The sequence below is a fragment of the Saimiri boliviensis genome, chromosome 7, assembly GCF_048565385.1.
Source record: "Saimiri boliviensis isolate mSaiBol1 chromosome 7, mSaiBol1.pri, whole genome shotgun sequence".
NCBI lineage: Eukaryota > Metazoa > Chordata > Mammalia > Primates > Cebidae > Saimiri > Saimiri boliviensis.
Genome location: NC_133455.1, coordinates 50,451,793 through 51,404,528, shown reverse-complemented (window position 1 = coordinate 51,404,528; position 952,736 = coordinate 50,451,793). Strand labels below are relative to the sequence as shown.

Below are 952,736 nucleotides of genomic sequence, written 5' to 3'. Positions count from 1 at the left end.
CCTCCCTCAGCCTCCCTAGTAGCTGGGATTACAGGCACCAGCCACCACACCCAGCTGATTTTTTGTGTTTTTAGTAGAGATGGGTTTCATTATTTTGGCCATGCTGGTCTTGATTTTATGTATCTTTTATTGTGTCAGAATCTCTGCTAGGTGCATTACATGTGTTACCTCTTTCAATTCCACAGCTATTCTTAAAAGGCAGTCTGCAGAGGACATTTATTTTGGTATCCCCAGCTATGATTTCTGTCTCTTCCCCCATTAAGAAGTCACTATGTGGTTTAAGACTAAATCTAATCTAGATGCACATTTTGATCTAAACCAAAATAAGAATATTTCTTCCCATTCTTCTTTATGCTATATGACTTTTTGTTATTTAATTGAGACAGTCTCTTTCTATTGCCTAAGCTAGAGTGCAGTGGTGCAGTCATGGTTTACTTCAGTCTTGAAATCCTGGGCTCAAGCGATCCTCCCACTGCAGCCACCTGAGTAGCTAGGACTACAGGGATGTACCACCATGCCGACTAATTTTGGTTTTAATTTTATTTATTTATTTAGTTTAGTTTAGTTTTGTTTTGTAGAGACAGGGTCTGACTATGATGCCCAGGCTTGTCTCTAACTCTTGGCTTCAAGCAGTCCTCTTGACTCAATCTCCCAAAACACTTAGATTATGGGATAACCTATAGACATGTTTTTAAAGGTGGGCATATACCTCTAGATAGTTAAACCTGGATGAAACCTGGGACCTTGTATTTAATGGTTGAGGGAAGAGTAGGTCTTTTTTACTCTAAAAGGAATAGTGTGAGATATGGGGCTCACAGCTATTGCAGCTGTTTGGCTTCCCCTTAGTGAGGCAGCATTGGCACAAAACCTTAAAAAAATGAAGCTGAGGCCATGATGAAAGCATTCTTGCAATTTCTGAACTCTATACTTACATGAGCCAACACAGTTTCGTTATATTTGGTTTGAGTAGAATTTTGTGAAACATATAACCAAGCATCCTAAATGAGTCATAGGCATATTCATATCCCTACTACATACATGGAGAAAGCAAGATTCAGAAATGTTGTCATTGCCTAAGAAAATAAATCCTAGAACCAGGGTTTAGATTCTCTGAACTACAGGAGCCATGGTGCTTAACTGACAAAGTAGATGGCCTTCCTTAACGATAATAGGAAACATCATAGCACTTACTATTAGCATATTCAAGGAATTTTGAAGAAGATTTTATTATTTCTTTATCTAGTTGATAACGTTTTGATGGTGAGTTTTTATAATTTAATTTCTTTGGACAAAGTGAAAGAAAGGATTGAGACAATTATTTGGATATTTTGAAATCTAAATGCTTGGGTTACTCTATTTATAAAAGGAATTTTGAAACCATGAATTATCACAATAATTGTTCCATATTTCTAACTTGGAATCATTGTTGGGTTCTTGAGTGTTTTCTATATTTGATGCATTGAACAGTCTGTTTGAGGAGGTGCAGAAAGAGTATGAGTGTAGTGGATTAAAAGTTGGAGATCTTTGGTTAAACTCGGGTAAGTCCCTAAAGGGCTCTGTGATAGTGATCAGTCTGTGAACTTCTCAGTATTTTCTTCTATGAAAAATTACTTAATACTTTCTTCACCTGCTTGTTGAAGAGATGAAATGTGATAATAGATTCATGACTGGAAAAAAATAATAACAAATAATATCTAAATCAAATCATAAAAAATATTTTGTAAGTTGTGTACATTATGGGGTCTGTTAGAGTGCCCAATATTTAAAAATTATTCAAGCACTTGTGTTTCTTAAATGAATGATATTGGCAATATATTCATGGCTTCTCAACAACACAGAATAGCACTAAGAGCAAACTGATGATTTTTTTGGATACATTTGCATATTTTATCAGCCTTAATAAAAAATTCCATGTTGATTTTCTTTTGTTGCATGGTTTACGGGAAGGGATATTGACTTTGTAATCATAGAACTTATAAAGTTTAAATCTTTTTTTTTTTTTTTTTTGAGACGGAGTTTCGCTCTTGTTACCCAGGCTGGAGTGCAATGGCGCGATCTCGGCTCACCGCAACCTCCGCCTCCTGGGTTCAGGCAATTCTCCTGCCTCAGCCTCCTGAATAGCTGGGATTACAGGCACGCGCCACCACACCCAGCTAGTTTTTTGTATTTTTAGTAGAGACAGGGTTTCACCATGTTGACCAGGATGGTCTCGATCTCTCGACCTCGTGATCCACCCGCCTCGGCCTCCCAAAGTGCTGGGATTACAGGCTTGAGCCACCGCGCCCGGCCAAGTTTAAATCTTGACTCTGGCTCTTACTATCCACGAAATTTAGAAAGTTGCTACCTTCTCTTGCATCATTCTCTGCAAAGAAAGAATAATTATTTTATTATTCTGTGGAATAAAAGTGGGAATGACAATAGATAATTTCAACCACAATAACATAAGCAATATGTAAAATGCCTTACATGAATTAGTAGTTACTTTGATGTTCATTTCTGTTTGTCCCTCTTGCCTATCTTATTGTCACTAGACAACACATGCGAGTATTCTTTTATGTACAGAGGAATAAGCAACTTTTAACTTAATCTCTTTGAAATCTGAGAAAATTGAGAAATCTAGAGAATGTCCCATTAGAAAGTGCTGCATATAGTTCAAAGTGAGTTTTAAAACTGATTCAAACAGTATTTCCCGCTATGTTTCAGACAAGTTAATAAAATTCTCCTAAATACCATTGAAAGATATGCCTTCAGAAACCTCACCTGGCTTAAGAAATTCAGGGCCCTTTGGAAATCTTTGTTTAATTTTTCTGCAAAATTTAAAACCAAGCTTTTCATGATCTTTAGAATGCAAACATTATAATTGCATATTATTTTGCTGCATATGCATGCTTACACACACACACACACACACACACACACACACACACACACACAGAAACCACATACAACATATCTAAATTATACAGAATCAGCATCTTTTATTCATACATACATTAGAATTTTTGTCTTACAAGTATGAATAATTTCCTTAGTTCTCCATTTTTCACGTGCTTCAATCAACCTTAAATTTTATTCTTTTAAATTAACTTTCATTGCCATTGTAATAGACTAGGACTACATAATATATGTTAAATATGTTTCAAAAACTGCTTTATAATGCATTATCTTCACCAAGGTAAATTGTAGTTCTCTTTTAAACAAAAATGAAGATATGTGCAGAATGCTAATAAGTTAAATGTTTATTTTTATGGTGTCCTATTTCTATTACAAACAACAATGTTCTTGAGAAATAAAAGATCAGAAGAACAAAGCAATAGTCTAAAAGGAAAGCTGAGCAGGTGCAGAGTAATGCAGTATTCAGGATAGAGTAGTGGCAACCTTTTCCTTTGGGCATTTGTGGTTTGTATATTAAGCATTAGTGCAGTGTCTGCGAGAGATTAACTTATACAAAGAACACGAAATTGGAAGTAAAGGCCCACTTAAAGGAGATGTATATTGGGTAGGGACTATTTATCATCTGTGCTCCTGAGATCAGTTCTAACAAGGGACCATATTAGTATGCAGACATTTGTGTTTTATTTCTTTTCCAGTTTTTGTTCTTGGAATGAGGTATCCCCATGAAACTCATTAAACCTCCTGTTTCTGCAGCTGACACTCCACTCAGGCATGAATAATCTAAGGGGTAAACAGAATGTTGATCTAAATATGCAAGCATTTTTGATGAAACATAATAAGTAACTAAGAAACTGAAAGAGACTCATAAGCACGAAAAAGAACATTGTATTATTTTATTACGTGTAGTTATGGGAAACTCGAATCTGAGTTTTAAATGCTTGTTGAAATACATGTTAGAAATCTTTAAAATTGTTGAGTGCTCATACAGATGTAAGACAGCATTAATATAAATATATAAAGAGGATAAGAAAATTCCTTAGCAGAACAATTTGACAATAGCTGTCGAATTTGAAAATAAGCACACTCTTTACATTAGTATCTCCATTTCTGGGTGCTGCCATAAAGATTCATGTGCTCATCTGAGATCCAGTGAAAAATTGGTTTCAGTGTAGATGCTGACATGACAAAAATAAATAAAATCTATTCCTCATGGATTAAAGATTCAGAATTAAAAACCAAAGCTTAACCAAATGTTAAAAAATATATAGAACAATTATTTTTCTTAATGGGCAGAGAAAAGCACAACAAACACCACAAGACATATATGAAAACTTGTGGAAATATATCACATTAAAATTACAAGTTTTGTTTCAAAAGAGGATACTATCAACCAAAAGATGAATCTTAAACTTAAAAAAATATGAAAATGCACAAGATGTTGTTTTCTAATGTATAATAAATTATTGTAAAGCAATAAAGAAAAAAACTGAAATAAAATAAATAATATGAGTAGGTAATTCACCAAAAAATGATTTGAAAATATATTTAAAATGCTAAATCTTTAACATTTTCTTACTACATCAAATGATAAATATTTGAGGCATTTATCAAGGTATGAGATATGAGACATGGATATGCTATTGGCCTGATTTAACCACTTAACAACGTATACATGTATCAAAATATCTCATTCTACCCTACTTATATGTACAACTATTATTTGTCAACTAAAAATGAAATAAAATTTTTCAAAATAAAAAATGCTAAACCTTATTAATAATCACAGAGATAAAAATTTAAATAAATTTAAATTTAAAAATTTAAATTTTGATGCTATTTCACATTCAAAAAATTGGCAAAATCGAGAGTCTGACAATTAAAATGTGAGTAGATACATGTAGAACTGTTAATTCTCCTAAGATATTAATATGAATGTGAGCTAGCAACTAGCATAACCACTTTAGATAGCAATTTGGCAACATTTAACAAACTTAAGATACGTGCACACTTTAATTAATTGCATTTCTAGGTATGCCCCTCAGTAAAACTCTAGCATATGTGCTTGAAGTTACAGATACAAAATATTCATGAGTATTTAAAAAAATAAGCACACTCTTATTTTTATTTAAAAAATTAAATCTGATTAGCTTTTTAATTGTCACCTTGTTTCTGAGTTTTTTCTAAGTGTAATTTCATGTTGTATTTTATAATGTATTTCTTAAGTTATTGTCTTGGTATCTTTTAGTTCATTTTAAAATAGTAGGTATAGTTTTGGTATTTATTTGTTTATTTCTCTATGTAGATATGTATTATGTATGCATGTATGTATCTATGTATGTATGTATCTAAAGCATGTCTTTTCTAGAGTCCTTTCATTGCTTGTGTATTTCATTTCTTATTCTGTTTTTACTTATGAAATTCAAGTTTAATATTTTTGTCTTGTTTATTTTTATGTGAAATTCATGTTCCTGGACTTTTAAAAGGAGATTTGATTCAGATGGGTTTTCTAACTTCACAAAGCTGCCTCCTCTGTAGTTTCCTGTAGCAGCTGCAGTTCTGGGTTTTCCTGTTGCTCAGTGCTTTTCAGTGGGCACCTGTTGGCTGTTTGGGTGCTCTTCTCATACCCATCTGTACCCTCACTGCTTTGTTTTCTTTCCCCCTGTCCTGGCACCAACCATTACAAACATACAGATGCGTGCACAGATCTTGTGGCTACTACTGATTTGTCTTCCACCCGTCTGTGTTTGCATGTCTTTCAATATACCTTGTCACCTAGTATTTTAATAAAAATTGCCTGTGGATTTGGTTTTGTTAACTAAATGCTTTTTCTGATTTTATGTGAGGATTTGGGAAGATTCAAAAACTGAGATGTCACCGAAGCCTCTGAAAATATTAACAATGGAAATATTCAGCAAAAGGAACATGAATAAATTGTAATATACAACAAACTACCACAATCTTTAAAATGAACTAACTGAATACACCTAAGTCAACATTAAGAAGTTGTTTTAAGATGCTGGTCTTTAAATATCAATGTGACTGGGAAAATCATATAAACCTTTTCCATCTCTTTGTTATTTCTTCTAGGAATAATTTAAAAGCAAAAATAAATTTTAAACAATATATGCATTCATTAGCTACATAACAAACACAAAATTCAGCAGCTTAAAACAACAGTCATTTATCATTGCCACCACATCTGAATGTTGGCTGGGCTCCTCTGTGCAACTCTGCTTCAGGCTGTGGTGACTGTGACAGCTCTGCTTCTCTATTCATGTCTTTGTGTCACTTGAGATAGTTATACTTCAGGTGTCGCTTATCCTGCCTGGACCAGCAAGCTGGCCAGGGCATGGTAATGTCAGAGGCTAAAAAATGAAAGTGTTAACTCAGAGACTGTAGAGTTCTAGACCTGGATCTGGCAGAGTGTCACTTCTACCCATATATCACTGGCAAAATCAAGTCACGTAGCCAAACCCCAGGTCAACAATGCCTATGACAAGAGGGAGGACATGAGGACAGGTGAATAATGGGAATCAAAAATCTAATCTACCAAAACCTGCATACTCTATTTTTGGCAAATGTGTGTTATAAAAATAACTCTCAGATTTAATATTTTATGTAAATCCTCCTAAAGCAATTGAGGTCAGACAAGAGCTTCGTGGAATAAATTGAATAAGAAACATAGTGGGTCCAGTGGCACTAGATCTCAGAGGGGGAAAAAAATCCTGTAGGTAAGATTTATTCCCAACTTGTAACAGTCAGATCCTTTCTTTGCCACCGTAAGTGTCAATAAATGCCCCCAAGTTCTCATTTAATTCTAAAGAGAAGTTGAGGCATAGCATCAAAATGAATCACAGAAACAAGCCATAATTGCAGGAAGTTGTTTGCCTCTGTGGCAGCAGCAATGAAGCAATCTGTGATGTGTGAAAACCAGATAGCCTGCATTTCTAAAGAAGGGCAAAAAATTTTAACAAGTGAAGAATGCTTACCAGAAAAATGTATAATTACAATGCAGGTGAAAATTGTAACCTAAAATTTTACCATACATTTTAAAAATAATAAAGTAGTGACCTATGTGAGGAATACTTTTTTAAAAATTAGTAAAAAATCAACTAATGAATGTAATTACAATCTATTGTATTATAAAAAATTGCTAATGGAAGAGATTTTAAGTGTTCTCATCACACACACACACAATGATAAATATGAGATAATCCATATGTTAATTTGCCTGATTTAGTCATTTTTCAATGTATATATATGTTTCAAAACATGCTGTACATGATAAACATAAAGAATTTGTACATGTCAACTTAAAAAAAAATAGTGCCAAAAATAAATATAGGGTTTATAGTGTGAGGTTTTCTAATGTTCTTTTACCCAAGTAACTATTAATTATATTTCCAATTTTCAAAATAGATCTTCCTAAACCACACAACATTCGAAAATGGTGTATTATGCTGAGATTATCATAGCAATAAAACTATAGCAATATAACTATATAAAATTTTTAAATTATAAATCCAAATGTCTTTTTATAAAAATAAATTCTTGTCTAGAATTGTTTTCTCTTTTAATACTAAAAGTGAAATAAGTGCTAGAAAAAAGTATAACAAGAAACTATGAGAATGCTTTTTCAATAAGTATTCTTTCAAATGTTACAAAAATGAGTCTATTAAAATAATAAAGCTAAGATAAATATTTTATAATACATAGGATGAAATGTACATATTTATCTTCAAGTTATACCAATCTAGAAGATATTATTTCAGTTAGTAACTTTAAAATTATTTTAAATTGTTATTCAAGTCATGTCACAAGCCCCAAAGCAAACACAACTTTTATGTTCATCATATATTTTTAAGGGACAAAAAAAAAAAGACATAAAAAATTAAAAGTCAAAAGACAGCAGAGCTCAAAATCAAAGTAAGAAAAAGAGCAAGATCATTTTAAGAATGTAGAAAGAATGGAAAAAAAACCAAAAAGGAAATAGTAATCATTAAAAATAGAAATGAGAAAAATGAATGCTATAGAGTAGAAATAGAGACCTATAAAGAGTAAGAAACAAATAATAGCTATAGAGGACCCAAGATATGATTCATGATGGGAATCTCTGGAAAAAAAAGTTAATGGATAGAATAAAAAATATTTAAAGGTATAATTCAAGAAAACTTTCCTGAAATGAAGATTTGAAATCTACATAACGTAAGGGCATACTCTGTGCCAGATAAAATAACCAGGAGCAAGCAATAATGAAATATACCAGTGTCTGAGCAAATTGACTGTACTGAAGTGATAAATCATCTTTGGGCTATCAGGCAAAAGGTCAAGTAATATATATAAATCTAGGAACCCAGAAGTTGTTATTGTTATAAATACCTAAACACCAATTAGTGTTGCACCAACATTTGTAACGAAAAAAAGGAAAAACACAAAACCATTAAAAGCATACAGGAAAAAGATATTCATTCAAATACACTAGAGGAAAGTGATGTTTATTCAATATTTTAAGTCTTATTTGCTGACATGTATTTGTGGCTATGGATTTTCTTCTGAAAATTGTTTTATATATATACCATAGGTTCTGATATGTAGTGTTTTTATTATTGTGGCTTTTAGACATTCAGCTCATTTGGTTTATAACTTATCTTTGGCCAAAAGCTTTAACTACTTTTTAACTTTAATATTTGGTAGGTAGAGGCTTTTGGTTTTCTGGTGTTATTTTCTGGGGTTACTATTTTCATTGCATTGTGATCAGACAATGTTGAGTGCAGTATTTCCACCTGGAGATATTCATTAAGTTTTTATTTATGTTATAGTATGTAGTCAATTTTATTATCTTCATGGTACAGAGTTATATATCTATTTATACACATAGACATGAGCACACAGATACATATATAAATATACATACATAAAATATCTGTTATTAATGTTACTAGGTTTAATAGATCTAAATACATAAGGGAATTTAGTAATTTTTATATTTGGCATCTCAAATCAATTAAAAAATATATATTTAGAAAATGGTGTCAGGCACAAGAACAGAAAATCGAACACCACATGTTCTCACTCATAGGCGGGTGTTGAACAATGAGAATACATGGACACAGGGAGGGGAGCATCACACACTGGGGTCTGTGGGGGGGAACTAGGGGAGGGACAATGGGGGATGGGGAGTTGGGAGGGATAACATGGGGAGAAATGCCAGATATAGGTGATGGGGAGGAAGGCAGCAAACCACACTGCCATGTATGTACCTATGCAACAATCTTGCACATGTACCCCAAAACCTAAAATGCAATTTTATATATATATATATATATATATATATAAAGAAAATGATGTCAGAACAACTAAAAAATAACAATGTTGAATCCATTCCTTACATACTATATTATGATAAATTTCAAATAAATCAAAGATGAAATATATAAAAGATAAAAATTTAGAAGAAAATATGTAGAATTCCATAATAAACTGCAATAGAAAAGATTGATGAGTTAGATAAAATTAAAAATTAAAAAATTCTTTATAACAAAAAATATCATTAGAAACACGAAAGGCAAATGATTAAGTGATAAAAATATTTGTAGCTCACAGTATTGACAAAGAGCTTATCATCTTAAGATGTAAGGTTTTTCTAAACATTGTTATGTCAAAATCTAATAACCAAACAAAAAATTGGGCAAAATCAACAGGAAATAAAAATTGATCTTAAATATATGGAAAAATACTCAAGCTTGGTTATGATCGTAGAAATTCAAATGAAAATACATAGAGATAGATTTTCTTTTACCCTTCAAATGGGCAAAAATATTAAAGTTTAGTAATAGAAGTATTAACATATGTGGAAATAGGTATTCTGGCATATTTCTGTTGAGTGCAGAGCAATTTAGCAATATCAGTTACAATTTCACATGTATATACCTGTTGAACTAGCAGTCTTATTTCTAAGAATTTGTCCTATAACTATAATCATGAAGGAAGCCCTTAATATGGGCCCATGATCCTGCCTCATTGGGGTTTTTCACACCCTTGCATAATTTTATTCCCTCAAGTGGGTGTTAGACTTACTGACTTACTTCTAATTAGTAAACTATGGCAAAATCCATGAGATGTTGCTTCCAAGATTATGCTACCAAGAGTATGACTTGGTCACCCTCTTTTTGTTTCTAGCTATCTGTCTATCTATCTATCTATCTATCTATCTATCTATCTATCTATCTATCTATCTATCTTATTTATTATCTGTTTACCATCTATCTTTCTATCTCACCCCCCTCCCTCTGGCAGAATTTTTGCTCTGGAAGAAGCAAACTCCCATGTTGTGAGCTCTCCTATGAGGAGACCCATCTGACACAGAAGTAAAAAGTAAGACCACCCAACAGACAGTGAGAGACTAAGACTCTCAGTCCATTAACCTCCAAAGAACTGAATTTTGCCAAAATGACATGAGTGAGCATAAAAGCAAATTCAGCCCCAGTCAAACCTTCAGATGAGGACACAGGCTTGATCAACTCCTAATTACACCCTTGTCAGAGTTATTGAGACACAAGAATCTACCTAAACTATGACTGAATTCTTGTCTCACAAAATTCATTATGCTACAATAGCTAATTCATATGTGCAAAATTCTGTATATATATTTTATATATTGTTGCATTATTTGCAATTGTTAAAACACAGAAACAACCTAAATTTCTATCAGTAGAACAGTAGTTGAATATGTTAGAATACATTTATAAGATGAAACATGATACTGCACTTAGAAAAAATAAGAATGTTCTTTATGCATTGTTGTGAAAAGATAATCCACATATTATTAAGTTATAAAAGCAATGTACAGAACAGTGTATATAGCATACTGCCATTTGTTTATGCATTTAAAACATTTCTGGAAGGATACACAAGAAACTAGTAACCATGGGTACCTATTTTGTGGAACTGTGGTGAGTAGAAACTGGGTGTCTAAAGTACAGAGGTGAGAGGAGGACTTTTAACCCTTAACATTTTTTGCTTACTGACTTTGAAACCATGTAAATAGATTAGCTATTCTACAAATTAGTTAATTGTTTAAATGCTTAAATGGAAAAATAAGTAAAATATATAACAGAAATGAACTTACAAACAAAATATAGTGTTGAACAAGAAACAGAATACAATTGGGTACATATATATCACATAGAATGTAATTTGGTATATGTATGTCTATATACCACACAGAATACAATTTGCTTTTTTTGTTCTTCTTATATAATACAATTATATAGCAAAAATACAATTTGCTTTTCTTACTGTTATATAAGCAAATATCAATGAATTACATATTGATTTGCCTGCTATTAAAGTATATATAAATGTCTTAATATATTAATAATTATATTTTCACATAAATACTCTCTATCTTTTTTTTTCTTTTTGAAAGAAAGAAAGAGAAAGAGAAAGGGGGAGAGAGAACAAGTCTTGCTCTATTGCCCAGGCTGGAATGCAATCTAAAAATAGGTATTAAAAACCTATTTTATGCTGATAATTGTACTTAACAGAGACAGGAAGGAATAAGGGAAGAAAATAACAAACAAACAGCCAACCAATATTTCATATAAATCTGTGAAATGCTATGCAAATGCTGGAGTGATTTACTTCCATTTATATGGTCACTTTCAAAATAGGTGTAATGTGATACTGAAAAAAATGTATATTCTGTGGACCTGGGGTGAAGAATTTTATAAATATTCACTGAGTTTACTTGTTCGAGGTCAGAGTTCAAATCATAAATGTCCCTGTTAATTTTCTATCTCATTGATCTGCCGAATATTAACAATGTGGTGTCAAAGTCTCCTGCTATTATTGTGTGGGAGTCCAAGTCTCTTTATAAGTCATTAAGAACTTGTCTTATGTATCGGGTCCTCCTATATTGGGTACATATATATTTTATTGGGTACATATATATTTATGATAATTGACTCCTGTTATTGCATTGATCCTTTTACCGTTATGTAATGTCCTTCTTTGTTTCTTTTAGTCTTTGTTACTATTAAAGTCTATTTTGTCAGAGACGAAAGTTACAACTCCTGTTTTTTTTTTTTTTCTTTTTTTGCTCTCCATTTGATTAGTGAGTCTTCCTCCAACCTTTTGTTTTGAGTCTTTGCGTGTCCTTGCTTATGAGATGGATCTGGATACAGCATGCCTATGGGCTTTGACTTTTTATTCAATTTGCATGTCTGTGTCTTTGATTGGGGTATTTAATCCATTTAAATTTAGGATTAATATTGATATTTGTGACTTTAATATTGTCATTTAATGCTAGCTGGCTATTTTGCCAATTAGTTGATATAGATTCTTCATTATGAAGATATTCTTTACCTTTTGGTAAGTTTTTGGGATGACTGATACTGATTGTTTGTTTCTGTGTGTAGTGCTTCTTTCAGAAGCTCTTGTAAAGCAGGCCTGGTGGTGATGAAATCTCTGAGTGCTTGCTTGTTCGCAAAAAATTTTATTTTTCCTTAATTTATAAAGCTTAATCTGACTGTATATGAGATTTTGGATTGAAAATTCTTTTCTTTGAGGATATTGAATATTGACCCCCACGCTCTTCTAGTTTGAAGGGTTTCTGCTGAGAGATCTGCTGTGAGTCTGATAGGCTTCCCTTTATGGGCAACCTGACCTTTCTCTCTAACTGCCCTTAGAATTTTCTCCTTTATTTCAACCCTGGTGAATCTAACGATTATGTGTCTTGGAGTTGCTCTTCTTGAGGAATATCTTTGTGGTGTTCTCTGTATTACCTGGAGTTGAGTATTGTCCTGTCTTACTAGGTTAGGAAAATTTTCCTGAATAATATCCTTAAGAATATTTTCCAGCTTGGATTCATTCTCTTCATGACATTCAGGTACACCTATCAAACGTAAATTAGGTCTTTTCACATAGTCCCATATTTCTTGGAGACTTTGCTCATTCCTTTTTGCTTTTTCTTCTCTAATCTTGTCTTCTCGTTTCATTTCATTAAGTTGGTCTTCGACCTCTGATATCCTTTCTTCTGCTTGATCAATTCGACTGTTAAAACCTGTGCATACTTAGTGGAGTTCTTGTAGTGCCCCCATCATCTATTATGGCTTTGAAGTCTTCCAACTATATCCTTTGCAGTCTGGCTTACAGTATAAGAAAGTGATTGATTATTGGTCATCTTATAGGCAATTTTTTAGTGGTCATTTCTCAAACTGGCATACATACTTTTAGCTATATCTGACTATATAATCAAACAACCATACCTAATGGCATACATACTTTAACTATATCTGACTATATAATCAAACAATCATACCTAATTTACTGGGAAATGTAATCTAGTTGTATGCTCTGAAAGAAAAAAAAATTCAGTAAATATATAGCATTGCTCTTCTCCAAAGGATGACAGATACCAAGCTCAAAACTGTTAATAACACATGGAAATGTTGGCTCAGTGTTTCCTATCTTTAAATTTTCAAGAGTTACTGAAATTTTGTTTTCTTCATTAATGTGAGCTCTAATTTTTAGATGTTGACAACTAAGTTACTCTTTTAAAGACCTTGTCTGAGCCAAAAAATACATAAATGTCTATAAACTAGATCCAGTCTGTAGACCAACAGTCTGCAGACTTTGGACTTATTACAATATTCTAAAATTGAGCATTGAGGGGTGTCAATGTTCAAGATCTCCTCTTTTGTGGAGTGCAGGTGCACTATGTTCTAACACTGTGCAACCACGATAGTTGGAACTTATAAGAAGAGTTAGTGAGTGGTGCCCCAGAAGCCAAAGAGTGAGGTGAGATTTTTGTATACAGCAGTAGTCAACAAGGTCATGCCCAGTAAGGTAGGATGAGAACTCAAAAGCCACTGGATCCCACAAATGAAAAGCAGAGGCTACCCACAACCCCAGTCAAGTTATGCTCCTTGTCCTCTTGAAACTTGCAGTGTAGTTCAAGAGAGGCTGCATACAAACAGAAGTGCCTTCAAGAGAATACAACCCACACTTTGGGAGGCTGAGGCAGATAGATCACTTGAGGTCAGGAGTTTGAGATCAGCCTAATCAATATGGTGAAACCCTGTCTTTACTAAACATACAAAAATTAGCCGGGCCTGTTAGTGGGCATTTGTATTCCCAGCTGCTCAGGAGGCAGCAGGATTGCTTGAACCTAGGAGGTGACGGTTGCAGTGAGCTGAGATGGCACCACTGTACTCTAGCCTGGGCAACAGAGCAAGACTCCATCTCAAACAAACAAACAAACAAACAAATGAACAAACAAAAACACCAGAATTTGTGGTATAGATTGAATACAACAAAATCCAGAAAGATAAATCATCATTCTGAGGTGTGATAGTTAAGAAAATCCTTGTGAGGTAGGCAAAACTTGAAGTAGGGCTTGGAGAATTTAATAATGGAGAATCTGAATATATTCACATACAAGTGGACATGTGGTAATGAAAGAATGAACAGGAACTCTAAAAAGCTCAAATTAACCCTCATGTTCTGTGCTGGGGAGACCAGCTCCCAATATATAAATGTGGGTTCAATGTCTCTCAAAGTGATCGAGTCGTCAGTGAAAAGAAAGACAAGGAAACATTTTTCCTTAAAGCTGGGCCCAGGAAGACATCACTTAATGCTGCTCTGTCGATGTCTAAAATTCCCCTTAACACCTCAGTTCTTTATTAGGCTCTTTCAAGAGGGGAGGGGTAGTGAGGATACACAACAGTGTGAAAATTATCATACAAAAAGAATACCTTTGCAAAACTGGTGCACAAAAGTCACAACGTAGTATTATAAAAGCAGAACAAAGTTAAGATAACTTTCTGTGTGTCAGCATAGAAACCATACACCTTATCAAGAATAGAGGTTAAACATAAACATATAATTATCAGCAAGAAATATTTTGGGCTTACAGTTGCGGGGGGAACAGCATAGGACACAGGACAACCAGCCTGACCACAAAAACTGCAAGAGGAGGGGGCTTCCATGCAGGCCTCGAGGAGCAGTGGGATAAGAAAGACTTTTACATCCTTATCTCAACCACAGACACAGATGCTCTTCATGCGTCTGCTTATAGGCTCTCCATAAGGGTCGCATTCCCTTTCCAGGGACCTAATCAATATGCCTTTCCTGGGAAAGGAATCTGGGTAATAAGCCTCTCCATTACATGTCCGTTTATAGGCTCTCTGCAATGAGAAGCTTATTACATGCTGTCATCACTCCCCGGCAGTCAAGCTGTCTGGTTTGTCCCTTTCACAGAGTTCCTGTTTTTACCACAACAGCTCAGCAGAGCCAAAGTTACAAGCTACATCTCAGTAGAGCCAAAGTTACAAGCTACATTTTAACTTTTCACACAATTTTTTGTGTCCTCAAATATGATTAGAGCATAACAAGTACAGTAAAGTAAGTATCTCATCTCAGGCAAGCTAAGATTAAGACAGCACAATAAACAAAATGTCAACCACAGTTTCTTCTCGTAATCTCAAATGTCTCGGATTTCGCCAATCTTTCCAGAGGCTTGGGGCTGCTTGGTTACCTCTAAGGGGTCTGGCACGTCCACAGCAGTTTTGCCTTAAGTACCTTTCTGGATGACAGAGCTGCTAATTATCTACCAGTCCTTATTCTTTCTTTATTTTCCATTTTTAGTTGGGCACAGGTCTTGCTTGTCTTTATGTTTGACCATATGTCTAAATCGTAGCTAGTGGATATAAGGAGAAAAAGGTATGGAACTTTCTGGAAATGTTTTCAAATAGAGCTCTCTCTCTCTAACTCTCTCTCCGTCTCTCTCTCTCTTTCTCTCTCTCTCTCTCTCTCTCTCTCTCTCTCTATCTCTTGCTGGTTAGAATGAGCATTTTACTGCTGAAGCTTCAGCAGCTATCTGGGACTTTGAGGTGGACTTTGGAATGACAGACCCTTATAGCACAGCAGCAAAACTAAGGAGCCTGGGCTAGAAACATTTGGATCCCTTGAATGGGAGAAAGAAACAACTTTTCTTTTGTTTATGCCACAGCTATTCTGTGTGTTAATTGTTATTGTTTTCTTTTTCTTTTCGCGTTTTTTTTTTTTTTTTTTTTCTCTATTTCTGGACATATGACTTTACCTCTCTGAACTGGAATAGCCTTAACATTAGGGACATAAATTTGTTTAGTCCAAATGGTAACTCTGTATTTTAGCATTCTGCATGCTTCAGCAGCAGAAAATAGTTTAAGTCTACCTGAGTAATTGTACCATCTCACAGATGGCATCACCACATCTTAAGTAAAATGTAAAAGTTTAGGCATTTGTTTGGATGTTTTCAAATAGATATTTCTCTTGAGAAAATATGTGATGATATACATCAAACTTAGAATATATTATGATAGGAATTGGAATAGAAAAAGATTCCAATTCTGCTCATTCATTAATATCACACTGAAAACCAACAACTACATCATTAATAATGGCACTAAAATTTTTACAATTGGTTCTTTAAAATTGGTGATTAACGCTAACATCCATGAAGTCAACATTTCTCAAAGTGAGTTCATCTGAATACAAATCTTGATAAGAAACTAACAAAATATTCATACTGAGGTAAAATTATTGTTTATAGCACCTTTTTTGGAAATCAGCAAGTAATAATTGTATATGTTTATGGAGTACAACGTATGTAATGTTTTGATATATGTGTGTAATGATTCAATCAAGCTATTATTAAGTTTTATCTGTCAGATTTACCAAAACACATTATAATAAGAAAAGCTCTGAGACATTTAAACAAGCATATAAACAAAAACATTTATCTTTGTTGAATCAGTTATTTCTTTGACATATTTGAACATAATATTTTTCTTCAAAAGAGGGCTTGGGAGACAGTTCTAGGTGGTATGCTTTTCCGGAATTCTTTCTTTATACCCGGCTGCTTCTCTATTTAGGAAAGTAAAGAAAGCCCCAAGGTAACAATAAGTTAAAGTTAGTTTGGCATTTCATGGCACAAGAAAACGATAAGCCACAGCTTGAGGTTCTCACAGCAAAACGAGAATGATCAGTGAGCTCCATTTAGACACTGTGCTGCGCTTCTTGGTGGCAAAGCTGAGTTTTGATTCAGAAGTACCATCATCGTATTAGGAGCAGGAGTCAGGCATTCGACATAGGCCAGGGGCTTCATGTCTGCAGAGAGAGATTTAAGAAGGGAATTTTTAGTGGTTCTTTCTAGGCATTTTGGAGGGGAGGGGGGCTGTAAATCTTACAATCTTATATAGGCTATCATATATATATATATATATATATATATATATATATATATAATCAGTAAAAAATGGAAGCAAGAGACTAAAGTGAAAAAAAGTACAATGGAATACAAAAAAAAAAAAAAAAAAAAAAAAGCAGTTCATGCTTGGAAACACCTCCTATGTGGTACAGAATAATTTTTTCGTTGTTTTAAATGTTTTGTCCACCAAGAGAACAAAAACTTTCCACAAGGACTAGGAGATACCATCTATTGATTTTATATAGTATTACTAGGAAATCCCAACTGTAATATGTCTAAATATCAATTTTTTTGACATTTCAGTAATTGTTCCCAGGAAAACAGATTTTTTTCTTTAATTTCTTTTTAGCATTTAAGAAGATAGTCTAAAAGCTATTTTCATTATTTAAAACACTAAAAGCTATTTTCATTATTTGAAACACCTCCACAGATTTGTAGTACCAAAGGAATGGAAAAAAAACTGATACATGTCAAAAATCATAAATCCATAAAGTTGCTGAGTGCAACACAGTTTTAGGAGTGCCCTCAAAAATTAACATTAATATTTGCCATCTGGAAGTCATGACAGCTATCAAAAACTACAAAGGGCCATGTTACAAACACATGAATTTAAAATATATAGAACAGAGGGCGGGTTTTCATTTATTCAGTTGCTTTACAAACAGGTTAATCAAGTATCTGGTAAGATTTTTATTTTAATTTAATTTGCACTTATAATTCTCATTGCAGTATAATGTGTACTAAGAATACCTCACAGAATACCTTTGTAGACACATAATGATGACAATGTGGGATTACTGACTTAAAACTACTCTTCCTGGGGAAGGCCCAGAAATCAGTAAGTGGCAAATAAAACATGAAACATTTGCCTAGAAACAATCTGTCAACTTCATGTTTCAAAATATGTAAATGATCATGTATAGACGTGTTTGGTAACAATTATCACTGAGGTATGTTGATAGGTAAAACATTGGATATATTGTACAGGGAAAACAGAATATCTGTAGGAGGTGAGACATAAGGCTACCAATTTTGTTTTTTAGCCAAATTGAATTCCACTGTGTTGTTAATAACTTGAGTAAGAGGTGACCATTTCTGTTTATTTTTGGAACCTGCACATTTTATGTGATTACAAAATGTGATAATGCATATGCAACTCAGACTGGAAAATACACTCAGCTATAGACCTGAGGGCTGTATTTTCAGTTTGGATTCAAACCCTCCCCAGTATTTCATGAAGACCTTGAACTTATGAACCCATGCCATTCTACACAGCAGGTTTAACTTGTGCAATGTTTGATTGCTTTTCTGAATGGCCACTTGACCCCTAATATTAATTTGTGTATACAGTTCAGAATATTCTATTTTGAAATCCAGCATAGCATTTCATTTCAATCTACCGATTTAGTCCTCTAGAGAGGACAGAGTCTATTAAATTTTCAAAGCTTCTCAGTGCTATTCCTGTATCTAATAGAAATAGCCAATTGAAAATAACTACCATGGTTTCCCCAGGGATTCTAACTGTACCTTATTACATAATGTTCATTTTCTGAGACATAATGTAACCATAATTAATTTTGAGCTTATTAAATTGCTCTACTAGTCTTCATGGATGATTACGTTTAACAGAATAAATCCTTAAAATTTCTAAAGAAACAACGAGGTCCTGCTTGTTACTGTCATACAGCTGCTGTTGTAAAATGCATTGCTTTCAATAAGTGAGTTTCACAGGTGACACGTTGTTTCTTTAAGTATCAAACATGACATTTTTAACAACATGTATTTTAAAGTCAGCTATAGACCTGAGGCCTATATTTAAATTAACATTATGATTAATAAAAATAAAATGAAAATTAAATAAACATTTTACTTAAATAGTTGCCTACTTGCTTTCATAAAAAATATTGAGCATATTCTTGGTCTTAACAATTTAGAGTCATTTTCATGACCATTAATTTTTGGCTTATCATTAATATTATTGTTTTTCTATTTATCCCCTTACTGTTATTAATTATGGTGTAATAGTTTAGTTTGCCAGTGCATTGCTAAGGACATGAGAAGTTTTTAAATATTATGGAATGAATTCTCTAATGAAGCTTTCAATTCTTCTCCTTTTAATTTGACATAATCCGCAAAACAAGATAATTGTGATTGCTGAAAATGTATATTTATTATACTGAATGCTGAATCTAAGGCCCAGCCAATAAAGAAGATGCTCAAATCTTGAAATACCTATTCTTTTGTTGAGCCAGAACTTTTTTCCCTTCCAAAGTTCTCAGATTTGTTACAGGTGTTCAAGTTGCCAAAGGTTGAAGTCACTACTGAATAAATTAGATTTCATTATCAATGAGAAAATGACATGGAAAATAATGCATTATGCCCTTGGGCAACACCAATATGTCAACAAATACAGGTTGAGTATCTCTTATCTGAAATGCTTGGGACAATAAGTGTTTTGGATTGTGCCTTTTTGGAGATTTTGGAGTATTTATAGATACATAATGAGATATATTGGAGATGGGATTCAAGTTTAAATACGAAACTTGTTTATATCATATACACCTCATGCACATATCCTGAAGGTAATTTTACACAATGCTTTAAATAATTTTGTGCATGCAGCTAGGTTTGTGTATATCAGAAAGCAAAGGTGATACTGTCTCAGCCACCCATGTGAACAAGCTGTGGTTGTTTGGCATCACCATAACGCCTTACTGAATTTGTATGTTACCCATAAGCAATCATTTTCTTGCACTCATTCACACATAAGTACTTAGTAGCAAAATAATAATAATAATGGCATACCACTCATACAGTGAAAAAACAATGCATTCAGCATAAGTTAGCAGATAGTAACACTGCCAGAATACCTATATCAACTGTTAGGGAACAGCAACAACAAAGGTACGGTTTTAATTTCTACCTATAATGCTGTGTTTTGATTAAAATATTATTGTGCACTTGTTTTTTGTTTTTACATGAGAAGAAACATCAGAAGCAGTTGTGGGATTAGGAAGTGAGCCCTCTAGGGTTGGGGTGGCGTTCTTCCGGATAGTCTTTAAAAATGTTTCCTCCAGAGTCATCTGCCTTTTGACATTTTCAGCTATATTTTTACATTACAAAGCAGAGAATAAGCAAAAAACAAGCAAACAAAAACCACAATGAGTAATGCACATAAGTCTTAGCCCCATGTGGGGTATGATGGGAAGCCTGTGGTTGCCATGTCTGTCCTGCACACATGTCATTTTATTATCTTTTGTGAGCGTATTTGGCACAGAAAGACTGGGTGTGTGTAAAAAAAAATACATGGCAGCTGAAGGCGGATTGAAGGAGTTTTCCCTTAGGATTAATAAATTGTGTGTTTGTACTGATATTTTGACTACAGTCCAACACATGGGGTCAAGTATAACATTTTCCACTTGTAGCGTCAGATTTTCAGATTAGGCATACTCAACCTTCTATGTGTTGCCTTGAGTGTTTACTGTATTTACTCATCGTTAGATATAGACAAAATGTCACACATAAAAATTAAAATTTCTTTTCTTTCCACATATGAGGCTAGAATCAAGTTTAAATAATAGTTCCCTGAGAGGATAATGTTGCATATGTTGAAAACTGCAAGATTTGTGAGTATTCTGTTGGAAAGAGTTCAGGTTTCTTTATATATCACCAAACTGTTCTCTACGATTTTGTTCTTGTTGATATTTCTTGGGCTGAAATATATTGATACTTTGAATATATATGTATACACACATATATGTTCATAGATGCTAGTATATCTATACTGTGGGAGACTGGGATGTATCTTTAAAACTCATTGTGTTTATATACTTGGAGTCATTATTTTCAGCCTCAATGATTTGATTAAGCTGTTGATAAATTAAACAATGATCAAAACCAAACAAACAAAAAGTAATATTAGAGAATCACTTTCAGAAAATACCTGGGTACTTTTGCAATGATCTTTTCATCTAGATTGTTGAATATTTTATAAAAATATAATACATTGGGACAATTATTTCCATGTTTGTGTCTTTTTCTCTTTATTTTAGAATTTTTTGCTATAAACTTTTGAAGAATTAATATTAAAATATGTTTTAATTGTAATCTACAATTCTGATTGTAATAATGTTAATTTTATTTCATGATTCTTCCTGAAATTTTGAAATAAAATGACATTATTTAGAAATAGGTATATCTTTTTATGATTTTTAAACAGATGTCAGTGAAATGTGTTTTATGAAGAGCAGCATAGACTTATTTTGTGATACTGATGCAATCTCCAGTTGACAGGCTGTCTTGGATTTAGATGGCACCTGTCTAAAAGCTGGAAAGTTTTGTGGTCCTAGAACCTCAAGTTATAGTCTGCAGCCTCCTGAATCTGAGGGTATTTTCTGTGGTTTTACAATAGCTTGCTATACAAATTTTAAAATTTGTGCTTCATTCAGTATTCTGTGTGTGCTGAGTAGTAATTTTCTTATTAATAGTTTTAAATTCAACAACTAAAAATTCAAGACTTAGAAAAAAGAGACATCAATTACCTACATGCTAAAGAATGCTGGAGAGGCTATGATCTCCTTGAAGCTGATTACAGGGTGGACATACATCTCAGCCATTCTCCATTATTACCTTAGTTTCCATCTAACCCTCAAATCAACTTAAGCAGAAATCCAGGGAATAAGGAGAATACTTCCAAATTGTGAATTACTAGGCCTTCGAAAAGCAATGTGGCTTTTCCCTTCTTTGCTTTAAGAGTGGGGACACGGTACTTACCAAATACAAGATAGAAGACCTCAAGAAGTAACATTCCCAGAAAATAGAAGCCAACATTGGTATCTTATTGCTCAGTTTAATGTTTCACATGCAGCGAATGTGGTGATTTGTGCTTATCTGTGCAGAGGTGAGAAAATTAGAGAAATTATGAAAATAATCCCCACTCCCCAACAGGCCCTAGTGTGTAATGTTTCCCTCCCTATGCCCATGTGTTCTCATTGTTCAGCTCCCACTTATGAGTGAGAACGTGGTGTTTTGGTTTTCTGTTCTTGTATTAGTTTGCTGAGAATGATGGTTTCCAGCTTTATCCGTGTCCCTGCAAAGGACATAAACTCATTCTTTTTTATGGTTGCGTAGTATTCCATGGCATATATGTGCCACATTTTAAAAAATCCAGTCTATCATTGATGGACATTTGTGTTGGTTCCAGATCTTTGCTATTGTGAATAGTGCTGCAATAAATAGGTATATACATGTGTTTTTATGGTAGAAATATTTATAATCTTTTGAATATATACTGGGTCAAATGGTATTTCTAGTTCTGTATCCTTGAGGAATCACCCCACAGTCTTCCACAATGATTGAACTTATTTTTACTTCCACCAACAGTGTAAAAGTGTTACCATTTCTCCACATCCTCTCCAGCATCTCTTATTTCCTGACTTTTTAATGATCACCATTCTAACTGCTGTGAGATGGTATCTCATTGTGGTTTTGATTTGCATTTCTCTAACAACCAGTGATAATGAGCTTTTCTTTTTCATATGTTTGTTGGCCACATAAATATCTTCTATTGAAAAGTGTCTGTTCATATCCTTTGCCCACTTTTTGTTGGGGTTGTTTGTTTTCTTTCTTGTAATTTGGGTTTGGGTTATTTGTAGATTCTGGATATTAGCACTTTGTCAGATGAATAGATTCCAAAAATTTTTTCCATTCTGTAGATTGCCTGTTCACTCTGATGATAATTTTGTTTGCTGTGCAGAAGCTCTTTAGTTCAAGGAGGTCCCATTTGTCAATTTTGGCTTTTCTTGCAATTGCTTATGGTGTTTTAGTCATGAAGTCTTTGCCCATGCCTATGTCCTAAATGATATTGCCTAGGTTTTCTTCTAGGGTTTTTATTGTTTTAGGTCTTACATTTAAATCTTTAATTCATCTTGAATTGAGTTTTGTATAAGGTGTAAGGAAGGGGTCCAGTTTCAATTTTCCTCATATGGCTAGTCAGTTTTCCCAACAACATTTATTAACTATGGAATCCTTTCCTCATTGCTTTTTTTGTCAGGCCTGTTAAAGATCAGAGGGTTATAGATGTAGGGTGTTATTTCTGAGGCCTCTGTTCTGTTCCATTGGTCTATGTATTTGTTTTGGTACCCGTATCATGCTGTTTTGGTTACTGCAGCTTTGTAGTATAGTTTGAAGTCAGGTAGCATATGCTTCCAGCTTTGTTATTTTTGCTTGTCTTGGCTTTTTCTTTTCTTTATTTTATTTTATTTTTTTTGGTTCCAAATGAAATTTAAATAGTTTTTTCCTTTTCTTTTTTTTCATGGTTTATAATTTATTATACTCTAAGTTCTGAGGTGCATGTGCAGACTGTGCAGGTTTATTACATAGGTATACACGTGCCGTGGTGGTGGTTTGCTGCATCCATTGCTCTGTCATCTACATTAGGTATTTCTCCTAATGCTATCCCTCCCCAATCCCCCCCAACCCCCCCAAACCTCAGTGTGTGGTGTTCCCCTCCCTGTATCTGTGTGTTCTCATTTTTCAACACCCACTAATGAGTGAAAACATGCGGTGTTTGGTTTTCTGTTCTCTCTAATTCTGTGAAGAAAGTCAATGGTAGCTTGATGGGAATAGCATCGAATCTATGAATTACTTTGGGCAGTATGGCCATTTTTCACAATGTCGATTCTTCCTATCCATGAACATGGAATGTTTTTCCATTTGTTTATGTCCTCTCTTATTTCCTTGAGCAGTGGTTTGTGGTTGTCCTTGAAGAGAACTGCATCCCTTGTAAATTGTATTCTTAGTTGTTTTATTCTCTTTTTAGCAATTGCAAATGGGAGTTTGCTAATGATTTGGCTCTCTGTTTATCTATTATTGGTGTATAGGAATGCTTGTGACTTTTGCACATTGATTTTGTATACTGAGACTTTGCTGAAGTTGCTTATCAGCTTAAGGAGATTTTGGGCTGAGACGATGGGGTTTTCTAAATACACAATCATGTCATCTGCAAACAGAAATAATTTGACTTTCTCTCTTACTATTTTTGGCTATTTCAAAAAATATTCAAATTATACTTAAAAGTATTAGGAAAACCACTGAGAAGCAGAGTATGAAACATTTCTTGTAAGACACAATCTTCTTAATTATCTTAGTTGAAAAGATTAATTCACCTAATTTTATAATAATTTAAAATAAAAATGTAAATCAGTATCTATTTCTCTCCACTTATTTTCTAATATACAATAAAATGTATAACTCATATCATAGATAATTTATGAACCCAGCATAATTTTCTTTTTTTTTCTTTCTTTTTTTTTTTTTGAGATGGAGTTTCACTCTTGTTACCCAGGTTGGAGTGCAATGGTGCGATCTCGGCTCACTGCAACCTCCGCCTCCTGGGTTCAGGCGATTCTCCTGCCTCAGCCTCCTGAGTAGCTGGGATTACAGGCACGCGCCACCATGCCCAGCTAATTTTTTTGTATTTTTAGTAGAGACGGGGTTTCACCATGTTGAGCAGGATGGTCTCGATCTCTCGACCTCGTGATCCACCCGCCTCGGCCTCCCAAAGTGCTGGGATTACAGGCTTGAGCCACCGTGCCCGGCCATAATTTTCTTATTAAATGTGTATGCATACCTCTTTCAAACTCTGATGCTTAGCTGATGGAGAGTAATTAAACTAAAATAATGTATAAAATTATAACATACTATACTAATTTTATTAGCCATTATAATAAAACTTTTCTTGTGTATTTAAAGAAAGAGAAACTTCTCTATTACACAAAATCAATTAGTTCAGCAGCTAGAATATATTTTTGTTTTGTTAATAAATTTAGAAAGTAGAGTCAATTTATAAGATGAGATAAGAAGAGGATTAACTAATTAGGGGAAGTATTTCATGATATGACTTGATAAAATAGATTGTTAACTTCCTTGTTACATAATACATATGAAATCAGAAAGAAATTATAAAAATTTAATCCATGGGCTTTTTCCATGGATATTTTTTGGTCATCTCAAAAAATATTCAAATTATACTTTAAAAAATCTACTTCATTAACCTACACTGCTTCAACTCTTCAAAGCTTTTCTTTTCAGCTAATGTTCCAAGGATAAATGTTGAGAATAGCTGAAGAGCATTGCTTACATTAAAATACATGAAAAGAGCTGTTTTCAGTACTCAAAAATTTTACTCCTATGCTGTTGGCTTTCCTCTGTTAGAATTCTCTTGAAATTAACATATTCTTTGATAGTTGTAGGAAGAAGGAGAAGTAAGGTTTTTAAATATTAATTATCAATCTCAATCTGTTGTAAATGCTTTTCCTTTACCTTTAACAGAAATGTCTATCAGATAGGGAAAACACAACTTCTTCTTTTTTTTATTATTGCATTTTAGGTTTGGGGGTACATGTGAAGAACTTCTAAGATAGTTTATGTTCCTTGGTTATCTATTAAACGTGATTTGTTTTCTTAGACCGATATTTCATATTCTCTTTGTTTTATGTCTGAAGACGTTTTGAGGTGTGTGCCTTTCTTTTACAAAGTAGGATAAAAGAGATAGGAAGAGAAAGGTGAAAGAAGAAAAACTACCTTAATTTATTCTACAGATTCACTCTAAGAGAGCTCAGTCTTAGGAAAAAACATGAAATTGAGTATATGGAAATTGATATCCTTAAAGCTATCATTCTCTTTTACTCCTTTTAAAGTTTGGCATGATAGGGATCTCCATACCTGAGTCTGAAGACTGACCAAAGGGTATTGGAAAAGCAGGGTTTGGATAATACTTAAACTCTTTTTGTACCCCACTGATTCAGATTTGTCAATAACTGACTGAATACATGCATGGATAGTTGGATAGAGATGCATGTATGTATTAAATGTTTTTGACTATCTGATAGATTCCTTTATAATCATGTAACTGCCTTGCAGTTTCAACGTTTGTGCTTATGGTTTTATTAGTCCAAGATAAGAAGCTACGTTTGGTAGTTAATGGCAGTATTTTCCAATCTAGGGTCCACACATTCTTAGTGATCCACAGATAACATCCTCAACTGTCTGCAATTTTTCACATCTGAGAAATCCCAGCTAAGGGACATAGTCCATAGGAGCTCAGGCCATCAGAGCCAGTCTCATATAGGTCAAATTATAGCTTTGCCTCTTATTAGCTGTGGATCTTTGGGAAAGTTACCTTCTTCCTCTGAATGTGTTTTCTGATCTGTAAAATGAGAAATGTGATATGAAATGTTCACTTCCTTATATGTTGACTTAAGAGAAACATTTCATTCACCCATGAAAATCAGTAAGCCAAATATGCTACTTCAGAATAACAGAAACACCTGGTTATTCTGATGTTTGAGTTATGGAAATAATTAGTAAAAATAAGGTTTAATACTTCAAAGCTAATTGTACTAGTTTTTCTAGCTATTGCAATAAATTTTTTTCTGTACAATTAAAGAAGAAATTTTATGTTGCTAAAAGCCAATCAGCCCAGCAGCTAGCAAGTAATTTTGTTTTGTAATACAAAGTAGAAAATATATTCATTTCATCAGATGAATTTAGATGAGTATTAATTATAATTGGAATGCATAATTTTATGATATGATTTCATAAAATGGGTTTTAACTACCAACATAGCTTTTCATTAAATCAGACTCCTTTGGAGCCTAAATTGTTCTTTTTCTATGATAGGAAATTGTCCAGTAGAAATATATTAGCAGAGAATATGGAGTATGTGGGAGAAGAAATTATTATTAAGAATGAGAAAACATCATTTGAGTGTTTTATGGGATAATGAAAGAATATCGTGGCTCCATGGAAAGCATTGTATACTTTTAATTTAGACCCACATTTCTTCTTGTAAAAATGCTGAAAACAATAAGTAGATTTCTTAGCAGCATTCAGATCAAATTCATCTTTATTTAGATCAATTGGTACATAATTAGTGATAATATTCAGCAATGTTGAACATATGTGGTAGCTAAGAGAGGAAAGCATAGACAAGAAGTTTGGAGATTTTCTCATATCCTCTCTATTAGTCAGCTTAGACTATCCATTGTAACAAATTCTTCCCAAATCTCGATGGCTTAAGACATTAAGATTTATTTCTCACTCTTACCTGGTCTGATATGGGCAGTGATGGACGTTACTCTTCAGGGTGATTCAGGAATCTAGCTCTTCTCAAGTGGCTCTATGCTTTTCTAAAGTCCTATAATTTCCCACTGGATTCTTCCAGACAGCAAACAGGAAGATAAAGGATCTGGAGGATTTCATTTAAGGGTTTTGAGGCCAGTCCAGAGAACACATATCACTCAGGCCCACATTAAATTGACCATACTCAAACTCATTGCTTCACCGCATGATGAGCTGGAGATGTAGAATAGCACCACACCAAAAAAGAAAAAAACATAGATATTGGTGAAACACTGGTTAGGGTTTGGTCAATCTTCTATGGAAATTCAGGAGATTTGGTTTAAATTCACAGATTTTCCTGATATGGACATGATATTATGTTTTACAAATGTTCTGTTACATTCACTCTGTTTTTACTTAATCATAACTGATATTAATTCATTGATTCCTAACTCCATGACAATCTGAATAATTTTGTATATATGTTGACTTAATTCTACCATAAAAAATTGAGTTAATTATAACAAGAGCAATTAAGTAAGTGCCACCCGGTTAAATTGGAGTGCATTTAAATCCAATTTCAGAAAAAAAAAAAATCCACCAAGATTAAGTATAGTATTCCATAACATCCAATAAACAAGAATCAAAATTTATGTGTTAATACTAAAGTAACAATAAATCATTGTAATAAAGCTAAAATTTGTTAACAAGATGAATCTAGGAAATCATCTTGCAAACAAATTATTATATTTATGGGCAAAAATATACGTCTTATGATGACAAGATCTAATGATAAGGGACCTCCACTCAAACCTTGCTAATATTATATGTTAACATCTTGAAAGGTGTCTGACACATAAATATTCTTTAGCTTTGTATTCTGTTATTTTACAAAATCTTAAAGGCTGGCCCATTGCTTTGTATTTTCAAAACACTCATATCAAAACTTCAGTTTCTTGTTCTCTTAAAATTCCAATATCGAATTAATTTTAACTGATTCTGCACTAAACACATTAGAGATTTAATTGTTTTGCTTCCACTTCTAATTATGTTATTCTTTTAAGAAGTTGGACAATGCATGATGATGTTCTCTAAGTAAAATTCAATAAAGGGAGCAGTAATGTCCAGGAAACGATATTCATACACTTATGTATATAGGCATATGCATTTAAAAACCTTCAATAACTTCCTGTTACTCTAAAAATAAATTCCATATGACTTTAGGTGGCTTAGAGATCACTAACAGGACCTTCTAAGTCCTGACTACTTCACCTGATTGCTACTGACCACTACATATTGTGAGGTGGGATGGGCAGGGAGAGAACAAAGAAGCAGAAGAGTGTTCCAGACAGAGGACAGAGCATATGAAAACAGCTGGAAATGAAGATGAGAAAAGCATATGCCCATTTGAATCACTGAGAAAAAAATTAAAGCCATTTACGTATGCTCTTTTCTCTGTCTGGAACATGCTTCTGCCTCATTTCCTACTTGACCCCAGTCTACTCCTGTAGTCTTAGCTTAAAAATAATCAGAAATACCATTTGACCCAGGAATCCTATTACTGAGTATATACTCAATGAAATATAAATCATTCTATTATAAGGACACATGCACACATATGTTCATTGCAATACTAATCGCAATAGCAAAGACGTGGAATCAACATAAATGCCCATTAATGATAGACTGGATTTTAAAAATGTGGTACATATACACCATATAATACTCTGCAACCCTAAAAGGAATGAGAGCATGTCCTTTTCAGGGACACGGTTGGAGCTGGAGGCCATTATCCTTAGCAAACTAACACAGGAACAGAAAACCAAATACTGCATAATCTCACTTATAAGTGAGAGCTAAATGATAAGAACACATGGACACACAGAGGGGAAAAACCCAACTTGGGCCTTTTGGAGGGTGGAGCGTGGGAGGAGGGAGAGGGTCAGGAAAAATAACAATGGGTACTAGGCTTAATACCTGAGTGATAAAATAATCTATACAAGAAACCCCCATGTCACACATTAACCTGTGTAACAAACATGCACTTGTACCCCTGAAGTTAAAAGTTAAAAAAAAATTCCAAGAATCCTTCTTTGGCTTACCTCCATCCTCTACCCTTTTCAAGAATCATGACTGTGCTCCCATACTTCCATAGCACTTTCTTATAATTGATTGTTTAATTTTCTCTCCTTAAGTAAGTTCCATGACAATAGTCTTGCTCCTATTCTATTCCCATTAGCTGCAAAATGTCTCAAATATAGCTGGTGCCTAATAAATATATGTTGAATGAATGAATGGAAATAACCACCTATTTAGTACTGACTGAATTACACACTGTACCAAGTACTTTCTATAAATTATCTCATTTAGCCCTCCAGTAGCCCTAGGCAGAATCACTGTTATTATTCCCATTTCACACATGAGGAAACTAAGCCTTAAATGAAAAACTGGAACAATAGCATATGGCTAATAAGCAACAGAGAGGACTAAAATCAAGGACTCAGCTTGAGTTCTTAAACTGTATATTATAATAATTTCTCCCTGGGCTTCACTGTTACATTTACCCTTTTGTCACTGATGTCCTGGGATCACAACAGGTTAAGCCCACATTAAAGGCTTTTGTAGTGACTGAAGAAATTAATATAATCTTAAAATGTTTTTAGGTTTTCTTTCTTCGTTTCCCTTTTCTCCTAGTTAATATTAACTTTACATATTCAGTACCTCAAATTCTGTTAATGTGTCTCTACTGTATGATTAAAAAACATCTTGTTTCACTTAGAGTTAAAATTTATGCTCTTCTGCTCTTAGTAAATCTTTTTGTTTGCATAATTGCATCTAATGCTAATGTTACTTTTTAAATCAATGTTCCATCTCCAAAGGGAAATTTGAAGTGATTTGTGCCATTTCTTTTGCAAGCTTCCTCATTATTATCTTTCTACCCTTAGATGATTACATGTATTTTTGAGAGGTAGAGGAAGATGATTGTCTACAAAATCCAAGTTTCCTAAATCCAGGTCTTGCACAAATTCTTGATAGAATTACCAAAAGTAAACTTGCAGTAATTTAGTTAGACATTTTAATGATTCTTTGTTGTTGGATTCATTATCATGTATATTATAATATCTCTTAAATGTTACTTTTTAATAATATTTGTGAAGAAAAAAGTAGACTTGGAGGTTATAATAAAAATCACCAATAAAATGTAATCAGCATTCAGTTGTATCCAACGTAACCAAATCCCTAGAACAGATTTAATTTTATTGCTACTACAAGTCTTTACTTTGATTTATACGATTATTTTGCCTTTCATAGAAATTAAGGAATTTAGTTACATGTCTTGATTACTGCACAATTAAAATAATTTCTTTTGAACATTACCACAAATGCACATACAATGCTGAAGCTCAAAGTTATTTTTCTTCCATAGAATCTTGTAATATGCTACTATCGGTAACACTGCTAAAGTCAATGGGCATTATGCATATGGTAGATAATAAAGAACTATGTAGAAGTAAACGTTTGTCACTTTTCTATTACAGTTTATATAATCCTCAAAAATATAATGTTTATGTTTGAGAAGATTTTGCTGGATTTTTTAAAGCTAAAATTTTAATTTAATTACTGAGTTTGGTTTATGTATCATTCAAAACAGTATTGCTCACAGACAAAACTAAAGGTTTAATTCAATTCTTAAAGCTTCTAATCTCAGAAAGACAAAGCATAAAAGAGGTATCTGTTTAGCTGAGCATCTGACTCTTCTGAAGTAGTCTGTACAAGGTGGATTTTCATTTCTGTTTAACATTTCCCTATTGCAGGTAATTTATAGGAAAGACATGGTCTTGATGATAACATAAGAAGGCTATATTTTGGAAGGGAGGAGGAGATATATATCTCTCTCTCATAAGCAACTGATATTTTATCTAAGGTTAAGATCTTTCTTAGGCAGGGTCCATGCCCTGGGCCTAGAATAGCCATTGACTGTTCTCCAGTTTGTAAAATAATTATCTGTTATGATATTAAATGAGTGAGGGACAGTTGGTATCATTTGATCATATTAAAATTTTTTGTTTGTGTAAGACTCAACCCACTCCTTAAAATGTTCAAAATGGTGTTTGAGATGTTAAAGTTTTATTGTTATTGTTGGTAGATTACTTGTAGCTCTCAAAAGTGGAATTCAAAAGAAAATTAGCAAAGACTACAAATGGTTGAGGAATTTAGTGCCTGTTTAGCCCATAGGTAAAACCATTAATAAAATATCGATTCCTGAACTTGAATTAAAGGGGGACCCAGTACGAAAGTTCCATGAAATCAAATTGGAGATTAAAGGTGCAGTTATCTCTGTTTCAGATATGTTGGTCACAAGTGTCAGAATTAGTAGCAAATGGTTTTGGTAAAGACTATAATAAGGAGGGTCAGAACACCAAAACTTTACAAGTATAGATAAGATAATATTTCTTCTTTTCTTGAAATCCATCCACTCTTAAATGAATTTAGTGTAAAATCTAAACTTCTTCCCATAGTATGGTAAGTCTTCATAATCAAACTACTTCTATCTATCAAAATGCCTCCCACAACCTTTTAATATGATCCAACATCACTTGTTTACTCCTAGCTCCCATGAATGCCAAGCTTGTTCCCTCCACACAGACCTTGCCCTTATTGGTCCCTTCATCCCTCTATCTAAAGGGCTCTTCCCTTAGATATGTGTATGGCTGATTTCTTCCTATAATTTAAATCTTAGTTTAAATATCACCTCCTGCCAGGCGTGTTGGCTCAAGCCTGTAATCCCAGCACTTTGGGAGGCCGAGGTGGGTGGATCACGAGGTCAAGAGATCAAGACCATCCTGGTCAACATGGTGAAACCCCGTCTCTACTAAAAATACAAAACATTAGCTGGGCATGGTGGTGCGTGCCTGTAATCCCAGCTACTCAGGAGGCTGAGGCAGGAGAATTGCCTGAACCCAGGAGGCGGAGGTTGCAGTGAGCCGAGATCGCGCCATTGCACTCCAGCCTGGGTAACAAGAGTGAAACTCCGTCTCAAAAAAAAAAAAAAAAAAAAATCACCTCCTTACAGAAATCATTCATTTGATTGTCACTTTGTTTTATTTTCGTCTTAGTCCACACATTCTTATTTAGAATAGTATTTATTGTGTTATGATTTGCTAGTTTTTTAATTTTCTATGTCTGACCATTAGAAGATAAACATGATATCTGGAAAAATGTGTCTGTCCTCTTGACCTTTTTGTATTCATATATGCTTGATATGGCTAGGCTTTGTGTCCTCACCCAAATCTCATCTTGAACTGTAATCCCCATAATCTCCATAATGCCCACAAGTCAAAAAAGAGACCAGGTGGAGGTAATTGAATCATTCATAAGGATGATTCTCCCCATGCTGTTCTCATGATAGTGAGTGAGTTCCTGTGAGATCTGATGGTTTTATAAAGAGCTCTTCCTCCTTCGCTAGGTACTTCTTTTTTCTGCTGCCTTGTGAAGAAGATGCCTTCTACCATGATGTAAGGTTCCTGAGGCCTCCCAAGCCAAGCTAAACTGTGAGTCAATTAAGCCTCTTTCCTTTATAAATTACCCAGTCTCAGGTAGTTCTTTATAGCAGTATGAAAATGAAATAATACAACACATTATGTAGAGTTGACATTCAGTGGCTCTTTGTTAAGGAGATCACTTGAATGAATGAACATCATAAAGTGAATTAATCTTTTGGGCAAATATCCAAGCAGAAAATAAGAAGAGTCTGGGAGCAGGTGAAGAGATAGGAAAGCATTCAACATCTGAAAGGATTGGTGGAAGTCAGTCAGGGCATGATCATAACTAGCAGATTGAATCTTTCACAGATAAAAATTCACAAAATCAGACAATTCTGAAACCTAACATCAGAAGCAAAACTTCAAGCATAATAGGGCTATTGAATTATTTCTAAATAGCATAGATGAATCAGTTAATAATCTATTCCTTAGGCTACTCAATTTGAATATTGCATTAACTGTTTTAGAATAATAAGTTTCAGTTTTTGTAGCTTATAGTTAAGAGCCAGTCAAAATCCTGAAAGATATAATCCTGAACTTTATAATTGCAAATGTTAAATACTGAAAATATGATTCTGCAAAAAAAAATTAAGTGTTTTTAAAAGATATTTATTTTTATTTTTAAAGAAAGATGTATTTAAGAAACATGTTAAAACCTACAGAACACATTATAAACCACTTTAAATAATAAGGCAGGTAATAACACATGTTTTTGTAAGCACAAATACTAAGATATACTAACAACAGTTTTACAGGTGTAACAGTTATAAGAAGATGAACCATATTCATAAAGAAATACGTTAAAAAGCAAAGTGTTTTAATGCATGCCAATATGGTTAGTAATTGTGTACACCCAATTATATAACCTTGGTATTTGAAACCAAACAACAGACAAGTCTTTTGACAAGATCAATAAAAAACTGTTATGAGTCACCACCACATATGCAGTCACCCAAAGAGCTGAGATCTTTAGAAATTTTATCTTTCACAAATACAGTTGTACAAAGTGGATACCCCTTCATTTGCTGAAAACATTTTATTGACTTTATGTACACATCCAATGCTTACACACAAATACAAAGATTTTAATGCACTTTATGTTGTCAAATTAGCCAAAATAAATACAAGAAGTTTGATCTGAACTCTCTAAAAGCCTTTAAACAATTATTTCTCCTGTATTGAAAATAATGAAAAAAAAAAAGAATTACACAGCATAGATAATTGTAAAAATTAGTGTTGGCCATTTAAAATAGTGGGGAAAAACTATATAAAAGGAAGAATATAATACGTAGGAATATATTTAATCAAGGAGATGAAAGAGATGCTTAAGGAAAACTACAAAACACTAATGAAAAAATTGTAGATGACATGAATGGAAAACTATCCCATGATCATGGATAGGAAGAATCAATATTGTTAAAATGACTATATCTCCCAAAGCAATCTACAGATTAAATGCAAATCTTATCAAATATTGATGTCATTTTTCACAAAATTAAAAAAATCCTAAAATTTGTATGGAAACAGAAAAGGAGCCCAAATAGCCAAAGCATTCCTAAGCAAAAAGAACAAAGCTGGAGACATCACATTAACTGACTTCAAATTGTACTAAAGGGTGTAGTAATCAAAACAACATGATACTAGTATAAAACCAGACACATAGATCAGTGGAATGAATAGAGAATCTAGAAATAAAGCCCCCAAGTGATCTTTGACAAACTTGACAAAAACACGCACTAGAAAAAGGGCCCTGTATTGGATAAATGGTGCTAGGAAAATTGGAGAGCCATATGAGAGAATGAAACTGGACCTCTTTCTTTCACCACATATAAAAATTAACTCAAGATAGACTGAAAACTTAAATGTAAGACCTGAAACTATAAAACTATGAGAAGAATTCCTAGGAAAAATTCTTCTGGACACTGATGTAGGCAACAAATTTATGACCAAGACTTCAAAAGCAAATGCAACAAAAATGAAGGCAAATGAGACTTAATTAAACTAAAAATTTCTACACAGTAAAATAATCAACAGAGCAAAGAGACAACCTGTTGAAGGGGAGAAAATATTTTCAAACGATGCATCTGAAAAAAGACTAATAACCAGAATCTGTAAGGAACTCAAACTCTACAAAACAAACAAGATATAAACAGTCCCATTGAAGTGTGGGCAAAAGAAATGAACATATGTTGTGTGAAAGAGGAGATACAAATGACCAACAAGTGTATGACAAAAATGCTCAACATCACTAATCATCAGAGAAATGCCAATTAAAATCACAATGTGATACCATCTTACATTAATCAGAATGACTATTATTAAAAAAGAAAAAAATAACAGATGTTGACAAGAATGTCGAGAAAAGTGAACACCTACACACTATTGGTGGGAACGCAAACAGTACAGTCTCTTTGGAAAACAGTATAGCGATTTCTCAAAGAACTAAAAATAGAATTACCATTTGATCCAGCAATCCCACTAACTGCCTATATTCCCAAAGGAAAAACACACCACTGTATCAAAAAGATACCTGCATCTGTGTGTTTATCATAGCACTATTCACAATAGCAAAGGTATGGAATCAAGCAGAATGTCTATGAGTGGATGACTGGACAAAGAAAGTGTGACATATGTGTATACATATACATATATATATATATATATATATATATATATATATAATATCATGGAATATTAGCCATGAAAAAGAGCAAGTTATAGCTTTTTTGCAACATGGATGGAATTGGAACCATTATCTTAAGTGAAACAACGCAGAAACAGAAAGTCGAATACCACATTTTCTCACTTATAAGTGGGAACTAAATAATGTATACATTGACACAGAGAGTAGAATAATAGACATTGGAGACTTGGAAGGGTGAGAAGGAGTTGATGGTGGAAGGAGGGTGAGAAATAACTTAGTGGGCATAATATACACTATTTGGGTGATGGTTACATTGAGAGTACAGACTTTGCCATTAGGTGGTATATCCATGTATCATAATGACACTTGTACCCCCTAAATCTACAAAATAAAATACACTAAAAATCCTAATATACCTTGAATTTTTGAACAAATGAATTATAGTACTAATTATAACTTACAAGAGGAGTCAATTAACAAGCAAGCTAGTAAAATAAACAGCATATACAATAGATAAAAGTAGTGAAAAAAGAGGGAGAGAGAAACCTGGGCACAGGGTAATTGTGCCATTATGTACAGTGGGTGCACTTTTAAATAGAGGAATCCAGGAATGTCTCAGGGACAAAGTGACATTTGAGCAAAACCTAAAATTAGTGAAAATTGAAGTCACAAGGATCTGACTTTTCTGTTAGAACAAGTCTGGAAATCTATAAGTAAATTTGGAGAAAACATTGTGTAATATCTATTTGCGACTTCACACATGGGTTTCAGTATATGTGGGTTTCACTCATTTGTACTGAGTTCTAACATAAGAATTGACAGTGGGAATATGAAGGGAAAGTTACATCCATTTTCATCTCACTTAGCTTTTCATGTTGTATTGCATACTTCATATATTTGAATATCAGTTTTTCAGCTGTAGCCCAAAAGATCCCCTTTGGACATGGCATAGTGCATTTCTGTGGATTATGTTTCTTGTATTCACAAAAATATACAATAAAAAAGTAACTTAAAAATAAAAAAAAGAAAATTTGATACATAAAATGGCCATTACATAAGCTCACTGGAGAATTGGTCAGAATGGACTTGAAAGATGTTAAAGAAGTGAAAAAAGAAGAAATGAGACTGGCTCAGAAATAGGCTGGCAGAGCCCAGTAGTACCACCTGAAGTTCAGGATAAAAATTAACAATACCAAAAGAGGACAAAAAATAAAATTACAAAACAAACAACAGTTTTCTTGCTCTTTCTGATGTAATGAGTTGGTTTATAATGGCTGATAACAGTTTCAATGAGAATAAACAATATAATGCTATAGACAAACTCTATATCCACATATAGTTGTAAGTACATACATGTAAAGGAAGAAACATATTCACACCAAGGTCTACATCTTGGTGTGGAAATAGGTCTACACCTTGGTGTGAATATAGTATCTGAAAATAGTATCTGAAGTTTTAAAAATGCAAGTGGCCTGGCTGTGGTGGCTCATGTCTGTAATCCCAGCACTTTGGGAGGCTGAGGCAAGTGGACCACCTGAGGTCTGGAGTCCAAGACCAGCCTGGCCAACATGGTGAAACCCCATTTCTACTAAAAATACAAAAATTAGCTGGATGTAGTGGAGCACAACTATAATCCCAGGTACTTGGGAGGTTGAGGTTGGAGAATCGCTTGAATCCAGGAGGTGGAGTTTGGAATGAGCCAAGATCGTGCCACTGCGCTCCAGCCTGAAAGACAGAGTGAGACTTTGTCTCAAAAGAAAACAAACAAACAAACAAACAAACAAACAAAAAAAGCCAAGTGCAAGCAAATAAAGAGATGTCCATTGAAATTTATATTTTTACTGGAAATTCTGAACATTCTCTGGACCTCTTAATACAATTTACAAATTTCCCTTTTTAAAGCATGTATCCTAAGTAACTTGTAAATATTTGGTTGCTCAGTTCTAAGAACAGGCAAGAAATTGCATCAACAAGGAAAATAGAAAGCTACCACAAGACTCATTTAAGCAGATCATCCTTCAAAATAAAGGTTGGAGAAAAGTATCCAAACAGCTCACTGTACTTTTTAATTGTTTTCATCATGCCACTTTCTAGTTACTGAGGGTGTAGTGTAATAGTAGGTTTGGAGGTGTGGAAATAGGTCCAGAGAGATATTGCACAGCTAAATTTTGGCCAGGTTGCATTAAAATCATCCCAATACTCAGCATATATTCATATCTTTTAGTTTTCTTTTTCATTGTATATCCAGTAAATAAGTTAAACATCTGGTTTCATGATCTACCAAAAATTAAGTCATTTATTTCTCCCATTTCTTTTTCAGTTTGAAACAGTACTTCAGTTGAAATCTTTGTGTTGTCTTCGAAACCTATAAATGATTGCCACCTCCTTGTTACATAAGAGCAGTTCTTGTTTTTGTAAACTGGCCTTAAGTTTAATTTTATAGTTTAATTTCATACCTTCCCATCCTCCCCTAAACATATACACACACACACATACACACACACACATACACACACACACACACACACACATATGTGTATATAAACTGGCAACCTAAATTGTTAGGCAATCAACTATACTTTATGAAAAATACTATGACAAAGGACATTCGTTTTTCCTTTCATAATTTGTTTCCATAAAAATGAGATAATATCTTATGTATTTAAAGTAATATTACAAGTATTTGAATTACATGCAGTGTTATTAGTTAGGAATACGAAACAGATACAGAAACAGGATAATTCTTTTGGAATTATCTCTGCAGAAGAATTAAAATCAACTTTCAAGGATTTGGGTTATTTGATTAAAATATTAGTAATTTGTATTGAAAATATTTGCCTATGTTGTTCCCTACAGGTTTTTCCCAAACAGAAGTAATTAAATATGTATCTTAATTAAAAATAACTTTTAGTTGTTTGTTTTTTCAGAAATAAAAACAAAGTTGGAGGAGGAATCTCATGTCTTATTTTATTTGGCTGCTAGAATGAACTGCAGTTGTAGAATGCCTTTCTATCTATTTGAATGTTATGTGTTTAAAAATGATTCTTTCATCTGCATTTTCTTTTCTTTATTGCAGTTACTATTTGGGAATAAAAAGAAAGGTTCGAAATAGGAGTTTACAATTTTATTCTTATGTGTGGTTTCATTTTAGACATTTTAAAACTACTTTTTAAGCCTCGAAAATCATTATATTTTCCGGAAATTCTTTGCTAAATCATAATAAATTTGCAGTGTTTCTGCAGGGGCAAACTTCAGCTTAGCATGTACCTGCTGCAGAGATTAAGTACTTTATGCAAACCCTTCCACATATACTTGCTAAGTTTTCATAATGTTTGAGAAACCAGAAGTATGGAGATTACAAGCAAACATTTTAGTAGCTCTAATGCTTACTTATAGTTAGACATTTGGCTCTTAAAATATTTAGATGAAAATATAAATTGCATGGCCAGCAGAATGCATTATTTTAAAAGCGTGTACTGTTTAGCTACTTTGTCTTTAAATTGTGTACTATTTAACTACTTTCTTTTCTTTTTTTTTTTTTTTTTTTCTCTCTCTCTCTCTGGTAAAAAGGTTAACCTCTACTAGTGATGACCAAATCCAGTAAAAATTATAAAGTAGGAAATATTGTGTTATAGGATCCTTATATCTTTTCTCTCTTTTAATTATAATTCTACTCTGTTCTTTCGTTTTTCAGCATTTTTTCCTTGGGCATTAGTATTCTTTTTTTTCTTTTTCCTTTTGAGACAATCTCATTCTGTGGTCCAGGCTGGAGTGCAGTGGTATGATAATCAGCTCACTGCAACCTCCGCCTCCCAGGTTCAAGTGATTCTCCCACCTTAGCCTCCTGAGTAGCTGGGATTACAGGGGCAAACCACCACACACATACACACTTATTTTTGTATTTTTAGCAGAGACTGGGTTTCACCATGTTGGCTAGGCTGGACTTGAACTCTGGACCGCAGGCATTAAGTATTCTGACTCCAGTTTTCCCCCCTCCCTTCATGCTTTCTTGAGCAAATTTCCATACCTTTTTATTCTCTCTGATCTTCTTTCTCTGCACCATCTCCATTATTTTGCTTTTCCATTTGCTAGAACACTTCTCTGAAATAATTTCATGAAGAAATCTGCTTACAATGTTTTAAAATGTCATCCTGAATAACATATTAATTATACCATTATGACATACAATGAAATAAACACTGCACATTAATAAACTGGAGTTTTAGCATGCTTAACCATTGAAAATATTGTGATTACTGGGTTCCCTAAATTAATTAAAAATATAATTTTATTTTTTGAAATAATACAAAACATATGCATGCTTAAATTAAAATTATTTCTCTGGAATGTTCTGATTGACATTTAGGTACATTAATTTTCTGGGTTGAATTTTGGGGTTAGTTGGTTGTTCACAGGCTTGGTTGCTGTACTAAATTAGCTTGGCTTGCTATCGACCCAATGCTAAGCAGTTTACACATATTCAAACCTTACAAATCCTGTGAAGTAAGATTATCAGCCTTAGATTACAGAAGCAGAAACTGCATTGCAAAACACTTAATTATCTTTCCTTGTTTTCCCACTTAATAAGTGGCAGTACCATAGTAAGATTCAACCTGAGACTTCATGGATCCTGATTTTAAGCTTTTCATATGCTTAATTATCAGTTAACAGGCTCCTGGTGTCTTAATTTAAAGGCTAACAGTTTATCCTTAGGTTCTGACTTCCATTTGACACTATTTATACTCACCTGTCTGGCTGGCTCCAATACAATCTTCCAGTTTTACTGACCTTTCTTGCTCTACTGGGTACACTGAACGTTCTCCAAACCAAACCCCCCTGCCTTTGCTGGATTGTCTACACTTATGCTCTCCCTTTGGCCTAAAACGGAGCTCACAGTAACAATCTATTTTGTAAAATTATGTTCAGATGAAAAAATTATACACTGATAGGTCTGGAGAAAGTAGTTTCAGCTGGCAATATGAGTGGTCTAACTTTGCCTTATACAAATTGCCTCAGCTGGCAATATGAGGGGGTCTAACTTTGCCTCATGTAATCAGTCCTTTGTTTTTAAGCTCTAAACTTCATACTTAATTCTGAACCTTCATAGGAACCCAGCACCTCCAAAACTTGCAACATTCCCAATTCCTAAGGAGAAAATCCATTTTTTTTCCTCCACAAGCTCTTCCTCCCACTTTTAAGTCATATTCCACTGATTTTCTTCTTTCTATTCTTTCATTCGGTTTCTTCTCTTCTTCTGTTTTCTTTACCCTTGTAGGTTTTTACCACCACCACAGTCCTCTTTGATTCTCTTTCAGTGTAGTTTCTTCAAGGAGAAGAATAAATGTGGCTATTCAGTTTGTCATATTTTATTGGAATTCTAAAATCTTTTTTTTAAAAATGGAGATAATCAGCGTGGTATAAATCGTGGACTTTGGAGTCAGATTACCCTCCTTGTTCAAGTTGTGGCATCGAGATAAAATGATCATATTTGTACAGTATGCTGGAGTAAGTGACAGGCTTAGAGTGGGTTTTCCCCTAGCCCTCCACCTTGAGGTGTCAGTAAATTGTATCACAGAACATCCTAATACAAAAAATCTGGGCTTTGAAGTTCTGAGTAGCCATGAAGTTTGAATCCTGATGTTTTCACTTGCTAGCTGCGTGGCCTCGGGCAAGTCATCTATCTCTATACTAGCTCCATCTGTAAACGAGGGATTATGGTTCCCACTTGTTAGTACTCTTATAAAAATCACAGGAACTGACATTTGTTTAAAGTGCCCAGCACAATGTGAGCACGAGCTACGTGCCAATAACGAAATCTCCAGTTCTGGAGAGGACCAAGAGGTTAAGTGGCTTTGTAAATTTCTCTGGATTTAAGTGGTATCTGTGTCTTTGGCCATCAGACATTATTTGATTTGAGACCTTTGGAAGGAATAAAGTAGACTGCAGGTTTCAGGGAAAAGTCTAGTGCCTTGCCTCTCAGTGAAAAGGAAGGTGGTTATTTAAAGAAATATTCTCTGTTTTGCATTAGACTTAGCCCTGTTCTGTTTAGCCTTTTTCTCCACATTAGTCTTTTCCTACGTAATCATTTGTTTACAGCTTCTCAAGTTACGATCTTTCGCAAGGTCAGGGGCATGACACTATTTCTCACCTCAGATTTGGAAATACTTATCTTTACATTTAAAACCGCAAATACTGTCACACCAAGACAGAATGTGTTTGGCATAATATTAAGGCAAAAAAATGCATCTGAATCTCACTAAAGCACGAATAACAGCGGAACTTGAGGACTGTTAAACCCTAGGTAGTAATTTATACCACTTTTCTTTCTACGTTTTCCTAGTTTCTTTTCTACAGATTCATCTTTACTTAGCTCTTCCTTTTTATTTATTTATTTATTTATTTATTTTTTTTGTTTTGTTTGCCTTGGTTTTGTTTTCTCATTAGAAAAAAAAGCCACAGAAACTCCAAGCAAACAAATTAGAAGGGAGGAAATGCAACAAGTCCTATCAGTTCTCTGCCTCTAGATACCACTGAGTCCGGTCAGCAGGTGACTCCCATCCCAGTTACCTTCCCTGCGCTTCCCAGTTTGGCTGGCCCAACCTCCTTCCACTCCTCCTACCCTCTCAGTGGTCAGGAAATCCCGGAGCGGTCCTTGCCCTGGAGCCGCTTGTGTTTTTAGTAACCGGGAACTGAGCTGATTTTTTAAAATAAATAAATATCAGTCAAGGGCATTGCTGCAAGGCACCGGGTTGCTAGTTTCCTGCAGGCCAGAGGCAATGCCATCTCCACCAAGGATCGTCCAAAGATTAAACCAGCAGCGTACAATTTGCTAGATTGAAAATTGGCAGTTGGGGCCTTGGCCTCCTCCTAGAAGTACTTGCGCGTTGAAATCGGGAGGACTTTCTGCAGTTTGAGCGCGCTCTCTCCGGGAAGGCAGCGGGGTTGAAAGTGCGCGTAGGGGGTTGGATTTCGTGCAGCGGCGCAACTGGCTTTCTGCAAGGGCGCTGTGACACCCCTCCCCGGGACGCCACTTCAGCCTGTTGCTTCTTCGGCTGCTCCAGGTCGTTTTTTCCCGGCGACTCTAGTGTGGCTTCCAAACTTCTGGGCTCCTGGCTCACCTCGGAACTTGCTCCCGCCTCCCACTCGCTTCGCTGGGGCCCCGGGAAGTAGCAGAAGCCACAGTTGTCGCCTAACGAGCACTCTCGGGGACCGCGGGTGGCTGGCGGCGATGAAACCGTCTTGGCTGCAATGCCGTAAAGTCACCGGCGCCGGGGGTCTCGGAGGGCCTTTGCCCGGGTCTTCTGCGGCCCGGGGAGCCGGTGCGGCCCGCAGGGCTTTCGTGGCCCCGGGTCCGCGGGGCGGTCTCGGGGCCCGGGGCTGCAGGGCGCTGTCCTCGGGCAGTGGCAGCGAGTACAAGACCCACTTCACCGCCTCAGTGACGGACCCCGAGAGGTTCTGGGGCAAAGCTGCCGAGCAGATCAGCTGGTACAAGCCGTGGACCAAAACGCTGGAGAACACACACTCGCCTTCCACCAGTTGGTGAGTGACTTCTGTGCCAACCCCAACCCCCCACCCTGGGTAACTTTTTGGGCGCCAGGACCTCCCTGGGACCTGGAATCTGGAATTCTATCACGAAAGAAAATTGAAATTGGAGTTATGTTCAGACCCTTCAATTCGTGTTTCATTTCAGTTTCATAGTCCGCTCTGTTGCCTTCTCTTGAGAGACCCTGTGACCTGTTGTGAACCCAGTGTCCCATAAAAGGGAGATTTACCTGACTGGCAAGGCTCTGCTTGGCACTGCGAATGTTAAGAGGACTAAAACAAGGTCCTGCCTCCAGGGACCGCACAGTCTAGTCAGGGAGACACCAGGTAAACAAAGCAAGTGGTACAATAAACTAGAATTATAACTAAGTATCCTCACATGAGGGTTGGAAGGATGGGTATGCCTTCTCAAAGTCGACAAGGCCCTAATTATCAAAGTTCGAGAGGAGTACAACAGCCTGAAATGTGACCGAGACAGTGACTGGAAATGATTGTGTTGGCTGGAGACGTGGGAGAGGAAGTCATGAGTCAGGGGCTAGCTTGGGAAGGGATTTATGTACTGTGCCAAGTAGCTTGGACCAAATCTATAGGCCTGTTGGGTATATGATGCTGCATTACGGGATACCCAGAAAGAACACAGATAGATATAGGCCAGGTGATGTTAGAAGTCCATGGTAGAAGTAAAGTCTTCTACCTGGAGCTGGAATTATAACAAGGTGTAACCATTATTTTTGTGTTACAATAAACACATTGTAGAATAAGTATCAAGCTTGCTAGGATAGTGATGCTGAAGCACAGTCAGTGGTAATCTCAGAGTGTGGCTCCTTACGTGCCTGTGCGCTAAGGATGTGATTGCTCTCATCTGAGAGCCATTAGAGCGAATGTTTCCTGTAAAAGTCTGAAAAATACTTCTCAGCAATGAGGTGAAGGGAATGACATGGTCGGGTTTGCAGTGGACGAATGACTCTCTGGTCAGAGCAAGGAACCTAGAATGAAATTGGCAAGAACCTGTTCTGTGTCTCCACCATGCCCAGTCCTCTCATTAGTGTGTGGGGTGACATGGTGTTGCTTTTAGAATCTGAGCACCTTGCTCCTTCATTTCAATTATTTTTTTGATAGTATTTGATTGGTCCTCTTTTATGTGCCAGACAGTGAAGAAGGCATTGGGTCTACAACAATGAGTAAAACCTACTCCCTGCTTTTTGGAAGTCATAAAGAAAAAGACATGGACTCTGGGGCCAGACTACCTGAGTTTGAGGTCTGCTTCTCACAGTTACTATGTGTTCACAAGCAAGTAACTTAATCTCTCTGTGCTTCACTTTCTGAAATGCAAATATGGAAATAATTAGAGGACTGAGTAAAGGATGAAGACTATGTCTTTATACACTAGACCCTATAAATGTTAGAGGAGCAATAGCTCTCTTTGCATTCTCATACCATAATCATTTGAGGAGCAGGAAACCCTCCTAGTGTTTCTCAGATGAAAACACTGAGATTACTGCATCACTGTTTCTCAAAGCTCTGTGTAGAAATATGTCATAAATACAGTACTGTTAATGATTTTATGTGGCCATCTCCATCATAAACTAATGTGCAGAGAATTCAGTTAAGAAGCCACAGGGATATTCTAAATGAAAAACAGTGAAGGCTGGACCTAAGGCAGAGACAATAAGAATGGAGAAGAAAGGACAGATTGGAGTGATTCGAGAGGGCAATCAGGCATCAGCAAAGACCCAGGAGAAAGCCTTGAAAGTGGGTGTCAATATGCTCAGCAAGTAGAGCTTAAGACCTGGAGATTTCCTTGCCAATAACTTGCTCTTTCTCTGTAATATCTAGTTGCTTGCTAACATTTTCTGAAATTGTGTGTATAAGATGTTGGCTTTAATGAGAATTTTTGTGAAAGGGTCACTATATTTTTATAGGTTACAAACATTTGATAATACTGTATCTGAATTTATCTTTTCAGTCTTGAACACATGCAGCCAAACCTGTCTTACAGTAGCCCAGAAAATCAAAGTGAATAAAGCTTTGACTCTATTTCAGCAGCGTGATTCAATTTTACCGAGAATTTTGGTCGGGTGAGCAGGGTTGGGAGGGAAGTAGAGGTAGAAGACCAATCTTAAACTTCTATTAGTCAGTAGTTTCGATTCGAATCCATGACTGCATTGGATACCACAGTGAAGATAGCTGACTGGTTAGCAATTTTCTACAAAGCCAAACTCAAGGACGGAGTGAATTTTATTTTGTTTGGCTTTATCCCCAAGATCGAAGGCAGAGCTGGCATATACGTTTTTAAAGTGAGAGTAAACTAATGGGATACAGTTTTGGTGATTTTTGTTCCTATAAAACAAAACACCTCTTTGGGAGGTGATAAGTGGGTATAGGCACAATTTGGTGTGAATGACCTTTACTTATTTTTTTGAAGCTGGGATCTGGAGAATGGAGATATTGATAGCCAAATGCTTAAGCAAAACAAGGCAAGATTGCTATAGTTAACTGTTCTCTCCTCTGTGGAGCTGGCATATGTGTAGTCACAGTCTCTGATGCCCTTTGGCTTCACAGAGGCTAGAGGGATTCTTCATTATAAGCTTGTCTGTTTGTTGTTCATAAAAGTAAACTCCCCTCAGAACCCACAGGCTTATCAAAAGCCTGAACACATGAATAGTATTGCATATTAGCTTTCACAATGGCATAAGCTACCCAATGTTTTCTGCACACAGTAATATAGATATGGAATAGAAATCTTTAAGGGTGATATATGGAGGGGAACTTTCATTATAGTGAATGACTCTATTAAATGCATTTTCAGTTCTGTAATATCTGAGATCTTCAAAAAACAAATCCAAATTATGGGTAGGTGTTTTAGGGATTCACATATAATTGCCTCTCCTCACAGTTTGGTGGTTCCTGTATATTGTTAACACCTGGCTCTTTGGGTAATAAAGTCTCTATTAGAGAGACTGCAGCAGAGAACTGCAATCGTAATTTCTTTAATCCTGGAACAACAAAGCAGGTGTTTCTGGTTATTTTCTCCTGATAGAAATCCTGCTGCCTATCTTGAAATTGAAATCCAGCTGCCACTCTGAAGGATTAGTCAATTCACTTTTCTATTATGCATTGTGGTTGACTCTCTGGGCCATCAATTTATCTCTTTCTGTGGAAGAATTACAATCCAATTTTAGTCTACTTTTATTTAAACAACATTCAATGATAGGCTTCTCATATGCATTTGTTTAGAAATCAATATGTATCAACAATGACTATAACCCCCAAAAAAGAAAAGACTAAATGTATTTTAGATTATTAGAAAATAAGCTTGAGTAACATATCTGTGGTGGAAATAGTGTGGGTTTCTCAAAATGCAGGATCTCAGTTCCTACTAGCTGAGATTAAGGTGGTTTAATCCTGCCAAGTCTTAAAATAGCTTATAAGAATTAAAGGACATTAATCATCCACTCACTGCATGTACAGTAGAGAAAATGAAGGAGATAGTGAAGGAACCCACCACATAGCAGCATGGAAGACATGCATTAAATTTTTACAAAAATGAAAATTTTGGATTTAGGGGTACATATATGGATTTATTACATGGACATATTGTATGATGTTAATTTTGGGCTTCTGTTGAATTCATCACCCAGATAGTGAACATGGTACCTGGAAAGTTTTTGACCCTGGCCACCTCCTTCCTTCCTCCATTTTGGAGTCCCCAGTGTTTATTGTTCCCATCTTTATATCTGTATGTCTCCAGTGTTTAGCTCCCACTTATAAGTGAGAACATGCATATTTGGTTTTCTACATGATGAACACTAGAGTTGCAGTAGATGCTAGAAAATACAACCTTTATTGGGAGACATAATATTGTCTTCTTTAGAAGGATCATGAGAGGAGTCTCGAGGAAATGATAAACTGAGATCAAAATGAGTAATCCCAGCACTTTGGGAGGCCGAGGCGGGTGGATCACAAGGTCAAGAGATCGAGACCATCCCGGTCAACATGGTGAAACCCCGTCTCTACTAAAAATACAAAAAAAGTAGCTGGGCATGGTGGCGCATGCCTGTAATCCCAGCTACTCAGGAGGCTGAGGCAGGAGAATTGCCTGAACCCAGGAGGCAGAGGTTGCGGTGAGCCGAGATCGCGCCATTGCACTCCAGCCTGGGTAACAAGAGGGAAACTCCGTCTCAAAAAAAAAAAAAAAAAAAAAAAAAAAAAAAAAAAAAAGAGTAGGAATTAAACATGTGAGAAGTGGGGAGAAACATCCCAGGGAAAGAAAATAGCATAGGCAAAGGCCATGAGGTAGATCTGTTTAGTAAGTTCCAGAAGCTTAAAGAAGGTTGATTTGGTTGGGGCTTAAGAAATGGCAGAAAATTACCTTGAGATGGAAAGAGAAAACCATATTGTGATGGTCATTTGGTTAGGATTTTCAAATTTTTTCCTGGCCCATAATACCTGTCACATAATGCAAGACGAAAATATAAATTTTCTATTCTTCCTTCTGCATTGGGTCAATACAGGCTTGAGTTCAACCCTAGATCTGCTGCTTACCCTGGGAAAGCTTCAATAACTTCATTTGGAAAGTTAGAATCATGATGGTATCTATTTCTAAGGACTAAATTGGGTGAAGGGAAGCTTTTAAAGCATCTAGGACTGTCCGTGACACATACAAGTATATATGATTCTCTTTGGACTATGAAATAAATATTACCATGAACTAATGTGGTCCAATAAGTTTTGAGGGGAAACTGATAGCACTTTTTTTTTTTTTTTGAGACAGAGTTTCGCTCTTGTTCCCCAGGCTGGAGTGCAATGGTGCGATCTCGGCTCACCGCAACCTCCGCCTCCTGGGTTCAAACAATTCTCCTGCCTCAGCCTCCTGAGTAGCTGGAATTACAGGCATGCGCCACCATGCCTAGCTATTTTTTTGTATTTTTAGTAGATACGGGGTTTCACCATGTTGACCAGGATGGTCTCAATCTCTTTACCTCGTGATCCACCCGCCTCGGCCTCCCGAAGTGCTGGGATTACAGGCTTGAGCCACCACGCCAGGCCTGAAACTGATAGCCTTTAAAGTGAATCTTAAAGTAGGGTTTAGGAGGAAAGTCATTTCTGTGCAGGGAACAAGATGACGAAAACATAGAGGTAAGAAAAGCCAGGTGTCTTTAGAGGATAGTTACAGTAGACCAGTTGGCTTTCAGTGGCTTTTCTGAGTTGCTGGAACTTAGCTTCAGAAAATAGTTTCAGCCTGGTTTTAGAAGGCTTTGAGTAGCAAGCTAAGGCATTTGCAATTACTTCTTAGGCTGCAGGTCACAGCATGGCTGAAAGCCTGCAGATAGGCTTTGTTTGACCTAGATGTCTTGTTTGTTTAATTTGTTAGTATTTAAATATTGGAATATTTTATCTAAAAAATCTAAATTTCCTGTAAAAATTCAGCTTTTGATCTTCTCTTTAAAGAAGAAAAAATGGAATATCTGTCAGCAATGGGTCAGTATTCCTGCAAAGCAACACTTGGCTGGAACTGAGGTGCTGCTGACCCTTTATTTTTTAATTTTTTTTAAAATTGCATTTTAGGTTTTGGGTTATATGTGAAGAACATGTAAGATTGTTGCATAGGTACACACATGGCAGTGTGATTTGCTGCCTTCCTCCCCTTGACCTATATCTGGCATTTCTCCCCGTGCTATCTCTCCCCAAGCTGCTGACCCTTTAAATGGTGCATGTACCTGTTTGTTATTCAGGGTCCTTGGTCCTCATCACTATTGCATCATACTTTGCCTGTCCCAGCCATTAACTTTTCCATTGTGAGCATTTTTGTTTGCAGTGCCTAGTAAAGCAGTAATGATCCATGGAAACTTTAAGTTAAGTAGGTGACAGGATGAAAGTATTATCAGAAGCCGAGTTTGACTTCAGATGTTAAGATTTCTTGGTAGGTTGGGAAATGTGGGATATTGGGTAAAACAGTAAGGAGAACATAAAATAATGTGACTAGTGAACTAGGGTAATACCGGGAGGAATAGAAAGAGAGGAACTTCAGGAATAAAAATTAAATTAGACGTGACTTTTTGGCAGTGGGATGTAGGGAAGTAAAGACATTATGTTAACTGCAAGAATCTGAGTTAAATGTCCAGATGAGGAATTGATGGGCAATTAAAGCTCTGAGGCTGAAAACTGGGAGAGAACTTGATGTAGAATTACAGATTTTGCTATAAATCTTAAAGAGGTGAGAGGTTGAAAGTTGAAGTGAAAGAGAAAAGGGAGGAGAAGAGAAAAACAGAAAGGTCTGAACTTTGGGAAGAAATGGGAGGAAAACAAGTCTATGGAAATGGATGAGACATTCAAAGAAAAAGGAAAGCAAGATATTTTAGCATCATGTATTATAAAGGAGAGTAAAGATAAAAATAGTGATCAAGGGTTCTAGAGATGCTTTGAGGCTATTGAGAATTGAAAAAAAAAAAAAAAAACAAACTGTGACTCAGAGATCCTTAATGACCTACAATGATATGATATCAATGGTGAGATCAGAGCCAAAGCCAGAAAAGTGCATTACAGAGTGAACTGGTATAGGCAAAAACATTCCATGAGGATATTAGATAGTGATAGGACGAAGAAACAGCATAATATATGGTGGTATGGTGGTACCTGGGTCAAGTAAAAGATAGTTTCTTCCTCATTCCTCCCTTCCTGTCCTCTTTTTAGGAAGAAATCTGTGCTTAAATGTGGAAGTGGAGAAATTGTGAAATAGGAATGAAGGGAATTTTGCTTGTTTTGAAACCTACTGCTCAACAGGATTCCTTGTTTTTGCAAGTTGAACTTTGTTATTATTTATTTATTTATTTATTTATTTTTTTGCTTTAGGTACTAGAAGTTACTGGAAGAAACAGGATGGAAAAGTCTCAAAATTGGGATAAAGGGTATTCAGTAGATCGGTTTGTTCTTTTTATCTGCTACAGTGATTCTAGTGAGCTACACATTTGTTTGTGAGTCTGACAGAGGATAAGGAAGCAGTTGAAAAAGGGAGAGAGAATTAGTATTTGTTGAGTATTTTCTCTGAGCTATCAACTATACAACAGTCATGTGCTTCCATTTATTCCTTCCCCAAATGGTGCAAAGTTAGTATTATCATGCCCTTTCTACATGTGAGGGAACTGAAGCTCAAGGCCACACAGCTAGTTTGTAGAGAATCAACTTGGGTTCGTAGTAGTAGCTCCAGTGGCTAAGCCCAGAATCTTCTCCTACAAATATTGAAACAACTCTTTCAGAAGCCCAGTTGCCAAATCTTGGTAAATCTAAAGTAGATTTTTGGCTACTAAATTGAAGGAGACCAAAGAGATGTGAATTAAGTGCAAGAGATAGTTTCTGAATATTTTCACCATAATTGACATTTTTGGGGACAAGTAAGAAGCCAGAATAGGATTTCAGGATTGAATGGTGGTAATGTGTCAATATTAGTATCCTGAAGTTGATGTTTATAGTATGGTTCTCCAGAAGAATGTCCTTATTTGTAACGATTACATATTACATTTTTCTAGGCTTCTTGGGTATCATGTCAGTAAATGTTTCAAAGGGGAAAAAAACACTTTATCTTGTCATTGCAAATTTTCTGTGAGTTTGAGATTGCTTCAAAAGAAAATAAATAAAAATAGAATGGGGATTTTATGTATCCAGAAAGCAATTTAATCCCCCTATTGAACTTTGGCTCTTTGGCAAACAAATGCTCAGTTACATTAAACTGTTTGGGAAATTTAGTCTTTGTCAGATATTTTTAAAGTTACATTTAATTCTGCTTTGAAGGTGAGAGTGTTACATAAAGAAGAATTTTTTTCTCCATTGTACAAACTCTATATTTATTCATAGCATTGTACACAATACAGGTATATTTAAAATTTAAAATCATCATTATTTTATAGATATAAAAATATTTTAAGAAGGTATCTGGTCAGCATGAAAAATTGCCTGTTAAAAATAAGGTCTCAAAATAACCTCATCAAGAAAGACCAATTTTAAACTATGGGCCTTATTTTATATTCTGAAGGTCAGCAGCTTGGTGCTGTGCCGTATCTAATTTTCTCAGCCTGTCATGCTGCTGAACCTTCAGAAGAGAACAGAGTGAACTACAGGGATGCTGCAAATACATAAGCAAGGATGGATTGCCTGGCAAATGACACAGTCAGTGAACAATGGTAATTCAATCAGCTGTAACTTATCAACTACCAAGTGATGGGGGAAAATCCAAATTCTTACCACCTCCTGAAAGGTGGCTTACCTTTCTTTTGTTCATGCCATATAGTATTAGTTGAGAGGAAAAAAAAATCCAGTGGTTGGAGTTATTTGCTTCTGCTTTTTTTTTTTTTTTTTTTTTTTTTTTTTTTTTTTTTTTTTTTTTTTTATTCTACTTTCATAAGCAACAAGCAGCGACTCTGTGAAGGAAATCATTGTTTTCCATTGTGGTGTGACATTTGCAAGAAAAAAAAGAAAAAGGTGTGGGAGGCTAATGAATCTTTGCAATTATATATATGAATGTAATAACTTCTCTAAATTATAGTTTCAAGTATATGTGAATATGAAACTCAAATCCTTTAAACTGTGTGGATAGGGAACTTGTTATATTAAAGGTATTAATTATATTTGCTTTTGTCAGTATTTTAGCTGAATGAGGTAAGGAACAGTGCATAGAAAGGAGTGGTATTATAAAATCTTAGGAAAATTAAAATTTGTGAATTTTGAGTTTGAAGGAGTCCAGTTGGAAATATGAAGATGATAAAGAAATGGAAGCTTTTTCAATACTAAATTAGACAGGGATAGAGTTTAATTATACAGATTTAATAATTTAAAACATTAATGGCCTTAAGAGGGTAGAAACGCGATTAAAGTCCATAGGTCTTTGACTTATGACCTGACTCTGGACAATAGGAATAACTTCTCCTAAGGTGTTGATGGTAGAATAACAACACTTACCAAGTATGATCTTTCAAGATGTCATTCCTAAGTGGATGCAGCAGTTAAGTAAAACAAAATTTGGGAAGATGAAGAAGAAAGAGCAGGAGGAAAAGGAAGAAGAAAATGAATGCTTAGTTTCTACTGTAGACCTGGCCAGTATACCTATCGGTAGAAAAATTTAGTAAGATTGAAAAAAAAAAATCAGTCCCTCGATAATATTGACCATTTGCTAAATAACTTTAATGAGTACATGGGAGCTTAGAAAAGTTCACTTTGCACTAATCTCACTTTGCTTTTTTTTCCACATTCTTTTTCTTGTTTTCATGGACTTCCATTGATTTTTCAATTGAGAGATATTTTTCTATAATAAAACCACAAATACCTTGACTGTGCCTTCCTCTAACTCTCCCTCCTAACTCTCCCTCCTTAAGTCCAGTTGAAGTTTGTCACTGTTATCAGTGGAATTTGTTGAATACCCTCATTTTGGCAGTTAGGAGGAAAAAAATGTTGAGAATCAGGTAGTGCAGAAAACAAACTGATTTCTGGTTCAAAATCTTGGCTCTACTCTTTGAAAAGTACCTTGGTCCAAATGATTATAATATGGAAGAATTTATAAAATGCATACTGTGATGGGTATTACTATTTTTTATGTTCTTTTCTCATCTGTTCTCCTCTGCTAATATGTAGGAAGATGGTCTTCCCAACATAGACATGGCTATGTGATTAGCTTTGACCATTGCAATAAGAGAAGTAAGGCTTTTCACTTAGTTAATTGACAGGGCTTCAATTTTTAGTTCTTTCTCATCTGCCATGGCCGCTGTGGAAGTACATGTTGGATAGAAGCAGTTTGGATTGCTGAGCAAAAATATATAGGTGACAATGTTTTGAGGAGTCTGCCTGAACCCACAATGTTGGGGCATGAGTGAGAAATAAACACTGATTTTTTGCAAGTTACTGAGATTTCGCAATTGTAATTGTTATGGCATTATCCAGCCTATCCTTACTGATTCAGGGAGAAATAATAACTTTGTATGACTGTTGTGATAATTTAGTGTGCTAAAGTACATACATATTGTCAAGTATATCATAAAACAGCCAACCTTTTTATTATGTATTATAAAAACAGCTGTTATCATGAAAAGGGCTAACAGTTAACCTTTTTATTTTCTCCATGGTATGAGCTAGATACAATACTGAGTGCTTTAATTTATTTAATATTTATAACAACCATGTAAGGTAGGGCCAATATTTATGCTTGTTTAAAGAGTTTGGAAATAGAGATACAGTTTCTTAAGAAACTTGCCTAAACTTATAAACTTAGAAAACTAGTAAGTAGCAGAGCTAAGATTTTAACCCAGGCAGCCTGAATTTAGCATTTGTGTTCCCATATATATTCTATTGCTTGTTGATAATAGTCTCAATTAATTTTAGATTTTCTTTATTTTTTAAACACTTTTCCACTGAAACTGTTTTAAGTTTTGCTTTTTTAAAATTGTAAATAGTGATATAAGAAGAGTTTTTAAAATTTGGGTCTACATGTCCAAAACATTCTAGATATGGAATAAAAAATGGTTGTTTTTTGAAAAAATAAACTTTTAATTTTATATATGACAATCCTAAAGGTGAGAGGAATGGAGCTTCGAATGACTTGACAGCTTTTTAAAAAAATTTTCCTGGACAGTAGAAAGCAATATTAATCTCTTCCTTAAAACTACTCTGTTGGTTTTCTGGCTTAAGGAAAATCTATAATGACCATATTATTCATTGCTTGAAGTATGCTTTATTGTCAGTTTTTAAGAACATGATATATATAGCCTAATTAATTTATCTAATTATGAACACTTGGCATTTTTTTCTCCAACCTCTCAATAAAATAAAAAATAGGATTTCATTATATGTAAGTCATTGGTTTTATTTACTTTTAAATGCATTGATGTGTAGTATTTGTTTTTCTTTCGTTGTTTTTTATCTTGATCCTAATTCCCTTCTGCATTTTCAAGCGAAAGATATACAGGTGGGCAAACGTTGATAAACGGCATCTGTTAAATGCAGAGATATATTTCTCAGAAATTGCATTGCATCTGGCTCTCTAGTTCTAGTAAAAATATCCCATTTTTAAGGAATCCAGTGCAGGGACAGTGAGTTGTGTCTCTTTCAACTATGTTATTCCACAGATGTTGCCAAACTTTGGAAAACAAATAATCGAAAAATGTTAAATGCTTCCTTTGAGTGTTTATGGGATAAGTCAAAATATAATGAAATACGTGGAGAGTCTGTAGTAGAATGAGAAGGAAACTCACGTGATTATTTTCTAGCTTGTTACTGCGCCATCCCTTTCTGTAACCTGATGTATTATCGTCGATAATGGTGACAGTAATAGCAAAACAACAACAATGGCAAAGACTAATAGTACTGCTGTTCTAGTACTAATTATGAAGAATTTGATTTGTGTCAGGCCCTATGCTTTGAATCTTCCCAACAACTTTTATAATACATTTTTATAACACTGTAAACAAATGCATAGAAAGACAAGCGGCTTGTCAGAAGTCATACAGTGGGGGGACTTACGTTTTCAACCCAGTTGGTAACACTGTAGAGTCTAATTTCAGTTATAAGTTGTAACTATGCTCTCTACCTTCTTTTTTGCATAACAGAACCTAGAGAGTGAAAAAACGTGAGAGCAATGTTGCATTCTTAAAAGTGTTAATCAGGGATTTAACTTCCCTTTGCTTTATTTGTTCTCTGTTTCTGTGTGTCTTCCACTCTCCCCTTATCTTAGAGGAATGTAAGTCCTCTCTGTTATCCAGAGCCGACTTAGACATGTCTTTTTGATTTCATCTCCTTTCAGTGTCTCTGAGGATTTTACCTTAAAATCTTTAGCGGTTCTTTCCTAAAAAACAGTCTTGTTTTCCTTTAAGCAAGTGTGGCAAAAATGCTCAATACTCATCTCCATTTTGTCACTACACATCTAGTGTGTAAGCTCACAGTCTATCGATACTTATACCAACAATTTGATAAATCACCACTCAGCAATAGAATAGAGTTCAGATCTAAATTACATTTGTTATCTTCACAGTAGAATGCACAGAGCCTTCTGTATAACTGATACTAAAACTTTAGCATACATAGATTTACCTTCTTAATCCATCTCCTACATCTGATTTTTTTTTTGTGTAAATTGCAGGTAGATACTACCTGAGTCACCTATCCAATCAGAACCCCAAATAATCCACAAATCCTCTATCAAGGAACCAAAGAGTTTCAAGTTTTGTCATCAAGCTTTGAGTCTAAGCTTTATTTTGAGGCAGTTGGCTTCTGTTGCCTCTCCTTAACTCATTCATTGATCTTTACGCTGTAGTAGAGGATATTTTACAATCCGGGGGTTTCCATTTATCAAGACAAATACATATACACTGCAAGTAGGGAAATACCTAACCTTTGTGGTACAGACCAAGTACAGTCATCCCTCAGTGTCTGCAGGGGATAGATTCCAGAATAGCACCCACTCCCTGCAGATACCAAAGTCTGCAGATGCCCAAGTCCCTTATGTAAAAGAGTGTAGGTAGTATCTGCATGTGACCTATGCATATGCCCCTGTATACTTTAAATAATCTTAATTTACTGATAATATGTAAAACAATGTAAGTGCTATGCAAATAATTGGTATACTACATTTTTAAAATTTGTATTTTTAAATTATATTATTTTAAATTAATTTTTCCCAAATATTTGTGATTCATGGTTGGTTGAATCTGTACATGTGGAACCTGTGGATATGGAGGGCTGACTGTACCTATATGAGAATGAACTGGAAAAGTTGCCTCTTTGACATATCAGATTCCAAGGATTTCAGATTAAGAGTTGAGTTGATATTATGTTATCAGATTGTCATCTTTTAGTAACTATGCTAAAAAATTATAATCACAGAATGAAAAAAGTGATAGTCAAAACGTTTCTTATTAGAATCCATTTGTTATAAATTATAAAATTTTAATATATTACTTACAGTAAAAGCCTATCTTGATCTGTTAGAACTTGAATTTTAGAAAAATATAACATTGATTTTATTATTTTGTTTATTTAAAAATATTTGGCCCTGACTGCTCAAGATCTCCTACATATGTCTAGCATAAACATCTTTTTACTTCACTTGAATATTTCAACGGCTGTCTGAAATGTAATTTTTAATTACAGGCTTAGTAGACCATAAAAAGATTAATTTTCAAGTTTATAATTTAGTAAAAGATACATTTAATAGGGAGGATTTAAAAAAAATATTTCAAAGACAGTATTTTATGGAAATAGTATCATACTGCTATTATATCAAAATCTCCTAAATTCTAAAAGATGATTTTACTCTAAGTGTATATTCCTGGGTATGCGTGTGTTTGTATGTGTTAAAGTGTTATAGGATTCAAAACATATTGGTACGTAATAACATCACCTCTTACCATAGTTATTTAACTTCTTAAAACCATGAGTTCTCAAGAATTTAGGGGAAGTTAAGTAACTTGATAATGCTCAATCGCCATACAGAGATAACACATCTAAGCTGAAAAACCAGATTTACTAGGCTTTAGAGTGTAGCAGCTTGTCATCGTGTCATGCTTCCTGCGCAATTAATTCTATTTTGTCCTCATAATACCAGTGTTACAGATTTAAAAAGCCAGGTGCATACATACATATATACATACACACATATGTTTGTTAGCCTTTTATATGTATACAAGTGGGTTTTATTTCGTTTTTAGTTCTGGAGTTTATTCATTTGTTAATGCATTTGTTTCTTCTTTATTTTGTTCGTTCATCCAATATTTATTGAATGACTTCTATGGACCAGGCACTATTCCAAGCACTAGATGAGAATGCAGATAGAGTTTTAACTCTGAAAAACAATGTTATACTTCAAGTGAGGAAGAAGAGCATTTTGCTTATAGTAAAATAGTATTCATTTTCCTGTTCAATAACAGAGTAATAACAAGTGATATGGACTATCTGGTTATTGTTTTCTGAAAATAAGAGTAATAAAATCCATTTTATTTTACAATCAGTTCTACTCTGAATTGCCTTTGGTTGCTGAGGTTTGAAAAAGTAGAGTACATAGCATCTCATTTTGGTGAACAGTGGCTATTTTCTAACTAATGAATCTTTTAATAGATTTTGAAAAAACACAACTAATTTTAATTTTATCCCTTTGTGCAGCCTCTCATTTTTTGTTAGAAGTGACAACAAGCAGGAAGGTGAGGGAAAGACAAGTCAGAAAAGAGAGAATAAAGATTTCCTTAGCACCAGCTAGATAATGAGTTCTCGGATAATTGAGCAGGCTGCACTGTATTCAAATTTCAAATTATCAAAATGTTAATGGAAAATGCTTAATCTAGGAATGTGGTTGGTGATAGTGGGGTAATTGGCAAAGATATAACAAAGATGTAGTTTGTAACATTGTTCTCAGACTATTTTGAATATAAAGCTAGGAAAAAAGGGATACAAATTTTGTTTTACTTAGCATTAAAGTTATGTCCTATGGTGTCTAGTTGGTGCCGTTGGATTTATCTTCGTGTATATGTTTATGTTATGTTTGTGTCTGTGTGTGTGTGTGTGTGTGTGTGTGTGTTGGTGCATGGTATAGGTTGGAGGTTAGATGGAGATGTAGTGTGATTTAATTATCAAGAAAGAGGTTTGATAAATGCAAGGTCTAGGACTGAGACTTATGTTTAAATTACTTTCATTGACATTTAGTTATTCAGAAATAAATCTGGACCAGGTGTGGTGGGTCACGCCTGTAATCCTAGCACTTTGGGAGGCTGAGGTAAGCAGATCATTTGAGGTCAGGAGTTCGAGACCATCCTGACCAACATGGTGAAACCCCATCTCTACTTAAAAGTATGAAATTTTAGCCAAGTATGGTGGTGCATGCCTGTAGTCCCAGCTACTCAGGAGGCTGAGGCAGGAGAATCACTTGAACCTGGGAGGTGGAGGCTGCAGTGAGCTGAGATCATACCATTGCACTTCAGCCTGGACAACAGAGCAAGACTCTGTCCCCCTGCTCCCCCTGCCCACAAAATTCAGAAACAATTCTGATTAAAATTAAGGTTTATGCCTTTTTTTCCCCTCACTGTAAAAGTAGATATTACTTTAAATTTTGTTGAGGTAAATGCAGGAAAGCCAAATATCTTGTTATGTTAGGTATATTTTCCTTTTTTTTTTTTAATTATAGATTTATAAGAAGTTGCAAAAATAATACAGAGTTCATTTGTATCCATAACCCAGCTTCTGCCAGTAATAACATCTAACATAACTGTAGTACCTTATTAAAATCAAAATTGTCACTGGCATAATGCAATAAACTTAACTTGGATCTTATTCAGATTCACCAGTTTTTGCATTTATTTGTTTATATTTTATGGGTAGATGTTATGCCTTTAAAAAATCAAGAATCTGTGTCAATCTATTTGACTCTGCATCTCTATTTCTGTTCTTATAAAAAAATAGAATTTTATTATCCATATTATTTGGTAGCTCATTTTTTTCACTAGTAAGAAATGGTTTTTCCGTTTTTTAATTCATGATTTTTATGTATACAGAATATTTTAACATATAGGGTGAATATAAAATTATTTCTTAATCCTTTTATATTATATTGACATTTAGATGGTTTCTCTTTATTTGCTATTGTAAGTAGACAGATAGACTTGCGTCTTTGGGTTTGGCATTCCAAAGTTTCTTTTATCTCTTTCTCTTTCTCTCTGTCTCTCTGTGCATGTGTTTGTATATTTCTCTTTTCTTCCTTCTGGCAAATTCTTAGCACATTTCAATATATATTGTCAAGTCATTCTCCAAAAAATTAATAAATATTTTAAGTTTCTACTGTATTTTTCCTTATCAAATATTTGAAGAATAAATAAAAATGATTGAGGACACTCAACACTGAATTTTGTGAAATCTTAATATTTTGTCACATTTATTTCAGATCTTTTTATCATAAGCAGTAAAACATTACAGACACAATTGATGTTCCCTGTGTATCTCTCCCTATTGCATGGTATTTACTGAAACAATTTAAGAATAATTTATAAGGCTTGATGAAAAGAAAAAGTTCTTTCTGGACATTCTAGAATGATTTTGTATTCCCCCTCTTTAATAAGAGCTTGTATTCAACATCTTTCCATGGACATGAGCTAAGTGTTGAGCAGAATGAGTTGATAAATATACTCTCTGCGCTGGGCGCGGTGGCTCACGCCTGTAATCCCAGCACTATGGGAGGCCGAGGTGGGTGGATCACGAGGTCAAGAGATCCAGACCATCCTGGTCAACATGGTGAAACCCCATCTCTACTAAAAATACAAAAATTAGCTGGGCATGGTGGCTCACGCCTGTAGTCCCAGCTACTAGGGAGGCTGAGGCAGGAGAATTGCTTGAACCCAGGAGGCGGAGGTGAGCCGAGATCGCGCCATTGCACTCCAGCCTGGGTAACCAGAGAAACCCCGTCTCAAAAAAAAAAAAAAAAATATATATATATACACACACACACACACACACACACACACACACACACATACATACACATACACGTACACTCTCTGCTTTCTGGGAGCCTCCACTGTAGAGTAGCATGTCATCAGAACATTGCAGCATGCCATTTTGCATGTGTTATAACCTGAAAGAGAGATACATGGATAAGATGAAGATGTAATATGAAAAAAAATTTACAGTCTTAAAGTCCTCAAGTTTAGAGAATATTAATTTCAATGCTTGTCTATTTCTCTCCTCTTTTTCCCATTTCTCCTTAACCAAAGTAACATAACACACATCAGCTAGTTGGGTTCCTCCTCCCTGAATGGTGCTGCTGCTGCTCTTTCCCTTCCTTCTCCTTTTCCTAATTTCCTTCTTTGTTCATCATTTCACTATTGTTATCAGTAATATATATTTCTGTTTTCTCCAACAAATACTAGCTGGCACAGGGAGAGTACACCCTCCCTTCCACTACCTCCGGGATCTCTAGGTAATTCTGAGATTTCTTCAAAGTTATCTACTTGTGGCACTGGGGGGATCCTAGATTGTAGGTCTGGTTTCTAGGAACGTGCTCTTGTTTGGAGTTTGGTTCTTTTTAAGCTCGTCATGACATTTCTGATTTGTTTGTTTGGGGATCAGTGTTCCGAAGAGTGTCCCTAAGTGTTATCATAACAAGGACTGACTGATGAAGAGTGCTTCATTTAAAAACTGTACTTTAAAGTTTATGTTAGTAGCACTGTATTTAATTTAAGTATACTTATTCTTTGAAACGTAAATGTTTTTATCTTTTACTTTTGACTCTTAATTATCATTTTATATTTTCTACCTTTTTAGATTAAATCAAATCCTATTTCCTCTCTCACTTTACTTCTTGGTTTTTCCTGCATTTTTGTCTAGAATACAAACAAACAAGATAAAAGGTATCCTTAACTTCTTTGAACATACTGTCAGGCACGACTCACAACTGGAGAACCTTTAAGATAATTCATTCATGCCTTTTCTCTTCATTGGCAGTGGATTCAGTTCAGATAACAGGTATTGATTTCCTGGAAGCTTTTCTTTCTATTCTTTTTCCTGTGGGCTGCATTTCTCACCACTGGCATTTCACCTAGTTTTAATCCAAGATAATCTGGCAGGGCTGAAGATGTCTGCGTTGTCCTTTCATGTCGAGATGGGGCAGTCTGGCTACAGATGGTGTGATGGGGACAGATTCTGAGTATACATACTCATGTAGAAAGGATTGGTGGGACTAAGGAATGCCTCTGTCTTTGTGTCAGGTTTCTCTGTTAAAATAATTATCTGTGCTGTGGAGAGATGTGCTTTCCAAGTACTTTTACAAAAACAATATCCCTAGTGGTAAATTAACATAAGGCTATTATTCTGTTCCAAGTAAGCAATTACCCAATTTGGACAGTTTCCTGGAATAGTCAGTTGATACTTCCCAAAGCCAAGTATCTGTAATTGAGATGGGATATCACTGTGTGAATAAAGCGAAATGATGCCCTCTTAAAAATACTTAAAGCCTGCTCTGTTTCTGTGCAATAGTAGTCTTTGAGCTAGTCATTGTTTTTGCTGAGCACTGACCATTTACCTTATAAAACTCTTTATTTTCTTTGTGAATGTGTCAGGAGAGTATATTACATTTCACATTCACGCTTACATGCTTTTATTTTAAAATTATTGAGCATATCTTGTGTGTCATTAATGAATTGGCACATAGTCCCTGCCTACAGAAAGCAGAGAGTCTGGGAACACACAATTACAGAAAAAAGAACATGGATACTTAAAACCGGGAATGCATTCATACCATTTTGTTTCTCTCTTTTTTTAATTAATATTAGTATACTTTAAGTTGAGGATACATGTGCAGAATGTGCAGGTTTGTTGCATAGGTATACACGTGCCATGGTGGTTTGCTGCACCCATCAACCCATCATCTATATTAGGTATTTCTCCTAATGCTATCCCTCCCCTACTTCCTCACCCCACAGCAGGCCCTGGTGTGTAATGTTCCCCTCCCTGTGTCCATGTGTTCTCATTGTTCAATGAGAAGGGAGTGGAAAAGGTTTTCTTTAAAGGACCAGATTGAATATTTTTGGCTTCACAGGCCAGACCTGTTCCATTGCAGCCTCTCATTTCTGCTATTGTAGAGCAAGAACTGCCACAGAGAATACACAAAAACAATTGAGTGTTGCTGTGTTCCAATATCATTTTCTTCGCACAAACACATAGTGGACCAGTTTGACATGTGAATTGGAGTTGGCTGACCCCAGCCCTAAAACTTAGGATTCTTTGGTATTAGTTTTTCTTACTCTTTTCCTGTTTGCCTCTAACATTTGCCTTCATAGTATTCCATATTTCTCAAACACTTCCCTGTTTTCACCTTTGTTATCACAAACACTTAATTGTTTCAAAACTAAGTGATCACCATCCACTTGTGTCCTGCTCCTGCCCAGCCTTCCCATGGCCATACAGCTGTGTATGCCTTCCTAGCTTACCTTAGCCAGTCTTCTCATCTGTTGATCTGTGTCATAAGAGTAATTGTCTGATGAGGTTATTGAAAGGAGCCAATGAAACATGTGTAACATGATCATGGAAGGCAAGAACACTCTCACATTAACACATTAACACAGAATACTTGAGTCTCAGAGCCTGACTGTTTGACACCTAATACCAGTGCATCACTCATTATATGTGGACCTCAGGTAGGAAACTTGTCTCTACCTCAGTTTCCTCATATGTAAAATGAGGATGATAGGATGTGGTGGGCCCTTGAATAACAGCATTTTGTTCAACTTCGTTTTGTTGTAACATTGATGTGGAAAAAACAATTCTTGGGTAGGGCCACTGTCTGTGTGTGGTGGTGTTCTTCCCATGTATGGGTTTGCATGTTCTCCCCATTTATGGGTGGGATTATTCTGGGCACTCTGGTTTCCTTCCACATCCTAAGGATGTGCACGTAATGTGAAGTGGCATATCTAAATGGTCCCAGGCAGTGTGTGTGTGTGTGTGTGTGTGTGTGTGTGTGCGCGCGCGCGCATGCGCGCCCTGCGATAGGATAGTGTCCTCTCTGGGGCTGGTTCCTGCCCTGTGCCCTGAGTTGCTGAGATAGGCTTCAGTCACCCAGAACCCTGAGCTGAGTAATTAGGTAAATGATGCTCTTACTTGTTCTTATTTATCTTTCTTAAATATAATTACTGTGCTTAGTCATGCTTAGTTTGTGTCTCTGTTAGAAAATTTGCCACATTTTGCTTCTTATCATAGTTACTGCAAACCAGTCTTCCTTTTGAGAGTGGAGAAGATGTTCCCAGTGATAATTTTTCCCTTTCCTTCATGGTCTCAGATCTAATCAACAGAAAATTATCAAATTTATTCAGTGAAAACACTCTTAAATAGAAAAATTATTATAGATAATATTTGGGATTCTAATCTGTTGTCTTATGAGATAATGAATTATTTTTTGTAAAGATTATATATTCACCACAATTTTATTATATAGACAATCAAATGTAGCCTTCATCTTTGAATTGTTTCCATTATATTGGCTTTGGGTTCACTTTAGAAAAAGAGCTTAAAGGCTTTTGTTTTATTGTTTGTTTATAAATTACGATGAAGACTCATGTATATAGGAGGTCATCAAGGAAATAAATTGTAACGTTATTCTAAGAAGGAAGCTCATAACAGAAAGTAAATATAAACCTGAACTTTTTAGTTAATAATAAATATATGCAAAGTGCAGAAATCAGTAACTGAGAACACAGATAAAGTTGCAACATTATGACTATTAAATATGGTTGTGTTGGAGGAAGCTTTCAAAACATATTTCATACAAAGTGCAATATGGCACTTTTTGAGATTTTCATATTATAGGCCACACTGTTAAAAATATATTAAGCTTTGTTCTTGGAATGAGAGAGGATAGTGGAATTGAGAGAAACAGTTAGATTTTACCAATTTAACTTTCTGTAGCTCAGTAACCCAATTTGCAGATTAAAAGCTATCAGTTACTCTCTGGAAAAAAAAGCCTATCATACTCTCTGAAAGAAGACTTTTTTTTTGATATCAGTCTTATTCCCTTTTATAATATTTTCAGAGTAAATACACATTTAAATTAAAAAGTTTTATCTCTCAGAAAGGGGAAGGATGGAAATTAGTAGGGATGAAAAAATTGATGGGAAGAGAAGAATCATAGGAACATTTGTTACCAGTTGCTTCTGGCACCCAGAGTTTAAGACCATGGAGGACAGGTTCCCTACCTCTTAAAAAACCCTTCAGACACCCACACACATTCATTGACTTAGCTCAATGTATGAACCAAATACATGCCCCAGTCTCACTTATTTGATGAACAAGGCTACAGTCAAACATAGAATGGGCTAAAGTTAACATTAGGAAAGACAGAGCAGACTCGGGGTAGGCTAAGGTGAAGAAGACAACAAATCAGATTCAAGCAAGGTTCTTGCAAAGGGCTGAGTCCAGGCTTTTATGCTGGATGTGCATTAGCAGGCATAATGAGGAAAAGGCAAGGAAAAATACAAAATTACCTTTTTTTTTTTTTTTTTTTTTTTTTTTGAGATGGGGTCTCACCATGTTGCCCAGGCAGGAGTAGAGTGACTATTCACAGGTAGGATTATAGGAGAAAATAGAAAATTATGTAAAATAAGTCCAGAAGAAATTTTAAAAGCTATCTTCTTTACAAATCGCTTTGGGGAGGCCCTCAGCCCAGTCTCTGAGAGCTCAGATGATGAAGGTGCATCTTTGACTCCTTTAGAAAGACATCTAGCATTTCTCTATTGACTATTTATTTACAGGAGCCAAGATCCTTCTCATTTCTTTTGCCCTGGAATGTATCCCTCTGCCTCTTAAATTAAGAAATATGACAATTTCAAGGTTTCTTTGAATTTGTCAAAACTGATAGATCTTAAGAATTTTATATCAGTCAGACTAGCCTAGGATATGCTGCAGGAATAACCCCCAAATCTTCCTAGTACATCATGGCCCAGGTATTTCTTGCTCATCCTACAGATTGATCTTGGGTTATTAGGAAGATATGCCCCAGGTCATCTATCCTCACTCAGAGATATAGGCTGACATACAGTGAACATTTGGGATGTCATTAGCCTTTGTGTCAGGGAGGCAGGGAGAAGGATACTCGATAAGCACCCACTGGCTCTTGGAGACTGCTTTGCTTGCATTACTTATCTTATGAGGCCCTGGGCCACAGAAAGCGACATGGCATGCTCATTTCAGGTAGGAAAGTTCAATCTTACAAATGCCTGGAAGGAAGGCAACCAAAATCATGGTGGACAGCAGGAATGATGATTGATAGCTTATCTCTCTTTGTGGTCTGAAGGTTCCATGTAGCCATTTATTATTGACTTTTCAGCTGTTCGAGGTTGATTCTGTTGAGAAAATAAAAGGCTGAAGTAAAATTTTTATGGCCCAGATTTTAGTTTCATAAAACTGAGTTTAGATGTTGCTAAAAGTGGAAGATATGCTTCTTTTTACCAGAAGAAAAATTTTAAATTATATTTTTACTTAAATTTTTTATTTGGTGGTAGTTATGCTGATTATTAAGTTGATGAGTTAGTTAAACCAAAAGCCAAGCAAGCTACACCATTAAAATTTATATTTTTAAATTTAAAAATATTTAAATCCCCTATTCAGTATATAAATACATGCTCAAATAACACAGAAGTTATTGTATAAAAATATAGACTATCCCTTTTCTATTACTGCCCTGCAATTTTTCTCTTACTCAGAATTTACCACTATTTTTATTGCATTTTTTTTTATTTATTGTATTTTAGGTTTGGGGGTACATGTGAAGAACATGCAAGATTGTTGCATAGGTACACACATGGCAGTGTGATTTGCTGCCTTCCTCCCCATCACCTATATCTGGTATTTCTCCCCATGCTATCTCTCCCCAACTCCCCACCCCCTATTTTTAATGCATTTTAAAATATTCCTTGTGTATTTGTATAATACAAAACATAGATTAAATACAGAGGCAACTTACTCTGGCTGTGTAAAAAGCTAATTTTGAACATTGTTTCATATGTATATATCACATACATGTTGCATTCCTTTTAATGATGCAAAATATGTCTTTAAACTCTTAACAGATACTGATTATGAACCGTCCTAAATTGCTGAACAAATTTGTTTGCTCACCAACATTATACAAGAAGGCCGTTTTCTCTTCAATCTCACTATAACTATGTATGATTTTTTAATATAAATTCAGAGGGGCAAGTGATATCTTATAATTTTAATGTTCATTTTCTTGACTAGTAGGTTGAGCATCTTTTTTTATACTTGTCATTTTTATTTTGTTTTCATCAGTGGATGTCATGTTGAAATTGTTTGCCTATTGGATTTTTTAGTTTTTCCTTATTAACTAACAGAAACTCTTTAAATATTGCAAATATGTCTTTTCCTCATTAAATATGTTGAAAATAGGCTCTCCCCATACCCTGGATTTAGGTTCTTTTCTATTTTATGCATGCACACACAAACACACACACGTTTGCATATATATATATATATATATATATATATATATATATATATACACTCACACTTACTTACATGCACTTGTCTGAGTGTCAAAATATGGGTAGTTGAGTGAAGTACATTTCAGAATCTGAATAAAGATCCTTTTTCACTTTTCACTTACTGGAAGTTTCGATTACTAAAATCCTTCTTCTATGATTGTTTGAGGAAGAAGAGGCGATGAGAGTAGGATTTCTAGACTTTCCAGAAGTCATAGATTCTTGTTTCACAAGTGTTACATCTTCTAAAAGATCCTCTATGGAGAAACTCCTCCTGTCTCAGAAAGCTACACTCTAGGCCCGGAAAAGTTTATGCGATGTGTGTGCATGTGCATAGGCGTGGGTGAGGGTGTGGGGAGGTTAAGTAGGGGAGGGCATGTGTGGCTTAATACTAGTAACCAAAGAAACCAAAATTAAAACCATGTTTCACTTTTCAAGTTGAAGAACATTGGCCAGGTATGGTGGCTCACATCTGTAATCCCAGTATTTGGGGAAGCCAAGGAGGGCAGATCACAAGGTCAAAATATCGAGACCATCCTGGCCAACATGGTGAAACCCCATCTCTACTAAAAATAAAAATAAAAATAAATTGCTGGGCATGGTGGCCGCGTGCCTGTAGTTCCACTTACTTGGGAGGCAGAAGCAGGAGAATCACTTGAACCCAGGAGGCGGAGGTTACAGGGAGCTGTAATTGCGTCCCTGCACTCTAGCCTGGGTAACGGAACAACACTCCGCCTAAAAAACAAAACAAAACAAAAAACTGGAGAAGATTGAGAGTAATTTGTGTTGAGAGGAGTTAGATGTTAGATTTAGGGAGTGCTGATGATAATAGAGATTAAATCAGTATTTCCAGAAAGCAATTTGATTATTCAATTTTAATGTGCACGCATGTGTTTGTGGGAACCTAGCCTGCAAATGTAGTTAGAAAACAGTGTGGCCAATATTTGTCTGCAAGAAACATCATCCTCGGATTGTTTAAAATAATGACAATGTTGTAAAAGGCAATTAGTAACAACACAGGATTAATTTTATTATTGAACAACCATTGAATGGAATATTATGCCATCATTACCATAATTTTTGAGAATTCCTTAGGCCCTTGGAAAAAACTCATAATGCAATCCTCAGCACAGAGGCAAACTATTAAACTACATAATAAGTATGTTTGTATATAGAAAGAATAAAACTCCAAAGTACATTTTTTTAGTATTTTTACAGTGAGCATTATTTACTTTTATAATCCGGGGAGACAAACCATTTAAAACCTGCCCATGAATTTAGAGGAAGGGAGGAGAGACAGCACATAGAAGGCATTCAATTGACCTTTACTGAAATGATTTGATTTAAAATGAAATAAGAAACTTGTCATAGTAGAATATCAAATCTTTGAGCTGGGAGGCTTCCTGCAGGTCACTTGGTCTAGTCAGCCACAGTAAGCAATCTCTAACTTAGCCAATTGATATTGGTAGATTCATTACCTGTAACTGCTTCTTGACTGCTGATTTGCTATCTCCTGCAGCAGTTCTGCTTCTGTGTAACATTGCCTGCAGATCCTTCCCCCATTTGGATCTTCATATTGCTTCCTCCATAAGTACTCTTATTTTTTTAAAAAACTGTCTAAAGGTACTCTTAAAAAAAAATCCTAGGGTGTTAATATTTTCAATATTAAACTACTCAAATTGCAAACAATTGAAAAAACATCTAAGCTTAAGTTTGAGTATTGCTTATAGAAGTAGTGTTTGTTTAAGGGTTTGGCTTTGTAATCAGACTGCCATGAGCAAGTTGCTGTTATGAGTTTCCTTGTATGTAAAATGGGGTTAATAATATCTACTTCATAGGGAAAGGTTTTTAAAAATTAAATTTGTCAACAAACACAATAAGTCTTGGACTAAAGTAAAAGTTTGATAAATGTTATTTAGAGACATATGGTTTCAAGACAAGACAGAGAAAATATACTTCCTACTCATCTTGATAAATACAGCAAAAAACCTAGGACATTGTATATCTTTAAGTCTTGAGTCTTAAAGACTACAAGAAGAATATGCCATTCTTTCCACCTTCAGGTAGATTACAGTGTAATGAAGCAAACATCAGAGTGGAGCAATACTGTAAGTTAATGTGAAAACTACTATGCTGGAGATACCTACACGGGAACTACTTGCGGAGGGTGGTGGTCAAGTGAAGGACAACCACAGTAGAAGCTGACTGAATTCAAGGAACTGCAAACTTTGTAATTCAGTACACCCGGAGTTGTGAAGTTGGATGAGTGGAAATGAAACAAAGTAGATCAATGGGTTTTGAATGTTATCTAGAGCAGGGGTCCCCAGCCCTAGGGTCATGGACTGGTACCAGTCCATTGCCAGTTAGGAACTGGGCCACTCAGCAGGAGGTGAGCGGCAGGAGAGTAAGCAAAGCTTCATCTGTATTTATAGCCACTCCCCATCGCTCAGATTACTGCCTGAGCTCCAACTCCTGTCAGATCAGGGGTGGTGTTAAATTCTCATAGGAGTGCGAGCTCTATTGTGAACTGCGCATGTGAGGGACTTAGGTTGCATGCTCCTTATGAGTTGCTAATGTGTGATGATGTGTCACTGTCTTCCATCAACCCAAGATGGAACTGTCTAGTTACAGGAAAACAAGCTCAGGGCCCCCACTGATTCTACATGATGGTGAGTTGTATAATTATTTCATTATATGTTACAATGTAGTAATAATAGAAATGAAGTAATAGAAATGAAACCATCCCCTTTTCCCACCCCGGGTCCATGGAAAAATTGTCCTTCATAAAACCAATCCTTGATGCCAAAAAGGTTGGGGACCACTAATCGACAAATACATCATTTTTATCTTGAACTTTATAGAAACATATTAAATGATTTTGAGCACCATTTGAAATACCTCCATGGACGTATTAATATTGACATTGAGCAAAGCCATTATAGCAGCATAGGGAGGTGGCTTGAGTGAATGGGGTCAAGTCTAAAACAGGGAGATTAATTAGGATGTAGTCATTGTAATCAATGAGAGAACCAAACTATTATAGAGACAATAAAGGCAGATGTGACATTACATATAAATGAATATGGAGAGTGAGGGTACAAATCTGACTTTGGAGTTTCTAATTCAGGCCACTGGATGCAACATATTTCCTTGAAATATAGAAAACAGGAGGAGGAGCAGGTTTGTAGTTGGGATGGGGCTTTGGAGGTGGAAGTGGGGTGAAATAAGTATAGTATTAGGCATGCTAATCTTTTTAAGTAAAGGTGTCAGGCAGACTCTCAGCTATAAGGTATGGAGCTCAGGAAAGAAGGTTAGGGTTGGAGATAAAGGTGGAAGTTGAAACCAGAAGAGTATAGACTTCACCCATGGAGAAACTGTTGCGTGAGCAAAGGGATGCATATGGAACGTGAGATATCACAGCCAATAAAAGATGAAGAAAACAAAATTCCATAAACGTATTGAAAAAGAACCGGCAAAGAAGTAGGAGAAGAATAATGCAAATAAATGACAAAGTGAATTCTGTAGAATTGAGGGAAGCCCCTTTTTTGGGCAAAATGTCGTGAACATAATTGAATATTGATCACAGAATAGTAGAAGTCATAAAGGAAAAGAGAATGTTATCAAGAAGTATTCTAGCAAGTAAATAGTTCCCCTGTCAGTGGTGTTTTTTTTTTTGTTTTTTTTTTTTTGTTTTTTTTTTTTGTTTGTTTTGTTTTTTTTTCAGGAAGAAAGATAGACACACAGATTTAGTGGGAAATTCTGTAAAACATATTTCCTTATTTCTACCACAGAATGACAACTTTACCTGTTAGTGTGTTAGATGCTGATGGCTACAATTATACTGTATAACCAGGAACCAGAAAAATCTCTGTAGCACAAACTATTCAGAGTTTATTTCCATGTGTTTGCAGGTTGTCAAGGCATCAGCTGATCTAGGTTGGGGGTGTTTGGGAGCATTGCTTCAATACGTGAATCTAGCTGAGGTGGACTCCCTGCTGCTTTTGGGCTCTGTTTCCACCTGCAGATGTTCATTCTTGGTGCCATGTTGAGGAGGGAGCAGTTATACCCTGGGAGGCTGTTCCTGGAGAAGGTAGAGGTGCAGAAAAGCTAGCCTCTGCTTGCATCATGTCTACTGACCTTGCATGAGCCAAAGCAAGTACACGGATGGGCCCCAAATCAAGAGACATAGTTTCCACTTATGGAGGAAGGGTCAAGGGGAAGAGGCAAAATACTTTTGCTAAGAGTAGGGTACTGGGAAGAGGTACCATTTTTGAACAAACATGAGATCAATCACATGGGAAATCAGAATCATGATATTAATTACTTCTGTGCTAGCTGTAGGTAGTCAAATTTGCTATTATTGAAATATATAGGGCCATTTGACCCTGATTAAATGATTCTTCCTCCTGCTGCTTTCTGTGGCTATTATTTTTTAATGCTTCTGCCACTATCTCTATAGCTGCTTTTAATCCACTGCTTCATTTCACACAGGGCTCTTTGAGCAAATACCTGAAACTGATACTCAGTTATTTAAAAAGAGTTTTTCTTCTTGCTTCAGTATACTTTGCTGTTATTTTGCATTGTTACAGTATTTGGTAGTCTGACTTTAGAAGAAATGGACCATTACTATACTTGCATATTTTATTCTAATCCCCATTTTACTAAAAAAGCATATATAAAGCCTTTTCTTTTGTAAAAATGAGTTATATTTCCTTAAACAGTTATTCCATGTATCTACATGATGTCTGTGTTTTCAAAGGAAAACATTGATTGATTAAGAGACGAAGAGCACTGAATTACAAAGCTTTATAAAAATATTTTATGTGAGTGTCCCTTCTTTGTTCAAATTATGAAGCATTTCAAATGTGCAGAAACATTATTCTTCATGAAATTGAAGGCATCGCAGTTAACTGAAATAAAAAAATATAGCTGTTTCAGCGAAAATAATTTTCAGTAAGTTGTTCTATTTGTAGCAGGTACCAAAACTTGCATCACACATCTGCCATTTGCCCTTTCACAATCCCCAGTGCCTCTCACTACACTTAAAATTTATTTCATCTATGTAAAAAGGGTGATGTTTGTGATCTATACTCTAGTTTTATTCTAAGCAATAAAATCCAGAGTAATCAGCTGGAAGTAGTGGACATCAAAATATATATTTATTAAAATAAAAAAGTATCCTGTGTACCATTTTAAATATCTAGTTTACAGATGTCATTACCTGACGTAGAATGCACTAGGAACATTGTTTTAAAGCCAGCTCTATCAAATAAGAAATATAACTTAGTTAAGTGACAATATGCTTTTAAAGCAATCATTCACTTTTACTTTTCAATTATTTTTCAGGTTTGTGGAAGGAATGCTTAACATTTGTTACAATGCCATTGATCGTCACATTGAAAATGGTAAAGGGGATAAGATTGCCATCATCTATGACAGTCCTGTTACAAACACTAAAGCAACCTTTACCTATAAAGAAGTTCTGGAGCAGGTAATATCATAAACTTTTTATATATATTGGAAGTCATATAGAAATCACTTAAATATCATACATTCTCATTGTAGAGACTTGAATTCTCTTAATGCATTGTAATATGTTGCCATGTTTTACTTTTGATACGTACTGGAAATGAATACAGGTTGTTAACTCATGTAGACAGTTTTTATAGCCTTCAGTTTATGTTTTACAGTTCTAAATGCTAATTTTACAGGGAGAGAATGGCAAATTCTGAGAATCTGTGTCAATCTTCTTCTGATCTTTGCTCTTCATTCACATTACCATCACCGTTGGCTGCTCTCCAGATCTTGTATTTTTGAACGAGTCCCCTAACTGCCTTACCTGTCACCAGATTCTGCTCATGTTAGATGATCACCAGAGTGTTCTTCCTAAGAAACAACATGTTTCTCTATGCCACTTAACAATGTATTTCTTAAAAAATGCTGTTATCCAGAGAGTAAAATCCATACTGCTGTGCTATCTAAGACACTTTGGAATCTGGTCATAGCATTCCTTCCAAGCTTCATTTTCCAAAATTCTTAGCCATGCACACAACCCCTTTTTTTTCCACCCTGGATGTTCTGGTTTTCTTTTATACACTCCCAGGCCTTTATTATATGTTCTTAGACTACATTCCTTTGAATATATTTCATTCATTTGGCTTATTTGCTCTTTTGAACTCTTTCCCATTTGTGTAGTTCTTAGGTGGACCATGATATTAAGAGATGAGTTATTTTTCTCTTTTATTAACTTTAGGGTAGAAATAAGGTTTCAGAAGTAATTATAAAAAGTATTTGGAAATTGTGGACTGTGGGAAAGTTATTCAAACTGTGAAACTTTACTTACATATGATTTAAGGAGAGAGAATGGTGTAAGGCAGGGTTTCTCAATTTTGGCACTATTGATATTTTGGAACAGAAAATAACCAGTCAAGCCAGAGTGATCAGGCAAGAAAAAGAAATAAAGGGTACTCAAATAGGAAAGGAGGAAGTCAAATTGCAGACGACATGATTGTATATCTAGAAGACTCCATCATCTCAGCCCAAAATCTCCTGAAACTGATAAGCAACTTCAGCAAAGTCTCAGGATACAAAATCAGTCGTTCTTGATTTGGCCCTCTTTAAGTCTGTTATTGATGCATAGGAATGCTTGAGATTTTTGCACATTGACTTTGTATACTGAGACTTTGCTGAAGTTGCTTATCAGTTTCAGGAGATTTTGGGCTGAGATGATGGAGTCTTCTAGATATACAATCATGTCATCTGCAAATAGAGACAATTTGACTTCCTCCTTTCCTATTTGAATACCCTTTATTTCTTTTTCTTGCCTGATTGCTTTGGCTAGAACTACCAGTACTATATTGAATAACAAACAGATGGAGAAACATTCCGTGTTCATGTTTAGGAAGAATCAATATCGTGAAAATGGCTATACTACTCAAAGTAATTTACAGATTCAACACTATCCCCATCAAGCTACCAATGACCTTCTTCACAGAACTGGAAAAAAAAAAAAAAAAAAAAAAAAAAACACCTTAAACTTCATATGGAACCAAAAGAGAGCCTGCATAGCCAAGTCAATTCTAAGCAAAAAGAACAAAGTGGGAGGCGTCACACTACCAGACTTCAAACTATACTACAAGGCTACAGTAATCAAAACAGCATGGTACTGGTACCAAAACAGAGATATAGACCAATGGAACAGAACAGAGGCCTCAGAGGCAATACAGCATATCTGTAGGCATCTGATCTTTGACAAACCTGACAAAAACAAGCAATGGGGAAAGGATTCCCTATTGAATAAATGATGTTGGGAAAACTGTCTGGCCATGTGCAGAAAGAAGAAACTGGACCCCTTCCTGACACCTTACGCTAAAATTAACTCCAGGTGGATTAAAGACTTAAACATAAGACCTAACACCATAAAAACTCTAGAAGAAAATCTAGGCAAAACCATTCAGGACATAGGTGTAGGCAAGGACTTCATGACCAAAACACCAAAAGCATTGGCAACAAAAGCCAAAGTAGACAAATGAGACCTAATCAAACTCCACAGCTTCTGCATGGCAAAAGAAACAGTCATTAGAGCGAATCAGCAACCAACAGAATGGGAAAAAAATTTTGCAGTCTACCCATCTGAAAAAGGGCTGATATCCAAAATCTACAAAGAACTAAAACAGATTTACAAGAAAAAAACAAGCCCATTGAAAACATGAACATGAACAGACACTTTACAAAAGAAGACATACATGAGGCCAACAAACATATGAAAAAATGCTCATCATCACTGGTCATTAGATAAATACAAATCAAAACTACATCGACATACTATCTCATGCCAGTTAGAATGGCGATCATTAAAAAATCTGGAGACAACAAATGCTGGAGAGGATGTGGAGAAATAGGAACACTTTTACACTGTTGGTGAGAGTGTAAATTAGTTCAACCATTGTGGAAGACAGTGTGGTGATTCCTCAAGGACCTAGAAATAGAAATTCCATTTAACCCAGCAATCCCATTACTGGATATATAGCCAAAGGATTATAAATCATTCTACTATAAGGACACATGCACACGAATGTGCATTGCAGCACAGTTGACAATAGCAAAGACCTGGAACCAACCCAAATGCCCATCGATGATAGACTGGACAAGGAAAATGTGGCACATATATACCATGGAATATTATGCAGCCAAAAACAATGAGTTTGTGTCCTTTGTAGGGACATGGATGAACCTGGAAACCATCATTCTCAGCAAACTGACACAAGAACAGAAAATCAAACACTGCATGTTCCAACTCATAGGTGGGTGTTGAACAATAAGAATGCATGGACACAGGGAGGGGAGCATCACACACTGGGGTCTGTTGGTGGGAAATAGGGGAGGAACAGTGGGGGGGGCTTGGGGGGGAGAGATAGCATGGGGAGAAATACCAGATATAGGTGAAGGTGGGGGGCCAGGCAGCAAATCACACTGCCATGTGTGTACCTATGCAACAATCTTGCATGTTCTTCACATGTACCCCAAAACCTAAAATGCAATTAAAAAAAAACACAAAAAACAAAAAAACAGTCAATGGGGAAGGAATCTCTTGTCTTCTTTTGATTTAATAGTAGGAACTGGGGCCCTGTCTCCCTCTAGGATGCAAACAAGGGGAATTTCAGTCTAATAAGAATGGAGTTCAAATGCTGGGCAGTGCAACACACACACACACATAATAATGCTGCAAATATGTTGTTTGGTATTTTTTATCAGTCTGTAACTGAAAACTGTATTTTTAGAATTAAATATTCAGAGACAGATCTCACATTGGGAGTAAGAAAGGCCCTCTGTTACCAAACGAGCTTGTTAGTCTTATGAGGCTGTGTTCTATTATAAGAGATAATCTTGCGTATTTTTCACATGTACCTCAAAACCTAAAATGCAATAAAAAAAATCAAATGCCAAGTGACATATAGAGAGCTATTTTAAAAGTGCTGACAGTGTCACTAATTCTGCCTGGGAGAAGCAAGGAGGACTTCACTGAGGAGTCTGCGATATATTTTAAATCACTTCTAGCTTATTTTTAATACTTTATATGATATACATTTTATGTAAATAGTTTTAAAAAAAAGAGAATGTCGATTTCCTGAAAACCTATTTTAATCTATGTTTTGTTTCAGGATTGCATTTTCAGCTTTTAGAAGAGGTTTAATCTATGGTTAAAAATTGTGCCTGTGATTTTGGCATATTGCTAAACTCTCATGACTATACTGGCAAATTTTTATTAGTATACAAATATGTAAGTTTATTTACATATTGTAAAAATAGTACCTATATTCACATATTGAAGTTAATACATAAACATCAGAGTCAAGGAAAAAGCTTTAGAGAAACAAGACGAGTTGTTGCCATTCTCATTTTCTGTTGTTGGTTTTCAATTAATTACTTAAGTATATATGACAATTATACATGTATGTTTTGCTTAGAAGCTTTTCTGCTAACTCATCTTGATTTTCTAATATTGAGTGTGGACTTTCAAATCCTTTAAGTGTTTGTGTTGGTTTCCTGGTTTCAGTTTAGCTTGACATCAAAGTACATAAAAGGACTGTTTCTCTCACCTGCTGACAGCCTCTGATTCCCCAGGCTTTTCTTCTCTAAGGTACTAAAGGAAGAACTGTTAGGAAAGAGAGAGAAGCATTGTGTGCTGCTTTGATTACCTGCTTCTGATTCCCTGTGGCCTTTATTTTACTGAGTAGAGAAGACAGAGAAAGAAAGATTTAATGGGTAAATCCATTGAGAACAAACATAGAGAAGTGCCTTTGTACGTACGTTACTTGTTTTACTCTCCCATGTTTCATTTCTCCCGGAAGTTTCTGACTAGATAATACTTGATTAAGTTAGTTTGCATTTCTTATTTAATTAGTGAGCCAACACATTTTAGGCTACCTTGTCTTAGTAACATGGAAGATTTGAAAATTTTACAGAATGATTCAGAAGCAGAGGTTTTCTACAACTGTCATCTTTTCTATAGATCTGAGAATATTTTAAATATCCCTTTATTAAGGTTTTTGTACAGAGATTTGGACCTAGTTCAAGATCCATCATTCATTCAATAAATATTTGTTTCGTATGCCAAACCCTGATAGGAATAAGATACACAAAATAAGTGAACCCATTTCTTATTGTCAAGGAGATGAGAAAACATGTGACCAGGCAATCTCAATATAATCGAATACGGGTCATGATAGGGATTAGTGTTATATTCTGTAGGGACACATGTCAAGGCAGCCAAGTTAATCAGAGGTTAACAGACTCTAGGGAGATTTCTGGAAGAATCAATGCCTAAAATTATCCTAATTGTCTACCCTCTGCTTGAAATAATTTTTCCTCGAGATATCTTATGGTCTATCTTACTTGAATGTTCTGTTCTCAGTGAGATATTTTCTGACCATATTAAATATAAATGTTCCTTTCCACACCACTTCATAAATTTGTTTTTTCACTTTCTTTTTAAATTCAACATTGATTACTCAGTATCATTCCTTATATTTTATTTATCTGTCTTCTTTAGTGTCATTTTCTCTTTTAGAATGTAAGTTCCAAAAGGGCAGTGACTTTATTTGCAGAACAGTCCCTTGCGTGTAGTGAATAGTTGTTGAATAAAGAATGATTCAATGAAAGAATGAATAAATGAAATACTTTTTGAAATTTCTAAATGAATCTAGCTTCCTTTATTGCAGAAACGTCTTAGATTTAAATTATCTTAGTAATGGAATTGCCTGCTTTCCAAGTAAATTCCAATTCTGTCTGTGAAGGATTTTAACTTATTTACATTCAGCTTGCTAGTTCAAGATGAGTATATCCTGCTTGGATTTCCCACACTTATAACTCAGAAGATCTGCATTATGGAAGACATGTATGTTTTCATTGTATCCTTGCTCTTGTTAGCTCTTTTCAAGTTAGTTGTTGCCATATTAAATCTCAGTGAAATAAAAGTTATGTGTGAGAGTCTATTTATATGTGTATGTATATCGTATATATATATATATATATATATATAGAGAGAGAGAGAGAGAGAGAGAGAGCGAGAGAGAGAGAGCATGTCATTTTAAAGTATCATCATATTTATTTTGACCACTAATTTTGTTTTGAATTTAATTCTGTGTGTAGCAAGTGTACTCTATTTTTATTTCAACAATTATGTATTTTTATCTATTTATTCATGAAATAAGAATGTGACCCCTGAAGGGCACTTGAGCAATTTTCATGAATACATGTGTACTGGGAAAATTGACAGAACCAATTGTGTACTAAATTTTCCTGATTTAATTCAAACTGTAAGTGCCTATTGTCTTAAGGTAATTTTTTGAAATATAATTATGGCAATAGTTGTAATAATAATGGTCAAATAATTTAGAGGAGAAAATTAGTCTGAAATCAAGGACCATGTCCCATGATAATTCTTTCTCCCAACCCCTGCCCTCTGGGATATTTTCTTCAAAGTCTGTATTCCATCTACTCAGACATATGTCAGAGTAAGATAATCTGACATTTCATCTGTCACATCAGTATTGCCTTAAGAAAACACTTAACGACACCAAAACCAGAACATGCAGAAATTCAGCCCTGTCAATGGTTGTCCTGTTCAGGGGAAAGAATGCAGCAGCTTGTGTTGTTTGTTTTTGTTCCTTAAATTTCCTAAATAAACAATAAAAACTTCATTTATAGTATAGTCAGTGCCACTAAAAAGTGCATCTCTGTGAGTTAAATTACCTTTCCATGCTTGGTAAATAGGGGAATGATGCTAGTATGAGATAGAAGTTGTAGTCGTTCATGCATTTATTTCCTAGGATGAAATTTTTTGAACTTTTATTGATATATACGTTCATATAGGAGAACAGATCACAAAAATAAATTTTGTTAGATTTTCACAAACAGAATAAATCCATATAAGCAGACAAGCAGAGTATTTCCAGGTCCCTAGAAGACCTTGTTATGTCTCCGTTTAGTCATTTCTCAGCCCCCATATGATTGCTATTCAGACATTTGAAGGTTTACCTGCTTTTGAGCTTTATACAAGTTGAATAATACAGTGTACCCTTTTGTGTCTGGATTTTTTCACTCAACTTTCTGTTGATGAGTTCCACTCATTTCATTGCAAGAGGTCGTAGTTTGGTTATTTGGGTAATGTCTGGTTTGGGGCTATTATAAATAATGTTGCTACGAACATGTTTGAACACAAATTTCATTGCCAATATTTATGCATTTGTGTTGGTCACGTGCTTAGGAGTAAGATGAATTGTACACAGGCTATGCACATATTGGACACGAGTATGTAGTGCCAAACAATTTTCCAGAGTTGTTGCACTAATTTATATTCCTATCTGCAGTGTATGAGAATGCCAGCTGTCAACACTTAGTGTTGATAATTACAGACCTTTCCAGTTTTGCCCTTTATGGTGAATGTGTAATGGTATTGCATTGTGATTTAAACTCTTTTCCCCTAATGACAAATGAAGTTGAATTTCTTATCCTGTGATTAATGGTCATTTGTGTTTTATTTTATTTTATTTATTTATTATTTCTTTTTTTTTTAATTGCATTTTAGGTTTTGGGGTACATGTGAAGAACATGCAAGATTGTTGCATAGGTACACACATGGCAGTGTGGTTTGCTGCCTTCCGTCCCCTCACCTGTATCTGTCATTTCTCCCCATGCTATCTCTTCCCACCTCCCCACCCACCCGCCCCTCCCCCATTTCCCCCCAACGGACCCCAGTGTGTAGTGCTCCCCTCCCTGTGTCCATGTGTTCTCATTGTTCAACACCTGCCTATGAGTGAGAATATACGGTGTTTGATTTTCTGCTCTTGTGTCAGTTTGCTGAGAATGATGGTTTCCAGGTTCATCCATGTCCCTACAAAGGACGTGAACTCATCGTTTTTGATGGCTGCATAATATTCCATGGTGTATATGTACCACATTTTCCCTATCCAGTCTATCATCGTTGAGTATTTGGGTTGGTTCCAGGTCTTTGCTATGGTTAACAGTGCTGCAATGAACATTCGTGTGCACGTGTCCTTGTAGTAGAATGATTTATAATCCTTTGGATATATACCCAGTAACGGGATTGCTGGGTCAAATGGGATTTCTATTTTTAGGTCCTTGAGGAATCGCCACACTGTCTTCCACAATGGTTGAATTAATTTACATTCCCACCAACAATGTAAAAGTGTTCCTATTTCTCCACATCCTCTCCAGCATCTGTTGTTTCCAGATTTTTTAATGATCGCCATTCTAACTGGTGTGAGATGGTATCTCAATGTGGTTTTGATTTGCATTTCTCTGATGACCAGTGATGATGAGCATTTTTTCATATGTTTGTTGGCCTCCTGTATGTCTTCTTTTGTAAAGTATCTGTTCATATCCTTCGCCCATTTTTGAATGGGCTTGTTTGTTTTTTTCTTGTAGATCTGCTTTAGTTCTTTGTAAATTCTGGATATCAGCCCCTTGTCAGATGGGTAGACTGCAAAATTTTTTTCCCATTCTGTTGGTTGCCGATTCACTCTACTGTTTCTTTTGCCGTGCAGAAGCTGTGGAGTTTGATTAGGTCCCATTTGTCTATTTTATTTCATTTTATTTTATGTTTGCAGAGATGATATCTCGCTGTATTTCAGACTGGTCTCAAACTTCTGGGCTTAATCAAGCCTTCTGCCTCAGCCTCCCAAAGTGTTGGAATTACAGGTGTGAGCCTCCAGAAGGTTGGAAATTACAGGAGACTGATGATGAGAAGAGAATGGTAGAAAATGAGGTTAGGGGATTATCCAGGAGTCAGATCACGTAGAACCTTGCAGGGCATGGTCAGACTGTATCTGATTCTAAGGATGATAGGAAGCTCCATATTGTCAAAGACATCACTTTGGCATCTCTGAAGATGAAGGGACTATAGTGAGTAAGATTGAAAACAGGGAGATGACAAAAGAATAGGCACCTCTTAACTTAAACCCCCTTAGAACAGCAGTATTTATTTGCATGTGGGAAATGAAGGGATGGGATAGATACAGTCTGTGCCATGAGATTCTGGAAGCTATTCTGCATGTGTGCCTGGTCTTGGATCGCTGGTTACATCCAGTGTGTTTGAAAGACATCTGATTGAGCCTATTATACAGCCATTACCTGTAAATGCCCTGCTTCCCTTCCATGCTTTCAGGTCTTTTGTGACCATACTAGAAAATTGTTTCTGTATAATTTTCAAGTAGAATTCTGGGAAAAGAAGATTATCTATTGTAGTACTTTAGTTCTCTTTCTTTTACACACACACATACACTTTAAAGATGATTTTCATCATTAAATATTTACTTAATAATTGATACACTATCCCCCCTTCACCTAAATTTTTAAATGTTTGGTCAGAGGCTAAGCTGTGAAAACAAGGATATACAGTAATATAGTGGCTTAAATTTTTTGAAAAATGTGTTTATCTTCCATAATAATCTAAAGATGATTAGGTTTAGATTGGCATGACCCAAGATTATTAAATCTTATTGCACCTTCATCTTCTAGCTCATTGCCTTCATCTGCATCATTGAAGCTGAGTCAAAGACACGTATGACTCAACTCTTGGGAAGGTGGAGGAGGATATAGAGGAATGGACGTGCTATTTTAATATCCATACAGAGAAATATTATATATGCCTTCCACACACATCCCATTTGCCCATCAGCTTCTTTAAAGACTGGAAAAAGTAGTGTAGGTGGAGGGATCTTGATGGGGAGCTAGGAGTTTTTGCCACAAATACTCTTTCATTTCACAGATAAAATAAATATCAGATCTTACATGTAAATAATTGTATCCTGTTAATGTCAATAAATCGTAAGTCCCAGGGAAATAAATAATTGCTGAAAATGAAGTCTCGTAGGTGGCATGCTAGAGATTAAGAACAAAGGCTTCTTCAGTGATGTATTCCTTAGACACATACGAAATGCTTATTGTGTATTTGTTGGATTAGACAGTGGGATCATAAAGATGAAGTGAAACATGATTCTTGAATTTAAAGAGTTTATAGTTTGCCCAGTGACAAATACACAAAAGCTATTGAATGTAGTGTGATAATGTAACAACAAAGCTTCCTACATTTTCAGCACGGACCAACCTGGCCACAGTAGTTCAGAGAAGGCTTCACTGTGGAAGTGATGTAGAAGTTGGGTCATGTAATAAAAATAGAAATGTGTGCCCCATACATACGTAACCTTTCTGCAGGTGTTCTTTGAAGGTCTGAAGAAGATTTATCCAAGAGGTGGATTAGACATAGTTAAAAATGAAAATGTGCATTTTTCAGGACAAAATTGTGTTTCTGTTTACTTTTGTAATCTTATGCGTACAGTTCGTCCCGAGGACAAAACTGACCACTTTTGTTGGCTTAAGTTCTAGGCCAACAAGACCAATGAAGTAGGAAACAATAAAGAAATATCATTGGTGAATAAAGGAAGGAGGCAGAGGAGACAGGCAAAGTTTAGGTGGAAGAGAATAGAAGAAGAGTAAAAGTGTCCTTACAAGTGAGGTGAGGAGAACTCACAATGAACACTTGTACCTGTTATATAGCAGTGTAAGGACAGCTGAATGCATCAACAACTTTCTGTTTCTGACCTTTAAAAATTAACATACGAAACTATAAAATCATGTGACCTACCATAATTTTCATAACAAGTAGAGGATAAAGCTAACTAACTTAAAGTGAAGGACACTGAGTGGCTAAAGTGATGCAAATTAATATTTTAGAACCACATTTTGAGTATATAACTCAAAGTATTTTTCACGTAAGATTTTTTGAAATAGATTAATATGTAGCTATGAAAAATGATGCCACTAAATTATTTTAATTCATTTGGAAGTTTTATGCTTATATTTGTGCACAGTGTAGATATATGTAATAGTTTAGTAAAATGAATTTGAATAAATCAATAAAGGTTGCATTCAGTAGAATTATTGTCAAGATTAGAGACCTTGAAGATATTGTTTATTTTCTCATGTGATACTTGATTTAAAAGCATTTCATTTCCATTACAAAGCTGAATAATATAAGGTTTGTCATGTATAGGTTTTATGGGAAATTTGATATATTTAAGAATATTTATCATGAATTCTTGGCATATATGATCTATGTTTGCTTTGCTTATTAGTTACTAGTGAACACATTATATTTGTGAATTTTTCTTCTTCTTAAATGTGTATGGATCCTTTGGTTGAGTGATGTAGATGTTTTTAAAACAGATCCAGCTATTGCAATAATCTCATGTCCTTGTACCATTCCTGGGATATTTAGCAAGTTCTCTATGAGACCTTCACATATATTGATTGGCTTTTGGGATGTATTGATCAATGAAACTATAAAGGTTAACTGGAACATTGCCCAATGCTGGGAAGTGTGGTTGGTTTACCAGAGTGGTTGTCATGTTTTATGTACTGCCTGTAGAAGTGCTGGGGGTGTTTGTTTAATTAGAACTTTGATTAAATCATCACTACAGAATTGATCTAAACAATTCAGCAGGATTCCTGTTGACATCTTTTGCATCTTTTATATTTTTCTTTAAGAGAAAAAAGCCTCTAATAAACCAAATCAGCATTTCTTTCAGTGAGGCATATAAATGCTTTATAATGACAAAACATTTTTACACACTTTTGGTATTGAGTTAAATTATTTTTATTTTAATGTATTAAGCCTAGGAATTAATGTCCTCTTTTTACAACTTAGTACATATATAAAGCCAAATCTGAGTCCTAGACAGTATAAGAACAAACCCACAAAGCCAATCAAGCACAGCATGACAATATTAATTTAATATTGTGACTGATATTGTTTTGCTGGAGCTGAATGACTGATTGCAAAATGTGTCTGATGCTGTGACCCTGGGACTTTGAGTTTGGTGACATGCTCCTGGTGGTACCTCAATTCTCATGTCACATATTAGTAATTGAACTTTCATAGAGCCTTCAATTTTGATATAAAATGTACCATAACCTTATCTGACCTTTACTTATTATGCATGAGATGACAAAAACAGAAACGCAATGAAATTGCATGAGTACTCAGATAATCCAGAATATACTATATTACATTATTTAATTTATTTAGAGATAGAGTGTCATTCTATCACCCAGGCTGGAGTGCAGCATCATGATCTTGGCTTGCTGCAACCTCTGCCTCCTGGGTTCGAGCAGTTCTCCTGCCTCAGCCTCCCAAGTGCCTGGGACTACAGGCACACACCACCATGTCCAACTAATTTTTGTATTTTTAGTAGAGACGAGTTTTCACCATGTTGGCCAGGATGGCCTTGATCTCCTGACCTTGTGATCCTCTCGCCTTGGTCTCCCAAAGTGCTGGGATTACAGTCATGAGCCACCGCACCTGGCTTATTTTTTTTAATTATCTCAAAATAGAAACACAAAGTTAAAAGATTCTCACAGAGAACTCATTGACCCTGAGTCTATCTCCACACTCTACTTGGAGAAACACTACAATAAATAATTTATTAGATCAAGAGAAAAGGAATCTGGCCTTCATTAACAGTGTAAATTAATGTTCTTCAAAAAATATTCTTCATTAGCCATTTAATGCATTGTATAGTCATAGTTTTAAAGTAATAACTTTGTTTCACATTTTGCATATTGTATAAACAAATATGCAGGGTAGTTATACTATCATATTATGTTCACTGAAGGAATGTAGCCTTATCTTATATATGTAAGATGACTTACATATATTTGTGTTGAATTGAATACTCTTTATTAATAGAGTATAGTGGATTCTATACCTTTTCAAGCACAAATTTGGAAAACTGTATACATTAGTGGCAAAATTATGGTGGATTTTTCAGAATGCTTGTATAAAGGTATGTGGATGCATAATTGTGAAAAATTTCTTCTCTAATAGTCAAATTTTCTTCATTTTAGTCCAAGTGGATTATATATTTTTAAAATATCGTAAAGGTTGATTCAGTACTTGGAATATTTTCTTTGCAAATACTCTAGGAAATGTACAGAAAGTAATCAACTTTGAATTGTGCTATGTTTTAAAAAATCATTTGCAAACTCTTTAATAGGGATTTGTACTATATTTCTCTATATATCTATGAATGGTACTTTTCTGAGTGGTGTTTGGGTTCCAGTCTGGCCACCCAACTACTTAACATATAATGTACCTGAAATACAATGCATTAGCAGTGAAAAAAATAAAATCAATATTCTTGCAGTACTCATAACTAAGGGAGGGAAATAAATGAATATGAATTAAAATTTTTTGGAAATGTTAGTGTTAGAGAAAAGCAGATTCAAGTAAATATCTCCTGAGGTGGAATCAACTGATTACTGGGGTGAGCGGTGGAGGGAAAGGGGCAATCATGGGTATAATTTCCAAAGGATGAAAGGAACACTGCAGATTTTGCAAGCTGGAAACAGATACAAAAGAGGATCCTAAAGTTTTGCTTTTTTTGGTAGATAGAAGGTGAAGAAAGGATAGAGAATATATGTAAATTAGGGCTTATAATTTTTAAAGTGTCTATTTTAAACTTCTCATATTCTTTTTTTTTTTTTTTTTTTTTTGAGACGGAGTTTCGCTCTTGTTACCCAGGCTGGAGTGCAATGGCGCGATCTCGGCTCACCGCAACCTCCGCCTCCTGGGTTCAGGCAATTCTCCTGCCTCAGCCTCCTGAGTAGCTGGGATTACAGGCACGTGCCACCATGCCCAGCTAATTTTTTGTATTTTTAGTAGAGACGGGGTTTCACCATGGTGACCAGGATGGTCTCGATCTCTCGACCTCGTGATCCACCCGCCTCGGCCTCCCAAAGTGCTGGGATTACAAGCTTGAGCCACCGCGCCCGGCCGTCTCATATTCTTATATAGTACAATAAAACTACATTTCTTAGATAGTATGCATTTTTAGACAAAATACCTATTTACATACCACAGGTTTGTGTTTTTTTTTTTTTTTTCAACTTTTATTTTCTATTCAGGAGGTGCATGTGCAGGTTTATCACATGGATAAATTGTGTGTAGTTGAGGTTTGTTGTACAGGTGATCCCACTGCTCCAGTAGTGAGCATAGTATCTGATAGATTTTCAACCCCTGCCCCCCTGCCACCCTCCTCTCTCTAGTAGTCCCAGTGTCTAGTGTCTATCTTCCTCATCTCTATTTCCATGTGTACACAATGTTTAACTCCCACTTGTGAGAACATGTCATATTTGGGTTTCTGCCTCCATGTTAATTTGCTTTGGATGGCCTTCAGCTGCATCCATCTTACTGCAAAGGACTTGTTCTTTTTTATGGCTGCCTAGTATTCTGGGGTGTGTATGTACCACATTTTCTTTATCCAGTCCACCATTGGTGGGTGTCTAGGTTGACTCGGTGTTTGTGTTATTGTGAATAGTGCTGCAATGATGGAACATTTAAGTCCATGTGTATTTTTGGTAGAATGATTTATTTTCAACCAAATATTTATTTTCTTTTGAGTATATACCCAGTAATAGTATTGCTGGGTCAAATGGTAGTTCCGTTTTTAAGTTGTTTGAGAAATCTCCAAGGCGCTTTCCATAGTGGCTGAGCTAATTTACATTTCCACCAACTGTGTGTGTTCCCTTTTCTCCACAGCTCTACCAGCATCTGCTGCTTTTTGATTTTTTACTAATGGCCACTCTGACTGGTGTGAGATGGTATCTCACTGTGGTTTTGATTTCTATCTCTTTAAAGATTAGTTATGTTGAGCTTTTTTTTTTTTGTATATTTTTTGGCCTCATGAAATACCATAGTTTTAAATGGTTTTGAAGGTGCATAGTCACTAGCTAAGGCTCCTTTCTGTGTTCATCTTTCTGTTATCTGGGTTGAGTTTTTTAGTTTAGCCACACAACTCGTCTCTTACCAGTATCCTCACTTCTCCACTTTGTCGTTCCATTTCACTTCTGTGGCAAAACTCCAGACCTGGATCAATCCAGTTTCTTACTAGCTTCATTTCTGTATCCAATATGTTGAATTCTGTTAAAGAAAAGTCACATAACTACAAATATGGATTCAATATAAATTTATGGTCTCCAGTGTCCACTGGGACTTCAACGCTGCATTTTGTTTTCCTTTAGCATTTCTCTAACAAGTTTTTCTTTTACCGTTCAAAGGCCTTCCCACCTCTGTCCCTCAAGCTTAACAGGGTACATTGATTCAAACCCAGGAATGATGATGAAAATTTTCTGTCACCAGAACTACAGACTTACCTGAATCCATACCCATTGTTTTCTCTTTCCCCCCTTTTAAAATAGAGGCTAATCTTTTTTTTTTCTTTTTCTTTTTCTTTTTTTTTTTTTTTTTTTTTTTTTGGTACCCTGGAGCCATTTTATCAATTCTTTTTAAGGCTCTTGTTCTGTTACCTTACCTAATGGCCATGTCACTGCTGGCTCTTTATCTTAAAAATATTCATAAGTGTTTCCACTACTAGCTGGTTTCTTACCTATTTTCCTTCACTGATTAACTTTGGGAAAAAGCCATTTTAACTTCCTTATCACGCGCTAAACCAAAACCCTCTAAAATATGTCTCATTTAGCTAAGGTAATTCATACTTTCTTCTTACTAATTCCAATAGATGTTCAATATTTTACTTCCTCTCTTTATCATATCTAATATTTTTGTCCATTCTCTGACAGTCTTCACTTACTTCTGTATACCATTCTGCCCTCATATTCCTTTCATTCTTCTGTCCATTTTGTCTAATTTTCCTTCTTATATGCTTCTTATTTTGCCTGTTTCTTCACTTGTAAGGCAACCTACTTATTCTAGGTTGCCTTCTCTTTCCACTTTACACATTCTTCCTGGGTGTTTACATCTGCATCAATGACTTTTTTATTTTTTTATTTTTTTATTTTTTATTTTTTTTTAAACCACATATGCGATGGTTACTCCCAGTGCGACACTGGCTGTTCCCAATTCTGTATCATCAGCCCACACCTTTCTCCTGATGTTGAGATCATGTGCAGAGTTGTTGAGTAGATATCTATACATGGTTGTTCCACTAGCATCTCAAATTTAAACATGCCCAATATGAATGGCATCACTTTCCAATCATTTGCTAAAACCTACTGTTAGCCCATTCTTAATATTTCTCAAATACGATTATTTTTCTCCCTATTATGTAATAATTGAGTTTATGCAATAATCATCACATTATTGATTCTTGTTTATACAATAATCATTGTATTTTAAGAATTTGGAAAGTACTTTTAAAGAGGATGAACATTTTTCAACTGTTACACATTGTTCTTCAAGTTAAACTTAATGGATGAAACAAGGCTCTGCATCGTATCTAATATTGTTTCTTCATACCTTTCCAGTTCATCTCACAACCCTCTTCATCCTGAATGTTTGCTCTCTCTAAACTAAACTGCCTTTAATTTTTCAGCCAAATGGAGCATGCCATGATGATTAGAGATTTTGGCAGAAACTTTCCAGTGCGTAAAAGCAGGAGGAAGTTACAGTTACCCAATTATTAATGTCTAGAGTGGAGAGATGTTAAAAGGGTAAAAAGTGGAGGCAATGTTACTCTGTCTTTTTGCTGTATACATCCTACTCCTGTTATGTTAATGACAGGCATCAATTACATATTTCATTCTTTTAGACCTTGGACTTCCCTTTAACGTAGAATTATTTTCTCTGTCCACAATGGGCTGTTACATAAAAACATTGTTTTAAAATTAAAAAGATATTTTTTTATAAGATGTGATAAATTCTAATGACTTTCTTGTAAATTTTAACATATTGAAGAAATGGAAGGCAATATCAAGACTATGAGCACATATACATAGAGAAATATAGGCTGTAATTTTCTATGAAATTGTACTCTGAAAATCACAGTAGTCTTGAAAACAAAAAGATTATTGAAATATTGGTCATTTTGAGCTTGAACTGAAGGGATTAAATAATTTTCTATTTAACTTTGCTTGTGAATACATAGTCTGAAAATGACCAAATATTGATTGAAACCCAAATGTGAGGAAACTGGTAATGAGAAAAATTATTATTCTGAGTCATGGTATTTATTCCTTCATTTGGAGAAAATTATTTGAGAAAAAATGTGCTAGTAAATATTTTCTGGACCACTGTCAGATAACTATTTTGAATGTAAGATAGCATTTTGTGATATTTTTTGAAAAATTTAATAGAATGCCATTCTTAAATATAAAATAAATATTCCTCTGTGTTTTAGATAAATAATAAATTTTACTTGTGAATGTACATGTGATGTTTTTATCTTTGGAAGAAAGATTTTTCTAAACATCTCTAACTTTCCTGCTTTCAAGACACATATCTCAAATTAAATTGGTTTAGCTTAGCATTATCTTAAATGAAAATTATTTCAATGCTGTATCTAATTAATTGTAACTGTTTAAAATATTACATTCCTAGAAGCTTCTTATATGAAAATATTTATATTCCTAAAAATTCTCTTTCAAAAAAGATAGTTTTACTACCAGATCTTAAGCAGTTTTAGAATAGTTGATTATTTTCACAAATATTTACCTGGATGTATAGTTAATGCATGACCAAAAGAGTAAGTTATTCATTATAGTTAAAATTTTAATCTTTTCAATGGCTGTCTGTATGTATACAAGTAAAACAGACTAAATGTGTATGCATGTGTACATGAACACATGATTAACATAGTACGTTTGCAAGTAAGGTACAGGTATTTTATATAACTCTATGAAAATTCTGCATATTCTCAAGAACATTTATTTATAATTTTAGCAATCTGTTTCCTCAGATATTATGGTTGGTTTTTAAATTAGTTCTATTTTTTGTTACTGTTTAGACAAGGGTTTGCAGTGTAACACTGCTGCATTTTGAAACTATGCCTTCCCTTGTCTTCTTTTTCATAGAGTTTTCTTTGACGTGGTTTTGAAGTTGCCAGTGATCACTATATTTTTGCTACAATTTGGACGCTAGGAGTATTTTTTTTCATACAAGCATAATTTTCCTTAGGTGAGCACACTTGCTGTTTTTTGAAGCAAGTGCTAATTTGTCTTGTAGACCATGGCTTTTGGCCAATTTTGACCAATCTATATTTGAGCTATGAGCATTTGGTCACAAAATTATACTAACCCAAGGACTGGTTTTGAAAGATTTTTCCAGACTGAATACATAAAATTTTTATTAATTTAGTTTTTATTATTCATATAAATATGCTTTCATTTTATAACTCTGAAATTTAAAGCTTTTACTTCTATCTGATGCATTATGTATTATGTTATATATAAACCAAATATGTATTCATCATTTTACGATATATAAATTTTTGTTGTTGCATTTTCTTATTTTACCATTATTATTCCTATGTCTTTTTTTTTTTTCCAGACTCCAAATTTCTTTGGTTTAAGGACCTACCATTTCTTTTTCATTTTTGTATCTGCAGACTTGACTTCAGTTGAGGACATACAGCAGATATTACATAAGTTGAATCAATGACAGGATATTTATGTATGACTTTAAATTACTATTAAAATGTTTCAGATAATTTCTAGTGGGAAGAATCACACATTGTTATATCTAAATAAACATATTCATTTAGTTTGCTCTAGGCTTCCTACACAACTCAGCTCAGTTATTCACACACTGGCAGTGTAGTATCTTCCTGCTACCTGGCTCTGCTCCCCTGGGATCCATATTGCCCTTGGTGTCAGACTGAAAATCAATTTTAGTGGTCTATGCTTGTATAAAGCCATTAAATTATTAACAAAAAACAACATTAAGAAGATGCAAATATGAATGTTAATTGGGTGAACGGCACATGGTTAACTTCAGCTGAAAAAGTATTGATTGTAAACAATCTATGTTAAAGTATTTTCCCTTTTGCTAATAATAGAAATTGTAACTATACTCAGACATTTATGGTAGGATAAGAATATGTCATTGGATAAAAATAATATCTGTTTTTTCTTTGATAATTTTCCACCTGAAGTTGATAAAAACAAGGTGAACCCTGAAATAACATATCAAATGCCTTATGTATTGAAGTTTCAATAGCACTTTGAGTGGTTATGAACTCATGTTTTCCTATACATTTTCTCATATATATTTGGATTTACAAATTACAGTGGAAAATTTTAACAGAGTGACATTTAGCCCTGAAAACTACTGGAAAAGAAATTCGTACTATTGATTTCGTAAACCTTTTGTCTGTAGACTAACTCTGGTGTGGTAATCAGGTTATCAAAACATTGAGGAGCAGCTGTAACAAGCAAGGCCAAATAGACTCCATCTAGTGGTTACACGGGCCTGGTGCAGCCTAATTGGATTAAAAATTATTTTCAGTGCAGTGGTTGACAACTCAGATGCCTCCAGAAGTGGGTGGATGGGAGAAAAATCAGTTGTTGGTATATATCACGCTTTCTATATGGTTAGGAAACTATGGTGTAAGCACATAACATAAAATAAACAATATTGTAAAATAATATATTTTAAACTCAGAATTTAAAAAAGGCAAGATGTATGATAAATGTCCCTGTGAACAGTGAGTTATATGCCAAACCACTAGGCTGATCATCTGGTTCAATTGATTGCTGTTATTCAAGAACACAGGGCTGGTGCTGCTAGACTTAGAATTTTTCTAGAGAAACTGGAGATCTAGATTTGTTTATGAAACCTACTAAATTTAATATGTTGGTTCATTTTCTTAAAATGTGATATGGCCCCATCTTAAATACATCCTGGTCACATTTGGCCATGGCTTACCATTTTGAGATCTTTGTTTCAAACAAGGTTTTGAAATTTTAAATCTCATTTCTTTCAGAGGACAGAAAAGTTGTGGGCATCTTCTACCAACACTGTAAAGTGAGACTGGAGTATTAAGTTACTGAATCATTGTTAGTTTGGACCTTGGTTGAATGTCATTTTTATTCAACAGCTGGCACAATTCAGGATGCTGAAACCACAGTTTTGGATAAGGCTCACTCTTTTCCTTGGTCTTTCTCAGTGTGGTGCCTTAGATGAAGTGCCCAGTAATGTGATCATGGACAGTGGTCAATTTCTGCAGGGGTTGCCTGCTGAGATATTGGGATATAACTTCCCAGTTTTTGTCATGTTTTTTTTGAGCTCCATATATAATTCAAGTTTATGATTTTTATTACTTTGGTATATCTTTCTCATAACCTGCTAGCAGCTTGAAGTTCCTAAAACACAACACTCAATTATAGAGTTTACAACACAAAGTAGAATAAAACACTGAAAGTTTTTTTTTTTTTTAACTTTCTTTCACCAGAGCCCTTAACCTTGACCACACCTTTCCCCATCTATACAGAGGAAGTGAATAAAGAGAAAAGAGAAAAATGGCCAGGATTCAGAATTCTTTAAACTTGTTCAGAAAGTAGGAGATACTAAAATGAAAGGAACCACAAATAGCTCTGTGGCCTAATTTCTTCTCCCAAGCCTCCTCTGTTCATGGTGTTCGACAGTCACATTCAAAGGCAAGCTATGGTCCTTCCAATTTCCCACCATGACTGTACAGGCCCTTCAACCCCCTGATCTGATTGACAACTGTCTTCTCACTTGTTTCTTCTCCAGGCCCCTGGTCTCCTAGCTGTTCCTTGATCACATCACATATGATCTCCTTTACCTCTTACACGTTTGTACTGCACTGTTCTCTCTGCCTAAAACAGCACTTTCATATACACATTTTTTCAGTCTCCTACATATCTTACTAAACTGTTTCTTTCTTAATTGCCTTTCAGTGAGGTTCCATTGAGCATTACATCCGCCGCTTCCCCTGCACTCCAAATCCTCTTTGCTCTACCTCCTTCCACCATATTGATTGAAGATATTTTTACTATAATACGTAATTTTCTTATTTATTATGTTTATTGCTTATTATAAGTATTTCCTCTGCTAAAGCGTATGTAGCTGGAAGCTAGAGATTATCTTGTCTTGTTTACTCATCTGAAGTATCTAAAAACAGTGCCTGACATATAATAGATACTTAATTTTTTTTTTTAAGTAAAAGAATGTTGAACTACTTATTCATTAAGGTCTGGGTGTACTTCCCATAGCCCGTTAGTTATAATTGCCCATGGGAGGGATTCTTGCAATAAATTATATCGTGTGGGCTTATGATCAGTTTTGTTTTTATTGCTAGAAAGTACAAAAATATGTTACAGGGAAGAGACATTTGTATGTTGAGGTCTCAGAAACAAAACAGAACTGTGTATGTTTTATCCAAATACAGAGGGAAATCACTTCGTATAAGTAATTAGTGTAAAAAAAAAAAGGATAAAAAATTGGCTTGAGGCAGTAGAAAGAGCAAAGACTATGAGGTCAGATGACCTGTTACAGCATTTGCTAGTTGATCATGTCCTGTTACAGCATTTGCTAGTTCTGTGACCTTGTTTAGCTATTTATTAGCTTTGAGCCTTAGTTACCTTTTCTTTAAAATGTGAATATAGGAGAATTTGTCTTATTTGCCCTTATTAGTGCTTAATGATAGGTTTTCTTTATTAATATATACTTGTTTCCTTTAACAGTTACCCAACATCTATCTAAATTGCAATTATTTTGTTTTCTGTTCACCTGACAGATTCACCTTTTGCAATATATATAGGCTCTACAGGGGCAAGTCTGTGTCTTTCTTTTCTCAGTGTTGTGCTCCCAGCTCTTGCATACCATGTCTGGCATATAATAGTTGCTCAGTAAAAATGTTGTGACATGAAGGGTTAAGCAATATGAAGTCATCAAGTTTGCATGAAATATGAAATAATAATAGTAGGTTGGTTTATAATCAATAATTATAACTGTCTGTTTTACTGTCATCGTCGTGTACATGTTACTCAGGCTTCTTTAATCTACTACCAAGAGGGTGATCCTCTTCTAGTATTACTGCCTTAATTTAGAAGTTTAGTGAAATAATACAAAAACACTTCACTGATCTAATGGTTTTGATATAGGTCTCCAAGCTTGCTGGTGTCTTTGTCAAGCATGGCATCAAGAAGGGTGACACTGTGGTTATCTACATGCCCATGATCCCACAGGCGATGTATACCATGCTGGCATGTGCAAGGATAGGTGCCATCCACAGTCTCATATTTGGGGGATTTGCTTCTAAAGAACTAAGTAGTCGCATTGATCATGTAAAGGTAAGTGCTTTATGTTGGGAAATGGAGCTGTAGCTACCTATGATTTAGTCATATTTATCTGTGGATAAATCATCTGAGAATGATCTATACTTGTTAGATCCTCCCTTCAAATGGGATGGTTGATAGATACTTTTTCTAGAAATCATTATATTAAATATCAAAAAGACACTGACATGCATATGTTTATTGCAGCTTAATTTACAATTTCAAAGATACGGAATCAACCTAAGTGACCATCAGCTGAAGAATGGATAAAGAAAATGTGATATATATATATACGTATATACGTATATATATATGTGTATATATATGTATATACGTATATATATGTGTATGTATATATGTATATATGTATATATGTATATATATATGTATATATGTATATATGTATATATATGTATATATGCATATATATGTATATATATACATATATATATAGTCTGTTTGAAATATTCAGGTATTTAAAACAGCACAGTGTCTGACATAGTACTCATTTAAAAATTTTTAACTATTATTAATCTATGAATTTAGTGCTGGAGTTAGAAAAATTTTAACTGTAAATTGACCAGACAGTACATATTTTAGGCAGTATGAATGACGTGATCTCTATTGCACCTACTCAGCTTTGCTGTTATATGTGGCACAGAAGCAGCCTTAGACAACACATACATGATAGGTGTATATTTTTCAATAATATTTCACAGAAATAGGCTGTGTGCTGGGCTTGGCTCACAACCACACATACATGATAGGTGTATATTTTTCGATAATATTTCACAGAAACAGGCTGTGTGCTGAGTTTGGCTCACAACCACACATACATGATAGGTGTATATTTTTCAATAATATTTCACAGAAACAGGCTGTGTGCTGGGTTTGGCTCACAAACACAGTTTGCAGACCTCTGATTTAGACGAAGGAGCATTTTCTTTCAGTCAGGGCAACCAAAGAAGCCTTCCTAAAGGAGGTGAGATTTGAGTTAGATCTTGGCTAAGATTGAGCTAGTGGAAGAGAATGACAGAGTAGGATCCAAAAAGGCAAAGAAAGATTCTGACTCAAGCAGGAGACACAGGAGATGGTAAAATTAATTTGGAAGGACAGTAATGTAGACTAATGTGACTAAAAGGTGAGAGAAGGTGAGCTTGCAAAGGCAGATTTTGTCTGACCTGGATTCTGTTAACCAGTAGAGGTTTTTGAACAGGTGAGTGTCATGTTTTAAGCAATGTTAAGAGGAGGCATGTATTGCACTATGTGAGTAGGAGTGAAGCTGGAAGCTGAAATAAAAACCATTGATAGGTGTTTTGGGCAATATGAAGGGGAAAAAGGACTCTGGGAGGAAGGTCCTTATCGGAGTAAGAGATGGTTGACCTTTAGAGTTTTACAAGCTCAAGATGAGACATTCTTAATGGGAAGAGAGCTAATGTATACTGAATGCCCCTGAGTACTAGCTATAGAGTGAGGCTTTGCATATCTCAGTTTATCTTATAATAGTTTAGTTATTAAAATAAGAAAGCTGATTTTTGGACAAACCATCTGGGTCCTTTCTTTTTTTTTTTTCTTTTTAAACATGTTGCATTAGTGCTTATGAAGAAAATCTAGGGAAAAAATATCAGTCACTGATCTGCAAATAAAACTTTTTAAAATTGTGGTAAGTTACAGGGGACTTACAATACATAAAATGTTAGCAACCGTCAGCCTGGGACAGCACGTCTGCCGGGGGTCTCTCGACCTGCAAGAGGGTCCCAATACCTGGAAGAGAGAGTGCGCTTGAGTGGGGATCTAGAGGACTGATAGGCAGTAAATTTTATTTTTCAAAGGGCAGGAATAAATACACTTTCTTCTGCTCTGGTTTACGTCATAGCAAGAGGAAATGCAAATGTATACCTTACATGGTCTATACAATAGAGAAGTCAGATACACAATGGTTGCAAGAGGAAATGCAAATGTATACCTTACATGGCCTATACAATAGAGAAGTCAGATACACAATCAGTGGTTGTAAAAAGTAACAGAATTTCCTGTGATCACAAAGCTTGTTTACATCCAGACATTATTCCTCCTGGCTGCAGGTATCTCTGGTTTGATCTTGTTTTAGAACTGAGATGTGAAAAGGTTTTCCTCATCAGAATATCTTTTAACTGAATTCTCTTTGTCTGCTCCTGACTCAACTTAACTCAACTTCCCCATTCAGGAGTCTCTGAGTCAGAAATCAAAGCCATCCCTTATGGTGGCATTTGCTTTGCAAATATCCCGACAGTTAAACCATTATCTAGAGTACAAGGCAGTCAGGTAAGTAAAGAAAAGGTTAAAACTTATTCTTAGAAAGAGTCATAAAAAAGTTAAAAGCAGGAACGGGTTGCTGGCAGGGGGTCACTCGGTCTAGCAGCACTGCATAGTTTTAGGCCCAAATGATATCATGGTTGATATTAGAAACTGATCATTCATCTTTAAGTTCCTTTTTCCGGATAGCTCGACTGCCTGCAATAGGAAACTGTTTGGGATCAAACTCACCGTATAGTGAGACTCACGCCTTTTGGGGGTCTCACACGGGAATGTTCCCCACAGTAAAATAAATAAGGATTTACTAAACTTTTGGTATACCACTTAAGGAATTTTCATTGCAAACACACACGCACACACATACATACACACGCCTAAGACTCTTTTGTTAAGGTGTTTATGCAATAAATGCTTTTATGCACAAGGCAATTTGTCAGGGCATGTGTAAAGAGAGAAGAGGGAGATAGAGATGTATATCTGAGATAGTGGGATAAAATTAGTGTGTAGTTGAATTAGGAATGATTTTGATGTCATGGTCTTCAAATAAATAGGCTAAAGAAAAAGGTTTAATGGAAGATGGAAAAGTGGTATTCTAACAAGTCAATCTAGACTCAATAAAATCTCCAATGTGAAAGGAATTATTTTTTCAGAGGAAGAGTCTAATTTTGACTTTATTAAATTCTAGCTTTGATATATTTTATATATGCTCCTAATTTGATATGTAGCTTGCTTTTATTCAGAATTCTAATTTTAGGGAATGCTATCTGGAGCTATTTTTGTGAGTATTACAGATATTAAAATGTGAATTACATTCAGATGTCTGACCTTTAAAAATATAATGAAAGGAAACATACTTTTTGCTTTCCCCCCCCACCCCTTTTTGTTTTAAGACAGCTTGATACGATGGAAAGAGGTTCTGTACCAAACAGAACTGGCCGCCTTTCTGCCTCCACCACTTGTAACCTGGGGCAAGCTATGTAATTGCACTGAGCCTCAGTTCCATGAATATTAAATTATGTTCAAAAAGGTGACAGTACTACATATGCATATATTTAGTACCATATAAACCTTTCCTAGATGAAAGGTATTATAACTAGAAATCAGAATTCAGGAATACCTGCAATACCTTGGGTCGATTATCTGCCTTCTGAATAATTTATTATATATCTCTTTTGCTTTGGATCTCTTGGTGAAGAAACAATATACTTAAAAATATGAGGACTTCTTTTTCTGCAAATTAATGAGTTCTACAAATGTTTACTGAAAGCTCATGACATGCCAAGCACTGTGCTAGGTATAAGAAACACAAAAGTAAATGGCATCCGAACTTGGAGTAAGCTCTGAATAAACACTGACTATAGTCAAACATTTGAGGCATGTCCAGAATATACTGAAGAAGAGGATTAACACAAGCTGTGGTTCCCTCCAGAAATACATTTTGGCTACACCTGTGTTTGTCCTAAAGAATGACTTATCAAGTTAGCAAGTTGTCAGGTAAATAGTATAAAGTGTGTCTTTTTTTTTTGAGACAGAGTCTCACACTGTGGTCTGGCGCCTGGTCTGGAGTGCAGTGGCGCCATCTTGTCTCACTGCAACCTCCGCCTCCCAGGTTCAAGCATTTCTCCTGCCTCAGCCTCCCAAGTAGCTGGGATTACAGGCGCCCACCACCATGCCCAACTAATTTTTTGTATTTTTAGTAGAGACAGGGTTTCACTATGTTGGCCAGGCTGGTTTCAAGCTCTTGACCTTGTTAACTGCCTGCCTCTGCCTCCCAGAGTGCTGGGATTATAGGCATGAGCCACCATGCCCAGCCTAAAGTGCATCTTAAGGACAGGGGCAGGTCTAGGTTTTGTGGAGTTTGGAACTTAAGTCATTTGGGGACCTTTCTAAGAAAATAATATCTAATATTTGGGGAATGTGAGTATATATTAAGAATGAGAAAAAAATACAAATTATTGGAGATTTGGGTCTTTTTTTGCTGCAGTCTCTTTACACATTTAGAACAGAAATATGTAGAAAATCTATGAAATGCCACTACAACCTCAGCAGCAGCCAGCTCTTACTGGGACTTCTTAAGGGGCTTCAAGATTTACATTTTACTAGTTCATGGCAAATCTACCTGGCTTAATGAATTATTTGGAAGGAACTTATATACTTCATACCTATGAGTCAGAAACATCATTGAGTATGCAGTTTTGAACAGGTAAGTGAGATTTATGTGAAAGCGGTTAAGTCTATAACAATTAAAAAGGGTTTGTTGGTTTACAGACCATTCAGTAGAAAATGGAATTATTCAAATGTTTCTTTAGAAATGTTAAATTGCCAGTCTGCAGCTAAAATATTGTGATTACCTTAATTAACATTGTTAAAGCTTTCTCTCCATTATTCTTTTTTAATTGTAGCCCAAGGTGGTTGTTACAGCATCATTTGGCATTGAACCTGGAAGGAGGGTAGAGTACATACCACTTATAGAAGAAGCGTTAAAAATAGGACAACACAAACCAGACAAAATTCTCATTTATAATCGTCCAAATATGGTAATCCGAATATTGAATTTGATTCTTGCTTATGGTAATATGCTAAGGATGATTTTAGTTTTTACCATTTAAAGGAGACACTTGATTTATAAGCTATTTAGTATACTGCTGAATATCATTGTTATTTCTAGAAAAAAATATAAAGAAAACCTACTGACTTCATGAAAATCTAGCTTAAAACCAAAAGACTAAAGCACAGAAACATGTGTGAGATTAATGAATTGGGTTATATGTATACTGCTATTGTATTTTTATTAGCTCAGATTATAATAATTATGATGTCAAGAATTGACTGTTTACTGTGTGATTTTTAAGATACTCTACTAATTAATATATTTTCAATTTTTTTTGCTAACTCTATTGACTCCATGGTAATATTTTTCCTATTTTAATAAAAGAGGACTCCAATGAACATGGAGATAAAGTAACATGCCCAGTTTGAAAGTGCCAGAGTCAAGATTTGAATGCATGCACTATGACCATATGCTTAACCCCTCAGCTGTCCTGACTCTTGGAGAGGTGTGATTAATTTGCATGAAAATATCTTCTTAAAATTTAGAAAAGTATTTAGGCCAGAAATAGAACTATGCTCAGTAAAACAAGACATGAATATTCTAAGTGAATAAATTATTCTGTGATCCATGAAGGAAGGGAAAACAGTATAATATATCAATGAATACAATTTACAGTTACTTTTCCTATAACTTTGACCTGATGATCACCTTACTTCTTCACTCAGGCAAATCTCTAGCTATTTATGATGAGACCAACTTGGGTTTCTAGCAGATTAATTTTTTTTTTTGCAGAAGTGAAATTGCAAGAGTGCAAAGAATCATGTGCAATTTGTAGAACTCGAGACGTTTTCTTTGAAAATACTTAAATGACAAGATCTGAGACAGATTGTTAAAAATATGTCATTTTGATTACCACCTAGCAATTCCCATTACCACATTAAATTCCTGTGTAGAGTTTTAGTAGTCTGTGGTTCATGAACTATTGCACTTAATGATTTTAATGTTCTTATGATCTTGAAGAAGAATTTTAAGTTTCCTTTCAGATGACCACAAGCATTTTTTTTTTTTTTTTTTTAAAGCTGCTTTGCTGTTTAAATCAGGAAATGCAAAATCAGCAATATAGAAGGCTTTGGGTAAAAAAAGTTTAGAGGAATGGCAGGAACACACACATAATGTATATATATGCGTATATGTGTGCTATTCACATTCATATGTAGTTTTTACAGAAATATGTACCAAGTTCTAGGCCCAGTGCTAAGTAATTCCAAATACTTTTTTAGAATTTAATTCTAACAAACCAATGAAACAGATGCTGTTACTCCCCTTATTTTACAGATAAAGAAACTGAGTAATGGAGAGGGTATAGCCCAAAGTCATGGCTAATAAGTGGCAGAGCCAGGATTTAAACTCCAGTTTAATGACCGTAACCAACAAGATGTATGCTGTGTCTTTCACTATAAACATGTTGGATATGGATATCAATGTTCCTTATTCAGATTTTTCTAACGCAAGTTAATGCAAGTCTCTTCTCTTTCTTTTTAATAGAGACAAACTGTCTGCTACCCCCAATAACTAGCTTGCTTTCTCTGCTTCTCTCTTTTTCTTCAGATTCTTTCCTCTATTTTGATATAGGTGAGGGCTATAGAGGTCTCTTGTTCTGTTAGACCTGCTGTTTAGGCAGTAATTAAGCCCAGTGGACTGGCTTTGCTATGAATTTAGAGAGACAAAAATTTTGAGGCTCAGTGGTGTGTCTTACTAACCAGGATTGCATTTTTGTAAGAGGAGATAAAAACTTGGCTGCCACACCTAAGCCTCAGGCAAGCAAAGATGGAATCAAAGGGTAGAGCATCAGTCACTCCTGGACTCTCCCAATACTGCCTTTTAAGAATTACAACAACTGGGAGAGATATATCTATAGAAGTAAATGCATATATATGAAAATATTTTTTTTCTTTCTTCATTTGTCAGATCTCCTTTGTCCATACCTCTGTTTCTTACCCTGAAGAGTAACCAATTATTGAATTCCTAATTTCATTAGAGGCCTATAAAGTTATCAACCTGTAATTATTTTTGTGATCACTCAAACTATGTTTTTATTTTGCAGCGTGATGATTTTTATAGATCTCTGTGATGTCAAAAGCTTGGTAATTTGCAAATTTTTAGTTGCTTTTATTCATTGTATAAAAAGAAATGTAAACATATGATTTGATCACAGTCAACTATTTTATTTATTTAAATGGCAGAGCCAGTACCTATCAGAGTGAGGCTGGATAAATCAGTTTGGCCTGAAACTTCAACTTGATAAAGGGTCTTCAGTTCAGCTATAAATGTGTTTCTTCATACAGGTATCATATTCATATAGGCATCATATTTATGATATTAAAGTATTGGCAAATGTACCTATTTAAATATATAAACAATTTTTACCACCCTGATTAATGTGTTAATCAGCCTAGAAAATGGCAGTGGCATGTTTTTTCTAAATTTTTCAGTCTTTGGGGTTATCTCGGGAATCACTTCCATGAAATAGTTACCTACGTCTCTAGATAGTAAATCTCATTAATTTTCACTGAGTATTACATAACTTTGCTTGTGCTTGTGCTAACATGTTTGCTAATTATAAACTTCCTGATGTGTGATCTTGAGCTCAGCTAACATTTAAGAAAATGACCAGACCAATTGGCATTAATTCTACTTAAATAGCTATAATTCCCCATCAGAGTAACTTTTCCAAGAGCCACTTCCCTGCTTTTGACCCATCTGCCCATTCCATTGTCACTATTTTTAAAGAAGTCTGTCTACTTTCTTTAAAGGTGTGTCTGTTTAACTCATGACTCTATTATCACAACGTTTACAACACAGAGCTGGTTCTTGAAACAAAAAAAGAAAACAAATATTTCTCCAACAATAATGAATGACCTAGAAAGAGAAAAACTTGTATCATATTTTAGATATATTACAGACTCTGACTAAATTTCAAAACTGTATTTTGGTCTTCAAAAAGCAATAGTAGAATTCTTCTCTACTCCTGAAGAAGAATTACTGTTTTCTTATTTGGAAAGGTAGCTGTGTTATTACTCCCAAAGGCCATTGCATGAAGAGAAATTTTAATAGCTTAGTTGACAAATCATTATAAAGATGACACTTCCAAAGTAAAAGAAATAGGCTATGAAAAATAAAAATTAGTTTATAAAATTATTAGTGTACATACATCTATAAAAACATGAAACCTTGGTAAGCTATGAGTGTTGAAAACATTAGTCTACTGAATTAGACTGAATTTCTTAAGGATATCATCAGATTTAAATGAAACATGTATTTTTGTCAGTTAGTTAAAATGAATGCCACACTTTTAGACTTTTTATAAACATTTATGTTAAATCATGAACTTGAACTTTTTAGTCATAAATCTGATGTTTAGTGCCATATAGGCCTAGATATTCAGCCAGGTGCTCAGACTTAAGTAGATTTAGCTACTTTTTATTCTCTTGATTTCATCTCCTTATTACAGTACATATTCCTATACTTCTGCTGTGCAGGAGGCGGTTCCTTTGGCTCCAGGTCGTGACCTTGATTGGGATGAAGAGATGGCGAAAGCCCAGTCACACGACTGTGTTCCTGTTCTTTCAGAACACCCACTGTACATTCTTTACACATCTGGCACAACGGGATTGCCTAAGGTACTCACTTTCTTAGGGATAACTATCTATAGCAGCAGATTTACTTGGCACCAAAAGTGTTTGATCACTGACTGGAAATGTTTGCAGACTGTACTTTGAAGTTTAGACTGGTACTTCCTCTGCTTTTATTTTTTTTCCTGTCCTCAGTCTGGAGTGCAGTGGCATGATCTCACCTGACAGTTACTTTATATCTTAAAGGGATGTTATGCTTAATGCTAAATATAAAAAAAATTACTATTTAACATCAAATATTTTGCTCTCATTTCTTCCAAAATAATCTCGAATGCCAGAAATATACAATTGCTTTAGTAGATGTTTGATTGAATATCAGCTGGTAATAACGTTACATAAAAATATATTTTAAATGAAATATTTTGATTCTTTTAAATTGAGGTATAGGTTTCATGCAGTATAGAATTGATTTTCGATCTAGGGTAATTCAATTCTTTATTATAAATGTGAGTTTGAGAATTGGCCTCAGCAGTTTGAACAGAGGCAGTTTATCCAAAGTATTGAGCTATTTGATTTACAGCATGAAAGACATTCAAGGATTTTTAAACCTGTTTACCATGAAAGGTGTTTTTAAAAGCAAAGCTGAAAACATCAATATTCATAAATATGTCAAATACCAACAATTACTACTTTTGCCTGGTATCTCCAAATAACACTGTTTCTTCATAGACCCTTACAAAGGATAACAGTATCATTTTCCTTACTCATCTTTAATCCTTGGTTTAATATTCATTGAATCATAGAATTTTGGTAGGGGAAGAGATTTTCACAATCATTCTCATCCTTTAGGACAATGGCTTCTGTATTACCATTAGATTTCTGTAGCATCAGTATTCTGAAAAATTCATCTCAATCATTTTTAAATAGTGGTTCTATTAGATTAGATTAGCTTTTTGAAAGGAAATTTAAGATGTTCCATATAAGCTTGGCTTGTGAAAAAGAACACTTTTAGTAGGAGAATATATTCTCTCTGAGGACACAGGTCATTTTTTAGTATATTTTGGTCTACCATTATGCTTTGTACATAGTTGGTGCTCAATAAATCTTTGTTGCGTTCATACATGGATGCATACACATGAAGATACTTGTTTTATTGTAGAATTGGAGCCTTATGATTTTTGTTACAACTCTAGTGACTTGAAAAATATTTCTTCATATCGAAGTCTGGAAGATTTATTTATTAAATCATGCCAAATACTCTGCTGCACACAATTTTCAACCTCCACTTTTTCCAGTTCTGTATTGTACACTAGCCACCTGGAGTTCAACTGAACATTTGGCTATAAAATGAGACTCGGCAAAGTTATGATCTAATATAAAAGTATCAACATGAGAGAAAATTCATGACCCTGAAAACATAGTATAACTTAATTTTTAAAAATTACAGTTTCTTAGAAGCTTGAAGAAATCATAAAAACGTTTGTTCTACCTCAAGACTTTAAGTCACTGAAATTGGCTGTGACCTGGAGTAGAATCTTATGAAAGGGGCAGAAGAAAAGGTTATCACAAATTAAAAGCTGACTTGCCAGTGTAGTAGAAATAAAATAAAAGTAACACACAGAGGATTAGATTGAAAAATGGTTCCAAATATGGAAGAACTATAGCTCCAGTTTTTTTCTGAGAGGTTCTTTGCTGGATTCCTTTCAGTGCCTAAACGGAAGATCCTTTGATATGTCTGTCATCCTCACTTTCCTCCTAATGTACCATCCTGAAGACAATTCATTTCAATAAATTTGAGAGTGTTTGAATTGTGTGGAGATTTTTGTACCCACATTAAATTTGACCCAGTTTAATGTACATGTACATGCATTGAGTGCTCATTCTGTGCTAGAATAGATACAAGTAAGACTAAAGCACAGTCCTTCTAGTCTAGTAGGTATGAACACAGGTAAAGCAAGACAGAATGTGATCTTTTAGTTGGGAAGATAGGTGACTACACACAATGGAGACAAATTAGTTTTCAGGCTGTTTAATTAGTTTGGGACTTTTCATAGGACAGCTCACTTCATAGGGATGAGTCAGATTTTGTTCTAAGTTAGGAGTCTAAGACTTTGAATCTAAGAACATATGAGGGTGCTTTTGAATATTCATTAAATAGAATTGTAGGATGGGTTGAGGCTAGGAAAACTAAAAGTTTCTAACATAACATGGTGTGTCTTCAGGACATTTCACATAAAGATGTCCAGTCAAGAGTAGGAAATGTGAATCTGGGCTCAAGAGTTACACATAAGGGGTTGAAGAAAGACACATGTAGGTCATTGGGTTGCAGGACTGGTGATTAAATCATGTGAGTGAGTGGGCTTTGCAAATTAACACGTATAGAATGGCAAAGGAAGGTAGTTATCTCTCTAGATTCCTCTTCCCTCCAGTGTACTTTAGAATTGAAATTGCTTTAAAGTTTGCATTACCAACAGACCTTTATGGCACTTCTTTTAACCTATATTATACATATTGGTTTTTATTTATTTACTTTTATAACAATGAATATTATCTGAGGTCTTAGAATAGATCTGATCCTTCTTTGGATCCACGGTAGCACTAACTTTAAAATTTGAGCCAGGCAGAGCCTCAGAATATTTGTTGAATGTTCTCTTGCTTCTTTGGTAAGTAAACATCTTGGATGCCTCCTTATTTGTACAATTCTTATTTCATTTTTCATAGGTATATTCAGGATTAATAGACCCTAAAACCTTAATGTTGAAATCCACAGAATATAAGTACAAGAAAAATGAACACACATGCTTTAATGAAGCATTTAGATATAAATATCATGTCATCATGTGATTCTCTGCCTCGATCCCTAATCTTCATGAAGAAAAATAATGTTGTGAGCTCATAAAACTGTTCTGCCTAAAAATGCTTGTTTCTCATAGACAAATATAAAATACACATAAGGCAATCTGTTCTTTGATTAGAATTTGTGTATATGTTTAGGGCATATTTGCATATCAACATTTGCCAACCCTGGATTTGTCAGATTGCTGTATGACAGGTTAATCTGTTAGCTGCTGTAAATATTCCAGCAACCACATCTGAGCTGCTTTGGATACATTTCTGTTTTGTTGTGGGTTTCTATTCTGTTTGGAGTGGGTGCCTCTATTTGAGATAGCTCAAAATACTACATGATAAAAGAATACCTCATCTGGATGAGATGTCCTTTCAGGTATGGGAGATTTAGTGATCATAATATTTATCTGGTTCAGTTTGATATCATAAACGGATAGTAATAACAAAAAAAAAAAAGGAAAAAAGTTGAGTGTCAAAGGAGAACAGGGGGAAAGAAACCAAAATGAAAAGAAAGCATGATAAGAAAGTGGTAGATAAAGCCGTTTGTCCTGGTGTGCCCTACTTAGGTAATTTATGTAGCTTTCATTTCTGTCTAAGTGACTTAATAATATTTCCTACCCTAGAAAAAACAGTGAAAGTCAAATAAAACACGGTAGTGAACTTTTTTTGTTTAATCTGTGGTATGCCCTTGCAGTTAAAGTGCTGACCTGGTTGCACCTTTGCCCCTTATCTCACAGTTGTTCAGATTGATTAAAAAAAAAAAAAAAAATTACATAGCTGCCAAAGTATCCTCCACAGACATAGTTTCAGAGTCTTCTGAAAGCCTATAACAAGGTATTTTATGTTTAATGAAATATCCCAAATGGAAACATTTCATGCCTTCTAAGAAGATTCCAGATTTACTAAATTCTACAAGTGTCAAGGATTTCTCCTGAATGAAGAGTATTTGTTAAAATAATTGTATCATTTACACATGTTTATACGCTCAACCGTTAACTCATTTCGATAGTTAACAAATGTATTAAATGCCTATTCTACACTAGAGACTCTGCTGAAGATACAAAGGTGTTGTCCTCACAGGGCTCAAAAGTGGTAGAGAAAGCACAGCACTAGGTGGAGACATCAGTTCTCTGATGAGGTTTCCAGGCATTGGGGGCTGTGAAAGAGCACCAGAGAGACTTTGATACAAACAGTAGGATGGCGGGAAGTTTCCCAGAAGACATGGTACTTCTGCAATGTCTTGAAGTACTCCTGGTGGAGACATTGAAGTTCATCAGGTTCAGAAAAGGGGTGGAGGCTTATTCTAGAAATAGGTGATACCATCTGTCTGACTACTATCAAACCAAGATTTATTGCTGATGCATTAGATTTTTTTAAACAATCAGAACCATTTCATTTTATTTATCTTATGGCTGCCATTGTTTGGTGATGGGTTTGTTTTCTCAAGTAAAATATTTATTTTCCCACTTTATTTTTTCTTAGCTTGTCAGGCTGAATTGATGCACACACAGATATATCCATACATACACATAAACATATACATATGTACACATACATGTATACATGCATATATTTACATGTGTATGTGAATAGACATTTTACATATGTAAATATGTATACATATATTTGCCTTGTATGATCATTTATTACAAAATAAATGATAGAAGGCCTTAATGTAGGAAATAGGAAGTTTTGTCATGTACTCCAAACTTTTCTGCTCTTAGTATTTTGAGATTTGCCTGTCAGATATTTAAAGACCATTAAAAAAGATGCAATTTTACAATGAATAATCCCAAATTCTTAATTTTACTGCACACGTCAGTCTTCCCTCCTTTTCTACAATACCTCTTATTGCAGTTGTATTTTTCTTTTTCAAGTTGTGGCAGCCAAAACTTCACAGGACATTTATACCAACATGTTTTATATTTACTTCAATGGCCCCATTTATGGGAATCTGTGATTTGACTTGTCTTCAGAAGTAGCTCAGTAAGCTGGCAGTGATAAAGAACTATCTGATAACTTTGTGGTCCCATTTCTGAGTAACTAATATTCAGCCTTTACTTTTACTTGCACTGATTGAATTTTTTAAGCCCCATAAACATTACAATTGTCCCCTCTCCCAAAAGACAGCACCGTCACAGTGTTTCCATTCCTATTTCTGAGATAGGATTTGCTTTTATGTCTTTATTCAGGGCTCAGAGTGCTAGTCCCATCTGGATCTTTTTCAAGTTCTCCAGAAATCTTTAAGAATTTTGACTGATCCTACCAAAAGATCAGAACAGCATATTAGCAGGTTACAGGGTTTTTCTTAGAATGTCTTAGATCATCGAATGACTTTACTTTTAAGGTAGAAAGAATATAAGTACATATAGAAGGTAATAATAGAGATTCAGAAGTCTAAAATGCATCAGGTTTGTGTTTTAGAGGTAAGCACTGGTATCGTGTAGTTTTACCCTATATTCAGATACACTGTAAAAGTGCTATTTTTAGTTTCCAACTAATTTTGCTTACAGTATAATGATTAATTTTTTGAGCATAATTTTTGTGTTTTCAGAGGCTGAATGGGGTTTCTCTTTTGCACTTTAATCATCCTTACCTGGAAAATGTGATTATAAACAGGAAACAAAAATGCTTTATCATTTTGTTTTTGTCACAAATTAATGTTTATGCTAAAAGAAATTATTTTGAAATGTAATCTTTGTGATTTTTATACTTTCAAACTCCTTATAAAAGATGAACCTGGAGAACATGAAGCTATGCAGTTCTTTTTCCTACACCATATCAAATACTCAGAAATTTGAAACTGTATTATCCAAGCATTTGCCGAGGCAAGACCAAATTGCAGATCTAGAGTCTAGATTAATAGATGGTAAAAAGAGGGTTGAGTGAAATTTGTATACTAATTCTTTAAAAAGCAAAAGTAAGTGGATATCAAAGACTAATGAAAAACATAAATTACAGTTTTTCTCTCTCTTCCTTCATTTTAATTGTTTTAAAGAGAATCTTTGATGGCACCTCTAATTATTTTGACATTTACGCCTTTTGGCTGATAGGAGCACAGGGTAAAATAAAAAGCAATAATTGCTAGAGCTAAGGAAAGAATATTGTTAATGACATATTAAATTTTAGTCTTTGCAACTTTAAATGCTTTTTCATGCATGGACTCATTTTTAAGTCTCATTTTTTTGGTCAGGTGGGTTTAAGTATTCACTAATTTACAGACAAAGTGACACTGGTAAACGTTGTTTGAAGAAGTGCTCATCTGAGAGGTAAATAGAAATTTGACAACTTATCCTTTAAATTTATCTTCCAGGTTTTACAACTGAATTATTATGCAGTTTTGTCTTCCTTTACCTTTTATTTCTTGTCATGATTTCTAGTCAATGCTTCTTACCCTCTATACCATATGGTGTAAACATTTACCTAGTTACAATATTTAGAGTTACTGATAAAATGGATTCTAAATGCAGGGGCATGTAGTATGGAGAGAAAATTTTAAGTGAAATTGTTACTGATATTAAGTATCTCCATCTGTCATAACACATGGACAGCATATTGTTTACAAAAAACCTACTTTTTCTAGTCTGTAAAATGAATAGTTTTTATGAAGTGTTTGCAAATTGATTAATATCAGATTCGTCAATCTGTTGAGCCATAGGAAAATATCTTCTCAGTAGAACAAACTAGCAAAGTGCAAGGAAGATAGGATAGAATACAGTGGGAAAGTAACTGTTTTCTTTACATGGGAAAGTGCATGTGTAAAGCCTACTGGCAGGAGGCTTAGGATTTCTAATGTTCCCGTGGAGATCAAGAGTGCCAGCTGCATGTTAAACATGTCATACAACCTAGAAAATAGCTCTTAAATACCAACAAAGCTGCATCTGATATTGGCTAAGAGACCAGGTGTTGTTATTGGTGAATAAAATAATGTTCTGCAGCTTGATACATATGTTTTATTAGTGGCACCCAAGGAGAGCAGCAATTTTGGTAACCAATGGAAAGTTGATTTCTGTTCATTGCCCTGATTTGCTATGTGTATTAAGGTGCAGAACTATGCCAAAAAGTGTAACTAATTGCACAGTTATTGGTTAGATTCATGTTTACTTTTTTATAAAAAGCAATTATCTTTTGCATAGAGCAGTTGTTGTCTAAAACATGCTTCAAAATACATGCGAGTGGAATATATCTTGTATCTTTTAGCAGGTGTTCACCTAATCATTTTGAGTATTCATGTGGTTAACTCTGATTGAGCCAATGATGATTAATATTTTAATGAAACAATAAATGAATGCAATTATTAACTTTACTATTACTGTTCTTATTTATGGTGACATTTATATCCAGTGTTCAAATACAAGTCTTGTATTGAGGTTAAATATATTCCCAGTGTTGGGGAAAGATACTGGAAACTGATTTGTGAAAACTGTACTACAGTAATATAATGATCCATGCTTTTCCCCAAAATGCAATATAAGAATCTTTTAATGTTAGATTCAACTAACTGGAATTCATCCCTAAGAGTTTTAGAATTCATAATTAAATAATTGCTCAGCTTTAAAATATGCTTGCATGATCCCCAGTGAAGCATTTTAATGACATTCCAGTTAGAAATGACTTTGTTTACTCTAAGCAGTCTGTTATTGTTTAATCATCTTAAGAAATACAGGTACTTATGTTAGTCTGTATTTGAGGCATATAACTACATTTTACCTTTCTGTGCACTAATTTTTGTTCTGGAAATACATCTGAAAATGTAGTGTTGATAATGTGTTACCATTAGAAAAGTTTGTATTGCCTATGATATTGTGAAATCACGTTTTCTTTAGAAGACTAATAATGTTATGTGAGAACAAATTCTCACGTAATGAGACAAATGGCACTAATGAGGACAAATTATTTTGTGTTGACTATTGAAAGACTCAAAAAAAATGATTCAAAGATAATTTTATAAAAGCCAAAGTAATTTGTAGCTAATATTAAAATACTTTAAATCAGGAACTTTTAAGGTGGATGCTATGAAGATAGTGTTTTCACACATTGTTTATTGATTTTAGCTTCACTTTTTCTCTCCTTAGGGTGTGGTTAGGCCCACTGGGGGATACGCCGTCATGCTAAACTGGTCAATGTCTTCTATATATGGACTTCAACCTGGAGAGGTAATCGTGGTTTTAAATTTACATTACATGACATTTCTCTGAATAAAATATGTGCATTTTATTATTTTATTTTTTAGGTGTGGTGGGCAGCTTCTGACTTAGGCTGGGTTGTTGGACATTCCTATATCTGCTATGGGCCTCTTCTTCATGGAAACACAACAGTCTTATATGAGGTAATACAGTAAAATTAATACCACATATAGATAATATTTATTTTATTAAAACTTTTCATGAAGCAGTCATGAATAGGATCAGAAAAAATTTGAGTGGGGACAGGGGAAGTTACTGTATCTTCTTCCAGCTAAAAATAGAATTCTGAAATAGAAAGGGATATGTAGGAAATATTAGCCAGTTATTTCAATTTTGTTGAACAGTGAGAATTAAATTCCAAAGAACATACAATAACCAGCTTTGTATCTATCCCTTACAGATTTTTAGAAAGTATTGGCAAACTGATACTGATTTTAGAGTCCTAGAAAATAGTAATCATAAAACAAGCAATGTAGATTCCCTTTTTTTGAGTTTTTATAAGATTAATGGATGTCCAAAGTCATGTTGTCTCAATTTTAACAATAATTTCCTTGGTTTCTAATAAAGCTCTCTGTATAAGGCATAGGTATATAGACTGACCAGATTTATAGCTGAATAAATAACTGTTTAAAAACTCAGATCCGTATATCAGTGTCACCTAGGAATACAATTTCTGTGTGTATAGGAAATTTCCTTCATATGCCTATACCATTTAACTTTATCAATGTCTTACATAAATACTTAGAATGCATACCTATCAGATCTGTAGAAGATCAAAATTTTGGAGGGATAACTGATATGGTAGTTTGCTAAATTATTCAAAATGACCTTGGACTTTTGGGACAAATTTAACAAGATAGAAAAAAACATAAATCTTTACAGTCTTATATTTAGATTAAAAAATACAGAAATCAAAAAGGGAAAACTCGGGTTGGTTGCAGTTTATGTAGCTAAATCTCTGGGTATTAAAATGTCCATAACTTAAACATAAGCTGTTGGTAGAACTGCTATTTAAAAAATACTCACCATGTGCAGTGATATAATCTTACTTTCCTCTTCCACATTTGAAAATTTGTATTCAGTTTAACCGAAAGGGAAAAAAAAAATCATGAACTTCCTAGAAAGTATCTTTGAAAGAGGGGAATAGCATAAAAATAATGTATACAAGAAAGTGGTGGGCTGGGCGTGGTGGCTCACGCCTGTAATCCCAGCACTTTGGGATGCCGAGGAGGGTGGACCACTTGAGGTCAGGAGTTTGAGAGCAGCCTGGCCAACATGGTGAAACCCGGTCTCTACTAAAAATACAAAAATTAGCCAGGCATGGTGGTGCATGCCGGTAATCCTAGCTACTCAGGAGGCCGAGGCAGGAGAATCACTTGGATCCAGGAAGCAGAAGTTGCAGTGAGCCAAGCTCATGCCACTGAACTCCAGCCTGGGTGACAGAGTGAGACTCCATCTCAAAAGAAAAAAAATAGGTGAAGGAATTAGGAATGGATAGTCTGACAAACAAATAATACACTTAATGAGCAAATACTATATTTTGATATTTAAAAAGTTGCTACATATAAAGTATGTAGTCTTGTAATGCGGAGTGACACAGAGTTATATTTTGGGAATAACAGAGACAAATTTAGATGGTTGGCAGTAGAACAAACAGACAACTTCTCAAATATAAGGCTCTCTTTCACATAAGTGTTCTGTCAATACCAGACAAGGATTGTGAAGTAGAGAATTTTATATGTTGGGTGTGGAGAATAGTATTATATGATTTTAAGTTAATTTGCACTCTTAAAATTCTGAAAGTCAATGAATTTGAAAACACAAGAGGCTCTTCTCAATCTTTCCGGAATACTCCAGGCCTCGTCATCACTTAAAGACCATTTGTGTTCTCTCATTTTTAACTGGCTGGTTTTCTGTCTCTGAATGCTAAGAAATATTAAGGTAGACTTTGACATAAGTATTAAAGCATCATATACTACTCTACATCTTTTACATCATGGTTTTATGTCTTGCAGACTTGTATGCATTTTGGAATTCATATTCTATTCTACAACTTTTATATAGTGCTTTTATGTCTTGCAGACTGGATATGCATTTAGGTATTCTTAATAATTAAAACAATCTTGACAAATAATTTCATACCATTTTCTCTGCAATATAATGTTTTTTATTAAAATAATTTCTCTTGAAATAAAATATCAACACTGAATAGTTATATTGAATTGTGGTACTGCTTACACAAATATGACAAAGCCAAAGGCACCAACATATTTATGGTTATAATTTTCAAGCTGTTTTAGAATTGACATACACAAATATTTTGTGCTTTTTACCATGGGCTTTTATTATTTCTCAAGTCTATTTAAAACATGATATTAACACTATGATGGAGGGTTGTTTCTGTGTTGGAATGTTTTGCTCAAGAAGAGTATAGATGCTCTATAAATATTTGTTGTGTGAATAATTGAATGAAATTAGCTACAATTTAAAACCTTTTCTCTGCACTCTGACTTGTTTTCTACAACTTATAAAAGAGGCTTTATAAGTTGTAAATGTCTTTAACTTTCTCTGATCACAAAGCAAAGTCTTTTAGACCTTTGCTCACTTCTAGCTATGCCATCCGTATTTTCTTCTACTCTAAGTCCCTTGAAAAAATATCCTGCCCACATTCCTGAACCTCATATTCTTCAATTACTCCTCATCTCACCATAGTTTGATTTATGTTCACATCAGTTCATAGAAGCTACTGTAGCAGAGGTCACCAGTTTCTTCGTAAGTGACAAAGTCAAAGGGCCTTCTTTAATCTGATTTTATTTTTTCTCTTACTGGAGTTCAGGCCTGCTGACCATTCTCCCTCTCTCTTGAGCTCCATGGTCCTTTGCTAATATTCATGCTGTTTCTTTTACCTGATGTGAGTTCCCTCCTCTCTTTCCTTTCTTGGTTAACTCCTACTCTCTTTGTAGACTCTGCTTAGATGTTATCATCTCTTGAAAGTTTCTTCTCGGGATCTTGGTCTGTGTGTAGTGCCCCTTTCTGTGGTCCTGCTGCTTTCAAGCCTGTCTGTCACTGAGCTGGCCACACTGTACTGAAATGATCTGTTTACATCTAGAAGAGGGGAAGAGGATAAAAGCCAGTTACACAGCATAGTGCATAGCACATACCACACAATTAATAAATACTTGTAGAACTGAATTAAACTCTACTCCTCATTTTCTTCCATCGATCCTGACAGCTTGTTCTTCTTTTCTTCTGTTTCTTTCACTTTGGTCCTAAACATTAGAGTTTAGCTGGATCATAGTCTTAGCTCCATTATCTTATTCTGCTTATGTTTCCTGGATGATCTCCAAGTAGTTATATTTGAGGATCGTTTATTAAATCATGGCTCCTAAATCTCCTGTTTACATCTGACTTTCCTGCTGAGCGCTAACTTATTGTTAGACATCTCTGATTAGTCTGTACACATCTTATGCTCAACATGAAATAAACTGAGTTCTGTATCTTTACCCTACCCTGCAAACCATGTTTTCTTCAGTGCACTCTGTTTCTGTTAATGCTACCTTCATTCATGCAGTAATCCAAACTGAGAATCTGCAAGTGATTCTTGAGTTCATTTTTCTTAACTCTCACACTCCACTGGTCTTTATATTTTGTTGAATCTACTTATTTAGTACTTATCAAAAGTGTCCTCTCTTTTCCATGCATCTTGACATGTATTCAAGGCATATTATATGAAGCTGAATATGATACTCATATTCACAATTATGAATACACAAGCTCATACACAAATATGTTGACTGATGTCCATTTTACATTTTGGCTTCTCTTTTGATTTGTGCCTATACATTTCAGTTACATATTTTAGGTTATCATTAGATACACTCCTCTCCTAATATTGATAAAGCAACAGACAGAAAATCAGCAAAGATGTAGAAAAACTTGACATCATCAACCAACAAGATTTAATTGACATAGAATACTATTCTCGACAGCATCAGAATATGCATTCTTTTTAAATGCCCACAGAATAATTACCAAGATAAACGAAAACCTGGGCCACAGAACAAACTTCAACTAATTTAAAAATATTTGAGTATTTGAACTCACGTGAAGTCTATTTTAAGACCACAATATTTTCAAACTAAAAATTAATTATACTTATCAGGAAAGTCTCCAAACAGTTGAAATCTAATCAATATACTTCTAAATAAATAATCCATAGGTCAAATAGGAAAATCCAGGAAAACACACACAAACACACACACACACACACACACACACACACACACACACACACCCCTCTGTGTATATATCTTAAACTGATTGAAAAAGAAAGTAGATCATATACAATTTTGGGGGACACAGCTAAAGTAGTGCTGAGAGTGAAATTTATAGCACTAAATGGATACATTAGAAAAGAGAAAAACTCTCAAATCAATAATATAAGCTCCTATATCAAGAACCTAGGATAAGAGGTGCAAAATATACCTAAAACCAGGAAGGAATAATAAGAGCAGAAATCAGTATCATTGAAAACATAAAAACAGAGAAAATCAGCGAAACACAGAGCTAGTTCTTTGAAAAGATACATAAAAATGGACAAACATCTACAAGACTGACCAAAAAAAAGACAGAAGTCACAAATTACCAATACCGCACATGAAACAGGAGATATCATTAAAGACCCTGCAGCCATAAAAAGGATAATAAGGGAATACTATGAGAAACTCAACACATATAAATTTGACAACATAGATAAAGATGCAATGGACTAATGCCTCAAAAACCATAAACAAATAAGAAATAAATTACTCGAATAGCCTTATTACTATTAAGAAAATCCAATACGTAATTAAGTAGACTCCCAATAAGAAATCTCCAGACACAGATGTTTTACTGGAAAGTTCTACCAACGTTTAAAATAGAAGAGGAGTCGGGGTAGTTGGTATTTCTGTATTCCATGTGCCATCTACCAATGTTTAAAGGAGAATGAACACCATTTCTGCACAATCTCTTTCAGAAAATAGAAGCGGGGGGAACACTTTCCTATTCATTTAAGGAAGCTCCTATTGCCCTAATAACAAGTCAAATACAGAAAAAATAGTACTATAAGTGAATGTCCTTCATAAACACATAGATACAAGAATTCTTGACAAAATACTAGCAAATATTTTGAATTCAACAATTCAACAACATGTAAAAAGAATTATACACTGTGACCAAGTGGAATTTATTCCAGAGCTATAAGCCTGCTTCAATATCTCAAAATTAATCAAAGTAATCTACCATATTAATAGGCTAAAGAAAAATTATATAATCAATTGATGTAGAAAAAATTGTTTCATGAATTCAACATTTATTCATAATGAAGAACTACCCAAAAACTAGTAATTGAAAGAAACTTCCTCACAAAGAATGCCTATGAAAAAACCTGCTGCTAATATCATACCTAATGATAAAAACCTGATTGTTTTTCCCTGTTGTTCAGAAACAAGGCAAGGATTTCCACTTTCACCCTCTATTCAACATAGTTGTAGAAGTTCTAGCTAGTTTAATAAAGGAGTATAGGAAAACAAAAGGCATACACACCAGAAGGGAAGAAATAAAGTTGTCTTTATTTGCCAATGACATGGTCATTTGCATAGAAAATTACAGAATACACACACACACACACACACACACACACACACACCCCATAACTAATAAGTGAGTTTAATCCAGTCTCAGGATACAAGATAAATGTGAATATTCATTATGTTTCTATATATCAGCAATGGCCACATATGGGCATAAAGGGCATCATGAAGGATCCTTGTGGAGATGAACTGGTTTGTATCTTGACTGTATCAATATCCTGATTGTAATAACAGATTATAGTTTTGCACTTGATACCCCTGGGGAAAACTAGGTAAAGATTATGTGATATATCTCTGTATTTCTTACAACTGCATATAAATCTGCTTATTTTCTTGAAAATTACCACATTTTCAAACAAATTTGTAAAACTAACTCATTAAAACAAACAACAAGATCAAAAATATTTAATCCCTTATCTCCTGGCAGCTACAACATTCTCTCTTTCAGGGCTGGTCTGGTCTACAATCTATAGCCCTAACAGCAATTGGAGAATATTGCAGAGTAAGTTCCGTATCTTAATCAGGAACTTACTCTGCAGTCCTCTCCAGTTGCTGTCACCATCATTCCATAGCTACAGCTTTTCCTAGTATTCCCAGTCATCTCTACTTTCCAAAGCCAATGGCCATTTTCCATCTTCATTGTACTTCTCAGCATCTGAAAGTGTTGGCCATTTGCTTCATCCTAATCATTCTCTTTCCTTCTAAGGTACAACAAGCTCCTGTCTAATGTGTAACATGCTTCTGTTTCCCTGCAGTTATTCTTATGCTAATTCCTGCCCCAGGAACATTGCCTGAAATATATGCCACTTGTCTGTTAGATCTCAGCTGGTGTCACTTCCTCAGGGAAGCCTTCCTTGACCTCCCTGATTAGGCCAAATCCCTTTATCATAGACTTTTGGCATACTGCATTTTCCCTTGGTGGTTTGTATAAAAGTTTCAGATTCATATTAGTCTTTGGGCTCCTTTGATGTGCTTGTTTGCCTCTCTTTTCTCTAACTCTACTAGGAAAGGAGTCATCTGTGGTTTTGTCCACCATCAATTCTTAGCTCCTTGCCTTAATTATACATATTCAGCATTTAATACATATTTGTTAAATAAATGCTCAGATGATATCAGAAAAATCATTGATTTATAGGTAAAGTTTTTTTTCCATCAGTAAGAATGATTTAATTTTTCTCTTTTACAACAGGACTACATGAACAACTTATGTAAGACAGGCTATATGTTTTATAGACAGATATTTGATTTTATCAATGGAATTGGACATATTTAAATACGGAACACCTGTCCAGCTCAGTCAGTGAAGTATGAGATATTTAAAGTATGTAATTCTGGAAGGAATATTGGATCAGTTAGAATACTGAAACCAATTCTGAATAATTTAGTCTTTACTTTTGAGAGGAAGAAAATGAATGGTACTTCTTTAGAAATCTACATTGATTCCAATAGATCTAACCCTAACCATGTATGAACAAGAATAGATATTGGGTAGGATGGTTTTGCCAGAGAGAAGAGATAAAACACAAGCAATCTTTTCACCTAAGAATGCAATATATAAACAAATTTAGCAGCCTTCTGCCTATGCACATGCATGTCTGTGTGCTGGCAAATGGTGATTATACAGAGATATGCTTCCTAGCCTCTCTCTTCTCTTCAGTATTTCTCCCCTTTACCAGACTGTCATCTGCAGAATCAAAATCCAACACTGTTTCTTCAGGGAAAATCAGTCTTTCTGAGTCCTGCCTTTCTCCTTATCTTTGCTGTGTATCAGTGTGCAAAAGTGTATGTTATGCATATATTTCAATTTCATAACACAGTAAGCCCAGGCTTCCACAATGTCAGTGGTGTGGTTAAGCAAGAAATGAGATTGCTGTTCCTTGGCTAGGGTATTACATAGGTCTGAAATGGAATGTTAGTAGTTACTGTTTCTCCTTAAATCTGACTTGAGAGTAAGCCATAAGCCAGTTGGTATAATGGGTCTTGATATAGCAGTTGTCATTTTTATGCAATAACAGTTTTTTTTTTTCCCAGTCAAGGAGTATAAGTTTGCTCTTGTTTTACATGTGTTTGCATTTCACCTATTGTATACATTACAGCAGCAAGCCTTTTCAATACATTCTTCAGTATATTCACAAGATTAGTCAGGTCAGATGGCCATTTGTTAATAATTCAATAATTAACTTTGAAGGTATATGTTATACTCTGCCTTTTCAGGCAATAAATTTAATTAGAGAAAGTTGAGGATTTAAAATTATGAATTGTGGTACGAGAATATGGTCACTGGACTAGAAATATTAATATCTGTGTTGTTATCTTGCTCTACCTTTCTGTACCTATATGACTTAAGCAAATTAATTAAACCTCTTTGGAAATTCATTTTTTAATCATTAAAATGAGAGGGTTGACACATACTCTCTCAGTTTTCACTTCTGTGACTCTTCACTTTGATTGATTTTCTTTAGTAAATATATTATTTTAACTTACTTTTTAACTCTGGAATTTATTTCAATTTCTTTTCATAGTTAGGGAATGTTAATTCTTCAAATATATTATTGAGGAAAATTTTCACTTTAAATTAGTGAAAGCTTTTAGTATTTGAGAGGAAGTGTACTAGTTAAGGCTGCAATGGTAGATTTCTGACACTTCTATTTATCAATCGTTTGGCCTCAAACAAGCTGCTTTGCTGCTTTCTGCCTTAGTTTCTTCAACTATAAATTTCAGTAGTAATAATATCTATGGCATCCAATTGGTTAATCTGTGAAAAAAAATCTTTAGAATAATTCTCAGGATATAAAGATATAATTATTCAAAAATACAAATGTATTATTTCCCAGAATAGAATTCTAACATATAAACACTAATCATTAATTCCCCTGTAATCCAGTCACTTTAATTCTTGAATATTACTCCACATTTCTTCTTTCAAAGTCCGTTTGTCCTCATACATGGAAGAAGTCAAATCAGAGCACTGGAGGCTGCTCCATTTGGAGCCCATTAATTCTCTTCTGAGCACTAAGAAAGAAATCAGCAGAGAGGGATCTGTCGATTCAGCTACTACCAATTATGAAGAATGAGCAGAAGATGTAGAAAAAAAACAGTGGTCTCTCCCCTTTCAGATCTATCCTTTAAGCATAGGATGTGTGACTTAAAAGTTAACTCAAATGCTTTAATCCGTGAATAACACAGAGAATTTTATGGCTTGCCATTACCAAGAATTTTAATATTTCACTTCTATTTTTTTGATGGGCATTATCATTACTAGTTTTTCAACTTTGAATAAATGTTTAAAAACTGTATGTTATTCAGCTTGATAATCTCTATTGAATGCTCTTTCCTTAAATTTGCAGACAGAAGGGAGAGTTTAGATAATCCTAATATCACAAGATCCTTGAGGTGTTGCTTTTCCAACCAGAAGCCTCTGCAGCTGTTGGTGTCTTTGTCAGAGTTTTACTTGAGCCTGCTGTGCTGACTCTGCCCACTTGTCCTGGCAGGCTGTGCTCAGCTTGTCCTACTGGCCTGGATCCCATACCCGCCAAGGGCAAGTCAGGCACAAAGTGATGAGGGGTATGTCAGTGAGCAAGCATGGGGTCCAGCCATTGTACACAGCCAGGCACACTGGCTGTTGAGGCTGGGCGGGCAGCTTCAGGAGCCACTATGGACCTGTGTCTAGACAAGAGGGATGTGGTGGTGCATAGAAGCTTGGAGACTCCAGAAACTGCAGAGCCCCAAAGAGGGTGTCACAGCCTTGGCTTGGGGAGCCCCCAAGTCTGGGTTGCCCAAGGGGGCACAGCTCTTCTCTCCTTCTTATTACCTGCAACATGGCAATTGGATACAGGGGCCCGTGTTTCATCTGTTTGTGCTATAGCTCTTTCAGTCCAGTCATTTGGTGAGTCCTGAGTTCTTGTCTCATGTCATGGATGAATGAGATATGTAGACAACTGGAGGGTGAGCAAGGCAGAGAGGTGATTTATTGAGCAACAATACAGCTGTCAGGAGACACACAGTGGGTAGCTCCTGTCTGCAGGCAAGAGGAGACCCGGAGAGGGTAGCTCCTATCTGGAGGCAGGTCATCCCGAAGACTGTGCAGCCCTCAGCTGAGAGGAGACTCAGAGTGGGTAGCTATTATTCGCAGATATGTCATCCCATTGAATCTGTAGTCCTCGGTGGAGAGGAGATCCGGAATGGGTAGCTCCTATCTGCAGGCAAGCTGTCCCTCATCTCTGTTTGTCTGGCTGACTCTGGGGTTTTTGTGGGCAGAAAGAAAGTACATGCTGATTGGTCCATGAGCAGCCATGGATGGCCTGGAAAAAGTACCATAAGTTCTCACTCTGAGCCTGGGTCTCCACTCTGAACTGACAGCTCTGCCCTCCGGCTTCAGGCCATCACTGGCTTAAAGGTGCTGCTTCACTAGTGACCTGCCCCTTTCTGCTCAGAAACCTGTCTGCTTCCTGCTGTCAACATGTTTGTCTGTGGCACCCTGGCTGTCCATGATGAGGGGCACCTGCAGGCCTGGGCTGAACCATTCTCAGTCCCCCTTGCCCTCTCTCCTGTGGTCATTGGTGCCCAAAGTTCAGAGGGAGCCAGGGAGGCAGGATGCTGGCATGTCTGCAATGCCCTGAGCGTGCACACACTTGGCTGTGCTGTGACATCACCTGGACAGGGCCACAACTTTGCTACAAAATCAGAGCAGGCACCAGGAGCAGGGAGAGGCTGTGCCACAGGAGCAGACACTTCCAAGCCTGTGTGGGGAAGGGGGCTTCCTGGGCCTCCAAGAGCACAGGAATTCCTGGGTTCATAGCCATGGTTGGGTGGCTGCAGCTGCACCCTGGAGGGCAGGCATCCTATCCCGCCAACTTGGAAAAGAGCCAGGCTCTCACCTGCTCCATGGAACATACAGTCCTGGCTGTGCCTCCCCTGCTGCAGCCATGTCTTCATAGCAGCCACTTTAGACAGGCCACTGCTGCCATCACGAACTTTTCTTTATAGAATGATTGGTTTAGAAATGAACTCTGCACTCTTTACATTTGTTTGGGAATCAAATGAAATAGCGTATTTGAAAATAGTCCTAAAGATGAAAAAAATAGCGTTTTTATACAGTTATGTATTACATAGTGACATTTTGGTCAATGATAGATGCTATATACATTGTAGTCCCGTAAGCTAATGCAGCTGGAAATTTCCTATCATCATAATGTCACACAGTGCATTTCTCACATGTTTGTGATCGTATAAACAGATTTACTATGCTGCCAGTCATGTAAAAGTACAGCACATGCATTTATGTGTGATACCTTAATACTTGATAACAAATGACTGTGACTGGTTTGTGTATTTAGTATAGTATACATTTTATCTTTTTAAATTGTACTTTAGGTTCTGGGGTACATGTGCAGATCATGCAGGATTGTTGCATAGGTACATAAGTGGCAAAGTGGTTTGCTGCCTCCATCCCCCCAGCACCTATATCTGGCATTCCTCCCCATGTTATCTCTCCCCAAATTCTCTACCCTACTGCTGTCTCTCCCTGAGTTCTCTCCCAACAGACCCCAGTGTGTGGTATTCCCCTCCCTCTGCTCATGTGTTCTCATTGTTCAACAGCCTTCTATGAGTGAAAAGATGCAGTATATGGTTTTCTGTTCTTGTGTCAGTTTGCTGAGAATGATGGTTTCCAGATTCATCCATGTCCCTACAAAGGACACAAACGCATCCTCTTTTATGGCTGCATAGTATTTCATGGTATTTATATGCCACATTTTCTTTGTCTAATCTATCATCAGTGGGCATTTGGGTTGGTTCCAGGTCTTTGCTATTGTATACAGTGCTGCAGTAAACATATGTGTGCATGTGTCTTTATAATAGAATGATTTATAATCCTTTGGGTATAGACCCAGTAATGGGATTACTGGGTCAAATGGAATTTCTATTTCTAAATCTTTGAGGAATTGCCATACTGTCTTCCATAATGGTTGAACTAGTTTACATTCCCACCAACAGTGTAAAAGTGTGTTTTTTTTTTCCTCTACATCCTCTCCAGCATCTGTTGTCTTCATATTTTTTAATGATTGCCATTCTAACTGGCATGAGGTGGTATCTCAATGCGGTTTTGATTTGCATTTCTCTAATAATCCGTGATGATGAGCAATTTTTCATATGTATGTTTGCCTCATATATGTCTTTTTTTGAAAAGTGTTCATATCCTTCTCCCACTTTTGGATGGGTTTGTTTGTTTTTCTCTTGTAAATTTGTTTTGTTTCTTTGTAGATTCTGAATGTTAGCCCTTTGTCAGATGGGTAGATTGCAAAATTTTTTTCCCATTCTGTTGGTTGCTGGTTCTCTCTAATGATTGTTTCTTTTACTGTACAGAAGCTCTGGAGTTCACTTAGGTCCCATTTTTCTATTTTGTCTTTTGTTGCTAATGCTTTTGCTGTTTTAGTCATTAAATCCTTGCCTATGCCTATGTCCTGAATGGTTTTACCTAGGTTTTCTTTTAGGGTTTTTATGGTGTTAGGTCTTAGGCTTAAGTCTTTAATCCATCTGGAGTTAATTTTAGTGTAAGGTGTCAGGAAGGGGTCCAGTTTCTGCTTTCTGCACACTGCTAGCCAGTTTCCCCAACACTATTTATTAAACAGGGAATCCTTTCCCCATTGCTTATTTTTGCCAGCTTTGTCAAAGATCAGATAATTGTAGATGTGTGGTGTTGCCTCTGAGGCCTCTGTTCTGTTCCATTGGTCTATATCTCTGTTTTGGTACCAATACCATGCTGTTTTGATTACTGTAGCTTTGTAGTATAGTTTGAAATTAGGTAGTGTGATGCCACTGGCTTTGTTCTTTTTGTTTAGGATTGTCTTGGCTATGTGAGCTCTCTTTTGGTTCCATATGGAGTTAAGACAAGTAGCCATCATTCTGCTAATTAGTGTTTTCAATTGGACACACCATAGTCCTTTTCTCTCCCTTTGTGTAATGGAAAATAACATTTAAAAAACTAGTATATAGTGATCTGCCTTTCTGTATATATAGAATAAGAAAAATGATTACTCAGTTATTACTCTGATTCAGGCTATATAATTTGATCTTCTCAATTGGAAAAGATTATAAAGCTGATTCTAGCATCGTTTAGATTTCTCCCATGACTAATTGTTCAAATATATTTATTTTTGAGTTTATTTTTTTCTATGTGTGTGTTTTATGTTGGAGCTGGCAAGCTCAGTTATTATCATAGCTCCATCAACAATATTTATTAATGTCTATTGTCAACTCCACATCATGCTAGAAGGTGAGGAGAAACAGAATAAATATCAGATATGGCCCTTTTACCAAAGGCTCTGACAATATAGTCAAGGAATTAAGATTAATATAAAGAGCAGAAAACAAATAAGACATATCTAAATAAACTTACACTGTGTAGAAGGTATGACAATTTTTGGAAACTGCATGGAGTCATCACCTATGATAAATACTCTAAAATTTAACTTTTGCATGCTGGCTCAAAAATCTGCACTAGTTTTTAGAAGGAAGTTTGTGACTAGTAGATAGGGAGAATTTTGTGAATGAGACAATAAAAATTTATAACCATTATTGATTCAGTGTTGAGTGATCAGAACTATTCCAAGCACTTTTTATACATGGTTTTAATTATAAGTACAAACTCATGATGTAGATATTTAAACCTCCCCTATTTACAGCTGTAGAAACTAAGAATCAGAGACAGCAAATAAATTTACCAGTGACACAAGTGGGATGTTGCTGTGATATTTGAAACAAGCTTCTCTGGATCCAAAAGCAGGATTCCCTTGCCATAATCTGGGGAGAGACAATTGGGAAGCTGTTGTATAGTCCTGGATACATGGCCAGGACCAGAATATCAGTGATTAGAACATTGAGGAGACGTTAGGGTGTCAGGTGGCTATGGTAAGAGATAAAAAGGGAGTTGAAAATGGCTCTGATGTCTTCAGCTAGTCCAACCATATAATGGCAGTTATCAACTGAAATACTGCAGTAGGAGGAATAACTGGTGGAGAGGAAAGCAATACTTTTGGTTTTGGTAATACCGAATTTGAAGGTTGTACTCAGATATTTGTATGATATGGCAAAGTCATGACGGTTTGATCAGTTTACTCAGGTAAAGATTGAGAATGGAAACTTAGGAAATTCTTGAGGCTAAGAGAAACAATATAAATTGAGAGTTCGAAATTGGAACCAACAGGAGAATCAGAAAAGCAAAGCATACTAAAGAGAGATGAGAAGGTTTTTCAGAGGATGGATATCAACAGTGCCAAGTGCTACAGAGAAAAGACTAATATGACAACCGAAGAGCACTTTGATGATAAGGGTGTCATTTGTCCCTTTCCTGAATGTGAGTAAATTCATAGGAAAGTTTGTTGTGTTCATTTTTGGCATGGATAAATCTGAACATGTTTGAAGATTGTTTGAGGCAAAGCACTGGATATTATGGAGGGCTCAGGTTTTGTGTAACCTCAGGTTGAATTGTAGTATGCATATGGAATAGCCACACCTCACTTCCTGGGCAGAAGTCTGGAAGTGTGATTAAGCAAGAACCCATTTAATTTCTTTGCTTACCACAAAGTCTCATTAATCACAATGAATAAGAAAAACCTTTATTTGTCCCCCTAGTGTAGGATAGCAGAGTGACTGCACATCAGCATGAAATAACTCAGAGATGAAAACAGCTCTGCTAGAAGCCATGCTGTATGAGCTGTACTAGGGGTAAATGCTCTCTGTGACTACTGAGAATGCTAAATATGTCAGAGTTCCTAATTTTCTCAGCACTGGGTCTGCAGAATTAGCAGTTTCAGTTCTCTGCTTCATTTACTTGACATTAGTACTTCCAAAGGTAAGCTTTTTTAAGGGGATTAGATAGAGTCTTATCTGCTAGACAGAAGCAATGGCTTATTCACTGAGGGTTGGTTTCATTATAATACCCCATATTGTCAACTCCCAGAGCTAGGAAGAGACAAGAGAAAAACCAAACCAAAAGGATAGATCTAGATTGTTTAGGATACACACCCTGCCCTAGTTTGTTTTATGCAGCTATAACAATGCAACAGATGGGGAGAAATTATGTAGAACAGAAATTTATTTCTCACAGTTCTGTAGGCTGTGACATTCAAGATCAAGATGCTGGCAGATTCCATCTCTTGTTCCAAGATGGTGCCTTGTTTCTGTGTCCTCCAGAGAGGAGGAACAGTTTATCTTCACATGGCAGAAGAGCAGAAGGACAAGAGAGAACAAATCCACTCCCACAAAGCCTTTGTTTTATCAACAATTGTCCATTTATGAGAGCAGAGCCCTCCAAACCCAAACATCTTCTAAAAGGCCCCACCTTCCAACACTGTTGCACTGGGGATTAAATTTTCAACACATGAAGTTTGGGAGGCATGTTTCAGACAGTAGCACACCATATTTTGCAAAAAAAAAAAAAAATAGATGTATAGATATTTGTGTCTTGGAGCTTTAGCCATGGAGAAGTCTTATCTTCTTAGGGCTGGTCACAGAGTTGTATCCTTAACTGAGGAAAGGAAAGGACCCAAGGCTGAGGAATTGCACTGATGTGGGACCTGCCATAAGGAGACAGTGAAGAGAGATTGTCAAAATAACAAACTGATAAGCAGTACTAATCTGAGCCATGTGACATTGCTGATATTTGACTGGCTTAAATTGCAAAAATGGTGATTCCATTTGATTAAAGCAATGGGGGGCAGGTGGGGAAAGAAGACAGGTTGGAGACCTCAGATTGAGCAATAATTGTTGGTTCTTTGAGAATATTTATAGCTCTTTAATAGAAGTGTGTTAAAAGGGTAGTCTTGGCAATTTACCTATCTTGCGGAACAGAAAATGAACAGATGTTATTGTCTCCACATGTCCATTTGCAGTCTCGCTTCTTACAAGCTGTTTCTGAGACAGATAGAAAATCTTTGAGGAACATTTTATGTTTTGTGAGGCTTTCATATACTTTGATAATTTTTGTTTATAGAATCTTACTCAGAATCCCATAGAAGCTATTGACTTCTCTCCCCTAGGGAAATGAACATATATACATACCTTAATTTAATTTCAGAATATCCATGAACTCCTCTGAATTTTGGGTCAGGAACTCCTTGTGAAATTAACATAGTTAATCTAATTTAATGAAATCAACATAGTTAATTAAATTAACATAATTCTTTATGAAATTAATAGTCCTCTCAAGTAGTTATACAACTAACTAAAACACCGGATGAGAGTGATACTCTTTAAAGGTCTCTGGGCAACACAGAAAGAGCTTCTGGGTCAGAGCTAACCCTTTTACCTTTGGAGAAAGGTCACTTGTACTCAGGGTTCTATGTCCTATAAATCATGATATTTTTGTCTAGTCTAGAGTCTGGTTTTTAGGGCAAGGAATAAAGAATTAAGGACAATGAAGCATTTGTCCGTAGTACTTTCCTCTGTGTATAGTCATAATCAGATTTCAGTTACCATTATATTCACTTGTTAACACTTGGATGTAGCTCATTTATTTATAACAAATGGAGAACATAATAAACAGCTAGTGTTAGATTCTAGGCTCATCCATTAGGGCAATCACAGGTTGGTACTGAAAAATAGCCTTGTCTGAGGTAGTGCCTATGGAAGGACCATGCACCAGTTCTAAATCCTGGTTGCAGATTAGATTCACTTGGAGGGTGCACTTAAAACACAGCAGTGCTCAGCCAAATCAAGGCCAATAGAATCAGAATCTCTGGAAGTTTTGGGTTCATTCAAAAGCATCCCAAGAAGTTCTACCATGCATTGAGGGTTAGTAACCACTGGATTACAGTAATATTAGATGGTGGTGTAAATAAGATGAAGAAAGGCAAGATGGCAGCCTATCCTTACAGGTGAGGCTAATGGAATGATGGGACATCTCTAGCATGTAAGAATCAAGGAAGTCAGTCTGATCTGACTCAGATTGTATTTGTAAGTACGTTTTCCATTCTTAAAGTGGAGTCTGCTATAACACAGGATCCTTTGTCTGAGGCTCTTAAAGCACAGGGCAATTATCCCAGTTGATGTGAAAGCAACAGTAATGTTTTGAAAATTGGAACAGAATAATGTGAGTTATAGAGAGGGGGGCATTGAGAAAGAAACGGCCCATTTTTGAAGAGATAGTACATTCTCTTTTTTCACATTTTAAAACTTACAAAAGAATAAACAATGGAAACCTCACTATCCCTTGTTTCCAGCTTTACAATTTCTCTCCCTTGAAGGTTGTCAATCTTATATAATAATTCATATATAAGCAATGTCTTTTTTTATACAAATGGAATTATATAAACACTATGCATGCTATTCTGCATTTTATTTTATTTTCACTAAATAGTATATTCTGGATAATTGCTTATGTCTTAACAAGTTTTAAGTTTAAATGTTGCTGTACCAAGTACTCATCCTTTGATCAAGATACATGACCTATAGTAGGAATTCAATAAATGATATTTCCAGTTTTATCACTCTCCTGAAATAAACAAAATGACTACAGCACCTCTCTGCTGAAATAAAATTGCTACTACTCGATAAAGGATGCTGCTAATATTGTCTTCACCTAAGAACTGCTGTGGAAACATGCTTGGGTGACATTTCTCAAAAGCAGTGTTCAGAAAGAGACCATATGTATTTCTAATCCTGCCGCAAAAAAAAAAAAAAATAGAGCAAAACTACAGCTGACTCAAAAATTTTTATGTCATTGTCTGTGAAATCACAAGTAGCCTTGACCTCAAGCCTTGAAGAAATGGAATCATAGGATTAATAATAAAGCAATTAATTTTTTTTTTTTTTTGCTCAAAAATTTAACTCTAGTGCTTAATTGTAACTTTATTTTGCTAAGTGGTTGTATTTCACTGCTTTCCTGTGTTGAAACCTAACCTCAGTAGAAAATATGTGAGGTGGTGAGACAGTTAACTGGCTTTCGAACTGGGGACTTGTCATCTATAATATATAATAATACGGTGAATCATAACTGGTAGAAAATTATATATGGAAGTTAATACTAAGGCATTTTGGTAACTGTTTCAGTTTCTGTGCTTTATACCATTGTCGCCCACATTATAACTCTTGCTAATATTAGCAACTGATGTTTTATAAATCTCTCTGGTAAAATTGTATAATTTGTCACAGCTGAAAGCTTAGAATTTTGGCTTCTTCATTGTAAAAATCCATTTCTGCCTTTATTATCTAGGAAGCAACTAATAATGTGGACTTTAGTTTGGAAAAAAGGAATTAAACAACTGGTAACCACATTGATTCGAGCTTGAAGAACTTTAAAGTTGATATTTTTGGCTGCATTATTGCTTTTGGTGTATGTTGTTTGTTTAAAATCCCTGCATTCTTAGAATCGTCTTGTTTTTAAATTGAATATTGTTTGGATTATTGCCCCTTACTGAAAAGCAAGTTCTAGAATCAATGTTATTTTCTTAAGGCAGCTCAGTATGCTGAGTGTGTTACTGACTACTTTGAGAAGGTAGTGTGAGAGATTTTATTGCTTATGTGTACATGCTTGTCTGTGTGTGTGTGTGCATGTGCATAAGGGAAGGAGAGAAGAATTTTAAGTAAAATCAATAAGCCACTGAGTCATTTTTATTTAGCTTTAATAATAAAAGATGCTTACAGGCTTTGCTTCAGTTTTCTGAAGCTACTAGTGGTGGTAGGTACTGAGAACATACATGTTCTGTGTTTATTACTGCACTGTTTCTGTTTATTGGACACAAATAGCTTGCAGCATCTATGTAATTTCTAATATTCCATACAAATACATACACACATCCATACTTATGATAATATATGTTCCATTAAAATAAGACTTTATCCGGCTTATTCACAAAATTATTCCCAGAATATTTATTAAATAAATATGCCAGTGTTGCCCACTTTATTACTATTTGTTTGTATGTAAACAATAGTTTCTGATAAAAGATCTTGTTCTGTGCTGCATTATATTATGTAAAGTTGTTTACATTATTCAAGACAATATTTATGTTAATCATCAGGCTATTTTTGAAATGGATAATTTCTTTAATATCTCAATTGTTGTAATTTGATAGCAACTAGAATGTCTTCAGAAAGAAAAAAAGTAAAATATATAAATATTAAAGTAATTTTAAAATAGGAAAACATTCATAACATTGAATTATCTTCTGGGGAATATACAGTAAAACACAAAGTTCAATTAACTTATGAAAGAACATGGTGAGATTTTATGAATCATTTCTTTACCGTTCTAATAGTAATGCTACATTATCACAATTTTTATATTCCATAAGTATAATATTTGATGAAAATTGGTTTGGTGCAGGATCAGATTTGCAATGGAAGTTAAAATTCTATATTTTAAAAAGTATGGTGTAGTTTTTTACTCATTCAGTCATGCATTGCTTAACATTGGAGATATGTTCTGAGAAATTATCCTGAGGAGGTTTTCTGTGTGTGCATCACAGCATATACTCAAACAAACCCAGTGGTATAGCCTACTGCATAGCCAGGCTGTATGGTACAGTCTATTGTTCCAAGGCTACAAACCTGTGCAAAATGCTACTATGTTGAATACTGCAGGCAATTATAGTGGTATTTACGTAGCTAAATGTATCTAAACATAGAAAAAGTACAGTAAAAATATGGTATCATACCTGTAATATCAGCACTTTGGGAGGCCAAGGCAGGCAGATTGCCTTAAGGTCAGGAATTCAAGACCAGCCTGGCTAACATGGTAAAACCCCATCTCTACTAAAAAGACAAAAATTAGGCAGATTGCCTTAAGGTCAGGAATTCAAGACCAGCCTGGCTAACATGGTAAAACCCCATCTCTACTAAAAAGACAAAAATTAGCAAGGCATGGTGGCAGGTGCCTGTAATCCCAGCTACTCGGGATTCTGAGGCAGAAGAATTGCTTGAACCTGGGAGGCAGAGGTTTCAGTGAACCGAGATCGTGCAACTGCACTCCAGTCTGGGTGACAGAGTGAGACCCTGTCTCAAAAAAAAAAAAAAAAAAAAAAAAAAAAAAAAAAAAAAAAGATGTTCCTAGTGATTCATGCCTTTTTGTTAGTGCAACAATGAACTGGTAAGACACTGAAAACAGCAGACAAAATTTTGCCTATCACAGCAAGTTGACACTGGTGTGTGCCTGCCGTATGAGCAATCCCAGCACAGTTATTCTTTCCTTGAAATCCTTAATTCTTGTAGGGGCTGTCTCATCCGCTGTAGTCAGTGTCTTTCTGGTGCATGACCATAGTCTCAGCTGCTCAGGAGGCTGAGGCAGGAAAATCTCTTCAACTGGGGAGGTGGAGGTTGTATGAGCCAAGATCGCGCCACTGCACTCCAGCCTGCATAACAGAGCAAGCCTGTCTCAAACACCAAAACAAAGCCCCCAAAAATATGGTATCATAATCATCTAAACACTGCTATATGGCATAGGACTGTATTTCTAATACTTGATCTGCCCTTATTGTTATCATTAAACATATGTAGTTGGAGGCAGAGTAAAATACTGTGGCCTCTATGTAGGTAGTCTTACATGGTGTATCATTTTAATTATGATACTAATATCACCCTTTAGTGAGTAATTATTTTCTCATGACACTAGCACTGTAGTGGAATTAAATTCTGATTGGCTACAAAGTATCTTTCTTCAGTGGAGGTTAAATTATCCTTCAATATTATTTCAGTGCCTTTACCTTATTGAGAAAATATTGGTAAAATGATTTATTCTCATTTAGCAGGCAAGTAAATGGAAGCATAGTCAGCGTAAGTCAATTGCACAAGGTCAGTTAATAAATCATTTTCATGTGGGTGAGATCATGTTACCTAAGTCACAATCTAGAACTCAAGGGACTGATCAGTCCTGAGACATATCAAAAGAGTAAAAATAAAATGTTTACCTTTTTAGAAATAATAAAGTTGCAGTACTTAGTACTGATGTACTAAAGGTTTCAAAATTTGTGAGTGAAATTATGTACATCTATTACCAAGTTATATTTTGCAGCTTTTAATATTATTTGCATGTGTTTTGTATAAAGCAGTAATGAAATACATTGAAATAGTGCTTTGGATAGTTGTGATAATAGAAATGAATTTCCAATTGCAACAAATACTTTTTTGGTATTAAAAGAGAATAATAGAAACCAATAGAATATAAAACAGACTTAAATAGTTTTTTTTAAGAAAATAGGAACATAATTACACTAAAGAATATTGAAGACAACCATTTAAAAATAAAAAAAATTGTGTCCAATCAATGATCTGATCAATGGGTATTGCCTCTAAATTATTGGACAACTGTACTATACCTCATTTATTATGCATTCCTTTTTCTAAATTAAAAAAAAAAAAACTAGGTCTAACTGTCAAGATATCATTCGTTCTTTTGTTATTTTCTGTTTGGGGACGTTGTTGAGTTTGCCACTAGCAAATTCTTCCCTCTTTTTTCTTTAGTTCAGTGTTTCCTACATGTGATTTCCAGAGTTTCATGGGAAACTGAGATAGAGAATTTATTTAGAGAGGTTTAGGAAATATTAGATACAGTTACCTATATCTTAGAAATTAGTAATGCATTTCAACCCTTTCAAGGTTTCAAGAAATGATCTAAGATTTTAAAAACCTATTGCCATTTGTTTACCCCCAAATTCCATGAAAGAGTTTGGCTGTGCAGTCTCTCTCTCTCTCTCTCTCTCTCTCTCTCTCTCTCTCTCTCTCTCTCTCTCTGTGTGTGTGTGTGTGTGTGTGTGTATAGATATATAGATTATATATCTCACATAATATATATTACCATTCCAGGCATCTTTAGAAACACAGGAAGAGGTAGCAGTGATGAGGATTGATTACGGAAGGAGGGGGAGGGGATGTGGCTTGGCCAAAATACATTTTATGAGTTAGAATGTTTGGAGAGTTACTGATTTAGTTCAGAAACTTGCCTGTTTTCCACTTTTTAGAAACATCAAATAAAACTTTCTTTTGTTTTCTGAATTGTATAGCTTGCCAAAATTGTTAGATTTTTATGCATGATTTTCCCCTGAACATATATAATGCTATTTCGAGTCTATGGAAAACATGGACTGTGGCATATCTTATTGGATTACATTTATTTCATAGGAGTTACTTTTCTTGGAGTGAGACATTTAACTGAAAAGGTCATTGCTCAAGAATCACTGCTTTTTCAGAATTTTCTGTTTTCTCAAATGTTTTGAGAAATACTGTTGCCACTTTTAATAGTGATCATTAAAAATAAAGTTAAAAATTCATAAAAACCTCATTTAGTTTTTTTTTTTTGGCAAATACAGAATGTTTTATGTTCTTAATTTGAATGTGATATATATTTTCAATTCTTTAATTTTCAAAACTTGATAAAAAATTATAATTTGAAAACTTTTAGGATACTATAATGGGGTAAACAGTTCTCTTATGCCTGGGTATTTGGTTTGCTTTATTTATGGCAGAACATGGAAATATTTTAAAACTAAGATTTTTTTGAAAACCCCATTTTATTAATATTGCTGTGTTAAATGTATAACTATTGAACTGCCAGTGAAATATGAGACGTTTTACCCTGTGACATTTTAAATGAATCTCATTGTAGGGGAAGCCTGTGGGAACACCAGATGCTGGCGCTTATTTCCGTGTGCTTGCAGAGCATGGAGTGGCTGCCTTGTTTACAGCACCAACTGCAATTAGAGCAATCCGTCAACAGGACCCTGGAGCAGCCTTGGGGAAGCAGTACTCTCTGACAAGGTGAAGTTGGGATGCACAGGGCAAATGACATTAGAAACTGCAATCAAAATGAATAAGTGAATGTTACATTTTTTTTTCTGATTCTGTAATACTCTTACGGGGAGAGCCAAAAGATTGAGTGTTATTAAGAATAACTTGTCTAAATGTAATTTTGAAATAGTTGGAATTTTAACTCTGCTTAGATATTTTGAAATATTATATCATGTTAATTTCAGTTTAAATATTACCAAAATATTTCTTTTTTAAAATCACTCCTTATATTTTCCTTAAAAGACAAAATGCTAATTGTGACTTAAAATGCACAGTTAGATGGATATAGATATACTAGCATCTGTCTTTTGAAAACAGAAGAATGGGTTAAATGAAGGGACAATATTTGAATTCATGTACACAGATAAAATGTGCAAATTATAGTCCAAATTAAATATGTTAAGTGAAGAACTTAGGTAAATACACAATAATAGTGGGAGACTTCAGCACCACACTGACAGTATTAAATCATTGAAGCAGAAAACTCAGAATATTAATTCTCATCTGCATATGGGAAATACTCTAAAAACTAACCATGTACTCAGCCATAAAGCAATTCTCAACAAATTAAAAAAAAAATACTAGTGACACTCAGACCACAGTGAAATCAAAGTAGAGATATCAACAAGCTCTCTCAAAACCATATGATTACATGGAAATGAAACAATCTGCTTCTGGGTGACTTTTGGGTAGACAGTGAAATTAAGGTGGAAATCAGGAAATCCTTTGAACTGAATGAAAACAAATGTACAACATACCAGAATCTCTGGGTCATAGCTAAAGTAGTGTTAAGAGGAAACTTTATAGCAATAAATTCCCACAAAAAGGTTAGAAAGATCTCAAATTAACAACCTAACATCACACCTAGAGGAACTAGAAAAACCAGAGCAGACCAACCTCAAAGCTAATAGAAGAAATCACCCAAATTAGATCTAAACTGAACAACATCGAGATGGTAAAAAAATCATATGAAAGATCAGTAAAACCAAAAGTTGAGTTTTTAAAGGATAAAGATTGATAGGCTACTAGCTAGACTATTAAAAAAAGAGAGAAGATCAAATAAACAGAATCAGAAATGACAAAGGGGACGTTAGCACCGACTCCACAGAAATGTAAAAAATCCTGAGACAATTACAAATACCTCTATGCACACAAGGTAGCAAACCTAGAAGAAACGGACAAATTTCTGAAAACATACAATCTCTTAAGATTGAACCAAGAAGAAATTGAAACACTTAACAGACCAATAAGGAGTCTCGAAACTGAATTAGTAATAAAAACCCACCAACCGGAAAAAGCCCTGAACCAGATGAATTCACAGGTGAATTCTGCCAATATAAAGAAAAGTTGGTACCATTCCTACTGAAAGTATTTCAGAAAGTTGAAGGGGATGGATTCTTCCCTAACTCAATCTATAAGGCAAGCATCATTCTGATGCCAAACTCTGGCAGAGATGCAGTGAAAAAAAGGAAACTTCAGGCCAATATTCCTAATGAACATAGATACAAAAATTCTCAACAAAATATTAGCAAACTGAATCCAGTAGCACATAAAAAAGCTAATCCGCCATGATCAAGTAGGCTTTACTCCTGGAATGCAAGGTTGGTTCAACATATATCTGCAAATCAGTGAATGTGATTCATCACATAAACATAACTAAAAACAAAAGCTACATGATTATTTCAATGATGCAAAAATGATTTCAATAAAATTCAATATTCCTTCATTTAAAAACTGTCAACAAACTAGTCATCAAAGGAATGTACTTCAAAATAGACTCATCTATAACAAATCTACAGCCAATATTATACAGAATAGGTAAAAGCTGGATGGATTCCCCTTGTAAACCACAACAAGACAAGGACGTCTACTCTCACTACTCCTATTCAGCATTGTTCTGGAAGTCCTTGCCAGATTAATCAGTTGGGAGAAAGAAAAGCAGCATCCAGGAGGAAAAGAGGAAGTAAAATTCTCTTTCTTTGCAGATAATATGATTCTATACTTAGAAAACCCCATAGTCTCTGCCCAAAGGCTCCTAGATCTGATAAATAATTTCAGCAAAGTTTCAAGATACAAAATCAATGTACAAAAATAAGTAACATTTCTATACACCAATTATGTCCAAGCTAAGAGCCAAATAAAAAATGCAATTTTATTCACATTAGCAATTCAAAGAATAAAATACTTAGAAATACACCTAACCAGGGAGGTAAAAGAGCTCTACAATTGAAATTACAGAACACTATTGAAAGCAATCAGTGATGACACAAATTAATGGAAAAACATTCCATGCTCATTGTTAGAAAGAATCAATATTGTAAAAATAGCCATACTGCCTAAAGCAATTTACAGATTCAATGCTATTCCTAGTAAGTTACAGATGACATTTTTCACAGAAGTAGAAAAATAGTATTCTAAAATTCATATGAAACAAAAGAGTTCAAATAGTCAAAGCAATCTGAAAAAGGATAAAGTCCGAGGCATTATATTACCCAACTTCAAACTATACTACAAGGCTACATTAACTAAAATGGCATAGTACTAGAACAGAAAAAGACACATAGACCAGTGGAACAGGTTAGATAACCCAGAAATAAAATTGCAGATCTACAAATATCTAATCTTTGGCAAAGTTAACAATAACAAGCAATTGGAAAAGGACTCAATTCAATAAATGGTGCTAGGATAAGTGTCTAGCCATATGCAGAAGATTAAAACCAAACCCCTTCTTTTCACCATATATAAAAATCAACTCATCATAAATTAAATATTTAAATATAAAACCTAAAACTATAAAAAACCTAGAAGAATACATAGGAAATACCATTCTGGACATAGGGCCTGGCAAAGATTTCATGATGAAAACAAAACAATTGCAACAAAAACAAAAACTGACAAGTGCAATTAAACTAAAAAGTTTCAGGACAGCAAAAGAAACTATCAATAGAGTAAACACACAACCTAGAGTATTGGAGATAATATTTGCCAACTATACGTCAAAGAAAGATCTAATATCTAGAATCTATAAAAAGTTTAAACAATTCAACAAACAAAAACCATTAAGGAATGGGAAAAGGACATTAGTCAATTTTCCCATTGTATAAAGAAATACCTGAGACTGGATAATTTATAAATAAAAGAGATTTAACTGGTTTATGGTTTTGCAGTCTGTTCAGGAAGCATGAGGATGGCATCTGCTCAGCTTCTGAGGAGGCCTCAGGAAATTTGGCAAAGACATAGGATCAGCCTAAATGCCCATGTGGTGGACTAGATAAAGAAAATTTGGTACTTCTATACTGTAGCATATTACACAACCATAAAAAGAATTTCACTTCACAGCAATATGGTTGGAGGTGGAGACCATTGTCTTAAGCAAATTAATGCAGGAACAGAAAACCAAATACTCCATGTTTATCTTTCTAAGTGTGAGCTAAACATTGAGGACGTATGAACACAGAGAAGGGAACAAAAGACATCAGGGACTACTTGAAGGTAGAGTGTGGAAGGTCAGGATGTGGAAGGTCAGGATCAAAAAGTACTTATCAGGTGCTACGCTCATTACCTGGGTGACTCGATAATCTGTAAACCAAACCCTGAAACACACAATTTACCCATTTAACAAATCTGCACATGTGCCCCCGAAACTAAGATACAAGTTGGAAAAAACAAAGTGAAGAAAAATATTTTATTTTTGTTTGTAATAATGTGCTTTGAATAGTCTAGATATTTTTCTGCTGGTTTACAAATCTACTTTTTTTGTTTGTTTGTTTGAGACAGAGTCTTACTCTGTCTCCCAGACTGGAGTGCAGTGGCACAATCTTGGCTCACTGTAACCTCTGCCTCCCAGTTTCAAGTGGTTCTCATGCCTCAGCCTCCCAAGTAGCTGCGATTACAGGTGCCTGCCACCACTCTTGGCTAACTTTTGTATTATTAGTAGAGACAGGGTTTCACCATGTTGGCCAGGCTAATCTCAAACTCTTGACCTCAGGTGATCTGTCTGCCTCACTTCCCAAAGTGCTGGGATTACAGATGTGAGCCACTGCGCCTGGCCATGGACCTACATTTTTGTTAAATGTTATGCATAGTCAAAGATAATTATAGCAAGTTGCATCTTCAAGGCAAATGCCAATGTCAGTCTCATTGAACCTCTTTGACTTAGTTTACTATCCTAAACTAAGATTTATAGTTTATTCAAGTCAAAAAGTGTGCTTGAATTAAGGTGGCATACATTGTTCATGTGAAATGCTAGAGTATTTTAATTTTATGTTTCTGTGGCCCAAGGGCATTAAAATAGATATTATGCCCTGAATCCCAGTGTCACTGACTACCTGTGAACCATGTCAGACCTAATATCAACAAAGGTCTCTTCAGCTAAGACTTCCTAGTGTCAGAAAGACAAGGACAGTAGGATCTCTAAAGCCCTTGTCATAATAGCCTACACAGTAAATGTCACAGACACAAATTCCTGCAGCCAGGCCACTAAGGCATCTACAGTCATCACGAACACTAATCTTAGCTGAAGAAGCTCTATGGAGACTACAACACTGCATTCACATAGTACCAGAACCACTGCACTCTGTCCAAATGTTGCTCACAGGCCCATCATCAGGTAAAAGCTTTCCCCTATGAAAGTCACTCTCTGACATTTGGAAGAGGAGACTGTACCAGAAAATGCACAAGCATTAATGAGGGAATACCAGAAACATGAAAGAAAAAAGGAACACAATGCTACTGAAGAAACGTGAGAGTTTCCCCGTCTGATCCCCAAATTTGCAGAAGTTTATGAGTTTATTGAAAAGGAATTTAAAATAATGATCTTAAGAAAGCCAAGAGAGACGAAAGAGAATACAAGTAGACAATTCAATGAAATCAAAATAATTCTTGAGCTCATGAATGAGAAATTCAACAAAGAAATAGATGTTATTAAAAAGAATAAGAAATGTTAGAGACAAAGAATTTAATCAATTAAGCAAAAAAAAAATTCAGTTGAGAACTTTAATAAGTAGACTAGATAAAGCGGAAGAAAGAATCTAAACTTGAAAATCAGTCTTTTGAAATTATTCACAGGAAGAAATGAAAAAAGAATGGAAAAAGTGAAGACAGCCTATGAGATTTATGGAACACCATTAAGTGAAGAAGTATTTGCATTATGTAATTTAAGAAGGGAAGAGACAGAGAAAGAAACTGCAGGCTTATTTAGTGAAATAATTTTTAAAAAACTTACAACTTACTAAGTCTTGGGAGAGATATGGATATTTGGATCCATAAAGCTCACAGATCCCAAAATAGATTAATCCAAAGAGGCACATGATAAAGTTCCAAAAGTCGAATACAATTTTAAAAGCAACAAAGAAAAGCATCAAATTACATCATAAGAGAGTTTCCATAGACCATCAGCAGATTTCTCAGTAGAAGCCTTGCAGGCCAGGGGAGAATGCCATGGTGTTGAAAGGAATAAGAAAAACAAAACAAAAAAACAAAACTACTAGCCAAGACATGTTATCCTTCAGGGATGAAGGATAAATAAGGTGTTTCACAAATAAAAGCCTAAGGAATCCATTATTATTAGACCTGCCTTATAAGAAATATTTCAGGAAGTCCTTCAAAGAGACACAAAAGGATGATTATCCCTAACATGAATACATATGAAAGTGTTAAACTTTCTTGTAGAGGTAATGATGGTTTATAAATCATACATGCCCTAGTATGAAGGTTAAAAGCCAAAATAAATAAATAGCCAATATGTTGGTTAGAAGCACAAAATATAAAAAGATACAAATTTGACATAAAACACAAATTGTGTATCAGGAGGAGCATAAAAATCTAGAGATTTTGTACGCAACAGAAGTTAAGTTTTTATCAGCTTAGAAGTGTGTATTATTGTAACCAAACAGCTTACCTTCAAACTGCCTTTAAAACCTTTTTTTTTCTTTCTTTCTTTCCTCTTTTCTCCCCAGTCTCAGGATATAGCGTTGAGAGAAGCCACACACACATTGTCCAGAATGTGCTGTGAACCTCCATGCCCTCTCCCTTTCCCACTTGATCCTCCTATGCCTTATGCACATTTATCTACCTAAATGCTTTTTAAATGCACATCATGCTCACTTATCTGATCATCTATTTTCTTAGAAGCCCCAGGACGTGAATGCTGACACAGAACAGACACCTGCAGAATTCTCTCCCCATACAGGCCACCAAAAATCATAACTAGCAAAGGGTCCAGCTGCTCACTGCTTGTAGAAAGAAGACAAAATAACAAGAGTAATGTGTGATAAAAAGAGAGGAGACTTTATTATCCATCCTAGCAAGGGGAAGAGTGGAAATTATTTTGGAAGAATTCGACCCACTGTTCCTCTTACTAGCACAGATAATTAAATGTCTTCTCTTTTTATCTATCATACTTCGTTCTTGTGATTTTGGCTTCTTTCTACAAGCGGCAAGCAGCTAGAGCCTTTACTGGTTACAAGATATTTTATATAAACCTCATGGCAACCATGAAACAAAAATCTACAGCAGATACACAAATGATAAAGTGAAAGGAGTCAAAGCTTGGCACTGTAGAAATTATCAAATAACAAAAGTAGACAAGAGAGGAAAAAAGGAACAAATAAGCTATCAAATAACTAGAAGAGAAATAAAATTGGCATAGTAAGTTCTCACTTATCAATAATCACTTTGACTGTAAAAGGATTTTATTCTTCAACCAAAATCACGTAGCTGCTGAATGAATTAAACAAGATCCACTGAATTGACAAGACTTAAGGACAGACACAGGCTGAAATTAAAAAGATGGAAGGGGAAAGTCCACGTAAATGGTATCCATAAGAGAGGAGAAGTGGCTATTGTTACATCTGATAAAATAAGACGTCAAATCAAAAGTTGTCATAAGAGACACAGAAGGTCATATTTAATGATAAAGGGGTCATTCATTAAGATAACTCAACCATTCTAAATATGTATACACCCAATATTGGAGCAGCTAAATACATAAAGCAAATATTAACATGAAAGGAGAAGTAGCAATACAATATGGTACTTCAAAATCCCACTTTCAACAAATTTTCAATCAGAAAATTAATAAGGTGATACTGGACTTAAATTGAACTTTTGACAAAATTGCCCTAACAGAAAGTTATAATTAATATAAGTTAGAAAAGTATTACCTCTGTTTCCTATGTTTTAAAGCAACAAGGGTTGTCTGAGTTTATTTTCATACCTCTGGTGCTTAGAATACAAATTTCAGTTTAGAAGGAAGTTTTTATTATATTGAGAAAGCAAACTGCAGCTGATAATAGAGAAATGGTTGCTGTCTTATTTGTGTATGTATGACTCAAGTTTACACAGGTAAGTCAGAAGCTACATAAATAAGAATGTGCCCAAATCTGGAATGATTTTAAGTCCCCTAATAATGTAGAAAGCAGGAAAGCCAATTAGAAGGATGACGTTATTGCTGAGCAAATTTGAGGACAGGATACCTCTAAAGGGAAGTAAATTATAGTCATTGGTTAGAAAAACTTATATAAATTTTTTTATTTAGTATTTTTCAAATTTACGGATATTCATAGTATCTTTTCTGTAATATGCTTGATAAAAGATACTGAAAAGTGTTGCTGAACAAACCTAAAAATTCAGATTCTGTCAGACGGTTATCTTAAGAGAGGATCATTCTATTCAATTAAGAATGAAGCTGATTTGAAGCTAGACTCCAATAGTTGAAAGGGTTGGTTTCTTTCCAGTTAACCTGCATTATTAGGTATACCTCTTCAGGTGTGCCAACTGAATGCATGGGTGTTTTATGTCACCGTTTTTCCATTGTGAATTTTGAACTTCAATTTTTCTTTCCCAAGAAATTATGACTGAATTTACTGTATTTAGTTTCCACGCCTGTCCATCAGTCACATAGTTTTTGTTCAGTTTCTCAGCTCTTCAATTACTGTTGCCAGTTAACAAAAGGAAAAGTAGTAAGATAATCAGGCTTATGTCCCTCTAGATTTTTCTCTTTGGAGTTTTGATTCCTCAAGTGCTACTGCCTTTAGTTTTCTGATGTATTCAAAAGATATTTCATTTTTATATTTTTTCCAGCTTGTCTGGTTGTACTTGAGAAAAAGAGAGAGATAAGAGAGAGAGTGAGAGAGAGAGAGAGATTGTTGGGCAAAATGCTAGTCAGCCTTTGACAGAGGGGTCAACTATATGTGTAATATTAACACCAGCATCTTTATATTTTAAATGTGAATTCCAATGTGGAGCAAAAAGAAGAAAATTGAATGTAGGGAAAATGGATATAACCACAGGAATATTGATGCCAAAAAATAATGACGATCTGTCATGTGAACCAGAAGTCAATGAGGCATCACTGAAATAATCTATTTTTATTTAACATCTGTTGGCACAAGTGAATAGTAATTTTTGCTTGTTTGGTAGTTTATGGACCTTGAAGGTAATACTAACTTTCATCTTGTTTGGCCTTCACTTTATTCCCTGATAATTCATCAGAGTTTTATTTAGTTTTTTATTCATTTTTATTTTGGACTAAAATTAATTTGACAACACTATAATTTTTCCGTTTCCCTTTTGCTTAATTTTCAGCTTCATTTGAGTCTTGAGTTGTGTTCAATTTTATGTAAAATTAGGAAAGGTGCATAGGTCTCATGCCCATTATTATTTTCTCCTCTCCTTTTTTTCTATTTTGGATATTTAATTTTTAGTATTACCAGTTTTAAAGCCGATAAACCTTTCCATGTGTTACCATCGTCAGAAATTATCTACACATTTAGTAGTCACTAATAATCTGGGATAGCATTCTCCAATAAACTGATCTCTCCAATATGGTAGGTACATGTGACTATTAAACTCTTGAAATGGGTTAGTGTTACTGAGAAATTGATAGTGTAAGTGTTTGCTTAATTTTAACTAATCTAAATTTTAAATTGCCACATGTGTCTAGTAGCTACTGTATTGTACAGTCAGATCTAGAACATATATAATTTACTTAGGTAAATTTACCCCAAACTACTCTACAAAAATGTCTAATTTTACATTATATTTACACAAAATATATTTTTGAATTTTCCAATGTAGGCATTTATTCCTTTGTGTTACTAATAAAATAATGTCAAGGTTAGTAATGAGGAATTTAACTGTTGAAAAGGTTATACTATTCTTTTTTTTATTTCAAACCACTATACTTCTTGAAATAATAAGATACCTCATAGTTAAGATAACTATAAAATATAAATTTATACTAAGTTTTTTGCTTCAATTATCATGGTTACAAAAATAACAAATTCCTTAATATAGTTTTGTTTACTCAAAGGAATTGGGAGTTAAATAATATTTGATTAAATACTTGTGAGATTTTATTTCATTAATTATATCTTGTTCCTAAATTTTATTTAGATTTATATTCTATGTTCACTAATAATATACAATTAGCAGTCTGTAATTGATAAAATAGTAGTATCTTTTTGACAGTTTGAGGAATTTTAATAGAAAAATAAATGGATAGTTTCTAGAATATTTGGGGAAAGAAGTCATCCATATTACTTTGACATTTTTCTAAGTCATTAATGATCTCACAATTTTTCCTTTGCATTAAATAAATACTAAAGTTATTTTAATGGAAATGGAAGGGATTTTCTAACTTTCAGAGAAGAAGCCACTTTTATCATCCACTATGGAATATCATACCTTTCAATTTATTAGTGTCAGCATGACAATGGCTACTATAATGATATTTTTAAAAATCAGTAAACAAGTTTAGGAACAAAAGCAATAGGAATATACTGCTAAAACATAATAAATACTAAGTTAAAAATATATAATGATGAAATTTGCCATCAAGTAAGAGTTCAGTGCTAATGCACGGTGTATTTTAATCAATTACTCAGATTAATTGTAGTTTATTTGGCAGGGGATGAGGGATAGCCAAAAAAAAAAAAAAGTTACAACTTTCAAAAATGCTGGTAATATCAAGATATCAGCTGTCCCTTGCTTTGCCACAAATTCTGTATTTTAATTTTTTAATTGACAATGTTATACATCATGTTATTTTTAAATTGTGCTTTAGGTTCTGGGGTACATATGCAAATTATGCAGGATTGTTGCATAGGTACATACATGGCAAGGTGGTTTGCTGCCTCCATACGCCCCATCACCTGTATCTGGCATTTCTCCCCATATTATCTCTCCCCAACCTACCCACTCCCTACTGTCCCTCCCCTAGCCACGCCCAACAGACCCCAGCATGTGATGTTTCTCTCCGTTTCCATGTGTTCTCATTGTTCAACACCCACCTATGAGTGAGAACATGTGGTGTTTGATTTTCTGTTCTTGTGTCAGTTTGCTGAGAATGATGGTTTCCAGGTTCATCAAGGTCCCTACAAAGGACATGAACTCATCATTTTTTATGGCTGCATTGTATTTCATGGTGTATATGTGCCACATTTTCCTTGTCCAGTCTATCATCGATGGACATTTGGGTTGGTTCCAGGTCTTTGCTATTGTCAACAGTGCCAGAATAAACATATGTGTGCATGTGTCTATAACAGAATGATTTATAATCCTTTGGATATATACCCAGTAATGGGATCACTAGGTCAAATGGAATTTCTATTTCTAAATATTTGAGGAATTGCCACACTGCCTTACATAATGGTTGAACTAGTTTACACTCCCACCAACAGTGTAAAAGTGTTCCTATTTCTCCACATCCTCTCTAGCATCTGTTGTCTCCAGATTTTTTAATGATCGCCATTCTAACTGGCATGAGATGGTATCTCAACGTGGTTTTGATTTGTATTTATCTAATGACCAGTGATGATGAGCATTTTTTCATATGTTTGTTGGCCTCCTGTATGTCTTCTTTTGTAAAGTGTCTGTTCATGTCCTTTGCTCGCTTTTGAATGGGCTTGTTTGTTTTTTTTCTTGTAAATCTGTTTTAGTTCTTTGTAGATTCTGGATATCAGCCCTTTGTCAGATGGGTAGACTGCAAAATTTTTTTTCCCATTCTGTTGGTTGCTGATTCGCTCTAATGACTGTTTCTTTTGCCATGCAGAAGCTGTGGAGTTTGATTAGGTCTCATTTGTCTACTTTGGCTTTTGTTGCCAATGCTTTTGGTGTTTTGGTCATGAAGTCCTTGCCTACACCTATGTCCTGAATGGTTTTGCCTAGATTTTCTTCTAGAGTTTTTATGGTGTTAGGTCTTATGTTTAAGTCTTTAATCCATCTGGAGTTAATTTTAGCGTAAGGTGTCAGGAAGGGGTCCAGTTTCTGCTTTCTGCACATGGCCAGCCAGTTTTCCCAACATCATTTATTCAACAGGGAATCCTTTCCCCATTGCTTGTTTTTGTCAGGTTTGTCAAAGATCAGATGACTATAGATATATTGTATTGCCTCTGAGGCCTCTGTTCTGTTTCATTAGTCTATATCTGTTTTGGTGCACCATGCTGTTTTGATTAGTGTAGCCTTGTAGTATAGTTTGAAGTCCGGTAGTGTGATGCCTCCCACTTTCTTCTTTTTGCTTAGAATTGACTTGGCTATGCAGGCTCTCTTTTGGTTCCATATGAAGTTTAAGGTGTTTTTTTCCAGTTCTGTGAAGGTCATTGGTAGCTTTCTGGGGATAATGTTGAATCTGTAAATTACTTTGGGTAGTATGGCCATTTTCACAATATTGATTCTTCCTAACCACAGCATTGAATGTTTTTCCATCTGTTTGTGTCCTCTCTCATACATCATGTTTTTAATAGTGAATATTTTTTAAATTCTCCATCTCTAGTTTCATATATAAACCAAAGACATGGGCATTTGAATCATCTAGAGTTCTCTAAACTAACTTATGGCCTAATAGGCATTGAAAATGTGATCTTTAATAGCTGCAAAATTATTCATTTTGGTTGCTTTTTGCCTACACTGTTGAAATCAACCAAACCTATCCTTTTATACATTTTAATGAGTTATCTAAATGTATTACGTCTTCCATCACACAAGTTTTCTAAAATATAAGAAAAGTGTTTGAATAAGATATGATTAAAAACATGGCCCTATTTTTCAGTCCTAGGATTATCAACTTTAGGGCATTTATATTTTTCATTTTGGCTTGTTTTTACATAGCATTTAAAGTTACAGGTGTATCAACCTCATTTTAAACATTAAAACTTTACACTAATTTTTGTTATACTTTAACCTGCTTTTAATAATTTAATGTTTAAATAGTTGTTTCCTTCTGCTCTAACAGTCCTCTCAGATGAGGTCATTTTTGACCATCAACTTTTAATTTCAAATTACAAATGTATACATATTTGATTACTTAAATTTTATTTCAAATTGCAAATGTATCTGTAATTCGTCAAAAAAGGACCTGCCTTTTTTTCTAGTTTGCCTTTTATTCATTCTCTTCCTTGTTATCCCATTTTCATCCTTACTTTCTATGCCCTTCCTTGTTCTCAAAGAATTAAAGATTACCCTAGCAGCCTTGCATACTGTTAGAGGGTACTCACAATAATTATTCAAGTAATTTTTTAACAAAGACTAATAATAGGTTATTTTCTACTCTGAAGTTCAAGGTGATGCTGCTGTGTCTATATCAGGACATGTACATTTTACCTTTGGCATTTATTGTGCTAAAGAGCTGCTCCTAGATAATTTTGAATATGCAGAGAAAAATACCAGCGGGCAGCTACTCAAACATTATTTTTGACAGTGGATTGTACCATTATGTGAAGTCTTATAAAGATGCCAAGTTATTAAACCAATCATATTCTAAATTTTGCAAATTGGGTGATGACAATTTACTTATAAAAGCATTAAGTAATATTTTGTCTTAGCTGCATTCGGTGACACTTGCATAATCACACATGCACATGCACACAGATTCATGACAGAATAAATTATCGGCTTAATGTTGAGCAAGAATTCAGTATATGTTATTAAATTAAATTTTTTCTTCATCCAGACCAGTGTAAAAGTTCTGTTGCTTCTTCAGAAAGTCATAGTCTACCTCTACACTGTCCAATAAGTAGCCTCTGGCCTCATGTGGTTATTGAACTCTTGAAATGTGGCAAGTCCAATTTGAGATTTGGTATTAAAAACAGACTGGAAGATATCTTACCAGTAATTTTTATATTCATTGCATATTGAAATAATATTTTGGATATATGTATTTTAATAAAATATATTATTAGAGCCAATTTCACTTTATTTTTCTTATTTCTCTGAATGTGGCTTCTAGAACATTTTAAACTACATCTATTTCTTGGATTTGTAGCTCACATTATATGTCCATTGGACCATACCAGTTGCATTAGCTCATTTTGCTTTGCTGTAAAGGAATACCTGAGGCTGGTTAAGTTATAAAGAAAAGAAGTGTATTTTGTCTCAGGGGTCTGCAGACTGTGCAAGAAGCACGGGGCCAGATCTGGTTCTCGTGAGTTCTCAGAAGGCTTAGAATCATGGTGGAAGGCTCAGGGAGAGCAGGCATCTATCATAGCGAGAGAGGAAGCAAGGAGGTGCCTGGCTCTTTAAACCAGCTCTCATGTGAACAAGTAGAGTGAGTGAGAACTCACTTTTTACCATGGGGAAGGCACCAAGCCTCCCCACTAGGCCCCACCTTCAACATTGGGGGTCACATTTCAACATGAGATTTGGAGGGAGCAAATATCCAAACTATGTCACCAATTTAGTTCATCATCATGGCTCTAACTACATTATTACAAAAAATGAAATGTAATAAGATAATTTTATTCTTGGAGTATCTTTACATTTGCACATGATGTTTTTTTTTTTTTTTTTTTTTTTCTCTCAGAAAACGAATGTGGAATAGTAATGGCACATTGGATGTTTAACCACAATTTAACTAAAACCTCTTTTGACACCCTTATTGTTATAAGGGTATAGATAGCCTCTTCTATAGATGAAAATTACTGGGAATAATTCTAGGTGGTTGCACTTCATAGACATTATTTATCAGTGATTCATTTTATATTCAAATTAATTATTTTATGTTTTCAATGGCTGTTTACAACCCTGATTTTTTGTAGGATAATGAAACTGTCACTTTTTTCTCACTATTGAGGTCAAATGCACCTTTAGGGCCAAGATTATCTGTAACAGTTAGGGAAGATGTTAAAGTAAAATTGGTGATGTGAGAACTTAAAAAGTTTGTTCATTTGGTGGCCCATCTTCTACTGAAGTTCATGCTTTCTCTTTGAGATACCCCTCTCCCCACTCTTCAGACCTCAATTCAGCCACTTTAATCAACAGGTCACAGACATTATCTTTACTCTCCACTGCTGTGGTCCTTGAGTGATTGTTAATACTATTTTGAAAAGAATCCTTCTATCAAAATACTCTTGTTTCCCTCTGTGTCTTTCACTGTTAGACCCTCTTAGCTACCATAAAATCTATCATCCTTCAGAACAGACACATTTTCAAAATCTCTTAAGTTTGAGATTGCCTTCTCTCTACAATGACACCCATTTTTTCTCACCTTGCCTTCGTTTTCATCAAACTTTTTCTTATGTGACTTCTATTCTTTTACCTCACTATTGTATATTTCTTTTATTCTGGTTATTCCTGCCTTGCCTTCTTATGTGACTTCTAGTCTTTTACCCCACTGTTGTATTTTTATTCCATTCTGGTTATTTTTGCCTTACCTCCCCATAATTCCTGCCTATTCGGGAGTGTCCAGACGGCCTTTCCAGCATTGATTTCCCATCCCTTGTATCACACCCCAATCTGTGCTATTCCTACTTAGCCTCCCAGGCCACTAATTGAGTCCACAAAAACCAACTAGCTGTTCTCAAGTCTTTTCACATTTATGTTGTGCTCCAAAAAAAATCCTAGAATACTTACTCCCAAATTTTGTTCTCCTCAGGTCAACTGTTCCCTCTCAATTTCCACACTCTTAGAAACCAACATGCCTCCTCATTTACTTAGAAAAATATATCAAACTACAAACTGGTGTTAATTTTGCCAACCTCCCACCTCTGTGGTTCATCATTCTAAGCATCTGGAAATGTTTAAATACCTAAAAATTTTATGTACTTTGATTGGTCTTCGGGTTATAAAGATGTATGTTCCTAAGGCGCTCATAGTTTAATGGAGGAAATATACAAAAACAAAAGAATTCTAGAATGAGATACATGTTTATAGAAAAGACAGAAATGTTATTGGAACATTGGGGTGGAAATATTTGAATCTTCATGAATCTTTATGAAATGATATGAAAAATTAAGGATATGGTAAAATATATTACATTATTTAGGATGAGTAGGCAGGTTTTTGTCAACTGTGTCTTTGATGATAAATGAATTAACTCTTCATACACACACACACACACACACACACACACACATTTTTTTTTAAATAAGCCGTGAAAGCATTTGAAGATGGAAAAAAAAAAAAAATCCGTGCTCTCAATGAACCACTAATGAGGTCAACACAATTCTATTTTTCTATTTCATTTTTTCCATTCTGTGATATGGTACTTTCTGCAAAAGACTCTTATTCTCCTGCATCTGTTAGTAACCTTGGATTCCTTTTGATTGAAGAACCTTTTGACTTCCAAGGCCACAATGGCATTTATTTCTTTATCGGCTATCTATCCTATAAATGTCCTTGGAATAGGAAAAATGTGTACTTGAAATCAGAGTAACCTTTATCAGAGGAATTCACAAGAAGGAACAAATTCATATAAATATTTACTGCCTTAGTCGATACTTATGTATGTATATTTTGTGTATATCCTTACTTAGAATACAGCAATCAAATTTGGAGACAAAATTAGAAGGGATAATGTCAAGGTGAAAGAGATTTTATCTTTGATCATTACATGAACATGACAGATCTATTACAGAGATCAGCTCAATTGCTCTTTTAAAAACTGAAAAGCAGTGGCTGTGAATTCTACTTTTGAAGTATCTCATTCCACTTCTGTGATGTGTATTTGGTTACATCTGGGTCCAAACAAGAAATGCCTCCTCATGATTATACAGTCTGATATATTGATTATATGGCTATATTCCATCATGATATAATGAGTGTGGTTGTATTCAACAGTGTTTTAAAAATATAAATGAAATTATTTAGATTTATTTGCCAGGAATAATTTGAATTCACTGTCTCATATTCAGGTTCAAAACATTATTTGTGGCTGGAGAACGATGTGATATAGAGACCCTGGAATGGTCCAAAAATGTCTTCAGAGTACCTGTCTTAGACCATTGGTGGCAAACTGGTGAGCATTTTTCTAGCATGTACATATGTATTAAATAAATGTCCCAAAACACTGCAGGGATTGGAAGAAACTTTTGAGCTATGACCAGATCAGGCACAAACTGAGGATTTGAGTGGTTCAGGTTTCAGTAAAAATAAGCAATTTTTTTATTGTTGTGTTGTTAATAATGTCTTCATAAGTGATGTTGATGCCACCATTGTCTTGGTCCCTAGGTATAAAACACTAAAGACTTCTTTATCTGCTCTTTTTTGTTTCCTATATCTGGTAAGTTACTAAGCCTTATATTTTCCTTTAAAGTATATTTTGGGTTCATCCCACCTTCAGTATTCCCATTGCCTTTGAACTGTGGCAGCTGCTTATCATCTGTTCTGATTTAAAGTATCCTAATCACTCATCTCTGTTCTTTCTGCTTTTTTATACACCCTGTACACTGCTCCCAGAATATCTTTATAAAGCCTTGTTCCTCTCACAGGACTGTCTGGCCACCTTCTATATTCTGCAAAATCTAATATAATCTACCTAGCATTCAAGGCAGAGACATTTATTTTTCTTCAAAACAATCATTATTACATATGTAATTTATTCATTTAATTTACTTTGTTTATTCTCTGTAGTCCTCCCACTAAGTGTTCTTGGGAAACAAATTTTCATATTAAATGGATCGACTATAAACTTTGTAATAAGCAGACAATTACCACAACAAAAACGCTTCTTCTTCTTTGGAGGGATGGCTATATACATGAGAGTCGGTACATTGTCTAGAAGCTGTTTATCTCCTCACCAAGTATAGAGATTTTAAACAGTTTGACCCACTGAAAGCAACTTCATAGTTGCCTTCCTTGGCAATCCTACAACCTTCATATATACATATTTTGGTTCAGTCCCAGTTAGTTCAATGAATTAGATTGACATTTTTATATAAATGTTTTCAGTATTCTCAACTTCTGTGCTTCCGGGGCAGAATATCCAATTTGGGTTAAAAATGAATCAGATTACTTCACAAAAAATTAGTTCTGATTATAAAAATGATTTTCATGTAAAAGATTAACTGAATGACTAAACCTCAAATTCAGTGTTTGATATTTCTGAAATTGTTGATTCTGAGAAATTATACTTTTTATATTATGTCCTTGAATTTTGTTCTTTAACAGTATGTTTTCTGGCTGGGCATGGTGGCTCACGCCTATAATTCCTGCAGTTTGGAGGCCAAGGCAGGTGGATCACTAGAGGTCAGGAGTTTGAGACCAGTCTGGCCAACATGTGAAACCCATCTCTACTTAAAATACAAAAAAACTAGCTGGGCATGGTGGCGCATGCCCATAATTCCAGCTACTCGGGAAGCTGAAGCAGAAGAATCACTTGAACCCGAGAGGTAGAGGTTTCAGTGAGGTGAGGTCCTGTCTTTGCACTCCAGCCTGGGCAACAGAGCAAAATTCAGTCTCAAAAAAAGTTTTCTCCTTTTAAATATGAAATATAAAATGAATGATCAGAGCAGAAGACACTTTCCTTACATTTTCCCTAAGATGAAAATCAGAAGGTTTCTGTTCCCTCCAGTTTTATTTACTAAGGGGAAATTGGGTACTACTTACTTAGACTCATTTTTGTAACTATTTAGAAAATACCAAATATAATACTGTTGAGAACAATGCTATGTGTAGAAATACATAAAAACAAGTGGAGAATTATTCCTTCTGCAAGAAGGATATTTACAGAATTTAAGTATTCCCATTAGCCAGGAAAGTTTTAACAGTTATTTTCTTGGTTGTGAACTGGAAAATGTTTTGTCACCTTTAAGATAATTTCCTTTATCTGGTCAAAATGGAGGAATTACTTCTCACATAAATGTGACCTGACACAAACGCTTGCGGAGGAGTTCTGTGTTTCCTTCTTAAAGGTGACTGTGTCGAAACTCACTGAAGAAAGCCAACACATTCATAAATACAATTATAATATTCTTTTACTTTTTCTTAATACATAATAGCATATGTGGATATATGTAGTTAGTGTATTCAGGCTTGCAGAAAAGCTCACCGAAGCCTGTGACAAGCATATGAGGTCCCTGGTGATACTGAGTTTCATGAGAATTTGCAATTTTTATTAAATGTATTATTCCAAGAGAATTAATAGCCACGTTGTGTCAATGTGCTGTCACTATAATCAGGTTGGAGTGACTGTTATTTGCCATAGAAAACATGTGGATTTTACTAATGAAATGACTGATTTTTTTCAATTTCCATTGTCCTCATCCCATTTGATTTTCCAGCGTTTGGTTTTCTGTCTCGCTAAACTACACAAATATATTTGGATGGGTAGATAAATAGCTACTAGCTAGATCACTAGATCATTTTGTGCTTTGTAAAATAATTTCAATATAGGTGAATCAGAGGTCAACTACTAACAGGAATGTAGACAGGATCTCTACTCATTTGCATAAAAATAAGTTTATCATTTTTAAAGTTGTATGTTGTGATAAGTAGTTACAAAATGATACTGAAGAACCAGGCATGGTGGCTCATGCCCTTAATCTCAGCACTTTGGGAGGTCAAGGAGGGTGGGTCACAAGGTCAGGAGTTCAAGACCAGTCTGACCAACATGATGAAACCCCATCTCTGCTAAAAATACAAAAATTAGCCAGGCGTGGTGGTGTGTGCCTGTAATCCTAGCTACTCAGGAGGCTGAGTCAGGAGAATCGCTTGAACTCTGGAGGTAGAGGTTGCAGTGAGCTGAGATTGCACCACTGCACTCCAGCCTGGGCAACAGAGGCTGGGCAATCAAACTCAAACACACACACGCGCGCGCGCACACACACACACACACACACGAAGTTCAACATTTTCAACCATTCTTCCTTAAAGTTCTATCAAATTGATGTTTGATTCCAAGGGAAAGGGCAAGTATGTTATGAGTTATTATGAACTCTTAACAAAACATCTGATATTTCTAGTGCATTCATGAGTTTCCTAGTTTTGTATTTCAAATAGGTGGTAATGCATTTCTTTAAGAAATGTGCTAGTAAACACATGTTAATGTTTAAGAGAAGGTATTTTCTTTTTCAAATTTCAAATTTTCTACAGGGTCCCCTTTTCTTGTTATTGACTTAGAAGCTGAATTTTTTTACATACTTGTACACTTCTATGAACCTTTCATATAAATTCAGATATATCTGATTTCATATGTATATGGATAATTCACGAAAGTTTGCTCTCTGATTACATTGATATATGTGTACAAATGAGCTGCTTAGAAACTGAGATATATAATTTGAAATAAGGGATATGTTAAGTAACTATAATGTGTGGATAAAAATTAGTACCTTTGACTTGAGTTGTAAGAAGGGACTCTGCAATCAATTTATTTATATGACCATGTTTTATCAGGGTTCTCCAGAGAGACAGAATTCATAGATAGAGATACAGATTTAAAAGAGGAGACTTGTTATATAGATTGGCTGACTTGATTATGGAGTCTAAAAAGTCCTGTAACAGGCCATGTGCAAGCTGGAGACCCTGGAATTCTGGTAGTGCAGCTCAGTCCAAGTACAAAAGCCTCAGAATCAGGGAAGTTAATGAATGGTGTCACTCTTAGTTCAAGACCAAAAGCTTGAGAACTCAGGGGTCCACTTGTATAAGTCCTGGGCTCCAAAAAAGGGGGAGCCTGGAGTTGTTGTCCAGGGTTAGAAGAAGCATGTATTCCAACTTTCAGCAGATGGATACTTCTTTCCTCTGGTCCTGGCTGACTGGATAGTGCCCTCCTGCAATAAGGAAAGATCTCATCTTGTGCTCTCAGACTCATATATTAGTCTCTTCTGGAAACATCTTCCCAAACACAGTAAAAAATAATGCTTTTCTAGGTTGCTAGGTATTTCTTAATACAGTCAAGTTGACACCTAAAATTAAACATCACACATTATTATTGTTACTCTCATGCAATTTGTATTAGTACCAACAGATTCTAGTGACTAACATCCTTTTTTATTTCATTAATATAGGCATTCTTTGATATCTGATTCAAATAAAACCTAATATTCTAAATGGAGAGCTAGTCTGCGGAAGATACAAGAACAGATTAACACCCTCCACCCCTCATATGAATATTTTATTAAATTATTGCTGTTCAGTGCCACTGAAGCATGAAGCTCTTGCTTTGGAATATAATAATGTAAATATTTAATGTTCTCATGAAGGAAATTGGTCTTGTCAAGTTTAGAGAGGAGAGTTGTCTCTATTTGTTTCTGAATCTGTATAAAAGCCAAATTGTCATTTACCCAGATGCTTTATCTTCACAGTAACTCATCCATAAGAAGATTGAAAACATCTGGATTATTGACTGAATTATTTTCGTTTTCTTTTTTACCCAGAGATACAGAAACAGAGGTGTTACAATCATAATTTAAAAAGGGAAAATAAAGAAGATAATTGTTTCATTAAAACATGGTAATTCATGTGCAAAAAAAAAAAAAAAAAGAACAGCCAAAACTTTACTATCCTCAGCTGTACAATCCCCTATAACAATAAAAACACTATATTGTTATAGAGGTCAGACAGGAAGCACAGCTTTGGAAGAAAAAGAACAGTGCAGTGCATGGTGTACTTTGCAGGATTTTTTTTTTTTTCTTGTGATTTAAGATGACTGTAAAGGACTTCTTGTTTTTATGAGTAAACGATCTATTACAAAAAAAGATTTGCTAAAGTTCAGAGACTTATTATTAAATCCTAAACACATTCGATCTGTTTTTTCCTTCCCTTTCTGTTTCCCTTTCCCTTTCCTTCATTCCTCCCTCCTTCCGGTCTTCCCTCCTTCCCTTCCTCCTCTCGCTCCCTCCCTTCCCTCCCTCCCTCCCTCCTCTCGCTCCCTCCCTTCCCTCCCTCCCTTCCCCCTCACTCTCTTCCTCCATTCTTTCCTCCTTACCTCTCTCTTCCATCCTTCTTCCCTCTCTCCCTTCTTTTATTTTGCTACAAAATATGGTATTGGTTTAGAAATGATTGTAACAAAACATCCTCAAGCCCCAATGTTTAATGTTATTTAATCCTAGGTAAAAACACTTTATTCTTTCTCTTGCTATCACTCAGGTACTTCATGACAGCTACAAAGATAGAATACTCAAGTTCCACAGTGGCTTTTATAAAGGACAACTTAGTAAAGGGTTTATTTCAATAGAATTCACAGGATCCAATGTGTATACTTACCACCAGAAGATCTAGAGCAGGCGTCCCCAAACTAAGGACCGCCCTGAGGGCCGGCATGCGGCCCCCTGAGGCCGTTATCCGCCCCCCCGCCGCACTTCAGGAAGGGGCACCTCTTTCATTGGTGGTCAGTGAGAGGAGCACAGTATGTGGCAGCCCTTCAACGGTCTGAGGGACAGTGAACTGGCCCCTTGTGTAAAAAGTTTGGGGACACCTGATCTAGAGCTTATATTGAAAGGGTTTCAAGTGTCCAGGTACTGATGACATAGTCGAAATGAAGTAATGACCACCAACTTGAGCAGCACTAGGTGATTTTGTTGTTTGTTTTCATCATTTTAATGGAAGATTCTTAGATAATTTTCGTAATTCTTAGATAATTTACAGAATTTGTTAAACTCTAAGGAAGAATTTCAGTGAAATTGAACTCTAAGGAATTTTAAACTCTAAAGAATTTCAATGAGAAAACAGTAGTCATCTAATAAATTGAGACATTGGTGCTGTTTGAAATTATTGATCTTACTTTATCTGCCTTGAGCCATCCTTGTCGAGTTCTTATATCTTTGTATAATCTGAGCGTTTCGCTCCATACTTTATTGAACTGCTTCGGTTTAAATTGCAACTGTAGTTCTGAAGTAACTATAGTCTGTCTACAGCCTAACTCTTCTTCCATTGAGAAAGAATCTGATAATTTTAGATTTTGTTAAACTGGACCCAATGGCTACAGCAAACTTCAGTCATGTCAGCTCCTAAATCTAAAGTATTGATTCTAAGGGTACACATACCTTAATACCATATTGCTAAAAAGTTTCAAGGGCTACTTGACATGACTTCTTATTTTTGCACAGCTTGGTAAGTTACTATTCTTGACAGCAGACAACTGAGGCAAGACTTTTAACTACAGAAGTTGACTAGGATGATCAAATTTAATCCTTATTAGTAGGAATGTCTGGAGAAAATTCATTAGCCCAGAAATTTTTTAAGACAGCAAAACATTTTATTTCTAACATCAAAACCACAAAATAGAATAATTACTAAGAGTTTGATAACAGAGATCTCTGTAGGAAATGTTATAGGCACAACTACAGCCCTGTCTCATTCCTCCTAAGTAAACTAACTGTAAAACACTTAACTAGGAATTGAGGATTTGATAGGTTAGATATTAAAGTCTAAGTCAATTTTTCCCCCGATTGTCCTCTTCCATTGTTACTCTTGAATTCTCAGACATTTTTCTTTCATGTGTCCATGGTGATCTACTGAATTGCAGAGAGATTTTAATCTGTCAGACTATAGTTCTGAACATTTAGGCTGTAATAGAGAATTTTATATCCCTGGAGTCAGCATTGAAAACATTAGGGCTCTTGTTACTTCTTTTATTTTTAAAACATTTTACCACTGTGTGTTAGCTGTGTGACTTTCTTCCCAAGTTACTTAGCTTGTGTACTGTGCAAAATCATGTATATTTACCGCAAAATGCATTCCTAGGCATAAGCCGTAAAAGGCTCTATACGTTTGAAGTGACAATGAAGAAAGTAAATTATTGGTGACTTGACTCCATCTTGAATTATTTAAAAATCTATTTCCTATGATTTGGGTACCAATAGCCATTAGCAAATATTCCTCTGGCTACAGATTTGAGAGCAGAATATTTCCATGTGCTATCAAATGCTTCCTTCTGGATTTTGCTTTTAAACCACTTATTATTCTCTGCTTCTGTATTTTACCCAGTAATTTCTGAGTATATCAAATTTGCGCTATGTTGGTAGAGTTTCTTTAAAGTACATGCCTGTGTTTCAAAGATAATCCATTGAACTAGTGTGAAATGCAAACTGTAGAACTCAAAGAGCTGGGTTGTACTCAACTGGCAAAACACAGCCCCATGAACGACGTTATCCGGGAGATACCCTAGGCTACTTACAAATAGTAGAATGCAAATAATCTTTCAGTAATATGAATGACTTACTACTGTCTGTTCATCTTTGTTTTTCACAAGTTAATAGAAATAAATTTATATTTTTCTTTCATTCAAAGAAAGGATATTTTTGATAAATTTATCATGAGAAGTTGTGATGGGGGAAAAAGCAGTTAAATAGACACAGTGTCATCTCAGCAACATGTAGCTTGAGATGCCGTGACAGAATCCATCTGTTGAGAAAGAAAAGAAGCCCTATGTCATTATTGTTGCCTGGCAACAGCGTTTTTTCCTCATTTAGAGCAGACTTCATTAGTTTAAAGTAGGTGATTTTTAACGTTAATTTGAAAAGCCAGAGCTTAGAAATAAGCTAAGTGAATTTTGGTTTGTGGAAAGAATAACCTTTTGTCTAGTGTAAGGCATGCTTAATAAGGCTTTCTCTTTCTGAAAGTGAATAACTGTTTACAAACTGTTAATCCACCTGACAATGAATTCCCAAACCAAACGGTAGTCATCAAATCATTTTCCAGGCATTATAATGTAAAAAGAATATCATTTTTTAAAAATATCATGACACAAATTAGTTCAGAGCTGTAGAATTATGTTTTAGAATCACTATTTGTGCTCATTATTATGTTAGTGATAATGCTTTGGCAAGAGACTAGACGCTGTGGAATCAGTTAATAATATAAAGTTGGTTTGGCCTTTGAAATACCTGTTCTAATTCTCCTCTTACCCTTGGCAAATGTCAGATATAATCCACATTGGAAAGGCGAAAATATGTCACATTTTTATAGATCTTCACAAGAACAAGAGTATCTGTGCCTTCCTTTGAAACTTTATTGTCTGAAAATTTGATTCCCTCTGTTATATGTAAAACCCCACAAAACAATTCCCAATCCCTCTTTTGCTGTGAATTTTAATTTGGAAGACAGCAGGTGACTATTCTCCTTGGAGAAACAATGTGGGTATTGAGAAGTAATGCAGAATCCAGCAGGTCTGCCTTTAAATCCCACTTCAGCCACTTATTTTATAGTCATGGGCAAATCCTTGATCTTAAGTTTCTTCAGGACTAATTGAAAGCTTTAAATAAACTGAAATATATACTAACAACCTAGAAGAATTCCTGGTGTATAGTCAGCACTCAGAAAATATTATTGTTTATTTTTATTATTTTTTAAGATGGAGTCTCACTCTGTTGCCTGGCGCTGTAGTGAAGTGGTGCCATCTAGACTCACTGCAACCTACTCCTCCTGAGTTCAAGCAATTCTCCTGCCTCAGCCTCCCCAGTAGCTGGGATTATAGGCACCTGCCACCACGCCCAGCTAATTTTTGTATTTTTTTAAGTAGAGACGAGGTTTCACCATGTTGGACAGGATGGTCACACACACGCACACACACACACACACACACAGACACACACACACGCGCACACACACACACACATATACATATATAATGTTCATTTTCCTTTCTATAAATAGCTCTTTATGAATGTAAAGGCCATTTTTAGAATCCTGGCCTTTAATTCCGATTGAAAAAAACGAGACTTTATAGTCTTTAAGCTCAATTTATGTTTGAGAAAACGTAACCATAGAGATTTTACTTTCCTCGAGCGAGCGAGCTTGTTGAGATTAGAACCAGAACACTCATTGTTCAGTGCTGCCCTGGGTCCTCTCCCATACCTCTTTTATCTCATGCCTTTATTAATTCAGCATTTCTTATCTAATTGAACACCAGGGTATTTATGGGCTTCTCCATTGAATCCTCCACAGTTAGAGACAATGTGCTGGTAAGGGAGTAGGATAAGAGCAGTGTCTCACAGCTTCAATTAATGGTCTTCCTGCACAAAAAGTTAGGTTGCTTTGAATTAAGTATTTTAAACTGAAATCGTACCATCTCCTGAACACAAAGATTACATTGATTTTCTTTCACTAGTGTACATCTCACTGTTTCTGCTTTCTTTCTGCTACCTATTCAGGTTATTTATAGTTTACTGTATAGATTCAGAGGTGGAAAGAATGGTTTCTTTACAAATTGCCTCTATGCCCATCACGATGCTGTGATTAATATGACTCAGCAGTACTAGGTTGCTGCATTGATTTATTTCTAAGACTTCCACTCGCAGCATGGGCGACCGACTTCTAAATCCATATTGTTTTAATGTAGTTTCTGGAACCACTGTAAAGGCAAAATGGCAGGTTGCCAGATGCAGCAGGAGCTCTCATTTATAGAGCTGGACTTGTGAACTTGCCACCACATCTTCCTCTTAACCCTTGCTCACATCTAGTTTTCTTTAACTTGTGAGCCATAACCCTGGAGGTTAACTTGGCCTTTTCCCTTTTGCTTTTGTCCCATATGCAGACAGTCACCAAGACCTTTTGATATTGAGTATAATTAAAATTTGGTCTTGTCTTCTACTGCCACTCACCTCATCAGATCGCCCACATCTATCTGATTTATTGCTTTGGGTTGGAATCATCAGTTTAGTGCTCCAGTTAGCAACTGAAGAGATTTTTCTATGATGCAATTTTGAGCTAATCGCCTCTGTGGAAAGCCCCATGTCTCCCATTGTTCCTGAAACAATATTCAAATTTCCTAACTTGGCATAAAAGTCATTTTATGATCTGTCTCTGTTCACTTCTTTCACTTGGTCTCTCATCATCTCTCTAAGTACAACTGTCTCCTGCAAGCTTCGCTCTGCTGAATAACTTGCAGTCCTTTGACAGTCTAACTTCCGAACTTTTATACATGCTACAGTTTCTATTTGGCATGTCTTTATACCCTTAAAACTACCTTCTCCCAAAGATAAATACATTTTAGTGAATAGAATATATTCAGTAAATACTTATTGAATGACTGTCCTTTGAATATCATACTTGGAATAAGAAAATGTTGTAAAGGAATTATAATAGTAACAAAGTTTTTATCTTCCTGGAGTCATCTATTTTTCTTTTCTCTGGTTCATTTTGAGATTGTGATTTGCTACTTATTTTTTTTAGACACCTGATCTTTATCATGGGAGCCTAAAATCATGTTAGAAATATGGATGTACTAGTCAGCAAACATTTCCTGAGCGCAGAATGTTAGAGACTGTACTGTTTGGTCCTGCTGATACAAATGACTCTCAGGCACACAGCCTGATTTCAACTGCAGGCTAGGAGAATGTTTTTGTTAACTACGTGCAATTTTTATTTTGAGACTTGCAGTAAATCTTTTTAAAAAAGATTATATAACATTTTAATGGGAAATGTTCCAAGTATTTATTGCTATGTTAAAAAAAAAATTACTCCAGAACCTAGCAGCTTAAAACAACAACCATATCTCATGATTTGGGGGATCATAGGCAGAAATCAGCCAGGGATTCTAGTGCTGTAAGTACTGTTGACTAAAACAACTCAGACGGTATTCAGTCATGAATATGTTACCTCAAAGGGATCCTGATGCAGACCCCAAGGGAGGGTTCTCGGACCTCGCACAAGATTAAATTCAGGGCAAGTCCTGAGTAAAGTGAAAGCAAGTTTATTAGAAAAGTAAAGGAATAAAAGAATGGCTACTCCACAGGCAGAGCAGCCCCAATGGCTGCTGGTTGGCTATTTTTATGGTTATTTTCTGATTATAAACTATACAAGGGATGAACGTTTCATGAGTCTTCTGGGAATGGGATAAGCACTTCCCAGAAGTGGGGATTCCTCCCCTTTTTAGACCATATAGGGTAACTTCCTGACATTGCCTTAGCATTTGTAAGCTCCTAGCACTAGTGAGAGTGTCTTTTAGCATGCTAATGTATTATAATTAGCATATAATGAGCTGTAAGTATGACCAGCGGTTACTTTCGCAGCCATCTTTGTTTTTGTGGGTTTTTACCAGCTGCTTTACCTCATGCTATTATATTCAGCAAGGTCTTTGTGACCTGTATCTTGTGCCAACTTCCTATCTCATCCTGTGACTAAGAATGCCTAATGACCTTGGAATGCAGCCCAGTAGGTCTCAGTCTTATTCTACCCAGTCTCTATCCAAGATGGAATCCCTCTGACATCTGAATGCCTCTGACATATTTCCCCCTCCCTTTTATAAGGTAACCCTAATCCTAAGGGTTGTAGAGGGATAAAAATCCGTCTTCTGTAACTTATTCATGCTGAATAGGGGTGATGGTATTCCTGCCTATTAGGGTCTCTTGTATTCAGGGAAGAGAAGACTCAGTCAGAAAGTGGTTGTATGTTGAGGGCTACTCATAAATCATGGGTTGCGTCAAAAGGTGATATCTGGAAGATTAAGTGTTCAATTTAAGACATTGAGTAAAATTATCCTGCATTGCTACACATAGAGTACAATAGCAATATATTCCACAATAGTAAAGCAAAATAAGTAATAACTATCCCAATAAACTAAATAAGTAAACTAAATAAGAAGGATTTCTATGAACTTGGCAACTGTAACTTGGAACCAAACTGATAGGAGGTTGCTATCTGATTCCAATATATATCCAGAATTAGAATACTAATCTGGAATTTTACGTTACATGTCCCTCTTGTTTCTTCTGAGCTGCAGTCAGATATCACTGATTGGTTCTCAGGAATAAACAAGGTCAGTCTAAACTGCAGGAAACAACTCAAAAACAACTGGTGACACTAGAATCTAATAGCAGGTATGTACCAGAGTTCTTAGAAGATAATTTTCCTCTCTCCAGTCTTACATTTTTACTAAAGACAAATCATGATAAGACTGATTTGCTTGTAAAAATAAGTTTCAGTCTTAAACTTGACCTGATTATTTGTATAAAGTACAGCAAGAATAATTATTTTTCACATAGGCTTTCAAAAATTGGCTTTGATTGAACTTTAATTAATTAATTTGCCAATGTTGTTGTTTTGAGGCAAGGTCTCACTTTGCTGCCCAGGCTAGAGTGCAGTGATGCTCTCAGGCTGTTGAGCTCCCAGGCTCAAGTCATCCTCCCAGCTCAGCCTCCTCAGCAGCTGGGTGTACAGGTGTGCACCACCATACCTGGCTAATTTTTGTATTTTTTGGGGGGGTTATAAATGGGGTTTCACCACATTGCCCAGGTTGGTATTGAACTTGTGGGCTCAAGCAATGCACCTGCCTTTGTCTCCCAAAATGCTGGGAATGTAGTAATGAGCCTCTTTTTTTTTTTTTTTTTAATTTCAATTTTTGTGGATGGATGATGTATATATTTATAGGTTGTATGAAATATACAGGCATGGAATGCATAATAATCACATGTCAAAATGGGTAGATAAAGTATTTTTCGTAAGAGTTGTCAAAGTGTCTTTTAGAAATTATCAGTATTATACATGCTCACACTTATGTAACAAAAAGGACTGATTATCTTTGGTTTATGCAGACCATCTACCCACAGTCTGTCTGTCATCAACCATACAACTGAGCCCTAGTCTTTCTGCCAATCTTGTGAATAATCATGTGAATTGGTCCCTGATGTTTAGGAAGCCACAGAAATCTATTAACCAATTATTCTAATACAGTTCTGTCTGTCTCTGCATTTCCTACTACACATCTATCTCTCTTGCAGCCCAAATAAAATAAACATGTAGATGGAACCCGAATGGTGTGTAACTATTTAAATAAATTACATTTACATTGTTATGATTCATTAACTTTTTGTTCAAAACCTCACTAGCTTACAATATCACTGAGACTAAGGTCTTAGGATGAATCTAAAGTGTTCTTGCATGATCTGCCTCCTCAATATTTCTCTGACCTTATTTCCTATTAATACTTTCTGTTAATTCTGTGATTCTGTTTCAGTCACATTGGCTCCCTCACTGTTCCCAAACAATCTAGGAATAAACCCAACTCAGGACCTCTGAACTTGAGGTTTCCTTCTCTTCTATTCTTTTCCCCTAAATAAGTGTCACACATCCTCTCTTCTTTCAGGTGTTTACTTAAATGTCACCTACTCAGGGAGGTCTTTCCTGTTCAATACAAAATTGTGACTCCTCTCCATGACATTTCAGACTCTGTTTATGTTTCTTTTCCCTTAGTATTTATCACTCTTTTATGCACAATACGTTTTTACTTTTGTATAATATGTTGTTCATTGCCTTCTACTTAGAAATTGGGAGGTCTCCATGAGGGTAGAAATTTTGGCTACTTTTGTTTATTGATGTATGTCCAGTTCTAACACCACCACCTAGCACATAGTAGCTGCTCAAAAACTCTTTGCTAGTAGGTGATTTGTACCACCACTACTGCCGTTTGCAAGTATGGGAGACTGGGCTCAGTTCCTGTCAACAGGGATTTTTCTTCCTCTACTGAGACACAGTCTAGGTGATTTTATTCCCTGCTCATCCTCTTTTACTTGAGAACTTCAGAAGTGCTACTTGTCTATTTCATTCTTCTCCTTTGAAAAAAAACTATGAAAACGAGAACAGTTTGTTTAAATTTTTTTGGCTAAGCCTCAGAATTTTTTATCAGTAAAAATAATATTACCTTTTCTCCCTACAGTCTTGTGGTGGGACTAAGCACAATTACTTAGATTAAAAGCACTTAAGTTTTGGTATGTAACATAATTCATATTTGAAAAAATATGATTCTAGTTGTCGTCCCTGTTTTTACTTCAGAGTTAGAAATTTTAAAGAAATTCATTTAGGTAACAACTTGTTATACAAAAGTGGAATGAGTCAGTAAAGGCATGCAGTGAAGATACTATGAAGTTTGTCCTTTTTTGAAAACAGAGAAATTTCTCTATTAGCTTCTAATGCAGTATTAGTGTAAATGTGCTAAGGTGACATTCTTCACACCCTTCAATTCCCTGTCATCTTTTTCCTAGCTGCCTCTTATCTAAAGAAGCTATGCTGATGATTTGCAGGAGATTTTGTGTTTCTAAGGCTAGGTGCTTTTGTGTAGATGTCTCTAAATGAGTATCCAATGCTCTTCCACAAAGAAAATGCTCTGGTTTGTTTATTGTAGCTATTTCCCAATTACAACGTGATATCTAGATTTCTTGTCTCCCTAGATAACTGCTAGCCACTTAATTATAGGCTGGGTAGTATGAAGCAGATGTTTTTAGAACATCTTTGAAATGGGGCTTTGGGAGTCCATAGGATTTCAGGAAGGATTGTAGCATGCTTAGGGGCTGTCACTAACCTGAAGCCTATTCTGCACATGGACCAGTTTGAGAGCAAGGGTGTTTATCTCGTCTGTATTCATGAGTGTGTGAGAAAAAATGTATATGTTTATGTTGAAGATGAGTCAGTCCTTGGGTCCCAGGATGTTCAGAGGTACAAAGAAGGAGGGCCAACGTATCTGTAACAACAATTACGATCTTTTTCAGTTCACTTTTATCCTTTCTATGATTCCTTAATATGCTTAGAGTCCTAGGAACTGCCATTGTCTACACATCACAGGCAATGGTTCTTTTCTCTTCTTTTCTCTCTTCTGTCTTCTCTCCCCTCCCCTCCAGAGTCTCGCTCTGTCACCCAAGCTGGATCTTGCCTCACCACAACCTCTACCTCTCGAGTTCAAACAATTTTCCTGCCTCAGCCTCCCAAGCAGCTGGGATTGTGCTAATTTTTGTATTTTTAATAGAGACAGGGTTTCACCATGTTAGCCAGGCTGGTTGCGAACTCCTGATCTCTGATGATACACCCACCTCAGCCTCCCAAAGTGCTGAAATTATAGACATGAGCTGCCAAGCCCGGCCAGCAATAGTTCTTTTTCTAATCCTCTGAATGAATCAATCAAAACAAGGTCAACAGGGTACTTGAATTACTAATGTGCAAATTATAAGCACGTATTATGTACTTTAGGTAACATCATTTCAGCATCCTTAAGATTAATTATATAGAAAATATATAATTAATCAAATTAATCATATAGAAAAATAAGCTTTTCCTAGTTGTCTTATAATGTATAAAAAGGATTAGGATTATAAATGAATAATTACTATAGAAAAATGCTTGGGAATCTCAGGAGGTTTGTATATCAGCTTGCTTAGGCAGTGAATATGGACAATACTTCACTAATCCTTTCTTACAGTCTTGCAGCTTTATTTAAGACTAGTTTATATTCTCACCTTCTTTCCCTACATTCCCCTTCTCCCAGTGTGATAGCAAGAACAGAGTGATAACATCTTTCATGAGAATTCATACTGAGGTGGGACAGAGTAAGGTGCAGCTAGAGATTTCTTGTGGTGGGTTTTTGTTTGTTTTTCTTTTAGGCAGTAGGTACAAGAGTCCTTGGTAGGTACACTTTAGATTCTAGAGCCATCTGTTGACAAGCTGTAAAAGCTCTATGGTGTTAAGAACTGTAGAGAGTCTGAACTCCAGGTAACTGGAGTGTCCCTGTTGACAAACTAAACTTGGTAAGAAATACTTCTGAAATAAATTTACGTTAGCAGCTTCCTGGCACCAGGGTGGTATACGTAACAAAAGCATCCTCAAACTGGTATCTCCGTTCCTAACGTGTCTGAGTAGTTTCTCTTCCCATTATCATCTTACTCATTCTGCGTATCTTCTTGAAGCACCTCACTCTGTAAGACTACTTCCTGTCATCACCCCTCCTCTTGCCTCTCATGCCTATTGTAAAGGATAGCTGAAGGTAAGAACCTGGACATTTCTGAAAAAACAAAAAGGGAAAAGCTGTTAATGCTTCTGTCCATGCAGACTTCCTCCCTTGCTTTGATTATGTCGTGGGGAAAATTGGCAGGAGTATTACATGGCTATGGATTGCCATTTCATAAAATATCTTCCTTTTTGGGGATCAGGCTTGGAAAATACTTGAGAACTCTTTGTTAAACATCAGAAATGTCTGCTCTGGTTACTTGCTGATGATCCTCAGCGGTGACCATATGGTTTAGCATCTTAAGCACTAGACTGTGACTTAGGACTGTGTTTTGATGTTCAAGAGTTCATATTCTGTTATTGATGCCAGCTGAGCCACCATCCATAAAATGTGAATAATAAAATGAACTACTCTGGAAAGTAAAGAACAGTAATAAATTCTTCCCATAATTCTAAACTTATATAAATATGTGATAAATTATAGTAGAGCACATGGTAGAAGAAACATATTCTGAGTACTTCAGAAGATGGATACCTTTAATTTTTTGGATTACTTTGGGTATGATGGGTTTGACAGTTAATTCCATGGGTATATGTACGTATAGGTTATGTGTATAATACTAAGCCAGTAATTCCCAAACTTTTCACTATCCCAATACTGTTTTCCTGCCCTTTCATACATATATATTTCATATTTAAGAGATTGTGTTCACTCCAAACTTGCTTTTATCAATCAATGTTAATAGGTGCATTCCTCCATTAAAAAGAACCACTTTCAGGACTTATGGTTATCAGGTAATAGCTAATATTCTGATGTTACAACTTTAGACACAAAACAAATTAGCCTTTTTGTCAATCATTGAGGTTAGTTGTGAAAAAGTTTGTGGTTTTGATGGAATAGTCAGTAGACTATAATTTTCTTCCTTCCTGTGTTTTGGGGCTTCTAATGTCCAGGAACAGCAGATTCTGAACAACTTGATAAAGTATTGCCAAATTCAGCTTTAGATGCAAGTTCTGTAAGCGAGTGTAGTTCTTGGGAAATTAGAGAATGATATTATTATATATTAAAAGTAATGGTAGAAACTGCAATTACTTTTGCATCAACCTAATAATATCAAAAATCTTTGGGTTACTTATTCCAGAGAATAAGGTACAAATAACAAAAATATTTTGACACAACTGTAATTAACAATGATAAACAAAATAACTTTAGGTGAGTCAAGAGAAAGCATCTTTTCTAGTGATCATTTTAGCTTTTAAGGTGTATTATAGAACCATTGCAGTCACGTAATTTTTCATTCTTCACGCCTGCTGATCCACAATTGAAAACACTGGAGCAGTCTTTCTTTTCTTCAGAAGAAGCACTACTATATAAATTATTACAAATATGAATTATTAAGTTTTAATACTGTAGATATATAGGTTACTAGTTTTAAATTTTTAAATAATATATTTGTATTATTCATCTATTCCTAATACAACCACATTATGTGCCAAACTAGGGTGGGGTAGAGTGTGCATGCACTCAAGAAACATGATTCTGAGTTAAAACATGAAGTGATTAATAGCATTTCTTTCTCCAGAGACTGGATCTCCAATTACGGCATCATGCATTGGATTAGGCAATTCTAAAACACCTCCACCAGGGCAAGCAGGAAAAAGTGTTCCAGGATACAATGGTAAGGAATGACCCTGATAATATGTAATGTTAATAAATTTGGCCTTTTCTTGAATCTAGTGTGTATTATGTTGCATGAAATGAACTAGATGCTCAATAAGAATTTGGATGAATGAATATCTTGTATTAAAAAGGAATGCCTTAGTTTTTTCTGTCAAAAGTAAGGTTGTGGATTTCCAGAATATGTTCTAAATGACTGTCATAACCCCCAAAATAATATCATTTGTAAGATAGGCTAGAAATATGGGTGTGAAATTACTATGAAGGAAACACTTGCAGGGGGCCCAGTACTTTATATACATAATTTCATTTCATGCCGAAGTGTATTTAATCCAGAGCTATTATTACTATTTTAGAGATGCGTTAACCAACTACTTAACAGGCTAAATCATCTTCTTAAGGTAACACTGCTAGTTAGATACTGGGGACAGTGCAAACCATTGCCCTCAGAATTTGCTTGCTTTCATTTCAAAAGCTGTAGTTTCTTATTATATATTACACATGCTGCCTTTTAATTTAGAAGTGAAGACTTATTTAGAAGTTTTTAAACCTTATCATTTAAAAATAAAAACAGGCCAGGAGTGGTGGCTTATACCTGTAATCCCAACATTCTGGGAGGCCAAGGCGGGTGGATCACCTGATGTCAGGGAGTTTGAGAACAGCCTGGCCAACGTGGTGAAACCCATCTCTATTAAATATACAAAAATTCACCAGGCATGGTGGCTTGTGCCTGTAATCCCAGCTACCTGGAAGACTAAAGCAGGAGAATTGCTAGACCCCAGGAGGCTGAGGTTGCAGTGAGCTGAGATCGTGCCACTGCACTCCAGCCTAGGCGAGGCACAACAAGACTCTCTAAATAAAGAAATAAATGAATAAATAAATAAATGAAAAGAGGGAGGATTCCAAAAGAAAGCATTTCTTTGATGCTGGCTTTATATGACTAAAAGCTATAATAGTCTGTCAATTTTTGGTTTTAAATATTTGGTAGTAATCATTATTAAATAATTTCCCTTGAACAGCTCTCCTGAGGTATATGAATTATACAAGTCATTTAACTTTTCAAACATTGTTTTCTTATTTCTAAATAGGAATAATATTTTCTATATGCTTTCCAGGGCTTCTGCTCTGTGTTGTTATGCAACAAATCATTAACCCAGTGCCTACCAGTATAAAGACAGTGTAAGACTTAGCTAGTAGTGTTACTAATATTTCAAAAAAGCCAGAGGACTGACTTGATTTAGATTCACGTATTCATTTTACAGACAAGGAAAATGAGGCACAGAGGTTTTGTAATTTGCATAAGGTGACACAATTTGGCTTAATAGACTTATGAAGAAAACCCAGCTTTGGGAAACAAAATATGATTCCTGACATGTTTCTTATTTGCATATAAATTACAAAATGCAGAGATTTGTCTTTTGCTTCTCTAACATAAAAATACTGGATTTTCCTTCTAGGACAATGACTAGTTACAAGAACATGGATCATTTGGTTTAACCTAGTAGATATATTTATTAAAAGATGCTTTAGATTTTTTTATTCAGGGCAGAAATAGATATTCTGTGAAGTCAGTGACTTCTCCAGCCCTGGAAAGGTGATGAACCCAGATTTTGTGAAATCCTCTGTTTGAACAGTCTGTCATCTCTGCTCCTTTTATCAGAAAGATTGCTTTTGTGTTGAAACGTTTTTAGGAGTTTCTGATTGTGGAAGATGTTAAACACATTTCTCTGTTAGCATTTCAGTACCATTTTTATATCTAATTGTAAGAAATAGTTAAGCTTTGATGCCCATGGAACTTGAATACAGAAGTTTCTCATTGTCTGAAAGCAACTGGCTTGCAGACAGTACAGCTTAAACATTTATAACCAAGGAACCAGTGACTTTATGATTGATGATTTTTTATGTATTTTTATAACATGATTATTTAGAGATTAAACCTAATGTAATATTCTGTAGTATAAGACATGATCCTTTTAGGAAAGGAGAGAAACCGTTGTGTATAAAAAACATTTAATTTAATATAACACATTTATTGAGTACCATATACAAGCTTGTTGTTTCATATACATTTTAAAAATACTTCTTGCATAAGCTCTATGAGAAATAAATTTCTCATTTCATAGCCCAGGAAACTGAATGGATAACAGAATGTGTGCAGGGGCATACAGTGATTTGTTCACTATACTGATATTTAGGAAAACAAAGATGTGTTAGCCCTGGCCTCTGTGAACTCACAACCTAGTGAGATATAGGTACTTCTACTAATTGTCAGTACAGAATTTTAAAACAAAATGCTCCAGGAACACAAAGAGGGGACATTTTTTTTTTTTTCTGAGACCAGCATCCTCCTTTTCTCATAGTTGCTTAAGGTAGAATTACCTGGATGAATGAGGCTACATGTAATAATCTATTAAAACCTAGAAGATGATGACTTATCTTCATATTTAGTTTGCACCAGGGGTTACTGAATGTGAATACAAGCTTTGATCTCCTAAACTCGTTTAGGATTTTATCGGGACAGCATAGAAAGTATTGAGATAATATTGGGGAAGATTAAATTGACCTAATTTAAAGCTCCTAAATGGATATTAAGCTTTAAATCAGAATAAGGGGTTTATGGTTCTTGTAAGCGTTTTATTTTTGTTGCACATAATATTTTTTGGTGTATTTGAAAACTTCGTTTCCTTTACTTTAAAAAAAGCTGAACACATTTTTAATGCTTCAAATAGACTACAGGGATATATTTAGTGGACATAGACATAAAATTACCACATATTTGAGGTGTGATCTCTTCATTTAAAGGACATTCTTAAAGAAAATGTCTGATGTTAGGAATCAAATACATGTGCTCTTTTTTTTTTCTTTTTGTAAGATATTTTAGTTTATATATGTTCACAGTCTCAAGGAATTAAAAGATTACTTTCTTAAGCTAGAGATTTTTGGGGTTGAATATAAAAATTATAGAAATATGCTTAAGCTTTAAGGCTATTTTTATTCAAATATTTATATTTTACTTTGCAGTTATGATTTTGGATGACAACATGCAAAAACTGAAGGCTCGGTGTTTAGGAAATATTGTGGTAAAGTAAGCAAAAATTTCAATTCTATTTAAAAGGGCAAAAATGGGTGTATAATATTAAGAAAAAATGAAGTCATTGCAGTGTTACTGCTAGAGAGGAGATTGTAGAAAAAACTTGTGTGTTAAGAACTGTGTCAACTCTGTCTTAATTTAAATATAGAAGCCCCATAAAATGCAATGCATTTAAATGTGATTTTCAAAAACCATAAATTTTGCATCTTTTTAAATCACTGTTTTTTCATTTTACAGGTTATGTATAGAGATAGTTAACTTACATAAAATATAAACAAATAAAGTTTCTGTACTCTCACCTCTCAGCAATACATTATTAATTTTGTAATATGTATGTCTTTCTACATATCTCTTTTTTGTTGTTGTTATAGATTCAGGGATACATTTGCAGGTTTATTTCATGGATATATTGCATAATTCTAGGGTTTGGGCTTCTAGTGAACCCATCACCCAAATAGTGAAAATAGTACCCAACAGGTAGTTTTTCAAACCTTTCCTCCCTTCCTCACACCTTTTGGAGTCCCCACAGTTTCTTGTTTTCATCTTTATGTTCATGTGTACCCATTATTTAGCTCTCACTTATGAAAGAGAACCTGTAGTATTTGATTTTCTGTTTCTGATTTGACAGTCCACTTTTTGAAAAACATTTTATGATGGTGAATCAATTTATCTCTGTGTATTCCTGTTTTCTCTTAACCTTGTCTCATAAGCATGTTTAATTTTTACTGTTTCTCAAAATTTTTATCCCCATTGTAGTCTTCTTAGTATTTTTTGAATTTTTACAATTATAAATAATACTATATTGAACATCTTTTTGATCATCTTTTTCTGCTTTTCTGATAATTGCAATAGTACTCAAGAGATTTCTGAAAGTATAATTGCTGGGTCAAATAGTAGCATCTTATAAAGTTCCTGATTTAACAAATACCCCATCTTCTTGTTAACATTTTTTTTTATCATTGTTCATTTGATAGGCAAAATGCTTCCATTTAAAGTAAAAATTTTAAATTTACTTTAATTAAATCAAGACATGTACTTTAAAATTGTTATGCTAGTGGAAGCAGAAATGGAAGTTGATTAAGTTAAAAGGTTTATAATATGTGATATTTTAATAATTGATAGAGAAGTTGCTTTAGTCCCTCTGATTAGCATGATGTTGACATCTTTACTGATAGAGTTTAGTAGTAGAATTCACCACACTGAGCTACTATAAATACAGAACATTGTATATCAGGTTTTAAAAGTTATTTGCTTTCCTATTTATTTCTATTGGAAATCAAAAGAACTTATTACTTGGCATTTTTAGATTAGCATAAGATTGCTTCCTGTAAAGAAGATATTTTAAATTCTATGAAAAATTACATGAAAAGCAGTAGTTAAAAAAAGAAGATATTTCTTCAGGTAGAGAGATTTTAACTTTATAGAAAGCTAATAGAAAACACAAGTTATGATATAATTCTTCTCATGTTCTTATCAGTAAACATGTAAGCACTATATTACTTTGTTGAAAGTTTCCATTTTTATGAAAACATCCAATAAGATGGAAAAATTAAATAGTGAACATTTCATTTGTATTCACAATTCTCTGAAACAGAATCTGTATTGACATAGAGCTGGTTCAAATTTGACCTGTTCAAAGGAAAAGCAGCAGGAGAAGAAGGGAGGCTTGTCAAAGAAATTAGTAATTTGAACATGATTGTGGGTGGATGTTTAGCTTGCTTAGGGAATAACATGGTTTTTGAGAGCTTTTCAAAGCACTTTAGCAGCATACATTTTTGTATAACCTCCTAACTTTGTGAGTCATCTATTCTGTCTTCCACAACCTGTTGCAAGATTTCAGAGGTGGTATTTGATGCCAGCACAGTTTTAAACTCCTCATGGGTTTTATCACTCATTATGGGATACTTCATACCCCATCCATTCAGAGATAATGAAATATAGCAGTGTCCTACATAAACTATAATTTTTTCTTATAGCCATTAGTGTTATTTCAAATACTTAAAGGTAACACAACTATTGCCTTAAAGCATTCTGTGGTTTAGATAGTCACCAATTCACAATTTTTTCCCCTCTGTATTCCTAAGATAATTTTATTGCACAGATCCAGGTTTCTGATATTTAATTATAAATTACTTGATCATGTAATATGTTATGACAAACAGTAAAATTTGATTCCTCTCTTAGGTTAACAGTGAAACTAGATACTTGAATATATTATCAATATTTTTGTATTAGAAAGGTAAGGTAAGGTAGAAATAATCAGAAAACAAAGGTTACCACCAAGATTTCTCTCTTTCACAGAACATATTTTGAAACCTTTTTTCAGGAACTCATTTTATCTATGAGAGCAATAATTTCCTTTTGAAACTCACATTGCCAGCAGTCATTCCACCCTAACTTATCAACCTGAAAATTACTCACATATCCCAATGGCTGTCTGCAGTATGTGTAGGATGATTTTATATTTAACATCTGTAACATTTCACGTTACATATCTGATGACTCATTTGTGTAGCTTCACATTTAGAAATAGTAATACGTGGAAACAAACAAGTAAATAAAAACCAAAAAAACCTTTTGACCCACTTAGATTTTTCTACATTCTTTTTTATGGCATTCTGAAAATCACTGCTTTGTTCTCCTGGGGACCCCTTGACTAGAAGAAGGTGGCCATTTTAGCAATTCCTGAACTACCGTAGGCCTTAGGACGTAATAAAAAGGAATTCTGCAGTTTTAGTGTTTTATTAGATTACTTTCATTCACAGAATTTATCTTTCTAGTAGAAGAGAGAACTTCATGTCCACATGAATGTTAGAAAATTCTTTTGATTTGGAAACCTACTCCAGGCAGTTAATTTAGTAGGAGAGTTATGGTATCTGAATTCCTATGAATACAAAACACTCATGAATTTTAGAAGGTGTTCCTATAATTGCATCCTGAGCTCCAAAGTGCAGAAATAAAACCATGAGTCAGTAATTTCCAGGCAACAGAGAGCAGGGCATGAAAGAAAATTGTAACTGCAATTGCCTTTCTCTGTAGCACAGGCTCACTGTTATTAAAGCCGTAGGTCTCTGGCTCTTTCTCTCTGATGGGCAAACATTTTTCTCTGACCAGATCCGTTGTTGCTATCGGAAATGTGGCCTGTTCACCCTGTGCTGTGCCCTGCAGGCCATAGTGGGTGGGGTGTGAGGGAGTTGTATGGAATTGTCCCAGCGGCTTTTACTTTAGTTCCTGCCAATTTCTCATTCTTCAGATATGGTTAACGTTATCTGTTCACACATTTACAGCTTCGAGTGATTCAGTCACTGTGTTGCCATCTTGGGAAAGAGCCAGGGAAGCTTTCTTTTCATCCAGGTGTTCTTTGAGTATAACTAAGCATGTCACATACTTATAATCCTGTTCCTTTCTAAATCTCATATACAGTTTGGGGTATGATATTTTATTAGCCTTATAACAACACTACGAGGTAGGTAATGGACAGACATTATCTTCCTCATTCTAGACATGAGAGATTATGCAACATTAGTAGTTGCACAGTTGGAGCTCACATTATTATCTAGTCTTTTGTCTGCTCCAAGGGAAAGAAATTATGTTCAGTCTCTTCTGGGGAGATAAGAAGTAACTTCATGTAGAAATCTCAAGAAAATCCTAAGGACACCGTAGGAAATACTGACAGTGCAAAGTTGGGATTTAACCCAGATCTCTCTGGGGAACCAGTTTCAATTTATTTCTACTGCTATGGAAATTCCAAATGGAGCAGTGAATATAGACCATCTTTTTTCTAGAATAGGAGGCATCTAGGAGTTTAATATTTCAGATTGGCCAGGAATGTGTTACCTTCTAGGGTGACGGACATCCTTCTTCCTGATCTAGCTGTTTAAGGATTCTTAGCCCTCTAATGCTTCTCTTCCCACATGGGTATCACTGCTGCCTCAGTTACTCACCTTTCCCCTTCAGAATGGTCTTTTAGGAAAGGAAATTCTCTAAGAGAACTCTCAATTCATAATTGGATGAGTTGTACCAAAGCCCTCTTTCACTCTGCTTGACAGAGTTGGGCAAGGTATCAAGGGTGGTAGCATTTGCTTTCAAATTTGAAGGGTGAGTATAGGTATTAACTAGTTCATTTCTTAGTATTTTTGCATCTTTCCCTTCCTTCTGCCAGTTCAACACACTTTTACATTCTTGTAACTACGTAAAAAAAGTTCTTTCTCTGTAACTTTAGAAAAGGAGCCCCAGTGCACCCACTGTTCCAGAAAAAAGACCTTCACTTCATGTGTAATAATCCTTAGCAATAAGTAGAAAGATGTTAATTTGGAATATTGCAAAAAAACAAAACAAAACAAAACAAAAAAAACTGCTGTAGCTCATATGTACCTAATGTCTATCTGTGTCTTATTGCCTCTTTTTCCATGTTTTCATTCACTGATCACATTTTCTTCTCACATGTTTGCATATGTGTGTTTGTGTGTGTGTATATATATATATGTATGTACATAATACACACACACACACACACACACATATGCACACACAGCAGTCCCTATCATCTGTAATTTCACTTTGTGCAATTTCAGTTACCTATGGTAGACCACAGTCCAAAATTATTAAATGGAAGATTTCAGAAATAAATAATTCACGTTTTAAATTGCACACCAGGAGTAGGTGATGAATTCTTGTACTGTCCCGCTTAGTCCTGCCAGGATGTGACTCAGCCCTTTGTCCAGTGCATCCATGTTGTCTATGCTACTGCCCTTTAGTCACTTAGTAGCCTTCTTGATGATCAAATCAGCTGTCAAGGTGTTGCAGTTATGTGTACAACTTATCTTTATTTTACTTAACAGTGGCCCTAAAGCGCAATAGTAGTGATGCTGGCATATTGTTCTAAGTGCTCTATTTTGATATTAGTTGTTGCTGTTCATCTCTTACTGTGCCTAATTTATAAATTATACTTTATCATAGCTATGTATACATAGGAAAACCATATGTAGGGATCAGTACTACCATGCTTTCATGCACCCACTGGGAGTCTTAGAACACATTCCATGTAGATAAAGGGGAACTACTCTGTGTGTGTGTGTGTGTGTGTGTGCGCACGCGCGCGTGCGTGCATGCATGTGTGTGGTGTGTCTGTGTGTGTGTCAGTATGTATGTGTGTATAAAAACAAATGCTTCCAATTCTGAATCCTTCCCCCCCACCACTTTTCTTTAGGACTATTGTATAGTTTCCTTTAGGAGTCTCTCTTTAGAGATCTTTTTCAATATTCAATCAATATTCAAATTACCACATCTGATTTTTTAACATACCACATCATCTTAGTGAGGAACAGAAAGCATATTCTTATTTTATTCTATTAATTACCAATTTCAATTTCATGTCTTGCTTTTTAGCCTGATCCTCAGTTAGACTTGTGAATAATGAAGTAGTTTTCTGAAAGCATCTGAGAAAGAACTTGGGACAAACCCACATGCTATTTCCAGCTGGTTCACACCTTGCATAGGGATAAAAACTTCTCTTCCAAGTGCTACTGGCAGGGCAGTGTTTAAGCACCTTCTGTAAAGTTTGCCTGATGAACACTTGAATGATTGCATTAGATATTATTTTATTAACCTAATGGAGGTAGACATTCACTATCCTCCCTATCTGTATTCTAAAAATACCAAATTTCTTCTTGCAGCTCACAAAATACTAGGATCTCCATATGTCTATGACCATAGTTTATATCTTGTTTCATTAATGTGTAGCACAGTGCATGAGGAATACCAAACACATAACAAATATTGATTGAAGGAAGAAAATGAATGTGTGTATCAACACATAAATAAAAATAAATAAATAAATAAATAAATAAATAAATAAATAAGGCAATTGAGTAATTCCTCTGGTGTTTTCTTCTCTACTGTTCAAATCTCTGTTCTCTCCTTCCACTGGTTAGTTCTGCTCAAATTTTTCGCATCCTAAATCAACCTGCCTCTGTGCATTAAGCCACTGACATATACATCTCCTTCCAGTCACCTAATTTTTAAAAAGTATAGTCTAACCTTACTGCTCCTACTTACTTCCTGTTTATTCCTTAATCACTCCAACTGTTGCTTTCCCTACTCCAGTGAAATCACAATGGTGAGTAAACTCAGAACATCTTAATTACTGAGTTCCATGACCATCACTGCATCCACTTTCAAACAAAATTTATACTTCATTTGACCTTGTTTAATATTTGGTCATTATTAAAACTCTATTCCAGTGGCTTTTTAGAAAGTCCTTTTTCCTGGATCTCATGTAGCTCTGATTTTTTTTTTCTTTTTTTTCTTTTCCTTTTTTTGGCTCAGTAGAGTTTTTTTCTTTGATAATTCTTTAACATTGGTGTTTGGCTGTAGAGTTCTTTTTCCCCTTTTATACTCTCTCCCTGAATCATCTCACCAATTTCTAAGATTTCTGTAATTATCTAGCTACACATGGTGAGCATATCAATATATCCACCCAGGCTCATCTCCCTTCTGATTTCAGACATGTATTTATTAACACATTACTTGATAGCTCCATTTATGATGTCACAGGTTGCTAAAACTCAGTATCTAACCAAATTCTCAGTCACCTATCTACTTTTACAAATCCCAAAATGCCACCTCTCCTGAAAATACTGCTTTTACTACATTACATTCTTTGTGTTGGCATCACTATTAATCTAGAATAGAAACTTTAGAGTCAGCTTTGATTCTTCTCTTTTCTTCATCCCTCACATTTAATTTTCATCCTCTTACTGTGGCTCCTTGTTATCCAGTTCATCACACCTGCTTCAGTATTGTTCCTAGAACAAAGGTCCAATTACATCTTTTGTTTTCTAAAAGCCTTTGGCAACTTGGCTTTAACATGTCCTATTGTACTAGTTAGGGTTCTCCGAAGAAATAGAACCAATAGGATGTGTACACACACACACACATAGAGAGGGAGAAATATTTGTTTCAATGAATTAGCTCATGCAGTTGTGAAGGCTAGCAAGTATAAAATTTGCAGGACAGGCCAGCAGGCTGAAGACACAGGAAAAGTTGGAGTTTGAATCTGAAGGCAGAATTCCTTCCTCCACCTGAGAAGTCAGACTTTTTTTCTGTTAAGGCCTTCATCTGATTGGATGAAGCTCATTCACATTATGGAGGATAATCTGATTTACCCTAAGTCTACTGATTTAAATGTTAATTTCATCTAAAAAATACCTACACAGAAACATCTAAAGTGCTTGACCAAATATCTGGGTACCCTGGGCAAGCTAAATTGATGCTTAGACTTAACCATCACACCTATTCATAATTTTCAGAACTGTTTACACACACACACACACACACACACACACACACACACACACAGAGTAAGTGTTGATTAGATTGAGCAGGCTATTTATACTTGTGTGCTCATTATCCACTTTATTTTTTCAAGCCCTTATTGCTATACCTTATATATTTTAAGAAATCATTATCTATTTGCTGGTTAACTGACTGAATGGAAAGAATAAATGAAACAGAGAAACAGAAGAAACACATGAAGGGAAGGAAGGGTTCAGGAATGTTGGTCACACAGCATGAAGTGTCTTTCTTTCTTACTCCTTTTTCAGCTTCATGAACCTATTCAAGATTGAAATCATAGATCACTTTCTGCATGTCAAATTCTTTGAGCTCACTCTTTTCTCATGTGTTCTTTTGTACAAAATGTCTGCACCATATTACATATATTGAATTCTTTGTTAGATGCCTCTACAAGATGAATTGAATGATACCAGCACCTACTTTTGTCCTTTCACTATTCTGGGACCTCATCCTTCTCATTTTATCTCTTTTACTTCTTCCCCTGTTTCTCACTCTTTTTCTTATTCTCTTCCCTGTTATCTCCCAGCACCATGTGTCATATTTAATAGCAATAACCTCTATAATCCAAGGGAAACTAACTAGACATATGATGTCCCTCTATAAGGGTGGCTTTAATTCCAAAGAGAAAGTGAAATGCTGATATTTTCTATTCTTAATCATTAAGATTAAAGATATTTTCAGGTATGCTTAGGGTGACCAATATTTACCACTAAAGTACACTTTAGGTTGGGCTTTCTGTTGAACAGAGGTTTTAATTTAACAGAGGCTTTCCATTTAACAGAGGTTGGTGAATGTTACCAACGTTCCAATAACTAAATGAAAGCCAAAAACCCTCCTAGGAAACAGTCAAGTTTTACGTTAAATTTCTGGGAGTTCAGAGAGTCCTCAGTGTTCATACACCCTGTACTGTGTTATTCTTAATTTCCAGATTCTACAGGTGTATACATAAACTTATCCAGATCTTTCTTGTAAGAATGGGAGATGGTGTGAAAATGTGTATTTTCCTTGTTCTTCAAAAATGTTGTGCACATATTTAAAGTTTGGTGCAACATCTCTGGAAGCTGGTGTCCTTAAGGCTTATTTTTTTCTGGGAGATGGCTACCTATGCTTTCATCCTGTAGGCATCAATTAATTATAGGAGTATACTCTATTTGCTACAGATTGCTAGCACCATATTTTTCTTGAGAAGCAAGAAGAAATACAGGTTAGCAGGGCATCTTCTTTTAAAAATAGAGGTTGCAAAGCTAACTGACTTCTGGAAAGTGTGAGATTTTCTCTTTCTCTCTGTAACATTCTTTCTGTAAAATGCTATCCTCTTGGTCCTGTGTAAACCTTCTGAATTAGGTTCATACTAGGCTACCTGGATACTCAGCTCATGTACAAAGCACCAAATACTAACGCATTTGGGTAGGATTACTAACAGGAGTCTCTACTATGAGCAGATAGTGAGTTGATGCTGGTGGACCAAAATGTTTGATTTGGGGTAGATAGAATGGGAAAAAATGCCTGTTTAATAGATGTTTTTTGATATGCATAAATCTCATCATGAGCTGTTCAGATATTTGAATCAGCATTCCTGTGTATCAGCAATCAGGTGGAATTAAAAAATAGCTGTTCTCATTGTACCTGGCACGTGCACTGTAATTTGCTTCAGACTCCACCACTCTCTATTGCCCACAATCCATAAGAAGTGTTGTTTGCCATTATCACAGATACCTCTTCTTTTTCTTCAGTATAGTAGAGAAATAATTTCCAATACCCAGGTATATGTCAAAAATGGCACCATGAAATTCAGAAAAACACTATATATTGTGATATATTTATTGGGAACAACTGAAGAATTTCTCTTATTTAATATGCAAGCAGAATGCATCTTTGTCAGGTTTATTATTTATTTTACATACAGTTTACTTCACTCACTAATGTTATCTTTCGCTGCCCATATTGGCATGCAATTTACCACTTTTTCCTAGGGTCCTCTTCACTTCTTCACCTTCAGCATCCTGAAAGTGCTGCTAAATAGATTGTTAGTAGTTGTTATAGTCATATTATATTTCAGTATTTAAAAATTGATTTTATATTTTTTCTGTAAAATATTAACAAAACAAACTGATGAAGTGAAATTATCTATATGGTTATTTGCAAATATTGACATAGTAAGATCAGTTAAAGAACCTGGAGTGATTATTGATTTCAGCCTATTGCCTTCATACAGATTTAGCAAACAGTAATAATAACAACAGCAGTAGCAACAACACAACAGCATTTCTTTGGATTCTTTTACAGTTTACAAAATACCCACATGTGCATTTTATGTAAAATGAAATCCAGAAATGCTGATGTAACATATTTCCTCTGTCTTAAAATAATTTTAAATAAAGAGCATCTAGCAAGGAATAAGTTCTCCCCAGGTTCACTACTGGGAGGCTGGACATTATGGAAATAGGCCATATCTGCTGCGCTGCCCAGGGAGGCATCAGTAGCTGCTTCCATTTGTAACAGCATTTTGTTCCTGACAGAATGTGAGAATAAAAGTCAGTGCCATGAAGTTCTAATGTTGAGGTGGCCACGTGGCCACACTACTTTCTTTTGTGTTGTCAAACTCGAAAACACTGCTGTGGGGAGTGTGTGTGATGTTGTCTTATGTGGACAGTAGCCATCTCTACTACATTTTCAATTTTCTTGGCATCAGAACTACACATTTAGAACTCCATGTAGTACTTTTTATTTTTTTATTGTGTAAATATGATTTTGAAAGCTCCTAAGTTTTTACAGTATTGAAAATTCCAAACTAAAGTATCGAGAAGGTTTCTGTGTTCAGAAAGCAATTTGAATGGTTGTCTTAGTTAGCAGGCACTTCCTACAAGGACCACATGTGAGAACTTCATTTATTTATGGAAGGAAGGAAGGAGGGAAGGAGGGAAGGAGGGAAGGAGTCGGGGAGGGAAGGAATGGGAGAGGGAGGGAGGGAGGGAAGGAGTGGGGGAGGGAAGGAAGGGGGGAGGGAAGGAAGGAAGGGTACTTCCTCCAAGGAACAAATATGAGAATTTCATTTATGTAAACATAGATACATACATATGTACATACATACATACATACATACATATATAAACAAATAAATCTGAGGTTAAGCCCTTGCCATAAGCAAAACTGTTTGACACTGTAAATGAAAGAAGTATAAGGAGGAAGTTTCCTGGAAACAAAAGATACATAGTTCTGTGTATTTTAAACACTGAAGGATTTCCGTGTGTTTATAGAAGTGAGAAATCACATGGGTCTGGATGATCATGGAAAGAAAAAAGGAAGCAGAAAGAGAGAATTCCCAGAGGAGGGAGGCACATTGATTATGAAAATAAGTTTGTACACTGGGTTCTTAATTAGAATATTCTATTACACAAAGAGACAGGCAAAGATGACATCTTGGTACTTCAAAGAAATAACTATTCAATGGTGAAAGAATTGTTTTCTTAGAAAGTAATTCAGTGACACACATTTTGGTTCTTTTTGGCGAATATTATGCTTTTCATCGAAACAATGATTATTGCTAATAATTAAATTCCACATATTTGTGCCTTTTGTGAACTTTCCAGAGACTAAAGTCATTCTTCAACAATTCTGCTGTACAGTGATCAGCTACATAAACCTCAATTAGACATGATCTGTCCAGATTCAGGAATTATATTTTAATGTGGGATTTAAATTGTAATTATTCATCACGCTAGAAAAATAATAGTTCTAATCAACCTGTCTTTATCACCACTTTCATCATAATTTTAACGTCTCTGTTTTTACGTAAGGTTGCCATTGCCACCTGGGGCTTTTTCAGGACTCTGGAAGAATCAGGAAGCATTCAAGCATTTATACTTTGAAAAATTTCCCGTAAGAACTTTAATATGCTTTTTTTGTCTTCTTATGTACTTTTCTGAATTCTCGCCTATTAAATTAAGAAACTTGCTCCCAGAATCATAGATCAAAAAGCAACTTTTAAAGGTTATCTGGACTAGTTTCCAGCTCTCAAGGATAAGAATGCCCAACTTACAATTATCTAAATAAGTCATTTTTACACTTTTACACTTATTGTCAGTCTCTGGACTTCTATGTTTCTTCGTTTTTCCTAACAGCTTTTCCTAGAATTTAATAGTCCTCAGTATCAGGAATGTTTTTGTTACATAAAAATGTTTTTTGGACTTTTTATGTTGTTTCTTCTACTGGATTCCTCTTTACCAACAGGCAAGAGAGCAACAGATCAGAATTACAGAATGCGATTAAGACTCCTTAACCTCTTCTTTTATCGGTTATATGAGCAAAATCCATTTAGCTTGCCCAGAAGTCATGTTTCCATTTTTTCATCTATTTTTGATATTCATCAAATGTTCTCTGAGCTCTTTATTTTAAAATCTCATTTTAAAAATACAAATACAGCACAGAAACAGTGTACTGAAAGCCCCACACCCAGTGTTCTGGATAACAAAAAGTGCCTTCCTGTTTGATGTTCTGTTATTGTGTGAAAGTTTGTACTCCATGGCAACGTGTGTTATGTTTATAACAGCATTTCATGATAAACACATCAGGGTCTGCTCACATCATCTTTCTGTTGTTCCTCTACTGCCCCCACAACAGGGACACCTGGTCCTCATTTTTCACTAAGTAAAATTCAGAATGATTTTTACTAAAATGAGAATACTGAGTAATAGCTCAGTGTTAGATATTCTGATGAGAATACGGAGTCTCAGAAAATCTAAGAAACACAAGGGTGGCTTTCCAGGAATTGTACTAAAGTCCATGCTCATAAACTTAGGTATCAAAATAACTCAGAAGCATTAGGGGAAAAATAATATTTTTTTCTACTTATTTTTCTCCATTATTCTCGTTCTCTGATTTCTAGACCAGCAAAAATGTTCTATTTTGAGTGACTAAAAATTAAATTTCATACTTACTTATTAATCTTAAAAAATTCCGATCATTCAGAATTTTACTAAAAAAGTTTGCCAAAGTATTTGGCATTTTATCTTTATTATTTGTTAGTGAAGGACAGATAACCTAATCAACTGGACAAATGACAAGAATTAAAATAGCTTTCTTTAGAAAAAAATGGCAACATTGAATTACCTCGATAGCCAAGATTAAACATCCCCTGATAGAGTGTGGCAGGGATAATTTGTCAGTATAGTTAACTCTAGTAAGCTCAGTCTATCTGCCTGACAGGGAAACAGTTAAATCGTCAGAGAGCAGGTGGTGACATGATTGATTGTAGCCTGACAATGGCAAATGATATGTGCATGTGATTTTAACATGATCACCTTTAACACTAAAAGCTCCCTCAAAGCCCCTGTTTATGGCTAAACTATATGAAATGACTCCGTTCTCTGTTTACCTGATCTCAAACCTCTTATTTGAGAAATTAATAACAGCAGCACAGAAGGGTTGGGTAACTTCCCCTGAATTCACATAGGTGAGAAGCTACAGAACTGAGACTTGAACCAGAATAGTTGGGCTTGAGAGTTCATGCCCTTAACTGCTACTCTAGATTATCTATCTAATATTAATAAAAGTATTAATTGCAGTAAAATTATTGAGAGCTCATGATGTGTCCAAGTCTGTCTTCATTTTTATGTGCTGTTTCATGTATGTTTCACAGAAGCCTTATAAGGCAGAGCTCATTATTCCTTTTAATGGATCAGAATACTGAGTCTAAGAAAGTCTAAGAAATACAATAGTGGCTTTCCAGGATTTGCACTAAAGTCCATGCTCATAAACATAGGTTCAAAATAACTAAGAAGCATTAGGAAAAATATTTTTTTTCTACTTCTTATTCATCATTATTCTTATTCTACTGTGATTTCTAGACCAGCAAAAATGTTCTACTTTGAGTGACTAAAAATTAAATTTCATGCTCACTATTAAATTTCACTGAAACTTGAGTCTGATCTTAACCCATATTAATAAACTAGTGCTATATTGTGAAATTATTCATTAGGAGCTTTAATACTTTTAAAAATTAATACAATTAAGAACTATATCAAAGAATTACTTTGTAATACCAAAGTATATTAGAATTAGTATTGAGCTATTACTTCTCCATTAAAAAAAGAAATCGGGATCATAAACTTTACCATTCTATATTCAAACACTTAAACATCTCTAAAACCACTTTAACTTATTCTTGGCTATTAGAGAAGGAAAGAGATTCTAGTACACTTCCCAGATAACAAGTAGTTTAATTTCCTAGTCTGATTATGAAAAAAGGCAAATGTTCACAGCAGATCCATTTCATTACACTGTATATTTTACCAAGTTTAAAATCATTACATTATTTAATAGTACATGCTAATCAAACATTATTTATTCTTGTTTTCAGGGATATTATGATACTATGGATGCTGGTTACATGGATGAAGAAGGCTATGTGTATGTTATGTCTCGCATGGATGATGTAATAAATGTTGCAGGTCACAGAATTTCTGCAGGTGCCATCGAAGAGGTATTGATGAATATTGGTATTCTATTCCAAGTAGTGTTTAGACACAGAGCTGCACTGAAGACAATATTGAGGTTATTTCACTTGGAAAATTACCACACCCTTCATTTGCAGCAGAGGCTAGGTTACTCTTGTATCTCTCTCACTGAATACACATTCTCTCTTTTAGATTTTCATATTTTCTACACTGTGCCATCCCTGGGTGGTAGTGAAGAGTTTTAAACACTTACATATATCTGTTTCTTTAAGGAAGAGCCTGTGTACCTTTGCTGCTTAATACTTGCTACTTGAATGCCTCTAGCTTCTTGATTTACTCGTGTTTAATCATCAGGTTTGCATACGGTCTTTAAGTGGTGTGGGATTTAAACATTTTATTGTACTCTTAAATCCTGAGAATTTTCTTCCAGTGTAAGTCACATAAAGCCTCCAGAACAGGTTTTTAAAAAAATGTTTTAAAAACGTACTCCTATGGAGTAAAATCTACTTTATTGTCATACAGTACCATGAGTTTTTATACTTACCCAGTTCCTTGTAACCATCACCAGAGAAAGGGTACAAAACAATTTCAACACTGTCAAAGAATTCCCTCATAATGTCACCTTTGTATTCTGACTCTGGTAACCCTTGTTTTTTCTCCATTTCTATGTTTTAGCCTTCCTCCAATTTTATATAAGTAGATTATACAGTACTGTAAACTTTGAGACTGAGTTACTTAATTTAGGAAAATACATTTTAGTTCCTTTCAAGTTGTTGCATTTATTAAGAATTTGCCTTTTTGTATTGCTGTATAGAATTTCACTATGTAGGTTTACTAACAAGTTCATGTATTCATTCATCCATTAAAGGACATATGGGTTATTTCTAGTTTATAGCAATTATAAATAGGGCTCTTATACACATTCAAATACAGGTGTTTGTATAAAAAATATTTTTATTTCTCTTGGATAAATACCTGTAATGGGTTTTCTGGCTTATATGTTATGTGTATGTTTAAGGTTATGAGAAACCACCAAAGTGTTTTCCCATGTGACTGTGATATTTTACATAGCCACCAGTAGTATTTAAGGGTTCATACTTTTTCCCATTCTTTCTAGAACTTGGTAGTGTCATTACTCTTTATTAAACCATTCTACTGGGTGTGTAATAGTATCTCATTGTGCATTTGATTTGCATTTCCATAATAACTAATGATATTGAGCATCTTTTCACAAGCTTATTTGCCATCCATAAATCTTTTTTGATGAGATATCTGTTAAAATCTTCAGCTCATTTTCTTTTTTAATTGGTTTTCTTTATTGTTCAGTTTTGTAAGTTCTTTATTCCGAATACAAGTTTTTTTAATCTGATATGCAGTTTGCAATTTTTTTTTCTAGTTTCTGGCTGATCTTTTTATTTTGTTAAAAGTGCCCATAAAAGAGAAAAATAAGTTTTCATTTTGATGAAGTCTAATTTATCATGTTATTATTTTACTGATTATGATATTGGTATTGTATATAAAAACTCCTGACTGTCACAAAGATTTTCTCTCTTCATCTACAAGTTTTATAGTTTTATATTTTACAGTTTTATATTTAGATTATTTAAATTTAAATTTGAGTTAATTTTTTAAATATAGTGCAAGTGTAGGTTGATGAATAATTTTTTAGTGGATGCCAGTTGTTCTAGCATCATTCGTTGAAAACACTGCCCTTTCTCCATTGAATTGCCTTTGCATCTTTGTCAAAAATCAGGTGATAATATTGGAGTGAATCTATTTCTAGAATATCTTGTCTATTTCATTGATCTATATGTTTATATTATACCAATACTGTACTGTCTTGACACTGTAGCTTTGTAGCATGTCTTAGAGTTGAATAATGTGAGTCCTCTGCATCTGCTCTTCTTTTTCACTCTTATTGAAGCTTTACTAGTTCCTTTATGTATTCCATGTATATATTAGAATAAGGTTTTCTATAGCTACAATGAACCTGTACATAAATATTGATTGAGATTGTGTTAAAACCATATATGGATTGGAGAAAAATTGCTATTTCAAACTTAGTGAGTTCAATCCACAAGTTTTGTATGTTTCTTTCTTCAGGACTTCTTTGGTATGTTCTCTTAATACTTTGTACTTTTTAGTATATAGATTCTGAACAAGTTTTTCTATGTTTATACCTAAGTATTTAATTTTTTTAGCTATTGTAAATAGTATTTTTTAGAACTTTGGTTTCAAATTTTTCATTACTAGTGGATAGAAATACTACTGACGTTTTCGTAGACTGATATGTAACCTGTAATCTTGTTTAATTTGCTTGCTGGCTCTAGCAGTATTTTTGGTAGACTTGTTGAGACTGTGTAAACAATTATGTGTGAATAAAAACAGTTGTATTACTTTCTTTCCAATCTGAATGCTTGTTATGTCTTTTTCTTGCCTTTTGGAACTGGCTAGAACTTCAGGTATTGATGTTGAATAAGACTGGTAAGAGCGGAATCCCTTGTCTTATTCCTGATCTCAGGGTAAATGCAAGAATGGTGCAAATTGTAGGCATTTCTGTAAATATGCACTTTATCAAACTGAATAGATTGTTTTCTCTTTCTAATTTGCTGAAGTGTTATTTTTAATTATGAATGAAATTTGAATTTTATCAAATGCTTTTTCTGCCTTTATTGATAGAAACATCTTTTTAACCCTGCTATATGAATTACATTAAATAATTTTCAGCTATTGAACCAGTCTTCCATTCCTGGGACAAACTTTATGTGATTGAAATGAATTACTGTTTTTATAAATTGATTGGTTTAATCAATAGTAATTTTCCTTATTCTGAAATCTCCTGTTTGTGATAATCATATAGGCCTTCTCCTTTTTGAATCATATTTGAATTATTGACCTGTTTCCACTTTTTCATTTTTAATCTGTGTTATGTTTCATTTGGGTTTCTTGTAGACAGCATCGACTTAGATAATATGGACAGCATATATTTGTTTTTATTTTTATCCAGTCTGATAATCTCCATCATTTAACTAGTGTTTTCAGATGATTTGCATTTAATTATTGATATAGTTATATATCTGTCTACCAGTTTATTATTTTCGATTATTCGCTTTTTCATTCTCTCATTTCATTCTCCCCTCTTTTCTCTTTTAAGTTCTTTTGGTTCTTTTTTTGTAGCTTTTATTGACTTGCTGAGAACGTCTATGATTCCATTCATGCCAAGAGTTTTTGCCCATTCTTCTTGGGCCATGGTTATTATTTGGTTTTTAATATTCATCTTTGTTAATTTTATCCTGAATGTGAAAATGAGGTGTTCTGGGTCAAAGACAGACTTTTTGATAAGAGTGTCATTTCCCCCTTACCCTAGGTCTTATTATGACCCAATGGCAACTTTTCCTATATGAGTAGCCAGATTCTCCATAAATGAAGGTTAAAAAAAATGATTATTCTATACTTATAAAAGGGAGGGAGGCAGCCATTCTTCCTAAAGGATCTTCTTAAAGACATAATGTCTTTTATTAAAACTCTAATTATTTAATATGTAAGTAAAATACCCTCAGGAGATAGGTAGCTCTGTGTGTCTCCATTTTTACAATCTGGAAATGTTTCCAACTCCTGGGAATTAATCTTTTCTAGCAAGTAAATACCTAAGAAGATAGTAAGCTAGTCTCCCCAGCTCCTTTGGAGTTTATTTTAGTCTGGATTATACACATTTGGCTTTGACAGGTAAATTAAAGTTTTATTATCGTTTAAGATCTGAGCAATTCATTAGGCAAATGACTGTAGATCTAACTCTTCTGATGTTTGAAGAGACTCAGTAAGCTAGGGCTTTTTATAGGAGCACTGAGAAATCTAGAGTTTTATTTCTCCATAGTTGAAATAGCTAAGTTAAAATTTTTGATGATTGTAATATTTGGATAATCTTGGGTTTAGTATCTAGGGATTGTCATTTTCTTAAAAAAGATATTTAGATTTTTCTCATAACTGTTATGTTTACTTTAGATCTTATCCCAGGTATTATTTTTTTAAATTGTACTTTAGGTTCTGGGGTATATGTGCAGATCATGCAGGATTGTTGCCTAGGTACACACATAACAACGTGGTTTGCTGCCTCCATCCCCCCGTCACCTACATCTGGCATTTTCCCCCTTGTTATCCCTCCCCAACCTCCCCACATCCCCACTGTCCCTCCCTTGGCACCCCCCAACAGATCCCAGTGTGTGATGCTCCCCTCTCTGTGTCCCTGTGTTCTCATTTTTCAACACCCACCTATGAGTGAGAACATGCAGTGTTTGATTTTCTCTTCTTGTGTCAGTTTGCTGAGAATGATGGTTTCCAGATTCATCCTACAACATGAGTGTCTGGATCCTATTTAAACCCTCAGGATTTTTGTTCTTGTGGCTATTTATTTTAGTTAGTAGCCAAGTTAGGATCAGACTACATAGCCTTACCCACTGTCTGTGGATTGTGGTTTCACTGTCAATTTAGTTTTCAAAGCTTTTGTCTGTTTGGATATTCTGCATATATGATCATATTGTTTGTGAACAAATACAGTTTGATATCTTCTTTCTCAATCTGTATACCTTTTATATTACTTTCTTGTCTTATTACACCAGCTAGTATGATGTTGTCTTTCTTGTCTTGTTGCAGTAGCCAGTATGGTACTGAAAATTTAGTTGTGAGAGGAGACAGTATAAGCAAAATAAATGACAGCAGTGACGCAAGGGCTAGAAGGCAGGAATGAGGGATGTTTTGTTGTAAGGTACTTGCTCTGTCTATGAAGTGTTATTTGAATGCGGACTTTTTTGTTATTCTTCTTAGTTGTTGAATGAAACGGTCTATTGAAGTCAGTTGTGTTCAGTTGATTGATGATACTGTTGAACTCAAGTATGTCTTTACTGTGTGCCCAGTAGATCTGTCAATTTTGAACAGAGGGGCATCAGAGTCTGAAAGTATAATATTTGATTCATCTATTTTTCCTTCCAATTCTATCCGTTTTTTGCCCGATATACTTTGATGCTCTCAGAATTATCATGCCTTTTTGGGTTATTGACCTCTTTATTATGTAATGCTCTTCTTTATCCTTGACAAATTTTCTTGCTCTGAAGTTTGCTGTGCTTGAAATTATCATAGCTACTCCTGCTTATAAAATAAGCATGGCATAACTTTCTCTTTCCCTTTACTTTTAATCTATATGTGTTTTTGTATTTAAAATGAGTATCTTTCAGAAAACATACAATTGAGGCTTGCTTTTTGATCCATTCTCTGATAATCTGCCTTTTAATTGGTATATTTAGATCATTGATATCAAGTGATCATTAATATAACTGAATTAATATTTACCATATTTGTTACTGTTTTCTGTTTGTTGCCCTTACTCTTTGTTTCTATTTCTGTCCTCCTCTATCTGCATTTGGTGGTTATAATTGAACATTTTATATTACGTCATTTGCTCTCCTTTCTTAATATATTAAATATGTTTTTTAAAACTTGTTTTAGTGGTTGCCTTAGTATATGCAATATATGTTTACAACTAACCAAGTCCAGACTCAGATAATACTATATTACTTCATAGGCAGAGCAAATACCTTATAATAACAAAATATTTCTAATTTATACAGTCTGGCCCTTGCATCACTGCTGTCATTCACTTGCTTATACATAAACATGTATGTATGTGCATATGCACACATTGTTGCTAATATTATTTTTAACAAATTTATCTGTGAGGTAAATTGAGAACAAGAAAAAGTTTTTTATTTTACTTTTGTTTATTCATTTCTGATGTGCTTCCTTTATTTTTATACAAGTTTCTGACTTATATTATTTTCCTTGTGTCTGAATAACTTAACATTTCTTGCAAAGCAGGTATGCTTGCAACACATTTCCTCAATGTTTGTTTGTATGAAAAAGTCTTCTCCTTAATTTTTGAAGAATAATTTTCTGCAGTATAGCAATCTGGAGTTCTGTAATTGTAGAATTAATGGTATTTTTTTCCCTCTTGATACTTTAAATATTTCACTCCACTCTCTTCTTGTTTATGTGGTTCCTAGAGAAGTCACATGTGATTCTTATCTTCTCTATGGTTAAGTTGTTTCTGACTCCACTCTGGCTTTCTGTAGAAATTTTTTTCTTTATCTTAGAATGTTTGAAATTTGAATATGATATGCCCTACATGTAGGATTATTTTTTTCTTTTAGTATTTGTCTGTCTTGATGTTTTCTGCAATTCTTAGATTTATTTTGTTTCAGCGTTAATTTGCGGGACATTCTCAGTCATTATTTCTTCGTATGCTGCTTCTATTTCTTCTTGTTACTGCTATTATGTGTTTGTTACAGCTTTTGTACTTGCTCTGGTGTTCTTGGGTATTTTGTTCTGTTTGGTGATTTTTTCCCCATCTTTTTTTCTCTTTGATTCTTGGTTTTGGAGGTTTCTACTGATATAGCCTCAAGCTCCAAGTTTCTTCCTTCAGCCATGTCTAGTTTACTAATAAGCCCATCAAAGACATTCTTTATTTTTGATACAGTAATATTTATTTCTAGCATTTTACAAATACTTTTCTTAGAATTTCAATCTCTCTGCTTAGCTTACATTAATCATCTATTATTGCAAGTTGTTTACTTTTTTCCAGTAAAGCCCTTAACATATTATAGTTTTTAAAAAGATCGTGGTCAGGTAATTTCAATATTCCTGCCATATGAAACTGTTTTTTTTTTTTTAAGAATAATAAGAAAAAGAATAAAGAAGAGGAAGAAAGAGAAAGAGGAAGAGGGAGAGAGAATGGGGGTATTGCTTTGCTGCCCGGGCTAGAATGCAGTCTAAATATGGGCATGCCTATAACTGTCCTTAATAATGGAGACATGAAAGAAAATGAGGGAAGAGAGTAACAAACAAGGAGCCAACCAACATTTCGTTTAAACTTCTAAGTTGATATGATATGGTACTGATAAGAGTGTATATTTTGTGTAAAGTGGAGAGTTCTATAAATGTTAATTACGTTTACTTGTTCCAGATCTGAGTTCAAGTCCTGGATATCTTTGTTAATTTTCTGTCTCATTGATCTGTCTAATATTAATGTTGAAGTCTCCCACTATTATTGTGTGGGAGTCTAAGTCTCTTTATAAGTCTTGTATGTCTGGGTATTCCTGTATTGGGTGCGTGTATATTTAGGACCTTTAACTCTTCTTGTTGTTGCATTGATTCTTTTATCATTATATAATGTCCTTCTTTGCTTCTTTTGATCTTTGTTGCTTTAAATACTATTTTATCAGAGGCAAAAATGGTAACTTCTGCTTTTTATTTATTTATTTTTGCTCTCTGGTTGGTTGGTAAGTCTCTCTCCAGCCTTTGTTTCGAGTCTTTGTGTATCCTTGAATGTGAGATGGGTCTGGATGCAGCAAACAGTTTTAGTTTTTTGTCCAAATTGCCTGTCTTTGAATTGAGGAATTTAGTCAATTTAAATTTAGAATTAATAATGATATATGTGAGTTTAATACTATCATTTAATATTAGCTGGCTATTTTGCCCATTAGTTGATGTAAATTCTTCATTATATTGATGTTTTTTACTTTTTGGTATTTTTTAGAAAGGCTGATACTGTTTGTTCCTTTCTATGTGTAGTGGTTCTTTCAGAAGCTCTTGTAAAGCAGACCTGGTGGTGATGAATTCTCCGAGTGCTTGCTTGTTCACAAAAAACTTTATTTTTCCTTCACTTATGAAGCTTAGTTTGGCTGGATGTGAAATTCTTGGTTGAAAGTTCTTTTCTTTAAGGATGTTGAATATTGGTCCCCACTCTCTTCTGGCTTGTAGGGTTTCTGCTGAGAGATCTGCTGTGAGTCTGATAGGCTTCCCTTTGTGGGTAACCTGACCTTTCTCTCTGGCTGCCCTTAGTATTTTCTCCTTCATTTCAACCCTGGTGAATCTGACGATTATGTGCCTTGGAGTTGCTCTTCTTGAGGAATATCTTTGTGGTGTTCTCTGTATTACCTGGAGCTGAATATTATCCTGCCTTACTAAGTTGGGAAAATTTTCCTTAGTAATATCCTGAAACATATTTTCCAGCTTGGATTCATTCTCTTCGTCACATTCAGGTACACCTATCAAGCGTAGATTAGGTCTTTTCACATAGTCCCATATTTCTTGGAGACTTTGCTCATTCCTTTTTATCCTTTTTTCTCTAATCTTGTCTTCTTGTTTTATTTCATTGAGTTGGTCTTCAACCTCTGATATCCTTTCTTCTGCTTGATCAATTCGGCTGTTAAAACTTGTGCATACTTCACGTAGTTCTCGTATTGTGTTTTTCAGTTCCATCAATTCACTTATTTTCCTCTCTAAATTTTGTATTCTTGTTGAAATTTCGTCAAACCTTTTTTCAAAGTTCTTAGTTTCTTTAGATTGTGTTAGCACAAGTTTTTTTAATTCACAGGAGTTTCTTATTATCCACGTTTTGAAGCCTGCTTCTGTAATTGGAACACACTCGTTCTCCCTCAAGCCTTGTTTCATTGCTGATGAGGAACTGGGATCCCCTGCTGAGAGAGAGGAGCTCTGATCTTGGGCATTCTCAGCCTTCCTTGGCTGTTTTCTTCCCTTTGTTGTAGATTTATCCATCTGTGGTCTTTATAATTACCGTCTTTGTAATTGGGTTTCTGAGTGGACGTCCAACTTATTGATTCTCAGCGCCGAAATCTGAGCAACCCACTGCGCCGGCGTTAAGATTGATGGTGCCTTTCTGACTCTGCACCAAGAACCGACGATCCGAGGCGCCGGCAAAACCGCCTCGCCGGTCACAAGAGTCGCGCTGGCGACCCGTGGGGCTCCTCCGCTGGGAATCTCCTGGTGCGTGAGCAACAAGAATTCATGTGAAGGTGTGGCGTCCTCTCGTTCTTTGCGTTTTCAGTGGGAGCTACAATCCCGAGCTGCTAGTGATCAGCCATCTTGGATCTCTCTCTGAAACTGTTTTTAATGCTTATTCAGTCTTTTCAAACTCTGCGTGTGTGTGTGTGTGTGTGTGTGTGGTTAGTTGTTTCGGATTTTTTTTTTTTTTTTTTGTCTTTTAGTGAGTCTTGTAATAGTTTGTTGAATACTGAGATAATGTACCATGTAAAATGAACTTCAGTATATAGGATTTTATCGGTGTAGTGGTAACATGTGGGGAGAGGAAAAGTATTCTGTAGTCCTATGATTAAATCTCAGTTTTTTTCATGAACATGTATCCCTAGACTGTGAACTTCATCAGTTTTCTGTAGATATTTTTCCCTCTTGGTTAAAATAGGATGAGTAAAGGGGGCAGGAATTGGATTTTTTGTTTCTCCTATGTCAATTAGGCTCTGAGAAAACTGTAGCAGTTAGGTTCTATTGTAGAATAGTTTTTTTTTTTTTAAGGGTAGACCCTATAAAGAGGAACACAGTGTTTTGTCATAAAGCTCAGGTTTTCCAACCTTGGCACTTGTTCCTGTAGATGTTTCTGCTCCAATAAATTGTGTTTTCCTATATTTACTTGTCTGTCTCTCCAGTTTTGGGGTCAGTGGTTTTCCATGTTAACTTACTCTCTGACAAATCTAAGAACTGTTTCCCACCGTCCCCCCCGACCCCCACAGTTTGTTTAACTTTCTGCTTGTTAGAATGCAGTGGTGAATTCTAAGCTTCTTACATGTGGTACTAAAACCAGAGGTCCCTCTTCCCTTTTTGGTTCATAAAACACTCTTTTGCTGTTGTTATGGGTAGGGAGTCAGGGCTTTTTCTCCCCGCAGTTACTAGGATTATTCCAGCAAAGTCTACAGGAGCAGAGTCTCTGGGGAGAGTAAGAGGTTTTGTCTCTTTGCTGGAAGTCACCTAGCACATGGCAGGGTAAGTCAACAGAGAGACACTCTCAGGAACAGCATAGCTGCTGATGCAGAGAGCAAGTGGCATTGGTCCTTTCTGTGTTCTCTTATAGGGTAGGAGAGTACCCAGGGCTCCATCCTGCAGGATATGTTATACAGCTTGTGTGGAAAAGGGAAGGGGAACACCTTCATTGCTGACATTTACTTGGTATAAGGTGTGGAGAGTTAACAATTTCCTACAGCTCTGTAGAGAAGGGGTGGGTCCTGCCAACAAAGGCTGGCACTCATCTCAAGTAGGGAGGACAAAACCTGTTTCATGGCTCCCCTACTCCTTTTCCTGGGCCTCTGACCAGACACAGCAGGCTCTTAGGGCTTTTTCTGTCTGTACTCATTGTCAGTTACGCATTTTGAGCTGCTTTAGCCCTTGGGCCAGATTATACAGAAAGTAGAATAAATGAACAACAACTACAAAAATAACAAAATCCCCAGACTCCCAAACAAATCACAGTGAACTCATCACCAAGTTGTATCTCAAGTTCTGATAGTTCTGATCGAGTCTTCTAATATATATTTTAGCCCAGAGTTCTTCATTCTAATTGTGGGAGAGATGTTACTTCATTTTTTCTTTTTTCTAGAAGCAGATCCCAGAATAGTTTTTAAGCAGTGGAATGAAGTAAACAAACTACAGTTTAAATAAAAGGAAATATTTAAAGTAACATGATTAACAATTCATTGTGATCAGAGTATGCAGAGTCAAAGGTTTATTTCCTCTTTCTCTAATTAAAGGAGAATCATAAAAAATAACTATTGGGTACTAGGCTTAGTACCTGGGTGATGAAATAATCTGGACAACAGACCCCTGTGACATGAGTTTATTTATATAACAAACCTGTTTATGTACCCCTGAACCCAAAATAAAAGTTATAAAAATTAGAAATTGAAAAAAGGTTGTACCTATCTTCATTTCAAACATTAACAGCTTAATACTTCTTGTCATGTTGGCATGCGTTTTTTTAAATGTGATTTTTTGAGTAAAAGGAATTTTATCAAATATTCTAGAACATGTGACCTTTGTGTGCTATGATAAGGTTACCCTGTTTTTAAATAACTCTGAATTTTGTGATAACCTGAAATTAAAATTTTTGCTTCATGTCCTTTGGTATGTTAGCAAAAGATGGTTCTAGTTGCATGAACTTTTAATTTCTTCCTTCTAAGAGATTACTTCCAATATTTACCTACACTTCTGGCAGACTAAGCCCATCAAAATATGAAGATTATGTATACATAGCTCTTATTATTCATCAAAACCTTATTTTTTATTTTTAGAATGAAAAGAGGAGTGTCAACCTATTCAAATATATGTTGTGCTTTAATGCTTCTACCAAAATCTTTCTCATTGTATGTAACAGCAGAGTAAAACAGGCAGAAGATAGGCAGTTAAAATGGAAAAAGAGAAAAACATGCCGAAATTATTGGCATCTAACAGAAACTTAGTCACTGGGTCTTGGAGTATTTAGGGTGCGTAACAGGTCACCACTCAGAACTTAACTCTAAGTCAACTTGTCTCTTTATATGCATTAACTGACTAAGTTTTAATTAAATATTTAGATTTAATAAGAAAATTGTATCTCAGTTTAAATCAAATTTGTCTTCTCTGTGAAATCTCTTAGAGAATTGTGAACGGACACTTTATATTGGCATTTTACAAGCTCCTAGCAAAATTGCTTAGCAAATTGATTATTTCCTTCTGAAATGTTTGATGATATACTAGCTCTTATTAAAATGCCCAAACCTTACTATCTCACTACTTGTCAAGGGTTCCCAGTGGCGAATATCATATTCCATTTTAACTATTTGGAATAGGGATTGAGGGCCTTAATCCATTGTAAGTTTTATTGTAGAAAAAAATAGACTGAATATTGTTTTTATGTGCAGTGAAAATATCTACACTTTTTCAGTTTCTCTAAGTAAACATTATGAGTGATTATTAGAAAGACAAAAAAGTATATAAGTTATTGTTAAAAAGTCATTCATGCTTGCAAGGATGTAGAGAAAAGGAAACTTACATACTGTTGGTAGGAATGTAAATTAGTACAGCCATTATGGAAAATAGTATGGACTTTTTCAAAAAACTAAAAGTAGAACTACCATAAGGTTTTGTAATCCCACTCCTGGGTATTTATATAAAGAAAAAGAAATTAGTATATCCAAGGGCTACCTTTACCCCCATGTTTATTGCAGCACTGTTCAAATAGCAAAAAAATGGAATCAAACCTAAGTGTCCATCAACAGATAAATGAAGAAAGAAAATATGGTTAATGTTCACAATAGAATAATACTTGGCCAAAAAATAACGAAATCCTGCCATTTGCAACAATTTGAATAGAACTGGATTTCATTATGTTAAGTGTAAGAAGCCAGGCACAGAACGACAATATTATCTATCCTCACTTATATATGTGAGATGGAATAGTTGATGTTACAGAAACAGAGAGTAGAATAATACCAGAGGTTGAGAACGGTGTGCGCATGTCAAGTAGTGGAGGGACATGAAAAAAGATTGGTTAATGGGTACAAATATACAGTTAGAAAGAAGGAATAAGTTCTAATATTCAGTAACAAATTAGAGTGACTGTAGTTAATAAAAATTTGTAGCTCAAAATAGCTAGAAATTAGGACTTGAAATGTTTTCAACATATAGAAATAATTCCTCTAAATGATGGATACCTTAAACAGCCTGAATTGATCATTACACACACTATGCATGTAATAATATATTACATGTACCTTATAAATATGTACAAATATTTGTAACAATAAACTTTTTTAGAAAAAGAATTTCAAGTATAACAAAACCAAAAAATGTAAGCATATTACCTAAATCAAGCACATATTCTATTAAAATTATTACATCAAAAATATTTCAGGAAATCCTATATTCTTTTCTATTCTCGTCATAAGAAAATGGAGCCCTAGAATAGCTTTTTATCAATTTAAGAAGACAGTATTCTTGCATATCCAGTAAAAATGAGGATCTTCTTCAACTATTAAGTAATAATTAAGTTTATTTTGAGTTGATTAATTTTTGAAAGCCAAGCATCCAGCTAAACATTTAGGAAACTTTGGTGGAAGTTAAGGAGTTCATAGAAAAATTGTTTCAAAAATCTGCTAGTTCTGGATTTACAAGCTAAAATTTGCAGGAGCTAATATGGTGTTTTTGCCCATTTCTCTTTGACTACTGTGGCGTTTCATGCAAATAATTCTACAGGGATTTTCATGCAAGGAAATGTACAGGAAACAAGTTGGGCTCTCTAATTTCACTCTTTCACTTGTAGCTTAAGTTTCAGTTTGTTAAATAATGCCACTAATATTTGTGGGAACTTGGAAATCAAGAGAGACAAATTTTAAAGTCTACTTGGGACACTGTTCAAATACCATTTGCTGTTCAAAAGAACATGGGGTTTCCTGAAATATTTTTGAAGATTGTTATGACCAAAGTGTCACTGTTTGTTTTCCAAGTTAGCTATTTTGTTTGCTATTTTAGGAATGATTATTTAACATTGAATATATTTCCATAAAGTGAGTATCCAATTAAGATGCCTTGCCATTTCAGTTCCACATTTTTTTTTTTTTTTTTTTTTTTTTTTTGAGACGGAGTTTCACTCTTGTTACCCAGGCTGGACTGCAATGGCGCGATCTCGGCTCACTGCAACCTCCGCCTCCTGGGTTCAGGCAATTCTCCTGCCTCAGCCTCCTGACTAGCTGGGATTACAGGCACGCGCCACCATGCCCAGCTAATTTTTTGTATTTTTAGTAGAGACGGGGTTTCACTATGTTGACCAGGATGGTCTCAATCTCTTGACCTCGTGATCCACCCGCCTCGGCCTCCCAAAGTGCTAGGATTACAGGCTTGAGCCACCGCGCCCGGCTTCAGTTCCACATTAAATGACTATTGGATTTAAGTAGTTGCAACATTGCTGAATATTTCCTGAGTACTCATAGGAATATTAATGAGTATCTGGAATCTCTCTGACAAGTTTCCTAGATTACTCTGTCAGGAAATTTTTTAAAATCTCTCTTCTTCCCATTGTATAGATAATATCCCATTGCAAACTGGCTCCTCCCATCTTATGAAGGTGTTTGATTTGAACTCATTTTTAAAATTAAGATTCTCAAAAATGTAATTGAGAAACCTGTGTAGGTCAGCTCATTGAAGCCTTGAAATATTTTAAATTCATTAAAATCTATGCAAAATTGACAATATCTTAGAAATAACAGATGATAGGAAGTTACTAGTTCTATCCCATAACATTTATATACTCTCTTGTGGTGAGACTATTGCCTTTTAAGCTGCATCACTTTTTTTTATGTACTTAAACACCAGTTAATCACAGATGCTGCATAGATTTCATTTGGAGGGAATGCATGAATCTGGATTTTGATATTTTTCCCCCCAACAGGACATTTGGTTGGCTTCTGTCCCTGGAATGTTTCCAAGACATATTTTGATGTGTTCTCTTTTAATGATTCATTTGTTGAAATCATCACTTGGCATGCAAATATTATTTGTGGGGCCAACATGAAAAGCTGCCACTCTTCCTTTATGACATTTTAAAAACTGATAGATGAATAATATTTTATCCACTATAATAATGAACTTTGCTTAGATATGACACAGAATTCTTGAAAATGATTTTGTTTCTCACAGTTTTAAAGAATTTATCTGCAGTAGACAAAAATAGGAAATTCTAATATTATATTACAAAAATGTTGTTATATATTTCTTCTGATTTTTAAAATACTCCCTGCTTTTACAGAAAAACAGTCAACATTTTCTCATTCACTCCTAAAAGCACTAAGACTAAGGACAGAAACTTAGTAAAACTTAACAAAGTGAAAGAGTGGCAAACTAGAAGTTTTTGACTTTAAAGTTAGTTAAAACTATAGTCTTATTGGTTAGGTGACAAAATATATGGATGATGAATTTTTTTATCAGTGATTTGAACAGATACCTTGGCATTTTAGGAACTCAGGTACAGAGAATCATGGCACCAATGAACGCTAATAATTTTTTTGACAATTAAACCTCTGGTTAGCCAGTAAAAACAGTCGTTCTTTACTCACTAAAGGAATGCCTCGTCAGAATTCGTGTGATCTAACCTTCCAAGTCTATATCCTATCTGGTACAGACAAAGTATTATTTTTCGTGACTAATGACTGTAGTAACTACTAAAACATATATCCGGCAGTAAAATTTGTCTCTCTGATCTCTCTATGGGTCTTAAAAGTAAAAATGGCTAACCAATGAGCTGTTGGGAGCATTTTAAGAGTTTATATTGAAGCAGTGGGAGAATATGGTGTTGCATAGTCTGTGCAGTATGTATTTAGCAGAAGTTTTTAGTTAAGCTTAACTAATGGAAAGGGTGTGAACATTTTTGCCTAAGCAAATCCTGTAAAAGTTAGCAAAGCATATCTTAGAAAAATCATTTATTTAACATGTGCTACACTCAGCACTGCATGAATCAAAAACTACATGGACAAAAACCTTTGCAAGCCAACTCTTCAAACGGGATGCTTACAATATGATATAGAAGCAATAATGGGTCCAGAGTAAGATACTAGACTGGCTTTGCACCAAACATCCTAGCAGTTCATCAAGTCTTCCAGTTCATAGAAGAGAAAACTTATTTTCAGTTTGGCCTGATTAGAAAAAGAAATTATTCATGGAAAGTTCGGGACTTAAAAATGGCATATGCTACCAGATCATGCCGAGTCATTTTTCTACCTCTCTGGCTGTGTGTGTGTGTGTGTGTGTGTGTGTGTGTTTACTTTTCCAGCTTCTCCTTTTTCATGTACCCATTACATGTTGGAGTTCTGTAAGGCCTTCACTCTTTTCTTCTTCTTACTTTCTCCTGAAATAAGTTTGTCAAAGTCTGTGACTTCTATTAGTACCTGTACATTAATGGCATCTCAATATGCATCTGCAGATTAAGCCTCTCCTCAGATTCTGGTATACAACTGCCTCTACTCTGATATCTCAACAGCACTGCAAAAAAACAACAACTACAAGACTGAATAGGTAATCCTTCTCCTAAGCCTTGTCCTCATTAGCAATTTCCGGCTTAAAAATGATGCCAACATCCAACCAGATGCTCAAGTCAAAAACCACAGAATCATCCTTAACTCTCTGTCTTACTCATGCTCCATATTCCACGTATCATCAAATTTTGTCCATTTTACTGGTAAAGAAATTCTAGTCTTTATTATTACTATCATGACCTTAGTCTACTGTAGTATCTTTTCAGGTGGTTTTCCTGTGTAAACTGTGACACCTACCCTCAACAATTCTTTATTTATTTTACACGATGAAACTAAGTTAAGTATCCACTTTGAAGTAAAAGAAGCTAATCTGGAAAGGCTACATACTGAGCGATTCCAGTTATATGACATGCTGGCAAAGGACCTTGAAGAGAGTATAAAGATCAGTGGTTGCCAAGGGTTAGGGGAAAGGGAGGGGATGAATGAGCAGAGCACGGGGAGTATTTAAGTCAGTAAAACTATTTTGAATGATACTATAATGGTGGATACCTGTCTTATACATTTGACAAAACCTATACATGTATGAGAGTGGACCATAATATAGTAATGTAAACTATGAACCAGGGTGATGATGGTGTGCTAATGTTGGTTCATCAGTTGCAACAAATAAATTGCACTGGTACAGAATTTTGATAATGGAGGCTGTGTATATGTAGTGGTAAAGTGTGTATGAGAATCCTACTTTCTTGTTTGATTTTGCTATGAATCTAAAACTAATTTTAAAAACACAGCTGGGTGTGGTGGCTTATGCCTGCAATCCCAGCACTCTAGGAGGTTGAAGCAGGTAGATTGCTTGAGCCCAGGAGTTTAAGAACAGCCTAGGCAACATGGCAAAACCCCATTTCTACAAAAAAGTACAAAAAATTAGCCAGACATGGTGGTGTGCACTTGTTGAACCAGCTACTCAGGAGGTTGAGGTGGGAGGTTGAGCCTGGGAGGTTGAGGCTGCATTGAGCTATAATCAATGCCAGTGCACTCTAGCCTGGGTGACAGAGTGAGATCCTGTCTAAAACAAACAAACATAAAACCCCAATATTAAATCTACTCTGATCTTACATCTCCTCCTCACTACTGAAAATGCTTTATTGCCTTTTAAGGTCTAAAATGAGTTGGAAGTTCCTAGCACAGTACTTACCTACCTCTGTAGCACCGTATCCTCCATGCTCACTCTTTTTATGCTGTTTTCCAGCCACACTGGTCCTTTTGAGGTATCAGTGGTACCTGTGCAGTCCTTCCCTAGGGCTTTTGCCCCATTCCCTTCTCCTTGCCTAATAACTATCTACTCATCCTTCAGATCTGCTCATTGTTATTTCCTAAGGAAAAAGTTCTTTGAGGTCTGTATCTTTCTGCTAAATTGATTGCTATTGCTGTGTCTTTCATAGAAATATATATATATATATATATATATATATATATATATATATACACACACACACACACACATATACATATATGTGAAAGGATATATGTATGAATATAGATATATACATATATATATAAATACATATATATATGAAAGACATAGCAATAGCAATCTATCTATATATATATAATTATTCCCTAGAGCTCTTACCACTTTTATATTTAGACATTTAGAATTATTAGATATTCATAATTATTTATTAACATCTGTCTCCATTACTAGACTGTAAGCACCTTGAAGCAATATGCTGACTGTTTTTGATCACCCCTGAGACCAGTGAGTAATTGCAACACAGGAAGAATTTAGCAAATATTTATGGAATGAATGAATGAATGAATGAATGAAGAAATAATAAAGACTGCCAGATGTGCTATTGGTTACAAGTTTGCTTACTGTTTTATCTAGATATTAGAGCTTTGGAGTCACTGAAATAAATATTAATCTTTCAGAAAAGAACATTTGGAACATGCATTTTAAAAAGTCTCATCACCATGTATACATATGTATATATGAATATATATATATATATATATATATATATATATATGATCTTAATGCTGGCTGCCATATAGATATATATAGATATATGTATATATCTATATATACCATCATATGCATATATATATATATATATTTATATATATATGGTGACAAGACTTTTAAAAACGCATGTATATATATATATTCATATATACATCCATATATACACATATATATGCATATATGATATATATGGTAAAACTTTTAAAAATGCGTGTGTGTGTGTATATATATATATATATATAGGTATGTGTGTATATACACATATGGATAGATGTGTGTGTGTGTGTATATATATATATATACACACATATATATATATATGTATATATATATATACACACACACACACATCTATCCATATGTGTATATACACACATACCTATAACTCCCTCCACACATACACACACATAGATATATATCTCCCTAAGCATCTGTATTTAATGTGGTTATTCAACTCTTGTGATTTCAGATAGATGCCAGCCTTGTGAACTTAAGGCGAGCAATATAAATATAGTTCTTCAACAGTGGGGATTATCTGATGTCGGGGCCTCTCTCCATATCCAGTCTCTTGCAAGTCCTGAAAAATCATCTCTGGATGGATGGCCACTAAAGAAATTTCATTGTCCACTAACAGACTCAGAAATAAAATTATTTGTTAGCCATAGGGCAGCCTTGGATTCCTCTGGAAGGTATGGTTATGGTAGTCAGCATTAGGACCAAATCACCATGAGGCTGCCTGTTTGCAGAGGTTTGTTTACACATGGTATCCACTACACATTTTCTCTGACTTCATTAATAAACAATTGAGACAAAGAAACCATTTCCTTACTTTCTGGGTAAGCTAAGCAATTTATCTTAATTACTGTCAACCTTTAGTGACTACCATGGGGATTCTAACCATTCACTTCAGTAGTAATGCTATAAATTACTTATGAATTTTAAATAGGCAGCCAGGATTTTGGGGTTCTCTTACACGTACCTTTTTTCCCAGCTGAAATTATATGTTTGTATATCTATAGCTATATGGTAAATGTATATATATAGTAAATACGTATATCCTAAAAGAATGCCTTTCCTTATTGCAGTCAATCCTTTCCCATGGCACCGTGGCAGACTGTGCTGTTGTAGGCAAAGAAGACCCTTTAAAAGGTCACGTCCCCTTAGCACTCTGTGTGTTGAGAAAAGGTGAGAGATCTTTGTCCTTCTTGAATGCTTGGGCCCTGAATAATTAACTAAGGTTAATTCAGTACTTACTCTCTGAACTTTCTCTCTAGATATAAATGCAACAGAGGAGCAAGTTTTGGAAGAAATTGTGAAACACGTTAGACAGAGCATTGGCCCTGTGGCTGCTTTTCGAAAGGCAGTGTTTGTCAAGCAGCTACCCAAAACCAGATCTGGCAAAATCCCTCGATCAGCTTTATCTGCCATTGTCAACGGCAAGCCATACAAGGTAATTTATCAAAGATATTTAATCTTGGGTTGTAAAATATTTTTCTTCATTTCTTTGGCATAAGCAAAGCTCTTAAAAATGGTTCTCAAATATAAATTACATACCTAGAAAACACATAATAGTACCTTTTTTTTTAAATGTTAAGGGAGAAATTATATAGCCATTCCTTCTGTAGGGATGAGGGTTTTGAAAAGAAACTCAGATTAGTTAAGAACATATGCTTTGATGATAAGAACCAACGTGTGAAAATATTTTTTTACATTTATTTTTATTTAGAGACAGAGTCTTGCTCTATCACTCAGGCTGTAGTGCAGTGGCATATTCACCAGAACTGCAGCCTCACAGTCCTGGTCAAAGGGATCCTCCCACATCAGTCTCACAAGTAGTTGGGGCTACAGGTGCATGCCACTGTGCCTGGCTAATTCTTTTATTTTGTATTTGTAGAGGTAGTGTTCTGTCTGTGTTGCCCATGGTGGTCTTGAACTCCTGGGCTCAGGTGATTTGACTGCCTCAGCCTCCCAAAGTTCTGGGATTACAGGCCTGAACCACTACTGCCTGTCAAAATATTTTTGCTCTTAGTAATTGCCAGCTAAATTCAAACAAATTTGTGGAAATTCAATCCTATTGAATTACAAGGTCCATTTTCCTTATTATAGTAATTAATGGCAATTAGTGAATGAGAAAGGAAAATAATTGAGGCTGGCAGCAGTAGATGTTTAAAATGTTCTAATCGATAAATGCTAATTTTGTAATTATTTATGACATTATTTTAGGAAATCTTAGGCTGATTCAAGCATATGTTTTCTTTTAATTGTAACATTATGTATGTGAAGATATACCTATTTTTATCATTAAGATAATAAAAGGCAATGCAATAGTAAGGAGTAGTTATGTGAACAAATGCCAAAAAAGAAAAATTCTTTCTATAGGCATACATAGAAGACTCTTAAGAAGAACTCTAACTCTAGAGAAAATAACATCTAGGTCCAACAGTTTTTTGCTAATTGAACTGTTTATCTGTTTTACTCTGGAAAACTATAGATAAGTATTAATATATTAGGCTCAAAGTTCTCTATTTTTAAACTTTTCCATATGAATATTACAAGACAATGCAGAAAACAACATTGCATATAATTGTTTAATTATAGAAAGAGTAGAAGAAATTTAAGGAAGAGTATTCACCTGACCCTAATTTTTTCCCCCAGATAACCCCTTCAATTGAAGACCCAAGCATTTTTGGCCATGTAGAAGAAATACTGAAGCAAATATCATGAGTTTGTTTCATTCCTATTTTGAGTAAATTTCAGTTAATTTTTTAATTGTAATTAAAATATTTGAGTTGTTTCTCAGAAATAAGTATTTCACTAGAAATTACTTGCAAACTGAAATGTGAATTGTAAAACTTGGCCTAAACAAATCTAATGAAAACTTGTGAAAGACTTGTGCCTTCTGTTTGATTGGACCCTGTTAACATTGTTATTAGTTGCTTATAAGATGACTCATTATATGTAATCTGCTTTAGAAAAAAAAGTATCCAGTGTATTATTTTTAAAATAGCACCCCCCAAGTAAAACACTTTAATTGAAAGCAATGCTAATACAGAGCCACTTCCTGAAACTAAGAATCTGTAGTTTTGATCCAAAATCTAAAACTTTAAGTCAGAAAATAACTAAAATTTTTCTTGTAGAAATTTTAGATATTTTCTAATATGCTTTAGATATTTTCTCATATTTTCTAATATTCTTGTTTTAAATCGATGAAATGAGAAGTTTAGGTAATCATTAGACAGATGAAATTATTATCTAGTTAGGAGGACTTTTCTAGCTATTCGTTTTCTGAGGGAAAGCTGAACACCAGGATTATAGCTATACCTTTAGGTCATTTGTTACTTAGGCAAGGAAAACCACATATCTGACCTGGCATGGTGGCTCAGCTTGTAATCTCAGCACTTTGGGAGACTGAGACGGGCGGGTGACTTGAGGTCAGGAGTTCAAGACCAGCCTGGCCAACATGGTGAAACCCTGTAGCTACTGAAAATACAAAAATTAGCCAGGCGTGGTGGCAGGCTCCTGTAATCCCAGCTACTTGGGAGGCTGAGGCAAGGAGAACTGCTTGGACTGCAGAGGTGGCAGTTGTGGTGAGCTGATACCTGCCATTGCACTCCGGCCTGGATATAGAGTGAGACTCCATCTCAAAACAACAACAAACCACTTGCCTGGTAGACAACCAAGATACCATTTAGTCCAATCTTTTCATGGAGATGGGGGCTCCAGAGAGTACCTCCTAATGTCGCAGGTTCTTAGTTGGCTGTGCATTTCTGAATGATTCTAGATTTCTGTGGAAACAAGGAATCAATGTACAAATGTGGTGGAGTGGCAAGGAAAACTCTTAAGAGACATCAAGGTTTTTACATTAGGTTAAAGACCAAGAGGGTTTCCAGGCAGGTAGTGTAATGTCTAGGTGATTTTGAAGTGAATTTAAAACCACTAGGTTTGAGGGACAAAGGACCAAAGGACAGAAAATGTGAAGACTGCAGATCTCCTGCTCCACCTCAGGGAGCAGCAGCCCCAGAAGAATATGGCCCCCAAAAGAGGTAAGTCTCCTGCTGCAAGATCTTCTGTTTTTTTTTTTTTTTTTTTTTTTTTTTTTTCTGCTCTTGTTGCCCAAGCTGGAGTGCAATGGTGCAATCTTGGCTCACTGCAACCTCTGAATCTGGGATTCAAGCGGTTGAACCCCACATGAATCGCAGAGGTAATACTGAGTAGCTGGGATTACAGACATGAGCCACCACGCCCTGCTAATTTTGTATTTTTAACAGAGACAGGGTTTCTCCATGTTGGTCAAGCTAGTCTTGTGCTCTCAACCTGTTTATCTACCTGCCTCAGCCTCTCAAAGTGCTGGGATTACAGGCATGAGCCACCACGCCTGGCGGCCGAGCCTCTGGTTTTTAAGAGAGAACAAAGAATCCTGATTTTAATGTAAAATCTCTAATTTTAAAATAATAACTCATTAAAAATATTGCAATGTCCAAAAGTATCTTTGCATTTAAATTCTAAAAAGCTCTTAAGTATTTTTTTTTAAATAATTGAAAAGTTAAGTTTTTGTTAAGCTAATAGGAATGGGCCAGTTAACTAGAGTAGATGGATGTAGGAAATTAAAACTTTGATTTATTTAGGGATCTATATGATATCAGTTATCAAACAATATGTTTTAACACAGAAGTATACTGTGCTCATTGTATCTTTGATCGTTCTTCAAGTATTTCTCAATCTTTTAGTCTATCAGGAATATTATTATCAAGAGCAACTAATATAGCATAATACTCTGGGTACATGAAATGTATGTGAGAGATAAATAGATAATAGATGAAGGTTTATTGTTATAAAAATGATCTACAACTTATATAAAAACATTCTGAAAATGTTAACCTTTTTTAGGACTAAAGTCTGCAAAATAAACAGCTTCTTAAAGCAAATTCCTATTAAATTGCCTTCTTGATTGTTACACCTGGAAAATATATTCATATAATTTTTCTCTTTTGTTACGTTAGTAGCCTGAATTAAAGCAACTAGATAGACACTCTAATTTGAAGCTTCTGAGTTCCTTGAATTGTCTTTTTCATTGGTACATTTTATCCATTGCCACAACGGTGGTCTTCATTAATAACTCATTTTTAATGTCTTAGCAGTAGAATGTGTTTCCTTTTTTTTTTTTTCAAGTAAGAGTTAATTCAAAATGGCAAATTCTTTAGCTGAATGTGTGTCATTGTTCATTTGCAAAGTTTAATTTCAGGCAGATCCAAGAATTGTGTAAAGGTTGCATCTTTGGTCCTCTTGCACATTTTTTTTTTCTGGTAATCGAATCTGAAGGGACACCTCAGCAAGCAGACTTGGGTTATTTTCCAGTTGGATGGGAATGGAAAGCAGTGCTTGAGACTGGGTAAGTGGCTATTTTTTGTGTCTCACTGGGGAAATGCATCTCCATTGCAAGGTCAAAGAATGTTGTTACTTTTATGTGATGAAAAATTGGGCAGGAAAGGTACAGTTGAATCATCAGACTGCTTAAAATTTGGGAGGTAAAAAGCATTCTATTTTACTACCAACCATAAATCACTTTTGCTAGATAATACTTAAAATATTCTGAATTAAATATATCTTCAAAAACAATATGATGTTACTAAAAAAATGCAGTCATACGTAAACTTGTTGGAATAAATTGTGTGATCTTCGTTTGGTATTTTCATAGGATTTCTTACTATGAAAGAAATATCTTTCATATTTCATTTTTCCAATATCTTAACACAGGATATTAGAATCTTACCATAAGATATTAGAATCTTACCTGTGGTAAGATATTGAAAAAATGAAAATATAAAGTACTTTCAAAAGTTATAGAAAAGTATTTTCCAATTCATTGAGTTACTTTGCTTGTGAAAATATATTAAACATATTTAAGTGAGACCTGTCCTACATTTAAAGACCAGTTTTGCTTATATAAAACTGTATTTGAAAGGTCCTAAACATTAAAAATGTGAGAATTTATAATGTTAATGATCAAAAGGTAACACGTTGAGATTCTGAGCTTCATCCATGAAATCGATTTTAGAATCTGGTAGAAATTATCTTATAAATTAAAGCAAATTTTATGCTTTTTTGAGGGAAATAGCTGGATCTTTTGCATCACTATATGTTAGTATCTATACTAGATGATTAATCTTTTGATATCTTTAAAAGAAAGACATTGATTTTAGTGATTGAGTGGTGTATAATAGTAGATCCAAATCTAGTTATGGCATTATAATGTCATAGTTCCTATATTCTATTTCGTTTCTATGAATGAAGATGACCATGTTTAGATGAGTGCAGAAAGCTCTTTCTCATTGTTCCTGCTCAGGCCACATTTTTAGAAAAATTTAAGATCATTCCCATAAGCAAGTTTAGAACTCCCTCTTGTGGCAGACTCACTTTTGAAGCTAAATATTTGAGTCACCCAAAGAACAATTTTCCTTATAGTTTAAATAAATTGTCGAGCCTTATGTGACTAGAAAACAAAGCTTAAACAGAGAACTGGAAGTATTTTTTTTTTTATTGACAATGGAAAGGGTTTCTGTTACCATTACTTTTTGACTGAATCTGTTAAACAAAAATAGACATCGAAACAAATGTAATGTACGTGCAAACATAGCAAATTAAAATACAAAAAAAGAAATTACTAATGACAGGTCTTGCGCTTAATAAGATCAAGCAGCAGAAAATCAGCAGTTAGATAAATGGTATTATTAAATAGGTTTTACTTTGAATCTCCCATATAAACAAAGAATAAACAACAGTAACACCACCAAATAAAGCCACAGGGAAAGAGATTACTCTTCTATACTTTTATACACTATATATGTTAATTGTTCTGTCTTTCATTTATTTCCTCTGATAAACTGACTTCAGGGAAGTCGCAACAAGGCCATCTTGGCTGAAAGCTTATAACATTAGACATGAGTCTGGCTAATGCCCTGTTCCATTAACAAGAGGGAAGGGTTTCTTGGGTTTTGTTTTCTCCAGTGGAAATGAGCCTCAGACTCTGTGGTGGTTGACATTCGCTGTCCAGTACTGGCTGGCAGTTCAAGATACTTGAATGAACATGTGGTTCTAGCAAAGAAGTTTTTTTTTTTTTTTTTTTTTTTTTTTTTTTTTTTTCTTTTTCTTGGTCCACAGGTAACGAGAAGATAATGGTTTTTTAATATAAATTTTTAAATAATTGCTTTTGACCCTTGTAAACAGGTTGGCTTTGTTTTGTATTGAAAAGGAGATCGAGCCATCACAGTGCTATTTCTAAAGATATAGGACATCCCTGATTGCCTTTAAAGCTCTATTTTTTGGCTCCAGTTCCAGGTTAAATCATTCTTTTTTACATGATCAGAGGCAGGTTGTTCAGCTTTAAGTAAGTATTGACAGACTTGAAGGAGAAACATGTTGAAGCATGGAACACGCTTCAAGGAAACATTGATTTGACGGTTAACAATTCAAAAACTGTAAAAATGGTGGAATGGTAAAATACAAACAGTACTTAGAATTGTCAAATGTTTGTACTTGAGACTCCATGAACCATATATTTTATTTTTTAAAAAATCATATTTATATCCATTTACATAAGACTTACACATTTAAAAAGAAATGCACAGTAATACATAAATGCCTAGTATATTACAATAAAACATGAAAATCAAGTGGCTTCATTTCATAAAAGCATCTGTTGTACAGAGTTTATGATGTAGATGTTTATTATTCAAATGACTTAAGCATTTTATTACAATTGTAGTAAACTAATCAAATGTAACATCTGACTCCCCTAAAATCACATTTTTTCAGCTTTTAATAAATCATGACGTCATTAGTTTCTTAGAATTCAGTTTTCACAGATATTTTCACTGCTCGTCTTCTTAGATGGTAGTGCACTTTAGGTAGAGTAGACTGAAAAGACGACATCTAAAATATACAACGGATAGCATTAGTTCACTGAAAAGTCCCAGACTGGGAAATCTCATTCTACTCCTCTGTGGGGTACCTCGATGCAGCCTGATTATTCCTGTCCTAAAACACCATGGTAAGGAAATCTTCTAGGATCTAGCCAACAGCTATATCTAATTAACATTTTCTCTTCTCCAATTTGGTTCAGGGGAGCTTAATAAATAATAAGATTTGCTCAACTTTGTGGAAAGTATGGCAGTAATGTAAACAAAGGTAGTTATGCAAATGTTAGCATGCCTTCTGAAAAATTTACAACTTGCTAATTAATAAATTGGGTTGAATTGACCTATTTCATAATATAGATTTATATTCTAGTTCATATATTTTAGAGTTCTTAAAAAGGCACCTTTTATTTGTGACAAAAACAATGATAATAAGTCACCTATTTTGAAGGGTTTGTGTCAGTAGTAAGGCATTGCTGAATCTTTACAGCCATAATATACTTAGAAAAAGCTCACAATTACTATTACTGACACAAAAGAAACAGCAAGTAGTCAGCTCTGAATTATTTTAATAACAAAAGTGTTATTGTTTTATCAAAAGAAAAATTATCCTAAATTTATTGCAAATAAATACTGTTATCCCAATTAATGTTAAAAACTAGGAAATATGAACTAGAATGCCATGCACAAAAAACAGATTGCAAATAGAGTAACTCTACCCATCAGTTAAGAGCTAAGAAGCAAGCACTATTGAATATATTAAATAGTCATTTGTAAATTACTGAAGTGTTCAGTTCCTGAAGAAATTATTATGCTATGTGTAGACTCTATTATAAACAGTATTTTAGGAGGCCTCTTATTTAGGCAAATTATTCTACACTTTAAATCATGCCTATAATTAGATGCCAAATTATATACTATAATTAAAATTTTAATGTAAGGGTTGTACATTCTGAAATTATATATCTTATCTGGATGCTTTTTATCAGCTTCAAATATTGATCCAAACAAGGCAGCATATCTGCTCCCATCTTACGCCCAAAAGAGCAACAATAAACTGTGTGGAGCTTTTAGTTCCAGGCAATGAAGAAACAGCACAAGGCAAGCTGTTCCTGCCTATAACTGCTTTCTGCTATCCCTGTGCACACATTTGGTTCTAAATATTGCTCTTAAAAAGTATTTTCCAAAATATTAATTGAAAGTGGTAAAATATTTTGGTAAGCCATGGTTTTAGGTCAAAAAAATTTATGAACATTTGACATTTATGAATCTAGGAAACCACAGTTTTACTATTAAGATTGTTTTCAATGAAATCTCATTTATATGGATTTTAAAGTAGCTTTCATTAATTAGTATTTCCTTAAAATCAAATGCCTGAGGGTTATTCTCCATTCTTATAATTTTGTTCCTATAAGTCTCAAATACTTAAAATTCATAATTATTTTACCAAGTTTAAATCAAATTGATAAGATACAATGTAATAACAGTTTTTTTCACAATTTCTACTTTCTTTATTTTGAGACAGAGTCTTGCTCTGTCACCCAAGCTGGAGTGCAGGGGCACGATCTCCACTCACTGCAACTTCTGCCTCCCAAGTAGCTGGAATTATGGGAGTGCTCCACCATGCCCACCTAATTTTTGTATTTGTAGTAGAGGTGAGGTTTCACTATATTGGCCCAGGCTGGTTTCCAGCTCCTGACCTGAAGTGATCCACCTGCCTCGGCAAGTTTTTACTTTTTAATATAAAACCATCTCTAAATCATTTTCCTGTCTGTTGCTATTTGACTCTGTGAACTTGCTAAAATCCCTATCTGCCTACCTTGGTTTTCTTACATAAAATATACATTTAAAATGATAGCGTTTTTTAAAGTGCTGAATTATTACTAATAAAATGCTATGCAAATCAAAATAAAATGGCAGTAAAAAGTAGAAAAGAGTGTAGTGGTAACCCACTGATGTGTGATAATACAGTGACAGGCCTCCACCAGGCAGACCTTAAACCATAGCAGACAGATGGTGATAGGAGAAATACCAGACTGAGAGTTAAAATACAAAGATTTCTTTTCCCCCTGAAGCAATTCAAGAGATATCTCACTTCTGTACTGCTAGGGTCTACCAAAGAGTATAGTGTATATTGACTAGTCTATGTAGGTTCCACTTTCTGTTGTTGTTTGTTTGTTTATTTTTTTGTCAGCCAAAGGGAAACTACTCACAGCAGGTCAGTGCTGCCTCCTTTGAGTGGCTTGTCAACATGAGTATGTGCGAACAGTGGAGTTGTCTAACCTCTGCAGTCTTGATGAAGCAACTGCAAATGGAGAAAAGGGCTTTAGAGGGACTTGGATGATTGAGTACAAGATTCAGATGAGAAAGATTTATTTTTCCTGCATATGGGGATTCTGAACATATTAGTAGACCTTCTTTCTCTCAGATGTAAGCCACTCACATTCCTCTTCTCTAGATCAAGCTTCTAATGAAAATTTATCCCAATGTAATTCACCTGAGCTTTTGAGTTGTTACGTATTCCTCCTTAGATGAAATCTATAACAGGAGCAGCTCCCCAGGGTGCTTCAGTTTTTAATACAGAGACTGCTCTTGGAGCAGGAAAAAATTCACCATAATGAGTGCTCTACGTATTGAAGAACTTGTACACTGTAATGATGTTAAGTTCCTCATGAATTTTGCTGACATGTTCCACAATATTAACAAGTTGTAAGAAATGTAGATCAAAGATCACAGTTGATGCTGGAACTAATTTTTATTTATAATAACTATGACTTTGAAAGTAAATAATGATGCTAGGTGATTATGTTAACAAACAGAGTGGGACTATTTTTCGTTAATGCCTCCCAAACAGAAATAATTTTGTGACTCCTATTTCAAAGTTGTCCCTCCTCTGGAATGACTGTTTTCCTTTATAAAGTAAATACTGTAAGTCTAATGTCCACAAAAGGAAATACTAATTGGGAAGTTACTGTTTTTTGTGTTTGTCTTTTCATGTTTGTGTTTGTTTATTTAAAGCCTTCAGCCTTGATTAGAGGGAAAAAATAGCTGATGAGTCTGAATTTCTAAGATAACATATAAAACTTGCAATATTTAAACATGTAGGGAGACAGTGGAGTTAAACTGTTTATTTTGGGAGAAGACAAAGAAACACAATTAATGCCGATGTTTATTGTTCTTCCCAGAGGTGGACATTAGCCAAACTATTATTTTTAGGATGTTATAAATTATTTTGAAAACGTGAATAAAGTGCCATGAGTTCATGCAATAGCAGTGTAAAAGGGAGTCTGGTTTGTGATGAGAGCAAAGCAAATTTCAAGCAGAGCAAACCAACTCAAGAAAATAATTCCAGAAAGTAAGGTCAGAGAATTATACTAGCTTTGGCTAAACAAGCTTTTTGCTTTATAAGCAAGCAATGCAAAACTACTGTACCATCTGTTGTCATTTTTCTTGACTGCCCAGATGTTGTGGTTAACCTAAATCCAGCTGGTAATGTTTCTGAAGACCCAGGCATCATGCTGATTCCATGTACTTCACGAGGAGGAAACTGCCTTCTCCAGGTTGATCCACGTCTGAAGTTCTTGTCATCACTCTGCCAGTACAGTTATAACGTGATGTTACAAAAACAAGTAAACTAGTCCGTGTGCATAAAGCTGTGTAATTACAAACATGTAACACAGATTATTTACATTTAGTCTGTCAAGTATACATGTGGAATCATGCTTTATCAAGATAGTTCTATGATTCCAAAACAAGACTGTACGTGATTTGATATATAAATTTTTTAAATAAAAATTTTCATACAGTTTCAAATTTAAGGTCTGACATCTATACAGTAAATATCTTTGAAAGCCTAAAATAAGCCACCAATTTTTTCCAAAATAAATACTGGATATACTATGTTCCACTTATGCACAGTTTAAAGACAAAGAGTCACATCTCATTTAATTGGCTCAGTAGACTTTTCTTCAAGTTCACTACTATCAAGAAGCTACCCCACACCCGTTCAGCTCCTAAGAGAAAGTAGCAATATGACAAGTCTTCAATAATTTTTACTGTAATTTTTTGCAACTTTTAAGTAAGAATAATTGTGTTTTAAGATGTATGAGTTTAAAAGAAGCCCTTCTTGAATCAATAATTTTGAGTAAGGAATAAAAATTCTGTCATGCAACTTTTAAGATTAGGCTTTTAGAAATGTTAATCATTTTTCGACTGAATAAGAGCACGAATTTATCAGAAGTTAGCTGAGTACAAGACTGTAGAGCTTATCTCTTTATAATCTCCACAGGACAAAGGACAGAGTAGATTTTATAATACCAAGATTATCTGTCCTGCCTATTTGAATATAGAATTATTGGCCCATATTTGGATTTGTTGAGTTCTTCATAAGATGATTAGCTTGTCTTTGTATCAAGAAACACCTGTACTTTGCAACACAGAATTATGCATCTCTTTATTTTCTACTACATACTCAGTTTTCTTTCCCACTTCTTCCAGAAAGATCCTGTAGAAAAACTCAGAAAAACTATTAAAATGTCTACCAGTCCACAGCATTTACTAATATCCCTTGTATTCATTCATCTGGGGAGGCTACTTACATGTTGATTATTTTCCAAATCACTTAAATATGCATATATTAGATATAGTGAATCTTATACTCAATATAGCTTTCAAATTCTATGATTGTTAAAATGTTATTCATCTGTTTTCAAGGAAAACTCAGTATCAATATATAAAATAATAAAAAGCTTCCCATCCACTGAAGCGAGTTTTACTTTCATTTAAATTTTCTAAAATTTCCTGGCAAGATATACTGATTTAAGAAATAAATGCATTCTTTATTAAAAAGCTGAATTCATCAATATTAGTGTTTTAATTTTTTCTAATTTTTAAAAATTGTTGCTCAACATTTTGCAGTCACAGCTCATAAAAATTGTAAATTACTGTTTAGTATCTCTAATTGCTGAAATACTTATATTTATAATTAATATAGGTCTTTCCAAAATTGCTTATTCCAAAATAAGACTGAATATTTAACAACAAACATGGATAAAATTCTCAATTCTAATTATAGAATAGTCATTTGATTAATTTCCAAGCACTATTCCTTAAAAACAAAGATGTTTTCATCATTTTTCTTTTACTCTCTAAGATCTTTTTTGAATAACAGGTAAACTTACTTCATCCAGTCGCCTTTCAGTTCCCAGGGCCAAGAGGTTATTGTATTCTCTTTCAAGAATCTGCCTTGCCTGTTGACATCAAATTACAGTTACCATCACTGAAATCACATTTTATGTTAAAAATAATGTGGCTCATATTTATCTGAGAATGTATTACAAACCATATTTTATTTATGGACTTTTAAGATTTAAGTCCTCCATGTCTATTAGCCATTGTAAATTTTAACTATAAAAAACTACTTGGGCATTTTTTTTTTTTTTTTTTTGGTCGTCTGTGGACAGTAGAGAGACAGTCTTGCATAAGTGTCTGAGGTCAAGAGACTTTGGTCTCACTTGGTTACCTTATTCCAATTGAGTATTTTGTTTAATCTCTGAAATATGTAAAAAAATAAAAAAGTAAATTGGATTGTTAATTTTTAATCAAATCTATGCAGGTAATTCTCAGACCTGGCCAACGATTTTCATTTGGGGAAAGTTTAGATAATAAAGATTCCCATGCCCTATCTCTTAATAACTGATTTCTTAGGACTATGATGTGGGTTGGAGGTTTTATTTTTTATTCATCAGGAACTATATTGATTCAAATTATCCAGTTTTGAGAATCACTGGCATATCCAGTGCTAAGACTCTGTATAATTCACACATGTAAATAGAAATGACTGCCTCTCAGAGAGACAGAGACTGATGATGGCCATCTGTCAGGGATTTCGTTTAGTGGAATCTGGCATTCAGGTGGGAGATTGGGCCATATAACTTCTAAATCCCTTTCTTGTTTAATTTTATGATGTTTTTTGGCTAGAAATCCACTAGCCTGAAATTAAAACCCCAGTGACATATTTCAAACGTTGAGCTAACTTTCATTAATAACCATGAACACACAGATTTTTTTTTCTAAAAGTTTAGCTTATTATATATACCAGAATACAATAAGACTACAGCAAAAAACAACTTGCCTGGGTGTTCTGTGTTGGAATCTGTAATAATAAAGCTAAGCTGCTGTAGTCAAAGTTTTCATCCAGGGCTATAAGTGAGCCATGCACACCGCTCTCAAGTATATTATTTGCATATTCTCGAAGTCCAATTGCTTGTATCCAGCGAATAACTCGGTCATTGCTCCACACCAACACATCTAGGTAAAGAGATGTATCATTTTAGGATGCAGTGTTTTGCATAGTAGAACTGCTGGCTGAAATGGGCCATGTGTATCTGGCCAGGTCACACTTACGCTGATTTATCCACACTCTAATGTACCTGGCTCCCCTCATTTGCAAACAATTACTGTTTTAATAATTAACCTTTTTGAGTCTAAATCTATTTTAAAAGTTTTTGTTAGCTAAAATTACTTCGGTGCTGTCACAGAACACCGTGTCTTTGTTTCTTGTTTTCATACTAGAGCCCTAGGGGTCTGTCTGAAGAAGTTCAATGTTTTTACCACCAGATGGAGACATTTCTTATTTGTTTCTTGATACACACCTTCAGTAAACAGCAGATGAGATCGTAATACTGCCTTTCATCTTAAGTGTTTGTTAACCACTACCTAAACATTGGCATATAGATCAGAAGATACTTTTTTACCTGACGTAATATTTAAGAACAGTAAAATAATACAAAGCGTCAATAAATGAATACTTAACTATATTTCAGTGCATTTTTTTCCCAATCACATGCTAATGCAAAATTCAAGCACTCAAATGTCAAAAATTGTTTCTGCTTTATTGAAAGTAGTATCCTATCAAGGAACAAAATCCTTTTATTTTTACTTTCTAAAAATAAAACCTTAAGAGAAAAATGTCATGTTCCTTTTTTAGACAAAAACAAATTTTGTCAGTTATTTTCTTCAGTTTTTTTTCCCATTACAAGTTGGCAGAATACTATAAAAACAGTAAAACAGAAGAACTAAAATCGTTCATAAAAAAAGAATTTTAAGAAATTTAAGGGGACATGAGAAAAAAACAAAACTTTTTTCCTACCTGTAGACAGGGAAAGGAAACTATATTATTAAAGTAAAAGTAAGTTTTTCTGTCATTTTCTCTCTAATGAAGTGCATAGCTTTTTTCAGGAAATGTATAAAAATCTTCCAGGAAATATTCTTCAACTTTAACTGTTTTAATAAGCCTTTGAAAAGCATGTTTTAAATAACTGTTTGATGAGTCTTTGAAAGGCTTGTTTGTCCTATTTTATTCATTTATAACCAACTTAGGTGCTCTTGTGTATAATACTGAAGCAGTAAAGTGATAGCACAGACCCACGGAAGTCCCCTCATGCACCTTCTCAGGCACTATTCTCACTCAACAGTAAACAATATTCTGCCTATTTTCATTACAGAATTGCCTTGCCTGATATAATTTTTTTAGCTTTTCATACATAAAATCATACAATAAGTACTTTTTCTATCTGCCTTTCAGTCAATATGGAATTTATCTGTGCTTTGGCAAATAGCAGTGGGGTGTTCATGATCATTGTTATTTAGCATTCTATTACATGATTATGCCACAGTGTGTCCATTCTATTGTAGATGGACGTGTGAGTGGATTCTACTTTGGATTATTAAGAACAGTGTTGCTTTGAAGGGGAAAGGGTGGGGGACGGCAGGGATAAAAGATCACACATTGGTACAGGGTACACTGCTTGGATGATGGATGCACAAAAATGTCAGAAAAATCACAACGAAAGAACTTGTTCATGTAACCAAATACCACCTGTTGCCCAAAAACATATTGAAATAAAAATAGTGTTTCTTTGAACATTGTTATACATGTATTTTGTTTTGTATATTTAAATGTTGCAGTAGAATAAATAACAAGGAATAGAATTGCTGTGTGTTTACCTGTTAGCAGATATTGCTAAGCAAATTTCATTTTCACAATTTAATCTTTCATTGTTAATGTTTGAAACTCTTTACCAATGCTTTGTATTTTTTGTTTTTGTTTTGTCTTGCTTTTATTTATTTATTTTGCCATTATGACAGGTGCGTGGTATTGAGTTGAACTGTGTTACCCAAAATTCATGTTGAAGCCCTAACTTCCAGTACCTAAGAATGTAACCTTACTTGGTAGAAAGTCTTTATAGAAATGATCAATTAAAATGAGTTATTAGAGTGGGCCCAAATTCAATCAGACTGTTATCTTTCTTAAATGGCAAAAATTGGAAATAGACATGCACACATGGAGAGCACTATTAATGATGAAGGCAGGGATCAGGGTGATGTTCTTACAAGCCAAAGAACACCAAAGATTGCCAGCAAATCACCAGAAGTCAGGGACGAAGCAAGTAACAGTTTTTTCTCAGTAGGAATTGACTCTACTAACACCTTGGGTTGGAACTTCTAGTCTCTAGAACTGTGAGAAAACAAATTTGTTGCTTAAGATACACAATCTTTGGTAATTTGTTACATCAGCCCTGACAAATACATGGCTATCTCATTGTAGTTTTAATCAGAAATTTCCATTATGAAATGAAAATGTCTACTACTCCACCCAAAAAAAGCCCAGGTCCAGATGAGTTTATAACCGAATTCTACCAGACATACAAAGAGGAGCTGCTACCATTCCTTCTGAAACTATTCCAGACAATCCAAAAAGAGGAAATCCTTCCCAAATCATTTTATGAGACAAACATCATCCTAATACCAAAACCCAGCAGAGACTCAACAAGAAAAGAAAATTTCAGGCCAATATCCATGATGAACATAGATGCAAAAATCTTCAATAAAATACTTGCAAACCGATTGCAACAGCATATCAAAAAGCTCATCCACCATGATCAAGTAGAATTCATCCTGGGGATGCAAGGCTGGTTCAACATACGCAAGTCCATAAACGTAATTCACCACATAAACAGAACCAAAGACAAAAACCACATGATTATCTCAATTGATGCAGAGAAGGCCTTTGACAAAATTCAACAGCCCTTTATGCTAAAAACCCTCAATAAACTAGGTATTGACGGAATGTATCTCAAAACAATAAAAGCTATTTATGACAAACCAACAGCCAATATCATACTGAATGGGCAAAAACTGGAAGCATTCCCTTTGAAATCTGGCACTAGACAAGGATGCCCTCTCTCACTACTCCTATTCAATATAGTACTGGAAGTTCTAGCCAGAGCAATCAGGCAAGAAAAAGAAATAAGGGGTATTCAAATTGGAAAGGAGGAAATCAAAATGTCTCTATTTGCAGATGACATGATTGTATATCTAGAAGATCCCATCGTCTCAGCCCAAAATCTCCTGAAACTGATAGACAACTTCAGCAAAGTCTCAGGAAACAAAATCAATGTGCAAAAATCACAAGCATTCCTATACACCAGTAACAGACTTAAAGAGAGCCAAATCAAGAACAAACTGCCATTCACAATTGCTACAAAGAGAATAAAATACCTAGGAATATAACTAACAAGGAACGTAAAGAACCTCTTCAAGGAGAACTACAAGCCACTGCTCAATAAAATAAGAGAGGACACAAACAGATGGAGAAACATTCCATGTTCATGGTTAGGAAGAATCAACATCATAAAAATGGCCATACTGCCCAAAGTAATTTACAAATCCAATGCTATTCCCATCAAGCTACCAATGACCTTCTTTACAGAACTGGAAAAAAACACCTTAAACTTCATATGGAACCAAAAGAGAGCCCACATAGCCAAGTCAATTCTAAGCAAAAAGAACAAAGCAGGAGGCATCACACTACCGGACTTCAAACTATACTACAAGGCTACAGAAATCAAAGCAGCATGGTACTGGTACCAAAATAGAGATATAGACCAATGGAACAGAACAGAGGCCTCAGAGGAAATACAACATACCCACAACTATCTGATCTTCGACAAACCCGACAAAAACAAGCAATGGGGAAAGGATTCCCTGTTTAATAAATGGTGTTGGGAAAACTGGCTAGCCACATGCAGAAAGCAGAAACTGGACTCCTTCCTGACACCTTACACCAAAATTAACTCCAGATGGATTAAAGACTTAAACATCAGACCTAACACCATAAAAACCCAAGAAGAAAATCTAGGCAAAACCATTCAGGACATAGGCGTAGGCAAGGACTTCATGACCAAAACACCAAAAGCAATGGCAACAAAAGCCAAAATAGACAAATGGGACCTAATCAAACTCCACAGCTTCTGCACGGCAAAAGAAACAGTCAGTAGAGTGAATCGGCAACCAACAGAATGGGAAAAAATTTTTGCAGTCTACCCATCTGACAAGGGGCTGATATCCAGAATTTACAAAGAACCAAAACAGATCTACAAGAAAAAAACAAGCCCATTCAAAAATGGGCGAAGGATATGAACAGACACTTTAAAAAAGAAGACATACAGAAGGCCAACAAACATATGAAAAAATGCTCATCATCACTGGTCATTGGAGAAATGCAAATCAAAACCACATTGAGATACCATCTCACACCAGTTAGAATGGCGATCATTAAAAAATCTGGAAACAACAGATGCTGGAGAGGATGTGGAGAAATAGGAACACTTTTACACTGTTGGTGGGAATGTAAATTAATTCAAACATTGTGGAAGACAGTGTGGCGATTCCTCAAGGACCTAAAAATAGAAATCCCATTTGACCCAGCAATCACATTACTGGATATATATCCAAAGGATCATAAATCATTCTACTATAAGGACACATGCATACGAATGTTCATTGCAGTACTGTTTACAATAGCAAAGACCTGGAACCAACCCAAATGCCCAACGATGATAGACTGGATAGGGAAAATGTGGTACATATACACCATGGAATACTATGCAGTCATCAAAAACGATGAGTTCACGTCCTTTGTAGGGACATGGATGAACCTGGAAACCATCGTTCTCAGCAAACTGACACAAGAGCAGAAAATCAAACACCACATGTTCTCACTCATAGGCAGGTGTTAAACAATGAGAACACATGGACACAGGGAGGGGAGCACTACACACTGGGGTCCGTTGGGGGGAAATGGAGGAGGGACGGGGGTGGGGAGATGGGAAGAGATAGCATGGGGAGAAATGACAGATACAGGTGAGGGGATGGAAGGCAGCAAACCACACTGCCATGTGTGTACCTATGCAACAATCTTGCATGTTCTTCACATGTTCCCCAAAACCTAAAATGCAATTAAAAAAAAAAGTCTACTACTTTTAAGGTTTGTCAGTTTTTACTTTCTGTATTTTAGATCTACATATTAGATGCATACAAATTTGCTGTATCTTCCCTTCTATTATTTAAAAATAGCCAACATATTTCTAGTATATTTTCTGCCTCAGAGTCTATATTCTGACATTAGAAGGATCACAGCAGATTTGGTTAATATTTGCATATGTTATCTCCTTTACTACTAAGTTTTCTACGTTCTTATATTGAAAGTGTATCCACTGTGTACAGCATATCGTTTTTCATGTCTTTAAATTGAATTAGTTCTTGCCCATTTAATATTACTTAGATATTTGAGTTGAAATCCACCATCTTTCTATTTTTCCTACCTGTTCTTTGTTCCTTTTCTCTCTTTCTTGTCTTTTATTATGTTTTCTTATTTTATTCTACCACTCCACTAGCTTTTTTGTTTGTTTTTAGATGGAGTCTCACTCTTGTTGCCCAGGCTGGAGTGCAGTGGTGCGATCTGTGCTCACTGTAACCTCTGCCTCCAGGGTTCAAGCAGTTCTCCTGCCTCAGCCTCCCAAGTAGCTAGGACTACAAGTGCATGCCACCACACCAGCTAATTTTGTATTTTTACTAGAGATGGGGTTTCATTATGTTAGTCAGGCTCGTGTCACCTCCTGACCTCAGGTGATCTGCCTCCCTTGGCCTGCCGAAGTGCTGGGATTATAGGCATGAGCCACTTTATATAAAGTATATATTTATACTTTATATTATTATTTTAGTAATGACACTTAAAGCTTATAATATGTATTCTTATTAGAGTCTACTATAAATTATTCCTTTTATCATTTTCTAGATAATGCAGACTTTCAATTTAATTTCACTTATTCCCTTTCTGCCTTTGTGTTATATATTTTAATTCTATGTAAAATCTAAGCCCTGCAGATATTATTATTATGAAATTTAACCATATATTTTTCCATTCTCCTTCATGTGTGCCTTTTTTATTATCTTTATGATCATTTCCATCTGCCTGAATCACTTATTCTAGTATTTCTTTTCTATTTGTTTTTTCTGGTGAAATAGTCTCTCAGATTTTGTTTGTCTGAAAGTGTATTAATTCTGTCTTTAATGCTGATGGACATGTTTCAAAGTAAGAAATTAGTTTGATTCAGCATTTTAAGGCTATAATTCCATTTTGTTCTAGCCTTACTTAGTTGAGTGATGTCAGTTATCTTACATTGTGCCTTTGAAATTACTGTGGATTTACTCTGCCAATTCTATGATTTTTGGGAGCGGGGAGTCATGGTTTTCAGTAGCTCTATTGTAATGTGTTTAGATGCGTTTTATTTCCCCTTTTATTTTTAATCTTACTTGGGGTCCATTGAGTCTGTGGTTTATCATTTCAGTTATTTTCTTTTTATGCCTCCACCAGTATCTTTTCAAATGTTGCTTCTTTCTTACTGTCTCTTACCTCACGATGTCCAGTATGTCTCTCGTGATGTTTTATATCACTCATCCTTTTTGTTTCTTGTGAAATGCGGGGCTAGATGTTTTCAAGTGACCTTTTATTTCACTACATTCTCTTCTACTAATAAATCACCTGTTGCATTCTCAATTTAAGTTTTTATACTTTTCAATTATTCAAATTTACATGTGATTATTTGTTAAACATATTGATTCCAGCTATATTAAATTCTCCATTTTTGTCACTTATATTCCCTACACATTTTTAAATAAACAGTGTCAGGGTCAACTATGAATATGTTTCTCTTTTCCGATTTTATCATCTTGGTTTTTCTCATTTTGTCCATTATCTGACATGTCTGAGTTTTTCTTTTATTTGCTCTCATACAACATGGCTGAAAACCTGCAGAGGCTCTGAATGTCAGCTTCCTCTTGAGAGGACTTTACTTTTATGTTTTTCTGCAGTTACAATAAGGGCAGATCAACTTAATTCCAATTAAGGATTGAGATAATGCTAGATTTTATCATTTCAAAATAAAGCTTAGGAACTCTTTCACTATAGTAACCATTTTACTACCTATATGTGTTCCATAATACCATGTTTAAATCTCAAATATACATAATAATACTTAACATTACAATAAATAAATACCCTGATCTGTTTAAGTCTACTCTTAGTCCTAGGGTGTGTTTTATCAGAGACCTCAAACGAAAGTATATTTGGTGGTTATGATCTTTGATTTTTTTTTTTTTTTTTTTTTTTTACTGTATTGTTGTAAGATTACAATAGTTCTCTTTCTAGATTTCTTACCCTTTGGCTTCTGCTTTCTGTTCAGTTTTTAGCTTCTAATTCCATCCTTCTTAGAAGTCCATGAATGTCTCCAGAGGAGTATTTTATAAAAGGTCAGGCTTACTTATTGTATTATTGTTATTTTTTTTACAGATTATTTGCCCTTGATGGCCTGGCAGTTTTGGCATCTCTAAATTCCACTCCCCACCTCCACCCCACCCTGTTCCCTGCTCCTCTGTGAGATGCAGAAAAAACAGAGAATGACAGGGTTACCATTTCCTTACATTTTTCTCTTTTCCAAGATCATAACCTCTCAAGTCCTGTCCCTTTTAATTGATTTCTACTGTTTTCAAATATGTCATTATTACTATTTATTGATTTATCTAGCCTTTTTATCTCTTCTTGGTGGAAGATTGGTCTGACTTAATGTACTCCAATCTATCAGAAGTAGAAGTTCTTCAAATTAGCTGGTGTTCTTTCTGTCTGTGCCAATCCACAGTGCTAGCAAAACATCTGTACATGAATCTGGCAGCCATATATATATATATATATATATATATATATATATATATATATCTGCCTCATATCTATCTCTCTGCTTCACTCCTTTCGTGGGTTGAATGATCTCATTTCAAAAGCAGGTCCTAAATCTTTCTTTGGATTTAGGTAACAAGGAACACAGAAGGAATGCCCACGTACCACAGTCCTTCTGCAAGAACAAATTTCTGTAGGAAGTATGATATTTATTGTTCCCCTCAGTTTTGCCTCTTTCTTACCCTGGTCATCAGCAAATCAAAGGATTTCCTTTAATACTCCTTACTGTATAGGGAAATTTTATATTATGTATGTTAATTGTCTCTGTGAGTTAGTTCTGAAGTGTAGCTTTTCATATGACTTTTCCTTAGCTTGTTCCATCGAGGTTTTTGGATCTCAGAAAATGGGATGTGAGTTGGTTAGTATTACATTTGGCTATATAATCAGCTGCAGTTGATAGCTACTGATTCATTCTAACAACTAGTTACCTACACTTGAAACCCAAAAGCTCAGCAAGTGCTTGTGGGTGACAGCAATAGCTCTCCACTTAATTTTACTAAACACATCATTTTTAAAAATGAATGTGACAATGCTGTCATAAAAAAAGTATCCAGTTTTCTTTGCACTTTACTAGATAAATTTGTAAATAGGAAATGTTTGTTTTTTTTCTAGAGTTAGGTCTATATTTTGATGGTCTAAGACATATTATGTGGTCATTATATTTCTGAAAATATGTGCCCATCAAAAATTCCATGACACACCCGTAGTTAAGAGTGATCAAATATTTAAAATGATCTGTTTATGAGATAAAGGGAAATAAAGCATGAATTCAAACTTTTCCTCCTCAGAACAAAATGTTTTTTTTTTTCATTTTTAAAGTTAGATCCCTTTCCATAAATCTGTTTCCAAGCAATGTATGCCCTGACTTTAAAACTGTGTAGAAATCTTCTTGACCTAAACAATAAATGGCTAGAGATCAGTGTTCACTGCTTCTTAGCAATGAATTAAACGTTAGTATGTTCTTGATATTCACATAATCTTTTCACTTCAGAAAACTATTCATTAAGATCAAGGTTAATTAACACTTCAGCTACTAAGAGACCCCTAGTCACACTTCAGAGTTATTCCTGTAAATGTTAAACCAGATCAGTCATAGGAAACAAGCTATTTATGATCTCACTCACAGTTATTTATCAGACAGAGTTGTTTGTGTGTTATCATAGTGAATCATGGCAGTTTTTTTTTTTTTTCTTCCCCTCAGCTACACTCTAATCAGCAATTGGCAAATACTAATATAACATTTGGTATGGGGCCAACTGGGTAATTCTTTCCCTTTAGATCTATCTATATGTGAAACATTTCATGTGGCGAGGAGAGGCATAATAAAAACTAATTGGATAAAAAATACTTCAGAAAGAAAACTACAAAGTGGTATCCCATGGGTAAAATCTATTTGTGTGCTAAGACATTCTTTGGTCAAATGCAGACTTCCTTCTGGGATCTTCCTTGGTCCATTAATTCCCAAATTTCAATTCAACTGAATAGCAATGCACTAAAAACAAACTGCAATTTCCTGGGGCCCCAAAATAAAGTGAAACCAGAAAACTCTATTTTGATAATGGAAAAACACTTTCCTGCTTCAAACTAATGCATCAAATGAAGTGTTACAAGAAATCCATTGTGAGTCTGTCTACTCTCTGATGAGCCATACATAGAAAACTATTTTTAACCAATCACTTTCACATGCATTCAAGCCCATTCTATTAGAACTAATGTACTTTCCAAGAACTGCCAAAGAAAAAAGTAATTTCTGACATTGTTTATCACAAATGAAAATTATAGAAACCTAAAGTAAATATCTTAAATAAAGAATAAAACAGTGCTAAATGTTAATATACCAAAAAATACCTTTACCTATATCTTATATTCAGAAATTAAATTTTCCTTGGACAACAACAATAAAAAAATCATCTCTAAGAATAGAATCTAACATATTCCTCTTTTGAAATTATTCTTTCTCCTGTATATTAAGGTACTTCTGAATATTTAGATGATTAGTTTTTAAAGACAGTATTTTTTTCTAACAAACCTGCAATATGGAGTGTCTTTTCTATGCACTGGTTCTTAGGGCAACAAGTTAATAAATTACATTTGCAATCAAATCCTTCAGTATTGTTATTCAAAAAAAATAACTTTTGTGCACATAGTAGTTGCAGCAATTTATAATGTTCCTGATAATACCAGCTAAAATTATTAATGAACTAGTTTGGTTTATAGGGGAAAATCCTTATATCATTTCTGCATAAAATCGCTATACTTTCTTTAACTATACAATACTATAAAAATAAAATTGCTGGGCACTGAAATGAAATTCAAATGATATAAACCAAAGATGAACTGCCATAAAAATGATATACCGTGTTTCTCTGAATCATACTGAGAATGTTCCATTAAAAGTTTGACAAAAATATCTACATGGAGGTATCTTCAGTACAAGCAGAATGTATAATTAATAGGTTCAGAGAAATAAATCTCAATAAAAAACTCAAGATTATTCCCCAAATGGGATATTCACACTATAATGTGGTGATACCATTTTCTGTATTTTAATTAGAAAAGAATGGAAAAAAAAAGCAGCAACACTTCTAGCCAAATACTTATGCTACTTAATGATCATTGTAACACATATAACATTACAGGTTAATAAATGTGAAAGCTAAAAACCCAGGAAAAAAAGACATTTCATGTGAAAGAAAGACATGTTACCTTTTATTTCATGTTGGCTTGCTTCCCGTCTTCTTTCTAGTTCTTTTCTGTCATAATTCAACCTCTTTAAGCACATAATTCCATATTGCAAACTTGTTCTATTTTTTTTTAAATAAAAGAACACACATTGAGTTTATTCAGCAGGTGGATAGTCGACATTATGTACTGATTCTTAGGGCAAGTTAATAAATTACATTTGTAATAAAATCCTTCAGTATTGGAGGGAAATACAATTATAATAATTCTAAGCACAAAATGTTTCTAAATAATAGGAAAAAATATTTTCAAAATAAGAAAGACATAGTTTTGAAATCATCATGGATTATATTGTTTATCTATATGTCTTTGTGTTTCATTTAGCTATTCCTACAGTAGGTGTAGGCAAATTAATATTAGATTCATTTGAAAAGAATTTAAAAGTCCCCATTATGGAGACAGAAATTTATAAGCAATGGATACTCTCTTCTTAAGCTGATGAGAAAAATAACACAAAAACATAAGTAAGTTAAATAATAGGACACAGAACCTAAGAAATCACAGGAGACAGAGAAACCAATGAAAGGGTCAGTTCTGCCAAAATAAGGACAATAGCCTTGAGCATAAAATGAAAATCTAGAAACCAAAGATGTTCCGAGAGAGAAAATGAGAAGGTTTAGTGCCATTAGATATAAAGATGCAGAAGATGCGATAGAAAAAAATAATCTGTAGGCTTCAAGAGCAGAGATCATTGATTATCAGTGATGTTTTATGTGTTTAGGAACATAAATTTTGACATATATATTGGCTAGGCTACACTTACATGTGAGATGCATTTCTAAGCCCTGCATTTTAATAAAAACAATGTTGGGTCAAATACTTCAGAATCAGAGAAAATGGAAAGAAAACTGCATTAGGTAGGTGTTGTTGGTTGAACTGTATTCCCCTAAAATTTACATGTGGAAGATCTAATTCTCAGTACTTCAGAATGTGATTGCATTTGGAGATAGTGCCCTAAAAGAGGTAATTGACTTAAATGAGTCCATTAAGGTGGGCCCTAATCCAAACTGACTGGTGACCTTATTAAAAAAAGATTTGGACACTTGGTGACACCAGGAATATACATTCACCGAGAAAAGATAATGTGAGGATACTGAGAGAATGTGACTATCAGCAGGTCAATGAGAGAGGCCTCAGAAGAAACCAGACCTGCCAATTCCTTAATTATGAACTTGTAGCCATCAGAACTGTGAGAAAATAATTTTCTCTTGTTTAAGCCAACTGTCTGTCGTGTTTTGTTATGGCATCCGTAGCAAATTAATTCAGTGGTATACTAGATAACACTGATAAAATCACTATCACAGCTTGAGATTAAACCAATGCTTCTTGGTCAGTTTCTGCCAAGTTTTGATACGGAATACAAAATTACACTATACAGAGGAAATATAGTATTATGAAACCATCTGTCAGATGGAAAACTGGGAGGAAAAGACCATAGGATGCAATATACAGTCAGGTAGTACCTGCTTTAAGTCAGAGATTAGCATAACTTAAAAATGAAGCTTGGGTATTTCCCGGAACAAAAATCCTGTCATTTGGGTAATTCTTTAAAAAAATTCATCATTATAAATTTTTTTTTTTACTAAAGTAATGAAACAGTATTAAAAGTCGATCTAGTGAGGAATAGAAAAACTGGACTCCAGAAGTCTAATGCAATCATCTGAAATATGAAGGCCTAAACTTCTCTGACAGGAACCTCACTCACTACCTCACAGTGTGTATACTACAAGGCAGCTGAGAGCAGTACAAAGTCGTTTCTTCTAGTAACTAGAAGTCACTCACCCTAGCATCTACACCTGTGTTAAATGAAAATTCACATGCTCAACAGAGAAAATATAATTCTTCTATCACATAATAATGATCTTAAAACATAAGAAAACTTATCTAAAGTCTTCCCTCATCCCATTTACATGTCTTTAATTACTTCAACTTTACCACCAGACTTCTATCACTATTAACAATCTGATGACGACAAAAAAATACAATTTCTTTTTGTTATGTCACCATATGGTAGCACTTTTGTTGTCCCTGCCAATAAACACAGTCTAAGTATGCCTGTCAAGCCATTAACCAAAATGGAGAGTTTTGTGCCAATGATAAATGCCTTCTCCTTTGCATACAAGTTTCTGTTAAATTATGGATTATTCAGCATAACAATAAGTTTTCTAAAAAACTTGTTCTATTTATCTTTACCACATTTAATTCAACAGTGTTAACAACTGCATTAAAATTCAAAATATCTAAATAAGTTGTAATCAAAAGCCCCAATTATCCTCTATTTATCCTAATTCTATGTCATCAACGTATCTAATTTTTATACCATCTTCACTTTCAGTCACTGATTAAATGTTGGACAGAAAAGAAGCAAATATAGTCTCCCAAGACAAAATCATCTACAGTTATATTAACTTATAACCACAATCAACTATATGTAAAAAAAAAAATAACCAAAATCCAGCTGACATTGTTTCACCTAAGACAAACACAGCACTTATAATATGGTATTATAACAAACCCCTTTTTATCTGCTGGATGATAAATAACTTGAAAAAACACATTGCCTTTTGTTCATATGCATCTTCACAGTTGTCTAACACAGTATTGCTTTTACTGAAATTAACATACAAATAAGCAAAGTCACTAAAAGACAGAAAAATAAACACAAATACGTCTTAGAATAATAATTTCTTCTCAAAGTTACTCCTAGAATGTTCCTAAATTATAAAATTTATAATCGCATATTTGCGTAGGTTTGAAACTATGAATATTTGTTTATTCTTCATAATTTTCTAATATAAACACAACTATAAAATTATAAACACTGAATTTTCAAAGAATCTGGCAAAAAATAGACTCATCCCTATGAGGATAATTTTGTACACATGTATTTCCATGGACTTTGGGAACATAATATGTTCTAAGTTAGAAAGTTCCTGCAGTTTGCTTCATGAAAATATTTTTCAAAGTAGATGTCCGTAGATGTTTCAAATGACATATATTTTGTATCTCCTAGACATCCATTTTTGTTTTAGTAAGGTATAGGTAATATATTGTTTTGTTTTTATTATTCTTTAGAAAAAAAAAAAAAAAACCTACCGATGGAAACTATCCACCATTTTTAAATGGACACGAAGATCTTTTTTTGTTAGGTGATCTAACATTCTTGCATCTACCAAGCATTCCATAAAGTAACTTCTGTACTGAGGCAACCCCAGGCTGGGAAGCCATTCATTTCCAATCCACTCGTGGTTCATATCTCCATAAGCCAGGGTCTGTAGAAAAACCGGACACTAGAATTGTTTTATAGCAGTCAAGTTTCTTAACCAATCAGATGAGATGGTAATTGGAGAATATTACCTATTAGTATAACTGATATTTAATTGCTATGATTTGTGAAAATGAAGCAAAAATAATATTCAGATTGTATGTATTCGATTTGGTTTGGTACAAAATGGAACTCTGCATACATTTATCAAAGTATTTGCCTATTGAAAATGATTGGCTATTTATTTTGTATTTTCAAAAGGAATTACATTTTGTCCATGTATGTATTTTATTAATAATGAAGTTATTAAACACTGAGCTTTAAGATTCTGTCTTTATATTGATATATTTATCTCATTTTATTTATATCTGTCATTTCCCTCTTGTCAATGCCATTATTGCCATTTCCCTCTTATCAATGCCACTACTGCCATATTGCCACAGTGTAATGGCAAATGTTGATGTGAAATGGTAACCTCAGTAAACAAAGAAAGGAATGAAGGGTTTGGAGAGACAGAATTTTGAAGCTTTGTATGAACACTGTTGTTACCTAGCAAAGCTGGTAGTCAGCTTTCCACAAAATCGTTGAAAAGAATCAGTCTTTTCTAGAAATCTGTCAAGATAGACTCTAAAATAAGCAGGGCAGGATAAAAAACTAAGATAACCTAATTCTTTAATATAACAAATAAACTATTCTTACCAATATTGTTCAAAACAGCTAAAATGAAAACCAAAATCAACCATTAACACTAAGCAAATATTTTAAAAGAATTATTATTCTCTATTATTTTTACAGAATTCCTATTTAGCTCCTTATCATGCCCTAAATTTCCAATTCTAAGATGTATTTCTAGTGAAAATCTAACTGTTCCTCTTATTTTCTGTGTTCTCAGGAATGAAATTTTTATCAAAATCATAATCTAATACAATCCTACTGTGTGTTTAAATACAGGTCCTAATATAACTACCAAAATTTTTCTTATATTGAAAGGTTTCGATCAGATTCAATATAACACAAATTTTCTCTTTCAGCCATCCAATATGTGGAAATGTAGAAAAAATGCACAGCATCCTTAAAAACATGTATGTCTGTTCCAAGTATAGACAGCTGTCTCATATGGCATCTCAATCAATGCTGATGACTCTGTAGTCTACAACACCAACACATACACCTCCAACCCCCTCATACAGTTTCCATTATATCTGAAGGCATGTGCAACTCCAAATAAGTCTTTTCTTTCTTTTTGTTCCCCTTTTAGATTCAACTTGAATGCTTCCTGATTAAATATATTCAAGAATGATTTCAGAGGAATTTAAGTTTTGTATCATTCTTTTGGGAAAGAAAGAAAAGTACCCTTTTAAAAGAGGCAAGGTATGAAATGGCAGTCATTTGAAAAATATTGTAATTTGAAAAGACATCTAAAATGCTAAACATAATCTAGAATTACATATACAGATCAGCCTAATATTGAGCTAAGTGAAGGCTTATAATATTGTGACTTATGACAGTTTCTTAATTTATATCTTCAGAGACTATTAAATGATATTAAGAGTCTTAAAGCATATGTATCTCCTACCTGGGCCCAGCTTCCTTCCTCAGATTCTTTCTGTGTTAGCAGCAGGAAATGATTAATAAAGCAGGTAAATATAAATTAATTTCAAATTAATACAGTAAAATTTTTCTAGCAGAAGCAAAATTTGTTATACAAAATAATTTGTATCACAGGCAGATAAACACATAGATTCTTACTCAGACCCACAGTGATCAATTTTACAGTTCAAAGGCAATTACACAGCAACTATATAGTTTTTGATTAATTCTAATTTAAATGTTAATGCATAATTTTGTGAACATTTGATTTGGTCATTCCAAACCTTTTTTTTAATTCTTAAATGAGTGTAATTTTCAAAATGTAATGTGCTATAATAAAAATTTCTGATGTCATATATGCATATGTATATATAATAGGGAAATCTTATACAAAGTAAATTAGTGAAGTGAAAAAACTAACTATATTCCTCCAACAAAGCTTTGTGATAATCAAATAGATTTCAACAGTAGTCAACAAAACAAAACAAGACAAAAACCAAGTACAACAAAACTAAAAACGAAATTAGTACAAGACATTGGTGATTTTAGCCATAACAAATTTGTAGATAATTTTCAAATAAGGATAACACTGAAAAGACATTAAACAGAAGTTGATAAAGATAAAATATATGATATGCCCAACTTTGTTACTTTACATGAAAAAATGACTTTTATAACAGTTTATTTTTGAAAGTTACAGTTACAGAGTCCCCACGAAATTCTTGAAAATTGTGCTTTTCAATACCAAATTAACATAAAGCATTTTTGGTTTTTGGGTTTTTTTTTTTTTTTTTTTTTTTGGTCAAGCTTTGTATCTAAGATGGTAAAGCACAAGAAACCAGATGATCATATTAAAAATGAATATTAAATCTAATATTTTCTATTACCAATTTAATTTGGTTTAGAAACCTGTTACCTGTGAACATGTCCAATACTAAATGATATTTGTTACAAAAACTTCCAATGTTGCAACATGATTTATTACATTCTTGCTTATTGTTTGTGTACTATAAGCTCTTATGATATTAGCCACAATCTAACACTATTTCATTTAAAAATTTCAAGAGAATACTGAAGAATATAACTGTAAAAAATGTTAGTTATTACTGCATATAACTATAAAAACACACCCTATTTCTCTGGTCTATAGTAAACAAATTAGTTTCCTCATCCAAAGAGCAGCAAAGTCACTTTCCTTCAGGTTCAACAAAGCCATAAGACTAACCGTTTTTGCTGGAGCTGCAAGATTTTCCATTTCTTCATGAGTCACCCAAACGTTGCCTGAAGGCTAGTGAGGAGGCCCAGAGGGAAGCAGAGGAATCCATGGGAGGCAAGCAGTGGTAAAGAAGAAAGGCAGCACCTCTGTGAGTTAACAGCAACACAGCAATACCACAGTGCCCGTGCCCCTACCGTGTGCACAAGAGAGACAGCATGGCTGGTTTGCTCAGAGCTCCCTGCTACTTCTACTCAAAAATATTAACTAGAAAGAGGCGTGTTGGGAAGCTCTTGAGGGGTAGATTTAAAATGACATTTCTCCAAATTATGAATCAGGAAATAAGCATCATCAAAATTTGCATTCCAATGGTATGTGGCTATCAGATCAATTTTTGTAATAATGGTGAACTGATTAAATTTGAACTGTAGAATAATGAATTTAATTTTTAAATCAGGAAACAATGGCACATGCATGTGTTGTGTTATTACCAAAATTTCCTTTCACTTAATTTTGATTCTCAATATTCTTTGAAGAAAAAAATTGGTTGTCAATATAAAGCTGGAAGAATTGTCATAACTAATCTGGAAACCAGCATCAGCTTTTTCCAAATGATTATTTTTTTGTGTGTGTGATTCAATAAATATTAAGTGTTCCTGCGTTCTTGCAGATGAAAAAGAAATTAAATGCTATTTTTATTTTTCAGCCACACTAATAATTGTCAAATTACAAAACCCATATATTTCCTAACTCTTCACCAGTGTCTGATACCATTATAGAGAAGAACAGAGTGTAAAAGAAAATTCTTTCTTTAACAGGCAATATTCTATTGTAAAGTCCCATTTGCTTTCTTAAAAAACCCCTTGGCATTAGTTCTATACACTTAATAACGTACAGTTTCAAAACCAAAGTCGACTGAGTAACATAAAGATCAGGTATATCATTGAAGGTACTGGGCCCCTGGAAACCACTTGCCATAAAATTCCATCATTTCTTTATGAACATTGCAAGGTTTTCCAAGCACATCAATGAAATTTACATCCTATGTATTATTTGCTACTTGTTTTGGGAAGGGTCCAATTTCTAAAGAATTGGTGTAGCAAAGTTGTTACCCAAACATTGTTAAGTCATCACCATAAGTCACTTTGGGCTTTTCTGCCATTAACCTAGTACCATGACTTTTTCTGTATTAAAAATAATATAATTCAATATAATTTGAAATGTAACTACATATAAATTGATGAGTATAATTTGATGTAAGTGAAATCTTATATATGTATATAGATGCATATATACAGTCATGTAATACATACTGATGTTATAGTCAGGAATGGAGTACATGCCCAAAAATGGTGTCATATGATTATAATAGAGCCAAAAAGTTCCTGTCACCTAGTGCTGTCATAGTCATTATGCCATTGTAGTGCAATGCATTACTCACATGTTTGTGGTAACACTAGTGTAAACAAACCTATTGCACTGCCATATAAAAGTATAGCACATGCAACTACGTGCAGCCCATAATAGTTGATAATGATAATTAATGACTAGGTTACTGGTTTATGTTTTACTACACCAAACTTTTTCAATGATTAGTTTACAGTGTACTCCCTCTACTTTTGTTTTTTAAAGAGTTAACTGTAAAGTAGCCCCAAGTAAGTTCTTCAGGAGGTATCTCAAAAGAAGGCATTGGTATCCTAGGAGATGACAGCTCCATGTGTGTTACTGCCCAGTGGAACAAGATATGGAGACGAAAGACAGTGATACTGATGGTGCCAACCCTGGGTAGACCTGTAGTAATTTGTGTGTTTGTGTCTTAGTTTTTAATGAAAAAATTTAAAGGGGAAAAAATGAAATAGCAGAAAGCTTATAGGACAAGGATATAAAGAAATTAATTTTTGTTCAGCTGTACATTGTGTTGGTGTTTTAAGCTAAGTATTATTTAAAAAGAGTCAAAGCTTAACAAAAAAGTTTTATAAAGTGTAAACGTTACCATAAGCTAAGGCTAATTTATTACTGAAGAAATAAAAAGATTTTTTAATGACTTGTGTGTAGCATAAAAGTATAGTGTTCATAAAGTCTACAGTAGTATACGGTAGTGTCCTAGGGCTTCATAATCATCACTGCTCTCTCACTGACTCATTCAGAGCAACTTCTAGTCCTGCAAGCTTCATTACTGATAAGTGTTCTATTCATGTGTACCATTTTTTATCTTTAATATTTTTACTGTACATTTTCTATGTTTAGATATATTTGGATAGACGCATACTTACCACCATGTTACAATTGCCTACAGTATTCAGTTTGATATCATACTGTACAGGTTTGTATCCTGGAGCAATAAATTATACCACATAGCTTAGGTGTGCAGTAGTCTATACCATTTAGGTTTATGTAAGTATGCTCCATGATATTCTCAGAATAAAAACGTTGTCTCATGACTCATTTCTTAGAACATATATCTGGCATTAAGTGACATATGATTGTATATATACTTCAATCACAAGTGAAATTGGGTGGTAAAGATTCATAATTAAAAGCAAATTCTATGCACATAAAAATTCCACAGGCTAGGCATCAAATATATATGTAGAATTATTTTTCTTATACTATTTTGAAATTTAGAGCCTAACTGATGTTTTTTCTATAAGTTTGTGTACACCTATGAAATAAATTTAGAATACAAAAGTCATTTATGTCATTAAAATTCCCTTTCTTGTATCCTCAGCTTCTAACAATGATGCTCATTATAAACAGAAAGTTTCATATGAATATATAAAACATTACATTATTTGGAATAAATTGTTTTTACTGAATTTATGAGAGTGTGCTGGGCTGAAAAGCACTTTACACTCATCTGTCACATTTCCTTTACACCCAGTTATCATGGAGCTTTGATTGAATGGCTGTACTGTTTGTTCAAAGTGAGTTTCAGTGATGATTACATCAGAGAAAATTCATTTAGGCCAATCTTAAATGGCTTAAGCTTTCAGAACAGTGTAAAATCAATTTTACACTGATTTGTGTAGCTTCTTCTTTGATTTGTAATCCAAACAATGAAGATCTCACTGCTACTTAAAGAAACTACCTGTATTAATTATCTCACACTAGAATAGATACATGCATAATATCTTTCACAGCTTATCTTTAAGTCTGTGTCTGCCAGTCTATCACCATATTCTGGGATGGGGGAAGATGCTGGAAGCTATGGAAGCTGTGGTTTTATCTGTTTCTTTCCTCACGAAATGAGTATATACCCAGGGCAAATTTTTTAAGTATGGTTGGCAAACTTAAAGAAGTTGTATGTTGTTTCTGTTTCATAAATAGTTTTACTTGTGAAGAGCACTGCCTGCCCTATAGTCTTGTAAAACAGTCAACAGAAATAGTTTCTACACAACCCAATCAAGTAGACATTAACTGAAGTTCTAACAAGTTTATTTTACAAGCAAGTTCATATGTAGTAAGTCAATTATTCAATCAGATTGCTCTCTCTCCACCACCACTTTAGGGAATGGAACTTGCATGTAAGTACATCATGAGGGAATAATTTAGAGCTGAGTTTCAGAGAACATCCCTATGAGAGAGCTAGACTGGGAAGCTTTGAGCAACCAATGGGCCTAAGGATATAAGTGCTTTTGGTATTGAGGATAAGGAGAGTACAAAAAGTAGGTTGGAAAAGTATAAAAAACAAACACCATGTAACTTGGTTGTGGTCCTCTGAGATCCCCTTAAAATTACCTACTCACTGCTCTCAGTAGTCTGTGCTGCAACCTCCCAAAAATGTGTGAGCTAAACAATGCAAAACAATAGTCATTTTTTTTGTGGCTAATATCATCTGAGTCTAACATGTAATTTATAAAATTTTAATTATATTATCAAATTAGATACAAGGGGCTTGAGCTATACAGCAGCACTTATCAGTGATCACCCTAGGACATTTCCTAAACCTGTCTAAATTTCAGGTTCTGTATCTCTTAAGTGGGACTAAAAGTGCATGCTCCAGATTAGAAAGAAAGATTACAAAGTTTATATTATAATACAATATGTTCTTATACAGAAATGGGACTAGGATGAGGCACATGAGGTCCCAGGGGACTATAATGTAAGGAAGCAATCACTTTCAGGGTTGATATCTGACAATGAGAGCCTCTTTAAATTTTTTTGCTTGAAATGTCTTGCTTGTCTCTCCTTAGTCCACATGTAATAGAACGTTGGGAAAGTATCATGAAGTGAGAACTAGAAGGAAATTTCTACAGGATGATAAGAATTAAAACACTTACCTAATTAAATCATTCTGGAAAGAGTTACAACAGAAAAGTAAATAATAAAATGAACTTAAGAAATAACTCATGAAAATTAATCAGGTGAAAATAATGAGTACTTTTGCTGTCAGAGATACAGTATAAGCAGCCAGATCTCAGAATTATCTTAAATCTTATCTGGTTAAAGTAATTTTTGTTACTACCTATGTCATTTAAAGTGTTTTTTACTTTGTAATGAAATTACAAAGTAGTAACTTTAAATTAACTGTTTACATTCAAATGGCCTGTATCCACATTTCTCCCCTATCTGAATTTTTGTCTCTCATTATTAGATAAATCCTTCTCATTATAATAAGAATGGCATTTATACCTCACCCTCTTTCCAAAAAGGTTGAGGTTTATAAAGATAATTATACCTCACTCTTTTTTCAATAAAGGTTGAGGCTTAGGAGGAATCAAAAGAGGCACCAAACAGACTAAAAGAATGCTATAAAAAGAAGAAACACTGATAGAATGCAGGAAGCAGAAACAGGAAAATTTACTTTTTAGCAGCAAATCCACATAGGAGTATGACCTTAGATAAGTCAGTTTACTTCTTTACATCAGTTTTGCCCATTTGTGAAACAGCTGTAATAAAAGTACCTTTCTCATAGTGTGGTTGTGAGTCTTAAATGGGTTATTACATGTAAAGCACTTAGAACAGGGCCTGACAGTGAGCATTCTGCTGATGTTGGCTACGACTGTATTTATATTAGAATTCTGTTAGGCAATCTCCATTCAAGCAAATCTTTAATTCAAGAAATACTCTGTATTTCTCTGTATTACACTGAGCTGATGAATGCCTATCTTCTGCCTTACATTTATGCTCAGTCTTGTTAAATTATATGGTTATTAAAAAATCACTTTGTTTCAAACTTATTTATTTCCACAGTATTTGCTTTTAAAATGTTTGATTCATCAATTTAAATAAATGTTACATAAAGCAAAATATTTTAAAACAAATTTGGCTTATATATAAACACTAAGTCAAATTAATTGGAAAAACCAGAGATAGGCAAATGTTGAAACACACTATTAATAACACACAACTTTGTCAAAGCATGGGGAAGAAATTGTAAATGTCCAGAATGATTCCTCATTCAAATGGCTTTTTGAGTTAGTTTGAAGTCATCACTTTAAAAAGAAACAACAGCTAGAGAAATAAAATATGTTTCCAGTAAGATTATCTAAAAAAATAATGTGGAACTTGAGACTGGAAACATGCACTCAAAAAAAATATTCTAGATGCTCCATCTAAATTTGCAATGCTTGAGCATTTCTATAATTTTTACCTAAGATAAAATATTCAAATAATATACTTATTTTTATGACAAGCTTCTTCAACCAGATTTCAATTAACTGATATCTCCATCTCTATCCTACTAGGAAAGAGACTTTCTATATTAATAGTAGCTTGGGGAAAATAAACAGAAAGCTGGAAATTTTGGGCTGATCCAAGGTAATCATACAAGTGACATTTAGATTTTTCTTATTGGTGGTCCCTCCCATTATATCTAGGCAGGAAATGAGGTAGAATCAAATAGAAGTGGTAGTTAGTTTAAAAAAAAAAAAAAAAAAAAAAAGCCCAGGAACCTTATCTTTTTCTCTTCAGAACTTCAGTTAATAAACATGATACACTGGTCTAAGAAATTCAAGCCCAAACCTCAATGTGCAAAATAATTTATATGACCTGAACAAAATGTAGTGTTCTACAAGATATAATAAAATAACTATGTTTTAAAAAAGCATTAAAAAATCTGCCTTTGTGTTTTTTAACTGTGAATTCTAATATATAATGTTAGGTTATGACTTTATGTAGTGAATTCATTAATAGCAATTTATGTGGAATTTTTGTTTTGCAAAGCAAACTGTACTGGAAATATACTGGATATGAGTAAATGCTTCCATGCACATGGAGTAGAAGGAAGAGGAAATATTTAGTAGATATTTTTAAAGCTTAGAGACACAACTTAACTTGTCTCATGTAATTTGCTTCAGTATTTGGCAAGAGGCATATATGTTCTGTGAATACAGAGCTATCACATATTAGTAAAAAGATAAATATTCTTATATACTAGAGATAAGTTGGAAAGTTATTAATAGAAAATTAATATAAATACTAGATTAATAAGAATATAAAAACTTGCACATTTAGTAGTGATTTTCAAAATGCAAATTTAAGCAAGGAGATAACCAATGTTGACAAAGGGAGGAATAAGAGCAACACAACACAACTTTGGCAATTAAAGGTTAAAAGTATTAAGCATATGCATGCCCTGTACACAAATATAGCAATGGAAATGACCACAGTTTATGCAACAATATAATTACAAGAACATATTTTACACACAACAAAAAATTGTGTTGCACACAACAAAAAGTGTCCAATAGTAGGAATTTGGTTAAATAAGTTATGGCATTTCTATAAAGGAGATATGCAGCAATTAAAAGTGATGTTGCAATTGCATATTTAATAAAATAATGCTTCTACTACATTACTAAATTTCCAAATTAATATGTTGTATGAAACAGTCCATCTATATAAAAAGATAAGAATAAAGAATGAAAAGGTCTTCATCACATTTTTTCAATAGTGAAAAAATTAACATTGATTATCTCTGGAATGGATATTTTTAATGTTTTTAAATAATTTTGTTGTCAACTTTGTATTTTTCTGTTTTACAAATGTTATACAGGATCATGTATTAATTCAATAAACACATATAAAACTTAAATGCCGTAAACAATATATTTTTATGCTTCAAATGTTCATTTCTTTCTGAACCCTTATCCAGCTGGTAGTGATTTCTGTTTTCTTGAAGCTCCATCACATTTTGCTCCTATCACACATTTAGGAGTTAATCTATGTAATCTTGTACTAAACCTACTGGTCAACACACTTATTTTCCTTTGTAGAGTTTCCCTTTCTGAACTCAAGGCCACACATATTTCTTATACTTCATAGAGTATATGAAATATGTGGGTAGAGTGATTTGTACAATGATTATTTAAGGTGAATATTTACTAAAATTTGCCAGGCAGTACTGTTAAGGCTTGGGGTTGATGGAAACCTGACACTATCTTTATTTCATCTAGTGTGAGATAAATCAAGAAAAGAGAGAACTATAAAATGTTGTTTATAAGTACATGGACTGGTAACTCAGGAAGGAACCAAACCCAGACTTTAGGGGCTCAGCAAAAGGTTTTCAGAGGAAATATATAAAGGAATTGATAAATGGATAATGAATTGGGGAAAATATGGTGACTGTGAAGTGTGATAAAAGTTTCAGGGAAAGGGAAGGCCAACTACAAAGCTTATAATTGACCAAGGGCAAAGAACTTTAGAAAATTGAAAGTAGTTCCTGACCTGGGGAAATAAAACCTTCGAGGTGAACTGAGGCTGGACCATAAAGACTCTCATAAGCTTTCTTTACTTCTGCCCATTCTTTAAACAGTTGAATGTTAGTTAATATTGTATAAATTAAATTCCTTTAGTTTGGTTAAATCGTTTTAGAAAAGTAGTTCTTAAATTTCTTATTTTTCATTAAGAAATAGACTACACTGGAAAATAAAAAAAATAAGGTGTATCCTATTTTTCTATCCGGAAGTTGAGACTTCAAATTTAAAAGATTCATAGTTTTTAATATTTTTATTTGCATTTGCTCTTGGGAGGAAATTATGGATATAAACCATTTATGATGCTTCTCGTTTAGCTGGAAATTACTCAGGAAACACTTCATCAGAGTTAAGTCCAATTTACAATAACTATTTTAATGGTCATTTCAGTTTTTTATTTTAAATATACAGGTGACTCTTGAACAACACAGGTTTGAACTGCATTGTTCCACTTATACACAGACTTTCTTTTGCCACTGCCACTCCTGAGACAAAATGACCAATCTCTCCCCTTCCTCCTCCTCAGCATACTTAACATAAAGAAAAGACTTGAAACCAACCTAAATGTCCATCAATGATAGACTGGATAAAGAAAATGTGGCACATATACACCATGGAATACTATGCAGCCATAAAAAAGAATGCATTCATGTCCTTTGCAGGGACATGAATAAAGCTGGAAACCATCATTCTCAGCAAACTGACACAAGAACAGAAAACTAAACACTGCATGTTCTCACTCATAAGTGGGTGTTGAACAATGAGAACACATGGACACAGGGAGGGGAACTTCATACACCGGGGGGCTTGTTGGGTGTTGGGGGTCTAGGTGATGGATAGCAGGGGGTGGAGTAACAGGAGAGGGATAGCATTAAGAGAAATACCTCATGTTGATGACAGGGGAATGGATGCAGCAAACCACCATGGCAAATGTATACCGATGTAACAAACCTGCACGTTCTACACATGTACCCCAGAACTTAAAGTATAGTAATAAAAAATAAAAATAAAAAATAAATTAAAAAGGGAATTAAACTTTCTCCCAACTAAAGAAAACATGAAAAAACAGATGATGAGAATAAAGACATTTATGATGATCTACTTCCACAATGCAATATCATTTCTCTACCCTATGATTTTCTTGGTATTTTCTTTACTCTAGCTTACTTTATTGTATAAGTAGCGCACATAATATATATAACATACATAATACATGTTTATCAACTATTTATGTTATCAGTAGGGCATCCAGTCAACAGCAGACTATTAGTAATAAAGTCTTGGGGGAGCCAAAAGTTATAGGTGAGTTTTTGACTGTGTTTGGGGGTCAGCATTCCTAATTCCCATGTTGTTCGAGGGGTTATTGTATTCTGAGTTGTCTTTGAGCTTAAGTCATAATCCAGGTACAGTGAAAAACATTGGTATTTATATTTAAAAATAATATAGATAAGACTTATTAAAAATTATATATTTTCCTACATGTTATTTAGGAAGAACTTAAGATGGAATTATGTAAGAAATATGTAAGACTTTTAAATTTGACCTGGCATCAGAATCTAGTGTATTAGAAAGGAAAATGTGTAAATAGAATGAAGCAAACTATTCAGACTGTTTAAAATCATGCATAAAAAGTTATACTTGTTACTTTTTTGCCCGAAAACAGCAATAAAGCAATACGACTTTTTAATATTTTACCTATTGCTAAAATTTATCTCTTTCTCCTATATTTTATTACACTATATAAGATAGGAGATTTGGGAAACCTAGTAATTATCAGAAATAATATGGCTTATGAACAAAATATATAATTTAGAAATGGAATAAAGAATGAATATTATTTGCAAGTTTTTGTTTGAATTTGCCATCATGTATGCCTTTTTTGTCGTATTTTGTTCTTTTCTAGTATTAGGATAGGTCAAAATGTAAGAGATGCTTAGGAATTTATAACTGAAAAACAAACAGATTTTGAAGAAAATATATTCCAGATATTCCATTTGGTATTTATAAAACATCAAACTCATGTAATTTCATAATTATGAAAACTTCTTAAGAAATAGAGTTAGAAAAGAAGACATACAAGTAGCCAACAAACATATAAAAACACTCAATATCATTAATCATCAGATAAATGTAATTAAAACCACAGTGAGATACCATCTCACATCAGTCAGAATGACTATTATTAAACAGTAGAAAAGACAACAGATGTTGGCAAGGGCACAGAGAAAAGGGAACACTTATACGCTATCGGTGGGAATGTAAATTAGTACAACCTCTATGGAAGGCAGTATGAGGATTTCTCAAAGAACTAAAACTAGAACTAGCATTTAACTCTGCCATCTCACTACTAAGTACCTACCCAAAGGAAAATAAAGTATTATATCAATATCAAAATAATGCCTGCACTCATGTTTTTATCACAACATTACTCATAATAGCAAGTCATGAAATGAATCTAAGTGTCCATCAGTGGATGACTGGATAAGTAAAATGTATATACACACCATTAAATACTGTGCAGTCATAAAAAAGAATAAGCTAATGTCTTTTGTAGCAACATAAATGGAACTGGAGACCACTATCCCAAGTGAAATAACTCAGAAACAAAAACTTAAATTGATTATGTCCTCACTTGTAAGTGAAAGCTAAACAATGGGTACATGTGGACAAGTAAGGAAATAACAGACATTAGGGACTCCAAAACGGAATAGAGTAGTAGAGGGTAAAGTTTGAAAAATTACCCACTGGGTTCAATGTTCACTATTTAGGTGATGGGAACACTGGAAACCCAAACCTCTCTATTACATAATATACCCATGTAATGAAATTGTATATGTTCTCCCTGAATCTATAAAAATAAAAAATATTAAATTAAAAAATAAAGTAGTGGCTTAAGCTTTGTATCTTTAGTAAGCACTAATGCTTATAGATCTCCTGAGAAATTACCTGGGGGAAACAGAAGAAAGTGGGAAGGAAGAAAAGGGGAGGGAGGGAACGAAGGAAGGAGAGGAAAGAAAAGAAGGAAATAAAAGGGAAGAGAGGGAAGGAAGGAAGGAAGGTAGGTAGGGAGGGAGGGAGGGAGAGAAGGAGGAACAGAAGGAAGGAATGAGCTGAAAAAGAGTAAGCTCAGGGTCTTGTTGCTTGGGAGAAAAATCTAAAGTCTAGTCTGGATGCTAGCTCAAAAGTCTGCTATGCTAGCTTTCAAGTCTGATATGAATCACTGCTCCTCAGTTGAAAATCTATTAAAAGTAGCAGCAAGGTTAATAAAGAGCAAGTTAAATCTCTTGAGAAAAATTCAAGCTGACACTGAAATGTGTGCTGTCACAATTTTGCTCTGTACACTTAGACATGCTGCTATCTGCTAGTGTTGGGGAATGGGAGGAGCACAAACTGACTCACAGTTCGAGATGTTGGAGGAGCTGAAGGACTTGTTAGGGAAACCATCTCCTGGATTGCTAATCGGAGCTTTAAGCGATGCAGTGGATTGCTGATTCCAATTTCTCTCTGGATCTCAGTGTCAGATAAAGCAGACATGATGGCACCGCTCTTCACATTGGCTCGGCAGGCTGCCACATACCATGCAGGCATTCCTAACCAAAGCTGTTAGATAGGAAAAAAAATAACAAATTATAATAATAGTTCTCATTTTAGTGTCTCTTATGCTAGGAATTATTTTATGTATCTTACATACATGACCTCAACCCATGAGATAAACTGTTATCATTATTTTCCCCAGAGGAGTTAGATGCACAGAGAAATTCAATGATGTATTTAAAAACACCAGTGAGGCAGTGACAGAAACAACATTTGGATCTGAGACATGGTAGCTCCAGAGACTCTATTTTAATTAAGTCATATGACTAGTGATAAAAGTAATGGCTACATGACACCAAGATCCCCTTTGTATGTAGGGACCAGAACAGCTACAAGCTGCATTTGGTAAAGTACTCAATTAATGTTTATTTAATGAATGACTTCAATTTATAATTTTCCTTTGGAATTCTAAGTGAAGAGAAATTCTGTCACAGAAGAGACAGCTGTGCCTGCTCCAGCCATGTGATTTTGATCAAAGCGTGCAGTGTAGCTAAGCCACATTTCCACCTACCTTCCTATACCATGTGAAAGATGTGTGACTTAATTAGATGCTATATATAGAAATGCCTTTTGGAGAGTGATGTACTAAGAGGTTAAAACTCGAATCATTGAAAAACTAGCTAAACAAAGTAACAAAATTAATTATGCATCAGAAATTAGAGATTTCAAGGCTTTCATGCCTATAATCCCAGCACTTTGGGAAGCCAAGGAGGGAGGATCTCTTGAGGTCAGGAGTTTGAGACCAGCCTGGCAAACATGGTGAAACATCGTCTCTACCAAAAATGCAAAAATTAGCTGGGCATGGTGGCGGGAATCTACAACTCCAGCTACTCGGGAGGCTGAGGCAGGAGAATCACCTGAACCTGAGCAGGGGAGGTTGCAGTTAGCTGATATCACACTTTTGCACTCTAGTCTGGGGACAGAATGCAAAGCTTGGGGATTTTGCCTCGAAAAAAATTAATAAAATAAATAAAAAGAAAAAATAAATAATAAAAAGAAAGAAATTAGAGATTTCAATTTTTCAAATTTGCTGTGAGACTACTGAAAGACAATTAAACCATTAAACCAGTGGTGCAATGCACACAGCACAGGTCTGGGGCACATCTTAAGCACTGGGTGAATACCAACTCACAGGCATTATATTTCAGCATCTGAATAACATGCACTTACAAAAGGAATTTCCTCCATCATTTGTTATGAGTAAGAAGTAGGCAACGGAAGAAAAAATAGCAGTTTAAATATTTGTTTTTGAATGTCCAAAAGATTATATTTTTTTTTTTGCTATTTGTTGAAATAAACAGATTAAACAAAGGAGAGAATTGTGAGAGTGAGAAAAAGTAAGTGAGATAAAGAAGAAAAAATACAAGGCCACTATCTCTGGATCACAAATCAGAAGACCTGAGCTCTAATTCCCTCTCAGTCATTGGTGAGTCGTGTAGCCCATTTAAACTTCAGCCATATATTCTTCATTTATTAAATAAAGGAATTAAGTTTGATTATATTTGAGGGATCAAGTTAGCTTCCAAGATGATCTCTATCTCATGATATCCATTCCCTTGTATAATCTCCTTCCTTTGAAGGTAGGCTTGGTCCAGTGATTTATTTCTAACAAATAGCTGATGATAAAAGTGATGGCATGTCACTTTCCAGTTTAGGACTTGATAGTCCTCTCTTGCTCTCTTTTTCTCTCTCTCACTCTGGAGTAAGTCAGATGTAAGTAGCCCTATGGAGAGTCCCATACGACAAGGAAATAATGTTTCTGGCCAGCAGCCATCAGGAAACTGAATCATGACCCTGACCACATGAATGAGCATGGAAGTGTATTCTCCCAAGTCCACTCTTGAGATGACTGCTGCCCTACCTGATACCTCGATTGCAACCCTGTGAGAGACTGAGCAGAGGCCATCACAAAGCTATTCCCAGACTCCTGACCCACAGAAATCATGAGTTCATAAATACCAAATTTGGGGGGTAATTTTTAAACAGCAATAGATAACCAGTACGAACATTCTTGAGTTTAAAAATTCTATAATATTGAAAGACTACTTGTCTCTTTTGAGAAAAAAAAAAAAAAAAAAAGCAAACAAACTCTTTGAGTCAGTGTGGACTGCATTGTGATTGAGATGAGAAAGGAGTGGGGAGATCTAAGGACAGTGCATGACTATACAGATTATGCTTTCTTCCAGCAGGTTAGGCACAAAGAACTGACCTTACACTGACAGGTACATTATATATGACAGAAGATGGAACTTGACTAATTAGTTTATAGACTCAAACTGTTCACAATAACTAAACATCTAAACATGTCTTCTTTGGACCCTAATGATTTTTTTACCCGTATCTTCTAAGATATTTGGATTTCCACTCTAGTTAACATTATCTAAATGCCTGCCAATACATTGCTACCAATGTCATCCATAGTTAGACCTTAAACAGTCTTTGATGTGGATAAATGGTGTGTGAAGTATGGAATTCTTGCCTACACAAAATTCTTAACAGGCTGTGCACTCAAGGAGGAGGGAAAGAAAATGAAGTTAAAGCTTTCATTCATTGGATCACCCAGTTCATTCATCTTGTTTATTCCATTTTATAATTTAAGTTGCATTAGGAATCACATTATAGGCAATTTCTGTGTACTCAGAATAGGTTTAATTAGCATAGACTTCACTGTCTGTCATCTCCTATCACCTTAATGTCAGTAAATTTTTTTTTTTTTTTTTTTTTTTTTTTTTTTTTTTTTTTTTCTGAAGGATCTGTTTGTCACTTGCCAAAATAGCAGTGAACTATCTGTCAAACTGCAGCTCGTTTTGTCGGAGCAAACTGAACAAAGAACTGCTATCATTTCTGAGGTGTGATTTCTTAAGCATTTTGTCTAGTGATTGATTTTTAAAATATAGTAATTTTAAAGACATGGTTGAAAGAAGCAGCTTTGATCACTAATATCTGATGGCTAATATGCTAAATTTCCCTGACTGATGTGAAAGAATAAAGTAAAAGCAAAATAGAGGATTTTTTTTAGTCAGTCCAAGAAAAAATGCAAAGCATGTTTTTAAATCTATCTATATAAGTCCATTTTTAAAACTAAAATGGGCTTTAATGTTTCTTATTAATTATTTACTTAGCTCAAGCTATAATAAAATGAAGGTAGATAATTTTATAATCCAAGACCATTTAAAACAATGTGTATAATTACCTCTGCCAGGCAAGCAAAAGCTGAATTATTATTTGCCTCAACACAGGCATATCCTAGCAGCTACTAGCAGCTCACATAGAGAACTGAATAGAATGGGGAGAAAACACTATTGTTAAGTGGCACAGAAGAGCCCTTTGTAGTCAAATATATAGTTCCCTCACTGTCAAAGTTGGTTTCTGCTGCCCTCCACCTAGTTCAGATATTCCCTTGTTTTTCCAGAACACTATGTTGTACAGGAAATATTGAAAATAGTTCTCTTATTGTAGCATTCAGTTTGGACACAGAAGGGAATAAAGTGTAAGTCTTCTGTTTTATCCCAAGTGTCTAAACCTAGCTGGTTCCTAGTCTTTAGAGAATTAGGTTCAGGAATTAAATTACAGGCAAAGGAATGGCTCTGAATACATCTAGGTGGTCTTACTATCTTGGATTACAGACGTGTTGAATATGAAGAGGGTCTTCTCTGTAACCTGCTAATGAGGAAAGACCCTGGCCTATTTGATGGTAATAGATGTTTTCTTGCAACAACAAAAACTGGTTTCTTCTGCTGCTCTAGAAATGAAGAGGGTGTGATTTAGAAACACTTCCTTTTACCCTGCTGGATGCTTTCTTCTGCTATAATCACAAAACATGTCAGAGTAAAATCCCAAACTTATTCCCTAGTAAGCAAATAGTCCCTTATGAACAATTCTAGACTAAGGAGATATTGTGATTTCAGAAACTTGTCTTTACCTGTTTCAAAACAAACAAACAAACAAATTATCAAATTAGTAGTGATTGATTTAGAAGCCTTCTGGTTTCATTCTCTTACCTCTAGCCATGCAACCACAGTCGGCCCATCCCACTGGGCAAAAGGTAACCCCTTTCTCCGAGCTTCTTCAAGAAGTTCATGCCTGAAGTATATAGCAAAGATTATTAGGGATGTAGAAAATATGGCTGGATTACTTTTAATGAAAATGTTTTAAAATAACCAATCATCCTTTACAGGATGTTTATGCTATAATACAGAATAACGGAATTCCTTTTTCCTTTGAGTAATACACACAAATCACCCATTGATTTTATTAGGAATAAAGCATTGACATAGAAAAGTAATTTTCCCCAACATTTATTCATAAAAATTAGAACATTAAGTGCTAATGGAATAAGAAGTGGAATTATAGTATCAGCAAATACCTTATCCCTTTAATGAGAAAATGGCCCAGATGTTCATGTTCATGCATTATGGGTTCTAAACGTGGCTCCATCCATCTGTCCTGCTCTCTTTGCCTTACTATCTCCATGGCAAAGAAAATGCTTATATAGAGAGACAGAAGATAAATGTGGTCCTTTTAGTCACATTCTAGTGATGTACTTGATTTTAGTATGCCCTGTGGGTCCAGGGGTCTATCATAGAAGTTAGTTATTTGCCTGGATTATAAAACTACATCTGATTTGAAGAAACCTCCAAGGTAAATTAATTTCTAACACTAGAAAGCAGTGTAGGGTGTTAAATTCAATGGCATACTTGTTTTTATCTATAATCACTACTGTTTTAATGAAATTACAATACCTTAGTAACAATAAATGATTGTTTTGATAACAAAAAGATTCAAAAGAGCCCTGAAAATGCATCTATAATTTCACTGACCCTCTTACTGATTTTTAGAATTGACATCCACTTACAATACCAATTTGAGATGACTCATTGCTGAGATAGTAGGTATGTGCTTTTATTGAAACTCAAATTGCTATATACTTGGCCAGGACTATACTGGAAAATACATTCTGTTTACTTTAGTTTGCCTTGGTCTTACACACAGATGATAAAACCATAGTATAATAATTGCTTTATTTTAAAGGTGTATATTTCATGCTTAGGAATATTTCATAAATATAATTTACAAACTCCCAAATGGATAATTTGATTATTTTCTACTATTAATCAATCACTTATTGAGGTAGACTATATTAATACATTAAGATATATAATGAATAAAATGCCTTTCAACACAGGGTTTTCTGTGTTTATAATAGATGGTACCAAAAATTCATTCAAAAGAAACAAAAGGAGAAAATAAAAAATTTAAGTTATAGTGGCTGAAGAGACATAAATCTACTACTGTTTCATTTGAGGGATAGCAGTGTTAAGTTTTGCTTGTAAGCTATTTAGCACCTGGGAAGAGGGACAGCGATACCCGTGCTCCAAATCTAAAAAGTAGAGGCACTTCCGCACCTGGCATGCTGTATCATCACTCATTCCCTCAGGTCTACAGTGACGTTTCTTTACTAAAAACCACTTTCGAATAGCTTAGTCTCACTGAGACAGATATATTTATAGAAATGGATTGAAGGATCCAAAAAGAGAAACCTATCAGGTACTTATTGAACACCTGTTGTGAGCTGAGACTTATGCTTGGTGTAGAAAGTAGATATGGGTCCAATTTCCCAGGATATCCCCTCTTAGATGGACAAAACAAACACAAGAAACTGTCCAAGAATACAATAAAACAATACATAAACAACTGCTAAAATGCAAACTTGGTGATGTACATTCTGAAGTATGTCATTTTGGAAAAGGGGTTAATAGCCATTGAAGGCATTGTGAAGGCATTATGGCAATGGAGATGGCTTTGAAGGGCAGGAAAAAGGTGAGGATGGCATTCCAAGCCAGATAAGTACTAATGAGGGAAAGTATGGAAATTAACATGAAATATATGAAATAAAACTTAGGGTAGGCCTTCACAGAGCTAAAGCATGTTTTATGAGTTGTAACGTTAAATCCAATAGAGAAAGGAACACTAGGAACACTTCTAGTTATGTCATAGGCTAGTGGCATTAACAGGGAAGAAACAAATACAGATTTACAACTGGTTTTTGCTTCACATAGTAAAAAAGCAAGTAAATATGTACTAATAACCTAGGAAGCACATAACATTCTCACAAATGAATTATATGAGTTGTACAAAAGCTCGTTTTAAATATTAGAACACTTTAATTTTGAAACTTCTGACTAGTTCCCTGATAAAAATCCCACTAGAAAGGCCAGAGTGATCCTGTTGAGTCTGATCCTGTAACTTCTTTGCTCAGAAATCTCCAATCACTTTCTGTCTCACTGGGAATAAAAGCCAAAGCAGCTGCTACAATCTATCCCACCCTCCTCATCTCTCAGACTAACTCCCACCTCAGTCAGCAACACTGTCCCCTTGCTGTTCTTTGGAAACAACCCAGACCTCTTTTCTGCCTCAGGATCTTTGCAGCTCATCTGGAATGCTCTTCCTCTCTATCTCCACATAGCTAACTTTCTCAGCTACTTTAAATCTTTACTTAAATATTACCTGTTCTCTGAACATCTCTTCCCCTTCTCCCTGAAAACCCCACCAGGAATTTCTTATCCCTATTTTTTGTTTTATTTTCCTCCAAGGTATTGTTCTTCTAACACAGTATATTATTTACCCTTTATTCTGTCATCTTCCAATAGAATATAAACTCAAGGAGGATTTGTGTTTTCATATATTCTGTTCAGAGATGAATTTGAATTCTAGAACAAGGTCAGGCACATAAGAGGTACTAAATAAATGTTAAACAAAATGCCAATCAGTGTTTATACTTAGATACTTCTTATTTCAGTAAATTGTGTCCTATAATGTTTGTTTTTGTAGTCCAAGTAGCTTTATCTAGTTTACCTTACAACCATGTACAACTTTTTATGTTTTAAAAACAATTTTTTTCTTGTATCCTGGCTCCCCTTGAGATTTTTATTTCCCACTTTCTCACAATAGTACTGATTCTACCTGATTCCAAGAGTCTGATCTGGTTTGGGATTCCTGGTGAGAATCTGGTTAAGAGGCAACCCAATGTGCTCAAATAGTTCTATTCTATGAACAGAAATACTGATCATACAATTGCTTGGGAAAATATTGAGCAATCTGGCCACTGACAATATTTTCTTTGCTTTTGTTTTGTTTAAATGACAAATTCTAGTAACAGGATGACTTAAATAATCGTATTCTAAGAAAATGAGATAAGGGAGCTCAAACCCTTTGGACTCCAACTGTTAAGGCTAAATCTCTAGCGTCTGTCTTACGGCTGACATACTTGAGACTGTGGAGAAACTGGTCAAATGGGAGGGATGGCTGGGTTTTACACCAGGACTGTGTACTACATGACAGTAACTCCAGATGTGCTTTTCCTTAATCTGACACAAGTATCAATTACATAAAAAAGCACTGACATTTCCAAAGCAATACTGCATTTATTATTCTCAATTATAAAATAATCTGCACCATACAAAATTTATAAGAGGCATATATCTGGGCATGTTGGCTGGAGAGAGAAACAATGCTAGAAAAATAAAGCAATGTGGGCAATGCTATAATAGTTGGAAATCACTGAATTTAATATATGACGAGTTGCTAACAGATTATTAAGTGTAGCATTAATTATATAAGGGCATGCTTGTTATCATCAAGTTTTAGAGCTACTGCCAGAAAAAAAAACAGTGATCTGAACTATTTAAGAAATCCTAAATGACAAATTGATTTGGCACAAACAAGCCTTCTGGATATACTGGTATTCTCCGTTCAACCTGCCAATGTATGGATAGGGATTTAGTCTGCAATGGATTTTCTTTGAAGCCAGAATTCAACTTTTTTAATGGTCAAGAGACAATTCTTCTAGAAAAAGAATGTGATCACCTACCGCAGTACCAACTTAACTCTGAAAATTACTCTCTTTCTCTGTAGGCCTGAAGGATAATTTTACTGTGTTTTTAAAAATAATTTCAGACAATCAAATACTTGACCATCTTTGACCAAAGGATCACTTGTACATCACTAAATTTGAGTGCATGCATTTCAGTTTTAAGATTCAGAATAGATTTTAGAGGATATCAGCAGTATTTCCTTTTAGAGGAAGTATCAGGCATGGAGTTGTTATCACCTGTGTCAAAACATAAACAAGAAAAGTACTAATCGCAAGAGTCCGTTATTTTAAATCAGTACAACTTCTGAATCATTGTGCATTTTCAAGAAACTGCAATAAAGCATGATGTTAATATCCTCCATAGGCCTCAGGATCTCCTATTATTGATGTCAACAAGTTACTGTGACTAGAAAGTGACATTTCAGTAGGCCCAACGTGTGGTGAGCATTCACATCTGTGAATAATTTGCAAGCCCATATCTAAATGTGCAGAGGGAAGCCTGCCCTTGCTATGCCTGAACTGAGGACAGGAGCAAACAAAGGGTGTGCAGTCAAGAAATGACTAGACTCAAGCATTTCTAGATAGAAGATCAAGAGGATCTAAAAAATGTAAATAAATCAAGAGCATTTGCCAGGCGTGTGATTTCGGACTTTTAATCCAAACTAATTAAGCAGGCACAACTTTGCTTAATGACTAAATCCAAATGGAAATGCCCGAATCTTCATTTTTAGGTTTTAAGTCTCTCCTTAACCATTGTAGTTGTGGTCTAATTGGTTTGTTAGTAGTGGGCTCTGGAACCTGTCTCTTGCAATTTCAGGCCATCACATGCCTCCCTGCCTTATCTCCCCACCCACTTTGTTTTGATTCTCATGATTCAGCAAAAATGCTTCCTTTCTACAGTTATCCTTCTCTTGCCCTGGAGGCAATATTTACCACTTTTTATACATAGACCCCATAGTACTAAGCATTTTTCCCTATAGTATCTTTTACGTTTTATTGAATTTGTTGGTTCACAAGTTGTGCTCCCCTGCTCCATGGGCCTGAGAGCAGAGACTCTATGCTCTGGTTGAGTTGATAAAGGGGTCAGTCATCTGATTTTTATAGATCTACTATGTGCCAACTTTTGTCTTCAGCAAGCAAAGAATAAAGCCAAGTGAATCTCTGACCTCAAAGACCGTACATTACAGTGAGGAGGAAAGATCTGTACAAACACATATACAAATGAATAAACAAAATAAGTTGAACCATTGATATGTGCTCTACAGAAGGTAAAATAGACAAAGGCAGTAAAGTAGGCAATGCGAATAGTGTTCTGGGGACACAGATGTCTATGACAAGGTAACATTTGAGTAGACACATGTACATTGAAAAGTGGCAGGCAGTAGGGATATGGTGGGAATATGTTTTAAGTAGAAACACAGTATAAAATTCCTATCAAAGGAGTGGAATTAAATGTTTGAGCAACTGAAAAAAGCCAAGAAAGGCCAGTGTGACTGGAGTGAATTGAAGGACAGGGGAGTTGGGGGTGGAGGAAGATGAAATTGGAGAGGCAGATCAGAGAAAAGCAAGATCATGTTGGGCCTTGGGAGAGGAAGCGGAGTTTATTCTAAACGCAGTAAGAAGCCATCAGAGGGTTAAAGCACAAGAACATAAAATAATTGGTATATTGTAAAGATAATTCTGGCCGTTGAGTGAAGAGGACTTGAGTCAGGCCAGAATTGTGAGCTAAGGATACAAGTTAGAAGGTTGTTGCAGTTTTCAAGTAGAAAATAATGGTTGTTTGGCCCTGAGCTATGGCAGTGGAAATGGTGAGGGGTTATTGGAATGGGGATTCAGGCACACAGCACACATCCAATAAAGCTTAGCAGAATAAATGAATGCATGCCAAATTAACTTCTTACCAGCTATATGTTTTTTGGCTACTTAATTAATCTCTTTGAGACTCAGTTTTCTCAAATTTGAAGATGATTATAAATTGATCTCAATTTATAAGAAGTGAATGACACTTATAAAAGCACCTAGCAGCCAATAGGTATTCAACAGATACTAATTTCCATTCTACACTTTTTTTTTTATTTTCCCAAAACAATTCATTGTATGTGCTACCATCAGATTAACCTCTTTAAAATAAACATTTATTAACTTAACAATATAATTCAAATTTCTATAAGGGATTTTAATTTACTATTGAAAAAATGGCCTTCAAGGTCATTCTTGATCTGCCCAAAATTGTATTTCCAGATTTACCTATTAGATCTCTTCTCTGTAGCTACAATGGATACTCACCATTCTTTACACTCTACCTCTTCTGTTGGACTGACTTTCTCTCCATTTGGAATGGCCTTTTCTCAATTCATACCATTCCAATTTTCTCTATCCCTTGAATGATGCCACTCATATCATGTGCAAGACATGAGAATGGCCTTTTCTCAATTCATACCATTCCAATTTTCTCTATCCCTTGAATGATGCCACTCATATCATGTGCAAGACTTTGGTAGGCAGTTTGCTGCATGTACACACCCTTAATTTCTCTACACTATAATCTGCAGGCACGAGCCATGTTTCACTGGCTTTTAAATCTCTTATTGTACTAAGTACATAGTGGCTTTGAACCTTTATCTAAAAACTTTGAATGGATGAAAGACAACATCAGCTCTAACATATGAAATAAACTGAGAAAACTCTTAAATATATAGTTGTCATGAGTTTATTTGCATTTAGAAATGCTGTTTTTTTTCTTAAATTTTATGGGGAATTTGCAGAATAGAGCTGACTGAATACCACCTTTAAAAAAAAATACTGGTCTGATTTTATCATCCTTCACTTACTTTGGTTATATAGCAAATAAAATAAAAAACACTATCACGATTTTAAGAGTATTTAAAATTACTTATTAGACAATCCTTTCCAGAAATAGCTAACCTATTTACCAGATGGTAAAACTTGAATTTGTTAGTGTTTATATTTGCAATTCTGAAAAATAAAATTCATTAGTTACCTCAAAAAGTCACAAACCATAGGGAACAGTATGTCCCCTCCTCATGTGGATAGTCATCCCTCTCCGTGCAGAGACTTTATTCACAGACCACTTAGTTTAGGATGCTATTCTGGGACTACTAATTTGTGGTATGACTGTCTAAATACCATATAGCACTGTCCTCTCTGTCACTCATGATTTACCTTGTATTCGATGCCTGTCATTTTCCCCTTCATACTTTCTAATGCCTCTTCCTTTACTTTCCATTGTCACTGCCACCACTTTTTTCTCAACCTTTAATTGGTCCTTCTCTCCAGGCTTCTTGTACTTACATTAAAAAAAAATCTGCCTGGAAGACAGGCTTCATAGGAGAGAGGGTGAGGAAGTGTTCCCTAAAATCAAATTGCTTGAGCTTGATTCCTTAGCCTGCCCTTTTGGGCTGTACATCCATAAGAAGTCACTGTATTTTGCTGTGGTTCACTTTCCTCATATGAAACATGAAGCTGATAATAGTACCCACATAATAGAGTTTTTATGAAGGTTTCGTAAGAAAATATGTATAATATGATTACAACAGTGCTGCACACAAAAGCAATGGTCAATAAATATGAGCTTTTTTCTTTTTTTTTCTTTTTTTTTTGGCGGGGTGGGAGGAGCAGAGTCTCACTCTGTCTTCAGGGCTGCAGTGCAGTGGCATGATCTTGGCTCACTGCAACTTCTGCCTTCCAGGTACAAGTGATTCTCCTGCTTCAGCCTCCTGAGTAGCTGGGATTATAGGCATGCACCATTGTGCCCTGCTAAATATATTTATTTTTAATAGAGATGAGAGTTTACCATGTTAGCCAGGCTGGTCTAGAACTCCTGGCCTTAAGTGATCTGCCTGCCTTAGCTTCCCAAAGTGCTGGCATTACTGGCATGAGCCACTGTGCCTGGTCAGCTTTTACTTTCAATAATTACGGCACTGTCCTTTAAAAACCCGTCAGTGGTTCTTCAAATGTCTAAATAATTATCCTCCATCTACATTACAAAGAAATTCCTGGTTTAATCTTGATTTGATTACCTAACCACATTTCTTTCTAACCAGAATTGAAAAGTACTTTCACAAATAGTTTGTGCATTACCAATTCTACCTTTGCAAATATCATTTCTCAGAGCTAATAAGTTGATTCTTTCTTTTTCAACTATTAACAACCTTGTGTTTGCTTAACTACTGACTTCCCTTTTACATAAAATATTTTGTGATCAGCCCAATCTACGATTATCCTTTTCTCCGTTAAAATCTGTAAGCCTATAGTATCAGTCTCAGCCACAGAGATCATTGGGTACCACCACGTGCCTGGGGCCCCATCTCCAACCCAAGAGCCTACAATCCTGGAAATAAGAGCTTTTTCTTCAACTGTACCATGCACGTTTCTTTGAATGTTCTGGCCAAGAACATCTTTGGAATGACTGCTACATTGTAATCCAAAAAACTTCACAATATTGATAATCACCTAGGATCCTTGATTACAGAGTAATTTTTAAGTATTCTATATTTTCACAACTTCCAACTGTTCACTGCATCTTAAAAAGGAATAAGCATTCTGCATCACAATTACCCAGGTTGGCTGCAGAAAAAGATTAAAATGTCATATCTAACATTCAGAAAGACATTTTGTATACTGAGTACTGCCAAAGCTTTTGTTTAAGCCCTCATCATTTGACGATGATGGTGATGGGCTCCTAGAGTCTCTCTATCTCTCATTTGGTACCTTCTCCCTTCCAACCTCCAGTGAGACCTTCCTAAACACAAATTATTTTGTAAGACTTGCCTGATTAAAAGCCTCCCCACTGTTCCCAAAATAAAGGCCAAATATCTCATAAAAAGACCCTTCATGATCTGGCTGTCTCCTTGGCTTTTTCTGCTCAACCAGTACTGAAATATTTGCTATTCTCAAATACCTCATTCTATTTCATCCCTCCACGACTTGCTATATGCTCTTTTCTTCTGCCAAAAGCATCTTTCTTCACATCACTATAACAACTCAAACTTATCCTTCAGATACAACTCATGCTTTATTTTTTTCTGTTAAGAGTCTAAGCCCTCTCCTAGGCATAACTGATTCTCTCTTCTATGCAAATACCATAACTTCTATCTATTATACTTTTACTTACTGTACTTTCACTTAAAATTTGAAACTTAATATAAATACAATTAAATAAATACATTGTATTACAATTTAATAGAGTAAGTGGTGTAACTGAGATGCATCTAATGTACTCTCCTGTTCAGCGGAACCACTTTATTCTTATGAGATGTAATATTGTGGTCTGAAAGAGCAAAGGTTCTGGATGTAGATAAATTAGGCCTTGGATCACACAAAACAATAACTAATGATCATTTATCACTTAACTATCAATGAAGCACTATCCTAAGTATTTTGTATGTATTAACTCATTTAATTTTCACAATTGTCCAATAAGATACATATTGACACACATTTGTCGATGAGTACACTGAAGAACAGAGGCCACTTGGAGTCATGGAACCATCAAATTGTAGAATCAGAATTTGAACCCCAATAACCTGTCCACAGAGTCGGCTCTTTTAATCCCCATACTATCTCTTAGTCAATTAACATTTCTGAATTTTTTTGTAACTCAAAAATGAGGATAATAGTGTCCTCTTCATTGTAAGTGTAAAATAAAATAATGGTCCTCTACTTTTCTTTCTTTCCCTATGGTTCATTTATTTTTAGAAGCTGTATGCATTTATTTGACTTCATTGTTAATACACAAGGTCTTTACCTTCTTGTCACACATTTCAATCCTCAGCACTATAAAAAAACAAACAAACTGTGGCTTTTCTTTTCTTATTATTCCCTAGTAATATCAGGTTGTACATCTTGGCCAGAGAAAAGTTAGCCTAGTTTAAATAAATGATACAGAAAAGTTGGATTTGTTGCCATTCATTTCATATCAATTGATTTTGTAATCACCATGCAAAATAATTCTCTGGTTGAAAAATTTACCTTCAGAGCTATTGATTTACTATGGCACATAACAAGTACTTATTGATAAACCAGAATAAATAAATATGTGGCTTGATAAGAATGAAGAATAAAATATAAGTCAAATAATGTGACAATGTAATATACTTAACATTGCAGCACAGAAAATAAATCTTCCTTACACAACATAATACAAGCAGGAAATGTATACCGACTTCACGCTATTATTAATTATAAAATGAATATTGTTCCACTAAAATTCAGCTTTAAAGAGGGTAAATAGGATGTAACCTCCTCAAATTTCAATCAAACAATGGGCTTATTATTCAAGAATTCATACCTGATTAATTCTGTGAAAACTAAAACTATATATTTGAGAAGCTAGTTGAAATTCTGGTCAGCAAATGCGAACAAAGTATGGTGTCAACCCAATTATTTTTTTAACATCTGCAAGCTGAAAATATATATCTTAGTTAACATAATTATTCTAAACAGAAATATGTTACAAATCCCAATCAGCTGCTTCAGAAGATTGATTACCTAAATATACATATTTAGCTTCCTAAGAGTTTCAAATTCAACATTAAAACTGAGTTGATTTGAAAGCACAGCATACTGTGATTTTGTGTATGTGCAAGTGTGTGTGCCCGTGTATCCTATTACTGCATATTTTCACATTTGGTGAAAATGTATGAAACGCCATGACACATTTAAGTAGTGTTTTATTTAGATTCCAGTAACACATGCTAGGCTGTTTAGATTGCAAATAATTTCATTACATTGAAACCAAAATTAATTCATATTTAAACCTTTTATCTTCCAGCTTCTCTGAAACACAGGGCATAGTCTCATGGAATGTATTTGTGAATTGAGTTTGGATTTACATAATCTCCTTTCTTACTTTGTTTTGAATTTAATTATTTTCAAAACCATTCAAAAGGTATAAATACCCCCAACACACACACATATATACACAAATGTAATTGAACAGTACAATTACTTATGCTGTTATTGAAAATGAGAGGGGCTTGTATCACTCCCCATTAAACAATCTCACTTTTGCAAGATGCCATAGTCAGTACTTTCCAGTCACTTCCTAATAGTAATTGGGAAGCTAATGGAGAACACCGTAATTTTTCAGGTTTATAGGATACCACTTACATTAGATTGCTCTAGTGTTTCATCTAATTTTAAGCCCTGTTTTACTCAATTTGGAAGTTTTTAATTTCTATGCTTCTGATGTTACACATATTCTCTCATACTGTTGTGGGGGACAAGTAGATAAGAATATTAGTAAGTACAAAGAATATGTCCGTAACTCAGGGGCATGTAGCAAATAAGTGGGGAGATGGAACTTAAACTCTATCTTCTGATTCCTAATTCCTCATATCTTCCTACGTCATCTTCGCAATGTTGTACTAGCTTCCCTGATTTTATATTCTCCTCAGCGTTCTTTCAGTGATTGTACTGGGGAAATAATTTTGAGGACTTAAAATGTTTAAGTCTGAGGAGCATGTGCAAGACAATAAGAAACCGAATTTTAGAATGAGGACAATTATATTAGTTTCTTACAGTCCATTAATAAAAATGCATTATTCATTCATTGTTTTTCAATATGTCACTCGACAAGGAATGGGGGGAATTAGGTTTTATTTCTTGAAATTATTTTCCTCATAAAAATTAAAAATCTTTAGAAAACAGAAGACCGAATTTATATGATGACATAAAAACTATGCTTTAAAATCCAATGTCTAGAATATTTATTTTCCAAAAGAGTGAGCTTACAACATTCATTTGGCCAACATGGTTGACTAGTACTCTAACCACAGCCTGTCTTGAATTTTTAAGAACACTTTACTAGAGCTTTCCTTAATTTCTTAATATTGTAATGTATCCTAAGTGAAGCAAATACTGTATCACCAACTTAATGTTACATTAAAACTAATAAAACCTTACTAGTTAACAAGTAATATTACAAAGTACATGGATTTGTATTGTCATACAAAATATTTATACAGCCAACTAGTAAGACTTTCCACAGTTTCTTGGATAACTGCATCTCACTGTAGTCATTTTGCTGATTAAAAAAATAACACTGCTTTAAATTTAAAAGTAATACCTTCTTCTCAGTCCAAAGTGTTTTACTGAGCTCACCATGTTACCAATGCAATAGTCTGCACCAATGTAAATATTATGCATATTTAATTTTACTTTTTTACTTTGAAGCCAAATTTGTGTTAGGAATAGATAAATTCTCTAATTTTAGCTCAAAGAGAAGGATTTAAAATTTGAAGACACTATCTGCGTAATTCGGATTTTTAAAGCTTTAAAAATCAACCAGTAGTACAGGAAACAATGGGAACAACACGCATTCAACCAAAACCAAGGATTACTCTGGGCTCTCTAGAGGTAAAAGCTCTGCAGGGAAGAATGGCATTTAACCCTTTTTAGATATGTACAGTTCTACTAGTTGATAGATAAGTTTGTCTCTTGAACATAACACAGGTGGAGCACTAAGAAAGGTACAGGAAATTCAGAAAGGCAGCACAATCAGTAGTACCTGAGTAGTCTGAAAATATGATTTCAGCCTGGCTGCTTGCCACATTGACCCCTTAGGGAAACACTTGAAAACTAGGGGGAAGACAGTCTAGAATGTCTTTTGACATATGTATAATAAAACTGAAGAAATACAAGTGCCCGCACATTCACAAAGTTAATTTAAACGTGAACATTTCTCTGAATTAATGATTCCTTTTGTTGTGTGGAAATAAATACACTACACGATTTTCATTTCAGGTCAGAGGCAGTGCAGCTTGTGTTACAACTCAAAAGAGTAATACTTTAAAAAAAAAAAAAAAAAGGTGGTGCTGAAAATAAACATGTTCAGCAGCCATTGTGATTCGACTTACCCAGATGTGCTTTTCATGAGATGGAGAAGGACGGATGGAAAAGAAAAGCACACAAATGTTAATGGATACAGTTCAATCTAAAGAAAACCATGGAATAAAACAAGAGTATTATTTCAGATGTGAGAAAGCTCAGGTATGAGAAAGACATGGTGCCATTTTGTATTTCATCATGACACACATACTCACTGTGTCCAAAAGCATAGTCAGGCTGAGGGAAGTTCTAATAGTTGACCAATAAGTCTATGTCTTGAGTATGAGCCACTCTGAAACATGCATGACCACATTTTCCCAGCCTCGAGTACATCCCAGGAGAAAATCAAGGAACTTTGGTAAGGACATTCTTTACCTCAGGCCACTTCCATGTTATTTTACCAGTAAAAATAACAACTTATTAATCGGCACTTTGATTTTCATATAGCTTTATAAGCCTACTGCTAAGGCCCAAGAAAAAAGAACAGCAGACATTTGAAGAGGCAGCAACCTAAAGTGAAGAAAGTCCTTCCTAGTTTGAGGATCTGAAAATCTGGATTCTGGTTCTCATACACAATTTGGTCAAAATCATTAATAGATTCTGATCTTCAGTTTCCTTCAACATAATCCCTGGCAATAGAAATGTATACAGTCCATTCAAGATCCATAATTTTATTATTCCACCCAATGCAATAATAATAATTATTATTTTGGTAAATATATATGGCTACTAATCAGAACATGATAAAGTATAAAAGGGTGCTATTACTCTTCTTCCCTGGCCACATTAATTCTTCCTCTATTTGATTGACAAAATAAGCATCAAGTTTGTGACAATTGTGTCTCTTTCAGTAGTAGAAATACTTAATTATTTGAATAGGTGTTTGTAAATGTTGGTTTTTTGGAGAAAGATCATAAATTATATTGGTTCACCAATATTACCAGAAATCAACACTAAAACAACGTTGATACACATATAGCTTTTGAAGGACCTACTTGCTCCCTGGATGTAGTAGAGGCATTGAGAAAATAGGGAAGTTAAGTAATTCAACAAAAATCCATGAGAAGATTGTTTCAAAATTATATTACAAGCATAGTAGCCAAATTATTAAAAATAAAATTATTACTACAACTCATAAAGTATATTCAATATAACAAAATAGAAAGCAGAAATTCCTGTCAGAAATTAGGCAAGTTAGAGCATCTTATTTTTCATTGCACAATTATTATAAAGAAAAGACTGATATGCAATGGAACACCCTGCACGTGCCTCCTCTAAAGGCATTCATTCAGAGAAACCATGTACTTTTTATTAAATTGGCACTTTGGAAAAAAATGCTTAATTTTGGCCTTAACTTCACAACATCTGTGGCAAGCTCCTTAAATTTTCACATTAAAAAAAAAAAACATAAATGTTCATAAAAACTGATATTACAGGGTCCCAAGAAATTTATATTTTTTACATCATACACCCCAGAGAAATGAAATTAAGACCAAAAGGAGATAGTTTATAGATGTTTAAAATGGTTTTCTTGTTAACATACCTGTTGAGCTCTGAAAAAATAGGCAAATTCTGAGCTTTTCAGGAAAATTGCCAAAAACATTTGGGACTTGTTATCACCATGGACAACACAATCTTTCTTAGCCTACTAGCTGTCTAGGAATCACTTTCCTATAAAACAAGTTGATTAAATGTTCAGGTAGTGAAACATTAATATTGCTCCGATCTTCCTTGATCAGTTTTTAAAATAGGAAACTTAAACAGTATAAATAACTTAAAATATAAAATAGAAAATATGAAAATAGCAAAGCATAAATTTAAAAGATACTGCTCAAAAAGTATTGCACAAATTTATATTTTTATCAATTTGTATAAATTATTTGATTTCTTATAGTTTTATGAAGTTTCTTCTCTTTGATAGTAATGAACAATTTCGAGCAGTCATCTCATTTTAGATTAAGAATTTCACCTCATGACTTTCAAACAAATATGTTCTGCAAAAGACAAAAATCTATAGTTATAAATGACCCATCTTTTGTGCTAATATATTATAAACTTCGTATAGGACGTAATATATATTTGCAGAGAAGTTTTTTCTGTATCAATTAATTTTTCTTATAAATATTGATACATTCTTTCCTACAGACATTTATTTACAATAACATCTAGTCTCATTATTTTTCTCTCCATTTCAGAAATGTCACTATGTTAACAGTAAGAGAGATTCTGTCAAGAATAAATACTCTTCAGTTAAACATGACTATGAGTCATAGGCAATTTGACATTAAAAATAATAGGTTATGTTACCATCTAATGAATGAGATCAGATCCAATTATTGACGTTGTTTTCCTTGGCAACATCAGCATATATCCAGACGGAAGAAGAAGAAATTTCCAGCAAATATATGTCTTATATCTCAAAATGAGGGCCTTCAGCTTTTCAGTTTCCTCACCTTAATGTTCCAGATATCCTACAAAATGGACCTTCTCCTGTTATAAATTAGTTAATTTTGGATTTAAAACTTCAAATAAGAAATAATTCATTAGAAGAGTTTTATATTTGGAATATAATTGACTCTTGCTTTGTAAGGTTCAAGTTGGCGATTCAGAAATATTTTTAAATCAGTTACTAACATCAAATTGAGCAGTGAATGGCTGGTAACTGAAATGGAAAAGTGAAATGAAGAAAGACTTTTTTTAATAGGTGAAAGTTGAAAATATTTAAACGTTGATGGGGAAAAAAAGACAGTTGCAGGAGTTGAGAGCAAGGGGGGAATTAAGCACAAAATGACTGAAAATGGAAAGATGATCTGAGTAAGAAGAGAGTAGCCTAGTTTTCTGTAATAAGACAGATTGGGCAGGCGTTAGCATGTATTTGGCATCAAGGAATTCAGGATGGTTTCTCTCTCTCTCTCTCTGTCTCTCATCTGTCTTTCTCTCCTGCCCCCCCCCCCCCCACTAAGCTAGAATGTAATAAACTCTTCAGCAGAAGATGCAAGTTTGTGGAGAGTGGAGGTCTCTAACCAGAGTTGCAGAGAGTAGAATGAACACTGGTCAAAGAAAACACTTGGGTTTACTGGGCAGTGCTGAATTTCACAATGAAACTATTTCTAATTTCCCTGTTGTAATTTTCTCCGACAGCACAGACATTCTGAAATGTATACATGGAGAAAGAAAATTCATTGGTGGGTGCAGCTGTTAGATATAGATATGACCAAATGAAAATGGATTGAAGAAATTTAAAAAAAAATTTTTGAGGGGGTTGAAATTATGGACATGATCTAAGCTAAATAAGAGGAGAAGAGAAAACAGAAAGGGAATAATGCACTGGGAAATGATAGAGCTTAAATAAAGATGATAGCAGAAGTTTATAAAGCAAGATGAAAAGTTGGAAGACCATGAGTAGCACAAAATAATATGCTTGAATTGGTAAGTCTGAAAGCAGCATGATTTGTGATGATGACAAGATTCAGAATAGGACCATGGAGAATGTCTGACTTGGGGTGGGGAACAACGTTGAAAGCAAAAAAGTTGTAAAACCAAAAGGTTAGTTTGCCAATGTGTGATCTATATGGATATCAGAGCATACCAGGGTGATGTCAGGATTTGCTTAAAATTCCTGCTTAAAGACAGACAATGGGACACTTAAAGGTAAATGGTTACCCATGTTTCTAGTGATTATTATAAACGAAAGAAATGGTTCAGAAGTTTAAGTGTGGTTCATTCTCACACTAAAAATAGCTTTTTTAAAGTTAATATTGACTTCAAGTAACTAAAGTATTTGAGACTACTTAAAAAAGATTAAGAAATATTTATTCCTCTAATAATTTTATGATTCATTTGCTTTGCAAACCTAATACAGTTAAGCCTCAACTTAAAATTTTGATTATGGAGAATTTAAACTAAGGAATTTATGTTTGTGTATGGGTGTACAAAAATATACTTAATGCACATACACACATTTTTTTAATGGAAGTCTTTTTGCACTGAACTTTTTTCTGTAAAATCCTGGCAAGAGACTATATATAATTACTACCCTTCTTAGAAGTGTTTGCTTCATGAATGGCTAATTTGAAATAACTATGGGAAGAAACTAAATCTCCAAAGATCTTATAAAAAATACTACACAAAGTTTATATGGGATTTTATATTTGTAGGAATAAATGTGAAAAATTCTAGATTAAGATGTCAGCATCATGTTTAAATGTACTTTAATGTATTTTTTTCATTTAAAAAGCTATAATTATTTTTGCTATTAAGACACTCTTGTAAGTTTTACTGGAATGAATAATTTAGATTGATTCAAGGGTACATTTAAATTTTTTACATGACTTATTTATTAGGGAACATTACTACTATTATATATTATTACATTAAACATTGGATCATGTGTGGCTAATTATATCAGAAAAAGACAATCTTATAAAACAGCTACATTTTATGTTTTGAAATCCCCCCATCCCCACTCTTTAAAAACATATTTGGTTTGAATACATTTGTTGCTCATTTTGAAGGCTAGAATAGGGGCAGATAAGAAACTAATTATTCTCTAGAAGAAAAGAATATGCCACTCTTTCCAGAGTATAAAGAGATTGGGACATTTTTCATTCACTCCCTACATAGGTCATTAAAAGTTATATAGGACATTCCAGGTGCAGTTGAGATTGGACTGCATATTCTTTAAATCGTGGCTCTATTCTTAGATCCTAAATAATTCCAAGAAAACTGGGCTCTGGAGATCTACATTTTTGTATATCACAGTACCTGGAAAGCTATGTTTCTTCATTCATGAAAAAAAAAAAATAGCAGTTTTTACATTGTAGGCTTTGTGAAAAATACAAGAGATAATGCATGTAAAATGCATAGAACAGTGCACTGTCTAGCAAATTACAACTTTATTATATAGACATTACATATAGATATTGTTATTAGCATGCAAAGGATGAGGAAAAATAGAGCAGAATGTATGCACACAAGGAAGGAGGTAAGACTAATCAGAAACAATAAAATAGATATGACATATATCAAGACCTTGAAGTGCAAGATGGGAAGTGAGAGAGATAAAGCTGGTGATACACAGGGAGCAGATAATGTGAGGATTTATGGACTACATAAAGCCATTTGAAATTAATCCTAGAGCTGTGAGGGACTGACTGAGGGGTTTTAGGGAGCTCAGAAATAAGATTTAGATAGGTCTCTGTAGCTGAAGCATGAAGAATGGATTACAGGAAGGCAAGACTAGAAGTAGAAAGACTATTGTAGTATGATGGCCTGAGCTGGAAAGATGAAAATCAACAGATTTGGAAGATCAAAAAAATGCAGTTGACTGTATTTGGAAATAGTGCATGGATGTGCAGAAAGGAAGAATTAGGACAAGGAAGAACAAGAGCAAAAAGGAAGCCCAGGTTTTAGGTTTGGTCATGTTGGTAGAAATCACTGCCCTAAGCCCAGTTACATTGTTTCAGGTTTTCTTCTTTATCCTAGAGTTCTTGCCTTATCCAGCTTCTATTTATGCATTCAATTATTTGGGAAATGTATTTTGAATACTTATAATATGCCAGAGTCAATATGTTAAAAATTCGAAGATTCTCCTCTGCTTAGTTCTCTTCTGAACTTTACAGAGAATCACAGAATCTCAGAGCAGGGGCAATTTACAAAGCATATAGTTCAAACTCTTAGCCAAAAGTTGAATCCTCCATGCAATAACTCTATTATGTACTTACGCCTGGCAGTTCTACATTAGACAAAATTATGGTGAACAACTCCCTTTCCAGGTGGTCAATTCTTTCTTTCTACATCTGTCATTGCTAATAATTATCACTTAGAGTCAGCTCAGTTTATCTGCAGTAACCCCTGACTTCTGGCCCATGGTCTTATCGCAAGGCCATAAAGAACACATTTGGTTGTTCATTCTCTTAGCAGCATCTATATCTTTGTTCTGTATACAAGCCTTTGAAGAAATGGCTTTGTGTCATCTCACTGGTATGGTTATGTTCCTCTGAACATATGCTGGTTTTAATACATCCACTTCAGATATATTTCCCAGAAATGAACACAATATCCAGCTACAATCTGGTAAGTGCACAAAATTTTGACCCTGTTACTGCTTTTATAAATATTAAAAACATTAAATTATTTGTCAGGCATTGCTTATTTGCCTACCTTGCAGAAACTTTTTTTTCTTAGGCACTACAGTTAAATTATATATGTTCCCCTATATAGAAGTAATCAGTATGTATAGTCCTGAAGCTGGCTGCAGGATTATAAAAATTCCCCTATAAAATTTCATCTTGTCAGATTTGAATGCCTCTGTAAAGAAGCTTCCTTAAGCATATTCTTTATCTAAAAACTGAGCTATGCCTTCTAGCTTCATACTTTGACAAAAGCTGATGCTCTGATTTAAATCATGTGTGAAAGTGCTGGGTTATGCCACCTTCTGTTTTACTTAGTTATTATCAATTCATTTGTGAAGCCTCTTTGGTTATCTATCTGTCTTTAGCTGGGAGAATATCTTGTAAATAAGAACATTAGGGTGCCTTTAGGCTTTTGGCACTTTTCTCATTATCTTCAAAGACTTAAAAAAGTGATCATAAAACCTGAAATACTTGAATGCAATAATTAGTTTTCATGTCCATCTCTCTACACGCTCTTTGAAGAACAGAACTATAAAATTCAAGTATCAGTAATTTAAGCCATTTCTTGGGACATACACACCAAGCAAATGAGTGAAAAATCATCACTTTCATGTTCTATTAATATGAATCCAGAATTACATCAATTAAGATAAATGATATAAATTTATTTATAAAATGACATTATTTTCTAATATATGTAATTATCTTGGGTTTAATTTTCATTGACTAATTTCTGTTTCACTTTTTCCAGGTCAAAAATATTTCTCCTGTCAGAAATTACGGAGCCAACACTGGGCTTCTGTTCTATTCAATCTGTAATATATTAACATTGCACTGCTAGCTCAAAGCAGCAAATTTATACTTTTTTGTGCTATTTTTCCTTCTTCCAAATAGATCAAATATGTCTAAATATATCTAAAAGAGAGCACTTTGGTTTTTCTTATCTTTCTTTTTCCTAACAAATTTCAGTTCATTTTGACTCTTATTCTTTGGATATTATCATTATTTAGGTTCAGGAAATTTGTATAATTGTCCTTGGTTGAAGCTAGGCAGGGCTATGCAAGATCATATGGCAAAGCAACATCAGCTCTATTTTAGTGAAAATAGAGAAGACATGCTTCTGGAGTTCCAAGTAGGAAACTGGAACACATTTTCCTAGAGAAATTTAAAGCACTGGATTTAGGTTCTAAAATGTTATATGTTGTTATATTCATTGAGTCAGTTGCCCAGGAATTTTCCCCTAGTAACTGTGTCTGTACTAAAGATCCAAGCACAAATATCTGTTTCAAAGTAGGCTATAAAAGGACTTTATCTAAGAACTTTATTTTTAGAATGGGATAAAGGAGAATATATATGTTCTTGACAAGGCTGGGGAAATCTTTCATCATATCTTATTGTCAAACTTTTGGGAATATCTTGGCTCTATTGTTTCTTGAATCTGTAAGATAATATAACACCATGCAAGCGAATCCTTCTTTTTTCTTTATCTACTCAGACCAGTTTCTATTGCATGCCTGCAATTAAAAAAAAAAAACACAAATTTTTGTGGGGAAAGCACAGACTTTTACTTTCTGTGTATGTAGAATACTTAGATGAGAAAATGTACTCAGAGCTTCTAACACATCTTACAAATTAAGTTCTGGAATACAGATCATGTATAAGTTTAATTTGGTATATAAGCAGTTAAGAAATATGTATTAAGTGAAAGAACATTGTGGACTTTCTGTGATACTTTTCATATAAATATTTTAATGACAATTATTTTGCTTACAGATATGTACACTCGGAACCTGCCAAATGCCAAATATTAAAAGTATAGTCTCAAAGCACATTAAAGATTACACACTGAAGGAGACTCTCAGGATTGTGATGGGAATAAATTAAATAAATCTATAGAGCTTCACTTTTATGCCTTTGATATTCTAACACAAAGATTTATTGGTAGTGATTAAGTGTGACTGCTTTGCTCCAAGGATAAACTGCTTCTCAGGAGAGGATGCTACTGATAGCTGAGTCGGGATGTTAATTTTATTTTAATGACATTGAAAAATTAATTCATATATGAAATCCATTTTCCTAGTGTTTTCCATTTAGAATGCATAGAAAAGTCTGGCATATATTATCTACATTGTAACTAAAGACTGAAAATGGTATTAGTCAGTATATTAACATTCATATGGTATCTTTATACTTAAGTTACAAAATAGAGATTTCAGCATGGATATGTGCTTTACTAAAGAAAAATTATATGGTGTTAAGAGGCAAGAGAAAAACATTAGAAGATAAGGATTTAAGTTAAATAGTTCATCATTTATATTCTGGAGATAAATTCAGTGGATATTCTTTCAATTTTAATATGTCCACTGCCTATTCAAGACTGTCTTGAGAATTAGACAGGTGAGTTATTATTGAAATAGACACCCTCATCCTTAATCCCAGAAGTCACTATAAAACTAAGCTTCTTGGAATCAAACTTGAGTGTAGAAATGTGAATCCTCTAGGGTAACAAATGTCAGATAGTCCAGTCTGACAAGTCTTTATATGGAAAATTTAAAGTAGAAAAATGAAACAAAGTATTTGAATAGACACATACTTAGGGCATTTCTGAACACAAAAGATGAATCAAAAATAAATAGAGAGAGATGAATCAAAAATAAATAGAGAGAGAGATAGAGAGAAAGAGAGAGAGAGAGAGAGAGAGAGAGAGAGAGAGAGAGAGAGAAAGTAATCCCATATGCTATATACAAAAGAATGACAATCAATTGATCATTAGCCATATCTAGAAGCAAGAAGAGCCGTAACTTCAAAGTTATGAGGGCAAATTATTTTTAACCAATAGTTCTACGCTTTGGGAAATTATCAACTGATGTTGGGTGTAAAATATATTTTCAGGTCTCTTATGACTCAAGGAGTTTGCTGCTTGCCCATTATCACATTTCTAGAGATGCTGACATGTGAAACTGGCAGGTAAATATATTCCAGGGGAGAAAAGTAAGCAATTTAATGAGATATATAATAAAAATATAATTAACACTGATAATCCAAAATTTTTTCTTAAGAAAGAACATTGATGACATTTAATTTTATTCATTCCCTTGTAGGCTCATAGTTCTTGATTCCAAAGTAACATACTTATTAAATTATAATAGTATAAACGTTATTTTTAATGTGACGTGGGGCTTATACCTGTGCAGTTTCAAAGTCTGTGACCAACTGTCAGGTAAATTTAACCACTTGGGGGTTCCAATTGTGCCTTTTTTTTTTTTTTTTACCATTTACTAAGCCATGTTCTACCACTTTATTGAAAATATGACTGAAAGTTTGATTTCCAATTGACTATTTTGTTAGTCAACAAGTTCTGAACTTAGGCAAAGAAGAGAGTTTCTATTTATTGTGCCCTAAAATACCCCAAACTAAGTACAATTTGGTGAGGTGAACCTCATTCAGAAACCAGTGTTTTTGGGGGCACCAGGCCATGTAAGTTTTAAGTCTTACGGGACCTTCTATCACTCCATACAGTGTTATTGTAGCTCACTGTAATCTCAAATTCATGAGCTCAAGCAATTTTCCTGTCTCAGCCTTAGGAGTAGCTAGGTTACATGCACATGCTATCATGCCTGCCTAGCGTATTTTTATTTTTTTAGAAATGGAGTCTCACTCTGTTGCCCAGGCTAGGTCTCAAACTGCTGGGCTTGAGGAATTCTCCCACCTCAGCCTCCTGAACTGCTGGGATTACAGGAACAAGTCATCATTCTGGCCCATGTGGTTGGCTTTAACTGGCCATCCTGACCAAGAAGCTTTTAGGTTAATACATAGGCTGGAGAGCTAAGAATGGTAAATACATTCTTAAGGATAAGGGTAAAAGGTATAAAAGAAAAGAGGTGAAATTTTCAGGTCTGGTTGTTCTAAATGTCTTAGAAAAGGAGAAGAAACTTATTTTGTTAAATAGGAAAAGGTGCCTGGAGTTCAAAGAAATCAAACAGAGAGTGGTAGATAAGATCTCAAAGAGTCATGGCATCCCCAGAGGAAGTCCACATTGAAAAAACTATAAAGAATTATAATATTAATACTGACAAATGACTCACCCCTTAAATATCAGGAGAGCTATGCCAGAAGGCTACAGAGAGACTGTTCAAGTTTTAAAGGCAAAAACCAAGAAAATTATTGTGAGGCATTCAAAGAATTACTAGTTGAGTTTTAGTTTGACACAATTATTATAGGTTAAGTATACTCTATATAAATTTGCTGGAGAAATTTATGGAATTAATGCTTTAAAGAAAAGTACAGCAAAGATGAGGCATAATAAAGGCAAACTAGGCAGACCAACAATAGATTGACTTTAGGCCTAGGTTAGATGTCAAAAGACCAGCAACTGTTTAATAATACCGAAGATGGTAAAGATGGACAAACAAGATTTTCATGACTAGTGGGTGGTTTAGCAGATTAAATATCATTGATTTCCTATTTCTCATCATAAGACAATAGAGAGAAATAGAAGCAAAACTAATGCCTGGACCAGAAAGCAAAGAAAAAGTAGAATTAAAGTAGGAATGTGAATCTTGTAAGTTGCATGTGTGTTAAATTTACTGGATGGTAAGTATGCCTCAAATTAAACCTTTGTTTAGGGCTGCCAACTTACAAATTTCTGAACTTTGAAAGAATTTGGAATGTCTCAAATGCTGTTCTCTGAAAGTAACTCCCCCATATGGCTTTTTAAAAAACATACCATAATTAAATCCTCTAGAGAGTTCTCCCAATTAAATTTAAAGTTACAGACTGTCAATTCTAAATAGCTGCTATCCTAGCAAATTTGAAAATAAGATATTGTCTAGTTCTGCTTATCCTCGCAAAGACTAATGAACCTCTGCTATGAAATTTGGGACACTGAGCGTAGCTCTGTTAAGTACTAAGCCCTGGAAACATCATTTTGCTGGGCCAATGGATAGAATGTAGAAACAACTGATAGAATATCACAGGTTGTAACTGTGCATGTACAATCTATAGCATTTTACATTATGAAAAGGGTTGCTTCATTTATTGTTTTTATTTATTTTTAAAATAAAATGTACTTAAATTATTTTTCATCTTGATAGAAGGCTAGCAAACATGAAATTTGAACACAGATAAGAGTGTAACCCATTAAAGTGCACTGAAAGAGGATATGGTTTCTTTAAAAAGAGAAAATTGAAATTGTTTAAATGAAATTTTAAACACTTGGAAAAATTCAAGAATAAGCTGTCAACATTTAGAAATATTAATAATTAACAATAACATAAAATTCAATAGAGATTAATTTTGAAACCTTGTAATTTAAAAGTAATTTTTCTATCTCTGTTAAAACTCTTTATATGAAGACAACTTACTCTCTGGTAAACCAGAAATCAAGGCACAGTGTCATGCAAATTCCGAATACATGTTAAAAATTATTCATATAAGTCATTTGAACACTGATTGCATATTGATGCTCATGGGGCTATTGCTATGGAAAAATCAGTAATAAGGGAAATACTTTTGTGCTTTCATTAATTAACTCTGACTTGCCTTGTTAAATCCATTTAAACCTAAATACCATTAATCCATGGGAAATAATCGTACTAAGAAATGTTAGCCATTTTTCCCCCATAGAATGCTCTTAATGTTCTTAATATTAAAAACAAGTATTCTATATAATGCATTTTACAATTACATTTTGCCAATACATATTGTAAAATAAAACCCAAAGTCCAGCATGGTAAGATATTTAAGTGAAGAACTAATATTTGTTTCTGTGAGGGTACTTAGTAGTTGAGAAATAATTGTATAAAAATAATATAAAATAAACCCAACAGTATATAAACTTAATAATAGCTAAACTTTAAATATGTTATTTTAAATCATTGTATAACTGAAATGTTTAACTTTAGTAGCTATTTAAAAATACATTTCAGTTGGCTCCAACAACAACTAATGAAGTATGCAGTGTACTGCCTTGGTATCAGACTTATATGCAATTGTGAAAACTGTTCAGATTCTTTGTAAGTATTTCTCTGGGAGAAAAGAGAATTAACTTTTAAGAGAAATAAACCATGTTCACTAGTCAGGCTAGGTTTTGATCATTTATATGTTTTTAGACTTGAAATAAACAGCCACATTTTAAAAAAAAATATCAGAGGAAAGTAGTTTTTAGAGGAATGTTTTTCTCAATAAACAGTCACAAAATAGAGAATATCATTACTAAACAAAATTAAGACATCTGAAACAGATTATGATTTTTGAGTGATCAGTAACTAAAGAATAAATATCTGTTATTGACTATGACTGAGCTTTGGTTGTATTGTAGAAATAATAATGTTCTCAAAGTCATTTATTTCTGGACAATATTTCTACTGAATTGGGATATATGTACATGATTTTTAGTAACTAGCAAACTAATAAACAATTACATTAGTAAGTTGTTCTGCACCTTCTAAATATATACTTCCCCATTATTAGTAAACATCTACAAAGCAAGTGAGAAGGCAAAAGATGAAGTCAATTGATAAGCCTGTATATTCTAATCCTAAGAGCCTGTTACAAAATGGTGATGAGAGCAGTGAATATTCTTTCATAAGGAAGAAGGGAAATGTGAGAACCAAAAACACAATGTAAGAAATACTTGAGAGGGAGAAAAAGGAATAACCAACCACTAGATTCTGGAATAAAGAGAAATTGATTTACATTTAAAGAACATGTCCTAAAGGGGCCATTTTGTCAATGAAAATGTTACTATTTATTTTTAAAATATTATTTCTGAATCTACTTGCTTTCCAGCAGCTGCTGCAACTCAAAATTTGCCAATTTTGCAAGTCATTTAAATATTCCATATTATATATGAATGGAAAGATACACTATTAATTTCCTGACAGATGCAAAACAATCTGCTCTGAGTCTAAAATAAGTTTATATTCAATCAGTCAGGGAAATGTTTCCCCCTCACTCCATTTTAAAGAGTAGATACTTATAATTGCCATGAGAGAAAACAAAGTTAGATGGTATAATTTCATTTTATCATACCAATCAGGTATTCATTTTAAGGTCAGTAGGGTACTGAATTACCTTTAAGAATTTTGAAACAAATCTATGGTCATGTGGAATAAAATGCTTATTTCAACTACAGGATAAACATTTTTATGCTCTTTTAATGAGTAGCCCATTATAATGAGGAAACATGAGCTCTGAGTTGTTTTAGGTAATATCTGGAAAATACTGGCTTCAATACAGTTGTTCTGTTTCTAACCACCCTCTTTGAAATTCCCTACAAATAATAATAAATAATTAATAAAAGTTAGAAAAAGAGGGGAAAAAAATCCCCAAACCTACTTTTTCTTCAGTCTTCGATCCTTTTCAGCTTGAGTTCCGAGTTTGCCTAACCCCAGGGACTCCTGAGCTGCAGCTTCAGTCTCCATAAAGCCTCCTGTGAAGAGAAGTAACTAACTATTCAGATTATGTTGCATGGGTTGTGTCAATTATGAAGTCAGGTTGTCAAAGTTTATTTAAGCAACTGTTCAGGATCTCATTTTAAAATCCTCTTTATATTATTAACCTAACATGCATAAAATGACATGAATACATACATAAACATACACTGCGAAAATGAAAACAAAACAAAACAGTACCTATAGGGATACAATTTGTTGCACCCAGTGGCAACATAATAACTGTGGCCTGTACACTGACCAACACTTGAATATACTGTTCCCAAGTCTTGAAATCTATCTTTACACTTTTCTTATGGAAAATAAGAGCAAATATCTTTGTAGTGTATGAGATTTGTTTCTTTTTTCAACAATTTGCAATATTTCACATATAATGGGATAAATGACAGCCTATTGTGTAGGAAATGAAGTATATGCTTTCTATTACAAGTTGAGAGAATGGAAAGGCCTTTGCTGACTTTTAAGAGCTCTTCATAGCCTGCTCCTGAAACATTTTTCTGCTCTACTGGCTGACTCTTAAGTCCTTCACTATAAATCTTACTTCTAGAACTTGATGTGTTCTGGGCAGGTTCTTGTGTTGTGTTTTAAACTTCCTAATATTTTCTGAAAAAAAATCATAAGTCTTTCTTTAAAAAGCTTGATAAAAGTAGTTATTACCCTATAGGTCATAAATTCTCATTTAGTGTCAATATATAATATGTACATCTTATATAACTTTGTAATAAAAAGAGAAAGAAAGTGAAGTATAATGTACATCAAACATATCTCACAGGATTCCTAAACACAAAATTAATTTATAAATTATCTATCATAATTGAAAAACAAAGATTTACTCATGTTCTGAAGTCAAGCTAAATGAAAATGCTATTTTTAAATGGGTGAAGGTATATAAATTTTTTTAATAAAATAAATTTAAATTCCAGGTAAGCTAAAGATTAGGTAGGAAGATTTAAGCTAATACAAACTCTTACAAAGACTGTGCAAGAAACTTCCTCAATATATCAGTAAATAAGACCACTGAAGACAACTTTCACTCTTCTCTCATTGTAGTGGACACTTCCTTACTTTACATTTGCAGGACTTGACCAAGGTATGATTTCTCTTCAGCAGAGCAAAATATCTTACCAAAGCCCCAGAAGCAAATTTTGGTGTTACTGTTTTTAATAGTTTATTTTACCAAATAATTTATAGTACTGGACAATATTAACTTTGGAACATTGGTATAAATACATTAATCTCATTTCTGATAACTCCATTAAACTTTATAATTTTTTAAAAAGTCTCCTTTAATTAAAAACATTTATTGCTGTCTAGATCTAATTCAGAGAAGTGGAGTTTGAGGGTCAAAATTTATTTTTCTTATTATGCAAATGTTTAATTAATACAGGTACTTAAAACTTTTTTATTGTGAAAGATTTTCCTTCTTTGTATAGATTAGGAAAGCCTTCTACTGGTGACTAAAGTACTCTTGGGAAACATTTTCAAATGGGAAATTTTCCGTTATGTACTGTGAGTGAATATTTTCATTTTATTTCTCTCATCTGTATATTTGCTTCACTGTATATCAATAAATTATTATTCATAGTCTTCAAATAATAATAAAGTGTTCTCTTAAAATGTAAATGAAAATGAATGAGTCACTTAAAAGTTATAAAATTCTTGAATGGTCCATATGGGGACATAGAGATTGATGAGGCAGACCCACTCAGTAAACAATGAAACATTTTCAACCACCAGGTGGTTGGATGATTCAGGCTTTTATTCCTCCAAACGGTATTAAGAACATTTAAATTCCAATTTAATTTATTCATGTACCCAACATTTTAATAGAAAAAAAATAACATTTTAAAATAATAAAACTTGAAAGCAAAGAAAACTCTAGGATTATTTTGTGAGTTAAACCTAGACATTTTATTTTCTCATAAAGATAAAAATAAAAAGCATCACAAAGTTAGAAATACTCAGAGTATTTCAAAATCTCATACCTTGTTTTCAAAGCATTTGATAGATAATTGGAGCTACATCCTGCTCAAAATTCCAGATAGGAAGGGACTTAAGGCCATTGTAAGAAAAGTTATTTTTAAGCATCACATGCAGGACAATGTGCTTAACCAGGAGGAAAGTCCCAGCAAGTGCATATTTTCAGCCCCATTAAAGCACATCTGAGGGAGGACATTTCTTCACAGAATTGACGCAGCTGCCTCACTCATCTCATGTTTGTCTTTCCACATACTTGATCAACTGGCTGGTAAAGGTGACCTTAGCCAAACCAGCTTATTAACTCTTTTACTCTACGGATGATTAACTAAATCCAGTGAGAGTCTGTCTCATTCTTATCTAGGCATCAGTGGACCCATATGGTTATGTGAACTTCAGCAATATCTATTTATCTATACCAATATTTTATTCACTAGCTACTATTAAGCACTCGAAATATGCCTAATCCAAATGATGTACTGTAATCATAAAATACACATCAGGTTTTGAAAATGTGGTAGAAAAAAAGGAAGCGATGTAATTAATAAATTTTAAGTGATCATGTGTTGAAATGACAGTATTGTTTCTATATTGGGTTAAATTAAATGTAGGATAAAATTAATCCCACCTGTTCTTTTAACTTTTCTCAATGTGGCTATCAGAATATTTAAAATTACATGCATGGTTCACATTTGTGGCTTAATGTTGGCCAGCACTATATACCAAAGTTTCTACCTCGAGACAGTATATCCACAGAGGAAATGTAAATATTTATGTACCTTGAGAGAGGGTCCTTTTTAAAAAATATTATAATGATTGGCACATATTGGACAGGGGACAAGGATTCTAAACACCCTTCATTAAGTGGAGAATCTGTAGCTTGTTTCTTTTTTCTCCTTTTGTTTTTTTTTAAGACAGGGTCTCAGTCTCTCACAGCTTGGAGTGCAGTGGTACCATCAGACCTCATTTCAGCCTCAAATTCCTGGACTCAACCCATTCTCCTCCAAGTAGGTAGGACTACAGATGTGTACCACCTTGTCTAGCTAGTTTTTAAATTTTTTTGTAGACATGAGGTCTTGCCATGTTGCATAGGTAGGTCTTGAACTGCTGGCCTCAAGGGATCCTCTGACATCGGCCTCCCAAAGCACTGGGATTACAGATGTCACCTAGCTTGTCGTTCTCAAAATGATGAGTTCCCCAGAGGAGAAACACCGGCCTGTGGAAGCTAGGGGTTACTCATTCTTCAGGGGATCTATTAGGGAACTATGTGGAAAGAAGATAATGAACTCCACCCCTTTGTTGACCTGAGGTGCTCAGGCTTGTGGGCTTGAGCTCCAAGATTCAGTGGATGATTTACATAATAAATTGTTTATTGCCTTGTCAGTGTCTGCCTACTGCTTGTGCCTATGCAAGGCATCATCTTTGCCCTCAATGAAGTTTCCTTGGCTATCACTCAAGCACCTTTTACTTTTGCGAGGCCTCTGAGGCCTTAAAATTGTTGAGAGCAAGACCACTCCTAGGGTGTGACAGGTACAGTCAAGGATTTTTTTTTTTGCCAGCCCCTCTTTCTATGTAAACAGATTTGAGTCACCAAAAAATAGTGAAACAATAATCTACTGATTCAATCTCATACAATACTGGTCTTGCCAGTGGGAGTGAGGGATTCACTTGCCAGACCACCCTCTTAAAAACAAGGTCAGACCACTGGCCCAGGATGACCCCACAGATGCAAGTCACTAGGCTCCCTAGGACATTTGGTCAAGTGCATGCATGGGGTAGAGTGTCAAAGAAAACCATGAAGGGGAGAAACAGGGACTGAGGCCCATGCTGTTTGGCTGGATTGGGCTGCATGTCCAGATGGCATTACCTCCCTGCTGGTCCTAGTGTCTGAATGATAACTAAGAAAATTTCGATGCTTCCAGTGATTAGAGGCCAGGTCCAGGTCTCTGCTGGGGGTGACTTGCCCAGATGGCACTGCCAGCCCTGAACTTTCCCAGACATCAGAGAGGATCTTAAAATTTTTCAAGGAAGATGCTACAAAATGTAGGGCTTGTGACGGCTCTGGGCTACAGGACTCAGGAAGGAGACCTATATTCCCAGGTCTATGGATGGAACTAGTTGGAGGTATCATTTGGATTGTGAAGGTGTGAAAGTTGTTAGAATCAAAATGTAGTCACTATTGTTAAGAAAACCCTGGAAAATAGAGTCAGGGAAGGTCATGAACAGAGGGTTCTCATGCTCGTATGCATGATAGCAACGACAACAACTAAAGATCCTACAAAAGCCACAACCTCGCACACAGGCCATTTCAATTTTATGCAAAAAATATTTCTATAGGGACATCTGTCTAGCAACTGCCTGTCCAATCTTTGACTGGTGGCACCCGTTATTGAGTAGCCAAAAGGTAATTATTTCAAAAAATTATGTAATCTTAATTATTTTGCCTTTAAAAATCTTTGTCTTTCTTTCCTTCCCCGGATATACACATAGTTTACTATGACATACATATTTTTATTGCAATGCTCTATTCGTAAATAAACATCTTTTCTTTTAGAGAGTATCTCTACTTGTTATTTAGATCAACAAAGACAAATATCTCCATGTTTCCCTGACCTTAAATTCCATTCAGAATAACTTACTTCATATTTGCTCTTGAGATACAAGTCTGTAAGAATTGCTTGCCAAAACCCATATTGCAAGGTCTCGGTCCCTCCATTTGTCCAGCAGAGGTCTCTGCCATTGTATGAAAAAGGGAGATACAACTCTACTACAATCTGCGGAGTAGCTTCATCTTTCTTTCTTTAGACCTGTCTTCATCATTAATCAATTGCACTTGGTTTGTATTTAAACACATTTGAATTTATAAATTGTTACTTAAATATTCAATGTCTGTTAGTCGCTATCTGGAGACTGTATTTAGAAACAGTGCCTGGCTCATAAAGGGTATGTAATAAATACAATCACAATTGTAGCTAAATGCTACTCTGAACACCATAAGCAACTGTAACACAATGGTTAAATATTTGTGTACCTAAACATAAAAGGTACAGTAAAAATATCCTATTAGAATTTTATGGGACCACTGTCATAAATGCAGCCCCTCATTAACAGAAAGGTCTTTATGTGGTATGTAACTATATTTTTCCACATATAAAATTTGGGTGTCTAATGCTACTTTATTTAGAGCAAGACTCTTTCGCCATGCAGAGCATGAGTCATTTCTAATTGATACTTTGTGGAATTTACATTGTATCTATTGTTTCTTTAGCATCAAGGAACAATATAAATTTAGGGGCAGAGGCCTGCACAGACACCCAAATTTTATATATAGAAAAATACAGTCACACGTCACATAAAGACCTTTCTGTTTATGATGGGCTGCATTTATGATGGTGGTCCCATAAAATTATAACAACATATTTTTACTGTACCTTTTATGTTTAGGCACACAAATACTTAACTATTGTGTTATAATCACCTACAGTGCTCAGTACAGTCACATATTGTATAGGTTTTATAGCAACAGGCTATATCTATAGTCTAGGTGTGTAGTTGGCTATCCCATATAGCCTGAGTATGTAGTAGGCTATAAAATCTAGGTTTTTACAACAAAATCCCCTAAGGTATGCATTTTTTAGAATGTATCCTCATCATTTAACAATGCATGACTGTACTTGTGAAATGATGCTGGTGCACTGATGAAGCTGTGAAATTATTTTTTCATTATGCTTATTATAGTAGGTCAATGAGTTCAGACAATTATAATACAATCTGGCAGATAACCATAAAGGAATTGCAATTTAGCAGGCAAAAAAAAAGCTCTTTAAAAAATGCATGTTGTTTTTCATGTGCATTTAAAGGAAACTTGCTAAAGTAGTCTAAACCTAATAATATAAGTATTTTCGTATATATAATTGGGAAATCCAATTAGTCAAAGTTAACTTGTTTTTCTGTTTTAATTATGTTTTTTTAATAGCTTTGATGTTTTGGCTCTATGTGATCACTCCTTTGTCTTGAACATCTCTGTCTTAGATTTGTTTCATCTTTTGCAATAACTGTTAATAGCCTCTTCTTTATCCTAACCATTCACTGTTGACATCAGCTAAGTTGGTCATGTGTGTTCTTTTCTCTTTATAGTAATTATTCATAGGACTCTCAGAATACTTGAGGGAGTTGGTGTTTCCCAGGTGGCAAACCAATGAGTATGTAAAGATTGTATGGAGTAGATAATTTCCCTAGAAATAGTAAATGCTTTAATATTTCTGTCTCTTCTCCATGCCCTATCATCATTTTTCTAAGCTGACAAACTGCAGCTGGAGCACAGTGCTTGTTTGCCCTAATCCTTAACTCTCACTTCTGCTTGGATGCTTGACTCTGGAACTCATATTATCTTATTTCTGTGATTGGCTCTGCTTCAAGATACTGCCTCCTGATCTCTGCACTTCCAATTTCTCTGCACTTCCAATACTTCCTGGGTAACTTGATCTTCAGTCTTTATCAATTCCTTTGCTTCATAATTTGGTTTCACACTTCTGACCCCAGCCAGTACCCACTTACTAATTAACCACAGAAAAGACTGCTTCCATGACATTCTCTGTGGAGCTTCCTCTTTCACATAGCTTCAATACCCTTTTCTCAAAGGTAAGTCCCCTTTGAATCTCTAGCTTTACACGTTTTCTAATACGTAGGAAAATTGCACTTAGATGACCCTAATGAAATCAAACATATGGGTGATCAAGATTAATACCCTGAACTTGTTGCAAACATTATATCTGTATCTTGTATTAGAAAAACTACAATGTTTCTGTGTGATGTCTTTTTTTTTTAACTGTTGCCTTGAGTTATTACTTATTCATTTATAGGGGATATCTTCAAGATGTTATATACTCTCTAATAATCATATTTTTAATTTCTTTATGTTCCCACACATGTTCCACAGGGATAGGAACTCAATGAAATATTTCTTGATTGAAATGGTCTCAAGAGTCTTCTTTCTGGAGCATCAGACCAGGAAGTAGGAGCCAGGATTTACTATCAACTCTCTCACTAACTAGCTTCACTGCCTTCTGAAATCATCTCAGTTTCTGTTAAGTATAGAACGTAGACCACTACCTCATCCTTACATATCTTCTAGAATTGTAATCTTAAAAGTAGAAATGTATTTTCATTGCAAATATTTCAAGGTGCAAGAATTGTAGAAAGAAGAGTTGCTGGAGGACAGACTTCAATATTAGAGATTCATAGATTCGGGATTCCTAGGGTTGAACTAGATCTTAAAGATCATCCAGTCCAATCACCTTTCCAATGTTTGGATCCTCTACACAACAGCTCTTCCTAGTATTTGTCTAGCTTTTGCTTGACAATTTCCAAGTGACAAATAACTCACTACCTCTTAAGCCAGCCCATTTTATATAGAATTATGACATCCCAATGTTTTTCTACATTGAGATGAAGAATAATTTTGTACAACTTTAATACTTTGGTTCGAGTTTTGTATCCTCACTTAACAATGGAAAGGCCAATAGCTCTTCTACATAACAGCTCTTCAAATTTTTGTGAGCAGCTACTTAGACAGGTCAGCAAGGAGAATAAACACACCCTCTACTTTTGTTGTCTCAATGTGGTTCCAATCCTCCACATCTGCCTAATTTTCACCTCCAACCTTCTTCCAAGTTGATGATGTGCCTGTATAAGTACACTAACCAGGATGGATACCATTGCTTGCTCTGATTTTACCATGGCAGAGTAGAGTAAAACAAACAAACAAACAAAAAAAAAAACTTTATCAATTCTTATGTTTATTAATGTGGCCTAAATTTATTAATGAATATTGACTTTAGAGTCACATGAAATTTTTAAATTTTCTTTAAAACTTACTTCCAAGAGCTATACTTTTAGAGTAGGAGAATTTAGATCCCCCTTACATCTCTTTTTTTGGGGGGCGGTGAATAGCAATTAGGGGTAATACTAATCTTTTCACTTGTGATTCCTCCCATTATCAGTAATCCATCAATCAGATACTGAGCTGTTGAAACATTCATGTCCAAGTGATTTTGGATCTGCTGATCAAGAACAGAGTCCTAATCATGCCACTGAAAACCTTGATCCAAGGTGACATTACTCAATTCATCAGCACTACTGGGCAAGGATTATTTAACCAGTTACAAATCCTACCTAACCGTTCCATCACTCAGGCCTCATTATGACATCTTGTCCATAGGGATATCATGAGTGATGGCTTGCTCACCACCTTTCCTTATCTGTTGCTAAGTAAATTTGCCAAAGAAAGAAAATTAGTCTGACGTGGCTATTTTTACCATAGCTTAATTTACTTTGTTTCACAACAGATTAATGCCTTCAGATAAAATTAAAAGTCAAGCTAGTTAGGACTGCAATTATTTATGCATGATCACAGATCTTAGGGTCCATTACCACTGTTGCTAGTTCTGATAGGACAGGCAATGTAGCAGATAAAACTTTTCTGGGCCAGAAACATAGTGAAGTTTTTGTTCTAAGTATAAAGTTCGTATCTGTTTATGTACTATCCTTACTACAAAAATTCCTTGATGCCAACTAAATGCCAACTTGATTTTCTTAAAGTCCATAATCAGTACTTTGCACGTAAGAGTGGTTCAGTATATGTCTATTCACTGAAAGTAGGAATACATAAATTATTTTGGATTGTCTATGTCCTTTCTCCCTGCCCCCCACCCACACAAAAAAAAATTTCCTCAACTCCCTAGGGCAGGCGTCCCCAAACTTTTTACACAGGGGGCCAGTTCACTGTCCCTCAGACCATTGGAGGGCCGCCACATACTGTGCTCCTCTCAGTGACCACCAATGAAAGAGGTGCCCCTTCCTATAGTGCGGCAGGGGGCTGGATAAATGGCCTCAGGGGGCCACATGCGGCCCGAGGGCGGTAGTTTGGGGACACCTGCCCTAGGGCATAAATGCCCTCTTGGTAATGCCTGTTTTCTGGTTGAACTCTTTCTCTTCCAGTAAACAGGCAGAAACAAAAATGAGAGTTTTTGAATAGTTCCACTTATTTGTATATTCTATTCACATCAGGTAAACCTTCCTTTCATTGATTTTCTTTAAATTTAAACATTACTAAACAAAAATAACAAAACAGACTTTATAATTCTCACTTTAGTCTTGGTGATTTTTTCAACTGTCAGTTTGTTTTGATGGATGGTATTCCTGCCACTGCTTTTACATGTCAATGCCACTTGCTTCTGTCTATTATTTCTCATATTCTCATTTTCCAACATGAGTATCATATCTTTTCATATCTGTTTTAGGCAGAAAACTCCCATTTCAGATACACTGCTCTTTCCTTAAGTACACATCATCATAAATATAATTGTGTGTTTCCATCCTCTGGAATTTCTTTGACAGTACATAGCCTTTGGTGTCCTAACTACTCTTCCATGTTAGTTAAAACTGTACCTATTTCTAGAGTTTCTAGGTTGTAAAGTGATTGACAGATGAAGGAAAAAAGTAGTTGTGAACAACTTAGTCTTAAACATTAAATGTAGGAGAAAGACGAGTCAGTATTTGGAGATGATGGCAAGATCAAGTAATAACTTTTAAAAGTGTAGATTAGACATGAGCATATTTGAACAATAATGGAAATATCAGAGATGTACTGCATGTGGATGCAGAAATTGAGGGGTGGGGAGAGATCATGCACTGTTAAGTCTTAGCAGGAGGCGATTACATCCCGAATCTATGTTCCAAGAAGTCAGCAAAAGTACATACTGGCCCTGTTGTCATGGGGATACAAACCAAACCTATTTATGCAATTTTTCATTCTGGGATTTGTGAAATAGACAATGAACAACCAGGCACAGTGGTGCATATATGTAATCCCAGCACTTTGGGAGGCCAAGGAGGGCAGATCACCTGAGATCAGGAGTTAGAGACCAGCCAGGCCAACATGGTGAAATTCTGTGTCTACTAAAAATACAAAAATTAGCCAGGCATGGTGGCAGGTGCCTGTAATCCCAGCTAATCGGGAGACTGAGGCAGGAGAACCACTTGAACTCAGGAGGCGGAAGTTGCAGTGAGCCGAGATAACACCACTGCACCCTAGCCTGGGTGGTTGAGCAAGGCTCCATAGCAGGAAAAAAAAAAAATGACAATGAACAAAAACACAAAGAAAGAGATATCATGATTCTAAAACCAGATTCCTAAGTAAGCTAGAAAAAAATGCTTCCTCTGTTAGGTGACTTTCCCTAAATTCATTTGTGGCCTTCAGGTAAACTTGGTTTTATATATGCTTTATTTTTCCTGCATAGTACTTAAAAATTGAATTTGAATGCTTTACATGGAAAAACAAATGCTCACTGATTCATTTCAGTCTACAGTACTCCTTTTAATTTTGTAACCTGTCCATACACTGATAGACATTTTAGTTTGCCAATCTTGCTTCTCCATTATAGGTAATAATAATGTGAACAAGAACTGTAAATTCTGATAAGAATAGAATAAGTTTTTCAAAAAATGTATAAAAACATGAAATCTCCCATTAGTACCACAGTTTTTCTATGTTACTTTTGTAATTTGAGTAAACCAGCCATTTGGAAAGGATGTCATCAGAGATTTTTAAAATAAAATTAATTTTGCTTTGTTTCTGTTAGGTTTATTCAGTTGTTTTTCAATACATTATTTCCTTTGAGTTTTGGGGTTTCCATATTTATACCATCTATGCTAGTAACACATTAGTAAGAACAAACAATGTACATATTGAGTTTGATTCTTCATGGGTAGGGGTTATCCATACAATCACATTGACTGATCCATCCTATCTAAAGTTTACGATATTACCCTAGCTTTCAAATTATTATATAAACTAAATAATATATCTTCTCCAGATATTTTCATTTGTGAATTACTATGAACATCTCCTTTGCTGCTTATCAATGTTGATAGAACTAGTGAAACATATTCAGTTTTATTTACAGTTTTCCTTTTCCACACCATATTTATTTTGTAGGCATGTAGTGTAGCTACTTTCAAGTGAAGTCATGTGTCTCTGCTCTTTTGAGTTAAACCTTTTAAGAGTTATGAATCGGCCGGGCGCGGTGGCTCAAGCCTGTAATCCCAGCACTTTGGGAGGCCGAGGCGGGTGGATCACAAGGTCGAGAGATCGAGACCAACCTGGTCAACATGGTGAAACCCCGTCTCTACTAAAAATACAAAAAATTAGCTGGGCATGGTGGCGCGTGCCTATAATCCCAGCTACTCAGGAGGCTGAGGCAGGAGAATTGCCTGAACCCAGGAGGCGGAGGTTGCGGTGAGCCGAGATCGCGCCATTGCACTCCAGCCTGGGTAACAAGAGCGAAACTCCGTCTCAAAAAAAAAAAAAAAAAAAAGAGTTATGAATCTTAGCACATGGTTCAGAATTTCAAGTTTGGTACGCGGACATCACTATATCTTTACCATAATACTTCCCCTGCCATATATTCTATTTTTTATTTCCATTTTCACTGGTAGAAGAAAGAACATTAGCAATGCTCCTGTATTTTACAATTTTCCTGATCAAGACATTAAAATTATAATCACTAGAGATGATTCCCTAGGGTCCTCAGATGCATGAATAAGCAGCGCTAGGATGGAGTGCGTGGGTTTGAAAAATTTGCATGGTCTTTCTATCTAACTTGGATACCTATTCTGGAACCAATGCAGATCTTAAATTCATAGCCTTTAACCAAAGTATCAGTGGGCCCATGTATCATTTCCTTGGGTACAAATATGGTTTTTTGGAACCTGTTTATACATGCATTTTATTTTTATTTCTTCAAGTCTTATTTTCAATAAAGATTTTGTTCTTGTTTTTTTTTTTTTTTTTTTTTTTTTCTGGGAGCTTTGATTCACCATTTATGTAGCTTCTACCTAGCTTCATAGATATAGCATTTTACTCCTGTCTTTCTCATCCATATTTCAGTCTTTAACATGCTGCTGTTTCTGGCTTTGTTTACCCTCTACCTCTGCTGTTCTATGAACTAAAGCAATATTGCTCAAAGCTCAGAAATGTTCCCAGGTCTAAAATGTGACTCCAGTTAACTATTGCTAGTTTCTGACTTTGGTGGGGTTGATAAGAATGTAATCATAATTGAGTTCATTATTATCTGCTCTGACCTGAACACACAGTCAATTAAAATGAGCAATAAAGGCTAAGTTTCTCAAAGTTCTATATTTTTTTAGACTTTAACTTATATCTTGCATACCTTGATTCTGACAGTATATTGCTGACAAAATGTCTAATGATTTAGCAATTTCTTATCAAAGTTAAATATAAAATAAATAGAAAATTTTATATAAATTTTATATAAAATAAATAGAAAATTTTAAGTGATAAAGACAAATACATTTAAAAGTGTAAATTATAGCAACTAAGGTGAATATATATGTTGAAATATAAATAAATATAATTATGATGTTAGCAAAACTAATACTTAAAAGTAATTAACCACCAATACTATGGTGACTGATACTGTAATATATTTGATGTTACAGATCATTTCAGAAGACAACCACTAGTTTTCAAATAAGATTTTAAAAATTTAAAAATAATGTCTAGCATGTATATTTTAAATACAAAATAATCTGTCTCTCTTTTTTCCTGATGCAATAATATTATGTATAGCCTAAATAGTTCCCCTCCTGAGAAAGAGGAATCCAAAAAGATTTAATTTCTTTGCTGGAGAACACCTGGCTGCACATCAGTTTCCTGTAGCTTTTGATGCTTTATGTGGGTTTCACACTGTGGGAATCAGGAAAGGCATTTTTGGGTACTGCAGTCCTAAATCTGCAAACATGCATATTATAATCAGAAATTCTTTTGGTGGTAGGGCAGTAAACTAAGTCTGGGAGTTGGGTATTCCTTGCAAATAAGTATTCCTCTATTTAAAAAAACAAAGGAAGTACTAAGAAATTTGGATCATTCCATTCAGCACTTACCACTGCAGGCAGGAGTTTAATTCTTTGCCAATAACACAACTGTAAAAATTAATATATTGAAAGACATCCCCCCAAAAGCCAAGAATATGTGTATATATAATCATTTCAGAAATTTCACATATTCTTTTTATTTATTTATTTTTTTTTTTTTTGAGACGGAGTTTCGCTCTTGTTACCCAGGCTGGAGTGCAATGCGTGATCTCGGCTCAACGCAACCTCCACCTCCCAGGTTCAGGCAATTCTCCTGCCTCAGCCTCCCGAGTAGCTGGGATTACAGGCACGCGCCACCATGCCCAGCTAATTTTTTGTGTTTTTTTTTTTAGTAGAGACGGGGTTTCACCATGTTGACCAGGATGGTCTCGATCTCTTGACCTCGTGATCCACCCGCCTGGGCCTCCCAAAGTGCTGGGATTACAGGCTTGAGCCACCGCGCCCGGCCGAAATCTCACATATTCTTTAGACTATTATGTAAGTATGTATCATATATGGACATCCATTTATTTCTAAATATATATTTAAGTAAGGTCATTTCAAATGTATTGATCTGTATTTTTATTCTATTAGTCACTGATGATAACTAATTATAACACAATATCTATTGCCCTATTATTTTTCCCACACCCACTCCTCAACTACAAACCAGAGTTTATTAGGGGGAAGCTACGATAATTTTAAGCAAAGAAATCCTGTTCTTTACATTTTATGTCACACGTATTATAAAACTTTATTCTAACTTTAAAATAAATTCTTTTTAATTTTTTGTAGGCTTTTCAATTTTTTTCAACAGAAAACCTTTTAAATCTACATAGCTAAGCTTTTATACACATTCATGCTCTAAGTAACAGTATACATAATGGATTTAAGCCGATTTTGAAACATTGGCACTACAATGAATATCACAGTTATACAAATTACTAAGACATTCTTTACTCATTAACAAAATAAGGTTTATAGCAATAACATTTACTTTGTAGGTAACTACCTGTCACAAGAGTTAGCATTATGTAAATTCTAGCTATTGTTATAAACAGAGGAATAAAAGGACTAAAAGTTTTACAATACTCTTTAACTGTAAGCATTATTCGGCTAAATTGGACACAAAAAACTGATCAAAATATAAATGTTGTCAGGTATAAAAGAGAAGAAATAAAAAGAAGAGCAATGAAATGAAAGATAGATGGACACTCTGAAGTGACTGAAATGAGTGGCAGTGGAAAGTCTTAATGCATGCATACTTACGGAGCTGCCCAAGTCGAGCTTTTTCTTTTTTACCAAACAGACGTCCTATTGAAGACTTGATTCCTTTCTTCTTGGGGGCTTTGTGAAGAGAGTCTTGACTGCTATTGGCACTGCCTAGCCCAAGGCTTTCTGGCTCAAGAGAGACAGATAAACTACTGCAAAACACAAAAGAGGGAAAAAAACCCTGCTCATTTTCATGCAACATCCACAAGGTATACATCAGTTGTTTCCTTTATAAATAAACAAAAGGAGGAACAAGTAGACTTGGAATATCATTTTCTCCGGTATCTTATCATATTTGCTTTTACAATATTAAAGCATAATTAAAGTGAACCTTCAAATTTCCCTAAGAGAAATTTATTTTTTCTCCAAATGGCTTTTCTCTTTACTTTTTTGGTATAATCTCCAACTAATCAGTGAATATAGGATGATTTTTAACTGCATGTTAGATGGCCTTCTATTATCTAGCACTTGATCTATTTATTTCTCTGAGTTTTTCTAATCTTAAACATAAAGACCTACAGTAAGGAACTGAAATATAACTAATTGTGAAGTTGAACCTGGTCTTCTAATCTACAGTTTTACTTGATTTTTCTGTAGCCATCTTTCCCTCTCTCAGTTTTAGAGCTAAATTCAATTAATTTAAAATAATCTGGGTGCAATCTGGAAGCAACAAACCATGTACTCTTGTGATCACTGTACGTTTTACTAGTTAGAGTGCTCAAATATTATTTCAAATACATGATAAGCTGAAATGCTTTTCAAGCAGTTGATTAAGGTTCAATTTCTGGTCAATCTATTTGACACTGTATTAATAGGAGGGGATCAATAGACATTTCTATTAGTTCCTATAGTTGTTAATTTTATAACACCATCACAAATTACTTGCTTTTACTTATTCATGCCAACTAATTTGAACTCACATTCCCTAACCTTCAAAGCAAGAGCTTTTTATATGTTGAAATATACTTTACTTTTTTCTCAGAGAGTGAAAGAAGTAATATTTTGAAGCTGAAGTAACTAATATGTACACATTAGTAATAAAAAATAATCGGAAAAAAGAAATGACTGCCAGCACAGAAAGCTCTACTTTTAAAAACATTTATTTTAAAACAATACTATCTGGAAGACAGAGATTTATTAAAGTATTAATTAAGTCATTATATTTGGTTGTATCAATTATGTGTCTAGAGATGCTGCAATTGATAAAACAATAGGAGAATATACATTTCAGATGTAAACTGTGTGCTTAGGTATATTTATATCATCAATGATTATAGAGATCTGTTTGCAATGCTTTATGCATATGGATAAGACAGTATGAAGAGTTGTGATGACAAATTACATATTTCTCCATCTAGACTTATCTTTTTCTTTAATATGTTAGCCAAGGATTTTTTCTTCTTTTCTAACAACTTTCTGACTGAGGAATTATTATTGCTGGCAGCAGCAGTACCTGTAGGGTACAAATATCTGTTTGCTAAAAGGCACAATCATGAACCTTTTAGACTTTCATTATCCTTATACTGCAATCCAAATTTATTATCTTGTCCTAGAGTCTCCTTAGTTTTTTGTTAGTATTTCTAGTAAGTCCTTCCTCTAGCCTGATCTCATTTTAATAGGAAATATTCACTAAAAAATAGAAGATCTATTTTTATCTATGTTGTCTAATAACAAGATGACAAAGATACAGTTAATTTTAAAATTACAAATTTGATATCAAAATTGATATTTGGTTATTTCACAAGTAATACTGGGAAAGTAAAGCTGGAGAATTTTCTGGTTCGAATCAAATTTTGAATGTAAATTGATAAGCAGTCTATTTAACAATACTGAAGGAAGAGGAATATTTTTGGAAGGAGAATATTCAACAGGCAGTGTGCTTGCAGAATCTTACCTTCGAGCATCATTGTGGTAGGAAGAAGGGAGAGTATGAGTCATTCTGATGGCTCTAGGAGTAGGAGGAGGAGACGTTTCACATTTAATTGTTGCTTTATCCTCTCGACCATCTTCTTCCACAACTGCAATCTAGACACACAAAAAATACATTCAAATAAACCCTTTCTAAATTTCAACTGAAAATGATACCAATGGAGAATCATGAAAGCAAGGCTATTGAGTAAGTTTAATACAAAATAAAACAACACAACTTGGGACATATAAGTCTTACATATGTAAATTCCCATTAAAGAGCTTGATTTTCATAGCTATTTGAAAGTGGACACATTAAAATTAAAAAAAAAAAGTCACAGACCCACTACACAAAAATCTTTGAGTAATAAACATCATAGATCAAGCATTTCCAACCCAGAGCCTGCAGGGCACATATAGCCTTAGACAGTTGTGAATGCAGCCCAACACAAATTCATAAACTTTCTTAAAATGATTTATGCATGGACCTTTTTTAAAAAAGATCATTAGTGGCTGGGCACAGTGGCTCACGCCTGTAATCTCAGCACTTTGGGAGGCCAAGGCAGGTGGATCACGAGGTCAAGAGATTGAGACCATCCTGGTGAACATGGTGAAACCCCGTCTCTACTAAAAATACAAAAAATTAGCTGGGCATGGTGGCGTGTGCCTGTAGTCCCAGCTACTCAGGAGGCTGAGGCAGGAGAATTGCCTGAACCCAGAAGGCGGAGGTTGCAGTGAGCCGAGATCGCGCCATTGCACTCCAGCCTGGGTAACAAGAGCAAAACTCCATCTCAAAAAACAAAACAAACAAAACCAAACCAAACAAAGAAAGCTAATTAGCTATCATTAGTGTTAAAGTATTTTATGTGTGGCCCAAGACAATTTTTCTTCTTCTAATGTGGCCCAGGAAAGATAAAAGATTAGACACCCCTGCCATAGATCAACTAGTTGCTGACTATTGATCTATAGTGTTTATTGATATTGATCTATGATATTTTATATCAGAATATAAAATGTTTACCGAAAGGTATTGAACACATATTTGAACAATTCACTAAAATATAGCATTATACATACTCAGGTTATCAAAATAAGACATCTTTTAAGTAGGGATTTTTGAAATGAGAAGTTGATAAAATATAAATTTGTCAGATAGTGTTTTAAATCAGTCAGCCTAATAAAATTTATTACAGGGTGTTTAAAATATGAGTTGTGGCTTGTAAAGAAAAAAAAAAACCTCTTTTTAAAGTGAGAATAATAAAAGGTAAGATCATAATCTTTTCAAATTGTTTCATTTTACTACCACTATGGGAAAACTGACAAAGACATACAGAAAGCCAAAAGAAGATGAGATGGGAGGGAATTCCTTAAAGAATAATTTAATTCAGAATCCAGAACAACTCAGAATATTATAAATTTTGTCCTGGAAATAGTACACCACTCACCTATAAGTACACCTTTCATATGCCAACCAACCAATTCACAGTCCATACTCTAAACCATCTTCTCCCTCCATCTTGCTTTTACTCTTAAGAGGCAATATTTCTCTGCCCTAATTACCTGAGGGCCAGGCTGAGACAACTAGAGACAGTCCCTACACCCTGAGGCCAATTATTCAAGCTATCCATCCTATTCTGCTTACCCTGCCTTGTCTTGCCTTTCTGAAAGAGACCTCAAAAAGCCTTCTGCCTATGTCTCTTCTACCTCCTGACTGACCCTGGTGCTGTCCTGAGGCACAGAGTGCTCCCTCCTCTTTGGACCTGTGAATAACAAACTATTTTTTGACGGTTGTCTCCTGATTGTCCTCACCCTATCAAAATAATAATAATAAAATATTTGACAACAATCAGCATTATTTATGATATATACTAAATATTAAAACATTTGTACTATCAATTAATAAACATATTTATATTAAAATATTAAATTGTACCACTGTTGGTTTAAATATTCAATGGAAAACAGGATATTATTTTTCTTGTAATCTAACTATTGTCCCAGAAAGCAAAAACAAATTTATCTTGGAAGTATGGTCTATTAGAATCAAATTTAAACAATTCAATAATATTTAAATATTCTCAACCTTTTAATGCTTTATTAACATTCAACTAGAGAATATTATCTTAAAGCTTTCATAGAATGAAACAATATTCAACCTATAATGATGTAAAAGTTATTTACAGTACCTTTCTCCGATGTTTTCTTAGATCACTTGGCTGTGATTGGCAGTAAGAAAAATAACACAAAATAGAATTAATTAAGAATTACCATTTGACCATGTTACAATTTTAAATAGTGTTTACAACTTGACTGTCATTATTTTCTTCATTCTGTTATTTTCTAAATAAATGTATTTTAATTATCATAGAAGCACTCCTCCTGGTAGTTAAATTTAGAAAGGGAATTTCTCAGGTAATGTAAGTCAGGGGCATTTCCATAATGGGGCCATGTGTACAGGCACTGGTTACAAGGCATGGATCCCGGGGAAGAGAAACTGGAATGAGTTACAGTGACTGAGTCTAGCTAGAAGACTGAGCTAGCTAGAAACAAATGCAATTGCATCTTTCCAAGCTGGGAATGAAGATCCAATGCATATACAAGGAATTTATAAATTCTTGTTTTGGCCCCATCTATGCAAAGCTTTGGGCCTCCTTTTGGGCAGATGTGCTGTTCTTGACAGATCTCAAAATTCCTGGCATCTTAAAATCCTCCTCCGTCCCACAAATGCCAAAAGCTCTGGGGCTGTTTCTTTCTTGTCAATGCTCTTTTATAGAACTTTTAAAAATAGTTCTTTTTTATGATTTCAAGTGAACCTTATTCATGTAATGCCTCTGTTCATTTTTCTTACATAAGCAAAACAATTTTTGTGAAACTATTCCATTATGTTTTGCATTTTTGTTGTTTGGAAATGTGTTGATTTTATCTCATTCAATAGTCTAACTACATATCGCTAGCATGTTGTTTTTTGCTTATGAATTTGTTGTGAGGTAAAAGTAAATATGACTATGCTTTATTATCAAGATAAAAATACCACAATGTTTATAAATTGTTAAATAATAAAAATAATCAATATATTTTAAATTTCTAATTTTCTGTCCCTAAAAATTCTAATCTTCTGAACATCAAATATAAATTATATCCGACAAAATTATTTTTCCTACAATATTTTCTTCAGGTTAAATAAAATCTACCATGTTTCACTATAAAAATAATAAAATTGGTGAAGAATTATATTAGGTGCTAAGGACTTCCTGGATTTTGTTTCTTGTTTCTCTGACTTATATATTAAAACACTTTAAATATTTCTTTACTCTTCCAAAAATGCCCTAAATATTTTTTCAGTACTCTAATTATAGTGTAATATTTATATTCCAGTGATTTGTTTATGACTGTTCAAGAAAATTCATGAAAACACACTCTCTCTCTCTCTCTCTCTCTCTCACACACACACACACACACACACACACACACACAGAGAGAGACATGTATACACACACTACCACAATCACATCTAAAGGATTATAAATATATTATTTTATTGCCATGAACACAATAGCACTACCAAGAGTTACGATACTAATGTTTATAAAAATAGAAAGGTAAAACTATGTTGTATATATGTAAGAAATAAAAGCAGTACAAAAATAAAGTATTCCAGCCTTGAATGCTGACTAAATTGTATTCCGTGGTCCAGGATTCTTACTGTAGCTTTGGTACTAAGTGGCTTATTAATACCATGCAGCATATCTTATATAGGCAGAAATTAAGTCAGAGACAAGAACTCTTTTAGTTAATAAAATCAGATGAATGGTTCTTAAATTTCTAAAATAAGCATATCACAATGTAGTTCAGTGTGTTTGGTTAGTATATCTCAATACATTGTCTAAAAGTTTGTGCTGTATCCAAGTGGAATCAGTTCTGATTAGTTGGGCATTGCTCTGGTCAGCCATTTTCTGTTCTATTTAAAAAATACTTTTAGAAAATTTTGGAAATGAGCAGAAAAGAGGGACTCAGCAGCTTAAAGAGGTAACTGTTTCCTTATTTAAATTTTTTTTCTTTTACATAAGCTTTATGGCTTGGAAGTCTCATAATTTTAAGTATACCAATGAATATTTATTTAAAAATCATAATTTTATCCCATAAACAGTTCAGAATGTTTTAATCTTCGTAACTGCTGTCATTTCAACATACTGTATTTCTAGGTAATAACAGAAAAAAAGACAGGATAGTACATGCTTTTAAATTATGCAAATCTGAGGAAAAATCCAGCTGCACTTATTAGCTGTGTTGAATATGGGCACTCCATTTATACTCTCAAAACCTCCACTCTTTATTGAAATAATGCCCTACTACTTCCAGTTATGTCATGACAATTAAATAACTAACATCATGGCATTCAGTAATCATCATGATCATATTTTCCAGAGGATTTATTGTATATATATATATATATGTAAATAAATATATTTTATAATAAAATACATGTATTATATATAAGTATATTCTTACATAAAAATATGTATTTTTTAGAATTGGGGCAATTTGATTTTCTTCTCAGTTGCATTCAGAGAACTTCCTAATTTAGGCTTCCAACTTCTAATCCCAAATATAAAGATGAAAGAAGGAATTAATGTATATATGTGAAAAGTGAATATAAAGTCTGAAACAGAATTAGAAATTAGTTGCTGTTGCTTTGATGGCTCTTAACAATACAAATATTGCAAGAAAATTATATGTTGAAAAGTTATAAAACTCTATCTTCGTGTATTGAAACAATTATAATACTTAGTTTTATTACTTATTATGTCAAACATACACACAGAGTCTTGTTATTTCCATCAGTAAAAATGTACTTAATGGTTTAATTCATTCAATTTTAAAACTATTTTATTTATTTATTATTTTTTTTCAAGAAGGAATCTCACTCTGTTGCCCAGGCTGGAGTGCAGTGTTGCCATGATACCTCACTGCAGTCTCAAATTCCTAGGCTCAAGGGATCCTGCTGTCTCAGTCTCCTAAGTAGCAGGGACTACATGTATAGGCCACCACACCCAGCTAATTTTTTTTGTTTGTTTGTTTTTTTCTTTTTTAGAGATGGGATCTTGCCATGTTTCTTAGGCTAGTCTTGAAATCCTTGACTCTAGGTAATCCTCCTGCCTCAGCATTCAAAAGCCCTAGCATTATAGCTGTGAGCCACTGTGCCCAGGCAGCCATTGAAATTTTTAATGTGCTATTTAGATCTCTGCTCTACCACTGACTTACTATTTGACCCTAAGAAAGTAACAGCACCTGTGTGGGTTATCATTTCATAATGGGATTCTTAATTGTACTGATCACATAGGGTTGTTGTGAATAAGAAAAGAAATAAACAATAAAATACACAGAAAGTACTTAGACTAGAACAAACACCCAGTTAAGTTTTAGCTAAAGCATCATTCATCCTAATGGGAGGGAAAGTTTCTCTGGACACATCACCATACCAGTGTCATGACTCCCATCCGATCCATTTCCCTGGCAGGGCTTCGAGGGGTGAGCTTTGGCGTTGAGTGTCCACTGGGGGGAGATGAACTGGCCAGCGATGAAGCTGTAACAGAGGCAGTGATGGAGGTACCTGGGTGGACCCTTGCCAAATTCAAGCCTTCTAGGCTCACACTAGCCACTCTATTCTCAATTTCTTCAGCACGCAACTCTGTAGATTCTTTTTCTTCCTGAATTAGTCTGAAAGATACAATTTAATTTTGATCCATTATATATAATTTTATATGGATCCATTATTTGCTGCTGTAATGATCATTGGAATTCACATAATAAATCAATATAAGCTACTCTTGAACATTTTACATCAAATCTAACTTTTTCTTATTTTTTTCTCTAAACAGTGTCACTTTTGGTAAATTCCAGGGACTTCCTGGCTGCAATTTAGAAAATTGTTTTCAAATGATGTATTTTTTCTGACCACTTTCAGTTTCACCCTCTTTGTATACTACCACCTGCTAAAACTTTAAAAATCTTGAACCTAGTTAATTTCTACTATTAATCCTAATCTTACATTTGATCTCAGGAACCAATACAAGAGATGTTAGAAGTTCAGCTTTGAGATGGGAAAGCACTAGCAATAGCTCAGAAAAAGTGAAAGATTATAATTACATGTAACTGCCTCATAAGATTCAAAGTCATTAAATCTTATCTCCTACCTAATGAAAAAGTTTAAATGTTAGTATCCTCAATAAGTGGTCATTCATAATACCACGTAGCCAAATAAAACCTCAGTCTTTTCTTAATATTAACACTTGGCCAAGCCTCCCTTAAATAAGTACCAGAAAACTAAATAATGTGAAAATACAGTTAGACAATGAAAAAGTAACTTGAAAATAAAACTAATGTAAATGCTTTTCAGGCAGCTATTATCCTTTTTCTTTAAATTGAGAAGACAGCTATTATCTTTTTTCTTTAAATTGGGAAGTAGCTTCAAGAATATTTATAAATTATTTATTACAAAGGCACAAATAATAAAGAGCATTAGCTAGGTTTTGTAAAAATCCTATTTGAATCTTAAACTGAATCTATATACATTTTGTATATTGTTATAATGAAACTGTGTACCAGTATAGTATTGATAAGGTCATAAAATTTTCCTGAGCTATTTTGTTCTTAATTACAAATGGTTCATTGTGGTCCCCTATTATATAAAACTCTTACCTTCAAGCCTACAATCTCTTCAGAGTTTTCTTTTTACATATTTAGAATGGAGAATGTATTTTTTTTTTTTTTTTGCTACATTTATTCAATAGGAAACAGTTGTCCGGTTTACATTTACTGTGGAAAGTTAATCTACATTTACCCACCTGTTTTTATATATTTCCCCAGCTTTTTGATGATTAACTCACTGCTGGTGTCTTCACGAACTATTCTGTTAATCTTTCTGTTTTTAGGTAGTATGTGTTCGCTGGCCAGGAAGAAAGTACTTTGATTGTCTACTTATTGGAATAAGTGATCTTTGTGATTTTAACAGACTGTTAAAAAAATTCTTACAAAGTATGGACTTAAAATCTAACCGAATATGTTTTCACAAAGATTTATTTTGGCTAAAACATTATGAGGCACATTTACACTTAATTATAATCTTTCACTTAGAAAAAGAACATGAATTCTGTTACTCTCAAAGTTTATTTTTATGAATGCATTTTTTAACTTCGCCCCAAGGTCAGAACCCCAAAGAAAGGTATAATCAAATAACATAGTACATTGTTAACACTTAAAACACATTTGAAATAAAGAAAAAAAACCTACCTTCCCCCTCAAAAAATAAAAATGAAATAAAAGAAGGCATTGTTTTACTTTTAAAATACTTGGTAGAAAAATGACTCCTTAGAAAATTTGTCTGGTGATGTGTAACACGGTTCTGCTGTACACAGAAATTTTGGTTAGTAACTTTAGGTATTCTACAAATTGTACAAGAGAGCAAAACCTAGAGTAACAAGTTGGGTAGGAGGTAGATTGAAGTGTAATCAAACAGAAAATAGTAGCTAACTATGAAAGAATAGATCAATGAACACTGCTGTGGCAAATGAGTTTGAAGTAATTTGAATCAGTGAGCTGTGAATAAGCCAGAAAACGTGCATTTTTAAATGACTAAATTAGTTTATGAAAGAAGAAAAACCTTAACCAGAGAAAAATTCTGGTTATTAGCAGACCACCCTGGTTTTAATGAAGATGACTATTTCTTTTAAATGTGATGTAATCACACTTCATGTATTTTTTTTTTTTTTTTTTTTTTTTAGGAGGAGGAGTTTCGCTCTTGTTACCCAGGCTGGAGTGCAATGGCACGATCTCGGCTCACCGCAACCTCTGCCTCCTGGGTTTAGGCAATTCTCCTGCCTCAGCCTCCTGAGTAGCTGGGATTACAGGCACACGCCACCACCCAGCTAATTTTTGTATTTTTAGTAGAGACGGGATTTCACCATGTTGACCAGGATGGTCTGATCTCTTGACCTCAAGATCCACCCGCCTCGGCCTCCCAAAGTGCTGGAATTACAGGCTTGAGCCACCGCGCCCAGCCTCATTTCATGTATTTTTAAAATTTCTTACAAATAAACAACTTTATTAACCTATTGGCCAAGATTGTTAAATAAATTACTACCCTAACGTTACAAAGCTAAGGATCTCTGAAGAGAAATAGGTTGTTATTGAGGGTATGTTGACATCTTTGGTGAAAATAAATATCATGAGAATATAGACTTGATTTCAAACTTGGTGAATTCAACCATTAGTTGAACAGCATCAGAAAGTATTGTTCAGTTATTCAGTTAATATTTATATTTTACATTATTTTTTCTATTTAGAGTAATCAAATATTTATGGAGCACTTTCTAAATACAAAGCAAAGTGCTAAGACCTACAAATAAAAGTGAGCAAAACCAGATACATTTCTTCCTCCTTTATGAAAGTTACAATCTAGTGAAAGTAAAGAACTGATGGACAGTACTATCTTCCTTGAAGAAGTGATGGAGGAGCTGTCCATGGTGAGGAGGGTAACGCAAATGAAATGTTAGAGGGAGTGGAATGAGAGTAATGTTCCAGGAGTAAAAGATGACAGCAAAAGAAAGATCATGTAGTACTTAAGAAACTGGTTAGTAGGCAAAGTAAATGGTTAGAGAATGTCGAGACAGGTGAGGTATTGTATACCATATTAAAAATTTTGGTGTGTATCCTAAGAGCAATTAAATGATTTGAAAAAGGGGGATTACAAAAGCACATTTATGTTTTTAAAAGTCTTCTCTGGCTGCCATTAGGTTGGGTTTTATGGAGAACTAGAATACTACAAAGAAACCAGATAGAAATTGTAGTTGTCATACAGGTAAGAAACTATTCTAAAGTGCAGTACGGTAATGATAGGTAGATTTGAATAACAGTAGAAAGAAGCCATTAGATTTAGCTACAGCCAGAAAGAAAAAATAAAGCCATTGTTCACAATAGTTAAAACCTGTTCACCAGTTGAAAAAACAAATTCACAATGGTTTCTGGATATTCAAAAGAACACAAATCTACCTGACACAGTTGGGTTCATCACTGCAGTTAGTCAAGGAAATGAAAGAAAAAGCTGATGTCACTGGAATTCAAGAAACTATATATTAAATTAAAATGAAATTATCAGAGTGCAAACATTTCTCAACATTTGAAATGTTAATTTGTACAATTTCAATTGTAATGAAAACCATCTATTATTAGGGTACTATATAGCAAGAGTACTATTTTCTTACCTAGTATGAACTAATTCATATCATCCATATGTTTTACTGCCTTTGAATGAACATATAATAAAGATACTTGTTAGGTTATAATATTAAATTATGTCTGGAAGATATATTAAGCCTTTTATATTTAAAGAATGCAAATGCATTTGGTCCCCATTTACTTACTTAGAAAATTTGCACACATATGTCCCCAAAATGAGGGGATTTTTATCAATCAGCCTGATTTGCTATGAACTTCAGCATTAATATGTGAAGAAATGTATTTTCACTGATATAAGAATATTAATCATAAAAAATTTTATAAGAATGGTATGTCAGTTTAAAATATGGCAGCAGCCAAATTAGAAAAGTAAGTTTTAGGCATCAGTTAATACAATTATTTAGCCACAAGCATTAAGATTAACAATCTGAGGCAGGTGTGGTAGCTCACGCCTGTAATCCCAGCACTTTGGGAGGCCCAGGTGGGAGTATCATTAGAGCCCAGGAGTTCAAGACCATCTTGGACAACAGAGGGAGATTCTGTCTCTACAATTTTTTTTTTTTTAATTAGGCATGGTGGCACATGCCTATAATCCTAACTACTTGGGATGCTGAGGTGAGAGAATTGCTTGAGACTGGGAAGTTGTGGCTACAGTGAGCCATGCCTGAGTTACTGCACTCTAGCCTGAGTGACAGTGAGAGACCCTATTTAAATTTTAAAAAAAATATGTATTTTCATGCAACATATTACTACAGAAATTTAGTTCTTATTATTAAGAATGGTAGTAATATCTTTAGCTCATCCCATTTAAAGGCATTAACTTTTTTTTTTTTTTCTTCTCAAGTGTTCCTGCCAGAGAAGAGGACTCTATCTTGCTTTCAGCATTTGCTGTGCTATGAACTGAATTTTATCTAGCCCCCTTTCAATTCACAGGTTGAAGCTCTACTTTTTTTTTTTTTTTTTTTTTTTTTTTTGAGACGAAGTTTCACTCTTGTTACCCAGGCTGGAGTGCAATGGCGCGATCTCGGCTCACCGCAACCTCCGCCTCCTGGGTTCAGGCAATTCTCCTGCCTCAGCCTCCTGAGTAGCTGGGATTACAGGCACGCACCACCATGCCCAGCTAATTTTTTGTATTTTTAGTAGAGACGGGGTTTCACCATGTTGACCAGGATGGTCTCGATCTCTTGACCTCGTGATCCACCTGCCTCGGCCTCCCAAAGTGCTGGGATTACAGGCTTGAGCCACCGCGCCCGGCCAACACAGGTTGAAGCTCTAAAGGCCAGTGTGACTGTACTTGAAGATAGGATCTTAGGGAGGTAATTGAGGTTATATGAGGTCTTCCATAAATCTTTCCTTGGTAAAGGCTCTCAGATCCCTTAAAAGTATTTAAACATTGGAGTGAAATTAATTTGCTGTTCTGAAAAGTTCAAGATCAAGTTTCCAGCAGGGTACAGTTGTTGGTAAAGGAACTCTTCCTGGCTGCAGGGAAAGGGAAAGGTGGGAGGGCAGTGTGGGGAGAGAGTGAGTGTGTGTGAGAGAGGCTTAATTCCATAGAATTAATATTAATATATTAATGTTCTTTTTCTCTCTCTCCTCTTCTCTCTTTCTCTCTCTCTACCGCCCCCCCCACCCCCACCACCTCTTAAGTAGTAAATTTTGCCTCCCACAGCCTGCCTGCCTTTCCCTTTCCCTGGAGCCAAGTGGAGAGCCTTTAACAAAAACTGAACCCTGCTAGAACCTTGATCTTGGACTTCCCAGCCTCAAAAACTGTTAACATTAATAAACTTCAAAGAAATACACTGTCCCCAATATAGGTGGTATAAAATTGACAAAAAGAATGGTAAATTGATTTGACTCCAGTATTTAAATACTTTTAAGGGATCTGAATGCACATTAATTTGCATACTACTTGGTACCTTTACTGCAGTATGAAATGTATCTGAAAAATGTATGTGATTACCACAAATACTTTCACTTTAAGTAGTACATTTTAATTCAGAAAGTGTTTAAAATTCACTGGAGAAAGTTTTGCCATTAACTCATTATTTTATATTACCGCTAATGTCATTAATCTTACATGTTTCATGTATGTTCCTTACAAAGTTGTCCTATATTATAAAGGAGGCATACAGATATTCCGGGAATCATCTGAAAATGCACTTTTCTGATTCTGTACATATGTGGTGAGGTCTGAACTCTGCAGAGCTATTAAGCTCTCAGTTAATGCTAATTCTTCTGATATAATAATTACATTTTTAGTACAGTATCAAGGTCTTTTAATTTTTTGAAACCATCAGTACTAACTGAAGTTACCTGATTTCTTTGTTGATGGCATCCAATTGTTCCTGAAGCATCATGGCTAGAGTCTGGGCATCAGAATGACCACTTGGAGAGAGAAGATCCATTGAGCTAAAAATTGTTTCTCTGTCATCATCATCAATATCAGACATTTCAGTGTCACTCTCAAAAGGGTGGCTGCTTAGTACTCCAATCTGTTGAGTTCTATTCCACTCATGATCCCCAAGAGATTTCACCTGAAAGGTGAATGAAAAATGCATAATATTTACCATATTTTTCATATTCAAAGCACTAATCTCAAAGACAGCAACAACAACAACAGGCATGCTTTTACAACTGACCTTGCAAAAACTCAACCAATTATTAACATTTTAATTTATTTGCTTCCATAAAATCGTTCCTTGACATCTTAAGTAATGCAAGGGATTGTCAGCATAAATATCAAGATTTTAATAGACATAAATATGATAAATTACATATGATTTATAGTTCAATCACATTCCAAGGTAACAATTACTTTAAAACATGTATTTTCAATACGTTTCCTTATTTACAAATATAATAATCTTTATTTGTACTCAAGCATTCATGTATTATACTAATCAGTCTTCCTATAATTTCTTATTATAAGCTCAGGCAACAAATATTATGACATAAGAAATTACACAATAATTATTTTCCCAACATTTATGGACATCGATTGTAAGAAAATATTATTTAAAATATTACAAAGTGATATGCATGTATACTTCACAGAGATTTCAGGTTAATTCCAGACCACCCTGATAAAGTGAATATCACAATATAGTCACACAAGTTTACTGGTTTCCTGATGAATATTTAAGTTGTTTATTCTCTACTGAAGTCTATTAAGTAATAGCACTATGTCTAAAAAATGAAGATATCTTCATTAAAAATACTTTATAGCTAAAAAATGTTAATGATAATCTGAGCCTTCAGTGAGTTTTAATCTTTTTGCTGGTGAAGGGTCTTGCCTTGATGCTGATAGCTGTCTGATAAGCGTAGTGGTTGCTGAAGGTTGGGTGGCTTTAAAAATTGTCAAATTTAACAAAATAAGACAACAGTGAAGTTTGCCACATTGATTGATTCTTCCTTTAATGAAAGATTTCTTTGTAGCATGCAATGCAGTTTGATAGCATTTAACCCGCAGTAGAACTTCTTTCAAAACTGGAGCCAATCCTCTCATACCCTGCCACTGTCTTATCAACTATGTAACGTATTTTTTTATATCCTTTGTTGTCATTTTAACAATGTTCACAGCATCTTCACAAGCAGTAGATTCTATCTCAAGAAAACACTTTCTGTTCATTCATAAAATGTAAATCTTCATCTGTTGTGATTTTATTATGAGATTGCAGCAAATTAGTTGCATTTTCAGGCCCCACTTCTAATTCTAGTTCTCTTGATATTTTACCACATCTGCAGTTACTTTTTCCATGGAAGCCTTAACCCTTCATAGTCATCCATGAGGGTTAGAATCAATTTCTTCCTAACTCTTATTAAAATTAACTTTTTAAAATACAGTCTTGCTTTGTTGCTCAGGTTAAAGGGTAGGGGCTTGATCTCCGCTCACTGCAACCTACACCTCCCGAGTTCAAGCAATTCTTGTGCCTCAGCCTCTGTAGTAGTTGGGATTGCAGACATGCACCACTACACCCAGATAATTATTGTACTTTTAGTAGGGATGGGACTTTACCATTTTGGCCAGGCTGGTCTCAAACTTTCAACCTTAGGTGATTCACCTGCCTCAGCCTCTCGAAGTACTGGGATTACAGGTGTGAGACACTGTGCCTGGCCAAGGTTGATGTTTTGACCTTCTCCCATGAGTCATAAATGTTCTTAATGGCATATAGGATGATGAATCATTTCCAGAATGTTTTCAATTGGCTTTGCCCCAATCCATCAGAGGAGTCACTACCTATGGCAGATATAGCCCTATGAAATATATTTCTTATCATATTTGAAAGCCAAAATTACTCCTTCATCCATGGGATACAGAATGAATGTTGTTTTAGCAGGCACAAAAACAACATTAATCTCTTTAAGCATCTCTGTCTGAGCTCTTAGGTGGCCAGGTGCATTGTTAATGAGTAGTAATATTTTGAAAGGAATATGTTTTTCTGAGCAGTAAGTCTAAAAGGTGTGTTTAAAATATTCAGTAAATCGTGCTGTAAACAAATGTGCTGTCATCTAGGTTTTGTTGTTCCAACATAAAGCACAGATAGAGTGGATTTAGCATAATTAGTGAAGGCTCTAGGATTTTCAGTATAGTGAATAAGCTTTGGCTTCAACTTAAAGTCACCAGCTGCATTCATTCACCCCTGTCCTTTGAAGCTTTGAAGCCAGGCATTTACTTTTCTTCTCTAGTGATGAAAGTCCTAGCTGGCACCTTCTTCCAGTAGTAGTCAGTTTCATCTACATTGAAAACCTGCCATTTAGTGTAGTTACCTTCATCAATTATCTTATCTAGATCTTAATAAATTTTAACAGCTTCTACATCAGCACTTGCTGCTTCACCTTGCACTTTTATGTTGCGAAGATGGCTTCCTTCATTAAACCTTTATGAACTGAACTAACCTCTGCTATCTTAAATGTTTTCTTCTGCAGCTTCCTCACCTCTCTCAACTTTCATATAATTGAAGAGTTGGGATCTTGCTCTGGATTAGGCTTTGGTTTAAGAGAATGTTGTGCATGCTTTGATCGTTTATCACTAAATGATCAAATTTGTGTAGACCACTAAAAGTCTCCATATTAGCAGTAAGGCTGTTGCTTTTTTTTTTTTTTTTTTTTTTTTAACCTGAGGTGGAGTCTCACTCTGTCAACCAGACTGGAGTGCGTCATCTTGGCTCACTGTAATCTCTACCTTCCAGGTTTAAGCGATTCTCTCATTCAGCCTCCTGAGTAGCTGGGATTACAGGTTCCTGCCACCATGTCCAGCTAATTTTTGTATTTTTACTAGAAATGGGGTTTCACCATGTTGGTCAAGCTGGTCTCAAACTCTTAACCTTGTGATCCATGCACCTTGGCCTCCCAAAATGCTGGGATTACAGGCATGAGTCGCCCAGCCTGGCCCTTTGCTTTCTTATTTGCATGTTCACTGGAGTAGCACCTTTTACTTTCTTTCAAGAACCTTTTCATTGCAGTCACAATTGGCTAACTGTTTGATGCCAGAGGCCTAGCTTTTGACCTAACTCAGTTTTTGACATTTCTTCCTCACTAAGTTTAATTGTTTCTAGCTTTTGTCTTAGTGAGAGATGTGCAACTCTTCCTTTCACTTGAACACTTAAGGCTACTGTAGGGTTATTAATTGACCTACTTTCAATATTGTTGTGTCTTGGGGAATACAGAGGCCCAAAGAAAGGGAATGTGATGGAAAATGGCTGTTGGAGCAGGGGCACACACAACATTTACAGATTAAGTTCACTGTCTTATACTGTCATGGTTCACGGTGTGCCCAAATGATTACAATAGCAACATCAAAGATCACTGTTCGCAGATCACCATAACAGATATAATAATAATAAAAGTTTAAAATATGAAAACTGGCTGGGTGCAGTGGCTCACACTTGTAATCACAGCACTTCGGGAGGCCAAGGTGGGTGGATCACTTGAGCACAGGAGTTTGAGACCAGCCTGGGCACGATGGTAAAACCCCATCACTACAAAAAATACAAAAATTAGCTGGGTGTAGTGGTGCCCCCTTGTGGTCCCAGCTACTTGGGAGGCTGAGACAAGAGGATTGCTTGAGTCCAGGAGTTCAAGGCTCCAATGAGCCATGATCGCACCACAGCACTCCAGCCTGAGTGACAGTAATACCCTGTATCAAAAGAAGAAAAGAAATACTGTGAAAATTGCCAAAATACAAGACAGAGATACAAAGTGAGCACATGCATTGAAAATATAGCACCTGGGATCACAAGGTCAAGAGATCAAGACCATCCTGGCCAACACGGTGAAACCCCGTCTCTACTAAAAATACAAAAAAAATTAGCTGGGCGCAGTGGTGTGCACCTGTAGTCCCAGCTACCCAGGAGGCTGAGGCAGGAGAATTGCTTGAACCCGGGAGGCGGAGGTTGCAGTGAGCTGAGATCTCACCACTGCACTCCAGCCTGGCACCTGGCAACAGAGCTAGACTCTGTCTCAAAAAAAAAAAAAGAAAAAAAAAAAAAAAAAGAAAAGAAAAAAGAAAAGAAAATATAGCACCCATAGACTTGTTTGAGGCAGAGTTGTCAAGATCTTTCAATTTGTAAAAAAACAAACATAATGTTTGTGAAATACAATAAAGCAAAACACAATAAAACAAGGTAGACCTGTAATTTTTAAGCCAAAGGCATGCTAATTTACATGGTTATGTTTTTTTTTTTTTTAATGGATATAAGAAATCTTCCATTTAAATGAGAGTTTTGAATAACCAATAGACCAGTGTTTTTCCAGCTGTTATCTAAATGTATGAGGAGGTTGGGCATAAAAGAGATTTTAGATCTCTTTTATTCTGCTTTTCAAAAAATTGATTTTCATTTTTGTAATTATATAGATACATTCCATAGATACATGATACTTCTCTGAGCACTGAGTTAAGAATTAAGAACCAGAATTAGTATTTGTGTTACAATTTGTTTTGGTATCTAGTAGCACTAATTAATTTGTCACATAATAACAAGAAAAGAATTGAGATTAACTTAACATAGTCTGCATTTGTTCATTTATTTATTCACATATTCAACAGAACTGAATGCCTACTATGATGGATTAATTCATATATGAACATACTGGTACCAGTTGAAACCCAAAAGGTATCAAGTGCCTGTGTTCAAATATGGACAAATGGATTACATAGTATTTGGGGTACATAAAAGTGGTTGAAAGAACAAAGTATCCTTAGGCACCAAAGGACTATTTTACTTCTCTATAAAATATATTACTCAACAAAATTAGCTTAAACATTTTAAATTAAGTTACTGTCCAAATTAGGCTAGCACTGCCCCTTATCATTCATAGTTCTATAAGAATACAAGGAATAATTTATGTACATTTTCTTCAAAGTGTTTTTAAAACACTAATTTTAATTAAATTAAATTGAATGAACAATGTGAATGCCATTGTTCAAGTGCCCAAGAAAATCAAAAGGTCACATGTTTGGCAATGTAGTATAATAGACCAAGCAGAGTATGGAAAACTACACAAATACAGGCTCAAGTTTTGACTCCATCACTTTGCTACCTGTGCAATGTTGAACATTTAACTTTTCTGAGCCTCAATGTTTTATGTCTGAACTTGACATATAAGTAGTACCCACTTGATAAAGTTAAATGAATAAGTACATAGGACATGCTTATTCAATTTCTGGCCTATAGTTGGTCTTTATTTTACTTATAGTTCTTTAATTTAATGTCATATTCTATGTTCCAAATTAATAAATATTCTAGAATTTCAGTTATCTCAGTGCTAAAATTCTATCCAAATGAAATGATCTACTTAAATAAAACTAGAGAAGAGTTGAAGTTAAAAGATTAACCTTTGGCTCATCTCTTCGCACACCCATGCGGCCTCTCCTTGGTCTTCTTATTACTTTAGTTGTTCTGTAATCAGACTGGCTGTCCACAAGGGATCCCACTGAATACCGCAACTCAGCTGAGGTGTCTAGGTGCGTTCTGGAAAAAAGAAAATATAGAAAACAATACAATCTCAAAAGTTAAACTTACAAGCTGTTTAACTGGCAATAAAGGAGGAGTCCTCAAGGAAATCAACCTCAAGGAAGAAAACTGATGACTGTCATGACTCTCTGAGGCCTCTTTAGAGACTAATGTCAGAAGTTGCAGTCTTAGGTCCATTCCTGAAATTTAACTGCATTTTCTCCTTTTAGATTTTGTAATACTTATAACCTTTCTTATTATCATTTTCAAATGTAGTAGTAAAATGAATCATATTAAGATTGATAACCAAAATCTATGAGGTTAAATTCTGGCAATTTAGTTTGAGCTCTTTTGTTTATATCATCATATATGTTATTGATTACTCTATCTATTTCAAATATTTCTTATAAATCTAGCTAAAAATGTCTAAAATTTGGGGGGCCCAGAGCTTTTCCAATTTTAAAATTTTTGGAGAAATTTATTCACAACTTGTCTATTTTTCACATTCTATTTTTTAATTTAGAGAACCAACAAAGTGCTTAAATTTAGATGGACCCAAGGCTAATGGTCTTATTTTAAAAAAAATAAAATAAAATAGGGTATATTACCAAAAGGATTTTTAAAAAGTTTTTAATAAGATATTGATCCAAAAGGATGAAGAAATTTTTTTTCATAAGCACATTTGATTCTGAAATCTGTTTAAAGATGAAAGAGTTGGAAAATTTTAGTTGGAAAATATCATTACATAGTTTTCAATAAACATGGTAATAAAGTACCCTATAATCGAAAAGGTTTCTCCAGGCATATTACTTATATGTGGATTTACAGCAAATTCATTTTATTGTTACAATAATGATGCTAATAACAGTGACATCATGCTATCCTATAAAATGAAATAACAGATCCATCATCAGTAGGAAATACACTTAAAGCTGTGTGCTCTGTTGAATTTGAGGCTCCTGCTGATTGAAAATACTATCTGTTTTAGTTATCCTTGTGAACAAAGACAGGCACTTTCAAATATTTGACATTAAAAAGGGGAGGTGAGGTTTGGGTGTTTGCAACAGCAGAAGACACTAACTTAAGAAAATTAGTGTTTTGCCAGATGGTGCATTAGAACAAATGAACTAAAAAATTATTTCTCAAATAGGTGACAGCTATTGTTTTTGTAGCAATATACTCGAGACTTAATCACATAAACAGGTTTTATCACGGATAAGTCACATAAAAGAATTAACCAACCAGGCCATATTCATAAAGGATACAACTCTCTGTCTTTATCTGTTGGGCAGAGGCTCTAAGTTTCATGAAGACAAAGATCAGATTTTAGTCACCTTCCTATGCCCAGGAAGATGTTCCTAGCACATAATAAGCACTTCATAAGTATCTGGCAAGATAATAAATGAATGAAATGATTATAATACAGGCTTAAACTATCTTGCTCTGAACAGTCCGGATTCCTTTTCCTGTGACTGCTTACCTTAATGTCCCTTTAGGCATTAGAATGGTGTTTCTAACGTTATAAGTCATCATCCTAGGAGCATTGTTTTCTTGTTGATTTATCTCATAGCTCCAGATGATTTATAAAAAAATAAAAATAAAGCAAAACACAGATCTAATCATATCAATTTTGTGTTTAAAATTATTAAATATCCTTAAAGGCCCTCTATAATTTGAGCCTTTGCCACTTTTCAGCTTCATTTTAAGGTACTCTCTGTCTTGCTTTTCAACCAGCTGTACTGACTTTCTTTGAATTCCAGTAACTCACACTTCCTTTTCATTTCCTTGAACATGCTGTTTTTTGTTGTTGTTGTTGTTGTTGTTGTTTATTTTTTTTCTGCTGAAAACAGTCTCAACACATTTATGTGGTTAACAGTTTTAAGGTCTCACTTTAAAAGTACTATTGCCATCTACTATTCTAGCTCTTAGTATTCTTTTTGTTATAACAGTCCTCAAACTAATCTCTCTCCGCTTTTTTCCAGTTCTCAGAGCTAGTTCTATAACAGGAGAAAAGAGAGATAATATTATCATACTAGTTCAATTTTAAAATCATTCTAGGTGTTCAATATTTTGAAAGGTTTTGGAGGGTCTAAGTAAGTCAAAAAAGAGGCATTTTTTTTTTATAAAGCAATGAATTCTGTAGCTTCTCCTTCTGAATCTCCTGTGACTCTTGCATATAATCTCATTAAAGAACTTCCATAGATAAGCCAGGTAAAAACTTCTTTAGAGAAAACCTGTCACCCATTGCTCTGCTTCCCAGAGTGTCCTCTATTGTCCTTTTCAATTATCCAGATCCTACCTTTCTTCAGAGTTGAGCCAAATCAAGCCATTTCTAGTGCCTCGAACTCATTTTACTTTCTTCTCAGATGAGATGCTAAGAGGAGAGTGGTCACTGATACTCACTTGCCGTAGCTTCTCTCTCCTCACCTCCCCACCTGTTAGATTAAAACTTAGTGGACTGAGTTCTCACACATCTCCTATTTCCATTATTGTTTTTTAAAAATTATTTGTCCTCAGAAGCATGAATGTTCTATAAATAACTTCTGTTTAATAAATGTTCAGTTATCCTGTAACTTATTATAAGCTCTGTTTAGCTAGCTTACCTTAAAAATTTCTATAATACTTTATACTTGTGACACTATTTACTATACATATAATCCCCATTGCTTACTTGTCTTATTTTATCTGCAAAGCAAGCCTGTGAGATGATCGAAAAAATATTGTTTATGTATATTTAGGTACAAATATATATTTGTTTAGAACATCATTAAGAAAAATGGGTTTTCCAAAATCAAGCACTTTGCAATTATCCAGCTGAGCCCTAGGAATGTGGGTTGTCTTATTCTTGGTCTAGGGTTCTTTCTACTACAATCTGTTGTGTCAAAGAACAATTGTTCTATAGGGGTCCAGTCATCCTTCATTGTAGATAAATGTCACATTGTTAGGCTGTCCATAATGGCTCAGTGCAGTAATAGCCTTTTAGATAACACTTTTGAAACTCTGTATTCTGAGACATAAGGTCAAAAAGACAGGGAAATGGCCATTTGTTCTTATTAAAATATATTTAATCTATTGATTTTATAATGCTTATTCTATGCATTGACTCCTTTGACATTTTATCAGTTGCCTTCTCCATCATCCTCATCATAAGTATCATAACCATGTGAACACATATCATTTTTACATCTGAACTGAAATTATTTCTTAAAACTTTGAAAGCTTAAAAATTTGAAAAATATGTATGATTTTCTCAATTAATGACTTACATATATAAAAGTTCTTTGGGTGTTTTTATGCCTGCCAAACTGTTTATCATACTAAACTGAGTATGGAAATATTTAAAATATTAAATATTGGTTTTACTTACATTTATATCAAAAAGAGTGTAAGATACTTTAGGATTTTTTTATTTGAATTTTTATTTGAGCATCTGAAAAATGCTTTACCAAATATTCATTTATTCATTCTACAATATATCTTGAAAGTATACTATATGCAAGACAGGTTTTAGGTAGATATTATGGTAGTTATCAAAACAAATGCAAACCCCTCCTCTGGTGGAGTTAGCATTCTAAAGACAAACATAACACTAAGAAAGATGAACCTCTCCTAAAAGCCTACAGTGGTGGAAAGTTTCAAACAGTTGCTATTATTCTGTGTTGCCTAATAAATATATGATTAAATGAGTGAGTCCTTTCAGGGTTTCTAAACAACTTCAAATAAAAAATCCAAAGCACAAAAGAAAATTTTATGTGAATTATTAACATAAAGAACTATCTGCCATCTGTTTATCTATTTATCTATCTACCTATCATCTATCAAGTAAGCAACTTCTTTTGATATAGTGAGTCAAAGTAGATGAGTATGATTAAATTTATTTGAATTTTTTTACCTGATTCATTTCTCTTTTCTTCTTTATTTGCAATTACTTTATCAAAATAGGTAGCTGCTAAGTGACCATAGTATTTGTTTAGTCACATTAAGCATTGAACATATTTCTGCATATTTCTACATTAAACACATATCGAAAATTTTATGTCAAATTCAATTTCTGTATTGAATACATATAGAGAAAAGGGCCAATGTCTCTCCTTGCAATGAGATGCAATCTCCCTATAAACAGTTCAATTTTTCATTTAAGAATCTTTTAATATATTTCTACATATATAATTAAATGCATAATACAAAAGGTAATTTAATTTTTTATTTATTATCTACAGAAAGAATTGTTAAATTAAAAAGCTATTTTTGAAAGTAAAAACTATAAATCAATAAAGAGTCAAAACATGGTAATGACTAGCGAGCAGTAAGAGGTACTGATTTATTTTAGCTGAGGACATAACAAAACCATGAGGGAATTCATGTTGATTTTCAGTGAACTATAAATAAGCTTTTAATTTAATGTTACCTTGATATAGTGGGTTCAATTAAAGAGCCAGTTCTCATTTTCAGTTGATCAAGTTCAGATCTCAGCTTTTCAATTTCTTCTGCTAATCTTTCCTAAAAATCAAAACAAAAAGTTACTCACATGTCAGTAATACCAGCAACCAATTATGATAAACCAGGGTTAATGGCTTTTTTTAAAGGGAACACTGAGGGTATATTTTTATTAAAGGTTATTAGCCACAATAATAAAGCATGCCAAAATTTTTCCCTTGTAATAAAAAATGTGGAGAGCAGAAATCAATAAAAAATTATCTACATTCCCTAACATTCACTAATCCTAAATATTTGAAAATTCATGGGAATATTAAAACTCTGACTAGCTATGTAGACATCACTTAAATATGCAGAGTAGAAATGATATTCAGTTTTAAAAATAAAGAAAATGACTTATTTATGCAATGAATGAAGAATTTCCATTATTCTATGAGGGTTAAAGGACATATAGTTGAAGGAAAAAGATGATTCAATTAAAAGAAAAAGGAAAGAAAAGTAAAAATCATCACCTTAAAGAAAAAAAGCTAACAACCTATTAGCTTCATAGTGGCACAATTATTTGTACTTAATAATTTTCTTCAATTGGCATGGTAGGCTCTGGTCTGTAAATAATCCCTATCTTTATGTCTTAGAGCCTTTAATTAACTGCTCATGTAAGCATTTATTTTGGTTTTAATGATTACAGCTTTTATATTGTTATATATGTCTAAATGTATCCTTCTCGATTTTTCTATTAGTTTTTTCCCCTTCCCAGCACCTAGTGCTTGATATTTTACTTGATTCAAACTTCTTTTTTTAACACACTTTTTTTTTTTTTTTTTTTTTTTTTGTCAATGTGGCCTTTGCAATGTTTTTCTTTTCTGTTCTTTTTATCTCACTACCATCCTACTCTAAGCCCTTTTTAATCTTTTTCCTGAATGATTTTTACAAGCTTCAGTCTCTTTCCTACATATTCCTCTACTAGACATATAATTTTAAAACATATGTGCAATCAACTAATGCTTTGCTTTAAAATGCCAATAGTTTCTTACTGACTTTGAAAATTTCTTTGTTCATTATTTTCACAAATGTGCGGTGAGTACTTCTTGTGTGTCAGGAACCAGAGATACAGTAGTTGGCAGACAAATGTTTTTCCCTCCTGCAATTTACAATTTAGTAGAAAAGACAAACAATAAACAAGTAGAAGGATAGGAATATAGAATGTTGTCAGAAAGGAGAAAACAGGGAGTCATGGAACAGTTTTCAATAAAGTGATAATTGAGCAATAACCTAAATAAAGGAGAAAGTAAAAAATGAAAATATTAGAAAAAGGCAAGGCAGATAAAATCAACAGCAGGTGCATATGCCCATTAGTGGAAGTGAAGTAGAGGGCAAGGAATCCAGTGTGGCTGGATTGGAGAGGTTAAACAGACGAGTAGAGGATGGATTTTTAAAAGTATGATTGCAGAACTCATGAAGGGTAGTCTAAAACACATTGTAAAGTACTTTAAACTCTCTGACTTTTAGGCTGCATGAGATAGGCAACAACTGGAGGATTTTAAAATATTTATTTATTTATTTATTTAGAGACAGGGTCTCACTTTATACCTGCTCCTGGGCTCAAGTAATCCTCCTGCCTCAGCCTCCCAAGCAGTTAGGACTACAGGTATGCACCACTGCACCTCCCTAATTATTTTTATTTTTGTAAAGATGGGGTCTTGCTATGACTCCTGGGTTTTCTAGCAGAGAAGGGAATGATCATTCTAATTGCTGTAAAATAGACTGTCAAATTAAATTGGGAGGCAAAAAAGAGAGGAAATTATTAGGCAATAATGGTTTGGATAAGAACGGTGTTACAGTAAGACTGGCTGTGTTTTGGCTATATTGTGAGAGTAATAAGAGGATTTAATAACTTAAGGATTAAATACTTAGTTTACATATTCTAGTGCCAACTTAACATCCCCATTTGGACACCTAGATATCTCAAATGTAACATGCCAATCTACCCCACTACCACACACCAAACATCAATCACCTAACCTGTTGATTTAAGTAACTAAGAGGATTTAATATTGAACTAGATGTGGAATATGAAATAAACATAGGGGTCAAGATTAAATCCAAGTTTTTTAGCCTGAATAACTGAAAGAAAGAAATTGTGATTATGATTTACTGAGAAGATTGCTGATGTAACAGGTTAGATGATTGATCTTTGATGTGTGGGAGTGGGGTAGAACGGCATGTTACATTTGAGATATCTAGGTGTCCAAATGGGGATGTTAAGTTGGCACTAGAATATGTAAACTCTCTCAGGGGAGAGGACCCAGTAGGTAATCTAAAGTTTGATGTGCTCAATTTATAGATGATATTTAAATCCAGGAGATCAGATGAGGTCACTAATAAAAAATCAGAGAGAAGAAAGGATAGCTAACTAAAAAGTTCAAATTTTAGAGATAAAGATGGAAAGGCAAACACTGAGAAAAGAGGTTGAACATACAGAGGGTTTTGCTGATAATGGACTATAAGTATAGTTAGTTCAGTGGAAATCTGAGGAATTATAGATGTGGTCAGATTAGTGAATGTGCCCAGCTAAATGTGGTGATAGTTCAGAAATGAGGTATGACTGGGGATTTACTCTCTCTGGAGATTGATATAAGCAAGAATGCAAAGCATAACATGATTAGTACTCTTGGCTGCTTAGGCAGATTGTTGGAGTTACAAGGTTTGGGTAGGTGGCGGGGGAGTGGGTTCTGGGGATATTGCCAGGAGCACACAGATCTTTGGATAACATAACACGCACAACAAGATCAAGTCCAAAATTCGCAATCTGCTCAAAAGCTACTTCTTTAAATACATACTAGTCACAGTAAACTTCTGATGATTCATCAGATCAACCATCTTGGTTTTCTCTGTGTTCTTGCAGAGGATTCATCCTCTACCTAGAATGTTCTACCTTTCTCTATTTGTTAAGATTGTATATACATGTCTTTAAGAGGCTACTAAAATATAATCTCCTCTGTGTTGTCTTTGTGAACTACCTCAGAAAGAATCAGATACTGTCTTCTAGGTCCCGTATCACATTGTCCTAAAGACCTATCTATCTATCAGCAGATTATGGACACCATGACTGTAGAATCAAATAGTTATTTTTAATTGCACCATATTTTGCAGAATCCAGTAGGGTTAAATGTGTAATTGTTCTCTCGTTCCTCTATTCTTAATCTTTTCCAATATCTTCCCTATGCCATACTGCCCTCCCCTTCTCTCCCCTTCCCCTTTTGCCCTCCCCTCCCCTCCTCTCCCCTCACCTGCCTGCCTGCCTGCCTTCTTCTCCTCTCCCTTCTTTCCTTCTTTTTCTCCATTCCTTCTCTCTCAATTTCTTCTGTCTTTTGTCAACACACAATTATAGATCACTTCTTAAGTTAGCAACCCTATCTTCTTTAACAAGATAATATAAAATTGTTAACATAAATTTTGTAGGGTAATGAAGAAGGAAAATACATATTAGCAATTAAAAATTTCACAATATACCCTTAGCTGCCTCTTGTACTACATACCCTACAATAGGAATAATTTATTCCAGCCAAATCGTTGTGCCTATTATTTATGATCTCACACTCAGTACCCATCCTCTCACCCCACCAAGCACCTGTGATCATTCTGCACACACTGTCTGAAAGCCTTGCATCAGAGTCCTACTTTTCCTTAAATCTTCAGTCAAATCTTTCCTTCCTGAAGGCTTTGTCCCAGTAGCAATATATCATGGTCTTTCCTACCCATAGCTCTTACTGTCTACGTCACTCATTTGACCATTCGACACTTGGCATCTGCTACCCTGCATCTTCACTGGTTTGTAAAGGCTGTGTTCTCTCTCCACAATTAGATTTGTTTAGCCCTTTTAGAACTAGAATAATGTTTGGACATATATAACTTAGCATAATTCTTATATATAATAGTATTTAATATTATTTCTGCTGAAAGAATATCTAAAACTAGACAAATTAGTGCATATATTTTAATTCTATTTATATAAGACATAAAGTATGACAACAATTTTTAAACGAGTAAGTCAAGATGGTGATTATCCCTTAATGGAGGAGTATGACTATAGACTAATTTGGGGGAAGCTTCTGTAGTGCTAATTTTTGGTGAATTTGGATTGCAAAGATTCATTAAGCTCTCCCTCTCTATGTACCCTTTTCTGCAGGTATAATAAAAAAATTGTTTTACAAAGACAACATACAAAACTTATTTTTTCAAATTTATTTCACAACAAAACATTCATCAGTGGAATAGAAAATAAAAATAGAAAAATGGGCAAAAAATGTAACTTTCTATTATACCTTATCATGTAAAGATTCTTCAAGATTCTTTCTGAAAGTTTCTGATTCTTGAATTAAAACATTCTGAAAGAAAAGAAAATAGCAAAAATAATTAATAAACAAAAAATACTTAAATATATAAATTAATATCCTATCACTCAAGAATCCTCTTGGATTTCTTCCTTGGTACAGCTATTTTTTGGTTTCCATGGAAACCATGTTTTGATGAAATTTTCAAATGTGAGACCTTTACATTTTAAAAAGTACATAATTTAAATGGGAAATGTTATTTTGTAACACTTGGATGAACAAATGAAATATTACATTTCAAGCTATTTCTGTTTGCCTTTTCTTAGCCAACATTTTAAATTAGAAACTATTGGTTATTCTTCAAATAAGAAAAAGTGAATAACAAACTAAGTCTTAGAGGCATTATAAAAAATTCAAAAGAACTCACTTCTATTATCTGAAGAAAGAAATTATCAAATCATATTATTAAAAAGTTCACTTTCTGGACATCTATTACAATGTGGAATTAACAATTTATAATGATACCTAAATTATTAGAGAAATAAAAAATTCCAGCTATTCATAAACCTAATATTACATGTCACAAAGTCATGTGGCAGTAAGTTAGCATCACAGATACTTAAAAGAAACCTTTCCAGAAAATTATTGTTGTTGTTAAACATTATTTATTTTTTTCTACAAAGCAAACAAGTACTACAAGGCATTATTTAAAATAATGCATTCTTTTCAAATTTATAGAGTAAAATTAAACTAAGAGTGTAGTAAATTGTATAGTGGCCATGTATTTGGAGTTGTATGGAAAGAAGACATGCCTTATGACTTTCTAATAGGTAAATTAATGAAACTATTTTGACATTTTATCAAAACATTTTCCCTATTTTGGTGTATCTTATGTATTAAGGGAAAATGTCTAGCTAAAATAGTGATTGGCATTCATTCTAAATTTCCAAAATTATGTGATCATCCGGGTTTTATACCCTACCTGTATTTATGCTCTGGAATTGGTAACCAGCTCACATAACTCTTGCTGGTCTGGTAGCTGCCAACTATCAGTGAGATTTATGTAACTGTAAATCACATTGCAGACTGTACAGAAGCACTTTTTCTGAAATAATGCAGCTGAAAATACTGGGGTCCTGAACCCTCTACTGGGATTGATACCAGTTCTACTGATGACTTAAACTCACTTACATTTTGACTTTTAGACTGGTGTGTAGATATCAGTCACTTGAGACATGAATAGTTCAAACCATCTCCCCCTCTGCAAAAATATTGACTTTTGTCTCGTAACTTTCTATTTTGCATACCAGGCAGAGGATAAATAAAATATTTTCATCATCCAAGCACAGTATATTTTAATACATTTGCCTCATATGAACAAGCCAATATAAAAGATTCATGTATCATGTAACACTTTTGTATTCATCCAAAATTCGATCTTATACTTATTTAAATAAAAATTATGCATTCATTTTTTAAGAATATATCAGGTATTTTTAAAAACGAAGTAAATGGATCATCTGACCATTACAATGATTGCAGCTGTATATAAAACAAACATGATCATAGGAACACTGCAAAATATTCATGTGATTTTACCCTTCTATCATTTTACCTTTTCTTCTAGAGCCGCCATTCTTTCCTTTAAGTGTAGTTGTAGGCGTTCGTTGGATTCAGTCAGAAGTCTATCAACAGTATCCGATAATCTCTTGTTATGCTCCTCATTCATTTTCTCTCTTTGCCTAGCCTTACATTTAAAAAAATGAAATAAAAATATATTTGAAAACTGTTTGAGATTATTTTTACAGTTTTGCTAGTTTAAATTGAATTAAATTTTACATCTGTTTTGATTAAAATGGTGGAAACATTTTTCTTCAAAATTTACAGGGCATATTTGTAAGCTTTAAATATAACCCATACTCAAGTGAAGGCTTTCTTTTTATACAAAGAATATGAATTCATAACCTGCTGATGGGAGGTAATAGTTCTTAATACACATACTCTTTGAAGTTCTTGATTTTTCTCTTCAAGTTGACCCTCTAGATGTCTCATACGTTCTTCAATATTTCCATGTCTCTCTTCAGCCTGTTAAGAAATATGATAAGGCACCTGAAATGTAAGATTTGGTTTACTCTTTTCCTCCAAATAAATTGAAATAAAATGTAAAGCAAGCTACTACCAACTGCAAACATAGTTTTTAAAAAATAAACTTTCTTCAAACAGGCAGCTGAACAGCATTGCTTGAAATGTGTCAGCTACAAAGGCCTGTTACATCCAAGCATCAGCAAAACATTGGAGTTATTTATGAGCAATGAAATCAGCCAAATGTAACATGCAGACTGTGCATGGTTTGAACACAAACCTGCCATTGTCCGATTTTAAGCTCCTGAAGCACTGAACTGCACAGATGGTTGATTATCAATAAATAAAAGTAACATAATTTTTATAAACGAAAAGAAAAACTTAGATGGATTCTATTTAGCAATAGAAAGTAAAGTCCAGTAGGACTACCTTCCTACGTATGGAGATCATTTCTTGTAGTTTAGCTTCCATAACATATTGATAATCATCAGATGAGGTAGAAGAGGTTGGATCAGACTAACGAGTCAAGGAAAAGGAGAGGGACAAAATTGAAAAATCAGAACTAAAGACACTGACACTGAACAGAACGTAGCACAGAATGCTTAAAAGAAAAGTGTGACAGCAAATTTAATACTTTAATAGACAGAATTTTATGTGGAAAGAACTACACTGATATTTGGTGAACACGATGCAGTTGATGATTTTAAATAAAAAACAATAATATACTAAAATAAAAAGCTATCAATCTAAGACATGAAAGGTTAGTGATGGCTAGCAATGAGAGACTACTACAGAATGAATAAAGCAACTCTGAAAGAGTTATATAATAATTGGAATTATGGGAAACCAAACACCAGAATATGTCTCTGATAGATTGTTAAAAGTTTGTATTTCGGTTTGTTTATGTTACTTAAAAATAATGAAAACAATGTATCACAATGTTGAAGAAAATGCAGGGCAATGACTCAGGTGTAATTAATTTGGAACAAAATTTATTCTAAACCTTGCTTTGGAGAAATAAGATAAAAAACTAAGCCACGGGGTTATTATGAGTAGTCCCCAATTCAAGCAAGATTGAGTTTCCTCAGCAACAGGAAAACTTATGAAATGACTTCTGGTCTGTGAATGTGCATATGATCATTGGTCTAGAACCTAATGGCCTACTCTCAGATATAGGTTTAATTAGAGATTTTAAATGAAAATGATTAAAAGCCCTCGAATTATCAAGCTGACAATAATTCTGTGAGAACAAGAAATCTTGGTTGTGACTCTCCTGACATCAGGGGCCAATTCAAAGCTATTCCTTTACTGATTTGTTGCTGGGGAAACAAAATAGTGCCTAAGGTGAATAGGCAGCACAGTTGCCTTGTGAGCTCATGTTTGCCCAGTGCCAAGGTTAGATACATGTCTTGGAGGTGACTGTCAGGTTACCACAGGTGCAGAGTGTTCAACACATGTGACATTGCTGATAGCAGAATTGTTAGTATGTTATGCAGGGATTACATATGAAGTTACATCAACATTTTAATCCTTGAAAGTTAAATAATTATTATATCTAAATGACTCTATGTTAGGACTACAAATTTTAACTCCAGAGCATATTCTATCACAGTTTATAAGTTCATTCTAAAACCGTGAAACTCACTTTATGCCAATATAGAACTATATGTAAATATGACATGCAGTAACTGAAAAGAAACAGTAACCTATTCATGTATCGATTCAGATGCATATATACTATTTTATGCAATAAATTCCAATTTTTCCAATTTAGTCTATGAAAGCAAACATTTAACATTTCAATTCTGGTGTGCTTATGCAAACTACAATTAAATATTTACATTTTGTAAGGTTTTCCTTTGGATATTCTTATTTTATAAATGGGGAAGATAATAAAGATATAATAAATAACCTCCATGTTGACTTCAAATTTCCAAGTAGAAACTACACAGAGTTACCATGATCCCCAAATGTCATAAAATCGTTTTTTAATATCATTTAAAATTTAGAGTTATACTAAGAATATAGTAAGTGGGTCAAAATGTTGTTGAAATTATACAACCTAAATTCATAAAGGTATTTCTGATCCTTCAAAAGTACATTTTAACATGAGTTAGTGGTGTTAAAATTAATTAGATGACTGACTCAAGATATTTGAGACATGAATATTTCAACTGTCAAAACTGTGTCTTCAAAAATGCAAGTTTTTAGAGTCCTTTAAAACTTCTAGCTGTTTCTATTTATTTAAACTACATCAAACTTAAAAAAAAAATAACACGAAACAGCAAAATTTTGAAAATTCATTTCAGAGATAAATAAGAATTTTGTTCTGTTTAAATTACTATTCTATTGCTGATACATTTTATTGATACTAGAAATAAAAAAACCTCATTCACAATGAATTATGTCCTTGCTAAAGAAATATGCATTTTAATTAAAAAGTAGATATGATAAATCATAAGACTAGGAGCCCAAAGTAGTCATTTTTGGTTAATTGCCTATAAATTTGCCAAAGCAAAAGTTTTAGTTGTATCCATAGCTATTAACCAATAATTCTGACTTTCTAAAAGCTATAAAGCTCCACCTACAAACACAGATACACACACACATACATATTAAAAGGAGAAAAATAGTTTTACCAACCATACATAATACATTCAGACATCTCTTCTAAATAATACATACTGGGACCAATTTTCAACCAACACTACTGATTTGGAGTCTATGTGAGGACTACAGTTTCAGCAATTGTTGTAAATACAAAGATCACACAGAAATAGTCTGCTATTTTTTCTACTCCTTGGTGAGAAACTGAGTTTATCTTGGTTTCACTCCTTAATATAATATAGAAAAATTTAAAATATACCAGAGGTTTTAGGATAAACTACAGAGAGAAATGGTTTTGAGAAAAACATGAATAAACTTAGAAATGAAAAAGAAATTAAGTTTAAAGAGAAAGACCTAAAAAGAAGAAGAAGAAAGAAGAAAGAAGAAAGAAGAAAGAAGAAGAAAGAAGAAAGAAGAAAGAAAGAAGGAAGAAGAAGAAGAAGAAGAAGAAGAAGAAGAAGAAGAAGAAGAAGAAGAAGGAGAAGAAGAAGAAGAAGAAGAAAGGTGACAGTAAAGTAGAAAAAAAGGATATTGGCCAAATAAAATGTCTGAGGGGTTGTTAAGAATATCACTCAAAATATAGGAGGAGAAACCCAGGTTTAAGCCAAAAAGAAATATTTTTACTTTAGTGGGTAGTCAAAAGGTTAACAAACAGAAAAGGACTATCATGGGCCATAATAGGGAAATATAAAAAGCAATTGAGATAAAAAAATAGGTTATAAATATAGATCCTAAAGGTCTTGAAAACAGAGTACAAGAAAAAGTACAAGATTGTTGAAATCACAAAACTTGGGACAAGAAGTGAAAGGGTGATCCTCAAATGTTACAAAAATTTTACAGGCAAAGGGAATATGTTCAGGATAAAATCTTAATACTTAAGGAGCTTTCATAATGAATAAAATATAGCAATAATATAAAAAGTATATATTTGAAATATGTTGTTGACATAGCACCAATCAGAACAGAAAGTATTAAAAAGGAGAGTGAATTACAGCATTTGAAGACTTTTTAGAAGAACTACAATTTTCTGAAAAATGAAATCCAAAGGATGCATAGACAGTGTAATTTTGACAGTATTGTAAGTAGGAGAAGACTGAGGAAGTTATTTTTTTGTGCCCAAGATTGTGTGTGTGTGTGTGTGTGTGTGTGTGTGTGTGTGTATGTATATATATGAATTTAACAGAATAGACAAGGGCAAAGAATATAAGCCACCTAATTCCAGTTATTTTTATATATTCTAAATCAAGAATTCTCGGGAATATTTAACATAAAACCCTTTATGTAAAATATTATATTTTAAACTATGCTTTTATTCTCAGTCTATCAAAAGCTAATGAGGAGCAATGATTTTCTGAATTGTAAATTGTGTTATTTGGGGGAAATTGCAGACTTTCTTATGTTTTAGTCAGGATAATATTGATAATTATTTTAAGCTACAATTTTACAAAAATTATTTTTCTTTTCTTTCTTTCTTTTTTTTTTTTTCTTTTTTTTTTTTTTTTTTTTTTTTTTTTTTTTTTTTTTTGAGATGGAGTCTCTCTCTGTTGACCAGGCTGGAGTGCAGTGGCACCATTTCGGCTCACTGAAACCTCCACCTCCCAGGTTCAAGCGATTCTTCTGCCTCAACCTCTTGAGTTCCTGAGTAGCTGGGACTACAGGTGCATGCTACCACGCCTGGCTAATTTTTGTATTTTTAGTAGAGATCCGGTTTCACCATATTGGCCAGGCTGGTCTCAAACTTCTAAACTTGTGATCTACCCTCTGCAGCCTGTCAAAGTGCTTGGATAACAGGCGTGAGCCACCGTGCCTGGCCCAAAAGTTATTTTTCTTATTCAGTCACTCATCTAACCCCTCAAAACAGTAAAAATGAAAAAGATAACTCTCTTTGAAAGTCCTTTATGTTCTTTAGATGAAAAATCTAATTATGCATATCTTAGTCTATGTTATAGTTATTAAGACCAGTGTTTGCAAAAAAAAAAAAAAAAAAAGTGAAATATCTATATGTTTAAACAACTTTATATAATTTAGGGAACATTTTTTTCAAATTAAGTGATAAATTTATCTTTATCTTAGAAATCACACATTTCTGAAATTGCCAGAATGGTTTACTGGCATGGGTTGTGACTATAGAAGGATTTGATTTATAAACTTATCTTAATCAGTTTTATCCAACTAGTCACTCCAGTACTCTGTAAACAGCAACTATTTCAATTCTCTCTAATCCTGCTCTACTTTGTCAAAGGTTTGCCTTTCATTACCTGGTTAACTCTCCTATTTTAACCAACGGGGAGATCAATTCACTGTTCATTATTAATTACTTGCTTTTTTAGAAAATCAAGCATGTGTGTCTGCTTCATTGCTTCATCAATTATTTTGGGTAAATCCTAATGCCATAATTTTTAACTTAAACTTACTTATCATACTCATTTATTGTAGTAGCCTTGAAAACTTAGCAAATATTAACAATTGTGTAAAAATATAAATTGTGTGATTATTTGTGAATTCATATCAAAAGTCAAACATACTTTTAGTGACAAAATGCACTTTTATATGACTTGTAACATATAGACATACACACACACACACACACACACACACACACACACACTTTGAAATGATGTCACTTCCATTTGCCTGTCAGAGGTCAGAATACTGCTTTTAAACATTATAATGCTTATAAAATTATAAAATATGAAATAGTTGCAGAATCTACTGGCTACATTATGGCAGAAAGTTTTGAACATTCCTCAGAGTATTATTGATTTTAATTTTTCAGAAGAAATTACAATCATAAAAAACACTTTCTGATTATTTAATTGTTTTAGACCTCAAACTTTTATACATCTAACTTTCCATTTCTGACAAGTTTTTTACTGTCATTGGAGAGGAATCAAGAAGTTATGATATTTTCTATACTTCTAATAGAAATTGATGTGAAACCTGTTAAATTGTTATGTCTCATATAGATAACATTATCATTTTTGTTTATCTCCATTATTATTCTTATAGAAATATTACCATAGACAATTAACTATAACAATGGCATGAAATCGTTACTTGTTTTGTTAATGTTTAAATAGGTAGGGAAAACATCACATTTATATAACAATTATTCTTGCTGCTATAAATATGTATGAGAATAAAACAATTCACTTAATAACAGATCAATATAATAAAGATTAAATTAATTAATTTTTATAGAGCCTATAGAAAATCTTTATAGATTCCATTTTGATTGCCAGTCCTTTCTACAAACATATCTAGGTTGACCAATTGTTCTAGTTCAATACCTTTGTTAAGGCTGCAATTCTCTGAGCCAGTTCAGCCTCTACTTCAGGCAATGTTTCAGCCTTTCTCATGGTCTGCTGCAACTTTTGTTCAGCTAGCTCAAGACGTTCTTGTAACTGTCTGTTTTTTTCTTCCATCTGAAATGGGAATGGGAGCAGAGACACTTAAGAAGTCAGAGTTTGAATAGCAAACACCAGACACCAAGGGCTTTGCACCTCAGTCATGATTCTAGATTTAAAATTAGTCACTGCCATACCTAAATGTGCAATATGTTGATTGTTGTCTTGTTTTCATATACTGCTTATCTATTTTCCTTCACAAAATTCAGCACATTAAAAAAATGAAAAGGCTCTTACCATTGGCAGCAAAAAGGAAAGAAATTACTCATGAGTACAAATCTGAACAAAGGGAATATAGCTCAGTACTCAGACATCAGATATACCACCATAGCAAAATACTGAAAATCATGGTATTTAGACTGAAGTGGGAAAGGTAATGTAGCATTATGATCCAGGCTCTAGAGAAAAGGTTGACAAACGTTTTCTGTAATAAGCCAGATAGTAAAAATTTTAGGTCTCATGTATTATATGGCCTGAATCCCAAATACTCAACTGTGCTGTAGCATAAAAACAATCGTAGACAATGATCAAATGATTGGGCATGGCTGTGTTCCAATAAGACTTTATTTACAAGAGCAGGCAAACAACCAGCTTTGGCTCATGGCTATAGTTTGTCTATTCCTGCTATAGAGCCCAATAAACTTAGAATTCCACTATATTGGCTCTGGTATTTAGTATATGTATGAGCTTGGGAAAGTGTGACTGTCTCTGAACTATAGCGTCTTCAGTATAATAACTCTAACTACTTCACAGGTGGTGGTTAGAATTAAGCGAGGTAATACATGAAAACTGTTTAGCACGATTTCTTGTTCATGCCTAGATGAAAATAATAGTCATTATTTGTATTATTAAGATAAATAACTTATCTTTCTAAAAAGTAAATTTCATACTAAAAATTATATTTGTTTCAGTATAAAATTTTACATTTTAGAGAATGGTTAATCAAACATCTGTCAAGAATTAGCCTGATTTATTTACTCCATGTTTTGCAAGAATGATGAGAATGAATGGACCAGAACAAAATCAAAACAGAGATACTGAACCTGCCGTAGGATAGCTTCTTTATTTGCTAACTCATTTTCTAGTTTATCATTCATGTCATGTATGGAGGTAGATTCTCTCTGAGCACTGAGGTAACGCTTTTCAAGGGTTGTAATTCTTTCTTCCATATCTTCTTTTTGTGCCATGGCCTACAATTAAAATAATTTATAAAAAAAGAAAATCAGATTTTCAGATTGTTTAATTATTATCATATTACTTAAATAAAATAGAAACATAAAAATTACTCCATTCTTGAAGTAAATACTCATTCCTTTCCTTTCATTGAAAGGAATGTGAGATTTTAGGTGCATTTTCCCAACTTAGCTGTCAGAATTATTTTTATATCATCGGTTAACCAAAAGCTTTCTACTATATAAGAATGCAGTGGAGTAGTTTTTGAAACTATCTACTGTAGAATTGGCCTTCTTTTAAGACAAGTGGCACATAAATTAGTTCATTATGCAGTAAATTAAGTACAATTATGAGTAGAGTTGCAACTCAGAAAATTGTTAAAATGGTGGCTGCAGTTTCAAATTGTAAAGCAATCTTCAAATAGACAACAAATACCATTCACATTCTTACCTTTACATATAAGAAAGAGGAACTCTGTTGTTAAAAAACTGGAGGAAAAAATATCACATTTGGATCTTATTTTCAAAAAATTTACCAATTGACTTAGAAACTTAACAATTTATCTAGTTATGTACTGTTTCAATTACATGAGTTTAGAGAAGTCAATGAACACACAAATACAGGAAAACATCAAGTGCAAGGGGAGAAAATAATGGCATTGATAATATTTTAAACTAATTTTTAAATAATCAAATTTATAGATAGTAATAGGGAGATGATTTTACCTTACTAACAGCTTACATGAAAATTTATTGGTAGGTAGATAACCTACTTTATTGACAATATGTTGAGAGAAAATCAGTGCAGAAGTGAGGCTCATTGGCCTGGAATGGTTTCCTCAGAATGTGGGAAGCTTCTTTGTATAAAAATCCTGAAATGGAGGAAACAGTGATAGTTTCCATATGTTATTATCCAGATTCATTTCATCACTTATTCCTAACCAGTGCCTTTGTCACTCTCCTACAGGGTCCAGAGCCAGTCCTGTCACATATAATAATTAGATAAGCAGACAGCCTTTCTTTCAATTTTCCTTCCTCTTTTTTTGAGATGATAACTCTGATGGAAGTATAGGTAGAATAAAAAGCAAAATAAGGAATAAAATAAGTAATATCCTAATCTAATGTAATAGCAAAACATAAATTTTGTTTAAATAAAGAGAGAAAATACCAGAAGTAGTAAATAAAAATGTTGAAATTAAAAATCTCAGGGACATGAGATGAAAAATTGAAATGAGAGGCTGTTTGTGTTTATATGTGTACCATCTTTATACATGTCATTAATTGACTTAGAAAATTTATGTGTATATATATATACATATATATGTATATATATAAATTAAAATTAATTCAAAAGTAATAGATCATCTGGATGTGGTGGCTCACACCTGTAATCCCAGCACTTTGGAAGGCTGAGGTGGGCAGATCACTTGAGGTCAGGAGTTCAAGACCAGCCTGCCTGGCCAACATGGTGAAACTGCATCTCTACTTAAAATACAAAAATCTTAGCTGGGTATTGTGGCACATGCCTGTAATCCCAGCTACTCAGAGAGGCTGAGGCATGAGAATTGGTTGAACCTGGGAGGCAGAGGTTGTAGAGGACTGAGATTGCAGCACTGCAATCTCAGCCTGGGCAACAGGACACGACTCCCATTTCAAAAAAAAAAAAAAAAAAAAAAAAAGTAATAGATCTACAATGAAACTCATCATGTTGTCCCTAGCATTCCGCTCATCACAAATCAGCTCTCCCTCTCACATTTTCTATCTTTTATTCTCCTTACTTTTACTCCACCCTGCTTCCCGAGAGATATTTCTAAATGCCAGTCTGATCATATTGCTTATTGGTTTCAATACCTTTATTTCTTCCCCTCGATCTGCAGGGTAAAATCTGAGCTACAAAGCCTGGGATAAAAAAGTGGTTTTGTGATCTGATACTTCCTTACTTCTGAGTACTGGGGCTAATAATGACCCCCCAAAATTCATGTCCATTTTAACCTGTGAATGTGACCTTATGCTCCAATAAGATTGTATTGACATAATCAAGTTAGGATGAGGTCATATAGACTTAGGATAGGCCATAAATCCAATGACTGGTATTTTTATAAGGAGGGGATTTGGGGACACAGAGATATATGGAGAAGAAGGAGGAAGGCAGGCAGAGACTGGAGTTATACTGCTACCAGCCAAGAATATCAATAATTGCCAGTAACCATTAGAAACTAGAAGGGGTGAAGAAGAAATCTCACTAGAGCCTTCAGAGATAATATGACCCTACTGAAACATTGATTTCAGACTTAAAGCCTCCAAGACAATGAGTGACTAAATTATGGTTGTTTTAAGCCATCTAGCCTGTGGCAATTTGTTGTGGCAGCCCTTCAAAACTAATACACTCTGTGACTTCGTGTCTACCTGAAATGTGTTTTGTCTCCTTTGTCTAGCTCAATCCTACTGACCATCGAGACCTAGTTAAAAGCTACTTGGTTAACTGTGTTGATACTAAAGTGTAAATGTAAGAAATTAATCTATGAATTCAGCAAAAATTAGCCAGAATAATTTTTAAGAAATATATGCATATCTCCAGATTTTAGGCATCCCAGATAACAACTACTATTTTTAAAACTACTTATTTTCACTTTTGACTTTTTCTGTTTTACATATTTTTTATCTCAGTGAGTGATGGTAGAGTTTTTATCTTAGAGTGCTTAAGATTGTATTCTGTCAGCTTCATTTTTCCCAACAGAACTCTGGGAAAATTTTGTGGCTTTAAGAGAAAAGTCTAAAGCTAACCTGCATATATAAACTTCTTACTAAATTTTAACAGCAATAAAATCAATAAAAGGCATACACACATTTCTCAAGAACATGAGCATTGAAGTAGTATTTACTTGCTCCAAATGCTAGTTTGGGACACTTATTAACTCTGTTACAAGGGGTCAATGTTGCTCACCTATTCTGTGCTTCACCTTCTTCATATATTGCGTGGGTTGAGATTCTAATATGCATCACATAGCATATTATTGTTGGTAAGAATTAGAAAGTGCTTTGTATGGCGTTGCATGTAGAAAATATCCTCAATAAATAATAGCTTTTTAAAATTATTAATCACTATTATTTCTACAATTAGATGATCTCACTCTATGACATACATTACATGCAGGGATTTTTGTATTTTGTAATTTTGGTACTGCATTTTTGATTCAGTGATTCATGTGGGAGATTCAATTTTTAACTGCAGGCTGTGTTGCCAAAAATGAACTGGATTTACAAGTCAGAGAAATAGTTTTTCCCTCTGTCATTTGGAAATTCTAAAAAAAGAAGCTTTTCTAGTCCCTAAAACTTGCTACCAAAAAAAAAAAAAAAAAAAAAAAAAAAAAAAAAAAAAAAAAGAAAGAAAAAGAAAACAAAATAAAGTTGCAATCATCTCTTGAAGTTTATATCTATAAATTGGATTTTTTATATCTAATAAATATAACTCTCTGGTAACTTAGATCTATTAAAGTTAAAAATATAACTACATGTTTCAGATAATAGAAAAGCCAACACTGATATGTATTTAATTCATTTAATCACATAGTGAAATTCTGAATAAATGTTAACAGGAAGTTGGAAAGATAGGATAGATTCACAAAACAAAATATAATTAAAATATTCCACTGAAAATTAGTTATTTGCACAGCTATGTATTTAATGATATATCATTATCCATATACAATTATTAAGCCTCTTGATTAAAAACTGGAGAGATAAGCTACTTTTATGAGATTGTCTATTTTTCTAATATGTGTACTGTGTCTAGCTTTAATTCAACTCACCTACTCTTCATAGGCGAAAATCAATTTAAGGAGTTTTGTTTGAAGACAAAATATAAAATGAAAGTAAATTTTAGATACATTTCCTTTTGACACAGAAAAATTACATTCTGAAGCCATCAGTGGAACATATTTATAAATTAGGTTGGTTCAAAAGTAATTGCAATTTTTGCCGTTCAAAATAATAGTTCATTTTAGATACCTTAGAATGTCCTCACATACAAAGCAAAATACCTTTCAATTTTTATGTTATTTTCTTATTTCCTAATTTTTCCTTAATTATTGCAACAAAGATTTATTACCTGTACAATTTATAAATCATACTATGCTAGCAATGCTATAGGAGTACCAAGAAAAAGGAGCTGTTTTTTTTTTTTTTTTTTTTTTTTTTTTTTTTTTTTCTACTAAGAAATTTGCAATGTGTCTCACACCTGTAATCCCATACCATTGGGAGGATGAGGTAGGAGGATCTCTTGAACCCAGAAATTTGCCACCAGCATGAGCAACCTAGTGGGACCCTGTCTCTACAAAAACTACAAAAATTTTCCAGACACTCTGATGTATGCCTGTAATCTTAGCTGCTCCAAAGGCTGAGATGAGAGGATTGCTTGAGCCTAGGAGATTGAGGTTGCAGTGAGCTGAAAACACTATTACACTCCAGCTTGGGCAACAAAGCAAGACTCTGTCTGTAAATAAATAAATCAATAAATAAAAATTTAAAAAGAATAATTAAGAAAAGAAAAAGAAACTTGCAATCTAGTTGACCTGTGTGACCATAGCACAGAAAAATATTATTCAGGAAAATAAAAACTTTAAGTGTTAAGTAATTTGTTTGTTAAGTATGTGATTTTCACATCTTCTTGCTTATTCCAAAAAATGACCAAGATATCGATTGTTTAGAGGACAGTTATACTGTAGCTGCATTTTTGTGATGGTTGCTATCACTGAATAAATTATTACAGTGTGCTGATTTTGGAAGCAGTTCATAGTGGAAGAGGCACAGGTTTTGAAGCCATGCTGATCTTGTTTCTCTTCGGTGCGGATGGGGAGGGAACCACACAGGCCTTTGGCAAGTTACTTTACCTCACTGAACCTTAATCGTTTTCATCTGAGAAAAATGGAGATAATAATTAGTATTTCCCCTTTTTGTCAATTGTGAGGAGTTAGAGAAATTCTATGTAATACACCTGTAATAGTTTTCACATGTGACTGGTCCTTAACCAATTCTTCACAAACCAGGGGCCTGTGTCTTGAGACCTGAATATTTCAGAAGCAGCTTATTTAGCTTTCACAGTGCTGTGTGTGTGTGTGTGTGTGTGTGTGTGTGTGTGTGTACAAAAAAAAGGTGATGCATACTATAATGCAGTCGGAGTACAGGCCCTTTCACAGGTCTCATCAACGCCATCACTTCCTACTGTCTTGCACCTGGCACTTAACACTTTTCCATTGCCAGCCTGGCTCTGAAAACATTTGTGTTCACAACCGCCCTTTAAAGGTGGATAACAAGAGATATTCCTTTCTCACGAAACTCTTCTAAAATATAACTATGTAGAAATGATGGAGATGACAATAATAGTTGTATTTAAAAATAATTCCATGTGAAAGGAGAACGTTATGACCATTAGAATGATTCCCAATAACCTGGCATCAGAGGAGTGACATTTTCCATCTGACTGGGTGTTTTGTCACCTACATTCAGAGACTATCAGTATCAAGGAGTTATTTTTAAATGGGCAGTAAGAAAATGGGAATTGGATCCTGGGCTTTACCTCTAGGTGATGCTGGACTAGATAAGCATCAATAGAGCAGTGAGTACTAAAATGAAAGGAAATCAGCTAAATCTCCAGAACCAAGAGAATGAAGATAGAGAGAATGAGCAACAGATGAAGTGAGCCTGGTGATCTGAATGCCAGATATCCTAGTGATTCCTTAAGAGTAAACAGAAGAGGGGTTAAACTGCCTTTACTTTACGAATTCTCTGAATTTGAATTGTGGGGAGGAGTGAAGAGGAGAGATGCATCCATGAACTATGAATTCCTAAAAGTTGTGTCATCTGTGCTACAGTGGAGCAGTCTACCACTTCATGGTTCACCTATATTTTTGTTATGTTTTGCTAATAGGCATTGTCTTAGTACATATTCTGATATCATTCATACCTTCTGATACTTACTTATAAATATCTATTCTTTCAAGAAAGATTTTTTGAGTGTCCATGATACAATCAATAGCTGTGTAGGTACTCTGATGACAGCAGTGAACAAATCAAGAACAAAAAATCCTACCCTTACAGATCTTTACAAATAGTTGGGGAGGGAGGCATATGATAAACAAGTTTATCAGTTAAATATATATTTTGTCAGATGACAGAAGTCATGTGGGATGTTTATTTAATCAAAAGAAGAAAGAGAGTGTATATGTGTAAACACCAAGGTCTGGGGACATTTCACTTAGAAAACAATATTGAGCAAAGTCAGAGGGAAAATAAAATGCAATAAAGCAGGTCTGGCTTGCTTCAGAGGTCACTCCAGTTGAGCAGGGGGTGTTAAGATGAGATAGTAGATGGTTTCTAAGAGGTCAGGAAGGTCATAGTGGAGATTGTATATGGCTTTTAGACCACTATAAGGGCTTTGATATTACTATAAGTAAAGTAGGTAGTCATTAAAAGTCATTTAAGAAGAAAAGTGACATGAACTGACTTACAGGCAGGCTGCTCAAGCTGCTGTGTTGAGCATAGACTGAGGTGAGCTGAAAGCATGAGCAGGAAGACTAGGCAACAGACTATTGAAATAATCCAGTGAGAGAAAGTGATTGTGTAGGAAAAGAAAAAGCCATGAAAATTCTAAGAGGTCTGATTATGAATAGTTTGAAATTGGATTTACTGCTGAATCAAACTGAGTAGGTGAAAGGAAAGACCTTAAGGATATCACCAATTAGGTACATAGAATAGGGCCAACTTGATGAACAACTAGCAAATTATATACAAAACATATTTTAAAAAGGTAAAAAGTATATTATTTAAAAGAATATGTAAAAATGAAAAGGCAAAGAGTCAGAAAATACAATTTCCACAAATATAAATAATTTTCTTTTTATTTGTGAGTGAAAAGTTGAAAAAGTTAAAAGATTCTAAACTTTCACCTGAGCAGGTACAATGATTTGACAGTGTTACAAATCAAGTCTCTAAGTATCTTTTGCAGTAACTTAAAGTACTGTCTTTTTTCACTTGATCTTAGCCAAGAGGCTGAGAAGTGATTAAAGCAGTCATTTTTTTTTTAAGTATAAGAAGGAAAGTATAAGAAGGAACTTTAAGTCTAACAGGAATGTAATATATAGACAAAGAAAGGTTATGTTATACATATATGTGTGTGTACATGTATATTCACAGATGTACATTCATATTCATAAACATAAAACCAAAATAAGCAATGAAACAATTTAAAGTATTTTTTTTAGTATTCCTACCTGCTAAGAGTATAGCAATTCATGATTCATACCATATTTAGGATTATTTAAAATTAAAACTTAGATTTAAAATATTGTATTAACAGCTTCAGAATGTCTTTGTTATATCAGAGACTTGATACACACATTTCTTTCCATATATATTTAAAGCATTCATAAAGTAAACTATTTTTGCCTTATCAAACAAGTTTCATAACTAATATGCATGCAAAAGTAAAAATATGGTCTTTCGAGAAGTAAAAAGTATATGGTCATTGTGGGAAATTATGGAAACAGCACTTCAGAAGCAGAATTCAGAAATCAAAGACTGAACGTGACATGAATCACTTACCTCCCTAATGTCCCTTTGATACTTGGTGTTCATTTCTTCTGTTTTAATGAGATCCTTTCTTGCTGTCTCTGCTTCCTGTTCCACCTCTCCCACCCGGGAAGAAAGGGCTGCTAAACGTTCTTTCATCTGGGCCATTTCATAGTTTTGCTTTTCAAGTAATTCTTGTAGTTCAACTATTTGACTAGTGTCATCAGTTGAGTCTATAGAACCATTGGACAAACGCTGCAGGAATAGAAAAAAAAAATGGCATAAAGAATTCTCATCTTTAAAATTTAAAATAAACTTAAATAAATGAAACTGACACTGCTTTCACACTGAGAAATAAGAACTTCTGAAAAGAACTAGTTTTGCTGAAAAACTAAGTTTCTGAGAAAACTGTTAACTAACATTAAAATATTAAGGTAGATCAGTAATTTTCAAACAGGTTAATAGATGTATTCGAACTGAAAACTATACTACTCTCTATATGTATATAAAACATAGCATAAAACACTGACTCATCTATCCTAAACATTTAAGTATCAGCTACTATGTTATCAATTAGATATATAATTTACTATCAATTTACAATATTATATTGATATAACACGTTATTTTTAATTAATAGGTAAGAACCTATAAAATGTGCAATGTTAAAATTTTTGTTCAGGATTCTTTGTAAATTTTTATTTTCAGTGGTGCCCAGAAAAAGAACTTACCAAATATTTTTTGTTAAAGATTATTCCTGTTGTGAATCTGACCTAGCTGGAACAAACATATAGTACAGAAAAGTCTTAATTTCTATATTACTGCTAACATAAAAATCATGTGGCCAGCATGGTGGTTAACACTTGTAATCCCAGTACTTTAGGAGGCCTAGACTGGCAGATCACAAGGCCAGGAGATCGAGACCAGTAGGCTAACACAGTGAAACCCTGTCTCTACTAAAAATATGAAAAATTAGCCAGGCATGGTGGAATGGCCTGTAGTCCCAGCTACTCGGGAGGCAAAGGCAGGAGAATCACTTGAACCTGGGAGGCAGAGGTTGCAGTGCACTGAAATCGTGCCACTACACTCTAGCCTGATGACATAACAAGACTCTGTCTCAAAAAATAAAATAAAGTGTGTGCATGGAACTCACAGGAAGGAGGCTGGAAAACATTATATATTTTGTGAGCTGATTTTTCTACTTTCTGGAAGGACTGCCTAGAAACCAGAGGTTTCTGAAAGTATGTCTTCAGAAGTATGCCCTAGAGCTAAAGTCTAAAATATACAAACAATCCAAACAACTCAATGGGAAGAAAACAAATCCCCAGATTAACAGGCAAGAGATCTGAATAAACATTTCTCAAAAGAAGACATACAAATAACCAGAGGATATATGAAAAAATGCCCAATATCACAATGCATCAGGGAAATACAAATTAAAACCACAGTGAGATATTACTTAATATCTGTTAGAATGGCTATTAGCAAAAAGCAAGTAAGTGTTGGTAAGAGATTAAGAATGTGGGGAAAGGGAACCCTTGTACACTACTGATAAAAATATAAATTAGTATAGCCACTATTGAAAAAAATGAGAGTTCCTCAAAAAATTAAAATTATCATATGGTTCAGAAATCTCACTTCTGGGTATATAACCAAAGGAATTGAAATCATGTGTTGAAAAGATATCTGTACTTCCATGTTCAATGCAGAATTATTTACAATAGCCAAAATACAAATCAGCCTAAGTGTCTATCAATGGATGAATGGGTAAAAACAAATGTGGTATACATACACACTGAAATACTATTCAGCAGCTAAAAAGAAGGAAATTCTGTCATTTGTGACAACATGGATGAACCTGGAGGACATTACGCTAAGTGAAATAAGCCAGGCACAGAAAGACAAGTACTTCTTGACCTTGATTATCTGTAGAATCTAAAAGAGTCAAACTCATAGAAGTTGATAGTAGAATGGTGGTTGCCAGAGGCTGGAAAAGGAGGAAGGCTGTGATGAGTAAATGGGTGATGTTAGTCAAAGAGTAAAACATTTCAGTTATGCTTTAAAAATTATGGTCTATTACACAGCATGATGACTATAGTTAATAAAAATACATTGATAAAAGATATTTTAAGTGTTCTCACCACAAAAATGATAAGTAGGTGAGTGATGGATATATTAATTAACTTGTTTGAATCATTCTACATTGTATACATATATCAAAACATTACATTGTGTCCCGTGATATATACAACTATTATTTGTCAGTTAAAAATTAAGAGACCAGGTACTGTGGCTCACTCTTTTAATCCCAGTGCTTTGGGAGGCTGAGGCAGGAGACTGCTTGAGGCCAGAAATTTGAGACCAGCCTGGGTGACATAATAAGACCTCATCTCTAGAAAAATATTTTTAAAAACCCAAAACATTAGGGTGTGGTGGCATATACATGTAGTCCTAGCTCCTCAAGAGGCTGAGGCAAAAGGATGGCTTGATCCCAGGAGTTTGAGGCTATAGTGAGCGATGATCATGCCACAGCACTCCAGCATGAGCAACAGAACCATATGGTGGAAGGAAGGAAGGGAGGGAGGAAGGGAGGAAGGAAGGGAGGAAAGAAAGGGCTACATGTGGTGGCTTGCTCTTGTAATCCCAGTGCTTTGTGAGGCTGGGGTGGGAGGATCACTTGATGCCAGGAATTTGAGACCTGCCTGGGCAACATGGGGAGACCCCATCCTAAAAACAAAATGAAAAAAACAAAAATTAGCCAGGTGCAGTGGTGTACACCTATAGTTTCGGCAATTAGGGAGGCAGAGGTGGGAGGATTGCTTGAGCCTGGAAGGTCAGGCTGCAGTGAGCCACGATTGTACTATCGCACTCTAGCATTCCAGTCTGAGTGACAGAGTGAGACTCTGACAAAAGAAAAAAAAAGTATGCTTCACAGCCTAGCTACATTGGAGTTTTGTAGTGAGGACAGTGCAGCAATTTGAGAGAAACAACTAAGAGAAAGAGAATGTAAGAAGAAAAAGAAAAGTTCAGAGAAAATATAACGGAAGTACAGTCATTTCTGCTCATGTTTTAAGCACTTGTTTAAAAGCATGAATTTTTTTCAACATGATAGATACATTAGGAAACAATTTCAGTGTAATGTAAATTGTGTGTGTCTGTGTCTGTGTGTGTGTGTGCGCATGCACATACACCTGCATTTTAATATGCAATTTTCTTCCTAAGCAGCACTGGCTAAATACAGAAAACTACACTTGGCTGAAGGAAAAACAAGCCACATAGGAACACTTAGAATGCACAAATGCCCATTCCTCAAATATCTAAAACTGACCACAGTTCCCCATATATGTTAAAAATTTGCACATCTGCACCTGTGTTACAACTTCCTGCTGATTTCAGAAACCATTTCTTCTACCATTTCACAATAAAGTAAAGTCTTCAAGTCTTCTAACACTCACTTCCACAAGCAAACTTCAGCTCTTTTTCAGGGTTAAGAAAATACTTATCACTATATTTATGCAATTTCCAACCATTTAATGTGTTAAACTGTTACTATTTTTATTAGTTTTTTTACCTTTATTTTAATGTGACACTGATAAAGTTTTTAGTGTTGTGCCATAAACCTCATTTCCCCCATAAGCCCGTGTTATTTATTGCACAATATGCATAGCTCATGATTTTTAGGAATGCAAATTACATAGAGAAGATTGGACTACAGAAGAATGGGAAGAACAGAAAGCATCATGAAAGCAGTGTGAGAAAGATAAAACACAGAGAAAGGAAATGTAGGCAAATGGCATGAAGTACTGGTAAGTCCAAAAACCTAATACAATGTGAGAGTGTGGAGAAATAGCTGAGTGAGTCAAAATGAAAAGAGCAGAGAAAGATAGAAACAATTGTCTTTTTAAAGTTGACCAGAGGAATTTCCCAATGTGAGGAGGTAGCAGTTCTATTAAATTTTATACTTGTCTAGTTACTTGTAGCTTGTATACAGAGTTTGAAGATATTTAAAATTATGGCAAATCCCTGCAAAATCATATCTGTTATCTCAAATTTGGAAATAACTGGCTGGCAATTGGTTCTACCCTTCTTCTCTAGTCCAGATCTTAGATGCTGCCTAATGATTATAAACTGGCCTTTCTGAGTTTAATGTACAGATAGCTGTGTAATGTAGAAGTTCACAATTCCCTTCCTCTAGGAGCAATTCCTAGAGAAATGCTCAGCTCTGATCCTTCAACCAGCAGCATTTCCACCAGAAAGGAGAAGAGAGACTATAAAGGGGGATGTGATCAATGAATGGTAGTAGGAACTCCAACATTTCTACATATTCGTAATATCACTTACCACTTTTATTAAATAGAGTTTGGTACCCACAATACAGCAGTTCTATGTTCAGATATGGGATGATATCTTCCAAGGATTAAGTCTGTAGATTCAACTTGTATCTTAAGAGATAATTTAGTAACCAACAGTGACTCCTTGGCAATAATGTTTACATACTATAAATAAAACTATAATAAAATCATACTAAATAATTCAAAAACACTTCTTTAAAATAGGAGAAACTATTGTATTCTTGGGGTAAGCAAATATAACTTGATATGTTAATACAATGAAAAAAACATTACTGAGCTCTCCAATAAAATGAATGAATCGCAAAAAAATTATGCAGAGAAACAGAAGCTAGATACCAAAGAGTACATAATGTGTGATTTAATTAATATGAAATTCTGGAAAAGACCATTCAAATCGATGACGCCAGGAAAGCAGATTGTTTGTTGCCTGGGCTAAGAGGTGGAATGGGGGAGGTGAGGTTGACTTCAAGGGAGCATTAGAGTACTTTTAAGGGTTATGAGGATGTTCTTTATCTTGATTCAGGTGCTTATGAAGGCATATATATTTATCCAAATTGACAGAATCGTGCACTTAAATTGTATGTTCATTGTACAGTAATAAATTTGCTTTTTAAAAATCAAAAAAAATGAAAAATTAATTTTTATTTTGAAAAATATTTTATAGAATTAAAAAATCATATTTAAGATTCTAGAGTTCTAAAGAATTTTGGAGAAATTGAGACTCAGGTAATCACACAGAGTTGATCTGAATTAAAAGGCAGAACTTTTATTCCCAGTTAATTTAGTTAATTTACCCTTTACCATATTGCCTCTGATAGGAACATATAAATCAACAGGATTAATTATACATGCTTCATAGTATAGGCAGGTACCAAGCATCCACACACCATATATATATATATATATATATATATATATACACACACACACATATATATATATATGTACATATATATATGTATATAATATTGACAAACATTTTTTCAGTGCAAATGAATATTTATTTTCTAATTAGAAAAATGTTTGTTCCAATTCTGTGCACCTGCAGTTCATGAAATCTTGTTAATGCATTTAACAAGAAAATTGCATACTTTTAAATGGGCTCTAGGTAAGAGAAATTTAACTAACTATAGATAGTAATCAGGCAATTAAAATAAAACATTTTTAAATGTTAACTTTTTAAATTACATTAAGCAGTAAATGTTCACTGCATAGTCTTTATGTTATGCTGTTGGGGTTATCCATGAGAACATTTTAAAACTCTCAATTTTTATTCTGTTCTGTTTATGAAACTTTTATTTGTAGAAAATATATAATCTTAATTTTTATCACTAAATATATTGTATGGCAAGCTTACTGTATGTCTTAATAATATCAGAGTAGAACGTTATATTAAAACTGTGATTTATATCTTATAAAAAGAATATCTTGTTTTTGTTCCAAACCATTATTACCTTGACATGCCTTTAAAATAAATTGTGGAACTTTAAATGACAAATGGTAATATTAAAAGTCAATACTTATTTTAAGCAACTTTACTGAGATATAATTTACATGCCATAAAATGCACCCCTTAAACATGCAAAGTTAAGTAGAGTTTAGCATACTTACAAGGTGTGCAAATATCAACATATTCGCACATTTTTTCACCCCTAGTGGAAATCTTATACTTATTAGCAGTCACTCATACACCTCCAGCCCCAATCACTAACTACATTCTGTCATACAAATTTATTGTTCCGGACCTTTACATAAGTGGAGTCACTGAACATGTGTTCTTTCATGACTAGTTTTATGCACTGAGCATGGTGTTTTAAAATTTTATTCAAGTACTGTAGCATGTTACCCATACTTCATTTCTATTATTGCTGAATAGTATTCCATCATGGGGATATACTACATGCTATTTATATATTCATCAGTTGATAGACATTAAGGTTGTGCCCATCTTTTGGCTACTATAAATAATTGTCATAAACTTTTGTTTATAAGTCTTTATGTGGACAAATGTTTTCGGACAAATAGATTCCTAGGAGTAGAATTGCTGGTAATTCTATCTTTAACATGTTGAGGAACTGTTTTCCAAAGTGGTTGCACCATTTTACATTCCTACCAGCAATGTATGAGAGTTCTAATTTTCCACATCTTCACCAAAACTTATTATTATCTGTCTTTTTAGCTATTCTAGTGAGTGCAAAGTGATATTTCCTTGTGGTTTGAGTTTGCATTCCTAATGACTAATGACGTTGGACATCTTTCAGGTACTAATCATCCATTTGAATGCATTATTTGGAGAAATGTCTATACAAATGATTGGCTTTAATATAATTGGATTTATATATTTTTATTGTTGATTTATATGAATTTTTGACATATATTTTTACCCAAGTCATTTATCAAACATATGGCTTGCAAATACTTTCTTTCTATTCCATAGATTATCTTTTCCTTTCTTTCATGATGGTGTTTTGTTTGAATTTCAAAAGATTTTAAGAAAGTCCAATTTATCTTTTTTTAATTGTTTGTGCTTTGGGTGTCATTTCTAAAAAATCAATTTCTAACACAAGGTCATAAAGATATTTAATTTGTTAAAACAGTAAAAAGTATATATTTGAAATTATTAATTATCAAATGCAATAAAGACTCATGTTAAAATTTAAAATACATAAATTTTTACTTATTCATAAATATTTATTGAACACTGTGTCAGATGGAAGATAATTAAGTTTTAGAATTTTTTTAAGGTGATAATACATTTTTGATATCAAGGCAATTCTATCAAGAAGAGAAGTAATACAAATAAGCAAGTACATGCATTGCAATTAAGAATAAATTAACACGAGCAAAGGGAGGGGATTTTTATTTTGCTTCATATATATCTTGTGAGAGCAGAGAATATCTTTGTAATATTCTTTGAGTTAGGTCTTAAAAGATGAGTAATTATATTTCAAGTAAGGGAAGGGAGAGGAGTACTTATTCCAGGAACAAAAAATAACACGAGCAAAGGGAGGGAGGGGGACATCCCCTGCAGAATAATTGCGAATAATAATTCCCTCTGAATAATTATCCTGTATTCAGAGCAGAAAATATGTGCTATAAGGAAATGATAAGATATGAGACTCGAAAGGGAAGGCCAGCACAGATTATGATGGCCTTTGTTTTTCCATACTGAATAAACTTTGGTTACCACATAGAATGACAGAGAACTGTCAAAGGTGTTTGAACAGAGAAGTAACACGTAAAGCTCTGCAGGTAAGCTGTACTCTCTCATCATAAACCTGGTAATTCAGATAAACCCTTTGCTATCTGTAATGGACAATTTTTGTTTGTTCAATACCCATTTTTCTTTTTTCCCCTTTTTCACAGCTAGAGTTGCCAGATGAAATAGAGAATGCATGCTTAGATTCCAATTTTCAATAAACAATAAAAAAACTCAAGTATAAAGATATCACATGCAGTATTTGGGTCAAGCTTCCACTAGGGGAATTGATTATATAAAGAAAGCATTGAGCTAAAACCTGCAATACAAGCATAAATCATGCAGTTATCTGGCAGAGGAAACAGAAAGATCAAAGACAAAGAGACACAGGTGGGTTTTGGATTTTCAGGGAGACCAGTGTTGCTAGAATCGACTGGATTAAATAAAGCAAGAGGGTGGGAGTGGACATAGATGGAAATAATATGTGGGTTCTTGAGATCATTTTAAGACTGGCTTTTACTCAAGGTGATATGAGAACTATAGGAAGATGTTGAGCAGAGGAGTAGCATGATTTCACTTACATTTTCAATGGATCCTCAGTCCTCTTATAAAAGACAGGACAAACAATGAGTTTAAGAAAATAAATTAAGAGGTGAAAGATTATGCTGGCTTAGACCAGGGTAATGGAACTAAAGGTTATAAAATGGGTCATATTCTTTGAATGGATCGAATGTGATACATGACAAAAAGCATAGACTCAAGGATGACTGCAAAATTTGTACAATTAGAAAGATGCAGTTATTTTTTAAGAAGAGAACATTTATAAGAGAAGCAGATTTGTGGTGAGGATGGGGCAAAATCATGGACTGGGTTTTGGAAACAAAGTTTAAAATGACTTATTAGATGTCAAAGTAAAGGTGTCAGGCAGGAAACTGTATGAGCTCACAGTAAAGAGTAGCGAGTATATGGTTGTTTTCTGCAAGCAGTTATGACATTGGATGAGATCATCTGTGGAGTGAAGTAGGGGGCCATCAAAGATGACTAAGAATATCTTTGTAGAACTCTCTTCTGTTGTTACTTTATCAGAGAGGTCTTTCACCCCTGCTATATTATATATTTACAAAATATATTTGTTGTCTATCTCCCCTACCAAAATATATATTCATAAAATTTCTATCTCTATTAAAAGTTTAAATTTTAACCTATATATTATTGTACACTCAACTGCAGCAATATAATTTTCATACTTGGCTGTCAAATAGACTTTCTAAACTCAATATGTTTAAAACATGTGTTCAAAAAGTGTTTCTCCTCCAAATTTTTTTTTTGCCTTAATTCATTCTCAACTCAACTAGTGAGAACTTCATGTTTTCACTTTCTCCAAAAGCAATGGACTCATCATGAGTTCACCCTTTTCCTCCCATCTTTTATACAATCTATTATAAAAACTCTGTCATGACCTCCCCCATTGTTACTCTTGTGTAGATCATCTACTCTCCTTTGAATTACTGTAAAAACCTTGTAACTCATCCTTTGTTTCTAACCTTGTTTCTTATTTTCATTCTAATAGCAGTCAGACTGGTAAGAGAATGAAAATAATTCTTATACTATGGTGATCCTGTTACACTCTAGTTAAATCAATATTCCCATGATAAATTTTAATAATTATCAGAAATATAAAACATAGAAATGTCCCACATAACAGTATGAGATAAACATGTTAATGATTGATAAAGGAAAACATTTATCTGTCAAATTCTTAAATGATCTGTATAGTTTGAACATGTGTATTTATTATTTTCTTTAGAGAAACCCATCAACTGAAAGCTTTCAAATGTTTTTATTTTATCATCTCTAAAATAACACTAGAGTGGATCTATCTTCCTGGATGAATTACTAAGTAGTCCTTTTAGATGTGTAAATATAAGTCAAGTAGGCTCCCACATCCCAAGGAAGAATACTTAATAGAATCCTGACAAAAAGTGCCTCTTCTACTATATCTTGATATCCATCAAAGATAGACTGGATAAGGAAAATTTGGCACACGTGCACCATGGAATACTGTGCAGCCATAAAAAATGATGAAGCTGGAAACCATGCCCTTTGCAGGGACATGGATGAAGCTGGAAACCATCATTCTCAGCAAACAAATAAGAACAGAAAAACAAACATTGCATGTTCTCACTCATAAGTGATTGTTGAACAACGAGAACACATGGACATAGGGAGGGGAACATCATACACTGGGGTCTGTCTGGGGTTAGGAGACTAGGTGAGGGATAGCAGGAGGAGGGAGAACTGGGGAGGGATAACATTAGGAGAAATACCTAATGGAGATGATGGGAGAATGGAAGCAGCAAACCACCAAGGCATGTGTATACATATGAAACAAACCTGCACGTTCTGCACATGCACCCACAAACTTAAAGTGTAATAAAAAAAGTGAGGGAGGAAGAAGATATTGACATAATCACCAGGAAATTTCAGGAGGGAGAGGAAAAAACAGATTGCTCCCCTTTCAATTGTGAAGTTCAATATTTTTCTAAATTCTTTGGTAGACTAAGACAATTGACTGGATCACAAGGAGTTCCAGGAGTCCACAAGGAGAACTTACCATGAGGGAAGGAAGAGTATGAACTTGAACTAGGGTTCAACACCCGGTGGTGGTTCTGGCATGGAATCTGGAAGATCTTCCTGGCTCAGTCATCTTGAATTTGGGAACATGGGTATAAACCTAAACTTCAACTGATAAAAGTTGGAGAACAGAAAATTCTTCCTGAAGAATCACTTCCATAGAGGTTTTTACTACTGCTGGTGGAAACTCCAAACTAGGCCATTTACTGGCAAAGTTTCATTCATTCATTCATTCATTCATTCATTATACTTTAAGTTCTGGGGTTCATGTGCAGATCATGCAAATTGTTACATAGGTATACATGTGCCATGGTAGTGGTTTGCTGCATCCATCACCTGTCATCTACATTAGGTATTTCTCCTAATGCTGTCCCTCCCCTATCCCCCCATCCCCTGCTGTTCTTCCCCTAGTCCCTCAACCCACAGACCCCAGTGTGTGATATTTCCCTCCCTGTGTCCATGTGTTCTTTGTTCAACACCCACTTATGAGTGCGGAAATGCAGTGTTTGGTTTTCTGCTTGTGTCAGTTTGCTGAGAATGATGGTTTCCAATTTCATCCATGTACCTGCAAAAGACATGAACTAATTCTTTTTTATGGCTGCATAGTTTTCCATGGGGGGGAAATGTGCCACGTTTTCTTTATCCCGTCTATCATTGATGGGCATTTGGGTTGGTTCCAAGTCTTTGCTATTGTGAACAGTGCCACAAACATATGTGTATATGCATCTTTATAATAGAATGATTTATAATCCTTTGGGTATATACCCAGTAATGGGATTGCTGGAAAAAATGGTATTCCTATGTAGTTCATTGAGGAATCACCACACTGTCTTCCACAATGGTTAATATATACTCCATCAACAGTATAAAAGTGTTCCTATTTCTTCACATCCTCTCCAGTATCTGTTGTCCACTAATTTTTTAATGATTGCCATTCTAACTGGGATGAGGTGGTATCTTAATGTGGTTTTGATTTGCATTTCTCTAATGACCAGTGATGATGAGCTATTTTTCATATGTTTGGTGGCTGCACAAATGTCTTATTTTGAAAAATGTCTGTTCATATCCTTTGCCCACTTTTTGATGGGGTTGTTTGGATAGCTTCATTTGGTCTCTATGTCAGTGGATTATTGCAATGGTGCATAAATGGCATTTGATTTTGAGGGAATATTTGTTTCAAAATGGATACTTTGAGGGCTGGAAATATGCAATAGTAGTCTTTTAAAAAACTTACTCACTTGTTACTTTATCATATTTTCCAGTTATCTTTTCATTAATTGAAAAAAAAAAAGATTCCTTTTGATCTGATCAAGTTTTGAGTTTTTAGATAACTTAAGCAGAGCAACGGTTGCCCCAAGAGGCTGCTACCTGACTTACTGTTATTCAGGTCACTTGGGCTCTCCTATATTTTAGATAGCCAAAAGAGAGCTCAACTTACCTGTATTCAGGTCATAAAAATTATATATGTAAAGGATTGGTGGTAGAAATAATAAAGAAGAAAGTTTAATCTCTTTTCTATTTTAAAAAATTTCATTTCTGTCAGAAAGCATGCATACAATTAAATTTTTTAAAAATCAAATTGTTTATCCCTAGGAAAAGAAAAATGGTTCCAAAAGAATATCTGCCATCATTCTCAGCAAACTAACACAGGAACAGAAAAGCAAATGCCGCATGTTCTCACTTGTAAGTGGGAGTTGAACAATGAGAACACATGGACACAGGGAGGGGAACATTACACATTGGGGGCTGTCAGAGGGTAGGGAGAGGGAGAACATTAGGACAACTACCTAATGCATGCAGGGCTTAAAAACTAGATGACAGGCTGACAGGTTGCAGCAAACCACCTTGGCACATATATACCTATGGAACAAATCTGTATGTTCTGCATTTACATCCCAGAACTTAAAGTTAAAAAATAATCTGTCAATGAAATCCACTATTTTTGAAATATGAGTACATCATATCCTGATAAAACCTCTTAGCAAATCTCTAAAAGAAATTCCAGATCTGATAATCTACCAGTTACTATGATAAGCATCACATTAATGAATAGCATTGTTATTAAAGTATATACTTTTAGAAGCTTTATAAGTTTTAGACAATAATAAATGAAAATTGAAAAGGAAGAGAAGAGAAAATTAAATCCTCCCAATTTGCTAAATTACTAAGAAAATACCAAGAGTACAGTAAACTCTTAAAAATAACAGGTTTGCAAGTTTGCTGAAATCCATATCAATGTTGGAAAATCAGTAGCATCTTTATATACCAGTATTCATTTATTAGGAAAAACATAATGAGATAACAATCACAGTGACTATAAATGTCTGAAAGTAATCTAATCATCTATAAGGTTTCTATGGGAAAAATTAAACCATTTTATGAAGAACATAAAATAATACATAAATAAATGGAGACATAAGCCATATGTACACATGGTAAAACAGTATGCAATAGAGATGACATCCTCCCCAAGTTAATTTATTAATTTAAGCAATTCCAATAAAATGTTATTGGGGCACAGAAAACGATTCCCCCAGATATGACTGGCTTGCTGAGTGCTTTGAAAATTGAAAAGCCTCAAAAATAATCCCTGGAACCAAGATCTTTCTCTGTCCTTCTCTCCTCCCTTTCTCTCTCTCTCTCTCTCTCTCTCTCTCTCTCTCTCTCTCTCTCTGGAATTTCCTTATCTGACTAAAAACACCTGTTTCCACAAGAAATGTAATTGTCTTAAGATTCCCCTCTTTAATAATCTTGTCAAATAACCTATTAACCACTAGAAAAGAGAAGAAATTGGGAGTCCTCATACCAAGACAGACTTATCATCTGTTCCTCAGAGGGCAGCTCCCAGAAATTACCCAGGTGACTTAATCTGCATAATAAAACAATATTTGTTCCTGGGCAGTTTTTCTCCTTACTTTCCATTAATTTGTCAGTCCCACCCAGCTTCCAAAAAGAATCATTTGCAAAATGTTTGCATTATGAATCCATACATCTTTCCCCTATGATGAGAATATTTAAGCATCAGCCCTCTGGCTCCTCTTCCAGTTTCATACATTGTATATGGCAGTCATGTCCATATGCATGTTAAAATAAATTTTGTATGCCTTTTTCATATTAATCTACCTTCTCGCAATTCATTTTCAGCAAACATTAAGAAGGCGAAAGAAAATCTTTCCATTGGCCCCTATAATTTCAACAAAGTTTAAAAATGGGATTTGAAAAGCTGATACTGTAATTAAGCTCTAAGTATCAAGATTTATAAAGTAAATAGTTAAACAGTGTGATATTTATTTATTATTATTGAACTTTTATTTATTAAGTGCTCATTATGTTCTAGGAACGATTCTAGGTACCCAGGCTTCATCAGGAATAAAACAAGGATTCTAACCTTTATGGAGGTTATTCTCTAACTAGGATGGCAGACAATACATTACCAATATTATAAATAAAATAAAGTATATAAACACATACTGTGCTATAATACATTACTATGTTAGAATATGTTACGACATTTGAACAAAGGCTGGATGGAAGTGAGGAAAGTAGCCACGTATATGGAGGAAATGCATTCCAGACAAAGGAAAGAGCAAATCAAGTTAACAGGAGGCCATTGTGGCTGGGGTGGATTTGGAAATGTAGTCCGAAGATAAAGACAATGAGATTATGTAGTGCCTTGTGCAAGTGGAAAGCAGTTGCAGTTTTGCGCAGATGACTGACATGTTCAGATACATGTTTTAAAACATCACTCATATCAAAACAACACATGAAACCTATAAATGTGTATAATGAGTATGTATCCATGGACATATTTTTAAAAATGAAAACAAACAAAAATTAGATGGCCCATGGGAGAAGCAGAGAGACCTCATAAAAAGTGATTGATTAAAATAATTCAGCTGAGAGATGACAGTGATTCAGAACAGAGTAAACAATGGATGTGGTGGGATTCTGGATATATTTTGAAGGGAGAACAAATCAAATTTCTTCAGAGTTCGATGGGAGGTGTGAGAGATAGGGAGGATGTGAGGGTAATGCCAAATTGTTTAGTTTGAACAACTGGAAATGTAAAGTTTTCATCATGTAAGCTGGAAATGATGGAGCAAGTTTTGTAAGGGGGATATCAAATAGGTTTAAGTTTTTGATATTTTAAGTGTGCAATTTTTTTAGATACACAAGTGGAGATGTTCAGTTGTGGCTGGATATATCTGTTTGGTTGTAGGGTCTGAACTAGAGGTAAAGATTTATAAATTACTAGCATATGGATCAGATGATATTGATTGAAATCATGGAAAGAGTATAAGTAGAAAAGATGTGGAGGGCTAAGCCCTGGGGTGTTCCAATATTAAGAAGTCAGAGGAAGAGAAAGAGATGGAGACATAGCCACTGGTAAGGTAAGAGAAAAACAGTGTAGTGTCCTATAATGCAAGAGAAGAAAGTGTATGAAGGAATAAAAAAATTACTTATGTCATATGCTGCTGAGACATCAACTATAGCAAGGGCTGAGAGCTGGCCATTGTATTTAGCAATATAAATTTAGTGATAACTGCAGTAGGAGTGGTTTTTGTATAGTAGTGGGGAAATACCTTATTGAAATGCATTTATAAAGGAATTAAAAATGTGGGTCCAAAAGATATATTTTTTTAAGTTGGGAAAACTTTGTATATTATAGGATTACAGTAGACCAGGGGTACCCAAACCCCAGGCCATGGACATATACTGGTCTGTGGCCTGGTAGGGATCAGGATGCACAGTAGTAAGTTAAGGTAGGAGAAAGCGTCATCTGTATTTACAGCCTCTCCCTATCAATTGCACTACTGCCTGAGCTCTACTTCCTGTCAGATCAGCAGCAGCAGTAGATTCACCAAGAATTGCAAACCCTTTTGTCAACTGTGTATGTGAGGGATCTAGGTTGTGCACTCCTATGAGACTGTAATGCCTCATGATCTGTGATTGTCTCCCATCACTGCCAGATGAGACTATCCGGTTGCAGGGAAACAAGGTCAGAGCTCCCACTGATTTTACAGTACAGTGAGTTGTCTAATTATTATATATTATTATATATTTCAATGTAATAATAGATACAAAGTGGAAAATAAATGTAATGTGCTAGAATCACCCTGAAACCATTCCCTACCCCACTCCACCCTGAGTCGGTGGAAAAATAGTCTTTCACAAAATTGGTTCCTGGTGCCAATAAGTTTGGGGACCACTGGAGTAGACAAAAAAAAAAAAAAAAAAAAAAAAAAAAAAAAAAAAAGACGGCAAAGAAAAGAGCAGTAAAAATTGCTTGGGAAATATACTTGATTAAATGGTTGCTGAAGACATTACACACAGATATAACAAAGTTTTCTTTGACAAGGCATTTTTGAAATTTTGGTTAGCCTATGCTCAATCTAATAAACTCTTCCATCCTCTTAGAAACATGGACAGGTTTGAGACTTTGCTTCAAGTAAATAATCTTATATTTTGAAATCCGTTAAATCAGGTAGTTTTTATGCTGCCTTTTCTTTCCATAGTTCACTTTTAATCTTTTACCTGTTTATCTCAGATCCTCCTGTTCATGTGCTATATGATTTGAGCCATTGATTCCTGCCCTACAAAACTCACAGGGTTGTTGTTACAGAGATCAAACAAAACAACTCATGTAAAGTTTATATTTCTTATTCTTAAAGACCTGTAGCCCCTTTGTTAATGAGGTTTTGAGACAAGTTTGAAGAATGAGTTGCCTAACTTTAAAGGTCAAGCACCAGCATTCCATATTAAGGCATATGCCATAGAACATTCATTCTGGCATGTGCTACTTCCCTGTGGATAAAGCACATCTTTGGAAACACTACATACTGTAATTCTTTCTTGAGGCTTGACAATATTAAGAATTAAAATATGAATACCATAGTACCACTTAAAAATTGTACAGAACAATATTTCCTAATCTACTTCTCCTGGGAATTTCATTTTTAGGGGGAGTGGTTCCCATGAGATACCGATTAAATTACTGGGGAACTTGTGTTTCATGAGAAACGTCGAGATAGATAAATTCTATCAAAGTGAAAAATAAAATTAGGTCAACTGAAGAACTTCTGAATGACAAACTTAAAAATTCTTCTGGTCTGGCTTAACAGATCAGACAAAACAAAATAGAGGAAAAATAACTTGTTCTTGTGGACATCACCAGAAGACTACAGATTTCTTGGCAGAAAATTGACCCTCAAATTATGTCATTAAGATAAAGGTAAATGAAAAAATTTTCAGTCAGCCACTCTTTTAAAGTCTTTGGAAATATCCTTCTTCAGAAAAAAAATGTTTATTCTGAGTCCCTCAAATCCTGGCTAATATAAACAATACTTATTACTGAAAACAGAGGAGTCAATTTCACTTCATCTTTCCATCTAATAAGGTCTTAGTTAACACACAATCACCCAGTCACTGCACTCAGATTTGTTTTGAACCTAATTAGTTCCCACAGAACATTAGAAGATTTTTTATTTTTGCCATTATATATAGAAGATCCCTGACCTTTGCTTATGTGCTTCTTCTCCAACTCAGCTTCTAGAAAACTAATATAAGATAACTTCATGTATATGAGGATAAGCCATGGAACAGCCTAACCCTACATCTTTTGGTTACTTTTCTAGCCATTCATTGACCTCTGTGCCAGTCCAACCCATGTGTATAGTTGGACCTGCTCTTTCAAATTTGGCCAATTCATAAGCTTCATTCTGTTTGGGGTTTCATTGCTTGACAATTCAATTGAAGGATAAAGGAGAAACATGCAGGTTGTTATGTTTTATTAGGAATTAGAATACAATATATAGGATCAATACATGGAAGAAAATACTCCGTGAGGGCAATCCAGTTGTATAAAAGCCTGATTATAACTATTTTTAAGAGAGGAAATTGATAATGCATAAAATGAGCTACAGTTGACAAGACTGAATCTTTGAAAGAACAGTTGCTGGCAGTAGCTAACATGAATTGAGGAACACATAAAAATGAAAAAAATATTATCAATATACTGAAGACATGTTTGTGGATGATGACTTTTAGTTAGAACTTACTGGGAATCATTAAAAGAATGGCATTTGTGATAAATGATGTTTATTGGTATTTTAAAATAAGATGAGATTTATTTATAAGTCAAACTTTTAATTGGATACATGATACAAAGATCTGCGTGAGACTCTGCAAATCCTCATACTATGATATCTCAATATTTCACACTAGCATGATGGAATGAAATTGTCTTCACTGAGGATCACATTGCTCATAGAGCTATACTGGCTTTTTCTAAGTACCTATTTTTGTCATCGATTGTTCATTCGAAGACAGCATTGCATTGTTAAAAGCAAAACCCTTAATTTTGATAAAGGCACATCCCATATTCCAGTTTTACAACACTTTTTCTCAATATCCTTCATGAACAACAGTCTACAATGAGAATATGAGACAAATAATTATCAAATTTACTGATCTGAGGATTATTCTTGCCACTGATTCTTCATTTTGCTTTATGTACTTTTTGTTCATAATTCTACTATCTGACAAGAACTAAAGAACTAAAAACATGCAAACAAAAATCTATTTCTGATTTTACATTTATTCAGCTTTCACATTTCCATATTACTGTTGCTTAAATTACTATGTTGCATTTTATTTTAATTTAAAATCTGTCATGAATAAATGTCAGGTTTAGAGAGGAGAGAAGAATAAGAGCAACAACTTAAAAAAGGAAGCTTTAACTTAGTTAATTTAGTAATTACACTCAAAGTGGGAATGATAAGCAAAGAGGCCTGGGAGGCGAGAAGAGGCCAGCAAGCTTGGGAAGAACCTCATGTGACATGTCGAGGATGTGACTTATTTGTTCTATGGTCACTGAAAGGCCACCCAACTCCACTCTTCAATCTATGAAGAACTAGTGTCTCAGTCACTAATAAGTGAGATGTATAAAAGTTCACTGCATATAGTTAAATGTGACTATTGTTTTGTGAAAGTTTTAGCATGTGGTTGACTCCTTGTACTTTTTCAGGTCTCAGTTCAAATCCCACCATCTTAAAAAGATCTCATTCTTTAATGTCTTTACCACTCACCTTGTAGGGGTCCCTTGATCATATCTATGCCCTTTTATACTGTATATGTTCGTTCATTGCCTGTAACCTCAACTGTCTTGTTAATTATTATATTCCCACCACCTGGAACAGGGCCCATTTACTAGCACCTTTAATAAGGTTGCTACTAAATATTCATTTGATTGGCAACACAGTATTAATAAATAGAAAAAGTATTTATTGCTTGTATACAATATGCCTAAGATCATGAAATTCTTTGAGTATAGTGTTTCTATTCTTACAACTTTGTAAGTTGGCAAGACTATTTTATCTGAAACTAAGACTCAGAGGTATTAAAGGGTAAGGGTCAGACAGCTAGTAGTTGTCAGAGATGGGAACTTCAAAAAAATCGCTATTCCATATTGTCTCTCTGATAACCCTCAATGAGGACTAATTAACCTTGTTTTTAAACTCCAATATTATTTCTGATACCACAATGTTTATCAAGTTTTATGATATTAATTTGGGCATGCTTATATCTCAATGCAGATTCTTGTCAAATTTATTACAGACTATATCTTCTGAATCGCTACCGTATCTAATATTCTACTGATTTGCATCAGTTAGCAAATATTTTCAGCTGAAAAAATAATTGGAAGTACATTTTATACAAGCCATGAGCATTATTATCTCCTTTACGAGAGCAGCATGTTTAGTTTTGAAAATTCACAAATTCCATCTAGAAAGAAACAGGAAAAAGTTATGGGAGCCTGGTTCTAAAAAGGTGGAATTTAGTGTTCTGAAAATTTTTATTGTCCTGTGAATATTTATGTTCTTCCAAAACAATCAATTAAATTTAAGGCGCAGAAATATTTAAATTCATTTCATTCAGTTAAGTGTATCTTTTCTTTTTATTGTTTTCATTTAAAAATGCTGATAATTACCAGACTTTTCCATGCGTAATAAGGCCTGTTTCAGAGTGTGCTTTTATGAGACTATTTTTGTTAACTATTTTGTCACAGAGTTCTCAAACCACTGACATAAAACATTTCCTGTTGGCTAATAACCTACCCTGACTGTGTAATTTAAGTAAAATAACAGCCCTAAACAAAGGATAATCCTTACGACTAGTATCACTTTTTTAGTTCTATTAGTATCTAATAATAGTTTTACATTTTTGTCCTGATCAACCACTTCTCAATTTACAAACTAATACTACCGTCATCATTGGCAATCTGCCAAAATAAGTATTCTCTTTTCTTTTGTTTGAATATACCTTTTTAAAAGTAATTACAATCCTTTGACAACGTGTTGTTTTATGGCATTAATATACCTCAAATAATCATGTCATGGAAAATGATTTTGATAAAAAAATGTTCTATAATATGTGTGTAACTTGGGAATATTTATTTAAGGACAATGAAAATAATAATCTGCATACTGTTTTATGTTTTATCAATAAATGTCAGATAAAGAAATGTGGTGTAGCTGAGCATGGTGACTCACACCTGTAATTCAGCATTTTGGGAGGCAGAGGTGGGTGGATCGCTTGAGCTCAGGAGTCCAAGACTAGCCTGGGCAACATGGTGAAACCCTGTCTCTAGAAAAAAATAAGACAATTAGGTAGGCTTGGTGGCTTGCACCAGTATTCTTAGCTACTTGGAAGGCTCAGGTGGGAGGATTCCTTGAACCCAGGAGGCGGAGATTTCAGTGAACCAAACTCATGTCACTGCACTACAGCCCAGACTGTCTCAAAAATATGTAAATAAAAATAAATGTGGCATAAATAAAACTACTTATTACAACACTTTACTGGATCATCCTGAGAAATCAATCACAGGATTAATATGAATTGAATCACAGTTTACATACATTTATAATTTAGACTATATATGACATATTGTACATATTTTAGGTTCACATTAAATGATATGAGCACGATATTAAAATAATATATCATTATTTAAAGCATTTAGAAATCACCCTTCTTGAAATTCAAGGATGCTAAAAAAAGAAATGAATACCAGTAACCACAATGTTTAAAAATCTTTAGTTACACCAACACAAGAAGTGAATGACTTAGCACTGGCATACAATTTCTTTTCTGCACTGGCTGAAATGCCTTCATTAAGAATTGGAAGTCAAAAAGTTAAAGATAAGTGCTTTAGGTCGCTAGTGACTCAAAATCCTCCATATGTGTACTTATATCTGTGAAGATCAGTAGAGACAAATATCAAATATGCATAATCCTCATCCTAATGCTGTAATGAGTTTCTGAAAAATAATATGACGTAAACTATCTTACATTCTATAATGTCTGCATATTCAAATACTTAGAGTTTATATTGTTAGAGTAGGTAGTTAGGCAATCATCATGTGATGGTCAGGTGGTTGTTAAACTACCTCTCTAAAACAATAATTGGTTGCAACCAGTGCCAGGGGAAGACCGTCTCTAATAAATAGAAAACACCTGAATCTGGTGATTAGCAGTTTCCAGATAAGATCTCAGGAGTTGAGCTGCTGGGCTTATGCACGCACAACGAGAAGCAAAGTGGCAGAGTTTAACTGGTCTATGAATAGAACATTCCTCTAAGAACACTCAACTAGTAAGGGAAAAATGCCGCAAGTGAACATACATACAACTTCAGTAAACATGCTGTGCAGTGCTGACAGGCCACTGTGCATGCAGACAGCCCGCCCCAAGGCAAGAATCAAGGGAGAAGTAAACAACGCCAGAGCCAGAAGCATGCCAATATATAAAACCCCGAGTCAGAGGTCAAATTGCATACTTGAATCTCTCAAGTTGCCCATTTGGCCCTTTTTAAACTGTACTTTATTTCCTTTTTTTTCTGCCTTAAAACTTTCCTGCTCTAAAACTTGCCTTGGTCTCTCCCTATGCCTCAAACCCCTTGGTCGAATTCTTCTGAGAAAGCAAGAATTGAGGTTGTTGCAGATCTGTATGGATTTGCTGCTGCTAACATTATCCTGATGAAAGAATACTTGAAAAATATATATGTATGAGCATTCTCTGCCCTCCTCCTCCAGAGGAAGAATGCTTTAAGTATGAAATAATCTGTTCGAGGATGAACAAAATCTCAAGTCGTTCATGTCTGCAAAAGGCATATTTTTTCATTTCTGGACTAGATTAGCATAAATACAGCATTATTAAATAAAATGATAATTTGTAGCCTTCTATGAAAAAGACTAGATGACCATAAAATCTATTTTTATAACCAACCAGTTGTGGTTCTATAATTCTCTGAGGAGAGGTATACCACTAATGACACCATTAAAATGAAAGAGCAATATCGAATTACATGTTAGTTTCCTAAACTGAGTGCTGAGTGCAAATGCCTTATTAAAGAGCTTGGTGTATCTACTGAAGCAGTATCAGCATATTTAGTTGAAGGAAAGAGAAATAATTTTATTAGAATCTCAGATACAGCTGATGAAATACGTCAAATTGTAGTTTATGTTTTATATTTAGCTTAAGATTTCTATAAAATATACGGAGAAAAGCTAAATTCGTGGTCTTAAATGAAGATCCATTCATTCGTCAGAATTGAAGCTTTTTTCTGGAAATTCATCTGATTTGCTTGCTTTCTTTTGCTTTTTTATTTGAAGGAAGAAACATAAGAAATTTGTCTATTTTTTCTACTAGTGCTATGTATTTTAAGGTCCAGTCACTCGATTCTTAATCACTAGGTTTTAGAAACTCTTGACATTTTCAATTACACCAATTTAGCTACCTGATTCACGTGGTCTTCATTTAGGAGCTTAACAATTCAAAGATATAACTTGTTACAGGCAAATGATTCTCCCAAGTTTCCAACACAGGATGTGTGAATGCCTCTGTAATTTTCATCTGATTCTGGACCTATCAATAACTTACCTTCTTCCTCTTGTGTTGGAAGGAAGTGTTCCAGCAAGAAACTTTTCATCTCTTGCTAGTGGAGCAACAGAGTGCTAATTTCCTTTGTGTGGGCCTAAACTTCACCCAAAAGGAGAATCATTGCATTATAAAAAATGGTCAAAGTCCTAAGACTTCAAGTATCTTTTACGTAATCTCTCATTAACAAGAGTACTTCTGAGGCCTCAAACAATGCAAGAAAATACTAATCGAAGATTATCAACAATTTTTGCAGTCACAAACAACAAAGTAGTGACCGATTGTATGTAATATCACTTACAATTCAAAAGTGTTGTTCTGTACTTAAAATAGTCCTGTATATATATGTACTTATATATATGCCACATATATAAACACACACAAATTTTATATGTATTTTAAATACTTTATATATCTTATAAATTCAATTTTATTTAATTGAAATACTTTTAAGAGAATCAAGAGCAAGTAGAAAATTCAAATATGCATATATGCACATATACAACATATACACATATGTATATATTTAAGAGAATCAAACTGGGAACAATAAATGAGAAGGGAAATCATCATACACCTTGAACCTTTGACCAAAGAATCCAACATATACCAAAAAATGTTCATTATGTGGTTTTTATATTTCCTTTCAAATAATATAAGAAGTAAACATTTCCATGTAAGAGCATGTGGTGTATGTCATACCTTCTCATGGATTTTCTGGCCAGGTTCCATCCCTTCAAGATGTTCTGACTCTGTGGATCCCTCGCTTGATGCCATTTTTCTTTGTATATGAACATTTTGTTCACGCAAGGCAACAATCTGCAAAATAAAAGCACTATACCTTTAAACTCTAAATAGAGCATAAAATAAAAAAAGAAAATGAATTTACTTCAATGTAGTTAAGAATTAATGAACAGTAACGAATAATCAGAAAGTGAACATTACATTTTACTGAATTACTACACAAAATATATTTTTAAATGTAGGTCAGCATTTTGAATAATTAGAAAAATTCATAAAATTTCTACTAAAAATAGGTTAAAGCACTGTGAAATTTACCTAAGAAAATATTTTCTAATTGGAAATGTCTGTAAATTAATTTTATATATATATATATATATATATATATTCATGTATTGTTAATTCAGAAATTATTTTTTTGAATTCATTTGTAGTATGTAATAAAAATGTTTCTTTGGTCTGTATTTGTAAAGTATATAAAAACATAAAGATTGAAGGTTAAAGACTAATTATGAGCACAATTATTTCTCCTATATTGATAGCCCATTTGCAATTTAATATAAAAATTATTTCATAATGCTGTCATGAGTATGTATTACTAAATTTATCTCATTATTTTAATGTCCATTATTTTAGTATTGTAGTCCACAATTTAATTTGCAAACACAAATTCAGAGAGCAGTTAATACTTGTAAACTTTCACCTCAATTTTAAAGACATAAGTATTTCAACTAAAAAACAAATTTTAGGTAGTTATAGCATAAGTGATCCTAGTAATATACAGAGTGAAAAACAGTATTCCAATCTTTTTAAAATGATATTTTAAAATACATTCACTCTCTCTTTCTACACACATACATATATATATATGTGTGTGTGTGTGTGTGTGTGTGTGTATCACTTTGAAAATACATTATATTAATGCTGTAACATTTATTTCATGGCATATTTTATTGTATTATCAACTCAGATATTAGTCAATATTAGTTCTTGGAGAAATAACTGTACATAGTATTTAATGCACAATAAGATCTGAATCATATTAAACTTATATGTGAAAATTACGAGACCAACATGTCACAAGACGAATAATCATTAACTAAAAAAAAAAAAAAAAAAAAAAGGAAACAAGAGATTGAGTGTTTGCCCTGCTGCCTGACACTACTTCAATGCCATATCTTCCACTATGTGTTCATGAGATCAGTTGATCTTGCTATATGATCTCTGACATTTGAGCAATTGGTATATTCTTTGGTAAGGGTATATGAACAACAACTAGGTATATGTTCTCTCTTTTATAACTGTAATCACCAAATAATTGGCTCCCTCACTCTCGTCCATCTACAATCTTTTATCTACAAAGCAGCCAGATACATCTTTAAAACTTAAATTATATTGTGTAACCCCTCAGCTTTCTAAAAAACTAATGTTTGGCCAGGTTCGGTGGCTCATGACTATAATCCCAGTACTTTGGGAGGCCAAGGTGGCTGGATCACTTGAGGTCAGGAGTTCGTGGCCAGCCCAATCAACTGGTGAAAACTGTCTCTACTAAAAATACAAAAATTAGCCAACATAGTGGCATGTGCCTGTAATCTCAGCTACTCAGGAGGCTGACCCAGGAGAATCCCTTGAACCTGGGAGGTGGAGACTGTAGTGAGCTGAGATTGTGCCACTGCACTTCAGCCTGGGTGACAGAGCGAGATTCCATCTTAAAATAAAATTAAATAAAATACAAAATAAAAAAAACAAAAAAAAAAACGAATGTTTTCCCAATTTATTTAGCCTAAATTGAAACTTCTTAACAAGGTCTATACTATTCTACATGATCCCTTTGCTTCAGCCACACTGGTCTCCTTTCCATCTCTCAAATATAACTGGCTCTTTCTTACACAGAACTGAGGAATTTGATGATCTGCCTGCCTGAAACATTATTCCTCAGCTACCATAGGGGGCACAATCCCAGCTTTCAAAATTCAGCTGAAATACAACTCCTGAGAGAGAATGTGTCTTGTCATCAAACACTTTTTACAATATATCCCTGTTTATTTTCTGGCGTGTAGCATTCATTAAAGTCAATTATTTTATTTCTCTGCTTCCTCATTTTGTTTATTTATTTAGCTAGCACAAGTCCTAATAATATCTCCGGAGAAAATAAATTTCAAAAGAATGCTTCATTAAAAACTGTATTTTCATATGAAGTAGCACATCAAATTATTATGTGAAGAATATTAACTAAAAATGTGTTGAATTAAATAATAAATGGATATGGGAAAGCAAATAATCTAAACCTAATCAATTCAAAAATAACAAAAGATAAAGATTTGGAGTGCATACGAAACTTCAGTAACATCCTTTTCTCATTAATCAATATGGAAATAGATTACATCAAAGGAATGACAAGAAGAAGAAAATAGCTCCTGGAAATATCATTTTAATATTATACTCTTAACATGTTACTTTTTGCATAAATATTATGTTACAATTGATACATATTGAGATTTTATTATGAATTAGAAATGTTAAAATATTCAAGTATGATTTGTTAACATTCCACTAAGATAACACCTATGACTAACAGACATGCTAATACAAAGTACCAGGACATTTAATAATTATATGCTTTGTTTTCTATTATGAATCTACCCAGAAGTGAAGGGAGACATTGAAAAAAAATATTTAAAGAAGAAATTTACCTCTCAGCTTACAGATCAGCTTGTGTTTGATTAATAAACAAGTAACTTTCAAATATGTTGTAGTGCCTGAAATAAAGCAGGCCATCTATAAAAGTTTATTGAATGAATCAGTGAAATGATGAATTAATGTCCTCATGAAAGAATAATAAAAAAATCAAATTCATTCAGAAAAAAATGTACAAATACAATTGAGCCACTATGATTTTTAAAATTCTAAACTTCAAGTTTGATACAAAGTTTATACATGACAATTAATTCCAAAAAAGACATAATTTTCAACCACTAACATGCAACATTTGTTTTGTAAAAATGAATCAAGTCTAAAAATGTTGGCTCTTGAAACAGAAGAATGAATGTGACATATTTTATATTCTCTATCACTCTAATATGCTATTTTCCCCCAACAATAAATTATCCTGGGTAGTTGTGAAAGCAAAGCTTCAGCACCTAATTTAATTATGGGTGTTAATAAGTGGATTATTTTTCACACTGTGGAAAGGAGGAAAGTTAGTAGCTCTCTTTCAAAAATTCACCTTTGGGGGTTAAGGCTTTTCTTCAATCTGTTTTAAAGAGTGAAGAGGTCACCTAGAAATCACTGGAGCCTAAGGTAGCACAGACTTCTTTAGGAAATTCTCTTAGCTGGTTTGAGAAGTGAAGACAAGAGATGGCTAGGGAAACAGCTTGCGACAGTAAATAGAATGAAAAGCAGATGATGGTCTCAAAACATTCCCTAGCCTCTCACCGAGATGGAATATTGCCAAAGAAGAGGCCCAAGTAATTTGCCTCCAAGAAAACTAACGTAGGTCTGGATATCTCACTGCTAAACAATATGACCTACTTGCTACGGTTTAAATGTCCCCACCAAAATGTATGTTGAAATGTAATTGCCTTTGTGATGGTATTAACAGGTGGGACCTTTAACACGTTTTTAGGGCATGGGGACTCTGTCCTCATAAATGGGTTAAGGTTGTTATCTCTGGAGTGGGTTATTTATCATTGGAGTGGGTTACAGATAAAAAGATAGAGTTTGTCCCTCATTGTCTCTCTTTCTCATCTCACATGATTTTATACTCTTCCATCCTTCAACTATGGCATAAGGCATCTTAAAAGCTCATGCCAGATGCCAGTGTCATGCCTTGGACTTCCCAGCCTCCAGAACTTTAAGAAATAAATTTATTTTCTTTAAAAATTACACAGTCTGTGATATTCTGTTACAGCAACGCAAAACAGACTAAGACACTACTCCAAATAAGATTACATGTTGAGTAGGAGGAACCACTTATGTACCAGTCCTGTTGTTTACCCAGTTCTTATATAATTGTACTGAAAAACCCACTATGTACAAGCACTGTGCTAAACTATTTTTATCTGGAAAACGGGTATGATTTATATTTAACAAATGATCAGATTAAGATAAAGACAGATTAATGAGGAGAACTGTTACGGTTTACATATATGCCCTCCTCCAGCCCCCAACATTTATATGTTGAAACCTAGGGCCCAATGTGATAGTATTCAGAGGTGAGGTCTTTAGGATATGATTACATCATGAAGGCTCTTCCCTAATAAATAGAATTAGTACTGATATAAAAGGCCTCAAGGGAACCAGCTAAGTAAGACTTTTGCCATCCATCTTCTACCACGTGAGGACACAATGTTCAGGGTGCCATACTGGAAGTAGAGGGCAGTCCTTATCAGACACCAAGTCTGCTGATGCCTTGATATGGGACTTTCCTGCCCCCAGAACTGTAATAAACATATTTCTATTGTTTATAAATTATGCAGTCTCAGACATTTGTCACAACAGCACAGATGTACTAAGAAGCAAGCATCAAATAAAATGTAATTGTGTATCCTTATACTTTCTACTCCGTAACATTGGCTCAAATGGTTTTGCTTTGATATTTGCAGTCTATTAAATCACGATAAGTTAATTGTGGGCTGGGCTAGGAAGCATAAACATTTTATTTCCAAGGGCTGATATCCTCCTATGCTGGAATCCTTTGTACATTATCTAGATTAGACACCTCCCTAGACAGATTCAGATATAGGCTAAGTTTTGTATGTATTTTCAGTGAGTTAGCAACCCACTGAAGGCTCATGGAACTCTGTTCCAGATAAGCATTTCACAGCTGGTTTTATTGTTCAATCATTATTATTCAAGTGTCTGTTGACATTTGCTTTTAGGTATCCCTTCACATTTCTTTTGATAATAACATCTTATATTTTCACTGGATAATTTTTCTTTCTTATTCTAATCCCACAGAGACTGTCAATCAAAGAACCAAGAGTCCATGGCAAATGGGTGGGCACAAGATCCAAGCCAGGGGAATCAGAATTTTATTCCTTTACATGTTTCTGGCTGAGCTTTGGGAAACGATTTTCTCTGTCTGCTAAGGAAGGTAAACTGATAGAATATGGGGTACTCTTTACCATTAATTCCTACTCATGCTGAAAACACATGGAAGAGATGAAGCCCTAACAAACTGCTCTGGTCTTGATTCTAGGCATCCTTAAATCTTTCCTATCCTTGGCATTTTAGTAATATGAACCAAGCCCCAATTTTCCCTTTTGTGCCCAAACCCATTTGGAATGGTTTTCTGTCACTTACAACTAAAAGTGACCTTGCAAATGCAGCAGGAAACATGGAAGACAACACAGAACATGCAATATCTAAGTGAGGACTTTGGAGAACGACTAAGAATTTACCAGACAGACAATGGTAGACAATTTTTTTTTTTTTTTTTTTTTTTTTTTTTTTTTTTTTTTTTTTTTTTTTGAGACGGAGTTTCGCTCGTTACCCAGGCTGGAGTGCAATGGCACGATCTCGGCTCACCGCAACCTCTGCCTCCTGGGTTCAGGCAATTCTCCTGCCTCAGCCTCCTGAGTAGCTGGGATTACAGGCACGTGCTACTATGCCCAGTTAATTTTTTGTATTTTTAGTAGAGACGGGGTTTCACCATGATGACCAGGCTGGTCTCGATCTCTTGACCTCGTGATCCGCCCGCCTCGGCCTCCCAAAGTGCTGGGATTACAGGCTTGAGCCACTGCGCCCGGCATGGTAGACAATTTTTTTAGGTGAATAGAAGATCATAGGCATTTTGTGTTTCTAGTAATATGTGTTCCTGGAACTGTAAGTTGTTTAATATTCTTGTGGCAAAAAGTACCTAGAAAAAGTTGGAAGAATGAAGAAGAACTAGCAGAGAAGAAGTGTTTCAACTAAGTCTCAGACATCTGTGTGCCTTTTCTCTTTGACTTATTGCTTTGTCTTGATCTTTATTTGTGTTTTCTGGTTGCTCAGACCTCATAACAGCCTGCCCCATTCCTTCTAGGCACTGCCAAATACAGTGGATTTTCAAGCAAAACTTCTAAGTTTCATCCATATCTTTGCCTCTGTCAGGTTGATTTTGGCTCTGACAAGCTCTGACCCTACACAATAGACTACTGGTAGTCTTGGTGGCTGGGCCTTCAGTCTGCAAAATTCCTTAGCCCTCTTTTTTTTTTCTACTAGTTTGAACACTATCATGTCTTGCAATAGACCTTCTTCTAGCTTTTTGCCTTTGAAAAACTGCTTTTCATCACTATCCTGGAGAGATTCATTTGTTTCAAAAATATGCATTCAGCACTGATGACATACCAGGCATTAGGGAAATACAATGGGGGAAAAGGCAGAAATCTTTCCTAATGGAAACTGTATTCTCATTTGGAAAAATAAATTATAAACAAAAATAAGTAGAGCATAGTTTTAAATGGTGATAAAAGAAAAGAAAATCAAACCAAGTGAGGGATGCTGTGAAGTATAATCTAATTACAAGTTAGGTGATTTCTGAGTATGGACTTGAAGACAAGAGAGAACAAGCAATGTGGGTATCTGGGAGAAGAACATTCCAGAAAATGTAAGTAGTTATTGGAAAAAGAAAATGTGGCACATATACACCATATAATACTATGCAGCCATAAAAAAAGATCAGTTCATGTTATTTGCAGGGACATGAATGAAGCTGTAAACCATCATTCTCAGAAAACTGACACAAGAACAGAAAACCAAACACTGCATGTTGTCGCTCATAAGTAGGTGTTGAACAATGAGAACACATGGATACAGGGAGGGGAATATCACGTACCAGGGCCTGTTGGGGGATTGGGGATGAGGGGAGGTATAGCAGGGGAGTGGGAGTTAGGGGAGGGATAGCATTAGCAGAAATACCTAATGTAGATGTTGGGGTGATGGATGCAGGAAACCACCATGGCACGTGTATACCTATGTAACAAACCTACACATACTGCACATGCACCCCAGAATTTAAAGTAAAATCATAATAATTTTTAAAAAATGTTGAGATTTATGGAAATATTTTTGGGAGTTTCTTAAATGATGTAAAATGTCCTTTGTAAAGGAGAGCTAAAAGATCAGTGCAAGGTGAGGCCCTGAAAACTTAAGGAAACATGCTATCATGAAGAAAGTGTGACTTGGGAGGAAAAAAAGGCTATTAAATATCTTTATATTCCCAAATTTTAGGATTTCTCAAAGGTTTAAGAAATATTAAAATATTTATTCAACAAATATTCATTTGATCACTGTTCTAAGTATCAAACACTCCTGGGAAAAAATGCAGTGTCCTTTTCTTATGGAGATTACATTCTAGTTAAGGAGAAAAAGAAAAAAAAGGAAAAGGAAGCAGTAAGACTGCAATAGCAAAATAGCAATTATTTATTGAGCTCTTATAATGTGCCAGAATCTGTGCTAAGCACATTATATAAATTTGCCTCTTTTCACAAACTTTGCATCTATATTATCCTTTCTTTCCAGGTTTGAGATTTCTTGAAAACAGACCCTGAGACTATTAATTTTAATGGCAAAAACCACAATTGCTTTTGTACCAACCTAATAGTAATGGGGTACAAGTAGTTTGAGAGGTGATTCCTGGAAGTATAATATTCCTTAAATACGCTTGAAAGGCTGAGGATGAGTCCTGGCCCATGTAATTGTTGTGGGTTTTAAGATCTTAACCTCAAGTTCAGGTTCTTCTTATTTCAAATGGAGGGAAAATAATGTCTATCTTATATTGTATTTGCTCTGCAAAATGCTTAGTCAAATTTGATGTACATTAAACACTTGTTACGTAATGATGACAATAATGAACTGACTTTGACAATAATGAAGTGACTTCCACTTGCCTCTTTAGTTTGATCTTTCTATTTATATTGATTGATCTAGCTTATTGAAAGGCTTGCATCCCACACATAAAAAGTTCCAGGTTGGCTCTGAGTTTTTATATTCACCTGAGTTACCTTTCCTCCTCTTTAACTGACTCTTAGTCTTTTAAGTCTTTCAGATGAAATCTGGGACCATATCTTCCCAAGGAGTTCCATAATTCCTTAGTATTCTCCAGTGACTCATGTCATGCAAATTATTACTCTATCACAACTGGCTGTTAGTTTTCTTATCAACCATTTTGACACACTGCCTTGAGACTAGAAACTGTATCTGATTCATTATTTACTCCCAGTGTTCAGGACATTGGCTGACAAACAGGAGGCACTCTAGAAATATCTGTAGAATGTCAAATGATGACAGACTTATAAATGGGGGAAAAAAAGCCTATGAGGAGTTGGAAAAATTGAACAGAAATGTACACAGGATTTATATATGGAGAAGAAAATTAGTTTTCCATATAGAGGTCTATATGAACTTGAAGGCCTTCCAAATGTTCATATTATAGGATTAAAGGTTAAAAAGGATTCCTGGAAGAGTTCATTGGGGAAATAAAGAAATAAAAGAATGGGGAAATACTGCGATGGCTTAAAGCCACTGCTCTAGAGTGAGGAGGCAGATAAAGTAGAAATCATAAGCAACTGTAAAGGAGGGTAGAAGCAGAATCATGGAAGGGCGGTTTAATGAAAGTCATTAAGAGATGTTTTGTAAATTCAAATTAATAGCCAATTTCATGTCTTAAAATATATTATTAAAACATATTCACAAGTATACTGCAGGTTAGGTAATATGACTTACATGTTTTGAGACACATTGTTTATGTGCTTTAGATTTAGGAGGAATTGGTGTTTGTGGACAGAAAAATGGAATTCTAAGAGTATCTAAGAAACTAATTTCTGCCAGTAGAATTATCTAACTAAAAAAGAAGAGGAATGTAAATTAATTTAGTGTTCACTTCACTTTCCTTTATCTTTCTGAAATATTAACATACATGAAGAAATGGGATTTGAGAAATTAAATTTTTAATTAAGAACTTTTAGCAATAATAGCTATGTCTTGAACATATACACCATGTGGTATAAAGCAATTTACATTTAACCTTTCCAATAACCTTGTAAATTGGGTATTTTTATTTTTATTTTATAAATGAGAAAACTGCCATAGAGAAAATATGTAATATACTTGAAGTCATATAGAAAAAGACAAAACAGAGAGATTTCTGATTCACATCTGATTCCTTCAAAACATTTAAAAAACACTATGCTAGAATGCCATTTGGTAATCAATGAAATGATTCATGGATACACAATCCAAATATTTATCAAGGCAAGGACTACAAGCCTGTGATCTGATGGCAGGGGATTTTTCTGCCCTGAGTTGGCAAACAATTTGGAGGATGTTTTCAAAAACATTTAAAAGATGTCTTCATTTATTCCCAGAAATAAAAAAGTGTTGGTTTTTATCTTATCAATTTTTTTTATTTATAACTCTTATATAGCATAGGCATATAAATTTATCCTGAAAAATTTAACTTACTTTTAAAAATAAAATACATCTACATAATATCTTTCATGCTATTTCTACAGGGATTTTCATTCTTATGTTTTTAAATTAATATTTGTCTTTACTTATTTAACAACTTCCAGTTAGTGCACACATCTAATTAACAAAGATTATTTTCATCTATTTTTATCCCAAATTCAATTAACAATTTCGAGGGTGACACTTACTGTCGTCTCATTACACCAACACATAATTTGCTTCTACACAGATGCTTATTCTACTTCCAGCTAAATTCCATGCTTAGATTACAATGAAGCTGCAACATACATACACAAACAACAACAACAAAGGGACTATTAAAGCAGTAGAGATTTACAATTTACAATTAAGTAACTCTTCAGTCACAATAGTTTGCATTTGTGTTGCTATATATTAATTGGGAAACCATAAAGGTTGAAACACTTATTTGAACTGAAGCATGTTAAAACCCATGGAGAGCAACTTCATGTAGTCTGTGCAGTTTGATTGGCTTGCATATAACTTCAATTTAAATGGTTTTCATTAAGCATGGGCAGATTCTGAAGGCTTGTGAAAGTGAACTGCTCCAGCGAATAATCAGATTGTTTTGAAGTGGGAATCAGAGGTTTGCATTGTGAAAATATATCTTGGTTCAGGTAAAAGTAAAGTTTAATAATTTAATGAATAAATTCATTTATCCCAATGAATGACAGAATAGCTTTGACGTGAGAGCAAGTTTCACTTTCTGGTTATTTAGAATTTTTACTACATGCAATACTTCTATTCAGTCAATTAATATTTATTGGATGAATAAGAATATTCTACATTTCTTTATTTTTAAACTTGCTATCCCAAATTTGGCTGACTAGTACTCCCAATTCCTATATAGATCAATTAACTAAGTGCTAAAATTTAAATTCACCATTACCAGTAAGTTTCTGGTGACCTTTTAATTCAAAATACATCATATGAAAAGTACATCAATTTGGCTATTTCCAAATTTTACATTTAAACTGGTTTTGTTTGTATGTAAATACACATGGGATTCAAGTTCAGCTAGTTTCTAATGATTAAAAAATCCTCTTAAAATTAATATTTAAGGATTTTTGAAAACCTTCCTAGAACAGTAACTGGAATGCAAAACTGTTATTTTTAGTTTTAAGTTTAAAGCAGAACAATTCCAATAGCCAAAAAAAAAAAAAAAAAAAAAAAAGAAAGAAATTCAAATGTATGCTTATGTAGAATGTTTTGTTTTTGTTTTTGCAGGAGATGCTTATGCTATTTTAACTTAGAATTTAGATTTTCAACAATAGTAACTTCACAATAGCTATTCTTTGTCATTGTTATTAATATGCAACTCAAATGAAAATTACAACTTTGTACTAACATATCTTTTTTTTAAATTTAATCAGTATTTCAGTCAATACATTTTCTGATGATTGATAATGCTTTATTTTCATTTATTTTGACCACTTACATAGTTCTCTAATAATTAATACCAAAAGCAATGGAAACAAAAGCCAAAATAGACAAACGGGATCTAATTAAACTTAACGGTTTCTGTACAGCAAAATAAACTATCATTAGAGCAAACTGGCAACCAACAGAACGGGAAAAAATTTTTGCAATCTACCCATCGGACAAAGGGCTAATATCCAGAATCAACAAGGAAGTTAACAAATTTAAAAGAAAAAAAACAAGCCATCAAAAAGTGGGCGAGGGATATGAATAGACACTTCTGAAAAGAAGACATTTATGCAGCCAACAAACACATGAAAAAAGATCATCACTGATCATTAGAGAAATGCAAACTAAAACCACACTGAGATACCATCTCATGCCAGTTAGAATGGCAATCATCAAAAAATCAGGAAACAACAGATGCTGGAGAGCATGTGGAGAAATAGGAACGCTTTTACATTGCTGGTGGGGGTGTAAATTAGTTAACCATTGTGGAAGACAGTGTGGTGATTCCTCAAGGATATAAAACTAGAAATACCATTTGATTCAGCAATCCCATTACTGGATATATACCCAAAGGATTATAAAACATTCAATTATAAAGACACATGAACACATATGTTTATTGTGGTACTGTTTACAATAGCAAAGATTTGGAATCAACCCAAATGCCTATCAATGATAGACTGGATAAAGAAAATGTGGCACATATACACCATGGAATACTATGCAGCCATAAAAAGAGATGAGTTCATGTACTTTGCAGGGACAGGGAAGAAGCTGAAAATCATCATCCTCAGCAGACTGACACAAGAAGAGAAAACCAAACACCACATGTTCTCACTCATATATGGGTGCTGAACAATGAGAACACAGGGACACAAGGAGGGGAACATCACACAATGGGGCCCGTTGAGGGGTGGGGGGCTAGGGGAGGGATAGCAGAGGGTAGGGAGATTGGCGGGGGATAACATTAGGAGAAATATCTAAGGTAGATGATGGGGGGATGAATGCAGTAAACCACCATGGCATGTGTATACCTGTGTAACAAACCTGCATGATCTGTACATGTACCCCAGAACATAAAGTATAATAATAAAAATAAAATAAAATCCTAGCATCTTCATTAGAGGCATGTAAAAGGCTACAGAAAATACAAAACAACTTAAGTTGGCCAGAAGAATTAGTGGACATTGTTAAGGTACAAGACTGCTATTTTACTAGGTTAGCAACTACGAGTGGCATAATATGGAAGAATAGTAATAAAAACAGCAGAGGAAGCTGTTAATACAGGAAATTGAAAGAATTAATCTAGAGTATGAAAGCAAACACATTTCTAAACAGATTTTCAAAAGTGTCAGTGGTAGGACAACACATTCATAACCACTTATATTTATCACTGCATGAAAGCAAGACTCAATTTAAAATATATATAAGCAAATAAATAAACAAGGAAGGGTAGAAACTATTCATTAAGGTAAACAACACTGAGAAGGCACTACCAAGTGTAAAGCAACTGCAATAATTTAGTGTTGAGTATTGAGAGTATTGGCAGTAATTGAGTTAAAAGTTTTGAATTTCGTGAAGAAAATATGGCAAAATCTCCATCACCAAGGAAGACGCCCTTGCTAATAACTTCTCACCTCCTTGAAGAACACTGCAAAATGCTGTTCAAAATTTCAAATAGGTGTCTCACAGTGAAAACAGAAAATAGAATTTACTGCAGGTATTGATTATTACACAGTACTTCTTGGTACTTTGTACAGAATGGACGCTCTCTTCATTCATACTTATTCCTCACAATCACTCCCATAGGACTCTTGGCACTCTGAAGTCAGAGGTATCAAAATCTAATTTGGTTTGGCTTCAGTTGAGGGCATAATGACAACTGACTTCAGTAATTAATTATCCCCCCCCCACAAACTAAAATAAAAGGGAAAAGCAAAATTAAGGATACTGAGCTAGGCTGAGAAGAGAGTGAACACAATCTAAATAATCCAATGTGTCCATACATGATCATTTTACAAATGCTCTGTGAATGAGAATACCTGTTTTCAAAAGTCTCAATAAATGTTCATTTTTAAATGAAATGAAATGCTCATATATGACTAGAAGTTATTTCATTTATGTATGCTGAGCAGTATTAAAATACTTCTAGTAAACACTTGTTACAGTATTAAATTTAAAAAGATAAATCTACACAATTCTAAACATGTCTTTGTCTTTTGTTTATTCAAGTGTGTTCCATTTGCTGTCGAGAACCAATATTCTGCTTTAATAATCCAAACACACTATAATCCCATCAATTTTGAATCTTTTAAAATGTTACACTGAAAAGAATCTCTGTGAAGATGGACATTGATTTCTTTATGCTGCTTCCAGCATCATGAAATTTGACCTCCTCAGCCACACGTGGTTAACACTGTAAGTACATGTGTTTTTCATTTTTTCTCCAGTCATGGCAGAAGTGTCAAAATTATAGGCTGTGTCCTAGATGAATTATTTTAGTTCTATTATGATAAAGAGAGTTTTAAGGAAAATAAAGGCATTTCAACATGTTTAAAATGTGCATGAAAAAATGTGGAAGGCAGAAACAGTATCCATTTGTCATTCTTACATATAACAAAGCAAGTCAGGGAAATAAAAAGGATTTATTCATTTAGTTTCTTTCTTAGAAATAGCAAAAGCATACTAAACCCATTGTTCTGTCCATTTCCTTTTAAAGTATCCCATTTACTTGAGTTCTAGTGGTAATTATGTTATAGTCATCTGTACTCATTTCTTTTTTATTTTTATGTGATATTTGAATGTGCACATATCAAAATATGTCAGTATGAGAAGAGAGCAGAACTTACTTGGTCTTTTCTTTATATCCTTATTATTATGAGTAAGAAAATGAAGTTTACAGAGAATGAGTGATAATTCTCTTCCTGTCTCCAATAAATTGCCACCTAGTCAATCTTCCTATGGACAGGATACTTCACCTCCCTAAATCTCAGTTCAACTACCATTAAAGGAGTTGGACAGTATTATATCTAAAAAGATAAAAATGACATTAGCAATAACAATAATATTTACTGAAAGATTATGCAAACCAGAGTTAGGTTGTTTGCATGTATTAATTCATTTGAACCTCACAACAACATTATAAATTACTATTATGGTTGAGCTAATTAGGCAAAGAGGAAAAGGAAATTGCCTATCGTTACAAAGCTAGTGAATAGCAGAATGACTTGGTGAAAAAGTAAATTTCACTGGGTGGGCATTATAGTTCCTCTTTGGAGTAGGTTTGCCTCCTTCCTTTCTTGTCATCAACTTTCTATTTCCAGAGTAAAATATATTTACTGTTTCCAAGTAAATATTCCATTTAGAATAAAGGATTTTTACATACCACTTTTCCTTATTTGAAAACATTAATTTCTGACTACTCAAAACTGTCCACTTTCCAAAGAACATTTAATATTTTTTTTTGCTCCTTATTTCTGTTTTTGTCAGACCTTCAGGCTAAAAATTGTTTTTATATTTTCGAATAGTTGTAAAACATTGAAAGAGAATAATATTGTGTAAATTATAAGAAATCAATTTTCAGTGTCCATGAATAAATTTTAATTGGAAAACGGCCAAACTCATTTTTTTACATATTGTCTATTATTGTTTTCACTCCACAATGGTAAAGTAGTTGTGACAGAGACCATCTGGTTCATAAAGCTGAAAATATTTACTAGCTAGACTTTTATAGAAGTTTCCTGATACCTAGTCTAGCCGTTCTTGTCTATCTCTTCAAGGAAAAACAAACAAACAAACAAACAAACAAACAAACAAAAAACAAAACTATTCAAATGGATACAGTTAAAGTCAGAAATGTAATTCAAATTCCTGATGTTTAGGTATACACATTGCTTCTAATTTCATTTAAATCAGTAAAAAGGAAAAATGACCCCTGGAAATGGAATTATTTGATAGTGATAATGTGTTTTTTCACATGCTATTTTGTCTACTTATGCCTAACAGCAGAGATTCAGATAATATAATGACATTGGTTAATATTAAAATGGAAACAACTGAGAGAACACAGAAAAATATTTAAAACTAAATGCCAGTTACATTTGCAATATTCTCTATCTATAGCCTTGAAATTTATTTCATAGAATTTATCAGTACATAAAAATAGTTTTTAAATTAAATATTTCAAATATAAGACCTCTGAGGAAAGCAGTTTCTTCTTCCTTGGACACTGATATGCCTTTGACATCTAAAACATTGCTTGGCATTTGCTGAGCAGATGGTATAAAGTACTGATTAAGATCATGAATTGTGCGGTAGAATTCTAGTTCTACCACTTACTGACACTACAAAAGTAAACCAGTTGCTCAACTATGGCTCTGCCTCGATTTTCTTATCTATGAAGTAATGATGTTTGCAATATCAGTCTTAAATGTTATTCATGTAAAAAGAAAATCAGTTAAAGTATACAAAGCACTTACAAAAGAACCTCACATTTTGTAGGGAATCTGTGTTATTGTTGCTTTTATAAATATTTATTGAATGAACGTTCTTACAATAAACATAAAGTCTCATGTTATTGTCTTTGTATACATTTTTATTTATAATTTTTCATGACATTGAATTTTTCTGTTTTTCTTTTATTAATATAAAAATTTTAACTTTTCTAAAACAGAATCTCAAGTTTGGCTTTTGCTATTCCTTGCATTGTCTGAAAGATGTCAGTGTATTATTGCAATGCGAATAATCAATATTTCATTCCCTAGTTACAATTTTACTTTTTATATTTAATTCATTTTTCACCTTAATTATGTTGGATATTCAGTTTAAGAGGGAATAAAGTGACTTCTTGATATAAATAAGTTTTAAAAATGAAATGTCTTGGTCATGTGCATTTGCATCCCTATCTAAATCCATAGCCATGCCACATGAATCTGCATTCCAGACCCCAGTGCCACCAGTGTTCTAATGTTTGTTCACACTTTAGACACAGGCACCAAGAAGGATTCCCTCTATCACAACTTCTCCTGTGGATGAAAGGAAAGCAGGAGAACTTCAAAAGCTTTCAGTACTGGGTATGCTATAAGCCACTGCTGCCTTCACAGACATCCTCAGCCTTGTCTACTAAAAAAGCTGTAATCTTCACCAGTGCTGACCTTGGCTGATGGAACTACTTGGAGTCTAATTACTGTCCATTCCTGAAGCTGAAATAGCTATTGTGTCCCTTCAGAGAAGAAGCTACTATAGCCCAGGTATGATGGCTTCGTACCTTCCTACAGATGAGGTCCTTTTTTTACTGAAGCCAGTACATAAAGTTTGGAAGAGGGGACAATTTCCTCAAATGTGCAGATATCAATGCATGTCTACAAGAATATGAAAAATCAAGAAAATACTACAAATGCAACACAATAGTTTTCTAGTAACTGACAACAAAGAAATGGAGAGTTATCAGTTGCCCGACAAGGAATTTAAAATAATTATTTTAAAGAAGCTCACCAAGCTACAAGCAAACACAGATACATAACTTGACAATAATCAGGAGAACAATACATGAAAAAATGAAAAGTTCAATAAAAAGGTAAACTAAAAGTTCAATTAGAAGGTAAAAATAAAGAGGTAAAAAAGAGTCTCACAAAAGTTCTGGAGAAAGAATAAGATGAAAAATAAAATAGAGTGCTTCAATAGCAGACTTGATCAAACAGAAGAAAGAATCTGAAAATTCAAAGACAAATCTTTTGATCTTAACCAGTCAGAGGACAGAAAAATGAAAAATAGTGGAGAAAGCCTATCAGATCTATGGAATACCATCAATTAGGCCAGTTTATACATTATGGGAGTCACCTGCAAAAAAATAAGAATAAAAGAAACTGATAGACAGCATGTTTAAAGAAAAAACAGCTGAAAAATTCTCAAATCTCATGAGGGAAATGGCATCCAAATTCATGAAGCTCAAAAGTTCCCAAATAGGATCAACCCAAAAACATCATACTGAGACAAATTATAATCAAATTGTCAAAATTCAAGGACAAAGAGATTTGAAAGCCACAAGAAAAAAACCAACTCATTATGTGAAAGGGAACCCCTGTAAGACTATTAGTAGATTTCTCAGCAGAAACCTTGCAGGTCCAGAGTGAGATGATATATTCAAAGTATTGAAAGAAAATAACTGGCTATCAAGAACAATATATCCAACAAAATTGCTCTTTAAAAGTGAAGAAGGGATAAAGTCTTACAAGTAAAAATTGAAGGAGTTTATCAACAATAGACCAGCCTTAAAAAAATGCATGAGGGAGTTCTTCAAATTTTAATAAAAACATGCTGAATAGCAACATAAAAGCATATGAAAGTATAAATGTTACTGGTTAAGGTAAACATATAGAGAAATACAGGTTAAAGTAACATTATGATTGTACTGCATAAATTACTTTTAATTCTAATGTAAAGGATAGAGGTTAGAGATACAAAATTGTTAATGAGTACACAATATAAAAAGAAACTCTGACTACAAAAGCACAAATTAGGTGAGGTAAAGGGCAGAGTAAAAGTGTAGAGATTTTGTGTTCAATTAAAGTTAAGTTGCTATTAATTTTAAAAAGATTGTTGTAACCACAGGATATTTTATGCAAGTTTTGAGCTAATCACACACAAAAAAAATACCCATAGTATACACATAAAAGAAGGTAAAATCAAAGCAAAGAACTATAAATAACCCATAGAATTAAAAAGTAGACTGTAAGACAGCAGAGAGAGAGAGAGAGAGAGAGAGAGAGAGAGAGAGAGAGAATTGAACTGCAAAATATACAGAAAACAATGAACAAAATGACATTAGTAATTCCTCTCCTGTCAGTAATTACTTTAAATGAATTAAAATCACCAATCAAGAGGCATAGTATGGCTGAATAGATTTAGAGAAAAAAAATATTTAGTGATTTATTGTTTACAAGAGACTCACCTTAGATATAAAGACACACAAAGTTTGAAAATGAAGGGCTAAAGAAAGTTATGTCATGCAAACGGTAACCAAAAGAAAGTTGGTGGTAGCTACGCTCATATAAGACAAAATAGACCTTAAGTCTAGAACTGTCTCTAGAGACAAAAAGGTGATTATATAAATAGGTTATATCAAAGGAACATATATATATATATATATATATATGTGTGTATATATATATATATATGTATATATACACATACACACACATATATAACATGTATAACATATTTGTGTGTATATGTGTGTGTGTATATATATATATACATATATATGTGTGTGTATATATATTCACACATATATATATGTGTGTATATATATATATATATATATATATATATATATATATATGTCATTTTCATGAGATCTCAGATGGAAATGAGAAACAAGGTATTAGAAACTAAAGGAAATGCCATTCTTTTCACACCTTTGCAAAGACTGGTAGAATTGTGTCAATATTCTTAGACTTTATGGAATGAGGAATGTAAGAGTGAGAAACTATGGTATCTGGTGAAGGAAATATCTAAGCAGCAAAGCAATAGAAGGAATGGAAGAAATTCAGGGGCAACCCATTAAGATAAGCAAGTCATTTCTTACACTGATGTTGGCAGGCAAAGAGAGATCTCTTACAGGAGCTCTTATAGTAACCCTCAGATCTCATGAGACTTATTCACTATCACGAGAACTGCACAGGAAATATCTACCCCTGTGATAGAATTACGTCCCACCAGGTTCCACCCATAACACATGAGAATTCAAGATGAGATTTGGGTGGGGACAAAGCCAAACCATATCACCATTCACTAGGCTCTACCTCCCAAAACTGTTGTATTGGGATTAAGTTTCCAACCTATGACGTTTGGGATATGTATTCAAACCATAACTTTCTGCCCCTAGCTCCAAAAATTAACAAATGTAATACAATTAGACATGAAAGAGGAGATATTACAATGAATGCCTAAAAAATAGAAAGGATCATTAAGGACTACTATGAACAATTACACCCCAGCAAACTGCAGAGCCTAGAAGGAATGTATAAACTCTAATAAACAATCTGCCAATTCTGAAAAAGAAATAATCTGAACAGAAAAATTAAAAAAAAGTGAGATTGAATCAGTAATCACTTCCCCTATCCCCAATATGCCCATGAACTAATGGGTTCACAGATGAATTATACCAAATATTGAAAGAGGAATTGATACCAATTCTTCTTAAGCTCTTCCAAAAAACAGAAGAAGCAGTAACACTTAAAAGCTCATTTTGTAAGGTCAGGATCCCCTAATTTCAAAATCAAAGATACTGTAAGAGAATAAAATTACAGGCCAATATTTCTGATGATCATATATGCAAAAATCCTGAACATAATATTAGCAAACCTAATTCAACAGAGCATTAAATGTATTATATGCCATGAACAAAGAGTTTTATCTCTGGAATGCAAGGATAGTTCAACATACGCAAATCAATCAATATGATACCATATATTAATAAAATTATTTTAGAAACAGAATTATCTCAACTGATGCACAAAAGGCAAGTGACAAAGTTCAGCATCTATTTATGAAAACTATTCTCAACAAAATAGGTATAGAGGAAGATTATCTCAGCACAATAAAGATCATGCATAAAAAATACATAGCTAACATCATAATCCATGGAAAACAACTGAAAGCTTTCCTTTCAAGATCCAGTACAAGAAAAGAATGTCCACTTTTACTACTTCTTTTTGACATAGCACTGGAGTCCTAGCCATAGCAATTAGACAGGGAAAGAAAATAAAAAGCAACAAATTGGAAAGGAAGAAGTAAAATAATCTATATGCAAATGACATGACCACAGACATAAAAAACTGGAAAGACTCACTGTTATAACTACTGTTATAACTCAAGTTGCAGAATACAAAATCAACATTCAAAAATCAGTTGCATTTTCATATACAAACAACAAGCTATCTGAAAAGGAAATTAAGAAAATAACTCTTAACAATCGCAATAAAAATAATAAAATACTTAAGAATAAATGTAATCAAAGTGATAAAAGAATTTAAAATATATTTTAATACACGTGTCCATCCTAGGAAAACCCATCATCAACAGTTTTTAATTGTCATAACATTACTACATATTTTACATTTATTTTGTAAGGAAATTTCAGAATTATTTTATTTAGCTCTCAAAACTATTATATTAGAATATTGATTGAATTACATCAATAAAATAACTTGGGAAATATAGGTATCTTTGCAATATCTAGCTCCAGACACAAAAACGTACCTTTTGTTTCCATGTATTTAGGACTTTTTGTATTTCCTATCTCACAATGGGATTTGCTATTTTAGCTAAAAGTTTCTACATATAATTCAGTGTTTACATATGAAATAAATCCATATGTCTATATGTACAGTTATTTGAATGAAATATGTTTTTCTCTAATGCTTTCTATTTACTGTTGATGTGGGGATACTACTGATATTTACATATACATTTTTATATTACTTTATTAAATTCATTAATGAATTCCAAACATTCTTTATGTTTTGTGTGTTCTAGAGTCTACTTGTTGCACACTAATATTCATTCTGCCATTCTTTAGCAGTAGAACTTTTGTATATGACCATGAAAATAGAGATTGCCATCCTTGTGTCTTTTACAGCTTAGAGTGATCAAGTTTTGTTCACTGGCATTAAGTAAGGGTCATGTGTGCTATTTCCTGATCTTGCCCCTAGAAGTTTTCTTTATATGTTTTAGAGCTCCCTATAATACTTGCTGGCTGGAAGGAGTGCCATCTGTGACAGGCACTCAACAGACATAGCAGTGAGGGTGCAAATCTATACAATTCCATGTTAGATAAAAAAAAAATATGCTCTGGGAATAAGTGGTGATTAACCAAAACCTGGAGAAAAGTTTTTAAAAGGATTAAAGGAAGTGAATACATCACCAAGAAAAGGGAAATGGCTCAGGCATTTACTATGTGATTCAGGTTAATTGCTTTAAGCTTTAGAACCGTATGTTTTCTGCATCTTTAAAATGGTGATAGTACTCCCTGCTTTAAAGGCAATATGATAACTGCAAGATCTCAATACATTTTCACTGTTAACAATAGCAGTGACCTCATAATGTGGGGATCCATAAACTTGAAGGTAAGGAAAGGTAAGTAAGTGGTTGAAGCTTCCTGAAAGAGTGTGATAAACAACACTAAAGTAAATATACTTGACCCAGTCTGGTGCCTCAAAAAGAGTAGTTGCCCTTCCTAAACTTGTTAATGACAGTATTATCTGTTTTGTAATTTTCTTTTAAAAGACTATCTCTTTCCTTCTCTGCCATGGCCTTACCAAACTTCCACAACACATGTTCTGATTCTGCTACAAGTTATCTCCCTCCTTATCACCCAGTGATACTGTTTTCTGAGTGAAAAATACCATTTTGGCTTTATCAACATGTTATTAAGTCATAATATGAGAGATCATCAGCACTAACTATGCATAAAAATCTTCAATTAAAATAAAAAATTAAGATGATTTATACTTGTGTGGTAAGGAATGTGACCTTACCCAAAGGAAGATAGGCTTTGCCCTGTCTTAAGGAGATAATCTTGTCGTACCCAGTAGAAGTGTAATTGTTGAGGGAGAAGGCAGGATACAAGAGATTTTAAGATGGGGCTGACTACACCTGATATTCCAGACTGGGGGACAGTTATGCCAGATTGACCAACTAGATGATTTAGGGCGCTTTTCCTCTCAACTTCAAGGCTGTGATTAACCAAACAGGTAATCAATCAATCATGCTTATGTAATGAAACTCTAACTGAAACTTCAGACATCAAAATTGGTTGAGGTTCCTTAGTTGATAATATTCTGTCATGTGTCAATTCTAGAAGAATAATATGTCCTGAGAATAACAGAAGCTTTATGTTTTAAATCATCCTGGACTCTGACCCTTTGTTTCTCTTGCTTTGGCTGATTTTGATCTGGAATCTTTACCTGTAATAAACCATAACCATAATATAGTAGATTTCAGTGAGTTCTGTGAGGCTTTCTAGTGACTTATGAACCTAAGGAGGGATCTGAGAATCTCCTGAACTTGCAGTTGCATCAGAAGTGAGGGAGGTCCTGTAGAGGACTGTGCCCTCAGATGTTGCTATTTGGCTAAACTCTGGCAAAAGTATATGGTAAATGCCAGCTGATCAAATTATAATTTTTTGCTGACAAGTTTTTAAACAGTAAAATCATTAGCAGTCAATTATTAACTTAAAAATTAAGGCAATTAACGTATATTCTTCTACTCCATTTTATTTATTTATTTATTTATTTATTTAGTGTTTCAAGAGTTACCTTATTTGGAACTTCCACATTTTTCAATATTTGAGGGCTATTGAACTTTCCTGTTAAAAATGACATGGGAACAAAGAAGGGCTTCAGAAATCATTTCATCCTGTTTAATATGACCTGAGGCATCTCATTTTCTATATTTAAAACATAACAGCCATTATAGTGTTCTCATTCCATTTATTGTGGGACACTTCCTCAGTCACTTATACCAAAGTTTATACTGTGATCTAACAATCAGATTTATCTTAATAACTGTAAATATCTGGGTGCTTTAATTAATCTTTTACATAGAGTTAAATGTTAAATTTTATCCCGGTATTTGGCATTTTTAAAGGCAGCTTAATGTGATTAATTGATTTAATATATGCAATATTAATCTGTCTCTTGCATATTTAATGCATGCTATTATCTAATATGTCTCTTACATTGTCTCTTTCCATGTAATGGAGTTATAAATTTTGAGATAATTCATGTATATATATATAATATATATGAAGATACCATGATAAATTCAAATTGCTAAAAGACGAGGAAGCTATACCAGTTTCATATATAAGGAAATATTGTTGGGAGAAAGGCCAGGTGGCATAGCGTCTACACTCAAATTGAGAGTCAGACATCTTAGATTTGGATTCCTGTCTATTAGTAATAACACTCAGAACAATTCACTTAGCTTCTATGTGACTCAATTTCTTAACTTTCAAAGTGTGTGGGTGTGGGGCATGGTTATAATACTTAGTGTAATACCAAGTACACAGTAACCTCCTCTAAAATTGCAGATGCTATTATTTTTATCAAATATGTGAATAAGTGAATTGCAATTTCATTTATAAGATGCATATAGTGCTACATAATTACTCTATGAACAAATAAGGTATTTGTTTATTAAATAAAAGAAGATTTCAAAAACACAAAGCAAAGGAGATCTAGTTATGAGTATAATATAAAGTACAAAGTACTACTATCATTTCATTTATTATCACATTCAAAGTACGAATAGAAAATTATTTTCATTTTCCCAACTAATAACTAATATTGACTTTTGAGTCTAATAATAGCAATACAACTTTAGTATGTCACATTTACAAAACACTTCCTTGTATATTTTCTCACCCAAATATCATGACTTCTTTGAAAGATAGGTCCAAAATTTACTAATGCATTTCATTTCACAGATTTAAAAAAATCTAAGGCACAGAGAAATTGAATTAATTGCCAGGAGTTACAAAATTAGTAAATGATAGATCTTTTTTTTTTTTTTGAGACGGAGTTTCGCTCTTGTTACCCAGGCTGGAGTGCAATGGCGCTATCTCGGCTCACCGCAACCTCCGCCTCCTGGGTTCAGGCAATTCTCCTGCCTCAGCCTCCTGAGTAGCTGGGATTACAGGCACACGCCACCATGCCCAGCTAATTTTTGTATTTTTAGTAGAGACGGGGTTTCACTATGTTGACCAGAATGGTCTCGATCTCTTGACCTCGTGATCCACCCGCCTCGGCCTCCCAAAGTGCTGGGATTACAGGCTTGAGCCACCGCGCCCGGCCAGTAAGTGATAGATCTATAACTCAAACTTGAATCTTCTGACTTAAGGCTAATGTTCTTTTTTTTTTTTCAACTTTTTATCTTGTCGCTCACTAAAGTTCAATATTTCACCTAAACTCCTAATCAATAAATAATCTTTCTAGAATTGTTAGCTTAAAAATAAGAATAAAGATGGGTAAAATAGGTCAATTTATGATGCTTGTGATCCAAGTATTAATATCAACTATGATCTTGCTATTAATAGAAAAAGCAGTTCAAAATCTCCACATGCAAAAATGTCTGCTACCACAATTTAAAATATATACCTTATGATTGTATCAAAGAAAATATTCTAATCAAAACAGGAGAGAGTCTGAAAATATTTGTAAAGAAGCTTCAAATGCTTTATATAAAATAGGTGACACTTTTAACTTCTATTTTAGATAACTGCTTCGCACAAGACCTGGAAACTACAAATAGTAGCAAACAACAATTTTGTTACCTCTCTTTGTTGGATTTTAACATGTATTGTTATAAGATACCTTGATTTTCTTTTGTCTGGAACGACTCTTTGTATTGTAACAGTATAATTATCAATAGCAAAAGAGATATTTTTCTACTGATGATAACAACTTGGATAATTTACAGTTTCTTCACTTATCTTTATAATACAATATAATCACAAAGGGTAATCAAGGGGTATAAGAAGAAATCTTAGGTCTTTGTAAATAACTACTGGTTTGACAATACTGAAACTTTTAGTTTACCAATCTAAAATTTAAAAAAAAAAATCCAATGTTCAACCATCATTCAACTTTTCCAGGAAATTAAAAGCCACAATTTTACAAACCAAAATAATACATTTCCAACAGGAAGTAATACTTTCCCAGTAAGTGGGTCTTTTGGAAACTCGTAACTGTTGGAAGCAAGCTAAAAACATAACAGCAGAGAGTTTTTTGCATTATCTTCAAGGGACATAAGTTCAGAACTGCAAGGGTGTCACTGTCCTATGCAAACACTGTTGTCCTTAAATGAATACTGTCATCTGGTAAGTTTAGCCAGGATGATTTGTTTCAATTGTTAATAAAAAACAAACAAACAAAAAAAAAACTTTTTTCTGACTCTCTGTTAGAATGTTAACTTAAAATTTGGTCAAGGAATTTACTAATATGATTCCTAATAATTTAAATAAGCTAATCAGTTGAGTTACAATATGTAGCACTGCATAGGAAATTAGAAAGTCATTATGAATAATCACTTTTATAAAGCAATGATAGACATACAGAATTAAATCTGATTTCATCTCACAGAACTGAGAAAGAGATACAATTAAAAGATACAAATATGAATAAGTGGCAAAGACCCATCAAGTAAAATGATTTTCAGTTTTAGGATTCTGAAATAATTTAACTCAAAAGCTTTTACAGTGGTCTCTTTTTCTACATCTGGCGCTTTCTCTCACAGATATGGCAGTTTTAATTTGAAGAGAAAAATGACTTAGTCATTTAATTAATTTTTCAACTAAATGATCTTATAACTTCAGAGGTGTATTTCTATTAATTCCCTCTAGGTAAATTCCTTAAGAGAGCATTGTTCAGCAAATCTCCTATTTTCTCTATGTTTTTCTGGATCATTATCAGCTATTTAAGTTTCTTTTAAACTATTCAAATACAGCTGAACTACTCATGGATTTCAGAAGTTCCCTAATTTTTACTCCTGTCAAGTTTTAGGGAAATATTTTACTACCGATTCCAAGTGGTCAAAGTAAACAAAGACAACTTTAGCTCGGTATCTGTATCTCTTCCTTGTGAATTATGATGAATAATATAACTTTATAGATTTAAATAAGGAAATGCCATGGGAGAATCCATGTTGTTTCAGTTGGTAAGAACTGTGAAATACTGGCTTTTATTTAATGTGCTGAAGTTACTTATTGAGAACCTCATCTGGGTCAACCCATCCCATATTAAAATTTCTTTGCTTAGTCTTATTGGCTCCTTGCTGTGTTCTACATTGTCTTGTTTACAGTCTCCTTAGCTCATAAAGAATAACTCTGTTCTCACCTTCCTTAGCAGATAACCCATTTCCTTCAGAAGAATCCCTGATTTAAAAAAAAAAAAATCCTCTCCAAATCAAAATCTTCATTCATCACTACACTACATGTTCTGTTTTCCTTCCTTCATTTCTCAGAGGAAGGAGTTCTATTACTTGCCATTAATCTTGAAATTATGCCTATTCTCCACTGTGCTGCCATCAATAATTTCATGTCCTTCATTTATGGCTTTGTTCCCAATGACTATAAGCATTTTCAATTAGGTCCCATTATAAAAAGTCTACCCCTAAATACTGCCCAGAATAATTCAGCATATACTTTCGCCTTCCTTTGGTTGCCAAGTTTCTCAAAAGAGTATTACCTTCCTTCATTTTTTCTAAATGTACATTCTTTTAATCACAGCTATTCTACTTTCATTACATTTACTGAAACTATGTTTGTAGACATATCCAGTGACCTCTTAACTATATATAAAGTAATTTCATATGAGACATAATCGTCCATGCCTTCATGAAACATTGGACACCTCTAGTCTCTATGCTTAAAACTGTTTCTTGCTCAATATCTTGCTATCTCGCTATTGCGACCTTTCTTTAGGTTCAGTGACTCCTGACTTGCTTGAGTCTGATATCTCTCCTTCCTTCATTCCAGCCTCTTCTTTGCTTCTAGGGTAGTTTCCACCTTTGCCTTTATCTATTCACCTTTTTCAGTTTTCCATTTATTTCAATGCATTTAACAGAGTACTGGTTCTTAACCTAACTCAAAGGATTTTGGGGATGATTACATCGACTAATGTATGTGATGCAATGGTTATGATCCATGGGCCTATAATGCTCACCAAATGTGTGTTGCTGCCTCTAGCTCCTTTCACCATTCTGATCCAATATTTTTCTAAATGTGAATGGTACTTGGTATGCCCATGCAAATTCTTTAATTTTTCTTTAGGAAAATAGACTTCAGAGATAAAGCTGGTTGTAGATGAGGTACAATAAATGTTAATTCCCTGGAAAATTCTAATTGAAAGTTGGTGAATTCAGTGGTTGGAATAAGCATGCACATAATTAAGGCAATAAAAAAATACAGTTCAGCCTACAACTACACTTGCCAGTTCTTTTCATGTATAATGCAATCATGTGGAAAAGCTTTTAAAATAAGCATGCCTGTGTATTCACTGCAAATTAGTCTGTCAATTGAATTTTCACAGGAGCTTCTGAATAATCCATTTTGTCTGGCTTAATTAAATAATTTTAAAAGTGTACAGGTTTGTGATAAAAGAGAACACATTGTTAGGATGTAATCTATTTATTCCCCCTTGCACTTTCCTTTATTGTGCTTCTTTGTGGCTTTCCAATTTTAAGCAATAACAAAAATATTCTGCAAAAAAAGTAAAGCCTTTATTGTATTTTCTGTGTCTAAATTGTTTGGGCTTGCTTTTTTTTAGGACAATGGCCTGGAACACGTATTCAATGTTAACAATACAATCTGCCTACATGGGGCCATTCAAAAAGGCCTAAAATTACAGCAAATTTTCATTATTTATACATTTGTTTACAATATTTTGTTTGAATTTTAAAATTTATATTTATATTTGCCATTACTAAAACAACATAAGAAAAGGCACACTGAGTAATACCTGTGGTCTACTCAGTGCTATATTTTCTGACACTGTCCCCTTGACTCTTTCAAGAAATCATAAAGATTCTTTTAAATATATCTTTAAATACAGTACCTTGGCTATCTAATACATTTTTTTTTACCTTTAACTTTTTAAGATACCATTATTCTATAAAAACAAAAATCTGATCACATCTCTCTTCCCTGCCTAAAAACTCTGTTGGGTCACTGCTGTCCACAGGACAAAGCCCAGTTCTAGCTACCCCTCACTCAGATCTTTCGCTCTCAGTCACTTCCTCCCGAATCCTACCTTTACCTGCTTCCCTTCTCTTCCTCCAAGTCCATCTGGTGAGCTCCTTATACTCACTTTTATACCACCATTTGTTCTTTCTATTCATACCCATACAATGAATTACTCTCTTTGGTAATATTACTAAACTTTGTACCTACTTTTATTTCACATTAGTCACACTGTATTATAATTGCATTTAACATGAAAAAAAACAAGATAAAGTTAATATTTTTTATCATTGTTAAGTGTGCCCTTTAAGTACTATTCAATGGCATATAGTACATGCACATTGTTAAGCAACCTTACCACCATCCATCTTCAGAACTTCATTCATCTTCCCAAACTGAAACTCTGTACATACTAAATACTAACTATTCATTATAACTGCTTTTTAACAAATAGATGGGGTCTCGCTTTGTTGGTGAGGCTCGTCTCAAACTCCTGCATTCAAGCAATCCTCCTGCCTCAGTCTAATGAGTAGGTGAGATTTCATATATATACCAGGGCACCCAGCTTATAATTATGTTTTAACATATCTATACCACATACCAGCCTTCAGAGCAGAACTAACTTTTTACTAATATGAGTTTGTTAACATATTTATACCTAGTACTTAATAAAATGCCTGGCCAATGGAAGATGCCGAGTATTTGTTGAAGTACCATGATTAAAATTACATATTATATTATTACGCTAACCAAGCACATCAAATTATGCAAACTTTCCCATTCTTTGCCACCTCAGCCTTACACTTTGCCAAAAGCAAAACATAACAAAAATTAATTCACAAAACCATATCTTTAACGGTTTTCATTTTACAAAAACGAAAAAACAACAACAACAACAAAAAAAACAGAAACAAGACCAAAATATTACTTTTAGTGCTTTCTCTTTTTTATGCTTTCATAAAGCATACAATCTACATTTTTTTAGCCCTCCGGAATTTGGATCGCATCAATCTCTTTACCCTCCTCTTCTGCATCTTTTCACATCCTGACTCTTATCAATAAAACATTCCTTATTCTTGAAACAGGCAGTTTCAGATTTTCTTAATCATTCCGTCTCCTCAGCCTGAAATATTTCCTACAGTTTTGAAGTCAAATCATAGTCTTCGTTTGAGGGTATGCTCAAATGCTGTCTTTTTAGGGTGAAGTGTTCTCTGATCCCTTCTTCTCTGTTCCCATCTGTATTTTGTTTGTGCCTGTATTTTGTATTTAGTTAGTTTTGCATTAAATTACATGTTAGTTATATGTGTTTCTGTCTATCTCTTTCACTAGAGGGCACGTTATATGAAAATTTACATGATGCCTCACTTATTTTCTTTCTTTCTGTTTTTCCTTTCAGAGACACTTCAAAATTTTCTTCACATGGTAGGGATTCATTAATTTAAATTGAAAGAAGAAACGCCTTGTTCATTTGATACATATGGTCATCATATTGCTGTTTATTGAGCATACCGAATGTTGTTCAAACAGTTCAATTAAGAGAGCAGTCAAGGAACAACATGAAAACACTAGTCAGAATGAAGTGTATATAATGCAATTTGACAAACATATATCGAGTAAGAGGTTCATATCACTGTTACTGAGTGAAATAAATATAAAGAAGAAAGATGAAGTCTATCTTCTCAGCAAACTAACGAGCTAGGCTTACACAAGTATATAATTATCCCTAATACTTGAACAGTTGTAATAGGTTCTGAAGCAATGAGCTTTAGCGATTTAAATTAAGAAGCCTATTGGCAGTGCCGGGTGCGGTGGCTCAAGCCTGTAATCCCAGCACTTTGGGAGGCCGAGGCGGGTGGATCATAAGGTCAACAGATCAAGACCATCCTGGTCAACATGGTGAAACCCCGTCTCTACTAAAAATACTAAAAATTAGCTGGGCATGGTGGTGCGTGCCTGTAGTCCCAGCTACTCAGGAGGCTGAGGCAGGAGAATTGCTTGAACCCAGGAGGCGGAGGTCGCGGTGAGCCGAGATCATGCCATTGCACTCCAGCCTGGGTAACAAGAGTAAAACGCCATCTCAAAAAAAAAAAAAAAAAAAAAAAAAAAAAAAAAAAAAAAAAAAAGAAGCCTATTGGCAAAGAATTATAAAATATTTCACTAAAGAGGTAACATCTGAGATTGAGCTTACATGAGGAAATATGTTTTCAATGAGTGAATTGGAGTTGTGGAGATACTCTAGAAAAGACTTTAGCATAAGTAAGATTTAGAGTCATAAAAAATGTTGGCTTCTTTAAAAAAACAATACACTCCATGATTTAACAAGGCCTTAGAATGACTCAGGCAGAACAGTAGGGGTAGTGGAAGTTAAAGCAGAATCTGTAGGTTAGGAATACTAAAGAAATTGTTGATGGCATGATTACAAGTCTATGTAACATATATCACTATATTGCTAACATATGTTCATATGGCATATTACATTATTATATTACAAATGTATTAATATGGCATATTAATATATTACATTAAGGTATATATTACATTATATATAGTATATAATATTACATTATATTATATGATATTGCATTATATACTATATTAATATATGCCATATTACAATGCATTAATATGGCATATATTAATATATTAATATATTATATTGTATATATTATAATGTATTTATATATACAATATATCTGTATATATATATCTGTATATATTACAGATGATAACATATTACAAAATAATCAATATAACTGGGACTTCACTTAGCAAGCTTAACCTTGCAGAATTATACAGCAAAAGGGATAAGCAATAAGAACAGATAAAAGCCTACTGTAGTATTTCAGGTAAGAATGCATAAGGATCAGAACTATTGCAATTTTAATACAAATGAATAATGATGAGAGTAAACAGATATGGGGAACAACCTGAGAGCAGAGTTAAGACAAATTCAAAGATAACCACATTTTCAAGTTGGAGGGAATAGAAGTACATTAGGAGAAATAACTTCTGTGGTCTTATGTGTAAAATAATAGTAGTATGTACCTGCCAGCATTAGTGTACTGACTTGTATGTATTTAGCAATTACCGAGGGATCATTACTATTAAGTGATCCATAAAATGATCTAGTATTAATATCATTATGGAGAATAAAATCTGACTCAAACAATTTTATTGTTTTGTTTATAAGACTAATGAGAAGTTAATAAAAAATTCAAACACTACAGAGAGGGAGAGGGGAGAGGGGAGAAGGAATAAGGGATAGGGGAGAGGGGAGAGAGGGGAGAGGGGAGGGGGAGAGGGGAGAGGGGAGAGGGAGAGGCAGAGGCAGAGGCAGAAGGAGACTATATGTATAATAATGATATATAGATGAGAGAATAAAGTCTATTAAAATGATACAATGAATGATAGAATAAACTGTATAGTTTTTTCAGATTCTACATATGCATATATGTGTATGTGTGACTACATCAAGATATCATTCAAAATCTAGATCTCTCCTCTTAATTCTCCTTTTTGATTTTGGGAATTGAATTAATTCAGAAAAAAATATGTTTAGACAAATTTTTATAACTAAATTTTCACTATAATTACCAGAAACTAAGGAATCAAACAGATTCTTATAATGTGGCACCCTTCCTCTTGAAGATGGCAATATGAACTCAGAAAACAAATAGATTTGAATTTCAAGGGACACTTGTAAATAAATTTTAAATTCAATTTAAAATCAGAAGCATTGCCGGGCATGGTGGCTCATGCCTGAAATCTCAGTGTTTTGGGAGGCTGAGTTGGGCGGACTATTTGACCCCTGAAATTCAAGACCAATTGAGGAAACATGGCAAAACTCCATCTCTACAAAAAATATCAAAAAAATTAGCTAGGCATGGTGGTGTACAACTATAGTCCCAGCTACTCAAAAAGCTGAGGTTTGAGGATCACCTGTGGCTGAGAGGTAGAAGTTGCAGTAAGCCTTGATTGTGCCACTGCACTCTAGCCTAGGCAACAGAGTGAGACCCTGTCTCAAAGAAAAATAAATTTGTTAAATCTGAAGCATCAAATAAAACTTTCTCCAGCTCCTTGCTCATTTAACTATATGTAAGACTTTTGCTGTGGTTCCTGATTATTTTCATCTATGTTATATAATTTTGTTTGGCTCCATAAATAAATATATGTGTGTGTGTATATATATATTTTATTTTATTTATTTATTTTTTTGAGATGGAGTCTTGCTCTGTTGCCAGGATGGAGTGAAGTAGTGCAATCCTGGATCACTGCAATCTCTGCCTCCTGGTTTCAAGCCATTCTACTCTACTGCCTCAGCCTCCCGAGTAGCTGGGACTACAGGTGCATGCTACAACATTGAGATAATTTTTGTATTTTTAGTAGAAATGGGGTTTCATGATGTAGACCAGAATAATCTCAAACTGCTGACCCTGTGATCTGCCTGCCTTGGCCTTCTAAATTTTGGGATTAAAGGTGTGAGCCACCAAATCTGGCCAAGATTTTTTTTAAACTTTCTTTTTCATGAAAATCTGCTCTTTGTTTTTAAAACTACCTCCAACATTCAAAAGTCACCTAATTCATATTCCTAAAGATGCTAATAGTATGAATTTTTCTAAACGTATTTTATTAGGTTTATAAATATATCTTGTTATCATCAATATGTGATGCTTTACTTAATAGTGATTTCTTTTTTTTTTTTTTTTTTTTTTTTGAGACGGAGTTTCACTCTTGTTACCCAGGCTGGAGTGCAATGGCGCGATCTCGGCTCACTGCAACCTCCGCCTCCTGGGTTCAGGCAATTCTCCTGCCTCAACCTGAGTAGCTGGGATTACAGGCATGTGCCACCATGCCCAGCTAATGTTTTGTATTTTTAGTAGAGACGGGGTTTCACCATGTTGACCAGGATGGTCTCGATCTCTTGACCTTGTGATCCACCCGCCTCGGCCTCCCAAAAAGTGCTGGGATTACAGGCTTGAGCCACCGCACCCGGCGTGATTTCTTATACCAATTGCTGATACTATAGAGAATCAAGAACTCAATCAGTCCCTTCTGATTTTTTTTCAAATTTCATTTTGAAATATCAATTTTATTAAAAAGTTAAAGTTGACTTTTTTCCTAATTGCTCTCTTAAAAGAATCACTAATATTTATAAACAATATATTATTAGAAAATTAAATTTCCTTTATCGCTGGACTTGTGATTTTCTAAACAAGAATTCAAGTTAAACCACAAGGACATTAGTTAAAATCAACGGCAAAATTGAAAGATATGAAAATTAATAATGAGCACAATAATTACTAACAGGCATGATTTTTACTTATGCAAGTGATTCTTCTTTGTACAGATGATTTTAAACAAAACAAGATGCATTCAGAAAACTCTGTCATAGATATACAGGAATGTTAAGGAGTCAAAACTTATTTTTAATCTATGTAAAATCAATCAAATGTACCATACTGTGTATGAGAGAGTATAATAATACAATAATACTTGAAGGATAAAACTATATTCCAGGAAAGTCATAAATCTTTCCTTTACTTTTCTTCTCAAGTGCTGCTGTTTGGTTTTATGCATAATTGAAGTAACTACTTAGTTGCTAGGTCTGGAGCAAATCTTCAGAGCTTCACTTGAATTTATGGGACACTTATTTCAGCTTACTTTAGCCTACTGGTCTTATCATACCTTTTTTATGACAAATAGAAATTCTATCACTGTCATATTAAGTCATGCTTTTATATTAGTAGCCACCAAATTTTTTGTTTGCCCTTATCAATAAAATATTTTGAGAAATGCATGCAAAATAAATGTATATTTTATCACAAATAAAAATCCCAATTAACATTAATAAAATATAAAATGAATACACATTTAACTTTCCTTTTTTTCTGATAGTTTCAGGAACAAATACATTCCATCCCACAGATAATTAATCCACTCTATCCCTTTAAAAGACTGAGTTATCATTGTCATTACCTATTATTCTAGAAGTTCTTTCCTTGTATGATGATTGGGAGGTATCGATCTCCTATTTGTTTTTTTTTTTCTAAACCATCCTGTTTACTAAGCTGAATCTGGTCATCAAAAAGCTTTTTTTTCCATTTTAAAAATGGTTATTTTACCATTAACGCTTTCAACACTGCTAGCCTTTAATTAACATAGAATTTACTATCCTTCTAGCTGAAAGTCCTTATTTCTAAAGTTTAAATTGTTATGATTGGAACAAACAAAAGCATATGTACACTCATTTAATTAACCTAGCTTATTTTAAAGAACAAAGGAGTTTTACCGACAAGATTTATTGAGTGGTTTGAAAATGTGTATTTATCTGTATGCATAATGTATATGTAAACATTATCTTGTAAATCCCTTTATAAGACATATCATCACTGATATTAGCCTCTCACACCTTTTTATAAATCTATTTATGTATTTTTAATTAATCCATAATAGATGTACATACTTTGGGGGGTACTTGTGATAATTTGATACATTCATATAATGTTAAATATCAAATCAGGGTATTTGGAGTATCTACCACATTAACTATTTATCTTTACTTTTTGCTAGGAACATTTAAATTACTGTCTTCTAGCTATTTTGAAAAGTACATTAGATCAATGTTAACTATAATCAACCTACTGATCTATTGAACACTAGGTCATATTTCTTCTATCTAACTGAAAATACGTACCCATTGATCAGCCCTCTTCATTTTTCCCTCCCCTCTACCCTTGGTTATTTAAGAGTAGGAAGATTTTGCTAAATTATTTTAGTATGTCCAATACTAGCAATACCAATACTATATGACTGAAATAAACTTCTAGGAAAAAAGTAACCTTATGAATATCAGAGAAAAGAAGAGATGAGACTATTTTAGTGGCTGACACAGGTTAAATTTGTTTCTCTCTCTCTCTCTCTCCCTCTTTATATATATATATATATATATATATATATATATATATATATATATTTACATATATGTATGTATATGTAAATACACATATATATATATACACATTTATATACATATAAACACATTTATTTAATATGTATGACTGATTATCCAAGATAATTTGTGTACTGAAACATAAGAGAAGCAAAATCTTCTGAAGAGAAAATAACTCTTTAAATCTTAAAAAAGATGATTGAAAATACTTTTTATGGAGCTGTGAGTGGATTCAAATGATGTCACTAAATATGGGTGCAGTGCTTTTAGAAGACAAGAATAGGCAGGACCTGAGGGGAAGTATATCTCTCCAAGGAGTTAACTTTTATTTGCAGCATTTTCTAAGTTTAACAGTTATTTGATATGTGTTCCAGTTTTGGATCTGTGTTTTCCTTCCTGAAAGGACTGACGTTCTGCCTGCAGTCTTTCTAAATCTTCATCTCTCTAGCTCACATGTCACTAGCTCTTGGTAATTTTCCTTTGGTCTAGTAGTGACACATATAAATAACCAAAAATCAGAAAACAAGACTCTGGCAACTAATTTCAACAAGCCTTGTTCAATGGCATAGACAGAATGTAATTTATTTTTCGTGACAGTTTTAATAAAAGTGACGTGAAACACAAGGGATGTAATGTGAGCAATATTGCACCTCAAAAGAGGAGAAAGTGTGGCATGTTACCTCCTGATTAGCAGCAGCTAGTTCTTCTTCCAGTGCAGAGACTCTTTCTAAAGAAACCCTCAGTCGCTCCCTTACCTAGAAGAAAAATCAAATATGTGCAGTAATGTACATCCCATCCATATTAAACTGTGCTAAACCCATCATTAACATCATCAGAGACAGTCAATTTGGCAAATTATTAAGGTATTTATATCCCTAAGTGCTCAGAATACTAAACCTGGCAGAAATACAATGAATACATTGTCACCTCGTATTGTCCCTGCATCAAGGGATTTCCTTGTAAGCAAATCCTTTTGGTGGTTCCCTGATAGAGCTTCAGATGGGGTTGGAGATTGACTTGTCTTGTTCTGAATTCTGATTCATAGTAAGTGGAGACAAAGTTCAAAAGTATATTATGAATTCATCTGAAAAACAGTCACTGATTAAGCATGACAAATAGAGAAAACAATACCCCACCTTTTTCTCTATTTCTATAAAATAAGTGAATTTTCATTTGGCACTTAGTATCTAACTTCAAAAATCCTTCACCTAAAGGAAAGGCCTTTTAGAACCTGAAAAATGTTCATTGCTCCTATGCTTTGTATTAATTAGAGGTCTACTTTGTTTTTGAGGAATTGTAAAGTACTTGAGTGTTGTGGAACTTTCAATGAGCTTCCAGATACCAAAGGTTACACCATTGTATTTTATAAGAACTAAAATTTCTGTATAGTTTGGTTTGAAGTTATATAATTTATACATGTTTCTTACTTAACTGAAAAAAAAATGTTTCTTTGATTCTTGATTCCTTATGATTTCTAAAATTGTTTTCATTATTGTATGTTTAGATCTATAAATATGTCCTTTTATGTATATTTCACAAGTAAACATTTCAGAGAAAGAAATATTGCTGAATTAAAATGAATGACTACAGTAGTTCAATTTTCCTTAGAAAATCAACAAACTTTATAAGTTTAACTTAAGATGACATTCATGGTGGAATTTTGATTATTTATAAATTAATATAGGTTTTTCATGTGAATGCTACAGTGTTTGTGCAGTTAATATGTGTTTTAATACATAATTATATTCCTATAAGCTTTCATTTTTTAATTTACTGACAGTATATTTTAATATATGGTATTTTTCTCCTCTAGTAAGATTTAACAGGGAACATGAAAACTCAGATGCATAAAAACATTTAAGTTGGAATTATAACATTATTTTTCTAGTTAGCAAACAAACAAAAAGTCAGTAATGTCCTATTAACCTAGAATCTAATTAAGATTTTTAAAAATCTAAATCATATTTCAGCATTGCATTACAATAACACATATATTCAGATGAATGAATGCATTTAAGTCATGAAATAGACCTTGAATCAGCAATAAAAATGTCCAAGTGGGAATTTTAATATTAATTATATTTTGTTATATTCAATTTCTCTAAAAATAGTAATACACACATAAAGGACATTCGATGTCTAAAACAGTTGCACAGGATCTTTCATAATATTGAGCTAGAGATTAACTGCCAAGTATTATTTCTGTTAGACAAATATCCAATTGTTAACAAAATACATGTAATTAATGCCAATTAATAACCAAACACTAGTTACATAGCAGGAAATCTTTGATCATTTGGAGAATACTTTTTTATGAATTTTCAATATACACAAAAGTAGTAAATATCCCAAAGTCATGAAAATGAGTAGGATAGCTGACGTGTGGAATGCATATATCAAAAAAGGTTTCAGCAGATGTGTGATGTTTAACAGGATTCCCATATTCTAAAATATCAACTGTAAAATACGAGTATTTTGAAGACAGCCTAGTAAACTTGGCTAATGAGAACAGCAATATGAAGCAATCTAAATATATTAATAATCTTGCCATACACAACATTGATAAAATCACAATTCAACTACTGTAGACAGAGGAAGTTACCGTATTTTAAAATACTGACATATTAAAACCTTTCTACAAGAGTCATTCACATCATATAAGAAATAGTTGAATCTAGGCTATATGATAGGTTCAAGTATCTTTCTGACTTTCTTTTGCTAAACTGAAACTCTTAAGACAGTTCCAAACGGTTTTCTACTTACTACGAGTTAAGCATTTATATTCTCATTATAGTGAGTTTTTAAGGAATAAAGATTAACACGTTTATCAAACAATATGAAAATAAAAGAATCATCCCTCAATACATTTAGATTAGTGGTTTACAAATTGAGATTATGTTGTCAACAAAGTAATAAATCTAAAACAGTTTTACAAGAATATTTTAAAAATCTGACTATATTTTGAGTTATGTTATAAATTCAAAAATTGATGCTGTAAATACCAATACAGGGCTTTTATATAAAACTCATATTTATATGAGTATGAACTATTCTCTGTGTCTTTAATTTTGGGGTAATACTCAGGAAAATAAAATATGTTAAATCTTGTCTTGTACTTGTCTCTGCAAAACTTAGTAAGGAAAAATTGTTGGTGGGGTGAGTTTTCTTTCCAGGGTATAAAGAGTCCTAACATTTTACTTTGTCTGTTTGGCTTGAATTGCATTAAAAGAAAAAAATAATGGCTTCTCTGAAAGTCTTTCTGGTTTTCTCTCTGCTTGGAATATCACACTGGCAGAATGCCACAATTTATTTTTCTTGATGGATTTTATGTTCTTGTGAAGCTATCTAGAAATGATTGATAAGCCATAAATAGTTTCATTTTTTCCTAAATATTGGTACACAGTTGAGAGCTTTAGCTCTATATATAATTTTTCTGATTTTTAAAATGATTGAACCACTTTCAATTAATCTATTGTCTTTCTAGTCCTCAAGTTAAAACCTATTATTTACAGACCTATAGTGCAACTCTATTATTATTTATATGCAACTATTTTTTTATTTCTAATTTCATTCATTACATCAATTTTTGTTTTGCCCCCAAAAGCTGTTTCAAAGCCATATAAATTTTATCCCTAAAGATTAAAATAAGTTTCTAAAAATGACACGTGTTCAGGATAAAGAGACCTTGATGGAAGAAATACACATTCCAAACTGAAATTAATATATGGCAGGATTACATTTCAGGAATTATCACTCCCATGACAGAAAATATTTTTGAGGAAATCTCCTCAGACCCGAAGCTCTAATTCATTTTTCATACTGTGATATTTGATAATGAAAAAATATATGGAAGCCATATATATTAAATTTGTTTTGGTTTACATTTCCTATACATGTCCAATATGTTTTTTTTAAATAGTCAATGATTTCCGAGTAATTGAAAAACACAAGTATATGTCTCATGTTTTCCAACCCATGGAATTGGTGAACACATTATAGAATGATTTCAAAATTACTGTTGGTTTTAGCTAATTATGAATATTCTACCCTACAATTCAGTGGATATATAAATAAGTGGACATTAATAATTACAATTATGAATCACTGCAACTATCTACAGCTATACTCAATCCTTGTAAAGCTTATTTAGTTCTGCATATATACTAATCCTTCTAGACAAAGTTGTTTGTTTTTTGTCCTCAAGGCATGGTTAATTATATCTTTTACTGACTTTCCAGATATTTGTATTTACTTGTTTATATGCTTATATTCGCATCCCTCCTCAAGCCTGTGAGAAGCTGTGAGTTATTCTTAGGGATATTGTCTTTGAAGGCACTTAGACACACATTAGTCCCTTGATAACTAAATGAAATGCTATTTTAATGAAGCATCTGATCAAGAGTAATACCAAATCTTAACTTGGTTTGAAAGTTTTATCAAATACTGATATTTATTCCTGTTAATAATAATATTCACAAATATTCACTGAGGATTTGCCATATGCTCAGCACTGGCTGAAAGATTTGCATATCAGATCATATCTAATCCTCATGACAACTCTGAGTTCAGTACTACTATTATCGTAGTTCAAGACAAAATGCTTTGAGTCACTTGTCCAGATCGTCTGACTCCAGAGCTCCAACTCATAACATTTCTTCTTTAGGCCACTGAGAATCACTAGCTGATAATCACTTCAGTTGCCCCTAAACTCACCAATGTTCAGGAGACCTCTGGTGAGTTAATACATATTATTATAGTTCCTAGGGCCACATGATAGACCAACACATTTAGTTATGCTAAGCCCACTGAAGTTCTGTAAAGTAAATTATTTCTAGATTTAGTTGTACAACATTCCTTCTTAAAGGTATCCACATGATCAGGTTATTTGTCTTAAATGCTGTTTATTACTTCTATTCTGATAAAGAATCATTCTTTTGTAAAAGCATCCCTCACTTAAGTGATGCGGTAATGCATACAGGGAACATCTCAAATCATAAATTCTCTAGCACCTTCATTTAAGTCATCTAAAACTCTTAAATTTTCTCTGAATGGGTCCTTCTTTTCTTATAGCTCTGGGTTATTTTCTGTATTGGTACTGATGCTTAGAATATCCTTCTCTGCTTAAAAAACCCTTAATCATTCTTTCTTACCTGGATCAAATGTTGACCTCTCTTGAAGACATCTTTGTCTTTGTCATTACTCACACAGTCACAACTTTTTCTGTGACTACATATTGTGGTGTAAATACTTTTTTAAGAATTGTTTTTCATTGATATGTGAATTCCTAGCACTGACTCTGAACTTCTCAGTCATAATAAGAATATCTCATTTATCTTTGTGTGTCAAACTTCTGCCAAGGAGTCTGATACATACTAAAAATTCTATACATATAAACTCTTGCAAATTCTTAGCAATGTGCTTTTATAAAAAGAGAGAAAATATAATATGAAACTAAATATTGAATACTAAATATTTGATGTCATATTTAGCAAGAATGTTTATATAATATTCATTTTTGTTTTATTCAAAATAATTTTTATACTAGTTGCCTCTCATTGCTAAAATAAAAATGAGATACAATTTCTTAATACTCTAGAAGACAGAATTATAGTTATCCTCATGTACACACTCCACATAATCCCGTTCTCAGAACATCTGAAAGACCAATGATAAAAATATAAATGTAGATAAATATAAAACAGAACAAAAATGTCTGCATGCTTAAAAACTAGATGTAACTGCGAAATAATCCCTAGTTTGGATTTTAATGCTCAGAACTTGTCAGATACTTTACAATGAAGTGTCCCAATTTCCACTCTAACTCCTAAAGCTTTATTAATTTTTAAAAGTTAAGTCCTTGAAATTTCACAAAATTGAAATCATGTCATAAGGCTTCCTAATCTCAAAAGGATATTATCATCAAATTGGTTTATATATGTCAGTATAACTTATTTGAGTAACAGCTAAGAGAAGCTTACAGCTACTTTTAAAAATATCTAAACAGATTTTTCTACTAATATCTTATGATGTTACATGCAGAGACTCTTCAAATGAATATTTAAAACTAAGATATTAGAGACATTAGAAAATCAGATGCTCCTAAAATAAATGTCTAAAAGTTAAAGAACATCCAATTTATATTTCAAAATAGATATAATTTTCACTTAGTAGTCTCTTATTTTGGAATGTATAAAGAATGAGCAGGGTTTGAAAGACAGAAAGAGAGAGGATTCAACATTTCAAATGCCATCTGAACTAGGGCTATAATGTACCATAATAGAAGTCTAATTCTGATAAGCCATAGATTCAGTGGTTTACATAAAGAAGAAGGTTATGAATATTACCAAAATACACACAGTAATCCATTTCACTTTTTAAAATGATTTTTCATATAACTCAAATGTATGCCTCAACTGACTGACTTTAAGAGTCAGGTGAGTCAATGGATAAAGAGAAAGAGCTTGATGCTAATGACAAAAGTGCAGTTAAGTTTGAATCTGTTATCCGTACTATACCTTTTCATCCAAGGCCTTGTGGTGCTCAAACAAAGATTTCAGTGCCTTGAGAACTTCCACTTCACTGGATACTCCTGAGGGAGACTGGGCTTGCCGTTTTACCACCGTCATTCTTAGTGACCTTTCATGTCGTGACACAAGGCACTCCAAATGCTCCAGTAATAGCTATTGGGTTTAACAGAAATTGCAATTAGTCTTATGAATACAAGTCACTAATACCTACAAAATGATTTCCCCCTTAAAACGTTACAGGCTTCCATAGTATCTAATATTAGCTGCAGGTTACGCTACAAGTGGCAACAAATAGGCACAAACCTGTTTAAAACAGGGTTTATAAAATACGTTAAACATAAATTGTATTCGATCTTATAACACATTACTGAATTTAAAAATGTAATGCAAATGTTATGCAGTCCCCTAGAAAATTTAATAATTTCAGTATGGATTCAGTAGAAATAGTACACTTGACAAAATAGGTACGATAATGATGAAAGAACATTGCTTGATGCATCATGATCTTTTTAGAGGATGACAGTAAAAGTCAAAATTTATTTCATTTACATTTGGCCATTAAAATTATTTGAATTGAATAAAATAAGCATAATCATTATAATGTCATTTTAACTTAAATAATCACATGGTTTTATTCACAATTATTCTTTATAAAAAATATATGCAAGCAATTAGAACACAGTAACTGAGATTCTCAATTGTCAGTTCAGGAAAGAAATTTAAGGATACAGTTTTAAGTTGTCTATATTTGAATCTATGTTTTCCCCAGAGTAGCCTCTGGGGCCATGACAGAGGTCGAGTGAAAGTTCCTGAATAGTTTTCAGGCCGTTTCAGTCTCTACACTCAGCATTTGCCAGAGAATTTCTGCTTTTTAATGTTTTGTGAATTAGAGTTTCATATTTGTTTTCATTTCAAAAGAAGTTTTACTGGTAAAAACAAAAATATATGAGAAGAAAAACTGTTGGGTTATTATTAGTTGTTATAATTTTACTAGTGAAGAACCACATACAACTGGTAAGAATTATAGGAAAGTTCTTCAGAAGAATAGTGAAAAACATAGGCTAACAAGTGGTGTCTACTTAGGCCAAAAAAAAAAAAAAAAAAAAAAAAAGAAGAAGAAGAAGAAGAAGAAGAAAAGAAAGAAAAAAGTAGAAATTATCCAAACAAAAGATTTAAAAGCAGATATAAGACACTGGAGGTAGAAAAGGTAAAGAAAACAACTTTTTTTTTTTTCAATATTTTTTTCTAAAAGTTTAATAAAAACTAAAAGTTTAAAATTTTGGTTTTCACTATACTGGTGTTAGATTCAGTGTCACACATTAGTATCACTTTTTTTTGGTTGGTTTCTTTACATTTGCTGTCACTAATTATATCTCGAAGTGTCAGAAAACTCTGCCATTATTGTGCACAAAGAACACCCTTATCTGAGACACTAAACATGCATAAATCAATAGGTAAGAGGCATAGTTAAGGGTCAAAATAATATTACTTGTTTTTCAGTATGAAAATGACCTGATATTTTCAAGGGGCCTTTTAAAATTTATCCGTCTCTGATTATATGATGGTATTCTATTCTCTTGAATTCTATAGATACATGTGTCCATTGCTTAAATCCAAGCTCTTTGACATAGGTTATGGAGATCTCCATGATCTCCAATTTTTCCAGTGTCATCTGATGTCAGTTTTCCCTAGCAAACTATGTTCCTGCCTTCCTGGCCTGCTTTTAGGTCCTCAGTATGTCAAGCCTTTGCTTATGCTGTATCCTCTGCCTAAAGTACTCCTTCTTTGGTTCCTCATTTAACCAGCTCTTTCTCATTCGTTAAGTCTCAGCTTAAACATCATCTCTCAACAATGCATTTGCTCACTACTATCTTAAGTAAGTTTCTCCTTTTCTCCACTTCCACACGTCTCTATTTCAATCCCTTACTAATTTTTTTTTCAGAATATTTCATGATGTACCATTTACAGAAATTGTTCTACTAAATTTCATTCTATTTTTCCATTGCAATAAAAGCTCCATGAGAGTTGGCACAGTGTCTGCCTCAATTCTCTTGATCCTTTCTTTATGTGGCTGTTAGCTCAATTCCCAACATCTATAGGTATGCAATTAATATTTGTTGAATGAATTGAAATATTAATAAATGAGTTAAATTTCCCTATCTCATATAGTTTTATATGACTCATACAGGCTTGGCTTATATAAAAGCTAAGCCTGTGGCCATGGTTAATTGGCATTATTTCCTAAAAGCTCAGGCTGATTAACATTATTATGTCCATCTATCCTTCAATCTGATGACATAAATAATGAAGCAAGCTTTATAATACAATGAAAACTGTTTTTTTCCTAATTGTAAATTATAAGGATCTTACTTAATATATTAATTCAATAAACATATCATCTAATATTGCACATCTGTGTGTAATATTATATATAGTAATATCAATTAGTAATATCAATATAGTAATATCAATATTAGATATATAGTAATATCAATATTACTGTGCAATATTTAGAAATATAAAATGCCCACCCTCTAGGAAAAGAAACACAACAATGAAGCTATAAAGGACATCTGCCACTAGAGACCAACCAAATCTTTTGATCACACTCTTCACATTTGGCAAGTCAAACTTTTAACTGTCAACATGCCCTCATTGTCTCTTTAACCAGCTTAAAGTTAATAATTCAGTATTTGTAAGCATTTTCTTTCATGATCCCTAAATTTCTAGATTCTGATCACTTGCCTCTACATCCACTGCTAACATTTGGGTCAAGGCCTACAGTCTCCCCTTGAATTATTATGATAGCTCCTTAACTGGTCCTCCGGCTTTCAGTCTTTCATCTTCTGGCTATTCTCAAAACACATTTAAGTTAAAATTTGAGTTAAGTCATTTACACCTCTGCTTAAATTTTTAATGTCTTTTATTGGGCTCAAGTGAAAGCCAAAGTCCTTAATACTTCCCAAAGGGATCTAAATATTCTGAACTCATCTATTTTTCTTCTTGCTCATTGCAGTATAGCTACATTGGCTTGGCTACCTTGCAGTTTTTTGTGTTTAGTTTTGTTAGTTTTGCTTTTAACACATTAAACATCCATGTCCCCACAACAGGGGCTTCGTACTTCTAATTTTCTCTACGTAAAACATTCTCTTTCAGATATCTGCATGATTCTCACTCCACTATCTCTTCCATGTTTTAACTCAAATGCCACTTTTCAATGAGGCTTTCCCTGGCTACCTACAACACTGGATATCTCCTTCCTTGCTTTGTTTGTTCTTCTTAGCATTTGTCCCTATCTAATGTCATATTTATTAATGTTATTTATCTGGCTTACTATCTTTCAAAATTTAATGTAAGGTCAGTAAGGAAATAAAACTTTTTATTTGTTTTGTTCATGGCTGTATCTTTAGTGCCTATAAGATTGGCACATGGTAGATGCTCATGTATGTTTACTAAATGTATAAATAAGTACTGATTAAAGCAATAGTTTGCATCTTTACAGGCAAAATTCTTCAGAGAAATGGATATCTGGGATACTTGACCTGAACAGGTTTGACAGAACCAAAGGTTAAATTAACATAAAAGAAGGGAGATTGTCTTCCCTGGTACATGGGGATGAGATAGTTACATAAATAATCACCTGATCTATCTGGAAATGGGGTGTCAATGTAAGGCAGACCCCTAAGAACTATAAAATTGACATTTGGCAAGATTCAGAGGTGTCTGAGTTACTCTGATACTCTCAATCCCAATGAGTCTTCCTGCTTCTGTGATGAATCCAGTTCTATTTGTCTTAATGGCCATGTTATGACTTTACTTAAAGCAGTTGTCTTATAAGAAGAAACCTCTGCACTTCATGTCCTACCACAAACACCTCCTTCTGCCTCCAGATTTCTAAAATATTAAGAGGTAAATAACAAAGTCTAACCTAAAAAAAGAGAAGGCTTTCACATCAATAGACCTGTATGTTTTTGCTAATTTTAATTTCAGAAATCTAAAAATATATGTAGATGCTGATATTACTGAAACAGAAGAGGGGAACAGCATTTTTGATCTGGTTAAATTAATCAATATGAGTATATTTCTCAAATAATCTGAATTTAACTTTGATGTCAAATACCAGAAAGTGGTTATAATTGTTTCCTTCATGGGTTAATGAAAATATAAACTCAGTAGTGGCCTAAAACAAGTGAATACAGGCTAGAAATTCATTGGGTAGAAGGAAACTGATGATTTTGGAGTTAAAAATGGCAAATTTAGCTCACTCCCTTGCTGTTTCCTTTGAGATGACCAAAGTGACACTATCTTCACTAAGGCACTGGGAAACAGATTGGAAAGAAGACAACACAGGACCTACACAATTGCCAGAACAGAGATTCTTTACAGATAAAAAATAAAAATTGAGAGATGCTAGTCCTTAAAGGAACCCTTTGATTTCTCTGGGGATGACAGAATAATGCAGTGGCGGAGACTAAGTAATAGTATTTAACCACTTAAGCTAAGGTATGTATGGTTACTGTAACAGAAAGAATGGTTTGATCTATTAGACGGGATCTTTGTGATAGCTAACTGATTCTAGGGTTGTTAATAAGACAGCAAGAATTAGGTTGTATTACTGAAATAAAAATATTAATAATAATAAAATCTGTAGACATGAAGGAATAAAATTTGACTTGAGTCACCTGGTGAACTGTCTTGGCCTTCTCCAAATCTTATACCTGAGTGAGATTTTTTAAAAGTTAAGGTGAGGTTGTATAGCACCAACATTTTTACTTTCCTGCTATTGAGAGATATGTTCCCTCCACTTAAATTTGGGTGGATTTGTGACTGTTTTGACCAACATAGTATGGCAGAAGTCACATTTTGTGATTTCTGAGCTTAGGTCCTAAAAGGCCAGGTAGCTTCCAACTGGTAGACCAGAACATTTGCCCTTAAGTCCCTGAGCTGTCATGAAAGAAGTCTGAGTTTTCCAAGACTATCATGCTGGAGAGGCATGTGTAGGTTCTCTTGTGTAAAGTTCCAACTGAGTCTGCCTGTCCTTCAGCTATTCCAACTCAGGTGCCAGACATGAGCATGAAGAATGCACTTCACAAGCGAATCTTTCTGACCCCAAATATTTCAGTTATCGCCTGCAAATGGTTTGCTAGAGCAGATGTTCTTCTGGCTTTGGGAGCTGATCATTAATTTTCAGGAGTTTTATGAGTGGGTGGTTAAGCACAATTATTATGCTTAAATTATGTAAGCTTATAACTAAATAAAAATATTTTTAAAAGATAAACATTTGCAGTGTATGAATTCCTAATTATTTTTATTACATGTCAGTATTACATATGTTCCTTGGGTTGTTTACATCTATTTTACCTAAAAGGTAGAAATACTATAAAATGGTTAAGTATTATGAATCTTTTTCCAACTCTGCATTTAGTAACATCATGTTGGTAGCTTGAAATCAACCACGGTGGAAGTATTTACATCAGAGAAATTGGCAAACCCCAGAGATCAGTGCTTTTATTTCCCTAACAAAAGAAATTGTTTACCAGAACATCATTGTCACCAGTCATCTTGGCTGAGACCCCAAATATTGCAGAGCAAAGAAGGGTCATCCATATTGTTATCTAAGTCCTTGGCCCATGAGTGTCTATAAGCATATTAAAACATTGTTTTTTGTTATTAAGTTTTAGGGTAGTTCGTTAAATCATGATAGATAATATGAAAACCTTCTCCCAAAGGATCTGTACTGTTTATCAGGGTCAATTTTGATAATAAAATATCAAAATTTCTTGAATATTACTTCTGAGCAAGGACTAATGTTTTGGTCTACACTCTATAAGAGACTTTAAGTAACCTGGTGAACGAACTGTAGATATCAGCCTGTTTCCCTTGCCACCATGTCATTTTTCTCAATGTGCATAAAGAAGTGACCGTGGTTTCAGGGTCACAGGCCTGACAAAATGGGATTCTCATGATTAAGACTGATGGAGTTACCACCATGGCTGAATGGCCCAGTGGCTAGCTGCAGCCATCTGACTTGGGCCCTATCATGATACAGTATAGCTGGAGACCAGGTATTCTCCATGAAACAAGCATATTACATCAAATCCTTTCTATTAAAGAGAAGACACCTTCTCCTCACTGTGATAAACCCCTTTATTGGATATGGATTTGCCTTTTCTAATGGCTATGCTTCTACCAGCAACACCATCTTACTGAGTTTTTGCTTACCGTCATGTTATCATACACATTACTTCAAACAAAAAAAAACCTGATTTTACAGTGAAAAGAGTAATACAGTTGATGAATGCTCCCAGGGACCTCTAATTTTATCACACTATTACATCATCTAGAAGCAGCTGATCTTATAGAATGGTTAAAAGATCCAAGACTGTTTTAATTCAAGCTTGGACACAACACATTGCTAAGTAGAAATGCTATCATCCTGGAATTAGTATATCCTCAGAACTACTGATAGAAGCAAGGTACAGTTTTTCTTGAAATAGCTATGGGTTCATATATGTAGGTCCAGAAATCAAGGCTTAGAATTGGAATTTATAATTGCCAACTAGGACCTGTGACCAGTGGAGAAAAGAGGATCATTCCTTTTTTGTTCACACACACACATGCACTCAATATATATATGCACATGTATGTGTGTATATATGATGTATGTTAATATATTATTCTCTTTTTTGTTTTCTTTACCCTTTTACCATATGCTACCCCTTAATTATCTCCGTTTTCCACCTCTCCCCCTGACTGTTTGATAGTTCCTCACAATCTGAATCCCATCTTCCTAGTATAGAATCCAAGAACCAGTTCTTGACCACGTTTACCACTAGGGGGCAGACATGTGACCGAAGATCAGTCAACCAGAACCGACCATCCTGGGAGTGGGTCTGAAGCGGGCAGACAGGAAACCTGGTAATGGCAGAGGCTGCATGTTTTCTGGGACTGGGCTTGTGAGAAAAATTTACAAAGCTAAGAAATGTGGTCCTAGAGACTGCCTGAAAGCTCAGTTTAGAGATTTATTATATGCTTTAATTAATGTCTTTATATAAACAGTCAAGGTATATACTGTTTTGTGCAATTAGGAATTCTCATCTACATGATAATAAAAACCAAATATGTTTTTATTAATATAAACAGACTCCTTAAGAGATGAACTATTTTACTATCCTCAATACAAACATTATACATAATATATACTTAATACTTGTTGAATTGGGTTAATTATAAACATAAATTATTCAGGTTGAAGAATATGGAAAAATCCGTTCTCATCTGGCATATATCTATGGCCTAATTTAAGGTTACAAATAAAGGTAAATAATTAAGAGTACAAAAAGAGAAACTTACGTAAGATACCATTAACAGTCTACTAATCACACACCTTAACTGGGAGCTATAACTGTAGCCTAATATTTAATAATTCTTACAGAAAGTGCAAATGAAATTGTCTTTGGTATGCTCAGAGGACTGTAGGGACTATGTGAATGAATGGCCATGAATCCTACACTGCAGTTTTCTTTAAATGACCACAGACTATATGTTTATATATACATACATATCATATATTCATACACACACACACACACACACACACACATCATGCATCATTGGGAATTTTTTGGACTAAGTTTTGCCTTGAAAAGCAAGATGACTAGGTAATCTAAATCCTTTATTTTACTATTATTCTGTATTTCTAAAACTATATAGCTACCTATTAGATCTTAATTAAATACAACCTTGTGAACAATTATTTCCAATTACAAATGGTACTGAAATAGAAATACATTCTGCCCTGTAGACTAATTTGGCTGCTGTAATATGGTCATATAGCATGACATTAACATCTGAAAATGAAAATCTTTAAACTGGTTGCCTTCATGCTCAGTCCACTTCCTATCTTTTACTCTCAAATATTGTTTAAAATCCCATATGCTTCTTATGTACATATTTGATTATGAAATTGAAATAGCTGTTGGGAGGGCATCTGTCTTATCCTATTTACTTTTGTATTTATCATATCCTATCATAGAACTTTCATAAATAACTATACATGCATATGCATGTACACTCATGTAGAATCTTCATCTGCTTTCAATTGCAAAAGTCTTCCTTTTCTAAATTGGACTATATATTCTACCCACTGAGGAAATATGTTTGGAGGATATTATTAACTTGTATAGGCAGAGATTTGTCAATAATAAAATATTTTTCTTTAGGAGTGATGGGTGAATAATTGTATCTCGATATCTGTTAAGATAATGCCTTTGGCTCAAAAAAAAAGTAAGAGCAGGGTAAGAAATGTTTCAGATGCAATTAAGCCTTCTTTTATGATCCATGAGATTAAGTTACAGCATTATTCATAACTAAATATTAATATTGTTTCTCAAAATCATAACTTGATATTAATAGTTTCTCAAAACCATAACTTTTTTTGAAGTCACACAGCTGTTACAATCTAAAATATTATGAATATAAAACATCCTTTGAGATCTTTAGCTATAAATACACTTGAAACAACTCTGACAATAAAAATGTTCTTTATGCTCATATTCACAGGCAATAACTATATTAAAATTCCCAGTTTTTCTTTACATTTTTACTAATTCAGGTAACTTTGTTAACATGTCTTACTGATCATTTTGAGTTGAAATAACATCAGGAATAAATTATTTTCTATAAATATAACTTTCTGTAAATACATGCTTGCCAAAGTATGGTCAGAAGAGTTTTAGGAATAACAAATTTTGTTTCCATTTTTTCTATATTTTTATCAGCATAAAAATATTAAAAGCTTGCTTGTATATTTCTATATTCACTGTAATTTTTTGAAATTTCTCTTTTTGTATATTTATATTATAATGATTTTATTTGGATATTCTTAATTACTTGAGGCAGTTGGATTTAAGAGCAACTGCAGTGAGTGATGACTGATTTTCTTTCATTCACTCATATTTTTGCAATGTCAACCAGGTAGTTTCTGCAGAGAAAACATAATACATGGCCATACATTTCAGCTTTCACATCAGAATAAAAACATAGCACATTGACTTTCCACGTGATTGATACAAAATAAATTAGGATTGAATTATAAAAATTTAAATAGGCCAGGAGCAGTGGCTCATGCCTATAATCCCAGCAGTTTGAGAGGTGAAGACGGGTGGATAGCTTGAGCCCAGGAGTTCCAGACAAAGTCAGGCAACACGGAAAAAACCATCTCTACAAAAATTAGCTGGGTATGGTGGCATATGCTTGTAGTCACAGCTACTAGGGAGGCTGAGGTGGGAGGATCACCTGAGTCCAGGGAGCTCTAGGCTGCAGTGAACCATGACTGTGCCACTGCACTCCAGCTTGAACAACAGAGTGAGAATTCAAAAAAAAAAAAAAAAAAAGAAATTTGAACAAATTCTGTTCTTCCTTAAATATAATACCTTTGCATCACATGTGAATTGTGCATGACAAAGGAATATGATTTCTTAAATACATAGTCTATGGGGTAAACTGAGAAAAAAGTAGTAGACTCCCTGGGTGTTTCATGTATAAGCCATTTATAGACCTGTGACAAGTTACTTTTTACCTTAGTTTTCTCTTGAATTAAATGGGGATGATAAGATTGCTGTGCCAATAAAGTGAGTTAAAAATGCAAAGCATTTATAAAACACTTAGATTTTAATGTTAGCTATTATGTTATCATTACCACTCCCTACCTTTATTCCACTCCCACTAGAACTTCTATTTTCTATTTTGGAAGATGGGATAATTATTCAAATATCATTATACAGAAGGACTCTTTTTGATCTATTGTTTTTGATAATATTCAAAATTAATATGAATGACCCTATTCACACATGGTTTTGTGGACTGGCTTTAGCTCAGTTCATGAACATGAATGTAAAGAGACCCACAAGTTGATCAGAACCTTGGAAATTGGAATGCTCAATTACACTTTATATTTTATTTTATGTATTTATTTATGTATTTATTTTTTGAGATGGAGTCTCCATCTGTTGCCCAGGCTGGAGTGCAGTGGCGAGATCTCTGCTCACTGCAACCTCTGCCTCCTGGATTCAAGCAATTATCCTATTTCAGCATCCCGAGTAGCTGAGATTACAGGAATGTGCCACCATGCCCAGCTATCAATTACACTTTAAATTTGCTTGCAACGTGACACTTGTTAAAATTTCTTTATATGTGAGAAAAACACTAGCTTGTTGCTTTGTCTCTATGATCAGCACACAGACGTTTATAACAAGAAGAAAAGCACAACATCTAAAAAGAGAAACAACTATACGAATCTATAAAAACGGTTTTATTTAGCAACATTTGATAAGGGATTTGGTGGGAAGAGAAATATATTTGATTTTCAGCCCTGGATATACTACTTCTGGGGAAAGGAGGAGGGTGAGAAGTAGTTATGTAACTTGACTTATTATATAATCAATATTTTGTACAAGGGAGGTTTCATAAATCTGTTTCCTTGATGTAGTCAACAACAAAATCCTCCACATCACTGCTGTAAAGAAGGTAGAAAATCATTTTCCAGCTTTATTCATATTTTCAAATTAACTATTAGGCATGCTCAAAATCAATGGCTTCAGTGTCTGTTACTTTAAAGTGTCTGTTATTTTAAAGGAACTTTGTATTTTTCACATTTTGACTCCTGAATGAGTACTTCACATGTGGCTCACCTTCCTCCCTTCATTATCTGAGACTCCTTCACAAATGCAATAGCCACAGATATTTCTGGGCCTCACAGGGATCAATATGATGAAAATTTTATGGATTCTGTCACCAAATCTCTTAGCTCTCTACAATTGGTCACAATTAGATACTCCATACTGCAGTGGTCTGACTGTTAAATTAATGTTCTCTCTAGCTGTAATAAGTCCTTTAGTAATCATGCTGATGGCCTCACAGTTAGTGCACAGGCTCTGGATTTAGACTGCTTTACCTTTCAAATTCCTTTTCTGCTATTTACTAACTTCGCGACTTCTGGCAAGTTATATGACCTTTTCTGAGCTCACTTGCCTGGTCTGTAAAGTGGAGACAAATTTATAACATCTCCAGATGAGTGCAGAAAGGAGTAAGGTGTTGGAGAAAAAAGGCTAGATAAACCTACACAACTAATAAAAGAGTGTCTGGTGCATTTTAAATGTGTGCATTAGTTATAAACCTAACCAAAGCTTTGCATTTCCCTGCATTCTGAGCTTTCTGTTCCTACTTTTACATTTGATTGTACTGTGTTACATCAAGGAATGAAATCTAAAGTACTAAAATATAGTGGAATAGGGCAGAATAAATGTCATGGTAAAAATAAATTTTAAATTTTCATAAAAACAGTGTTAAGTTAAAAAATCAGAGTAGAAATATATAGAGAAGAAGAGGGCAACAGAAAAAAATCATCTGACACCTGATAATATGATCTAAACCACCCTTGTTATGCCCTGTTTGAGACAATCCATTTGCCTAGTTCATCCAAGCATCAACAAAAAACAATTCAGTGTATGCATGCATGTGAATTCTCTTTACCATAAAATACGACCCTGATAAATAAGGATATAAATTCAGTTTGATGATATAACCACTATGCAGGCAACCCTAATCTCTCATTAAAGACCCCAGTTAGTAGAACTGTATTTTATATTGTTATCTAAGACTCAAAGTGAATAGGTCATTAGCTACACCATTTTCCGGGATTAATCTGTTATAGTTGTAACACTTAGACTATTTTTCACCAACTTAATATTTATATTGAACTTACATCCACATATAAGTGTTTTTTTCTACTTCCTTTTAGTAAACTGTACTAGATATGGGTGCTATGGTAATTTACATATTTTATAAAATTTAGTGATTTTTTTTTCTGAAAGAAAATATAGCATGTTTTATCAATTCTAAACTTTAATCTTATATGGCATGTCATGTGCTTGATGAAAACACATGGGTTTCCAAGAATAGAATCCAGCAAATTCCATGAGTTTCATGAAATCAGAATATTGCAACTGGACATCTCCTTGAAGATTTATTAAAACCTAAAGGTACTTCTCATTTAACGGGCAGAGATTTTTTTCAGTTTTTTTTTTTTTTCTTGACACTTTTCTTTTCATTTATTATTATTTTTTTGAGACAGAGTCTTACTCGGTTGCACAGGCTGTAGTACAGTGGTGCAATCTTGGATAACTGCAGACTCTGCCTCCCAGGTTCAAGCGATTCTTCTGTCCCAGCCTTCTGAGTAGCTGGGTCTGCAGGTGTGTGTCACCAAGCCTGGATGATTTTTGTATTTATAGTAGAAATGGGATTTCACCTTGTTGGCCAGGGTGGTCTCGAACTCCTGACCTCAGGTGATCTGCCTGCCTCGGCTTTCCAAAGTACTGGGATTATAGGCACGAGCCAATGCACCCAGCCTTTTATTTTTATTTATTTTTTCTTTTTTAAATAAATCTTTTGCTGGAAGGAGGTAAGGACAAAATCCAGGCCACTCTTTTGCAGCAACCCGTAATTTAAACTTCTGTTCTTCTCCAAAACTCTCCTCTTTTGCCCAGACTCTGAGAGATTACCCTACCCCCAAAACAACTTTTTGAAAGTTTGAAACTCATTATTGAAATCCAGATCTTCTTTTTAAAGTCAAATAAAGTAAAAGCCAGAAGGAATGTGAACATTTTGTAAAGCAACATAGTGATTTAGTAGCTGTGACTATAATTTAGGTTTCCTGTCTTTTTGTTTCAAGTTTTGTAGTATATCCTCCTTTACTTTAAGTAACTATGAGTTAGAATCTGTTGAAAATATTTCTAAATGCATATATTTTCTTTTTTACATGTGTATTTGATGTAATACACTAAACTAGAAGCGGAATTAATTCCAAGAAGGCTGCTTTATACTTACTCTTGTGTTGTTTCTTTCAGCTTTAAGTTCAGAGATTTCTTCTTCCTTTTCTAGAAGTTGTTCCCTGCAGGCATTTAATTCTTTTGTCAGTGCAGCAAATTCCTGGAAAAGTAATAAAAATATTGGAAGAAATATTCAAGATCTAAAAGCAGAAATAAACATACAAATTTCAAAATGAAAAGAATGGGGAAAATTGACCCCATTGACTGGTTAACATATATTGCTGTTATGAAGTACCTTAATTCATTATTCAAAACATGCTAATTCATGTTTATTATATACATTTTATTACAATACACTGCTTAGATGGGTGTATATATGAAGTGTATTTCAAAATATATCAGCTACATCACACTGAATCTAATGTTGATAAGGTTTTCCTAGAGTAATTTAAGTATTTAAGTTCACCTAATTTTATGAACTCCAAAAATCATATACTTTAATATCTATATAACAATGTTTATGCAGAATACAGTGGATCTTCAGAATAACAGCACTGTTAAATGTGCTATTTTGAGATTAAGAAATGTATTTTATTTGTTAACAAGATGAAGCAGGGGAATCTACTTTTTTTTTTTTTTACAAAATAATAAATATGCATAAGATTTGATAACATTATGTAAGATTTTCTTATTGTGTATTGCTCAGTTTTTCGAAAAGGTAAGCTTCATGTGGACGGGGACTTTGACTTGTTCACTGTTACACCACCAGTATCTAGTACATAGTGGGAGTGCAAATAATATTTATTTTTAGTTAATAAAAATAGGTCACATTGTCACCAAAACATTGGGGGTTCTCGAGAATTCTATCTTCATGTGGTTAATGACACTGTGAAGTAATCTTCACTGGCCTCCTTCCCCTAAATGGGATCAGAGATCATATGATATGGTATTTTTACTAATGGTGGAAAGTTTCTTTACACAGAGAAAAGGTTATTTAATAAGAAGACCAGGAAATTCAACTATTCTGCTATTCTACATTATAAACAAATATTTAATTAAAAATAATATAATAAACCTTTAGAGTGATTTTCAGTAGTAAAATTGATGGTTATCAAATATTTAAGTATTTGAGAAAACTTAGCTCTAGGCTGAGAAGGCACTCAGAAGATGAAAGAAAAAAAAAAAAAAAATGGAGACAGTTTTGGTTAACCTAACCTCCCGGAAGGCAAATTTAGTGAAAATTAAATGAATATGATGATTATGCAAAGTTGGGGAAGATTTGGAATTTATATTTTTGTTTGCTTCAAACCACTTACTTTGCTTAGTTTCTCTAAATGGCTTCAGCCCAAGTGAATACTTCACAGACCTTAGAATAGACTTTAGGGCTAGATTCTAGATCAAAGAGTTCGTTGTTACATTTTGGCTACACAGGGATAAATGTTTTCTCCCCTAATTTTGCCTGCTTAAATGTTGCTAATACTCTGAGCATTTTACTTAGGTAGTAAATGGAAATGAAACAAATATAAAGCAATAAACCTATCTCTAGAAAATAAATTATTTTTCATATACTGCATAATTTTGATAGAGAAAAGAAGTGATACATGAAGATTCTTTACTGCATGTTATTAACAAATAGGCATTTAGAAACAATTTTATGCTTGTGTATATTATGACACTAAGATAAAACATAAATAAAATCTGTATTTTACCATCATGCTAATTATAAAACATATATGTGTCTGCTAGAATTATAACATTAGATATCTCTAGGTGTGAAATTATGAATGAATTTTGGTTTTTGGCTTCCTCCCACCACGTATTTCTTTTTTTTTTCTTTTTTTTTTTTTTTTTGAGACACGAGTTTCGCTCTTGTTACCCAGGCTGGAGTGCAATGGCACGATCTCGGCTCACCGCAACCTCCGCCTCCTGGGTTCAGGCAACTCTCCTGCCTCAGCCTCCTGAGTAGCTGGGATTACAGGCACGTGCCACCATGCCCAGCTAATTTTTTGTATTTTTAGTAGAGACGGGGTTTCACTATGTTGACCGGGATGGTCTCGATCTCTTGACCTCGTGATCCACCCGCCTCGGCCTCCCAAAGTGCTGGGATTACAGGCTCCCACGTATTTCTATCATCAAACTTTCTACAGTGGAGAAGTATGCTTTTGTGCTTTGAAAATAAGAGAAACTATAATTGTTTAAGTTCACTAAAACAATCAAGCTTTAAAACAGAAAGCAGAAATTAGTCAAGATGTTATAAGTGACAGAAGACTTGGCCTTTTTTATTATCATGGCACTGATTCTGAGTAGGCTAGTGACTCCATGTATTAAGATTAGTCTTACATTTATTAAGTTCCTAGCAAATATCAGGTGCTACTTTCACATTCATTATACCATCTTGTTCTCTAAATCCCTAAGGAGGGAGTCTCACTCCCATCTTATAGCTGAGGAAACTGACTAATGATAAGCTGTAAGCCTAAATTCACAAAACTCAGAAGCCATAGGCAGTGAGTCAACTCTGAACATAATTCTCCACATTGCAAGTGTAGTGCTTTTCTACTATTTCATTCTGAATCTAGTTGTTAGTTGGGTTTATATTATTCAGATTTGGAGTATATTTAGAGGTGCCCTTTTTCCTTACCTGAAATATTAAATAATATTACTATTGATAAGGCTTGGCTCTCTGTCCCCACCCAAATCTCACATTGAATTGTAATAGTCCCCATGTGTCAAGAGCAGGAACAGGTGGAGGTAACTGAATAATGGGGGTGGTTTTCCTTCATACCACTTTCCTGATAGTGAGTGAGTTCTCACAAGATCTGATGGTTTTATAAAAGGGAAACCCCTTTCACTTGGTCCTCATTCTCTTGCCACTACCATGTAAGAACTGTCTTTTACCTTCTATCATGATTGTGAGTCCTCCCCAGAAACATGGAACTGTGAGTCTATTAAACCTCTTTTTCTTTATAAATTATGCAGTCTTGGATATATCTTTATCAGCAACGTGAAAAAGAATTAACACAACTACAATTATGTTGCATGATCCCCCTTAATTAGTCCAGTCAGAGTGTGGGGAGCTAGAAGGTCCAAGGTATAGTATTCCTTCCACACAGAGCAAAAAGTGTTAGACCAGTATGTTCTATGTATTTGAGACCACATAGAGGCTGAAACCTCACATGGAGGTAATCATACATTTTTTATACTTTGACAGTTATCTTTTCTATACCTACTCTCCTTACCATAAACATGAACTGAGCCTCATATCATCTTACAAAGATATCAGTAACAGAAAATACGGTTAACATTGATTGTGACCTTATGGTACGTATGCCATGTCCTCTGCCAAGCAATTTATATTAATCACCTCAATAATCCTAATAATACACTGTAAGAAACCACTAAACTCTCACTGAGGCCTAGAGAAATTAAGTAATTTGTTCAAAGTCACACACCTAGTCAATAATGGAGTTGGGCTTTGAACCCAGACAATCTAATTCATGCTAAGTGATTATAAGTTGTTTGCTTCCCCCGACCACAGGCTTTTCCCTTTTGATTTGTGCTTCAATTTTTGGAAAAATTATCTTTCCCAAGATCACTAAACTTTCAGAACTTTTTTACCCTCAAACATATCAAATTTAAACCAACTTTAACTTTCAAAATTCACACCACTCCAAACATGGCTCTTTCATAACTAATTTGCTTTACTACTTATAGAACAATAGCAACTATTAATACATTTTGAGTAATTGGCACTTTGTTTTGCCATGCCCCAAGCTAACTATTTTACTTGAATTATACCGTCTACTCCTTATTTTTCAGATAAGGACACCGAAGCTTAGCAGTGATGAATAACTTGTTCAAACTCACAGCTAAATATGACCCACTGTGTGAGTCTAAAACTTTTAGATTTTTGCAACACTGCCTCTTTCTGGTTGAAAATGGAAACTCTCTTATCAAATGTCTCAGGCATACTGAGATTATCATCCTTCTAACTATCCAGCCATTCATACAACATTTATTGAACACCTATCACATATCACACCCTGTGCTAGATGCTGAAGATATGAAGATAACATAGCACAGTTTTTGCAGTAGCCCTCATAGAACTTTCAGAATTCACATTTGAGGCCCATTAGGGATCTCTGTCATTAACAAGCAGTCAAAACCCATCACCAAAGTGCCACACACATAGCAATTCTAGTCTATACCCTTTAGAATTCATATTCCCTCAAAATTTTCCTTCTTAGGTTGTCTGTCTTCTTCATCTACTGTCAAAAATTTCTCTTTCCTATTTCCATTTCTACCTTTTCATATTTTCAGCTTTTTTCCTGTTTCTTTTACAAACTATCTACTATGCCTCGAATACTCTTCATCATCCTGTTGCCTAATTCATTTTTAAAGCACTAGTTAGCCTTCTTAATGCTTTAAAATACCTAATTATATTTTTTTATAATAACTGAATTATGTGTTTGTCTCCTGCACATAAACAATACAATCCTTTAAGGCAAGGTTGTTAGTGTTTTTTTGTTTGTTTGTTTGTTTTTGGGACAGAGTCTTGCTCTGTCACCAGGCACCAGGCTGGAGGGCAGTGTTGTGAGCTTGGCTCACTGCAACCTCCGCCTCCTGGGTTCAAGCAATGCTCCTGCCTCAGCCTCCCAAGTAGCTGCGACTACAGGTGTGTATCACCATGCCCAGCTAATTTTTGTATTTTTTAGTAGAGACGGGGTTTCTACCATGCTGGCCAGGATGGTCTTAATCTCTTGACCTCATGATCCGCCTGCTCCCAAGTTAGTGTATTTTTTATATCCTTAGGTCTTAGCATAGTTCCTGGAAAATTGCATAAACAATAAAACTATGTTGTGATAATAAATAAATGGCTTGCTTTCCTCAAATTTCAAACTTTGATACCAAAATAATTTTAAAAGTTATTATTGGAGTTTCTTTTTCTGAGATTATAATTTTCTTAACATATAAAAGATAGAATATTCTTTTTTAATTTGTAGCTTTTTTGTCTATATTGAAATATACTATTTGACATAGCAGTGACATTATCTGTCATGCTTTATAGCGCATATATATACGGTAATACAGTGGCTACTTGGAAGCTGCCAAATTTAACAAATTATTCAAAAAATCTTCTCTGATCCTGGCAGTTTCTGCAAAGAGATCTGCAGTATACCTCCAACCTAGGAATAGGCTAACTCTAGTGCTGAAGCTTATTATCATGAAAGCATAATTTTGTGATTTAAATATTTGTGCTGAATGCAAAGATGGTAGAATGAATGAGAGCATGTGCATCTGAGAGAAAATGAATGTGGCAGAAGAAATAATGAAAATATTTTCTATTCCTTAGTGATTTGGGCCTATTGCTCTGAATAATTCATGCATTCAGATTTATTATTTGTTCACTGGTCTTTCTCATTCTTAAAGTGAAAGTGTGTGTTTAACCAATATGTTATTTCTCTAGTCTAGCATTTCTCAAATTATGTTTTTAGAACAATATTTCCACAAGATTCCCAGAAAAAAAAAATTCACTGGGAACAACCTAGATTTCCATATATAGAAAAATGTATGAATTAAATATAGTAAATGTGCATGATGGAATATTATGCAAAAGGAAGAATAAATAGGTTAGATTTTCGTATAGCAACATGGAAAGATTTCAAAAATATAATTTTGAGTGAAAAAGGTATGAAACAGAATACAATATATAACATAAAGTATTATCAGAAGCTTAAAGCAGTAAGAAGTAAATGTTAGAATGAATCTTTATTCATACTTCAACATGTCTGAATTAAAAGAAATCTGTAGAAAGAGCTAAGTGTGTTTGAATCCGTGAGATAAGAGAATTAGATCAGTCACCAGCTACTAAGCATACTCAACAATTTTTCAGACTATTTTGTTCTCAAACCAGTGCCTGCCAAATACTTTCTCTTTCCAAAGAGTAAAATGACTTTCCCCATTTATATTTTGTCCCTTGGAATTTTAAAGAACAGTCAAGATCTAGACCACACAGTGCCATCACAGTACCCTCAGAGCAAAGGGAGGGGTGCTCTTCTCCTTCTTAGTGTGTCCTCAGGCACATCACAAACACATATGTAGTGAACCCTGTTCTTAGTGCTGGAAAGGTGACAAGCAAAGAAGCAAGTTAAGGTCCCTGCTCTTGATATGTTTATATGCATTCGGGGAATTAATCATTCAAACTACTTTTTCTCTGAAATGAATCTTTTCTAGCCATTTCTATCCCTCTCAATGCCAATTCATTTCATGGTATAAAGCATTAGTTTCTTTTTTTAAAAAAAGAGGAAAATTAAATAACTTTTTTCTCTCAGTATCTTAGTATTTTAAAAGTATTCCTTCTTATATACTAACACAAGTCATCTAACTTCTGTGCCCTCCTAAATTTATTACAAGTCTCTTAAATTACATAAAATCTGAAGTTCCTCTATTTCAGCTAATATACCCCATTGTTACCTTTTTACTTATTTTCTTCCTCATCTAATCATTAAAACAAAAAACAAAAAAACATGGTCTTGCTTGTCTTCAAAGAAAATACAGGGGTCTTAGTATGTTGCCCAGCTTATCTCAAACTCCTGGCCTCAAGCAGTTCTCCCACCTCCAGCTTGGCTTTCCAAAACACTAAGATTACAGTTGTGAGCCACTGAGCCTGGCTCTTTTCTTAAATATCATTTCTTAAGTACTAATTACATTCTAGGTACATTGTTAGGAACTTTACATCTGTTAGGTAGTTTATTCATTATAGCAGTGTTATTATTCCCAGAACACAGATGGGAAAAGTAGAATTGATTAAGTATTTCTATCAAGACCCATTCTATTATATGGCAATGCTGGTGCCAACATCCCTGAAGCCTGTCATATCCCAGAGCAAAGATAAGCTGTCTTGTATCTTATCAGTGGTTTCACTCTTTTGTGCTGACTTCTAAGCTAAGGGTGAGCTTGAGTAATTCAAGTGTCTGCTGCTAATATATCTAATGACAGGCCTTAGGTCAATATGTTGTTTTAGTTTAATGCAAATAAGCTTCTCTCATTTTGATCTCTGCATATGTTATTTGCAAAGTGAGAAATACAGGGGCAAAGCATAATTTCACTCAGTTCTTGTGCCTATTTACATTCTGTTAAGAGTAACCTGGACAGGAAATGAAAGAGTGTATAATTTCTTCTGGTTAACTTTCCTCTTCTTTTCAAATTATGCCTTTTCTACCTGGTAAATCCTATAGCCTCTCAGGCTACCTACTCTCAAAGAGAATTCTATTTTTAAACAGGTTCATCTTTAAACTCATTTTCTGATATTTAATAGTAAACATAATAGAGCTTGAACAAAAAAATCTAACTTCCCTGACTCGTTTCAGATGGTATGCTTATTTGAGGAGGTTTAATTAAGAAAATAAATGACGTATTTTTTCATTTACTAAATGCTTGAAAGGCCTTGATTTGATAGATGAGTCCTCTCCTCAGGAAAGCAGGTCAAGAGAAGCTGTATAATAAGAGGAAAATTCAGCCTTTCAATTTTAAGTCAATGACACCAGACAGTCTCCAGAGAAATCTGAGACAATTCATTCATCTTGATTATAATTTTAATACTCTTTACCTTTCATTTAAAGCTGTATTTCCTAATCTTGTGAGCCACTTAATTAATGAACTGAAAATGGCCTTATTTCTGCAGCCATCTATCTGAATAAGTCCTGCCTTGAAGAATTGTGAATGCAGACCAGTTTGAGAGAGAAGAGGAAAAAGAAATGGCGAGTTGGAATTCAGCTTCACTAAACACTGCCAACACCCTCACCAACCACAAAAAAGCATCTTTTAAGTTTATTCTTCAACCATTTGTGCAAATCAAAAATAGCTCTCAGGAAAGCATATGGCATGGAAGCATGCTGATTTGACCATCTAGCATTTCAAACAGAAAAAATTAACTGCCTCAAAATGCTTATTTTATAATGACTTCCTTAGGCTATGCCCCTTATTTACCGTATTTTGGTGTTTCCTCCTTTAAACTTTAATAATTCTTCTAGCAATTCTATTTGTAATACTCAGTGGAAAGCTTTGGATTTTAAATTTATATTTGCATGTAATTTCACATAAATTTACCTGCAAAAAGATATGTATATTCTTACCCAAACCACAGGACATACTTTCTAGAACCAATTAATAATAGAAGTATTACATTTGAGAGATTAAAAACAAATCAACAACAAAAATATATTTCTCAAATTTTATATCTACACATATATCAGTATATTAGGTGGTAAAAATACAGAAGAGTCTTTAGAAATTTAGTCTGGAAATCATTTAGTTTGGGAAGAAAGGTATATGGAAATTAATACTTCATCATTATATCACTATATATATGCAATATCTTTATTTTATTATGTAATCAAATACGGTGCTAATGACCTCCATTTTTATAATTGCCTTCTGGTCTCACATGAGCCCAGGGAATGCTGTCATCCAAAATTACTGTATAAAACAGCCCAAGTCTCATGGTCAGCCCTGGGCCAGACAGCTCGAAGGAAGAATCGCCTGCATAACTAATGCAATGTGGCAGGCACAACTGGACTCAGAACTTTCACAAAAATCACTGGGTAAGAAGACTGCTTATGTTAAAAAAAAAAAAAGGTTTAAATTCCATGTGCATTATATTTCGTGCCCCCTTGATTTGTTATGTATCTATATTCCAATTACAGAGCTTTTTTGTCTTCTTCCTAAAACTGCATAATAGAAGACTATGTTAATGTATTATGGTGACCTGGGGATGCGAGCCTATTTGAAATCCAACATGATACAAAAGTCATTCCCTTGGTAGATGTGTACTTGGGTACTTGGTAACTTTTGTTTTCAAAATCTTCTAATCAAGGTACCTAGAATCCTTCAAAAAGTGGATGATTGTAGAAATCAAAATTGTCAAGCAGTCTCAGGCTGTCTGACCATGAAGCCATAAATCACTCACCATGCTCCTACTGAAATGTACCTATCTTATATCTTATTCGTACTCTGCTTTGTGGACACCAAATTCTCAATATATGTATAGAGCTGCCCCAGGTACTAGGCTCTCTTTAACATTAGCCTGCTAGAGATGATTCAGCTTGTTCTTTAACTACTGGAGAGCGGCAGTGTCGCTACATATGGGTTGGGAGCATATTTGGAGGTGAGGTAGAGGTTGTCAGTATCCCCACATTGGCCGTTCTGCTGGCACTGTATTGTTTCTGCGGTCCCTAGGCACATTTGCTCAATCATCTATTAAAAATATTATATACATATTTGTAAAATATACACATATATATGTAAAATTTTAAGAGATTAAAACATTTACCTGCCCTCGAAAATATCGTGCACCCCAGACTGCCTGTGTACTTCCTGTGACTTACAGGTAAACTGGCCTTAAACTCTGCCTTTTCATGGAAGTTGTGTATGGCATAATCCATACAATACAGATTCCAGAAGGAATTGGAGTTAGGTGCATATCTCGGTCAGTAACAGTGAACTTTTAAAGTGTCAGTTATCTATCTGGGTCATGGAGGTAGCATTATCTTTTTTTATAGAATTCATATGGGTAAAATGAGATCATCAGTATAAACATAATTAGCATAGGTCCTGGTTACAGTAGATGTCCAACAAATGATGTATATGCTCAGTTTTCTTTAAACCATATGTGGTTATTCTACATATAATTTTGATTTCTTACATGACCCAATTTTCCTTATTATAATAATATATTTCATTAAATGCTTTAGGACTTGCAAAAACCCTGCAGTTTTTTACCTCGAATGATAACTAAAATATAACTCAAGAGTCACCTACCCAAGGCTCATTATTACTCATTGCCCTTTTTATTTGGAAAGCCCTGATACTGAAACTAATTATATATCAGGGACAAGAGGGTTATCCTCAAGCATAACAATAAAAATGAGAAAGTTCTACTATATCATTAGTGAACTAGCATGGCAGAAGTGATTGACAGTATGATACAGTAAAAATACTCGGCATATTTTTGAGGGAAAATGTCTTATTGTACCCTTCTGTTCCTGTGTTCCTTTAGTAATTCTTGCTGATCAAAAATTTACATTACTACTACCTAAGACACATCAAGTGACATTCTATAATGTTAATGTCTATAAGGGTAGAATCTATGAGGAAATTCTCTAGATATCATAAAACTGTGCTTAAAAGATTCCTTAAACATGTCTCTGACTTTATCTTCCATTATCCTCTCCTCATCTCTCTGATTGCATCTACTATTACTAGCCCAGGGCTCATGTATCTCTCAAGATGTTTTCTGGTGTCTGAAATACAATGATAATATAAAAACATATTTGAGAAGTTTTTAATGAACCTTTGCATTGCTTGCACTGAAATGCTGTTTGAGAGGAGCCCAGGGGCCTACAAGTCTGACCAGAAACCAGGGTTACAGCCTGAAGTCTTTCACAGATTCCCTGACCCAGATGAGTGGGATGTAGCCTGCTGAATGAAGCTCCCACCTCATCCCTTGGCTCTGGCTCTAAGTTTGAGTAACTGCTTTAGTCCCAAATCCTGTCCCACTGCATATGATTAGAATGAGAGAGACAAACCCAGTGGCTTGGAATCACGACTGAAGTTACTCCCTCCAAGTTTCTTTTCCCTTTGACCTGCTCCACATCCCCTTTATTTTCTCCAAATAGAAAAAAATAAAACAAAACCTTGTTCTGGTCTTACTGTATCGAGTATATGAAAGAAGAGAGAGGGAGGTCATTAGGAAGCAATTCTAACAGAGAAACCAACCTAGTTCTTCAGCCAGTTAATGAATGCTCTTGCCCTCAATTTCGACTCATCTTCATGGAGGAGAAGGAAAAATCTACAATCTCTACAAATGCTCAAAAGATTTTTTTTTTTGCTTATTTGATGCTTCATGAATTTGAACATTTATTAAAACTCGACATTCTAAGTATGTTAGTACAATCACCTGGCCCAGTAAGCATTGTAGTTAAAGCATGTCAGGGCTGAGTCATTGCCAACCAAATACTCTTTTGGCAGGAAAAGCCAATTTTCAACAGCTCTGGCAGTGTAAAGCAGGAGGTATGTTTGACAAGATGCTGCATATTAATTTAAAAGGCTTTAGCATCTGGTTAGATAACACCTGCTGTGGCAAACACTCCCAGACACACAAAATAGCATTCGAGCTGAATATTTAAATCTCCCAACATAGCTATACAAAGCTCTAACACTAAACTAAACAAAACAAAATCACATCTCTCTAGCAATCCGTTATAATTACATAACCAAAAATATTTGGGCTACAATATTGTTTGCTGTTCATTAAGCTGAAATGCTGTAGTGGGTGCTATAGAAGTTGTAAAATTTATTGAAACATTTTTCTGTCTTGGAGAATTTTGCTGTGTGTAACATTTAAAATTACACACTGTAGCTGAGAAAATAACACTTTGTGTTCTAATATGCTATATCAATATACAGCTAAAGCAGTTCATCAGTGGTGGGCTGGGGTGAAATCATGAAATAATAGAGAAAAAGAAGCAAACCATGAAAGAGAAAGCTGGAAAGGCTCTTCTAAGCACTGTGTCTGTGAAAGTACATCCCAGCCTAAGGATTGTAGTTGTCTGGGAATAGGGGTGTATGTGTGTTCTGGAATTGTTAGGACACACTTACATGACATGATGTCATCAAATGCTCAAATAATATAACACATTCTAATTCCATAGATACTAAGGGATATTTTTACATGACTCAAATTTTCTGTGTCAATTACTGTAGAGAAGGAACTTGCCCTTGTCAGCCTAGGTTGGACACTGGCTCACTTGACAACTGCATTTCTCTCTGGAAATTTTAAAAATTGACACCTTAATCATTCTTCTATTTACTCCACAAAATATTACTGGATGCATAATATGTAAGAGATCCTGTGAAATTTTTCACACATTAAAATGTGTACAATGGTAAAAAAGACATAGTAAACAGAAGTAACTGAACAATAATTATAGTGGAATGTGATAAATGTTGAGATGGGGTTATATCCAGGGCATCCAGCATGCATCCCTGTAGGAGGGTATGTGTGTGAAGGGAGCATCTAAGATGAAATGTGAAAAATGAGTAAGAGCCAGGTAAAATACATGTTTTATGAAAATTCTTGCAGATTAAGGGAACATCATGATCAACTTTCTAAAACCTAAAAAAGCCTAAGCATACTAAACCTATAGAATTCTTAGAGAAAAACACAGAGGTAAATATTTGCAATCTTGGATTAGGCAACGGTTTCTTAAACGTGACACCAAAAGCTCATGTAACAGAAGATAAATAGTCCAGACTCCATCTGCCGTGACTGAATTATGTCCCCAAATTCATATGTTGAAGTCTTAATCCCCAACATGGTGGTATGTGGAGGTGGGAACTTTGGGAAATCATTAGGTTTAGAAGAGGTCATGAGGGTAGCGCTCTCCAACTGCGATTACTCCTTTTTTTAGAAGAGGAAGGGACACCAGAGCACTCTCTCTGCCATGTGCATGTGCGGGCACAGTCAGAAGGCAGCCATTTGCAAGCTAGAACGAGGTCTCAGCAGAACCCGTCCATGCTGAAACCCTGACCTCAGGTTTCCAGCCTCCATAACTGTGAGGAAACATATACTTATTAAGCCATCCAGTCTATAGCATTTTGTTATGGGAACCAGAGCTGATTAATATACCATAAAGTTAAACATTTAAACTTTGAATAGAATCATTAGGAAAGTAAAAGACAGCCCACAGAATGAGACAAAATATGAGCAAATTATATACTTGATAAATATATAAATAACTATTACAACTCTATAATAAAAGACAAGCAAATTTATACATGAACAGATAATCTGAATACACAGTTCTCTAAAGACATACAAATAGCCAAAAAGCACATGGAAAGCTGTTGACCACATCATTAATTATCAGGGAAATGCAAGTCAAAAGCACAGTGAAACACGATTTCACATTCCCTAGAATGGCCAAAATAAAAATCCTAAATAATAACAAATATTATTCTTAAAGAAGCCAGTCTCAAAGGACCATATTATTTCATGATCCTGTTAATGTGTAGAATAGGCAAATATATAGAAACAGAAAATGCAATAGTGATTACCAGGGCTAGGGGAGTTGAGGAGACAGGAGGAAGTGATAGCTAAGGAGCTCTGGATTTCCTCTGGGGTAATAAAAATATTCCAAAATTAATTGTGAAGAGGAGTTACAACTTTGCAAATATACTAAATGCCAATTAATTGCATTGTTAATGGCTGAATAAAATGGTATGTGTTGTTTCAATAAAGCTGTTTAAACAACAGTAGTTCAGTTTGGATGCAGTGGAGGGAAAGCTATGTTAGTTATTTTCATCTTTGGTAAAAGGCAATAATAAGCACCATGGAAGGAATTTAAGCAGCTGACTGACATTATTAACTTTATCCTCCTTTTTATTAGTTTAGCAACCACTCAAAGAAATTAAAAACACAAAATTTCTGGACTTGCTAGTTTAAGGGCCAGACTCTGGACCTCACCAAATTAATCAAGGTAATGTAACCCTGGAAAATACATTTTCATAACCAGTATGCTTGTGGACGCCTAATTCTTTTAACATCAATAGCATTTACTGATTGTTGCCATTGGAAATTTCTCTATTCCCATCCTTACGGCCATCTTAATGTCCCCTCCCCAAGAAAAAAAGATATTAAAAACAAATAACACTTCACATTAAAAATATGCCATTTTCTCTCCTGCTCCTAGGAGACTTCCCTTATAGATATGAGTATCTTGCTGGTCAGTAGAAGCAGAAAAAATCTCAGAAGACTACTTCCTTGAGAAGCCCTTTGTAAGATACAATTTTCAAAAAGAAAAAAATATATAAAATTACTCACACATTATCTTAATCTTTGCAATTATTCATAAGCAGTCTTTGCAAAGACTCAAAGTAGGAATAACTTGACCATTCTCTATCCTACAACTATTTACTCATTTATGAAACAAGTCCTGTAAACATTGAATTGCTACAGAAACATATGTGTACATAAAATTGGATGTAGGGCCAGGTGCAGTGGCTCACGCCTGTAATTCCAGCACTTTGTGGGACTGAAGTGGGTGGATCACCTGCTCTCAGGAGTTCCAGACCAGTTGGCCAACATGGTAAAATCCCGTCTCTACTAAAAATACAAAACTTAGCTGGGTATGGTGGTAGACGCCTATAATCTTAACTACTAAGAAGGTTGAGGCACAAGAATGGCTTAAATCTGGGAGGTGGAGGTTGCAATGAGCCAAGATAGTGCATTGCACTCCAGCCTGAGTGATAGAGAAAGACTCAGCCTCCAAAAAAAAAATATTGCATGTTGATAGCAAAATATATAACTGGGTATATAACAAATTAAATTTTTTGCTATTTTATACTATCTTTCTACAGCTTAATCAAATAAACCACATGTTTGATTACACTCTGTACTCCTTTGCCTGAGACATGAAATTATCATGACATTTTTTTCGTGAAGCAGCCCCCATAATATTCCTTGATACTGTACATTAGGCAGCAACTACTTAACCCAAACTGGCACCAAAGATAAATTTTATTGGCCATCCTGTTCTGGAATTATAAATTTTTTACTTCTCCTTCAAAATGTATAAAGCAGAGCTGATAGTCCATGTTAGAAAGATCTACTGCCAAAAAATGTCCAACTGTTGAACCATGACTTAGTTTAATATTTACTTATATCAATAAATTACATTGAAATGACTGGCTGTTGTCCACATAATGCACAGAAATCAACATAGGATAATCACTTATTTGATTGCAGGTCCATAGCATTCCTTACTCATTGTTTTTATTTACATAAGCTAATGTTACCTGGGAAAATGGAAAATAGCTATGAGTCAAAGTGTGTATTCAGATGTTGTTTTTTCTCACAGTTTTCTTCAACATTATATTTCAAGAGGAAGACTATAGAAAAAATATTTAATACCAAGGGAAAAATATTTTCAACATTTCCTTCATATGGAAGTGTATTCTTTATTTTTAAATTTTAATTAATTTATTTGGTTAGTTTTGAGATAGAGTCTCGCCACTCTGCCAACCAGGCTGTACAGGCATGTATCACCATGCTCGGCTAATTTCTGTATTTTCAGTAGAGATAGGGTTTTGCCATGTTGGTTGGCCTCAAACTTCTGGCCTGAAGCGATCCAAACACCTTAGCCTCCTAAAGTTCTGGGATTACAGGCATGCACCACCACACCTGGCTGATTTTTATATTTTTAGTAAAAACTAGATTTCACCATGTTGGCCTGGCTAGTCTCAAACCCCTGACCTCAAATGATCCGCCTGCATCAGCCTCCAAAGTGCTGAGATTATAGGCTTGAGCTATTGTGCCCAGCCCTCTTGTGGAGTTTTAAATTTTTCTTTTCGACAATACCAAATTTATAAGTACATACTAGCACCAGTATCATTTTGTTAGAACTTGACTGGCCTAAAATATAATTATTGTCTTTTGATTATGTTTTTAAAAATCCCTGTATTATACTTCATAAGCAAAAATTGTTATTATTTCTAAATCTGTTTTTCATGAATTGAAGGTTTAGGCTCCTTCTAATGAATTATAAGTTTGCTAATTTTGCCCTGTTGCTTTGTATAGATCACTCTTGGAATCATTTAGGTGACAAAGTCACTAGCAGATACAAAAGAGGGACCCTGACTGATTGAAACATCTAGACAGATGTTGAAAATGTGAATTATTGAGAATAAAATGATACAAAATACAAAAGTAAAATGGTCTGTTAAGATTAATGAGATTTTTAGGTGAATTATCTCTAATTTTAATTATTCATCCTATTCTTTCTTTGATTTTTTAAAAAATAATCTTAGTCTTCAGATCCTGCTAAGACAGAATACTAGAAGCTTTAATTCTATTCTATCATATGAACTTCTATAAATAGATGGTAAGCTCTGTGAGAACCAGAACTAAAACTTTCTAGTCTTTGTTATTTTGCCAGCTCCTTATATGGGGCCTGATATGGAGACTTTATATTTGTTAAAGAAGGAACATGGTAAAATACTCACATTTAGTAATTAAAGTTTAACGCAAACTAGTAAGCATTTTTATTTAAGAGTAAAACAAACCAAAAAACACTTGTTCCTGATAAAGCTATTGGTGAATGAATCTTAAAACATGGCCTGTTTCATTATTTTAGAAGTGTTATTCTCTAAGCATTTTAAACTTATGTAATGTGTTTTATAACTTAAAAATTTGAGAATATAATTTGCTATTTATTATTTCCTCTGGTTCCAGCACAAGGCAACATAGTTCTTCTGTGATTTAAAATATCAGCTGGCAAGCTCATATGTGGTTATCGTAAACTGTTGAGAATTCTGTAAGTTCCACCTGAAAGCTCTTTCTTCAGAGAGAATATATATTTTTCTTCTGCTAGGCACTATGAATCAAGGACTACTTTAAGTTTAAAGTGTTAAAAATGTACATCCTAATCATTTTTTAGACAGCATTGCAGTAACTTTATTTTTCCTCCACCTTAGCTCAGGCTTATATTAATGGTCATCCTGATGTCTTTTTGTTGATGATAGGTTTCTTCTAGGACAGTCTGTCTCTTTCAGAGTGAAACTCCTCAGGGGCTCTGGATTTATGCAGGAGTTTTAGTTTGACCTCCTGTCCTTCCTAGGTTCAAGGTGTTGACTCTTCTCCTGCTTTCAATGTACCCAATGGCCATCAAACCTCAAGTTTCTAGTTTCCAGAATCAGCAAATATCTTCAGGGTGCTCCAGCTTTCAAAATACCGTGGGCTAGTTTTTAATGATTTGGTTTTTCATGAGTGTGATGTTGAGAGTTTAAAAGCATTTGTGTTAAATTTAGTTTAGGTTTTTGTAGTGAGAAGTCTTTCAGACTTCCCTATTTGCCACAGACTCGAAAGCAGAAGTTGAACATGAAGAAATATTTATAGATGTAGAGTTCCAATACTGGATTAATATTAAAAGCATTTCAAGCCCTTGGAGACTCATTCCTAGAAATTTTTTTTTTTTAATTTTTTCTCCGTCAATTACCTAGCTTGTGAGGCACTTGATTAAATGTGACATAAAGAATAAATTCATAAAGAAAATGAAAGAAATCTAGATTTATATCACATAAATATGAACTGTATTTAAAATAATTCAGTCAACTAAAACAAATGCACATTTCAATACAGTACTCTCTGCCAAGTTTGGTCTGCATTGTGAAAGACAGTGTGGTGATTCCTCAAAGATCTAGAACCAGAAATACCATTTGACTCAGCAATCCCATTACTGGGTATACACCCAAAGGAATATAAATCATTCTGTTTTAAAGATGCATGCACTATTCTTTATTGCAGCACTATTCACAACAGCAAAGATGTGAAGCCAACCCAATGCCTATCAATGATAGATTGGATAAAGAAAATGTGGTACATATAGACCACAGAATACTATGCATTCATAAAGAGGAACGAGAACATGTTCTTTGCAGGCACATGGGTGAAGCTGGAAGCCATTATCCACAGCAAACTAACCCAGGAACAGAAAACCAAACACTGCATGTTCTCACAAGTGTGCCTGTCCAGGTGGTAGCAGGAGAATGGAGAGCATCAGGAAAAATAGCTAATGTATGCCGTGTTTCCTTAGGTGATGGGTCGATGGGTACAGCTAACCACCATGGCACACGTTTACCTATGTAATAGATGTACACGTGCACATGTACCCCAAAAACTTAAAATTAAAAAAAAAGAAATCAAAGGAAATTTGGTCTGAAGAAGAAAGACAAAACCTCAGGATTGAGAGGAAGGGAAGAAAGCGAGCTAGCTACCTCCAATTATTTGAAAGGCTTTTACCTGTAAACTTGGAAGAGTTCCTTTAACAAAGAATGATTATAAGGAGGTCAGGAAAACGTGTTTTTACTAAATGATAAATTCCACCGTTTATTCATTGAACATTTTGAAAGTCAGTGCCACGTGTGAAAACCTGTGCTGGTCCTGTGCTGGTTTCCAAAGGGAATGCTTCCACCTTTTGCACATTCGGTATGATATTTTACCTAGTTTTAATAGTCCAATAATTCATGTAATGAGTGAAATTGTAAAACCTGGAGTTGTTTACATAACTGTATAAAACTGTGCCCTCTCCAACCTGAAAGCACAGGACCATCACAAGTTGTATCTGAGGATTTTCTCCTTATTTACAAACTAATGAACCTGGAGGAATAATCATTTCCTGATCCACTAGAAATTAACTCCAAGGCCTTTCTGCCCCTAAACTAACGGTACACTCTCACTTGTTTCCCATTTCAAATTATATCCACTCATGTTGTTCAACGTAAACTATCTAGGATTCCAAAAATAAGAGCAAAAGTCAAATTAGGATAGTCCAATAATAATATGTCAGCAGGAGATTCTCAAACCTGAAATATAGCTTCTCTAATTTTAATATTTCAAGGAAAAAATTAAAATACAAAGATTAAATCCTGTTACAAAAAAAGGCTTCAAAATCTAAATGAATCTCTCAAATTCAACCATCATGTGCTTTTTTTAAGCCTAAAGAAATAAAATTCTTTCTGGGCGTCGTCAAAGAAAATGTGGTAGCTTTCCTAGGATCTCAGAACCATCTCTCTCGTATGAACCACTTCAAAGTTTCCAAAGAAATAACAAGAAAATTCTGCAGTGTAGCTGACAGATATCTGACAAGCACTCCACTAAAAAAAACATTTCTAGATAAAACACTTTTTAAGACATTGTTAAATTGATAGGAATGAGGAGAAATCTCCAAGTCACCACTCCTCTGTCAAAATAAAACCAACTCATGAGCTGAAACCTGAATAGGGGAGTGGTTAATGGTAAGTGATGGTAAAAGGTGGGGTTGCCCATATAATTGCCCTGACCAGAATAACTTTGGATCTGTGGTGAAGATGAGGAAGCTGAAATTGAGATTTCTGCATTACGTCTGGATTCTGTTTCCAGCATAACAAAATGCAATTCTCCTTTCTCCTAAGGCGAGTATCTTCAATTCGTATTATTCATGTCAATCAAATATAAATTTCAGATTATCATGGCGGATGGGAGGCAGGACTATTTTGCAGCTCTGACTCTGATGGACAGAGCAGAGTGTGGAGGTTAGCATTGTGAATTTTAGCCCCAAATCGACTGCAAAAACAAACCAGGATTACCAAAAGGACCCGCAGACCCTCTGAAGGAGGCAGACTGCTCCTGCAGGACCTGGGAGACACCCCAAATACTGTGAATGCCCCAACTGCGGAAGTGGGAAAGGAAGATCCTCCTCTCCCAAACATACACCCCCACTGGAGAAACAGCAGGTCTCTTTGTGGGAGAATTTTCCGACCTTACCTGGGGCTGAATCAATTTAGAGCGCTGAGCAAAACAGAGGGTAGAAGCAGCAGGAAAGGCCCTGAGAGCTCACTGGGTCCCCAGGCAGACCATTCCTGCCTGGCACCACTGGGATCCATGGGAGGGCGGCCAGAGGAAGAGAGGAGGGGCGGGGAACACTACAGGGAGAAGGAACTTTCTAGCTGAACCTTGTAACAATTTGAACCAGGTGAGAAGCCTCCTGGCAAGAACTCAGGGGAGTGCCGTGAATCCGGTGTGCAGACTCCACAGGTGGGGGAAGAACCAAGCCCTTTTCTTTTGCAGCTGGGAGGTGGGTATCCAGGCTCACCCAACACCTGGAAACAGACTGGGAGCTGTTAAGGGGGCACGATGGGAATGAGACCAGCCCTTAAGTTGCATGGGAGCTGGGTGAGGCCTGTGACTGCTGGCTTTCCCCCACTTCCCTGACGTCCTGCATGACTTAGCACAGGCAGCCATAATCCTCCAAGGTACACAACTCCATTAACCTGGGAACCTTACTGTCCTCCCCCATAGCAGATGCAGCAAGATCCACCAAAGGAGAGCTTGAGCTCAGAGAAGCCTAGCCCTGCCTCACCTGATGGGCCTTCCCTATTCACCGTGCTAGCTGAAAACAAAGGGTATATAATATTGGGAGTTCTAGGGCCCCACCCACAGCCAGTTTCTCTCCATTCCACAGCAGCTGATGCTCTCTGGAAAGCACTATCTCCTGGCCAACCAGAACAAAAATAGAGCATTAAACCACCAATGTTAAGAATGCTCACAGAGTTCATTACACCCACCCTGCCACCCTGTGCTGCTATCCATGGCTGACAGACCCATAGATGGTTCACATCACAGGACTCTGTGCAGACAACCCCCAGTACCAGCACAGAGCTGAGTAGACTTGCTGGATGGCTAGACCCAGAAGAGAGACAACAATCACTGCAGTCCAGCTCACAGCAAATCACATCCATAGGAAAAGGGATAGAGTACTATTGCAAGGTAACACATCATGGGACAAAATAGTCTGAACAACAGCCTTCAGCTCTACACATTCCCTCTGACAGAGCCTACCCAAATGAGAAGAAACCAGAAAAATAACTGGTAATATGACAAAACAGGGAACTTTAACACCACTCAAAAATTATCCTAGTTAACCAGCAATGGATCCAAACCAAGAAAAAAATCCTGATTTACCTGAAAAAAGAATTCAGGAGGTTGGCTATTAAGCTAATCGGGGAGGCACCAAAGAAAGGTTATTAAGCTAATCAAGGAGGCAACAAAGAAAGGCAAAGCTCAATGCAAGGAAAAAAAAAATGATACAGGAAGTGAAGGGGGAAATATTCAAGGAAATAGATAGCATAAAGAAAAAACAATCCCAACTTCAGGTGATTATTGGACACAAAAGCCTTAGTCATAGAATTGAACAAATAGAGGACAGAAATTCAGAACTCAAAGACAATGTTTTGAATTAACCCAGTCCAATAAAGACAAAGTAAAAGGAATAAGAAAATATGAACAAAGCCTGCAAGAAGCCTGGGATTATGTTAAACTAACAAACCTAACAATAATTGGTGTTCTTGAGGAAGAAGATAAATCTTGGAGTTTGGAAAACATATTTGTGAGAATACTTGAGGAAAGCTTCCCAAGCCTTACTAGAGACCTAGACATCCAAACACAAAAAGCACAAAGAACACCTGGGAAGTTCATCATAAAAATATCATTACCTAGGCACATTGTCATCAGTTTATCTAAAGTTAAGATGAAGAAAAGAATCTTAAGAGTTGTGAGACAAAAGCATCAGGTAATCAGATCAATGAGATTTCTCAGCAGAAACCCTATAAGCTCAGGGGATTGGGACCCTAACGTCAGCCTCCTCAAACAAACAAACAAAAAAAATTATCAGCCAATAATTTTGTAATCAGTAAAGCTAAGCATCATATATGAAGGAGACATATGACCTTTGTCAGATGAGCAAATGCTGAGAGAATTTGCCACTATCAAGCCATCACTACAGTAATTGCTAAAAGGAGCTCTAAATCTTGAAAGAAATCCTGGAAACACATCAAAACAGAACCTCTTTAAAGCATAAATTACACAGGACCTATCAAGAAAAATTACAAGTTAAAATTTTAAAAAAGAAAAAAAGGTACACAGGCAACAAATAGCATGATAAATGCAATGATACTTCACATCTCAATAATAACACTGAATGTAAATGGCCCAAATGCTTCACTTAAAAGATACAGAACCAGAGTGGTAAAAGAAGGCATCCTTGTCTTGTGCCAGTTTTCAAAGGGAATGCTTCCAGCTTTTGCCCAGTCAGTATGATATTTGCTGGGGGCTTGTCATAAATAGTTCTTATTATTCTGAGATACATTTTATCAATATCTAGTTTCTTGAGAGTTTTTAGCATAAAGGGATGTTGAATTTTATTGAAGATCTTTTCTGTATCTATTGAGATAACTGTGGTTTTTGTCTGGTTCTGTTTATGTGATGAATTGTGCTTATTGATTTGTCTATGTTGAAGCGGCCTTGCATCCCAGGGACAAAGCCAACTTGATGGTGGTGGATAAGCCTTTTATTTATGTATTTTTTGAGATACAGCCCCACTCTGTCACCAGGCTGGAGTGCAGTGGTGTAGTCTCAGCTCACTGCAACCTCCACCTCCTGAGTTCAAGCAATTCTCCCACCTCAGCCTCCCAAGTAGCTGGGACTACACGTGCACACCACTACATCCAGCTCATTTTTCTGTTTTTAGTAGAGACATTTCACCATGTTGGCCAGGATGGTCTCGATCTCTTAACCTCGTGATCTACCCGCGCTGGCTTCCCAAAGTGCTGGGATTATAAGTGTGTGCCACCGCACACAGCCTGGATAAGCTGTTGGTATGCTGCTTGATTTGGTTTGCCAGTATTTCATTGGGGATTTTTGGATCGATGTTCATCAGGCATGTTGGTCTGAAGTTTTGTTGTTGTTGTTGTTGTTGTGCCTCTGTCAGGTTTTGATATCAGGACAATGCTGGCCTCATAAAATGAGTTAGGGAGGAGACCCTCTTTTTCTAGTGTTTGGGATACTTTCAGAAGGAATGGTACCAGCTCCTCTTTGTACCTCTGGTAGAATTAAGCTGTGAATCTATCTAGTCCTGGGCTTTTTTTGGTTGGTAGGCTATTAATTACTGCCTCAATTTCAGAATTTGTTATTGGTCCATTCAGGGATTCAACTTCTTCCTGGTTTAGTCTTGGGAGGGTGTATGCATCAAGGAATTTATCCATTTCTGCTAGATTTTTTAGATTATTTGCACAGGGGTGTTTATAGTATCCTCTGATGGTAGTTTGTATTTCTGTGGGATCAGTGGTGATATCCCCTTTACCATTTTTATTGTATCTATTTGATTCTTTTCTCTTTTCTTTTTTACTGGTCTGATTCGCTATCTATTTATTGTTGGTCTTTAAAAAAAAAAACAGCTCCTGGATATACTGATATTTTGAAGAGTCTTTCATGTCTCTATATCCTTCAGTTATACTCTATATTAGTTATTTCTTGTCTTTCTGCTAGCTTTTGAATTTGTTTGCTCTTGCTCCTCTGGTTCTTTTAACTTTGATGTTAGGATGTTGATTTTAGGTCTTTAATGCTTTCTCTTGTGAGCATTTAGTGCTATAAATTTCCCTTTAAACAATGCTTTTGCAATGTTCTAGAGATTCTGGTACGTTGTGTCTTCATTCTCATTGGTTTCAAAGAACACCTTTGTTTCTGCCTTCATTTCATTATTTACCCAGTAGTCATTAAGGAGCATGTTGTTCAGTTTCCATGTAGTTGTGTGGTTTTGAGTGAGTTTTTAAATCCTAAGTTCTAATTTGATTGCACTGTGGTCTGAGAGACTGTTTGTTATGATTTCTTTTCTTTTTCATTTGATGAGGAGTGTGTTACTTCCAGTTATGTGGTCAATTTTAGAATAAGTGTGATGTGGTGCTGAGAATAATGTATATTATGTCAATTTGGGGTGGAGAGTTCTGTAGATGACTGGAAGGTCCTCTTGGTCCAGACCTGAGTTCAAGTCCAGAATTACCTTGTTAATTTTCTGTTTTGTTGATCTGTCTAATATTGACGGTGAAGTGTTAATGTCTCCCAATATTGTATGGGAGTCTAGGTCTCTTAGTAGATCTCTAAGAACTTGCTTTATGAATCTGGGTGCTCCTGTATTGGGTGCATATATATTTAGTATAGTTAACTCTTCTTGTTGCATTGATCCCTTTACCATTATGTAATGTCCTTTTTTGTCTCTTTGGATCTTGGTTGGTTTAAAGTCTGTTTGATCAGAGACTAGGATTGCAACCTTGCTTTTTTTGCTTTCCATTTTCTTGGTAAATATTCCTCCATTCCTGTATTTTGAGCCTATGTGTGTCTTAAAAATGTGAAATGGGTCTCCTGAATACACACTGAAGAGTCTTGACTTTTTATCCAGTTTTTCAGTCTGTGTCTTTCAGTTCGGCATTTAACCTGTTTACATTTAAGGCTAATATTGTTAAGTGTGAATTTGATCTTGTCATTATGATGCTAGCTGGTAATTTTGTCCATTAGTTGATGTAGTTTCTTCACAGTATCAATGGTCTTTACAATTTGATATGTGTTTGCTGTGGCTGGTACCAGCTTTTCCTTTCCATGTTTAGTGCTTGTTTCAAGAGCTCTTGTAAGGCAAGTCTGATGGTGACAACTAATCTCTCAGCATTACTTGTTTGTAAAGGATTTTATTTTACTTTTGCTTATAAAGCTTAGTTTGTCTGGATATGAAATTCTGGGTTAAAATTATTTTCTTTAAGGTTGTTGAATACTGGCCCCCACTCTTCTGGCTTGTAGGGTTTCTGCCAAGAGATCCACTGCTAGTGTCATGGGCTTCACTTTCTGGGTAACTCAACCTTTCTCTCTGGCTGTCCTTAACATTTTTTTCCTTCATTTCAACCTTGGTGAATCTGACAATTATGTGTCTTGTGGTTGCTCTTCTCAAGGAGTATCTTTCTGGTGTTCTCTGTATTTCCTGAATTTGAATGTTGGTGTGTCTTGCTAGGTTGGTGAAGTTCTCATAAACAATGTCCTTATGTGTGTTTTCTAACTTGGTTCCATTCTCCCCATCACTTTCAGGTACACCAATTAAATGTAAGTTTGGTCTTTTCACATAGTCCCATATTTCTTGGAGCCTTTGTTCCTTCCTTTTCATTCTTTTCTCTCTAATCTTAGCTTCATGCATTACTTCATTAAGTTGATATTCAATCTCTGATATTCTTTCTTCCACTTGATTGACTCAGCTATTGATACTTTTGTATGCTTCACAAAGTTCACATACTGTGTCTTTCAGCTCCATCAGGTCATTTATGTTCTTCTCTTAACTGGTTATTACAGTTAGCAGTTTCTTCAATCTTTTTTCAAGGTTGTTAGCTTCCTTGTATTGGGTTAGAACATGCTCTTTAGCTCAGAGAAGTTTGTTATTACCCACCTTCTGAAGCCTACTTCTGCCAGTCAATTCATCAAACTTATTATTTGTCCAGTTTTGTTCCCTTGCAGGTGAGGAAGTATGATCCTTTGGAGGAGAAGAGGCATTCTGGTTTTTGGAATTTTCAGCCTTTTTGTGCTTTTTTTTTTTTTTTTTTTCTCCCTCATCTTCATGAATATATCTACTTTTGGTCTTTGATGTCGGTGAACTTTGGATGGGGCTTCTGTGTGGACATCCTTTTTTGTTGATGTTGATGCTGTTCTTTTCTGTTTGCTAGCTTCCCTTTTAACAGTCAGGCCCCTATGCTGCACGTTTGCTGGAATTTGCTGGAGGTCCACTCCAGACCCTGTTTCTCTGGGTATCACCAGCAGAGGCTGCAGAACAGCAAAGATTACTGCCTGTTCCTTCCTCTGAAAGCTTTGTCCCAGAGGGGCACCTCCTTGATGCCAGCTGGAGCTCTTCTCTATGAGGTGTGCCCTCTCTTACCACTCCTATTCAACACAGTATTTGAATTTCTGGGCAGAGCAATCAGGAAAGAGAAACAAATAAAGGGTATTCAAATAGAAAGAGAGGAATTCAAATTGTCTCTTTGCAGATGACATGATTGTATATTTAGAAAACCCTATTGTCTGAGTGCAAAATCTCCTTCAGCTAATAAGCAACTTCAGCGAAGTCTCAGGATACAAAATCAATGTGCAAAAATCACAGGCATTCCTATACACCAATAATAGGTAAACAGAGTCAAATCATGAGTGAACTCCCATTCATAATTGCTACAAGGAGAATGAAATACCTAGGAATACAACTCACAAGAGATGTGAAGGACCTCTTCAAGGATAACTATAAACCACTGCTCAAGAAAATAAGAGGACAGAAACAAATGGAAAAACATTCCATGCTCATGGATAGGAATAATTAATATCATGAAAATGGTCATACTGCCCAAAGTAATTTATAGATTCAATGCTATACCCATCAAGCTACCATTGTCTTTCTTCACAGAATTAGAAAAAAACTTTAAATTTCAAATGGAATCATAAAGAGCCCATATAGCCAAGACAATCCTAAGCAAAAAGAACAAAGCTGGAGGCACCTGACTTTAAACTATACTACAAAGCTACAGTAACCAAAACAGCATGATACTGGTACCAAAACAGATATATAGACCAATGGAATAGAACAGAGGCCTCAGAAATAATGCAACACTCTACACCCATCTGATCTTTGACAACCCTGACAAAAACAAGCAATAGGGAAAGGAATTTTTATTTAATAAATATTGTTGGGAAAACTGACTAGCCATATGGAGAAAACTAAAACTAGACCCCTTCCTTATACCTTATATAAAAATTAACTAAGAATGGATAAAAGACTTAAGCATAAAAACTAAAACCATAAAAACCATAGAAGAAAACCTAGGCAATACCATTCAGAACATAGGCATGGGCAAAGACCTCATGACTAAAACATCAAAAGCAATGGCAACAAAAGCCAAAATTGACAAATGGCATCTAATTAATCTAAGAGCTTCTGCACAGCAAAAGAAACTATCATCAGAGTGAACAAGCAACCTACAGAATGGAAGAAAATTTTTTTCAATCTATCTATCTGACAAAGGGTTAATATTCAGAATCAACAAGGAACTTAACAAATTTACAAGAAAAAAACAAACAACTTCATCAAAAAGTGGGCAAATGAGAACAGATACTTCTGAAAAGAAGACATTTATGCTGCAAACAAACATATGAGAAAAGCTCAGCATCACTGGTCATTAGAGCAATGCAAATCAAAACTACAATGGGATACCATCTCACACCATTTAGAATGGTGATCATTAAAAAGTCAGGAAACAACAGATCTTGGAGAGGATGTGGAGAAACAGGAACACTAGTACACTGTTTGTGGGAGTATAAATTAGTTCAACCATTGTGGAAGACAGTGTGGTGACTCCTCAAAGATCTAGAACTAGAAATACCATTTGACTCAATAATCCCATTACTGAATATATACCCAAAGGATTGTAAATCATTTTACTATAAAGACACATGCACACATGTTTATTGTAGCACTGTTCACAATAGCAAAGACTTGCAAAGAACCCAAATGACATCAACAATATACTGGATAAAGAAAATGTGGCACATATACACCATGGAATACTATGCAGCCATAAAAAAGGATGATTTAATGTCCTTTGCAGGAACATAGATGAAGCTGGAAACCATTATTCTCAGAAAAATAACACAGGAACAGAAAACCAAACACCGTATGTTCTCACTCGTAAGTGGGAGTTGATCAATGGGAACACATGGACACAGGGAGGGGAACATCACACACCAGGGCCTGTTGCGGGGTGGGGAGTAGGGAAGGAATAGCATTAAGAGAAAGTCCCAATTTAAATGACAGGTTGACAGGTGCAGAAAACCACCATGGCATATGTGTACTTATGTAACAAACCTGCATATTCTGTACATGTATACCAGAACTTAAAGTGTTAAAAAAAAAAAAAAAAAAAAAAAAAAAAACACACAACAACAACAACAAAAAACAAAGAAACCTGTGCTAGGATCAAAAAGAAAACAATGGGTTCCAGTGCTACAGTTCTGCTTACAGTTTAAAAAGATACATTTTCAGGATATATTATGATGCATATTAATTCTGATAAAAATTGGAATGTATTTTCTAAAATGAGATAGAATAATTCTGCCACTCAACTGTGCATATTAAAAAAGTTATGTAGAACCCTATATTAAGCAATTCATCATTGCTGGCAGAATTGCAAAATGGAACAGTTACTTGGAAAAATATTGTAGCACTTATTTGAAATGTTAAATACAGAGTTACCATATAACCTAGCAATTCCACTTCTAGTTAGATACACAAAGGAAATGAAAACATATGTCTACACAAAAGCTTGTATATGCATGTTCATAGTAGCATTATTCATAATAGCCAATAAATGAAAACAACCCAAATATCTATTAACTAATGAATGGATAAATAAAATTAGTATAGCCATATTTTGGAACATTAATTGGCAATGTGAATAAATGAAGTATTTATGTACTACAACAAAGGTTAATCTTGAAAGCAAAAGACCACATATTGTACAATTTCAGTTACAATATATGAAATGTCCAGAACAGCAAATCCGTAGAGGAAGAAAGTAGCTTGGTGGTTGCCAGAGCCCTGGAGATGGGACAAATGGGGAATGATTGCTAATAGATACAGGTTATTTGGGGAAAGAGGGTGATGAACATGATCTAAAATTAGATGGTGGTGAAGGTTGCTCGACTCTGAATATGCTAAAAAAACTGAAGTATACACTTTAAAAGGTAAATTCTATGCTATATATTTTCCCTTAATACAGCTGTTAGGAAAAACTGTAAGGAAAAAACTATATAAGGTATATAAAAATTAAACTGGAAAAGAACTTTCATAGAAGGTTCTACCTCTGAAGCTTAATAATTTCAATTCTGTAAGTTATATATTTCAATTTTAGTTAAATTTCTTCTGTACACTTGGGAACTTATAACTTTATAAAAGTAATCATTTTAAAGCACTTTAGAGAATCACCCTTCTCCCCTCTCCCTTTTTTTGGGGGTTTGGTCACTGATAAAAGTAAATTAGCTCTTGCCCTTGTGCAGAAATTTGAAGTATCCCTCGGGGTAGGAATCACTTTTAAAATGCCCTACTATTTCATTCATGGTGCTGTATTCTTAAAGGACATTGAAAAAAAAAAAAAAAAAAACTCACGTGGTATTGCCTGGGTGAAGGTCATTTCCTTAATAATTCTACAATATTCTGGTACTTTTAGAGTTTCATTTTTCTGCCCTATGTAAGACCAAATGAAAAGCCTACAATGCTGACAGAATAAAAGTCAAAAGCTCTTGAGGTGGATGTAATAAACAAATAAAAGAAATAGTCCACACTATTTTGAGTCCCGCACTATGCTAGACACTTTGGACGAGGGGGTAGTTTTAACTACTGTGATGCTGATTACCTAAAAGGGAAAACAAAACTCATAAATAGTTATATATATTGAGGCAGAGGCTAGTGATGAAGATGTGTGCAAGTGTTTAAGAATACTGTGGAGAAGGTGGGATCAATGGTGACTGTGAGAGGCAAAAATACCCTCAAAGATATTAATATTTTCATGTTGTACAATAATATTCAAAAATTTTCCAGACTTCATTTGCCATCATGTTTTAATACAACTAAAATTCACATTCTGTAATTTAAGTATACTCCCACAAATTCACATAACAGCAGTATTCATTAAAGCACTATGGAATTGGGAATACACAAAATACACCAGACCCTTATTCTAGCAAGAAAAGCATTTGACAGAATTTAATCTCAGCTTTTAAATCTCTACTTTGGTATAATTTAAAATTTCTGTCTCTTAAATATCTTTCACTAAAATAAAAATATCATTGCTAATTTTAAATGTCCATATTTCTATTAAGTATGTAAGTTTTGATAATTTTCATATAACAAATTTTGGAGATGAAATTTAGCCACATGTATCAAAATGTTTTAAGATGTTTACTTTCTTTGAATCAGTAATTCAAAGAAAGTGATTCGGTAAGCAATATGATTAAATTATTAACAATATGATATATGGCTATAATATTTTTTTCAAGAATATTTAGAGACACAAGAAAATGCTTATTTTATATGGTAGGTAAAAATTATAGGCTAAAAAACTACTTTAAAATTAATGATTCCAATTATTTTTAAGGCCAAAGGGAAATAATTAGCTTGAGATATATTTTTAAAAGCCAAACTAGTAAATTATTATAGTGTTAATGAAGCTTTTGCCTGTCTTAAAATTTCTAATGAAAAGTGATACTTCTATAAATGTGAGCCCAATGCATTATTTAGTCAATATATGTACTTTTAAGAAGACACCTAATATTTTAGTTGATCTCATATTTATGTTGTTCTTGTGTAGTTTATATTTTTCTTTTGATCATAATTTAGTCTTTTTTATACTCCTTGATACACTTTGAGTTCTTTTCACATATTACATATTCAATAAATATATATGTATTTTAAAAATCCTTAACTTACTTATAAGTTAGTTGTAACTGTTGCTTCCAATATATTTTTCCTCTAGTGCTAAGAAATAAAAGAGTACTTTCCCCGAATAACTCAGATACACAACTCTTACCTCAAATTTGTCACCCTTCTTTGTGAATAAAAAAAATTTATTTAAAACTCTGTACTTTATGAACTTCAGCCTAGATCTAAATGTTGTGTGCTAGAGCACAAATGAATCACAAATTCACATTAAAATTTGTTTTACAAAAGGTATTTCAAATTTTGTGCAAGGAATGTGTAACACAAGTCACTAAATAGTAAAAAAAATCATTTAAAATACAAGCTTCTATGAGACAATAAATATATTTTTGTCATTATGGATAGTAAAATGTGAAATTCTGAAACTGCGAATAATTTGATACTCTTTTTAATAAAAATTGAATGTTAAATGTATAATAAGTGACATATTTTTTGGAATTAAATGACTTGGCAATTTCAATTAAAACAGAATACCCTATCTGCAATTAAATATATTAAATTATAGCACAGTTAATTCCAGCATATATGAGGTCATTCTGATTTCTATTTTGACTTTCTATTTCATTTAGCTCATTGTACACAATCTCTGATATATTATTATACATTTTTAGAGTTATAAATTAATTTTTAAATGAAATGCAACTCATAGGATTAATAATAGTAAATATAATTTCACTATATTTCAGGCATTGTTCTAGGCACTCAATATGTATCAACTTATTGAATATAAACAATAAGCATTTGGTGTTACTAACCATGATGATCTCAGTTTATATGTAGGGAAATTGTGGAACAAAGAGTTTAAGCCATTTAGCCAGTGTCTTACATGCCTTAATGTCTTATGTGGCAGAATTAGTACTTGAACCCAGCTACCTGGTAACAAAAGTTCAGTTTAATCACTAACACTGTACTGCAACAGTCACTTAATTATTATAATATGAACATTTAGGCTGTGCAGATAATTTTCAGATATTAACATATATAAAAGATTAAAAAACATAGTATTCCTAAAAATTATATTATTTGTACAATTTTCAGGTGCAAATAGCCTTAGTAAAAAAATTCTATTTACTATGAACATATGCCGATTTTTTAACTGCAGATTTTTAGTGATAGATCTAATTCAATAAATTTACACAAACATTTTCAAATTTAAATGCTGGATATTTAAATCAGCTTGTCATTACACCCTAAAACTAATAAGAATGCCATTCTTTATCCACGTAATTCATATCATCAACAGTAGGACCTTAGCTATACAACTTTAGCTTAGAAAAGTAGTACTGTATCCACTCTTGGCTGATAGTAATCATTATAATAATAATAGATAACATTTTTTAGTCCACCTCAAAAATAATTTTTATATAACTGTCAACTCCAACTTTTTGATGAGGGAATACAAGTGAAACTAAAGGAAAAATATAAGATATTAATTGAACTTGAAAACATATGCCAATCAACTCCATTCCCTCCTTACAGTCAAATAATAAACCATATAAAACTTCAAACCAGAAACACATTAATTCTTTCATTATTTTGCAAAACATAGTGTGATCTCTGTCCTTAGGAAGCTTCCCTTAGTGAAGAAAAACATGTGGTCTTGCGTAGCACAGTGTGTTAAGCTTTGGAGCATCTGGAACGTCCACTGGCCTTGACTGAACTGGCCTAGAATATCCACTGGAATGAATTTGTTATTGGTCTATTTACATGATGGAGAAAGGTGAACCTTGGAAAGGCAAAGTAGCAAGGAAGTTAAAATCTCCAGCTCTGGAAGTAACTGCTTATTATTTGAATTTCAGCTCCATCTTTTAAAACTGTGTGTTCTTGGGAAATTTATGTTTTTGTGTTTTATCTTATTAATCTGTAAAACATGGATAACAGAAACAAACACAGTCTGATTGGATTATGGTGAGGCTTAACTAAGGTATTCAGGTTACGTGCTTAGACAAGTATGAGCACTTGGTAAGGGTTAACAATGAATTATTATTACTGCTACTACTACTACTACTACTACTACTACTGGAACAAACTCAAAGCTTGCATTTTAAAGGATGGGAGGGCATTGTCACAGGTGATTCTAGGAATAAGCTATATAGCTTCAAGTCCTGCCAATCTATAGGTACCTATATTGCCCCATAGCAATGGCAATAATAAGCTTCTATGGCTGATATCTCACGCCTATGCTTTCAAAATTCTATCAGGCACACTCTTAAGAGTCTTTCACATTTAATTCCAGTTATTTCTTTAAGGCAAGAAACAACCAGTATGGGCATAATGTCATGAAAATGACAGATGTTTAATGGCCAGTGTGATATTTGAAAAAGCTGACAAAACAGGAAGAATAATTAATATAAATGACCATAGAAGGCAAAAGAAATATATTATACTTAAAGGTAATTTGAAATGTGTGTGAGGGCAATGAGTTCTATATCTTATTTTATGATTAACAACTGCATTTCCATTTAATTTTTTATTCAGTATCACTTTTAAATTATTGATTTAAAAAGCCATGTAATATACTTAGTGAATATATTAGTTGTGGTTGAGAATTCCTTTATTTAAACCAGAGAAAGTAGTTTTGCTATGGAATATTATTATACACAACCATTAGGGAGGTTTGATGGTCTATCTTTCATTGTCTTTTCCTGTTATTTTATTATTCTTTTTATATTTGCCTTTGGAAAATAGAATCCAACAAATGTGAAGCATTTATCATATACAGAATATGACCATAATAAAGCCAAAATCAACTCCAAGTTTTGAAGAGTAAAGTGTACTATGTTCTCATCTGTTTCCTCTCTCCACCAACACAATTCTTTTCACCTGACATTTTGTTGTTTTTAGGAGGGTTTTCAAAGACCATATCCTGTGCCTCCCTGCTCTAAGGTAACAGGGGATTTCACTGAAGTTACCCCCAACACACATACAAACACACCCACAGAATGACAAAGAAACAATACAAAGATATCTCCCTGTCTTTCTGTTACAATACCCAATTGATTATCATGGTGCCTGATAGCATGTGAGTGAATTCTGTCGCTCATTCAAAAGCCCACGGGCCTTACAGCCTAATCCTAAGACACTGTGATTTTCCTTAATTTGCATTGTTTCTTCTGTTTAAGATGCTCTTCCTTGCCTTGTCTATTTGGAAAACTTCTCTTCATCTTTTAGGGCTTTGATTATATATCCCCTGTTCTAAGAAGCCTTTGATCTTCAGACAAAATTTGGAAACCTCTCCTTAGTTTTCCCACTGATGAGAATATCTATTTATGATACTATAATTATTTGTGCAGTTGTCTAGTTCCCACACGAGAACACATGACTCTGAAGGGATGGATGGTCCTTTCATTTTTACATCCTTCTCACAACAATGTGTCTGGGCAGGGCAGGGTCTCAGTGTGTTAGAATGAATAAGCTACCTAATGAAACAGATGTATACAATTAGGCACGGTTCAATGATTCTATGATTGCAGAGGTTAGCTACACAAACAAGTCTCTGACCTATTTTGACAAATTAGGCCAAATCATGAATGCCCAACTTTTCTTGGATCAGATATACTGTTTATCATATTCTCAATGTGTTGACTTGGTAATATTGAGAGATACAAAAATAATAAACTATAGTAATGGGAATTATTAATGACTCAGATAGTTCATTAATTTTCAGGCAAAGTATCCTTAAAGCATTGGAAAGAGTTTAAAATTTGGTTCCCTAGTTGCTCAGCATTCTAATATTTAATAACATATCTGCATATCTCTAATATATATGCATATATATTAATAGCTAAGATATTCATAATAGATAATTATTTTTTTAAAAGTACTTTATAAAATGTTTGGGAGAAACAAGACAACTCAAGATGCATTCCCTATGACCAAAAATATTACTTTTAGCTTTCTTTCTTTGAATGTTTGCATTTGTACATATTTCAATGCACCAGCTTAAAGCAATAAAAATAACACAGACAAAAATTATTAGACAGTTTTGATTATGAACTGGGAGAAAAAAAGTAGTTTAAAAATTAGCCTTTTCCCTACTTTTCTCTTAATTAGTTACTATACTGCCACACATTAAAGAAAAAATAAATATATCTGAGAAAAGTTTAATTTTCACTTGAAATAATGCAACTATTAGTTATTACTCCATATATTTGTATTTGAACAGTTTCTATTAAGTATAGTCTTAGCCAGAATACCTTATAATGTGTAAGCTATATATGAACAGTGAAAGTATTATATTTGATATTTGAAATGTGTCTATGTAGCACACTTAATTCAAAACATTTATGAGTAGAGGTTGACAAGCCTGTCCTAACTTTTACGGCATAACTTACTATTTATATGCTACCTGTATTTCAAGATCCAGTCTGTGTTCTAACACCATAGAGAAGGCTAATTGGATATTCCCTCAAATAGAAATGCAAGTTATCTGTTTCTATCTATTTTTATATCACCTTTTCTTATTATTAAAATATTTCTTTTGTATGTATCCAATTAACCCATTGTAATATTTTCCCCATTATAAGACTAGTTTTTCTCTTCTTATTAAGAATAAACACCTTAGCAGTATTGGGCTCATGGTTGATGTTAAATTAAGCTAATTTAGTAGTTGGAAATACACAATTCAAATTTACTATGTGTGCAAATCCACAGATAGGTCTGCTTGTGGAGTTTTAGGAGCCATAAGGTCAGCCTTTGAAAAATTCTGAATTAGTTTTTGTTAATTATTTCCTGGGCATATTGCTTTGTAGGATATTTCTAGAAATGCAATATCTATCTACCACTGAAAATGGCCAATCTAAACATTATAATTTCAGCATACACATTTGCCTCAGTGGAAGTCCTTAATTGACAAATGGAGAGAAATGCATGCAGGTTGTCAGCATCATGCTCTTCCGTGGTAGCATCTTTCACTACTTTGCCAACACGAATGTCTCTAAATGGTCAACATACTACTTCTTCTCAAATGGATGTTTAGGTTTGAGAAAATGCAAAAATAAGAGCACAAAATGAAATTAGAGGTTTGCTGAAGTTCTTGTATTTAGCTCCTATGGCATTCTGGATGCCAGATTCATATTCATTAGGTATAAATAAATGCTAAGCAACCTAGAATGCAAGATGAAAAGCACAACAACAAAAAAAATCTCTTCATACCTCTAAGACTTTCAAACAGTCAGATTCTTTTCTTACAGAGGCCCCCTCTGCCTTTCCAGAACACCATTTTCTGTTCAGTCTTATCAGTCATTTTCTGCTTTATGCCTAGTTTTTGAGTGCTGTTTATGCCACTTAAGCATTTGCTTATACTGGTCCTCATAGATTTTCCTCCTATTTAACATTCTCGATGGGCTCAACTTTCTTTGAAACATACCTCCTCTAAGTATTTTTCAGTTGAAGCAAATGGCAACCTAATTTGTTAACTCAAAGGCATTACCGAACATTATTTCTTAAGGCCTCTGACTTTGCTTTTTGCCTCATCTTCTGCCATTTCACATCTGAACACAATGCTGCTTTTACCTGTCCCTCAATACTCTCCAGGAGGCCTGTTCTGCCTGAAATACTCTGTTCTATGTCATCTTCTGAGATAAGACTTCCCTTTTCACCCATTCTGCAGTAGGTTTCTGCAACTCATTTTTTTTTTTTTTTTTTTTTTTTTTACCAATTATGATCTCTCTCTCCTCTCATGTTTTAAGACAGTTACCTTATAATGTTTCTGGTATTACTCTTCTTGCTTCATCTCTACTTTATTGAAATAATTGCTGATCCAGGTTTCCTACTTTCAAACTTTCTTATATTTAATTCATTTTACATCTTGAATACTACTCATCCCAAAGCCTTGTTTGGCCATTTTATTTCCTCATCCCCATTTCTTTCCTCATTCTTCCACAAAAATAAGTCACCCCACCATTTGATAAATTCTTCATGTCTAGAAGATAAAATGAAATGTCTTTAGTTCTTGCTAGAGAGTGAATGTGTCCCCTCAAAATTCACATGTTGAAGCTCTAAGCCTGATCTGATGGGAATTTGAGGTGGGGCTTTTGGGAGGTAAGATTGTTAGATAAATCCATGAGGGTGGAGCCCTCATGATGAAAAGAGGAGACATGAGATCTCTAAATCTTACCTACTTAATTTAAGGTCTAGTTTAAGTTGTAGTACTTCATTGACCACTTTTCCAATTAATAATCTTTCATTTTTCCTTCATAATTACTAAGATCTAAGCAGAAAAAGTTTTGGGTGCCTGACTTTGTAGACTTACTAAAAAAAGCTTCATCTTTTCTTTTTTTTTTTTTTTTTTTTTAGGAAATAAAAGCATAATGTAAGTATTACACTGCTTATGTTTGATAAAATAAAATCTGCACAAAAGTCCATCAAATGTCTCAACTATTTCTTTTTTTTTTCAAAAGTTAATCACATTTCTTCATTCATTTACTCATTCAAACACATTTATAGACTTTCTTGAAGAGGTCCAGGCATTCCGCTAGAAAATGGGATTATAGTAGCAGACTTAATTTATTCAAAACAGATAAAAATCCTTGCCCTTAGGGAGCTTACATCCTTGCAGGGATGATAGTGGGGGCTGGAGAAGCAGACATTAAGAAGACAGGCAAATACAAAGTGTGTTACATGGCGACAGGTGCTATAGAGGAAAATAAAACAGGAAGGTGTGGAGGTACAATCTAGATAGAGGTGGCAGAAAACACTTAGGAACAGTACTGGCATTTGAGCAAAGGCCCACAGACAATAAGGGAGTGACATGTGAGTACATAAGGGGTAGGTGGAGTGTTTCAAAGACGACAGGGTACTTGGAGCAGAAGGAGCCATGAAGAGGAGACCACATCTCAGAAGTTACTTAGAACTCAGGTATGTGGGACTCTACAGGCCATTACGAGAACCTGGCTTGTGGGAAGCAAATAGAAGAGTTTGAGCAAAAAGTGACATGAACTGATTTCTGTATAAATATAATCCTTTCAGGGGCTATTTGGGGAACACACTTAAGTGAAGCAAAAGAAGAAGGAGATAATCAATGAGAGGAATATTGCAAGAATCTGTAAAGAGATAATAGTGGCTTGACCCTAAGTGTTAGCTATGAAAGTGATTGAAGCAGACAGATTATGAATGTTTTGAAGATAATGTCAGCAGGTTGAACAATTATATGTGGGAGAGAATTAAGAGGAAGGTTGGAGATGATGGCAGATGATTCTGGATTTTTGCCAAAGCAGCTGGAACATAAGAATAGAGACTGGAAAAATTGTGAGAAAAAGTTTGAAATGGGAAAGGGAATTAGGAATTCAGTTTTTGATATGCTAAATTAAGATGTCAATTAGATAACTAAATTGAGATGTATATTTTTGGTGTCTGGAGTTCGAGAGAAGGATTGAAGTTGGAGACACTAATATGTGAATCATCAATTATAAAAAAGGTACTTAAATATCTAATTCAGCCCAAATTGCTAAAGGTATGAGATAGACTTAATACACAGAGAAGAGGCCCAAGGACTGAGTCTTGGTACACTTCTCAATGTTCAGATGCTGGGAAGACAAGAAAGAAGCTAATGAAAGATACTGAGAGATTGGCTATTACAGCGATTAGAAACACCAGAGAACTGGGAGCGTGGAACATTTTACAAGGAGGAAAAACCCAACTCTGAGAAATATCCCTGAGGACTAAAAATCAGTCACTAGATTTATCAACACAGAAATCACTGATGTTTTTAATATGGGTTCACTGGAGAGATAGGAGCAAGAGTCTGGGGAGATGTAAAAGAGAGAGGAGATACAGAAGAGAAAAATTGAAAATAATGGGCATTCAACACTTTTTGAATCACTTTTCTGTAAAGGAAATGATAGAAATCAGGCTGGAATGTTAACTAGTAGCACAGATGGAGTGTGTGTGTATATATATATATACACACACACACACACATATATATGTAAAACATTGGAAAAAATAACAGCATTTTGAGCATAGAAACATAGATGGAGGTAGGCGGGGAGATGTGTTCGGAGATGCTGTTTTCTCAGTTAGAGAAACAAAGAAGCAGAGTCAGTAAGAAAATAAACGTGAAAAGTTATTATTAGAAATTTAAGAAAAAGCAAGTTTTAAAAGTGTTTGAGGACATCAATCTTCAAATATATTTGTTCAATTATCCCATAATAGAAATTTAGCAACTGTACCTCCTCATACATCTGTAAATCAACATCTAAAATATTTTATTCTATGTTTACCTGGCTGCAAAGTATGGAATTTCTGATAATGTAAATTTTGACATATATCAAATTAAATCATAACATCTTTGCTACTCTATACTCACCATTTTCCATAAATAAACAAAAACATAAATTCTTCTTTAAGATAATTTATTTTCTTTCCTTTCCCTTAGTTGTAGTTTCATTTTTTACAATACAAAAAAATTTTTAAACTTAAAGCCACTTAATGATCACCTAATTCTCTGCAATAAATACATTTAAATACATTGATTTTAAAATGTGTACAGCCAGGTGTGGTGGCTCATGTCTGTAATGCCACCACCTGGGAGGCTAAGGCAGAAGGATTGCTTGAGCCCAGGAATTCAAGATCAGTCTGAGCAACATAGTGAAACTCCATCTCCTCACAAAATTAAAAAAAAAATTAAAAATTAACTAGGCATGTTGGTGAGCATCTGCAGTCCCAGCTACTCAGTAAGCTGAGGAAGGAGGATGACTTGAGCCTCAGAGTCTGAGGCTAGAGTCAGCTATAATTGTGCCACTGCACTTTAGCCTGGGCAACACTGTTAAGATCCTGTTTCCAAAACAAAACAAAAGCAAAGTATAATATTATAAGATTCCAATTTTAAAATGTTCCTTTGTGTTCGAATTCTCATAAATTATTATTAGTCAGAAATGTTAAAAACACATATTACAAAGTTTAATATTTAATTATGAAAGATAGGAAGTAAATTTTATTGGCAACACCTGGTATAATGACAAAGATAAGAAGTGATATTATGACTTAATTGAGAAATACTGTACAGATGACAATGCGGTATTTTGTTTTATTGTTTGGAGACTCAGGAGTTTTTATAACTTAGAGCAATGCACAATAAAAGAATCTGGGATGAATGAAAGTGATGCATCTCGTCCCTCCTCTGCTTCTCTCTTTTATTTGGAGGAAACAGGCATTTTAAAATGAGATATGAGAAAGGTGAATCAGCTGGATTCTCCAATAGGCAAATTAGTTTTAGGAAAGGAGATCATAGAAGTTTTAAATTATCCACATGCAATGTATGATCCTTGATTTAATTCTGGAATGAATTAAGAAAAAAACTATAAAGAATAAGAATAGTTTGAGAGACAATTGCAGAAAATTGCCAATATATTAGATAGTGCTATTATATCATGTGAAATTTCTTGGGTGTAATAATGGTATTAGGTTTATTATAGGAGAAAGTCCTTATGCTAATGAGAGATACTGAAGACTTTAGGAGTGATACATTATGTTTTCTGCTACTTACTTTCAAATATGTCAGAAAAATGTGTTGAATAAATAAATAGAGGTAAGTGTGACAAAACAATCATAAATCCATGTGAATGAAAGGAATCAATAACAATACTTTCTGTATACTCCGTCAGCTTTAATGTACAAGATCAGAGAGTCCAATGTTTCTAGGCTCCAAATCTCTGGGATAGAATGGAAAAATTCAACATGTAGAAATAAAACTGAAGGAATATGCTGAGTAAATGTATAGCATGGGAGGTCAATAATGTTACATTTATAAGAGTATGACCAGAAGGATGGTTTAATATGGTTAAAATGGGAGCCAGCTTTGAGGCATAAAAATAAATCTGAGAAGTTGGGTATCCTATGTCACATACCACAGCCTACTCTTCTTGACTTATGGCATGCCCCAGAGCAAATAAAGCAGACACAAGAGACATTAAAATGGTTTTATCCCTACTGAAGCTCCATCCACCTGGAAAAAGGGGTTATGATTTTTTATTACTGATTAAAACAATCAGCAATAAAAAGTTGTCATAATTAAAATTCCCAAATCATAAAGGTCAAAATACATGTCCTAACTCATGCTTGGTTCCTCATGCATATGAGCTGCTTGGCGGCAGTTCCACCTCCCAAGAGACAACCAAATACTTTACTCACCAAGGACACTTGTGACTACAGAAATAATCCTCTTACTGATTGCTCTTTGTGATAAATAAAAATGACAAAAGAAGCAATTGCACCAAGCCCACATTTTCAGGTCATTTCATGATTATTTGTGGTGCATGAGATGTTTCTGAATTTTTAAGTGAGACTAGTGTCTTCCTTTCTTATCCTTCCAAGATTATTTGTAAATTACTCCTTTCAATTAATTGTCTTTTCATTAGGGCAAGGTTTTCTTATATATTCTTGGCATATGAGTTACTTAGGAAAACATAATAGAGATAGAAGTAGGAAAAGGGTCTCCTTCCTTCCTCATGTTAGTCTTTTTTTTTTTTTTTTTTTTTTTTTTAGGCATTATCATCCTTGAATAACAAAAGAGGGAGCTGAGACTCAGGGAAATAAAGTAATTGAATTTGACTAAGTTTACAAAGCCAGTAAGTGGCAATGCTAGGATTTCAATTCCTGTCTGCTGGCTCTATCTAAGTGGTTTCCCTTATTTTGTAGCTTTTTGTTTTATTATTTTGTTTGTATGTTTGTTTTTTCTTGAGACAAAGTTTTGCTCTTGTTGTCCAGGCTGAGAGTGCAATGGCATGATCTCAGCTCATCCCAATCTCCGCCTCTCAGGTTCAAGTGATTCTCCTGCCTCAGCCTTCCACGTAGCTGGGATTACAGGTGCTCACCACTACACCCAGCTAATTTTGTATTTTTAGTAGAGACAGGGTTTATCCATGTTGGTCAGGCTAGTCTCAAACTCCCGACCTCAGGTGATCTGCCTGCGTCGGCCTCCCAAAGTGCTGGGATTACAGGTGTGAGCCACCATGCCCAGGCCTCACAGCTATCTTTTTTGATGTTCTGAAATATAACCTAAGTTCTAGTTACAAAGAATTTCCTTCACCTTCCATGAGCATTGCTCAGTTTCCTTTTCCATAATTTTTCCTTTCCCAGGCACTTCAATTAAATTGGTTTGGAAAAGACATAGACAAGGAGGAGGGCACAATATCCCAAATGCTGATAACAAGCCAAACACTTTAACAGCTGCTGCTCTGCAAATTTACAAACTTGGCATCATGCAAGAGAGCAAGGTATAGTCTGTGCCACAGAGTTTTTTTTCCTCAAATTTAGTTTAAAATAATTTTAGATGTATAAAAGAGTTGCAAAGATACTACAGAGTTCTCGTATACTCTTCATTCAGCTTTACCTACTGTTAGCATCTTACATATTCATGTTACATTTATCAAATAAATTAAAATTAATGAAAAACTACAGACTATCTTCAGATTTTTCAAGTTTTCTACTAATATTATTCTGCTGCAGGATCCAATTCAGGATACTATGTTGCATTTCATCATGTCTTCTTAGTCTCATCTAATTTGTGACAATCTCTCAGTCTTTCTTTGTCTTTCATAATCTTTACATGTTTGAAGAGTACTGATCACATCATCTAAACAATATCCCTCAATGTGGATTTTTCTGCTATTTTTTCATGATTACTTGAACTGTGAATTTTTTGAAAGAGTAACACAGAGAGAATGTGTCCTTATTGCATCCTTTCAGGGAATACAGTCAAGAGGATTTTAAAATGCATGTTTTCCATTGAGAAAGTGGGGTAAAGAAAAGAACTGTGGATCAAGCAATGGAAGAAAATCAATATTCTGTTTTTAAGGGCAAATCAATATTCTGTTTTGGCCTTCTGGCTATAACCCACTACTATAAACTGGCAGGTAGGGGGTTGCAAGAGTGTCAGTACTTCTGCCACATTAATCTTTACAGGCTGTGCAGCCGCTGCAGTTAACTGATGCGGCAGCCTTTGCCAGGACATACATCTGCCTCTGCACAATTCTCCTGTAATGTGTCTTCAAAGGGTGCACCATTCCACATCTATTCTCTATCTTTCATTACCAACCACTACAAAAACTAGAAGGAATCCCTAACTGGTGTTTTTTTCATTTGTTCCAGTTAAGAAAATTGCTGATAATCTCAAAAAAGGGCTATTAACTCTCATTCTCTCTTTCATTTTCTCTTCTTCCTCTCTTTTACCCTACATCTGAGCAGGGTGGTCATGGAGAGAAGCAATGCCTTCAGGAAGTCCACACTCTCTCCTAAAATTAATTCTCATAATGGAAGTAGAGGTTGAGCTAAAAATAATTATATTTTTGAGGAACAGATAAAGAAGACAAAGGGTAGAGGAATCACCAGTTGCAATGGCCTTCTAGGATAGCTTTGTACTGTGCTAAATACTTTTCATGAGATCTCATTTAAATCTGAGATGCCTATAAGGTAAGTATCATTTTCCCTATTTGACAGATGAGGAGAGTGGAGTTTAGTAGAATTTTAAAAATTCTTTAAGGTTAGCCAGTTAGTAAATGGGTAGAGAGCACAGATCACAGTGTTTTCCCTCTCCTTCAGCTGGAAGTATAAATCATTCATACTACCTCAGCATGGGTTAAAGCCAGACATCTTGTTAGTGCTTCTTAAAAACATTTTTTTGTTTTTCATGTGAGATTCTGTGTCTGGATTCCCTATGATTTCCTATGCTTAAGTATCTACTTGATAATCTCTCCAAAACACCACTCTTCAACACTCTTGTGTTGCTATTTTCAGTCCTCTCCAGGAACTCTTAAACTAAAGGACATGATCCTCATGCACTGACAACTAATTCAGCCAACTCAACTCTGACCAGTTCCTCAAAGCAGGGACCATCTGCTGTTATTTTCACCACTAATAAATATTCCAGGCCTCATTTTCTCTGAGCACACAGTGAACATACACTTCTCTTTCCCCTTTGAAATTAGGTGTGACCATATTCGAATCAAAATCCTACACTTTTGGTAGTTACAAGACACACATAAGGATACTGAGGCTTAGAAAGGCTGAATAACTTATTCAAGGTCACAAACCCTACAAGTATCAGGGTTCGAATTTTAGTCTTTCTTGCCCAAACTCTGACCTCACAACCACTGCAAGACACTCTCCCCTATCCCATGGACCCTGGTACTATACTACCCCCTCTCCATTTTAGCCTCCACATATAGTAGAGTGCTTGGAATACAAAAAACATTTCATAAATTGTGCTTAATGAAGTTATTTTCATGAGTTTTTATGGATTTTTGAGTTCATTTGTATATTTTGCCTAAAATTCTGACCACTTCAGTTTGGAGAGCTTCCAGAGCAAAGGGTACATATCCCAGGCATAACACCGCTTTGGGTATACAGCAACCAATATCCTGTCAATCCAACAAAGTTCCTACACCGATATACAGTAGAGAGAGCCTACTTTTTGAAGTTCTAAAAACTATAACAAATTACTTGTTTTTAAAATGTAATTTAAATTAATACAATCAGATTTTTGTGTTAGTTGGGTATTATAGTATGTTGAAATGCATATATCCCAGAGACATAGAGTTTCATTGTCAAAAAGTCATGCATTGACGTGTGCTAATGATGACGCTATCCTGACCTGCTATGTGACTTGTAGCATTTAACCATGGGGTTTCCTGATTTTTATCTGTTAATTTAACCCTGATTTCCAGCAGCAGCTTCTCTTTGTAAATAGACTTGCCTCTTCTGCATCTGACCTCTGCTCCTCATAATCAGATTAACTCAGATAAAGCTGCTTTAGGGAAGAGGTCAAAACCATTGCCAATAATAGTAGTTGCCCTACTTCAGTCTATTTTCAATACAGTAGCCAGGAGATCCTGTTCACACCAAAGTCCAATCCGCCCCACTGTTAGCCCTCTGCTCATAAGCCTCCAGTGGCTTCTGACCTCACTCACAGTAAAAGCCGAGTCATCCTTTAGCCTACGATCTGCACGATTTGAACTCCCTTCCACTAACTTTGTCAATGATTTAAAAAAATCCGAATTCATTCTCTTATAGCTGAATTGCCCTTTTTGCTTTAAATATTCCAGGAATATTTCTACCTCAGGGCCTCTGGACTTGATGTTCCCTTCACCTTTTCCAAGATAGTTATTCCTTTGCCTCAGTCAAGCCTTTATTCAGATGCCCCCTTCTCATCAAGGTATCCTCTGATCTCCTTATTTAAATGTATGACACCCCTTCTTTGCTTCTTTGTGTTGTTGTGTTTTTTTTTTTGTTTTTTTTTTTTGTTTTTTTTTTTGTTTGTTTTTTTTTTTTGACATGGACTCTTACTCCATCACCAGGCTAGAGTGCAGTGGTGCAGCCTCGGCTCACTGCAACCTCGGACTCTCTGTTTCAAGTGATTCTCTTGCCTCAACCTCCCAAGTAGGTGGGATTACAGGCACATGCCACCATGCCCAGCTAATTTTTGTATTTTTAGTAGAGACGGAGTTTCATCATGTTGGCTGGGATGGTATCAATCTCCTGACTTTGTGATCCACCCTCCTCAGCCTCTGAAAGTGCTGGGATTACAGGTATGAGCCACCATGCCTGGATCCTTCTTTGCTTTATTTTTAATCAGAACGTGTATCACTATCTAGTGTATTATATTTCTATTTGAACTCTTTTATTTATTGTCTACATCTGAACACTAGATAAGCTCCATGATACAGGCATTTTTCTCTATTTTGAACACTGTTGTATTACAGAGCCTTAAAATTACCTGACACTTACTAGAGTAACAAAACATATTTATCAAGTGACTGAAAAAGTAAATGAATAGACACACCATAATTGGCTTTTGCAAATGTTTGAAGTATGTATTATTATAACCTAATAATACTAGCTAGCTAATAAGAGTTAATTTTATGTGGTCATATTTACTAAAACTTCACACTTTTGTTAGAGATTTATCATTAGTACTTTTATTTTTAAATGAAATTCTAAAAAGAATATGCTAAAGGCAGTATTGTTTTCAAGGCGAGAGTTGGATCTTAGGCAAATGGAATGCTCCTAACATTGCTATTGTTAATTTGTTGCTAAGAAAGATCAAAGAAGGAGAAATTGAAAGCCAAGTATGCATAGAGCTAGGAGACATTAATGTGGCTTTGCAGAGGAATATATCCAAGCCCTGGCACTGGGACAGTTACATAAAATAGGACATTTTCTCTCAGAAAAAGGGACATGCAGTTTTTGGAACAATTCTCTGTTTTCCAGTGGAACACCATATTTTCACAGAAACCATGCCTTGACCTGATCTATAATTTCAAGAAAATTGATCAAATGATCTTTTCTCACACGAGAAGTTGACACTGCTGCTGCCACTACAAGCATTTCACCACTGACAGTTTGAATACTGACCCTCAGAGAACCAAGTAAGTAATTGCACTTTATTGTGCAGCAAATATTTTGTAAGAAAAATTTATCAGCAGTTGCTACCTACATAAAAATGATATGGAACTGTAAGCTTGCCATTTAAAAATCAGCCTTGGCCAGGAGTGGTGGCTCATGCCTGTAATCCCAGCACTTTGGGAGGCTAAGATGGGTGGCTCATGAGGTCAAGAGTTCAAGACCACCCTGGCCATGATGATGAAACCTCATCTCCACTAAAAATACAAAAAGTAGGCCAGCGTAGTGGCACACGTCTGTAATCCCAGCTACTCGGGAGGCTGAGGCAGAAGAATTGCTTGAACCTGGGCAGCAGAGGTTGCAGTGAGCCAAGATCGCAGCACTGCATTCCAGCCTGGGCAACAGAGCAAGACTCCATCTCAAAAAAAAAAAAAAAAAACAAAGGCAAATTGATTACAGATTAAGAAACATTTGTGCAATGTAGAAGCGGTTTTTCATTCTGGCTGCATGTTTACCTGGGAATTTTTGAAAATATTAGTATGTGATATTTCATGTCCACACTTTCTCCACTTCCAAAGATATTCTGATTTAGTGGGTCTTGGTAGGTCCCAGTAATTGGTAGTTTGGTAAGTTCCTCCAAATAATATAATATACAACAAAGTTTAAGAGAAACATAGGAGAAAAATGTATATAGGTATTTCTGCCTAATACTCTCCATTGATGATTCATTCTAAATTACAGCAAGTACCCACTGTATGCTAGGAACTGTGCTACGGGAATAAGCTCATGGGGTTTAGACTTTACCCTAGAAAAAGTAATATTGAGCAGAGAAGCAGAAAGTACTACTCAAATGTTAATAATACTGCTACATTCATCTCAATAACACACTATTGATAACTTTGTTCCCTTTATCCTCACTCAAGTTAATCTAATTTATTTGTAATCATTTATCTAAATAATATACAAAATCCAGTATAACTGGACTGTCATCTAAGGCAACTTGTACCACTCCACTGCTTCCCTAGTTGGAATGCTTCCTCCAGGAGAAAACACACCCTCCATCAAAAGCCATTTGTGTATGGAAATTTTAAGAGAGACAGAGGAAGAGAAAGAGAATTTAATTTCACTTCAAAGCCAGACAAAAACTCTTCACTTCAAAACCTTGTGTATGGATTCTGTTCTCTAGACTAAACATTCCCACGTCCCAAAAACAATACTTTTTTTTTCTCTGATGAGTCTTTTCTGTCTCTCCTTTCCATTTCCACTGCCATGGTCCGGACCAATTCCTCTGATGAGGACTGTGGTAACAACCTTCTAACTGATTTTTTATTTTATTTTATCTTATTTATTTTATTTTATTTTTATTTTGCCTTTTAGGATCTTCACCCTCCAAATAGTCCTTCACAGTTCCAAGAATATCTGTAAAACCCAGATGTGATCATCCACACAGTATAAAAAACAAAAACAAAAAACAAACACAAAAAATTCTGCCAAATCTCCACTTTCCCTGTCATAAAGACCAAATGGTTTTCTCACTGGCCGCATAATAAAGACTAAGTCGTTTAGTATAGCACACATAGTCCTAGAACTTGACTCTGGTCAAATTCTTCAGTACAGCTCTAGCTAACCCAGTCTAGACATTTGTGAATACTCATTCTTTTGTTATTTGCTAAAAAAATTAGTTTTATTCAATGAGAAAATAAAACAAAAAAACATTTTTAGTCATTTATGCAATTTTGGTAACCTTATAGATAAACTGTGAATTAAAATCTATAGTCTTTGTATAGGAATTAATTTTCTCTGGTCCTTAATAAGTTGACTACATTGCTGATTTTTCTCTATTTACAAATTTTACATTTATAACTTGACCTAAAAGCCTAAATAGTCATGTAAATGCATATGTATAAACAAGGCAAAGCTATTTTAAGCAAAATCTACAATGTATGAAAAACTGGGGCAAACTACTAAGTAATGCTTAGTCTTAAAACTCATTAAAAACAAAATCTTTCATGTTGCTGTAGCATACAAAAAATACAAAAAGAGCCATTTGAGAAAAACAATATATGTAAAGTAAGATGATTAGAGTTAGATGGTGATATATTAGAGGCATATAATTATTTGTTGTGAGAAACTTTTACATGGAGTTCATGAGAAACAAATTATAAACTAACTATGAATAAATTAGATATTTCCCATATATTTAAAAGTCTTAATCAATGCAGAATCCTCTTTCTCTTAAATTCTTGAAGCTCAGAGATTACTGGATTATAGGAAGAATGGGCAACTTACAGAATGGGAGAAAATCTTTGCAATCTATCCATCTGACGAAGGGCTAATATCCAGAATCTACAAGAAACTTAAACAAATTTACAAGAAAAAACAAACAACCCCAACAAAAAATGGGTGAAGGATATAAACAGACACTTCTCACCAGAAGACATTTATGTGGCCAACAAACATGAAAAAAAGTTCATCATCACTGGTCATCAGAGAAATGCAAATCAAAACCACAATGAGGTACCATCTCACATCAGTTAGAATGGCGTTCTTTAAAAAGTCAGGCAACAACAGATGCTGGAAAGGATGTAGATAAATAGGAATACTTTTACACAGTTGGTGGGAGTATAAATTAGTGCAACCATTGTGGAAGATAGTGTGGTGATTCCTCAGGATCTAGAATCAGAAATACCATTTGACCCAGCAATCCCATTACTAGGTATGTATGCAAAGGATTATAAATCATTCTACTATAGTGAAGCATGCACATGCATATTTATTGAAGCACTATTCACAATAGCAAAGACTTGGAACCAACTCAATGACTGGATAAAGAAAATGTGACATATATATATATATATATATATATATATATATATATATATACCATGGAATACTATGCAGCCATTAAAAATGAGTTCATGTCCTTTTCAGGGACATGGATGAAGCTGGAAACCATCATTCTCAGCAAACTAACACAAGAACAGAAAACCACAAACTGCATGTTCTCAATCATAAGTGGGAGTTGAACACACGGACATGGGGAAGGGAGAGAACACATGGACACAGGGAGGGAAGAGAACAGATGGACGCAGGGAGGGGAGCGAACACATGGACACAGGGAGGGGATCGTCACACACTGGGCCTGTTGAGGGGTGGAGGCCTAGGAGGGGGATAGCATTAGGAGAAATACCTAACGTAGATTATAAATTGATGGGTGCAGCAAACCACCACGGCATGTGTATACCTAATTAACAAACCTGCACGCTCTGCACATGTATCCCAGAACTTAAAGTATGATTTTAAAAGAAAAGAAAAGGGAAGAAAGAGTCAAACTACTCAAAAGAATGCTGAAAAGAAGAGGTTCACTTGAATGTGTTGAGAGTAATGGTGGAGGGGCTATTAATGCTTCATTTTTACAAAGAGATGGAAAATATTGGTGATTAATCAAAAGGTCAGAATCCATTATTCTATTTCCTTTAGCCAAGTGTTTTGCCCAGGATGTTGTTTTTTGTTTGGTGTTTTATTGAGCTCTTGCTTCTTCTGCAAGTTAGTCTAATCTATATGCAGCTCTAGAGCAATGTCTAGCAGTTGTTATTTTCTGGCATCTGGCTGCAGGCTTGTCCACGACATTTGGAGGGTCTAACACAAAAGTGCAAGTGGAAGCTCAGTGGTGCCCCCTCTTCTTCCCCCCCACCAGCTCTACTGCACACAGTAAAGTCCCTCTGGTACACGTGTATACCCTGACCCACACATCCCAGCTTCTCAACTACAAGCAGTCTCCCTTTGGCTCTATAGTCATAAGAGTATGTATACAAGTCAGAGATGAGGGTTGCAGACAAAGGAGGAGGCCCATTCAGTCTCCAGAAACAGGCTTGAAGCAATGAATCAGGGGTTTTCAGGGTTCCTGGTAACCCTGAAATGAAGATGGTGTAGAAGATGGAGATGGTATAGAAGAAGTAACGGGATACTGAATTGGGTCTAGCCTCTTGGCCATCTGTTCTAGTGGTAAGGAATTAGATCAAAAGAGGAGCAGAGCAGGCTGAAGCACAGAGAACCCAGCAGGGTTGCCTCCATGTTCTCAGGTCCCTGAGGTACAGGATGGAGTACCACTAAGTCATTCAGCAGCTGCTATATCATGAAAACACTGTCATGCTGGTAAAAACAACCAGGATAAGGATGTCAGAATTTATAGGCAAAGTTACATTGGGCTTGCAAAATATTCTTTGTACTCACCTTTCTACAAAGACATCAGTTATAACTTTCAATATTTGCTTATGTATACTCTTCCATTAGAATACTTCTTTTCTTTCTTGTCTATCTGAAAATTTTCCAAATTTTCTTTTCCTTTTTTTTTTTTCTATTTTTATAAAAACCTTTATTTTAACTTCAGGAGTACACGTGCAGGGTTGTCACATAGGTAAACGTGTGTCATGGAGGTTTGTTGTACAGATTATTTCATCACCCAAGTATTAAGCCTAGAACCCAATAGTTATTTTCCTGATCTCCCTCCTCCTACCCTCCACCTTCTAATAGGCCTCAGTATGTGTTATTTCCCTCTATGTGTCCACGTGTTCTCATCATTTAGCTCCCACTTATAAGTATTTGATTTTCTATTCCTCTTGTCAAGGGGAATGCTAAGCTTCTCTCCTTTTATACAATACTCTATTTTAATTTTTGGAGAAAACTCCATACTGTTTTCCATAATAGCTGTGCTAATTGCCATTCCCTCTAAAGTGGCCAGAATTTACTTTTCTCCCTGCCAGCCCTTGTCATCTTGTATCTTTTTCATAGTAGCCATCAGAACAATTTCAAGGTGGTATCTTATTGTGGATTTGATTTGCATTTTCTTGATCACTGGTGACACTGAACATCTTTTCATACACTGGTTGGCCATTTGTATGCCTTTTTTGGAGAAATGTCTATTCAAGTCATTCGCCCATTTTTAAAATGACTTACTAGTTTTTTGCTGAGTTGTAGGAGTTTCTTATATATTTTGGATATTAACCACTTACAGATATATGGTTTGTAAACATTTTCTCCCATTCTTTAGAAGCCCACGTCAAACTTCTACTCTGCATGAAACTTTTGCCAGTCCTCCATCAGCAGAATTAACTTATGTTTAGAGCACCTTGCACATAACTCTAACTTAACACTGCTACACAGCATTACGTTTATGTATATGTATTTTCTCTATTAGAATAAAAGCTCACTGAACACATGGATTTTGCTCATTCTTTCTTTACCCCAAACAAAATACAGTGTTTGATACATACAAAGGATACAACTAATTTTTGATAAATTGAATTAAACACATATATTAAGTTTCCTATTTCTACACTGTTTTGTTCATCTTTTTCTTGAAACTAATTTTTATCAAGATCTTTTGCAGAAAAAGTGACATAATATTCTAGATATCATATAACTAGCATGGGTAAAGTAGACAAATTATGTGTATTGATTCAGCCAATCATTTAGAAACCTTTATTTCTGCAAAGGGCCAGATAGTAAATAATTTAGGCTTTTCTGGCTATACAGTCTCTTTCCTGGCACTCAACTCTAATGTTATAGCACAAAAGCAACACAGATAATATGTGAACAGTAGGCATGGCTGTGTTCCAGTAAAACTTTATTTACAAAAACAGGTGGTAGGCCAGATGTGGCCCTGATCTATACCAGCACGTCTTAAACATGGTTACACAAGAGGATAAGTTCTAATGCCTTAAAGCATCCAATTATATACTAATTAACTTCTCTCATACACATCCAGAATGGTGATAGTTATGTACTATCTTAGGAGAATTGAGAAAATAGTTATTCAAATACTTTTGTTTTTTTTCCCTATGATTCAGATGAGCAATGCTAGCTGACAGAAATGCTTATCTAGAAACTAGACTTCCATTCATGAATAAGCTTAAGATTATATTTTTAACACAAGCTATCATTAGTTCATATTGATTTTCTTTTCAAACAAATCTGCTTACATCTTTTACACTTCAGTTGTTTTATTATATCTAAGTGGAAACTGTATATTTATCATTATTCTTTTCTTGTGGGTTTTATAAAGAAAATCTCCAATTTCTTTTCTTTTTTTTTTTTTTTTTTTTTTGAGACGGAGTTTCGCTCTTGTTACCCAGGCTGGAGTGCAATGGCGCAATCTCGGCTCACCGCAACCTCCGCCTCCTGGGCTCAGGCAATTCTCCTGTCTCGGCCTCCTGAATAGCTGGGATTACAGGCACGCGCCACCATGCCCAGCTAATTTTTTGTATTTTTAGTAGAGATGGGGTTTCACTATCCAATTTCTTACATAATAAAGCAATATTTTTCTTATCTATATCTTATGAGCTTGTAACTAAAGATACAATTAAAACTTAGACTACAATTCTTAATAAAATGTCTGGGAAATTGTTTTAATTGGATTTTATGTGTACCTCTGAAGTAAATTTTTATAGCTAATACTCTATCTGTAGATATTATCAAGGCCCAAAACTTGAAATCTCTATTAACTCATTTTATTTTTTATTCGGTTTATTAGAAAATTTTGTTGGATTTATTTTTCACATCATATCCAGAATATAACTACTTGTCAACTTCTTTCCAGCAACCATGCTGGTCTGAGTCATCTTTATCTTTCCTCCCATAGTAACCTCATAACTGATATCTGCTTCTATCCCTGTCTCCTTTAGTCTATGCTAGGCATACTAGCTACAGGAATCCTTTTAAAACAGAAAACACATTTGTGTCTCCTTTGTTCAAAACCCAAAGTATAATCAGTTTTAGATGGAGAATAATTAATGAGAAACTGGAGGGACCTGTCCAATCTCACACAGACTGGTTGATCTAAGCACTACAGCAGAAAACATTTAACATCTGAAGCCCTGTTACATAACCAAAGATTTCTAAATTTAAATCCATGTGCTATTTGTTTTCTTAGTATTCGAGATTAAGAAAATAATAATACCAAAGAGCCTCTGCTCCTACTTCTGACATAAAAAAGTACTATATTCCCTAGATCTGGATTCTAGTAGTCACATCATACTAAACTTTAGGGTGAGGCATTAAGTTTATTATATATATATACATATGTGTGTGTGTGTGTGTGTGTGTGTGTGTGTGTGTGTGTGTAATATATAAATATGTGTATGCTTCATCTCTGAAATAAACTTTATAGTACAAATACTATGTCTCTCATGTATTATCTCCAAGGATCAATTGAGATGATATTTATGGTAAGAAGTTTGTAAAACTTAAGTAGTTATAAATAACAAGAGCTTACTTTCATAGGCACTTTAAAGAATAGAAATAATATCACTTTATTGGGGTCCAAACCAATGCAGAACCTTTTGCCCATTAGTTATCAGTGAGATGTTTAGATGTGTAGATGGTGAAGATCTAGATTGCGCCCCTTCTTAGTGGCTCACAGACTTCCAAATATTACACAGAAATTAAAAAATGGTAAGATAAAGAAGGTTTTCCATTTTAACCTTCATTTTGATGATAAAAGACTTTCAAATTTTATTACTGAAGAATTCCATCTCATCCTCCTCCAACTTTTGGTCTAAAAGTTGAGACCAAGGTAAAATGTCAGGTATAGAGCCCAAGTGAACAGGTTTTTATGTGCAAGGATTTATTTAGGATCTTTTGTTTGTCCCAAGGAGCTTAGGGGCCTTGGTGTCCTTAATAGCTTTCTTCACCCATATCCTCTTGCTTTAGGAAATACTTCTAGGCTTTGCTTTCTTAACCTGTTCACTCCACCTAACCCTTTTTTTTTTTTTTTATCTCTTGATTTCTTTTCATGTGGATCTGAAATTATATAAAGTCTTCTGGTGTGAGACTCAGCCTAGTTTCTCTCTGTCCCCATATCAAAGCTGTAGATCACCTCTACTCACTTCTACAACCACATATGGTTTCTGTGGACCTAGAACAGGTTGGAATTCTGGGAAATTAGCTTGAACAAGTAAGGAAGTTAGATGCCATCTTTGAAGAAAATATTCTCTCTTTTTTCTGAATACAAAGGACTCAGCATCATTTTGGTGAGAACTTAACCTCACTTTTCTTCATCAGAAGTAAAAAGTTAACATTTTTTAAAGTTCTGAACCATTCCATGTTATCTATCAGATGTTAAGGGACACAGGAATTTAGAAGAGGAAAATATAAATGAACATATATCAAAGATAAAAGCAACCTTACCACAACAATTGCTTAATTTCCTATGCCTCACATTTTGGTTTCTTAGTTGGCAGGTTCCAAAAGTTATCTTTACACATATTTAAAATGTCAGTTACATTTTAGATTCCAAAACTTGAATATTTTCTAAACAGCTATTTATCCTCTGATATCAGTGATAAAAATGATACCTTTCTGTAGGAGGGGTTTATCATAATATGCTGCTTCTTGAAGCCTTGCACTTCCAAAATTGTTTCCTTCTGCTATGCCATCCATATATAAATAAATCCATATACATCTTGACCAGTCTTGGTTATTTGCCCCCCTCCTTGTCTGTGGACCATGATAAGCCAGAGTAGTGACTTCAGAGCTGGATAATGCAGAAATTAAAGTGAAAAGACCTTTACATGGAGAAGTAATTTGCATGTGTAATATAGGAAAGTGTTTTTTAGGTATGTTACAGGATTACTTTAAACCATTTGACTTACGCTCCAAAGTAACTAATGTTGGTAGTATAGCAAATTATGATGAACAACTTTAATTGTATGTTTAAAAGTCTCATATGTTCACATGCTTAAATCAAGGTATCAGAATTTAAGCAATTCTTGAAATGCATTGTCTCCTTAATATACTAATTACAAAGCATCTAAAAAAAGTCTATATATATTTCCCTAATAACATATATACAAATAAACAGATAAGGCACATGCATGCATATAAATGTGTGTGTGTGTGTGTGTGTGTGTGAGCTGCAATCATATTTCCCACAGAAACCATACATTTCTCATGAGCTTCTGTGATTTTAACCTTACCAAACTTGTCTTAATACTAATTTTTCCAATTAATCATATAAAACCTCAAACTTGTTTTACATTTGAAGCTGTAATTGTATAATCTTAATCAGAAGAGCAAAAAGCTGAACTAAATTTTAAAACAAGTATATACAATATAGTATCTAAAATTTATTCATTAGTTAGGTATGAGACACTGTTCAAGGTTCTTTACAGATTGTATTACTTTAATTGTAAAGGCAACATCATAAGTTTTATGATTGTACCAATTTTAGCAACAACAAAGGAGATACAGAAAGTCACAAATGTGTGTGGCATGTATAACAGGGATTTAAACAGATGATAACCCTGAGTTAAGAATACTCTGTGGAATTTCTGATTTGTGTGGGGGAAAGAATTCTCATTCTTAACTGTTTTTAAATTAATATAGGAATGTAGTAATTTTGTATATTCATCATAAAAGAAAAAATCTTCAAAGAAATTTCTATTACAAACAAAATATTCATGACTAGGAAGCATAAAAAATAAGGCCATGTCTGAAATCATGTTCACCCACATGAAACATTAAGCATTAACTCAGAGTCAGCCAAGGAGGCTGATGTGCAACTAATTAGAAAACATTCTAATTAGTTTTCTTTATAGTTTTCCTTGTTTTTCATCTTTATCCTTTCCTTTATCTTCAAATGGCAGTAGGATAGATGTGGTGAAGTTTCATCCACAACAATAATTTACTAGGAAAAGGAAAGCCATGTTCAATAAGATTTTTGTTGCAAGATACACAGCAAAAAAAAAAAAAAAAAAAAAAAAAATTCTGTTAATTTTCAAGCAAAGCAATGAAAGTTGAAAACTACCTAGCATACAGAGACGATTCTGAAAAATGTTAGGTCAACTTTGTGAACATTTTTGACCCACATCTGGGCATTTTCCAATAATGTCAAGAGACATCATTTGCATTTGAAAAAGCATATAAAAGAAAAAAATCCCTCTCACCACTGCTATCAGACACTTTGTGATAAGTGTTAATTAGCACAAACTTTTGGAAAATTATTTGTTAAGCAAATAATGCATCTTCCAGGAAAACATTATAAGAAAATAATCAGAAATGAAGATCAAGATTTATAAACAATAATATCCATAGTTAAAAATGACTAAAATGCAATTCATAATCATGCAAATTTGGATAATATAAGAAAATGTTCCTAAATAATAGTGTGTTTTCAAAATGCACTGTACAAAATTATATGTACCAGTAGATTTTAAATATATGCAAATACATTCAAAGTTGTATCAAGTTATTTCCTCTATAATGTAGGTTCTGTGAGGGGAAAAACAAAAAATCAACCCTGTTATTTACTTTTATACCTTCGGGATCTAAGTCAGTATATGGAACATAATCAATGCTCAGTGCAAAAAAGAAGATGAATGTGTGTGTGTGTGTGTGTGTGTGTGTGTGTGTGTGTGTGTGTGTATGTGTGTGTGCAATGGGATTCCTGCTAAGTAGTCCTTTAAGAACATAACATTTCCAAGCCCTGAGCTGATTGTCTAACTGAATAGACCAAGCATTTCTACAGGAAGCAGACTGTGTCTATTCAAAGAAAGATTTCTCCTCTTAGTTTTGTGAAATTGGCCAATAGAATGTTTAACTTGAAGAAAAAAACTGATAATAGTCTAACAACAACTTTATAGGATTCGTACGCAGTTTATATGCCACAAGGTAAAACAAGTATTTAGCATATAAACACATAGCACTAAATAAATAAGAGGTGCAGTTACTCCAGTAAATGGAATCCCTCAAGGCCTATTGAGATGAACTGTATGATTTTTTTTGGTCTGCTTTTATTTATTTATTTATTTTTCTGTAGTATCTGTCAATGTCAGCATGTTAGCTAACAATGTGTCTAATACTTTAGTAGAGGCTATCTCATCATCCCTTATTTAAAATTCCTTAACAGTTCCCCAATCCCTTCATTACAAAATCTAAACACCTCATGCTGATAGAAAACATACCTAATGTCCTGGTCAGGCTCTGCCTCTCCTTTTCCATCTCCCAATGCTATCTCTTATGTACCTGCAGCTAAAACAAATTACTTACATTCTCTGAGCATTCTACCTTCTAAACTTCGTGATGCTGGACCCAGGTTAAAATAGAATTTTTCTTTGATCTAAATTCTAATATTCCCTTAAAATTAACCCATTTATTTTTATTGTATTTAAAAAATAATTTTAGCTTTTCCCAAAAATGTTTATTACTTAAACTTTTTTATTGTTTATTTTTATTTCAAAATTTTTGTGGTTCAGGTGGGTTTTGGTTACATAGATGAGTTCTTTGGTGGTGATATCTGAAATTTTGGTGCACCCATCATTCAAGCAATGTGCAGTATACCAAATATGTAGTCTTTTACCCCTCACTCCCCTCCCATTCTTCCCTGCAACTCCCAAAAGTTTATTACCTCATTCTTATGTCTTTATATCCTCATAGCTTAGCTTCAACTTATTAATAAATGAGAACCAAATATGATATTTAGTTTTCATTCCTGATTTACTTCACTTAGAATATAGCCTTAAGCTTCATCCAAATTGCTGCAAAACACATTATTTTGTTCCTTTTGATGGTTAAGTAGTATTGCATGGTGTTAACTAAAAAGCTTCTGAACAGCAAAAGAAATAGTCAGCAGAGTAAACAGACAACCTGTAAAGTGGGAGAAAATATTTACAAACTACACATCTGACAAAGGACTAATATCCAGGATCTACATGGAACTCAAACAAATTAGCAAGAAAAAAAAATAATTCCATCAAAAAGTGGGCAAAGGACATGAATAGACAATTCTCAATAGAAGATATACAAAAAGCCGACAAACATGGAAAAATGCTCAACATCAATAATTATCAGAGAAACACAAATGTAAACCACAACGAGATATTACCTTATTCTTGCAGGGATGTCCATAATTAAAAAGTCAAAAACCAATATATATTGGCATGGATGTGGTGAAAAGCGAACACTTTTACACTGCTGGTGGGGATGTTAACTAGTACAACCACTATGAAAAACAGTGTGGAAATTCCAAAAAACTAAAAGTAGAACTACAATTTGATCCAGCAATCCCACTACTGGGTATCTACCCAAAGGAAAACAAGTCATTATATGAAAAAGACTCATGCATCTGCAAGTCAAAAGCAGCACAATTCTCAATTGCAAAGATATGGAACCAAATCTTTTTATTTTGAAAGAATTTCAGATTTATAGAAGAGCTATAAAGATAGTATACAGAGTTCACATATACTTTTCATCTTCTTTTCTATAATGTTGGCATCTTATGGTATGTTCACCAACCAAGATATTAATACTTGTGCAACAGTTTACTTTAATTTTTAAAAATGATTTTATGGGCCAGGTATGGTGGCTTACACCTGTAATACCAGCACTTTAGGAGGCCCAGGCAGGCAGAATGCCTGAGGTCAGGAGCTCTAGACCACTCTGGCCAACATGGTGAAATCCTGTCTCTACTAAAAATCCAAAAAAAGCTTAGCTGTGCATGGTGGTATGCACCTGTAATCCCAGCTACTCAGGAGGTTGAAGCAGAGGAATTGCTTGAACCAAGAAGGTGGAGGTTGTCATGAGCCAAGATTTCACCACTGTACTCCAGCCTGCATGAGAGAGCAAGACTCTGTCTCAAAAAACAAACAAACAAACAAATAAAAAAGACATTATTTTTTAGATTTAGATTACATATAATCTAAACTATTTAGATTATAGTTTTCACAATCTATGCCCATTGATTTGGAATTGATCAACAATATATAATAAAGGTAGAACAATTAGGCATGTATAGTAATCTTTCTCTGAAGATCAGTGTCATATGAATGTTTATATTTTCCATTAGCAAATTATGAAATGAATCTAGATTTATCATCTATGACATTCAAATGGCAATAAATTAGCAGTCTGCTTTATATATGATTTTCCCCTCTGTGCCAGAAATAAACCTCGTTGCTCTGCAAAAAATGAACAAGCAAGCAAACAACAGTTATATTCAAGTATTTGTATTTTATCTTCTTATTTACCCATATGATTATTTTTGAATCAATACTACAAGAGCAGATTGATTTGAAATTGTGACGATAGACAGAAAATCTTTTATGTCTGCCTCAATAGAACTTCCAGAATTTAATTAAAATTTATTCATTGGTTCTGCCCTCTTCTGTCCCATCCAAGATTCCTCCCTTAAACAAATACAATACATAGGGTTAGTGCAATAAGCAGAATTGCTCAGAAAATTTCCTCTCTCCTATTAATCTTAGTCACATGTCAACATTTACTGATGTTTGCATTTAAAATACATTATCTTTCTTATTCTAAAAGCAAACCAATTTATGTAATAAGTAAAATTCAAAGTTAAGGTCTTCACTATTATATTCTATCATAGACAATTCACATATTAAGTTGCTAAATAACAACATCTGTAATTTTTTTTCTGTAATCATCTGAGCAAATGAATTAACTGTAAGTTATTTTATTTTGACTCTTCTAGACTAGGAGTGTATATATATTTTTTAATTAGGATTTTCATACATATAACTTCAGGACATTTTTGGAGGTATGCACTGTCATAATTTATCCACATGCAAATAAATTGATTTACTAAGGCTGAAATTAGAAATAAAACACTTTAAGGGAATTTGGTAGTCTTAAATCATACAATTCTGATACAACTAGATGATACTTTTTTTGACACACATGGCCATTCAAAATAATTACTTTTATACAATGATAAAGTTTATGTCTATTTCTTAAAATAAATATACTAAATTATCCTGCCTGGGCTACCTTTATTCCTTGTTTAAGTATACTGTGCTTTCCTTGATAAAAGATTGGTAAAAAATAAATTAACTCATTTATTGTTCTATGAAATTTTATCATTTAAGCTGTCACTTATGCTTTTATTATAAAGAAGAATCTCTGGTGGAGTCTTAAGAGACTTTCTTCTTATCCACTTTTTGTATTTCTTAAGTGTTGTTTTCTGCTATTATATTTAATCCGTATGATCACATACAGCTAAAATAAACTTAAGGAGAGAGAATGTATATGTTTCTATTATTGGACCTGCCATGAATTTTATATCACTAGTATGCATCTGGTATTTTTACATTGAAAAATGAAGATATATAAAATCATCATAATAAAAATAAACTTCCAATTTAAATTATACTTTATTTGTAATGAACAGTATTTGAAAGATGCTGAAGTAGTCAATGCTAACTGGAGTAATGAGGGATACAAGGTTAGCCGTCTCTTTCCTACCAACTACATGTACCAAAGAGTAAATCAAAAGAAATCTTTCCTGTGGGATAAAATCCTGCTGTGGTTCAGATCTCTTGAAGATTACCCAACATAGATATAAACACACTTTGATAAATGCAAATAACATACAAATCTAAATGCATATTATTTATATTGATAAATATGCCATGTTTACACAAACTAATAAAAATATAAATAGCAAAAATTCCAAAGATTTTGCTACAATTATTTTAGCTTTATCATCAATTTCTCTGATTTCTGACTTGGGTTTAGATTTATCTGCTCTTTATCTACTCTGATGGCCAGTCCAGGCTACTGAAGACTCTCACTTGCTTTACTCATCAGCTTAGATGTTTATATTACACCTTCTCAGTATGTACCATCTGGATGTTTTAAAGTCAACTCAAATTTAATGTCCTCAAGACTTACCTTCCCCACATTTTCTCTTTTTGAATATTGTTTGATAAATACTGGATTATTTAATGATTTTATTTTAAAATGAGAAATCTGGGAGTCATTCATATTAATTTTTCTCATGAGTACGTGCAATAAATCACCAAGGCCTACAAATTCTACTCCAAATAGATTTCTAGACTCTCAATCTTTTCTCTCCTTTCTCACAGTTTATCATCTCTCACCAAAACACTTTATTGAATTTCTACTATACCAGCACATCACATACTTGGAACAACCCTAAACTCCAAGCATGCCAAATTTTTTTTTGTATCTCATGCCTTAAATAGTTTTAAACATATTATATTTTTTTTCCACATGAGTTGTGAGAATTAAGGAAAAGATGCCCTTAGATTTATAATTCTCATATAGATTTTCTATTTGGGGAAGAGTAGAAGAGTGGGAAAGTGTATGGATTTGTTTCAGATAGATTAGTTTCATCATTTTAAAGTTCAAATACTATCTCTATGCCTATTTAAACTTGGCCAAGTTATGTAACCACCAATAGACAGATTCTACTTATTTGTAAGAGGAGGATAATACTTCCTGAAAAGAGTTCTTGCTGAGATTAAATCAGATGTAACATCCAATGTTCCTGTCTTCATTTATCAACTTTTCTGTCCATGTAGCTTTCAGTTACCAGACATTTCTAGTTATAATTTGATATATAAAATAACATTTGACTTTATTTTTATGGGTTGAGTTGTGTGTTCCACCACATACATTGAAATCCTAACTCCAGTACTTGTAAGTTTAAACCTATTTGAAAATAGGGTCTTTGAAGAGGTTAATATTTGGTTAAGTCCTAATCCAATATGACTGTGTCCTTATAAACAGGAGAAATTTGAACAGAAACAGACGCATACACAAGGAGACAATGTGAAGACACAGGAAGAGGTTATCTACAAGCCAAGGAATCTGAAGCAATCAAATGGTCAAAGAATGAACCAGATTCTCCCACACAGCCTTCAGAAGGAACCAACTCTGCAAACACCTTGATTTTAGACTTTGAGTATTCAGAATGTGAGATAACACATTTCTGTTGTGTAAGCCACCAGTTTGCAGTACTTTCCTATGGCAGCCTCAGCCAACTAATACAGTTGTTTTATTATGTTTTACATAAATGTACCCACTCTTACGTCAACTTTGGAAGGTTAACTAAGGAAAGATTTGAACCAGAAAAACAAAGATAACTTATCATATTACTTAGTAAAATACCCCAGGAAACTAGATGATTCATGAAAGATGTTGATAATGTTAGACATGAAATCAAGAGGAAAGTAAGTTTAATGAATTTCTCTTGCATTCTACATAACCAATAGAAGAATTAATGATTAAAAGGGAAGCAAAATAAAATATGCATATATTTTCCTTAACCCCACACTCTACATGTACCAGATAGAATTCTATGTAGCTTTTTCTGGGTGTTTTGTACTGTTCAGAGTTCTAGTAGAAGAGACCAGAATTCACTCAGACTAGTGGGAAATTTGTCACAGCATGGTAAATGCCTTACCAAATCACTGGTAGGGACGATGAAATAGACTTTAAGCCAAACATTACCTAATTCTAAAGCTACGCAGCAGAACAAGGATCCAGGAGACTTGCTGTCTCTTCCACAATTAGGAAGTCACCAGCTTCAGTTCTCCATCACTCAACTGCCACAATGAGGAAGGTTATGTAGCAGTAGCAGCTTCAGAACCACAACATGTCTTCTACAGCCTGAGTCAGTGAAATGCATTCCACATGCCTCTCAAGATCCTCAAAGTGGCTGACAAGGTGAAAAACTCCACATGCCTTTGACTGTGCTTGTTGGCATATAGAGCAAAAGGCACTGAAATACAGCTTTCTAGGAAGGCAAAAGATTGCCTGAACCGCAATCACATTGGGGACACTAGTGGTAAGAGAATCTTGAAGATACGGATTGTAGCTTTTCATATTCTGCAATTCTTCAGGGACCATTAAAAGGAGACTGGTATGGTGTTGAGCACCAAGCTACTATACCCTCCAAATAACACAGTAATGTTGGTTAGTTGTGAAACTCACTTAGGTACCTGATGTAGCCTCAACTTTAGGAATTCTTACACTTCATTACCACATACAGTCTATTAGCTTCTTTCCTAAAAACCTCCAGTTTTGAGGCTGCAACTCTCAGGAAACACTGCCTGCTACCTTCCCTTGTTAAAATAAATTACAGATGTCCCAGATTTACTTCCTTAAAGATTTTAACACCTGGATCATAGTCAATTTCACTATTCCAGTCAAAGTTCTTGATGATTCAATACCAACATGGAAGGATATTGACCATCTCTTTTACAATGACTTGATCCTCAACCATATCTCAGCCATCTACTTGCAAGGTCATATCTATGTCCTGTATGACCTGCTAATAAAAATAAGTACACACCAATTCCAAAATCTCAGGCTTAAACATCTTACTCTATCTACTATTTTTTCTCTATTTCCAATACTTTTACTCCCTCAAATAGCCACAATTCAGTAATTCTTCAAAAGTAGGAGTACCAAGTCCACTTCAGACCACTCCTCCATGCTTTCCCATGTTCTCACATCCCTAGCTATTCATCTAAGATAGTACAACCCATCATTGTAAGCACTTTCTTATTGACACCTTCACCTTTCTAAGAATCTCTTTCTCTTCCCCAGAACTCCCTACAAACTTTTCCTGACTTCTCATTTTTAATCTATCTATCTATCTATCTATCTATCTATCTATCTATCTATCTGTCTATGAATAGTTGCCTCTTTTCCTACTTGATTAATTACACCAGGTAAATAAACCATGATGAAGACTCTTTTGTTCACTGCTGTTGTCTCTTATGGTAAAATGCTGGCTAGTATGTAATAAGAGCTCAATAAATATTTACTGAGTAAATTAATAGCATACTTATAATAATTTTTAAGTTAACTGGAATACTGTATGTCAGGTTAAAGCAGCTCAAATACTTTACTGAATGAATAAGTTGTATGGAATAAGTCCTAAGATAAAACAAACCTTTAAAGTCTATTGATCTACTCATTAAAGGTAAAATGAAAAATCAATTTTGTAAAGCCAATAATATACAAAATAAACAAATGTATTATTTTTGTTATATATCATACTTTGAAACTTTTCTTCCCTTTTTAAAATATTTTTCTCCTAAATTTCCTACATTTTAAATGGAAACTACATCAATTAAAGTAACAATATAATTTTCCAAGATTAAAAATATATGAGATAACTAATTGAATAAACTCTTACACTGGTCCATTAAAATGACCATAGGTTATATTAACATTGTGCTGGAACTGATTATCTTCAAATTGACTCTATTCTCCTCAATCAGTCTTTAAAGAAGGGTATTAAAAGACTTGAAAATATTTAAAGACTCATTTTAATGCTGACTTTCAGCAGTCACAATGTAGTTCCCAAATTATTAATTACATCAGGTTAATCAACCATGACAATCTATTAATAGGAAATGGAGAAGAAAATTAAATTAGCAAAAACTATTTAAATTGATTATCTAATTATAGAGAGACCCACATTACATAAGCATGCAATAGGAGACCCTACATAGGGGGTCCCCAAACTATGGCCCGCGGGCCACATGCGGCCCCCAAGGTCATTTATCCGGCCCACACCCCACTTCAGGAAGGGGCACCTCCTTCATTGGTGGTCAGTGAGAGGAGCACAGGCATGTACAGTACTACTTCCGGTGACGTGGGACGCACGCATCACAGCTCCGGAAGCACATCATATGACGCACATCCGGTCTGTGGCTGCAGCGCCCCACATCCCTGGAAGCAGTGTGAAATAACAACAGCAGAAGTAGGAAGAAAGGCAAAGCACTATAACCATTACTACACAGTACAATGGCCCCCATACTCCCCCAAATGTACAACAACATAATGGGCCCTATAACCTCCCTTTGCCCAAAAGTCTCCCCCCACATTACTATACACTGTGTTTCCCCTATTATAAGACCCTGTCTTATATTAATTTTACACCCAAAAGACAAGGGCTGTCTAATTTTTAGGAGGTGTCTTATAATAGGGGAAACATGCAGCAGTGGGCTTCCCACAGAAGAGGCCCACCACTGCTGCAGATGTCCAGGACGCTGTATACACAGTGTCACAGGCTGATCATCGCCATCCCTGTATACAGCACTGGAGGCGGTGCTGGGCCTGTGACACTGTATACCGCTGTCTGGGATAGTGGAGGCAGCAGCGCTGGCTGTGAAGGGTGTCACACCTTGCATAGTCTGGCCCTCCAACGGTCTGAGGGACAGTGAACTGGCCCCCTGTGTAAAAAGTTTGGGGACCCCTGCCTTACAGAGGTACAGTTGCATGTGTATAACTTTAATTGTTTACAGAGATGTTGCTTCCATTACTGTCATGAACCATTTAGTGATCTACAATATATCAAATAGCATGGACACATGTACTTAAAGAAACATCTCAAGAGCTTGTGTAACTAATATGTTCCTAACATCTTCACAGCTTTCACTATAGAAGCAAATCACACAAATTGCTAGTTAGAATTTATAATAATGATGATGGATTCATTTTAAAATGAAATTTTCTGAATTTATATACAGGCCCCCTTATCCATGGAGGAATACTTCAAGACCCTCATCAATGTCTGAAAACAGGTAGCACCAAATTTTATATATGTGTTTTTTCTAAACATGCATACATGTAATAACGTTTAATTTATAAATTAGATACAGTAGGAAATTAACAAAAATAAAATAAAAAACAAAAAACAACATACTATAATACAAGTTATGTGGATGTGGTCTCTCTCAGAAAATATCTTATTGCACTGTTTTCACTCTTCTTATGATGATGTGAGATGATAAAATGTCTATTTGATAGGATTGGGTGAGGTAAAAAGTATAGGCATAAGGATTTAACACTGGCTTACTAGGACTTTCTAACAATATGCTAGAAGAATGAACATCTGCTTTAGGTGATTCTGGATCACTGGTCTATCACAGTGTTGATGGCTGGATGTCAGGAGTAGATGATGTTGATGCCGAATGCACAGATAGTGTAGTAGACAGCATGGATATGCTGGACAAAGGAAGGATTCACATCCCAGACAGAACAAAGCAGGTTGGCATGAGATTTCATCATGCTACTCTGAATGGTGGGTAGAAATTTAAAACTGATAAACTGTTTATTTCTGGAATTTTCCATTTAACATCTTTTAACTACACAACTGAACTTAGGTAACTGAAACAACAAAATTGAACTGAAGGTGAAACCATGAATAAGCGGGGACTGTACATGTAATTCACAAAATATGCAATAAACACTTGTTCTTTCCTTCCTCCCCTTTCATTCTTTCTTTTATTTCTCCTTCATTTCGTCTTTTGACAAATATTACTTGTCACCTACTACATGTCAGGTGCTTCGAAAGGTCTGGTGGAATAGTCCATAAAAAGACAGACAAGGTGACTGAGATCTGGATAGGAAGTAGTCAGTTAAGAGAACAGCTGAGAGGAAGAGGATCAAAAGGTGGTGACCAGCCTTCTAGAGAGCATCCCCACACATTTCTGCTGGTGAGAAATGCATGGTATATTGTAGGAACCAGGGTGCTGAGCACAGAATCAATAACAGTGCATGTGTCAGAAGGAGAGAGAGTAGGTAGGCAGAATTTATACCATGCAGTGCCTGGTAGCCCAGGGAATGGGTTTGTTCCTATTAAAACTGCAATGGGAAGCCACTGCAGATTTTTTTAGGGTCCTGGGGAGAGTCTCACATGATATAAGCATTGTAAAAGATAATAACAGACACATCTCTATTTATGTGTTGCCCTATTTTGTATATAGTGCTAGGGAATCATATAAATACAAAAATTATGCCATGTTTTTTAAAAAGTAAGGTCCTAAATATTCACAAAAGAATTATTAGACTGTAGCTCAATGATTAAAGTTAATGGAATGCAATGCATTCTTGACTATTTCTAGAAGTTTCAGGAGTCACAAGGGAAAAAAAAAAAAAAAAGTGTGGTCTAATGATCACTACCAAAAGATCAAAGCGAGTTTCAAGCCTTCTGCATGCCCCGGGTAAGAACCCCTTACAAATGCAGTTTAAAATAGTAACTGTGATGAGTAGTAATTTGACATAATTATCATCTAACTGAGCTGGTGAGGGTTTATTCTGATCTTTACTAAACACTAATTATTTGGAAAAGATCCATCTGCAATGTATCTTCCTTAGAGGTAAGGATAGTGTACATATGCAGTGAGGCGATATACTAACATTTTCTTATTTGAGAAACAATTTTGAAAAGTAATGTCATCCAAAGGAACGAAGTTTGAAATGTTCATAGCCTATTGTTAAAAATCATTGCACATTTTTTGTAAAAATCAGTGATCTTATATTACGAAACTAAATTGCATCCAGGACTGCTCAATTGTGTATTATAAAGTTTATATTGTAGATTGTTACATAAAGATAGCAGCAAGGATTAATTTTTGCAATTGTTCTTTTTCTAACCAAATATGATCAGAAAATACATTTACCTATGGGAATAAAGATGAATCAAATAAAATATATGAAATATGGCATTGTACATACACTTGTTGCATGATAGGTATTTCAAAGTATTAAATCTATAGATGTGACAGAAGAAAAAAATATAAAAAATCTGCAAGGGGAAGAGAGACATTCATTATTCAAGATATTTAAAGCTAGCTATTCAATTACTTCAAAATAATTTGTTGTTGGCTACTTTTGTCTTCTTGACCTCACTGCCTACACCTTAGCAGGGAATAAATAAGTACTCTCCTATGTGTACAAACACCTTCTTTTTAGAAATATTAACCATATACTGTGGATTTTATAGATACACTACAATATAAGGAAATAACTATATATGTCTTACATGATCAGAAAAATGTTAAAAAATTCACTCTGGAAAACAAAGGTTTAAAAAGTTTTATACATAGTGATTTAAATACAAAAACTAGAATTGATGAGTACTATATCTCTGTAAGCGTACAACAGGAATATTTGTGGATGAGAAATTACATATGCTTTCTGTCTTCAGGCTCCTGCTAGCTCAGTGCTATAATCCAACCTACATTGCTGCAAATATATCTTTATAAAAATTATAGCACTACTACTACTACCATTCTGTGCTTCATTTCATCAAATTTTAACCTAATCGTTTCCCTGTAATCCAATTTTTTCCTCCAAAGCTCTTTTCCAAGACAAATAACTCTATTATCTACTTTGATTCTTCACAGAATGCTTGCTTTGACTGCATTTTCCAACGGCTTGCTTTGACTGCAAAAATTTTATTTAGAATGTATAACTGTCCTATGACCCCCCACTCATAGAGATAATATTCTGTGTGGTAACTTCTGCAACAAATAAATCCTGAAATTTCAGTAGAGGTTTTTTTACTCAGTGTACCAGGGGGATTTTCTCCTCACACTTACTCAAAGACCCAGGCTGCCATCTTTAATGTGTTGCTTCTAGTTGCTCAAAGGATCAACACTCATCTATCAGAGGATTACATGTGTGTGTGTGTTTTTTTTTTCTAGACCAGAAACTGATATATCCTATTTTTGCCACTATTTCATTGTTGATAAATCTGTTATGTGGCTGCTCCTAACAGAAAGGGAGGATAGGATATACATTATAGCCAAGAATCTAGCAAGAAAGAAGAATAGTTTTGCTAAATAGGTAACCAGTCTCTCACAGTCCCACAGATTTCTCATATAATATGCACAGGAGTTTGTTAGCATTTTTCTGGTTACTAGATAGTTCCCTATTCCTCAATATGCTTGTACAAACCACATCTTTCTTAGAATTGACCACTCCCTATATTCTTATCCTCGTGAGATGTTTTAATCCTCACATGGTTGACCCATTCCAAAACATATCTTCCAATTAACAAATAAGTATTTCAACATAAATGTTATCTACTGTCGACTTCTGCTACTCATATTCATGGACACACATGCACTTCACTTTGTATAGTTTTGTTATTTGAACAGCTGAATTCTTATTAATTATTGAATACTGCATCCTTTTTTTCATCTGGATGCCTCTAGGAAATTTTATTTTTTTAAGAGTAGAATCCTCTAATAAAATCTTTCCTGAACTACTCTTCTCACTCCTGGGGGTGGTATTTGTACACTGTTGCCAAAAAACCCAGAGTTTACCTCTACAATGTGAGGAAAGCTTAAAAATGAAAATTCTCCACTAACGTAACATGATCTTAGACTGAACTTTTGCACCCCATACCTGTTGCTAAACTCAAATTAACCACCAATAGCTACTAAACTTCAGCCATAGTCTTGCTTTTTCTGCATCTACTACCATGATTAATGAAACATCAGTTTCCTCATGCCTTCCAAAAATATAAAAAATGAACAATTCTTAAAACAAAACTGAACTTTTAGAACTTTGAACCATCTAGTTACCTAGACACCTTTCCCTCCTTTATCTGACTTTAAAAAGCTTACTTATTTTCCACTACCAAACTCACATATTACACATTGTATAATGTCTCTGCTGCCCCCAGCAAAGCTGTGGGAGTGACTGCCTCCACCTTGTTTTCAAAGGAAGAAGTGAAGAACATCAGTGCACAGGAAGAGAAATGCAATGAGGGTGGGGCCACTTCAGACAGTCCCCACTGAGTCAAAGCCCAATGGGGTCATAGGGGTGGTTCTACCCTCAAAACCTTAGACTGGTAGAGTAACCAGAGTTCTATTCCAGCCCAGAAGACTTCTGGTGTGGGCTGCACCAAGCAAAACCAAGCAGGCGCCTGGAGCCCTGGAGACCATTTGCCCAGTAAAGTTGAGAAGATGGAGCCTCTACCCCAGTGTGTCCAGAAGACCTCTGCCCCGGTGGGTATCTAGGGCAGATAATTGAGTCAAAGAAGATTCTTCCATAACATTTAAATTTTAGACTTATCACTTATTTCTTCTTTCCTATTTCTTTCTTTTCCAGTGTGAATGTCTTTCCTTTCCAGTCCCACCATTACATTTTGGAAGCACATAATTTATTTAATTTCACTGGTTCACCATAGGACAGAAATTTGCCTCAGAGTTAATTATATCTTGAGTCTCACCCATATTTGATTTAGATAATATTTAGATGAGACGTGAACTTTAGACTTTTAAGTTCATATTAGAACAAGTTAAAACTTCTTGGGCAACTGAAATGAAATGAATGCATTTTACTTTTGAGAGTGACATGACTTTTTGGGGGACATGACTTTTAAGAGGATATATTTAGAATGAAGTGGTCTAAATATATCCCCTTAAAATTCATATGTTTAAACCCTAACCTCCAAGGTTATGGCATTAAGAAACGAAGCCTTTGTGAGGTGATGAGCTGATGAGGGCAAATCCTTCATGAATATGACTAGTGCCTTTATTAAAGGGACTGAAACTCCTCAACCATTAAAGCTGCCATGTGAAGTTACAGTGAAAAGATCACTATCTATGAACCAGAAAATGAGCCCTTACCAGACACTGAATTTGAGGGTATCTTATCTTGGATTTCCAAGCATCCAAACTGTGAGAAATAAATTTCTGCTGTATATAAGTTACCCAGTTCATGGCATGTTGTTATAACATCCCAGATGGACTAAGATACCTTCCTCAATAATTCTCTACCCCTATAGATAAAGTCAATTTGGTTCCTGTGATGGAGATATGCTATGGACAAGGTCAAGACCCTGGTATTTTTCCCCTGGTGCTCACTTTCTATACAGCCCCTCTTGTGTTTTGAAACTTGTGACTTGCTCCTAGCCAAGATGAAGAGGTAAAAAGATGTTTGCATATGTCATGAAAGTCCCAAATCACTTGCTATTGGGATAATCAAAAGGAATATCATTCTAGATGAGTTTGACTGAATCAGGAGAAAAGCCTTTTTGAAAAAAGATCTGAAGCACCCTGCAGGTAAGGGAAACTTTTCTGTTGAACTGGAAGAAAAGTGTAGGTGACCATGAGGGTCTCAGTACTACAATCACAAGGGTCTGAATTCTAGCAGCCATACTATGAGCATGGAAGAGGACTCAAAGCTCCAGATGAGGATGCAGATCTGGCTTCTGAAACTCTGAGCACAAGACTCACCTAGGTTGTGTCTAGATTCCTGAACCAAGGAAACTGTCTGATAATATGTGTTGTTTTAAGTTGCTAAATTTGTGGTGATTTATTTCTCACCACTGGAAATTAATACAGAACCCTTAGATATGTTCTTCTTATACTGTTTGCTAACTCCATTACAACAGTGGACATGAAACAACTGTTGCTCATTGGTGACTTTCTTCCCAGTGAGACTCCAAATTCCATAAAGGCAGGAACCATATCTCATTTATAAAATTCAGTAACCAGAACATATTTTATTTTTGGCTAGAATAACATAGATAGACAACAAAATTCTTATAAATCTTCCCACAATTCTTGTCTAAGTAATCATCATTGGTTAAAAAAAAAAAAAAGTAAAATTAGAAAATCAAAAAATCCTTATTAAAAAAATCCTGGTCTCAGGTCTCAAAAGTGGACATTGATGAGTCATTTTCTCCTTTCCAAGTACTTAGATATTAAAGTAGGTATTTAGCCTTCTACATGCACCCTTAGTACTTTAAGGAAAGCCAATTAATCTCCTACTTTCAGATAACTTTTTAGCTTGAGAAAGCATTTTTTATTTACTTAATCTCAAACATCAGCTTAGCCTCTTTCAAACTCTTCTAACTAATCTTAGCAAGGTCCACATGAACACACCACTTCCCCTAGTCAAATATATGCATAGTTCCTTCTTCATTTCTTTTTTTGAGTTTTGTCCAAATGGAACCTTCTCAGGTAAGCTTCCTTCATACCTTCAGTGTTCCCTGCTTTATTTTTTTCTTGAGTGCTTAATGCTTAGTTAATTTATTTATTATATATTTCTGATGGACTGAATGCACTTGTTCCCCCCAAATTCATATGTTGGAACTATATCACCTAATGTGATGGTATTAGGAAGTGGCAACTTTGGAAGGTAACTAGATTAGATGATGTCATGAGGGGTTAGTGACCTCACAGAGGTCCTGAGAAAGCCTGCTTCCTGTTTCCATCACGTAAGGACAGAAGTAGGTAACCACCTATGAGTAAAAATCTGCTGGGCTTTCACCAGACACCAAACCTGTTCACACTTTGATCTTAGACTTCCTAGCCTCCAGAACTGTGAGAAATAAACTGTTGTTTATAAGCTACTCACTTTGTGGTATTTTGTTGTAGCAGACTGAACAAACTAAGACAACATTTATCATCACCACCAATCACTCCTACTAGAATGTAAGTTCCATGAAAGAGGGTGTTTAATTTATTATATTCACCTCAGTATTTCAGTTCCTAGAATAGTACCCTTAGCAGATATTCAATATTTTTTATGAGTGAATGAGATAGTTCCATTGATCAAGTGAGCAAAAATTAGGGGAGTCACCACCAGTAGACAGAGGCTATGAGGGTACACCTTGAAGCAGACAGGTCAATTGAGAGAAATCAAGAACTCGCATAGTGAAATGGGTAACAGGAATTCAGAAGATCAACAAAATGATTAGGTAAAAGGCACAACATTCCATGTTCCAGAATAGAATTAAAGTGTCATCTTTCTACTGAAGAAAATATCCATACACATTTTATGTAGTCTAAAGACTGAATTTATTTCAAACCTGGCTGATTTATAAGTGGAATCAGGCAAATATAACTGACTTGTAGGTACGAGGGGAAATAAAAGGAATTCCTGACAACAGAATTGGCTTTCCATTCAAATTACTGAGTACATGTGTTCATCCCTAAGCAGCAATGCTTTACAACTGTCTATGACCACAAAATAGAATTTAAGTTCACCAATTTATAAATTAGCAAATAAACAGAAAAATATTAGAAACTATCTACAAATGTGCTGTGAAAAGCATTTCCATAGCAACATCAGAATAATTATCGCTATAATCAGCAGTAGAGAAAATGTGATAAAGCCAAGCTTTATTTTTCTCAGAATCATGGGACTGCAGTGCTCACCCACACAACAGAATCAGCAGCATGAAAAACAACAGAAAATAATATTTTATCTATAAAACAGTCATTGAGCACTCTACAATTATATACAAATCAATGAGTATGAAAAATGCATTAACAGCTACGAAAAGAGACATTTATGACATTGTTAGTGTCGGTAAAATGTATCATATCCTAATCTGAGATTATTTTTCTAAAATTAATGCACTGTAGCTAGAGACCCAATTTTAGAACAAATACAACCTCATATCAAACATCTTAATTTGTATATCATTAATGCAAGTAGCAAGACCTCATCTAGAATCAAGAAAGGCACAGTCTGTCAGAGTCAATGTGTTAGAGAAAAAATAAAACTGACAACCCACAAAAGAATTATTTTTATTTTAATGGACATTAAACAAAGAAAATACTACCAAAATAAGTAATTTTCTATGTTACATAAAGATATAACCCATGACATATAAAAACGAAGTCATCATAGTTTTTTCCAGCCTATCAAAAAGACACCTGAGTCTATTTGCTAATATTTCATTTACTTTGTCAGCATCAAGAGATAAAGTAATACCTTAATTTTCTTGAATTTGCATTTTTCTGCTATTTTCAATCTACTATTAGAGAGGTAAAACCCAATCCAATAGTCCACCAGGAATAAATAACCTTCTAAGGAGAATATAAGCTTTATATTTATTATGAGTAAATAGAGACAGGGAGACAGAGAAGAAGGGAGGAAGGAGGAGAGAGAGACAGACAGTGAGAGAGGAAGAGAAAGAGAGGGAGAGAGAGAGAGAGAGAGAGATCTACACACCAGGATTGCTCCAGGCACTGAAAATACAAAGGAAAACAAGGCCATTTTTGTTCAATGTCAGCTGAATGCCTATAGAAATTGTGATTTTCCAATAGGGGGTTGGCTACCTTCAGCTCCTCTAGTCAAACCCAACTGACTACTTGTTGTATGGTTCAGGTGCTAAATATGTTTTTTATACTTTTAAATGTTCCACATGGAGGAGAACAACACAGATTGGGGACTGCAGGGTGGCGGATGGGAGAGAATAAGGAAAAATAACTAATGGGTACTAGGTTTAATATCTTGGTGTGGAATATTCAGTACAACAAACCTTATGCACAAGTTTACCTAGGTAATAAACTGGCACATGTAACCCTGAACTTAAAATTAAAGAAAAAATAAACTATGAAGACCAACACATACAATGCTATAAACTAAAATAATGATAAAAAAAACTTTAAAAGAATATGATATGACTTGTGAAAATTATATAAAATTCAACTTTCAGTATCCTTGAAGAGGTTTTATGGGAACACAGCCATGAACAACATTCTTTCATGGATTGTCTGTCACTGTTGAGCCATAAGAGCAGAGGTGGGTAACTGACACAGACTCTTTAACCTCCCAAAGCTCAAAATATCAACTGTCTGGCTCTTTATAGAGAACTTTGCTAGCTACTATGGAGTTAAGCAAAGCTTTCACAGATATTCAGAATACATATGAATACAATGTTAGTAAATTTGGAGCTTCAAGAAAGGAGAAAATTTTAAAAGTAGGCAGAATTCTGACAGAATTCTATCTGTCAGAAGGAGAATAAAACTTAAATACCCTCTCCTAAGAGCCATCAAAATGCAAGATCCAATATAATGATGTAATAGCCTAGGTCAGAAATGTAAGCTTTGTGAATAAACCTGGAATTTATGGACCACAGGATCCAAAGAGCAACGTTTTTAAAAAATTGTTCAAGTTTATGATTTTAAAAGGAGGCTCAGTATGACAACTGGAATGAACAGAAAAACCGCTTGGAATGTCCACAGCTATTCCACTCCTTCTCAGCCATAATCTCCAGTTGAAAAGCCAGCTCAGTCAGCTGAAAAGGATACAGTCTCTGTAGTGGTACACAGTAAATAGTAACCCTGGATAAGCTAAGAGAAAATTGAGGAGAATAGAAAAGAGAAAAAAAAGAACTACATTATATTACTATATCTTTTTAAAAAGAAATCTCTACAAATTTGAATATTATGTATTTGCAATGTTTTAGACATTCTGTCCTTATTAGAGATAGAAGTCAGACTTGGGATTGAAATTTAAAATGATTTAGAATTGTGACTTTAAGTAGAAATCTTACTATGTTTCTATGCAGTATTTATACAATTAAGAAACCTCAGACTTAAATATATTAAGTCATCTGATTTCCCTTTTAATCGTCTGTTGTTTGACAGACATCATTACAAAGTCCGTAATTTACTCTTAAACTTTTATAAATTTAAGATGCAGGAAGTTTCAATTCTTTGATATGAGTTACAAAAATAATTTCAAAGCAATAACTTGAATTACTTTGCTACCAGTTTACTTATGCCCAGCGAATAGAAGCCATGCCAGTAAACCAAACTGGCATAAATAGTAAATAATTTATTCATCCCAAAATACCTATTGAGTAGTTAGTTATAATGTGTCTAGAATTCAATGTGGCACTACATATTCAAGATGAATGATAATGTGCCTGCCCTTCAGAACACTATAGAATAGTGGGAGAGAGAGATAATTAAATCACCAGAGTAGAAATATTATAATAGGATAAATGGAGTATACCATGAAATCACACACACACACACACACACACACACACACACACACACACAAAGGAAACAAAACCCAACATCAAAAGATGACAGAGGACATTCTGGGTGAATTAAAGCTTACGTGGAATACTGAATAAAAATGAAGAATCCCTTAAAATATAAATAGATCATGTTTAGACAAATTACAAAGAAAAAACAAAATGAAACAATCATGAGGAAGAGGATGATGATAATTAATAACCAACAAGTGAGAAGGATAATTCAGATGTTGTCACATGAGGATATAGTAAGAAATGAGATAGAAAGGAAGACAGGGTCTACTGTCCCAGGAACTTTTTAGAATAATTAAAGGATAGATTTTCTTCTAAGGGTAAGGAGGATGTTTTAAATATTTTGTTTTATTTCTTTAAACAAGAGAGTAGCACAGGTAAGGTACACTTGGCTGGAGTAAGACTGGAGGCAAAGAGATGAATTCAAAGGCTTTAATAATAATGGTACTGGTAAAAAATAATGAGGGCAGTAGAATCTGAAAATGAGAAAGTCAAAGAGCAAGGTTTTATTAAATCTCTTATGCAAATAATTTAGAATTAATTAATTTGATATAATTAGGAAATAAGTATAATGGACACATTTCTTGATAAATGAACTGCTCAATTCCTAAAAGGTCAGCATGATCTCAATGTAATACATAGCTGTAACCTCAAACCACAACCTTTGGCCACAGTTACTTGGACCAAAAATTGTCTTTGGAAATAAAAGCAGCCAGGACATTTGTTGTACAGAAAACTTCTGACTTTGGTAGCCTGGCTTTAACAGACGAGCAAATCCAATCAAATTAGAGATATAAAGATTGTCACTAGCAAGCTGTAGACTTCGAAGCTGGAAGGTTATGTACCCTTGAGTTGTGGGATGGACATTTTCAGATTTGTGCAAGCTGATGACTAAGTCAATTTTTAAAAAAAAGAAGATAGAGCAGAGCAGAGAGAAAAAAAGAACTTGAGATGAAAATCAGTCTCTAAGAGACTATCAGATATAGTCCCTAAGAGACTATCAGAGCAGCTCAGCTCCCAAAAGTTTGCCAGTTGTCATGAGATCAAGTAGTCCTTTCACTACCATCCTTAGATTTTGTGAGGCCCTTCAAAGCTGTCTGTTCTTGATCTAGTTTACATGGGTTCTGTTGCTTGCAAACAAAAAGGCTCTGCATAGAAAATGCAAAGAAACATTAATGAAATAGATAAAATACTAGACAGTTAGAAATTTATTTTACTCTACCTACCAAAGAAATTATTAAATTATTTAGCTTCTTCTTGAATATTTTCAGTTACCAGAAGTGTGACTTTTTCTGATTATAATCTATCCTATTTGCATAATTTTAGATATTAGCAACTAATTCTTTTTATTATAATGAAATCTATCCTTATTCCCATTTATTTTTAAAGCAACAGGTATGATCCCTGTTTGTTTCTTTGCTTTCCTCATGCCATAACTTCCTTCTCTTAAGCAGAGTGCCTAAAAATGTTTGTAAAATTATTATTTGCATTTCCCTCCTCAACATATTAACTTAAGCAGTTTTCACTGATAGAATAAAATCTCCTTTACATCAATCAAGAAGGCATCTCCTTCTTTAACAAATATCACTTATAATTTTTTTTTTTGTTAGTAATGTGCTTCTCACCTATTTTGTTTTTGGCTTAAATGTAGCTGACAGCCCAACTTTGTATCATAATGTTGGTGTGGGGCACTTATGTTCTGAGTAAAATTTCTCAGTCTCATATCCAGTGTTACCAGTATCTTGGTAGAAAAAAGGGATTTTACAAAATGAAATGTTTAACCATGATGGAAAGGACATTGAATAAAATGTTCAAAATGTATTTAGGTATTGAAATATATAATGGTTACAAATGACATCACAATATTTTAATATAAAAAGATAACATCACAACATTTTAGTATAAAAGGGTAGTCTATAAATGTACTTACATTCTCCAAATATTACTAACAATTGTATAATTTATCAAATTTATGCATATATTTTAAAATAGTTTATATATTCAGTACCTTTCTTATCCTGTTCTTTAAGCCTAGGTTATTCAAAAAAAGTACAGCCTAGACGATCAAATTATTCCAAATTAAGTACTGGTAGACTATCCTGAGTTACAGACTTTCTGCAGCAATTTTCTACCACTTGAAACTTTACACATTTGAAAATTTGTGAATTTTGGGGGGCAGAAAACTGAATTTGTGTGCAAAAGTTGCTCCGAATTAGAAATAGTTTTATGTTACAAATATGTGAACAATGAATTAGAAATTATCAATATTATACCAAAAAATTCTTTAATTATAATGGTTTCTAAATTCGTATGTATATTTCCTGAAGTTACTGTCCCATCCTAGTAAATTTGCACAATAATATCATATTTGTCCTTAAATTATTACTCCCTTGCTAGACTTTTTACCAAAAAGAAATGAATGGATAAAGAAAATGTAATACACACACACACATAAACACACACACACACACACACACACACACAAACAATATAATACAATTTGACCAAAAAAACATTAAATCCTGTTATTTACAGCAACATGGATAGAAATGTGGGTCATTATGTTAAGTGAAATAAGCAAGGCACAGAAAGACAAAAATTGCATGCATCACTCATATGTGTGAGCTAAAAATTTACTCTCACGGAGGTTGAGAGTGAAATGCTAGTTACCAGAGGCTGGGAAGCGGGTGTGTGTGTGTAGAAAGAGGGAGAAAATGAGAGGTTGATGAATGGATACAAACAGAGGTAGAAGGAATCAGTTCTAAAAATCAATAGCAAAGTAGGGTGACTATAGTTAACAAGAGTGTATTGTATATTTCAAAATACTAATAATTATCAGAGAGGACTTGAAATGTTCCCACTATATAAAATCAAGAAATGATCAAGGTGACAGATGTCCTAAATGCCCTGATTTGATTATTACACGTTCTATGCATGCAACAAAATACCACACCTACTTCATAAGATGTACAAATGTTATGTATCAAGAAAAAATACTTTGAAACAATATTAATGCATTTTCCCTCTTGGAAATTATATTGGTTCCTTTTTACTTTTTATTATTTTTAAAATGTCTATGAGGGACCCTAAAGACTGTTTAAAATTTACTGTTAAACTTTAGTTTCGAATTTATCTAAAAAATTCACAGCAAAGCACACTTTCAAGAGGGAGAGGAAGAACTTTTCCAGAAACAACCCAAGAACCAAAGCTGAAATGACAGTTCATGAAGTCAGAAGTGAGAGCAGATAAAGTGACTGACACAGAAGAACTCTTTCAGAAGTAGAGAAGGGAAGCAAGAAGATGAGAAAAAGAATAGAGATGATATGCAAATGGCTTGCTCCCTGCTCAGTGTTGAAATTCTGAGGAGGGAGAAAATGGAGTAGTTTGAAAGATTCAGGTGGATTGGAGAAATGGATAATTAGGGGGAAGCTTCCTGCTTCCCCCAGTACAGTCCTGTCAAGCCCTAACATCTTCAGAGAAGTTACAGTTTTAGCAGGTGCTATGACCACCATGAAATAAGAAGGTTTCAAATATGTTAACAATAAATTTGAACTTACTGTTATAGCAAATCTTCTTAGACTATAAAGGTATATACATATAGATGTCTCAATATAGGCAAAATTGCCTATATTGGGTAAAAGGTTGTCTAGCTGAGTGATCATGAGAGTAGCCTCAGATGGACTGGTACACAACAGCTTGGAGTATGAAATGTGTGCTTGAAATCTTCAGGGCAATAAACAGCAAAGGGTATGCAGAAGAAGTTCTGAGAATGTGGACTTCAAGAAATCTGGGTTCAGGAAAAGAGGGTCCTGGAATTTGGGAACTATTGATTATTGGCAAAGGCCAGATCTACAGTCACCAGCACTGGATTTCAGAACAACACTTGAAAGACAAGATGGTACCCACCATATCTCAGTGGACACTAGGTCATGATGTTCAATATCCTGAAAGGCATATACTGTAGTAGGTGCCATGAGATCAGGTTGAGACACTTAAAATGAAGAACATCTAACTCAATACCACAAAAATACATGTATTTCCCTCTCCTTCTAGATGCTATCTTGGAAAGGAAAGAAGGAAGGAAAAACGTTCTTAAGATAGAACCACCTCTCAGCAAACACACACACACACACACACACACACACACACACACACACACACACACACACACAAAACTACTGAGGGTATTTCAAACTAAAAGAGACTGAGATCTCTTTATGACATTCATGCATTGCTTTATATGAGGAAATGAGAGTTTAGGAGCAAGAAGATATCCATCATAGAAGTTAGGAAAATTTGTAGGAATTTATTCTTTTATTTTTAGGAATTACGTGAAAATTTCCCTTGTTATAATTATAGCTTGACAAACTCCTTCACTCATGCTGCCTTTATTGCAACTGTGTGCAAATCTACCTTTTCTAAATAAAACCAGAATAAAACACAAGGTAATATCAAGGAAGAAAGCATTAGCAAACTGTGCTATTAGACACTTGACTAAATCAGGCAGGTTGTAAAAAAACAAGCAAAGCCAGATTTTCAAAACAGTTCCTCAGATTCATTTTCACACATCATCAAATCTAAGTTTTCAGTGAATATATGAGTGTTATAAATATAATCAGCATGTCAGCATGCAAAGAATACACTATGAGAATTAATTACCAAAGCACTTAAAATTCATCAAAATCACAACAAAGCTGACAACTATTATTTACTTCCATATCAGATTAGTTGAAGATTAACATGAAACAAGAAAAAAATGTGTCATCTGTTCTGAACTATCTGCATGGTAATCATCTCTGGCTCAGCATAATTTCCAAATTTTACTCTAACATACTCATGAATACTTAATATTACATATAGCATGTACTTTTATCTTAAATTTTTATGGTGCTTTACCATAAAAGTAATAGCTTTTAATTATATTTTCTAAACCACTTGAATGTCACACTAAGAAATATCAACAACCTTATTTTAGATACCAACCAAACAGATGTATTGCTTCCCCAACATCTTAATTTCAGAAAATTAAAAAATTAAAACTTTTTCTTAAATATTCGAAATTTTAACTTTTATATTGAAAAAATCAATTTATTCAGTTTTCCAAAGGAATAACAAAAAATGTGAATGGCAAATTGACTATTAAAGATTATTCAATTAAAAATAAATATATCTGAGTTTATTACAGATTACTCAATATATGTATGTATATATATTACATGCATTATATATATATATATATATACATGCTCTCTATATATTTTTACATATATACATATATTTATATATATACATATATATATATACACACACACACACACACACACACACACACACACACACACACAGAAAAAAGAGAGAGTTTTGAAGAAAAGAATGAAATAACTTCACCATTGGAAAATTCTCTCTGACGTGTGGTAAGGAGAAGAGGAAATGAAGAAATGTTTGTTGTTTTTTAGGTTAACATGACATAACTAGAAAAATAGGCTATATTTCAAATATACCAGTTAAGACTGATGAGAAAGTTAAACATTTTTTTAAATCCATGATAAGTTCCCCACCAGTTACTTACAGGTTTATGGTTTTACATCTGTAAATATTGATTTATTAAGTATATACTGTTTAAAGAGTATAATATAGCCCTAAAATCTGACTGGGAAGCAGAAGGAGAAATAATTTCAAAAGAAATGAAAAATAAGCATCTTCTAACAAAGCACTTAAACATATATGTATTTTGTAGGCAAAATGAAAAATTTAATCTGGAACATTTGTAGAGAAACCAGGCAACAGAAGATATTCTTTGATGTAATTAAGTTTTTAAAAAAATTCTGCTGGGACAATTATGTAGTATATCAATTTCAGTATTTAAACATTTGACTTTTCTCATTATCTCACAAATCCTCCCCACTGACAATGGAGACACCATCTCCTTATTTCCACACTTACAAGCAAAAAAGAGAAAGAAATAAAAGAAAAGAAAGAGGTCAGGGAGGAAGTACAAAAAAGAACAGTATGGCCCTAATTACAATCAAAGGCATCCAAAAATACAGAACTGAAAAATCAATTATTTCTTACTCTGTGCCTTTGCCATGCAATGCCAAATAAAATAACTGCGTGTACTTAGATTCCCTCTTGCCTTTCACACCAATGTTTTGTGGACCATTTACTCATCTAACCTGATCTCTGAGATGCCTCCCTTATAACTCTTGGTAAACTTAGATGTTCTCTATAGACCACTTATCCTAATGTCAACATGCCTCAACTAGAGTGTGTATCAAAAAGTATTTTAAGAATTCCTTCTTCCTGTTAGACTCTTAATGAGTTCTCTGTTTTACCAATTTTTCCAGGGCCTGACACCATGCCTGGCCTGCCCCACGTCTGACCTCTGCAGATGTTTTGTCAGAACAAAAGATGAGCTCTAGGGGAGAAGAGAAATGGCTGGCTATGAGGGATCTCAAGGTGTAACATGTTCTTACTGAATCTTCCCTATAACAGTGCCTTCCCTGCAATCTTTTGTGGTTAAATATTTGATTTTTGTCAGTACACTAACAGTGGATCAGTTTCTAAAACTTAGACACATTATTCATATTTACGATCTGATAATAAGCAAAAGTCCCAAAAAGTAAATAGCAGGCTTCACTGTGTAGTAGTTAAGAGCACAACTCTTGAATTGTATTGAATAAAATGTTACCCCTACTAGGTTGTAGTGTTAGAAAGTTATTATAGCCCAATGAACTTGCTTCTTCTCTTGCCAAATAAGCATAAAAATCGTTACCTCAAAAGTTAGTTGTGAACATTGAAAATGGTAAGGCGGGATGAAAATATAGCACAATTACTGCATATTCACAATAAAGAGCAAATGTTGATACTATCATGACAATATTTAAGAAAAGTTACAGATCTTGATGATCAATCAATTCCTCCATTACATGGATGTTTATAGGTATAAGGCACTATTCTTAATGCATGGATGTATTATTGTATAAAACATGATGGAGTTTAGGTTCTAGTGTAGTGTTAAACAATAAAAATACGCAATAAACATGTTTTATGTAATGAGAGAGGATATATGCTTTGGGAAATATAGTAGAGGATGTTCAGGAAGATTGGAAATGCTGAGGATGAGGAAAGAGGAATTACCACTTTAAATTTGGAAGTCTCAGTAGGTAGCATAGAGAAGATGATATTTCAACAAAGACTTGAAAGAAGTGAGCATATGGGTATCAGGAGTAAAAGTATTTTATTAGAGAAAACAGCAAATACAAGGGCCCTAAGGTGTATTGTACTGCCTGTTTTGTGGAAAAGGATGGTGACTGGCATGGACAACAAGGAGTGAACTAGGGAAAAGAGAGTATGAGGTAAAGTCAGAGCTGAGTTGTGTCCACAGGTCGTTCTAAGAATGTTGCCTTTTAGTTGGAGTAATATAGATAGTCTGGAGAGTTTTGAGGACAATAATAACAAAAAATGAGTTTTAGCATCACTTTGGCTGCTGTGTTGAGAACAGACCATAGAGGAACCAGGGTGGAAGCAGAGTTTAGGATATGTAGCTAGAGGACTATTGTAATAATCCAGATGAGAGATGATGCTTAGACTAGGGTGGCAGCAATAGAGGTGGTGAAATGTGATCAGATGTCTGTATGGGTTGTTTTGTGTGAAAGAGAGAACTCAAGGATGATTTCAAGATTTTATACTAACCCATTGGAATTGAATTGTCATGTTAAGATGGGGAAGACTGAGGGGAGCAGTTTAGAGACAAAGTGCAAGAGATCTACTTTAAGACTAGTCAAGTGAGATGTGTATTAGAAATAGAAATGGAGACACTGGGTAGGCATTGCATATATGTGTCAGAAGGTCCAGAGAGAATATGGGCAGGAAATAAACATTTGAGAGCCCTTGACCTACAAATGGTATTTAAAGTCATGAGATCAGATGACATTTGATGAGATCACCAAATAACCAAGGTCAGCATTTACCATATTTCAGTCTTGGGATGTCTGGAGAAGAAAAGAAGCTGGCAATGAAAATTGAGAAGAAACAGTGACTTAGGAGAAGAACTTGGTGTGATTTCAACCACAGTTAGCATCAATAGCATCATAAGAGACCTTGTTAGAAATGGAATCCTGTTACCCATGCTTTAGTGAATCAGTGGGGCCAGAAATTTGTGTTTTCATAACTTCCAGGTGATTCTTATACATGCTAAAGTTTAAGAACTGCTGCTGTAGAGGGTCAGTAGAATTTGGGATAAAAATGTAAGAACTGTCATTAATCTCTTAAAATGTTAATACAGTGTCACTGAACCTCTTTGAAGAATCACTCTACTAGATACAGAACTAAGTAGTCACTTACTGAGCTCAAACTCTAGCACTCCATATTTAGATGCTACTACACTTAAGTTAAGGTTTTACATACTTCTATATTTCTTAATTTCTCATTTTCCATTGCTGTTAGGCATGATTGCTTAGAATAAGTTTTATTTCCTCAATTTGATATCACTAACTTCAATTTCTTTCCATTAAATCTGATTAAAGAAACTCAAATTTAAGTAAGGTTTTAACCATCCTGGGATAATTAGCATTCCAGGAGAGGGGTTTGCTTATCTGCATAAATTCCCACAATGTAGGGAAACAGAGAGAGAGGAGAGTAGTAAAGAGAGAGAGACCAAGACCAATAGATATTTGTGTTTATAAACCATTTCTAGCAGATTCTATACTTCTCACCAACTCCTGTACACTTGCCTTATCAAAGCAAACAAACCAAAATAAAATGACAGTTAACAAGGTAATAAAAACACCAAACAAGGGAATAAATAAACAAACATTTTGAAGTCTTCTTCAATATTTAAGTAGAAATATTTATCAAAAGACTTAGCAATTAAGAATGGAAAGAGCTATCTTTTACATCAACTCAACAACTGATTTGGGGAAAGTGATTTAATCTATCAGACTTTCTACATGTTTAACCATACAAATGTGTACAGCTAGTAAATAATCCCTGTAAACTCACCACAAAGGCTAGGCTTGGTCTCTTATATGAGAAAATGCTTTGTCAGCCAAAGAGCTATGCAGAGATTAAATGATATTAAAATACATGTAAAAATGTATCTTTTATTAGAGGAAGAAACTTTAGGACAGGGAGAATTTATCAATTTTAAATTTTAAATAAATACAGCTTTCAACTAGGATTTTAAAAAGTATTTCAAGGGAAGATCGCATATACATAGTCTTTTGTTAATACATCGTTAGTATTGTTTTATTGATAAAAAGGAGTATTCAAAACAAAAATTCATGTATTTAAATAATTAGTTATCCATACTGAAGTATTATTGCAGTTTAGAATTCTAAGGTATTTTGGCCTAGTTAAATGAAAATAACATGTAGAAGAGTAAAGAAATAAAATGGCATGCTCGATATCTATCATTAAGATTTAAGAGGTATTTTCATATTGCTATATTATATTTAGAGCTCTCTTTAGGAAAACAAATACATCACAAAAACAAAGCTAATGCCTCCTCATTTCATTTCTCTTTATCTCTTTCCCCAGAGGTGCCTGCTATCCTGAAACTGGAATCTACTATTCCCATGCAAATTCTTGCACATTATATACATAGGTATTAACTTATAAATAACACATATTACCATTATGTGTTTAAACATTTGCATAAACAACTTTTTAAATTTAACATTAAGGTTTGAAATTTTTCAGTGTTGATACATATTGTTAAATAGTCTTCTATTATAAAATAAAACTATTTAGGCTCTTACATAGAATCAGTTAGGCTGTTTTCATATTTTCCCCCATATTACAAACAGTTCATTGGCAGGAATTTTCTTTTTTTAATGAGTCCTATTCAAATGAATTCAGCTGTGGGAAATTGTTGGTGGCACATTCACATCTGACAATTCTGTTCATGGGCTCCTCCTCAACAGCTGTCCCTACTAATGCAAGATAATTTTATGTAAAATTAATGTTTCTGTTAAGAAGGTCTCATGAGAGGAGTTGTCTTCTGTGGTGGGAAGTCAAGAGCCAAAGGAAAATCATAAACTCTCAGAAAAAATATCCAACAAAGTAAATCAGTTTTGGTGGCTTCCCAGGTGATTTTACAGCTTCTATGCCAATTTGGAAGAGGCAGCCTCTTCTTTTGTTGAAAAATAAAGGAAGACTGGTGAAAAAATGGTTACTGCTCAACAAATAGTTTTCTTTCATTATATCAATTAGATTATGTCTTTAAAGCAATCAAAAAACCTGCTAATAATTTCTTGAATATTTGGTATTTTTTTGATCAGACTGCTAGACTAAAAAGACTTTTATTTATTGAATTGTCTTGCTTAGGAGGTGACTGGCTCCAGGTTACAAGTTAACAATTCTGAGACCACTGTACGTGTATAATGGAATTGGACAATTAAGTAAATGGTGGCTGATGCTGGGAGCCATGGTTCTCATATTGGAGTTGGAGGTTATAGACAAGCAAGTTTTAAGACTAGAATGATTGGTGTGTTACTGGATTATTCAGGTTAGAAACATCAGGATGAACTCATGTTCATTTTAATATAGATGTAGATGGATACTGCAGTTGGCTGATTGGAGACTTCCAATAAAATATATCTGTTCTAATCCCTGGAATCTATGAATATTACCTTATATGGCAAAATATGTGATTTAACTAAGAATCTTGAGAAGAGTTTATTCTGGTTTTCTTGGGTGGGCCCTACATGCACTCACACATGTCCTTTAAGACAGGGCAAGAGAGATCATTGAGATGAATGTGGAGGCAATGCAACCATGCAAGCTGAGACTGGAGTGAGTGCAGACACCATGGAATGCTTACAGCCACAGGAGGCTGCAAGAGGCAAGGACCACATTCTCCTCTAGAAACCCGGGGAAAGGAGCATGGCTCTCCCAGCACCTCACATTAGGACTTCTGGCTTCCAGTCTATAACGGAATATATTTATGTAGTTTTAAGCCACTGAGTTTGTGATAATTTGTTACTACAGGGAAGACACAGGAAACAAATACAAATACATACATAGAAGCTTTTATAAATATGTGCATAGGCAGTAGTTAGAATACACATATGTTTACTTTGCTCTATCTGCTGACTGATCCTAGAAGTAATGGGACAGCAGTAACAAAGATAATGCTGACTAAAATAACCTTAAAATTTCCCTCAGCTTCACTAAATTTTAACAAGCTTCTTCCTAACTTAAGTCTCCTGACCTCTCTTTTCTGAAGTTTTACCTTAGAAATTTTGTGAATATAAATATTTCTATGCTCCTTTGAGATATAAATCTCTTAAATAGCCTGTAGACAGTTTTATAGCCAGTAATGTCTTTTTCAGGGATCTGGAAGCCATTCCTTTGCAATGTAATAAGATAGTTTCCCCATCTTTCAGGTTCTGGGAAGATGAGACCCTAAATTCTCAGGGCATGATGGTTCATGTTGTAAAACTGCCTCCTGTCATGAAGATCAGAGAAAGTTTACTTTTCCACTGGATAAGAAAAATTAGCAAGCAAAAGTGGCCCAGGATTCCCCCATTCCAGCTCTTAAAACTTCTTCCACCATTTGTTTTAAGGAGTACTGAGCTCAGATTAAGTATTAAGTTTTAGCCTCTCCATGACTGCAGTTGCCATGAATGAATCTTCCATTTACTGCTTTTACTGTTTAACTTTTCCAGGTGCAATTTTGGCTTTAACAATACCTAGAGCCTACCTAGAGCCTAGCTGATTCTAGGACTGGGGTGGGAAATACACAAGACAAGCCTGGAACATCTTGCAGTGCCAGAAAGTGCTAAAAACAACAGCAGCACAGCAATAAATAAACCACACACCAACACACACATACACACACACACAAAATGATGGGGTCTGTCAAAAGGACAGCAGCTAATAGAGCTCCTAATGGCCAAAGTGTGCAAAATTTGAGCAACAGAATAAAGTAGTATTGGATTATGACTCAAAGGATAAAACAAATATCCATGAATCCATACTCACATAAATAAATGATTATATGAATGAATAAATGTGAAGAATATATAAATGTTGCAAAGGTTTACAGAATTCAAAATAATTTATATGGATACTCTTCCTTAAGTAGGTGGAGCATAACTCCCTACTCTTTAAAGGTAGATTGCAAATAATGACTTTCTTTCAAAGAGTACAGTATGGAAGTGGGAGAGAGAAAGTAACTTTATAGTGAAGAAACCTGACAAACACTTCCTCAGGCAGGTGATTAAGGTTAACTTCAATAGTGACATGTAATATTGACACTATGTACTCTTCATATGATGTGATGTTAACGGTGCTTTGCTTCTCTGGTCTTCTTCCTCAAACCCATAACCCTAACCTTATCATGAGAAAAATATCAGACAAATACAAGTTCAGGGATATTCTTTCAAATATGTGACTAGTATACTTCAAAACTGTCAAAGTCATCAAAAACAAGGGAAGTCTGAGAAATAGCTAATATATAGTGGCTAAATATAATGTGGTATCCTAGAAGAGATCTTGGAACACAAAAAGGACCTTAGGAACAAGTCAAGGAGATATGAATGAAGCTTGGACTTTAGTTAATAATAATATATCAAAATTGGTTCATTAGCTAGGACAAATGTACCATACTAGTGTAAGATGTTAAAAATAAGAAGGACTTGGTGTGAATATATGCTTTTTGTGGTATCTTCACAATTCTTCTGTAAATCTGAAAGTATTCTTTGAAAAAGCTTATTAAAAATAGATCTTTATTTTTGCATTGGTTTTCTCAGGAGACAAAGAAATAAGGTCCAGGTTTCCTACAAGAATGTTCATTCCCTTCTCCAGCACTGATGGTAATAATCTCCAAAATGAGAATGTGCTCAGGCAGCATGGCCTTAATGGAGTGATAGTGTACCTTGTGTCCATTCTCTAGAACAGTTTTTACACAGCTATTGCCAGTAGGATGAAGAAGAGCTGCTATAGCTAATGGGGCAGCCCCGCATGCTTCTAGCATAGATTTTGAATGTCTCTTTAAACATTCATTTTGTTCATAATTATCTGACTGTACCTAATTTGATTTTACATGAACAATTATACTATTACATAATTATTCCATTTTAATGTAAGACTGAAACAGACTGTTACCTCTATTCTTGAGATTCCACAGAGAACTGCATGCTTTTGCTATTATAAGATGACTGTTGAAGTATTTGAATATTATCTATTAGGAATTGGTGAAATATAGAGGTTTCAAGCATTTCCATCAGCATACAATCAGTCACAACAACCTTCTAGATGCTTATTTTCCATATTTTCCTATACAAGGTGCTTCCAAATCACCGTAATCATTACTAAAGAATTCCAAACCCCCAAGCTCAAAAACAATCAGTAGCATATTTAATAGTACAAAGTTTGGGTTAAATGCTTAAAGTATAGTAAACCACAAATAATATAACACCAAAGAGAATATCATTGAGGTAATGACTCATAAACGAAAATCATCTAAGATAGAAATTTTCGGTATTTGCTTTCTATTTGTACAACACCTTCATTCTTAATGTTTCTTATGACTTCACAGGTTTTAGAAATTAAACAATATATTTTCAGCCTTCCACAGTAATCAATACTTTCAAAAACTGAGATATACATATGCATGCTACACTAACATATAACACACAAGTATTTGCTTATATATTAACTCTCAAATAACACAACTTTTCAATATTTTCTTTCTACAATTGTTAATAGGAGGCACTTTCTTTAAAGAGAAATTGAAGAAAAATCAGAAATTTTGCAACCAATGTTTTCCTTCAGTTTTCTACTTTATCATCTTCTGATGCCACCATATCCTGATGGAGTTCTGATTCTCAGGTCAGAGTTTGAGCTGGGCCTTTACTAAGCAGTAAGATGACTATTCTATGTGCTAGTTCAATGGAGTATAAGATGGGGGGTACCACCTGTCTAAAAAGGGTGTTGCTGCAGTACTGCTGCCAAACAAATACCCCAATATTCCTCCAGTTCCCATGCCAGTCCAGAACCCTGGTCCAGAATTTTCATATGCTTGTCCTGCAAAAGCACTGTCAAAAATAGAAATTGTACCATTGCTGGAATTCTACAGTCCTGTGAATGCAGAATGAAGACTGGGATTAGGGGTCCTGCTCAGTTGTAAATTTCAGATAACAGTGGAAAATGCATGATACTCAAAATAGGGTGGCAGAGAATACGGACCATCACTAAGGAACAGTTTATAAGCTAAAAGGTAGTAGGACCACAATGGTAATCAATCCACTGATGCCACAGGAACCTTCAGAGTACCACTAATAAAAATTATCTGAGAGGCCTGGTACCATGGCTCACGTCTGTAATCCCAGCACTTTGGGAGGCTGAGGTGGGTGGATAACATGAGGTTAGGAGTTCAAGACCAGCTTGTCCAACATGGTGAAACCGGTCTCTACTAAAATTACAAAAATTAGATGAGTGTGGTAACTTGTGCCTGTAATCTCGGCTATTCAGGAGGCTGAGGCAGGAGAATCACTTGAATCCAGGAGGCAGATGTTACAGTGAGCCAAGGTCATGACACTGCACTCCATCCTGGGCTACAGAGTGAGACTCCCTCTGTAAAAAAAAAAAAAAAAAAAAAAAAAGAAAGAAAGAAAGAAAAAGAAAAAAAAAATTATCTGAGAAAGAGGTAAGCCTGTGGTGTTTTCCAGACTCTGAATTTCTTTAGGCCAGGTTCTAAGACCATATAACCTGAGTTATATTCCAAGTCATAGGAACCTCTTTGTACATAAGTATCTTCAGGGGATTCATAGTATTCACAGCTCACCACCGTTTTTTTTTTTCCCCAAATTTGTGTGCAATATCTAAATCACTCATACATTTTCACAAGGTCTCTCCAGCCCAGTGTAGAGCCTGCAGTTATTGGAGGCAAATGCAGACTGTGGTGGTGCTGCATTTGCACAGACTGCTGTGCAGTTATGCCAGGCGCTCCAGTAAAAGGAAAGTCACTTCTACACTGTTTTAACGTAAGGCGAATTTCCCAGTCATAGAATTATCATGTACATCTAGGAGAAATCTATTTTATTTAAAAACATTGCAGAAAGTCCCATTACCAGTCACTCGGTTTGCCAATATTATACCTCATCTATCACATCCACAGAGATCTTAGGTATAAGTAAAAGTACCTAATGAATTCACTATGCGTGGTCATGCCTGAATATTTGCATATTAAAATACATGCTATCTATTATGCATTGAATTTCTCTTAATTTATTTTTTTCACATTTCAGAGAGTCTTGGCTTTTAAAAAATATTTCTTTAGATGGATCATGTTTTGTAGGTGTTTAGATTTAGGAAGTAAAAGAGCATTGGCTTAGACAGCAATGGATTTATGGTAAGTCAGAGTAGTTGGGCCTGAAAAAGTGTGAGGATCACTGGTCCAGAGAACGTCTGATCCTCTGCATGTTTTATTGTCTAATAGGGAAAGAGTTACGAGGATGTGACTTCTTAGTTCCTAATCATGCCCTAAGCCTGGCAGTGAGAAGCATGGCAGATGCTGGGGGTGGGTGTACCGGAAGGGAAAAGAAAATGATATTTTCCAGCACCTAGATTCTGGTGGTGGCAGGAAAATTATTTGCCCATGACAAATTGAATTTATCTTTTATGGAAATTGTGCTCACCTTATGGAATTATACTCACTTTAACTAGAAACCAAAGTTATATTGTCTAAGTTTTAATTAAATTCTAATTTTATTACCAAAAACCTCTATTGATTAATTATACATTTTAGATAATATCGAATTCAGATATCAAAAGTCCAGCCTCAATCTAAAACAAAACTCTACATTCTTTGTTGTAGGGTAACTGTGAACTTATTGACTTTTTTCTTTCACTGAGATGGAGTTTCACTCTTGTTGCCCAGGCTGGAGTGCAATGGTACAGTCTTGGCTCACCACAACCTCTGCCTCCTGGGTTCAAGTGATTCTCCTGCCTCACCCTCCTGGGTAGCTGGCATTACAGACATGTCACCATGCCTGGCTAATTTTATGATTTTATTAGAGATGGGGTTTCTCCATATTGGTCAGGTTGATCTCAAACTTATTGACTATTTAAATAAATTGTGCTATATTTTATTTAAAAAGATAACAAAAAGAGAAAAAACAAAGATAATTGGGGACTTGGATGAAATTCCACCATAATCTGTTATATGATTCTTTGACACTCTATAAAAATTCCGTGTGACTAATATTTTAACCAGAAAAATGGACATAATTATTGATATCTATAGCAACCATAACCAGTACCTAGAAAAAAAAAAATGTAATAAGCAAGGGAGTAGACTAGAACACTAATGTGGCTTTCTGGCAAAGAACTATCCTTTCCTAAAAATAGTGAGAAGAATATTCAAATACTTATTTTCTTTTAAATAATGACAACTTCAATTCATGACTCCCATAGCTGTTGTTAGGATTTATGAATGAAGTCACTAAACTAATGTTCATTGAACACACGCCAGGTGCTATAGCAAGTGCTTTGGATACTGCATTTCAACCAGCTTTCCAAACAATGGTATGAGCTTATCGCCACTACATATCTGAATTTCTAAGCCGAAACACAGAAAAGTACAGTAATTTTTCCAAAGTCTATGTAATCAAGAAACAACAGCGTAGGAGATAGAACTCCAGATTGGTTGACTCCAAAGGCTGTATTTCTAAACTCTAAGTTCTATCTACTGCCTATAGTAAGAGGTGATTGGCAGCAACATGGAAACTTACATAGGGAAATACATGGGGAAACTTCAATCATCTAAGGTCTTCCAATAACTTTTCTTTTTTTCAAAAGAAAGCAAGAGTGAATTTATTTTCTGTTTTAATTAATATTTCAAAACAGGCCATTAAGAAGCCTGCCTGTCTGAATTTCTAAATTTTCACATAAAGATTCTGATTTTTAGGTTTGTCCAAAGCTGCAGAATAATAAACTATGATATATTCAAAACAATGTTTCCCTTTATATATTTTTGTGAAGATGGGGGTCTTACTATGTTACCTGGACTGGACTTAAACTCCTGTGCTCAAGCAATCCTCTCACCTAAGTCTCTCAAGTAAGTGGAGCTATAGACATTCACCATGCCACCTGGTTAAATTGGGATATATTAATGTCAGTGGTTCATCTACAAGTAAACTTTCAAAAGCCTCATTTATAATATTTAAAGTTTGTATGTAAAAATACATGTAGCATTTAGAATTTGACGTATTTCTCAAATTCAATGTAATACGAGATGATGAAAAAATCCAAAAGAATGGAACAGAATAAGTACATTAAATAAATGTTAGGCAGATTTTATTTTGCATTTTAAAAAGTATTCTTTTTGCCCAATTGGAATAGATGTAAATTATGATTTTATACAAAGAAACAGCAGGTACTTTTTATCGAACTATACAACTAAATATGCAAAGACAATATCTGTGTTATTTCAAAAGCTTTCATTGGTAACCTTTTTATTAGCAAAAATATAAGGAATCTTAGTTTCCTGGAAGAGAAATAAACAGTAAAAATTAATGTCTCTGAGCCATAGCTTGTCTCCACACAAGTAGTGAATCATTTCTCCCATCTGTCCCAACCTGAATATATCCCTTAGAGATATCTGCCTTTCTGGGAAGAATGCTGAAATGTGTATTTATTATTACTTTCATTTATATACAGTTCTAGCTTTACTGCTATCTTCCTAGAGCCTTGGGTTCTTTTATGATGTTGAGTAAGAGTTACATGCTTTATTGGAAAGATACCAGTCACTATCATTCAAAATTAGAAACAAAAGTCTTTGAAATGATTAGAAGATAATGTATATTCTAAGAAAAAGAAAATCTACTTTTAAGATACATAATGATACACATTAGAGACACCACAAGAATAGATAGAACTTTTGGTTTCTCTAAAAATATGACCTAGATGTCAACTAGGGTCTTCTTCATTTTGAGAGGTAAATACTATTGACTGTCATCCCTATACATCATGGCCTATGGGAAGCCTAACGCATTCCTCTTTGATGCTTTTAAGTATATAAGAGTTTTCATTCTTGCAACAACCTGGTCACTCCAATGTTCTTATCTCACTAAATCCTTGAATACGTCCTGTTCCCTTAGATATTTTCAAAATATCATTCACATAGGCATTTGTGTGCTTACTAGGTAACAAACAATAAATCACAGATCAAATAGTAATACGTATAAAAATAGCAATCAGAATATAAGGCATTCTTATTTTAAGATTTTTTTTTTTTAGCCACATTTTCTACTCACTGGCACCTTATTGCTTTCTGGCTGGTCATTTTCCTGCTGAGGTCTCTATTCTCCCTCCACAACCATATATCCTAATTAACATATTATATTATATATAACATATTGTATTTTTAAATTTCTATTTCTCCCAGCTTGTCTAAACCATCCCCAGATAATTTTTATCTTAGCAAATAAATAAATAAATAAATAAAATAAGATTTTTAAGGTGTATTCCAAAGCAAAGATAGCTTTCTCTCTGAAACGACCCTTTAAACTTCCTGTAACAATAGCAGTTTAGTATAAATATTGTCTTTAACTCAAATAAATTGACCAATTAATTAGCAGGAAGCACTAGAGATTTTGATTAAATGACAAAATCTCTGCGTTTCAAAACTCAGTCTACCGGGGAAGATGGACAAGTGAAGAAGGTTACAGACAGTGCACTAAGTGTTATGATAGAGTTGTATAGGGTTAAGGAGCAGGGAAAATCCAGGAATTAGAGATCCAGGGGCTTGCAGGAGGATTCACATAGAAGGAAACATCTAAGCTAAGATTTTGAGAATGAATAAGAATTTGCTAGATACTTGGGAAATTAAGGCATTCCAGACACAGGGAAAACATTTGTAAAGGCATAAGATAATTTATTTGAAAAACAGTAATTGTTTATCTTTGATAGGGTATATATAGAAGTGATGTGATCTGATTAGACAGAAGGTATGGGATTCAAGTGATGTATTTTGAAGGTCTAAGTAAGACAGGCCGTGGAAGTAAAAAGTAGAGGATTTGAAACAGATTCCCTGTTGGGAGTTTGGTTTCAAGGAACTCAGGTGTCTGGCTGAGGCTTCTCTGCAGAACAGTATTAAAATATATAACGGTGATTTTTAGTTTGGCATTTTATTTATGCTGATATTGATGTGCATATGGGATGTTGGAGTTAGTTCTTTAGTGGAACTAATCAAAATAAAGTCAAGGTGCCCTTCTTAAATCATTAAAACAGCAAAGGCAAATATGTCAATAAAGATACAAGGATAAAATATTTAAGGGAGAATACCAGTTGACTAATGACCAAACCCTGGAGGAAAATCTGTATTTAATGGCTAAAAAGAAGAATCTGAGATGGGAAGAGATCTCAGAAGGAAATTGGAAGAACCAGGTGACAGAGCTTTTTTAGAATCCTAATGAAAGAATTCAAGAAGGAGGAAGTTATTGAAAGTGATAAATGATGCAATGAGATCAAATAAGAAACAGAGTAAAAAATATTTATTGAATTTGGCAAGTAGAACAGAAAATATAGAGAAAGCAACTTTATTGGCATGAGTAGGATAAACAGATTATAGTGAGTGGAAAATGATCAGGCTAGAAATACATGCTCAGAATTTGGTGTTGCTGCCAACACATCGAAGCCAGACAGCAGGACTTATTTCATATGTAGCAGATGTTCAATAAAGTTAGTGGTATAACTGAATGAAGAGATGAATGGCCAATGAAATTCTGGGGTGAGCCATATTCAAAATAAAATATGGATCATATATTTTACTATCAGGTGCTGCATTATTAAATTTAGTTAATTTCATTATATTACAATGCTATGATTTTGAAAGGAAGCTATTTTGTCATTAGTAAGTACAATCCGACCTCCATGCAGAAAAAAATATTTGAAAAAACAATTAAAAATAACAATATAACGATTTAAAATACAAATTAAAAACAAAGTAGTGATTATTTACATAAAATTTACATTGCATGATTTACATAGTATTTGTATTGTATTAGGTATTATAAGTAATCTAGAGATGGTCTAAAGTATAGTGAAGGATGTACATAGGTTATAGGCAAATAATGCTATTTTATTAAGGAATTTGAGCATGCATGGATTTTGGTTTCTGAGAGGTGAAACAAACCCCCATGGATAGCAAAGAATGACAGTAATCTATTTTTAAAATCTTACATTTTTATGGTTACTTATTTCTGTGCCATCGTATTCACTTCTGAGTGTGTGAAACTCTTATTTTAGAAGTGATTTTTATATTGTATACATAAATGCCTCTTCAAATAAGTGTATTCATGTTATCTTTTCACCACCTCCTTAATTACAGTCTCTGTTTTATTTACTCACTCTTGAAAAGAACAAGGGAACAACATCATACTCTGAAATCCTATTTTTTATTAGTAAATATAACTAGATTAATTATTTAAATTTCTCTCTTATTCAACATGCTTTTTAAATAAATTACTATACTGAGGCCTAGATGAATATTCTGAACACAAAAATTTTAAGAAATCATTTCAGTATAACCAATTTAATTTTTAAAACTTATTTAACTTGCATTATTTTCATATATAAAATTTATAGCTAATTTAAAAACAATGTTCATATAATTTTAATATTTATCACTATTATAGTAACCAAAGTAATAATAATGAAAATGATAACTTTAGAAATAAACAAATGGCAAAGTTACTTTATAAGGTTAATCAGAACCTCAAAAATTATGGATTGGAGAATTAACACTGTTAAGTATACAAGTATACAAATTATTTCCATATTACATTGTATCCCTTGTGAGGGTAAAGTTCACTGTGTAATACACACAATTTTTTTTTTTCTGATAAGACTTAGTCATACCAGTTAAATATAGAGACAGGTATTTACTTTGTAAATATGAATGCAATTAAATTGAAAATATTATTCTAGAAGCAATATATAGGTCCTGACTTGCCAAAGATGTTAAGATTTAAATGTCAAGAAACAGTACCTTCTACTATCTAAGTTATCAATCATGATGACTATATAAATAAAAACTAATTATCTGCTTGAACAATATAATGAAAACTATGAATATTTTGTTATTTAATGTTTGGTGGTTTAAGTATGAAAAATTCACGTGTGGCTCTCCAAAATGATAATTCAAATAAATCCACTGAGTTCAATTAATACCCTAAATTCAAATTTTTACTAAATTTTAAGTGAAAAAGTAGTTCCATATTTAGAAAATATGATCCCATTAACTCTAAATGGTAAAATAGCTTTAGTCATTTTTGATGATGTAGGTTACCCAAGGAAACTGTTATAGATCTATGCCACCTACACTCAGTCCATCGACAATGAAGCAAGTAGTTGTAATGTAGCCTATTAAAACTGAAATGAGTAATTCACATTTTTCTATATAATAAATAATCACTGAGTCCTCTGCGACGCACTTTGCTTATCACCAAGGACACAGAAATCAAAGGCTGATTTTTTTTTCCCCCTAAGAGTCACAGTTCATCTACAGTGTGTGGTGTGACAGGAACAAATAGATACATGAAATTATGGATAAGGAGCATTAATTGCAGGGTCTGAGAGTCCAGAGAAGGTATCTTGGGGGAGCTGTAATCTGAGCTAAGTTTTGAAGAATGAACAGGAGTTAGCTAGATAAATAAGGGAAAGAAATTGAAGCATTATGGGCAAAGAAATAAAAATAGGAAAAAAATAAAAAGCATTAGAATGTAACTAACTCTGACCCAGCAATCCCATTGGATTATAAATCATTCTATTATAAAGAAACATGCACATAAATGTTTACTGAGGCACTGTTCACAATAGCAAAGACTTGGAACCAACCCAAATGCCCATCAATGATAGACTGGATAAAGAAAATGTGGCACATATACACCACAGAATACTATGCAGCCATAAAAAAGGATGAGTTCATGTCCTTTGCAGGGAAATGAATAAAGCTGGAAACCATCATCTCAGCAAACCGATACAAGAACAGAAAACCAAACACCACATGTGCTCACTCATAAGTGGGTGTTGAACAATGAGAACACATGGACACAGGGTGGGGAACATCACACATTGGGGCCTGTCAGGGGGTGGGGGACTAGGGGATGAATTGCAGGGGGTGGGGTGATAGGGGAGGAACAATATTAGGAGAAATATGTAATGCAGATGATGGAGTGATAGATGCAGCAAACCACTATGGCACATGTATACCTATGTAACAAACCTGTATATTGTGCACATGTACCCCAGAACTTAAAGTATAATTTAAAATAATACTAATTAAAACTGTGTCTGGAATATTAAAGGTTGCAAATTGTATTTTTCAAAGATGGATATGAGGAAATAGCCCATCTTTGCATCTTTTGAATGTTAGCTTGTCCTACTCCCAACATGATGTAGAATGGACTTCATTTCTTTGAATCCTAGCAGGCCCTGTGAGCACTTTAACCCATAGCACGTAGCAGAAGTTGATAACATAACTGATGTAAGCACAGCACTTCAATGACCTAACAACTTCTACATTCTGCTTCTTGTACCCCTAATTCTCGACCTAATGTTAAAAAAAAAAAAAAAAAAAAAAAAAAAAAAAAAAAAAGTTCAGGTACTGCAAGACTCTGCTGAAGAGAGGGAACACAGAGGAGCACTGATCTCACTAAACGTGTGAGGGAAGAAACCATCCTTGTTTGACACCTGCCCAGCAAAGACTGCATGATGTTAGTCTCATCTACTTTCCAACTGGAACTGCATTGAGAGACTCTCAGTGAGAATTATCCAATCAACTCCCTTATCAGATAAAATAGTGATAAGGTGTTTTAAGCCTCCATGTTTTGGAGTTTTGTTCAACAAGAGCAAATAACTGAGATACAAAGTATGTGCTTTGGTGGTGAAGATAGAGTAGATGGTAAGAGAGCTGGATAAGGGACTTGAAACCATATTAAGTATGGTCTTTATGGCATTTAAGATTTTGATTTCAGGTTTAAGGGCAATACTAAGGCAAAAAGAAATGAATTGATTTAATACTTTTTTTTCTAGTAATGGGGTTTTGATCCAATTTATACTTATATATTACACCATAAATTAAAAGAACTGGGAAATAGAATGGGGAGACTCAGTTGAAGGGTGCTTCAGTGATTGAACTAAAAATAAGCCTGAGCTAAAATGGCAGCAGTAGGAAGGAGGGGATACAAGTGATATCAAGATTTACATAGGTGATAAAATTTATAGGACTTGATCAGTTGTATAGGAGAGACGTAATTTTAGGTACTTAATTAGTAAAAAGTGACAGCAACTCAAATTTTCATAAGCAAAGTGGCATATGTTTTCAATATACTGGTGCTTCTCCTGGAACTGAAAGATTGGGATGTGTCTTGGTCTCTGGGACAAGTGGAACTGAGAACTGAAATATCACTTTCCACTTGTCAACTCTGCTCCTACATAAATCTTTATTTTCTCTGTACAATGGCTTCTTCCAATTTTCCTATCATAATAGAGGAACACATGGCCTCCAAATTAACCAAGATTTACATCTAATAGTCTTAAGATCCAACAAAGTCTACTATCTGTTTCTCAGATCCAGAAACAAAATGTTCAAGAAATCACCTGACCAGATATTTGAGAAGAATTGATTTTAATATACTCATGTCTTCAAAGCAACAGTGGGTGTCTGAGGTGTAGTGAATAGTTTCATAGAAGAACAATATTATATTCCAAGGAAGGAAGCACAAGTTTTGATCCTAGATCAGGTAAAACTTTATAGTTCTGGGATATGAAATAGGAATGTTTTCTGAACTAAAAAGCTATACAGTTATTTCAGTACAACAGCTGAGACTGTTCAGAAATGTATACCAAAGTTTTTCTTGTTCAGTACCATGTGAGTTTATTTCAAACTCTCAGTAATAGATCTGAGTCAACCTTCTAATAATTATTGATACTCTCTTCCTCTAAAAATGGACATTTTGGGGAGCATAGCATCTCAGAGTACAGTTTGTGAACAAATCTCAAAAAAGTTTATTGAATTTACAATAATATTTGTCAGAGAATCCACCTCTAAATACTTTACAAACACACACTTTTGTGGTCACACAAATACTCAAAGTGCTACATACTATGTCTGCCTCCAGGTATTCACTAAATAGATTTAGATGATTAAAAACTCTGAGAAATATAAACACATATGCTTCTAAAACTAGTATTTTCTTATGTATTTGACAAAATTTTTAATAATCTTTCTAATATCCATACTGTATGTTATAGGAAATTCATATAAAGTAATACTGATCTAGATATCTAAGTCCATGATTTCAAAATTGAAAGTTTTTGTCCCAATTTAAGACATATGGTAATATAGTATAAGATATAATAATGTATATAAATCAACTCACTCATGCTATTAGTCAAATGACATTTTATTGGTATAACTGTAAGTAAAAAATGACGTTTGTGCATTAATCTTTTTCTATGTTTCCCAGTAGGGATTAGGCTTTATTATTCTGAAATTCTTTAAATTGGTAATTTATAAAACTTAATAGGCATTATTTTCAAACAGTGACAGACTTTCATGAAGAGAACATAAATATTTCACCATGGGTTTCTTTAAATTAATCTTTTCACCATTTGGGATGACAAAGCACAAAAAATTACAATTTATTTTTATAGAGGATAAGAATCAAATTAGAGCTCAAATTGTTAAGTCAGTATATTAATAGAGTTGAGATTTTTAAAAATCTAGTATCTTAATGCAAATGAATAAAAGAAAACATACAGAATCCCACAACTCACACCTATAGATCCATAAAAAGGTACAGACTTGATACATATTACAGTTATGCTTCTTCTGGGTACTTAAATATGACTCTAACAAAATATAATAGGTCATGGTCAAACTCAGTGGTTTCTGAACCTTGTTGCCCATCAGGATAATTCAGATTTTTAAAAAATAGAGACCCTTGGGTTTTAATCCTCTAAATTAAGAGTTAGGTGAGATGGAACTAAGAAATGTTTATGTTTAAAAGGATCTCTGGTGATTCTGACATCACAGGTCTGTAACTGGCCATGATATATGGGAAACACTAGACTCGGTGTTCTGAGATCACTTGCCTACTATTTCCAAATACTGTAAATACGGTGTGTTATGTTATATATTCCAACTTTTCAGTTATCTTTACTTATTCATCAAAATGAAATGTTGCTATTTAGACCAATACTTTGAAGTGATGATAGCATAATAATATTCTTGACAACTGCATTTTACCAAAATTAATCAAATGAATATGTAAAAGTTTACGGCTGTCAATTGAATAATATTCCTTATCATGAATAATGCAAATGGGTTTATTGAGGGCCTAACATTTTAAACTACATACCTGTTAAACTTAATTAATTCTGTTTTTTTAATCATCTACAGAATGTCTTACTTTTTATGCACATTAAAACACACAAAATTCTGAACTATTTTTTACAAACTAAATATAAAATATATTGATAGGACTTAATAGGCTATCCTACAAGTGAGAGCTAATTGCCGAAGGTGAGATTAAGTAGGTTGAAAAGTGGTGCTGGACGTCAAACAGAAGTAGGAAAATTTGTGCAAGTTTTTGATCAATATTTTATTAGGTTATTATAGTTCAATTTATCTACCCCTACATTAACTTCTGTGGCCGGTGGAGTGTAAAAAAAAATCAAGCAAAATTTTATCAATGATAATCAACCAATTTAAGAGAGAAATTCCAAATATGGCCTAAAACCTGGGGGCTACCCATTGTTAGAATCCTTATTACTGAAATTCACAATCAATCTAAGGGAAACTAGAATGTAAGATGTACATGAGGACTTCACATCTTTCACCTTTTACACTTATTTGCATTTTTTATTAGCAAGAATGTTGCAAATTTTTGTTTGCAATAAAAATTCAATATTAGTTTCAATAAAAGTCAAGCTGTTAATTTCTTAAATGCCAATTTTTTAAATATTTATAGAAGTGATCTAAGTTATCTTGATGACTGGCATTTTTTTCCCTCAATGAGACCATCAGCAGAAAAAGGAGAACTTAAACAAGAAGTATTTATCAGGTCTCATTCTTATATGCTTTTACTGAACTGTATTTCTCTCCCTGATCGATAGCTATGCATTAGAGATAACAGATACATAGCTTATATCTATACACAGACACATACACACACACACATATATATAAACTTATTATATATGGAGAGTAATTTCCAAATAAATATTGGTCTAGAAACTTGACTGAACTCCATGGGTGGAAGAATAAGATCTTTTATTCATTATGATATTACCAAATCCTATTTTCTGATCCAGTAAAGACTCCCCAAATCTTAAACAAAGGATGTTTACCTCTTTTCTACTAGAAGTATTCAATGTCAAACTTACTTTGATTGGAATCTTTGCATATTTTCTTTCCTATTGACCAAAGTGGAGAAGGATCTTTAAAATTAGTCAACTCTAGGAAGCTATTTAATAGCTAGAGTGAATACTTTCTAATTCAAAGATCTATCATTAAAGCTATCAATTGTTCTGGAAAGCAGCATTATTTCAGCAGTTTTTACCAGCTATCATTAAAGCTAGGCTTTGTACAGGTGAATAGGTATAGTAATTTCTTTTTCTATAATTTAAGCTAATTCATAAAAAATACACTAACCTAGGCCATTACTCAAAGTTCAATACTTTCAGATTATAACTGAGCCTTCTCAAATTAAATGACATTTAGCTCACTAAATGTGTAATTTACTTAAAAGTATTAATAGTCTTGAGAGAATTAGTGCTTAAACGCTAAAAATGTAATTACAAACTCTCTGGCCATAAGTTGTTTTTCTAATACCATCTGAGACTCAGAAAATGTATCTAAAGGAAAGCCATGGCCTAATTGGGGTGGTAAAACTATCAGGAACTCTCTCTGGAATTGGTGGTCCTGTCTCAAGTCTACCATTATAATAAGTAAAGTAATGTATTTTTGAGTTATATTTGTTATTCTTCTCTTGTCCTGTTTTTGAGTTATTTTTGTTATTCTTAAGATATTCCATTTATACTCAAATCACTCTAAAAAGATAAGATTCTACCAAGTTTATCAAATAAAACTTTCTGAATTCCCAGCTCATTTCTCAAAGGAAATGGAGATGATTCATTCTGCTTTGTGTGTAAATATCATTACATAATGCCTAATTCTTCTAGCAACTAAGTTGAAATATATAGAGAATCATATTCATGCTTTTCCACATTCTTTGTATTTCTCAAGTTGTGGAGCTTGGACTTAAGCCAGTACTTAGAATGAATGGAAGATTGATGAGTAGTTACTGTGATCTACATTTCTTTATCCTAAGGCAACTACATTTTCATACACATTACAATTTGATACGAGCTTGCTGAGAATAATTAGAAAATTCAGATAGTCAAAATACAAATAAATCAATAATAATTACACTACCTGGAGCGAGCATTCCCATACTTTCACAGGGAATATAGGATGGCCCTAGCACTTTGGTGGAGTGGAGATACAGCCCACCCAGTGTGATCACAGAGCTGTAGAACGATGCACATCAAAGAAACCAGGACAGCAGAAGAAGGTAACAGTCACTCAAAGAATTTGTTTAGGAGGAATTCAAAGATATCACTGAGGACTTGCAAAATACTTGAAGAGGTGGCTAAGTATTTGTGATCTTGTAATGCCAGATGTGAGCAGAGCTAGTTAAAAAGGGATTACTACTTTCCAATTTCCACTTTGGCCGGAAAAGCACACACTATGATACATGTTATGAATATGTGTGTTTTTTCATTCTGAATCACAGAATGGCATTAGTATACTTTCTACAAGAGTGTATTGTGTATTTAAAAGGCCAAAATATAGTCTCTTCTGAAGTATAACAAGTATAATGCTTACTCTGATAAGTTCTTGAAACAATATATGGCTATTTGACAAGCTTAATCTATTTTCTTAAATTAATCTCAGAGTTGACAGCCCTAAAAATTAAGAAATATTTGAACCTTTTGAAAAAGACCTACTTAGTGCAATAGCTGAAACAATTTTAAGACACACAGAGAAAATGCCATCCTTTATTTCTCTAAAGGAGTTAAGAATTGCTTCAAAATATCCTAACTGACAGAAAATGTGGGTAATATCAGCTAATCATATTTAAACAATAAGAGGGTTAAAGGACCTTGTTGCTCATTATTAAACAGGAATGTGGGTTTGGTGGAAGCAGTGTGTCTGTTTGCACATGTGCATGCATGTATGTGCATGTACATGTGTGTGTACACATATAATAGTAAGGATATTATAAGACAATAAAAGATGACACAATATTGTCATTCCAGAGTTGTTGTGTGTTATTGGTTCTTCAAAAGACTCATATTTTCTTTTATTGTGTTCCACTGGAAGAAAAATACTTTTTATTCCAAAGCTAAGTTAATGCTTTCATGTTCCATCATCAAAATGATGACTTTGATCTAATTGTATTTTATAAACATATTAAAAACTATACCCTTATAATTATAAACATATCATTAGAAGAAATTTTTCTTAGAAATCATCCATTCTAGACTTAAGAATGAGTTCAATTGCTATTGTGCCAAGGATCTCACAAAAACATAAAAAGGAAAACATTTTTATATTTAGGTGAGATGTTGTAAACTTCTTTGAAATTTTAAATGCAAGATATTTATTAAGTGATTTTAGATTTCATCTATTTTTCTTACCCGGTGCTTTTTACATGATGTTTAGGTTTTTTTTGTTTGTTTTTTGTTTTGTTTTGTTTTGTTTTTTTGGCAGTCTTCTGGCTTATTTCCCCCACCTCAAATAATTTGATATATGTCATTTCAAATAAAGTAACATCCTATCTCAGTGGACTCATTTGACCTAAATAGAAAGTTCAAATTCTAACTTGTGGGCTGATTCAAGTGGCCTCCTCCATCCAAGATGTAACATATGTTATTATACTTTGCACTACTGACATTAAAGAGTTATGAGCCTTCATTCTTATTCTTGCCTTTTTAACTGAGGCTTGAATTGGCCTATACCTGTGATGCAGAGTAAGAGGTACCATAGAGCGGAATGCAAGAGAAACAAAAATATGGCAGAAATGGTACAGAAACTAGAGGTAGTATGGGAAAGATGTTTAAAATGTTATCAAAAGTATAGGTATGTCTTCTTTTTAAAAACCAGAAGTGAGAGAGAGCAAGCAAAAGAGACAAAGAGCAAATCCTGATTTCACATTGCATTAGATGTAGAACTATATGTGAAAGGTGGTATGTAATCATATGTCATTAGTTTCACATTCTTACATGACCTCACCATCTGATGGTTTTTATAGATATACTAGCAAAGAATCATACGTGTTTTAGCAAAGAACTAGGAATATTCATTAGGATGACTTGCTTCTTTTGTAAATAAAAACCAAATTGGCTTATTTAATAAATGTCCAGTAAGAGCCTATGTGTCAGGCAGAAAATCAGACTCTCTCTCACAGAAGACTTCTACAGATCTTAAATTTTTGGTATAAATATTTTAACTGAGCTTAAAGTGTTAAAATGTGCCTTTACTACTTTTCAACATCATGTTACCCTAGATTTATAAACACCGAAAAGCATAGAATAGAAGAAGGTCATATTTGGAATTGCAGAGACCTAAGTCTAATTCTCAGCTCTAGTACAGGTGCCTCTGATTCTATTAATATGGGAATGAGTTATTAAGGAACATGAAAGCAAAATTTAGAAAAATAAATCTATCTGAAAATATCTGATTAAGTTTTAATCTCTTGAAAACTCTGATCAGGAAAGAATAGATACCAAGAAATCAACTTTTATGCAAAAGACTCTGTGCACATTTTAAATCAATGAGCTTTGTTACTAAATGAAAAACTACTGGTGTATGTATGTGTCTATTTATATATATTTATACACACACACACACACACACACATATACTGTGTATTTATATATATATATATATACTGTGTATTTATATATATATATATATAATCTTAGCTATTTTTATGCAATGATTTACATAATTCACTAAGTTTAAAAGTGTAATAACATTCCAAATTTTTTCCTATGATTCATTTAAGATAACAGCATATATTTCTATTGTGATTCACATGGGAAGAAAGACAGACTCAGACTGTGCCTAGGACATGAGATGACAAAGAGCAAAATGCATGAATAGAATATGCTGTCTCCTACGTCCCACTTTTCCCTATGATACTGCAGCAAATTTAATCTCACTAGTTTGAGATATAACATTTTAATTAGCATAGCTAATAATTTAAAAAACTGTTTTGGAGGCTTTTTATGTGATATGTGACTATGATAATATAAGTAAGAATTAGACACAGTTCATGCTTCAAAAACTTACAATCTCTCATGCAAAGAAAATAGAAATACAGTAATGAATTAATGAGGTAAGTGTAGAGATTGTGCTGTGCTAGGGTAATACAGGAGGGAGTCCCCACCTAAAATACTTTAAACAAATCTGTAGCTATGTTAGAAAACCTCCTGTCCAAAGGGCTCATATAGATATCTTCCTATTCCCTGCCCTCCCTTTGACAAATAAATTTTATATTCTCTGAAGTGCTGACTGAGGCAATTTTACAAACCACTTTTTCTTAATTATAGCGTAGTATTCGGGTGGAATTAGTAACAGATGACAGCCGCCAACTTTGGCTTCCTATGTAAAAGCCACTTGTTCTCAAAAGTTCTCCTCTTTCTAGGCTTGCTTGGTTTTTGTTTTCTGTGTCTGGTTTAAACTTTCCCATATGTTCTTTAAAAAATTAACTGCTTAATTTAAGAGTTGATTTATGTTGTGTTCACTGAATAGCTTATTATCTTTATCTACTTATCTACCTGGAGTATTCTTTTTATGAAGTTTTATCAAACAAAATTCTAACTAGACTTTCTTTTAACCTTAACAAATACTCCATGTTCATATTTTTTTTTGCTAATGTTATTAAACAGATACCATCAAAGTTAAAAATCATGTATTAATATTTGCAGGACTTCTTTCATTCCAAAGTTTTTTTTAATCTCTTAAAAAGATGGGCCTTCATGTTTTTCAGATCTAGTTTTATAGGTCTGCAACAGATTGTCTGTTGCTAAGCACTGCAGAAAAAGTAATGTAACTTAGAGGGCACAAAGAGAAAATTATAAAATCCAGTGAAAGAAACATAAAAATTGAATACATCTAAAAGTAGTAAGTTATAAGAAGAACAAATTATGCTACTTTAAGCCAACAGTTCATTGTCTTCACGTTCTTTTATTATAAAATTATAATTTAAGTGAAAAATAATTAGGTCAGTACATAAAATGAAAATAATTCTGAAAATGGTAGCCCATTGTTTTTACTGCCAAGTGATAATTTTTTTTATTCTATAGATAGTCACAGGGAAAACACTATTAGGGGAAAACATTGAAAACTGTTATGTAGTTAGAACTGAAGATGATATGTAAATAAGTTTCACTGATGAATATTTCAAGAACTGTAGACATTTTGTAAGAGAGTATGTTGATTGTACAATAACCACTTGCTGTGGACATTTCCAATAGGATAATATAATATTCATTCTTTCATATTAGGCAAGGAGAGATATTCTTGCAAGTCACTACCAATGGCAATAGACAATGAACATTGTCTAAATAGAGAAGTCATGGCTCTCATTTTTTGTCTTTCCTTTCTAAGTGACTGTCTCCATCTTGTCCTCTTTTCTATATATATATATGTTCTTGTTTTTAAATTATCTTTTCTAAGAAACTTCACCATATATTCTTTCCCAGGGATATCAGTATGTCTATGTCATTGTTTCTTTTACCTACTCTGGTGTGTGGCTCCACTGCTTACCCTGGGTCCTTCCAGTATCTCCACTGGATCCTGAACCTGACCTTCAAACATTATACACTACTGACAGCACTTAAAGCTTTACAAACAAGTGCCTTTCATATATGTACAACCTCTGTTCTACTGTCTTAGATTTCTGTTTTTCACAATTACCCTTCTTAAATAGGTCATCTATCTTCACTGTTTCCACTTGTTTTTCAGGTGGAAAAGTTTGTGGAACTTGCTTGTAGAAAAGTATATTTACTCCTTACTCATTGAAATCCGGCTTCCTTCTGAGTGAATTAAATCCAAAATCCTCTTCTTAGTTCACATCTAATATTTTAAATATGTGACATAATATGTGACACAGTATGACTCAAGAACAACCTGTCACTCAGCATGAAGGTCTGTTGAGAAAACAGACTACAGCTCACCAGAGGAAGTCAACACACGCTATTAAAATCAGCCAATTGAACTGCTTTATTCTAAATGTAAATATCTCAAATCTTGGCATCTATGATGATACACTAGTCAGTCTTTATTCATTAATGTGTTCACTTAAAAGATATAAAGCCATGATCATGCAGCAGGCATTATTACAGATGCTAAGGTATAAAGCTGAGAATCATATGGTCCTATTTGTGAGGGGGAAAAGGTACACAAATAATTGTAATAAAATGTGTTATACTATAACAGAGATATTTGAAATTACAGTATGGTATCATAGAAGATGGGTAATTTATTAAAAAGCCTTTAATACAAATCATTGTTTCCAAGTATATAACATCAACAAAAAGTATTCTACATAAATCTTTGTATTTAAAAGGAAATAAAAAATTGGCTTCTAAAGATTTATGTATGAATGACATGAAATATCACTCACCCATTCTGAAAAATAGATAAGTATGAACAATTATTTTTAATTGTATTATTGGTTCTGATTAAAATTATACATAGAAAACATTCATCTTCATTGAACATTCATGAAACTGATCATTCAAATAGAACTTCAAAACCAGAGTATTTGAAATTAGAAAATTTACAGAACTATAGATTTTTCAAGCTGAAAGAAATGCATAGACTATTTGGTCCAAATTCATCATTTTAGAAAGAAGGAATTGATGCTCTGGAAGACACTTGCACACAAATTTTTTGAAGCATAACTGAAATAGAAGCGAGGCTGCTCTGCTGCAAGTGACCTTTCTACAAAAATACAAATTGACCAAAATAGTGTATCTATACTATTAACTGCTATTAAGGATGGAGTTCTTTTGTTGGTTTTGAGGTTTCTGGAGTTGGCTGCTTAATATGATTAGACTCCAAAATGCTAAGGACTCTACTTCTAATAGTGTGGAGAACACTGATAGCTTTGGTGTGAACTGTTTAGAGTTATGCAAAATAAATGTATTTAGCATTTCTGATTCCCTGGTGGTGAGAGGCAAGTAGGTTAATGACTCTTTACATAATACCTTTGACCATATGTGGAGAACCAAGGAACATAATGAAGTTTGTTCATTGCTACTAAGTTCAGTGGACAAACTGATGAAAGAAAATGATTAACTTAGGGATGCTAACTCCCAGCTTCAGAAGCAGATACTGATACTCAAATCTGTGAAGACTGCCCTGAGTAAGAGTCTTATTTCCTGTAGAGAAAGAGCTGAAATTGTGGGAAAACAGCCACAAGCTCTTATCACGTGAGTAGATGATCTGCAATAAAAGGCACATGCACAGCCCAGCCTTGGCAGGTGCCTACTGTTAAAGTGAGGGCATCAACCGGAAAAGAAAGGGAGTGTGCAACTTGGAATGGGGATGTCCGGGAGGACCCTGATGAAGCTGGATATACTGAGTTTATAAACTATGACGAACCTTTTTTGCCAGAAGAAATAGCTTCCCCATCCCCAGTAGTGGTAACATCCCCTCCCCGACCCATACTGCCATCAACCTTTCCAACTCTGTCTGAGGAAACAAACCTTGCACTGCCTGAGGCAACAGTGATGGCCTCCCCTGAGGCAGTTCCCAGGCAAGATACTGATTTTCCTCAGGAGCCACCCAAAAGACCCCTGTTTGCTTCTAGACCTATAACTAGACTGGCCTAGCTTCCAAGCCTACATTTTACTTCTGTGATGAATGCATCGGACTCCAAGTTCTTGAGTTTTGGGTCTGAGACTGGCTCCTCAGCTTGTAGATGGCCTATTGTGGGACCTTGTGGTCATGTGAGTTAATAACTTAAACTCCCTTTTATATATCTATCTTATTAGTTCTATCCTTCTACAGAATCCTAATACAACTGTATACACCCCTTTCTGAGAGTATTTACAATAGCCTGACAAAAGTACTTTAACAAGGACTATGTGTGTTTTGCCACCACTTGATTTCCTCCAATTATAAAACTATAGACCAACTCCTAAACACAGTGTTAACCTCCCAGGAATCCTCAAATAGATGTTACTTAACATAACTGAGATTGGGTTGCCCTAAAAAAATGAAAATAGGGAAATCAAATTCCTAGAAACATCTTTCATATCTTATAAAAAGTATAAAATTTTTATATCCCAAAAATGTCATGGATAATGCAACAGGTATTTTCTTTATCCGTCATCTGACCACTTCACTTTAGGACAAATCTACAACTATTTACTTGTCTTTGCAATAACTACTCGCTGAAGGCAGACCAGAATTTGATGTACTCAAACCTGTCACATATGCATGTTTACAGGAAAATTACATCTTCTCCATGGGAGAAAATTAGGTTTTAAAGTTAGCTCATAAGACAAAAGTCAATGTATTCAAAACCACCCTAGATAGTCTCTCAGGGAAGCACCACCCTGGAGATCAAATACTGAGTCCCACTAAGTTCACTCCAGGCAATTTACCTCTAGAGTTAGAATATATCGCTCCTCCTAGGCAAGAGCAGATAAATGACCTGCTCTGCCATAAGGGCTTTGTTGTATGAAAAGTACATGTACTTTTTAATGTATGAAAAATGTCTTTATTAACTAGGATTACATTCCATATTACAGAGTGATCACTTCATGAGAAGCACAAATTTTTCCATTCTCCCTATTCACATTCTCTAGGGGGATATGCACTCATTTTGATGAATCCCTTTACGGTTTAAGTGGTCATTTGTGTCCCCTATTTTTGTTGTAGAACATGTGTGACTGTATTTATACAATATGCATGTGCAAATGATGCCATTCTACTTACTACATACTCTTTCTCATATATCTATGTATATACACTGATATAGATATATATCAGTACTCAACTGTTCGTATATGTATAGCATAAGAAATGTTTTATGGTATAAATTTGTCTCAGGAAATAATTGCATTTTGTAAAAATATAATAGCAATGTAGTTTCTAAAGTGTGTAATTGTTGTATAATAATTTGTTTGATCTTTGTCCCTTCCTAGGAGGGACTTTCTAAGCCCTTATAATTGATAGGAGTGTCTTTATTATTTTTACCTGATTTTATGCTATTGAGGTGACTCATGGTACACCTTTAGGTAGTTTTAGGATAAGAGATGGTCATGTCAAAAAGATAAACAATGTGATTAGTGGGCTGGAGCTTTGATCCATGTAATATTTGCCTAAACTCCTGACCTCCAGCAAGAGGAGGCATCTACAGATTGAGTCCAATCATTTGGCCAATGATTCAACTAGTCATACCTGCATGATAAAACTCTAGTAAAAATTTTGGACACCTGAAGTGAACTTCCTGGTTGATGATATGCACTGATGTGCTGGGAGTATGATGCATCCTGAGTACAAAAAAGCTTTGAATTTTGGACCCTCCCATGTGTCTCTTCATTTGGCTGGTCCTGATTCATGTCCTTTCTACTGAAACTATAGTTACAAGTATAGCACTTTCCTTAATTCTATGAGTTGTTCTAGTGAATTACTGAACCTCTGTGGAAAATGTAAACCTTCACATTTATAGCCACTTGATCAGAAATGTAGGTAGCCTGGCAACCTCAGAGCTTTCAACTGGTGTCTGAAGTGAGCAGAGTCTTGCAGATGCCTGTGTCCTACCCTGTAAAGTCTGCACTGATTCCAGGTAGTTAGTGTTAGAATTGCATTGCAGTAATCATGTTCCTAATGTGACTAACACTAGGTTTAAGTGAACAGAGTTACTTGTTTGTTTAATATGCAATTCATCTAAACTTCCTCAAGAAGCTGCACCCACTAGATGGTGGATAAAACATGAATTTAATCCTATCTGATAATTTAAACAGTTTCTTGAGATAAAGCTTTGATTCCCCAGGACTTTTATATCTCCTGCCCTGGCCACTCTCTGAGATAACAGTACAGGGTATGGGTCATATATAAACTCATAAAAAAGGACTAGAGTCAGGGGCCTAGAGTATGCTGTCTTCTGCATCTTCTGTAACCAAGGCACTATCCCTTGCTTGTCTGATAATCGGTCTCCTTTGTTGCATTCTAACATTCACCTAGGGTTAATATAATTTGAGATCTCTGTTGAAGCCTGGTCACCATTGCCAGTTAGATTTTCCTTAGCTTAGGCTCTAGCTTATAGAGCCTCCTGAATGAGTGGCCTGTCCTCCACCTTTACTGTTGGGTTAAGGTGACGTTTCCTATGGCTGGCTCAGTTTCAGACCTTCCAGCACTCAAATCAGCAGCTTTCAGCATGTCCTCTCAGGGAGATTTGTTCTGAGAACTCATGAGTCTTTCCCTCCTACAGGGAATACAAAGAAGTGCCTTGTCTCATAGTATGAAACAAGAATCCATGATGAGAAGCCCTCCCTCTACCTTGATATGCCTTTCTTTTTATCAAATATATCTTATATTGGCTTCATGCCAGGCTCCTCTTTCTTCCTTCCCCCATCTTGCTGGAGAGGGGTAGACACTCTACCTTACTTTCTACATCGTTATTCAGTGACAGAGTTCAAAAGCTACAAATGCAACCATGGTACAATGGGGAAATTAAAACAAATCAGATTAATCTTTCCAAAATGTTATGTTTTGTTAGAGATAAATATTCATATTTATTTATTTATTTATTTATTTAAAGAATTAAAACATGGATGTGGCCAAAATAGAAAACCACTGTTTTGGTAAAAGCATATTAGATATTTTTCTGCTTTTCTTCATGATAGTATTCAAATAAGACTGCTGAAGACAAAACAGTATTTAAACCATTTAATTTAGTCATCAGCATGCATTCATTGTGAATCAAAATTTTTAAATGATATTGCTGAAAATTTAAAGTAATGTGGTTGTGTAAATCATATCTTCTTTCTATGATTTTATATTTCAGATTTATTTGGGTCGGAGCCAAATGATAAAAGGCTCACAATAATATTATTTAGCCCAATGGAATCCATTGAATAATAAAGTTGCTATTTTTTATCTTTAACAAATAGATGATATGATCAATAACTAGCATTAGATTTCTTACAATTTGAAAATAGTTTATACCATATTGGTTCTGCTGTACAAGTGAAAGATAAAAATGCTATTTTAAGTTGAGAATTGTATGTAACTTTTATCTTCCCTAACAAGAAAAGTAATGTACAGTTACTCTACAACAATTTGAATGTGTGAGCAAAAAGTCAAATAATCTAAATTTTGACTACTACAACAAAAAAGCCTTTACTAGTTTACAACATGTAAAATCACTGAATCCTACTGTTCAGAGGAATAAAACTGGTTGCTAATATCTTTCTGGGTATACGTGCAGATTGTTTAAAATACATTCATCCAAAAATGTTTATAACAATAATATTACACTATAGAAGAATACTGTGTCCTATATTTTAAATTTAACACCAAATAATAAACAAAATTAGAATATTAAACAAGTTTGGAACATTTTCATTGTGGAATTAGGGAAGAACTATATAATGATGCCAATAGCTTCTACTTACTGTCACTTAATCAATACAAGAATGCTGCAAAGAGCTTTATATATGCTAAAATTTTATTTAATACACAAAATAGGAAGTAGCTGCTATTATTGTTCCTTTTATTTTTTAATGATAGGTTAGAAATTATTAAGTCAACCACTCAAGGTTACAAAGCTGGTAATAGGCAGTGAGGACATTTGAACTCTTTACTATCTGCAATTTAAACTACAAGTTTGATGCCTAAGAGAATGAGCCATACCTATAAGCTCTTTCTCCCATGTTTATACATCTAGACACAGCCTAGCCAGTTATTCTGAATTATTTCAAAACCCAGCAAAGTAAGTGTTCACTCTTTTCCCCTTCCCCTTATTTACCAATCTATGCTCATTACAACTTCCTATTTCTCCAGTATATGATGACTATCCATATGGTTAACTTCATTTATAAGATATCAGGAATCAAAGATGATGTATTGAAAGATAAGACTGTTTTGACTAAACCCAGTGATAACAAAATGAAGGATGCTGTTTTTTACTTGACAGTTATATTTAACATTGGTTTGTATGTTTTCTTCAAATATTGATAATATTTTTTTCAAAATTCATTGGCCCCAATTATTCCTTTGCAAGATCCATACTAAAGTTTTTTCTCCTCCCCCTTCACTTATTGCCAACCTAAATTTAGAGAAAGACAAGTGCTGTGTTGCTAAATCGTGAAATGTGTTTGGGCAAGGTGATGAGAGTTGGTTTGTGAGCAGTAAGGGCTGGTGCTATTTTTGACAAGAGAAGTATAATATACAAGACTCTTCAAAGATAAACTGTTGAGTGTCTTTTATGCAATCTTGGTTTTCAAATCTACTGTGTATTTTTTACGTGATCTTAGTTTTAAAAATTGATCAATTGGTTAACATTCATCAATTGTGGACATTTTTCTTAAAAAGGGGGAGAAATTTATCTCATTCATTTAAAAAGTTTTATATCGATTAATATGATTTATAGGCACAAATTTATATATTACTTTCAATATAGTAATTGTAATGTGGATTACATAAACAGTTCCACCAAGTCTACCAGGAGAGATCCTCCCATCATAGAAAGCTAGTTTGAAACTGACTGAGGATATGCTCTCTTACTGGTTTATATTATTTTAAAAATTTGACTGGCTAGATTCATTCAAATCTAGATTCACAAAGTATTTTCATTTACACAGCCACATTTAACTACATTACCTAGTTAAAAAAATCAACTAGAACATTTCTTCTATTCATCATGGTGTACCAACATGAGTTTGATTTTTTTCATATTGAGATTTTTTCCCCTACTCTACTATGCTATGATTACAGGAAATAGCTGTGATACCAGCATTTGCAGAATCTAATTAGAGCATGCCTATGTGGAGAATGATTCCAGGATTGAAAATCCCTTGGGTGAAAAGCTTTAAAATATTCTTCCAAATCAACTCTGATTTTGAAATTAATTGTGGTAACCAGATACTGCTTTTAACATTCTGGACTACATTCTGGGCATTGAACTAGGCTTGGGAGTGGAGAAGGAAAAAGGAAAAAATATTCCAGTAACTAGTAAACAAAAACAGAATATTAGAAGAAAAATACTCATATTCATACTATCAACTCTCCCTGCTCCTGTTTAACCTTGCTACAAGCAACGTAACCTAGCAGCTTACTTGAAGAGTCTACTATGTTGGTTCACAGACTTGGAAGCAGACTTCTTGAGTTGAAATCCCAGCCTTCACTTACAAGTTGTGTCACCTTAAGCAAGTTACTAATCTGGAAGTAGATTAAGTAGCAAATAACCTAGCACACTGGATTATATAAAAGGTCAACTAGTTAATACGTATGGATAAACTACTTATGACAGAACACACAGGGTACACAAAATATATGTGTTTCTAAAATAAAATAATTCCTTTTTATGTTGAGATTTTCTTCTCCCAAGGTTATAAAATACAAGGAAACCTTTGTTCCTTGTGTTTTATAATCTTGAAATAATTATATCCATTTAATACTCATTCACATATACAAAAAATAGTTACAGAATACTATAACTGTTTCTTACTTTTTTTCTGGTCCTATAATAATTTTGTCCAAGGTGACAAGAAATAATATATGTCAACACACTGTAGGTATCAAGAATTAAATAAAAGACAAATTCAATGTATTCCATCTACTTCTTTCATATACTGAAGTGGTATTCCAGATGAAATGTCTAATTCTGTATCCCAGCCAAAGCGGTAAATCCAATGCTGGATTATATAGTCTTGATATGCAAGAGCCCTAAAAAGAGAACCTGTTTTAGGGTATCCCCCAGGACATGAAAGATTTGCAGATCTGTCTGATCACCTTGTCAGTCTGCTATAGCCATACTGGTCTCCTTGCTTTGTTAGGACATGTCAAACAATCTTCCACCTCAGGAGATTCATATTTGCTGCTCCTTGCCTAGAGCACTTCCCTTCCCCTAATCTCCCTACTCCTATCTTCCCTCTGACACACAATCTGCTTGACTCATATCCTCATCTCATTCAGGTCTCAACTCAAAAGTCAAGTTCTCAGTAAGCCTTCCTTGGACCACCCATTATAAAATAGCAATACCACTCCCATATACTCAGCATTTTTGTCCTTCTTTGTTTTCCTCTCTATCACTATCATCTTGTAATATAATAAATACATATTTCCTTATGTATTATTTTCAATTAGCATATAAATGCATATTATCTTTATGTATCATCTGCCATAGAGTATAAGCTTCATTTGAATAGTCACTCTTTTTGTATACTCAATGCCAAAAACAGTGTCTACCACATATCACATGTCCACATGTTTAATAAACATTAGAATAAATGCAGTTACTTCATCTATTTGCATGTGTCTTGGGCTATTTGCTTTCTTTAGTGCAAACTAAATGGAACCTGCGGCAACCTGGAGTTATGCCCAATGAGCACTACAAATTAGTGGTAGTTCTCCAGCAGCAATGAGCCATCCTGGTGCTCAGATCTGTTTTTCAGACATTCTTAGAGGAAATGGCTGATTTCAGGTCTAAAGAAGGCGAGCCTAAGATAGGTGTGTTTGTGTGTGTGTGTGTGTGTGTGTGTGTGTGTGTGTGTAAATAAGCATTCAAAAACTAATTGAAATATATCCAAGGACACACGGATCAGCTTGACAGAGCTTTAACTGACAAAATTTGGGATAACTTGTATACTAAAAAGAAGTGAGTGTAATTTATTTTAATGCAACAAAGAAAAATATATAAGTGTATCAATATTGGGGGGGAAGAGAGAGAGAGAGAGAGAGAGAGAGAGAGAGAGAGAGAGAGAGAGATTGACTCTCATTTGCAACACTGGAACTAGCACAGCTTGATTGGTACCAGGGAAGACAATAATCAGTTTAATCAAATGACATGTCCAAAATGTCAAATATGACTTCAGATTTTCAGAGTGTGTTGCAGATCAATTAGAAGAAACATCATGTGTGTACTTTCCATAAGCTCCTAACATATAGGGTGAAGGCCACAGACAAGAGAAGAGAGAGCACCATGCAAAATAGTAGCATATCTTATTCTGTATTTTTCTTATTAATGATGCCCTGCAGAGTGGGTACATAGCTGTAATTCACATTCTCTGCAGTGGTAAGAAAATAGTCAATTTCTTGCTAATAATAACACAGAATTGGTTTATACTTACAGCTTAGATTACCATTCTGGAATGCTAACCACCTATATATTTTCACTTAAAAAATATTTGTAGGCGTCCGTTCTTCTGCTTCTCAAACTATATTTGGCATTAGCAAGGCTATATTCTCAAAGAAGAAAATGGAGAATCAGTAACTAGGTTCCACAGGCTGTCTCTAATTCTAGGTTCTTTCCGGTGAATGTGAATATCCACACTCAGATTTCAGTGCTTTCTGGTGATTCTGATATTGGTGTTTGGTCTAACCACCACAATCATGAAGTATTCCTCTAGCTCCCTAACTGAAAATGTATACTCCACTTAACAAGTGTTAAAAGGAGAACAGCATGCCTTTAATCACCGATGCCAGGGGCTTCAAAATTGTTAATTAAAATGCTCCTGTAGAATAGAAATTAATCCTAGTCCTCGATGATCCCTAAATTACCTTTAAAATATTTATTGCAATTAAGGAAGCTTTTATTGACTCCAATGTCCTACTGTGGTCAGTAGTTCTTTCTAACTTAAATACAGCCTAATATCATAATTGAAAGAAAAAAAGAAAAAAATTATAAACTGCTCTAGGCTGGAAACACTCAAAGTAGGATTTGTATCACTGAATTTCACCCTGTTATTAGAGTTTTGCTTAATATGTCCAGATCTGTGATCATAATTTTGGCTTGCATATGGACAGATGGTACTCAATTACACATTTAATGCTACATTTTCTAACCTAACAATACAAAAATAGTTAGCAGGGGCTACATATCCATTTTCTGTAGACACCCAGGAGAAATAACTTTCACATTTCTCTTTTATCATCTACTTCTATGCAGACAGAAGGTTGCATGTCACGCCTTACCATCTGTTAATGTATTGCTTGCTAATATATTTTTCTTTAATCAGGGAATTAATGGGAAATTCTGTATAAGATTCTATTTAATAGCAAGAAATGGTTAGTTTTCTTTTTAAAGAATTAGATTATACTTGAGGATTAAAATAACATGAAGCATTACTGACTTTCTTCTTAATATTTCAAATGCCTCATCAGAGTTTTTATATTCCTTGCATTTTTTTAAAGAAAGAGCTTACAAAAATCCCATTAAATAAAAATGGTCAGAATTAGAAGTGATCCTTATTTCTATGCCACTATGTTCACATTCCCAGGTGTAAAAGACTGGATCCTTATATTAAGACCAATTGAATGCATTAAAAAATTGAACAATCTACTAACTACCTTTTAAGTCATATCTCCAGAATGCCCACTGACTTTTTAGTTCCCATGAATAAAATATGTTAAATAAAATTTTACCTGTAGATACCATGGTGTTTCTATACATGTTTTATTTTTATTGGAAGGGAGAAAAAACACCACTCTTCTGAAAAGGCTTGCATTCAATTAGTCATACGTGAATTTATAGAAAGAAAGTCCTAATTTAACTGATACTTTTGTGGTTCACCTTGCTCTTACAGATGCAAAGTTTGTTTGCTGCTGTATGCCTTTGTGTTATCAACGGTTAGATAACATGTAACCAAAAAGACTTTGATGTTTCTCCTCTTTTCATAGAGGTGTATTAAAACTAATTTGATTGCTGAATAAATTGATGTTTCTCTTAGTTCTGAAAACTGGCAGAATATTCTTTGCAAAGCAAAAAAACACACACAGATCCCTCCGCAATTTATGTAGAGAATGGATAATCATTTCACAGAGATGAACTCTAAAATTAAAAATGCAATATTTGTGAGACCACTGACTTATAAATCACCTAAGAATGTTAAATTTCTATTTCATTGTTGATTTATAAATGTACATTTATTCATTACTTTTCAATATCCCCTTCTCCACAATGGAAATAGTTTCTGAAAGTGAAGATACATGTATTTAAGACATCTAGAAACTATAGACAATGAATGTAATTATTCCACCAAACAGAATATTTCTCTTAACACTCCTCTCATCAGTTAGGTTTTATGACAAGGTGGATAGTTACAAATCCATTACTACTACTGAACAGCAATCCAATGAAAAAATGGTGCTGGATAATAATTTTTATTCAAAGTGTTTGATTAGAAATTTAAAGTCCCAATTCAGCTTATGAGTCTTAGATTATAAATGTTGGCTATGATCATTCCTTACTTCACAGATATTTATGAAACATTTATTTTTTTCATCAGCACTATGATAGACATCAGCAATATAAAGGTGAACAAAAACATACATGGGCCCTGCTCTCTGGAAAGTTCCATTAAAACAGAGAAAATCAATACACATAAATGTGTAATTATATACTGAGATAACTTGTATAAAAGAAAAACATATGGGGCTATAAACCTATAAAACAGAGGAATATGATCATATCTATTTGGTCAGCAAAGGCTGTTATATCAGTTATGATGAGGTGCAGCTGCATATGTAAGCATCACAAAATAAGAGTGACAGAAATGAGAAAGAAATTTACTATGCTTTTATAAAAAAAGACTACTGACTATAGGTGGTCCAAAGTCATGCATGGAAGCTGCAAGTTGACAAAGTCCATGCTCCTTTTCTATTGTTTCTGTCATTTTAAGTGTGTGCTTCCTCTTTTTCATCAAAGATGGCTGCTTGAGCTCCAGCAGTCAGGTTTACATTCCAGTTAGTAAGTAGAAGGAAAGCTTAACATAACCTGTTTGCTTACATTAACAGGTGAATACTAAGTCATATGACCATCCCTAGCCATCCCATTCCGTTTCCTTACAACTGAAGGGAAGCTGGTATGGTCATGTGAAATGTGCCTGATTAAGAACAGGGTAGCTGGCCGGACGCGGTGGCTCAAGCCTGTAATCCCAGCACTTTGGGAGGCCGAGGTGGGTGGATCACGAGGTTAAGAGATCGAGACCATCCTGGTCAACATGGTGAAACCCCGTCTCTACTAAAAATACAAAAATTAGCTGGGCATGGTGGCGCATGCCTGTAATCCCAGCTACTCAGGAGGCTGAAGCAGGAGAATTGCCTGAACCCAGGAGGCGGAGGTTGCGGTGAGCCAAGATCGTGCCATTGCACTCCAGCCTGGGTAACAAGAGCGAAACTCCATCTCAAAAAAAGAACAGGGTAGCCTTCAATAAAAGAGAAGAAAAGAATGGATATTTGGAGTCACGTAGTAGTACCTGCCATAGATGTCTTGAGAAAATGACTTTGGATCTGAGGTTTGAAGGATGAAGAGATGTTAGCCAGATGGAGTGAGAAGGGGAAGTTGAAAAGCAGTCCAGGAAGAGTCACAATCCACATGGCTGCACCAGCCTCCCCTGCAACTCAATTTGAACTTCCTGTATGCAGCAGTAATTATGTGGCGGACAAAACTCTCCTTGAGTGAATGCTATTTTGTGAGCTTTAACACATACAATTGAACTTAATACTATCAAATAAAACAACCTTTGCTGATCCCTTAGATAAGGCCCACATATTCTATTTTTACTATTTTTATTTGTTTTGTTTATTAATAGTAGGTTTACTTTTACCATGAGTTTATAATAGCATCTAATATCACAAACCCAAAAGCAAATAAATCTCCATCAAGACTAGATAAATGTCTTTAGAATGCATAGAAATTTTACAAGTAGTTTCTTGAAGTATTTCTTATTACTGAACTATGCCAAATATTCTGAAAAGTTTTAGATAATTATATCTCATATTTTAGGAAATCTGAAAACATATTTTAAAACAAGTTATTCAACTGCTATGATTTCATCTGAAAATATTCCCTGCTATTTTTTGTTAGGGGGAGGGATTGATTGATAATTCATTCAAAATAATTTCAAATGCTGATAAGCCAGTCATTTGTTTTTGACACATTTAGACTCAGCATGAACAATTTTATGACACAGCTGAAGATACTAGAATTTCATATACATATAGTATTTCAAGTATAAATTAATCGAGCTATAAAGATAAGAGAATACATGTCTATCTAATTTTGTTACTCAGATAATAAAATGCTTTACTAAACAGGCTATTCTTCTCTGTAGATTTACTTAACGGGAATTCAAATTCTTTCAATAGAAAATGTTTCCAGAAAAGACAAACATTAGAATATCTTGTCTTTCATAAAATAATTATCCCAATTAATGAGCTTAGTAATATTAAAATTCCTCTGCTTAGAGGAAAACCGGACACTGTAGTAAAATATTCCACTTTTAAGAAGTTTATTCTTTTATTTTTTTCCTCCACATTTTCTCTTTGGATTGGTTCCCTCCTGTATGAAATGCTTCTATCCTACGCACAATATTAGCAAGTAGATAGAAACTTCAATCATATTTTTCCTAGTAAGAAGAAACCATTGGCAAATGCCACAGAGAATTCATTAAACCGCCATAAAGTAAGATATGACCATATGAGCAAGTTGTCAATAGAATACAAAGAAGAGAAGGTAGGGTACCTGCTGACAAACAACATAGAATTACACTGTGTAAACTTTTTAGAAAAGACTTTCAGGAAGAAAATTTCATTAAACTGGTTTAATGTGAAAGGTATTGATGCCTTAACATTAGAGTATTTATGAAGAGAAAGTATTTAGGTTAAGTGAGGGGCAAAAATAAACTGGGTGGAGAGGAAGAGCAAGTCGGTGTGTCTAGGAAGGCTGTATTAACAGTAATGCAATATAGATGGACATAATTGATTACCATGAACTTGTTTAGTTACAACAAAGTTGATTTTCAGCTTTGGTAGTTGTATCAGTTACCTATTGTTTTATAACAAATTATCCTAAAATTTAGTGGCTTATGGCAGTGATTATATTTTACCTCTCACTCACTGTTTTTCTGGGTCAGCATTTGGGGATGGCTTAGTTGAGTATTTCAGCTTTGGGATCCCTCATGGTGTTTCAGCCAGTGGTCAGCTTAAGAAGTATCATCCGAAGTCTTGCTGACTGTTACTAGAGGGTCCACTTCCAAAATGTTTCATTTACAGGACCAGCAAATTAGTGCTGGCTACAGGCTAGAGGCCTTAGTAACTTTCTGTGTGGGCATCTCTACAGGGCTGTTTAAGTGTCTTTAGAGTATGGCAGCTGGTTTGTGAGCAATTCCAAGAGAGCTAGGTAGAAGCTGAACTGCCTTCATGATCTCATTTCAGAAGGCACAAACTGTCACTTGCACCATAATATTCATACAATGTGACTTCTAATTTAATAAAGGAGGGGTCTACACAAAGGCAGACATATGGAGAAGTGAGGGTGTTTTGCGGTTGTCCTGGAGATTATCAACCAAATTAAGTATTATTATTATCATCATTATCACCATCACCATAATGATAAACATTAGAATATCATGTCTTTCATAAAAAATTATCCCAACCAACAAGCTTACTAAAATCAACATCCCTCTGCTTAGAGGGATGTTGTAAGTTATAGCTGTAAGTTATAGTAAAATGGATGTTATAACTGTTAAGTTATAGTAAAATATTTCACTTTTTAAAGTAACTTTTAAGAAATTTATTTTTATTTTAGAAAATCCATGATGAGGGTGATGATCAGCATTTTTTGTTATAAAAAGGCTACTACTTAGTAGCTTATATAACTTCTAATCTTCATACAATTTATTCTTACCATTTCCAATCTTTATAACATTTCTGTGAGATAGGTTTTATTATTTTCATTTTATAGTGAGAGTGTAGTTAAATAACTTGCCCAGGCACATGGTTAGTTATTACAGCATATCTGTTCATCTGATGCAAATCTCACACTCTTTTAGCCATATCATGATGCTTCTCAGAAAATACTGTCTGCTCTGCTCTGGGCTGATTTTGCTAGGTATTATAAGGGCTTGTATAGTAATTGGTACATCTCTTAAATAAAGCATAAAGTGCAGGAGAGGGAGACATTAATCATCCTCAATATTTCAGGTACTTTATTATTTCAAAATAATTGAAATACTATTTCAAAATAATTAAAATACATTTAAAAATAATGCTCAGGCTACAATATTAGAGTAATATTACCAATATTCTAATTGAAGGTAAATTGAAAAAAAATCTTGAGATAAGTTCATAGTGACTAGGTAGTCATAAACAAGTTCTTTCTTTATGACTTTTCTAATATCACCATTTTTGTAACAATTTGCAATTCTGAAATTTTATAAAAGCAAAAGTGATACTCTATAGGCTTTATTATTGAGATTTAGCTAAAGGCAAAAAGATAACCAAATCCACTAGGAGGGATTATTCTTGATATGTGAGAACTGTGTACTCCAGGAATAGAAACCACATAACACCCCTCTAGTAATGAACATTAATTGTTTTAATTAAGCTCTAATTTGAAATCAGATTATTTAAAAGCTAGTCACATTTACTGTAGTAGAAAATTTAAAGCTTTTGTTTCATTTTAGGCAGATTCTCAATGACAGATTATTCGTTATTTAAAAAGAGATTAATATCATTCTTGACATGGCAATGTATTAAGTCTGAGTTTGGAAATTCCTGGACAAACATATGCCCTAAAGGAGGTATAACCTAAAGGTCATTATTACAGAGACCTGGTCCACAATTTAATTAGCTTATTTTCTTGCAAAAAAAAAGGAGTTTGGAATCCTCATAATTGATTCATCAATTGGAGTTACAAATTGGCTTATGAAGGAAACAATTAAATGACTTCATCGCATAAATCAAAGCCTATCTTTCTAAAACATAATAATTATTTATAACTGAAGGAAGACTTTACGACTATCTAACCTTTTATTCAGCAGTCATTCTTCACATGGAAAGTACCTTTTATAGTGCTAAAAATACTCCATCTCTCGTATACCATTTTCTAATTTGTGATCTTTCTGCACAGGCATCACTTGAGATTCAGATTAAAATTCCTTCTCTCTTACATATTTTCTGAATCATCTCTGGAGGTAGTCTCGGTAGTCTGCATTTTGGATAATTATGCATTCTGAAGTTTGAGAATCATTGTAACAATTCCAAGGATCTTTTACTCTGATCCGAGAGAGAGAGAGAAGAGATGAAATAAATTGCAGCCAATAAAATCTGAAGCTCAAAGGCAATTTCCAGAGAGAATCTGAATTGACAGTAACAATTAATTATATTATTGAGAAATAAAGTATTTCATTCAAATATTTGATACTGTAGTAACAATATTAATAAAATAGTGCTGTAGGTACACCTGTTTTGCATTTGTGCATGTCAAACCCCACGGTGAGTTCTTTACATATGCAATTTCTCACTTCACCTTGATGACAATCTCTTGAGGTTGGTATTTCTCTCTAACCCATTTTACAGATGTAAAAAATGAAGTTAGAAAGATTGAATCCTTCATCGAGAAGGTGGTAGAGAACGATTAGCACTCAGCTCTGTATGACTTCAAATGTTGTATTATAAGAATTTAGAATTCAATGCTAATAACTTTAAGGAAAATGTTAGCTATTAAAAGAAAATTGAAGTTGATTTGAATAGCATGGTATTGTAGAACATCAAACAGACTGAAATAGAACATCTAAGCTTTATATAGTATTCATATAAAGTACAGATAGCCTGATATTAAATAGACATTAAATATGAATAAATGTATTTATTTTAAATTTAGAAATATTTTTAAAATTTATGTTAAAATCCTTACAAAAATAAATTTCTTTCATTTATAATTTCTCTCTACCAAAAAACAAAAACATCAACTATTACATACACACATAAATGATAATTATATTCTGTTGAATACATCATATTCCATATACCCAATGTCGACATTAATGAATATATCACCTACATACAACTTGGTACAACATATGCTTTGTGACCTTTGAGATAATTACATATATCCTTTATATATTTAGACATTTATTGAACACCCACAATTTGTTCACCTAACAAGGTATATTTTGTTTCCTTAAGGAACTCACAGAATGATGAGAAAATAGATATGCATAATTAAATCAGATTTGTGGTAATTATTCTAAGAGAGGTAAGCACAACATTATACGGGACCTCAACAAGAGTATGGCGACCCTAAATTGGGGGACTGTGACACCTTCATATATTGCACTGGAAAGTGTGAGATTTTGGAGCACAGAAGTAGAAAATGGGGAAAGGATGGCACAGAAAGAAAAAGAAAGTGTTAGAAGAAGTGAGGTCTGTAGAGATGTAATAGACACTTTTTTTTTTTTTTTTTTTTTTTTTGTCTTAAAAGAAATCTAAAATCTCCTTAAGCACAATCAGTGGTGCACCTTGTTACAGTAGGTGGGACAGTGTTGGGACCAGGGTTGAGCAAGCCAGGCGGGAGGCCAGTAGATGACAGCACATATATGTTAAACGAGGTCCAGACTGGGCTGGCTACACTTTCTCTGCCTTGAGTAGAGGGCTAAACTATCTAGTGATGGATGACATTGTGAAGAGATTGTCCTTCAGTTGACTCTAGTACAGAGATCTCCAAAGCCGCTTTGATTCCTCCAGGACTTACAGGTCCTCTTCTCTGTGAGGCCTCTCCTTCCTATACCATTTAAACTTCACACTCTAACACTCCCTTCCCATTTCCTATGTTCCCTATTTCTCCTTAGCTTTTATCACTGCCTAGCATGCTATATATCATCATATTTATTTTGCCTATTATCTATTTTATCCTATTAGAATATAAGCTTGGCTGGGTGTGGTGGCTCATGCCTATAATCCCAACACTTTGGGAGGCTGAGGCGGGCAGAACATCTGAGGTCAGGAGTTCGAGACCAGCCTGACCAATGTGGCAAAACCCCATCTCTACTAAAAATACAAAACTAGCTGGGCGTGGTGGCACATGCCTATAATCCCAGCTATTTGGGAGGCTGAGGCAGGAGAATTGCTTGAACCCGGGAGGCGGAGGTGGCGGTGAGCTGAGATCGTGCCATTGCACTCCAGCCTGGGCAATAAGAGTGAAACTCCATCTCAAAAAAGCAAACAAACAAACACACACACACACACACACACACACACACACACACACACACACAAACACAAAAAAAAAAAAAAAAAAAAAAAAAAAAACGGAATAAAAGCTCTATGTTTCACTTCCTTGCTGCAATTTATGTTAACTAGAATAGAACTTTGTACATAACCGTCACATAAGTCAAAAAATCCCTGATGTTTTTGGTTGTCTTTCAGTGTTTCCATATCCTTCTAATACATTTTTATTTTGTTTAATGTGCCCATAAGGTTCCACTGCTTTCAACTGAGACCCTCAACTGAACAGTATTTTAAAATTTATAAAATGCTTTCAAATATATTTTCTCATCAACCTTGAGAAATAGATTTGCTATTTTTATTACTTTAAAAGTAAACTGAACCTCAGGGAAATTCAATATTTGCATATTCACATGTTTCATGTTTAGATATGAGGCCCAAATTTATATCTCCTGCTCCTTGCATTTTGTATTATGCCTCATCTAGAAAATCCCCAATATGGATATTTGGTTAAGATTCCATCTTTAATGATTGCTTTACTCCAATAATCATCAGTTTATATTTATATCCAATTGAAACATTTTATTTTCAATCACTTTCATGTTTCTCACTGGACATAGTGAACAATCATAATGTATTCAAATGAAAAGAATCTTGCTTTTGAATAGATGGAATTGAGTTTCTCTTCCATGTTCTTTTCCTCAGGCTACATAATGTTTGTGATTTTCTCCATCCTTTCTTCATAAGATCTATTTTTCTCTTAGTAAATTATGCTGGCAGCATTTCGTATTAAATATTTCTCTGTAATTTTTGTAAATGTAATATACAAATTGCCGTATTAATAAAATTAGATTAATGCAATGTTAAAAATAAGGCTAATTTCCTAGACCTATGATTGTATTTGATCTTTCCCCACAAAAGCACAAATTCTCCTACCTATAGTTTAGCATATAAAAAACTATGTCGCTCTCATTATCATCTACAATAGCTGATATACTCACATTTCCTTCAAAGCATGTTTTATACTTATTCTTTCTTAATAGATATATGCAAAAGTTAACATAAATTTGGGTATTACTTAATAGTACCAAATATATTAACATAATTCCAGTTACAATATTCTACAAGGTAAAAAAAATCTTCATATTTATACTATCAAATAACATCTATTCATTTCACATATATTTTTGGAGTGCCACATACGACAGAATGTCCTGGGAATCATCACTGAATAAAATACATTTTCTTGGAATTTTTGTCTGTGACATGTTGCTATAGCAGCTTTAAGCAAAGTATGACTGTGTCTGTGTGTGCATAACACAACATGGACACAGAGAATGGCATAACTAAAGATCTGGAGGTCTAGGGTCCACAGCATGATTTGGAACTTCAAGAAAATAAAGAAAACTAAAATTCTAGGGAAGGTCTGCCATGGAGAAGCTCTGTCTAGGATGGTCCCTCAGATCACAGCCCATTGGCCAGCCATAAACCATGGCTGGTATGTATGTATTTTAAAAAAGAGCACTTCTTTAGTTATGTTTACATGATAGAATTATTTCAAAATTCTTCATGACTTTTTAAAGAGTAAAATTATTCCTCAGATTCTTTCTCAATTGACACATTTGGAATTAACTGATTCTTTTAGCACAATATAACTGCATCTTACAAGTTGTCTATTAAAATATTTATTCTAACCTTTTATGTATGACAAAAACTGCTCCCTGAAAGTGTAGTTCATATCAAAAGCAAGTTCTTGATAATTTTTTTCCTGAATGAAAGAATAGTGTTTGCAAATATTTGAACTATATTACTGTTAAAACATGTGATTCCTTATATGTTAAACAAAATCACATTAAAACAAATAATGTAGTCATACTGATAAATTATAATGCTTGAAATACAGTGAATGTATACTATTTTATTTATGATGCCATGTGTCATTTAGAATTTCAAAGACAGCTTCTTTTTCAGCATCAACCAACTACACCTATGGCTTCTTATAGTCATATTATAACCTCAGAGCTGGATCATCTTAAAAAGAGTAGAATAATAATGTGCCAAAGAAGACATAAATACAGGATAAAAGTATGCTACAGTTATACAATACCTAATGACCGGGTTGTGCTCTGAGAAGTATGTAATTAGGTGATTTTGTCATGTGAACATCATGACACAATACACAAATCTAAATGGTGCGGCCTGCTACACTTCTCATCTCTATGGCATAGCTTATTGCTCCTAGGCCACAAACCTGTACAGCATGTTACTGTACTGAGTACTGTAGGCACTGTAACATGGTAATTATTGTATGTCTGAATATATATATATATGGCCTATATAAAACTTACAGTAAAAATACAGTAAAAAAGAATAAAGGCTAGGCACAGTGGCTCATGCCTGTAATCCCAGCATTTTAGGAGGCTGAAGTGGGCGGATCACAAGGTCAGGAGATTGAGAGCAGCCTGGCCACATGATGAAACCCCATCTCTACTAAAAATATAAAAATTAGATGGGTGTGATGGCGTGTGCCTGTAGTCCCAACTACTTGGATGGCTGAAGCAGGAGAGAATCACTTGAACCCAGGAGGTGGAGGTTGCAGTGAGCCGAGATCATGCTACTGCACGCCAGCCTGGGTGACAGAGTGAGATTCTGCCTTGAAAAAAAAAAAAAAAGAATAAAAGAATAAAAATTGGTACATCTGTATAGGGCACTTTCCATAAATAGAGTTAGGAGGACTGTAAATTGTTCTGGGTGAATCACTGAGTAAATGAATGTGAAGGCCTAGGACATTACTGTAAACTACTCTAGGTTTAGTAAATGTCTTATACTTGGGCTACACTAAATTTATAAAACATAGTTTTCTTTCTTCAATGATAAACTAGACTTAGCTTACTATAACTTTTTTAATTTATAAACTTTATGGTTCTTTTTCCTTACTTTTTGACTCTTCTGTAATAACACTTAGCTTAAAACACAAACATATTATATAGCTGGACAAAAATATTTTCTTTCTTTTTATCCCTATTCTATAAGATTTTTATCTATTTAAATTTTTCCTTTATTTTTAAATTTTTTTAATTAAAAAATAAGACACAAATCAGCCGGGCGCGGTGGCTCAAGCCTGTAATCCCAGCACTTTGGGAGGCCGAGGTAGGTGGATCACGAGGTCGAGAGTTCGAGACCATCCTGGTCAACATGGTGAAACCCCATCTCTACTAAAAATACAAAAAATTAGCTGGGCATGGTGGTGCGTGCCTGTAATCCCAGCTACTCAGAAGGCTGAGGCAGGAGAATTGCCTGAACCCAGGAGGCGGAGGTTGCGGTGAGCCGAGATCGCACCATTGCACTCCAGCCTGGGTAACAAGAGCGAAACTCCGTCTCAAAAAATAAAAATAAAAAATAAAAAAAAAATAAGACACAGACATATACATTAGCCCAGGCTCACACAGGGTCATGATCATCACCATCACTGTCATCCATCTCCACATCTTGTCTTACTGGAAGGTCTTCAGGGACAGTAACACCCACAGAGCTGTCATCAACTGTGTTAATAATGACTTCTTTTGGAATACTTCCTGAAGTACCTGCCTGAAACTGTTTCTTGGTTATTTTTTTGTAATAAGTAGGAGAGTACACTCTAAAATATCAATTAAAATATAGTATACTAAATATATAAACCAGTAACATACTTGTTTACTATCATTATCAAGTTATTATGTACTGTACATAATTGTGTGTGCTATACTTTTATATGACTTGCAGTAGAGTAGGTTTGTTTACACCAGCATCACCACCAGCATGATGCATTGTGTTATGATGTAATGATGTGTATGATGTTATGGTGGCTATCATATTATGATGGCTATGACATCATTATGTAATAGGAATTTTTCAGCTGCATTGTAATCTTATGGGACCACCATTATATATGCACTTTGTCATTGAACAGAATGTCATTAAGTGGTTGTATGGCTGCATATACCAACATTACACTATAGTTCAGAATTGTTGCTTTTGCATTAATTTTATTTTGTAGAAAACAACCAACAGATACAATGTTTTCCATGAAATGTCTTTTCTTCACCAAAATAATTATAATAAAGAATACCTGAGATAAAATAATTAAGTTATGTTCAGTGCTTCTATGTCATTGCCCAATTTTCCATTTAATGTTGCTAAGGTTGCTTTTAGATATAACTTAAAATATCAGTTTGTGATATCTTTTTGATGGGCCAGTAATAGCATTGACTCTTGCTGACTTTCAGTGATACAGACTCATCTGAATCTTTACATGTTGTATGGAACAGTTAGCATACAAAGTCAGCTATTCTCTCTTAATTTGTAGATATATTAAATTATATTTTAAAATTAGCTAATTTCACAAAATGTCAATTTTAATTTACATATTTATGCATATAAAGCAAAGATGATGATAAAAGTCATCACAAAGATTCAATATGGTAAACTCCAAAATGAATTACATAATACTATTTCAAAATACACAAGAAATGCATTTGCAAAAGACATACAAGAATACTTTCAAAAGGATACTTAGTATCAATATTCTGAAGCTTATATTATATAAGCACAAAATGCTTTACATAAAATTTAGGACCTTGACAAGTCAATATATTTTCCCAAGCTTCTCTATTTTATATATAAAATACTTAAAGTGGTACCTGTACTCACTTAACATTAACTTTTTCTAAATTTAAGATAAGCCAATAAAAATATTACTTGTGAGGCCGGGTGCGGTGGCTCAAGCCTGTAATGCCAGCACTTTGGGAGGCCGAGGTGGGTGGATCACGAGGTCAAGAGATCGAGACCATCCTGGTCAACATGGTGAAACCCCATCTCTACTGAAAATACAAAAAGTTAGCTGGCATGGTGGTGTGTGCCTGTAATCCCAGCTACTCAGGAGACTGAGACAGGAGAATTGCCTGAACCCAGGAGGCAGAGGTTGCAGTGAGCCGAGATCGTGCCATTGCACTCCAGCCTGGGTACCAAGAGCGAAACTCCGTCTCAAAAAAAAAAAAAAAAAAAAATTACTTGTGAAATAAATTATGCTATAATTTAAAAGGTACATTCATCATTAAAACAATAGCTAACCTTGATTGAGTTCCATCTTTATTGGAAGTAAATGCTAATAAAAGATTTTATAACTATTCCATTAAGCATTCAGAATAACCTTTGACCTAAAGAGTTTTATTATTTTCCAATGGTTTAAGAAGGTAAAACTAGAGAAATAATTTCACTTGCTTATAGTCACACTCAAATACTAGAATCTGTTTTTGAATAATACACTTAATTCTAATAGTTATTGATATGGTTTGGCTCTGTTTTCCCCATCCAAATCTCATCTCGAATTGTAATTCACACACGTAGAGGGAAGGACCTGTAAATTCCCATGTATCAAGGGAGGGAAGTGATTGGATTATAGTGGTGGTTCCCTCCATGCTGTTCTTGTCATAGTGAGTTGTCATGAGATCTGACAGTTGTGTAAATCCTTGACAGTTCCTCCTTCACACTTTCTCTCTCTTGCCTGCCATCATGTAAGATGTGCCTGCTTCCCCTTCCATCATGATCATAAGTTTCCTCTGGCCTCCCTAGCCATGTGGAACTGTGAGTCAATTAAACATCTTTTCTTTATAAATTATTCAGTCTTGGATATTATTCTTTATACCAGTGTAAAAAGAGAATAATACATGAAGGCTATTAACTAATATGAATTTTTTTAGAATAATCCTTGTTATGCGTAAAATATTTTGAAAATATAAAAGGAGGCCAGGCGCGGTGGCTCAAGCCTGTAATCCCAGCACTTTGGGAGGCTGAGGCGGTTGGATCATGAGGTCAGGAGATCGAGACCATCCTGGTCAACATGGTGAAACCCCATCTCTACTAAAGATACAAAAAATTAGCTGGGCATGGTGGCACGTGCCTGTAATCCCAGCTACTCAGGAGGCTGAGGCAGGAGAATTGCTTGAACCCAGGAGGCGGAGGTGGCGGTGAGCCGAGATGGCGCCATTGCACTCCAGCCTAGGTAACAAGAGTGAAACTCCGTCTCAAAATATACATATATATATATATATATATATATATATATATATATATATACATATATGTGTATATATACATATATATGTATATATATATATAAGGAAAAGCAATAAAAATGGTAGGAAAGTTAACTATGAATGAGAATTAAAAGTGGATTTGGAGATATACTTATGTAATGAAATTACCCATTTTACAATAATATTGTCTGTGTGTACATCTAAAGTCAAAGCCTCTCTGTTTCTCTGTCTACTCTAGAGAACAGAATAATATGTTATTGTGACTTTTTGATAATTTTCCTTGGGGCAACTCTAAGATTCTTGAGTGCAGAGACCTGGTGGTTTGCTCTACATTGTTAAAGTCTGGCATAATGGTGACTTACAACAAGGTGTGTCAAAGTTAGAAAACTAATTTTAGTCTAAAATTTACATATGAATTCATTTATTTATTCAAAAGGCATAGGAACTTCCTAAATGACAGGCATTATGCTAGCTGTCAATAAAGAAGTGAGCAATTAAGTGAAATAAATTACATGCTCTCTAGGAATTTCCAGTCTAGCTGTGCAGAGAGAAAAGTGAAAAACTAAATGTAGTATAATAATGTAATACACCTATCTTTATTATGGTAAGTATAAGAACAGAAGAATTTATCTGGAATTGTTTCAGGGATAATGTTCCAGGATGCGGTTGAATGGGAACGTAACCTTCCAAAATCTATTTATAAAATAAAGCTAATACACACATTTGGGAGTCAGGAGTATCTAACTTTAATTACCTTCAGGGGTAGTATTCAAGGAGGGGTAATAAGGAAAACAAACTTCCAAAATGTGTTTACAAAGTAAACCAAGCACACATACTCAAAATGATTATAATTCTGTAAAATCATATAAAATGAAACCCTATCTCCAAGGGTTTCATTCCCACTCTACTCCCAATCTCCTTATTCACTGTCAAAGCCATTTTATCTACTTCCATAGCTTCCTCTACCCAGCAAGCAGATGTCTCACACATTTACATCTACCACTCAGACAGACCTCTTTCCTGAGAGCCAAACCTGTGTTTCCAACTGTCTAATTAATCTGTTCAAAACTGAACTTAATATATTGTCTTACAAACTGTTCGTTCTCTATATTCCTCTCTCCTTCACCAGATGCTTTAGAGGTAAACCTAACTGTTCTTCTTTTGCCTCTTATAATATTCAGTAACTTAATAAATTCTTGTGAATTATATTTATTATATCCATTAAATATTTTCCCCTTTATTCTTAACTTTTATTAGCTCACGTCCCTGTCACCTCTAGTGCGATTTATGGACCATACCTCTGGATGTAGCCACTGTTTTAGTAGCTGCTTTATTGGGTTCTTTCTAACCACCTGGACTGTAATCAGTGCATTAAACACTTTATCTCAAGGACTTCCCAAGTCATTTCACTATTTCTAATTTCTTTCCCCTCCAGATGACACCTGAAACATAGAATTATTTTAGCTAAGTGAAATATATTTGTATACCCAAATCTGAGAATTTTAAAAGCATTTATGTGATTTTAAGGAGGTTGTACTAAATCAGAATACCAGAAATAACTATATGACACTAAGTAAGACATTCTTCTTTTTAATTTGTAATTCAATTTATCACCTATTTACTATCAAGGTTCTGTATTAGGCACTCTGCTTGATGTTGGTGAATTAACAATGAGAATAATGACACAGCACCTGCCCTCGTGTAACATATAGCCTAGCTAACGTCTATGAGGTAGACATTTCTGCAAATGGAAGAGTCATCATTTCCTATCTGGAGCCTCAGGGGCTATTCATTTATTTCTATGGTTGGCATCACTGATATAGAGAGAATTATTAAATAAACAAAGGTACATATTTAGAAAAGACTTTTTCCTTGTGCTGACCTTTATATCTTTCAGTACAATTTCAGGATATAAGTTTATTGGTAATTTGATTATAAAAAATATGTATTTCCAACTAGGAAAATACTATCAGTAAAGATTAAATGAAGGGGTATAGTTAAATAAAAGCCTTAAATTTAAAAATCCAGTGAGGCGATGCTTTGAAGTTATGGAAACAAATTTCTATAAACGTCTGCCCTAATAGATCAACAGTATTGGAAATTACATAGTTTAGAATTCTTTTTTTCTACATGTAATAATAAACAGCTTAGGCAGCAGCAGAATACAATGGAACAAGCATGAATTTTTATGATTGACAGCTCTGGATTCAGACACAAACTATGTTACTCCCTCTTCGCATTATTAAAGATAATTTGGGTACCTTTTATGGAACTTCATTTTTTCATCTATAAAGTGGGAAATCATGACAACTCATCTGAATTTTAAATATTTTCTGAAATCTACTGAATTGTTCCCTCTGCTCTAGTTCAATTCCTATCCAAGGAGACATCCAGTATTCAAACAGCAAATCCAAACTTTTTTTTCACTCCTCACTGAAAATTCTTAAATCCAAAGTCCAAGGTCTTAGGGATTACCGTCAAAACTATCTTTGTATTTTGGAGGCCGCATACTTTATTTTTAGCCGTTTCCTGTCTCTAGGTTATGTCCTAGTTATGTTAAACATCTCTTGTGTTATTTCTGCCATTCATAAGGGTGACAGAGCAAAATATTGATTCTCTCACTTAGCTGGCAAACTCTGCCTATATTACTAGGTAATCTTGGAGCTAGGAGGTCTTTTTTTTAACAGCTATATAGTGTGTTACTTTGCCTTCCTTGATGTTATCTGAACACAAAACACATGTCAAGCATTCTGAGAGGTATTTTCAGATGGATTTAAAATTTATCAACCATATGAAGTTATAAGGTCCTCCAAATAACAGAAAAATAGTGGCAGACTCTTGAGTGGCAACAAAATGATAGAATATAGAAAATCCAGTTATTTGATGAAAAGCCAGAATTACTTCAACCTCATTTGATTACACAGATATGGTGCTATCCATATACTAATTACCAGTAGTATCTTTTTTTTCCAGTTTTTAAAATTTTTTGAGAAAGGGTAATATGGTTTGGCTGTGTCCCCACTCCAGTCTCATCTTGAATTGTAACTCTCACAATATCCATGTGTTATGGGTAAAACCCGGTGGGAGGTGATCAAATTATGAGGGGGAGTCTTTCCTGTGCTGTTATCATGATAGTGAATGAGTCTCACCAGATCTGATGGTTTTTAAATGGAAGTTTCCCTACACAAGCTCTTTCTCTTTGCCTGTCACCATCCATTTAAGATGTAATTTGCTCTTCCTTGCCTCCCATCATGATTGTATGGCCTCCCAGACATGTGAAACTGTAAGTCCTTTAAACTTGTTTTTCTTCTTAGTCTTGGGTATGTCTATATCAGCAGTATGAAAATGAACTAATACAGTAAATTGATATCCGGAGTGGGGTGTTGCTAAAGATACCCAAAAATGTAGAGGCGACTTTGGAACTGGGTAACAGGCAGAGGTTGGAACAGTTTGGAGGGCTCAGAATAAGACAGGAAAATGTGGGACAATTTGGAACTTCCTAGAGACTTGTTGAATGACTTTGACAAAAATGCTGATAATGATATGGACAATGAAATCCAGGCTGAGGTGGTCTCAGATGGAGATGAGGAACTTGTTGGAAACCAGAGCAAATAGGTATGAAGTGACTCTTGTTGTTATGTTTTAGCAAAGAGACTGATGGCATTTTTCCCTTGTCCTAAAGATTTGTGAAACAACAAAGCATTCAAGAGTTGACTTGGGTGTTATTAAAGGCATTTAGTTTTAAAAGGAAAACAGAGTATAAAAGTTTGAAAATTTTGCAGCCTGACAATGTTATAGAAAAGAAAATCCCATTTTCTGAGGAGAAATTCAAGCTGGCTGCAGAAATTTTCATTAGTAACATGGAGCTGAATGTTAATCACCAAGATAATGGGGAAAATGCCTCCAGAGCATGTCACAGAGACTTTGTGGCAGCCCCTCTTATCACAGACCAAGAGGTCTAGGAAGAAAAAGTAGTTTCATGAGCTGGGCCCAGGGTCCTTCTGCTGTGTGTAGTCTAAGGAGTTGGTGTCCTGTATCCCATCTGCCCCAGCTGTGACTAAAAGGGGCTAAAGTTCAGCACAGGTTGTTGTTTCATAAGGTGGAAGTCTGAAGCCTTGGCAGCTTCAAGATGCTGTTCAGCCTGCGGGTGCAGAGAAGTCAAGAATTGAGGTTCGGGACCTTCTGCCAAGATTTAACAGGATGTATGGAAATGCCTGGATATCCAGGAAGAAGTTTTCTGCAGGGGTGGGATCCTTATGAAGAACCTCTGCTAGGGCAGTACAGAAGGGAAATGTGGGGTCAGAGGCCCCACACAGTCCCTACTGGTGCACTGTCTAGTGGAGCAATGAGAAGAGGGCCATTGCTGTCCTCCAGACCCCAGAATGGTAGACCCACTGACAGCTTGCACCATATACCTGGTAAAGCCATAGATACTTAACACTAGCCCATGAAAGCAACCAGGAGGGAGGCTGTACCTGTAAAGCCACAGGGTCAGAGCTGCCCAAGATCATGGGAACCCACCTTTTTCATCAGCATGATTCGGATTTGAGACATGAAGTCAAAGGAGATCATTTTGGAGCTTTAAGATTTGACTGCCCTGCTGGATTTCGGACTTGCATGGGGCCTATAGCTGCTTTGTTTTATCAATTTCTCCCATCTGGAATGGCTATATTTACCCAGTGCCTATTTAGATTCTCATAGAAGTGTGAACCCTATTGTGAATTGTGCATATAAGGGATCTATGTTGCACTCACCTTATGGAAATCTAATGCCTGTTGACCTAAGGTGGAATAGTTTTATCCTAAAACCATCCCCTCTCCTCTCCATCTCAGGTTCATGGAAAAACTGTCTTCCACAAAATCAGTGCCTGATGCCAAAACGGTTGGAGAAGAGAAGGATTTTAAGCATGGAAGCAGCAGGTTACCATGTTTCCATACTTAAAAGTAAAGCTTCTTTCTCTTGTTTTCAGTAAGTATCAAGACTTAACCACTTTTATATATAGTTCTGGCAGATAATTTTATTAATGCTAGAATTAAATGGCCATATATATATATATATATATATATATATATATATATATATATACACACACACACACACACATGAAATAACTCCTCTATGGGCCCAGGGGATAAAATTTCTATCAGAAATTAATCCTTTGGTTTGAAGAAATGGGCTGCAAACTTCATTTTGTTGTGTATGTGATAGTAATACAGTTTGTTGTTATTTATGAAAGCTTTCACAGAGCACCCATAAATAAAAAATGTAAACGTAGAATAGAGAAACTTTATAAGCCTCAAAATAATGTTTCTTGCCCTGGTGGTGTGGTTCACTCCTGTAATCCCAGACACAGGCTGAAGCCTATGCTGGAGGATTTATTGAGCCCATGAGTTCAAGACCAGCCTGGAAAATATAGTGAGACCACCATCTCTACAGAACATTTAAGAAGTAGCCAGGTGTAGTGGTGTGTGCCTATAGTCTCAGCTACCTGAGGGGCTAAGGTGAGAGGTTCATTTGAGCCTGGGAGGCTGAGACTGCAGTGAGCTTTTATTGGGCTATTGTACTTCAGCATGGGCAACAGAGAGAGATGCTGCCTAATATATATATATATATATATATATATATATATATATATATATATATATACACACACACACACACACACTCACATATAATAGATGCTGGAGAGGATGTGGAGAAATACAAACACTTTTACCCTGTTGGTGGAAGCGTAAATTAGTTCAACCATTGTGGAAGACAGTGTGGTGATTCCTCAAGGACCTAGAAATAGAAACTCCATTTGACCTATCAATCCTATTACTGGGTATATACCCAAAGGATTATAAATCGTTCTATTATAAAGACACACGAACACGTATGTTCACTGCAGCACTATTTACAATGGCAAAGACCTGGAACCAACCCAAATGCCCATCAATGATAGACTGGACAAGGAAAATGTGGCACATATACACCATGGAATACTATGAAGCCATAAAAAATGATGAGTTTTTGTCTTTTGTAGGGACATGGATGAATCTGGAAACCATCATTCTCAGCAAACTGACACAATAACAGAAAATAAAAAACCATATGTTCTCACTCATAGGTGGGTGTTAAAAAAATGAGGACACATGGACACAGGGAGGAGAGCATCACACACTGGGATCTGCTGGGGGACAGCTAGGGGAGGGACAGTGGGGGGTGGGGAGGTTGGGGAGGGATAACATGGGGAAAAATGCTAGATATAGGTGACAGTGATGAACACTTTTACACTGTTATTATTTGCAAATTTCTCCACATCCTCTCCAGCATCTATTATATATGTGTGTGTGTGTGTGTGAGAGAGAGAGAGACAGGGGGATGGAGACAGCAACACACATTGCCACCTGTGCCATGTTTTTACCTATGCAACAATCCTGCAGGATCTGTATATGTACCCCAGAACCTAAAGTACAATTAAAAAAAAATATATATATATATATATATATATATAAAATATAAAAAATATATTTTTTCCCTATTGTTGCTAGCAACTATTGACAAACTCCCATGAAAGTTTAGGACTGTGCAGATATGGTTTGAAAACAGGTGGGTCAGGTATTTAATTTCTAGGAAATGAGGAGAGCCATGGTGTTGACCTCTGGGAGCAAGAACACATTAAGTCAGGCATCCCCAAACTTTTTACACAGGGGGCCAGTTCACTGTCTCTCAGACTTGGAGGGCCGCCACATACTGTACTCCTCTCACTGACCACCAATGAAAGAGGTGCCCCTTCCTGAAGTGCGGTGGGGGGCCGGATAAATGGCCTCAGGGGGTCACATGTGGCCCGAGGGCCATAGTTTGAGGACACCTGCATTAAGTCATGATTAACCACTCAGGAGTGTTAGTAGAGAAAATAGATGGTGTTATTTGCAAAGGTAAAGCTATGAAAGAACAAATGTAAAATCATGTTGAGACATGATTTTTATGGACAGAAAAGTAACAAAATTCACTGTGCTTATGTATAAAGTAGGTTTTCCACTTGTATATATTTGAGTCCCACACATTGACACTTCTAATGCATAAAAGTATTACAAACATTATTTTCCTCTAGTAGTGCTTAATTTTAACTTTTGTCAATTAAAGGGCATTTTAGAAACCTACACTCTAGAACTTGACTCTTGATGAGAAGTCACTCATTAGACACACAGTGCAAATTGGGTGCTGACATCATCCAGGGTCCAGGAACCTCTAAATAGAAAAATGCAGGCACAAGTATATTCACAGTAATACAAAAGTGATGATTCACACTTAAAGGAATTAGTTTAAATTAAGTGTTACATAGTCTATACATAAAACCATATGTATATGCTTAGAAGTATGAATGTGTTTGTCTGAATTAAAGATGCAATGAAAAGCAAAGTCCTGTTCTAAGAATATCCTTCTACTTCTTATTTGTTGCCTTTTCACCTTTGAACTACTTAGGACAAATACACTTTAAAGCTTACTCTAAAAATGTGATAGCATACCATGTCAGAAAAAAAATGACAGGTTAGTTTGGATGTTTAATGAGAAGATGGAACTGCAGTATTATTCATGCTCAGCTCTCTTAAATATATTTGCATATGTTAACTCTTATGCTAGAATAATTTTAAGGAAGTAAGCATTAAAATCCCAACTCCTTGATGCAGAATTATTTTAGAAGTACATTTATGCCATTTCATAATGAGAACCATTTTTGAAAATTTAATCATTTTCTCAAGATAGTTTTTGACAAATGGTCTGTTACTTTACAGCATCTCATTTGTTTTTACAGTATTTCCACCAAAGAAAATATGTTGCCTCAATATAAGTTAATGTATATAGGTAAGAAAATCATTTAATTCTTTATAATCAATATATAATTCTAATAGTCTTTAGCATAATTCTAATAATCATTTAATTTTTTTCTTTGAAGAAAAAACGAGAGTTTACTACTATAAACCTTTATCTTTGTGCTTTAAAAACCATCTTTCTTTCTTTCTTCCACCAAAGGCAAAAACAAATAACAACAGCAACAAAAAGATAAACACGAAAACTTAAACACATATTGTCTGTTACAGACCTCAGGAGCAAATATTTTAGGAAATTTAAAATGTAGGTGAATAGAGTTTATATTTGGCAAAATTTATATATTATCTGAATTCCTAGAGTTTTTACAAGAATATGTTATTATTAACAAAAAGAGAGTATTTAAAAATTGTTCCAGTGTGTTTTCAAAGAAAGTCACCTGCCAAGAAAGGTATTGGTAAGATCTTTACTGAAAGAATTGTAAAAAGCCTCTGTCATGACCCAGTATATGGAATGCACTGACCCTTAAACTTTAAGAGACTGAAGTAAAATACCTAAAGTCAAAAGCTACCCAAAGAGCCAGCTGCAGAATACTGTAAGAGGTGTTTATATCTCAGTGTACAGAGGAGAAGAGGAGAAAAAAGTAATAATTCTGTACAACAGCCCCAGGGCACTTGCATTTTGAATCACTGCCACAATAAGCAGATCACCACTAGGAAGAGAATACATTTTGTAAAATCACAGACTTGCACTATCAGTAGACATCAGTGTAAAACAGACGAGGCAACAGGATTAAAAATAGAAGTACAGAAAGGGGAGAGAGAAAGAGTAATTATATCTACTGCCTACAGTTTGCAAAGGCAAGCGACTTATAATTCAGATGTACATTTATTTAGAGCTCCCTTAAAAAAACTCTGACTACCTTTATTATATTAATTTTCTAAGTCTTTATACTTATTTTTCCAAGTATGGTATAACTATACACTCAAAATAATCAAATATCAGGCTGTTTATGTTTCCAGAATGTAAAATATGGAGAAAAGAATGTCATATTCCTTTCTCATGTAATGATAATATGACTGAATTGCAAAGTAAATCTTAGTAATGAAAGATACAATTTGAAGATAAAAATAAGATAGAACCTGACTTAGTTTAGACCTAATCATTTTCTAGACTGATGGCTAATTTATTCACAGGCAATTGAAATACATTTAGTAGGTAACAGTTTTTAACTCACATTTATATTATAAATCATTTTGACTTTTTGATAACACAGAAAACCTTCCATCCTAATGAGTTTCTACTCTATTTCAAATTGGAAGCATATTGAATGTGGTTCTTAAACCTCCTATATTGTTTCTTGCCTTTATATTACATACATAAGAAAATTAAATAATAGGAATTATGTTAAACTATGTATATGAAATGCAAAATATTTTTCTGAGCCCAGAGGATTTAGTTTGCAAAGTTCATAAAATGTGTTTTAATTCTACTCTTTCTGTGATGCACAATGGAAGTAACTCTACAATGTTTACCATATTTTATCCATAAATAACAATATCAGGAGTCACAACACATCTCATAAACTCTCAAGGATGACACTGTAGCAGATTTAAAAATTCCTGTGGAAAACTGTGTTCACTATTTTTTTTTAATTCACAGAGATGCCTAATGCCACCCTATTTCCACATTTTAAAGCAGATTAAACTGACATGCACATTATTCATTCCATACATTCTCTTCAATACTGCCATACTTTTAAAGTCTTTCTTCCTTTATATAGCCCTTTATTAAAAGTTTGACAATATATTAACTTCCTAAGTAGTGAAGCCATTTAAAGCACACTTACTTGAAAAGTGTAAAACCGGGTCCCATTAGGAGGATGCACTTTAGGGGAGCCAGAAACGGTGTTCATATCCGAGAAAATCATTTCTGATCACAGAGACAATATAATCCACAAGGAGCTACAGATGCAGAGCAGAGAGCTTAGCGTACAGATAAATCCGTGCATGCATTGAGGGAGACTACAGGGTAAAATGAAATCTGCCCCATCCTTCTTAGATACACAGTGACAGCATTTTAAATCTTTCTTCTACATTTGAAATCTTAGCTGAAAGATCATCAGCCACCAGCCTTTTGTGAAGCTAGTTCTTTAGAACATACAATGTTTTTAAAAAAAATTAAAAACACAGAAGGAAAAAAGCAAGAACCAACTAAATGGAGCTTGTGCAGAATCTGGCAGTGCTGTGGACCTGCCCATCTGTTCTCAGTGATAATCACCTCCCTCCACCACAGTCTAGCAGAGTGATTATGCTAAATATCCTGGTTAACCAATAACATACAGTTTCACTTCAGGGAAGCATGCACAGTGTAATTCAGAGGACCTCTTCTGACTAACCTGAAGCATATTTCATATACTGTTTAAAGCTCTATTTAGTAACAAATTGCTGTTTTATCGCTCTTGATTCTGCATCTTTCTAAATCTTTTAGTCATTCCCAGACTTTTCAACAAGATGTGATTTTTTTTTAAACAAAGCCTTTTTTTTATAAAGGAGATAGTTCTTTTATAATTTATAAATCAAAGTATATTACAGCTGTTACAGCTGGCTAGGACATTGAGAGGCAATTGCATACAACTCAGTAAGACTCTATATACTAGGAGTACTATCAAACAAAATGTAATAAATATTTTCCACTTTTCTGAACTCCTACAGAGCATCATAAATATCAGTGTAATTATTATTATCTCATTTTCCCCATTCTAGCTAAAAAATCATTATGTTTGACAATCAGTGCATCAAAAAGTACAATGTATTTGTTTTAAATAATCACAACTTTATTTCATATACATATATACACACAAGAATTAAAAAATATTTTTATACACATGAAGAATTCCAACTCAAAAATACAAAAATATTGATTGCAAACACATGGGTTTTATTGCAAAATATGTTCTTTTTGTATATCTTTAACAAATTTTTCAATTTGTATTAAAGATCATATTCAGATGACTTGACAACTTTTAGGGTAAAAATAAATGTTCCATTTACACATGGTTCAAACATGGAGACTTTAGGAGGATGGGAAACAGAATAAGCCAAAAGGAGTGTTTTTTGAAAGTATCTAAGATTACATAGTTATACATAATAAAGAACCACCTATTTTAAACCTGAAGGCTGTAAAGGATTATGATGGACATTTAAAACCGAAATCATTATTCATTAGTATTTCTGATTCTCCAATTATGCATGAAGTTTATAATATTGATGGAAAGTATACAGAAAAGTGATCCTCAATTCCTTAGATGGGACTCCCACATTCTGACAAATTATGTGTGTAGGTAATAATTTAACTAGCAAACTGCTAAATAAACCAGAACATTATTTTACTAAAATTTTTGTGAATTTCAGATTTATAGAAAATCTGCAAAGAAAAGTACAGAGAATTTCTATACATTCCTCAATCCGTTTCTTTCACTGTTAACATCTTTCATTACTACAGGATACTTATCAAAACTAAAAAACTAATGTTAGTGTATTGTTATTAACTAAACTCAATACTTCACATGAATTTTACTAGTATTGCCATTAATGTGCTCTTTGTGTTTTAGGTTCCAATTCAGGATACCATATTTATTTAGTTGTCATGTGCATCCAGTTTCTTTTGGTGTATGACAGCTTTTCTTTGTTTCTCGTGACCTTGTGGTCTTGACAAGCATTGAGCAAGTGTTTCGTGGAATATCGTCTAATCCCATAATATCACACATTTGCCTGATGTTTTTCATCCTGATTACACTGGCCTATGAATGGATAAGCACACCACAGAGGTGACATGTCCTCAATCACATCATATTACTGCTACATGACATCCATGTAACATTATTAATGATGTCAACCTTCATCATTTGACTAACAAAGTGTTTGCCTGGTTTATCTACTGTAAAGTTACTATTTTCCCCTTCCCATACTCTATTCTTTATGAAAACTAGTATGCCCTCAACAGGAATGTAAGAACTGGTGAAATTAAGCTTGGCCCCTTAGAAGAGAGAGTACCTACATATATTAAATAGATTTCTTTTACAATGGCTGACCTCTTTTTCTTTGATTATTTGCTTTTCAGTCATTTATTTATAACAGTATAGACTCATATATATTTACACTCTAGTTTATAATTTAATATTACATAATTTAGTTTGTTTTTCATATTGTCCCAGCTTTAATCATTGGTAAGTCCTTTACTTCAGGTTGTCTCCCACGTCCCTTGACGTGACTCCATCCTTTTGTTTTTAAAGCACTCAATGATTATTTTTTTAAAAATTGACATAAGAACAGAAAACCAAACACCGCATGTTCGCACTCATAGGTGGGTGTTGAACAATGAGAATATGTTGAGGAGCATCACTCACTGGGGTCAGCTGGCGGGGCTAGGAGAGGGACAGCGGGGGGGTGGGGAGGGATAACATCAGAAGAAATGCCGGAAATAGATGAAGGGGGAATGGAGGCAGCAAACCACCTTGTTATGCATGCATCTATGCAATAACCCTGCATGATCCGCACATATACCCCAGAACCTAAAGTACAATTTAAAAAAAGAAAAAAAAGAAAGGTTTTTCTCTTGAATAAATCACTTATGATTTGCTCAAACTGTTCATTTCCTTAACTATAACTAATTATTATTCTGAGTAAACTTGAAAAAATGTTTTATTTCCAGTAATTAAGTAACCATATTATTCTATATTTCAAAATAATATTTTCCCTTCTGATATCTTAGTCCACATGGGATTCAGTCAAGTGACCATCAAAATTTTAAAATGACTATATATGTTTACTAGCGATAGAAATCAATGATATATATGAAATATTCCAGGTATGTGTTAGGCTCTTACTTCCTCTTGTGGTTAGTGGGGACATGTAACTCATGTTCTCCAGGGAGCTGTGAGTAGAAATAATGTATCAAACATAAACCTCAAGGTTTTTTCTTGAGAGCCAAGTTCTAAGAAAAAAATGTTCATCAAATAGATTTTTACCATGGATGTATAAACTCCATGTACTTTTATGTTTACCTGTAAACTGGTTCTAACACAATTGAGATCAGAAAATTCACCAGATTCCTTATTATTGTAGAGGAACTCATAAATCAAATGTTTTTGGTGAAATATCACATATCCTTAATAGAGTCTCATGTATTTTCTGTATTTGCATCAGCCAGCAAACTACTTTATTTTAGCTGGGAATTATAAAGCTTTCTAGCCAATAAGAATACACTTTTTTAAACATATTTATTTGGTGGGGGAGGCGAGGAAATTAGTATGAGTTAATGTTAAATGAGGCAGGCGAGAGAAGTAGTACTACTAATATATAATTATTTTAATTACAATGCTTTATTCCAAACATTACTGAAATTGCCAAAGTGTACCATTTTTCGAGAACTTTTTTTTTCATCTGACTATTTTTGATAATAATGTTATCTTGTAATTCTGAATGCCTATTTGAAAACAACTCAACTTTTTCTTCTGCCAGGTAGCAATAGGGAAGGTATTGTCCAGGTCTAAAAATTGCCAAGATATAGAATTCTTCCTTCTCCATTGTGGTTGAGGCCAAAGCTTCTATATCACAGTATACATCTATCATTCTCATTCTGAAAGCCATGAGAGTTGGAGTTTCTGAAGGATGGAGAAGTCCCTGTCTCACTAAAAAACACATCCCTTTAACCTGTATTAATTGCCTAAAGGAAATCATAAGTATTAAATTTAGTCAAGGACATTTGACACCTTTTTTCTGTAAGAAAGCCTCCATTCAGTCAGGCCCAAGAAGTCCTGATGGGCAGGAACTGAACGGTCTTGGAGCAGGCTCAGAGCTGCACTGAGTTCCATGACTAACATTTTATCTAGTACTATAGTTTCCAAACTTCGTTGGTTTGCACTCTTAGATATGCAGAGTTTGAAAAACTATAAAATCCTCTTTTTCAAAATTTAAATATTTTAAGAGATTTAAATTACAGTACATTGTAGGTATTGACAGATGATACTCATTGAATGCATCAAATGAAACTAAAATGATATAGCAATTTAATGCCTATCTTCTACTAAAAACCTAAAGAGCTCATAAAAATGAAAATTTTATACCATCCCTTTTGTTTCTTCAAGTTACTTTCCTTTTCTCCTGTACATAATTTTATTTTACTATATTGTACTCTCTTACTATATTGTGTGCTTTAAAATATTTTATTAGTAATATTATAATTTGTTACTGAAAACTATATATATATATATATATATATATATATGTATATATACACTTCAAATTTTTTTTTAAATTTTAAATGACTATATGGTTATAAGTTTTAAAAATGTTCTCTTAGAAAGAGTAGCATTCACAAATATTATTACCATACAATGTACCAGAACAGAACATATTAAAATAATGATAAACATAGAAAATACAATATCATGTCTGAATAATAAAAAAATGTATGTTTGCATGATACAACTGGAGTTTTATCTTTTTAAAACTAGCTAATATATCAATTCAAACATACTATTAGAATTAGAGCCCTAATTTTCAGTTTTGTAGATTTATTCTTGAGAAACCCTGTTCCCAGAAGTAAGCAGATGGAAAAGAAAGAAGGTTGTGTTATTATTTTTAACAGCAATATTACTAAAATGTTCTAATTTATTCTGCATATATATTAGAATAAAATATATTTTATAATAATCATCAAATACCTTGATTAAGTCATCATCTGATTTTGTTGAAAATGAACAACCAGAAAACATCTGGCTTTCAAAAAGGATTTGTTATGTAGCTACTAAAGTCATTCACTTTCCTAATACCTAAATCTATATTTTAAGTGCTTTCTTAATTTGGTCCTTGAAGTTTTGAGACCCTGGGGTAATGTGAAACAGTTAAGATTCATGAGACATATGCACTCTGAAAGAGAAGATTGATTTAAATGCAGGCAGAACTCCTTAATTGTGGTACTGTTCTCAGAATAATACATTTTAGAAAAGGGTGCATATAGAAGAAGAAAACAAATCCCTTGCAAATATCCATGTCCTTGTATTCCTTGGACAGTCTTCATATCTTAATTTTAAATAATTATCAAACATCTATCCCTGTAATCAAACAGATTTCAGGTGGTTGATAAATATTGACTCAATGAATGTGCTGCTTATACAACACGGCTAAGTAATTGCTTTAAACATAATTTCTAATCAATATGACCCAAAATTAAAAATCAACTTGTTCTTAGTCTCATTAGAAATTCAAAACTTCTGCATATGCTCAGACTGTAAAGGAAAAATTTCAGTGAGCACACTGAGTTCACTGTTTCTTAATAAGCCTCAGTCTCCTCATTTACGGAATGGGTATAATAATGCCTCACTCAAAGTCTTCATAACATTTAAGTAAAATTAAGGTAGTAACCCCCTAATTTGTTTCTATTCTCCATTTCACTTTTCTTTTCTTTTTTTCTTTCTTTCTTCCTTTTGTACAGAGAGGGTCTTGCTCTTGCCGTCCAGGCTAGAGTACAATGATATGAGCACAGCTCATTGCAGCCTTGAACTCCTTGGCTCAACTGAGCCTCAGCCTCCCTAGTAGCTGGGACTACAGGAGTGTGACACCACAACTGGCTATTTATTTTATTTTACTTTTTATAGAGACATGGTCTTACTATGTTGCCTAGTCTGGTCTCAAACTCCTGGCCTCCCGAGGTCCTACTGCATCAGCCTCCCAAATTGTTGGGCATGAGCCAACGCACCCAGTCTCTTCTTCATCTTTATTTATATGAAAAATACAAAGAATAATTATCAAAAGCAATCTTATTCTCCAAATTGCTAGTGCTATTTGATATAATAGATTTCAGGAAGTTCCAAATTTCATAAGAATAAAATAATAAGTAAACACAGTATTTACAAATTATGTTCAGTTAATTTAAAAAACGAATTCTTTCACCATAACATTTGTTTATGATTTTATTAATTTTTTTAATGAATTGGTAATTAGAAAGAAAGGTGTCACCAAAAAAGTTCTGGAACTGAGGACTTGCTCAAACCATCTACTGGAACCGTTACTTAGAAAAATAAAAATATGCCAATTCAAATATGTAATTTATACATATATGTATTTTTATTCATTTAAAAATTATAGTTTTTAATATTTACATTTAGCAAAACTTATTTTTAATGTGTTTTGTTAATAATACATATTTATTAATAAGACAGTACACTTAGCCCTAAAGAGCTAGTAATCACATATAGTGGATAATTTATAATGTAACTGGCACATATTTGAGAGGAAAAGAAGAATGATCAATCATTATTCCAGACATACACCTGAAGACTATCCTTGATAAGCCATAACTCAGTCTTGTGTTAACCATGGTCTTCCTACCTATGGTAAACACAAAAGTATGCTTACATTTGAGGAGCATTTATTATATTGGAGGAACAACACAGATACACCTTTTGAAAACTTACTTTAAGAGTAATATGTACATCAAATTCATTCTAAGGAATAAAAATAAATGTGGACTATTAATTTGGGCTTATTGATTAGGTTAACTTCATGGGCTACATCACTTGGAAATGTAGAAAGGAAAGAAGAATGAACATTCAGTGTTTACATATCAGACCTGCACTCATGGCATTTAATTTGAGCCATACACTGCCATTTGGCCTGGGTAATATATTGATTTTACATATGAGAACACTGATGTTCAAGGAAGTAGAATACCTTTTTCAAGGACAGAATCACTAAACTGACTAAAAAAAAAAAAAAAATGCCCTGTATATTACAGTTGACCCTTACTATCTTCCTTTCTCTCCCATATTTATTCATTTATTTGTTTATTCAACTAGGCATTAATCAAAGACTAATTGCCAAATGCCTTAAACTTTTCTGGTATTATTTACAGGCTTTGGGGACAGGATTATCAAAGATACAGTATCAGTGCTTCAGAAACTTTAAATTTTGTGGGAGAGACATCAGCTAAGGAGAGGTAGTTAAGTAGCAAGACATCTACGCTGCAATTTGACACACGCTAACCACTGACTTGATATAATGTTTAATGAGTTCATCTGGAAACCACTGAACTCCAGGTTTATGTCAGAGTGATCCTGGCAAAAGCAGAAGCTTAAAGGTTTTCCAAAGAGAAGAATCAGTGTTTGAAACAAAATGAGATGGCATGGAATGGTTGGGAAAATATGGCTGAAAGCATTTCAGGATATAAGAGGTAACTGTGTTAGGTATATGTTTGTATTTACAAACTTTTTTTTCAAGTAAAATTAGTAAAGATATTTAATCTGATCATCACCCTTTTCCTATAAAATCAAATAAAATTAGAACATTCCTGTTTGAAAAAATATATATATATATATGAAATGTTGAGTCACATTTTCACACTTTCGGTTAGTATATTTTAACATCTTTAGTTTGCCAAATAGCTTTCCAAGATTATTTTGAGTTGTCGAGAACTTCATTCTTAGTTTGATTGCTTTCAATTTATCATAAAACTATTTTAATTGAAAACTATATATATATATATAGAGAGAGAGAGAGTAAATATGCACAATTTTACACCTCAAATAAAATTTAATGTGCTAATGGTACCAATCATTAGTTTTCAGGCAATGGCTACCACTTTACGTGAAGGGTAAATAACATACCCAATTTAATCGCTACAGACAGACCATTATCTAAAGTTTCTTAAGATGTATCTTTTCCAAAAGAGGTAAATTACGAAGTTGAGCTTCAGAAAGTTTAATACTAGTCATCTCAACCACCTGAATATTTTATAGAAAGGAATTAAAAATGAAGCAGTAAAAGAATGAGTAAATTATACTTACTTAAAACAGAGTAAAATAAAAATACTGAAGCTGGACATTTGCTCTTAATAGACTTAAGAGAAGACCCCCAGGAAATTATCTAATACACCCTTATGCCCTTAGAAATAATTATTCCTATGCCATCTGAAATGCACATTATCAGCTTGGTGTTTTCAAATATTTGAAAAATACTTTAAAGCCTATGCTTTTGTATCAGGAAATTCAGCTCATACATTTTTTTTAATCCTTGAAAATAATTTTATTTTAAGAAATAGTTGTAGGATATATTCTGTGTTAAAACAAGCAATTTGATATAGCCTTTCATTGATTTATGGGTACTGGGTATAAAGCTCAAAATTTTGCTAAAATTATAAGAATTTGGTGGGTTAAAGAAATACAGTGAAAAGGCTGCTTATTTTCTGCTAATTTCTGATAAATGGTCAGGGGAAATTGATCATACTGGAAGAACAATGCGGGGAAGAAGAGAAAAACATGGTGGGGAGAGAGAAAGAGGGAAAGATGAAAGGAGCTAGAAGAGAAAAATAAAGATGAGAGAAAAGAGGGAGAGGAGAGACAAGGAGAGGGGGAGAGACAGATATTATTACACTTTGCATGGTAGAAATACAGGAAAACAAAGCATTTTCCAGGCAAACATGCAGTTATAATTCATGCCATACGGAACAAAATTTGCAGCTCAGATGGACAATACATCCTAGTAAATTTATATGGATAACATATGAAAGCTAGTTAAGTATATAATATCACTAGCCTATCTGTCTATATATCTACCTGTTTATCTATTATCTATCATCTATCTCTATCTAATCTATCTTCATATTTATCCACTAACAGTATCTGTACCCTTAGTTTTATATCACAAGTTCTAAAGTATGTAGCAAAAATGACCCTTTGCAGATAGCCAAAACCCTGAGTTTACTTTATGATTTATTTTCTCAACTTTTATTTCAGATTCAGGGGGTTCATGTGCAGATTTGTTACATGGGTGTGTTGCATCCAAGTAGTGAGCATAATAGCCAATAAGTAGTTTTTCAACCCATGCTACACTCCATCTCTTCCCTCACTAGTAGTCTACAGTGTCAATTGCTCCTAGGTTTACATCCCTGTGTGATCAATGTTTAACTCTCACTTAAATGTGAGAAAATGCAGTATTTGGTTTTCTGTTTCTGTGCTAATTCACTTAAGATTATGACCTCCAACTCCATCCATGTTTCTGCAAATACAGGATTAATTCTTTCAATATGGCTGCACAGTATTCCTTGATGTATATGGACCACATTTTCTCTATCCAGTCCACCACTGATGGGCACCTAGGTTGATACCATGTCTTTTCCATTGTGAATAGAATGACAGTGAACATATGAGTCCATGTATCTTTTTGGTATAATGATTGATTTTTCTTTGAGTATGTACCCAGTAATGGGATTGCTGGGTTGAATTGTAACTGTTTTAATTTCTTAGAAAAATATCCAGACTGCTTTCCACAGTAGCTGAACTAATTTGCATTACCACCAAGAGTGTGTAAGTGCTGTCTTTCTCCACTGCATCATCAGCATCTATTATTTCCTGACTTTGTAATAGTAGCCAGTTTGCCTGGTGTGAGATAGTATCTCATCATGGTTTTAATTTGCATTTCTCTGATGACTAGTGATGTTGAACATTTTTTCAAGTTGGTTGGCCACTTGTATGTCTTCTTTTGAAAAGTATCTGTTCATTTTCTTTGCCCATTTTTAATGTGGTTATTTGTTTTTTTCTTGTTGATTTAAGTTACTTATAGAGTCTGCATTTTAGGCCTCTGTCAGACACATAGTTCACAAATATTTTCTCCCATTCTGTAGGTTGTTTACTCTGTTGATAGTTTCTTTCACTGTGCAGAAGCTCTTTAGTTTACTTAGGTACCACTTGACCACTTTTGCTTTTACTGTAGTTGCTTTTGGGGGCTTGGTGAAAAATTTTTTGCCAAGGCCAATGTTGAGAATGGTACCTCTTAGGTTTTCTTTTAGCATTTCTATAGTTTGAGGTCTTACATTTAAACCTTTAATCCACCTCTAGTTGATTTTTCTATAAGGTGGAAGGTAGGGGCCCAGTTTCAATCTTCTGCGTATGGCTAGTCAGTTATTCCAGAGCTATTAATTGAACAGGCAGTCACTTTTTCATGGCTTCCTAGTAGAAGATCAGATGATTGCAGGTGTGTGGCTTTATTTCTAAGTTTCCTATTCTGTTTCATTGGTTTATATGTCTTTATACCAGTACCATGCTTTTTTGGTTACTGGAGCCTTACAATATAGTTTGAAGTTGAGCAATGTAATGTCCCCCACTTTTTTCTTTTTGCTTAGGATTGCTTTTGCTATTTGGGGTCTTTTTTGGTTCCATATGAATTTTAGAATAGTTTTCTCTAATTCTGTGAAGAATGAAATTGGTAGTTTGATAGGAATAGTGTTGAATCTGTAAATTGCTTCAGGCATATAGCCATTTTAATGACGTTGGTTCTTACAATCCATGAGCATGGAATGTTTTCCATTTATTTCTGTCATCTCTGATTTATTTCAGCAGAGTTTTGTGGTTCCTCTTGCACAGAACTTTCAACTATGTGGTTAGCTGAATGCTATGTATTTCATTTTCTTTGTGGCTATTGCAAATGGAATTGTATTCTGAATTGACTTTTAGCATTTCCTTATTGATATATACATAGATTTCAGCTTGAAAATTTTTGATGTATATATAATTGTTACTGATATTTTTAACATTGATTTTGTATCCTGAAACTGTGTTAAAGTCACTTATCAGTTCTAGTAGCCTTCTGGCAGAGTCTTTAGAGTTTTCTAAGTATGAAACCATATAATCAGTGAAGAGAGATATTTTTTCTTTTTCTATTTTGAGACCTTTTATTTCTTTCTCTTATTTGAATGCTCTGACTAGGACTTCTAGCATTGTGTCAGATAGGAGTGGTGAGAATGGCCGTCTTTGTCCTGTTCCAGTTCTCAAGGGGAATGGTTCTAGCTTTTGCTCATTCAGATATTGTTTGCGTGTTTGTTATAGATGGCTCTTCTGATTTTGAGGTATATTCCTTTGATGTCTAGTCTGCTGAGGGCTTTTATCATGAAGAGATGTTGAATTTTACCAAAACCTTTTCTATGTCTATTGAGATGATCATATGGTTTTTGCTTTTAATTCTGCTTATGTGATGAATCATATTTATTGATTTACATATCTTAAACCAACTTTGCATCCCAGGAATTAAGCCCATTTGATTATGGTGAATTAGCTTTTTGATGTGCTGTTGAATTAGGTTTTCTAGTGTTCTGTTGAAAATTTTTACATCTATGATCATCACGGATACTGGGTAGTTTTATTTCTTGGTTGTGTTTCTACCAGATCTTTGTATTAGGCTGATTTTGGCTTCACAGAATGAGTTAGAGAGAACTCCCTCCATCTCAATATTTTTGAATAGTTACAGTAGGATTGGTACGAGTTCTTCTTATATATCTGGTAGAATTCAGCTGTGAATCCATCTGGTCCAGAGCATTTTTGGTTAGTGGGTTTCTTATTACTGACTGAGTTTCAGAACATGCTATTGGTCTGTTCAGGGTTTCAATCTCTGCCTGATTTAATCTTGGGAAATTGGATGCTTCCAGAAATTTATGTGTTTCTTCTAGATTTTTAAATTTGTGTGCTAGAGTTGCTCATAATATTCTCTGAGGATCTTTTGTGTTTCTGTAGGATCAGTTGTAATGTCATCTTTGCCATTTCTGACTGCTCTTATTTGGATCTTCTATATATATATATATATATATATATATATATATATATATATATATATATATATATTTTGCCAATATAGCTAGTGGTATGTCAATCTTGTTTATTTTTTCAAAAACCAGCTCTTGGTTTCATCAGTTTTAAAAATATGTTTCTGCATCTCAATTTTATTGTTCTCTAATTTTAGCTATTTCTTTACTTCTGCTAGTTTTGGAGTTGGTTTCTTTTTTTTCCTCTAGGTTTTTTAGGTACAAAGTTAGAGTATTAATTTGAGCTTGTCTAACTTGTTAATGAAGGTATTTAGGGTTATAAGCTTTCCTCCTAACATTGCTTTAGCTGCATCCTAGAGATTTGGGTAAGTTGTATACCTATTTAATTAATTTCAAATATTGTTTTTGATTTTAATGTTCACTTAGGGATTATTCAGGAGCAAATTGTTTAATTTCATGTATTTGTGTACTTCTTAAATTATTATTTCTTTGCTATTGATTTCTATTTTTATTGCACTGTGATCCAAGAGTGTGCTTGGTATTATTTTAAAAGTTTCCCTATCTTTGATGTCATGTAAGGTTTAAAATTCTTTGTGGACTTTTTTTAAGGACACTGATAACAGTCTTCCTATCTCTTCTGGCATGTAAGGTTTCTGCTAAGAGTTATTCTGCTAGTCTGATAAAGTTCCCTTTGTGTGTGACTTAATCTTTATTTCTAGCTGCCTTTATAGTTTTTTGTTTAAAAAAAAAAAAAAAAAAAAAAAACTATGTGCCTTGGGGACAATCAGCTTGTCTAGCTGGGGTTCCCCGTCTATTGGATTTTCATGTCAACCTTTCTAGTAACATTAGGGAAATTTTTGTGGACTACATTTTCAAATATATTTTCCAAATCTCTTATTCTCTCTCTTTCTCTGTCAGGAATGCTAATAAGTCATAGATTTGTCCTCTTTATATAATCCCATATTTCTTAGAGGTTTTGTTCACTTTTTAAAAATCCTTTTTGTCTTAGTTGCTTCAAAAACTGGTCTTCAAGCTCTGGGATTCTTTCTTTGGCTTGGTATATTCTGCTGTTAGTACTTCAAATTATATTATGAAATTCTTGTAGTGAGTTTCCCAGCTCTAGAAGTTTAGTTTGGTTCCTTCTTAACATGGCTATTCGATCTTTCAAATATTGGATTATTTTACTAGATTTCCTGGATTTCTTGGATTGTGTTTACTTTCTTCTGAATCCTGATGAGCTTCTTGCCATCCAGATTCTGAATTCTATGTTTGTCATTTCAGTCACTTCAGACTGGCTAAGAACCATTGCTGGGGAGCTAGTGGACTTGTTAGAAGGGGATACTGTCTTTTTGAGTTGTCAGAGTTCTTGAACTGATTCTTTCTCATCACAGAGCTTTGATGTTCCTTTAACTACAGTGTAAGTTGAGTATGGTCAGTTGGCTTTGTTTGTGGATGCTTTCAGAGCACCAGAAACCAAGCCAACTGCTCTATATAGGATCTATATAGGGTCTTTATGTGTAGGTGAATTCTTGGACTTGTATTCACAGGTGTATATATTAAGATAATTTTTGATGCTGTAGTTTTGGCTGTGATCCAGTAGATGGCACTTAAGAGTAATGGCTGGTAGCTAGGCTGATGCCTAGCCTCCTGACTCTTGTACTTTCTGGCATTCCCAGGTTTGCTATGCAGTGGTTGAGGAAGATGGCTCACTCACCATGTCTGCTCTCGGACCTTGGGGGAGCCCTCTGTAATCAACAGTACTGTGCCTGGGTTTCTCTCGTGAGATCTTCCAGGCTGCGAGACTCTCTTGGGCAAAGGTTGTGACAGGGAGATATGCCACACCCTTTAAGAACCAGTCCTTCAGAGGGAGGCATGCCCCACTGCTACCTGGGCCCAGGGACCTAGCATCTCGTCCCTCTCAATGTTCTGAGGTGGGGTTTCCTCCCCTGCAAGGAGGGCTCCTCCCCTACTCAAGTGCTGGCACAGCACTGAGCCGTTCACTGCATCCTTGGAGCACTGGGACATCCTGTGGTTCCAGGTTGGGTTCTAGCTGTGCTACGATATCTGTTGTGCTCCTGTGCTGTTTGGAAAGTACTCATATAGAGCAATACATTCAGCAGGGGTGTGGAGGCTATGCTGTGCACCCATTCCTGCAGCGTGGCTAGACACAGCCCCTGTGAGGGTTGGGGAACAGCATGTGGAAGGGTTTGCAGAACAGTTGTATCTCAATCACATTAGTTGGGAAGACAGTACAGCTCTCTTCTGGCTCAGAAGTTAGCTGCAGCCAGCGACTCTGTGGGAATGGGGAGGAGGGCCCCGAGTGACAGGCATTTATGGCTGTTTTCACCAGAGCTGCCAGCACACAAAAAGTCCTTGGCTCCATGCCGTCTGAAGATTTGTCTCTGCCTATTCTGTGGAGCGATCTCCTGACAGCTCACATGTCCATAGGGGATGCAGGTTCCCCTGCCACTAGATTCCCAGAGGTCCGTGGGGATACTAAGCCAAATGTTGTTTTCCTCACTCACCTCTTTCCCAGGAGCCATTAGTAGCTGGGAACCCGCCCTAGTGATCAGGTACTGTAAGTAGGGTTTCCAGCTTCCTTTCTATTTGGCCTCAGTTTCAGAGTCACATCGCATTCCCCTATCAGCTTTTTCTCTCCAAATATCTGCTCAAATTATGGTGGTTGACTTAATAATTTGGTCTCTCTTGGTGGGAGCAGTGCTTTCTGGTTGCATCTAGTCAGCCATCTTTGTCTACCTGAGTAGATTTGTCATCAGTAAGTTTTGTAGAAATTACATTTAAGCTCCAGAAGATATTATTTCTTTATCTACAACTCTGGATACCAGATGCCTACCTAGTTCCAGATTTTAAAATAATACCTGGAGGAGTTTTAAAACCATGACTTTTATAAACACAAAAAGAATTACTTGAGCAATTTGGGGCCCACTCTATGACATAAGAACCACATACAGATTATTAGATGTTGAACTTCAACTTGCACACGCCCTACATGCTCATCTAAGTATTATGCAGTGCAGTTTTGATGTTAAATTTCAACCACTTTTTGTTAGAAACTGTTAAAATTCTTAGGGATTTCCGACTCAACAAAATATTTCTTCTCTGCATAAATTTAAATTATTCACTTTTTTTACTGTTCAGTGTCCATATAAGTTCTATGATACACTGTGCAGTAATCATTAAATCAAGGTGCAAAAAATTATCTGTCTCTCATACATAACTTGGGCTTTTTTAATCTACAAGCGTAATTCCTAGCCACAGTTGGAGAAGTTATAAGCTTCTTGAGTGTACAGAAGGTATTGAATCTATGGAAATTCTAGCCCATCACTACCAAGGACTAGAACAATACATAGCATGGAGTTAATATTCAATAACTGTTTAGGAAATGTTAAAGACACCTTCCTCTGGCTGTTTTGCTTCTCTGTGTGTGTGACTTGTATTTTAATATTAATTACCTCATTTGACTTGCTGAATAGTCTTGAGAATCGGAAAATCAGAATCAGATTTTGGTGACTCAAGAACGAGCAAAATAATGACCAAATCAAGATATTCTAACTACCAAACCATATTATTTCTATTAATTCATACTGTCTAGTAGTGTAGATTTAAAAAAAAATTATTATACTTTGTGTTCTGGGGTACATGTGCAGATCATGCAGGATTGTTACATAGGTATATACATGCCATGGTGATTTGCTGCCCCCATTGCCCCTTCACCTACATTAGGTATTTCTCCTAATGTTATCCCTCCCCAACCTCCCCCCCGTTATTGCTCCCTTAGCCCCCCACACTCCAATGTGTGATGTTTCTCTCCCTGTATCCATGTGTTCTCATTGTTCAACATCCACTGATGAGTGAGAACATGCAGTGTTTGGTTTTCTGTTCTTGTGTCAGTTTGCTGAGAATGAATCTTTCACAGATTCATCCATGTCCCTGCAAAGGACATGAACTCATCATTTTTTTGGCTGTATAGTATTCCATGGTGTATATGTGCCACATTTTCTTTATCCAGTCTATCATTGATGGGCATCTGGCTTTGTTCCAAGTCTTTGCTATTGTAAATAGACCCGCAATGAACATATGTGTGCATGTGTCTTCATAATAAAATGATTTATAATCCTTTGTGTATATATCCAATAATGGGATTGTTGGGTCAAATGATATTTCTATTTCTAGATCCCTAAGGAATCGTCACACTGTCTTCCACAATGGTTGCATTAATTTACACTCTCACCAACAGTGTTAAAGCATACCTATTTTTCCACATCCCCTCCAGTATCTGTTGTCTCCATATTTTTTAATGATTTCCATTCTAACTGGCATGAAAACTGGCACTAGACAAGGGTGCCCTCTCTCGCCATTGCTATTCAACATAGCATTGGAAGTTCTAGCCAAAGCAATCAGGCAAGAAAAGGAAACAAAGGGTATTCAATTAGGAAAAGAGGAAGTCACATTGTCTTTATTTGCACACGATGATTGTGTTTTTAGAAGACCCCATCATCTCAGCCCAAAATCTCCTTAAGATGATAAGCAACTTCAGCAAAGTCTCAGTATACAAAATCAATGTGCAAAAATCACCAGCATCCCTATACACCAATAACAGAAAAGCAGAGAGCCAAATCATGAGCAAATTCCCATTCACAATTGCTACAAAGAGAATAAAATACTTAGGAATACAACTAACAAAGGACGTGAAGGACCTCTTCAAGGAGAACTACAAACCACTGCTCAAGAGGTTTGTAGAGAGAACACAAACAGATGGAAAAACTAAGAGGGGACACAAATGGATGGAAAAACATTGCATGTTCATGGTTAGGAAGAATCAATATCATTAAAATGACCATATTCCAAAGTAATTTATAGATTCAACGTTATCCCCATCAAGCTACCATTGACTTTCTTGACACAACTGGAAAAAAAACACCTTAAACTTCAAAAAAGAGCTCTCATAGCCAAGACAATCCTAAGCAAAAAGAACAAAGCTGGAGATATCACGCTTCCTGACTTCAAACTATAGATTATTTTAAAAATATTTTTATGGATTGTTTTTAAATATAGGAACATGCCCCTTTGCATACTTACATGTATCAACTCACCGAAGCACGCACACAGTGTGCTAACCTCTTGCACACATTCACAGAGTATTGGGGAAAATATGACATTAATAGAAAGAAATATAAAAAAAGAAAGCAGATATTTTAGTGCTCTTCAATGTAGGCTTTAGCATACATTTTATTTATACCACCTCAGAAGAAAAAGATGTAAGTGATAAGATGAAAAGAAGAATCAGGATAATAACCAATACTATGCAAAGACTTTAGGGTAACATTTAAATGTGTTGCATGGAATTACATTCAAAAGTCCATGTTTAAGATTAGAAAGATTAATGGTTTACAGGAACAAGACAATATTAGTCAAAACTGTGGAGTAGATTAATGCAATTTTTAGGCCACCTTATTTCTTACTCATCAAGATCTCTATGCCACTCTTATCTTGGTAGCAAATACATTATTTTCTCCTTAATTTTACCTTTTCCAATAATTTTATTTAAAAGACTAATCCAATCATTCTCTTGTTTTATTTCTACTAAGAGCAATAACAATGGCCCTATAGTTTCCATTTATTGAATATTATATGCCAAACATGATGTTGCTCTTTATAAAATCTTCTAGTAAATCCTCTAGAAAAGTAATGATAATAATGATAAACCTTCTATTTATTCCTCAGTTATGCATAAGGAATCCTGGAGAAATTATGCAACTTGTCTAATATCACATAAGTTGGTACTTAATAGGCAAGATTTTGGTGACTGAATGAACAAGCAAAATAATGACCAAATCAAGATATTCTAACTACCAAACCATATTATTTCTATCAATTCACACTGTCCAGTAGTTTAGATTGTTTTAAAAATATTTTTAAATATTTTAAAGAAATATTTATTGATAGTTTTTAAAGTTAGGAACATGTTCCTTTGCATACCTACATGCAGACCTACATGGAAAATTTTCTTTGAATTAGATCTGATTATAAAGCCACAGTGTAAATAAAAATTACATCTTGGTACTGCTTTATGTGACATTTTAATTCTGTGTGGAATATGCAAAAATAATTAACTTCATACATAAAATACATTTTAGGTGATTGTCTCTCTGATTAATTCTTTAATATTGTGGAATTGTTCAGATTTTCCTGATGGAGCAGATGGGTTGGGAAAGACAGAAAGGTATCAAAGACAGATGCAAGGTCTTTGGTCTGAGCAGTTGCTCAAGTTTTGGCCTAAGCAATGAAAGGATAAAATAACTCAGATTGGGAAGGATGTCAGGGTAGTAGGTTTAGGAAAAATTCAAGTGCTTACTTTTGCACATGTTGAGTTTGAGGTTTCTTTTAGTCATCTAAATAGAAATGTCACATAGCCAGGTGGATATACAAATCTGGACACCACATTAGCATACAGACTGAAATGTAAAAGACTGAAATGAGGTCATCCAGAAAGTGAATACAAATAGAGAAATGGTCCAAGCTGGAGGCCCAGGTGTATTCCAACAATCAGAGTCCTGGGAGATGAGCAAAGAAAAATCTGTAGGAGCAATTGCTAATATTGGAGGAAGACCAAAAGAGCAATGTGACCTAAATTGCTCACATTAATCCACTAATTAACCGGAATGTTTCTCAGAGGTCAACTAAGACGAGGACTGAGAAGAGATCATCAGATTCAGCAATGCAGTCTGGCTTTAGTGAAAGGTTAAGAAAAAAGCCTGATTGAACTAAATTTAAAAAGAAATGGTAGGAGAGAAATTGGAAACTGTATTTTTATGCCGCACTGTTTTTAGCACATTGTTTCAAAGGGAAGCAAAGAAATGGGCAGCCCCTGGTCAAAAAAAAAAAAAAAAAAAAAGGAGAAATAGGAATAAGAGTATGTTGTGCTGAAAGAGAGGCTCCAGTAGAGGATGAAAAATTGATGATGTAAGATGAAAAGTGGATAATCTCTAGAGCAATGCCCTTGAGTAGATGAGAAGAGAAAATCTACAAGAGAAGTCATTGGATTTGGGCAAAGAAGGGTACTATCTTGGATAACTGATGGAAAGGCAGAGCATGTGGGTTTACATGCTGGTAATTGTGGTAGTGGAAGTCTGCACATTTTTGGGAAATTGGGAAGCCAGGACATCAACTGAGAATGATGTTGAGGGAGAGAATTTTGGATGTTTAAGAAGTGAAGGACTCAATTCAAGGCTTGAGCATCCTCCTATGTCTATAATAGTATATTGTAGAAATAACATGATTTTCTATCTATATCATGATGTGAGCAAGATTGAAAAATTGATATAGTATAACATACACAAAATCTGCTAACTAATATTTCCTTTTTAGAGATCTTTTTACCTTTCTCTCCATCAAATTCTACGTTTTATTTTTTATGTTGATGCTTTCTTCTAATTGCAGGCAATGTGACCAGTTTTATAGTATTAGATTAGTCCAACAAGTATATTATTTATTCTAATGAATAGGTAAGAAATAAAGGGGTTAAATATCACTTAGAGAGAGAATGACCCCAGCAAACCTTCATTTTTACACATTGGCACTGAATTATTAAAAATGTCATGGACCACAACCACTTAACTAGAAATGTAAACACCTAAAACACTATGATCAAATCGCAATTTTGCAGCTTGCTGATTAGGAGGCCATATAGACACAGAATTAAATTTATAATGTCATGGTAAATTATGGATATACATTAATTTCTTTAATTTGTCTTCCTGTACTTGACATTTACTATACATTTACTTAAAGAACCATAAATATTAATATTTCATATTAAATGCAGAAATTCTTATTACAAATGTTTTCCATTAATATCAAAAGGGCACACGTTCAGTAACATGATTATAGTCCTTTAGACAGCATTATACACACTGGCAGTCACCGTCATGCAAAATAAATATTAATTTGATTGAACTTATTCGGTGCAAATAATTAGATATTTCTCTGAATGCTGATTGCATTATTATTAACTCAACAACCAGTGTAATAGTTAAAAGCATGGGCTCTAGTGTCAAAGAAATTCAAGTTCAAATTGCCACTCTCCTACTTTTTAGATGAACAAAACTTTGACTTAACTTCTTTCAGCCTCAGTTTAAATCTCTAAAAAGTGGGAATTAAAGTAGGTTTTAACTTACTATGGCATTGTGAAAATTAAAGGAAGTAATGTATGTAAAGCACTTTATGTCATTGTCACCCTCTTAGTCACTCAAAATAAAAAAATAACTTCATCTTTCTAAATTTGTTTTCCCACAGTAGAATGTGCTGAATTTGTCCCTTTCTTAATTGTTTTTCTGTTGTCCAAAATTATCTCCTCACTTTTATTCAAGATCTAGCTCTAGCATCACCTCTACTATGTCATCTCTTCAGTGTAAAGGAGTGGTTATTTTTATTCTCCTACCACTGGTCTACAGATCTGTTTTAGACCTTCTAAGGTCTGCGGTATAAAAGTTATTCACATGTTATTGTGCCTGCCCCTTCAACTTGGAGCTCCTAGAGAACTTGAATTGTGTTTTTCCTATTTCCACTTGTTTTCCACACAGTAGCCTATGATATCTGTAAACATGTAAATCAGGCCACTCTATTTTCCTAATCTCAATCTTCCAATAGTTTCCTGTCACATTTCTGAGAAAATCTGAAGTCTTTTCCATAGCATACAAGCTGTACAATATTTGACCCTAGTCCTCTCTCTGTCCTCACTTTATTTCACACTCTTCTTACACACTATCCTCAGGTAACATGAGCATCCTTGCAGTTCACAGAACATAATGTCAGTTGATACACAAAAGACCTAATTAGCACCAGGTATAATTTAGACACTATTCTAAGAATTTAGGATACATTAGTGAAGAAAATAGACAAATACCCTTCTGTGTAGAGTTTCCACTGTAAAGGGAAGTGCAGAAACACTTATAAAAAGTAAATGAGGCTGGGCGTGGTGGCTCACGCCTGTAATCACAGCACTTTGGAAGCCTCAGGTGGGTGGATCACGAGGTCAAGAGATCAAGACCATCCTGGCCAATATGGTGAAACCCCATCACTACTAAAAATACAAAAATTAGCTAGGCGTGGTGGTGCATGCCTGTAGTCCCAGCTACTCAGGAGGCTGAGGCAGGAGAATTGCTTGAACCAAGGAGGCGGAGATTGTAGTGAGCCGAGATGGTGCCGCTGCACTCCAGCCTGGCACCTGGCAATGAAACAAGACTCTGTCTCAAAAAAAAAAAAAAAAAAAAAAAAAGTAAATGAAACTTTATATGTGATAGGGGAAAAGGAAAATGAAAAGAAGTAGAGCAGGTGTGGAGGGACAAGAACTAGAGCAAGGGAGAAAGGGATTCTTGAGTTGTGATTTTAAATCTGACATTAAGTATGTTTTCTAAGGGAATTTGCAATTGCTGACTTTTTTTTTTTTTTTTTTTTTTTTTTTTTTTTGCCTTGCTTTCTCTCCAGTTCACCCAGTGGTTCCCTCCATCAGTTAAGTTACTGTGCAAACAGAAATGTCTGTCAACACTTCTGAGAGTCCCCAGTCTAAAGAATGTAAAAAGGCATGCTGCACTCCCACACTAAGCTCTCTACTTTCTTAATCAGCTTTATTTTCTTCACTGCATTTTTACTATGTGTAAATGTGTGTGTGTGTGTGTTTTTGTGTGTGTGTGTGTGTGTGTGTGTATTCTATGAGAAAATATTTTTTTTCTGTTTTTTGAACTGTTTTATTCCTAGTACATAGGACTCAGTTTAGTATAGAGTTGCCAATAAATATTTATTAAATAAATTATTGTAGGTAATAGCTTCAGCTAATGATTATTAAATGTAAAAGAGAAAAGAAAACTGAAATTTAATCATTAAGGTATTATTTCTGAATAATTGAAATAATTATTATTTTAAAATCTGCTTTGTATACCCATGACACTTTTATTCATTCATTAATTCAACAATTATTAGTGGAATGAGATTATTCATCCATTAATTCAATAATTATTAGTCAAGTACCTATAATATTCTAGGTTTTATAATAAGCATTGAAATACAATTCAAAAGACAGACACAGTTATTTTTAAAGGCATTCTTAATTATTGAAACTCTGTATCTACATTATTATTAAAAAAAAAAAAATTCTTTATGAAGATCACCACACTGCCTTCTGTGGGTTAAATCATCATTCAGTAGTAGCCCTAGAAACTTGATTTTTTTGTCCTATATGCTATTTACTACATTCCTGTCTTTGACCTCCAAGTGAGATTAAACATCCCTCTCTGGTAATGAACTGAGAACATGTGAATTGGTAAATGTGCCTTTTATTCTTAGGAACTCTGGTCCTGAGTCCAATGATGCTCAAGTGATGCGTGAAATAGGTCTATAAAATGTGGTTAATATTAAACATTAGATATGTAACTTTTCAATTCAAGTTGTCATAAAAAGCACTCCACTTAAATGCTACAAGATGTAAGCATCAGTTTTTTTATCTAAATTTCTACCTGGACATGGCCTGATTTCAATTATGTGCCTATTCAAGTTAATATCTTCACTCAGTATCAATTTACTGCAAGATAGTAAAGAAATCTGTAACTTCCTACTTGGGAATATAAATAAATAATTTTTCCAGAACAAGAAATTTGAGTAAGATCTTCATTGTTTTTGCAAATAAAATGCTAAACACATTTTATTTTTTGGAAATTTTAGTATTTCTCCCAGGAAGAAAAAATGCTAACACATTGGAAAATGTAAGTTTTAGCACTCAGCTATTAAAGTTTAATATTTCTGATACTCAGCTGTAAAGGTTCAATATTCATGATACTAAATATTCTCAATATTTCCCATGGTCACAAACAAAATAAATCTAACCATTTAAGAAGAAAGGCAATTCCAGTAGAGATAAGTTGACTGAATAAATAAAAAACAATAAAAAAATGAAGACTGCCTTATTGAAAAAAGATCAAAAAGAAATGTATCAAAAGTAAAATATGCTAGAGCTAAATCATAATTTACATATTAAAGGAAAAAAGTTTATTCTGGGAAAACTCCAAACAATAATGATTTACATGGTTCAACTTTTTCCTCTGGCTCTGGAAGGGATGTTATAATGGATGTTTTAATGCATCATTTTTTTGTATTTTGGCAATTAATCTATAACTAAAACCCAGAACCATAAAGATATAAACAAATGTCCAAAGCTTAAGGTGAGAGACAGCCAGGAAGGCATATCTGGGGGCAGAAAATACCTAAAACTATATGAACTTCAATGTCTACTATTGATTTTAAACTGTTTTCTACCTGATGATGATCTTGTGCTGTCCCAAAATGCAGTGAAAGTCTGCATTAATGACACACTGGGGAAAGAATGCAATGGGATGCATTCATGCAAATATTAAAGAGGCTCAGCAGAGAACAGAATCTGGTAGGAATGGGGCTGAGATTATCTAAGGTAATCAGAATTAAGCCTGAAGTATGAATCCGAAGTAAAAGGTTTCAAGCAAATATAAACATTCCTCCGAGATCTTCTGTAATATTAAGGTCACTGAGAAACTCATGTGAAATCAATACACTGTTCAGGCATTAAAAGAAAGAATAAAATGATGTTTGAAAAGTCATTTATCTATTTATTCATTTACCAAATATTTTATTTTCTAAAGCTACATGAATCATTGTGGAATGAAATGTGAGCAAAACAGAAAAAAAATTGTCTTCATAGAACTTATCATGCAGTGGAATAAATAAGCAATTTATATATCACTTTGGAAGAAAACATGGAGAAAATTAGAGAGGAGTAGGGGAGTTGAAAAAACATCTTAGAGGTAATTAGGAAACCCCTCAATGAGATATCAACATTTGAACAGACATGAGGTAAGAAAGGGAGTCATAGAGGCCTTAAAGAACATAACAGAGAGAAGAAGACACAAATCCAAAGATGCTAGGTAGGCAGTATACTTAGAGTGTGACTGATGAACCATGGGTGTTTTATCCAAACTGAGTATGTGAGCAACAGAGTAGTAGGTGGTGAAAGGAGAGACATAACATGAATCTAGATTATGTTGGCTCTTGCATGGCATTAACTGGACATTGGTTTTTATTCTGAGTAACATCAGCAAGTAGGGTGAATGAAGCTTTGGAAAGATCTGAGCAGTGGGATGCCATGACTTAATAACTGACCAACATTTTGAAAGGATCATTCTGGCTTTTGGATTGAAAATAGTGGATGGGGAGAGGTACTTCAGAGGGGAAGAAGCTAGTGGGCCATGAAGATGAAAGCTAATGGTGGTTTATATAGGGTGGTAGTGGTGATGGTAATATGAGGCATATCTGGACTCCAAAAATATTTTGAAGGTAGATTTGGATATGAGGGAACAGGAGTCAAAGATTACTCCAAGAATTTTCCTAAAGATATGGAAGAATCAAATTGTTATCAGCAGAAAATCAAACACCGTATATTCTCACTCATAGGTGGGTGTTGAACAATGAGAACACATGGACACAGGGAGGGGAGCACTACACACTGGGGTCCGCTGGGGGGAAATGGGGGAGGGGCGGGGGGTGGGGAGGTGGGAAGAGATAGCATGGGGAGAAATGACAGATACAGGTGAGGGGACGGAAGGCAGCAAACCACACTGTCATGTGTGTACCTATGCAATAATCTTGCATGTTCTTCACATGTACCCCAAAACCTAAAATGCAATAAAAAAAAAAGAAGTATCAGGTTTGGAGGGAAGATCCAGACGTCAATTTTCAACATGTTGAGTTTGAGATACCTTTTAGATATACACATGGAGATGTCAAGTGGGTAATTGCACATATTATATTGAATTTCAGTGGAGTGTACTAGCTATAGATATAAATTTGGGAATCCTCGGTATGTAGACTTAAGGGAGTTAAGTACGGGGAAAGAAAAGAAGAGATCCAATAATCGCTCTGTAGCACTCCAATGCCAAAGACCTTGGAAAAATAAGGAAGTAGCAACAAATGAGATTAAAAGAAGGAGCCAGTAAGCATTATATGAGGATTTGGTGTTTCACCAGTGAAGCAGCCCATGATTAGGCTCCTAACTGAAGCATATTTCCCCACTATCTGGATAACTTTGATAGCAACCCAGGTAGAATGAGAAAGAAGGTGATGTTTCCCAGGCCAAACCAATTGGGTACATCAACTTGGTTGACCAATTAAGGACAAATTACCACATGATAATTTTCATATTCTGACTTTAAAAGAGGGTCTGAGTGGGAGTATAATAATAAACAACATGTGCTTGCAATTTGATACAGGACCCAGTATCAATACCCCAAATAATTTGGAGTGTTGGATATCAGTAATAAAGAAAATGGTATCACTTCCTAGAGTAAAATTTTGACATAGCCTGTGTTCAGTAATTTTCAGGATTTTTTTTCCTCAGCATAAGAATGAATTTTCAATGAAATTTATATGCAGAAACCCAAGATATAAGGCATATAACAGTGAAAATTGTTTGAAGCAGAGGTAAAAAAAAAATTCAGCAAACAACCTGCTCAGAGTTCTCACTGGAGCTATCCTTGAGGCATCTTGACATATCCCTAGAGCTTGGGTAAAGCTTATAAAAATAGCTTTAAAACTACTGCCAGAAACCTAAAAAGAAGGGAGTTCAGAGATGAAAATAACTGGTGTTGGAAGTCGTCAGAGAAGGTCTACATAGCAGTCAGAGAAAACCTGAACCCAACAGAATAGAATGTGCCCTGGCTTTCATTTCAATGTTTCTGCCTCTGCCCCTACCCCCCAGATTACATGTTGGTTGAAAAACCTCTAAAACTACACATATCATCATACTGGAGATAACTAGGGTCCTTCAGCAAAAATTTTAAGTAGATTTTTGTTTAAAGAAAGTTAAAACAAAGAAAATTAAACTGATATGAATAAGAATATACACATACAGCAAAGTTTAACCATTTTAGGAAAACATTAACTGTACAATAAGGGGGAAAATGCATTTATATGTTTTTGGTTTTGCTTTTAAGAAAGAAAAACAAGATAGTGTCTATTCTCTTTCTTCCATAACTATTTTGGGGAAAAAATGTTGCAACAAAAAGCAGGCATAATAATGAATCTACTATGATATCTGATATGCATCTATTTTAATCAATGGAAGATTTGACTTCCAGACAGCATTAAGTGGAAGTGTGAATAGGAAAGCAATCTTGTAGGGTCCCTCGAGAGGAATATTCCAGTATATTTAGAGATGTGAGCCTTTCAAGAGGCATTCAAAACAGTGAAAAGAGAGATGCTCAAAATGTATAAAACCAATTAAAAAGAGAGAATACAAATAAATGTGTCATGAGAAATACAAACTGGTATTAATAATGTTCATTAAAATGATGAATATCTTAGGCAATTTTCATGACCTAAAATGATGTATCATTAGCCTCTTTCATCACTACCTAGAATTGGGACATATTTGCATAAGATTGAAAAATGTATCACTAGTTTACAAATGTAAGCAGTTAAGTGATACCCCCAAAATGTTGGGGTAACTTACATTTATACTGTAGGACTCTCACTGCTTCTTTTTTTTCAGAGTGCATTTGTAGTATACTCATGATTGCATCCTTAGAGGTATGTGGGTAAAGTTCCTTAAACCAGACACGTGAAAGATGAACAAATGTTCTAACAATCAAGGTAAGTCTCCAAACCTTTTCTTAAACAAATCAAATTTTAAAAAAACTGGCATAAAATAGAATTATATCATTTTTTCCTCCTACTAAAATTATGGAAGCACTATACATGGAATAATTTTGTTTTGCTCATTGTTGTAACTTCAGTGCTTAGAACTTCGCCCCACATAAAGTAGCAACTCAATGATTGTTTGTAGAATGAATAAGAATCAGTTAGCCAAAGCATCAACACCACCCCCTAACTGGTCAGTAAAATGTCCAATTTAAACAAGCTACTTTGCATGATTGAATTATAGACTTGTATAAGCAGGAGGCCCCAAAATAGATATACAGTTTTTAGAAAAAAATAGTTATCCTCCAATTATAGATAACATACTTCAGTTTTTGGTAAAAATAGAAACATAACAATATATGATAATCAAAACAAGCTACAGGAATTAAGAAATTGATTTTTGTAATTTCACCTATCCAATAATTAGCAGGGATGATTAAGGAAGGAGGAAAATCTTAAAACATGGTTAGGCAGCATTAGGTTTGTCCACTTAAACATTAAAAGTGAGCCAAAGCAGGTTAAAAAAAAAAAAGTACATGCCAAAAAAATCATGGGGTAGTTAAAATTCAATCCACAGGTGGCCTAAAATAGGAACAAATATTCAACTTAAAATTGTTTTTAATCAACTTTGAATTCTCAAAAGTACTCTGTGTGTGTGTGTGTGTGTGTGTGTGTGTGTGTGTGTGGTGTATGATATGAAAAAGAAAAAGCTCACATCTCAATAAGTCAGTTTATCATAGTTACAATCAATCCTTGTATGACAATTATCTTGTAATTATCATCTTGTATAAAATATAAATGTTCATTTAATCATTTTAATTCTTACACGAAACATTTGGTCATGATTTGATAATATATCCTTCTCATATACACCTGGATCATTCTTTTTCTAATTTTGTTAGAAAACTTATAATTGTATTCGTTAATGTTAGAATTATTTGTATATTCATATCCCTCAAATGACTGTCAGTTCTCTTCAAGACCATGGATAATGGTTTATAAATCTTCAGCACTAAGATATTAATAGTTAAATCATAAAATACGGCAGGCAAATCTATAGTTTAGTTTCTACATCTATAAACTGAGAGCAAACACCCCGTGAGAGTAGAACCTCTTACTCATTACTCTTTCCTATGCCTAGAAAGAGTTAAAACAGTATTTATTGAATAGTTAAGTATTAAGATTTATAAACTGAAGATGGCACTGTGAGGTGAGATTCTGGAGACAAATTGTTGTCCTCAACAGCCCTGCCACCACCACCACAGAAATCCTGTTCTTTCTGAACAGGTAGTATTATGCTACCTATTTTCAGCTGGAACTCTTCATATTTCTGGATAAAGGCCTCCTGCTACCATATCCAACAGCCAATCTAGTACTGGATGTGGTGATGCTCCTCCTTTATCCTGGAACTGAAGTAATTAGACTATTTTTTGGTACTAAGAGAAACCTCTGCCAATGAAATATGACACTTGGTATTAACATGTCTTTGATCTTCTCACCTACCACAATGGCCTCCTATTACCTGGAGGTCATTGTGCTCCACCTGGACCTGGAAGCCACCATGAACTGAATCTTCTATTCTTTGGCTCAGAGCTGCTGCTTCAGATGCTCAGCCTAGCAACTTATCCAGTATACACAGGGTTTGAAGTACAAAAACTTCAGGAAAGAAGCCCATCACATTAACACTACACATGCTTCTGATGTTTCACACCAGTGAAAATCTGTGGGTCAAGCTGTCTTGGGAAAGGTTCTGCAGCTTTTCCTCAGCATAGACAACCCAGAAACTCCAGAGTAGATTTGCAAATACAGAAAATATACAGTAGATTCATACTGTTAATCTCGATATACCCCATTCCTTAATTATTAACTTCTTAGGTTCAAGATCAGTCCAATCCTATAATCTATAGATTACTCTAGCATTAACCAGTCCCAGGTCAGTTTAATATATACATATATATATGTAAATATATATATATATGAGTGACCTGAACATATATATATATATACACACACACACCCACACACATATATATACATATGTCCGTGTGTGTGTCATATATATGTATACATATATATACATATATATGTATACATAATATTTTATAGTGACCTAGACAAATATATATATATATATCATATATATTATAGTAATGGTAATATATATTATTATATGTATAACATATATATAACAAAATAATGGCTTTACAGCAACTTGGATGGAGCTGGAGGCCATTATTCTAAGTAAAGTAATGTAAAAGTGGAAAACCAAAAACTGTGTGTTCTCACTTATAAGTGGGAGATACTCTATGAGTATGCAAAGCCATACAGAGTGATATAATGGACTTTAGAGACTCAGAAGAGGGAGGAGGTAGGGGGCTCAGGGATAAAAAATTACACATTAGGTACAATGTACACTACTTGGGTAAAAGGTGCACTAAAATCCCAGAATACACCACTATGTAATTCATCCATGTAACAAAAATCCACTTGTACCCCAAAACCTATTGAATTAACAAAACAAAAATAAATAAAATAAATAAATACATAACTAAAAACATATGGCAGTATGGGAAATATTACTACCATCCCCAAAATAAAATAAACTGATTTTATTATATATAAAGACTATATATTATATATATACAATACGTTCCTATGAATATAAATTACATATATGTGTGTATGTATATATATACATATTTGTATCTGTATAACTACATAAGTATGCAGTCTATAAAGAACAGGGTGCTTCTTGGATGTCAGAAATGTATCTTTTAAGCTCATGAGAACCATGAGTTGCCTAGTGGCTAAAACTATGTACTTACACACTTTAACTGGGGTCATAGTCAGGGCCTAAACTTATCAATCTCTGTGACTCCAATATGTTGAAGTTGTCGATAATGTGTTTGATTTGCACAGACATGTTCTAAGCACTTGGAAAGAGCTGCAAATGAGGAATTTTTGCAAGACAGAAAAAAAAGTATATAATATACAGCATAATATATATGTGATGACCTGACTAGGACTTCGATAGCATGAGTTGAATCCAGCTCTGATACATTGTGTAATATCTATTATTTATCACTGGGTAAGATATTTAAATTTTGAAATCATGACTTCTAAGGCTGTTAATGAGTTTTAGTGACAAGAACCTGAAAGAAAGGATTCTTGTAATTATTATACTTGGACATCTTATTTAAGGATAATTAGTATCATAGGTAATAAAATATTTATTGATTTCATTTACATATTATTTCTACTATCTGCCAACATTTTTCTAAACATTATTATAATTTCCTGATTTATTTGCCCTTTCTTCTAATTTTACTTCCTGTAGATATTTCATATACTATTAAATATAATATATTATAAATGTGGTATATTAATATACATAGCATATAGCCTTTGATCTTTGTCGAAAAGAGAAAAATGATGCATAAGTCACAGAAAGAGAAAGGGACAATTCTTAGTAACAATAATTATCAGATTTCCTTAAAAAAAAAAACAATCACAGGGTTCTATTAAGTTGACAGAGATGTCCAGTTTCCAAAGCAGAATATATCAAGCTAGTATTTGTTATTCCTTTTCTGAGTTTGATTCATAGGTCTTCAAGTTATCAATTCATTCCGTTATTTACAAGTTTATAGATAAACCTTACATGTATTTACTAATTAAAGGATCATTAAAGTAGAGGATTCATTCTAGGTAAAAAAGGACTTTCAACCTATCCAAAAGAATTATTTTCTGTAACCTGGAAAATGAACTATTTTTCAAGATCTTTCTGTTGTTCATCAAAGGTATATTTTCTACTAAAGTGTCCTATTCCAACTTACAAAACCACAAATTTTAAGGCCACATTATATGATCTGAGGCATCATCCAAAATATAATTGCATAAAATATTTGATCTAATATTACTAAAACCTCATTAAATTTTAAAAATGGCATAATCTTGAAAATTAAGGCATGTAACCAAATCAACACATGTTGTGATATGAAAAGAATTTATCTCTTGCCCGGTTTGAGTCACCCTGCAGTACGTCTAGTTGGATGAGCAAAGTACTGCAAACAATAACAAAATTAATAAAACTGGAATTGTGTGCTGCACATTATGTTCTTGGCAGGAATTAAGGTGATGCTATTACAAAGGACACCTGCTTCCAGAAATTCAATTACAGGACTCTACCACATTATTTTCCTAGGAACAAAAGTTAAAGCACATTTTAGATGACGTGTATTATTTGGGGGATTGTTGGGGTGGGAAGTTAGAGAGAGGAAGGATTTTTGAGGTACTCAGTATACCAAATCATTCTTTATTCTCTAAACACTTTCCTCTTGATGTAAAATTTAATCATTTTATGCTACATAAATAGAGAAATACACAAATTAGTAATTGATCTATTTTACCTATCAAAAATATTTTAATCCATAAAGCATCATTTTTTGCCTCAGGTCTCTTTTGATGTGCCTGAAAGCAGGTAATGGCATGATCAATGATTATGTAAGGGTTTCAAAATCTATGACCGTCTTTAAAAAAAGAGTCATTTTGATAGCTGAAAGAATGATGGTTATCAGAGGCTGCTGGCAAAGGTAATGGGATAGGGATGGACAAAAAGGGGCTGTTTAATGGGTACAAATTAAAATGGGTATCTATTTATAACAGATAATAGGGATAAAATCCACTGTTTGGTAGTGCCATAGGGTAACCATAGTTAACAATAACTTCTTGAATATTTCAATATAACTGGAGGAGGGGGTGTAAAATGTTTGTAACATAAAGAAATGATAAATGTTTGTGGTTATGGATTTCCCAATTAGCCTGATTTTATCATTACACATTTTATGCTTATTACAAAATAGCCCATGTACCCTATAAATAGATGAAACTATTATGTACTCATGAAACTAAAATTGTTTTTAAAAAGAAAGAATGTCACTCTTCTAGGAAAGTACTGACAGTCTATTGCACCTTTTTCCCAGACATCATTACTAGGAAGATGTCATCTGATTCCCATGTTACATATGGGATATCATCTGTTACATAACTCTCATACCACAATCTTAAAGGTCAATGTAGACATCAATTTGTCTCAGTTGATTTTCCAGCTTGGAGAAAATTAAAATGAATTAGTTGAAATGGAATCCTTTTATTCATTCTGACAATAATGCTAAGTTCATGATCAGAGATACCCAACACCCACATATCAAATGCTGCTGAGCTTTTCCTTGGAATTTCAATTACTTTCATAGGTTGCCCTCTTGTGGCCATCTATGATGCTACTAACAACAAAATGAAAATATTTCATGTATTTTTTTTCCATCTGGTAAATACTTCGAGGGTTTGTTAACACATGGTATCTTAAAATTCACTTAATGTCAATATAAAATTTACATGAATAATATTAAATACAAATTATAAACAAAATCTTGATTGCTGAAAGTTGAGTATTGGCTACAATAAAATTATTCAATAAACACAATATAATACCTAAGTATATGAGAGTTTGCTATGATTATTTATTAGTTTTAAACCATGAGCATTCATTGATTCATAAAGTTTATATGAGCCTTTAATTTCTTAAAATAAACTTGCAATGTTATATTTAATATAATTACAGGAGAAATAACATTTTAAGACATCATACTAATATTTTAAAAATTTCTTTTTTTGAACTTACATATCTAATCAACTGAGCACCTCTATCATCAAAGATGGTTTAAGTAATAACACAATTACAATCAGGCATTTAAGGTATTAAACATCAATTGATCCCAAGCTACCTATTTAAGCTTTCTAGGCCTCAGTTTCCTCATTTGTAAAAGAAGAAATTTGAGCCACATGATCTTGACTAACATTCACTTTTTTTTTTTTTTTTTTTGAGACAAAGTCTTACTCTGTGCCCAGGCAGGAATGCAGTGGCGTAATCTCAGCTCACTGCATCCTCCGCCTCCTGGATTCAGCGATTCTCCTGCCTCAGCCTCCCAAGTAGCTGGGACTACAGGCATGCACCACCATGTCTGGCTAATTTTTTTTTTTTTTTTTTTTTTTTTTTTTTTTGTATTTTTAGTAGAGATGGGTTTCACCATGTTGGCCAGGCTGGTCTTGAACTCCTGACCTCAGATGATCTGCCTGCCTTGGCCTCTCAAATTGCTGGGATTACAGGTGTGAGACACTGCACCTGGCCCTAACATCTATTTTCTATGTGTCTTATTTCTAATTAGCAAGAACTGATTAGCAATCAACAACTCCTTTCTCTTTTTTCACTTCCTCCAGTGATTTCTAGAATGCAAATCAAAGTATCTATTGAGTGTTCTTTGACTGCTGTCTCCTGGTCACATTTGCAGGTTTCAGAAGTCATTCTTTTTAGACCAAAAGGATCCAACTGTACATGAGGCCTATAGCCTCCTGTTGTTTTCAGTGCTCAAATAGTGAGGAGTGGCCCAGAGCCAATACAATGGAGGCAGAAGACCACAGGCAGAGAGATGCTGAGCAGAGCCCCCTGGATAATCTAAATTAGTTGACCTTTCTACCTCTTCCAGAAGGGATATGTACCAAAAAGATAAGTTAAAACCAGCTCTGCATGCACCATCACAATGAGAAATTAGCATAAATAAGACCGTATGAGCTTTGAAAATTTTATGTCACATGTATTTCAGGTTACATATTTACAAGTAATATGAATTTTGTTAATTGTAAATATAATCAACTACTTTAAAATTTTAGATTCCATTGAATGAGCTTCAATATTATAATCTAACTAGATATGAACTTAAAATGTAGGAATCATTTAAAATATATTTTTGGTATGAAAAGCCTTTAAGATTAAAAATAACTGATTAATGATCACTACATTTATTCAGTAAATCAATAATTTGTCTTTTTAACAGGTGGAAACTCTCTTAATTTTTTTGGATTGGGGAAAGCTGGATCTTTTATCTTCAAACATCATCTCTCTTATCCATTCACTACCATCTATATTCAATACACTCTCTCCCACAGAGTCAGGCTTGTGATTAATCCACAAGAAACTTATGGAAGGTGTATTCAGTAGGTCATAGAGCCACCAAAAAACATGAGGAACCTGGCTTGAAAAATACAACCAAGGATGGAACGCTTAGGAGTAACCCTGCATCACACTAAACATTACCAGTACCCATCAAACGGGGACACTTGTCACAGAACACTGAATGTCACTGATTTTCCAATTTCCACTGCACCCCACATTATCCCACTGGGCCTTAGGTCACTGCTGCCCCTAGGAAATGAACACTGCTTCTGCTACTGAGCCACCAGACAGGATTTTTCTGGTGGGCAGAATTATGGCTTCTCAAAGAGGTCCACATCCTAATCCCTGAAGCCTGTGAATGTGTTAACTTTATATGGTCAAAAAAGTTTACAGATGCTAATAAGTCACTGATCTTGAGATGGAAAGATTATTCCGGATTATTCAGGGGTCCCAATGCAATCACAAAGGTTCTTATAAAAGAGAGGCAGGAGTTCATGGGTGGGAGAGTGATTTGAAGATGTTATCCTGCTGGTTTGTGTCAGAAGGGGCCACACACCAAGGAATGCAGGAAGACTCTTGCAGTAGGAAAGGGCAAACAAGTAGATTCTTCCTTAGAGTCTTCAGTGGAACACAGCCTGGCTAACACTATGATTTTAGCACAGTAAGACCAATGTGAAGTTTCTCACCTCCAGATGACTAAGATAATAAAGTAATGTAGTTTTCATCTACAAAAATTACAGTAATTTGTTGTAGCTGCAGGAAGAAACATGTACAATTGCCCAATGCAGATGCTCTTTTGATCACCAGCTTTCAATTCCAGTCCTTAATGGAGGCATCAAACTTGACAGGCCCAAAAGAAGCAGCTACTCCTTAACTATATATTGTGGAAAAGCCAGTATTTTTGTAGCTTCTATAGGACATATAGGTTTCACTTCCCCTAAGAAGTATATGATGAAGAATTCACTGAGGGTACAGAAGGTACTGAAAAGCCCCTCAAAAGGACAAATATCTCCTGTTATATTTTATTATTACTCTTTGGACTCTTATAATCAACTTTTGAACACCAGATATTCTAATCCTGATGACTCTAATGAACTATTTTCATTCTTTCCCAGATGAATAACTTCAATAGCTCAAAGCAAAATCAAAAAAAATTCAGAAACCAAGACTTTCCATTTAGTTCTCAGAGATAAAGGCTAATTTCTATGGTAGCTCAACCTATAGCTATTTTAAACATAATATGAAAAGAAAAATAAATATTTTCAATATAATTGCATAATGCTACATTTTTTTTTTACAAAAATTGTGCTTCCAGCCCTTGTAACATTTATATGTAAAGATTTCCATGAAAAGTCTATAGATTTTTTTTTTTTTTTCAGACAGAGTCTAGCTCTGTTGCCCAGGCTGGAGTGCACTGGTGCAATCTTGGCTCACTACAACCTCTGACTCCCAGGCTCAAGCCGTTCTCCTCTTTCAGCCTCCCAACTAGTTGGGACTACAGGTGCTTACCACGATGCCTGGATCATTTTTGTATTTTTAGTAGAGATGGAGTTTTGCTATGTTGCCCAGTCTGGTCTCTTAAGTCCTGGGCTCAAGCAATCCAACTGCTTCAGTTTCCCGAAGCGCTGGGATTACAGGCGTGAGCCATTGTACTTGGCTGAATCGGCTATCAAATTTTGTAACCTGATTCCTATTATTAGACATTGATTTTAATGCTACTAGCAATATTATACTAACAGCACATTTCAAGTTATCATAGTGAATATAAAATTTGGATTATGGAATTGAATTTGTCAGTGTTGTCTGATGAAAAAAAATACTGCTCGAGAGTCAGGATCTAAATTCTGGAACAATGAATGAATGAATGGTCTTGTGAAAATCATTTTTTTCTGAGCCCAGTTCTTTTTGTTAATCCTCTGCCTTACCTAACTTCAAGGTCTGATGATTCACTAAAAGGAAGGGAAAATAATTTAAAGGTTGTATAAAATTATAAATTCTTACATAGAAATACAGAGAAAAATGAAAGTTCAAAGTATAAATTTTTCATTCTATTGAAACATTTATTCTGTTGATATATGCAGATCTAACTCAAGAATTCTAGAACCTTATAATTGGAAGATACCATCTCAACCAAGTTACAACATAATTTTTACAGTGTTCAGGCTTCTGTAAATGAATTCATCATTTGTAACTATATCTAAGAGCAAGACTGGCTTTCACCTATTGGACTCAAAGTCTCCAAACACCTCACCTCAAGTATAAAGTGATATTATTCAATATATATTTTCCTCATGGGTTAGTAATATGTCATGTAGTGGCATGACATAATGCCTTTAGTGACTTGGCATAGCATCTGGCACACAACAACTATTTAGTATGTGTTAGCTGCTAATGTTGGTAATGTTAAGGACAAATCAAATATGTATTAATTGTATAGCATTTGTGTCAGTTCTTGGAAAAATACACTATGTTCACTTATTCTACATATTTTACTTTTATAAACCATTAACATATACAAAGGCCAGGTATTTTTAAACAGATGTCTTACAAAAATACAGCTCTAAAAAATATTCATTAGCAGAAAACACAGATGTGGGAACTTGGTTTGTGTTTTATAATTTTAAGTGTTTTGTAGACCATAAAATACTCTCAACATAAAAGGAAGGTAATGAAATCAACCACCTTATAAACTACAGTTGTCTATTTTTTCATTATAGTAATCACAGATCTCACCTCAAATCATCCTATAAATATTTGGCAATGCTAATTTTTTTATTCCATCAGATGAAATTATTCAATTTCCCTTAAAAATCATTCTTACATCATTTGAAAAGTATATAATAAATCCTACTGTATATGTATAAATATATATCAGGTAAATATTGAGAGACATGAAATATCATCTCCTATCTAGAAATTTTCAAGTGTATATTGCATTAAAATTCTTAAAATGCAAAAGTAGTGTGCAAAGAGATCAATACACAAACATTATAGTTTGAATGAGGGGAAAACTCTATATTGAGCTGAAATTCTTTGCTGCTTCATTCTTGCCCTCTTCGCCTTTCCAATTTTCTTGCTTTATCATTAGGTTTCTTTAACTCATGATAGCAATTACACGATATGTTTAAATTGTCACCTCTGCCAGAGATAAGAAAGGAAATATGCAAGCTACAAATGCAGTAGCTTTTTTAGTGTCTGAGCCAAAGAAGTAAACCATGGTGTGTATACAGCTCCATTTTAACTGGCAAAGGCAAGCTTCTGTGTCCTGAGGGAATTTACGTAGCCATAGATACTCTGAGCTGCTGTACTCTTCTGTTCCCAGCCATTCTGGCATTCTGATAGGGCTCTAGTATAGTTTTTGGTACACTGATATTCAGTGGCATTGGAGTCCAAACTGCAATCTCAGCTTAGTTTCTGCCTGACTAGGAAAAGTAATGATTACTGTCTGTGGAAAATCACTCTGCATTATATCCACTTGGATTATCACATTTAATATTTATGCCCACCCTTTTGATGTAGTAAAAACTTGATCATAATCACATCTAGTAAATGATGAATGTGGCACTTGTGCTCAGGCTTCTGTCTGACTTCAAAATCTGTGACTGTGGCTATTTGTATTACAATGTCCTTCCATCTTAATGAAGCTATTGGAAAGGAAAATATTTTACAATCTCATACACTTTGAAAACATCTGGAATTTCTCTTTCTTATCCAAAAGACACAAGAGTAGCCTGTAGAAAGGCTTAGGGATGATAAGACAGAAAAAGGTTTATTTTACCTTATGAAATATTTAATGAAACACATGCTGGAGTCATGTGCTAGGTACTGGGTTAGGTAGTAGAGATTTGGTGATAAATTTCTTGTTGTCCCCACCATTTAGTTGCTGACAATGGTGTTGGGAGGCAGACATGCAAACAATGTGATACAACATATTTTGGAGATCACCTGGGGACCCAGGAAAGAAAACTACACTATAATCATGGCTAGGCTAGGCAGGACAGAAAAAAAAATACATATATCCAAAGAGGCAACTTCTAAACTGGTCCTTTAAAGTTAAAGAGGAGCTTACCAGGCAGAGAAAGGTAAGTTAGATACAGAAATAGAACATTTCAGGCAGGAGAAATTTTATGGGCAAAGGAAAGAAACTAAGGATCACATTTGTATAGATAAAAAATTGTATAATGAAATATAAGTAGACAATGAAATTAAATGGAGAATATTAGACAAGATAGGAGAATATAAAATTAGCCATAATTCCTCATTAGAATGGTATTTAAGGTACTTTTTTTTTGTTTTGTGTTTAAGGCAGTGGGGAGAGGAAGGTGGGTAACAGAGAGGTTGCTTATATTTATATTAGGAGCTCAAGAGAATATATGCCAAAAATGAAAGGACCAGGTACTTAAAACTCTACCAGACAATGCTTTGACAATGCTTGGAGGTAAAACAGCTATTCAAAAGCACTCTCTTTTATTAAACCAGTGTTAACTTTGTAATGGCTTAGGATATAAGCAAAAATGTTACATTACTTTTTTCCAGTAATGCATTTTTTACTGCATTCACCTGCCTCATCAAATATAGATACATATAAAAGAACTTCTTGCATTTCCAGAAATGTCTGTAAAGCTGCAATAGCAAGTTTTGTTCTTATGGGCTGCTCTGTATAATTGGTTAGGTTCAAGGTTGGCATCTTTTTGTAGCTTGCCATATCAATTTTGCAGCTAAGGATTTTAAAATGTGGATAAGGAAAGAAGTCCCTTTCATTCTTTCTCAAAATGTTTCTGCTTCAAATTACTAATCTTATTTTTTATAAAACGAGAATGATTTCTGCAAGCTTATTTTGTGGAATTGAAAAAAAAAAAAAAACCCGTTTAAGCGTTTTCATTTTGTATTCTTTACAGCACAGAGCACGCTTCTGGCCTTTTGTTGAACTGATGAAGCATCCCAATCCAGTTGTAACTTTGCTATTCTGCAGAGTTGGAAAGTCTGCCAATATCTTCCTGCAAGTGAGCTTTTCTCATGTCTTAAACATTAATTCTGTGTGGTTAAAATCAGTTTGTTACCCAGCGGCTTCTATACTGACTTCTTGTGAAAAGTGGAATCATTTTCTTTGAAGGAACAATTCTGCACATTATAAGTTTGAGAGGTGTTACTTATCAAAATTGGTTTTGAGAACTTCATTAGGCACTGTAATCACTTTTGCTTCAACCATTAAACATAATTCTGAAAATTCCAGAGGTGATGAAAAGTCTATATTATTTACCCATATTTTCCCCTTGCTTGTTTTTTCTTCTTTTCTGATGTTCCAAATTTCCTTCTTTTTGTTATTTCCCAATAGCATGGGTAATCCATCCTTTAAATTTTGCCCTAAATATTGTCTTTATCAAAGAACACTACATAATAAATCTAACTACCAGCATATCTTCATTATGATTAATAGGTACTAGGAGACATTATTTTAAAACATCTTGCTTGCATTCTCAGAATGTGATACATTAGGATTTTATTGCTGCATGATTAGCTCAGACTTTCTGATTGAAACAATGGGAGCAACTATGAAAATGTTTGAATTTTATTCTAATAGATTTCAAATAGAAAATCTATTGAAAAGCCCTCTTTTCCTCTAGAATCCCTGCTGCCCATCTGCCAAATGTAAATCAAGATGGGCACACTTTAAAGTGAGACTCTCTTGAAACTTACTGACTTTATAAATTTCTGCACTTTAGACAGTATACTTAATAAATTTGTTGCTTTGATTTCAAAAATATATGAGCTGCCACTCATGAATACACACATTATTCTATTAAATGAATATATACACACACTCACTGTTTCAGTTACTATAGTTGTATAAAAATATTTGACAAAAAATAATTTTATTAAATTTGTGGAATCTCTGGGTCAAGAATTTTGGAAGATCACAGTGGTGATACCTTACCTTTGTGCAAGGATGTCTGTAACCTCATCCAGGAAATCACGAAATGACCTCATACCTCATGTCTATAGCCTCAACCAGGAAGACACGAAATGACCTCAGACCTGGCAGCTGAAATTATCTGGAGGTGTCTTTATTCAGATGTGTGGTGGTTGGTGCTGGTTTTCATCTGGGCCTCCAGCCCTGCTGTCAGCTGGAACAGCACCACACCTGACTTATCCATGCAGCTTCTTTGTATGTGTCAGTTTGAGCTCCCTCCAAAAAAAAAAAAAAAAAAAAAAAAAAAAAAAAAAAGAAAAAAGAAAAGAAAAGAAAGAAAGAAAGAAAAAAGAAAAAGAGCCAAGTAGAAGCTAGATTATCTATGACTTAGCCTTGGAAGTCTCCTAGCATCATTTCTATTTCTGCCAATATCACAAGTCCTTAGATCAAGTTGGAAGGAGTATCAAAGTCACATTTTAAGAACATGAGAAATAGGAGATACTACTGTGGCCATTTTGGGAAAATACAAACTCTCTCTCTTCCTCTCTCTGTGTCTCTCTCTGTCTTTCTCTCTCTCTTCCTCTCTCTCTCTCTCTCTCTCTCTCTCTCTCTCTCACACACACACACACACACATGCACATGAATTGTTTGAATTTTAGAAACAAAGATGTCTTGCATTAGCACTTATCTATGCAAAACATTTTACTATTAATCTCTATACCTACTTAGATTTCTATGCTTTTTACTTTTTCTTCCTGTTTCAGCCAAAAGTGATACTGACTGTTAAATGTGAAAGAATCTGCAAATATATTACAAAATAATTTTTATCCTGATACAAACATAAATCTGATTGTATCAATTATAACTCTCTGATATTAAAAAAAAAAAGGAAAAGAAACAGCTCACAAGATGATTTTCAAAATCCTTAAGAATGAGATTTTGTTTTGTTTTTTTTCTTTTGAGACAGAGTCTTGCTCTGTAGCCCAGGCTGGAGTGCAGTGGTGCAATCTCAGCTCACTGCAATCTCTGCCTCCCATGTTCAAGCCATTCTTGCACCTCAGCCTCCTAAGTAGTTGGGATCACAGGCATGCATCACCACACATAGCTAATTTTAGTATTTTTAGTAGAGATGGGGTTTCACTATGTTGGCCAAGTGGGTCTCAAACTCCTGACCTCAAGTGATCCACCCGCCTCAGTCTCCCAAAGTGCTGGGTAGAATGAAATTTATTAAGATACTTCAAAACTGTCAAACTACCTTTGCTCCATTTTTCTTATAATGGAACTTTTTCCCTCTAAACCTTCACTATTGTATAACTTACTTCCTAAAACACATCTTATAATTTAATTATGCTATATTGTTACTCATGCAATTTCCTTTTTCTAGGTTGGTCTTTCTTTTCCTAAACTGTATTTTCCTCTACCTACCTGTCAAATACTTGGATTCTTCCATACGTAGCTCAATGTATAGCCATCTCTACCCCCTAGCTCCCCTCACATGGAATCACTTCATACAAATAATCATTCACAATTTATAGCATTGTAGCATTGTAACATTTGGTTACCTGCCTGATTCCTCTGTTACACTATGAGCCTTCTAAGAGTAGGAATCAAGTACTAAATAATAACATATGTTCGTCAATTTATACTGAATATTTATATGCCATGAAAGATGTTGAGCAATGGCAAGTGAGATGCACTTGGCTCCAGTCACCTCAAACCCTGTAGGCTAATAGGGAAAAAAGACAACAGTAGATATATTTCTTCTTTGTCCTGCACATGTACCATGTGACATATGCCATGGTTTACTCTTCCGCAAAAAGGCACAGTTTCAAATTATTTAGTTTTGTTGAAAACAAAGAAAAAGAATATAATATATATATATATATATATATATATATATCTCTTTAAAAGGTATACATATAGATTGTAAACGAGATATATTGAAAAAATGCTTGTTCTCTATGAGCTATACTATCTTTTGCTCAGTCACAAAAGAATAAAATGTATTATTTTTCTACATTACCAAACTATTTTTCCTAGTTCTTGCTTCAAATGCCCTCTACTTTGAAATTCACATCATCACTATTTATTCCTCATTATTCTTTCTTCTCCTTGTCATCTCATCCTTTTCCCGTTCCTCTATAGTAACTTATTGTCATTTACTATTGCTTTAACTCTTAGAAAATTTCCTTATTTCAATATTAATTCTTATTATCGTTACTGTTTATTACTTGAAAATCTACTCAAGATCATCTGACTAGATGGTAGAACTATTTACTAAAATATAGAATATAGGAGAAAAATGAGGGTAGTAATTAATTTGTACTTCAAGGTCTTTTGTGAAATCCAAGTAAAGTGGATCTAGAGCTCAGAAAAAAACCTAAGGAATAAATAATTGAAATACTTACAGATAAAGAGATAAATTTATCTTCCTAGTAATTGATAATTATTATAGCTACACATACAGCCATAAGTTAGGTGATTTTTATGAAGACCAAGAAGTAGAGAGTTGAGGATGAATCTTGAAGCAATATTGTTTACTTGACATATATAAGATGAATGTAATTATAATCACTTTATAAATCTGGGATATGTACATGAGGATTTCTTTGGGTCCTATACCTAGTATAGTAAAACAGAGACTGTAATTTCAGATTTGTTTGTTTTGCCATAAATTTTCTTTCCCACTTTAATATACTTCAGAACTTTCTTTCCATATTTCTTATCTAATGTCCGGTCACTTTTCTCTTCTTTCCTTTGAGGGAAGTACTTGTTACTAAGGGAATTGTCAAAAGTCTTCAGTATGTCAAATATTAAAGCTAACAGTCTTGTTCATCACTCATTATCTCTCTCATGAAGAAACAAGATAAAACTAGAAAAGCAATAACAACTACCAGATAAGTAGTGTAGGAGTATGCTTAACTAGTATAAATTTCTCCCTACTTTTTTTTTTAAAAAAAAAAAAAAAAAAAAAAAAAAAACATGTTGCTCTGGATCAAATTTCCAAATACCATCTGCAAGAAAAACAACATTCAGCACATCTCTGACTAAAGACAACAGAAACTACAATAGAACATTCACTCGCAATCCTAGAAATATCCCCAACATATCAAAATACCACCCACAGCCTAGAAAAATAAAACACAACCACCCACATTCCTTCCCACCTCCAGCATGACTCAAACACACACATTCTTTTTAACTACAATTACAAAGAATATCTCCTCAGTTAAAAAAAAAATTATAGTATTCCTAAAGTCAGCAATAAAATATAATGCATTATGCAGTTACAACAGGTGAAATGTTTTTTGAATTTAAATAAGGAAAGCTGAGATATATGTGTTTTACATAAAAGTTATATATGTTTTCTTAATTGATAAACTATAATCTTTCACATAATATATGCTAAATCAATGTCTTTTGAACATAACTGAAAAAATGATATAATATTTCACTGTAGAATTCACACTGATATCACAATACTAAATTATATAAATTAGGGCAAAGTTGTTGATAATCTAGACAACCTCTGTCCTATGGTAAGCCATACAGGAAAGAATCTCCATATAAGAAGCAAAACACATCACCTTAACAAGATGAATATAAGTTTGCTTTTGAAGGCAGCAGATGATGCCAAAATTTCTTATATAAATTGCGATTTAATTATGATTTACATCTGGTAGTGCTAAGTTTATATTCACCTATGAGGAAAGAATGTTAGTTTTTGAAATATGTGAAGTTAGGGAAAAACTTAGTTATATTTAATGGCCTTTAAATGTGAATATGCTTATACATAAACATGTGGGTATATATCTAAATTTAATGTCTGTGTAATATTAGAAAGATTATCATAAAATTGTGGAGTGATTTATATTATGAATCTTGCATCTTATTGTTATTCTATTAAAATACTCTAAAAAATTCTTTACCTATACTATACATTGGACTGAAATAATCAAACATAGAAAGCAGGGGATATACAGTAAGTCTGTAGAGGAATACGATTCTAATAGTTGGTGATGATGAGAGTGGCTGGAAAGAGAATGAGCCAAAACTCAGTGCCAGAAAGACAAACAGAAAAAAAAAAACATCATCTCATCCTACATATCTAATCACACTTGCTGATTATTCATAATTTAATCTTCAAAATTTCTCAATATTTAGCTTTGGTTGCTTGTTCTTTTCCTTGCACAGGCTTTTGATCCAGATTTTCTTTATTCTCATGTTTTCAATTATCACTTTGATATAGAGATCTTTATCAGTGACTTCTATCTAAACTCCAGTTTAAATTTTCTAGTGCTCCATCATCCATTTCCACAGACAGTGCAATTAAACTTTGTCCAAAACAGTTAAATTCAAGTGAGTTTTCTCTTCTGAGATGTGTTTTCAGTATAACCAGGATACTATTCATAATACTATCAAGAAAATATGAATCCTACAAGTAATAAACTCATGCCATTTTGAGCCTCTACCACATCAAGTACCTAGTTATTCATTTTGCTTGCACTATTTCATAGTCTCTCAATTATTCAATGAGGTAGCAATAATCATTTCCAGTTTTTCTTTGCAAATGAAGAAACACATGAAACCTTCAAAAAATTAAGTGGCTTGCATAAGGCCAGTTGTTAGATTGAAATAAAATAGATTCTTTATTGATACATAATTGTACATATTTATAGGATACATGTGATATTTTTATGTATGTACACAATGTGTAATTATCAAAGATTTTCAAATTCTATTTTCTATCTTTTCAGTTCTTTCTTTAGAAGTAGTATGATGCTTTCTTTCTACATTCAATAATTTTAAATAAATTATTAAGTAATTTAAAACACTATTCTGTTAATATTTGTTTTCCATTTGATATAACATGGTTAAGCATGTGTTCCCACAAGGTGGTGCTCTTTATTTAAAAATTACAACAGGAAGCAGTTTTGTTCTATATTAGCACAGTGCTCAATGATACAGATTCAGCATGATTTTAAGTTGTCAAATGAGCAGTGAAAATGCATACTGAAAAGTTATTTTTGTTTGATTTCTATTTTTTTAATTCTAAAAGTACAAAACATTTTGGTAGCAATTTTCAGTTATTAAGAATTTAGAGGTTTTAAAAGATCAGGGTTAACAACTGAATAGGAAAATGCATTGCAGCCATAAACAAAAACACAGAGTTGAGGAATTGTAAAAAGAAAATTTTGACTGGAACCGAAGTTCTTCTCTGGAAATAAAGGAAAGCTAGAATATAACATAGAAATACTATATTTAAACCTTCTAATATTAAGCTAAGTGTAAAGGTCTCATATACTAAGTACATTTTATTAACCTGAATTCAGGAATTGGAAAGGGAAAGGAAATAAGGAAAGAGGGAAAGAGGAAGAGTAGAAAGGAAGAGAAGAGAAAGAAGGAATGGAAGGAATGGATGAAACGGAAGGGAAGGGAAGGGAAGGGATGAAGGAAGGAGAAAAAGAAAGAATAGAAAGAATTTTAAAAAAGAAATTGAATAGTGATGTTAATTTTACTAATCATATTTTTCAGATATTATATTTCCTGAGTGTGCAGTCCCTTAGTTCCTTCAAGACTCTTACAGTGTTACATTTCACCCTGCTGAGGCCCAACTTAATGTTCAAAATTTTACACTATTTGCTTACACCACCCATCAGGACAAGCCAAATTATTTCTCTGGTAACCAACTAAAGGAAGAATAATATGCACCAATACTAAAAAAAAAAAAAAAAAAAAAAAAAAAAAAAAAAAAAAAAAAAAAAAATAGATGAGAGTTCTATTTCCAGTTACAATGTAAAAAATAATGATGTGAATATTGCTTCCAGGCTAAAGAATGAGCAAGAGCTAGATAAACTAGACAAATACTAATTTTTTCTTAAACAAACAACAATCTGAATACTTAAGAGATCCCTCTGAGATGAACAAAATTCCAAAGGTTGACAAGCTCCTCTGAGGAAAGACAGGACACACAAACTACTTAATTATCAGCAGAACATGGAGCAGAGTGAAAGCAGCCATACATGTGGGTGGGAGGAAGGCAACTAACATTTTTAAAATTCTTAAGACCTACCATAGGCTATCATGAGAAGTCAGAATTCCTGAGGGTGCCATTCCAGGGGCGCCTGCACCTGCTTGGCCACCAGCTCTTTTACAAGATGGGCTCAACTGCTCCTAGAGATAGGCAGAAAAAGAGAACAAGACAATCTGCTACTAGGGGAGGGGCAAGATCCTGTCTAGCATACAACATTTAGTCCTGCTTTGATAATCAAAGCCATCTGCCTATAGAAGAGAGAAAGGAAACCCTTTCACAAGACTCAGGCAAAGACTGACTGTACTTGGCAAAGGGACAGGGGACATTCTTATCCCTTCCTCCCAGGCCAAGGTCAGCTGCCATTAAGAGAGGCATAGAAGCCCTCCTCAACCAACACTATATAGGAGGAAAACCCATCTGCTACTGAGAGAAGAGCAAGACACTTACTTAATCTCAGAAATCTACAATGATATAGTGTATTGCTGCAGAGGAAAGGCAGGAAATCAGCCTGTAGAAACACCAAACCCTTCAAGGCAGGGGTCAGCTGTCTTGGAGGACTAAATAAATTGATTACACCCTAGATGCACCCTAAACCCTCTAGAGAAGAGGAAGGGAAATGAAGAAAGACCCAGTGCTGAGGTTTGGTGCAGAGAGCTACCATAACACTGGGACTGGAGGAGTAGAACTATGAAGTCTCAGTCTCCCCTTCCTCTTGCTCCCACCATGAGACTTGCAGTAAGTAGCAAGCCACAATAGTCTATTGCTAGGGAAGCACAAGAATGCAAAGAGAAAGCCCCCACTCTCCTTTGCACACAGACATGAAGAGACTTCAGAAAGTTAAAAATGGGACAGGAATATTTAGACAAACCCTCTGACATTCCCATATACATGCAAATTACAACATCAGCGCAGTCCATAAATGGAAGAATTTTAAGCCCGTGTTGCACTGAATGTGTCCATAGTGACACTAAATCGCAACTCAAGCTTAACTACTCTCTGCTAACTCAAGCTCCAAGTTACTGGCCTGTCAGATAAAGGGGAGTGGACATTTAGGAATATAAATATTTACCTCAGTGTCCTCTGTGTTTTTTCACCAATGCAATGTTTAATATGGAAGGAAGGAGGGAAGGAATGAGAGAAAGAAGAGAGGGAGATGGAGGGAGGAGAGAGGCAGGGAGGAAAGGAGGAATGAAAAAGGTCCTAGTGTAAATCAATAAAAGAGTCCACAGAACCAGAAACATAAAAATTCAAGATGATGAGCTTTTCAGGCAGAGATTTTAAATTAACAATTATTGATATTTTGCAGGAACTAGTAAAAAAAAAAAGTGGACAGCATGTATAAACGAATGGAAAATTTCAACACTAATTTGGGAACTACAAATATAAGAATCAAATACAAATACTAGAAAAGAAAAATTATCAGAAATTTAAGCATTCCCTTGACTGGACTTAGTAGGAGACTAGACATAGTAAAGGAAAAATCAGCGAACCTGGAAATAGGTGTATAGAAGTTATCCACACTGAAACATATTCAGAGAAAACAAGGAAAAACAGAATACAGAACATCCAAAAGCTGTAAAACAGTATCAAATGGTCTTATATACAATTAAATTTTCAAAAAGTAATGAGAAAAGACAAATCATATATTCAAAAAGTTCAGAGAATTTTAAGAATGAGAAGAGGAAAAGCATAACCAGGAAAATCATAGTAAAATTATTAAAACCCAGATACACAGAAAAAATCTTGAAGATGTCAGCAAGAAAAAACAAGGAACAATGATATAATGATTAAAAATTAAAGGAGGCTTCTGTCAGAAGCACTGATAGGTAGAAGACAAGACAACGGAGCAACACTTAACCAAAAAAAAAAAAAAAAGAAAGAAAAAAGAAGGAAAAAAAGAAAAGAAAACAACTCTATCCAAAATTCTATAAATGAAGAAAATACTTTTAGCTAGAATTATATAAAAAGTATAATACCTCATGAACCATTATGTTTTAGTAAAGGAGTGAGGTTATTTCAACAACTGAAATCAATTTATACAATTTACTAGAAAAGAAAACTCACATTATTTTCTCAGTCAATAAAAAGCCAGAAAGACAAATTAATAACATTAAAACCAATTCATACACACAAAAGAACTTTTAGCAAACTAGGAATATAAAAAAACTTGCTTAGTTTGAAAGGGGAAAGTTATTAAAATGGCACGAAATGCAACAAAGTAGAATATTTCATAGAGGACATGCATCTATGTAAAAGAAGCTATTAGAACTAATAAGTATATACAGTAAGATTGCAGAATACAATATTATAAATATCTATAATAAGTCTATATGCTATCAATAAAAATTGGACATTAGAATATTAAAACAATTTTGAGATAATTTTAAATAAATGGGGGGATATTCCATATTCACAGATCAGAAGATTAAATATGGCTATGATATCACTTCTCCCAAAACTGATTTATATATCCAAAGCAATCTCAGTGGCTCTCATGTAGGTTTTTTTCTTCTTTTTTGTTTATGTAGAAATTGACAAGCTGATTCTAAAATTTACTCAGAACATGAAGGGCTTTATTAAGTAAAACAATATGAAAAAATTGTAGATCTTTCAAGTATTAGTATAAAATTGAAGTAATCATGACTCTTTAGTATTGGCAAATAGACTTATAGATCAATGAAAAAAATAAGAATCAAAACAGACAAACATATTTGGTCACTTGATTTTGGCAGAATTACTATGGAAATCTAAGGGAGAAACGATAGCTTTTTAAAGAAATAGAACTAGAACAATTGGATAACCATATGAGAAAAAATGAATATTTACATGCCATATAAAAATTAATAATTCACAGATGACACGTCTAAATGTCAGAGCTAAATTCATAGATTCTAAAAGAAAAAGCAGGGAAAAAATCTCTATCACCTTTACTTAAAGAAAAACTATATAGGCCTCAAAAATAGTGAAAAAATAAACTGGACTTAACCAAAATTAAAATTGCTCTTCGAAAGGCAGTGTTAGAATAAATAAAAACACATGTAACAGATTCAGATAAAATATTTATAAAACACATATCTGATAATGGATTTGTCTATTCACTACATAAAAAACTCTGAAACCTCCATAACAAGATGATTAAAAAATAACTTTAATGGGCGTATAGATAGCCAATAAATGCATGACCACATGCTCAATATTGTTACTTAACAGGAAATGGAAAGTACAAACTAAATAAGATATGACATATCCACCAAAATCACTAAAATTAGGAGTGACAATACCAAGTGCTGATGAGGTTATGGAGCAATTTAGAATTCTCATACATTGTTGTTGATGACGTCAAATGACATTCCATTTTGGAAAACAGTCTGCCATTTTCTTATAAAGATACAGTCATCAGAAAATATAGAAATTCTACTTGTAGGTATCTGCTTAAGAGATTTTAATATATATTTTTAATATTCAGAGCAGATTTGTTCATTATAGCTGAAAACTAGAAATGGCCTTAATATCCATCAAATGGCAAACAGATAAACAAACTGTGGTATATCTATATAATAGAAAACTGTTCAAGAAAAAGATGAACTATTTTACACTGCTGATACATGCAAAACCACGAAGAATCTCAAAAGCATTATGCTAAGTGAAATAAGCCATATTGTGTGATTCCTTTGATATGAAATTTCACAATTGTCAATGCTATCATAATAAAAAGTAGATCAATGTTTGCTATGGTATTAGTATCAGTATACTCTGACTGCAAAAAGGGTCCAGAGAAATTTTTTTAAGGCCATAGGAATGTTCCATATGTTGACTGTCATGGTGATTAAATTACTGTATACATTTTTGAAAACTAATCAAACTGTATATTCTTTAAAATGTGGATTTTACTCTTTATTGTACCTGAGGAAAAAGATTAAATATATTGGATAACTTATACTATCAGTCTTTAACATCTCTTCCTCTTAAAATTTTTAAAAAATAATTTAACTATTTTTTTCTTATGGCTTTCAAATAAAATACCTAATATATAAGAGCAAATCTACCATGTATAGACTTATATCCTATAAGAAATAAGAGAGAGAATGTTCTTGAGCAGGAGAATGAAATTAAATGTATAATTTAGAGAGATAAAACCAGATCAGGTATTCAGAAATTATTGCTAAGGTTGCAGGGTAGGCAGGGATTTAAGTTTAGAAACCTATGCAATATTTCTCAAATAATCAGTTTTTTTTCTCCTTAATTGCAAGTGGAAGATTAAGAATCCAAAGAAACATTTGGTCTGAAGCCAGAGATTGTAGATTTAGCTACCTGCAGTGGAAGCTATGATCATTCTTGACCACTGTAAAAATGTAGGTATGAACAGAGAGAGGCATATGAGCAAATACTGAATTTTAAGACATGCTCACTGAATACAGTGGGAGAAAGGAGTCTCCAGGCAGAAACAAAACAGTTTTAAATGCTACTGAGAGAGCAAGAGAAGTGAAGAATGAAATTAGGTCACTGGATTCAATTATTACAGATACAGATGTAATTTTCAAGCATTCTGTTTTAGATGGAGATTAAAAATCTTTTCACATAAAATGGAGAGAATCATAGTTGAGAGACTGTAATAGGAGATATAACATACTAATTTGAGGAATCTGGTTATATAGAAAAGCTCTAGACCCCAACTCGGAAGATAATATAGTTTCATAAGAGGGTCTTCAACATAGGGGACATTAAAAGCAGGGAAAATGGAGTTAATGGAAAGGAAGAGACTGCTGGAAGGAAAAGGAATATCCAAAGGTTTAAGTTCCCCAAGGAGCTGGGAGAGAAATGAGAACAGTAACATGGGTAAAAACCAAGAGAGATGGAAAAACTGTAATCTATTAAGATGTAAAACAGAGATTTATTCTTGCTGCAGGCAGAAACACTGACAAAAAGGTTTTTTTTTTTTTTTTTTAAATTTGAGTCAATAGTTGAAGATCAATGTATCTATATTGTATTATATTTATATGAACAGAACTTAAACATGCTATTTTCTTTTTTCCTTTTCTTATTACTCTCTCTCTTTTCCTCTACTTGACTCTTCCTCTCAAGGTCAGCTTCTGAGGTAATGACTCAAAACTTTGTTACTTCAGTGGTATTAGGACTGAAGGCTACAAGAGTCTCAGTCTTAATTATAGTTACCAAAGGATTATCACAAATCCTCACATAACAGTGAAATGCAGGTTTATTTTTACAGATGAGAAAACTGATGCTCTGTGAGAATAAGTGGCTTGTCTAAAATCAAAGAGCTAATAAGTGATAAAATTGTAATTAAACTCTTGGGTCATTCATTATGACTTCATTCCTCTTTCCCATAACTATAGTATTCAATAAATATCTGTTTTGTTCCTTCCCTCATATTATTGCTTTTTGAAGACAGCATCTCCTTTTGGATTAATTCCAAAGAGGAGTTTCCACAGTTAACAGTTTTGACCAATCAAAAGGAAACCGGTAACCTTAATTCCATTTCTGCCAGTAACAAGATACATAGGCAGGATATTTGGTCTTTCTGAACTTTGATTTCTTTATTTGTAAAGTAAGATGTACAGTTATACAGTCTGTAAGGTTATTTCTAGTTCTACATTTCTATGAGTCTAAAAGTGGGATGACTGTGAAAGACCAATTCTACCTTGGGGATGAGCCAAATTTGAAACTAGCTATTTGTTTACAGCCTTCTTTACTCTTCACTTGAATTTTACATATAAATACTATTTTTTAAAACCCATACTAAACTGGCTACAAAATTTAAAACAGAATGCCATTGAGGCCTTCTGCTCATGAAGCTGTAAGAAGCAGTCTGAACTAGAATTGTGGCCTTACCAAATTATCATTAGTAATTTGCTTCAGAATTCCACTTCTATCTCATCTTACATAGTTAAAAATAAAATAAAATAAAGACTAAATACACAGAAATGTCAGAGAGCTACTCAGAATGTATTGCTAAGAAAAATTTTCCCTAAGATATTAGGTAAAAAGTCCTAAATGCAGTCATTTAATGAATCCTCATTTATTTAGAAATAAATCAGTTGTATCAATTACTGTGGGCAATAGAACGTGGCTCCCCACTTCCCTATTTTTCCTTATGTGAGAGTCATACATTTTTCTTCTCACAGCTACGTATTTAGTGTCCTTTACTGCACATTTTTCTTCTAATTTGCTTCAGTGTTGGTTTGATCTTAGATTTCCCTCTTCCTCTCTTACTACTCTCTCTCTCTTTAGATGGTCTCACCATTCGCATACCATTAGGTATTGTTTACATGCTGTTATCCCTGAAATTTATATCTCAATCCATATGAAGAATTCATACACACAAAACAAAAGAACATTCCCCCTTTTTCTCACTCCCAACCCCACCCAAATCTCTTTCTTATGTTCCCTGTTTTGGTAAATGTCATGAGCATCCATCCAGTAGTTCCCCAGACTTAGGAGCTACCTTTAATTTTTTCTCAGTAAACAAATTGAATCCATAAGCAAGTCCTCAATTCTAACTTCATAATATATCTCAACCCAATTCATTTCCCTACTGCTATGACCCTAAACCAAACTGCCACCATTTCTTACCTGGACTCCTGTATTAGCCTAGCCCTTTACCAGATTCTTTTTGCTTCGGTCCTTGTTCTATTTCACTTAATTTTTAAAAACAACCAGTATAGTATTTTTAAAATATAAATCTTGCCATGTAATTCCCTCACATAAAACTCTCGTATCATTTTCCATAGTACTTGGAATAAAATCCGGACTCCTACAGAACCTATAATGATTAGCTGTTGCTTCTCATTCCAATCCCATTTTAAGTCACTTTGCCTTTAGCTTACTACATTTCTGTCACAGTTAGATCCTTTGTTCCTTGTCTTAGTATCCTAGGGATGCTGTAACAAATTACCACAAATGCCAGTACTGGATCCCAGAAGTCAAAACCAAGTTGTCGGTAGCTTTGTTTCCTTTTAGAAACTCCAAAAGAGCATCTCTTCCATGTCTTTCACCAAGGTTCTGGTGGTTGCTAGCAATCCTTGGCATTCCACAGCTTGTAGAGGTATCATTCCAATCTCTGTCTCCATTTCACATGGTGTTCTCCTGCACCAGTCATTTGATATAGGACCCAACCTATATCCAGGATGATTTCAGTATCATTAACTAATTGCATCTATAAGGACCATATTACCAAATAAGGTCACATTCTGAGGTTCTAGGTGGATGTAAATTTTGAGGGAACAATACTTAACCCACTGGATTTCTTCTGCTATTACATCTCCCTGATCTTCAGATGGTCTACCTTCTGAAAATTACTTCCTCAGAGAAACCTTCCTTGACCTCCTTCCTTTCTTAATCAAAGCTTCCTGTTGTTTCTGTCCCAATGCCAGCCAAACATGTATGATTTCACTAGCATATTTTGAATATGACATATGTATATATCAATACATACCAAATATAGATATGGTAAACATACATAGTACATATATGTGTGTAAGTGTATATACTTTGTGTTATCAGCTAACAATATGAAAATATTTCTTAATTTAACTGTCATGGCTCATGCTCCAAAAAAAAAAAAAGTAAGAAACAACTGAAAGAATGGAAAAAAAAAACAAAATCATCTGTAGAATGAAAAGTAGTAGGGAGGAAAAAAAAGATCTTCAAATTAAAAACAATAATAAAACATGAGAAAATAATGTAAATGTAAAGGAAAGATGTAGAGTGATAACACTTTGTATTATATAGATTTTTTTTAAAGTCTATTTTATACTGATGTTTTTTTAGGCTGAGAGATAGTAGTCCCAATATTAACAAATGTAAAATAAACAAAATATAATTGTAAGTAAAAACTTCAAGACACTTACGAACATTTTAAAAGCTTACTAACATAAAATCCTAACTAATTTGTATCAATAATGCATGGATGTTGGTGATATGTTTATTGAATTCAATTTATGCACAGAAGAACCAAACAAAATAATTGTTTCTTAAGTCTTTCTCCTGGCATATTTTCCTGTCTATATAATGAATATATAGACCTAGCATTTCTGGAATATAACCAACTATCTCCTGAGGTCATATTTTTGCCTATTGCTTCATTTAATTAACTAATTATGAAATAAACATGAGCTTAGAAGAAGACCCTAAGCTCCAGATCAGAAAGCAGCCACACCGGCACCTTAATTGCAGTGCATTAAACACTAAGCAGAGGATTCATCTAAGATGTTCCCAGACTCTGAGAAACTGAGATTGTTACTTTAAGCCATTAAGGTTGTAGCAATTTGTTACACAGCAATAGAAAACTAACACACCTAATAAAACATCTTGGGAAGTGCCTCTTCTTTTTAATTGTCTGTTAGAGCTTTTAATAGATGGTATAATTCCTTCCTTAAATGACTGTAGAATTCACGGGTCAAGCCATCTGGTCGGGATGTTTCCTTTGTGAGAGAAGATTTTTAATTGAAGATATTCTTTATTTTATGTGAAACATCACCTGAATTTTTTATTTCTTGAATTAACTTGAAGTGCGTTTTCTAGGAATTTGTCTATTTTATCTACAATTTTAGATTCATCAGTATAAATTCTGTTCAAAATACCCTATCTTTGATTGTCTGTAGGACCTCTAGTAATATACTCTTACTTAGTTCTGCTATTGTTTATCCGTATCTTTTCACTTGTTTATGTGACTAATTCAACACAGTTGTCAATGTTAATTTCCCCCCAATATCAACTTTTGGCTTTGTTTATCCTCTATATTAAATATTCGAGTATATTTTATTGATTTCTGCTACTAACATCATTTTTTTCCTATATAGTTTAGGTTTTATTTGCCTTTTTCCCCTAGGTTCTTAAGCTAAATACTTATATAATTGATTTTTAGCCTTTTTTTATAATACATATTTTTAAAGCTATAAATTTCTCTCTAACTTGGAATTTAACTGCCTTCCACATGTGTCGATCTGCAGTATCTCAAAATAGATTCTAAAAAATTTTTCTTATTTTTACTTGAATTATTTTGTGGCCAAATGGGTTAATTAGAAGTGTCTATCTTGTTTTCCAAAAAATGTAGCACTTTTTAGTTATTATTTTTAAAATTTTTATTTTCAGTATTAACTTCTAGCTGAACTCTGCTGTTAAAAGAAAATGTATTCTGTATGATTTCATTTCTTTGACAATTACTGTGTTTTTCTGTATATGGCCTACATTTGGTCAATTTGGGGAAATAAAGTAAGTGCTCCATACATATCAATGAGGCCAAGCTTATTTATCACATTGCTCAGATTATTATCTTTACAGATTTTATCTTCTAGTCCAATCAGATATGGAGAGAAGTAAGATAAAATGTTCTACCATGATTGAGGCTTTTCTGTTCTCCTTTTGCTTCTGTTAATTTTTTTATGTGTATTTTAAATGTATGTTGTTAGATGCATAAACATTTAAAATTTTTCTTTACCTAGCACACCAACTTCAATATTGAAATCTTTTTTTATATTAATTATTTGAAAGTCCATATTTATTGACATTAATGTAACTATGCAGGCTTTTTTTAGTTAGTATTTTATATGGTATATATTTTATGTCATTTTAGTTTCAACCTTTATTTAATTCTCATATTTGTTCTCTTTTATCTATTATTTCCTGTAGGATCTAACTGTCTGTAGAATCATATTTTAGAATTTTTTCTGTAAATACATAGATTCAAAAACATTATTCTTGAATTTTATCTTGAATTGACCATTTTTCTACTTATATTTAATGCAATTGATTACATGCTTTTGTTTAAAATTTAGAACAATGATGTTGGTTGTAATCAGCTCTTATTCAAATTCTTTGCCTTTTAGATAATGGTAAATTAAATTAGGTGAAATCCAGTATTGTACAGGTGTATGAGGAAGATTTCTCTAGACTTTACCACTATGCAATATGTCGATGTAACAAAGCTGCAAATCTACAATTTAAGAAGATAAATAAAACTAATTTTTGCAGGAAAAAAATTATAGAAGAAAAATAGTCATTAGAAGACTATTTTTAGTCTTAAAATAGGGCATAAGACAATAGAAGAAAAATAGTCATTCATGTAGAGTAACCATTGTAATCTGTGATAAAGGAAAGGACATTTTTAAAAATAGGATTTTTCTATAAAACTTCTCAGCATGCTTCAGTCAAAATATAAATTCTTTCTATGAATAAAATATAAGAATACCCAGAGAATTTGTTATATAAATGGTTTAGTTACTTTCAGAGGACTCTGGTGAACTTTTGGTAAAATATTAAAAATTTAATTTTTAAAATTTTTAACTCTTTTCTTCCTATAATACTTATAAAACTCCCAAATGTACTTTAATGACTTCAAATATCTCTTTGAAAAATAATTTAATAGCCTATCATAAAATCTTTAGGGCATATTCCTATTATGTGGTATTCTTGAAACAACACAAATTTTAATCATAAGTAACAATTCTGCAGAATATCAACTTTAATTTATTGTGAATATACAATTTGATCCATTTTTAAAGTGCTCCTAGTGGTTGCAATTAATTTAAGTGAAAAAAATGCATGAATTTCATGTTTTGCTGATTCATGTTTCTCTGGCTGTAAGCACTTAAAAAGACTGTCTAGTCAGATGAAAAGCTAGAACAAGTTATTTTCCTTCCAGGTGAGTGCTCCTTAACACAGAGACACAGCTTCCCTGGAAAGTTAACGCTGCTGCCAATCTTCTGGAGATCCAGGGAGGGGAAAGGGAAGAATCTCAAGCCAAAGAGGTTTGCGGTTTCCTACAAAGCCAAAGTTTAATGAATACTAATGACAGAACAGGGGTGGATCCTCAGAAAACTAGCTCATTTCTTATTTTGCTAAAATAGATAGAATGGAATACCAATTTATTGGGGTACCTAGAGAAACAACAGTAGATACCCTGGACGTGTACATGTCCTGTTGCCTCAGGCTATCCTGGAGATTGACCTTCAGACTCTACTTCTTAGAGAGCCATCTTCATTATTTCTGGGACTACGCAAGCATCGGCCCTAATCTAGCCAAAACTGAACAGGCTATTAGGCTACACAGCCACATGGAGGGTGTTTAGGGTTACCTAGGAAAGTAAATAATTTTGAAAAAGGTTTCTAAGAACCAATTTTAATTTTATATTCCAAATAAATTCGGCAATTAAATGCAAAGTGATGTACCTTAAAAAAGTTGCAGTAGCTAGCTTACGTAGTTACTAAGCTTTGTAGAATTGAAATACTTTTGGATCAAGAAAAGAAAGATACTTTATTTACCTCCATTCATAATGAAAATCTTAATTTAATGCAAATGAGTTCTTTAAGACCTAGATCAACATTTACTTCTCAAAACAAGTATTCCAAATAATAAAAAAATAAAAAAATAAAACTCCCAAATCCAAGTTATCATGATTATTTCTATATAATGCAAAATTAATCATTTATGTACTCATTTTTACACTTATTATGTTTTAAAAAGAAATTATTGCTAAACAGTTGAGTGCGAAAACTTATAGTAAAGGGTCAAGATTTTAGATTTTTTATAAAGTGCTAAGACTAGTACTAAGTGTACAACAGGCATTACTAATATGCTAAGCCTTTATCTTTGTATTTTTCACATTTTAACGAGTAATTATATGTATAAAGCTGCATTCATCCATCTGATTTTTTTTCCAGAAAAACATCTAAATTATAAGCATCTTTGATGAAAAGTAAAAATAGTTTCACTTATTGGGTTAGATGAGAACATTCTATTTAGAAACCACTCTCTTGTTTATTAAGAACTTAAGAGATTAAGAAATCTGTTCCATTTACTGTATAAGAACATACATATATGTATGTGTACATATATATGTGCATAGATATACATATATGTAAATATGTCATGTATGTTTTATATGTTTAAGTGTTGTATATAAATGTCTTCCAACTTGTGTACAAATAAACAAATGTGTATCTAATAAACACAAATACAAAGAAAAGGAAGGGAGGAACAAATGATCAAAATACAAACATTTGCAATTTCTGTGGTTAAAGTGATATTTTCATTTTGGACATAACTATGATTGGTATTTTGGGGAGCAAAAACACTTGAAGTAAAATAATTTATATTGCACTTTAAATCATTTATCCAGAATATGGAATATACATTAGTATTTATTTTGCATATTTTGTTCTACTTCATTAACATTGATTTTCCTTTACACATCTTTCTTTAAATACCTTTTTCCTTATAAATTAGTTAGAAATTAACAGTACATCAAAAGGAAGACTCTATTTCTAACCAAGAGTTGTTTCAATACTTGGAGCTTCTCAAATAATTTGACAGATACAGCAAAAATCATTTCTAAAATGTTTCCTATCACATTAATCATCAGAATGATGAAACAATATGCTAAGAGATCTCAAAAATGCTTCCCACATTTTTAACATGGAACACTCAGTGTTATCATAAACTTAATTTCAAGTGTTTCAGGTGTTAGCCTGAAAGTTCCTATTTCATTGCTCACTTCTATATTTAACATAATTTAAATTTTTGATTTCAGAAAACTACATTTGAAAGCACCCTCTAAGCAGTTTGATTGTGTTGAAATATAGATGCTTAAGTTGTTCTAAATCATAGCAGTTACACTGGTAAACATTTAGAGAGGACTAGCATGTTTCAGGCAGGTTTGGAATACTCTACATGTTCTGGCTCATTAAATAGAATCACCTTGTAAAAGATCCTATTTTCATCATCATTACATAGTTTATGAAATAGAGGCACAAAGAAGAAAGCTAGTTTGCTCAAGGTTGCACACAGCTATTAAGAGGTGGTGTTGAAAATCAAATTGAGGCTGACTTTCTGGAGCCCACACTCTACACCACTACATCTTAATGCTATTTCCCATAGATTACAAGAAATTAAAAACAAAGGTTTACATAAAATATAGTGTGCACACAATATTGTATACTTTCTGTAATTTCATTAATTTTTAATAACTTGTAGTCTGAACTGACTCTATGTGTACACTTGAAGCTATTATTTTGGAAACTTTCCTAGCAGTTACCCTTTATCATCTTTGGGGGACACACAAAATGTTAACTCTTCTACATCATCATGTCTCTCTAGTCCCTCCTAGTGTTGTGTTTTTTCTCCTTTATCTACTTTCCACTGTATTGTCCCCTCAAACTTTTTGCTGTGCCTTTGAAACCCCTATTTTACAGAAAACAATCTTTCCTATTTTATCACTTTGTTGAAGGAGTCCATCATCACTTTACCCTAACCAAAATAGTTTTTTTGTTTTGTTTTGTTTTGTTTTGTTTTTTTTTTTTTTTTTTTTTTTTTGAGACGGAGTTTCACTCTTGTTACCCAGGCTGGAGTGCAATGGCACAATATCGGCTCACCACAACCTCTGCCTCCTGGGTTCAGGCAATTCTCCTGCCTCAGCCTCCTGAGTAGCTGGGATTACAGGCACGTGCCACCATGCCCAGCTAATTTTTTGTATTTTTAGTAGAGATAGGGTTTCACCATGTGGACCAGGATGGTCTCGATCTCTTGACCTCGTGATCCACCCGCCTCGGCCTCCCAAAGTACTGGGATTACAGGCATGAGCCACCGCGCCTGGCCCCAAAATAGGTTTAAATGGCTTCATACGTAGCACCAAGAGGATGCTTTTCCAAATTCCTCAACTCAACTAAATTCAGAAGGTAGTGTTAGCACCTTTTCTGCAAACCATTAGAATTTCCAACCCCTTACTCCTCCATTCTAAAGTAAAACCATCTCTACTTTGGTGTTCACACCATCTCACTATTCCTCCTGTTACTCCTCCCCATCATTAATAACTAAAAATGACATGGTCTTTTTAACATGTAAATGAGGTTAATGAAATGACTTCAATTCAAACAACCAACTACAAACAAGTAACAAATCTCAAATAAATAACACCTTCATTTTTCATCAATCTTGTCATTAAACATGCTTTTTCATATATTCCCTTCTGCATGTTTGGACTTCAGCTTGAGCAGAATCCTAGCTTTTCAGTCACTTAGAGCTACAAGAATAAATCTTATCATGTATATCCAGACCATTTTCAAGTTAAGAATGTCCAGTACAGCAAACTACCAAAATTTAAGTTCCTTATTTAACGTAGAGCTTTTAGGATCACTCCACCTTAAACTACTGGAAAGAGGAAGATGATTCACTTTTTCACCTGCATTTTGTTTGCTTCATAGGTCTTTCTTCTAGGTTGGGGCAGGGACATGAAAGGCAGTTACAGGAAAAATGGCAAAGTTTTATAAGACTGGTGACTTCCATGTTCCAGGTTCCAAAATACTAGACTTCCAAACTGGGACTCATTAGAGGATATTTTGGAGGTCCTCCAAGGGGGATATCCCATGCTACACAGATCACTGACATAGAAAATTTGCTCTTTGCTCTCTGACTAACTAACCATTTGCCTCCCGCCACCTCCTCACATTTCAGTTTATATTCTTGGCAGAACAGCTGACATCCTAATGATCCTTGATACTGGGTCCCATTACCCTAGCAAGCAGTCATCATATAAAGGGTTCTATTATCTTTCTACTTCATCAATCTGGCCCATGGGAAGCTCATGTTTCTTTACATACCAAATCCTTATTTGCAAATACCACTCTTACTGCTGTTCTTTCTCAGTGGCCTAATTTATTTTAGCTTAACCAGACTTCCACCTCTCAAATTTACTGGAGAAGAAGGAAATATCTGATTGAGTGGCCATGCATGTCACAAAATCCAAGGAATGTACATTAATTTATTTCTTCTCTTACCTTATATCTCTCCCATGGAATCACTTGATGATTCACTGCCAAAAAAATATTGCAATTCAAAAATACCACTGCTTCTTTCTATGAGTCATTGCTTTGGGTTAACCCTGATTTGGCTAAGAAGAAGCGCACACTTCTCTCCAGAGAGTAAAAATCCTACAGTACTCCCTACTGGCTGACAGTTCTCTGCTAATGAGTCATCTGGTGTTCTCTATGAAAGGATAATGGTGGTGATTCATACAGAACTGATGCTGCCATTATTACAAGTCTATGGTGAATATGTCTAACACTTCTCCAAAGAATGTGGGGATACTTATCAATGGCACTATGTTTTGGGGATTTAAGGAAAATTTTGAATCAATAATAGAAACCTCATTTCACATTTTTTTAACTTCCGTATTTTTTGAAGTTTTCAATTCCTGGTTCACAATATTACAACCTGAGACCTGTTATCATCATAATTCTTGTTTAATTTATATTTATTAAATACTTATTGAAGACATGCTATATGCCAGCATTGGTGACCCAGCAGTAAACCAGAAAGAAATTTCTGTTCCCATAGGTTTTCTATTCTAATGATGTTAAATAACATAACTAAGACATACAGTATTCGAAATATGTCCCTTTTGATTTTCTTTTCAGTTGTTTCTTCCAGTGGCCAACATTTAAAGGTCTCCTTGAGTTATATTTCTTTCCCTATCATAAAATCCTGTTAATACTGGTTTTATAGTTTTTTTTTTTCATTTGCTACTGTCATTCTTACTACCACTACTATAGGCTGAAGTTCAACTTTGTAATTTTATTCCTTGATCTCTTTTCTCATGAAGTATGCTGCTAGAGTTATCACTGTGAGCACACAAATATGCCCATGTGAATCGTGTGCTCATGAACATTTGTTCTAATTCATTCATTCATTCCTCAATAGTTATAGAGGAACTCATATGACAAGTACTATAAATCTTTATTCTATAATAGTGAAAGAAAGAGACAAGACCTATAATCATGTAGAGTTTATATTTTAGTAGAAAAATATAAACAATAAACATATGGGGTCAGGAAATATAATATTGGGTATTCATGGAAAACTCTCTGTTAAAGTGCCAATTACACAAAGTCCTAAAGAAAGTGAGGCAGTAGACCGTGAAGATATCTGAGAGATATATGCCATTATTATGACATAAGATATATGACACAAAGAAGGAAAAATAGCAAGTGTAACGTCCCTTACCAGTAACAAATTTGCCTGGGTAAAGGGACAGCAAAATGGCTAGTGTAGCATATGTGGATGAGTTAATGGAGAAAAAGGTAGAAGGTGAGTTCTTACAATCACTGTAAGGGAAGGAAGTAATGAAGAGTATTAGAAACTACCCCATGGGCTTTGGGAATTTTGTTGTGATGGGAAGCTGATACAGCTTTAAGCCTAAATGTAACATGATCTAACTTACATTTCATAAAACCTGTCCTTCTTGGTTCATAGAGACTGGACAGGTGAGAAAGAATGGTGATTTTAAACACAGCGGTAGTTTTGGAGGGATAGTAAGAAGTCAGTGGATTCTAAATAAATTGTGAAGACAGAACCTACATTATGATTTTAAGTGTTTGAATTTTGAGAAGGGTATCATGAAATAGCCCTTAACTGAGAAGGAAAATGGTGAGAGGTTTGTAGGAGTGACAGAGGGAATCAGAAGCTCAGTTTTTAACTTGTTATGTTTTAAATTCCTATCAGATATACAAGTGGACATGTCAAATGTTTAGTCGTATACACAAATTTGAAGTTTAAGGAAGTGATTAACCTAAAGATATTCCAATAAGCTTCATTTCCTCTTTACTTCATCACCCATGTCTATGACCACAATCTGTAATTTATTAGTACCTGAAAATGTTTTGGTTCTGAAATGCTTAAACCAAGCACACAGGTAACAACACAACACACTCAAATCTTTTCTTCTTAAAATAATTGTGCCTCAGCCTCATCTTCTCTATTGTCTATTACTTCCTCTGACTTCCTGCATAACCAAGCTGTTTGCAATAGTTTTCCACAGGTACTGAATACAGTTGTTTGTCTTCCATTTAATCTCTTGTGGCCCTTAAAACTTGATTCTACCTAAATTACTCTACTACGATTGCTCTCACCATGATAATTTCTTCTTGTTAAATACAACAGACATAGTGTTTGAACTCTCCACATCATGAAACTGCTAATAACCCTTCTGCCCTCCTCTCTTTACCTTGGCATTAATGATTCCCACATTTCTGGTATTCCATCCTGGAACCCATCTCTGTTTTATCTTTTTTGAGGCACATTTTTCCTCTGACCTTTACTTAAGTGCTTTTCTTTCTCAGGCTTTATTCTGAACTCTCTTATCTTCTAACTCTGTATACATGTTTTTTGGGGTGATGATGTCATCAACTCCAATAGCGTCAATTAAGTCTTCTACATGTCCAGATAAATAACTTTAAATGAGATCTCACCTTTAAATTTCCAAATCATTCATATATTCTCAACTAGGCTCAACTTAACATGTCTAAAATGGAATCCCTCATTTCCCCCTTAAAAATGCTCTATTTCATTGTTTCTTGTTATGAAACCAATCCACTCAATTGCCAAAACGGAAAGTCCCAATATCAGCCTTGGCTTCTCAATAGGCCTTGGCCTGCTTCCAAATAACCACCTATTATTGTATGTTCACTATGTTCTCAATATCTTATGAGTCAATCCATTATTTTCCATTTTTATTGCCGCCTTATAGGTTCTTATTAATCATTTAATGTTTTGTTTTTTGAAAAATATTGAATTTCTCCTGTACTACTGCCCTCAGTTATTGTAATAATCTAGAGAGATAGACAAAAAAAAGTCACCATTATCTACATCACCATCCTTTGGATGAATGACTGCATGTCATTTCACTGGTCTCTTTGCTTTAGCCTTTTCTCTAATTTATTCTCCAAGTGGTAACAAGAAATGTTTCAAAGGAAGGATCTCACTGACTCTTTTGTTTACAGACTTAACACTTCCCTTTGGTCTTTCCTATAAAGAACAAATTCCTTCCATGGAATGCAACATATTCTTGCCCAGGCTTAACTTTCTAGCCTTCTATCTCACCCTTATCTCCCATGCCCAGGTTATTTTATACTTTATCACATGATGCTATTTTCTCATTTTTTAGTTATACAGATGCTGTTTCCATTGCTCAATATACCATGCTCCCCCTATCACTTGGCAAACTTTAACTCATCCTATAATTGTCATATAAGAAATGACTTTCTTCTATTTGCCTTGCTTGTTTCTCCAGCCCCTTTCTACTTTCATCAATTGGATTATATGACACTCTTACTTGCTTTCATCTCATCCTGTGCTTACAGGATATTATAATTGGTTTCTGCACAACTGTCCATTCAAGTATATTGTAAGATTTTGAAATGAGTAACTGTGTATTGTTTATCACAGTATCTCCAAATCCTAACCAAATGCTATAGTATAGTTTAGCACATAGTTTACACTCAAATATACATTAAATTTGAAATAAACATATAGGAAAATGAAAGGAAGTAATATGACAATATAAAGTTCAGGTTGAAAGAATTTAAATTAGATCACAATTCAGATTCATTTTACTTTATTCTCTTACCTGTTGAAGCAAATAAGTGGAAAATTGTCACTTCTGAATAATCAAATTAAAATCAGTTTTGGAGATTTTAAAACTCTAAGAGCATTTACAATTTCAAATGTACATAACTTAGTCTAAACAGCACCCTCAGAAAACTGAAATTGTTTTAAATTATGTGATGTGTTTATCCAAATTGCTAAGGACTATCAGGAAGACCATAAAATGGGAACCGAAAGTACAATTCTGTTTTCTCGGTGTAGAAGAAAAACCTAGTAGAGCTTAAGAATGTTCAGGACAGTGTGCATATCAAGCCCAAGCATATGAATTAGATGGGCAATGACTTATTCACCACACTCTAGAAATGAAGAGAACCATTAGCATTAAGAAAAAAAAAGAAAAACTTAGAACATGTAAAAGTATTAAGTTCTGTAGGAACCAAATTTATAGATCTTATTACTCCAAAGTAATAAATAGAAAGAAAAGGAAGAAACTGAATACCTTCAGTGGTATTCTTGCTATAATTGCTACATGAGGCAATGAAGAGATTTAATTTAAATCCTGATAATAACATTTTGTGAAATACAATGAAACATCTTCACATTTGACCAATGTATGCTACAACAAAACATGTTCTTGAATGTGTCATGTAGTCTCTTTATTAAATTTTTGTCACTGTCAGCCTTTAAAAAAAATCAGAAATAAGAAGAAAGTAAATAGCTACTTAGTCAAAATATTTTCTTAAACCAAATGGCAAATAGAAACACCTCTCATCTTGTATATACAAACTCTGTTTGAGTATATATCACTAAACTTAACTTGCATGGCCAAGCCGATTCACTAAATCCTACCTATTGACTTACACCTAGTCCACAGTCTACGAAGAATCCTGACACCAGGGCAGGGGTTGCCTTAAAGCTTACACCTCTCTCCCACTGGCACATGGGTTCAACACAGGCAGGGATCCTTCACACTGCTGGTTAAATACTGACCTGCACATTATAGCTCTCCAGATAGCAGGTTCATACTTTACAGATACATAACAGAGTTCATGCATTGCACCACAGTACTTCAGCATCCAAAGTCCTCTTGGCTATCTGTAGCAGAGATGTATATAGTTTACCCTGGCCTTGCTAGAGGTTAGCTGACAATGTGGGATACTTTGATTCTTTACAGTCCCCAAGTTTTTCACATTTTAATATTGCTCATATTTAAAACATAAAACACTATGACAAAGTGGCATATTTACAAAGCACCATTTAATAAGTAAATTTATACTTCAGATTTTGATTATCTAGTTTCTTTTCCCTATGTAAATAAATTCTATGATTTTACACTGGAGGTTAATCTGTGATCCAATATTTATGAATGGGAAACACATGCCAAAGGTAGAACATCTTTTGATGTAACTTTTCAAAGACAGCTTTAAGTTAATATTTAACAGAAACTACTTTTTACTTTTTTTCTAATGCTTCAGAAATAGCATTTATGTGTACCCACAACAAAATTTGCAATTTTAAATATACCATTTACATTTAAAAATAGCTGTGAGATTTCTATTACACTGGCAAAGAAATTACTCTACAGCTATGAATCCTTATGAAAGATCATTCACTCAACACTTGATATATTCTGTTCAATAAATAAAATAAGACTTTGAATTTCTTAACAATGAAAACATCATCATAGAATGGTTTCTACAAAAAGCATAGCTTTTGAAGTAGACAATAGTATTTTGATGATCTACTAAAATGATATTTTTTAAAGAAAGGAAAAAATACACTTTGGGAGTCTGAGGTAGGCTGACCACATGAGGTCAGTTCACAACCAACCTGACCAACACGGTGAGACCTTGTCTCTACTAAAAATGCAAAAATTAGGCAGGCATGCTGGCGCACGCCTGTGATCTGAGCTACTTGCTAGGCTGAGGCAGAAGGATTCCTTGAACCCAAGAAGCAGAGGCTGCAGTGAACAGAGGTCATGCCACTGTACTTCCAAATGGGTGAAATAGTGGCATTCCATCTCAAAAAAATAACTTAAAAAAACTTTTAAAAACGTAAAAATAATTTTTAAAAGTTGAAATTGATTTAGATCATATATGATTTAATCTGATTTTCAGTTTTCTAACTTGGAGGCAAAAACAATAGCTTCTTTCATAGCTTTATTCATAAATGATGGAAGTAACCCTAGATACTATTGGGCTAAATACTTAGATAACCTAGATACTTAAGGCTAAAGAAAACAACTGTTACATAGCTCCCAGCAGTTTGTTTCAGATAGATCCTTAACAATGGGAGACCCTAAATTAATGTGTACTAATGATCCCCTAGATTGCCTAAGCCCTTACATACTCTGAAATTTTCATGTTTTCCATGCTACAAAATGTTATAAAATAAGCACAATCATTGAAACTTGAGAAAAGATAAGTATAAAATAATCATCATGGTAAAGCACAGCCAAGAAAAACCTCCTATCATCTTCACAATTTAAGTTGTTTTTAAAGAAAAAAAAAACTCTCTCTCTCTCTCTCTCTCTCTCTCTCTCTCTCTCTATATATATATATATATATATATATATATATATAGTTGTATAACTCATGCCTATTCACTTTTATTGACTGGGAATGACACTGATGAGGTTTGCCTTCAGGATACCATTTTTCCTTTCTGTGACCCATTTTACCCCTGCAAAAGGATTCTTTCAACAACTAGGCCACACACACAATCTTTCATGTTTAGAAACATGCTTTCTTAGAGAGTATGACAAACTAATTGATTTTAACACGTAAATAATGGATAAGATTTTTATCACTACTTGCAGAAGACAGATAATTCATTTTGCTCTGAACAAGGGACAAATCCTTTGAAAACTGACTAATCTCTAAGTGTAGAATTCTTCCAGGAATCAGTGAACAGGTAAGGGAAGTATTTTGAAGGAAATAGATCTACTTTTCTGATATAAGTTGAATTCTATGGACAAGCACTGTGTAAGGCAGAAAGGTAAAATTACATCACATAAGCACTCACTTAAATACTTAAGTAAAAGACTGGCCATTAATCCTGTCAATATACTTTCCAGGTTGACTTACATTTCATCTTGCCTTACACTGTAATGTAATAGATTCAGGAGATAAATATAAGCAGCAGTCTATAGCCAATATATTTTTCCACATTAATTCTTACAATAAAAATAAAAAGAAGGAAAAGGACTATAATATGTTGGTTAGCCATACTTTAATAGCAACTTGATGAAAATTAGATAACACCATGAGATACATGAGAGTGAGACAGAAGAGAAAGAGCTCTAACTAAAAGTTATCTCTTTAACAACTCACTGGTGTTTTAATGGAGTTAAAGTACTTCACCTAGATGTCTATGTGAAGAATAGCTAAAAAATGATAACACTGAGTTTTGTATGTTCCTCATTACATTTCAATTTGCTAAATAAAAAAGCAAGTAACGATAAAAATATATGCATTGACTACGGAGATATAAGTTGAATTTGTCATAGTACTTTAGATATACTCTTTGAATTCATTTTGGATCTCAAGCATGAAGTCATGGGAATGTCATCTATCAATGTTTTCTGAAATCAGACATCACAGAAAAACTAAGATGTTCCAATAATAGACCATCAAGCTTTTGTTACTGCTTATAAATGATAATTCTTAGAAACTTTAGAATACTGTTTCTAATTTTCTGGAAGCTTCCTGAATTAAGTAGAAAAGAACAGTATCAAGAGTCAATATTATTTATCACACAGACATAATTTTTCTAAATAACCAGAAAATATATTGCAACCCAAATACTATACTCATATTTAGAATAATAAACTCTTAAGTTCGTGTAGCCTATTAGTAGAACATTAATTGCTGCTATATTCAAGTGAAGATTTTATTTCTATTTTTAAAGCCAATAAATGGAGATAAGTTTTTAAGAGTTTTTAAAACACCAGACCACACCTCAAAGCAATTTCATACTTCTGTATTAATTACCATAATAGCTATATTTCTAAAAAGTACCTGCATATGGCAAATAATATACAAGCAACTGACTGACAGTCTGGTGTTTACACAATTCAATTCATCGACAGTTAAATTTAATGAAGATTCTAACTTACCGGTGGATCAGCCCCCTTAGAACCAGCCAGCCCTCCTGTTAGGGATTCGATATCCTGAAAAGGGGAGAGGTGTTGATCGTAAAACGCGACTCAACAGCATGAAGAATCCCCCTGTCCCACAGTGCAATAATTTATTTAGCTGCAAAGTTGGGCACATCCGGTGCTTTATTATTATTTTTTGCAATCTTGGACACTGTAATACTATGCAAATAGTCTACATCTAAAGATCTAGATATTCTCTCCAACTCTGGATAGTCTATTAAAAAAAACATATAAACAGATATTTTTGAAAATATGCAGATGTTTCATCTTAGAAGAGCTGAAGTGAGAACAGAGAAAAGAAAATTTCAGTTTAACATGTTATTTTCAAAAATATTAACCCATGGAAAATATTTAACCTACAAAACTTTAAAAAATATTTTATTTTTAGTTTTTATGAATACATAATAGTTGTCCATATTTATGACACACAAATGATATTTTGATGCAATATTTGATGTGCAATAATCAAATTTAGGTTCATCACCTCAAACATTTATTATTTCATTGTGTTGGAAACATTCCAAATCTACTCTTCTAGCTATTTTTAAATACACCATAAATCATTGTTAATGATAGTCACCCTTTATGCTATTGAATATTAGATCTTATTCATTTTATCTAACTGTATTTTTGCACACATTAACCAACTCTTCTTTTTTCACTACCTCCCAACTAGCCTTCCCAGCCTGTGGTAACCACCATTCTATTCACTACCTCCATGAGATCATTTTTTTATAGCTGTCACATATGAGTAAGAACAGGTGACATTTGTCATTCTGTGCCTGGCTGATTTCACCTAATATTCTCCAGGATCATCCATGTTCTTGAAAATTTTAAAAATTATATCTATGGTCTACTCTTTCAACACATAGAAGATAAAAATATAAAGAGATTGATTTTTAATCTTTAATCAGTAACCACTGAAGATCATGCTTGAGTAATGATTTATAGTTGTTAAAGTTATAAATCGAGAAATAGGTGACAGTGTGATAGGCTGTAGAGGCTGTGACCTGTTTATAGTGACAACTACAAGTTAGCCTTATCAGTTCTAAGGCTTTGGTTCCAGAGTTACTAATGAATTACGTGACTTATTCAAAAGAAGTTGAAATTCTGGGTTTTAAAGTAAAATCACCCAGGTTTTTTGTGTTTGCAACTGATTTAAGTTGTAAACCATTCCTCATTCCTCCAAATGAAAAACACAACTCTGCTCAAAGGCTGCTGGAAAGGAGTTTTGAGTTACATTGAATGGTTACACTTTATGGCTAAAAGGTTCTTTCTTATGACTCTGATCATCTCTTATCTGTTTGCATCTAGTTGGAAAGACAGGGATGAAGGAGAAATATGTCGCAGTGAGAAAGCAAAGAAAAAGAATAATTAAGTCACAATTGAAGTAATAGAAAATGAAATGCCTATGATTAGGAAAATGGCCAATACTTTGATATAATTAAGAGGACTTAGCCTACTAATTCACTTAGGACTTAATCAGATCATTTTCCCGAAATATTTAAAAAGTAAGATATTACGAAGCCATCAAAAATGATGAGTTCGTGTCCTTTGTAGGGACATGGATGAACCTGGAAGCCATCATTCTCAGCAAACTGACACAGGAGCAGAAAATCAAACACCCTATGTTCTCACTCATAGGCAGGTGTTGAACAATGAGAACACATGGACACAGGGAGGGGAGCACTACACACTGGGGTCTGTAGGAGGAAAATAGGGGAGGGAGAGCGGGGGTGGGGAGTTGGGGGGGATGGCATGGGGAGAAATGACAGATATAGGTGAGGGAGAGGAAGGCAGTAAATCACACTGCCATGTGTGTACCTATGCAACAATCTTGCATGTTCTTCACATGTACCCCAAAACCTAAAATGCAATAAAAAAAGGTGAGAACCCTTAATTATGCAATATAGGGCTGAGATGAGCACGTGATGGAAACATTCAAGGAAGGGGACAGGGAGGGATGGTGTTATCACCGTTTTCATCTGAAAATGCTAACTTTGAACAGGAACATAATGGGTAAGAGATTTATTCATGCATATTTTATTAAAGGTCATAAATGACAAGGAGTACTTGTCAAGAAAATTATTAAATGGTCTCCTTTCTAATGGAAATGTATGTATACTTTTCTCTACCCATAATCTTTTTTGAGGCCTTCGCCTCTCCCATTCTAGCTACAAAAGAGGCTAATAAAAATTGATTCAAATATTGCAGGGACCTGCCAGAGAATTATGCAATATAGAATCTGGGACACATAATGGTAGAGTTTAAGTCCTTGATGTATCATTTGAGGAATGTTTGAAATGAGTGATTCTCCTGCCTCAGCCTCCCAAGTAGCTGGGATTACAGGCATGAGCCACCATGCCCGGCTAATTTTGCATTTTGAGTAGAGACGGGGTTTCTCCTTGTTGGTCAGGCTGGTCTCAAATACCCATTCTCAGGTGATCGGCCCGCCTCTGCCTCCCAAAGTGCTGTGATTACAGGTGTGAGCCACCACACCCGGCTGAATGTAAGGTCTTTAATGAGGTGATTAAGGTGACTGATCCAATATGACTGGTGTCCTTTCAAGAAGAAGAAGAGACATCAGGATGTGTGCACACTGAGTGAAGGCCATATGAGAACCTAAGAAGAAACCAGGAATTTCCAAGCCAAGGAGAGTGTTCTCAGAACAAAGAAAATCTGCAAACACCTTTATCTTGGAATTGTAGTCCTAGAACTGTGAGAAAATATATTTCTATTGTTTAAGTCAGTCCATGGTATTTTTTTATAGCAGCCCTAGCAAACTAATGCATGCATATTTATAATTTGGGACTAGTTTATAAATTCTTTGGAAAAAACTATCATATTTCAATATAGAGTACATAAAAGTTCATTAAGCAGTCTATAAAAATCAATATCAGTGGAATCAATGTGAAATAGTAAAACAACAATTTCTATTGAATGGTTATATTTAAAATTATTTCAAGTCCTTAAAATATTTAATGAAGTATTAGGTATATGTAAACACTTAACAAAATTTATTGTATTCCAAATATTGATAGTAAGCATTTCTCTCGTCTCCTTTATAGAAAAATTCAAAATTTCCCTCACCCATTCTGCACTTTCTCTTAATGTGTCCTGTTGTACCCACCGCATCACTGCAACTCCTCTTATCAAGGCTGCCAATGACATCCTATCATTCAAATTTAATTTTTCATGTTCTATCCTCATATTTCTTGATCGCTAAGCTTCAGTCGACACAGCTGACTACTCCATTTTTATTGAAATACTTTTCCCTTTTGGCTTTCATTTATTTTCACCCACTATATGATTTTATTTAGTACTGTGGCTCTAAATATAATGCATGCTAATAAATTTTGAATTTCTATCTTCAGCTTCAATTTATCTTCTGAGATGCACACTGCCACTTCAATCTCCACTTAGATGTATGTAGTATAGCCATGTAAAACGCAATAATGCAAAATTAAACTCTTGATTCCATCACAAGTCTTCTCTTAAATTAGGTTCACATCTCAGTGATTGCACTCTTATTAAATGGCATCACCATTCACCCAGTTGCTCAGGTCCAAATACATCAGCAAACCCTACCAAGTCTATTGTAAAAATACTACTTGACTTTGACTGCCTCTCACTACCTTCATTCATGTGATCCTAATCCCTTGGATTACATCAATAATATCCATCATATAAACTGAAAAAATATATATAGCTTTCTAATTGTTGTCCATGAATTTGTTCTTATCTCCCTCTCCCCTATATATTCTCCGCATAGTATACAGAACTATCCATTTAAAATATAAGTTAGACCACATTACTGCCTTGACCAAAACCCCTCCATGGTTTCTCAGCAATCTTAGAATAAAACACAAACTTATTGCTATGCCCTGCCATGCCGTCAATGATCTGGGTCTTGACTATCTCTCTGACCATATCTTTTGCCATTCTCCATCCCTTTTGCTCTCTCAGACACAATGGCCTCATTACTATTGCAAAAAATATTCAAAATCTGGCTTCTATCTCAGGGTCTTGCACATGCTTTTTCTGCTTCTTAGAGTGCTCATTTCTAGATTTCCTAGTCCATTGTGTGTTGCTATAAAGGACAACCTAAGGCTGGGAAATAGAGAAGAGGGAGAGGAGGAGAGGGGAGGGAAGGGGAGTGAAGGGAAGGAGGAAGGGAGGAAGAGGGGAGAGAAGGGGAAGAGGAGGGGAGGGGAAGTTAGTTTATTTAGTGCACAATTCTGAGGCCAGAAAGTTCAAGATTGAACATCTGCATCTGAGCAGGACCTTAGGCTGCCCCCACCTATTTCAGAAGGAGCCAGCTATGTGAAAGAGTGAGGAGGTGTCAGGCTCTTTGTAACAACCAGCTCTTCAGGGAACTCACTCATCCCCAAGGGAGGGCATTAATCTACTCATGAGGGATCTATCCCATGACTGAAACATCTCACAGTAGGCCCCACTTCCAATATTTGGTGTCAAATTTCAACACAAGGTTTGAAGGGGAAAAACATCAAAACCATAGCACTAGATATTCTCCTATTTAACTCACTCGCTTCATTCAGATCTTAGCTTGTATACCAAAACCTCAGAATGACCTTCCCTAATTGTCTAAATCAGTCAAGGTTCCATGTGAAAAAAATGACAAACTCAGAGACTCTGCAGAAGAGCATTTAATAAAGGGATGATATATAGCAGTATGAATAGTTTACAGGGTCCAGAGGAATGGTGGTACACAGGAAGTAGCAACAGCTAGACATTGTAACCACCCTTAAACCTAAAAAAGTAAGTTACAAGAACCATGTTGCCAAGAGTCCAGCAAGAGGTGAATACCTATCATCAACCTATAGAACACCTTGCTACACAGTGGAGACTCAATAAATAATTACTGAATAATATACTTACTGAATAAATGAAGTATGTGATACTATTTTACATATAAAAAAGCTGAGTCTCAGAGTATATATGGTGAAGTGTGTTTTATTTTTGTATAACTGCATCACTTTGAAAGCATGGCTCAAAGCAATAATGTTTGCACAATAAATCTTTATAGAATGGCTGAATGAATAAACTAATAAATTACTTGCCCCAAATCGCACAGCTGTTGAATGCTGGAAAAAAGCTTTGAAATCCCAAGTGTTATAACCCCAAGCCCAGTGTATCTTTGGTTCCATCATATATCACTAGTGAGACATTCTCCTAAAGGAAAAATCCGTCAACTATATATTTTCTCATCTCTTGAGGTACCAAGTTTCTACATATCACTTGGTTTCTAGTACATCAGAAGGAAAAAAACACAAAATGATTTAATAGTCAGTAAACAATGCATTAAATTTATCTTCTGGTTAAACACTGCCAATGCTTCAGATTAAAGGTCTGACACCTTAATCATTGTAGAATCAATAAATCAATGCTTGAAAATTAGATCTAACATGTGTGGCTGGCATTAATAAATGATTCAAATATATTAAACTAAAAATCAATAATGTTTATTTTTATGTAACATTTCATAGTGTGTAGGTTCACAGCATTGGTAGTAATAGAAGACAAAATGATTTTAAACAAATCATTCACTTTTTCATATAAGGCTTAATGGAAACAATCTTTCATCACCGAATACCAGCTCCTTAAGGCAAGCATCCAAATAATGAAGCTGAGTTTGTTAATGAGGCATCTTCCTCCTCAAGCAGACTTAAGCAGTTAGTGTTTCCTTGGCAACATTACAGGGTAAATTTCCTGGGAGGCAGAGAATAAGCAGGAAACACACAGAGCAATTTTATAAATCTTTCCTATGTAAGCCAAATGGTGTCCTATTTATTCTTTAAAACAACAAAAAAAGGGGGGGGAAATATCTATTTCTTCACTTTGATTATAGGCCAGCCCAAATCTGAATATTCCTTGAGTCACACAATTAACTCCTTCAAAAAAGAGCAATTGGGCAAATTTTGTGGCTGAGACATTATGCTGTTCACAGGAGGACACAATGAGGAGTAAATCAAGGTCACAGTGTTCATAGCATTCAGAGACATGACATGCTCTCTGACTTTAAGCATTTTTCAGTCTAAAAGAACATAAATCTGCAGAACAACGTGAGGAAGAATTTTGAGAAATATGGTGTTAAAATTATAACAGACAGGGTTTGTGATGGTAAATTTTATAGAGTAACAATTAGTTTGGGTATTTCATATTGCCAGAATTGTACTTAATTTTGAATGAATACCAAGTAAGTTTGTCCAGGAACTGGCTGAGTAACATAATAATAAACATTTATTAAGCATTTACTGAAACAGACACCATGGCTAAGAGCTCTACTGCCGCATTAGGTGACATCCTAATTCTCTTAGCCATTATTATTTTCACCATTTCAAGATAATAAAACTGTGTCTTTCAGAGTTTAAATGACTCAGCCAGACACAATGGCATATGCTTATAATCCCAGCACTTTGGGAGGCAAAGGTGGGTGGATCACAAGGTCAGGGGATCGAGACTATTCTGGCCAACATGGTGAAACCCTGTCTCTACAAAAATAAAAAAAAAAAAAATTAGCCAGGTGTGGTGGCGCACACCTATAGTCCCAGTAGTCCCAGCTACTTGGGAGGCTGAGGCATGAGAATCGCTTGAAGCCAAGAGGCAGAGGTTGCAGTGAGCCGAGATTGTACCGCTGCACTGCAGCCTGGCAACAGAGCAAGATTCTGTCTCAAAACAAAACAAAACAAAACAAAACAAAAAACAAAACAAAACAAAAAAAACAGAGTTTAAATGACTTAAGAAAAGTCACACAGCTAATAAGTGTTCAAACCAGAGAGGCTGACTCCAGAGGCAATGATTTTTAACAACAATGCTTTCTTGAATAAAGTGAAGTGTGAGAAAAAAAATAGGGAAGAATAGGGAGGACTTCTTGGCATGCCACTTGGTGACTTGGAAGAAAACATAAATACTTATTCACTGTCTGACAAAGGAGTGCAACAAATTACAGGCAGAAAAATTCTGAGATGGCTGATAACGTCTGATGGGAGAATGACTATCCTTGATTGACCTGTAAATATGAGCTGATAACATTCGATTTAGCAAAAAAGTAAAATGCCTAAGATCTCGGCTACATATTTCTAATTTCAAAGTCTTCTGTCTGAATTCAAGACTAAATAAGAAATATAATGTGTATCAAAGACACAAGTGTTTCAACAGTGCATCGGATGGGGCTTTCTGAAGAAAGTGTCAGAGATTCAGGTTCTACATTTTCCACTTGATAAATTTTGTGTGTGGCTTTTTCTTGTCCATTCCTTTTCATATGGCTGAAATGATAAAGGGAACATTTTTGCTAACTCCTGACTCAGTTTCAATCTACTTCTCTTTTCCGGCATTTCCACATTGATGCATCCTTGCCATCTCAAACTCAGTATATTCAAATAAGACATCATCTTCTCTCTTTTTCAGCCATTACTGTGGCCAACTGCCAATTTCCTATTTCTGTTGACATTTTCAATAAGCAGTTAGTTATCCGATGCAGGTTTATGAATATCAAAAGAGTTTTCTCTCACTCTTGTATTCATATACCAATCCAATCTAGTTTTCCTTGTAAACAACTGCCTAATTGATTGCCTTCTTTCATTAACTGCTACATTTACTAGCTTAGTTCAAAACCTCCCCCACCCCTGGCTTTTTCCAAAATAGTGTCTTTGTTGAGCTCCTTTTCCCACTCTCTTATATCATCTTTTCTTCAAATCAGTTCCCAAAGGGTGACCTGAAGACCACCACCAGCAGCTGCTGCAGAAATATCACCCAGGAACTTTTAAGACATGCAATTTCATGGGCCCTACTCCAGTCTGACTGCATCCAAAACCACTTAAGAAGCCCTTCAAGTGAGTCTGATGCATGCTAAGGTTGGAGAACCACTGCCTTGGAGTGATATATTTTAAATGCAAATATAGACAGTTTACTTCTGTACTCAAAAATTTTAAGTAAGGTTCCCATTCCTAGGAAGGAAAGATAATCAAACCTCTGCACATGTGTTTTTCCATCAATCATCATTACATGTTTCTGAACTACTTTTCTCACTTTACCTTTTACCATTTTCCCCAAAGAAATCCTGCACTTTTATAATGAATCCTGCACTTCCTTATTGTGACAAGTGTTTTCTTACTTTTATGTTTCTGCACCTAAGACTTTTCTTTCTAGAAAGCTACCCCTACCTTGTGGATGTTATTCATCCTTTGAAACTCAGTCTAGGCACCATCTCCCCTCAGGAAGCTTTCCTGAGTTCCTCAGACCAAAGGGAGGGTTCTACTCTTGCACAACAGAGGAACTGTCCCAAGAAACTTTGCCTAAGGAGTAGTCTACAGCTCTTCAATTTTAACTTCAAGCCTGCAAAATGCAACACAAATGTAAAAACAGGCAGCTTAGTGATCAAGAGAACAGGTTCAAGCCTGGCTTTACTACTTACTGTCTGTATGACCTTAGGCAAATTGTTTTATGTTCCTTACATAAAATAAATCAAACTATGTCCTAGTACCCAAATTAGAAAAATATGGAATACATATAATAATTAATTTTGATAATTCATGGAAAGCTACCTATTGATAACTTACAGCAAACAATATAATTATTATTATTCATGTAATAATACATAGGCACAGTCTAGTTACACATGTGTAAAATAAAGATAGGCTATGGATATAGATTACATAAAGATATATTTTAGAACAGATAAGCACTAGAATAGAGGTAAATAAGACCAAATATAGACTAATCTTAGGTATAAATCTCCATTATATTTCTAAAGATTATTTTGCCTAAAAAAGAAGTAACTCTAAGATTCATTTTAGTTCCCCATATAGCCTCATAACTTGTATGCATTTCTACAGCTTTGGTTATTATAAATTTTTCACCAATGTCATACTAAATTTTTTCATTCTTCCTAATAAAAAAATTAGCAATATTTTTGCTATACAGTAGAAACTATTTCTGGGGTAACATGCACACCAGGAACCTATACAAATTTATTCCTCTTTCAATGTGTTGATATCACATGTTTATATGCCATGATTGTGGGCAGCTTTAAGTATGTTAGAAATGTGTAATAGTTAGGCATAGGCAAGGACTTCATGACCAAAACACCAAAAGCATTGGCAACAAAAGCCAAAATAGACAAACGGGACCTAATCACACTCCACAGCTTCTGCACAGCAAAACAGTCATTAGAGTGAATCAGTAACCAACAGAATGGGAAAAAATTTTTGCAGTCTACCCATCTGACAAAGGGCTGATATCCAAAATTTACAAACAACTAAAACAGATTTACAAGAAAAAAACAAACAAGCCAATTCAAAAGTGGGTGAAGGATATGAACAGACACTTTACAAAAGACACATATATATGAGGTCAACAAACATATGAAAAAATGTTAATCATCATTGGCCATTAGAGAAATGCAAATCAAAACTACATTGAGATACCATCTCATGCCAGTTAGAATGGAGATCATTAAAAAATCTGGAGACAACAGATGCTGGAGAGGATGTGGAGAAATAGGAACACTTTTACACTGTTGGTGGGAGTGTAAATTAGTTCAACCACTGTGGAAGACAGTGTGGCCATTCCTCAAGGATCTAGAAAGAGAAATTCCATTTGACCCAGCAATCCCATTACTGGGTATATATCCAAAGGATTATAAATCATTCTACTATAAGGACACATGCACACGAATGTTCATTGCAGCACTGTTTACAATAGCAAAGACCTGGAACCAACCCAAATGCCCGATGATACACTGGACAGGGAAAATGTGGTACATATACACCATGGAATATTATGCAGCCATCAAAAATGATGAGTTCGTGTCCTTTGTAGGAACATGGATGAACCTGGAAACCATCATTCTCAGCAAACTGACACAAGAACAGAAAATCAAACACTGCATGTTCTCACTCATAGGTGGGTGTTGAACAATGAGAACATATGGACACAGGGAGGGAAGCATCACACACTGGGGTCTGTTGGGGAGAAACAGTGGAGGGACAGTGGGGAGTGGGGAGCTGGGGAGAGACAGCATGGGGTGAAATGCCAGATATAGGTGAAGGGGAAGAAGGCAGCAAATCACGCTGCCATGTGTGTACTTATGCAACAATTTTGCATGTTCTTTACATGTACCCCAAAACCTAAAGTGCAATTAAAAAAAAGACCTAAAAAAGAAAAAGAAAAAAAAAATGTGTTATAGCCACTGACAGGAAGAATTCAACATTTAAATGAGAATATCAATATTATAATCCTAGATACACATAATTTACAAGAGACTCACTTGTTCAGTGGGTCAGAGGCTCTATTACTGTGATTCTAATCTACAGTTAGGTCTTCAATTACGTGATGTGTGGATCTTCTCCTACCTGACACAAAATACAAGCAAATAACTAGAAAAATATAATACCATATGCTTTAATTTTAAAAATCAGGTTTTATTTTCAATCCAGTAAATAATAGCTTAAAATACTGGGTTTAAAAAGAAATAAAAGTTGGAGATTAGCCTATCTGAGGTGATTTTTGTAAGAGGAAAGAATAAAATACTGTCTTTTCCAACTGTTAATAACTGCAGTTCCACTGACTGTGGTACCTTAAGGCAATATATCAGTCTGATTCATAAATGACCACAAAGCAGAATTTTTTTCTGAACTGAAAGCAAAAACAGGGTAAGTGGTTTATGAAAGACCTATCTGTATCTGTATATATATATATATATATGTCTGTTTTTAAAATAGGATTTTCAGCTGAATATTAAGTATTTCCTGCTCATACTTTAATTTTGGAAATAATAGCCATAGAGGAATTGGTTAGAGCTAGGGGGTGAGATCGTGGCTTAAATTAAAAAAAAAAAAAAAAAAGCAATTAGCAACACGATCCAAAATCAGATATGCAAAATTTTGAAAGGAAGTCTAATTTTAGTCTAATTTTAGAAATATATAGAAAAATTCTCGTTGCATTGCTGTTTTCTTTGGGTAAGAAATTCATCAAGTTATAAATTATAATAAGCGAATTTCAATTTTATTTTTATTTTTTAGTTCAGTTTTTGAAATAAGTGATGATCATAATGTTAACAAGAAATAGCAAAAGAACATATGAGATCTCTATTTCTCTTCCGGGCAGCTCCGTTTCAATTGATGCTACCAGAATTCTAATATGAATAAATGTTTACAATACCAAATAATACTATTAAATGGAAATGTAACTGACTGAAATCAGAGCATCAAATGCACTGATGTTATGCTATTCAAGTAATTGAGACTATAGCATGATGTAGGAGTCTTAGAGCACAGCATAGTGCTGGAGATTTAGAGTCGATTATAGAACGTTCTACAGTTATTTTACGTTCTACAGACAATCTTGTTCTTGTTTTCATCCAATCAAGTTCCCTCCCCGCAAAAACAACTAAAATCAAGCTTCAAAGTCTCTAATATTCTTTAATTTACTGGGATCAATTTAGAATATTTTATATCCTTATCTCTCCTTTCCTTTACTTTTCTAGGACATATTTTTAATTACTTATTCTTCCTCCCAAACGTAACTGACAGCATTCAAACGAGCCACACAACTAGGTAAGAATTTCAAAGTGCATATAATGCTAAGTTCCTTGGTGTTAACGCAGTGGCAAAGTTTGGAAATTTCTTTTGTTTGAGAGCAATCAAAACAGATAATATAGACAGTCCTTACTTAGCACGAAATAGTGATAACTGTCTTTACCTAGCATGGCTCCATGGTAAATCAGTTACCATAAAGCAAGTATATGGCTTCCCTGGTTCTGACATGTACTGGTTTCAATAAACACAGTATAGTACCATTCAAAGCAAGAATATGGTGACATGTTAAAGGCAGACAAGTCTTCATTCCTTTGCCTCCAGCGTCCCTTAAACTGGATTGTGAATCTTGAATGCATAGTGCAGTAGCTACGTAACATAATATTAAAATTGGAATATTTCTCAATTTTAGCTTTGGTCCAAAGACCAAAAACAATGTAGTGGTGACCAGTATTTCCACATCCTTAAGCAAGAAACTACAAGTCATGTGAAAATACTGTAAAACAGATTCTGCCAGAATTGATAAACATTGCCTCTTAATGAGAGCATTATTGGCATATTAGGCAGGAAATTTCTTCATGGAAAATATACTAAATTTGCATTTAATGATTTTTGGCATCTTTAGACTTAGGCATCAAAGCCTATTCCTGCCTCTCACTCTTCAGCCTCCTACTCCTCCTCCCCTAACACACAGAGGTGTATATTCCTGAGGATCAGATTTGATCTGCACAGTGGGCAGTGTATCTTGAAGTGCTTGACCTAAGAGGAGTGTCTGTAAAGGTAAAGCAACATGGTCGATGAGTAAACTACTAAATTCCACTCTATGTGAAGAATGTTTTAATTTCCTATTACTTCTGTAATGAATTGCCATAAATTAGTGACTTAAAATAACACAAATTTATTCTTTTACAGATCTGAATGTTAGAATCTAAAAATCAAGGTGTTGGCCAGGCTATGTTCCTTCTGGAAACTTCAGGGGAGAATGCATTTCCTTGCCTTATCCAGCTTTTAAAGGCTGCCTGCATTTCTTGGCTTATGGCCCCTTCCTCCATCTTTGAAGAGCATTATGTTAATCTCTGGTTCTATCTTCACATCTCTTTTTCTAACACTAACCCTTTTGCCTCTTTCTTATGAGGAATCTTATATTGGATGTACCTAGATAATTCAGAATTCTCTCTCCATCTCAAGATTCTTAACCTAATGGTCTCACACCCACAATGTCCCATAGATAACATAGCCACACGTCCTAGGATATAAGATGCAGACATTTAGGGGATTATTTATTCAGCCTACCAAAAGGGGGAATTAAAAATGTAAGCCAGAACAGTCTTGGTATGAATGTAAGAATACCTTGGATTCAAACCAAATGAAACTTTCTTGACCAGACCAGCCAGGAGTGAACTCTCCATCCACTGAACTTTTATTACACGTATTTTCATGTATATATTGTCTTATATTATCATTCTATGTAATTTCTTTCCATGTAAATTCTAACTTTCTTTGCGTAGGTTTATCCATACCTCTCTATATTCTGTAATCTTTCAATAAATATGTTGATTCAACAACAGAAAAAAGCAAGGACACTTTCAGTGGGCAGTTTCCTGTGTGGGGGTGGACTCTGCCTTAAAGCATCCTGTTTCAGTACCTGAAATTCTTTTGATTATACACTGTTTTCTGTTCTGTGGCATTGAATACTCAGGCACAATGACAAGATAATACCTTATTGGAATTAGTCACCAATACTAAGTGAATCATTTCAACAGATTTTGCCTGATGTTATGAACCTCCACTGCAAACACATTGGGAGGAAGTACATTAAGTTAACCATTCTTTTATTGTCCAGACTGCATTTGTCAAATGTCTTTCACATAAGATTAACTCAACAATGACCTATTAATGGAAAATAGCTAAAAGCAAACTTTAACTAGCTGTGGAAAACAGATAGGTAACTTTTGACCAAGGGAAACACCAAGAAACGGTATTCAGCAAGGAAGAAATTGTCAAAAAGGAAGAGAGAAGAAAACAGTATGTCTTATAAGATTCTTTAGAACATCTTTGGAAACTGTGGTAGGAAGACTCTAAAATGGTTCCTAGAGATTCTTACCTCCTGGTATTAATGTCCTTGTGTAATCCACCTCTCATAAGTGCATAAGTATAGACCTAGTAAAAATATGGTAAGTGTTGGGATGTCTTCTTAATCTCTTTTGAGATTAGGTTACAAAAGACTGAGTTTCTCTCTCTCTCAGACACACACACACACACACACACACACACCTTCCTGTCAGGGGGAAGTTGCCATACCATATCTCTTATGGGAAGATCAAGGTAGTAAGAAACTGATGTCTCCTGCCAACGACTAGCCAGAAACTGAAGCTTGCCAAGCTCAGGTTAAGTGAATTCAGAAGTTGCCCCTCCCACAGTCTGATACTTTGGTTGCAGCCTTTTGAGAGATCTGGAATCTGAGGAGCTAAACTGTGCCAAATTCCTACCCACAGATGTTCTGATATAATAGATGTTGTTTTAAGCCAGTAAGTGTTCAGGTAATTACTTACACAGTAATAAATAACTAATATCAGAGTCAATATTCATATGTTTCTTATCATTGGGTTTTCTATATTCACTATACAAGTGCTCATTATACAATAAAAACATTTCATAGGATGAATCTTTTTAGGCCAATGAATCCATAAAAGAAATAAGCAATTTTCTTGCTCTGGATTTTATGGTCTGGTATTGCAATTCTAATTACACTTCTAAAAGCAAAGCATTATTGGAAAAATAACACTAAGTGATCAACTGATTGATGCTGACAATTATCAATATGAATCATAAAAATTGTACACATAACTTGTACTATATCTGCTTCCACACATATTTTCATAGTATTGGTAAATTTTGAATGTATAAGAATGATTAAATTTCTAAGAAAAACATTTTTGTATAACTTCTAGGTGGAGTGATGATACTTCAAAGCCATACAACCATCAATAAAAATATAAAATTCTATGGTGAAAAAGCAACTCTTTTTAATTATTTACAAATAGCTTAGCCAAGTTGACAATTATGTTTAAAAAGCACTGCATTTTTTTTAGTTGCTGAATATACCATCACAGCAGATGATTTACACTTTTTAAATCTGAAATACTTTCTAACATAAATACTTTTCAGTCAGCTTCTCTGACCACATAATGAAAATATCTATCCCACTCATTTTTGCCTAGTGTTTTAGAATAAATGCGGCAGTTTAAGTCTCTTTTCAGGAAGCACTATAAAGTGTATACGATGTAATATGATATAGCCTTATGTATCATAAAGTTAGATGTTTGTCCCCAACCAAATCTCATGTCGAATTGTAATCCCCAATGGGGGAAGTGGGGTCTGGTGGAAGATGTTTGGATCATAGGGGTAGATCCCTCATGACTTGGTGCTGTCTTGGTGGTAAGAGTGAGTTCTTAAGAGACCAGCTCCTTAAAGAGTGTATGGAACCTCCCCTTTCACTTTCTTTCTTTCGATTACTCCTGCTTTCACCATGTGATGTCCCTGTTCCCCCTTCACCTCCCACCATGACTAAAAGCTCTCTGAGGCTTCTCCAGAAGCCAAGCAGATACTCACAACATGTTTCTTATAAAGCCTGCAGGACTGTAAGCCAATTAAATCTCTTTTCTTTGTAAATTACTCAGTCTCTCCTATTTATTTGTAGCAATGCAAGAAAGGCCTAATAGAGAAAATTGGTACCAGGAGTTTGGAGCATTGCTACCTGGGGCACATTTCAGATACCTGAAAATGTGGAAGGGACTGTGGAACTGGGCAATGGGCAGAAGTTAGAAAAGTTTGGAGGGTTCAGAAGACTACAGGAAGATAAGGGAAAGTTTGGAATTTCTTAGAGACTGGTTAAATTGTTGTGACTAAAATGCTAATAGTAGTAAGGATGGTAAAAGGTTTTTAATAGTAAAAGGTCCAGGTGTCAATGTCTTAGATGGAAATGAGGAACTTATAGTAAATGGAGCAAAGGTCACACATGCTATGCCTTAGCAAAGACCTTGGCTGCATTCTGTTCCTACTGTAGGATCTGTGGAAGTTTAAACTTGAGTAATGTTTAGGGTATCTGATGAAAGAAATTTCTAAGCAGCAAAGTGTTCACATGTGGTCCAGCTGCTTTTAATAGTCTGTGTTCAGATGCAGGGACAAAAAAAAATGACCTAGGATTGGAATTTATGTTTAAATAAACAGTACATAAAAGTTTGGAAAATCTGCATCCTGGCCATATGATAGAGAAAGAAAAGGATTCTTTTTCAGGAGAGAAATTCAACCAGGTTGCAGAGCAATCACTTGCTACAGAAATTTACATAACTAAAAAGGAGTCAAGTGCTGACAGCCAGGACAATGGAAAAAGGACACAAAAGCATTTCAGAAAACTTGGTGGCAGCCTCTCCCATCCATCACAGTGCTAGAGGCCTAGGACAAAAGAACGGTTTCATAGACCAGACCTGGGGCCACCACTGTCCTGTGCAGAATTCTTGGCATCCTGATTGCTCCTGTTCCAGCCTTGGATCAAAGGACCCCAGACACTGCTAGTTCTGCCACTCCAGAGAGCACAAGCTACTGGAAGCCTTGGTGGCTTCCATGTGGTGTTAAGCCTGTGGGTGTATAGAATATAAGAGGGAATGAGGTCTGGTACTCTCTGCATAGATTGCAGAGGTTATTTTGAAAAGCCTCAGCACACAGGCAAAAAGCCTGCTGCAAGGGCAGAGCTTCTACAGAGAGCCTCTACTAGGGAAGATCCAAGGGAAAAAGTTGAATTGGAGCCCCCACACAGGTTCCCCATGAGGGCACTGAACAGTGGAGCTGTGAGAAGGAGGCTACAACCCTCCATCAGAGAATTGTAGATCCCACCATCAGCTTGCACCCTGTGCCTGGAGAATCCACAGGCATTCAGCAACCTGAGAGCAGCCTGGTGCTTAACCTTGCAAAGCCACAGAAGTAGAGCTTCCCAAGGACTTGGGAGTCCACCACTTGCACTAGTGTGCCCTGGATATGGGATATGGAGTAATACGAGATTATTTTGGAGCTTTAAAATTTAATGACTATCCTCTGGTTTCAAACTTGCATGAGGCCTATAGTCTCTTTCTTTGGCCAATTTATGCTTTTTGAAGTTTGTTTGCCCAATGCCTATACCCGCATTGTATCTTGGAAGTAACTAATTTATTTTTATTTTTCAGGTACATAGGTGGAAGGGAATTACCTTATCTCTGATGAGAATTTGAACTTTTGAGTTAACGCTAGAATTAGTTAAAATTTTGGGGGACTGTTGAGAAGGCATGATTATATTTTGCAATGTGAGAAGAACATGAGATTTGGGAGGGGCCAGCAATAAAATGATATAGTTTGCTTATTTTTCCCCACCCAAATTTTATGTTGAGTTGTAGTCTCAGTGCTAAAGATGGGTCCTGATGGGAGGTATTTGGATCATGGGGGCAGATCCTTCACAGCTTGATGCTGTCTTTGTGATAGTTAGTTCTCATGAGATCTGGCCATTTAAAAGAGTGTGGAACCTCCCCATGCCCCCTCACTTGCTCCTGCTTTTGTCATGTGGTGTGCTTGCTCCTCCTTCACCTTCTGCCATGATTGAAATCTCCCTGAGGCTTCTCTAGACACCAAGCAAATGCCAGCACCATGCTTACTGTAAAGTTTACAAAACTATGAGCCAATTAAACCTTTTTTTTTTTGTAAACTACCCAGTCATGCATTTCTTTATTGCAATGAAAAAATGGCCTAATACAAGATACTTTTAAAAATCTATATAAATTATTTTCCTTTTCATAAGCATTTGCAAATGATTCAGCCCTACTCTCTTCAGAAAAACACAAGCCAAAAAATAAAAATATATTTTCATTAGTGAACTGCTCAAATGACCATCTCTACACACCAGTTGGTTTTTGCTTCTTCTGAATGCTTTTGCATTTTATATTTCCCAACTCTGGTTTCCTTTGGCAATTCCCTGACCTCATTTCTTAATTCTCAGTGCTGTGTTATATAATTGTCTGAATAAGCAGTGTCCCAACCCCACCCTGCCAAATGAGACAAATTTATCCTGAATTTTGCAATCAGAAAATCAGCAAAGAGGTTAATTTGGTATCAACATGCTGTGATTTTTGTGTTGTATAATTTAGTGTTGGTATTAATACATGAGCTTTAGACCTAGAATGCCTAGATTTGAGTATTGGCTCTGACACTATACAGATGTGTAACCTTGGGCTAGTTACGTAAGAGTTTTGTGCTTTAATTTCCCGCATATAACACTTATAAAACAATAGTACCTGCCTTTGATGATAATTGGGAAGGCAAATAGCAAACGCAAATAAGGGTTAAGTAATAGCACGAATAGCAATAGTAGCAACAGTAGTAGACACTGCAATACTGTCTTGATGTGCTTTGTTTAATTTTGATTTGCATACTGGCAGGAGGGAAAATCTGGTCCTGTCAATTCCTCTACTGGTTCTGTGGCTGCAGACTCTTAACTCTCATCATCCAGTAATGAAGAATGTGGTAGCATAATTTCATCAGGAGGCACTGGGACCAAGTGGATGGTCAGGAAAAAGACTGACGTATTGCATGTTTAAACCCTGCATATTTGATTTACAAACTCATGAAGCAACCTAGTCTTGCTTATGAAGCAAAGACATAAACCAAAGTTAATCTCACAATGTTTTTATAGATTTAATGGAGACCTCAGCAAAACTTTTTTCTTTATAAAAGGTATTACTATGTTTTCAGTTGTTCATGCTTTCCTTTTGATTGAGCATTTTCTTAAGACATGTGATGAGTTCTTTACCCAGTAAAGGAATTAAAGATTTTTTGACACTTTGTTGGTGATAGGCAGAAAATAGGTTAACCTATTAAAATACAATCCAATTAGTCTTGACCTATATGATCGTCTACATTTTTCTCTACTAGATGATAAGATATTCTTTGATCCTTAAGCCTTATGCACTTGAAAAGAAACAGAGTCTTACCTTTTGACCTTAATTTCTTTTCTCTTGAGAAATAAGTATTTTTGACATGTGAAGTTAGAGAATATTAATCTTAAATTTGGGTTTATTATGAATCTAACAGCTTCCTTATCATTGTTGAAATGAATCATAGACAGAAAATGCCTACTGAGAGAAATGGCAAGATTACTAGAAAATGTAGATCTCCCTGAATTTCTAAATTTTGTTTAATTAATTTGTTTTAACTGTGTAATGGATTAAACAGAAAAAGTAAAACGTCTTTCTCATTCTTTTTTAATTGAAAGGAATTATCATAAAGTGTATACACTCCAAGTGACATATTTCTCAGTAAATCTTTTTTAGGCCCCTTAGGCTACTGTGATTCATTTAATGTCACACAGTATGAGAAGTTACATAAATTTATGATGCATTGTCTAAAAACTGATTTAGAAAATAAAATTATGTATTCTATTTATAATTATTTTCCTTTGCAATAACTGTCAGTTCAGACTGGAGAAGTATATCTAATTTATTTGAGGAAGGAAAGGGGAAAAAAGCTAGGGAAATTAAATAAGACATATTTAAAATTAGGAAAGTTTTTTAAGCCACTTCAGCTAAAAAATCTATACAGGAATATGTCAAACTATTTTATTTAGATTTACATTATTCAGAGCAGGACAATTTAAATTATTTACTAATAACATTTGCCAAGAAGCTACAAGGTAGCATAGTTTTCCTTAGTAAACTGAAAATCAATCAATAGGAAAACTTTTCCAAAATGTTACAAATACTCTCATATATCTGTCTCCTTCACTATTTAGAATGGTTTCTTCTAAGCGAAGACTTTGTTCACTGATCTCTTTCTAGGCACCAGGATCAATCAGTGTCTGTGTATGACAGGCTCTCTCTCAATAAGTAGAGTTGAATGCCTAGATGAATATAACCATTTCAATTCAAGTCAGGCTAGAATGATTAATCAAGGAAACATCCAACATTAATTTTTAAAAAACAAATTAGATATCATGTTTGGAACCTGAATACAGTAATACTACAGCCAATGTGATAAGAATAATCTTATACAGACACATTTGTTGAGCAATATTTTTAAAGAAGCCACTTAAAAGGTAGTAATATAAATGTCACCATGGATATAAGTATTCAAGAACAGAAATATTAAGGTGACAAAAATAAAGATTCCAAGCCTTACTCTGGGAATTTCTGATTTAGTAGGCCAGGAGTTGAAAAACTTTGTTTCAAAGAAAGAATATTTATTTATGTAGAATTGCTATGGGTTGAATGTCCCCTCCAAAACTCATGTTGAAATATAATTACCATTGTGATGGTATTAAGAGGTGGGACTCTTATGAAGTGATAAAAACATGAGGATTTTGTCCTCATGAATGGATTAATGTTGTTGCTGCAGGAGTGAGATCCTAATAAAAGTGAGTTTAGCCCCCTTGTGTCCACTCTTTTTAAACATGCTTTCCTCCCTTTCTGCCTTCTACCATGATATGACACAACAAGAAGGCCCTAGCCAGATGAGGACCCCTTGACCTTGGATATCCTAGCCTCCAGAACTGTAAAAAATAAATAAATTTCCCTTATTTAGAAATTAGCCTGTGTTATGCTATTATCACAATACAAAACGGACTTAAACTTAAAACAAGAATGATTTTGAATAAAGAGCCACAGGAAAGAACATGAAGAATTATAAGCCTCAGGAAATAAATATTTTGTTTATAATTTGAAGTAAACCCTTTGTTGCAAATGAGTTTGCATACATTTGGCCATTTCCTATGCCTGTGGAAGGGTAGGTATGAGATGCGCAATTTGGAAGAGCTACTAATTACAACCTGTCTAGTTCTTTGTACACATACACACACCACAAACACACAAATCTAGTGGAAACAAAAGGTTCATTGATTTCTTCATTCATATTTTTAAAGTAGTGGTTTTGAGTAGACTGAATATGAATTATCTATTATATGTTCCATGACAATTAACATATGTTGTAATAAAAGTACTGGTAGAGCTAAGATATTTACTATCTGTGAGTAGCTTTAAAAGCAGACATTTCTACTAACTCAGAAAAGCCTTAGATCACATATTTCACTATTAAGAAATATGCAGAATCAGACCACACATCTATTACAAAACCACAGAACAATTTTAAAAATAAAACATAGGATTAAAGAAATTGTAAGAAGTTACTAAAGTAGATATAGAGAGTATAGCACACTTCATGTTATCTACTTATATCCTCAAACATTAGTAAAAGATAAAACAAGATCACTTTAATAGCGACTTAAAATTGATTTGTTTCTATAGGAGTTTAAAAATTTGATGGTATTGAGTAAAGACTTTATTCTGGTAAACATTAGAGCAAATTATTTTGATAAATATATTCATATCAAAAGCATTTTTAAATTTTCATGATTTTAATATTGTATAAACATGGCTTTTTGCAGGGATATGTGCTTCTTGATATAATGGTTTTTTTTTCACCATTCATCATGAAGATTCTATGTAACCAAAATTATGTAGTGGTAAAATTGCTTTCTTCATAGTAATAGTAATATAAGCTCTTATTGAAGACATATAAACATAAAATAATAATATCCTCTCTAAGACAAAAAAATAGCTTCTTTCTTGACTATTAGAATTAGATTTAGGTTAGTGAAGTATAATCTAAATGAAAGAAAAAACAAATTTTTGCATTCTAAGATTATGCCATAAACCTAAAGGTTTGCTCTTAGTGGATTTTATCACCATGCTTGATGTTTATAATATTAAGCAATATGAATTATTGTATCTGAATATACATTTCTGAGCCCTAAATCATCCTCCAAGTATCTTCTTCTCTATGTCTCTCTATTCTATGGAAAACTAAAAGAGTAATATATTTGCCGGGCGCGGTGGCTCAAGCCTATAATCCCAGCACTTTGGGAGGCCGAGGCGGGTGGATCACAAGGTCAAGAGATCGAGACCATCCTGGTCAACACGGTGAAACCCCGTCTCTACTAAAAATACAAAAAATTAGCTGGGCATGGTGGTGTGTGCCTGTAATCCCAGCTACTCAGGAGGCTGAGGCAGGAGAATTGCCTGAACCCAGGAGGTGGAGGTTGCGGTGAGCCGAGATCGTGCCATTGCACTCCAGCCTGGGTAACAAGAGCGAAAATCCGTCTCAAAAAAAAAAAAAAAAAAAAAAAAAAAAAAAGAGTAATATATTTATCTTTCTCCATATCTAAACTTATTCAATTCCTGTCTCTGCTTCCACCATTCTATTGAATCTTACTATGCCAAGAGCGAAATAACCTTAATCTATTGCTAAATAAAATTCTTATTGGATGTTCATACTACTATAATACCGTTGACTCTTCAATCCTTGAAATTTTAACCTATGAAGCCTGTCTTCATCTTTCATGAAAATACTGGACTTTCTCTTATCCAATGAACATATGTTTTCATACTGTTTCATGGATGCCTCTTCACCTGAGCTCCCCTGAAATGGTGGTTTTCTTTAGAGTTTAATCCTTGACCCATATATCTTCATACTCTGTAATCCCCTTGGATGACCTCATCCATTCATAAAGTCATAATCACTAGCAATTATATGTACTGATGATATCCAAGTCTTTATCTCTTCTAGTGTTTATTTTCACTGAGACATTTCAAACATAATGTTATATATAATATTTAAATGAAAATATTTTTAAATTAGTTCCTAATCAAATACAAAGTTCTACAACTGTATGTCTACAGCTTTCAAATTAAAAAAAAAAAAACTTACAATTTCCACTCTCATACTTTACAAAGTTTTTTTTTACTAAATATAAAATCTTTCATAGCATGCAGAAAATTAAATGAATTATAAGAATAAAATATGGAACCTGAAAACCCTCTCTGACCAGAATAGGGTTTTTGGTTTTTTTGACAAATTCCAAAGCATATGGTTCTGGGAAATGTGTTTCCAAACAATTTTCTAGCATTATTTAAAGATTACTAGTCCCACTTCCGGTATTGTGCACTGTGTCTGAATTTACACACTGACTACATACAGTGTTTAGGATAAAAAAGTGAACTGATAACCAAAACATCATAGAAATACTCCAGAGAACAATTACCAAGAAAGACTATGGGCAAAAAAAAATAATAATAACATCAGTTGGATATAAATATTGATTACTTGGATATAAATAAATAAGTTGGATATAAAAATTGAGTGAAAATAAAAATTTTGTGTGGAGATAAACTTTACTAAGAATGCTTATAGTTTAAATTTTTTATATTTACGTACTATAAAAGTTTTTTTAAATGTCACTGACAAGTTGCACCCAAATTTGGATTAAAAGGTTTGGAAGATAAAGAAGAGATGAACCATGGAGAAGTGAGTAAATTCAGTAAGAACTTTGAACAAGTAAAGATGTACAAGATTTTAAGACTGACAGCTTGGGTTCCAGAGTGGAATGGCTTCCTTCTGTACGTACAGGTTACATGGCAGGTTTACTCAGCCACTGTGAAGTGCATTTTTCTCATCTATGAGATGCAGACCTTCATGGTGCACACTACAAAGGGTTGTTAGAAACATTCAATGAAATGCTACAGTATTTGACATTTAGTCACCACTCAGCAAATGTCATCTATAACTAAGTGTAACTGCTATAGCTGCTGCTATTACTATTTGTTATAGGTGGGAGGTTGACCTGGTGCCTCCATCTATCTGTCAGGGCTAGGATCAAACTGATTCATGTATTTAGAGTGAGTTAGGAGGGCACCATTTTGAAGAAACTACACAATGTTGGAACACTGTTAATACGTCCATCCACATGATTTTGATCCCTGAGATAAGAATTTATGGGTTTAGAGACAGTAGAAATTAGGGGTTAGAGCCTGGGCTTTGTGTCAGGCTACTTGAGCTGAAATTGTGGCTCTGAAACTTTCTAAAAGCATTATCTTAATTAAGTAATGTGATCTCATTCTTTATCTGTAAAATGAAGATAAAAATAATAACTAAATGGGTTGTGAAATTTAAATAGTACATTTTATATAAATTACTCAATACTTTGAGACACAGTCATTGCTCAATAAATATCAATCAGTATCTAATATTCTACTATTCTTTCCTTAAGTATGTTATAAAAAATAGTAATACAGTTCTCCATTAAAATTGTCCAAATAAAATCTTATTACTTATGCTTCATTTCATCAGTCACATAACTGCTCTGATGAACCCCGAACTGAACTCTTTTTCTCATTTCAAGTAACCCGTAAGAGTAAACTAAACACTTTATGGGTATGCTTAAAAAAAAAAAAAAAGTAAGAAGAAAGTGGCTGCAACTTAGATTTATAAGAATTAAGTAAGTGAGGAAAGAGAGAAACAACAGCAGGCTGGAGACTAGAGAAAGTGAGAGAAAACGTGGGATGTAAGCTGGCATTTCTTATCACTTGCTCCTAGCAGCTGGCTGCTGGAGAAGAGTAAGAAAAATAGGGCAGCCAGCAAACACCCAGGGCATAAGTTCTCCTTCTGAGACCCACCCCCATCACCAATGACACTGTGGCTGCTGGTGTCTAGTGCCACATTCCAGCACAGATTATGCTGATGTAGTTCTGCACACACATCCCTTCAACATACAAATGTGTTGTAGCACTTCCCAGTCTAAATGTGTCTTTTCTTGGTCCATTTTCTTTCCTCAGTTACTATAAATGTTTCTATTGCCATTGACTGCCAAATTTTTAATGTTGTCTTCACTAGTTTCTCCACTGTATTACCCAGTTCACTCTGACCTAGCTTCAAATTCCATCACTCCAGTAAAATCAGTCTTGTCTATGTCACCAAATTATTTTAATCCATTTCATTAAATGTCAGTAGCAATTCCTGAAGTTGTCCAGAGTCTATTTTTCACAACAGGGGGTTGGTAATCACAGTAAGGATTCTGGGTTGTATTTAAAATGTACAGAAAGCCACTGAAAGGTTTTTGGGAGGGGAAGGCTCCAATGACACTAGGCTCTCTGGCCTTGATTCCTACTTCTCTGATTCCTCTTTGTCAAATGAATGTCTAAATTCCAGTTGTTATATATTAAATGCTGTGTGCCCTAAAAAAATCATATTTTGAAGCTCTAAACCCCAATGTAATCATATTAGGATGTAGAGTCTTTGGGAGGTAATTAGGTTTAGTTATGGTTATGAGGGTGAAGCCCCTATTATTGAATTAGTGCCCATATAACATAAGAAAGGGGCACTGGAGCTTCTTCCCTTCCCTATGTGAGGACACAAGAAGGAGGCAGCTATCGGCAAGCCAGAAAGAGAGCTTTTACCAGGAACCAAATCTGCTAGCCTTTAATCTTCGACTTTCCAGCCTCTAGAATTATGCTAACCTACTTTATATTAGCCAGACAGACTCCATCTTGCTGAGAGTCAGACAGACTCCATCTTAACCTCTGCCTCACCTCTCCTGCCATTTCTCCTTTGAGTGCATATTTGGGTCATGTTCCTGTGTTGGAGATCATGCTGTTCTTAGAACTACGGAAACATACAACCATTGTAACCATAACCTACTTGGCAAGCCCACTTATTATTGTGAATATCCCCCTTGATTGATTGTATGACAAGTACTGAATCTACCCCTTGGTAACCAGCAATCATGGGAATCAACAATCATGGGAACCTCCTGCCTCCTGGTTACCAGCCTCCCTATCTAACTTGCTTGTTTTGCTTCTGTAAATTCTGCTTCAGCTAGGCTCCCCATCCACTTTCTTAAGCAAGGTATAAAAAGGAGTCAGGCCCCTTCCTTAGGGCTAAGAGATTTTGAGAGTGAGTTGACACTTGGAGGCCCGCAATAAAGGACTCTCAATTGGAACTCAGAGTGTGGCTCTTTCCTTCTAACTCACTCAGGTATAACAAATTATGAGAAATAAATGTTTGTTGTTGAAGCCACCTGGTCTGTGGAATTTTGTTGCAGCAGCACGAGTAGACTAAGACGCTGGTATTCCCACCACTTAGTCACAGACTTCTCTTCTTTATATTTCTTCTTGAGGGATTTTTATCCAGTTTCATAACCTTAAAGTCTATTTACTGTCAATGAATTTCATATTTGTACTTTTATAAATTATCCACTGAGCTCAATTTTTATAACAATCTGTTTATCAGACATCTTATTAGGCACCTCAGACACCTCATACTAAACAAGTCTTAAAATTCTCTTTTTTTTACAGCTCCCTGATTCTTTCTCTTTCTTAGAGTTCCCTATCTGAAAATATAATTACAGCAAAAGCAGAAAAACTGCTAGTTATCCTTGATTTTTTTTACTCTTCCTCAATCCCCAATTCCTATCCCTCAAACAGTCCTGACATCAATCCAATGTATAGCATTTTCTTTTTGCCATCACTGCTGCTTACCTGTCCCAACCCACTAACTTGTATCACAGAAACTAAAATATGCCCCTCATTGTTATTACGTTTGCCCTCTTGCCCTCCTTCTCCACTTTCTTCTGCAGAGTTCTCTGCTAGTGTGGGTCATGCCCTTCATTACTCAATACTTTTGAAATAAGCCCAATTTCCTTATTGTGGCCTAAAAATACCAATATAATCCCAGTATAGCCTTGGCTACACCTCACTTCCACCTTCGTTTCATGGCCCTCACTAGCGCACTGAGTCCCTAGATGTGCTGAGCATCTTTCTAATGCCACTGTGTACCAAGCTGTATCTTACACATGATTCTCCTTCTCCCTGGAATGTTCTTTCTTCTGCTCTTAGCAGGGCAATAGTTTATTAATTCTTGAAACCTCAGCTTAAATGTTGCCTACTCACAGAGTCCTTATTCACTTCATGTAACTTGATTTGCCTTATTATTCTATTCCTCAACCATTTGTTCCTTCATTGAATTAAGATAAAATTATTTTATACCCATGTGTTGCTTATCTGTTTGTTGTTTTGATTTCTCCTAAAACTAAGAAAACACAGGCATAGGGTCTTGTTTCTTGTATTCACTAAGAAATCTTTAGTTCTAGTACATTTCCTGGACTCAATATGTGAAATGAATAAACTTAAGAATGAAAAAGGCATTCAACAAATACTTAAATAGTTGAGTAGGGTGTGTTAATTACAAAATTAAAAAAATTAACTGTTTTTGCGTAGTAAAGTTTCAATATTAAACAACTGGCATGCAAAAATATTATAAGTTAATTAACAAGTATTTATTGAAGCCATTGCCTATTCTGTACCCAAAATACTGCTTGGCATTATGAAGAAGGTTGAGTACAAAATAAAATGGTCATTGATTTTAAAGGTCATATTTTAGAGGAGCTAAAGTATAAACACACAAAACAATATGAAAAGGATATAGAGACCGGCCTGACCAACAGGATGAAACCCAATCTCTACCAATAATAAAAAAAATTAGCTGGGCATGGTTGCAGGTGCCTGTAATTCCCACTCAAGAGGCTGAGGCAGGAGAATCGCTTGAACCGGGAGGAGGAGGTTGCAGTGAGCTAAGATTACACCACTACACTCCAGACTGGGAAACAAAAGCGAAATTCTATCTCAAGAAAAACAAGGATATATAAAATGACTTCATAATGAGAAAAATATCTATGAAATATGTAATAAAACTTAATGATAGCATATGAGACTTGTCTTTGATGGGAGTGACCTTAAATACCCAAGCTCTCCAGAAAATGAGCATCAGTGTGATCAGATAAAATAAAATCAAAGTACAGACCTCCCTAAAATAGGAAAATCAAATTACCCATATATATGCACATATGAGGTTCATTTGCCTTGAGAAGCTTTAATAGCCACAATTCTGAATTTTTGTATAAGTTATCTCTAAAAAGTCAAGAGACATTACTTTGGGATGCCAACTTAAATGTAATATATAAATATGTATTAAGAACCTATCTTGTGTCCAGCCTCTACCTGGTGTATTGTTACAAAAATGAAAGCTGCAAGATCTGCTCACAGAGTGTTTATGGTCCAGTGGGAGGAAGAAAGAAGGAAAATAATCCTATGAAGCCCAAATCAATATACACTGCAACAAGTAGTATGTAAAGGATATAAACACAATGCTGTGAAGTCCCCACTACTAAGAAGTCACCTAATTTTGCTTGGTGAAGTCTGAGATGAATTGACAAAGGATATCCCATTTGAGCCAGGCATCAAAATAAGTAGAGTTTGGGCTGATGATAAAAAGTATACAGCATATTCTGGACAGAATGGTTTGTTTTTCCCCTTAGGCCTATGACTTTTCAAAGTCATAGAAAGAAAATGATATATTTGCAGAATACGGAATGGAATCAGTTCAGGTCAGGGGGTAGAAAATATCTCAGCGAATTAATACAATTGATTATCGGGCCATAAAATATTTTGTCCACACAGATCCAAAGACCCCTACGGAAAAGTAAAAACGCAAAAACTCAAATCAAACAAGGTGACTCAGCTGATTATTTTGTCATGATGCAAAACTGTCTCATTAGCCAATTGAATTTTCCACTGCATTAATCATTTTTGCTGAAAAACAGGTTCTCTTTTGTAGAAACTATAGGAACTTGTTTGAGTCATAAATTAAGACATGTTCTAAAGTTTCAGTATCCAATTCAGCAGCTGCTAGTTACAGATGGATATTTAGCACTTGAAATGTGGCTATTTGCCATGTGTTGAAATGATATTTTGGATATATTCATGTAAACAAAAATATACTATTAAAATTAATCTTGCCAATTTATTTTTCTTATTTCAAAATCTGACTTCTCAAAAATTTGAAACTGTGTCTGTAGCTCACACTGTATTTCTATTGGACAATGCTGCTCTAAAAAGTTTATGAAACAAGTTAATACTATTTTTCAGGAATAGGACAGCACCAACTTAGAAGATTAGACATTGTCCAATACTGAGTTTATAAAATTCTTTCTGAAACAATATACAATATAGGTTAAAAAGCATAAAAGTTTGATTTATGTACCATATAAGTATTGTCTCACCACGTGAGAAAGCACTGAGCACTTATAAAAATGTGGTTTCATCTAGGGAGGCTAACTTCACATTTTCAATTACATTTGAAATGCATTTACAGTATTGTGTTACTCTAGTGGAGAACCTCATAACTATTTTTATTATTATGAAGCTATTTATTGTGTTACTTTTATTACTTCTACAACCTTAAAAATTATCATACAAAAATGCTTATATTTTTTATTTATGTATAATACTTTCCATTTGAATTTGCTAATTTCTAATATAACTTGTTTAAGTTAAAAGTAAAGACAAAAATCTAAATAAACATCAGGTGGAAATATATAGTAATAATATACATTGTGTGTTATTTTTATGTTTTTAATTTTAAGAAAAAATTTTAAAACAGAGGATAGGATATAATTTAAAACCAAGTTGAAAATGGCTTCAGATACTCAACATCTATTTGTAAACCAAACTAAAGACTTTGAGACCCATCCACCAATTTTTGTAAGATTTTAAAGAGTACGATTAGAATTTACTTGAAAGTTAGTGAACCATGTACCCCAAAACCTAAAATGCAATAAAAAAAAAGAAAGTTAGTGAACCTCACGTAAAATGTTTTCTTAAGTTATTGTGAAAAAAGTTATTACTTGTAAAAGAATAACTGAGATTTATGTAGCTGAGTTAACATGAAGCCATAGTGACATGCAGTAGCATTAAACTAGTTGGATAGTTACACTAGTTCTGTGAAGTGTCTTAAAACTGATTGTTACTGTCTACTGTGTTTAGGGAATCTCCATTAATATAAGAGACTCAGTTTACAGCCTTCTTCAAATGATGAGAAATAATTCAGCTGTTAAAATGCATGAGATTACACTGTAATAGTATTCTTTACCCAATAACAAGTCAGACCACAGTAACTAATAAACATAATCACTAGGCCCTTACTGGAAGATTTCTGCTACTTCTGAAAGCTTTACAATTAGCTGTGGTTCAATGAATCTGAACCTGTTAAATTAAACTGTTAGGGAAGACAAAACAGTGTTGTTTCAGGCAGGCAATGCTAAAGGTTCTATCTGAATTTTTTCAAGGCAAAGTAATTTTATAGATAAAATTGTTTCTCTTTTTTTGTTACAATAAAGTGAAGTTCTGCTTCATTTATAAATTGTACTATGATGTGTGGGGGAAATAGGGGAGGGACACCTGGGAGTGGGGAGTTGGGGAGGGATAACATGGGGAGAAATGCCAGATATAGGTGATGGGGAGGAAGGCAGCAAACCACATTGCCATGTGTGTACCTACGCAACTATCTTACATGTTCTTCACATGTACCCCAAAACCTAAAATGCAATTTTAAAAAACCCTCTTTTATTCTTTTATTTTTTTATACTAATGACCTACCAGATCCATGGAACTGGCAACTTTTCATACCTTCTCTTTCATCCTTCTTATTGTTCAGGTTCCTCACAAAGGGCTTCTTTCTGCCCAGCTCTGCAAGCCTATTCCAGCCTCAGAATTCTTACTTTTGCTGTTCCCTCTTCCTAGAAGGCTCTGTTCCTTGCTCCTTTCATAAATGGCTCCTTTCCATTTAAATCTCAGTTTAAAGACATCAATCCAAAGTTCTCTTTTAAAGTGCTCACCACTTCCCTTAATGTGGGACAGGAATTATTCCTTTCTTTTTTATCAGATCCATCATCAAACTTGGATTTGCTTTGTTAATTTTTTGCTTGTTAATTGTTGGACTTTCCACTATGGAAACTATACTCCATGAGAGCAAAAACCTTTCTTCAATTAATGACTGCCATAAACAAACTACCATTAACAAATTGTTGGAATGCTGGGAAGATGGCCGCCTAAGAACAGCTCAGGACTTCAGCTCCCAGTAAAAGCACAGAGGGTTTGTGTACGCCGCATTTCCAGACGAATTTTTATTGCCCACAGACCAGGAGATACCCAGGCAGAGGGGTTGCCAGCGCTGCTGTTCGGTTGGTACAGCTGTTTTGGCCCCCGCGGGGCTGATTTGGCCCGCGAGGCTGCTGTGACCACGCCCTGTTGCTGCGGTTCTCCATACAAAAGCCACTGGGTCTGGGAGCCCTCTTAGCTGGCGATCGGAGCCCTGAGACTGAGACGGCAGAGTTGCCCATTCATCTAAAATAGCAAGCCAGGCCAGGAGATTCCTAGACAAAAAAAAAAACCACCAGGATCCAGTGCCGCAATTTGAGACGACTCAGTGAGTCGCAGCACAGGAGATCCCGGCGCCTTTTCAACAAGCGACTGGAATGCGGGGTCGTTCAACTTAAAAAATATAAAAAGAGACTCTGAGTCAGGGAGCCAGGTGATCAGGCTTGGTTGGTCCCACCCCACCACCCCCACAACAAGGAAAACAAAAACAGTGATTGAAAATGCCCTGGGTTGAGTGTTTCACAGCAAGTACAGCTGAACCCGGGAGGGTCCGGCTCAGTGGGGGAGGGGCGTCCACAATTACTGAGACTATCCACCACTACGGAGGTAGGCCGCCATTGCTGAGGCAACCCGCCATTGCCGAGGCAACCTGCCACAATGGAGAGAGTCTGCCATAACAGAGGCGGGGCCACCATTGCGGAGGCAGTTCCAACTACGCACATATAAACAGGACTGCAGGGAAGAGCACAGGGCAGCTAGGCGGAGCCCACAGCAGCTCAGCAAAGCCTCTGCAGGCAGACAGTGGCTAGGCTTGCTGCTTGCTGGGCGGGGCAGACTTGAAAGAAAAATCAAAAAAAGGCAGTAGCGCAACGGAAACGCATAAAGCCCCAACTCCCCGGAACAGAGCACCTGGGAACAAAAAGTGCTTTATGAGTTCAGCTGCAGCAGACCTAAACGTACCTGCCGAGCAGCTCTGAATGAACAACGGAGCTCACAGCTCAGGAATTAAGCCCCAATAAAAGATAGACTGTCTCCTCAAGTAACTCCCTGACCCCCATAGATCCAAAGACTCACCTCATAAAGGAGAGAACGGACTGACAGATGGCGAGCATCCTTCTGGGACAAAGATAGAGGAAGAGGAAACTGGTATCAACCCTTACTGTTCTGCAGCTGCTGCAGGTGATCCCCAGACAAGCAGGGCCTGGAGAGGACCTCAGCAGTCCTACAGCAAAGGGGCCAGACTGTTAGAAGGAAAGCTTAAAAAAAAATAAAAATAAAAAAGAAGTAACTTCAATATCCATGAACTAGAAGCTCACTCAGAGACCCAATCTGAAAGACAGCAACTACAAAGACAACAGCTGGATAAACCCACAAAAATGGGAAGAAACCAGTGCAAAAAGGATGAAAACTCCCGAAACCAGAACACCTCTCCTCCTAAAAGGGATCACAACTCCTCACCAGCAAGGGAACAAGACCGGATGGAGAAGGAGGGTGATGAAATGACAGAATCAGACTTCAGAAGGTGGGTAGTAAGAAACTACAGTGAACTAAAAGAACATGTTCTAACCCAACGCAAAGAAACCAGGAACCTTGAAAAAAGATTGGACGAAATGCTAACGAGAATGGACAGCATAGAGAGGAATATAAGTGAATTAAGGGAGCTGAAAAACACAACACGAGAACTTCGTGAAGCATGCACAAGTTTCAACAGCCGAATTGACCAAGCAGAAGAAAAGATATCAGAGGTCGAAGATCAACTCAATGAAATAAAAAGAGAAGGCAAGAACAGAGAAAAAAAGCACAAAAAGGAATGAACAAAATCTTCAAGAAATGTGGGACTATGTGAAAAGACCTAATCTACGTTTGATAGGTGTATCTGAATGTGATGAAGAGAATGAATCCAAGCTGGAAAATACTCTTCAGGATATTATCCAGGAAAACTTCCCCAACCTAGCAAGGCAGGCCAATATTCAAATCCAGGAAATACAGAGAACACCACAAAGATATTCCTCAAGAAGAGCAACCCCAAGGCACATAATTGTCAGATTCACCAGGGTTGAAATGAAAGAGAAAATGCTAAGGACAGCGAGAGAGAAAGGTCGGGTTACCCACAAAGGGAAGCCCATTAGACTCACAGCAGATCTCTCAGCAGAAACCCTACAAGCCAGAAGAGATTGGGGGCCAATATTCAACATCCTTAAAGAAAAGAACTTTCAACCCAGAATCTCCTATCCAGCCAAACTAAGCTTCATAAGTGAAGGAAAAATAAAATCCTTTGTGAACAAGCAAGCACTCAGAGATTTCATCACCACCACACTTGCTCTACAAGAACTTCTGAAAGAGACTCTACACATATAAAGGAACAACCAGTACCATCCACTCCAAAAACACACCAAATGGTAAAAGAGCATCAACACAATCAAGAAGCTGCATCAACTAACCAACAAAACAGCCAGGTAGCATCAAAATGACAGTATCAAATTCACACATAACAATATTATCCCTAAATGTAAATGGACTAAATGCCCCAATCAAAAGACACAGACTAGCGAATTGGATAAAAAGCCAAAACTCATCAGTGTGCTGTATCCAGGAAACCCATCTAACATACAAGGATACACAAAGGCTCAAAATAAAGGGATGGAGGAAGATCTACCAAGCAAATGGAGAGCAAAAAAAAGCAGGAGTTGCAATTCTCATCTCTGATAAAATAGACTTTAAAGCAACAAAGATCAAAAGAGACAAAGAAGGACATTACATAATGGTAAAAGGATCACTGCAACAAGAAGAGCTAATGATCCTAAATATATATGCACCCAATACAGGAGCACACAGATACATAAGGCAAGTTCTTAATGACTTACAAAGAGACTTAGACTCCCACACAATAATAGTGGGAGACTTTAACACCCCATTGTCAATATTAGACAGATCAACCAGACAGAAAATCAACAAGGATATCCAGGACCTGAACTCAGACCTGGAACAAGCAAACCTAATAGATATTTACAGAACTCTCCACCCTAAATCCACAGAATATACATTCTTCTCAGCACCACATCACAACTACTCTAAAATCGACCACATAATTGACAATAAATCACTCCTCAGCAAATGCAAAAGAACAGAAATCATAACAGTTTATTAGACCACAGTGCAATCAAGTTAGAACTCAGAATGCAGAAACTAACTCAGAACTGCACAGCTTCATGGAAACTGAACAACTTGCTCTTGAATGTTGACTGGATAAACAATGAAATGAAGGCAGAAATAAAGATGTTCTTCGAAACCAACGAGAATGAAGACAAAACATACCAGAATCTCTGGGACACAATTAAAGCCATCTCTAGAGGAAAATAATTAGCAATGAGTGCCCACATGAGAAGAAAGGAGAAATCTAAAATTGACACCCCATCATCAAAATTGAAAGAGCTAGAGGAGCAAGATCAAAAAAACTCAAAACCTAGCAGAAGACAGGAAAAAACCAGTATCAGAGCAGAACTGAAGGAAATAGAGACACAAAAAACTCTTCGAAAAATCAATAAATCCAGGAGCTGGTTTTTCAAAAAGATCAACAAAATAGACAGACCACTAGCCAGATTAATAAAAAAGAAAAGTGCAAATAACCAAATTGACGCAATAAAAAATGATAAAGATGATATCACCACAGATTCCACAGAAATCCAAACCATCATCAGAGATTATTACAAACAACTCTATGCACATAAACTAGTAAACCTGGAAGAAATGGATAAATTCCTGGACACCTGCATCCTCCCAAGCCTAAACCCAGAAGAAGCCGAAACTCTGAATAGACCAATAACAAGGTCTGAAGTCGAGGCAGCAATTAAGAGCCTACCACCCAAAAAAAGCCCAGATCCAGATGGTTTCACAGCCAATTTCTACCACACATACAGAGAGGAGCTGCTACCATTCCTTCTGAAACTATTCCAGACAATCCAAAAAGAGGGAATCCTTCCCAAATCATTTTATGAGACAAACATCATCCTGATACCAAAACCCGGCAGAGATTCAACAAGAAAAGAAAACTTCAGGCCAATATCCATGATGAACATAGATGCAAAAATCTTCAATAAAATACTGGCAAGCCGATTGCAACAGCATATCAAAAAGCTCATCCACCATGATCAAGTAGGATTCATCCCAGGGATGAAAGGCTGGGTCAACATATGCAAGTCCATAAATGTAATTCACCACATAAACAGAACCAAAGACAAAAAGCACATAATTATCTCAATTGATGCAGAGAAGGCCTTTGACAAAATTCAACAGCCCTTTATGCTAAAAACCCTCAATAAACTAGGTATTGACGGAACATATCTCAAAAAAATAAAAGCTATTTATAACAAACCAACAGCCAATATCATACTGAATGGGCAAAAACTGGAAGCATTCCCTTTGAAATCTGGCACTAGACAAAGGTGCCCTCTCTCACCACTCCTATTCAATATAGTACTGGAAGTTCTAGCCAGAGGAATCGGGCAAGAAAAGGAAATAAAGGGTATTCAAATCGGAAAGGAGGAAATCAAATTGTCTCTATTTGCAGATGACATGATTGTATATCTAGAAGATCCCATCGTCTCAGCCCGAAATCTCCTGAAACTGATAAACAACTTCAGCAAAGTCTCAGGATATAAAATCAACATGCAAAAATCACAAGCATTCCTATACACTAGTAACAGACTTAAAGAGAGCCAAATCAAGAATGAACTGCCATTTGCAATTGCCACAAAGAGAATAAAATACCTAGGAATACAACTAACAAGGAATGTAAAGGACCTCTTCAAGGAGAACTACAAGCCACTGCTCAACGAAATAAGAGAGGGCACAAACAGATGGAGAAACATTCCATGTTCATGTTTAGGAAGGATCAACATCGTGAAAATGGCCATACTGCCCAAAGTAATTTACAAATTCAATGCTATTCCCATCAAGCTACAAATGACCTTCTTCACAGAACTGGAAAAAACCACCTTAAACTTCATATGGAACCAAAAGAGAGCTCGCATAGCCAAATCAATTATAAGCAAAAAGAACAAAGCAGGAGGCATCACACTACCGGACTTCAAACTATACTACAAGGCTACAGTAATCAAAACAGCATGGTACTGGTACCAAAACAGAGATATAGACCAATGGAACGGAACAGAGGCCTCAGAGGAAATACAACATATCTGCAACCTTCTGATCTTCGACAAACCTGACAAAAACAAGCAATGGGGAAAGCATTCCCTGTTTAATAAATGATGTTGGGAAAACTGGCTAGCCATGTGCAGAAAGCAGAAACAGGACCCCTTCCAAAATTAACTCCAGTTGGATTAAAGACTTAAACATAAGACCTAACACTATAAAAACCCTAGAAGAAAATCTAGGCAAAACCATTCAGGACATAGGCGTAGGCAAGGACTTCATAACCAAAACACCAAAAGCAATGGCAACAAAAGCCAAAATAGGCAAATGAGACCTAATCAAACTCCACAGCTTCTGCACGGCAAAAGAAACAGTCAGTAGAGTGAATCGGCAACCAACAGAATGGGAAAAAATTTTTGCAGTCTACCCAACTGACAAGGGGCTGATATCCAGAATTTACAAAGAACTAAAACAGATCTACAAGAAAAAAACAAACAAGCCCATTCAAAAATGGGCGAAGGATATGAACAGACACCTTACAAAAGAAGACATACAGAAGGCCAACAAACATGAAAAAATGCTCATCATCACTGGTCATTAGAGAAATGCAAATCAAAACCACATTGAGATACCATCTCACACCAGTTAGAATGGCGATCATTAAAAAATCTGGAGACAACAGATGCTGGAGAGGATGTGGACAAATAGGAACACTTTTACACTGTTGGTGGGAATGTAAATTAATTCAACCATTGTGGAAGACAGTGTGGCGATTCCTCAATGACCTAAAAATAGATATCCCATTTGACCCAGCAATCCCATTACTGGGTATATATCCAAAGGATTATAAATCATTCTACTATAACAACACATGCGCACGAATGTTCATTGCAGCACTGTTTACAATAGCAAAGACCTGGAACCAACCCAAATGCGCATCAACGATAGACTGGATAGGGAAAATGTGGTACATATACACCATGGAATATTACGCAGCCATCAAAAACGATGAGTTCACGTCCTTTGTAGGGACATGGATGAACCTGGAAACCATCATTCTCAGCAAACTGACACAAGAGCAGAAAATCAAACAGCACATGTTCTCACTCATAGGCGGGTGTTGAACAATGAGAACACATGGACACAAGGAGGGGAGCACTACACGCTGGGGTCCGTTGGGGAAATGGGGGAGGGACGGGGAGGTGGGGAGGTGGGAAGAGGTAGCATGGGGAGAAATGACAGATACAGGTGAGGGGAAGGAAGGCAGCAAACCACACTGCCATGTGTGTACCTATGCAACAATCTTGCATGTTCTTCACATGTACCCCCAAACCTAAAATGCAATAAAAAAAAGTGTTGATACACACACACATACACAGACACACACACACACACACACACACACAAACACACATGCATGCATACCACACATGCACAAACACAAACAGGCTCACAAATAAATATATTTGTAAATATATAATACATGTTTTCTCAGGACAAATCCCTGTAAATTAAATTGCTAAATAAATAAGAATATACATATTTTAAATTCTGGCTTATATTACCATACTGTCTTCCCAAAATATTTTTCCAGCTTCTTCCTATATAAACATTATATAAAAGTTACTATTTCTCCATAATCGTGCCCATATTGAAATGATCAATATTGCCAATTCAATAGGGAATAATATATAATTTCATTTTAATAAATTATTTATGGCCTTTCCCTAGTCTTCTATTGGAAAGTTTTTTTTTGTTGATTTCTAAGATCTAGTCACATATTAAGACTTTAATATATATAGAAAAATTACTCTCAGTTATAAATATTTTTCCAATTTTTCTACGTATTTTATATATTTTTGGGCATATACCTTTAGTTGCTTTATAGTAAAATGTTTTCCTTTCAGGATTTTTGAGTTTAGTTTCAACTTTCAAAATGGGCACTTTCCACCCAAGACTATGAAAATTGGACACTCTCTCACACACACACACATACACACACACAATGTACATATAATACTGTCAAACATATACATACTATATATATTTATATTTTATATTTCCAATAAATGTTGTAATTTTTTTAGATTTATATATTTAATCGAGATCTTTTAAATTTTGCTTAATCAACATGTACTCATTACAATGACATGCAAATGATGTACAGTATAATACATTCAGGTATAAATATAGTTTGAGTATTTCTTATCTGAAATATTTAAAGTCAGAAGTATTTGAGATTATGTATTTCTTAGGATTTTGGAATATTTGCATATACATAATAAGATATCTGTAGCTAGCATCCAAGTCTAAACACAAAATTCATTTATGTTTCATATACATCTTATAAACATAGATCTGAGATAATTTCATATAATATTTTTAATAATTTTATGCATGAAACAAAGTTTTGACTGTGTTTTGACTACAACCTGTCACATAAGGTCAGGTATAGAATTTTTCACTTGTGGCATCACGTTAGCACTCAAAAAGTTTTGGGTGGTAGAGAATTTGGGATTTCAGAATTGTGAATTAGCGATGCTCAACCTGTATGTGTATCCACTTGAATTTTCTTTAAATAGTACTAAGGTTTTGCTACTTAGAATTGAAATCTTTGGCCAAGCACAGTACTTCACACCTGAAATCCCAGCTCTTCCAGAGGCCTAGATGGGAGAAGCACTTGAGCCCAGCAGTTCAAGACCAGCTTGGCAACATAGAGAGACCTCTTCATGACTAAAAATCAAAAAACATTAGCTGGGTGTGGCGGTGCTCATCTGTGATCTCACTTACTTAGGAGGCTGAGGTGGGGGGATTGCTTGCACCTGGAAGTTTGAGGTTACAATAAGCCATGATTGCACCATTGCACTCTACCCTGGACAATAGAGTGAGATTCTGTCTCAAATATTCAATCAACATATAATTAACTGTTATAGGAGCTATGGATAGAAAGTATTACCTCTCTCAACTGGCTTTGATTATTATGAACACACACATACACACAGAAACACATATATCTACATTTTAACCCATGGAAATGAAACGCCAAGTTTGTCATGCATTGTAAATCCTCATATAAACTAAATTATATGAACTAAATATAGAATACTATCTATCTATACCTATCTAGACCTATCCATATATGTAGTCATTTCTAGATTCTCTATTATCTTCTGTTTTTACAATTTATTCCAGTATAATTATTACTCTATAATAATAACACTTTTTATACCTGGTTGTGGGCAGTTTCACCCTTCCAACTCAGAATTGTCGCATTTCCACGGTTTTTGTTTGAATGAATACAAGAATGATTTTCTACTTAAGACTTGCCTGTTAGTGCTCAATGTCAGCTTGATGCCATTAAAAGGCACACAAGTGTATCTTTCCATCTCTGTGGCGAAGCCTCTTTTTTTGGGATGGGATATACTTACTTTTTTTTATTATTATTATTATTAGGAGAAAGATTTTCAAATGTCCCTCAGCAAATCAATATGGTACCTTATCAATGTCCCAGTGAAAAGTTCCAAATCAAACTAAGGAAAATCCTACTATAAGTGCTCAAATAATCATTTCTTATACTTTTCATACAATAAAAGAAAATTCTTCAAAATTGTTCAATTGCATGAGAAAATGGTAATTCAACATCTTGCAAAAGGAAAGGAGACTGTATTAGAATATTTTACAAAAGTCATTCTCATACATTTTATACTTATGGATATATTTTTAAAACTTATTATTTTAAAGAATTAACATCAACTATATTATACTAGTATGTTCAGTGTAAAACAACTTAGCACCATTTTTTTAAAAAGACATTAATTCAATAACTACTATACTGGTGGAAAGGAAAAGCAAAACTCTGAGTTTCACATAACATTGGTCTCATTTTCATCCTTATGTTAAACGAAAGCCTACAAACAAGATCAGATAAATCATTTTATAAATTCGGATGTTGAGACTTATATAAATATGCCATTATAAGAGTTTAAGACAAAGTGCTTAATATTTTCTATTGATGTTTTAAAGAGAACCTCACAAATAATATTGTTTCTATATGAGAGGAAAATGCTAAAATCCCTTAATTGCAAATGTTACGTTCCCAGCTGACATTAATTCTGGTTTACAAAGAGACATATTAAAAGCAGCATTGCCTAAACTCCTAAATATAAACTTAGAGTAAGAGTTTAGTAATAAGTATCAGTTTTAGAGACTATCTGTATAGGTTGCCTCTTAGAATTGCTTGGTGTTTTTAGACATGACTAATGAACAGCCCACTCTCAAATATATTCTGAAGGTAGATAGTTTGAAACATCGTGATTTAACAGGTTGCTTACTGGGTGAGTCAGCCCCTTCACTCTGACTCTAACAATAACATAAAGGGATTTTTTTTTAAGTGGGACATCATTTTTTTTTTTTACATCAACCATAAAAAAAAGACTGTTACACTTTCAATTATTCTGTCTTTAACTTGGGCCATGGAACTGCCACCCTGTCAGTGTTTAAGATCTCCTCAAATGTTTTGATATTTTCAACCACATCTCCAAGAGAAGTGATGGTGTGACTAGAGTCTCACTAAGTAAGAAAAGTTTGCTTTATTTTATAAGTTAACTGTTCTAAAAGCAAGGGCTGGAGACTACATCTCAAAGTCTAAAATGTCATCATTAACTTTTTTCATTTTCTTTCTCTTCTTTGCTCATAATACAATTAAATATCATGCTAAATGTTTATCAGTGTGAGACATAGCCATGATTAGTATTTTTGAAATGATTTTGATGATTCCCTTTAATACTTTTGTATAAAATTATCAGAAAATATCATAAATAATAACACAACTTAAGGGCTGACTGAATGCTAAGAGCTTTATGTGCAATAATTTAATTAAGCTTCAAAGCAACCTTATGACGCTTGTACTATTTGTATTCCTCTTTGACAGATGAGAAAATTGACACACCAAAAAATCAGGAGAATTGCTCATGGCCACCCAGCCAAGAGTAACAGAGTTGGGACTCAAAACAAGGCAGACTGCTTCTACTGTCCACTCTAGAAGAGGATGATCTCTAGTTAGATACAAAGTGCTTAATAATTTCTGTTGATAAGTTCTCAAAGAGAACCTTGCAAATAATGTTGTTTCTGTATAGGAAAAAAAAATGCTATACTACTTTTCATATAATTAATATTATTCCACAGCTTCCGTACTCTGAAATTATGGCAGGGTAATAATGAAAATTAAAAAGACACCATTTCCTTTACTCAGCAATGCCAATTTGTTCAGATATACAGCAATCACAATTCAATTACTCCTAGTTCTGGAAGTCCCAATGTGCTAGTGGTGTCTCATGGGCTTGGATACTATAGCATATTTTTCAGGTCACTGCCATGAAGTTCCTTGCTGTCTAATTTTACTCTTGGGTTAACGTGGTTCATTAACTTATCAAAAATATTGATTGTGTCTGTAACTATTTCTATCAATGAAAAAATGGCAGAGAACAAAACAAAATCCTTGTTCTTATAAAGCTTACATTACAGAGAAATGTGAAAAGTGACAATTTGCCTGTTAGTAATAAATGCTGTTAATAAAAAAGTCGAAGATAGAGGATTTCATCTTATGCAGAATTGTAGGGGTAGGCCTCAATAATAAAATGACATTTTTAACAAAGACCTTAATGTAATGAAGAAACGATCTAGGAAGATCGCTGGAAGAAGACTATTTTAGGAAGAATTCTGAGGACCATCCAGGGAACCAGTGTAATTGGAGGAAAGAAAACAAAGTGGTGAGCAGTACATGGTCGGAGAGAGAGAGGTGGTCAGAACAAATGGTAAATATGTACAGAAGCATAAATATGTCCATATATATATATATATATATATATATATATATATACATGTATAAATAAGTATATACATTCATGCACACTTTCATACATTCAATTTCATGCATTAAATTCTATGCATTGAAGAACCAAGATGATTAAGTACTGGCTGATATATTTTGTGAGAAAAAGAAAATTAAATCTAGGATGACTTCGAACTTTTGTTCTAAGCAACTGAAAGAGCAGAATCTATTACAAACATATGAAAGCCAGCTGAGTGAACTATTTCTTAGGAAGTGAATTAGAATTGGGCATTCAAGTTATAAATATTTTAAGCTTTAAATTCCTATTTAATGTCAAAGGAAGATACTCAACAACCAGTTGCAAGATGTGAGTCCTCTTTGAGGAAGAATAAAACACCCAGAGTTGCCAAATTGTGAATTATATTGAATACCCTGTAAAGGATGAGAGAAAACCCATAGAGTGGTTGCAGAATGAGAAGGCAGAAGACCAGCCTTAGGTTATGTTGATATTTTGAGGCTGGGAAAATGAGAAAGAGATTATCTTGTTTGAAACAAAAATAAGATTAGAATAAGATAGACTCTGAAGGAATAGAGGGTCTGAATATCCTTCAGACAATATCCTATAATATGTTTGGCAAAAACACTTTTCATAGAACATAAGTGGTTGATTTCATATAGATATTGTACTTTAATGACAAGTGTGGTAAGATGCGTTGACTTTAGCAATGAACCAAAATGAATATAAGGGATATTCTTTTATGCAAATAAAAGCTCTATGCATGAGGACACATATGTTAATGCTTGATATGGAATTGCGCCAAGAGAACATGTCAACACTTAACATTTTGAAGAAGTAGTAACAGAGGATTTGATATATAATTATCTGTAAATAGTCAATGAATGTTAATTAAGCAATGAATGTTAATTAAGTAGAAAGTTTGTTCTAATTTCCCTGAGTCATTCTTCTTCATATTAAACTGGCAGATGAGAAGACTCAAATTGTTAAAGAAAGATGTACTCTTTGGTCCTAATCTTACAAAATGGCACAAGAACCCTGGAGTATTTATTCAAATTTCTGAATATACAGAGCAGGAAATAGAAATAACACAATTTATACATAGGGTTCCAGTTCTGAGAACACTCTTTGTACATTTGATAAGACTGTGAACTGTTTATCTTCATTCACTTCTTTTCCCATTTATTAATCTTAAGAGAATTGAATTATATTAATAACTGCATGTTAATACTTACATATTAATAGCTAAACTGGTATGTGCTTTTAAATTTGTGCTTGTGCTCTATGGTTTGTATACAGAACACTTAATTATGTTTTAAGTAGGAGATTACAAATAAAATTACATTTTCTCAGATGGTATCAGGTTAAACCTCAGGTGAAGAAAAGCTATTGGATATGGGCAGGTTAGGATATGGTCAAGCTCTATGTGCTTTTTCTTAGCTTTTTTCCCCCAATAAGAATAAGGTGAGGTCCATAACAATAATCAGAGGAATACATTTACTCTCTGTTTCCATGAATATAAACTTTAATGCTTGGTTGAATAATGAGAAATATATTTATAATTTTAGAATGCTTTGCAAACTTGATGTATAAAACTTAGGCAAGGAAATCTATATCACATAAAGCAATTGTACAATTACTGATTAAAGTATATTAACATGAAATTTAGAAAAGCTAATGGCATATGCTCTCTTGATTTCACTTTATCTTTCCTGTTTTACTATTAAAAATATTTAGATTATTAACACAATTATAGTTTCTTACATGTGACTGATCTTAATATATGATTAAAATTTAAAAATTTTAAATCATAGTCCAATTAAAAACTTTAGTTAAAACTGGAGTAAATTCCTTTATTAAATTTTATTTAACAACGATCTAGATTTATTGAGTAAATAAACTAATAACATGTAATATTGATACAGTTTCAGAAATAGTTTTAATATTAATAGGTAAGGCCATAACTATTAATAATGGCTAATTATTCATTACCATTAAGTTTCTATTTATCCATATATGATATATAATAAAAATTTTATAAATATGTAATTATAATCTAAATATTTTACATAAAATAAAGTTTGTTCTAGAATATAAACCAAAGCTATAAAATTAATTTTACTGATTTGTATCCACTGTATTGACTTATTTTCTATGTGAACAAAGAGCTGGATCAGCAAAACATTTGGAAGAGTTGTAGTTTGTATTGCCAAAGAAGAGCATAGAGCTAATTAGCCTATATAGGAAATAAGCTCACATGCTTTTCAATTCATTAGAACTATAGTCTAAATACTGAGACAGTAAAAATGCAATACAGTCATAAAATTGTCATGACATTCATTTAAATATCAAGTATAATCCATGGTGATTGAGATTCTATTTCTCACCTAAAAGTTCTTCAACTAGATAGTAAAATACACAGACAACACATGTACACACATACACAGAGAGAGAGAGAGAGAGAGAGAGAGAGAGAGAGAGAGAGAGAGAGAGAACATTCTCTTCTCTTCATACTTTCTGTGAAAAACATGAAAGCAAGAGTAAATACCTAAAAATGCATGTTAGAAATGATGCTTTAAAGGTAGTTTTGTTACTGGACTTAGACCTGTGAAGTCAGAAAGACTTCTTAGAGGATTTGTTATATTTTCATGTATTCTACTTTTAAAAATTATTTCTGTTAGCAGATTTGTGGTAAAAATGTCTTCCTGAGTAAGAAAGAAAATGGACTTAAAAAGAGATGTGGATGCTTGGGATAAATAAACGTTACCAACTAGACAAATGGCAGTTGGTAACCAGAAAAATAGAATGAAGTTTTCACCAGGAAAGCAGGAAAGAAAAAAGATTTTCCTGAATGGAATAAGTCAGAAAAAAAAAAAAAAAAATGACAAGGTATTGCATCACAGGCCTTGTTGAACTAAAGATACTTCATTATCTGAACTGATGTGATTATAAGAATCCGAGAGATAGTGGGATAGCATGGGAATTTAATCTGGGGTCAGCAAACTTTTTCTGTAGTAGCCAGATAACAAATATTTTAGGCTATGCAGGCTACATAGTCTCTGTTGCAACTATTTAAATTTGCTTTTGTAGCAAGAAAGCAACCATGCACAATATATAAATGAATGATTATGGCTGAGTTCCAATACAACTTTAAGGATGCTGAAATTTCCATTTCATATAATTTATATGTAGCATGAAACAGTATTCTTCTTTTGTTATTTTCAACTCTTTAAAAATGTAACAAGTGTTCTTATCATATGGGTGATGTCAAAATTTGGCCCATAGATAATAGTTTGTTAACTTCAGGCATAAATCATCATAGAACTGCAGGAAATCCAACACTGGTGAATAATAATAATTATTTATGTTAATGAGCCTCTTTTTAATTGAATTGTAAGATGCTTGCAAGTGAAGAGGGTAAAGCTGCTGGATGTACTTATTTTCCTTTGTTATTTGTTTATATGACTATCTTTACCCAGATACATCATGAGAGCTCAATTCTACCTAAAATAGTTAGGGCCTTCAAAACGAATACATTCATTCAAAATCACTTAATTGAGCACCAACATATGCCAGGCACTGTCCTGGGTGCTGGGAAGACGGTAGTGAATGAAAGAGACAAATTAACCTCAAGAAGCTTACCTTTCAGGATGGTGTCTTAGGACAAGTTCCACACAAGAAGAATCTGAGGTTTGGATTATTGTAAAAGTGATTAAATGCTCAGGAGGAGGGGAGTGGGGAAGCAGGAGAAGGGAGAAGAAAAAAAAAACTATGCAAGAATATGGACTTAGCTTCAGACTAGTGTTAAATTTATCTCACGGAGAAAATCTGAAGTAGAAACTGTACCACAATTAGCTGTAGTTTGAAGCAAGGGGGCTAGACTTTGGTACTCCTGTCACTTGCCCTAGAAGCACCTCCTATTTGACCTGAGGGTAATTCTCCCAAGACAGGGAGATAGGAAGATACCTAAGTGATCATTAGAGAGAGCTGGGCATGGAACTAAGATCATCTACCACAGAAAGGTGACAAATAATAAATACAGATGTTAAACATTTTTAATATGTCAGGTAGTGACATGGCTTTGTGGCTAGAGGAAGACAAAGAAAGATATAGGTAGAAGGATTGATTATTCTTTTAGATCAAGTGGTCAAGGATGTCCCCTGTGATGACGTGAAATTTCAGAGCAGACGTGAGGAAACTGAGTCCAAATCATGCAATTATCTGAGGGAAGAGAAGATTTAAATCAAGACATAATTAGCCTTGCAATGTTCTAGAATGTGTGAGAAGTGGGATATGGCCGAAGTGTTAAGGATGAGTGGAGAGGTAAGAACTGAGGCTAGCTGAAAGGGGTCATTACAGATTATATAGGGGCCTTGAAAAGCATTGTAATGTGTTCAGATCTTACCCTAAGAAACAAAAGCACCACATGCCAGAAGTATGTGCATCATACTTGTAGACCCAGACCGGCTCTCAAAAACCATCTGGCCTAACTTCTCAATTTTAGAGGTCTGTACAGTGGAAAATTTCATTGCAGATGAAAAGACAAGGATAGAGTTCTAAAATACATGGAAAGTGACTTCTCATTTAATACATTTGAAGAAAATGCTGCTATAAATATTTGAACTGTTTCTACATATTCTGTTCCTTTGTTTAAGTCCTGAACCTTAATGTCATCCCATCAATGGCAAAACTGTGAGAGGATGAGAGACAGCTGGCTGATACACAGAGGATGCAGGCTCACTGTCTAATGTTGGTTTGGCATTTATTCTAGTTGTAATTTCAGCATGTTGGGGAAGGGAAATGGTGATAATGGTTTCAAGGAAGTGAGGCTTTTTTTTTTTTTTTTTTTTTTTTTTTTTTTTTTTTTTTTTGAGACGGAGTTTCACTCTTCTTACCCAGGCTGGAGTGCAATGGCGCGATCTCGGCTCACTGCAACCTCCACCTCCTGGGTTCAGGCAATTCTCCTGCCTCAGCCTCCTGTGTAGATGGGATTACAGGCATGCACCATCATGCCCAGCTGATTTTTTGTATTTTTAGTAGATACGGGGTTTCACCATGTTGACCAGGATGGTCTCGATCTCTTGACCTCGTGATCCACCCACCTCGGCCTTCCAAAGTGCTGGGATCACAGGCGTGAGCCACCGTGCCCGGCCGGCATATTTTCTTTACATGCAGTGGTCAGCCTGTAAAGTCTACAGTCACCAAGATGACTATAGATCCATCAATTGTTATTTCTACCAAATCCAATGCAAAATATTTTATGCTTAAGTTGACAAATAAAAAACAAAAGACTATTCTTGGAAGATAATCATTAAGTAGTTATAAAGCAATTTAAAAAAAACACCGCACATAAATTTCCATCAAACATACTGGTATCTTGTGAATTCCATTAGTTTGAAATAAATATTCCACTTCATATTAGTACTGAACCTCATAGAAATATTTATTAGTGGGTTGAGCTCTCTGCTGTTGTTGTTGTTGAATGTATAGTAACTATACCCAATGTTTCTAATATTTCAAAATTATTTTTTATGCTCCACTCCAAAGTCACATCTTGTCTCCTTGAAAGATAATTTCTTACATTTCCAGCTCTACCTTAAATGGTCCATATCTTCACTTTGATGTCAATTCTCCTATATGTAAGCTTCTGATCTTAATTCTGCTTCCTGATTCTTTGCTATTAAAAACTTCTCAGTGTGGTGATTACCCCTGACTGAGGAGATGTCCTTGAAACAGAAGCTTAATTTTCATCTCCTATGCCATATTTCTTCTTCCTCTTTTTAAATATGTTGAGCTACCAATAACATCAAAAAGAAATTTAAGCCAAAGTGAAGCATTTGGAGGAATTAAAAAGTTTTAACTGAACATCTTTATATATCTTAGTTTAATTAAATCTATAATTAAAACAGCATTGAAGCATATATCTTAAAAAGATCACAGATTAGAAATTCAGTTCTTTCCTGAAATTACAATACTATATACATATTCTAATATCTAGGTGAAACCAAGACATTTCAAAATGTGTTAAGTTCACTGACCTTAGGAAAAAAATATATTTCTGATAAATAATATCATGGCGTATTTAGCTTAATTTACATAAATATGCTTTTAATAATATGTAGACTATTTCAGTATGATGGAACATTTACTCCATTTGCTTACAGTTAAAGAATGATGTTTGTCTTATTAATAAATTATATCCATTCTATATTTAGAGTTAGTAAATTTAAAATATATATAATTTAAACATAGTCTGGCATTCCCTATTTAAGAGGTCAAGTCTAATTCTTGTGAAATAACCTGTAAAATTGTTTCTATTCTATCTGTATTTAGAGTTAGTAAATTAAAATAAATGCAATTTAAACATAGTCTGGCATTCCCTACCTTAAGAGGTCAAGTGTGATTCTTATGAAATAACCTGTAATATAATTGGTGAGGAAGCATGGCCTACGTCTGCTCAGGTTTTAAATTTCAAATAGAATCAACTCCCTAATTGTTACTCTCTTCTGTGCAGAAACACTTGCTCTCAACAGGATTCTTTAATTAGGAAAAGAAATGTTTCTGTAAAAGGCTCTTACTGATTATACAGTAAAATGCTTTTGGGGGGAAATTGCTTTAAATTACTGGCACTAAATACATTTGGATCTGCATGTCAAACGGATATACTAACTTTATTCTTGTGTAGCCAAGAGCTACACACGTAAGTGGACCTCAAATGGATAGAAGATAAAATTTCAGTCAGAATGTCCTCTGTTGGTTTCCCTGCACAGCACTTAATTCACCCTTTCTAGTAAAGAGACCTCAACTTCTTTGGAATGCTACCCATCTTCATCACACACAATAGGACCGCCAATTAAATAACTGCACCCTTCTAGCCAAGGTATGGCCCTTCGACTCAAATTAGGCTGCCTCAATTCTCTGACCTGCGGATAAAGTTTGAACAAAGTACCATGAAGGTGGAAAACAATTAGAGGTAATTCATCTTATGTACAAACACCTCATAATTGTCCCTTAGTTCCTGCTTAATCCTTGATCCCCATTTTTTTTCTGACATATAACTATTTGGGTTCCTTTTTTGTGACTGAGCTGACTTGTATACTCTTAAAAAATTCTTTTTTTTTTTTTTTTTGCTTTAGTTAGCCAGAATCAACTTTTGTTACTTACGACCAAAGATCCCTGACTAATGAAAGCTCATAAAAATGATAAAATATTCCATGTTCAAAAGCATGTAAATTGAAATGTTTGAAATGTTTCCAATGCCAAATAAATTAAAATTGGCACGTAAGATGAACCATAAATCTTAAGTTGGGAAGTACAACAACAGACAGGCAGGTGATTATGAAATGGATCAATGATAACATCCTAACAAGATAAAAAAAATGAGCAATTTTTATTGCCTACCTGAAGCTGTTACATTAATAGTACACAAAGGAGAAGTGTAAAGCTTCTAGTAAAAAGGGGTGCAGAAAGGGCTAAGTTTGGAGAATCTTTCATGTTGATCCCAGAGGTTTTCCTAGAATAATTTCCCTGATCAATTATCTTTAACGATGGTTCTACTCTCTAGGACTATATATTTTGCTTTGCATGTGTTCTAAGCTTTACTGCATTCCTCAATGCATTTATAAACTCCCGTTGGGAAGGGATTATGATTCCTATGTTTTCTATATCTGATAGAGTGATTATGCAGAATTTGTATTCCTTTAACACTTAATACACACACACACACAAATATATATGCACACATCTACGGGCAATTTTATCTCTACAACTACCCCCAGTGATTAGCTAGTTGCTATTAAGACATTATTTCAAAAGAACTGGGGGTCTCACAAAGCATATCCCTCCAAAATCCCTGTTCCATCTCCTAGACATACTAATTCAACCTGAGAGTGACTACAAGTTTATGATGAGAAAAATATTATTTTACTAAAAGCCTTTTATAAAAGCAATTAACCTTTTTTTGCCATAATTTCAAAAGAGCATCCACATATTTTTAGTCACATAAAATTTATGTTTCAGGACAACACCTGAATTATAGAAACTTCAACAACAATCTATGTACATCTTTTAAAACAAAATTTATTTATATTTAAAATCCAATGTCTTTATATAATTATAGAAGAGAATTTAGCACAATAGTTGAATAAAGCATCCTACAAAGCCTGTGACATGTCTAAAAAGAAATGCACACAATAAAATATATAGTGAACTATGAAGATTAAAAATCAATACCAGAAGGAAAAAAGAGAATTAGGCCACATGAGCCACCTCTGTTGTTGTTTACACATTACTACTCAATGACAAAGGTTGTTATGAATAGTCTGCTGATCAGGATAAAGAGGAGAATATGATCACTTTTACTTTTCAGGGTACCTACTCTCACCACCACAAACAATTGGCACAGCCTTGCTTGAGTATGTCTAAATGGCTAATTGCTCAGCTCAGACTCATTGTTTCCCTGAGGAAATGCAAACCCAAGTCATTAGATTACCCACATTTTAAGAGACGATTGAGTTACAAATTTTCAATGTGAAATCTTCCACATTGAAACTTGGAAACTAATTCAGATCTGGGAGGTTAAAAGTACTTAGGGGCCGGGCAAGGTGGCTCACGTCTGTAATCCCAGCACTGTGGGAGGTTGAGGTAGACGGATCACTTGAGGTCAGGAGTTTGAGACCAGCTTGGCCAACATAGTAAGACCCCATTTCTACCAAAACCAACAACAACAACAATTAGCTGGACATGTTGGTGCATACCTGTAATCCCAGTTACTCAGGAGCTGAGGTGGGAGAACCACTTGAACCTGGGAGGTGGAGGCTACAGTGAGCAGAGATTATGCCACTGCATTCCAGCCTGGGCAATAGAGTGAGACTCTATCTTAAAAAAATTAATTAAAGAGTACTTAGATCTAAGATCAAACTAACTTAGCTTATGCCTTGGCTTTATCTTTAACTATTTGTTTGATCAGGGGTATAACAAGCATTCTCTCTAAACATCATCTAGAAAAAAAAAAAAACAGGATAAAAATAACATCAACCTCATAAGGGTTTAGTGAGGATTTCAGTGAGATATAACAGTGTCTGATATATTTTAAGCACATACTACATATTATTATTATTTAAAACAATGTGCTGTAAAACCAAAATATATCTGCAGTGGTGGTATGACGCATTAGCTGAGATATCTGATTTCTAATTTCTAGTGTTCAGAAAAAAGAAATATGTGTCTCATAGAACACTTTCTTCTTTACATCTAAAATAATATTTTGTATTGTACAACCTCATATAGATTATGCAATATATAAAGTAGATATAACTTATGAGCCTTCAATGTGACTCATTCCTCACTCTTTCCCAAGTCCCACATTTCTCAGTCAAAATTAATCTTAACAAAAAAATAAAGAAGTCATGAACCTTGCCATAATATTAGAAGACAGTGTATGACAATCATCATTAATCACTTGATGTCAAATACATCAACTTGTCTTTGACATACATTTTTCTCTAAATGAGATCTACCGTCTTTCAAGTCATATATTTATAAGAGTTTTTTTTTAATGTACATATTACTACTATATTATCCCCAAGTCTGAATAGGCAAGATCTAACATTGACCTTTCTAATATATTATTAAAATTACAGACAGTTATGCTTTTGTAGTTTCTTCCCAAAAATTAAAAAGTGGGTTTATCTGACATTTAGAACCCCAGAAGAGATAGGAAACCTATCTCAATTCTGTCTTAAGCTTCAGTTTCCCACAGCAAAATCCCTTGAGGAATAGTTCCTGTATTTTCCTCCCTTTGCCTTCTGGAATGCAAATCAGGGCTCTACCTCAGGCAGGTTCCAGTTACTACAATGAAAGTTTCATATCATCAAAATATTTAATTTATGTTCCAAATCACCTCATTTCAACCCTCCTAAGGATGACTCCTGTTGTGAGAAAAAAAAAAAAAAAAAAAAAGAACAGTTCAAGGGATGTTTATCTGAGCAGGTTGTGCTGCCTTGCTCTAATATGAATTTTATTGAAAATTTCTCTTCTGAGGGTTTATGAGGATGCATTGTGCAAAGAGTAAAAGATATTAATTACCTCTTCAACTTGTCAGGTTCTGAAAACACATGAATTACACACACATCAATTAGCAATAGATAATACCAAAGAACAGGACCTAGCCTAAGGATTTAACCTTCCTTCTATGTTTAACTTCAATTTAAGGTGTAAAGGCACAAATGCACATATTAAAGTATATAAACAAATATAATCAGAAACCCAGTGTTAAGAATAGGATGTGTTTTTACCTTGCTGCTTCATATTTCTCTGCTCTACTAACGGCATGCAAACACTTTAAAACCCATAATTAACTTCTCAAAATACTAACTAGTTCACTGCACTCTTCCTGCCTATATTTGAATATAAAAGATAAAGGGGACATGGTTTGCCAGTCTACAGAAAATGCACAGCCAAGCTGCACAAGCTGCCACATAATTTATGATTAGGATCAAATGAAATGATATATGACACATATACAATTAGTTCAGACACAGTTGAAAGAATGTTAATAAATCAAAAGTTAATGAACTTTTTTAAGATTCATGAAAACAATAACCAAATATATCACCCTGTAGAAAACTCCATATTTTGATTTTGGGGAAAATAAATGAAATACATTCTTAGCTGTCATTATTGTCACCTATTCTGTCATTGGTATTTTAATTCTAACACACTTCCCAGGTGTCCATGAAAATAACTATACTTCTTTCATAAAAAATGATGTCATCACTTTATAGAATACAATTATCTATACACATTAAAAGCTTCCAGTTGAGTTCATTAAATTCTTGCAAACACATCTATTGTAATGCAAATTATAGACTATAAAGATACTCTAGAATTTCTATCTACAAATCAACCTCACTGAGAAAACTCTGCATAATTCCCCCCACTTAATTTATTCTGAAGGAATAAATTAGATGGTGAAATTAAGAGACATTTTTCCTTCATAAATGTAAATAAAATAAATTATAAATAATATTTTCTTTTAATTTTATCTAAATTATCAACTAAAATGTTTGAGTTTAAAGTACTTTTTAGGATAGTTCAAAATATTATTGCTTCACTCATTTTAAATAATGGAGCTATCCACAAATATAAGAAAAGTAAAATAGGGAAAAGATCACTGTTTCATAAGAGAATGTTCCCAATCATCGTTTAGCTTGGTTACAATTCTCTATCTCTAAATCTGAATAATCTTAAAAAACAATATTAAAAGATTTATAGGATATCTTCTTTTCAAAGATTGTATTTGACATTGTTAATAGTGATTGTTAATCGTTCTACATAAAGTTTTTAAATAACAGTTTGTTATGCCTGACTGATAATGTAAAAGCTCTATAATTATAGCAATAACAAGATGTTATTAAATTGCATATATAATTGTAAGCCTTTATTTATGTATTTATCTATCATTTTTATAAATTTAGGAGGTACAAATGCAGTTTTGTTACATGGATATATTGTTTAGTGGTGAAGTCTTGGCTTTTAGTGTAACTACAACCCAAATAATGCACATTGTACCCATTAGGTAATTTTTCATCCCTCAATCCCCTCCCACTCTTCCAGTTTTCTGAGTCTCCAGCATCTATTATTTCATTCTCTATGTCCACATGTATGCATTATTTAGCTCCCAATGATAATTGAGAACATTTGACTTTCTTTTTCTGAGTTATTTCACCTAACTTAAAATAATGGCCTCCAGCTCTATCCTTGTGGCTGCAAAAGACATGGTTTCAACCTTTTTTATGGCTGATTAGTATCCCATTATTTTAACATTTTCTTTACTCAATCATCTATTGATGGGCACTTAGATTCATTCCATATCTTTGCTATTGTAAATATTGCTGCAATAAACATAAGAGAGAAGGTATTTTTTAATATAATGACTTCTGTTCCTTTGGATAGATAGCCAGTAGTAGAAATGCTGGATTCAATAGTAGTTCTATTTTTAGTTCTTTGAGCAATCTACTTACTGTTTTCCATAGAAATTGTACTGATTTACATTCCCATGCACAGTGTATAATAGATCTTTTTTCTCCACAGCCTCGCCAACATCTGTTTTTTTTTTTTTTTTAAACTTTTAATGATAGCCATTCTAACTGGTGTAAGATGATATCTCATTGTGATTTTAATGTGCATTTCTCTGATTAGCGATATTGAACATTTTTTCATATGCATGTTGTAAATTGCCTATATAATTAATTCAGCTTTTTCTCAGTTATGTCAGATCAAGGGAACAAAAATAAAATAACAATTTAGAAAAACTTACATAATAAGATTAGGTTTACATAATCTTTATGTTAAATTCTATATAATAAGTTTTCCCCAAAACCCTTAGAAAATATATACATTTTACCATAATAAAAGATACTTTAAAAAGCAACAATTTAAAAATTGGTACATTGTTTTTTCTATAATAGTTAATAGAAATAGTCCATAGAGACCACAATTTCTGATCAGAGTACATTAAACAAAACACTAATATATTTAGAAAAGAAACAAAAAATATTCCCATCAGTTGAAAATGAAAAACTGTTAATCAATTATTTAGTTCTTTTAAACTGCAGAATATTAATATACTGCCTATCAGTCTTTTGGAGAGAAACCAAAGAGTTACCAGAAAATAAATTAGGGTCTTAAAGTCCATATTAATGAAGAAGAAAAATTTAAAATAAATGAATTAAACATCTAACTAATAAAATTAGAAAATAAAAACTTAGAAAAAGCAGAATTTAAAAATGATAAAAACATAAACTGATGAATAATAAAACATATTATAGAGATGATAAAAGAAATAAAAGTAATTTGAAAGAAACAATCACAGACAATCCTTTAAATAATCTAATCAAGAAATAAGTGGGAGAAGAAAGGATGGAAGCATAAAGTAAAAAAAAGAAAAAAAGGATAAAAGATAAATAATAGATACTATAAAAAAACCTGAAGAGGACCTAGAGTGCTTTCCAGTAACCTTACTCTAAAACCTAATCATATGTTTTTTCACTCTCTTAGGAAACTATTTCACCTCTTCTAGACTCAAACTTCTAAGTCCTCTCTCAACAGATGCTCTTGCTCCCTACTTGACTAAAGAAATTGAGGCAACCAGAAGAGAACTTCCACCAACTCCCCAATCACAGCTTCCTACCTATCATCATCTCTATTGATATCCTTTAACATTTCATTAACTATTATAGAAAAAACAACGTACTTTCCTACTAAAGCCATTCTATATTTTCCTTTAAAACTACTTAAAGACGTTACTCCAGGAAGTCTCATTCCTTTCTCATAAATCACAAATGTATGGTTCTCAAATAGATTATTTCCATCAGCACGTGTCATTAAAAACATCCCGATATTCTGTCTGGAGGAAAAGAAAACTTGCTTTCTCTTAACCCCAGTTTACTCATCAGCTACCACTTGTTTTTCTCTTCCCATTTTTAGTAAAATTCCTTGAAACAAACCCTTTATACTTGAAATCTATTCTCCTACTTTTCTTCTTTCAAAATCACTGAAACCTGGATTTTGCCCACCCTGTGTCACTGAAAAGTTGCAGAAAAATTGCAATATGCTAGAGACTGTACAAGTTTGGGAATGTTCAAAGTTGAGTTAGATACCAGCTTTGCTTCTGGGAAGTTTCTAATGTAAAACAGTAATCACTTTCCCTAGAATTACAAACAATTCAAATCAACAGCAAAAGTACCACTAAGTACCAAAACAAAACAAAACAACTCACAGATGGCCCACGTATCGCTATTCTCTCAAAAAAGATTATATGGCTTGCCTCGTATTGTGTGAACTGCAGTATCTGCATTTGAGGTAAGTGAACTTTCCACACCATTGCCTTTACATTTAGCTTTGGCCAACAGAATGTGAGAAGAATACTGCTGTGATGCAACAAAATCTCTGCGAATCATTTACTGACTTGCCAATTGCTCTTTTTAGCTCCTACTGCTTTAAGAATGACATATCTCTGATTGACGCTACTCTTTAGCTGGATCTTAGAATAAACAATGCATGTAGGACAGAGCCAAAGCCAAGGTAGCCAATATGGTGCAAAAAGGAGAAACAAATCTTTGTTGTTGCAAACCACAGAGATTTGGCTTTTGTTGTTATGACAACATATTCTAGCAAAAACTAATTGATGCAGCCAAATTTAATGATGCCTGAAAAACATTAGGCTGAAGAATTCTGGGTTCCTTCCATACATTGCAGACCATGTCATATCAAATCAAGATAATGCTATTTTTTCTTTGTCACAACCTTATTTATATAACTAATGGTTCATGAGCACATTCTGAATTTATAGTACTGAGAGTCAAAAATAAATTCTTTTCCATTGTATTTAACTTTCTATTGGCTTATTTAGCTCTTCTATTCACTACTTCTTGGCTGTTTTGAACATTAATTTAAGAAAGAAAGATTTTTAATAACCACCAAATGAAGAAAATTTAGAAGGAAAGAAAAGTAATCTAATTGCATTGTCATTTAATCCTATTAACATATTTAAAGGATTTCTCCTTGTTTCTGTGCTGTTTATTTGGGGCTCTCTACCTTTGCTACTCAAATAGTCAAATAGAGGCATCTGAGAGCTTGTTAAAAATGAAGGCTCTTAGGTCCCACCCCAGACCTACTGAAGAAGAATCTGCATTTTACAAATTCTCCAGCCTGATTCATATGCACATTAATGTTTGAGAGGCTGTGTTTGTAAAAGAACAAGTTCGCCTTTTTACTAGATGTTCTATTTCATGGATCTGAAGTTGTTAGCACCAGGATCATGTTTTTTTTTTTTTTTTTATGAAACATTCAGGTGATTCTGATGTAAGAGATTTACATAATACATTTTGAGAAAAATCAACTTAGGCTTAGCTGATTGTGTCTGAATCTCCAGTTCTGACGCTTAGTAGATGTTGTGTGGCTCTGTGAAAACTACTTATCTAAACCTCAATTCCTTTACCCATGGTGAAGATATAACCTATTTCTATTTCACAAATTTATGAGGTTGTATCAGTTAGTGTACAAAATATCTCACTGTTAACTGGAAAGGAGATTAAAAAATGCAAAGTTGAAACATATTAGGAGCACAATAAAATTTGTTGATTAATATGATGAATGTGTAAATGAATACTATTTAACTCTAATGCAAAGAGAAGAAATTACACAAAGGAATGACACTAGGTTATGGGAAAATAATGCCAAAGGCAGAAACAGTTCTCTCTGCTGGTTTGGATATTGCCTTCACTTTTGGTTGGTTGTTGTTTATATTTTATATTTCTCCACCAAGTCCAAGAGTAAAAAGGCTACGAATGGATTGCTTAAGAGTGTCTTTTCTTATAGGGCTATTTAAAATAATAATCATTCCCTTTATTTCCTACAGATTGAAATTTTTAAAAATGAGAACATTTAAAATTTTATAAAATTACTATTGTTTTGCAGAACCAAGAAAACATATTGGACAAATACAGAAGACAGATTTCCTTGCCATTAAAACTGCTTTTTAGTAGAGCAGTTGAATTTGATAACCCAAAAGAAGAATCCTAAGGGGACTTCCAGAAAAATAATAAACTTATTTCAAAACATTCTGACCTATTTAACAAAATTCAACAATGCAATAAATGATATTGAGAGATAGGTGGACAGGTGGGCAAATGGGAGGGAGGAAGAAAGAAAAGACATTTTTGAGGAAGTTCTCAACTGCATCTATCTGTGGTCAACTCTGAAAAGATAATAGAACCACACAATATGTATACCAAAAGAATGTACAATGATAGTCTATATATATGTAAACATCAAGACACTTTCATTATGAAATGTCAAAATTGTTTTAAAAATGGACTCGACCAAAAAACTGTTTAATAATTTTATTGACCTAAATATTTCAATAAAAAATTATAAAAACAAAAAGAACTCTTTACAAGATCTATTTTTATAGTGTCTAACTATTGTTATATCTACATTTTTAGAATGACTACATTAGGATTTCCATCACTGAACTTGAATAAATGGATTCATATAACTAATTAGCACTTAGAAGGTACACTATCCATGGTCACGCAGGAAAATTTCATAAATGATAAAACATTCAAGAAATCTCAATTTATTTTTAGAGCAAGTCCTGTGGATACTTTTGAAATGCATCAAGCCCTAGTGACAAGGTTGGACAGATTGAAAACAACTGTGTTTCTGCACCTACATTGTACTTTGCAGGGAATTCCTGACTTTGACATTGTGAAGAGTTCCAGATAGGCAGCACATACTTTATCATTGGAGATATTTTTTAAAGTAGCCCTAAGAGCGGTAAACAGTACAGCCCCCAAGAATATCTACTCCATAATCTCTGGAAGCCGTGAATATGTCACATACATAGCAAATGGAACTTTGCAAATATAATTAAGGTTATGAAATTTAAAATAGGAAGAAGATCCTGGATTATAGGTCTAATCATCTGAGCCCTTAAAAGTAACAATATTTCTCCAGCTGGAGTCTCAGAGCTGCAGCAGAAGTCAGAGAGATCTGAAGCAAGGAAAGGAACTGGTTAGACTATTGTTGGTTTGAAGACAGATGGGGAAAAATTAGAATAAATGTAGGTCACTTAAGGTACTTAAGAAGAAGTTGCCCACCATAGCCAGTAAGGAAGCCAGGATTTCAGTCCTACAACTGCAAGGATTGAATTCAGCCAACAGTTGGAATGAGCTTGGAAAGGGATTTGTCCCCAGAACTGTCAGAAAAGAATGTAGCCTTTGCTGACACCTTGATTTTGGCTCTGTGAGAGTCTAAGTAAAAGACCCAGTTGACTGAAGGTGCACCTGAACTTCTGACCCAGAGAATTGTGAGATAATAAATGTGTTAAGGCACTAAATTTGTGATCATGGGTTACAGCAGCAGAAGGAAAACTAATAAAATATGTTCCTTACCTACTTAGCATAGAAAAACACTTTCACATATTATGCTCCTATTTTGAATATGCCCATATTCCGTGATAAATTGAGCCTGGCCAAATTATGTGATTATTAAGAACTATTCAAATCCAAGTTTATTAATCTGCTCTCATACTAATATGAAGAAATATCTGAGTCTGGTAATTTATAAAGGAAAGAGGTTTAATTGACCAAGAGTTCCACATTGCTGGGGAGGCCACAGGAAATTAACAATCATGACTGAAGGCAAAAGAGAAGCAGGCACTTCTTCATAGGGTGGCAGGACAGAGTCAGTGCAAGAAGAGGAAATGCCAAATGCTTATGAAACCATCAGATCTCATGAGAACTCACTCATTATCACAAGAATAGCATGAAGGAAGCCACTCCCATGATCCAACTACCTCAACCTGGTCCTGCCCTTGACACATGGGGATTATGGGGATTAAAATTCGAGGTGAGATTTGGGTGGGAACACAAAGCTATTATTTCTGGTTTCAAAAAACACATACTTGGACCAGAATTTATTCTGTCGTCAATGGAAAAGCAACTAACCTTGATATGTCTGCTATATGGTAGATAATTAGGAGATATGTAAATAATATTTTATGTAAAGGTCACCATGTTTCAAGTAAATGTTATTACCCTAAACCTGAGTTAATGTAACTACCAGGTAACACTTGTTTCCAGGGGGAATTAGTCTGGAAGGCACCAAAAGAGAAGTATAAATGGGTCCTTGTTATGACAAAAAACTAGAAATTTCTGAGTTAGGTGTTTAAGTGGTACCCTTTATAGAGCATGGGGAGTCTCTATAAAAAATATAGTAGTTTTGGCTTAAAACTATTACATCTCTGGTGCTCCTGCCATCCTGGTACTGCTGCTCTTATTGCAACTGCCAGGGCTTCCCCACGCTAACATCACTTTTACTACTATCCACTACCCTACTACAAGGCTCAGTTGAAACTCTGCCTTGGTCTTCAGAAGCCCCTGTTTTGGATGCTGTTCCATGGGTCCTATGCTGGCTGCTCAAAATGCTTTGTTCTCTTCTTCTTTTCTTGTCTGAACTCAGCAGTTATAAGAAGGCTATATCTGGTGTGTCTGGAAAGTTTGAGATGGAAATGTAACTTTCCAGTGTGTTTTTCCATTTCTACACATACAAATGTGAAATACCTGAATCGGAAGATTCAGCATTTTTTTCCTAATTTTTCTTGGTTATGAAAGTAGACCTCATTTGCTCTTCAACAATGAAGATTTGAAACACAGGGAGGTTCAGTGGGTTGACATAACTTAAAACCCAACTTCAAACATAGCGGGCAAATTCATTTTCTGTCTCAAGTTTCACAAAAGAGTCTTATTGTGCTTATATGTCACCAGAAAAAAAAAAAAAAGTCTTAACATTTGCTTTTAAAGACACTTCAGTTAATTAAAAATATATGTTTGAAATAGTATTAAAAGTGATATATCAGTATATGAATATATCAATTTAAAGTGGTGGTTATGTGAAGTCTAGAAAACAGACTGCCTTGGTTAGAATTGGAACTCTGCCACATACTATCTTTGCAACCTAGAAAAGGAGAGTTAATCCCTCTATGTCAGTTTCCTTACCTGCAATAGGGGAATAATAACAGTACCTCTAGTCATAGAATGGTGGTTCATATATGTACATATATATATATATAAACTCCTTAGAACGATGTATGCCTGGAGTTCGGCAAGCTCTTAAACATGAGCTATCAATTCTGGTTCTAATTCTAGCCACTAGTCTAAAGAGTCAGCGGTGCAGGGGTAGATGGAGAGTTCTACAAAACTGTAGTAAAGAAAATATGATTAAAAGATGAAAGTCAATTATTAAAAACTATGTCACAGGATGATATGAGAAGCATAGGTGAATATAACATGGAATGTGACAATATATAAAGTCAATAGAAAATGTGTAATGACTCAGAAAATATATCGCCACTCAATTATCTTTCTTAAAATGGTTACCTAGAAATATATTCCTTCTGGCAAAGTAATGAAATCAAAAGTAAAATATGAAAATGAATTAAGGGTGATTATAGGAATGATAGAATTATTCAAACAAATTAAACACTATTAAAGATCATTTAAATAATTGCTAATAACAATTTCAAATCTGAATGCAATCATAGACTACATTTTGCATTAAAAATATTGTATGCAAGTTTTTAATAATAAATAACACTTTATGTTAATACAAATTGGGAAATTCAGTGTGGGGGACAAAGCAAGGATAAAGAAATATTCAATTCTTCCTCTTTATATGTTGGATAAGAAAATGGAACAATTAGTTTCCTCACTATACCAAATGAAGACATATGGATGATGTTTTTAAAACACACACACAACAGGTTTCACTAGTTTAAAAATAATGTATATTTCTTACATATACTGCAGAAGAGAAAAGGCAACAAAACCCATTTCAACAGCCAAAGTAAAAAAGCAAAACAGTGTCAAGGAAAGAAAAAGAGAAAAATTTTTTAAATGAGAGAAATAATTGCTCATGATATGTTAAATAAAAAATGCAGTGTATAAAATTACACATAGTATGCTTCTAATTTTGAGAACAGCATCTTTCTTTAGTGTAAAAGATGTAAAAGACCATTGACCTAAATCAAATGTTAAGTAATTACAGATGTAGAAATTTCAGTATTTCCTACAAAGCACACAAAAAAAAAGCAGTACAAGGAAACAACTTCCAAGAACAGACCCAAAATTAAACATAGTCAATATGTAATTCAAAGTAGAAAATCACCAAAATATGTGTCATAAACTGTATTGAAAATCAATTTAGAGCAGACCAGCAAAAAGCAAACAACTTTCTTAGTTATGTCTGGACTTGGGTTTTGACAAATTTATTACTGAAGTATTTTATAAATTAATATAGCAATCTTTTGTCTCTATATAGTAGAAATATATATATATATATATATATATATATATATATATAATGTTTAAGTTTATGATGGTTAAGTACATAATATTCTAGTTCTAAAGTGTGAGACACAGTTCTTAAGAATATCTCTCTTTTTTCCTTTACTGAAGTTTTAGGTTAAATAACTCCTTCAGAAATATAAAAAACCAGTGTTTTATAAAATACATCAAGTGTTTAATCCTGGTTCTTGACCATCTTTGACTCTAAAAGTTTAAATGCTTTAAAAAAGACTTCATTTTAAAAGTGCAATGGTTATAAATTTTCAGTTATGCAAAGGAATAAGTTCAAGAGATCTGCTATACAACAGTGTGCCTATAGTTAATACACATATTTAGTTTTAACAGTGTATAGTAATACACTGTTTGGGAAGTAGTTTGGGAAGATATGCACATGTAAGGTAAAATCTCTATAGTTAATACATGTGTTTCTACCACAATCAAATATAATAAAATAAAGTAAGGGAATCCTAAATTTAAATCTTACCTCTGTCACTTACTAGAAATGTGAGAATAGGAAACGTACTTTTCTGAGATTTTATCTATATATAAAATGGAATTAAAGAGATTGCTTTTACAACTTTTATGAAGATAAAACAAAATATTTGAAGATGGCAGTGAATATATTGATCAACAGATGCTTCTTCCTATTCTACTACACTGAGTTATTTGCTCTTATTCATTTTCTGTCATACTTCTATCATTGTCATATTTCTATCACATATTAGAGCAAATATTGGTTTACTCATCAGTCACCTCAAATAAGGTAAGCATTCCTGAAGGGGAGAAGCATTTTTCATCTGTCTTTTTTGTTTCTATAAGCCATCATGATAAACTACATTTTATCAGGTAACCTACATGTTACATTGTAGCCAGGATAACCTACAAGTCTATCTTTTTTATTTTCATAAACTAGATAACATACCTGCTACACATATATTTTATTAACAACTTCTGATTTGAGGTCTGTGTCTTCTGAAAATGTGTAAGAGCAATAAGCACAGGAATGCATAAGATAATGATGTCCTAAATTATCATGGTCTCATGTTACCACTGTTTCCTATTTCAGGGTGCCGACCGTGCCCAAATCAGAGAACGCTGTGGTGAAAGTGATAGGTGTTGTGGAGCTCACAGTCGGAGTTCCTCTCTAAACTTAAGTGAACCTCTTCAAATACCTAACAATTGTTAAGTCTAGATAAAGCCTCACACAGCACTGTTAGCAGTTTGGGAAGATATGCACATATAAGGTAAAATCTCTATGATCTGAGAGATTATATTGCATTTGGAGAAAAAAAAAACATACATATAATGATACTGAGCAAGCCAGCATTAACAACCAGTTTAGACTTATATTTTAAGTTATGAAACAGAATAGAGGAACATAGAGGGGAGGAGAGGCTTGAAGACATAATAAGAAGCTTAATCATTTATTTTCCACATTAGTGTTTTACAAATGTAATTCTATGAATTATCTAAGGTGATTTTTTTTTAAATATAAAATCAAAATTTCCATAGAAGATGTCATCATCCACAAGCACTATGAGCAATTCTCATTTTCAGTCAAGCTTGTGAAAACTTCTCTAAGTGACTGGGAGCCATGGAAAGTGATTTTTTTTAACAGCTTAATTGAAAAATAATTTACATATCACACAATTCCTTGTGTTTAGTATAGAATGCTATGATTTTAATAAATGCATACAGGTATGTAATCATCGCCACAATCCACTTTTAAGACATTACTATATCCCCAAAAAAAGATCCCTACCCATTTTCTGTCACTTCATATGCCCACCTCCAGCCTTAGGCAAAGTTTAATCTCCTTTCCATTTTTAAGCTCTGACTTTTCTGGATAGTTCATAAATAAGGAATCATATAATATGTAATCTTTTATGATGGGCTTCCTTCACTTAGCATGATGCTTTTCTAAAGTTTCATTCCTGTTGTAGTGCCAGTAGTTTGTTACTTGTCATTGCTGAATAGCATTTCATTGCATAAATACATAATATTTTCCTTATCTATTTACCACCTGAGGGATACTTGTGCTGCTCCCATGTATTGGTAATTATGAATAATGCTTCTATGAACATTTGTGAACAGGATATATGTGAATTTTTGTATTTGTTTCCATTGGTTAATTTCTAGGAGTACATTTTTTAAATTAAACTACTAGATTATTTCTGTGGTAGTTGTACCATATTACATGCCAATTAGCAATGTGTGAAAGTTCTTGATTCACCACAATGTCACTAATTCTGGGTATCATCTTTTGATTATAAACATTCTAGAGGGTGGGAAATGTGGTTTTAATGTGAAATTCCTAATGACTACAGTGATTGAGCATATCTTCATCGGCTCATTGACATCCATTGACCAACACTGGTGAAATGTCTTTGCAAATCATTTACCCATTTTTCAATTGGGTTTTTCTCTTCTCATTGACTTGAGAGAGTTCTTTATAAATTTAAAATATAAGCCCTTTATCAGAGATATGTTTTGAAAATATTTTCTCCTAGTTGTCCTAGTATTTTTACTTTCTTATAAGTGTATTTTGAAGTATAAAAGTTTTTTTTTTTATTTTGATGAAGTTTATCGTTTTTTGTGAATTGTGCTTTTAATGCCAAGTTTAAGAAACCTGTGCCTAATCCAAGATCTCAGCAACGTTTTCCTATTATTTTCTTCTGAAGCGTGTATCATTTTGCTCTTATTTATTGGTCTATGGACCACTTTGAGTAATTTCTTATTGTGCATCTAGTTTGTAAGGATCTAAATTAATCTTTGTGTATTTGAATAGCTAATCATCCAGGCCTAACTTGTTGAAAACACTATCTTCTCCACACTGAACTGGTATATTTCTGGAAAATCAATTGACCATAAATCTAAGGGGTTATTTTTTTACTCTCTATCATTTTACATTGCTTTATATGTCTATCCTTAAACTAGCCTGGTTACTGCCCTTTTAGAGTAAGTTTTGGAATCAGTAAATGTTAAGTTCTCCAATTTTGTTAATGTTTTTCAAGATTGTTTTAACTATTCTTGGTCCTTTGCCTTTCCATATAAATATTAAAATCACCTTATCCCTTCCTGTAAAAAGGCCTGTGACATTTTAATAGAACTTTGTCAAATTTATAGACAAATTTGGGCATATGCAACACCTTAATAATATTGATCCTTTTAAAACATAAATGTCTCTATATTTGTTTTGATGTTTTTACATTTCTCTTAGTAGTATTGCATAGTTTTCACTATATAAGTCTTGCACGTATTTTGTTTAACTTACTCTTAAGTATTTCATTACTTTTGATGCTATTATGGATGCAATTGTTTTGATTTTATTTTTGATCATTTTTTGGTATTGTACTGAAGTACAATTGATTTTTGTATATATATATATATATATATCTTTTATCCTGTGACCTTGCTGAATTGGTTTAGTCATTATGCTGGAGTTTCTTTGTGGACATAGAAGCATTTTAAGAAAGGCAGCAGCACAGTCAGATTTGTATTTTAAATAGATAAGTATGCAGCTGTGGAGGGGATGCATTTGAAGAAGGAAATGCCAGAGGAAGGAAGACTTGTTCAATACTGTTGGAACAATTACTGACATCTAGAATACTCATAGAAATATATAACAAGACTAGGAGTATACCAGAAAAAATTTGAAAACAATAATTGCTTATTTTGTCATAGAAATGGACATGTTTATTTTAAGAAAATCATTTTAAGGTATCTTTTCTTTGTGTTTGTTTTTTAGATAAATTCTTGCTCTGTCACCCAGGTTTGAATGCAGTGATGTGAGCAGTTCACTGTAACCTCATACTCCTGGACTCAAGGGATTTGCCTGTCTGCCTCCCCAGCTGCTGGGACTACAGACATGTACCACCACACTTGCCTCATTAAAAAAAAAAAAAAAAAAAAAAAAAAAAACTTTTGTAGAGAAGTCAGGCTACTATATTTATTGTGCTTATTAAAGTTGCAGACTTCTTCCAGTAATGGCAGACTGTACCATTTGGACAAGATCTATTGATAAGAGCAACTAGAAAAATTGGATATTTTTTATTTTTTATTTTTTTATTTTTTTGAGATGGAGTTTCACTCTTTTTGGCCAGGCTGGAGTGTGGTGGCACAATCTTGGCTCCTGGCAACCTCTGCCTCCCGAGTTCAAGCAATTCTCCTGCCTCAGGCTCCCGAGTAGCTGGGATTACAGGCATGCACCACCACGCTCAGCTACTTTTGTATTTTTAGCAAAGACGGAGTTTCTCCATGTTGGTTCGGGCTGGTCTCAAACTCCTGACCTCAGGTGATCCTCCCACTTCAGCCTCCCAAAGTGTTGGGATTACAGGCATGAGCCACCATGCCCAGCTGAAAACTGGATAATTTTTTAAACAAATTTTAATTCACTTATGAATTAAGACAGCAAAAAAGATAGTGAAGATTTTAGAGTCTGTGATTTAGGGAAAACTAAGCCCTCAGGCAGTTCAACCTGATTTTTCCCTAGTTGTGGAAAAGAGAGAGGCTGGCTCAGCACATTTGGCAAATTCAAAAGGCTGAAGAGACAGGAATTAAGATCAAGCCCTTTCAAGATGCAGTGACCTCGGTGACACCTGGATGTGACACTTCTCAGAACTGAACCCTAGAAGAGATAATTTCTGGAGAATACATCTTCAAAGAGATTATCTGTATTGAGGTGATTAAGATCACTATTTTTCCAGACCTTTGGTTAAAACAAATAAATGTTCCTTCTAGATAAAGACAATATTATCCTAGAACTATACAAATAACATGACTGTTAACACAGTCAAAAATACATATGTACATCAGATAACCAGACAATAGAAATAAACAATAATTCACTAAAAGACAAATGAAACAGATCAAAGGAATGCCTTAAATTCAAGTTATGAATGAGAAAGGCTTAAAATGACTATGTTTACAACGTCAAATACAATCATAAACAAAACAAGAGAAAATTTGCAGAATTTTAATCCCAACAAAGGGCTAAATAAAAATGGTGCTGGGAAAATTGGCTAGCCATATGCAGAAAGCTGAAACTGGATTCCTTCCTTACACCTTTTACAAAAATTAACTCTAGATGGATTAAAGATTTAAACATGAGGCCTAATACCATAAAAAGAGTAGAAGAAAACCTAGGCAATACCATTAAGGACATAGGCATGGACAAGAAATTCGTGACTAAGACACCAAAAGCAATGGCAATAAAAGGCAAAATAGACAAGTGGGATCAAATTAAACTATAGAGCTTCTGCAAAGCAAAAGAAACTATCAATAGAGTGAACTGGCAACCAACAGAATGGGAAAAAAATTTTGCAATCTACCCATCTGACAAAGGGCTAATATCCAGAATCTACGAAGAACCAAAACAGATTTACAAGAAAAAAGCAAACAAACCCATTCAAAAGTGGGTGAAGGACATGAACAGACACTTTTCAAAAGAAGACATTTATGAGGCCAACAAACATATGAAAAAATGCTCATCATCACTGGTCATTAGAGAAATGCAAATCAAAACTGCATTGAGAAACCACCTCATGCTAGTTAGAATGATGATCATTAAAAATTCAGGAGACAACAGATGCTGGAGAGGATGTGGAGAAATAGGAACACTTTTACACTTTTAGTGGGAGTGTAAATTAGTTCAACCATTGTGGAAGACAGTGTGGTGATTCCTCAAGGACCTAAAAATAGAAATACCATTTGACCCAGCAATCCCATTATTGGGTATATACCCAAAGGATTATAAATCATTCTCTTATAAAGACACATGCACACATATGTTTATTGCAGCACTGTTCACAATAGCAAAGACTTGGAACCAACCCAAATGCCCATCAATGATAGCCTGGATAAAGAAAATGTGGCACATATACACCATGGAATACTATGCAACCATAAAAAAGGATGAGTTCATGTCCTTTGCAGGGACATGGATGAAACTGGAAACCATCATTCTCAGCAAACTGACACAAGAACAGAAAACCAAACACTGCATGTTCTCACTCATAAATGGGGGCCGAACAATGAGAACACATGGACACAGGGAGGGGATCATCACACACCAGGACCTGAGGGGTGGGGAACTAGTGGAGGAATAGCAGGGTATGGGAGTATTAGGGAGGGATAGCATTAAGAGAAATACCTAATGTAGATGACAGGGCAATGGATGTAGCAAACCACCACCATGGCATGTGTATACCTATGTAACAAACCTACACAATCTGCACATGTACCCCAGAACTTAAAGTATAATAAATTAAAATTTAAAAATAATAAATAAATAAATAGATTCAATAGCAAATTAGAAACAGCACAGAAAATTAGTTAACTAAAATGCAGGTACAAAAATAAAATTCCAAATGAATCACTGAGCAGTAAGGGGATAAAGAATACAGAACAAAGAGTAAGAGGAGTAGAAAATAAAGTGAGAACTAGCATTTGGGAAGTGGCATTCCAAAATGAGGGGGGAAACAGAATGTGATGAGGCAGTATTTAAAGAAGCAAGTAAATATTTTTCCAAACCAATAAATGGCAGTAATTCACAATGTTAATAATCATTATGCACACTAAAAAGGAAAAAAAGGAAAATAAAAAGAAATACATTTTAAGTACATTACAGAAAAACATCTTCTAAAAAATACTATCTAAAACAGCCAAAAAGAAAACAAAAAAAAAAAGGAGAGTTTACTCTCAAAGCAGCAACAATTAAATTGACAACTGCCTTCTCAACAGCAATAATAAAAGTCAGAATAAAATGATATGTCTTAGTGCCAAGGGAAAATAACTGCTAACCTAAAATTCTATCTCCAGTAAAAATACCCTTCAAGAATAAAGGTGAAATAAATATATTTTTTGAAAAACTTAAACCAGGAAAATTACTCATCTGCAGACTTACACTTAAAGAAATATTCAAATTTGCTTTTCAAGTAGAAGAAAAATGATCCCAGATGAAAAACCAGAAAGGATGAGATCCAGAAAGAATAATTAGTAACATAAATGGAATATGTGTAAATAAATCTAAAGGAATTTTGCCTGATAAAAATATAACGATAATATATTTCACATCATACACATTGAAGTATAAGGCAGAAAAAGTATATATGACATTACACTTTGTTGAGGATGCACATTGTAATTTGTAGGTTAACAAAAGAATAGCAAGAGTGTAAAACTTCTAGAGTAACAGAGAGAAAAATGCAATTCAAATGGTGGCATGAAAGGTTGATTAAAAAGAAAAACACAGAGACCAGGCATAGTGGCTCACGCCTGTAATCCAGCACTTTGGGAGGAGGAGGCAGGTGGATCACGAGGTCAAGAGATCAAGACCATCCTGGCCAACATGGTAAAACCCCATTTCTACTAAAAACACAAAAATTATCTGGGCTTGGTGGCAGGCCCCCTATAATCCCAGCTATTTGGGAGGCTGAGGCAGGAGAATCTCTTGAACCTGGGAGGTAAAGGTTGCAGAGAGCTGGGATCATGCCACTGCACTACAGCCTGGGCAACAGAGTGAGATTCTGCCTCAAAAACAAAAACAAAAAGAAAAATAAACCACACAGAATAGATAGGAAAAGTAGAAATCTCTTAGTAAGACAGATTAAATACAAATATACAAGTATTTACAGTAAATATAAAAATACCAAACAATTGAAAGAGAAAGATTATCAGACTGCATACAAATAAAATTCAGAGACTGTTTATTATTTGTGGGAAACATATATAAGAACACAGACACATCAAAAAGTAGAAATATAGAAACGACACATGATGCAAGCATTAACAGAAAAGAAATCTGCTATAATACTACTACTAGTAATAAAATCAGATTAAATATAATTCAAGGGAACATACCAGTCCATAAATAAATAGAATGCTTCATAATGACAAAAAGCTCAAGTGGACATGAAGTTATAAACATAATATAGTCAAAACTAACAGCAGCTTCAAAATATATTCTAAAAAATAAAAGAACCACAAGAAGAAATAGAAATGTTATAATTATAGTAAGAGACACTAACACTTGTCATTATTCTGACTCAGAACTTTAGCTGTGGAAATGCAAAATGAAGCTACATTTTAAAAAAATTAAATTTATTTGACAGTTACCAAAACTTGTGATTTCACAAGTCACATATTTTCTATAAAAGGGATACTAGCAGGCAAGATTTTCTAACTCAAGCAACATCAATTGCCACAGATTATTTGTCCAGATGGAATATAGTTCATAGTACTGTATTCTAATGGCATGATGGAACAGACAATTAGCTAACATAACTTTTAAATGACCTTTTTATAAGTATTTTAAAATAATTTTCTCTGTATACAAAATTATCAAAGATAATATACTTTTGGTATTATTTAGAACAGATTTTTATTTTTGAGATGGAGTTTCACTCTTGTTGCCTAGGCTGGCATGCAATGGCGAAATACTGGCTCACCACAACTTCTGCCTCCCAGATTCAAGTGATTCTCCTGCCTCAGACTTCCAACTAGCTGAGATTACAGGCATGAGCCACTACACTTGGGTAATTTTGTATTTTTAGTAGACACAGCATTTCTCTACGTTGGTCAGGCTGGTCTCAAACTCCCGACCTCAGGTGATCTGCCTGCCTCAGCCTCCTAAAGTGCTAGGATTACAGGCATGAGCCACCACGCCCAGCCTATTTAAAACTGATTTTATCTTTTTTATCTTAGAAATAGATCATGAAGCAGAATTCTTATCATGGAAAACTTTTAAATTAATTACCAATTTTTTAATCAAATTTGGTCAACTAATCTATTATAGGTCAGCAACATATAAATCCATCTTATAAACTCTCACAAGAATAAGTAAAAAATTTTGAACTATAATATCACATATCTTAATTGAAGCAGATTACACTAAAAGTGGACATAAAAGAGAAAATCATGGGTAAGAATAATGCATGAAAATTAGTTTACTGTAGAACAATGTAGTGTCAAATTCTAATCGCATCAATTCCTAAACAATTTCTTCTAGTCATCAAGATTAACATGGACTTATAGATTTACCAAAATAACAAAAGCCTCTTCAAAATAGAAACTGTCTTCTGGCAAATATCTTAGGAGTAACTGTTAGTCTTCGTATTTACTTGAAAGACAACCTGAGGCCTCTTGACCTAGGAGAGAAAGCAGAGCTGGAAGCCAAGAGCAATGAGATTTCTTTTTTTTTTTTTTTTTTTTTGAGACGGAGTTTTGCTCTTGTTACCCAGGCTGGAGTGCAATGGCGTGATCTCGGCTCACCGCAACCTCTGCCTCCTGGGTTCTGGCAATTCTCCTGCCTCAGCCTCCCGAGTAGCTGGGATTACAGGAACGTCCCACCATGCCCAGCTAATTTTTTGTATTTTTAGTAGAGATGGGGTTTCACCATGTTGACCAGGATGGTCTCGATCTCTTGACCTTGTGATCCGCCCACCTCGGCCTCCCAAAGTGCTGGGATTACAGGCTTGAGCCACCGCGCCTGGCCTGAGATTTCATTTTCTTGCTGTAGCACCTATTCCAAGTTCCAGGGCCAACAATTTCACTTTTTGAAAAGTAAAAAAGATTAAAAATCTTTCCTTTTTGGGGAAACTCTGTCCTAATTCAAAGGAGAAATTACCAGTCATTCCAAATCTTAATAAATTTAATCATATTTGAGAGAAATTAATAGATACTTTTATTAATATTTTTTAAATTATTAGTGTCACAAATAAAACTCTGCAATGCAAATTGTAACTTAAAATTCAAGCCCTATGTACCCTTTGGCCTACTAATCTTCTCTTAAATAATTTATTTCTTATAACTGCTAAGTAAACAACAAACATTAAGGGTCTACTAAGGGCAGGTAGCATTAGCTAATATAGAGATACTATTTTGTAATTTAATTGCAGAGATCAATGCAAAGACCTGTGATCTACTTAATTAGAGTGTGATAGTCACGTTTTAAAAACATGTCTGCAACCATAGTTCTAAACTCTCTTTTTCACAAACTGAAGAATCATGATGGTTGTTGCTACCTTGCCCTTGAGCTGTGAAGCTCTCAAGTGAACTATTTAGGAAAAGTAAATAGTGTGAACTTCAATCTCTCTGTTACTGCATATAGAATTTATCATCAAAGATTCATAAAAATAAATGAATCATAAACATGCTAACATTAAGTACACCAAATTGGACTATACATTTTGGTGAAAAAATCTGAGGTTACTTAGAAACTCATCTTGATAATACTAATGGCTATTTTTACTGTTGGTATCATTCCTTCTGAGAGGATAAAAATAAGAGCAGGCCAAAAAAAAAAAAAAAAAAAAAAAAAAAGAAAAGAAAAGAATAATCCCAATATAAACTATTTCAAACCAAAAAACTAGTCAAAATAGTCTACTGCTCATTTTGTCCTTCCACAAAATTAAAGTCAGATACAGATGATAAATAGTGGTAGTAGTATTCTGATGTTATATAACTATTCATACACTTTTTTGTGTGTGAAAAGTGACTTAGTTTAAGAAACAAATTTCTTAGTGAAAGAACACGAAGAATGTGAAAAAATGGAATTTGAAGTCCACAGAAATTGTGTTAATATCTCTTATAAATTCCTTCAAAAAATCATTTACATCTGACTCTCAGTGCTATGATTGCAACATATTCAAAATGTCATTACCACCTCTTGATATAAAATCCACTTCATTCTAGAAGGGGATTTGAGGTGCACTGTTCATGCTAGTCTCAAATATAATGACACTCGGATTGTAGACACTTTAACCTTAAGGCACCATAAATTATATTTGTTTTCTTGTTTTCATTAAGATTTTTAATACATAATTTTTTTAAGATTGTGTGATTTGCTAAGTATGGAGTAGATATAGAGAATGTGTTCAACTGAAAGAATAATCTTTGTTTTCATTTATTTAGTATTTTTTTCAACAAGAACTAAATGCTAGATATTGCAGGCAGAAAACACTGCTGTGAACCAAATATAAAAGAATCCCCTGACTCAGCTGTTCCAACCTGGGATTGGTCCGAGGGCCACACGAGGCTCAGGATGGCTTTGAATGCAGTCCAACATAAATTTGTAAACTTTCTTAAAACATTATGAAATATTTTTGGTGAATTTTTTTTTTTAGCTCATCAGGTATCATTAGTGTTACTGTATTTTATGTGTGGCCAAAGACAATTCATCCTTCCAATGTGGCCCAGGGAAGCCAAAAGACTGGACAGCGCTACATGACTTCAGAGAGCATAAAGCCCAATGGAGGAAGAAAGAGATATGTAAGATAAATAAATAAAATATATACTAGGTGGTTATAAGTACTTTAGAGGAAAAGTAGAGAAGAGGGGTTGAGTATATTAGGAAGAGGGCTATAATAATTTTATAAATTTAAGCAGGGTGATCAGGCATGGCCTCACTGAGAAGTGAATATTTGAGTAAAGACCTGAAAAGGTAAAGAGAGCAAGCCACGTGGTTATTTAGGGGACTTTTCCATGCTACTGCAGTCCCTAAGGCAGCTGAATGCCTGGCATGTTGGATAGCAAGAACACCAGGATGGTGGGAGAGAATGAGTGAGCTGGAAAACAGTAAGGAATGTTATCAGATAGCTAAAGGGGAATTGCAAATGTTAACATTGTAGGCCTGGTTAAAGACCTAAAGACCTAGGCTTTTCCATTAAGATGGAAAGTTATTTCAGAGATTTGAGCAGATTGAAACAAACTCTGATTTACTTTTTATCTGAATCAGAATCTGTCTTACTGCTCTGAATTACACCAATGAGCTACAAAGACACGAGCAAGGAGAACAGTTAGGAAAATTTCATCTAATTCAGGCAAGAGATGGTGACTCTGACTAGGATGGAGTTGCAGAGGTGCTTACAGTGGTTCAATTTTGCACATACTTTGAAGAAAACACTGAGAGACTGCTGCTAGATTGAATAAAGAATGTGGAAGAAGCAAAACATTGAAGTTTTGGGTGTAAGCCAATGGAAGATTGATGTTGCTATTAATTGAGATGTCAAAGACTAAGTGAAGATCGTGAACTCAGTTTTGTACATGTTAAGTTTCTACATTAGACAATAAGTGTCTGAAAGTCAAAGGAATGTCTGGAGAAGAGGTGAAAATTCTGGAGTCATCAACATTTAGATGATATTTAAAGCCAGTAGATGAATGAGATTATCAATAATGTCAATGGAAATGGAAAAAGACAAGGTTCAGGATCCAGGCCCTGGAATAATCAAGCATTAAGATGCCAGGATGATGAGGAGTGACTAATAATAAAGACTGAAAAGTGGCCAAATCCAAATGAGGAAAATCAGGCAAGTGGGCTATCCTAATGCCAAATGAGGAAAGTGTCTCAAGAAAGAAGGGGAGATTGACTGTGTCTAATGTTGCTGATAAAGTAAGCATGAATAAAGACTGAGAAGTGACCATGGTATTTAGCAATGTGGAAGATATTGCTAATGTTCACAAGAGCAGTTTAGATCAAGTTGATCTAAATTCTTGTTCTCTCAAATCCACTCCAGTCAGGGTGAATTCAGGCTGAATGCTTGAATCCAGGAGTAGATTCAAGAGAAAATTTGGGGAGAAAAATAAGAACAGACGTAGGCAATTCAAAAAATAAAGAAATGAACAAAACCTTTTGCTGTGAAGGAAAGATAAATGGGGTTGTATCTCGGTAGAGTGGGGGGCGGTACTAATGGCTTTTTGTAAAAAAAAAAAAAAAAAAAAAAAAAAAGAAAAGAAAGAAATGTAAGAACACATTTTAATGCTTTCAGTTATAATTTATTGGAGACGGACAGATTTATAATGTAGGAAAAAGAATGTGGAAGTTTTATCCTGGAATAGCAAGAGGGGATAAGATCTAGGACACAAGGGAAAAAGTTGACCTTTTCTAGGAACATGTACAGTTCATCAAAGAAGAGGACAAAAACAATAAGAGTACTAAAAATAACAGCCAATTTCACTTAATTTACAAATACATGTGACAGTAGAATTTAGGCAGTGCCTTCTTATATGCCATTATGTATTCCTAGAAACCATAACTGACCAAAGACGAAATAAAATAAAATACAGATAGCAACACTATGCCATAAGCATAGAACCTGACACAGAGTAGGCCCTAAAGTATTTGTTGAAAAATAGTAATTATTTATGAAATAGTTTAATACAGCTAAAATGTTTAGCCTTTATAATAATTTAAAAATAGCGAAAGAATACAACAGATTAGAGAGATTATAGTTCTTTTGTATATAAGAAAATAGAAAATAGTAAATTCTTTTGCATGTAAGTAAATAGAAAACTCAGAATTTCAGTGGTTTTCCAGTGTCACAGCGTTTAGCAAAAGTTGAAACTGAAATCCAAGTGTTCCACTTTCTAGTTAAATACCTTTTCATGCAACCTATACAACCTATATTTTCTGGCTTATAAAAAGGATCTAATAGTCTATAAAGTATGTTCAGTGCATAAAAAGGCAAATTTATAGTATCATAAATATAAAAGTGGGGATCCTTGAATAATTAAATTCACCATAATTATATGAATTCTAATAATCATTTCAAATTTCATTAGTAATAATTTGTTTGCCTTACTAAAACTTAGAAGTAGTCATGAGAAATTCTTTCTATGGCCCATGTCTCTCAAACAAGTTTTCCAGAGAACTTTTAATATCGATGAACATAACAAGATGAAGAGGGTTCAGGGTAAAAACAAAAGTATGTCATTAATGGAACCCTGGTGAAAACCACTTATAAATTGTGTGGTGCTGAAGAAATTACCTAATCTCTCTGTGCCTTGGTTTTATTATCTGTAAAATGGGAATAATAATAATGGCCTCATTGGAATGTTCAGAATATTAATCAAGATGATACGTCTACCTAGTTTAATGAATAAGCTGAATTTAGTAATCATTTTATCCCTTCTGATTCCCTTAGGTTAAGAAATTAATATGAATCCAAATTTCAGACAGCCGTCCTAGCTTCTCGGGTATGAATAGACAATAAATTATCTTTTATTTTATAATGAAAAAGTCTAGTAATTATTATCTAGACTAATAATTTTATAGTCGTGATTCAATACAGGATTACAAATAAACAGCCCTGAGCTCCTATCTAACCTAAAGTTTCTCCCCTTACACTCGGTTCAGGCTTACTTCAAGCCCTGAAGTCTGCATTGGAGGGTAGGGGTCTGGTGGTCTCTTTACTCTCACATCACCCACTCACAGCAACAGTTTCTGACCACTTCAGACTCAGGCCTGTGAAAAGAAACTTAGGAGGTGTGGGGTGAGACCACAGTGGCATGTGGCCGATCCTCTTGTCACCACTGTCTGGCATTTCTAGAATGGCAAATATACAAGAAATTACTCTTTTTTCCTTCTGGAGTGCATCTGTGGCATTCTCAAAGAACCCTTCTGTCAGTTCTCTTCTTTGGAATCAACCCTTCAAATTTGTTGTTCATAATTCATCATCTTGGAACCTGGGCTTCTGCAAGCCTACTCACCAATGGGCTTAAGATAACCCTAAGCAAGCTCCCCTTGTGAGGACCCCAGTTGCTCTTCAAACATTGCCAACCTTTGCCTTGACCTTGGAGAACCATGAGGACTTGCCTGCCTTGCAACTCCTTCATCTGCTACAGAAGCAGGGGCATCCACAGCCACTGTGGCTGCTTTTAGTTCAGATTCTATATCCTTTAGTCTCTAGAGGAAACCTGTCAAGCTCTTTGAATGTTTTCCTGAATCCCATCTCACTTGGCTAAAGTGAACAGGAATTGCTCCCATTTCTCATACATAGAGTGGTAGAGTATGTCCAACAAACCAACAGCTCTACAAAACAACTGTATTTCTCTTCTAGCTTTTCCAAATCAACCTTTGTAGAGCCCGAATGTGCAGTTTGAGTTAAGTCTAAACTTACTAATTGGACTATATCTTAGCATCTCCTGGAAATAAAGTCTTGTGCCTCACTTAGCTTCAACTCAAACAGAGACAGAGAGAATCACTCCCATTTTAATATCTGGGTGTTTAAATAAAATACTGAATGGCATAGTGGAGTATTCAGAAATATCAGATATTACAATTAATCTTATCTTTGTTATTGAACATTTAAGATATAACTAACTAAGGAATTACCCACAAGAAAAAAAAAATTGAGAGGAACAAAACAAATTATTTAAGAACAGAGACAGTATGGTATCATGAAAGTTAAGGGGATAGTATTCATTTATCTATTTTTTGGAGAAGGGCAGTGTCAAATAAAATAAACCTAGTACAATTATTAATTGGTTATTGGTGAGAGCAAACATTCTGAATAGGGAGTTAGAGGAAAAATCAGACCATAGTATAGAAGACAAAGAAATTGGGACAGTGAGAGCCAACAACTTGGAGAGTAAGTTTACAGAAAAAGAAAAAATAATTTGGAAACTAAGGGAAAACAGAGTCAAGGGGCTGTTTTTTTTTTGTTAATTATTCTTGTCATCATTTTAATTTTAAGAAATATATTTGAATGTCTTGCACACTAGCCAGCTTAGAGGAAAAGTAATTGAAGATACTAGAGACAGAGGGAAAAAAATAATCAAAAAAGGAGGTAAAAAGAACAGTTCAAGGATTTAGAGGAGAGTATTCATATACCAGAAGGACAATGCTTAAGACTGGAGAATGTAAGTAAATGAAGACAAGTATGAGTATAGATAAGTGTGTAGAAGTATGTAGGAAAATAATGAGGATTGAAGGACAATATACCTACTAGCCTAGAAAAGGAGTGGTTATGGAGAATTAAGAGCATGGGAATTTCAGGATGAAATAATTAATAGCATTACTTAACAAAAAGAATTCAAGGAACACGGAGAATGTGAAAGGATCACTAGGTTTGTAAAACATCGGTGGCATATACAAGTATACTGTATTTTAGGAAAACAAGGATGATAGAAGTCTGATTGTAAGAGTTAAAAAACAAAAAGAAACAATGAGCAATACAGGCCACAAGTGGATATCATTTCATTTGGCCAGAAGAAAAAATAACTGGAAGAGAGAAATACACATTAAGAAAATAGGATGACTAATACAACAGGAGGTAAAAAGATGGAGTATCTTTCACTTTGACAGGGATAAAAAAGTGTGCTGGTATTAGGTTTCACAGACAACAAAGGAACTCTTTTAGTTATAATCTCAGCATAAAAGGAAGGGATGTTGTTTGATGTAATCAAGGAATATATGTGACTGGCCATTGTGGAAGTAGAAAATTTAGGGAAATGTAATTAAGAGCTTTTTAAAGATAAATCAAAAGGCCTTTAAAATTTGACAAAGATGTAGGAGGGTAAGGATTTTTTAGTGCTCTCAATCTGTGCTAGTGTTCATTATTACCCAGTAAAATTGTACGGTTAAGGTTGGCCAAAGATAATGATGATAATATCTGTAATGATAACAGCAACAATAGCTACATTTAACACTTGTTAAGCATGTACTACCTGTGAGGCACTGAATTGATCATTTGACATGTTCCAACTCATTTGTTTCTCATAACGATCTTATGAGGCAATTTCTATCATTATTTGAAGTAAGCAGTTTGACCAAGTTTATTGAGCTAGTAAGTAGGAAGTCCATTTATACCTAGGTAGTATGCATTCAGAATAAAAGTGCCTTCAGGGTAGAATCTATTACTCTCTATAAGATTTACCCAAATAGTTTGAATTTTAGAATGGCAAAAGATATATACATATACATGTATATATTTCCTCTAATATCTTATATATCTCCTTCATAAGTAGCCTCTCTTAATTCCTCATCAAGATGTACACCAGCACATCCCAAATTATATATTTTAAAAAACCTACTATTTAAAATGCTCAGAATTTCTGAAGTACATACTAATATCTCCTTTCAATCACTCCTAAGGGTGGATATCATTTACTCTTTTCAATTAAGGAAACAGAGTTTGAGAGAAATCAAGTGACTTTCCAAAGGTCTCCCAGCTAACAGAGGAAGGAGCCCCAATTCAAATTCAGATCTTCTGACTCAAGTTCAAAGCCTTGGCCATTGAGAACATTACCCATCCCTGACCATTCTTTCTCTTCAATAGTCTTTATATATCAATTGTGTTTTCTGGTTTTCTGGTCACATTTCTATATCAAATCTCTATACTTCACCAGAAGGTTATCACTATCTACTTTATCTTAACATGAAAATGATCCAAATGACTCTTCTAGTGACATTTGTGGTAGATCAGCTGCACCAATAGTCCCAGTGTTTCATTTATCCTGTAGCCATATACTTTGCCATGTAATTTTGTTCTGCTTTCCACTCTCTCTGGGTTTGTCCAAGGAATATTACCAAAAATGACTTAAGCAGAAGTTTAAGAAGCATCTGCTTATTCCCATTCTGCTCTTACACTTCTCCCATGATCATGAGAACCAGCTGGGTCTAGCCTATTGCAGGATTAGACACATGGCATAGAGGTGAATAGTGTCATTGACACAGCCAATGCCATCCTGGGTCAGATAATAGCCAGCTGACATAAAGCTCACATAAGCAACCTTCAGCTAGCCAGTCACATAAAAGTTAGCCCAACCCAGATCAGCCAATTCAAGATGAGCTGAATTCCACAAACCCATATTTTTGTATGTTATTGAAGTTTTGTGCTGTTATACAGCATTACTTAAGCAGTGGATAACTAATGAATATATACAATCAATCCAAAATCAAGATTATAGAATAATTTTTATTCATGATCTGGTCATCAGTTCACCCACAATTCTACAGATTATCTTACATAGTAATTCCTATCCTATGCCTACACTCCACAAACACTATCTAGAACTTCACTTTCATCCCACAACTTTTCATCAAATTTTTTATTATTATTAATTGCTAATCTTTTAAAACAAAACAAACAAAAATCCCCACAGAGTCTCCTTTGTGCAAAGTAGAGACCCTAAGCCTAGCCTGAGAAGCAGAGCATACGCTGAATTTGTTTCCCAAATGTCCTTCAGCAAAGTTCTATCTATACAACTCTACTGCCCCACATGGAAAATCTCTGAATCTTTACCAACCTTTTCTCAAAAATACCTCTTTAATATCACTTTCCACATGAAACTTTTTGTAGTTAATCACATATCAACTTCAGAATTCAAATACTTGCAGTACTTCTATAATCTTCCAGTACTATAATTATTTGGGCTCATTTATGTATTTTTTCAGAGCAACTCTATTCCCTAAACAGTCTGAGAGCCAAACTGTTTTCCCCATCCCCTTTACAAATATATGTAACTATTTAATAATGCAGTGTACCCTCAATATATGCTAATTAAGGCGATGAAAAGAAATTTTCAACTTTTACATATGACATTTTGCAGAAGGAAGCACACTCCCTTTACCTCTCCTCTAAATATTCTTAACAAATATATTAGTAACTGACAAGTATTCCCCCTCTTCTCAAAAATGTCTCGGATTGCTAATTTTGTCAATATTCCTAAATTATTCTAATTATTCTAATGATTATTAACATACATATATACAAATGATCATCTTTTAGCATTCTAGAAAAAGAAATGCAAGTAATTCTACATTTAATGTTTTATACATTAATTAGTTTTTACTTATCTCATTTTCTTTAATCATCACAAGTTACCCTATGAGGTGTTAGTATTAACCACATTTTGTAGCATGGAAATCAGAAATTCAGACTCAAACTAGTGATGTGTAGCTGGATCACAGTACAAACCAAGTGATCTTCCTATTTCAAGTTTATTATTCTTTCTACGTCAAAATGCACATATATTTAGTTTCAAATTTACTTTAAAGGCCATTTTTATGGGCCTAGTACTTTGGTGGTTTCAAGGATTTTGCATTATTGAGATCTGCTCATGTTCTAAAGGAGCTTATACTTTAGAACAGCTTATACTTGGGGAACAGGCACATAAACAGATAATTTAATTAAAATATGATAAATGATAAGAGTAAGGAACACAGACAAATGTACTTAGGGTTCAAAAAAGAGTACCTGGAAGAGATACACTTTTGGCTAGGATGGGAAATTAACCAGACAAAGATATTGAGGAAGAACATTATAGGTAGTGAGATGAACATGCATGAAGCAAAAAGAATGGAGTTTGCTGGGCCACTGCAAACAGTGTCATATTATTCAAGCATATGATGTGACATATTTACAAAACTAGAAATGTAGGAGATGGAGCAAAGAAGTTCAGAGTTGGGTGCCCCAAAAACAGAAGAGTAGAGAGATTTGAGAATTATTTCAGAGGTAAAAAAAGTATGGCCCACTGAAGACTGAATTCAGAGACGAGGAAGAAAGCACCATCTATAAGGACTCTTAAGGTGTCTAGATAAGGAGTTAGAGCACATGTAGGTTGTGAATTGGAGGCAGATGATGACTGAGTTTGAAGCATGTTGAATCTGAGGTTCTGTGGAACATTAAAATGGATCTGTGCATTAATAAGGTAGAAAACTGAGGAGAGAGCTTAGAAACATTAGGCCCGGAGACGCAGAATTATGTAAAATTACCATAACTCTTTAAACACAGATATATCCAAAGACATAAAGAAAAACTAAACAATATGGCTATAAAATAATTTACATGGTTAGGATTGTTAAAAAATATTGTATTCTTTTATAAGGAAATAATAGAATAGAAAGTGACTAAAGTAAAACTCCAATCACCAAGACCTAAAAGCACTGAATAGGCAATTTAGGATATCTATGTCATAAGTTTCTCTCTCTTTTCAATTGTATTCTGTGTTTGCTGAAATAACTTTCATTTTTCTGTTTCTCCAGTGGTTTTCAATTTTACATGCTTTATTTTTGCCTCAAAACTCAAATTTATGGTAGTCATTTTCTCCTTCCAGGTAAATGTCAAATGCAATGCCACCAACCAGTGGCACATTATTGTAAAAATATTCACAAAAATTCAAAGATAGCAATTAATGAAGAATATTCCCCTATTAGTTGTAGAAAACTTATGGCCCTAAAGATACAGACTAGGTTATTAAACACTTCCTTTTAAAAAAATAAGAAGATTATCATTAAGGACCTGTGGATTTCTAGGGGTACACTGATATTTATAATAGCAACATACAAATTGATATTGACAAAGAAATCCTCAAAGTATTTTTTTTTTCAGGCAGAGTCTGGCTCTGTTGCCCAGGCTGGAGTGCAGTGGCACAAAGGTTCTGTTGCCCAGGCTGGAGTGCAGTGCTGCAATCTTGGCTGACTGCAACCTCCACCTCCTGGGTTCAAGCACTTCTCCTGCCTCAGCCTCTCGAGTAGATGAGATTACAGGTGTTCACTGCCATGCCTGGCTAATTTTGGTATTTTAGTAGAGACAAGGTTTCACCATGTTAGAGACTGGTCTCGAACTCCTGATCTCAGGTGATCTACCTGTCTTGTCTCCCAAAGTGCTGGGATTACAGGCATGAGCCACCATGCCCAGCCCCTCAAAGTATTTTTAAAATAGATTGGAAGTATAGCCATCTAAATGTATAGGTTTATAATCCCTAATCTATAATTCCAAAATCCATACGCTCTGAAATTGACATTTTATATGTGAATATATAATGAACTTGAAGGGTGGGAAAACCAGACCTATACTTATCATGAGACTATTTACAGTCTTTATTTTTCCCATGCAGTAGGAATATTCATAGGATTCTCTTCAGAAAAATTTCAGAAACATTGGGAAATATGGGTACTGCCCATAGTCCTTCAGGAGGAGTGTTCTATAATACACTACTACTACTACTACTACTACTACTACTACTACACACACACATACACACACACACACACACACACACACACACACACACACAGTGTGGGGGAGACAGAAAAAACTGAGAGAGCAAGAGAGAAAAAGAGAGAGGAAATAAGAAAACTTCTGAACTCCAAAACACAACTGGCCCAAAGAGGTTTAGATAAAAGGCTGGGCAGTATATTTAAAAATTAAAATTTAACATTTTAAAAGGGCATCATAATTTAGATATGCCAGAAATGAAATATTTTCAATTTCATACCTTTATGAAGAGATTTACCTCCACGATACAGTTATATATAAAAATAGTTTTCAGTTTTCTCCTTTTCTTACTAAAGTATCTGGTTCTAGTGCTTTATTTTTACAAAATTTTTAAATAAAATTGTCACCTATTATCTTACAAAAGAAACATTTTAAAAAACTCCAAATTACTTTTAGTAAGCATTTTGATAAGGTTAGGATTTAAACTGAAGACTTCAAGCTTGAGTAAAATACAGAAAGACAAATGTAAGGGGGATACATGCAAAGTCTTACACATAGACTCAGAGTCAACTTCTAAGAAGGGCAAGGAGCAAGGAAATGGGAACATACTGCAGCATCTATGCAAGTCAGTTAGAAACTTCAGTTGACTGCTGTCCCAGTACACACTGAAGGTATATTAAACTTGTCTTCAAATATAATAAAATCCCAGTGTAAGCTAATGAAACACTGTATCCAGAAGAAATGATTGGCCCATTTTCCACTTGTCATAGTAGATGAGGAAGAGAGTGACTGGTTCTGGGACTACTTTAACAAGAGAATTAACCAACTCAAATAATCCTCCAAGAGAGTGAGCATAATGGTTATAGTTCTAGAAATCACCTTATAAAGAGCAATTGCAAAGACCAAAATGTCTTCCTGAAAAAATACAGTATTTGGTATAGTTATCATAGCTGCCTTTTGAAATGAGTCAAAACATTTTGTGTGATGGCACAAACCAGGGTACTATAAAGTGAGAGTTATTGGAAACATTATATATTTCAATATTTATATTGAACATTGAAATTCAATTTAATATTGAAGATAAACTTACTGAAAATGAAAAGTACTGGAATGGCAGTTATTCACATAGGGTTATGAGATTACCTAATCAGGATTTGACAGGGGGTTCTTAGTAATCCTTTCCATTTTGAGAGTCATAAATACCTCTGTGAGTTAATAGTACAGCTAGCTTTAGCATTTTATCAACTTTGAATATATAGTTTTCAGTATTTATAAAAATATCTTTGCTACAAGCCATAACTTTGTGGAGAGAATTCAACTCTTCAACATTTGCTATACTGTCTTTTAAGGAGAGGGCCAATCAACCTTATATTTAAAAGAAAATTATAGTTTAATGGGAGTGAATATCAAAAATCTCATTCATTTTTATGTTTTTTCTCATACCTAAAATATTTTATGTTTTTTCACATACCTAAAATAGGCACAATTATGCTTTTCTTAAATAAGTAAATTGACTCTCATCATTAACTTTATAAATAAATAGGCTGGCAGTCCTTAAAATTTTTTAGTTTTTTTTCAGTTAAATACAAAGATTGACAGAAATGTATTTAATAAATAGCTAATCTAACAATGTCATATTTGTGAGAAGAAAGCTTAAATTTTTCCCTTTCATCAATCTCTAAAATGTTTTAAAAATAAAAAGAAACCAGATAAAGTATTTTTTCAGGGGAAAGGATAATAGACTATCACTTCTAAGAATTTTAAAGCAGATATTAGGCATTTTAAAAAGTAAATAAATAGAACAATAGTTGAACATGAGACTTCCAAAGTACTGTCATTTTCAAAGACAGATCTCACAACTGAAAATGGAAAATACATATTTCCAAATGTCATAATTGCGTTTAAAAGGTAAGAAAGATAAAACTACTCCACGTTCTGGTCATTAAAAGCTGATCAACAAGTAGTTTTCCACCCCACTAAAACAAACCAATCAGACCAGATAAGAATTCGTGCTTCTCATACAAACCCCCAACCACCATCAATAGTCCATGATTTTGTTTGAAGCAAGGTTTCAAGTGAACTAATTATCTATTCCTAATTTGTTCTCACTAAAATGCGCATATCACTTACGTTAAGTGTAAAAGTAACATTAGGAATGGGAGTAAAGTGAATTTTATTTAAATATTATTAAACTTTCAATTACAACAAGAGAAACAATGGCTACCAGGAAGCATACCTGTGGCAGGGCTGAATTGAGCTGTCTCTGGAGTGAGTCTCGGTCATAGATGACATCCTGAAGTCTTTGCTGGGCAAGTGAGAGGCTTTCTTGGGTCTCCCGAAGGGTGTCTAGAAGACGATCCCTTTCATCTAGCATATTCACCATCAGCTGCTCAAAATGGGAGTCTGAGTCCGAGCCACTGCTTTGGGACCCCCTTTGGCTCATTGGGGTGTCCTCGTTAATCGTGGGCATCACTTCACACATCATTGCTTAAAGAAAGTAAGGGGAAAGGAGTCTTAGTAAAGAAATGATTTCCAATAGCGTCATTCAGACATCAATTCACTAAACATTTGCAGTTCATTAGCATAATTGTCTCTATTTCCCCTACCTGTGGCCCCAACTCCAACCAAGCAAAATGTTTTGACCTCCATAAAATATGATCCATTTGATTTCTTCAGCCTAAGTGCTTTCTCTTTCCATAACACCACATTTGCCCCACCTCGAATATGCAACTTGGTTTCACCTGTTTCTCAAAGTTTTTATTTATGATTTATCCCACCTAATTCAATTTACATAAACATGTTATTTTAATAATTATTTAATCATCTTTCTTATCTGCAAGTTTATAAATCTCTTACAGTGAATATTTTTATGTTACCTTTGTTATTATGTATATTGGTAATGGCAAGCAATACCATTGGGTAGGAAGTAAATGACTTTTGAATGACTTAGGTAATTCAACGAATTAATGTTTACTCTTTCTTGTAGAAAATCTACAAATAATTGAGTATTCATTTTATATAATAATCAGCTTTTATTTTGTTTTTTAATCACCAGATTTTTTTTTCCCAAGCTGACTAATTTTAAGCTTTTTGACATTACATTTTCCGTTTTATTACTTTTACATGCTCTCTCCCTGAATTCCTATGTGGCTTATACAGAGTAGATAAGTAATATTGACTGAATCACACAAATGCCTTATGAAACAGACTGAGGTATATAAATTTGTTTAGGGTATTATACTCATCATTACACTTAATATTCCTTTTTTTTTTTTTCCTGTTAGCCTCATGGTCTGGTTTTCATCCAAACTAGCACTTTTTCAAATATTCCACGAAACAGATGTCATAAATTATATTAGCTAATGTAGTAACTTCACATCTCAGCTGCTAATCACAGATTCCCAGTCATGAAATAAATGAACTGTTCAGAATATTTTTAAATATGATTTAAAATAGAAAAAACACACATAGGTGCATGATTAAACAATTATGTGGCATCTTAAAAGTCAGAAATCATCTCATTTTCTCTTTCATCCTCTAGCTTATGTTTCAAAGAAAAGTCAAACTCATCTCAATTTTGGTTGTTGTACCACAGCCAGCAGCAATTAATTAGACAGCTTGGTTTTGCAAAAGGCAGATGTAAAGAAAGGCAGGTTTGGCTGTTGATCCTGAAGCATTTTTTGGTTTCATAATGTAAGGTCAATTAAGTTTTCTGTCTACACATTCCTGTCCTTGGAGAAGATATTTCTGGTGATATTTCCAAATAGAATGTCAAAACTTAATAGCTCAATAGTTAATTACTTTTTATATGGGTCTTCATGTAAATTGGGGTATTGAGGAGCAAAATTCAATTATCTGTGAATGATCTGGTCAGGGACTCCTGAAAACTAAGAGAAACTTTTAAAAAGTATGTAAGCAAAGCATTTTGTGACTGATAACCTATATTAAAAAATTAAGGGGGCTGAATGTTGTGGCTCACATCTGTAATCCTAGCACTTTGGGAGTCTGAGGCGGGTGGATCACCTGAGGTTAGGAGTTTGAGACCAGCCTGACCAACAAAGTGAAATCCCATCTCTACTAAAAACACAAAAAGTACCCAGGCATGGTAGCAGGTGCCTGCAGTCCCAGCTACTCAGGAGGCTGAGAGAAGAGAACTGCTTGAACCCAGGAGGTGGAGTTTGCAGCAAGCTGAGATCAAACCACTGCACTCCAGCCTGGACAATAGAGCAAGATTCCATCACAAAAATATATATATATAAATAAGGAAGGGGTCAGTGAATATTAGGAAAATTTTAAATACTTTGAATTTTTGCTCATTGCTCAAAACACTGAGCTACCTGAAGGCAGGAATTTAATTTGTTCAATTTTGTATGCATACTAAAATAAATAGGAGTAGACACATGAAATGCATATAAGCACACACCCCCAGATACCCACACTTGCTACTGTTATACACTTAATGGATAAAACTATTTCTTGCATTTATCTCAATTTGATTTTCAGTCAAAGACTATCACAAAGATGGAAAACACAGACTCTTTTTAACTGCTTCAAATTTTCTTTACATTAATTCAAAAGTAATTGGACAACAAAAAGTATTTCAAAACATTTGATTATTTAAAATTATTAGTTTGCAGTCCACACATGAAATCTCACATTGAGCAGCTATGTCATTCTAAGAATTCATTATCAGGAGCCAATGTGTTTACTTTTGATATTTAAGGTTAAAACAAAGTACTGGGAGAGCAAATCATTGCATTGTGACAATTTGTGCCAAAACACTCATTCTTAAATCTGTATTTTAAATTGTGTCCTCCCTCAACAAATGTTATTATTCCTTTTATACCCTGAATGATTTAGAACAACTTTAAATTCCAAGGCAAAGCATAATGGCAGTGATTACCCCGTACGATTTTCACCTGAATATAATATCCTAACAACCCCTTATTGTTACAATGGAATATTAAGCATTCACAAACTTTAGGCTCTTAAATCAACATTAAAGGTGATCTTTGATTTTGTCAGTCAGAAGGTGCTATGATGAAAAGTGGCTTAGGGACTTAGAAAGTCTATTATAAACTACACTCAAAAGAACTTGATTTGATTCCACTCCTAAGGCGTGTGAACCAGGACAAGTTACATGTCAAAACTTTAGTTATTTCTTCCATGAAAGAAAGCCAATAATCTATGCTTAGGAAAAAAAAGGATCTAATAGGTTATCTAACTGAGAACACACATGAAAACATATAAAGGGAAATTATAAATTTAAATGTTTCTATTATAAAGTGATCAACATTAATCTTTGTAGAAACAATATTTTACCTTTATGGCTCATACTGCCTAAAGGCTTGAGTAGATACTTTCAAACTCTTCAAATCCAATTTATAAAAATCAAACTATTCAAAAGTTACTTAGGAAATAAGATGAATATATGCTGCTTTTTTTTAACAGTCAACCCAAATGAGTAAATCAAAAGTCTTATGAAAATTAGAAAAGAGACTACAAAAAAAAAATGGCCACTTTCACGAACTACTTGGTTTCTTTCATTATAACTCAGATTCTAACATAAATTACAAAATATTTGAACAATCCTTAAAATGCAGTATAAAATTTCTTAAATGCACATTGTAAGTATTAAGAGCAATTAAAGATATATATACAATGTAACAGTTAAACACCCTTTTAACGAATGGATGATATCTGAAGCAACTTGCACAGTCCAGAAGGCTATGGTCATTCAGTGTCTACCACATCTCACCCAGATAGATCACTTTTAACTTTTATAATCAGTTTAATACTAAAAACTGCATTCATCACATAATTTCTGAAAAGCCAGAAAGGGCAGCCTAACAATTTGCTTTGATATTTGCCTTTTCATCATTCCCTCCTCAAAATTAGTTTGATATATAAATTGTGTTATCTTCATCTAGGTATATTGATGCTTTCTTCATTAAATTACAGAAGGTTTTGAAGCCTAGTTAGAGACATTGTTAATTTTGTTGAAAAAGGAAAAAAGTAATAATAAATCTGATTGGCTTAATTATCCCAGTGCTTAAATTTAGCTGGAAGAATTTTATATCAGGAAAATCGACTCCTTTATTCTTAGCACATAACCTTGACTGTCTTTTAAATTTCTCAGATTTCAAAATAAAAGTTTGAATGCCCACTGGAGTCCTCACTCAAGGGCTTTCAAGATCCGATGTATTCCTTAGTAATATATGCCATCCAAGCAGTACCTCTTCAGATATAAGAGTGCTACAAAAAGCTTTTTTTTTCTTTTTTTTCTGACAACCAATGATTTTATTTAATCATATCACTAGGATTTGGGCCCTACTAGAGGTGAGAATGTAATTATTCTCTATAGTGAGTTTCTTCTGAAAATATTTAGTCTTAGGAACCATCCCAGCTCCACCTCAGTTAACCTACAAGGAGTAATTCAGTGAGAGAAATCCTAGCCATTGTCTGATTACATTACATGACTATTCCCCCTCCTATTTAACTCTTTGAAAGCCTCTGTCCTCGGGAAATATGATTATCACCTTTAATGGATGCATCTTACACTTCCTTTACCTAGTGCCTTTACAGACAGCCAAAGAGCCAGCTCACCCCACACTACTGGACAGTTATCTCTCAGCCACACCCCCCGCCACCTTGAAGAAGTTGACTTCATCATTTCCACACTGAAATTGTTCATCCTGCCCAACAGGACACAGCCAAGAAGGCAGGAGGCAGAGAGACACGAGACGGAGAGGATGAGGTGAAAGCAAAAGGTACCTAACAGTAATCGACAAGGAAGGATCTGCATCTCATCTTCCCTGGGGGCGGGGTGGGGCTGGGGAGGTGGTCAAAAAAGACAGCGAAAGGAGACAGTGAAACTCAAAGACAGCTTCTGTACCTAATGTCTGTGATTTCGGGTCCTTGCTTCTTCAATTGATCAATGACAACCGCAGTCTCCGGCTTGAGGAGAAGGGAGGCTCACACCCAGCACTCCTGGACCATTTCCCTAGCAACGGGAGGAGAAAGGCAGCTCAGACACACGCGTGCCCCGGCGCCCTCCCGGAACGTGCCCCGGCCCGGTGGCGTGGCAGGAGCTCGGCATCTTCCCGTAGCTCCGTCAGCAGCCAAAACGAGAAGCGTCCATCGGAAAAATGGCATATTACAAATTTTGCTTTGGGAAGCAGAGCCCGGTTCAGACCATTGTCAGAGGAGGAGAGGGGGAGGCGGCTCTTAAAGCAGCCGCGGCCCCTTTGCCGGAGCAGCCGCAGCGCCCCGCGTGCAGCGGGAGCCCAGGGGCGGGGACCGGGGACCGGGTTTGACTTTCAGAAACTTAACCAAGCGGCGCCCTTCCCGCTCCGCGCCCGGGCCACCCGGGGCGTGTGGGGCGTCCCTCCCGAGGAGAGCTTGGGGAAAAGGCGTGACAAGTACCTGGGAGGGAAGTTCTCCACCCAGGCCCGGCTCCTGGAGCCCCTCTGGAGTTTAAGGCTAACCCTGAGAGTTGGAAACCTGAGGGGAACACGAGTCCCTAGGGATGCAAAAAAAAAAAAAAAAAAAAAAAAAAAAAAAAAAAAAACAAGCAGGACAGGTCTCCTCGTGGCCCCAGCCCGTTTCGCTCTCGCGCGGCTCATTTCACTTCGAGGAGGCGCTTCTTCTCCGGAAAGGCAAGCGGCAGCCCCCCACACGCCCGCTTCCCTCCGCCCAGCCTTCCTGCGAGCCGGGAGAACCAACCTGCTGGGAGCCGGTGAGGACGCCACGGCGTCTGCTCTCCTCACGCGCCTCGTGCGGCGGCTGCTACTCCTCCTCCTCCGTCTCCTCCCCCCCACCCCTCCTTGGCAGCCGCCACCTCCTCTTCCTCTGGAACAAGGGCTTCCCCTGGAAGCGGCTGCAGTGGTTTCCACCGGCCCTTAAATAAATTCTGAAGTAATCACGTCTTTGCTCTCCTCCTCACGCACACGCGCCCGCGGAGACACTCGTCTCCCTCCGAGCCGCTCCCGGGCCGCCGAGGCTCGCGCGGCTCCCAGTGCCCCCTGCGAGGGCGCGGGCCGGCGACGGGCCGAGGGGGAAGGAAGGGGGCACGCGCTCCCCCGCCCGGGCTGCCGGCACACAATGGGCTCTGCAGCCCCCGCGCGCGTGTCAGCCCGCGCCGGTGGGGACGGGAGCGGACGTGGGCACCTTTTGGCTCCCGGGTCTTCGGTGCTCGTCGTTTCTTTAAGCAGCTGTCTTCCCACTGGGCCAGGGCACGCTAGTCATGGTTGTAGGGACCTGAGCCCATCTAGGGTGTGGCGGCATCTGTCATTTCTCGTTACCTCTCCGGTTCTCCTCCATTCAGACTGTGTCGGTGATGAGAACTGTGTGTTAAGTATTCCCTGCCCGAGTCCATTTCAGCTTTCAGCAGAGTCTGGTCTCTCCCTCGCGCCCCAGGCCCCCCTGTGTCTCCACCTCCCTTTACCTACTCTCTTTTCTCTCCGCGGCTGCTGTCCATTCATGCAGACCCGTCAGGGACCGAGGAAGCAGGAGACAAGATCAGTACCTACTCGGAGCAGAAGGGGAACGTTTCTGTGACGGAGAGTCACGGATCCTGGGTTTGGGGAAGAGGGCATGCATGCAGGAATTGGCGAAGGAGTCCACGCGGAGTATGATCTGGGGGTTAGTGCAAATAGTCTGAGTGTGCGACAAGAAATCCAAAAGCTATGTTTTGCTATTGTGTAAAGTCAAGAGTCCAAAGTTAACAAAGAACTAATATGTAAATACCTGTTCACTTAAATTTAAGTACATTCTCCAAGAAACAATCTTTGTTTCTGGGGGCAGTATTTAATTCAGTTAGTGACTTCACAGTGGAAAGTGGGATCAAGCTCATGTATCTACCGCCTCCTATTCTAGACTGTTACTTAAATTCTGCAACACAACATCATCCTACAAGATGTATAAAAATAATATGAAAATTCATTAGATGTCAACTGGAGCACTATTTCTAAAATACGATGTGCATACGGACCATCCATGGGTCTTGTTAAGTTATAGATACTGATTCACTAGGATGAGGGTGAAACCTGAAATTCTACCCTTCTAATGACTCCCAGGTGGTACTATACTTTGAGGAGGAGGGGCCTAGACCACCCAATCAACCCACAATTTGATGGGCTTAATTACCCTTAACTGCAGAAAACTCCTAACCTCACAGGATAGCCTAGTCTCTTTTCAGACAAACTTCGTATTTTAATAGCTTCAACATATTAGTCAGATATCGGTACTCATAACTTTCACTCTCTAGAATTCTACACAAAACATAAAACTTCCTTACATATGAGAGAGATTCTTATTTTTAAAGATAGCTATTGTATCTATTTGTACAAGAATTCCTTCCTTATTAACCCTTGGTTTGAATTTCCTTGGCAATCAACGTTTGTTAAGTACAGGCTCAGATGTTCTTACTGTTTCCAAGAAGAGTTTTGATTGCCTTGAGGCCCTTTCATATGTAAAATGCAAGTTTTAATTGTAAGTAATACCCACATACAGTTGACACAACATAGTTAAAGGCTAACTTATGGTAGATATCGCAGAAAGAAAAAGGTTGATGATGGGAGGCAGCAAAAGAAATCACAAGTCAAAGGATATTTTGGTAAGAAGATACAGTCAGTAAATTTCAGCTGAGAAACTACGTTATCACTGCTAACTTCACTGCAAATTATGTAAATAATACATCATATTAAAACAGAAAGACTTTAAGGTAACAGTTTTGCATAAGGCATTAAGTCAGCCAATTCACATGAGAAGAGTAACCAACTGCACCCGTTCCTCTAGTTTAATGGCTCTTAAAGTTAGTGTAATATTAGGATTCAGGGGCTCAGGGTGCTCCCAGCTTCCCTGAGAGGACGTTTCTCCAGGTTCTTGGTCTCCTGCCCTCTCAAGAATGAGAGAGGGGACCACCAAGCACTGTGCAGTAAATGCCTGACTCAAAAGTGTTTGTAAAAAGTGATTTATTTAAAGAGAGAGAGAGAAACAGCTAGCTATCATACTGAGTGAGAGAATCCAGAAAGATGGAATCCAGGAGAGGAAAGCAGCTTCCACGAGAGTGTTAGGGAATAGAGAGAGAGATGGAGTTTAGCAGGAGAGGACAGGCTTCCACGAGAGAGTGTGTAAGGGGACTCCAGACAGAAAATCAAGGAGAAAGGAAGAGGCTTCCATGAAGGGAGTGTTTGTGGAAGGGGACCCAAACATGGAGTCAGAAGGGTGTGGAAGCAGCAGACTTTTAACCTGGAAGGAACCCCCACCTTCTCTAGACCCCAGGCCAATGAGAGGAGTTTCTTAGAACTTCTGCTGGAGTGATTGACTCTTAGTTTCTTCCCAAGCCCTCGAAATTCAAACAAAAACTGTTAAATCTCCTGGATGGAGCGAGATGGAAGAGCGGGCATGGCGCTGGGAAATTCTTGCCCTTAAAACTGCATGTCCTGGTGGACCCAGAAAGAGAACACATTCCCTCATTCGCATACAAGACAATCTCCAGAAGGGCTTGTTACAACAGATTGCTGGACCCTGTCCTTAGAGCTTCTGATTCATTACAGCTCTAATAAGTTCCCAGGTGATACTAATACTGCTAGGTCAGGGATCCTACTCTCAGAACCAGTGTGTAGATACAGCTGGAGAAATTTGGGAACAAAAGAAGCACAGAGCAAGAAAAAGAGGTGATAAATATTTGTATTCAAAGAAAAGACATCTCCCATACAAATATAAATCTGACTCTATTGTTTTTCATGCTCAATCAATGATTAACATGAGATATACTTGTCTTCTAAATACTCAACCAGATTTAGGTAGATGTAGTGAAAGTCATTATTAGTCTTAGTGCCTAATATCAATCAAAGTATTTAGTCCACACCAGCATATAATATTATAGTAGCCACATGTGCTAATGCTTCTTCTTAACATTTTATTTTAAATATGAGCTTTTTGTCTATATACTCCTGTGATGGTTAATACTAAAGGTCAACTTGAAGGATGCGAAGTATTGATGTTGGGTGTGTCTGTGAGGGTGTTACCAAAGGAGATTAACATTAGAGTCAGTGGGCTGGATAGACACCATCTAATCAGCTAATAGTGCAGCTAGAAATAAAACAGGCAGAATGTGAAAAGACTAGACTGGCCTAGCCTTCCAGCCTACATCTCCTCTTGCACTGGATGCCTTCTGCCCTCAAACATCAGATGCCAAATTCTTCAGTTCTTGGAGCAGCTCACCTTACTACTCAGCTCGCAGATGGCTTATTGTGGGGAATTAATACTTAATAAACTCCCCTTTATATATATACATATAGTATATATATATAAAGTATATATAGTATGTATAGTGTATATATATTATATACTTTATATATATAACACACATACTATATTATATACTACTAGGAGATACACACACACACACACCACACACACACACACACACACACACACACATATCTATATATCCTATTTGATCCATCCTACTAGAGAACCCTGACTAATACAGATCTTGGTGCCAGGAGTGGTTTTAGAGGAGCAAAATATTAAAAATGGAGTTATTTTATTGGTTTTGGTGTCTCTGGAGTTGGCTGCTTAATACAATTAGACCCCAAAATGCTAAGGACTCTACTTATAATAGTATGGAGAACACTGACTGTCCTTGGCATGAATTATTTAGAGAGTTATGCAAAATAATGCATCTGACACTCCTCATTTGCTGCTCCTGAGAGGCAAGGTGTTTAGTTATTCTGTACATATTACCTTTGACCATACGTGGAGAACCAAGGAACATAATGAAACTGGTTGGTTGCTCCTAAGCTCAGGGGACAAAGTGATGAGAGAAAATGATGAACTCAGAAATTCTAACTCCCAGCTTCAGAAGCAAATACTGAGCCTCAAATCTGCTGAGATTGACCTGAGTGAGAATCTTACCTCCTCTGAAGAGAAAGAGCTGAAATTGTGGAAAAACAGACACAAGCTTTTACCATATGAGTGGATGACCTGCAATAAAATGTGCATGCACAGCCTCGCCATATGTCTACTGTTAAAGTGAGGGCACTGATTGGAAAAGATTGGGACCCTGCAACTTGGAATGGGGACATGTGGAAGAACCCTGATGAAGTAGGGGACACTGAGTTTGTGAACTGTGAAGAAAATTTTTCACCAGAAGAAACAGCTTCCTCATCCCCAGTAGTGGCAGCATCCCCTCCCCAACCCATGATGCCATCAGCCTTTTCACCTTTGTCTTAGGAGATAAACCCTGCACTAACCGAGACAACAGTGATGGCCTTCCCTGAGACAGTTGCCAGACAAGATGATGTGATTCTTGTCAGGAGTCACCCCAACACCCATGTTTGCTTCTAGACCTATAAGTAGACTAAGTCCTGTCAGGCCCCTTTAGGGGGTAAGGTTGAGAGTGTGACCCATTAGGTGGTGTGCTACACTCAAAAATAACTGCTTGTGTTTTCTAATTTATATAAGCAGCAACCTGGAGAACAGTCATGGGAATGGATATCAGGGTTGTGAGATAATGGTAGAAGGAACATAGAGTTAGATCATGCTGAATGTATTGATTTGAGCCCACGAAGTAGGGACTCTGCATTTAATGTTGCAGCTTGGGGAGTTAAAAAACAGTTCCAATAGTTTATTTGCTTGGTTAGCTGAAATATGGATTAAAAGATGGCCCTCTGTGAGCAAGCTGGAAATGCCTACTCTCCCTTGGTTAATGTAGAGGAAGGGATGCAAAGGCTTAGGGAGATTGGGGTGGTGGAGTGGATTAGTCACTTTAGACCTACTAATCCCAGGTGGGAGAGTCCAGAAGATATACCCTCGACCAATGCTTTGTGAAATGGATTTGTGAGGGCAGCACCTGCATCTTTGAAAAGCCATGTAATTGCTCTTCTCTGTATGTCAGATCTAACAGTGGGAACTGCAGTCACTCAACTATAAAATTTAAAGATGACAATAATTGGATCCTGAAGAGGCATCAAATATCAAAGGCAAGGTAGGCATGGCTGCCATAATAAACAGCAGAGGCAAAGCAGCAATCAGAAGAATCTGACTTGTGTAGAGCTCTAATATTTGCTAATTAATCACGCTGTTTCTAAATGTGAAATTGACAGGAAGCCTACCACATTCCTACCTGATTTATATGAGCAGAAAACTTCTAGGTCAAATGGACAAAAGTCTAATTTGAATTATTAAAACAGAGAATCACAGTCCCTCGATCAATTTCTGGGAACCAGTTTATAGGCCCAGAGACCCTTGAATGAGGGGGAGGCCAGGTCCCCTTGAGGAAAGACCCCACCACACTACTAAAAATTTATGCTGTTAATCTTTCTCCTAACCTTTCCCAAGGAGACCTCTGGCCTTTTACCAGGGTAACTGTGCAATGAGAAAAGGGAAATTATTCGATATTTTGGGGACTACTGAAGACTAGCTCTGAGCTGACATTGACTCCAGGGGACCCAACATGTCACTGTGGTCCTCCAGTTAAAGTAGGGGCTTATGGAGGTCATGTAATTAATGGAGTTTTAGCTCAGGTCTGAATTACAGTGGGCCCAGTGGGTCCACGGACTCATCCTGTGGTCATTTCCCCAGTTCCAGAATGCATAATTGCATACACATATTTAGCAGGTGCCCTAACCCTCACATTGGCTCTGTGACTGGTAGGGTGATCGCTATTATGTTGGGAAAGGCCAGATGGAAGGCATTAGAGCTGCCTCTACCTAGAAAAATAGTAAATCAAAACCAATATCACATCCCTGGAGGGATGATTACTATCATCATCAAGGACTTGAAAGACACAGGGGTGGTGATTCCCAAAACATCCCTCTTCAACTCTCCTATTTTGCCTGTACAGAACACAGATGGACCTTGGAGAATGACCGTGGATTATTGTAAGCTTAACTAAGTGGTGACTTCAATTGCAGCTGCTGTAACAGATGTGGTTTCATTGTTTGAGAAAATTAACACCTCTCCTGGTACCTGGTATGCAGCCATTGACTTGGCAGATGCCTTTTACTCCATTTCTGTCCATAGGGCCCACCAGAGGCAATTTGCCTTCAGCTGGAAAGATTGAGAAATACACCTTTACTGTCCTACCTCAGGGGTATATCAACTGTCCAGCTTTGTGTCATAATCTTACTGGAAGAGAACTTGAATGCTTTTGCTATCACAAGATATCACACTGGTCCATTACATTGATGACATTATGTTGACTGGATCCTGTGAGCAAGAAGTAACAAACACACTGGACTATTGGTGAGACATTTGCTTACCAGAGAATGGGAAATAAATCCAGCTAAAATTCAGGAACCTTTTACCTCAGTAAAATCGTTAGTGGTCCAGTGGTGTGGGGCCTGTAAAGATGGGGCCTGTAAAGATATTCCTCCTAAGGTAAAGGATAAGTTGCTGCATTTGGTCCCTCCCATAATCAAGAAAGAGGCACAAGGACTAGTGGGCCTATTTGGATATTGGAGGCAACGCATTCCTCATTTGAGTGCATTATTCTGGCCAATTTACTGAGTGGCCTGAAAGGCTGCCAGTATTGAGTGGGGTTCAGAATAGAAGGCTCTGCAACAGGTCCAGGCAGCTGTGCAAGCTGCTCTGCCACTTGGGCCATATAACTTAGCAGATCCAATGGTGCTTGAGGTGTCAGCTGGGGATGCTGTTTGGAGCCTTTGGCAGGCCCTGTAGGTGAATCACAGTGGAGAATTCAAATATTTGGGTGCAAGACCCTGCCATACTCTGCAGATAACTACTCACCTTCTGAAAGACAGCTCTTGGCTGTCACATGATGAAGTGGTTCAAATACCCATGGTCTCCACTCTGCCACCCTGCTTTCTCTCCCCCAGCCTGCACTGATGGCCTCATGGGGAGTTCCCTATGATCAGTTGACAGAGGAAGACAAGACAAGACTAGGGCCTGGTTCACAAGTAGTTCTACGTGATATGCAGGCACCACCCAAACGAAGACAGCTGCAGCACTATAACCCCTTTCTGGGACATCCCTGAAGGACAGTAGTGAAAAGAAATCTTCCTAGTGGGCAGAACATTGAACAGTGCACCTGGTTATGCACTTTGCATGGAAGGAGAAATGGCCAGATATGTAATTATATACTGATTCATGGGCTGCAGCCAATGGTTTGGCTGGATGGTCAGGGATTTAGAAGAAGTGTGACTGGAAACTGGTGACAAAGAAATTTGGGGAAGAGGTATGTGGATGGATCTCTCTGAGTGGTCAAAACCTGAAGATATTTGCATCCGATGTGAGTGCTCACCAACCAGTGACCTCAATAGAGAGTCTAATAATGAAGTGGATAGGATGACCTGTTCTGTGGACACGACTCAGCCTCTTTCCCCAGCCACCTCTGTCATTGCTCAATGGGCCCATGAATGAAATGGCCATGGTAGCAGGGATGGAGGTTATGCATGGGCTCAGCAACATGGACTTCCACTCACCAAGGCTCACCTGGCTATGGCCACTGCTGAGTGCCCAATTTGCCAGCAGCAGAGACAAACACTCAGCCCTTGATATGGCACCATTTCTCAGGGTAATCAGCCAGCTGCCTGGTGGCAGGTTGGTTATACTGGACCTATTCTATCATAGAAAGGTCAGAAGATTGTCCTCACTGGAATAGACACTTACTCTGGATATGGGTTTACCTATCCTTCATGCAATGCTTCTGCCAACACTACCATCCATGGACTCACAGAATGCCTTATCCACCATCATGGTATTCCATACAGCACTGTCTCTGACCAAGGCACTCACTTCATGGCTAAAGAAATGTGGCAGTGGGCTCATGCTGATGGAAATCACTGGTCTTACCATGTTCCAAACCATTCTAAAGCAGTTGGATTTATAGAACAGTGGAATGGCCTTTTGAAGTCACAATTATAATGCCAACTAGATGACAACACTTTGCAGGGCTGGGGCAAAGTTTTCCAGAAGGTGGTGTATGCTCTGAATCAGTGCCCAATATATGATACTGTTTCTCCTACAGCCATGATTCAAAGGTCCAGGAATCAAGGAGTAGAAGTTGAAGTGGCACCACTCACTATCACTTCTGCTAATCCACTAGAACAATTTTTGCTTTCTGTTCTAGCAACATTCTGTTCTGCTGGCCTAGAGGTCTTAGTTCCAGAGGGAGGAATGCCACCACCAGGAGATACAACAACAATTCCATTGAACAGGGCAGATTGCCACCTGGACACTTTGGGCTCCTCCTGCTTTTAAGTTAACAGGCTAAGATGGGAGTTACAGTGTTGGCTGGGGTGACTGACCAGGACTAGCAAGATGAAATCAGTCTACTACGCTAGAATGGAGATAAGGAGGAGTATGGATGGAATACAAGATATCCATTAGGGCATCTCTTAGTATTACCATGTCCTGTGATTAAGGTCAATGGGAAACTACAACAGCCCAATCCAAGCCCAGACACTTTAGGAATGAAGGTTTGGGTCACTCCACCAGGAAAAAAACTATGACCTGCTGATGTGCTCGCTGAAGGCAAGGAAATACAGAATGAGTAGTAGAAAAAGGTAATCATCAACACCAGCTATGCCCACGTGGCCAGCTGCAGAAATAGAGGCTGTAACTGTCATAAGTATTTCTTCCTTGTTTAAAACATGTTTGTGCAATTTTTCTTGTACTAAGAAAATATCTTCATTTTATTTCCTTTTTCCTTTATCATGTGACACAACACTTATTGGCTTTATATTAGCATTTAAATATTGTATTACTTTATGTAATAGTATTTATATAATATTGCATTACTTTATGTAATAGTATTTTGTGTTGGGGATTGGTGCATTTCCAGTTCTATGAAGAATAGTTGCATTATGTTTGCCATAAATATGACCTTATTATTGTCTTTATTTGAAGATCATGTATGATCTCAAGAGATGTGTATGGGTTCAAGTTGACAAGAGGTGGACTTGTGATGATTAATACTGAGGGTCAACTTGATTGGGTTGAAGGATGCAAAGTATTGGTCCTGGGTGTGTCTGGGAAGTTGTTGCCAAAGGAGATTAACATTTGAGTCAGTGGGCTGGGAGAGGCAGACCCACCCTTAATCTGCGTGGGCACCATCTAATCAGCTGCCAGCATGCCTAGAACATAAAGCAGGCAGAAAAATGTGAAAAAACTAGACTGGCTTACCCTCCCAGCCTACAGCTTCTCTCATGCTGGATGCTTCCCACCCTAGAACATCAGGCTCCAAGTTCTTCAGCTTTGTGATTCAGACTGGCTTCCTTGCTCCTCAGCTTGCAGATGTCCTAACATGGGACGTTGTGATCATGTGAGGTAATACTTAATAAGCTCCCCTTTATATATGTTTATATCTCCTATTAGTTCTGTCCCTCTAGACAACCCTGACTAATACAACTCCTTAAAAGGAATCTGTTATACAACTTATTTTTATTTCGGTAATCCTGTCCTCCTATACATTTAGATAGTTTGAGTATCAGATGGTATATTAGTAACATAATATTATAATATATAATAATATGTAAAAATAATGATCACTTGATTTTATTTAAATGAAGGATGTACTTATTGTAAAGATGAAGTCTAATAATATCAGGCACCAAAGAAAATAGGCAATGAAATGGACCATGAAAATAACAAAAATTTAGTAAATAGCAATAATTTACCTTTAAAGTACAAGAATAATTTTATGCAAATAGAATGCAAGTAATGTTAGTTGTAAAAGACATGTTGATCTCAATATTACCCCATTTCAACTGTATAGTTACCTATTTACCAAAATATTTTTCATATAATGAAAATGGTTTATTAACATTTAAACACTAAAAATGTTAAAAAAATAACATTTTTAAATATTTATGTGTAAAGCCGAATTTAAAATTTAAGATGGATTTATATGCAGATAATTGAAGAAACTATTACAATACTCTTTACCTATAGTCTTGTGAGGACACAAATTTTATTTTTTTTCCATTAAAAATAAAGTCATATGGTATTATCACATTGTATTATTAGGGTGGTCAACAAAACAATCCCAAATATTTAATATGTCAAACTCAAGTGAAGTTTATTCTTTACTTTCTCAGTATTGCAAGGAGATAAATGATCAGTGGACCACTTTCTCCTTTATAGTAATTCAGCCTTATTTCTTGTCTGCGCCTTACCATCCCCTGGGTTTTGTCAGACAGTGGGAGGGGAAGGAGAGGGTGGAGGAGGCATACTCACTTCATAAAAATCCTTGGTCCACAAGTGACCAGACTTTTCTCAAGTTCCACTGGTAAGAAAACTCACATGGCAACATCTAATTACAAGAGAAACTGGGAAAGTAGTCTAGTCTTATGTCCAGAAAAAATAAAAAGGTTTTGATTAAAACTTAGCCAGTTTCTCCCATATATTGTTTGTGAAAATAATAATGGAAATGAAAGGTATGTTAGTGAATGTTATGTTTTAGCTTTCTGTGATGCATATATTTAAGAAACAGATTAAATACAATTAACTGGAAAACAAGAATAAAAAATAAGCACCCAATTCTGTTTATTATAAAGAGTAAGCATTGCTTATTATATAAGTTTAGTATGTTTCTTGTGATGTTTATTCTTCCTGTTATTCTTCCTACCTGTCTAAAAAAGCAAACTGCAGAATATTAAAGCTATGCTAAGCACATCGTTACTGACTCTTGTGCCTCCACTCAAATTTATAAGCATTACTTCTTCCAAGATAAATTTTTGTGAGTCTATATTAATCAGCTTTTATTTATGCATTTATATGAGATTACTGTAAACTCTAGCAACTTAACAAATATTTACTGACATTTCAATTCACAACCAAGGATATCTGACTGTTCTCAAAAAGCAAAAACTGTTAGTTATTTTTTGAAGTCAAAGTATGGTAAGAGAAGACAAGTTTCAGGGAATTTTATTTTGCATCACTCAATACTATCTGACATTAAATCTAAGAGCAATAGGAGAGAAAAAAACAAATAAATAAAAATGACAATACCTTCTAAAATATTTTCTCTTTTATAAAGGAAAATAAAATTTCATAGGAAAAAATCTTTCATGTCCATCTTCAGACTTGGTAACCACACACTTATAATAAGTCTGATAAAAAGGGAAGATAAATGATGTAAATACAATTAACAGTTGTTTTTAAATAGAAAGTATCTATTCTAACATGAAGCTTATAATACGTGTTTTGATTTTTCACCCTACTCCAATTTAGAGACCCTCACTTTGTAATTAAAAAATCACAAAGTTTTATACTGAGAGTCCTAGTCTAATTTCAACCTTACAGATTAGTAAAATAAGACTCAGTAGTATAAATTCCTGTATTTTACAGCTCAATTACCCGAAGAAGCTAGACAGGTACTGCATGACTTATAATACCTACTTTTAAACTTCTATCAAATATAAATCATCTAGCTATGACTCAAACTGATTTATGATTACCAAATCACTTTGATCATTAGCACTGCTGATGCCTAGTGAACATTTTAGTTGATTAACTCACAACAAAAATAAACTGAATGAAGTTGAGATCAGTGAGTGTTACTGTTCTTTAGAGGAGAAATCACTGGGGAAAAGGTCACTAACATGACAATTACTCCTTCCTTAGTATTTACCATTCAAAGACACGTGCAAGCAGTCATGGATAGTAAATTAAACCATATGAATAACTGATATGAGTAACTTTTACTTTTAAAGACTCATTGAACAATGAAGAATGCAAATGCATGCTTTACAAAGACAGTAAAGAGAAGTCAGCAAATTCAATCCCAAATCAATACTAATTTTAGGAAGTCCTAGACAGGTGTAATTAGGTAGAAAAATTTATCCAAAATAACAGTTTATATAAATCATTGAGCAATTGGTTCTTAACTTCTTCTCAACCATAAATAGGGTGAACTTAAGTTCACATATTATGAATATGAAGGCTTAAGATATAGAAGATAGGTTAAGACCAGATGCGAAAATGACAGATATTCTATGGATCCATTACTGAGTAAAAAATCATTCCAAAACTTAGTAATTTAAAACAACAATCACTTTATTCTTTTTTTTTCTGGACATTTGGTTTATTTTTACTTTTTACTTATTATTAATAAAGCTGCTGTTAGCATTTGTGAACAAGTTTTTATGTGGTATGTTACCTCATTATTAGTATTTATTTTTTTGACAGAGTCTTGCTCTGTTGCCCAGGCTGGAGTGCAGTGGCATGATCTCAGCTTACTGCAACCTCTGCTTCCTGGGTTCAAGTGATTCTCTGCCTCAGCCTCCCAAGTAGCTGGGACTACAGGCATATGCCACCATGCTTGGCTAATTTTTGTATTTTTTGTAGAGATGTTTTTTTTTTTCCATATTGGCGAGGCTGATCTCAAACTCCTGACCTCAAGTCATCCACCCGACTCGGCCTCCCAAAGTGCTGGGATTACAGGTGTGAGTCACCACGACCAGCCTATTACCTTATTTTAAATAACTCCATAGTACTCTGTCATTTGGATGTTTTATAACTTTATTCTTAATCACGGTGTAAGTCGGTCAGAGATTGCCTAGGTAGTTCTGGCTTGAAATCTCTCATACAGGTACAGTCAAACAGTGACTAGACTGGGAAGTATCAGGGTGAGAGTCAGCTAAAGTAGTAGGAGCTGTCCAGGAATCTCTCTTTTTCTCTTCATGTGTGTTATCTTATGGATTCCCTGTGTTTTATTGCTAAATGGGATAGCTCGGGATTCCTCACAATTATGGCAGCCAAGGGTAGTCAGACATGACAAGGTAAGTCTTCAAGAGCAAGTAATGAGCAAGGCAGAAGAGCATGTAGTGAACAAGATCACAAGCAGTGACTTAGCTTTGGAAGTCACATGTAATTTTTGCCATACTCTTATTATCAGGCAGCCATCACAGCCCACGTGGTTTCAAGGGGAAGAAACATAAATCCCTTCTGTCAATGAGAGAAGCTCCAAATTACATGGTAAGAAGTATTGTTGCTGATATTTTTAGATAATAAAGTCAGACACAGTGGGCCATCTTTGTGAAATGTGCATTTGCTATTTCAAATATTCAATTTTCATAGATAAGTTTGTAGTTCATAAAAGATGAGCCAAGTCTTTAAAAATATTTTAAGAATAGATAAGTAGCTAGTAAGCAAAATATTTGTTAGACATAGGCAGAATTCATGGGAATTGTAAAGTATAAAATAAATAAGCAGCAGAGCACATGTGTGTTAATCATGGACAGAAAACCACAGAAAGACTAGAGATATCCAGTGTTCATGAGGCATGTGAGTAGTATGTATTTGTGTTTGTTACATATGAATATACCTGATAACAAATACACAGGAGATTCTAAGTACTTAGTATACACTAGATATACATGAAAAATTAGCATTCAAGAGGTCTTTATTTGGCCATACATTGGTGACACAAATTATAACCTATATATCTTCTGCCCAGGTAACACAGATAAAACCCGTCACTATTCATCCAGCTAATTAGAGAGCTACATCTACCAGCCAGAGGTATTTGTCCCTGCATCTCTGTAATAGAATGTGTGCCACTGACTCAGGATGCCTTCTGTCCTTTTGACCCCTAGCAGATGTTTCAAGTTCCCTCAGTTATGGGCCTTGTAACCATACTGTTCATGTGGAAGTCTAATGGGATAGAAAGAGAAACATGACATAAAACATTGAGGATCCCAGGATGTACATAGTATGGTTCTTCCACACTGTTTGTGCCCTATCCTTCATGTGATAACTGACTCCATCTCCTTTCCCTTGTTTCTATGTGTTTATAGTAGGCTTGAGAAAATACATCATTTTATCATTTTAATTTGTTCTGTGAGGCCTTCTACCCTGTGACCTCTAGGATGGTATACAACCTCCCCTGAATTTGTATACAAAATTGCTGGTAATATACTTTGGAAGCTTCCATTGTATCTAGGTGATGTCCCACATGGCACTTTATTTTGGGAAGTGAGAATGCAAAAGTTGGGTTCTTATGACCCAAAATATTTTCTCAGATCTCTCTTAATTAATCCAAAAATAAATACAACAAACAAAAAGAAGAAAAGAAGGCTGGGTGCAGTGGCTTGCACCTGTAATCTCTACAAAAAAAAAAAAAAAAAAAAGAAAAAAACAATAATTAGCTGGGTATGGTGGTGTGTGCCAGTATGTAGTCCCAGCTATTTGAGTGGCCAGGGTGGGAGAATTGCTTGAGCCTGGGAGGTTGAGGCTGCAGTGAGCCATAATCATGCCACTGCAATCCAGTGGCAATCCTGGGTGACAGAGCAAGAAACTATTAAAAAAAAAAAAAAAGCAGGCACTAATCAACCACGTCAGCCAACTTCCTGGCATTTCTGAAGTCTTGCTCAGCCAAAGAAATCCAAATCATCTAATGGGTATGTAAGTTGTGGCAGACCGCTATCACAAAGTAACGCCAAATTGCAACTGGGTCCAGGATCGATTTGGATGGAAGGACAGGAGCTTGGGACTCCTGGCAAGCTAGCAATAAAATCTCATTATGGTTCTTTAAATTCACCTTAAAATTATGCAAACTCACATTTTATGTAATTAAATTTTAGTGATCATTTTACCATAGTTATCAATTATTTGTTACAGCATACATTTGTGTTTGTGCTTTATTTTCTCTTCATTTACTATACCAATCAGGTCTTTGAGTTTTGGGATTACTGAGACTTATTTTATAATATAAATAATGTATTGATTTATAATTCTTCATTTCCTTGCATCATGTGGGAACCAGCTACACAGGGAGTCAGAAGTTCCACATTGAGATAAAAGATATAATGGAGGTGATATATTTAATCTATTTGTGGAAGATCAGAAATGAGGAAGAAAATCTGTTACCAAGGAAGTTTGTGGATGAATGGCATGGAAGGTTAAAAGTAAGGACAAATAACTAGAGGCAGATAAATTATGGCTTGCATAAAGAATGGTGGATGGTGCCAAGCTGGCTATAGCACAGTGGTGGGGGAGGCTTTGACTGAAAAAAAAAATTAAAAAAGAATAAAAATCTAAGTAAGACATGCAAATCTTGTTAAAGTGTTTTAAGATGTATCCTGTGGTTAATAGGGAGCCTATTAATGTTTTAAAACAAGGGCGTGTGGTGTATATTTTGGAAGAGGCAGGATGAAAATTGAGAGATAAGAAAGGATAGGTGATATAAATATTGAACCATCCTTCAACGGGATATGAAAGAGAGATGAGTACATTTCGGTAGAAGCAAAATGAATTCAGCTTTGATCACGTTAAGTATTATTATCTGACTGTGAGCCATCTAACTAGAGATATTCAAAAGAAGTTAAATTCCAATTTGTCAAAGAGAAATCTAGACTGATAAGAAGTGTTTAGAAATCATTAGTGGCATTTGAAATGATGGAAGAGAGTAACACTGATAATTAAGAGGGTGTAGAATCAGAGAAGATGAAGAAAGGAATCAGAACTTCAATGACCACTAATATTTAGGAAATGCTTCTAACAAGAAGTAGGCAGAGATGAGGAAGAGAAGGAAGGAAAGAGAGCAATCATGGCAAGAAGTCGGGAGTGGTGATGAGTGTGAGATATTCTTGAGAAATCAAGTAAGATAAAAATTGGAAGACATAATTTGGATTTAGCAAGAACATATTATATTTATTAAGGGAAGTTTCAGTAAAATGATTGCAGAATACAAATCATAATGGCATAAGGAGATTACAGGAGATGTATAAGTGGAAACCGTGGCTGTTCAATAAATTTAGATGCTAGTGGTGTGAAAGAGATGGAGGCAAGTTGAAAAGAGATAATAGGGATTTTTGTCTTGAGAGTCGATAGAGCTCTATGCAATCCTTAAGTAACCTTTAGAAAGTTCCAACCTCCCCTGAATTTTTATACAAAATTTTTCATGTAAGTGCATAAGCACATCTCTTTGAGATGTATATAGTATGAGATTTTTAAGGCAATCAGGGATCAAATAAATTAATAAGCATAGTTGTATGTAATATATTTGATACCTGTTAGTATCACATATTATATATTAAATTTTTAAACCTGTATAGAGCTGAATTTTTACACAACACTGAATTATTATGACTAGTTTTATTCGGAACAGAAAATAATCCTATCTTGTTACTTTACTGTAATGTGTAATTTTCTATTATTTACTATTTCCTGTTATTCACAATCCTCCCTAAAGAAGAGTATAAGTCACCACCTGTTGCCATGTTCATTGCACTACCTTCTGTGGATGGAGTAGTCTTCCCCTCTGGATTGATACATGTCTGGTCATGTTAGTTGTCTCTGTTCATGGAAAGTAAGCAGAAGTGACCATGCCATGTACTAGCAGAAATGTAAAACATTGTTTCGGTTCTTCCAGGACTCCTTTCCCTTTGCCACAGATCTGAGTTGTGGTATCTGAAGCCTAAAAAACACACAGATTTTGTCTTCAAAATCCTACTTTGCCTAGTATGTTCATACATTACAATTTGGGGTTATTGATGCTATTTTCAGGAGTTTGCCCCATTTCCATTAACTGCAAATGCAGTTTAAAGGGGCACTGTCATATCCAAATAGCCATTTCCATTCTATGTAATTAGTGTAAAAAAGGACTGCATCAAATATTTTATTTTTTTCACAAACCAAGTATATATTGAGTCACGACAATATACTGATGAAAAAGAAATTATGTAATGAGAAAACTGGGCCTGCATTCCTTGGGGCAATATGGAAGGAATAAAATAAAAACAAAAGATACTTTAGCATAAAAAAGTAAATGTATAATTCACTGACATTTTGTACAAATCAAACCAACAATGTTTTCAAAGAAGGTAAATATAAATCTGGATTTAAATGGTCTTCATGAATTATGTTGAGAGGAAGGTATGAGTCAATGGAGTGAACAAATACACAGAATTTATTTAGGCCACGTTGGAAGTGGACAAAAGGTTAAATGATGAAAATCATCACCTGACAAGAAAAATGTCATAGATACAGAGGAATCAGGCATCTAAATTATAAAACATGAGATTACCTTATTCAAATAGGTGACAATAAAATTTTAGTTAAAGAAAGTAATCAAAAGACATTTGAAGTAAAAAAAGGAAGAAGAAAATTATGTTAATTAGGTATAGAAATAGGTAACAGGGAGAAGAATAAAAATGAATTAAATTAGAAGTTCAAGTTGATACTTGATACACTTTTGGGACTTGGGCAAATGCAGTTTAAAGGGGCACTGTCATATCCAAATAGCCAGAAATATAGACCATTTTTCCCTGTTACTAGTTTCTTATTTGTGCATTTCATTTCTTTTATTCTCTATATTTTATTGAGCATCTATGATACGCCAGGCAATATTATAGATGCTTAGGATGTAGCAATAAACAATAGAATGAAAGAAAATTATTGTTTATATGAAGCTTACATTCTACTGTTCACTCATTTAAAAATATTTATATAGATCTTATTTTCATCAGTATTATGGTATATCACTTATAAATATCAATTATTACATAATGCTTTTAAAACCATGGATCCTGTGGGGAAGGTGGGCAGGGAGAATTTTGACCCTAGAAACATTTCACAAATATTGTACTTTTAAAATTCCCTTCACTTTGCCTCCATTCCTACTATATCATAAAGAAACTTAAGTACAAAACACTCCTTTATGAAACTGTTCTTTATGCTCCTATTGCATTTGTTTGCAATGCATGGCTTTATATTAAGATGCCTCTATATTTAACAGTTCACCAGGAAATAACTTGGAAAATTATTCTGAAATTTTGTACGCCCAAAATTTTATTAATGACTCCTAGCTCTTGCAGAACCTAAAGAAAGTCGATTTTTAAATATATATACTTTTTTTTCATTTTATTTATTTGATGCCCCATAGCTAGGATTTGAAGGAAGGCAGTCAATTTTAAAAATTAATTTCTGTCCAACTGGATTTCAGTGTTCTAATTAAATAATTTAGAAAACAGGCAAAACGTACAGAGAAAGATGAACATATTTTTGCTTTCTAAAAATATAAATTTATTAATCCACCAAATATTTTAGGTGTTACAGGTATTAACAATATAAGTTTTCCTAAGCAAATTATTAGAAATCAATCTCATAATCTCTTCCTTCAAAATGCCTTGTGAATAGAATTGTATAATTAGATGCCTTATTAAAACACCTTAAAGTGACCTGAAATTAAAGCTTAAGCATTATTAATCAGAAACTTTTGGACTGATTTTTAATTTTACTTTAAAGTTGTTAAGGCTACGAATAAAATTTATTAAGAGTATTTTTAAATTTATTACAGAACATCTTGAGATTAACTGAATATATCTGCAAAGCAGATTTTGCCTTAGTGGCAACAGCTGATATGTTTTTTTTAAAAAATCAACAATTGAGTATAGCACGTTTAATTTGAGATCATTTGGCCCAGAAATTGGCAAAATTAGATATCAATCTATGCCTTAGTCTGATCATTACAATTCAATTTACAATGAACTTCCTGAATATCTATTATCTACCTCTTAATGCAACTTATTAAACTTCTACTGTGAGATATTAAAAAATAAAAATATGTATAATGAAATAAGTTGTAGACATAGTTATATCACAAGATCGCTCTTTGTATGTTTCTTCTTTGTCTCAAAGTTAATGTATTTAAAAACAAGTTTATGATATTTTTATAATTTTTTATCCCTAACTCCTTCCAGGTGTCCTTCTTTATGCCATACCATCCTACCAGTAACTAAAATACATAATTTTGTAATCCCCACTTAATTGTAAAATTTGACCCTAAAACTAGTATGATGGTAAGATTTGTTGAATTTTAACTACAAAATATTTCTCAATATTCTCCTTTTTATCTCACTGTGACTCAATATCTCAAGCCATATTATTACATAAGTCATTTAACTTTCTTTACTAATCTTGAAGGAATTCAGTAAGCATATGAGGAGGTCAGGATATAAAAAGGCTCTTGGGACAGGAAACATAGGAAGATACACCAGTGAGATACAAATGTAAATTATACATAAATATGTTAGCAAGAGCATTTAAATCATCACATCTACACATAATATGTGAGACTTAAGCAGGCAAGTAGGGGCAGTGGGCTGGGTTGCCTGGCAGCCTGTAAAGTTCACTCAGCTATAGACAGAAACAAGATTCCAGCCCATGAAGGGGTACAAGAGCAGGATAGGATACGTGACTTAAAAATCCTGGCCAGGGTATGAAAAGAATAGAATGTAGTACTGAAAGCATCATCTATGCAGATTGCCTGTTTTCAAACCCTGTTTCTGCCACATCACATGCTAGCTGACTTGAAGCAAATTATTAAACCTTTCTGTATCATCCATATCATTATATGTAAAATAGGGATAAAATAATACCTACATCTGTGGATGTAAGATTAAAGGAGATCATTCATATACAAGGCTTAATAAATGTCAACTATTATTAGCATCAGTAATTTCGGACCTGAGAAACCAGGCAAAACCTCATATTTGCAGCAGAGATAAAAATTAGAGGTCACTGTAAAACTAATTTGTATAAGTAGATGAAAGTCAGGGATGGTGTTGATAGATAAACATGCCTTCCCCTAACCTCTCAATTATGCAGTTTCATACAGAAAATACAAAATTAAATTATGTAAAATTTTTGTGAACATTTAAGTTGCCAACTATAAACTAAGCTAAAATTTTAGTTTATTAATAAATTTATAAGTGTTTTTTAATACAGGTATCTTCATTGCCTCTTTACAGGATTTAAGTGTTTACTTAGGGTAGATTTTTAAAGTAAGTATAAGAATGCTTTATATGTTCATTTTGGGGGAAAATACATTACAATTACCCTTTTTGAACTTCATATCTAAATCCCATAGTATGAAGCTGAAACAACTTGTGAGAAGCAATACTAGCTTAAGTATTTCCTCAGATAATATTGATTTTCTCACAAAACAATATGAAAGCTCTTTTTTTTATTGCATTTTAGGTTTGGGGGTACATGTGAAGAACATGCAAGATTGTTGCATAGGTACACACATGGCAGTGTGATTTGCTGCATTCCTCCCCTTCACCTGTATCTGGAATTTCTCTCCATGAAAGCTCTTTTAAAAAGCATAAAACACATGGCAACATATTATTAATATAATTGTTTCAGGGCTACATATGTTTTAGATCTATGGACAATTTCTTTCTATTTAAAACATTAGAAATATTGATTCAACAAATATGTATTATGCTAGACACAGAAAATACAGCAATTAATGATATATTCTCTTTGAGTAATTATTTTAATATTTGTTTAATTCAGATAAGCACCTTAGTAAAACAAGCAATATCTACTCAAACTGTTCTGGAAAGAAATTGTACATATTGAACTAGCACTCTAAAATGCAATAGAGTAGTTGACAAACCGGACTTAGTCAAGAAAAGAAAAAAACAATAAAAATGTTATTGATATTAGAGAGAAATATACAAACACAAATTGTTCACTTGAATAACTTTTCATAACTGCTTTTCTCTGCTTCTAGCTAAGTGTTATTAGTTTATCCTACTTCACCAAGTTGTCATTTATTTGATGGAATATTATAATAGTCTTCAGCCAACATCTGATACCATCAAGGATAATGATTATGAGAAAATATTTTTATCTCCAAGTATTGGGATTTACAATGAATGTCCATAGAATGGACCATTTTCAAAGTCTGAAATGAAGCATGGGCTGCCAAAAATGATTACCTCATAAGACACTATTTTTAAGTTAAATGTGATGAAATTTTCATACAAAAGTCATGTTACAGGAAGATAAGCAAATTTCACTAAGATAATTTGAATATTTGGGCTCATATCATCAAAAACTGTGTATTAAAATTGTATGAGGAATAAAATTAGGAGTTTCTCTTTCTAATATGGAAAAATTTAATTTAATTTATCATTCTTACCACAAGGATAAAGTTAATATTTCTGTGGGAAGTGTTATATATCAAATGTTCTATCACATGTTCTAATTTTCATAAGTTAGTACCTATGAAATCAAATCAAATGTCCTAGTTTTTTATCAAATGTTCTAATTATAACAAATATATTCCATATAAATGTACTTTAAATTCAGACCATATATAGAGATTAAGCATATTTTAAAATTGGACATGAAATTAAAAATATGACTAATAAAACAGGCACTGTCATAACATTGTAAAATCAGCATGTAGCTAAAGAATGATAGCTCCCATTTATCAATTATCATCTTCATAAAATGTTTACACCCAATCACTCCACATTTAAACAATTGCCGTTTTAGTATGATATACTTCTACCTATCCATCTATGCATCTCTTCCTGTCTTCCTCTACCTCTATGTATAGTTTATGTTCATAAGAATAAGAGTTATTTCCTACATGTACATTTATATTTGGAAAAGTTCAATCTTGCTGTATGTTATCTTATAAACTCATATTACTTGAAAAGCCTCCTAAGTAATATTTACACTTCTTTATTTTTTTGTCTTTGACTGGAATTGTGTTTTAGTCATGTAAATTGCCGTCTTGTACTTCTGCCTAAAAGTCCTTCAAAAGACTCAATTTTTAATTGCTTTTCTGTCACCAGGAGACACTAAGTTATTCAAGTGGGAAAACTATTTCAAGGATCCTGGGTTGAAATGATGTCATCTACTTGAGAAATTTTAATAAAAACCTATACTTGGTGGCATGTTTAAGGAAGGACTGACTCCAATGGCAAATCTGGCTAGGATTAACAAAATACCACTGGCTTAATAGGCGGTAAACGTTTATGGACATCAACAAGAACAATCCAATATTCTCTTTCTTTCTCAATTAACCTCTCAAAGGACAAAAAAGCTTTAAAGACGGACAAGGTGATTTAGTTTAGACTAATTTACAATTATTATTTTGTAATAATTAGAGATTAAGTGTTAGATAAAGTAGTTGGTCCTTTAGAAATTAGATCAAGATATTGAGGTTAACCTTCAAATGGTGACCTTTGTTCCTTGTCAACTGTGGCTGTTTATAAGTCTTGGTTTCAAGGTTAATGACATTATATTCATTATGCTGTCAGTTTTCTAAGATAAATCAATTCTTAAATGATATCACTGTAGTACAAATTTTTCACATCAGAAGCCATCCTGGCCATGCACTTTACAATTTAATTATTGTAAAAGGAAAATGCATTAAAATGTTGTCATATTAAATAACACCTTTAAATTGAATGCTACCAATACATTTTTACATTCAGATCTTTGAAAGAAAAGAGTAAAGTGATTCTAAAAAAAATTAACTTAAAAATGCAAAAAAACCCATACAGTTTTTAAAAACTCATTTGCTTATCTTTGTATTCTAGATTACAAAGAATTTTCTACATATGTTTATGCAGATAGTATATATATCTATGTTTTTGTGGAACAAAATAAAACTAGCTAAATCTACTGTCTTCAAACATTTTCAAGTATTATTAGAGAAGTGGTAATAGAAGGTATGGGTGGATTGAGGTAGAAATACACTTGTTAGTTTCTATTTCATTCATGTGCAAATAATTACTAACATGTAAGGAATTTCAAACTATTATATGAACTTCATTGTAAGGCTAATTCTTGCCTAATATGAATTGACACCACTCTTAATACCATTGTGAACTAAAAAAAAAAAATACCTTCTTATTAATAATAAGGCCATAGTATTAAATTACTTTTATTTTTATATGGTGGCTTAGAACCATCTATGATTAACTCAGAAACATTTTCCAAAATTAGATAATAAAAAACTGATAAGAAAAATCCATAGTAGCTCAAATATATGATGAAAATTTTAAAATGTCATGTTTGGATCTATTTCAAGAAGTTATTCTTCTGACTGGGTTATTATTAGATCATAATTATCACATTTTAGTTTATAGAATGTATGCACGTTTTTAAAAATCTAATAACTTTTGCCTGGGAACTCTGATGTGGCATTTTGAGAGTTAGGTGAGAGGTTTTTCTGTATTTGAATGTAATTTTGAGACTAATGACAAAATTGTCGAGAAAAAGACAATTTTGCTGTGTACATTACCATTTGTTTGGCAAGTAAAACGAAAATTAAGTTACTATCTTTGAACGTTTTGCTCTGGAGGGTTTTAAGTTTAGACTTCGCGTTGCAACTATTGATTTAATCTGTTATGTTACATTCTTATTCATCAATATAAATGATATACAATTTAACTTCACCATCACATAATATTCTTAAATGTTATTTACTAATGGAGCCAATGTTCCTTATTTTCCTCCTTTTTAGAACATTCACTTTCTTCCAGCTACGAGAAAGGTAACTGCATGTGAACCTGGTGTATGCTTTATAATTTCCCTGCTATTACACAAACAAAACTTGATGAGTGGGACCTAATTAAACTATGGAGCTTTGCGCAGCAAAAGAAAATATCAACAGAACAAACAGACAACCTGCAGAATGGGAGAAAACCTACCTATCAGGTACTCTGCTCACTACCGGGGTGATGGGATCATTTATGCGCCAAATCTCAGTGACACACAATTTACCCATGTGAAAAATCTGCACATGTACTTCTGAGCCTAAATAAAACTCAAAAAAAAAAAAATAGTAAGAAAATATAGATGATTGAGGAAAAGGTTTTGCTTAAAAGCTAATTGGTATTAAATGTTTGATATAAACATTACCCCGATGCCAAGAATTTGTAAGAAAATTTAGCTTGCAAAGAACAAATTAAGTTACAAAAAATACAACACAAATGTTATCTTGTTGCTTCACTTTTTATCATGTCTTATGAAACCTTTTCGAAGGTCTTTAAAATAAACATATTAGAAATAAAAAAAGAGAAAAAAACAAATTATGCCCTTGTTTTATTTTATTATTCATGTTAAAGCTTATCTTAATAAAACCTCATCTTAAAATGTCCCTGCTATTGATTCAACTTGAATCTTTAACATTTTTCCCATTAGTTTGCCTTCTTTATTTTATTTGTACACAGCAACCTGACAATATCTACCACAGATATATAAATTATAGGTCCATTGATTGTAGCTATCCTTTTTACACCACATTTTAGGCACCATATTATTTTAGCAATAAATTATCAGCAAAGAATTCAAACAAAATGATCTCTGACCCTGAATAGCAATAATAGTTGTAATAGTTGTAATCACAGTATTTAAGTATCAGTGCTGATGGCTTGTCTTAATGTTTCATCATGTAATTCATTCTTAAAAATAAATAATACTTTAAATTAGAGGCATTGCTTCAGCATAGGAAGATATAGTACCTCTTGTAAATAAAACCAAATTTTTAACCCATTACTTGCATAAAGTTCAGCTATATTCCTTTTGTATTATATTCTATCATTCCACATTCAAATTATCCTTATATCAAAAAGTCCTGCTGTTTTGCCTTTCCCCAATAGAATAGGAAACTAACAATAGAAATGTTCAATGATGAAACCATGGTTACAGTAGAAATTTTTTATGTGTTAGAGATTCTATTAATTTGTGCTATGTCCTTCATATAAAGCATATTCCAGTATTTTAAAGGATTCTCTAATCTTGAGGGAGAAATAGTGAGAGGGTTTCAGAAGCTCTACTACCTATATTAAACACTATTGGAGCTTCCTAAATAAAATAGAAATAAATTAAATATACCGTTTCACTTAACATATGTAAAATAGCAGCTTCCCAGGTAAAACTTAATCATTTCAGTTTGATAGCACAAAATCGAAAGCATTTCTCATAAATACAGAGCTATCTTTCTTCACATTCATAAGAAAACAAACTCTGTTTAAAATACCTTAACCATATATTTACTAAACATAAAGCACATTTAGTGATTTTATTTAACAATAAAAGTTTCAGGCTTTTGACAATTGCTGATTAGCTACAAGGAAAAGTTATATTATTTATATATAAAATTCAACCAAAATAATTGTAAATGTATATATCATTGTAGTTGCATGTATTTAAAGGTATTGAAATATAATGGGATACAGATAGATATATTCATATGCATAAAAGGAGATAGATACATAGAAATAGATACACTTATATTTATTTTGAAGGTAATATATATGGATCTTAAAAAATAACGGCTCCATGTGTCATGTTTCTTGAGCTCTGAGAGAATTGTGTAGATAGGCCTGTTTTACAGGAAATGAAAATCATCTGCCCACTCTACCGTCAGTGACTGGGCTGGGACTGGGGGCAGCAGAGGACCCTGGCTCATCTTCCTCTTCCACGCAACAGGAAGCCAGAGATCAAGAAAGCTAATGGGTGAAATTTTTACAGGTCTACATAGCACAGAACTTGGTGGAGAGAGATGGGAGTGGATCTGGAGGGGCAAACTGACATCAAAGAATTCTTATACCACATCCATTTAAAAACATGAAGAATAGTAACTGTATTTGAAAACCCTAATTTTTAAAGCAGTTTCTTATGAATGGGCACTAACTTGTTTTGGGTATTAAAGGTTGGGGTCTTATTTTACAGTTTTATTTCACATTAGTTAGACTATTATTTTTAAATAGCCAGTGCTTATAATAGCCAAACTAATTGAAAATCTATTCTTCCTCACTTTGTCTATGTAATAGATCTTACAAAAAATCTTTTTTTTTTCTTCTATTGCATTTTAGGTTTTGGGGTACATGTGAAGAACATGCAAGATTGTTGCATAGGTACACACATGGCAGTGTGCTTTGCTACCTTCCATCCCCTCACCTGTATCTGTCATTTCTCCCCATGTTATCTCTTCCCACCTCTCCACCCCCATCCCTCCCCCATTTCCCCTCAATGGACCCCAGTGTGTAGTGCTCCCCTCCCTGTGTCCATGTGTTCTCATTGTTCAACACTTGCCTATGGGTGAGAACATGTGGTGTTTGATTTTCGGCTCTTGTGTCAGTTTGCTGAGAATGATGGTTTCCAGGTTCATCCATGTCCCTACAAAGGACGTGAACTCATCGTTTTTGATGGCTGCTTAATATTCCATGGTGTATATGTACCACATTTTCTCTATCCAGTCTATCATCGTTGGGCATTTGGGTTGGTTCCAGGTCTTTGCTATTGTAAACAGTGCTGCAATGAACATTCGTGTGCATGTGTCCTTATAGTAGAATGATTTATAATCCTTTGGATATATACCCAGTAATGGGATTGCTGGGTCAAATGGGATTTCTATTTTTAGGTCATTGAGGAATCGCCACACTGTCTTCCACAATGGTTGAATTAATTTACATTCCCACCAACAGTGTAAAAGTGTTCCTATTTCTCCACATCCTCTCCAGCATCTGTTTTTTCCAGATTTTTTAATGATCGCCATTCTAACTGGTGTAAGATGGTATCTCAATGTGGTTTTGATTTGCATTTCTCTAATGACCAGTGATGATGAGCATTTTTTCATATGTTTGTTGGCCTCCTGTATGTCTTCTTTTGTAAAGTGTCTGTTCATATCCTTCACCCATTTTTGAATGGGCTTGTTTTTTTTTTTTTTTTTTTTTTTTTTTCCTTGTAGATCTGTTTTAGTTCTTTGTAAATTCTGGATATCAGCCCCTTGTCAGATGGGTAGACTGCAAAATTTTTTTCCCATTCTGTTGGTTGCCGATTCACTCTAATGGTTGTTTCTTTTGCTGTGCAGAAGCTGTGGAGTTTGATTAGGTCCCATTTGTCTATTTTGGTTTTTGTTGCCATTGCTTTTGGCATTTTGGTCATGAAGTCCTTGCCTACGCCTATGTCCTGAATGGTTTTGCCTAGATTTTCTTCTAGGGTTTTTATGGTGTTAGGTCTCATGTTTAAGTCTTTAATCCATCTGGAGTTAATTTTGGTGTAAGGTGTCAGAAAGGGGTCCAGTTTCTGCTTTCTGCACATGGCTAACCAGTTTTCCCAACACCATTTATTAAACGGGGAGTCCTTTCCCCATTGCTTGTTTTTGTCAGGTTTGTCAAAGATCGGATGGTTGTGGATATGTTATATTTCCTCTGCAACAAGGATCACTGACAAGAAGAGCTAACGATCCTAAATATATACGCACCCAATACAGGAGCACCCAGATACATAAGGCAAGTTCTTAATGACTTACAAAGAGACTTAGACTCCCACGCAATAATAGTGGGAGACTTTAACACCCCATTGTCAATATTAGACAGATCAATCAGACAGAAAATCAACAAGGATATCCAGGACCTGAACTCAGACCTGGAACAAGCAAACCTAATAGACATTTACAGAACTCTCCACCCCAAATCCACAGAATATGCATTCTTCTCAGCACCACATCACACCTACTCTAAAATCGACCACATAATTGGCAATAAATCACTCCTCAGCAAATGCAAAAGAACGGAAATCATAACAAACAGTCTCTCAGACCACAGTGCAATCGAGTTAGAGCTCAGAATGCAGAAACTAACTCAGACTCGCACAGCTTCATGGAAACTGAACAACTTGCTCTTGAATGTTGACTGGATAAACAATGAAATGAAGGCAGAAATAAAGATGTTCTTCAAAACCAACGAGAACAAAGACACAACATACCAGAATCTCTGGGACACATTTAAAGCAGTCTCTAGAGGAAAATATATAGCAATGAGTGTCCACATGAAAAGAAAGGAGAGATCTAAAATTGACACCCTATCATCAAAATTGAAAGAGCTAGAGGAGCAAGATCAAAAAAAAAAAAAAACTCAAAATCTAGCAGAAGACAGGAAATAACTAAGATCAGAGCAGAACTGAAGGAAATAGAGACACAAAAAACTCTTCGAAAAAATCAATAAATCCAGGAGCTGGTTTTTCGAAAAGATCAACAAAATAGACCACTAGCCAGATTAATAAAAAAGAAAAGAGGGAATAACCAAGTTGATGCAATAAAAAACAATAAAGGGGTTATCATTACAGATTCCACAGAAATCCAAACCATCATCAGAGATTATTACAAACAACTCTATGCACATAAACTAGTAAACCTGGAAGAAATGGATAAATTCCTGGACACCTGCATCCTCCCAAGCCTAAACCCAGAAGAAGCCGAAACCCTGAATAGACCAATAACAAGGTCTGAAGTCGAGGCAGCAATAAAGAGCCTACCACTCAAAAAAAAGCCCAGGTCCAGATGGGTTCACAGCCAAATTCTACCAGACATACAAAGAGGAGCTGCTACCATTCCTTCTGAAACTATTCCAGACAATCCAAAAAGAGGGAATCCTTCCCAAATCGTTTTATGAGACAAACATCATCCTAATACCAAAACCCGGCAGAGACTCAAGAAGAAAAAAAATCTTATAAAAAATCTATTCTTCCTCACTTGTCTATATAATAGATTTCTACAAGCAGAATTTCTAGTTTAAAAACATTGTTTCAGCTGGGCGCAGTGGCTCACCCCTGTAATCCCAGCACTTTGGGAGGCCGAGGCAGGCGGACCATTTAAGGTTGAGTTTAAAACCCAGCCTGGCCAACCTAATGAAACTCTGTCTCTTACTAAAAAATACAAAATTAGCCAGGCGTGGTGGTGCAGGCATATAGTCCCAGCTACTTGGGAGGCTGAGACAGGAGAGTCGCTTGAACCTAGAAGGCGGAGGTTGCAGTGAGCCAAGATCATGCCAATGCACTCCAGCATGGGTGATAAAGCGAGACTGTCTCAAAAAAAGAAAAAAAAAAAGTTTCAATATTTACTACCTTATTACCAAAAGTGTTCAATCTTCTTATATTAAAACCAAATGTTTGAGAGTTTCTATTTTACTTAGCAGTTGTCCACACTGATGTTTTCAACATTTTTTAAATGTGTCATTTAACATAACTATGTATTAATAGATTTACTGGTCATTGGCATGTTATTTTCTTATTGTGTTAATCATTAGATAAGATTTTTCAGACTTTTATCACTTTATTTTCTTCTTGTATTACATAAACCCATAATGTATTTATTTTAATTTTACAAAAGTAGAATTGTATTATTATTCTGCTGTTCTGACTTATTTCCACAATAACCTGTCTTGTTCTGCCCATATTAAGACATATAAGTTGTCCCCAAATTCTTTAATATCTTTCTATTTTAAATTACATCCCAATATATTTTATCAAGAACAAAGCCATTAAATATATTTTGTGTAACACATTAAATATATTTAATGGCTTTGTTCTGGATAGAATATATTGGGATATTATTTATGCTAATTGTACATTTGCATAAATTTGAATATGTTTGGGATTTATGAAAATGAAGGATTCAAACTTGTTCGGTTCTGGTTGGTCAACATAGTCAAGAAAAAAAAATGTGTGTAACAAAATATATTTAATGGCTTCATTCTTGATAGAATATGTAACATTTTCAGTTATAAACAATCCTGAAACAGTCATTTTTAAACATATATCTGCAGTTTTACAGTGTTTTTATTTTGCCATTAATTTATTTGTCTCTTAATTTGTGTGAGAGTTTTGGCATAATAAGGAAGCTGACCCTCATCTGTCTTATGTATCACATATACTTTTAGTTGTTTATTATTTGTCTTTTCCCTTTTTGGAGAGAGTATTATAAGTTCTTATGTAAATAAATGTATCAGTCTTTACTTGAGGGTTCCTGTATTTTATGTTATGCTTCAGAAAATACCTATAATTTTGTGTGGTTCTTTTCCCAGCTTTGGGTAGTTTTCTCATAGGCATGCACTGATGATTATTCTCTTGGGAATACTCCAGGGGAATCCACTGTAGAACCCTCTCTTGTTGGGTATCTGACCTGCTGGACTCCATCCACCCCAACTTAGGAACCATGCCAGGGTCTACTTAGTACCCTGTCTTTGGGCAGCACAGCACAAAAACTCTCTCAAAGCAATAATTTGGGGAAAGTACACATCTTACATATCTCACAACTTCTGGGGATCACTGTGCTTCCTTGATTAATGTCCAGTGTTTTGAATACCATTGCTTTATAGATCTTGTACATTTATTTTTTAGTGGTTACAGTGGTAAGGTAAATTAAATCTAGTCTCATAACTTCATCTTGGCCAGAGAAGAAATCTACACATAGATTTTTGACTTTGGTTATTATTTTATAGAGATTTGGCCATTTTGATGTTGAATTCCTCTCTGAACCAACAGATCTCAACTCCCCATGTTGTTTATTTTGTATTTTACATGATTCTATTTATATTTATATATGTTTCATTACATATTAAAATATATGCATATAAATATTCACATACAATCTGGTTGGAGTATAGATTCTGTACAATTATTTCTGGGTCTTCAACATTTTTGAAAACTTTTCACAACTCAGTTATAGGCATTGTAGATTTCACTTCTTCCAGTGAAACGTGTGGGAAATCAGCAGTTTACACTCTGGTATCAGTCTTATCAAAGCATATTTTGGAGCTAGTACTTTGAAGAGATTTCTAAATATCATAGAGCTCTTGGAGCTTCATTCTTGTCCCCAAATTCTTTCTTTTCTACTCCAGTTCCCTGTTTCACTATCAAATTCTCTTTATAGGTGGAGTTTTGTTTTTTTGTTTTGTTTTTTTTTTAGTAAGTTGGTATTATAACATTTATTAAAATAATGCTATGGGTTAATAGAAACAGCAAAGAACCAAAGAATTAAAATGCAAGCTATGTAAAGTCCCAGCTAAAACCCAAAAGTGTCTAATGTATTCATTCATTAGCTAACTAAAAGCCCAAAAAAGACAAGACACCCAATATAATAAAGTACTGCAAAACAATTGGCAATTTTCAGTTATCAAAATTGTGGATTTTGCATTTTGTATCCTTTTCTCAATCAAGAAAAAAAATCTTTTTGAATGTTATATAACATACATATAAAACAAGATAGAAAAATACATTATAAACTTGTAACAATGGCTGTAAATACATTATCTTACATGTTTCTCATAGGCAATAGGTTGGTTATGGTACATACATAGCATGAAACTGAAACTCTAACCACATGGCTGGTTCCCAGATACTTTGACTAGGATTTTCAGTTTCCATTCTCCTATGGGGGCTCCTGCTCCTTGACACCAGCTGCTCTTTGTGTTGCAGGGAATTAGATAGCCCTAGGAGCCACAAAATGACTCTTGCCTGGTGTGTAAAGCATTGCTATGGACCAGAAATTCCTGTCAACAAGCTCTGCCCTTTGAAAGTCATCACCGTTGCCAGTCACGTTTGGTTCACAAGCACCCTTCATTCTTTATCTCCTCTTTAGTAATGCTTTCCTCTGTACCAATTAATTTTCCTGTATACTTCACACTCAAGTTCATCTGAGATAGGACATTTCTCTTAATATAGTGTAGAATGGCAGAATTAATTATTCTTAACACAAGTCAGACTGAACTATCTTTTAAGTTACTTTTTTTGCCTTTACACATCATATTGTATGACAAGTCAGCAATGATGAACAAAATGATGTTTTGAGAATATTTGTTTTGTTTCGTTACAAAAACAATTATTTAGTTTTGTGCTAAGTCACTGGAAGAGTCATTTCATAATTAGGATTTTCAAGACCAAATTAAATGTTTTTGAACTAAAAAGGAATGAGCTATAATTCACATTTTACATAGCAACTAGTCTATTATAAGGATAATAAAAACATCAAGTTGATTAATTAGCAATTTTTTGTTGTAATATTCTACTTCAATTTTAAAGAAATATTTCCTCACAAAGAGGCTTTGGGGCTGGGTTGTACAGGGGTATCATTATCAAACTTTATGACAAATCAAATAAAATTTTACAGATTTATAAAACCTATCTTATATGTTTGCTCTCCCAATTGTCACAAGTTTTGATAAATAGAATTACTCTAGTGATCTAGAAAAAAAACAATAAATTTGCATAGGGTTACACAACTTACAAAGAGCTTGCACACATTGATAATTAGTATATAAGAAAAGGACTAAAACAAAGAAAAAATTATGCTCCTTTAGTTTATGTCATTTTTTGAAGTTATTTTTAGTAATGAAACTGAAATCACATATTAAAATATTTCAGTTTAATTGAAAGATATGTATAAATGCAAAAATCATTTCTGATTCTTAATATGTGTACAGATATAGTATCTTTTATATCCATTCTTTCACTGCATTAAAAAATATTAGTTTCTGTCCACATTGTTTTTCACAACTGTAAAGTGAACCATACTGTATGGTTATATCTATATAACTGTAAACATAAGTTAAATTATTGTGATTCTAATGATAATTGAACTCCTTTATTAAAAATATTTGGACATATTAGGTTAATAATAACTTTAAATAAAATATATCATTAAGAGTTATGGAGAATATACAATGGCTAGTCTATGAAATTTTTTCTCTTATTAATGTACTGAAAGTTGTATCTCATTCAATTTCACTTGAAGCAATTAATATGAAAAGCCATGGACTAATGTTTGTATTGTTACACAACAAGAAAGTCACATTTCCTTTTTTTATAGAATTATTCATCATTTAATATGCATTTTTTTAAATTGTACTTTAGGTTCTGGGGTACATGTGCAGATCATGCAGGATTGTTGCATAGGTACATACATGGCAAGGTGGCTTGCTGCCTTCATCTTGACTTTACCTATATCTGGCACTTCTCCCCATGTTATCCCTTCCACCCTCCCCACCCTCTGCTGTCCCTCCCCTAGCCCCTTCCAACAGACCCCAGTGTATGATACCCCCCCTCCCTGTGTACATGTGTTCTCATTATTCAACACCCACCTATGAATGAGAACATACGATGTTTGATTTTCTGCTCTTGTGTCAGTTTGCTGAGAATGATGGTTTCCAATTCATCCATGTCCCTACAAAGGACACAAACTCATCATTTTTTATGGCTTCATAGTATTCCATGGTGCATATGTGCCACATTTTCTTTTTCCATTCTAACACTGATGGGCATTTGTGTTGGTTCCAGGTTTCTGCTATTGTAAACAGTGCCACAGTGAACATATGTGTGCATGTGTCTTTATAACAGAATGATTTATATTCCTTTCGATATATACCCAGTAATGGGATTGCTGGGTCAAATGGAATTTCTATTTCTAGGTCCTTGAGGAATAGCCACACTGTCTTCCACAATGGTTGAACTAGTTTACACTCCCACCAACAGTGTGAAAGTATTCCTATTTCTCCACATCCTCTCCAGCATCTATTTTCTCCAGATTTTTTAATGATCACCATTCTAACTGGCATGAGATGGTATCTCAATGTGGTTTTTATTTGCATTTCTCTAATGCTCAGTGATTATGGGCACTTTTTCATATGTTTGTTGGTTGCATAAATGTCTTCTTTTGAAAAGTGTCTGTTCATATCCTTCTCCCACTTTTGGATGGGTTTGTTTTTTTCTTGTAAATCTGTTTCTGTTCTTTGTAGATTCTGGATATTAGCCCTTTATTAGATGGGTAAATTGCAAAAATTTTTCCCCATTCTGTTGGTTGCCGATTCACACTAATGATTGTTTCTTTTGCTGTACAGAAGCTCTGAAGTTTAACTGAATCCCATTTGCCTATTTTGGCTTTTGTTGCCATTGCTTTTGGTGTTTTAGTCATGAAGTCCTCGCCTATGCCTATGTACTGAATGGTTTTACCTAGGTTTTCTTCTAGGGTTTTTATAGCGTTAAGTTTTATCATTCAATCTTTAATCCATCTGGAGTTAATTTTAGTGTAAGGTGTCAGGAAGGGGTCCAGTTTCTGCTTTCTTCACATGGCTAGCCAGTTCAGTTTTTCCAACACCATTTATTAAACAGGGAATCCTTTCCCCATTGCTTGTTTTTGTCAGGTTTGTCAAAGATCAGATGGTTGTAGACGTGTGGTGTTGCTTCTGAGGCCTCTGTTCTGTTCCATTGGTCTATGTCTCTGCTTTGATGCCAGCACTATGCTGTTTTGATTACTGCAGCCTTGTAGTATTGTTTGAAGTTAGGTAGTGTGATGCCTCCAGCTTTGTTCCTTTTGCTTAAGATTGTCTTGGCTATGCGGGCTGTCTTTTGGTTCCATATGAAGTTTAACATGGTTTTTTCCCAGTTCTGTTAAGAAGGCCATTGGTAACTTGATGGGGATAGCATTGAATCTATAAATTACTTCAGGCAATATGGCCATTTTCAGGATACTGATTCTTCCTAACCATGAGCATGGAATGTTTTTCCATCTGTTTGTGTCTTCTCTTATTTTCTTGAGCAGTGGTTTGTAGTTTTCCTTGAAGAGGTTCTTTACATCCTTTGTTAGTTGTAATCCTAGGTATTTTATTCTCTTTATAGCAATTGTGATGGGAGTTTGTTCTTGATTTGGCTCTCTGTTTGTCTGTTATTGGTATATAGGAATGCCTGTGATTTCTGCACATGGATTTTGTATCCTGAGACTTTGCTGAAGTTGCTTATCAGCTTAAGGAGAGTTTGGGCTGAGCTGATGGGGTCTTCTAAATATATAATCATGTTGTCTGCAAATAGAGACAATTTGACTTCCTCCTGTCCTGTCTCTGTCATGAAGGCTGGAATGCAGTGGCTCAATCAGCTCACTGCAACCTCCACCTCCCATGTTCAAATGATTCTCCTGCCTCAGTCTTCTGAGTAGCTGGGATTACAAGCATTTGCCACCACGCTTGTCTAACATGTCACATTTCTAACATAAAATATAGACTTTTTTTTTAGGTTTTTACTAGAGTCACTACATTATGTACCTTAATAATGAAGACCTTGCTTTCATCAGCTATGGCATATAAACATTGACTTCAGTAGTAGGCATAAGTAATGGACAGATGAAATGACACAGTCAACTGTAGACAATAAACTAAACCTTTACGGTGTTACACTGCTGTATAAAAGGTGAAGTAATGACAGAATGGAATTAAAGTTTTTAAAGAGATTGATTTTTCAATTCATACATATATTCAGTTTCATGAATTTTTAAACATAAATTCAAGCTAAGTTGACTTTCAAAAGTTCTCATTCAGAAACTGTAAAAATTATTAGAAAGAATCTTGGATTCTATAAAAACACTTGTGTGTAAATTTTATAGAGATTCAGAATTGTAAATGAAAGCTTATTATTTTGTGCTAGAATTATATTTATCTGAACACTTAAGTAACATCTTGGTGACAGGTTCCATGAATATTTTGCATCTTCAGCAATAATCACTCAATTTCCACTTGAAAATTCTGACCTAATTATAGCAGCATTTCATAAAACTTAAAATTGATTACTACCATGATCAACTTTTAATTTATTTAATGCATTTTATAATGAAATTCACTTCAAACTACTGAAGGCTTGCCTTCCTAACTTATTATTTTATCCCCTCTTAACAAGTTGTTTTTTTTTTTTCTGTTGGTTCTGATTCACTTTAGTTTGCTTCACACATATACAAATGTATTCATTAGAGTATTCACAATTAAGTATCACATAGGCTTCACATTTATGCCTGTTCTCTGGAGCTCTATTCCTGTTTTGTTGATTTTTTGTCAACCTCTTTTTTTAATTATCAAACTCTCCTCTTCTTTTGCCTTCTTATTACAAATATGTAAATGTACTCAAGTCTTAGCCATCTTTTTAAGCTCCTCCTACAATCCATATACTCTACCAATTACTACTTCATATCTTCCAATTTATAGTCAGTCTTCTTGATATACTATCTGTAATATCTCAATTTCATTAGCTCCTTCTCATTCCATAATTCACATCAACATTTTCTAATCAAGCCCACCCTTGAACTTCATGTTGCTAAACCAAATGGGCACTTGACAAGTTTCCTCTAACCTAAGCTCTCAGAAACATTTGACACTGCTAATATATACTGTTTCTCACAACTCTATCTTCCTTTGGTGTTTTGTTTTGTTTTATTTTTGAGATGAAGTTTCGCTCTTGTTACCCAGGCTGGAGTGCAATGGCGCTATCTCAGCTCATGGCAACCTCTGCCTCCTGGGTTCAAGCAATTCTCCTGCCTCAGCCTCCCGAGTAGCTGGGACTTCAGGTGTATGCCACCATGCCCAGCTAATTTTTGTGTTTTTAGTAGAGACGGGGTTTCACCTTGTTGACTAGGATGGTCTTGATCTCTTGACCTCATGATCCACCTGCCTTGGTCTCCCAAAGTGCTGGGTGTTGTTGTTTTTTAAGGAGAGTCTTGGATTATGCTTACCGTTATGGTGTCACATCTAGTTTTATATTTGTCCACAATTTTTCATTTTGAAGTAAAAGGTAACTGTTAAGTCTAACATTAAATATGGCAAGATTTATTGGGTAAATTGCTATTTTAAAATTTCCAGATTCTGCTATAATCTTGCCCTGCACATGAAAAATGTGCACATTAGACAGAATTTTTATTTTAATAATATGTTAAGAATTATTATGATATTGTCATATTAAAATATTCTTGAACATAGTCTGATGTAGACTTCAAAATATATTTACTTGTTTGAATAGAGCAAAAGATGGATATAGCATGACTAGCCTCTAATTAATTATTTCTGTGCCCTCCCCAATAGGAAGCTTAAACTCCCAGAAAACATAGTAGTAACCGAATGTTCAAAGTCATTGCTTTGGAATGTACTTGCTTTTAGAGAATTTAAAAATTGATTTTCAAAGCTTTTTATCTCTGAACTTTAACTATACTAGATGCTTTGATGCTTTTACTTCTCTGCCACACACACACTAAAAGGCTATCCTACTAGTTACTTGTTTCTGGCCTGTTACGTTTTACCACTGATTTCTTATAATAGAAGAAGTGAAATATCCACTCTGGGAATATGTTATTTACAACCATTTATTTCCTTGTCAGGACCACTGGGGGATTGGCTGTGACTTGCAAGGCTCATATTTATTAAAGTTGATAATGAGAAATATACATTTGCTGACAGGCATATGTCCTTGAACGCACCACGTAAGTGTTACTTTTAATACTCTGAAAATACTTTTTATTCTCAATGTTTGGGTTTAGAGTTCTGGAAACTCCAATCCATTTTTGTGAAGACTTATATAACCATATTAATACTAAACTTATGTATTCAAAAGGCCGAATTGAGGACAAATTTACTGTTTTTTCCTATTGTCCAGAACCTTCAAGGCCCTATGTCAAATACTTCATTTTGATCTTTTAAACAAAATACTGCTAAATGATAGAATTATTCTGACCACCCTTTATGTATTTCCATTCATCTAATATCTTTAAAGTGATTTGACAATAGGGAAATTTTTAAACTTCTTTTTTCTTTTCTTTCTTTTTTCTTTTTCTTTCTTTCTTTTTCTTTTCTTTTCTTAGACAGAATTTCGCTCTTGTTGCCCAGGCTGGAGTGCAATGGCACAATCTTGGCTTACTGCATCCCTGCCTCCCAGATTCAAGCAATTCTCCTGCCTCAGCCTCCCGAGTAGCTGGGATTACAGGCCTGCTCCACCACGACTGACTAATTTTGTATTTTTAGTAGAGACAGGGTTTTTCCATGTTGGTCAGGCTGATCTCGAACTCCCGACCTCAGCTGATCTGCCAGCCTCGGCCTCCCAAAGGGCTAAGATTACAGGCATGAGATACCATGCCCAGACTCTTTTCAACTTATACGCAGAAATTGCAACTTTTCAGAAAATGAAATATATATTTGGCAATATAGGGAAGATAGCCAATAAAAATTACTGAAAACAAATATGTAACACTGCACTTGGACAACTATAACGCACTATGAAAATATATAATAATACAGTTATTATTTTTACTCTGTTGGACATTAGAATATATATCTTTTCTATATCTGTGAATGTAGGAGGCCTTGAGTGAGGGTAGGGTTAGGGTGTTAGAAGGGAGCAAATCCTTAGATTTTTGCTGCGGATATTACATATCCTTGTGAAACAGCCTGGATAAAGCTGTGTATACCCTCTCTCAGCTCTGCAGCTAAGATACATGCTTCACTTGCCACAGCTTCTTTGGTCCTGTTTTATTAAATTCAACACTAGCACCAGAGTGTGAAGTAGTTAGGAAAATAATTTGGAAAGATTCTTATTCATAGCCCCAATTGGTTTTCTCTGGATTAATAAGTAGCTCAATGCAATTTAATTTATTTCAAATCAATGATGCTACCTATCTATCTATGGAAGAAAATTATGCTTATCTCTGTTTAACATTTGGTGAGAGAATTACCTATTTGTGCTGCTTGCTCCCTTCAGTCCTTAAGTGCTTTTAATTCCAACGTGAACAGCATTATCTGTCTGTACAATTCCAGGCTTTAATACGTTGTTAAATTTTTGAAATAGCTTTCTAACCTCCAATAGCCACTCCTGGTATATTGCAGCAACTGCTGTTAAGGGAACTGCCTAAGACAATGATTTCACTGTGGTGCTTTGGGATGAGAAAAGGGTACTAGTTTATTAATGTTACTGAATCTTTCACTTGGCTTTTAAAATTCTCCAGCACTGGCTATCCTGGACAATCATTTGGAAAAATTACATAATATAATAATATATTTAATTATTCTTTGTTCCATATTCATTTGTTCCATTATAATTCAATATATTGAATTATTCTTTGTTCCATATATCTCCAATTATATATCAAACTGCTTAAGGAAAGACTGTAGATTTTTCTTTTGATCTCTAGCTATTATTTAAATCATGCCTGGTACGTTCTAAGAACATTATCTCTAATTACACAGCACCTTATGCTAAGTATTCTTATCATTATCTTATATAAGGAAAACTGTCACAGAGAAATGTATGACCTGTCTCAGTCCACATTCCTGAGTAAGTGGCAAAGCGAGGATTTAAACTCTTGGCTATGAAGCCCTCTCTTCCTACAGCACAACATACTGCCTCTTAGTAATCTGTATTGGTGTTGATGATATTTGATGTCAAAATAAACATTATCAACAAGAAGATGAAAGAATAACAACTGAGTTTGCTGCTGCTTTGTCTATTTGTTTGATTTGCTTGATTATTAGAGGTAGGAGAAGCAAAGATAAGAAGTGAAGCAGATGGCAGGAAAAACATCCTGCAGAACTGGGCACACTGCACATTGCTCTTATGTGACACATTTCCCGTAATTCGGTAAGATATACAGAAAAAGTAATAATAATAATAAGCCTGCTGAATTTAGATACCAATTTATAAGGTAATTGAGAAGAAATAAGAACAGAGATAATCATCACATAATCATTAACATTCTCTCCAGGCTAATGGAAGAAGTAAAAAAAAATCTTGAGACCATTTTCCTTGAGTGCAGAATAGCTTTTCCAACAGGCGATACCAATGCTTAACAGGAATTTTAGGTTATGTGTGTGTGTGTTTGTACGGATGTATGTGTGTTTTCATAGACACATGGAAGACAGCATGTATAAAGAATTTCTCTGAAGTCCGAGGTTCATGCTGTATAATACAGGTGTTCAATACACATTTCCTACATGTCTATAGAGCATTGTGCCTGATTTCCTGTGTAATCAATTAGAAAAAATATCCTTAATCCCATTTGCAATAGGGTAGAATTTTCTATTTGTTTTTCCTACTGGAAAGTGGTAGACAAAAATTCTTCTATTTAAAAAATAACTCCTTTAGTATTCAACTTCTATACCACCTAATCAGCCCTTGACAACCAGCCAAAGGCAAAATTATATTTTTGGTTAGAAGATCCCACACAGAATAAGTTATCTGTCATTTTATAAAATGTCTAAATTAACAACATCTAAAGTTCTTGATTTTGAAAATCTTAGTTGAAATTCTAAACAACGTATTTCATCAGGACTCTAGTGTTGACACTCAAAATCTGTGTCAATCATCTCACCCCTTGCCCACCTGCCAGGGCACTAATGGCATTCTTTCTAACTAGATAAGTTCTCACCTATGATAATAACAACTTGGAGAATCTTTCTCACTGTACATGTTACATGAGTTTCGCATGCCGATAAAGTTGTGGAAGTTTTGAAATTCTTTTGATAGAAATTTTATTTTAAGGTCTTCCTTTCATAAGGGCAGGATTGGTTTGTCAAGGATAGTAGTTCAGTGAATTTTATTACTTTCTAGTACTATAGGAGAGAAAACAGAGAATCAAGCAGGAGAAGAAAGTCTAGTAGTATACGGCAATAAATACAGTTTTTGAATGTGAGTAATAGCAGCAGTAGTATCCTCCTGAAGGTGCAGTATTCCATTTTTTTTTTCAAAAATACATGTAAATATTTAAGGGAGGCAATTATTAATATTATTATCAATTCTTACCAGTATTCATTTTTCTGGAAACAATAAAAACCAGATTCCCCTAGCCAAATTATGTTAGTGAGAGGAAAAACCAAGGATATGGCTAAAATATGTCAAATAGAACAAAACCTACTTTGTAGACACAACATGGTAAGTTACCGTCTCTATTAATGATGTAACTATAAACAACATGAATTTGTTGTAGCAAAAAGATAAAAAAAGACTAACCCAGTTTGGATATATTTGGGCATAATTTTTACATGTCCACAATTTAGAGAATTATAGCATATTGAAAATATGATGTCATTTTATTTATTCTAATAAACATGTCACTGCAAGACTATATCAACTTCTGAATTAAAAGGAACATAGAAAATTAGATAAAATGTTATTAAAGTTAGGAAAATGAATTGGGCTAACTTTTGTTTTTAAAGTATGATATCATGAAGAATAAGAAATGATTTTTCTGTAATTAACTGAAAACTGCACTGTGTAGACATGTTAGAATTGTGGATTGCACTGATGTGATGGGGTCTTCATGATCACCTTTGCAGTTACTTGTGTCCATCATGAGTAATCTTCAGAACTTTTTCCACATTTCGCCTAAAGTACATACAATTCTAGGAAGCAACAGCTTGCAATGTAGATTTTATTGTGAGATTCATTGTAGCCATAGGGCAGAAATTAATAAAAATCGAAACACCTTCTGATCCATTCTTTTCCCTTAACATTTTCTTTACCTATAGGGATCTCCAACATTAAGGCTACAGCTTTTCAACATCTAGAATCTGTCAGCCAGGTCTTTTTATTTCATGGTTTCTTTTTATAGCATAATTCAATTATCCATCTACCTCCAGACTCTTGCAAATTTCCTCATTCTCATCATCCAGCTCAGCAAATAAAGCATGTTCCTTATAAAGCATTGTAGCTTGAAACAGTAAATATTTTTTTCTTTTACAAATAAAATAAGCTATTTTAATTCACAAATAAATTATCTGAAAACAAAGATGTTTAAGCATTTGAACAGGAGAGAAAAAATGAATTTGTGGGACAGATTTATATAAATTTATGGGAGCAGATTGCTTAAACAGGCTACCAAAAAAACAAAAGCAAAACCAGAACAAAACAAAAAACTCAGAAATACTAATGAATGAGATATGGAATTTCTTACAGGAATCTTTATTAAGTTCTGCTGCATGGTAGCAATGTTTTCATATTTTCAATGAAATTTTAATAAAATTTATTTATCAAAAAAAGATTTAAAGAGTATAAAGCCAAGCTTCAGATAGATGATATCTGTAATACTTATATCTAAAGGATAAGTATCTTTCAGGATATTTTAAAACTCAAAAAAAATCAAACAAGAAAATGATAGATAACCCTTTTAGAAAAACAGACTAACGACAAACAAGCTCTCCACAACAAAGTACATTTCAAATGGTCTTTAAAAATATGAAGAAGTGTTGCATATTCCAAGTGATCAGGGAAAAACAAATTAAAAAGCACCAGTGAGATACTATCCTGCACTCAAAAGCATCCCTTAGATAGCCAACAATGAAAAGTGTTGGTGAGGACAACGAATACAATTTCAACTCTCAAACACTAATGATGATGCATAAACTGTTAGAATCTCCTTGGAAAACTGGCAGAATCTAACAAGATGACTATAGCCAGCTATACCTTGCATCTCCTCTGTTCCACTCTGAGGTATATATATATATATATATATATGAACAGAAATATGTAATGTGAGATTAATGTTACATATTCAAAGCAGCACTCTTCATAAGAACTCTAAATTGGAAATAACCATTAGCAGTAGAATAGGTTAATAGTGTTACATTCTTAAAATGGAATATTACACATCAATGAAAAAGAACAAATAACTGCTGATAGAGAAAAAAAAAGACTTTGCTGGACTCTGAAGGGTGAGGAGGGCCAAGAAGAATTTTATTGATGAGCAGAACAGCTCTCAGCAAGAAGCAGCCAAATGCCTAGGCAGATAGGGGTTTGTCCCCATCAAAACCTCACTGCCAAGCTGAAGACAGATTAAAGCCTAAAAGCCAAGCTACAAGTTAAAACCTTGGACTGAATTGAGAACTTGTCCTCTTTGGGGTGCTTTCCTCTGATTGATCTCCACTCTTTCCTATTTTACAAATACCTACTCTTTCCTAATTTGTTTTTTATACTGTCATGCTCACCTTTGAGTGGTTTCCTTGCTTTAACCCTTTTTGCATACTCACAAACCAGTTAGTGCACACACACTCCATTCTGAGTCCATAAAAGTCCCCAGACCCAGCCATAAAGGGGGACTTTCCCATCTTTGGGTAGGATTCCCTCTCTGCTGAGAGCTGTTCTGTTACTCAATAAAATTCTTCTTGGCCCTCCTCACCCTTCAGCATCCAGCATATCCTCATTTTTCTTGGGCACAGTACAAGAGTTTGGGAACTGCCAAACATGAGTATGAACTATAACACAGGTGAACTGGGGCATGCCAGCATGGCTGACTGAGGCTGGGGTGTGGCATCATTGACCAGGGGTTTCTGGCTTGCAAAGTGACCAAGAAGAAAAATCCTGCATCAGTGCTACATACAACATGGATAAATCTCAGATGCACTATGTTGATCGAAAGGATCCAGGCACAAAATAACACATACTGTATGAATCCATTCCTATAAAATGCAAAAAGTTTAACAAACATAGTTCATGATTATGTAATTCAGAGTTGTAATTATCTGTGTAGGGGCAATATTAGGAGGAGGTATGAGAGAGCCTTCTTGAGGTGCTGGGTCTCTCTTATATTCTGATACAGGTAGTGGTTATGTAAATGTGTTTACCTTTTAATAGTAAATCAGACAATACAGTATGACTTGCTTTTTTTATGTACAATATAGTTTGGTTTTAAAAGTTTCAAAAACTTAATTTTATAACCTTTTACATTAATTTCCAGCCTTGTCATTGCAGTAAAAGCAAACATAAGGTCTGCTTCTTTGTTTTCTGTGTTCAAGACATAGACATATTATTTTACTCACTTGTTGCTGTGAGCTCTGTGTGAAAATTTATATTTGTCTGTGTTCATCTATGCACTGGTATTAATCTGACTTTGTAAGTAATTACAAGGGAGAAAGCAGAGTCTTTTTTATTTCTTTTGCTTTCATGAAGGATGATAAGCATAGTTAATACATATAACACATAAACACAAGAGTATGTAGAAGTATAAAACACAATGTTAAAACTGGAGGAATGTTGGATGTTGCATATCTTAAACCATTAAATTAAAGGCAAAAACATTTTACCCACAGAGGAAAAGTGTAAGGCTACTTCTGTCTTTAATATTTGTGGCTAATTAGCAACTTTTAGAATGGCTGCATCTAGGAATCAAGTTGTACCAAAATCCCATTTCATTTTATTAAAAATATTGGGATATGGGATAGAAGTTCAGGGAAATTATGGAAAATTGATACACTATCATTGGTCATTTATTCTGCAAAATCATAGTTCACCTCTACTAAAACGTTTCTTGAGGGGGCCACCCATGTGGTACAGTAAGCCTATGTCTATCCCACCATAGAACAAATATACCATAGCACTTAAGAAGCAAATTCACTTGTAAATGGATATTCACATTTTGAAAGTAATACATTGATAGCAGAAAAATTAGATTGATGGGTGCTTTCTCTTCACCACTACCCCATTAAGAAATTCAAACCAGGTTTTTCATTTTAAGAAGATCTTAGGGAGAGTTTAAAGAGCCTTGTAAAGCAGGTGAGTCACTAACATACCTTTTATACACAATTGTTTCAGGTTTATCTCAGGGATTGCAAAAAGTTGTAAAGCCCACATGAAACAAAACAACCAAAACTTCTCAGCTCTGTGTAGACATCTCATGATTTGAGTCCCTGAAGACTTATCAGTTAGTTTCCTGGAGCCTCCCATGAAAATGAAAATTGTACTAATAAAAGAAGCACCTAATGTATGTGTTTCCTTCTATTAAACCAAAATCCCCCTAGTGGCAAAAGAAGGCTAAGTACCCCAATAGTATATGGAGTCGTATATTAAACTATTAAACACAATAGTATGTGGAGGTATATATTAAACAAGGGACAAAATTTCTTTGTATTATCATGTTTTATCAAAAATTTGTAATTTGGAAACATTGTACTGTGAAGCATATCTATGTTTCTTTTAATTTTGACCATTTTAAGTTTCTTAAAATTTACCTATCAAAAACTCAAAGCACATATTTTAAATTGAGTACAACTGATGTTGTAAAAAAGATATCCCATGTGTTTCAGATTCTGATGTTACCTACTCAACTTTGATTCTTTCCTTCTGTCTTAGAACACAACTCTGATTTTGTTTGTAATAGCCAAGTACCAATTAAAAATACCCCAGTCCTTCTCCCAGTCAGGGGGGGTCATCCAACTGATTTTCATTTTATGTGCTATAAGAAGTAATTTAACAGTTGGAAATTCTGAATAAGTTATTTTTCTGAAAAAGAGAGAGTGGGAAGGGAATGAGCTATCAATAGCTCTTTCTTACTCTTTCCCTCTTTTCTGCCTGGAGCATTGACATGAGGCCTGGAGAATGAACAGTGACATCTGTAAATAGTGAATACCTTGGTAAGAATCCAGAAGGACCCTGAGTGTCACCAGCATTGTGATTGCCCATATTTAGTGCTGCTCAATACAACTTCTTGCAATATTTGAGCCGCCCAATCCAGTAGTCACTAGCCATATGCAAAGTAGTTGAAATGCAGCTAGTGATACTGAGAAATAAATGCTTAATGTATTTTTAAACTTAAATTTAAATAGCCACATGTGGATAGTGGTTACTGTATTGGATGGAACAATTACACTTACATCACTATTTGATTAAACCAGATAGGCAAGTTTCTTTAACAAGTCACTGGCTGCATTCCTAGCTAAACATAAAGTGTTTATGTGGCTTTAAGTTCTCTCTTAGCCTCTTGTCACACACACCTTCTCTGAAAACCCCTACCAGATCACACCTTAGTGGGTTTGAACTACAAATAACTGAGAATCTCTTTATAGTGGGACACAAGATGGAGCAGAAAAATAGAAACATGAGGTACTAAGGAAATCTGCATTTCGCAGGCAGCCAGACAATGCAGAAAGGTGTGTGTTCCTGGCTGGCTCAGCCTTTTTTTCTCAAAGAAAATTGGGCCTCTGCTTTCCCTAAAGAAATGTGTCAAATCTTACACATTATGCCGCTCTGATTTTTCTCACTTTCTGTCCAGATATAATACCTCTTCTGACTTGGGCTTTGCTTTGTATTGGGGCAGAAGAGGACATTGAGTAGACAGAAAGCCCAGAATGATGATAAATTATACCACATATGTTCAATTTCTTCTCATTTCCCAATTATTTACCTGGAACAAAGGAAGAACAGGGACCAACCTGACAATCACTCAGAAGGAGCAGAAGGCTAACTTTGGACAAATGAGAAGATTAACTACTGCTGTCATCCTGTAAGCAAGGAACACGGCATCAAAAAGTCCCGCCTTTGAAGACAATGAAAAGAGAAGGATCTGTGTCTGAGCATCCCAACCATAACCATAAATACGACTTTTGTGAACACAAAGTAAACATCACTTTGGTGATCAGATTCACTCTAGGCTGCTAAGGAAGACACAGCCCAATAGATTTTTCTACAGGTAACTTTTTAGGAACTCTTTATTATAAAACAACAGCAGCAGCAACAATAAAGCCTTTATTGTATCTATGAAATGGATCATTACTGTCTTTCATTTTAAACATAGACCTCCCCTTAAATCTTCCCCTGGTCACATGTACTGACCTCAAGGACATTTTCCTCCTGTAGTGACTATGTCTGCCTGCCTTCCTGACCCATCCTGTAGCAGTCATCTGTGTAACTACCTGTCTTCCTTTTGTAGTTGTTTATTTTCAATCACAGGGTTCCTTCTTATATACTCACTATATAAAATATATTAGAGCATAAAAACATTTTTAATGTATTTATGTTTTTAAGTAGAGACTATGGCAAACAGTCACAAGTAGACTTATGAAAGTGAGTGTGTGTCTGTGTGTGTGTGTGTGTGTGTGTGTGTGTGTGTGTGTTTTACAAGTAGAATTCTGGACCTGGCCATTTCAGTGAAGCATACAACTAGAGGAAATTAAATAGACGAAGAAAAACCCAGCACTCTCTAATATGTAAATTCTATATTACTTAATGATATCCTGCAATTTAAATTATACTGGAAATGAAATGATAATGGGTCGATAGAATAGGCATAAGGAACATAGAAAAGCCAAAAAAGAAATTTAGATAATTAAATGAATTGCTATAAAGGCTTCCTTAACTGTGAAGTTAAGAGCAGCTCAATTGGCATCTATTAGCCACTTAATAAATAACAATAATGAAGTCATATTTAGTACTTACTATGTGCCAGGCATTGCTAATACTTTATATTTATTGTCTCAATTACGGCCCTTAATCAACTGTTATAAAAGTGAATATAGTCAGGGTGACATTTTATTAGCTCTATGAAGAATTAATGCAGTGTCATAGTTCATCAGAATATATATTTCATATTAGTTTGTAACTATTATTTATGAATAATAACCCACAATGAGACAGTGGGCATATTAGAATTTTAAACTATAAGTACATAAGATTAACATCCTTATATCCACTTTGGGCTCTACCACTGATTTATCATGTTTACAGCTGTAGCCGTGTCTTTGAAACTACTTGTAACAATTTGCCCTGTAAGTTATGAGAAATTGTCTTTACTGGTAATTGTACGACAACATTTGAGTGAGTAGGAAGAAACAAAGTAGAAGATACTCTTGAACAAAACGTTGTTGATCCAAAATATAAAGCACTGGACTTCATTTTGTGTGATTCTTAAAGATAATTGAAGTGGAAGAATAAATGGGAAATGATTCAATCCTCTTTCAGAGCTAGTGTAGCTTTTGTCTAGATTTTCATGAAGAAACATGCAGCAATGAAGACGGAATAGATGGAAACTATGGAGCAAAACAGTAAGGGAAGAAAATCTAGTTAGAAACAACTTAAAACCACTTATTAATGTGTCTCACAATTGCTTTACAGTGCTGGTTTCTGCAAAGAGAAATAGATACAGAAATAGTACAAAGCCTGAAGACAAGGGAATGGGAAGATCTTTTACATTAACTTCCCTGAAATCATGTGCTACAAAACAGGCATTTTCAGGAAGAGGAGTGGATATGATGTGTCACAACTGTATAAATATTCCAAGTTTGCATAATAGAATTTTCAAACAAGTTTGTGGCTTTGGTGTTATGTTGATGACTAACACTTCCCAATGATAGACTCATTCACCTCCAATACTCAAATCACTCATGAAAACAGGAGCATACAAATCTCCAGGGCTGTAGGAGAGAGAGTACTGATTGTGATTTGCCACATTCTGGGAATAATTTCCTCTGCTACACAACAGATGAGCCAGATTCAACAAATTCTCTGACCTGCCCCATATTTTGAGAAGTCAACCAAACACAGCCACATAGGAAGGTCATGAGTATAACGTTCGGGTACAGTCCCACTGCACAGTGACCTCAGAAAGACAGGATCTGCACCAAAACTGTGAACTGGCTTTCTTTAGTTTCATGTCGTTACTAGCCCCCTCTGTACTTTCAGCATTTGACCTGGAGGCTAAGCACTCAGTAATGTAGCTTGCCCCTGTGAGAACATTTCCAAATAAGGAAGCCAGCCCTGGGTTAAGAACGCCACTGTAAACTGGGGCAGTCATTCTGAGGCTGGCAAATGAAATGCCGTTTATTTCTAAATGTTCAGGGGAAAAACAAATCCACCCTTAAGAGTTGAAAGAACAGGCAAAAATGAGAAGGATAAGAGATCATTCCTTAATCTTGCAGAACCACATTAGCTAAAGGCTGCCAGACAATGGAAATTTGGCAAAGACTTTGCACATCGAACTGTCCTCAAGCTGAAGATCTGAGAGGAATGTTCTGGCAGCATTTAGGTGTACCTTGAGAGATTCCAAGGGGAGAACACACATCTTATCTGTGCTGAACAGCAAACTACGGGAATAGAGCACTCATTATTCCAGAGTTAGGAGACTGGCAGCGGTACTGAGATGCGGAAGTGGCCTTAGGCTAACGAAAAGACTACACAAGCATAATGTACATTGCCTTAAAAATACAGCAGAAAGTTTACTTTTGAAATGTAGCAACTCTGGAGATGTAAAAAGATGTCAGACAGCATTTGCTATGTGTTATCACTAAAATGTAAGAAAAAATATGCTATCTGAACTAAGAGGAAGAGGGGAAAAAAAAGGTGGAAAAATAAAACAGAGGCAAGATGAGCATGATGATAACTATATGGCATTCAGAGCTTGAAAACTTGGTTTAATCCAGTCTCCACCATACTGCATATTAACTCCATGATGTGGTTCACCACTTAGCTTTATAGGATTATTCCTCACAGACAACAGATGAAACTAAAATAATGCTAACATTTACAAAAATAGTACAAAAATGCAAAATGAAAAGGACAGGATGATATCTATTAGAGGTTTAAAAGGTCTAATACAAAGTAACAAAAGGAGATCTATATATAACACAGTTAAAACATCTATATACAACACAGTTGAGATTTTTAGATTTCTGAGAAAATATAAAGTTATATCCTAACCTTATTATTCTATAATAATACCAAGAAGTTTGAAGAATTGTATGTGAGCTGTATAACTGCAAAAGGATTAGATGGGCTTAAAAATAAACGTATGTATGTGATTAAGGGGAAGGAGAAAAGCCCCAAATAATAAGACAATTTATAATAAAAAATGTAAATTTTATTGTATGTGTTAGACATAAATACATATTAAAAAAAACAAAACCACCATAAACAAATGTAAAAGTAAAAACTAACCAAGGGAAATGTAATAATATGTCAAAGTCAAAAAGACGTTTTAATATATGAAAAGTGCCCACAAATCAGTTGCTAAAATCCCACTAATATCTCCAATTTTAAAAATATATGTTTCAGCAGAAAATTCATAGAAAAAATATAGATGGCTAAGAAACAATAATTTTCAATCTATTATGTTAATTATGTAAATTAACACTTTATATTACCTATCAAATTCTCAATGATTAAATAAAGATAATGTGGGTGAAAAATGCACAAATTTGGCACTCTTATTCCTTCTCTTTCCTGGGAAGCAATTTCATCTCATGTATTAAAAATAAAAACTTTAAAAATATTGCATACCCTCGAACCTAGTGTGCCGTTTCCTATTATTCTTGCTATATAGAGGCAATAAAATTTCTGACAAAGATTAATGCATAGATCTATTCATTGTGGAATTACTTTTAATAGCAAGATATTAGAAACAAGTTACATGTTTAACATTTGGAAAGCGATGGAATATTTATTGGCACATCCACCGACTGATTCAGTGATGAGATCGTTATGTCCTGATCTCCCTTTTCGTGTCTTACTTTTTCTGAACTATTTGACTTAGCTTTTGTTTCTTCAAATGCACAATGGGATTAATAACATCCATCATAGGCTAATTTTGTTGAGAGCAAGTATTAATATAATTATAATTTTAAAGTGAAAACTGCTTAAGAAACGTTATCAACAAAATGCTTATCTGAATCAAACTGTGTAAATTGGTCTGAACATTTCTGAAGAAAATTTGTACACAAAATTTTTAGACTATTATTTGTTTCTTCTGGTCTTAATTCTGCATGCATCGTTCCTTCCCTGTATCTAACCTAAATTTGGACCTTGGATTCTGTAAACTGAGCCCCATCAGGTGTTAGGCTGTGTGTTGTCATCACAAAGCAACTTTCTAAAATGTAGAAACAAATGTGCGCACAAGTGGAAATCGGAATGTTGTCTCCAGGGAAGCATCCAGAATTACGGAAGCCTCTTTATCACCAAGTACTGTTTGAGTGAGCTGAGTAAATAGGCCACCTAACTGGGATTATGAGTCCACTGAAAGAGTGAGAATCTCAAATGTGGAAGGTAGATAAGTGAAAGCAATTCTTTAATAATAATATGAAGAATTTATGTTGACCCAGACTATAAGTGGTAGGAATGACTTTTTAAATTCTCATTTATTACCTAATTCAGTTGCTTCTATTATTAATGCCATTTTAGACAGGAAGAAACTGAGACACAAAGATGACAAATGACTTATCCAAGGCCATACACGTAATGTTTGGCTGAGCCACAACCACGTTAATAATAACAACAACAACTAGTAGACACTCTTGAATGTTTACTATGCACTAGGATCTGTATTGAATACCTTACAAAACTTACCTTCTTAAAATTTTACATAGAAAATTCTGATATATGTGTATTATATGGGCTGAGTATCCATAATCCATAATGCTTAGGACCGAAACTGTTTTGAATTTTAGATTTTCTTTTCAGATTAGGGAATATTTAAATACGCATAATGAGATACTTTGGAAATGGTACTTAAGTTTAAACACGAAATAAATTTATGTTTTATATATGCCTTATATACATAGCCTAAAGATAATTTTATATAATATTTTAATAATTATTTGTATGAAACAAAGTTTGTGTACAATGAACCATCAGAAAGCAAAAGTGTCACAATCTCAGCCACCCATGTGGACAATCTGTCTCCATTACCCGACTCTGAATTTTTATGCTACTTATAAGCAATAACTTTATTACACTTATTCACAGGTAAGTGTCAGAAGTACTTAGCAGTAAAAAATAAGACACACCATTGATACAGTAAAAAAAAAAATAATGTGTTCAGGGTAACTAAACAGTGTAGTAGCATCACAAGATTACCAGCAGCAGCTGTTCAACAGCAAACAATGGCAGGCTTTCTGTCTCTACCTACAATGTTGTGTTTTGATTAAAAGGTTATCACACATTGTTTTTTACTGTTTTAGGTGAGTAGAAATATCAGAAGGAGTTGAAGGACCAGAAAGTGAGTCTTCTAGGGATGTTTAGGCATTCTACTGGGTAGCTTCTTAAAATGTGTCCACCAGAGTCATCTGCCACATTAACAACAGTTTTTGTCTTAGAATTCTCTTTTTGATTTTATAAAATGACACAATTTCTTAACCTGTCATAAAGGCACACTGCTCTAGTCCTTCAATAAACTCACCACACATTACTGGCACTTTTTTTAAGTCTTCCACATCCATGCCTCTGTTTGCTGCTGCTTGCATGCTGTTCAAGAAAGTGTTTTTATATTTAGTCTTTATTTATCTAAGCATACCCTGGTCACATGACTGAACTAATGGAGTCATATTTGTGAAAAAATACATAGCATAAATATTATTTTGCATGAGAACTTAGTTAGACAATGAGCAGAATAGTTGCTAAGGAGTAACAAAATTTTGCAGTCACCATCAAGTCCAGCTTCCCTGCAATGAGCATGAGCCACTGGTACAGAATGTTTCTAAAATCAATCAGAAAAGATGTTGTCAGTGATCCATGTCTTTCTATGAGCATAATAATTAGACTGACAAGAAACTGAATTCTTGAAAACAGTAAGGATGCAAGCTTTGGTCTATCAGCAAATTTACATTTGTGCAGGCCTGCAGCATTAGCACATCACAGCACAGTTATTCTGTCACTGGCATTAATTCTTGAAGAGTCTGTTTAATTAGTTATATTTAGTGTCTTTTGGAAAAATAATACCAAGTAGTTGACATTTCATCAGCATCATGTCCTTGTTCCAGCATCAGATTTTCATCAGCAATGATGTCCAAGTTGTTAATGAATTGCTCCACTGCTTTGTGATCAGCAGATGCTTTATTATCAGAAATCTTTAAAAATTTAATGTCATGTATTTTCTTAAATTTCTGCATCCAGCCTGTTGAATTTTCACAGTTGACTTCAGTTTTCAGTTCATTGTGGTAGATCTTTGTTTCATGATCAGCTTAAGTGGCACATGTTCATTGCAACACTAATGAGTACACTACTTCAATACATGATTGAGATTTTCCTTTTTTATTCTATTAAGTTAAAATAAAATCATTAACTTATGTTCATTGCTTTCCAACTAGAATCTCTATAGTCTACCTTTTTGTTTCTTCAGGTTATATATGTTGGTCATTTCAACATTAAACTCTTCTGTAAGATGTTTCACACTTTCACCACTGTCCACTTTCTTCAACACTTTGAATTTCTGTGCTACAAATAAACATAAATACTTTATCTTTTCCTATTTCTCAAACCCACACACTTGCCATTTTATTACTTGTGGGTGTGCATGAAAGAAAAACTGGAGCTTTATTATTGATGTGAAAAACATCAGTATTTACTTCTTCCAGAGTACTGAGGGACCCTGTTGGTACATTTTTTGCATATCTGAAGAACTCAAAGCATTTTTTGGGAAAATCTTGGCATGCTTGAAAAAAGATACATCACAGCTAAAGGAAAATTGGAGGTCTTTTTTTTCCTTTGGGAATGCTGAATAAATTGTATTGTGCATCTGCATTTTGATAGTGATTTGTCATTTGTCACATGAGGTCAAGTGTGGAATTTTCTACTTGTGGTGTCATGTTGACAGAAAGTTTCAGATTTTGGGGCCTCTTAAATTTTGTATTTTCAAGTTAGGGATGCTCAATCTGTACTTTTTAGCACAATTTAGTGACTATCAATATCAAAGCCTGAATTCGTAAACCATTTAGCTATATACTTTCTTGCACTCGATCCACAGGAACATCAAGAGCACAGCCCTAGTGCTCATAGTTTTCTTTAAGTCAAGAAAAACACTGAGGGTAAATAAACATCCTTGAGCTGATGGAATGTAGCTTTCTTCTTCTGGAATCCTATCATCCACATGAAGATCTTTGTGTACTTTCCCAATTATGAAACTTAAAGAATAAATTATCATGTATAATGTGGGATTTGATGGGGCATCAAAAGCTTATTTACCCTCAAATACCTTCTTAAATTACATGTACCATGTATTAACATAAGAATTAGTCTTGGCCAGGTACAGTGGCTCATGTCTGTAATCCCAAAACTTTGGGAGGCCAAAGCAGGCAGATCATAAGATCAAGAGATCGAGACTATCCTGGCCGACAACAATGATGTCCAACTCATTACTGAATTGCTCCACTACTTTGTGATCAGCAGATGCTTGATCATCAGAAATCTTTAAAAATTTAATGTCATGTGTATTCTTAAATTTCTGCATCCAGCCTGTTGAATTTTCACAGTTCACTTCAATTTTCAGTTCATTGTGGTAGATCTTTGTTTCATGGTCAGCTTTTTAAGTGGTATATGGTGAAACCCCATCTCTACTAAAAATACAAAAATTAGCTGGGTGTGGTGGCAGACATCTGTAGTCCCAGCTACTTGGGAGGCTGAGGCAGGAGAATCACTTGGGCCCTGGAGGTGGAGGCTGCAGTAAGCCAAGATTGCAGCACTGTCCTCTGCCCTGGTGACAGAGTGAGACTCCATCAAAAAAAAAAAAAAAAAAGAAAGAAAGAAAGAAAAAGAAAAGAAAATTAGTTTTATGAGGTAATGCAGTACAGTTCCCCTAGGAATCCTACTAAAATATAAATATAATACCTGACGTAGTAGTTTCCTTGGCTGCTATAACAAATTACCAGAAATTTGGTGGCTTAAAATTGCAAACATTTATTATCTTACATTGTCGGGGTCAGAAGTCTGAAATCAGTTTCACTAAGTGAAAATCAGGGTGTTGGTACTGACATGATCCCTTCAGAGGTTGTAAAGGACAGTCTTTTTCCTTGACTTTTCCAACATCTAGAGCTGTATTGCTTGTATTTCTTGGCCCATGGCCTCTTCTTCAACCAAGACAATTCTAAGCAAAAAGAACAAAGCTGGAGGCATCACACTACCTGACTTCAAACTATACTACAAGGCTACAGTAATCAAAACAGCATAGTACTGGTGCCAAAACAGAGATTTAGACCCATGGAACAGAACAGAGGCCTCAGAAGCAACACCACACATCTACAACCATGTGATCTTTGACAAACCTGACAAAAACAAGCAATGGGGAAAGGATTCCCTGTTTAATAAGTGGTGTTGGAAAAACTGAACTGGCTAGCTATGTGAAGAAAGCAGAAACTGGACCCCTTCCCGACACCTTACACTAAAATTAACTCCAGATGGATTAAAGACTTAAACATAAGACCTAACACCATAAAAACCCTAGAAGAAAACCTAGGCAAAACCATTCAGGACATAGGCATAGGACTTCATGAGTGAAACACCAAAAGCATTGGTAACAAAAGCCAAAATAGACAAATGGAAGCTAATTAAACTTCAGAACTTCTGTACAGCAAAAGAAACAATCATTAGAGTGAACCAGCAACCAAAAGAATGGGAAAAGTTTTTTGCAATCTACACATCTGACAAAGAGCTATTCTACAAAGAATTAAAACAGATTTACAAGAAAAATCAAACAAACCCATTCAAAAGTGGGAGAAGGATATGAACAGACACTTTTCAAAAGAAGACATTTATGCAACCAACAAACACATGAAAAAATGCTCATCATCACTGGTCATTAGAGAAATGCAAATCAAAACCACATTGAGACACCATCCCCCACCAGTTAGAGTGGCAATCGTTAAAAATTCTGGAGAAGACAGAGGCTGGAGAGGATGTAGAGAAATAGGAAAACTTTTACACTGTTGGTGGGAGTGTAAATTAGTTCAACCATTGTGGAAGACAGTGTGGCGATTTCTCAAGGTTCTAGAAATAGAAATTTCATTTGACCCAGCAATCTCATTACTGGGTATATATCCAAAGGATTATAAATCATTCTATTATAAAGACATATGCACACATATGTTAACTGCGACACTGTTCACAATAGCAAAGATCTGGAACCAACCCAAATGCCCATTGATGATAGACTGGACAAGGAAAATATGGCACATATACATAATGGAATACCATGCAACCATAAAAAACGATGAGTTCATGTCCTTTGTAGGGACATGGATGAATCTGGAAACCATCATTCTCAGCAAACTGACACAAGAACAGAAAATCAAACATCTCATGTTCTTATTCATAGGCGAGTGTTGAACAATAAGAACACATGGACCCAGGGAGGGAAGCATCACACACTGAGGTCTGTTGAGGGGGAATACAGGAGGGACAGCAGGGGGTAGGGAGGTTGGGGAGGGATAACACAGGGAGAAGTGCCAGATATAGGTGACAGGGGGATGGAGGCAGCAAACCACATTGCCATGTAGGTACCTGTGCAACAATCCTGCATGTTCTGCACATGTACTCCAGAACCTAAAGTGCAATAAAATTTTTAAAAAGCCAGCTGTGTGCCATCATGCTTCAGTGGGCACACTGCCTTCTTCTGCATCAAATCTCCCTCTACATTCCAATCTGGGATTTCATTTATGTCCCATCTGCATAATCTAGGAAAATCTTCCCATTTTAATTACATCTGCAAATCCATTTTGCTATGTAAGTTTACAAAGTTCCCAAAGATAAATACTTGGTTATCTTTGGGGGCTATTATTCAGCCTACCATATCTCAGAAAAGTGATTATTTTTATATGGTAAAGGAAATAAGAGCCTAAGAGAATGGGAGACAAAACAATGCATACTATCTAGAGTTATGGCAGGTGATGAAAGTGCTTAGATCAGTTCAGAGTGTCACAAATAAGTAGGGGTTTGAGGTTACTAATTTGTTTGGGAGACTATGAACTACTATTCTATATCTAAGATTACCTTTTAAATTTAAGAAGTTTAAATATTTACCTTGTGAAAAACTGGAACCCTCAGACACTGCTTGTATGATGTAAAAAGTTACAGCAGCTTTGGAAAATGGTCTGGTTTAATCTTCAGAAGATTAAACATAGAGTTCCATGTGATCCAGTAATTCTAGGTATATGCCCAGGAGAAACTAAAACATATGTACGCACAAAAACATGTAAACAGATGCTCATAGCAGCATTTGATTTATAATAGGCAAGAATGAAAACAAGACCAGTGTTAACTGATAAATGGATAAAGTATGGTATATCTATATAATGGAATAAATATTATGCGGGATTAAAATGAAGTACTGATAAATGTTACAACATGGATGAACCTTAAAAGCACTATGTTAAGTAAAAGAAACTAGTCACAAAGTACCACATATTGTATGATTCAATTTTTAATAAATATTTAGAGTAAGCAAATCCATAAAATAACAGTTTAATTAATGGCTTCCTAGGGCTGGGAGGGGAGAGCTTTGGGAAGAAGTTGAGTAGAGACTGCTAATGGGTGTTAGGTTTCTTTTAGGAGTGGTAAAAATATTTTATTTTGTTAAACAAAAATTAAATATGATGCAAGCTGACCCTTGTCATAGTTCTTCTTATTCTGAAAAAGTTATAGTACATAATTAGATATATGGTAATACATTAAACTACTTATGATTAAGAATACTACCTGAAGAAAGGAGCTAAATGTGACATTTTCTTGAATCAGCTTCATTCTCATTCATAAGTCTTTCCTTTTACTATTTTTGGATTCTTTTTGATGTGATGACAAAAGAATTTCTTCACTGAGGTTTGAATGGAATTTCAATTGAAAAGTAATGCTTCTTTCACTTTTTGGTGAAAAAATTAATAAATATAAGCCATGAGTTTATAACTGAAAATATTATCTGCTTACTATGATTTTGACTAAGAATTATTATCGTCTCAGTCCATAAGAAACTTTTGTCATAATAGATCAGACTTAATATTTAATTAGACTAGATGCTACATCATATGTAAAAATTGTACATTACTAGTTAATATGTTTATTCAAAAATCACAAACATTGGCTCTACAGGAAGTCTTATAATTACAATATAATTTGTAATTATAAATGTAGACAAGTAAGATTAGTTTCAAAGTTCCTTAACGTTTGAATTAATGCCAAAAGATAACTTCATGTCAGTGTGTCAGATGCTGGCAGTTGGCTCACTCACAACTCAATCACCGAAAGACTCTCCTGTCTTCCTCTTCTCTGGACACTGGAAAGCTAAACACTTTGTCCTGGTATCCTTCACAACTGCCTTATGAAGTCGGCCAGGACACACAGGTGTGGCCAGTAGAATGCAGAAGGACACTGCAAACTATTTCCTGAATGAAAAGTCAAAGTTGCTTGGAAAAAAAGGCTTTTTGTCTTTGACCTTCTCCTTTCTCCTTCCTTCTGTCCAGAATGTGAACATGATGATCAGAAGTACAGCAGCTTTCTTCAGGCCATGAGGAAGAAAGCTGTACATTAAGGATAGAAGATAATGACAACAGAAGAAGCCTGGTTTCCTAATGACACCCTTAAGCAGGTTTGCTAGCCCTGACCACCTACCTTCCAGATTTTTGGTTGAAGAAATTTAACTACCTTATTATTGCTATGAAGCAAAAATATTATAGCAGTGTGAAAGTTAGAAATAGTAGCAATGTTTGAAAAAGTATTTTTAATACAAAGCAGATTCTTTTCCTTTCTTCCTATCACAGAAAATGTGATAAACAAGATTGTTATTATAACTTTACTTTTAGATACCAGAATGGCAGAATTTTGCTATAGTATAACAAGTATAAGTTTTGCTTATTTTTGTTAAATATGTATTAAAATGAATCAGAGGTATAATCTGAAAGTTATGTTGTAAGTTATGATGGAGTGATGATAAAAATATACCTACCATTGTTTTTAATGATGAGTAAGAGTTTTAATACTTTCACATAAATATGATTTCTTCTTGAACTTTGGTCAGAAGGGTTTATCTTAGGAAAATAAAATTAGTTTCAAAGGTGCTAACATTGTTTCAAGGATACTAACAATGAGTGGGACAAATGTTCACTTTTTAAATTAAAAATATCAATTTTATATTCCTTTAAGGTATCCTAGGATTTATTTACATCATGTTTCTGTGTTCTCACCTGAAAACAAGGGTTGGGAATAAGGTAAGGGAAATAAAAACTATTGAAAGACACAGTTTGTGTATTGTGGTTAATCTTTTGCAAATAATGACCCAAATGCACTTTAATTTTCCCTTTAAGTCATGTTTGGTTTTCTATTTCACATCTCTGGAGCCAAGCCAGGAAATTTACTACTTTTTTTTTTTTTTAAAAAAAGGGTAAGATCTTACTCTCTTTAGCAAAACATTGGACTTTAAGACCTGGGTCTATGGACACAGGAAGAATTTTCAGGCTTTTTGAGTGCCAATTTAATACATTAAGGGACAATCATAAGGAGCATAGCTGTAGCATAGAAAAGATACTACTTTATCCTTGGACAGCTAGTTCTTAAGACTTTGTTCACAGTAGAAAGAAGTTAGAGCATAGAGAATAGAAATAAGCTAGTTATCTGTCTGATGGGATTATGAAAGTACAATAATGAGATAAAGAAGTAAAATTAGTTAAATTTGTGTTTTAATTCCTCTTTTCTAGAATTTACTTGGAAGAGTCAAATAAATGAGACAGAGAGTAAATGCTGCTTCATTTTCTGTTTGAAGTATGGAATAAAACTTTTTCATGAGTATTCTCCTCACATCTATCTTGGAGTGCCCATAGAAGAATAAATGATCATACTTTCATGGTTAAGAAATGTCGCCAGGGTTTGACTCTCCAAAGCTCTTTCATGAATTGAGATGGAACACAGAAAGCAGCTGAAGATGCTGGCTGCTGAGTTTTCCTGCAGTAGGCTGGGAGGTCATTTAAGCAGATGAACCACCCAAGTGGGGCGTCACAGAGGCCTGAATGAAACTATGTCTTCCAAGGAGCACTATCTTGCTTTGACCAAAATAGAAGTAAACAGATGATGAGTTGTATTGGTCACTGATTTCAGACATAATTCTAAGTAGTATTATGCCCCAGAAACTTATAGTGAGACAATTACTCTCTATGTCTCTCTCAATGTCTCTGTCTTTCTCTTTATACACACACACACACACAGACACACACACACACACACACACATGTTTGTATACATATATAAACATATTTTAAGATTAGAAGAATGTTTTCAAAGATTAGTTTCTGGTTCTGTATATTTTATGCATTATTTTCTCTACACCACTACCCACCAAATACTTCTAGTTCCTGATGCCATAAAACATCTTTATTTTATAAGTGTCTTTGTCTTGTATCTTTGTATCATGAGTAGAGTAAGTTGCCACTGGAACAGTAAAAGTAGTTCTGGGAAGCCATTCCTACAATAGGAAACAACTCTATCCACGGAGAAAGAAAAAAAAACAGGGTGAGGTAATGTCCACACAGGAGCAACGGGGAACCTAGGGAACATCCACTACCGACCAGGGGAAGTGATGAGTGATTTTGCAACCCCGGGAAGCCATGCTTTTCTCATAGATCTTTGCAGTCCATGGATCAGGAGATCCACTTGCAAACTCCCTCCAAGCTATGCGGAGTCTTGGCAGAGAAGCTGCTCTGGCACACACACAGACCCAGAAGCTTTATGTATAAAATATACTAATCCACGCGTACCTTTAGGAAGAGGTGGAATTCAGGGAGCTGAGCAGCGTCATTCTGTGGTCCCCACTTCCACAGCACCTCACAAGATAAGACCCATTGTCTTGGAATTCCTGCCAGACACTGGCAACAGGGTTGAGCCTGCCTGAGACCAGAGGGAGCCACTGAGGGGAGGGGCAGGGACCATCTCCGCTGTTTGAGTGACTCAGCCATTCCAGTCACAGGCTTTGGAGAGTTCAAATGGTCCAGATCAGGAAGGGTCCCCACCACAGTACAGCACAGCTCCTTTGCCAGATCATGGCCAAACTGCTTCTTTAAGTGGGGTCTCCATCCATTCCTTCTCACTGGGTGGAGAGCTCCTAGTCCAGTCTTCCAGCCATACCTGCCCACACCTATTAGGGGCAGAGCTACACTCTCTCCCTGGAACAGAGTGCCCTGGGGAGTGGAAGGTCACCACCTGGGTAGGTTGGATGACTCAGCAGTTCCAACCTGTGGGCTTTGGAGATTCCAAGCTGACAAGAGGTTCCCCCCATGATACAGCTGTGGTGTCGAGGCATGGCCAGATTGCTTCTTTAAGCAGGACCCTGATCCACTCCTACTTATGGGGCAGATCCTCCCAGTCAGGTCTTCCAGCCAGAGCCTCAGGCCACCTCCACTTGTGCTCTATCAGGCTGACAGAGCTCTAATTTCTCCCTGGGATTGAGTGCCTGAGAGATGCGGCAGGCTGCCACCTTGGCAATTTGGACTTCTCAGCTAGTATAGCCTGTGGGCCTTAGAGAGCCCAAACCAATAAGGGGCTGAAGGAATCCTCAACACAGTAAAACTGTTCTACCAAAAAATTAGGCTGCTTCTTTAAATGGGTCCCTGATCCTGTTGCCCCTGACTGTGTGAGATTTCCCAACCTGGGTCGCCAGCCACCTCCTATAGGTGCATTGGGACTGGCAATAGATCAGTACTACCCTGAGATGGAGCTTATAGAGGAAGGGGAATGTTGCCATCATTGCTGTTTCACAGCCTTCACTGATGAGTCCTCCAAGTATGCAGACCCCCTGCAAATTGCAATGACCCTATGGAAGAATGGCCAGACTATTAAAAGAAAAACAAACAGAAAACAACAATAACAACAACCACAAGCCCAAAACAAAACCATCCAAAAATCAGAAACCTCAAAGACTGAAGGTAGATAAGCCCACAAAGATGAAAAGGAATCAATGCAAAAACATAGAAAACTCAAAAAGCCAGAGTGCCCCTTTTCCTCGAAATGACCACAACACTTCTCCAGCAAGGGCTCAGAAATGGGCTGAGGCTGAGGTGGTTAAGATGACAGAAGTGGGCTTCAGACAGCGAGTAGTAACAAACTTTGCTGAGCTAAAGAAGCATGTTGTAACCCAATGACAAGAAGCTAAGAATCATCATAAAACAATACAGGAGCTGACAGCCAAAATAGCCAGTTAGAAAGGAAGATAATTGACCTGCTAGAGCTGAAAAATACAACATGAGAACTTTACAATGCAACCCCAAGCATTAATACCAGAATAGACCAACCAGAGAAAAGAATCTCAGAGCTTGAATACTATCTTTCTGAAATAAGATAGGCAGATAAGAATAGAGAAAAAAGAAAGAAAAGGAATGAACAAAACCTCTGAGAAACATGAAATTATGTAAAGAGACCAAAACTATGACTAATTGGGATAATAGAAAGATGAGGAGACTTGAATGAAGTTGGAAAATATACTTCAGGATTTCAACTAGGAGAACTTCCCCAACCTAGCAAGACAGGCCAACATTCAAATTCAGGAGATGCAGAGATTTCCTCTAAGATAATCCACAAGAAGATCATCCCCAAGACACATAATCAACAGATTCTCCAAGGAGGCAAAGAAGAAAAAGTTTAAAACTTTTTCTGCACTTAAAGTGCAGACAGAAAGGATAGGTCCCCAACAAAGGGAACCCCAACAGACTAACAGCAGACCTCTCAATGGAAACCCAACCAGTCAAAAGAGATTCAGAAAAAATTCAACATTTGTTAAGAAAAGAATTTCCAACCCAGAATCTGATATTCAGCCAAACTAAGCTTCATAAGCAAAGAATTAAAATCTTTTTTAGGCAAGCAATGCTGAGGAAATTTGTTACTACAAGACCTGTCCTGCAAGAGATCCTGAAGGAAGCACTAAATATGGAAAGGAGAAACTGTTACCAGCTGCTACAAAAACACACTGAAGTACATGGACCAGTGACACCATGAAGCAACCACATAAACAAGTCTGCAAAACAACCAGCTAGCATCATGATGACAGGATCAAATCCACACATAACAATAATAACGTTGAATGTAAATGGGCTAAATTATCCAAATGAAAAGACACAGAATGGGAGCTAGATTTAAAAAAAAAAAAAAAAAAAAAAAAAAAAAAAAAAAAAAAGATCCATTAGTATTTGGTCTTCAAAAGACCCATATCATGTGCAAAGACACACATAGGCTCAAAATAAAGGGATTGAGAAAAATTTAGCAAGAAAGTGGAAAACAGAAAAATGCAGGGGTAGCAATCCTAGCTTCTGACAAAACGGACTTTAAATCAACAAAGATTATAAAAAGACAAAGGGCATTAGATAATGGTAAAGGATTTAATTCAACAAAAAGAGCTAACTGTCCTAAATATATATGCACCCAATACAGGAGCACCCAGATTCATAAACCAATTTCTTAGAGATCTTCAAAGAGACTTACACTGCCACACAATAATAGTGGGAGACTTTAACATCCCTCTGACAACACTAGACAGGTCATTGAGAGAGAAAATTACCAAAAATATTCAGATCCTGAATTCAGCTCTGGATCAAGTAGACCTGATAGGTATCTACAATACTCTCCACCCCAAAACAACAGAAAATACATTCTTCTTATCATCACATGGCAATTACTTAAAATTGATCATATAATCAGAAGTAAAACACTCCTCAACAAATGCAAAAGAACTGAAATTATAACAAACAATTTTTTAGACCACAGTGCAATCAAATTAGAGCTCAAGATTAATAAATTTGTTTAAAACCACACAACTACACGGAAATTGAACAACTGCACCTGAATGACTCTTGGGTAGATAATGAAATTAAGACAGAAATAAAGAAGTTCTTTGAAGCCAATGAGAACAAAGAGACAACATACCAGAACGTTCGAGATGCAGGTAAAGCTTTTTTAAGAGGGAAATTTATAGCATTAAATGCCCATGTCAAAAAGCTAGAAAGTTTTCAATATAACAAGGTAATATCACAAATAAGAGAACTAGAGAGCCAAGAGCAAACACTAGAGGAGGATAAGAAACAACCAAGATCAGGGCTGAACTGAAGAAGACAGACACACACCCCCACACACAAAAAATCCCTTCAAAAATCAACATATCCAAGAACTGGTTTTTTGAAAATAAATAAATAAATAGATAGATTGCTAGTTGTGCTAATAAAGAACAAAAAAGAGAATATTAAAATAAGCACAATCAGAATTGATAAACTGACCACACAGAAATACAAATAACTATTAGAGAATACTCTACACACCTCTATATAGATAAACTAGAAAATCTAAAAGAAATGAATAAACTAATGAGTTCTGGAATTGAGACAGTAATAAATAGCCTATGTGTCAAAAAGCCCAGGACCAAATGGATTCACAGCTGAATTGTACCAGAAGCACAAGGAAAATATGGTACCATTTCTACTAAAACTATTCCAAAATACTGAAAAGGAGAGACTCCTTCCTAACTCATTGCATGAGACCAGCGTCATCCTGAAACCAAAACCTAGCTGAGATAGAACAAAAAAGAAACCTTCAGGCCGATATCTTTGATGAACATTGATGCAAAAATCCTCAATAAAATACTGATGACCTGAATCCAGCAGCTCATCAAAAAGCTTATCTATCACAATCAAGTAGGCTTCATCCTCAACATGCTAGTTTGGTTCAACATGTGCAAATCAATAAATGTGATTCATCATATAAACAGAAGTAAAGACAAAAACTGCATGGTTATCTCGATAGATGCAGAAAAGGCATTCAATAAAAATTTAACTCTCCTTCACATTAAAAACTCTCAGCATCACACACTGGGGTTTGTGGGGCAGGTGGGAAGTGGTGGTGGAGGGAATAGGGGAGGGAGAGCAGGGGGTGGGGATTTGGGGAGGGATAACATAGGAAGAAATGCCAGATATAGGTGATGGGGAGGAAGGCAGCAAACCACACTGCTGTGTGTGTACCTATGCAGCAATCTTACATGTTCTTCACACGTACCTTGAAACCTAAAATGCAATTTAAAAAACATTAAAAAAACTCTCAGTAAATTAGGTAGTGAAGGACCATACTGCCAAATAATAAGTCATTTGTGACAGACCCACTGAATAGGAAAAAGCTAGAAGCATTCCCCTTGAAAACTGGCACAACACAAGGATGCCCTCTCTCACCACTCTTATTCAACATAGTATTGGAAGTTATGGCCAGGAAAATTAGGCAAGAGAAGGAAATAAAGGGTATTTATTTACACAGGAAGAGAGAAAGTCAAACTATCTTCGTTTGCAGATGACATGATCCTATATCTAGAAATTGATCCTATATCACAATGATATAGGATCAATCAATAAAAGCCTCCTAAGCTGATAAGCAACTTAAGCAAAGTCTCAGGATACAAAATCAATGTGTGAAAATTGCTAGCTTTCCTATACACCAACAATAGGCATGCTGAGAGCCAAATCATGAATGAACTGCCATTCAAAATTGCCACAAAAATACCTAGAAATACAGCTAACAAGGAAAGTTAGGGACTTCTTCAAGAACTAAAAACCACTGCTCAAATAAATCAGAGATGACACAAACAAATGGGAAAACATTCATGCTTATGGATAAGAAGAACTGATATTGTGAAAATGAACACACTGCCCAAAGCAATTTATGGATTTAATGTTATTCCTATTAAACTACTATTGATGTTCTTTACATCATCAGAAATGACTATTTCAAAATTCATACAGAATCAAAAAAGTGCCCAAATAGCCAATACAATCCTAAGCAAAAAGAACAAAGCTGGAGGCTTCATATTACCTGACTTCAAACCATATTACAAGGTTACCATAACTAAAATAGCATGGTTCTGGTACAAGAACAGACACATAGACCATTAGAACAGAATAGAGAACCCAGAAATAAGACCACTCACCTACAACCATCTGATCTTCAACAAACCTGACATAAACAAGCAACAAGGAAAGGATTCCCTATTTAATAAGTAGTGCTGGGAGAACTGGCTAGCCATATGCAGAAAACTGAAACTAAACCTCTTCCTTAAACCCTATACAAAAGTCAACTCAATACGGATTAAAGATTTAAATGTTAAACCCAAAACTATAAAAATTATAAAAGAAAATCTAGGCAATACCATTCAGGATAGGCACAGGCAAAGATTTCATGATGAGGGCACCAAAAGCAATTGCAACAAAAGCAAAAATGAACAAATGTGATCTAATTAAACTAAAGAGCTTCTGCACAGAAAAAAAAAAAAAAAAACTATCAACAGAGTAAACAGACAACCTACAGAAGGGGAGAAAATCTTTGCAATCCATCCATCTGACAAAGGTCTAATATCCAGCATCTGCAAGGAAATTAAACAAATTTATAAGAAAAAAACCACCCCATTAAAAGTGGGCAAAATACATGAACAGATACTTCTCCAAAGAAGACATACATGTGGCCAATAAACATATGAAAAATAACTCAACATCACTGATCATTAGAGAAATGCAAGTCAAAACCACAATAAGAGGCCAGGTGCGGTGGCTGTCTCCTGTAATCCCAGCAATTTGGGAGGCTGAGGTGGGTGGATCACCTGAGGTCAGGAGTTCGAGACCAGCCTGGCCAACATGGCAAAACCTTATCTCGACTAAAAACGTACACACACAAAACAAAAATTAGCTGAGTCTGGTGGCAGGTGCCTGTAATCCCAGATACTTGGGAGGCTGAGGCAGGAGAATCACTTGAACCTCAGAGGCAGAGGTTGCAGTGAGTCAAGATTGTGTCATTGTATTCCAGCCTGGGTGACAAGAGCTAAATTCCATAAACACACACACACACAAAATGAGATATCATCTCACACCAGTCAGAATGACTATTAAAAACTATCAGGTGCTAACAAAGTTGTGCAGAAAAAGGAACACTTTTATACTGTTGGTGGAAGTGTAAATTAGTTTAACCATTGTGGAAGACAGTGTGGTGATTTCTCAAAGACCTAGAGGAAGAAATACCATTTGTTTCACCAATCTCATTACTGGGTTTATAACCCCCAAAATATAAATCATTGTATTATAAAGATACATATATGTGTATGTTCATTGCAGCACTATTCACAATAGCAAAGACATAGAATTAATCTAAATGCCCATCAATGATAGACCGGGTAAAGAAAATGTGGTACATATAAACCATTAAATATACACAGCCATAAAAAAGAACAAGATCATGTACTTTGCAGGGACATGGATGGAGCTGGAAGCCATTATCCTCAGCAAGCTGACTTCAGAACCGAAAGCCAAATACCACAGGTTCTCACTTATAAGTGGGAGCTGAATGATGAGAACACATGGACACATGAGGTTGGGGAACAATATACACTGGAACCCATTGGAGGTTATGGGGGGATTGAAGGTGGAAGGAAGGAAAGCATCAGGAAGAATAGCTAGTGCATGCTGGGCTTAATATCTAGGTGATGTGATGATTTGTGCAGCAAACCACCATGATGCACATTTACCTATGTAACAAAAGTGCACATGTACCTCTGAACCTAAAATAAATGTTGGATATGAAAGAAAAGAAGGAATAAAGAAAGAAAGAAAGAAAGAGGAGAAAGAAGAATAAAGAAAGAAGGAAAGACAGACAAGAAAGAAAAAGAAAGAAAGAAAGAAGAAAGAAAGAAAAAGAAAAAGAAAAAAGAAAAAAAGAAAAGGAAGGAAAGAAGGAAGGTAGAAAAGGAGGGAGAAAGACAGGGAAAGAAGAGAAAGGAAAAGAAAAAAGAGAAATGGAAAAAAGAGAAAAAAAGAAAAGAAAAGAAAACCTTTTACAAGAATAAGAATGAAACTCAAAAATATATCACATCTAACCCAAACTAAATGTAGTTCTAATTCAACTCTTCCTTTTCTGTAACACCTAGCCACTATCCTTTCACACAAGCTATAATTGAAGTACTGCTGGAGTAGAAAAATAGTGTTTTTAACTTATTGTATCAAAATATATTATTTGTTTGATATAGATTTTTTTCAACAGTTTTTTTTTCCTTGTACAGATCATTCACCTCCTTTGTTAAATGCACTCCTAGGTGTGTGTTTTTTTTTAAATAATATCTAAATTGCTATTTAGCCATTGGGAATGAGTTCTTAATTTGGTTCTCTGTTTGATCATTATTGGTATATAGAAATGCTACTGAGTTTATACAGACTTTGTATCCTCCAAAACACTTCCAGGCTTGAAAAAAGTCATTAATCAAGCCTAGAAGGGTTTTGGAGGAGTCTTTAGAATTTTTTTCATAGAAGACTGTATGTTAAATGAACAGATCTCATTTGACTTCCTCTTTTCCAATTTGGATGACTTTTATTTCTTTCTCTTGCTAGATTGCTCTTGCTGGGACTCCCGATACTATGTTGAATAGAAGTACTGAAAGTGAGCATCCTTGTATTGTTCCAGTTCTTGGTGAAATGCTTTCAACCTTTTTCCATTCCATATCATGTTTGCTGTGATTTCATATTATGCTACAAGGCTATAGTAACCCAAACAGCATGGTGCTGATATAAACATAGACACATAAATCAATGAAATAGAATGGAGAACCCAGAAATAATGCCACAACTTTAACAATATTGACAAAGATATACACTGGGGAAAGGACAACTTATTCAATACATGGTGCTGGGAAAATTGGGTAGCCATATGCAGAAGAATGAAACTGGACACCTATCTCTCACCATATGCACAAATTAACTCAAGATTAATTAAAACTTAAATGTAAAGCCTGAAACTATTAAAAATTCTAGAATAAATTCTAGGAAAAACTCTTTTGGACATTGGATCAGGCAAAGAATCTGTGACTAAGTCCTAAGTCCTCAAAAATAACACAAGACCAAAAATAGGTAAGTGGGACTTAACTAAAAAGCATCTGTGCAGAAAAAGAATTCGACAGAGTAAAGGAACAATTTACAGAATGGTAGAAAATATTTCAAACTCTGAATCTGAAATATGGCTAATGTTTCTGAATCTGAAATATGGCTAATGTTCAGAATCTGCAAGGAACTCAATCCAACAAGAAAAAACAAATAACTTCATTAAAATATAGGCATAGAACACGAACAGACATTTTTCAAAAGAAGATATGCAAGTGGCAAATGAACATGAAAAAAGCTCAATGTGACTAATCGCCTGAGAAATGAAAATCAAAACCACAATGAGATATCATCTCACACCAGTCAGAATGTCTTTTAATAAAAAGTCTAAAAACTGCACATGTACCCCTGATGTTGGCAAGGATGTGGAGAAAAGGGAACACTTATACACTTTCGGTGGAAATGTAAATTAGTACAATTTCTATGGAAAACAATATGGAGAATTCTCAAAGAACTGAAAATAGAACTACCATTAAATCCAACAACCGTACTACTGGATATCTACCCCTTCAAAAAGCAAATATATCAAAAAGACAACAGCACTTTTAGGATGATCATAGCATTATTCACCATAGCAAAGTCATTGAAAGCAACCTAAGTGTTCATCAACAGATGACTGGATTGAAAACTGTGAGACAGATAGATAGATACAAATATATAATTTTATATATTACATATAATATTTATATATACACACATACATATGTGTGTATATGTGGGCATGTGTGAGTATATATAAAAATGTGTAATATAATATATATTATAAAATTATATATTTGTATATATCATGTAATACCTATGTGTGCATGTATGTGGGTATATACATGTGTGTATATATATGTCCAAAAGGTAGGACAGTGGGAGAGATGTGATGGATGAAACTATCCGTTGGGCACAATGTACACTATTTGGGTGATGAGTACACTAAAATCCCAGACTTCACCACTACACAATATATCAATTTTTAGATGTGCAGTAATAAATTTTGTCATAGAAACATAAGTACATGTGCAGAAATGTGCAAGCAGTTATACCCTCCTAAATCTAGAAAAATAAAAGTAAATACATTACTCCTAAATTTTGAAAGATAAATTTAGACCACATGAAAATATTGCAATACTTTGCAATAAATACTCTTCTGGGCAAAAGACTAAAAAACATGAGAGACTGAGCATTTATTTTTGTCTATAGTATATCAGTCTTTTGAAGAGATTGTTTAGATTATCTAAACAGAAGAGGGTTAAAACTGGATAAATCTAAAATGTAACATTTTCTTATTGAACAATGAGTGTAGATTGGATAATGTTTCACATTATATACGTACAACATTTAAATAAACTACCTGCCCTTCATCTTGTATCTATTAAAATCTTACTTGTTTTTTGTTTCAGATCTAAAATAATTGCCAATTCTTTAAAACCTTCCCTGATCAGCAGGGAAAATTGAACTCAACCAATTATGAATTCCAGTGATACTTGCTTTGTACTTATTTTGTGATACTAATTACTTGCCCATTTTTACTTTAGTTATTGGTTTATATGCATTATCTCTAGGGTGACCACATAATTTGTTGAGCTAATAAGGCTACCTTTGATAATAAGAAAGACATCTTATTAACTAAATCAGGATGGCAGGCATATACAATTATTCCTTGATATCCACAGAGGATTGGTTCAGGACCCCAGTGGATATCAAAGTTCACAAATGCTCAAGTGCCTGATATAAAAATGACATAGTATTTATGTACAACCTATGCACATCCTCCTCTATACTTGAAATCATCTCTAGATTACTTATGATCCCACATACAATGCTAAAATTATATAAATAGTTATTATTCTGCATCATTTAAAAATTTCTATTATTTTTATTATTTTTTCCAAATATTTTAAATCAGTAGTTGATTGAATCCATGTGGGTGAAACCTCGAGTGTGGAACCTTGCAAATATGGAGGGGTGGCTCTACTTAGACCGCCTTGAGGAAACTGTACCTTTACCCTCTGTATTTGAATGAAAGTATTTAAAGTACATGCGTTAGAGCTTATATTTCTTTTTTCCTCTATGATACTTACCAATTTCATTAAAATAGAAAAGGAGTTTAACAGTATTTTTTAGATTATTGCTTTATTCCAGACACTTCCTTTTATTTGAATTCTAAATAGTTTATCTTTCAATTTATGGACAGTAAAGTCACGACATGGACACAGTTCATATAAATAAGAACTTCATAGACACTATAAAGGAATAGAAATTGCTCAATGCTTGATTCAATAAATATACACATTCATGTATGTAGACATATATCACAGTGAACAAATGCCACCCTGAATCCTGGAACAAATATTTCTTATTTGTTGGCTTGCATACTAAATTTGAGAGATTTGGACTCCCAAAAAGGACAATGCCAACAGAATTTATTAGACTTAGATAGATTAAGAAAAACAGAATTGATTCAACACATTCCAGATAATTGTGATTAATTTTAATATCAGTCATTCATCATTTTAATTAATATACAAGGATATATTTCATATTTCTGTCATCAAAATGAACCTTTTTTTTTACTTTATTTTATAACTTTAAACAATATCTTAAAAAATTCAAGAGTTATCAAAAATCTCACATTGAATGAACTTTCTATCATTTGAAATTCAGCTTAGATTTTGCATAAGATTATAATACAGAGTCCTGGATTCATTACATAATATTTTTAGTACTTTTTTTTTTAAGCTAGGTTTTATTCATTCAATCAATCTTTATAGTTGATTGTAATTCAATAAAGGTAGGTCATTCATTGTGCTAAACACTAAGACAAAAGAGTGAATATATTTAATCAGAAAGAAATATCTTAAGTAACACTAAAATTTTTAAATTGAGATTTAATTTTATACTTAAGGATTAAAATCTATAAACAATTATTAATTTTAAAATAATTGCATATTGTGCTAAATACAGCAATGACACATTAAGTATAAACATCATTTTTACTTGCTTTGAAAACAAACTTGGTTATCAGTGGAATGAACTTACCCTATATTATAGCTGACCTTATTAGGTCCAATTGTATTCATTTTTCTTTAAGCTAGCAATTAATTTCAAAGCTTATAAGTTTCAAATTACTTTCTTTGGCTAAACAAATTCTTTTAGTTATTTTCATATTAAATATTATGCTGTAGACCAAATGATTAGCATGGACATATCATTTTGGAATTAGGCCACAATAAACAAAAATACATAATAGAGTATAAGTTAGAGTCCCAGAAGGTATGAAAGTTGCAGATAGCAGGATGAAATTACTTTTAGAAGACCCAGACAAAACAGGGCTGCGCAGATACCAAGGAGAGGAGGCTAGTGTTTACATCTGTGAGGTCAGAACTGTTTTCAACGACTTTCTAAAATCTACCAGGAATCCCTTGACATTCTTCACACATCTTTTGCTATGCAGGCTTGCACACTTTTGCACAGGTACTTATGTTTCTATGACAAATTTTATCATTGAACATTCTTTAGGACTGTAGTAATTCAGATAGTCTTAAGAGTGCATATTTGTACTATTACAGTTGTTCTTAGCAGCTTTATTTAGAATAGCCATGTATGAAAAAATCATAATTGGCCACCAACAAGAGAACAGATACGCAGATTATGTACATGCAAACTCACAGGAATGCTATACAGCACTAATAAAGAACTAGTGATAACCACAAAAGCATAGATGGCTCTCACAGACATAATTTTGAGTAAAAGAAATAACTTGATGATTCAATTCATATGAAGTTCAAAGACAGGTGATCTAATCAATATTGTTGAATAGGAGAATACTGAGTATCCCTGGAGGAGGGTATTGACTAGGATGGAGCACAGAACAAGGGCACCTTCTGGAGCTTGGTATCTTAATCTGGGTCATTGTTGTTACACTGATGTAGCAATATTTAAACATTTTTATGTTAAAATTTCTCTAGCAATAAGCTTTAAATTGTATAATTAATTGTACATATGTATATCTCAGTTTAAAAGTAAACACATATACATGAACACAAGGATAGATATGATAAAAATGCTTTGAAAATGTGGAGCTGAAACATATTACTTTGGCCTGTGGAAGCTTAGAGAAGCCCAGCTGATGAAGCACCTAGCTAAACATCCCATCCCCATCACATGCTTCATCTGTAAGACTAAGCATAAGCAAGTCCAATAAACACCCAGTCTGGTTAAATATTTTATGCTGATACATAATGACTCCCTCTTCTAGTTCCCTCACGCTTTGTAAGGCCTTACTGACAAGACTATGAATCTTTTTAAATGTGTATCCTGACGTAATGAATTACTCCTGAAGATGGAAGAATTTTTAAATAAATTGTCTCCTTTCTGCACAATAATTACTAGCTTATCTTATGAAACGAGTATTCTTTAATCTTATTTCATTTTCCTTCAAATAATGAGGAAGTTGTTGCCCTGGATGTGGTTTTTAAATAGGACATTAGTGCAGAGATTTTATCTTCAGAAACGTTCTTTTCAGGATCCCTACCATTCTTCTATCTATTCCCATATTATTGATCCCTCTTAAAACACTTACATTAGTTTATTTTGTCTCATGCTTGATTTTTCAGTACTAATGGACTCCTAATTAAATTATATAAATGAATGAATTAAACATAGTTAACATAATACTTGATGCTAAAATTAGAGAGGAAGAATCTGTGATTCTACAAAACTGAAAATAAAGACAATGTAATCAAGTTCATACTTATTTTTTATTTTTATTTATTTATATTTTGAGACAGGGTCTCTCCGTGTCACCTAGACTGGAGACCAGTAGCACAATCATGGCTTGCTGCAGCCTCAACTTGCTAGGCTCAAGTAATTCTTTCATCTCAGCCTCCCAAGTAGCTGAGACTACAGGCGCACTCCACTACACCCAGTTGAACTATTTTTTTTTTTAACTTTATTTTTTGTGAAGGCTGGGTCTTACTACAGTGCCCAAGCTGGTTTTGAACTCCTGAGCCCAAATGACCCTCCTGTCTTGGCCTCCCAAAGTGCTGGCATTACAGGCATGAGCCACTCTGCCCAGCCCAGTAGTTGCTTTTCTAAACACAGTTAAGTAAGAAAAACTTTTAGCATCATGCATTTCAATCATCAAGTGAAATGTGTTCAATTTCTTAAATCTATGCAAAATCTGTCTTCTGTCTCACATACTTATATGGGTAAATCTCTTTTTATCTTTTTAAAAACAGCTTCATTGAAGTATAGTTAATGCCCAAAAACTACATATTTAATGCATACAATTTGATGAGTTTGTACATATTTATACATTGTAAAATCATCACCACAACCAAGGTATCAAACATATTCATTATCTTCAAGAGTTTCTTCATGCTTCTTTTTAAAAAAATTTTGTGGTGAGAAGTCCTTTCCTTTGCGATAATCAAAACAAAAGGTTTTGAATAATATATTTTTGTGAAAATAATTAAAGCCATAAATATAATATAAAGGATGTTAATTATTATTTTCTTTTAAAACATTACTTTTGTTCAGTCTTAATGTGCAGGAGATAAATAGAAGAGTAAGTAATAAATTTACAAATTACTTCAAATGTGAGCAATTCTATCTGAATACCAAAAACAGATTGAGTTTGAAAAATAATTAACCAACTGGAATGTAATTTAGCTTTAGTTTTGTGAGCCAACATAAAAATTCATGCTTCTAAAATATCATTCAAGATTACTATCATTTTAAAATAATTTTGCTTACTATTTCTCTCATTTGTCTTCTTTTCAAACTGTGTTTCCCATTGCAGTTAAAAGTTTAAAATATCACATTAATGGGATGGCCACCTAAGAACAGCTCAGGACTTCAGCTCCCAGAGAAAGTGCAGAGGGTGAGTGGACGCTGCATTTCCAGATGAATTTTTATTGCCCACAGACCAGGAGATACCCAGGCAGAGTGGTCGCCAGCGCCGCAGTCCCAGCTTGTGCGACTGTTTTGGCCCCCGCGGGGCTGATTTGGCCCGCACGGCTGCTGTGACCATGCCCTGTCGCGGCGGTTCTCCGTACAAAAGCCACTGGTCTGGGAGCCTATCAGCTGGCGATCGGAGCCCTGAGATGGCAGAGTTGCCCATTCATCTGAAACAGTGAGTCAGGCCAGGAGATTCCTAGGCAAAAAATCCGCCAGGAGCCAGCTCCGCTGTTTGAGCCGACTCAGTGAGTCACAGCACGGGAGATCCTGGCGCCTTTTCAACAAGCGACTGGAACGCCGGGTCGCTCAACTTAAAAGAAAAGACTCTGAGTCAGGGAGCCAGGTGATCAGGCTCGGTTGGTCCCAGCCCCCCACCCCCAACAACAACGAAAACAAAAACAGTAATTGGAAACCCTCTGGGTTGAGCCCTTCAAACCAAGCACAGATGAACCCCGGAGGATCCCGCTTGGTGGGGGAGGGGGGGCGTCCGCCATTACTGAGACTCTCCACCACTATGGAGGCAGGCCGCTGTCGCCGAGGCAACCTGCCACAACAGAGAGAATCCTCCATAACAGAGGCGGGGCCACCGTTGCTGAGACAGTTCTAACTAAGCCCATATAAACAGGACTGCAGGGAAGAGCACAGGGCAGCTGGGCGGAGCCCACAGCAGCTCAGCAAAGCCTCTGCAGGCAGGCAGTGGCTAGGCGTGCTGCTATCTGGGTGGGTCAGACCTGAAAGAAAAATCAAAAAAGGCAGTAGTGCAATGGAAACTCATAAAGCCCCAACTCCCCGGGAACAGAGCACCTGGGAATAAAAAGTGCTGTATGAGTGTAGCTGCAGCAGACCTAAACGTACCTGCCCAGCAGCTCTGAATGAACAATGGAGCTCACAGCTCAGGACTTAAGCCCCAATGAAAGATACACCGTCTCCTCAAGTAGCTCCCTGACCCCCATAGATGAAAAGAATCACCGCATAAAGGAGAGAACGGACTGACAGTTGGTGAGCATCCTTCTGGGACAAAGATAGTGGAAGAGGAAACTGGCAGCAACCCTTACTGTTCTGCAGCTGCTGCAGGTGATCCCCAGGCAAGCAGGGCCCGGAAAGGACCTCAGCAGTCCTACAGCAGAGGGGCCAGACTGTTAGAAGGAAAGCTTAAAAAAAAAAAAAAAAAAAAAAAAAAAAAAAGAAGTAACTTCAGCATCCACGAACTAGAAGCACACTCAGAGATTCAATCTGAAAGACAGTAACTACAAAGACAACAGGTGTATAAACCCAGAAAAATGGGAAGAAACTAGGGCAAAAAGGATGAAAACTCCCGAAACCAGAACACCTCTCCTCCTAAAAGGGATTACAACTCCTCACCAGCAAGGGAACAAGACCGGATGGAGAAGGAGGGTGAAGAAATGACAGAATCAGACTTCAGAAGGTGGGTAGTAAGAAACTACAGTGAGCTAAAAGAACATGTTCTAACCCAACGCAAAGAAACTAGGAACCTTGAAAAAATATTGGACAAAATGTTAACGAGAATGGATAGCATAGAGAGGAATATAAGTGAATTGATGGAGCTGAAAAACACAACACGAGAACTTCGTGAAGCATGCACAAGCTTCAACAGCTGAATTGACCAAGCAGAAGAAGGGATATCAGAGGTCGAAGATCAACTCAATGAAATAAAAAGAGAAGGCAAGAACAGAGAAAAAAGCACAAAAAGGAATGAACAAAATCTTCAAGAAATGTGGGACTATGTGAAAAGACCTAATCTACGCTTGATAGGTGTACCTGAATGTGATGAAGAGAATGAATCCAAGCTTGAAAATACTCTTCAGGATATTATCCAGGAAAACTTCCCCAACCTAGCAAGGCAGAACAATATTCAAATCCAGGAAATACAGAGAACACCACAAAGATATTCCTCAAGAAGAGCAACCCCAAGGCACATAATCATCAGATTCACCAGGGTTGAAATGAAAGAGAAAATACTAAGAGCAGCCAGAGAGAAAGGGCAGGTTACCCACAAAGGGAAGCCCATTAGACTGACAGCAGATCTCTCAGCAGAAACCCTACAAGCCAGAAGAGATTGGGGGCCAATATTCAACATCCTTAAAGAAAAGAACTATCAACCCAGAATCTCCTATCCAGCCAAACTAAGCTTTATAAGTGAAGGAAAAATAAAATCCTTTGCGAACAAGCAAGCACTCAGAGATTTCACCACCACCAAACCTGCTCTACAAGAACTCCTGAAAGAGGCTCTACACATATAAAGGAACAACCAGTACCAGCCACTCCAAAAACATACCAAATGGTAAAAGAGCATCAACACAATCAAGAATCTGCAAGAATCAAGATTATTACAAACAACTCTATGCACATAAACTAGTAAACCTGGAAGAAATGGATAAATTCCTGGACACCTGCATCCTCCCAAGCCTAAACGCAGAAGAAGCCAAAACCCTGAATAGACCAATAACAAGGTCTGAAGTCGAGACAGCAATAAAGAGCATACCACCCAAAAAAAGCCCAGGTCCAGATGGGTTCACAGATGAATTCTACCAGACATACAAAGAGGAGCTGCTACCATTCCTTCTGAAACTATTCCAGACAATCCAAAAAGAGGGAATCCTTCCCAAATCATTTTATGAGACAAACATCATCCTGATACCAAATCCCAGCAGAGACTCAACAAGAAAAGAAAATTTCAGGCCAATATCCATGATGAACATAGATGCAAAAATCTTCAATAAAATACTGGCAAACTGATTGCAACAGCATATAAAAAGCTCATCCACCATGATCAAGTAGGATTCATTCCGGGGATGCAAGGCTGGTTCAACATATGCAAGTCCATAAACATAATTCACCACATAAACAGAACAAAAGACAAAAACCACATGATTATCTCAATTGATGTAGAGAAGGCCTTTGAGAAATTCACCAGCCCTTTATGCTAAAAACCCTCAATAAACTCGGTATTGACGGAACGTATCTCAAAACAATAAAAGCTATTTACGACAAACCAACAGCCAATATCATACTGAATGGGCAAATACTGGAAGTACTCCCTTTGAAATCTGGCACTAGACAAGGATGCCCTCTCTCACCACTCCTACTCAATATAGTACTGGAAGTTCTAGCCAGAGCAATCAGGCAAGAAAAAGAAATAAAGGGTATTCAAATTGGAAAGGAGGAAATCAAATTGTCTCTATTTGCAGATGACATGATTGTATATCTAGAAGACCCCATCATCTCAGCCCAAAATCTCCTGAAACTGATAAACAACTTCAGCAAAGGCTCAGGATACAAAATCAACATGCAAAAATCGGAAGCATTCCTATACACCAGTAACAGACTTAAAGAGAGCCAAATCAAGAACGAACTGCCATTCACAATTGCTACAAAGAGAGTAAAATACCTAGGAATACAACTAACAAGGAACATAAAGGACCTCTTCAAGGAGAACTACAAGCCATTGCTCAACGAAATAAGAGAGGACATAAACAGATGGAGAAACATTCCATGTTCATGGTTAGGAAGAATCAACATCGTGAAAATGGCCATACTGCCCAAAGTAATTCACGGATTCAATGCTATTCCCATCAAACTACCAATGACCTTCTTCACAGAACTGGAAAACACCACCTTAAACTTCATATGGAACCAAAAGAGAGCCCGCATAGCCAAGTCAATTCTAAGCAAAAATAACAAAGCAGGAGGCATCATACTACCGGACTTCAAACTATACTACAAGGCTATATTAATCAAAACAGCATGGTACTGGTACCAAAACAGAGATATAGACCAAAGGAACAGAACAGAGGCCTCAGAGGAAATACAACATACCCACAACCATCTGATCTTCGACAAACCTGACAAAAACAAGCAATGGGGAAAGGACTCCCTGTTTAATAAATAGTGTTGGGAAAACTGGCTAGCCATGTGCAGAAAGCAGAAACAGGACCCTTTCCTGACACCTTACACCAAAATTAACTCCAGATGGATTAAAGACTTAAACATCAGACCTAACACCATTAAAACCCAAGAAGAAAATCTAGGCAAAACCATTCAGGACATAGGCGTAGTCAAGGACTTCATGACCAAAACGCCAAAAGCAATGGCAACAAAAGCCAAAATAGACAAATGGGACCTAATCAAACTCCACAGCTTCTGCACGGCAAAAGAAACAGTCAGTAGAGTGAATTGGCAACCAACAGAATGGGAAAAAATTTTTGCAGTCTACCCATCTGACAAGGGGCTGATATCCAGAATTTACAAAGAACTAAAACAGATCTACAAGAAAAAAACAAACAAGCCCATTCAAAAATGGGCGAAGGATATGAACAGATACTTTACAAAAGAAGACATACAGGAGGCCAACAAACATATGAAAAAATGCTCATCATCACTGGTCATTAGAGAAATGCAAATCAAAACCACATTGAGATACCATCTCACACCAGTTAGAATGGCGATCATTAAAAAATCTGGAAACAACAGATGCTGGAGAGGATGTGGAAAAATAGGAACACTTTTACACTGTTGGTGGGAATGTAAATTAATTCAACCATTGTGGAAGACAGTGTGGCAATTCCTCAAGGACCTAAAAATAGAAATCCCATTTGACCCAGCAATCCCATTACTGGGTATATATCCAAAGGATTATAAATCATTCTACTATAAGGACACGTGCACACGAATGTTCATTGCAGCACTGTTTACAATAGCAAAGACCTGGAACCAACCCAAATGCCCAACGATGATAGACTGGATAGGGAAAATGTGGTACATATACACCATGGAATATTACGCAGCCATCAAAAACGATGAGTTCACGTCCTTTGTAGGGTCATGGATGAACCTGGAAACCATAATTCTCAGCAAACTGACACAAGAGCAGAAAATCAAACACCACATATTCTCACTCATAGGCGGGTGTTGAACAATGAGAACACATGGACACAGGGAGGGGAGCACTACACACTGGGGTCCATTGGGGGGAATGGGGGAGTGACGGGGGGGTGGGGAGGTGGGAAGAGATAGCATGGGGAGAAATGACAGATACAGGCGAGGGGACGGAAGGCAGAAAACCACACTGCCATGTGTGTACCTATGCAACAATCTTGCATGTTCTTCACATGTACCCTAAAACCTAAAATGCAATATATATATATATATATATATAAATATCACATTAATACAGAATTAATTCTTAACATTTATCAGACGTGTCTATTACTACGTCAAAGATCTTGCCAAGATATAGAAATTAAGTGAAATTGATGTGAGCAGTAATTTTTAAGAATCTAGATTTCGAGACTGGGTGCAGTGGCTCACGCCTGTAATACCAGAACTTTGGGAGGTCAAGGTGGGTGGATCATGAGGTCAAGAGATCGAGACCCTCCTGGCCAACATGGTGAAACCCTGTCTCTACTGAAAATGCAAAACTTAGCTGAGCATGGTGATGTGTATCTCTAGTCTTAGCTACTTGAGAGGCTGAGGCAGGAGATTCAGTTGAACCAGGACGGTGGAGGCTGCAGTGAGCTGAGATCACGTGATTGAACTCCAGCCCCATGACAGATGGAGACTCTGTCCCCCAAAAAAAAAAAAAAAAATCTAGTCTTTGAAACATTTATTGTCTATCACTATTGCCATTCATATTCCTTGACCCTCTAGAGTCATGTCATTAACTAGAATAATACTTCTTAGTCTCCTAAACAGAGAGCCTGCTTCTTGTTCCTGTTTTGATGTTACATGTCCTGGTGCTGATGAGGACCAGGACATATAACACTGTGATAAGTGAAGTGATTTGGGACTCTGCTTAAAATGCAGACTGAGATGGAGATCTATAATCAAACTGAGGGAAAATAAGATGGTAAAACTTTAAACTGCTCTTCAGTACCCTATTTTTTCTTCAATCCCATATATTCTTCCCCAAACTATTTTTAAATTCAAATATGATCATGCTACTTTAACTAAAAGGCTTCAATGATTTCTCTTTGATCCCGAGATCAATTTCAAATCCTCAACATGACCTGTATCACTGTATAGAGACTGTATTGTTATCAGAAATTAAGATTAACAATTGAATACTTGAGTGAAGCAAACAAAGAATAAAATGCCAGCTGACTTACATTTTTTAGACAATACCAAGTAAAGTGCTTTAAAGAGTGAGGGTGGCCTGACCTATGCTCTTCCTCTTCTCATACAAATTTTAGTAATGACCAACCCTGATAGTCTTCCGGAATTAAAGTGAAATTGGGACACTAGGCAACTTTGGTTATGCAAACTTCTTCACAAACACGAGCTAAACAAAGACCTTTTTAAACACTGCAGTGAGAATGTTCAGAACGTCTCAACTATAAAACCTGGGGCTTGGCCTCTACTTCTTGTTCCTGTTTTGCTAACCTAACATATAACTTCCCACTGACACTGCTAACCACTTCCATGCATCTTTTGGTATCTTGTAGGCTGTGGAAAAGTCAATAGCACAACTGACTGTCACATCAGTGCACAGCAGGAGCCCCAAAGGTCTTGTAATATTTCTTACTTATTTTGCTTCACGCTGTCCATGAAAGGGAGGTGTTTATTATCTCACACCTGGAAGGGTAGTAGAAAAAGAGAGATAATTGCTGGTTGTCTTTTTATTTTACGTGCATTTTAAAATGAGAATTTTATGCACTTCATGTGTATTGCAGATATTACTAGAAAATATTATAAAAAATGGGCAGAGTTCAGTCAATCAATTGCATTCGAACTTACTCTAAAGGAACTATTAGTTGTAATACTTCATTAAAAAGAGAAAACTCTAAGATATATATTAAATCAGATGGGATTACAGAATTATTGATTACAGGATTATCATAAATCAAGAAGAGCTGTATGTTGCTGACTGTGATCCCAGAAGATTCCTCATAGAGGTGGCACTGCATTTTGGATTTAAAAGATGCAGCAGTGTTTAACAGACAGAAATGGTAGTAAAGATACTTCAGACAGAGAGGATGGCTATAAGAAGAAACTCAAAATCTGTATTGCTGTTAATGACCAAACCAATTTTCTTAGTCTCTGTAGCAATACAAAAGCTCAAGATATAATCAAATGTTTTAAGAAACACTCACGCTTTCCATACCAAGAAAACTTCCATGCATTTTCTTGATGCATTCCAATATGTGGGATTATACAACTCTTGGCAAAAGATAATTTTATGTATGTAAATACAATAGCAAATAATTAAGCTAGGTAGTAAGACAAGTACTCTCTTCAATCTCTCTACTTCAGAAAGAACATTTTATCTGTTGCATATTGTTTATACCTTTGTATAAATGGCAATATATTTTTTTCAAGTAAAACTGAACTGGCAAAAACTTTATACTTGTTAAATCATAATGTTAATACAATGTATTAATCTAAATAAATTAACAACAAAATTATTTCTATTAATGATCATATTTTATTGTGGAGACTGATGCTTTTTTACTTAAAGTTGTGATGTAGAGTTTTATTTTTAAATAAGTTTCCTTAAGAAAAAAAGCAAATTAATGTAAAGACAAAATTTAGCTAATGTAATTTGCAAAATGGCAAAAAATATAAAGGTCGTATATAAGTGTTTGAATTAGGGAAATGGTATGTTCAATATTTGGAAGCAATAAAAAAAAATGTTGAACTCACAAAAATAGTGATCAGGCATTTCAGTGTATCAAAATAAGGACCACTTAAATTTGTTTTACAAAGACATCGGTTTTCCAGGTGTCCTCTAAAATGCAGTATTTATTTAATCCCAAAGTTTATCGCTTTATCTTTTCAACATATAAATCCACCTGGGAAATTTTAGAGTGGGTCATATATTTTTTCTTAAATACTTCTCATGAATTCTACAATTGTTATATGATCATATCTGTTGTCTGACCTCACCCTTCCAAATGAACTTATTTCATACATATCTTTATTTGGCTTTTCTCTCAAAATATTTTACAGTAATTAGAGGAGAAACGTTATATAAAATATTTTTAGAGACTATTTAGTAAGCTAACTTTATCTGACTTTTATAAGAGCACTTTTAAAATACGGTGTGTTTTTACCAATACCTGCCATAATAAATTTGGTTACTTTGGGTTGGACAAATATTATCTACAGTTTTTTTAATTGATGTAAAAGTATAGCTATTATTTATTTACTTCAGACCTTTAAACATTCCAAAAAGAGTTTAAGTATTCTGCAGCAACCATTTCCCTGTTTTTTTATGCAATATTAACTGCTTATATGTAAAGGATATTTTCAAATGACACTTAAAAACTCTCAGTTGTTTTTTGTTTCATGTACATCATTTACTTGGTTAGAATGAAGATTGTGCTAACAGTTTAATACTAGCTACAATGTTATTTATTTATGAAAACTTGTGAAGACACAACTCAGACATTACTTTTACTTCTTTCTTATATCAATTCCTACATCATGCCTTATGCTTCTAAATTGGGTTGGACATTAACTTGCAAACAGACATTCAGATAAAATTTATTGAACATTAATTATGAATTGAAGCAATCTCAGAGTCACAAAAATACTAAGTGTTACAAAATCAGAAGGAGGCAGAGTCTCTGCCATTAAGTTTTTAAATGCTACTTCAAGAAACACAAAATATAAGCATGGGAAAACTTTAAGGAAATTTAACAAGCAGCTTGCCAACTAACATGCATTCATTAAAATGGCAGTTAAGAGAATTAAGAGTAGGGAAATTAAAAGGCAGTACATTCTCAGTGAAAATCCCAAATATGCCACTAATTATCTGTGTAATCTTGAGCAAGATTTTCACGATTCTGTATCTCAGTTTCCTCATCAGTAAAATGTGGATAACATTAACATCTACTAGACAGGGCTGGTTATCTCTTCAACAAAATCTGCTCTCCCCTTCTTAATCAAGTTTTGCTAGGAAGCATATATTCATTAATGGACCCTTTCTCAGCTCCTATTGTAGCCAAATGTAGTCATGTTTCTAGTTCTTGTTGATGAAATCTGAATAGAAGTAATATTTGTCTCTTTTAACTTTAGATTGTTAAGAAGAACATATTTTCTCTTCATAAAGGGAAGCTGCCTACCAAACAGGAACAATCCCCTTTGACTATGTAATTGAGTCATTGTTTTTGCACTGTTTACTATGGTGGTTTACCATATTCTCACAACTGACATAGAATTGTTGTGAAGAACATTTTAACACATAGCCTCACTCATAGTAAAAGCTTAGTAAATGTTAACAATTTGTAAGTAATGCTTTTACTGGGAACTATTTATTGATATTTACTTAGTTGTTTTAACAATCAGTTCCTTCTATAAGAAGCTAAAAGAAATATCAACCAACTCTGACTTGAGAGAATATAGACAATAAATCTAACTTGTTAAGTCCATAATATTAACATGCTATTTGACTCATAAAATATTTATATTATCTAAAGTAAACGTTAATCTGTCAATAACGAACTTTCAGTTTTTCACAATAAGTGCCTGCTTCTTTCGCATTTATCACAGTATTTATTTAATACATAAATACATGAATGATCCAAAACAGTAATCTTCTTTAAACCAGCTTATAGTAACTTTGTATACTGGCCTCAGGCAATGCAGTAAAAATGAATGGATAGAGATTCAGCAACTGTTTCCCAGCCTTCTTTAATGTTGAGGAGACTCAATATCTAAAATAACCCAGTTGTGAATTAGATAAACTGGTAATGTTATGTTAAGTAATTCATTCAATAATCAATAAGCTATCAGTTGTATTGGATGCATAAATGTAATTTCATGTAGAAATTATTATTTGACAGACTATCTCAGAAATATTAATTTTTTAGAAATTCTTTTTGTCTTGGTTAACATGTTCTTAGTCATTTTCACAATATCAGTCATCAGATTCTTGTTTTATACAGTGACAGCTTTCCTTCACAAGCCATCATTCTCCAACTCTTTAAAATTATATAGGATTTCTGTCACAAACCAGATATCTTTCCACTGGTTTATAATATTTCACAACTAATTAAATGGCAAATTATTTTTACTTTCTGTTTTATTCTGTAGGAAGTATTATAAATCCAAACCACTGAAAAGAGATGATGAATTCAACCAAAATAAGAATATATTTTTGCACAACAATGAAATGTTTACATGTATGATATTCATCACTTGATACTTTTTATAAGTTAAAAAATATTATTACCCAATAGGTGCCTTTTAAGCCCTCATCCTTCACCTTACCTTACCCTCAAGTATTCCCCAGTGTCAACTGTACCCATCTTTGTGTCCATATGTACTCAATGTTTTGCTCCCATTTATACGTAAGAACATGTGGCATTTAGTTTTCTGTTCCTGTGTTAATTTGCTTAGAATAATGGTCTCCAGCTGCATTCATGTTGCTGCAAAGGACAAGATTTCACTCTTTTTTATGACTGTGTACTGTTTCATGGTATATATGTACCACTTTTTCTTTATCCAATCCACTGTTGATAGGCAGGTAGGATGATTTCTATATCTCTGCCATGTGAATAGTGGTGCGAAGAACACACGAATACAGTGTGTCTTTTTGGTAGAACGATTTATTTACCTATTGGCATATCTAGTACTGGGATTGCTGAGTCAAATAGTAGCTCCATTTTGAGTTCTTTCAGAAATATCCAAACTGCTTTCCGCAGCGGCTGAACTAATTTACATTCCTGCAAACAGAGCAAGCATTCACTTTTCTTTGTAACCTCTCTAACATCTGTTATTTTTAAGTTTTTATTATTTATTTTAAATATTAAAGAGTTTATTTGAGCAAAAACAATTCCTAAATTGAACAGTATTCAAAATCAAAAGAAGTTCACAGAGCTCTGCTGCAGTTTTGTGGGCAATGTGGTTTTAAGAAAATATATTTGATTTATTAAAGTGGAAATTCTGTAGTTAGAGATTAGTTGGTGGTTTCTGATTGGTAAAGTCTTTAGTTTTGTTTTACTGTTTACATTGGGCTTTTGGATTGCTTATATAGGAAACCAAAGTGCTGGAGCTATCTCAGCCTGATGGCCTCCCAATTAAAAAAAAATTGTAACATATTTAAGACAATGGTCTTAAACATTTCTATTCACTCTCTTTTTTTTCTTTTTTAAAAAGTATATGCACAGGTTTGTTTTATAGGTAAATTGCATGTCTCAGGAGGTTTGTGTACAGGTTGTTTTGTCACCCAGGTAATAAGCACAATACCCAATGGGTAACTTTTCAATCCTCATCCTTCCTCACCCTCTACCCCCAAGAAGGCTCCTCTACCCCAAAGAAGCATCTGTTGTTACCTTCTTTGAGTCCATTTGTTCTTAACTTTTAGCTCCCACTTCTAAGTGAGAACATGCAGTATTTTGTTTTCTGTTCCTGTGTTAGTTCACTTAGAATAGTGGCCTCCAGCTTCACCCATGTTGCTGCAAGGGTCATGGTCTCCTTCTTTCTTATGGCTTCTTAGTATTGCATGGTGTATGTGTATCACATATTCTTTATCCAGTTTACCATCGATGGGCATTTAGGTTGATTCCATGTCTTTGCTCTCATGAATAGTTTTTAATAACAGCCACTTTGACTGGTGCAAGATGGCATCTCATCATGGTTTTGATTTGCATTTCTCTGATGATTAGTAATGTTGAGGATTTTCTTATGTTTATTGGCCATTTGTTTGTCTCCTTTTGAGAAGTGGCTATTTATTCCCTTTACCCACTTTTTTTTGTTTGTTTTTTTGAAATGGAGTCTTGCTCTGTTGCCCAGGCTAGAGTGCAATGGCACAATCTTGGCTCACTGCAACCTCTGCCTCCCAGATTCAAGCAATTCTCCTACCTCAGCCTCCCGAGCAGCTGGGATTACAGGCACCTGACAATGTGTCTGGCTAATTTTTGCATTTTTAGTAGAGATGGAGTTTCACCATCTTGGCCAGGCTGGTCTGGAACTCCTGATCTTGTAATCCACCCGCCTCAGCCTCCCAAAGTGCTGGGATTACAGGCATGAGCCACCACTCCCAGACTGCCCACTTTTTAATGACGTTATTTATTTAGTTTTTTGCTTGTTGAACTGTTTAAGTTCCTTTCAGATTCTAGATATTAGACCTTTGTTCGATGCATAGTTGGTACAAGAAAAAACAAATGTTGTTGAGGGTACAGAAAAAGAACACTTACATACTGTTAGTGAAAATGAAAATTAGTACAGCCATTTTGGGAAACAGAAGGTAAGTTTCTTAAAACTTTTAAACTAGAAATACTATGTAATCCAACAATCTAACTTAAAAGCATATACACAAAGCAGTTGAAATCAGTATGTTAATGAGACATCTGCACTCCCATGTTCATTGCAACATTATTCACAATAGCCAATATATAGATCACACTAGGTGCCCATCAGTGAATGAATAAATAAATTGGGTATTCACACACAATAGAATACTATTCAGTCTTAGAAAATAAGGAAATTCTGTCATTTGTGACAAGGTAAATGAAACTGAAGAAATTTATGCTCAGTGAAATATGCCAAACACAGAAAGATAAATGTATGTATGCTCTCACATATATATGGAAACTAAAAAATGAGTTCATAGAAGCAGAGAGTAGGATGGTGGTTACCAGGAAATTGGGGCCAAAGAGAGGGGATGAGGTAATGTTGGTCAAAGGGTATAAAGTTTCAGTCAGACAGGAGAAATAAGTTCTGGACAGCAATTGTGCATCACGGTGAGTATAATTAACAAAACATTGTATACTTAAAAATTGCTAATGGAATAGACTTCAAATGTTCTCACCACAAAAAATAATAAATATGTGAGTTAATGGGTAGGATAATTAGCTTGATTTAATCATTCAACAATGTGTACCTATATTGAAACATCACATTGCACATCATAAATAATAATATACACAATGACAAAGAAATAAAACAATTTAAAAATAAAATAATATTAAAACATTTCTCAGCTGGGCACGGTGGCTCATGCCTGTAATCCCAGCACTTTGGGAGGCCAAAGTGGGTGGATCATGAGGTCAAGAAATCAAGACCATCCTGGACAACATGGTGAAACCCTATCTCTACTGAAAAATACAAAAATTAGCTGGATGTAGTGGCATGCGCCTGTAGTCCCAGCTATTAGGGAGGCTGAGGCAGGAGAATTGCTTGCACTCAGGAGGCAGACATTGCAGTGAGCCAAGATTGCACCACTGTACTCCAGCCCGGCGCCTGGTGACAGAGCAAGACTCTGTCTCAAATAAATAAATAAATAAATAAATAAAAATAATAAAACATTTCTCATGAATACCCTCATGAATGACAATTGTCTGAGGAACTGAAAATAAGTACTAATTTTTTTTTTCCTGAGTCAAATTTGGGAGTAGGGAAGCTTTCTCTGTTTTCTGTCAAGGATTAACATGGTTCTATAGATTTCTCAAAATGATCTGCCTACAGAAGAATATGTTTAGATCTAAATGGAAATATAAACCAAGGATCAATGAATATAAGCATAGTTTAATAGAAAGCAAATATAAATAAAAAATTTTCCAAAGTTGTTTGTAATTAATTTATATGTAAAATTAATCCAAAAATAAGTAAAATTAATTATAACATTAAATTAAATTAAATTAAATTAAATAACCAAGTTACAAATACCTTTGTAATTTAACATTCAGAAATAAATTATAAACTTCCATACAGGCATATTTATAACTGAGGGGCTCCTGACCAATTGTTTTTATTAGAGATATTTACTGGAAAATTAAATAACTTCAAATTTAATATGACTGAAATCTTAACATAAAAACACAAAGAGATAAAATTATATATCCCTTAAAGAACAACAAAAGAGTTGTATTCCTTAAATATTGCTTAATGTCTTGAAGATCACAAAGAAAGCAATCCCAAAACACGTCTTATAAAATGCATTTTATAAGACGTGTTTTGGGATTGCATTTTATAAGAAGTGTTTTGGAACATTGTCTTATAAAAAACAATGTTCATGAATGCATGGTAATACAGCCCTTTGGTGTTTCAGTGTGAGTCTATTACATCTGAAACTGATTTATCCAGGAAAACAAATTCTATTATAAAACTAAAGACCTAGGAGAGATAGGGTAGTTAATCCATAATACATCCCATCAAATTATCTGTCTTACAGTTCTTACATATTCCAAAATCCAATTCTTTCCCAACATGAAGAGAAAATTGTGTTCCGAACCAAATAATGTCTGCGTGCTCTATTTTGTCTTATTATTTTATTCAGAATATAGCCTGTTCCTAGTGTTGTCAAATGTAAAAATGAAAAAAAAAAAAAAAAACCTACAAGGAAAGCAATAATTTTAAATGACTACATGGGGTCTGAGTGTTTATCTGACTTCAATTTGCAGAAGAAAACCAGGAAACATGAAAATATTGGAGGAAAATCAAATGTGACAAAATAGAAAAAGATACCTTTGATGGAGCTGTGATTTTGGATTTAATAAATGCTTGCTCTTTCACTTAATTGGGAAGCTTCTGCTAGTCTGTCCTTTCCATCTGAACTAGATAATGGTAGCTACATTTATTTCACATGTGTATATGCCAGGTATCTTTGCAAGAACATTAAATACACTAAATTATTTAATCTTTGCAGGAGCCTATAGAAGAAGATATTACTTTATTATTATTACGTTCACCATTTAACAGATGATCTTATATGAAATAATACAAAAGTTATTATTATCCACAGTTACAGAGTACATATAATTTGTATCTATTTTGGAATACTTTAAGAATGAAAGTATTAGTAATTAGGATAAATACAAATTAGGGCTGTCACAGGCAAACCAAAACATATGATCATCACACTCATATAAAATAATGGAGTTAAATATGTGTTCTTTTGACACTGAAAAATTAGTACAAGTTTGAATTTTTATTTAATAGTTTCTAATACTTGAGACTGACTATGTGGTATCTAGGTAGCAGTGTCAATACAATTCTTAGCAAAGTTTGTTTTATACTTCAAAAAAGCAGGAAAACAATTTGGCAGAGGACCAAGATATGAAAAATACAGAGAACTTTATGTTTTCTTTAGATGTACAGAAATTGCTAACTTTAAGATAAAATTGCTTAAGTCTGTATAGGAACTATAGCTATTGCAGAGGTTTCTTGATCTTCTCAGAAATGTCAGCACAAAATAATTACTAAAATATATAATCCTTTCACTTCACACATTTGTTCAGGACATATATGCAATCCAATATTTCTTTTTACTTAGGTCTAAATACTGAATAGTTAAGAGTCACAATTATTCAGAGAAATTGACTTATCTGACATTTGCTGACTACCTACTATGTGCCAGGCATTTAGGGATGTTGAGAAGAAAGAGTCAAATTCTACCTAGGGGATGCATGTAGAGAAAGAGAGAAGAAGAGTCACTACATACATAACTGAATAATCATGACATATAAGCTTTAATAATTGTTATAAAAATAGATGATTGAAATAGTGACTTAAAGGTATGTGAGTTTTGCTGGGTTGTAAAGGAATTCCTGTCACAGGACTAAACACTTGCGCTGGAATTTTAATGATAGGGAACAATCAATAATGAGAAAGTTGAGGAAAGTATTTGGTGCAAAGGAAAAATCAGATGCAAAGGCCTGAGTTGGAAACAAATCTAGGTAGGTGAAGGGGAGGAAGCATCCAGTGAGCTAGGTAGTAGATTCAGCAGGAGAGCATGGTCCCAAGTAAAGTTAGGGAGTTGACCCTGGCCAGAGAGCACAGAGTTTGGGGACCATAGTACTTACTGTGGGTTTAATCTAAGTGCAAAAAATGCCTTTAGAGTCTTTTTTTTCAAATATATATACATATATATGTACATATATATATATATATATACATATATATACATATATATGTACATATATATGTATATATATGTATATTAATTGTACTTTAGGTTCTGGGGTACATGTGCAAATCATGCAGGATTGTTGCTTAGGTACACACATTGCAACGTGGTTTGCTGCCTCCATCTCCCTGTCACCTACATCTGGCTTTTCTCCCCATGTTATCCATCTCTGACCTTCCCACCCCTCTGCTGTCCCTCCCTTGCCCCCCCAACAACAGACCCCAGTGTGTGATGCTCCCCTCTGTGACCATGTGTTTGTTCTCATTGTTCAACATCATCCAATGAGTGAGAACATGCGGTGTTTGATTTTCTGTTCTTGTGTCAGTTTGCTGAGAATTATATTTCCAGATTCATCCATGTCCCTACAAAGGACACAAACTCATCATTTTTTATGACTGCATAGTATTCCATGGTGTATATGTGCCACATTTTCCTTGTCCATTCTATCATTGATGGGCATTTTGGTTGGTTCCAGGCCTCCGCTATTGTAAACAGTGCTCAGTGGGTAACATTTGATTTTTCTTTTAGATGCATCACTTGGCTATAATACAGATAACAGATTATGGGAGGGCAGAATGGAAACAATGAGATAAGCAGATAGCTAACCAGTGGCTTCCATTTGTGTGGGAGTATTGGAAATGTGAAGTGGTGAGTTTGGTTGGAATATATCTCCAAAATTGAAACAAGAAAGATTTACTTAAATCATAGCTTTTTTTTTCCTATCATAATTGAGGCCTCCTTAATAAGCCCAGTTTTTTATTTTTCTGTTATAGTTTTGTTTTTTACCTGTCACAGGATTCAGAGAGTCAATTAACAGATTTCTGGTGCTCAGTGAACTCTCTACAATTGTATGCAAAATAATTGAGTGCATTTATTCATATATGCAATGTTGAGGGGAAGAGAGTTAATTACTATCATTGGGTAATCAGAGGTCTGTGACCCAAAGTGAGTTAGGAACTATTGAGCTTATTTTTCTAAATATTTCGTACATGCTTTCCCATGACATGGTTATTTTTCTGCCTTCTTCTCCTAATATCTCTGCCTGGTAACTTACATTTTAATAATACTGAACTGCCTCATCTTTCTCCAAATACACTGATATTTCTTGCTTCAATATCTCTGCTTTATTATAATTCTGTATTATCTGCCTCAGCATTTTTGGTGCGGCAAATTTTCCTCATCCTTCAAGATTTGGGTAAGATATCAAACCTGTAAAAAGTATATCTGAACTCCTAAATTGAGCCTAATCATTCCCTTATATGCCTGCAAAGTTTATTGAAAATATACTGTGTTTTAAAGCTTTAAAATTTAGGTAGAACATAACCCTTGATTTATGATACACTCTAGATTGAAGGTAGCTATTTTTTCATTATGGAATTCCCAAACAATAACATCTTATTTTCATTATTTATTGTTAATTATGAAATATTTAATATATATACATACATATATATATATATATATATATATATATATATAAAATGCATGTATGTGTATCTATCTATACATATTTCAAGCTCATGTGAAGGTCCTGTATTTCTTCTTAATAATTTCAGTTTATAACAATTTCTACCCAAATACAGGACAAGAACTGTGCTTTTAACTTGTGTTTGTTTTGAGGCTTAAAAAATTAATTTTCAGACAATCCTGGCTATATTTTTTATTTGGTCTGCCTCCATGTTTTCTCAATATGACATTTCAGTATAAACCAATGTGCACAGTTACTAATTTATTTAATATCATTCATATGATATAATGTATATTTTAAGCAATTTTTGAAATTACAAAAGTATTATAATCATGTTACAGAAGAAAGGTCAATAAATAAAGTCACTCAAAACGCTGCCCGTTTAATACACTGTGATGTGATGCTGTTCCTCAACTTAAGATTTCTTTTGTCCTTTTTTCCATACTTATAATTTCTACCCCTTTTACCAACTTAAAACTCTAGTATTTTCCTTTTTGATGTAAATTTTATAGTGCTTAGTTTTGAATTGTATACAATATTCTTATGGAAATAAACTATTAATTATGTAAGAATTTTCTTATTAGAGTCTATTTGTACATTTGTTTTTATATTGGTGTTATTTCATTACACAACATTCATAGTACTGTTATTACTGAATCAAAGATAATTAACCAAAAATAGCTGTTGATACAGATTGCCTAATGTATTTCCAATACAGTTGTATAAATATAAAGTTGCATCAACAAAGGATTAACCACTGTATATCACATTTTCCCAAATATTCACTATATCTTATTTAATAGGGCATAGAACATGATTTTGCTTTCCTTTATTTTGCATTAGTATGTTTATGCAAGTGAAATAGAATATTCAATAATATACATTTAAGTACTAATGATATTTCCTCTTTTGTCTACTTCTATTCATCTTTTTTTGTCCTCATTAACTTGTAAAAGTTATTTTAATGACAAGTAATTATTTCTACCCTACTTGGAATTTTGTCTTAAAATGTGTTAACACATTGAACACTAATTGATCTATTTTATGTCACAAACACTATGACAACAGGTTTATATACACTGGCTCACTCAATTCATAACACTAATTATGAGATAGGTTCTATTGCTAGCCTTGTTCCACAGATAGGAAACTAAGGTATACAACAATTAAGCAACACTTAGGAAAACTGTATTCTAAAATCAGGCACATTGGTCTTCTCGCTTCGACTACCTCCTCAGAAAAATCTAACACCTTACAATGATATATTTCTTTTGGTTTATCTTTGAGCTGAGTTACTTAAGGTTCTGACTATGAAGAATTTCATTGTGCTTAATTTATATTTTTGTCCTGTGATTAGAAGAGGGAAGTACAAATTTCCAATCATTTTATGCCCTGTGAAATACATAGAAAAGAAATATGTTACAATTTCTGACCAACATGATGAAACTTTGTCTTTACTAAAACTACAAGAATTAGCTGGGTGTAGTGGTGCACATCTGTAATCCCAGCTACTCAGGAGGCTGAGGCAGGAGAATCACTTGAACCCGAGAGGCAGAGGTTGCAATGAGCTGAGATTGTGCCACTGCACTCCAGTTTGTGCAAGAGAGCTAGATTCTGTCTCCCTCCCCCACTGCAATGGAAAAATATGAATAAATAAATAAATAAATAAATAATAACTCTTTAAAATCTAAACTCTGCCAGCTTCTGGAAGCATGTATACAGAAGTTAGATACTTATCATTTAATACAACATCATCTCAGTTACATAGCGTGCGCAACATGAACAGTACCTACTAGCCTTGCTTATACACAATACCACAATGGTGCATTGTGGCCCTGAGTTGGTATAATTTTGTATTCAACAACTAACTTATAAGATCAGACACAATAAATATTGTAGCTTATCTATTCAGTACTTTTATTGATGTCATGTGGGGTATTGAGACCTCAAATATGCATGATCCTTGACTGTGGTTGATATACTACATGAAGACACAGAGAATTGCTTTGTTTCTCTTGAAAATATTTCTTAAACCAAATGGGCAATGTAAATAGTGAATTTAATAGTAAGCCCCTAGGCAGTATCGATCAGTATCACAGGGATGGAAAAAAAAACAAAAACAAACACAAGATTTTGAATTAGAAAGATTAGAAATCCAAAATCTGTCTCTTACTGTGTGACCTTGGGCGAGTAAATACCTTTCGGTTTCCCTATGTTTAAAATAGTGATAAAAAAAGATCAACCTTCTCTCAGTTATATTTTGGGGATCAAATGTGACATTTAATGTAGTAGGAAAACAAGTTAGAGATTAGGTGTTGAACAAATTCTGGTATTTAATGTAAAATAAGGCCAGAATTCAGGAGTAATCTCAAAACAGTGCTTTTAAATGATATCTGGTTGGTTTGAATACAGAGCTTTTTCAGTTTTATTCTTGGGCCTCTGCATTAAAGCCCTCTGATGTCTTCTTCACTTCAGTGGATATACATATAATAAATTAGGTCACTGTGAAAAATACACACTTGACCTGGTTGTCAGTGAATTATAGCTTGTTTCAGTTGGGAGAATGTTGGGCCCCCTCCCATTAGCTGTTTTTCAGTTAAATCAAAACTGAAAACATAATTATTTCAGTTTATTTTCCAGATTGCTAAATGTGATGACTTCATTTATTATTAAGAGCAGCAGCTGGTAACATCTCAGAACATGCAAATCAGTTAAACCACTATGATTAGGTTTTCTTCTTTCTTTTCAAGTGGACTGCAGTCTTCTTAGTGCTCCAAAATGGAATTATGTTAAATGTAAGAATCAACAGTTTAACATTAATCAGGTAGATCTTGCTCTGTGATAAGTTAAAGAGGGTTTTCAGCTGATAAAATAAGAACTCATAGCATATTATAAGAGTTTGATATATTTAACTTAAACGCAAGACAATACTTTAGAAATACAATAAATGATTTTAATGCTGATTTGCTTATCTCTGTCCTCTAAATTAATTACATTATAATAAAGATTAAGGCCAACTGTGGCAAACATTTCTAGTTTAGTACAATGAACAGAACTATATTTTAGTTTTGGTATTGCCATGTGTGAAATATAAGACTTAAATTTTTTATTTTAAAAATAAAATAATTTTTATGTAACTAGTGGTCTAAAATCAGGATGGAAATTCTTACATAAAAATTTACATACTTGGCTGGGCGTGGTGGCTCACACCTGTAATCCCAGCACTTTGGGAGGCTGAGAGGGTGGATCACTTGAGGTCAGGAGTTCAAAACTAGCTTGGCCAACATGGTGATACCCTGTCTCTACTAAAAATACAAAATTAGCCAAGCATGGTGGCAGGTGCCTGTAATCACAGCTACTCCAGAGGCCGAGGCAGGAGAATTTCTTGAACCAAGGAGGCAGAAGTTGCAGTGAGCTGAGATCATGCCACTGCACTGCAGCTTTGGAGACAAAAGCAAAATTCCATCTCAAAAAAAAAAAAAAGATAATAATAACATACTTAATAAAATCATACTGCATTTTTATTAGAAATTTCACTGTCTACATTGATGACATTTAAGGTGTTACTAGCAGAAACAATTGTTTTCTGTTCTTCATTTTATCTAGTTATTTTACAAGAACCAGGAGGTTGTAAAATAAACTTTTAATCCCATTATAGAAATAATAAATATTTCATATCCAAAAATTTTACTTTCCACATTTATCACCTACCCTTTGATTACAAAATAATTATAATTGCTTCTATAAAATTTACAGCATAGATTATTCATGTTTTGTAAGCATGTTTGTAAATGCAAAATTTCTACTAGTCTCCTGGGACTCTTTTGAACAGTAGATGTATATTTCATAAGGCTCTTTCAGTAAGAAAAATGTGACTATTAACAAAGATAAACTCCAGGCTCTTTCCTATAGTATGCCAATTATTTTATTTTGATTTTATTTTTCATGGTGTCCTGGTGCTCACATTCATGATATTATTATAAAAATTCTTATTTTCAGAAAGGGTCATAGCTAAAACAATAAATTATCACCATCTTAGTCACATTTTTATTGTGTCTATGAGGTAAAACAAAACTCAAAAACCAAGATACTGCTGACTTTTAAAACTCACATAAATATTTTAAAAGCAGGAAACTGAATATTTCCATTTGGAAAGCCAAATGAGAACTCTTAGTGGCCAAAATATTCCAAGAAATTTGACTATATTTTACAGAACTTGATTTTAAGTGTTATTCAACCATATTGCTAGCTATTTTCATTTTAAGTCATCCATGTAGTTGATTACTAATGTTTCTACATTTTGTAAATTATTTCAGACCAGAGAATCTGGTGTTATTTTTATAATATCCTCTGAGAATAAACTAAGTTTATTTGAAAGTGATATAAAAAGTATTGTGAGATTGCTGGCTCATATGATAGTTCTATTTTTAATTTTTTGAAGAACCTCCATAATGTTTTCCACAGCAGCTGCACCATTTTACATTCCCACTAACATTGAACATGGGTTTCAATTTCTTGACATTCTTGCCAACATTTTTTACCTTTTGTTTTTACATAATATTTGTCCTAATAGGTGATATCTCATTGTGGTTTGAATTTGCATTTCTCTGATGATTAGTGATGTTGACCATCTTTACATGATATTGAGCATGTGTTGGTCATTTGTATGTTCTCTCTGAAGAAATACCTATTCAAGTCCTTTGCCCATTTTAAAATTTGATTATTTGTTATTGAGCTGTAAGAATTTCTTAGATGTTTTGGATTGTGCATGTCTCCTCAGGTGATAATATTTCTTTTGCGTATACAAGCCTTCAAGTCTAATTACTGGTGAATATGTGAGTTTTCAATGTCAGAATACAATGCCAAAATGGTGTGTGAAATGATTTATTCATTTAGAAAGTACTGAAATTATATTGTGCCAGATATTGTTTTACATTTTTGAAATACATCAAAGAATGAAAATAGAGTCATGCCTTCATGGAGTTTGCTTTTCAGGTGAAGAACACAATCACATCAGTAAATTGCATAGTATATCGTATATTAGAAGGTGATAAGCATTATGGGAGAAAGGAAAAGTATTAATAAGTTTAAAAGGATCAGGAGGACTGCTGAACAGAGGCAGGTTGCATTTTTAAATTGCATTGAATATGTATTTGAGCAGTACTTGAAGGAAGTAACAATGTTGGACGTGCAGATACCTAGTAGAAGAACTTTACAAGTAGAAGGAGCAGTGAAAGCAAAATGTATTCTTCAAAGAATGCCATTGTAGCTAAAGGAGTGGTTATGCAGGAATGAAATCAGAAAAATTAGTGGTCTGTGGTGGCACCAATCATATGGGAGCTTGTAGGTCATCATAAGGATTTGGGGTTCTTACTGAGAATAAAATGGGATTTTCAGCAGATGTTAGGCATGATCTAACTACCGTTTTAAAAGGACCATCCCCAATATTATGTTGAGAATATGCCATGAAGGGGCAAGGAGAGAAGCAGGGAGTACAGAAAGAAGGCTCTTGCAATAATTCAGGTGAGAGTTAATGGTGATTTGGGCTAAGGTTTCATGTTGGACTTTGTAGAAAATGATTGAATTTTTGCAACATCTGAAAGGTAGACACAAAAGAATTTCCTAAGAGAGTGTATGAGGTATATCCAGAGTTTCAAAAAGTCAAAGATAGTTCCAATATTTTTGGCCCAAGCAACTGGAAGTTTGAGTTGCCATCACCAGAAATGAGAACTCTAGGATGAAAAGTTTGTTGAAGAAAGTCAAGAGCATAGTTTTGAATGTGTTTGATTATCCAAGTTTAAAATGCCTATTTAGCATTTAAGTGAAGATGTCAAGTACACAGTTTTATACTCACATCTGGAGTTTGAAATAGATATCTTGGCTGGAAATACAAATCTGGGAGAAGACAGAGTATCCAGGATAAGACCAAAAGGATGTGAATGTAGGTAGAGAAAAAAATAGAATCAAGGAATTTGGGTATTCAAATATTTAAAGGTCAAAAAGTAGAGGAGAGACTAGTGAAAAAGAGTGAATATAGAGGTATGAAAAAAGAGGTATGAAGAGTGAGGTGTCCAGAAAACTGATGACAGAAGTTTAGTAAGGTATATTTAGTGATTAACTTTGTCAAATGCTGCTGACAGGTCATATAAAATGAGATCTGAGAATTTACCACCAGGGTTTAGCAATATACAAGTCACTGATGACCTTGACAAGAATACTTTCACAGAAGTAATAGAAATGAAAGCCTAATTGGAATGATGTAAGAGAGAATGATAGCAAAGAAATATCAGTTTATAATTTCACCAACAGGATATGAGATCCAGCATGGTATGACAGAAATAGTCATGTCATTTGTTATTTGAATCTGATATAACTTCCTATAAACAGAAACTTTAGGCCGGATGTGGTGGCTCACGCCTGTAATCCCAGCACTTTGGGAGGCCGAGGTGGGTGGATCACGAGGTCAAGAGATGGAGACCATCCTGGTCTACATGGTGAAACCCCGTCTCTACTAAAAATACAAAAAATTAGCTGGGCATGTTGGCACATGCCTGTAGCCCCAGCTACTCAGGAGGCTGAGGCAGGAGAATTGCCTGAACCCAGGAGGCGAAGATTGCGGTGAGCCAAATTTGCGCCATTGCACTCCAGCCTGGGTAACAAGAGCAAAACTCCGTCTCAAAAAAACAAAAACAAAAACCAGGAACTTTATAATATGGACCAATTTATTTAGTATTTTTGTACTTCAGATTTCTCATTTGTAAAAGAGGAAATAAAGCAAATTTGTATTATTGTTATGAGTATTGAAAAAAAAAGCAAGACATAACTATTATAGATACTCTACTACTCTACCAGGCACAAAGTGGATGATTGTTAAATATTTATTTTCTCTCATCCTTCCCAGAAGATGGAAGTACAAGAGCCTAAGCCATATTGTATCATATTTTAGGAAAGAGGATGGACACAGGCATGAGTGAAACAGGGCAAAGTTTTGAGGATCATGCTCAAACTGACTTTGTGAATGTGGAGCTAGGTGAACAAGATGATTGTTCAGAATCACGTAGAAATACTGGTTAGTGGGATGGAGACTGGAATTAGACATTTGTAAATGAGCAAAAATATTACTGTAGTTGCAACAAATATCAATGAAATTTGAAAAAAATAAATAAGAACCAGGAGTGATGCAAGTTCTAAAGGGCGGGGAAAATCATGGTAGAAACAATGTTTTTGGTGAGAAAGCAATAGACAGGCAACAAAGTTTTAAGCCTCTTAACAACTTTATGACCTTGGCTTTATAGATCCCTATTTAATATTTGATCCTCATTTTCTCTTTTTCTCTACCCCGTCTTTTAACATAAATGCAGTTCTATACAATCTTCAGAGTATCTTTTTTTTTTTTTTTTTTCTCTAAAAAAGGATGTCCGTTCTTTTTTCTAGGACATGTTTATATTTCTGTCCTTGATGCCCATGATTTTTTTGTGCCTTTAATTGTATCCTCTCAAATGTTGTCTTCACTTTTTCCTCTCTGCATTTATCTTGGAAATTGATAAGCAATGGATTCAAGGACAATCTGTAACTTCAGTGACTTTATCTTTTACCTCTATGATGGACACTGTGAAGTTCCAGTCTCACTTCAATGAAGAGTTTGACTTGTTACTCCAATTCTGAGGTGTGTGGTCAGTACATAGCCTTCAGTGATCAGGCTTTTCAGGGTCTCCCTGTAGTGATGCCTCAAAGATTTAGAATCAGAAATACTATTTGACCTAGCAATCCCATTACTGGGTGTATACCCAAAGGAATATAAATCATTCTATTATAAACATACATGCACACATACATTCATTGTGGCACTATTCATAGTAGCAAAGACATGGAATCAACCCAAATGCCCATCAATGACAGACTGGATAAAGAAAATGTGGCACATATACACCATGGAATACTATGCAGCCATAAAAAGGAATGAGATCACGTCTTTTGCAGCGACATGGGTGAAGCTGGAAGCCATCATCTCAGCAAACTAACACATGGACATAGTGAGGGGAACAACGCAAACCAGGGCCTGTTGGAGGGTGGGGAACAAGGGGAGAGAACTTAGAGGATGGGTCAGTAGGTGCAGCAAACCACCACGGCACATGCATACCCATGTAACAAACCTGGACATTTTGCACATGTATCCTGGAACTTAAAGTAAAATTAAAGAAAAAAAAGAAATTTGAAAACACTATATAAGAAGCAGGAGAGATGAAAGTCTCAAAGAGCAGGAAAAATTATGACAGGAACAATGCCTTTGGAAAGAAAGCAGAAGACAGGTAATCTAGTTTTAAGCCTCTACTTTTCCTCTAACTTTATGACCTTTGGTTTAGATCTGCTTTGATAAAAGGGAGGAAGAAAAATTGCATAAAAAAGAGATAATTGAGAGCTTCCTGAGACTTCTCCTCAGAAACAAGGACACTATTGTATATCTGATGAAGGTAAAATACCAAAGACATGTCAGATAGTAATTTTGAGATAGCAGGACAAGGAAAAGATGGAAATAATGGCTGCTATGCCAAAGTAATCTAATAATAGAGGTTCGCAAATGTTTGTGTAAGGAGTCTGAAAGTATTTTTGAGGGGAGAGTACTATTGATACACTTTCTTCCATATATCTTGCCTCATTTGGATTAAATATAGATTGACAGCAGTCAATAAACTCACATAAGCAAGCTAGTTGCTTCTTTTTTTATTGTATTAAACAACTGGACCCAAATAAGCTCAATTCTGAAATTGCAGAATCTCTTGATGTATTGAGCTATCACAACACTCAGCGGTATTACTATTAGGATAAGCATGAAAACTTGAAAATGGGACTCTTCTATTTAAAATCTTTCAGTGGTCCTATCATTACAGACAGAATAAAAGCATACTCCTTTAAGAAATGGAAATTCTTCACAATCAGTAGCCTATCTCCCCTTAAAGCTACTTCCTTAATACGCTTGGCCATTGTCTGTCAGGAAACAGTACACTCACATTGGGTAATTGTAGAGAGTTTAACAGAAGTGTCAGATACATGTTAGGTATTATAGTAAAAATAATTGAGAATAACTCCTTGCTGGAAACATGATAATAAAAACATCAATAAAAATTGTTGTTGGCTTATGAAGTTTCTTTTGGTAAGGCTACACACACACACACACACACACACACACACACACACACCCTGCTAAGTTGAGATGCAAATCCAATTCAGGGTAAGGTGTAAATAATCAGTTTACATGCAAGGGATCAGGCCTGATATAGCACAATGCAATTTAAATATGTATAAAATTTTAAAAATTATCCAGATCTATAAATTATGCTCAAAACACAAATGGACATAGCTATTCTCCCACTCTTGCAACCTTTTTTCTACCAAATTTTATTAGGTAACTGGTTCTATAAAAAAGGATATGACTTAATATTTGTAGACATAAGTTTATTTTGTTTTTAATAAAAAAAGTAGTGGGAAAGAAATGATTTATTTTGCCACCAAAGGTTGACATTGTAAAATATGGGTTCTATAATTTAATATCCGCTGGTAATGGAAAGCTCCTAAGGTGGAGAATATGTGATTTGAAAGGAAGCAAAGCATTTATGGCAACCAACATGCTTTCACTTATATTATTGCACTAAATAGACCTTTGAAGTCAGCAAGGCAGAACATATTAATCCTTACTTTACAGCTGAAAAGTCAGATTTGCAACTGGTTCAGTGTCCCATAGTTTATTAACAGCAGAGCTAGAATAAGAATCTCTAAGACTCCTAAAATCAGCATCTCAGAGTCTTTCATGCAATTCAGTTTAATTCAATCAAGCAGCCATGAGCATCAGTTACTGATGTTCATTTAAAGTTAGGTGAAAAGAAACTTTATGCTTTGAAAATATATAAACTGGTTTGAGAAGAGAAATTTACAAATTTAATGATATAACTCACAAACTCATTCTGAGGCTTAAAAATCTTTTAGGTCACACAGCACTGTAAATAAAAACACAGGTAAACCACTGTGATGAATGCATACTAATAGAGATGACATGCAGTATACAATGCATAGTAAACCCTCACTTAAAAAGTTTTCAGATTTCTTAGCAAGACTTTTCCCAAATAGTTTATGGATTAAAGCATTCTGCATTGTGTAAGCATTTCCTCTGATATACTAAGTCATATAAATGCAGAGAAGAAAATGGTTATTAAATGAATCTAGAGAAGATGCATATCATTGTTTATATTACCTAGTGTCAGTACTTAATTACAAATTATAAATGCTCCTCAATTTATGATGAGGTGACAGTCCAATAAACCCATCCTAAGTTGAAAAAATACTATATTGAAAGTGCATTTTTGTCTTAAAATATTTTCAATTTAGGTTGGGTTTATCTGGACATACCTCATCTCAATTCAAGGAGCCTCTTGAATGCCTTATCGCTTTCTACCATCATAAGGTGGAAACATTGTAAGTCAAACATCGTAAGTCTAAGACCATCTGTACATGGTATTTAGAAATATCTCTATAATGTGGTGAAATTACCTTCGATATTTTAAGCTTTGGATATTACTATTATGTTCTTCAAGGCTTTTATGGAGTTAAGTGTAGAGTATTTTGCCTTCAATATATGTGCACTCAGGATGTATAGATATTTTTTAAACTAAGGTATTCAATTAAGGAAATCATAGGTATTTTGTTCCCTCCTCCTCACCCCCAACCCCCTAAATAACTTAAATATAATATTAGTGTAAAAGCTTATTATTTAATATATTATAATATTCCTTAGGAAAGGTATGAGTACACGTCTTATCTTTTTCTAATGGTTGTTAAAAACTAATATAGACTCATTCAGATAAATGTAGATGTGGGGATGAAAATGCTGTATTTTTCCTGAAGCCTCCTTTCTGGCTCTACTTCCATCAGTTACAAGTTAATGCTGCAACAGACATAAATGTATGAAGTAAATTATATACTTAATTTTATTGAGCACTACTGTATGAAAATATAAACAAAATATAAGTGTAATGATAACAATTATTGATTGCTTATCATCAGCAATACAGTGTTTGCTAAGGGCGTTACTTATATTATCTCCTTCATTTAATTAACTACTTACAGTTAACTATCTCCATTTTTCACTTGAGAAAACTGGAGTTTACAAAATTAAGTAATATACCCAATATATATGCAGCAAATGTGAGATTAAAATTCAAATTTTTCTAATTCTAGCATCTGATTTTTAGGTTGTATACTTTATCATCTCACAGTATCTGGATAATTACATTTAACAGTGGAAAATAATTTTTTTGAGATAGGATCTCGCTCTGTCACCCAAGCTGGAGTGTAGTGGTAAGATCTAGTTTCACTGCAACCTCTGTTTCCCTGGCTCAGGTGATTCTCCCACCTCAGCCTCCCGAGTAGCTGGGACTACAGGTGTGTGCCACTACATCTGGCTAATTTTTGTATTCTTTTGTTTGTTTGTAGACACAGTTTCACCATGTTGCCAGACTGGTTTCAAACTCCTAGATTCAAGCCATCAGCCCATGTTGGACTCCCAAAGTGCTGGAATTACAGGTGTGAGCCACTGTGCCAGGCCCAGAAAATAATTGTTAAGAAAAAAGTTTTTCTTCCCTTCAGAATACTGAAACTAACATAGACTAATTATCCATACACAAAAATTTTAAAATTTTTCATCTGTTTCTTGGGTCACTTTTGTCTAACAAAGATTATTTTATTTCATTTTAATGCTATTAAAATAATACATTGTGAAACCCTAGTTTTAAAATATCATTTTTATACTCATAGAAATTCTTTCCAATGTCTGGATGGATTTGTTGTCTTCTGATCATATTTCAAACTCTATCTTCCCTAAGAAAGCACATGCTCTACAGCAAGTATTGCCAAAATTAATGTTAATTAACAAAGTTAATACAGGAAACGTGTATTTAAAAATCAAACTCCTATTTCAAATTATCATGCAAAATATTTTTACAGAGATATCTTTAATAAGAACTTAATATCTCTGTAATCCCAGTACTTTGGGAGAACAAGGTAGGAGCAATACTTGAACCCAAGAGTTTGAGACCAGCTTGGGCTACATAGTAAGATCCCATCTCTACAATAAGAAAAAAAAAAAAAAAGAAAGAAGATGAAATTATTATCTCTGTGATATTTCACCATAAAGAATTCTAGGAATTGTCACAGCTAAATGACTAACCTTGAAAGATAGTTTGTAGGAAGGATCTTCAGCTAAATTTTTCAAATCCTTTAAACATTAAAATAAAACATTATAAAGGAAGAATTACTCATTATTTTGCGAAATATAAAATAGATAAAAACAAAATTATATGGATAGGAATTCTTAAATATACAGAATGAATCATAAAAGCACTGATAAGATGAGAGGATCTCACAGAATCTTTTTTGCATCTTTTTATGGACAAAATCAATTGTTTAGCTTTGCCATGGGAGGTCTTCTCCTTTGGGGAAAAAAAAAAAAAGCCAAACTTTTTAACTCTTCCTTTCTTCCAAAATTTTAACCATAAGTGAAAACATTCTTTTTGTAAATTTCTATGACAGAGTAGGATTTATTAAAAGCTTAAAAAAGAATGGCCAAAGAAAAGAACAAAAGTTTATTAGGCACTGTGCTAGAATCCTTAAAATCATTTCCTCATTTGCAATAGATGACATTTTCTCCATTTTATAGTTAAGTGAACTGAGGCCAGAGAAAGATCAACTAGAATAATATGGCAATTGTGTGTCTTCCCTAAAAATAAGAAGGAGCATGATGGTATTCATTAGTACACTAGTAAATTTTGAAATTTGTTTTTAGGCCTTGAACTTGCCCAAGAGATCTTTAGCTGGCATTCTTAATATTTAAAGATTTTTGGCCATAACCTCCTAACTTTACTTCTTTTAATATACTAGAGGGTCTCTGCCACTACCCTATAGTAAGGGCATGATTACAAGTTTTAAATTTTTATTAGAACAGATTTCAAGAGATACCAGGAAGCCTCTAAGATTCTATACTGCATTAGTTACATTTTATAAAACATTTTTAAAAATATTTACACTATTTTATGGTTGGTCTCTTATTTTCCACATCACAAGGTCTGAAACAAAGATACAAGGATTCCTTCAGGGGTTTGAGCTCAGGAGTCGCACAGTTCCAGAATGTGTTATGTTCTACGTTTCCCTCACTTATCCACACTTAGGTTTCAATAGTTTGCAGACTTCCATGGGTACAACAACAACAAAAAGTTATTGTTATCGGATAATCTGAATTTAACAGATGATCTGATCTGTGAAGAGAAACTGTCTTCTCTTTTGGAGAAAGTATATTAAACATTTGTCTCCAACTAACCCATCAAGCTTTTTAAAAATATCTCTATTTTCTCTCTTTTCCTATACATACTCTGCAGTTTCTCCCATATGAAATATTCATTTAATTGTTAATGTAATTCAATTTAATATCAGTAGCTAAAGATATTAAATGATATTAGGCTAGTTTGAAAATGATTTACTATCTCTAAGGATGCTTTTAATGTTATTTAGAATAAATAGTGACAGTTATTGGTTGCTATAGCAACCTGAAATTCTATTTTAAAATGTGACATTCCATTTTCTCAGAAAGCATTTTAATTAAAACATATTTGTTCTTACTGAAATGAATATCTAATCTAACAATCATAGCAAGAGGTAATGTGATATAAATGATAATATAAAGAGTACATAGCACTAAAAAGGAATTGAATTTCGAAAAGAATGTCTTTTTATTTTATGGCTATGTTACACATTTATGGGGTACATGTGAGGATTTTTTATATGCATAGAATGTGTAATGACCAAGTCAGGGTTTTTGAGGTATCCATCACCTTGAGTACTTAATCATTTATATGTGTTGATAATGTCAAGTCTTCTCTTCTAGCTATTATAAAATATACAACATATTGTTGCTATCTATAATCATCCTAGCCTGGTAGGAAACATTAGAAATTATTTCTTCTATCTAATTGTCAGTTCATACTTATTGACTTACCCCTCTCACTCACACCTTTCCCCATGTCTGGTATGCTTTTTTTTTTTTTTTTTTTCATTTCCTCTAGGTGCAATATGAGATTGTTAATTTGATATCTTTCCAGCTTTTTGATTAAAGTGTTTAGGGGTACAAAGTTTCTTCATAATACTGCTTTAGCTGCGTCCCAGAGATCTTGGTAAGTTGTGTCCCTATTTTCATTAATTTCAAAGATTTTTTTTTTTTATTTCTGCCTGAAATTTCGATGTTCACCCAGAAGTCATCAGGGGTAAGTTATTTAATTTCCATATACTTATGCAATTTTGAGAGATTATCTTGATATTGATTTCTATTTTTATTGCACTGTGATCTGAGAGTGTGCTTGGTATTATTTAAGGTTTTAGAATTTATTGGAACTTGCTTTATTACTAAGCATTTGGTCAATCACATGTTTTGTGTGCAAATAAGGAAAATGTATACTTTGTGATTGTTGGGTGGAGTATTCTATAGATGTCTTATTAGGTTCAATTGGTCAAGTATTGAGTTGAAATCTAAAATTTCTTTGTCACTTTTCTGCCTCAATGATTGGTCTAATGCTTTCAATGGGGTATTGAAGTTTCCCACTATTATTGTGTGGCTATCTAAGTATTTTTGTAGATCAAGGAGAACTTTTTAAAATGAATCTGGATGCTTCAATGTTGGGTGCATATATATTTATGATAGTTAAGTCTTCTTGTTGCAATGCACCCTTCATCATTTGATGACCTTCTTTGTCCTTAACAGTTGTTGATTTAAAGTCTGTTTATCTGAAATAAGAATAGTGACTCCTGCTCTTTTTCGATTGCCTGGTAGATCTTTCTCCATCCCTTTACTCTGAGCTTGTGAGTGTTATTACATGTGAGATGGGTCTCTTCAAGACAGGAGACAATTGAGTCTTTTTATTTAGTTTGGCACTACATGTCTTTCAAATGAGGATTTTAGCCCATTTACATTTAGGGTTAGTGTTGACATGTGATATTTCGATGCTGTCATTGTGTTATTAGCTGGTCACTGCATTGTAGATTTGATTGCATCATTGCTTTATAGTGTCTGCTGAGTATGTGCTTAAGTGCATTTTTGTGGTAGCGTACAAGTTGTTCTTTCAATTTTGTGTTTAATACCCTTTGGAGGACCTCTTGTAAGGCTGGTGTAGTTGTAATGAATTCCCTCAGGATTTGCTTGTCTGAGAAGGATTTTATTTCTTGTTCCCTTCTGAAGCTTAGTTTGATAGGATACGAAATGCTTAGTGGAATTTCTTTCATCTGCAAATGCTGAAAAGAGTCCCCTAACTCTGTGGGCTTGTAAGATTTCTATTGAGAGATCAGCTGCTAGCCTGATCCCTTTTTACATGACCTCACCCTTCTCTCTAGCTGCCTTTAAGATTTTTTTCTTTCACGTTAACCTTGGTGAACCTGATAACCATGTCCCTTGGATATTGTATCTTGTATAGTATCTAGCCAGGGGATTCTCTGTGCTTCTTGAACTTGCATGTCAACCTCTCTAGCAAGACTGGAGAAATTTTTGTTGACTGTATCCTCAAATGTATTTTCCAAGGTGCTTACTCTCTCTCCTTTTGCAGGGATGCCAAGGATTCATAAGTTTGGTTTCTTTACATAATCCCTTATTTCACAGAGGTTTTCTTCATTTTTTAAAATTATTTTTTCTTAATTTTATCTTACTGAGTTAACTCAAAAACTGGTCTTGAAGCTCTGATATTTTTTCCTCAGCTTGGTCTATGCTGCAGTTAATATTTCCAACTGTCTTATGAAATTCTTGTAGTAAATATTTCAGTTCCAGAAGTTTACTTTGGTTCTTACTTAAAGTGGCTATCAATTGTTCAATTGCTTAACTTGATTGCTTGGATTCCTTGAATTAGGTTTCAACTTTCTCCTGAAGCTTGATGAGATTGCTATCTAGATTCTGAATTCTATGTCTTTCACTTAAGGCACTTCAGTCTGGTTAAAGACCACTGCTGGGGAGCTAGTGGACTCATCTGGAGATAAGGAGATACTCTTGTTTTTTGAATTGCCAGAGTCTTGTGCTGATTCTTTCCTATATAAGGGGACTGGTGCTTCTTTAATTGTGGTTTAAGCTGAGTATAATCAGTTCGGTTTGTTTCTGAATGCTTTCAGAGGGTCACGGTTCTATACAGGATGTTTATTTGTGGGCAAATTCTTGCACTTGTTTTCAGGGTTGTATATTAGCAGAATAATTTTTGGTGTTGTGGTTTGGGCAGTGATACAGTAGATGGCATTTAAGAATAATGGCCAGTAGAAAGGCTCTTAGCCATGTGGCTCTTTTGCTGTATGATGTGTGATGGGGGTTGAGGGAAGATATGATTCCCTCACCAGCTCTTCTCCTGGGCCTTCAAGCAAGCCCCCTTTGATCACTGGTGCCATGCTTGTGTTTTTTGTTTTATTAGGTGTTCTGTGCTATGGGATTCCCTAGGGCAGAGGCACAGAGATAGGTCACACACTTTCTGGACTATCCCTTCAGTAGAATGCACACCCTGCCCCTGCACCAGCTCTTGAATCCCCATTTCTTACCCTTCTCAGTGCTCCTAGACTGAGAGCTCCTCCCTCACTTGATTGTTGGCTGCAGATCTCCATTCAGCACTCTTGAGCTGCACATTACAACCCTGGGGCACAAAGTTGGCTCCAGCTGCACTGGGGTATCTGCAGTCCTTTTAGGTCACCAGAAAAGTACTCAGATGGAATGAAGCAGTCAGGATGGGCATTGGATGCTGCACTGTGCCCATGCTCCTATGGGATGACCAGGCAGGATCCCTGGGAAGGGCTGGGATGCAGCAGGGCCTGCAGGACAGATGTGTCTTAAGTCCCACAGGAAAGCCTGCACTGCTGTTTTCTCCTGCCTTTCTGGTAATCTGGGGCTAGAGCTTCTAGGAGGGAGATGGGGATCTCTGGGGAATGAGTACCTATGGAGGCAATTTACTGAAGTTGCCTCAAAATCAAAAGCCTAAGGGTTCTGCACTAGCTGAAGAATTATGTCTGCCTGCTTCCTGGGCAGATCCTTCTGCCACCTCATACATCCATGGGGTATGTAGGTTTTGCTGTAGCTAAGATCCCAGAGGTCTGCCGGAGAAGTAGACTGTCTCTCATTCTCCTCACTCACTCCTTCCCCAGGAGCTGTTTAGGGCTGCAAAGTGTTCCCAACTTCCTCTCTCTTCAGCCTTGGCATCAGCATCACCTCTCTATCTACTCTTGGTGTTTTCTTTCTGTAGATCTGCCCAAATTATGTTGGTATACTCAATAATTTCATCTCTTTCAGTGGGAGCGGTGCTCACTGGCTGCATCTAGTCAGTCATTTTGTACCCCTCTCTATGTCTTCTTTTGAGAATTGTCTATTCATGTCCTTTGCCCATTTTTTTCATGAGATTATTTGTTTTCCTTATTGTTGAATTAGAAAAAAATGTCTTTTTAAGTTGTTTAACTGTTTCACTAATTAGGTTAACAGTTCTATTACCATTACCTGTAATTGAATGGTCTTATACCCTTGATTTACTGAATCTAATAAATTGCTGTTACTTGACTAGCAGATACTATTTCATTTGTTTTTCTCTTACTCGGAGTCTTGTAAGCACACTAGATAAACAAACATTTTCCATGATGAATACTCAACTCAGATATTCTTCTTTAAGATTTTTGGACTATTTTTCTCTCATAAACAATTGCTAACTTCTCTTTGTAGACCTGGTGTTTCCTATATAGATTGCTAATATGTTCAATTGTTTCCTCTTAACTGGGTTGATATGTCTCAAGGACAAGGCTACATTTATTTTCCAATATCTAGTTCTGCACTTAAAATCATGGGCTCTCAATAGCAGTTTTAATGCCTAATGTGTACACATATGCAAGAATAAATAAAAATAAACTAAATACTGAAAAGTAATGTTATAAAGACATAAATTTGAAAAAGCTCATGAAAAGATGAAAAGATTTATTCTCATAAACTGTATTTGTATATATGAACTTTGACTCAAATATTTTCTTCATCTTTATCTTCATTTCAGAATTCTAAGATACTATTTTAAAAGAGTTTTCCCTGTGTAGTTTAGAACTTACTGTTGAGGGGAAAAGGTGGTTCTAGAATAGCATATGATATTATACAATGTACTGTATATGAAAATAGTATATCTGTGCATGTGTGTGTACTTAGAGATCTTGAACAAGGTTCTTCAAAGTAGTAGCAGTTGTTATATCAGGTTGTTAAAATTTTATGTCTTTTTTCTAATTTCCAATTTTTAAATGTATTTGAATTTCTAGATTGATTATATACATTTATTTTAAAAATACATTTCCTAAATGAAAATACATTATCAATAAGCAAATTAAATGAAAATACATCAGTAAATATGTGAAGTACTGGAATTGAATAGTTTAAAATGATAATAGTATTTTCCTGGATAACCTGAAGATTACAATTTATTTTTGTATTTTATATATTTTCCAAAGAAATATTAAATCACAAATATTTATCACAATGAGTAAAATTAACCTATAAAATTAACGACAAAAATGTCCTGGAAACAAAATTCCTTATCACACTTAAAAAGTTTCTAACTGGTGACATCCAACATTCTTAAACAAGGTAAAGTGCCTACAACAATTTAAAAAAAAAAATGAAATTGTGTCCTTTGCAGTAATATGGATGGAGATGGAAGCCATTATTCTAAGGGAACTGAGAAACAGAAAACCAAATACTGCATGTTCTCACCTCTAAGTGGGAGTTCAACAATGGGGACACATGAACATAAAGATGGAAATAATAAACACGGAGGACTCAAAAAGAAAAACGTGTGGGGGAGGAGTGAGAGTTCAAAAACTACATATTGGGTACAATGTTCCCTATTTGGGTAATGGGCATACTAGAGGCCCAATCTTCACCAGTATGCAATATATTCATGTAACAAATAAGAGAATGTTTCCCAGTATCTAAAATTAATTAATTAATTAAAATCCACCAAAAGCTTAAACAAATATTTCTCAATGATAGTATTGGATTTCAGTTGATATAATAAATTTAGCCCATACTTCCATGTTCCTATGCAAAATCCCTTGGCTCTGAAGATACCAGTTAACGAGAACTGTCAAAATGACCATCAGATATTTGGGAATAGACATGATCTACATATCTCAGGCTCTTGTTAGAATCTTGGGCATTTTTTCCTCTTCTGCTCCATTATTTCTTCCTTTCCTGTACTAAATGAAGATTGAGGTTCATAAGTTTCATCTGCAAGCACCTGATTATCACCACTTGTTCTTTCTCTTTAAAGGTGTCCTCAATCCTCGAGACAATGACATCTTTTAGGTTGAAACATTTCCTCAGAGATTTTTAATGCAAATCTGTTTCCATCTTCATAAATTAGACATGGTATGTGCATTTGAGTGACCCCTCGAGTGTCTCTAGCCATCTCAATAAGCCCCAAGAACTCCAGGTGGGTATAATGTTAAGAAGAAACCCCCAAATATATTTGGTTTAGAATTTTTCTCTGCTGGTCTTGTGTATGGTAGCAATGATCTCTTTTCCTGCATCTATTGTTGCTCAGTGGAGCAGCAAAAACATCATAGAAGAAAAAAAAAACAGATTAGGGATACTGTCTTGCTGAGCTTTGTGAAAAAAACCACGATTTACAATATACAATATTGTAATTATTCCCCATGTTTCATGTCTGCACTCATAATCTAGGCTTATGGCTACATAAGTTTTATCCTGCATAGACTCAAGCAGCAGGTCAAACACAGTCACAGGAATAACCTATTCCCCAGCTACTTTTTCCAAATTTAATTTATTTTGTGAAATATATTTTTATTAAAGAAACATACTTGTTACAAGTGCACAACTCGGTGGAATTTAACAAAAAACATGCCTCTGTTGTAATACCTGGATCAAGAAACAGAATATTGCCAGCCCCCTAGAAACTTCCATCCCCTCTAAGTCACTGTCCCTAAGGCTATAGTTCTATTGGGTATATTTGTAGGAGTGGAATTGTTGAGACACATGTTTACATCGATTCTAATATTTAAGAGATTAAATCACTTTTGCCTGTTTTGTGCTATATATAAATGGAATCATAAACCAAAAATTATTTCATATTTTCAAAAAAGAGGCAAAGTGTAATGCCCAGTAAAGAAGGAAGCATAGCTCATCAACATTCCCAATAATTTTTAGATTCTATCAATAAAGATTGCAGTAGAAAATGATAAATGTTTATGTATAGTTAATATGGCCTTCCGCTTCCCACATTATCAGTGACTAAAATTGTTGATAGACCATTCTGACTATAAGTCAACCACTGTATATCCTAAATAGAATTTTATCATGAGGACAGTTGATTTTGCAAGAGGTCATGAGATCTCTAATTACTCTCCTCACAATGAAAACAAAAAGTGTGATTTGGTGCTGGAACAGTAGATAGCTCTGAAGAAATGGGTTGCTCTGAGAATATTTGCCACTGTTAACACTGCTGAATGGGTATTCAGTATCAGAGGGGATGAAGTAGAGCAGCAGAGTCTGTGATTTCTCCACTGACTACGAATCTCTGAAGGCTGAAATAATCTCAGTTTGGATGCCAGCAAATGCAAAAGCAAATCCTCTCTGGAAGAAAGAGTTTCCAATTTGTGTAATGCTAGATTCTCAATGGATAAAATAAAGGATTAACAAAATTCTCAATGGTCAGCAAAAGAAGTCCATCCACTAACTCAGAATTTGATTAAAAATGAAAAGATGTTGGATTCAGTAATACAATATGGTGACTATAGTTAACAATAATATATATTTTAAAATAAAAACATGAATATGTAATGTTTCTAAGACAAAGAAATAATAAGTACATAAGGAGATCAATACCTCAATAACCCTGATTTTACCATACATATTTATAACTGTATAAGAATATCACATATATCCCATAAGAATATACAAGTGTTATCTGTGTACCCATGATAAGTAAAAATTTTTAAAATGTTAGTTTTAGATGCCAAAATTTAGAGATATTGAAACTGCAGATGTTAGAGAATAGCTACAGAGGAAATATTTTTTAAAAATTTAGTCTACAACAAAATAATGAGGAATTAACTTCTAGAAATAATTATATGTAATTTTTCAAAATAAAAAGAATCACTGAATTGCTTAAATAGTAGATTAGAAAGAGCCAAAAAGAAAATTAATAAATTGGAATATATATCCCAAGAAAGGACTAAAATACATCATGCAGATAAAGAGATGAATTAAAATGATATTAACATTTATAGGGGACAGAATAAGAGATCCAGAGAGCGTTGAATTGGCATCCCAGAAGCTGGGAATAAAAAAAGTAAGCAGAGAAAGTAAAAAATACTCAAATAATATTAAATACATACTAAACAAAGGGCAATATTTCAAGAAATAATGGTTCTGTTTCCTGAACCAATTTTATGTTAAAATAATACGTATTTATGAAGCACATTTTATCTAAAATAAGAAGATATCACTTGCAAAGAGACAACAGTTCATTTCTAAGCAGTTAACAAGATTAACAATGGAAGTCAGAAGGAAGTAAAAAATATTTCAAAGTATGCATAATTAGTGTTACCATAGGAATATATAACAAGCAAGATCATCTTTAAAAATATAAAGTTGGTGTTCTACGGGAGGCCAACAAACATATGAAAAAATGCTCATCATCACTGGTCATCAGAGAAATGCAAATCAAAACCACATTGAGATACCATCTCACACCAGTTAGAATGGCGATCATTAAAAAATCGGGAAATAACAGATGCTGGAGAGGATGTGGAGAAATAGGAACACTTTTACACTGTTGGTGGGAATGTAAATTAATTCAACCATTGTGGAAGACAGTGTGGCGATTCCTCAAGGACCTAAAAATAGAAATCCCATTTGACCCAGCAATCCCATTACTGGGTATATATCCAAAGGATTATAAATCATTCTACTACAAAGACACATGCACACGAATGTTCATTGCAGCACTGTTTACAATAGTAAAGACCTGGAACCAACCCAAATGCCCAACGATGATAGACTGGATAGGGAAAATGTGGTACATATACACCATGGAATATTATGCAGCCATCAAAAACGATGAGTTCACGTCCTTTGTAGGGACATGGATGAACCTGGAAACCATTATTCTCAGCAAACTGACACAAGAGCAGAAAATCAAACACCGTATATTCTCGCTCATAGGCAGGTGTTGAACAATGAGAACACATGGACACAGGGAGGGGAGCACTACACACTGGGATCCGTTGGGGGGAAATGGGGGAGGGGCGGGGGGGTGGGGAGGTGGGAAGAGATAGCATGGGGAGAAATGACAGATACAGGTGAGGGGACGGAAGGAAGCAAAGCACACTGCCATGTGTGTACCTATGCAACAATCTTGCATGTTCATCACATGTACCCCAAAACCTAAAATGCAATAAAAAAAAGGAAAAAAATAAAATAAAATATAAAGTTGGGATGGTTTCAAACATAAAGCAAAAGTTAAAAATGAAAAATGTGAAAATATATTAAGCATAAAATAAATAACCTGAACAGGGACAAAAATTTTACCTACAATGACAAATGTAACTTGGTTGAATTTCCTATTAAAAGGTAAGGTATAACAAGTACAATTTTTTTTTTTTGCTGTTTTTGTTTGTTTGTCTTAGTACACAATAAATTACAAATATAAGATAATTCTTTAACCCAATGTAACATCTAAAATATTCTCTCCCTGTACAACATCTGCTATTAAGATCCAATCATGAGAAATCATCCTTTCATATTTGTGTAACTGGAATTTATGCAAATTAGGTTACTATCATTGTTCATATTTTGCTACCTTCTAGCCTTTGGAAAATGACTTTAGAACCACAGCACTCACTCCAATTATTATTCCCCAAACTCCAATTATTTCTAGAGTTTACCAATGTGTATTATGTGTGATCTCAATGACATCCTCTAACGTCTTGCTCATTTCCATCTTGATGTGAAGCTCTCTTAGACAGTAAAGATGATTCAGTTCACAGGGTGCCAGAACTTTAGTGTGCTGCTTACAGAAACTGAAATAATGCTTTTGGCCACCCGAGATCTCACTTGTCTCCAAGCCTGGAGAAAGCAGTGGCTATACTCTGTATATCCTAAATTCCTTGGAAACATTTACCTTCACTTTTAAACACAGGTTTTCTTTCTATAGATATCCAAAGTAGCAAATGAGAGCAAATTTGAGCATAAACCATCCTGTGTTTCTTCTCCCCATCTAATCTGTCAGTCACTGCCAGCAGACACTTCTCACAAAATTTCCTCCTCTCCCACATCACATAGTACCCAGATCCTAACAACATATCAATTAAAATCAAGAAAAATACTTTTAAACTGCAATACAATTTAATGGTGTGTTATCAGAACTGATTAGTCAGGGTAAGTGCCTGAATAATCAGGAAACTCAGATGATATGCTGTATCAGCATATACTAGCTGTATTAGTCCATTTGCACACTAGGTAATTTATAAAGGAAAGACATTTAATTGAGTCACAGTTCAACATGATTGGGAGGCCTCAGGAAACTTACAATCATGGAGGAAGGTGAAGGGGAAACACCTTCCTCACAAGGTGGCAGGAAACAGTGCTGAGCAAAGGGGTAAGAGTCCCTTATAAAACTATCAGATGTTGCAAGAACTCACTCATTATCATGAGAACAACATGGGGGAAACAACCTCCATGATTCAATCACCTCCACCTGGTCTCTCCCTTGACATGTGGGGATTATGGGAATTACAATTCAAAATAAAAATTTTGGTGGGGACACAGAGCCTAACCATATCACCAGCTGAGTCATAGCCAGCAATACTGTAAGTATTAACAAAATTAGGTTTCATCTTACATTGGCTGAGCAGGTTGTCAATGTCTTTCCTTGCATAGTTTTCTTTTTGTCATTATTGATGCTTCATTATCCTCCAGTGTGCTGTCAAAAATGAGAACTCAGAAGTTTTTGATACTTTGATGGTAAAATGATTTACAATCCCAGTACCAAAAAAAAAAAAAAGAAAGAAAAAAAGAAAAAAAAAAAAGAAGTTACGTCACAGGATCTGTAGAAGGCGGGGGGGGGGGAGCCTTCTTTAATTGGATCAGATCTACAGTTTTTATTTGCTGTAGAAACAAAACGCTATTGCTTAAAATGGCCGTTGGTCTCTTATTGTCAGTTCAGTGTGTGATAAAATAACTTTTTTGTTTGGACATCAGCTGGCATTAAAAATGACATGGGCTATTGTCACTGGCACATTGATTAGTGTTAGAAGCAAAACTGATAGTAGGAAGTAAGCATTTAAGACTCATGTATTACCTGAAAGACAGGAAGAGTGGAAGAAAAATACATCCATGTAGTTTATATTTTGCTAAAAGTTTATTCATATCTCTTTGGACTACATCTCTTGTTACAAAGGTCAAATTAATAATTTAAATTATATATATATATCTCCAAACCTACTGGGTACATTTTAAAAGGTCAAGGGTATTTTTAAAGGTGAGTTTTATGATATATTCAAGAAAGAGATTATTTCAATTGCATGCAATTTCTGTCTGAGGATGGTAAATTAAGTGAGTCCTTCACACTTTATGAAGCTTTTTTGGTATTGATACCAAATCCAAAAAAGAACTGTATAAGAAAGAAAATGTACAGACCAATCTGATATATAATCATAGAAGAAATATTCTCAGGAAAACAGAAGAAAATCTTACTTAGCAATTAATTAATAACAAGTAATACAAAATAATTTAACTTCTGAGTACCTCTTCATCTGCCCTACTTTAGTCATAAGAAAAAAGATAAAAATCTCAATAAATAAATATAAACATTAAGCATGATTAAACACAAATTCTTAGTAAACAAATTAAATAAATAATAACAAACTTCAGAAAATTAGCAACAGAAAACTACCTTTTAAGTGGCAAAGATTTCTATACAAGCCCCTAACATATATCATATCCAATGGTGAAATACTGAAATGATTCCTTTTATTTACTCCTATTTCAGTCCTCTGTCATTATGCATTTCAGCTGTTTTCTACTTTTTTATATTCTAGATAATGCTGTGAGAAACATTCTTTTACAGTATATTGTCTATTCCACACTATTTTCTTATAATAAGCTCCTGGACATAAAATTGTTCAAAATGTGTATAACTTGTAAGATGACTGGTACATATTTCCCAATTCTTCTTGATATTCTTTGACAATGCCTCAATTTAAAACATTTCATCATCTGTTTCCAATACCCTTTGGCAGCCTTATCACTCCTCAAAATTATTTTCCAGTGTTGTGAGTTTACTTATGGCCCCAGAATCTGGTATGTGCTTTCATATATCCTTTCACCATATGATAAGGTCATTGTCCTCTTTCAAAGTCCAGTTCATAGTTACTTCTCTCTCTTTTTTTGGAGGAACCTCTCTGATTTCCATGGCAATATGAATCTGCCCTGCCACTGTGCTCCCTTTACTGTTGACTCAGGTTATTTGTACAGTTATCGCATTGTACTAGTTAGCTGTTTTTCTGCCTAAGTTACCAGTTTCTTCTAAGCATTAACTATGTCCTCTTCACCTTAAAGCCCCAGCAAAGATGAGTGTGAGAAACATATAATCCAATCTTAATATATGTTTTTGAATTAATAAAAGGAGCATATACTTACCTTCTTCCCCAAATTAGATCTAAATTCTCTGACCCAGGTTTTATCATTACTTAGGGCAGTAATACTGTTAGAAGGTAGCTAAGTGCCAACAGTAATAAATCTCAACTCCGAAATTATTTGAGTCAATATTCAAAAAGTCAAATGAATTTATAGAAAAATTATGAGGACTTTTAAAATATGAATTTAATTCACATTTTATTAGGGGCTGAATTAATGCTTCCATTACAAGTTTAGTCATGTTTTCTGTTGGAACAGTGCCCAAAAACAACTAATTTTAACATCTGATCTTGAAGAGATAACAACAGATTTCAAAATAATGAAGAATAGTACAAGAATTAAAAAGCACTTTTGAGATTAAACTACCTTCGAATATCAAACATAGTACACATTGGTCTCTTTCTTTAAAAAAAGAGGTATATTTAAGCAAATATAGAGTCTTTAACAAACTCAGTTACTCAAAAGTCAATGTTAATAGCTTTATAAACTGCAACTAAGTGTTTGTTTCAGGTAAGGCAAGTTTTATACATTAATATCAGAATTAAATTACCTCTGTTGCTTTGTATAAACTGTCCATTTTTATAATCCTCTCCACAGCCTAATCACATACTTCTGTAAAAATTGGTACCCATTGCTTCTGATTGCATCCTCCATGAACACTTAAATATCCTATGTGCCACCTCCACTTGGAACTCTATTCCCTATCCAATCTTTCTTTGTTAATGTGAGAATGAAATTATTAATCTCTTATATGGGGCCGGGTACGGTGGCTCAAGCCTGTAATCCCAGCACTTTGGGAGGCCGAGGCGGGTGGATCACGAGGTCAAGAGATCGAGACCATCCCGGTCAATATAGTGAAACCCCGTCTCTACTAAAAATACAAAAAATTAGCTGGGCATGGTGGCACGTGCCTGTAATCCCAGCTACTCAGGAGACTGAGACAGGAGAATTGCCTGAACCCAGGAGGCAGAGGTTGCGGTGAGCCGAGATCGTGCCATTGCACTCCAGCCTGGGTAACAAGAGCGAAACTCCGTCTCAAAAAAAAAAAAAAAAAAAATCTATTATATGATAACGTAGCTTCTCTCTGCCTAGAAATATTATAGAGGTCTATTAGGTTGGTTGGTGCAAAAGTAATTGTAATTTTTGCCATTATTTTCAACCTAATATAAACAAATAAGTCTTTATAGAAATTTGATAGTAGAGCAGGCATGTTGGACAATTGCATTGTGTCAGGTAAGACTTTGGACATAGCCTAAAGATGTGATCATAAATTCACATTTTATAAAAGTCAAGCAAGGAATATATATGAGCAATACAGACTTTGTGTTGCAGATTTGAGAGTGAAGACCACATATAGGGTACCCTGCAGATGCTCCATTCCGAAAGGTGTTGCCATGCAGGATAGCAAGCACGAAGCCTGGAATCCCAACTTTCAACATTTTGTATAAAATCAAACATTTTAAAGTTGTTTAATAATTCAATATTTTCAAAACTTTGTAAGGACCAAAGGAAAGGTGCCTCTTAGATAGATGTGAGTTTGCAATTTCTGTGACATAAATTGTGTCAAGCATATTCTGCTTCTGGGAGGACATATTCTAACTCCTAATCAAATGTACCCTTTAGGTTCAGAAATTTCCAAGTGAAGTGCTCATGTTAGGAATCTGATCCAGTACCATGTCAGATTATTTATAGCTATTTAGGAATAAGAAGTTTGAGTTTGCTATAAGAATTTAAAGGAGAATGGAAAAGTTCAGTTTGTTTTAAATGTAAGAAAACGAGGCTTTGCTACAGAAATTTTAAAACAGTGGATGAGAAACATTAAAAAAATCAGTGAGGTGTATTTGACAATAATCTGAATTATCAGTTGTCCCAGTTCCTGCATAAATAGTTATGTTATGTTCACCTTTCTCAAATTATATGTCTAAATTTTAATTGGAAGTGAAAATGTTCAATAAGCGTTATATAATATTATTAGGACTTTACACCAGTTTATCACTGACATTATCTCTTGTCAGTAATAAATACAGTTATAATCCTTACAAATTAGCTTTTATCTTTCAGTATTTTAAGTACTATTTAATTTACATAAAAATGAATACAATCTAATTACAGAAAACATCAACATAAAGCAAAAAGAACAGAGCTGGAGACATCACACTGCCAGACTTCAAACTAAACTGCAAGGCTACAGTAATCAAAACAGCATAGTACTGGTACCAAAATAGAGACATAGACCAATGGAACAGAACAGAGGTCCCAGAGGCAACACCACACATCTACAGTCATCTGATCTTTGACAAACCTGATAACAACAAGCAACGGGGAAAGGACTCCATGTTTAATAAACGGTGTTGGAAAAACTGGCTGGCAATGTGCAGAAAGCAGAAACTGGACCCCTTCCTTTCACCTTACACTAAAATTAACACTAGATGGATTAAAGATTTAAACATAAAATGAACATCATAAAAATGCTAGAAGAAAACGTAGACAAAACCATCCAGGACATAGGCATAGGCAAGGACTTCATGACTAAAACACCAAAAGCATTGGCAACAAAAGCCAAGATGGACAAATAGGATCTAATTAAAATTCAGAGCTTCTATACAGCAAAAGAAAACATCATTAGAGTGAACCAGCAACCAACAGAATGGGAAAAAATTTTTGCAATCTACCCATCTGACAAAGGGCTAATATCCAGAATCTACAAAGAATTAAAACAGATTTACAAGAAAAAACCCGATTCAAAAGTGGGTGAAGAATATGAACGGACACTTTTCAAAAGAAGACATACATGAGGCTAAGAAACATATGAAAAAATGCTCATCATCACTGGTCATTAGAGAAATGCAAATCAAAACCACATTGAGATACCATCTCACACCAGTTAGAATGGTAATCATTAAAATATCTGGAGACAACAGATGCTGGAGAGGATGTGGAGAAATAGGAACACTCCTACATAGTTGGTGGGAGTGTAAATTAGTTCAACCATTGTGGAAGACAATGTGGTGACTTCTCAAGGATCTAGAAATAGAAATTCCATTTGACCCAGCAATCCCATTACTGGGTATATGCACAAAGGATTATAAATCATTCTACCATAAAGACACATGCACACATATGTTCATTTCAGCACTGTTTACAATAGCAAAGACTTGGAACCAACCCAGATGCTCATCAACAATAGACTCAATAAAGAAAATGTGGCACATATATACCACAGAATACTATGCAGCCATAAAAAAGGATGAGTTCATGTCCTTTGCAGGTACATGGATGAAGCTGCAAACCATCATTCTCAGCAAACTGACACAAGAACATTTGACATTACTCTTAATCAGTGGCTTTTTAACATGTAAAAAACAAGACTTTAATGTTGTTTAATGGACACATCTTTGATTTTGTAACACCAAAACTTTTCTGATCTCTATTGGCCATCGTCTCTGACCTTTCATTTTTAGTTTTTGTTTGTTTGAGACAGGATCTTGCTTCGTCAATCAGGCTGGAACGCAGAGTATGGCTCACTGCAGTCTTGAACTTCTGGGCTCAAGCCTCAGGCTCCTGGAGTATCTGGGACAACAGGCAAGTGCCATCATGTCCAGCTCATTTTAAACTTGTTTATAGAAATGTGGGTGTTGCTATTTGCCCAGGGTGGTCCCAAACTCCTGGGCTCAATCAGTACTCCCATCTCAGGTTCCCAAAGTTATCCTCAAAAAGTGGGATTACAGGCATGAGCCACTGCACCTAGCCTCTGACCTTTTATAAATTTTCTCTTATTCTGAAGTCTCCATTGGCTTTTTTTTTTAAACTGATACAAGCTCTTTATGTATATTTAGTTTATTCATACTTTACATGTTATATATGTTGCAAATATTTTCCCAAAGTTGTAATTTGTCTTTTATCATTTATGTGTATTGTTTCATCATATATAATTTATATATGCATGTCATCACACTTATTAGTTCTCATTTAAATACAGTCTTTGCAGGATAATTAGAATTTCCCATCCCCTAAATATCTGGCGTATATTCACATTTATGGCCTTCATTATATTTTCAGTTAAATCTTTAGTCCTCTATAATTAATATTCTTGGAAATACTGAGGTGTGGGTATAACTACACTTCTGAAAACTGTTGGTTTTCAGAGTTTCATTTACTTTTTCCTAATAGTTTTATTTCATTTTAAATTTAATAATCTAAAGAGGATTTAAATGATTTTAAACACATAAACAGTTTTCACATTAATATTATAAATGAATTTATCCATTTTCTACTCTTGTAAAATACTTTATGATAGAAAATATTCTTATCTAGAGATCAAACAATGTTCAAGTTGTGTGACTACAGCTCAATTCCTTATCAACAGAATCACTCACAGGATTGTTTTCAGGATTAAAGGCTTAGGACAGTGTCTGGCTTATAGTAAGTGCTCCATACATGTCAGCTATGATAACGAAAGGGATGTGTCTATTTCTGCACTATATATTAGATTTAATTAAGTTCTCTATGTACATTTTAATAACTAATAAAGTGAACCATTGCTATTGCTATCAACCCATATTTTATTGCTTATTGTTACCCCTTTGTTTGTCCAGAAGAAATTAAAGATAATTAAGTTACATGGTTAATGATTTGTTTCAGGTTTTTCATATTTTTTACTAGGAAACATTGTGGTAACCTGTGTTTTTCTACAATATTATCCATTACTCAAATTATTTACAACTCGTGGGAATACTGTTGGAAATAGTAATCTCTTATAATGCTAAAGTATCACATGTGATTATATTTCCTTCTGATTCTAAATCCTGTGCATCTGATTTCTCTCTTTAATATGTATATGTATTTTTTATTATAGAATTTTCTTTTCTTTTTTTTCTTTTTTTGAGACGGAGTTTCACTGTTGTTACCCAGGCTGGAGTGCAATGGCGCGATCTCGGCTCACCGCAACCTCTGCCTCCTGGGCTCAGGCAATTCTCCTGCCTCAGCCTCCTGAATAGCTGGGATTACAGGCACGGCCACCATGCCCAGCTAATTTTTTGTATTTTTAGTAGAGACGGGGTTTCACCATGTTGACCAGGATGGTCTCGATCTCTTGACCTCGTGATCCACCTGCCTCGGTCTCCCAAAGTGCTGGGATTACAGGCTTGAGCCACCGCACCCGGCGCTATTATATAATTTTCATCTAACATTCAGAGTATGCTGAAAACTCAGATTTTTACCATTTATTTTATGAATTATAAAATTGTTTATTGTATAACTTACTTTAATATCATTCTCTGTGCTAATTATCTACTGTAGGGAATTCATATGGTGAAAAAGTAATGGTAGATCAAACTATTAATGCCTTAGTATGAATCAAGGCATTGTCACCAAACTGTACTATTAATCTTTGCATTCTTTACTGGAATGTACTTGCAGAAAATAAGTCAGTTCTGCAGTTGAGAGCCGAACTAGCTGCTTTATTCTCAAAACATTTTCACTTGACAGAAAAACTGGCAGATAAACCATGGTTATTCAGACTTAGGTACTAGGCAGACAATTACTTGAAAATGAATAGAGTAAGCCTGTCACTTCAAGAAAATAACTGACTATCTTTTTGCGAAAGATAAAATTTGATCCTTCAAGTAAAACTTAGGCCTTTGGAAAATAGCTATTTCAGATGCCATGGATAAGAAGTTACCATGGGAAGAGATAACATTTGAGCAGATAGCTGAATAAAGTGAAAAAAATTATATGATGCTCTGGGAGGAAAGCTCATACAAGTAGTAAAATAAGTGTCTTTATAATATCTACACTCAGATGTAAACAATATAAATTATAAACATCTCTTGAAGATTAGCAGTAGAACTATGAACAATTGTGGTATCCCAGTGAACCATGGCACTAACTGAAAATGTTATAATGCGAAGAAAATTAACTTTCCTCTTTGCATTTATTATGGCCACACATATTGGTGGGTCTCAAAGTAGCTGGTAAGTTAGCTAGCCAGTATGCCAGCACTATGCCTGCTACCACTTGATAACTATGTGTTCAGTTCTACTCTGACATTGCTGTACTCAGATATGTCACTGGGTGATTGACAAGCTATTTCCAGATCTCAAACTTTTTGTTCTTCCTAACAATTCAAGCATGTTTATAACGTCTTGAACTATGGGATCAAATACTATATTGACTGGCACAATTTGTGTTTCATGTCTCTTGATAGTTTCATTATAAACATATAAGAAAAAAACATACAGTAACAAATTACAAAATTCCTATTAAATGCCAAGCATTCAACTAAGCATGTTACATTTTGCGTCCCATTCATTTATCTTAACAACTCAATGCAGTATTATTAACTCCATTTTGTAAATGAAAACTCAGATACACAGAACATTTTAATAACTAATCAAGTGCATCATTGATGTGGCTGTCACCCCCATTTTCTTGCTTGTTACCCCATTGTTTTTCCAAAATAAATTAACTTGTACTAGGCCATTTACATTGTGACAGATAGAAAAATAATATGCATCTAGAAAAGAATGATATTAAATCTTAACATCTTTCTAGCTTTCCTTTCTCATAAAATCAAAAGTTCCTTAATATAATGTTATGTCCTTTCCCTGTTTAAAAGTTTGGAATACCTTTTCTACTGTCCTGGGTATTAAAATTAGCTTCTAAACATGATTTACATATTCCTTCAGATCCTAACCCTTCGCTTGCCCCAGTATATTAATATTCTCCTTTCAGGTGCCATATTTCCAAATATGAAACATGGTGCTCTTTCTCTAATGTGCCATGTTTTTTTCATGTCTTGGCCTTTATTATAGATTGAATCACAGGTCAAGTTATAAAAACTAGGAAGTCCTAATGGAGTGTTTTAAAGGTAATATTTCTTTCAAGTTTTTGTTCTGGAGCTCAAACAGCTGTTATTAACAGGAAAAGAGAATCAGGCGGCCTTTGTAAGCTCAACTTGTGCTTTAATCCCCTCACAGAGAGAAGCCATCTATTTGCTCATGGTTAATAATTTTATAGTTGTTTAGGTCAGTGCTGTACAAATGAACATTCCGTGTTGATGCAAATGTTCTACATTTGCACTGTGCAGCAGAGTAACTACATGGGGCTGTTGAACACTTAAAGTGTGGCTAGTGTAACCAAGAAACTGATTTTTTATTTGCATATTATCTTAACCAATTTAAATTTAAAGAGCCATAAGTGACTAGAGGCTCTCATGTTGTACAGCTGTGGTCTCAGGAGGTATAACACAGAAAAATTAGCAAAGAAGGAGCACTTATGAGTGAGAGACAGCAGCACAAGGAATTTAAAAAATACAGCTGATTTCTTTCCCCATCACTGAAAACTCATGCTTTTTTTATGTGACCTCTTGAATCCCCTGATAAAAATAATAAACAAATGATATTTAACTTAGAACAGCTTTTGTTAGCAAAGTGAATCACTACTTCAAATAAATAATAATGTAGATAGGAGACAATTTTTCTTCTCAAAATGTATTTAAACTATGCATATTGGGATAATATATAATTTAGTAGGAATGCATGATTAAATATAATTCCAGTGCTTTAGAAAACCATGAACTTTCAACATTTTAAATTTTCCATTGGTGTGCTTTCTTCAGTGTTTTTCTTCCTATTTGTCTATATCTTTGCCATTATAATCTTACATCAGATGTTATGTTACATCATAAAAAAATTTGTATGCAAACAAAACAACTTCATAAAAATATATTTTAAAAAGGAAACATAAGTTACACTCAGTAATGACTATACACAGTAATGATAATCTAAACATTGACTAAAAACTCAAAATTATGATTTCCATATTGGGTAGAAAAAAGGGACTGTCCCTATCTGCCAAAAAAGAAGGTCAATACATGTCATGCAAAGATATAAATTAAATAATGGCCTTAGCTATTACATTAATATATGCAGGTAACTATTGTAACAGATAGCTAAAAGAGTAAGAAGTGATTGACAACAGGGATTAGCAGTAGAGAGTGAGAATTTTAATATTATGTATTTTTAACTGTAAATCCCTATTACCTTGATAAATATTTCTATATAAAAGCAAAAATGTGGAAAGAATCACTGGAGAGAAAAATGCAACAGTCTACAAATCCAATAAAAATCTGTGGAATGAAATATTACAGCATGCCTGACCTCGTAATCATTCTAACACTTAATTTTATTATAATGGCTGGATATATGCAAAGAGTACTATCTAGGCAGAAATGGAATTAAACGGGTAATTTTGTTTATAATCTCAGGCTTCAGACTCTTTGAGCTGAAAGCCACCATAGAGATCATCTATTCATTTTTTTTTCTCTTTCTAGTCAATCTCCCATTCCCTTTATAGCACAAAGAGGCAGAGGCATGAAGATGTACAGCACTGCAGAAGAGATGTACCCAACTGTAGCCTCACCAACTTGCCTATCATTTGGCAGGTGGGAATAGCCAAAGTAGAGAATTCTAATTCTGTGAGGAGAATATCAAATTATCTCACTAATAAAGTGCTTTTGAGTTAATAAAAAAGTCAGATTTTCTTAATAACTACATTAAGCTTTTTTTCTTCTTTTTCAAATGTGTCATTTAAAATATTCAGTATTGTACATTAAGCTATTTTAAATATCAACACATTTAAATTAACTTTGAAACTTTCCACAGATTTTCATTGAACTTAGATTTGTTTTGTTTTGTTTTGTTTTGTATGTTTCTCTCTTTTTTTCTTATTTCATGTTATTTTATAAGACCCAAGGTACATGTACAGGATGTGCAGGTTTGTTACATAGAGAAATGCATGCCGTGAGGATTTGTTGCACCTATCAATCCATTGCCTAGGTATTAAGCCCAGGTACATTAGCTATTTTACTCTCCCTCCCCTGCCTCCCCAACAGGTCCCAGTAGATTTTAAAGACCTCATGGTTAGGTCTTTTAAAATGTAGCTAGATTACACAAATTAAAATTAACACCCACAACATTTAGTAATCTTTATTTTACTCTAGAGTGGGAAATGTTGTTCATACTTAAACTCTCTGAAGCATAAAGAGGCAGATCCTTATTTTAAGAGATTTGTGAACAAATTGTTATCATTAGACTGGAGAACTGTAATAGCCTTTCATTCCTAGATGTGCTCTTTTGTGGTGTGATATTATGGGTATTCATTTGAACTTCTTTATAGAAGTAGTCAGATATATTAATTTCACAGTAACATTGAAGATATTCTTAGCAAACCTTTTTTTATAAGGTTTTCAAGTTACCTCTTTTTCCTATCCACAGGGTAATCCTACTTCCTATTCTGCATAACTCCAGGGGAGCACTAAGCAGACCCTGGAATTGTGCAATGTGGATATGGGTCTGCAGATCTTTGGAGGGGAGATATTGTCACTGAGCCAAAAGGCTTGGAAGGGATCAAAACTGAAAACAGCTGGTTGGGCACTATATGCCGGGAGCGAAGAGATGTCTGACAAACAGCTTAAATATAAATCTGGAAGATAAATGTCATAGATAGTTGACACAGAAAAATTTAAATTAAATGAATTCATGGAATATGTAAGCTTTTTTAATTTTCATAGTCATGGTGGGTATAAGTGAGAGAAAAGTAGATTCCATATGAATATATTTGATATGACCCAAGGGATATTTGGCCTTTAACAACATCAGTTTGACTTGGTATTATGTATTTTGTACCATTGATAAAGCAAATTACTACAGTACTGAACTAAAATTACTAATTATGCAGTTTAAAAATTATAATTATGGTTTGATATAAATTATATGTCTATAAAAATAAAAATTATTACTTTTTGAGTTTATATCTGACCAAAGCCTCTTTCCTCATTTGATTTTTAACTTCTCGGCAACAGAGAGCTCACAAGACTCCCTATAGATATTGATGTAATTATTTTCCCAGTAATTCTGCTCCAGCTTTAAGAATATTCTGGGATGCCATGTGGTCATGACAGAGACTACATCTTGCTTAGGTGTGAGCCTAAGAATCTCAAACAGAAGACTTAAATGCTGGCCTATTTAATAGCAGAAAAATTTTAAAAATCACTAATAGCATCATGCGTATTTACCCTTCTAAAATAAATGCACTAGCATTAATTAAAACAACACAGAATTTAAAGCCTACTTTTAAATTAGTTGTTGAACACTCCACAGCTTTAGATTTGGCTATTTGGATTTGTGATGATTGTCTGAATTTAGCAAAAGTAAGCCATTTATAGCAGTCTGAAACTCAGGGAGCTGACGGGTAATCACTGGCTATTTTTAGAATTCTTGTTCGATAATTTATCTTCTTGCTTGCATCATAAATTGAGCTGTATTTGAACCATACCATTATACACAGAGAAGTCACTCAATTAACATAAAACAAAGTAAATGTATTTCTACTACTGTAGTAGGTTTGGAAGATGTACTGGAATTTTTATGAAATGATAATAAATCAATTATAAAGAGCCCCATCTTAACAAAGTTATTACTAAATTATTTCCTAGTTATTGATGAAAAAGCTGAAGCTGGAAAAGGCCAGATATATGTAGCAAAATGATAGATAATATGCTATTAGTATTTGTCAAAATGTTATACTATATACAAAATACCATATGGAATTGTATTAGATTTGGCCAAGATTTAGTGAGAATAAACCTTGGCCAAATAATAATAAGTACCATTTACTGAGCATTCACCATGTGTCAGATATATACTGTTTTAAACATCTGATTTTCCTATAAGAAAATGCCTACTGTATCAGTCAAGTTTCCACAGGGAAATAGATGGCATATTCAAGTGAATAACTGAGGAGATTTTGGTGAAGGCCAAATTGCAAAGGTGTAGGGAAGGTTGAGGGAATCAGAGAAAGAGGATGAGAACCTGGGAATCAAAACAGATGACTTACCCCTAAAGAGCAAGAATGGGAAGCAAAGAAGCAGTTACCAGAACCTGGGGATCCTAAACTTTTCAAATGGTGTTATGGGACAGTTGTGGCTTTAAATAGACAAATATAGCTGCTAAGGAGGTACTGCAAGGGCAACATATACCTGACTTACATTTCCTGACATTGCTCTGACAGTGCCTCCCATTCACAAATTTCAGGCATTAGATAGCCACAGTGCAAGGGAGTTCAGATATTCGATCCAGCCTCCCATAGCACAGAACAGACAGGTATAGAACAGATTTGGCATAGTAAATGGAGAATACCTAGCACTACTGTAATCATCCATCAAGGTTCTTCTTGCTGGCTGCACAGATAAAATCAATTCACTACGGCAGTGTTACTGAAGTAGGGAAAGTGCAAGAAATCCAGGGCTAGACAAGTGAAAAGGCAGAAGCTTATGACTCAGATCAGCCTCCTTGAAAATTCAGAGGCTAGAGTTTTTCAAGGATAGTTTGGTGAGCAGGGGGCACTAAAGAATGGAGAATGCTAATTGGTTGAGTCAAGGATGAAATCATAGGGGACTGGAGCTCTTTTCTTATACTCAGTCAGTCCCTGTGCAGGGAGTTATTGGTTCACATGCTGCCAGTTGGTCTATAAATGATGCAAACTCTGAAAAAATATCTCCAAGCCAGTCTTAGGTTTTACATAACAGTGTTATTTATAAGGGAAACTGGATAAGTTATAAATTTTGCAGCTATTGACTATGTGACTTTTGAGAGGTATGTAGTAAAAAGAAGGCAAGTTATAAAACAATGACTGGTGAAACCGTGACTGGTTAAACTATGCCTACATCCTAGCAGAAGAGACAATGGCTGATAGGAATTTATATCTACATCTTAGCAGAAAACACAATAGCTCGTTGGAACTTAACTATGTCTATATTTTCTCAAAATTTAGACCCTATCACAATTCTAGCCTGGTGGCTCTTCTTAATTTTATAAACATGGTTTCGGTCTCCAACCAAGGAGCAGGTTAGTTGTAGGAAGAGGTTGTTATCATCTTTGTTTTTAAGTATAGACTAAATCCTGCCTAGTTAACGTGGAATAAGCAAAGACAGCTTGTGAGATAAAAAACAAGATGGATTCAGTTATGTGAGATTTCTCCTACTTTCATAATCTTTGTAAAGGTGGCTTCACTATGTTCCTGGTAACTTTTTAGGTTCTGCCATGTTAGAAAGAAACAGAGAAAAAATTTCTGGAGCAGGATATTTATATTCTACTAGAGTTGTGAAGAAAATAAAATACATAAAATATATAATATGCAACAAGATGATAAGTTTTATGGAAAAAAACTAAGAAACTAAAATAATAAAGGAGAGAATAGAGAATGCAGAAGTTGAAGGTAGGTGACTATAGTTTTTAAATAGGATAATCAGGAAAGTTCTCACTAAGGAAGTAATATTGGAAGAAATAACTGAAGGAGGAGGGTATATAACCAAACCAGGGGGTACCAACCTAAAAGAAAGCAGCTGAGGCACAAAATATAATTTGTAGAATTTGCTTACACCAGTGTGAGGACAGCTGCCCAAAGGATTCAGAGCCAAATAACCTTGAATATGACCTCCATTTGTCCTTTGTTACAAGAACATTTTTAAAGGCAAAAGAATGATCAAAGAGGACAGGGAGTAGATCGATAAGAAGTTGTCAGGAATTCTCATTGGTTTACAGAAGAAACATTGATTTGTGATTAGCTATTGATACAGTTTAGCTCTTTGTCCCCACCCAAATCTCATCTTATAGCTCCCATGATCCCCATATGTTGTGGGAGGGACTTGATGGGAGATAATTGAATTATGGGGGTACGTCTTTCCGGTGTTATTCTCATGATATTGAACGAGTCTCACTAGATCTAATGGTTTTAAAAACGGGAGTTGCCTTGCACAAACTCTCTTTTTGCTTGCTGCCATCTGTGTGAGATATGATTTGCTCCTCCTTGCCTTTTACCATGATTGTGAGGCCTCCCCAGCCATGTAGAACTGAAAGTCCAATAAACCTCTTTCTTTGGTTGAGATGTTGATCACCACCTGTGAAGGTCTGTCCTGCAGACCCTGACTCCATGACGAATAAACGAAATGCACCCTCACACACATTACAGTGATTTGAGTGGGCTAGAGATGATCATCGGCTGCTCTCAGAGGGCAACTGCAGCTAACCAACCACCACTCCCTGTTCCTCCTTGCATTTTTTCAGTATAGATTTAATAACAGAGGTTCCAAGTCAACACACTTGTGGATAATTAACATGGTTAAAAGAGTGGCCTTATGAATGCTAACAGGTTTTCGTTCCTGGTCCCAGAACAAACAACATTGCTGGGTAATCCCCCTTCAATATCCCCCAGAGAGGGCCATCTGGCACTACAAAGTTTACATGAGTAAACAGAGTAGAGACAAAGAATGTAGTGTAAACAGACTTAACTGGGGAAGCTTTTATTATCCTTAATCTATACCCTATGACTTAATGTTCTAACATAAGAACCGGCTGCCTTCAGCCCGTTCCATAAGTTTAAAAAAGCCTTTGGGCTTCCAAAAGGTTTGAGACTATAATCATATCGCTTCCTTAATATTTCTCTTAATGTTTTTCAACCATCCTGAGTGAATGTCAACATTTGGTTAATTGCCAGTCTTGGGTATGTCTTTATCAGCAGTGTGAAAATGGACTGATATGGCTATACATTATTAAGCTATAGAGCAGCATTATTAGGTTAATTCATAGCTACCTGTGGCAGTAGCAAGAAGTTTCAATAGATGAATACGTAACTTAAAAGGGCATAAGTAGGACTGTCTCATTTTAATGTCTCTCTGAGCCTGATCATTTGAAAGGGCTTACATTTATCAAATAAAAATTGTTTTGTTTTCTCAGAAGAAAACATTTCAAATACAGGAACTAGCAAGCACAAATTTCTGGGTGAGAACATGATAGTATGTTAGTGAAATAGTGAAAGAGAAAAGAAAGCTAATGTGGCTATAGAGAAAGAATGGGGCAGCATGGAATGGTGTAAGGCTGGCAAGACAGGTAGAAGCTGGACAATGTAAGATCTTGCATGTGTTGTAAAAGACTTATTCTAAAAGCAAAGAAAAGCTATTGAAAAGTTGAAAGAGGAGGTGAATGTGATTATTAGATCTGCATTCCAAAAAGATCACTCCAGCTGTGGCAAGGATAAGAGATGAGAATATTTTGGTCTTAGTAGGGGGCAGATAGCTGAGAAAAGAACAAGGGAGAGAGATGTAGGTAGTCCAGGCGGCTGTAGTCACACAAATGTCAAATGAAGGCAGCTTTGAGAAGAGTAGTGGCAAGACAGATGGATGTAGGAAGGCTCAAAAGATACATAAGGTGAAAAGAAATGTGCTACTATAAACTACTGCATATAGAAGCTACCTGTCATGAGATAGGTAGCACTGGGAAAAGATTATTTTTGTCTTTAATTCAGTTTTCAATGTGTTAAAATTTTCAGACCCCCAAGAGAAGAAGCCAGGTAAACTGTCGTTATTTACTCTGGAACTTAAAGAACAGGACTGGATCAGATATATAAATTGGAGTCACCTAGTTATCTTTTTTGTGTGTGGTAAATAAACTGCAGGCATAGGTGTAATTGGGTTGACAATGTATATGGAGTGAGAAACTAAGAGTAGAATTAGGACCAAGCTTTGAAGAGCTTCACTTTGAATAGCTTCAAATTTAGGAACAGATAGAGAAGAATTAGTTTCAAAAGGCAGATATATTTATATGTATGTATATATATACACATACATACATATATATATATATATATATATATATATATGAGAAATATTTTTCAAATTTGTGACCTCATACCAGAATGAACTATAAATAATAATCTATTAACTTAAGCCTGAATGGGCTTATAAATAATATGAAGCTATACCTATCAACTGATTCCAATTTCAGTGTTCTGTTTCTTCTCATTGAGATGTGGACTGGATCTTAGTCTTTTCAGAAAATAGTTTTTATCCCTGCTTTCTGTAAGTTTTCATTCATAGTCCTTTGTTGGCTTTCTTCAATTTTTTTCTCAGACATTTGCAGAAATTATTTCTGTACCTAATAAGCCATTGTCTTGTCTTATAAAACTATATCTATTTCAAAATATCCTCAACCTTTTGTTCATATATAAGAAAAGACACCTTATATTTTGTCCTTTCTTTGTTCAAAAATATCACTCATTTTTTCTGCTTCTCTCTTCCAAGGGATTTTACAGACCTCATTTTCCTTTATGTGTTATACCAAGAAATTTCCTTGTGCACTGTTGCCCAGAATTAAAAAGCAAAACAAAAGTAGTGGGTTTCAAGAAGCAGCAAGTATAAAGTTTTAGGCCAAAAAAGAACGAGAGCCTTTTGGAAAGTAAATTGCCTATCAATTACAAAGGAGGGAAGAGAAAACTTTCATGATAGGTATTCCTCACTGAATTGCCTGAAATAATTTTTTGTCATGCAATGGTTACTTATGTCTTAGTTTACAACAATTTGCAGTTAATTATGCCAACCTTCTCACAAAAAAATCCTTAGTATGTAGAGTTCCTTTTTTATTAACAGACAAATTTATTACTTTCTTCAATAGTTGGGCTGCTCATTCCCCCTCATTATTTAAGAATACAGATTGGCTGCTTACTCACCCAGGATAAACAGACCTCAAAGCATTTTTCCATTGATATGGGAGCCCTACTTTTATGAAAGTGTAGTGTTTTGAACTAGAACAAAATGTAAAATGATCAGATTCCCTGAATATTAAACAGAGGGTTAATTCTGAGGTAGTAATATGTTACTTGTTCCTAAACACATTAAGAACATGCTTTACAAAATATATCACTGTTTTATGAAATCTTCATTTCAGGCCCAATAATTATATATATATATAGTTGACCAAGATTGTCTTTCCCTAACATTCCTCTCAACTCAACTACACTTTGGACAGGTTTCTTCCCAGATGTAGGCCCCTAACCTCCCTTCTTAGACATTTGCTTTAGGCAAACTTGCCCTCGTACATTATTTCTCTGTCCCTTTGAGCTGGAAACCTGCTACAACCCAGAAATGTCTCTATCCCCTTTCCTAGTCTTTCAGTACTTTTTCACTCATCTACCCTTTGCTTCAGTGGAGTTGAGTTCAACCCTTCTCTTACACAGCAATTGTCTCTCTCCTCAATTGTAAGTCTTGAATAAAGTGTTTTGCGATGGTTTAACTGGTCTGGTGCAACTTCTCTCTCTCTCTCCTTTTTTTTTTTTTTTTTTTTTTTTTTTTTGATACAGAGTCTCCCTGTTGCTTACACTGGAGTGCAGTGGCATGATCTCCACTCACTGCAACCTGCAACCTCTGCCTCCTGGGTTCAAGTGATCTTCCTGCCTCAGGCTCCTGAGTAACTGGGACTACAGGCAAGTGCCACCACACCCAGCTAATTTTTGTGCTCTTAGTAGAGACGGAGTTTCATCATATTGGCCAGGCTGATCTCGAACTCCTAATTTTTATACTTTTAAGAGAGATGAGGTTTAGCTATATTGGCCACACTGATCTCAATCTCACAATGCGCCTGCCTCGGCCTCCCAAAGTGCTGGAACTACAGGCATGAGCCCCCACACCCAGCCAATTTCTTAACAAGACAAAAACTATACAAATATTTGGGTCAGATCAGCAAAGAGCCTATCTTGACTTGCAGCTTTCAGTTCCTCGGTTACACAGTGCAGGTGCAAAATTTAATGAGACTGATTCTCAAAATGTTCCTGACCAAATTCATTGGTCTCTTATGATCACTCTGTAGTTTTAAAATTAAAAGCAATAGTATGATCTTAATTAATGTATTTTTTCTAAATATAGTGTCCAACGCTCTCTTTTCTTTAAATTCTTGCCACATGCATGAGTAATTTTACCCCAGGCAATTTGACAGATACTGCCCATACTCTGAAACCTCTGGGAACTTCATTTTCATGGTTAATACTGAGTGTCGACTTGATCGGATGGAAGGATGCAAAGTCTTGATCCTGTGTATATCTGTGAGGGTGTTACCAAAGGAGGTTAACATTTAAGTCAGTTGTCTAGGAAAGGCAGATCCATCCCTAATCTGGGTGGGCACCCTCTAATCATTTGCCAGCACCAGCTGGATATAAAGCAGGCAGAAAAACATGACAAGGCTAGTCTGGCATAGCCTCCAAGTCTACATTGTTCTACCATGCTGAATGCTTCCTGCCTTAAACATTGGACTCCAAGTTCTTCGGGTTTGGGACTGGGACTAGCCTCCTTGCTCCTCAGCTTGCAGACAGCCTATTGTGGGACCTTGTGATTGTGTGAGGTGTGAGATGTGTGTGTGTGTGTGTGTGTGTGTGTATCTATTAAGGAGTATTAACATATATATAACACACACATATATATACCCTATTAGTACTGTTTCTCTAGAGAACTGTGATTTCTACAGATTTTGGTACCAGGAGTGGTTCTAGAGGAATAGAATATTAAGGATGGAGTTCATTTGTTGGTTTGGTGGTTTTTGGAGTTGGCTATTTAAGATGATTAGACTCAAAATTGTTAGGGATTCTACTTCTAATAGTATGGAGAACACTGATACTCCTGGCATAAACTGTTTAGAAAGTTACACAAAATAAATGCACTTGACATTCCTGATTCACCACTCATGAAAGACAAGGAGTTTAGTGATTCTATACATAATACCTTTGACTGTATTGAAGAACCAAGGAACATAATCAAACTGGTTGGTTGCTCCTAAGTTCAGGGGGCAAAGTAATGAGAGAAAATGATGATCTCAGAGATTCTAACTCTCAGCTTCAAAAGCACATACTGAGCCTCAAATCTGCTAAGATTGCCCTGAGTGAGTCTTATCTCCTGCAGAGAAGGAGCTAAAATTGTGGGAAAACAGATACAAGCTCTTAAGCAAGTGGCTGACCTGCATGAAAGGTGCAGGCACAGCCTCACCAGGTGTCTGCTGTTAAAGTAAGGGTATTGATTGGAAAAGACTGGGACTGTGCACCTTGGAATCTCCAGATTCATCCATGTCTCAAATGACAATATTCTTTTTTATTTATTTTTATTATACTGTAAGTTCTGGGATACATGTGCAGAATGTGCAGGTTTGTCACATAGGTATACATGTGCCATAGTGGTTTGCTGCACCCATCACCCCATCATCTACATTAGATATTTTTCCTAATGCTATCTCTCCCATAGGCCCCCACCCCTTGACAGGCCACTTGTGTTCTGCATCCTCTTTGCTTTTTTTGTTCTTTTTCTTTCTTTTTTTTTTTTCCTGTATAGACTTATTTTTATTTTTTTAAACAGGGTTCTGCTATGTTGCCCAGGTTTCAAATGGGCTCAAGTGATGCTCCCATCTCAGCCTCTGTAGTAGATGAGACTACAGTCGCAGGCACAATCTACCACGCTGGCTTCATAGCATAGACATTTGATCCTACAATTGTTCTCTCTCTCTCTCTCCTTCTTCTCCATTTCCTGTGTTTCTCTTTTCTTCCAGACTATCTTTCTTCTTGACATATAATCTTGCTTTTTTAAATTTCTTAAAAAACAAATTTATCTTGCCATACAATTTTGTATCATTTCTATTTTTTCTACAGAGCAAAAATTTGCTATACTTGCTGTATATGCTTGCTGACCTCTAATTCTATACCTCATCTAATTTTTTATATCTTATCTTCAGATGTTCAGCTATCACTTAAACTATTCCTTTTGTGGTAGCTGATTCCAATGTTCAATGACCGGTTTCTAAAAAGGTTCTTCCATAAAGTATTTAAGACTTTTCTTCATATAATCCAAACCAATTTCTCTTTCATATAAAAGTTCTCAAATCTTTGATGGCAGCTGTTGTGTCTACTTTTAATTATTTCTTCTTCACACTAAATATTTTTACTTATTTTCCAACATTTCTCATGTAAAGCATACTTCAACACTCCAATCGGTTCCTTGTGTGAATATTACTTTTCTATATCCAGTGAAATTTGTCAATGCCTCTAATAAAAGTTTACATTTTAGCTAAACCTATTCAGGAAATGTTTTAAATTTAATTAAAAATTAACCATTTTATTATTTTATTTAAAAATATGAATAAATTTTATATTTTAAACTTTTTTTAGGTTAGGTTAAACCTAGGGTAGGACAAAGTCCTACTGAAAGTTATAATAAATTACCTCATCTCCAAAAAACTGATCTTGCTATATTTAAATAATTAGGGTCAAATATTTCATTTTCTAGATTTTGCAGAGTAAGGAGAATATAAATATGAATCAAGTACAATAGAATCAAGTACAAATTCACATAATTCCTTTTATATAAAATTTTAACCAAAGGGTTGGTCAAAACCAATCACAAAATGCACATAATCAAGCATTAAAAAAAAAAAGTAGTTTATCATTAAAAATGCAATTTAGAGCTAAAAGAAATGGGATATGGAGAGAAAATGGCATAATGTTGCTTATAATGCCTATCAGAATTTACCCTGTATGATACACCACTCTAGGTTGACCAATTGGTTAAAGGCTGTAGATATAGAAAGACTTCCAGAAAGTGTTAGGGACTCAAATAAGCTGAATTTCTTTGATGCAGTAAATACTTTCTCTACCTAGAAACCTCAGATTGCTTTTATATTTGCAGATGATGTAAAGATTTAACAAAAATGATTAACTGAATTATTTATCATTCCCTTTATTCTTTATTTACTTCTTTTTACTATAAATATATTATGTAGTGGTACATTTTAGGGACATTTAGTAGTACATTTATGTAAGCACAATCTAAAAAGCTTACATAAAATTTTAGATTATATTTACTTTGAGAACATAATTATAGGATTTTTATTCAATGATTTCTTTAGAGGTAAAACTCTATGTATTATGCATATATAATACATGCTCATAAATTATATTTTTATATTATATATACCACATATACTTACATGTATAGAATCAAATTAAAAAACAAGTTAAAAATAAGTCAGCATATTTTATAAAGAGAGAATATATTTTTAAAAATTCAAACCCACCCTAGGCTTAGTGTAACACCAAATGATAATTATATAATTTATTCCTATTTCTTTAAAAAGGTATATAAAATGTATAGCACTTAGTTCAAATTAAAATATAGTATTTTTACTATAATAGTAAAATATAGTATTTTTAAAAATAGAATTATCTAAAATAATTTTTAATACTAAAAAATACTAAAACATAGTATTTTTTAACATAGGATTATCTAAAATGCAAATATATATCTAGCATATAGTATACCATTTACAGATACTAAATGGTATCACTTTGAAGGCTCTACTTCACTGTCTCCTGGCTCCCATTTGTGATGTTAAAAAGTCTTAAACTGATTAACACTCATTTTTCTCCTCTACCCTACAGCAGCATTTATAATCTTGCTTTGCCTTTAGTGTTCTGTATTATCACTCATATGTATCTGCAAGTATGTTTCTTTTTGCTTTTTCTATTTGAGTTTTTGAAATATGAAAAGGTCTTTGATCAATTCAGGAAAATTCTTAGCTAATATTATGAAGAATATATTTGGTTCTTTCTGTCCCTAGGAATTTTTTTTTTTTCTATTTCATGGCTCACATATGAAGCTGGTTTGATGACTTACTTGCAAAATTTTTCAATATTTAACAATTTATTTTTTTAAGTCAGAAAACTGTTTCTAGCACACCACTGAATATTCTTCTATGTAGATAGTATCTTTCTCTCTGCCCATTAAAGCTAATTTTTATACTTTCTTTTGATTTTCAGTTTTAAGAGGAAAAGTTTACTGTCCAAAAGCTATCATTCATTTGTAACTGTTCTTATTTCCCTCTGAGTTTAAGATCTCTTTGTTTTTGATGCTCTCAAGTTTTACTATAATGGGTCTAGGTACGACTTTGATTTTTTTTTTTTTATTGCATTTTAGGTTTTGGGGTAGATGTGAAGAACATGCAAGAGTGTTGCATAGGTACACACATGGCAGTGTGATTTGTTGCCTTCCTACCCTTCACCTATATCTGGCATTTCTCCCCATGCTATCTCTCACCACCTCCCCACCCCCCATCCTTCCCCCATTTCCCCTCAACAGACCCCAGTGGTGATGCTCTCCTCCCTGTGTCCATGTGTTCTCATTGTTCAACACCCACCTATGAGTGAGAACATGCGGTGTTTGATTTTCTACTCTTGTGACAGTTTACTGAGAATGATGGTTTCCAGGTTCATCCATGTCCCTACAAAGGACACAAACTCATCGTTTTTGATGGCTGCATAATATTCTGTGGTGTATATGTACCACATTTTCCCGTCCAGTCTATCATCAATGGGCATTTGGGTTGGTTCCAGGTCTTTGCTATTGTAAACAGTGCTGCAGTGAACATTCGTGTGCATGTGTCCTTATAGTAGAATGATTTATAATTCTTTTGATATATACCCAGTAATGGGATTGCTGGGTCAAATGGAATTTCTATTTCTAGGTCCTTAAGGAATTGCCACACTGTCTTCCACAATGACTGAACTAATTTACACTCCCACCAACAGTGTAAGAGTGTTCCTAATTCTCCATATCCTTTCCAGCATCTGTTGTCTCCAGAATTTTTAATGATCACCATTCTAACTGGTGTGAGATGGTATCTCAATGTAGTTTTGATTTGCATTTCTCTAATGACCAGTGATGATGAGCATTTTTTCATGTGTTTATTGGCCTCATGTATGTCTTCTTTTGTGAAGTGTCTGTTCATATCCTTTGCCCACTTTTGAATGGGCTTGCTTGTTTTTTTCTTGTAGATCTGTTTCAGTTCTTTGTAAATTCTGGATATCAGCCCTTTGTCAGATGGGTAGACTGCAAAAATTTTTTCCCATTCTGTTGGTTGTCGATTCACTCTACTGACTGTTTCTTCTGCCGTGCAGAAGCTGTGGAGTTTGATTAGGTCCCATTTGTCTATTTTGGCTTTTGTTGCCAATGCTTTTGGCATTTTGGTCATGAAGTCCTTGCCTACGCCTATGTCCTGATTTTCCTAGATTTTCCTAGTTTTGCCTAGATTTTCTTCTAGGGTTTTTATGGTGTTAGGTCTGATGTTTAAGTCTTTATTCCATCTGGAGTTAATTTTGGTGTAAGGTGTCAGGAAGGGGTTCTGTTTCTGCTTTCTGCACATGGCTAGCCAGTTTTCCCAACACCATTTATTAAACAGGGAATCCTTTCCCCATTGCTTGTTTTTGTCAGGTTTGTTGAAGATCGGATGGTTGTAGATATGTTGTGTTGCCGCCGAGGCCTCTGTTCTGTTCCATTGGTCTATATCTCTGTTTTGGTACCAGTACCATGCTGTTTTGATTACTGTAGCCTTGTAGTATAGTTTGAAGTCCGGTAGTGTGATGCCTCCTGCTTTGTTCTTTTTGCTTAGAATTGACTTGGCTATGTGGGCTCTCTTTTGGTTCCACATGAAGTTTAAGGTGGTTTTTTCCAGTTCTGTGAAGAAGGTCATTGGTAGCTTGATGGGAATAGCGTTGAATCTGTAAATTACTTTGGGGATTATGGCCATTTTCATGATATTGATTCTTCCTAACCATGAACATGGAATGTTTCTCCATCTGTTTGTGTCCTCTCTTATTTCATTGAGCAGTGGCTTGTAGTTCTCCTTGAAGAGGTCCTTTCCGTTCCTTGTTAGCTGTATTCCTAGGTATTTTATTCTCTTTGTGGCAATTGTGAATGGCAGTTCATTCTTGATTTGGCTCTCTTTAAGTTTGTTATTGTTATATATGAATGCTTGTAAAAAACGATGAAGGGGATATCACCACAGATTCCACAGAAATTCAAACCATCATCAGAAATTATTACAAACAACTGTATGCACATAAACTAGTAAACCTGGAAAAAATGGATAAATTCCTGGACACCTGCATCTTCCCAAGCCTAAACCAGGAAGAAGTTGAAACCCTGAATAGACCAATAACAAGGGCTGAAGTTGAGGCAGCAATTAAGAGTCTACCATCCAAAAAAAGCCCAGGTCCAGAAGGGTTCGCAGCCGAATTCTACCAGACATACAAAGAGGAGCTGGTACCATTCCTTCTGAAACTATTCCAAATAATCCAAAAAGAGGGAATCCTTCCAAAATCATTTTATGAGACAAACATCATCCTGATACCAAAACCCAGCAGAGACTCAACAAGAAAAGAAAACTTCAGGCCAATATCCATGATGAACATAGATGCAAAAATCTTCAATAAAATACTGGCAAGCTGATTGCAACAGCACATCAAAAAGCTTATCCACCATGATCAAGTAGGCTTCATCCCAGGGATGCAAGGCTGCAAGTCTATAAATGTAATTCACCACATAAACAGAACCAAAGACAAAAACCACATGATTATCTCAATTGATGCAGAGAAGACCTTTGTCAAAATTCAACAGCCTTTTATGCTAAACACCCTCAATAAACTAGGTATTGACAGAACATATCTCAAAATAATAAAAGCTATTTACAACAAACCAACAGCCAATATCATACTGAATGGGCAAAAACTGGAAGCATTCCCTTAGAAATCTGGCACTAGACAAGGATGCCCTCTCTCACCACTCCTATTCAATATAGTACTGGAAGTTCTAGCCAGAGCAATTAGGCAAGAAAAAGAAACAAAGGGTATTGAAATAGGAAAGGAGGAAGTCAAATTGTCTCTATTTGCAGACGACATGATTGTATATCTAGAAGACCCCATCATCTCAGCCCAAAATCTCCTGAAACTGATAAGCAACTTCAGCAAAGTCTCAGTATACAAAATCAATGTGCAAAAATCACAAGCATTCCTATACGACTTTTTTTTTTTTTTTTTTTTTGAGACAGAGTTTCGCTCTTGTTACCCAGGCTGGAGTGCAATGGCATGATCTCGACTCACCGCAACCTCCGCCTCCTGGGTTCAGGCAATTCTCCTGCCTCAGCCTCCTGAGTAGCTGGGATTACAGGCACGCGCCACCATGCCCAGCTAGTTTTTTTGTATTTTTAGTAGAGATGGGGTTTCACTATGTTGACCAGGATGGTCTCGAGATCTTGACCTCGTGATCCACCCGCTTCGGCCTCCCAAAGTGCTGAGATTACAGACGTGAGCCACCGTGCCCAGCCGACTTTGATTTTTTAATTTTCCTCCTTAGAAACCAATTTTACTTCTTGAATATGAGGATTTATGTCTTTGATAAATACTAGCAAATTATCCCTCCAAATCTTACTGCTTCTCATTCCTTTTAGTGTCTTTTTATGTAATTTCTATTTAATATATGTTAAAACCTTCATTTATATTAATTTCTCAGAAATTAATTTTCAGTTCTGTATTTTAGATAATTTCCTCCAATCTATTTTTTAATTCAATAATTCTATTTTGTGTTGTGACTAAATGGCTGTTCAATCCAACTACTGAGCTTTGAATTTCAATTACTATATACTTCAATTCTGCAAGTTTTATTTTAAAAAAAAATTTTTTATGAAACATTGCCATTTTTTTTTCTTTCTGGATAGTGTCTCACTGTGTTGCCCAGGCTGGAGTGCAGTGGTGCAATCTCTACTCACTGCAGCCTTCACCTTCCAAGGCTCAAGTAATCCTCCCATCTCAACCTCTCAGGTAGCTGGGACCACAGGTGTATGCCACCATGCACAGCTAATTTTTGTATTTTTTTTTTTTTGTAGAGATGGGATTTCACCAAGTTGCCTAAGCTGGTCTTGAAATCCTAGGCTCAGGTGATCCTCCCACTTCAACCTCCCAAAATGCTGAGATTACAGGCCTGAGCCTCTGCCTGCCCTTAATGCTTTCCTTTAAATTTTGTCTTTATTTTACACACAATTTTTTTTTTTTTTTTTGAGACAGAGTCTCACTCTGTCACCCAGGCTGGAGTGCAATGGCACAGTCTCAGCTCACTGCAACCTCTGCCTCCCAGGTTCAAGCAATTCTCTTGCCTCAGCTTCCTGAGTAGCTGGGATTACAGGCACATGCCACTGAGCCCAGCTAATTTTTGTATTTTTAGTAGAGATGGGGTTTCAACATTTTGGCCAGGCTAGTGTTGAACTCCTGACCTGGTTATCCACCTGCCTTAGCCTCCCAAAGTGCTGGGATTACAGTCATGAGCCACCTTGCCCAGCCTTTACACATACTTACTTAACAATAAACACCTGATAATTCTATTATCTGAATCTCCCATCTGTATTTCTGTTATTTGTTGTTTTGACTGACTCTCACTCGTATGTAGTTGTTTCTTCAGCGAGTTCTGCTTCATTTGGGCTTCATATTTGAAATCCTGAAAAACTTTGAATTCTTCACAGATAAATTTTGGTTTTTCTTTGTCTGGGTGCCCTGAGACCACTGTTAATATTAATTTCTTGTCTTTACCCAGGATTTGAGTAAGCTAAATTTGAACAGTATTTATTTTTAATAAAGGACCTATCTTTTCTTCCAGAGTCCAGGTGAGACAGACACACTTTCATGTCATATTTTTAAGCTGGAGTGGATGTTGTTCTAGGTTACAATGATTGCTTCCAGCTGTAAGCAGATGTCTTAAAATCACCTGCCCACCAAGGCTCCAGGTGCTGCCCTTTCTTTTAATTTAAAACCTCAATTTTCACTGGTAGGCAAATGACTCAGATTTTGTCAGTCAATCAGTATATTCTCTCTGTCTTGTTCATAGTGACTGGTTCAGAGTTAAATTTTGTCACCTAAGCATGAAAAATAAAACTTAATTCTACCATGAGGATGCTTGACGTGCAGTTGGTTTTTATTTTTTGTCTGTTTGCATTGAACTTGCTAGTGAGAGGCCGATGAAGGCATGAGCAGTGGAGGAGTCAGCATGTGTGAGAATATTGTTAACACAGATGGATGCAGAGAAGAAAGGTAAAGAATGAAAATTTTAAAAACCATTTTATTTGAGTCCCTAGGTTCACCATACCTGAATGGCTAGATTTTCAATTTATGTGAGTTGAAGTCTGCTTGAATTGGGTTTTTGCAACCTGGATATGAAACTCTTATCTAGTATAATTGCATAATAGCTATTCTCAGTCTTTCCCCTTATTTCTCTTTTTGGCAAGGGACAGAAAGTATGAATTTGAAGGCAAACAATAGAAAACAAGAAATAATTTAACTATCTTGTAGGCAACCCTGTGATATCTAACTCAGATACCCCTTCTGGGCTGAAGGATTAATCAACTAGCTACTTGGCATTTTGTTAGCAGATAATTCTCAGTTGTCAACCTATATCAGTCAGGATTCAACTAGAGAAACAGAACCAGTAGAGTGTGTGTGTGTGTGTGTGTGTGTGTGTGTGTGTGTGTGTGTATGTAGATCTATCTATAGGTATATCTATCTATCTATATAGATATAGATACACACATTTATTGTAAGAAAATAGTTTAAACAATTGTGGGGGCTGTCAAGTCTAAAATCTGTAGGGTAATCCATAAGGAAAGCCAGGCCAGATTTTTTGGACATAAACTGAAGCTGCCATTAACAGGTGGAATTTATTTTTTCTCAGAGGAGCCTCAGTTTTGTTCTAAAAGTCTTTCAATGTATTCAATCAGACTTGAACAGACTAGGGTAATCTTTCTTACATAAACACAACTGAAATCACCTTCCCAGCAACACCTTTGTTAGTGTTTGTATAACAAGACAGTAACACATACAAGGTAATACATAAAACTGAGCATCAGATAGCCTGCTTTGAGAACTGCTTGAGCTGAAGAGAGTCTCCTCACCCATGGTCATTTCCCCTTCTCAGACCACCATGCAGATCCATTAAAGCCTCACTCCCTTGCTTCAACTCAAGAAAACTTTATAATGTCTTCTGGTTGACAGAAGCCTTTGTAGAGACTGCAAATCTGACTTTGAGCAATCTTACTTTCTTGCTTTCTTCCTCAGGCAGGAAAATACTTCTACAAAAACTTTAAATGCAAATCCCTCCTGAGAATTTCCCTCTTGGGAAGCTCAACCTGTGACATGACCCAACATTCTCTTTACTTATCTTCCTAAAACACACATAAACAATATATTTTCTGTGTTCCTTTAAAACCTATTGTGAAGTAGTAAGACTGTAATTGCCAGTGTATTCTAATGCTGAGACTATATTCATGTGGTGTACCATTTTATCTCAAGGGCACATACAGCATCTGGAGTATAATGTGTCCAATAAATGAATATAAATAAATAAAATAAAGCATTAGAGTTGGTTACCACCAATAGTTAAAATTTACATTCATAAAAATAGGAATCAGAAATTGTTTCAATCAGCATCTAAATTTAAAATAATTGTACTATTGTTGTACAAAACATAAGACATGATGTTCATTTTAAACTGCGGGAAGATGATGGAATAAATTTTGTACCACATTAGAAATGACCAATATGTCAAGAATCCCCAAATTAGCTTGTGATGTTTTGTTTCAATCAATTTAGATTCTGGTTTGCTGGAGTGGAAATGACTCTGAATTAAATGATGATACTTCATTCAATTCTCTTAGTGCCTGTATTATGAATATAATAGCTCTATTATTATACTTATATTATTTCTATTTGAATGGAGAAGAAAGTTATCAGAACTAAAAGAAAAAAAGATGAGATCATACACATTGCTTCATCTTAGAAGAGGTGAATATTGTACCAGTAATGTTGATGACAGATGCTTAAACATTGTTAAAAAATGCTGAGAAAGAATTCATCCTGGATAAATAGCAACTTTTATGTAGATACAGTCATTTACCTCTCCTGGTTGTGGTCATTGTTAAATTGAACAAAACAATACAAATTTGGAAGGGAGTGTTTATACCACAAATGTTTGCAAATGCTACAAATCCGGGCTTTTTTCCCAGGAAGCTGGTTGTTTCTATGCATCATCACACATACTAAAGCTCTACCACTTACTCAAGGACATTGTTGCATCCATTTTTCTTTCTCCTCATCATGCAATTTTAATTAAATTTTAAAAATAGGCAAAAAGGATTTAATGAAAAATGCAGGATGAGTGGGTTTACCAAGTTTATATTAATTAATCTGTTCAGGGTAGTAAAACAGTTTTCAAGCATGTGGGGATTAGATAGCAAAATCATCACATATGTTCAGACATTAGCAATGCAAGTCAGGGATAAAATTGTTTTTTGCTAAGGAGTTTGTAACTTATGCAAAATAATTCCATTTATTTTGGAGAATTAGAGCTAGAAAGAGTGACCCAATTTTTCTTTGTTGCTTTATCTAGAGTGCAAAGAGTTTATTTTACTTATAACAGTCAGACATGATGTCATAAGTAAAGTTTAGACAGAAAAACTTATTCATGATGAAAGCAGGACACACTGCCAGTTATCTTCCACACACAGCTCTCCTGTGTTCAGAACCCTCCAATAGCTACCAGCTTCCTTCTGAGGAAAGCAAAAGTTCTTACAAAGTCCCTATACAGAATGCAGCCACTATGACAAAGGAACTTTGTTTGCTTTGCCTACTGCTATTTAATCAGCCAGTAAAACAGTTCCTGGAACACAGTAGGTGTTCATTAAATATTTTTTAGCAATATGCCAAAATTTTGACAAAAATGACCAAAGGCTTGTTGACGTAAGATGTGAGTCCATTATTTTTTTTCCCCTTGATTATAGATTTTCTGTGAACATTATCTAAACAATCATTATAGTCACTCAATAGCTTCAAAGACTTACAATGTGAGTTCGGTCTACCGATGGAGTTGAGATAATCAATGAACACATTGTCAAAAAGAAACAGTCCCTCAATATCTGGAAAATTTAATCATTTCATGAGCATGCTATAGGAAAAGCTTAGTGAAATTATTATACATTAAAATAGATTGAGATAGAGATAAAAATAATATACCAAGAATACGTTTTTTTAGCTTTGGAAATCAGAATACTGTAAAAAGCATAGAAGCTAATATTTATAAAGTGCTTATGATTCATCTCATATTTTTCTAAGTGATTTGATTGCACACTCTGATTTTGTACCCATAATAATACTATGATTCAGGTGTTTCTTATTATTCTCATGTTAGAAATAAGTTAACTGAGACCTAAATAATTTTTAAATCCCGCAGTTTGGGAGGCCAAGACAGGAAAATTTCTTGAGCTCAGCAGTTCAAGACCAGCCTGGGCAACATGGTTAAAACTTGTCTCTACAAAAGCGTACAAAAACTAGCCAGGCATGGTGGTGGGCACTATAGTCCTAACTATTGGGGAGGGTAAATGTGAGCATCACTTGAACCTGGGAGACAGAGGTTGCAGTGAGCCAAGGTTGTGCTACTGCCCTCCAGTTTGGGTGACAAAGTGAGACACTATCTCAAAAATAACTAAATAATTTTAAAAATTTACTGTATCAGTCAAAATTCTCCAGAGATATAGAAATAATAGGACACATACATACATACATATTGAGAGATCTATCTTAAGAAATTGACTTTTGCAATTATGGGGACTGACAAGTCTAAAATTTCTAGGGAAGGCTGGCTGGCTAGAAACTCAAGGAGGAGTAGATATTGCAGTTTTGTCTTGTTTTCACTTGGTTTTGATTCTTCAGCTTTGTTGAGATGTAACTGACAGGTAAAATTTGTGCATGTAACAAGATGTTTTTCTATACATTGTAATATAATTGCCACAATCAAGCTAATTAACATATCTGTCACTTCACTTGGTTACCTGTGTGGGTTTGGTGAAGATATTTAAGATCTCTCTTAGCAAACTTCAAATGTATAATGCATTATAATTAGCTATAGTGAACATGCTGTACATTAGGTCTACAGAACTTATTCAATTTATAAATGCAAGTTTGTACTCTTTAACTGACATCATCCCATTTTTTCCCATACCTGACTCATGGTAACCATCTTTCTACTCTCTACTTTTATGAATTTGATTTTTAAAAATTCCACATAAAAATGAAATAATGCATTATTTTTCCCTTTGTACCTGGCTTATTTCATTACCATAAGGTCCTCCAGGTTCATCCATGTTGTTATAAATTATAGGATTTCCTTCTTCTTCAAGACTAAATAATATTTCACAATAATATTATGTCTGCATATATATGTATCACATTTTTATCCATTTATCTGTCAAAGAACACTTGGATTGTTTCCATATCTTGGCTTTTATGAACAATGCCACAATGAACATAGTCATGCAATTATCTCTTTGATATATTGATTTCATTTGTTTTGATTATATGTAGAAAAGTGGGATTGCAGGATCATAGGTAGTTCTATTGTTATTATTATTATTTCTTTTTGCAGAAACTTCATACTGTTAATCACAATGGTTGTACTTATTTACATTCCCACCAAAAATGCACAAGGGTTTCCTTTTCTCCACAACCTCACCAACACTTATCTTTCATCTTTTAGCTAACAGCTGTCCTAACAAGCATATCTTAATATCTCATGGTTTTGAATTGCATTTTCTAGATTAGTGATGTTGAGCACCTTTTCATATATCTGTTGAACATTTGTCTCTTTTCTTTGAAAAAAAATTATATTAAGATTCTTTGCCCATTTTCAAATTGGATTATTCTATTTTTGTTTGTTTTATTGTTTGCTACTGAGTCATATGAGTTCCTTATATGGTTTTACTACTAACTCCTTAATGGACATATTGTTTGTCAATATTTTCTTCCATTCCATAGTTGCCTATTCATTTTGTAGATGTTTTCCTTTTTTGAAAAGAAACTCCTTTTGTTTTGATTTAGTCTACTTGTTTATTTTTGCTTTTGTTGCCTGTGCTTTTGTTGTCATATCCAAAAAATCATCAAGATCAGTGTCACAGAGTTTTGCCTTTTCTTTTTTCCTAGAAGGTTTACTACTTGGGTTATTATGTTTAAATATTTAATTAATGTTAAGTTGATTTTGGAGTAAGATATAAGATAAAGATCAAATTTTAGTTTTTTGCACATGGATATCCAGTTTCTCTAACATATTTTTTAAAAAACCTATTCTTTGCCCCATGGTGTATTCTTGGCTCTTTTGACAAAGATTGGTTGACTGACTCTACATGTATGGGTTTATTTCTGGACTTTCTATTCTGTTCCATTTTTCTATGTGTCTACTTTTAGCCCAGAATTTGGTTTTGATTACTATAGCTCTGTATTAATGTAATTTGCAGTCAGAAAGTATATGTCTTTAGCTTTGTTTTTCGTTGATGAACATTCATATGGAAGATAAATGGCACCATACTGCATCATGAGTGGCTCAGGTAACCAGTAACAAAGAATTGTCTGTTTTTCTTTCTATTCTTTACTACATTATTTTCATTCATTTCACTTATTCAGAGCTGTAAGCACCCAATAAGTTGTCGCTATTACTACTGTGAACAAGTTATTATTCATTAGATAGATTTGAAAATATATTTTAACCTTCATTTATTCCTTCTCTAAAGCTATTCCTGTTTTATGTACTCCTGCATTTCTAACCTAATTGTTTTTTTTCTCTTAAAAATGTATTTTAATATATTTTGCATGGTAGGTGACAAATACTTTCAGTTTTGGTTTGTTTGAGAAAGTCGTTATTTCTTCTTCATGTTTGAAGGATAATTTTGCTGAATATGTAAGTCTACACTGGTGGTCATTCATATTCTTTTTGCTTGTATGTCTTTTGAGGAAAAGTCCAATATAATTCTTATGCTTAGTCCTTATAGATAAGGTATTTTCTCCTCTCCTGTGGGTTCCTTCAATATTATATTTTTAACTTTGATTTTCTGTAATTTGAATGGAATATACATACCTACATATAGATTGGCAGGTATCTTATCCATTATGCATTTGTAATGTTTTTGTAATTATTCCACAATTCTTAGATATTTTATTTCAAATTTTAATCCAATTTTCTTTTGAAATTTGAGTTTTGGAAGTTTTTATAGACTACTATTCAAGCTTACCAGTTATTTTCTTAGCTGAGTTCAGTCTACTTAAAAGCCCTTCAAATATATTCTTCATTTTTGTTTCCATCTCACTGCTTATATTCCTCATCATTTGCACATTTTTCTTTTAATAATAGTTATTTTAAATTTATGCTTTAGTAATTTCAAAATATCTGCCATATTTGAGTCTGGTTATGATGCATGTTTTGTTTCTTCAGATTGTGTTTTTGCCTTTTAGCATCCCTGTTAATTTTTTTCTTGAAAGCTAAACATGATATTTGTGAAAAAGACACACAGATACATTGTCCTTAGTGTGAGGTTTTATGTTGATCTGGGTAAGAGTTAAGGTTCTTGCTTGAACTTTGGAGTCAGGGGCCAAAATTTCCTCTAGAGTACCTGCATTTATCCTCTCTGCAGCCTTGGGTTTCCTAAAGAATCCTTCTTTTTTTTAATTTTCATTTTTTTTTATTTTTTTAACTACATTTTAGGTTTTGGGGTACATGTGAAGAACATGCAAGATTGTTGCATAGGTACACACATGGCAGTGTGGTTTGCTGCCTTCCTTCTCCTCATCTGTACCTGTCATTTCTCCCCATGCTATCTCTTCCCACCTCCCCAACCCCCGTCCCTCCCCCATATCCCCCCAACGGACCCCAGTGTGTAGTGCTCCCCTCCCTGTGTCCATGTGTTCTCATTGTTCAACACCTGCCTATGGGTGAGAACTTGCTGTGTTTGATTTTCTGCTCTTGTGTCAGTTTGCTGAGAATTATGGTTTCCAGGTTCATCCATGTCCCTACAAAGGACACAAACTCATTGTTTTTGTTGGCTGCTTAATATTCCATGGTGTATATGTACCACATTTTCTCTAACTAGTCTATCATTGATGGACATTTGAGTTGGTTCCAGGTCTTTGCTATTGTAAACAGTGCTGCAATGAACCTTCGTGTGCATGTATCCTTATAGTAGAAAGATTTATAATCCTTTGAATATATACCCAGTAATGGGATTGCTGGGTCAAATGGGATTTCTATTTTTAGGTCATTGAGGAATCGCCACACTGTCTTCCACAATGGTTGAATTAATTTACACTCCCACCAACAGTGTAAAAGTGTTCCTATTTCTCCACATCCTCTCCAGCATCTGTTGTCTCCAGATTTTTTAATGATCACCATTCTAACTGGTGTGAAACGGTATATCGATGTGGTTTTGATTTGCATTTCTCTAATGATCAGTGATGATGAGCATTTTTTCATATGTTTGTTGGCCCCCTGTATGTCTTCTTTTGTAGAGTGTCTGTTCATATTCTTTGCCCATTTTTGAATGGGCTTTTTTTTTTCTTGTAGATCTGTTTTAGTTCTTCAGCACAGTCTCAGGATACAAAATCAACGTGCAAAAATCACAAGCATTCCTATACACCAGTAACAGACTTAAAGAGAGCCAAATCAAGAACAAACTGCCATTCACAATTGCTACAAAGAGAATAAAATACCTAGGAATACAACTAACAAGGAACATAAAGAACCTCTTCAAGGAGAACTACAAGCCACTGCACAACGAAATAAGAGAGGACACAAACAGATGGAGAAACATTCCATGTTCATGGTTAGGAAGAATCAACATCATGAAAATGGCCATACTACCCGAAGTAGTTTACAAATTCAACACTATTCCCATCAAGCTACCAATGACCTTCTTCACAGAACTGGAAAAAACTACCTTAAACTTCATATGGAACCAAAAGAGAGCCTGCATAGCCAAGTCAATTCTAAGCAAAAAGAACAAAGCAGGAGGCATCACACTACCGGACTTCAAACTATACTATAAGGCTACAGTAATCAAAACAGCATGATATTGGTACCAAAACAGAGATATAGACCAATGGAACAAAACAGAGGCCTCAGAGGAAATACAACATATCTACAACCATCCAATCTTTGACAAACCTGACAAAAACAAGCAATGGGGAAATGATTACTTGTTTAATAAATGGTGTTTGGAAAACTGGCTAGCCAAGTTAACTCCAGATGGATAAAAGACTTAAACTTCAGACCTAACACCATAAAAACCCTAGAAGAAAATCTAGGCAAAACCATTCAGGACATAGGCATAGGCAAGGACTTCATGACCAAAACGCCAAAAGCAATGGCAACAAAAGCCAAAATAGACAAATGGGACCTAATCAAACTCCACAGCTTCTGCACGGCAAAAGAAACAGTCAGTAGAGTGAATCGGCAACCAACAGAATGGGAAAAAATTTTTGCAGTCTACCTATCTGACAAGGGGCTGATATCCAGAATTTACAAAGAATCCTTCTTAAACAGAGTTTGAGGCTGGCAGTTTTTTCAGTTGTAAACCCCTGTTATCATGCAGAAGCCTGATTGATTTGGTGGTCAAGTGTGGAAAAGAGGGAAGCATTTTACAATCCCATGATTAGGTTTCAGTCTTTCAGTGAGCCTCCATCCCAGGAACGTGATCTTCATAAGTGTTCCTCAGCTATCTTCAGCCCTTTTAGATGAGACAGGAAGACTAGACAGGGCTGAAGTTGGATATTTCCCTTCCCCCAAGTCAGTTATGTACCGTTATGTGCCAGGCAGGTTAGACTTTGGTAAAATACTTTCCCTTGAAGGAAAGCCTTTGTTAATAACAGAGTCCTCTGGGAATATTTCAAAATCATTAGTTTTCTCCTTTCCTTGACAAGAGCATGAGGGAATTATTCTCTTCATCCTGAGAACTTGGTGCAACTCCTGGAGGTAAAACTCATGAAAGTGTAAGCCCTCTTTCAGGAGTTTTTAATATCTCGAGCTGGTCCATGTTGTGTCCAGTGTGTATTCAATATCCTTTAAGTTTTCCTACCAGTTGCTGGCTCAAGCGGTAGCTTCTGATCTCAGTAAACTGGGATTCTCCGTTCTAGTATGTCTTTCCAGTTGTTGGGGCAGTAGTTTGCCCTGTCACCTCTGTTCTCTAATGATTCTAAGAAATTTAAGTTTTACTATTTTTCTAGTTGTGAAGGTGGGAGCAATGACATCTAAGTTCTTAATATGTCAGACCAGAAACTGGAAGTAAAAATAGAAGTGTTTAGGTGAAAAGAATAATTATTCAAAAAAGACAATTCAAAACAAATTTGAAATGCTTTCAGACCAAAAAAAAACGGAAAAATTACAGATAAAAATTATGAGAACCGCATTTATGTGTGTGTGTACATATACACACACACACACACACACACACACACACACACACACACACATATATATATATATATATATATATATATATATATATATATATATATATATATTAATGGGGCTCAGAAAGCAATGCCTCAAAGACTTGTTAGCATGTTAGCATGCTGAGAGGTCTTAGAAGCTGCCTCAAAATCAAAGTCCTTCTAACATAGTCTTATTACCCTCCTCCAAGCAGAGGCAGGGACTCTGGAAATTTCTGATTTGGCCAAGAAAGTTTCTTTCAAAAATAAATGTACTTGTCTGAAGATTTCTGCCCTGGGGAATTTCATCAAATGTGCAGAAAAGATTCACACTCTGAGAAAAGATGAGACTGGGAGTCTTTATCATGCCCAAACAAACTTTTCATCTAATCTGAGGGCAGCTCCAATAGATAACCTAAAAAATTTTATCTGCATAATAAGACAATTTTTTTTCCTATGAACCATTGTCTGAGCATTGAGTCTATTTGTTTCTCCTGAAAATAATTTACTTCTACACCAACCACTTCCTATTCCCTTATGAAGAGGACATTTAAGCTTCAACTCTCTGGCACCTCTTTGAGTTTACATTTTATATGACTCACATGCACACATTTACATGTAACATTAGTAAATCCACCATGCTTTTCTCTTGTTGACCTGTTTATTGTTATAGGAGTGTCGATTGTGAACTTTTTCCATGGGGAGGAAAAGAATCACCATTTTCCCATGCCTAAATACTGTCTCAGTGCCTTGAAGCCCTAGATGAATTTGTTATTAGCACTAATTTATGGTGTAAGTTTTCCTCCAAATAATAGAAGGGAAGAGTATATACATGTTTTCATCTTCCATGGCTCATTATCTCATCCATATACCATGCTAAAAATATGCTAATTTAAGTTTAGAAGTATATTTACTGGAAAAGAGATTAAATTGACATTTACCATAAAATTTATATACAAGAAGGGAACAACAGCTGAAAATAAATCTTGACAACTTAGGAACTGATAACAGCTACCCAAACTATACATGCAAGAATTTTCAAATACTTGTTGCTGGCAACAAAGCCCATTCTTCCAAACAATGTAACACAGTAATACACATGAAAGACAGAAAAAGTGGACTGGCTATGCTTAGAGCAGAGGAGGAGGCTTATAGCTAACTATCCTTCATCACATCTTCTCTTTCTGTGTTACATTTTCTCTTTGTCTTATATTCATGTAGCAACATCTGTACATCTCCACATTTGTAGGAGCATATTTTTAGAAAGAAATTATTGAGTAATAGTCCAAATGTTATTGAATAGGCCATTCATTTCCATCAATCTTGGAGATTCAAAGATCACATATTAATAGTATTAAAACCCAGATTACTAACTATATTATCTGAAAATTTGAATATTATAGTATTTAAAGAATTATGTATCTGCCACTTGCAACTGGAATATTCACACATACATCTCCTCCAGGGGACATAAGATTTGATTCAGTTTTGATCACTTATATTTTCTTAAAGCTGTATATCTTCTGCTTCCTTGACTGCAATTTTGGGGGATGACCCTATTTAGATGGTAAAACCTGTTGCAAGGCTAACCTTTCAATACCTACACCAATAAGTGTGTCTGAATGTGACTGCACCAAGAAAATTAAACTTCTTACTATAATTTTTAAAATCTATCTATTTTCTCTAACTCTCAAAATACATGTAAAAGTTAATGTACATTATCCCTGTAATTATGAGTAACTCATTTTCTTCTTTACATTTGCCTGTATTATAAATATATGCAGTGGATATATTTTCTATTTTTTTATATAAGACATTAACAAACAGTAAATATTGTGACTAATTTAAAATGTTAATATGTATGACATGAGACAGTTGGCCAACTGCTAGGAAAATCTAATAATAAACAGATACAGCTTTTAACTACAAACTTAAACAACCAAATAATAACCTCACATAAAAATAATAGGCTAAGCCAATTAGAGAAAAACCATGATGATTTAAACAAATTTTATGTAAGCTTCATGTGAAAGAAAAAATGTCACATGGCATCTTATAGAAAATTAATTTGACAGTTACAAAAAACTTCCTTCAAGAGGATGAAGAAAGAGATTCCAACGGTATTTTTATACCGCTGTTGATAGGTAGTATGAGGCAACTATGTATACAAATTGAAAAAAAAATAACTCACTCATGATGTGGAAAATCAATAACTGTTTTCTCAATCTATGTTTACTCATCTTTTGAAGATGTCTCATTAAAGAGTACAGAAATGAAAGCCATATATGATGTGTCCAGAACAAAGAGAAAATCCTTATCATCTAAAAAATCTAAACTTATTAAAATGAAAATAACCAGATTTTATTGTTGATAAGGCAATATAATCTATCTAACCATCTGTTTGCTAGCAAACATTATATCAGACCCTATGTATATATGTTAATATTTGCTGACAGTGCCTGAAATATGGCATCACTCAACAAATATCAGTCACCTACTTCTCTACTGTGTTCTGATTCTACATTCTTACATCTAAGCCAGTTTCCTCTTTAAGAACTCAGATAAAATCTTTCATCTTCTACTTGGATTTTGCCAACATTCCTGGATCATAGTAATCTGGCCTCACTTGTCAATGTGCACTCCCTTTTTTGTTACTATATGTTATGTATCATCTATCTGTTTGATTTATGAATAATCACACTCTCAACCTTCTTTTAACTATTGCAATGAAAAAAATAGATCTTTTAAATGCATATGCCTTAGAATAGTATGAAATGCAAAATTATTTAGTAAATATTTATTCATGAAGGCTAAATATAAGAAAATGTCATTCATTTATATTTAAGAATTTATATGGAACTTGGACCAAGATTGTTAAGGTCCCCTAAGCAAGGCTGTGTTTCTCTAGATCTACTTTCTCACTTGCTCCACTGTTTTTTCAAGCAATTTCAATCGTTTCTACTTCTGAGCTTCTGCTATAATCCAACTTTTTGGATACATCATCTCTTAGTTATCACAGTAATACTATGAACTATAAATTACTAATCCTTGATTGCAGATTAGTAAATCAAAACTCATAGAAGTTAACAAAACTCTAGAGGCTCATAGTAGCAAAACCTAAATTAGACCTCAGACTGCCTGATTTCAAAGTAGGGTTTCTTCCAACCTACTACAATATCTACTTGTACTTAGGCAATCAAAATCTGGTTTTATTTCAGGTCTCTCTTCAGTGCGATTTGCACAAACTTTTCATAATTTTTACCATGGTGCACTCTGGATCAAAAATACATAAATACATTACTTCATCCCCTGACACGCACACATATACATATACTCACATACACAAAAACTCCAAGAAGTAAATATTTGTTTCAAAAACAATGCAGTAATAAGAAAGAAAATATGTACCTAAAGATTTCAGAAATTTACATGAAACTAGTAATCATAATTATGCACATTATTGGTATAACAGTCTTAGATTCTCATTCTCATTTTAACTAGCACTTCCTTTTCCTTCCCGAGAATAAGCAAAAAGCCAATTACTAAGCCTTGTCTTCTTCAAGGCTACTCAAATAGCCAGAGAAACTTGCAGTCCAAACTGAAATTATTGTTCATACTTTTTCAAAATCTCAATGTCTAAAATGCTTTCAGGTGTGTGTGTGTGTGTGTGTGTGTGTGTGTTTGTGTGTCTGTTTGCTGAACCCCCAACAATGACTGATCTTTTTACTGTCTCCATAGTTTTGCCTTTTCTAGAGTGTCATATCATTGAAATATATAGTATGCAGCATTTTTAGATTGGCTTCTTTCACTTAACAAAATATACTTAAGGTGTCTTCATCTTTTCATGTCTTGATAATTTATTTATTTTTATCATTGCATAATATTTCATAGTAGGAATGAACCACAGTTTGTTTATCCAGTCATCTAGTGAAAAACATCTTCATTACTTCCAATTTCTGTCAATTATGTAGAAAATTGCTATAAACATTCATGTGCAGGTTTTTGTGTGGACATAATTTTTGAAATCATTTGAGTAAATACATAGAGTGGAATTACTGAATTATACATTAAGGATAAATTTAGCTTTCTAAGAAACTGCCAAATTGTATTCCAAAGTGGATATACATTTTGTATTCTTACTGCAGTGAATAAGATTCTATTGCTGGCCAGGCACGATGGCTCATGTCTGTAATCCCAGCATTTTGGGAGGCTGACACAGGCAGATTACCTGAGGTCTGGAGTTTGAGACCAGCCTGATCAACATGGAGAAACCCCACCTCTACTAAAAATACAAAATTAGCATGCCTATAATCCCAACTACTTGGGAGGCTGAGGCAAGAGAATCACTTGAACCCAGAAGGCAAAGGTTGTGGTGAGCCAAAATCATGTCAACTCCAGCCTGGACAAGAGTGAAACTCTATCTCAAGACTGTCTCAAAAAAAAAAAAAAAAAGAAAAGAAAAAAACAAAAACAAGATCCTATTACTCCATATCCACATCAGCATTTGGTATTGTGAGTGTTTTGGATTTTAGCCATTTTAATAGATGTGTAGAGATAAGACTGATAAGACTAAATTTTGATCAGTTTTTTTGTTGTTGTTTAAAGTGGTTTTTTAAAATTGTACTTTAGGTTCTGGGGTACATGTGCAAATCATGCAGGATTTTTGCATAGGTACATAGATGGAAAGGTGGTATGCTCAATTAGAACAACAATTCAAAGTGTTTTTTAATGTTATCTACACTGTTTCAGGTATAAAATTAGTTGTCTCTGCAAAGATTTTATGGCCTTAAGTTTCTGTAATTTCTAGTGCTGTTAACTCTTCCCTGCAAACTCAGAAAGCCCTTTTATTATTATTATTATTTAATTGTACTTTACGTTCTGGGGTACATGTGCAGATCATGCAGGATTGTTGCATAGGTACACACATGGCAATGTGGTTTATTGCCTCCATCCAGCTGTCACCTACATCTGGCATGTTTTCCCATGTTATCCCTCCCTGACCTCCACACCACTCCCCCAACTCTCCCTTCCTGGGCCCCCCTGACAACAGACTCCAGTGTGTGATGCTCCTCTCCCTGTGTCCATGTGTTCTCATTGTTCAACACCCGCCTATGTGTGATACCATGCAGTGTTTAATTTTCTGTTCTTGTGTCAGTTTGCTGAGAATGATGGTTTCCAGCTTCATCCATGTCTCTATGAAGGACACAAACTCATAGTTTTTTATGACTGTGCAGCATTCCATGGTGTATATGTGCCACATTTTCTTTTTCCAGTCTATTGTTCATGGACATTTGGGTTGGTTCCAGGTCTTTGCTATTGTAAACAGTGCCACAATGAACCTACGTGTGCATGTGTTTTTATAATATAATGATTTATAATTTTTGGAGTATATACCCAGTAATGGGATTGCTGGGTCAAATGGGATTTCTATTTCTAGGTCCTTGAGGAAGTGCCACACTGTCTTCCACAATGGTTGAACTAGTTTACATTCCCACCAACAGTGTAAAAGTATTCCTATTTCTCCACATCCTCTCCAGCATATGTTGTCTACAGATTTTTTAATGATTGCTATTCTAACTGGCATGAGATGGTATATCAATGTGGTTTTGATTTGTATTTCTCTAATAATCAGTGATGATGAGCATTTTTTTTATGTTTGTTGGTCTCATTTATGTCTTCTTTGGAAAAGTGTCTGTTCATATCCTTCTCCCAATTTTGGATGGGGTTGTTCATTTTTTTCTTGTATATCTGTTTTAGTTCTTTGTAGATTCTGGATATTAGCTCTTTGTCAGATGAGTAGATCGCAATTTTTTTTCCCATTCTTTTGGTTGCCAGCCCACTCTAATGATTGTTTCTTTTGCTCTGGAATTTAATTAGATCATATTTGTCTATTTTGGCTTTTGTTGCCAATGCTTTTGGTGTTTTAGTCATGAAGTCCTTGCCTATGCCTATGTCCTGAATGGTTTTGCCTAAGTTTTCTTCTAGAGTTTTTATGGTGTTAGGTCTTATGTTTAAGTCTTTAATCCATCTGGAGTTAATTTTAGTGTACGGTGTCAGGAAGGGGTCCAGTTTCTGCTTTCTGAACTCTGCTAGCCAGTTTTCCCAACACGATTTATTAAACAGGAAATCCTTTCCCTATTACTTGTTTTTGTCAGGTTTGTCAAAGATCAGATGGTTGTAGATGTGTGGCATTGCCTCCAAGGTCTCTGTTCTGTTCCATTGGCCTATATGTGATTTCTGCACATTGATTTTGTATTCTGAGACCTTGCTGAAGTTGCTTATCAGTTTCAGGAGATTTTAGGCTGAGATGATAGGGTCTTCTAAATATACAATCATATCACTGCAAATAGAGACAATTTGACTTCCTCTTTTCCTAATTGAATACTCTTTTTTTTTTTCTTACCTAATTTCTCTGGCTAGAACTTCTAATACTATATATAAAAGGAGTGGTGACAGAGGGCATCCTTGTCTAGTACTGAATTTCAAAGGGAATGCTTCCAGTTTTTGCCTGTTCAGTATGATATTGGCTGTAGGTTTGTTGTAAATAGCTTTTATTATTTTGAGATATATTCCTTCAAAACCTAGTTTATTGAGAGTTTTTAGCATAAAGTGCTGTTAAATTTTGTTGAAGGCCTTCTCTTCATCTATAGAGATAATATGTTGAACCAGCCTTGCATCCCTGGAATAAAGACTACTTAATGGTGATAGGTAAACTTTTAGACGTGCTGTTGCATTCCGTTTGCCAGTATTTTCAGCAAGTCCTTTTTAATCTCATTGCTCCCTACAATAACTGATCAAATGCAATTAATGACCAACATACACATTAGTATTCTGTTTTCCAACCTCATTCCCTAAAGCTAAGAGTTCATTGTGTACATGATCTGCCTCTCATGTTACTTTAGGAGACAGGTTTGCTAAATATTTTAACATAACATAATATAACATAACATAACATAACATAACATAACTGATTGGTACTGTATTGGTCAAGGATCTCTAGAGGAGCAAAGCTAATAGGATATACATATGTATCTTATTTATTAAGTATTTTGAGTTAATACTTAATAAACTCGTATACATATCCATATATATATTTACATATACACAATAGTTTATTAAGTATTAATTCACATGATAGGCCATCTGCAAACTGAGAGGAAGGAGAGCCAGTTCAAGTCCCAAACTGAAGAATGTGGAATCCGATATTTGAGTGCAGGAAGCAATCAGCACAGGAAAAAGATGTAGGCTGTGAGGTTAGACTGGTCTATGTTTTCAAGTTTTTCTGTCTGCTTTATATTTTGGCCACACTGGCAGCTGGTTAGATGGTGCCTGCCTAGATTAAGGGCAGACCTGCCTATCCCAGCCTGCTGACTCAAATGTTAATCTCCTATGGTAACATCCTCACAGACAACCCAGAATCCATACTTTGCATCCTTCAATCCAGTCAAGTTGACTCTCTGTACTAACCATCACAAGTCCACCCCTTGTCAACTTGAACCCATTCACATCTCCTGACATCATAATCTTCAAATAAAGATAATAAGGTCATAATTACATCTAACAATACAATTATCCTTCCTACAATCAGAAATGCCCCAATCCCCAACTGAAATACTATTATAAAAAGTTAACAATACTTAAATGCTGATATGAAGTCAGAAATGTTATGTCACATGATAAAGGAAAAAGGAAATAAAATGAGGATATTTTCTTCATAAAAGAGTATATGTACCTAAACATGCATTTAACAAAAGTAGGAGAAAATACTCATGACAATTACAGTCCTTGTTTCTGCAACTGGTTATGTGGTCATAGCTGATATTGACCAGTTCTTCTGTGATTGGGCTCAAACAGGTTCCGAAGGCACAAGGAAGTTACGTGAGGAAGTGGCTTAAATGCTCCACTCCTGCCACTCTGTCTTTTCTCTCCAAGCCTGTACCAACGGCCTCAGGGGAAGTTCCTTATGATCAGTTGACAGAGGAAGAAAAGACTAGGGCCTGGTTTACAGATGGTCCTGAACAATATGCAGGCATCGCCCAAAAGTAGACTGCTGCAGCACTACAGCCCCTTTGTAGGACATCCCTAAAGGATAGTGGAGAAGGGTAATCTTCCCAGTGGGTAAAACTTCTTCTTCTACTACCCATTCTGTATTCCCTTTGACTTCCAAGCACTTCAGCAGGTTGTGTTTTTTTTTCCTTGTGGAATTACTCAAACCTTCATTCCTGAAGGGTCTGGGCCATTTGTAGTCCTGCCTGGATTGGGCTGTTGTGTTTTCACATTGACCTCAATCACAGGGCATAGTAATACTAAGAGAAGCCCTAATGTATCTCCTGTATTTCATGCATACTCTTCATTATCTCCCTTTATGAAGTAGTAGACTGATTTCATCTTGATAGTCCAAGTCAATCACCACAGCCAAAGCTGTAGCTCTCTTCTTAGCCTGTTGACATAAAGGTAGGAAGAGTCCAAAGTGTCCTGGTGGTAATCTTAAATTCCAGTTTAATGAAATTGTTGTTGTCTCTCCTATTGGTAGCATTCCTCCCTCTGCAAATAAGACCTCTAGGCCAGTAGAACGTAATGTCATGAGAACAGGAAGCAAAAATTTTGCTAGCAGATCACTAGAGGTGATGGTGAGTGGTGGCACTTCCACTTCCACTCCTTGATTCCTGGATGCCTGAAGCCTGGCTATGGGAGAAGGAGTACCATATGTTGGACACTGATTCAGAGCATACATCACCTTCTGGAGAACTTTGCCCCAGCCCTGCACAGTATTGTCACCTGGTTGGCATTGTAATTGTGACTTCAAAAGACCATTCCCCCATCCTATCAACCCAACTGCTTCAAGATGATGGGGAAGATGGTAAGAAAAGTGAATTCCATGAGCATGAGCCCACTGTTGCACTTCTTTAGCTGTAAAGTGAGTGCCTTGGTCAGAGGCAATGCTGTGTGGAATATCATGTCAGTGGATAAGTTATTCCATGAGTCCATAGATGGTAATATTGACAGGCAAATCCATAACTGGAGTAAGTATCTATTCCAGTGAGATCAAACGTCTAATTTTTCCATGATGGAAGAGTTCCAATATAATCAACCTGATACAAGGTAGCTGGCTGATCACCTTGAGAAATGATTCTATATCGAGGACTCAGTGTTGGCCTCTGCTGCTGGCAAATTGGGCACACAGCAGTGGCCATAGCCAGGTCAGTCTTGGTGAATGGAGGTCCATGTTGCTGAACCCATGCGTAACCTCCATCCCTGCAACCATGGCCACTTTGTTCATGGGCCCATTGGGCTATGACAGGAGTGGCTGGAGAGAGGTTGAGTGGCATCCAGAGAATGAGTTATCCTATCCACTTGATTATTAAAATCTTCTACTGCTGAGGTCACCCATTGGTGAGCACTCACATGGGATACAAATACCTTCACTGTTTTTGACCACTCAGAGAAGTCCATCCACATACCTCTTCCCCAAATTTCTTTGTCACTAACTTTCCAATAATGATTCTTCCAGGTCCCTGACTTTCAGCAAAAACATTGATTACAGCCCATGAATCTCTATATAATTACACATATGGCCCTTTCTCCTTCTGTGAAAAGTGCACAACCAGGTATACTGCTCAAACTTTTGCCTACTGGGAAGATTTCCTTTCACCACTATCCTTAGGGATGTCCTACAAAGGGGTTGTAGTGCTGCAGCAGTCCACTCTTGTGTGGTGCCTGCATATTGTGCAGAACCATCTGTGAACCAGGCCTAGTCTTCTCTTCCTCTGTCAACTGATCATAAGGAACTCCCTATGAGGCCACTGGTGCAGGCTGGGAGAGAGAAGAGAGTGGCAGGAGTGGAGCATTTGAGTCACTTTCTCATATAACTTCCTTGTGCCTTCAGGACCTGCTGGAGCCTGATCATGTATATACTATTTCGATTTGATGATGGAATGCTGCTGTGCATGACCCACTTTATGGCTAGATGGGTCAAAAAGCACCAAAATCATGATAGGCAATTTAGGTTCCATGGTGACTTGATCACCCATAATCAAACATTCAGTTTCCACCAAAATCCAGTATAGGCCAAGAGCTGTCTCTCAAAAGGAAAGTAGTTATCTGCAGAAGATGGTATGGTCTTGCTCCAAAATCCTAGAGGCCTCCACTGTGATTCACCTATGGGGCCTGCCAAAGGCTCCAAACAGCATTCCTATCTGCAACTGACACCTCACTCACCATTGGATCTTCTGAGTCATATGGCCCAAGTGGCAGAACAGCTTGCAAAGCAGTGTGGATCTGTTGCAGGGCCTTTTCCTGTTCTGGACCCCACTCAAAACTTGGAATCTTTGGGGTCACTTGATAAATAGGTAAGAATAACACTCCCAAATTTGTGGCCTCCTAAATCTAAATAGGCACACTAGCCATTGTGTCTCTTTCTTGGTTGTAGGAAGGGCCAAATGTAGCAATTTATTCTTCACCTTAGAAGAAATATCTTGACAGGCCCCACACCACTGAACCCCTAGAAATTTTACTGAAGTAGACTGTCCCTGTATTTTAGTCAAATTTATTTCCCATCCTTTGGCAAACAATCATCTCATCAATAAGTCCAGTGTGTTTGCACTTCTTGATCACTGGATCCAGTCAATATTATGTCATTAATGTAATGAGCCAGCAGAATATCTTGCAGAAGCAAAAGCAATCAAGGTCTCTCAGAATAAGATTGTGACACAGAGCTGGAGAATTGATATACTGTGAGGTAGGAGAGTAAAGGTATATTGCTGGCCTTACAGGTGAATGCAAATTGCTCTGGTGGGCCTTATGGACAGGAATGAAGAAAAAGGCATTTTCCAAGTCAATGGCTGCATACCAGGTACCAGGAGATGTGTTAATTTGTTCAAGCAATAAAGCCACATCTGGTACAGAGGCTGCAACTGAAGTCATCACTTAGTTAAAATTACAATAATCCACTGTCATTCTCCAAGATTCATTCATCTTCTGCAGAGGCCAAATGGGAGAGTTGAAAAAGGGGTGTAGTAGGAATCACCACTCCTGCACCTTTCAAATTCTTGAGGTGGCACTAATCTCCACAATCCCTCCAGGGTTGCAGTATCATTTTTTGATTTACATTTTTTTAGGTAGTGGCCACTCTAATGGCTTCTAATTGCCCTTTTCCAACATTATAGCCCTCACCCTACCAGTCAGGGAGCCAGTGTGGTAGTTCTGCCAGTTGCTAAGTACCTTTATGCCAATTATGCATTCTGGTACTGGGGAAATGACCACAGGATGAGTCCAGGGACCCACTGGAACCACTGTAAGTCAGACCTGAGCTAAAACCCCATTAATTACCTGACCTTCTGTGTTAGTCTGTTTTCACATTGCTGATAAAGACATACTGAAAACTTGGTAATTTATGCAGGAAAAAAATGTTATAATGGGCTTACAGTTCTACATGGCTGGGAAAGCCTCACAATTATGGCAGAAGGCAAGGTGGAGCAAATCACATCTTGCATGGATGGCAACAGGCAAATAGAGAGCTTGAAGAGGAAAACTACTGATTAGAGAACCATCAGATCTCATAAGACTTATTCACTATCACAAGAACAGCATGGGAAAGACCTGACCCCATGATTCAATAATCTCCCACCAGGTCCCTCCCACAACACATAGGAATTCAACATGAGATTAAGGTGGGAACCCAGCCAAACCATATCATTTCATCCCTGGACACTCCCAAATCTCATGTCCTCACCTTTCATAAAGAATCATGCCTTCCCAAGAGTCTCACAAAGTATTAACTCATTTCAGCATTAACTCAAAAGTCCACAGTCCCAAGTCTCATTCGAGACAAGGCAAGGTCATTCTGCCTATGCACCTATAAAATCAAAAGCAAGTTAATTACTTCCTAGACACAATGAGGGTATAGGCATTGAGTAAATACAACCATTTCAAATGGGAGAAATTGGCCAAAACAAAGAGGCTACAGACCCCATGCACTCTGAATCCAGTGGGGCAGTCAAATCTTAGAGCTCCAAAATGATCTCCTTTGACTCCATGTCTCATATTCAGGTCATACTAATGCAAGAGATGGGTTTCTATGGCCTTGGGTAGCTCCACCTCTGTGGCTTTGCAGGGTACCGCTTCCCTCCCAGCTGCTTTCACAGGCTGGTATTGAGTGTCTGCAACTTTCCCAGTTGTGCTGTGCAAACTGTCAGTGGATTTACCATTCTGGGGTCTGGAAGACAGTGACCCTCTTATCACAGCTGTATTACACGGTGCTCCAATAGAAACTCCATGTGGGGACTCTGACCCCACATTTCCCTTCCACACTGCTCTAGCAGAAGTTCTTCATGAGAGCCCTGCCCCTGCAGAAAACTTCTGCCTGGACATCCAGGCATTTCCATACATTACCTAAAATCTAGGTGGAGGTTCCCAACTCTCAATTCTTTACTTCTTTGCTCTGTCAAACTCAACACCACGTGGAAGTTGCCAACTCTTGAGGCTTGCACCCTCTGAAACCATGGCCCAAGCTCTTCACTCGTCCCTTTCAGCCATGGCTAGTGCAGCTGGGATGCAGAGCACCAAATCCCTTGCCTGCACACAACGCAAGGACCCTGGGTCTGGCTCATGAAATTACTCTTTCCTCCTAGGACTTTTAGCCTGTGATAAGAGGGGCTTCTGTGATTACCTCTAACATGCCCAGGAGACATTTTCCCCCATTGTCTCGGTGCAGAACATTCGGCTCCTCATTACTTATGTAAATTTCTGCAGCTGGCTTGAATATCTCCTCATAATATGGGATTTTCTTTTCTATCACGTTGTCAGGCTATAAATTTTTCAATCTTTTATGCTCTGCTTTCCTTATAAAACTGAATTCCATTAATAGCACCCGAGTCACTTGTTGAATGCTTTGCTGTTTAGAAATTTCTTCTGCCAGATACCGTAAATCACCTCTCTCAAGTTCAAAGTTCCACAAGTCTAGGACAGGGGCAAAATGCCACCAGTCTCTTTGCTAAAACATAACAAGAGTCACCTTTGCTCCAGTTCCCCAAAGTTCCTCATTATCATCTGAGAACACCTCAGACTAGACTTTATTGTCCATATAAGTATCAACATTTTGGGCAAAGTCATTTAACAAGTCTCCAGGAAGTTACAAACTTTCCCATATTTTCCTATCTTTTTCTCAGCCTTCTAAACTGTTCCAATCTCTACCTGTTACCCGGTTCCAAAGTCACTTTCACACTTTCAGTTATCCAATACCAAAACTCTACACAATTCAGACTATTCTGAAGTCACTTTGTCTCTGTTGTACTTTATAGTACCTATGTTCACCTTGTCGTTGACAGTGGAGTCCTACAACTTGGCTCCTGACATCTCAGGATCCAATTATTCCCATTATATTTAAATTTTGTAGTTGTATGACTGTGTTTCCCAATGTTTGATCTGACATACAGAGAAGAGCAGTTACAAGGCTTTTCAAAGATGCAGGTGCTGCCCTCTATTTTTTGCAAGGCATTTGTCAAGGGTATATATTCTGAACCATCCCAGCTGGGATGAGTAGTCTACAGTGACTAATCCACTCTACCATCTCGATCTCCCTAAGCCTTTAGAGCATTTCCTCTACATTAAACCAAGGGAGATTTGGCATTTCCAGCTCACTCACAGTGGGCCATCTTTTAATACATATTTCAGCTAGCCAAGCAAATAAACTATTAGAACCTTTTTTTACTCCCCAAGCTGCAACATTAAATACAGAGTTTCTATTTAGTGGACCCAAATCAATAAATTTTAGCCTGATCCAACTCTATGTTTCTTACACCATTATCCCAGACGCTTAATATCCATCCACATGCCTGTTCTCCAGATTTCTGATTATATAAATTAGAAAACTCAAGGAGCTCTTTTTGAATGTAGTGCATCTCCTCATGGATCACACTCTCAACTTCACCTCTAACAGCCCACCAGGACTCTAGTCTAGTTATAGATCAAGAAGCAAACAGGGGTGTTGGGGGTGGTTCCTGAGGAGAATCAACACTATCTTGCCTGTCAACTGCCTCAGCAGAGATCATCTCTATTGGTGCAGGGTGTTTGTTTTCAGATAAAAGTGGAAAGTTTTTGGGTCAGGGAAGGGATGTTGCCACTACTGGGGATGAGAAAGCCATTTTTCTGGCAAAACATGTTCACCCGAGTTTATAAATTCAGTGTCTCCAGCTTCATCAGAATCCTCCCACACACCCCCATTCCACATTGCAGGGTCCTATTCTTTTTCAATCAATGCCCTCACTTTAACAGTAGGCACCTGCCCAAGCTGTGCATTCACCTTTCGATGCAGGTCAGCCACTCACATGGTAAGAGCTGGTGTCTGTTTTTCCACAATTTCAGCTCTTTCTCTACAGGAGATAAGACTCTCACTCAGGGCAATCTTCACAGATTTAGGGCTCACTATCTGCTTCTGAATCTGGGAGTTAGAATCCCTGAGTTCATTATATTTTTTCATCACTTCATCCACTGACATTAGGAACAACCCACCAGCTTCATTATGTTCCTTGGTTCTTCAAATATGGTCAAAAATATTATGTATAGAGTCACTAAACTTCTTGCCTTTCATGAGCAGTCAATCAAGAGTGTCAAATGCATTTATTTTGCCTAACTCTCTAAACAGTTCACACCAAGGACTATTAGTGTTCTCTGTACTATTAGAAGTAGAGTCCTTAGAATTTGGGAGTCTAATTATATTAAGCAGCAAACTCCAGAAACCCCAAAACCAACGAAGGAACTCCATCCTTAATATTCTGTTCTTCTAGAACCACTCCTGGTACCAAAATCTGTATTAGGGCTCTCTAGAGAAACAGAATTAATAGGATAGAGACATATATAAAGGTAAGTTTATTCAGTATTAACTCACACAATCATAAGTTCCCACAGTAGGCCATCTGCAAGGTGGGAAGCAAAAAGAGCCAGTCTGAATCCCAAAACTGAAGAACTTGGAGTATGATGTTCAAGGGCAGGATGCATCCAGCACAGTAGAAAGATGTAGGCTGGGAGGCTAGGCCTATCTAGTCTTTTCACATTTTTCTGCCTGCTTTATATTCTAGCGATGCTGGAAGCTGCTTAGATGGTACCCACCCAGATTAAGGGTAGGCTTCCCTTTCCCAGCCCACAGACTCAAATGTTAATCTCCTCTGGCAATACCCTCACAGACACACCCAGGATCAACACTTTGCATCCTTAAATATAATCAAGCTGACACTCAGTATTAGCCATCAAAATTATCATGTAAGATGTATTGCCTTTTATCCAGCCACCAGCTCACAAATGAACATCATATGTTACTTTTTAGTTTTTATGGAGGCTTCCTCTCAGTCTAATTCCTGTTTATGTGAAAATGGACTATTTTTTACATGAAGCCCAAATCAGAGTAATTTAAAGCAAAGTTTTATTTTTCACTCATGCTACACATTCGTCTTGGGTCAGCAAGTGTTTTTTGGTTTTTTTTTTTTTTTTTTTTTTGTACTTTAACCTCCTTTAGGGTTGTAGGCTGCTGATTTCACCTCCTGAAATATTGTGGTTAGCCACTACAGGAAGAAAATAACATGACAAAAGTGATACCTGCCTTTCTGCTCACACTTTATTTACTGCAAAAAGTGACATGGCTATGCCTATCTTCAAGAAAGCTGAAAGATGCAATTCTTCCTCGTATCCAGAAAAAGGGAAACCAGAAATACCGATAAATAGCACTAGACGTCATCACAGTAGCCTAATCTAATTTTAGAACAATAAGAAAATCAACACAAAATCGTATTAAATAAAAAACTTAATAGCACTAGTTGTCATCACGGTACCCAAATCTAATTTTAGAACAGTAAGAAGGTTCTCACAAAATCATATTAAATATTAAATCACATGAAAACTTGATATTAAAACAATAACATTCTTTTAATATTATCTAATTTCCTTCACTTATCATACGTATCTATTTCTTTAAGATCTTATTGTCAAAGAGCCATTTCTCATTTTTAAAGCATTTCACAGATCCTGCAGATTAGACTTTTCTAACACCACTGTGGACCAGCTGCAGTGGCTCATGCCTTTAATCCCAGCACTTAAGGAGGCAAAGGTGGGAGGATCACTTGAGAGAGGCTCGAATATTATTAAATTTTTTTAATTGCAAAGTTCTTTCTTTATCTCCATCTTTTTCCTTTAAGAAAGATAAAGGTAAACAAAACAATATTACCTAGGATAACTTTGTCTTGATATATAAATATAGAGGCCAAGTACAATTAACATAAAGCTACACTTCTTTTCATCAATTTCCCTAGATATCAAAGTGTCTCTAACCTTGGCAATCTGAAAAAACATTTCAAGGAGTTTTGCTTTTTTTCCCCATCCATTAAAAAGAATCTATCAAACAGAAATAGGGTTCCAGAATATTTTAAGAATAGCAGGGGATAAAAGCAGACAGCATAAAAAAAATAGATGAACTCAGTAACCTATCAGACATATAATAAAATGACTGTTCTACAGAGTTGCTTCTGGATTTCCAAAATAATCAGAAAATAGGAATTATTCTCTGCTTGTTTTAAAAAAGAAAGTTGCAGAAGTCAAAAATTAACACTAAAAAAAATCCCAAGAGTTTGAGCAAATAGAGCCACATTTTTAAATAATAGCAATGTAAATAAAGCACTGTGTTTTTAAGCCTAAGATACATTGCTTTAATAGTCATGCTCAATTTAAAACTTGCAGCTGTTCAATCCATGATAACTTACTTTAATAATGCTGGTTGTTCCAAAATAAGAAAATTGTATCAAACTACTTCAATTAATTCACATGGAAATGAAAATTGGAGGTAAACATTTAAACATATTCCCAATTATTATAATTATTTATTCACCCAGGACACCATTCTGAAAATTTAAAGGACCCTGAATAATGTATGTTCATTAGCTATAACAATAAACCACATTGGTGGGGAATTTTGGTGATAAGGGAAATTTTTGCCTGAGTGTGGGCAGGAGCAGATGGGGAATTTCTGTAACTCCTCTTCACTATTGCTGTGAATCTAAAATTGCTCTAACAAAATAAAATCTATTTTTTAAAAAAGAACATTAATACCTATTATCTGATTTTCTTTTTTCTTTGTAGTGTATGACATATGCTACAACCCATGCCAATTCATATTATTTCCTTCCCTGAGGAACAGAAATGTTTCAACAGAAAAAGAAGTTCCTTTTCTCTAAAAGCTGTCTTCCTTCTTGTACTCTGGATCCTGGCCTCTTACAATTTGTAAGATCATCCACCTATTCATTTATGTATCCATCCAGTCATATAATTTACAAAATTGAATGGACATCCTACAATGTACTCAGCACCCTGCTAAGTAAACATTGAGGATACAGTAATCCTAAGGAACACTTTTAAGAAGATAGGAGAGCCGGGAGCGGTGGCTCAAGCCTGTAATCCCAGCACTTTGGGAGGCTGAGGCGGGTGGATCACGAGGTCAAGAGATCGAGACCATCCTGGTCAATATGGTGAAACCCCGTCTCTACTAAAAATACAAAAAAAAAAAAAAAAAAAAAAGTAGCTGGGCATGGTGGCACATGCCTGTAATCCGAACTACTCAGGAGGCTGAGGCAGGAGAAATGCCTGAACCCAGGAGGCGGAGGTTGCGGTGAGCCGAGATCGCGCCATTGCACTCCAGCCTGGGTAACAAGAGCGAAACTCCGTCTCAAAAAAAAAAAAAAAAAAAAAAAAAAAAAAAAAAAAAAGAAGATAGGAGAACTTAGATATAAAGTGTAACATGCAGGGCAATCAGCCCCTGGCTTCATGCCAGTTTCCATTCTCAAACTGGAACAAATTAAAGCTTTTATTTTCTGGGAGAAAGGGAATCTGCAGAAGGGGACTGTAAAAAAGCAAGAAAACTGCAAGTGGTGGAAGAGATTTTATGTTATTAGTATTTACTAGGCCCAGTAGGGGAAGGGTAAAATAACTATGAGTAGTCTTGGAACTGCAAGTGCTGCCGTAGAAGTCACAGTTAGTTTTAGGTCCTAGAATAATTTTCCAACGCATTTACGCTAGGGTGAAGAGTCACTACTAGATGGTGCCAAACTGCAGCAAGAATGAGATGGACTGGGGCCTTGCAGACAGACCCCTGGAATTCAGTATTAGCAGCCGAAGACTCAGACTGCATTTCACTAGTTTTGCAAAAAAGTAACACTCATATTAGGATATTTAATTGTTGTAACCTACTTATAACATTGTAGTGGAGAAATTTTCCAGAGAGTCACTTTTTTCCATTGGGAAACAATGCAAAGAAGGAAAGGAATAGTGTTGGTGGCAAGGAATTGAGGAGTATTCTGCCTCGAGAGTTTATTTTCTCTGTGAATTAGGGAGAAAGTTCATCTTACAAGAATGGGGAGGCAAATGCATTAAAACATACTCAAATCTTTAAGACTGTAAGTCCACCGGCCGGGCGCGGTGGCTCAAGCCTGTAATCCCAGCACTTTGGGAGGCCGAGGCGGGTGGATCACAAGGTCAAGAGATCGAGACCATCCAGGCCAACATGGTGAAACCCCGTCTCTACTAAAAATATAAAAAGTTAGCTGGGCATGGTGGCGCGTGCCTGTAATCCCAGCTACTCAGGAGGCTGAGGCAGGAGAATTGCCTAAACCCAGGAGGCGGAGGTTGCAGTGAACCGAGATCGCGCCATCACACTCCAGCCTGGGTAACAAGAGCGAAACTCCATCTCAAAAAAAAAAAAAAAAAAAAAAAAAGACTGTAAGTCCATACATGTAAGTCCATACAAAGTAAAGCAAAATCATTCCATTCTCTTCCTTACCACTCCCCAACAGATACTGTCTTTCTTTTCTGCTGTTATGACTCTAATTGTCTTTACTTGCTGAATGGCCCATGATTTTATTTCCATTTAGTGTGTTTTGTTTGTTTTAACTAAGCCTGTCATATATGGTTCCTGTGTCTCTCAGTTCTAAATTTTAATATCTTAGAAATGGGAATCTGATGGGGCCAGCCTGGCTCAATTGGAGCCACCTAAAACACGCAGCTGTGGCCAGGAGTCAGCATCATTTAATCCAAATGGCCATTCCTGAGTACAGGGGTAATTCCTGGGAAAGGAAATTGCTATAAGTCGAATAGCCAGACAAATTCATATCTATGGCACTCTCAGCTTTTCCCATGGCCTCTGTGCTTCCTTTTCAGGTAGTTCTTTCTCAATTCTTACTAGGTTTCTCTTCCTCAACCTTAAATACTAGGGTGTTTTGGGATTCCCTTCAAGTTCCTCTTCTCTTCTCTCTTGGACCCTCTCATGACTGATTTTATCTTTTCTCAAGAAAACAATTAACAGTTACCTGGTAATGACTCCTAATCCCGTACTTCTTATACAAATCTGACTCCTAAATTACAAGCTTGTAAAATGTCACAGATAAAAGAGCTGAGAGATGAAGAGAAAAAATCTTGACATCAGAAGTGTCAAAATCCTGGGTTTAGCTGGCCTGAAACTAGATCTACTCTATGATGTTTTTAAATAAGAATTATTTTTGCTTAAGCTAGATTGAGCGAGCTTTTGTGACTTGCAACCAAAAGAATAATTGACAGATAAAGGGATTTTGTTAAGTGAGCTCCTTCCTCAGTGTTTTTTCTTGCCATTTGTTCACATTTTCTTTCTTGGTTACCTCTCTCTTTTTCTCCCAAGGTCATTCTAATGTCAACTCCACAAAATGTCCTCAATAGGTTATTGGAAATTGTGAGTCTGAGAAAAATGACACATAATTAAAACCAATTTTACCATAGGCCAATTGACACATGGAAGAGTTAAGTTTCTATGGCATATTTCTTGTCACAAAAACATCATCAAACTTCAAAATAAATTTCCAAAACACTTCTAATATTAAACACTGAAATAAAAGTACATGTAAACATTTAAGAAAGATTCATGAAAACATGTGAGATAATTATTTCCTCAATTTTTCCAGTTCAGAGTTGAGGATGGCCAGAGCCTGTCCCTGAAGTTTAAGGAGCAGGCTAAGAACAACCTCCCTGTCCCCCTGCCCCAAAATGATGCCATTCCATTGCAGGGTGCACTCAGGCACACCCACACGCACTCAGACCAGGATCACTTAGACACGCCAATTCACTGATGTGTACATCCTAGGGACATGGGAGGAAACAGGAGTACCCAGAGAAATCCCACACAAACATGGGGAGGAGCTAGCAAATTCCATGCAAATCTTGGCTCCACCTGGAATACAATTTTTTTTTTCCATCAACATTACAACCAAACAATCTTCAGCGAAACAATGTTATTTCAGAACCTGCTGAATATCTTTGAAACAATTTATTACATATAAGCATTCAGAAGGAAAGAGACAAAATAATATGAAAATTAGAGGCTCAAGAGAAAGAATATAAGGAAAGAATAAAGGAAAGAGACTGAAGCCTTAGTCCCTGGTTTAGTTTTTCTCTTAGATAGCTGAATAACCTTGTCCTAGCCACCTGCGTTCCCTTGGCTTCAGTCTTCTTACCAGGATAAAGAGGATGTTGGCTTTCATAAAGCAAACTCCAACTCACTCTTTGGATTGTATTGTGAGTGTGTCATTTATTATTTAGTGCAGTCAGGAGAGAAATTAATTGATACATAATGAAGGCACATGCTCAACCTTAGGTAACATTACAATGAAAAGTAAAGGATATACTTTTTTTCCAAAGAGAATTCCACCCATCCTCTGAAATTATCAAATATATTTATGCAAGATTTACTCCTCTTAAGAAAGAGGATTTTGTGGTTATTCACAGATTATAGTTTGTGATGTTCTGCTATATTTTTCTTTACTAAATTATGTCTTATCATTTCCTTTAAATAGTTAAAAATTTAGAGAACTGGGCTGTAGTTGGGAAATAATGAAAAGTACTATGTGACTTAAAATTGTTTAGAATGCGTTCATGTTCTATTATAAGAACAATAGTAAATCAAAGAAGAGTAACTAAAAACATTGCCTAGGGCTACTTTAAGTTATGCATCAATGACATGCACGGGATTCACATGGTGCTTTCTCTAACTCTCATTTTTCTCTTTCTACTCAAAGGGAGATACAGCAGGATCCACTTAAACATTAGTCTTGTCAAATCGATGCTGGGTTTCTCTTCTTTCCTGAAGGCAATTATAATAGCACGATATCATTATTATTGTCGAAGAAACTGAGACTAGCTCTGTGCTCAAGATGCCAAAATAATTTAGTCACTGCCAAATGATAGTTTAGCATTTTACAAACATAGCTCTACTTGGACTAGTCTGAATCTTTTGAGATTTTTCAGAAATAAAATATAAGCCACTTGCTCAATCAACAAAAGCAATCAAAGAGAAATGAAGTCAAGCTTTAATACAAATAAAGGTAGGACAATAGTCATTTGAGGATAGAATAATACCAAGCTCACTACTGAGAATTACTAAGAATACAGAAATGCAATTTAGTCTATTTATTGGAAGAATATTCTAGGTTAGGACAATAGTCATTTGAGGATAGAATAATACCAAGCTCACTACTGAGAATTACTAAGAATACAGAAATGCAATTTAGTCTATTTATTGGAAGAATATTCTAGGTTAGGACAATAGTCATTTGAGGATAGAATAATACCAAGCTCACTACTGAGAATTATTTTAAGAATAAAGAAATGCAATTTAGTCTATTTATTGGAAGAATATTCTAGTGAGACTTTAATAATGGAAGAAATAAACATACCTGGGCTGAAGTGCTTAAGCAGAGTATTATCCCATCAAACTTCTGGCAGTAACTTTTTTTTTTTTTTTTTTTTTTTTTGAGACAGAGTCTCGCCCTGTTGCCCAGGCTGGAATGCAGTGGCGCAAATCTCGGCTCACTGCAACCTCCGCCTCCTAGGGTTCAAGTGATTCTCCTGCCTCAGCCTCCCAACTAGCTGGGATTATAAGCACCTGCCACCACGCCCAACTAAATTTTGTATTTTTTGTAGAGATGGGGTTCACCATGTTGGCCAGACTGGTCTTGAACTCCTGGCCTCAAGCAGTCTGCCCACCTCAGACTCCCAAAGTGCTGGGATTACAGACATGAGCTACTGCGCCTGGCTCTGGCAATGATTTTTTATTGGAAATGGAGTTTCGTTCTTGTTGCTCAGGCTGAGTGCAACAGCATGATCTCAGTTCACAGCAAACTTTGCCTCCCAGGTTCAAGTGATTCTCCTGTCTGGCAACGAATTATAAAGCTAACTTTTTTCACTCCTGTTATGCTGCCTTCATTCATTCACACAAAAATTACAAAGCATCTACTACATGCCGGTGTTTCCTGGTCATGTGGAGGATGAGGCACCTACTTCGAAAGGCTGAAAATTGTTGTGACAAAGTTATGTATCGAGTGCTAAGAGGCAAGGGGAATAATGCCTGCCCAAATTCAGAAACATCAAGGTGAGTGGCCCAGACAAGGAAATTATTTGCCAAGGTCTTAAAACATATAGGAGTTAAGCCACATGAAGAAGGGAGCTCAAGCCATTCTAGGGAAGAGGGTACCATTTCTGAATGACAGTTTCAGGAAACCACTGAAATACAGGTTACATGTACAAGAGTGAGAGAGGAAGTTAACAAGGAAGGGCTCAGATCATTGAGAGACTTGTAGGTTAAGCTCAGAAGCTTAAATTTCATCTTGGGCACTATGGGAGTCATTGGGAGAATGTAAGGAAGTACAGTAACAAGATTTGCATGTTATAAAATTTTCTTTATATGCAGAGTTTAATGTATTCATTCATCAACAAATATTCATTAACATTTACTATAAGAAATGTACAGGAAATGAAAATGCAGCAATAAGCAATAAAGTCAGAGTCCCTGCCCTCAAGAAGTTTATAGTTTTCCAATAGAGACAGGTAATTAATTGTTTATTACTCAGTGAGAACATTTTGCAATCAACGTCAATAATCATGGTAAGAAGTGACAAGGGTCACAATTAAGGCAGTAGTAACATAAGTAGAAAATAAAGGATACATTTTTTTAAAGATAGGAGTAGAGATAATAAGATTTAGTCATTCTGATGACCAAAACCCAGATATGATTTTCTAGTAATAATTATGTAGCTAATAAAGAGATTTCATCTATTGAATGGACATTCTATACCAGGTACTGAAACAACCACTCGATTTTATTGAATGCTTGTGGAAACTCTGCAAAGTATATATTATTTGTGACTTTTATCAGAAAATGAAGATGTGATAGATTTTAAAAATGATGGCAACGCCTTGCAAATTCTCCCATCAAGAGATGGAACTTAACTTCCTCACAAGGCTTGGTCTGATGGCTTGCCTTGATCAATAGAACACATTGGGAATGACATTCTTCCAGCTTGAGTCCAGGCCTGTCTTGTGTGGCCTTTTTCTTTGTATCCCCATTATGGCAGAGCAAGCATAAGTGATAACAGGACCGAGAAACAGAACTTGGAATGGACCTCATGCATGAAGCTTTCTTAAATTTTGTAAAACTTATTTTCGGGTTCCTCAGAAAAGATCCTACTATTTACACAAGTTTTAAATCACATATTCTTTGTTTCATGGTACACAATACTCCCCACATTTACCATCATGACACCTGAATTCCTCAAGAAAACTGATTGCTCATTTGGATCAGGAGCAAATACTAATGTACCCAAATAAATCAAGGTATATTGGCATCTTTTAGGCTCCTCTGTCATGTTCTCGGGGCACAGGTGGTGATCCTCTGATAGTGTTTCACAGAAATCTATAAATGTAATTCTATGGCCTTGTAATAGTTTACCATCATACCATGAACCAAGAATCCTGCTCTATGGAGCCATTCATGGAATAATATATCAGAGCTAGATGGGGAATTAAAGAAAATATATTCTAACTCTGTTCTTCCAAAGATGAGAAAATTGAAGTTCAGAAATATTGTCACCAGCCCAAGGTCATACAATTCATTAGTTAGATAGATGAAATAAAATACAGTTCTCCTAAAAACTCTGACTAATGCTACTGTAACTTAAAAATAGTGCTGCCTCCAGTGAATAATTGGTTAATAGCAGGGAAAATCAAAATGGAGACTTTCGTCTCCCTAGGAAATGTCAACTCCTACAACATTGAAGTAAAACTAAATGAAAGGAATCTAAACAACAAAAGTACAAGAGAACATATTTTAAAAAATGAAACAGTATTTCCTTAACAAGCCATATTTCAACACTTTTCTTGAAAAGCAAAAATCAATTGTTAGTTCACTAGTGAGGTAAAATTCAGTTGAGACTATTTTTAAACAAAATTAAACATTCAATAATAGGGTTTAAACACTTGGAACAAGTTCTTTTTAAAAATGTTGTAGAGGCATAATTAATGCCTAAAAGAGAGACGTTAGAAGTAAAATGATTGTGATCATTCTCTTTCCCCAGGTAGAGTAATCTCCAATAATTATTTTATGCTGAAATAATAGTAACAACTGAAGTTTAAGCAGTAACTCTTTTTTTTCACCTGCAGTTTAATAAATATATTTGAACTACCTAACAATATCAGAAATCCAGCTTTTTCTAAAGTTCTTGAAATTGTGCACCTAATTGTCTCATTCTCACAATGGCAGTTTTGGTAATTTTTACAATTAAGGGATAAAAGGTTTCAATAACTTTTTGAAAGTTACATAGGAGACTTGGAGTAAATGTGAAAAATAGAACAAAGCTGGTGAGTCAGCAGCTATATTGTGGGATGCCCTTTTAGCCAACACCTTTCTAGGAAGCATTCTCAGATCCAGACTGATGGAGTGGGCAGCCCTCTGTGCAACTTGTGACTTTCCAGCTAGCACAGTTGATGAGAACAGAAGTGAGCGTATATTTCAAGATAAGATAATCTTATATCATCTCTTGGAAATTTATGTTTTTAGATTCAGGGAAACAACTTATTGGCATTGGTTCTTGGAGTTACAAGGTATTGTTCAATTGCTGTTAGAACCAGTGTCATGGAAACCTAGATTCACCATGTGTCATTGAGGACTCAAAGACAAACCTATCTGGAGAAAAACAGAATAAAGTTGAACATGCAGCCTCCAGCCCCAGAGAAAGAGTGAGAGAGAACAAGAGAACAGAACTTTGTTAGCCTTTCGGTACATATGAAGCCAGCTATAGTTCTAGCAACTGGGTTTCTTGAAATCTCTCTGGTTCATAAGTGCTTCACAGACATAATGGACTAGTAAATTAGGTTTTTATTTTGGAACAAATTGAGAGATTTATTTGGAAACATGACAGAGATCAAGCTGTCAGCTTTAATTGGGGATGAAAGCTAAGCTGGAGAAGGGCACACTACTAATAATTCACCCCAGATTTGTCAGATTTACCTACCTGGTCACAAGCTCAGTAAAAATCACAGCATAAAGGCAAAGATAATACATCTTTCTGCAGTCAGGTAGATTTCAAAGTGAGAGGAGCAAGAAATAAGTGATGTATACAAATGGAGTGTGTTCTTCCAAATTACCAAACAGTAAGTCCTGCCTCCTTCTCTGTGATGCTAAATTTCAAATATTATTAAATATTCTTATTTAATTAGTCTGCTTATGACCTGGACATCAGGACTTTTGAAAACTTCCAAGTGATTCTATTGTGCAGCCTGTCATGAGAATCTCCTTCTAGGGAAGACTTAGTAGAGAAAGAAGTAGCCATCATCAATCTTTCAAGCCTTTTGCACTCTTACCTACTGGATTTGAACATCTTGTATAAGGCCATCTTGGGTTATAATTGTCCCTCTCAGGTAAGCATGTCAGCATTTTTGTCAGGATTAGTTTATTTCCATACCCAAGAGGCTCCAATCAAAACACCAATGACTTCTCCCTGGATTATCCGTGATCCTCTAACTCATAAGTTATATTCCACAAAGAGCTCCACAGCCCATCAAAAAAAATCAAACTCCAAGATTTGCTTGGTCCAAATTATACCCTTTACTATTTCCTAGCTAAATTACGTCAACCTATATTTCATTATATCTCATCAAATTTTCTGTGATAAGATTAAATAACTTCATGATATACTAGTGATAAAATAACAGCTAAAATATACTCCATATTTGTTATGAATTTTCTTCCATTAAGAATTTCGCAGAAAGATTTAAAAATGTTCAAAGAAATTATACATTTAAGATATCAATATTTTAAGTAAAAGAATTTTAAGCCTAAAGAATTTAAAATTTTTCTGAATTTCTTATTACATTTAATCTCTGTGAGAAGTCTTAATATTGTAGCTATACCTGTTGTAAAAGCTATGAATGCCATAGCATTAATAGTCTTTGGCTAAATTGAACTTAGCCAAAGACTCTCATGTACCTCATTAAAAAAAAAAAAATCAAAGAATTCTGAGTGGGTACAGTGGCTCATGCCTGTAGACCCAGCACTTTGGGAGGCTGAGGCAGGTAGATGATCTGAGATCAGGAGTTCAAGATCAGCCTGACCAACATGGGGAAATCTTATCTTTACTAAAAATACAAAAATTATCTGGGCATGGAAGTATGCATCTATCATCCCAGCTACTCAAAGACTGAGGCAGAAGAATCGCTTAAACCAGGAGGCAGAGGTTACAGTGAGCTGAGATTGTGCCACTGCACTCCAGCCAGACTGGGTAACAGAGCAAGACTCCATCTAAAAAAAAAAAAAATAGAAATCAAATAATTAATACAATATATCATAGTTTCATAGCCTTGGACTATTTCTGACACATTTAGATAATCAGCCAACCCATAAGACCTAGACATTTCTTCCTAAACGAAGACATTTCTTCACACTTAGTGTTGTCATTAGCCAGTTCTCATTCCTAAATGTATGCTAGAATTGTCTTGTATACTTGTGAAAAATAATACCTTACTTAATAAAAATTAAATCAGCATCTTTGAATGAGGAATTTGTAAAGATGTAATTTTTAAATCTCTCAAAGTTTGTCTTCATTTTTTATTTTTAATAGGCTTTTAAAAAGGCGGTTCTAGGTTTACAGATAATTGAGTGAAAAGTAGAGGTAGTTCCCGGCGTGCATTAGTGTGGCACATTTGCTACAATTGATTACATAATTTTGATGAATAATTATTAACTAAAGTCTATAGTTCACATTAACATTCACTCTGTGTTGTATATTCTATGGGATTTAACAAATGTATAACATATATCCACCATTACCTACGATACCAAACAGTTTCACTGGCCTTAAATTCCCGTATGTTTCAACAATTCATCCTTTTTTCCCTCCCCTGGAACCCCTGGCTGGCAACTACTGATTTTTTCTTGTGTTCTGTCTTCATATTTTCACGTTTTCCAGATGAACTACCTAGCTGAAATCATTCCATATGTAGCCTTTACAGATTGGCTTCTTTCACTTAACAGTATATATCTCAGGTTTCTTCATGTCTTTTCATGACTTGAAAGTTCATTTCTTCTCATTACTGAATAATATTCCAAAGTCTGAATGAACCACAGTTTATTTAACCACTCACCTATTTAGAGACATGTCCACCCAGGGTATTTTAATGTCCAGCCAGAGTTAACCTCTGCCATAGACCATAGCAGAAACTCAATAGTATCTGAAGGAAGAGGAAATGGGGAAAATCTTTCTTTTAGCCATAGTGAGCTGTCAGGCAATCAATTGCATTGCATAGTTAAACACTTGTGTGAAACACCACTGGGTGAAAGTTCTTATTAAGGGGTTAATATTTTTCAATAAGCACCTATCATTTTAGGGGAAGCCACCTACTCAAACTGTCTTTTCATGCTACCATTTGAGCCACTGCTGCCTTCTTTCAGAGTCTAGAAATTCACACTCCTAGCAGCTCCAGTCACCATATGCTGTTTTACTCCCTCCCTATCTCACCTCTAAATTTAATTTAATCCCTCTTAATTCCATTTATTTTTTGAGCTCTGTGCTTTCACACTTCCTTGTGAGCAAGCATTTTAGTCCTACGCTTTAATTCAGTCCTTTAATAAGGGTAAGCTTAGAAATTTTTGAAATCTGTGACACAGAAAAGAATTTCCCTAGTCTTCTCATTTATTTGAACTGGAGAATCACCTTCATCATATTTCTAAATTAAACTTGCTCTGTATTTTTTTTTTCTGTTACCTGTGACCTCTGAAGTCTAAGATGTACCAGCTTTTGTCATATGCTTCCCAATACATTGTCTTGCTCAGCTTTTGAAATTCCCAGATCTTGTGAATCATTTTGGTTTTTCTTGTTTTGTTTTCAAGCAGCTTTATTGAAATATAAAATTTTTCATATGCCATACAATTTATTCATTTAGAGTATACCACCTAACATTTTTCAGTCTGCTCAATGTATTGTGCAGATATCAACACAATTAAATTTTAGAACATTTTAACCTCCTTAAAAAAAACCCTGTTTCCATTAACAGTCAGTCCCTATTCTACTCCAACCCTAAGCAATTTACTAAGATACTTCATTATTCCGGCCATTTAATGCAAATATGTTCTTTTGTGACTAGATTCTGTAACTTAGCATAACGTTTTTAAGAGTCATTGTGCCATAGCATGAATCGATACTTCATTTCTTTTAATTGCCAAATAATATTCCATTGTGTGGATATGCCAGATTGTATTGACACATTCATCAGTTGATAGACAATTGGGTTGTTTTCACTCTTGGGCCACTGTGAATAGTATTGTTATGAATATTCATAAACAAGGTTTTGTATGGATATATATTTTAATTTCATTTGGATATATACATTGAAATGGAATTGTGGGTCATATGATAACACTATGTTTAACTTTTGAGAAACTGCCAGACTGTTTTTCAAAGTTACTGCACCATCTTACATTCCCATCAGCAGCATATAAGCATTCCAATTTCTCCATATCTTTGCTAAACGTACTGTTGTCATCTTTTTTTTATAGCCATTCAGTAAGTATAAATGGCATGTTATTGTAGTTTTGATCTGATTTTCACTAATGATGTAGAGCAGTTTTTCATACCCTTATTGGTCACATGTATATCTTCTTAGAGAAGATATCTATTCAAATCCTTCAACCATTTTAAAATTGAGTTACTGTCTTTTTTATTGAATGGTAAAATTCATTTAAATGTCTGGATACAAGTTATTTATCAGACATATGTTCTCTCATTCTGTGTGTTTTTTTTCCCCCTGAGGATATAATTTGAAGCACAAAAGTTTTTAAATAATGCAGTTTAATTTAATTTGTTTTCTTTCCTGCTTGTGTTTTTGATGTAGTACCTAAGAAAGTTTCCTAACTCATGATCACTAAGATTTACTTCTACATTTTTTGCCAGGAATTTACAGTTTAAGCCCTTATATTTAAGTCTATGAGGTGTTCTGAGTTTTTGTGTTTTTGTTTGTTTGTTTTTGTTTTTTGTTTTGCATATGATTTGAGGTAAGGTTCCGATTTTATTCGTTTGAATGTGGTCATTCAATTTCCTCAGCAGTGTTTGTTGAAATGACTATTTTTTCACTATTTAATTTTCTTGGTACAGTTGTCAAAAATAAATTGACCATATGTTTGTAATTATGCCAGTACCACACTGTCTTGATTACTGTAGCTTTGCAGTAAGGGTTGAAATCAGGAAGTATGAGCCAAGATCGTTTGACTATTCTGGGTCTCTTGCATTTCCTCATGAATTTTAACTTCAGTTTGCCAATTTCTTCTAAAAAGCCAGCAAGAATTTTGAAAGGGATTGCATTGAATATTTTAATCAATTTAGTAAGTATTGGCCATCTTAACATTATTAGTCTTTTAATCCATGAACATGACATGTGTTTCTATTTATTTAAGGGTTTTTAAATATCTTTAAACAATGTTCTATATTTTCTAGGGTATAAATCTTATATAATTTTTGTTAAATTTATACTTATTTATTTTTTTAATGCCATTATGGTTGAAAATGTTTTCTTAGTTTCAAATGCATAATTTTCATTGCTAACCTTTTTGATCTTTTATTTTTCAGCCTTCACAGATTTTTAGTATAATCCTTAGGATTTTCTGTATACAGAATAATGTGATCTGCAAATAGAGATAGTTTTACTTCCTCCTTTCCAATTTAGATGTCTTTTATTCCCTCTTCTTGCTGAATTGTCTGGGCTGGAAACTCCAATACAATGTTAGATCAAGGTAATAAGGTTGAATATCTGTGCCTGATTCTTGATCTTAGGGTGATAATATTCATTCTTTCAATATTAAGTATAATGAAAACTGTGGATTTTTTGTAGATAGCATTTACTAGGTAAAAATGAGTATTCTTATCATAAAATGTAGTTGTAGTATGTCAAATGTTTTCAAAATGACTATATAATATTTTGTCTTTTATTCTGTCAAAATGGCTTATTATATTAATTTTTGGATGTTAAGTCAACCTTGTGTTCCTAGAGTAAATCCTACTTGTTCACGGTATATAACCCTTTTAATATGTTATTGGATTTGGTTTCCTAGTATTTTAATGAGTAATTTTGCAAATATATTCATAAGCAATATTAGGTTGTAGATTTTTTTTTCTAGTTTTAGTATCAGGGTAATATTGCCTTCACAGGGTGGGCTGGAAAGGATTTGCAACTCATCTATTAGTTAAAAGAATTTGTGAAGTATTTATAGTAGTTTTTCTTTTAATGTTTGATAGATTTCACCAGTGAAAACATATGGTACTTGGTTTTTCTTTCAGGAAGTTTTAAAATGATCAATTCAATTTTTTACTTGTTATAGATTTATTCAGAATTTCTATTTATTCTAGAGTAACAGTCAGTACTTTGTGTCTCCCAAGAAATTGATTCATTTCATCTCACTTATCTTGTTGTTTACAGTTGTTTATAATAATATTCTCTTATAATCTTTTTTTCAGTAAAATAAATAGTAATATTCCTCTTTTCATTCTTGACTTTAGTAATTTCAGATTTCTCTTTGTTTCTTATTCTTGGTTAGTCCAGCTAAAATTTTGTCAGTAGCTTTTTAAAAAATATTTTTTAAAGCTTCAAATAGCTACTCCTGCTTTCCTTTCATTTATAGTTGTGTTGTTTATCTTCTTCCATCCTATTACTTTCAAACTATTTATATCTCTTCCAGACAAAGTATTATTGGATCATGGTTTTTAAAAGCCAATTTAAAAGCCTCTGCTTTTTGGTGAGATTGTATAACTCACTTATATTTAATATTATTGCTATGTTTAGAATTAAATCTGTCATTTTGCCTTCTGTCTTCTATGCGTCACACATCTTTTTCCTTTATCTATTGACGTTTTTAATACTAAGCAGCTTATGTTTAGTGTAGCAGTTTAAATTATAATAGCTTTATAATTATATTTTTGAAATATTTATTAGTGGTTATTCTAGGACTTGGAATATATGTATTAACTTATGAGCATCTAATTTAGATTTATACTGATTTAATACCCATAAAATATAGAAACTTTATTCCTATATAGCTATATTTCTTCCCTATATTTTGTGCTATTACTGTCATACACACTACTTGTATAAAGTTAACAAACTGAACAATACATTGTTATAATTATTACTTTGTATAATTTTAATTTTTTTAAAAAATTAAAGAAATAGAAGCAAATATGTAAGTATAGAGTTTGTTACATTAACATTCTTATTTACTCTTTCTGGTTCTTTTTATCCATCTAGTGGTGTGAGATAACACTTGCTATCATTTCCTACCAACATAACTTCATTCTCACCCAATTCCTCTGAACAGTGACTGTCAAATATATGAAATTTCTTTGTGTTACATGCCAAATTGTTATATTATGCAACTGCTTTTTGAATCAGTCAAAAGAAAAAAACACAAGAGCATACAATCATGCTATATTTTTCAGTTAGCTACATAATTATCTTTATGGGCACCCTCTGTTTTTCTTGTAGCTTTGAATTATTGTCTATTGTCACTTGCTTTCAACCTGAAGAAGTTAGTTTACTATTTATTTTAAGGCCTTTCACTAGCAACAAACTCTCTTAATTTTTGTTTCCCTGGGAATGTCTTATCTTACCCTTATTTTTGAAAGATAGTCTTGCCAGACATAAATTTATTTTTCACTGTTTTTACTTTTAGCTTTCTGAATATGTCATTCCACTACCTTCTGGCCCCTTATTTCTGATGAGCAGTCAGCTTGATGTAATGATGCCTTTTACTTTTGCACCTTTCAAGATTTTCTCTTTGTCTTTTAGCATTTTGACATGATATGTCTGGCTGTTTTCTCTTTGTACTTATCGTGCTTGGAGTTTGCTAAGGTTCTTGGCTGAGTACATGAATGTTTTTCACCAAATTTAGTAAGTCTTCAATTTTTATTTCCTTGATTATTTATTTTGTCTTTTGCTTTCTTCTTCATTGGTAGTCCCATGAAATGCATGTTGGTCTTAAATGCTGTCCCACATATCTTTCAGGCTTTGTTAATTTTTATTTATTCTTTATTCTTTCTGTTTCAGATTGCCTGATTTGTGTTGATCTGTCTTCAACTTTACTATTCTTTTCTATTGCCAGCTCATTTCTACTCTTCAACTCTAATACATTTCTCATTTTAATCATTTTAATAATTATAATTTGGTATTTTTTAATAAGATAGATATCTTTTTTGGTATTCTATGCTTGATAATATATTGTCATTGTACCTTCCTTTAGTTATTTAAGCTTGATTTCTTTCTATTCTTTAAAAGTACTTGTAAATGATGCTTTGAAGTTTTTGTCTCCTAAGTCCACCATCAGGACCACTTTAAAGAGACATTCTACAGCCAATTGTTTCTTTATTTATAAGGCACACTTTTCTATTTCTTGATATGTCCCATTATGTTGTTAAAAAAATGGACATTTCAGATAATTTATTTTACCAATTTTGGATACCAATGATTCTTGGGGTTGTATTGCTTATTTGGTCTTTTAAAATTTTGCTTAGCTGTTTGAAATAATTCTATGCAGAATATTTCCCCTACAGGGAGAAGATTCTGATGTCACTACTCACATATTCCCCCTTGTTTTTTTTTAAGCCTAGCCACCCCAATATGTCTAGTCACTAATTTGTCAAATGTTATACACGAATCTCTTTAGCCAGTTAGATTTTTACTCTTTATCATTAATGTGTGTTTGTGGTTTGGAAATTGCTAACACTGTTCAGGGAGTTTACATGTCTCTGCATATTCAACCAGGGACAGTAGCTTAGAGGGTCTCTTTCTGGTCACTCCGAGGAGTGTACAGTCTTGGACAAGCACATGTTTTTTGAGAATGACAGGAATGACTATGATATTATCTAGAATACTGATTTATTAGGAGTCACCCCTAGGTCAAAGCAACGTATTATTTTATCAGCGTTCAGTCAGAGGTTGTGTTTAAGCTTATTTGCCAGTGAAGTTTCGACATGCTGATTTGTGAGTCTTGGGGATGTTTTTAAATCTACCCTCACATGTAGACTTCATGTTTCTATGTGGATAAGCCTATTATTACACAGGCACAGGCCTCCTCTAGAATTGTCTACATCATAGAAGGGCTTTTATTTGGTGTCTTTTTCTCTGTTTGTCTCTGGTAAGCTTCTGGCTACTCTGTCATTTTATTTGTATCAGACCTACCAGTGTCTAAGCTTTGGGCCTTGAAATAATGTCACTGTGGTTTTTTTTTTTTTTTCATTATCACAACTCCAAAAGACAAATTATTACTTTTATAATAAGAAAACCCTTTCCTTTTGTTTTTTACTAATAATACCTAATCCTCCTTTGTGAGCATTAAGGCTCCTATTTGTAAAACTACATTCAGAAATTTCTAATTAACAATTCCAGATTCAATGTGTGAAGGTGAGTTGAAATTGACTTTGAGGAAGCCTATTTAGCCTTTTATACCTGGCATAAACTACTTTGTTGTTTTTAAAATTTTTTTTGACTTGAACTTTAGATAGGGATAGCCAGGCAGAGTGGCTCACACCTGTAATCCTAGTACTTTGCCAAGCTGAGGCAAGAGTACCACTTTGAGCCCAGGAGTGAGAGACCAGCCTGGGCAACAAAATAAGACCTCTATCTCTATTAAAAAAAAAAAGTTAAAGAATTAGCCAGGCATAGTGGCTTGTGCCTATAGTCCCAGATACTCAGGAGGCTGAGGTGGGAGCATCATTTGATCCCAGGAATTTGAGATTGCAATGAGCTATGATTATGCCACAGTGCTCCAGCCTGTGTGACAGAGTTGACAGAAAGGCTGTGTGACAGGCTTTCTCAAAAACAAAAAAGAAAAAAATATACATAGGGTACCAGGAGTAAATGTGCAGGTGTGTTACACGAGTATTTTGTGTAATGCTGAGGTGTGGGGTTTGGATCCTGTAATCAAGGTAGTGAACATAGCATCCAATGGGTAGGCTTTTAAGCCATGCCTATCTCCTTCCTTCCCCTCTCTAGTAGTCTACAGTGCCTATTGTTTCCATGTTTATGTCCTTGTGTGTTCACTGTTTATCTCTCAGTTAAAAATGAGAACATTCAGCATTTGATTTCCTGATCCTGCATTAATTCACTTAGAACTATACACTCCAGCTGCATCCACGTTGCTGCAAAGAACATTATTTCATTTTTTTCTGGCTGGATAGTATTCCATGACCTGTATGTACTATATTTTCTTTTCTTTTTTTTCTAAAAAGGTATAATCTTAATTTTTATTGTAAGTTTTTTAAGTGAATGAAGGTGTAATGTTTTTCTCTAAATTGCTTAGCATGATAAATAAAATTCTGTTTTGCAACAGACATAGTGCATCATTTTATATTCCTGCATTAGTCACAGGAATATCACTTTTTTCCTTTTTGATTAAACCAAAGAAATTTATTTTCTCACATCCCTGGAGGCTAGAAGTTCAAGATCAAGGTTTAGATCATGATTTGGTTTCTGGCAAGGGCTCTTTCTCTAGCTTGTAGATGACCACCTTCTTGCTGTGTCCCTTCTTTCTCTGTACTCACATGAGCCTTTTCTTGGTTCATTTGCACAGAGAGAGGAAGTGAGTTGTTACGTATCTCTTCTTACAAGGTCATTAATCCTTAGGGAACAAAGCCCCATCCTTATTACCTCATTTACCCCTAACTGTTTCTTCCAAGGTCCCCATCTCCAAATTTAGGGACATTGGAGGTCAGGATTTCAACATGCAATCTTGAGGAAGACACAAATATTCAGTCTATAATAATCAACCTCATGATGTTATCTTGACTGGATATCCATAATATTAACATTCCTTTTTTCTTTTTTTTCTTTTCTTTAGGTTTGGGGTATGAATAATTTTGTCACCCAAGTACAGAGCTTAGTATCTGTACAGTTCATTTTTCAACATTTGCCCCATTTCCTTTCTCTCCACTCTAGTGTTTTCAAACTTCTATTGTTCTATCTTTATGTCCACGAGTACCCAATGTTTAGCTTGCACTTATAATAAGTGAGAACATGCAATATTTGGTTTTCTGTTCCTGAATTACTTCACTAATAAAGGCTTCCAGCTGCATTTACATTGCTACAAAAGATACGATCTCATTCTTTTTTATGGCTGCATAGTATTTTATGGTGTATATATACCCCATTTGCTTTATTCAATCCATCATTGATGGGCACCTAGCTTGATTCCATATCTTTGCTATTAAAAAATAGTGCTGAGTTGAGCATGTAAATGCATGTATCTTTTTGATAGAATGATTTGTTTTCTTTTGGAAACATTCCTAGTAATGGAATTGCTGGATTTAATGGTAGTTCTGTTTTAAGTTCTTTGAGAAATCTCTAAATGTTTTTCAAGGTGGGTGAACTAATTTACATTTCTGGCCATAGCATTTAAATGTTCTTTTTTCTTTGCAGCCTTGCTAACATCTATTGTTTCATGAGTTTTTTATTAATATCCAATCTGACTAGTTTGAGAGTATCTCACTGAGGTTATGATTTGTATTTCTCTGATGACTGGTGATGATGAGCAGATTTTCACATTTGTTGGCTGTTTGTATGTGTTCTTTCGAGAAATGTCTGTTCATGGCTTTTGCCAATTTCTCAATGAAGTTATTTCTTCTTGTTGATTTGTTTACATTCCTTATAGATTCTGGTTATCAGATTTTGTTGGATACAGAGTTTGTGAATACTTTCTTCCTTTCTGTATGTTGGCTATTTACTCTGTTGATAGCTCTTTTTCCTGTGTAGAAACTCTTTAGTTTAATAGGTCCTACTTGTCATTTTTTGTTTTTGTTACAATTACTTTTGAGAACTTAATCATAAATTATCTCCTGAGGCCCATGTTCTAGATTTTCTTCCAGGATTCCTTTTTGTTTGTTTGTTTTTTGTTTTTTGTTTTTGTTTTTGAGATGGGATCTCATTCTGTCACACAGACTGGAGTACAGTGACACAATCTCAGCTCACTGCAACCTCAGCTTCCCGGTCTCAAGTGATGCTCCTGCTCAGCCTGGGACTACAGGTGCATGTCGCTACCATCTGGCTAATTTTCTTCTAGGATTCTTATAACTTAAGATACTACATTTAAATCTGTAATCCATCTGGAGATAATTTTTATATATGGTGAAAGTTAGGGGTTCAGTTTTATTGTTCTGCATATAGTTACCCAGCTACCACTGCATCATTTATTGAATAGAGGATCCTTACCCCATTGCTTATTTTTGTTGACATTATAGATTAGATGGCTATAGGTGTGTGGCTTTATTTCTAGGGTCTGTATTCTATTCCAATGGTCTATGTGTCTGTATTTGTATCAGTGCCATGCTATTTTGATTACTAAACCCTTAATCAATTAGAGCTTCTGGAATTAAAAAACTCACTTAAGTAATTTCAAAATACAATTGAAAGTTTTACCAATAGACTGGGCCAATCAGAAGAATTTCAGAGATTAAACATCAGTCCTTTGAATTAACACAATGTGACAAAAATAAAGAAGAAATAATATTTTAAAATGAGCAAAATCTTCAAGAAATGTAAAGGGACCAAATCTATGAATGATTTGCATTTTTGAGAGAGAAGAAGATAAAGCAGATGACATGGAAAATAACTTTCAAAGTTCAAGAAAACTTCCCTAATATTTCTACAGAAGTAGACATCCAGATAGAAGAAATACAGAGAATAACTGTGAGATACTACACAAAACACACATTACCAAGGCATATAGTCACCAGACTTTCCGAGGTAAATGCTAAAGGAAAAATATTAAAGGTAGATAGAGAAAAAAGGCAGAAAACATACAAAGAGACCTCACTCAGGCTAATAGCATTATTCTCAGCAGAAACCTTTTAATCCAGGAGAGATTAGGAGCCTCTTTAAGAAAAGAATTTCCAGCCAAGAATTTCATATCTCCCTAAAATAATCTTCATGAGCAAATGAGAAATAAAATCTTTTTGAGATAAGCAAGTGCTAAAGGAATTTGTTGTCACTTAATCAGTCGAATAAGATATCCTTAAGGGAGTTCTAATTATGAAAACAAAGGAGCAATACTGCTCCCACAAAAACATACTTGAGTACATAGCTTAACTACGTGGCCCACAGACCCTATAAAGCAAAAACACAATGGAAACTACAAAGCAAATTGCTAATAACTTCACGATAGGATCAAAATCTCACGTAATCAGGTTTAACCTTAAGTCTATATGCCCCACTTAAAAGTCACAATGTGGCAAGTTGGATTAAAGAATGAGCTGTTAATCTGCTATCTTCAAAAGGCCCATCTCACATGTAACAACATCCATAGGCTCAAATGGTTGGAGATAGATCTACTATGCAAATGGAAAACAAGAAAAAACCAGGGGTCACAATTCTTACATTAGATTAAATAGACTTTAAACCACCACAACCAATAATAATTATAATAAAAGGACAAAAATGGACATTTTGTAATAACAAAGAGTTCAATTCAACCAATGCAAAATGATATTAAATATAAATATAATAAAATATATTAATATATATTTATGAATCTCAATGCTCCCAACATTGGAGCACCCAGATTCATAAAACAAGTATTTCTAGACCTACAAAAAGACTTAACCATCCACACAATAGTAGTGGGAGATTTCAACACCCTACTGACAGCATTAGACAGATCTTCGAGGCAGAAAACTAACAAAGAAATTCTAGACTTAAAATTGTACCTAATAGATATTTACAGAATATTTCACCCATCAACTATAGAATTTACATTCTTCTCATCTGCACATGGAATCAAGGCAGAAATCAAAAAATTCTTTGAAAAAACTGAGAACTGAGAACTTACCAATATCTCTGATTCAGTAAAGTCAGTTGCCAATGAGAAAAAGAGTCAAACTCTGTAAAATATTTTAAGAGATTTATTCTGAACCAAATGTGATTGACCATGGCCCATGACACCGCCCTCAGGAGGTGCTGAGAACATGTGCCCAAGGTGGTCGGAGTACAGCTTGGTTTTATATATTTTTAGGGAGGCATGAGACATTAATCAAATACATTTAAGAAATACATTTATTTGGTTCAGAAAGATAAGACAACTCAAAGCAGGTCTTCCAGGCTATAGGTAAATTGGAACATTTTCTGGGTGTCAACTGTTAGAGTTTATCTGAAGACCTGGGATCAATGGAAAGGAATGTTCGCGTTAAGATAAAAGGCTTGTGGAGACCAAGTTTTATTGTATAGAGGAATCTCTCATGTAGTAGACTTCAGAGAGGGAGAGAGCAGGTTGTAAAATATTTCTTATCATACCTAGAAGGGCAGATTATCTCCTTGACTTGGAAATAAAGGAAGGAAAACAAAGGGGGAAAAGGATTCTCTATAGAATGCGCATTTTTCCCACAAAAGACATTGCAGAATAATTTCAATGTATGGCAAGGAAATGTATTTTGGGGTAAAACATTTTCAGTTTTTCCCTTATTATGCCTGAGTCAGATTGGAAATTAAGTCATGATATACAGGGTTAAACAAAACCCATCTGATGAGAATTTGTGGTTTGTAGGGCATAACTCCCTAGACCCCTTGGAAAGGAATTTGGGCAAGATAAAAAAATCCAAGCTTGGTCGTCTTAGTGTTAAGAGTGAAGTTTATAGCACTAAATGCCTACCTCAAAAAGTTAAAAATATCTCAGATTAATAACATAGCATCACACCTAGAGGAACCAGAAAAGCAAGAACAAACTAACTCAAAAGCTAGCAGAAAAAAAAAAAAAATCACTAAAATCATTGTGGAAATAAATGAAATCGAGACCAAAATAATTCAAAGAATTAACAAAACCAAAAGTTGTTTCTTTGAAAGGATAAACAAGATTGATAGACTACTAGCTAGAATAACTAAGAAAAACAATATCTAAATAAGTGCAATCATAAATGACAAAGGTGACATTACAAACAATCAGGCAGAATTACAAAAACTCCTTAGAAACTATTATGAATTCCTCTATGCAAACAAATTAGAAAACCTAGAGGAAATGGATACATTCCTAGAAACACACAATCTCCCAAGATTGAATCAGGAAGAAACGGAGACATGAACAGACCAATATTGAATTCTGAAATTAAATCAGTAATAAAAAACCTACTGATTAAAAAAGTCTCAAACTAGATGAATTCACAGCTGAATTCTACCTGATATACAAAGAAGAGCTGGTACTATTTCCACTAAAACTATTTCAAAAAAATCATAGAGGATGGCCTCCTCCCTAATTCATTCTATTAATCCACATCACCCTGATACCAAAACATGGCAAAGACATAATGAAATAAGAAAAATACAAGCCAATGTCCCTGATGAACACAGATGCAAAAATACTCAACAAAATACTAGCAAACCCAATTCAACAGCACATCAAAAAGTTAATTCACCATGATCAAGGAGGCTTCATTACTAGGATGCAAGGTTGGTTCAACACATACAAATCAATAAATGTAATTCACCATAAACAATTAAAAACAAAAACCATATGATCATTGCAATAGACACAGAAAAATTCAATAGTGCTTCATGATTAAAAAAACACCCTCAAGAAACTAAACTGAAGAAATGTACTTCAAAATAATAAGAGCCATCTATGACAAACCCACAGCTATGTCATATTGAATGGGTAAAAACCGGAAGCATTTCCTTTGAGAGATGGAACAAAATAGGAATTGCTATTCTCACCACTCTTACTCTAAATAAGACTGGAAGTGCTAGATAGTGCTATCAGGCAAGAGAAAGAGATCAAAGGAATCTAAATAGGAAAATAAGTGAAAGCTAGCTCTCCTCACAGATACAATTCTGTGCCTTGAAAACCTGAAAGATGCCACCAAAAGTCTCCCAGAACTGATAAATAACTTTAGCAAAATTTCAGGTTACAGAATACCTGTACAAAAATTAGTAACATTTTATATGCTAATAATGTTCAAGCTGACAGCCAAATCAAAAATGCAGTCCCATTTACAACAGCCACAAAGTAAATAAAATACCAAGGAATACACCTCACCAAGAAGACGAAAGATCTCTACAATAAGAACCACAAAGTACTGCTGAAAGAAATCAGAGACAATACACATTAAATGGAAAATCATTCCATGCTTTTGGATTAGAAGCATCAATATTGTTAAAATGACGATGCTGCTGTAAGCAATTGACAAATTTAACACTATTTCTCTAAAACTACCGTCATTTTTCACAGAATTAAAAAAAAAACTATTCTAAAACACATATGGTGCCCCCCCCCAAAAAAAAAGAACGTGAATAGGCTATTCAAGTTCTTTTTTGGCACCATATGTGTTTTAGAATAGTTTTGAATAGTTTTTTGACATATGGTGCCAAAAAAGAACCTCAAAAGCAATCCTAAGCAAAACAAACAAAGCTGGAAGCATCAGACTCCCCAACTTCTCACTGTACTGTAAGTCTACAGTGACAAATACAGCATCTTATTAGTGCAACAACAGACACATAGACCAACGGAACTGAATAAAACATTCAGAAATAAAGTCACACATCTGCAACCATCTAATCTTCAACATGGCCAACAAATGCAAGCAGTGAGGAAAGGACTCCTTTTTCATTAAGTGGTGCTGAGATAAATGGCTAAACATATGCAGAAGAATGAAACTGGACCCCTACCTTTCATCATATAAAAATTAAATATTTAAATGTAAGAACTTGAGTTATAAAAATCCAAGGAGAAGCCTAGGAAATACCCTTCTCAACATCAGTCTTGGCAAGGAATTTTTGGCTAAGTCCCCAAAAACGACTGCAACAGAAACAAAGATTTATAAGCGGGACCTAATTAAGCTAAACAGTTTCTGCACAGCAAAAGAACTTATCAAAAGTAAACAGACAACCTACAGAATGGCAGTAAATATTTGCATTCTATGCATCCGACAGAGGTCTAATAATCAGAATCTATAAAGAACTTAAACAAATCAACAAACAAAAAGCAAATAACCCAATTAAAAAATTGGCAAAGGACACAGACACTTCTCAAAAGGAGACATTCAAGTGGCCAGCAAACATGAAAAAATGTTTATCATCACTCATCATAAAAAAATGCAAATCAAAACCACAATGAGATACTATCTCACACCAGTCACAAAGGCTATTAATCTCAAATTAAATTTCAATCTAAAATGGATCTCTGGTGCCATCTGGAAGTAAATTCTCTTTGTGAATAAAAGCCTAAGCCTTAGTGTGTAAATTCGACTGAGAAAGACAATTTAAGCAGGTGAAAATAATTTATCATCTTAATGTCTAAAAGCCTTTCAAACAAATCTTGACGTAGGCAGAATTCTAAGATGCCCTCCACCTCAGATTTCCAGGACCTGGTGTGTACATACCTTCTCCCAGTTATTCAAACACTAATATATGTGTTGCTGTGAAAAGATTTTGCAGTTGTAATTAAAATCCTTATTCAACTGGCTTAAATTAGGAAAATTATCCTAGGTGGGTCTGACCTAATCAGGTAAATAATTAAAATAAGATGAAGTGCTAGAATCTCCTTTTTAAAGAATGAATAATATTTTATTATATGTTTATACCACATTTTCTGTATCCATTTATCTATCAACAGACATTTAGATTTTTTTATCTTGGCAATAGTAAATAATCATTCAAGGAACAGGAGAGTACTAATTAATTTTGGGGTATGATGTAAGAAAAAGGTTCAGTTTCATTCTTTCACATGTGAATATCCACTTTTCCCAACAGCATACAACAACATGAATGCACTTGGAGGTCCTTATGCTAAGTGAAATAAGTCAGTCACAGAAGGACAAATGCTGCAAGGTTCCATCCACATGAAATATCTCAAATAGTCACACTCTCAAAAACAAAGTAGAATGCTTATTCCTAGGAACTGGGGAAAGGGAAAATCAGTAATTTTTGTTTCACAGGTATATAGTTTAAGACATGCAAGATGAATCATTTCTAGAGATAACACTGCTCAACATTTTGGTTGTAATTAACGACACTATTGTGCATTTAGAATTTTGTTGGGTAGGTAGATCTCACACTAAATGTTCTTACTACAAATAAATAAATACATACACAAACAAGTAAATACAATAAAATAAGATGAAGTGTGATACAGCTATTATGAACAACAGTATAGAGATTTCTAAAAATAACAATAAAATTACCATATGACCCAGCAGTCTTGTCTTCTAGGTATATGCCCAAAGAGGATAAAATTGCTACTTGTAAAGCTACCTGCATTCTTCTGTTCATCACATTATTCACAGTAGCCTAAATATAGAAACAATCTAAATGCCCATTGACAGATAAATAAAGAAAATGTTATGTGTGTGTATATGGGTTTGTGTTCATGTGCATGTGTGTGTGTCTGGGTGGGTCTGTATGTTAGTAGGATATTATACAGCCTTTGAAAAGAAAGACATTGTGCAATTTGTCACAACATGAATGTACTTGGAAAACATTATGCTAAGTGAAATAAACCAGACAGAGAAATAAAAATATTAGATAATCTCACTTATATGTGGAATATACATATGAGTTCAAATACACAAAGACACAGAGATAGAAAGTAAAACAGTTTTTACTACCAACTGGGCATGGCGAAGAAAATAGAAAGATGCAGATTAAAAGATACAAAACAGCAGGTATGTGGGATGAACAAGTCTACAGATCTAATGTATAACGTGAGGACTAAAGTTAATAAAACTATTTCATTGGAGATTTTTGTTAAATAAATAGATTTTATTTGCTTCCATCATTTAAAATAGTACTTATATGAGATGACAGATTTGTTAATTCACATTACTCTAGTAACCATCTTACTTTATATATTTCATAACATAATGTTGTAAATCTCAAATATACACAATAATGTTTATTTCAAAAATAACGTGAAGTGTGAGAGACAGGCTCTCCTGCTGGCCCAGGAGAAAATGGAACTTGTCATGAGATTTTTGTACAGCTGCAAAAAAATGAATTTTGCCCACAAACTAAATGAATTTCCAGAGATCTTCAAGTTGAAGATGAGAATGCAGCCCCAGATAACACTTTGATTGCTAATAGTTTTATTTTAGCTGTGTGAGAACCTAGCAGAAAATCCAGCCAATCTATGCCATGACTACTGACCGATAGAAACTGTAAGATAATAAATTTGTTTTTGTTTCTGTTTTTTTGCTACTAAGCTTGTGGAAATATGTTACACAGCAATGTAAAACTCATCCATTCTCTTCTCTATAATTGAATCCTTGTTTCTGTGGTGCCAGATTGCTAAGGGCAGAATTGTAGTATTGTCCACCTGCATTTGTTAAGGTGGCTGATGTAGTTCTACACATATAAAAAGATCACCTTTTCTGTATAAAAGTAACTCATCTAAATACAAACTGCCACAAGCCTATAAATAAAGTCTTCATGAAGCAGGATAAACTGGCAAGTTCATAAGCCTATTTCCTCAGCCCTTAAACAAACTCCCCAGGCTTCATAGTAAAAAATAAACTGTAAAACCAGAAATACTAACTTTAAGAAACATATAAGGCTGTTGAAAAATCAAGGTCAAAAGCTATGGCAGGTCCCATTTGCTAACTTAAGGCCTAAAAGAGCCATCAAAGTCCAAACTGAAAATTTCCAGACATTGGGAAATGTACAAATTCCCAGGCCTAATAATACAATCAGATAACAGATTTATAAAATTCCTAAGGATCAAGGTGTCTGTTTTAACCATGATTACTTTCATTTATAAGTGTGTGGCATGTTTGTGTGTGACCATGTGTATATATACATATGTATAAGCATGCATTAGCAAACCCTTTAGGAGGAGAATAACCACAACATATAAAATAAACCAATAACTTCTATCATGAGACCAGATACCATATTTACCATTTTAGTAGAACATCCATTAGATTTTAAATTGACCTCTAAAGAAACTCACTGTTAGGCTAAATAACATAATTAAATGTTTCCTCCAATGGCAAACATAGTTCTTTTAGCATATCAGACATTTATGTTTTTTAAAATTTTCTATTTCCATAGGTTTTGGGGGAAAGGTGGTATTTGGTTACATGAGTAGGTTCTTTCGTGAGATTTTGGTGCTCCCATAACCTGAGCAGAGTACATCGTAGTCTTTTATTCCTCACCTTCCTCCCACCCTTTTGCCTTGGTCTTTGATACTAAGCCTCCCATTTGCAGCCTATACTTAATGAGTAGGAAGCTGTTTCCTCCTCTTAAGACTGATATATCTACATAGTTAATTTGCCATTCTTCTTCGTGGAAAATTTGTTTTCTCTTCCTCACTTACGAATGTATTAATTATTAATTTTTATCAGTATGGATGCATATATTTATTTTATTCTGTGAGTTATAATCTAATTATTTATTTTGCTGCTCAAATTTCTACAGTTTGGGATGGATCTTATGTAATATAAATAAAAATATCTGGTTAATAATTTTGTTATTTAATTTGTTATTAAACGTATTATGTAAGGAATGAGGATTTTAAAAATATTGCCTTTGAATTTAATATCAAGAAACTCAAAATAAATAAAATGTAGGGAAAAACTTATTGATAGGTAACTTAAAGACCAATAATTAATGTTGCAGGGGTAAAAACATTTATTATATCCTCAATTATTCTGGAATTCACCTTTAAAATCCATTAAAGTTATGGTATTATAAATTCATGTTTAGGGCTTTCTAATATTGGTATCAAGGTTTTATGTCTTTCATTTGATACCGACTACTACTTTCCAAAAGACAGTATCATCTTATTTAGATTTAGATCATTTGGTAGTCTTAAGAGATTGTCTGACTATACCAACAAATACAAAAGCAAATGTCATTGATAAATTGATTTGAGATGTGAAGAAATATTTTCTCATGTCTATTATATATAAATCATTGCTATAGGCACACTAGATTAAAAAAAAAAGATGATGGTACAACTTAGAGATCAAAAGCTAGCAAAAGCAATAAAATATATCCCACAAAACAAAAATACAGCAAAACACAGGTGCCAAAGGGAGATGTGACCAAAGTACGAAGTGTCAAAAATGAGGAAGAAAGAGTGCTGGAATTTAAAAGTATTGACTCCTAATTCTATTCCCACTACCTTCTCCTATTGGGCATAATTTGAATTTAAGATCATTCAGTTATTTAAGAATCAGGCTGCTACAATTATATTGATTGCAGGGCAATCAGGGAAATGAACTTTAATATTTTTCAATTTATGGTCCTTACAGTCAGGCAGTATAAGAGGAGTGCATTCTCTACATACTTAATCCAACTAGTGCCTAATCATATATGTTGTGTGCAATGTTTCTAAAGAGATACCACAACAAATTCTCCTATGCTCCAGACACAATATATATGTGACACATCACAGCACTGCAAACTCAGGAACTCCAGATGGTGTTACCACAACATTGTAAGACTGAATTACCAAACCATGTAAACCAAGACATTTCACTAATAAGAGCAACATGTACAATCAGTCAAAATGCATGAAACAACATAAGGAATAACTACTCAAAAAGGGAAAATATTTGACAAATGTCAGAGATAAGAAAGTATATGTGGATAAGTGTAAATATCATCCAAAATGCTGATAACTCCAACATCTAAATCTCCAGTCCCAATCTTCTGCACAAATCTATACCCCTACTAGACAACTCTACATGGCTACCAATGAAACATTTCAAATTTAACATTTTCCAGACAGCATTCTTGGTTACTCATGGAGTCTCCTATCCCAGAATTTTCCTTATCAGAAAATGATGGTATCATTCACTAAGTAGGTTTGGTTAGAAAACTAGAAGTAATCTTTCATTCTTATCTTTTGATTATACTAGAGCTATAAACATTTTTATTCACGAATTTGTAGCTTAAGTAGGTACCTAGAATAAATTATCCTTATCTTTTCAACATAGAAATTTGATGTTCATAGAAGCTAGTAACTGGCAGAGCTTGGATGTAGTCATACAAAATATGAATACTTAACTTAGGAGGTGAGGCAAGAGGATTGCTTGAGCACAGGAGTTCGAGGCTGCAGTGAGCTATAATCTTGTCTCTGCACTTCAGCCCTGGTGACAGTGAGATGCAGTCTCAAAAACAAAAATTATGTGTTCACAATAGCAAAGACTTGAAACCAACCCAAATGTCCATCAACAATAGATTGGATAAAGAAAACCTGGCACATATATACCATGGAATACTATGGAGCCATAAAAAATGATGAGTTCATGTCCCTCGTAGGGACACGGATGAATCTGGAAACCATCATTCTCAGCAAACTGACACAAGAACAGAAAACCAAACACGACATGTTCCCACTCATAGTTGGATGTTGAACAATGAGAACATGTGGACTCAGGGAGGGTAACATCACACACTGCAGTCAGTTGGTGGGGGCTAGGGGAGGGACAGCAGGAAGTGGAGAGGAATAATGTGGGGAGAAATACCAGATATTGGTGATGGGGGGATGAAGGCAGCAAACTACATTGCTATGTATGTACCTATGCAACAATCCTGCATGATCTGCACATGTACCCCAGAACTAAAGTACAATAATATAGATAGATAGATAGATAGATAGATAGATAGATGTATATACATATATATATATGTATAAATGTGAAACTTACTATTCCTGAGCCCAACTTCACCTTGAATTAATTTATCATACATTTGTTAAGTATCTAATTTATTCTAGTTGCCAATCAATTAGCAAGTTTTTTCAACCTCTATTTAAAATATATCACAAATCTTATTTCTGACCACCTCCACGTTTACCACCCAATTGCAGCCAACATGATCTCTAGACAGCACTACTATAATCATCTTCTAATGGTTTCTCATGTTTCCACTCATGCTCCCCTCTGTAACTTATTTTAAATGTCATTCTGAGCCATGTTTTAAAAGTATGAGTCACATCATGACACTTCTCTGCTCAAGTCCTGCAATGTCTTTTAATCACACATAAAACAAAAATCCAGAGATTTTACATTCATAGCTGGAACAAAACTGAATAACCTACTATTGCCAAGCATTCTTCACTTGCTCATTATACTAGAGCTATAAACATTTTCATTCACGAATTTGTAACTTAAATAGGTACCTAGAATAAATCAGATACTTAACAAATGCATGATAAATTAATTCAAGGTGAAGTTGGGCTCAGGAATAGTAAGTTTAGTCATTCATAGATAGATAGATAGATAGATAGATAGATAGATAGATAGATAGATAGATATTATATATGTATATATTAAATTGTACTTTAGGTTCTGGGGTACCTGTGTAGATCAGGCAGGATGGTTGCATAGGTACCTACATAGCAATGTGGTTTGCTGCCTTCATCCCCCTGTCACCTATATCCGGTATTTCTCCCCACATTATCCCTCCCACCTTCCCACTTCCCACTGTCCCTCCCCTAGTCCCCCACCAACTGACTGCAGTATGTGATGCTCCCCTCCCTGTATCCACATGTTCTCATTGTTCAACATCCAACTATGAGTGGGAACATGCGGTATTTAGTTTTCTGTTCTTGTGTCAGTTTGCTGAGAATGATGGTTTCCAGATTCAACCATGTCCCTACAAAGGACATGAAGTCATCATTTTTTATGGCTTCATAGTATTCCATGGTATATATGTGCCACATTTTCTTTAACCAATCTATCGTTGATGGACATTTGGGTTGGTTTCAAGTCTTTGCTATTGTGAACACATATTTTTTTTTTTTGTTTTTTGAGACTGCATCTCACTCTGTCTCCTGGGCTGGAGTGTAGTGACAAGATTATAGCTCACTGCAGCCTCGAACTCCTGTGCTCAAGCAATCCTCTTGCCTCACCTCCCAAGTTAAGTATTCATATTTTGTATGATTACATCCAAGCTCTACTAGTTACTAGCTACTATGGACATCAAATTCCTATGTTGAAATTCTAATGTGACAATATCTACAGGTAAAGTCCTTGAGAGATAATTATATCATGAAGGTGGAGTCCTCATATAGGGTTAGTGCCTTTATAAGCAGAGATACAGGGCTTGCTTTTTTCTGCTCTTCACCATATGAGGCTACAATAGAAGATTGCCATCTGTAAAACAAACTCTCTGTGGTTTTCACAGTTGATCTCATCAAACACTGGATATGTGGGTGCCTTGATCTTGAACTTCCCAGACCCTAGAACTATGAGAAATACGTTTCTGTTGTTTAAGACTTTCAGGCTATGATAATTTGTTATATCACTCAAACTGATTATTGTCCAGCACTTAGTCACACGACTTCATCAATTGCAGAGAAAGCTGGGAATGTAGCCTGTATATGACAATCATATGCCTAGCTAGAACTTGGAAACTCAAATATTAAAGAATTAGATAATTAAGAGATATTGTTGGGCTTCTAGTATTTGTCATAAGTTCTATGCCATATCTTTCTACACTTAGTAACCCATTGTGTTTGTCTTCACCTCTTCTCAAAATATCAAAAAATTACTTGTTTCTTTGTCACACTACATCCATTACTATTTCCTTAATGATCAGGGTTGGTTTAGGTACTAGAAAACACTTAGATTAAATTAACTTCTATTATATAATTTGTAGGTGTTATATTACATATTCAAGGACTACATATTATATTAGGCAATTCTTGCATTTCTATAAGGAACTGCCTGCTACTAGGTGATTTATAAGAAAAGAAACTTAATTCACTGATGGTTCTGCAGGCTATACAAAAAGCATAGCAGCATCTGCTTTGGGGAAGCTTCTGGAAGCTTCTAATCATGGCAGAAGGCAAAAGGGGAGCAGGAACATCACATGGCAAAAGAAGGAGAAAGATAAAGACAGTGGGGTGGGAGGTGCCACACAAATTTAAACCACTAGATCTCATGTGAACTCAGAATGAGATTCACTTATCACCAAGAACATGGTCCAAGCCATTCCTGAAGGATCGGCCCCCAAGATCCAAACACCTTTCACCAAGCTCCACCTCCAAAAGTGGAGATTATATTTAAACATGAGATTTGGGTGGGGACTAATATCCAAATTATATCACATATTATATTATATGCTAAAGAATATTTTCATTTAAAATTCTATTTAATTGGAACATACTGAAGAGTCTAACACCAAATATGGAAATAAATAGAAAAATATAAATTAACCATAAAGGAATTTAGTTTGATTTTCCAAATCCAGGCTTCTCAACATCATGATCAGGAATTTTACTTCTTTGAATGGGCAAAGAATCTATATGTTATAACTTTTCATTTCTCTATCTTTCACAGTCTGGGGTGAATTTTATTTTGGAATAAACCATCCTGTCTTGGAAACCAGCATCTACACTTTGTGAGTAATAAAAATGAAGGCAAGGAACATGGTAATTGTTATATAAAATTCATTTCATAAAAAGTATTTACAGTCAACAAAGAACACACAATGAGGAAAGAATAATACCTTCAAGAACTTGATCTGGCAAAACTGGATATCCACTGATATGGTTAGGCTTTGTGTCTCAACCCAAATCTCATATTGAATTGTAATTGCCACAATCCCCACATGTCAAGGGAGAGATTAGATGGAGGCAATTGGATCATGGGTGTGGCTTCCCCCTTGTGTTCTCATAATAGTGAGTAAGTTCACATGAGATCTGATGGTTTTATGTGTTTGGTAGATCTTCCTTCATTCATTCTCCTTCCTGCCATCTTGTGAAGAGGGTGCCTTGCTTTCCCTTTGCCTTCTGCCATAATTGTAAGTTTCCTGAGGCCTCTCCAGGCATGCTGAACTTTGAGTCAATTAAACTCTTTCCTTTATAAATTATCCAGTATCAGGTAGTTTTTTATAGCAGAAGAATGGACTAATACATCTACATAAATAAGAATAAAATTGAAACCTTATCTCACCCTACCTACAAAAATTAACTTAAAATGTATTAAAGACTTAAACATTAAGACCTGAAATTGTAAAAATGATAGAAAAATAAAAAGAGGAAATCTTCTTGACTTTGATCTGAGCAATAATTTTTTTTTTTGGCTATGACCTCAAGAGAATAGGCAACAAAACAAAAATGGATAAATGGCACTACATCAAATTACAAGCTTCTGCACCACAAAGAAAGAAATTAACAGAGTGAAATGATAATATAAAAGTGGGAGAAAATATATGCAGACCATACATCTGATAAGGGATTGATTTCCAAAATATATAAAAAACTCAAACAACTTAATACCAATAAAACAAATTAAACTCGATTTTTTTTAATAGGTAACACATCTGAATAGACATTTCTCAAAAGAAGATACACAACTGGCCAACAGGTGTATGAAAAAATGCCCAACATCATTGGTCATCAGGAAAATGCAAGTGAAAAACACAATACACATATCAAAATGACAAAATTACCAGAACACTGACAACACCCATGCTGGTGAGGATGTGGAGCGAACATAACTCTCATTTATTTCTGGTGGAAAATCAAAATGGTTCCAAAATCCACTTTGGAAGATGGTTTGTTTTTCTCTACAATATTAAATATTCTTTTACCAAACTATCCAGCAATCAGTATGGTATTTACCAAAAAAGTTGAAACTTATTCACACAAAAATCTATACACAACTATTTATACCTGCTTTATCCATGGTTGCCAAAACTTGGAAGCAAATAAAATGTCCTTCAGTAGGTAACTGGTTAAACAAAATGTTACATCTAGACAATGGTATATTATTTAGGACTAAAAAGAAATAAAATACCAAGACATGAAAAGACATGGCATAAATTGAAGTGCCTATTACTAAGTGAAAGAAGCCAATATGAAAATACTATGTATTGTCTATTCTGCCTAGATGATATTCTGTAGAAGTAAATCTATGGAGACAGTAAAAAGAATATTGGTTGTCAGTAGTTAGTGGGAATGGAGGGATACATAGAGCAGAGAGGGTTTTTAGGGCAGTGAAACTACCCTGTATCATAATGATGAATATGTGTCAACATAAATTGGTCCATATCCATAAAATATATAACACCAAGAGTGAACCCTAGAGTAGACTATGCACCTTGGGTAATAACAATATGTCAATTTAGGCTCACCAGTTGTAATATGTGCACCACTCTGATGTATGATCTTAATAATAGGTGAGGCTATGTATGTGTGGGGCAGATGGAGATATGGAAAACTTTGGTACCTTCAGCTTTAGCTTAACACTGCTGTGAACCTGAAACCACTCTACAAAAGAAAGTGTACTTTCTTAAAAAGTTATAAACTCACAAAAGGTGAATGACTGTAAAAAAACAGTTATGCAGTTCAAAAAGCCAGACCACCACCTGCCATAGTGTTAATATCTTCTCATTTATTGATTCAATTTGTTTAAACTTATAAAAGATACAAACTAATCTCTAATGGGAGAAATAAGATCAGTACATGCTTACTGATAAAGAAAGATGATGGAGGAGCAGATGAAACAGAATATAAAGAAATACAGAGAAATAATTAGAGTTGATAGATATTCATTATCTTGATTGTGGTCATAATTCTTTAGCTTATATATGTCAACGCTTATTAAATTTTATACTTTAAATATATGCAGTTGATTGTGTTTCAATAATACCTGAAAAATATGTTTTAACACATTTTTAAAATCAGCTTCAATACTATTATTAGATTTTAATGTGACAGAAAAAAGGTGAAAGTTACCATCATGGAACAGCTCATCATATCATGTAGACTTATGAGCATATGTCTGGAATGTGAAGGCCATCTATCATTTGTGTGTTAGAGGGAAAAACTGGAACCTCTGTTTCAGACTATGCTTGAAGTTGGGACCATATACAGGATAAGACATGGTTCTTTTACTTCCAATTATCATAGGAATTGCAGACAATGGCACTCATCGTTCTCCATCTCAAATTGTGAATTTCTAAAGGAACACAGCCTAGACTCATAAACTGTTAGAGATGAAAGCAATTTGAGTTCACGTCATCATATACAGCTATGTTCAGAAGATGGGATTTTCTAGACAGGACACAGTAAACTCACAAGATCACCCAGAAATACACTGGCATAGTTGGAACTAAGACTCAACTCTCTGGCTCCTTTTGTCTCCACTCTATCAGTGCATGATTTCCCTTTTACTAAACACTACACCCTAAGTATAGTCAATGGTCAATATATTTGCTTACCAGCTGATGATCCTAATTGACAAAATGTACCAAAGGAGGCCCTCCAAATTATATTCTGTTTAAAAGGTTGGGGGGAAAAGAGTTCACAAGAATAAGAAATAATGGAAAATCCTGGACTTTCTACTTAATTTCTTTTTTTTTCTCTTTGAGATTAGACACATTTACTTATAAATGTTCTAAAATGAAAAAATGAACAATGGAGAGCCATTTCTTTACATACAATAAGAAAAATTAATTTTCACTGTGGTGGGAAAAATATCTAGAATGGATTCCTAAAACGTCAATTTATGAATTAAGACTATTAGTAGAGATTAAATCAGCCTGGTGAACAATCAGTGGGAGACATTTGAGAAGCTCCATGCTATATATAGTAACGGCTCTGAGCTTTCTGTTCATTTATATTAGGTAACAAAATTACTACTGCAACAGAAGCACTTTATAGGATCTATGGCACTTGGCAGGAAAAGAGAATTGACTCCAAGCCAAGGAAATGACAGCACAGTATAGCTGGTGCTGACTTGAAGGGAGAAAAAAAAAAGAATGGATAATAATAGATGCATATGGGCAGTGAAGAAAAGTGCAATCAGCTTAGATTAATTACAAGCTCAGTACATGTGCAAGGGACAAATTTTGAAGGAGACTGAGATAAAAAGGGATAGGCATTTAAGGTGCCTCTAGGGAACTGACAAATATATACAAAAAAAGAAAGAAAAAAAAAGAAAAACCTCTAAATTCATATCAGCAAGGACAAAAGACCTGTCATAAGAGACATGTCATGAATAGTTCTGTAAGCAGGAAGAAGTAATCAAAGTAATCACAGGCCCTGGCACATGGAGAAACATTTATTCTGCCCAAGGGAATTACCTTTAGTTCTTGTCATATGTGATGTTCATTTTTCATAGGTCATTTTGGAAAAGGTATCATAGTGAACAGGATACTGATGACTTACTGAGAAAACAAATGCTAAAAATATTAATAAAAATGTAAGCTATAAACTTTAATTTCTAATAGAGCCAGACTCTCATATTCCAAGCTCACACATTCATTAAATTCACCCTTCTAGATCACAGTCCATACTTATTAGTATGAAGAAAACAAAACCAATCTCTTTGGTCAATATCAATAACACAAAATATGGGAACTTTGACTATATGAGATATCCTCATTCAGAGCATGACTATTATTTTAGATGTGATTTCATTAATATTGTGTTCTCTGAGTTAGATACATAGCAAGTTCTACAAGGGAAAAAAACTGCTAACTATAGTTTAAGAGCTGAAAAATGTATATAAAACCATATAAGCTGAGAAAGATGCATAAAATTATAAATACAGACAAAAAAATCTTAGCAGAGGACAATTAATGTAGAATAGAAACATACATTTCCACACCTCAATTGATCTTGATGCTATCACATGCTATTTACAGGATGATTTATGTTCAGAATGATGACTCAAAGTCATTGAACGAATAAAAAAATCATCTTCTGTGTACTCCACACCAAAGCCAAGAAAGTGAAAAGTACATTACAGAAAAGCCTCCATGCAAAATTATAAAACTGAAAAAAATTATTGCCTTGAATATAGAAGTTATCTGGAAAATTCCCTTATGTGAAGCACCTCATTGGTAATAAGGTATTTTCTACATAGGCCACAGTAAATTCACCAGAAAAAAAAAAGAAATATATATTAGTCATATCTCTTTTGTGTAGAAGTGAGAAGAAACCAAATTGAAATGATTAATTATTTGACCCATGTACCTGAAAAGTACAGTGGTAGGTTTCTGTTCAAATACAGCAGGACAGAGGTATACAGAATTACCAGGAGTCTATTTTTGTTAATCCCTTGACTCAGTTTCTTTTTTTATTTTAAAATACATTTAAAGTTACAAAATTTGGGAATGGTATTAGTCTGTTCTCACACTGCTAATAAAAACATACCTGAGACTGGGTAATTTATAAACAAAAAGATGTTTAATGGACTCACAGTTCCACATGGCTGGGGAGGCCTCACAATCATGGTGGAAAACCAAGTAGTAGCAAAGTCATGTCTTATATGGCAGCAGGCAAAAGAGCATGTGCAAGAGAACTCCCACTTATAAAACCATCAGATCTCATGAGATTTATTCACTAGCAGGAGAACAGTATGGGGGAAATTGCCCCCATGATTCAATTATCTCCAACTGGCCCTACTGTTGACACATGGGATTATTACAATTCAAGCTGAGATTTGGATGGGAGACACAACCAAACCATATCAGGAATACATTACGAAGAGTTCACATATAGCCTTTCCTCAGTTTTCTCTACTGTTAAAAATGTATATAGCAATAATTTCTAAAACCAGGAAATTAACATTGGTACAATATTACTTTTAAACTACAGACCTTATTTGAATTTCATCAGGCACTTTTTTCCCTGAAAGTTTTTTTTTCTTTTCTAAGATCCAATTCAGGCTGCCACATTGCATTTAATGGTTGTGTCTTTTTTGTCTCTATTTGTGACAATTCCACAGTCTTTTCCCACCTTTCATTACCTTAATATTTTTTATGAGTACTGGTCTGTTTTTCTGTAAATGTGCCTCAATTTGAGTTTGTCTGATGTTTCTTTATAATTAGATAGAGGCTTTGAACTTTTGGCAAGAATATCAGAAGTAGTAATTGTTCACCTCTAAGTAGGTATTATTGGGGAAACAGGTACCTATATATATTATTTCTATTGATGTTAACCTTGATTAGTTGGTTAACATTTCTCTATCAGGTTTTTCCATTGTAAAATTAATATTTTCCCCTTTGCAACTGATAAATAGCTGGAGGGAGACACTTGTTAATAATCATTTTTCTACTCAAACTTTCACTCAGTGATTTTAACATCTATTGGTGAATACTGACAGTGTAAACAAAAAAGTATCTGAGACAGGAATCAATCAATTTTGAAGTTTATTTTGCCATCATTAAGGACATACCTGGAAGAAAAGAGCACAGAATCACAGAAACAGTCTGTGGTCTGTGACTTCTCCCAAAGATGAATTTGAGAACTGCAATACTTAAAGGGGGAAAAGCAGGCTGGAGGGGAAGGACTGTATGGTAATCCACAAAAGCAATGGAAAGGGAGCAGGTAGGGAAACAGTCAACTATCTATTCCTCTCCTACTCAGTAAATTGGCACTTTACACAAGATAAGGTGAACATAGAGTAGTTACTTATGGAGAGATTCACCTTTTACCTGTAGGTGTCTGCTTAGGAACAAAAGGAACGCAGTTTCATATGGGACTCAGTTTTTAGCTTAATTTTTTCCTTTAGGCATAGTGAATTGTTTCCCATGTTTTTATTTTTATTTTTTCACAACTGCAACAATTATTCTGTGATGTTTGCCTTGGCAATGTTTCTTCTGCCCTAGATTCATTTTCAGAAAGACATTGCTGAAGAAATAGTGACCAAAAGTAGCACTAGACTTTAGTTCAACCAGCTCAGCAATCCCAAGAAAAAGATCACACCACTTTTCCCAGTTACAACAGTGCTACCAATTGTTTCCTTTGTGCGGGCATGCACTATACAGTGCTAATTTGATCACCATAGCCAATGGGAAGGCCACTGTCACAGGTGAGGTCTGGCTTATGCTCCTGTTTCCTGAGTTGCGGGCTGGGGTGGTCACACTGAAACCACACAAAATGAAAATGGAGAGGTGACTTCTTAGGTTAAAAAGAAAACACCAAAAACAGTGTTGTTACCAGAAGACAGAATTGATGCTGTACAGGTCAAATCAACAAATATCCACTGCACTATGATACAAACAATTACTCCTGATGTGGCCTGAGACCTACATTTGTGAAAAACAAGTGTTAAATCCATTAATATCCAAAAATATAAGCATTTAATTGTACCTTATTATCACAATGTAGAAGAATGCAAGTTCTTGTCACCTATTTTAATGTTTCCCAACCTTTACAGTAGCTATAATTTAAGATTTCCTTCTACTCTGCCCTTGACAAAAACAGAAAAAGATAACCATAATTGTTCCTACCATTAAACTAGAGTATTAGTAAAATGCATGGCACATAGAAAACTGCTCAAAAATGCCATTGTTATTATTGTTACAGCTATTATTAATATATTGAACAGATATATATTTGTGAAGTACCTGTTTTATCAAGATAATAATAGATTATAGAAAACTGAAATAAGAAAGGATAGCTGATTATAAAGAGTACAGTCAATACTGTGGAAGATAAAATATATAGAAAACTCTAATACCATGTAGAATGTAGCAAGTTTCTATAATAGATGCATAAGAAATGTGGCTACAATACATGTTTATGTGTTTTTAATACTAAGTACCTGCTTAATTGTTTCTTCTTCAGGCAAAACAAACAAAACCCAAATGACTATAATTTCAACTAGATTTCCTTAAAAGATTATCTCCCAGACACATTTAATTTAGGATATGAATTGGATGTCACATTAACCAGCAACTGAATAAGCAGAGTAAAGGCTACTTGACTTCATTATTTTTAATATTTTAAATAAAAATACATAAAATAAAAATCATAACAAATAATTCAGTCAAAGTGCTATTTTCCAGATTTTAATACTACAGTCCCTTTATACAAAACAGAAGGCCTGCTCTGCATTTTTTTCTTCACACACACAAAAATCAGATTATTTGATTTCTTTTTAACAAAAGGCTTTGCAGTTTAGAAATAGCTTTTGAATTAAATGACCAGATTGTTGCTAAGCAACAGTGTGAAACAATTCTTAGATATGGAGACATGTCTAAAGTATAAGCATGCCTGGCATTTTGTGGACTCTGCTCACATTATTTGCAAAAATAAATATTTTCTATGTTATTTTTCAAAAATGGTTATATGTGTGTGAGCTGGTATATTCAGAGAAAGGATGAATTGAGGATAAAATAGAAAGTAAAATCACAACCACCACTGGGTTAATTTTAATTTTGCAGTTCCATTTGGCCCTGTTCACCTGCCAAAATATAAAATGTTTCTCATTACTTTTGGTTTCTTTGTTGTAACCCCTGAAGCACTTCTAAGACAACAATTCGGATATTCTGGATTAAAGACCCTGCCCTGGAGATAAGGCATTTTACAGATAATATTTCTGGAAAAGTATAACAGGAAGCTATCCACTGACTTGATAACATGTCTTTCAATTTATTAATTACTGCATAATAAATGTAATTTTATTACAAAGGTACAGCATTAAAGATTTAGTAATTATATAATAAATGTTGGGTTTTGCAAATACCACAAAGATCAGAACATACTTGACACTTTCTTTCTTTTTCAGTGCCTTTGCCACTTCTTAAACTAAAGGAAGACCCAGTTTTCGTATAAAGTTGTAAGTAGTAAATCTGTTCCTTTGAAACCAGAGAAAAAGGCCCTTGCCTATGAAAACGCTGCTCTGTGTTTGCAGAGGTAGCTATATCATAGAGTGAATATGGCAACTGATGTGGCCATCACCATGAGAAGCTGAGTAGATGCACCAGCCTCGGGACACAACCTGCAGTCCTAACTTGGGAATGTAAACCTCAGCTATTGCAAGTAAACCATTCTTCATTCACATAAGAACATTTCCTTCACAAAAGTCATATAGATAAAACAAAATAAGAACTTACCTAAGAAAACAGTCATTGGGGTAATTACTGTGCTAAGCTACTTTCTGAAGAGGTTGAGTATTATACACATTAGGACCAGGAAGAAACAAGAAGCAAACAATTGTGATTAATTTTTTCTCTAAGAGACATGGACAGGAATTTGTTCTGCTCTTGAGAGAGAAATGTATGGAAACAAAGATAGAATACCAAGAAAGTCAGAAGAACCAGAGAGACGGTGTGCACCAGGATGTTATTAAGAAGCATCCAATACCAACTGTCTCCTGTCTAGTTATTTCTATTACTTCAATGTACAGCCTTACCTCCCCCAACTCCAGCGCCACATTATAATATCCTCCCCAATCAATCTTCGATAGAACTACTTTAGTTATGAGTGTTTTCTTGTAGGATATTTCCCCGTAAGTCTTGTGAATGGGGATAAGTTGGTTGTGGTGAAACACAACATGTACAAAAACCTAAGCCTAAGGGTAGAGAAACCATAACCACAGAAGCCCCAATAAATTCATGCAATATTTGGAAAAAGGGCTTATGTTTCCACAGATCATGGAATTGGGTGCTTGAACCTATCTCAAGTGACTTCAAAGGAGCAGGAGACTCTACCCAGAAAGTATCTAGCATATTGATAAAAAGGTTAAATATGTCTTATTTGAAATGTTTGGGACCAGAAGTGTTTAGATTTTAGATTTTTTTTTTTTTGCAAATTTGAAATATTTGTATATACATAATGAGATAGTTTAGATACGGTACCCACATCTAAACATATAACACTTATTAATGTTTCATATACACCTCATACACATAGCCTGAAGTAATTTTATGTGATATTTTAAATAATTTTATGCATGAAGCAAAATTTTGACCATGGCCATGACATGAAGTCTGCATGGAATTTTCCACTTACGGCATCATGTCAGCACTCAAAAAGTTTTGGATGTTGGAGCATTTCAGATTTTGAATTTTCAGATTAGGAATGTTCAACCTGTAATATTCATAAGTTTGATCTTTTGGATTATTTTATCCACATAATTTGTTTAACTGCCATTTTAGATAAATATGTAAGACAAATATAAATTGTCACATACTGTCGAGATATAAAACACAGGCAATAATATGTTTGCTGCAGGAATGACTTGTGCTTCCTGCATCTTCGAGATATGGATCACTGCCTGTACAAATAAAACCAATCTGAACTCTAATTACAGGATTGTGGTCACATTCAGATTGCTTTTTATACCCGAAATCTGAGTACTAGTTAATAGGGTACTTTATATAACATGTAAACCAATTGAAGTGGTGGTTAGTGACTTATAATAAAATAGTAAGCTTAGACCCATGGCAAAAGTAATAATCAGGAAAGAACAGAACACATTTATACTTTTCAAAAAGCCACAGCAGCCCACTTTAGAATAGCAGAGCTTGCCTTCTTCACGCCTTCCCTACACTGGGTGTTAGTTTGCTTTTGCTGTTCCCAGACCCAAATATTTCCTTACTCAGAAAGCAAAATGATATCACAAAGATTATTATATACATAAACCTTTTGTGATTCATAAACTGGAAACACATTTAAAATTGAAGCTAAATTATTCGGAGGAATAAGGCGACTAAAATGTTTCCTTGGGTTAATAAGGGAATAGTTACACCTCCATAAATTACACGTCATTAACTATGCAGTCTGGCAACCAAATCGTGTGAGAGAAGATGCGACAATTCTTAATATTTTAACAAATATGACTAATAAGAGATAGATATTTTCTATCTAACTCAGAAACAAACTTACCACCACATCTCCAGTTGTATTTTTTGAAAGGAGTTCAGTGTAAATCATATGTATAAAGTAAAATTTTCTTCTCGGCTCAAATCTACTCCTTCAACCTTACTGTGATTCTTGGAAACATTTTCAAATACAATGTGTTCCTAAGCAACTGCAAAAAAAAGAGTTCTATGTATTTAACTTTATAAAGTGCTATAAAGTTGCCTCAGTGATACTGTGCTTGAGTTTGATGATATAAAAATAATGCATTTTCTTACTTGGAAATATTTATTAGATATAGCTAAAAGTCTTGAGAATAAAATTTACTGTGACCATATTAAATTTAACCTCCAAAGGAATCAAGAGACATTTCCTCATGAGGATTTTTAATTTAATGTAGAAGAGTAATTTAGCATAAACTCCAGGATATGTATAGTGGAAATAAAGAACTAGATTAGATAGAGAGAAATATGATGATTATACCCAATAGTGCACATATAGACCTATAGACATACATACATACAAACACACACACATTATAGAAATGGTTTGTAGGAAGCTTGTTCAACCCCTGGCCCGTGGGCTGCATGTGGCCTAGAACAGCTTTGAATGTGGCCCAACACAAACTCATTAACTTTCTTATAACATTATGAGGTTTTTTTTTTTGCAATTTTTTAAAGCTCATTAGCTATCATTATTGTTAGTGTATTTTATGTGTGGCTTAAGACAATTCTTCTTCCTCTAATGTGGTCTAAGGAAGCCAAAAGATTGGACACCTCTTGTCTATGAATGTAATTTAAGAAAATAGTAATACATATAAAACAATTTTTAAAACATACTCAGGTCCCATTTCTGTAGCTCATAAATTTGATGTGGATGGGCTTCCTTTGTTTGCATTTATGTTTTACTTCCAGCTGGCTATGCACTGTATGACAATGCTCATTTTTGCTTACCTTATTAGACACATTTATCTTCACAGTGTGTATCAACTGAATAAAATGACAGACAGTCTGCCCAGTGTTTCCTCTCATCATGCGCTACTTGACCATACAAATGGTAATGGAGGTAAAAGAGATACACAGGCCTCCAAAGCTGCATCAAAAGATGTAAAAACTCTTTGATCTTAACATCTTAAGTGAAGCTCTGATAAGGAACACATTACTCTATAATTTCCTTAAGAGTAGGATAAGCATGAATGAGCACCTGTCTTTTTCATTGTTTTATCCTGACCACCTAGCTGGGTAAGTATGTAGCAGATGCACGATAAAAATATGCTGCATTATTTATGAGTGTGTGTACTGGTTCAGAGATGCCAACTCCAAACAGGTGGAAAATGATTTTTATGGATTTATTTTGAGATTTTAAAAATATCAGATTCACTTTTATTCATGGTAAAGATTTAATGAATGGACTATAAAAATATATTTAAGACAATTCTACTTTCTATTTTTAGCAATTTCAATAACATGTCTTTTGAAACTGAAGGCAAAATATACCTTCTTGCAAAAATACCGTGTCATTTGAGTTATTCACAGATTGCTGAAAGCTCTAAAGGCTGAGCTTACTATTGTATTAGTAATTTCTTCCCTAACACTCTTAACTGAAGTATTCAGGTTCTCTGTAAGAGTAGGGTTTCTTGGGGAGTGTTTATACTTTTCTGTAATTACTTAGTGGTGGTGATTGCAAAATATCATGAATATACCTAAAATGGTTAACGTGTTGAATTTTATTGCAATTTTAAAAAATTAAAAACAAAAAAGTAATTTGAATGGAGAAAGCATTTTATTAAAATTTTATAGTAAATTCTTATATTTAAAATAATTCCAACCTTTTAAAAATTGCCTGCAAGTTGATTAATAAAATAATAAGGTGTGGCAGCCACTCACTCAGAGCCTCTGTTGGAGAGAGCATAATTGACACACACATCCAGCTGCTATGTCTTTGAATTTCTACATTAGTCTATATTAGACTGTAGTAGTCTGCTAGGGCTGTATAACAAAATACTACTGACTGGGTGGTTTTAAACAACAGAAATTTATTTTCTCACAGTTCTAGAGCCTGAAAGTCCAAGATTAAGGTGCCAGGAGGGTTGGTTTCTGGTTTGCCTTCCCTCATTCACTTGCAGACTTCACCTTCTCACTGTGTTCTCATATGTCCTTTTTCTGTGTGTGTGGCATGCACAGAGAGAGAAAGAGAGCAGCCTGAGGCTTAGAGAATGCCTGATCCACAAATATGCAAACCCTGTTACATGGCATCTGTATTAGTTTTCACACTACTGATAGAGATTCACACTACTGATAGAGATAATGAGACTTGGCAATTTACAGAAAAAGAAACAAACAAACAAAACAAAAACAGAAAAAGGTTTAATTGACATACAGTAGCACATGCCTGGGGAGGCCTCACAATCATGGTGGAAGGCAACTCTCCATAGGAGCCCCACCCCAGCAAACTTGGCACCCAGGCATTTCCATACATCCTCTGAAATCTAGGTGGTGGTTCCCAAACCGCAATTCTTGACTCCCACATACTTGCAGATTCAACACCACATGGAAGATGCCAAGACTTGGGACTTCCACCCTCTGAAGCAACAGCCTGAGCTATATCTTGGCCCCTTTTAGTCATGGCTAGAGCAACTGGGACACATAGCACTAAGTCTCTAGACTGCACACAAAAGGAGAGGAATCCCAGGCCCAGCCCATGAAACCATTTTTTTTTCCTCCTAAACCTCTGGGCCTGTGATGAAAGGCCATAAACGTCTCTGACATGCCCTGGAGACCTAATATTCAGCTCCTCGTTACTTATGCAAATTTACGCAGCTGGCTAGAATTTCTCCTCAAAAAATGGGATTTTATATCTATCACATTGTCAAGCTACAAATTTTCCAAACATTTATGCCATTTCCCTTTTAAAACTGAATGTCTTTAACACCACCCAAGTCATATCTCGAATGTTTTGCTGCTTAGAAATTTATTCCACCAGATACCCTAAATAATCTCTTTCAAGTTCAAAGTTCCACAGATCTCTAGGGCAGGAGCAAAATGCCACCTAGTCTCTTTGCCAAAACATAACAAGAGTCACCATTGATCCAGTTCCCAACCAGTTCACCATCTTCACCTGAGACCACTTCAGCTTGGATTTCATTGTCCATATCACTATCAACATTTTGGTCAAATCCATTCAACATGTCTCTAGGGAGTTCCAAACTTTCCCACATCTTCCTGTCTTTTGAGCCCTCCAAAATGTTCCAACCTCTGCCTATTACCCAATTCCAAAGTTACTTCAACATTTTTGGTTATCTTTACAGTAGCACCTTACTCTACTTGTACCAATTTGCTTTATTGGTCAATTTTCATGCTACTGATAAAGACACAACCAAGACTGGGCAATTTATAGCAAAAAAAAAAAAAAAAAAAAGGTATAATCGACTTACAGTTCCACATGTCTGGGGAGGCCTCACAATCATGGCAGAAGGTAAGGAGGAGCAAGTCACATCTTACATGGATGGCAGCAAGCAAATAGAGAGAGCTTGTACAGGGAAACTCCTCTTCATAAAACCATTAGATCTCATAAGACTTATTCATCATCATGAGAATAGCATGGGAAAGACCTGCCCCCATAATTCAGTTACCTTCCACTAGGTCCCTCCCACAGCATGTGGGAATTCAGAGATGCCATTATCTGGCCCAGTTTTGATGAATTTCTGATTTTTCTCTAATACTTATCAATGTCCAGAAGTTGAAAGCCAAATTATCTTCATGGTGTATCCCTCTTACTGGTGCTAATAGTGACAATACATTAGTCACCAGTGGCAAAGAATGGTCTCTATGTGGAGAGTGTCCCAGCATGCTTCACAACACAGGATGTGAGCATATCTTCTGTTATCTCTGTGCTAAGAGTAGTTTATTGTTTGACATGCACTTTGCTTGTCCTAAGTAATACAGAAGTACACAGTCTGTAACCACTGAAATCAAGCATTGACATATCAGAAATAAACGGTCTTCACAAAATAAAATTTTGCCCTCTGTGAAAAAAAATCACTATGTTTAAATTCTTAATATTAGTCATCCTAAATATACCATTTATGTATCCTTTATAAGAAAAATGCTGACTAGCCACTGTCTTCTCTTCCTTTACAGGCATGACTAAATACTAATCACTAGAAACCACATGATTCTAAATATATTATGCAAATATTAATGTATTATGTTAACGTATTTGGGTGGGGACACAGCCAAACCATATCAGCATCCAACCAGCAGACCCACTTCACAGCAAGGAGATATGGGAGTAGTACCATGCCCATGGGATTGACTAGCCATAATACATCCCTCATCATCCAGAAATAACTAGCTTCATAGAACAATGGAATGACTGAAGCTCTGGCTTGGAGGTAACATTTGAAGAAGATGGAGGGGCATCCTTCATGATGTTGTATGTGCATGAAATCAGAAATTCTATATGATGCATTAATAGGAAGATTGCATGGGTCTGGGAACCGAGGAGTAGAAACATGACTGGACCATCTTACAATGACCCTTACCATCACTACTGATGACTCCTTGGAGAATTTTCATTCCTGTTGAAGTCCATTCTGAAATCTGTATTGTTTGCTGTTCTGGTCCACAAAGGTCCTGCCAAAAGACACAGCAAAGGTCTCATTGAACTACAAATTATGCCTGCTCTCAATGAACTTTGGATTTCTTGTACCCAAGAACAAGCAAATAAGAAGAGAGGTAATTGTTGTGGGAAGGATAATTGTGTTCAGCAGAAGGAAGTCGGGGATGCTGCTACACAATGGGGACAAACAGGAATAGACATGGAACCCAGGTGATCCCACTGGGTGTCTTTGGTATTCCCTTCCCCCTTTGTAACTGTGATCAAACATGTGCTGCAACTCCAGCATAGGGAGGGCATAATTATCAAGAACTCAGACCCCTCAGAAATGAAGGTTTGAGCCACACAATCCAGTAAGCTACTGAGGCCTGATGAGATAATATCTTAGGGTTCAGGGGATTCAGAATAAACAGTGGAGGAGGGAAAAGTTTACTAGTTATTGCCTCTAGATCAATAGCAGGGACACAGGGTATAGTTTAAACTACTCTAAAATCTAAAAGATTGTGGGATAAGAGGCCTACAAGAACCATGGAGGATCTGCTCCTGGAACATGCATGGAGAAATAGATGTGTGTTGCATAGTGGGAAGGTCTTGGTGACCTTGATAATAAGTGACAGCATAATTGATAACCAGTTCCATCTGCTGTGTCTCTAATATGCCACTACCGGAAAACATTCAGGACCTGCCTTTCAGGATTAGGCTCTTCCTGTCTAATACTTTTTCCTTCCTGCTCTTCTTTACTGGAATCAGACCTACATCATGATCTCAAGATTCTTCCCACCCTCTCTAGCTCTCTCTCTTTTGTCTTGGCATGGGTATCACTATAAGGCACAGGCATTATTATAAATCTCTTGCATTTCTCATCCCATCTTGACATCTGCTTCTAGGAAAACCTAGAAAAACTCATAAGGAGATGTTGACACAAAGTGTCAAGTCATAAAAGGAAGATAATAAAAGACTGGAAGAAAAGGAACAATGATTAACAACAGAGATCATAAGGGATTTTTATACTGTTGTATACTTTTACTCCTTGTAAAATTGTCTAGAGTGAGCAAATATTTTTGTAAGTAAGGCCATGGAATAGAAATGTTTATAGAATGATTGAACAGCATGTTCAAAGACAGTGTGGGCAGGATAATTTTAGGTGAGGGGAAGGAAGATTCCAGGGGACACCCTAGGGCAAAACACTTTCCAATTTGCTCAGACTATGATTCAAACAATAGATAGAGCAATGTCCACCTGGGTCCTCTGCTGAGAGGGTAGAAAACATTCTTCTTTCTCCCCTCTAAAAGCTACAAAGGCCATCGATTATATTACCTGGATTCAAATACTTGTTCCACATTAACTATCACTAAGTTCTTTTCCTCAGTCTCCTTGTTTATAAAATGGAATCATAGCTGCCCTGCCACAGAAAATTGTTTGGGGAATAAATAAGATTAATGTGCTTAGAAAAGTGCCTAGCACGCAATATAAACAATTCATATTGTCATTTTCTCATCATAGTTTTTCACAAATTATCTCATGTATTTTGAATAAAATATGAGGTTAAATCATGAAGTAGTTTTTTCATCAAATATCCTGTAAAACAGAAAAAAAGACAATGTTTGGAAGGCAATTTCACTCTAATAATTTTCTGGTTTATACGATCACATTGTGTAACTCTAGGTTTCAGAGCTTGATGGTTTTGACACAAACTTGAAAATAATGTAGACAAGCGAAATCTGTATAATTTTCAATTAAGAGATTCAAGTGAGAAGTACACAGGTTTTCAAGTGTAACTGTTGAGATTTGACAGAGTGAAAAGTAAATCTTACAGAACGCCCTATTTTGCTATATTTTTGAGCCTTCTAAAACTGATAGTGTTATATTTCCAGGATTCAAATTTTCCATGGGAAAAAATCCACTATCCCTGAGTGAAGAAGCTTTGGAAACACTCCGTCCTCCTTATCCAAGCTGCTGAAAGGTAGAGGAAGAAGACCTTTCCAGGATGGCCACTCACCATCTTGGTAAAGCACCACTGAGGTTGGTTTCTTTCTCATTTATTAAAATAAGTGGTGTTGATTGAGAACCGATTATGACACAACAGGTCTGTCATAGAAACAGGAGATGAGGCAATCAAAAGACAAACTAGCTCACTCCTTCAAGTTTACATTGATCAGAAGAAACCAAACAGTCAACAGGTAAATTAAGAAATAAACTAGTTGTTGTAATCAGTTTTATAACATAAATAAAAGAATAATGTGATGGAGAATGATTGCATGAGGTCACGGGAAAGTAGTCTAGTATAGATCAATGTTCAGCAAAAGCCTCTTAAAAGATGTATCTAAGCCAAATTTACATATGGAGAAAGAACTAGCCATTTAAAGATTCAAGGGGAAAGTTTCATGAGAGGAAGGAGTAAGTGCACTTGTTTGAGAGGGAACCAGTATTGGTTATAAGAATAATACAAGGAAGAACTCTATTAGACCCAGCTAACAAGGGACATAGTGATAGTGAGGGAATGTGCTCTCCTTCCGGGTCCACAAGGGGGCATAGTTAGGGCAAGAACTTCCCAGTGCCATGCCCTACCCTCCCATCTCTATCCATCCAGGAGATTTAATGGTTTCTCTTTTAATTTTCACTGGCATGGGAAAGAGTCAAAAGTCAATCACTCCAGCAAAGTTCCAAAGAACTCCTTTCATTGGCCCAGGGTCTTAGAGAAGGTGGGGGTTCCTCCCAAGTTAAAAAGTCCATGTTTGGATCCCCTTCCATGAACACTCCTGTGGAAGCTGTTTTTCTCTCTCCTGGATTTCCCCTTTGAGTCCCCTTCCACACTGTCTTGTGGAAACCTGTCTTCCGCTCCTAAACTCCATCTCTCTCTCTGTTCACTTCCAGTCAGTGTGGAAGCTGCTTTCCTCTGCTGGATTCCATCTTTCTGGATTCTCTCACTTAGTGTGAGAGGAGATTTCCTTCTCTGGCTTTCCCCTCTGGGAACCCTTCTCAGTGTGAGAGCGGTGTTCTTTCTCTCACTCAGTGTGAGAGTTAGCTATTTCTCTCTCCTCATTTTTCTCTCTCTGAATAAATCACTTTCTACAAACACTTTTGAATCTGGCATTTACTTTTATGAGCGCACTGTGGCATGGTCTCCTCTCTCATTCTTGAGAGGGCAGGAGACCAAGAACCTAGAGAAACATCCTCTCAGGGAAGCTGAGGGCATCCTGAACCCCTGAACCCCAATATAACAGGAGGAGGTGGGGTCAGAGGAGGAAGTAGGCATTCAGGCCAGGGAAGAATTACAAGTTATGACACTGAGTTTGAGTTTATTCTAAATGCACTGGGAAGCTATTGGAAGATTCTAGGCAGTGGAAATGGTTTCTCCACCATCTTGGAGAAGTTAGTTCCCCCATAATACTTTAACTCTTTAGCAATTTGACAAAACTTAAGTCACCTGAAAAGTATTTTAAATTTTAGTCCATAAATAAGGATAAATTTATGTATCATCAAAATAAAGCAACAAAGTTTGCAAATGATCAAATATGGAATTCAATGATAATATTGCATGCAAAAAATTTTAAAGACAATATCAACTAAGATAGACTTTTGAGTTTTCTTTTGAGAAGCTATTGATCTAAAAAAGGCCTAAAAATAAAAAGCCTTAAGCCTCAGATGTTAAATGAAACCCTGTCCTGCTCACAACATTCTTCTTACCTCTACTTGGATGGAAGAGCAGAGTAGAAAGTATTGTCTACTTTAGAAATGTCCAAGTTTAGAAGATTCAATTTGTTTCTGTGTTTGTTTTGGAAGGTCACATTTCATAGGATTCTCATGATGCTTGTAAGAAACAATCATTTAAGAATATTGACATCAGGCTGGGCACGGTGGCTCAAACCTGTAATCCCAGCACTTTGGGAGGCCAAGGCGGGTGGATCATGAGGTCAGAAGTTCAAGACCAGTCTGCCCAACATGGTGAAATGTCATCTCTACTTAAAAACACAAAAATTAACCTGGCATGGTGGCATGCACCTGCAGTTCCAGCTACTCAGGAGGCTGAGGCAGGAGAATTGCCTGAACCCAGGAGGTGTAGGTTGCAGTGAGCAGAAATCATGCCACTGTACTCTAGCCTGAGTGACAGAGTGAAACTAGTTTCAAAAAAAAAAGAAAATTAGTATCTCAACATCTACAGCCAAACTTTCCAAGTTTTCTCCTGATTGACACAACATACATTCACTCTGGAATAGGCTTTCAAGAAATGTCATCATATACTCAGGAAGCAACTCTAAAATGAGTCCCACCTATGGTAATGTATCTTTGAATCAGACAAGCTAAAGTTTCCCATGGAATCTTACATGATAGTTACATCTCAAATGTAGCTGTTTTATGTAATTTAGAACTTGTCAGTTGGAAGGGTGCTGACTTTATGTATAATTTGTTTATATGTTGCTTTGGTCCAGAAAAAATGTAAAGAAGATATACTGTGAAAGACACAGGCCATACAGCAAGGTAAAACAGTTTTTTTTTTAAAAAAAAAGAAGACAAAATGAAGTGAAAATAAGGATGAGGAAGTAAAATGGAGCCAGCATGAGCTTAACACAAAATATATGGCATTAACCTTTCTGGAAGTCTCAAAGATTGGCTCCAAGCTTTCGAGAAGAATTATATTTATTCAGCCACATAATTCTTAGTGTCTTTTTTTTAACAGTATCATTAATTACATCAATATACATATATTCAACAACTACTTCATAACAGTTTGTGCCCTGTTGCATTCCAACAGGATAACAGTAAATTCTTAGTGTCTTAAGACAAAAAAAGAAAAAAAAAAAACTAGCTTTGTCAGAGATGTTTGAACCAGAGCAACTCCATCTTAAAAAGGGGCTAGGTAGAATAAGGCTGAGATCTACTGAGCTGCATTCCCAGAAGGTCAGGCATTCTAAGTCACAGGATGAGATAGGAGGTTGGCACAAAATACAGGCCATGAAGACCTTGCTGATAAAACAAGTTGCAGTAAAGAAGCCTGCTAAGACCCACCAAAACCAAGATGGTGATGAAAGTGGCCTCTGGTCATCCTCACTGCTACATTCCTGCCAGCACCACAACACCAGAAAGTCACCCTATATGGTCTAAAAAGGGGAGGCATGAATAATCCACACATTGTTTAGTATATAATAAAGAAATAACCATAAAATTGGGTATCTGGCAGCCTTCTATAGAGTGGCCTATATAGTAGCCATTCTTTTATTCTGCTGCTTTCTTCACTATACTGTATAAATAGAAGAGCAGAGTCGAAAGTATTGTCTACTTTAGAAATGTTTAGGTTTAGAAGATCCAATTTGTTTTGTTTTGTTAAGTTACATTTCACAGGATCATCCTGATACTTGTGAGAAACAAGCGTTTAAGAATATCAACATCAGGCCTTCATTCTTTCGTGTGCAAGATCCAAGGGCGTTCCCTTCCTCTCTTGGGGTCTGGATCAGGACCTCTTTCCAGTAACAATTTCTCCAGGGGAACAATAACTCTTCTGAGATGAGAGCAAAATGTATCCTGCAAATTCTCATAAAAGATCATTTTTAATGCACTGAATAACATTCTCAGTAACATTCTTCCAGCACATGTAAGCTTCATGGCATTGTTTTTATAAGAAGATGGATGAATAAGTATTTTATATCTATATATGCTGCAGTAATAACATTTCTTTTTTTTTTTTTTTTTTGAGAGAGAGGATCTCACTCTGTCACTCAAGCTGGAGTAAATAATAACACATTTTATTTTTCTTATTTTAAACTGCTTTGCAGCTTTAAGAATAAATAAACAGTTCAGTTTGGGGCCACATGGAGTTGAAAATAATGTCTATGAATGGGCAAAATGCTCTTTACTAGGATGGACACTTTGGCAAAGATACAACAATATATTTAATGACACTAATTCAAAGGAAGGAATGATCACAGTATGGAGGGATGTGTGGGAGAGAGATTTACTTCCTTAAGTTTCTCTTATTAGTGAGTGGAAAAATGATGGCTCTGAAATAGCATAGAAATGTGCTCTAAAGGGTGCTTGGGGCCAGCTCTACTTCCTTCATAGAAGAGGTTCTAAATAAGAAAAAAAAAAAAACATAAAGAACACAAATGTTCATATTATCATCTGGTTCTAAAACTCCCTTAAGATTCAGATTAAAACTGCTATACACCCATTGACTGAATGAATGTGGCAAACCTTAGATCTCAGCCCACCCTGGTTTTAGAAAAATGTTGATGCTGAGGTTTTACAGCAAGGAAAAAAATATAAAACTTATATCCTTGCTTTGCATATCTGAAAAAATAAGAATAGAGCTGGCAAATGGCAGATGCCTATGTGTGGAAGGTGAGTTGAAATGGTGATGGATGTGCTATAGCAGCAATGGGTCTGCTAAGGATATTGGCAAGTGTATCAACAGCAGCTGGTAAAAAAAGGGGGGCTCAAGGGATCATTATCAAAGACCTTGACATTGGCACAGCACAAGGAGACAGAATATGCCTCTACTGGCTATCTCAATCCTTTGCCTTCATGCAGCAATGCCAAGAATTCAAGTACTAGGAGGCACAGAGAATAATGGATAGAGTATGGAGTTACTAGATTTTGTGTTTGGAAGTACAGAGTGAATCATCTGAGACCTAGCATTCTTCCTGCAATATGCAAACAGAGAGGAAGGTAAGAAGGACAGATATTCTACTAAGTTACATTGAGAAGAACAAAATAAACTCTTTAGATAAAAATCAACAATACATTATGCCAATACAGTAAGTTTTTATAAATTAGTTCTCATTATTTAAAATGTATATATTACGTAAATAAGTAAATTTTGTGCTTTTCAAAAATAAAATCAGAAGATCAACACCCACTTATAAATGAGAACAGGTGATGTTTGGTTTTCTGTTCTTGTGTCAGTTTGCTGAGAATGATGGTTTCCAGCTTCATCCATGTTCCTACAAAGGACATGAACTCATCCTTTTTTATGGCTGCATAGTATTCCATTGTGTATATATGCTACATTTTCTTTATCTAGTCTATCATTGGTGGGCATTTGGGTTGGTTCCAGGTCTTTGCTTTTGTAAACGGTACCACAATGAACATACACGTGCATGTGTCTTTATAATAGAATGATTTATAATCCTTTGGGTATATATCTAGTAATGGGATTGCTGGGTCAAATGGTATTTCTAGTTCTGAATCCCTGAGGAATCACCACACTGTCTTCTACAGTGGTTGAACCAATTTACCCTCCCATCAACAGTGTAAAAGTGTTCCTGTTTCTCCACAACCTCTTCAGCATCTGTTGTCTCCAGATTTTTGAATATCACCATTCTAACTGGCATGAAATGGTATCTCAATGTGGTTTTGATTTGCATTTCTCTAATGACCAGTGATGATGAGCATTTTTCATATGTTTGTTGGTTGCATAAATGTCTTCTTTTGAAAAGTGTCTGTTCATATTCTTTGCCCACTTTTTGATGAGGTTGTTTTTTTTCCTTGTAAATTCACATGGACACAGGGAGGGGAACATCACACACTGGGGTCTGTTGGGGAGTAAGGAACTAAGGGAGGGGTAGCAGGGGTGGGAAGATTGGGGAGGGATAACATTAGGAGAAATACCTAATGTAGGTGACGGAGGGATGGATGCTGCAAACCACCATGGCATGTGTATACCTATGTAACAATCCTGCACAATCTGCACATCTACCCCAGAACTTAAAGTATAATTTTTAAAAAATAATAAAACAATAATCAGAAGATCTGGCAATGCTAGACTCTGAGTTTTCTAAGGAACAGTTATACCCTTGCACCAAACCCTGTAGTTTTTCCAGCATGGAAGGCAGGTTATCTTCAAGCTTGTGCAATGTTTCTTTCCACTAGCCAGGATGACTAGTTCATTGATATTACCTGCCTCATTCCTATAGTTATTTGAGTTTGTACCTGGACTTACGTATTATTTTATTCAGCCAGTGTGGCAGGCATAAGGTGTACCTCAGAGATCTGCAACTCTGAGGACATTAATTGGCCAAAGGCATCAGCTGCTGCACTCCGAATCTAACATTTTCACCAAGGCAGTGCCTTTCATTGGCTTCTCTGAGCCAGTGACTGAGTACTTGAGGATCCTGAAACAAGATCATTGCTATCATTCCTGAAGAACATAGGTCTCTTCTGATAGCCAGCTTTGGCTGTAGGACTCCCTGATGATTACATTGAACCTTCTTACAATGCAGAGCAAGCTGTTTCCTTCCAAACTTCTTTTACAAGGGGTCAGATTTTCATCCCCAGTTTTATCCAGGTTCCACCCCATTTCTGTTATGGAGGCTTTTCCTCTAATAAAAGCCTTGCCTGGTTAAGCCCACCTTAATGTCTACCTCTTATTGTACCTAGACAAATATAAGAGGTACATAAGTTGGGTGATCCAAAAAAACAGGCCATAAGATGGGTAAAGAGACCGACTCACTCATCACTCAACAGTTGGAAAGGACATCATTCTCTTTTATGAATTAGAGATTGATACTCCTTGGCATAAAGTACTAGCACATTGCCAGTGATGTTACCTGTAATGATAGAACAAGGAAGAAGGAAAAAAGGAGGGAGGGAGAGAAGGAAGGAAGGAAAGGAGGGAGGGAGAGAGTGAGGAAGGGCAGGAGGAAAGGAAGGAAGAAGAGAGGGAAGAAGGGAGCAAGGGGAGGAAGGAAGGAAGTCTCAATGAAAAGGAGTTCCCTGGCAGGTGAAATGATGTAAGCATTTGAAAAATACTGGCAGGAATACCTACAGAGACAATGGAATTGGCGGAGTACTGCTACATTATATTGATTTCCTGAAGAAAGATAATGAGTGATTAAGAGTTATTAACAACTAGTTAATATCTAAGTGGACAGCCAGAGAGCTATTGTGATAGAGATGCTTATGATCTACAGTGGAAGGGCAGACACAGTGGATCAACAGAATGATTTAATTGTTGAAGTCACAAAGCTCAAGGGAGATGTTTGAATGTTAAATCAAGATGTCTATTACATGAAGGGCCTTAATAGAGAAAACCTGAGAAACTAAATACAGTTTGGGTACATCTGGGTGGAAACTCTGACTCTTTACTTGCTTAGACTCTGGTCTAGCAAAAGAGGGACACATTCTTCTCTGGTAAGAGCTAGCACTTCACTGTGCTGAAATATGTTGCGGGAGCCTCTCTCCCACGAAGCAGCCGGTGTCCTTCCACCTCCTCTCCTCACCACTAAGCTGGCGACCAGTGTTAAGTCCCAGCATAACCCAGTGGGGGATGTGCTGAGCCTTTTAAGGGAAGATAAAGACTATATGTCACAAGAAAGTGCAAGAATTTGTTGTCATTAATGAACAGGATCCAAGAGAGCTCTCCTGAGACTGAATTTTAAGAGTGCTCGATTAAGAGTGACAGAATTTAGGTATAGATAAGCAAGAATTTATTGACTAAAGAAGTATGACTTTTTCTTGGAATTTGGAATTAAATACTCAACCAAGGACACCATCAGTGGAAGCAAAATTGTTTCTTGGGTAGCTCTTAGAACCTCGTTGCAGGGGGATAAGAAACAACACACAATACTTAGTGAAGCATACTGTGTTACGCTGGTAGATGGTAGAAAAAGAAATGAAAAGGCTAACAATGTGGACATGCTAAAATTGTTGTTATATAAGGACAGAAGACCCACTGGAGAGTCCAGAAAAACACTATTCACCTAATATCTAAAGAATTTTCTACCACAAATTTTCTAGCACAAACTAGGTATCTTACTTAAAGGAAATAACCAAACTTTTTGATGACCGTTAGTGAAAAGTTCTAGGATGCCTTTGACAACTGAAGGCCCAAAGTTCCATCACATCCTCTTATTAGAGTAGGAATGTATGGAGAGGAAATAAAAAATGGAGTCCTGGCTAAATTCCAGCTCACAGTGTACCCACTGGGCCTAGGAACCCAACCTATGGTCTGTTCCCCAGTCCCTAGGAAGTATTTCTATTTGGCATATAGGTCATAAAAATTCTTCGTTTGAAGAGTAAGAGCTATCATATAAGGTAAGGCCAAATAGAAACTTCTGAAGCTATCTACTCTCCACTCACCCACCTTCAGCCAAGTAGTAAAATAAAAAATAACATCATATCCCAGGTGTTATGAGGTTATGCAGAGATTAGCATTACAATTAAAATTTAAGGATACAAGGGGGATGCTCCACATTGTATCTCCATTTAATTCACAAGCCTGGCCCTGGTCCCTGAATAAATAGATAGTCATGGAGAATAGCTATAGACTATATCAGATTTAATGAAGTCATAGCAACAGTAGCAGCTGCTACTCTTGATGTGTTACCATTGCTGAACAAATTATTAAAGCCTCAGGTATACGATTTGCAGCCATTACTTTGGTGAATATGTTCTTTTAATACCATTCCAATTAGGAAAAAGAATAAGAAATAGTTGACATTGATACAGAAAGGATAAAAATTTTCATTTATGTGTTTGCCTCAAGGCTATGTTAACTCTTCTACTCTCCATCATAGTCTAGTCTAAAGAGACCTGTACCACCTGGACATTGCATAGAATATCTCACTTCTCTCTTACCCTGCTGGATATCTTACCCCGCTTGATCAGACAAGAAGAGCATGAGATAGCCAGTATGCTAGAAGCTGTGGGGAGACACATGTACTCCAGAGTATGGGAAACCAACCCCAAGCAGTTTCAAAGAAGTTTCATTCCAGTGAAATTTTCAGGGGTCTAGTGGTCAAAGTCATGCTGAGTTTCTCCACAAATAAAAAGACATTGTATTTCCTACCAAAAAGAATGAGGCCATAGTGTCTGGTAGACCTCTTTAAGCTGTAGAGCCAACACATTCCACATCATCTAGGAATTTTGCTTTGGCTGACATACTAGGTGAAACTAAGGCTGCTAACATTGAATAGGGCCTGGAGAAGGAAAGGATGCTGTAGGAGGTGCATGTCTTGATGCAGCCAGCCTTGCAACTTGTATTATGCAATCTGGCAGACATTATGGTATTGGAGCTGTCAATGATGGGAAAAGACACAATGTGGAGCTTATGGAAAATTCATAAGAATCAGATGCAGGCCACTAGAATTCTGGAGTAAAGCCAAGTATCCAGAGGAGATAATTATACGTTTTGATAAGCTGAGAAGCAACCCTTGGCATGCTTTTGGAAACTGGTAGAAACTAAATGTTTAACCAATGTGGCTCCAAGTGAATATATGTCCAGAACTACTCATTATGAATTAGCTTCTTTCAGATCTGCCAAATCATAGAGTTATAAAACAGCCCTATCAACAAACCATCTCTAGATGGAAATAACACATCTGAAGTCAAGTATAAGGCTGGACTAGAGAGGCCTCAGTGGCAGATAAGAAGAGACATACAAATATCAAAATTATAGACTCCATTCACCAGGGTAACTCTATTTATACCCCAGATTCTCCAACTTTTTAAAACAGACCAAAACTGAGCTCCAGATATGGCGCCCTTCTTTAAGAAGACTGTCCAGCAAGTTTGTAGCAAGTTGGCTACATCCACTCCTTTCAATCCAGGAAGGGCCAGTGGTTTGTTGTCACAGGGAAACATGCTTATTGTGGGATGGGTTTTCTTTTATTATTTGTACACTATCAGTCAATGTTACCACCAAAGAGCTTATGCAATGCCTAACGCATACATTTGGAATCCCACACAGCATAACCTCTGGCCAGAAGACTCATCTTACAGTATAGAAGGTATGAGGGGGAGCCTATGTCCATAGGATCTACTGGCTAAATCCTACACCACACTTTCCAGTAGCAGCTAGCCTCATACAATGCTGTACCAATCTTCTAAAGATAGGACTAAAAGAAGCACCCTGGAAAGATGATGTATTATCCTTCAGGACATAGTATATCCATCACTTATCAATCCTTCCAAACAGCCATTGGCAAATCGTGTGCTTCCTGGTCCTATCACTCTGAGTATTTTAGTGCCGGAGGTCCCAGTGCCTAAAAGAAAGACACTCTTGTCAGAATACACTACAAGTGACCACCTGGGAAGAGGAGGAGTAATCTTCCTGATCAGCAGAAGTTAGAGCTGTTTTGCACAATGAGGACAGGGAATAGTATGTGTGGAAAACAGTTGTTCCACTCATGTACCTTTGCCCTATTCTTACTGTGAACAGACATATACAGCAATTTTAAAATAAGAAAAGTATGATTATCAAAAGGTTCAAGACCTCCACTGACTTGGGGAAAAGCAAAGTATGATAACGACCTATATTATTATAGTGGAACCGATCTCTAGCCATACGCCAACCCCTATAGCCTTTTGACCCAATTCTAATTGCCACACATAGTAAAAATTTGACCTGTACTCAAAATGTTCTTTCTCAAGATATTGGCACAAGTGCCTTATCACCTCTTTTTGCCTTTATTCAAATATTGCTGTCATAGAGCTTCCCTGACAGCTCAGTTTAAAATATTGTTTCCTGGTTATCTGTACTTAATTTCAGCTTTATTTTTCTCCATGGTGCTTATTATCACCTAAAGCACAACATAATTCACTTATGTGTGTATTATCTCTTTCTCTAACACAAATGTAGGTTTCAAAGGACTTGGACTTTTGTTCGTATACTGCTATATCTCCAACCACTAGAACAGTGCCTGGTATATCATAGAAAATCTTATTCAATTTATTAATGAATTGGTATCACTACAGAGAGCAATTGTTGTGTGAAACAATATATGTGGAAGCTAGACTCAAAGGGTACAATGTAAAATGGACACTGAGAAAATATTATCACCGTCATTATCACAACTAACATTTATTGAATGCTTATTATATTCTAAAAAATTTGCAGCTTTTTTAACATGCATTTTCTTATTCAAATTTCTTATTCAACTCTGTGGCCTGGATTTTAGTCTTATTTCCATTTGTTCTGTAGCTTAGAAAAGTTAAGTGTCTTCATCAAGATGGAGGTAATAATTGGCAAAAATGTTCTTCAAACTAGATCTGTCATCAAAGGCTGAATTCATAACCTGCATTCTCAGATGAATGTAGAAATCAGAGAACAACTTTAGAACTTTTTACTATGCCAAATAAATGGAAGAGGACAGAGCAATATTAAAATAATTCAACAATAAGAAATTCTAATGTTTATTAGTTAAAAAAATGCATGGTTTAATAAAAATGTAGGTAACGTTTTTAAAGAGATCAGAAAAAATACCAAAATCTGAGACAATAAATCCTGAAACTACATCTTGTATATGTATAATTTTCTTTCTTCAAGAAGGTAGATAATGACTATATGCTCTTCCATCAGTTTTTGAAATCAATTTTAAAGGAAGCCTAATTAAAAGAAAATTACAATAATGGCAAAATCACCACAAAGACAGGTATTAGCAATATTCTAAGTCCAATAAAGAAAATAGAGATTTTATGGCTATATAAAACCATGTGTTCTAGAACACCACAGCATGAATTTTTCCAATCACTAGCTTGCTATTTAAGCACACACATACACACACACACATGCACACACCAAAGGTAAGTTTATTGTGTTTTCATTTTGTCTTATGGAGTCTAATTGAGAACCAGGTACATGATGTCATAGAAAAATCTGCTGGGTGAAAAGCAGACAGCTAAACAATTTCAGTTGCTTTAAGAACATTCAAATTTCAAGGACCGTTATTCTGTTACTTGAATAAAAAGCAGATGAAGCTCTACAGAAAGGCAGAAAATCATAATCACAGATATATGAAAGGCATTTATGTCAAGGCTAGGAAATAATTGGCAAAATGTTCTTCAAACTAGATATATGGATTGTATACAGAATAATCTCAGTTAACATGAAAATAGGGTAAGTATGCCTTTTGAAATTGTCCAGTACATTAGTTGTTTTTATCTGTATTTTTACATTCGTTGAAAAATTTTTTTACTACCTGAAAAATTGTAGAAAACATTTATCATGCTTTGATATGCACATATTAAAATTCTAATTTTACCACACTGCTGGCTCGTTGATTCATTTATTTCTAAAAACATGTATGCACACACATGTGTACACACACACACACACACACACACACACACACACACACACATTAATTGAAAACTTCTTGAGTACTAGGTCCTGTGAGGTTTGATGTAGAAATAAATGAGCATTTGTCTTTTGCCTTGTAAGTCAAATAGCAGAAATACACACATGTAAGACAAATTGAAGCACTATATGAGAAATGGAGTAAGTATAGATAGAACCAGGGTCCTAGATGAAAAATATCTGATTTTAAAGGAAGGGTTCACAAATTATGTAAATTTGGGGAAATAAAGGATATTAGGGGATAGATGTTTGTCATGGAATTTTTTTTTTTTTTTTTTTTTTTTTTTTTTTTTTTTTTTTTTTTGAGATATAGTCTTGCTCTGTTGTTCAGGCTAGACTCGGCTCACGACAACCTCTGCTTCCTAGGTTCAAGCAATTCTCCTACCTCAGACTCCTGAGTAGTGGGGAATGCAGGCACAGACTGCCACACCCAGCTAATTTTTTTGTATTTTAGTAGAGACAGGGTTTCACCGTGTTGCCCAGGCTGGTTGTGAACTTCTGAGTTCAGGCAATCTGCTCACCTCGTCCTCCCAAATTGCTGGCACTACAGGCGTGAGCCACCAGCCGGGCTGGTCATAAAAAAATCTTGAAACACGGAAAAGTCACAGTGAGACATTTAGTATGGCCAGAACACAGGCTGCACAGTGAAATGAGAGGTAGAAGATATTGGAAAGTAATGTATTTCCATCAAGCAACAAAGGAAAGACAAAGGACATTTTAAATAGAAAAACAATATAATCAGTTTAGGTGTTAGGTTGGAATAAAAGTAATCGCGGTTTTTGCCATTAAAAGTACTGGCAACCTAATATTTAGAACATTAATATAGAGGAATGTGGGGTGTACTGGAGTTATTGGAGATGAAAGGCAGAGACACCACATGCTACAAATGAGCCAGAGTGAGGATGTGGTCTAAGCCAAGTTTCATACACTTCTCTAAACTGAGGTGTCACGTGTTTGGGTTGTTATAAGCAGCAGTGAAATTAGGCAGATAATATGGATGGCGTTCAAAATATACTTGTTGACTGATACCTATCTCTCCTTATTCGTATATATTAATGGTGCAATTCTTTCATCCATTTAAGTTTGTGAGCTCTGGTTTAAATTTAGAAGTAACAGAAGAGTTAGAGAGGAGAGGTCACATGTTTCTCCCTTGCTGTCTCAGTTAAAGCTGATTTTGCAAGAACAGCATGATGGGGTGATGTTTTCTTTCATCATTAATAAACACATTAATGTTTTCCATAGTTCAGATAATAATTTTGAACAATATTAGAATTATGAACATCTATGCTCTAAGGCCATTTTAGATTATAAGGGTTTGAATCCCTGCACTTTGGGACACCTAGGCAGGAGGATCACTTGAGCTCAGTAATTCAAAACCAGCCTGGGCAATATAGGAAGATCTTGCCTCTACTAGAAATCAACAAAATTAGCTGGATATGGTGATGCACACCTGTAGTTCTAGCTAATTGGGAGACTGAAGTGGGAGAATCACTCGAGCCTGGAGGTTACAGTTGCAGTGAGCATTGATGTGCCATCCCATTCCCACCTAGGCAACAGAGCTATATATTATCTCAAAAATACACACACACACACACACACACACACACACACATATATGTATATATATATATAAACACATATAACCATATATATGGGTTTTAATGGATATTGCTAGTCAGAGTGTTATTCATTTATTAAAGATTATCAATATTTCATTGTATACTATACATTTAATTCTTGGGTTTATTATTGATGTCCTCTGATCCTACACAACTGACTTAGCATTTAACTTTTAAGTCACATTCCCTGGCAAACAATTACTAGAAGAAGCACAGAAAGATGTATCACAATCAATGAGCCAATTTTAGGTCAAGCAGTCAGTGAAATCCAAACGTGAGAAATCAATCCACAGTTTGAAGAAAACAATGGAAAGCCTGATGCAAGTTTATTTTATGATAACTACTTTGTCCTTCACAGTGAGAAATAGTTGAGAACTCTGGAGGTTATCATTAAAGGTACAAAATCCCATTCATCATGCACGACTTTTTTAGAGATATTGATTTTGATGGCTACATTTTGCAGTATACTTTGAAACCGAAATCTTCCCCAAATAGCATATTCTATCAATTCAAGACATAGAGTGAAATGAAACAAATGCTGTAATTCTGTGTGTGATCTCTAAACTGACAAAACAATTACCCAGTTATTTTCTGCTGTGAGACAGTCTGTAATTGCAAATGACAAAGTTTTTTTGTTGTTCTATTTAGTTTTGTTTTTCACTATTCTATTGCAAATGAAAGTGAAACCATATTTCCATTAATATTATTATCTTCAACAAATATTTGCTTTGACAGCATTCATAAGAAAAGAATTAAGATTTTTTAAATAAAAAGGTTGTACCTTTTCACACAGATGAAAACACCATTTCAACCTAAATTAAGTTGCTATTTGCATACATTATTTGTTTACATTATTATTTTCTCACATAAATTCTTTTTTTTCCTTTTTTTTTAGAAAGAAAAAAGAATAATAAGAAAAAGAATAAAGAAGAGGAAGAAAGAAAAAGCGGAAGAGGGAGAGAGAATGGGGTATTGCTTTATAAAACATGTAATAAAAATATAATTTTGAAAAAAAGGATGCAGTAACTGGGAGCTAAGGCACAATTCAGCACAATATAACTAGAACTGCAGCACCATTAAACACCCTTAAAAGATGGTTTAATTAGATTGACTTCTTGCAGTTAAAAATGATTATTTGTTCATAGGGTCATTAATATACAACAGTTCTTATTAATACAATTTGTTCATAAACCTTGATTATATAGTGGGTATTTTCTGGTTAATTAATAACTGATAAATCTTTTCACTTTGTATAGATATGGTTTAAAAAAGCAGAAATTTACCATTATAATGCTGACAAGGAGTTATAATTTTACAACCTAGAAAACTCATGACAATCTCCTGAATATTAATATGTATGGAAGGTTTTTCTCTATGGCTGGCCCTTAACATGCTCTCTTATTTAAGCCTCACATCAACTTCTGATCCAGTACAAATGCTGGATTTACTTAGAGGGAAACTGAGGTACAGAGAACTCAAGAAACCTACTAAACTTTACATTTGTCAGGTTTTCACATTGATATTCCATTAACACTTGAATTTACATAGTTTAAGAACCTAAATTCTTAAAGAGTATACCATACTACCTTACAGCTCACGATAAAAATTACACCAAAAAAGTTATCTAGCATTAGAAAATTATTAAAAAGTCCATATTTGAAATCTCTGTCATGAGACACTTTTTTTGTTTTTATTAGGCTAGTACAAAAGTAATTGTGGTTTTGCTTGATGGAAAAAACCACAATCATTTTTGCACCAACCTAATACCAACATGTACTGCTCAAATGACTTGTGAATGAGTGACAAAGTTTTAACTTAAAACTGATTAATATTCAACTATTTGTTTAGTGATCCTATTAACTAATTAACTTCAGTTATGAGTTGCTTAAGGACAGAGATATGCTTGTTCTGAGAAATACTTGGTGAGGTGGTTTTGTCATTGTGGTTACCCCCAACGGTATAGAGTATGCTTATACAAACCTAGATGGCATAGTGTACTACATACTTAGACTACACAGTACAGCCTGTTGCTCCTAAGCTACAAACCTGTACAGTAGGTTACTTTGCTGAATATTGTAGGCAATTGTAACACAATGGTAAGTATTTGTGGATCTAAACATAGAAAAAGTACAGTGAAAATACAGTATAAAAGATAAAAAAGAACACACCTGCATAAGGCATTTGCCTTGAAAAAAGCTTGTAGGACTGGAAATTGCTCTGGGTGAGTCAGTGAGTGACTGATGAATGAATGTGAAAGCCTAGGACATTACTGTGCACTACTGTAGACTTTATAAACATTGTATACTTACACTACATTAATCATAAAAAATAAAGTGTGTTGTTATTTTACTATGGCTACAATTCACTGAAACATCGTTATACTGTGCATGACTGTAATTGGAAGTTATGAGTTTTCTTCTGCATGGATCTGTCTCATATGCCTTATGATAGGCTAATTTTTAAAAAGTAAGTCCATTTCGGAAGATGGCCGCCTAAGAACAGCTCAGGACTTCAGCTCTCAGTGAAAGTGCAGAGGGTAAGTGGACGCCGCATTTCCAGACAAATTTTTATTGCCCACAGACCAGGAGATACCCAGGCAGAGGGGTCGCCAGTGCTGCAGTCCCAGCTGGTGTGGCTGTTTTGGACCCTGTGGGGCTGATTTGGCCCACGTGGCTGCTTTGACCACGCCCTGTTGCGGCAGTTCTCCGTACAAAAGCCACTGGTATGGGAGCCCTCTTAGCTGGCAATTGGAGCCCTGAGATGGCCGAGTTACCCATTCATCTGAAACAGCAAGCCAGGCCAGGAGATTCCTAGGCAAAAAAACCACCAGGAGCCGGCACCGCTGTTTGAGCCAACTCAGTGAGTCGCAGCACAGGAGATCCTGGCGCCTTTTCAACAAGTGAATGGAATGCTGGGTCGTTCAACTTAAAAAATTTAAAAAAGACTCTGATCAGGGAGCCAGGTGATCAGGCTCGGTTGGTCACACCCACTGCCCCCACAACAAGGAAACAAAAACAGTGATTGAAAACGCTCTGGGTTGAGCTTTTCACAGCAAGTACAGCTGAAACCAAGATGGTCCAGCTCAGTGGGGGAGGGGCATCCACCATTACTGAGACTCTCAACCACTACGGAGGCAGGCCGCCATCGCCGAAGCAGCCTGCCACAACAGAGAGTCCGCCATAACAGAGGCGGGGCCACCATTGCTGAGGCTGTTCTAACTATGCCCACATAAACAGGACTGCAGGGAAGAGCACAGGGCAGCTAGGCGGAGCCCACAGCAGCTCAGCAAAGCCTCTGCAGGCAGGCAGTGGCCTGGTGGGCAGATAGCTGGGCAGGGTAGACCTGAAATTGAAAACAAGGGCAGCAGCACAATGGAAACTCATAAAGCCTTAACTACCCGGGACAGAGCACCTGGGAATAAGAAGTGGTTTATGAGTTCAGCTGCAGCAGACCTAAATGTACCTGCCCAGCAGCTCTGAATGAACAATGGAGCTCACAGCTCAAGACTTAAGCCCCAAAAAAAGATAGACTGTCTCCACAAGTAGCTCCCTGACCCCCATAGATCCAAAGACTCACCTCATAAAGGAGAGAAAGGACTGACAGTTGGCGAGCATCCTTCTGGGACAAAGATAGCAGAAGAGGAAACTGGTAGCAACCCTTACTGTTCTGCAGCTGCTGCAGGTGATTCCCAGGCAAGCAGGGCCTGGAAAGGACCTCAGCAGTCCTACTGCGAAGGGGCCAGACTGTTAGAAGGAAAGCTTAAAAAAAAAAAAAAAAAAGAAGAAGTAACTTCAGCATCCACGAACTAGAAGCTCACTCAGAGACCCAATCTGAATGACAGTAACTACAAAGACAACAGGTGGATAAATCCACAAAAATTGGAAGAAACCAGCACAAAAAGGATGAAAACTCCTGAAACCAGAATACTTCTCCTCCTAAAAGGGATCAGAACTCCTCACCAGCAAGGGAACCAGACCGGATGGAGAAGGAGAGTGATGAAATGACAGAATCAGACTTCAGAAGGCGGATAGTAAGAAACTATAGTGAGCTAAAAGAACATGTTCTAACCCAATGCAAGGTAACCAGGAACCCAGAAAAAAGGTTGGAAAAAATGCTAATGAGAATGGACAACATAGAGAGGATTATAAGTAATTGATGGAGCTGAAAAACACAACACGAGAAGTTCACGAAGCATGCAAAAGTTTAAACAGCCGAATTGACCAAACAGAAGAAAGGATATCAGAGGTCGAAGATCAACTCAATGAAATAAAAAGAGAAGGCAAGAACAGAGAAAAAAGCACAAAAAGGAATGAACAAAATCTTCAAGAAATGTGGGACTATGTGAAAAGACCTAATCTACGTTTAATAGGTGTACCTGAATGTGATGAAGAGAATGAATCCAAGCTGGAAAATACTCTTCAGGATATTATCCAGGAAAACTTTCCCAACCTAGGAAGGCAGGCCAATATTCAAATCCAGGAAATACAGAGAACACCACAGATATTCCTCAAGAAGAGCAACCTCAAGGCACATAATCGTCAGATTCACCAGGGTTGAAATAAAAGAAAAAATGCTAAGGGCAGCCAGAGAGAAAGGTTGGGTTATCCACAAAAGGAAGCCCATTAGACTCACAGCAGATCTCTCAGCAGAAACCCTACAAGCCAGAAGAGATTGGGGGCCAACAGTCAACATCCTTAAAGAAAAGAACTTTCAACCCAGAATCTCCTATCCAGCCAAACTAAGCTTCATAAGTGAAGGAAAAATAAAATCCTTTGCGAACAAGCAAGTATTCAGAGATTTCATCACCACCAAACCTGCTCTACAGGAACTCCTGAAAGAGACTCTACACATATAAAGGAACAACCAGTACCAGCCACTCCAAAAACATATCAAATGGTAAAAGAGCATCAACACAATCAAGAATCTGCATTAATTAACGAACAAAACAGCCAGGTAGCATCAAAATGACAGTACCAAATTCACACATAACAATACTATCCCTAAATGTAAATGGACTAAATGCTCCAATCAAAAGACACAGACTGGCAAATTGGATAAAAAGCCAAAGCCCATCAGTGTGCTATATCCAGGAAACCCATCTTACATGCAAGGATACACAAAGGCTCAAAATAAAGGGATGGAGGAAGATCTATCAAGCAAATGGAGAGCAAAAAAAAAAAAAAAGCAGAAGTTGCAATTCTCATCTCTGATAAAATAGACTTTAAAGCAACAAAGATCAAAAGAGACAAAGAAGGACATGACATAATGGTAGAAGGATCACTGCAACAAGAGCTAACGATCCTAAATATATATGCACCCAATACAGGAGCACCCAGATACATAAGGCAAGTTCTTAATGACTTACAAAGAGACTTAGACTCCCACACAATAATAGTGGGAGACTTTAACACCCCATTGTCAATATTAGACAGATCAACCAGACAGAAAATCAACAAGGATATCCAGGACTTGAACTCAGACCTGGAACAAGCAAACCTAATAGATATTTACAGAACTCTCCACCCCAAATCCACAGAATATACATTCTTCTCAGCACCACATCACACCTACTCTGAAATCAACCACATAATTGGCAATAAATCACTTCTCAGCAAATGCAAAAGAATGGAAATCCTAACAAACAGTCTCTTAGACCACAGTGCAATTGAGTTAGAACTCAGAATGCGGAAAATAACTCAGAACCACACAGCTTCATGGAAACTGAACAACTTGGTCCTGAATGTTGACTCGATAAACAATGAAATGAAGGCAGAAATAAAGATGTTCTTTGAAAACAAAGAGAACGAAGACACAACATATGAGAAACTCTGGGACACATTTAAAGCAGTCTCTAGAGGAAAATATATAGCAATGAGTGCCCACATGAGAAGAAAGGAGAGATCTAAAATTGACACCCTATCATCAAAATTGAAAGAGCTAGAGGAGCAAGATCAAAAAAACTCAAAACCTAGCAGAAGACAGGAAATGACTAAGATCAGAGCAGAACTGAAGAAAATAGAGACATAAAAAACTCTTCAAAAAAATCAATAAATCCAGGAGCTGGTTTTTCGAAAAGATCAACAAAATAGACAGACCACTAGCCAGATTAATAAAAAAGAAAAGTGAGAATAACCAAATTGATGCAATAAAAAATGATAAAGGGGATATCACCACAGATTCCACAGAAATCCAAACCATCATTAGAGATTATTACAAACAACTCTATGCACATAAACTAGTAAACCTGTAAGAAATGGATAAATTCCTGGACACCTGCATCCTCCCAAGCTTAAATCCAGAAGAAGCCGAAAACCTGAATAGATCAATAACAAGGTCTGAAGTCGAGGCAGCAATTAAGAGCCTACCACCCCAAAAAAGCCCAGGTCCAGATGGGTTCACAGCCGAATTCTACCAGACATACAAAGAGGAGCTGCTACCATTCCTTCTGAAACTATTTCAGACAATCCAAAAAGAGGGAATCCTTCACAAATCATTTTATGAGACAAACATCATCCTGATACGAAAACATGGCAGACACTCAACAAGAAAAGAAAACTTCAGGCCAATATCCATGATGAACATAGACACAAAAATCTTCAATAAAATACTAGCAAGCCGATTGCAACAGCATATCAAAAAGCTCATCCACCATGATCAAGTAGGATTCATCCCAGGGAGGCAAGGCTGGTTCAACATATGCAAGTCCATAAACGTAATTCATCACATAAATAGAACCAAAGACAAAAACCACATGATTATCTCAATTGATGCAGAGAAGGCCTTTGACAAAATTCAACAGCCCTTTATGCTAAAAATCCTCAATAAACTAGGTATTGACGGAACGTACCTCAAAATAATAAAAGCTATTTATGACAAACCAACAGCCAATATCATACTGAATGGGCAAAACCTGGAAGCATTCCCTTTGAAATCTGGCACTAGACAAGGATGCCCTCTCACCACTCCTATTCAATATAGTACTGGAAGTTCTAGCCAGAGCAATCAGGCAAGAAAAAGAAATAAAGAGTATTCAAATTGGAAAGGAGGAAATCAAATTGTCTCTATTTGCAGATGATATGATTGTATATCTAGAAGACCCCATCGTCTCAGCCCAAAATCTCCTGAAACTGATAAACAACTTCAGCAAAGTCTCAGAATACAAAATCAAAGTGTAAAAATCACAAGCATTCCTAGACACCAGTAACAGACTTAAAGAGAGCCAAATCAAGAACGAACTGCCATTTGCAATTGCCACAAAGAGAATAAAATACCTAGGAATACAACTAACAAGGAACGTAAAGAACCTCTTCAAGGAGAACTACAAGCCACTGCTCGACGAAATAAGAGAGGACACAAACAGATGGAAAAACATTCCATGTTCATGGTTAGGATCAACATTGTGAAAATGGCCATACTGCCCAAAGTAATTTACAAATTCAACGCTATTCCCATCAAGCTACCAATGACCTTCTTCACAGAACTGGAAAAAAACACCTTAAACTTCATATGGAACCAAAAGAGAGCCCGCATAGCCAAGTCAATTCTAAGCAAAAAGAACAAAGCAGTAGACATCACACTACTGGACTTCAAACTATACTACAAGGCTATAGTAAGCAATGGCAACAAAAGTGAAAATAGACAAATGGGACCTAATCAAACCCCACAGCTTCTGCACGGCAAAAGAAACAGTCATTAGAGTGAATCGGCAACCAACAGAATGGGAAAAAATTTTTGCAGTCTACCCATCTGACAAGGGGCTGATATCCAGAATTTACAAAGAACTAAAACAGATCTACAAGAAAAAAACAAACAAGCCCATTCAAAAATGGGCAAAGGATATGAACAGACACTTTACAAAAGAAGACATACAGGAGGCCAACAAACATATGAAAAAATGCTCATCATCACTGGTCATTAGAGAAATGCAAATCAAAAACACATTGGGATACCATCTCACACCAGTTAGAATGGTGATCATTAAAAAATCTGGAGACAACAGATGCTGGAGAGGATGTGGACAAATAGGAACACTTTTACACTGTTGGTGGGAGTGTAAATTAATTCAACCATTGTGGAAGACAGTGTGGCGATTCCTCAGTGACGTAAAAATAAAAATCCCATTTGACCCAGCAATCCCATTACTGGATATATATTCAAAGGATTATAAATCATTCTACTATAAGGACACATGCACACGAATGTTCACTGCAGCACTCTTTACAATAGCAAAGACCTGGAACCAACCCAAATGCCCATCTATGATAGACTGGATAGGGAAAACGTGGTACATATACACCATGGAATATTACACAGCCATCAAAAATGATGAGTTCACGTCCTTTGTAGGGACATGGATGAACCTGGAAACCATCATTCTCAGCAAACCGACACAATAGCAGAAAATCAAACACCACATGTTCTCTCTCATAGGTGGGTGTTGAACAATGGGAACACATGGACACAGGGAGGGGAGCACTACACACTGGGGTCCGTTGGGGGAAAATGGGGGAGGGATGGGGGTGGGAGGTGGGAAGAGACAGTATGGGGAGAAATGACAGATACAGGTGAGAGGAAGGAAGGCAGCAAACCACACTGCCATGTGTGTACCTATGCAACAATCTTGCATGTTCTTCACATGTACCCCAAAACCTAAAATGCAATAAAAAAAGTAAGTCCATTTCTAGTTTTGAATTTTTAAAAAAATTTTGACAAGTGTATTAGTCCATTCTTAGGCTGATATAAAGAATTTTCCAAGACTGAGTAGTTTATAAAGGAAAGAGCTTTAATTGACTCATGGTTGTGCATAGCTCGGGAATCATCAAGAAACTTACAATCATGGCAGAAGGGGAAACAAACACTTCTTTTTTTACATGATGGCAGGAAGGAAGAGTGCTGAGCAAAGACAAAAATCCCTTATAAAATGAGAAGATCTTGTGAGAACTCACTATCATGAGAGCAGCAGCATGGAGGTAACTGCCCCCATGTTTCAATTACCTCAGGTCACTTCTAGGATATGTGGAATTATGGGATGATATGGTTTGGCTATGTCTTCATCCAAATCTCATCTTCAGTTTTAGCACACATGATTTGCACATGTTTTGGGAGGGACCTAGTGGGAGATAATTGAATCGTGGGGGTAATTTTCCCCCATACTGTTCTCCTAGTAGTGAATAAATCCCACGAGATTTGATGACTTTGTACAGTTTCTTCTTTTGCTTGGCTCTCATTTACTCTTTTGCCTGACATCATGTAAGATATGCCTTTTGCCTTTGACCATGATTGTGAGGCCTCCCCAGCTATGTGAAAGTGTGAGCCCATTAAACCTCTTTTTCTTTATAAATTACCCAGTCTTCGGTATGTCTTTATCAGCAGTGTGAAAACAGACTATAATACATGGGAACTCCAATTCAAAATGAGATTTGGGGAGGGACACAGAAAAACCATATCAACAGGTTTATTGAGTTATAGATGTACAAAAACTCACAAAAAAGCACATGAATTTGGACATCTACATATACCCATGATGCCATCACCACAATCAAGGTATTAAATATATCCATTGCCTCCAATAATACCTTGTGTCCCTTTATGGGTTTGGATTTTCTGCATGTTTTGATTTTTGTGTAATTTTTTTTGAAGAGATAAGAATACTTAATATGAGATCTACTGTCTTGAGCTTCTAATATTGTTAGCTACAGGTACTATGTTATACAGCAAATCTCCATAACCAATTCATCTTATATAATTGACATTTTACACCCGTTGAGCAACAATTTCCTCTTTTACCCTCCCTCACCAAGCCCTGGCTAATATGGTTTGTCTCTGTGTCCCCACCCAAATCTCATCTCAAATCTTAATCCCCATGTATTGAGGGAGGGATCTGGTGGGAGGTGATTAGATTATGAGGGTGGTTTCACCCATGCTGCTCTTGTGATAGTGAATGAGTTCTCAGAAGATCTGATGGTTTCAAAAGTTGCAGTTTCCACTGCAAGTTCTGTCTCTCCTGTCACTTCGTTAAGAAGGTCCCAGTGTTCCCTTCTCCCTATACAATAATTGTTAGTTTCCTGAGATATCTCAGCCATGTGGAACTACGAGTCAATTAAACCTCTTTTATTTATAGGTTACCTGGTCTCAGATAGCATCTTTATGGCAGTGTGATAATAGGGTAATAAAAAGAATTGGTACTGGCAGAGTAGGGTACCACTACAAAGATAAGCTTAATGTGTGGAAGTAACTTTGGAACTGGGTAACAGGCAGAGTTTGGAACAGTTTGGAAGGCTCAGAAAAAGACAGAAAGACACAAGAAAGTTTGGAACTTCCTAGAGACTTGTAGAACAGTTTTGACCAAAATGCTGATAGTGATGTGGACAATGAAGTCCAGGTTGGCATGGTCTCTGATGGAGATGAGGTAGTAATTGGAAACTGGAGTAAAGATTATTCATGCTATGCTTTAGCAAAGAGACTGGCAGCATTTTGCCCCTGCCTGGAGATCTGCGGAACTTTGAACTTGAGAGAGATGATTTAGAGTATCTGGTGGAAGACATTTTTAAGCAGCAAAGCATTCAAGAGGTAACCTGACTTATTCTGAAAATGTTCGATTACATGCATTCACAAAAAGATGGTTTGAAATTGGAATGCAGCAAAGCATAAAGGTTTGGAAAATTGCACCCTGACTATGTGGTAGAAAAGAAAAACCAATTTTCTGGAGAAGAGTTCAAGTTGGCTGCAGAATTTTACATAAGTAATAAGGATCCAAATGTTAATAGTCAAGACAATGGGGGAAAATGTCTGTAGCACATGACAAAGGTCTTCATGGCAGCCACTTTCATCATAGGCCCTTAGCCCTATGAAGGAGAAACAGCTTCATGGGCCAGGCCCAGGGCCCCACTGCTCTGTGCAGTTTTGGGACATGGTGCCCTGTGTCTCAGCCAATTCAGCTCCATCTAAGGCTAAAAGAAGCCAAATTAAAGCTTAAGCCATTGCTTTAGAGTGAAAGTCCCAAGCATTTTTGGCTTCCATTTGGTGTTGTACCAGCAGGTGTGCAGAAAGCAAGAGTTGAGCTTTGGGAACCTCCACCTAGATTTCAGAGGATGTATGGAAATTCCTGGATGTCCAGGCAGAAATCTGCTTCAGGAGTGGAGCCCTCATGGAGAACCTCTGCTAGGGCAATGCAGAAATAAAATGTGGGGTTGGAGACCCCACATAGACTCTCCACTGGGGTACTGCCTAGTGGAGTTGTGAGAAGAGGGTCACCATCCTCCAAAACTCAGAATAGTAGATCCACTGACAGCTTGCACCATGCATCTGCAAAAGCTACAGGAACTCAGTGCCAGCCCATGAGAGCAGTGGTGAGTGCTGTACATTGCAGAGACACAGGGGTAGAGCTGCCCAAGGCTTTGGGAGCCTACCCCTTGCATCGTCATGGCCTGAATGTGAGACATGGAGTCAAAGATTTTGCAACTTTAGGATTTAATGACTTCCCAGCTGGGTTTCAGACTTGAATGGGTCCTGTGGCCCCTTTGTTTTGGCCAATTTCTTGTATTGGAATATTTACCCAATGCCTGCACCCCCATTTTATCTTGAAAGTAACTAACTTATTTCTGATTTTACAGGATCATAGGCCAAAGGGACTTTCCTTGTCTCAGATAAGACTTTGAACTTGAACTTTTGGGTAATGCTGAAATGAGTTAAGACTTTAGGAGACTATTTGGAAGGTGTGATTGATTTTGAAATGTGAAAGAACATAAGGGGCCAGGGCAGAATGATATGGTTTAGCTCTGTGTTCCCACCCAAATCTCATCTCAAATTCTAATCCCCACATGTAGAGGGAGGTGGTGGAAAGTAATTGGATCATGAAGGTGGTTTCTCCATGCCATTCTCATGATAGTGAGAAGATTCCCATGAGATTTGATGGTTTTAAAAGTGGCATTTTTCCCTGCAGTCTCTCTCTGTACTTCTGCCTTGTGTGGGAGATGCCTGCTTTCCTTTTGTCTTCTATAATTTTAAGTTTCCTGCGGCCTCCCAGCAATGTGGGACTGAGTCAATCAAACCTTCTTTCTCTATAAATTACTCAGTCTCAGGTAGTATCTTTATAGCAGTGTGAGAACAGACTAATACACTGACAAACAGTAGTCTACCTTTTGCTTTTAAGTTTGACCATTTTAGATACGTCCAGTAAGTATATCTAAATGGCATAAACGTATCTTACATTATAGGAGGTATCTAAAATGGTCACACTCCCATAAGTATAATGGTTATACTCCTATAAGTGTATATAAATCATGAATAATTTGTCCTTTTCTGTCTTATTTAACTTAGCATAGCATATTCAAGTTTCACTCATGTTGCAAATGTACACACACACACACACACACACACACACACACACACACACATACACACACACCAGATTTCCTAATTGATTTATCTGTATATAAGTATTTGGGTTGTTATTATATTTTCTTACTATGAATAATGCTATCATAAATATGGGAATACAGATATTTCTTTAAGATCTTGCTTTTTTTCCAGATACATATTCTACACTGTTTTTCATAGTGGCTGCACCATTTTAAATTCTGATCAACAGTGTATAAGAGTTCTAGTTTCTTGTGCTTTTTATTCTGCACTTGACCAACATTTTTATTGTTTATACCTTCTTATGCTTAATTCAACTCACATAGTTCCACAAATGCAAGATTTAAAAATTGTATTAATGAGGCAATATCTGCCACAGATATTCAATTATTATTGGATCTTTGGGGTCACAAGGCCCAAAGAGGCACCACAAGGATGCCCACCTATAGTGGGCAGCATACCATACACCTTCCCCACAGAGCACTCTCCTGTTAGAACCCACTCAAAGTTTATTACGCATTACTTAGTGAATAGGTCAGGGCAGCACACTGAAATGTGGCCTATATTACCACTAAAATCCAAAGAGGCTCAACAGGTATTGTTCTTCTTTGTTCACAGATGAGTTGCATATGATACAGAAATTTGTCTTTTACTTTAGAGAGAACTCTGGCATGTTCCAGACTTCCTGGACTCAAGGATCAAGACACATATGAACATCTTCCAAATTTTATGGAGGAATTTTTCTCTCATTCTCTAGTGTTCATGTCTCACAAACCATTTGGATACTCCCTATTTCATGATTAACAAATCTAATGAATCTGGGATGTAAATAAAATACAGAAAAACCAGCATATTCTCTAGTGCTACTCTAATGGGAAAAAAAAAAAAAAAACTAAAAAATAAAAGGGAATGTTACGGTATTGATTTTTTACAGCAGAAAGTGTTAATCAATAGGTTTGACAGTTTATTTTAATTGGTTTCATAAACAAGCCATAATGAATATTGCCCAGTTATCAATAATAATAAAAAAAACTTCAACATTAGTGAACTAGCTCCATTCAAATATTTTACTTTTTTTCTAGACAATGAAAATAAATAGATAATGTCTGCAGCTAATTTATGTCTTTCAAACTTATGGTAGGTTGAAAAGAACCGAAGTCACATCTGATGGGTTGATTCTGATCTAGGCTACATTTATATTAAATGTTTAGTAATTCTTAAATGTGCAACAATGTTCCCTAATAAATTTTCCACAGTTATTCCCCTCA

General features: G+C 34.7%; 2 protein-coding genes and 1 pseudogene across 18 annotated transcripts; 1 reads left to right on the top strand and 2 right to left on the bottom strand.

The window, feature by feature from the left end:
- The first annotated feature begins 42,167 nt into the window (after positions 1-42,167).
- On the top strand, positions 42,168-217,175 carry ACSS3 (acyl-CoA synthetase short chain family member 3). Of its 2 annotated transcripts, XR_012518404.1 has the most exons (17): positions 42,168-42,994; positions 71,347-71,491; positions 92,944-93,132; positions 97,815-97,949; positions 101,503-101,643; positions 109,518-109,598; positions 109,676-109,771; positions 131,859-132,010; positions 148,168-148,271; positions 165,487-165,582; positions 168,603-168,666; positions 179,826-179,907; positions 182,387-182,509; positions 201,455-201,554; positions 201,644-201,819; positions 204,310-204,412; positions 205,601-217,175. XR_012518404.1 is itself a non-coding variant. In XM_003927836.4 (16 exons), exons 1-16 carry the CDS (start codon positions 42,684-42,686, stop codon positions 203,091-203,093), a joined length of 2,064 nt encoding a protein of 687 aa, XP_003927885.3. In that variant the 5' UTR covers positions 42,171-42,683; the 3' UTR covers positions 203,094-203,258. The 2 variants fall into 2 exon arrangements, 1 of the variants encoding a protein (XP_003927885.3); XM_003927836.4 differs by lacking the exons at positions 204,310-204,412; positions 205,601-217,175 and adding an exon at positions 203,025-203,258 and having other exon boundaries at positions 42,171-42,994.
- On the bottom strand, positions 206,887-707,683 carry PPFIA2 (PTPRF interacting protein alpha 2). 16 transcript variants are annotated; one of them, XM_074402490.1, is made up of 33 exons: positions 707,619-707,683; positions 706,064-706,171; positions 701,405-701,655; positions 617,109-617,162; positions 408,570-408,671; positions 395,673-395,837; positions 389,838-389,912; positions 354,533-354,649; positions 331,745-331,966; positions 324,017-324,163; positions 322,857-322,991; positions 316,879-316,962; positions 316,493-316,624; positions 314,869-314,931; positions 310,515-310,606; positions 305,989-306,124; positions 300,468-300,688; positions 294,401-294,638; positions 291,107-291,136; positions 288,907-289,037; positions 287,010-287,164; positions 272,713-272,806; positions 246,519-246,600; positions 242,323-242,523; positions 231,239-231,301; positions 230,000-230,029; positions 228,255-228,448; positions 225,123-225,220; positions 214,416-214,591; positions 213,463-213,531; positions 211,715-211,874; positions 210,496-210,587; positions 206,887-208,298 (listed from the first exon to the last, which is right to left on the bottom strand). In XM_074402490.1, exons 3-32 carry the CDS (start codon positions 701,651-701,653, stop codon positions 210,529-210,531), a joined length of 3,774 nt encoding a protein of 1,257 aa, XP_074258591.1. In that variant the 5' UTR covers positions 701,654-701,655; positions 706,064-706,171; positions 707,619-707,683; the 3' UTR covers positions 206,887-208,298; positions 210,496-210,528. The 16 variants fall into 16 exon arrangements, with proteins under 16 accessions (XP_074258591.1, XP_003927889.1, XP_074258590.1 ...); XM_003927840.4 differs by lacking the exon at positions 707,619-707,683 and adding an exon at positions 706,894-707,082; XM_074402489.1 differs by lacking the exon at positions 707,619-707,683 and having other exon boundaries at positions 706,064-706,372.
- Positions 458,375-458,441, bottom strand: LOC120365203 (U6atac minor spliceosomal RNA; annotated as a pseudogene).
- Positions 707,684-952,736: the final 245,053 nt, after the last annotated feature.

Bases quoted from the DNA above. Each gene is read 5' to 3' on its own strand.
- ACSS3 (XM_003927836.4), top strand. From the start codon at position 42,684: ATGAAACCGTCTTGGCTGCAATGCCGTAAAGTCACCGGCGCCGGGGGT. The intron at 42,995-71,346 runs GTGAGTGACTTC...ATTATTTTTCAG, and splicing joins CACTCGCCTTCCACCAGTTG to GTTTGTGGAAGGAATGCTTA. The intron at 101,644-109,517 runs GTACTCACTTTC...TTCTCTCCTTAG, and splicing joins GCACAACGGGATTGCCTAAG to GGTGTGGTTAGGCCCACTGG.
- PPFIA2 (XM_074402490.1), bottom strand. From the start codon at position 701,653: ATGATGTGTGAAGTGATGCCCACGATTAACGAGGACACCCCAATGAGC. The intron at 289,038-291,106 runs GTACTGTAAATA...TTGTGTGTCTAG, and splicing joins TAAGAAAACATCGGAGAAAG to ATTGCAGTTGTGGAAGAAGA. The intron at 231,302-242,322 runs GTGAGTCAGTTT...CCTCCTCACTAG, and splicing joins CTCCTCCAACATCTCGAACT to CCTTCAGGCAACGTTTGGGT.